Raw genomic sequence first — 1,153,433 nt, forward strand, 5'->3', positions numbered from 1 at the left:
TAAATGGAGCAGAGATTCGGTAGAGAGATGTTTGCTCCACATAAATTCCATCCTTGAACTCTCCTGGACAAAACAGTTTGGTGATACTACAGGCCTTCCTGTCGCCCTCCAAAGACAGGCATTAAAGAGGAGTATAGGGGTGCACAGACAGGTTAAGTAAAAAGTCTGAAAGTAGTAGGATTTATAAATAAAAAATGTATCAACAAAGGGTAGTGTTCAGTATTACAATCAGTCTTATGGTGCAATCGGGCTGTCGTCACAAGGCCACTTGGGACAGAAGAAAGCAAAAGAATCCAAAGCTGTGTATTGCTACACAGCAAGCCCAGATGCACTCAAATAGGGAAAAAGATATCCCTCTATTTCTATTTAAATTCATTAAACATTTGGTGCCAAAAGAGGCGTAAATTTTACGATGTGTTAACAACGTGTGAACTTCTCTTATTTGCAACAGAAAGGGTCATTTAGAGCATTTGGCAGTATTATTCAGGATAAAATATACAGTCATAGAGGTCAAACCGATAGAACAATCAGAACGAAAACAATAGAGCTGACTTATGGATTTTTATCTTCTGAGTCCAACAAGTCGTACATTAGTAAGCAAACAGTAGTACAATCAGTGTTCCCTATTTGCACATGGAAAGGACACTTGTAGGTATTCAATATAACAAAGGTGAGAGAAACAAGCGTTTACAAAAAACTGCTTGTAAGGAGTAACACAATTGTAAAGCTGTATAATAGTTACAGTGCAAACAAACTCTAGATGTATGGATTTGATCATTCAACAGTTCATAAATGAAGTCTCATATTCAGGTGTGACCCGAATAAGAGAGACGCGTTTCGGTTCATGGAACCATCTTCAGGGGATAGACTTCATTTTTATTTTCATAAACATTAGATTCTAACCAAAAAGCCAAAAACCACAGTATGTTGGGGTATCAGAAGGCATTCCTCAGTTACAAAGCACACTTCGTATAGTTGATTGTTACTTGGTGATTGAATTTAGTTTCTGATACCCCAACATACTGTGGTTTTTGGCTATCCGTTGTTTCTTGTCTGGATTACCTGTCTGTTTCCTGGCACTTATATCAGCAAGAGACTGTGTTAGAATCTGTCACGAGATGACACCCTGAAAGGAGAGGCACAGAACACCCAGGAAGGGTTTCGGGTGGTTGTGCCGAATTAAGGTGGACAGAATAGTACACACACAGCTGAAAGTAATGAGAACAAAGAGTAGTCAAGTGTAGCAACGAATAAGATACAACAGTATGGATTCCCTCTAGGGGTGTATGCAGATATAGGAAAAGAGTATTCCACGAACCTTAGGAAAAACTCTAGCCTTCTGCACAGTTTGCTATAACAGAGGCCCACGCTGTTTGCTCATGGCTTAGAACAGCAGCTATGGGTGTCTGTAATGTAGAAACGAGACAAGGGAAGGGGCAGAGGTTGACTGATGGGAACCAACAGACAAGCTCTGTACAAAAGGGTCCACAAACAGTACAAAAGAAGATACTTACAGACAAATCCAGGAAAAGGAGGTTGATAGCAAACTAGCAGAAGGAAATGAAGGGAAAGTCGTGTAACAGGATTGGATAGCAGAGGACAGTAAGGAACAAGGTAGAGAGCTCAGAGGAGCAGGAAAGCAATGAGCAAGCCCACAGGAGCAGGGCTGTAAGGTAGAGAGCCCAGAGGGAAAGGGTTTAGGGCAGCAGAGTAAAGCAGGCTGCACGGCAAGGAACCCAGAAGGGCCGGGCAGCAAGGAGTGAGCCCTGAGGGGCAGGGCCGCTGACCGTAGAAGGTTGCAGAGGACTGTAGAGGGCTGCTAGGCCGAGAACCCAGCGGAAAAAGGTAGGTAGTAAGCAGCGGAGCGTGATCAGCTGCAAAGTAGGAAGCCCAGAGGACAAGGGCTGTAGGCAGCCGGAGTGAGGCAGGCTGCAGAGCAGGGAGCCCAGAGGACAAGGGCTGTAGGCAGCCGGAGTGAGGCAGGCTGCAGAGCAGGGAGCCCAGAGGACAAGGGCTGAGGCTGGAAAGCAGCAGAGCGTGATCAGCTGCAATGTAGAGAGCCCGGCAAGGCAAGGGCGGAGGCTGGAAGACAGCAGAGCGTGATCGGCTGCAATGTAGAGACCCCGCCAAGGCAAGGGCGAAGGCTGGAAGGCAGCAGAGCGTGATCGGCTGCAATGTAGAGAGCCCGTCAGGGCAAGGGCGAAGACTGGAAGGCAGCAGAGCGTGACCGGCTGCAATGTAGAGAGCCCGGCAGGGCAAGGGCGGATGCTGGAAGGCAGCAGAGCGTGATCGGCTGCAAAGTAGAGAGCCCGTCAGGGCAAGGGCGGTAGCTGGATCCAAAGCCGGAATGAGGAGGTACCGCATACAAGATCAGTAGCTCAAAACAACAAGTTGCCGAAAAGACTCCTAATGCAAGAGACTGAGCTCCTGCAGGCAGCAGCATTTATACCGCCCAGCCCAGCACAGAGGCAGGCTAATTGGTCGCACCTGGCTAAGCACACCTGTAGACAATCGGCCACCTCCCTCTCTGTTCCTGAGCTGGTGGAAGCAGAGGAGATCCCTAGGGCTTCTGGGGATTGTAGTTCCGAAGATGGTGAATAGGAATGGCCAGGAAAAGATGGTTATAGCCAAGTGCATTGTGGTGAGTGTAGTTAAAGCCTCGCAAATGGGAAATAAGGTCCATATTGTTCGTAAATGCATGCGCCCATGGCGCAGGCATGACAGTAGGGGTGTCACGGTATTAGTTTTATGACGGTACAATAACCTTCTTGCCAAATGACGGTATATCATGGTTATCGCGGTATAGCAGGTGGAGTTAACTAATCTTAACAAATATTTTCTAAAAGGTCATAAATAGTCAGATTTATCATCACAAACAAAACCAGGCACCCATGGCCAGAATTGGGCTTTTCAACATACTTTCCACTGAAATGCCACCCCTTGCTTCCACCAAACACAAACACATGTGTGGAGAGGAGGAGGGGGGAGAGCCCTGCTGCGACTAGCAAAGCAAACTGAATAGCTTTTCTTAAGTGGTCATTTAGGCTTTTAGCTCCCCCACTGGCTACTGGTGAAGATGAACATGTTGCCATCTTGATAACCTGCTTGCCACAGATCAATGGAGTCTGATGGTAGTATACGCTTGTGCGCATACACACACACATGCACACGCACTCTCTCTTTACGTTACAGTCTTTAGTTTACTTCCGGGCCAAAAGGTGTTCAGTAATCACGGACATGTTACCCTTTGGTATGGCAGCAGGGAATACCCACAGAGATGAGTCAATTTCGCAGTATGACTTATTATATGTAAATTCAATCATAGAACCAGGGAAATCACCCATTGTCATATGTTTAAAACATTATCCATTATAAATATATAAACCCCAAAGCCGCCAACCCAAAGTCCCGGGAGGATAGCTCAGCGGCAACGTGCGCGCCTTGGAAGCAAGACGACACGAAGCAACACATGTTTGATCCCCGGGTCCGCGCTTAGAAACCTCTGGGTGTTTAAGCACGTTATAAATATGCAACTAAGACAAAAACAATTACGCAACTAAATAAGGAGAAACAATTTCTTTAACAGTGCCTCGATGCCGGCAGGCTGTGTGAGCGCTTTAAAAAAAATGTAAATAAAAAAAAAGCAAACCCTTTTCCTTCTTGGCACTTTATTTATTTTTCCTATTGCTAGCATATTGATTTTGTGTCAGGCATGTGTGGTTTATGGAATGGTATCAAATACTGCTCAAACTGAAACTACTTGGCAGACGGCACATCCAACAGTGCAAGACCAAGACTGCGCAGCACTTGCTTACTGCAGCCTTTCCAAATCAGATTGAAAAACACATTTAACGGTATGAACGGTATACCAGTATAAACAATGTGACGGTAATTATTGTTCAATCAATTGGTTCACGGTATCTTTAATGGTATACCATAATACCGTTACATCCCTACATGACAGTATGCCCCTCTCCAGGCCCCTCTCCAAGCTCCCTGAAAGTTGACCAACACTAAGAATGTCTGTCACACCGTGAAAGAGTCTTATTCCAAAAAGGCACATCATGAGGCACCAAATACTGTTGGGAGTCTTGAAGGACGGAGACAGTATTGATGTTCTGAACCTTTGAGGTAGAATTCCGTAAAGACAAAGTCTTTGGAGCATAAATCTCAACAGTGTGTTCAGAGGAACTGTGAAAGACTGCTGCAGGCTCCATGGCAAATCTTACTTTGAAAGGCAACAGTAAGGTGTTGAAGGTGGAGCCAGAGTTACTGCAGAGTTGGTTGCTTTAGGAAGATTTTCCAAGGCATCAGAAGCAGCAATGGCTAAGTCGAGATTAGCCGCAGAAATTTCAGGAGTCAATTCGGAGGGTTCTCCATGATTTGTAGGAAGTTCAGAAACCACAGCAGCAGGGAGAACATGAATGACTGTAGATTGTTCTGATGCTGCAGCAACTGAGAGTGTAGGTGCCGTAGAAGAACCAGTGGGCAGTGACACAACTGAGACTGATAGAGTTGAGTCTGGTAGTTTTAGTGCTGCAGAGGCACCAGCAGGAACAACCGGAGCTGTAGTCCTAAAAGAAAAGTTGTTATCGGACTCAGCAACAGGTTCTGTCCTTGCAGGCAGAGAGGAAGGGGGTGCTTCTGCTGCAGAAAGAATGATGTGAGATGCTGTAACAGTAGCAGAATTTGAAGTGTTAACAGGAGGAGCATCAGAGATGGAGTTAGCAGATACTGTAACATGCAGTATGACAGATGTGGGGTCAGGATAGGGTAGGAGTTCTGAAGGCTGAACTTTAAAGTCTGGTGTGCTCAGATTTCTAAGTGGGTCAGGGGTATAAGAACTGTTAGAAGTAGTGTATATTTCTGATTTGATCACTTCAGAAGAGGCTGTAAGTGTGAGTACAGGACAGTAGTCAGAGGTAAGAGCGGAACAATCCTTTGACTCAGAAGGATCACTAATCAGAAGATTGCACTTGTCTTGTGGTGTAATGGCAGTGTGAGTGAATTGGCCCACCAAAGGAGTTAATGTTTTGCTGTCTGTACAACAACCTGAGTTACTGTGGTTTGAAGGTGAAGGAGCTGTTTCAGACTTTTAGAAGGGATGCATATGCTAAATTTAGGTCTTCCATCTGCTTGGTATAAGTCTGTATCCTTTTCTGCGTGGCAATTCCAGGCCTTATCATGTCGATCTCTAAAGACAGAATATCAGGTGTAGGACATAGTGTCAGAAGGTCCGGAATATTACGTCCCTTCATTAAATTTCTACTATGTAAATAAATAAAGTCATCATAGAGATCTTCGGTCTGTCTTCTAAGGCGTAGGAGTTGTTCTTGAAGCAGGTATGTACCATTAGCCTGATCTAAAGCTTCAAAATCTGGTGTAGCAGAAAATTCGGTTGTAGCAATTGAAAGACTGACCTTAAGGTTATTGTGGTTGGTAGATACTGGGGAAGTATTAAGACAACCGATGGTCAGTATTGGTCTTTTGTGGCCAGGACCAGGTGGACTAACCTCAGTATACTTAGTGCCTTGTACTGTCAAATGACGGTTTCCAGCAGTCTGGGGAGCTTGCCAAGCTGATCTTGAGCATAACACACTAGCAACAGCGTATTCTGGTTTAAAGTTTCCCGCAATGAGTGCTATATCCTTGGCTGTAGCAGTGTTAGAAGAATTGTCAGAAGACACAGGAGTGTTATTCCCTGTTTGGGCTAACAAGATCTGTAAGAATTCATTATCTTGCTGTAGCTCTTCAACAGATAAGGACTGTGGATCATAGTCGCAAATGTCATAATAATTATACATGGAAGAAGGGTCAGCTAGCCAGTGAGTGTAGTACCGTGCGTGTAAATCTCTGTTAACTAAGGCGAGACTGTCTTTTAGACTAATGTTTTTGTTTGATGTCTTAAAGGAAACATTAGATTTTTGTAAAGGTTTCTTAACCCGAAAGGAAAGCATTCTTGGATTGTGTGTGCCTTTCCTGCCTAATGAACAAGGAATTTTTGGCTCTTGCATTCTGTCACAAGATGACACCCTGAAAGGAGAGGCACAGAACACCCAGGAAGGGTTTCGGGTGGTTGTGCCGAAGTAAGGTGGACAGAATAGTGCACACACAGCTGAAAGTAATGAGAACGAAGAGTAGTCAAGTGTAGCAAGGAATAAGATACAACAGAATGGATTCCCTATAGGGGTGTATGCAGATATAGGAAAAGAGTATTCCACGAACCTTAGGAAAAACTCTAGCCTTCTGCACAGTTTGCTATAACAGAGGCCCACGCTGTTTGCTCATGGCTTGGAACAGCAGCTATGGGTGTCTGTAATGTAGAAACGAGACAAGGGAAGGGGCAGATGTTGACTGATGGGAACCAACAGACAAGCTCTGTACAAAAGGGTCTACAAACAGTACAAAAGAAGATACTTACAGACAAATCCAGGAAAAGGAGGTTGATAGCAAACTAGCAGAAGGAAATGAAGGGAAAGTCGTGTAACAGGATTGGATAGCAGAGGACAGTAAGGAACAAGGTAGAGAGCTCAGAGGAGCAGGAAAGCAATGAGCAAGCCTACAGGAGCAGGGCTGTAAGGTAGAGAGCCCAGAGGGAAAGGGGTTAGGGCAGCAGAGTAAAGCAGGCTGCACGGCAAGGAACTCAGAAGGGCCGGGCAGCAAGGAGTGAGCCCTGAGGGGCAGGGCCGCTGACCGTAGAAGGTTGCAGAGGACTGTAGAGGGCTGCTAGGCCGAGAACCCAGCGGAAAAAGGTAAGTAGTAAGCAGCGGAGCGTGATCAGCTGCAAAGTAGGAAGCCCAGAGGACAAGGGCTGTAGGCAGCCGGAGTGAGGCAGGCTGCAGAGCAGGGAGCCCAGAGGACAAGGGCTGTAGGCAGCTGGAGTGAGGCAGGCTGCAGAGCAGGGAGCCCAGAGGACAAGGGCTGAGGCTGGAAAGCAGCAGAGCGTGATCAGCTGCAATGTAGAGAGCCCGGCAAGGCAAGGGCGGAGGCTGGAAGACAGCAGAGCGTGATCGGCTGCAATGTAGAGAGCCCGGCAAGGCAAGGGCGAAGGCTGGAAGGCAGCAGAGCGTGATCGGCTGCAATGTAGAGAGCCCGGCAGGGCAAGGGCGAAGACTGGAAGGCAGCAGAGCGTGATCGGCTGCAATATAGAGAGCCCGGCAGGGCAAGGGCAGATGCTGGAAGGCAGCAGAGCGTGATCGGCTGCAAAGTAGAGAGCCCGTCAGGGCAAGGGCGGTAGCTGGATCCAAAGCCGGAGTGAGGAGGTATCGCATACAAGATCAGTAGCTCAAAACAACAAGGTTCCCGGAAAGACTCCTAATGCAAGAGACTGAGCTCCTGCAGGCAGCAGCATTTATACCGCCCAGCCCAGCACAGAGGCAGGCTAATTGGTCGCACCTGGCTAAGCACACCTGTAGACAATCGGCCACCTCCCTCTCTGTTCCTGAGCTGGTGGAAGCAGAGGAGATCCCTAGGGCTTCTGGGGATTGTAGTTCTGAAGATGGCGAATAGGAATGGCCAGGAAAAGATGGTTATAGCCAAGTGCATTGTGGTAAGTGTAGTTAAAGCCTCGCAAATGGGAATTAAGGTCCATATTGTTCGTAAATGTATGCGCCCATGGCGCAGGCATGACAGAATCTAATGTTTATGAAAAGAAAAATGAAGTCTATCCCCTGAAGATGGTTCCATGAACCGAAACGCGTCTCTTTTATTCGGGTCACACCTGAATATGAGACTTCATTTATGAACTGTTGAATGATCAAATCCATACATCTCGAGTTTGTTTGCACTGTAACTATTATACAGCTTTACAATTGTGTTACTCCTTACAAGCGTTTTTTTGTAAACGCTTGTTGCTCTCACCTTTGTTATATTGAATACCTACAAGTGTCCTTTCCATGTGCAAATAGGGAACACTGATTGTACTACTGTTTGCTTACTAATGTACGACTTGTTGGACTCAGAAGATTAAAATCCATAAGTCAGCTCTAGTGTTTTCGTTCTGATTGTTCTATCGGTTTGACCTCTATGACTGTATATTTTATCCTGAATAATACTGCCAAATGCTCTAAATGACCCTTTCTGTTGCAAATAAGAGAAGTTCACACGTTGTTAACACATCGTAAAATTTACGCCTCTTTTGGCACCAAATGTTTAATGAATTTAAATAGAAATAGAGGGATATCTTTTTCCCTATTTGAGTGCATCTGGGCTTGCTGTGTAGCAATACACAGCTTTGGATTCTTTTGCCCTCCAAAGACAAAACCTATCCCATTCTGGCCTTGGTGGACTGCGGAGCTTTGGGAATTTTCATTGATCAAGACTGGGTTGTTAGTCATCATATTCCGTACGATACACGAAACACCATGCAGCCGGTGGAAGCAATTGACGGAAGACCCCTCTCTTCAGGACCCATAAGCCTGCAGACTAAAGAGATCCAACTTTCCATAAACCATCATCAAGAGCGGATTATATTCGACATCATTAAGTCAGCCCATTACCCCATGGTTTTGTGAATGCCCTGGTTACAAAAGCACAATCCGTAATCAATTGGACAGCAGGATCATTATTCCTGGGCTCAGAGTTCTGTATGACCCACTGTCTATCCCTGGACCCCTCCTCGATAACTTCTAAAGAACCACCAAGAGACCAAGAATGACAACTCATGGTTTCCAATATCATACAAGTTCCAGAGGCCTATCAGGGATATGCAGATGTATTCTCTACTGCCATAGTCCGAGCATTACCCCCTCACAGGCCGGAAGACTGTGCCATAGATCCGGATCCCTCAGCTGTAATTGCCTTTGACAGAATGTTCATTCTTTCCGAACCTGAGAAAAAGGCCCTTCGGGAATACCTAGACACTAATCTTGAAAACGGCACCATAAGACCCTCGAAATCTCCAGTGGGTGCTTCGTTGTTCTTCGTTCCCAAGAAGGATACCAAGGAACTCAGACCTATTGAGGCTTAAATCAATGCACCCTCAAAGATCGGTACCCACTGCCCCTGATCTCGGATATCCTGGAAGCTGTGAGAGGAGCCGTAATATTCACCAAATTGGATCTCAGGGGTGCCTACCATTTGATCCGTATCCGGGAAGGAGACGAGTGGAAGACCGCCTTTAGAACACCCTTTGGCCACTACGAGTACCTGGTCATGCCCTTTGGACTAGCCGATGCCCAAGCAGTATTCCAACGTTTTATGGATAGGATGTTCTCTGATATGTTGTTTCTCTTCGTCATTGTCTATCTGGACAACATATTGATTTTTTCCAAGGACCCTCTGAAGCATATAGGACATGTTAAGGCAGTTCTACAAAGACTCTGGGAACATCACCTCTTAGCCAAGCCTAAAAAATGTTTGTTTCACGTTACCTCTGTGTACTATCTGGGATTTATCCTTAGTCCAGAGGGGATTGGCATGGACCCTTCAAAAGTAAAGGCCATTCTCGCCTGGCCTACTCCCACATCCGTGAAACAAATCCAATCCTTTGTAGGACTAGCCAATTTCTACCGAAAGTTCATAGCCACCTTTTCCGAGATTGTACAACCTATAGTGGCTCTGCTAAAGAAGGATACCCCATTTGTCTGGTCAACATTATAAGAAACTGCATTCCAGCGTTTGAAGACCGAGTTCACACAAGCTCCCATTTTGGCTCAACCCGATACAAGTCGACCCTTTTTAGTGGAAACGGATGCCTGTAATTACGCTATAGGAGCAGTTTTGAAGCAGAAAATGGAGGACGATTTGGAACACCCCGTTGCTTACCTTTCAAGAACCTTAACTCCGAGTGAAACACACTACTCCGTCCTGGAAAAGGAACTCTTAGCCATTCGCCAAGCCTTCACTGAATGGCGACACCTACTTCTGGGAGCCAGGCATCCTGTCCAAGTCCGTACTGATCATCGAAACCTTCAGATTCTACAGTCACTGGAGTGCAGGAACAGTCGTCAGGCACGTTGGGCCTACTTTTTTGCCCAGTATCAGTTCCACATTACTCATGTGCCTGGATCACAGAACCTGATCGCTGACGCCTTGTCTCGCCGTCCTGACTACGTGACCACTGAAGATAAGGCATTTCCTAAAATGTTTTCTCCCACGATCTTCGGAGCCCAAGCAGTTGATCTCCTGGAAGAAGTCCGATCGCAAACCCAATCCTCGGAAATATGGAAGGACATTTCAACAAGAAATCACCGTAAATTAAGAGCCAAGAAAGGCTACTTATTCAAGGACAATGCACTACTCATTCCTACACGGAAGTTACAGCAAAAAATAATAAACCTTTGTCATGACACACTCCATTCCGCGCACCGAAGTATCACCAACACCCTCCGTTTTATACAAAGACAGTTCTGGTGGCCTAAAATGAATTCTGATGTACAGCAATACATCCAGGCTTGTATAACCTGTGCCCAAAATACAAAAGACCGGCGGGTCTTCTTCTGCAGCCCACTCTACCCTCTAAACAATGGGAAATCATCGCTACAGACTTCATAGTGGAGTTACCACCTTCCCGAGGATATGCTACCATCCTGGTCACCATATTTTTGTTTACCCATATGGCCCATTTTACACCACTGATGAAACTATCCTCCTCTTCAGAGCTAGCTGGAATATTTCTGGAACACATATTCCGACTACATGGGCTTCCTGCCAAGATCATATCTGACCGGGGTCCCCAATACTTTTCACAATTCTGGAAACACCTCTGTCGGCTACTAGGAATCCAACGTGCCCTCTCTTCAGGATATCACCCCCAAACCAACGGAGCCACAGAACGTGCAAATCAGACCCTGGAACAATATCTCTGATGTTTCGCCACCAAGGTCCAGGATGACTGGTCTCTCCTGATACCCGTTGCGGAATTCGCTTACAACAACTCCGCACACTCAGCGCTACAGACCAGCCCTTTTTATTGTAGTCAGGGGTTCCATCCATCGGTTTTACCCTCGGTTCTTCCTTACCCTACACCAGCACCTACTGTTGACTCCTGGATCGAAACTCTTATCAACATTCACCGGGAGGCTAAAGAACACTTAGAGAAAGCCAGATTACAGACCAAGAGGTATGCGGATTCCAAGAGAAGACCAGGTCCTTCCTATACGGTCGGTGACCGAGTGTGGTTGTCATCAAAACTACTCCCCCGACACTTGCGACCAAACAAGCTGGCTCCCCGCTACTATGGTCCATTTCCCATCAAGGAGATTATCAATCCTGTCTCATATCAAATCAAGCTACCTGACTCCTGGAAAATAATTCATCCAGTTTTTCACACATCCCTATTGAAGCCCTACATCCAATCCTCTCGAAAATCCAGTAGACCTCCTCCCCTACTGGCTGACAACAAACTGGAATATGAGGTGTCCCGGATTTGTGACTCCAGGTATAAGCGGGGCCATCTTCAATACCTAGTGGAGTGAAAAGGATATCCGCCTAGCGAAAGGACCTGGGAACCTGTTTCAAATATCAATGATCCTCGGTTGCTCAGAAGATTTCACCTAATACACCCAGGCAAACCTGGAGGAAAAGGCCTTCGTAGGAGGCATGCTGTCATGAACTTCAGATCATGCCTCTTTTGGACCTCCTGGTCCTTGTCTCAACGGGGCATACATTCCGTACTACTTCCAACATGGCCGTCCAGAGCTGAAGCCCTTGCTCGCTCCATGCGCTGAATGCGGTGTGATCTATTTATAGACCACGCCTTCCGCGGCTCCGTGCGGCTCAATGCTATTGCAGAGTAGCCTCAGACATGTGTTCGTAGCTCATGGTATTGTTTCCTTTGTCCCAGTGCTATTACCCACTCCTGACCCTTTCCCCCTTCCTGATTCCGAGCATTACTAGCCATTCCCAGACTCCCAGATTCCTGGACTCTGCGCTCCCGGAACTAAACGCAACCTGAAACCAGATGAGACTCGAGCAGCGCTGTTCAAGACCAGGAGCGTTCGCAAGAAGGCAGCGATCGAAGACACCGGCAAGGATTCTCAAACTTAGGTGGCCTCTGTACCTAATACGCTCTCACTGTTCTGAATTTTGGTAACCAGGGTTTTTCTCCCCCCGCAGGATTCTCAAACTTAGGTGGCCTCTGTACCTAATACGCACTCACTGTTCTGTAATGTGGTAAACTAGGGCTTGCCGCTCTCTTACTGCCTGCGTGCTCTCGTATCGTCTGTCTTCCTCCCCCACTCCCTCCTACTCCATGGTGCTCTCTATCTCGCCTATCTTCTCTAACTGCTTCTCTATTAACTACCCTGCTCTCCTCACTAAATCTGGTAGGAAAAAGTTTAAAAAGGACATCCTGGTCTCCAACCCAGGCCTCCCTATCGCTGACACCTACACTAGTGCCTGCTCCAAGGAAACTCTCACTGACATCCTCTTTTTCGTGCCTTCGCCTGACCTATGGACCCTTCATATGGTCTCTGTGCTCTCTCCTTTCTCCTCTTCTCCCATTAATGGTGGCACCCGTTGGGATGTCCTCTTGGCCTCCTTCCACTCCTCTAAGGCCATCATTAATTTCTATGCTAATGGGACCGTCTTGGTCCAAGGCCCTCAGGCCAACCTTCACCTCTTTGATAGACGCTTCCCATGCCTCATCAACTTCCTTTCCTCTCCTGCTGTCCCCCCTCCTCTGTCCTCAGCTACCTTGCCTCTACCCTCCCTCCCTGCCCCCTCTCTAGCTCCTTCTTCTACACCTCCACAGGGCGTACCTCTGATCTGTACCCCTCCCCGGAAGTCCTTCAAGGATGGCAACCTTCTCCACATTGCCACTCTTAACTCTCGCTCTGCAATCAAGCATTCTTCTGATATCTGTCACCTTCTTGAGGAACTGGACCTTGACGTCCTCGGTCTCACTGAGACATGGTTCACGGCCAGCTCTGTCACCAGCTTTGACACACTCCTACCTGACGGCTACAAGATCCTCTCCGTGCCCAGGCCCAACCGTGCAGGGGGGGTGTAGCCCTTATCTTCCCTGAGTGGATTCCTGCCACTGTCACTCCTACGCAGTCCTACTCCTCTTTTGAATGCCTTGTCTGCCGTCTCTCTCTCTCTCTCCCAGCCATTCCCTTACTGTGGCTACTATCTATCGGCCACCTGGTCAAATCTCCTCCTTCCTCTCTGAGTGGGCTGACCTCTCCTCCTCACTCCTGTCCTCAACCACTCAACTCCTCTTTCTTGGTGACTTCAACATCCACTTGGATGTCTCCTGTCCCCCCACGGGACTCTTTCGTGACCTCTGCGACTCTCTCTCACTCTCTATTCTCCCGTCTGGGCCTACTCATTCTGCAGGGCACACTCTTGATGCTCTGATCTCTTCTGACCTTCCCCTCTCCGTCCCTCTCTCCACTCCTCTCTCCTGGAGTGATCACTTTCTCCTGTCCTCCTACCTCACCCTCCCTACCCCACTGGCAAAGCCACCCTCATCACTGCCACCCATGAAGCGCGTGTCAGTTGAGGCTTTCGCTGCCACCTTCGCACCCCCCTCCCCCTTCGGCTGACTCCCACCCTGACACTGCCCTCTCCATGCTCCACTCTGCTATAACTGATACTCTTGATATCCTTGCCCCTCTCATGAGAATCTGCCTGAAGCCCAAAGCCAAATGTAACTCCTGGTATGACTCGGAGCTCGTCACCCTTAAACGCAAGTGTAGGGTGGCAGAGAGGAAATGGCGTGCTTCATGTTCATCCTCTGACAAACTGGCCTGCCGCCTGCTCCAAAGGCAATACCGTCTCTCCGTTCTCTCCAAGAAGAGAGCCCTTATCCAAGCCCGCATCTCTGCGGCATCTAACAACTCGGCCAAACTCTTTAAATCTGCAAGGAGCTTGCCAACCCTGCTGCAGTCTCTACCTCTCCTGTCCCCTCCCAGGCCCTCTGCACTGCACTGGCCTCTCACTTCATCTCTAAAACTCAGGACATCCTGTCCACACTCTCCTCCTATCACCTCCCTCCCTCTCTTCCTGGCTCTTCCTCTGGCCCTTCTACAGCCACCCCTCCTCCCTCCTTCTCTGCCTTTCCCCTTTTTTCTGCTGACGAGGTTTCCAGACAAGTCCGATCTATGAAAGTCTTGTCTAAACAGGTTCACCCCTGTTCCTCCAAAACTATCAAGGACCACATCGACTCCCTGGCTCCTGCCCTGGCTGACTTTTGCAACCACTCCTTCACCTCTGGAGTCTTCCCATTCCCCCTTAAGCACTCCCTTGTGCACCCTCTTCTTAAGAAACCCTCTTCTGACCCCTCCTGCCCGACTAACTATCGCCCAATCTCCATCACTCCCTTCCTGGGCAAGCTCCTGGAGAAACTGGCCATCTCCCAGCTTAACCTTCATGCTGAATCTGTTGGCAGTCTTCATGACCATCAATCTGGCTTCAGAGCTGCCAGAAGCACGGAAACTGCTCTCCTGAACATCCGTGAGGACTTACTCTTGAACCTTGACTCCAACACTCCGTGTGTTCCCATTCTGCTCGATCTCTCTTCTGCCTTTGACACTGTCAACCATGCCATCCTGCTCAACCGTCTCTGTGATAACCTGGGTATCACTGGTCAGGCTCTGGCGTGGCTGACCTCTTTCCTCTCCAATCGACCCTCCCAGGTCCAACTGGGGTCCTTCCTCTCTGACATCTTTTTCTCCACCTGTGGTGTCCCCCAGGGATCAAATCTCTCCCCCTGGCTGTTCAACCAGTACCTGGCACTCCTTGCCCACCGCATCGCCGCTCTCTGCACTAACTTTCAGTGCTATGCGGACGATACCCAGCTCATTTTCAGGCTACCCTCGGCCTCCTCCTCTCCTTCCCTCATCTCTGACTGTCTGTCTGGTATCCAGGAATGGTGTGCCGCCAATGACCTCTGCCTTAATGGCAGTAAGACTGAGATACTACTCATCGGCACACCCACTCCCTCCTTCCCTGCAGCTCTCTGGCCGGCCTCTCTTGGCCCTCTTCCTGCTCCTACCTGCACGGCAAAAAACCTCAGGGTTATCTTTGACTCCACACTCTCCTTCTCTCCTCATATATCTGACGTCTATAAGAAGTCACACTACCAGCTGCACCTCCTCAGAGGTATTCTTCCCTTCCTCTCCTTCCCCCAGAAGCTCACTGTCTCACAAGCCCTGGTTCTCTCAAAGCTGGACTACTGTAACAGCCTCTATCTTAATCTGCCTGCCTCCACTCTCCGCCCTCTGCAACTTATCCAGAACAGAACTGCGAGACTTGTCCTTGGCCTCAAGCCCAGGGACCGTATCCCTCCAGGACTGAAGTCTCTACACTGGCTCCCAGTGGCTGCGAGGATAAAGTTCAAAACCCTCTGCATTGTCCACAAGGCCTTCTGGGCCTGGGGCCTAAATACCTTCAACTCTCTCTTCCTAAATATCTTCCTTCCCGAGCCCTTCGCTCATCCGTCTCCAACTCCCTCAGGGTCAGCCGCTTCTCGAAGCAACGAGCTGGGGGTAGATCTCTCTCCGCGGCAGGGGCCTCCCTCTGGAACAGCCTTCCTGCCTCCCTGAAACTTGAGGAGAACCATCTACGGTTCCGGAAGCACCTCAAAACCTTCCTCTTTGCTTCTGCTTTCTCTTTCCCTCTCCCCTGCTAATTCTTCGCTGAATCTGCACCGAATCTGCAACTGGGCCACTCTCGCCGACCTCGGTCCTGGGCCCAGCCACTCTCCACTTGCACTGCCTCCCTGGCAACCCCTGCACTGCGGGACTGTCTCTGTATCCCTACAGCCCCCGTTCCCAGCACTTGTCTGCACTTACCTTGCACTAGCCACCAGCTGGCCCTATTTATTTTATTCTACTTACCTTGTACTGCACTTCCCCCCTCCCCTCCCCTTGCACTTTCTCCCTTCCCCCTACCGCTGCACTTGCGCGATCTGAATGGCACCTGGCCTAGTAGGATCGTTGTCTGTCTTCCCCTGTTCCCCCCTCCCTGCCTCGTCGCGCCTTGAAACACTTGAAACCCTTGTGTATAGGCGCGTTACAAATGCCATATCATATCCTATCATATCATAAACACCGGACCCAGGGGCGAAGGGGGGAACTCCTTGACAAGGTCAACATGTCATCGACCCTGCGAACCCTCGGGGCCATGGAAGAGGACCGCCTCCAGGACATCGAGCAGGAGTTCGATAATGCTCTGGCCCGGGAAATCGGGAAGTGAGCCGTTGGACTAGCCCGCTGCCATTGTATATAGTTTGCAGTTTTAGGTTTCCTTTATCTTTTTCATTCATTTGGGGCGCTTGGACTATGCCCCGCCTTTTTGTATATAGTTCTTTATTAGGTAGTTTTTTTGGCTAGGTTTCATTTCATTGTTGGGCTCATGGACCCTGAATTACTTCTTTGTACATAGTTGAACAGTGGATGTATCTATTATTATTTTTCTCACCATGGATCAATGGATTTTACTGTTTCAGTTTCCTTTGGATTTGATTTGTTGGCCAGAGACTTTGGACACATTTTCATTTCGATTGATTTGGATTCAGACTTCATGATTTTCTGTTTGTGTTTTGGACATGCTGCATTTCATCTTTTTTTGATACATTTTTTTCATGTTTTCATTGGATTTCATTATTTTTCTGTACAATACATTTTGTTTTATTACTTTGATGTGTGGTATTCTCTCATTGGTTTCATGCATGTCACGGTGTAGGTTTTCACAATCACCAGCACCCATTGTGGGTTTGTGACAGACATGTGTTGATGTACATTTTTGCCATTTGGGTTGTATCATGTAATGTGCATTTCAATATGGGGTGGATGGGATACTTGGTTGGGTCTTTGCAGAGGGGTGGCGTGCGGTGGGATTTGGGAGGCCATGAGGCACATGATTGTGGATCATGATGACGTGTTGGGGGGACATGAGTCCGAGCCTGAGCCTCACTGCTGGGTGGGTGGGGGTCCTGGGGGACATGAGTCGGGGCCTGCTGGCAGGTGCCCGTCAATGATGGGCGGGTGGGGGTCCTGGGGGACATGAGTCGGGCCTGCTGGCAGAGGCCCGTCAGTGCTGGGTGGGTGGGGGTGCTGGGGGACATGAGTCGGGGCCTGCTGGCAGGTGCCCGTCACTGCTGGGTGGGTGGGGGTGCTGGGGGACATGAGTCGGGGCCTGCTGGCTGGTGCTCGTCAATGCTGGGTGGGTGGGGGTCATGGGGGACATGAGTCAGGGCCTGCTGGCAGGTGCCCGTCAATCCTGGGTGGGTGGGGTCCTGGGGGACATGAGTCGGGGCCTGCTGGCAGGTTCCCATCACTGCTGGGTGGGTGGGGGTGCTGGGGGACATGAGTTGGGGCCTGCTGGCAGGTGCCGTCAATGCTGGGTAGGTGCGGGTCCTGGGGGACATGAGTCGGGGCCTGCTGGCAGGTGCTCGTCAATGCTGGGTGGGTGGGGGTCCTGGGGGACATGAGTTGGTGATCACTAATGCAAGGTGACATGTGGGCTGGCTGGGGGGCCTGCCCATGGTGGATGGGCTGCGTGTGGAACATGACCAGGGGTGCAGGGTAGTCTCCTGTGGTGTGGGCTGCCTGCAGGGGCCGTGGAGGGGGTAGAGGGCACACCTGGGAGGACCCACACTGCTAATTCACGTGTAGGACTCCACACGCACCCCACTGGATACACGTACCCCACTCTGACAGTGAAATCGCGTGTGAAATTCCCCCGAACCCCAGTAATACACATACCCCGCTCGCACAGGGCCAATCGCGTGTGAAACTCCCGGTGAACCCCAGTGATACACGTACCCTGCTCGCACAGGCCCAATCGCGTGTGAAACTCCCCGCGAACCCCAATATTACATGTACCCCGCCCGCACAGGGCCAATCGCGTGTGAAACTCCCCGCGAACCCCAGTGATACACGTACCCCGCTCTGACAGTGAAATCGCGTGTGAAATTCGCCCGAACCCCAGTAATACACGTACCCCGTTCGCACAGGGCCAATCGCGTGTGAAAAACTCCCCGCGAACCCCAGTGATACACGTACCCCGCTTGCACAGGACCAATCGTGTGTGAAACTCCCAGCGAACCCCAGTGATACACGTACCCCGCTTGCACAGGCCCAATCGCGTGTGAAACTCCCCACGAACCCCAGTAATACACGTACCCCGCTCGCACAGGGCCAATCGCGTGTGAAACTTCCCCCAAACCCCAGGAATACACGTACCCCACTCGCACAGGGCCAATTGCGTGTGAGACTCCCCACGAACCCCAGTAATACACATACCCTGCTCGCACAGGGCCAATCGATTGTGAAACTCCCCGCGAACCCCAGTAATACACGTACCCTGCTTGCACAGGGCCAATCGCTTGTGAAACTCCCTGCAAACCCCAGTGATACATGTACCACGCTCGCACAGGCCCAATTGCGTGTGAAACTCCCTGCGAACCCCAGTGATACACGTGCCCGCTCGCAGAGGCCCAATTGCGTGTGAAACTCCCTGCGAACCCCAGTAATACACGTACCCCACTCGCACAGGGCCAATCGCGTGTGAAACTCCCCGCGAACCCCAGTAATACACGTACCCCGCTCACACAGGGCCAATTGTGTGTGAAACTCCCCGCAAACCCCAGTAATGCACGTACCCCGCTCGCACAGGCCCAATCATGTGTGAAACTCCCCGCGAACCCCAGTAATACACGTACCCCACTCGCACAGAGCCAATCGCGTGTGAAATTCCCCCGAACCTCAGTAATACACGTACCCCGCTCGCACAGGGCCAATCGCGTGTGAAACTCCCCCCGAACTCCAGTGATACACGTACCCCGCTCGCACAGGCCCAATTGCATGTGAAACTCCCCGCGAACCCCAGTAATACACGTACCCCGCTTGCACAGGGCTAATCGCGTGTGAAATTCCCCCGAACCCCAGTAATACACATACCCCACTCACACAGGGCCAATCGCGTGTGAAAATCCCCGCGAACCCCAGTAATAGACGTACCCCGCTCTGACAGTGAAATTGCGTGTGAAATTCCCCCGAACCCCAGTAATACACGTACCCCGTTCGCACAGGGCCAATCGCGTGTGAAACTCCCCGCGAACCCCAGTGATACACGTACCCCGCTCGCACAGGACCAATCGTGTGTGAAACTCCCCGCGAACCCCAGTGATACACGTACCCCGCTCGCACAGGCCCAATCGCGTGTGAAACTCCCCACGAACCCCAGTAATACACGTACCCCGCTCGCACAGGGCCAATCGCGTGTGAAACTTCCCCCGAACCCTGGGAATACACGAACCCTGCTCGCACAGGCCCAATCGTGAGTGAAACTCCCCGCGAACCCCAATAATACATGTACCCCGCTCGCACAGGGCCAATCGCGTGTGAAACTCCCCGCGAACCCCAGTGATACACGTACCCCGCTCTGACAGTGAAATTGTGTGTGAAATTCCCCCGAACCCCAGTAATACACGTACCCCGTTCGCACAGGGCCAATCGCGTGTGAAACTCCCCGCGAACCCCAGTGATACACGTACCCCGCTCGCACAGGCCCAATCGCGTTTGAAACTCCCCACGAACCCCAGTAATACACGTACCCCGCTCGCACAGGGCCAATCGCGTGTGAAACTTCCCCCGAACCCCAGGAATACACGTACCCCACTCGCACAGGGCCAATTGCGTGTGAAACTCCCCACGAACCCCAGTAAAACACATACCCCGCTCGCACAGGGCCAATCGATTGTGAAACTCCCCGCAAACCCCAGTAATACATGTACCCTGCTCGCACAGGGCCAATCGCGTGTGAAACTCCCTGCAAACCCCAGTGATACACGTACCCCGCTCGCACAGGCCCAATCGCGTTTGAAACTCCCCACGAACCCCAGTAATACACGTACCCCGCTCGCACAGGGCCAATCGCGTGTGAAACTTCCCCCGAACCCCAGGAATACACGTACCCCACTCGCACAGGACCAATTGCGTGTGAAACTCCCCACGAACCCCAGTAATACATGTACCCCGCTCGCACAGGGCCAATCGCGTGTGAAACTTCCCCCGAACCCCAGGAATACACGTACCCCACTCGCACAGGGCCAATTGCGTGTGAAACTCCCCACGAACCCCAGTAATACACATACCCTGCTCGCACAGGGCCAAGCGATTGTGAAACTCCCCGCGAACCCCAGTAATACACGTACCCTCCTTGCACAGGGCCAATCGCGTGTGAAACTCCCTGCAAACCCCAGTGATACATGTACCACGCTCGCACAGGCCCAATTGCGTGTGAAACTCCCTGCGAACCCCAGTGATACACGTGCCCGCTCGCAGAGGCCCAATTGCGTGTGAAACTCCCTGCGAACCCCAGTAATACACGTACCCCACTCGCACAGGGCCAATCGCGTGTGAAACTCCCCGCGAACCCCAGTAATACACGTACCCCGCTCACACAGGGCCAATTGTGTGTGAAACTCCCCGCAAACCCCAGTAATGCACGTACCCCGCTCGCACAGGCCCAATCATGTGTGAAACTCCCCGCGAACCCCAGTAATACACGTACCCCACTCGCACAGGGCCAATCGCGTGTGAAATTCCCCCGAACCTCAGTAATACACGTACCCCGCTTGCACAGGGCCAATCGCGTGTGAAACTCCCCGCGAACCCCAGTGATACACGTACCCCGCTCGCACAGGGCCAATCGCGTGTAAACTCCCCCCGAACTCCAGTGATACACGTACCCCGCTCGCACAGGCCCAATTGCATGTGAAACTCCCCGCGATCCCCAGTAATACACATACCCCGCTCGCACAGGCCCAATCACGTGTGAAACTCCCCGCGAACCCCAGTAATACACGTACCCCGCTTGCACAGGGCCAATCGCGTGTGAAAATCCCCGCGAACCCCAGTAATACACGTACCCCGCTCACACAGGGCCAATTGTGTGTGAAACTCCCCGCAAACCCCAGTAATGCACGTACCCCGCTCGCACAGGCCCAATCATGTGTGAAACTCCCCGCGAACCCCAGTAATACACGTACCCCACTCGCACAGGGCCAATCGCGTGTGAAATTCCCCCGAACCTCAGTAATACACGTACCCCGCTTGCACAGGGCCAATCGCGTGTGAAACTCCCCGCGAACCCCAGTGATACACGTACCCCGCTCGCACAGGGCCAATCGCGTGTAAACTCCCCCCGAACTCCAGTGATACACGTACCCCGCTCGCACAGGCCCAATTGCATGTGAAACTCCCCGCGATCCCCAGTAATACACATACCCCGCTCGCACAGGCCCAATCACGTGTGAAACTCCCCGCGATCCCCAGTAATACACATACCCCGCTCGCACAGGCCCAATCACGTGTGAAATTCCCCCGAACCCCAGTAATACACGTACCCCACTCACACAGGGCCAATCGCGTGTGAAAATCCCCGCGAACCCCAGTAATAGACGTACCCCGCTCTGACAGTGAAATTGCGTGTGAAATTCCCCCGAACCCCAGTAATACACGTACCCCGTTCGCACAGGGCCAATCGCGTGTGAAATTCCCCCGAACCCCAGTAATACACGTACCCCGCTTGCACAGGGCTAATCGCGTGTGAAATTCCACCGAACCCCAGTAATACACGTACCCCACTCACACAGGGCCAATCGCGTGTGAAAATCCCCGCGAACCCCAGTAATAGACGTACCCCGCTCTGACAGTGAAATTGCGTGTGAAATTCCCCCGAACCCCAGTGATACACGTACCCCGCTCGCACAGGACCAATCGTGTGTGAAACTCCCCGCGAACCCTAGTGATACACGTACCCCGCTCGCACAGGCCCAATCGCGTGTGAAACTCCCCACGAACCACAGTAATACACGTACCCCGCTCGCACAGGGCCAATCGCGTGTGAAACTCCCCGCGAACCCCAGTGATACACGTACCCCGCTCGCACAGGGCCAATCGCGTGTAAACTCCCCCCGAACTCCAGTGATACACGTACCCCGCTCGCACAGGCCCAATTGCATGTGAAACTCCCCGCGATCCCCAGTAATACACATACCCCGCTCGCACAGGGCCAATCGCGTGTGAAACTCCCCGCGAACCCCAGTAATACACGTACCCCGCTGACACAGGGCCAATTGTGTGTGAAACTCCCCGCAAACCCCAGTAATGCACGTACCCCGCTCGCACAGGCCCAATCATGTGTGAAACTCCCCGCGAACCCCAGTAATACACGTACCCCACTCGCACAGGGCCAATCGCGTGTGAAATTCCCCCGAACCTCAGTAATACACGTACCCCGCTCGCACAGGGCCAATCGCGTGTAAACTCCCCCCGAACTCCAGTGATACACGTACCCCGCTCGCACAGGCCCAATTGCATGTGAAACTCCCCGCGATCCCCAGTAATACACATACCCCGCTCGCACAGGCCCAATCACGTGTGAAACTCCCCGCGAACCCCAGTAATACACGTACCCCGCTTGCACAGGGCTAATCACGTGTGAAATTCCCCCGAACCCCAGTAATACACGTACCCCACTCACACAGGGCCAATCGCGTGTGAAAATCCCCGCGAACCCCAGTAATAGACGTACCCCGCTCTGACAGTGAAATTGCGTGTGAAATTCCCCCGAACCCCAGTAATACACGTACCCCGTTCGCACAGGGCCAATCGCGTGTGAAACTCCCCGCGAACCCCAGTGATACACGTACCCCGCTCGCACAGGACCAATCGTGTGTGAAACTCCCCGCGAACCCCAGTGATACACATACCCCGCTCACACAGGCCCAATCGCGTGTGAAACTCCCCACGAACCCCAGTAATACACGTACCCCGCTCGCACAGGGCCAATCGCGTGTGAAACTTCCCCCGAACCCCGGGAATACACGAACCCTGCTCGCACAGGCCCAAACGCGTGTGAAACTCCCCGCGAACCCCAATAATACATGTACCCCGCTCGCACAGGGCCAATCGCGTGTGAAACTCCCCGCGAACCCCAGTGATACACGTACCCCGCTCTGACAGTGAAATTGTGTGTGAAATTCCCCCGAACCCCAGTAATACACGTACCCCGTTCGCACAGGGCCAATCGCGTGTGAAACTCCCCGCGAACCCCAGTGATACACGTACCCCGCTCACACAGGCCCTATCGCGTTTGAAACTCCCCACGAACCCCAGTAATACATGTACCCCGCTCGCACAGGGCCAATCGCGTGTGAAACTTCCCCCGAACCCCAGGAATACACGTACCCCACTCGCACAGGGCCAATTGCGTGTGAAACTCCCCACGAACCCCAGTAATATACACGTACCCCGCTCGCACAGGGCCAATCGCGTGTGAAACTTCCCCCGAACCCCAGGAATACACGTACCCCACTCGCACAGGGCCAATTGCGTGTGAAACTCCCTGCGAACCCCAGTGATACACGTACCCCGCTCGCACAGGCCCAATTGCGTGTGAAACTCCCTGCGAACCCCAGTAATACACGTACCCCACTCGCACAGGGCCAATCGCGTGTGAAACTCCCCGCGAACCCCAGTAATACACGTACCCCACTCACACAGGGCCAATTGTGTGTGGAACTCCCCGCAAACCCCAGTAATGCACGTACCCCGCTCGCACAGGCCCAATCATGTGTGAAACTCCCCGCGAACCCCAGTAATACACGTACCCCGCTCGCACAGGGCCAATCGCGTGTGAAATTCCCCCGAACCCCAGTAATACACGTACCCCGCTCGCACAGGGCCAATCGCGTGTGAAACTCCCCGCGAACCCAAGTGATACACGTACCCCGCTCGCACAGGCCCAATTGCATGTGAAACTCCCCGCGATCCCCAGTAATACACATACCCCGCTCGCACAGGCCCAATCACGTGTGAAACTCCCCGCGAACCCCAGTAATACACGTACCCCGCTTGCACAGGGCTAATCGCGTGTGAAATTCCCCCGACCCCAGTAATACACATACCCCACTCGCACAGGGCCAATCGCGTGTGAAACTCCCTGCAAACCCCAGTAATACACGTACCCCGCTCTGACAGTGAAATCGCGTGTGAAATTCCCCCCAACCCCAGTAATACACGTACCCCGTTCGCACAGGGCCAATCGCGTGTGAAACTCCCCGCGAACCCCAGTGATACACGTACTCGGCTCGCACAGGACCAATCGTGTGTGAAACTCCCCGCGAACCCCAGTGATACACGTACCCCGCTCGCACAGGCCCAATTGCATGTGAAACTCCCTGCGATCCCCAGTAATACACATATCCCGCTCGCACAGGCCCAATCACGTGTGAAACTCCCCGCGAACCCCAGTAATACACGTACCCCGCTCGCACAGGGCTAATCGCGTGTGAAATTCCCCCAAACCCCAGTAATACACGTACCCCACTCGCACAGGGCCAATCGCGTGTGAAATCCCAGCGAACCCCAGTGATACACGTACCCCGCTCGCACAGGCCCAATCGCGTGTGAAACTCCCCGCGAACCCCAGTAATACACGTACCCCGCTCGCACAGGTCCAATCGCGTGTGAAACTCCCCGCGAACCCCAGTAATACACGTACCCCGCTCGCACAGGGCCAATTGCGTGTGAAACTCCCCGCAAACCCCAGTAATGCACGTACCCCACTCGCACAGGCCCAATCGCGTGTGAAACTCCCCGCGAACCCCAGTAATACACATACCCCGCTCGCAGAGGGCCAATCGATTGTGAAACTCCCCGCAAACCCCAGTAATGCACGTACCCCACTCGCACAGACCCAATCGCGTGTGAAACTCCCCGCGAACCCCCGTAATACATGTGCCCTGCTCGCACAGGGCCAATCGCGTGTGAAACTCCACGTAAACCCCAGTGATACACGTACCCCGCTCGCACAGGCCCAATTGCGTGTGAAACTCCCCGCGAACCCCAGTAATACACGTACCCCGCTCGCACAGGGCCAATCGCGTGTGAAACTTCCCCCGAACCCCAGGAATACACATACCCCACTTGCATAGGGCCAATTGCGTGTGAAACTCCCCACGAACCCCAGTAATACACATACCCCGCTCGCACAGGGCCAATCGATTGTGAAACTCCCCGCGAACCCCAGTAATACACGTACCCTGCTCGCACAGGGCCAATCGCGTGTGAAACTCCCTGCAAACCCCAGTGATACATGTACCACGTTCGCACAGGCCCAATTGCGTGTGAAACTCCCTGCGAACCCCAGTGATACACGTACCCTGCTCGCACAGGCCCAATTGCGTGTGAAACTCCCTGCGAACCCCAGTAATACACGTACCCCACTCGCACAGGGCCAATCGCATGTGAAACTCCCCACGAACCCCAGTAATACAAGTACCCCGCTCGCACAGGGCCAATCGCGTGTGAAACTTCCCCCGAACCCCAGGAATACACGTACCCCACTCGCACAGGGCCAATTGCGTGTGAAACTCCCCACGAACCCCAATAATACACATACCCTGCTCGCACAGGGCCAATCGATTGTGAAACTCCCCGCGAACCCCAGTGATACACGTACCCCGCTTGCACAGGGCTAATCGCGTGTGAAATTCCCCCGACCCCAGTAATACACATACCCCACTCGCACAGGGCCAATCGCGTGTGAAACTCCCTGCAAACCCCAGTAATACACGTACCCCGCTCTGACAGTGAAATCGCGTGTGAAATTCCCCCGAGCCCCAGTAATACACGTACCCCGTTCGCACAGGGCCAATCGCGTGTGAAACTCCCCGCGAACCCCAGTGATACACGTACTCCGCTCGCACAGGACCAATCGTGTGTGAAACTCCCCGCGAACCCCAGTGATACACGTACCCCGCTCGCACAGGCCCAATTGCATGTGAAACTCCCCGCGATCCCCAGTAATACACATACCCCGCTCGCACAGGCCCAATCACGTGTGAAACTCCCCGCGAACCCCAGTAATACACGTACCCCGCTCGCACAGGGCTAATCGCGTGTGAAATTCCCCCAAACCCCAGTAATACAAGTACCCCACTCGCACAGGGCCAATCGCGTGTGAAACTCACAGCGAACCCCAGTGATACACGTACCCCGCTCGCACAGGCCCAATCGCGTGTGAAACTCCCCGCGAACCCCAGTAATACACGTACCCCGCTCGCACAGGTCCAATTGCGTGTGAAACTCCCCGCGAACCCCAGTAATACACGTACCCCGCTCGCACAGGGCCAATTGCGTGTGAAACTCCCCGCAAACCCCAGTAATGCACGTACCCCACTCGCACAGGCCCAATCGCGTGTGAAACTCCCCGCGAACCCCAGTAATACACATACCCCGCTCGCAGAGGGCCAATCGATTGTGAAACTCCCCGCGAACCCCCGTAATACACGTGCCCTGCTCGCACAGGGCCAATCGCGTGTGAAACTCCACGTAAACCCCAGTGATACACGTACCCCGCTCGCACAGGCCCAATTGCGTGTGAAACTCCCCGCGAACCCCAGTAATACACGTACCCCGCTCGCACAGGGCCAATCGCGTGTGAAACTTCCCCCGAACCCCAGGAATACACATACCCCACTCGCATAGGGCCAATTGTGTGTGAAACTCCCCACGAACCCCAGTAATACACATACCCCGCTCGCACAGGGCCAATCTATTGTGAAACTCCCCGCGAACCCCAGTAATACACGTACCCTGCTCGCACAGGGCCAATCGCATGTGAAACTCCCTGCAAACCCCAGTGATACATGTACCACGTTCGCACAGGCCCAATTGCGTGTGAAACTCCCTGCGAACCCCAGTGATACACGTACCCCGCTCGCACAGGCCCAATTGCGTGTGAAACTCCCTGCGAACCCCAGTAATACACGTACCCCACTCGCACAGGGCCAATCGCGTGTGAAACTCCCCACGAACCCCAGTAATACACGTACCCCGCTCGCACAGGGCCAATCGCGTGTGAAACTTCCCCCGAACCCCAGGAATACACGTATCCCACTCGCACAGGGCCAATTGCGTGTGAAACTCCCCACGAACCCCAGTAATACACATACCCCGCTCGCACAGGGCCAATCGATTGTGAAACTCCCCGCGAACCCCAGTAATACACGTACCCTGCTCGCACAGGGCCAATCGTGTGTGAACCTCCCTGCAAACCCCAGTGATACATGTACCACGCTCGCACAGGCCCAATTGCGTGTGAAACCCCCTGCGAACCGCAGTGATACACGTACCCCGCTCGCACAGGCCCAATTGCGTGTGAAACTCCCTGCGAACCCCAGTAATACACGTACCCCGCTCGCACAGGGCCAATCGCGTGTGAAATTCCCCCGAACCCCAGTAATACATGTACCCCGCTCGCACATGGCCAATCGCGTGTGAAACTCCCCGCGAACCCCAGTAATACACGTACCCCGCTCACACAGGGCCAATTGTGTGTGAAACTCCCTGCAAACCCCAGTAATGCACGTACCCCGCTCGCACAGGCCCAATCATGTGTGAAACTCCCAGCGAACCCCAGTAATACACGTACCCCGCTCGCACAGGGCCAATCGCGTGTGAAATTCCCCCGAACCCCAGTAATACATGTACCCCGCTCGCACATGGCCAATCGCGTGTGAAACTCCCCGCGAACCCCAGTGATACACGTACCCTGCTCACACAGGCCCAATTGCACGTGAAACTCCCCGCGATCCCCAGTAATACACATACCCCGCTCGCACAGGCCCAATCACGTGTGAAACTCCCCGCGAACCCCAGTAATACACGTACCCCGCTTGCACAGGGCTAATCGCGTGTGAAATTCCCCCGAACCCCAGTAATACACATACCCCACTCGCACAGGGCCAATCGCGTGTGAAACTCCCCGCGAACCCCAGTAATACACGTACCCCGCTCTGACAGTGAAATCGCGTGTGAAATTCCCCCGAACCCCAGTAATACACGTACCCCGTTCGCACAGGGCCAATCGCGTGTGAAACTCCCCGCGAACCCCAGTGATACACGTACTCCGCTCGCACAGGACCAATCGCGTGTGAAACTCCCCGCGAACCCCAGTGATACACGTACCCCGTTCGCACAGGCCCAATCGCGTGTGAAACTCCCCACCAACCCCAGTAATACACGTACCCCGCTCGCACAGGTCCAATCGCGTGTGAAACTCCCCGTGAACCCCAGTAATACACGTACCCCGCTCGCACAGGGCCAATTGCGTGTGAACCTCCCCGCAAACCCCAGTAATGCACGTACCCCGCTCGCACAGGCCCAATCGCGTGTGAAACTCCCCGCGAACCCCAGTAATACACATACCCCGCTCGCAGAGGGCCAATCGCGTGTAAAATTCCCCCAAACCCCAGTAATACACGTACCCCACTCACACAGGGCCAATCGTGTGTGAAACTCCCCGCGAACCCCAGGAATACACGTACCCCACTCGCACAGGGTCAATTGCGTGTGAAACTCCCCACGAACCCCAGTAATACACATACCCCACTCGCACAGGGCCAATCGATTGTGAAACTCCCCGCGAACCCCAGTAATACACGTACCCTGCTCGCACAGGGCCAATCACGTGTGAAACTCCCTGCAAACCCCAGTGATACATGTACCACGCTCGCACAGGCCCAATTGCATGTGAAACTCCCTGCGAACCCCAGTGATACACGTACCCCGCTCGCACAGGCCCAATTGCGTGTGAAACTCCCCACGAACCCCAGTAATACACGTACCCCGCTCGCACAGGGCCAATTGCGTGTGAAACTTCCCCCGAACCTCAGGAATACACGTACCCCACTCGCACAGGGCCAATCGATTGTGAAACTCCCCGCGAACCCCAGTAATACACGTACCCTGCTCGCACAGGGCCAATCGTGTGTGAAACTCCCTGCAAACCCCAGTGATACATGTACCACGCTCGCACATGCCCAATTGCGTGTGAAACTCCCTGCGAACCCCAGTGATACACGTACCCCGCTCGCACAGGCCCAATTGCGTGTGAAACTCCCTGCGAACCCCAGTAATACACATACCCCACTCGCACAGGGCCAATCGCGTGTGAAACTCCCCGTGAACCCCAGTAATACACGTACCCCGCTCACACAGGGCCAATTGTGTGTGAAACTCCCTGCAAACCCCAGTAATGCACTTACCCCGTTCGCACAGGCCCAATCATGTGTGAAACTCCCCGCGAACCCCAGTAATACACGTACCCCGCTCGCACAGGCCCAATCGCGTGTGAAACTCCCCGCGAACCCCAGTAATACACGTACCCCGCTCGCACAGGTCCAATCGCGTGTGAAACTCCCCGCGAACCCCAGTAATACACGTACCCCGCTCGCACAGGGCCAATTGCGTGTGAAACTCCCCGCAAACCCCAGTAATGCACGTATCCCGCTCGCACAGGCCCAATCGCGTGTGAAACTCCCCGCGAACCCCAGTAATACACATACCCCGCTCGCAGAGGGCCAATTGATTGTGAAACTCCCCGCGAACCCCCGTACTACACGTGCCCTGCTCGCACAGGGCCAATCGCGTGTGAAACTCCACGTGAACCCCAGTGATACACGAACCCCGCTCGCACAGGGCCAATCGCGTGTGAAACTTCCCCCGAACCCCAGGAATACACGTACCCCACTCGCACAGGGCCAATTGCGTGTGAAACTCCCCACGAACCCCAGTAATACACATACCCCGCTCGCACAGGGCCAATCGATTGTGAAACTCCCCGCGAACCCCAGTAATACACATACCCCGCTCGCACAGGGCCAATCGATTGTGAAACTCCCCACGAACCCCAGTAATACACGTACCCCGCTCGCACAGGTCCAATCGCGTGTGAAACTCCCCGCGAACACCAGTAATACACGTACCCCGCTCGCACAGGGCCAATTGCGTGTGAAACTCCCCGCAAACCCCAGTAATGCACGTACCCCGCTCGCACAGGCCCAATCGCGTGTGAAACTCCCCGCGAACCCCAGTAATACACATACCCCGCTCGCAGAGGGCCAATCGCGTGTAAAATTCCCCCGAACCCCAGTAATACACGTACCCCACTCGCACAGGGCCAATCGTGTGTGAAACTCCCCGCGAACCCCAGGAATACACGTACCCCACTCGCACAGGGCCAATCGATTGTGAAACTCCCCGCGAACCCCAGTAATACACGTACACTGCTCGCACAGGGCCAATCACGTGTGAAACTCCCTGCAAACCCCAGTGATACATGTACCACGCTCGCACAGGCCCAATTGCGTGTGAAACTCCCTGCGAACCCCAGTGATACACGTACCCCGCTCGCACAGGCCCAATTGCGTGTGAAACTCCCTGCGAACCCCAGTAATACACGTACCCCACTCGCACAGGGCCAATCGCGTGTGAAACTCCCCACGAACCCCAGTAATACACGTACCCCGCTCGCACAGGGCCAATTGCGTGTGAAACTTCCCCCGAACCTCAGGAATACACGTACCCCACTCGCACAGGGCCAATCGATTGTGAAACTCCCCGCGAACCCCAGTAATACATGTACCCTGCTCGCACAGGGCCAATCGCGTGTGAAACTCCCTGCAAACCCCAGTGATACATGTACCACGCTCGCACAGGCCCAATTGCGTGTGAAACTCCCTGCGAACCCCAGTGATACACGTACCCCGCTCGCACAGGCCCAATTGCGTGTGAAACTCCCTGCGAACCCCAGTAATACACGTACCCCACTCGCACAGGGCCAATCGCGTGTGAAACTCCACGTGAACCCCAGTGATACACATACCCCGCTCGCACAGGCCCAATTGCTTGTGAAACTCCCCGCGAACCTCAGTGATACACGTACCCCGCACGCACAGGCCCAATCACGTGTGAAACTCCCCACGAACCCCAGTAATACACGTACCCCGCTCGCACAGGGCCAATCGCGTGTGAAACTTCCCCCGAACCCCAGGAATTCACGTACCCCACTCGCACAGGGCCAATTGCGTGTGAAACTCCCCACGAACCCCAGTAATACACATACCCCGCTCGCACAGGGCCAATCGATTGTGAAACTCCCCGCGAACCCCAGTAATACACATACCCCGCTCGCACAGGGCCAATCGATTGTGAAACTCCCCGCGAACCCCAGTAATACACGTACCCCGCTCGCACAGGTCCAATCGCGTGTGAAACTCCCCGCGAACCCCAGTAATACACGTACCCCGCTCGCACAGGGCCAATTGCGTGTGAAACTCCCCGCAAACCCCAGTAATGCACGTACCCCGCTCACACAGGCCCAATCGCGTGTGAAACTCCCCGCGAACCCCAGTAATACACATACCCCGCTCGCAGAGGGCCAATCGCGTGTAAAATTCCCCCGAACCCCAGTAATACACGTACCCCACTCGCACAGGGCCAATCGTGTGTGAAACTCCCCGCGAACCCCAGGAATACACGTACCCCACTCGCACAGGGCCAATCGATTGTGAAACTCCCCGCGAACCCCAGTAATACACGTACCCTGCTCGCACAGGGCCAATCACGTGTGAAACTCCCTGCAAACCCCAGTGATACATGTACCACGCTCGCACAGGCCCAATTGCGTGTGAAACTCCCTGCGAACCCCAGTGATACACGTACCCCGCTCGCACAGGCCCAATTGCGTGTGAAACTCCCTGCGAACCCCAGTAATACACGTACCCCACTCGCACAGGGCCAATCGCGTGTGAAACTCCCCACGAACCCCAGTAATACACGTACCCCGCTCGCACAGGGCCAATTGCGTGTGAAACTTCCCCCGAACTTCAGGAATACACGTACCCCACTCGCACAGGGCCAATCGATTGTGAAACTCCCCGCGAACCCCAGTAATACATGTACCCTGCTCGCACAGGGCCAATCGTGTGTGAAACTCCCTGCAAACCCCAGTGATACATGTACCACGCTCGCACAGGCCCAATTGCGTGTGAAACTCCCTGCGAACCCCAGTGATACACGTACCCCGCTCGCACAGGCCCAATTGCGTGTGAAACTCCCTGCGAACCCCAGTAATACAAATACCCCACTCGCACAGGGCCAATCGCGTGTGAAACTCCCCGCGAACCCCAGTAATACACGTACCCCGCTCACACAGGGCCAATTGTGTGTGAAACTCCCTGCAAACCCCAGTAATGCACGTACCCCGCTCGCACAGGCCCAATCATGTGTGAAACTCCCCGCGAACCCCAGTAATACACGTACCCCGCTCGCACAGGCCCAATCGCGTGTGAAACTCCCCGCGAACCCCAGTAATACACGTACCCCGCTCGCACAGGGCCAATTGCGTGTGACACTCCCCGCAAACCCCAGTAATGCACGTATCCCGCTCGCACAGGCCCAATCGCGTGTGAAACTCCCCGCGAACCCCAGTAATACACATACCCCGCTCGCAGAGGGCCAATCGATTGTGAAACTCGCCGCGAACCCCAGTAATGCACGTACCCCGCTCGCACAGACCCAATCGCGTGTGAAACTCCCCGCGAACCCCCGTACTACACGTGCCCTGCTCGCACAGGGCCAATCGCGTGTGAAACTCCACGTGAACCCCAGTGATACACGTACCCCGCTCGCACAGGCCCAATTGCGTGTGAAACTCCCCGCGAACCTCAGTGATACACGTACCCCGCACGTACAGGCCCAATCGCGTGTGAAACTCCCCACGAACCCCAGTAATACACGTACCCCGCTCGCACAGGGCCAATCGTGTGTGAAACTTCCCCCGAACCCCAGGAATACACGTACCCCACTCGCACAGGGCCAATTGCGTGTGAAACTCGCCACGAACCCCAGTAATACACATACCCCGCTCGCACAGGGCCAATCGATTGTGAAACTCCCTGCGAACCCCAGTAATACACGTACCCTGCTCGCACAGGGCCAATCGCGTGTGAAACTCCCTGCAAACCCCAGTGATACATGTACCACGCTCGCACAGGCCCAATTGCGTGTGAAACTCCCTGCGAACCCCAGTGATACACGTACCCCGCTCGCACAGGCCCAATTGCGTGTGAAACTCCCTGCGAACCCCAGTAATACAAGTACCCCACTCGCACAGGGCCAATCGCGTGTGAAACTCCCCACGAACCCCAGTAATACACGTACCCCGCTCGCACAGGGCCAATCGCGTGTGAAACTTCCCCCGAACCCCAGGAATACACGTACCCCACTCGCACAGGGCCAATTGCGTGTGAAACTCCCCACGAACCCCAGTAATACACATACCCCACTCGCACAGGGCCAATCGATTGTGAAACTCCCCGCGAACCCCAGTAATACACGTACCCTGCTCGCACAGGGCCAATCGCGTGTGAACCTCCCTGCAAACCCCAGTGATACATGTACCACGCTCGCACAGGCCCAATTGCGTGTGAAACCCCCTGCGAACCCCAGTGATACACGTACCCCGCTCGCACAGGCCCAATTGCGTGAAACTCCCTGCGAACCCCAGTAATACACATACCCCACTCGCACAGGGCCTATCGCGTGTGAAACTCCCCGCGAACCCCAGTAATACACGTACCCCGCTCACACAGGGCCAATTGTGTGTGAAACTCCCTGCAAACCACAGTAATGCACGTACCGCGCTCGCACAGGCCCAATCATGTGTGAAACTCCCAGCGAACCCCAGTAATACACGTACCCCGCTCGCACAGGGCCAATCGCGCGTGAAATTCCCCCGAACCCCAGTAATACACGTACCCCGCTCGCACATGGCCAATCGCGTGTGAAACTCCCCGCGAACCCCAGTGATACACGTACCCCGCTCGCACAGGCCCAATTGCACGTGAAACTCCCCGCGATCCCCAGTAATACACATACCCCGCTCGCACAGGCCCAATCACGTGTGAAACTCCCCGTGAACCCCAGTAATACACGTACCCCGCTTGCACAGGGCTAATCGCATGTGAAATTCCCAAAACCCCAGTAATACACATACCCCACTCGCACAGGGCCAAACGCGTGTGAAACTCCCCGCAAACCCCAGTAATACACGTACCCCGCTCTGACAGTGAAATCGCGTGTGAAATTCCCCCGAACCCCAGTAATACACGTACCCCGTTCGCACAGGGCCAATCGCGTGTGAAACTCCCTGCGAACCCCAGTGATACACGTACTCCGCTCGCACAGGGCCAATCGCGTGTGAAACTCCACGTGAACCCCAGTGATACACATACCCCGCTCGCACAGGCCCAATTGCTTGTGAAACTCCCCGCGAACCTCAGTGATACACGTACCCCGCACGCACAGGGCCAATCGCATGTGAAACTTCCCCCGAACCCCAGGAATTCACGTACCCCACTCGCACAGGGCCAATTGCGTGTGAAACTCCCCACGAACCCCAGTAATACACATACCCCGCTCGCACAGGGCCAATCGATTGTGAAACTCCCCGCGAACCCCAGTAATACACATACCCCGCTCGCACAGGGCCAATCGATTGTGAAACTCCCCACGAACCCCAGTAATACACGTACCCCGCTCGCACAGGTCCAATCGCGTGTGAAACTCCCCGCGAACCCCAGTGATACACATACCCCGCTCGCACAGGCCCAATTGCTTGTGAAACTCCCCGCGAACCTCAGTGATACACGTACCCCGCACGCACAGGCCCAATCACGTGTGAAACTCCCCACGAACCCCAGTAATACACGTACCCCGCTCGCACAGGGCCAATCGCGTGTGAAACTTCCCCCGAACCCCAGGAATTCACGTACCCCACTCGCACAGGGCCAATTGCGTGTGAAACTCCCCACGAACCCCAGTAATACACATACCCCGCTCGCACAGGGCCAATCGATTGTGAAACTCCCCGCGAACCCCAGTAATACACATACCCCGCTCGCACAGGGCCAATCGATTGTGAAACTCCCCACGAACCCGAGTAATACACGTACCCCGCTCGCACAGGTCCAATCGCGTGTGAAACTCCCCGCGAACCCCAGTAATACACGTACCCCGCTCGCACAGGGCCAATTGCGTGTGAAACTCCCCGCAAACCCCAGTAATGCACGTACCCCGCTCACACAGGCCCAATCGCGTGTGAAACTCCCCGCGAACCCCAGTAATACACATACCCCGCTCGCAGAGGGCCAATCGCGTGTAAAATTCCCCCGAACCCCAGTAATACACGTACCCCACTCGCACAGGGCCAATCGTGTGTGAAACTCCCCGCGAACCCCAGGAATACACGTACCCCACTCGCACAGGGCCAATCGATTGTGAAACTCCCCGCGAACCCCAGTAATACACGTAGCCTGCTCGCACAGGGCCAATCACGTGTGAAACTCCCTGCAAACCCCAGTGATACATGTACCACGCTCGCACAGGCCCAATTGCGTGTGAAACTCCCTGCGAACCCCAGTGATACACGTACCCCGCTCGCACAGGCCCAATTGCGTGTGAAACTCCCTGCGAACCCCAGTAATACACGTACCCCACTCGCACAGGGCCAATCGCTTGTGAAACTCCCCACGAACCCCAGTAATACACGTACCCCGCTCGCACAGGGCCAATTGCGTGTGAAACTTCCCCCGAACCTCAGGAATACACGTACCCCACTCGCACAGGGCCAATCGATTGTGAAACTCCCCGCGAACCCCAGTAATACATGTACCCTGCTCGCACAGGGCCAATCGTGTGTGAAACTCCCTGCAAACCCCAGTGATACATGTACCACGCTCGCACAGCCCCAATTGCGTGTGAAACTCCCTGCGAACCCCAGTGATACACGTACCCCGCTCGCACAGGCCCAATTGCGTGTGAAACTCCCTGCGAACCCCAGTAATACAAATACCCCACTCGCACAGGGCCAATCGCGTGTGAAACTCCCCGCGAACCCCAGTAATACACGTACCCCGCTCACACAGTGCCAATTGTGTGTGAAACTCCCTGCAAACCCCAGTAATGCACGTACCCCGCTCGCACAGGCCCAATCATGTGTGAAACTCCCCGCGAACCCCAGTAATACACGTACCCCGCTCGCACAGGCCCAATCGCGTGTGAAACTCCCCGCGAACCCCAGTAATACACGTACCCCGCTCGCACAGGGCCAATTGCGTGTGACACTCCCCGCAAACCCCAGTAATGCACGTATCCCGCTCGCACAGGCCCAATCGCGTGTGAAACTCCCCGCGAATCCCAGTAATACACATACCCCGCTCGCAGAGGGCCAATCGATTGTGAAACTCCCCGCGAACCCCAGTAATGCACGTACCCCGCTCGCACAGACCCAATCGCGTGTGAAACTCCCCGCGAACCCCCGTACTACACGTGCCCTGCTTGCACAGGGACAATCGCGTGTGAAACTCCACGTGAACCCCAGTGATACACGTACCCCGCTCGCACAGGCCCAATTGCGTGTGAAACTCCCCGCGAACCTCAGTGATACACGTACCCCACACGTACAGGCCCAATCGCGTGTGAAACTCCCCACGAACCCCAGTAATACACGTACCCCGCTCGCACAGGGCCAATCGTGTGTGAAACTTCCCCCGAACCCCAGGAATACACGTACCCCACTCGCACAGGGCCAATTGCGTGTGAAACTCCCCACGAACCCCAGTAATACACATACCCCGCTCGCACAGGGCCAATCGATTGTGAAACTCCCCGCGAACCCCAGTAATACACGTACCCTGCTCGCACAGGGCCAATCGCGTGTGAAACTCCCTGCAAACCCCAGTGATACATGTACCACGCTCGCACAGGCCCAATTGCGTGTGAAACTCCCTGCGAACCCCAGTGATACACGTACCCCGCTCGCACAGGCCCAATTGCGTGTGAAACTCCCTGCGAACCCCAGTAATACAAGTACCCCACTCGCACAGGGCCAATCGCGTGTGAAACTCCCCACGAACCCCAGTAATACACGTACCCCGCTCGCACAGGGCCAATCGCGTGTGAAACTTCCCCCGAACCCCAGGAATACACGTACCCCACTCGCACAGGGCCACTTGCGTGTGAAACTCCCCACGAACCCCAGTAATACACATACCCCACTCGCACAGGGCCAATCGATTGTGAAACACCCCGCGAACCCCAGTAATACACGTACCCTGCTCGCACAGGGCCAATCGCGTGTGAACCTCCCTGCAAACCCCAGTGATACATGTACCACGCTCGCACAGGCCCAATTGCGTGTGAAACCCCCTGCGAACCCCAGTGATACACGTACCCCGCTCGCACAGGCCCAATTGCGTGAAACTCCCTGCGAACCCCAGTAATACACATACCCCACTCGCACAGGGCCTATCGCGTGTGAAACTCCCCGCGAACTCCAGTAATACACGTACCCCGCTCACACAGGGCCAATTGTGTGTGAAACTCCCTGCAAACCCCAGTAATGCACGTACCGCGCTCGCACAGGCCCAATCATGTGTGAAACTCCCAGCGAACCCCAGTAATACACGTACCCCGCTCGCACAGGGCCAATCGCGCGTGAAATTCCCCCGAACCCCAGTAATACACGTACCCCGCTCGCACATGGCCAATCGCGTGTGAAACTCCCCGCGAACCCCAGTGATACACGTACCCCGCTCGCACAGGCCCAATTGCACGTGAAACTCCCCGCGATCCCCAGTAATACACATACCCCGCTCGCACAGGCCCAATCACGTGTGAAACTCCCCGCGAACCCCAGTAATACACGTACCCCGCTTGCACAGGGCTAATCGCATGTGAAATTCCCCCGAACCCCAGTAATACACATACCCCACTCGCACAGGGCCAATCGCGTGTGAAACTCCCCGCAAACCCCAGTAATACACTTACCCCGCTCTGACAGTGAAATCGCGTGTGAAATTCCCCCGAACCCCAGTAATACACGTACCCCGTTCGCACAGGGCCAATCGCGTGTGAAACTCCCTGCGAACCCCAGTGATACACGTACTCCGCTCGCACAGGACCAATCGTGTGTGAAACTCCCCGCGAACCCCAGTGATACACGTACCCCGCTCGCACAGGCCCAATTGCATGTGAAACTCCCCGCGATCCCCAGTAATACACATACCCCGCTCGCACAGGCCCAATCACGTGTGAAACTCCCCGCGAACCCCAGTAATACACGTACCCCGCTCGCACAGGGCTAATCGCGTGTGAAATTCCCCCGAACCCCAGTAATACACGTACCCCACTCGCACAGGGCCAATCGCGTGTGAAACTCCCCGCGAACCCCAATGATACACATACCCCGCTCGCACAGGCCCAATCGCGTGTGAAACTCCCCGCAAACCCCAGTAATACACATACCCCGCTCGCAGAGGGCCAATCGATTGTGAAACTCCCCGCGAACCCCAGTAATGCACGTACCCCGCTCGCACAGACCCAATCGCGTGTGAAACTCCCCGCGAACCCCCGTACTACACGTGCCCTGCTCGCACAGGGCCAATCGCGTGTGAAACTCCACGTGAACCCCAGTGATACACGTACCCCGCTCGCACAGGCCCAATTGCGTGTGAAACTCCCCGCGAACCACAGTGATACACGTACCCCGCACGCACAGGCCCAATCGCGTGTGAAACTCCCCACGAACCCCAGTAATACACGTACCCCGCTCGCACAGGGCCAATCGCGTGTGAAACTTCCCCCGAACCCCAGGAATACACGTACCCCACTCGCACAGGGCCAATTGCGTGTGAAACTCCCCACGAACCCCAGTAATACACATACCACGCTCGCACAGGGCCAATCGATTGTGAAACTCCCCGCGAACCCCAGTAATACACGTACCCTGCTCGCACAGGGCCAATCGCGTGTGAAACTCCCTGCAAACCCCAGTGATACATGTACCACGCTCGCACAGGCCCAATTGCGTGTGAAACTCCCTGCGAACCCCAGTGATACACGTACCCCGCTCGCACAGGCCCAATTGCGTGTGAAACTCCCTGCGAACCCCAGTAATACACGTACCCCACTCGCACAGGGCCAATCGCGTGTGAAACTCCCCACGAACCCCAGTAATACACGTACCCCGCTCGCAAAGGGCCAATCGCGTGTGAAACTTCCCCCGAACCCCAGGAATACACGTACCCCACTCGCACAGGGCCAATTGCGTGTGAAACTCCCCACGAACCCCAGTAATACACATACCCCACTCGCACAGGGCCAATCGATTGTGAAACTCCCCGCGAACCCCAGTAATACACGTACCCTGCTCGCACAGGGCCAATCGCGTGTGAACCTCCCTGCAAACCCCAGTGATACATGTACCACGCTCGCACAGGCCCAATTGCGTGTGAAACCCCCTGCGAACCCCAGTGATACACGTACCCCGCTCGCACAGGCCCAATTGCGTGAAACTCCCTGCGAACCCCAGTAATACACATACCCCACTCGCACAGGGCCTATCGCGTGTGAAACTCCCCGCGAACCCCAGTAATACACGTACCCCGCTCACACAGGGCCAATTGTGTGTGAAACTCCCTGCAAACCCCAGTAATTCACGAACCCCGCTCGCACAGGCCCAATCATGTGTGAAACTCCCAGCGAACCCCAGTAATACACGTACCCCGCTCGCACAGGGCCAATCGCGCTTGAAATTCCCCCGAACCCCAGTAATACACGTACCCCGCTCGCACATGGCCAATCGCGTGTGAAACTCCCCGCGAACCCCAGTGATACACATACCCCGCTCGCACAGGCCCAATTGCACGTGAAACTCCCCGCGATCCCCAGTAATACACATACCCCGCTCGCACAGGCCCAATCATGTGTGAAACTCCCCGCGAACCCCAGTAATACACGTACCCCGCTTGCACAGGGCTAATCGCGTGTGAAATTCCCCCGAACCCCAGTAATACACATACCCCACTCGCACAGGGCCAATCGCGTGTGAAACTCCCCGCAAACCCCAGTAATACACGTACCCCGCTCTGACAGTGAAATCGCGTGTGAAATTCCCCCGAACCCCAGTAATACACGTACCCCGTTCGCACAGGGCCAATCGCGTGTGAAACTCCCTGCGAACCCCAGTGATACACGTACTCTGCTCGCACAGGACCAATCGTGTGTGAAACTCCCCGCGAACCCCAGTGATACACGTACCCCGCTCGCACAGGCCCAATTGCATGTGAAACTCCCCGCGATCCCCAGTAATACACATATCCCGCTCGCACAGACCCAATCACGTGTGAAACTCCCCGCGAACCCCAGTAATACACGTACCCCGCTCGCACAGGGCTAATCGCGTGTGAAATTCCGCCGAACCCCAGTAATACACGTACCCCACTCGCACAGGGCCAATCGCGTGTGAAACTCCCCGCGAACCTCAGTGATACATGTACCCCGCTCGCACAGGCCCAATCGCGTGTGAAACTCCCCGCGAACCCCAGTAATACACGTACCCCGCTCGCACAGGGCCAATTGCGTGTGAAACTCCCCGCAAACCCCAGTAATGCACGTACCCTGCTCGCACAGGCCCAATCGCGTGTGAAACTCCCCGCGAACCCCAGTAATACACATACCCCGCTCGCAGAGGGCCAATCGCGTGTAAAATTCCCCCGAACTCCAGTAATACACGTACCCCACTCGCACAGGGCCAATCGTGTGTGAAACTCCCCGCGAACCCAGGAATACACGTACCCCACTCGCACAGGGCCAATTGCGTGTGAAACTCCCCACGAACCCCAGTAATACACATACCCCGCTCGCACAGGGCCAATCGATTGTGAAACTCCCCGCGAACCCCAGTAATACACGTACCCTGCTCGCACAGGGCCAATCGCGTGTGAAACTCCCTGCAAACCCCAGTGATACATGTACCACGCTCGCACAGGCCCAATTGCGTGTGAAACTCCCTGCGAACCCCAGTGATACACGTACCCCGCTCGCACAGGCCCAATTGCGTGTGAAACTCCCTGCGAACCCCAGTAATACACGTACCCCACTCGCACAGGGCCAATCGCGTGTGAAACTCCCCACGAACCCCAGTAATACACGTACCCCGCTCGCACAGGGCCAATTGCGTGTGAAACTTCCCCCGAACCTCAGGAATACACGTACCCCACTCGCACAGGGCCAATTGCGTGTGAAACTCCCCACGAACCCCAGTAATACACATACCCCGCTCGCACAGGGCCAATCGATTGTGAAACTCCCCGCGAACCCCAGTAATACACGTACCCTGCTCGCACAGGGCCAATCGTGTGTGAAACTCCCTGCAAACCCCAGTGATACATGTACCACGCTCGCACAGGCCCAATTGCGTGTGAAACTCCCTGCGAACCCCAGTGATACACGTACCCCGCTCGCACAGGCCCAATTGCGTGTGAAACTCCCTGCGAACCCCAGTAATACACATACCCCACTCGCACAGGGCCAATCGCGTGTGAAACTCCCCACGAACCCCAGTAATACACGTACCCAGCTCGCACAGGGCCAATCGCGTGTGAAACTTCCCCCGAACCCCAGGAATACACGTACCCCACTCGCACAGGGCCAATTGCGTGTGAAACTCCCAACGAACCCCAGTAATACACATACCCCACTCGCACAGGGCCAATCGATTGTGAAACTCCCCGCGAACCCCAGTAATACACGTACCCTGCTCGCACAGGGCCAATCGCATGTGAACCTCCCTGCAAACCCCAGTGATACATGTACCACGCTCGCACAGGCCCAATTGTGTGTGAAACCCCCTGCGAACCCCAGTGATACACGTACCCCGCTCGCACAGGCCCAATTTTGTGTGAAACTCCCTGCGAACCCCAGTAATACACATACCCCACTCGCACAGGGCCTATCGCATGTGAAACTCCCCGCGAACCCCAGTAATACACGTACCCCGCTCACACAGGGCCAATTGTGTGTGAAACTCCCTGCAAACCCCAGTAATGCACGTACCCCGCTCGCACAGGCCCAATCATGTGTGAAACTCCCAGCGAACCCCAGTAATACACGTACCCCGCTCGCACAGGGCCAATCGCGTGTGAAATTCCCCCGAACTCCAGTAATACACGTACCCCGCTCGCACATGGCCAATTGCGTGTGAAACTCCCCGCGAACCCCAGTGATACACGTACCCCGCTCGCACAGGCCCAATTGCACGTGAAACTCCCCGCGATCCCCAGTAATACACATACCCCGCTCGCACAGGCCCAATCACGTGTGAAACTCCCCGCGAACCCCAGTAATACACGTACCCCGCTTGCACAGGGCTAATCGCGTGTGAAATTCCCCCGAACCTCAGTAATACACATACCCCACTCGCACTTGGCCAATCGCGTTTGAAACTCCCCGCGAACCCCAGTAATACACGTACCCCGCTCTGACAGTGAAATCGCGTGTGAAATTCCCCCGAACCCCAGTAATACACTACCCCGTTCGCACAGGGCCAATCGCGTGTGAAACTCCCCGCGAACCCCAGTGATACACGTACTCCGCTCGCACAGGACCAATCGTGTGTGAAACTCCCCGCGAACCCCAGTGATACACGTACCCCGCTCGCACAGGCCCAATTGCATGTGAAACTCCCCGCGATCCCCAGTAATACACATACCCCGCTCGCACAGGCCCAATCACGTGTGAAACTCCCCGCGAACCCCAGTAATACACGTACCCCGCTCGCACAGGGCTAATCGCGTGTGAAATTCCCCCGAACCCCAGTAATACACGTACCCCACTCGCACAGGGCCAATCGCGTGTGAAACTCCCCGCGAACCCCAGTGATACACGTACCCCGCTCGCACAGGCCCAATCGCGTGTGAAACTCCCCGCGAACCCCAGTAATACACGTACCCCGCTCGCACAGGGCCAATTGCGTGTGAAACTCCCCGCGAACCCCAGTAATACACGTACCCCGCTCTGACAGTGAAATCGCGTGTGAAATTCCCCCGAACCCCAGTAATACACTACCCCGTTCGCACAGGGCCAATCGCGTGTGAAACTCCCCGCGAACCCCAGTGATACACGTACTCCGCTCGCACAGGACCAATCGTGTGTGAAACTCCCCGCGAACCCCAGTGATACACGTACCCCGCTCGCACAGGCCCAATTGCATGTGAAACTCCCCGCGATCCCCAGTAATACACATACCCCGCTCGCACAGGCCCAATCACGTGTGAAACTCCCCGCGAACCCCAGTAATACACGTACCCCGCTCGCACAGGGCTAATCGCGTGTGAAATTCCCCCGAACCCCAGTAATACACGTACCCCACTCGCACAGGGCCAATCGCGTGTGAAACTCCCCGCGAACCCCAGTGATACACGTACCCCGCTCGCACAGGCCCAATCGCGTGTGAAACTCCCCGCGAACCCCAGTAATACACGTACCCCGCTCGCACAGGGCCAATTGCGTGTGAAACTCCCCGCAAACACCAGTAATGCACGTACCCTGCTCGCACAGGCCCAATCGCGTGTGAAACTCCCCGCGAACCCCAGTAATACACATACCCCGCTCGCAGAGGGCCAATCGCGTGTAAAATTCCCCCGAACCCCAGTAATACACGTACCCCACTCGCACAGGGCCAATCGTGTGTGAAACTCCCCGCGAACCCAGGAATACACGTACCCCACTCGCACAGGGCCAATTGCGTGTGAAACTCCCCACGAACCCCAGTAATACACATACCCCGCTCGCACAGGGCCAATCGATTGTGAAACTCCCCGCGAACCCCAGTAATACACGTACCCTGCTCGCACAGGGCCAATCGCGTGTGAAACTCCCTGCAAACCCCAGTGATACATGTACCATGCTCGCACAGGCCCAATTGCGTGTGAAACTCCCTGCGAACCCCAGTGATACACGTACCCCGCTCGCACAGGCCCAATTGCGTGTGAAACTCCCTGCGAACCCCAGTAATACACGTACCCCGCTCGCACAGGGCCAATTGCGTGTGAAACTTCCCCCGAACCTCAGGAATACACGTACCCCACTCGCACAGGGCCAATTGCGTGTGAAACTCCCCACGAACCCCAGTAATACACATACCCCGCTCGCACAGGGCCAATGGATTGTGAAACTCCCCGCGAACCCCAGTAATACACGTACCCTGCTCGCACAGGGCCAATCGTGTGTGAAACTCCCTGCAAACCACAGTGATACATGTACCACGCTCGCACAGGCCCAATTGCGTGTGAAACTCCCTGCGAACCCCAGTGATACACGTACCCCGCTCGCACAGGCCCAATTACGTGTGAAACTCCCTGCGAACCCCAGTAATACACATACCCCACTCGCACAGGGCCAATCGCGTGTGAAACTCCCCGCGAACCCCAGTAATACACGTACCCCGCTCACACAGGGCCAATTGTGTGTGAAACTCCCTGCAAACCCCACCAATAAGCTCCCTGCTATTGTCTCACTAGTAATGCACGTACCCCGCTCGCACAGGCCCAATCATGTGTGAAACTCCCCGCGAACCCCAGTAATACACGTACCCCGCTCGCACAGGCCCAATCACGTGTGAAACTCCCCGCGAACCCCAGTAATACACGTACCCCGCTTGCACAGGGCTAATCGCGTGTGAAATTCCCCCGAACCCCAGTAATACACATACCCCACTCGCACAGGGCCAATCACGTGTGAAACTCCCCGCAAACCCCAGTAATGCACGTACCCTGCTCGCACAGGCCCAATCGCGTGTGAAACTCCCCGCGAACCCCAGTAATACACATACCCCGCTCGCAGAGGGCCAATCGCGTGTAAAATTCCCCCGAACTCCAGTAATACACGTACCCCACTCGCACAGGGCCAATCGTGTGTGAAACTCCCCACGAACCCCAGTAATACACATACCCCGCTCGCACAGGGCCAATCGATTGTGAAACTCCCCGCGAACCCCAGTAATACACGTACCCTGCTCGCACAGGGCCAATCGCGTGTGAAACTCCCTGCAAACCCCAGTGATACATGTACCACGCTCGCACAGGCCCAATTGCGTGTGAAACTCCCTGCGAACCCCAGTGATACACGTACCCCGCTCGCACAGGCCCAATTGAGTGTGAAACTCCCTGCGAACCCCAGTAATACACGTACCCTACTCGCACAGGGCTAATCGCGTGTGAAACTCCCCACGAACCCCTAGTAATACACGTACCCCGCTCGCACAGGGCCAATTGCGTGTGAAACTTCCCCCGAACCTCAGGAATACACGTACCCCACTCGCACAGGGCCAATTGCGTGTGAAACTCCCCACGAACCCCAGTAATACACATACCCCGCTCTCACAGGGCCAATCGATTGTGAAACTCCCCGCGAACCCCAGTAATACACGTACCCTGCTCGCACAGGGCCAATCGTGTGTGAAACTCCCTGCAAACCCCAGTGATACATGTACCACGCTCGCACAGGCCCAATTGCGTGTGAAACTCCCTGCGAACCCCAGTGATACACATACCCCGCTCGCACAGGCCCAATTGCGTGTAAACTCCCTGCGAACCCCAGTAATACACATACCCCACTCGCACAGGGCCAATCGCGTGTGAAACTCCCCACGAACCCCAGTAATACACGTACCCAGCTCGCACAGGGCCAATCGCGTGTGAAACTTCCCCCGAACCCCAGGAATACACGTACCCCACTCGCACAGGGCCAATTGCGTGTGAAACTCCCCACGAACCCCAGTAATACACATACCCCACTCGCACTGGGCCAATCGATTGTGAAACTCCCCGCGAACCCCAGTAATACACGTACCCTGCTCGCACAGGGCCAATCGCGTGTGAACCTCCCCGCGAACCCCAGTGATACATGTACCACGCTCGCACAGGCCCAATTGCGTGTGAAACCCCCTGCGAACCCCAGTGATACACGTACCCCGCTCGCACAGGCCCAATTTCGTGTGAAACTCCCTGCGAACCCCAGTAATACACATACCCCACTCGCACAGGGCCTATCGCGTGTGAAACTCCCCGCGAACCCCAGTAATACACGTACCCCGCTCACACAGGGCCAATTGTGTGTGAAACTCCCTGCAAACCCCAGTAATGCACGTACCCCGCTCGCACAGGCCCAATCATGTGTGAAACTCCCAGCGAACCCCAGTAATACACGTACCCCGCTCGCACAGGGCCAATCGCGTGTGAAATTCCCCCGAACTCCAGTAATACACGTACCCCGCTCGCACATGGCCAATCGCGTGTGAAACTCCCCGCGAACCCCAGTGATACACGTACCCCGCTCGCACAGGCCCAATTGCACGTGAAACTCCCCGCGATCCCCAGTAATACACATACCCCGCTCGCACAGGCCCAATCACGTGTGAAACTCCCCGCGAACCCCAGTAATACACGTACCCCGCTTGCACAGGGCTAATCGCGTGTGAAATTCCCCCGAACCCCAGTAATACACATACCCCACTCGCACAGGGCCAATCGCGTGTGAAACTCCCCGCGAACCCCAGTAATACACGTACCCCGCTCTGACAGTGAAATCGCGTGTGAAATTACCCCGAACCCCAGTAATACACTACCCCGTTCGCACAGGGCCAATCGCGTGTGAAACTCCCCGCGAACCCCAGTGATACACGTACTCCGCTCGCACAGGACCAATCGTGTGTGAAACTCCCCGCGAACCCCAGTGATACACGTACCCCGCTCGCACAGGCCCAATTGCATGTGAAACTCCCCGCGATCCCCAGTAATGCACATACCCCGCTCGCACAGGCCCAATCACGTGTGAAACTCCCTGCGAACCCCAGTAATACACGTACCCCGCTCGCACAGGGCTAATCGCGTGTGAAATTCCCCCGAACCCCAGTAATACACGTACCCCACTCGCACAGGGCCAATCGCGTGTGAAACTCCCCGCGAACCCCAGTGATACACGTACCCCGCTCGCACAGGCCCAATCGCGTGTGAAACTCCCCGCAAACCCCAGTAATGTACGTACCCTGCTCGCACAGGCCCAATCGCGTGTGAAACTCCCCGCGAACCCCAGTAATACACATACCCCGCTCGCAGAGGGCCAATCGCGTGTAAAATTCCCCCGAACCCCAGTATTACACGTACCCCACTCGCACAGGGCCAATCGTGTGTGAAACTCCCCGCGAACCCAGGAATACATGTACCCCACTCGCACAGGGCCAATTGCGTGTGAAACTCCCCACGAACCCCAGTAATACACATACCCCGCTCGCACAGGGCCAATCGATTGTGAAACTCCCCGCGAACCCCAGTAATACACGTACCCTGCTCGCACAGGGCCAATCGCGTGTGAAACTCCCTGCAAACCCCAGTGATACATGTACCACGCTCGCACAGGCCCAATTGCGTGTGAAACTCCCTGCGAACCCCAGTGATACACGTACCCCGCTCGCACAGGGCCAATCGCGTGTGAAACTCCCCACGAACCCCAGTAATACACGTACCCCGCTCGCACAGGGCCAATTGCGTGTGAAACTCCCCACGAACCTCAGGAATACACGTACCCCACTCGCACAGGGCCAATTGCGTGTGAAACTCCCCACGAACCCCAGTAATACACATACCCCGCTCGCACAGGGCCAATCGATTGTGAAACTCCCCGCGAACCCCAGTAATACACGTACCCTGCTCGCACAGGGCCAATCGTGTGTGAAACTCCCTGCAAACCCCAGTGATACATGTACCACGCTCGCACAGGCCCAATTGCGTGTGAAACTCCCTGCGAACCCCAGTGATACACGTACCCCGCTCGCACAGGCCCAATTACGTGTGAAACTCCCTGCGAACCCCAGTAATACACATACCCCACTCGCACAGGGCCAATCGCGTGTGAAACTCCCCGCGAACCCCAGTAATACACGTACCCCGCTCACACAGGGCCAATTGTGTGTGAAACTCCCTGCAAACCCCACCAATAAGCTCCCTGCTATTGTCTCACTAGTAATGCACGTACCCCGCTCGCACAGGCCCAATCATGTGTGAAACTCCCCGCGAACCCCAGTAATACACGTACCCCGCTCGCACAGGCCCAATCACGTGTGAAACTCCCCGCGAACCCCAGTAATACACGTACCCCGCTTGCACAGGGCTAATCGCGTGTGAAATTCCCCCGAACCCCAGTAATACACATACCCCACTCGCACAGGGCCAATCGCGTGTGAAACTCCCCGCGAACCCCAGTAATACACGTACCCCGCTCTGACAGTGAAATCGCGTGTGAAATCCCCCCGAACCCCTGTAATACACGTACCCCGTTCGCACAGGGCCAATCGCGTGTGAAACTCCCCGCGAACCCCAGTGATACACGTACTCCGCTCGCACAGGACCAATCGTGTGTGAAACTCCCCGCGAACCCCAGTGATACAGGTACCCCGCTCGCACAGGCCCAATTGCATGTGAAACTCCCCGCGATCCCCAGTAATACAAATACCCCGCTCGCACAGGCCCAATCACGTGTGAAACTCCCCGCGAACCCCAGTAATACACGTACCCCGCTCGCACAGGGCTAATCGCGTGTGAAATTCCCCCGAACCCCAGTAATACACGTACCCCACTCGCACAGGGCCAATCGCGTGTGAAACTCCCCACGAACCCCAGTGATACACGTACCCCGCTCGCACAGGCCCAATCGCGTGTGAAACTCCCCGCGAACCCCAGTAATACACGTACCCTGCTCGCACAGGTCAAATCGCGTGTGAAACTCCCCGCCAACCCCAGTAATACACGTACCCCGCTCGCACAGGGCCAATTGCGTGTGAAACTCCCCGCAAACCCCAGTAATGCACGTACCCCGCTCGCACAGGCCCAATCGCGTGTGAAACTCCCCGCGATCCCCAGTAATACACATACCCCGCTCGCACAGGCCCAATCACGTGTGAAACTCCCCGCGAACCCCAGTAATACACGTACCCCGCTCGCACATGGCCAATCGCGTGTGAAACTCCCCGCGAACCCCAGTGATACACGTACCCCGCTCGCACAGGCCCAATTGCACGTGAAACTCCCTGCGATCCCCAGTAATACACATACCCCGCTCGCACAGGCCCAATCACGTGTGAAACTCCCCGCGAACCCCAGTAATACACGTACCCCGCTTGCACAGGGCTAATCGCGTGTGAAATTCCCCCGAACCCCAGTAATACACATACCCCACTCGCACAGGGCCAATCGCGTGTGAAACTCCCCGCGAACCCCAGTAATACACGTACCCCGCTCTGACAGTGAAATCGCGTGTGAAATTCCCCCGAACCCCAGTAATACACTACCCCGTTCGCACAGGGCCAATCGCGTGTGAAACTCCCCGCGAACCCCAGTGATACAAGTACTCCGCTCGCACAGGACCAATCGTGTGTGAAACTCCCCGCGAACCCCAGTGATACACGTACCCCGCTCGCACAGGCCCAATTACATGTGAAACTCCCCGCGATCCCCAGTAATACACATACCCCGCTCGCACAGGCCCAATCACGTGTGAAACTCCCCGCGAACCCCAGTAATACACGTACCCCACTCGCACAGGGCTAATCGCGTGTGAAATTCCCCCGAACCCCAGTAATACACGTACCCCACTCGCACAGGGCCAATCGCGTGTGAAACTCCCCGCGAACCCCAGTGATACACGTACCCCGCTCGCACAGGCCCAATCGCGTGTGAAACTCCTCGCGAACCCCAGTAATACACGTACCCCGCTCGCACAGGGCCAATTGCGTGTGAAACTCCCCGCAAACCCCAGTAATGCACGTACCCTGCTCACACAGGCCCAATCGCGTGTGAAACTCCCCGCGAACCCCAGTAATACACATACCCCGCTCGCAGAGGGCCAATCGCGTGTAAAATTCCCCCGAACCCCAGTAATACACGTACCCCACTCGCACAGGGCCAATCGTGTGTGAAACTCCCCGCGAACCCAGGAATACACGTACCCCACTCGCACAGGGCCAATTGCGTGTGAAACTCCCCACGAACCCCAGTAATACACATACCCCGCTCGCACAGGGCCAATCGATTGTGAAACTCCCCGCGAACCCCAGTAATACACGTACCCTGCTCGCACAGGGCCAATCGCGTGTGAAACTCCCTGCAAACCCCAGTGATACATGTACCACGCTCGCAAAGGCCCAATTGCGTGTGAAACTCCCTGCGAACCCCAGTGATACACGTACCCCGCTCGCACAGGCCCAATTGCGTGTGAAACTCCCTGCGAACCCCAGTAATACACGTACCCCACTCGCACAGGGCCAATCGCGTGTGAAACTCCCCACGAACCCCAGTAATACACGTACCCCGCTCGCACAGGGCCAAATGCGTGTGAAACTTCCCCCGAACCTCAGGAATACACGTACCCCACTCGCACAGGGCCAATTGCGTGTGAAACTCCCCACGAACCCCAGTAATACACATACCCCGCTCGCACAGGGCCAATCGATTGTGAAACTCACCGCGAACCCCAGTAATACACGTACCCTGCTCGCACAGGGCCAATCGTGTGTGAAACTCCCTGCAAACCCCAGTGATACATGTACCACGCTCGCACAGGCCCAATTGCGTGTGAAACTCCCTGCGAACCCCAGTGATACACGTACCCCGCTCGCACAGGCCCAATTACGTGTGAAACTCCCTGCGAACCCCAGTAATACACATACCCCACTCGCACAGGGCCAATCGCGTGTGAAACTCCCCGCGAACCCCAGTAATACACGTACCCCGCTCACACAGGGCCAATTGTGTGTGAAACTCCCTGCAAACCCCACCAATAAGCTCCCTGCTATTGTCTCACTAGTAATGCACGTACCCCGCTCGCACAGGCCCAATCATGTGTGAAACTCCCCGCGAACCCCAGTAATACACGTACCCCGCTCGCACAGGCCCAATCACGTGTGAAACTCCCCGCGAACCCCAGTAATACACGTACCCCGCTTGCACAGGGCTAATCGCGTGTGAAATTCCCCCGAACCCCAGTAATACACATACCCCACTCGCACAGGGCCAATCGCGCGTGAAACTCCCAGCGAACCCCAGTAATACACGTACCCCGCTCTGACAGTGAAATCGCGTGTGAAATTCCCCCGAACCCCAGTAATACACGTACCCCGTTCGCACAGGGCCAATCGCGTGTGAAACTCCCCGCGAACCCCAGTGATACACGTACTCCGCTCGCACAGGACCAATCGTGTGTGAAACTCCCCGCGAACCCCAGTGATACACGTACCCCGCTCGCACAGGCCCAATTGCATGTGAAACTCCCCGCGATCCCCAGTAATGCAAATACCCCGCTCGCACAGGCCCAATCACGTGTGAAACTCCCCGCGAACCCCAGTAATACACGTACCGCGCTCGCACAGGGCTAATCGCGTGTGAAATTCCCCCGAACCCCAGTAATACACGTACCCCACTCGCACAGGGCCAATCGCGTGTGAAACTCCCCACGAACCCCAGTAATACACGTACCCCGCTCGCACAGGGCCAAATGCGTGTGAAACTTCCCCCGAACCTCAGGAATACACGTACCCCACTCGCACAGGGCCAATTGCGTGTGAAACTCCCCACGAACCCCAGTAATACACATACCCCGCTCGCACAGGGCCAATCGATTGTGAAACTCACCGCGAACCCCAGTAATACACGTACCCTGCTCGCACAGGGCCAATCGTGTGTGAAACTCCCTGCAAACCCCAGTGATACATGTACCACGCTCGCACAGGCCCAATTGCGTGTGAAACTCCCTGCGAACCCCAGTGATACACGTACCCCGCTCGCACAGGCCCAATTACGTGTGAAACTCCCTGCGAACCCCAGTAATACACATACCCCACTCGCACAGGGCCAATCGCGTGTGAAACTCCCCGCGAACCCCAGTAATACACGTACCCCGCTCACACAGGGCCAATTGTGTGTGAAACTCCCTGCAAACCCCACGAATAAGCTCCCTGCTATTGTCTCACTAGTAATGCACGTACCCCGCTCGCACAGGCCCAATCATGTGTGAAACTCCCCGCGAACCCCAGTAATACACGTACCCCGCTCGCACAGGCCCAATCACGTGTGAAACTCCCCGCGAACCCCAGTAATACACGTACCCCGCTTGCACAGGGCTAATCGCGTGTGAAATTCCCCCGAACCCCAGTAATACACATACCCCACTCGCACAGGGCCAATCGCGCGTGAAACTCCCAGCGAACCCCAGTAATACACGTACCCCGCTCTGACAGTGAAATCGCGTGTGAAATTCCCCCGAACCCCAGTAATACACGTACCCCGTTCGCACAGGGCCAATCGCGTGTGAAACTCCCCGCGAACCCCAGTGATACCCGTACTCCGCTCGCACAGGACCAATCGTGTGTGAAACTCCCCGCGAACCCCAGTGATACACGTACCCCGCTCGCACAGGCCCAATTGCATGTGAAACTCCCCGCGATCCCCAGTAATGCAAATACCCCGCTCGCACAGGCCCAATCACGTGTGAAACTCCCCGCGAACCCCAGTAATACACGTACCGCGCTCGCACAGGGCTAATCGCGTGTGAAATTCCCCCGAACCCCAGTAATACACGTACCCCACTCGCACAGGGCCAATCGTGTGTGAAACTCCCCGCGAACCCCAGTGATACACGTACCCCGCTCGCACAGGCCCAATCGCGTGTGAAACTCCCCGCGAACCCCAGTAATACACGTACCCCGCTCGCACAGGTCCAATCGCGTGTGAAACTCCCCGCGAACCCCAGTAATACACGTACCCCGCTCGCACAGGGCCAATTGCGTGTGAAACTCCCCGCAAACCCCAGTAATGCACGTACCTCGCTCGCACAGGCCCAATCGCGTGTGAAACTCCCCGCGAACCCCAGTAATACACATACCCCGCTAGCAGAGGGCCAATCGATTGTGAAACTCCCCGCGAACCCCAGTAATGCACGTACCCCGCTCGCATAGACCCAATCGCGTGTGAAACTCCCCGCAAACCCCCGTAATACACGTGCCCTGCTCGCACATGGCCAATCGCGTGTGAAACTCCACGTGAACCCCAGTGATACACGTACCCCGCTCGCACATGCCCAATTGCGTGTGAAACTCCCCGCGAACCTCAGTGATACACGTACCCCGCACGCACAGGCCCAATCGCGTGTGAAACTCCCCGCGAACCCCAGTAATACACGTACCCCGCTCGCACAGGGCCAATCGCGTGTGAAACTCCCCACGGAGGGGTGTACATGTATTCGGAGGGGTGCGCGGGGAGTTTTACAGGCGTTTTCGTGGTTGGGGGGCTGTGTGCTGGTCCACTGGCCTGTGCGCCATGTACGGGATTTGTACGCTGTGCATGGCGCACGCGGAGGGGTTGGGGGCTTAACTGGCGCTGCTGCAGGGTCGCTGCGCCAATCTGCGCCACGGCTGGTAATGAACGTTGAAATCCATGAATACGCTGTGCACGGAAATTGATTTTGGCGCACGCGGCTGGTGCAGACTGTCGCACGCGCACACTGTGCGCCAGCCGCGTGCGCCACTTGTGCGCTGAATTCTATGAATTACCCTGTTAATCTTTACCTTGGCACTTCGCCTTGCAAAAGTTGAAAATGCATGCTGGGAACACCTGTGTGCAAGCATTGGTCGTCCCCTGCATGCAATGAGCATTATTTTAAAAATTACGTCCTATGAGTGCCTTTCTACTTCCCTCGATGCATGTGCAAATACGGGCATGGCTGGCTCAGCCTTTCATCCTCCCATTGCAGAGAAAATGAAGGCCACTGAGTGGAGCTATTGTGACATCTGGGGCTTGTAACAGGGAGTAACTTCCCCTGTCCAGAACATTCTACATGATTCGCGGGTCCCTTGATAGCGAGGATTTTCTTTGGCCTGGCTGTTTACATTTCGTTTCTGTGAGGAAACATGCAGGGAAATTGCCAAATGCCTTGGACAGGAATACTGATTGATTCACATTTCGTGCACATGAAGACATGTTATTGTTAAATATAATGACGAATTTAGTCCACGCGCTTGTTTCAAAATGCTTACTACTAATTAAAGAGTACTTTTTTTAATTCCGTGAATTTCGTAAGTACATTGAATATAATAAGAAAAATTAATTCCAAGGACTGCATTTATAATAAACATATTGGACAAAAGACGCACGCATTCCTCCAAGCAAATGCCCGCTGCGTCTGGTGAAGTTTCCCTTGATCCATATTTACTGGCCCACTTCTACCACCTAGTGGTACTATGATAATATGACAGGTAAAATGAAAACAACAAAGAGCAAATTCTTTAAAATATGGTCGGCTGCTGCATAATATCGCGTAACTTGCGCAGTTCGACAAATCACACAGCGGGTCACAGGTCTGTTGTGAGTTCAGGGTACAATGTGAGTAACTTGGGAAGCGATGAAATTATCCAAAAAGAACACAAATAACATCTCTTCTGTTATGCAAAATCATGCCACTAACTTCTGAATACATGGAAAATGGAGAAAAAAAAAGCTCCAGGCATAACATCAAAATCTCGCTGCAGTATAGTAGTTTACCATACAATTAAATTGTGTCGCGATTTGGCCAAGGGATGTTACTTTGTATTTATTTAAATGTGTTGAGCGCTTTTCGTCAAAATAATAAGGTACTGATGACGAATTAATCAGGAAAGAGGAGACAGTGACAGAAGAAAGAAAAGATGTTACTTGAGAGACCAGCGAAGGTATGCTTTGGGGCTCATTAGAAGTTCCCTGGTCTGGAAAAAATGCAGGTACAAATGCTGGTAATACCAGCAACACTATTTTTCCCGGACCGGGAAAACACAAGTTTGCCGGCGAGGTCACAGATCTACTGACAGGCCTGACCTGCCGGTAGATCTGACCCCTACTGGCAAATAAATGCCGGAATCACCGGCACCGGTACTACCAGTTCTGGTAATTCCAGCAATCGAATCCCAATGAGTCCTATTGGACTCCATGAAATGGGAACTTACCGGCGTCTCCGCCGTCTGTAATATCGGGATAGCGGGCGGCGGAAATGGTAAGTCAGTTTGAGGGGGAAGAGGCAGGGTCCAGGAAGAGTGCTAGAGAATTCAGTGCCCCCGCCTATGCCAGAGGCACCAGGGGTGTGGGAGAAGTTGGTTGAGGAGGTGGGAAAAGGAAGCCGGGGTGATAGTGTTCTGTGGAGCAATGCAGGTCTCGGTCAAGCAGGGAAACTGAAAATTGAAGTGAAAGAAGAGGTCAAGGATAGAGTGTGAGTCACTACGCATGAAACAAGCAGTGGACAGCCGAATGCTAATAAAAGGCGAATGATGAGAAATTAAATGTGGAGAACACAGAATAGGCACTTTCTCAGAATGGTTAGAGATAGGAGGGGCAAAAGGCCTAGAAAAGAGCCTAGTGAATAAAGAGAGAGAAAACAGTGAAATGAAAGAGAGAAAGTGAGCAACGAGGAGAGGTAGAAGGCGCATTGTCAGGGGCAAACAGCAGATACACAACCCCCTTTGATGAGGACGCCCAGGGCGGGGAAGCCCAGGAGTGGAGGAGATATGGGCAGGGGAGGGTTCATGTGATGCTTCATGTGACCTGCCGCGGCGGAGAGACGGCAGCATGGGCCAATCAAGTGAGGTAGCAGGGGCCAGCAGCAGCAAAGCCACATTGGTGAAGGTCATGTAAGGCGGCCCCCTTGCTCCATAGGTGCTGGAGCAGCAGAAGCACTCCGGGAGGCAGAGAGTTGGAAGGCTGGTGAATGAGCTAGGAAGTCTTCGGGTCATGTCATCCTTTGCGTGACCCGCCGTGGTGGAGAGGTGACGGCACACTCCAGTCAGGTGAGGGTGATGGTGGAGCCAGGAGTGGCAAACACGTGTTGGTGAGTGACATCTTGGGAAGCACCGTCGCTCAGTTGCTGCTGGAGCAGCATCAACCATGGGGCATACTGGGAGACAGAATTGTGAAATACTTGACAAGTTACTAAAGAAAAATCAAGATGAGATTAAAATGAGGAATGTAAAGATGATTTTTAGAGATGAACATGATTATCATGAAGGAAGAGGCTCTTAACTTTATATACATTTCATGCAACTCCATCTTAAACAGGATCTAGAGTGAGCACACCCTGGTTCTCCCTAGGCTTGACTACTGCAATACCCTCCTCCTGAATCTACCTTCTTCCACTCTGCGACCCGTCCAGCTAATCCAGAATAAGCAAGCAAGATTTATCCTTGGCCTTAAGCCCAGGGACTGCATCTCTCCTGCACTAAAAAGTCTTCACTGGCTCCCGGTTCCTGCACGGATTAAATTCAAATCCCTCTGCATCATCCACAAGGCTGTCTGGGCCCGCGAAACACACTATCTTTATCTTTATTTTACTAAATACTCTCCCTATAGACCACTTCCTTCCTCTAGCACCAAATCTTTGTGTGTAAAGAGATTTGCTAAACAGAGGGTAGGTGGTCGATCGCTTTCCTCAGCTGGCTCCCTCCTATGGAACAGAGTCCCCCTGCCTCTGCTCCTTCAGCAGGACTTTCTTAAATTCTGGAAGCTCCTCAAGACCTTCCTCTTCACCTCCTCCTTCCCTTCTTCTCTTCTCTGCTAATCCCACAGTTGCTGTGATTGTTGTCTGGGCCCCTAACCTCCCACACCCAAGCAGCCTAGCTCCTGTCTTCCCTCCACACTTGCCTAGGCACACCCTCCGCCCTGGAGCAACACACTTACTCCTAACATGGCTCTTGGCCATGTAGCACTCTACAACCCAAGCACTTCATCTATGGCTCACCATTGAGCCCGGATTACCCAGCACGTACTCCCTCTGCCCTTTCCTTGCTGCACTTACACATTCTAAATACTCACAAGGCATAGTAGGTTCGTCCTTCCTGCTTTTGCCTCAGCTGCCCTTATTAATTATTGTGTTATGCAATGTATTCCACTCCCTTGTCGTCCCCCCTCACCCTGTGGGTGCTTTGAAACAGTATTTTACTTGCTGTATAAGCGCCTTACAAGCAAACAATAAATAAATAAAATAAATACAGGAGTTTAGAGCCTGAAACGGGCACCAGTGATGAGGAAACACATTTCACAAGTGATTGACAATTTGATACCCCTGGCAAGTGACACCTTTTAGATGTGACTAAGACGTATAGGAAGGGAAACAGAATGTCACCAACATAAATGCGGTTCACCTTATCCAATCAGGGAGAATTCAATATCAGAACAGAAGATAAAAGTAGAGGGGATGACGAAGCATATGACCAAATAGACAGAAGAAAATGAAGAAAAACACAGAATATCAGCTCACTTAAAAACACAGCAACAGGACATGCACATATTGACACACCACAATACCTAATTACCAGTCTCTTTAACAAAACATTAAGCAAAGATGAGCAACAAGTCCTCAATTTTGGATAATCCTTTGCACCCTAAATAAACTGCAATATCACCAACTTCTAGTTTAGTTTCTTTCTTTGTACCGCGCACCAAACCCTTCTATCTTATCTATATATATATATGTTTACAATAAAAACCAAGCTTAAATAATTCTAACATCAAAACCACTGTCAACAGCTGTTATTCAGCCTCTGATTACAGCATTTTGTGATCTACCATGCATACAACTTCTTCTATCTCTGGCTGAAGTGGATTCTTTAGATCGCACCCCATTTTTGGAGCAACTAAATATTATCTATAGTCTTGCACTGTATTCCATATCCAAGAAAAGATCAACTTTTGTACCAGTTTTACCAAACGCTAATTTTGTTGATACCAAGAGGAATACAAGATTTAACATTCAGGATAAATTGTTCCTTAACCTCCATTAAAAAGTAAAAAGTACATTTGGGAAAAACCTGACCAAAAAACAAATACCTGTCGGAATTAATTACAGCAAGACAAATCAGTTGTCATCAAGGCAGCAGACAAAGGAGAACATGTACTTTTAAAGAATTATAATAATGTCACCAATAGTGTGTGGCACAATGAGAAATGCTATGAGAAACTATGAGAAATCCAACTAAACAAATCACACCTGAAATACACAATATTCTTCATGATTGGTGCATAGAAGGACTCATCACCCAACAGCAATATCACTTTTTATTTGTAAAAGAAACTAAATTTGCAACTGCACATTTCCTGCTGGAAAGACATATGGTGTGTCCTGACTAATTATTTCATTCCAGGGTTGCCCCACACTAAGGTGATAATCCCTCCTACCAAGTGAGGATACAATATATATATATTTAACCAAAACTATAAATGACACAACATGATGTACCCTAAGATACCAAGTATCTCTACGCAACCACTTAGCAAATATGGGCTGCGTACCGTGTAGTCAATAACAATCCAAATGTTTCCTAAAATATTATTTTTGAATTCATTCACTTTTTCAAGCACAAGTACCAAAAATACATTTTTTTAAAAACACATATACACAACATAGCAGTGTACAATAATACAATTATTCCACCTCACAGAATCAAGTTCACAAATGCTTGATACAAAAAACACAGTCGCAACTTAATTTCTCTTGTTCCCCACTGTGTCAGTATAGCCCAACTTATTTAAGTTTCTGTCCTCAGTGTTGCAAGTAACTGGAAATTCTTCAGGGGCAGAAATGTGTCTTGTGCTTCAGATAGTTCTTTTTCATTCCTCTATACACCAGATTCCTATATCTAAGGGTACATACAAAGACAAACACATTACTAAATGGGCATTTTGGGTCTGATTATTCAACCTAGCCAAACCCTAATCACCAATAGGGTGGAAAAGATATACAATTAATAATATACCTAAACCGAACATTTGTAGCAATAAATGTCTTCAAATTTTCTAACAATTCAAATTCTTGCTCTTCACTTCTTTAGTAGGTAAGAAAGTACACACTAATAGGACCAATACCTAAGACCAATTGATAACAGTTAGCCTAAATCAAGAAAATGGTGTATAATTCCCACTTCTTCTATCACTTCAAACAACCCCAAAGGGAGAGTAGAACACACCCTTTAACCTCGACCGTGAACATGTTTGGGTCTCTTCTCATATCGAAATGGTAGCTGAGAAGTTTTCAAAATGAAAGCTGCTCTCCCTCTGTGCCAGCCGTTGGATTTCTAAAAGAGGGGGACAATGAGGCACCTGATGAGTTCAAAATGTGTGTAAGGTGATGCCCCTACACACTCTGTAACCCACACAAACCCCTTACCTTGTTTGTGTCGCGGGCGTGGGAAATTTCAGGAAAAACATAGCGCCGACCCAGCTAGCAAGTCCAATCAAAACAGACCCCAAGGGCAAAGTTTAGCCATCTCATGGCGTATATTGCCCAGTTATTCCCAACTGCTTCATGTCATTGCCAATTCCAGATTGGCTCTAGCCTCTCTCTCACCTTAAATACTGGACGTTGCAATTCGAAAATGCGTCTGTCCTGACTATCCATCTTTTGAGCCCATCGTATTCGGAATTGGTTCGATGATGGAAGATAGCTCTGAGTTCATTGATGCTAATTTACAATCAAAGGTACTTACAACAAGCTCCTCTAGCAGAGATGGTATGGATATTACTACTATTTTAGAACCAACATATATTTGGGCGACATTGCATACCAAGTCTATCCAGCATGAGCTAGGAATGAAAGCAGCAGAATAGCATCTTCTGGTAAAACCATCAAGCTGTCTATCTTATAACAAAAGAACAATACAAGTATTATGGTTTAAGTTAAAGAATAACATGCACAATTCTCAATGGATCACTATGGGGCTCATTTTCCATGACATGGTATATAAAAAGTATGCACACATGTTTTCATGATCCATTATTTTTCAATGATGTGTTTGGCGGAGCAGGGGCACAGATCAAAATTTCAGAATCTGGCCTCACGGTAACTCTGCTTTACAAATCTGCTCACACCTCTAGCCACATCACATTTTTATGTGGGCAGAGATGCAATGGATTCACATGGAATCCATCAGCATGTTGCACCTGTTAAAAGCTAATGGACTCCATAGGATTCCATGTTAAAGCCTGAAACTATTTTATGAGTGTGTGCACTACAAAATGTAAGTTTGCATGGAAACCTTAGCCCAACCAGATTTTGGTAAACTGTTTTCAGTTTGTAGTGCAGACAATCATTATTTTAAAGAAGTGACTGCATGCATGGATGGGAGGGTGTCAGACAATTTTATGTAATCTGCGTATTCATGCACCAAGGCACCCCGTGATTTAACACCACCCTAGCACAACAATCCCACCACAGAAATATTAGGACAACAAACAGGCTGGTTTTAATCTGAATATTCAATTTGATTTAAAATAGTAAATAAAAACCACAGATGGTGCACTAACGTTATGCTGGGGAAATGACCCACAATATTCTTTACAAATAAGCACAGACCACTTGCCTACAGAAATGGAAAATAAGCTCCCTGCTATTGTCTCACTAATAATAACATCCACAAAACACACAAGCATCCATTCCTATACAATCAAATCTGAATAACTATTCAATAAGCAATATTCTAATACTTTTATCAGCAACTGACACAATATAGTTCATTTTATTTTCTTTGACAACCCATGTGTTGTTCATTTTGTTCTGACCCATGTGTTATTTTAATGTTGGTGTTTTGTTGAATCATGAATACGTTTTGTTTCATCAGATATCTATCATTACCTGTTTTTTTAATGACAGAGTGATTCTCATGGCTTTCCCGCTGTTGGTTGCTACCTGTATCATAGTGTGTTAAAGGGTGGGGAAGCCTTTCTCTTAATCTTGCCATTATGAATGCAAGTTAATTTAACACATGCAATTTCTATTGCATTTTACATGCAATTTTGGTTTCTTGTGCCTATATATGCACTGGCCATCATGTTTGTGTACGAGAGCTGCTCAAAAGGAACACTGTTTAAATCAAACATTGCCTTAGGCATGTTGCTTCAAGAAAAGTACATTATGGAGGTGAAAAGTAATTCACAGTACATTTTCTTAGAAAATCTGAATTCCATTTATATCAAATATATTCTGCAATGGCACATGGATGAGGTCTACTCAGTTGAATATACAGGGATTTGAAAAATGAGACTCTATATTGGCTGTTTTAAGGCGTGTCATGAGGGTCAAATTTGCACCCCAGGGCTAATCTATTTGTGGATCATTCTGAGCTGACACATGCCTAGCAAAGAGGAGTACTGACTAACTGCCTAGTGAAAGTGCCTCGAAGCTCAATAGAATGAAGATGTGTTCAATATTTGGAACAGTACTACTGTTACACCTTTCATATGTTGGTAGCAATTCCCTAAATACAACCACTTCAGGACTTTCCGTCATGATTGTTGATGATGTCATGTGTGATGTCATCAGTGATGTCCTCAATGATGACAGTTAGGATGTCATCTTTGATGCGCTGGCTGTTAATCTGAGTAGTACATGGCAGGGGCATGAGTTATGATTGCATAGCTTTCTATAACTGGTGAATTTCTTTGGTTTTTCGATTTTGCGCTGCAACCATATGGTCCGTTTAGCTGTGTTTTTTTTATTTGAAAATATTTTATTAAAGAAACTTAACCATAAAGCCCCTTTAATAAAGTTTTTCCACAGAATTTCAAAGGTTTTTATTGGAACAATGTTTCACTGAATTTCAAAAAAATGTATTAGGACAAATTACTTTAATATCACTTTCAAAACTTGTGTCAACGAAAAATAATTTTAGTAGGCAGTATGCATTTGGCAATTTTATTCCCCCCCTCATGATATGTATTGCATCTGCGAACAGTTGCGCATGTTCGCGACATTTTTCAGGGCAGGTGATATCACTGCTACCCAAATAGACAGGGGGGTATAGTAGCACTTATTTTGTACACAAAATTATGTTTCACTACAACGAAATAATACAAATTACACATTTGTAAACATAATATGATATATCGATCTACTAACTTTATACATTAATTTTTTTTAGATTACAACAACATGTCTACGATCATACCTTATAGTAAAATAAACTCTAAGTCATTTTGAAATAATTCACTTCAACACTGCAAAGGTATTGAAACACAACATTGCCTTGCTGCAGGACAATAGCTTCACCGAATGTCAATAAGTGTACTCTCTTTACTACACCAACACCAATTTTCCAGATTACTTCTAATCATGCATGTACGTTTATTAAATACAGAAAGCATAATTACAAACATAATTAAAAGTATACACCATTTTCTGTTTTCAAATTAATTTTTGAAAACACCTCATGACACTATTTAAAATAATGGAAAAGGGGGAGGTATCGCTAACAGCAAAGGAAATACAAAGTGGCGGAACATAGACACTACTCCCTCCAACTCCATAACATCACATGTTCAACCCACACACTTGGGCTTCATCAGGCAGATTGTTATAATAGTAAAACCAGCACAACATATTTAAACAGGCTCAAGCGGTAACTGCCACTGATGTGCAGCAAACTGACTTCCAAGACCATGAATAGAAGAAGACCTATTAAATGTCCAAAAGTCAGACAGCTAATAAGTGAGCCATTTTGTAATGGCAACTGGTAATATAGAGTGTAACTCAATAATGGTCAGATTAATATATAAAATATGAACAATCAAATTATAATAAGCAAATCGGATTATCAGTGTATGCCTGAGCCAATAAACAATACACATGAAATAGCGCCATAAAGTGCATAGTGCATAAGAAGTGCATAGATTGTAAAGCACAAGAAGTGATTGTTGAATAATTAGGGATAAACTGATGGTAATACCCCCATGAGACCTAAGAATGCTCAAAGTTCTCATTTTGTTTTTGGTAGGTTGTACGGATTTTACCGTCTCTACCTGGGGTTGGACTAAACCGTTACCCACGTAAACACCATAGGTACTTGGCTTACTGCACCAAGTGGCATTTCTTAGGGTTTGCAGTAAGTCCAACCTTTCTCAGTGCCCTCATGATATCATACAGATGCAATAGTTGTTCCTCCCAAGTCTTGCACATATTGTCAAGGTATGCATGACAGAAGTGTGAAAAGGGTCACAGTACCTTATCCATTAAGCACTGAAGGTGGCGGGTGCCACAGGTAATCCGAAAGGGAGAACTTTAAATTAAAATAGCCATGAGGAGTGGAACAAGCAGTTTTTTCTGAGGGATTTAGAGGAACTTGCCAATAGCCCTTTGTAAGATCAATCATGTGGATGTATTTCGGTTGACGCAGTTTGTCTATCAGATCAACCATCCCAGGCATAGGAAATTATCAAACTGGGAAATGGAGATTAACTTCATGAAGTCTATGTGAAACCTCCACAACTGATCTGGTTTGGCAACAAGGACTATTGCAAAAGACAAAGGGCTCTCTTTTGGCTAGATTATACCAGCCTCCAACATACTTTCCACTTCCCTGAGGATTGTCTCCCTTCTGGATTCTGGGATCTGATATGGTCTTAAATTGAGCACCTTCCCCTTGGGTGTGCAAATGTTAACAACAAAGTTTTGGACCCTCCTGGGTTTGTCAGTGAAAACATCAGGAAATTGATGTATGAGTCTCTAATATCCTCCTGTTGATGAGGTATTAATTCAGGAGAGATGAGACTATCGTGCTGATTTCCCTCAATTAATAGGCTGGCCATAGTGACTGAGGTCTCGTCAACAGGGTCTACCCTCCACTCCTTTCACAGATTGATGTGGTAGATTTGGGTCTTCTGCCTATGACCGGTTGAAGCGACTACCTGATTATAAGGACGCTTCTTGTCTATGATCTCATAAGGTCCAAATCACTTTGAAAGCAACTTTCCTTCCAAAGTGGACAGCGACACCAATACTTTTTGTCCCACAGGAAAACAAAGTGGAACAGCCTTTTTATAGTAGTGGGTCTTTCATTTCTCTTGTGGCTGCTCTAGGTGTTTAGTCACTACCTCTCTCACTATTGTCATGTTTTGTTTTAAGCATTGAGTAGTTTGGGTGATGGGTAAAACTGCCTCTTCCCAGGTTTCTTGGAGCATATCAAGGACATCTCTTGGTTCTGTCCCTTAGAGTAATTCAGAGTGTTGGGACAAACTCCCAGGTATGCCAGAGGGCCACTAGGAATTTGCAGACTCTCGGAAGGCCCAATACCTTCCACAGGACAAATGGAGGACTCAGTCAACGGCAAATTCAAACTGCGGTTTATTACAGACAAAACCAACAGGGATCAGCACAGGGACAGAAGAAATCCATGGACATCTCCACTTCTCCTGGCGAGCAGGCCAGATTTGTACCATAATGACATCAGAGTGACATTACAACCTGGGCCCTTCTCCAGAAACCCTCTCGGACCACTGGATTGGCCGTCAGGAGCCTAATAACCTATATGGTGGCCTACATGTGTTATTCTACTTGCTCGTCCATGTCAGGTGGCTGGCCTGGTCCATCCCCAAGTCACCATCTATAACAATGTTGCAGTGTGAGGGTCGTGCCATTGGTTCTTGTCCGTTGTTACCCACCCCTAGGATACTAAACTGTGATTGGCTAGAGCCAATGTCCCCAGGCCTGTGTCGCCGTTTATTACACGTTCACATCCAACTCAGAGAGTTCCTTCCCCACAATGAATGTGGCGCACAATAAAGCACTATGATTTTCATTTGGTTCAATTTGGTAAGGCCTCCAACCTGTATCGCACACAACCTCAACAAATACTAGGTGCCCCAATGGACTAGGAACCAGGCCTTTGTGTATTCAGAAGATATATATTTATTTAAATCAAATTTCACAAATAGATTAACATCAGCCACCAATGCTGTGGCAACACAAGAACAAAAATGACTTCTGTAAAAGCACTGACACAGAGATGACATTGAGATATGCATTCACAATTATTTCTTTTTAAATCACCCACCAATACAGAAAAGAACAATTCAAGACACACAGTGATTGCGTATTTGATACTTTTCTCCCAGCAACCCCCACCCTCCAAACATCAATTAGACTTGACCCCTCATGGAAGGCCAGTGGCAGAGAGTGGGAACACAATGGGAAAATCGGTTTTGGGATTTTAATAACAGAAACAATATGGGAGACAGAAAAGCAATGGGAGAATTTGTTTTGCCAAACCTAAAAAGAACAGGCCGGCTTTGTGGTTTTGGTCAGAGCACAGTGCGAAAATGGGTTTTGGGATTTTAAGCACAGCTGCAATGTGAAAGAAAGAAAAGCAATGGGGAATTTGTTTTGTCACACCTAAAAAGAACAGGCAGGGTTTTGGGGTTTTGTCATAGCACAATGGCTACAAAGGGACAGCTTCACACTTCTGATTTGAAATGAAGAGGATCAATGGGGAATTTCGTTTTACACCCTGAACACTCATGTGGAAACACGTTTTTTGGGTTAAATCTTTTAGCAAATCTTTATGTCTATTTATTTATTTAATTGTTTTGGTTTGTATTAAACCTTTACAATACAAAAGAAGCAAAACATGTTGCAAAAAATACTTATGTCTATATCGGCTCAAAACACACTGGGAAGAGATTGTTGGTTTCGAATGCCAACAAAACCCATCCCGTGATCACTATAGGGGAATTAATTGATTTACTTTGATAAATATGCTAGGGATCTACACAGACAGACAGGATCATTTTCTATGGGGAAATAACTAAAACAATGCTTGAAAAATATAGGGCCTACACAATCTATGGCTTTGGGGTAGTTTAACTTACAGGAGAGGCCTTGAAGTGGGCATCAGGGAACTGCAGGGTGCTGCGGGGACAGCAAAGGGGTCAGTCAAGGATCTCATCTGAATCCTCCAAGGGTTCCCAGTCAGCTTATCTCCTGGTTCTTGACTCCAATGCAAGATTTAGGCCTCTCTGCTGGGATGTTTCTCGCTAGATTTTAGCAGCTGGTTGTCTCTCGGAATTAGTGGAAGAAGTCCAGTTCTAATGCAAACTGATTTACTTATAGGGCAAATGACATAACAAACTTGTCACGATTCTCGCAAATGGGATTGGTTGATGTTTACGACCCACCTCCCACCTCTGTGCTAATAGGACAAGGGAATGGGGGAGTGATTTGGCACCGCTGTGGGAGGAGAATGCATTATCATCTCACTTTAACAGGTGGGCTTGGCATGCTTTAAACTCACAAAATCTCTCAACATGCAAGTACCCTAAATTTTCAAATCTTTACATGTATGCATATATTTTGAGAACTACATTTTAAGGTGAATCAGATAAGGCTAGTCTGAAGTCAGCACACCCTTCCTATGCAGAGATACAGGGTTTCTTCATTTACTCAGGAGCCATATCAGTGAAAAATATGCCACTAGATATATGTCATGTTAATTATTACCTGCAGGCTCATGCCAACTTTCAAATCGCTCGGACTTAAGGGAAAGCCCAAATCACATTTTCATTAATAACTTTAGTTATGTTTATCACACCAAAATCGTTTTCGCATGGTTAAAAGGGGGTGACTGTCAGCTTTAATAAAAGTCTGGAATGACCATTGTGATATGTACGCTAATCATTTTATGCGATAATATGTATTTTTCCATTCACTTAACTCCAGCTCCACAGGTCTTACTCTAGCCAGCACCTTTATTTTCAAAGGCCTTAAACATGTGACTAGGCAGAGAGGCTCATGTTTAGGTTCACATCCCCCTTCAAGGCATGTGAGACCCTGATAACAACTCTTAATCAGCATATTATGGGACTTGTGACATCAAGGTCACTCCTGCTGCAAGAACAGACATGGTTTATCAATTTCCATGGTGTTTCCGATCTAAGAAGTGTATTTCTTTCTCATATTTAAGTAATAGCTCTGATTGATGATGACAACCAGGCCTGTGTCTCCAGGAGAGCTGAGGGAAGCTCCTGCAGGTTAGTTTCATATTGGGAAAAAGGACCGTTCATGTACCCTGCAGCAAATGGCTTTTAAATTCACACATATTTGCATTTTTATACAGCATCTTATAAGGCACACAGTTTCAAAATACATGAGTATCACTTCTGGATTGTCCATCTGGATAAGGCTGTTATAAGAGAAAACCATGGTCAAGCTTCGAAAGTCTAGTGATCATTTCTCTTAGCATGCTGTCAATTTGGATGAGGGAAAAATGACATTCTTTTATTTATTTTACATGCAATGAGCTGTGTTTCACTTTAGCAGCTTGGAGCACAATCTGGTGTTCCATTGAAGATGCTGTATGCACTCTTGTTTCTTTATGTGTAAGTGCAGCTCTCCATAGATTGTCAGCCACATGTCTTTCTTTTCCTTGCTGAAATGCATTGCGCATATCTTCACACTCTTGATTTAGGCCTACTTTCTTTCCTTTAGATTTTAGGCCTGAGATTTCAATGAGCATTTGAAAATCACACTGGCCTCTTTATTTCTGTCCTTCTGGGGCTATATTTCACCCCACAGATCTCCCTCTTGGCTCTTTGATTCCAATGAGACAGAGAGAAGAGCAAGGAGAAAGTGTGGTGTCTGTTTCCTTGTGGCCTAGGTTCATTCCAGGGATCTCCTTGGGAGTACGTCCGCTCGTTTCTTTGTTCTGAGGGCGTTGCGCTCTGATCTGCACTCCACTCCCTTTCTGGTAGCTCTACCTCTGGCCTGTAGAGGCAAGGACTTATTTAATCTGCCGAGAATAAAAAAGAGGTTAAGAATTTCATACAGTACTCATTTCCACGGTATGATCGACATGCAAATTGACAACAAAACAACGAGTTATACATTTACATTGCATGGCATACACACTTTCAAACAATCACAATTACTGTTGGCAACTTCCTAGTAAGTATAGGTTGTTCTACTCCCTGTAAGTGTGTTATATTCTCCATCCGGGTTCCCATTCTTTACCCTTATTCTTCAGATGGTTGCTGGGCTCTACCCTCACTGGGTTCTTCAATAAGTCACAAGTTCTGTCTCGGATGACAACTTTTAAACTGATTGATATGAACCCATTCTCTTCCATCTGTTCACCTTTAGGGATGCAGATCTTATAGGCGACAGGTGAGATTTTATTGACAAGTTCAAATGCACCGTGCCAGGAGAGGAGGAACTTCTGCTCTTTGGTCTGGTCCCTTTGGAAATTGTACAAGTAGACTCTGTCTCCTACTTCGTACTCTCTCTTAGTGGTCTTTAAATCGTAGTGGAGTTTCATCCCCTCTGCCGACTTTTCAAAATTTCGCTGAGCGTAAGCAAAAGCATGCTGAAGGTGTTTTTGTAAATTCTCAATGTACTCATGGGTCGTGGACGTGTTGATCAGGGTCTGCTCTTGAGTTCTGTAGAGCAGATACTGAGGTAGCACCATTTTTCACCCAGTCATGAGCTCGAATGGTGACAGTTTTGTTGCAGAAGATGGTGTAGAGCTGATGGCCATCAGAACACGTGGTATTTGGATGTCCCAACTAGGTCCAGAGTCCAACACAAACTTCTTCAAGATGCCCACAATCATTTTATTGTACCTCTCAACTCCCCCGCTCGAGGCAGGGTGGTAGGCAATGTGGAATTTTCTCTTTACCCCGAGCATCTGCCACATCTTTTTCATCACCTCACTCGTAAAATGACTTCCTCGATCTGACTCAATTCTTTGGGGAAGGCCGGAAAAAGAGAAGATGTGATTGATCATTAGGGTGGCAGCTGTCTCTGCCTTGCACTTAGGGGCTGGAAGACATTGCACCACTTGGTAAACAAGCATTTCATGGTCAGCATATGCTTGTTTCCTCTAGCGGAGCAAATCACTGGTCCGATGTAATCGACTTGCAAATCTGACCATGGCAGTGTCATTCCCCTTTTCTGTACGGGAGCACAGTGAGTGAGGGAACTGGGCTGAAACTGAGCACACACAAGACACTCCTTTAAGTATAGGTTGAGTTCCTGACCCATGTGTGGGCAGTATGCGATCACTTGCAAGATTTCTAAAGTTGTATGAAACTCCCTATGACCGGCAGTGGCTGCGTCATGGGTGTGACTTAACACCAGGCTTCGGAACGAGGTAGGTACCACCCACTGGTTACATCCAGATATGGATCTCCATACCAACAAATCGTCTTGGATTCAAAACATTTTTGAAAACTTCATCAACACCCGGAGATCCTCTTTCCCGATATAATCGGATTCCATCAGAGGAAAATGCACAGGGTCTTCAATATGTTGATAACATTTCCGAATGATCGAGTCCTCTTTTTGTGCCATAATCAAATCAGCATGTGGGGTTTCTTTACTCCACTGGTCAGTTGAGAGTTCATTTTGGGCATGTGTTTGGGACCTGGTTACAGCAATGACCTGGATTTCCCCAAACAGGGATTCAGTTTCTATGACATCCCGGTGGACGGGTCTGGTTTTGGGCAACTGGTCAGCCAAGTCATTTACAGTCTTGTCTGGTCTCTCTATTCTGGAGTGAACTCTCTTCTTTTTCCAATAGATGGTCATCTCATTGGATTAATTTCCCATGCTTGAGCGGTTTGTTATACGCACACAGCATGCCTTGATTTTTCCAATTAATCAGGTGCACCACAAACCCAATAAGAGTTGCCGTGCGCAGCCTGTAAATTTAAAAAAAAAACACAGACTTTACCTACAACGGCAGGTGTTTGGCACTATGTACTTTTACCACCTGCAGAAGCAAGAATGTTATTTACGCCATTCAGTGTCCGTGTCAGCTTTTGTATGTAGGAAAAACTTCTAGGGAAGTTAACCTAAGTATTAATGAGCACCGATCAAAAATCAGAATTCACAACTTATCACCTCCACTAGTGATTCACTATTTAGAAATGGGTCACAATCCGGACTCTTTAACCTGGTTCTGCTTAGAAAAAGTTTTTGCCAATAACACAGTACAATTGGCCAACAAATTGTCCTATAAGGAGCAAATGTGGATTTTTAATTTAAAAACACTCCACAAAGGCCTCAACACGCTAGAGTCATGGGACTTTAATATCCGTTAATGGGCTATGAATCTCCCCATTCTTTATTCCTGTGTTTACTAGTTGCTGTTGATTGGCCGCTGTTTTTGTGAGCTTTCCCAGACTCTAGGATCGCCCTATGCATGTATGCTATTCATTTCTTCTTGTCATTCTTCTCACATTTACGGCTACTGTCCACAACACACCAGCCCATTCCGGACCATCCTGTGGCAGCCTGGGTGCATTTTCTTGAGACTTGCTGACGTTTACATCTTTAGCTCAGTTTTGAGCCATTTAGATACTGGTAGATTGTATATCGCACTTTAGTTGGATGTCATCTCCAAGTGTTCATCTGGCGTCTTGTCAGCAGTTTTTTAATTTTCCTGACTATTTCTTCTAGGCAACAACTATTTTTTCTAGGCAATAATAGTAGTATTTACCTATTCTACGAGGTTTTACTTATTTTGTGTCATTATTATTTACAGCATCTAATTGGCGCTTAGTTGACATCTTCGTAATTTAAAGTTCGAATTGTCAGTTAATTTATTTTTATTTTTATTTCATTTTTCTTTATAACTCACTTAGCTGCACTACCACTCCCAGAATCCCTCTGGGCGTCAACTAGCAGCTTTCAATTTTCTTAGGCAGCCTTCAGGCATCAGTATTTAATTCTAGGTAACATTCTCTTTCCAGCTGAGGAAGTTTTCATTGCTTGTGCTAATTACATTTTGGGCGGCATTATACGAGCAAGTATACGCACCTGGGTTCTGGATTCTTGATTCTTATCAACATAGGCATGCGCAGTTAGCTTAAATAGAGCTTGAATTGCGGTTCCCGTCAGCCAGCCTCTTTTGTGCAGACTGCCTACACGCATGCGTGGCGTTTTGAGTGAGGAAATCTATTTCGGCTCGCAGAGGCAACCTTTTTGACCTCTATTATCCACTTGACAGAGATGAATAATTTTTTGATGGAGGTAAGCGAGCCGCTAGCTCTTCCGCTTTGTACACCTTAGTTGTGGGAATTCTGAGCACTTTTAATAGGGGCTGCATTTTGGATGACAGTTCAGTGCTGCCATGCACAGTCTTTAGCAGGCTGTCATTCGAGCATTCACGTGAATGCAGTGCATGTAATTTTAAACGTGTATAACAACACTCTTGGCCCCCTTGAGGGATAGGCAAGTCTGCTGTGGACTCTCACAGCTTGACATTCCAAAGCAGTATCTGCTTTCTGCTTTGGCATTTTTTGCCATTTTATGCTAATTCATTTTTTGAACATCCACGTTAATGCTGCACATGTTGTTCTGTACTGGCATAATACTCTTGGCCTCCTTGAGGGGTGGGCATGTCCGCTGAGGACCCTTACAGCACAGCTCTGTTTGTAATTTTACCAAAGCAGCGCCTGCATTCTGTCTAGGCATTTTTTGCCATTTTCTGCTATTTCATCTTTATAATGAGCTTCTCAACTGGTTTGTTGTAGTGATCTACAGATGATACTGGTGTTTTGGGTTAAGCTGTGCTGCTTTCCCAACTTCCAACATCTGCAACTTGGCTCCCCCTAATTCAATAGGGTGCCTTTTCAGGTAAGCCACCATTTTTGCTCCAGTTCCAAGCACTTGATATAGCACTTTTTGTCTTGTTTTATTTCATTTTTTGCATGTCGGTCTTACTTTAGGTTAGGATTTGGTCCAGGCTTCCCCCAGCGTGACTGACCATATCACTTTGTTACGGCCACCATAGCAATTTGCAATTCATCAGGTTGGTCCAGTATTGGTCTTCTTTGGACTAACAATCATATGTTTATATATAATCTGCATTGTGCACTTATATACTTGTCGCAGATTAACCATGGTCCTGAAGGTTCCCCACCATTCTGCACTGTCTTCTTTTGGGAGTCACTAACCCTTTCGCTCTGTCATATATAGCTGTTAGATTGGGATTCCTTTTTGCTTTATTGTTATGCGGCATATATGATCCCTGAGTTGTTTCACAAAGAAAATTGGGATGCTCTTTTGTAGTTGCCCTCTCTGTTTAATTGTATTCGGCAGACAGTCAGCTATGACTCATATGTTCTACGCAGTAGTCTATAGCCATGTTTTTGTGTTTTACAGAATGGTAACATCCACCTCCTGAGGAAGACGTTGTGTTTACTACCACTACACGTCGAAACCGGTCGAGAGATATACCCTACAGGGATGTGATCTTTTGCACTTTTCCTTCTGATCCACCCTGACAATAGATTGTTTATTAATTAATTCTATTGATTATGAATATAAAAATTATGTCTGTTTGATGGGGACCAGTCATGAATTCCTTCTCCCCACAGGTTTTTTAGCATGATTCTTTTGTTTTTTAAGCTTTTGGATGTATGTCACAGTATGTTGAGTTGGGTTTGAATGAGTGCACTATGAATGGCAAGTATGTGTGACAATGTTTTAGCCGACTTTAGGCATACGGTTGCTGCTATTTTGCTGTATTAAAGTGATCAGTGTTTGATTATTTGTGATTGACTCACCATTGTTTAAATTGTTGGTATCATTTTCAATAAATTTTGATGCACATTTTTTCAAATTGATTTGTTTCCCTGGACAATCTTTTTCTGTTGTTCTCTGCACCACAAACGCATGCCTGACATAATCTGAATCAGTGATTATGACCAGTTCTTTGAGTTGGTGTTGCATGGCAGTGAGGATGGCTTGATGTACCGCCATCAACTCTGCCACCTGACCACTCTGGGGGCCTGTTTTGTATCCAGCAGAGGGCTCTGGGGCATTATTCACCCAGGCATTCCCAATGCCAGCCACAGTTCTTTTTCTTTTTCCCCGTGATTATTAACATGGTAGGAGCACCCATCCACATAAACTGTGGGTATCCCCTAGCACGTGTCTTCCTCATAGGCTTTGTGTGGGGAAGTAAGGTACTTAGTTGAACACTTCCAGTTTGACCCAGGAGAAGACATATTGGTAACGATAGATATTGTCTGACTATATACCAAGATACCCCAAAACGCAACCTTGGAAGTAATAGAAGAATTACTAATGACTAAACGTAATCCAGAGATGGCACCGAATTCATTCATCTTGTGGTGTACCATGTTTGCCCTTAATGAAAATTATTTCCAGTTCAATGGGTAATTTTTCCAGCAGATTCACGGTACAGCAATTGGGTCGGCTGTGGCCCCTTCATTGGCCAATTTGTATGTCGACTTTTTTGAACATAGAAGTATTTATAGTGAGAACAACAGCTTTAAGTCACACATTACCGTGTGGAAAAGATACAGCGATGATGTGCTCTTAATATGGCACGGAGATGAACTCACACTGTTGGCATTTTTTGAATGGCTGAATGGGATTAATCCATTCTTAAAATGTACTCTGAACTATCATAAAGAACAGATAGACTTTCTTGATCTTACAATCGTTGCAAATGATTCTACTAAAAGGCTAGAGTTAAAACCCTTTCGTAAAGCCACTGATCACAACTCTTTATTAAGGTATGATAGCTTCCATCCTAAATCTTTAAGAGATAATTTGCCCTTTGGCCAATTTTTGAGGCTAAAGCGCAATAGTAGTAACAGAGAAGTATTCCTATCTGATGCTGACACACTGAGTAAAAATTGTATTGCAGGTGGTTACCCCAAAAAAATAGTGAAACGATCATTAAAAAGAGCCTCCAACAATCACTGTGAAGCTCTGTTAGAGTACAGGCCAAAACCTACACCTGCAAGTCCGGACACATTAGTGTTCGTGAGCACTTTCAACCACCTGTCTAATCAGGTGGTGAAAATTGTTAAAAAACATTGGCACATTTTGGCAAATGCAAATATTCCTATCGACGTTCCACGTTGTGCTTTTAAATGAGGACACAACATAAAAGAACTAGTTAGTAAGAACAACATGAGGGAAAGATGAAATACACAGGTGACCATCACAGAACAATGGGGGTTAGCTAAATTGGGGGTTAGCTTAATTGAGAGGACATGCCCCATGTGGGATGTGCGTTTGTTGCCAATTTACACCAAGGACTACCGAAGTAGATATTGGATAACCTAGACTTTGGGAGCAGAGAATGTTCTCAAATTGTAATTCTTTCAATGTAGTTTATGCCATATGGTGTCCATGCCCAAAACTGTACATCGGGAAGACGGAACGCAAGATTGAGGTCTGTGTGAGCGAACATAGGAGCTGCATTAGGATCCTAACAGCACCGATGGTAGGACATTTCATTATGCATAACCATAGCTGTAATGATTTGAAATGGACCATCCTTAAGAAGATACCCACAACAAATAATAACTCTTTGGACAAACAAACTTTATCTAACGAAGAGATGAAACTCATTTCTTTGAGTAAGAGTCACCAGTCTGGCCCAAATGAACAATTCGACTGGAATATTTAAAACACTGTTGTGATGGTGTTATTCTAATAAATAATGCATGGACACGTACTAAGTGTACCTTAGGATATCACAGTCCATTTTGACTCCACGAGTGCGAGATTCGTGCGTACACCTTTGTAGATACAATGCTATGAATCTGTACAACAGACTAAATAGTAAGAAATGTACATTTATAACATCCCGTTAATGCTTTGTAAGCACAGTATTCAACCCGTTTCAAGATGACCACCGCACGTTGCCACATGATCACGTGCTAATGTCGTCCACACGTGACTTACTTTTAAGAACAGCCATTCACCATCCCTCCCTTGTCCAGGAAGTACCCCAGACGAATAGGAACGACCCGCGATACGGCTGACAACACAGACGATAAGCATCAAGATAATGCGAGCAGGATTTATAACGAGACTCTATACAAATAAGTATTACCGCGAGAGCTTTGAACAGTCCTTATAAGACCATATATTACAGAGTAGTTTCCTTTGAAATTACGATACGATTTTATCCGAAGTAGTGACAGTTCGAAGATAGATAGAAACACTGACACTGATAACATTCTTGTTCATCACGTTTTAGATATGGCAATTCATCATGCAACTAGAACTGCAAGACGGCATTAACGTTCCTATACTAGATGAGAGATAACAAGAAAAACTGCAAAACCGAGACGATAAAAATCGTACAGGGTTTAAATCGGAAATCACGTTAGTAATAGTCTGGTTAATAAGTGAACATGTTGCCTAGTCTATACGCCTTCAGAACATGCTAATGAGCAATATATTAAGGGGTATTCTGTATGTTGTTTTGTTTCTTGATAACAGTGATACGTAGCTGATGCGAAGCGAAGTAAGGATACTAATGTACATCGCGTCAATTTATTCAGTAGATGGATGTCTCTGCAAATCCACGTGTTATTGACGATTATCTTCATTGACATAATAACGATGGTAGGATTACATTCTTGTGAATACTCTTGATTAAACTCCAGAGAAATCAGAGTATTAAGTGTAATGATGGTGATAAAAGGCCTAGTTTACTCAATATCACAATGTGATAAATAAATGGTTTGAAGGTCTTAATGGCAAACACTTCTAGTGCCAACACAGTGTCTGAATTTGGTGGTGGTAGTCTTAACAGGTGGAACCAAATAAGATGGTGTTCCTGTCACATCGAGTGCTAATCACATTTGATGTACTTATTCGATTTGGATAAGAAAGGGTGCATAGTGCCCCTCATTGCACTCCGCTTATTTATTTAGCGGTTTTGTATAGATTCTGTCGGTATAACCTTACAACCATTCCGACTGAATGTGTTTCTATTTTTAATTATAGGCAAGCTACTGATGTCGTCTACACGTCTGTATTTTAATACAACATCACCTGAAGGTTCCAGACATACTTACCCCTGAAGAATTTCCGCTTAATAAATGACATACGGAAAGAAACATGTTGGGTGGGGATTAAGAATATGTTGTGTAATAAGTAATGCAATTAACAGTTAGACATTTTGGGCCTCATTACGACCCCGGCATTAACCATGGCGCTATTAGTGCCATGGTTGACACCGGTATTTTATCAACTCTGCCATGGTGAATGGTGGAATTACCGCCCCATTCCAAGGTTGGTGGGGCCGTAATTCCCGATTCACCATTGGCCCTTCCCCATTCCCATTTTTGCCCCCATAGGGCTCAATGGGAATGGGGAAGGTGGTAATTACGGTACCGCAAATTGCGGTACCGTAATTACCTCGAAAGTCCCTTTGCAGGTTCCTTCCTTAACGGCTGGTAAAACCAGCCGTTAAGGTGGGGACCCGCAAAGGGACCTCGTAATTAGGCGGTAAGGGTTTAACGGCGCTGACACCTTTTACGGCGCCGTTAACCCCTTACCGCCTGGGTCGTAATGAGGCTCTTTGACCTGACTGTTAAATTTGTTTCTGTAAAGTCATAGATTTACATAGACTATTGCAGAAACAATCAGACAATTGCTGGTATTTTTTAGTATTGTCTTTCATTCTCTTTTTAAACCGTGATGGTGGTAGTAATGATTTGAGTGATGAAATTAGAATGTTGAGTTGTTTGTGTATGAAAGAGGTATGTTTGGATTTTGCTTTTAGGGAATGTTAGAAGGTTGCGTGTATGTATTGATGGGATCTTAATCCATTTAAGCTTTTCAATATTTGTGTAATACTACAATATTTAAATATTTTTAGAATTGTTACAATTATTTTTTCAAATAATGTATGAATTAATAATTTTTTTTTATTGTGAATGACAACTGGGAGTGATGCGAATTTAATTGTTTTGCATCTGTTGTCATGTGCCCTGGTATGATAATTGACAATGTTTTATAGTAAGTAGCCAAGAGACACAGGCCATACAGAAGTATAGATACATCTAGAGCTTGCCAATAGAAACACTAATGTTGTGATCTTAATGCTTAAAGATATATAATTTGGTACGATCCAGGATAGATCACAACATAGAGATATTCCTGGTATCCCCTGTTACTTTTGTTTTTCACAGGACGTAAGGTACACCTCCATATTGTCTTTGGTCTTTAGACTTTCGTTCTCACAACAGTTTTCTTGAGCACAGGCATGCAAGTCAGCCAAACCTTGCGCTAGGAGACTCTTCTTGTTTTGGCCATTTCTGACCTCTACAGGAAAGCCTTACATGGACAGAATCCAGGAAGTAATTCTGCAATTACTCACATTCCCTGTTCGGATTCGGTCACTTCCGAGATATTGCAAGGGCTGGTGAGGAGTCTTGACAATGACGTGCTCCCCCTAGATAAATGGGCAGTAATTCTACAATGCCCACACCGTTGCCAGGAGTGCCTTTTCGCAATCGTTGAATTTTTCCTCCACAGAGTACAAAGTCTTCCTCGCATATGAGATTACCTTGTTGACCTTGTCGTTCTTTTGGTATAATACTACTGTTAAGCAAGTATTTGAGCACCCCATCTCCAAGAAGAATTCCTTGTTCTTAATGAGGAAAACCAAACAAGGTGCTCGCGAAAGGCTTCTCTTTAGCAGTTTTACGCCTCTGATTGTTCTGGACCCCAATCCCACTTGACCCTGGCCATTAATAAATGGACCAATGGCCGTGTGACCGCTGCGTAGTCCTCTATGAACTTTCTACTATAATTAGTGAGTCAAAGAAGGCTTCTTGGTTCACGCAGAGTAGCAGGGTCTTTAAATGTCAATAATGCTTCCACCTTTTTTTGCCTGGGGACTGAGACCCTCAGGGTAATTTCATGCCCTAAAATGTTCCCGTCGGTTTTACACCACTGTGCTTCTGAAAGGACAGTTTTGCTCTGGCTTCCTGTAACTGGGTCAGAACATAGCCTATTTCAGCTATATGTTCCTCCACGGTTAAGCTCTTGATTAAGACATCATCTACATAGGCTAGGTTTCCCCTTTCACCCAAGCCGGGCATAGCCTTATGTAGGAAGATGTTAAATTTGTTGTCAGAGTTTATGTATCCAAAGGGGGTTCAGGTCCACATGTATTGTTGCCCCCTCCCGAAGTTAAAGGCAAGCTTGTACTGGTCTTCCCTACTCGCAGGTACTGTCCAGTAACTGTTGGTAAGGTCAATGGCGGTATACACTTTTGACTCTTGGATCTGGGCCAGTCCCTGATCGATGTAGGGAAGGGGCTATGTTGAAATGTGGACCCATTTATTTAACTCCCTAAAGTCTGCGCAAAATCTCCATTGGCCATTGGGTTTCAGGATCCCCAGGAACGGGTTATTAAAGGTACTGTGGATTGGACGAATTATCCCACGGGATTCTATGTTTTTAACTTTCTCTGTGAGTGACTCCATAGATGCGAGAGGCAACCGGTATTGCTTCACAAATACGGGAGCCATCTCAGGGTCCGTTGGTATGGAGGTTGAATGTATCTCTGTGCATCCACAATCATATGAATCCACAGCAAAGATATCCCAAAAATCCCAAAACACCTTTTTCATCTTCTGCTTTTGCTCCTCGGTCTCACTGGCATCAGCTAGATTGATTCGTTCCTCAACCATCTGCTTAAAGCCAAGCAAGACCTCGTGGTTGGCAATTCCGGTGGTATCCTCCAGTTGGGTGGAGCGATCTCTTGTTATGGTGTTGACCCAGACATGAGGTTTCAAGGAGGGGAGGTAGTCACTGTTGACTTGAAATACCACCTTATCCTTCCTGATGTCACAGGTTACCTCTTCCCCACCATAATGGCAGGAGGAGTAAACCAAGAGCCCCCAAGATTGCCGGGTCAATATCTTTTCCGGAGGAATATCATCGTCAAAATTGTAACAGTAATTTGGAATTGGCCCCATGATCTCATTACCTAAGACAATAGAATAAGGTTGTGCATCAACTGCCATTCCTATAAAGGTGTCTGTGCCCAGAGTGATAGTTCTAGGGTCGCTGTTATCCACCAATATTGAAATGGTGTCATGTTCTAGATCAACTCAGGTTGTCGGATACATGTACAAAGCTTGCTGCTGGAGGTGATAATTCAAATTTATATAAGCGTCCTTGTTTTTGAGGTTCTGTCCTCGCTTCATTTTTAGGGGAAATGTGAATTGTCGTACCTGTCCTGGGATTGTGACCTCTTCTCATATTTGAACTTCAACCGCATACAGCAGCAATTGAGCTGACTGAAATGCTTTCTCGGGTTTGTCAAAGCCCATCGGGTTAACCCCCAGTCGGGACCAGGCTTTATGATTAAGTAGGTCCAAATTAATTGCAAATCGATTGAAAATGTCACTGCCTAAGTAAAAGGCGGAAGGGACGTCTCTCACAACCCAACAATTATGTTCAATGCTTTTGTCACCAATGGACATTTTTAGCATGCACCTGCTAGGCAGGAGATGTTTGGAATTTGAAGTTTCCAGGCCCATCTCCCACTTATCAATCAAATGTAGGAATGGTGTGATCTTTTGGGAGTTTCCTGAATAATGCTTCGCTGATGAAGCTTCTTCCGCTAGCCAGGCATGCTCTGGCAAGAACAGGCTCCCCCTTTTTTACCTGAATGGGGGAAAATACCTGTTCACCCTTTCTCTGGATGTCAGTCCATTTTGAGCTGGTTTGTCATCATCTTTTATTCTGGGATTTGGTTTTTTGTCTGATTGTGGATCGGTATAACATTACAAAGTATTTCCTTCCAGTGTGGAATGCCACATAAAACTGGGAGGAAGGTTAATTTTCAAAAATGGAGTGGACGGAGAGTGGCAGTCCTGCAGGAGAGTCTGTTGCCCGTTTCTACTGTTTTCAGTGTGGGGGAGGACCCTTACATAAAACCCTTCTATCCGCGGAGCGGACGGAGAGTGGCAGTCCTGCAGTCATGACTGTCAGGGCTGCAAGGGCAAACAGAGAAATGCGGGAAATTGTCATGAACCCAGAGCAGAATGACCCTCCGAGAGAGGAAGAAATGGAAGAAGAGGGTAGACGCCTGAGGAGCGCCAAACTATGCCAGAAACAGCAGAGTCAAAAACAACAACAAACATCAATATCCAAGGATTACCTAGCGACATTGCCTGAAATGGGCTCCCCAAAACTGATGTTCCAGCAAGAGCCAGCGAACACCACAAAGGTACAACCAACCAAAAGCAAAGTCTTCCGGCCTCCAGTCTTAGAAGACCCCAAATCAGACCAACACGACCCCCAGGAACGACCATCCTTAACTGGAGGAGCAACTGATGATTTATGGGCAAAGAGCCTGGAAATCAAGACAGTCGAGGCCTTGGCTAGCCGGAGAGACACCCTGTCGCCACTCCGAGCCGCCGCGGTTGAGGGGGACCCCGCGGAGGCGGCCCTCGAAGGGGGACCGCGGTCCGCGTGGGACGGCGAGGAGGGGCCGACGGAGAGGGAAGACACGGCTAAGGAGGTCGGAGCCGCCGGGAGAGCGAGCCTCGGAGTGGGAGCTAGGCTCGCCGGTCCGGCGGAGCCCCCGATACCTCCCTCCCCTCGCGGAGCACCGCAGGGCGCTCCCCGCCCCACGGCGGGAGCTCTCGGAGGAGGGCTGCCGGGCGTGGAAGTTGCTGAGGGAGGGAGGGGAAAAGAGATGGATGGTACGACTGCCTCAGGAGAGGCAGAACCGGAGGAGGTGGCGGGCACCCCACCTGAGGAGAACGGGCAGGGGGAGCCGATAGAGAGTTGCACACCACAGGAGTATCACCGACGTGTTCACTAGCGGAAAGGAAAGTGAAAGTGGTGGCTCTCATTCATAAAGAGGCGGAGGAAAGTCCAGAGACCAGTTGGGTCTCAGAAAAAATCAATGTACAAGGGCCATCAAACCCCAATAAAAAGAAAAGACAGAGAACAAGTTCCTTGCCTCTCAAGAAACTCAAGAACCGTAAAACAACGAAAAACAAGATCAGCAGCAGAACGAAAAAAATGCCCCAGAAGCTCGAACAGCAACAAAAAACACCTGACCAATTGATGGTCAAAACAAATGAAAACGACCCACAGAGAGGAGAAGGAGGGGCACTTAAAAACTCAATAAAGGATTACTTTTACGCAAACATTAGACAAAAAGCAACAAAAGAGTACCCACAGAGGGAATTCACAGATCTCGAAATACTGGAAGCTTTAAACGACTGCTTGCCGGTAGCAAAACTATGCAGAGTTGAGCACTATGTCAGTGATAACCGGTCACATAGTAAAAGACGGTCCTCAGGAGAAAGTAATAAGGCACAAGGACAGCTGAGTGACAAAGTGGGGCCTGAGGGGGAATCACCGTGCCCGATGTTACCCCAAAAGATTCCCACGAACTCACCAAGAGGCCAGCAAAATCTGAAGCCGACAAAAGTCATAGAGAAGGGGGAATTGAAGAGAAATACAGGCAAAGAGTCAGAAATGGGGACTGTCATGTCCGAGCACAAAGAAAACCCTCACACCATCCAAGAGGAGAGCCTCATTATAGCTGACCCGAAAGGCCCAATGGATTTAACAACAGAAATAAAGGAAGGCTCCTGCAAGATAATCCGGCAACACCCTCACTCCCAGAGGGTACAGCCTTGAATGTTGACAACTTCACAGGAACATATAGAGACAAAGTTCACAAAACCCCAAACAAAACGCTGGTGCCAGAAAAACTCAACCAAGCAGGGCTCTCCAAAGCCCAAAATGAAAACATGACAATAGGAAGGCCATCCACAGCAGACTTAGACGAACTAAACCAAGAAAACCTTACGAGACCCCTAATCAACCAAAACTTGAACAAGGGGGGAAATGACAATCGAAGTTACCACATCGACAAAAATCGAAAAGGAAGAGCCTCATTAGAAACAACAAGGCCAATTCGAGGCAGCTGGACAAATCAGACAACAATGTTAACTGAATCCCCCTTAAGAAGAACCCCGCCACATCATTCGACCAGCCCGACGGATTCCTCAAATAAAAAAAAAATGGATTTACTGTCAATTATGTCATCAGTGAACATTGCATTGGCACCATTTATGAAACTTTATGAAACTATCGCTGACTCCTTGAAAGACCACACAAGCATCCAAGCGATGATCCACAGCAAAGTTATTTTCTTAGAAGCATACGTCATGGCTTTGGAAGCCAGAAAATCAAGCACAGTTATAATAAGCGACGAGGGTTCGTCTTCACGACAAAAAGAGCAGTATGAAGACAAAGAACAAAGACCGGTGAGTAAAACCAGGGGGACTCAAACCATAGCTACTACAGGCCATACAACAAATAATCCACCAACAGAGGGTGCAAATAAAGAGGCGAATTTAAAACAAACTGAGAACCAATCAACAAAGAGACCACCACCTAGACAACCCTCAACTGGAAACCAAACTGCAGAAGGTATTTTTCAACTTTTCACACGACCAGTAAAACACAAGGAAAAATCACAAATGAAAGGCAAAGAAATAGAGTCGAGGCAAACAAAAAACCCTGAAACATCAGAAAAAAGAACCATCAGCCTATCGCCGTCAACAATTGAAACGCCAGAAAAAAGAACCTTTACCTTATCCCCATCAACAATTGATCGCATCGAAGGCGAAGAATTGATGAATCTGAGCCAACACCTGGCAGAAAACTCGCCTACGAGTCTAGCTGCACATTGCTCCAGTGAAGCATCAACTTCACAATCTCACAAAGAAAAGGAAAATACAGAATTCACAAGAAGAAAGGAAGAAGTGACTGGAGAAAAAGCAGCAAAAAATCCTAGGGAAAACGCGAAGAACATAAAGAACCAGGGCACCAGTCCAATTGATACAGATAGACAGACAAAGCCAAAAAGGATGCAGAAAGAAACAAAAAAAGAAAACGAAAGGTCGAAATCGAGACCCAGAGACAATCAGACCTCAGGAAATTGGAAAAAAGAACAAAGATACAACTCCTCCAGACAGAAAGAGGGTGAGCGCGGTAAATCAAGAAGGAGATCAGAAGGTAGACGGAACGAACAAAAACACAAAAGAAAGCCGCCTAGAAACATAACACCAGGCAGACCGCGTTCTCAATCCACGAATGCCCACAACAAAACTAACACTGAAAAACGACTCAGCCCGCCACGAGACAAAGGAGAAATGATCTTTCGGTACAGATCCAGAACACAGAAATATAACCTAAAACCGAAAAAAGTGGACAAAGCTAAATGGCGTATAAAGCTGACACAAGTGAAAGAAAACAGAGACGAAATAATCTTGAACCGAAACTCAGTGCTAACACTGTTTAAATACATTCGAAAGCTGAATCAAATAAAATCAGAAGATCTGCTTGTAGTAGAGCCAAGCCACGTAAATGCAAAAGCAAAAACGGTACTCTACGTAACATCAACAACGTTGAAAAACCTGATCCTCGACTGTAGTGAAGAGCTGGACGAAATGGGCTACGAAGTCAAAGTGCAATCAACCAAAAGCGAAGAAGACAATAAAAGGGAGGCTGAAAACAAAAGGTGTATTACGCCCAGCAGAAAGCAAGTAGACAGACACCCAAAAAGTGCCTTAGGAAGAACCGGTCGCAATAAATCGCCTGAAAAAAAGGACAGAGCAAGAGCCCGGGAAGTTGAAGAGAAACTGAGGGAAAATCGACAAGCCTCGAAAGAAAACAAAAATTATGAAAGTTTCACAAAAACCAAAGATACAAAAAAACTTAATAAAGCCAAGGCAATTCCAGAAATAACAGTCAAACTTTCAACAGAAAAATTTCCCCAAAAAAGATGTGAACCCACGAAAGGCATATGGTCCTGGCTGCCCAAAATTCTGAGGGAAAAAAAGCAAACATAGCAACTCGCGAGAGACGAGCACATTCTACATGACAGACATCGCGCGACCCCCTTAAAGTGCGAACTAAAAATGTGCTCATGGAACACGAGAGGACACATCCATCTATTGTCTCCAAAAGACATGGACCTGGGGTCATATGACCTTTTATGCCTCCAAGAGACCTGGCTGACTGAACCCCCTGCAATAGGGGGGTTCGAAGTCATCCTTGCACCAGCCAAACAAGGATGTCGAGGAAGACCTTTGTCTGGCTTATTGATTGCGTCTAAAAAAGACTCATGGATCAAACTAGAAGAAACATTGATTAGTAATCAAATGATTCTGATGGTTAAGGCGGCATGGAGCCGTTGGAGTACCGTTAAAAACGCCTACGAGAAAGTCACCTTAATCGTAGCAAACACCTACTGGAACCCCGCAAGCATAGAGCCTACCGCCTACATAGAAAAAATGGAGGACGCGATAGATGAGGCACTATCGGAACACCTGCTAAAATACTTCCTCATTTGCGGTGACCTGAACGCTACGTGCATGAGCTCGGAAGAAAGAGAGGCGGACCTAGGCCACAACTCAACAGGTAAACAACGCGGCAACCTCTGGGTCAAATTGATGAATTCAAGAAACCTTCACAATTTGCACGAAGCATTCCCAGACCTAAATCGCCCGCCATCATGGGAAAGGAATGAATTGACAGGTACCATAGACTACATCTACGTCACTGAACCATTACTGGCAATAACGAAAGATTTTGTAATTACAAGAGTTACAGCCAGTGACCATAACCCCCTGTCAACAACCTGGATGTCAATAAGGCCCCAGAATGAGTACGTTGAGCACCAAGTCATAGCCAACACGAAGGGAAACCGTCTACACCTTACAACTGATGCCATTGAGGAAATAGAAAAAGGATTCAGCTCAATGCCAAATCACTTGGGCAAAAATAATACAGACTATACGCCATTCCTGACGAAGTTTAAGAAGACTCGTAAAATAAAAACAAACAGTGGAAATCCCCCAAGACACGTGTATGACCTAACACTGGTGGAGAAACGTCGGGCACTGCGGAAAATACAACGCAAAGCAAAATCTTCAGGATCTCCAGGGGCTGTGAGAGCGGCAGAAGCGGAAACCAAACTCTACAAAGCATGGGTAAAAGGCCACAGACTGTCTCTCTATCAACAAGATGCTGAAAACATTCTAAAAGCGATAAGTGGCAAAAACATAAAAGAATTTTGGAAAATTTTGAGAGCGGTTAACAAAACCCAAGAAAACACAATCATAACCGAGATTGGGGAAACTACTTGGACAAAACATTACACTACTATGTACCAGGCACCAAGTACCAACTTAAAACTACAGGGCGAAATGTCTCCTGAGTCATGGATAATCATAGATGATCCACAGGAAATCCGATTGAAAATCAGAGGCTTAAAAAACTCCCACGCCCCAGGACCCGATGGGATCAAGAACACCGATCTAAAAACACTTGAAAATGAGTGGGCAAGTCTGCTAAGTAAAATCTTTGGCAGATGCTGCAACTTAAAAACGATACCACCCTCATGGAAACAAGCAACAATCGTTCCAATATTCAAGAAAGGAGACAAAAAGGACCCGATAAATTACAGACCAATTACGCTCCTGGATGTCATAGGTAAAGTGTTTGGCTCAATGCTTCTCGACCGCTTCAAGATCTGGGCGGAGGAATCACCCTGTAACGATCCACTCCAAACGGGATTCAAAAGAAATCTGGGCACGTCAGCCAACATTCTAATGCTAAACGTGCTGAAAAACAGAGTACTGGAAGGAGGAACGAGAATCTTTGTGGCGTTCATCGATCTGACACAAGCATTCGACCGGATAGACAGGGCCCGCCTATGGTCCAAACTTGAAACCTGGGATTGTCCACCGTCTATATTAAACCTGATTAAGGCACTATACACCGACACTTCAATACGCATCCGACTTGATCAAAACGGCCTTTTATCATCACCCATCCCAACAGCGAGAGGAGTGAAGCAGGGGTGCCCGTTGGCCCCGGCCCTGTTTCTGGCATTCATTGGTGACATCCAAAACGAGGATCCAAAAATTCGAGCATTTCCTCCAAAAATCTGCAAAATCCCGATAACACGATTGCTTTACGCAGACGACTTGGTCCTAATGGATCACACACCAATTGGTCTGCAGCGCCAACTGACAAAGCTTCAAGGGTATATGCAAGAAAACAAACTGGAAATAAACGTAAAGAAAACAAAATTCCTAGTACTGGAAAAAGCGACCAGGAAAACAGAAAAACTGAAACTAACTTTGGAAAGATCACTGATCGAGCGAGTGCTCGACTTCAAATACTTAGGAGTAACCCTGGTCTCCTCTTCGCAAGACAAAGCCATGCAATCAGTCCTGATGTCCAAAGCCAACAAATTGGCAGCCCAAGCTAGGGCCATAGATAAAAAGTTTGGAAGATTCTCACTGATCCCTGTGCTAGAACACTATAAGAAAAAGGTGATGCCGACATTAACATATGGGGGAGATGCTATGATGAATTTACCACGATCCATTTGGACAAAAATTGAGGCAAAGTTTTGGCGAAAAGTCCTCAGACTCCCAAACTCGACCCCAATAGCCTCAATCTGACGAGAGCTTAGCTTACCTTCTCTCAGAAGTTCAGTCTCACAATCGTCTCTAAGACTGTTCAGGAAATGCCGGATGGCTGAGCCACCATCAATATACTTTCTCATCAATCTCGAAATAGAAAGGAATACAAGCAAATCCCTTAAAAAATGGAAAGAAGAAAACATCAGCTTGCTAGAACAGGTCAATGCAGACGAAGAACAACTAATAAAGTACCCAAAGAGAACCTTCACCAAAATCAAAGAACTTGACTGGATAAACACCCTGGAGACAGCAGGAAAAAATAAATTAACCTTACACCTGCCTCCAAACACGAAAAAACTCAATGAACTCCAGGAATATATAAAGAAGTTTCCATCCAGGAAAGGGAGAGACATGCTGATGAGAGCCCGTTTAAATGTCTTGCAGACAAATGAGATCTTGTCAATCAGAGCCCAGTCGGGAAATAACAGTTGTCGATTTTGTGAGATACAAGAAAAGGAAACAATCCGCCACTTGCTCCTACAATGTGCCTCAAACCAACATATAAGAAGTCGATACTTAAAATCAACCTTCACAGATTTCATCATAGAGGGCGAAGACATATGTTGGTCTCGTTTGATTGGAGGCGACAAAACATCATGGCAAATAGCTTCCTATAAAATCTTGGAAGCCATAAACTGGCCGACAAAGGCACATTTTTAGAGAGCTGTTCTCATTTTTCTTTTTTTTTTTCTTTCCGTCACGACCACAGACAAAAGACAGAAACCTCAAATTTTGTAAAAATCTTTTGATTAAATACAAATAAAATAAAAAAAAATAAAAAAATGGAGAAGGGATCCCATCACCAGTTTGTTCTCCTACAGAGATGACAGTGATGCTTGGGACTTGATTGTTCCTAAAGTGAAATTCTATTTGGTCGGACCGTTGTTCAATCATGTGACATATGCCATTTAAACTCACATAATTTCCCCAGTAGACAAGGTGTGCCCTCTGGAGCGACGAATATCACCCGTTGTTTCACCCTATGTCGCCCAATTTTGATCTCCATATCCACACTCCCTTTGACAGAAATTTAATTTCCATCAATGTTTTGCAATTGTCCAGGAAGAGGTGTGAAGGGAATTTGGTGACTCTCCCCCTTCCTGAATTTATTTGGTCAAAGGCCTTTTTGGACAGGAGGGTGGCTTGGGATACAGTATCCACCAGCGCTGATAATGCACATTGTCCCTGTACCTTGACGGAGGCATAAAATCCCCCTTCCCTCTCCTCAAGGGGACAAAGGCATTGTGCATTTTGTGCCAGCCTGGCAGTTAATTTTTTTATTTTGAACTCTGGCACTGGGTGACCATGGACAGTTTTCTGTGTCGGAGTCTGGAAATCTGTAAAGAAGATTTTGCACCCAGATATCTGTGGGATTGGGAAGTCCCCCTTTTCCCCTGATTCTTTGCTGCCCCCCTTTTCCTGGAGACAGTTATTCAAACATGTTTGGGAGGAGGATCCCTCATTGCTTTCAGGGTCACCCGGGACCAATTTTTCCTTGGAAGAGATCCCTCCATCCCTGTAAGAGAAGATTTTCTTCCCTGAATCCTCCAGGGATTCTTCCCCTTCGAACGGGGTGATGCAGACTTCCTCCACAAAGTGGGTTTTCTTTTGCTCTTGATTTCCCCTACTTACCTTCTGTTCCCTAGGTTCCAGCTTTTTGGGGGTAGGAGATTTGTGTTCAGGTTCATAGTGTTCCAGGGGTTTTTCTCTGGTGAGAAAGAAAGTTTCCTGTAGGGCTTTGCATCTCCCTTCCCCCGGGTCATCTCCTCTGGAACCTGTTGGTTGTCTGGGGTTTCTTCCCGTCATTGCTCCGGGGCACCAGACCCAAGTGCTGAGATGTTCTGGGCAACAATTTCCATTTGAGGGCTCTTCTGAGCCCTCAACATGCAATCCAGGTCTTGTGTCAAACGTTGGACCTGGCGCTCCAGTTGAGACTTCCTTTCTGGTTGGAATGGGGGTCTGGATTAATAACTTTGCTGCTCCCGCAAAGGGTAGGGAAGGGGTAGCTGTCCCTTCTCCCAGAGTAGCTCGGGAATTGACAGTTTCCCTGATAAGCCTCCATCCTTTGTCTCGCTTCTCCCTGATTTGGGAATCTATTGTCTTGAAAGCAGGGAGAGAGGGGATTGTTTTGGAAATTGGGGTTTGAAGGGTATATGGGAAAGAAACTTAGGTTGGTGGTGGTGTAGTTCTTCCCTCCTGACGGAAGTTCTGAGGGAAGTTTTCAGGGAGCATTCCGGGGTAGTACTTACCTGATTGGACCCCCTCCCCCTTGTACCGGTGGAGTCCACAAATACCCAAAGATGGGTCTGTTACCCTAATATCTAGGGTTAATATAGGTGGCAGGGTCAGATGGAGCATGGCCAGAGACCTTGCCTTGCTACCACCAGATTGGGTTGGATCAGAGGGTCTCCTCTGCCTCTCATTCTGCTTATTAGTGGCAGGAGTATTTTTAGGCCCGCCCATTTCCAAGTCCAATATGGGGGTATTATTCACCTATGCCACATTTGAAGCAGCGGGGGTGTTTGACGCTCTGGGGTTTTTAGGGTTATTTTTATTTCCAGAGGGCTTTTGCACTTCATAAATCCAGATGGCCTGTTCTATTACCGAATACAGGGTCCTACGCCCATGGAAGTCCCTTACCAGTTGGGTCATAATGTATTCCGGGAGTGCATGGAAATAAGTATTAATGAACTCCCTACTAGTTGTGTTCACCCACCTAGAGGTTTGGGCCAGTACCCGCTTCAGCTCTTGCACAAACTCTCTAGGTGCTTGGTCTTCCCCACACTGCAGGTTGAAGGCTGCCTTGCAGGTCTCCAGAGGGATTCTGTGGATGGAAAAATGTTTTAAGATAGCCGCCTTATGGGTGGACCATCTTTGGTGATCTTGATCCTCCAGCCCTGCAAAGAAGCTGGAGTATTCCGGGGAGAATGTCCATTTGAATAACTCCATGGAATTTGTTATTTTTTATGCCAAATGATGTCATCATTTTGTGATACTGTCGTAAATCTCCCCCCGTCTCACCTGTGATTGGGATCTCCCTTGTCCGGCCGCAGGACTCTTCCTGTGGATGTTTTGGGTCTTGAATAGGCTCGCCCGAGCCTCGTCAGGTTGCAGGACGCGTTCAGAGTTCCGGAAAGTTCGTGGTTCCGGGGTATCCAGGATAGCGATGAACGAGTAAATAGGGGGGGAAATCCAGGAACAGGATAAAAGGCAAGGAAGGAAGGAAGAGAATGAAAGGAATCCAATGTAGAGAGTAAACACACGTCGGGTCACTACCGAAGATAGCGTTGAGACGCGCGGACCTGCAGGGGCATGACCAATTTATAGTACGTGCCACGACGTGAAAGCTAGTGCGTAGCACAGAGCTTGGTACGGCCATGTTGGGAGGAACAAGGAGTACAAGCCCTTCGTGACAATGACCATGGGGTCCAGAAAGGGCAATTTCGCCGGGTCATGACAGCATGCCCCCTCCGAAGACTGGTTCCTCCAGGCTTGCCTGGGTGAATAAGATGGAATCTTCTGAGCAAACGAGGGGTCTTTAAATTAGAAACTGGTTCCCATGTTCTCTCGCGAGGGTGGGTAGCCTTTCCACTCGACCAGATATTGTAGTCGACCCCTCCTATACCTGGAATCACATATCCTGGACACCTCATATTCCAACTGGTCGTCCACAACAACAGGTGTGGGTTTGAAGGGTTTTCGAGTAGAACTAACGTAGGGTTTCAACAGGGAAGTATGGAAGACTGGATGTATCTTCTTCCAGGAATCCGGGAGCTTAAGTCGGAAGGAGACAGGATTGATGATCTCCTTTATAGAAAATGGACCATAATAGCGAGGAGCTAATTTGTTTGGTCGTAGATGTCGAGGTAACAGTTTCGAGGCTAGCCAGACTTGATCGCCAACTGAATAGGAAGGTGATGGTCTTCTCTTAGAGTCCGCATATCTTTTGGTTCAAGTCTGGGCCTGTTCTAACTGATCCTTGGCCTCTCTTTGTACGTCGATCAGCGTCTGAATCCAAGAGTCAAGGGTAGGTACCGGAGTAGATTCTGGAAGAACTGATGGTAAAACAGACGGGTGATAACCTTGACTGCAATAGAAAGGGCTGATCTTGAGAGCTGAATGATCTGAGTTATTGTAGGAGAATTCGGCTAAAGGTATAAGGAGAGACCAATCGTCTTGAACCTTGGTGGCAAAATAACGAAGATATTGTTCCAGGGTTTGATTTACTCGTTCCGTTGCCCCATTGGTTTGTGGATGATAGCCTGAAGAAAGGGCACGTTGGATTCCTAGAACAGGACAGAGATGTTTCCAGAATTGTGAAATATACTGAGGTCCCCGATCCGAAATAATCTTGGAATTAAGGCCATGAAGACGAAACATATGTTCCAGGAAAATTCCAGCAAGTTCTGAGGAAGATGGTAGTTTATACAATGGTGTAAAATGAGCTAGATGAGTGAACAAGTCAATGGTTACCATGATGGTTGTATATCCTCGGGAAGGTGGTAATTCAACAATGAAGTCAATGGCAATAACTTCCCAGGGTCTGGTTGGCAACGTAGGTTGTAGAAGCAGACCCGCCGGCCTCTGATTATCGTATTTGTTCTGACTACAAATAGCACAGGTCTTGATGTATTGAACTACACTGGACTTCCTCCCTGGCCACTAGAACTGTCTTTGTATAAGACGGAAGGTGTTGGTTACTCCTCGATGGCCGGAGTGAAGAGTATCATGGCATAGATTCATTACCTTCTGTTGAAGTTCTTTTGTCGGAATGACCACTGAATTGTTCTTGAATAAATATCCTCCCTTGATTGTTAGACGCCAGGGATTTTTCAACGATATGTCCTTCCAGAGTTCAGATAATTGAGTCTGTACTCTGATTTCTTCCAGGAGATTGATCGCTTGAGCTACAAAGATTGTGGGTGGAAACATTTTAGGATAGATCTTATCCTCCAAGGGAACGTAGTCGGGAGGCCGAGAAAGGGCATCGGCAATCAAGTTTTGCGATCCAGGAACATGTGAAATTTGAAATTGATATTGAGGAAAGAAGTAGGCCCATCGAGCTTGTCTACTGTTCCTGCACTCCATGGATTGTAGGACCTGAAGATTTCGATGATCAGTACGGACTTGAACTGGATATTTAGCACCCAGGAGTAGATGTCTCCATTCAGTGAAGGCATGACGAATAGCCAATAACTCCTTCTCCAGAACTGAGTAGTGAGTCTCGCTGGTGGTCAGGGTCCGTGAGAGATAAGCAATGGGATGTTCCAACTTATCATCGGATTCTTGTTTTAAAACTGCTCCTATGGTGTAATTGGAGGCATCAGTTTCCACTAGGAAAGGACGATTTATGTCAGGTTGGGCCAGGATGGGGGCCTGAGTGAATTCTTCTTTCAAGCGTTGGAATGCCTTGTCTTGTGGTATAGACCAGTTAAATGGAACGTCTTTCATCAGGAGATTAACAATGGGTTGAACAATCTCGGAAAAGGTGGGAATGAATTTCCGGTAGAAGTTGGCAAGCCCCAGGAAGGATTGTATTTGCTTAACAGATGTTGGGGCGGGCCAAGCCAGTATGGCCTTCACCTTTGAAGGGTCTATACTAATTCCCTCTGAACTAAGGACAAATCCCAGATAGTGAACTGATATAACATGAAACAAACATTTTTCTGGTTTGGCTAAGAGTTGATTTTCACGGAGACGTTGAAGCACTGCTTTTACATGTTCTTCATGTTTCAAGGAGTCCTTGGAGAAGATCAATATGTCATCCAAGTAGACGATAACATTGAGAAATAACATGTCAGAGAACACCCTATCCATAAAACGCTGGAAGACTGCGGGAGCATTAGTCAGACCAAAGGGCATGACTAGGTATTCAAAGTGACCAAAGGGTGTTCTAAAGACTGTTTTCCATTCGTCTCCTTCCCAGATACGGATCAAATGGTAAGCACCTCGGGGATCCAGTTTCGTGAATATCGCTGCACCTCTCACAGCTTCAAGGATATCCGAGATCAGGGGTAGTGGGTATTTGTCTTTCAGGGTATATTGATTTAGGCCCCGATAGTCCAGGCAAGGTCTAAGCTCTTTGGTATCCTTTTTTGGAACGAAGAACAATGAAGCACCAGCTGGTGATTTTGAAGGTTTTGTGGTGCCGTTCTCAAGATTAGTGTCTAGGTATTCCCGGAGGGCTCTCTTTTCGGGTTCTGAAAGGATAAACATCCTGCCAAAGGGAATCACTGCTGAGGGTTCAGTATCTATGGCACAGTCTTCGGGTCTATGTGGAGGTAAGGCTTGAACAATGGCAGTAGAGAATACATCAGCATACCCTTCATAGATCTCTGGAACTTGTACAATATTGGAAACCATGAGTGGTGTCTCTGGACACCTTGGTAGACTTATAGGAGCTGTGACTGAGGTATCCAGGTTTAAACAATGGTTCATACAGAACTCCGAGCCCAGGAATAAGGATCCGGCCGTCCAGTTAATATATGGATGGTGCCTTTGTAACTAGGGCATGCCCAGAACCAAGGGGTAATGGGCTGATTTTATAATGTCAAACACAATTCTTTCTTGATGATGATTTATGGAAAGATGGATCTCCCTTGTTTGCAGACTTATGGGTCCTGAGGAAAGAGGTCTTCCGTAAATTGCTTCCACTGGCTGTGAAAAACTTCTTGATTCATATGGAATGTTATGACTTCTGACCCAATCTTGATCAATGAAGACTCCCATTACTCCGCAATCCACCAAGGCCAGTATGGGGTAGACCTTGTCCTTGGATGGCGATAAAAAGGCCTGTAATATCACCAATTTGTTTTGTCCAGGAGAATTCAAGGATAGAATTGATGTGGAGCAAACATCGCTCTCCCGAAACCTTGCTCCATTTAGGATCGGGAGCTGGCGTTTCCCAAGCGTCGGGGAGGAGCCAGAGGACACTCTTTAACTAGATGTTTATCTGAGGCACAATACATGCATAAGACTGTGTGTATCCTTCCTAACCTTTCCTGCGGGGAAATTGGTCCACGAAAGGCTCCAAGTTGCATGGGTTCAGAATCAGTGCTTGGATTCTTGGCAGATTCTGTCCTTGTAGTATTCTCTGGGGAGTTTCTTTGAATTGAGACTTTATTCTTTTTCTTTTCAGCCATTCTTTCTTGGATTCTGAAGTCTATTTGCATAGACAAGTCCAGGAGGGCCTGGAATGAACTAGGCCGTGCCACCCCGGCTAACTCGTCCTTGATCTCTTCATTTAGACCTCTGCGAAACAAGGTAAAACTGGCTTCCAGGGGCCAGTCCGCCTCTTTGGCTAGCTGTTTGAATCTGGTAACATAGGTCAACATGTCTTGGGATCCTTTTTGGAAGTCAATTAACTTCTCTTGAGCACCGTGAACCAGCTCTGGTCGTTCGAACATGGTCTTGAGTTCCGCGATGAACCCTTCATAATCATCCAGGAGAGCATCCCCTGAATTGAGTAAAGGAGTGGCCCATGTAAGGGCATTACCGGAAAGATGCGATATTATGAAGCCCACCTTAGCCCTAGGAGTTGAGAAATAGTAGGGCTTGAAGGTAAAATGTACCAAACAAGAATCCAGGAATCCACGTAAGGTCTTTGTTGAACCATCGTATTTATCAACCACTCCTCCCAATAATACGCTGTCCTTGTTCGCAGAGTCACGTGACAAGACAAGCTGTCTTAGCGCCGCATTCTCGGCTTTTAAATTCTGCATCTCTGTGGAAAGTTCTTGCATTCCGCGCATCAGGTCCTGAATAGCATTCTCCATGGTAGAATCCGTATTGATCGTTTGGCGTCTCAAACTGTCGTAAATCTCCCCCGTCTCACCTGTGATCGGGATCTCCCTTGTTCGGCCGCAGGACTCTTCCTGTGGATGGTTCGGGTCTTGAATAGGCTCGCCCAAGCCTTGTCAGGTTGCAGGATGCGTTCAGAGTTCCGGAAAAGTTTGTGGTTCCGGGGTATCCAGGATAGCGATGAACGAGTAAGTAGGGGGGAAATCCAGGAACAGGATAAAAGGCAAGGAAGGAAGTAAGAGGATCAAAGGAAACCAATGTAGAGAGTAAACACACGTTGGGTCACTACCGAAGATAGCGTGGAGACGCACGGACCCGCAGGGGCGTGACCAATTTATAGTACGTGCCACGACGTGAAAGCTAGTGCGTAGCACGGAGCTTGGTACGGCCATGTTGGGAGGAACAAGGAGTACAAGCCCTTCGTGACAATGACCATGAGGTCCAGAAAGGGCAATTTCGTGGGTCATGACAGATACAGTTCTAGATGCTCCCATCCTGAGTATTTGGCATTCTTGTGGTAGGGGGTCATGAAGCTCTTTATGGCCTTTATTTGCCAAATTGGGTCTTTTACAATACCTCTCTTCTGTTTGGCAGCCTTCCTTTTCCGCTGCACCTGAGTCTACTCACCCTCTGACTCAGAACTGCTACTATTGGTGGTCCACTCCCTGTCTGCTAGGTGCTCTCTACATCTATGAGACTGGGAATACCTCCCAGAATAACAGGGTTTGGTTTCTTTCCCCTGTGGTACTGTGGGCTATCAGGGTCACTTCCCTTGGACTCCCCTTTTTGCACAGGGGAGTACTCATCTTCCTCATCCCTTCTTCTGGGTAGGGTGGAAAATTCTTCCCGCCTCCCTTAATGTGTGAAGGTTTTTAAAATACTCTTTTGAGGCCTGGACGCTGGTTATTCTCTGTCTGCAAAGCGGACCAGGAGGTCCCTTTGTAACTTTGATTTCTGCAAGTCTAACTCACTGATCTTTTCATCATAGGAGCCCTCCTGGTCAGAAGTACTTGCTAGCGTATTTTTTAAATTTGAATAAAGATGAATATCTGTCAATATCTGATATGGACTGGCCTTTCGGCTCAGTTTAATTAGGCTTGGTTGAGTCCAGCTGCCTCATGTTTCCCTGTTCTTGCAAACTGGCAGGCATGGAGTTAGCAGCACCCTGTGCATAGAATGTGGTGAGTTGGCTTGAGGTCCCTGTTAAGGAGGTCATCACCCCGTGATCGGAAGGTGCCTTTCCATACTGTAACTGGTTGGGGTGCCTCAAAGCCTGTTTGTATTTGGCCATCTCCTTTTCCAATCTCTCAGATTTGTTTTTCTCAGCCCCTATCTCTTGATGATATATAGAGGCCTGAGTTTTCAACTCTGATATCAGGGCTTGAGTGGCTTCTAGTACTTTGTTTTGTGCCACTAATTTGTCACTGGGTGCCGTGTTCTCCTCACAAATGGACCATTTTCCTTCTGTGAGGCTTGTATTGTCTGGGCATATTCAGAACTATTCTTTTGCAGGAGACTAATCTCCTCCCTTTGTGCACTTTTGGCCTGTGTTGCCTGCTCTGTCAACCTCTGCTTGCCTCACATGTTCCCTTAATTTTTAATTTTCTATCCTTGTGTCAGTCTGTTCCTGAGAACATAACTCACTTTTCTCTATGTCTGTCCTTAACTGACACACTTCCTGACACAGGGTACTTTTTTCCAGATACAATTTGCTATTCTCTTCCCTGAGGTGTTCTCTCTGTTGTTTCAGAGCGTTCAGGTTTTGGCTCATCTGATCGAATTCCACCTAGCAATTGACATCCCTAATGATCAACTGGTTATTCTCACCTTTCAATTGTTTAATCTGCGTTTGAAATGCAAAAATGTCTTCTAAGCAGGCTCTAGTGGGCACAACCTGCTCACTTAATTTTTGTTGACTTGCACTCAGATTTTCAACACCTTCTTCAAACTTGTCGTTCAGTGCAGAAAATTGAGCCTCGCGCTCTGAATTCACTTATTGTTGTGTCACTAACTCCTCCTTTAACTGCTGAATACTGTCTTTTAATTTCAACTCTGAATGTTGGCTCTGTCATGCTTTTTCCTCTACTTGTTTCAATTCTCTCTGTGCTTGATCCAAAAGCTCAAGTTGGTTTTGAACAGAGGCTACACTAACCTGGTATCTTTCTTCCATGATTATCATATGAAAGTACATATATATGCTGTGAGTTGAGTCATTTTAATTTGCTCATCTCTGGTGGACTGTGTCATATAAACGCCTGTCAGGGCCTGATGTAACAGCTCATTATCCTGCCACATATCAACATTTACCGAGGTAACCTCCTACATCATTCTAGATTGCCACATTTCATGCTCCTGTTCTACCCATTTACCTTTAATAAACAATTTGGATAGAAGGTGCTTCCTGGCCATATTGATTTCTACAGTGCTCATTATGAAATGTTCTGCAGCTAATATGCTTTCTATGCAAGGTCAAAATCTCAACCCTGTTCGTGCCTAGTCTGTACTTAGACTGACAATCAATTAATACTTTTATCTATACACCGCCCTGAAACCCAGGGTACAGGTCTGAATGGCACCATCACAATGAAACATAACTTTTCATCCACTGAAATGTAATTACACCTAAATGAATAGTCTGCTGCTACTGCACTGTCATGAGTGGAAACTCTCTACCAATCATGGCACAAGCCCCCAGTTTTGTCGTGGTTTATTATGCGGTCACACCCAGTTCCTTTCCCCCAATGAATGTGGCGCACAATAAAGAACCCCAACAAATACCCAGTGCCCCCAATGGACTAGGAACCAGGCCGGTGTGTATTCAGAAGATATATATTTATTAATTTATTTAAACCAAATTTCACAAATAGATTAACATCAGCCACCAATGCTGCGGCAAAACAAGAACAAAAATGACTTCCATAGAAGCACAAACACAGAGATAACACTGAGATATGGAATCACAATTATTAATTTTTAAAACACCCACCAATACAGAAAAGAACAATTCAAGACACACAGTGATTGCGGATTTGATACTTTTCTCCCAGCAACACCCAGCCTACAAATATCAATTAGACTTGACTCCTCTGAATGGAAGGCCAGTGGCAAGGAGTGGGAACATAATGGGGAAAATCGGTTTTGGGATTGTAATCACAGAAACAATATGGGAGACAGAAAAGCAATGGGAAAATTAGTTTTGCCACAGCTAAAAAGAACAGGCAGGGCTTTGGGGTTTTGGTCAGAGCACAATGGGCACAAAGGGGCAATTTCATTTTGCACCTTCCATATGCAAAGGCACTACCAGGCTTCACACTTCTGATTTAAAATGAAGGGGATCAATGAGGAAGTTTGTTTTGCACCCTGCACACTCACGTGGAAACAGGCATTTTGGGTTAATTCTTTTGGCAAATCTTTATGTCTATACCGGCTGAAAACACACTGGGAAGAGATTGTTGGTTTGCCAACAAAACACATCCCGTGATAGGGGAATTAATTGATTTACTTTGCTAAATATGCTAGGGATCTACACAGACAAACAGGCTATTTTTCTATGGGGAAATGACTAAAACAAAGCCTGAAAATATATAGGGCCAACACAATCTATGGTTTTTGGATAGTTTTACTTACAGGAGAGTCCTTGAAATGGGCATCAGGGAAGTGCAGAGTGCCACGGGCACAGCAAGGGGGTCAGTCAAGGATCTCCTCTGAATCCTCCAAGGGTTCTCAGTCAGCTTATCTCCTGGATCCAGTCTCCAGTGCAAGATTTAGCCCTCTCTGATGGGATGTTTCTCACCAGATTTTAGCAGCAGGTTGCCTCTCAGAATTAGTGGAAGAAGTCCAGTTCTAATGCAAACTGATTTACTTATAAGGCAAATGATATCACTAACTTGTAATGATTCTCGCAAACAGGATTGGTTGATTTTCACTACCCACCTCCCACATGTCTGCTAATAGGACAAGGGAATGGGCAAGTGATTTGGAACACATACTGGGGGAGCAGAAAGCTTCATCATCCCACTTTGACAGGTGGGCTCGGCATGCTTTAAACTCACAAAATGTCTCAACATGGCAAGTAACCTACATTTTCAAATCTTTACATGTCTGCCTATATTTTTGAGAACTACATTTTAAGGCAAATCAGATAAAACTTGTCTGAAGTCAGCACGCCCTTCCTATGCAGAGTTACAGTTTTTCTTCATTTACTCAGGAGCCATATCACTGAAAAATATGCCACTTATATATTTTTCATGTTAATTATTACCTGCAAGCTCATACCAACTTTAAAATCTCCCGGAATTAAGGGAAGGCCCAAATCACATTTCCATTAATAACTTTAGTTATGTTAATAACACCAAAGTTGTTTTAGCATGGTTAAAAGGGGGTGACTGTCACCTTTAATAAAGGTCTGGAATGACCGTTGTGATATGTATGCTGCCTTTTTATGTGATAAAATGTCTTTTTCCATTCACTTAAATGCAGAGATGTTTCTGTATGGACTGAGCATTTTACTGACATGCCTACCCAGCTTAGTGGGAAAAATTGTGAGGATACCTGATGAGTTTTTGTTTAGACCACGAATACCTATTGACGAAGAGAGGGACAGACGATCCCTATAGAATTAGAAGCAGCCATAGTATGAAGGGAAATGGCAATGCTCGAAGGAGTAAATGATGAGGGTAGACCATAGAGAACAGTAATAGCTCTCGAGGAAGGGTATATATTGACTGACAAAACTGATGACATGTTCAGGGAAAACCAAACAGACGACGAAGTGGTGTTCTTTATGAGTATCATATAATGGATAAGAATAGAAAAGAGGGAAGTCCCACAGCAAATGGTGATAATGTGGCAGCGTCCAGCATTTTTTCAGGAAGACTTGGAAAAGGTGCCAAGCGTCCTTTGGACCACAGGCCGTTATGAGGTAGGTTTATTAAAGGGAATAGCAGAAGTTAAAATAAAATAAATAAAGCTGAAGCTAGGAGCGATTTTACCTCGAGCAAAGCAGTACCTCATGTCTCGAGAGGCTGATGAAGGTGTATTTCAGACCATTTCAGCACTGATGAAACAAGGGGTTCTGGTGCCATTAGAATCGCTGTGTAATACCGCAGTGTATCCGATTCAGAAATCTAAAGGAGGGTCATGGAGATGTATACAAGATATGAGACAAATTTACCAGATTGTAGATGCAGAGTTTCCTCTAGTTCCTAATCCGGCGATGATACTAGGCAGTATCCCGGTGGAAGCTCGATATTTCGCAATGATCAATTTGAAAAATGCATGTTTTCGATCCCATTGCACAAAGACTTGCGAGACTTGACTTCCTTTACGTGCAATTGTTCTTAAGAGTGCAGTGATACAATATGTTGACGACATTTTAATGTGTAGTACCATGGAACATGAGTGCAGACAAGATTCTATTCAATTGATGACTATTCTAGCAGACACAGGATATAATGTAGACAAAGGGAAGTTACAATACTGCCAAGAAGAGATGTTATACATAGGCAGTTTATTTCACATGAAGGAAAGAGGGTGACACCTGAAAGAGCTGAGGCAATTACGAAAACCTCACAGCCAAATACAGTAAAATAGATGCAACAGTTTTTGTGGTTATGCAACTATGTTAGAGCGTGGGTGTTTGATTACAATACATACACAAACTGCTTTTGCAAGCTTTTAAGAAAACACAAGTGGATAAAGTAAAAATAGAATGGACTAGAAAAATGGAGGAAGGGTTTGAGGAGCCAAAAAAGCAATTTCTACAGTCCATGTTTTAGGAATTCCCAATTATGCTGAGGAATTTTATTTGTTTTCGCACACAAATGGGAGTCATGACAGCAGTACTTACAGTGCTTACAAAGAGAACTACATTGAGATACAAGCCTTTAGCATGCTACAGTGGGATTTTAGACCCAGTTATGAGAGGACACTTTCCTTGTGAACAGTCATTAGCTGCTGCTGTGTTCACGATTGAGAACTCTACAAGTATTGTTATGGGCTGCTCAATGACCCTCTTCGTGGAGAATGCTCCATTTGCCATTTTAAAGAAACCCAAAGGCACATTGAAATCCTAAAGAGCTTCAGTTTATGAGGTAATGATTTCAAATCCAAAGATTAAGAAGGTAAAATGTAAAATAGTGGACCCTGCCATGTTCATAACTTAGCCAATAGAAGAAAACTATCATGTTCATGACTGTGCTAATTATGTTGAATTTTATGATATACCCCAAGTGAAGGAGAATGCTTTAGCAGGAGGGGAAAATCTCTTTATTGATGGTTCTTCAAACATTGATCAGATTAGTGGGGAAAGGCATTCAGGCGCAGCATTAATGAGACATAGATTAAATGGAGAATTTGAAGTTGTAGCAAGTGCAAGGCTACCGTATCACTTTTCAGTGCAAGCGGCAGAATTAGTAGTGATTATTGTTGTGCTCGAGAAACATGAAGGGCAGGAAGTGACATCGTACAGTGACTCCGCCTACATGACATCAACCGTACATGCAGGATTAGCATGGTGGAAAAGGAAGGGCTACCTCCGTGCAGACGGCACTTCAGTGCAGCACACATCCTTATTGTACAGGCTTATTAAGTATTGTACTACAACTCGCAGTGGCCATAGTGGTTGCTAAATGTGCAGTGCACACTAAACTAACAGATTTGATCTCTTGCAGGAACGAAGCCACAGACAAAGAAGCCAAGAGGGTTGCATATTCCCCAGAGAGTATCAAAGAAAAAGTAGTTAAAACATGTTAGTGCAAGAAGGGTTAAACAAATCGTTGATAACCCAACTAATGGAGATTCAAGGGAGTGCACCACAGGAAGAGAAGGAATTGGGGAAACAAAGGGGGTGTTCCTTATCCCCCACAGAAGCATTATGGCAACAAGACAGCACTGGAAAGCCGGTGATGCCAGTAGCTTTATTAAAGGTCGTTCTTGAACAGCTGCATTACCTCGCGCATGTAACTAGGGAGAGTCTTGCTGCTACGATTGCAGAAGACTGGTTCATTCTGAATTTGTTGGAGCACGTTGTACTATTTATGGTAAACTGCATCGTGTGTCAAAGGTTTACTGCTGGGCATACACTGAGAACAATTAGAGGGGTAATACCTCGACTGAATGGTCCGTTTCAGCAGTTACATATCGACTACGTCGATATGCTGCAAGTATGTAATGGATATAGGTTATCTATTAGTGGTGGTGTGTCCCTTTTCTAGATGGATCGAGGCAGGTCCGTCGGCAGACCCTGATGCCACTTGCACAACAAAGTTTTTAGTGCACAAAGTCTTCTCGAGATGGGGTGGGTTTGAAGTGCTGAGATCCGACAATGGGCCACATTTTATTAATGAGCTATTTGAACAAATAGGGCTTCTATTGAATATAAAGCATACGTTTTCTTCTGCTTATCACCCGCAAGTGAACGGAAAATGTGAGAGACTGAACGACTTCCTTAAAGAAAGGATTGCCAAGATTAAATTGAGTTTAAAGAAGGGATGGCTATATTGCCTACCCCTAGCTTTACATGCCCTTCGGAATCAGCCAGGATCAGGCCATCACCTCACCCCTCATGAACTAGTGACAGGGCGACATATGAGAACACCCCTTACACCTCCATCTAGGAGTAGAAGTGAGCTAAAACTTTAGGTGATGAATTGCACAATGATTTGACACATACGACCTCTAGCATCTATCTCATTTCAGATCAAATCAAGATACAGTGGGGTCGGTTTCAGAACACAGAAGAAGACAATTCAACAATCAACCCAGTTTAACTATTATCCGCACCTAAGCTATATGTTAGAGACCAAGTTCTCATTAAAAACTTTACTAGAAAGTGGCACGAGCCACGCTTTAATGGTCCCTTTGCGTTGAGAATATAACTCATTCAGCTGTAAAGGTCCAAGGAAGACGAACTTGGCTTCATTTAGGGGACGTAAAAGCCTACAAAGGTGAGACCCGCCCTCCCACCATTGCTGATGCAGAAGCAAGACAAGACGAAGAATTTCAGCACATGCAGACTCGATAGATGATGAAAAAGAAGGACGATAAAGCAACTACCAGCGGATGAGTGGACAGATATTTTAGCAGGAGGGCAAAGTCTTGTTGAGAATCTTAGGAATTTTGAAAATGAACTTTTAGGAACACATTGAAGCATCAAAGTTATGCCTAAATGTCAGCTCTTGATCAGAAATTGGAAATTAGATCAGTGTCCAGATTTATTTCATGGTGCATACCTGTTCCAAGCAGTCAAACATATGGTACTTTCTGACAGTGATGTTCATCGCCTTTTGTTTGCTGTCTTCGTGTTTATACTTCAAGCTTATCCTGCTCTTGTCAGAAGAGACGTTGATATTCACACTTTTTTACAGGATCCTAAAAATGGCCCAGTGATTAGAAGGCTTCTCATCGCAATAATTGAGCAAATATTACAGTTGCAAGCATAGAGAAATTTGATGATTGTATTAAAGATGATAAATGTAGAAGCTGGCACGGTTCTAGAGAATGAACAAGAGCAACAAGTACCAGGATGGTGTGAAAAGTGGATGCCTATATTTTGTGCATAATAAATGCCTGTATGATTAATCTCGTTGTCTTCCTGTTCCTCATTTTTCAGTCTCTATCATGTCAGTACTTCCCTATGATTCTTCCTACTATGGGAACTTCCTTTGATATACTTCATGAGTGGTACGAGGCTTCTAAAAGACACAGGAGCGATGCAGAGGAAGATAATGAGGAGATAAATACCTATCTAGAAAAAGATGGGATAAATACCTTTCTAGACAATGCAGCACACTTGGGTAATAACATGTGTTACCAGCACATGGGGGAAGTAGGGGAGAAATCATCTAAGGATAGTTGCTATGTCTGCACCCTCATCCCCTATGCCAGGGGTGCACAACTGATTTTGACAGAGGACCGAAAGTACCTTACATGATGGCTATAGTGGGCCGCAAAGTAAATGTGGGTGGGGCGGTAGGCGCAGTGGGTGGGGCGTGGTCGGAGGCTTTTTCAACTCCCTATTTTTATTGAACACATGGAAAAAGAATACGTTTTTGAGGTGTAACGATTTTTATTTGTATTTCAAAATTACATTTTGTACTACACATTTTCCATTGTTATCATTTATTTCTATTTAGGTATTGCATATTGTCTGTTTAATTAAATTATATATATTTTATTGACCCTTGATTGGACATTCCGTTATTTTGGACTGCTATACTTTGCTGTTTGGGTTGCCCAAGAGGAGAATGGCCTTTGTTGAGTCAGGTTTCCACAAAAAGCAAAGGATGTACATCTCCTAACTGTTCCTGTTTTAGTTTTATTATTGGGTTCACTCTTGGAGTGCAACACTATGCCCCATGGCCCCCACCCCCAACCAAACACTATGACCTATGGCCCCCACCCGTCAACCAAACACTATACCCCATGGCGCCCACCCCTCAACCAAACACTATTCCCCATGATACCCACCCCTCAAGCAAACACTATGCCCCATGGCCCCCACCCCCAACCAAACACTATGCCCCATGGCCCCCACTCCAACCAAACACTATGCCCCATGGCGTCCACCCCTCAAGCAAACACTATGCCCCATGGCTTCCACCCCCAACTGAATTCTATGCCCCATGGTGCCCACCCCTCAACCAAACTCTATGCCCAATGGTGCCCACCCCTCAACCAAACACTAAGCCCCATGGTCTCCACTACCCAACCAAACACTATGCCTAAGACCGCCACCCCAACCAAACACTATGCCCATGACACCCACCCCTCAAGCAAACACTATGCCCCATGACCCACACCCCCAACCAAACACTATGCACTATGGCCCCCACCCCAACCAAACACTACGCCCCATGTCACCCACCCCTCAAACAAACACTATGCCCCATGGCTCCCACCCCCAGCCAAACACTATGCCCCATGGCGCCCACCCCTCAACCAAACACTATGCCCCATGGCGCCCACCCCTCAACCAAACACTATGCCTCATGGCTCCCACCACTCAACCAAACACTATGCCCCATGGTACCCACTCCTCAAGCAAACACTATGCCTCATGGCTCCCACCACTCAACCAAACACTATGCCCCATGACACCCACCCCTCAAGCAAACACTATGCCCCCCGACCCACACCCCCAACCAAACACTATGCCCCATGGCCCCCACGCCTCAACCAAACACTATGCCCCATGGCTCCCACCCCTCAACCAAACACTATGCCCCATGGCCCATGACACCCACCCCCCAACCAAACACTATGCCCTATGGCCCCCACCCCCCAACCAAACACCATGCCCCATGCCACCAAGCATGCACCATGCATACATACTCGTACAGACCCCAACCCCCCACCCCCGCATACGACTAACAAGCATACACCATGTACCCATACAGACCCGAACCCCCACCCCCAACTCAGCATAGAAACTCGGAAGCATACACCATGCACCCATACAAACCCGAGCCCCCTAACCTCCAACTCAGCACACAAACTCACAAGCATACACCATGCACCCATACAATCCGAACCCCCAACCCCAACTCAGCACACAAACTCAAAAGCATACACCAATACACTATGCACCCATACAGACACCACCCCCCACCCCCACATACAGACTAACGAGCATACGCCATGCACCCATACAGACCCTCACCCCCCACCCTCCAACTCACCAAACAAACTCACAAGCATGCACCCATACAGACCCGGACCCCCAACCCCCAGCTCACCAAACAAACTCACAAGCATGCATCCATACAGACCCGAACCCCCCACCCCTGCATCTCAACATACTCTGAACAGGCACACAAAAACAAACATTCAGGCAGACCTGACACCCCCCTCCCACCCAGCATCTCAACATACACTGCGCTTGCACACAAAAACATTCAGGCAGATCCGACACACATCCCACACCAGCATCTCAACATACAAGCAGGACAAAGACCCGCCACACACACATCCCACCCAAACAATCTGTACTTACCGGACGTGCTGGAAGGCAGGCTAGCTGGAACGCTGGTGAGGTCTGGTACTACGGTTGGCGTGGCAAGGCTGAAATGCCTTCCGGCATCAAGCCTTTTGACCACGCCGGCTGTAGTGCTGGCCCTCCATTGGTGCAGCACACACTCACTACGTGGCTCGTAGGAGCTACGTGGTGCGTGTGCACTGAACCAATGAGGGTCAGTGTTTTGTCCGGCCTGGAAGACAACAAAGGCCTTTCCTAATGGAGGACGGCGGATGCTGCTTTCGGGCCGCCCTCCATTAGGAAAGTCTTTGTTGCTAGCGGGCCGGACAAAACAGCATGGCGGGCCGCAACTGGCCCGCGGGTCGTAAGTTGTGCACCCATACCCTATGCCATGAATACAGTGAGAACTTTCATCTCCAGAGAAGCCCCAAAACACGATGCCAGGTGCCTTGAGCATCTTGCAGCATGTATGACCAGAGGACAATTTCAGGGAAGTTGCGCCACTTTGCGATGGAAATCGAAATGGGTGTTTCCATTCCAGGATGATTATATCAAGACTACACAAATGTAAAGTGAACCTGGATGGGAGAGCAAGATGCTTGTGTATCCTGCAGCAGAACAGGTAGATGTAGTCATTGAAGACATGATGAGAATGGATTGCCCTGATATTACAGAAATAGCTGGATCGCCTGGATGTTGGGAACAAACTCAAGTCTTAGTCTATGGATGAGTGAAGACCAAGAAGGGATGGGAAGGAGGGATGATGTCCTGTGCAGCTCATCTACTGAAGCTGAGTATGTGCAAGAGGTACAGAGAGTGAACAATGGATTCTTGGGTGGCTTGGACGGCCATGTAAAGGGTCGCACTCTGGAGGAGCTCCGCTGATCCTGTTTTGATCCTGATGGAGGGGTGCGTCCACGGGGGCCGGCCGACGCTGGAAATCGATGTCCAGGTGTGGGAATGCCACCACTACACCCGCTGAAAGTTTGTGATGTCTAGGAGACCCGGGAACCGAAATAAATGCGATTGACTGGGATGAGCCCTGAGCAGGCCGACAAGACAAAATGGCGGCGACACTTTGCGAACACCGAGGACCGTGAAGTCAGTGTCGCGATCACGAGTGCAGGACCCATGGGTCCCTTCGCTTGGGGACTAGTACACGTGAGCGCCGCCTAGGACGCACGGTGGCCCGGCGAGCTGGAGGGCCGAACGGATGTAGCTGTGACGACGGGACCGTGGGCCCGGTGGTTGGGGTGCTCTGGGCGTGTTGGATGCCCCATGGTGTGGTGGGCCAGGCTTTGTGCATTGAGTGGCGTGATTCCCCTTCGGTGCCTGGCGGGACGGGCCCCCGCCCGACTCATACAACAACATGACCACGAGAGGTGTGAAACCCAAGGCCAAACAGCCCACGATGGAGGCTTACGCCAAGTCCCCCTCAGGGGCGGAAGGAGGCAAGAACAAAGAGACCCCCGTGACGGTCGCAGAGTCGCCGGGCACGATACAGGAGGTGCTGGCGGCGATTGCGGATTTCAAAGTGTCATGGGAGACCAAGTTGGGCCTCGCCATGAAAGGGCTGCAGGAAGGCTTAAACCTTAGGATCGGTGCCGTCCAGGAGGAGGTGAATCTGCTTAGACTGGATGTGAGGGCGATCTCGGAGCGCACGGGGACCATTGAGAAGGAGACGGCCACGAACACGGCAGACTGCGCTGCTCATAAAAAGGAACTACACGCCCTTGTGCAACGGGTGGGCAACCTGGAGGACAGAGCGGAGCAGGCGGAGGGACGTGCCAGGCGCAACAATATTCGCATTGTGGGCCTACCTGAAGGAACGGAAGGACCAGACCCCACGGAATTTGTGGAATCCATGTTTTTGCAGGAGATTACCGGCGGGGTGCTGACCCAGCGGTTTGCAGTCGAGAGGGCGCATAGGGCCCTAACCAGGAGGCCGCCTCCTGGGGCCCCCCCGCGGCCGGTGATCGCGAAAATTCTGAACTACCGAGATCGCGAAAAGATTCTTGAATCCTTTCGAAAAGGGGGAACGATTGACAGAGGATCGGCTAAGATCACGGCCTACCCTGACTACACGCTACAAGTACAGCGGAGTCGGATGCACTTCGGGGCGGTGAAAAGGAGACTTCGTGAAGCTGGCCATCGCTACATGCTACTCTACCCGGCCAAATTGAAAGTTTTTTACAGAAACAGATCCCTGTTCTTTGAAACACCGACTGAAGCAATGGACTGGCTAGATGCGCTGGGCAGTCCTCAAGAACCGGGCATCCAGGCAGAGACTACGGAAGATAAGTAGCTTACGGTTGGGTCGCCTAGGGCAATGGGGCCGAGACATTGGGACTTGAATATAGTCATTTATACGGCATATGGTGCGTATGATGCGGTGCTGACTGGCTGGCCCATTGGGCGTGCCTACCAGTGGTTACTTGGTTGGGAGCTCCGAGAGGCTTCCTTTGTCCCCAGTAGTAACATATCTAGTTAGTTAGGTCGCTGTTAGATCGGCGACGCCCCGCGGGGTCCTACTCCTTGAATACAGGATAAGACCAGACGCGGGTGGGCCTGAGATCCAGGGATGGAGCTGGGCTTTTGTTGGGGTGGGAGGGGTTGTTTGCTGTGGTGTGTAGTTGGGAAACAGGGAGGGGGGACGGGGATCAAGGACGGAAGAGCCGGCGGAGAGTTAGACCAAGGGAGCATTGTGGGGAGGGCGGGGCTGAGTATAGACCGAACTGATGGCATCGGATAGTCTTCGCATAGCTACCTGGAATGTCCGAGGCCTCAATAGTTACCTCAAGCGGAACAAGGTAATGCTATACCTGAAGAGGATGCAGATAGATATAGCCCTGCTACAAGAGACCCACCTCACTAGGGAGAAATTGGAGGTGGTCAAGAGGAAGTGGAAGGGCAATGTGGTGTGTGCCACGTACTCGGCGTATGCTAGAGGGGTCATCACCTGGGTGGCGCCGCACGTGCCGTTCCGGGTGCTTGACTCGATAGTGGACCCGGAGGGCAGAATGGTGGCGATAACAGGACTCCTGGAGAACAGGGAAGTACACATCCTCAACCTGTATACCGCCAATCATGATACTGCAGCCTACTTTAGGTCCCTCTATGGCAAACTAGGCCCCCTGGTAGGGGGTGCGATGGTGTGGGGTGGGGACTTCAACTGCGTATTTGATCCCAAAATCGACCGGTCCGCTGATGCCAAAGGGAAAATGTCGCCGGCGGCCAAGGCGCTCGGGACATTGCTGGGAGACCTGGGACTGGTAGATGTGTGGAGAAAACTCCACCCCACAGATAGGCAGTATTCGCACTATGCGGCGCCATACGATTCATACACGAGATTGGATTATGTGTTTGGAACTGCCGAGATAGCGGGTGAAATAGTGGGGGCGGAATACAAGGCCCGAGTATTGTCGGACCATTCGCCCCTGGTGGTAGAGTGGCGACACCAACCCCCTAGGCCTCGGGTCCCCACATGGAGGCTCCGGTCGGAGGCACTGCAGGATGAGGGATTCCGGGAGGACCTGAGGGTTGCCATCGGGGAATACTTTGAGATAAACACGGGTAGCGTGCGCTCTGTGGGAACTCTGTGGGAGGCCTTTAAGGTAGTGGTGCGCGGAGAGGCCATCTCTAAATCCAAAGGACTTCAAGGGGCTATCGAGAGGGAGCTTCAGGACACCGAAAGGGAACTGGAGAGCCTACCTCGTCTCGAGAACGCCACTCAGGAAGACAAGACTAGGGCGAGGGACCTTCAGGTGGCGTGCAGCGCTCTTTGGGATCGACTATGCAAATTGAACCATAGGAAATACACCGAGAGGCTGCACGCGGGGGGCGACAAGCCAGGCAGACTGCTGGCCTGGCTGTACAAGAACGAGTCCCCCCGGGTGGTTATTCATGAGATCTGTGGTGAGGACGGTTGTCTTCGCAACACTCAGGATGGGGTGAACGAGGAATTCCTCAGGTTCTACAAACGTTTGTATGAGGACACTGGGGAGGACAGGAGTCAGGACATCCTGAACACACTGGAAGACATTGGTCTGCCCACCCTAGACGACCTGGAGCGGGAGGAACTGGACGCCCCTATCACTTCAGACGAGCTGGAGGTGGTGATCCGGGGCCTCCCCATGTGTAAGGCACCTGGAACGGATGGACTGCCTAGTGAGTTTTACAAGGTGTACGTGCAGGAGCTGCTCCAGCCACTGCTGGCCTTGTTTAACGAGGAATACGAACAGGGACTCCTGCATTTCTTCGTGAACGTCCCGTATCTGATCCCTAAGAGCCTATTTGTGCGACTTCATAGTATGTGTAGGGGCTTCGTGTGGGGTAACTCCAGGAATAGGGTGGCCCTGTGGAAGCTCCAGAACCCGCACGAGAAGGGGGGTATAGGCTTGCCCAACTTCGAACTATATTATCTGGCGGGGCAGCTGTTGTATGTGGCCAGGTGGTTGTCTGATGAAGATTCGGCGGAATCTAGGTTGCTGCGGGAGGATGCGGCCCCATACTTCCTGAGAGAGGTGGTGTGGCTACAAAGGAATAAACTGACGGGAAGAGGGCGGCTATTGAGGTTGGGATGGGAGGTCTGGCACAGAACGTGGAAATTGATGGGGGAGTCAGAACCGCTATCTTGGCAGGTCCCGCTGGTGGCCCTGTGCGAAAACGACTCCCAACTGTTTCAGTCTGTCCCTAGGCACTGGGAGCCGGTGGGCCTGGCCACGCTCGGGGACATATGGCGGGAGGGGGAGGCGTTGGACTTCCAAAAGTTGCAGGATGAGACGGGGGTGCACAGAGGCCAGTACATCACCTATGCCAGGCTAGTGAAACGAGTAAGAGAGAGATGGCCGGTGACGGCACTGGCAGACGACCCTGATGCCACCTTTGAAACTATGTATGATGTCTCAGAGGGCGGGCATGAAATATCACGGATATACAAACTCCTCAGAGCGAGGGCTGGGAAAGAGTTGCCCCAACTGAGGCATGAATGGGAGGAGGAGATGGGTGGACTCATGACGGAGGGTCAGTGGAAGAGGGTCCTGTGGTATCATGAAAAAGGTGTCCCGAAATGCACGGCTCCAACAACTCCAGTTCTACATTACTCACAGGGCCTACCTGACTCCCCAGAAGATCGCACGGTTTGGAGGCTCGATCACTCAAAAATGCCCCAGGTGTGGGGAGGTGGACGCAGGGTTGCTACACATGTTTTGGGCCTGCCTGGAAGTGTATAGATTTTGGGAGGAGGTTAAGATGAAGCTCGCAGGTGGGGGAGTGGTGTTGGACGTGTGATCGGCCTGGTCGTGTATGCTTGGGATCTTCCCCAGGCCCAGACACTTTAGGCACCTGTGCAAGATGAGGGACCTGGCATATGTTCTGGCCAAATGCAAGATTGCCATGAACTGGAAATCGGACAGCAGGCCGAGAGTGGAACTATGGTGGGCGGACCTCGTGAGGTGGGCGGAGGCGGAATCCGTGGTATGGTTTGAAGCGGTCACTAGAGGGGGCGAGGTGGAGATAGGGCCCTTGCTGGCCTGGCGACAATTGGTGGCCTCTATGACCAACCCACAACAGGGTGTGGACGAATCTGAGAATTCGGAAGATGGGCCTACGGACAATGCTCCACCTGATAGTGCCCCGACTGAGGATACAAGGAAGCCGGCTCTGGCTTGATGAGGGGTGGGGGGAGTTTTTTCGTATTTTCTTTTGTGTTTCTGTAAGTAATTAACAGTTGTATTGTGTTGTGTGTTGTTTGGTTTCTAAAATATAAAATCAATAAAATATTTAAAAAAAAAAAAAAAACAATGGATTCTTGTAGAGGAGCAGCTGCATGCCTCTGCAGGAAATCTGCCCCCTACCTCCTGTGTGTTGGAAGCCTGAGATCGTGCCATGCTTGACACCAGCAGTTGTGACCATACCACGGCGAGTATTCAAAAGAGGGTACCCTCTGAGAAAGCCCTATCAAATGTATCCCTGAAGAGACAACAATCTGAGGCAGGAACTCCCTGAAGGAATATGAAAAAGAGGGAAAGAGAGGCCAGTGACGTCACAAGAGACGAGCGTGATACCCTGAGAATACTGGCTGAAGAGAATGCATGGATCTTACAGAAACTGATGACAAAGTTAAGAATCGAGTACATTTTCATATGAGATCAGAAGATTGCATGTGTGCGAAGCACTGCAGAAAATGCAAGCCGTTTAATAACTGTACAAATGCTGTAACGCAAGTAGATCAAGTAATCTTAAAAGCTGGCTACATGTAGTGAATAGACTGCAGGCAAAGCCACCATTGCATAGAAACTGGACCTCTTGTTTGCTCATGTCCTGATGACCTGCCATATGTCTAAGATTGGTAAAACCAATGCCAACCAATCCCAACTCTTAAAATGATGCCGCCCTGTAACTGTTGCATTAGCCAATTACCTGTTGCTAAGATGATGTATTTCTTACTTTTATTAATTATCGGGTGGGGCAAAGTGGGGCCATCAGGTATTCATTTCCAATGAAAAGACTAACCCATATATAAACTATATGTAGACAATTCCCCTAACCAATCCTTCAACCCCATAGGCTTTTACAACTGAGATTGTGATGTGATATCGATTATGACGTATTTTGCGGTTAAAACCTGATATTTCTTATTGGAGGGCCAGAGAGCTCTTTAGACCTGTGTGCTTTAATTGTTAATAACACAGTTTTTGCCATTTTCCTTAGCTATTTCTGTTATTGGGCGTGGGATTTCCCGGCCTGTCTCTCCCACTTGCACTAGAGCCTGTTGGCACCCCATTACATATGTGCTTCAGAACGTAATGGGCATAGTTGTCTCAGTGGCATGAGATACCAGTTTGCCGAACTGAGTGTAGCTGCCAAAACTTGATAGTCGTGGAGATTATGAAAGCCTCTGTCCCCAAGTACCACACAGAGAGATACTAAATAACTCCCTGTGCGATCCTTGAAGCCACAGGTGGAACGCCAGGAAACAGGAGCGCCGGAAACCCCAAACCGCTGTAAGGTAAGCAAGTAATTAACACAAGACCAAATGAGCAGTAACAGATAGGGAAGAAAGCTATGAACCACTAGACGGCTTATCTAGATGTGAAATGGATGAGGCATTAACCAAAATGTGGGCTCGGGTTGAACAATGTGGTTAGCGTTCTGGGAGTACTCTCAGTGTGTGGTAAGCGGCGGCAGCAGTAGGGTGGAGAAGGCTGGTCACTGCCTTTGCTGGAAATTGTGTCACACACTGGAAATACCTGTGGGAGCACTGCATGTGCAGCAGGATTTGGGGAAAGGACTTGAAGCGTGGTAGCAGTACTGGATAAGCCAAAACAGTCCGTGCGAGATCCGTGGTCGAGTGTTTCCAGAAAGACAACAGTTAGCAACAAATCCGAAAAGGAGTATCCGAAGGAGTCCAGGTATGGAAGTCCGCAGGTTGGTATACTGGAAGATCAGAGTTGCAGGCAAACAATCCAAGGAGAAAGCGAGGGGAAACCGTTAAGCAAAGTCTGTAATCCAAGACCCGAGAGTCGAAGTAAGAGAGTGCGCCAAACAGTGCTGGATAGAACAGCTGTGAAGCACTGAAAATGCGCGTACTGAAAGCATTTATCCTGTTGCTATGTTGTCACGTGATTCGTGGTTTTATCATGTAATCGGGTCTTCCGTGTCACGTGATTCATGGTTTTATCACGGATCGGGTCTTCCGTGTCATGTGATGTGGAACCGATCGGGATTGCCTGTCAACACGGCACCTGGTACGGCCTGTGATGAGGTGCCAGGGGAGTTGCCAGTGGAGAAACGGACTCAGGCATTCTGGGTGACGGTAACTGGTGCCTTTCCATGAGTGATGCAAACGGGCACCAAACCGCTGCCGCCCTAATCGAGTAGGAGTGGGTATTTGTGCAGAAGGGGCATCAGAAGAAGGGGAATCAGGGCGCATGACAGAGCCCCCCCCAAAAGGCCCATGTCCCTGTGGGCTGGACAGGCAATCGCGGTGGAAACGTGCAACAAGGCAAAAGGCATGGACGTCAGTAGTGGGAACCCATGACCGGTCCTCAGGACCGAACCTCAACCAGTCCACCAGATACTGCAACTGCCCCCTACAGATGCGGGACCCCAGGATGGCGCTACCCTCATACTCATTGGGGGCAACTACAGACACAGGAGCAGGGGGAGACACAATACGGGTCGGCCCAGGGCAGGGTTTGAGCAGAGACATATGAAACACCGGGTGCACTCGCCAACCGGCAGGGACCGAGAGGCGATAGGCCACCGGGTTCAGGACCTTGGTAACTCTGTAGGGACCAACAAACCGAGGGAGGAGCTTGCGACAACTGGGCAGATTCAGATGACGAGTAGACAACCATACCCGGTCCCCAACAGAATACACAGGTGCAACAGCCCGTTTCCTGTCTGCAGCCGCTTTCATGGTTGACTGTGCCTCCCAGAGATGAGCGAGGGTGCGGGCATGTACAGTGGTGAGGTCCCTGATGCAAGCCGAGGCAGCGGGAGTACTGGACAACGAAAGGTCAGAGAAAGGAAGAGTCCAGGGGTGTTGGCCATAGAGAGAATAAAACGAAGAGAAGCCAGTGGAGGTATGCAAGGCGTTGTTGTAGACAAACTCGGCGAGATGCAACAAGCGAAGCCATGATTTTTGATGTTGCAATGACAAACAACGCAAATACTGCTCCATGACCTGGTTCACCCTTTCCGTTTGCCCGTCCGTTTCTGGGTGATAAGCAGAGGAGAAACGGGTGTCTATACCAAGCAATTTAGTGAGAGCCCGCCAGAATCGGGACGTGAATTGCGAACCCCTGTCAGAAATTAGGACAGAGGGCAACCCAAACAAGCAGAAAATGGACTTGTCGGCCAAAACGGGAGCGGAAGGTATTCCTGAGCAAGGAATAAAGCGAGCCATTTTTGTGAATGAATCAACCACCACCCACACCGTGTCGCAACCCTGCACTCGGGGTAGATCTGTGACAAAATCCATTGTGAGGGTGTGCCAGGGTTTCGAGGTATGGGCAGTGGTTGAAGCAGACCCTAGCGGTTGCATACTGAGCATGTGTTCACATAATTGTCTACATCTCGTCTCATCAAAGGCCACCAACACCAATGTCTAAGTAAGGCTAGGGTACGCCGTTGACCCGGGTGTCCATTGATGATGGTGTTGCGGGACCATTCCAATGCTAGATTATGGGTATCACTGGTGGGCAACACTAATCTATCCTGTACGAAGGGCAGGCCATCGTGTTATACAGGATCCCATTCCGATAGCTGGTGTGGATACTGGGAAGCCCATAGCCATATGGAGGTTAACAAAGGCAGAGGAGGAGTGCAAAGGCAAACAACGTGACTCTGATCTAGTAAGGTTTTGGGAAATATCGGAAGGGAAACCCCCCCTGGGGAGCGGGATAGGTCATATGCCTTACCATGTGTCACACCCGGCCTGTGCTTTATCTGGAAGTCATATGCAACAAAGAACAGGTGCCATCAAACTTGAAGCCAGGTCCTGTAGGTTACGATGGTCCGTAAACACGGTAGTCTGGTGCTTGGCCCCTAAGAGGTGGTGCCTCCATACTTGGAAGTCGTCCTTTATTGCTAGGAGTTCTTTCTCTGTGATGGTGTAATAGGATTCAGTGGTAGTGACCTTGCGTAAATGAAACGACACAGGGTGTGGACGTCCAGAAAACGGGCATGTCTGAGAAAGTACAGCCCCCAATGCAAATGACGATGCATCCGCCTCCACCACAAAGGGTAGTTCAGGATCGGGATGTTGGAGAACCGGGGCAGTGGTAAAGGCAGATTTGAGTGACTCAAAGGCTGCTTGGCGCTCTGTTGACCATGTAAACGGGACGTGAGGGCTAGTCAAGGGTGTAAGAGGTGCCACGATAGAAGAAAACACCGAGATGAACCGTCTATATAATTTGGCGAACCCAAGGAATGACTGTAGGGTCTTGAGGTTCACTGAAACAGGCCAATCCAGGACAGCACGGATTTTGGACTGATTCATGGCCAGTCCTCCTGGTGAAATATGGAAGCCTAAGAACTCGACTTCCTTGGTGTGAAACTGGCATTTTTTTGGTTTGGCAAAAAGAGCGTTTCTGCGCAACCGGGACAATACTTCCCTTACATGTGACACATGTTCCTCTAAAGAGGAAGAAAACACGAGAATGTCATCCAGATAGGCAATGACATATATGTCCAAGATATCACTGAACACCTCGTTCATAAACCGCTGGAACGTAGCTGGTGCATTGCACAGCCCGATGGGCATAACTGTATATCCATACAGACCGTGTCGGGTACAGAACACCATCTTCCACTCGTCTCCCTCACGAATACGGACCAAATTATATGCCCCTTTGAGGTCGAGTTTAGTGTAGACGGAAGCGTGAGTCAATCTATCCAGCAACAGGGTAATGAGTGGGACAGGGTAACGTTTTTTATCGTGATTGCGTTTAATCGCCTGTAATCAACACAAGGGCAGAGATCACTCTCTTTTTTTAGGGACAAAGAATATCGGACTGGCTGAGGGTGAAGTAGAGGGTCGGATGTGGCCCAGGCGCAGGGCTTTTTGGATGTAGTCTTTTAGAGCCTGGTCTTCTGAGGGGGAGAGGGAGTAGACCCGTCCATTGGGTATCATGGAGTCGGGAACAAGGTCTATAGGACAGTCATAGGACCGATGCGGGGGCAGGATCTGTGCGGTCCCTTCATCAAATACTGCCTGGTACTCATGATAAGCTGCGGTTATCCCAGCTGTGATGGCACCTACCGTGTGTGGGACTGATTTGGGTGGCTCATCGACGTCGCTTACAGTGAGGAGCGCGACAACCCCTAATGCTCGTGATGGCGTAAGCAACCCCTCAGGTTCTATGAGACAGAAGTTTTGACAGATGTCAGATTCGAAATGGACTTGTCCTGTTCCTCAGTTGATAAGCAGGTTTTGCCTTCTTAACCAGGGAATACCCAGGATAATACCAAACGGTGGCATGGATATTAGATCAAACGTAAGTGTCTCCCTGTGTGTATCCTGGATGACTACTATGAGGGGCACAGCTTGTTGTCTGATGGGGCCAGAAGCAAGGGATGTACCGTCCACGGCTTGCACCAGTTCTGGGTATTTCTTGTCAACCAGGGGTAAATTGAGGGTATCAGCCAATGTTATGTCAATATAGTTGCCTGTAGCCCCAGAATCAATGACGATCTGGGCTGGGTGTGAGGTATCAGAGTCGGGATTCAGAATAGCTTGAACTATAACTGTTCTTATGCATCCGAACGCGGGGACTGAATCAGAGGGGGACTGGTGAGTGCTCGCCCTAGTCCCCATGTTTAGGGCCGAGCTTTCTGAAAAACCTGGTTCTTATGCTTTGGATGGCACGGGCAGTCCTTGACATAGTGTCCGTTAAGACCACAGTAAAAACAGGCGTTGTCCGCTCTCTGACGTTCTCTTTCCGTGGTGGTTATGGGACTATGAATTCCCCCGACCTGCATAGGTTCGCCGGGAGAGTCGGGAGGCAGAGTATGGGATTGTGCGCCGGAAAATCCGGCTTCAGCCTTCCGTTCGGCTCTCCATGCGTCTACCTGTAAAGTCAGATCCACCAGGTCAGGGTACATCCTTGTCAAAGATGGTACAATAGAAAGGGCCTCTTTCATGATGTTATTCAGTCCCGTGTAGAACACCAAAGCCTTTTTATTCTCAGGCCATGAGGTTTCTACCGAAAGCTGGTTGAAACGAGTTATGTACTCTATGAGGGTGTTTTTTCCCTGGGTTAGGTCAAGCAACTCTAAGTCTCGTGACTGGGCCTTGTGTCGGGTGTCGAACACCCGGGACATCTCTGTCACCAATAGGTCAAAATCATATAGGGCCTGGTTGTCATTTTCTAGCAGAGGGTTAGCCCAAGTAGCTGCGATGCCAGCCAGATGGGACAACGTGAAGGCGACCTTGGTGGTGGAATCGGGGAAGCCAGTGGTCTGCAGAGAAAGTGGAGTTTGCACTGGTTCAGGAACGTGCAGAACTTTCTGGGTCACATTGGTATCTCTCGGGGGCTGCCAAGGGGAAAGGTTTAGGAACCACCAACGGGACCGGGACGGGCAGTGTACTAACGGGAGCTGTGGCTTGTGGGGTTAAATCCCCGAACTCAGGATCAGCGGGTAAGCAGTGGCATGCACTCTGTAGGGAGTCAAGCCGGTGGTGAATGGCAGTGGTGGCTGCTGCCATATATGCTCTTAGGACGGTAACAGCTTGGACCAAAGCGGCCACGGGGTCTCCAGGAGAGGCCTCCATAATCCAGTCGACAAACAGGCTTCACAGTCTGTCAAAACTTGATAGTCGTGGAGATTATGAAAGCCTCCGTCCCCAAGTACCACACAGAGAGATACTAAATAACTCCCTGTGCGATCCTTGAAGCCACTGGTATTAGGTGCTGGAACACCAGGAACCAGGAGCGCCGGAATCCCCAAACCGCTGTAAGGCAAGAAAGTAATTAACACAAGACCAAATGAGCAGTAACAGATAGGGAAGAAAGCTACGAACCACTAGACGGCTTACCTAGATGTGAAATGGATGAGGCATTAACCAAACCGTGGGCTCGGGGCGAACAATGTGGTGAGCGTTCTGGGAGTACCCCCAGTGTGTGGTAAGCAGCGGCAGCAGTAGGGTGGAGAAGGCTGGTCACTGCCTTTGCCGGAAATCGTGTCACACACTGGAAATACCTGTGGGAGCACTGCGGTTCCAGCAGGATTTGGGGAAAGGACTTGAAGCGTGGTAGCAGTACTGGATAAGCCAAAACAGTCCGTGTGAGATCCGTGGTCGAGTGTTTCCAGAAAGACAAAAGTTAACAACAAATCCGAAAGGAGTATCCGAAGGAGTCCAGGTATGGAAGTCCGTAGATCGGTATACCGGAAGAGCAGAGTTGCAGGCAAACAATCCAAGGAGAAAGCGAGGGGAAACCGTTAAGCAAAGTCCGTAATCCAAGAGCCGAGAGTCGAAGTTCAAGAGTGCGCCAAACAGTGCTGGATAGAACAGCTGTGAAGCACTGAAAAGGAGCGTACTCAAAGCATTTATCCTGTTGCTATGTTGTCATGTGATCGGGTATTCTGTGTCACGTGATTCGTGGTTTTGTCACATAATCGGGTCTTACGTGTCACGTGATTCATGGTTTTATCACGTGATCGGGTCTTCCGTGTCATGTGATGCGGACCCAATCGGGGTTGCCTGTCAACAGGGCGCCTGATACGGCCTGTGACGAGGTGCCAGGGAAGTTGCCAATGGAGCAACGGACGCAGGCGTTCTGGGTGACGGTAACTGGTGCCTTTCCATGAGTGATGCCAACGGGCACCGAACCGCTGCCGCCCTAATCGAGTAGGAGTGGGTATGTGTGCAGAAGGGGCATCAGAAGAAGGGGAATCAGGACGCATGACAGTAGCATTAGTTTGATGTTGCATCAAAAGGGTGGAGTCAAATATTAGACTCCCAGTGTCTTTGCCTGTGTGAGTGATATTTGGAAGTGTGTGACAGAGCAGCAGCTACCAGCAGCTCTTTTTCAATCTTTTTGAAGATGTGTTCTATTTAATGTATTTTTGATTATAGATCTTTCCGGAGGCTAAAGACAATCTTCATACATCTGCATAGTTCTTAAAGATCGCTTGTAGGTCCAATAACAGATTGTGTAGGGGTTTAAGAAATACATTAAAGATATGGGGTGACATGCAGAAACGCTGAGATACACGACACGTTGCAATTTCTGAGTCTGAAAAGACTTTTCCATCTTTACCCTGGAGGAACTATTAGATTGGAATAAAGAGCTCAGAGGGCTTTATGCGAAGCCCCTCCAACCTCTTATATATGTTTGATTAAGAGAGCAGGGTCTAAAGAAGAAAGATCTAGTAACATAAGTAATCTGTCATCTCCACAGTTCGAGCTAAGTCATCCTTTATATCTATCAAGGCGAGTTTGGTGCCTCTCCCAGGGTGGAAGCCAGACCCTTGACTGCCCAGTAGATTCACATTTTCTAAGAAATTCTGGAGTTGCATGGTGGCTGCTTTATCTAATATTTTTTTAATAAAAATGGGACATTTGTTCTACGGCAGTATCATGAGCAATCCTTAGGCTCTAAAGTAGAATGTTAGCAAAAATGGTGTGGCCAAGACTTGTTGAAGAGCTTTTTGGATATAAGGTAAAGATGGGATTATTAAGAAACATGACAACTTGGCTTATAGACTTTACACAGTTTACAAAGTGGCTGGGTTCAATTTGCTAACAATGTGTGCAGTGTCTTGTAGATATATATTCAGGAAACATGTAATTGAATAGGACTATCTTCAGACGTAGCAGTCAAATGTTTTGTGCCCACGATATCAGTACCTGAGCTGGAGTGGACCGTGTTGCTGGGATCCTTAGTCTGGTTTTGGTCCTTTGTTTTTGGGGAAGAAGGATTGAATGGAATTACAGTATCCAGGGGTATAATCCGCATTAGCTGGCCAGAGACATGGTCTGGAGACTGTAAAATACTAAACATCGCTTTTGTACAATTATTGGCTGAATCAATTTGTGAGGCATAAAACATTAGTCAAGTGAAATAAGCACGCTCTGGTAAGTAACAATACATTTATTTCTCTGGACCCCCGGAGCAGCTCATAAATCAACTGACCCGTGTGGAATGTTGATCCATGAAGCTGGACCAACATTCCACATGCCCCAAACATTACAACCAATTACAATATATCCTCTTCCGTTAATAGTAATAAAATGCAACAACAAATGAAGAAATACAATGACAACATGCGTGAAGTGAAACAGGCTAATAAAAATGGAAATCAAAGTTGATGAGAACAAAGAAGGAACATATAAATGCATCCACAACGATAACTGGTATGCACCCTCTATCAACACAAAATAGTGATACATATTATAACACATAGTCCTTAAATTTTGCACGGAGTCCACAACGTCTAGCAGGATGCCCCTCCCCAACACGCACATCTTCCCCCATCCTTCCAGCATCACTGCCACCCTGGCCAGCCACACCGTGTTCCACACCTACCTCACTCGTACCACCATAAACCTCCTCACTCGTACCACCATCAACCTCCATACCCACTCCATCATCCACCCTATCAGGCATAAAATCCAGAACACCACTCCACACCTCCTCACCTCCTCACCTCCTCGGCACCCGGACCCGGCTGACTGCCGAGGTCCTTTCACCTCCTCAGCCCGAGGGCGGGTGACACACGAATCCGCAGCCCCCCCCCCCAAGTGCGCAGGCAGCTCCGCAGACCTGGTGGATCGCCGCAGTCCCACCTGACTATCCCAGCCCAGGCCTGGGCTCGTAGCTCTTCGCGACCGCTCATCTCTGCCAACCGGACTGGGGGCACCGGTATGTCTGGTCCTGCACGCGTGGATGCAGGGGTCCAGGCTCGTCGCCAATGAAATAAGCATGCTCTGGTAAGTAACAATACTTTTATTTCTCTTGACCCCCGGAGCAGCCGCCGCCGAAGGCTCATAAATCAACTGACCCTTGTGGAATGTTGATCCATGAAGCTGGACCGACATTCCACACGCGCCAGCCATTACAACCAATTACAACATCTAGCCTCAGCAACAGCCGGTTTATATTCACAACACGTTTAAGATTTCCAGTATTTTTCAGATTAGGATTCCACCTTCATCTTGTTGCTATGCTCCTGAGCACAGTTATAAGATTTCTAAGCTTGCAGAAATACTATTTGCTACCCATATTATTGGGTTTAACATATTTTGTTTGTACTGAAACAACATCATCAATCACGTTTAATTAAATATTGATTATAAGTGCAAACAGTATATTCTGTTAGTTTCATAAATATGGATTTAAATAGCTGCACATTTCTGTTTATTCCTATGGGTAATATGATTTTTCTCTTGTTGCTTCATATATAGAGCTGCAGGATTACACATATTAAATATTAAAAGACATTGCAGAATGGTCAAACCAAAACATATTACATGTACGCAGCAGATGCTACCCAGTAGCATAGGAGCAATCCCGCCTCAAGACTGTAGATACGCAAACAGTGTAACAACAGCACATGAATCCAGTAAAGGGGTGTAACATGAGCAGTGAAGTGCCCTAAAACATAAGCGACAGAGTAGCACAGCAAAACCACCCACAACCCTGAAAAATAGGTGTCGCCCCTCCCACTCCCCCGCCTAGCCTGAGTTCCCTCGGTTGCTATTCCAAAAAGCTCGTAATAACTAGAGTAGGTATAACGCGACAGGTCCCGTGCATGCATTAAACTATCCCTCAAGACCCTCGGGCCATGAGGAGGTTCCAATGAACCTAAGTCACTGTACACTAAAAGTCTTAATAACACCTGGAGTCTAGACGTCCATAACCTGAAGAGAAAAAATGAATGTAAGACAAAATAACCAGAACGAGACAGTATATGTCACCAACAGAAGCCACCACGGGCAAGGCACACTCACACTCATCTACACACACAGGATTCACATTACAACTGACACATTGCTAGTTTGAGCTCCAACAGAAACAGAAGCAAATCAGAAGCAAATGCAATGAGGTACTTAGCTGCCGACAAGAATATTATATATTCACACTATGTCTGGCACAAACGTAGGAAGGGCCAGAAGCAAATGTGCATCACAATGTTGGCAGAGGTTCTGAAAGTGACGAAAAAACACTATGCGTTGAAGGCGCGACCTCATACAAGAATCCTTCATAAGTATGGGCAGAGGGAACAGGAAAGAACTTGAATTCACACCAATGGAGAGACCTTCATGTGGCAACACTGAACCTTTCGACCCAAGCGTACCTTGAAATTCATACAGCAGCTCATATACTGAAGGCTGCTTTTGAAAATTCAGGAAATAGCACTCCCGTTGTATCCCCCTGGCAATGTTTAACCTAGAAGAAGCAGCTGGTGCAGCATGACAGGGGCATAGTGTCACGGGTTTCCCCCCTTCTCACCTGTCTGTGTTGTTTACTGGAGTTCTTTGAAGGAGTCTTCTTGCGCACAGTTCGGGTCTTGCATAACCCTGTGCGAACGTCCTCGGGTTCCAGCATGCGTTCAGCGTTCCGACTCCTGGAACGTTCAGAATGTCCGGGAAGTCCTGGAAAACGATGAAGAGTGCACTCGGAGACGGGTACAAGCAGGTCCGGGATGCAAGAGGTAATAAAGAGGAAGGGAATGAATGAGGAAGAAAAAATAGGGGTCAGGGGCCAGGAATCAAGGAAGTTAGCGAGAGAGAACTACGGCAGCACACGTCTAGCCACTGCAAGCGGTAGCATTGAGACGCGCGGGGCCGCAGGGGCGTGGCTTCTTTATAGAACATGCTGCGTCCGACGCGGAGTGCAAGCCCCTATGTGTCAGGGACCAGGAAGTCCAAAAGGGACGCGTCCGAAGGTTCACGACACATAGTCTGGGACGCACACGCACTTTAGAAGTCGTGTGCTTTGGAGGAAGCCATCAGGGTGCCCGGTCAAATGATCGACCCAAAAGGGTCGAATGACAAAAGGGTCGAGTCAATTCGACTAAAAACAAAAGGGTTGAATTTTTTTTTTAAATGTATATATGTTTTTTTTTGCTTTAAGAAACATGGCAGCCCCATGGCCACACACAAGAGTTCTGTTGGCGAGACTTTCCAAGTTTCCATTCCCCTCACACTGGGGAAAATGCCTGGGTGATGCATACAAATCCTCCTTGCACGTCTTCTTAATAGCTCACAGCATCCTGGGGTGTGGCGCTCTGGGGCAAGACGGTCCAATGTCGGACATACACCCTAGATTGCTCTGAGGGGCAGAGTGGTTGGGTCACAGGATCTTACAAAGCAAGAAAGGCAGATACGAGAGAAAAAAAGCATATCACAACACCACCATATACCAATTGCAGTCCCAAATATCTCATCTTATGCCACTTAATGCCTCATATGCCTGGTGTAGTCATAACATGTAAGGCACAGTCTCACATGTCGAGATGCTGCTATTGCATTCCATAGTCATTGTTAAATGTCCCAGGAAACCCTAGTTGTGCAATCTAATGCTCTGTATGTCAATTATAAAGATCACATTGACGGAGATGCCATAACTATCCAGGTGATACAATCATAGGCATAATGTTCAAGCTGAAAGACCCCAATAATGACATCTAATGCCATGCAATGTGAAGTAACGTGGGTCACCTGTCTTACACCAGGCCAGCACCAGGAAGGTAAGTTAACAGGTATGTTTATTTCTTGTTGTTACTTTGTAGAGTAAGCACTGGGACATCCACACTCATCCAGAGCAACAGCCAACTGTCATTCACAGAGCCCAGGCCCCTCCAATCTTCCACTAGCCTAGAAGGTTCCACATGACCTCACAGCCCAGGAGAGTAGGTGAAGATAACCCACATTCCACTCTGATGACACAAGCCACCCACAACCACCAGAAAACACTGAGACACATAATCAAGCTGACAAGCTATGATTATGATACGTCTCCCTCCTTAAACCTGCTAACAACAACGCTCGCTAGTGGAACCTTGCAACTTACACCAGTCCAGAGATAACAATTCTGCCACTGGAAATATGCGGTGGCTAACATTGTCTCAGAGATAAACTACCACCGAAACAAACATTCCACGCCACAAAAAAATCTCACAAAGATCTTAAAGGGAAATCACTAAATAAAGATAACCAAGACCACAGACCATCCCCAAAGCCTGAACGCCCACACCAGCCAGAAAACCTTCTGATGAACAGCAAACAATATAAATGGCAGAAACAATATCAAAATATCCTACCCCAGTGGAGACCCCACACACCACAAGCCCTGAACTAACCCACTCAACTCTCAAACCCTACACGGACATGTGGCCACCATGTCCATGCCCAACATACCCAATTCACCAATGGCTCACAAACTCTCACTGCCCCTTAACCACCTAATAGACAGCACTCAACTGCCCCTTAATCAACAAATTGACAGCACCTCGCTGCCCCTTAACCACAAAAATAAACAGAGCCCAATTGTCCCTTAATCTAAACAGCACCACGCTTCCCCTTAACCTAGACAACACCTCACTGCCCCTTTAATCTAGACAGTACCACACTGCCCCTTAATTTATACAGCACCTCACTGCCCCTTAATCTAGACAGCACCTCACTGCCCCTTAACCACATAAATTGACAGCACCTCACTGTCCCTTAACCACAAAAATAAACAGAGCCCAACAGCCCCTTTAATCCAGACAGCACCACACTGCCCCTTAACCAGACAGCACCTCACTGTCCCCTTAATCCAGACAGCACCTCACTGCCCCCTTAATCGAGACAGCACCTCGCTGCCCCTTAACCACATAAATTGACAGTACCTCACTGCCCCTTAACCACAAAAATAAACAGAGTCCAACTGCCCCTTTAATCCAGACAGCACCCCCACTGCCCCATTACCTAGACAGCTACACAGTGCCCCACCGCACCTAACTGTCAACTAAACATAGGCAGCACCTCACTGCCATAACCACCCCTCCAGAGCCCACCCGGCCACTCCAGAAATTACCAAGCGAAATATCCCCTACGAACAAACACAAAACACCACAAAACAAACAAATACAACAAATGCACATTGTATCCCAAGAAGTGCGCACGGGTAAAAACACCCACCAATGTCACCTGTGCCAAAATCCAACGTTGACCCCCGCACCCTCATGTCCACGAAGCAACATACCCAACAAGTCCCCCACAGAAGAGTCCACCCCCCCTGCAAAGGAAAACAAATGTCACTTAAATACACTACATTTCAAGAGCCCCGCACCCACGAGTCCTCACCACAACTCAGAGTCCTAAACAAAAACAGGCCACTACATGAAGACATCAATACACTGTGCATCATTACAGGCCTTAAACAACTAAACACAACCCAGGACCAACCCAATACACATGCTAACCCTGAAGGCCACAACATGAACACAAACAGCATAAAAAACATAACCTGTGTGCAGTCTAGTGCTCACAGCACCAACGCTGCATGTCCACATCCACAACAACGTTACGCTCAATGTTGCGTTCCATTATACGAGAATGGAACGTATGCTCTCTGCCTGCACACAACCTGCCAAAGCCAAGGCCCGGCAACCCACCATAGAAGTTTTCGCAAGGACGCAGAGGACCCCTACTGTGCTAACTCAGAGCAAAGAAGGGGCTGGCGCAGAAGACGCTCCGGAAGGAGACAAGCAGCAGATCCTGGAGGCGATAACAGAGATGAGCGCGAAATGGGGCCTAGCAATGGCAGACTTACGGGCTGCCCTGGAAACTAAGATCGATGCGGTGGGGACCGAACTAACCCTGCTGAGACAGGATGTCAGAGCGCTGGCAGACAGGACCAGTGGCTTGGAGAGTGCAGTACAAACCAATACGGAAGTTGGCAGTAGTAATGCCAAAGAAATCCACGTGCTGAAACAGCAGGTTGCCAATCTGGAAAATAGGGTTGAGGAAGCGGAAGGAAGGGCGAGGAGGAACAATATACGGGTCGTTGGCCTGCTGGAGGGAGAAGAAGGCCGGGACCCTACAAACTATATTGAAAATATGATTATTCAAGCAATAGGGGCCGAAAAATTGTCCCAGGGGTTCACGGTGGAACGCGCGCACCGCGCATTGATGCGGAAACCACGACCCGGGGCCCCACCAAGGCCTATTATCGCTAAGATCTTGAATTATAGAGACAGGGAAAAGATCCTGGAATTTTTTCGTAAGGGCGGTACGATTGAGAGGGCGTCTACAACTGTTACAGCATACCCGGACTACACGATGATGGTACAGAGGCAGAGGTATAATTATGTGGCTGTCAAAAGGAGGCTGCGGGATGCAGGCATCAAATACATGCTTCTGTACCTGGCTAAACTTAAAGTGCTGCATAAGAACAAGGCGTTCTTCTTCGAAACCCCTGAGGATGTCGTGGCATGGTTGGACTTGCTGGGGTGCCCCGAGAAAGAGGCTGACCGGGACAGGCAAGATGGCGATTCTTGAAGGACATGGCTATTCGAACAGGGGGGTATAGAGTGTATATAGTTTTGGGGAATGGGGAGTTTGGTGTGTTTTTGGTTGTGGGGAGTTGGGGTTTGGAGGTGAGCCGGCGGGAGGAAGTAGAGACCTCAGGGTCGGATAGTGCCTGTGGGAGGAGGGAAGGCGCCTGGAGATGCCATGGGGGACCTTAGAATAATGACATGGAATGTGAGGGGACTAAATAGTTACCTGAAAAGAAATAAGGTCATGCTCTACCTGCGCAGGCAAAAAATAGACATTGCACTGCTACAGGAGACCCACCTGACCCGGGAGAAAGCAGATATGGTGGCTAGGAAATGGAAGGGAGTGATGGTGAGTTCATCTTACTCTGCCTATGCTAGAGGTGTGCTTATTTGGGTGGCACCGCATGTCCCATTCCAACGGTTACAAGAGGTGGCGGAAAGTGATGGGAGGATGGTCATCCTGAGAGGGATGGTGGAGAATAGGGAAATAAGCATAGTGAATACATATGCCCCGAACCAGAATACGGCGGCATATATCCGGACGTTGTGTACCAACATAAGCAAATGCGTGGGGAGTGCAGTGATATGGGGGGGGGGACTTCAACTGCGTACTTGACCCGAGGGTGGATAGGTCGGATAGGAAGGTAGATAGACCTGCTCCTGCGGCCAAGGCATTGCAGATATTACTAAATGACTTTGAGCTTGTGGACGCATGGAGAGAGTGTCACCCTCTGGAGAGACAGTACTCCCATTATTCTGCCCCGCAACAATTGTACACGAGGCTGGATTATTTTTTTTATCACGCCCGAGGTATCTGCAGAGATGGTACAAATTGAATATAAGGCGAGAGTACTCTCGGACCACTCGCCCCTAATCCTCGCTTGGCGGTATCGCCCCTTGAGAGCGAGGATCCCGACATGGCGCCTGCGAGCGGAAGCATTGAAAGATCCCCTCTTCAGGGAGGGTATAAGGGAAGAGATCGTACATTTCTTTGAGGAAAATACGGGTAGTGTGGACTCAGCGGGAACGCTGTGGGAGGCCTTCAAAGTGGTGATCAGAGGGACAGCTATTGCAAAATCCAAAGGTTTACAGGGTGGCATTCTGGCTGATTTACAGGAGACGGAAGAGAGATTGGAAGAGGCTTTAAGAGGTGAAGATGACGCTAGACGGGGGCCAGAGTTGATTCTCATGCTGCAACAGAAATGTGCAGAACATTGGGACAGATTGTGTAATCTGAATTATAGAAAATACGTAGAGAGGCAACACGCGGGTGGAGATAAACCAGGTCGACTTCTAGCATGGTTGTATAAAAGCGAAAATCCCAAGGTCACGATCAGGACTATCACTAGAGAGGACGGCAGTGTAGCGGACACACAGGAGGGAGTCAACCAAGAGTTTGTAGACTATTATGGGGCATTGTATGCATACCACGGTGAACACTGCTGGGACACGATAACAGAAACATTGGAGGATATAGGGTTGCCTAAGTTAAGCGAAGAGGAGAGAGAGGAGCTGGACTCACCAATTACCCTAGAGGAGCTTGGGGAGGTGGTACGACAGTTACCCACTAGTAAGACGCCGGGGACAGATGGGTTACCGAGTGAGTTCTATAAGGCATATGCGGAAGAGCTCCTCCCCCCATTGCTGGACGTATTGAATGAGACATTTGAGACAGGGAACTTACCAGAGTCCATGAGAGAAGCGATTATATTACCGCTACTCAAACCTAATAAACCCCGGCACAACTGCAGTTCGTATCGGCCTTTGTCGATGCTTAACCAAGACAGCAAAATACTGACGGCTGTGTTGGCAAATAGACTGAGGAGAGTGATTGGCAGTCTCATACACCCTGATCAAACAGGATATGTCCCAGGCAGGAACATTTCGAACAACCACAGGCGACTCCAGCGAATTATTGAAAGTAGTAATGGACAGACTGAGGAAATGGTGATTGTGTCATTGGACGCAATTAAGGCCTTTGATTCGGTCAGGTGGCCATGGCTAATGGCGACCTTGGAAGGGTATGGAATGGGTCCAGGATACCTACGGTGGGCGCAGATATTGTACAGAGAACCGCTAGCTAGGGTCAAGACAGGATCGGTGATATCGGACAGGTGGCAGCTAGGCCGGGGCACCAGACAGGGGTGTCCATGGTCCCCAATGCTTTACATACTGGCCCTGGAACCTCTAGCGATATATCTTAGACAACAGTATGATATGATAGGCATCGAGGTGAAAGGGGAAAAGCATTTGATTTCTCTCTATGCGGATGACATGTTACTGTATCTAAGGTACCCGGAAGAGAATCTCCAATACATCCTGGAGGTAATGGATAGATATGCAGGTCTTTCTGGTATAGCAGTGAACCCCCAGAAGTCTAGCATGTTCCCGTTGGGCAGATATGCGGGTATACCCCGGGAAAAGTTGCCTGTGCTGCAGGTGCCATGGGCAGTGGATACGTTCCGATACTTGGGGATAGACATTTACCACACGGTAGAGGAAGAGCATAGACATAACACTGAGACAGTCCTGGCTAAAATCGGAAACTGCATGCGTTTTTGGGTGAAGTTACCCTTGGCTATGATGGGGAGGGGAGCGATGCTTAAGATGGTGGTTCTGCCTAGGCTCTTATATTATTTCGCGAATATCCCACATTTGATCCCGAATAAGTTTTTTGCCAAACTGAATAGTATGTGCAGAGATTTCTTATGGCATGGCACGCGAAATAGAGTGGCGTTATGAAAGTTACAGAACTTCCACGAAAAAGGGGGGATAAAATTGCCCAACTACGAGGTATTTTATGTGGCCAGTCAACTGCAGTATGTCGCTAAATGGCTTTCGGACGAGGAAACCTCCGAATTTAGATTGCTTGGGCAGGATTGTGCACCCTTCTACTTAAAGGAAATGATGTGGGTACCCAGGGCAGACCTGAGGGGGCGTCCCAAGATGATGTTGCTGGGTTGGAAAATGTGGCGCCGAGCGTGTAGGATGCTGGAAAACGCGGCTCCATGCTCTCCGCAGATACCATTGGTCACGCTGATGGGGGCAGATGCTCAGTTACGGAAAATAATCAGAAACCATTGGGAGCCGGTGGGGCTTGCAACCATGGGAGATATTTGGCAGGAGGGCTCAATAGTTGCTTTTGAGGAGTTGCGGGATATGTCTGGGTTACATCCAGGTCAGTACATTGCCTATTATAGAATAGTGAAAGAAGTGAAGACAATGTGGCCGGAAACTGTGCTAGAGGGCGAGCCAGATGTAGTAGTAGATATGATATACGACATAGCGGAGGGGGGGCATGAGATATCTAGATTATATGAGATGTTGATGCTCAGAGTGGGGAAAGAGGTCGTCCAACTGAGATTGGATTGGGAGACGGAAGTGGGGACCCTGATGGAAGACGAGGTGTGGGAACGGGTGCAAGGGTACCATAAGACAGTGTCTAGAAATGCCAGGTTGCAGCAGATACAACTATATGTCATGCACAGAGCTTATATGACGCCACGGAAAATATCAAGGTTTGCGGGTGCGGGCCGACAGGCATGCCCTAAATGTGACAAAGAGAATGCGGACATGGTACACATGTTCTGGTCATGTCCGGTCATTGCGCGCTTTTGGAGGGAGGTGGAATGTAAACTAGCCCAGAAGGATGTCACGATTGTTGTAGAGACGGTATGGGCCTGTCTGTTGGGAGTGTTTCCGAGATCTAAGAAGTTAAAACATGTGAGCAAGCTGAAAGATTTAGCATATGTGTTGGCAAAGAGAAGAATAGCCATGGCATGGAAGACATGTCACAGTCCACGGGTGGAGGTGTGGTGGAAGGACCTGCAGAAATGGGCCGAGGCAGAAACAATGGTTTGGCAGGATGCGAGCAGGGTCGGGGATCTAGAGGGGACAGAGTCCCTGATGGCCTGGAAATCACTAATAGCGGAACTGTTTGGGTCGATTCCGGACCCAAATGACTCCAGGGGGACGGATCACCTACCACAGGATGCAGATACGGAATGAGAAGCCGGTTGAGCTCAGATGGGGGGGTGGGGGGAGCAGTGCATTGATGTGGATTGTACAACGGTTTTTGATAACAAATGCTCTGTTTTGTTTGTACTGTTTTTGTTGGCTTTAATAAAAAATTAAAAAAAAATAAATAAAAATGCTCTCTGCCTGCACACGTCATCATTCTCTTAACTGGCAGCAAAGAGTAACCACCTCCGTCCGTCTACTCGACTGCCGCAATCAAACCCTCGATGTCTTGTAGCGGCGCAGACCTCCTGCAGACAACCGTCCTAATTGCTGAAAGAACAACCACAAATGGAATCCAGCAATGTTCCGCGGCACACCTTGACAGCAGCCACCTGTAGCCAACGGCAGCCACCTCAGCAAACCGTCAGGTCACAGAGCAGACTGTGCGACCTCAGCCCAGGTTTAGTGCAAGGTCCAGCAGCCACTCACCTGGGCACCTAGTCCTCTGATAGTCCGCCGGGCCTCCGTGTGGATCACACAACCAATGATCCTCCTTCTGGCCACCTCAGCAACGTGCGGATCACCCGACCTCGGGATCCCCCTCCCAGCCATCTGTTACGCTCACCTGGTCTCTGCGGGGGCGTTGGGGCATGGTTGGAGCCCTCCCTGGATTTGGCTTCCCTGGATCTTGCTTTACCCACAGCTGCGGCGATTTGGTCTGGTCAGGTTGCTGGCAATGCCCTTGGGGAAAGGCAAGAGACAGTGAGAATGCTGTGACTGAATTGCGATCCCCCTCGAAACCCTCGTGCCAGAATGAGATGTGCAAGCATTTTCTCATAGGCTCTCACCTGTTATTTTGCAAAGATGAGCTCTCTGTCCTGCTTCTCTTCAGCAGGGGCGCTATGGACAGACCCAGTTGCTTCACTGGTCCGTATGCGTGATGGCCCAGACCGGCTGTGACCAATCCTCGTGGGAGGTAAGTGTTGATCACAATGATTATTGTCTGTATGCTTCTGTAAAGTCTTTCCCAATGATTATTGTCCGTATTCTTAATAATGTCTTTCTTTCCCCCAATAGGTGTTAAAGGTGGCTCCGCTGAGTCGCGTTGCTGACAGTGTACCCACGCGGTGTCAAAGAGGGATGGAACAGACCCCACTAGAAGGTAAGTAGGGTTTCTAAATGAAACGCTAGGCTTAGGTGTTGCGCGGCCAGCGTGAAATGTGTATGCGGTTTCTAACGTTGTGCTGTCTTTATTTCTTGCAGGGATCGCCTGTCGCCGGAAGATGGAGAACGGCTATCGGAAGCTGTTCGCAGATGCAAGATGGAAGAACCGCGTGGATGCCTGACGAGAAGAAGACTTCTGCGTGAATGAAGACTCTGACAGGTGAGGAAGAGGCACCCAACAGAAGATGGATTCGAGAAGACAGGTAAGGTGCGCACCGAAGATACTAACGTGAAGCTCATAGTACTTTAATCCGTGGTATGGCTGGTTTCAGAAAAGGTGCGCGCTGCGGATGCCGGGTCGAGATGGCATGCGCTCTTGGCGATGGTGTAGTTGGATGCAGATAAGGTGCGCGATGAAGATGTACAGCTAGAATCAGGTAGGTGCGCGCCAAAGATCTGAAGCTGGAATCAGAAGATGCAGAGCTGGAGACAGGTAAGAGCTTCAGATGGCGGTAAGCGTTACGCTGCATTCAGCAGATTAACGCAAAGTCTCCACATGCGGGTGGGGAAAGCTTAAATAGTCTGGCCCTAGCCACTCCCCTTTAGCTCTGCCTTGTGGCTCCACCTCGCCACTCCCATAGATGGCTGCACTTGCCTTCCAATGCTTTTTAATGGCCACACCCGGCCTGGATAAACGTGCCTCGGACCCCAAGTGTGCAGAGCACACTTTCTTAATAGCCTGGTGCCAAAGGCGTCAGGACAGGGTCCATCTGGACCCTTTGGAAGGAGGAAATAAGGGCCCTTGGTTAGTGGCCATGACAGCACTCCCCCTAAAGGCCCCTCTCACGGATGTTCTTCCTCCTGGCCCTGGTTTGGTGGGATTGTCCCGATGGAATTGTTTGACTAGTCGTGGAGCATGGGCAAACTCGACGGGTTCCCAGGTGCGGTCTTGGGGACCATAACCTTGCCAATCGATCAAGTGGTATAGTTTTGATCGTACTACCTTGGAGTCCAAAATGTTCTTAACTTCATATTCTGGTTCCCCCTTTATGATCTCTGGCTCAGGTGGTGTTGAAATCCGAGTATCAGGTTACATTGGTTTTAGAAGGGAAACATGGAACACCAGATGAATCCGCATGTTGACTGGTAATTCCAATTTCATGGCAGCTGGATTAATGATGGCTTTGATGGGGTAGGGTCCAATATATCTTGGACGAAAGGCCCACGGTCCCTTCAATGGAGTGTTTTTGGGCGCTAACCAAACCTTATCCCGACAAGATACTGCAGGGCTTCCTTTCTGTGTCTGTCCGCAAACCTTTTTTGTTGTTCCTTGGCTCGGTTTAAATTCTCGGTAACTTCTTTAAGCGACTAGGTGATGATGTTATGTAAGGAAGTGATTGCAGGCATTTCTAATTCGTCTAGCTGATCAAAGGAAGATGTCCTAGGATGTCGACCATTCATTGTGTAGAATGTGTCTGTCCGGTGCTGGTATGAATAGAGTTATTGTAAGCGATTTCAGTTAGCCAGATGATGTTTTTCCAGGATCCTTCTGTCTGCTGCAACATACATCTCAGGTATTGCTCGAGGGTCTGGTTGGTCCTTTCCATTTGGTCATCGGTTTGGGGATGGTGACTTGTGGATAACCATAGGTCGATTTGGGCGATCTTACAACATCTCTTCCAGAAGGCTGAAACGAATTGCGTTCCTCGATCTGAAACCAATACATATGGAAAACCGTGCAATCTGACAATCTGTTCAAAGAATACCGTGGCCAGAGTAGCACCAGTGGGAAGCCCTTTTAGAGGAATAAAATGTGCCATTTTTTAAAATAGATCCACCACGACCAGGATTGTGTTAAACCCTTCAAACAGTGGTAGATCGGTAATGAAGTCCATAGATAGTGTATACCATGGTGCTGGAGGTACTGTTAATGGACGCAATAATCCTGCAGGATGTGACTTCTGGGATTTAAGTTGTGCGCAAACTCTGCAGGTTGTAATAAACTGGGTAACATCCTTTCTCCAGGTGGGCCACCAATAGTTCTTTTGGATCTTGGCCTGAGTCTTTGCTATTCCGGGATGTCCTTCCACTAAAGACTTGTGGTAGTTGGATATTATTTTGTTTTGCATTTCCTTGTCTTGGACATATAGTCTTCCTTGAAAATAAGGTAAGTTGTCTTTGAATACTGATCTCCTTTACTCAACCATTCCTGTGGGGCTGATTGATCCATTTGAGATTGTAGATCAGCCTTTAAGTATTCATAGCAGGTGGTTGTAGCAATCTGAGTCTGAATCCGCACTTCAGGAATAATGGCTCTGATGGAGAGAAGGTGTCTTTGTCCTCTCCCATGCGTGATAGGGCGTCAGCTTTACCGTTTCGTACACCTGGTGTCATGCCCCGTGCCGTCCTGCCTATGACTCATAGGAAGACTTGGAAGTTGCCATGGCGCCTTGCGCAACAACATCACAGAATAAACTACGTCTCCCAGCATTCCAGGAAAAAGAGAGGTCACGTAATTCGCCGGCAACGTCTGTGTTCCTCTGCATCGTTATATGCAGCTGTCGGACAACGCTCGGATGCTCCTTAACAAGTGCTTTTCAGGCCGTTAAGTCGCATTCCGGTTACTCTGTTATTCTGTTATCCGAATCCTGCTTACTGTTTTTTGACTACACTTTGCGGATTACCCTTTTCTGATTCCTGATGCTCGGTTCCCTCCCCTTCCACTGCTTACCTGGTTATCGGAACTTGGTGCCTCCAACGGATTGTGTTTTGTCTACTCCCCGATCGGATTGTTATTGCCTCCTTGAACTTGTTCTCCGCCAAACTCTATTGGGCTCTGTGGTATGCTGCAACTCATTCCACGCTAGGAATACAGCCTGTGGTGTTCGGAGACTATTGTTTTACTAAGTTGCACGCAAACTTTTGTCCTAAATTACCTTTTTCTTTTCTTGCTGGTATTCATTTTGGGAAACGCTGCACCGCTTTCATTTCCTTCTCCTAAGCAACGGTTCTTCCAAGTAACACTGGGACGCTCTGCTGACTAGTTACTTGGTCATCTTCTGAATTTCACATTACCGTGCTGTTGGACACTCTGCTGAGGATTCCTTCTCTTAAGGACACTCATTTGGAATTTCATTTGGGACGCTTTCCTGTTCACTTGGGATTTGAACACTGGCTAGTTAGTCGCGCCCTTGTGCTGCCTGGGTTAGCTAGTTGGAGACTTTTGGCCTTTCTGGGAACTGTGGAATACCCATTTGCTTCATCCTTCACTTCTGGAATTCAGTAGGTTCCCCCTCCCTTTCTCCATCACTGCAGGTTAGAGTGGGGTAACTGAGGGTGGTGCGGCTGGGAGACACTGGTTGAAACCTGTATTTACGGTATCTGTATTTTTGTGTTTCTTTCCTTAGCTCTGTGGCTGCTCCTGACTTTTCACCCAAAAGCTTGTCCTGTCAGGTGTTTTTAGTCCTGCAAGCTGTGATCTTAAGGGGAAGGTTTATTATGTCATTGGTCTACTGTCAAAACTCCTATCTTTGGATAAAGAAGTAGTTCAGTAGTGGATTCGCTACTAGATCATGACAGATAGCTATCGGACTGCAAACTGGAGTGGATTCCATGGCCAGGCTTATGCAAGCGTTCGCTGCATTACGCACCGATATGGCATCAGCACATGCAACACTCCATCAACGGATGATGTCTTATAGAGCTTTGTGCACCCTCTACCTCCTGATGAGGAGTTTAGAGATGTTGCCGCTGCCGCACCCCCTGCGGTTCAACCTTCTCCTTCCCCTGCGCCTGTGGTTCTACCTGGGCCTTTCCTGTTGGCTCCCGCGCAGCGTTTTCTGGGCGACCCCAAGTCTTACCGGACATTTATCAATCAATGTCGCCTGCATTTCTTGTGCTGCCCATTGGCCTTTCCTGACGCTACCACGAAGGCTGCTTTTGTTCTATCCCATTTGGGAGGGACAGCAGCAGCCTGGGCCAACCCTTTGCTGGAAGCCGATGACCCTGCATTATATGATTTTGAGGCCCTCCTACAGGCTATGAACTTAGTTTTCGATGCTAGTTATAAGGCCCAGGCTTCAGACTTCTTGGCTATCAGCCAAGGTAAACAAGGGCTCTTGCAGTATCTCGCACGGTTTAATCAGTTGGCCGCAGAAACAACCTGGTCCGAACAGATGAAAGCAGCCGTCTTTTACAAAGGACTGCCTGATGAACTAAAAGACGCTCTGTCCATTGTGCCCTCTATTCCATCAGCATTTCCGGAGTTGCTGGAATTAGTCCTGCAAATTGATGCTCGACTGCGACAACGTAAGGGTGAGCGCAGAATGCCCAAATTGCATTACTCTAGAATTGGCTCACCTTCTTCCACCTCGCCCGGAGATCCGGAAACCTATGCAAATCGGGGCTGTAAGAGGTCCGTTGACGAAGTTAGAGCGGGAAAGATGGTTGTTGAACAAGTTATGTTTCTATTTTGGACAGTCTGGGCATTTTACTTGGGAGTGCCCCAAGAGACCCCAGAAAATGGCGGGAAACGCCATGACTCGTCCTTGAACCGAGCCGGGAGGATGAGTCTGCCTTTGGGCGGTTCGGATGGGACCTCAATGCATATTTATCTATGTATGCATTTTACTGTGGCAGATGGGGTATCTTTTTCTTGTCCAGTTATGCTGGATTCTGGTGCAAGTGGCAACTATATGGATATCCACTTTGCTAGGGATCATGGATTGCCCATTTTCTCAAAGTCCACACCGGAGGAGGTAAGCGCTGTGGACGGATCCTGTTTGGTGTCTGGACAGGTGACCGAGAATACTGATTCTGTTCTTATGTCCACGGAGGAGGGAAATTCGGAATGGATTACTTTTGATCTGATCTCCACCCCTGATCTCCACCCCACAGTTTGGGGTGATTCTTGGGCTGTCATGGTTGCAATTACATAATCCTGCCATCGATTGGGTGAAGCAGACCGTCCACTTCTCTTCGGAATATTGCACCAGACACTGTCTGCATACTTGTTCTGAATCAAACTTTTCTCCATGTCTCGCCTTAGTGGTCAATGCTCCTTCGGTTAGTGCCACGCTTCAGGTTTCTACTTCTGCATTGCCTTCAGAATACGCTGACTATGCTGATGTGTTTGATAAAGGGTTGTCAGAAAAGCTCCCTCCTCATTGCAGTTATGATTGCCCTATTGACTTGGTGCCTGGAGCAATCGTTCCACATGGTCGTATTTACTCCCTGACCCAAAAAGAGTAGGAACATTTGCGTGAATACGCGGACAAGGCTCTACGTTTAGGTCACATTCGATCTTCCCGGTCTCCCGCAGCCTCTCCTATATTTTTCGTGCCTAAAAAAGGAGGGGGACCTACGCCCATGTGTGGATTATAGATCCCTTAATAAAGTCACAATTAAAAACCAGTACCCTTTGCCTTTTATTTCAGAATTGTTGGATAGGGTTTCTTCCTCCACTATCTTTACGAAACTTGATCTAAGAGGTGCATATAATCTGGTAAGGCATGGTGACGAATGGAAGACCACGTTTAAGACCAAGTTTGGCCTTTATGAATTTTGTATAATGCCTTTTGGGCTATGCAATGCCCCGGCTACCTTCCAACACTTTGTCAATGATATATTTCAGGATATGTTGGATTTATATGTCGTAATATATCTAGATGACATTCTGATATTTTCTGACACCCTTCCACATCATTCGCTACTAGATCACGACACCTGGTCTCTAAGCTATGATGAAATCATATTTGGCAAAGAAGAGGGCCCAGGGAAGCTGACGCGAAGATTGAGCCTTGGCAGTTTTCAAATATTGCAGATTCCTGTGGTCTGTAATAACTGTGACCGTGTGTCTTGCCCCTAAGAGATAGTGTCTCCAAATCTTTAGGGCCTCTTTAATTGCCAACAATTCCTTGTCAGTGATTGCATAGTTCTTTTCTGGTGCTGAGAATTTGCAGGACCAAAATGCTATGGGATGCAAATGCCCCATCTCTGGATCCCTTTGTGATAGTACCGCCCCCATGGATACACTGGAGGAATCTGTTTCCACCACATAAGGCAGGTCAGGTCGTGGATGTCTAAGAACAGGTGCTGAGGTGAAGGCTTGTTTCAATTCTTGGAAGGCGTTCTCTGCCTCAGAGGACCAGAAGAATTTTTTGTTCTTTTTAAGGAGGGAAGTGATTGGGTGGACCATCTGTGAAAAGTATGGGATAAATCATCTATAAAAATTAGCGAACCGGAGCACACTTTGCAATCCTTTGGTGTTGTTGGAGAAGGCCATTGAAGAATGGCATCCACCTTACACGTGTCCATATGAACTTCTCGTGGGGAAAGCATGAAGCCCAAAAATGTGACTTCTGTGACATGGAAGAAGCATTTTTCTTATTTGGCAAATAGCCGATGCTGACAAAGTTTTTACAGGACTGCCCTTACATGGCCAACATGCTCTTCCTTAGATTTTGAGTAAATTAGGATATCGTCGATGTAAACGAGGACGCAGGTGTCCAACAGTTTGTGAATCACATCGTTCATGAAGAACTGGAACACCGCTGGTGCATTGCATAACCCAAAGGGCATTACCTCATACTGAAAAAACCCATATTTAGTTCAGAAAGCTGTTTCCCACTCGTCACCCCTTTTAACCCTGGCGAGGTGATAGGCTCCTTGTAGATCCAGTTTGGTGTAGATTCAAGCATTCTTCACTTGATCGAGTAATTATAGAATGAGTGGCAGAGCGTATCTGTTTTTAGCAGTGATTTGGTTTAATGCTCTATAATCTATGCACGTTCTAAGGTCCCTCTCCTTCTTAGGTACGAAGAAGAGAGTCGAGGAGGCAGGGGACTTAGACGGGTGGATGAATCCGTTAGCTAGGTATTGATCTAGGTAAGTCCGTAGATGCTGGTTTTCCTGCTCTGTTAAAGCGTAGATTCGGCTGCAAGGAATCTGTGCTCCAGGAATCAGGTCGATCTGGCAGTCGTAAGGCCTGTGCGAAGGCAGGGTATTTGCCTGTTCTTTTTGGAACACGTCCTGGTAGTCCAGATACTCGGGAGGTAGGAGAGAGCCCCAGGATGGGTTTAATTTTGACTTTCTGACTCTTTACACTCTTGTGGTAGAAACTCTTGGCGTATTCTGGAGGAAAGGTCAGCACTCGGGTTCGCCAGTCAATCCTGGTGTTATGAGTTTCTAGCCATGGCATTCCTAAGATCATTTGGAACTGAGGTGCCCCAATAAGATCGAAGGAAATGTCTTCCCGATGACCGTCCTGACACATCAGCGTAAATGTATCGGTATGTTGCGTTAATGGGCCGGATGACAACTGACAGTCATCCACTGCAGTGACGTTTTCCGATTGTTGTTTCCGCTGGAGAGGAAGGCCAATTTGTGCGGCCAGATTCTGATCGATATAGTTTCCAACAGCTCTACTATCAATTTACGCTTCCAAGGCATGAACTCTTGATGGTTGCTGGTGGTGAACTACAAGTACTGGAATGACCAGGTGTGAGGTCTGGACAACTTTCTTCTTTTCGCTCGACAAGTGGACCCCTACGCTTGTCGGGCATTGGAGTTTTCCGGGGTCTGACCCTTTTCGTCCATGCTGTTATCCGTTACACCTACTATTCTCTTGGGAGGTTTTATTGGGCAATCCTGAAGAAAATGCCCATCTTGCCGCAATACAAACAAAGTTCTTGTTGCTCCTTCTTTCTCTCTCAGCTTTGTATATAGGGGCCCGTAATCCCCCGATCTGCATATAAACTGACCTCCCTTCAGATCTAGTGCTGTCTATTTTCCAGTCTTGTAGCCTATGGTCCAGTTGTACGGTCAGATTAATGTATTCCGCACAACACTCTGGAGGGTTGACCACTTGGGCTAGTACGTCCTTTAATTCCCCACGTAACCCTCGATAGAACAACGTGTTTCTCTTTTCTTTGGGCCAATTGGTTTGTGCAATTAGGCGATTAAAGGTGGAGATATATGTCAGCAGATCGTGGCTCCCCTGTCTAAGAGATAACAATTTGTTGTCTAGGGCTTGTCCTTGGGTGTGCCTAGCAAACAACTTTTCCAATTCCTGTTGAAATGCACTGAAATTGTGAAGTACTTGATCATCTTGGTTAACTAATGGTATGGACCAATCTGCTGCGCTGCCTCCCAGATATGAAAGTACAAAGGCAACTCTGACACTGTCATTAGGGAAGGCCTCAGGGCGGCACAGGAAATGGAGACGACACTGTTTCATGAATTTAGCATATTTGTTGGGATCTCTGGTAAAACGTTCGGGCGGGGCAAAAGCACAGCCCCTGGGAGGACCACTTGGACTGGTGGTGATGGCTGCGGCAAAGGGGTTGGTGCGACCTCGGGTAAAGGAACTTGCCCAGCATGAGTTTGAAGCATCTGTCTTGCCAGATCATCAGTTCATTACCGAGCGACAATAGGATCCCTTCTTAGGGCATTAGTCTCTTGTCTGGAGGCATGCACTTTGGCCCGCAGTTCCCCCAACAATTGGGCCAACTGGTCAGTCTCAGAGGTTTCCATAATGCCCAGGCAGAGATTCGGAGAGGCTTCACGTTCTGTTACGCTCACCTGGTCTCTGTGGGGACGTTGGGGCACTGTCACCCGCAGGCGTTCCGACTGGCGGTTTCTTCCGCGCTGGGCTTTGGGACATAGGTACGGGAGGTACTAGTCCCTCCTTTGTGTCCATTACTTTTTCCTCCTTGTAGCGCGGGGCCGCTGGGAGTATATCTACTCTCACGGCCCAGCGTTCCCTGAGTTGCAACTTTCCTTTGGAAGCTCTCGCTCTTCCGGGTTTCTTCGCTCCTGCCTCGCTCTGTCCAGGCTCCAGCCACTCGCGCCCTACTGCGAGTGTTCTTCTTACTTCCCTTCCCTCCAGTTTTCTCTGCTGCCGCCGTGCCTCGGCGGTTTCTGTTTTCTCTGTTCTGGCGGCCCCATCCCTGCGGATAGGCGCCGCCCCTTTTTCCCTGCGCTTTTCTTTTCTTTATTTATCTCTCTCCTCTCCTACGGTCCTACCCCCCTTGCAGGCCTTGGCTGGTGGTAGTTCCGGCTCCCACGACAGGATTCCTCTGTTCCACTGCTGTGTTACCTTCAGTTACTCATACGGATCCAGTTTACTGTTCTACTTTTCGGCTGGAACTACATCTTCCGGGCTACAGACCAGAGGAGTCCAAGGGTTTTTCCCCATTCAGGGTTTTTTCCCTTATTTCGGCTTGGTTCCGGAAGGGAGGTCCTCGGACAGCTGTTCTCTCCAGCGGTCACGGTGGCCTCCCTCCGTGACAAGCAAGCTCATCGGAAAAAGGAGAAGGATTATCTACTCCGACGGCGTCTGCAGGACCCCGACAGCGATTCCAGCGGTTCAGGTGAGGAGAGTTCGACAGAAGGGGGAGAAAAGGGAGACCAGACACTTAAACTGTCACAGTTTGCAACGCCAAAGAAAGACACCATGTCAGCCGAAGGGCAAGTGCAAGAACTTTGGAAGGCAATTCAAGCTATGTCTCAGGAACTTCAGGGAGTCAAAGCTGAGAACGCCCTCCTTAGACAAATGGTATCCGGCCCGGGAACCTCCTCCTCCAGAATTACCGCCTACAACACTATCCTCGGGAAAATTTGATGGTGCCCCCAAGAAGGTGAAGGAATTCTTAGAGGCGTGTACCGTCTACTTTACTTTCCGACCCCGCACTTTCTCTACAGACCAAGCGAAGGTCGGCTTCCTAATCTCGAACATGACAGGCAACGCTCTGACCTGGGCCACTCCCCTAGTCACAAGCAACAATGCCATTCTCCAAGATTACGCTGCGTTCCAAAGTTCTCTGAGACAGACTTTCGAACGCCCAGAGTTGTCATTTACCGCTTCTGAAGAGTTGTTGGATATAAAGCAAGGTTCTTTGGACGTCCTATCGTATATCTCTGCTTTCAAAACAGTAGCCTCTGGCGCAGGCTGGCCAGAACCGGCACAGTATGCCATTTTCAGGAGGGGTGTAAAAGAGGAGATTAAGGATGAGTTAGCCAGATCTACTCGCTCACCTACTTTCTCGGACCTGCTAACTGCGGCACTACATATCGAGTATCGCCTACAGGAAAGGAAGATGGAAAGACGCAAACAACGAGGCTCAGGATTCTTCCCGGATTCTCGGACATTCTCTCCCGCCAGTCGCTATCCCGCTGCCGTTTCAGAGGAACCGATGCAGATTGGCTTCACAAGAGCACCTCTGACTGCTGCCGAAAGACAGCGAAGAAGAGAAAAAGCACTTTGCGCTTACTGTGGGTCGGATCAACACCTTCTAAAGGACTGCACAGAACTGCCTAACAAAAGGCAGGGAAACGAGCACCCTCGGCATCAATAGGGACTAGTGTCCGGGGGGTTCCAGTTCTGTCTACTCGTCCCTATGTTTCTCTAACTGTTTCTTCTTCCAACTCCAATGAAGACTCCAGACTCATGGTAGTTTCAGCTATCATCATGATAGAAGGCGAGAAGGTGGAGACTCTCGCGTTATTGGACTGCGGAGCAGCAGGAAACTTCGTTGATACCCTATGGGCCGATAAGGTCGGTCTACGCAGGATACCCCGGAAGGAAGGTCAGAAGATAGAAGGAGTTCCGACTGGCGGTTTCTTCCGCGCTGGGCTTTGGGACATAGGTACGGGAGGTACTAGTCCCTCCTTTGTGTCCGTTACTTTTTCCTCCTTGTAGCGCGGGGCCGCTGGGAGTATATCTACTCTCCCGGCCCAGCGGTCCCTGCGTTGCAACTTTCCTTTGGAAGCTCTCGCTCTTCCGGGTTTCTTCGCTCCTGCCTCGCTCTGTCCAGGCTCCAGCCACTCGCGCCCTACTACGAGTGTTCTTCTTACTTCCCTTCCCTCCAGTTTTCTCTGCTGCCGCCGTGCCTCGGCGGTTTCTGTTTTCTCTGTTCTGGCGGCCCCATCCCCGCGGATAGGCGCCGCCCCTTTTTCCCTGCGCTTTTCTTTTCTTTATTTATCTCTCTCCTCTCCTACGGTCCTGACCCCCCTTGCAGGCCTTGGCTGGTGGTAGTTCCGGCTCCCACGACAGGATTCCTCTGTTCCACTGCTGTGTTACCTTCAGTTACTCATACGGATCCAGTTTACTGTTCTACTTTTCGGCTGGAACTACATCTTCCGGGCTACAGACCAGAGGAGTCAAAGGGTTTTTCCCCATTCGGGGTTTTTTCCCTTATTTCGGCTTGGTTCCGGAAGGGAGGTCCTCGGACAGCTGTTCTCTCCAGAGGTCACGGTGGCCTCCCTCCGTGACAAGCAAGCTCATCGGAAAAAGGAGAAGGATTATCTACTCCGACGGCGTCTGCAGGACCCCGACAGCGATTCCAGCGGTTCAGGTGAGGAGAGTTCGACAGAAGGGGGAGAAAAGGGAGACCAGACACTTAAACTGTCACAGACACGGTTGGAGCCCTCCCTGGATATGGCTTCCCTGGATCTTGCTTTACCCCCAGCTGCAGCGATTTGGTCTGGTCAGGTTGCTGGCAATGCCCTTGGGGAAAGGTAAGAGGCAGTGAGAATGCTGTGACTGAATTGCGGTCCTCCTCAAAACCCTCGTGCCAGAATGAGATGGGCAAGCGTTTTCCCAAAGGCTCTCACCTGTTATTTTGCAAAGATGAGCTCTCCGTCCTGCTTCTCTTCAGCAGGGGTGCTATGGACAGACCGAGTGGCTTCACTGGTCCGTATGCGTGATGGCCCAGACCGGCTGGGACCAATCCTCGTGGGAGGTAAGTGTTGATAACAATGATTATTGTCCGTATGCTTCTGTAAAGTCTTTCCCAATGATTATTGTCTGTATTCTTAATAATGTCTTTCTTTCCCACATTAGGTGTTGAAGGTGGCTGCGCTGAGTCTTGTTGCTGACAGTCTACCCACGCGGTGTCAGAGAGGGATGGAGCAGACCCCACTAGAAGGTAAGTAGGGTTTCTAAATGAAACGCTAGGCTTAGGTGTTGCACGGCCAAGCGTTAAATGTTTATGCAGCTTCTAACCTTGTGCTGTCTTTATTTCTTGCAGGGACAGCCTGGTGTCGGAAGATGGAGAACGGCTATCCGGAAGCTGTTCACAGCTGCGAGATCGAAAAACCGCGTGGATCCCTGACGAGAAGACTTCTGCGTGAATGAAGATTCCGACAGGTGAGGAAGAAGATACTAAAGTGGACCCATTTGGACCCTTTGGAAGGAGGAAATAAGGGCCCTTGGTTAGTGGCCATGACACCACCCCAGCCTTCAGCCAGCCCGCCTGGCAACGTGCGGATCACCTGACATTGTGATCCTCCTCCTGGCCACCTCAGGTACTCCTCTACAGCCCATTCCATCCTGGTCGACAGTGAAGCAACGTGGGTCACCTGTTTTACACGACGCCAGGACCAGGAAGGTAAGTTAACATGTACGTTTATTTCTTGTTGTTACGTTGTAGAGTAAGCACCGGGACATCCACACTCATCCATAGCGCCAGCCAACTGTCATTCCCAGAATCCCAGAACCCAGACCCCTCCAACCTTCCACTAGCCTAGAAGGTTCCACATGACCTCACAGCCCAGGAGAGTAAGTAAAGATAACCCGCATTCCACTCTGATGACACAAGCCACCCACAACCAGCAGAAAACACTGAGACACATAATCAAGCTGACAAGCTATGATTATGACACAATGCTCCATATGCCTGGTACAGTGATCAGTGATCCTCCTGTGCCAACTGCAACCTCAAATAATCCAGTCCTGCCATGCCCCTGGTATAGTCATCATACATAAGAGGCCGTCGTCCGTATTTCCAGGTGCTGCCATTATATGCCAAGCGTGGCATGTACCATGTTTTAAAGTAATCATGTGAAATGTACAGACCTTTGACCCATGAGTCACAATGATAGTGTCAAGAAGATGGAGAACGGTTATCTGGGAGCTGTTCACAGCTACGAGATTGAAAAACCGCGTGGATCCCTGACGAGAAGAAGACTTCTGCGTGAATGAAGACTCCGACAGGCGAGGAAGAGGCGCCCAACAGAAGATGGATTCGAGGAGACAGGTAAGGTGCACACCGAAGATACTAACGTGAAGCTCGTAATACTTCAAGCAGTGGTATGGCTGGTTTCAGGTAAGGTGCGCGCTGCGGATGCCGGGTCGAGATGGGATGCGCTCCGAGCGATGGTATGGTTGGATCCAGGTAAGGTGCGCATTCAAGATGTACAGCTGGAATCAGGTAGGTGAGTGTCATTAAACATAAAAAGGATCCGGGATCCAGACCAGTCCGGAGTACACTGCCAAGTAGCGAGACCTGTTACAACTGCTGTTTCCACACGTATCCGCCTTAACCGTCATAAAGATAGAGCACCTCCCTACGGTTAGTTTACCCGTACTCATAAGGTACATTTTCAGTCATTCCAAAAGCGCTGGGGTTACCATGGCAACACGGACGCTCTGAGTGGTTGGGATCACATGTCTTTTCACGTTGAGCCCAGTTGTGGTGGATCACGTGACCGGTGTTAGGAGTATTAATGGACCGTTCAAACTTTGCGCTTCGCTTCTGAATTTGTATTCTATTCCCTTTGCTTTTTGCGCTTCTGGACTTTGTATTCTTGTGACCTCGGCTTGCTTACTGGACTTCTTTGGATTGCCCTTTTGTCTCCTGACCTTTTAACTTTTTTGACCCGGACCGATTATCGACCTTCCTCTGCTTCGTGATTCTGTCATCTGTTAATCTACTAGCTTTTGACCCACGGACTACTCATCGACCTGCTGCTGCCTAACCCTTCCCTGGTCCCTTCCTTACCTGCACTGTGCTGACCTAGACTGCTTCCTCGACCTTCTTCGGATCGGTGATTCTTCATTTGGACTTTGGAGCCTTGCTTACCGCGGACTTCAGTTCCTCCCAGCGTGCTGAACTAGTGACGCTTCATGCTGCTAATTAGGCGTCTTCGTGCCGGCGGTGCGTAGGTGGATCACTGAACTCCTTTTTACACGGATACTGGGATTGTGACTAATAGGCATCCTCGTGCCGGCGGGTGTTAGGGTTTGTCCAGACTCCTTGGATTCCCATATTCCTTCTCTTCATGACCCTGCACGAAACATACAGATGGTAAGAGCGTTCCATGTTAACTTTTCATTCAGTACTCTAGTTATATCTGTGTTTAGTGTCTAATATTCTTGGTGTTCTTTTAGGTTAGACGTCTTGTGGTTCCTCTTACTGATTCCTTCTATCCTTGCAGGTATTACCTTGTTGTAAATTCCTATATTGGGTTATTACTGTCATTTGGCTATTGCTAATTGTGACTTCCTTTGCAGGCTGGCGGTTCTTTTGGTGTCCATCCATCTTTTGGTTTATAGATCCTTCAGTGGGTATTTCTGAGTCCCTCTGAAGGGTATATTGGCAGAAAGAACTTGTCGGCTACACGACCGGTTCAACTGCCAAGATTGACCTCCGCTTATTTGGAAAAAATATCAAGCCTGTGCTGACAGTGCACGCCAAAGATATGAGGCTGGAATCAGAAGATGCAGAGCTGGAGACAGGTAAGAGCTTCAGACGGCGGTAAGCGTTACGCTGCATCCAGAAGATTAACGCGAAGCCTCCACATGCGGGTGGGGCCGGCTTAAATGGTCTGGCCCTAGCCACTCCCCTTTAGCTCCGCCATGTGGCCCCACCTCGCCACTCCCATAGATGGTTGCACGTGCCTTCCAATGCTTTCTAATGGCCACGCCCGGCCTGGATACACGTGCCTTGGACCCCAAGTGTGCAGAGCACACCCTCTTATGAGCCTGGCGCCAAAGGCACCAAGACAGGGTCCATTTGGACCCTTTGGAAGGAGGAAATAAGGGCCCGTGGTTAGTGGCCATGACACCACCTAAGCCTTCAGCCAGCCCGCCTGGCAACGTGCAGATCACTTGACCTCGTGATCCTCCTCATGGCCACCTCAGCCTTCAGCTAGCCCCGGTCACCTCAGCCTTCAGCCAGCCCGCCTGGCCTATGACCCAGTGATACTACCACTTAGTCCAGGCACCCCTTGTGGCACACCAGTTGCTCCTGCCACGGTCAGTTGCAGGATCCGCCCAGCCAACTGCTTCTGGCCGTCAGGACCCGGAAAACATGTGGAATGTCACCTCAGGAAGGCGGTACTCCTCTACAGCCCATTCCATCCTCGTCGCCAGTGAAATAATATGAGTCACCTGTCTTACACAACGCCAGGAAGGTAAGTTAACAGGTACGTTTATTTCTTGTTGTTATGTTGTAGAGTAAGCACCAGGACATCCACACTCATTTATAGCAACAGCCAACTGTCATTCCCAGAATCCCAGAACCCAGACCCCTCCAACCTTCCACTAGCCTAGAAGGTTCCACATGACCTCACAGCCCAGGAGAGTAGGTAAAGATAACCCACATTCCACTCTGATGACACAAGCCACCCACAACCAGCAGAAAACACTGAGACACATAATCAAGCTGACAAGCTATGATTATGACACAATGCTCCATATGCCTGGTACAGTGATCAGTGATCCTCCTGTGCCAACTGCAACCTCAAATACTCCAGTGCTTCCATGCCCCTGGTATAGTCATCATACGTAAGAGGCCGTTGTCCGTATATCCAGGTGCTGCCATTATATGCCAAGCGTGGCATGTACCATGTTTTAAAGTAATCATGTGAAATGTACAGACCTTTGACCCATGAGTCACAATGATAGTGTCAGGACAGGTCCCGACTCCTGGAGGGGAATCTGGGGTTGACCCCCCACACTCCTGTACCTCCACTTTTCCCCTTGGTGTGGAGGATGGACTTAAGCGTAGGCATCCAGGCAGTGATCCAAAAATGGAAGTGAGCAGAGAGAATCACAGAGAAAAGCCCACATTACATCATTTTGCCAGGAGGCAGCAATTTAGCAGATCAGTAAAATTTGGAAGGGGTGCAAGTGCAGCTAAACAGCTTGCCTTTCACCTCTGTTACAGATTATGCAGTCTGTACGGTGAGTTGGCATAAAGGAAACATGGATATTTATAGCTGACTTGTGTAGACACCTGTGTACATGGGCCAAAGTGCAGGTTTACATTAACACAGTAGGACCACTATATATCCTAAGGCAACAGCTCCCTCTAGTGGTGACAGCAGGCGAATCTATGCAAATTGGCATTATCTCTATATATTCTAAAGCAATAGCTCCCTCTACAGGTGACAACAGGTGATGCTACTGCATTGGACAAACATACAGGGACAAACATACATATGGCCTTTTAATATATTGTTAGATTAGATAGTGCATGATTCCAGGAGCTGAAAAAAATAGTTCTCCATGTGGCAGACATAAAACTTACAAAATCTCCTAAAATCACAACAGAAGCCCCTCTGTCCCGTGTAAGAGGGGACGTGTTTAACACACATTTTCAGACCACAGAATAAACACAGAAGCCACGTTCATGCACAAAAAAAGAATACGGCTTGCTAACAATTATTAGACATATTTTTGCTTGTGTTAACATATTTCATGCTTTCTAGCACAATGGCACGTCTACCGTGAGCCTGCTCTACTCCAGGGTGACGTTTGCCAAACATGTAGAGGTTTAAGGAACACAAACATAAATTACCATACGCAGAGCCTGCGCGACGGATGAAAATGCAAGCCAAGGAGAAGCTGGGCACGCGCCCAAGTAATATTCACACTGGCTTATTTTTTCGCATGGCATGGCTTACAGGCAAATGTAAGTGCAGAGCAAACTTCTAGGACATAACATTGCCCCATAAAATCGACTTCAGAAAGAAATGCAGGTTAAGTGGTCAGAGCAACCACTTTTTTCGTATTCATTTATTTCGAAAGATTTGCCAAGTACGTTTAGTGCTGCTCGCTTCCAGCTGAGCACTTCCAATTTCAGTGATTTACGACACAAGGGCCCTGATTTACAAAGCGTTTTCAAGGGAACGCTTTGGTAAATGAGGCCTAAATGTCACACAAATCTACCCCCAATAAGAGCCTTGTGGGGTGAAACAACCAACCGAGGCACGCAAGAAGAAACCCTTAAAGTCGCTTCACCTTTCCACATTTCAGCCTTCTTCCTTTGGCGAGTAAAGCTGCCGTTTAAAACTCCGTAGTTAAGGCGGCATGGCTCACATTTCAAAAACGAATCAACAAACTCTAATCTTTACTCGGGGATCAAGTTACAGCTGAAAGCAGACAACAGAAAAAGGAAGGACTGTGCAGTCTTTGTGACGTCTGCCAAGAACTCTGGCGGCCTATACGTGCAATCCTCGGAACAGCGTGCACGTGCCCTCTGCCAGGCCGCCGCTAGCTTCTCCGCTACACACTAAGGGAAGGAGAAAAAAACTCGCAGGCAGCCTCCTCAAGTTCTTTTCATCTTTCTGCGACATCGGATATAGTGACATAAACAGTCTGCAGCGGGTTGCTAGGCAGGTCTAATATTTCTGAAAAGTGACACCAAGAAAAATAAAAATCTACTGACGGATTAGCATTTTTTTGGAAGCTTGAATGTTGAAATGGGCGACCGGCTAACAAAACTAACAAAAAAGGGAACTCAACTTTCAGGAAAAATAAACTTTGATAAACGGATAGAGAATTCTGTGGGTATTGTGTTGCACCCTTGGTTGTGGTCCGTTGACTTTATTTGGTTACTCTGTGTACAGATTGGGGGTGGAATTTAGTTTTTAAAACTAGAAGGGCTCCTGCCCTGCCTCTGTATGGTGCACCGTTGCTTTCACTAGGTTTTTACGAATATCATTTTATTTTCATTATATTAAAGTTACTTATAATAATAGTATCACAATTGTTCTTGCATTGCCACAGATTTTGAATATTGAAATATAATTTTAAGAAAACAAACGTAGCCTTTCCTGATACCACTGTGGCAGGCAGCAAGATTCGAGACATGCAACAGTGCGATATCCGATGCATGGTTTCGTAACAATTAAATTCATTTCATCTAGGGTGCAATACAGTGCACGCCTACTTCCTAAACATAACTGGAAAGTTCCATGTTTTTTGCAGACGACCCTGCACATTTTTCACGTGAAGCATTTTTCAGAGTGCCTTTAATGTTGCTTAATGTGGCAAAATCAGGGACGTCAATTCCCCAAAATCCCAGGTGTGGCGGATGTCACATCACACACCTAATGATATTACACCAAGTGATGCCATATAACCTTTGACCCTGGTGACATCACATAGAAATGACATTTAACCCCCCAGTATCGTCACCTGAAGTGACTGACAGGTGTAAAAACATAAGAAAGCTTACATGTCATAAAATACCAAGCCTGCACTAAAGCAGACATATGAATTTTAGATACATAGCACACATGCATGGAGTGGTCATGTTATGACAGAGGTAGATCAAGTAGAACCAGCATAGGCCAGGGGCACTTCCATGCATATTCCCCTTTAGCCACATGTGGCCATTTACTGACAAGTTATGCCAATTATTGCTGCACATGTCAGGTCTAGTCATCATATGGCAAGTAAATTTCCACACTCACAGGTGATGCCATAATGCAGTGTGGCTACTGTAGCCTCTGAGGATACACCCATCTCATGTCTGTTTTAGCCTTATAGCCCAGGTACGGTCACAATATGTAAGTTACATCTTTGTATATCCAGTTGCTTCTTTCATATCCCAAGTGCATCCTGAAATGTCCAGTAAGGCCACCCAACGTGAGTTAATGCTCCGTACCTGGTATGCGATAAAGTCAGAGGAATAGCCAAGGCACACATAACCCCACACACGGTAATAACAAAGAACTGCAAAGGCATCATGAAGTAGACACAGACAACTGAATGAAGTTTGGGCTACACACTTTTATGAAAATAAAAAGAAGGTTGGAATATATATCAAGGTGAGATTTCCCTACGTAACTGAAACTAATGATAGTCTGCGTCAGGAAGTCCAAAGCAAATGTCTGTCTGTGTCCAAAACCTGTATTTGCCCTCAAATCTAAATGTATAGAATGTGTAGGGATGTCAGCATCAAATGAGAAGTGTTCAAATAAATGTTCAGAGCTTCTTCCAGCTCTTAGATGGAAAAGGGGTTACCCTACTGTCACACTCACCTGTGTCTCTGCAGGAGTGATGGATGAGCCTCCCTTGCCCCCGAGTTCTCACTTCCCCTGTTTTCAACTGGAGGGATTCCTGTCAAATACAAGATATACACTCAGACCTGAATTCACCTGATTCCCCTGGACCCTTCCCTTCACTTAACAGTGTGCTGTGATGTCCCCTAAGGGCTTACTTTGATATTTAGTAAGGTGTGCACTCCATCCTGCATTCGCAGGGGCGCGATTCGCTCATATGAATGATGCCAATGTCTGTTGGCTAAGTTCAGATGCCACACGCTGTTATGTGCCTTCACAGTGATGCCGAGTGTTCAAGGCGCCAGTTTCTTCACTGGCTAGAAAGTCTTTTCCACAAGTGAACGTTGCGCTGCAAATGTTTAGTGTCCTGAATTGTCCGTATTGTCTTGTTTGCCAAGGTATTTTGTGGGTGAGTAGCGCTGTGTGTAGAAGTCAGCTGCTAGTAGGTAAGCGCAGCGTTTGAAATTCGAGCGCGTCTGGTAATGTCTCTCCCTTTTCCCTTGCAGGAGTGGTTTATGTGATATTAGCGCCTCAAGTCCGGGTTCAGCGCTACCAGAGACTTGGCGGTCTGGTAAATTTGCACAGAGGCTTTGGTAGTATGTACTGCATTATGAGAGGGACCGCAGTGCAATAGTCTCCGCGTTATTGGGACGAGCGCAATGACTAATGTCTCTTCTTTCTTTTGCAGGGGTTTGTGCGCTCGTACAACTGACCTGGATTCCAGCGTCGCGGGAAGATTCGGTGAGTATGCGCAGCATTATTGAAGTGCGCGTGCTAACGCTATTCTTCTTTGTTCTTACAGGTGCCGGTGTTGAAGTCCCCTCTTGACCGGAGATAGCTGCGGCGTGGAGAAGCACGGAGTACCTGTAAGCAGAAGCAGAATGATCCAGAGCAGGTAAGCAGAAGCGGGAGGATCCGGAGCAGGTAAACAGAAGTAGGATGTTCCGGAGCAGGTAAGCTGAAGCAGGATGATCCGGAGCAGGTAATCTGAAGCAGGATGATCCGGAGCAGGTAAGCAGAAGCTGGCTGATCCAGAGCACGGCAAGTGTGTTGCTGATGAAGCTCACAGTAAGCAACACGAAGCACTGGAAGAATCTTGGGTGTGGCTTATATAGCCAGCCACACCCAAACACTAGAGAGCTCATGAATTGTCATGCACTTCCTGTTTGGCAACAGGAAGTGGTAACCAGGAAGTTACTACAAACACTAGGAAGGAATTAAGTGGAGGTATCTGCTATGGGTGTTTTGTGTGCCTATGCCAGGCCTGCCAAGCCTCCACCCAGCTTGCCCCAACTACCAGCCTGGTACCCATGACACCTACCCCAAGGTTCAAACTGTTGAAGTTCCAAAAGAGGAGTTCCCTTCCCCACGCTTTCAAGTCTTTCAATGTTCAAAATTATACCATTCCCTGGCATCTTCAGTGTTCAAAGAGATTTTCAGTTCACAAAGATTTTCTTGTTTTATTCAATCACAACAATCAACAAAGTGGCTTTTCCTTAGGTGGATGTGTTTGGTCTAGCCGTAGTTGTCGGACCACACAGTCCACCCATTACAGGTCACGGAACCAGCACAGCTTACTTGCATCTGTTTCATAGATATCTTGCCACAGTTTCAGCTTCACAATGAGGCTTGACTTAATCTCCGTTGAAGTTACCGTGAAGCTTTATTCTCACTTGTTTTGGCATCATTCACTTGTTTACCAGCTTTCACTTGTAAAACCAACATAGGCTTCCCAGTACACTTTCCTGCTTGGAAACTCAGTTATTGTTACAGTTCTTTTGCACCATTCATCATAGGCTTCTCAGTACACTCTCCTGCTAGGAAACCTATTCTCTGTTTCAGGTTTCTTGATTATTACACCTGGCTCCCTTTTTCCAGGTTTCTCTTGCATACACTGTTTGTTACAAGTGTCACGCTTACCGGGAGACCGGGGTTCGTTGCGCGCGCTTTCCCTTCCTGGTGCCTCTATCCGCGCTTCCGTGCTTGGGGAGGCGCCGGAGGGAGAGCTTCAGGGGCCCACGCTGCGGCTCCTCGGCGCATGCGCGGGAGACCGCTATCACGGTTCCGCGCATGCGCCGTGGATTGGGCACCCGTGATTGGAGGGGCTTGCTTCCCAAGCCTCGCTCTGGGTCCGCCGGTGCCCAGCGACGATCGGCTTGCGTTCCAGGCCTCGGGGGTGCCGGCGGCCCATAAAAGGAGAGCGAGGATCGGGAACAGATCGCGTCTCAACGCGTTCTGTTCCTGATCGTGTTTGCTCGCTCGCTTCAATCTTCCAGTGCCAGTTTCCCTTGGTTCATGCCATACCTGGTGTTTTCCCCTCTCCTGTTTCTCCTTGGTCCTCCTCTTGCCAGCTCCCTGTCCTGTCCCGGGGTCCCTCTGAACTTCCCCTTTTTCCTCCCTTCTGGGATTGCAGGGGTTCTCTGCTTTTCTGGACTCATCTCCTTGCCTGGGCCACGCCAGCTTCGCTCCTATCCCGGGTCTTGCGGACTCCTGCCTGGCTGGTCAGCTCTGCCTTGATTATCCTTTTCTCCTGCTCCACGCCAGCCTGTGTACTGTGGTCATCCATCCTGTGTCCTCCCCTGGTGTACGCCTCGGCCATCCTTGGACTCTTGAGCACCAGAGCATCCAGTGTCTTCTCCTGGTGTACGTCTCTGCCATCCTTGGACTCTTGAGCACCACAGCATCCAGTGTCTTCTCCTGGTGTACGCGTCGGCCATCCTTGGACTCTTGAGAACACTGCATCCAGCACCTTCCTCTGGTGTACGCTTCGGCCATTTTCGGACTCTTGATCACCACAGCACGTCTCGGTCCTCCTTGGACCTTGGAGCTCCATCGTTTCAAGGACTTGTTTCCTTCAGCCTCTCCTGCTTGTGCTTGCACAGTCCTGACGTCACGGTAATCAGGAGAGAGCTGCTCGTGACGTTGGGAATCGGTCCACTTTTACCCAGTATTCATTCTGGGTGGAGGACAGGCTGGTTCTCCGTGTCACCAATTCTTCTTGTCAGTCTGGCTGCCCCGTCGAGATCAACCAAACATACAGGTACGCAACATTCTCGTGACTCACACCTTACCAACAATTATCTTTCTTTTGCACACTTATTCTTGGCTTTTGGCAATGCTTGCTTATTTAACTCTTGGCAATGTTTGCTGATTTGACACAATTATTCTCGGCTCTAGGCAATACTTGTTTTCATGGCTTCTCATTAGGTTAATTATGTTTTCACATTGGTTTTGCTTATATTCAATTCAGATATTCAAAATGAAATGTCTTTTTCTCTAAGCCACCCATCCACCATGTCCAGGGCCCCCTTTTCACCCAGGCGCACAAACTGGCCTTCTCACGGTCTGCTTTCCACTTTCTGCAGCTTTCCGGAGGCTCATCTCCACCTGCGGTCTGCTCACGCGGGTTGCCTTTGGCATACAGCGTCTTCCACGGCATCCTCGCTTCCCCGCTGCTTACATTGGAGCTCCGGGTAGACTGCAGTTAGCAGTTCTGCACCTAAGAGCATTCGGGAGGCTCTCCAACGCTCCTGGTACCTTCGCTGCGTACTGCAATGCTTCCTCAGCTCTGCCTCAGACTGCCAACAAGCCCATCATGCTCTCTGTAGCTCCTAGCATCTTGGGAAGTTGCCTTCTTGCTATCACAACTTTTGTCCTGGACCTCTCCTTCGTGCTGTCCATGCCTCAGCTCTGAGCCTCTCTATGTGCCTTTCCTTGTGCCTCTCCTCACGTCTCTCAGCGGAGCCATTTTTAAAGTTCCCAGCTCCATCATAATGAGTCCAACAACTAGACTCCTCATGTTTCTTCTTCCAGTCTGTCTTCTATTTTAATGTTGCCCTTCTCGTCTCAGTACCTAAGTGGTGTTTGTGTATGTAGGAATCAATAAAGAGAGGTTGTATGGTTATGGTGTGTCTCTTCCTCGTCCGAGTGCCTAACTAATGTTCACTGGGATATGATTCATGGAAAGTACAGACAAGGGACTGGTAATAACCTACAAAGGCCTGTGGGATTGGTTTCATTAGAAAAGAGAAATGGGGGATAGCGTGTAGCAACCAAGGGTGCCTCATCCCTGCTCCCCAAGTCTCCTCCACCCAGGTGATCCTCCCTCACATATCCACCCCACAGGGTCAGGATCCGATAGTGACAGCCATTCCCCCTGAAAGGAGGATATATTGGGGAAAGAAGTGAGGACGCCATCCGATTCCTCACAGAACCTTTTACTTCTTTTTACAACAGAAAAACTTTCATTATAATGTCAACTTTATAGAGGCAATATCTGTCAATCAAATTTTAAACCAAAGGTTCATAACAAACAAACTGAAAGGGAACCCATGACACATCAATGTGTTACGATCCATACATGGCTCATCATCAGTAGGACCAAGAGGCTGACCCCACAGTGTTGTACTCTCATATAGTGCAGATCATGAATGCCGTTGATCATACATTCCTGAGCTATATGGTGAGTGGCATATACGGTTGAGTAGACTGTGCTACGATTTGCACCTGTGACCTGCAGAACGCCCATAAATACCAGCAGTGGGCACTTCACCCGATGAGCTATCTTCCCTGCTATTTCTTCTTAAATGTGAATACTACATCATTTGGTAATGCATTCTCTCTGGTGGTTACGTGTCTTATTAACATAACACATTCCTACTGCTTCTAAGTACTGTAATGATGTCATGGCCCACTAGTAAACCTGATAATAGTAACGCTATCATTTCTTTTAAATAGGACTGGAGGAGACCGAAGGGGGTGATGGGTAGATATCCTGATAAATGTTTTTAACTGCACAATTGATTAAACAGCATTATGTGTCACAAGTGGATAGCTCAGCGAGTTAAATTTTCATCTCTGTCAAGTGCCAGCCTGCCCTTTCCATGTTCATATTTCAGCAGGGCTGAATCAGTCCTTCATCCTTCCACGGTTGATACGCTAAGTAGTATTACATTTCGTACTAATAACACCTACTTTTAGAGTGCTTAAAAGCAGGAGGTATCCGGAGTCATACATGAAGTGCTATATATAAAATATGATATAATACGATTTGCTTGGTATGGGAAAATATAAGCCACAGTAACTTCAAAACGTGGATAATTGTTTGCACAAATTGATAGTGCTTAGAAAAATAAAACACACACATTTACTCTAAATAAATAGCTCTTCTTCTGGAGCATCCACTTTGTCTGGCTTATGTAGACATATACTACTCTTGATTCTTGCCTTTGCAAATATGGTACATTAGAGAAAGCCAAACTTCTTAGCGTGATTTCCAAAAATAAAGATGGTTCTAAGAATCCACTTTATGTTTGTTTTCACACTGCGAGTGCGGACTGGTGCATTTTTTAATTGGTGGGGCGTAAATATTTGCCACAAATTGGCAAGAGCGATCGAGCATAGCGAGGGAGCCTGAACCATCTGAGGATGGTCTGGGGGTTATCCCTCCAGAGAAAATGTGATTAATAATAGGTTAAAATTGTGTGTCATACTGCACACTGTCTGAACAATTGTTCAAAAAGCCAGACAGTTTGCAATCAGTTTTGTACAGAAATTCATGAAAAAATCTGACATATGCAGGTCACAAACAGTGCACAGGAACATTTCCCAACACATTTTTATGATGCCTTTCCCCAAAATATATGCTAGTATAAAAGCTATTTTCATGCTGCCTGTGCCCATACATTTCCATGCTGACTGCACCTATATATGTTATGTTATGCTATGTTAAAGGTACTTATACTGCGCACTGTCATCACCTGCATGGTCCCATGGTGCTATATGAGACAGTATTCCCATATAAGAACATACTCATGTAGCGCATAATTCCAGTGATTATATCATAAGAAAGAATGTCTAGAATGGCTATGCCAGTGCATGCCAGTACCTGCACATAAGAACGTTCTCCTGTTGGCTTTGCCAATAAAAATGCCATTCCACAATTAAGAAACATGTTTTAACTGTCTGCTCCAATGCAGGCCAGTCCATACTCATAATAACACTTATCATGTTTGCATCATCATAGATGATCAGTAAAGAATGCCATGCCATAGTAAGATATAGCTAGACTGGCTGCACCTAAATGCCAGTCTAGTCATGTAACAATGCTTTAACATAGATTCCCAGTAAAAAAAGCCATGCCATAGTAAGAAATGGCTGGAATGAATGCATCAAAATTCCAGTCTAGCCACGTAATAACACTAATCACGCTTGCTTTATCATGCTTTTAAAGCAAGCATGATAATTGTTATTACGTGTCCACACTGGCATTATGGTGTAGTAAGTCTAGCCATTTCTTATTGTGGCATGACATTTTTTACTGGCCAACTATGTCCAGTAAAACTGTCCCACCTAAGTAACAGCTGCACCCCAGCGAAACTGCACAAGCTCCCCCATAAATAACACCTGTACTCCTCCGAAACTGCAAACCATGCCACCTACCCCCAATGCACCCAGATTGCTGGCATATACCCCTACTGCACAGCAGCTGCCTCAAATCCAGATACCACCAACCAGCCCCCTCACCTCTGGCACTACTCCAGGCAGCCCCCTCAAGCCCAGACACCACCCACCAGCCCCCCACCTCCACCAATACCCACAGACAACCCCCTCCAAACCAGACACCACCTACCAGCCCCCCCTTACCTCTGCCAATAACCCCAGGTAGCCCCTCAAGCCCAGACACCACTCACCAGCCTCCCTCACCTCTGACACTATTCCAAGCTGCCCCCTGAAGCCCAGACACCACCCACCAGCCCCCAGCCCCCTTACCTCTGCCAATACTCCAGGCAGCCCCTCCAAGCCCAGAAACCACCCAAAAGCCCCCCCCACACCTCTGCCAATACCCCCAGGTAGCCCCCCGAAGCCCAGATACCACCCATCAGACCCTCACCTCTGCAAATACCCCAAGACACCCCCCCTCAAGCACAGACACCACCCTCCATCCCCCTCACCTTTGTCAAGACCCCCAGGCAACTCCCTCAAGCTCAGCACCACGCACAGCCCCCCCTCATCCACCAATAACCCCAGGCAGCCCACTCAAAACCAGACATCACCCACCAGCCCCCTCACCTAATACCCACAGACAGCTCCCTCAAGCCCAGAAGCCACCTACCAGCCCCCCTCACCTCTGCCACTACTCCAGACAGCCCCCTAAGCCCAGACATCACACACCAGCCCCTCTCACTTCCGCCTCATGCCCATACACCATCCACCACCCTCCCCTCGCCTTCACCAATACCCTGAGGCAGCCCCCTGACAGTCTGCCAGCCTACCAGTCCAATGTATAGGTGCAACTCACCTGAACCTCTGTGATCTGCCTCCACCATGAAGCAGACCTCCAACATGTCCACCACCAACACAATCAACTGGTAGCACTGATGAGGAATCCAGGACCGGAGCATCTCCTGTCGCTCCATGGCAGACCTGAATCTTCAGCACCCCAACTGGACAGCACAATATTGCACCAACAACACTGTGGCAACCCCATCCACATGTGACATGTGAATGTGATTCAAAGTGGCATGCGCCTATTGCTCATGGGTCATTGCACAGGCTTTAAAGCACAGCAAGAGAATGTGTGTTGAGGACAGAAGCACACAGAATCAAACATTGGGCATATCCATGAATAATGACTGGGCACATTATAGCCCATGCATAAGTAACCCAGGTGCGAGGGTGGCAAAGTCCCTGACAGGGATGAAATCATGACAGGCCTATGCATAAGTGATGGGAGGTCAGTCAGAGAGTGCATGACTCAGTGAGCCAGGAAAAGTGTGCTGCCACGCAGAAACAGCAAACATGGGACACAACTGCATTCCAGTGGCAGAGGTGGAGCATGACATGAGAGTAGGCAGTGTATGACTGCAGATTTCGGTGGGCGTGTGAGCATGACATGGGACTGACACAGCGATGAAATATCAAATACACAAGTGATGTGTCCAGGCCACCCATCCACAGTGAGCCCACTTCCCACTGCAGTACCCACAATAATATGTACACACTACAGTAAATAGAGTGTGGGCACATACAGAATCCCAAGCATGTGCAAAGGGGACACATGAACAAAAGTGCACCTGAAATGAAAAGAAATTGAAAGCGTGCAAATACACAAGAACAGGTGGCAATCCATGCCCAATGAGAGTCATCAAAAAATCATAAGACAGCCACACATCACTGCAGCCATACCTACATGTACATCATCACATACTGCAGAAGCCTCCTCGCCAACCACACTGACGCCAGACAAGCAGTGACGCTGCACACGTAATGGAAAATGAAAATCATCCAGTGCAGCCTCCAGTCATCTGATGGCCTCACTCCCACATGTCAGGCACATGGGAAAAAAAAACAGAAATGAAACCTATACCTAAAGAACTATATACAAAGGTAGTGGTTAGTCCAACTCTCCAATTTACGACAACATGTCCACAAGGGCTGAGTCATAGGCCACGTCTTCCTCCATCAGGCGGGACTCCATTGTTGCCTGGGGGGCTTGCAGGGTGGCCAACAACGGATGCTCTGCATCCTGTGCCGACCTTCAAGTCACGTCCAGGATGGTAGCCAGCCTCCGCGCCCCATGCAGCACCACCTCAATCCTGGCCTCCATCACCTGTGCCACCTGTACCCACAGCCTCTCTGCAAGCAGCTGCCTCTCATATCACCGGAACACAGAAGACATGGCCTGCAAGGCCACCCTTTCGTCCTCCTGCCTCATTGGTGCCACCTGCCTCCTCAGGGTTGTTTGCCCTGTTACAGTCTGCATCCTCACAGTTGCCGTCTGCTGATACCCTGCCCAGTGCATGCTGTGTTGGTACACACTCCGACATGATGTCATTTGTTGGGGGTGTACGGCACCGGCACTGCTCTGAGGTGCCTGCTGACCCTCCATTGCCTGTGGCCATGTTGGTGCCTGGGTAGGCACGGTGAACACCTAAGCCAATGTTGATGGGATTCCCACCTCGGGAAGATCTGTTAGTTCCACCAGACGGGGCGTTGGTGGTGGACTAGTGCACAGGGGGCATGCTGGAATGTGGCCCGTAGGGCACCCTGGAGGACGACTGGAACACAGAGTAGGAGGACGAAGAGGGGTTTGTGGCAGAGAACAGCCCACGGAGCCCACCAGAGAGCAGGGCTGTTGGGAGCAAGGCCATGAGGCGGCATAGCTCATTGTGATGATGCACAAGCATACCATGAGTAGCCTGTCCATCATCATGGATGTGATGCGTCCAATCACTATGAGGAAGTAGTAGGTAGTGACTTGTATCTTTATTCTCCAGTGGGATGGCATAGGACATCCACCATCCACCCCAGTCTCTCACAACTGTCCCTTCCACCAGTTCTAGATTCCCTGTTCTACATACACAACTTTCGCCTGTTTAGAATCATACAACACATCCCCCTCCCCATAAATTAAAATAAAAAAGTTAAATAAAAGATATTACAAAGGATTATGCAAGGTGTGGGCAAAGACCATGCAAAAGCCTGTAATAATATACCTAAACCATGAATGTTCCAACAAGATTTTCCAAGGGCATTTCCTTACTTCATAACATAGTCTTTGGACCAAACAGGTGGTCTGTGAATTCTACCCCCTGCCACTGAAACATTCAAATAATTTCCTCTTCACAGCATACTTTACTCTTGTGTACTGCCATCACCACTTCTACTGGTGCTTCTCACCTCTGTAACAACTTCATCCACATCTTCATCCACCCACAAATCACGCTTCCTCCTTTCACAAACATCCAAACCCACTCTTCCACCATTCCAATTGCACCTACTCAACCTATTCATGTTTCACACAGTCCCACCTTGATTTCGGATAGACCTGTTGAGTACTTCTTTTATTCTCATTAGATCTGAAAACTTGGAACCTCCCTTACCGAGAGACACACTCTTCTTTATTCTGACAAAATCACCCAGCTTGAACTTCATCTTGTCAGGCCTCATCATATTCAACCTGTGTCGATCTCAGTGCTCTTTTTCAAAACAAACCTTCAAGTTGACCCATGCCAGATCAAGCACACAATTAGGCTCCCTACCTCTCATAATCACAAATGGTAACTTCCCTAGATCTTTACATACTGACGTCCTAATGCACCACAATATTTCCTCAATTGCTGATCTCACGTCCCACTGTCTCTGACAGCCTCAACCATGACCCTGTTACCCCTTTTGACTCTCCCATTAGTCACTGTGTGGTAAAATGCTGAAAACCTCCATTCAATACCAACCCTGCACGCATACTTAATCATTTCTACACTCCTGAATTGTACCCATTGTCACTCACCATCGTCTTGGGGTAACCTTCTCGTCTACAAATACATTCCAAAAATATCACTACATCACCCGCACTCACACTTCGTTCCCATTTGGATTCAACCCATCCTGAGCAGTGATCTACCATCACTATCCAAAACTTCATCTCTCTCCTGAATCTATGGTATGGGCCCACAATATCAATACCCAACTGCTGCCATGCTCCTTCAGGTTTGGGTACCACACAGAATTCACTACTATGAATTTTGCAACTTTTATCAGCATTTTGGCAAGGCCAACAGTTCCTCACAAACCTCTCAACCATCAAATCCATGCTTGGATACCAATACTTAGCTCTTTAATTTCGTTTTGTCACTGTAGAACCAGGATGACCTTGATGAGCCTTCTCCATCAACTCCAAATCTCTGGTGGCACCAACTTGTCACCTCTGACTAACACGCCACGTTCCATAGAACACTCTTCTCTGACCTCCCAATACGGTCTGACATTCTCTTCCAGCTCCCCTTTTGCTGGCCATCCTTTAATAGTAATCTCAACTACTCTCCCAAGTACGTGGTCTCCCGTAAATGCCACCATCCACCTGTCTTTGGAAATTGCCTCTTTGACTACTACCACAACATCCTCTTCTTGGTCTTCTTCCTCAGCAATCCTATCTTTAACTGGTAACAGTGAGAGAAAACATGCCACATTATTCCTCACTCCTGGTACATACCTGACCACAAAATCGTAATCCTGCAATCTTACACTCAATCTTTCCAATCTCGGTGTGGCTTTGCATAACTCTTTAACTGTCAACAATTATGATATGATATGATATTTTATTTATAGCGCGCACATACACAAGTGTTTCCCCTAGGGTTTTTGTGACCATACACTCAGATGCATCCCTGGGGGGCCCCGAGAGCTCAGCATGAAATATAAAAAAAAAAGGTAGTTTTTTTTTTTTTTAGATTGGAAGAAATGGGGAGGGGTGGCTCACATGGTCGGGCTGAAGCATGAAACTGTCTCAGGCAACAATGAAAAAGTGGCCCGCAGTTGTAAATGGATATACATTCCTTTAGTTACAGACATGGCCTCATTACAACTATGGCAGTACGGTAACAACGGTGCCGATACCAGCACCGTTGCTACTGTACCGCCATAGTAAGAGTTGTGCTTGCGGGTGCCTGACAGCCCGCCAGGTCTGACCTGGCAGGCTGTGCGGCACATTAACGGTGCCTTTGCATCCGAGCACCCCATTCCCATTGAGCCCTGTGGGGCTCAAATGGGAAAGGGGATTTACCGGCACCCGCGAAAGGGCAATTATCAGATCTGCCTAACTCGGCATGACCCGGTAAATGCCCATTCGTGGGTGCCGGACCCGGATGCAACTCTGGCGTCAGCCGTGCCGGTTTTACCGGCACAACTACCGCCAGGGTTGTAATGAGGCCCACTGTTTCAGTAGTACCCAAGGTGGTGCTTTGTGTTAAAATGTAAGTAAATTGTGATATATTCAGCAACAATGGTCAAAATTACATAGTTAAGTAAATCATCAAACTGGTCCAAATTGGCCAAAATGGTGGCCCATTTTGACTAGCCCACACTAGCATTTTACATTTTTGGTACAGGCATTGCCCTATAGGCCAGTCCGAGCCTGGCGGCTCATCCATAATGGTGAGGGGGCACCCGCCCAGTGGCCCCTTACCCATTATGGAGGAGCTAAGGAGCCAGCCCAGTGAAAACAGTGAAACATCTATCACAGATCTCCAGTAAAAAATGTCATGCCTGCCCCCCTGGGCCCCTCAGCACCAATTGCAAACTGTTGGGTTATTTACCCATTTTTTTGTTAAAAGTATGCTCTACAATGCAACATTTTAACCCATTATTTAAAAAACATTCACAGGGGGAAACCCCCCCTCCCCCAAAACCTCCCTTTATTGGTTCGGGCTCCCTCACTATGCTCGGTCGCAATGGCAGTTTTGGGGGAAATAGTTATGCCCCTCCACTTAAAAAAAATCACCAGCCGCCACTGGCCCTCAGACTGCGTTGGGAATGGGATGGGGGGAACCCAGGGACTATGGTGGGAGCACAATGGGCGGAGCCATGGATTGTGGTGGCAGCAGAGTGAGGAGCGCCCAAGGTGTGTGATGGGGTGGGGAGAGACCAGGGACTGGGTAGGAGTGGGATGAGGGAGCCCAGCGTCTGTGATGGGAGCAGGTGATGGCATGCAATATATACTGTCCATTTGGCATTTCTGGGGGGTACCGACCTGCCCAAATTTTGCTCAGGGGGGCCCCGGCCAAAAAAGTTTGAAGACCACTGGTCTAAGGTATCACCAACTCTGGAGAACATGGACGTACACCAAGGAACACACTCCCCCCCAATTCCTGGGCAGTTTTACATATGCTTTAGATTTGCAGGCCCTATATCGATCCATTAAGACAGCCATTCCTCTTCTAATTTCTGGAACATCAATTATGGTTTTGCACCCTTTATTCTCTCAAACTTGATGTGTTCCCTTGCTCTGAAAGCATAGTGTAGCATTAGCCATTGGGACTACAGTCACTGGGCATGCTTCGTCTTCCACCCAAGTCAGCAGTTTAGAGTACTTGGCCCTGGACATCCGACACTCATCATTCATCTTCTGCACCTCTTGCACTGCTTCCTTCCTCAGCAAATGAGCTGCACAGTACATCATTCCATCTTCCCATCCCTTGTTTGTACTCACTCGTCTAGATTAGCAGCTGTGAATGTTCCCATCATCCAGGGATTCCAGCCCTTTCTGTCATGTCAGAGAAATTCATCCTCTTCATTTCTTCAACAATCACCTTGTCTTGTCCTGCAGATGGATACACAAGCATCCTATCTGTCCATCCAGGCTCGTTTTCCATTTGTATTGTCTTGATATAATCATCCTGGTTTGGAAATGCCTGTCTTGATCTCCATCGCAAGGTTGCCCAGTTTCCTTGAAACTGTCCTCTGGTCACAAATTGACAGTTATGATGCAAGGGATTCATAGTGAAGATGGGGGGGATAGACCAGGGGTTGGTATGACAGTGTGTATAAGGGATGGGGAGTAACAAGTAACATATAAAACAGGCCATACAGAGAGAGAGAAGGAATCAAGGGAGAGGCAAGTAGTTATTCATTGTTGCTGATGATGCAGCAACCCCATGTTGGGCGCAGCTGAGTCTGAGGTTGGTGTGAGTGCATACGAGTGCTTACCAGGAAGGATATGAGAGAACTGGTAAAGCGTCTTGGTACAGGAGAGGTAGACCCCTGTGTAACATTCAGTGGGTAATCCACAGTTCAGGTTGAAATACGGCCTGTGAAGAACAATTAGCTGTGTTGGTTGAAACCCGGAGTAAGCAGTTAAGGCTTGTTGATATGACCATATGTCAGGTCCGAACCAGAAACTACCCTGTCCCTTACGACCACCAAGTGGTCAAAGCTGGCATCAAACTCTAGGCAGTTGGGAGACCCTCATGTATTGATAAACTGTGTCCAATGCCCCTCTGGAGATGGCTACAGATTGAACCTTTAGAGCCATCTCCAGGGTTTCACGTGAGCAATCCAACAGCAGCCCACTTGCCGTCAGATTCTGTGCGTGGGCCCCAACAGCAAGTGCCTCCGATGGCGATAAAACTGGCAGAAACCCCCACCCCCAGGTAGACTCAAGCCAGGCATCATGCAAGTGAACTTTTTTTTAAATCGCATCAATGCAAACCAAATTCCCCTTGGAGGCTAAGGTTTCTTTATAGTTCCAATAGCACATCCTCACATATAGATTAATAAAGAGAAACCTGATGCTACAGCCGCCACAGACCATGCAGTCCGGCAGGATGCGACAGGTTGTAAAAATGCTACTCGTCATATCATTAACCCCTACGATCTCACAGAGAGCTTTAAAAAGTGATAATTTGTAGGCATTCTTACTCTCATGCATTCTACCTCTGAAGGTAAATATCAAGTTCAAAGACCGATACCCCACCAAAGGATCTCCAGAGCTGAATTGGATGTGGGCAGGCACCACACTACCAGGGCTGCTGCCAAAGCCACTGTTAACCCTTGACAGACAACACCAGGAAAGCAGCTTGCCAAACCCACATCCGCTGACATAAGTGGGGTAAATCATAAGTGGGGAAGAGAATGCCATAGTCTGACATAATTTCAATTATAGAATACTCCTCTTATACATTTCTAGGTGTTTTGTAGAAAAACCACGTATGAACATCAACCTGGGGTATAGATGTAACAACTATACTGAAGAAATTCTGTCCTGAAGATGGCCCATAAATTTAGAGGAAAAAGAACACTAGGGATAGTGTCTAATGTTTAATTAGGCCAAAACATGTCAACAATCTGAGACACCCACATGAATAGGTCTGGGTTCTCTTGAAACAAAGTGGTTATGAATGACATGTGCTGTTTTGTTTTTACCACTTTTCCAATGTGTGTATTGTCTTTTGTGAATGTCCTTATGTATACACTGTTTAAGAAAAGTGTTTTAATTGTGTTAATCATGCCAAATGGGAATTATTTTTTTGTTATGATACACCTTATTTTATTGATTCTTTGATACGTAATAAACGAATTTGTGTAATGTTAACTTTTATTGGATCCTATCATGTTTGGGTGTGTAGAAGTATTAAAACTACACGTGTTTAGTTTGTAAGCATCACCACTCTAATTGCGTTGCGGCGTAAAGAGGGGTAATCATTCTCACTTTGCTCACCCACTCTTTTTTGACAAAAGTTCCCTTTTGAGTACTGATCGCACGTCATTATAAAAAGTGGGAACTTAACGGATTGAGGTAAGAGCCTTCAGATAAAACAACAGAGCCCAAGCCGTCAGTTCAGTTTCCGCCATTAATTTAAAAAAAGTCATAGTTGGCCTGTACTGGTGCAGTTCTGTGCATTTTAGGACTAACAGGATCGTATGTTTTCTTGTTTTCACATAACCTGGAAAAAACAGTATGAAATGGCTAAGACTTTCATTCGGAGCACCACACACGGGGTAACTTGGATCATCTGGATAACTTACCCATTTCAATGTGTTACTCCTCAGCCGTAAGCAATTGAAATGTGCCCTGGTAATGAGTCAGCTTTGATGTTTCTTCCTGGCCCAGACAAGGTACGGCTGTAGGGCTAGCGTCCCACTTATGAGCTGGTGGTGGCTGTCTGCTTGCGTTGCCCATTATACATTCATGCATTTGGCCACAGTTGCCTGGGTCACAGCCTCCTTAAAAAATCTTACTTCCCGCGGCAGTAAGACTGCAGTAGGTAGTAATGCATCTGAGACATTAGACTGACGCATGAGCTCATTTACAGATCCCAGCCACAGAATTATGATCCACAGGTCCCTATCCAGCGTGGCTTTCATGATGAAATTACATAATGTGGAAATTTTGTTTCCTCATAATCTTAGCCATAGAATACTCGGGGCAACTGCCGAATCCTCCTCCCAAAAAGCCATCCCTAGTTCCCTGTGAACCGAGGAAGAGGAGCCAGGGAATCCCCGGAGGTTTTTGAAAAATTGGGTTTCCCTGGCCTGCATATCACCAGGCACGCAGGTTAGGGCATGTAAGAATTATGCTTTTTAAAATTAGGTTAGGGGATTTATGGGGTGACCCCACACGTTTAGGCAGATGGTATAAAGGTCTGGTCAAGAATAAATATAGAGAGTTGGTGTGGAGTAGGATGATTCATAATTGCCTGTCAGGGAAAAAAGCTAGGGCTTATCTACAGCTCAAAGATGTCTGGGGTCCGGAGGCATACCTGGACCTTCAAATATCTGTGAACTTAAAAAACTGGTTTGTAAAGTTCTGATTAGGCACACTCCCATTGGCCTACTTGTCCGCCAAGTGGAAGAATGGGTCTTGTTCCACAATTTGATGTCCTTTTAGTAGCAGAGGGCGTGAAGATGAGACGCAACTCTTCTTTTTATGTCGGGCACATTGCCGGTCATGGGTGCGTTGGCTCATCCCGGTTTGGAGTCAGTTAGACTCACCAACATTGTTGTCTGTCCTCCGAGCTTTAAAAGGTGGTACCTTCAATACATCAGTGTTAGCAGTTTCATCCTTTTTAAGATCTGTTTTAATAAGAGAATATTATTGTCTAGATACATTTTAGCCCGTCTGTCTGCTTGTGAAGGCTGCTGGCTAAGGACTTTGTTATTGTTATTGTTGTTATTCACTGTTTTAAGATGTATGATGTTTATGATTATAGTTGCTTTATTTTGTATTGTTTACCTTTTATGGAAGTCATGCTGAAATAAAGGAATTGATTGATTGAGATAAGACACCTGCAGGACTCCCTCAGTACACACACTAACACCATACGGCACACAAGACAAAGTACAAAGGAAAGGGAAGGACTCACCACCTCGGGATGACCAGGAGTATTCTTTTTTTCTTTTTTTTTTTTAAATCTCTTTATTAGTATGTCATTAAATTAAATCACAGAAGAATCAAAGAAAGGAATAGTGAACCAGAGAACACAAATCAAAATTATTCAATTGAAGAACATATCAATAAACAAAGTTATAATCAAATGATCCCTCCGACATACTAAGAAAATGTTCATTTTTGTAAACAATAAAAGAGCAAAATACAACAGTCAATAAAAACATTTAACATAGAACATACACACAAACACCAACAACACACAGACACCAAACCAAATCCCCAAAAAGTATAATAGTGAGAAGAAACACCAGGAGTATTCTTTAATTGGAATTATGGAATTCTCTTCCCCCACTTATATCTCCCTCATATCTTGATGTCTCATCAAAGTGTCCAAGGTTGGTGAGCTAGATGCCAACCAATAGAAAGTCCCCATGCCATAACACCTATGATAGATAATGCAAAACAATTAACTGTCCTTGTAATGATGTAGTGGAAGTAGTTTCTATAGTGGGATGGATCCAGGCGGAGCCATCTGTCAGGAATGGCACTCTGTCAAGAGTGGCACAGGGTACCCGGGTAGATTTTGGGTGGCTGTGCCGAAGTAAGGTAGCAGATAAGCACACACAGCAGGGAGTTAAACAAGAAAGAAGAGTAGGAAACTGTAGTTGTGAGCGAAAAGGGGCAAAAGATATAAAGGTACAAACAAACTGGATTCCCTCTTGGGGTGTATGCTGAAATGGGAAAGAGTGTTCCACGAACCTTAGGAAACTCCAGCCTTCTGCACAGATTGCTATAACAGAGGCCTACGCTGTATGCTCATAGCTGGGAACAACAGTAGTGGGTGTCTGTAACACTGAAAACGCGACAAGGGAAGGGGCAGAGGTTGCCTGCCGGAAACCAACAGGCAAGCTCTGTACAAAGGGATTACATAAGACACATGAGAAGACAAGAACAGATATATCCAGCGAAAAGGAAGTCAATGAGCAATCTAGCAGAAGGAAATGAAGGAAAGGCAGTTATACTGAAGTAGATAACCTAAGGTGGAGTACAGGGACTCAAGGAAGAGAACAAGGGAGCAGCAGTCAGGAAAACAGAAGGGCTGCAAAGTAGGAAGCAGGTCTGCAGTCAAGAGTGGGACTAGGTGCAGGCAAACTGTAGTGGACTGCAGAGGACTGTAGTAGGCTGCAAGGCAGAGAGTCCAGAAGAACAGGACAGAGAGAGATTATTATGAGGCGACAGACAGAGAGCCCAAAAGAATAGGGCCACGAGGAAGGGAGCCCAGAGGAGCAGGGCTGTAGGCAGCTAAGTGTAAAACAGGAGCAGAGGAGTGTAGCAAGCCGCAAGGCAGGGAGTCCAGAGGACACAGGCTGTAGGCAGCGGAGGGAAGGAGCCCAGAGGACAAGGGCTGTAGGCAGCGAAGAGGTGCAGGCTGCAAAGTAGGGAGCCCAGAGGACAAGGGCTTGGAAACAGCAGAGGGTTGCAGGCTGTAGGGCAGGGAGCCCAGAGGACAAGGACTGTAGGCAGCCGGAGTGAGGCAGGATGCAGGGCAGGAAGCCCAGGGACAAGGACTGTAGGCAGCCGGAGTGAGGCAGGCTGCAAGGCAAGGAGCCCAGAAGAGCAGGGCAGCAAGGAGTGAGCCCAGAGGAGTAGGGCCGCTGGCTTTAGAGGGCTGTAGTAGGTTGCCAGGCTGAGAACCCAGCGGAAAAAGGTAGGTAGCAAGCAGCGGAGCGAGATCGGCTGCAAGGTAGAAAACCCCAAAGGGCACAGGCGGGGGCTGGAAAACAGCAGAACGTGATCAGCTGCAATGTAGAGAGCCCGACAGGGAAAGGGCGGTGGCTGGAAGGCAGCAGAGCGTGATCAGCTGCAAAGTAGAGAGCCCGGCAGGGCACTGGATCCAAAACAGGGAAATGCAGCAAAGGAAACAGCAAACAAAGTAGCGGGTCAAGGCAAACAGGAGCTGGGAGATCTCAAGATGCAAGACACTGTGCTCCTGCAGGCAGCTGCTTATATACAGCCCTGCCCTTTTCTGAGGCAGGCTAATTGACAGCACCTGGAGCCGCACACCTGAAGACAATCTGCCTCCTCCCTCTCTGGCCCTGAGCAGGTGGAAGCAGCACTGGCTGCTAGGGCTTCTGGGGATTGTGGTCCCAATAACGAGGAATGAGAATAGCCAGGAATTGAGGACTGTGGCCAGGTGCATTATGGGAAATGTAGTTAATTGAATAAAACAAGAAAGAACCAAAGTTGAGCAAATGGAAAAAAAAGACCAAGGCGTGAATAGGAGTTGTTCACAGAGGATTAGGAGGATAAATGAGTACCAAGTGGTCCATGATGGTTGCCAATGCGTGCGCCAGCGGCGAAGGCATGACACCATCAGATAGGTACCTACCAATAAAGTAACTAACCCCTATGCATCCTACACGTAGTTTGAGCTCTTAACCAACCCAATTCCCCATAGGTTTTGTAAACTGATAGTGTAATATGACATAATCGCTGACATAGTTTTCGTACAAAACTTGCTTACAATCACTGAAAAAGTTGAGAGCTATGAGGAGTTTTGCTGTGCACCTGAGTCCTCCATCATTGAGTATTATTTTGACTAATTGTGTGATCTTGGGCGCTGCTTTATAGCAATAAGAGGTGTTATCATTGCTCAATTATGAATGCACTGCATTGATTGACCTCTGATGGGTCAAGGCAAGGGGTGAGATGGCTCTGCTGGCTTTTGAACCTGTGCCCAGAAGACTGAACATGATGTCCAAGCATTTAGCTTGAGCTAGAGTGCTGGCACAGTTTTAAGATTGAGAATGATTTCTTTAAAATTTGAATAGAAACTCTTTGTTAAATGGACTTGTTCCACATTTTCTGTATTGCACATTTTTAATGTGAAGTGGATTTTTCTTTTTAAATTGAGATCAAATGAGCATGAACCTATTCACTTGCCAACTGAAAGCCCACAACCTTTATTGTGCATCATATACAGTGATATTTGGCAGAAATATTCTTAAAATTTCCCTTTACCTTTTCATTCTGAAGAGGTTGTCCTGCTTTATTCAACCAAGGGGACTCCAGAAAAGGAAGCCATGGCTATGTAAATCAGGATGCAAGCAATATATTTGTAAAACTAAAGCCAACAAATTGGCGCGGGCCAGTAGAAGTCAGAAAACACAAGCAAGCAGCTTCTTTGCCTGAATATTATTTCTAACAGATGTCCACTCTTTGTAATGAATTATAAAGTAGTGCCAAACTTTGATGCTTGGCAAATAGGTTTATCAGCACAATCTGGCCAAATTTGGCGCCAGGTCTGGCATTTTGGTCCAACAGTCCTTTCAGAAAGTGTGCACTGCATTCCAAGTGGCAGCCCTGCAGATGTCAGGAATAGGGGCGCCAGCTAAAAGAGCTGTTGTGGCAGCCTTTTCCCTAATATAGAAATAAATGAAAACTACACGAGCTGTGTCATTGCCCTTGATAGCCAGTATGGATGTATGAGGACTATCAGCTGGCTTTAATCTGCTTTGATAAACCACTCAACTTGGTCTGAGGTGTGAATACCACCTACACAGGCTTTGATGCTACATTATTTGGTATCTAGTCAATATATCTAAAACATTACAGAGTGGTACATTTCAGAGTGGACCCTAACACTGAAAAACACTGCAAACACTAATTAAATAAATAAAGGGTAGTGGGGTAAAGGGGTTAAAATGGGTCGGGGCGGGGTTGAGTGATGTTTTAAGGGTTAAAAAACAGGGGGCTTTGGATTAAAGAAACAAACAAGAATTCAGTGTTTTAAGTATTTTGTATGTGATAACATATAACCCATTATTTATATTCGTAACATTCCATTCTAATGCATAGGCTAAGTACTCTGCATAGTGTCAAATATGGAAACTAACGCACAGGGAGATTTAGTGACTTTCTGCGTATCATACAATTTTGTTGAGCCCAAAAGCCAGTAGGAGATTCCGCATCTCCGGTTTTACGAATTTAGCAACTAAATACATGAAAGTAGCAGTACAGTACAGTAATAGTACATCATCTCCTGCTTTTCTCTTGTTGGTATTGAACTTTCTTTTGAAACCCAAAGCACAATAAGGATTTTAGGTGTCCATCCTTACGTCTATTTGAGCTCTCGATGTCTCACCTGGGTCTCATTTCTGATACTGGTGGCCTGCACTGCGACTTCCGGTGCCACGCTGTCGCTGGCATCTGTTCGTACTCGGGCCTCTTTTTCGTGTTGGTGGGAAATGCAGTCTAGTGGGGTTGAAACACAACTCCTGTCTTGCCGTTGGCGGTGTGCAGTGCCTGCTGTTGCGTCATGCTGGTGTCTTCTGACCACCAGCTGATGAGACCCCTGCCCTTTATGGGCTGATGGTGTGGGAGGTCTGCATTCTGAGCTCTGCAGCATTCTTCTGGTGGCCAGTTGGCATATGTTCTCCACAATGGCAGCAGCAGACCCACAGGAACACAGAAAAACAGTCATGCTCTACAAGGCCCAGCTGGCACAAATATGGCTACCGTGCCTTTCTGAAACAACTAGGAAGCTCCAGGCAGGCTCCATGTGCACAGAGTAGCCTCGAGGTACTGTGCATGTTCTATGTTCAGCATTTCTGTTATGTTATGTTATTTGGCATTTGGCGCTCTATATATCATTGGTATGACCTCAAAGCGCTGTTAGGTTGAATGCTTTCGGGAACCTTAGTTCTGGTCAGTAGAGAGAGATTGTCGTAGGGTGCGTGGGTGCACCAGATAAGTGTACAGCTGGTGTAGTTGCCGGGTGGTAGCTGTGTGCTAGCGTTTAGGTGTGGTGCTGGAGAAGTCAGTTGGATGTGTGCAGTCTGGTGGGTAGACATCCAGACTGGGCTTTGGCTGCGTTAGGCCTGAAGGACGCTTATGTGAGCAACTATGCCGGAATGTGCTCAGCTAGCAGCGTTTTATTAGGGTGATGAGGTGTTGATGAGGTCGTATTCGTATGTGGACAGCTGGGCCGAATTACTCAGGGGTACAGCTGTGTTCTATTCGAGTGATGGTGTATAGTAGAGAGTAAGAGTAGTGATGTGATATGGTGGATATCTTTAGAGCGCCCGAAACCAGGGACATGAGTAGGATGGTGGGGACTTAGCGACGGACAGACATTTAGAGGCAGGGGGATATGGGTATATAGGAGGATACAGACATATAGCAACAACATGGGGGAAAGGGGGGCAGGGTGCACAGAGATACACGTGTGGGGTTAATTCCATCAAATTCTGTTAATTCCATCTGCTCCATTCGTTCCGTCCGCACCATCCATACCATCTACTTCTGTCATGATGCCTGCCCCCGGGAAGCCAGACCAGGCCCAGCAACCCCGGAAGCAGGCATCATGCCATTTAGAGCATGCCCAAAACCCCCAGTTAGGGGCTGTTTGGGTGCAGTCCTGGCGCCTAAGGCGCCAGGCTCATAAGGATAAAGTCAGTCCTAGCGCCATGGGCGCCAGGCTCATTTCAGAAAACTTACCTAATGCAGACCATGCTGCATACTCACCTGGTGCAGACCATGCTGCACAAAGCCACAAGCCAAATGGGGCTTAGGAAGGACTATTTACTTAATGGACTACTTTTTTCTTGGGTGGGGGATGTGGAAGAATACTTACCTGGGGCTTCTTCCTAGGCTATTTAAACCACGCCCGGACAGCCAGACGTGCTTCGCGTTATTCTGCATCCAGCAGCGTAACGCTCACCGTGCCTGCAGCAGCTTCCAGTCTTCTGCCACGCCCGCTTCAAGCCCGGAGCATCTAGAAATAAGAAGAAAGAAGGAGAAGAGGTTAGAACATGAGCATCACAGTAATCCTTACCTGAATCCTTGATCCATCGCGCACTCGAGCTGGAAGCAAGAAGTCACACGTGCGTCGCCTCGCATCTCGCGGCGCCGCGCTGAACTCACCGGCCTTCGCTGCATCTCCGCATTCCATCGCAATCTTCAGCATCTCCCGGCTGCTCGCCTACACCTAGGGAGACAAGAACAACAAGGTGAGCTGAGGGAAAACAAAAGGACAAGTAAGCAAGCTACTCCCAAAGACTTACCGGATTACCACGGGGGATACTCACCTCATCTCGGGTCGGCGCAGTTAACTCTGCATCATCGCCGTATCCCGGCCCCTAAGGGGAAAACCACTATAGACTTACCTGACTCTCACCAACTGCCCTTTGGACTCTCCGTGGTGGTTAAGTTGGCAACCTACAAGGAATCGGAAAGAGTGAAGATCAGACATTTGAACTCTTACAAACTATTGGATCCTAGAGTCAATACTGGAACTCACCAATTCCTCCACGCCAGTGAAGTAACTGGTCATCTACGCGCCCCTGCGCTCGATGCAGGATGGAGAGCCCACCTTTCTAAACCATCAGGTGAGAACAAGAGGGAACATCGGGAGTGGTCAGTGGGCAGACAACGGGAGTGGAAGGTGGGTTAACGCTCGAATTACAGGAGGTTAATTCCCTTTCTCCTTTGCAGAAAGATATTCATACGAGCCGACAAACGAAGTAAGTGGGGGTGTCCAGTCAGTCATCTCGGCTCTATGTGGCACTAGGCCGGTCCAGATCGACGTCCCCGTGGGAACCAGGTGAGCGTAACAGAACGCGAAGCCTACCCACAAATACCCACCTGGGCGTCATGGAGACCTCGGAAACGGATCAGTTAGCCCAATTATTAGGGGAATTAAGGGCCGAAGTGCATTCGGCCCGTCAAGAAACTAATGCCCTCAGGAGAGAACTGATAGTATCAAAAGAACGAACCGATGATTTGGCCAGACAACTATTGCAAAGCCAGGCTGGACAAACTCCTCTACCAGGACTTGGGGCGAGTCCAGCTACTGTACCACTGAGTAACCCGGTGCAGATAAATCTTCCTGGAGCCGTTCCCTTGGCTCCGCCTGAATGCTTTGCCGGAGACCCAAAAAGGTTTGCTATATTCATGAATCAATGCCGCTTGCACTTTCTATGTAGACCTGGAGCCTTCCCGAACGATCAGGCCAAGGTGGCCTTTGTACTGTCATATCTCAGCGGCAGTGCGGCGGATTGGTCCATTCCACTAGTCAGGATGACCCGATTCTTCGAGATTTCCAGGGTTTTCGAACAAGCATGGAAAGACTGTTCACCCGACACTCCCAAGGACAGGCTTTGGATAACGAACTTTTATCCTTACGGCAAGGCAATCAGGACCTTTTATTTTACATCGCAACCTTTAACAGATTAGTAGTGGAAACCGAATGGCCTGAAGCCAAGCGAATCACATTATTCCATCGAGGGCTTCGAGGAGAACTCAAAAATGTTTTAGCCCAAATAGTGAGCCCGCCTCAGGACTGTGCTGAATATATAGATTTAGTGGTCCAGTTGGATCACAGACTTCAAACCAGAAAGGCTGACCGAACCAAGTTTGAGAATAGGGTGTTGATTAAAACCCACGTAAGCTCCAAGGGAGTAGATGCCCCAGAACCTATGCAACTTGGGGGAATTAGAGGACCCCTAACGCAGAAGGAAAGAGAAAGAAGACGACAACTGCAACTATGTCTTTATTGCGGAGCTACCGGTCATTTCCTTCGGAACTGCCCTGTAAAACCACCCAAGAAACCTATAGGAGCAGCAGACGAAAGCCATTTAGAACCTGACTCGGGAAACGATCAAGCCCGGCAAGTGTAGAGGTCCGCTTGCCGAGCCTAAAGAAGGACACTCTGACCTCGCATTTCACCATACCCATTGTCCTTGCAGATCCAGAGCAACCATCATGCATGCACGCGGTAAAGGCATACGTTGATAGTGGAGCCATAGGTAACTATTTGGACTGTGAATTGGCTTCCAGGATGAATCTATCTCTCACCCGAAAGACCACTGCCGATGTCGTCACCACAGTGGATGGAACGGAAATTGTCTCTGGGCCAGTAACTCATTCCACTGCAGAAATGACATTGCTGGGTCAAGATGGGCACCGAGAGGTTATTGTGTTTGATTTGATCAAGGCCCCACAGTTCCAACTAATACTTGGAATACCTTGGTTAGAAAAACATAATCCCTGCATTGATTGGCGAGAGAAGAGACTAACCTTCCCAGAATGTGCTCACACCTGCTACCCTAAGAAAACTGAAAACTCAGTCCTGGCCCCAGTAATCCCAGCTGCCACGCAATTACCTGCTGAATACCAAGACTTTCAGGATGTCTTCCAAAAGGAACAGGCAAACACTTTACCACCTCACAGATCGTATGATTGTCAAATAGATCTTGTACCGGGAGCACAACCACCTTGCAGCAGAATCTATGGCCTTATGGAACCCGAAAACCTTCACTTGCGTCAGTACCTTGACCAGTACCTTGCTAATGGTTTCATTCGCCCGTCCAAATCCCCTGCACCTCAGCTTTGTTCTTCGTACCAAAAAAGGAAGGCGACCTTAGAACATGCATAGACTACCGCGCTCTGAATCAGATAACCATCAAGAATCGATACCCATTGCCTTTGATACCTGAACTACTAGACCAGGTGAAGGACGCTTGTATATACACTAAACTAGACCTTCGGGGGGCATATCATCTGGTACGTGTCAAAGAGGGCGATGAATGGAAGACTGCTTTTCGCACCTAGTACGGATTATTTGAGTACCAGGTGATGCCTTTCGGACTATGCAATGCACCAGCAGCCTTCCAATTCTTCATGAATGATGTCCTCCGAGAGCTCATCGATGTTTGTGTGGTCGTTTACATCGACGATATCTTAGTATACTCCTTATCAGAATTTGATCATGTAAAACACGTCCGAGCAGTCCTAGAGAAGTTACGCCAGCATAAACTATATGCTAAACTGGAAAAGTGCGTCTTTCACACTACGGAAGTGGAATTCCTTGGATTTATTCTGGCCCCGAGAGGAATCAGGATGGATACACGTAAGGTGGACGCAATTCTTAATTGGCCTTCGCCAACTTCAGTCAAAGGCGTCCAAAGCATGCTTGGCTTTGCCAATTTCTACCGCAGGTTTATCCCGGACTTCTCACACATTGTGCATCCCATTACAACGCTATTGCGAAAAAATAAACGCTTTGTGTGGACAGAGGAAGCCGAAAACGCCTTCCAAGAGTTAAAAGCAAAATTAACATCTGCCCCTGTATTAAGACACCCGCGCCCTGAGCTTCCATACATAGTGGAAACGGATGCATCCAGTTCAGCCATGGGAGCAGTGCTCTCCCAAAGGGATCCCGAAACCAACCAGCTTCATCCAGTGGCATTCTGGTCAAGGAAGTTTTCGGCTCCCGAATTAAACTATGCAATTACCGACAAGGAGCTATTAGCCATCAAGTCCGCCTTCAAGGCTTGGCGGCACTATCTGCTGGGTGCCAGACATACCATCACGGTCGTCACCGATCACCGAAACTTGCAATACCTAAAGAGAGCTAAGGCCCAATCTTCGCGCCAACTCCGTTGGGCATTATTCTTCGCCGAGTTTGATTTTGTGATAACCTATCGACCAGGTTGTAAAAATGGTAAAGCAGACGCCTTGTCCCGAAGTGGAATGGGAGAAACAGAAATAGCCTTAGAACCAGTACCCATAATTCCCGAACAAAGGATCCTTGGGCTGACGTCCATACATTCACTGGAGGACACTCAAGAAAAGATCCACCAGCTCTTTGATTCAGTTGCCTTACAAGACTGGGCCAAGAAAGGTCCAGAGTATTCTGTCACTGATGATTTACCTTATTACCAAGGCCGGCTATTTCTGCCACAAAAGGAACTACAAGAACTTGTCATTTCCCGGTACCATGACACCTTAGTGGAAGGACACCCTGGTATTGCAAAAACTGAAGCCAAAATTAAGAAACAATTCTGGTGGCCCACCTGGCGCAAAGACATTAAACTGTTTGTCATGTCTTGTGGCATTTGCGCCCAAAATAAAAGTCAAAAGAAAAGACCCGCTGGACTATTACAACCTCTGGATATCCCACCCACTCCTTGGCATACCTTGTCATTAGACTTTATAACAGATCTACCCCCGTACAATGGCTTTAACACCATTTTAGTTATTGTAGACCTTTTTTCCAAAATTAAATGGCTCACTTTAGTCCTTTAAAAGGGATACCTTCAGCTTTAGTCCTGGCCAAAGAGTTCCTTGAAAACATTGTTTGCCTACACGGCTTTCCATCCGTGTTGATTTCGGACCGGGGCAGTCAATTCATTTCACATTTCTGGAGAAAATGTTGCCAATTGGTGCAGATAGATGTTAGGCTTTCCACCAGTCACCACCCTCAGACCGACGGTCAAACAGAGAGGACCAACCAGACTCTTGAACAGTACTTGCGTTGTATGCTACATCAGTCTGAGGGTACTTGGAAAGACATTCTTTGGATTGCAGAGTATGCGTACAATAATTCCGTACACTCTGGAACCGGACAAAGTCCTTTTTTTACCATCTATGGACACCATCCTCGAACCTCGGACCTTGATTCGCCCCAACACTTGGAGATGCCTGCGGTGGACCATCTCCACACTGTTATTACACAAGCCCTTAAGGAAGCAACTGCACATTTGCGAAAGGCTAAGGAAAAATACAAGAAAGATGCAGATCTGCACAGGAGTGAAGCACCGCAATACCAGATAGGGGACCAAGTATGGTTGGCCACTAAGCATATCCCACTCAAGGGAACACGGACCTTTAACCCTAGGTATTTAGGACCTTACTCCATCAAGGCCATCATTAACCCGGTGGCTGTCAATTTGGACCTACCTGCTCATATGCGGATTCATCCCGTTTTTCACGTATCCCTTTTGAAGCCAGTACAACCAGGAACAAGACTAACCAAACCTCCGGACACCATCCTCATAGACAGAGAGCCCGAATTTGAGGTTAAGAGCATCTTGGACTCAAAAAAAGTGAGATCAAAAATCTTTTATCTAATTGACTGGAAAGGCTACGGTCCTCAGGAAAGGTCTTGGGAACCTAGTGACCACGTGCATGCACCTCAATTAGTGAAGAGGTTCCACCGAGAATTTCCTAACAAACCAAGGCCAGGGGGAAGAACGACTTTAGGAGGGGCCTTGAGGGGGAGTGCTGTCATGATGCCTGCCCCCGGGAAGCCAGACCAGGCCCAGCAACCCCGGAAGCAGGCATCATGCCATTTAGAGCAGACCCAAAAACCCCAGTTAGGGGCTGTTTGGGTGCAGTCCTGGCACCTATGGCGCCAGGCTCATAAGGATAAAGTCAGTCCTTGCGCCATGGGCACCAGGCTCATTTCAGAAAACATACCTAATGCAGCATACTCACCTGGTGCAGACCATGCTGCACAAAGCCACAAGCCAAATGGGGCTTAGGGGGGACTATTTACTTAAGGGACTACTTTTTTCTCAGGTGGGGGATGTGGAAGAATACTTACCTAGGACTTCTTCCTAGGCTATTTAAACCACGCCCGGACAGCCACACGTCTTTCGCGTTATTCTGCATCCAGCAGCGTAACATTCACCGTGCCTGCAGCAGCTTCCAGTCTTCTGCCACACCCGCTTCAAGCCCGGAGCTTCTAGAAATAAGAAGAAAGAAGGAGAAGAGGTTAGAACACGAGCATCACAGTAATCCTTACCTGAATCCTTGATCCATCATGCACTCGAGCTGGAAGCAAGAAGTCACACGTGCGTCGCCTCGCATCTCGCGGCGCTGCGCTGAACTCACCGGCCTTCGCTGCATCTCCGCATTCCATCGCGATCTTCAGCATCTCCCGGCCGCTCGCCTACACCTAGGGAGACAAGAACAACAAGGTGAGCTAAGGGAAAACAAAAGGACAAGTAAGCAAGCTACCCCCAAAGACTTACCGGATTACCACGGGGGATACTCACCTCATCTCGGATCGGCGCAGTTATCTCTGCATCACTGCCGCACCCCGACCCCTAAGGGGAAACCACTGGACATTACAAGCTACCCCCCCAAAAACGTACCTGATTTACCGCAGGGGGAACTCACCTCATATCGGGTCGGCGCAGTTAACTCTGCATCATCGCCGTACCCCGGCCCCTAAGGGGAAAACCACTATAGACTTACCTGACTCTCACCAACTGCCCTTTGGACTCTCCGTGGTGGTTAAGTTGGCAACCTACAAGGAATCGGAAAGAGTGAAGATCAGACATTTGAACTCTTACAAATTATTGGATCCTAGAGTCAATACTGGAACTCACCAATTCCTCCACGCCAGTGAAGTAACTGCATCGAGCGCAGGGGCGCGTAGATAACCAGTCAGGTGAGAACAAGAGGGAACATCGGGTGTGGTCAGTGGGCAGACAACGGGAGTGGAAGGTGGGTTAACGCTCGAATTACGGGAGGTTAATTCCCTTTCTCCTTTGCAGAAAGATATTCATACGAGCCGACAAACAAAGTAAGTGGGGGTGTCCAGTCAGTCATCTCAGCTCTACGTGGCACCAGGCCGGACCAGATCGACGTCCCCGTGGGAACCAGGTGAGCGTAACAACTTCTTATAGTCTATCTATTCCATCCTCTATATCCATACCATCTGTTCTTCCTACTCCATCCACTCTATTCCATCCACTCTATCCATTCTTGCCTTCTACCTATTATATCCACTCTATCCGTTCCTCTATTCTAAGATCAAGAGTGACAACAATGCTCCACTGTTTAAGGGATGAGAGTTGCAGACCTTTTTTGACAACTTGAACATCAGCCACCATCGAACAACACTGTACTGGCGGCAAGCCAATGGGGATGCCAAGAGGTTCATGGCATCAACCAACAAGGTTGTCAGGATTGCTAAAGGCCAGCAAAGACCATGGCTACCCGAGGTGTACCAGTTTCTCCGTTCGTACCGCCAAACCACCCACTCAAATGCAAGTGAACCCTGCTGCCCTCATGTTTGGGTTCCCCATCCAGGTGGGACTCCCCCCCCACTAGACCTGTGCACCTCCAACCATGAAGAACGAGTGGGTGGAATGAGCCCGACAAGCCCACATTAACAGGAAAGTCAGATATGGCACACAAAGCCAAGAAAACTCCACTAAGGAACCTGGCCCTGGTCAAGAACAGGACCCCACTGAGAAAATTGGCCCTCCATTTTGTCTTTCCACCACACATACTTGAGATGTTTCACCATTGGTGAGATTCCCCGGGGTGGAGCTAAGCGACGTAAAAAGTCTCAGCCCAGAGTTTCAGCACTCTGAAACGGAGCACGGCCTCTAGCCATGGTCAGAGGTTTGGCCCAGCTGTAAGCATTTTATTCCAGTCCCAAAGCCTGTGGCTGTGCTAATGGAGAAGGATCGTTCAGTTGCAAGATGTGGAAAATTACTGAGGTGCTATTGGTGCCAGTTTTCTAATAAGGGAGAGACATGTTTCATCTTCCCTGAGGTTTCTGTGCCTCAGATCAACTGGTCGTCTCCTGTCAGATAGTGGTAATCCAGTTGGGGCAATGAATGAGGTGCTTGTCTGCACGAATGATGTAGCCCCTATACCATGCAGTGAGGCTTTCCCAGTTTGTATACACACACTTATTTTGTCTCATATCCTTCTCTGCACGCCTGATTAACATCCTGTACCATGAGGGGAGGCTTTTCCAGTCTGTACACACGCACCAATTCTGTCTGTTACCCTTATGCGTATTCTTGCACTTCACTAAATGTACTATGCACTTTCTGTAACTAGCACCTAGATGCCTCTGGGTTTTGTAAAAATAAATAAGAATGATCCTTAAATAGTGGGGCCTTTACTTCCTTTACGTCTTGGATGGGTCCCCCTCTCCACTGGACCGCCAGGATTCAGGCACAAGTTGTCGATTGGCTGGAGGTCTTGGCCGATTGTGGGGGAGAGGGCTTTCAGCAGATATGATGGGCATGACTAGACACTAAATCCATCGGAAAATCAAAGTGAATTGGGCTAATAGATGTATGCAGGATGACATGTATATAGACTCGTGGGGTTGCGGATTTGAAAGAATTGACAGTCGGACATTCAGCTATTATGTCTGACCAATCTTTGCACCCTTTTATATGAGGTAAGCTGTTTTGTCCCCACATAGATTGTAGCAGGGTTGAGGTTCCACATCCCTGATTACTGACAATATTTGTTTCGGGAACTATTCTGCCAATGCTAGAATACCCTTTTTGCATTATTTCAGTTTAATGAAGCAACTGTAATCATGTCTGGACCGATGCCTGTGAGAAAGAAATGTGAGGAAAAGAAACAAAAAGAGGCAAAATAAGTACAGAAGAAGTTATCAAAGCATACAATGGAAGGGGATATGTTGACAAGTGGAGAAGGAGTAGTTACTCAAAACACACAGAACCGACCACAGACGGCAGGGGGAAGTTTTACAGGAAGAGGAGGTACCAGTCATTGGCCACAGGAAAGAGGGATAACCCGGGGAAGAGGGTTCGGATATCCAATGCCGCACCATGGAGACAGGTTTAATGGGGGCCAGCCAAGGCCTATGGGAGGTCCACCTCAATGCTGGACGGGCAGAAAGACATGTCACATAGCGAGACAGTGCAGAAATGGAGGCGGACTGCAGCATAAAGAGGGGGCGACATGCCAAACAACATACCAGACTAATTAGCCCGACTACTATGCCCAAGAGCACACAGAGATGAAGACATGTATGCCACAAATTATACCAGTGCAGCAGACACTAGGACAGTCACAACAGCACATGGGATACATATTGTTGACACAAGGGTACACACACCCACCACAGACAGCCCAGCAAGCACCAATACAGCAGAATGCCATAGCCACAAGACACACAATTCTACACTGCAGACTCCCGTAAGGAAATTAGGGGAAGCGACTGTGGTAGGGGCAAGCCCTTCACAGGGACAGGAATGACCATGTACCCACAATAGGACAGCCCAAAGATGGACCTGATGTGTTCAGTCCTATCCATTACACCTGACCCGAACGAGGAACCATGTGTGACTATAGGTGACAATACATTCTCTTTTCTCGTAGATACGGGGGAAACTCGATCCTCTATTAGGGAGGGGAGATACCCAATGGCAATCATTGCCATGAATGCACATGGAATCTCTGGGACTGTATATTAGGTTCCTTTCACCAACAAACTTCGTATTTCTGTCAGAGAACATGACCTTACCATGCCACTAATACATTCACAACAGACCCCAGTTAACATAATGAGTAGGGAGATGATGAGCCGACGTAACATGACCATCTCTTTCACTGAGCAGGGGATAGTGTGCTCAAGATGAAGACTGGCTGTCATACATCTTTTTCTGGATATCATGGATGGCTAGTGGACTGAAAGTGCTCCTAACATCTTTGGTACAAGTTGTATTCAGCTTCTGTGTTATCAGAATAACAATAGCACAATGCAAGAAGAATACTGAAAAGACAATATGGATGAAACTCATATCGGCCGAAGAGACAAAAGTGGACGGACGGAGAAACACAGACCCTAGATGTATTGCAATCACACTTGAAGCAGTGTCCTCTCTTCCCACCAGGTACAAAATTCTCCTTTCCCCCAGATCCACGCAACTATTGGAGAAAATGGGTGTGGTGCAAACCCGATAGATATCACTGCTACAAAACCTGGAGCTTAGACAAGTGAGGCATGCTAGACACTTGGGAGGAGTTGCCAAGGTATGGATCAAAAACCCGTACTTGACTAGGGAGAACAGTTTGGGGAGTGTGGTCGACACGTCGACCAGAGGGGGATTGAAGAAGGACACCTAAACATATCCTCATTGCATCTCTCCCGCTCTCAGCCCATCGACAGAGAAATTAGAGATGTCCAGCGCTCATGGTCCCCTCTTCCCTTTCATCGTTGATGTATCGCAGGTTTGAGAGATGCTTTTCACTCAGCCAGCCATTCTGACCATACCCAGATGATGTCAGAGACGAGCCTGAAATCAATAGAGCACGTCGACTGACTGGAGCCACAGAGAGCAGATGATATCACAACTGACATCATGACATAGATACATTAGACATGAAGAACATATGCATCCCTGCCCGAAGCTACGTAGACATTTTAGTTTATTGCTGATAGACACAATTGCTCTACCATGATAGGTCCAGGCAATTTCCTTCCTGTGAGTCTTTACAACATGGGGTTAGTCTGGCAGAGGTTATAAGAGGCACCCTGTCTCGCTCTGTCTTCTGACTGCCTGTCGCATTCCTCTTGATGGAAACAAAGTAAGTTCTGCTTGCTAACTCCCTTTTCCTGGTCCCTCTGGTAATAATAGTCTTCCCTTTGGCTTGTAAGGGGGACAAAGCTGGTTTGGTTATGCAATTTCTAATGTTTTTTAGACGTAGAGGAGGTGCACTTTCTCCCCACGTGTGAGAAAGGATGGGACTGTGGGGTTCTCTGACCTATATTCCTTGGTGTTTAAAAAGCACTTCAGTGGGTTGCTCAGCTCCCTCCCTTCGTTCTTCTGTCCCTGTATCAGTAAGTGTAGGGTTACAGTCCAGTGGAGGTTTCCTTTTAGCAAACCAGGGAGTTATGGGAGATGTAGTCCTCCCCCTTCCTGCTCTCTTTAAAAATCATGCGTGGCCGGGGTAATTGGCATTATACTTACTGGCATTAAGGCCATCCCTGAATAGCAGATAGACGGTCGGGAATGAGCGGGGAGGGAGAGGAGGCTGAGAGTACCCTGAAAGAGAGCTAAGTGTCATGCACCTAACACAGAAAGTTAGAGGAAAAAGTAGATATCAGGGGAGCCGGGGGGTCAAATAGACATTAAAGAGCCATGGTGAGAGGATAGAGCCCTGGGGAACACCACTTGTGGAAAGAGAGGCGGTGTAGAGAAAGGACCCAAGTTGGACCTGGGAGGGTCGGTCCAAGAGAAAGGAGGTCAGCCACACCAGTGCCTGACCAGTGATGCAAAGGTTCACACTGAGACGGTTGATTAGGGTGGCATGATTAACTGTGTCAAAGGCAGAGGAGAGGTCAAGGAGGATGAGGGCACAGTGAGCTGGAGTCATGGTTGAAGAGCAGATCTTCATGGGAATTCAGGAGAGCAGATTCCGTGCCTCTGGCCGATCTGAAGCCAGACTGATGGTCATGGAGATAACCAGCAGATTCAGTGTGGAGGTTTAGCTGAGAGATGGCCAGTTTCTCAAGGAGTCTTCCCAGGAAAGGAGTGATAAAGATTGGGCGATAATTGGCTGGGCAGAAAGAATCAGCAAAAGGCTTTTTCAGGAGGGGGTGCACAATGGAATACTTGAGAAGAGGGGCAAGATCCAGTGGCAAAGGAATGATTCCAGAAATCGGCTCAGGCTGGAGCGAGGGAAGCAATGTTGTCCTTAAAGGTTCTGAAGGAGAAGGTGAGTACCTGTTTGTATGAAACTTTCATAGACAAGACTTGTCTAGAAACATCATCAGGTGTTAAAGGAGAGAGGGAGAGGAGAGAAGGAGAGCAGAGGGAAGGGTGGCCGGAGGAGGCCTGAGTTTTGGCAGTGAAATGAGAAGCCAGAGCCATGCAGAGGCCTGGGAAGGAACACGAGAGGTAGAGACTGCAGTGTTACACCTTACCGGCGATGGTCATGGTGGCAAAACCGGAGATTAGGAAGAACGGTACAGAATATCGTACTGCAGGCTCCCATAGCGACGGTACGTTGTAAGGATGACCGCGGTCTAGTTGAATCACGCACTTCTGACGTTTTTGCGTCTGTTCACGTGACTCCTGATAAGGAAGGAAGTGCAACCAGTGTACGCGTCGCTACTGTTTTTACCGACGCTCCGTAAGTTCGCCTCTAGGAATCTCCTATTCTGACATTCTAAATCTTGCATTCTCCTTTGAATTCTAACCCCGTCTTTCCTTCTGCTTCTCAAACCCACAAGCTCACTCACAGGCCGTCTCCCATCTATTCCGTCACTTTCGAGACAGAAGTTCCACCTTTGTTAGTAAGTCCATTCAATCTTAGCTCCCCCGGCTTTAACCTAATTCCTGTTATATCTCAAACATTCATCCCTCTGTCTTTCATTCCGCTCAGTTCCACAGATCTAGGTCAGGTCCCCCGACTCCTCAGTCTTCCGGATGTACCCGTGAACTTCTTCACCCCGTAGTGAATCAGATTCTGATAAACACGTATGTGTCTCCTCTAATCCGTGCCTTCCTTTTTCTCTACCCTTCTTACCTGACACTTACCTGTTTATTCTTGTGTTCCCCGAAAGAAATCCAATCCTCGTCACACTACAGCTCGACTAGAGGGGACCGTCCAGGCTGCTGCCTTCCGATCAGAAGAACCACAGCGACTCAGGGTTTTATTCCCCAGGAGGGTTTCCCTGGGAGTCCTGCCTCCCTCCTCGCTGTTTTCCAATTCGGGGAGAGAGGGAGAGCAGGACGGCCACGGGGGATTCCCCAATCTCTGCCAAGTTGCCTCCGTTGCGGACCGCTGTCTGCCCAGGTTAGTGATATTACACTTTAAGACAGATAACATGCAGTCAGATTGGCCAGCTCCTTACAGATTTTAAAATGTTTGGCCGTGCTGTTAGAGGCTGCAGAGACACCGGCTTGAATATGGACCCCCTTCTTGGAGAAGACAGAGCCTGTATTGCTTTTCAAGCAGGCGGCAGGCCAGTTTGTCAGAGGATATGACCAAAGCCCTCCATTTATGCTCGGCCACTCTGCACTTGCGTTTCAGAGCGGCCAGGTCGGTGTCATACCAAGGCAGTATTCAGATGCATCCTTGTGACAGGGTCAAGGATATCGGGAGCATTGGAGAATGAGAGATGAAGGTTGGAGAGGGCAGTGTGAGAGTAGGAGTCAGTCGTAGGGGTAGGAGGAGAAGAGAAAGAAGAGGCAAAAGCGGCAACTGACACCCACTTCATAGGTCGAATGACCGCAAAGAAAGGTGGCAGTGCTGGGGTAGGTTTTGACAGGGGGGCAAACAGTTTCAGGTGAGAGGGAAGCAGAAAGTGGTCACTCCAAGACAGTGGAGTAGTGAGAGGGTTAGAGATGGGGATGTCTGAGGAGATGAGAACATCCAAGGTGTGTCTGGCTGAGTGTGTCAGACCAGAGGGAAGCATAGAGAGGGACAGAGGGAGAGAGGGTTTCAAAGGTTATGGAAAAGCCCAGAGTGGTCCATGTGGATGTTGAAATCCCAGAGGATGAGAAGCTTAGAGGTAGAAGAGAGATCAGCCCATTCAGAGAGGGAGAGGGCGACCTGGTGATGTGACCCGTAGATGGTGGCCAGAGTCAGAAAGAGGTCAGGAGACACAGAGAGCCTGCAGTCCAGGCATTCAAGGGAGGAGTAAGCCTGGGTGGAAATGATAGAGGCAGGGACCCACTCAGGAAAGATCAGGGCCACTCCACCTCCGGACTGATTGGTCCTGAGTTTGGAGAGGATCTTGAAGCCCTCAGGGCGGAGGGTGTCAAAACCCATGACAGAGTGAACCAAGTCTCAGTGAGAGTGAGAATATCCAGATCAAGGTCTTTGAGGAGGTGGCAGATGTCACAGTGTTTGACAGCAGATCAAGAGTTGAGAGTAGCTATGTGGACCAGGTTGTCACTTTTGAAAGACTTCCGGGGTGGGTACAGGAGAGAGGTGCACACAGTGAAAGAGGCAGAGGGTCCCAAGAGAGGGCAGAGGTAGAAGGAGAGGGTATATGTCCCAGAAGAGGAGAGAGCCAGAGAGGAGGCAGCGGAGGAGGAGGTGAATGGCAGAGGAGCAGGAGCGGTAGAAGAGGATGGTGACAGAAGAGCCAGAGAGGTTGTAGAGGTAGTGCTACGTGGCAAAGAGCCCAGAGAGGCGGCAGAGACGAGAGTCACAGAGGAGGCAACAGAGGTGGAAGTGAGTGGCACAGGAGCCAGAGAGGTAGAGGACAAAGGTAGCTGAGGGACCAGAGAGGTGGTAGATTAAGCAGGAGAAGAAAGGAGGAAGGTGGTAAGACGCGGGAGATGCCTAGCTATCAGGAGGATGTTGGGCTGAGTGCCCTGGACCATGACGGTCCAATTTATATGTGTCACCATTAATGGGAGATGAAGAGAAAGGAAATGCTGGTCTCCTTCAGGCTCTCTGGTAATGTGCACAGCACCTGGTACGCCGCTTGGCTCCATGTTACACATAGGAAGGAGTGGGGTGATTGCCAAGCGGATACAGGGTTTTTCTTTGACATAAAAGTGATGGTCTCTTGGGAACTGTCCTTTCTCAACAGTGTCAGGATGGATAAATCATACATTATGGATAGTATTTCTGTTGCTGCAGTACTGGTCACCAACATGATCTCTAAGGTACCACACAGTCTCAGGGTTATGGCAAATAGCCATACCATTGTCTTACCTACAGCCCCAGGCTAAAGGGACCTCAATTACTTCTTGGCCCTCAAACCACAATGTCAGGGTTATAGCACCAACTTTTCTTCTTGTCCTCAACTATCAAAATATTTCTTGCAAAGGAACAGGTCAACCTCAGATATAATCAACATCTAGCCACAGGTTGCCCTCCTGGGCCAGTAGCAATACCTTTTTTCACATTCCTAGCAGCAGTTCTTTTTCTCCATCTTACTTGATAGTTTTTTTCAGGTTGTGCTATTTTAACCCACAGGCCAAGTGCAGGTCTCCTTTCACTATCTAAAATACAGCTCTCAGTAGGCTGTAGGCTTTTTCTCTCTCACTGGGTCTGTTTTTTATTTGTTTTTATTGGCATTTTATATTAATAACAAGCAAACATTTACCTCCAACCACCCCCTTTCCTCAACCCCCCCGTCCCCTTGTTCTCTCTGCTGTGCATACATTAAATAATAAGCTGTGGAATAGGCCACTAAATAATTTCAAACAAAAGTCACACCCTCCGTCAAGCAATTCCCAATATACAAGGTTTATGAGGACAGTAGGCTACATTATAATAATCATACAAAATGTTCAGCAGCAAGTTCCAGTCCTTTGTGAATATGGCTTGTTGCCCCTGTATGGTATATGTAATCCATCTAAGGCCACAACATTCCAAACCTTCGAAAACCATTCATTTATGTAAGGTGTTTATTTCGTTTTACACTTTTGGGCAATCACCAACAAGGCTGCAAGCTGTGTTGTAACAAATGCCTTCAACACTTCTTTGGGGCCTTGTTGAACATGTTCTTCCAATGCACCCAGAAGACAGGATCTCAAGGATCTAGGTTCTTTCAAACTAAACATGTGTACCATGCATTTATTAACTTCTTCCAAGTATTTCTCCAGCCATGGACAACTCCTCCATATATGTTTCCAATCAGCCACCCCTCCGCACTCCCTCCAACACTTGTCTGAAATGGAGGGTGTCATTCTCTTTAGTCGGGCCAGTGTATAGTGCCATTGCACCAATAATTTATACCAAAATTCCCTTATTTGGATTGACCTTGTAAATCTAGGTATAGATTTCCATAATACCTCCCAATATTCTTCCGGTACTTCCTCCCCCAGTGTCAAATGCCAACATGCTTTATAGCTCAGTGAGAGTCTTGGGGGTCTGTCCAGCTACAATTTGTGTATATTGACAGTAAGAAGACTTGTTGGTGAGGTTTTATATAGGAAAAGTGGTCCCCATTGTTTTATTCGGTTTAGATTCAAATCCAATATCGGCGGACATAGATTGGGACAAAATTGAGGCCAAGCTCTAAAAGAGAACACTGAATTTGCCCAATTGCGTCCCCATAGTATGCCTAAAATATGAACTGGGATTGACCTCTGTAACGGCCTGGTTGGAGTGGAAACAGATTTCTATGTTTAGGTTAATCATAGCTACACCGACGGGCTCCCTCTATGAAGATGTGGGCTCTATTAATGTAAAGAGGTGACAACACGTTCCTTAACAACTTTAGATCAAAGTGTTGTGAAATATTGGCTAACTCAGATTGTACAACTGATCTCCTTATCCAAAATCCCTTTAAAGTAAAAGAGCTCATGAACCGTATGACTTGGATACGGACGATTGACAAAATGAGGTCGGCTAAGACATCATCATCACTCACACGAACTGATAAATGTAGGTCATTACTACCCCGCTATCTAAATAAATTGTCAGATCCAGTTTCAAGATCTGAATTCCTGAGACTTAGATTAAACTTGTTTCCAACTTTGGAAATCTTGTCTATTAGAGACAATGAGGAATATCCTACCAGCATTTGTGATAAATGTGATGAAAAGGAAAGGCAGACTCTTCAACATCTATTGTCAAAATGTCCATGGACTTGGAACTTGGAACTTGAGAGTGGCAAGATTTCAGAGATTTGTTCATGATGTATCTTGGTTGAACTCTAATATTTTTTGGGACAGATTAGCATCAGGAGACAAAACCTGACGGCTGAAGTTGTTAATCTTTTGAAGGATCTGAACTTGGGGGGAAGAGGTGAAATCCAATTAAGTATGAATTGAAATCAAATGTACGAGCGTCTACTGCTGCCCTGAAAAGCTCTCATTGGGGAGCAGGGGGAGGCTGGCTATCTCTCGATTAGATCAAATGTCTGACGTGCTCTTTAATATGTGTTTTATTGAGAGGTTTTGTTTTTGCTTTGTTAGTTTTTCTTATTTTCTTATCTGGTCTTTCCCTTTTATTCTTTCTCGATGCTAAGATGATCTCCTCTTTCCTATGTCTCTCTTTCTCCTTTTTCTGTGAAAATAAGTTGGTTGATTGTACTAAGACATTATTTTTAGCATATATATATGCATGGTTTGTGTAATAAGTTGGGATATTATATTATGAAGTATGTTCTTATTGAATTATTGTCAGTTCTGAGTAGTTTCATGATTGTGAAATATAAGAGTTCTTTTGTGTAATGTATGAGATGTGCCTCATGTCGTAGATGTGTTAAAAGTCATAATTGTTTTTCCTTTTTATATGGCTAAAACACAATACATTTTTTAAAAAGTATATTAGAAATGAGAGCTTTATTTCCTGGGTTAGATGTCACATATTTTTCAAAGGGTGTAAGTTCTCTCACTGCTGTCTTGCGAACCGGTGGGGTAGGACACAATGCCTAACTTGGAAGTATATAAACCAACCAGTTTCCCAAATACCGAAATCCTGCTTACATTGCAAAAAAGATTTAGGGTAATTCCCCTGAAACATATCTCTAAGCCTCTAACATCATGCATGTTACCATGCCGCAAATGCATTGGGTTCAAGCCTTGAGGTGAATTGAGGATTAAAAAATATGGGGGTAATGTGGCAAGGAAAAGTCATCAATTGGCACTTCTTAATCGCTGTATGCCAGACATCCTCTACCAAATGTGTAATCACGGTCGTAAAAATATTCGAAGCTCGGTCTTGTTTAGGCAACCACAGTTTATCCCCTAGTCGCGGTCCTGCCACCACACTCTCCATCTGTACCCACTTTTCCCACATGTCGTGAGCGCACCAATCTTTGAGAACCCTGATTTGAGCTGCCTGGTAGTATTTTAAGAAATTGGGAAGACCCAGCCAGCTAGCGTACTAAGAGTTACTTTTGGATTTTTTTTGTTCCAGATAAATGCGGGGATTGCTCTGTGCAGCTTCAGAAAAAATGTTATGGGAACCCGGATGGGTAATGACTGGAACATATATATAACACTTTGAGAAGTGTAACAATTTTTACTGTATTAATTCTTCCCAGCCACAGGATTTTAAGGGGACCCCACCTTAATATTTGTGACTTAATTTCTTCCAACAATGAGGGGTAATTGGCTTCATATAAACCATCAATTTGAGGAGTTATAGAGTCCCCTAGCAGTTTAATCCCACCCTGCGCTCACTCAAATTGTGTGTACAACCTCAATTCCTGCACCTCGTCTGAAGAAAGAGAAAGATTCATCACTGGGTCTGTTCACTGAAAGATTCTGAGAACAAGCCCTTGAGAGCCTCTAAGAGGTCAGTTTTTCTCGGTTTCTGGTCTCTGCCGTTGTCTGAGATACAGCCCCCAACAGGCTTTCAGCTTTCTCTCACATGCTTAGACTGGTCTCCTCTTGGGACTGAGATGTTGCACTCAGCAGTCTGTCAGCTTTCTCTCCCTTTCTGCTGCAATGGGGCAGACAAATACTCAGGTAATACCTGCTGCCCCGACTCATATAAGTATGCAATTACCACTTCCTATTCCTACCCCTCGCCAGTATCGTCGAGGTGAGAAACAATACCAGCTAAGACAGCCCTATCGCCCCAAGAGTCTGGGGTGAAAGGCGAAAGTAACTAAGATTATGAAGATGTCAGTTTGAATAGAATAGATAGTGTGACCAGCAGAGGGACAGGTAGATGTTAGTATGTACATGTATATGGAGATAGAGAGTAACAGGACGGCTACATACATACACAGGAAGTACACATAGCAGAGGTGCATGCATTAGACATGAAGAAAACATACACTCCACCTGAAGAACATGTACAATAGGTAATATATGCATTTAGATATGAAGAACGCTAATGTAGCATCATTAAGACATGAAAAACATTAACATAGCCAATGTATAAAGTGAATGCAATATGAATGACTCATGAATATAGCTCACTAACATAGAAGCAAGAGTGTAATTGGGCAGCCATTTTACCAAATATGGGAGCTTCAGCATGGGCCTCATTACAGGTCCAGCGGTAACCCTGCCGGTGATACCGGTGGATTGCCACCAGAACCGTAAAGAATTACCAGTGCCTGCCTTCCTGGTAATACCAGGGTATTACAACTCCGGCAGCCGTGAAGTCAGGCGCCGGTAATTCTGTTAATCCCCATACCCATGGAGTCCCATAGAACTCCATGGGATTGGGGACCACGGAAGCACTGGCACCATTAATAACGGTGCCCGTGACGGCTTGCCTACCATGGCCACTGTTTCCGGCAGGGCAGCCACTTCTCTTGCTGTTTGTTGATTTATTTTCTAGTAAAGGGGTATAGGGCCTATTTTCCCCAGGAAAGAAGACCATACTAAGCAACTTGTGATGGCTATCTTGCAGCACACAGATAGGAATCAGTTGAAATCTTTCTTGGGATTGACTGAATTCTATATGAAACGTAAGAGACTTATCAGAAAAGAAGGAGGTTTCGAGGAAGGTGATGAAGAAAGAGGCCACATGCAGGTGCTCTAAATACATGCAGAAACCAATTGAAGTAGGATATTGCACATGCATATTTCGCTGCAAAGACCCCCTCTTCTAAAAGGGGTGCCTCAGACTGCTGCCACCCTCTAAGGATTCATACTATTTAACACCAAATAAGATGTCTCCTCTGACACAGGTACTGCTTAAGCTAATATTTTGACTAAATTTAGCATTACCTCTTCTTCTTGCACACGTGTGTTAGGGACAAGTATTGACAACAGAATGGGGGTGTGACTCATTCAGATTCTTCCTGCTCTGAGGCCAAATCTCTTTCTCAGGCAACCTTACCTTAACGGTCTTCACTTGTCTATTTCTTCTACCCTCTTTATGCACCTTGACACTTCACTTCCCCTTCTCTCATAGCCTTCCACCAGAGCTCGGCCTAACTACTACCTCACTCTCCTCGCAGCCCATCTCCTTACTCTCAACCTGTACCCAGAAATCTCAAACTGGATGCTCCCATCCTACTAGAATGCCAAACCCCGTCTGCCCCCTGGTCTACCACACAAAGGTTGCTCCTGTTCCCCACCTCCTATCACTCTTTCACTTGGGTTCTGGAATGCGCATCCCTCTGCAACAAGTCTTCCTACTGTCAAGATTTAATCCCTTTGCTCTTGTCCCAGCAACTTGGGGACATGCATTGAGGTATTTTCCTTGTGGACTTTATTTCTGCGACACAGTACTGTGGTGGTTTGTGAGCTCTAAAACCATATTTTCCACTTCACTTCCCATCCAGATCCACTTTGGGTTTTTCGGCAGTCAGTATTCTTCTTTTTTCAAAAGAGTATGCTTCCCAGCATGCCTGTCCCACTCCTTCATCTCCACTCTATCATGACAAGGTTGGGTGGAGTAAAAGGAACACCTGTACCTGGCAGGTACTGGCATACATCACACCTGAGGCATGCGTGATGAATCCAATGGGGTCATCATGGATTCCCCAGCAGTTGCCTCCTCCCATGTGGCCAGCGGACAGCAGCCGCTACCTGATCCTGACCCTGAGGGCAGCTTTATGAGGGAGGATCATATGGTAAGAGATAGCCACTGGGGGTGGGGGGATATCATGGCCTCATTGGATAAGACACAGGATCCCCCACTTCCCCATGAGGGAGACTCCCTGTTGCCCATTACCCTAACGGCTCATTGCTTTGTTAGTTCTTCTTCAGGTATAGAAAATCTTCCATGTGAACTCACTAAGAAAGCCCTGGCAAGATTCATGGATCAAAGACCATCAATGGACTTTTATTCCCACAACTACTTGAATCGTCAGTTAATTTTAGTGAACTTCAGTTCCCACATTTGCCCAAGTACTGAGACAAGGAAGAGGATGGAATTGACACCAATCAGCCTGAGTGATGAACGTGCTAGTTATTGGGCGAAAGTACCTGTGCGAGCTACCTTTAAAATTGTTCACCGTGCAGAGAGCAGGACCTCACAAGAGGATATGATCTCTCCAGGGCAGGCGGGCGGTGGCTGGAGGCATGAGTGGTGCGCAGAAGCTGGAGGCACAAGTTGGCGTGCAGAGACCAGAGGCATGAGTCAGTGTGGTAAAGTGAGAGGGCTCACTGGCAAAGAAGAAGGAAGCATGATTCATGCGAGGCAGACCGTGGAGTCTGGCAGCCAAGAGAAGCAGCACCGTTCTTACCAGGAGCCAGAGAGTAGCCAGTATGCAGGAGCAGATCTGCAAGCAAGCCTGGGGAGATGTCAGAGCCGCAAAGAGTGGGGAACCGGTGGCTAAGCTATGCTGTGTAAGTATGTGTCAGGAATATTGCTTGTTTCCCCGGATTCCTCCGGACTGGAATCAATGGAACCCTGCTCCCATTCATCCTTACCTGATTCTTTGGATGCAGGCTCCTATCTTCGCCCCTTTCTTCTGGAAGTCTTCTTTTTTGAGAAGAGAAATGGTCTTCTACAATAGGAAGCCACCCTGTCTCCCTGATGTGACAGGGATACAAGGGACCTCCTGTCGGAGAAACCGACTGAGAGGAAAAAAGCACAGCTCAAAAAAACCTCTCTACAGATGTTCTTGTCGGCAGGCAGATTTTCGGTGACCAGTGGATGAGGTAGGTATGGCGGAAGCAGAATGGAGTAAATACACTTCCAGCAATCGAATAGAAGACGAGCACACTGGAGTACCCACAATGTGGAAGCACTCCAGAAGGCTGAGAACACTACGGAAAGATCCCAGAAGGCAAACTGGAGCAGGGAGAAACGGAAGGGAAGTCAAAGGTACAGCGGGAAAGGCAGCAAGGAAAAAAAGTAGGAATAGAGGAAAAAAGGAAAACCCGTCTGATGCCGAAGGCACCAAACTGAAGCTCTTTAGGGGGGAGAGAAAGAAACAAGGAAAGACAGACCGGGAGAGCCGGCTAGGGTGAGAAAAGTTTACAGAAAAGGCTACTAGAGCAACAAATGCAGGTTCGGCGCGGTAAGCAAGAAAGTTGCAACGCGCCGATCAAAACAAAGAGGAGGAGCTAAATACGGAAACATGACAAAGTGAAAGAAAGGCTAGAATGCCTATGCCGGAAATAGAGGAACTGAAAATGGGACATTCTAATGGCGCCGACGTCGCCATTGATCTCCGAGTTGCCAGGGAATGCCCCTCAAGACCGGTGACATGACAGTATGAGGAAGTCTGGAAACGGTGACGTTAGTCTGCCAGAGCAGGGTGGGGACCTGAAGGCGTTTCGGCAACCGCACAAAAGAGATTTAGAGTATTGAGAAGTTACAAAAGTGTACAGGAAGACAATGGTATATGAATAAGAAAAGGCAGAAGATTTCTGAACATTGTGAGATTGCTGAAATTAAAGCAAAAGTGAAGAATGTTTAACAAGCAGGTATATGCTACTTGTATGATAAAGCGGAACTGTAGGGCATTTTGAGAGTGCAAAGAGAAGTCTTTGCAGGAGAGTGCACTGAGAATTTGAGAGTGCAAAGAGAAGTCCTAGCAGAAAAGTACACCAGGCATTTGAGAGCGCAAAGAGAAGTCCTGGCAGGAGAGTACACCAGTTAGTTGGAGGTGCATAAAGAGTCCTGGCAGGGGAGTATACCAAGCAAAGTGCCAACCTTCAAGGATTATCAAGCAGAAACAGTGTTTGTGTTAAAAAAGTAACTTTTGTTGTAAGGGAACTTAGAAGACTGAACTATGTTCATCTAACAGATTGTTGTGGACCAACAAAGGCATGAAGAACTGTTAGTCCCAGAGACATTTGTGATACCTGTGAAGAATCCAGGGGAAAAGGATAACCCTCAGGGATTAAGTTCTTTTCCACTATGGAGAACATTTACTTTGAAGCCATCATACATTTATTTAAGAACACCTTTTTTGCAAATATCAGGTTATCAGCATTTCCCTTGTCATTTTGTGGTTTTGTTTTAGTGTGATGGTCAGGATAGAATGTTTTGGACACAAGGATGACTTTTTGATTTAGGACCTCCTGACAAAGACAGATCCTTAGTTTTTGGTTTTAGGTAAGGAAACTCCTCTTTAGAATAGGATCAGAGAGGCATTTTCTGAACTCTTTGAATAAATGTCTATAACCAAAAACATGACTACTTGTGTTTGACTTTCATTTCTGACACCTCACACACGTGATAGCTTTAAAAGTGTCATTTTAGTTTAGACCAGTGCTGGTCATTGTTTCAGTGTTCCTTTTTCCAGCTGGTCCCTTGATCCTGGTTCTTTATTCTTAGTTTTAAATTCCTACCACCTTGTTTCTTGCTCCTGAATCATTGGATTTTGAATAATTTATTGTGCTTATTCGCTTTTTCTGCTTTCCCTTTTTAGCTACCCCGGTTTCACTGTCAGTGCATGTTCTTCATGTTGAATGCACATTTGCTTCGTGTCAAATGCATGCACATGTATTCTTGCAACATTCGTTTTATTACTCTTGCCATTTTTAGCTCAGATTGTCTATATCTTGCTATACCTGCCTGGGATATGGGTGGTACGGTTGCCTTAGTGAGTAAGGTTTCTCACCTGTGTGATATTGGGCCGGGGGAGGGGCAGTAGCTATGGATGACGTATTCAGCTGTCTCCCAACATTCCCCCCACTGGTTGAGTCCTTGACCACACTCTCCCTGCCTTCCCCCAGATAGTGCTCTTTGGGTGTCCATACTTTAGTCACCCCACTCAAGGTGCCTGCATGTTTGACATGTTGGTCCATGCTCCAGGTCAAATAGCAGCATTTCCCATTGGAATCACAATATAACCAGTGCTCAGTATAATTATTAGAGTCTGGAGGACAAATACATTTTGATTCTTGAGGGGCGATAGGACTTTCCATTGTTTGGGCACGGAGAAAGTCCTTTGTTTGGGTACACTTACGCTCATCAGCATCCAAGTGTATTACTATTTTCATTCTTACTGCGCTTTTAGCAGTCTTTTTGTAGTGGTTTATTGTTATTCTTAGAACACAGAAGGCCAGTAGTACTAGTACCAATTTGGCCACTAGTATTTTGAATGCATTAGCTAACCAGGTGGGTATTGTGAGAAACCAGAAGGTGTCTCACCCACTAGTCCCCAGGGATCTGTCATCCAGGTGGCCAGTACACTGCCATCGCTTTTGGATCCAGTTCCTGGGGGTGGACCAGTGCGGAAGGATCATCTGGGTGAGGGGTCTTTGGGGAGTGGGAGTGGGACACTGGATGGTGAGATGCAGTTCCCCTTTCCTGTAACACCTTTACTCCATCCTACTCGGTAGGATATTTAGGAACTCTACCCCCACCTTTTACAACACAAAAACGTTCTCACGGGCAGTCCGCTATAAGGGAAAACAGACTAACATCCGAGCTGTGTACCTGACATGTCCCAATCCTAAAGTCAGGCAATTATCAACAATCACTCACACCTGACTTCCATTACACTTCCCCACATGGATAAAAGGCGGAGCACAAGAGCACACTCTGAGCGAGACAAAGCACACGAGGAAACAGCAGTTTTGAGACAGCAGCTGAGAAAGAGGCGGAAAACGGCAAAACCGAAGGTGACTGCAAGGAGGGAAATTCCCTTGACCTTTTCGACAAGGAACCATTACTTTTCAGAGACCTCGAAAATAGAAAGAATAAGAGCAGGAAACCAGGCTGAAGAATCCTGCATTTTGTATTGGAGATTCCGGGGGCCCTGCCGTGTCAGTAATCAAGGCAGGGAGAATCACCAGCCGCCGTGCTACTGTCCTTGGCTCCAAGAACAAAGCTGCATTAGTGAAGTCAACACAGCAGGTGAGTTGGTGAGACCGATACAAGACCGGTCTGTGTTGAAGCCAAGGTTTCATGCAACAACAATGTATGGTGAGCGCTGGAACGAACATTGTTAAAACACATGTAATAAGAGATGCGAGTGAAGTTGAGTGATTGAACTTTAAAGCAAGCTACAATACCTTTGACGGAGTGGTCAAGCACTGCGTGGGTGCTCAATCGAAGGTCTCTGTAATGTATCCAGCTGCAAAGAAATAACAGTAGATACATTTGGTCCGAGACTGGCAGAAGGAGACCATTTCAAAGAACGAATAAATGTGAATCGAAATGGTCCTGCGACAGGTCAAGCTAAATCCCACACACAGTTAAAAGTCTTTGATTTTGATGAAACAGAGAAAGTTTGGAAAGTATGTGAATTTGGCCCGAGCCCGGCACAGGGAGACCCATTGAAGGTTTTGTGTTAAAGTGGGTCTGAGCCTGGTGGACGGGGACCCGAGTTGAACAGAACATCATCAGAGAATTTGTACATGTGCTATCCTTAGAAGAAATTAACTTGAATTTTTGCCGTGTTGCATCAGGCCCTCTGAAATAAGAGACTTTGAATGGTAAAGAGACTTTGGCACCGAAGGCCCTGATGTTGATGTTTTGAACTGCATCCTCATGCTAGAGAAGCTAGAGCCCCAGGGTGCCACATTGTCCCTTGCTGAAAACATGGGGAAGGGAGGCCAAGGGCTTGAATATCCTGACATATAATTTCTTGAACACTCTTCTTCTTTTGTATAAATTTTGTTTCCTACACTATTTGTATTTAGAAGTAAGGATTGGCAATAGGTTTATTAGTATAGGCCCTTTTATTTTGACCCACTCGACTAGGGGTGCGTTATTATTATTTGATGGTCGTAGCTTGCTCCCATCTTTAGATTTAGGATTAGATAGGTGTTTTTCAAACCCAATTGAAGTTCAATAAACACCCTTGAACTGTGATCACTTGCGTCTGTCTTACTGTTTGATACCATGCCATCTTTGCAGTATCCGGGAGAACAGGTAATTCAACCAGTCATTATCTGAAATATCCTCAACCTCTTCCACCATTTTTGTGTGTATTTCTGTGAAGGTGGCTATAACCCCTGTAAGGGTTCAATTTTCCTCATTGTTGGTGGGTATGTTTGTGCAGCAAGAAGGACCCATTTCTGCACACACGCCCCCTTCATGGCCTTTAGCAGATCAAGGATATATCTATTTTGAAGGGTCATGAGCCTTAATGCTCTTAGCTCTTCCGTCATGGCATTAAACCCTTTCAAAGTTGTGTTTATTGTCTGCAAGAGCTCCCATCAGGTTATCTGCAACCATCTGGCATTAGTGCTTGCTTGCAACCCAGAAGTCAAGAAGGAGGCAAAGAAAAAGTCTGTTCTACTGAATGATTTATGCTCATCTGGTATGTTTATCTACGCCTTGGGAATATCACCAAGATGCACTTCACTTGGGGGCCCACTAAGGCTGCTGTACTTATTACCACCAGGGAGCACAGACCTCTCCAGTTTGGGGGAAGTTGCATGTAGGCTTTTGAACCACAGGCCCAATAGTAGTCCATTTATACAGTGGTGCCTACTTTCATGCCTGGTACGTCAAAAATATGCCCGCGCTTTGTACTCATTCCAACATGCACTGTGCCATTATTTCTGCAGTACACAGTGGCCTTGTTCAATGGTATTATGGGCACTGGTCCTCTTTCATCTTCTACCCAGGTAAGTAATTTGGTATACTTGGGCCATTCCTCAAGGCATACTTTATTTGCTTTTTACACAACCTCTTCAGAGTGCTCTAGGAGTGCTAATGCTTGCAACCTAATAATCCTTCTGCCGTAATGATGCATCCCTTTTTGTGTAACTGGCCTCTGTTCCAGCACCCTGGTATTTCTTTTTCTTGCGAAACACTACACCACAGCATTTTGTTATTGTCTATTCTAATCCCTCCCCTGTTTATGTCCACTGGTAGGTATTTTACAACTTTGTGTTATGTTGCAGCTTTTATCATGGTATTCTTTTGTTTTATAAAACTATCCTCCCATGGAGATTTTTCTTTTGTCACCCACTCTATAAGGTTGTCTTACCCTGGAATTGTCATCGAGTCATACATACATGCAAGGTGTGTCAAGCAATGTTTTGTGTTCTTGTGGACTTCTGTGGCTATACAGATTCTGGAGGCGCTCATGGCATAGGGGATGAATGAACACACAAAGAACTCTCATCAGACGTCTCTCTCCCCACCTTGCTCAAGTGTTTGTACCACAAATTGTTAGTGACATGAACATAATCAGTAACATTTCTACTCAGGGACTTTGAGTCATCTAGCACACTCCTTTTTAGTACTTTCATCTGTGTGCTTACTATAGAGAATTCTTTTGTTGCCACTTCACTTTTCGTTGTAACAGTAGTTATACTCCTGTCTCCTAGTCTAGCTACATTATAAATGACCATGCTCGTAATGCTATAAGAATAACAAAATAAAGGTTGCAAAATGTGAACAATTTTGCTATAAGCATTATTGCTAACGTGTCTACCTATTGCAAATAACTAGAAGCATTAATTCGTCTAAGTGCTAAAAGCGGATATCTAAAATTATTGAATAGTCCCATTCTTTTCACCAGGAAAAAATCTTTTTTTAGTTTCTTTTAGGAGAATACATTCACAGCAAAAAACGTGTTGAGATTGAGAGGCCGTTTCTAAAAACAAGGTAGGCTTTTATGTAAAAAAAAAAACACAGCGAAACACACGTTCCCGGCTCCTAGGAAAGGAAAAGTGTTCATGTTGCATGCACATTTGCTTCTTGTCTAATGCATGCACATGTATTGTTGCAACGTTAGTTTCATTACTCTTGCCATTTTTAGCTCAGATTGTCCATATCTTGCTGTATCTGCCTGGGATATAGGTGGTACAGTTGCCTTAGCAAGTAACGTTTCTCACCTGTTCAGTATTGGGCCGGCAGGGGGGCTGTAATTGTAATTGTAATTTGTTATTTGTAATGCGCGTAATACCCAGAGGTTTCTTCACAGTACCTTTAGGTCTTATCTTTGTTGCTCAACAGCACAGACCCGGCTTCTAGGCGCTTTTGCTGTGGTCAATACAATGTTGAGATATTACAGCCAACACAATCCCACTGACAGTCGCTGAAGAGTCTGTTCAAAGGTGCAGGCTCCCGTTGGGTCAAATCCATGTTCGAGACTGGTGAGTTGATGGCTTACAGAAGACGAGTTGGTGCTCTTGGCCATTTCTCCCATGATGTCAATCCTGCTCTTGGGTTGAGATGAGTTGTTCCACTTTAATGGTTTGAGTCGGAATCTGGTTGACTTGAAGTGCAACAAGCAGTTCGAAGTTGTATTGAGTGCCAATACCATCACCAGGATTACTGTGGTGGCTTCAAGGGCATTGAGTGCAGTTGAACCAGTTGCAAGATGTCTCGAGGTGATGAAACAGGATTCTATCTCTTTCTGGAATTCCAGGGTGCTGGGAGGCCCAATCCATGGTCTGCAGGGCAAGGTGTGTTCTGCAGTTCCACTTCAGTGAACATGATCCTGGTTCCAGTGCAACCAGCAGAGAGGCCTTGGTCCACAGCTGTTCACCCCAACTGTTCCCTGGGGATGGTTAGGAAGCACAGCGTGTGCTATGAGTGTATGTATATATATATATGTCTAAAAAGTTCTTAGTTAATGTATTGGAGATATCCAGTGTATCTGAGATTCTAATTTCATTTCTATATGTTGACCTCCAGGTGTGCCTCTGGATTATTGCATACTGGAATGCCTGCATCGGCCATTCTAGAAATAGTCAGAGCTTCCAGAGTAGGCAGGAGTCATAGAGGTGAAGGTAGCTGCTACTGGAGGCCTGTACGCATGGCCTTGTGCTTCTGCGTTGATACAATTAAATACTAAATACACTGGAGTCGCCAAGGTGTGTCTGCTTTTCCCTTTCCTCTGGAAGTGGTCACCATAGACATTATACCTTGCCTCTACCCTGGATGTCTTATGTCTTCATCTCCCTGGCAGAGGACTTTGGGATAGGTAGTATCCCCAAAAGAAGTCCAGGCAATCCTTCTGTCTTGTCATGCAGGGGGTTCTGCTTCTTTATAAAGGAAAAATGGCACAGGGGCTTGACCCAAAGCAAGCCTGCTCTAAGGGGCCCGATCCAGGCTGTTCTAACAAGTGCCCTTTGCTTTCTAACATCATACCCAGAGGGCCTTGTCCTACAGGAAATGGGGAGGAGGTGGGGAATGTAGAGACCCTTAACATAAGCCAAGATGGTATAACCCCTCCCTCAGCCTCCTGCCCTCCTCTGGAAACTTGCATACATACTGACTTCAAAGAGACACCAATGGTCAGCACCCTGGTGTGAGTGCAGCTTTGTTATGGCAGTGCTGCCATAGAAGAACAGGTTCCCAAGACAGCTCATTGAGAAGGTTCCGGTGCCCTGGATAAGCTTGTTGACCTTCCTTTTTGGGATCAAAGAGGCAGCATCCTGGCCATTGCTCCCCATGACAGCTGTGGAGACACCCAGGCGAGATGCCTAATGCATATTGCCATGTCCAAGCTCGGCTTTGCTCACAAAACTGACACTAGAATGACATAAAATTGCTGTGGCCGAATAATTGTGTGATCATACCAGCAATCAAGCATGGCTTACATTTAAAAATTAACATGCTACTTGGTTGACTAAGGTAGACAATTATGATTTGAATCATAGGTGAAAATTCGGATGGAGAAAAAAGTAAACCATGGTATTCCACCGACTTGCAAAAGCTAAAATCTAAAATGAGGAAACTTTTTTACGAATGGAAAACGAATCTGGTGCCTGCGTCTCTGGCGGACTATAAAGGCTCAGCCAGAGTGTACAAACTGGGTATTTTGGAGGCATTTTTTTTATTTTTTATGATAGGATTGTAAATGCCAAATCTGTGGTAAAAGAATTGTTTAAATTACTGAGCAAGCAAGAATAGACCGACCCCCCCACCCCCGGCCTCCCTGACGCTGGATCTGTTTTGAAGGATGGGGCTTAGTGCCAGAGCATACAAGATGCCTTTGTTAATAAAAAGAAGGGCATCAAGGATGATATCTTGTGTAAAAAAATTGCCTGCTCGTTAGATCAGAGCAAGCATTGCACCAATCTCTACAAAAGCTGCACCTCCATCCCACTGTTCAAGTTTTCCCCTATTACTGTGGATGAATTGTCGGAGGTGGTGACGCATCAAAACTAAACGAGATGTAAAAGCAACCCACGTTTGGCCGTGATCATAAAAAGCCTGCCCCCGACAATTTGTAAATTTGTGAATGCCTCGCTGATTGAGGGTCACGTTCCAGCTGACATTAAATTATCCTGGTTACTCCTATATCTAAATAAAAATTGGTTTACCTATGGATGAGCCATTACACTATAGGCCCATTACGAATACATCTTTCCTTCTTAAAATTCTTGACTGAGTGGCATACGGGCAAATCGCCCAACATTTAAATACATACCCCGTACTGAACAGTCGACAATCAGGTTTTAGAGTAGGATATGGCACAGAGACTGCCTTACTGGAATTGAAATCTAGGCTGCTAGATCGAATGGAAAAATTACTTTTATCCATTCTCATGCTCTTGTACTTATCGGCCGCGTTCGACCTGGTAGAGCATGTAATTTGGTCTCTAGGTTAGAAGAATTGGCCAACTTCTTCCCAGCTGCTGCACGCTGGGTCTCATCCTTTCTTAATAATAGAGAAAGCCGAGTATGTTCTGTTGTGGCCGAGGCTATCTCAGTACCAGAGGAATATAGGGTCCCACAGGTCGCCTGCATATCGCTGTGCCTGTACAATATCTTTATGGCTCCATTCTTTGCATGGTTAGATCAGGAAGGGATTCTATATACAAATTCTGATACAGTGTCCCACTCCAAAATATCGTAGTGGCATTTTACGTCTCCGTCTCAACTTGTGGATCACAAACGACATAAAAACAAGACGACGCATTGTGAGTCCAGATCAAAATTTTTGTCGTTTTTGTAAAATCACCACCATCCCCGAAACACTCACTCATCTGATTACGGAGTGTACAATGCTTAGGTCTAAACGTGAAACTGCTTTTTCAAGACATTGTGAATATTTGGGGAATTTATCACAAATTGAATGCTGGGCGGTAGTGTTGGGCAGCCATAACATGGCTATACAGATTGCAGCAGTCAATTTTTTGCACAGCCTAAATCTGGAGGCAGATGAAACTGAAACTGAGAATAGGGAAAGTGAAATTGAAAAAAAAACGATTAGTGTGCTAGTGTCTGCTGATTGTTTTCTGTTTTCTGTTGTTCTATCGCTACCTGCTTATTATCGTTTTTAACTAATTTTCTTTTTAATGGTATATTTGGTTGGTATTGTACAAGATATGAGTGATACTTCTTTGCCTTGTTTAACAACAAATTTTGAGAAATCTATTATACCTTGTGCAATTGATTAATTACTGCTAGATCATTCTGTAAGTTTGATAATAACGAATGAATGAGTCAATTGGAGTGAATTTGTATTGTAATCAAATTTTTATCATAAGTTTGTAATTGTTTTATGATTTTTTTTTGTATTTCGACTTGTAAATGAAATTTTGAAAGGTTGATTAAATTCAGCCAAATCAAATAAAAAAAATATGAATTACACTGACGCTACACAGTGTGTTGTCCCCCAGTGGGTTTCCATGACTCAGACAAAGAGGAATTGAACAGGGTCTATGCTCTTATTGAAAACTGGATGTTATGGAATTACCTGGCTATGAATAGGTCTAAAACTGAACTATTGATCGTTGGCTCGCAACCTCTGCTGTCCAAACTAGGTTCCATCTATGATGTCTTCCAATTAGAGAACGTCACAATAACCCCTCTTAAGAAAGTTAAAACATTGGGTGTTACTTTCAACCAGTGTTTTTCTATGAAGGCCCACGTAGGGAGCTTAGTCTCAGGGGCAGCGTACTACATTAAACTTATTGCTTACCTTAGACCTCTGATAACACAATGCAGAGACTATAGCAAGAGCGATAATTGGTGCCAAACTGGATTATTGTTGTAGTCTCTTAGCTGGTCTCAGTAAAGCAGATACAAATAGATTACAAGTAATTCAAAACGGTGCTGTGAAGGTGGTCATGGGGCTCGCTAGACATGACCATGTCTCGGAGGCTAGAAGAGCCTTGCACTGGCTCCCGGTTAGGCTTGAATACGATATCGCCTCCTAATGCTCACGTTCAAATGCACACTTGACATCATGCCTAGTTACCTACAGGTTCTCATTGAGGATAAGGTTGTGAGGCGATATCTCAGGTCTAATATTAAAAAATGATTAAAGATTCCAAGATGTAGAACCAGGAAGTCAGAAAAAGGAGCTTTCTCTATTGCTGCCCCTAAGGCATGGAATGATCTCCCACTTGACCTTGGTCTCAGAATAAGCTTGAACCATTTAAGCGAAAATTAAAAACATGATTGTTTGCATAATTCCGCTCTTTTTGTTTAGTCTCTACATCCACAGTCGCTCTGAATTAACTTCCATTCTCTGAGCTTTATTTTTGTTTGTCAGCACCCTCATGCCTTAGGGTTCAAGGTCGGCACTATATAAATAATTAAAGTAAAGTAAAGGTACTTTTGCCACTGCAGGGCTTGTGCTAAGGATGTCAGGAGACTATCTCAGCAAAGGTACATTTCTATACGGGGCTCTGATTGGCAGGACACCATTTCAGAAACATAATTTCCTGCATCATAATCTGTATATATAAAGCTGAATGCGTGTGTGTGCGCGTGCGTGTGCGTCTCTCTCTCTCTCTCTCTATGGCTATACAAATCAACAGTGTTGAACCCACGTCTACCCAATTTTGCAAGGAATCCTCTTTTGTCTGCAGCTAGATCATAGTCTATGTTTGGATGTAAAAAATGTACTCCGTAGACACTCATTTACTGATGCTCACACCGATTCACTAGTAGGTACTAGAAGGAGGCAACATTTGGAAAAGTGTCTGAAGCAAAATGTTCGATATGTTGGTTATTCCTTTAAAATGTATTACTAATGTATACAGTTCGAAAGTGTTTATTAAAGCATTTTTAAAGGGAATTAAAAAAAAACATTTTTTTATCACACCACTCCAAATATGGGAAATGGCAAGGTTACAGTTTACTGAAGTTCATTCACGAGAAGGGAGCACAATCAATCAATCTTTCTTTGACATTTCCTCAAATGTGCTGAAGCCATTAAGTGACTGAGACATGCCACACCAAAAAAAAATCATCACTTGGAAAAGCTCCATCTGATGCAAAGCGAAAACCATTATCAAGAGCTTCTGAAACACAACAACAAACAGCAGCATGACTTGATGACCAGAGGACAAGAGCAACTTTCTCCAGGGCACATGAGATGCCAGAGCAAACTGACGCAAGACTTGCGGACAAGAGGACAAGAGCAACATTCTCCAGGGCACATGAGACACCATTCGATCAGGACATGGGCAATGCCGGGAACCTGAGCTAGTAAATAAAAATAAAAAAAGCTCAGGCTATGCCACTCTCACGAAATGGCATTCTGCCACATTCCATGACCAGCCTACTCACCACTCTGGTGGGAAATCTTTTGACCTTGTCTTTCTTTCTATTTCACTCCTTCTCCGGCTTCCCTATTGACCTATCTCCCTCTAATCACTCTGTTGGTCACCTTAACATTTTGGTTCCCCCAACCTCTACTTCTCTCCTCTCTTCAATTACAAAGAGGAAATTCAAGCAGGACTCTCTTGCCTCTTACTTTGATGATGTAATGACCCATGCCCAGTCTCTCTAACCCTGGGGTGCACAACATACGGCCCGCGGGCCATATGCGGCCCCCTATGGACAGAACTTTTATAATGAAGTGCGGCTCACTTCAAGCAAAAGAAAACAAAGCGGGCCACACTTCATTACGAAAGTCTTTGAAGCCTGCACATTGCTGGCACAGGTGTCCGTGGAAGTGGGTAACTGCACCCCTAATTGATGCCTGTCCCCCCCCACCCCGCCTCTGGCAAAGAATTCTTTGCAGGGGACCTAAAGGCACTAATCAGCCCAGCCATCGTTCACACATTAGCAGGCTCTATTTGCACAGCATGTGTTCTTTCTGGCCTGAAAGGGACACCCCGGGAAGCAATGGACCATGAATATCACTGGGGGGGCCATCACTGATTTAAGCAGGCTACCTACATGGTGGTCAAAGTTTTGTTTTCCAAATGTGCAGCGTACGCTTGTCTAAAAGAAAAACAAAAGACATTTCCAAACAAACATGCTTCTTTGACTTAAATTCATTTATTTTCTTTGATGTGGGTTTTTCTTTTTCTCTGACTGCCACACAAATACCCAGTGATTTCTGTGTCCCTTCTTTTGTGTTTTTTTACAGGATATATTTCGAAAGCTCTTATATGCTTGTCAAACTGCTTCATTGCAAATACATGCTTCTATTGTGCTGACAGCAGTTATCAGGAAATTAAACTGTCGGTTCATGGGTGCCAACTTTTGATTTTCACTATGGGGGCAGGCATTCCCCCACCCTCACCCTGAATATAAGCAAGCTGCCAGCCCAGCACATCCCCTGGCCGAACACATTTTATAGCACTTGTTTTTATAAGGAATTGGAAAAAGTCATACATTTTGCAGCCAGTTTTAAATATATAACATTTTAGCAACAGTCACTCAACCTGCTGAGCTACCCTGGCAGCTTTCTATTGTAGGGCATGTCTATGAGCCCATTCATGTGTTCAAAATCACTGTATTACCAACAGTGCAGTTTGTGTACATGACTTCAAAGTCAACAGTATTTCATCTCCAGCCACACCGACCCAGTGAATACATTCTTTGACGGTGTTCCAGTGGCGCTTCTCCATAATGGGCAAGTTTGCGCTGACCCACGGGCACCCTCGCCCATAATGGAGGAACCAGCCCACTGTAAACACTGAGCACGCACTCAGCTGCTTTATGCGGCTGAGGGCGTGCTCCTCGGCTGGCTTGAACTGTCAAAGGGAAACGCTATTTCCATTTGACAGTTCTGTCCCTCAGCCTTCCATATCCAATGAGCCATGCAAAACCGGGGGCATTTTGCTTCCCTAACCTTGCTGGGCCTGCATTGTGGATTCTGGCTGAGGAACTGCATGTTTGTATATGCGAGGGAGGGGCTCCTGCGCCTCCTCCCACATGAAAACAGACTGGGGCTCTTCGCTATCAGCGATCTGGCTCCTGCACGCATGTGCATGAACCAGTAAGTGCTCTTTGCTTGCTGCTCGTGGTACGCTGGAGTTGTAGCACTGGGAGGAAACCTCAGGACCAGGAGAGAAGGTACTTTAATTTAAATGTGTGTCTGTCTGTATATATGCTTGCGTTTTAAAAATGTACTCAGGGAGGTGGGGAGGAAGGCCCCCCCAAACACTTTTTGATTTGTTCGGGCTCCCTTGCTACGCTCCATCACACTGACATATTTGAGGCAAATATTTATGCTCCTCCAATTTAGTACGCAATTTTACCAACACCAGTGCTGTAAAGCATGGTTATGGGCAATGCCGCAGGGCCGCCCAAGGCGAGGCCATCTAACTGTTGTTACATGGCAGCATGGCCTTGGAGAGGGGCACAGCCTTCCTCCAAGGTCAGTGCCCCTCTCTGTCTTTTAGATAAGGGAGGCAGGCTGCAGGGTCTGGCACATGAAAGGCAGGAAGGGTGAGGTAATAAAACCCACCCACCACAGAAAAAGAGGAGAAGATGATCGAGGAAAGCCAGGACACCGTACGGTGGCCACAAGTCGTGGGACAAGAAAGGCGGCACGGGCCAGAGGGCGTCATCTCTGGACCCGGAGCCCAAAAGGATGATTTATTATGATTACGTATATTGTTTATTTACCAATAACCATGTTTTGTATCAATAAAATCCTACGGCCTTTTATTGCCAACACTTGACCAAATTGTTGTGGTAAATCTTTTAAGGGGGAGGGGTCAAGGGCCGGGAGGCATGACGCCAGCCCGCAAAACAACATAGTTATGTCTGCTGCATATGGGTTGAACAGTTATAAGCAGTATAGAAAACAAACTATATCGGTTATATTTTCTTTCCATGGCCTGTACACACCACCTTTGTATGATGCGTCAGAGCAAAGTATTGGAAAGAGAACATTCATTAATTCCCCTGGTGACAACGCAATGTTGACAGGTGGCATTGGAGTCTTCTGTGGCATTACTTCTGAATGCAAAAGTGTTTTGTGGTGGCGTGTGGAGGATGAAAATGTAAAGGTTTTTCTTTAAATGTGATGCTGTTCTACGATGCTGGTGGCCTCCCAGTCTGCCCATACTGCAATTTTGTAACGTGCAACGGGTAAGAGGCTGCATTCTCTATTAGGATCCAGAGGCAAAGCTTCCTCAGGTGGACAGATCACTCATCAGCCACATCTGCACTGCTCGTTTTCACCTGTAGGACAGCCAGGTCTGTTAGGTTATTGCTGCTGGGGTGCATGGATGATTTTGTTCTCCCACTATTGATAACATGTTGAAGGCCAAGGGCAAATCAGTTTTTCTTATGGCTTGGTAATAATTTAAAGACAAGAAATACACCTCAAAATGCCTGTTCTTTCCCTCACATGCTTACTAAAAATGTTTCAGGGGGGTCGTAAATTCACCACATGCCCCTGCCTGGCAATCTGGCCCCCTGTAGACAACTTGTAAGGTACATTTGGCCCTCCGGCAAAACTAGTTGTGCACCCCTGCTCTAACCTCTACATGCCTCTTCAATCGACCACGCCTTTTCGGACTTTCACTAAGCATTTATGACTCCTTTTACTTCTGAAAAACTAAAATACTTACGGCCTCATTACATTGTTGCCAGTCCGAAAATAAGGTGTTTCCCCATTGATGCACAGACATGGAACTCATTCTTAGCTAAGCGGAATCTTCCTGTCCATAAGTTAACATCTACGACAGTTGAACCTTTTCTTGTGACTACCCCATTTGCAGTTAAGGTGGAGGATCTGGTAGAAAAGATCAAGCACCTTAAATCATCTAGAGCTCTGGGCCATAACAGGCTTGCCAACGTGGTCCTTAAGAAAAAGCTGGACTTTTGGGCTAACCTTCTCAAGATACTCTTTCACAAGGTACTTACTGACGGCCTAATTCCCAGTACTTGGCAGAAAGAAATATTAGTACTGGTGTTTAAAAGTGGAATTAAAACTGACCCGAAATACTACCGATTGCTTTCTGCGTTTGATTGTACCGGAAACCTATTTGCTTCCTTTCTGCTTAGAGGTTTTCAGGCCTGGGTCGATGAGGGGGGCATACTGGACAAATTCCAAAGTGGGTTTAGGCGAAATTATTCAACTATGCACAATCTATTAGTGATGGATACATTGAGTGCTAGAGCCCTTCTCTCTAATAACCCGCCTCTTTATGCTCTCTTCATCGACTTTAAGGCTGCCTTTGGCACGGTATACAGGGAGCGGCTTTGGCATAAGCTTCAGATGTTGGGCTGCCCCCCAGGATTCCTCCATTACCTTAAATTGTTACATACTAACACCTCGGTATGCCTTAAATTGGATGCACGGGGTACAATGACTGAGCCTGTTACCCAGAACTGTGGGGTGAAACAGGGCTGTGTAACAGCTCCCCTGTTATATAATTTGCTTGTCTATGATCTCCCATTAGCCTTTAAACACATCTTGAATTGCCCTCCTGAAATAGGATCAGCTCATTGTACAGTCCTGGCCCACGCCGATGATTTGGTCATTCTTGACCATACGTTTAGTGGTATTCAACGGTCGGCAGAGGCATTGTGGACATATGCTGACACTAACTGCCTGAAAATCAATCGAGATAAAACCCAAATGTTCTTATTAATGAACAAAAAGATTGCACGAGTAAGATTACAGGTTCAGGCCGGGGAAATGAGTTATACTCCCATGTATAAATATCTTGGGGTGGAGTTTGATGTAGAGGGGGGTGTGATACGTGTATTCAGGTACACCTGAGGAACACAGGGCAGTTAACAGCTCTTATCTGCCAATTTACTAAAAAGAGAAGTTGTTATTCCATCTGGGGAGCTCGACAATTGTACATCCAATGTCTGGTCCCTTCTGTGACTTACGAGCTTGAGGCACTGAGTATGACCAATTTGAAATGGTTACAGGGAATCGAGGGAAGGTTCTGGAGGAAGTGGCTGGGACTACCTCAGTGTGTACCTATGGCTATAATCTGATTCGAGCTCGGCATCCTCTCATTAAAGTCATTGGTCATTTAGACAGTATGGGTGATGAAGAACATAAAACCCAATTGAAGTCGAGCCTGAGTAAAAGCATGAAGGATCTGTTTCAGGAGGTGGGATGGGAACCTAAGTGGGGAGGTGATTGCCTTAGTATGAGGTCCTCCTTGGGTCGATGCATCGAACTCTGGGATTGGCAAAAAAACTTTTCCCATCTGGGTTGTCTGAACAGTTATGCAGTCAGACCAATGGTATAATATACATTCAAACAATCCCAAAGGTACATGAATCTTTGTCGATCTCCTGCGCTGAGGAGATTTATCCTGTTACTGAGAGTCAATTATCTGCCCGTCCTTTCTGTAGTGGGGGTGGAGCGGGGCATCCCGAAAGAAGACTGATTTTATTGGATGTGTACCAATAGCAATCAGGGGGAAACTGTGAAGCATGTTTTAACTGAATGCTCCGCTATGGGAGCAGTTTACATTGGCCACCTCAGTAGATTTGGTCATCTAACTGAAACAATACGAGAAGTAACATTCTGGAATCAATGTATGAACACGCATAAACAAAGTTTAAATATGTCTCTGATTAGGGTGTGGAATGTAGTAGTAAAACGTTTGGAATGAACCATCTAACTCAATGAATTATGACAATCAATGAGATTTGACCTACTATGGAAATTATGTATTAACTGAGTAGTGTAACGGGCCTAGTGTGATTTCACTTCTGAGACCCTTTGGACTGGTCAAGACCTGTGAATGTGATGTCCTGTGGTCTTTATAGTATATGTGGCTTACACTCGGAATGAATTGAAAGGATTTGTCTCTAAAATGATTGTGAATCTGGTAGCACATAAGCTGAATGTAATTAATTGGAAATCATTGCTTATTTTTAGATGTGGAATTCTTAAATTGATTTGTTTGTATGATATTAGGTTTTAGTTTATCTTTCGTTGTACATTACATTATATTATTTTTTTATGTGTAAAGTTTTTTATAAACTATATCCAATTAAATAAAATAAGGTGTTTCCGGACCGGCAAACCACGTGATGGCCTGCCAGAGGCACTGTGCTCGACAGGTCTGTCCCTGCCGGGCACAGTGGTCACGGTCGGCCAACCCTTCGCGGAAGCACTGGCACCGCGGTTCTCTGGTACCCTGGTGGTAAGCCTGGTGCCGATTTCTTTACAACCTTTCACTGACTCGTGTCCATTTTTGTTAATGACCAACTGCAGTGAAAATCAGCTGGGACTCAATTTATTGAAAAAAATGGACACAGTCATTTACTGTTTTCCAGATGGAGTATACTTGACCATTTCTCTGCAGCAGAATTCCACCTAACAATTCATGGGTTTGCCTTTACCCAGTGAGTTGCACCAGGTACCTACACATCTATGGGCAGTGAATGACAATGATGTTGGAATTCTAAATGTTCAACCAGTGCGCATTATTTTGAAAACCAGTGTTACCTTGCCTTGCATTATGCAGTATAAAGTTTCAGTTGATGGTGAGCAAGCACTTAAAAGTATTGTCTCTGACTTAATACATCAAGGTGTAAAAGAGGAAATCTCTGTTAGCACATGCAATAGCCCTGTTTTGCCTGTTTATAAGAAAGGTGACAATGCTTTACCCTACTGTTTTGTTATTGATTTAAGAGCGATTAATAAGATTGTGGTACCCCAGTTTCCAATTGTTCCGGGCATCACTACCATTCTGACTATGTTTCCTGCAACGGCTATGCATTTTCCAGTCATTGACTTGAAAAATGCATTTTTTAGCATCCCCATACACCCAGATAGCAGGTATTTGTTTGCTTTTTCCCTTGAGGGAAGTTCCTTTACTTTCACCCAAATACCACAAGGGTACACCGAAAGTCCTAACATTTACAGTAGGGCCCTCAAGGAACAACTAGATATGCTTGCATTGCCTTGATCTTGCACACTCGTACAATACATATTTGACTTGCTTATAGCTGCAGATGCAGAAAGTGCTTGTTAAGAGGGTACCATTTGGTTACTGAAACACCTAGCTGACAATGGTCATAAATCATTTTGAAAAAATGTCAGTATTGTCAACAGGAGGTCGCCTATTTAAGCTATCTTCTGTCAAAGGATGGACAGCACCTTGCGCCTGAAAGGATATAATGCATCCCTGGCATGAGGGTACCAAATACACAGAAAGAGGTAAGGGCATTTATTGGGATGGCTTCTTATTGCAGGCAATGGATTCCAAATGTTTCACTCATGATGAAGCCTTTGTTGACACTGACAAGAAAAAAATGTAGCTTTACCTCTATCTTGGGATACAGTTTGTCAGGATGCTTTTGATCTGCTCAAAACTGTTCTATGTTCTCCACCAGTACTGAGCACACCAAATTATGTCAACGACTTTGTATTACACGTGCACAAGAGAGATGGTTGTACTTTGGCTGTTTTGACACAGGAACATGGAGGAAGGAACAGACCATGCAGCTATTTCTCTTCCATGTTGGACCCTGTTGCATGCACTTTGCCAAAATGTCTCAATGCTGCGGCTGCTGCCGCCGCGGCCTCCGTAAAGCAAAGTGAAGGCATGGTTTTGGGTTACTCCTTAACCGTGATGGTGTCTCACTCGGTAAATGTAATACTGAATAGAACACAAAATCAGCATCTCACATCTGCCCGGCTCACGAGATACAAGCTCATTCTATTTGCACCTCACATCAAAATTAAGAGCTGCAGTTCTTTGAATCCGGCTGAACTTTTACCTCCTCTAAACGAGAACAGTAACAATGATACGAACCACGATTGCCTCTATGTCACTGAACAAGACACAAAAGGGAGGATTGATTTGAGCGACACACCCTTACTTTGTGATGGTTCTTGTTTTAAACTCCCAGATGGCACTTCTACCACTGCCTATGCAATAACCACCAGAGACACCATTATCGAAAGCAGGAGAATTCCTCACAATTCTGCCCAGGCAGCAGAAATAATTGCTTTCACTAGAGCTTGTGAGCTATCCCATGGGCTCAGAGTAAATATTTATACTGACAGTCAGTACGCCTTTGGAGTAGCTCACAACTTTGGGAGACTATGGGCAGAGAAGGGATTTTTAACATCCCATAGTACTAAGATTCAACACGGTCCCTTGATAGTGCAACTATTATCAGCATTGGCTCGCCCTAAACAACTGGCCATAATGTAATCTGTAGTACATCAGAGAGAAATTGGGAGAGGGAACGTGTTCGCAAACAAAATAGCCAAGCAAACGGTCACAGACTCACAATCAGGAATGTATGTGTTGGACTCTGCCAGGTGGATCACTGAGAGTGGGATGATGGAAGAGGGCATTAGTAGCGTGAACGAAAATTCTGGCTGAAGCCACAGCAGAAGCAATTGAACAATGGGGGTTCTGGACCAGCAGGGTTGGATGATGAAGGATGTTGGGTTGATCATGAAAAACAAAAATGGATGCTGCCCAGCGCTTATGTAACAGCTGTAGTTACTATGGCACATGGGCCAGTTCACATTAGCGTGAAAGGTATTTGTAAACATTTAGATCCAGTATGGAGAAATTGCAACATTCCCAAAATTGCAGAGCGACTAGTTCAGAACTGCATGATCTGTCTACAACACAACACTGGGAAGGGAACACCAGCACCTAAGGGTAGTTTTGAACCTCCTTCCATGCCATTCAAAGTGATTCATTTTGACTTTATTGAAATAGAACAATACCAAAATTACAAATATGTGTTATTAGTGATTTGTGCATTCAGCAAATGGGTTGAGGCTTTCCCTTTGAAAGATAATACTGCTATGTCCACTGCAAAAGTCATGCTAAAAGAGTACTTCCCTAGATTTCGGTTACCTAGAGTAATATGGTCTGACAATGGATCTCATTTTATTGCTGCTATCATACTACAGGTATGCGAGGGGCTACCGATTAAGAAGAGATTCCACTCCTGCAGACATCCCCAGAGTGCCGGTTTAATTGAACACCACAACAGCATCCTTAAGAACAAGCTAGTGAAGTTGTGCGCATACAGCAAACTGAAATGGCCCAATGCCTTACCACTAGCTCTGTTATCCATGAGAACCACTGCCCAGGCAAAACAGGACTATCTCCCTACGAGATAGTAATGGGGAGATCAGCTAATGTATGGAACACACCCAGGCCTAAGAAACTATCTGAGATTGAATACCCATTATTGATTGATTACTGTGACCAGGTGACTCAAAATTTGTGTTTGATTCCCCAACAGGTTTGTGCAGAACTGCCTGATAAATATGAGGGTCCTGGTCACCGCATTCGACCAGTGGATAATGTCCTTGTGAAGGACTTTGAACGGAAATCCACTCTTGCAGCATGCTGGAAAGGACCCTATCTGGTGCTACCGGCCACTCAGACAGCTGTTCAAGTGGACAGAAAGAAGCACTGGATCCATGCAGAGCACCTAAAGGGAGTGCCCTTCCCTTTACCCTACGACAAGTGGGAACAGGAGGGGGTAAGAGATTCTGAATGCAAGTGCATGGCTTTCAGTGATGGCACATGCTCTGATCCTGAGCCTAAGCAGCCTGATTGTTCACCACTTCCTCCGGGTACTGACCCTTGGTTCATGAATCACTCTGTACCCTGAGTGTCCAGATATAATCTTCGGCCACAGATATAGCTAGGGAACGACATTTGTAGGTAGGAAAGTGTGGTAAAAATACTGCACCCACAAGAAACTAACTGTATTCTCTATATTTCCCCCAAAGTCCCCTGGAGGGAGGGGGCAGGGAAAGGAAGACTATAAGCAAGATTGCCCACGTAGTGAGGTGCCACCCATGGATAAACTTATAGAGACTGTTTCAGTGAGGCTTCTTAACAAACACTGACAGACTATGCCTCTGTTTGGGGCACGTAGATGCAAGGACATGGAAAGTATTGCCCCTGGAGGGAACAGATCTAAAGGGCTATGGTCAACTAGACATAAATATGTAATAGTAACTATTGTAGCGTGTATTGTGCTTATATTGATACCTGTGTTATGGTTTTTAGAAAGGTCCCATCCACTTAACTCACTGTTGTCTACGGTCAGCACCACTACCGTGTCTCCTTTCCATATGCACTTACATACCCTTATCCCCCTTGATCTCGTGCACGAGAAGGGTATCTCAAGAACACCCTCATAGGAATTATGAATGACACCCATGTGATCCTGAACAGAACAAATTGCTAGGTATGTTCTGACCTCCCACAACACGGCGAGCAAAGGTTTAGGTTGGTAAATATATCCACTCCCATTATCAACTGCTTGCTATGCTTCTTTTAAGGCTCTGTTTTTTGGCAAATGGAAGGATAGTACCACTATCGATGATGACACCCCCTCCAAATATTTGGGCAAGTGGCAAAATCCATGGTTCCCCATTTGGGACAAGTGATACTTTCTCGAGATATTAGAAGGCTGGCTTGAGTACTGGGGAAAACAATCACTGATACTGATATATTGTTTAATATGATGTTAGAACAAAGAGCTATTAGACTGGTTGCTCTACAGAATAGAATGGTGTTAGACGTCATGTTAGCTGAAAGAGGAGGAGTTTGCAAAATGTTCGGCTCAGCATGCTGCATGTATATATCCCACTCCTCCCCTACTGTGTTTCAGGGTGTCAAAAGATTAGATATACTGGGTTCCGAAATCCATGTAGAGAAGGTAATTGGGACATTGGAACTTGGGCTTGGAACCTATTCAAATCCTGGGGTTGGAAAATATTCTCTGCACTTGCAATATTCTTTGGAGTGATCTTGTTTTGTTGTTGCTGTCTACAATGTTTACCAATTTTAGGTTCTATACTAGGTAACTGCTGCTCTAGGTCTCTGGAGAGATTGAAATCTGGACCTTGTCCTCCTGTTAATGTGACTAATGCATTGATAATGCAGGATGTAGAGATCAGACAATTTATGGCTATTGATATAAATGATTATGATGAGTGACTTGGAATGTGTTAGCTCAGGCTAAAAGTAGGGTTTGTGAAAAGGCATGCATTCTGTGTTAGCCTAAGCGCACTCACTTGAAACTCACTTTCAGACTCAACTTTGTTTCTTCACTCAATCTGATGGGTTTTCATTTGCATGTATAAAATGCTCACAGCCTGAAGGACAGGAAAGCGTGTCTCTGCGAGGAATGCCTACCTAAATGTTTTTGTAAGCTTCGAGCCTTGAACAGGCAGACACGAACATAGATAACTGATAGTTTATGTCTTCCTGGCTTCTGACCTCCGAAGCCAATTCTGTCAATCTGCATTTATTTTATGTTTAGCATGAGCTAATCCATTCATGCATTAATGTAAACTTTGTCTAGCAATATGGTTTGCTCTGAGCTATCGTGTATCAACATTTGCTGAGAGCCATTCAGAAAGATATACTTGTTTTATGTATAGCACAAATTCTACTTTCAAAGCGCTATCTATGTTTGTGTGCCAATGTGAAAATGCTGAACACAGCTCAACACAGCAAATAGACGTTATTATAACTTTTGGCAGACAGTCAGCTATTCTTGAGCAGAGAATGCAGCCTTGACTACAAGAGTTAGGGTATCTTGTACAAGAAAGAATGTTGGCACAATATGCCTTGCTTTCTCAGACTATGTTCCAGTACAGTTCATGCTATAACAATGTATGCACATAACCAGAAGGATTGGTTTCCATGGAATGCTTCTACGCATGTAATGTATGTCAATGCCACTATGTATAAACAGTGGATTTCTGTTCAGTAGAGGAGCAAGGGAGCTCTCAGTGCTATGGTATGCTGGGTGGGTGTGCTAGAGGGCTCATTGCTAATGCGGCAGCTGAGTGCTGAGGCCCTGGCTTGTTAGTGAGCAGCAAATTTCCCCTGCCATGCATAATAAACTGTTTTCTGTTTAAATATCTATCTCTGTGTCTTGTGATCTTATTTTGATTCTATAGTATATAATTTTGTGACTTACTATTCTGCACATTCTAGGAAAGGAAGAATTAAGCAAACTACCAAGCCGAAATGCAGAACAAACTTTTGGTCAAAGACAAACACAGATAAGATGTGCAAAGAATGTCTCCTTGCATTGGGAACACGGTGAACCGCGCTGCTCCGAAAACAGTAAATTGTACAGAAATGACAGAGTGAGGACCCATGTGTTTTTGAAGAAAATGTATATGTTACACAGGTCATAAACTATAATGCAACAACCAAGGCAATCCTGAAGTGTACTTAAGGCTGACTGAGCACCATGTAAATTGCTCCATTTCTCTAGTACTGTCCACAGACATAGTTGAACCTGAGACCGCTTGAAGCGAAATAAACTCTTGTTAATGTTTGAATCGTGACTGGTGTTCTTTATTTATTTGCAGTAACTCAGATTGAGATTAACAGTGGTACCAGGAAGTCAGGCACTGGCAACATTTTTAATGAGGGCCTTAGTCTCAAGCACCTGCCTTACTGCTCTGAGCCTTTAACCTCCCTCTGCCTGTTGGACTCTTCCCTGCCTCCATCCTGTTTCCAGTCTTCATCATTATTCAAAGGTCTATGAGAGGGTGATCTTCAACAGCATCACAAAGAAACTTGAGGATAATTGCCTTGGAGATCCACATTAAAGTGGCTTCTGTAATAAACACAGCATCGAGAAAGCACCTGTGCATGTCCCCAAGTTTCTCCCCGATGCTCACCTATCCAAACAATCTTCTAGTTTCATAGTTTTGGACTGTTCTTACTTCTTTCAACACTTTTGACCATGTCTCTCTCCTCACTTTCCAGGACTTTGGTTTTTGCAAATCTACTCTCGCCCGGACTTCCTCCTACCAGAAAGGTTGCTCCTTTTATATCTCTCAGTAATTGCAAACCTCTAAACCCACCACTTTCCCTGTCAGTGACCACCAAGGATCAGTTCCTGGACCTCAGTACTTCACCTTCTATTCCTCTACCCTAGGAAGACTTGGCTCCTATTTTGATATTCTCTACCACCTCTTTGCTAACAGCACTCACATTTTTGTTCTCCTTTCCCTCCTTCAAACCAGCCACCATGGAATATATTACCAACTGTAATCCATCACTGGATGTATAGATGGATGGATGATCAGTATTCTGACCATGTCAAGAAGGGATGGGGACCCCTCACAGCTGGGGTTGTGAAGCCTACAAAAATGGAAACCAGAGCCATTTTTATCCCAGAGGCGAAAGGTGGCTGTTGGGAAGGGCCCCAGTTCCTGTTGCTTCCCTTTGTGCTCGCACAATTGACAACTGATTTCAGTACCATTCTTAATCATCCCATATCCCTATCCGAAAATTCTGGCCAGTTTTCTTTTCAAAATACTACCCGCACCAGCTACGGCTTAAACTTCCATTATTTGCCAAAGAGGAAGCGTCCCTGCCCTCTCGCTCATCCCCCACCTGACTCCACCACACCTGCCAGTGCTGCATATCAATGCAGTTTTGTATATTTGTATAATGCTTCTCTACCTTTGTAAGTGACATGATATATACATGATATTTATATATACATATATATATATATTTGAAAAGAAGGGGAAAGACAGCTGGACTTCCAGCACCCCAAAAAGGATTTGCACTCCAATCGATCTTTGCTATGCCAAAATCCAACAAACCAGCCTGACTCGGTCGATTCCTCACAGTATCCAATTTTATTTAATTATTAAACCATTATATATATGTTTTTTTGACCCAAGTCTATGTTCCACTTTGTTCAATCCCTTGTAAACTTGACGCCCACTTGCTCTAACCTTTGTGCTATTGTACAGACACCCGTCCAGGATATGCCTCCACAGGCTGTAAATGTGTTATTGTTCTTCATTTCTGATCAAATTTGACATCCCGGTTTTTCAAATAAATACATAAACACTTAGCTAAGATATTCTTGGGCTTGGGGAAGAGCTCTAGAGCTCTCACCCTTTACCGCCATTAGGTGGCTCACAGATGTGGCGGTATTGCCTTAGTGGGCTGGATTTCCTGGTATAGCGAGTACCCTACAGGCCTTGGACAGAGTCATTTCATCACAGAGTTGCACAGTTTCCCAAGATGGTGCAACTGACACTTCAATAAAAGCACAGTCAGACTCCTATAAGCTATTGTTAATTTGTGCTAACTCAAAAAAATAAAGTTACTTGGAGTTAAGTAATTAACACCAGAAACATAAAAATACAAAACATATTACTAAGTACAAGAACCTGCTCTGTCCATATTTACAGATCAAGGAATATGTATGCCTTTACTTACCAGCAAGGCTAAAACTGGACTCCCAAGTACTTCATTGGCGCAGCCTCAGCTTGCCTCAAAGCTTTAGGCTATAAGGATCGACACCCATTCTCCCCATTGTTAACCCCACTCTTTGGCTGTCAGTAGTAGCAGATGGAGATGGACCCTTGTCTAGTATTCTATTGATCAATTCTCTCTAAGATCACTTTAGCTTAGTAAGATCAACCACACAAGGGCCCTCATTCAAAGTATGACGGTCCGGAAAGAAGGGTGACGGTACGTTGCTACCGGCAGCCTTATTTCCGGACCGCCATACTACGAAAATGCCAGTAGAAGCCATGGATCCCCTGGCAGGCCTGACATGATGGGTTTTGAGGCCCCTGCCGGCATGTCTCTCACTGAAGCACTTGCACCGTTAGCATCGGCACCATTAGCAACAGTGCCGATGCTTCAGTGACCCCATTTCCATGGAGTCCGGTAGAACTGCATGAAATGGGGATTAACCATTACCGCCGCCACTTGTGATATTCGGGAGGCACCGGGATATCAGGCGGCAGTAAGGGTGTTACAGGGTTGCCGGTAACCCATCGCCTAACCAGTGGGTTTTACCGGCAACTGCGTAATGAGCTCCATATCTGTATTATGAAAGCAAGAAACGCTTGAAAATGGTGCAAAGAACCTCAACATATTTGCTACAGAAAGATTGAACTCACCAGTCATGTGGACCCACTCCAAAAAGTGAAAATGTGTCACGTCACAGTATTTAAAGTCGCTGTCATGTACGGCTAAATAAGCAAGTATAAGACACTCAGACTCAAGACTCTTGCCCACGTTACCTAAGACTCAAAATTAATCTATTGACTTTCAGTGGCTTAAAGGATCCTCCTTTATCATTTTATATTGCTTACTCGCTGCCCATCATAAATGAAGTTATGCATGTCGACTAACGATGTCTATCCTTTAGCTCTGAGTGGATGTTGACCTTACCTTCTAGGCCTTCTGCTAGAAAGGCCAAGGATATCTCAATGAACCTTTTGTTCACTTCATTCCCCTATGAGGTTTTAGGTCATTTAATTGCCTGTTTCTCACTAAATCCTATAAAAAAAAAGTCAAAATCAGTGCCAGTCCACACAATATTTATTGCTCTGGAACAATCTTGCACCGGACTTGGTGTTGCTGGAAAAAAGTGTAGGTAACGGAATTACCGCCACTCTCCCCGCTCTGCCATGCTACAAGTATGGCCCTGGAGTGGGTGATTTACCTCCAGCCTCATGCTAGAGGTAAATCCTCCCACTTTCTGCTGAAAATCATCTGAATTACCGCTGCAGTAATTCCACCGAAATCCCTCATGCAGTGCCATAGACTACAAATTAATGGGGACTAACACTGCCACTACCACTGTTAATCAGGAAGTAAATCCGCTGGATAAAGTGGTGGTAACAGTAAATCCATTGGGTGGACTAGGTATTAGGTGGGAACTGCAGAAGCAAAGCTTCACCTCTGGTTTCAGATCCTCCTACCTCCCCCCGCTGTAACAACTAGATTCATGAGATAACTGTTGTTCCTTCACTGGACCTAATGCACTTATGGCAGAGTTTCAGTAATGTGGGTGTGATCTTTCTCTGAATGATTCCCTGTATTTCCGCCCAGCTCACTTGTCTCCCCCCACACCTTCCGACCACCTTCACTTGTACTTTCACTCCTCCCCTTGATCCCCACCCAGGGTTTGCACACTGAAGTGAATTGTTTTGCATGTTGGCACATTATAAATTATAAATAAAATAAAGGCAACTTGAATAAGGCGTAACAGCTCAGTTTGAAATATCTCTGTACTCTTACCAAAATCTTCACAGGGGCCATTGATTCCTCTTTGACCAAAAAATATATTAGACATGAAAATGTAGTAACAGACACTGGAAGCTTATCCATAATGGATCACAATTATGGAGAGGATGTCATTGCTGTGCAATGAGAGTGTTCCCCATCAGTAAATGTCATGAATGTTTCATAGAACACTCCATGTCGACGGAGAAGGTTGAAGGGTTTTTATTTATTTCATTGGCAGGGCCCTAGGGCCATTCCTCACTCTTTCATCTAGAATGCACCAACCCTCCTTAGCCCACATGTCCCTACTCCGCAGGTTAGTACATAATAATGGTTTCTCCCTACTACCTTATAGCTATCTGGCTTATCGTGATGGCCTAAGAATGACTGCCTTATCTATCTAAACTCCCTCCAGGACTTCAGAGGCTGATCCTACACTATTGTTTAGATTAGTTCTAAAAAAGGGGGTTTAGGGTTGTGCCTTTCAGATGCAAAGTCTGATTCAGTCTCCTTTCTCTCACTCCCTGGTGTTCCCCTCCTGTCTCTTACAGCTATCCTGCTCCCGCTACTCTTCTCCATCCAACTCCACCCACGTTCACCCCTCTGTATTCCTTCTTCCCTCGCTGTCAGTTTGATGTCTCTCTTTCTACCACCTACCTCTGCCCTTCGAGGCTACTACTCTCCCCTCATCACACTACTACTACTCACCACACATCTATTACTCTCTCCTCTACACAACACTAGTACTACACTCCCTACTACCACTACTCCCCCTTCTCCACACTACAACTACCCCCCTTCTCGACTCTACACTACTACTCCATCCACCACACTACTCCCACCTCCAAACTACTACTACCATTCCACACTGCTATTACCACTTCACCCCACCTTCTTCCCTGTCACCCTTCTTTCAGTCTATCAAACACTTTCCACTCACCCTCTGTACTCCCTCTAACACTCTCACTCACCTACCTTGCACACACACTCACAACACTCATCACACAGTACTACTGGCTTTCACCAACCAATACCTCACCTTTACTCCATTTCACCTCCACTCTTCAAATCACTGTCCTCCCTCCTGCTGGTCTCTTGGTCGGCCACCTCCTCTTCAGACCTCACTGAACAACCCACAACTTCATGTTGCCCCTCTTTTCTTCCCCTTCGTTCACCCACTGGATAACTGGCCCTGACCACCGTGAGAAACCAAAGGGTGTCTCACTTGCTAGTCGCCAGGGATCCCTCTCTCTCTCAGGTGGCCAAGGCACAGCAATTGCCTTTGGATCCAGACCCTGGGAGTCAACCAGTGCGGGAGGATAACCTGGGTGAGGAGACTTAGGGGAGTGGGGGTGACATAGCCAATGGTGAGACAGTGTATTCCCCCCTTTTTTATTCATCTACCCCATTCTATTTTTTAGGATTTTCTGAAGTCCCAACTCCCCCACCCACTCGTTTTTACACAAACACTGGGCCGAGGAAGAAGGTGACAGTTTAACCATACTAAAACTTTCACATCATACTGGACATGTCCCGTTCATCGTGTCAGGCAAAATCAAGCACTTTACACTAAATGCATACACCTGATACCAGTTAGCTCTCCTCACACAAATAAAAGGCAACAGCTAAAGGCACACTCTGAGCAAGGTGGACCACGAGTACAAGCAAAACTTCGAGGACGAGGGCACACCTACAGGAGCAGATCGGCAGACCAAGGGGCAAGAGCAGTGGGCCTAAAACCCTAAGGCTACAGGAGGTTGTTGCCTCAAGCAGACCGTGAAAGACACGTGGAGAAGGCCAGATCCCACAAGTGAAGATTGCATTGTGTTTCAAGGACGCCAACGACTGTCCTGGGTGAACGTCAGAGTTGGGGAGGCGAGGCCAAGCCTGTGGTACTAACCTTGACTCGTAAATTGGAAATCGCAAAACAGAAAAGAAGCGCACACAGCCGGTGAGTTTGCAAGCGACCTGAGAGACCGGTGTGTGTTAAAGTGAATGAACTAGCAACATTATATCACAAGTGAAGGCTGCACACGTGTGGATGAGATGCGAAGAAAGGTAGACCTGTGAATGAACTTTAAAGAAAAATGCAGCTGTGAGATTAGCGATACTAAGTAACGGAGTGGTCCGGAAAAAGGGTGTAGCCCATTCAAAAGTCTCAGTGAAAGGTACATTGTTTGAAGCTAAAAGGCGAACAAACTCAAAAGTGAAATAAAGGAGAGTAAAACAGTGAATGTTGAGTCAAAGTGGTTTTGCGGTGGACTGTAAAGAAAGCCACGCACTTTCAAAAGACTTGTCATCTGAAAGTCGTCCAAACCTGACCGAGGGAGACCCGAAGAATAATAAGCTTGGAGAAGGGATCCCCCTTGCAACTTTTTGTTGAACTTTATCGTGAGAGATCTGTGCCTGACAGAGGGGAACCTACGAGAACTGTATGGTGAAGGTCGGAGCCCAGCAGAGGGGAATTGTTGTGAACATTTTGGTTGAAACATTATTTTGGAAGTCAGAGAAAGAGACTTTAACGTGGAAGGTCAGGCGGGCTTCGATCCACGGTTTTGAACTGTGTATTGTGTTGGAAATCGAGCCAGAGGGTGCCATCATGCCTACAAGGATCGCCTTACTCTGTGAGGCCTAACTTGGGGAGGAGAGCTGGTTAGCCACATTATCATTTGAACACTGTTTTTTCCTTTTTCATACATTTATCCTTTTTACACTTTTTGTACAAGGATTAGGGCATGCATTAGGTTTTGTTAGCATAGTCCATTTTCATTTGACGGACTCCACCAGGCCTGTTTTGTTTATCGTTTGATGGTCGTGACCACTCCCATCTCAGTTATCAGGCAAAATAGGAGTTTCTCCAACCCCAACATTTTCAATGAAGGTTTCACAAATTGTATCCATTGTGTCAGTGTCAATACTTGTGATACCATGCCTTCCCTAAACCACTCTGGCCCTGTCTTCACTGATTAGGTGTTACAATCAGTGGAAGTTATAAATAGCGGTTTAAGCCCTGCCACTTTTCTCTGCATGGAGCTGTTGTGCTACAATAATGGTGGCCTGCATTGCAAGGGGTGCCAGTTCGCTCGGCACGGACACCACCAAAGTAAGTGAGGCTTTGTTCATTTACCGCCTCTTCGTGACAAGTACTAATAGTTAAGTAAGTCATGCGCAGCGACTCAGTAACTGCGCTGGGGGTCAGTGCACGGCATCTCCGGAAGTCAAGTAATCTCTCCAGGTTCTCGTTCGTTGGCTCGTTCTCTTTTTGCTGACTCTGGATCTCAGATGACTGAATTCCAGTACCGTGGGGTGCCGATAGGATGCAGTCCTCTGGGCGGTCTCTTGATACGGTTGCGGTCTCACTGCAGGTCATAGGAAAGAAAGACAACATGGCCAGATTTTTCTGCAATAGGCATGGAGTGATGCAAGTTGGTACTGTAGATATGTAAGCATGCACATGGGGAGCGGACATGACTGCCACCGTCCTCTTTTGGGGTAGGTCTGGCTCTGGACTCCAACCTAGTAGGGCTCTAACCCAGGCTGAAAGGTGTTCCTATCACGCATGACAAGGATAGATTACTGACCGTGCCACACATCTCACAGGGAGTGCCACTCATGAATCTGCTACTGAATGCTTGCAGGGATAGCGGTGAGCTGGGATGACATCTCACCTGCAGGTACAATGTAGCACTCAAGAGCCCCAGCTCATAGAAGATCAGACAAGAAGGCCATCTATTTTGACACTCTTGTATCCTCCTAGGGGAGGTGCTATATACAGAGAAGGAATTTGTCAACCATTTCCCTCACTGCTTCCTGTTTCTTTGCAGGGGGCCAGAGAGGAGCATGAGCTAGAGAGGAAAGGCGAGTGTAGAATACAAAAAACTTGGTTTGTGTGAATGCATGAGTGTTTTATTGAATGTATGTTGTGTCAAGAGGCAATAGTAACACCTCTCTGGCATGCCTACCAGGAAGCAATCCCCAATGGTACTGTCCAATTTGATCTAATGCCAATTTGACCTACTCCCATTTGACCGCATCTTTTTGACCTAATTTGGTAGGTCAAATGGTACACTTTAATTAAAAAATAGTTTTGCGGTGGTGTAAGGGAATAGGTTGAGGTGGGAGGAAGTTGGGGAGTGCAGGGGGTCTCCCCCTGCAGTAGGGAGGGTTGCAGGGGGTCTCTCTCCGCAGTACGTCAAAAAGAACTGGGTCAGAAAAATGTGGTCAAATGGACAGTAGGTCAGGTTTTTTCGGTCAAACAACCCATATCCATCCCGAACCAGCCCTACCCCTGAGGTGGCTATTGGCATCAGATAGAACCCCAATTACTGACCCCATCCTTGTGCCAGCATGTTTGTTTGTAGACCCTTATCTCCAGACTTACCTCACGTCTCAGATAGTGGCCAGTGTCTCTTCATTTTCAGAGACTACCAGCTCAGTGCAGAAAACAACAGGCCAAGCAATAAAATCAGCATCAGGCAGCAGAGAGGGAAAGCCCCGAAGAGAAAACACAGTCCCATAGAGAACCAACTGCAGCAGCGCACCGCCAGTAGAGAAAGTGATTATCGGCTGAGCTGTGCAGAGACATAGTGCAGAGATCCACATTGCGAGGCCGCAGAGCCCGCCAGCGAACTTGCACAACAATTATTAGGTCTCTTAGACAACCAGGGACAAAAATGGGAAAATGAACCATCCTCCCCCAAAACTACAAGGATATCAAATGGGAACAGGTCACGGAACATGAACACTGGACTTCCTATACCACCATCTGTGGTATGCTGCAAGCCTGTGAGGAGAAAGTTGGCAAGACTTAATCCCCTTCTTGTTATTTGCACATACACGCCCAGAGTGGGGAAGACCAGACCATATTGGCCAGGGAAAGATGTCCAGTCCTCAAAGGGGAGGGGGACTTAAGCAGGGAACAGGAAGCAGGAAGTGTGGGGTTTTTGGGTGAGGTGAGAGGAGAAGGTCGACCAATAGACCAGCAGGAAGAATAAGGGAGCAGAGGGCTGTGGAGGAAATTCATGGAGCAGGAGAGGTATTGGCTGAGGGGTGAAAGGGGTTCTGCAATGTGAGTGCATGTGTTTGTGTGGTGAGTGAGTAAAGAGGTTAAGGTAAGGAGAAAATGTGAATTGAATGGTACAGGTTGATAAGAGGGTGTTTGATTAGTGAGGAGGAGGGGAGTAGTAGTGTCATGGCAGGGAGTAGTAGTGTGGAAGAGGGGATTAGTAGTGTGCAGGAGAGAAGAAGTATAATGCAGTAAGGGAATAGCAATGTGGAGGAGGATAGAAGTAGCAGTGCGGAATAGTGGTAGAGTGGAGTGGGAGGAGAAGTAAAATCAAAGGGTAGATGCAGGATCAGGAGGAGTGAAACTATGAAGGGACAGCAGAAAGGAGTGAGAGGGAAGTAGTCAGAGTACAGAGGCAGAGGTGAGAGTGGACTTGCAAGGACAGCCTGAAACAAACCAGAGTAAGAGAAAGGCACTGTACAAATTCATGTTAGAATTCTAACCATCGGATACAGTAGGGACAGTTAGAAAGTCGCTGTGGGAGATTAGACAGCAAGCGTCTTACCATCAAGGGTGGACTGGCCTATGGGGACCTCTGGAGATTTCCCTGTAGGCCTCTGCACCCTGGGCCTCTTTTGTGTGGTGACCTATTTTGTTCACCTTTTTACATAGGAAAAAGGTTAGGCTTGCAGAAAATGTGTACTATGGAGCCACTTATTTCCAGGGCCTCTTTTGGTTCCAAGTCCGACCCTGCTTACCATCCATAGCATAATACAGAGTAGGGGTAAGATTTAATAGCACTTACCAGGGGTTACCGATGCGTGGGTTAGGCAGGAGGGTCAAATCCAGAAAAGAGAGAGATGAATGACCCTAGGCCCCACAAAGAAAATAAAACCCACTGACCTGTCTCTACCACTACATGATTTCTGCATCATCTCTGACACTGGAGAGTGACACTTGGGCAGATCTTTGCCATTGCGAGTGACTCTAGGGTGGAACCTGGCTGCTGGGAGCAAAATTGGGGAAGAACGGGGTATGGATCGAAAATGGGGCAATTTTATGCACAGCAAGCAACACTGAGTCAGAAATGTGGTTGTTAAGGCCACATGGGTTAAACCGGGGCACTAAGAGCAACACTGCGGCATACCTATCGCAGTGAGAGTCACGTGGGGTAGAACTGAGGCAGTGAGGGTGATGTGGAACAGAAACGGGGTGGGGAATACATCCTGGGAGAGATAGGGCAGGAATCAGCATGAGAATATGTTTTACAGTGGCAATGCTGATATATATTGATGGGGAAGGCCCCAGGATTTTCTTTAGACACATGCAACATGAACATGTGTTTTAAAGTAGTACTGCTGGCAAACAGTATTGCGGCAAGCCTCATGAATTTATTTGGGCACAACCAGCATGAAAGTTGATTCGTAGGGCCTCATTACAACCTTGCCGGTACGGAAACAACGGTGCCGGTAACCTTACCAGCACTGTTGTTTCCAGACTGGCAAAGTACAACTCTGCCGGGCGAGTGCCCTCCCGCCCGGCAGATCTGACTTGCTGGACAGACCGGCACCCACCCACAGAGTTTCAACGAAGCACCGGCACCATTATACCCCGGTGTTACCGGCAAGTCAGGCGCTGGTAACGGTTTACGGGTCTGGCAGCGTCCTGCCGGTTTTACCGGCACAGTTAACGCCAGACCCGTAATGATGCCCATAGTGTTAAGACAAGCTTCAAGGTTTTCTTGGCCCATTGCAGAAAATGTGTTGTGAACTGCTACTGGCATTTATTGGAGTCTCTTGGCATTTGTTGGAATAGTTTCAACAATATAAGGGTTACCGGAAATAAATCTCTGGTCCTTCAGGTTAGGATATGGAAAATATAGCAAAATGGACCAGTGGATTGGGGATGACAGTATGCTCTTCCTCTCTTATTTGTTCCAAAAACATTGTTTTATTCCAAAATACAAAAATACAAAAATACAATATATTTAGTCTTGATATATACATAAAATAATTTTCTGGCTCACATTTATCCCATCACACATTCATACTCTCTCTCATATCCGAAATCTATTTTAGCTTCTCACAAAGGTAACATCACATATATCACCATCTGCAATGGCTGGTTAATACATTGTTTTTTGACCCTTTATTTGAATACAGGTGTATTTATCTGTGTCTCAAAATTACAAACAGCATTACAGGTCGACACGTGTTTCGGTTGTCTACGACGGGCACTACCAATCTTGCCCCTTTGTTGCTCTAACCTTCATCAGGACAAAAAGCGAAATACCAATCATGTCTTGCTTCTGATAGACTGGGGTGAGCCACACCATGTATAAAACACATAATATTAAAACCTATAGTCATCCAGTTTTGTACTTGTCATCCTCATTTGTTTGATCACTGTTATTGAGTCTCATTAACTCTTCCAAAAGTTACACACATCCCACTCACCTCCACATTTAGTTGTTGGAGGAGGTGCAGATGTTGTGGACTAAATCCTTCACAGGCTTTCTTGTTTAAGTATATTAGTGTATCTTGGCCTATAAACCGAAGAAACCCGTGTTAGGCATGCCCATTGGTTCCAGCTCAAAGTATCTTAGCCTTGACCGCAAGAAATTATTATTTGTTCTGGGTGCACGGGTTGTATACTCACTTTCAATTTAACAGCTGACCCGCGTAGGTAGCAAGGTCTCTAGTACTGCTGAATTTCTTCTATGAGGAGCGAATCCTCTTGACTGTGTCTATACATTCCAGGCAAAGTACAATCAGAACCCGAAGCCTTCATACAAGAACTCAACCCCAAATACATAATCTGCAAGCTCAGATGCGGATTCAGAAACAAACAATCCAGACCAGGAAGAACCCAACACATTAGAAAATAGCAACCTGAACCCACCTGAACAGGGCACCCAGGACCAACGTAGCTATATGAATCAGATCAAACGCTACGAAAAGGGGAATAGGAATATCCAACCAAATCCATCACAGAAATCGGTCCGTTTTCAGATTCCAGGACCTATGGGAATTAACCAAGTCACACCAGGAGGAGAGAGAGGAAGGAGGGAGGTAGAACACTGTGGAAATCCTGATGCTTTGGTCAATTTCAACAAAAGATATTTGAGGGCCAGCGCGAAAGAGGTGATTCAGAACAAACAATGAAAGACTTGGTACTTAACCTTTCCCAACGAGATATAACTAAAGATGAAAGATCAGTGCTTAACAAAGGACTCTCCTTTGCGCCTTCTGCTAATTACAATCACATTGATGTGCATATAGATTTGTTTAAGAATGTTTGAAAAATTTAATTTAAATTCTTTTTTGCGACTAAAGCACCAGAAAAACTTCAGAAATGTATGCCCATACCAATCGGTGAACTAACTATCCAAGAAATTGAGGACACGTTTGTCCTGCGATCTCTCATTGAAACCGAAGATTATGAAATGAGGAACTTGTTACAAGAACTGAACATCAGATCAGACACCTTAACTCCAAAGGAACTCGGGAACAAATCAAAATTCTTTCCACAATTATCAGCAGACAATGTGATTGACACCTTCTATTAAGCAGTTACGGAAGACCTATACAAGATCTCTGAAAGAGAATGGATAAAGAACAAAAGGCATGGTAATTACAATGACAATTTGACACATTCAGGAAGGAAAGCCTTGAAGGAACTAGCAGAGGATGTATTGATAACAATTAAGGAAGCAGACAAAAGGAGGCAACATCGTTATTATGGATCGGGAGGATTATTTGAAAATTGCCTCCAATCATTTAACATCACCAGGATGCTATACAACCTTAACAGAAAATCCCACACCGATGATCATAAAGGAATTAGAACAGTACATTACTACATGGCATAGGAGGGGTCTGATAACTGATGATGAGAGATCTTACCTAATGATTAAAGAACCTATCACACCAACCATGCAATTTTTACCCAAGATACATAAGCCAAATGATCGCATCCCAGAGGGACGCCCAATCTTTAGTGAAATCGGATGGGCAACAGAGAGCATCTCACAGTATTTAGACAATATTCTCAGACCTAGAGCCAGCAAGGTTAAACCATATCTAAGAGATACAACGAGCGCTATCAACATTCTCAGAACAATCAAATGGCATGAAACATACCAACGTCAAAGCCCTGTATATGTCCATCCAATACGAATGGGTAATCACTACAATTGACTATGCTTTCCAGGAAGACTCAGTGTCATACTACCAACAAATACAGATGATCAAAGAAATGTTACAATTCACTTTGGACCATAATATTTTCACATTTAATCAATGCACATACCGTCAGACAAAGGGAGTGGCTATGGGCACCGGATAGGTCCCGGCCCTGGCCAACTTATTTATGGGTATGTTTGAGGACCATGTTGTGTATAATAAAATACAAATACAAAATACAAATATAGGGACCCAGACTATGAGAATAAAGTGAAACTATGGACGTGATACATTGACAATGCCCTTCTTATTTGGGAAGGAACAACAGAAGATTTTTACGGATTCATGAATCGATTTAATGTAAATGAGCATGGAATTTAATTTACAGACCTTTGCAGCAAGACACACATCAACTTCTTAGATCTTACCATCCATGCAGAAGGTCAAAAGTTAGAGACATGGACTTATAGAAAAGAAACGGAAGTCAATTCCACATTGCATGCCAAAAGCTGTCACTTCAAGCCAACCATAGACAACATTCCAATTGGGGAGTATACAAGAGCGAGACGCAACTGCCAGAGAGATGACACATTTGAAGAAGAATGCAGCCTTCTGAGGAAGAGATTCAAACAACGAGGATACAATAAAATTAACATAGAAAGAGCCTACAATGTGACAAAGGGCAAGAGCCAATCAGACACCCTCTTGAGTGCAACCAGAACAATGCCAGTTAGATTTATCACCAAATACAGCCAGAATCACCTTTTCCTGCGCAAAGTCCTGCAGAAACATTGGTATCTATTTAGAATGGACGAAAATATTATTAACTATATTGATACAAAACCTACTATGATATTTAAATGAGCGGACACTTTGAGAAGGATTGTGAGCCCATCTCTACTACCAGATATGAAGGACAAAAGAAACAAGACTTGGTTGGAAGCGGACCACATTGGATTCAGAAAATGTGGTATATGCACTATGTGCAAATATGCGTATGTGCAAACAAAGGAATTCCACGATATGAAGAGTAACTGTCAAGATCAAGCAGGAAATACATTGTAGAATCAAAGTTGTGGTATACGGGATCATTTGTATATGCCACAAAATATACATTGGTAGCATCAAGAGAGAGCTACGTATAAGAATACGTGAGCATATGGCAACAATTGGGAGCCAGGACCCAAGGTTTCCCTTAGCTCACCACTGACAGACACATCATCTGATTGAAGAGAAAACAGCAATTCAATTCATAGGATTGCAACAATTCCTCAAGCGAGAAGAGGAGGCGACCGAATTCTGAGACTACGACAAACTGAAGCAAGGACCATTTGTTTTTCGAACACCACTGTAAAAGGGTTGAACACGGACAATGAGATGATCTCTTTCCTGTGAAAATACCAGTTAAATATATTATCATATAACAAGACTCAGATTAAGAGAGCAATATTCGTGATACTGCATCCTTATAAGAGTTGAAGTCAAATTGTATTGCATACTCTTTCCTTGCTACTGCCTTGTCCAACTTGTTATTTTTCAGCAACTATGCACACATGGGGCACATGTACACAATAGAACGCGCAACGTGATGTAAGTACTACTACATAATATTTTAAAAAAATAGATAGTAGGCATTGCCTAAGCAGCATCTTAAAACAAAGCACAGGACTCTACAGGCAGATTCCGGAGCAAATAAAAAAGGGGCCATTACGCCCCTCACAATCCGAATTTTCCTTTCATCAAGGTAGATCCGAATTTTAATCACTCACTATTTTTCTCAGATTTATATTTTTCAGCTGATACAACCTGGGACATCCCAGGTTCAAGGCAATTCTTAAGTTGATTCAACTACATAACATAATCGAGTGCACTAATACGCACCCACACTCCACTAAAAGATGGCTGCAACATTCAACCCAGCTAGTAACACAGGAAAAGGGACTATTGGCTCTCCAGACGCGTTGCGCTGGCAACGTGGAAGCTTTCCGTTCGGTTAACCGAGCAACCTAACATTACAACTGCAGCTCTGGCGCCGGGCTCCCGATAGATCGAGCTGACGCGGTCCCAAGTTTTGCAGCAAGAGCGAGGTAAGCTACGTGAGGCACTTGGGACATAAACCACTTTTAATATTATCAGGTCGACACAGCGCCAAATTATATGCGAATAGAGGATGGATATGCATGTGTGCACACACAATTTAGTCTTAAAATAATATCACTAAGATCACCTTGTGTACATTACAATTCTCAATGCTAATATAGGCATGACATCCATTTCTCGAGAGAGCGGCTTCAAATTAGCCATGGCCCAAGGAACCACACTTCCAGCATGTAAATGGATATGCATGCATGCAAACTTAATTCAGCGTTAAAAATATCACTAAGATCACCTTTTGTTCTTTACAATTTTATGACCTTCTTGCACTGCACATACGGATTCATTGCAAAAATATAGGCAATCTGTTACCTTATTGTTCAATGCATTTGTGCAATCACATTAATGTGTAGTTTGTTGTATTTTCAGAAAATGAGGGATCTAACCCATGACATATCGCAAAATTTTGGTAAGCACATTGCTTTACTCCATCTGAAAACCGTTTTCATGTCTTTTCCAATGATGACATCACTTTCTTGGAGCGATTTTACTGAATCACTTTCTAACACATGGTTCTTTTTCTCTTTCTCCCTCCCAAACAATCCTCCCCTATACCAACCCCATTTGTTTCTGTGCATCTTTTTCTTTGCTTTATCTACTATTGGGCACTTCTTCTGTACCTTTACTATGGCTGGCCCAGGATTATCGTGAACTTATATATACCAAATTATTTTGTTTTTTGTGAACCCATCAGTTGAAATGGATGTCCAATTTTGTTTTGCTGTTATGTTTGGACATACAATGTGTGTTCATGCACATGGAATGAATGCAATTACGACATATCTCAGATTATGCCCAGTTTTGATAAAAGCTGGAAGCAGCCGAAACACGTGTCAGATTAAGGGCATCATAAAATATAAAATCAAATAAAAATGAAACTATGTTAACCAACTAAATCTTCGTGCAAATTCTCATTTGGCGCGGTCTTGAGAAGTCACAAAATTGATAGCAACAAGGTTTTTTGCTATATCCGCTTTTCTAACAAGATGCGACAAACCATTAAGGATACCTACAAGACAGTGCTCAATTAATGACAGCAAATCCATTGAAACACACCCATAGAGGATTTGCCGCTCGACCAGCTCTTCTTAAAGCCAGCCCATTGTGCTTTTTCAGGTTTTATTATTATGGGCCTCATCACGACTTCGGCGGTAACGCAGCGGTTTTCCCGTCAGACGTAAATAGCGCTAACGCCAAGGCCCCCGGCGGATAATCCGCCAAATCACGAGTTATCGTGCACGCGCCCCGGTCCATGGCGTTATCGCAAATAGCGTGAACCCTTAAATCCGACGGACCGTGCGCTACCGCCATATCGCGCTAATAGCGCGCGCTGTGAGCGCGTGGGAAACGCGTCACAGTCGGAACGGGAAACAAAGTGGCAGCCATCTTGGAAATCACAATCCGTCGGATATCACAGTCCCTGGAAGCCATCCACGCCATTTTACACCAAAACATGTCACAGTAGCGCACTAGGGGCAAGACTGCCCTGGACAGGGTGAGAAAGCCCAAATTCAGCGACCAGGAGCTAGCTTTACTGGTGGAGGAGGCCGAGACCCATCATGAGGAGCTGCAGCAGCGCAAAACCAGTGGGCAGCGCAGAGCACAAATTTGGCGCACCATCAGCCAAAGGGTCACTGCTGTGGGGCGCGTGCCCCGGGATGGGGAGGATTGCCGCAAGCGCCTGAATGACCTGCGCGTGAGAGTCCACGGCATCCTGTCACAGCACAGGAGTGTAGGCAGGGGCACTGGAGGAGGGCCACCACCACCCCCACCCGAACTCACGCCTTGGGAGGAGAAAATGAGTGCCCTGATTGATGTTGGCACCATCAAGGGAATTGGTGGAGCGGAGGCAGGCACTGGCATCGATCCAACTGCAGGTGAGTCCCACCCCCGAATGCATGCAGCTGAAAGTACCACACATGCAGACCCTGATTGAATGAATGCGAAGAAATGTGTGTGAGGAACTGCATACACCCATAAGTGAGGCCTACATCCATTGAACCGTAGTGCTGCCTAGATGACCCTGCACGTGCAGTGATGAATGACAGGGGTAGGGGATAGACATCCATAGCCATGGGACAGCTACGTAGAGTTTGAGTGTGCATGAATACACCCCCAAAACCCTGAGCGCAGTGCACCCCAACCACGCATGCAATCTTGTCACTCCGACATTCCCATGCAGTGTACCTCCATACCCACTAACAAGCACCACATGGCGACTGAACAGAATGCCAGTTGAATGCGTGATTGATACTGTCTACAATCCCACTTGTTGGCATGAACTGCATCACACAAATGTAGGTAGCATTGAACACAAACTACACCCTATGTACCCCAGAGGCACACGTCAAACCCAACAGGGCGAGGATGATGGGGAGGAGGCCACACCAACACAGCGCCCACGGCAGCAAGCCTCCACCAGCACCACCACCCCACATAGAGGCAGCACGGAAGGGAGACGACCCAGGCCACCCTCCTCTTCACCCCAACGCAGCCCTACCAGACGGCAGCAGCACCCAAGCCACCAGACACAGCCCCGATGAAGAGGGACTGAGCTGTGGATCGGAGCTCGACATGGGAGTTACAGCTCCACGTGCTCATCATGCAGGACGACAGCATTCACCCAGAAGCAGTGACGCAGAAGGGATGGTCACACCACAGGGAACCCCAAGGCCTGGCACACAGCAAGCACAAAGCCCACATGTGCCTGTGCGTCGTGTCCGCACACCACAGCCGGACGAGGACACGCCATCATATGGCAGCCCAGAAGACCGGCACTCAGAGCCTGGCAGCCCAATCCAAGCCGGCGCCATGTCCCCATGCAGCCCCCACCCCCCGACAGCGCACAAGTCGCAGGCCAGCACATAACACACCAGGGGTGCCCTTCATCACAGGGGCAGCAGTGATGGGCCGACTCGACGTTATTCAGGCCAAACAGGCCAGGGTGGAATCAATGGCCAAGGTGCAGAGCCAGCACATCAAGGCTGTCAGTGCATCTATACGGCATGGATGCAAATACATAGCGCATGACAATGCGTGCACACGCAGAGTCGTAGAACAATGTACCGCTGCCCTGACAGGGTTTGGGCAACGAGTGAGGGAGTTGAACGAGGCAGTGTCAGCACTTGCTGAGCAAACAAGGGAGGGAAACAACCTCATGCGACAGCACATGCAGGCCGCCCCTTCAGTCCCTTCAACATCAACCACACCCAGGGAGGGTTCCCTCGAGCCATCTCCTAGGCGCCGGTCTATGCGCCACCTGAGGGCACGCACACCAGAGGGGCCCGGAAAAGTAAAGTGCCCACGACCATCCTAGTGGTGCATGGCATCGTTGTTGGTGCCCTGATAAGACACATGCACCTATCTGCACAGTTGAGGGTAGTTCACTGGGCGGAGGGGGGATTGTGTGCTGGGTGTTAAGTGGGGGGAGGGGGGATTGTGTGCTGGGTGTTCATGGGGGGTAGGGGGATTGTGTGCTGGGTGTTCACTGGGGGGAGGGGGGTTTGTTGGACTGAAAATAAATCACGTTTGAAAAATCACAAGGCATGGACATTAGTGATTGTTGACAAATCAAATTTTAATGTTGAAGTGGCATCTGTTCAATTTACACATCACCCGTGTTAGAAAAATGCATCAATCAATCCCTGTCAGGCCAAACCTTTGTGCATGTGTAACACCTTCTGGCACGTCATCACCCTCACTCCCATCCTCAGGTGGCTGCACATGAGCATCAGGGGGGCAGTGGCACGTTTCTGCGACAGCAGATGTTGTGCAGCATGGCACATGTCAGTTCAATTTTTCCAACTTTGTCTGGTGCATACATCATTGCCCCTCCCATGCGGTCGAGGCACCGGAAGCGTGCCTTGAGCAGTCCAAATGCCCTCTCCACACAGATCCGTGTACGAGCATGGGCAAGGTTGTATGCCCGCTCCGCTGCCGTGTGTGGATGACGCACAGGGGTCATGAGCCACGTGTACTGGGGATATCCAGAATCACCTGCAGGGGAGAGAAAGCCGGTATGGGGACAAGGTAAGTCCAGTGGGTGTACAGAGCTCTGTCATCAGTGTCATTTTGCCATAATTGTCATTAGGTCTACAACATTGTGGAGTGTGCTGTTCTACGGGCAAAATTGAATCAATGAGGTACTCTCAACCTGGTACGCCTATGTTTCTGGATGTAACAATACTCATTCACTTGTCGCCGGGTAAGGGGGCCCTTTCATCTACTTCTGCATGACAGAAGTGGCTGCCTCATGTGTCATTGCAATTCAATTTGGCTGCAGTTGCATTTGCCGGTTGTCACTATTCTGTACTGTTCTCCATGCATTTGCTTGGCCATTCTGGGGACAGTGTTCGTGGGATGTACATAGCCATTACTCAGGCTACTTATGTGTGGTGCGTTTGTGGCTGTGCCAGTTTATGGGTTAGAATTTCATTACTGTCGGGTGGGCAGGGTGGGATTTCTGTACTGTGTCAGTGTTGGGAGCCATGGTGCTACTCACACAGGAGGCTTTATGGTGGTGGGGCTTCCATATGTCACTGTGCTGCCACATGTCTTTTACATCCTGAATGGGTGTGTTCTGCTGTGTTGGACATGTCCAAGGTTTGTCGTGCAAGGGGCTTGAATGTGAATGCCGCAGTAATGGTGCTGCCTATTGGGAATCATGGATTTCGTGACAAGCACCATCAGTTGTGGATTGACATGCATTATGGTATGCATTTGTACTCACCCAGCAGCCATGTGTTTTGGCCTTGGTGCCTTTCCATGTACGCTGGCAGGGTACTGTTGCGCAGGACCATGGAGTCTTGGGTGGATCCTGGGTAGTGGGCACAGCAGTGGCTGAAGGTGAGGTCAGGACAACATGTCATCTGCACATTGAGGGAATGGTACTGTTTCCGGTTTCTGTAGGCTGCCTCATGTGCCTGGGGTGGTATTAGTGCCACATGTGTACAGTCCAGGGCTGCTATTACATTTGGGATTTGGGCAATGGCATAGAATTGACCCTTCAGCTGGTGCACCTGTGCCTGTGTGGCTGGCAATGCAATGTGCTCGTTCACATGATTCAACAGTGCATCGAGCACCTGTCCCAGCATGGCACTGAATGTGGACTGGGCCATTCCATGCATCATGGCAATGGTATGTTGGTAGCTGCCAGTCCCAAGGAATTGAAGCACAGACACAAGCTTCACTAGGGGAGGTGCTGCTGTGCTGGTGGCTATGCGGCTGCCGATGTCGCCCTGGATTGTGTCCAGCAACTGGGTGATGGTTGCCCTGTCCAGCCGATATTCCGTCACCAACTGGCCATCAGTCAGGGCCCAGGGTGTTGGCCTGACCCTGGGGATGGCTGGCCGCCTTGCTGGTGCTGCTCTCCTCCTCCTTCTCCTCATCCCCACTACCCCCTGCACTCCCAGGGCCCTGGCCTGGTTGGCTGGCCTCTGTAGCTCCAGGCGCAGCAGGTAGAAGTCAACATCAAGGCTCCCGGCTCCAAATGGCAGCATGGTGTTGGTGAGGGTGTGTTGTGCATGGGTGGGTCCTTTGTAGGCCTCTGATTTGCGTCGGTTTCACCTGGGCCCTTATTGCTGTCTCCTCCCTGCTCCTTCTGGTGTAATGGTGTTGACGAGGGTGTGTTGTGCATGGGTGGGTCCTTTGTAGGCCTCTGATTTGCATTGGTTTCACCTGGGGCTTATTGCTGTCTCCTCCCTGCTCCGGCTGGAGTAATGGTGTAATGGTGTTGGGGAGGGTGTGTTGTGCATGGGTGGGTCCTTTGTAGGCCTCTGATTTGCGTTGGTTTCACCTCGGCCCTTATTGCTGTCTCCTCCCTGCTCCTGCTGGTGTAATGGTGTTGGGGAGCGTGTGTAGGCCTCTGATTTGCATTGGTTTCACCTGAGCCCTTATTGTTGTGGCCTGTGTTCTGTTTCCTCCAGCTTTTTGCTGGAGGTATGATTATCCGCCGCTTTTCTGGTGCTAATTGCACCTACGCCGGACTCGTGATTGCTGATGTTTTAGCACGAATGGTTACTGGTGCTTTTGCAGCCGACGCTTGTACAGCCAGCTGTACTTGCACCGGCTGTAATGGCGCCGCCGGTATTTGGACTCGTGATCCGACGGACCCTTAAAATCGGCACAGATAGCGTTACTGCCGATTTTAAGGGTTACCTCCGAAGTCGTGATGAGGCCCAATGTGTTTTATAGATGGTGTGGCTCACCCCAGTCTATCAGAAGCAAGACACAGCTTGTTGTCCTGATGAAGGATGGAACAACAAATGGGCAAGATTGGTAGTGCCCGTCGTAGACAATCAAAACACGTGTCGACCTGTAATTCTGTTTGTAATATTAACACACAGATAAATACACCTGTATTCAATAAAGGGTAAAAAAAACTATGTATTAACCAACTATTGCAGATGGTGATATATGCAATGTCACCTCTGTGAGAAGCTAAAATAGATTTCGGATATGAGAGTGAGAGTATGAATGTGTGATGGGATAAATGTTTGTGAGCCAGAACATTATTGTATGTATATATCAGGACTAAATATATTGTATTTTTGTATTTTGGAATAAAATAATGTTTTTGGAACAAATAAGATGGTAAGAGCATACTGTCATCCCCAATCCATTGGTCCATTTTGTTATATTTATTGGAGTAGGTCATCGCTTCTCCTATAGAATGGATTGTACATTCCATGGCTTTTGGCAACATTTGTCTAAACTTGTGCTGTAAAATCTACCGTTTCAACCCATTGTTTTAAACATGTTTTCAGAACCCTGTAATGACCTCTAAATATGTTTGGTCTGGCTCGCTGGCCTCACTTGTTCGAATTGGAGCAAATCATTTAGGCCCCACCAAATTAAAAGTTCACTGGCCGCGAGTTGGCATAGCATTAGCGAGCATGAATAATGATAGATAGATGGAAAGTAATGCTTCAGTGTTGCATTATCTATAACGATAGGGAGAACTGAGATATTACTACTTCTTTCTTTGCTCTCAAATGGCAACATCACTTAAAAACCATGTCCCTCTTCTAATCTCAGTCTGTCTGATGCAGACACCTTCCTACTTGTTTTTAATCTGCATCCCCTATCTATCCTATGGTATGTGTAGGGTTGTGGAAATTACTCTGAATATATAGATTTATATATATTTGTGGGTTAATGGGTAAAAGGGTGGTGGGGAAGGGTTTGCGGTAGGTGTGGTACTTAAGGGGCGGAGGGGGTTGGGAGGAACCCCTCCATAAAAGAAATTGAAGAAAACAATGAAAGTAATTTCAATTAAGTAAATTACCAAACTAATGTATTTCGTGGAAATGACATGGAACCATGTGTAGCTTTCTCCTGGTTTCCTGTTGGTATCCTGTATCCACGCTTGAGACTTTTGCATTCTGTGAGGCAGCCAGCTAACCTGAGTCCTCTCTCTACTCTATTCTCACTATCCTTTTCATGCAAACTGTGTCCTGCATTTATAATACATAAGGTATACCTTCCTCGTGGCTGCTATTGCTAGAAACCTGTCCTGTACCTGTGCAAGAACACAAGTACCCTTGTCGTGGACTGATAATTTTGCCCTCGAAATGTTACTTTATTATTTTGATTACAGCAAGAATTAATAGGGTAAGGGGACTGAAAGGGAGTACCCATGCTTAGGCAAGGTAGCATATCAAGCTATGGGTTGTGATCATGATGAGGTGGGCCAGATATTCTTAATCCCTTCATTTCTTTAGCTTGGTGAAGGGGGCCCAACGGCGTCCATGCGCTGGGCCCCAAAAGTGCTCAAGATAGTCCTGCCCTGAGGGGATAGACAGGGGACCCAGAGACACTTTGCTGTGGTTCCAGTGGCTAGCAGGAGTCAGGCACACAGTTCACCTGATAGCAGCAGTCCCATGTAAGAGAACTACAGGGTCAATTATCCAGGGCATTAGGAGGAAGGTTGGAACGGAACACAACCACTTCTGGAATTCCTCCCTCAGTCAAAGTCAGAACCTGGACTTGATCCAGGCAATGCAACTAGGGAGACCAGGGATAGGCCACTATGGAGAACTTCCAGCAGACCTACAGAAAGCAAATGGAACACCCGGGAAATACTTCAGCAATGCAGGCACCATATGTTGCAGGAAGGAGGGATACAGAGTCAAGGAGAAGTTCAGAAGGTTTATGAAGGTGGATGACAAGTTAAAGGAGGCGGTTGGAGGATTCAACAATTCAACACAGTGATGGGAAGTCTGACATAGGATGGCAGAGAACATCAGAAAGGGGGCATGTAATTTCAGGAGGGGGGAAGAAGCCAGAGAGAAGGAAGAAGGTGGTAATGTCAAGGAGAGGGATGGAGTTGGAGTGAAGGAGATTTGTTGTAGCAGATAAGAAGTCTAGTGAAAGAACAGGAGTGTGTAAAACAGTACTTTAGGGTATGGTGGAAACCATTATCAGGAATTAACTAAGGAGGAAAGACTGGGTTAGTGCTGGTTGCCCGATAGAAAGGGGAGGAGCCCATGGTGAGAGGAGGTATGAGCATGTGGCTTGGCGATGAAGAGGGCAGGATTGTAAAGACTGGAGGGGGGGTTATCTGTACTCCTGCCCTCTATATGGCAAAGTAGAAGCACAGAGCACACCTGCCAATATTCTCTAAGCGGTAGCAATGGACGAGCAATCAAGGCTTAAGCTCTCAGGAGGTGATGCAGGCTGGTTCTTAAGTACAGTGTAGTTCCCAAGCCCCACAAAGGAATGGCCACCCACTATGTTATTGATAACACAGTTCTTTATATAAATAAAAGGTTCAGAAAATATACCCAAACAATAACACACTTTGCGCTTTGGCAATACGAATATGGTAAATATGTACAATGTCTATGTGGTACCACAGTTCACTATAGACCCCTTTAAAATGCACCAATTGCTGTCAGTCTCAATGGCATACAAATCAAATAGTAAAGTTAATCAACAATAGACATTGGAAGGAAGTTGGGTTAAACAAATGGCAGAATACTGCATCCCTACGCCTAGACACAGTTCTGTGTGAGGATCCCCCCCACCTGGGCAACCTGTAAATAAAATGCATCAACAAGCCCAGTCCATATATTGTTTAATACAGTCTTGGTTCCTTCTAAAAAGGATCTACTACCCCAATGCTAAAGTTCGACGTCGGGTCTTCGACGGATCCTTCTTGAGTGAGCTCCCTTTAAGGCAGGAGCTACGGATCGTCAAGATTCCTTGAAGAAAAGGAGAACAATGTTGTCGAGGCAGCAGCTTTGGTCCTTGCAGTACTCAACAATGATTGGTCGTGGACATCCTGCGAAGATGAGGCGTGCGGTGCACCTCGATGAGGAGTTAATTGACGCAAAGAGTCAATGAAGAATGGAGGCCCAGCAAGGGCATCAGGTCGTTGGTGTTTGGCGTCGGCGATCAGGACTCGACCACGGCTGTTTTTTGGATCTTCGGGTGGCCCAAAACCCACCAGCGGGTTCTCCTGGGTTCATCAGCGATCTTGACTTTCTCCAGTGGGACAAAGCTGTCAACGGTGATGAGCAAAGGAGTCCTTGATTTCAAAGTGTCTTAGGGAATGGAGCGTTGCGGCTCCAGTCAACGAGGTTACAGCAGTCCTCAGAAATTTGGTCAACGGTGGCGGTTGTCGATGGCCTCAACGTCCTGGTTTTTCACTGCAGTCCCAGTCTCCGGTCGGCAGCTCTTCGAGAACTGACTTGCAGGGAGCCTTGGTGAAGGTTAGCTGGTGCACAATGGTCCCTCATAGCTCAGGGAGAGGTCTCATAGCCAGGTCCTCTTGTGTATCAGTACTTGGAGACACAACAGCTTTCAGATTGCATTGAAGGAAAGTAGCAGCAAAGCCGCCTTCTTCCAGCTAGGCTTCAAGGATAAGCATTAAGTTTCAACTTCAGCTTCTGAACAATTCCAGTAAGTGAGAGGTCCCCAGTTATACCGTTCTGTCTCTCATTTACACTGCTGAGCCACGCTCAGGCAGCCAATCATTCAGAAGGGCATTCAGCAGGCAGGCGGCCAATCAGGCTCACAGTGCATTCAGGCCATTCTTCTCCATTCAAACACTCGCAACAAGGAATGTGGATTGGGACAAGCACCCAGCCATTCAGCACTCCACAGTGCATGTATACCAGTTTCGGGCAGGGCTGTCTCAGTCATTGTGTCACACACCAGAAACCAGACACCAGACACCCATAATATGAAATATATATTGGTCACACACTCCATTTACCCAGGTCCCACCCCAAGGGTGTACCCATAGCATACAGTCACTGGGCAGGCTCCAGCCAGTCTGGCCTGGATTTAACCCACAATACCATATATGGAACTTCCACCCAGCAGTCACTCAGGGGAAGGGACAGACGCAGGGCTTCCCAGGACTTTTGGAAAACAAGTTAACAGGCAATAGAAAGCAAGAGGCCACAGGGGACATCTTGTCTCCTATAAGGGATGAACGGATTCCAATGGCAGGGCCTGGATATCCCAAAATGGAGGATACGCAGAGCACCTGTCAAATTCGGCATGGAGCTGCCACCAGCCCATACCCTGCTCTGTAAGCCACACACAGTTGCCCCATAACATACACTAGGGGTACAGGATTGTATCCCCACCCATGGGTGCCATCAGGGTATCCCAAGGATCTGTTCAGCAAACCAAAAAGAGGAAGAGCTGCACTGCCAGGAGTCCCACATGGACTCCTGTGCAGAGAATAACACAGAACACACATGATAAAAAGAGTACACAACAAGGACATGGAGGCCCTGTCCCTCCAATGCATTTCCAGCATCACAGTCGCCCCCCTCTTCAGACTGAGGTTAGGGTGGTCTAATCTCCCACGAGATTGACACCCTCATCCAGATGGTCAACCTACCTTCTGGAAAGGCCATCTGCATTATCATGACTCTTCCCTGGTCTATGCTCAATAGTGAAGTCTAGCCCTTGCAGGCTAATGGATCGGGTTTTCACCCTTCATCTGCATAAGCCATTTTAAGGGCTTATGGTCTGTTTGGACCTTGAAGGTAGACCCCGTAAAATAGGGCCTAAAATGCCTAAAACTCCAAACTATACCAAAACATTCCTTTTCAACAGTAGCCCACCTAATCTCTCTACCCTTGAGTTGCCTACTGATGAATATGATAGGATGTTCTCTGCCTTTGTCATCTAACTGGGACAAGACCGCTCCAATTCCGGTGTTGCAGGCATCAGTCTGAACGATAAAGCGTTTGCTGTGGTCAGGCGCACACAACACAGGTGCCCCACACAGACTTTCCTTCAAGCCAATAAAGGCCCTCTGACAGTCTTCTGTCCAATTAACCTTCCTAGGTTGTTTGGGCGAAGTCGGAGCTGTCACAGCGGCAGCTAGGGTTCCATAGTCTGCCATGAAGTTGCGGTAATACCCAGTGAGGCCCAAAAAGGCTCTCACCTGGGTTTGAATAGTGAGAGTCTCCCAGTCATGTACATCCTGTATTTTACTGTGGAGAGGTTGGATTCGACCTCCTCCTACCTCATGACCAAGATAAGTGACTTTCCCCTGAGCTATCTGGCACTTGGTGGCCTTGATAGTGAGGTCAGCCCTTTTCAAGGCCTGCGACACCTTATCCAAGTGAGTCAAATGCTCTTCCCGGGTGGAACTTTAGACAGTAGGGTCGTCTAAGTAGGCCACACAAAAGGCCTCCAGCCCCCTGAGCGCATGGTTGACTAATCTTTCGAAGGTGACAGGTGCATTTTTCAACCCAAAAAGGCATGAATCTAAACCGGTAGAGCCCCTCAGGTGTTGAGAACACAGTCTTTTCCTTGGCATGGTCCGTCAGAGCTATTTGCCAATAGCCTGAGGTAAGGTCAAAGGTGCTCACAAATTTGGCAGCACCTATGGTGTCCACAAGCTCATCAGCCCTGGGCAATGGGCGCGCGTCAGTTTTGGTGATGGCATTGACCCCTCTGTAGTCCACACAGAACCGCCAGACATTAGTACCTGACTGGGAACTTGCCTTGGGGACAAGGACCACTGGACCGGACCAGGGACTGGTTGAGGGTTCAATAACGCCCAAATACAAAATCTTGGCAACCTCAGCCTGGATGTGGTTCTTAACTGTGCCTGACATTCGGCAGCACCTGCTTTTGAAAGGTACACTGTCACCAGTGTCAATTTCATGCCTGCACCATGGGGTGAGGCCTGGTGTTAGTGAGAACAGAGGGGCTTACTGCCGGAGCAAAGCCATGCAGGCCCTCTGCTGCTCTGGTGTCAGATCTGGAGAGAGATGCACTCCCTCCACTGAGCCATCCTGAGGGTTGCTATGCATCAAATCAGGAAGGGGCTCGCTCTCATCCTCTTCTTGCTCTGAAGCTAGCAAGAGACATGCGACTTCTGCTTGCCTATGGAAAGGCTCGAGCCTGTTGACGTGGAATGTCTGATGCGCTACCCCAGGGACTCCCATGTCAACCAGATAACTGACTTTGCCCATCTTGGCAATTATCCTGAAGGGTCCAGTCCACTTATCTGCAAAGCTCGAGGCTTGGTAGGCTTCATCACAAGGATCTTCTGTCCTGGAGTCCAATCTACTTGTGATGCTTTAAGGTCATGCCAGTATTTGTTCAATTCCTGGCTTGCCTTAATGTTCGCTGTCGCCTGGCCCATCATCCGCGTCATCCTCCGTCTGAAGCCTAAAACATAGTCCCCCCACTTGCTTGGCAGGACCTGGAGGGGTCGCTTCCAAACCTTCTCTGATCAAGCCGAGGGGCCTCCTCACGGGATGTCCAAAGAGCAACTCAAAGGGGCTGAAACCAACACCCTCTTGAGGTACCTCTCTGTAAGCGAACAGCAGGCATGGCAGCAGGAGATCCCATTTCCTGCTTAGGGGCTCCTCCAAAGCACCCAGAATGCCCTTGAGAGATCTCTCAACCAGACCATTGGTCTGGGGATGGTAGGAGGTGGAGAACTTGTTGGGTCCTCTGTCAGAGAACACCTCTTTAGGGAATCCAACTCTGGTGAAAATGCGCAGGAGAGCCCTGGCAACCACCTTGCCGGTAATGGTCCGAAGGGGTATAGCCTCAGGGTACCTGGTGGCATGATCAACCAGGACCAGGATGAACGGATGTCCACCTGAAGTGGGAGGGTCAAGGGGGCCGACAATGTCGATGCCCATCCTCTGAAATTGTGTGCCAACCACTGGTAAAGGCTGCTTTGGGGCAATGACACCGCCTCCAGTCTTGCCAGACAACTGAGAAGTGGGGCAGGTCCTGCAGTGGGACTCCACTTCTCCTCCTATCCGGGGCCAATAGAAATGGGCACAGAGCCTTTGCTTAGTCTTCTTGGTCCCAAGATGATTAGCTGAGGCGTCAGGGAAAACCACGAGAAGGGATCAAACCCGTAGGGTTGCGGTCTTGACAGCTGAACCAAGGACCTTGCTCCCGGCTAACCCAGAGATGCCAAGGAAGAAATCATACCAGCCCGCCATCAGAGGACTTAAATCAATAGCTGAGATACTACAACAGAACTTGGCACTATTCAGAACTTGTGTGCACCATGGGAAAGGACCGACTAGGGCATACACTCCCCAGGCAAGCCCGCAGCTAGAGACTTGTGTGCAGAAAGACTGTGGAGCTCACTCCACTGGTTCCTCCAGCCGATACCCCACAAGTTCAATTTAAGTTAGTCTTCACAAGAGTTGTGTTTTACTCTTTTCCCTTGAAGCCAACAGCTTTCTTTTGTGTTATTGAGTTAATATACACCTGGGAAATACATTTTGAATCTGTCTCGTCTGTTGATACGGAATGCCATCCTGACAACATGTTTCTGGCTGCTTGACTCCTATTCTCTGGAAGTGCAAGAGGGTCTTTCCCCTCTGGAATGTGATTGCCCAGGATGTCAGGGAAATCGTAAGGGTAGGGGCTCCCAATAAACGTAGGACATATGTGCTATGGCACGCCTAAGGCCTGAAAGAGGTCCCTTGGGGTGATGTGTCTTGGTTTAGGAGGGTGACAATGAAGGATAAAAAGCAGATCTTGAGGAGATGGAAAGCAGAGGAATGACCAATCCCATGTGAGTGGTTTGCTAGCATCAGACTTGTCTTCACTTTAAAAAAGGCAATAGGTCTGTGGAATGGGTGGAAACAGAGTTTGAACAATATGTGGTCCAAGCATGACTGGATAATCAGTGATTGTCTAAATGATCTGATACCATAAACTACATGTGAATAAATAATAATTGATTTACAGCTCTTAAGACCCATTCAGGGGCTGATAATTTTCAGATTCATCTCTGTTCTACTGGTCTGTGTCACAGATGTCCTCAAGAACACACCAACTCTCGAAGACAGTTCAAGGGTTTTTATTAAAGAAAGTGCAAATAAGCTTGCTTGGGCCATTCCTCTCTTTCTCTCATCTATGCTCCTTCAACCCCTAGCCCAGGCCTTTCTCAACCCAAGGATTGTCACTAGAGATCGGTAGCCCCTCGTGTCTAGTCACTGACTGCCTAGTCATGGTAGCCCGAGGGTAAACGCCACCCCCACCCCGTCTTTCTCTCTCTCTCCACCTCTGGGAACAATCGAGGTGAATCCTAACGTAGGTCCCACAATGCAATGAGTCCAAGATGAGGTGCCTTCCAAACACTCAGGCCTCACCTAGTCCTTATCCTGTACCCTGTACTACTCACTCTGATGTTCTACCCTTCCTCTTGCTCTGTCCAATGCTCCCCTTTCTTACTCCCACTCCCTTTTGTCTCTTCCTCTCTATATCTCTCTTCCCCACTGTCCCTCCTATAGTCTCCTTCTTACTCTGCGCGCTCTCTAATATAACTCCCCACACTCCTACTCTCCCCTCTCCCTTACTACTCTCCCCTATCCACTCTACTTTTCCCTCACCACTTCTACTACTCTACACTCCACCCACACATTCCCCCTCCGTCCCTCGACTTTCACTTTCCAACATTCTCAGTCACCCCTTCCCTCTCTATATTAACCTCTTCCACGCATTGTATGCACACTCACACCCAAGTACCACTTACCCCATCAATCAATACCTCCACTTGCCCGCTCCCTCGGGAATTCTCTTGCACGCTCATCTGCACCATCCATCCTACCCTTGGTCTTTTGGTCCTCCTCCTCCCTTGAACTCACCTAAACAACCCACACCTTTCCATTTCCTGTGCCTCTTTTGATCCTCCCTCTTCACCCTCCATTGAGTCACTCCCTCCACTGAAACCCTGCACCAATCGATGGGTTGCTTTCCCCAGGGGAGGTGTTACAGGTAAGCAAACACATAAAGGGGTGGTTCAAACCCCGACCCCTACTCATATGTGGGATGCCTACATTCAGATATGGTGCCCCCCCCCCCCCACTCCCTCAAGCTATCATCAATGTCTCTGCTCGTTTGAGAGCTAACTGGAGTGCCTGAAATTCGGGTTTGGTGTTGTCACTGCTCCCCCTGTTGAAGGTAATTGCACTGAGCATCTGGCTTGCTGCCTTGATGTGAAGATCGCTATGTGATTCTGCTGCAGGTGAGATGACCGTCTAGGTACATGTCGCGTAGAGTGCCCAGATTGTCCGTTTGCTGTGTGACTGGCTTTGCAGTTATACAGTCCCTGGCTGTCTCCATATTTGTTGAGTTGCTCGCTCTATCCTGCACTGCACAGCCTTTTGGGGGATATAGTCCGTTGGGACAAATCGACAGAAACTGGCCAGCATGTGCAGTAGACGTATGGGGCAAAGAAAGGGGGAACGCAGTTGAGCCATGCAGGCACAATCAAAGGGACAGAGACTGGGGCTCTCCCAAATCCCACACCCCACTTCTGGGGTTGCACTGGCTCTGGTGAAATCCCTGGTAAGCTTCCCAGCCTGAAAGGAGAGATTTTGAAGGAACTTTTGGGTTGATGTCACTTAGAAACCCCGCGACCTGATTAAATGCAAAAATTTGCACTGTCGCATTGGTGTGCCATAGAACGGAGACTTCGAGTTCCTCAACTCCTGTTTGTTTAATTAGGAAACCAGGCTCCTGTGGTCACACCTTATTACTGCGCCAGAAGAAAAAAAAATTAGACGCGGCAATGATATTTGCAGTTGGGATTGATCCCCGTTATTACACTTCCAGTAATGATCAAGAGAAATAAAGTTGGATAAGCACTGATTTGAGAAAGGCGCCTTGCCGAAACACGTGTAATCCATAAGGCAGATCAATTAAACTTTCTTATCACACAACAGCAATTGGACTTAGTCTCCAGCATAATTTTTTTTTCTGGCGCAGTAATATGGTGTGACCACAGCAGCCTGGTTTCCCAGCCTGAAAGGAGTCCCCACAGCCTCTTGACAGGGTCACATCTCTGCTCTGACACGGTCACATTGCTTAATGGTAAAGTATGCCATATTTAGTAATCAGATCTTAAAGGAGAGTTCCGGGACTTTTTTTTTTATTGTCCCTACGGTTCGGCCATGTGTTTTTAAGCATAACTCGGTAGATCGTAGAAAACTTTCCTATGGACCTTACCCGACTTTTCGTCCATTAACGCACTCGAAATCAGCCGCCATTTTATGATAATCCTATCATTTCCCCCCATCGCCCTGGCTCACCTGCTTTTGCGGCACTAAATCAAATCCCCCGCCCCTGAAACAGACTTTATCAAAACATTCATATTCCCCGCCTCTATCCGTGACGTGACTGTGCTGCGTAGGCAAACGCGCCCAGGCGTCTTCTACGCGACTCCACACAGAACCCGGAAATCAACACAGATCAGCTCACAACACAGCGCGCCACAATTCGGAATATGAAACTGTACTTTTAAATCAAACCGCAAGATTGTAAATTTGGTAAAGTAAATTTATTTGACATCAAATGTTTAGAGAATATTCAGCGATGTTCATTTTTATTTGCTCACGTTCCAAAAAGTTTGTTTTGAGGCACGCGATGTTCCTTTGCTGTACACAGGGTCTTAGATCATCTCACAATACAGCGCCACAATTCGGAATATGAAACTGTGGTTTAAAAGCAAACTGCAAGATGGTACATTTGGCAAAGTACATTTATTGGACATCAAATTTTTAGAGAATATTCAGCGATTTGCATTTTTCTTTGCTCTCGATCCAAAATAGTTCGTCTTGAGGCAAGCGATGTTCGTGTGCAGTACACAGGGTGTTGGTTTACGATAAAATAAGCTCTTCGGTCGCACTGATAATCGCATGGCTGTTCCAACAACGAGGCACTAGGCCACCACAACGGTCTGTATGTTGCATCTAGCCGTTAGTACCGCGTAAGGGCATACTTGTACTTGGCGATCGTCCCACAAAATGGTCCGGGTGCTAACGTTGTTCACACGGAGAATCAATTGGCGATTATAGAAGCCATCCGCCGGTGTCTGGTACTCGTGACACAGACAATAATTGATGAAGTACCTGTTTGAAAAACATAAAAAATGAAATTAGTCTCACCATCAGATCTTTATTAAAATTATTCATTTTATATATTAGGTCGGGAAATTATTTCATAGCTAGGACAGTGCAACTGGGTTTTATACGTCAAGGGGGGGCTGTAGGATACTGAGACAGTCCCCCAGTGCAGGGGTTGACAGGGAGTGCAGGTGGAGAGTGGAAGGGCCCAGGACCGAGATCGCAGACAGTGGACCAGTTGTAGCAGGGGAGAGGGAGAGAGAAAGCAGAAGCAAAGAGGAAGGTTTTGAGGTGCTTCCGTAAAAGGAGACGGTTCTAGTGCGCGGTAAGCTACTGTATAGTAATTAAATTGCGGTATAAACTCATCTAAAGAGTTACTTACATTATATTTGCATTTTCCATTGTGTCTGTGCGTAGGGCAGCCCCGAAATACCACTCCTTCTATGCCGACGTTATTTCTTCTAATGAACGAACATGAAATGGCTTTCGTTTCTGAAATTATATTCATTATCGTTTCTTACGTGGTCCCGGCCTGTCAAGGTCAAATAACAATAGAACCTTATACTGAGTCGTGGGCCATTCTGGCACCCGAGAAAAAATCAAAGCAGCTGACCTTCACTTTGAACGAGCACACATTCCTAGTTAGCTACATTCAGTGTAAGGCCATCTCACAGGACTTGAAATTTACACTCCATCTTTGCATTTTGTCTGCGTGCTTTGCAGCCCCACAGAACCATAAATACGGAGACATTCTATATTTTTTGAAAAATGATTTATATTACTGTTTGGTTTAATTTAATGCGCAAATGAACAAGGTTGGATAGACACATTGCATGTACACTGAGCAATCAATTTTATTTACACAATACATAGCTACACATATTCAATGGCCCTGCGACATGAGGAGACTCCAGAGCAAAGTCACAGGTGACACCCGGGTGGTTCGCACAACTGCACAGTGAAGGGAGGGGCAACGGTGGAGAGACACATTGCATGTACACTGAGCAATCACTTTTATTTACACATTACATAGATACACATATTCAATGGGCCTGCAACATGAGGAGACTCGAGAGAACAGACAATCAAATTACAATCATTTAAACCGTGATGTGTATTTCTCAATGAGCTCTTCTTTAGGTGGACATGGAACACAGGCAATGTTGGGTGGCAATGCAGTTGTCCCCTGCACAGGTTCGTTCACAACTCCATTTATGTGCCTATCTAGGACGTCAACAATAAGTCTTTCAATAAACTCATATTGCATATCCTCAAACACTGGTTTGATCACCCATTGTTTACTTCTTTTAGTGAAGGCCTTATTGTAGCGAAGCGTCCCTAAAGTTCCGGTCGTCCTACTTTGTTGACGGCCAACATTATGGTTATGTGTCAAGACCGCTAGAAGAGTCCGATTTATCATGCCCTCCATGCCAAAATGCAATCGTTTTGGCCTGTACTTTAGGCACATATTGTGGAACACCTCCAAATCTCCTGTGTGGCAGAATTCCGTGAGTCCCCTCAAAGCTTTTGTTATAGTTTTATCAAATACAATCTTTTCAATGGCTTTGTGAGTGGGTGATGAAGGAATCAACCACTTCTTCTTCCGTGCCTCCTCTGTGGACAAATGGCCATGTTCACAATTGTGGAAATGTTGGTTCGTGTTCCATCGGTGAACGTTTGTACAGTGTGGCATTACTGACCGCCATTTTTCCAGTAGAATTTCCAACGACCCTCCACATGTTTTTGAGCTCCACCAAAGATGGTTGCTGATTGACTTGGACCACTGTGAAATACCTTGCATATCTTTTTTTTTACCTGCAGCCGACAATTTTTTATTGATTGTTTTTGCAAGATGCCAAACGTCAAATTGGTGATTTATATTTTTGTACTGTTCTCTCATTGTCTTGGCAATTGAAACGTGTCTGTCCGTGGCTATCAGGTCGATCACCATTCCCCGCGATTGTAGTTCTTGCAATGATGCTACAAAGCCAACTTTCTCCATGGCCACTGAGGATGTACTTTGTGACACCTGCACGACCACCGAACTCACAATTTTCTTACTTTCCATGTCCTGAAAGTGGTAGGTGCAGTACTTGGCTGAAAATCCTGGGCTGTCGCACTGTCCATCACCGGCTAGCCTGAACCGTTTGCCCGCGAATGTACTATCAATAGAAATTTTTTCCATTCTCCAAGCTTCGCTAATGGCTGGAAATAGATAATCGGTTTGGTATTTGTAGAACTGAGTTTTCGCAATGAAATGGATTCCCACAAACTGAAAGAAAGACTCTAATTTTTTAAAACTTGAACCACTAAAAAGTGCAGCCGCTGCACAAAGTAGATTGCCTGCTGGCAGTTGTCCCAGCATAGGTTGTGCAGACCATGAGAAAGGATGATATTTTGTACAGGTGGCATGTATTTTAAGGTTAGTGCCTCGAATTGCACGAGTCACATTAATCAATGGCTCCCCACATACTTCCCCACCAACCGAATGCCCACATTTCATCCGAATAATAATATCAATCAAACAACTATCGAATACAATGAATTTGGCCTCTTTCCTTATACTGTCACTCTGCATCCCAGCTGGTTCGGCCTGTAACGTTGAGGACATGTCACTCACATGAAAGGTAGAATCTCTGATATCGTCTTCCGCTATGTTCAGTGATATTGATGGTGTTTCATTGTCGTCCACTTCATTCTCTTCCATTGCAACATCTGTTCCTTCTCCGGCGATGGGTGAATAAAACAATTTCTTCAACTTTCTCGCGGTCTTAGTTTTCGCGGGTGTGGATTCTGTGAATTGATCTCCGACTGCATCCGAACTACCAGGGGGACATTCACTATCAATGGCTGGTGGTGGTATAGCTCCGTTGTCAATCACTTCATATTCTTCCCATTGGCACGATGCATCTCCAGTCTCAAGTCCCTGCCAAAAGGTTTGACAAGCAACATCTCTCGTTCGCTTCACTGTCTGTGTAGATCTAGTTCGTACATCCACTCGCAACTAGAGGACAGATTGGAAAAGGGATGTTCAGTTTAAACACAACTTACAGTATTGAACTATTAACAGTGAAAAACAACATAATATAGTGACCAGGACACTAACCTTCTTTTGCTTTCTTTTCTTTGAAACTTTCTTGCCTCGAACTTCAACATCCGGACGCTGTTGCTCCGACTCGTGTGTGCATGTCTCCACTTCCTCTTGCGCTGCAACGACTATATTTTCCTGATAAGCACATCCATCACGCACTGACGCTCCATCGACTCCCTGAAACATAGAACTTTCATTAGTATGTATAATAATATCGAAAACACAAAATGTACTTGGGGACCAATACCCACGTACATCTCAATAGCAAAACACGAATGGACACTTTGTGTAGAACATTCAAACGACAATTATTCACGCATTGTTGATCTAGTTAGATGGAACTGTCAAGATCCATACCTCGGGCTCCTCATAGACTTCCATTGATGATATTATTGAAGATGATGCTTCAGTGACTCCCTGAAACACAGTAATTGCATTAGTATGGTTTTCTATTTTGATAAAAAGAACAGAAACTTTGTGCAGGCGTGAACGGCTCATCTAAATAGACCTGCACAAACGATCAGTTGTCTAAAATAAATAATGGATATGTAAATATGATTCGATTTGCTCGATCGTTGGAAGTGTCACCACCCAGAGATCTGCATCAACTACTAGGGGTGATGTTCTTGTAGAAGAAGCTCCGTCATCTCCCTGAAACATAGTACTTGCGTTAATAAAGAAGGAAGTATAGCGGATGTAATCACGTCATATGATTTCGCTTGATCGAACTGTCGGTATCCATACCTCGAAATGCATAAGAACATCAAGGGACGATGTAACTGCGGTGCACACTTCTGCAAGCTGTTGCGCCGACCCGTAACTGCACGCTCCCCCTTCTTCTTGGACTAATGCTCCATCGACTCCCTGAAACATAGGAATTTCATTAGTAATGAACACAATATTGAAAAAAGAAGACACATAGGAGGGCGACGACAGAAGGACATATCAATGGCTAAAAACGAAGGAAACATTGTGTGTAACAATCACGCTACAAGAATGCAAGATCTGATGATCTCCATCGATGGAACTGTCCTGAAACGTACCTCGAGCATCTGAGTGACATCAACGGTAGTCGTCAATACGTTGGACTCCTCAGCATCTCCCTGAAAGACAGTACTTGCATTATTTTGGATAACAATAATTATAACTGAAAACAAAGACTAGAGGACGAGTACAAGGGTGTACCATTAGGTAAAATAATTACACGATAAATTAAAACTATTGATTTACATGCCTAAAACAAGTCAGTGGCAGAATAGCCAAGTAAGATTACCCGATAGGCGCTTGAAGTGGCTGATGACTGCAATAACGACACGGATGGAGAATCTTCCGCCTTCATATTGAGTGGATACATAAATGGGGAAATTATTGTTAGCTAATGCTACACACTACCGCAAGGCCGAGAGATAAATACATAAACTTGACTCACCAGTGGAGGGATGTGGACGAATAGAGTGGGAATAGCGGTTGCGAGCAATTTTCGCCTCGCTCGCGGTGTGTTCTTCTTTATTAGCAATGATGTGGAGTACATGTCTGAGCTAAAGTGCCTGCTGCAGATGCGGTATCGATCACCCCTCTTGTCCGCAAAGACTTCTAGGACTCTACTTTCAAGCTCAGACGGTGGATATCCGCAATATCGGACCCATTCTCTTATCTGATCTATTGTCTTAGGGAAAACATGCATTATAATACCTTCAGATTTATTATGGGTCTTCGAAGGGCAACCGCCAATGGAACAGGCAGGCATTGTGGAAAGTTCTGAAAAGTAAAGATCAACAATTCTCTATGAATACCAATGTGTTAAAAAATTAAATGACACATAAAAGGTTCAATGCAAGGTTCGTTTTGGTTCTTGGAACTATACACGTTATTCACATGCGGATAAGTATTTGAATAACTTTAAAAAAATTGAAAAATAATTTGACTAAACTCAGAACATGTGACTAGTTACTTGCATGTACTGTCTTGAACGAAAAGAAATTGCACGCAAAATGATTATGGTACATGGCCTTACCTTGACGAACAAACAGTTAGATGCAGGGATCAGAGTAGTTTCTTGTCGTAGAACAGGGAGCAGTTCACAGGTTGCAAACTGACGAGTTTCCTCGAAGTGGTCACGGAAGTTCACAGAGACGAAGAGCAGATAACCAGCACCTTCACGGGTTGACTAGCAAAGCGCAAAGTAGTTTTCATTAGAAATATGAAGTGGGTTATAAAGAATTCGAAACAGGGGTGTGTTTGTGAATGAATGACGTGTATATGTCGTGGCATTATGCGGTTTGCAGGGGGCCGTCCAGCGTGAGGGGGGATGCTTGGCAGGAGACACGGGGTCTGGAGGTAGACATGGGAACAACAACCCATGCTCTATGGACCACTTTGAAGTGTACATGGTCTTTGGCACCTCTTGGCATTTATCGCTCCCTGACAGCTCCACTTGCCAGCGCAAGTACCCCGGTGCGAACTGCCTTTGATAGGGCGGGGGGGTGGATTGGGGCGGTGGTCGTGCAGACAAGACTCGTTTGCCGCAGGGCCTCACCAAGGAGAGGCCATCTAACTGCATGTAAGAGGCAGGCTGCAGGATCTAATACTTGGAAGGCAGGGGGTGAGTTTATAAATACCTCACCCTCCCAGGAGAATATATGGGTGCAGTTCACCCTGGAGACCCTGGATGCCTAGGCAGTTAGTCAGCAGCAGGCTGGCCTGTGGTGGCAAGGCGGCACGGGCCAGAGGGGGTCATCTCTGTACCCGGTGCCCAAAAGGATGATTTATTATGATCAACCATATTGATTATTTACCTATAACCATGTTTTGTATCAATAAAATCCAACGGCCTTTTATTGCCAACGCTTGAACAAAGTGGTGTGGTAAGTATTTTTGGGGGAGGAGGCAAGGCCGGGAGGCTTGATGCCAACCCGCAAAATAACATATGTATGTCTGCTGCATATGGGTTCAACGGTTATGTGGATTGAAGGTGGGCGGCCAGCGTGAGGGAGGATGCTGGCCAGAGACATGTGGTGTGACAAGACAAGGCACAGGAAGACTATTCAATGGAGACACACTAGATTCATTTAAAAAATCAAAACAACCATTGTTAAAATATATGTTGGGTTTTATTTTAGATCTTAATTTCAATTGAACATAAATAATAAACATTACACATTGTAAAGTTCCGGTTGCAGCACATCCAGGGAAAATCCGCGGTATTGTCCACTGTCGCTGGGGAAATGTTGTCTAATGGCAAGTACCGCACAGGCAGGTATTACTCTCCGAACGCGGTGTCCGAGCCTCCCGTGAAGCCACCAAGTGAAGCAACGATAGGCCACCAGCCTGTACCACCTGTGAAAATGAAAGATGCAAACTGTATTAAAATGACAAAACTTTCTTATCACTGTCGATTCAGGTAAAAAATGTCATTCTGCTTTGAAAAAAATTCTATCTAGAAAATGCACAATATGGAACCAGTTTACATGCATTCGAATGATATGTAGATGTAATTTTATATGTGGGAGACGACCATGACATAGTAGTGGCATCACTGACATCAAAACCAGAGTATACTTACTCGTTACTCGGATTACGCGGACGAACAGTGCCGCGAAGTTCGTGCATAAGCACCATCATCATCCTCAACACGGTCCGTGAGAGGCAGGCTTCCCTGAACTCTGGCAGCTCGGTGATGCATTGCGGACTTGGCTTGCCTTCTGAAATGTAGGCCAAGCACCCGGAATTTTCACGGCAGCAGCAGTTCTCCTCCTCAGTTGGCATTAGCTCGCACCGATTGCACGTGCACCAGGTGGAGACGCCGTCCATGCGACATGGTCCAGGCTCTTCATCCGTTGACTGGTCCTCCCAACTGCCGTCCGAATCCCCATCGTTTTCGCGTGCTTGCCTTTCCAGTAGTTCTTCCTCGGTGTACTCGGGCTCGTACATATACGACATTATTGTAGCCATTGTGTGGTAAAGAAAGTAAAATAATTTACAGAGATGGTACAGGTGTTCACAAGGCCTAGAAGCGGCGAAGGTAGCTGACCAGAGCACAGAAACGAGTCACAGAATACTCAAAGTAACACAGAGAGAGGAATGGAATCGAAAATCTGCTGCTGTGTGTTGTGAAACGGTGTGTTTATACTTATTGAGGAAAGAGGCGTCCTGCTATTTCCATGGCGACACTTCATTAGCTGAGGCGCAGCGATTGTTGACACGAAACGTGCTTTGGCGTTGGGAAATGGGCGGTACGCGTCTGCTGATGTCAGGCTCAGGGGCGGGGGATTTGATTTAGTGCCGCAAAAGCAGGTGAGCCAGGGCGATGGGGGGAAATGATAGGATTATCATAAAATGGCGGCTGATTTCGAGTGCGTTAATGGACGAAAAGTCGGGTAAGGTCCATAGGAAAGTTTTCTACGATCTACCGAGTTATGCTTAAAAACACATGGCCGAACCGTAGGGACAATAAAAAAAAAAGTCCCGGAACTCTCCTTTAAGCATTTGCTAATAAACATCTTTAATGCAACCAAAAAATAGATGGAGGGAACCTTCAGTTGGAGCAGCAAATGGAGACTTCTACAGACCTGTTTGTGTCGGTGTGGTTGCCTGAAGCCTAGACAGATCATAGTTTTCTCAATAGTTGCCCAAAACAAGGGGTTGCGGTGGGGCACACAGGGCGCAACTTTCCAAGAAACATTATTGGCAGATATGGCTTTTAGATGGATGGTTGATCATGAGAAACATTTGAAGGTTCGCCATTGCTTATTCTTGCAGATGGCACCGAAAAAAACAAGCTGTCCCTTTTAGATGTTCATGTGAATGGCCCTGGGGGTGCTGGGCTGGATCCCAGCAGGATTTGGCATCCATGTACTGAGACAGCATCTCAGAGTTTTAAAGTAGCAGGGAATAGAAACGATTGAGGTCAGGAACCTTGCCATCATAAGACTCGCTGGCGGCTGGCTGTAGGGCCTCCTGAGACTGCTATCTTTCCTTTCTCTTCTTCATGAAGGCTGCAAATAACACTTTATTATAGTTAAAGGGACACTCATTTCTGAACATGGCAGAGAACAGGGCAAAACTTACCAAGGTGGAATGGAGTGGTCGATAATCAGAAACGAAATCTGCGTTAGCTCCGAAAGCCAGGTATGAACTGGGGGGATTTCATTTCTTAACCAGACCTCTGGACTATGATGAATTGCGCCGACATAGCGGACATACATGGCAATGACCTTTCTTCTTTGGAAAGGTGCCTTCTATTAGACACATCAAGGTCACAATGGCATCACTAACCAGTTAACTGGAAAATACAGTGAAGCAGCGTGGTGCGTAGGCACGCTCACGCACGAGTCATTTGTTAATGAACGCTAACAATGCAGGGGTTTAGCCAGCCAGGGAGCGAGCAACGCAACAATATTGTCCAGGAGGTTACTTATCCCATAGGAGCACATTTTCATTGGGGTGTAATGCTAATGGAAGGCGTAAAAGTCACCATTTTCATTCATTTATATGGTGGAGAGGGGGGCATGAACGCAACTTGTATTTCCGCCACCTCCCTTCCTCATCACCATACAATGCCCCAGTATTTGAACTGGCATGCATTTTCATGCCGGCGTAAATGCTGGCGATCCCTATGGAGCCCGCCAGCTTCACGGCTCCCCGTCGCCAAATTATGATCAGGAGCAAAGTGAGCTCCAATTAGGACTTGTGGGCTATGAAAAACATTTGTTTTTTCGGTTTGATAAACCAGTACATTGTAATGGATGGAAGGTGCACCAGTGCATTTGATATAACTTGAGAAAGGTGTAAATAAACCTTAGTTGCATTTAACTAGATCCAGCAAGGAACTAGAGCATGTTCGGAACAGGCTCAGAGGCAGGGCCTTAAGTGGGCCAGGGCCAGCCTGGGCCAGCCAGGGCCAGCCAGGGCCGAGCCCTGGCAAGCTCTGAAATCTCGTTTTGAGGTGGGGCTCTACTGGGGCTCACTAGTCTCCCCTGGCAGCCGCGGCCACTGCACGACAAGAATTTTTTTCTAAAGCCTGAACCTCTTGCTTGTGTGTGAGAGCTTCAGGCTTAAAAAAAATGCCTTTCATCCATAATGGTGGCACCGCACCTGCGAGGCATCCCTACAAGCAAGAGATGCTGATGAGCCTGCACCACCATTATGGAGAGAAACGTGAGGCTGCTGGAAGCAGAGGCCTTGTTTTCTAAATCCTGAAGCTCCCGCGCATTCCCGGGAGTGTCAGTCTTTAGGAAAAAGGCCTCTGCTTCCAGCGGCCTCACCCTTTCATCCTTAATGCTGACGCTGCACCTCCCCCAGCTGGCAAGGGCCAGCGCCACCATTAAGGTTGAATAGGCAGGCTCTGCCCCCTGACAGGCATGTATATAGAAAATAAAAGCAGAGCTAAGCACCCTGTATCCATGGGGCGAGGGTGCTGATCTCTACAAAAGGCTGCCTGGCAGGGGTTCCAGTAGCCCACTGAGCCAGACTCGTCAAGGGGTCGTGGCCTAACGGGCCAGCAGGTGACTTCTCGCCGTTAGGCCATGCCCCCTTGATGAGCCCCGGCTCATTTTAGCAGTGCCACTTAAGGCACTGCTTAGAGGCCTGAATATGGTTGCATGTCGGCATGGTCGACACGGATTTACCTTTCACCAATGTACAAAAGGTGCTCAGGTTCTACTGCAAGATGCCTTTTTTCTCGCATTGAAATTTTCTAGTACAGTCGAGGTGACTGGTGGACATACTGCTGCATGAATTAAAGGTTCAAATCATTACCTTTTCCTCCGTATCAGCATAGTACCAATGACCAAATGCTGACCTAAACATACATTTCAAACGCTGCCATGCAACCTTGCCACAAGCCCAAAATGTATTTATTTACATTTTATTTATTTTATTGGATATTTGTAAGGCCCCTATACAACAAATGGTGTTTCAAGGTGCCACAAGACAAAAAGGAGGCAGGGGGGGGACAAGGGAGAAAGAAGCAATAACAGTCCTACTAGGCCTTGTAACATTCAAATCATGCAAGTGCAGAACAAGAAGTGTAAGGGAAACGGGGGAGAGGGGAACTGGCGGACTGCACAAAAACGTGCTACGGTGAGAAGGGAAAAGGCCAGGTGCAAGTGCTAAGGGGAGGCCAGAGGGCAAGTGCCAGGGATTGCAGAGGTGAGGGTCAACATAATAAGTGTGGGGGAAAAGGGGTGGACTGGGATAGGGGGGCCTGGAGCCCTGTACTACTCAGAGGGAACCAGACAGCCCTCTGGTTCCCTCTGAGCAGGCAAGGGGAAAAGTGAAGGAGGAGGAGAAAAGGAAAGTCTGTAGGACCTTCCGGAACTTAAGGAGATCCGGCTCAAGCCTGAGACGGGCAGGGATACCAATGCATAAGGAAGGCTCCTGCAGAGGAGAGAGATTACCCCCCCCCCCCACTCTTTGCTTAGAAAAGCATCTGATTTGCAGAGAGTTGGAGCTAGCAGACCAAAGGGCCCCAGGAGGTTGGCATTTAGGGAGAGAAAGTTTGATGAAGCAGGGTCCCAGGCCCCAGAAAGCCTTGTGGATGATGCAAATGGTCTTGAATTTGATGCTAGCAGCAATTAGGAGCCAGTGGAGAGAAAATATGACTGTAGGACTGGGCTTGCAGCCAAGGAAAAGTCTTGCAGTGCTATTCTGGATTAGTTGAAGGGGCGAAGGAAGGATGAAGGAAGATTGAGGAAGAGGTTGTTGCAGAAGTCAAGCCTAGAGAGGACCAGAGCTCTGGAGACATTGAGTTTCTGGGGGAAGGTGAGGAAAGGGAGAATGCCTCTTAGGAGGTGCAGCTGATAGTGGGCCTTCTTGGCAAGGTCTGCAATGTGGGGAGAGAAGGAGAGGAATCAAAGATGACACCAAGGTTTTTTGCCTCACAAGAGAGTGAGGGGAGGGGATCCATAGAGGGCGGCCATAGGGAGGGAGGGAGGGAGAGAAGGTGGGAGTTGGGGCCTCAATGAGAAGTACCTCAGTCTTCCTGGCGTTAAGGCAGAGGTCATAGGCAGCACACCATGACTGAATAGCAGTCATACAGTCAGGGATGAGATAGGTGGAAGAGGAGGGAAGCTTGAAGGAGAGCTACGTGTTGTCTGCATAACACCCGAAGTGAGGAGATAAGGAAGAGATCAAGTGGGCCAAAGGGAAAGGTAGATGTTGAAAAGCCATGGTGAAAGGATAGAGCCTTCAGAGACGCCGCAGGTAGAGAGTGCGATATGGGAAAGAAAAGGGACCAGTTGACCCTGGGAAGGTCGTTTGAAAAGAAAGGAGGTCAACCAGTCCAGTGCCAGGCCCGTGATGCCAAGGGTGTCACAGAGGCGATTTGGCATGATTGACTGTGTTGAAGGCAGAGGAAAGAATAAGATGAGAACAGAAGGATAGTTGGAGTCATGGTTTGAGAGCAAGTCTTCACGGGTGTTCAGTAGAGCAGCTTCCATGCCTCTGGCTGCTCTGAAACCAGACTGGTGGTCGCTTGAGACAACCGACAGATTTGGTGTGTTGGGTCAGTTGGGAGATGGCCAGTCTCTCCAGCAGTTTGCCCAGGAAGGGGGGTAATGGAGATAGGGCAGTAGTAGCAGGGCAGGAGGGGTCAGCAAAGTTTTCATTTAAGAGTGGATGCAAAAGGCAGTGCTTGAAGAGGAGACGGAAGGAGTCTGTGGCAAAGGAGTGGTTACAGAAATCAGTCAGGGTAGACACAAGAGGGGCAATGCTGCCCTTGATAGTTCTGGAGGAGCACTTGTTTGGAGGAGACTTTCATAGAGAGGACTTGTCTAGAGACCTCATCCGGTGATATGGCCGAGAAAGAAGGGAAGGGGCGATGGGTGTCGAGGGAGGCATTAAAGCTGGGGAGAGAGGAGGGAGGGGGTAGAGGAGAGTGAGGACATAATGTCCTTAGTTTTGGAAAAGTAGTGGGAGGCCAGTGAGGTACAGAGGCCTAGGGAGATGTAGAGACTGCAGAAGAATTGCTGAGTTCCGTGCAGTTTGCCAGAGTTGTTAGTGATCCCAGAGATGCAGGCTTGGATATGAACCCTCTTCTTAGAGCGAATGGAGAGTCTATATTGCATTTGGTGCAGATGACAGGGCAGTTTGTCAGAGGATGTGTCTGATGCCCGCCACTTCCTCTCAGCCACTTTGCACTTTCAATTGAGAGCTGTAGAGGAGCAGCTATTCTGCCTATATGTTGGAAACTGGAAATTGCGACATGTGCAACACCAGTAATGGTACCTGTACCACGAAGAGCCTTTGAGACAAGGTATCCACTGAGAAAACCCTGTGTGGTGTATCCCAGAAGAGATGACGGTCTCCGGAGGGAGAGCCCCGAAGAAGTGTGAAGATGTGGAAAGGAGAGGCTGGTGACATCACAAGAAATGAGTGTGACGCACTGAGAAGAATGATCGAAGAGAGAAGGCATAGACCTTATAGAATCTAATGGCGAAGTAAGGAATCGAGAAGACTTTCATGTGCGGAATGGAGATTGCACATGTGAAGAAGCACTGCAGAGAATGCGAGTCGTTTTATAACTGTACAGATGCCATAATGTACGTAGACTAAGTAATGGTAAAGGCTGGCTATACATAGTGAATAAATAGACTGCAGGCGGTGCGGCCTATATAAATATGTAAAATCTGGATATTCGATGTCACAATTTTAGTACGTTCAAACCGTGGAGAAAGGAGGATTGATAGCCGTGTGTGTGTCGCAGCAAAGAAATAAGCTGAGGCTCGAAGATGGACCAAAGTAAGACGACTTGGCGTCAAAGGCTAAAGCAGCCAAAATTTGTTATCAGTCCATGAAGAACAGTGAACGTGAGACGCAGAGGCATCCCTTGTTAAGATGCAAAGGGAGAACACCATGCACAATGACCTCCAGACATCATCTGCTGCCCTTTTATCAAAGCTGGGGCAGCGTGCATGGAGCCATTACAAAGAATCTGCCCTCTGATGCCTGTTGCCTCATGGCAATGCCAAGATGGCTGCCTGGGAGAAGGCACCCTTGGAGGAAGATCTGAGCCCTTCTCCACACCTCCATCCGCCTGCCTATTGGCCTGCTTTACATCCTTATGGGCCTATAGGGGACTGCATGCTTTAGCAGGCACCCTCACCAAAGGCCCACTCCTAAGGCCCCTGCTGCTCCCTGTCTGCTTCAGTTACACTTCCCGCCCTCCTCTGGTCCCTCATGATGTAGCTATGTACCCCCACCCCCTCTGCTCCCCCGTGATGTCACTGTGTTCCCAACTCCTCCCTCTGGTCCCCCATGATGTCGTTGTTTACCCCCTCCCCCCTCTGGTCCCCTGTGATGTCCTCCACCCTGCTCTCCCTGATCTCTTCTCCCTCCTCCCACTCCACTTATCCCTTCTTCCATTCCCCCCCCATTCACTGCAAGAGTTATCTTGATTCACAAAGGGTTCACCATCAATGACTTGCCAACGCTCGGATTTGACTTTTGGACATTTTGACCCTTGGTGCCCCCCCCCTCCTCTCATGCAGGACCTCCCCTGGATCTCACACTCAGGTTGGCACTGAATCATGCTGTGCCCATCGTCACCGTGAATCCTTGCCTACGTTTTCTGGTCCCTTGCAACATGTTTTTTACTGGCCTCTGTAACTGTATTTACTCTCCCCTCTGCTTCTGTGCTCTTTTCACTGTTTTTACTCTGCTCTCTTCTCCCCTCCCTTCCCACTTCTCTCTCTCTCTCTCCCTCCCTTACTTTTCTCTGTGCACTTACTCTATCAGAATTGTCCCTGGAGCTAGTAGGATAGTAACAAATGTCTGCCCCCCCTTACTTGTTATTCCCCCCTCCCCCACCAGCACTATCTGAAATGTTGTCCGGCCTAGTACGATAGTCACTTGTTTTGTTTCTCTCCCTCCTTTCTCCTCCCCTCTCATAATTCTCCGGCTCTACCAGAAATGTTGTCGGGCCTAGTATGGTAGTCGCCTGTCTGTTCCCTTTTCCTTCCTATCTGTGTCTTAGCACTTGCACTATCTGAAATGTCGCTAGGCCGAGTAAGATAGGTAATTTCACATTCTTGTTCATGGCCTGTAAGAATGTTTTGTATTTTCCCTTGTTCCCTCCCTTGTTGTGAAGTGCTTTGAAACACATTGTGGATAGGCGCTATATAAATAAAATATCATATCATGAGTGCCAAGTTTCTTTATTCAGGACAATTAAATGCTATAAAATGGGCCGATTCACGGTCTCCTGTCACATGAGACCAAGATGGAAATAGATGTGGGCATGCAAGCCTGAACCTTAATAAGTACGTGCTCATATTCCCAGAGAAGAAAAGCTACTACAAGGCCAAGTTCAAAGACAATCTGAATGGCATGAGTGATGATGGGCTAATTGAGTGGGGAGATACAGTCATGCTGCTAGAGAATCAAATGTTCCAGAAGGGCACGAGCGTGCCAACCAATTGTAGAAGGCCATATAACTTAGAGCTTTATGGTATGAGAGCCAATAGTATATGGTGTTTCTGATCACGGACTATAGAGACCCAATCACAATCCAATCCCTTATGGAAAGTATACTTAGATACTCCCCTAAATCCAATCACAATCCCATGTAGGCTTTTGTAGTTTACCAGGTAGTATGAAGTCACGTATGACAAGTTTTTGCTATAAAAGTGATGTTTTTTATTAAATGCATTATGCATTGAGACCATGCTGTGCGGCTTCCATATATGTCCGTTGCACTCCCTGTTTTAGACAATTGAGAATAAAACAGACGCTTTGCCAACTTCCTGAGTTGGTCTTCTTATTTGGTGTGAGAGTTATTCTCCATCCCATCCATCGTACGGTGTGTTACCTTAATTAAAATGACCATAAGGGTTCACTTGGTAGCAGAGGATGGTTTGCTAACAAGACACATCGACCAGTAGGACTCCAGTGTTTCGGACGATAGAGTACCCTCTGCCATCTAGCCAGAAGATTGCAAGGTTTCCTGTGGAGAGCGGCTGATATAGAATTCTTGCAAGAAAATCGAGACGGTGGGACGAGTACCTCTGACGATATCCCTCCTGGTTTCCACAAGTGCTTTGCGGACAGAAGGCAAAAGTGGTCAATTGGAGGGGGAGTCAATACCGAAGGCCTCGAGCTGAACAAGTGAATGGTGAGTAGACTAAGGGTAATGGCAAACTGAGAGGATGGGATTGTGGTAGTTTAAAAGTAATGGGTAGCTAAAAGTAAGGGGTAGCTAAAAAGTAATAGGAAAAGTAACGTGTGAATTTTGTGTGTGTAAATAAGAGAGACAAGGCCCAGGAATCCTAACGCAAGGGGTTTTAGAAAGAGTTATCATACACTTCATTCGAAGTAAACTAGGCCACGTATCGGACAGGTCCGTATAAGATGACAATTCAAATCCTGTGATCAGGGTATTATCAGGGGCAGATATAATAGGAGTGATCACTGAGGATAAATGTGCAGAGTCGACTAGTATGTCGGTTTGTGTAATTGTGGTTAATTAAGTGTTGAAGAGCGACAATAGTGTAAATAGAATTGAGAAAAGGTCAAGGAGACATAGCGTCTATCTACGGAAACTGTCGGTACCGACTCAGAGGTAGACAGAGTATTGAAAAATAGAGGTTTTGAGCAGCGATTGTTGGAGCGTGCTCATATTTGTTGTTTTTATCAAAAGTATTTTTGTAAACACTGGTAAGTATCGACAGTAAATTGAGACTTGTCACAATGGGAGACATTATTCCTCTGATGCATTTATGTAAGATATTGCCAAAACACATTCCCAAGCTCAAACAGTGCAGAGTGGGTGAAAGGCACGGCAGATAAGATGTTCATGCCATGGCCACAAGGAGGATCATTGTCAAAAGCAGTATTGCAACGTAGGACCACATACTTGCACGGTGCGTACACGGGAAAGAAATTGGAGAAAAGGTTAGCTATTTTAGAGCTTTGGAAGATGTACCAGGAAGAGAGAGAGGATCCACCACCTGAGGAGTGTATGCTTAACCAGTGTAAGGAGGAAGGTGTCAAGCCTTCTGCTCCCCTTGCCATGCCGGAGGTAAAAAGCCTTAGGATTGTATCTGTTAAAGGAACTGAAAGCAGCAACGGGGTATAGTAATCTGATATATGAACCGCCTGCTTATAATAGTGATGACAGTCCAGAGGAGACTAAGAAAAAAAGTGGAGATCTTTATGGTCTTATAGAATAGGAAAGAGAAAAGTGAGCAATCGAATATATCGACAGAGATAGAACAAGAGATTAAGAGATGGAAAGGAGAGAATGATAAAGCTGATGAAGTAACACTCGTAAAGAATGAATGGATGAGAGGACAGATATTACTCAAGCTAGATGGGAACAGCATTGAGGAAGTTAGGCAAAGGGAAGATCAAAACCAACAGGATAGGAAAGACAGGGAACGAGAAAAGAGATTGAAAGACGAGCATAAAAGGAAGAGCAGATAGCAGCGAGAACAGATGTATCAGGAGGAACAACAAAAGAAAGAAGGGCAGAGGAGCAAAGGAAATATGACTACAAACAGAGCAAGAGGAATGGGATAAGCAAGAAAGGAAGAGAAGAGGAGGAAGCGCAGAAATTAAGAGACAGAAAAAGACAGAAGAGGAAGAAAGAAGCGCAGGGGTAAGGAGAGATGAGATAAGAAAGGAAGCGGAAAGGGTTAGATGGGAAACAAGTAAGCAAAGAGAAGTAGATGAAGAATTATAATGAAAAAGAAGATAGCGGGAACACAATATTGATCGCATTCAAAAAGAATGAATGGAGCCGAATCCAGTAATACAATGGAGCAGTATAGAACAGTTCTGTCGATACATAATGACAGGTGTCAAAAACAAGTGAACAACTGCAACAGATATACAGGATATGTTTCAGTGCAGAGCATTGAAGCATTGGTAACACTGTGGTTGAGGAGTGTGTCTACACCGAGGTATGTGCCACATATTTAACACAGCCTTAATCAGGACGGGGAGAGCAGTGTGGTCAGGATGTTCAGAGGGTGCTGTGGAGTCTGATTTCGCCACAGATGTGCTGGGATAAACAATGACTCCTAGATCTAAGTCACAGTGGACTCCTGGGCTTTTTTTTTTTAATTTTGACTATCTCTTGCAGTATATGTAAGGACAGGAATCTAGGACAGCGCATCCTCTAATAGCACTTGTCTGGGAATGAGCGGGGGAACGATCAGTGCGCCCAAAATCCTTTCAATATGTAACGATCGACAGAGCGATCGGAAAAGTGGGCTCCTTCTCGAGTGGCAGACCTGGCACTGCAGCGCTGCTACACCATGGTGTAGACAAACTCCTCAAACACAGTGTTACCAATGCTTCTTCACTGTTCTGCACTGAAACATATCCTGTATATCTGTTGCAGTTGTTCACTTGTTTTTGACCCCTGTCGTTATGTATCGACAGTAGAGATCTACACTCTGTTTACTTTATCAGTTTTTTGACTTAATGTCTGTTGCCTTGTGTTAATTTGTATGATTGTGAAACCCATGATGTTCAGCACTAAAACAATATACAAACAGATGCTGTGAAATACAAAGTTTTTGAAATACTAAGGTTTAGTTTTCAATTCTTTTATGTGTTAATGGTGATTGAATAGTAAGGGGGTCCACCAGTTCTACAGACAGTTTCACTTGTATTTGTTTCTCATGAAGCCCTCCTGGGCAGAATAGGGTCTCTCTCCAGGAGCCCGTGTTTATAAATCTTCCTATATGTTAGACATGTGTGATGACAGGGCACATAGCGAACGTATGCGGAAGCCAAGGGTATGTACAAAATGGCAAGTTCTCAAGAGGGGCGACAGCTTATCATCCAGCATATAGCTCACAAACTAGGGAAGGATTTGCCCAAGATCAGACAGTGTATCAGGCACAAGTGCTGCAAATGCAACAGGCACAGCAACCACAGTAAGCACCATTGAATCCACCGCAAGGGCAGTCGCAGCACGCCCCCATGCAGATACAGCAGAATACGAACACAGGGCAATTACTGACACCTAGAATAGAGGGTGTCACTATGGTGGGAGGGATATGCATGTATCCACAATAGGACAGCTCACTGGGTGACTTGATGTGTTCATTACTATCTGTGACACCAGATCCCCAAGAGGAACCAAGGGTTGATGTGACGATAGGAGGCAAATAATTTCCTTTTTTTGTAGACACTAATGCAACTCGTTCATGTATACGAGAGGGAAAATATCCAATTGTCAGAAAATGCCATGAATGCTCAAGGATTCTCTGGAGCTACGAGTCAAGTTCCTTTTACTGATGAATTACCAGTCTACAGGAGAACGTGGCATGTCTGTTCCATTGTTGTATTCCCGGCAGACAATGGTAAATATTTTGGAATAGACTTAATGACCAAACCTAACATGACGATTTCTTTTACTGACGAAGGTCTAGTGTGCTCCACTCCAGGGATACACTATATGAATGTGGGCAAATTTAAATTAGCATTCACAAGGCAAATGGCTCTGCGAGGTGTGCCGATAGTCCTTCCCACTAAGCCAGGTAGCCTTGTTAACAGAATGCTCACCCCATAAAGGAAAACCTCTGGTTCTATGAGGATAACTGATGAATTTTTGTTTAGACCACAGATACCTATAGACAAAGAGGGGGGACAGACCACCCCCCTAGAGTTAGATGCAGCCATAGTACAAGGGGAAATGGCAATTCTCAAATGAACAGATGAGGGTAGGCCATGGAGAACAGTGATTGCCATTGGGGAAGAGTGTAGATTGACTGATGTCACCGACGATATGTTTAGAGATGATCCATCTGATGATGAAGTGGTATTCTTTATGAACATTCCATATTAGATCAAAATAGAGAAAAGGGAGATTCCCACAGACATGGCGATAATGCAGCAGCCTCCAGCATCCTTTAACGAAGACTTGGAGAAAGTACCAAGCATTTTATGGACTACTGGCCCTTATGATGTAGGCCTATTAAAAGGAGTAGGGGAGGTTAAAATAAAGCTGAAACCAGGAGCGGTTTTACCTAGAGCAAGACAATACCCAATGTCTCGAGAGGCAGATGAGGGCCTTTTTGAGACTGATCAGCACTGATGGAGCAAGTTATTCTGGTACCGTCAGAATCATTGTGCAATACCGCAGTGTACCCTATGAAGAGATTGAAGGGAGGGTCGTGGAGATTTATACAAGATATGAGACTGATAAACCAGATTGTAGAGGCAGAGTTTCCTTTAGTTCCTAATCCAGCGATGATACTATGATGAATCCCAGTAGAAGCACAATATTTCACGGTGATTGATTTGAAAAATGCGGTTTTCTAAATCCTGTTGCACAAAAACTCACATGACTTGACTTTGTTTACGTTCCGCCAGACTTGTCTGAAACACACGAGGGTGCCTCAAGGATATTGCGAGTCTCCATCGATCTTTAATAGAGTCCTACATATGGACCTAGGCAATATTGATTTGAAAAGTATTGTGATGCAGTACATAGATCACATTTTGATTTGTAGCACCACATAATACCACAGAATACGAGTGCAGACAAAACCGGATTAAATTCATAACTATTCTAGCAGACAAGGGATACAAGGTAGACAAGGAAAAGTTACAGTATTGTCCAGAAGAAGTGTTGTACATAGGCCAGTTGATCTCACGAGGGAAAGAAGGTAACACCTGAAAGAGCTAACGCAATCATAAAAACTGCAAAACTACATACAGTGAAGCAGATGCAACAGGATTATGTAATTATGTGAGAGCATGGGTGTTTAACTACAGTTCATACAGAAGACCCCTTTTGCAGGCTTTGAAGAAAGCACAGGTGAGTAAGGAGAAAATAGAATGGACTGAGGAAATGGAGGGAGGATTTGAAGAATTCAAGAAAGCAATTTGTACAGCGCCCGTTTTGGGAATTCCCAATTATGCGGAGGAGTTTTTCTTGTTTTCACATACAAATGGGACAGTTATGACAGCAGTGCTTACACAGAGAACTACATTAGGGAGCAAACCTCTGGCATATTACAGTGGGATTTTAGACATGGTTATGAAAGCGCATTTTCCTTCCAAATGGTCATTGGCAGCTGCCGCATTCACAATTGAGAAAGCATTGTAATGGGTTGTTCTGTGGGGCTTTTTGTGGAGCATGCTTTGTTTGCCATTTTGGAAAAACCTAAGGGTACATTGGCATCTCAGAGAGCTTCTGTATATGAAGTAATCATATTAAACCCAATGATTAAAATTGTCAGATGTAAAATAGTGAACCCTGTCACATTTGTAGCTGAGCCAGTGGCAGAGGGCGAGCATGTGTATGATTGCGCGAGCTATGAAGAGTTTTATGATGACATGCTGCGCGTAAAATAACACATTGTCAGGATGGGAGATTCTCTTTATTGATGGCTCTTCGAAAATGTATCAAACAAGTGGAGAAAGGAATTCTGGTGCAGCTGTAGTGAGGCATAGAGCAAACACTGAATTTGAGGTTGTAGCAAGTGCAAGTCTACCACCTCACTTTTCAGCGCAAGTGGCAGAATTGGTAGCGCTTATTGTCTCACTTGAAAAACATTAAGGTCAGGAAGAACGGTGTACAGTGACTCAACCTATGTGACGTCAACCGTACATGCAGGGCTAGCATGTAGGAAAAGGAGGAGCTACCTCTGAGCGGACGGCACTTGAGTGCAGCACGCATCATTATTGGACAGACTTAGTAAGGCACTACAACACCCAGTAGCTATAGCCATAGTTAAATGCGCATTGCATACTAAGCAAACTAACTTTAGCTCTTGCAGGAATGAAGACACAGAGGCGAAAAGGGTTGCGTACTCACTAGATATTTCAAGTTTTGATACTCCAGATGTTAAGGAGAAGGTAATTACGATTATGGTAGTGAATGAAGGATTTAATCATTTACCAATAGCCCAGTTAATGGAGGTTCAAGGCGGTGCACCACAGGAAGAGCAAGAATTATGGAAACAAAGGGGGTGTTCTTTAGCCCCCACAGAAGCATTATGGCAGCAGGACAGTACTGGAAAGCCAGTGATGCCAGTAGCATTGTTAAAAGTAGTGCTTGAACAGCTGCACTACCCTGCGCATGTAACGAGGGAGAGTCTTGCTGCAACAATTGCAGAAGACTGGTTCGTACCGAACTTGTTAGAACACCTTGCATTTTATGTAGTAAACTGCATCGTATGTCAAATGTTTACTGCTTAGCATACACTGCGAATGATTCGAGGAGTAATTCCTCAACTGAATGGTCCTTTTCAGCATTTACATATTGATTATGTGTTGATATGATGCAAGTATGTAATGGATACAGATAACTGATAGTGTGGTGTCCCTTCTCCAGGTGGGTCGAAGCAGGTCCTTGTACATGCCCTGATGCCACTTGCGCAGCAATGTTTTTAGCATGTGAAGTCTTTCCAAGATGGGGAGTATGTGAGGTGCTGAGATCCAATAGTGGGCCAGATTTTGTTAATGAGGTATTTGAACAAATCGGATTATTGCTGAAAATTAAGCGAACATTTTCTTTTGCTTATCATCCGCAAGAGAATGGGATATGTGAGAGAATCAGCAGTCTTCTAAAGGAAAGAGTCGCCAAGCTTAAATTGACACGGAAAAAGGGATGGCTATATTGCCTACCTGTGGCTTTATATGCACCAAGGAATCTGACGGGTCTGACCACCCCCCACACCCCACGAGCTAGCGACAGGAAGACAAATGAGAATGTATCGAAGAGTAGAAGTGATGCCCAGAGCACCTCGAAAATGTTGGGAAATTATTAAAATGAATATTTGACATGTATGACCACTAGTACCTCTGCCATTTCAGATCAACTCAAGCGTCAGGGGGGTCAGTCTCAGAACACAGATGAAAACCATTAAGCAACTGTAATTTCTGAATTATTATCAGCACCTAAATGGTTTGCTATAGATACAGTGCTGATCCGTAACTTTACTAGAAAGTAGCACGAGCCAAGATTTGTTGGACCGCACATTGAGGAGGACATTATTCCCTCAGCAGTAAAAGTTCAAGGTAGACAAGCTTGGATACACCTCAACAACGTCAAGCCCTACACCGGTGAGACCATCGCACCCCCAACGATTGATCCAGAAGCAAGACAAGAAGAATTTCAGCGTGTGCAGACTCGATCGATGACGGGGAAGAACGATAAAGCAACTGATTGACAAATGAATGCAGATTTGCATTTGGACTGTGGTTCTTACTGGATACTCCTTATAGATATTATAGCAGGCATGCAAATTCGTTTCTTGAGCCACAGAATTCTTTGAAAATGAAATTTAGAAAGTTGTTGACACATTACAAGTATGCCTGAACTGGATTTTGAATTTGGTTACGATAACTGGAAAAGGGAGCAGTACCCAGATTCATTTCTTACTGAATACTTGTTCGACTGAGTTTATGTTTCTCCCCAAAAGTAATGTGCATCGTATTGTTTGCTATTTTTGTGTTTGTTCTTCGAGCTTATCCTGCACTTGTTAGAATAGATATGGATAACGACACATTTTTACAGAATCCTAAAAATAGCATTATAAGAAGGAGGCTGTGTACAGCAATCGTAGAGGAGTTACTGCAAATACCAAATATATTACAATTGCGGTAGTAGTGTTTTTTCTTCCTTCATTGAGTATAAGCAAAAATGAGGAATCTTGAAAATGGTACACTTTTAGAGAATGAGCAAGCGCAAATAAGTCCAGAATGTCACAAATGGTGGGGATTGATATGTTGATTTATGATGAACCTATGTGCCACCATACTCAGTGTCTTTCTGTTTCTTCTGTTTAGCATTCCCTATTTCATTAACGCTCCTGTTGAGACAGGGACTACTATGATTCCTCCTACAACAAATACTGCTCTTGATTTATTCACTTCCATTAAGGTAGAAACTCCTATGGTTCTCCCCAGAGAGAGAACTCTTTATGATATACTTCAGGATTATCATTTGAGCACTGATTTGATAGTAGTGAGAAATAAGAGAAATGCAGAGGAAGATAATGAAGGGATAAACACATATCTAGACAGTAGAGCACACTTGGGTAATAACATGTGGTATCAGCACATGAAAAAGGTGGGAGAGAAGACATCCAAGGAGAGTTTCTACGTCTGCGTGCTCATACCCTACGCCATGGATGCAACGCAAACTTTCATTTCTAGAGAAATTCCAGAATACGATGCCAGATGTCTTGTTCATCTTGCAGCATGCATGACAAGAGGCCAATTTAAAGGAAGCTGGGCCACTTTGAGATGAAGATCGAAATGGTAATTTCTGTTCCAAGATGATTATATCAAGACTACATAGATGGAAAAGGAACCTGCGTGGAAAAGCAAGATTCTTACATATCCTGAGAAAGGACACGAAGATGTGGTAGTTGCAGACTGCAGATGAAGAGACTGAATTGCCCTGATAGAGCAGAAGTAGCAGGATGGTGTTGATGTTGGGAACAAATACAAGTTTTAGTTTATGGACAAGTGAAATCCACAAAAGGATGGGAAGGAGGCCTGATGTCCTGCACAGCTCATCTATTGAAGTAAGAATATTAGCCAGAAGTACAGAGAGTGAACGATACTTGTTTAAAGTACTGGGCTAACCATGTCAGGCTGTTGACACGGGTAGAAAATGAATCAGGCCTGATGATGGTGGTTGCATTGATACATGTGTCATTGTGCTTTCAAAGAAAGGGAAAGAATTATGTGGGAAGAAATAAAGGCTGGAAGATTACAATCAACGTCATTAGAATGGGAGCAGGGACAGCCATCCTGACAGATCAATATTGGGCTTGTGGATCTAGAGCTTACATGAAGCTGCCCAAGGACTGGGGAGGGACGCGTTCCTTGGTACTCATACATGTTCCAGCATTAGTGATTCCCAAAAGTGACTTGAACATTAGAGAGTTTCCAAAAGCGAATGCCCATTTGAGGAAGAGAAGATCAGTAAAATTCCTCAACTGGACAAGGAGGGAGAATTATTTTTCATCAAAATCAATAGAAGCCTTCGATGCCATTCCATATGAGCACAGGTTGTTCAGCCCGACTTCAGCAATATTCACAACTATCTTTATGCCTGGGATCCAGATGATGGCCAATTCCAAATGGCTACAGATTACCAGATAGGAACTCCTGCAGATGATCAACACTACCATAAAGGGATTCAATGTGATCAAGGAAGAATCGAGGGCCATAAGGCTGATGACCCTCCAGAACAGATGTCCTCGATATGATCATAGCAATGAATGAGGTGTTTGTGCAAAAATCGGGCCATCATATTGCACGAGCATACCATCTCACAATGATGAGAATGTGACTTTGACAAATGCCATAACATGGCTAATGAAGCTACAAAACTAGAAGATGAGAGAAGATATTGCAGACGACAGCTGGTTTGCATCCATCTTCTCATGGGTTCCACAATGGGTGGCGAATATCTTCAAATTCCTGGGCGCAATACGGTGATGGTGATGTTTGGATTGTGTGATCAGGATAATGATTACACAGTGTAGGAAGACAGGAAAGAAGGCTGTAGGAATGAATATTATGATCAATGTTGAATCAGGGTTTGGGCCCAACGAGCTGACGGATAAAGAAATCTGAAAATACATAGAGGCCAGCATCTTAGCACCAGAGGGAACGAAGTTCCTGCATCCAAGAAATTACTGGAAGTACATGGGATGATGGATCTACTGTAATCCGAATGGACAATGCAGACGTATGACCTGGAGCGTTGATGAATATGTAAAATCAGCTCTAAAGGGAGTGGTGAAGGTCTGGACTCCGAAGAGGCACTTTTTCAAGAAAGAATACCAAGATGTGGAGACTGGTGAAGGAGTGGTCGATAAATCAACCAGAGGGGGGAATGTAGAGCAGCAGCTGAATGCCTCTGCAGGAAGTCCCACCCCTATTTTGCCTATATGTTAGAAACCGGAAATTGTGACATGTGCAACACCAGTAATGGCACCTGTACCACAAAGAACCTCTGAGACAAGGTATTCACTGAGAACACCCTATGTGATGTTTCCCCAAAGAGATGACGGTCTCCTGAGGGAGATCCCCAAAGAAGTGTGAAGATGTGAAAAGGAGAGCTGGTGATGTCACAAAAAAGGAGCGTGGCGCACTGAGAAGGATGACCGAAGAGAAGGCACAGACCTTTTAGAATCTAATGCCAACGTAAAGAATCGAGAAGACTTTCATGTGCAGAATGAAGATTGCACATGTGAAGAAGCACTGTAAAAATGCAAGTCATTTTATAACAGTACAGATGCCGTAATGCAAGTAGACTAAGTAATCTTGGAGGCTGGCTGTACGTAGTGAATAGACTGCAGGCAGTGCCGCCAAAATATATATATGCAGAATCTAGACATTCGATTGTCACAATTTTAGTAAGTTCAACTCGTGGAGAAAGGAGGATTGATAGCTGTTTGTGTGTCGCAGCAAAGAAATAAGCCGAGGCTTGAAGATGGACCAAAGGAAGCCTACTTGTCTTGGTGTTAAAGGCTAAAGCAGCCAAAACTGGTTATCAGTCCTTGAAGAACAGTGAACACAAGACGCTGAGGCATTCCTTGTTAAGTTATAAAAAGAGAAAACACCAGGAGTGCCAAGTTTCTTTATTCAGGACAATGAAATGCTACAAAATGGGGCGATTCATGGTCTCCTGTCATGTCAGTTCAAGATGGAAATAGATGGGGGCATGCAAGCCTTAGCCTGGATAAGAAAGTGCTCACACTCCCTTACATTCCCAGAGAAGAAAAGCTACAAGGCCAAGTTCAAAGACAATCTGAATGGCAGACAGCATGAGTCATGAGAGATGATGGGCTAATTTGGTGGGGAGACATGGTCAAGTCCACCCACCAGCACCTGGGGTAACAGTTTATGTGCTGCTAGAGAATCAAATGTTCCAGAACAGCGCAAGCGTGCCAATCAATTGTACAAGGGCATATAACGATGAGCCTTATAGTTTGAGAGCCAATAGTATATTATGTTTCTAATCACTGTCAAAGATGACTTACACAAAGGAAGGGCATGGGTTGCCCACTTGACTATAGAGACCCAATCACAATCCAATCCTCTATAGAAAGTATACTTAGATACTCCCCTTTGTCCAATCAAAATCCTATGTAGGTTTTTGTAGTTGGCCACGTAGTATGACGTCACGTATGAGTTTTTGCTATAAAAGTGATGTTTTTTATTAAATGCATTGAGACCATGCTGTGCGACGTCCGTTGAGCTCCCCGTTTTAGATCTTTGAGAATAAAACAGACACTTTGCAACTTCCTGAGTCAGTCTTCTTACTTGGTGTGAGAGTTATTCTCCATCACATCCATCATACAATGTGTTACCTTAGTTAAAAGGACCATAAGGGTTCAGAGGCTAGGTCGGAGTCATACCAGGTGTTGCGCTTGGAGGCAGGCTTCATTCGGATCCTTATAACAGGGGCAAGGATATCCACAGTGTTGGTGATAAAGTGGGGAAGAATAGCAAGGGCAGAGTTGGTGTGGGAGTCCGTAGCAGGAGTGGGCGAGGGAATGAAAGTGGAGCCAAAAGCAGCAAATGACACTCGCTTTATCGGTCGAATGATGGAGAAGGAAACAGGCAGTGGCTTAGCAGGGGGATCTAAGAGATCCAGATGAGAAGACAGGAGGGAATGGTCAGACCAGGAGAGATATATAGTGAGAGGGTTAGAGATAGGAATGGCAGAGGAGATGAGAGCATCCAAAGTGTGTCCGGCAGAGTGCGTCGGACCAGAGGAATGATGAGGGAAAGAATGTCACAGAGGCTGCGAAGTGTCCAGTGGCCACCTCTGGAGTTTTAAGGAAGGCATCGTATCAACAGTAAGACAGACACAAGTGACCACAGTTCAAGGGTGTTAATTAAACTTCAAAAAGGGCTTGAAAAACACCTATTTAATCCTAAAGCTACAGATGGGAGCAAGCTACGACCATAAAATAATATTAATGCAGTCCTAGTGGTGTCTTGTCAAAATAAAAGCACCTACACTAATAAACCTATTGTCAATCCTTACCTCTAAATGCAAATAGTGTGGGAAACAGTGTTACAAAAAAGAAAGAAGTGTCACAAACATGATATGTCAGGATATTCAGGCCGCTGGCCTCCCTTCCCTATGTTTTCAGCATGGGACAAGGTGGTACACCCGAGCTTAGCATCGTCTCTGGCTTGTCTAGCATGAGGATGCAGTTCAATCATTGGCATCAGGGCCTTCCGTGCTCAAGTCTCTTTGCCTCTTAAAGTCTCTTCCTTCAGAGGACCTGATGCAACAAACAAACAGTACGTTTTTTTCATCTTAGTATTTTAAAAGTACTCAATTTCTCAGGCGATTCACTATTCAGCTTGGATCCCCGCCAGCCAGGCTCAGGTCCTCTTAACACAATGCTCGTAAGATATTTATGCATCCAATGTTTGTCGGATATTCATGTATCCAATTTCTCGGGATTCAATTCATGGCTCACCCCGGATCTCCCTCAGCCGGGAACAGATCTGTTTAACACAATGTTCAATTGGTCTCCCCCTGCCGAGCTCAGACCAATTCCAATTTAACTTTTTAACACAAACTTGCTTTAACCAAAAGCTCTCAGTTGATCTCCCTCCGCCGGACTCGGACCAACTTCATCTACTTTGTCATCAACTTTCTTTACGCTATTAACATCAAAGACTTTCGATTGTGCACAGGATTTTGCTTGACCCGGTGCAGGACCACTTCGATTCACAATTCCTTGTCACTCTTTCAGTTGGATACCTTACAGAGACTTTCGAATGAGCATGCACACAGTGCCGGACTACTCTGACTAAAGTATTGTATCGTGGCTTCAAAGTTCAATCACTCATCTGTTTAATTTTACTCGCATTGATGATCACATACGCTTCTTACAATAGTCTCTTCAGCATTCACTATACAATGTTGCTGCTTGTAACCTTGGTTTCAACACAGACTGGTCAGGTATCAATCTCCCCAACTCACCGGCAGTGCTGCCTTCACTGGTGTTGCTTTGTTGTAGGAGCCAAGGACAGTACTACAGCGGCAAGCATTTCTCCCCCGCCTTCACTATCGATGCAGGAGATCGCGGGTACCTCTGACATACAATGCAGGAATCTTCAGTCTTGTTTCCTGGTCTTATATTTTCTATTCCCAAAGGTTCATGAAAGTAACGGTTCCTTGTCGAAAAGGTCAAGGGCACTTCCCTCCTTGCGATCTCCTTCGGTTTTACCACCTTTCGCCTTGCATGTAACTGCCACCTGGGAAACTGCTGCTTCATTGTGTACTTTAACTTGCTCAGAGTGTGCTCTCATGCTCTACCTTTAATACGTGTTTGGAAGTGTAATGGAAGTCAGGTATGTGTAATGGCCAGTAATTGCCAGACCCTGCCTGACCATTGTATTGGGACATGTCAAGTAAACAGCACATGTATTAGTCCGTTTTCTCTCATAGCGAGCTGTTCGTGAGAAAGTGTTTGTGTTGGAAAAGGGTGGGGGGGGGCTGAGTGCCTATTTATCCTACCTGGTAGGATGGGGTAAAGGAATTACAGGGAAGGGGATACCTCACTCCCACTCACCGAAGACCTTGCACCGAGGTGATCCTCCTGCACTGGTCCACCCCAAGAAACTGGGTCCAAAAGCGATGGCCATGTCCTGGCCACCTGGATGACAGATCCCCGGGGACTAGCAAGTGAGACACCTTCTGGTTTCTCAGAGTCAATGTGGATATTGAAGCCACTTAGGTTTGGAGGTAGAGGCAAGAAGGGAAGAGGTGAGTTCAGACCACCTGAGATAGTGCGCAACCAGGCCGGGGGTCCTGTAGATGGTGGCGAGAGTCAACGAGACGGCTGGAAAGGCACCAAGCCTGCAGACGAGGCATTCAAAAGATGAGTAGGTCTGAGTGGGAATGATAGTAGCAGGGATTCATTCAAGGAAGATCATGGCCACTCCACCTCCAGGCTTGTTACGCCTGGGCTTAGAGAGGATCTTGTAGTCCTCAGGGAGGAGTGTGTCAAAAGCAGTGACAGAGCTGGCAGTGAGCCATGTCTCAGTGAGGGCGAGAATGTTGAGATCAAAGTCTTCGCAAAGGTGACAGATATCAGAAACATGTTTGACGGAAGAGCGAGAGTTAAGGGTAGCTAGGTGAACCTGTTTACCACCTATGACGGTCTTCCGAGGAGGGGTACAGGGATGTCGTATGCCCATCAGAGGTGGGAAAGGGAGGTGGCTGCTGGAATAATGGCAGCAGAAGGGATGAAGTAGATGAGGGATGGAAGTCGCTGATCATGAAGGAGATGGTTGGGCTGAAACTGAAAACATTACTATTCAGATAAAAGTCCGGACTGCCCAACCAGGAAGCTATGCCTTCTTCAGTCCCATCTTGTATGTTTTGTCTGTTGTCTTTATGTTCGCGCCCTGATGCCTGCGGGCTCCGGCGTGCTATAAACAAATAAAACAAATAAATGACAGTGCCATTGTGATAGACATTAATGATGCCCCTAGATGAAGAAGCAGCCAGTCAAGATTACTTCACAAAATGCCTTCTTTCCACACTTTCGGTGGCACACTATGGTATGGTAATGATTTAGGAGTATACAGGGAGAGTGGAAGCATCCCAGATTTGAGTTAGAGCTGGGGGAGCCAGTGAACTCTAGGGTAGGGCTGAGCCAGGGCAAAGCCTGGGGTTCTGGCCTGGCTCTAGGTGCACAATTCAGGCCGAGTCCGGGAAATGGCTGTACAAAATGAGAAGGGGTGAAGGGGTGTGGTGTCAGGGTCAAAAAAGGGGCTGTGTGTAAGGAAAGGGATTTTGGAAATAAAAAGCACAATAGAAAGCACACGCTTCCCGCCATGTTGGAATACTGCTCCTTAGTGCGCAAGCCTAATTTTCTTCCCCAGTCTGTTTCTTTGGCCGACAACACTGCCTGACTTCCTGGCCTGCCGTCTGACTTCCTATCCTGCCCCAGCCAATCAATGAGTGGCTGGGGAGGGACCAGCAGTCAGGCGACCGGGATCAGAAGAAAAGCAGACGCACTCCCGTAAGTGTTCCGACCAGAGGCCTAGCCAGGAGTCTCTAACAAGTGGGGCTTGAAGCTAATGCAGTGGGGCCCACCACAGTGACATTAACATCTGTAAATGCCCACAAAGCACTGCTGAGCGGGCGTTTATAGATTTTGGGTGGGCTGTGCCCGCTCAACCCCTATCCTGTCTATACCTCTGGTTCCGGCAACACTCACTGGAATGTGTTTTTTCCCCCCCAAGGAATTGGGTGGGCACCCAGTGGGGCTCGTGGCCTGCCCCTGCTTTGGGCAGGCACTGGCCCAAGGAGGGGGTCAGGCCAGAGCCCTGGGTGGGACGCTCAGGCTAGCCCAAGCCCCGCTGGGCTCACCCAGCTCTACTTTGAGTGATATAAGAACATATGTTGATTGCTGTACCAAGGTTTTTTTTCAATTTGTCCATTATGTATTTAAAATGATTGGTGGCCCTATGTTTGAAAATTGAAAACCTTGAACTCCATTCACACTCTGAATTCGGGTTCACCAAAACACAACTGGAAACAGAAAAAAAAACATTCACTTTAGATACATTGTAAGTTTGCGTTGCTTTTGTGGGCTTGTTGATCAATTGCAGGGTTGTTTCTTGCAGATTGCATGCACAAAAGAAAAAAAGAAATTCAACATCATTTCCAAAGAGATTTTCTTTTTAATCTTGGAAACAAAAGGACCTAGCTGCTGCTTCCACAAAGGGTCAACAAGTTTGCTAACAACTTTGGAAAATTGACAAGGACTTAAATCAATATTACCAAGCCGTCCACTCATTGCCAAGTCCGGATTAATAAATAAGGAGACCTGTGTAAAACAGTCGCTCAAAGTGTTAAGTGAATTTTTTTTACAAAGGAAACGGTAGAAATACAGTATATACACAGTACTCAAAGTGCTCCATCACTAAAATACTCGGGTGACCTCGCCGTACCCTCCTGTCGCAGTCACCCCCGGTAACAGACTTCACTGCGATTCGTACCAACAGAAGCCTCGCAAAATGGACACGCTCTGCCGTGCGTGGTAGACTGGACGACGTGCGTCGTCAGAGATAGGGCGCAGACGCGCAGCGTCAGAAGAGGGGCATTCATGTGGCGAGAAAGGGCTGCTTTCTATGTGTCTTTGTTCGACGTAAGTCGGCCCTCCTGCATCGGCTGCAGCACACACGCTGGTGTTCTTTTTCGGACTCCTGGCGACAACTGTACAAGTGCACACAATTAAGCTCTACCCTGTTATCCTCCGCCCAGTGACTGAGGATCGAATTGCACATGTCTCTTAACCATGACAGGAAAAAGCAAACAGTGGGTCTGAACCTCAGTGGAGGGGAGGTCCTTTCTGGCCATGCCCACTCCCTCTGGCGCATAGTTCTCGTTGGCTTGTCCAGACCACTCTAATTATCATGAAAGGGCTCTGCACATGGAGAGATTGTCTCACCGACTTCCTGGATCACTGAAAACCATCATGGTTTGAAATTTCATCCAGGTTTCTCGTGACGCCCAGAAACTCTGCCCCCTTGGATTCTTTTACACCTTAAGGGACGTTTGGTCTTCAGTTCAACACTCCTAGCTCTGTTCCCGAATGGGGCGTTCTCTCTAGGTGGGGGGGACGAGGTGGTTCTTTAAAATGAAAGCCGAGAAGGATAAACATTTACTGTGTTCTCTTGGCATACAGTCTTTACAAAACCACAGTAAAAACTATTCATGCTGCTTCTTGCATCAGACGAATAAAAAAAAGTCAAACTCATAAGAATATAACACTGAAAATATGGCATTAGGATAAAGGTGGCCTTAGAAAAAATAAAATAAAAAGTATATTAGCCAATAAAATATTCAAAACGGTTCATTTAAAAGTGCATCCCGGGTAAGAGAGAGAGGACTCTGAAGCAATACTACTCCAGTATAACCCCTGTCCCCATCGTCAAAATCTGTACAGGTCCAACACTGTACAATGCCAATCACAATTCGTAGTGTAGCAGCAAAACCACAGCAGTATCTTTTTAAAAAGAATACGTAAATCCATATCCTAGTCCAGTTATAATTTTCTGAACCTTGAAGACACAGCGGAAAAGCATCAACGTTGGTCGATATGTTGGTAAAAACCAGGAAAATCCTTTAGCAAGGAACAAGAAAGAGAAGCAAGCGTGTTCCTTCAGAGGAGAGGAGTCGAAGAACAGAGGCTGGAGGAACGAGATGCTTTCTCAGACCATTTGGGGCCTTTGATTTGTCTGTTGCTTCCATAAAGAAAACGTAGAAGATAGGACGGGTCCTTCACTCCTTGGCCAAAGAGAAGTCAGAGGGGTTGGACGGCTGGTGTGATCTGGAGAATGGATATGGTTTCCGCAGCTTTATTCTTCCGTGCAGGATACCCTGTCAGATAGCTTTCCTGTCAAATATATGAAAGGGAAGAGTTAGAGAAGGCCAGAAGCTTCATTTCAGAGGAAATAAACGCTATACAAACACAACATTTTCATCATCATTAATATTATTAACGAGAAGCTGCAAGTGGTCTAAGCAAATCAAATGGACACATGCCCTCACAGACCCACCTAAGGAAAGAGGCTCTCAGTGGAAAAATCATCCATACTTCCCAAGAAACATCACACTCTCTCCGAGGGCAGTGAAGGGGTGCCATTTATTCGTGGACATCCTCCTACAATTAGTTTAGGCTGATTTAATTGCAGCCAAGTGTCTCTGGAATGGAGCCACCTTTGCATATTGGATTTTCAACCTGTATAACCGGCTGAACAAAATATGCCAACTATCCCCTAATCTAGGGCTGTCCAACTCCAGGCCTGAAGGCTGGATACAAGTCGGATTTTCAGGATGCCCCTTATTAATATTCATGAGACAAATTTGCATACAATGATTCTAAATGTATGCACATTTTTTCTCATTGAATATTAATGAGGGACATCCTGAAAACCTGTTAGGTTCCCGGCCCTTGGGCCTGGATTTGGGACAACCAGTGCAGCCAAATCAATGTGATTACGAAGAGGCAGATCTGGAAAGGCCTTTTATAGAAGTGTGGCTAATGCTGAATAAACAGGAATGGGAGGACAGGCCAGCAACTCAGAGCGATCCTGTGAATGTTACAAATGAAACGCTGAAATCTCAGTCAATGAATTGTTGGCCAGGGTAAGGGGGAGGCTAGTAAGACAGCTGTGGGGGGCTTCACCCACTGGGTTTCCTTCCGTCACAGGCAGCTGATAACTCACCACCAATGTATTTGCATGAGCTAAGCTGTTTATGATAAACGCAGCCCAATTAAAATAAGCCACAGAACATAGTTCACCTATACATTATGTAGAGCAAAAAGGTTTCTAAAACTAAGCACACCAATTCCTATTTAGTTATACGCAAGGTACAAGTGCAAGGGAGCAGGAGGGATGAGTGCCTACGAGCCTCAGTCTTCTTATGTTTGCCCATTATCTAATACAGGACACACCAATATGATGTTAAGTACTACTAACTCTGTCAGAGAGAACCCGCCTCTTCCTCTTTTATGTAATGTTATGAGTCTTCTATTCTGTGCACACCACCATTGGAGGGGCCTTAGAGCACCAATCCTTGCACATGTAGACCGTGGTCTGAGGGGTGAAAAGGAAACAGGGCCAAAGAGAGTAGGAAAGGGGAGGAATAGAAAAAGTTAGGGAGAGAAAAACAAACATAACAGACAAAATGTAGGGAAACAAAAAAAGAAGGATGAGTTATAGTGGCTGTGGGGATGACCTCATAGTTGTTTGTGTTTTGACTAGAAGAAAATGTAATCAAGAGAGGGGATGAGATTGGTCCGCAGAATCTAAATGGAGGCAGTTACTGTGGTGTTGATATTCATTTAATTCATGTTGTGAACGCGTGATGACATTGAGATGTACTTAATTCCAGGGAGTTGTGGATGCTACTAACCAGAGAAGCAAATTGAACTCCACCCTGATGATAGCCAGAGGGAGGTCTGTAAAAGCCCACTGGCAAAGGGGCCAAGCCCAGGAATTGACTTGTGCAGAATGAGTGCGGGGAGACACAAAAATGGGAGTTTGACAGACATCCTCTCCATGCAAGCTACGCCCGACTGGCCTTTGGTTCAATAAGAGAGAACAGGTTTTGCCCTTGTATGTAGTGAATTGCTAAATAAGCTACTGGAATAGACCTTTAAATTAGAGGTACGGTTGTAAAATAATACCTCTAGGCCATCTTTCCGTTATAAAGCCTGTATGAACAGGATGTCTGCATCCTGAGGCACATGCTTTGGGGCCTTCCTGCACTGCCTAGGTGCATTCAAGCAAAGCCCAAGAAAGCAGGAGAGCACACGCTTCTCTACTCATTCTCTAGGCCATGAACAGTTAGGTTCTGTAGACAGAAAAGCTGGGCGGAAGTAAGGGCACACCCAAATAAGGGTGTATTTTTAAATGTGGCTCCCCTGGGAGAAAGGTCGTTGTCCATGCTGGCTGTGAATGTAAATTCTTTAGAACTGCCAAGAGCTTTATGGGGAATGATAATTGTAGTGTGGGAGGTTGGATTCCTCTGGGCTGCAGCTGGGCTATACTGGGAGTTCATGTACATAATCCAGCCTTTTCTAGCGTTCTCAACCCAGCCTGTCATTACCTTGTCCTGTCAGCGGGGGACTCTTAAGGGTGAGAAGGACTGAAGAGCCTGCCTTACCAGATGACATTAGCAAGTATCCATTGGGTGTTGCAGGCCTTTTTCATACACTGAGTCCCGTCAAGTGTATTATTGACTTATTTGAGTGGCTGTGAGGTGCTACATGTCACCTTCCAGCTGCTTCACTGTACTTGTTGGTCGTGTACAAAGTGACATGACATGGCAAATACAACATAGCAAAACAGGATATAATATATCATGACATAACATAAAATTGAAAGTTTGAATGGGAGGTGGGGGAATAAATGTACAAACAGATACAAATATAAAATGAGCACAACTCCCTAAAAAATGAAAAATAGCCGTCCAAACCAAATTTGAAAGCAACCAAAGTAAAACACGAGAACGGAAAGAAGTGGAAGTTCAGCAGGTGTGTCTGTGCCTGGGGAAGAGTGTGGGGGAAAAGGGAGGCAATCTCAGCAATCCAGAACGATGGTATAAATGCCTTAAAAAGCAGAATTGCACGATAACATTTTAGGCCAAGATGCATTTGGCAACAACACATAGACCTTAGGAACCCAACACTGCATATCATAGCACACATGCATAAACACAGAAGACAATGGTGAAGAGGGGATGCATAAACAAACATGGAACAAATGAGAAATGAGCAAACCTCCCTTAAACGAAAAATGGCATTCAGTAAAATTGTACGAAAGTGTTAAATTAAAAGGCAAGTATGGAAAAAAGTGTAAGTCCAAACAGGAGTGTGAGTAGGAGGGAGTAACCCCATCAAGGCAGAAAGAAGGCGTACGTTATGTAGAGTACATACGAGGGAGGTGGGTAAGAACACCCTGTACAGATTAGTAACATACTTTCACACATAAATATGTACTGGCGTAGAGCAACTGTTATTTTACCGTCAGCAAGTTTGGTTGCAGGGTGAAATAGTGCTGATTAATAGATGTCACTCCAGATGTTGCTTAGCCCTAGATGTCGGGGGTGTGCCGCCTATCTAGGGTGAGGGGACCGAGAAGAGGCTGACCCTATTGCTCAGCTATTGTAAAAACCCATGAATCGCATGGGGGTATATTCATATTAAAATGTCAGCACAGGAATCACAATTACGTTTCATGTTCCTGCACACTTGAACTCAGTTTCTAAAATTTCAAACTATGATATGTGGACCTGATGGGTGCATTGCTATTCTAGCGCATTTTGATGCTGCTATCAGCCTCACGGTTCATCCCCGATCCTTCATTCATCAAGATTAATACTAGACCAGTTATGGGAAGCCATATAGAATTTAGAGGCCACCATGCTGCTGGATCATAATAAGAATCTGCATATTTGGGTAGTAGAACTCTATGTCCAACAACTAAATACATAGGACAATGTATCCAGCAGCATCAGAATAAACCCACTACAGTATCAATAGCAGTATCCAAGGTCCTGAAGAAAGTGGCATTACCATTGCTAGTCACTGAAACCGGTCGGTCGACCAACACTACCAAGGGATTTCCCAATAACTATGGGTTACGGCTATAAATAATGTGTGTACCCTTCAGGTCCACATAACATTTTGAAACCTTAAAAACTGAGTTCAAGTGAGTTCAAGTGAGCAGGAATATCAAAAGGAATACTAAGTGTAATTGTGATTCCTGTGTTGAACGTTTTTATATGAATATACCGCCATGCGATTCATGGGTTTTTAAATAGCTGAGAAATAGGGTCAGCTTCTTCTCTGTCCCCTCACCCTAGATAGGCGGCCTCCACATATCTGGTGGCACAAGCTCCTCGCCCAGTAAACAGACCAACTGGCCCGAGTCACAACTCGTCTGCAAAAAGAGGACCTGCAAACTATTCTTCCACTACAAGAAGGCCAATACTTTTCCTCATGAACTGCACAACCAACATCTTCAGTTTCTATCACTGCCGCCATAGCAACCGAAATAACAATCGCAGTTTCAAGCTCGAGGGCTCTGCCATCGGAACGGCGAGCGCTTGCAGTCGCGGCACATTAGCATGTGCCACGTACAAGAAAAAGACGCAACCTCATCAAGTAAGTTGTAATGGATAGATCTGAAACACCATTCGTTCCCAAGCGCATTATCTAATCATGGTGTATGACCACAATCATTGTTTTTCCGTCTTGCGTGATCATTTACAGAAGTGATCCATACTGTCCCTGTTAAGGTCTGACAGTTTTAATAGGGTAAGCTTCTATCCTCTATGGCACATTATAAACACTGCGGTTACGTATTCAACAATAATACAGTCACTATATATCCCACTAACAGCCTATATCTGGGACTAGAGATAAAACACGAGTCGCGCACGGAATTATAATGTTGGTTACTATCATATTTGGACACACAAGCGGTTCTCAAAGCAAAAGCACCATGTTTTTTTTACTTTTAAGGTACACAGATTTCAACACGACGGGGAAAGGGAATAGAACCACAGGCATGATCTAACACACTTTCGAGACGCGGTCAGGACGACACAGTGGCTAATCCGATTGATGCGAAATATGCAAGATGCTCACTAATACGCCAACTTACAGTTGGTTTACTGTGGGTTTTCTCCTTATGTTTTCTCTCTGTATACGTGTTGCTTGTTTTTGTCATGTGGCCTGCATGCTTTAACTGGACATAATTATCTTGATAACCCTGAACTGCTTGATCCTTTTTTGATTGCTTTGATCGACGATGACATGGTTCGGATTTTTTTCATGTGTACTGAAGGATAAATCGAATTACAATGGTGAACTATAATCGAATTAGAAATGCCCTGATGAAGGACTCAATTAGGTCTGAAATGCGTTGGCAAATTTCGCATCTGTGAATAAAACAGATATATATGGATTACCCAACAAAAAGTATATTTTGAATTTATTTGAACCTACTTTGGCTGCCTATCACGACAGCCTTGGATCCAAATTTCACATATTGCGAGAAACATATGCTAAATTTGATATACACAACTGAGTGGTATCTAGGGTGTGCGACCCACACCGAAGGCTATTGAGCTTAGGTCCTTTTCTTTCTAACTGTTCTTCTCTTGTCACGCATCCACCCACCCTCAGGAACTCAATCCCAGTATCAGCGCGGAATGCCTCCACAATTCTCCAATTTTGCAAATCTCTCAAAACATGGCTCTTTCAACAACACCTGACTAAGGACGAATCCCAGTAGATGCGTTTGAAACAATACAACAAAATAAAAAGGTCCTTCTGGCAAATTAGCAGCAAATTGTATCCTAGCAACACCTCTGTCCCCAATAACCAACCATCCCTTGTTCCCTTGCAAGTAGGTTCTGCTTCATCATCCTCTAAACTGTTCTTCATCCACTCCTCTCGAGGGATGGCCAAGCTTATCATAGCAGCCACATGCTCTTCTGTATGTTCTTTGTCTCTCTTCATGCCCGGGTCTTCCTTCCCAGTATGGGCTGAAAGTCTACATAAGCAGTCTGCTATTACACTCTTACACATTGGCAGGTAGACTACCTTAATATTGTAGCTTAAAATATCTGCAGCCCACCAACATAGGCAAACGCAGGCGGTGCAAAAGACTTTTGAACTTAGAATATAAACCTGTGGCTGGTGGCCAGTCTTTATTAGCGGTAGACTGCAAGCCAGCATCTTGAAGTGACGTAACCATTAACAAACCCCCAGAGCCTAGCACTCCACAGCCGAAGAATTTACTTCAACCCCCTAAGGCCTCTGGATGCCAAAGCAATGTTAATCTCCTTGTCCTGTTGTGCTCACGTGAGGATCTCCCGAAGACCTCCTTACTGGCATTGACCGTCATTAGTGTACGTGCAAAAGCGTGAAACATGATTGCGGTGGTCATGTTGATATTATTCTCAGCATTTCAAACTCTCCTTGGTACTTTTCCAGCCAGTTGAATTTTGCATACTTTTTTGATGTTTCCCTCATGTAGTTTAACTCCTTAAGTGGCAGGCTATTATGCAAGGCTATGGAAAAGGACGAGCATACTCGTCCTTGGCACAGTGAAGTTTTCTTCAAACTTTGAATAATATTTTGCCAACCTAAAAAAAACAACCTGAGCTGTCTTCTGGTGGGGTACATTCAGCAAGTTGGTAAATACGGCTTTTTTTGGTTTGATAACCAGTGTGACCTAAGTCGGTTACCTCTGTGACACCGATTATGCGTTCCTTGCATCTGGTGACCACTCAGTAGTCACATTACTTGTGGTCATTCTCTTTTTGGTTTGCTCTGGTGACCAAGATATCATCCTGAAAAAAGTGTTCTCCCTTCTTTCCAATGAAGCACTCCTGTGGCTCAGGACTTTCTGAATGGCATGGGCTCCCATGGCTGGTATATACGACGTGTGGAGACTAGATACCGTGGACAAACATTTGATGCTACGCACGTGACGGGTCAAGGGTGGAGAACACGGTCACTGGTTCCAGAGTTGCAAGACTCTGGCACAGGTTTAGTAAAGGATGTAGATCACAAGGATTGAGTTGGAGGCTGGCACTAGCAGAAGTTAGTTTTGTGGGGCGCCTTCAGTAAAACTATTCAACCTGTTTTGGTGTGCAGCTTCTCTTTTCTCGCCTCCACTATTATTAATGAGGTGTGAGACGCTAAAAGAGTTAAAGGCCCTCATTACGAGTGTGCCAGTCCAGACAAAATGATGGAAAAAATGTTGGGAATACTGGCTTCGGCATTTTTACTAGACCGGCACACTCTGTATGCCAGTAGGGGATCTGATCCGACGGCACACCTGCCCAACGGTAGTTCAGGCCCCTACCGGCAAATCATTGCCGCAATCACCAGCACCACTACTACCGAGCTGGTGATTGCGGCAAACCCCTTCCCTGGAGACCTACTGGAATTCACTGCTGTTGCCGGCACCCGTAATATTCCGGTAACACCGGGCTATCGGGTGCCGGTAACGGTAAGGCAGGTTTGCAGGTAACCAGCCAGTATTACAGGTGGGTTACTGGCAAACTCGTAATGACCCTTAAAGTCTAGTTTTAATGAAGAGAGGCTGCAGATCTAGCTCCTGCCACAGCCAGCCTCAATATGATTGCCTGAGATGCAATAACTTCTAGACAGCATCAATGTCATCCCATTCAAAGTGGCCACAGTGAATGGGCAGGCAAATAACCAAACAAGACCTTCAAGATGTGTGTCCCTCATATGCAATTTCTCCCTAACTGTACTCTAATGCAATGGTTCCGGCCACCCAACAGCCCAAACTAAAAACGTTGTCCCCTGTCGTGTTGAATGTTAAGTTACCGTCTTTGTGAGAAACACTCAAAAATGGACTCTCGGCAAAAGCGCTTTCCTTAGGAACTTCCGTGGGGACCAGTAACTATTGAGCTTCGCTTTGTATTCCTACAACCCCCCAAATGCCGCAGCTAACCTGGCAAACCCTTTCCTTTTTCGTGTATATAATACTGCGGAAGAGATCACGTGGGGACCTGTGCATGGGAAGCCATGCCAGTGTGACGGTCAAGTTCCTGGAAGCAGCACTGCCCGAGGGCACGAAGGAAAAGGAGGAGTCTCTAGAAACACAGGAATGCCAAACGGTTCTGTTATTTTTTCACTGGTAAAATGTGCTTTGAAATGGCTCGTGTTTAATTGCAGCAGGAACGTTCAGTATTCAAAGACAGCCAGCACCATCTAAATGGCCTGTAATGACTCGGGGTGTGGGTTCCAGCCCTACCACAGCTGAAGCAGTTTACTTTTTTTTTCAAGCTCTGTATGCAGTATTCAGTCCAGTGAGACGGTTGCTATCGGAGGGAAATATTTGACGCTGACGTTGTGGAGCAGAGTACCTCACGCTGATGTGCGTATTATTAAAGGTGTACAGTGGCAGCGCGGACCATATATTTTGCTGGCCGTCTCCCGCTCTCCCTGACCTTCTTTCTCTCTCTATCCCTCCCTCTACCCTCCTCTCCCCATTTCTTTCCCTCCCTCTCTCTTTATCTCCCTTTATCTCACTCCCTCCTCTTTTCTCCTCCTCTCTCCCCCTTCTCTCTCTCCATCCCTCGCTTTTTCTCCCCCTCGCTCTCCTTTCTCCATTTCTCCCTTCCTCTGCCACCCTCTCTCCTTCTCTCCCTCTCCTTCTTTCTCTCTCCCTCTCTTCACCACCCTGTGATTACCAGAACTGCCTCCTCTTCAGCACCAAAACCATATACTTCATGGGGGTACACGTCTCACCCCTTCGTGATACCCAACTTCCTGACACCAATGCTTTGGGTAAACAGCCCTCACCCACTCACCCATATATGTTTCCTGTTAGAATGTGCCAGTTGACTTTCACGTTGTGGTCATTGCTACATTTCACCTGGAAGGGCTAGGGAGCCCACTCCTGACACATCCGGGGCCTAGAGAGTAGGAACTTTTGCCTGAGCAGTGGAAAGCTTTGACTGGGAGGAGAGCTCGGGGGCAATGCCCGCTCCTTGTCAACCGGGCGATGCTGCGCAGCATGAAAAGTCTGCGTGGAGTGCTCTACAAATCAACAACAACAAAAGACTCGCACAGAAACTCAGCCATGGGTGGGAGCCTGCAGGTGACAGACAGTGACCAGAACACCCAGCCCGCACAATGCCATATTTTTGTCTGGGACTATGCCCAAGCATGGCTAGCACACTGATCTTCGCTGGCCTGGGCAGCTGATATTTTGCCACCTCTCCCTCTAATGACAGTAGGGCCAATTTGCTTCTAGGTTTTAAACTGAAGCCATTTCTCAGCCTGCCCACTAGGTGGCACCCTAGAAATGCACTGATGTACGACCACAGGCTCAGATGACCAGCCCCGTCGAAATCTCAGGCGAGAAGGGGTCCTGGAGTGCAAGGGCCTCAGTGCATGATGCCACATTGCCATTTTTCAATTACCGTTTCATACGGATGGTAAAATCCAACTTGCTTGAAGCGGTCAGGGGGCAACTTTCCGCACCATGGACTGCAGGCAGGGACGCCTTAGGGCCCTGCCTGCGTGGTGGGAGAAGGTGCGGCAGGCGCCCTATTGAAATGAAATCCGCCCGCTCTTGTGCTGGTGCCAGGCTTTCCAGCGCGGGAGTGGGGCGCAATTAACAACAATCGGGTGCAGATGCTATTGCATCAGCAGCCTATTGAGGTGATTACCTCCATGCTCTGCCACGGTTTTCATTAGACTAGGGTGCTGATGCTTTCACATCGGCACCCTATTCCAGTGATTAACTCCCTGCTCCGGCGCAGGAGCAAGGAGTTAAACATTTTTGTTGTTGTTTGGCATATTGCTAAAGCACCACCTATACGCCAAAACTATTGCAATGGAGTACAGGGAGAAATGGCATGTGAGGGGGGACACACAGCTTGTTCATAGTGTGCATGTTGCCACAGAGTTGAACGACCTGTAAATAATAGACAACAATGTTCCCAAAGACAACCGTTCTCCTTTGATCAATCTTAGAAAGATTAAGACAACCTTTGGCTGGAGCCTTTGGCTGGAATCCACTGAACACATTATTAGCACGGGCTATTTAAGCAACACCGCTCTTGCATTGCTCCAAGTCTGGTTGTGCTACGAATTGGCAGTTCCTCAATAAAGCTACCACTGCACTGGTATATGCCAGGGCCTTAATATGTTCTAGCACGTATGCGCCACATTGAGGACGGTAGTTACACACCCTCTCCTGCTGCTCCCCACGGTAACTTCCCACAGCATGAGCACATTTGGGGTTGCAGCTGCAACTCCCATCAGCTCATTGGGGGTGATGGATACACGACCTATGGCATATGCGTTCGACATTCCAATCAATACAAACATAACATAAAATAACATACCACACATGCTGTGTCTAGAAGCAAGGCACCAGTTTTAAAAGTGTCCTTTAAGCACATCACCGATAACGTTTTACTTTGCTTCTGTATGTGGCCAGAGGGACATGTCGACCAACTGTCCACAGAACATAGAGTAAAAATGCTATCTTCCTATGGTAAATTGATGGACAAATTCTGACAAAATCATAAGGGTTGAGCCCTGGTAAATGCTCCCACAAATTAAGCGCTGAATGTAACGCGCTATCATCGCTTTATAGACATTCTCCAAAAGACATCTGACGTTGCGGCATCTTCTGAAGTGAAGAATGAAAGGGGGCCAGTTGATCTTTGCATCTCTGCCGAGTGACCACCATGCGGCTCAATCATGATCAGCGTGCGCCTCAAGACGACGCGGGAGAAGATTGCTCGTCTGCCCGTGCTTTAAGCACTTGATGTCCTCCTAGCCTTCCAAGTTCATCCATTAGGTGATAGGACAGTATAGGCAATCATGGGCACTGCAAACAACATGAATCTCAAAGGCACAGCGGGTAGGGGTGCCATGGTCAGAGGCACACCGGCACACAACGGCCACACGTGTGGCTCCTCGGCAAGCAATACAAGCATGTAGGGAATTCAAATACATTTGCAAAGGTGGGTTCCATGTATCAAAACTAGAGAGTGGTTCCTAAAATGGAGGATTTGCAAAACAATAGAACACAGTGCATATGGCACCCAGGAAACAATAAAGACTAGAAGACATCCCATCAAGGCACTGCCAGAACTACAAGCGAACTCCTTACCTGTCTCCCAGCATATCGAAACCCCAACACCAGACATCTTCACACATCAAGCACTAAAGTCAAACGCCTCTCCCCATAATGCAATCGACAGCAAGAAAACAATTTGAACGCACTATGGAAACCCCAAGAACACTCCCTACCTTTTTGACTAACCCATAATTTCTCTCCACCACACCACACAAAAAGGCTAAACCAGTCACTCACACATGTTTCACAAAAGACCCACTCCTCAGACTTCCAAAATCACAAATGTACACCTCTAATTATGACTGACATACTTAGCATCTGGCCAGAATATGCCCACACTATAAGCAGGAGGCCACCCCTCGGGACACAATGCCGTCACCGCCTCCAACGTATCAGAGCGAGAAAGCTTACATGAACGCAGAGTACAGCGTACCTCCGTTCTACAACCTCAACGCAAAGCACCGCAATCTCGCCTTCCCTCTCTCAGCCGCTGACCAGATCCACCAGAGTGCCTGGAGGCCGTGTAAATGGCCACGGTGCTGGATACAAATCCCAGTAAGGTAACATGGTGCAGATCGGTTGCCTGGTGAGATTGCTATGTAGCCATGTCCTTTGAGGACACTACTCAGTGAGCAAAAGTGCAATAGGAAACTACATACACTGTCTGTGGGTAGGAACCAACCCTAGTCCACAATAGCAAAGACAAGCTAAAGACCAAGAAGGGGCTATTGTCTTGCAGCATGGCTGGCTGTGCAAGTGTGGGTTAGACGGGCCTCGAAGTCCTTATCTGCAAATAGCACCAATGCATCTATACATGTACGCATGCAGGGTCAAGTGAGTTCAGCTCGGTGACGACCATGACACCCACACAGGGTAGCATTACCCTCAACATAAGGCCCATGTTAATTGGTGGGGAATTTTTCAGCACGTCCCTTAGAAAATGGAGTCTGTGGCTTGGCACATCATCAGCCAGAGGTTCATTAGTTTATTGAATAAGCCACTGGCCCGTTGCCTACTTTAAAATGCAGGAGGTGGGGATCAGCTCAAAGTAGGAAAGGGGTGATTCTAGCGCATAGACTGCATCCACAGGCCCAAATGAAGCTATATGGAGAAGGAAGAACAGACGAGTCACCACAGTGTCCAGTTTGTCACACTGGTGGGAGTAGCAAGGGTGGCAGGACAGTCTGACACACTCTGAGCCGACAAGGGTTGGCACAGCAGAACCAGTGGATATTGTGGCGACATCTAGGGCTGCCTCTCATTTTCACATTCTTGTTGAAAAATAAAGGAAATACTCTGCAATGATTATCAAAAGAAACAAGGTCAGCCACATTTCATCTGGGATGCCCAAGGAAACCGCCTCAGCCACAGGGCACCCGGGATGCCCAAGGAACACCCTTAGCCACGGTGCACCCAGTGTGCCCAAGAATATACCCTCAGCACCTGGGATGCCCAAGGAACACCCTCAGCCACGGTGCACCCAGTGTGCCCAAGAATATACCCTCAGCACCCGGGATGCCCAAGGATACACCCTCAGCCACGGTGCACCCAGTGTGCCCCTGGATTGTGAGGGTTGCACTGTTTTTGTTGTGCATTTCAATGCTTTGCCATATATCCCACGTGCCTGCACAGACCATATCGAGAGCAGTCCAGTATTGCTCTCATCTGCATGTTCACAGGTAACAGCACAGGACTGTGAGACAGGGCTCTGCTGGTCTGCCATTATAACGCAAGTGTGCATCTCAGCCATACATCTTTTGGAGCTTGGTCAATTGAAAGCTATAAAATTGGGTAATATAAACAACTTATCACAGCATGCAGACATGGGTAGAATCCAGCATGAAGTGCAATATGATACTGTAATACACCAGAAAAGGCAGAAAAACAATTTTGCACATTTGTAAACAAAATAATTAAGTTCCTAATATGGGCCTTATTTGGTTAAATGGGTGGAGCAAGTATTTTAACTAATATTATTGACTAGTGTCAGAGAATGTTGCCTGCTCGTCTTTTGATTCTTAATTAATGAAACATTGAGCCTCGTTCCGAGTTTGGCTTTGATTTGTAGTAAATCTGCCGAATTGCTGGCAAAATGGTTAGCGCTACTGCCACTCGGTGACTTACCATGGGATTATGAGTCGTGGTGTCAGTCCCCATGGGGATTCCGTCCGATTTACCACAAGCGGTAATTCCGCCACGGTAAATCCACTGATGTTTGGTGTTTAATTGGAGGATTTACCTCCAGCATGGAGCATAAATCCTCCACTTGTGGTTTGGGAAAAACTCGCAGTTTGATGGTGTGGTAAATGCAGTGGTAATTCCATAACAACCCCAAAAAGCGGCAGTAACAGAATTACAGCCACTTTTTTAGTGCACCATCAAACTTTGAATGGTGCCCATTCTCTTTGAGCAGGCTTTATTTTCTGTTCCTTTTTTATATATATATTGGCCAGGGGCAATGCTGGTTCGTGAAGAGACTGCATAAAGACATGTGCAGTGCATTATTTATGAAACTGCTGTCTCCCAGTTTCTTGGCCCAAGGTCGTAAATTGCCGAACTAGTTTGATCCAGCGGCTACAAAGGAACAGTAGAAGGAATAAGAGGAGATGTCACGCTGGGAGGGGCAGACGCAGCTCCTCCACAGGAAGCATCTAGAAGGGACACATGCATCTAAGATGGACTCCTACAGAGGCGGTTTCGCTATATTTTTATGATGGAGGAGGATCTTCCTCAACAGAAGGCCTAGAACAGGATTCTTGAATCCTGTTAAAGTTAAAGATTAGTTAGAAATTATTGACACAACAACTTGTGTTTGATACTTTGGACTGAAGTCTAGCCCTTGTGGTTGCTTAACATTTCCTTGAGAATTTTTAGGAAAGCTGTAACCAGGCACCTAAGGAAGAGCTGACTTCTTGGGTTAGATGAGGAAGACATTGCACCAAGGGTTTCAGTGTCTGTGTTACATTATGAAAGTTCTAGATATAGCTACTGGTCCTATGAAATACCAAACAGCACGTTGCAGAAAGAAATGTGATTGGGCAATATTTGAGGGTTCTTCTCGACATTAATTAGTTCTGAGTTAGTCACCTGGCTTCGGGTAGCTCCTAATAGGTGAAGATGCCATTGGAGTTTATCTTGCAATACAAACCGAGCTGTCTCTCGCTTGTCATTGCCCTAGATGGATGTGTGAGCCCACTTTATTTGACAAATGGCAGCACATCATTCTTTCACTAAAAGTAGAAATGGAATCACGCACCACCACATTGAAAATTCACTGGGCCCGTCTCAAGGTCGGTGTGCCTAGATTGCAGGAAGCAGGGCGGTATCAAACCTGCGGTGTGGTGTGCTCCAGGAGCAGGACCCAGGCTTGTCATGGTCCAGCAGGATGCCCACTTATTTGATTTAGTGTTTGTCTTTTTAAAAAGGGAAAAAAGAAATATATCCCCAGAAACCACAATCTCCTGTCAGCACGATTTCCACCTTGAACCTTTGGTAATGTAAGAGATAAGTAGGACAGAGTCTACTATATCGACTACCCGAGTCATTAAATCTACTTCTGCAACCTCCGATGAGTACAGACAATAACCAGAAGGGCTATATAACGTAACCTTCTGAGCAATTTGAAGTGAAAAAATACAGCTCTAATTCCTAATAAATATTGCCTCTCTTATATCATAAATATGGCTTACCGTTGGTGCATCATTTTGCAAAATATTATTAACCATGATCTGAAGAAAACATTTACTTAAATGCTTCTACGTGTCGAAACACATGCGATTCCAAACCCCACATTTAAGTTATGGTACAAAAGAAGAACTATCAACAGATGTGTTGCGGGGGGGGGAGAGGGGGCTATAGCCCCCGGTCTTGTTTGAAGCCCTGGATAGAAGCTCAGGGGCTACAACCAAAAGGCTAGCTAGCCCAGAGTCCCGACAGTCCCAACATTAGCATAGCTCTGGATCTTTACCAGACCTAGGAACACCCCTGACTATCAACAAAGAAGTGTACATGGAATTGGTCTGGTCTCCTACATGCACCATTCTTCTTCAAGTGATTATGCCATGTGTGCACCATGCACCTCACACTGCGTTTCAAATAGTCAAATATAGGGTGCCAGCTACCACCGTGTGTACCCTTCTCCACACTCCCCTATTGTGCACTAAGGGAAATCACAAGCCTATTAAAAAGTGAAATCATTGTATTGTTTGTGTTTGCCATGTATGTAAATAAATGCATACATGAGCAGAGATCCAAGTGGTCACTTAACTTGAAGGATAGAGCTCACACCTTGCACAACTTAGTATTCACTATTGCTGTGGTTGTGTATGCATTGACCGAATCACAATTGTCAGAATTTTAAAGGTCAATTAGTACATATATGCGGGGGAAACTCCCCACACCTCCCACCCCAAACTCCTTGTTTTATTTATAATACAAACCAACCCAATATATATACATACAAAAAATAAAAGTTCAATTAGGACCATTAAAATTCGACCATTTAGGTCATTCGGTCAATTGTGCTCGGTCAATTTGGGTAATACCTTACAATCACCACTTCATTGATTAATGGCCACCAGTAACTTGACTGTTGTGTGTCAGGTTCACCTACTTTTTCAAATTTGTACCAATTCCACCAGGACAACCAGGCAATCCTTCTTCGATACATAATCTAGCATTCGACTGTGCAAGCTCCACTCCAGGCAGTCTGCCGTTAAGGAATATTAAGGAGACGGGCACAAGCCTGGCTCCTGAATATTCATTAGGGGTCTATCAGTGTAACAGAAACACAGAGCCAATGGCCCAGGCAACATGCACAAGCCCCTTTAGATAACCTACTCTCTTGTCTGCTTATTGCACTGAGACCATTATTGTATTTACATAGCCAAACACAAATGTAACACTGTGCTATGCCATATGCTTGAAAGATGTAAACAAAGCAATTATAATCGCAAACAATTAACTTTATTTTGGGGGAAGCGGCTGCAGCAGCACGAGGTGTGATGGAAAACACACTGCTCTCCTTACTTGACGAAGAAGAAACCTGCGAGGAAACTGCAGGGCGCCTTTCCCGCTCCAGTTGAATGTTTAGCCTCATGGCATGTTTCGTTGAGTTTTCTGCTCTAGTTTGATTGATATAAATATTATTTGAAGGGCATCTGGTTTACAGCATTCTGACTTGCTCAGCCTGAAACCACAGGCAATGAAATGATAGGCTTGCGCGGAGTAGAGCCTGCAACCGTAACACTGTGCGCCGCATCTCAGGCCAACATTTAATATGGCTAATTTTAGAAGGCGGGGCCCAGTTCCAGAGTTGAAACAATGGCACCAAATAAAAGATATCAGATGCCAACCCTACAGGTCTTCACCATACTAAAAACCCGATATGATTACATTCTTTCCTTTGGCCTTAACTACATCAAGACCGAGACGGTGGAACAGCCCACATCCTGGCGGAGGGCTTAAGCCTTAACGTCTGGGCTTATGTTGCCAATTAGCATTTCCAATAATCAAGTAATTGGTGCATTAAAGGCCCTGGGATCTGGCCTGGTGCCCAAAAGGGTCACACTTCCGTTGGTTTTTCTGGAGTTAGGGATTCACACTGCCTTTCTGAATCTCCAGTCTGGCTGCGTCTGGCTCACCATTTCCTGCAGTTAATGCAAGTCCTCGGGTGAGAGGCATTAGAAGGCTTCACCGGAACTCGCTCTTCTGTTCCTCGTGCATGGAATTTCCATGAGTGCCACCAATCATTTCACTGCTCCTTTTGTAATGTTATGCCATGCAGCAGTTGCAAAGGGCTTAAATGCCACTGGTATGGCCACGAAGGGCTGACACTGCTTGGATTGTCGTGCATACACAATCAAGTAGAGCATTGTATAATATAGGCAACCTTTACAGAAAAGGTGGCAATATTGAAGCATGCACGAAGGCGTAGCATATTGCCATTATTCAAATGTAGTAACAGTAAAGTGTAGTAAACCCAACAGATCAACATGGCTTAAGAGGCACTTCAAGCCAATGAAGAACATGGCTGACATAAGAATACTCATTATACTCATAATACTCACTATACAGATTCTCGTTTATAATTCTAATTGGTTATATGTTTCTAAGCACGGACCCGAGGATCGAACATATGTTGCTCCACTTAGTCTTGCTTACAAGGCGAGCGCGTTGCCCCAGAGCTATCATTTGCCCTTTACTGTCAGCAGTAAAAAGTTTGTACATTTATATAACTTGACACATTCAGAAAGAGAATGCCACTGAAAGTGGATTGGCCTTTTAGTGGCAAAATTCTTTTTGGGAGGAAAACACCTGCTACCCCACTCCTTAAACCAGACCACTGTGCAATTAAGCAACTCACTTTTTCCTTAAGGACTAGGGATATCCCACAATTTGGCTCAAGGGTGATCAAGGGTTTTCAATGTTATAAAATGCATACATGGACTTGGGGATGAATATTTCATTTGACTCCCTGGTTTAGATAAGCGCGTAGGAAAGTGAGCTTTCTTTTTTCATATCATGTAAACAACTTTTAAAAGTTAATCGTAGCAAGAATAGTTTTGGCCTTTGCAGTTTTTCATTGCATGACTGTGTTGGCCCAATGACGAACTGGCCCAGCTCAAATCATGCAAGTGCATAATGTGAGCGGTTTGGCTCCGCTGTCTGATTAAATACTTCCAACATTTTAAATAATCGCCTGAGGCACAAAGCGTGCAGCTAAAACAGGTGGCAAAGCAAGACTCATACGTTGCTTTAGATCTCTGTACCATACAACTTGGCATCGTCAACAATGTTCTTCAAGTCTAATTACCAGGGCCGTAAACAATATCCTAATGGAAAACCCAAATAATCAGTTCACTGAAGGCCCTAAAAGTAGGACTGCACCCCTGAAATAGAATAAAGACATAGATGATATATGAGATCAGGCCTATGAAGGCATGTACTGTTGCAGGATAACTATGGCTTGGAGTAAGATGAGAATGGTGTGCTGTACCAAGAACCAATTGACTAGCTATGTCTTTGCAAAGAAGGCATCAACATTCATGTAAACATGCTAGTTATAACTAATGTAAGGAAGAGCCGACAGTGAGAAGGCCATAGGCCCCTTTCTACCTTTGAAACATGTGAGTATCATTCATGGTTTAAAATGTACCTCCAGGACACCTGAAACAGCTGCCCTACTCAGAACTCAGTCTACCTTCGATGCTCCGCAGCCTATCAACCCACCCACCCACCACTGCCAGTAGCTTAAAGGAACAGAGCTGTTCTTTTTAAAAACCGGCTGCTGATGTATGTATATTGGAATCATCCTGAGATCCTTACACTATTCAACAATATAACAATGTTATTAGTTATTTATTTAATATTAGCATGCTACAGGGGCCGTTTCTTGGCCATGCTCTCTGGCACATTACCCACTCTTGTTCCCCAGTATAAACTACGCTTAAAAATCAACGCCAGACTGACTGACACCCCACATCTCTACTCTAGTACAAACATGCCTCTACCCCCACTACGGGTTGCAAAGAATACTTGTTTCTCTCACCAAGCAAGAATAGGGATGTTAACAGCTTAATTTCAAGAAGGTTAGATTAGTGCAACGCGCTCTTTCTTGTACTCCCTAAAGCATCCAGCTCTCGTGTACAGCATATTCAGAATGTCACTGCTAGACTGCTATTAAATCTGTTCAATACAAATAGAGTTGTATGGGTTGCTGGATTCTGTCTCCACCCCTGTAACTTTTAACACATCACAAGCAGAATCTATTTTATTTAAACAAATTATACCTATCGCTTTAGTCCTTAACACTAGTTATATGTCCCTGTATGCATAGAGATAGAGAGCTTCCCCTTATAGGGACATATAACTAGTGTTAAGGACTAAAGCGATAGGCATAATTTGTTTAAATAAAATAGATTCTGCTCGTGATGTGTTAAATGCTATTAAATCTGAACATTACACACCACTGGCTTCACTAAGAATTTGGAGGTGTGGTTAGAAAAAAGTGGTAGCAATGGGATTGCAACCAATTTTTCCCACGCTGCCAAATTTGATGCCTGTAGTAATGTGGCATTTCCCAATGGAGTGCTATGGGAATCCTTGCCCCTGTCATGAGGATGCACCTGAAGCCTGCCTCCAAGTGCCATGGTTGGTATGATTCTGATCTAGCTTCTTTGAAACTTAAGTGCAGAGTTGCTGAATGGAAGTGGAAGACCTTGGGTTCATCCGCCGACAAACTGGCCTGTTGCCTGCTCCAAAGGCAATATCGTTTTTCTATCCGCTCCAAGAAGAGGGCCTGCATCCAAGCCCATATCTCTGGAGCCACTAGCAACACAGCTGAACTTTACACTATCTGCAAGGATCTCACCAATCCAATGGCAGTTCCCACCTCTCCGCTTCTTTCCCAGGCTCTCTGCACCGCTTTCGCCTCCCATTTCACTTCTAACACTTAGGACATCCTCTCCTCACCACCACCCTCATCTCCACTCCCGCCTTTGCTCTCTTGGCTCCCCCCCCCAGCACCCCGAGCATGCTCCTCTCGTTTGCCCATCGCAACCAATGAGGTCTCTAATGTTGTCCAGTCTATAAAGGTCTCATCAAACAGGTGCTTCCTTGCTCTTCCAGGACAACATCTCCTCTCTCGCCACGGCTCTTGACAATTTCGGTAACCACTCCTTCACCACTGGCTTTCCCGCCATCCCTCAAGACTCCCTTGTGCACCCTCTCTTAAAAAAGCCATCTGCTGACCCATCCTGCCTGGCTAATTATCGCCCCATCTCCACCGCCCCCCTTCCTGTGTAAACACGTGGAGAATTTGGTCCTCCCCCAACTGACCCTTCACACAGAATTTTGGGAAATGCAATGCCCATTGGTTTACCTTAACTATAGGCCGCAGATTGCTGCCTATAGACATCCGTATTTTACACAGTCACCCTCCTATAGTTAAGGTGAAACCTCAATGGCCTGATGTTCTTTTCACAACATTCTTCTGATAATGACTCTTTTCACTGGTTTTCCAGTAGGGGAGAAATGCAAACATTTACACACACTTTTAACCAGAATTGGGAACCTTTGTTGGTCTGGGTGGAAATTCATCCATTATTTATGTTGATTATTGATTGGAGTGCCCCGCCAACAAAAAACGTTTATATAGCTCCCGCCGATTTGCAGGAGGTGAGACTTTACAAACTGAAAATTAAATGTTCCCAGTGCTCACAGGAAATCCTTGTGACGATTTTTTTCTAACAAGGAATGCTTGCAAGGATATTCAAGCATGATAAAAAAGTAGGCGAAGAAAATCAAACATTTAGGAAATGCTAGCTAGCTGGTACCTTACACATACAGTTAATTAATAAAGCAATCTGTGTGTGAGAAAAACGAGAGTGTGGTCACCATCGGTGTGCCTAGAAGCCACACAATGGAGGGCCTGGACTCAAGGTTTCTTCACTGTCCTTAACCGCTGAATTTCTGGGGTTTGCTGCGTTAAGCTGGAACCTCATCTCTTTATCTAACCCTTTTCACTGAAAATATATATATCAGCTTTAAAAGACTTTAAAAAAACCACACACACATGGCACGGTACCACCCAGTAGCCATTACTGAAACTTCCCCTCCATGGCAGAGATAAATGGGGAAATGCATTGTGGCTATGCAATTTAGCTCAAATATCAAGTCTTTGCTCCAGGAAAATGTCTTTGTCTGCTATTTTAGACATAGCATTTTGCAACAGAGCTCTAAAGGATTCAGGCGGCGGCAAATATGTTTCACCCTTAGTAGGGATCATCAGCACAGTATAGTCTGTGCCTTTGTGGTTGGAGCATTAGGGCAGGTTGAGCAAACACCAGAAAGGTTATGGTGGCTTTAAAAGACTGGAAAAAACATTCGCCATTTCAGCCAAGTCACACAGAGCACACTTCATGAAGTAGCCATCACTGGAGGTTCGCCCCGAGTTCACATTTTAGGTAGAAGGTGACACCTGTCTATTGTAATAATCCAGTCCAATCACTAGAGGGCAGACTATGCATAACATGTGATTCTAAACAGACTCAAAAGCCTCACAAATACATATATGGACGTGCTGTCCATACATATGAAAGGAGTGCTGCTGTTCACTTTCAGGGCAAAGGAGCTCCCATAAAGCCCTTGATACATACATGCATTGTTGCAATGCCCCCAGCAATGCAGCCATGTATGTGCACAATTTGTTACCTAGATAGAATACCACATCCAGATAGAATTGTGAGGTTCAGCCTGCGACACATCTAGATAGAATTGTGAGGTTCAGCCTGCGTCACATCTAGATAGAATTGTGAAGTTTAGCCTGCGTCACATCTAGATAGTGATGCCATCAAACAAACCTAATAACAAATCTCACCCTCAGCATACACAGCTCAAACTATAAACACAATCATACCTCTAATGCACAACAAACCTCACCCACTTCACTACACTGCAACAACAAAACATATCGAACATAGCCTCGGACAACAGCACTTGATGGCTCCCAACCGAAAAGCACACCTAAGCAAACCGAACTGAGGCTGCCAACAGCACATCACAGCTCTCTTCCCTTTCTCCCACTCAGTCCTACTAACCTTCCTACCCTTTTCAGATCCAGCAGCGAGCCAGCAGACCACTTTGGTGGTGATAGTGCACGGTATAAATACTCTAACATTCTCTACCATGCTGTGAAACCTAGGCCTTTTGTCCCACTATCTAGCAATCTCAAATCTAGGTGTGTTTTCTCCTTGTCTAACACTTTGTGAAATCCAGGCCTTTTCTCCGGATGTACGTTAAAAGAAAGTATCCCAAAAGATCAAATTACAAAATTACAGAGCCCACCTGCCCGCAATTTCTAATTCGATCTTTTGCTTGTTTGTCCCCCGCACTGCCTTTAATGTATGCGGAGGACACCCCCGCTCCTCCGTTCAGTATTCTGGGCTTTGATCTAATCTACTATGCCGAATGCAAACTAAACATGCATTTGGCATTTTAGATTTGATCATTTCACCCATTTCCCTTTTCTCCCACTATCTAGGAATCCCAAATCTAGGTGTGTTATTATCATTGTCTACCATTTTGTGAAACACAAGGAAACGACCAGGAAGCATAGACCTAGTGGGGAAAAAAGAATCCCAGGGAGGAACCCATGACCCCTAACTTAATCTTCCCAAACAATAGGGTAGGGGAGTGAACGCCCCAACCACCCATGTCCATATTCCACTAGCCCACAGAGGAAACTTAGGTAAGGACCCCACACGGGATGGGCAGGAAGGGACAAGAATCCTCTAACCTAGGCATCCGCAACCCCAGGGCAGAGGGAACACGCCCGCATCAGCCAGGTACACATACCACTAGAGTAATACAGAGGAAAACTGCTACTCCTCAACACACGTGAAAACTAGGCGGCCAAACAACAATTCCAATCACACAGGATAATCATAGAAGCGCAAAGACAAAGAGGTAAGGAAAACCTGCTAACCCAATTCTAAAACCTCAACTTTCTGCATACACTTCTCATACAGAAACTCACACAACCACTTCTCTGCACAGCATTCTGCACGTACTTCACCACATTGCAAAAACAGACTAACACATAACCCGGCACAACAGCACATCCGAATTTGCACTGACCCGAAAACCGCACTTTAGCTCAGTAAATGGTGCAAACCGAACTGAAGCTGCCAACAGGACATTGCAATGCTCAATTTTCGATTCCCACTGCACCCTCTTAACTGCCCCACTCCCCATCTTTTTTTCACACCCTTCTTTTTAGATCCACCAGAGCGCCTGGGGACCACTCTGGTGGTGACAGTGAGTGGTACAATTACCTTTAACATTAACATCTGAACTTCTGCTTTTCCAAACCAACTGCAGTTGACAAATGAGTTTGTTATTCATTACCTGACTTTCTGTTAGGAGCCTGAGCATGCCTGGCTCTAACCATGCCACTGGTAAGATTCCTCGCCGTGCATTTCTGCCACCTTTTATGCATGTTCTGCCTACTGGCTCCATTTTCCCTCCTGTAGCTGTGTGCCCCTCTGGTAAAGTTTGCTCATGAGCATGAGGCGAGCTGTGAGGGAGCGCTTTAGGCCCATGGCGCCTTCATTGTACACCTCCAGGCCAAAGGATTCCAGCCTTCCACATTCTCCTTCAGGTGGCGGGCTCATTGTGGATCCCACGTTCAACATCAGCTTCATGTTGCAGCCACTACTGCCAAATGTGTCTCTGGGTGTCCTTTTAAAATAATTTGGATCCTGTCTAGATGCTTGGGCCCGGATTCACACAGCGTTTTCCTATGGGATCGTGCCATTATACAACACTTCCATGAATCAGGCCATTTATATTTATTTTTATACTTGGAGTCACTGGTTGCTTTGAACACATCTATGGCTGTTTTACTATTTCCAGCAGTATTAAGGAACGATTTCCTTTTTGTGCTGAAGTTTAGGTCTCCACTAAGAGTCTAGTCTCATTCGGTTATTTCACCTATGGAGTACGGTAGCGCTCTTCCACACTCTGCATGGTGGTGTTAGAAAGCAAAAGGGTAAAATAATCTCACAGGCAGCTCCTGATCAATTGGAAGATCGCCTTCAAAACTCTATATATCGCACACTGCCTTCCACGATAGGGGGCCTTAATCCACGATAAGGAAATTCAACCCCACCCATCAGCAAGAGTGCTTCGGTCCAGCAATGATGCACTAGTCACAGTGCCAAACATCTACTGGAAAATGGCTCCTACTCCTTCCTCACAACCAAACTCTGGAACACTCTGCCCAAACGAGTCTACACAGAAGAAGAGCACCGGTTCTTCAGGAAATAGCTAAAAACCTGACTATTGAACTCTTCTTGGAAAACAGACTCATTCGGGTTGGACACCACGAAACAGAGGAAGTTGGACAAATACTACCACACACATCCAACAAACCACCCTACCATCCTCCCAGAGAGCACCAATTACCTTACTCCCATGGCACTCAAAGCTTCTCCCCCATAACATGTACCCCTAATGTGTCTACTCCCTCCTTACCACGGCTAAAAGGCTCGGTTCTAAAATCCCCTACCATCTTTCATTACACCCACAAGCCTTGCACACACTGATACCTCATCGGCACTAATCAGCCTGTGCCAGCTCTCGCCTCTTTAGCTCTGCCACCCCAACTCACACACGCATCAGCCGCTAACCCAGACCCACAGTGCTTTGACTAGATCCCACTCCCTTATGGATACGCATATTCTCAAGTGGCACCATCAAACCCATAGGAGCAGAACAGCCCTCAGGAGTTGGGTACCTCCGACCTGTAGCCATCAATACTGCAGTATCCCAATACCCACTATACCACTAACAACACCCCCTCTTTATTATTTACAGTGCCACATGCAGCAAGGCCATCAGAAATGTAGACAGGCCCTCTATAAAAGATCACTTTACATTGCACTGCATTACATTTTCAGCTTCAATTTTACCTCCATTCATCCCAAGCCCTTCCAAAGTCTTCAATAAGTGGCAGTCACTGCTCGTCTGTTCCACACGTCTAACCTATTCTTCCCACATACAGCCATGACTGCTAGTGTTTGACTTTTACTATGCACTGCCAGAGTGGGACCTTCATGTACCTGTTCCTGAAAAGATCCACTTTCGGTGCCCTTTCATCTCATAACATCTCGGTGCTCATACTGTATGAGTAGAAAACAGAGCTTCTCCAAAGGACCTGTCATAGTTTTCGAAATGCAAAAGTTCAAAATGTTGGCATTGACTTCAATTCTGCAACCCTCTCCAGGGTCTTTTGCAGCTCGATGCGCCTCAAGTCAGTTCAGAATCGGAGCCGTCAAAATATTTTGACAGAATGTCTTGGTATGCTGAAGTCTTTTTTCTATTTGTTGTGTACTCACGCTAACGCCCGCCTACTTATCCATCTTCTAGGAGATGAGAGCATAGCGGAGTGCGACACAGTGTCTTCGCACATGGTGTTCGGCTGGCTTCCTGCACCTATCTGACTGGAGACATGGATTCCATGTAATGTCTGTGTAAGCAAGTGCAGCCAACACCTTTGACTTTGGACATCAGTGAACACGTGTAACTTGTTGGACACTCCTTGTCCGCAGCTTGGCCCATTTTCCTTACTACCTTAACTGTGTGTGTGCAACGTCCAGAGTTTAGGAAGGTGGAGGCCGAGGCAGCGTCGCGGACACCAGCAGGCGTGAGAACTAGCTCCCTTGACGACCTTTCTTTATTTCAAATCCGTGATGAACACACATATTACGCCTCCGTTTGCCATATTGTCTACAACCTATTCGCTCTCCTGTGCCCACACCACGTATAAAGTCACAGATAAACCATGGTTTGGGAGTGTGAGTGTATTAGACACACTCATAGCCCTTCCACCCAACAAAAGATTTGTATTGTAGTTATTACACTACTTAGTTCCTCAGGAGTGTGAGTTGAAACGCCCACTCATAGCCCTTGTTTGGGAGTGTGCGTGAAATAACGTCGACTCAGTCTGTGGTTCTTTTAGCAAATATACATTTTTTACTGCATTCTGTCAGAACAATAAGATACCGGGAGTGTGTGCCTGGAAGCAGGGGGGGACTGTCCTATAGGGAACTCTGGAGATTTCCCGGTGGGCCTCTGCATCCTGGGCCTCTTTTGTGTGGTATTTTTAAATTCTCATAGGAAAAGCATTAGGTTTGCCGAAAATGTGTCATATGGGGCCACTTTGAACATTATTTCCAGGGTCTCTTTTGGTCCCCAGTAATTATTTCCAGGGCCTCTTTTAGTTCCCAGTCCACCCCTGCCTTGAAGTTAGGCACATAGCCGGTCAAATCAAAATGCGATATATACTCGCCGTTTTTTTTTGTAAACATCAGATTATTTTTATTTATTTTATTATATCTTTTTTTAAAATAATTTTTGGGAAAAACGTCCTTCATATGTGAACTACATAGTGTGAAAAACTTGACCACCTTGTAGTGGGAAAAAAAAATAAAAATAAACAAAATCAGGAAATTTCGGATGCATATATCTTAGCAGCCATAAATGTGCCTCTCCCACTTTCTCGCGATACAAACTCTGACCAATCGGAATCCTGTTTCACACCCTCCACCTTTCCTTTGATAAAGGCTGACGAACATCAACTACAGTTGGTTCTAATAACTACTTATCATCTATGCAATGTAAACCAACTAATCTGATAACATCTTTTTATCCATCGCTACGAACAGTTAAAATCCGAAGCAAAATAACTTTTATATGCACTTCACTTTCTTCATCGCCTGCAGTTTCACAACTAACCTCACAAAGTGCTTTGGGGATGGCTGCAGATGAAACCTTGACGTCCAACATCTCAGAGACTAGTTTTCTTGATGCTCCACCAAATATCTCAGTCTCACACAAAGATTTTTTTTATTATTTCTCCCCAGTAACTGCCCAGCCTAGAACACTCTCGACAATGACCCCAGGCTTGCAATGTAGATGGAATACACCGTCTGACCAAGCTAATTGAAATGAATCAAGTTTTGTGCATTTTGCTATCGCTTTATAAAGGACTGAAACAGGAAGTCAAAGCAAATTCTGTGGCTTTAGAAGCCTCGCTGTTTAAATTTGCTAACATGAAATTACACATTGCAGCACAGTAATTGTTATTTGGACAACAACTAGGTCCTGAAACAAGAGCCACTGACCGTATTGAGACAACAAATGACTTAAGGTGGGGAAATAAACCTAATGACGTTACCTTATTCACTGATTCTGCGCACAATGATATTCTCAACTCCAATGCACAACCACCGGCCACAACTGGTTCTGATATATTAACATCTTCCTCTAAACCGATATCCAAATTGCCGACTGGCAGTGCACGAGGACGATGTCTGTTTAACATCTGTGGATCCCACCATCATTATCAATATCTACCCCCACCAGCGAAGCTACCTGTTACATCGCAAACTTCTCATCCACGCTTATCATAACTACTAATACCTACAAAAAATAACACTGGAACAATGTCAGCAACAGCCTAAAGCAAATAAACATGCACTCCTTGAAGAAGAATACTCGTTCCTCCAGGCAATTTATATCCTCCTTTTTCCATCAACCAACTGTTAAAGCTGTGCTGTCTCAAAAGGCTGAATACAAACCATCTTTTTGTGCCACCAAACTGAAACCAAATCGATTTCCGATGAGAACAGCAATACTGCTGCAGTTTCAATCAATGGGTTTACCAAAGTAGTTCCCGGGAAAGCTCATGTCGTCACACACAGTCGTATAATGAATGTGAATACAAGTGTAAATCATGGCATGTCTAAATGCAGCCTCACTCAATCTAGGTCGAATTTGGAGCATCTTTCCAACTCTTCAGAGCACCAACAGATCCATCCCTGAACTGAGAGCTTCACGGCTGGTGCACATGAGAGCCTGTATCCACTTATGGAACCAAATAAGGGGGCCTAACATCCAAATCTTCCCTTAATCGTCATGGTAACACACTGATTCAGGTAATTCTGCTTTGTAATTACTTTCTGTATGCCAATCATTTGGCTTCTTTTTAAGGTTTATTGTTCCTTTTGTCCTTTTTCCCAAATACTTGTTGCTTTCCAAATGAAACTTAGATAAATTTTATTCCGTTTCTATGGAATGTAGCCTTTTCTTTAAAAGCGATGTGTTTTACAGGTACCACAGTTAAAAAGTCACTAGACCGAGATGACTCGGACAAGACTCCTGTGCTTTGGGGTGAACAATTTTCGGGTGTTTCTTTGACTCTATTCCCAAAGTAAGTGAATTTGTAGTTATTTCTCTTGATTCTTTAGAGAGGAACAATCTGTGTTCTGGTTGGCGATTTCTTGTTTCCTCACTTCTGTATGCCAGGGCACAGAGCAATAGCCTACCGGTTTCAGTGGTGAAACATTAGTCTCCCACTTTCATCAGGGTTGTTTGTATGTTTGTAGACTAGCACTCACTTGTGTGCTGTCTGTCAATTTTACTTCAGTATCCCTTGACTGTTATCAGGAGGCCCCATCCCTGTAGATTGATTTTCATACAACGCTCTTATTCCAAAGGAAGTCTCAACATACTTTTCCTGGTATGGTAAATTTAACCATGCATTCCTGGGAACCTCTCGTGTGTTCCTGAGACGGGGGGACGCTTTTCCTATTTTTTGCGAGCTGTGATGTTCGTTGAACAGCGAGCGGTAAACCGAAAGTTGAACAGATGCACAGGAGAGCATGTCATCTTCCACTCTGGAAGTGGCAATATTGATGCTTCTAACATCGCTCCGAAGCATAACTATTTACAGAGTCATCAGAAACTAGTCTCTCTATTACAGGGGTCAAATGTTCCCAGGTGCTCATCCTTAATCAGAATGAGGACACCATCTGAGCCATCTCCTACAGAAACATGCCATAATATACCCGCTCTTAGCCAACTGACCTCGCAAAACACCATGACAAAAGCAGAAGAATCTTCTAATTCACATAATTCATACCGAAACACATTACAACAACCTGCAACATTGACATCTGTAATGCCCATGGAGACAACTCATAACCAAGGAGTACATCATATATTCAACTCTTTGACTAAGGACTCCACTAAGTGCATAGAAGTAGGCCAAAGTGCAAATTCACAGCGTGAACTACAAATACAAAATCTGCATGTACCTCAAATGGCCCATTTGGACCAAGACCAGAACCATCCACACCAACACCCAGATGTAATTTTATTTGAAGGTTTCTTGCCTGAAAATGCATTGGTTATCTTGAGAAGAACAACCGTAGTACAGCTGCTCTCAGCCACAGCAAATCTATCACAAATCACCTGCCATGACATACAAAGAGTAGACTTCAATAATTGGCCCAGAGCCACTTGCGCTCTCGTTTACTTAAACTCAAAATGTATTATGACAGAAAGGGAAAACGTCAGAGTATTGGACATCTCCTACTACACATGGCCTTGTGACAAACCCGGCCAATTATGTGACATTGTAAACAACCTATTCCAACTGCTGAAATAAATCCAAGGTCTTAAACATATGACCCAAGCTTCTGAGCAGACATATAATTGGTCATGGCTAATAAAAGCATCACAGCATCAGTGAAATTCGGCCACTAATGATAACATTTCGACAACTAAACATATAATATTGTCATGGAACATGAGAGGCAATGGACACTTGTTCACTAACGTTGAACAGGGATGCAAATTGCAAACCTCAACTATCTTTGCCCTACAGGAGACATGGCTGGTTGACCCTCCAGCAATGAATGATCATCTTCTTTCCTGCCAACCTCCCAAGCAAGGTCCTTTACGTCGTTCTTCTGGTGGCTTAATAACAAGCATTTGTTCATCCTCAGACATATTGCAACTGGTGTACAACACAATGGGGAACAGTTGATGAACTGTCTGATTACGAACATTTACTGGCACCACAAATTGAAAAACCTCGATTCCTTTGTTTGTTAACCACTTTTTTACAGGATTGGTTTCAAATGTTCCCAAGTGGTCAATTATTAATTGTTGGATACTTCAACTCTAATTGTAGTGATCACAAGTGCCCGGGTGATGGTGGATGGCTGCATGGTCTATGACCAAAGAAATAATGGGAGGCGGTGGTTGATATGTCTGAATTGATTTGGGTTGGAATTAATGAATGATTTTTGTATCCCCTCCACTGCTATAGCTTATACTTGGACAAAGCAAATGGCAACCATACCTTACCACTAGAGTATATCTTTCCTAGCCCCTGGCTCGATTCTAGTTGCACCAGCTTCTCAGTTACCCCTAACACGCTGAGTGATCATGCTATGTTAGAAATTGCTTTCGATATGCAATTGGTCAGAACCTTTGTGCCCCTCCTCGCATCTTCCGATTTAAACGTGAACTGTGCTGGTAATAGAATGATATGGAACAGTGACTTGATAAATCACATTAATAAGCATCTCTCACGCCTCCTAAGTAATTCGCCAGGAGTATGATACAGCGATTATGTTACTTTTGAGCAGTTTATTGCCTTTGTAAATCATTTTATGGATACCTCAGGTGCATCATCCAAGTATGATACACTCGCAAAGCCCTCTAATATGGGCAACACTGCACGCCATTTGCATACCTATAGCGAAGAACTAGTTCTGAAAAGTAGAATATTGAGAAAGCATATCAGAGCTATTAAATCATACTCTGGACTCTACGTGCATAATGCTCGGGAGCTTTGTCAATCCTATAAAAACTGGATCCGTAATACCAGAGCCAAAAGACTGCATATGGACTCCGAATCCATGTTAAATGACTTAAAAAACAACTCAAGAGCTTTTTGGAAACTGATTAATACTTTGGACTCTTCACAATCTGTCACACTGTAATCTGTAATGCTGTCAGTGAACAGGTTTGGGCTGGTCATCTCACTGCTCTTTTTTCTCCTAAACATACTCGCGAGACCTTCTCCAAGCACACATGCATTGATGCTGCAACAAATATGAATAGTACATGTTTTGAACCTGATGTTGTATAAGAGTGATTCTTTCACAAGGGCTGAAGTTCTGTCAGCACTTTTTCAGAATATTGTAATCACTGGAAAATGTCCTCCCGTGTGGTCATCTTCTCATGTCACTCCAATTTACAAGACAGGAAATGGGTCCTGCCCATTAAATTACTGCCCAATCACTATCCAATATGCGAAAAGCAAAGTATTTGCATCAATTGTTCTCACCCACCTAGAATCTTGGATATCTGAATTTAAAATCTTGGGCAAATGGCAAACGGGATGCAGGCGTCACCTAGGAACTTCACTTGATGGTATGATGGTTAACTCACTACAACAATTGGCTTGGGGAGGGAAATATCAATCAATTTCTGTTGCCTCTCTCGATTTAAGCGCTGCATTTGATGCAGTCGATCGAAACAAGCTATGGCTTAAACTTTCGGAACTGGGGCATCCCTCCTGGTCTTCTCAGGCTCATTGTAGGTCTGTACACACATACCAACATACAAGTGCATCTGAATCACACAGGTGATTTATCTAGATCCATTCCCACCGCCTGTGGCGTCCGAAAGGGATGTGTTTTGGGATCTTGCCTCTGTAATCTATATCTTGCAGATATTGACGACCATCTAAATCTGCATTCTTGGTCTCTCCTAAACTATGCCATCTTAGATAACATTCTTTAGCAGACGCTGATTATTATCTACTTTTTGATTGTAATGCAGTGGGTGTACAGCGCCCGATTAATTCTTTTGTTCGTTTCGTGGAGACCCACTCTCTAAACGTCAATCCTGATAAGACAAAGGTATTACAATTCTCCTAACTTAAAAATAAAAGTTCATACTCTTGGAGTTTTCAGGACATGAAACTTAAGACAGCATCCTGCATGACTTACTTGGGGTTTATAATTCATTCTAAACCATGTATCGGAAACCTGAAACAATGGTTTAAAAATCATGTTTATACCTTGTCCTCACAACTACTCAAAGTTGACTGTAGGTACTGTACATTTTCCCTTAAAAAGGCAATATCCTTGTATGAGGGAAATTGGTGGCCAGGTTATTGTATGGCATAGAGACCTATCATGTGACCGTGATACATTGTCTTCCTGTTTTTGAGGCTCACTTTTGGCAGAAAACACGGACTACAAAATTCCGTACCGATTGCAGCTATACGATATGAACTTGGAATTATATCATTACAGGTAAGAGCTGATTGGAAACTCCTCTCACCTTATCGAAAGATCCTATGTCCCATTAAAGGTTCACTTTCCAAAGACTAACAATATTGTGCAAATTGACGGATGCGCCTGGGCCTGTTCATTCAGGAATAGATGCACCATCATACTTGATAATATTATTCCTACCTCAGCAGAAAACATCATTACGTAACTATGACTGGTTTACTACCATAAATCAGTTGTACTCCTATCCCTCATTAAGGCATTTGTGTACGGATTATAAAAAAACTCTGTACTATTGCACCTATTTTAAGAATCTATCCTGACCAGCTCACCTACTCTATCTTCTTGCGATTTCGTTGGAATTTGATACCAAACAAATCCTTGTTCGATATCCTATTATCTCTAACAATCCATTTGTCGCTTCTGTCTCGTACCAGGCACAGTTGAATCTCTAAGGCACTTGGTAACAGAATGTTCAACTCAGTTCTTTTGGAAACATTTCTCTACCCTGTATGCTGTCAGTAGTGAACCTTTTTGGAATTTATGTTTAGCTGGGCAGACAACTTCTTGTGTCATTGCCGTTGCTGGCTTTATCAAATCAATGAATCTACAATCTGACAAAACTAGATACATTAACATATTTTTCTAACATTTGAATTTTTCAGTTTTTCGCTTGTAGCAGTCTTGAGACACACATTTCTGCTGTAACAATTTCCAAATGAAATGTTTTGCCTATTAATGGACATGGTTAAATAGAGAGGGTTAAACCAATGAATTTAATAAATTCCTTATATATGATTTAGATTTTAAAACATTCACGTGATGTTCTTTTTTTATTGTTTTAAGATCACATGATATTCGTTTGCACTGTTTATTAAAGGTTTTTATTAACCATATAATAAAAAATTGCAAAAATATTCGGATGCTCCAATGCAAAAGACGTAGATTGTGCATCAAATTCTTTTGATTCTTTTGACGGCAAGGATCTGCTTAGTGAATATGTTGTGCCTGGCTTGGATGCTGTTACCTGTGGGGGGTCTCCATAGATGTGTGGAGCTGTGGAGAGCAGTTGTGAGTGGTGTGGCTCCTGGAGATGAATGACTTGCCCACACCGTCACAACTCTGTCACCCCTTTGTATATAGTGCTTCCATCCTAGAGGACTCTACAACTGGAAAATGGCTGTTCACACGTTCTACAGATCCACGTGCGTCCCAGAAGAAAGTAGACATGGCGGTTGGTAGAGCCAAACACAGGCTATGGGAATGTAGCCCTGTCTGTCATAGGAACATATGATTTATGCTCCAAGCAGAGCCACTTTCATGTTCGCTGGGCGTCAGACAATTCACACCCCCAAGAAATGGGGCTTCACCGAGTTCAATGCAGATGCGTTTCATTGCATGTGCACTGAGAAAAACCTTGTGCCGGGTGGATGAGTTGTGAAATAAGTCTTGGCCAAGGGCCCCATGCCTAGGTGGCATGCCATCCAGGCAGCGTAAGTCTTGAAGTGTATAGACAAATACCATGGACTGTTAAATAGAAATAAGAGAGACGGACATTACGTGTGCCAACATAAGCACTGCAATTCTCTGTATATGGTGTGACGTTAAAACGGTTAATACATCCCCAGAAGCTGAAGAATAGAATGTTCTGGGGGAGGGGCCATGACTGCCCAATTTTTAGAAGGCTTTGCTGAATACTCAAATTCTTTTCTAGAAAGAAATAGCATCCATTATTGAGAAGAGGGCCTCCTCTCTCGGCTCCCTATCCTATAGCAAGGATCCTGGACTCTATGGAAGCGAGAGATAGCGGCACACTTTCAGGAACATGTTTAGAACATGCTTGCTGTGCTCCCTTATTGCTACAGTTCAATCTACCCCAGCCCCAACCACAACGATGCCCTTGCCTCCATCTTGCCCTTCTCTAACGCTTGGATAGCCGGGTGTTGAGGCTCTCCAGAAACAGAAAAAAAAGTTGGCCATCAAATTACATAGATGCAAAGATGGTGTCATTTATTTTGTTACAGTGAATGTTGGCTATGTCAACAAAATTAAGGAATCCGAGTGTCCCGTTGGTTTTGGTTAATGTTGCTCCTCTTTTGGGTCCGTTGATCTAAATTATTACAATAAATGAATATTCCAGCCTGAGAAGGCAGGAGGCACTCTATCCACGTCCTTAAAAAAAGCAATGAATGCCGCCATATGCAGAGTGAATGCGCACGCTCCACGCGGTCTTTAGGCTTACGAGTTTGTGAGATGTCATGCCTTGCAAAACCAACACAGTGATAAGCGCTGCGTTGATGGAGCAGAACGTGTTCAATATAAGGATGCCATATCAATTGTGAATCCCAAACATGTGTGCAATGTATGATGCCGCATTAATGACTTCATGTTAAAAAAAAACATAGTGGCATGTAGGAATTCATTGGTAGATGAAGTGTTACACGAGTCTTCATACTCTGGGTCCGCGGGCAAGTCTTCCAGAGCCGGCGAGAAGAACAACAAACCTCTAAGATCTTTACACAATGAGTCCTGTATCGCTTGATATTTTTGGGCACGGTCAGCGACTCAACAGTGAAATGGGGCGGTGTAATCCACAGGACGTGATTGGTTGAGGCATTTGATTAGGATCAGAGAGCAAGTACTGGGGAAAAGCAGCACCACCATGGGCGTAATTTTAGGGGGGCACGGGGGTGTTTGTCCCCGCCCCCCCAACTTTCATGGTACACCATTTTGTCCCCATTCATCTGGCTGGGGCACCTTTTCTTCAGATGTCATGTCCCCCACAACATTTTCAGCAAAGTTGCTCCACTGAGCACCGCTTTGCACTTGTGCAGCCCACCCAAGGTCTGTCTGTTTCCATCTTCTCTTTTAGTGCCACTCGCCGCCTTGCAGCCACATTAGAACATGGAGGGAAAGTAGGGGATGAAGACAGCTGAGCAAAGGGGGGGGGGGAGAGCAAGGATTGTGCACAGAGGAGGATAGTAAGAGCAGACGCAAAGGTTTCCTCGGGTCCAACAACTGTGGCGCTGCAGCGATGGCAAAGCCTCAGGGTAGGGGCACTCAGGAGGCCTCAGGGATGAGTTACTCACCACCAAGCTCGGGAGCGACCACAGGCTCCCGGCAACCATGAGGGCACGCTCGCCCTAATGCAGGCTGACATCAGTCCATATAGATGCCGCGGGGGAGGGGGGGGGGGGAATGGTGTGAGCAGACGTGGATGTTCTGTCCGCCTCCTCTGTGGCCTGGGCAGATACTGAGAAGTAAGACACGGGGAGCAAGAACAGTGGGTGGACAGGCTGCCTTATTTTGCCCCTGTGCATAGAAGTGGCATCCTACTCATGGAGTGCATGCAAGGCGCTATCCTAACAATCAGGCAAGCAATGGTCATATTTCTCACGTTACCCTACGGGCGTCTTCCATACATTACCTCATGCTGTGACCATTCTAGTCATGCGCAGCCAGCGATTGAGTTAAAACACAAAGACATCCATCACAGACGACTACCCACTTGGGGCGAGAGCAGGCACAAATAGAATGGGCTCCCATGTTGCAGTGAGGCTCTTGACCAGCCCCTTTGCCATTGTGATACAGATCCGGGGCTTAGAAAGAGTGGGGCTCGGGCCACGCCAAGGTTTAAGACTCATGTCTGGCACATTCATTTTCAATTTGAGTTGGCCTTCAGGCTCTTGCAGAATTACGCTGCTGGTTTTGCTTCCTCCCATCACCCCTCAACTCTGATAGACTACTTGGCACACTCAAGTAATGAGATTCTTGGTAGTTGTGCCAAACCCCAAAATGAAACAACTTTCTAACAGATACATAGGTGGCAAACATGAATGATCTAAAACTAAATCACATGAAGGTTTGAGATGGAAATAAAAAAAATATGCCTTTAGTTTGGAATGATGAAGTTTGAGCATATCTATCAAAAACCACAATGGTGCATAATCCTGTAGCGGAGAAAGTTGTATTTCCACCAACCTTTACTTATTCTGATTCCGAATCCGCAGACACCGCCGTTTCAATGGGGGATCCATGTCCTCCGGACCTGTACTGAGAATTGGCGTGGGGACAATGCATGGTGTGATCGCAGTCTTTTCTGCTGGTTTTGGCACAGGCTGGATCACGCAGCCCATCTTGGGTAGCATCCGCAAAGCGTACGCATGGTCCTCGTCCGCAGGGTTGTTAAGGTTTGGGTCTTCCAAGTCCTCCTCGGTTAGCGATTCGTCCCCGTTAGTCTTCATGTTAGCGTCTGCGTCAAGATGGCAGTTTGGCATACAGTTGTTCTCTTTGACCGACTCCAACTCACTGACCACTGACTCTTCGCGCAACGGGGACTTGTTTCGCTCAGGAGACTGTTCAGAGTTCTTAGAACCCTCTGTGATCTTTGCGCCGTTCACTATGACATTGCAAACAGCCGAGCTGGGTTCAAGTCCTTTAGCGCTAGAGGCAAGTGAGATGGGGCTGCAGTTGCCTGGCTCGCTGCACGGTAATGTTTTTGTTTCAGTTGGGCTGCAATTGTCTCTGCAATCGCTACAGTTTCTTTTATCTGAGCTATTAAAAGACAAATTTACAACACTGCTTGGTTCACATTCGATTTTAACCTGAGCATGTAAAGCCCCAGCCCTGTGGATGACGTTTTGTGAGCGGGCCCTGTGGCTCATAGTTAGGTCTATCACACCCTCCTGTGGAGCCTGCACTACACTGGGGATGTTTACTGTCCTGTTTATTGGAGTGCAAGGTCTGATGGTTAAATCAACAACTTCACTTTTACTGGGCTCTCGGAGCACAGGAGGTGGGTTTGCAATGGGTCCCGGGCAACTGGCTGGTGACTCCGAAGGTTTCGATGACACTTGCTTTGAATCTCTCGGAGGCACGCAGTTGGGTGTTGCCTTTTGCCCGGCTGTGTCGCTGGAGGTGCTTGGAATGATGTTGTCGCCGTTGCTGGAGAAACCATTGGGGGGTTTGGAATCAAAGAGATGAGGTATTGGAATGGGAATAGGGATGGGTACAGGAAGGGGGACAATGACGGGATATGGCACTAAAAGCGTTGGGGGTGGCACCAGTGGGGCGAGAGACGCCATACCAAAGTTCATCATCTGCGGCATATGCATTGGGCCATTTGGCATCATGCCGATTGGAGGGAAGGGAAGACCGTGTAAAGGAGGCCCTGGAGGATGTTGGAGCAATCCTGGGTGGTTCCCAGGCATAGTAGGTGTCGTTGGAGGATGGATATGAGGTGACAGCATTGACCGGTGCATAGGGCTGGAGGCAGGCCCCATACCTCTGGGTCCACCTGGTGGTGGTCCAATCCCAGGAATCATTGAGTTGGGCAAAGGGCTGTTAGGATTTGAGCAGTGAGGCCCGCGCATAAATGGAGGTCGGATCTGTTGCATTATTTGCTGCTCCATGAAAATGGGCAATGGAACTGGCCCACGATTTGTCATCACCATGGGGGGACTTCGCGGCGGTACACCCATGGGAGGCACAATGCTGGCAGGTGGTGGAACATTTGGACTGTCATTAATGGGAATGGATTTGGGCACTGGCGTGGGGATTTTCGAAGCAGAACTGTTGGCAGTGTCAGACGGCGAGGCATTGGTAGACATTGATAATCCAGGACCATAGTTTTGGCCAGCTGCAGACAGTGGGGACGGAACCTTTCGCCGCGCATCTGCCAGCGGTATATTCCAAGAGTCTGGCGTGAGCAGCTGCAGCCCCGTCCCTTCTGCTTTATTTTCCACTGGCGGATGCACCGGGCCACACAGTCCAGCTGGAAGATTGGCTTGTGCCTCTTTGTAGAAAATGTCCATTTTGTATTGATTGAGACACTTTGCGCTGCAAAACTGAAGCCGGCGTTCCCCATCACCAAAGTCCAGGTATTCCTTTGTGTGCCTTATGTGCTTACACCAGTCACAAACCTAGAACACAGCAACAGAAACCAAAATGAGTAAACAGGCAATCAACCTCCATGCAAAGCAGCACACGTGATCAAGAGGCAGGAGACATTGAGAGCTTTCTTGCACACAGCTTTTCATATTCAAAATGGCGATTGCATTTGTCAACTTTATGATATTAAGGAAAGTCCACAATAGTTTGTTAACAGGAAGGATAATTGAGGTCTAGACTTAACAGTGGGATAGATGGGAACTAGGGAGTGTAGGTGGCACCCAAAAAAAAGATAGGACCGGGGCAAACAAGGCCTTTTAAAAATAAATAAAACGAATGACAAAACAAACAGGTGGAGATGGAAGGAAGGATGGATGGAAGAAAGGAGAGAATGATTTGGATGGGGGATCGATGGATGTTGGATGGATGGATAGGTAGATATATTTTAATGGAATGTGACATACATAGAAATATACAAAGATAGATAGAATATTTGATTAGCACTAGACAGAGCATGAGACAGATAGAAATACATGCAGAGACATTTGTATATATACAGATAGACATATTAAACTAGGCAGATCTAAATGAACACCTACAGAGAGATATAGACAGACAGCGAAAGGAAATAAATACAGCTAAGCAGGTAGATAGATTGCTAGGCAGATAACTTGATGGAGGATATACAGACACAGGAATAGGCGCACACACACATACACAGTTACATGCAGTAGGAGTTATTTATATTTGTATATTGAGGATACAGGTGTTTCAACCGGAAACATTCTGCAGGGCAATCCGGAGTCAAGTGCAGGGGGGGGGGGGGGAGGAGAGAGAGAGAGAGAGAGAGAGAGAGAGAGAGAGAGAGAGAGAGAGAGAGAGAGAGAGAGAGAGAGAGAGAGAGAGAGAGAGAGAGAGAGAGAGAGAGAGAGAGAGAGAGAGAGAGAGAGAGAGAGAGAGAGAGAGAGAGAGAGAGAGAGAGAGAGAGAGAGAGAGAGAGAGAGAGAGAGAGAGAGAGAGAGAGAGACCATCACAGGGACAGGCCAATGCACAAGAGCGAGTGGAAATGAACAGGTCAGGATGAATGATACGGTGGAGAGCAGAAGTCTAGGGCCCAGGGGGAGGGGGAGGGGGAGTGTGGGAACAGGCAGAGGGAGCACCTTCTTGCTTAAGGAGGCGCAGCTTAAGTGTGCTTTTGCGGCAATGGATAGTGGGAGAGTCCCTAACGGTGAGTGGAAGGGAGCTCCAGCAAAGCGGGGCAAGAGTGAGAGGGGGCATAGGGAGGATGGGGGACAGAGAGATTAGGGAGTGAAGAAGAGAAGAGGGTGCGCGGGGTTGTGCGTGTGTGTGAGATAGATGTACATGGACTTGTGAAATGTAATGGGTTCACCACTAGCTTAATGTATAAAAGAATATACTTGCTAGTTTGCTTTGTGATTGACCACTATTTGTACCCCCATTTCCCATAACCTCACAGCCCTTCGCTTGCATTTGAAATCAGTGATAAATAAATGTTGTAGGTTGATGGCGACACACGGCATGAGCTAGAGAAAAAAAGAGTATGGCAGGCAGAAGTCAGGCACTGGTGTGATAGAAGGGGGTGCATAACACTGAACAGCGCGGCAATCAAACTTTGATATAAAGATGGATGCCAACGCAAAGACTACATGTACCAACAGGCAGGTCGATCAGAAGCGACATGGGGAAGAGACGTGCCCAGCCATTTATTGTGAAGTGTGCAGAGCGCAGGAAAGCAAAGCTGGACGCGGCAACAATGGGAACAAAGGCTCCCCATGCAATGGCTGCTAGCAGGGCGCCTTCCTTTGTGTTGGGGTGCGGGGGGGTTCGGGGAATGGAGCTTGGATGCCTGGGCAAGTGTGACCTGCTTGCGGGTCCCTGTCCGGAGGTCAAAGTGGGCGGGAACTAAAGGGTACGACGTTCCTTTAGTTTTCAGGGCAATGCATGTACCCTTGCATTTTGTGACCGGAAAACCGATGCGGGAGGGCAACTTAAAAACAAAAAAAAGAAGATAAACTTCTCCCCTACTGGGGATTCGAAGCTAGGGTGATGGGGTGATGGTGAGTATGGGGGGGGGGGGGGGAGTGGGCAGAAAAGGGGCGGGGCAACGGGAACATAGTTCCACTCTCGTCTCTGAACCTGCCCATTCACACGGAGTCCGCGCTTTTTTTTCATGATTTCCTTGCTGCCGACAGCTCGATATCCGTTTATATTTTTGGACGCTGCCGATCGATTTCCGTTTCATTGGTTGTGTTTCTTCTCGGCCGCTATTGTTGCCACGCTGGCACCGCCATTGATTTCCCTCCTGTTAGATTGAGCTGCCAGGCTAATGAAGTGCTTGCCAAGACCTCTTCCAATTATCCTTCGGAAGACACCAAAGTTCAGGCCAGCCGTCCCGGGCTGCAGCGGCCCCCACTTGGGAGAAACCATTGTGATTTCATTAGCACATTCATTTCGCAAGCCCAGCAGCTCGGGCAGATGGCGAGGGCATGATTTACATTTTAAAAAGGGCTCCTGTTTGCACAAAAGCCGTGCCTTCGGATGGCATTTTCAGCGAGAATTAATAAGGGTGCTCAGGCCCTGGGCAAGAAGAAATTATTCTGGCCAGGCGCCTGCGCCATTGCTTGCGGAGCTCTCATTTTTTTCCTGCATCTTATTGAAACATTTGAAAAAGGCTAAAATGTTCCATTCAAGATTTGATCGATAAGCCCGGAGGTGGAGGTGTTATACATCAGCTGCACACATATCTGATGCACCCACGCACCCCACGACACTATCCCCCTCTACGGACCTGAACTACGGTTCCCAAGGGCGTTCAACCTACCAGCGCTTTGAGGTCATACTAATGATATATAGAGTGCTATATAAATGCCAAGTAACATAACATACCCTCTGGTATGTGCCTAGGGACAGAGTTATAGGCCCATGCGGAGAGATGGGCTCACACACGTTCCCCCGCGCCAATATCAGGTATGATACCCCCAGCCAAGGCTTTTATAGTGATTAGTACCCAGGGCAGGCTGCCGAAGCGGCGCCATACCAGGGTACTAATTCTGAGTGGTGACTGGTAGCAGGTGGGCAAGATGCAGAGGCATACATCGGGTAAGGCCTGAGCGCACAAGGCCCATCCAATATCTGTAAATGCCACTCTGCAGCGCTTTGTGGGCATTCACAGGTGTTAATGTCACTCTGGTGGGCCCAACAACATCAGCTTCAGGCCCCACTTGTTGGACAATCCAGGCTGCTCCACTGGCAGGACGTTGAGTGGAGAGGGGGTGGTGCTGTGCACCGCAGGGATCAACCAGGGAGCAGGTGACAACTCACCAAGGAAGCGGCCCATCGGTGCCACAAGACATGCAGATCGCTTGGGTCTAGGACAGCAGGTGTCGGCATACTGCACAGGTGGGAGTAGAGCAGGAAGATGGCGGCCGCTGGAGGAAGAGCAGCGCAGCATTTAGGGGATGAGGAGGGCTTGAGACGTGGGTTAAACTAGGAGCTTTACCAACCTGGGATACTAATTTAATTGAAAAGGTCCGCTATGAGCAGGAGTCACATATAAAATGATCGCAGGCATCAGAGAGCCATTAAAACCACATTTGAACTTCTTTCTCCATCCTTAACTATAGTGGCAGAGAGTGGCTGCTTTTTAATAGTTGCAAAAAGGGGTAGGCAGGCAGGGTTGGACTGGGACATAAAATTGGCTTGGGCGCCAACAAAAAAGTGGGCCACATTCACAGATTCCAATGTGTTGCTGTTCGGGACTGAGCGAGTACTGATCAAGGGGCGTTTTAGTAACATTTGCTGCAAATACTCCATTGTAAAGCAGATTTGGCCAGTAGCATTAATTTCATTTAGTGCAATAACTCAGACTGGCCCAATTTGGCCAACAAAATGACCCACTATGACCAAAAACGCTGGGCCACAGCAGAATGTTGGGCCGGCCTTTCGGACATTGCCCTATTGCCCCATAGACCAGTCCGACCCTGTAAGCAGAGCTACACCCAGCCACGCAGTTGAGCTGAATCAGAAAAACATGGGCATTCGGTCTTCAACCAAATGCCACCCCGCAGTACAGAAACAATACCAATGCCAACCCTGCCTCTTTGATTGGGCGGAACAGCTTTCTGCCCATTCACAGAGGCGGGAGTGTTTTGGACAATTGAGGTGTGCACAACTTTTCGGCACATTAAGGCAACAGAACACTTTGCCAGTTCTGACTGACCAAGTATGCCCTACTGTCTGGCGGATCAGGTGGGCAAGCCTGCACTGCCAGTTCATCTGGCATGCAAATCATTCCAGCTAACTGGGGCAGTCATGCCAAAGTGCCACCCAGTTGAAAGGGTAAGAGGAATTCCTCTGGGCTGAGTGGAATCCAGTGGGATTCCTCACATTTCTGCTTCTGCCAGGGACCTGCTTCCGACCCCTTGTTGCAATCCTGGGTCCTGCTTTATCACTTGTCACAGGCAGCCATGGCCTGTCCAGCTGCAGGTCAGAGTAAGTCACTGCCTGCGATTGGTGACCGCGCGAGGCAATATGAGAGAAGGCAGCCCATATAACGGGTGACCAACCTACCCCCGCTACCTTGCTCTGCAGGAAGAAGGTGCCATCTGGCTGCTCAGCAAGGGAGAGAGAGTTGCAGGCCTGAAAACCAAAACAAGCATGAAGTTGGCTCCTTTGAGCACTTGATCTGGGACTGTTATGAACTGAGGACATTTTGGAGGAGTGTCACTGAGAAGATTATTGAGGTTCTATTGTTGCATGAGGATTTTGATTACAACACTATCATTTTAGGTGAAGATGATAAAGTGGAAGAACTCACTTATCCACAGAAATGCTGTTTTTTTAGGGCTGCAAATTCAGTGAAAAAAATCGTTTTGAGAAAATGGAAATGTGAAGAGAGGCCGACCTGTTCAGAATGGGTGGAGGACTTGAGGCAGGATGCCAGGATTGAGAAGGTCATCCTTCGCAGAAACAAAAAAATGAAATTGTTTGATCAAATGTGGGGTGGATTTTTGGAAGGCATGTAATACTAAGTTGGTCTGTTTTACATTTTTAATTCTGTGAAGGTTGTGGATGGTAGCGGGGGTATAGAATATTTGCGATGAATTCTACAGTTACAATGCTGACAAGCTTGATGATCTGTATGTTTTTTGTAAACTTCAATAAAATTAATAATGAAAAAACCTTAAAAAAAAAAAAGAAAACCAAAACAAGGTGGGCAAAGTCACACAGCCATATGCATAAGTATTCTTATTAATTGTAGCTATGATTAAAATATCAACCAAGCAGCCACACACTAACAAACTCATCGCCATTCCAAGGCTTATTCTAGTTGATAGTTAAGTCACTTTCGATTTCTATCCTACATACCAAGATGGTGCTGTACAGCCAACAGTTTCCCAATACACTGCAGCAAACAGCAGAGGAACACTTGGGAAAGGGAGACTATGGCAAGGAAGCGCACACACACACATTGTAGAAGCGAGGCTGCAATGGGGCACCCTTCTTCCCAATACCTCTTCTCGGTGCACAACTGCGGATGACGATAGGACACTGGGCAGCAGTTCTGTCATGGAACACAGATTGTTGGCCCAAAAGGAAACCCAGACTTGGTCTGCCCTTACCAACTCACCCACACTAACACCTAGGCCTTGTGGAAAGCCGGACCCTCCACGAGCCAAAGACATCCTCTCCTCAGTCTAGGAGGCATTGGGCTGTAGTCCAGCTGCGCTCACCACTATGGAAGTCTACCCTCAGGGCAACCCACAATAGTGTTTGTAGATGCACTCTCTCCAAAGGTATGAACACAAGGAGACCATAGAAAAAAAAAGACATTTTAAAAGGAATAACGGGGTCTAGGCAGAAAACAATAACAGTGTACCTCTGTCATGATCTCTGCTTCCAAAAGATCAGGACTTGCCCGACTCCCTTGGAAGCAGACCCATAACCCCGGTTCCGAGTGCCAGCCAGTCCCAATTGGGACCTTTTGGACCCTGTCCTGGCGCCAGTGGCACCAGGCTCATAAAGATGCCCAGTCCCAGCGTTGGAAGCGCCGGGCTCATAATGCTTGGGTGGATTTACCTGCAGCAGACCATGCTGCTTACTTACCTGCCAGTTGAACCCCTGATCCTCTTCTGTTTGGGGCTACTTTTCCTGTTGGGTGGGGCAGGAGCCACTCCCTAGGTTCAGAACACTGGAACTCTTCTGGAAAGCAGGAACTCTTTTCTTACCTAGGCGTGGCTGTGGAAGGAGACACCTAAGCACTACAGGAGGCTATTTAAACCACACCTGATGGATGAATCTTGCTTTGTGTTATTCTGCATTCTCTGCAGCAGAACGCTCATCGTGTCTTCTGCTTCTGATCCTGGGCCTAAGGGAACAAAGGCTTACCATCCTGGAATCCAGTCTTCAGCAGCACCTGTAAAGACAAAGAAAGAACAGGTTAGCACTACGGTCTTCAGTGGCAGCGCATCTCTTGCCTGGTCCATCGGCTGTCACCAACGCCTCGCGCTGCATTCTGGCATCTGAAAGACAAAGGCTTACCTACTCTTCGCATGCTCCGGAGGTCTTCGCACTGCATTCCAGCATCTGAAAGACAAAAGCTTACCAGCTCTTCGCACGCTCCGGAGGCCTTCGGCGCTGCATCCCGCATCTGAAAGACAAAAGAAGGTGCGTTTAAAGACATTGGGCAACTTTATTACTCACGTGCCATTACTCCTTCCCACGCCGAATCCAGTGGGTATTCCAGCACCCTTCAGCTTCTCTAAAGCTCCGAACTTGTACCTGCAAGATAAAAGGGACAGTTAGTGCGCATCGTGAAGCAGGCTACAAGCGCTTACTTACGTGCTTCCAGGCACTTCTATTCCTCACGCGGGTTCGATCCTCAACTCTCATCAGCCCGCCATCCACCATCGCCGGAACCCTGCAAAACAAGAGATATCATTACAAAAGACTTTTAAGACATTTGAAGTGCCCAGAACTTACCGTTCGTGCAGTTAACGACGGATAGCAGTCCTCTGAGGTCAAGAGGCCTGCACCCTTATCCAGTGAAGAAACTGGTTACGGCACCCTGCCCCGAGGCAGATGGAGAGCTCGGCGTTCACTTACCTAAGGTGAGGGCGTTAACCTTTGGGGTTCTACAGGAGAAGAGAAAGGGAAGAGGAGAGAGGCACCCAATAACCCCAGTTCATTAATCCCATATTTTCTATCTGCAGACATCTTACTCTTCGAGTCAGACATACAGTGCACAGAGGTCCAGCCCAAAGAGCCAACCGTGTGTTACACATCACCTTTGTAGATACGGCATTCACCCAGTCAAGACCGGCGCCTCTGCGGGAATCAGGTGAGCGTTACAACCTCCTCATAAAGTGACCCCAACCACAGGGTTGGGCCACAGTCCTAAAGAAAGCGGCTAGACATAAGCAAATACCGATCAAACCGGTCGACTAGAGGTTCAGGGTGATGTCCTGAACCCCCAAGACACTCGGATTGATTCAGAGCTTGGGAGACCATTTTTTTTAAGAAGCAGATTTTCTCTGCAGAATAACTTGTTTGCTGTATACTAGAAAGGAAGGAATAAAAAGAAAAATAACTTTGAGAAGTGTTTTTACTGTTAGGTATAGGAAAGTAGTGATTTAGTCATGGGACATTCTCTTCCCTATCCCCTTCTCTAGATAGGCGGCACACCAGCGCCAACTAGGGAAAGTGTTAACGCACTTGGGGGCAGTTAGACTTTCCGATAGGGAGATTTAGTGAGCTGTAGGTCAGTATAGATGTAGAAGAAAAGAATAGAATCTCCAAGAACAACTACTACTTCTGCTGCTGCAACCGCAACCCGCTCTGCTTGTGCACCCTTAGAATAAACACATGGGACCAGGTGTGCCCAACTCCAGTTCCTCAGGGACATATTCATTTTATTGTCATGATAACCACACAACGCACATTTCAATACAGTTAAGCTTAATGAAAGCTATTCATATAGTCAAACATTTCCACCATTGGGTGCACACTGTTACAACCTTCTTGTCGGAATACTTCCCACAAGCGACTCATGAAAGTCAGAGTGACATTCACTTTTCATATACATAACCAACTTTCTTCCTTTGCCACACAATTTTATAAATATAAACACAATTTTTAGTTACAATTATTATTATGGCGGAAGGGTCCACCGGGCAATTGGCCATGCTATCTCAATGCTTGGTGGAAGCACACTTTAAGGTATGTTTTAGGATTTTTGTTGGCCCGTTTAAGTGCTCTCAACTCTGAATCGAAGGTGTTCTATTCTTCTGGGCAATTGAGTTGGACGAGTAAAAAAAGCCAGAAATAGCCGCCTTTCACACTTGTAACTTTGTTAGTCCTTGCAGATCCAAGGACTCGCTTTGGTGCATAGTGGGGAAAGAATTTGCAGAGGCTTGCGTCTGAATGAAAGTAGGTTATCTATTTCAGGCAGAGCAGCTAATTCTCTGATGGGGAAACAATTTAACAAGTAGTGGCAGTTTTACATAATCTGTTGCCCGTATTGTCAGTTTTGCCAATTGCTGTAATTGATGGGAGCCATTTGAATGGAAGGGCAAATGCATGGCCTTGCGGTAATCCAATCCTCCCATGTCTGCGGCTCTTTAATTTACCTTGTGCTCAGAAGTGAATCATGGTAGTATTTTCTCTAGTTTAACTAGTTGGAAATGTGCTCCTCTCATGACTGCCCCTATTGGTATCCGAAACAATACAGTTTATTCAAAGATGTCCTCCTGAATGCACGCATTGATATCCGGGGGAAGGATCCCAGCCTAAAATGGTCAGGTAGGAGAGTGGAATTTAGTTGGTGGGCAGCATCATTAAAAGCAGAACAGCATTTATGTTTTTGCTCCCATTCAACATAACCTTCCTTGCATCCAGCCCTCCATGTCCAGGAGTCAAGAGTTATTCAGTAATATTTGATTATAGGGGAACACTCAGATATATTCTTATTTGCTGGCTGAACCTTGGGCTGGTAGTGTTTTCATATTGTAGGTATGGATTATGCCTGCCAAATGCAGAATAAGTGCATTTGGGAAGCAGGGGTGACAGCGCAGGTCTTGGGGCACTCAGCATGCAGTACAGATTTCCTCTGATGTCACTCTTCCGTGGAGGTCGCCGAGACCTTTCTGAGAGGGAGGACCTGATGCATTTCAGGGGCATGTCTTTACCTCCCATGCAGTGCTGAGAGCACAGAGAAGGGTGGATCAGTCGGCCGCTGCAGGGCTTAAACAGGCCCAATATTATCGAGACAGAAGCATGGCCCCTCTCTAGAGACGCTAAATGATCTACGTCTACTGTAGAGAACTCTCCTCAGGGTTTAGAATTCAGGTTGGTGGTCATGTGGGGTATCAAGCCAACGTGGTGGTGGTGTTGGTCCACCACAAAACCAGGTGGATACTAATTCAAATGCCACACCAACAACGGAGTATAAACTGCCAACACAGACCGTTGCTCCGCTTCACTGGTGAGTTTAACTCTTCCTTTCGAATGGCAACTTGAAAACTATTTTGAGTTAGTTTTCTTTTTCTGAATAGTGGCCACATGTGCGATTGTCAGTAAGGGGACTTTATGCACTGTAGTTGATGCATTTGAAAGAGCTTTTTTGTGGGAGCTAGGGTATATTCATCTTTGAAGATCTCAGGGTGCCGTCTGGTGAGAAACACTATGTATAAGGAAATAGTTGTGAAGCAAACATTTAATAAAACAGTCACATAGATACAAAACCATAATTCATATCAAATGGTGCAGTAGTTTCATTGTGGTTAATTCTTCACCTTGCAGCTGGTTCTTTAGGTGTTGCTTGTATCTTCTAGACTTATATTTTTATTTTATATTTATATACAGCAGAATCTATGCTTTTTTCATCATAAAAGAATGTACAATAGATAAGAAATCAGATTTAATGGGAAGCAGTGAGCTTCTTACAATGGCGTGAGTTTGAGGGACATTCTGACTAGGTTGTGAATGCGAGCAAATGGAACAGTCACTGGGGACAGTGCATAAGTAGACATACATAGCGTAAGGACAATGAACACTCCACATTTTTAAGTGCAGGTGGGCGGTACGGCCAGCTGTGCTCCGGATGTGACCACGATGGGTACAGTGTTAGAGTCGAGGGCAGAGGAAGGGAGGGACAGAGGCAGGTTAGAGGCATGAGAAAAATGTTAGCTATCAGGGAGATGAGGGGTAGTTTAAGAGGGCAACTCGGAGGTGAGGAGGTAGGCTTTTAGTTTGGTTTTGAACAAATCTGTGCAGACTGTTTCTCAGATGTCTAGGTATAGAGAATTCCATGCAAGTGGAGCAAGAAGAGACAAAGAGCGGAAGCAAGAAGACGCACATGGAGGGCGAGGAGCCACAAGGGTAGTCGAGGAGGCAGAGCAGAGATTACGAGAAGGCTGTAGAGTTGGATAGAGGAGGATAGATACAGTGGTGCCTTACCGTGGATAGATTTGTGAAGCAGGAGAAGACATTTAAATCTGGCCCTGTTTTGCATCGTCAGTAGGTTTGAAGTGAGCGAGTTCAAAGAGTCCTAGTAGCGAAGTCCAGTTTGGAGAAAACAAGAGTGGTTAAGAGATGCTTGGCTGTGTTGAAAGGAAGGAGGTGCCTGATTGTCCTAAAATTTAAGAGGCTGAGGTGAGCTGCTGTTCCAGTTTTGGAGATGAAAGTAGAGAAGGGTCTTAGATGATGCTAAGGTTTGTAGGTGAAGAAGAGCAGGGGAGAGTATCAAATGGGAACTGGATAGGCAGAGGAAGAGATGAGAGAGAGCTTTTGGCAGGAAAGAAGAGCACCTCTGTTTTGGTAGAGTATAACATCAGAGAGTCCAAAGCCATCCAATATTTAATGGCAGCGAGACGGTTTGAAATTTGGATAGAGATATCAGAGGAAAGTACAGGAAAAGAAGATGATTTGGCTGTCATCCGCGAAGAGTTGGTACAAGAACCCAAAGGAGGAGCATTACCTTAATATCCCTGGTGGAGGCCTTCTCTTTATATAGTCATGCCTAACAAACTACGAAGTAGCACCACTTCCCCACCGGCGCGGCTTGCATATCCTGACATTTTATCCAGGGACAATGCGTGCAATTTCGCACCTTGCCACCCTAGCTTATTCTAAGAGCGGTCCACTTGTAGGATAACCCATTTATGTACCCTGGTCTTATTTCTAGCTAACCAGGACTATCACTTTCTGAAAACCAAGACTGTATGTGCCCTAACCATTTCCCGTGGCACTTTCTACCTGCTCCGTGTAGCCCCGAAACGTTCTGAAACATTCTCTTTGCTTATACACTTCAGTTTTAATTTTCTAAAATAAATTATTTCAGACCCGCTACTCACTCCCATATTTATTGCCCCGCAATATTAAAGGTGTACTCCCAGAAAAACATGTTTTTTACTTGCTTGAGCATCCCATGTCCTACAATGACTGCTGTTTATTTTTGCAGGCCTGGGGACAAAATACTTTTTTTTTTAAAGCTTTGTTCACATGATTTGTGGGCAGAATTATTCTAAAGGTAGAATGCAATGGAACAAGACCAAGGTGCGGGCTACATTTTGGATCTGGTGGCAAAGAATCAGATGACTGCTGTGAATTCATCAAGTTCTCTAGCCATGTTTTTCCCACTCCGCGGAGTGACCCCCATGGCCAGAATCTATGCGCCCCATTGCTTGTAATGCTTTTTGGACCAACCATATCAGCCCGCAGTATCGGCTAGTGCCACCGCTGGCTGAGCCAAACTAATTAAAAGGAAGTGTCCCTGCAAGGTCCCCTTGCCCTTCCTGCTATCTACTTGGGCTATCAGTCGGCAGCCTGCCTGAAATACTCCACTGCTGCTCTGTGCTATTGATCTCCTTGGCTTCCTCCCACTCCAGTGTCACCTGCAGCTTAATAAATATTGCCCCTCCGCGAAAAAACATTTACAGATCCATCTTGGAAATTCTTCACACCAGCCCTGTGCATTCAATAACGCATTACGCGGCTCACCCAGGAAGCGCTCAGACCTATTTACTTCTGCCCCTTATTGATCCAAGACTGTCCAAAGCACACATTCTAAGAATTAGCCAAGCAACTGAAAGAGGCAGTTTAAGTAGAGTGCTAGGTGTGCCAACCTGGATCAAATCTGTCAATTATCGAGATGTCAGGCCAGAAAATATTTCAGATAGGTTAATTAGTAGGGGCTTCATATTTTTTTATAAACCTCCTTGCCGGATGCCGCTTTCTGGTGTCAGAATATCTCAAACCAACCCATTGGGCGGGAATATTTAAAAACAATTATTGACAATGACAATAGTTTTGGCATTTGTGTAGGCAATGTGTATACATATATCAGGCAGGCAGTCATTTATCAGCTTTATTCCATGATATGGCCAAGTACCTCCATCATTGGTTGGTTATTATGAAACTGGGGTGGGAAGGAAATAAAATGCCTTGTTATATGCAGCGTGCCACAACACTGCGCTGAACTCTGCTTGAGAGAGCATACCTGGGGACTCAATGTGTATCCTTCTGAAACACAGCACTTTCCATGAGGAAGGATACACAGAGCATGGGGTGCTTGGTTTTCAGTGCTCCGAACAGTCAATATCTTCAGACCTCCGCCATACGCATGACAACAGTTGGCAACTGATGGCAGCGCCAACACTCGGACGAATCTAAAAAACTAAAAAAGGGTAAATCTCTCTGGCAAGAAAAAACGGCCACTTAAGAGTAAATGTTTCATTTCCATCGAAATGATTGATCATTAAAGGTGAGGTCAATGAATTTATGACACAAATGGATCTACCACTGGAAGCCATAAAACCGTTCAGCATAACTCATTCTACATCCAACGAGTCACGCGCTCGCTCTAATTACGCCGAGCCAAGCTGATTGCTCAAGACCTGATGGCAGGCTGATCCGGCCAGATAGGCTTCTCATCTCTATAAAATGTAAGTTGCATGTCTCTGAAGTTCCAGGCGTGACTAATGCGGCTCAGGGCTGCCCCCACACCTGATCGACAGTTGTGTTCCTCACGCTGGAGCCTCTCAGGGCTTTTCCATGCATCGTTCCCTGGGATTTCTCCGTGTGGAATGTCCACCTCGATGGTAGTGGCCAACCCATAGCGATACTATATCATTCCAATATGGTTATGTCCTTCGCTGACGAAAATGAGTGAACACGATAATGCACCTGCTGGAGTAATCTGGGTGTAACTTGCAAGGCACCTTTTCAAACCCCTGCAGTGTTTTACCTGCAGAGGCTGACAGAGCGAGCGCCATCGAGAAGCGCAACAATGGCGCAGATTGCTATAGGACTTGACTCGCGGTTTACCTTGCATTTGATAAAGTGACACTAGAGTGGATTTGGATGGTTTCATATTGAAGGCAACCTAAGCTATCTTCTGTGATGTTAGAGGCTATCCGTAGTACATCATAGGCTCACAATGAGGGAGTCGTAATGAGATAACACCTCGACTCCTACCGATATGAGATGTCAGCTTGATTCCTACTGAGAGATTCAAGTAACTCAACTTCCACTTCGATAAGAGTTCAGCAGCTTGGCCCCTCCGGAGACATGATGGCAACTCACCTGCTGCCAAGATCTCCAGACAAGCTTTGCTGACACAAGTTAGTCATTTGGCTTACACAGAGATAAGATGTTACCATGACTCCCAGAAAAGATGCTACTACTAACATATTACAAAAAAGGAGGGATTCAATGCAGGTCTAAAAATTCGATCGCATCACGGTGAAATTTGTTTAATGGGGGTGGTGATTAATACCATAAGTGGTCACCCAGGGCTAGTGAGGTTTTCCTTGAGATTGTATGGACAAAAACGTAACTACCAGCTCCGCATTCTATGTGATAATGACCTATGGTATAAACCACCCCGAATTTGGCCATGCCCTTAACAAAATAAAAGTGGTCTTAATTGGCTCACACACATTCCCGTCCGCCCATGCCCTCCCATTACCTCCCTTTAATTGTTTTTAATGTCCACCCTGGTACCGTACCTGCAGGACGGAGGGCCTGGTTTTAGATCCTCACAGGAGATAGCAGCCCCCCCTAACCCTCTCGCCCATGCAAGCCCCTCATGGTTGAACCTCTTCAGTCATATCACTTTAAAGGATTGTACAACCTTGAACCACCTGAACATCGAGTGAATCAGTGTTTGTACATGTAAGTTTGCCAATGACCAATGAAAGAATTCTGAGCGTCAGTCTGTAGGCTCTTGCTTCATATGATCCTCTCACAGGAATGTTATTTACAGGTTAACCTTTCGTCCCCGACATAGGGGAAGCCTGTACATCGCAAGTTTGAATCAAGGGTAGCTTGATTTAGTCGTTCATCCTAACAAGGTCGATAATTTGAGCAGCATTAAATCTGATGATAATTACAGCTATTTTCATAGGTCTTAGAAGTTGCAGGAATCGAGCGTGAAGTGCTATATAGAAACCCAATATTATTTCAGGCATCGCTGGTGCTAGCCGTCTATGAATAAGGCTTACCTTGTAACACTCAACTACCCCTAAAGTCAGGCACTTGGGTATCGTATATGGGCACGGAAGCTGCCTTTGCTGACATAAGAGCGTCTTTTCACCTCCCTACATTGGGACATCCCAAAGTTTTGATCAGCTGCACATGGTATCAAATTATTGAATTAATCTTTTGTAACACGCTTAATGGTGGAGACCAGTCGCTCAGCGCAGGATTGGGATTCAACCCTGTGTTGCTCTGCGTTGTCTTGCTTCCGAGATATTCTCGTTAGACCATGAAATCCTTCTTGACGGGCTGGACCATTGTCCTCTCAGGTATAGCTCTAAAGTGGATCTCTTCCTTCCTATATGACTGGAGTCAGCCTGTCGAATGGGGTTCTGCCTCCTTGTAGATCACAACCCTTCCCCATGTGGTTCCCCAAGACTCCTTTGTTCCTGTTGCTTTTCAGCAGGCCAGTGGTCACAGGAGCAGGCAATCTATTCACACCACATTTGATCATAAGCGTGTGGGGAGGACACTTGGATTCCCCATTGGTTAGATGAACCTGGTTAGCGGAACCTGTAGATCACCAGGAGTGGATGCCAAAAGGCTTAAGGCACATTCACCATTGGATAAATTAGATCTTCAGTCTACATGAATTCAAAACAGCGACCCACTCACCACGGCGTTGCTCCTCGTCTGCTTGGACTACAGCAATACAGTATATGCAGGAGACACAGAAGCAAGTGTTCGGACTCTGCCTTAACATTAGAACATCTGACCATTTCATACCAGCTTTAAGATGGCGTCTTTGGCTTCCAGTGGAATAAAGAACGACATTCCAAATACTCTCTATGGCGTGAGTAAGGTAGAGAATTGCACATTACTCTCCAGTCAGCAGGATCTATTCAAGCAATACCAAGCAGACTTCCATACCCAGATTTAACCACAAGAAACCTGGAGAAAAAAACCATCAGGCCATAACCCGTTTCCAATGACGTAGACGCACATACCAAGCGTACCTCCCTTCAAAAGGGCACTGAAAGCCGTTGCACACGAGTGGTCCATGTGCAGAAAGCCCGTGCACGGTCCTGTACAAAGTGGCGGGGTCCTGAAACCCGCTCATGCAATCAGCGGAATCTTGACATTGAGAGTGACCGATACGATACTCCACATATTGAAGTCGTCGTGCCCCGACGATACAGTGACCTGTCAGGATGAGACCCAAGTAGACTCTTCCCCTGCAAAGTGGCCTTCAGCACGTCACATAGCGATTACCATAATCAATTTGTGTAGGAGCATTGATCACGATTGATCACACACACCCAAATCAGTTTCCAGAGGCCAGATTATGAAACAGTGTACTTTGTGCGTGGATAAAAGACGTTTGCACGTGCACAATTGCCTTTGCGCTAGTGCAGACTGACACAGATGGTTTTAAAAAGCATTATTTACATCGCTGTTATAAGATCGCCATTGTATCACTGATCACAATAATTGCAACACTGAATTTGCGTTTTTTGGCCTCTTACGCCCCGGTTTCAAACTATATGGAGGAAACGCCACAGAAGGTACAAGTCACAATTGAGGATCATATATGACAGATTAAAAATGAAAGACTAACTAACCGACTTCCCTCTATTTCGCTCAAAAATATAACAGTGGCGAGAGCCTTCCAAGGGGGATATTGTCTCAAGTGTAGTAAAGGGCAAATCGAGATGCTGCGATCCTGAACTGACACTATGTACTTTGAAGTCAAGGTTTATCACCCAATTTTAACAGAAAAACCCATTTGGTTTAAACTCAAGTGAGGGGTTTCATTTATTTTGTAGTATCTACTGGGTACTTATTAATTAATGATATATGGCAGTGATTATTTTCCATATTAACGGGAGAATTCTAGACATATTTTACCCTTCATCATATTTTTTCTCTTTTTCCTACATGATATGCAGGTGCTTCATGTTCAATTCTTTTAATATTTATTATTCTTAAATCAATGAACCTTTAAATGGTTTACAATTGAAAAAACAATATTACTAATGTGTCTATTTCACTGCCCATCTTGTACCATAATAATAATAATAATTTGGCAGTTATATAGCGGTACGAACCCTCAGGTATCTGAGCGCTGCTTATTATTACCCACGGTGTGTGGTGCTCATTTATTGACCTCGGAAGGATGAAAGGCTGAGTTTGGTCCCGCCGGGATTCGAACCTGCGTTAGCAGGCTCTGCACAGATGTCAAAGCCAGCGCTCTACTCGCTGTGCCACTTGACCATGGGAGAAGAAATGTGTCTACATGTGTAGTAACTTGCTCATCAAGGTTTCACATTCATCTCTGTTAAGTGCTTCAAAGCAGCCATATAAAGGTGGCAGCTAGCACTCTCGAAAACAACCAAATAAAGAAATAATACATAGGAGTGGCAATCAGTTCATGACAAGGGCCATAACACCCGAAGTAGACCTGGCAATCTAAGTGTGTGGACCAAAGGTCTTCACGCTGCCCTTTATTAAGGGGATAACTGCAACCAAGGTCAAGGAGGATAGACAGGGTTGGGTTCTGCATATTAACTCCCAGCACCGGTCTTAGCCCATGAGAGTATTGCCTCACATGGCTCTCTAAATATCCTCATGACGTTCCCAGCAGACCTCGGGTACTTTCAGGAAGCCCGGTCCAGGGCGTTGCTCCCAGAGGAGCTATGGTTCAAAGCCCGCCCGCATTTCCAAGTTCCCACCATCTTTCCTGTCTATAGGACCTGGCTGTGCATGGCATAGCGGAGTGGGTAGAAGGGTTTTGCGCTCTGGTTTTCTTCTGCATGGTTTCAGGATGCCCAGGCCACGAAGATACCCTCGCACTGTGGAAGGCTTAAAAGCCGGACCACTGCTGACCCAAAGACGTGTTCATGTCCTTAAACATTTGCCACAAAAAGACAAGACTAGGTGCTCTGTAACCACTATGGTGGTAGTGTGTACAGAACCTTGGCAACATTACCAGTTATTTTAATTAAAAAAAATATATATATGAAAATGCTAATTTTTCAGGAAGTAAAAACATGTCGAATTCCTATTTCTGACATAGAACACTCCTGAATGTTGTTTTTACAGGGGTTTCGTGGTCTATCAGCTGCCCATATAACCATTCTCTGGGCTGCGGGTTAATCTTGGAGCAGAAGACTTAAGGCCGATTCTTAGCTGTTTGGTTGGCAGCGTTGCTGAGAGGCCCTTCATGCTGGATCTTTGGACGCATTGGGGTTCACGATGTTGGTTTGCAGATACATGACAGAAATAGGCCAAAATAGATGGCTGATATTGCGTTGATAATGGATTGGCTGTAGGTCTTTAAATAACATGTCTTAAAATGGGGCTGAACCCTGATTAAGGCACACTGAGCCGCAACATATTGGGCTTTAACTCTTGAAGCTGAGTGGAATACATTAGGAAGAATAAAAAGAATGATTGCTCCAAGCGTTCGGTAAATCATGAGTAATGACGTCTTTTCTTTAATCTAATCTACTACATGGAGGACTATGCCATTTTCTCACCACCAGCCCTTCTGTCTTGTCCCCATTCATCCAGTTCGCACTCATCCAATCTCCCACTGCTGACAGACACTCACGCAGTTCAGAAGCTGCCGTAGCTTGTTCACGGTCGAGTCGGACCAAGATCTGAGTGTCATCGGCGTAGGACACAAGACTTCACTGAGCAGCATGGGTTTGATTCCCAGTCCTGGTTCTGCCTTTAGAGGCTGAAGTCTGGCATGAAGTCCGATATAAGAAACCAATTTACTTTAAAAAAAAAAATGATTTCTTTGCATTGACCACATCTAGGTTATGGCCTATTGACAAAGCTCCTTGACCTTTATCTGGGCACCAATGCAACGTTAAGCCCCACAAGACGGAAAGCTCCCCATCTCTCACCCATTACAACATCCTGATCAAGCACGCTATTCCCATTTGCATATCTGGGTTCAGTGGTGCTCACTCAGGCACACATGAGCACTCACACACGGGAAAGGGCATTTAAAGGTAGTGGATCCGGCGGAATGTGACTTGCCACAGTGTATGAACAGTAAGGCAAACCTGGAGACTCACCACTGGAACCTATATGCAAGGTTACAAGACTTCATCGCTTGACATAGAAGACCGAGGCAGCAGCAAACCCTGGGTAAGGAAGCAAGACAAATGCATGTGGCTTCTGCCCACCCCTTAGTACCCGAGTCCATGTCCAGTCATTACCTCCCTCTCGCTCTACATGCCATTTCCTTTGTGCGTGCCATTGATACCCAACCAGATAAATCCTGCATGCAAAAGGCGAATGGTGAGGGAGGTATAATTGTCCATGTCTCTATGCAGACTGCTATGACACTTGTCCAGGCCAGACAAGCTAGCCTATAACACAAGAGCACGGAGAGCTACCAGGGAGATGAATAATGATATGGGAAAGTTTGCAGATTGTAATTTCATAGCTTGTGAGGCATCGCGCGCAGCTCCGTTGATACACCAAGATATAAATATTGCCAGATCCAGATATATGTGCTGGCTGCAGTGCCTGACACTCGGCTTACGGCAGCTTTCCGAAGTGTGTCCCGGAGTTATCATTAAATGCATTTCATTGTTCCTTTCGCTCCTACATGGAAAAGAGATAAAACACCAATTCATATCCCCTACAATATTACACCAGCAGCACTGCAAGAAGATCCAATTTACCTTCTGGGGCCTGTCCAATTCCAAAGAACAGACTGAACACTTGCTCGGTACTTTTAAGAGCATTTATATATTGGTGGCGGGGCGCCAACTTACTACTTATAAGCTGAATAGCTTCATATCATTCCCCGTTTTCCCTGTGAAATGTGTAGCAACGTACACATTGCGCGGAGACGCTGCATCGGCAGAAACATTACGCCTGCTTGATATGGGAAAACCCAACACCGGGCCTGTGGGATTATATAACTCGTGTACTCCTGTAGTACAGCAGTTCAAGTTGGCAGGTGAACCTTTATTGCGATATAACTGTCCTGGGTGAAGAGGACGGCTTGCCATTAGCTTGCACTCTAGGGCGCACTGTTGATGTTCATGGTGGGGCCGGAGTGAGGGAATAAGAGTGGACACAATAGTAATTGTTTATTTGTAAAGCGCTTATACACAAGTGAAGTGCTTCAAAGCACTTTGAGCATGATCCGAGGTAATGAACATACTTGTCTATCTGTCTAGCCTCCGGGATGAGGTACATCCATTAGCTGCTTCGGTAAATGCCCTCTGAGCAATAAAGAACGGACATATATTATTCCATGGACACACACGATTGCTGAAATAATTTTTCTTCTTCAGGGAAAAGGTATTTGCAATTATATAGACATAATTCGGATGCAAAAAATCCTCTTGAGCAGCGGCCGCTGGATGTGCTAATCAAAATAACAGTGATGAAACATGGCAAAGTAAGGAAAACACATGTTGGCGGGGGAAACAACTAACCTACTGTAAAACGGCTATGACGTGAGACAAAACATGATTTAGAGAATATAACCCAAAGGCCCGTTCGTGCGAGGGCTGCCAAAGAAACTGGTCTCAGAAGAGACCATCCACCAACTGACAACCGATGGTCCCACCCTTCCGCTATGGCGGCCATTTTGTTCTGATGCACGTCTCGTGTATTCTCTATATTCCCACAGGCAATTTACCACAGGTATGAGGTATGCACTATCCAAAACGCGTCCATAAATAAAATCAGCTTTTCTGATGGTGAGCGCCTTCACGTAAAATGGATTTTCCAAAGCAGGCTGTTAAGTTGGGAGCTACTGCCCAGCAGCAGCCATTACTTCACACGGAATTTGACTTATTTTAGGAATGAACGTTAAAAAGACAGCTTCAGAAAGAAATGAAAAACAAGCAAACATTCAGGGGTGAATTTATCTCTGCACGGAGCACTTTAAAAATCCTTCACTAACTCAATATGTTTGGACAAGCTTTAAAATCCTGAGACATTTTACTGTTGTGTTATACTGTGCCAAAGTCACCAGCCTGGACCTTTCTGGAAGAAAAGAAAGGTATATTCCAACAGGTTGGGAATCGAGTGGACTCTCTACCGGGGCAGATTTTAAAGAGCAGTAGGTAATTAATGACATATAGGAGCTCATTTTCGAGTTCCTCGTAAATAATGCTAGGGGGGCCTATTACGTTCAGACTTTTGAGTAAACAGGTCCCATCTGGGTAATTTTCCATTTTTGTAAAGGCGGAGTGAAAAAAGTTGACTTACTCACTTGTACACCCCTTTTCACTCCGCCTTGTAAAATGAGTAACCGCTGCCTGCCATTTACGTATGGGAGGCGACGTCTACAATTTGTATGGAGTCTTTCAGCTTTTTACTGGTGTAAAAATCAGGCGGATTACATTGGGCTCTGCAGCATTTGCACCAGCATGAAAATACATGCTGGCACAAATACTGGAAGGTTTACGTGGCAGAGAGGAAGGGCGAGGCTCAATCATAACTTACAAGCCACGCCTTCTCTCTGCCACGCAAATGAATGAAAATGAGCAATGACGTAAATGTAATACGTAAACGCATTGTGCAAGACTTTTGCACATTGTATTTCTGTTACGGCTCATTGAACATAGTGTTTTGCTGTGCTCAAGCTCTCTCGGAAGTCTGGTGTTTATATAAAAAATGGAATAGCTTTTTCCTATCACACTTCATGCTAGATTTCAGCCTCTAAGCGCGGGACTGGGTTCCGAACCCATGCTGCTTGCCAATGTCTTGTCCCCAAGATGCGCGTGTTGCCCCTGAGCTATTCTCTTGGCCCATAGGCCTGGGATCACCTTCATTTTTTTCACGTGGGGCAAACGACAGAATAGTGCGATGAATCCAGGGTATTCGTCCCTTCTCCTCAAGGGTAAAGATACCCCCTGTGAGGCTAGGGTGGGGATCCCGCTAAGCAAGACCCTCCCTAGGGGTTTGGGCAAGTGGGACCTCACTGGGAGTGACTCCCCTTTAGGGGACAAGGACTCCTGTTCCAAGAAGGAACTCCCTATGGAAGAAACCCTATCTGGTTACATGCGAATCAAAACGCCTGCACTGGGATATTGCTTTCAACAACTAGTAACTCAATTTCCTTCTCTTTGGCACAAGGCAATGTTGTATTATAGACAACCCAAGAAATGAAACGAAACGCACCACTGAGTGGGGGGCAGCCAAGATAAAGAGGCAAACCTTTCATAGTGGAGAGCCTCTGATGAAGGGTCGTCCTGCAGGGGCAGAGCGCTATGGGGCTGTGGAACTAGCGTCAGCGCGAGAAAAGCCGAGACAGGTATGAACGCTGGGAGGCCGATGTAGCGAGAAGTGGAGCAACTGCTGCTAGGACAGAGACACAAAGACCGTCCTGTTTGGTGGCGTGACAACGGCAGACCCGTGGTGGGCCTGGAGCTCAAGAACAAATTCTGAGACCAACCATGTCAGGAGAGAAACAAATTCTCTGCTCCGCTTACGTGCTGAGACAGGCAGAGTGCAGGCGAGAGAAGCCGAGTGACCAGAGAGATTGGTAGGTGAGACCAGGGGAAGACACCCGAAGCAAAGCCACGCTCTGTGAAATAGCCCCACACTCAAGAAGGTACCAGAGCGGTTCAGGGAAGGCGGAGGCCACAGGAACAAAGATAAGTGATTGCTAATGTCGGTTACAGGAACCTGAGAAACCCGAAGTGGCATGGCCTACTAGAGTGGTTCAATAGGGGGTGTAGAGCACCCCATAAGAGACATTGTGAAAATAAATATTGAAAGGCAACCTAGAGGATTCAACTTGTTAAGAGATTAGAATAACAACAGCCAAAGGGTTGGAAAAAGGCAGAGACGTCATTTGGGGGTCTCCCTTGCTACCCATAAAAAAGTAAAGTAAAAAAGAAAAGTTTATCTTTATTTTATATTTTTATTGAAGCTCTTGGGCTGTGGCCAGTGTCATGTGGCTCTTTGTTTCTGAAGTGGTGGGCATTCTTGTCAGGTCCCTTAAAAAAACAGGGGGTTCCACAAGTGTGACACTTTGAGCAGTGACTCTAAATAAGAAAGAATAGGAATAACAATTTGTCTTCCTGGAATTCTATACAATAATGGCCAGACTCATTAAAGGTTTATTTCAGACACACTTCAGGGGGTGAGTCACTGATTCCGTCTGTTCTTATCAAATTCACAATGCAGACAACACGTCCAAAAAGCATTTGGAGTAGAATAAGCATCCATTTCGAACTATGTAAGTTGCAGTTATAGCATGTTTTTTTCTGCCATTTTCTCTGTTACGATTATCACAAGACATTTCATCTCAATGTAATCGGTCACTGGACAAAATCCTTGTGCCTAAAAGCTTGTGTACAGTGTAGAAATGTTTGATCATAGCACATAAAGTGGCCATTGATTTCATTGTGCCACAATTAATGCTTTGTTGTATTGTGTCCATCTTTAGTATCTCCATGGCATGCTGTTCAGGAGGTTTGTTTACATGTATGAGGTAACAAGTGCCCAGAGTACGGGATGCCGTGTGAGTGCGCTGCTTTCCCTGCGCTATTCTAAATTCTTTAATACACATTTATGAACCCTCCCAGTGGTATGTATTTTGCCATCCTCTGAAGCCTGAAAAGTAGATCCATGCAGGCTTGACATGTGGCCAAATTTGCACCAGACCTGCAGATGAACTGGCCTGCTGTTAAATCTCAGTTACCAGTTTAATAGTATTCACTACAGAGTGCAATTTGCTTTCTGACTGAGAACATTCAGACAAGTAATTGCACATTTTACTATAGCTGGTAAGATAGCTCAGTGGGTTGAGCACTTGCCTCTGCGATGTGTGTGTGTGTGATCTGCAGGTTTGAATCCCAGCTAGGCCAACTCAGCCTTTCATCCTTCAGAGGTTGCTAAATGAGTACCAACACAGGTTGGGTGATATAGTATGTATAATTGTTCTATCTAAAGCCCATAAGCATATATAATAACATATCATTATCATTTGGCCTTAACGTATGCTTGCATTCACAGTATTTTGGTAATATGAGCCTATACACACTGATTTTAATGATACATATGGTGATCCATTGTTGTATGAAGTGTATATCACATTACAGTGATATCGTAACCATATTTTTCGCAGTGTACTTAGAAACAATGCTATGTGATGCCACGTCCTGTTTTGTCAAGGGGTGAAAGATTGTGTTCAATTGCTTCTCGTGATATCACTTTGGGGTGGGGTCAAATGACATCATTTCCTGTGATGTCAGAGGTCAAGGGTCATGTGATGTCACTTCCGCTTCCCCTGACATTTTGGTGAAATGACGTCCCTGGAAAAAGGGTATAAGAAAGACCCATCTGTAAAGAGACTAAGACTTTGAATGTGTATCAGGAGTTAAAGCATCTTGTGAGGAACGTTTGGTTTGGACAACTGATGAGCACCTTTAGTTCATTTGTTAGGTAGGGAAAATTCCCTTTAGCAATAGGCATAGTTCGGCCTTTTCCTTATTGTTTATTTTAAACAACCATGTTAAAGGCCTCAGTGCGTCAGAGTCCTCCTCCTCCTCCTAGTTCGCGACAACCGTTATTCTGGGTCTGCAAAACCTAGAGGGCAGGTGAGGCCAAGTCAAAAATAGATCATGTGAAATGTGAATATAGCTGCAGAAAAAGAAAAGGGTATGACTGCCACAAATGATGAATGCACGCTCTTACAAGACATCAAGCAAATGCATATTGCACAGGTGACTGCTATGAGAACAGTGCACAGCATACTGTAACCAAAAGCTAAATTCCATTTCCCCAGCATTTTTGGTAAAATAAGTACAGAAAAAAAGATCATAATGTCACCTGATATTTTTCAGACTGAGCCCCGTCCAAATAGAGGTGGTCTCTTAATGATGCAGTGCTGTGTTTTTTACAAATAATAAAAAATTATGTATAAATCTTATCGACTGCGACTTCCATCCATATTAGAAAGTTCTGCATTAAAAGTAATTGACAGGGGTTTTCAGAGTGCGACTGGTGCGAAGGACGGACTGAAATGGGTTTGGTGCAGTGGCAGCGCAAGCCCTTGGCTTCAGGAGGCTTAAGTCCTCCCAAATGGAAGAGGTTGCAAGCAGAAGGCAGCACTCTGCTGCAACGGTTTTCCCAGTGGTGCCGATGGGAAATGGGGGCTACCTCAAGAGCCCGTCATATTGGTCACCTGGAAGAGAAGAGTATTTACTTTTAAACAATCATTAATGTGGCTGCAGGAGCAAACGTACAGAGGCAAGGACAAAAGTCTGCCCAGGCGATATCAACATACCCCTATAATGAAGCCAGAGGCTTAATTGCTGGGCTCTCCTTTTCTCATCATCTCTTTGGGAAACTAATTAGTCTCTGAATTGGGATGGAAGATGCATCGAGTGGTCCAAAGAAAGACAGAATAGCTACTAGATGGGGTACCCGGCGTTGCCCGTGTCCTGATCGAGTGGTGTCTCATGTGCCCTGGAGGATGTTGCTCTTGTCCTCATGTCAGCAAGTCTTGCTTCAGTTTGCTCTGGTGTCTCATGTGCCCTGGAGGATGTTGCTCTTGTCCTCATGGCAGCAAGTCTTGCTTCAGTTTGCTCTGGTGGTATTTCATGTGCCCTGGAGGATGTGGCTCGTCCTCATGTCAGCAAGTCTTGCTTCAGTTTGCTCTGGTGTCTCATGTGCCCTGGAGAATGTTGCTCTTGTCCTCATGCCAGCAAGTCTTGCTTCAGTTTGCTCTGGCATTTCATTTGCCCTGGAGCAAGTTGCTCTTGTCCTCTGGTCGGCAAGTTGTGATGCTGTTTGTTGTTGTGTTTCAGAAGCTCTTGACATTGATTTTCGCTTTGCATCAGGTGGAGCTTTTCCAAGTTTTTTGTGCGGCATGTTCTAGTCACTTAATTCACAAAGCTCCTCAAGACTTTCCTCTTTGCCTCTTCTTTCCCTTCTCTCCTCTGCTAATTTGCACAGCTGCTGTGATTGGTGTCCTGGGCCCTTATTCATCTTTGGGACCCCTGACCTCCCACACCAAATCGTCCCAGCTCTTGTCTACCCTCAACACTTGCCCTTGCACTCCCTCCACTTTGGATGCTCGCACTTACCCATCACGGGCCCAGGCCGTGTAGCACACTCCTCTCCCTGCACTTCTACCATGCACTTATCTATAGCTCACCCACGTGCACGGACACCTCAGCATTTCCCCTTTCCCTGCTGCACTTGCACGTTCTGAATACTCACAAGGCAAAGTAGGTTCATCCTTTTTTCCCCACTGTCTTTTATTTGTGTGTGTTTAGTAACGTGTTTCACACCCGGTTAGCTCCCTTTGTCCTGTGGGCGCTTTGAAACTGTATTTACTTGCTGTATAGGTCCCTAACAAGTGAATAATAAAATACAAAAATAAATTGTTATTGTTGTGCAATAACTGTAGCCTATCATTTCTATGTCCATTTGTATGTCCTCACCTAGCTAACGAGTGCTTGCGTTTGTGAATCCGGCCTCCTCGGAGTGGTGTTTGCCTGAAGCGGAGCCCACAGCTAAGCGCCGCTTCTCCAAGCTGACTCCATCACTTGCCCCAATCCACTTTTAATCATTAATGCAATTGCAGGGCTGTCAACAATCTCCTGAGCCAAACCCTGAGCAAATTGCAAGGGAGTGGGGGCGCTGGAAGGGAGTTGCTACTTTTAGGTCGTGGTCTTCAGCACTGCCAAACTTCACGAAGTTTTGAGCGAAAGTTAGTAGAGATTTCTGGGAGGAAGCTTGCTATTGCATGCCCAGTTTAACGAAGTTTCACGTGATCTCTCAATGCGGAGAACAAAAGCTTTGACATAGCAGAAGAAATGGATATTATCCGGTAGGGTACATGTTGCACAACAAGTAGACTAATGGATGCAAGGCGTTCAGCTTTAACACGAAACATTCCAGATGTATACATAAGGTATAAATAAGGCGCTTTATTTTCAAGTATTAAACTGGTTGGGTGTAGTGTGTGGTGTGTAATAGTAGGGGCTGCATGCCATCCATGTCCCAGCTGATGTGTGTGCTCACTCGTAGGTTTGACCAGGCCCCCAGTCCCTGCACCAATCCTGTCCCACAGTCTGGCGAGGATGCTTCTGATTGGTGGCTTCCCCCATGACCCTGAAGCTGAATAGATCCTCAACTCATCCTCTTCAGTCATTGCCCCAGCTCTGTGTAAAGAGTACTGAGGTATGGATGACATAGACCTGTTTGCTGGCCGTGAACACTGTTGCTACCGTTAACCCCCTTCCTTCTCTGAGATCTTAAGCCGGTGTATCACCCCTCATGCAGTTGGGGAGCAATTTTTAAATCCAGGGCCTACTTTTCACAAGTACCGCCTTACATCTTCCCATAATACTAATGCTTGGTTACCTGGAAAAGCTCCCCATGGCTAAGCTATTGACTATTTGCTAAAGCGTAATGCAAATCATGGACCTACTCCTGTGTGCCCACCTTTTAGATCAACTCCGCCTACCCGAACCCGTTGATGAATACCAGGATGAACCTTTTCTTTCGGTCCCGATACTGATTGACAAAGAGATGTCCATATTGCCCCTCCAAGCTGTAGCTAAAACAGATGCTTCACCCAGCATTCAATTCACTACAATCCAAGGCCGATTAGCCCTCCCCCGCTGGTGCCCATTATTACCCACCCCACACAAATCACCAAACCAGCGGTTGGGCCAGCCTCGGAATTTTCGGGGGCTGCATGACTGTTTTGAAAGCCGGTTGTGGGTAGTGCCATTAACCCATTGGGCTGTTGACTACCCCTTCCTCTGATCCTTGGAGGCTGAATCTTTATATATAAAGCTGAACGTATGTGTGTGTTTGTCCGGCTATACAAATCCACACTGTTGAACCCACTGCTACCAAACTTTGAATGGATTCCTCATTTGTCTGGGGCAAGTTCTAATCTTGTATTCCCTTCTCTTTCTTTGTATTTTTGCAAAAGTTTTTATAAAACTATAAGCAAATAAATAAATTAAAAAATGCACACCTTACAACGCAACTCTTGCCCAGAGGGAGATGGAGGGAGAGAGAGAGACAGAGAGAACAGAGAGAGCAAGGGGTGAGGGTGCTCAATTAGCATAGGTTATGTTAGGTTAATTAGCTTTTATACTGCGCAGATCACCACAATAGTGCTCTTAATGCAGCAAGGCTTTGTCCATATGCAGCTAGGCATCATGAATTGGGCATAGCATTGAGACTAAAGATGTGTGACATGGCCCTTTATCATCTGTACTTTCCCCCACTGTAGTAGTAAATATATGTTTCTGCTTTCACAAAGGCAACACAACTTTCAATGTGATTGGCATCCCACTGGTCATATCCACCCCACTGAACGGGTGTGGTTTAAGGGCTCTGTATCTCAGGTAATAGGGTTGTCTGTAAGATACTACTTGGGATGTAATACCACCTCATATTCCAAAGTCCAGGAAGACGTGCTTAATGTTTTTTTCATCTACATCCCTTCCAGATTAAATTGGGTTGAGTTGCACCCTTTTATTCCAATTCTCCATCATGCACCGTGCTGTCACTTTCCAAAAATGTTTCACATAAGAGGCTTATATCCGAACAGGGTGTGCTACCGCCCAGCCTACAAGCAAATGAGATACAGTGTTGGGGCACCATCCAAGTATTTCCAGCAGCCATACCTTTAAAATTACCAGCTTTCCACCACCATAATTACTTGCACCTATGGACTTGGTTGGACAGCCTGACAATATCCCTTAATTTTGTACGAGTTGGAGGAGTTTGTCAACGTTCTCCCGTCCTGGAAACTTTGGCAGATGTGATGTCTGTTACGCCAAAAGTGTTCTGTCACGCCCTACCTCAGAACGCGTTCACCGGTCTAGTTGTTTTTCCAATATGGCGATGCACATTCTATTTATCCAACGCACAACACTCCTGCTGTGCGTTGCAACCCTGCCTTGTACCTTTCGGGTAAGACGCTGTTTTCTCGTCTTGTAACCCTCCATTTGACCTTGACTGCTTTGTGCCTACTTCTCCTGCCCTCTCGGCGCCCCGTTCTGTTGGTCCTTCTGCACTTTCCACTCCGTGCAGCCTGCCTCGCAGATTCCCTTTTCTCCTGTCTTCTCGCTGCCCCTTTTGGTGAACCTTGCTACTTTTTGTACTTTAAAACTGTTCTTTTATCTTACCAACATTTTGACTGGACTAATAAACCCCCGCTGCTGGCACCCCTTCCTGAGCCTTAGGGGTTTTGCTCTGCATCTGCAACACCATTTACTTGTCTGGAATATTGCTGGACAGGTTTTCCCTTATTCCGGCATGGCATGGGTGGAGGGCCTCTTGCCTTGGCTGATATTTGGTGGGCATAGTGGCTTCTTTCCGTGACAGGCCCTTTCTCTTCAATAAAAGGAGATCAACAAGAAAGAAGGGTACCACACCTCCATCGGAGGAACCACTGGAGACAACGCCCAGCGAAGATTCTGGTAAGGAGGAACTCACTAGTGACAGAGTTGGTATACCTAAGATTCAAATCGCCTTGTCTACTAACGTCTTAAACGTATTCATTTTAGTTCTTCTGTACTGGGTGCAATCTGGGCAGTGCACTAGTGTAGATGTTACAATACGACCTTACCGGCCCCTTTGGGCTCGCTGGAAGCACCTTGGACGCCTGTCATGATGGCGCTCTGTTGAGTCCACCATGGCCCATTCCAACATGGCGGCCACATCCATCACATGCATCAGGATCCCGGAAGCCCAACTCTAACTATGGACTTCCAACAAGCTGCAAGAAAGATTGTAAGCTCCGCGTCACAACTCTCCTTTTTCCCTATGTTGCCCTGACGTTCTGTTTTCTTTCCTTGCTCCTACCTGTTTCGTCCTGCCTTGCGCTCCTGCTGTGTACCTCAGAGTGCCTTCACCAGTAGTTCTCGTTAGTCCCTTTGCTTCACTTGCCACCCTGTTCCATGGCTCTCCGTTGTTCTAGGCTCTTTCTCTGAGCATCCTGCCGTCTGACATCAGCCTTCTGTACAACTGCATTCAAGGGTTCCCCCACCACCACCGCCCCCCCCCCCCAAGAGTAGTTTTTCCCTTGCATTGGGCTTGCCCTCCGAGGCTGCCACCTCGCCTCTCTATTATTCCAGAGTGCAAGGCAGCTGCCCGGAAGTATAGACCTTACCATTACCCAGACAGAACTTTCAAAAGAGGCAAGGAAAGGCGCAAGCCTGACAGTAGACAGTTCAGCAGGCTAGAGCCTCACTGGGACCACCCAAATCAATCATGAGAACATCTCACACATAAGGGAGCCCAGCCCGGCTTACACCATTTACTGCAGCACCGTCACCTGGGCCATTCCCTCTCTTCCCAAGCGCTTTGTTCTCTACCCACATTCACATTTCACACGGTCTCTTCTTGACTGGGCCGCTCAGTCTCTAGGCTTGGCAGACCCAACCTGATTACTGCAGGGTTGACCTGGTCAGGGAATTTAAACGCATTTCCGAGCAATTTAGGCAACACCCTTAAAGGGCCTGCTCACCTCTCAAGTCCATCACACGGTCACATACTACTTTTTATTAATCCCCTATTCTTCTTTGGAAACTGCCTCTCGTAAAATAGCAACTAATCCAGACATACCAGACATACCAGAATGTATCCTGTTAATCTATTCCACTGCGATCTCTGAGCCATTTTAGCTGGATGACCATGCACTCACACTACCATAGAAAACATACTCCCTCTCCTGTTATAATGATAATGATGTGTTATTTATATAGCGCCTTAATCCAAAGCGCTTTACAGAGCACATATTTATTTACATACAATATCACCCAACCGAAATTGGTACTCATTTATAGACCTCGGAAGGATGAAAGGCTGAGTTGGCCTTGCCGGGATTCGACCCTGTGACCTGCAGATCACGCTCAGATCGCAGCAGCAAGCGCTCAACCCGCTGAGCTATCTTACCGGCTGTTATCCTCCCCCACTTCAATTTGAACCCTGTCTTTTGTATCTGCTCCTTCTATTCCCATTTGGCTCTCCCTCCCGGTTCCTGGTCTCTGCAAAGGTCTTTGTACCCCAGCTGGGGTGGTTATTTGGTGCACTATAAAGGCTTTACAACATACCAAGGCATAACATTTCTGTGGCCAGAAAAACCTACAAAGCCAAAAATCTCCAAAATCAACTTGGGAAGTGTGCCCATGAGTTGCAGGTTACACTGCAAAGTCAGGAGAAGTATTTGAGAATGATAATCTTTGTCCGGGTATAAGTGGTCAACACAGTATCTTGGCTAGTCCTTGTTAGAAGTCTACTTTGGCAAGTCTATTCCGTCGCCAATGAGAGTAAAAGAACTCATTCATAGAATGCAGAGTTTCCTCCAAAGTGACCCAAGTCAATGCAGTGTCAGTGTGTGCATACGGGAAGATTGCATGGGAAGTGCTGAGCCTCAGAGTGGAATGCGAGAGAAAGGTAAGGTGTGGTGGGTGTTGTGTGTGCATAGAACCGCTGTGGTGTGAGTGCAGCGCAAGTAGTGTGTACACTTTAGAGCAACTGTAAAGGGGGTTGTGGATGCGTGGTAGAGAAGTTCATGACTGTGTGCGGAGGGGCCCACAGTTTCAGAGTCGAACCATGGTGGGAGATATGCAAGCATCGCACTAGCCCAGTCCACGCGGGAACCCACCCGTGCCCCGATTATCGCTGCATGATTGTCTCGAGGAACAAAAAGTACCCTTTGCAAGATGGCAAAAAAAAAGGCAACTTCAGCACGGCGCCATTATGCCAATTCTTTAATAAAAGGGTGCTCCTGTGATAGGACTGGACGTGCTGGCACGAGCCGAGCTGGCAAAAGGTCGCCTGAACGCCAGGTCGAAGATCAGCTAGCTGCCCTCCATGCCTTGAGGAGGGGAGCCAGGCGGTGGGCGGGGGGGGGGGGGGGGGGGGGATTCCCGCGTCCATTGCTGGATAGCCTTTATGACGAGTGATCTACGTGCGCGCGATTATTGGGATAGAGCGAACCACCGACGACAAGCCACTTGCATCGTGGAGCTTTCCAAGTGTCAGCTAATGGCACTCCCATACCCTCCATTCCAGGGCAAAGCTTGCTAAGCTGCATGACTGGCATCGCAGAGAAGCTGGGCAGGTCATTCTTTCCACTTCCTCCCAGGCACAGTGAAAGCAAAGAACACATTTCATGCTGCCCTTCTGTGTGCACTGCACGCCAGGGGGGCAGTCTCTCCTGGAACGCCAGACCAAGGAAGCCATTGATATGGTCGCCCTGTGCTGAAAAAACTCCAATCTTGTTCTTTTTCCTTTACAATGCCGATATGATTAAATATGGATCCAGCTCAAAGTCAGATTATTTGTTTTGACAGCAGTCCTGTGGCGCTTATTAATGTTTGCACTTTCACGCCTACTAGAAAATGTCATTGCCGCTGGCTCCCGTCTACCGCCAACATCTGCAGAAACATTTTACGTCTTGGCTTCATCTGATTTTCCTCTGGGTGATTCATGATTTCCCCAGGCAGATGCCCTGGAAACGGGCCTCTGGTGTGGCCAGGGAAAACTCCACTACTTACACCGTCTCCTTGCGAAAGTGTGGCGTCTCAGCTTGTGATGTCGCTGCCCGGGTCGGTTGGCAGAACAAAATAACTAAGTACTGTATTCAAAGCAGACATCATGCTTCAAAACCACTGGGCACTAGAAAGAGCCACATCGTTACAACGCCATGCAGAGCCGGCCTTAGGGAAGGGCCAGCCAGGCAGCCTCCCGGGGCGCCCCGCCGTTAGAACCCCGGCACGCCAGCTCGGGGGAGTCTTTCAAGGTCAAACCCAAGCTTGCGTGGTGGATGAAGGCACGGCAGGCACCACCCTATTGAAATTAAATGTGCTCCGCAGAGCGCGTCTAATAACAATAGAGCACCTGCCGTTCCTATTGAAAAATGTGGCGGACCCCCCGCACCTCTGCCCATGACTCGGGGCGTGCGAGTGGAGGGGCACCAAATTGTTGTTTTTTGCCGGGGCGCTGCGGCTTGTAAGGCCGGCCCTGACGTCACACCATGCGGTCATGTGAGCCTCAGGAACACTCTGCATTAGCCGTTAGTGGAGGAAGTTAGAAGAATTGTTTGCAGTGTGTGTATAGGAAATATTTCGCACAGGCGTCTCTATAACAACGAATCAAATCTATGGCAACTCAATAGTGACTAGACATTGTTACTCTTTGGCGGCTCTTTCATGAGCAATGTCAAATAAGTTTGTCACTCGGGCCACCAAATGTCTGAAATGGCGTGCAGGCTCCACCGCCACCGCACACGTCATAAACTGATGATTCAAATAAGAAATCATCCCACCGGCTTTCAAGAACACCGTTCTCATAACCCGGAGTTCTGCAGCCTGCGCTCCCCAGATGTTTTGGACGGCTCACATGATCCATCAGCATTGACATTGCTGGCAAGGGGGTGCTGGGAGTTGGAATCCAAAACATTTGTAGAGCAAAGGTTTGCAGAGCCCTACCATAACCAGCCTTAAAATCCCATTACAAGCATGCAGAGGGATGGCAGGGAAAAACGCCCGGGGCAGACTATGGGTGTTCTTCTGGAGTCCTAGAGTCCTGGCTGGGTGAAAAATATGATGCCCTTTGATTTCATACCATCAAATTTGCAAGATTTCCCAGGGTCGTGATAATACTGAATAACCTTTAAGTGTTAATAGTTTAAAGAAAGACATGAAACTGTGGGTAAGGAAAGATTTAATGGTGGAAAAAAAAAAAGAAAACTGTCGCTGAGGCACTGAACATCAGCCTGAGTCATGAGAAAGGGAAACGCCAGAGCTAGCTGGCCTCGAGAGAACGTCTTACAGGATTAGGGGCCAGGAACACATTTTTGACCAAATCAGGCAGCCGTAGCTCCAGATCTACGATTCAGCCCTAACCTGCTCCAGACTTGAACTGCTTAGTAGGCTGGGCATGCGTGTTTATCAAACTGTGAAATCTGTCCTATAGGTCCGATACTAAAAAGAATGAAGGTCTGTTTCTATATTAATACAATATCACGATATGTGCTCTAATGCACCAGGAGATGTTTGTATGCCGTACCACTGTACGGTGGGTTGACTGCCTTCAAAGAATTCTTTGGTTTTTATTGTACATTACTGAAAATACCAACATAATTCCATACACTAAAATAATGTTTTTGAAAAAGGCAGCAGACGCCCCACCTCACTGATGAGGCCCAACAAGGCTGAAACATGTGTCTGGGGTTGCTGTTGGTACTCTGGTTCAGAAGGGAATTGCCATAGCGTTTCGGTGCTGGACTGCCCATGTGGGCGGGAAAAAGACTGATATGCGAAAACGGATATTTCCCATCTGTGAAAGGTACAGTGAGCAAAAAGCGATGGCTGCGAACTCTCAAAGTGGGAAAAAAACACAGAACAGGTTATCATGCCACGTTCTTTCTAGAGAGGGGCGCTTGCTACCTTTTTAGAACAATAAAATTATGTAACTAGGTCAAACTGGCATTTTATTTTATTAAGGCAGATGAGCCTTCCCAACCCTCCAATCCACTGCAGGGAGAAGTGTGTGCTACCCACCACCTGACGGATGTAAATATTACAAAGAGTCTGAAGATATTGGTTGCCTTTGATTGGGTCAGACAGATCTGCAATGCTAAGGTTGGGAGGATCCATACTTGTTTGAACCACTTTGGCCTACTTCAGTTGGATCGTCATGCCATCCTCTGCCACGGCCACCTAGTATTTGATTTGTGGACGCAAAGTCGGTGCAGTCAGACTCAAGCAACCACTTTCGCTGTAAACCAATCCTTGCATGAACATTGCTTCAATGGAATTAAGGTCCAAGACATGTCCTTTACACACATCTTCGAAGTAACCATTCCACGGTGCCATTCAGCTGCCTGGAGGGGTAACCACAGCATGAACGTGGAGCTAAGCATGGGACTGTCCTCCCCACAGTTAGTTCCACTTTCTGGTCACTCTCTTTGGCTCAACCAAATCTTTCTAGAACATTTTGTAGAATCTGATTAGCTGAAATGGCCTAGCTCTGTGCCTTGAGAAACTGATGCACTCAGCAGAAGAAAAAAGCAGAATTCCATGGCCTCCAGTCTACGTCATAAGCATAGCCGAATTGTTCCACCAATCACTAGTCACAGAGGAAAGATATCCTCTACCATGGACCCCTGGAATAAAGTGATACAGCACCACATTTATGAGACAATAACTAAAGAAAGCAAAGAAATCTACAACAACCAGCGGAGTGGAAGGTCAACTCAAGGCCCCACAACATCAGATCACAGTGGATTTTGTGCTTCAAGAGATATAAGGCTCAAAGGGGTCCCTGCATACAAGGCAAGGCAAGAGGACACATCAATATAGCAGGTAAATACCACAGATCTGATCCTGGGACTATGTAGAAAAATGTGTGTACCTCCACTGGTATTCAGAACAGGCAAAGACAAAAGTGCCAAAGGTCAGCTGCAAAGGTCACACGCAAGGTGAAATGATGCATGATGTCATTGTGCAGACAGAGTGAATTAGCACAGAAAGAGAGACTCCTGGAGAGCGGCCTCATCAATCCTGCAGAGAGGGGGAAAAGAACCACCAAACGGGACAACAGATGTGCATCAAACGAAGACTGCAACCTTTCTGCAGAGCCCTAGGCCCGGCAGACATCCTGCCCAGTCTTTGAATGCCGACACTTCTTGGGTAGCTGCCTTCAATAACTGAACTTCCATTCAAAACTACAGAAGTGAAGACTGTCAGACAACAGCTAGAAGAATAATTTTTGCAACCAATTATGATAGGTGAGCTGAAGCCAGAGCCAGCATCAACGAGAAGTCAACAATTCTGCCATGCAAGGCCACGGCACAGCAAGCCGGGTAAGCCTTCAGCCTTCGGTCAATGCTGAACACGCAGTAAAAGTGCCTGTGTGCTTGGATTCTTGTGGCCTATATGAGCATATAACATGGCAGGAAGGAAACTGAACACATTTCATTAAACGTGGAATGGAATCCGATGCGTCATACACAGCTAGGGGAGTTGCATGTCCCTTTCCCAAAGATCTTTGGAGAAAAGGCCTGAACAGTCGAACAGAAGGATTTGGGTCATGTGAGAACATGCCAATATGTATAGCATCCTATCAAAAGGGTGTTCGAAACTCAAGATATTTAAACAACAATGCATCAACTCATCGAAGAGATGTGGCAAAGTAACACAGCAAACCTAAATATTTAGAAAACTGGCAATGTTGAGAGGAACTACTCTAATTGCACTTAGGTTTAGACTGCACCAATTTCATCAATGTGTTTCAAGAAAACACTCATTACATCGCTGCATAAACTCATGTGTATTATGTTTTATTGGACTATCAAATAGTCATTTTACACTCAGAATTATTTACTCGTAAGGGCTTAGCCAAAGTTAATGCTGGTCATCACACTCATCAGTGATGTTATCAGTGATGTCATAGGATGTAACTAGTGATGTCAACAGTGAAGTAATCTGTGATGTCATCAGTGATGTAATTTCAGATGTCATCATTGTGGTCATATACTGTGCAACAAGGGGCATGAAGTTAAGTTGGCTTTGTCTGAATTGTCCGCCAAATTTCAGCAGTTGCGTTGAATGTTCACCTTAATGTCCCTGCGACTCAAGTTGTTTCCCTGAATATATATGTCTAAGAACCCTACAATTCACAGTGATGGCATGTCCATGTCAACAAGCAATCAAAGACACGTCACAACCACTTACTCTACAATGCACTTAAAGAAATGCCTTATAGGGTAGACCTAAGAGTGCCCCATGAAAAAAGAAATGTGGTAAAAAAAAAAGAAACCTTTCTGTTGACAAGGACATATATGAGATGAACACATGCCTCACGACAACTCTACCAATTAAAAATCACTACTAGGATAGCACGGTCAAGGAGCAGCACCTTTAAACAAGTCTACAGTTTCTCTACTAACAGTAGCAGCAGATAAGGGCACACATTGTGTCTGTTTAAAGAAGGGCAACTCAAAAACGTTATCTCTGTGTAACACTTGGACCCTCCAGACAAAGCACAAAAGGACCTTAGGTATCCAGTGACATAATCTCTGGAATAAATACTGTTCTTGAAAACAACCATTTTTCCTAATTGCTCCCTGACCACCATCCAGCATTTTCCCCAAATATGCTAGGACTGGAGTTAGTTTGCAAATGAACTTTTTGGCATCAGGAAATACTGTTCCAGGAAAGATATTTCTTCCAGAAAAATTATCACCTTGAATGCCATCCAACGCTGCACAGGTGGAAGAAACCCTGACACGCGTACGTCTCAGACGCACTGTGAGAGGGCCACGCCTCCAAGCTTTCGCAGTGCGGGGCCGAGCCAATCTTGAAAAATAAACACAGAAACCAAGATGGCTTCTTGGCGTGTTTTTGAAAAGCAAGCCTCACCACGGCGCATCAACAATCCGTGAGCACCAACCAGTAACAAGAAAGAGAAACTAGCTTCAGAGCAAGGTTCAGCCTCCAGTGCAGTATCTGAACCAGGGGAAAGATCGCACAAAAGCAAAGATAATTCTGAGAAACAAAAGAGAAAAGCAGGGCCGGCTCTAGGACCGGGTGGCCTGGGCAGTCGCCCGGGGCGCCACATTAGCCACCGGCCACGTCAGCTCGGGGGAGTCTTTTAAGGGCACCCACCAAGCTGGCATTGTGGGTGAAGGCGCCCTACTAAAAAGGGAAATGCGCCCCGCTGGGCGCATTTCCTTTCAATAGGGTGCTGATGCTAAACCAGCATGGGGCAGCCTTTGAAAGGTTGGCCAATGCTGGTTTAGCATCGACGCCCCATTGAAGTGATTAACTCCCTGCTACAACACGGGATCAGGGAGCTAATTACTTAAATAGAGCGCCCCTGCTAGGCGCCAGAACCCCTCGCCCCCATGCCATATTCCAAGCAATACAAACTTTTTCACAAAATAAATCTGTTAAAGTCAACATCAACAGCAAATAATTATTGTTCAAGCTTCATTAGTTAGGAACACCCCCGCCCTGTTTGTTAAGATTTTGATATAAAATAGCAAACTACTTTCAGAGCGAATTAGACAATGACATCATCCAATACTCGACCACCCAGAACCATTCTCCCTCTGCATCACCAACAGCCACCCATCACCCCCGGTCGTCCTCGCAGCCGGGAACTCCAGAAAACATACTGAGCGCAACGCAGTCATTGAAAGCAGGGACTTCTCCGATTCGCCTAAACCCAAGCACTGAAAGCTTGCGCTGACACCATACAGCCAGCAGGTGCTGCATTTGACAGAGCATCCTTCATCCCGAGGACTTGTTCAAATGGCCACCATCTTGGCGTACTAAATAAATAATCCTGACCCCCAACGCCATGGTCAACTCCATTCAACCTGCTGATCCTGGCTAAAACACAAGAAAAGGTTGAAGTCAATGACATGCAAGAGTATGCACTCCAGCTTAATGGAGCGTAATATTTCCGCCTCTTCTATAGCACAAAGGCTGACATTTTGTCCCTAGTACATCTGCTGGGATATTGAGACTTAAGCCAAGGACGCAACACAGAATCACCACGACTGGAATTCTTAAAAACATGGATAAAGGCCGAGTCACTATCCGACCCATCTCATACCCGTCAGCAGCATGTGTGTGCAGTACGAACAGACTGCCTTGCAATTGTAGCATTCTGCCACTTTATGAGCCAGGAGCTACTTCACAGCTTTTTTCGTTCCAACACACACCACACACAGAGACCAGAGAGTAAAACTGCCTGAAAGGCCTGCCCGCTATGGTGTCCCACCAGAGACGCAAGCTTCTACTCTGTCATCAGAACACATAGAATCACCTTCCAATTATATATCAAACCAGGTCTGTATTTGAATACCTCCCGCTCTCTGTGGTTTCACGATCACACGGTGAGGCCATCAGCAACAGACATCTCACCTTGCACCCCTCCAGTTCATCTTCTAATTTATTTCATTATTTGAGAGTTCTGTACAGTACTGCATATCCCTTTCTGGTCAATATGGCAGTCTCTGGCGAATAATCCTAATTATAATCATTAAGAATTGTCCGACTGCACGTGAGGTGCTCCAGTATTACTCCATTGCTAACCTCATTCTATTTAAATCTCCTTCAGCACCGAAGAGCTGTTTTCAAGAACCTTCCGAACGACAATTGGTTGGGTTCAACTAAGCTAGGGCACAGTGGTTTCAGTAGGGTCCTTGAGGGGTAGGGTTCTCCCCCTCCTGTCCTATGTTGACACACGTTCAGCCTCCTTGAGAAACCTAGAGTGGACTAGACGACTTTGCAGTCTGCACCAGAGCATGGTTCTGGGAGAGGAACACTTAGGTAGCACACATACCTTTTGACCGTGCTGCAAGGCAACCATGGTCAAGGCGCCTTCAAACCTCCCTGAACCATCGCCAGGCTTTGGTGCTTTCTCGGACCTGCGATTTCCTGGAATTGTGCACTTTGAGGAAATGGCCAATGATCTCTAGTGAGATGAAGCATTGCAATGAGGCACAGCGGAAGTCAATTTGCACCTGTTTGCAAGTGCACCATTGCCTGGCCAATGATGTTTCAGGTGATTGTCCAGCTCCCGCAGCAGTTTCCGTCAGCTCGTTGAAGAAGAACCCCCTCCTCCCTCAAGGACAGAGCCGTTGAGGAGGGTGTATAGAATCCTCCACGATTGAGACGTTCTCTGCAGCACACCTGCTTGCCATTCATTCACAGGACTTTAAATGTGCATATGTTTCCCGCCAGATTCTGCATGCAGCTTTTTGGCTGCAGTTGGTGCATGTTTATTTCTTCATTCTGGGGAATTTGATAGGAATTTTTAATAGGTGTAAAACAGAAGGTACTGCAGAACATTTTAGAATACAAATGGCCTGATTCATGGAAGTGTTTTATAATGGCTCAATCCCATAGGAAAATGTTCTGTGAATCAGGGCCAAAGTCTACCAATGAGCTATAAAATCATTAGGGGATGTTTTTTTTTAATGTTGCTGTGGTTTGTTAGGCTACTGTAGTTGTGTAAGTAGTGCGCTCTTTCACTTTCGCATGGAGTTTGAATGTTGTTTTTTAGGACCAACTGGACAACAGGTTGGATTGAAGTTGGAGGTAAATAAGCAGCGTAAGGATTTCATGTTTGGTGGGGGCATGAGGTGCTAGGGGCACTAAAGAGGGGCTCTTTGCCAGCGAAGGGCGCAATTGAAGGACCGATTTCTATTTCTCTCCTAAATCCACCCTCTCAGGCGGTTTAGGAACACCATCCATTTTGATCCTGCCTCTCTCAGCTCCGCTACAAATTGGCAGTCATTTATTTCAGTTCCTGCCAGTGTGTGTGTGTGTGTGTGTGTAACACTCATGTATGTCGAGCAGTGTCAATCCATCACATCCTTTAGGACAGTGGTCTAAAAACTTACTTTGGCTCTCCAGAAGTTTTGAACTACAAGCCCCATCAGACCTCAATGATGATGGATCAAGGGAGTCCTAGTCGAGATCATCTGGAGAACCTCGGGTGGCAGAGTCCTGCTCTGGGTGCTTGAAGCTCAGGGTGCGGTCGTGTGTCCATCGCACCTGCGCTCGCTAGTTTCTAAGGCTTGCTCATCTCTTGTATGGGAGATAATAGGGTAGCTCCAGATATCATTTTGGAATGATAGTATTCGGAACCCTATTTTTTGGGGGGGCGGACGCTCAGTGAGCTCGATAGTGTTGCACCACTGGGACTGGTCTGTTACAAAGTTCTAAACACAAATAAGTCTTCCAAAACTTGGTTTAAAACATACCCTCACTGACTCGGGGGTGTATGTTTTTAACCAAGTAAAAATCGATGTGAACTCTAAAACAGATATCTTTTGCCAATATAAACTTCTTTGCACCTACTAATTCATCCCCATTAAGAGTAGAAGTTTACCTTACAGGTCATCCCCTGAACAGGCAGTAATAATGGTAGAGAGCAGGAAGTATGTCAGCCTCTGACCTCAACTTGCCCTGGAAGCGTTTTGTGTGCGGTTTGCCTTGGCCTGGGGTCTCCTGCTCGCCTTTGCTCATTGACAGATCTTTCCGCTGCCCCCGCTTTTCACTCTGTTTCTGCACATTGCTCTGTCTATCCGTGCCAGTTGTAGTTTCTGCTCTATGTCCTCTGTATTGTGTATGTGATTTTTTTACGAGGCAGGGTGTCTTTCGAGCAGAAATGAGGTGCAGAGTGTAGATTACAGAAGGTGTAGGCAGTCCCTGAGTAGGGTACCTTTACAAGTTTCATTGGTTGAATGGATGAGGTCGGCATACCAAGGCGGGTGCGGGCTGTCTGAGTAACTGAGACTGGGGACAGAGACTTGGGGACAAGACATAAGTAACCTAACTTTTAATAGTTGTGGCTCGGGACCAGTATTGACAAAGGTACAATTTACGTGTGCTTATCTGGGGCAGCGTTCCTCTTAGGGCCTGTTGTACAGAAGATGCTCGAGTAATGTATATTGTATTAGCTATCAACTTTCTCCTACACTGTGTCGCACACATCCAAAAGAGATTGCATGTTGAAACATACGTAGATGGATAATTCGGGAAAAGTTTTGGAAGACTTATTTGTGTTCAGAATTTTCTAACAGACCAGTCCAAGTAGCGCAACACCATTGAGCTCACCGGGCTTCAGCTCCCCCCTGCATCCGAGGTTTGAAGCTGTGTTGGCTCGACCTGGCTGACCTAGAGAGCCTTGGCGTGACAGAACAGGACACAGATGTTAGGCAGTGCCTGAACTCCGCTGTTAACAAAGGCCCTACAATAATTAACAAAGTATGTCACTGTTAGCACCTGACTTCATATGCATAGGTTTTTAGGCAATTGAAATCATGATGAGGGGTTAGTACTTGCATGCCACCAGAGTGATTGGAAAGGTAGAGAGGGGGCAGGAGACTGCATTCTCGCATCAGTCCTTAACTGGGTGCATTCAGATTTAAAGGAGAGTTAACTGCGTGTAACATTGAAGCTGTGCTAGAATAGTCTCATTAGAATGCGTAAAGTAGAAGCCCCCAGACAAATAGGTTTGCCCCTCACCCACCATCTCTGAAGTTAGCACCTCTCCCATCATTTAAAGGGTTAGCCCCCTGCAATTTAGGTTTCATAATGCCCCTGACCAGTCCATACTTGCGACCAGTGGCGTGACTAATTAATGATGGCCCCCACGGTTGTCTGCTTTAAATATTTCAGAACTATCGCTTTATTTGCTATTTACAGAGCTGCACTTACTATCATGCCATTGCAACTGTGATCATGAAATACAAAACAGATTGAGAACAACTGAGTCCAGAAACCGACTATTTCAAGATGGACTTCTAATCAACAACAGAACTGTGTCAAATCTAATCAAAAACCGAATGCGCTGTCTGCCTAACCCCACATCTGGAACCTGTATAAGATACAGGCTGGAGCGCTGCCAAAGAGCTGCAAGCAGTGAATGAAGCAGTATGAATGGTTCCATACTACGGACGGGGCTTGGTTTGAAAACAATATTCACTAGAATTGGCTGGTGACATCATTGTATTGAGGAATGTTCTGTAAAGCAAAGAGATGGAAAGGGTGCAACATACAGTGATTAAATATTCCCTGGAGCAGGGTACCTGTGCAGGCGAGATATGTGCACAAGGGGGTGCAGATAGGAAGGAGAGACAGAAAATGGAAGAGAGAGAGCCAGAATGAGTGTATGAGAGACAAACAGAGGGATGGTGGGTGTGGGCAGTGGCGGCATCAGGGCTTTTCAACCTTTCCAGTTGAAATGGGCCCAAGCCGTTCCCCTATAATGTTCAATATTATGCATATGTTATGTGCATCAAACTGCACTTTTCAGTGCGCATGAAACAGGATTCCTTTGCTGGCGCAGTCACTGACTTCAGCCTTGCAGTTTCCCGTAGCAGGCAACTTTTTAGCAGGCCGTTGCCTTTGTCTCTGGATTTCAATACATTAGCATGTCAGCGCACCACCTTCCGCACTGACCAGCGGTATCCTCCAGTTCCACAGCTGAGTTCTTATGACCTCTTTGTCTTTTCACAATGTTAGCACATCATTGTATGCCCCGCAGGGCTGGCCAGGAGCACCTTCTTCCTTCTTTTTCACTAAATTGGTGCCATCATGGTAGAGTGATGACTGGGCCTGGAAAACAAAAAGGACTGACGCCTCATTCCCCTGTGCTCTGCTCTCAGAGGCTGAGAGGACACCAGGCTGGGACGACAGGTGAATGGAGATTTGCAGCTTGAATCTTCACTTGACTGTCTACTTGCATGGTTCCCTGGCCTTTCTGCTCTCTACCAGTGTTAGGTTCTGTGGTGTGGGGTGTAATGAAAGGCCCCAAACTGAAGGTCCCTTTCACATAAAAAATCAGGGCTTTTAAACACCGACCCAAAAATTGCTTGGCATGTGTGTTTGCAAACTAAAACTGAAGGGCCATGTGACAATGGCCTACCTGGCATTACCAATGTAAAAAGCGGCATTTTAATCCACAAAGTAAGGAGGAATTCAAAGGTCATTTTTACATGAAAAACAGGATTTGTAAACACTGACACAAAAACGGCTTAGCATGTGTGTTTGCAGTTTAAATGTGAAAAACGTACCCATGCTAACATAACAATGTCAGTGAAAAGACATGGTGCGCGTTGACAAAAAGTAATTTATATTATGTTTCGCATACAAAATACCAGCAGACATTTCAAAAGAAAAGCCCACTTTGTTTCCATGAAAATGTTTCTGTAAGCCAGAGGCAAACCCTTTTGCTGGCTGTGGGACACGTGTCACAAAGAACTCTCCCCACCCCTCCCCCCACCCTCTGGAAAGACTGGTTTACATCCCACAGCTATTTTACATCTACAATAAAATGTGGCCTCTGGAAGGTGTGGAAACCAAGTGGCCTTTAGACTTGCTTTCTCTGCAGTACAATTTCCTTTGGCTGATGAATGACCAAAATGTGAGGAGGAGGCGTGAAAATGGGGAATACCATTAAAGGAGGCTAAAACCGCAACTTCAAAGAGCAAACAACCAACTTCAAATAGTCTCATAATAACTCTGGTCACAGGCTGGCCCAAAGAGACAAATGGCTGGATGAAGCAGAGCTACCATTTGACTATTATAACTTTAGCCTTTTTCCCAGCAACCATAAGTCAGATTTTCTTGATGTGTCAATGTTTAGGTAATTTCCAGGCGATTTTGGAGATCTAAAATTCATCCACCTATAACTCCGAGAACTGTAATGGGCATCAAAATGGGTTTCTGGCTGATCTGAAAATGTTCCAAATTTGGGAGTCGGTGAACGGGTGGAGGGTGAAATTAGGAATAAAATTGTATTTTTCTAATGATTATGCTTTTGTGAAAACAGCAGAAAATTGCCACATGGCCCGGCTGTCGTCTTATTTAATTTCCCATGATTAGCTGAATCAGAATATATATATATATATATATATATATATATATATATATATATATATATATATATATATATATTCTGGAGTTGTGAGTAAAATTATGAAGTGTTGCCACATAACTAGATTTTAGCCAAAATTTAACATGAGAACAAATGGTGATTACAAATGGGAATCGCCATATGTCTGCTCCAGGCTCCTAAGCCAATCCATACAGATGGGCTGGAGTGAGAGTAGAGAGAAGGGTAACTGTCCAATTCTATTTGCAAGAACTCTTGCAGGGGACTCGTCCAAGATTGTAAACTTGATAGTGGAGTGACCAGACCCCTGCCCTATTTTTCCAGAGGGCCCTGGCATGCAGCTAGCTTTCCTGAACTTTAAACAGAGGCTTCCTATGTAGGTGGAACTGAGCCCTGTGAGACCAAAAAGAGGGGGGGAAAGTCTGCACCATGATGCTTTGTGGTGATAGCGTGTGTTAGAAATACGTCATTGATTGCCTTAAATCCTTTCCCTTTAAAGTAGGGGGGTGTAAAACTGTATAGATCCTTAGCCTATTTAACAAAAAATATGATTTAATTAATTCCCTATGGCAGAACACTACAGGGTGATTTTTGTTAAAATTCGAAATTATCAAAGCTTACTTCCAGTGTGTTCTGAAAAATTGTAGCCTATAATTTAATTGAGTCCAATCTTTTTGTCCAATTTTCCCCAACACAGGCCTTTCAGTGGAGGGGGTTTTAAATCCAAAATCCTTCAATCATCCTAATTCTGTTCGACTTCCCCAACCCAAACCAAAGTAGGGGGTTGGGGAGGGATCTAAAAACAAACTGCTAAATCACCCTGTGTTTATTTTAAAGTGAAATTGTGGGTGAAATAATAATTGCCATATGCATTGGCCCAAATGTGTAAAACTAAACTGCTAGCATGTAAGTGCGCAGGAAAATCGAAAATGCACACACTACATCTATAAATTGTGTTCACTGACCAGCGTTAATTATTTCTTGAATTACAATTGGGATCAAGTATTGGGATTTGTGTTTTTCTTTTTAACTAATTTGTATAATTGATTTGTTCAACAAGAAGTTAATGGTGAGCCACAAAGGAGGTGGCGTGTGTAGTTAGTGCGATTTTTCTTTACATCTAATTCAAATTAACAAATATATTCCATGTACACCAACCTGGTTCCTGGCTCATTGGTAGAGCAAGGGAGGGATCCAAGTGGTATAAGATGAATTGGGGATAGGGCTGAATACAAGAATCCATAAAACAGTGGGGGGAAGGAACTCCCTGTGTTGAGGTTGGCCTCTAAAACTGTTACTGTGGGCTCCCACTGCCCAGACTGACTGCCTCATGCAGTGTTTGATCTGCAGGCGATTATAAAGAAGGTGGGTCCCACTAGATGTGTTGCTGTAGAAGCCTGCTTGCCCTTTCCTGATGAGCACAGATGAAGATTCCTGACAAAGCAGTGTCCCCCACCTGCTTCTTGATCCCCCCCCCCCAACCACTGGCTTTCCTTGTTACAATAGTTTTTCACTACTTTGTCTGCATTTTTCACTCTGTTATTGAGTCACACTGTTTACAACAGGGGATCCGTGTTTAAGGAAGAAACAAGAGACGGTAGCTCAGTAGGTTGAGAGACTGTAGCTGAAATCTGTTGAAGCTACATGGCAATGCTCCTTTTTCATTCCACTTGTTTTAAGGGAGTAATATTCGTTTCTATTTCACTTGCTTATGTATTACAAGGTTATTTCATGTTGGTATGTGCCTTCCAAGACAGTTGGGGGGGGGCACCGCAAATGTCCCCGTATGGAACTGCAGATGCTGCAGACTGCTTCTCATGCGCTGCTCTGCCTTAAGTGTCCCCTTGAAGCAATTTTGTATAGTTGTTCACCCTAGGGGGTCCCCTAAACAGTCCTTTTTAATGGGCGCCTGCTCACCTTCAGCCGGCCCTGGGTGTGGGTCGTGTGTGTGTTTGTGAGAGAGAGAGCGTATGTATGCCTGCTTGAGAGAGCATGGGTGTGTGTGTGTGAGAAAGAGTATGTGTGTGTCAGAGAGGTAGCGAGTATGTGCGCGTAGGAGAGCATGAGAGAAATTGTGTGTGCGAGAGCGAGTGCGTGTGTGCGCGCGCATGTGTGTGTATACATGTATTACACAGCCTTTTAATTAGGTTTACTTTGATCAGATTAGAGGCCCGATTCTTTGTTGAACTTGTTTTTCCTTTCCCTATAACTTGTTTAAACAATGTCCAGTCTTTTATAAATTTGACTCACCAGCACTTTATCCAATCTCCTTCAGGTGGCAAACTGGTGACTACATGTTGATAAGTTTAAAAGTGAAATAGTTTGACATCGATCAATGATTGCTAAAACGAAGATTAAAAAGTGCGTATTCGATCTTCATGAAAGCAAACTCCCCGGCCTGCGCTTTCGATGCGTGTCCTGGGGCAGGCGAGTGGGCTGCCTTGGAGTCAGCCAATAAACAATCGAGAAGTCTTCATGATTCACTCGTTAGTCCCGCTGTGAATGCAGGTTAACCCACTCTCGAGAATGTGACTCAATTTTCAAGGCGCACAAGAAACTCCAACCCGGAAAAGACTTTTGGAATCGCCCCCTTTATCTATCGAGAATTTAGCGAGATAGGCACTCATTGGGAGTCCTTGTCAGGGGTGGACTGGGAACCAAAAGAGGCCCTGGAAATTATTTTCAAAGTGGCCCAATATTACAAATGTTCAGCAAGCCCAACCCTTTTCCTAGGAGAACATTTGGAAATAAAAGAAGCCCAAGGTGCCGGGGCCTACTGGGAAATCTCCAGAGTTCCCTATAGGCCAGTCCATGCCTGCTCCTTGTAACATCAAGAACACAAGTTATGGTCCTGCCAAGGTTGACTCAACCATCCATCATAGAAAAAAAACAAAGTTGGCTCCGAGGAGACCCTCTCGAACGTTTCATACCCTTTGTCATAAGCAATAGTTTATGCTATTGTATGGGAATTCCCAGCTAGAGTCCTCTGGTGCCCCCTGCTGTACACATGGCAGTGCATACTTCCGATTTGTGTGATCCTCTTTTTTCAGAGTGTCATATTTCCCAACAGTGGAAGGAGCAGGCATGCAGTGCACCTCCCCTGCCGGCTGCAGGATATGGCATGTAGCCATGCTCTCGCCATGCGTTTTGGTGAGCCCCCTGCCTCACGCAGCTTGCCCTCAAAGCACCCCGCGGTGTATGTGTCATTTTGCATTGCACTACCTTTCCAGCAGAATAATGCACCCAGCCTGGAATGTCAGGAATGCTGCACAGCAGTCAGTGCAGTCTATCGCCTCGACCCACCACTGTGTTTCCTGCCACCAGAGACTTTCTGGCGGCTAGTTAAGTCATAGTCTCACTTTACCTCTGGGACTTAAAGTGCAAGTGGTATACCGCGATTATATTATAAAACCATGCATTTATTATCATGTCAGCATTAAGGCACGCAATTAGGACTGCATAAAATGTATTATGCATCTGTAAAGGAAACCATGTTTAGTGTTTGCATTAAATATCGATCTGTCTAATGCAAAGAGCAAATCAGGCTCCATTCAATGCAGCAACATACTTGTCCATAAAGTGCTCAAGCAAGTCCCTAAAAGCAAATGGCTCCTGTTATTTGAGTACACTGAGCAAATGTCGGCAAGCCAGCTCTGCCTTTGCATTTCCAAGTTGCTGGTCATATGTGAATGTGACATTCTAAAATGATATAGTGCCCACATGCACAGAATGACAACAAATACAGGTGCGTTGCGCCTCTAAGGCATATACAGTGCACCTTCCCCTCACCCCCCCAGAACCATGGCCTACGCCGCACGCTTGCGCAGTTCATCATATCCTCAAAGATGATCCGATATGCACTGAATCAGGTCCCCTTCCAGCGGCCACTCCCGAGGCCAACAGCATAAACATACCATTATGCACAGGGCGGTTATACATACTTGCAAGCACGTGTGGTACGCGGCTGATATGCTTCTATGCGCAAATGTAGAATGGATTGCGTGCAAAAAATGTTAGCTAACTGCAAAAACTCATTGCTCAAGCGGCACAGTAATCACACAATGTTATTTCAGATGAACTTTCTGAATCACATATATATATATTTTTTAACCGGGGTCGCTGTTTTACGATAACAAAATAGACATAATATTGCAAGTAAAACAACAATGCACAATGTAAGCTCTCTGGGGCCAATTAAAAATGCTCCAATTGGAGTTGGTGCGAATGGATCCTTAGTCACAGACTAGTGATGTAGGGCACTTAACAGAAGTTCAAATGAAAAGTGTGCTTGCCACCTAGCAGCTGGAAGGGGGGTGTGCTTTCAGAAACACCAACTTTGCAGATGCAAATTGAGAGCGTTAATGTAGCGACACTCCTCCAGAGGCAATTTGCGAGAACATTATTTCATTTTGTTGTATTGATCATCTATCTATATCACACTTAATTCCAGACTTCCGGGATGTGGACCCCTCTTGCGCAGCGCAGTCTTGTTGAAAAGGCAAATGCACCTCACCTGAACTGTCCCATGGACACAAAAAAAAGACAGCTCTTGCTGCTTGAGTATGTTGCCCCTGTCCCAAACAAGCAAATATCCACAGGAGAAGACCATGGGCCTCATTACGAGATACCACCAAACAGATTTACAGTTACCACTACTTGGTCCTGTGAATTTACCACAGGATTACAATTAGTGGTAGGCAGTATAAATTCCCTTTTCTGGAGTACATAGGACTCCATTGGGGATTTTTGGAAGAATTGCCACCGGTGGAATTACGAGTGTTAATTCTGCCGATTGTTTGGAGGAAAAGTGGAGGATTCATCTCCAGATGCTGGAGGTATATCCTCCTCTTTTCTTCCAAAAATCTGTGGAAATTACCACTTGTAATTCCACTGATGGCAATTCTGCCAAAACGTGTCATTTTGAGGTGTGGGAAAAAATGGAGGTTAGACTTAATTCCACTTTTTTCCTTCACCGCCAAACTCGTAATGAGGCCCTACATTTTCCACTTTTTACCCCAAAAGTGGTTCACTTTCCCAAAGGTTTGAACACATTAAGGAAAAATGTATCACTTCTTTTCATTGCCCCCCTTGAAATGCTATCTTTTCCTGCCATGCCCTTGTGTCTGTCTACACTCGGTTTTTGTGTGAATCAGACACATTGCAGGTCTTACGTGAAGTAAGAGAAAATTGTGTGTGCTGCCTGCATGATTCTTTTGTGGGTGGCCATATGTGTGCAATTAACGGGTGGCCACAAATGGCATGATTGCCAGTCGTACTTCAAACCTACAAAATACATTCTTTGTGGACAGCCCCCTTTTTTTTCAAGCCAAATATCTCAAAGCAATTCTTGTAGGTATTCACCAGGCCAAAGGACGAAACTGCACCCCGATAGCTGACCGGTCTGAACGAAGCCGGCCTGGGATTTAGGCCTTCACACAAAGTGATCTGCAGGATCACCAATAGCCAATGGGTAAGGACGCGTTCACCATGGTGGCCTGGCCACGCCACCAGATCGAGGTTCTTTGCTGGTGTAGCAACGCGTTTAAACATTAGTTTTGCACTGACGTGCCAACCCCTATATAGTGTGACAACAATAGGTATATAACTGCTTCGACATACCTACTACTCAACGGTCCTCATGGCATCAATATGTACCAACGCAACTAACATTCACAAACCCACATTTCATGTAGGACTCGAGCAACGAAAAAGAGCTAACGGAAAACAATGGTACTTCAAACTTGTTAGGGTCAGGATGTTTACTGTGATATGAGCAACCACAGTAAAAAAAAACAACAATATAAGATAACTTTAAAAATCTATTTGAAGACCAGATTTCTCAGGGGAACCAGCACTACGAGAGACCAGGGTAAAAGTCGAGGGTATATGCGGGTGGATAGCATCTGCCTACTTTTTTCAGAGAGTGGACACCGTCCCCGTTGGGTGTTTTTGAGGCCGACAGCAAGAAGCTAGTTTGCTCTCCAACTCCATTTTGGGAGCATGAGTGCATGCTCAGCCACTAAGTACACTGTTGAAGCCGGCTCTCGACCAATCAGCCATTAGATGCTGAGGCAAGAGCACGCAGATATATACTGAAGATGCTGGTAGAATGCCTCCTATCGAGACTGTGCATGCAGAGGCAAGACCACGCGGAGATATACTGAAGGTGCTGGTAGAATGCCTCCTATCGAGACTGTGCATGCAGAGGCAAGACCATGCAGAAATATACTGAAGGTGCTGGTAGATTGCCTCCTATCGAGACTATGCATGCTGAGGCAAGACCACACGGAGATATACTGAAGGTGCTGGTAGAATGCCGCCTATCGAGACTGTGCATGTTGAGGCAAGACTAAACCCGATCCGCCTGCAAGAAGAATATTCCCGCGGATCCCTGCAAGAAGCGATCTCAGGTGAGACGGGGGAGATTCACGACAGAGGCAAGACCACGCAGAGGTATACTGAAGGTGCTGGTAGAATGCTGCCTATCAAGACTATGCATGCTGAGGCAAGACCATACAGAGATATACTGAAGGTGCTGGCAGAATGCTGCCGATCAAGACTGTGCATGCTGAGGCAAGACCACGCGGAGATATACTGAAGGTGCTGGTAGATTGCCTCCTATCGAGACTGTGCATGCAGAGGCAAGACCACATGGAGATATACTGAAGGTGCTGGTAGAATGGTGCCTATCGAGACTATGCATGCTGAGGCAAGACCACGCAGAGATATACTGAAGGTGCTGGCAGAATGCCGCCGATCGAGACTGTGCATGCTGAGGCAAGACCACACGGAGATATACTGAAGGTGCTGGTAGATTGCCTCCTATAGAGACTGTGCATGCAGAGGCAAGACCACACAGAGATATACTGAAGGTGCTGGTAGAATGCTGACTATCGAGACTGTGCATGCTGAGGCAAGACCACACGGAGATATACTGAAGGTGCTGGTAGATTGCCTCCTATTGAGACTGCGCATGCAGAGGCAAGACCACACGGAGATATAATGACGGTGCTGGTAGAATGCCGCCTATCAAGACTGTGCACGCTGAGGCAAGACCACATGGAGATATACTGAAGGTGCTGGTAGATTGCCTCCTATTGCGACTGTGCATGCAGAGGCAAGACCACACGGAGATATACTGAAGGTGCTGGTAGAATGCCTCCTATCGAGACTATTCATGATGAGGCAAGACCACACAGAGATATACTGAAGGTGCCGGTAGAATGCCGCCTACCAAGACTGTGCATGCTGAGGCAAGACCACACGGAGATATACTGAAGGTGCTGGTAGATTGCCTACTATCGAGACTGTGCATGCTGAGGCAAGACCACACAGATATACTGAAGGTGCTGGTAGAATGCCGCCTATCGAGACTGCGCATGCTGAGGCAAGACCAAACAGAGATATACTGAAGGTGCTGGTAGAATGCCGCCTATCAAGACTGTGCATGCTGAGGCAAGACCACACGGAGATATACTGAAGGTGCTGGTAGATTGCCTACTATTGCGACTGTGCATGCTGAGGCAAGACCACACGGAGATATACTGAAGGTGCCGGTAGAATGCCGCCTACCAAGACTGTGCATGCTGAGGCAAGACCACACAGAGATATACTGAAGGTGCTGGTTTATTGCCTACTATCAAGACTGTGCATGTGGAGGCAAGACCACACAGAGATATACTGAAGGTGCTGGTAGATTGCCTCCTATCGAGACTGTGCATGCAGAGGCAAGACCACACGGAGATATACTGAAGGTGCTGGTAGAATGCCGCCTATCGAGACTGTGCATGCTGAGGCAAGACCACACGGAGATATACTGAAGGTGCTGGTAGATTGCCTCCTATCGAGACTGTGCATGCTGAGGCAAGACCACACGGAGATGTACTGAAGGTGCTGGTAGAATGCCACCTATCGAGACTGTGCATGCTGAGGCAAGACCACATGGAGATATACTGAAGGTGCTAGTAGAATGCTGCCTATCGAGACTATGCATGCTGAGGCAAGACCACGCAGAGATATACTGAAGGTGCTGGTAGAATGCCTCCTATAGAGACTATTCATGATGTGGCAAGACCACACGGAGATATACTGAAGGTGCTGGTAGAATGCCGCCTATCGAGACTGTGCATGCTGAGGCAAGACCACACAGAGATATACTGAAGGTGCTGGTAGATTGCCTCCTATCGAGACTGTGCATGCAGAGGCAAGACCACACAGAGATATACTGAAGGTGCTGGTAGAATGCCTCCTATCGAGACTTTGCATGCAGAGGCAAGACCACACGGAGATATACTGAAGGTGCTGGTAGAATGCCGCCTATCGAGACGGTGCATGCTGAGGCAAGACCACACAGAGATATACTGAAGGTGCTGGTAGAATGCCTCCTATCGAGACTGTGCATGCAGAGGCAAGACCACACGGAGATATACTGAAGGTGCTGGTAAAATGCTGCCTAAAAAGACTGTGCATGCTGAGGCAAGACCACACAGAGATATACTGAAGGTGCTGGTAGAATGCCTCCTATCGAGATTGTGCATGCAGAGGCAAGACCACACGGAGATATACTGAAGGTGCTGGTAGAATGCCGCCTATCAAGGCTGTGCATGCTGGGGCAAGACCACACAGAGATATACTGAAGGTGCTGGTAGAATGCCGCCTATCGAGACTGTGCATGCTGAGGCAAGACTACACGGAGATATACTGAAGGTGCTGGTAGATTGCCTCCTATCGAGACTGTGCATGCTGAGGCAAGACCACACGGAGATGTACTGAAGGTGCTGGTAGAATGCCGCCTATCAAGACTGTGCATGCTGAGGCAAGACCACACAGAGATATACTGAAGGTGCTGGTAGATTGCCTACTATCGAAACTGTGCATGCTGAGGCAAGACCACACAGAGACATACTGAAGGTGCTGGTAGAATGCTGGTAGAATTTCGTCTTATCATCGAGACTGTGCCCTGCAGGGAACATTGATACAGAATCTGGTTTAAGGTTTACATGGACAAAAACACCTCTGCTTATTTTTTCAGGTGTTGAGGATTCATTTTCTGAAAAGCCAGTAGTGTTCACTTGTCCTGTGCATTTTCTTCGGTTAGGAAAGACCAGCTGAATTAAGTTTGCATATTTCACTATAAAATATGTTGACTTCTGTGATATCACTCTCCATTGAGTATGTTATGAGTACCCATCGTTTATTGTAGCACTTTCCAGAGGCACCCTGAGCAGTGCATGGTGGGGGCAGAGTTTTGGTTCTTTCACTATGGAGATGACAAAGTTATGGTTGCTTTTGAAAATATAACTCTTAAAAGGAACATTATGGTTGCAGCGCAAAACAACAAAATCCCCCCCAAAATCGTAAGTTTAATCACAATTAAAATGTTTCTTTTAACAGAAACGTAAGCAAAACATCCCATATATATATATATAGTAGAAAAGTCCATTTGAGCCAAGTCACACATGCCACAACGCCACCTACATTCACATTTCAGGTGAAAGGTTTTTTTCCAAACCTTTTTAAACCCACCATAGCTTTCTTGGTGATATAAATATATATATATAAAACAGCAAGAAAGATATATATATATATATTTACACACATGAAAGCGCACTCAGTGTTTGTGTCGAATGTGTACTAGATGAAAAACCACTGTGTGGGTTTTTGTGACCTGATGTGCACTGGGTAGCCCCGCCCGTTCTCTGCGCAGAGTTTTGCTTTTGTGCTGCAAGGGCCGAGGCATAATGCAGGGCGTGAATCGAGATGCACACCTTCTGCTGGGCGCCCGCGCGCGCACCTTTTAAGCTGAGCACTTGAAATGGCCGTCGCCAAGGCAGCCGCGGCGCCCCCTCCCGCGCCACGTCCGTTCTTTTTGAAAACGGAACAAAAGCTCCAACTTGCGCACTTCTGTTGCAGCCAAGACTTCGTCCATTTGTTAAGCTCTCTACAGTAATACACGCCAGAGGAACATGACAAGACAAAAGGCCGCAGCTTGTCGCCCATTCACTTCCACGCAGCCCTTACAATGAAGCAGCCGCATCTGGGGGCTGGCTTACGCTTCACGCCCCCGCACACATCTGGACATTTTGAGTTGCCCCTCTGCCCGGTTAAGTCTTTCAGCTTCTCAGTCTTCTCCTGGCACCCTTCTTGCAGGTTTTACAAGCCCATGCGCCGGGCGTCCTAGTTCTCACCGTCTGCCCAGGTCACGCGGCCTGCCATGTTGCCATCCTTGCCACCCTAACTGCTGAGGGCAATTAGTTACAGCTGGGCAGGGCAGCATAAGAAGGATACCCTCTTGACTTCTAACCACATACACTCTCTTGCACCAACAGCTTCCTTTGGACGGATGGATTGCAATTAGACCTTGCAAAGACAGCATTTCCAGTGCTCAGAACTGCAGGAGCCTTGGCCTTTTTGGCTAGGTTCTTAATGTAGGAGTGCTCTACCGAGAACTGCTGGTTGGTCACGAGTGACTGAGGTAAGTAGAACACCATCGTGCCCTGTGACGAATCCAGCAACCTGTAGCAGAGAGCCATGATTCAAAGCCTTCATTTTACCTTCCCCGGGATTGGATTAGGATACACGCCTTTGCAACAAAGCAGCAGATTCGTCTCTTACAACAAGTTAAGCAACAGTTGTTAGAATGGAGAAAACAATAAAGGGCCAGGGTTCCTAGTCCAATGAGGATTGGATAGCGACCTCCTTCAGGTTCTCTAGTCTATTGGACAGTATCTTGGGTATAGCTCTCGTCTTGGCGCCAGTGCACAAATATTAAAGGGTTGGGAGTGCTGGGAGGCAAGGGGGTGGGGGGTTCTGCAACACATAATGGCCTCCTTCCTTGCGAATGGCACAATTTAACAGCGTCACAGTTATTCCCATACTCATCCTCCCCATCGGGAAACAGCATCCAGCCCCTTCTTGGCTCAAAAGTCCCGCTCTGAGGGATGGCGCGCTGGCTCCTTGTGGTTCCCGCTCACAATCTCACAGCGCCCTCTGCCCTTTTCACAGGTGTACAGCACCCTGCTTGTTATTTGTAATCACACCACAAGAAAACCGTCTAGTCCCCTGCTTCCTGGTCCATGGCTGTAGTGCCCGACTTCATGGCACGCTGTAGGGTCCTCTACCCGCTCTCTCAAAAAGGGAGCGCTCACACCTCACTTCCTTCTACTTTCTCTCAAGAGCAGTGGTCGAAGTGTACGAAAAGAAGTAGCGCAACTATGTTCCCCGCTGCCCTGACCCCACTCCCCACAAACCCCCATTGCCTCCCCAGGCGCAATACAAACCCCCAAACACACCCGCTGTTTAAGGGAATTTTCAGTGCGAAGTTTCAACTTCTTCCGACACTTATTTTAAAAACGAAGCCATTCCGGCATGGTTTCTTTTTAAAATAAAAAGTATAGGAACAGTAAAAGTTTTTTTCAGAATTATTATTTTTTTTTTTTAAGTAGAGGAGCAGCGCTCCTGCTCCCTTTGGCCACTGGCCATGGTCCCCTTCCCACTAGAAGTGCCACCTTGCTTTTTTGCTCTTTCTATAAGAGACATGGTGCCCTTAACAGTAGGCAGGTTGCAGGTTCGTCAGAAAAAGGGGGCCGTTACCAACCTGAAATTTAGTTTTTTCTAAATGTGTTTTTTTTAACTTTAAAGTTTGTTCGGGAAACGGGTGTTTCGCACCTTTGAATTTGGCTTTTCTCCAAAATTCAAGTTTGTGTGTGTGTATTTCAGACCACACAATTACATTTCTGCAAAAAACGAAATTTCCACTGGAATTGTTGGCAAAATTTGCCAATTGCTCTTCGCCAGTGGGATTTTCACCCACCCCCATTTCTGACATGCAGCCTCTTCCAAGTGTTTTTTCAAAAAGGCATTCCATGTGTACCAGTCACCCAGATCACCACTTCCCTTGCCTGGGAGTCAATATTGGGGCGCACTTATTTCTATTTCAGGCCCCGGCTCTCCACTTTGGATGGCTACATGAGGGGGCCCCTCGGTGCAGATGTTTGGGTGCACTAGTGTTCACATTTGCTGGCTGATGGCCTGAAAGCTTCCATCCCTGCTCCCCAGTCCCGGGGGAGATTTTACTGTGGCATTATGCCCTGTACGAAGCATGCCATAGCCTCATGTCAAAGCACAGAAACGGCACATAACAGGAGGGTGCCAAGTCCGTCAGGGCATACAGAAGGGAACAAGAGAGAGTCAAAAGCTACCCCTATTTCAGAGATTTCCCATCTCTGAAATAGGGGTAGCTTTTGACTCTCTTCTTCCCTTGTCTATACCCACCCTCAAGAGTCAGGCCCCCCTTCAACAAAAAAGAGGGTTCCACCATTTCTTTGCCCCTCTTACTTCTCTACGGCATACAGAAGGACAGACATCTGGTCCTGCTCTCCTTGCATACCCCGTCATGGTCAGACATCCACCTCGCCTTTCACATACCCCAATGAACAGGTCCTGCGTTTGGCGCTCAGGCAATATTTTGTCACTATAGAAGGCAAAATATCACTATTACTTTGTAGCCTACTTCCAAGTAAGGAACCTCTTGTCTAACTGGGAAATAATATAAAGTCTAGCGCAGTGCTCCAGATAAGATTTTGAAGTGGGAGTATTTTACTGCCTATTTTATTGGGAGTACAATAATTTTTTAGGGAGTAAAAATGTAAGTCTGATTCCCAATGGGAGTATTTTTTTAAGCAAGCACAAATATTTTTTAACTGTAAAACGGGAATGTTTTTGGAATAATTATTCCTTTGCGCCTAGTTATTTATACATATTACAAAAGTACATGTTTACTTCTCCCGATCAGGCAGTAATAATAGTAGTTTCTTCTTGTGCTACTAAGTGCACTGCTGGTCAAACGCATCCATGCAGCTGTGTGGGCAAAAAAAGGGCACCAGTCCCCACTTGTTTGTTTCCTATTTTTGTTAGGAGTGTTTTTACTCCCTATTTTTTGGGAGAATTTGCCTACTTTTAGGGAGTAAAAGTGGCTGATACACCCCTCATGTGTAGGGCTGGTCTAGCGTGACATGACATGGAACAAACTCTTAATAATAACCTTTTTGACATCAAAGTCCCACGTAATTTCAATGATACTGTACCTGTTTGACCAATAACTCCCCTAATCTTCTGTTGCCAACACAATTCACCTTTTTGGACAATCTATTCTGGACTATGCCATTCTTGGCTCAGGAGTGGCAGTCGCGGAACTAACATTCTGGAGTTTGACCAGGGGTACAAAGTACAGAGATGCCCTGGCAAATGCAAATAAGCCCCCACACTTCTAGTATTCCCAGAGAATACTCCGAAGTCCCTCATGCATCCAATACCAAACTGCCTTGGAGACACACCCCAATTATCGCAACACTTTACAACATATCTGCCTACTCCCTTATGCAGGACGTTGGTCCATCTAACAGGACTAACATTCACCCATGCCGTCACACACATATTTCCCCCCCACTCCAGTCCAGCAATTCATTTCCCACTTTCCTATCCACTTCTCTTCTCCTCGCTCATTTTCTTTCCTCCAGCGGACTAATGTCTGGATATCCCTGGCGTGGGCATAGTAAGCCACTCCGTGGACAGGCCTAGGCAATCGGATACTACAGCAGTGGGGATTTGCAGCACAAAAGCACATAACATAACTTCCAAATCTTCCAAAGAAAGCATTTGCAAAGCCAACGGTTGTGGCTTTTGGGTAGACATGGGCTAAGCATTTGTCAGGTACTGCCATAATGAGACTACCTTGCCATAATATGTCAAGGATGGTTTTCAACTGAACCTCAGTGCAAGGAACAGATATAAATGAATGTCTGAAGGTGCACTTGGTGAAGACATTTCCACCTGTAGCACAGTTACAATTAAGTTATTAACTCTCAGCAGACTGCTTACAAAATAACACTGGCACAACCACGTTTGAAGTTGCCGGTTGATGTTACTGCACAAAAGAGGTCCCTATAAAATGCCTGTGAGAAGCAAATTTCAAGGGCCGCCGTTATATTTGATGCCACACATACAATCCCGTTTAAGTCATTCTCACTTTTCACGGAAGAAAAAGATATGTCTGCTTTGGGGTACAAAAGTAATGTTTCTTCCCTGCTGGTTTGAGGATCACTGACTGAGAGACAAACGGGGAATTAGCAGAGCACATGTTTGGGGCCATCATCTGTAGTAGAGTCACAGCTGCACATACCACCTGACGTGAGCCGCTTTTAACACGTCCCTGGTAGCCAGGATCCGACGGGCCTATATGGCAATAGGGCAATGCCCGAACCAAAAACAAAATGCTACTGTAGGCCCGTTCTTTGGGTCAAAGTGGGCCAGTTTGATAAGTTGCTTCACCATGCAGCTAGCAGTTTTGACCAGTGTTACTGAATAAATATTCGTTAAAATGCACAATTTGCATCACATTTCTATTAAAATCCTTCCCTTGGGCACTATCCAAACAGTCACAAAAGGAATGAATTGCCATTTGCAACTGTGGGCCTATTTCTCATTGGTGCCCGAGAAGATTTTATGCCCCAGTCTGGCCCGGTCGGTAGTGGGTCTTGACTCAATCTGAAGTTCAAGAGGGCACAGCAAAAATCAGGGTGCCGCCATTCTGCCAAGAATCAGCCACGCTCAAAAGAAGATTTTAATGAGATAAGTTGAGGCAAGCTGTGCAAGGACGAAGTTCGCCTGCAGTGCCAGCCTTTCTACTACTGGCTTAGTTTTGGACATTTTCCAGGGATTCCTGCTACGGTACTCCCTCGCCTTATGTTGCTGCTACACTCTCTGGTCGCGAGGTCTCCGGGCCCCAATAAGCTGCCACGTGCTACATCTCTGTGGTACTCGCAAGGGTGGTGTTAGGTCTGGAAAAGAACCGGGACTAAGCTAATGTTGGGACTGTCGGGACTCAGGGCTAGCTAGCCTTCCGGTTGTAGCCACTGAGCTTATATCTGGGGCTACAACCAAAGGATCCAGAGCTACAGCCCCCCCTAAGCAACGCCAATGGGTACTCGCCTTCAAACTCACCCACTCTCGCCTGCACACTCCTAGTCCTACTCGTGTGCAATGCCACTAAGGAAAATAAAAAGGCTTCCTCAGGTTTTGGTCTTCCTTGCTCCGGTACGGCTCCCCGCTCTCTTTTGCTCTGGAGCAATTCACTGCACTGCAGTAGGTAGAAGAGGGCGCTATGTCAAAATGGCAATTATTGCAAGTCAAAAAAAAGTAGTCCGGCACCCACCAAGAACCAACTGCTGGGATTTAAATGCATCTGCCTCCAATTTATTTATTTGCCTATGCATCCAGAACTTGAATGTTCCTACAAGGGTTTGAGCTATCAATGCCTCATTTGGAGCTAGCAAGGCCATAAATTGGGCTAGCAAGGCCATGTCTTCAATGCTCATGGGGGAACCAAGGAGCGGCAGGTAGGACCTTGCACTTTCATGGGAAGCAGACAGAAATAAGTTCAATAAAATGGGGACAAGCACAATTCCTTGCCACAGTCCTTTGCGTTGGTGTTGGTCGGATGTCCTACACAGAAGACCGACATCCAAGAATTAGAGTGGAGGGATCTTAGCACCCTAAAAACACTTGCAACTGTCCTCAAAGCACCGTTTTGCTCAAAGCCCAGAAGGATCCACAGGCTCACTGAAGTCCATGCACAACAGGAGGAGAACCTACCCAGGCAGATATCTCAGCGAGTTAAGCGCTGGTCTCACACATGGGGACAGCATGAAGTTTGCCATTTCGATTCCCAGCACTGCTGACTCAGGCCTTCAGACTAGAGGTTGACAGATTGAGTAGCATTACACTCAGTAAAGGCAACATATTTAATTTGAGCGGGAGGAGTCTGGCTTTGCTAATAATAGCACGGCTTCCCTCGGTATCCCAGGTAGCCACTGACAGAGCCGCGTTACTATGGCCCATCGAGCCAGACACTCCTGGGAACCCGACCTGAGACTGTGACCTGCTCAGCCCGCTCCCCGAGCCATTCGACGTCACATCCCGCAGCGCCGTCAACACGAAGGAGACGGAAGGCTGGAGCTCGCCACATTTGTCTATTCACACACACGAGACGCATTCCAAGAGGGAGGCGGCTGCCTAGGAAGGCCAACCTCCGCGAACATCTGCTATGGCAAAGCTGCCCGCCACCCTGCATGGAGTGTCAGGGTTGCCGTGAGAATTCCATCAGGCCCGGGCACTCGGGGGACCACCGGCCCCCCTCTTGAAGGGTACGCCTCATAAACGGGACATGCCATCTCAGTGACCCGGAAGGCTCCTAATGTTTCTTTTATGTATAAGGACACCACTGCATGCAAGTCGAACTCAGAGGCACAACAACTGTGTATGCTCCACTACCCCAGGCCGCAGAAGGTCCCACTGAATTAGCCAGCGCAGGTGTTATACATTCAGCAAATGCACTGGACAATCTCCAAAAATGATGAACTGACTAAATCACAAATAAGAATAATCCAGCAAAATAAATGTAACTTTTGAAGCCAGAAAATGCCGGCCTCGTGGAGGCACACGTGACAAAGCTTTAAGCAGCAGGGGATACTTCACCAAAATATGGGGGAAATCTCCTCTATTAAGGGATTCTATTTATTTACAACAGAGCTTTACCATGTGTTAGGGTGGCCAGATTTTTTAAATGAAAACCGGGACAGACCACTGACATGGAAATAGGACTACAATTTCAATGAAGATACACATAAAAGAAGGACTAAAGAACAAAAAGTATGCTGATGAAACTGTAGTTATACTTAATGTCAGTGGCCTGTCTCGGTGCAAGTTGGAAGCGTAGAATGCTAATTGGAGGAGAGAGGATCTAGAGGAAGGGAGAAGGTATGGGGATAAGGGTGAAAAGCAAGTGGAGAGAGTGCTAGCTGGCCCGGTCTCGCATTTTTCCCGGTCTCGCATTTTTCAATCAGGTCTGGTAAAAAACCGGGACCATCTCCATCCGACCCACACATCCAGAGACAGGGTTTTTAAACTGAAAAAAGGCTCAGGAAACTGGGACGGAGGGGCAAATACTGGGACAGTCCTGGCAAACCAGGACGTCTGGTCACCCTACCATGTGTGCGTTAAAATTAAAAACAGGAAAGATGCACAGGTACGTACTCGCAAAAGGGACCTCATGGTGTGTGTGCATCACAGAGGTACACAATCAGATGCGCTTTCACTACGTACACAAATGGATGCAAAGAGCAGGCACACACAAATTCAAGGACATGCACTTGAATTCCATTGAGCCCCTTTGGAACATGCGTGATGCCATGCGCAGTGCACAGGAGGATCATTTAACCCTTTCATGCATTTGTGAGGCACTGACAATCAGTGGTACGGGACTCTGCTGTCTCAAATACATTCCAAACCCTTTTACAGAGGTGGAAATGCATTTTCTTTCATTTTTTTTATCCTTCAGAGCGAAGCCTTTAATGTCTTGAAGAATTAGGGTCCCTGAGTGGGAAGGGCTTTCTGCCCCACTGCCAAGATGACTTTTGCAAATGGGGTGACCCATGTATTGAATATTATTTGCTTGTCGTGGTGCTTTTGAGCTGTGATCTCTCCAGGGCATTTTTGAAAGAAATAAAAAAGAAAACTACATCTCAGCTTCCAAAACACACACACAATCGTGTCCATACACGTTGAGACACGTATCAGACCACCTACATTTTTGGCTAATGTGCAGGGATGTCATTTGGTGGTTGCCCGGGGTAGCAACTGCCACCTCTGGCCCCCCATCTGCTACCCCTAGACCTGTCCTTGCTACTCGTTGGACAAAGAGGCAATGCCATGAACAGATATCTGTGTTGCACCTGAAAAAGGCGGTTGTAAATGCAGCTAAATGTGCCACAGCTTTTTTCGCCTGGAATCTCGATCTCGTTAGCTGGAGAAATAACAGGGATGCAGGAAAAGCCATGAAGCCGCCATCACTAACAGGTTGGCAGTCCATTAGTGAAGAATGCCTGAATGGTTGGGTTCAGAGGAGGGGCTCTCTGTGCAGCTCATACCCAGTATTGTAGCACTAGGAAGGGCATGGGGCTAGGTCTAGCTAGCTAGGAATGGGTGAGAGCAGCCTGCAGTACTCAGTGACAGCACAAAATGAGTGCACATCTCATCAGTGTTTCTCATCTGCTGTGCACATCCATTGAGCCACTGGGCCTGTGATGAGGGGTGTGTCCCAGTGGCTTCTACCACCAATCCTGCCTGGCCACTGTGTGACCTGACCCAGATCTGCCAGAACTGCATCACAGGCCCATTATAGATAGACACAAGGTGAGATCATTAATTTACATGAAGTTGCCCTCCGCCTTTGAAGTAAACGAGCTGTTGCTTCCTCAAACAGAATAAATATATACTTGGAAGGATAGCTCAGGGGCAACATACTTGCTTTGAGAACAAGAGGCTACAGTGCAACATTGGTTCAGTTCCTATTCCAGGGTGTAGAAGCTGGAGGAGGCTGGCATTAAGCAAGATATAAAGGACTAAAGAAAATAACAAAATGGGCCTTTTCTAGGGGTGATGTCATGTCATGGAGCTGCTGTTTACATTTTAAAATAAAAAGCCTTGCAATTACTGTGACTTGCAACACATCCTTCCCCTCTACCTCCCATCTACCAAATACAACTGTGGGTTACTTATCAAATAAGCAAAACAGAAAGGTGATAGCTGGAAGGTTTCAAATCATTAATAACCACTGGCACAGCTCTGGGCAACCCTCCAGACCATAGTATTTCTGGTTGGATTTGTGTTGGTCAGTTGCTGTGGCCAGGCACTTGGAAGGCACTGGATGTCTGCGCTTTGGGGTTTAGGCCTCTTCGAGATGCTCGGTTTACAGTTTAGCCTGAGTGATGTGCAATAGTCTAGGTTGTTGTGTTGGACATCTGCTTACATTCACAGCAATTTAGTATAATGGGCCTTTAAACACTGATATTAACACTACATATGGTGATCCATTCTTGTATGAAATGTATATCATATTACAGTAATGTCGTAACCATATTTTTCTTAGTGTACTGAGGAACAATGGTATGTGTCATGCCACTTCCTGTTTTGCCAAAGGGTGAATGGTTGTGTGCCATCACTCTCTGTGATGTCACTTGGAGCAAGGTCAAACAACATCACTTCCTGTGATGTCATCACAGGTCAAGGGGCATGTGAGGGCACGTCTGCTACCCCTGGCATTTTGGTGAAGTGATGTCCCTGTTAATGTTCCGACAATGGATTACTAATGCAAACAGAGGACTCAGGTGCTTAACATTGGTCTGGTTGCCCCATGATACAGGTCAATCCATTTAGGCTTAATTTGTATTTAGAAAGAATATTTCCAAGATAAGAAAAACTTAAACTTACAGAAAACACATTTTTGTTGGGATTCTTTACATAGTTTCTGGTCACACTGAAAAGGGCAAATTGTGGGGAAAACCCAACAGGTCTTCTATATAAATGTACACCGTCTAAAAATAATGGCCAGCAATAACAGCACTCTGGATTCTAGATGAAAATTCACGTGGTCTATAAAATAACTTTTAAATAGAAAAGAAAATGCAAAAATACCACAAAAGAAACATTTATAAAATGTACAGAGGCCTGACCACAGGGGTTAAACATTTCAATTGCAAGCTACTAGCCAGGAACAAAAAAGTCACTCACAACCTCAAATCCATACATGCACGCAGCAGAGCATTTCCTATTCGCCAAGATATCACTAGCCAATGGCCAGTGGCGACTGAAGATTGAGCAGCCCTGCTGACCATATTAGGTCACTGAAGATGCATTTCAGAAATACAAGTCGGAAAAACAACCACCATGATACCATCAGTGATTGTCAACTTAGAGGACAAGACAACAAAGCTAACTTGGTGATAAAGAAAACTGGTAGGTGCTCAACATGTGTGACAAATCCATGATCGAACCTACCACCAAGCAGAGTAAGTTGCCTCCCAATATCCGTTGCTCGGATAGAGCACAGGCAAACAAATGTCCTGTTTTAAATGAACATCTGACATTAGATGAACATAAAATTAGGGTATATTTAATGTTATGGTTTCAAGGTGCAGAATGTGTCACGCCTCACAAAGGAATGAACAGAAGGAAGAGAACCTTGACTTGTTCATGAGCTTCAGAAAGCATTGAGTGAACATAGAAAACAAGCATTGGCAAAGCCAACAGTTTTGGCTTATGGTTAGGCATGGGATAGACATTTGACAGGCACTGCCATAATGGTACTTCCTGGCCATTAGATGGGAACAGCTAGAATGTGGTGCCATTACCGGTGCATATGGTAGCAGAGCCTGGCAAGGCCTATCTAACACCTATACACACACACACACGCATCAAAGCTGTTGCTCACTGCAACATGCAGCTATCAATCAAGCGCCTGAAGGCACAGGTGGTTACAATACCAGTAACACATTCACGGCTGCAATTAAGCCATTATCTTTCAGCAGACTGCTTAGAAATAACTGTCAGGATAACTCTCTGTGATTCTGGTGTTTGATAGAGCTAGCTCAAAGACATGTTATGTTACGTTGCCTTATACCGCACACCGTTACCATTGGCATGGCCAGGAGGATATGTTTTGGGCGGGGTGTGGCAGGTAATGAGTGGCAATTGTCGTAAGGGTCAGCATGGACCTAGGCAGTTAATGAGTGTGTAAATTACCAAATACCTACATGCTGTGTGTCCCTTCTCACATGTCTTCACCCTCCTAATTTTACTCCAAAAATACCTTTCGGCTTATAGGTGGCATCACCTAATGGGAGAAACCAGAAGGCACTCTCACAACTACTCCCCAGGGATCTTTTGCTCAGGTGGTCAGGGAAGGGCAATCACTTTTGGATCCCGACCCTGGGAGTGGACAAGCGAGGGAGGATCACCTGGGTGGAGGGTCCTTGTGGATTGGGGAGAGAGTGCTGGATGGGCGAGACATGGTAGCCCCGTTCCCCAATATAGATTCTCCCTCCCTTCCCTTAACCTTCATGGGCTACGTCCACCATGCCCTATACCTCCTTGTAAATGTCCACAAAAGTACTGAGAAGAGGAAGAGGCAACTAAGAACAATGGACACTTCCTATTACCAACACCACTCTAGTACGGAGATGAAGCAGAGAGGTGTAAGAGCATGCAGTACTGAAGGTCAGGCATGTCCCATTAATGGGATACTGCAACCAGACAATTCAGGTTAACAACACACACCTGAGGATCCTTAATAGGGCTCAGGTGTATAAAGGAAGGAGAGGCAACCATGTGCATGAAGAAGGAGAGCCACCGGGTTGGCAAGGGACTAGGCAGTCTGGAGACCAGCAAATATCCCAGAAGACCTGCAGGACCCAGGGAGAAATGTACCATGTTGAACTTGGGGAAGGGAGCCTCAAGGCCTGGTTGAACATTGGTGAAACAGCTATTGGAACTGTGTTGCGCCTGAAGTAGAAAGCAGTTGAGAGTTTACTTTCGAACACTATTTTGGTTAAGAAGAACCCCACACTTTGTTTATTTGTTGATGGAAAGGCAAGCATAGGTGTTTGACACAGACAGCAGTTTGATTTGGACTTAGTTTTCTTTAGGCAGGAGCACTCCATACATTAGTTATAGGGCAAGTTAGGCTGTTCGCCATGCTGGCATTTTAATAAAGTTCTGTGAAACTTGAGTCCTGTTGCCTGTGTCATCTCTCTTGACACCATCACCTGTCTTACATTAATAGCCAAAACTAAATGGCAGAGCTGGGCTTGTTGAAGCACCAAATGGGTAAATCCAGTAACAGTTTCCACATATCCAGACTGGTTATGTCTGAAACTAAATCATGTTATGTATTCAGTGGTGATTATTTGCATATTGTAGTGTTGACTCAGAAAACTTTAGAGGATTATACTATTTGATGAGTGGAGGAGTACAGCTATTGCTATGGTGATATGTGTTGAGAAGAACTCGTGGGGTGAAGTACGATTATGACCTAGAACCTGCACTCATAAGGTTTTCTATACAAAAGCCCCCATTTGGAAAGAGTGCTAAGCAGTACCACCTGAAGCGCGATGGAGAACGAGGGGTTCTATGTAATATTTGCTCATTTTAAAGGCCGAACACAAAAAAGACAGATTTGTTCAGCCGATTTTGTGTGGTCTTTAAAATGCCGAAATATCATATACTGAAACCACCCATCCCCCTCGGAAGGCGATCCCACCCCCAACCTCACCCTTTCCTGCTGATTTTCCGGAAAATCATGTGGTTTAACCCCCCGAATGCCCCTTTCATCATACACCAACCCCCTTGCCAGCCCAACACATTTCCCGTCCTCTCCCAGTCATGCAAACACACTTCCCTCCCACCCACCCCCTGCGTTCCCCACAATAATTTCTCCTTCTCTCACGCACACACACACTCTCTAACATCACATAAAATATACTAACATCGCTTGCGCGCCTTCCCTCTCCTGTCCACGCCCATCTGCCCCTGCGCACAAACGTGTTCGACAGGGGCATGACAGCTTGATTTAGAAAGACCGCTCGGAGCAGTCTCTGAGCGGGCTTTCTAAATCATTTTGTTTTCCTCACATTTTTAAATCCGGGTTCTTCACTCCAAAACGAATGAGGATATGAATGCCTGCACGCGGTTTGTAAAGACAAGACTTTTGCTCTAAAAGTTAGTTTTAAAACAGCTGGCTGTTAAATAATAATAAAAAAAGGATATAGGTACAGGTTTTAACGTTCAGTATTTTGCAATTCAAAGTCTGCTTTTATTTTAGTTTTGGCTCCAGCACTAGCTATTGAAGCAAGAATATTGGTATAGTGGCTGTTGTATCCACCCTGCGTCCTGCGGGCGTCTCAATAAAAGCCCCGGCCCCGCCAGAGGGAGGCAGTTCCGGGGCATCACAACCTCATAAACGCGTGTGTGTTTTAGCCTCGGCCAGTCTATCTCCAGGCCCTGCGGGGCCGCGGATAGATCACAACACTGGCGACGAGGGACGAGAGACCCGTAACGCGGGTAACACATACCACCAGCTGATCGCCCCGACAGCGATCCCACAATTTTTGGCGACCCGGTGGGGGGGGGGGGGGGGAGTTTTGGGGGGCACAGACAAAACTCCCCCGCCCCAAAAAATATATATATTTTTTTTCTCACTCCCTCAACAGACGATCATCTCGTCCAACAGAAGTGCCACATCCTATGGTCGTGACCAGATGGCACTGCCACCAGGGACTCCCAACACCTAGGAGTCTGAAGACACACACACACACCACGACGCTGGCAGGCCCCATATGCATTTGGTTTGGACAACTGCAACGGACAGGCATGGTAGGGCATTTTGGAGTAAGAACTAGATCCATACAGGCCCAGCACGTGTGAAGTCGAACAATAAGAGACTGCAGACCCCTGCAACCACGCAATAAGGTGAGGCAGAGAAACCCATCAGGAGAAAGTATAGCCTTGCCATGGCGACCGGCATTTCCACCCCCAGGCCTGGCACGCCATCTTGACTGGCGGCGAACCTATCGATGTCCACGCCGCAAGCCTGCCCACAAGGTGGCTCCTCAACCATGATACAGCCATTTGACCCATTTACTGACCCATCTTCAGTTGGCCCTCGATGGCAACTATGGATCCAAAAGTTTGAAATGGCAATGGAAAATGAGAAAAATGAGATCGCACCTGCTATTAAGTGTAGGAGATGAAGTGCTGCGCATTTTCAACTCGCTCACCATCGATGATGGCAAGGACATTTATCAACAAGCGAAGGACGCGTTGGAAGCCCATTTCCTCCCACAACTCAATCCTGATTACGAGACATTTATATTTTGTACCACCATTCAGACGGAGGAAGAGACGTTAGATGCATATCACACCAGACTTAGAAAGCTGGCAATATCTTGCGAGTTCATGGACGTCGAGAGAGAAATTCGGAACCAACTCATTAACGGCATCCAGTCAGAGAAACTGAGGAGGATGGTACTGAGTGAAAGAGGGATCTCGCTAACATGCATTCTGGAGTTGGGTCGCCAGAGAGAACGGGCACACGCCAGAGCAGCCCACATGGGCACTACGCTTCAAAAGTTACAGCCCGCCTTCACAACGCCCATGGTAGCCCAAGTCACTAATCGACAATCAATGAGGGATGAGTCTGGTGCAAACTACACGAACGCCAGATGGCAGCCACGTATCCCGGGGCCCACGGAGTGCAGATGGTGTGGTGGACCGCGACATGGACGAAGGAACTGCCCGGCACAAGGGACAACATGAGGCGCATACGGCAGGAAAGACCATTATGCCAAAGTGTGCCGGTCATCAACTGCCCAACAAACCACACCACAGAATGCCCAAGAGAAGAGTGGAGGCAAGAAGAAAAAGCAGGTCAGTGCCCGACGAGTGGAGACAGCAAACTCCTCGACCGAGGAAGAAGGGGATGACACACCAAGAGCCCATCAAGGAACCGTGGAAAAAAGGGAGGAAGGTATATCTGGTGTCAGCCCTCAATCATAGACCGGCCACGCTGAGGAAAGCACTCAGGAGGAGCAAGTGTCAAGTCACCATCCAAAATCAGCAGATTTGGATGACCATAGACACGGAGGCATCCGTGAATGTAATGCCCATGAGCACTTTTCGGACGCTACAACCACAACCGAACCTAAAGGACACAGACACCCTGCTATTCGCATACGGGTGCAAGAACCCACTACCCGTGGTCGGCAGATTCCGTACGACCCTCAGCCATGGTGAAATCGCGATACCATCCAAGATCTATATGGTGGACGCGGGAATCAAATGTCTTTTGAGTGGCGATGCGGCAGAAGATTTGGGCCTGGTTACCTTCATCTGCAAAATAAAGGACTCACAAGAGGTTGAGAGGCTCCTAGCAAAATACCTCAACCTGCTGAGAGGCATAGGATGTCTGAAAGGAAAGTCGATCAGGCTCCACATTGACGAGTCGGTCCAGCTGAAAGCCGTAAGGCATTGGGAGGACACCATTCCACATGAGGGAACAAGTGGAACAAGAGCTCAGAGTGCTAGAGAAAGCAGGAATAATAGAAGAAGTAACAGGACCTATGCCATGGGTTTCCCCGATCGTTGTCACAAAGAAACCAAAACAGCCTGGCAAAGTCCGTATCTGCATAGACATGCGTCTATCAAACGCCACCATCAAGCGCGAGCGCCACATCACACCTATGTTAGACGAAATTGTGGCCGCCCTAACAGGGTCAAAAATATTCTCAAAGGTCGATTTAAAAGCAGGATACCATGAGCTGAAATTGCACAGAGAATCCAGATACATAACCACTTTTTCAACCGACATTGGTTTGCGAAGGTACAAGCGCCTAAGATTTGGGATCTCTTCGGCTGCCGAGGTTTTTCAACAGACTATTCAAGAGGTCATCAGGGGCATACCAGGTGTCCTGAACGTGAGCGACACCATCCTGATTCATGCCAACGACAGAGAAGAGCATCTGAAGAGGCTGCACATGCTCCTTGGCAGACTGGAAGGAGCGGGCCTAACCATTCACAAGGAGAAATGTGAATTCCTCAAGACCGAAATCTCCTTCTTTGGCTACACATTTAGCAGTACCGGCATCTCACCGGACCCCCAGAAGGTCGTGGACATTCAAGCGGCAAGTCCACCTACCACGCCAACTGAGGTGCGCAGCTTTCTGGGGATGGCCACGTACCGTGGGAGGTTTATCAGGAATTTGGCCACACTGTCTGAACCTCTTCGGAAACTTACCAAGGTCAATGCAAAGTGGGAATGGGGGCAAGTGTGCCAGGAAGCATTTGAGAACATCAAAGAGTCACTGTCAACAGACACCAAAATGGCATACTATGACACCACGCTCCCAACGGAGCTGTATGTGGACGCCAGCCCGGTAGGCTTGGGGGCAATCCTCACACAGGCGACGAAGGAGGATGAGCAAAGACCCATTGCATACGCGTCCAGAGCTCTCACGAGCACAGAACAATGCAATTCCCACATTGAGAAGGAGGCAATAGCCGTACTATGGGGGTGTTGCCGCTTCCATCTCTACCTGTATGGCAGAAGGTTCACAACATACACAGACCACAAACCTCTAACTCCCTATCTTCATGGGCACATCCTCCCACCCGCCGGCACGAATTGCAAAATGGCTACTGCACCTCCAACAGTACAACTTCGAACTGGCCTATCAGCCAGGAAGTGGGAACCCGGCAGATTTCCTCTCGAGGCACCCGTGGGCAGCGACCCCACAGGAAGTACTGGTAGCAGAGGAGACAGAGACACACATCTGTCATGTGGTGCACGCCATGAGGCCGAAGGCCGTCAGTATCGACGACATTGCAGAAGAAACGCACAAGGACTCGTGTTGCAACCTAATTAAAGACACTATTATATCAGGAGAGTGGCGGTCTTTTGTGAAGAAGGAACAAGTTACTTACCTGTAACTGGTGTTCTCCAGCATGGGTCTGGCATGGATTCACATGCTCATGAATATTCCCCGTCGTCAGGCTGGGAATCCTCGGTAAAGAAAAAACCAGTATCAGTTTCGTTTCTGATCTGTCTTTCGTAGTAATAACCAATCACTGGTCTCTGCGTCATACTGACCACAGCCAATGACTGCCCTCTACCTAAGCACCGCCTCTGGCAGCCATCTTCAGATTTGGAAGCACGTGAAGTGGCAGTATGACCAAGTGAAGAGCCGCAGAGGGGTAGGCGGGAGGGTTCGCATGTGAATCCATGCCAGACCCATGCTGGAGAACAACAGTTACAGGTAAGTAACTTGTTCCTTCTCCAGCAAGGGGTCTGGCATGGATTCACATGCTCATGAATAAAGAATACATAGCAGTACACACATGCACAACCACGGGAGGTGGCAAAGGCTCAACATTAAGCATTACATCAAACCCAACATTAAGCATCTTACCTCCTCACCAGGCTCACCTCAGGCGAACAGGTTGCGCAGCAAGCTTGGCCGACCCTGGACTCCTCCCTGGAATCCCGATCGACGCAGTAGAATTTCGTGAAGGTGTGCGTCGACCTCCACGTAGCAGCCCTGCATATGTCCAGTAGGGGCACACCAGAAAGGAACGCCGTGGTGGCTGCGATCGCTCTGGTGGAATGGGCTCTCGGACGGCCAGGCATCGGTCGGTTTGCCAACCGATGACAGTACATGATACAGCCGGAGAGCCATCTGGAAATGGAAGCCTTCGAGAGAGCCTTCCCCTGATTGACAGGTCCAAAATTCACAAAGAGTTGTGACGTCTTCCGAAAACACTTTGTGCGGTCCACGTAGAACTTCAGCGCTCTAGCCACATCCAGCGAGTGCAAAGTCCTCTCAGCCGGCGACGAAGGCGACGGGAAGAACACAGGCAACACCAAGGGTTCGTTGAGATGGAAGTCCGACGGTACCTTGGGCATGAAGGAGGGGTGCGTCCTGAGCACTACCCTCGTGTCGTGAAAGGTCAAGTACGGGGCCTTGCAGGAAAGGGCCTGGATCTCTCCCACCCGTCGTGCGGAGGTGATGGCCACAAGAAACGCTGTTTTCCACGACAGAAACTTCAACAGGGCCGAGTGCAGAGGCTCGAACGGAGGTCCCATGAGCTTGGTCAGCACCACGTTGAGCTCCCACGCCGGGGCCGGAACCTTCACCGGCGGGAACGATCTGAACAGTCCCTTCATGAACTCTTTCACCAGACGATGAGACCACAAGGACGTCCGGCCCGTGGTCCTGGTGTATCGGGAGATCGCAGCAAGATGAATCTTGATGGACGCGTGTGCCAGTCCAGCTTTGGCCAGCGTCAGCAGGTACGGCAGTACCTGGGGAGCCGTAATCCGTAGCGGGTTGATCTTCTGTGCGTGGCACCAGACAGAGAACCTCTTCCATTTGTGTCCGTAGCATTTAAGAGTCGAGGACGCCCTGGCCTTTGCAAGAACCTCTCTGCAGTCGGCCGGTATGTCGTATCCTCCAAACTCTAGCGCTGCAGGAGCCAGGCCTGCAAGTTCAGCGATTTCGGGTCGTGGTGGAGGATGGCGCCTCCTTCCCTGGAGAGTAGATCCGCGTCCACCGGCAGCCTGATTGGCGGGGACGCTGATAAGTCCAGAAGGTCCGGGAACCATATCTGCCTCGGCCACGCAGGTGCGACGAGGATCATCCTGCACCGTGACTTCTTGAGCTGGTTGACGAGCCGGATTAGCAGTGGCAAAGGAGGGAACGCGTAGAGGAACAGGCCCTCCCAGGGGAACGAGAAAGCATCGCCCATGCCTGCTGGCGAACCTCCGGCACTTGGAGTTCGTCGCCGTCGCGAACAGGTCGATCTGGGGTGTGCCCCACCGTCGGAAGAGACGATCCACTAGATCCTGCCGTAGTTCCCACTTGTGGCACGAGCGCAGCTCCCTGCTGAGTGAGTCGGCGATGGTGTTTTTTATCCCTGCCAGATGAAACGGCACCAGAAACATCCTTTGGGCGACTGCCCAATGCCACAGGTCCTGCGCCTCCTTGGACAGTGCTGGGGACCTGGTTCCGCCCTGTTTCCTGATGTAAAACATGGTGGTGGTGTTGTCGGTGAAGATCCTCACCACCTTGCCCTTGAGGGACGGAAGGAAGGACCTGAGGGCCCAGAACACTGCACGGAGCTCCAGGACGTTGATATGGAGGGACTTCTCCGTCGGGAGCCAGAGGCCTCTCGCGTGCAGATTTTCGGTGTGCGCTCCCCACCCTTCCAGGGAGGCATCCGTGGTCACTGTCTCCTGGTGGTCTGGGGTCTGGAAGTCCATGCCCGCCGTCAGATGCGCGCGGGTGCCCCACCACCGGACCGCTCGGCGGAAACTCTCGTCGAGTGTGATCCTCTCCTCGAAGCCGCACGTCGTTTGGATCCAGCGTGCGTCCAGGAACTCCTGCAACGGGCGCATCCGGAGCCTGCACATGGGAATGAGGTAGATGCAAGAGGACATCATTCCGAGGAGGGACTTGATGGACCTCACCTTGGCCGCGTCGGAAACCAACATCCGCTGGACCTTGCCCAGGATAGACCTGGTCCTTTCCTCCGACGGGGAGGCCAGAAGGGACACTGTGTCGAGCTTCGCTCCCAGAAACAGTGCGTTTTGCGCGGGTACCAGGTGGGACTTGGCGTAGTTCACAGAGAATCCCAGGTCCGTGACAAGTTGGACGGTCCTTGCCGTGTGCTCCACGGCGAGCTACCTCGTCTTGGCTCGGATGAGCCAGTCGTCCAGGTAGGGGTAGACGTGGATCCCCTCGCGGCGCAGCTGCGCCGCCACCGGTGCAAGGCACTTGGTAAATACCCTGGGTGCCGACCGTAGTCCGAAGGGGAGGGCTTTGAACTGGTAGTGACGCCCTTGGACCACAAACCTGAGGAATTTTCGGTGCCCCTTTAGGATGGGAATATGGAAGTAGGCATCCTCCAAATCCAACGACGACAGGAAGTCTCCTTCCTCCAGCTGACCCAGGACGTGCTGGAGGGTGACCATCCGGAACTTCTGCGCCTTGATGAACTTGTTCAGACGTCGCAGGTCTAGGATGGGGCGCCATCCTCCCGTCTTCTTCTTCACGAGGAAGTATCTCGAGTAAACTCCGGAGCCCCGAAGCCTCTTTGGGACGAGTTCGATGGCGCCCTTCCTGAGCAAAGCCTTTACCTCCAGGAGAAGCTGAGGGACGTGAAGCTCTCTCCTGGCCACGGGGGGGACGCGCGGGCACCTTCTTTGAAACTCGAGCGCGTGGCCCCGGGCTAAGGCGTCCAGCACCCAACGGTCGGTGGAGATGGACTCCCACACGCTGACGAAGCTCGCCAGCCGGCCTCCCACCGGGGTGCTTCGGTGGGGGCCCGACCCCACGGCCGGTTCAATCCTGTTTCGACGAGGCTTTGCCGCCTTGACCTCCTTGGCGACGACGGCGGGGTCCTCCAGACTTGCCTCGTCCTCTTAGGCCTCTTGAGACGACGAGCGGGCGCTTGACGGTAGGTAGAGAAACCGCCGCCGGAACCTTTGGAGGCGCCCTTGCCTCCACTGCTCCGAAAGGGCGTCCGTCGTTGCTGTAGAACCCCAAGGGCCCGGGCCGTCTCAGTGTCCGCTTTAATGGCCTGAAGGGAATCGTCCACTGTTTTCCCAAACAGGTTGTTCCCATCGAACGGCATGTCCAGGACTCTGGTCTGTACGTCTTGACGGAAGTCCGTAGCCTTGAGCCATCCACGCCGCCTAAGGCACATGCCGTTGCCCAACTGGCGAAACCCAGTGTCGGCGATGTCCGTCGCAATAGTGATGGCGTGGTCCGACGCCACCTCACCTTCCTGTAGGATCTCCAGGGCATCCGCCCTCTTGTCGTCCGGTAGGAAGTCCAGCAGGGGAGCCAGTTTGTACCATAGCTCCCTGTCGTAGCGGGCCACGATAGCCAAGGCGTTGGCTGCTTTAATCATCGTCGCTGCAGACGAGATGACCCTGCGTCCCATAGCGTCCAATTTCTTTCCCTCGCCGTCCGGTGGGGAAGTCGATGTGGAGGCCGCACCCCCCCCCGCTTTCTTCCTGGCCGCCGCAGAGACGACGGAGTCCGGGGTAGGCTGCGCCCGGAGGCACAGGGGGGCCGCGTCCGGGACCCGGTACTTCTTCTCGTACCGGTCTCTTCTAGCTGGCGTCGTGGAAGGGTTCTTGAGGAGGGCGAGGCCCTCATCCCAAATGTCGTCCAGTAGAGGCACCGCGAGGACCGTCTTCCTCTTGGCCTCGCGCGGTTGATAAAGGAATCCTTCCTTTTTCTTCTCCTCAGGGCAGAGTTGGAAAAGCTCGGATGCCCTGGCGATCATGGAGTGGAACGATCCAATCTCGTCGGGCGGAGAGGCCCTGGTGGGAGGTGACGACGGGAGATCCTCGTCGTATACCTCGTCGTCCGTACCCGTCGCTGCCGTGTCAGTCCCCGTATCATCCCCTCGGGTGGACGGGGAGGAGGGCTGGACGGGTCGCGACGGCTGAAAAGGAGGTGGAGGGTGAATCCTTCTTTTCTTGGGAGGGGGAACACCAGAAGGTCCCGGTTCAGGATCCCCCGACGGGAGAGGTTCCTCCGTCGGCAACGGTAGTCTCGTCCTTATCTCTGAGCATAAGGACTGTATAGCCAACAAAATGGCCGCCGAGTTGTCTTGCGGCGCTGGCAGAGGGGAATCCGACGGGCGATCAGGGGCCCCGTCGGCACCCTCGACGCTGTCGTCATCTGCGTCGGGATCCATCCCGACGGGCCGGTCTTCATCCACGCCAAGGCCGTGGCTTAAGACCTCGATCAGCTCTTCCTCTGAAGCCGAATCTACGACGACGCCCTGCCCCCCCTTTTTCTTCCCCGCCGGGGATTTCACGGGGGTCCTATCGATGGGCACAAAAGAGGACTCCCTCCGAGGTGGCAGGGAGACTCTGAGCCCCGAGGTCGCCACCACTGGTGTAGCCTCCACAGGCTGAGCCAGGGCCGCCGCGACAGTATCGATAGAGGGCTTGGCCGGATGGATTAAGGCCTTCACCACCTTAGGTGCGCTCACCGCCTTATCCTTGAGGGGGGGGGACACTGCCTCGCTCCCCCTCCGATGGGGCCTTCGAGCTCGACCGGGGCCTCTCCAGGAGCTTCGCCGGGTGCTCGCCCTTCCTCTTACCCGACCCAGAGCGTTGGCTCGTGGCTGAAGGTGCCGGGGAGGGTGCGCCCTGCCTGGCGCCCTAGAGCCCGACCGTTCGGCGCTCCCGGTGCCAGCGGACTCGCGGTGCTTGGCCTTGTGTTGGACCCCCGTCGCCGGGGCGTCCTCAAAGGTCTTAGAAGACCGCTCGGATTTCTTCCTCTTCTTCTCGCCTGATGGGCTCTTCCCTTCCAGCCAGTTGGCGAGGCGTTGGTGGCGGTCCTTCATGGTCCGCTCCGACATATTGCCGCAAAACGCACAGTCCTTCTCCACGTGCGTCTTGTCCTCATGTAAGCAGTAGAGACAAAAGGAGTGTTCGTCCTCCTTAAAGACGTTCTGCAGCTGGCATCCAGGGCAGACCCTGAACAGCTTTCCGGGCGTCGAGCTTCCCTTCTCCTGGGCCATGTCCGGGCCTGAGAAGCTTCTGGAGTCCTCCAAAACGTAGCTTGACGAAATCTTCACCCTTGAGGGGCGCAGACGAATCCGACACGGGTCCCCGTTGATTGGATGGAGAGTCGGTGGAGCTTGAGGCTCTTTTGACCGGAAAAAACGAAGTTTTGAGAAAAAAACGTGAAAAATAGCACTAACGCTCGAGAGCAATAGCACGAGGATCCCAACACATGAACGTGCGGTAAAAATCTGAAGATGGCTGCCAGAGGCGGTGCTTAGGTAGAGGGCAGTCATTGGCTGTGGTCAGTATGACGCAGAGACCAGTGATTGGTTATTACTACGAAAGACAGATCAGAAACGACACTGATACTGGTTTTTTCTTTACCGAGGATTCCCAGCCTGACGACAGGGAATATTCATGAGCATGTGAATCCATGCCAGACCCCATGCTGGAGAACACCCACAACAGAACCACGGAAGGAAAGACATTCCTCACAGGGATGTTCACCACACGGCAGGACCTGTCGATCACGGAACAAGGACTGTTACTGAGGGGGATATGGTCTGAGAAGTGCCGCCAGGCCGCCTGCTCGGCTCAGAGACTATGAATGGTGAAAACCCCTTGAGAACTCTAATGTGGGGAGACCCCCTCCAGTTGATATAGAACATTGACAATGCAAGTGGTTATGTTTGTTTTGGCTAAAGTTGAGTTAAGTTAAAATAAAGGAGGAATGTTGTCTCAATAAAACCCCCGCCCCCGCCAGAGGGAGGCAGTTCCGGGGCATCGCAACCTCATGCACGCGTGTGTTTTATTTAGCTCCCGCTGGAGCTGCGTAGCCGAGGCCCACCTCTGCGGCCTCTGCCATCCTATCTCCAGGCCCTGTGGGGCCGCGGATAGATCACAACAGTGGCAGTAGAGAAAGAAGATGGCATGGTGGAGGCATAAAAGGTTTATAGGTGATCCCTAGTCTGCATCCCCACCTTCACCCCGCAGCCATCTGTTTCCTTTCACCGCATCACTTTTCCCCACCTTACCCAACTGCCAGTCTCTCGTTTTGTAATCCGCCTTTGTCAATGTGTGTGCTTGGGCTTGTTTCCGTCTTCTTTTTAAGGAACGTAACCCAGCACTGAATCACTGTTCCCCTTACCCCGGCCACATTTGCAGTCCATGCCTCATGTTGTAGCCTGTCTCTGTCCTTGAGAGGTTGGGCTGGTTTTGTGGTTCTTTTCAAAGCACATTCTTCTTGTTTTTTTTCGTCAAACCAGCTGCTGTGGAGGCAAAGCACATATAGGTTTGCTTTCCCATGACTGCCTGCTCTCAGGCCGTGTACTATAAGGTGCAATTGACATTTTGTGGGGTCTTGCACAGCAAGGATGCAGCAGAACTGCCAGAGAGAAGCACAGACCGCAGATGCATCTGGTAACAATATACACGAAGTTTGGTTTTCAACTAATGTGCAGTGTGCATGTGTGCTCAACAATTCAAATGGTTCATTTGCATACATTACAGACAGTGACATTGTGCCATCCTGGGACCACAGCAGTCACTCGCCACACAAGCTAAGCTTGGGATGAGTAGCGGGGCCTATACTGGTCTTGCTTCTACAGTTTGTGTTTAGGAGTGATACTGGGCCAACCTGTGCAGGAGCTCACTGGGTTGACCAAAGCCAGTCATTGGCATGCCTGCCCGGGTGGTCATGTCAAGGTAGACATTGGTTGTGGTGTAATGTTATCAGGCTCACCGATCCCCGCCTGCCTATCACCTGCTCCTGGAACTAAGAAGATGAAGCGGCTCAACTAACAGAATGAGAAAACAGCAGTGGGTGCCATCTCTCTTACAGAGCGTTAAATAATAATACAAATAAGTCATTGCATTCCTTCTATGACTGAACTGGCTGCTGTTTTTGTGAAAGGGGTGCCAGCAGTGTTGTAAGGGGTGCCAGCGGTGGTGTGTGGCTTGCCTGCCCCTGGCGGGGCTGGCAAGATGTGGCATATGATGGGAAGTATCTGGTATTTGATGAAGGTTCCTGGGTATTTGATGTCGATTCCTGCCCTGCCAAGGCAATGTCTTTTATATGCTGTATGCAGCTAGCATTTGCTGCATTTAACTAGCATTTCGTGGGAGTATCTAGCAATATGATGTCAGAACATGGCAGAAGATGCAAGCACCTGGAATTATGAGTTTGCCAGTAACCCGCTGGTAATTCCGGAGGGGTACCCGCAAACGGCCCTACCGTCTCTGCTGCCCAATATCCCGGTATCACCGGGATATTATGGGTGGCGGAGATGGTGGTAAGTTCTCATTATGGGATGGGATTTTCGGAATCACTGGCAGTACGGATGCCAGTGATTCCGGCATTTATTTGCCAGTAGGGGCCTGAACTAAAGGCAGGTCAGGTCTGCCAGTAGATCACTGCTTCCACCGATAAACTTGAACTTTCATGATCCGTATCGTAATGACCCCCAATGTCTGGAATATAGAGAAAGTGCATGAACATTCGATGGCCGTACCCGTCAACATAAAACAATTTTACTATACAGAAGCCAAAACTGTTGATTTTTGCTAAGCTTGTTTTAACTTGCTACCTGCCATTAAGAGCACTGCAAGCCTAGTTTATACTGACCCGAGCCACATAAGAGCTGCAATGGAAAAATATAAAAATACTAATGACAATACAATTTATAAAATGTATCTCGGATAGCCCCGGATGGACCTCTGCAGACCCATTTGACCAATACACGTCAGAGAAAAGCCGCAAACGTGACCTTGCCCTGTGCCATATAAAACCTTGGCTCCATCCGTGTGCCCATCTAATCAGGCTACCAGACAATAGAGCCAATTGGATGATAAAAAGAACAACAGGCTCATCGCCAAATAGGGAAACCCAGCCTCGTTCTCACGTAACCCACATGGAACACGTATACAGCAAACATACATAGAAAAGATGTCAGTGAACACTCTTTGCAGAATGTAGGCGATTCTTCTATTCAGACTGGAATTTGTATAATGACAGGTTCAGCTTTGCAAAACAGGCCTGAACATTGAGGATTGCCTTCATCCAGACCACCATCACAGGTGCCAGGGAGGTCTCCCCCCCAAACACAGAGACAACACACAGATGCTGGAATCAGTTCTTATGAACTCTGAGACTAATCTGATCTTCGAGCCTTTTCTGTACATCAGCGAGGACACAGAAAACCAGAAGTCGACCCTGGCTTTGATGCTAGAAAAACGACTTTACATCTAAATCGGCTGTGGCAGATGCGTTGCAAGTGGCAGCTGCGGGGGTGATCCATTCCCTGCCATAATAATCAAAACATAGTCCCCTATGTTGTTAAAGGCCATTCTTCAATTTGTACACGCCTATCTCAAAGAGAGCGTTGTACCAGATGGGCTTAAACGCTCCTGGGTAACACCCTTATTAAAGAACCGGGTCTCCCTAAAGAGGATCCTTTGAATTATAGGCCCATCACAAACCCGGCTTTTTTTATGAAGATCTTGGACCGAGTTGATTATTAACAAATAGCCAAACACATAGAAAGCCACCCTATCTTAAACTGCCGGCAATCAGGCTTCAGAGCTGGGCATAGCACGGAGGCCGACCTTCTGGAATTAAAATCTAGGCTCCTTTGTAATATAGACAAGGGAGAAACCACTATGCTCATGCTGCTGGTCCTCTCAGCCGCATTCGACCTGGTTGACCACACGTTGTTGGTCACCAGGCTCGAACAAGTGGCAGCATTCTCCCCCGAAGCCTCGCAGTGGGTAGCTTCTTTTCTCAAGAACCGGGTTAGTTGTGTTTGCTCAGATATAGCTGAAGCAGACACAATTCCGATTGAGTATGGAGTCCCGCAGGGAGCAAGCCTCTCGCACTGTTTTTACAACATTTTCACTGTCCCCCCCTTCTTCTCTATGCTGGTGCACGAAAACATCTGGTTCACCAATTTTGCGGATGTTACGCAATGTATCATCCCCCTGATGGGAGATCATACCCGAGACGAAGAGCGTATGAATAAAGCCTACGCCTTTATCGAAAAATGGATGGTGCAAAAAGTTCTAACACTTAACAGAGCAAGAACGGAGCTTATGATTTGGGATCTCCAAGCTTGACCCCAGGTACCGTAAATTCCAGCTTGGTGAAGTTAAAATAGACACCCTCAAGAACGATAAGTCACTAGGAGTGATTCTCGACCAACACCACTCCATGAAACCACATGTGGGAAGTGTGGTATCTGGTGCGGCTTATTACCTAAAACTTTGTACACACCTTAGACCTATGATTTCTCAGGCTAATGCAGAAACCTTGGCGAGAGCCATAGTAGGAGCCAAAATGGACTAATGTTGCAGTCTGTTGACCGGTATCAGCAAAACGGAAATCAATAGACTGCAAGTTATTCAAAACGGAGCAGTGAGGGTGGTCACAGGTCTTACTAGACGGGACCATGTCACACCAGCCAGAATGGCTGCATGTAGAGGCTAGAATTCATTATCGCCTCATTCTTATCACTTTTAAGAGCCTCCTGGGCATCATGCCATGCTACCTTTATGAATTGATTCTGCCCAATAGTACACCACGGGTCCTCAGGTCACAGGAGACTAAAATGCTAATAATTCTGAAAAGCAAGTCCAGGAAAGCTGAAAAAAGAGCCTTTGCTATAGCAGGCCCTACTGCCTGGAACTGCCTACCTCTGGACCTAAGCTTGGAAACGGAACTTGAGGCCTTCAAAAGAAAGCTAAAAACCTGGCTTTTCGACTAAAGCTCTCTCGAGTTGTAGCTCATGACATCCCTGGTTTGCAGACTCCTACTTGTTACTCGTCATGTCAGTCTTGTCCGCGCCATCATGCCCAAGGGTTCATTGCTGTGCAATTCAAATGTATTAAAGTAAGGTAAAGTAAAAATAACTTAATCCAGTTCATTACCAACAAGCCTAAAACGAACAAAGCCCTCAAATAGAAAAGGCTTTACTGGAGGGACTTCAGAGCTTACAAAAGTGGTCTACGCCTTTGCAGATTCGCAAGCAATGCAGCAGTTTTGAATATGGGTTTCTGAGTCTCAGTGGGCGTCACTTGGTGATATGCTGTGTAGAGCTGAGCGAGCCTGGAGGGGCTCAGGCCAGCCCGGGACATGGCTAAGGCTCTGGTCTGGCCCTTCTCTCGGGTCAGTGCCTGCCCAAAGCAGGGGCCAGCCACGAGACCCACTGCTGCCCTTTGACCCCCTGGAGGAAAAAGTGTAAAGAGAAAAAGTCCACCTGACTTCCGATCCAGCGGCTTGATTCCTGTCCCGCCCTAGTCACTCTTTGATTGGCTGGGACAGGAAGGACAGGAACCTTTCCGGTTGGGATGACTGAAGCGGCCGGCAGACCTAGCTAATTTGAAGATGCATGAGCACAAAGAGTTGGTAAGCTCTGCTTACCACCTCTTTTGCGCTCCTAGCTTGCCATCTCCAATGCCTGACCTTCCCTCCCCATTACAAAAACTGCCACTGTTCCACCCCCCATCCCCTCAAGCCCCCTCAACTTCTTGTCCCTGACACAGCCCCACCCCCCCAGTACGCCATCCCCAAAATACCAGCATAGTCCCTACCTCCTCCTGTCCTATAATTCCACTGGCTCTATCCTTATACACCCAGTGCCTCAATCTGCCTTTGCCCCAATCCCGTTTGGTTGCCCTCCACCCCTTTACCCTATTTTGTCCCACCCAGTCCGTTTAGCCCCTTATGTTGCTCCTCACTTCTTTATCCCCTTTTGTTCCCCCAGTCCATTTAGCCCCTTTTGTTGCCCCTCACTTCTTTATTCCCCTGGTCTCGTTTAGCCTCTTTTGTTGTCCCCTCAACCCATTTAGCCCCTTTTCATGCCCCAGTCCCTTCTAGCTCCTAATCTTGCTCCAGCCCCTGTTCTTAGCCTCTTTTCTTGTCCCAGTCCATTTTCGGTCTTTTTCATGCCCGTTTAGCTCTTTTTTTGTCTCCCCAATCCCTTAAGCTAATTTTCTTGGCCCCACCGCCTTTACTTGCACCCTGCCCCCAACACAGGCCATTTCCGTTTCACCAGCCATTTCCAGGTTCGGTTCGTGCTTGGCCCTAAGAGCCAGGCAAGACCCCCCACCCCCATGCTCGGCTGTACCTATAAACCCCCTGGCTCTCCCAGCTTTAATGCTGCTGCTTTTCCTGCCAGCCGAGGATTCTAGTAAGACAATAAAGATATTTTTTGTTTGCCTTCAAGCTTGCTGAAGTTAGTGATTGCGTCGTTTCGGCATAGTTGGAGCAGCGTATAAGGAAGTGGATCATGTCGTCTACGGGGCCCGGGTCACATCAGTGTCATATCCAGTCTTGTGCTACTGTCCCCCTCTGTCCTTGTGTAGCTCCGCACGAAGGAGCGGCATGCTCCCTCCCCCTGACATAGGATATCTGTCCATTCACGTGATCACCTGACTGATTAGGGAATGATCCCCTCGAGCTATGCTTAGTAGTGCATTTGGGGTGCCCTTGCTGCCCGTCATTATTAATAAAGGACCAAACTCTTTTTGACCATTGGTGGTCAATTTCTACACGCATTTATCATAATGGGGGATGAAATGGTGTCTCTGTCAGCAATGTAAAAAGATGGTGATAACAAAACAATTCTAAATAACCCCACATTTTAGATGACACAGGGCCAAATAATGCAGCAAAGATACAATATACTTAAGTCTAGTACTAAAAAATATGATTCTATGAAAACTAGCTCTGCTGCTTGACATTCTCAACAGTGAGACACCAGGAGCAGGCCACATGGTCCATGAGAAAGGCGTCAGCATACCCAACATGTGGCATTATCGTCTGCTCAGGAAACTCAGTACTTTCATTCTGTCCCAAAAATGGAGCCCGACACATGGTGACATACCATGCTGTGTGCAAGCCTACATACACTTGTAGGTGGTTCGTAAGCACAGCATTGGAACGTGCAAGATGAAAAAAAGGGAGTAAGCCTAATGAACTAGGTGCAACACTCCCCAGTGCAAATTTCTGTAAAACGTGAAGAGTTAGCCTGAAAATGGATTATAGTTTAAGCAAAATAAAGGCATGGGCCGTTGTGCAAAAAAAAAATTTGACAACATACCCAAGAAAATAACCTTAGCAGGAGAAAGGGAGCAGCTATGGGAGGCAGGGCCCAATTGTTTTCTTTTTTAAAGATTTGTCATTCAATATTTTTTAATAGAAACTGCTATTTCCTAAAATAAAGATATCAAATAGAGGATCCATTGCAGTAAAGCGCCAAGTAAGACCAGCCAGGGGAGCAGGTGCTTCCTCACCACCAGTTCTTTACTGTTTGTTTTATTCATGAGGTCGGCTCCAGGTCATATATGATCAGTCACTGTGGTGCCTAGGAGTGAGATTTGTCCTGCGTGCTATTTTAATAACAATGCTACATTTTTCAAGCTGGACGTCATAGTCAGAGAATTGGTACTGTCGATGATTGGGCACTATATGACGCTGCCTTGAGAGCATGTTTCAAAGATCTCCTCTCACACATTTTTATTTCCATGTGAACAGGTATAACCTAAAAATATCTCTTTGATTCTTGAATGCAAAATGACCACCGCTCAGGTGACTGAAAATGCAAGGCCATTGTTAAACACTCATGGCCCCAAATGGTTGCTGTGGTGATGGCCCTCCCCTTGAATTAAGAATTGCTTCAAGAGTTACAAAAGGTATCTGGTGTAAGTGGGGGTGGGTGGAGAACGTAAGGGGAGCTGAAACCTTCACTATGGAAAGTTCAACTTGAAGATGTAGATTCTAAGGCAGCCAACTCTATTTTTGGATCCATTGCCAGCGCAAAACACCCTTAATGGCTACTGTTGGGGAGGTGCAATAGAGAGCAAACGGAGCCAAAGGCAGAAATAAAAAATCAAGAGATTGGTGTAATTACTGTAGTGTAGAAAGATATTTCCAATCACAAATAAATAAGATTATTAATATTGGACAGTGAGGTACAGTTGTACAAACTCAGAGAAACAGAACATTGGTCATTTAGGTGGGATTGAACTTTTAAAAGATGAATTTGACATGTGTCAGGGTTATATGGGCATGACTTTGCCAGTTTCGCTCTGGGCACATTTTGTTTGGGAAGAATTGAACTAGGTACTGGGTAAACACACTCATCAGCCAGTAGCCCCAGTGTATACATGCACGGCCTGCATCACAGTCAATCAGAACATCCATAGGGTTTATATCCTAAAAAAAACAGTTCTCACTGCGATGGACACCTCATTAAATGCAGGGTTTTCTTGGCTAATTATCATCTGGATAATAACAGGGGACTACTGAAAAATGGAAACACTGTTTATAATACACAAACCTTTTTATAATTGATAAAGAGGTTAGGGAAATTGACATGAGATCACTGGTAGAGTGGTTAAAAAGTACAGTTTTGGGGGCAGCTTGTTTCCCAGGCAAGTGTTTTGATTGATTGATTTGTATAGCGCCTATACACAAAGTGTTTCAAAGGGCTTCAAGGAGGGAGGGAACATGGGAGAATAACAAATGCATTCTAACAAGTCCTTGAAACAGTAAAGAATGAGAAAAAATAACTATCAAATCATAAACAGATAGTAAAGTGCATGGAACAAACCTCTGGTCCACCAATGATGCATGCCTCAATACTTTTGTGCCTGAGCTTCACTCTGGTCAGGGTCCTTTGCTGAAGGCTGCTGTTCAACAATGGACTCAACTTGAAAAGAAACTGCAGGTGAAGCTGCATTCAAAGGGGACAGCGTAAGCAAGGGGGCAATGTGACGGAGCGGTATGGGACAGATGAGCAGTGGCTAGTGTGAGACAGGCATGGTATCAAGAGAGACACAGACTCAAATGGGTTCATTTGAAAACCTTTATTTACTAAGGTTCCTGGGTTGGTGTAATGCCGGACTAGCTCCAACTCTAAAGGGACAATTCCCTCAACTGATGTTTCTAATGGCCGCCATTATCTAAACCTATGCTTGCCCTATCGCTATACAAATATGTGAAAGGAAGCATTTTCAAAAATAAGAAAAATAGTGGTTCAACAAAAATGGAAATCCGGATTTGTTTCAATTGATCTTTCACCATGTGCTTTTGGGTAAATTTCACAAAAATAAGCTCAATCCACAGAGCTATTCATAAGACCTTCTCAACAAGTCCCTTGCGGCTCTTCCAGCTATCTTCAAACGTCTAAGTTCTTTGGAGTTCCCTTCCCCAAGATTCAGCTTCAATCAGTCAAGTTTCAAAACACCATTCAAAAATAACAAAAGTTCCTTTTGTAAGCTTTCTCGGGTTCCCTTCCCCATGCGTCATTCCTCTTTACCAGTTCACCAAAATAAGTATCTGACTTGATTAGGCCTCTTACGGCTCCCTTCCCCAAGCTCAGGCCCCTTTCAACGATGAAATACAAAACTCAGTTCTTTATCAGGATGTACTTTGATTTCTGAAATAGGCCTCTCAGGGTCTCCTTCCTTCCCCCAAGCTCTAGGCCTCTTGCAGCTTCCAAACACAACATATGATTTATTACAGTTCTGGCTTGAATTCCTAAACCATTCTTTCATGGGGTAGAATCAGAGGCGTGTCCACTCTGACCCTCTGGCCCGTGTCTTGGCTCTCACATTCTTCAATTACCTCTGCATTTTGTACCGATGCTGTTTGCATCCATGTTCTTCTGCTTTCCTTCCGTACACACTTGCGCCCTCTTTAACATGTCCCTGGCACTTTGCCTTCTTCTGCTTTCCTTTTCCTTCCATGCACCCTTGCGCCTCCTTTACTAATTTGCTGTCCTTTAGGTGCACCCTTGCATCCTCTTTTCATTCTATGCACGCTTGCACCTCCATTTGTGTGCCCCAGGCACTCTTCTTTACCTTTCTTGTACCCCTCTCTTATTACAGGCCCTTCACTTTTTCTTTTCCACTTTCTCTTATCTTCCATTTCAATCTGGCTTTTATTTGCCTTTTGCCCCGATCTGCTTTTCTCACTGATTTTCTCTTGCCTTCTGTCTCCATGCTGCACTTTCCACCTTTTCACTTTTCTTTCACACTTTTTCTTTCTTTCCGATCTACGCCGCTTTCTCGTTTGTGCCTTCGCCTGCTCCGCTCTCCTCTAAACGCACGCTCCCGTGGTTTCTAAACCATTCTTTCATGAAACTCACCGGCAGCATCGCGTAGAGAGGCGGCTCCTTCAGGCAATGCGGGATGAAGTTCAGGGTCTCACCACCTGCCCCTCAGGTACTCTTGGGGTCGGCACTGGCCCCAAGGTAATGAGCCCTTTGCTGGTCCTCCCCTGCAGAATGCAGGCAGCGCCTTTCTGGCTCCCTGGAGGCATGGCTCCCTCGCCATGCTGCAGCCCACATACACCGGGTCAGGGTCTCTGTGTGCAGTCTTCCTCCTGCCTGCAGCTCCTGCTTCTCTTCGCTTCTGGGCTTCCCTGGACCGGACTGCATCCCAGTTCGCTCATGTTTCTGTGACTGACCAGACCTTTTATAGCTGAACGCAGTCAAGCGGAGTCAGATGTGAATGGTTACCTACCCATGCCTGACACTAAGTGGGACAGTGGTTTTCTCAAAAGTTGGTTTCCCTTACTTTCTCCAGGTTATTCGTATGGGTAATCCTCATTGATCCTAGTGGCCTCCTCCTCCTCGCCTCAGTATTTTTTGGAAATGGGGAGGGGGAAATGAGGTGAGAGTGTAAAGACCCCACAAAGCCTGAGGGAGAGTAGGGTAAGGTGTATTTAGGATTGGGAAAATACCATGTCTCACCCTCAGGCATGGTCCTCCCAATCCCCGCTACCCTGCACTCAGGTGATTCTCCCTCGCTAGTCCACCCCAGGGTCGGGATCCAAAAGCCATGTCCCTTCCCTGTCCACCTGAAAAGAGCCAAGGGGATTGGGTGGGAGAATACCGTCAGGTTTCTCACACTAGCCACACGTTAAGGGAACGTCTTTACACTTGAGTTGAGTGAGACATAAAAGAAAAGGTCAACGTCTGTGGAGAATCATCTTGTATAATGCATACCGATTCAACGGACTCCGGTGAAATACGGTTTGGGATCACTTCCCCAAAATAAACATTGGATAAAAGAGAATTGGTTGACCAAAGGAGTTCAAATTGAAGACATATTTATGAAGTTTGACTTATTATGCTGCCTTTCTGCAGTGTGAGTCTCCTACCAGCATTGGATGCATAGGAGGGGTCAAAAAGGGGACATCTTTGCATGATTTCAATTTAGAATAATAACAACACTTTCTGAACTCAGCCAGTTCCCAGTGTCCAATTCTGCCCTGCCGGGTTTTTAAGTACTTGCAGTCTACTACATGTTTGTTGATGACATGACTTCATGCAGGCTGATCCAGTTAATTGGCCACACACAAAAAATTACTGTAAAACAATATTTCTTTTAAACAACATTGTAAGAAGCATCATTAATGGAAGGCGGAGTAACAGACATCTCTGTGTGGGAGCCTTTGTTAAAAGACTTAAATAAAAGAAAGAACAGGAGAGCATCGAGGATGAACATTGACTGCTCACTTGCCCTGGGGCGCGTGCTCCGATAACAGAACACGTATGAGCCCGAGGATGGTGCACATGTGTGTTGTGGTTTGGGCACACATGTGAAGGTGCATCAATGCTGTTCAGTTGCAAAGGGGCACCGAATGACAAAATGATAGGCAACCTCTCATATTTCTCTATCACTTGTGTATCAAGAATATTTTAGGGCCAAAACACTAGCCATATGCGGCGATGAAGCAGCTGTTTCGACCAATAAAAGAGTGGTATTCCCAAGTGCCAGTCTCAAGCATCTAAGTGATGGAAAAGGGTCATTCTACAGGCTGTTGCTTTCTATTCAAGACAGAAACCCCTACTTTGGATTGTGATACGGAGTGATACGGAGTGATAACGATAGTTTCATGTCCGAGATGCTAACGTTTAGTTTTGGCTCTAGTGCCAGCTAGGGGGGGCAACAATATTGGTGCGCGGAGAGGTGATGGCATGGTCAAGTCATAATTAGTTTGCTCATGGTCCTTGGGCCTTATCCCTGCCCATTCCACACCCAGGCCACAGTCCTCCATTTGCAAGCGTTCTGTCACATTTTACCTGCCTCACAAAGCACTCTCTGCACTTTATAGAGACGGAACTGAGCGCTGTGAGATGCTGATTTCAGACATTGGGTACAAGGACGCTAGATGACCAAAAGGGAGCGAAGCTTGGGAATCTGTGAGGTTAAGCTCACTGCGATGCCCTTCTGCTTGCACTAGGAGTCCCCTACCAGCATGGGTCATGAATGAGGTATCGACTGGGGACATATTCACTATAGCAATTCCCAGACTGAACCAGTTCCCCTACAACAATTGTGCAATAACCGAGGAGAAGTGGCAGGTGTCAGGTGCCTGCTCTCAGATATGTGTAGATTGATCATAGCATGGTGCTATGCAGGCTGAACCAATTACACAACCAGTTCGAACAAGTTCATTAAAAGGAGATTGTTGCTAATCTAATATTCATATTGGGAAATCCTATTTTGAATACCCTATATGAATACTCAATTGATAATGAGCCAGTAGAGTCAGAAATATCCCCGTGAAAACCTCCTTTGTTAAATTGTTGAAATAAAAAAATAAGAAAGGGGGTAATCAGTGCTGCGCACTCCTGGCTGCTTGCTTCCCCTGGCCTAGGGGTCTAAAAAAGTGAGTCCGCCAATGCTCTGCATATGGCATACAAGAACACCCGTGTGCCAGCGAACGATGCGCCCGCGTGTGTTCTGTGGACTACCCAGTCATCTACCCCCTATCTAATGACAAAGGGGCGTCTAGCGGTGAAACGACCATCTCTCACATGGCTGCATGTTCAATCAGAACACCTAGAGGAACACCTCAATCAATTTAATTGAATGTGCACTCTAGCACATTGCACTTAACTAACCCCTTGAGCACTTTCATTGGATGTTTTTTTGGGAAAAAAGTTTTGTATGTGTTTTGATGTTGGTTTTAAAATAATTGTGTGATTATGAACATTGAGAAAAAAATATACAAATTTGTAAAAATGATCTCATGATCCCAGAGTGTTTCTCTTAAATTGATTGAGGTGTTTTGATTTAATTTGTAGACTACCGGAGTGCGAGAATATACTATGCTGTTCCGGTCCCCTTGTGTTTTGCCTCACATGGCTGCTTGTGCAGTGTCTGAGGGATTAGTGATATGTCCACATGTCGCTCTAATTCACAGTATCTCCGGAAAGGGAGTTTCACTGCACAGGCTGCTGCTTTGTACTCAAGATGGAAGGTCCTTCTTCGGACTGTTTCCGGAAGCTTCACACCTGAGGTGGAGCAGACTGCCCCAGAACCCAGCCATCCGAATCGAGAAAAGCCGACCTCTGTGCAGAGCCATATCTCTATTACACGCTAAATCTCGTCATAACGACATACTTTAGCAACTAAAACATGATCATGAATTTATGGCTACATAGTGAACGAGAGATATTCATTGAAATTGTGAATTTGTGTGTGATATGATTGGTTATTTATAACACGCTTAATACCCAGAGGTTTCTTAGCACGGACCCGGGGATCGAACCCGTGCTGCTCTGTGTCCTCTTCCTTCCAAGGCGAGCACATTGCCCCTGAGCTATCCTCCCAAGTGTGGATTGTATCTGCTTCTCTTCAATAAACATATGAATAATTACAAAATAATGATAGTACCATGGTGGGTAACGAGGTTCGATGCAATTCCATCGAGAATGTTTAGTTGTGGGAGAATTCATCGAATATGTTTAGTTGTGGGAGAATTCATCGAATAGTTTTTTCATATAATACATTTTACTGGAAATATTTATTTATTTATTGATAGGGGGAGAACTCCCGCAGGCACCCCCTTGCCCCCCTAACAAGTCCCACCTACTGCATTACCCTAAACCACTGCCCCCACATATATTTGTGACAAAATGCAATGGCAACATTTCCGCAAATTCTCCCATGATGAAAAATCCAGCAATGGAATCCTCCCATCCCGGGTAAGGGTGCTCATGCACACATGCAACTGGGCCCTTAGAGTATGCGGAGGTAGGAGACCAACATGTTGCTATTCCTACCGGGCTTTGCCCACCAGTATAACCATTATTACATGCTTTGCACTGCAGCCCTCGAACCCACCCCCTGCACACACTCCACCAGATGATTCTGACTTTCCCTCAAGGCACAGCTACTGGGCTGCTATCTCGCTAGACTCCCCAGCAATGTTTTTCTTGTTTTTGAGATGCCGTGGAGCCATTTACATTTGAAATGTGATATAATTCCGAATGATCACGTGGAATGTGGTTCTTTTGGTTGGGGGGAATGTGGTGAAATCGGTTCCTTAAGTGGCACTGGAAAATGAGCCAGGGCTTATCAAGGGGGCATGGTCTAACGGCAGGGGGTCGCCTGCTGGCTCATTAGGCCACGCCCCCTTGATGGGGGGCTTGCCTGGCAGGGGAAAGCGCATCGCCTTTGCAAGCCTTAATGGTGGTGCTGCCCCTTGCCCTGCATCATGCCTGGGGAGGGGAAGCAGCACCATTAAGGCTAAAAAAGGTGAGGCCGGTGGAAGCCAAGGCCTTCTTTTCCTAACGCTCGCACGAATAAGCAGGAGCTTCAGGCTTTTGAAAAAAAGGCCTCTGCTTGCAGCAGCCACACCTTTTCTTTGATAATAGTGGCACTGCCCCACGCGTGGGCATCTCTTGAATGAAGGGATGCCACACAGGTGCCGGAGCCACCATTATGGATTAAAGGCATTTATTTTCTGAAGCCTGAAGCTCTCGCACAGGCTACAGAAAAAAAGCATTGTCTTCTAGTGGCCGGACCTGCTAAGTGACATTAGTGAGCCCCGGCAGAACGTTATTTCTCAGCCTGCTGGGCCCCGGCCCACTTAACGCCCTCGGTGAAATCAATCAAGCACACGTGCGCATTCCTCTGGAATTTCCATTTTTGTCTTGCATTACTAGTCTTCTACTTATATAATCAGTTGTCTGGGAGATTAACTGGGCCAGGCAGACTTTTTCCACCGTTAGTTTCTACACATCTTTGCCAATATGCGGACGGCAATAGGGTACAATATTTTGTGGGCCCTAAGCACATGACACAGCCCTTCACATACACGCGATGACGATGCAGTCTAATCAGTATTGCAGTTCAGTGAGTTTACCGTGCCACGAAGCTCTCTGAAGTGCGCAGAAGGTCGACGTTGGTGCAATATAAAACACACAAAAGAAAATAAACTCTGCTGGAGTGTATTGCCCATCTGCAAACTGCCATTCGTGGATATGAAGGACTATCTTTATGCAGTGCTGACCCAGGACCAAGTCAGCCACTCAGCTGTACCAAAAACATTAACTACTTTGGCCCTCGTCGTATCTCCACCAGCCGCGTCTGTGGTCTTTGCCACTGGATTTTTAAAATGTCCTGGATGGGCTTGAAACAGTCATAGGAATCCGGGCAGTCCCGAGGTGCTCGTGCCATTTTCCATCATAGACAGAAAAAGTGCTTCGATCAATGCCATCAAACCCAAGCGCACACAGCCGTGATCAGCAATGGCAGCCGACATGTACAAACACGCCGGCCACCGTTACAAGGAATCCCTGTGCATTGTGCCTACTTTTTGCATGCATAAAAGAGTAAATAGAACCCACAGTGATGTTGGCCGCACCACTCTCTTCCAATTCAGATGCGGGGGAGAAACTGTCCGTTTCCCAGCATGCATAGCCACACACTGTATTGTCCCTGTTGAAGGGCTGCAAAGTGGAAATTACCCAGAATAAAACAGGTTAAAAATTAACAAGAATAAATTACGGTTTTTGATCATAAAATAACTACGGTAAAAATGAAGAAACTATTCATTTACATAGCATTATTTTAGAAAAAGAATTGAACTAAAAAAAATTTGAAATGTACTCACAATAAAGTCTAAGAACTTTATATTACTTATAAGGTGTACATCAGTTTGTAAATAGAACTGGTAAACAAGAAGTGAAGCACATACATTCCTGATCTACTCGGGGGGTGGTCGGGGTTGTCATCTGTAATGGTAGAGGTGCGGGTGAGTGTGGTGAACAGAGAACCTATCTTTCCCCCACTATATTTGGATTGTCATTTGTTTAATCACAAGACATTACTTTATTTATTTTGATATTGTTTACTGGGCATTTTGGTTAATATTTCAAACCTTTCACACACATCGTCAGTACAAAAACATTTAATCAGTTGAACACTAGATCACAGATCAAATAACGTAGTATAGAAAATGGAAGCATAATAAAATTCATATTCCCATTTGGAGGAAATCAGGATGAAGAATTCTTTCTAAAAGTTCAAAAATAGCTATTGATAAAACTTGATTCATTCAAGTTTAAAATTCGGAGTCCACAAGTGTTGTTCTGGAATGATCCCATATTGGGGATGCAACTGACCAACTTCTCATGTCGGAGATCTTCGAGCAAACGACACTCCACACATAAGTGTCTCAATGATTCCTGGACAATTTACAGAAGCAGCAGACTCTACAACAAAGTTGCAGGCCCTCTTGTGATCCCAGGACCTCCCTTGTTGGATAACGATTAAATCTCAACCTCGGTGCCTTTGCTCAAAAATCCTTATATGGATGCTTTTTTCAAATAAGTAGTATTAAAACTTTTTATGTTGTGTACAAAATGATCATTAAAACAACGATAATTCATCAGAGCTGCCCTATTCTTTAGACATTTGTAAGTATGTAATTTAAGTTTCACTTTCTTTGGGTTACTTACGAGCTCCACTGCCAAGGATTCGATCCTCTCCAATATTTTCTTGCAGTTATTCTTCCATATCACTAACGGTTTACAGTTGGCTTTATTTACTTCCTGTCCCAATTTTTGATACATTGATGCGTGCAGAGGAGCAAGAATCAAGGCATATGTTTTCAGCACTTTCCATTCAACAAATGCACCAAGAGGCACCAGTCCCAGATCGTGCCTTACGGCTGCCATAGGATACGAGTTGGGAAGGTGAAGAACACTTCTCCACAGAAGGGTCTCCAGGGCTGACCAGTCGATAACTCCCAAGTTTTCAACACCAAAAACAAGTTTTGGTAAAGAAATGCTGCCGATAGAGTTTTAATATAGACAAGGTTGAGAAACGACCAATCTTGTTATCGAACAGTCACAGCTGTGAGGCCGCCGCCAAAAAGGAAGACCTACATTTCCTGTACTTTTCTACTTAACACTTATTTGACATCACCATAATACATTATTTTTATTTTAAAATGTGAGTGGCTGCTTTTACATCTTGTGATATTTCTACTAAAAAGGCTTCATTTATTATAGTTAATGCACTTGTAGTTCAAAGTTATTTCTACTCTCCCAATTTTATTTACATTGATTTTAAATCTGTTGTTTAGCCGACTTCATTATTTCTTCTTCACCACACCTCCTCCCCTGGTCAATATTCCATAGATCTATAGATAGAAAATTCGACTGACTCACACTAACAACCCACGATATTGCCACCACAAAAGTCTCCGGGGTAAAGGCCCAGACTACCTGGCTGGTCGATTCAAACTCCACACGCCAAGCAGGTCGTGAAGGCCCTCCTCAGATAAAAGGCTGGAAACAAGCTCTGAAGGAGCAAAGTATTGAAAAAAAACATTGCTCTCTTCCCAAGAGTCAGCATTGCGGAATAATATTCCATTGGAACTTAATTTAGCTCCAAGTCCCAAAACATTTGAGAAAAAGCTCACAGATCTAGAGAAATGTCCCCAATGTTCAAAACTTTCAAATACCCTGGAAGGTTCTCCAGCAGATGAAAAGCAATTCTGGTACCCTGGATGCATCCGGTTCAGAAGCTCCTTTCTAATGCTTCACCCGTTTATCCCATACTGGTTCATATATTGGTATTTAGCAGGTATAGGTTTTGCCTGCACTCGATGTCCTGCTTTATCTCCTCAATATCTTTGGATTTTTATACTTTCATTTACATCTTTAGACGCACTCCCCACCTAACCTGAGACTGGATAATCTGTTTCTTAGGTTTCCTCCTCTGGTTGCTTGTAGATCCATTGCTGACAAATTGCTCCCCCGCTACCTTGCATCTTTGCTTCCCACGCAGCGTACCTCCCCCTATGACCTGTAAAGCCTGCTGTCACTTCCCAAAGCTTGGTCCTTGCTCAATAAATATCATAATAATAAGAATACATAATAATGTGAAGCAACCTGACACCAACCACATTTTGTGCAGCACTCTACTTCTTACATATCACAATAAATACTAAACTCTCAATTCTGTCTCTGGAGGCTTCTTATTGGTTTGTGTGCTGTTTAAGATGTGTATTACGTTTATGGTAGCATACATTGAGTGGCAAGCTGGTGTCTCCTCAGAGTGCCAGGGAAGCGAGTGGGATGGGAAGGGGGAAATGTACAGGACAAATGTGAAGGGTTGCTTTATGGAGTAGAAGAGGCAATCACTCGTACTTTCACAGCTCGACTTACATAGTCCAAAAGCCTGCAGGTCAGGGTTAGTTTTAATTCAAATGAATGAGTGCCGATTATGAGCTCAAGATAAAAAGTGTGTGGAAATACGACATTCTCCCCCCCATTTTCCAGCACCACCATTCTGAGGTGCATGGAAGTATTAGGGGAGATGTGGGCTTTCCAGCACTAGAAACTGCTTAAATCACCCGTTGTGGGGGAAACATGTGCTCCAGTGGCATTGCAAGCATTTCTTAATAGATTGCCACTTTTCTAATTTAAGAAAGTTTTCTTAAACTTTCATTGAACTAGAAAAGTGGTACTGCAGTCTAAGAAATGCTATATTTATAAAGGGAAAAGGTGTCTAGTGGAGCTTAAAAGCACTTTAAAAAGGTACTCTATCTTTACTCCTTTTTTGTCTGGCTAAACCAGTGCTGCTGGGAGGAGAATCACCTCCATGTGGCTGCCCTGCACTCCTGGTGGTTGCTAGGGCTGTTTTGAAGCCATAAATCAGGCACATGCAAAAGGGAGCGTTTGATGTCCCCGCACCACATTCTTTCATTATCAGAATATGGCGTTTGGAAGGGAAGTGTTCCTCCTTCATGGAAGAACACTTTCCTACATTTGCACACACCCCAGAATCAGCCCCGAGTCCTTAGAGGGCTTTACTATATAAATAAGCAAAGTTGATTGTCATGACAAAGGCATCCAGTCGATGGCGCTCTTTCGCAAGCCAAACAGAAATCACAAGGCAGGGAGACTACGATAACGTGTAGTGCTCCGATTTCAGATCAGTCATGTTTCGTTCACCTCAAGCGCTATTCAGCTGCACACATCCACATTAGATGCCTTTCTGGGGAACAGGAGCCGTGTCCTGGGGCCAGGTATCATTCCAGTGTCTTGGAATCAAAGACAGATGTATTACAGATGCTCACCGTCACCCACTATTCACGCTCAGTCTCTCTCTCTCTCCCTGTCTCTCTCCCTCTCTCTCTCTCTGTGACTGAGGAGAGGTGACTCAAAAAGTTAATAGTAATTGCTCTCATCTTCATTTATAGCAAGAGAAATGGGAGCAATTTACGGATCCGAGCGCAGGTCATTACAGGTGTGTTATATTAGAGTATTCATGAGCCCCCAAGGGCCGCCGCGCTGAGATATCCAATAACTTCCGTAATGTGTAATTACACACCATTGGACTATAATTGATTAAAACGAAGGCAGGTAGATGCTAAGCCAAGGCTTCTGCCACTCATCAAACGAACATGTCCTTGCCGCTCCATAAGAATTTAAGTGAACCACTCAAAAGCAATTAAGTCAGTGCAGGAAATTCATTAAGTTTACAGAATTATTGCAATTCATGTGAATGATAAAAGATGGGCGACTTCTCACTACTCTACGGCTGAAAGTGTCAGATTCATAGGGACATGGGGAAATTAATATGTAGAGCCTGGGAGGAGGTCGGGGGGGGGGGGGGAGTGGCACCCTACATTGTTGCGCATTGAACTATGAGGACACATCTAAAATGTCCTTTTACAAAATGTGTGTGATATTGGGCATGTACCTTTATCTTCCCATGCCTCAGTTCTGTTACTTGGCACATTTGCAAACACCTCAAATGACAGCATTATGTGCTCTATTACAAAAGAGGACTTCTGCACACTTCTTAAACTTTGTGTAGCTAGATTGTATTTAGACCCAGATGATATTGTAATCCTTTCACAGGAAGCGCTACTTTGACTTTAGTCAAAAATACGATAAAGCCTTTGGTGGACAAATGTTAATGTGGTGATGGGATACTAGTGGAGACATACACATAAAGCCAGTCACTTCAAGGTGGGTGTGGTAAGGGGAACTCTTTCTTACCTATTGAGTAGACATGACACTGCCCAACAAGATTAGATACCAGTGGACGTGGACAGGCAAACTGAAATGTCTACCAAGATGGTTGCAATGACCACCCTTACATTGGCTTTCTGCAAAACCAAGGGCTCCTCCTCCGCATTGTCCACCGATTTGTGGGGTGCATTCAAAGGCCCCAACAGAAGTCCCTTTCACTTTAACAGCAGGATTTTAAACACTTAGACAAGGCCTTTGTTTTTGAAGTAAAACTAAAGGGCCATGTGGGAAAGGGGCTTACCTGTCATCACCAAAGGAAAAGCAGCATTTTAATTTACAAAAGGAGGAGGAATCAAAGATTCCTTTCACATGGAAAACAGGATTTTTAAACAGTGACACAAAACGGCGTGCACATGTGTGTGCAAATAAAAGCAGTTTAAATGTGAAAATGTATCACTGCTAACAGAAAAATGCCTGGGAAAAAACATGATGTGCGGGTTGACAAAAAGCAATCTATATTATGTTTCACATACAAAACTCCAATGACATTTGAAAAGCCACTTTGGGTGTGGGAAACCTCACAAGGACATCTCCCTCTGCCAGTCTGGATGTCATATCTCCCATCTAATTGCCAACTGCAATAAAGAAACTTCAAAGAGCAAGCTTCCAACACAAAGACACTAATAAAAAATAACTCTGGGTACAGGCTGACCCAGTGAAAACAAATGGCCAGAAGGCAGGATAATTGCCCTTTGTCCCACATGAAGAATCACAATTAATCTAAAAAGACTATCATCATTTAGGCCATTTTCTCAGCAACCATAAGCCATACCGATTTCATGATGTACCATTTGTTATGTAATTTACAGGCGATTGCAGTGAGGTACAATTCATCCACCTGTGACTAAGGGAACTGTAATGACTATCTAAGATGTGTTTCTGGCTGATCTGATCTGAACATATTCCAAATGTGAGAGTCGGTGAGCAGGTCGGGAATAACATTAGGCATTTGGGTGAAAACGTACATATTCATAACTGTTATGCTTTTTATGGAAACGGCAGAAAGGTGCCACATGGCTTTGATACATGGTACAGACTTGGTGGTCAGCTTATACAATTACCCATTATTAGCTGATTCAGAAAATATTTATATTATGGCAGTTGCTAGTAAAATTATGAAGTTGTGATACTTAACTAGTTTTTGCCAAAAACTTGAAAGGAGAACAATGGCGATTACAAATGGGAATGGCCAGATGTTGCTCCAGACCACTAACCCAATCCTGACTTGGAGACTGGGTTTGGGAGGAGAGAGAAGGGTAACTGTCCAATCCTAGTTGCGGAAACTATTGCAGGGTACTTCCCCAAGATTGTAAAATCGGTGGGGTCATTGCTTCTATATAAGGAGGACTGCTCTAGGAGGAAGACACAGGAACAGGAGAGAGACAGAGAGGGCTGCTGAAACGTACCATCTGACAGCTGTAAGAAAACACCCGAGGACATTGCTGAGAGTGCATCTGGATGGAGTTGTCCATTTCTAGGAAGACCTCAAAGCTGACTGTGCCCTTAGGTGGAGAGCGGTAGGTCATCTTTGAGAGTGGAGTGACCAGACCCCTGCCATATCTTTCCAAAGCATCCTGAGATGCAGCTGGCTTTCCTGAACTTTAAGCAGAGGTTTCCAATGCAAGTATAACTGAGCCCTGGGAAATCAAAAAGGTGGGGGCGTCTGCTTTCCTTGAATTCTTTCCCTTTATAGTGGGCGGACAAAACTATGTAGATCTCTAGCCTATTTAGTTAAAAATATTAATTTAATTAATTTCCCATTTGGCAGAACACTACGGATGAATTTTGTTAAAATTAAAAATAAACAAAACTAATTTCCCAGTGTGCACTGAAAACTATAGTTTATAATGTAATTGGGTAATCCCTTTTGTTTTTTTGACCCAAACTTCTTTAAGGCAGAGGGGTGTCATTGTTCTTAAATCAGTCCAACCTTTTTATCCAGCTTCCCCAGCACATGCCTTTCAGTGGAGGGGGGGGGGGTCTGAAATCCAAAATTCCCCAAATAACTCCCAATTTTTCTGTCTGACTTCCCCAACACAAACCAAAGTAGGGGGGTCTGGAAAACAAACTGTTAAATCACTCTGTGTTTATTTTGAACTAAAAGTGTGGGAGAAATCATAATTGCCATATGTATCTGTGCCAATGTTGGAATCCTACTTCTAGCCTTTTAAGCACAAAGGAAAATCAAAATCTCACAACACTACATGATACTTGCTTTTGTTATTGATCAGTGTAATTATTTCTTGAGGTGAAATTGCAGCAAGTGAAGAATTGTGATTGTGTTCTTTTCAACTCACTTTGGTGATTTATGTATGCCGATTGTGTTGTGCGATGGCCAAAGTGGTGCTTGACATTTTCGTGCAAATTTCTATTACTTTTAATTTAAATAAATGCCATATATTTTCCGTACACCGGCCTAGTTCTTGGCTCATTGTTATCTCAGGGGAGAGGGATCCAAGGGTCATGATGTGTCTGAAATAGGGCTAAAGAAAAGAATCTGTTAAACAGTTTTGTGGGTAGCTTCGTGTTGAGGGTGGCTTCTCAATACACTGTTACAGATTCCACCCATCTCTGCATGCCCCTGGTCAAGAACATATCCAAAGCAGGTTTGAATTCCAAACCTCAAGCCCAGGCCAATGAACTTCTCTCATTAAGGATCCCAAAGCGGATTCCTCCAGAAGGACAGGTGGATGTTCAAAAATTGAGTGAATGGAACCAGGGACGTCATTTCACCAAAATGCCATGGGTAGCGGAAGTGACAGCATAACGACCCTTGACCCCTGATGACATCACAGGAAGTGATGTCATTTGACCCCACCCCGAAATGATATCGTGGGAAGCGATGGAACACGACCTTTCACCCGTTGACAAAACAGGAAGTGGCATCACATAGCATTGTACACTATGAAAAATATGGTTACGATATCACTATAATGTGATGTATATTTCATACAAGAATGGATGGCCATATGTATCGTTAAGATCAGTGTGTATATGCCCATATAACCAAATTACTGTGAATGCAAGCAGACGTCCATGACCAAATGATAATGATGCGTTATTATATAGCGCTTAAGCGCTTTATATTGAAAAAATATACACCCAATATCACCCAACCTTTGTTGATACTCAGTTATCGACCTCTGAAGGATGAAAGGCTGAGTTGAGGCGTTCAAGAACAGACTAAATCAGTGACTCACCCCCTGAAGTGTGCCTGAAATAAACCTTTAATGAGTCTAGTAATTATTGTATAGAATTCCAGAAAGACACATTATTTGGTATTCCTATTCTTTCTTATTTAGGGTCAGTGCTGAAAGTGTTAGACTTGTGGCACTCCTGTTCTTATTTTTCTTATTTTTTTTTAAGGGGCCTGAACAAGAAAGCCAGCCACTCCAGATGTAAACAGTCACAGGGTGCTGGCCACATCCCAGGAGCTTGCTTTAAAAAAAGAATAATAATAAAATACATTTTTCTTTTTTTTAGAGGTCGCAAGGGAGACCATGGAGGTCGCAATGGAGACCACAGAGGTCGCAGTTGCGAACTCTGGCGACCCCTAAATGACGTCCCTGAATGGAACATCATCCTCTGTGTTAAAGCAACCAATGCTCACCCAAGTAATAGGACAAAAGTCACATTTTTTTTTATCACAAGTCTAGCCAACTGATGGGTAATACTTTAGCCCTCCAGTTACCTTCTTATAACGTGTATCGCAGTAGGGCCTACTCTGTACCAAGGGCTAAGTTAAGAAGTGTGTGTTTTGGCCAACATGTGTTTCGCACAAACCAACACTTCAAGGCACTGCCATTTTAAGCTGCTCTCAGAGATGGCACCATTACTGGCCGACGCCCGATGCGATACTCAGAGCACAAATATCCATTTAACTATCATTCCCGACTCTGCATGCTTAAAAAAAAAGATGATTTCTCACTCGTGGCATTCATTTAGAGGATATATTTAGCAGCAATGTATCAATGTTTTAGAAACATCAAATAGAAAACATCGCGTAAATCTGTGACACATAATATGATGGGCAGAGACGAAATATTCATATTGGGATAAGGAGGTGTCTGGAATGGACAGGTTGGAAACATTTGGTTTAAATGTCAAGCTTTGAAAAATTCTATGCATGATAGTTCATTCCAGTCATGTATGGACTGGGCCCTGGAAATAATTTTCAAAGTGGCCCCATATTACATATTTTCAACAAGCCCAACCCTTTTCCTATGGGAAAATGTTGAAATACCACGCAAAAGAGGCACAGGGTGCAGAGGCATACCGGGAAATCCCCAGAGTTCCCTGTGGGCCAGTCCAACCCTGATCCCAGTGGATGTATATTTTAACGGTGCGTGCGTATATATCAAGAGTGTTCATTTGCTTGTGAAGTGGGAGCACAAAGTCAAAATATTTAATGAATTAATGATATGCGGGTGACCCAAGCTACATTACTTATTTTGGTTTTCAGGGAACTTGCATGTCATATTCTGTGCTCAACAGAAATTGCATGACTTTCGCTATATCCGGTTTCTGTTATCACCACATGCAAACAAGAAACGCTGCTCCACCGCTCCATCGCTCCGCTGATGAAAGCTCTTCATCTTGGCCCCTGAATGTGCTAATGTGATTCATAATGTTTTAAAAAGATCACACTGCATTGCCAATATTGATGTATTGGCACATTCTTTCTGCAGTACGCATCAGCTCAGTCGCTTGCCAGGTGATGGGTGACTTTAGTTCAGACACGCATAAAGCATTACGTTTGAAGTGGTGTATTTGGCCACGCGCATATTAACGGCCTAGTAGCCGCTTGGTGACAGAGGTAGCCTCGATTGCATGGCACTCAAGCAAGATCGCTTAGAGTCAGTGTGTCATGTCTGATGGGAGCTCCAGGGCAAATAACAGAAACTTAAGGACACTTTTACCCCCAATCTAAGTCTACACTAGGCCAACGTTTATTACACATTCTATAGAATATGTTTCTCTGATTTGTGGCCTTTGTAGTCTGGTTATCTCGCCTGTAGATAACCTTTTGTGTTTAGGTCTTACAAGACATTCTCTACACCAGAGAACTTCTCAACTTGCTGCGCAGAGGCAGAGTTGCTCCCCTGAACCCTCCTCGACCCCCCCCAAAGTCCTGCACAATACTTCATTACACTGAGATGCCATCCTGGAGGCTCCGAGCAAGAGGACCCATGCCTGGAAAAGTATGGGCCACTGCAATCATGTAACTGGGCGTGGCAGAGCCCTGCTGCCCCCCCCCCACGCAACCCCCCCGAAGGAGCAACCACCAGCCAGACCTGATAGATAGAGCCCACGCGCAGTTTGCAGAGAAAGCTGTGAGAGCGCCCTGGTCTGCCCAGAGGGGAGAGCCTTAAGGCTATTTTACAAACGGAAAAGCCGACCAGGCACCTTTTTTCAAGCTGCACAGAATGGCACTTCTAGGATGAGACATTGCTTAACATGTGGGCTGCAGGGTCACATTCCTTGAAACACGCCAAACTGTTGCCATACATGCTTCACTTGAAAGGGCTTCATTCAGGCCGTGTCTGGCAGGCATGTGAAGCAATAGACTGATGGGGAGAGAAGATACTACATCTATACATGCTTAGTCAGCTCTGCAACTTGGGCATCTCCAGATGTTTTGGACTACATCTCACATCAGCCCTATACAGCACAGTCAATGGTGAGGGGTCGTGGGTGTTGCTGTCGTACACATCTGGAGAACTGCACGTTGCTAGACCCCAGCTCTAGACTCCCCATTTCCAAAGGTATTGATGGGCTGTTTGTGCAAGGAGGCGCGCAGGAGAGGTTCTAAGGAGGGTTCTGTTATTTCATCGACCGCTGGAAAAATCTTACGAAAAATGAGTTTTTGTTTTTAGGGGGTTCCAGCCCAAACCTCCCCTCCTCTTTCATTTGTTTTACTATTCCCGACCCCCCCCCCAACCCTTTATAAGCCCTTTCTCACCCTCCTATATATTTCAATATTTTTTTTAGGCAAAAAATGTTCGTAAGAAAACCTGTCGTAAAAATAGCTGTCGATGAAAGGACATTGTACCCCACAGAGAAGCCGCGAGAGGTCAAATGTGGTATTGTGAATCCAGGTGGGTGCATGTGCATTGCACGAGCCAGGCCATGCAGTGCCTACACGAGGTGCATGCTAATCCTTAGGGTTAGCTTTGATGTATTGTGCTGTATGTCTATGCTGCTCAATATTGGTGTGTGAAGTGCCATCATCCATCAGTTGACATCTATAACTGCCAATGTGTATTTACTGTCAATGGGTGGTATTATAAGCAAAGTTGTTATTAAAAAAATAGAAGGATGTGAGGGCTATTGAGAGCCAGACCCCTGAGCTGTGGAGTAGGCAGGTGCAGTAAACCCTTCTTCAGGGCTGGGCCTGCCTCTGGCCCACCAGCCTGCAATCTAGATTGCCCCGCCCACCTGGCATGGGCACATGAAATGAATCCCAAAGGCTTGCCCTGAAGGAGCACCTCTGGGCTTGGGAGCATTCAGAAGGTGCGAAATGGGCAGGTGAGGCTCACAGGGTGCAAACACTGAAAGGAGCAGGGTAACTCTAGCCTCTGGACCAGAGTATTATAATAACATCAAGAAACAGAAAAGATATGTCCAGAGCAAAATATGTTTAGAAAAAATGTATCCAAATTTATTAAAGGTGATACAAAAATTGAAAACTAGTGAATAAATCACTCAAAATTATTATACACTGATCATTTTAACATAACAGAACAGCAGCAACAATATGCCGAAAATCGGCTAAAACTTCATCACTCATACTCAACATACATAGTACATACATACACACACAACTCATCATACCGTGGCATACATCCAAAGTACTAAAAACACAGAAAACATGCTAAGAACCAATGGGGAAGAGGAATTCATAACTAGTCCCCATAATAACACTCATTATTGCGGTGTTTACAAACAATAGAAATAATTCACAAACAATCTATTGTCAGGGTGGATAGGAAGAACAAATGCAAAGATCACATCCCTGTAGAATTTTTTCTCTCGACCGGTTTCGACGTGTAGTGGTGGTTAACTGAACGTCTTCCTCAGGAGGTGGGTGTTACCATTCTGAAAAACAAGTACGCAAAAGCGACTATAAGCTACTACATGAAAAAGTCTTTGCCGACTGCCTGTAACATACAATTAAAGAAGGAGAAAAAGGACTGCTGCTAGCAGCCTAAGTTATTAAAAACAATTAAGAACCGTGTATACCATAGTGAAAATAAGCATATACGGCCCCCGCTACAACAGCTGTGTAAACCAGAACAAGAGGGTAAGTGACTCCCAAAAGAGAACCGTGCAAGATGAAAGGGAACCTTCAAGACCATGGTGGATCGGCAACAAGAATATATATATATAATAATATATATCTAAATACCAAAAAAGCCTGACCAATGGCAATGTCTGTATCTAAAAAGAACTAGTAGTGGACTAACCTGATGAAAACCTAGCTGCTGCAAAAATCTATGCAGTGTAGTGTGGCCAGTCACGCGAGACAATTCAGGACTAAAACATAACCTGAAACCAGAAACAAGACCAGAATGCACTAGGTCAGATAAATAAAAAAATATATATAAAAAATAAAAAAATAAATAAAAAACCTAGGTTCAAAGTGGAGTGCCTATGACTAAGGCAAAAATAATAATAATAGCTCACCTGGAGGGCGCCCCATGCAGTTTAAGATGATCCAGCGCTGCATGTATTTGAAAAGTGAAGAGGCAGCGCAACTTAGCCTGAGCCTTCAACGCCGTCTGTAAATGACTACAAAAGTGGCAAAAGAGCTTCATTACAATGTTAAATGGCAAGCAGTGACCCACGGCTTACCAGAGTACAAGGGCACTGTATGAAATGCCTCTAAAAGATCTCCAATAAAATGGGAGGAAGCCTACAGACAACCACACCGTTCTGGGGGATCCAAAAGGTGTTTAAATGTAAATGCACAAAAAGCCCAATAAATCAAATGGAGCTACGAGCACAATTGAAATGAGAAGGTAAACTTAAGGGCAAATGGCAGCTATCTAAGATAAACGGTGCTATGTTTAAATATAAACACACGAAGTGCCAAATAAATCAATTGGAGCAGCTCGCACAATTGAAATGTAATAGTGAGCTCAAAGGCAACAAACAGTAGTCTAAAGGGCGACGCTGCAAAGTTAATTATGCAGAGGACTGAAGCTGAAAAGCTATTAACATTGCAGGAAGGCTGGCCACACGCTTACCTGCAAAACGGTTGCTGTATAATGGAATTGTCCAGCAACGAGGGAGAACAGATGGTAATCTCTTTGTTTGAAACTAGTTGTAAATTCGAAACGCTACGCATGCGTGTAGGGACCTGCAAGGAGTGGCTGGCTACAGCCAATAGTAAACAAAAGCCTTTTTAAAGGCAAAACTAAAGACTGACTGCGCATGTCAGCAAGTGCTGCCAGTAAAGACATTCCACGAGCAGAACAAAGCGCAAATAATGCAAATAATGCAGCCCAAATTAAAAGGAAATGATGATGAAAAAAACGCCGCTGCTGATAGAAAAAATAATACTAAATTCTTTAATTGTATGTTACAGGCAGTCGGCAAAGACTTTTTCATGTAGTAGCTTATAGTCGCTTTTGCGTACTTGTTTTTCAGAATGGTAACACCCACCTCCTGAGGAAGACGTTCAGTTAACCACCACTACACGTCGAAACCGGTCGAGAGAAAAAATTCTACAGGGATGTGATCTTTGCATTTGTTCTTCCTATCCACCCTGACAATAGATTGTTTGTGAATTATTTCTATTGTTTGTAAACACCGCAATAATGAGTGTTATTATGGGGACTAGTTATGAATTCCTCTTCCCCATTGGTTCTTAGCATGTTTTCTGTGTTTTTAGTACTTTGGATGTATGCCACGGTATGATGAGTTGTGTGTGTATGTATGTACTATGTATGTTGAGTATGAGTGATGAAGTTTTAGCCGATTTTCGGCATATTGTTGCTGCTGTTCTGTTATGTTAAAATGATCAGTGTATAATAATTTTGAGTGATTTATTCACTAGTTTTCAATTTTTGTATCACCTTTAATAAATTTGGATACATTTTTTCTAAACATATTTTGCTCTGGACATATCTTTTCTGTTTCTTGAGGCTCACAGGGTGCCATGTGTTAATATACCCGCAAAAATATCGCCATACAAGAATGGCGCTGTTTTTTCCCCAGCGATATTAACCCCATGGAACCTGCAGGGGACACCCCTGCAAACCCCATATTTTTTTAAAGGGAGCGGGGGACACCCCCGCTCCCATTTAAACCTGATATTAACCCCATCAATAATGTCGCCTCTGGCCTTTCCCAACGACCATATATATGGCAACATTATCAGTGGGGATAATATTAGGTGATACTGTTCACAGCTGAGAGTTGGCTTCTCTTTGCTAAACAACAGAATGCTAAATTCTATAGAGCATCTGACTACCCATGGCATCAGGTGACTGTGCTGCTCCTGTGGGCACTAGTATAAGCAGCAAAATGGGTATTTACGAGTGGGGTAATGAGGTTTGCTTCGACGATTCTATACAAGTTCAGAAATGTGCTTGAAAGTAGGAAATGAGCTCACAGACGGCATTTTGCGATTGTGTTTGGGTAGATCTGTATGTCAACACCACCTCAAAATGCTCCGAAGCTCTTATAAAGGCAGAATTTTGGCACTAGAAGAACACACTAAATGCAAATGAGCAATTCAGCTATGAAAACCTGGCTGCACTACAGAGAAAGGGGCTTCCATGTGATCCCAAAGGTTAATGTGAAGAAAAGTACGCTCCAGCGAATCGAACAACACACATTTGTTTCCTCCAGACTGGCTTGCTGAACTAGCTTTAAGATTCATGTGCAAATCTAATTTTGCTTGTTCTACCGGTATTTGAAAGCGCGCAGTTCTCCTTGCATGAGAACTGAGAACCAATCACCTTAGTGCCCATGTATGAGTAGTGTGTGCCGGGTTGTCCAACTCCAGGCCCGAGGGCCGGATCCATGCTGAGTTTTCAGGATACCCCTCATTAATAGTCATGAGACAAATTTGCATACCATTATTCTAAATGTATGCCCATTTTTTCCTAATGAATATTAATGAGGGATATCCTGAAAACCTGTCAGGATCCCAGCCTGCAAGACCCGGAGGTGAACAACCCTGACACATACGCACGCCAACCCCAGAGATATAAGGTAAAGGTTTATTGTTCATTTTTTCCTTATTTTGCTTACTCTACCTCATATGCCAGATTCGGGAAAACAGCAACACTTAAGGACCGACACATTTAAATATTGTTTTCATTTATTTCAAGGTTTTTGCAGGATGCTGCGTTCCAATATTGAAGACGATTCTAAGCGCTTAGAGAGGGGTATATTTAGAGGTCTAATAAAAATAACAATCTAATAGTTTCGTGTAAAGAGAATGCTAGTCGAACAAAGTTCAGAAAAGGACGCTTTTACGATCCAATAGAAGGCGGTATATGAAAAAGCCTTTCAAATGTTGAGAACAACCTGGGCCATGCTCCAAACAGGAAGCGGCGGGTGGGGGCAGTTAGAGGCTCTTGAAATCAAGACCTTTCAGTCTGTTTTCTGCCCACGTCTTCAGGAGTTACTGGAGAGCAACAATGCTGCAGCCCCCAACACACCACCCACTGCATACTGTAAAGTCACCCTCGCCCCGGGACTACCTCTGTCATGTGATACTTTATCCTATGCAAATTATTTCTGCTCAAAATGGCATCTTGACTAAATAAACAAACAACTACAGAGGCAGAGCCTGTCAACCTTTTCATCTGAGGTGGGGAAGTGGCAGGGGAGCCCAGGCATTGCTTCTCTCCCAGAAGTCTGCCTTGCCACAAAGTCCTCTCCAGGTAGATTCTAAGTGCGCTTAGTGGCATACTCATTACAGGGGGTATCAATTGGCCACCGCCCCCTTCCCATGGCCCTGCTGTTACCTGGTGCTTTGTGGCACCTAGTCCTTCTCCTCCTCCAAAATTGCCATGGGCGGACATTCTCCCTCCATGCCATGGCAGGTGCTAGCTGGGCTACAAAAGGAGCACGTTTCAGCTCCCAGAGAAACCTCCTCCCTGCTGCCTTGATGCCCCGCTGCTTGAAGAAACACTGGGCACCCCGCTTTCTGCATTATCCCTGTGCGCGGACCCGTCTGCCCATCCACAGGTTTACCTAAATGTTACGGCAATGCATGTTCCAGAGGAGTTGTTTGTGTGTGCACAGCCCATGTCCTCTTTTTATGTGAATATCTCCCCCCCCCTGTTTCAAGAATGGCCTCCATTCCCCTGAGTGACCCTCTTCCCGGCTGTTCTTTATAGCTTTTCTCTCTTTTGATACCATCAGCAAGACTGCCTTTGGCAAGCTTTGTTACTGGGATACAAATGTGTGTGCACCTTTCACAATATAGCCTTAAGGACCAAGGGAGTGGTCATTATTGCAGGATATTGACCAGCCCTCAAGTTATGTCCCAAGGCAGAGCCAAGGGCCATCAGTTGGGGAAGGAACAAGATCCCAAGCATTAATGACCCCTTCCGAGGTCCATTAGGCTATTAGCACATAGTGGTAATGGCAATATATGTTTTGGAGTTGTGGTGAAGTAAAAAACATTATTTTGATATTGAGTGAAGTAAATGCACAAGATGTGTTACTAAATTAAATGTGGTTGTATAATGTACTATTTAAATAACAAGGTTGTAAGCATTTTAACTGTAAACTGGTTTGAACTGGAAGAGTTTTACCATGAACGCACTTTAAGAGCAATGTACAAGTGGATGCCTTCTCTGTATGAAAGGGAAAGAAGTGTTTTATGTTTGGCTTGTGTGTTAAATTGGAGTGTCTTGTTCAAAGTAATCTTGCTGAGAATCTGCATGGATGTACCTTGAATGCAGAAAAAGGCTTTCTGCTGTTTCCCTGTCTGCCTCTGAAGTCAAAATGCATTTAATACCGTCAAAATCATTAGCTATTGACTATATTCCAAACATTCTGATTGGCTGAGAAGAGGTCTATAAGAACCTTCCTGTGCTCCTAAGGCCTTACTGACCGAGGGAGGGGTCAATGTACTGGCATAATGACCCCCTCCCAATTTATTGTTGGCCATAAGCGATAATGACCCATCCCCAGGTGTACAAGGTTTTAGCCGACTGTGGTGGTCGCAATACATGTTTGGAGTTGTTGTGGTGAAGTAAAGCATGTTAATTTGATTCTGAGTAGAGTACAAAAATGTGTTGGTAAATTAAATGTGGTTTCATGCCGTACTATTTACATAACTAGGTTGTCTTCATAAGGTAAGCATATTTTCTTTACAAAAGTCTAAGTATTATTCTATGTATTCGCCTTCATTGTGTTGTGTTAGCTTAAGTTGGAGTGTCTTGTTGAATGAAATCTTGCTGGGAATTGCATTGCTGTTCTTGAATCCAGATAAATGCTTTCGATTGTTTCACTAGCTGCCTCTGAAATCAGAATGTCTTGTCACTACGGTTAATGATTGGCCTTATGAAATTTCTGATTGGTGGAGATGAGGTCAATAATGACTCCCATGTGCTAATGCTGGTGCACACTGGTTTTAGGGGATGCACATCCGATGTTGAATGCTTTATAAGTTCAATGTTGATTATTGAGGCACAAAGGTGCAATAGACAAAGTTTCGCTCATTCATTGTTTAATAGTCTAATAGTCAATAGAGTTCCTCCATATAAAATTATAATATTGTCCATTGGCACACTTGGCGGGTGCGGGAGCCAACCAGGTTGCTCCAAACCCAGGCTGAATCTTCTGATGCAAGACTAGGTTCGGAGCAACCCGAGTGCTCTGCGCACCAGCCCACTCCTGGTGCTGTCTTTTTCCCATCCTCCCCTGCCTAGTCCACCCCCCCCCCGATTCCAGTCCCTCCACACCTGCACCCCCAATCAAACACTGCTTACACTCCTTACCTCAGGGGCTCCTTCTTCCGGGCCTTACAGCTTCCTTCTTCAGTGCCATGGAAATGGAAGAGGGGCGTTGAGCGGTGTCCCGCCTTCTCTATCCACGGCAACCCTGGCTTACTCTCACCGGCAGCTGCTTTGCTCGGGCCTGTAACTTGGGCCCTGCGCCCTTACCAGCCAGTGTAACCTGCAGAATCTGGATTTACTGCTAAATTAGCAACTTGGAAGGGAGTGCTAGCCAATCAGGACGGTCGGAACGTGGTCTACATTCACTGGTATAAGCCTGGATTCCAAGCAGCCTGAGTGCTGCTGGCCTTTACCCCTTCGTCTTCCCCTGCTCCTCCAACACCCCTTAGCTCCCGGTGAGCTCACACGCCGGTGCTAAGGGTGTGCTTCACAGTCCTCAACATGAAAAACGGACTTGGATCTTCAGCTGGCCCTGGCTCCAGCCGTTTTCATCCGGAGAGGGCTTGAGCTCTTGCTCATCATTAGCTGGTCCTGGCTCCAGCATGGTCACCTGGAGAGGGCCTGGGCCCCTACTCATCATCAGCCAGCCCGGGCTCCAGCATGGTCACCTGGAGAGGGCCTGGGCCCCTGCTCATCATCAGCCAGCCCGGGCTCCAGCCGTGTCACCTGGAGAGGGCCTGGGCCCCTGCTCATCATCAGCTGGTCCTGGCTCCAGCATGGTCACCTGGAGAGGGCCTGGGCCCCTGCTCATCATCAGCCAGCCCGGGCTCCAGCCGCTGTCACCTGGAGAGGGCCTGGGCCCCTGCTCATCATCAGCCAGCCCGGGCTCCAGCCGCTGTCACCTGGAGAGGACCTGGGCCCCTGCTCATCATCAGCTGGTCCTGGCTCCAGCATGGTCACCCGGAGAAGGGCTGGGCCCCTGCTCATCATCAGCCAGCCCGGGCTCCAGCATGGTCACCCGGAGAAGGGCTGGGCCCCTGCTCATCATCAGCCAGCCCGGGCTCCAGCCGCTGTCACCCGGAGAGGGCCTGGGCCCCTGCTCATCTTCAGCTGGTCCAGGCTCCAGCCGCTGTCACCCGGAGAGGGCCTGGGCCCCTGCTCATCTTCAGCTGGTCCTGGCTCCAGCCGCTGTCACCCGGAGGGGGTCTGGGCCACTGCTCATCTTCAGCTGGCCCGGGCTCCAGCCGCTGTCACCCGGAGAGGGCCTGGGCCCCTGCTCATCTTCAGCTGGTCCAGGCTCCAGCCGCTGTCACCTGGAGAGGGCCTGGGCCCCTGCTCACCATCAGCCAGCACTGGCTCCAGCATGGTCACCTGGAGCGGGCCTAAGTCCCTGCTAATCATCAGCCAGCCCGGGCTCCAGCCGCTGTCACCCGTAGGGGGTCTGGGCCCCTGCTCATCTTCAGCTGGTCCTGGCTCCAGCCGCTGTCACCCGGAGGGGGTCTGGGCCACTGCTCATCTTCAGCTGGTCCTGGCTCCAGCCGCTGTCACCCAGAGAGGGCCTGGGCCCCTGCTCATCTTCAGCTGGTCCAGGCTCCAGCCGCTGTCACCTGGAGAGGGCCTGGGCCCCTGCTCACCATCAGCCAGCACTGGCTCCAGCATGGTCACCTGGAGCGGGCCTAAGTCCCTGCTAATCATCAGCCAGCTCGGGCTCCAGCCGCTGTCACCCGTAGGGGGTCTGGGCCCCTGCTCATCTTCAGCTGGTCCTGGCTCCAGCCGCTGTCACCCGGAGGGGGTCTGGGCCACTGCTCATCTTCAGCTGGTCCTGGCTCCAGCCGCCCACCCGGAGGGGGCCTGGGCCCCTGCTCATCTTCAGCTGGTCCTGGCTCCAGCCGCTGTCACCCGGAGAGGGCCTGCACACTACAGAAGGAAGCCGCAGGCCTTCCCTGCCCAGCATGCCTCCCGGAAGCGCCCCCGGAGCTGCCGACTCCCCAGTGCAGGCTGGCGGCACTCGCCGCATCAGACTCCTGGAAAGCGGCAGCTTAAACCTGGAGCTATGAAAGCACTTTGGGGGCTCAGCTTCCACTTCCAGCTGACAGCCCACTATGAAACGTCCCCGAAAACTGCACGAAGAAAACCCCAAGGATTTCCTCAAGGAATAAACACGTTTCAATTTATATTCCATTTAAAATCCTCACTTTCCAGAGTTTTCCGTCTCCACTGTAAATCGTCAGCCACGTTTCCCGCTGCGGTAAACACATTTTATTTCCCCTGCGTTGCATCTAATTGAGGTTTAATGCATCCACTCAACTCTAAAAACGTACAAGACATCAGTTCAAGGGAAAGAGTGCGTGCTTTTTAAATGCCTTCAGCGTTGACCAAATTACCTACAGTCCACATACCTGTCTAGTGCAAGTGTGCCACCGGGCTCAATTACACAGGAATCATCCAATGGTTTCAAAGAACTTGGAATTACAAGACAATTCCCCCATAATGAACACGTAATGTGTAAGCAGCTTGAAACAAAACAAAATGTTGAATGCACAACGTTTATGAAACCAACATCACCTTGCAATTAGAGTGCTGGCTGACATGGCAACAAACGGGGGCACTATTTTAGAAAGCCCTCTCCTGCAGAGACGAGGCCAACACACTTTGGAAAGATGATCTCCTTAGCAAAAAGCTAGGCTTCTGTTGCGGAGAATCGGCTTTCGTTTTTATGCATTACTTTACACATGATCTAAGTGCTGTAAGAACGGCGATACACTTACACAACGCAATGATCCGTAGACTGCCCAAAGATCTAAGACGCGAGAGCTTAACCGACTGCGCTACCTCACCACCTGCAGCGCCTCTTTCTCGCTTGTGTAAACATCCCGAATGATGACGGGAACCTAAGAAGCGTCTACTGCCTGCATTATTCCCACATTACGCAGCAACATTAAAAATTATCCCAAGCACGTGACACGGAGAGAGGCTGCCCTTTGCTTGCTACTCCATCCATTTGAGACCTAACCCTTTTCGGAGCCGCTTTGTGGGCCGTGTCGTGCTGCCACGGTCTTGTCCTTGCAACGCGTGAGGCTCTTCGATTTCACACCTGTTATCAAGCATGCGCCTACCCGGCCCATTCAAATCAGTTCAAATATAACTTTTAAAACGGTTTTGATAAATGGGCAGGCACACACGCTGCACGCAGGCCTTTCTATTCAAAAACTGTGCGAAAGCAGAGCGGGCCGAAGGGATATTCCGGGCCAGGAGACCCACTATCCAGCCAACTGACAATCCCGGTGAATAAGGGACCATAATCCTCGGCAACCATCCAAGCACACTCCACACTCTTCACCGCCATCTGTTTACTCTTTTTTACGTCTGCGCCCATCCTCCAGAGAATCTGCCTCCCTGAATCAAGCAGGCAGACAAACCCAGGCTCATCACCACCTCCTCATGCACGAATTCACTACTGATTACAACCTCGACCACCGCTTCCTGACTCACCCAGAAAACGAACCCCAGATTCCTGCACATTTCACTTACTAGGCCCAGAAGTTACAACATTGTTTTTTTAAATTAGGCTTTCACATCGCGCTTCATGCCAGAGACCAGCCTATGAGTGCAGTACCAGGAACCAAACGCATGCTGCTCAGTGTTGTCTTGCTTCCAAGACAAGCGAGTTGCCCCCTGAGATATCCGCTCAGCCTTTAAATTGGATTAACAATAACAACTCAACCAGTGGCAGCCTCACACACAAATATTCCTAAAAAATGTCTTCCGTGCCGGATAACACCATTGCTCACACCCTAAGAACCACCTACCTTTCCCCCTACTCCCATCTGAAGCCCACATCTTCCTCACGGCCACAGAAGGACAACATCTGCACCCAAGCCCTTCACCAATGTCAACTTCTGATTCTTGGTGTTTCGATCAACCAGACGTGCTCATGCCCTACTTCTTCTGTTCACTTTTCTGTCTCATACCAAAGGCAACCACCTAGGAATAGTTCTCTAGCAAGGCCTCACAACCTTATTGATGTAAACTGCTCTCACTACAACCTCATCCTCTTCGCGCTGATCATCCCCGTCTAAGATTCACTACATTCCACAATTTCCCATGCATAGAATGTTAGATGTAATTCCAAACTCTTCTGCTGAGACTTCAAATCCACACACCAAACACTCGTCCCAGACTTCCCTCCCACCACAATGTGCCACTTTAGTTACAACAAGCTTGATACCATGCCCACTATAACCCATGAGCAAGTTGCTCATCTCCAGACAGCCCAGTCCTCCACTGCTGGCTTGTATTGTCCCACTCAATGCTGCTGTCACCTCAGACTCAAATGGCAATTATCCAAGTACAACAGAGACAAGGCCAAACAATTTAAAAAAATGAAATCTTGAGAGACACTGTCATTGATATAAAGTTTCTAAGATTGCCAGCACCACTTTGGGATATGTGCCTCAGAGCGTTCTGAAGTCTTCGCCTGCTCTGTTCGCCTGGGTATGCTGCTGCAGGCATGCTATTCTGTGACTCCCTTGCCAGATACTTACTGCACGTCTATCCATGTGGGGTCATATTTCTGTGCCTGTTATACATAGAAAGTGTATAACACAAAGGCTATTGGCAAGTCTAACACCATAGTACAAGACTTGCTGCGTATCAGAGAGAGAGAGAGAGAGAGGAGTTCCTACACTCCATTGTTGATGACACCGCTAATGTCCTACTCCTTGACCTATAAGTGGCATATGACACTGAACCATTCCACCCTTCTCAATCACCTAAAGGACTCCTTTGGAATCGACGGTGAGGCTCTTAAGTGGATTGCCTTCTTTCTCTCAGAGAGCCTCAAGTGAGGTTAGGACCTTTCCTCTCCCATTCGACCATCTTAGACTTTGCTGTTCTCCAAAGGGTCAGTCCTCTCAGCTTGGCTATTTGATGACTACTGCAAACCAGTGGCAGATCTCAAAGCCCCCTTTTGGACTAATTCCAAACATATGCTGACAACACACAGGTGGCCGTCAAACTTGACAACGCAACGCAGATCACCAAATCCATGTGGACATGCTTACCGTGCATCTTCGTGATATTCCGTTCTCCTGGTGAACTACCATGCTCATTCATGCCACATTGACTCCAGCAGCAAAAATCTGCTATTAGATGTGATGGCACACTCTTTTGCCCTACAAATACAGGATATTACATATAAATCAAACTTTCCACTCCAAATGAAGGCGTTCATTCTGCCTTTCCTTAAAACTTGGCATAAAGTGGATGGTGGCCAAGGCCTTGGAGCTCTTCTGCTAGATTATTGTATGAGTCCAAACGTGGGTTGCATGATGTCAGTAAAAGGTAATACAAAATAAGGCAGCTAGGCCGATTCTGGGTGACAAATCCTGGGACGGCATCACCCCCGGCCCTAAAATCCCTGCAATGGCACACACTGGAAATGTAGATTTCTTCCAAAATCCTGTATACATCCATCAAGCCTAACAGGGTGCTGGGCTAGGTTATACCTAATGATAGCTCACCAGGTTTTAAGCTCCCAGGGACCTTAAGAACAGCAAACACTATCACCCTTACTCTGATGCAATATCCAGAAAAATATTGAGAACAGACTTTCGAGCATGGCAGGCATGTTCTTTTGGAACAATTTCCTCACCTCTATGAGATAGCTGGTTTGATGATTCACAAGCTGTCGTCACTACTCCCTGATTGGGAGCACTTTTCCATGAGGCTAGGGAGGTGCAGCTGTTACCCAATAGTCCCCCTATGGGTGGTTTAATGCGGGAGGACCTCATGGGGAGGGACTTCCCCTCTGGGGATAAGGGCGATCAGCTGAGGTACAGTCTATTAAATGCCATTACACCCCCAGCATTCCCTAACCCTCCCTAACGTCTAGAGCCACTACATTGAAAGCAAACCTATGTTTTGTTGTAACATGGGACCTAAAGACAAAAGTACCAGGATGAGGAAGAGCACACGGAGACAAAGATCATAGACTTTGAGAAAACTGGTATGAGGTGGCCCAAAGGAGAAGTGAGTATTAAGTCAGAAACAAAGAAGGACTTTTGCAATCTGCATGGGAGGAACTGGATACAATGTATAAAAAGGAAAAAAGGACAATCAGATATGTCAAACATGTACACGGAGCCAAACGTAGCCATAAAAAGTAGTACAGCAGTGGCAGGCGCAGCAGTATCCAGTTCTGTTGCGGAAAGCATCAGGCGTCTGAATTCTCCAGTACAGGAAAATCAAACACGGTCTGGCGACTGGAGAGAAGTAGAGAGCTGCAAGGTGACGCCAAAGAAGTTCTCCGCCCGCCGAGTGGAGGCAGACCGAAACCCAAAGCCAGGAAGACGCAGAGAAGCCACGAGTGCAAAGAGAAGCCCACAGAGTCGGAGAAGTGTGGCCCGGTGCCAAGAATTCCCTTTGATGTACCGCAGCAGACTAAGAGGTAAGAAGAGGTACACGAGAACCGGAGGGGATCCAGATTTTGACAGAGGCGAAGGTGGTTTTTCATCGGCCCAATAATAGCAAAGAAATTAATGGGCATCAGGAGAGACGGATCTGGAAACCTCCATAGAATAACCTGGGACACAGAGGAAATATTCCTCATCACAGTGGGGAAACAAAACTCACTGATGACCACAGAGGGTCTGGGACCCCAACAAACAATGCAAGCATCAGAGGAAATATTCCTTGGCGCAGTAGTAACGAGGAGTACACTGGACACCAGAGAAGGGTCTGGGACCGCAACATTGAGAGAGAAAACATCAGAGGAAATCGGCATCAGCGCTGTGATAATGAGAAAACCACTGGCCACCAGAGAAGGGGCTGGGACCCCAACAGTGAGAAAAAGTATCAAAGAAAATCTTACTAACCACAGTGGTAGAGAGGGAACAACTGGCCACCAGGGAAGGATCTGGGAGCCCAACAGTGAGAAAGAACTGTGTCAAACAATATCAGGAGAAGGGAGTTTTGGGGACATCAAGGGAAGGGAGTAATTTCCCCTGGTTATATTGGAAACTGGAAAGATATACCCCAGGAGAAGGGAGCCATTCTCCCGGGTGTGAAATTGCATGAAGACTGGGAGAAACCCGTAAACCAGGGGAAGGGAGTCATTCCCCCTGGCCTTTCTATTGTGAGAGAACATTCTTTGGCTGTTGTAAGAGAACATTATTTTGGACACTATACAAGAAGCAGGAGAATGGAGCCATTCTCCTGAAGGAGGATCCTTTGGTTAGTTATCCTTTTGTTGTAGTTTGAGGGTTAGAATAGGATTTTGACACAGGTCGGTGGCACTTTAATTTGATGGACATTCTGACAGACCCTTTAGTGTAAGTTTAGAAGCATGGACACCCCTCTTAGAGATGGGTTTTCAATACGATAAAATAAAAGTCTAACTCAAATCATGTCACTTCTAAGTCAGCTTCCTTCTCCGACACCCTTACACTGGACAACCATTTACAATTCAGAAATATGTTGTGACAAATTGACTTCAGCTCTGCAGTAGTACAAGGATGAGAAGACACTAAAGTCCCTTCGCAGCCCTCACACTTCTACATACCAAGGGCTAACACAATCATAAAGGTAAACCAGGCACAGCTAAGAGCTATACCCCCTTTGCCTTTTCTTGTAACGTGGGCTGAGGGAAGGCTGTACTCTCAAGAGGGATGTGAATGTGGTTCAGTAGCAAACCAAACAGTATAACAATCCAAAATAAAGGACTGTCCAATTAAGGTTCTATAAAAAATATATATACTTTAAAAACCAAATTATATACAGTGGTAAATAACTATAAAACAATACAAAAAATCCACTCATGTAGAAAGAACACAGAACATGCAAAGGTAGACAGTGGGAGAAAAGGCAATTAAAGACCACAATGATCAAAGAACATATGTTCTTAGCTGAAAAAGGGATAAAAGTGAACTAACCACTCTCTAAGGCCCACAAAATGGACTGGGGGTCAGGCGTTGGGGGTGGGGATAGTATGCAGTCAATAGTACCAGAGGTCCTTGGTGGTTTGACAGAGCCGAATAAGCAATTCAAAGTTCGGGAGAGGGCAAAAGGCCTGGAGGATCCTGGTGGTTCAAATGGGTTGAGCAGTTCTCGAAACACGTATCCAAGCAGTTCAACCGTGAAAAACACTAAGCTCCTGGATGTCTTGGCACTCAGGGCACTGTGAGTCCCAATCCAGGGTCACAATTAGTCCTTTTCACATGCTCCCAAATACAGGGGAGGCTGGCACACAACTAGAAGGTCCTTAAACAAGGTGACGTCCTGTGTACCGATGTGGCTGGTAGAGAGGAGGTCTTGCTCCAGCAGCAGGTCACTACTTAGGTTGCTGTGAGTCCCACTTCAGGGACAAGATCTGTCCTTGTTCACAGGCTTCCAAACACGAGGGAGGCTGGCACACATCTGCAGAGGTACTGCACCACAGTGAAGTCCTGGGTACCACTGGGGCTGGCAGAGAGGCAAGTCCTGTTCCAGCAGCAGACCACCCCCAGTGGTCTAGGGGATGGTTAGGGGCCAGAGCTTGCTGCTGCCTTGGAAAACGAGCCTGCCTTGGTGGTCCAATTCCTATTCCTAAATGAAGTGGACTTTGCCCTTCTGACATTCTGACATCACACACAAAGGGCTTTGCTCTAGAGGACGGGAGGGGACAGGAAGGAGACACAGACAGAGAAACCAGACTGTGGGGGTCTCGTTCCATTGAACAAAGCCCTCCTATCTACTCTAATAATGCCCCATCCCTTCTCACAAGGATAAAGGGCCTTTAGAAATGCAGCACCCTGGTGTGGGGCTACTCCCTTTAAATGGGTGTGCTCCTTTGATGCCTGGGCCCAGGACATCTGCCTCTGGAGGAGGGCGTTACCTACCCTCACAATGAGACGGCATGCCCATTCATGTTCCTGTCCAGCCCCCTTGTCAAGATCAGCCTGTCTGGCCAAAATACACATCAATTTCTAGAGCTGAACTGACTCAACGTAGCTGACATGTGTGATATCAAATTGGAAGAGACTGCAATAACCATGATTAGTGTCATGCCTTAACCCAGGCATCGCGTATATTTAGAGTTTACCCTGGAATATGGTTGTAGGATGGGAGCCTGAGAATGTAGTGAAGGAGGGTAACTGGGCAAAGGTGGCACTATCCAAAAGGAGTGGTGTATATTGGCGTATAACTGCACCACCTGGCATGTGGGTGTGGCTTTGGCCTTACAGATCATGAACATGCAATGGCAATGTGAAAACTGGCTTGACAATGTGAAACGTCTTGACAATTTGTTTGGGGCAGCATGGAATTAGCATAGTTATTATTGTGGGGGCTCTACAAAATAGCATGGCAATATGTGCTTAACTTGGGAATGGGAGTATAACATAGCGATGTGGAAAATAGCCTGGCATTTTCCTGGGGGCAATTTAAGCAGGCTTTCAGCTGGTTTTCTTTTGCAGTTGATAAACTGGTGCAATTGGATCTAGGTCACGTGGCTTAAACCCCATCCACATGTCAATCACTGTTAATCTTTGGGTGCCTTCTTGTTTTATCATCCTTGTGTTCCCCATTTAAGCAGCCTTGCAGCCTCTTTGCTTTTGCTGTTGGTGAACTAATGCAAGTGGATCTAGGTCATGTGACCTAAACCCCACCCAGCCGCCTACGCCTTCCTTTCCCTCATTAGCTGTTAGTTCACAGGGAGTCCCCCCTCTGGGGCACCTGAAGTAAAGGGAAGTCAAAGAAAAGGGCAACGGCCGTTTGGTCCTGTTAGCTCTGCCTGTGCTACACAAGGTAAATATCACCATGCGTTTCCTCTCAACACAAACCATTCGCATATTCTCCAGTGATTGCACAGCCAAACGCCGAAAGCACCCCCGGACAGCTAAACGGGCAAACTTATATCAATATGCCCCATACACACCTACAACATGTGCCTTCTATTCCCATCCACCCGGTTATGATGGTTAATGCCAGCTCAGCGGTCGCACACATTCTGCCGTCATCGCCAACTTCATAACTAACAATGATCTTGATGCCCTTTTCATTACTGAAACATGGTTTACTCCCTTCTCCTCCTATATCTTTTATGTCCTCTTACCCCATGGCTACAGTATCCATCATACTGACCACACAGGGAAAAGTGGAGGTCGGGTAGCAGTCATCCATAAAATTGAATAGCCCTGCATGGTAATTTCATCCCCCATGAACAGCTCCTTCAAATCCCTGTCATGCTGGTTCTCCTTCTCAAGCAACGACTCAATTACATTCCACCTTGCTTACAGGCCAACTCAAGGGAACTGTAATGACCATCCTAACTTTCTCTCCTCAGTAACAGTTTACTACTCTTCTAATATCCTCCTCAGAGATTTCAACATCCACTAGTCCCAACAAGCAAAACACCTGCTTGTCTCCTTCTCTCTGCGCAACTCTATCAACTTAAACAGAATGTACTCTCCCCCACACATGTCAACGGTCACACGCTCAACCTAGTCTTCACATTCTGCCTGATACTCATGCTCAAACCACTTCCCCCTCGACTGGACTGACCAGGCCGCAATCCCCCTTCTCATATCACACACATGACTGCCCCACACAGGTCTTGCCAAATGCCCTCTTATTGAGCAGCAATCCTTCAGGAATTTCCTGCTAAACACACTAGAAGCAATGTTCACAATGTTCACAAACAAATGTTCATTCTGGCTTACTACACTTCCAACATTGGAAGCCTCAAACAAGAGCAAAGCCATATTCGAAGAATTCAAGCACTGCTCCAAGCCCACACCTGTCCTCAAGGTGCCAGCTTCAAAAGAGAGATGTAACAGAATAAACTGCTTCTTCATTAAGAAAATTGATCAAATCAGTGGCACATGGATGCCTCAAAAACAGAACGAGCACTGCCATCTACCCTGCTAACTCCCCAGACAAAGCCCTCCTGGACAGACTTCACCCTCCTCTCTCCTAAGGATCTCTCAAACACACTTGCTTCACTCAAACCGACTACTTCTGCAAATAACTTCCTCCCAGATTCCCTCATTAAACAACTCACTTGCCCAGCACTTAACACACCCCTCGGTATTGGGAACACCTCCCGCAATGAAGATGCATTACCAGACATGGTGAAAACGGTTCTCCTATGACCCCTTCTCAAACAACCCTTACCTGGCCCAGAGGACAGAGCCAACTACAGACCCATCACGAGCGTCCCATTCATCGGGAGCTTATCGAGAAAGTAGTAACAACCCGAATACTTCGTAGAATTAACCAGCTTGGCCTCTTCCGTGATCTCAGTCTGGCTTCTGCCCCAAAGGCAGCACTGAGACTGCAACCATCCAAGTGGTGGACGATGCGCTCAGAATTACCGACACTGGGGACTCATGTGTACCCTGTCCTCTTACATGCCATTGACAAGGTTGATCACCAAATACCCCTCTCCCTCCTCACTGACAGGATGGGCTTCTCTGGAACCGTTCTAAAATGGTTTGCATCTTATGCAGTAGGCACAAGGTCGTACATATGTGCACATGTGCTCATTCAAATCCAACCGACTCCCAGTCATGTGTGTGGTCCCCCAAGGTTCCATTCTCTCCACAATCATCTTCACTCTATACATGGAACCATTGGGTACTCTCCTAAAGGACCCCAACATCGCCATCCATTAGTCTGCTGATGACGCTCAGCTGTACCTTATGTTAAGTTTCCCCCAAGACATTGCTTGCCTCTGAATGCCTGGCTACTATCCAAATATGGATGTGAAATGCCTACCTCAAATTGAACCGGACCAAGATCACATTTTTCCTCATTGGTCCCCTTACCAAAAAACAACTCCTGCAATAATGGCTGGATGACACGTGCCTGGAAGGATTCACGCCCTCAGCTGGCAAACTCAGACAAATCCCGGGGCTTCATTGTAGACAGTAGCCTTTCTTTCCAAAAGCACATAGCCAAAAAGACACAAACCACATGGCTACAGATTCATGTAAAATCAAACCCTTAATTCCCCCAAACTAATTCTATATGGTGGTCCAAACCCTTGTTATCTGACACATCGATGGGTGAAATTCCCTTGTTAGTGGGCTTCTAGACGCACGGATGGTCCCTTCAAAGCAGCACACCACGCTGCAACCCACCTCACTACAGGTGCACGCAAACTCAACCATATCTCTCCAACATTGCACATGCTTCACTGGCTCCCTCTCCCCACCACGATCATTCAAAACTGCATGTATTGCCGACAAAGTAGTCTCAAAGGGAACCCCAAAATTCTTGGTGGCTAAACGCCACACCTCTACAGGCACTCGCAATTCACGTAGCAAAACCTTCAAAAAAGGTTGCCGCCTAAGCTAGCCCACAAAGATAGGGCTCTCAAGCAGTCCTTCTCCTGCCACACTCAGACCACCTGGAACCAGTAGAGGCTTAAAATGCCCCCACCACCCTCCAGTTCTGCAAAACAGTCTTAAATGTGGCCCTTTCAACAATATCTGCTGGACAAATAAAAATCCCTCTCTGTCCACCAACAGTACTGAACTACTGTATAAAATGCCAAGCTCAATCCTGACACCCTACTGTTGTGAAGCGCTCTGCTGCTCTTGAGCTAGCTCACACTAAGAAATGCTCCGGGCAATGGACCCAATTTACACAAGTGGTTTGAATGGGAAAATCCCACTGAAAACGCTTCTGTAAATCAGGCCCAATTTGTACATAGACTTATAAGCCTGTTGATCATAAAAAAGGTTTCAAACCCAAAAGTTAAATTAAAACCTTGAAAATGAAAGATCAAAAAATGCACCTAATGATATATCTTGCGTTGTTATGCCTTTGATTAGAAAAAGGCAACTTTGATTTTTTTCCTTAATGAATTTCATTTTCGTTTCCTTATGCTGCGTTCCCCACATAACCCGTGCCCTCCTCGTTCTTATTCATGTTCCCCCACTCCGTAGATATGCATTTCATTGTACAATTAAAAAGGGAGCTGAACACATCCCATTTTTGCACTCTGAATTGTACCCACTCCTTTCTACAGAATGGTGTGCCCTCCTGCATTTTGTTTAAAAAAATGTTTTGTTAACATGAGTTGGATACACTCCTGTACCTTCTGTGACCACAGGACCCCTTTCTTCTTTTCATGTTTAACGGGTGCTTCAGCCTTTCTCTACTTTTTAAGACTTTTGGTCACTCCTTTGTTTTTTCAAACTGTAATCTTTCAAACCTCATTAGCAACTTTCAAACCAAATACCATGTCCTTAACTGAGGCAACATGAAAATGATAAAGAAATGCTGAAACTGGCATGGCAATGTTGAAATTGACAATACAAGGTACACGAGGCAACATGAAATTGGCAAGTTAACGCCTAGAAGCAATTTCTAAACTGACAAATAAAAAATTTGCTAATTTGGACTAATGTTAAATTGTATTGGTAAAGGGGAAATTAGCTTGACAAAGTGGAAACAGACAAGTTAACATAGTGAGCTGAAAACTGGAAAATGTGAAAGCAACATTGTGTATTTGAGCAGCATCCCTGGTAGGCCGGCATGCCGAGTATCATAATTAATATCATCCTTGAATATTTTTCCAACAACTCAGTATTATTGTTTGCAACCGGGAATACTTTATCAGCCCTCATATATACATTGACAATACCCTGACAGAGCATGCTATATAGCATACATTTTGACTGTATTCTATTTGCGGGGACTCAAATTTTGCCTATTGGCTGGTACATGAACAATGATGTTCATTTTAACTCTTGGCAACATTTTTAAAACTGGTGTAACTTCTACTATCATTCAATTTATGATTGGCATTTTTCCCAGTGGGGAACTTGACATACCCAATAAGATGATGCCGCAGTGATGTGCGAGGAAAATGTGTATGCTGTCCATCAAGTGTTCCCATCTAATGCGCTTTTATCGATGGGAAACATGCATGATTTGCTGGTGTTGGAGAAAGGCTCCTTTGTACTGTGTCCGACTAATCCGTCAAGATAATCTGTAAATATGTTGGCTTCTTATGGAATTTCTTTCGTAAAGTGTGCCGTTCCAGAATTTCCTCCCATTTCTTTCCAAATTGCTTTGAGGTTGAACCTCAACAGCATCTGGAAAGAGGGTTAGGATGGCTTTCTTGCTTCTCTCGGTCTGTACAATTCAGGCCATGTATTAAGGTGACAACTATTTGACAATTTACCAGCCACTACTGGCTCATAAGCAACAAAATATCCTTTACCCCCTATCAAGCCCTGAAAGCCTTTCCAATCCATGAAACACTTCTGCTAACCCTCAAGACGTTGAAGCTTCCAAGACCAGTGCGATTACCTGAACAACTTCTTTGTCAGCCAGGTGAGAGACATTCATAAACCAATCGCTACCAAACTATCCACTACCCACATCACTTTGCCTCTCTCATTCCCCGAGACCAAGAGTTTGCCCCAATGAACACCAGCAACGACATCCTTGATCCTTGCCCAGACAAGCTCCCCTCGCACCCGTGTTAAAAAAAGAAATCTACTATTGACCCCACAATTCTACAGAACCAAGATCCATCACTGACGTCCCAGACTATTAAAAATACTTAAAAATAAAATAGGAATAGCCCTGCAATAAAGACAGGGCTTCCTCGCCTCAGTCTATAAACTCTGGCCTTAGCAGATTCCAACTCATCAACACATGGGGTCCTCCAACTAATCCCACATTTTCCAGCCCTCTTCCAATATATTCATGATGTCCCTCACGCCTCTTCTAAAATACGTTGATTTCTTCTTAAGACTCCTGCTCAGACCGCAGCCATCGTCAATGACTTCTCAGGACTAATCAGGATGCGGATTAATGAAAGTGGAATGAAACTCAACAGGTCTGAAATGGTGGCCCTCCTTCTGAGCCCAGACCACATGCTACATTTACGCTGTTATCCCTCTCCTCCCTCTTTCTCAGGTTATGGGTCCCTTTCGCGCCCTATGCCAGAAAACCACAGGCTTCCCTTCAGCATCAATCTGGGCATGGCCACCTGAATAGATGCAGTAACTAAGGCCTTTCACTAAACCCACCAACTAAAGCAGAACCCTTACCCTGTCAATCATTGCCAAAGTAAACAAGAACCATGTACTACATGTTGGAATGCCAAATTACAAACTGAACAGACTTCATAAAACAAAGTATTTCAGGCTAGTTAATGTTAAAAGTTTTTATACTGTGCAAAGGTGCAGTCTCTCAGCCCTCTGGCATTTCTGTTAGGAGAATAAGGAGGGGAGAAGGTACGGTTAGAGGGAGTAGCGGGAAAAGAGCAAGGGAGCCGTGATGTTCTGTTGGCAGCTTCAGTTCGCATGGACCGTTCACTGAGCCTGACGCGATATTCAGTGGCAGCCGTCGTGTGGTGTTGTGGAAGGTTATGTGTGCAATGTCATGTTGTTGCAGTGTTGTGTAGTATGTGCGGCTTGCTGTGCTGAGGAGTTCTGGTTGTCTTTAGTGCAGTATGTGAGAGGTGTATGTAAAGGGTGGAGTGTCAGTATTAGTTCAACCAAGTGCGAGTGATGGCTAAGCAACACAGTTTGCCCAGAGATGACAAATGGCTAACTAACACAGTTCACTAAGATGTGGCAAATGGCCGACTAACGGAGGTCATCTGGGTGTGACAAATGGCTGACTGACAGTTTACCTAGAAGTGGCGAATGGTTAACTCAGTTCACCTAGATGTGACAAATGGCAGGTATTTGCATTTATGTTCAGATGCGACGCAAGGCAATAGTCACATTTCTGTCTAGATGTGATGCAAGCTAGTATGCACAATTCTGTCTAGATGTGGCAAAAGCTAATATTCACATTCCTGCTTATAGGTGATGAAAGCTAATAGTCACATTTCTGTCGAGATGCGATGCAAGCTAATCTTCAAATTTTTGTCTAGATGGAACACAAGCTAATAGTCACATTTCTGTCGAGATGCGATGCAAGCTAATCTTCAAATTTTTGTCTAGATGGAACACAAGCTAATATTCACATTTCTGTCTGGATGTGACGCAGGATGAAATTCATATTTCTGGCTAGATGTGACCAAACTAATATTCACAATTCTATCTAGATGTGATGCAAGCTAGTATGCACAATTCTGTCTAGATGTATGCACGCTAGTATGCACAATTCTGCCTATATGTGACAAGCCAATATTCACATTTCTGTCCAGGTGTTGTGCAAGCTACTATGCACAATTCTGTCTAGATGTGACACAAGCTAATATTCACATTTCTGTCTGGATGTGATACAAGCTACTATTCACATTTCTGTCTGGATGTGATACAAGCTAATATTCACATTTCTGTCTGGATGTGATACAAGCTAATATTCACATTTCTGTCTGGATGTGATACAAGCTACTATTCACATTTCTGTCTGGATGTGATACAAGCTAATATTCACATTTCTGTCTGGATGTGATACAAGCTAATATTCACATTTCTGTCTGGATGTGATACAAGCTACTATTCACATTTCTGTCTGGATGTGACGCAGGATGAAATTCATATTTCTGGCTAGATGTGACGCAAACTAATATTCACAATTCTATCTAGATGTGATGAAAGCTGGTATGCACAATTCTGTCTAGATGTATGCACGCTAGTATGCACAATTCTGCCTATATGTGACAAGCCAATATTCACATTTCTGTCCAGGTGTTGTGCAAGCTAATATTCACATTTCTGCCGAGATGTGCTGCAAGCTAGTATGCACAATTCTGCCTATATGTGACAAGCCAATATTCACATTTCTGTCCAGGTGTTGTGCAAGCCAATATTCACATTTCTGTCTGGATGTGATACAAGCTACTATTCACATTTCTGTCTAGATGTGATGCAAGCTAATAATTACATTTCTGTCTGGACTAGCTAGCGCAGTTAGAATGCAGTCCACCTAGATGTGTGATATCGCTAACTAACAGTTCTCCTAGATGTGAGACATGGCTAGGCAACACAGTTCACAAATCAGTGAGTCTATATTGAGCAACAGCTGCTAAACAGAAATGGCTACATGCAGGCTATAAACTCTTGGGTGGTGCGGAAGATAAGGTATGGGAGATGTGGGCTAGCTTAGTGGGGCACAGTGATTGCTGTGCCCCCTGTCTGCATCACACTTACTTTGTCACTGCTGGTTGACAGCTGCCTGCTTCCTGCTTCTCTGGCAGACACCGGCAGACACCAGCTGGAGCTGCTTCTGTGGGAGCTGTTCTTCTCCCAGGGGGCTGCTCTGGGTGTTGGGACTAAATAGGGATTCAAGCCGAATCAGAGCGCTCTGGGGGGCAAGATGGAGTGGAGCAGTCCTGGTCCCAGAAGGTGGACAAACAAAGAACACTTCTTTTTGGGGATACTAACATTATCTGCTGTTTGTCAACTATTATAAAACTATCTTGTCAGGGAGATTTATCATTGTTCTGCTTTATCCCCTCTCCCAGTGAGATCCCCAGCACTTGGTGGTGGCCTTCTGGACCTTGTTCTTTCCATCCTTAATGAGTGGAGCCTTTTTTCACTGATTCATTCTTATTTGCTCTGACTTTTGGACCTCTGGTCAGTGGTTTCACTTTCTTACGGAGTCTTCTTTCCTCCTTTTATCTTTAAGGCATCAGTGTTTTACGTTGGCAGCACACAGCTCACTTTGTGTTCTCCTTTGAGATTCTTTCTTTATCCTCGAGTAACTACAGTTTTTAAGGATAGAGGGATCCTTGGTATTCCTCCTAAAATGTTATACTATGGGAGAGTAGCAAACCACCGTATGTGGAGTGCTAAGGGGATAGCTAGTATGCCCCTGCTCTCTGCTCCTGTGACTTTTTAGTCACATATACAACTTTCTAGTTATGGCTGGTGGCAGTGGACGTGTTCTACCAATGATAGTCTAACAACTGGTCTTAAGTGGGCACATTTTCCAGTATTAGCAAAACTACAGTGGCTTCCCAATTAGATAGAAAATAATGATAAAATTAATGAGTCCCACGTTCAAAAACTGATCAGGCACGGGCCCCATATGCCTTTGTGAAAACATTTCACCCACAACGCCACCAGATAATTCTAACCCAAAGAGCATAGGCTACTCCCTCAACACACATCCATCAGAAGGTTGCGCCACATGCTTTATGGTGGAAGCCCTCACCTTAAAGAATAAGTTCCCCATTGGATTAGCACCAGCAAGACCATGCAATCTATCAGAACCGCCCCACAACACACCACACACACCTGGGGACCCCCAATAACCACCACTTGACCTACTTTGCACAACACTCATGGCCCTTTGACACCACTCACTGCAGCTGCTGAATCAGGGCGTGTCCCACACACCCGACGTTGCGCTAGCACGCTTATCTGTTCACGCGTGGTGTCCCTGGGGTTTGATGGTCATAGCCATTGGTGTCGAGTGCGTCCAGTACAAGCATCATACATACCAACAAGCATTGGTTACAAACAACAAGTTACTATACAGGTTGGGACCACCAAATTCGCCATGCTGCAGAACTAAATGTGCAGATATCTAGTTCCCAAGTGTTCCTGCTGTGTTTGAAAACTTCAGATCATTGCTATCTGATCCCTCACAACAGAATCCATGAAGAAGCCATTTGGTTGAATTCTAAAGGGGGTCCCCTATGACATCTGCACTGCTATGGACAGCAGAACAAAATGGCTCCATTTCAACAGCAAAGACAAATGGCATAGTGTGGGGGAAACTCGAATGCAATCGCTTTTATTTTATAGAGTTTTCTGCTTGAACGTTTGCACAAAAAAGGGAGAATGGAGAAGTGGACTTAAAGTTGCATATTTGGATGTAAAAGATGGCAAACAATTGAGATAAAGAATTTGCATTTGTTTTCATGCAGCAGACTTAGCAAGATAACTTTACACAAATGCTAGATAAACAAGGCATGAATGAACACAATCCATACAAAACGTTGTACTACAAGCATTCACTGTGCTAAAGTAACAAAGTAGACTTGTGGTAAGTAGGATTATTATTAATAGTCTTACAAGTAGTTCGCAGTTATTCTTGAAGGCAAGCCTGGGAGTTTCCTTAGCATAGTGCTGCTGTGGAAAATGCTCAGCATGTCCGTCTTCGTCTCTAGCCTGAAGGGGAAATACAATGGCCTATTTAGGGACTTAGAAATAATGAGGAAAATAAAAAAAAAGGAATGCAAAACAGCTCAGAAATGTGAAAAACAAAACAGAAAATAAATCACGACACAGTACACGGTTCAGATAGCAGAGCGTGGGAAGTTATTTTGTTGATTGGTTAAGAGAGGGGTCTGCAACTTTGACGCTCCAGGTGTTTTGGACTACAACTCTCACCAGCCCTAGTCATTACAGGCAACGGCGAGGGATCATGGGAGCTGCAGTCCTAAATAAATGGAGAGCTGCATGTTGCAGACTCCTGGGTTAAGACAACGAAAACAATTTCCATGAGGTGTAATAGTAAAGAAAAACAACATGCAACCACTGAACATAAAATGTGTGCTGCAGTCCCTCACCTGGTCATCATTTCAATGCATAACAATCATGCTTTCTGTGAAGAAAAGTGAAGTCGACCCTTCCTATGTATCTATCTATTCTAACTATATAGATCTCCACCTATCCAGCCACGTCTTCCAGTAGATCTAGGTCTGCCAATCTAGCTACCTGATCTTTCAACTCTATCTCGATATGATAGAGATGGAGAATAGATAGGTCAATAGATAGAATGGGTTATCAGGTAATAAGATAGCGGCAAAAATGTCGCCGGTAAAATAAACATTGCAGCAAAAATGCAGTGGTTTGACCGGGTAAAGGTGTACCCCATTATACCATTTAAGGGAAGCAGGGGTTGAGGGGGTGTCTCCCGCATCCTTTACATGATTGTGGCGGCAAAACCACAGCAATATTTTGTATTCACGGCAATTTTTGCCGCAATTTTAAGACATGGAACCATAGAATGATAGCTATACATTCTCAACAAATAAAGTCCAAAAGCAGAACATTCTGTGAAACCATTGGCGAGGATAACACGCTGTACACAAGTAAGCTTGTGGAGTGTTGTACAGTGGACATCTATTTTCTTCATATTTTCAAACTGCAATCAATATTTCAGAATCTTGCATCTCGAAAGCGAGCAAACAAGTATCAAACAGCGAGGCATGGGCAGGTCTGTCCCTTTTTTCAATTTTTTCTAGTTACCAAAGAGCAAGTCACTTGATTAGTAGCTATTTCTTTGTGGGCCCTTCTGCCTTGTGACAGGCCCAAGCAATGGGGGCTTGGAATGTGAACAGAAGGGAAACACTCTTGGCTTGATTCACAGAACGTTTTTCAGTGGGATTGTGCCATTATAAAACGCTTCTGTGAATCAGGTGGTCTGTCCCTACACTAGGTATAGGACCCAGCCAATCAGATGTTTTGTTGCAACCCAATTCTCATGTTTTCATTTAACCACCTGAGCACAGCCAACATAATATCCACATCTGAGGCAGTGATGCTGTGATGTTGGGTGGTAGCTGGTAATAGAAGAGAGCTTATTGGGCAATGGGTACCTGACAGAGTTGAATAACATGTCCTCAACTTCTAAGCTCATGCCATGTTCATTCCCAGTGCCTGCTTATAGACTACCAAGTAAAGGGACCTGGGAGAAGAGTGATATCTAGGTCATGCATCCTAGTATTTGGACAGGTTTTGCAAGCCTAAGAGGTGTCACAAAGCCGCAAAGGATCAACACCAGGCCGGCACCAAAATGTTTACTTACAAAAAAGGTTTACTAGGTTTACTAGGGCATGCAGAGGTTCAGGGCTAACTATATGAATGTAACTTAAAGCTTCAAAAAAATAACGGAATGGCTTCTCCTTGAACTTAATATTTTAACTCCCTTTGTAAATCCCAATGCCTGTTCTCCTCCCGGCTATGGATACTCACCTTCCCGGGGGCTGTATGTGTCCTCTGCACACCTTTCCTATCTTGTTGCTCAATGAATTCTAATAGTGTGCTTCTCATCCTCCATTCCAGAAGAGCTCCGATCCCGGGTCTTTGGGTCAACGTGCCCCCACACATTGCCCTTGCACAAAGTTGAAAGTTGAAGCAGAGATATGGCGGACAACATCGCAGCAGTTCCACAATTGTTATCAATTTAAGAAATCTGCCACACACCCAACCAGAAGAACTAGCTGGCGGAGCAACCGTGCTCCACTCTTCATTTGATTGACAGTGGTTATTGGGCAGACACAATACTCAGAGCAGAATGTTTGCAACAGCGACGCCCAAACAAGAATAGATTTGTTCGCCACAGGTTTGAAATATGCGTGCTAGTAATAATAGGCTCCCTAGAAGCTTGGCTTCTGCTTTCTCCCTACTTCCCTATCTCAGGACCCTGATCTGACGTTTAAGGCCCAATCTCACCCTCCTCCTCGGTAGGTAGCAATGCCACATGCTCATACCTCTACCTCCCTAAGGCTCACCCTTGCCAGGTGTTGGGATTTTCCTCTTCTAGTTTACCTATCTCTTCTCGCAGGTGTATTCCCCTCTGGTCTGCACCTTCTAGCTCCTCCAGTCTCCTCTCTTACCTTGCTGGTCTGCATCCCTTTCACCAAACCTCTCCTCCAAACTCCTCCCTCTCTCTGATCTCTTCTCCAACATATTTCTTGTATCTCCTTTCCATCTCCTCCCTTTACAACTTCCCCCTTCTGTCTCTGTACCTACTATTTGATATTCTCCCTCTCCTCCTGAATGATTCCTTTCTATTTAGGGTCTCCCCCAGCCATCTCTTTCTGTCTCCTTCTAGCCAACTTCATGTGTCCCCTTGCTGTGACCTCCAACCTCCTCCAGTTATCTCTTTCCAATCTCCATCCGGAGGTTCTACTTACCGCCTTTCCTTTCTCACCTTTGCTTTGATGTTCTCACTCCTCCTCCAACTAACTCTTACCAATTCCTCTCCAAGGTCTCTCCCCATCTACTCGCCTCCCTCGCGTCCGCCTTCCCCCACCTCTTCTTTACACCACCTTTCCTACCAGCCTCCCTCAATTCCTACCTCCACCTTCATGCCTCGTCCTCTCTCCTTTTTCTTTGTCCTGCCTCTCCAACTCTCTTCTGCCACCTCTCCAACTTTCCTCTTTGTCCTTGCCTCCAGCACTCACTTGCCGACTCCTGACACTCACACCTGAGTCCTGCGTTCTCAAGCCCTTGGGATATCCTACTTTGGAAAGAGTATACCTATGTGGGATTATCATGTATGTTATGGGATTGAAACAGTCAATCTGTAAGCATTTATATACCAGTTTGTGATGCAGGCAGAAGTGGACATAGACTGGTCCAATTTCAAACTCAGTCTACATCTTGGATGTCATGCATTGGTGTGGGATGCTGCCGAGCAGATGGTCCTCATGTACTTACTCGATGACTGAGAGCATCCGTAACAGTCCTGTCCCTGGTGCACCAGGCATGCTGCCATAGTAAGCACCAGTATCCAGAAGACTCTCAAATGATCTTCCTCACTTGGGAACTATCATGTGCAGAGTCGCAGGTTAATCATGAGGATTCCTTAAACGGGCAGTGGAACTCAGGGCACGATGTTCATGGCAATGCCATGCTTTAGGCTTGAGGTAAGGTGGCGTGGTGCAAGGTACCCTCCATTTACCTCTTTCAGGCCTGGCATCATGTTGCTGTTGGCCACCACATACATGTCACAGATGTACAGGTAGGGGAAATCCCTGCAGAGGCTAAATTAAGGATGTGTCCTAGTGCTTACTAACAGAACAACATTTAAATAATATCAGTGGTTTGGCCAGTGATATCTCAAGAACAGTTGCATGTTTCTGGAAGCCCATGGAAGCTCACTCTGCTCTGGTACAGTGAACATGAATCCATGCAGACAAATGCATGTCTTAGCAATGTGAACGGTAGGGGGCAATTCAATGGGAAACAGTGGCTTCTGCATCCTTCCTTCACACATCCCACACGGCGAAGAGGTATAGTTGAACTCCATAGTGTAGTCACCCTAGAAACTAAGGTTGTGAGGTTATCTCCCAAGTTATCGAGGCCACCATTCACACTTCTATTGTTTTTGTTTTGCTTTAAGTGAACATAAAAGATGACCGTGTGTATTATGATTGGTTTCATTTAGAGACATGGGTGGAGGGCGATTTGGGCCAAGACTTTCAAAAGGTCCATGGTTGCAGTGAGAGAGAAGTGAGGGTGAGAGGAGCGAGTTGTGAGGCATGATTTAAAATTGTATAGCAGGGAGAGAATGGTGCTGGTGGGAGAAGCCGATCCATCAGAATGGGAAAGGGTAGAGAAGAAGCTGTGGGGTCAAGTGAGGAGGCACCAGGAAGGAGAGAGCAGGTCTCCTAATGCAGGTATGAATCATGTACAAAGCTCCTTGCTGAGATTGGGGACTGGGTGAGCCTACCAAAGGGGAGCGAGCTCGGCCAGAATGAGAATGGGCTGAGGCATGGGGCTTCATTGCTTGTACTGTGATGGGAAGATGAGAGTAAAGAAGGGGCACAAGAGCCTCTCCAAAAGTAGCACACATCTCCCACTGTGTTGTCTATTCACTGCGGAAGAAAAGTCACTTGGCGGCTTACTATCAATGACCTTTCACTGTGATAAAAACCACTCTGATAAATGGCATGGATCAAGGTGTTTTCTGTAAAATATGGGGATTGTAAAATAAGGGCAGAAGAAACAACTCTTGGTTGCTGCAGATGTCTTAAGTCGACATGAGGATAACAATAGGTTTGGTTTGGAGTACCTCCATTTCGCAGTAGACATTCATGTAAGATACTGAAGGAGTAACTGTACAAAAGCCGCTAGTTGGCAAAAGCATCAAGTCTTCCATGTAATTATTTTAGCCCCTTGCTTTCCAGTTTTTCCACTGTTTCTTGTGGCTTCAGAATGGGAAGGTCAGAAGAGCCTTTGTGGGGACTCACGAGGGGACAGCCCTAAATAAGGGAGTTGGAGGGTACATTAGTAATATACTTAAAGGATCACCATGCCAGATTTAGCAAGTCATCAGGTTGAACCCGTTCTCCCTTAACCAGCGCATTGGTAACAGTGATCTGAAGCAGGGCCCGAGCAGGGCCCTACTCAGCACGATGATAAGGAAGTGCAAAGAGATCTAAGCAAGTACAGCCCTAGATTGACAACTTTGCTCGGATATTGCCAGAGCTTTGAACATTAAGGACAAACTACCTTTCGATGGGAGACAGGATCAGTAACTGGGTACTTCCAGATCAACTGGTTGCAATTTTCTTTTGAGGCAGAGACCCCTCCTGCTACCCGCAAACTCTGAGATGCTTTGGGAGTGAATCGGTCTACGGCACAAAGGGAACCCTTTCACATGTGGGTTCTGCAGCCTGTGTGGACCATGAGTCTGTGCTAGCTACCACGCCGCCCTTACCTGTGACGGATCTCTAATTTCCAAGAAGTCCACAGTCTCTTGCAAAATTACTCCAATCGCATCTCTCACCATGAGCTGGAGAAGATTTGTCAAATAATTCTATCCAATAAAACAGCAGTTAATAGGAAGTGCCATGATGACAAAACCTCAAGCACAAGGCAAAGTTATTGTGCCCCCCAAAGGCCGTCCAAAGCTTGCAATTATTAAAGCCAGACGCCTGTGTGGGTCAGTGCATGTGTGTGTAAACTAGAAGAACAGCACGCTGAGAAGAAAAGGTTAAAGTTCCAGAAAGACAAACACACCAATACTAGGCTCTGAGCATCAACCCAGTCTTAAAAGAACCCAGGTTCCACTCCCAACTGGTCAGCAGAGAAGTACAAACTGCGATATGTATATAGTGATCGTAAGACATAAGTGAGCGGGTGAGTTGTGTGTGGAAGGGGTGCATTTGCATCTTATAGGCTCAAACCTATTCAACGGCTCAGGCACATTCAAATTTCCACCATAGGTTTGAAGAAGGGCTCCACAGATTTGGAATAGGAGATGACATACAACGGACTATTTGGGAAAACAGAAAACAAGATGATGCAGCTCGAACACCTAGGTTTCGTTCTGTTCACATTCTGCTAAAACGAACCGAAAGGCTGTTTAAGACAGTTCATTATGAGTCTGTGGCAGTGTCCATCAAAAGCAAAGCTATACACAGGAATCACCTAGGTGCTACTACCCAATTTGCTGGGATCCAATCTCCTGACTCCTTGCAGACTTTTGCATCCAATCTCCTGACTCCTTGCAGACCTGACCCCATTGCACTGATCGCAACATCCAATGTGCTGCCTGATTATCGCAACATCCAATGAACTGTCTCATTACATACACCCATATAATGTGCTCACTTAGTTTAGAGACCCGCAGCCAATGTACTCACCCATTTTAGGTTGTATCCAAATAGGCACGAATTCCTACTAATTCTGAATCACTGGTCCATCTGACAAGCGCGAAACAACATCTATCAATTAAGCCGCACCATGATAAGCATTAATTAGGAAGAGGACGTGGGTGCTATAGGAAATCTGCATCGAACTCGGCGACGACAAAAGCAGCAATTGGAATGCACCTCCCACATCAGACAGCATGCGAGAGGGCGTGGAAGATAAATGCCTGGTTCATCAGTGGCACCCGCGTTGCTACTTCCGGTTGGTTGACACTTGCATTATGTTTGCTCTGGTATACGCTAAACACCGTCTTGCAGCCCCCTGAAATTCACAGCTGAGTGCCTCCCCCCCACTCGCATATGTCTCTAAGGCAGTCCTCCATTTTCCACCTAGCAGTGCATGCACTTGTGGGATCCTGGATGAGTAGCAGAGGATTTACATCAAGTTCATGAACTAAAGCCAGACATGGAACACAAGAACAAGAACACCAGGACATTCATTAAGTCATCAATCACTCTGATCCCACCTGAAGCAAAGGGGGCCACCACAAATTAAGCTCCCGGGAACCTGCTTACAGAGGGATCTAGAGCCCGTCTGTTGGAGTAGGTAGGGAGGGTTTGGGGGTAGGAGGGCTCCACCCTCTTGTAGCTCTATGGGGTGCTGTACACAGTGAATTGGCACTCATACCACCCAGACGCTGCTTTAAAACACTGGGGGTTAGGCTTAACGGAGAGGTTATGAGAGTTAAACCAAATGGATGTGTTGTCCTGTTAAGCTGTATTTTCAAGTGAAAGGAAAGGGTTGCATTCAGTGTAGTAGGGTCAGAGGCCTGTTCGAGTGGAGCAACATGGGTACTAGACCATGCAACTGCATATGTTTTACACACTGCATGTTGAAGTACTTCACGAGTGTGGTTATTACCCTTTGGTAAAAAAGCTCAAAAAAGTGGGAGATTGATGTCCAATAGTTGGTCCATTGGGTGTACTGCAGCATTGGGTAATAACTAGTGGGGTGTGACTGTATGATGGCATGGAAGGGTATTGGGAACTGTAAAGGTGAAGGGGGTGCTGACAAAGGGTGAGAGCAATTAAAGCGGGAGCAGAGGGAAGGTGAAAAAAAGGGAATGCACTAAAAGGAGGCTTGAAGTGCACCAAAAGGGGACAAGTGAAAGCCTTTGGTGTCGTCTTAAACTTTGTCCATAGCTGTCTGATGCTGGCATGCTCCCCCTCTCCATGGTGGTGGGGTGATGGAGGTCTCCCTTCCTGCTATCTGGTGATCCCGATCCATTGCTACTCCCAAACTGTGACCCATCCGGCTGCTCCCTGCTTTATCCTGTTCCACATACACCTGCCAAAACCTGTAGAGGGGAAAAGGTGAGAATTGCCTCGCCCCACACTATCACCAAAGGCTTTGAAGGCATGTGGAAGCTCCAGCAATAGCCTGGAGGTAGATGAGGACGCATTTGTGGTAGCCAAAGGTAGGTTATTGTGGAGGGAGGGCTGGGATCCAGGCTGATGCCAGTGCCTCGCAGAAGCCCCTCCTCACCTTAGGGGCCTACGTCCAGGGGTCCTTTTCATGGACCTAAACAGGATTTGGCATAGGTTTAGAGGTCACACGTAACGTAGAATAGTGGTGGCAAGGGCCACCCACATCTGTGTGACATCTCTTGCCTTTCCTTGAAACAAATTCCTGCTCATCAGCTACGCCAGGGCCCACACACTGCCATGAGTGGCAAACTGAAGACCCGTGAACAGGGACGCGGGCTTCTGCTGCTCTCTTGGAAGTGTCATTTTGATACCCCCACCCCCCGTTTTTCAGGGCCAACATGGTGCCTCTATGCATTCTAGGGGCATGCCAGCAGCATTACGAGTATGACGGCAGGCTATGGAATGTTTGCTGTTCTTTGGCTATGCCTGGCTAACCCCAGAATAGTCGGCATAACCCCTCACATTGCCACCTACCCGCTTTTATGGTCACCGACAGCTCGTAGTTATCTGTGGTTCTGCAAACATACCAACATTCTATGACCAAAAACAGATCGGATTTTTGCACGATTCATTAGCATAATGATAACATCACGTGGCATCGACCTCAGAGAAGGTGCTTCCGATCCTAGCAGTGCCTGTATTTCATCTAGGGAATACTCCTACAAGTAGACACACGTCTTGATAATACGGGTAATTGAAACACAACTTGTGTACTAAAACCTGGAAGCAGATTACAGTTTCTGAAAAACAAGATATCTGCTGTCGAAGTAGGCAGGGGAGGAGAGAGTGGTGTACAGAATGTGCCAGATAATATGCGGGGGGGGGGCCCTTTGACTAGCGATGTGCTTATCAACTTCTTTCATGTCCTGCGACTCAGCATTGTAAGCACACGCTCCACAGACCATTGAAACAAAATCTTGGGAGTACAGATGTAAGGCCTCATTACAAGTTAGGCAGAAATTCAGCGGTCCATCCTCCAAGAAAATAGCCCTCGGTCATTACCGTTACCGCCACTTGGTCAGGTGGAATTTCCGCCTGATTACAAGTGTTGGTGGCGGTGTAATTCCCCATTTATTTTTGGTCCATTGGACCCAATGTGGCTTTTTTTGCGGAATTACCATGGCAGAATTACCGTCGCAGTAATTCCGACAATTCCGTGAATTTTTCGGCGTTGAATGGGAAGATTTACCTCCAGGGTTTTGCTGGAGGTAAATCCTCCACTCAAAACCCAAAGTCATCATTTGGCATAGTGGTAAAATTGTGGTAACTCAGTTACTGCCCATTTTACCACTTACCGCCTAACTCGTTATGAGGCTGAAAGACTTTGAGTAACCCATGTGTAGATATCCTCCAATAACATGGACGTCCTCCCTTCCTGTCAAAATGGCACTGGGTTGAACACAGACAGGCAGAGACGTTTTTATGGGAGGGCAAAAGCGGCACGTGCCCCGGGCCCCCACCCTGGAGGGGGCCCCCACATGGCTGCCTGATTGAAATCAGTCAGTGCCCATTTGTTTTACAAAACTAAAATAACCCATACCATGTGTGGTGCGCTGCAGAGGTGCCAAACGTGCAGCCAGGCTGTTGGTGACCAGTACAAATGGTCGTCAATTAATCCTATGATGCTTTTTGTGTTCACTGTAGTACACAGTTTGTCCAGTCATTATCGCACAACCCCTGTATTTTTCTCACCATTCTGTGGGTTATACATAGATCATGTGCCATACCGAAAGTTGAAACGCATATTGATATATTTGAGTGCCATGATTGCTCAGAAGATAGATCCGTTTGTTAGGTACTTGTTACAGAGATGTGTGTTCATATACCAAATCACAGTACTAAATTCCAGCAAGGCCCACTCAGCCTTTCCTATGCCTGAGATTGATAAACGTGCATGTATATATACTTTTGTAATTGTAACACTTAACGTGTGCTACACAGCAATTTAATTGCACTAGTTAGCTTCAGCTATAAAAAGTGACATATCATCCATCTGGTGCAGGTCTAGAGCTTTGTTCCTCCAAATGAGGGATGTTAAAACTGGCAACCGCTTCCCAACGAGGAGCATAAGGTGTTAGTAAGGCGAGGTGATTGGGTTGTCAAATTCGAGACACTGGAACCAAAGTGTTGAGGCTCATATCCTGGCTTTTCCAGCAGAAGATACACTGATCCTGGACAATCATCTTATGCCAATGTATTGTGTTGTCTCCTGTGAAAAGGTTTGCCTTCTCACTTACGTGTGGCATTGTTTAGCCTAGTGCTTGATCATTCTTTTCATGTAGATCATTTGAGTGCATGGGGTTCTAGACAGAAGTAAGCCAACCAAATGTCACTGACCTCTGGCAAATATATTTTCTAGTCTGCTCATTTGGCAAAAAACAGTCTGCTTTATTATACAATTTGAAAGGTACTTCTGCACATACTAAATAACAGTCTTCAGTTCTGTCTTTCGGGTGCATGTAAAGCTTTAACATATAATTGAAAATCCCAGATGAAGCTGTTAAAGCTCACATCAATGAATATTATGGTGCTAATGTACTTGCCCTGGTGATGGTGAAAATCAAGCTAGAATCATAGTTCTTTTGCCTAAAATACTTCATATTTAGTTATGTGAATTGCATACTTTCCAAGTCAGTTCTTAAAACAATACGGTATTATTTTAGTTCATGAAAGTGAAACACAAACAATTGCACCTTGCTCTATTTTAAGAACAATGTGGTCAAGTACAGAAATTGCAGATTCAGCTCAAATCTCATCTTCACCCCTTAACCAACATGCCTGATCCTGGGCAACTCATGTAATCTTATTTTGCCTAATTTGTCCACATTTCCAGTCTGTAAACTGTTGAAAATTCTCAGGGCTCGATTCTGTTCAAGGCGCAGTGAGTGTGGTAAACACCATGCTTCATTGGGCATTTTCATGATGCCCAGGTACATTCTCAGGCGGTCCGGGGGGTCGGCGCAGAGGACGATACTGCTATGTCACAAACAGTCTGCATTTTTACCAGTTTTTTAAATTAATGGGCGGGTTGCAAGTTTTTGGCAGCAGTTTCGTATAATTGCACAACATTCAAAATTTAACAAAAGCGCTGCGAAAACCCCCCTTTGTGCATTCTGTTTATTTTTAAGTTTTTTGTAGCACCAACCCATCACTCCAACACCCCAAAAAACAATCCAGTCATTATAGGAACGTTCAATTATGTGCTAAATATCTACTTAAACCAGCACATTTAGGATCAGGCGTACTTGTGATATTTTTTGTTTTTGTTGAGAAGCACTTAATCTGTTGGTTTGCCCCCGTTCAAATGCACGTGTCTAGTTGGATGTGTACGTTAAAGGGGGGCGGGAGGGTGACCTTGCCTCTTTTCTCTGACAACACTCCTCCACAATAGGAAAAGTGCAATAAGCGGACCACCACCAAAGGGTATCACGTAAGATTATCCCCACCAATAAGGTCACCATATATATAGTCGTCGGGAAACAGCATAGAGGACATTATTGATGGGGTTAATACTAGGTTTTAACTGGAGCGGGGGTGTCCCCTGCTCCCTTTAAAAAAAGATGGGGGCTACAGGGGTGTCCCCCGCGGTTCCATGGGGTAATAGCGCTGCAAAATAATTACGCCATTCTTGTATGGCAACATTTTTGCGGCAATATTAACACATGGAACCCACCAAAGGAGGTAGTGTATGTGTCTGATATTTTTACACTGTCACTAATGTGGAGCAGTAACACCAGAATCCACATGCAAAGGACCTGTTTACGGAACTGGTGATTGCATGGTTGGTTTCAAGCCAATGCTGGCAACAGGCACAAAGGTTCCTGAAACAATGAAAAATATAGTCCACAGGCGCCCCTCTGCGTGCTACCTTTTTGAAAAATGTTTGGCAAAGGTTCCTGAACTGGTGCATTGGGTGCTCCCTCAGTGAAATCTGAGACCATCAGAATAGGTGTTAATTACCAAACATGTCGGTAAAACATAATCCGACATTTTCGGCAATTTACACCTACCCAAGAATAGGGAGTTGGGTCTCTAAGAGCCATTTAATTCTAAGGGTATGCTCTTCAAAAAATGTCTCACTCATGATTGTACTGGCTACAGTGTTGAATTGTATATAATAATCGTGACCATTGACATATTGCAAACCAAAGTAATTTGTTTTTTGTGTGCTAATAGCAAAAATTCTTGAAAACAATAGCTTCTAATGTATATCCACAATCTACGCAATCTGTCTACATGGTTGGGCACTTGTACTTTCAAATAGACTGCCAACCCAACCTGAGGCATCTCTGTATGATGGGTTATGTGTGCCTTTTTCATACAGATACTTATCTATGCCCTTCATTAGAACGTCCCCTTTCTCGAGGCTGGAATTTCTAAAAAGGTTCCTGCACCTATGCTCGAACACAACTAACCTCGTCCTGGACTGAAAATGTTGCTCTTCAAATGCTGCTGGTTTATTATTCCGATTCCAGCCAGTCTGAAGAGGTTAAGGAAGACTGGCAGGGAGCCCCAGCCATATTTTCATTGCTGCAGCACAAAGAAACATCAACCTAGGGGTTTTGATCGCGATGTGGGGACGGAGACCAGGGATTGTGTGTCCCATAATTGCTTTGGTTCAGAGGGGTGCCCCAAAGGAGTCTGTGCCCCAGGCCCCAAGATTCCTTAAGATGGCCCTGCAGGCAGGGAGTATGTTTGTGCTGTTTGCATAGGAATGCACAATAGCTCAGCACTTGAGGGGTTAAGCCAGCTGCTGAGTGGTTTTAGTCCGCCCGTGAGAATCGAGCACCATTGGGCGGGGCGAGTGACGTGTGAGGGCGTGGTGGATTGAAAACTGCACTGGGGTGAAAATGGGTGACATGCTTCTGAAGCAGTTTCAGTTCTAGTTTAAAGCCAGCAGGACATTTTGGATCACAGGCACAGAAATGCCATTGTGCCCATTTCCTCCCACGCAGCTGAATTAGCATGGCTGAAAGCGTGTGGCGATGCAACACCACGACTGCAGCACCCAAATGAAGGGCAGGGTTGCACATGAACCTTTCAATCCCCACCTGCCCCGTGCCAAAAACTCACGTCTAACAGGAACAAAAAAGCAGAGACTGGAAAACCTACAGCTGCCCAGCATATATGAAAGAGCCCTTGCGGATCTGGAAAATGGCAAAAATGTCTCGCAACAATGCCTTTCGTTTTGTATGTGAATTTCTGCGCTCAGGAATTTTGTGTGCAATTCTGTGTTTTTTTACGCGTGTGTTTATGCCTGGATATTTGTGTATGTGTGAGATATATGTGGGGGGTCAGGAGTGGGTTATATGTTTTTTCTCGTATGTTCAGTGTGTGCTTGCACGTGTGTATGCATCTTTCGGGGTTTGTGGTTCTCTGGGAATGGGCGATATGAAAGTGTGTGTGTGTGATTTTAATCGAGCCGTTTGTGTGTAAGAGGGGCAGGGGCTGAATCTCTGGAAACAAAAGATGGATGGATGTGGAGCTAAGTGGGTTTGTGTTTCCACAGGTGTGGGAGTTCTGTGGGGGGTGGGAGCCTTTGCCTACTTTACAGACCCGTATGTGCGGGTGTCTGCAAGGGCGCGCATGCAAGAGGACCTCTTCTTCAAATAAGCAGCAGGTGGGAATCTCTGTGTGCTGGGGTGTGGATCCGTGTATGGGTTAGTATGTGGTTCTATATGTGCGTTATTGGTGGCATATAAGTATGAGAGAGATAGATAGATAGAATAGAGATGGAGGAGAGGGAACCTATGGAAATGGGCTATATGTGTGTGGGGGGGGGAGGGTGCACCTCCAAGCATGTATCTGTGCACGTTTGTTTAAGGGTGGCTGTTTTAATCTGTGTGATGGGAACTGTGTATTTTAGATTTATTTGTCCTTGAATTGGCAGATACATTTGTATTGTACTGATAATTATCTTCGTATTTTCTATTGTTCACTGCTTATTTCTCAGCCTTTTCCAAATAACCCCCACCCCCTGTATACATACATAGTGTTTTTTTGTTTTTTTTTACTGTTTCGCTAAGGAAGTGGAACTGCATTAGTGTTCCAAACAGCATGGTCACATGGGGCACTGCCCTTAAAATAGTGAAGATTAAGCGTGTGGTTGTCAGACCTGTTCATTGTAAATGCTTCGGCTTTCTGGTTTTCAGTTGAATCTGATAAATCCCACAAAAAACACAAGGACAAAAAGGTGCCTCCTCGCGTTACACCGGAAAACACCGTTTTTGCCCCCACACTCCCTTTAGTGGTGCCTTATTGTGAGCAAGGATGGGAGGAAGGTTGGAGGGGTACAGAGGTGGCTGGATAGGTGGCTTGGCATACAATAGGCGAATGGACTTACTCCCCCCCCCCGCCCTACCCAATAGGCCTATAAGCTTTCTCCCGTTGCTTCCTCTCCTGTCCCCCGACCATATTCAAAAACACTCATCATTCTAGGTTACATTGTTTTCATTGGTGAAAGAAAATATTCGGCAGTGGCCAGGGACTATTTTGAGGAATTGTAGACACATTTAAGTCATTTTTGTGGCTGTCGATTCACATCTCAAAATGGACCAATACTCCTCAAAATACCCCTTGACCACCGACAAGTTTGTATTTACATAAAATGGTTTAAAAGTGATTTGTCAGTGTTTTGCGCGCCAAGGCCTTCTTTCACCCCTCCCTCGAATGTAGGGTTCCATAAAACATGCACAGGCACCAAAAAATCGGTTACATTGTTTAAAAAAAAAAAAAAGTAGTTGCAATGACCAGGACCTACATTGAGCAACTGAAGCCCATTTTGAGCCTTTTCGTGTGGCCATGAAATCACACACCTCCAAAAATAAGCACATCTCAAAATCTTCCACAATTCCTGAAAAGAGCCCCTGACTAGTGACTGGCAACCCCTTGGGCTCCCTCAATAGCGTGTCCACTCCAAAATGCATGTATGTTAATACATGCATGTTTATCATATACACTGGAAATACAGGGTTGCTTTCCATTTTCCGCAGCAAATGTATAAACACGTTTATACACAGATTTTTACATTTTGTGGAAAGACTGGGGAAAAAAAACATATAAATTGACAAAACATTAACACTGAAAACCAGAAACCCTACATATTTTTGACCTGATCTTTTATAAGACAAGCCAAGTTACTGGTAGAGAATCCCACCCCTTTAGAATGGGTTGATCTCCATGTTACTGTTTAGTTATTGTAGCATCATCCGCTACCAGGCATACATCTAAACCTATGCCAAATCCTGACGTAGGTCCATGAAAATGACCCCCGGATGTAGACCGCTAAGGTGAGGAGGGGCTTCTGCGAGGCACTGGCATCAGCCTGGAGCCCAGCCCTGCCTCCCCAAAACCCTACTTCTGGCTACCACAAAGGCGTCCGCATCTACTGCCAGGGTATTTCTAGAGCTGCTGCATTCCTCAAAGCCTTTGGTGATAGTGTGGTGTGAGGTCATGTTTTCCTTTTTCCCCTCTACAGGTTTTGGCAGGTGTATGTGGAACAGGATAAAGCAGGGAGCAGCCGGATGGGTCACAGTTTGGGAGTAGCAATGGATCGGGATCACCAGATAGCAGGAAAGGAGACCTCCATCACCCCACCACCATGGAAAGGGAGAGGATGCTAGCATTAGACAGCTATGGCCAAAGCTTAAAACTACTCCAAAAGCTTTCACTTGTCCCCCTTTTGGTGCACTGCAAGCCTCCTTTTAATGCATTCCCTTTTTTTCACCTTCCAACCGCTCCCTCCTGTTCAAAGCGTGTTTGCTCCCACCTTTTGTCAGCACCTGTACCCTTTCAGTCCCCAATACCCTTCCATGGCATCAGCAGTGGTACATACAGTCTCAACCCACTAGTTATTACCCAATGCTGCAGTAGACCAAATGTACCAACTATTGGACATCAACCCCCCACTTTTTGGAGCTGTTTACCAAAGGGTAACTACATTTTCTAAAACCACCCCATGGTCCCCCAAAATATGTCTGATGACCATGAAGGATTCTGAAAGATCGTCCCCCCTAAAACAGTACACAGCAGGCTCAGAAAGTACAAAAACACAGAGAACACAATATTCTTGAGCAAGGTCTGGCCAATGAATCATGCTAGACAATGTTGGCCCACTGTCAAAATCACCAAAGAGAATATTCTGTCGATTATACTTCAGAGAATTCATGCCTGATGTGAGAATGTTGTACACCGATATACTTAGGTTCACATCATTCCATCACAAGCTCTATGTGACAGACTGGTGCTTTTATATACACCCAAATGGCTACCAGATCCAGACATTGCGCATAGAGAGATCTTGTGAAGATAACCAGAAAAGTACACAAAGGGAATTTTCCAGAATATCCTGTTTCCATCATGAAAACTGGATTGTCTTCCTCCTGTCAACCCAAAACTATTTCTTTCACCGGCCCTGATCGGTAAATAGCCAGCTCCAACAACAGGCGTCCATCTGCTAGCCCACTCCAACAGCACCCTGCACAGGAGAAAAGAGAAGGCGAATAAAGCGCTGTGACAAGACACAAGTGTTTAGGCCTCAACTGCCATTATGCTCCTCAGCTCAAGTAACGCACAGTGGTGGCTGGTGAATTTTTTAACTGGTGGGGCGTAAATGTATGTGTCTAATATGCATGAGCGACTGAGCGCAGCGTGGGAGAGCCCAAACCAAACCAGGGGGCTTCGGGGAGGTTCTCCACAGAGAATTTATTTTAAATAATGGGTTGAAATGGTGCATTTTACAGCACTTTCTGTAAAAAAAATGGATAAAAAGCCATCAATTTTGTATAGTAGCACATGAAACCCCAAAAAATGCAAATTACCAACAGTGCCCAGGACCATTGCCCAATGCATTTTCATTACACCTTTGCCCACAACATATGCTAGTATATTATATATTTTCATGCTGGCTGTGCCCATATATATCCATGCATGCTGCACCAATATGTTAGCATTACCATATAAGGTCTCCCAACCAGTAAACAAATGCTGCTAAGCCACATAAATAAAGACTATCCAGCTGGCTAAACTGGTTTACATTGAATGCATGTCCAGTGACAACAGTCGTCATGTTTGCTTTATCCTTGATGCACAGTAACTGCCCCATTGTGTATCTGTATTGGTGTATACCTCTAAAGCGCCCCATTGTGTATCTGTACTGGTGTATACCTCTGTAAAGCGCTCCTTTGCTTCTCGAAACTAGGTCCATGCTCAATAAATACAATAATAATAAAATAATCAAATATGAACATAACTTACATCAAATTCCACATTATATCACATATATAGACACCAATGACAACAATGATGTCACGGATTAGACAATACTAAATAATAACTACATCCAAACGTTTTATATGGTTTTGTAAAATTCATCTAACAACCCCTGCTCTGGGCCATCAACACAACTTCCTGTAGGAGTCAAAGACTGTGGGCATAAAACGCACAGCTTGAGTTCACGGGGCAGGTCTGCTTTAGGGGCAACTATTGACTTGTGTCCGAGTTCGTGCCCTTATAGATTCCACTGCCATCGTTTATGGTTTACCCTCAGCAGCTTGGCCTCCATCTCTACATAATGTCTGGACTGCAGGGACAACGGTGCAGTTATGAACACCACCACTGGAAGTAAACTAAAGCCAAGACATGCCGTCCATTCAAAAAAGAGCTGTTGCTCCCAATTTCAGTGTCCACCCATTAATCTCAAAAACACCTCAACCATTTGGGAGCACATTGGTGGGAGTGACCTCATTGGCGATCGCATGTGCAGGGTATCATGTTTGGAAGGAGGAGGAGACAATAAAGATAGGAGGTATTCATCACAAATAGTGTTTGTAAAATCTAAGTTTGGGTATTACTTAGATATTGTATTCAGGTGTCTGCCTGTAGATTTATTTTTTATTGAGAAATTAGATTGTTTTTATATAACTTTTTATTTGAATAGTATGGTCATTCAATTTTTATAGACTGAGGGTTAGATTGTTTTTATATAACTTTTTATTTGAATAGTATGGTCATTCAATTTTTATAGACTGAGGGTTGAGTAGAATGCTGTATTCATCTATTTTTTATAGGATGACATTTTGTATGAAGTGATTGTTTAATTTGTACGAAGTATGTAGCCGTTAATTTATCACATGCTGTTTGAAATGTATTTGGATGATGTAAAGGCGCCTAAGGTTGGCTCTTAACCAAATGCGCAATAAAAAAATTTACAAAAAAAACACCTCTACTATACCAGTGTTGAAGGTGTTCAAGAGATACAATGTGATGTGAGGGCAATTTCATTTGCAGCCGATGGTACTGGGTACGTTGTCTGCATCTCCAAATCCTTCTCATTAAAAATCAGGAGACTTTGGATCAGATGTAAATTTGACAGAAGTTCAACTTTCAAAACATAATTGACTCACAGGAAACTGCTGATTGCAATGGGACAGCCACTCATTAATGTCAAGTAAGCTGGTTCAATCAATCTAGTTTCTACTGCACAGGCGTCAATGTCATTAGAACCCTTTGTGGGTGCATCAGCCAATCAGGTTGCTACAAACTCGGGCTGAATCTAATGATCCAAGCCCGGGTTTAGAGGAACCTGATTACTTGGTGCTGCCACGCCCCATCCGGCACCACCTGACCCCCCCTCCTCTCCCGTCTCCCACCTCAGCTCAAGCCCCTGAACATCTCCCAACCCCACCCCTAACCTTAATACGACCTCCACCAGGCATGCACCGCTAGACCGCCTCCTTCGGCAACGATATATGATATGTTATGATGTGGCATTTATAATGCGCATGTACACAAGTGTTTCTAGGCGCGACAAGACAAGGAGGGGGAAACAATGGAGGACAAAATAACGATCTTACTAGGCCTTGTGTCATTCAGATCGCGCAAGTGCCGGGAAGGGGAGAAGTGCAGTTAACTCACAAGTGCAGCCAGCGGGTGGCTCATAAGTGCAGAGAGAAGGGTCTGTAGGGTTGCAGATACAGACCCTTGAGTGCTGGGGAGGCCGAAGGCAGTGTGAGGACAGCTGGACATGCAGGAGCCTGGGCCCGAGTTCAGAGGGTGAGCAGGTGACCAGTGTGGGGCACAGTCAGGTGCATCAGCAGGGAGAGGAAGAGAGAAAGCGGAAGCGAAAAGGAAGGTCTCGAGTTGTTTGCGGAACTGGAGGTGGTTCTGCTCAAGTTTGAGAGGCAGGGAGGCTGTTTATGAGTGAGGCCCCAGCTAAGGAGATAGATCTGCCCCCATCTCTCTGCTTGAAGAAGCGGCTGACCCTCAGAGAGTTGGAGGTCGATGAGCGCAGAGCTCTATAAGGAAGGAGGTTTGGATAAGAACGTTTGAGGTAGAGCAGTCCCAGGCCGCAGAACGCCTTGTGGACAATGCAGAGGGTCTTGAAGTTGATCCTTGCAGCCACGGGGAGCCAGTGACGAAATTTCAGAGCTAGAGAGATACAATCCCTGGGCTTGAGGCCAAGGACAAGTCTCGCAGCCCTGTCCAGATAAGTTGCAACAGTTGAAGAGCAGAGGCAGGAAAATTTAGAAAGAGAATGTTGCAATAGTCCAGCATAGAGATAAGAGCTCTGGGGACAGTTCGCTTCTGGGAGAAAGTGAGAAAAGGAAGAATACCTCTGAGGAGGTAAAGCTGATAGTTTGACTTCTTAGAAATGTCAGAGATGTGAAGAGAGAAAAAGAGGGTGGAGTCGAAGATGGCACCAAGATTCTTAGCCTCACAGGAAGGAGCATGAAGAGGGCCCAGAGTGGGCGGCCAAAGAGAGAGGAAAGGAGGGAGCGGATGTCCCAATGAGGAGGATCACAGTCTTACTTGCATTAATGCAGAGATCATTGGCGGCACACCATTCCTGAATTGCGGCCAGACAGTCTGGTATGAGAGAAGAAGCCGAGGTGGCTGAGGGGAGCCTGAAAGAGAGCTGAGTGTCATCCGCATAACACTGAAAATTGGAGCAGATAGTAGCGATGCAGTGGGCAAGAGGTGCCAAGTAGTGATTGAAGAGCCAGGGAGAGAGGTTAGACCCCTGGGTAATACCACAAGTAGCGAGAGAGATAGAAGGCTGGAAAGACCCCAGTTGGACCTGAGAGGGTCGGTCAGTGAGAAAGGAGTTCAACCAGGCCAGGGCCTGATCAGTAATACCAAGGTTGTCCCGGAAACGATTGAGCAGGATGGCATGGTGGACTGCGTCAAAAGCAGAGGATAGATTAAGGAGAATGGAAATGGAAGAGGGGCTCCGAGCGAAGCCCTGCCTTCCATTTCCATAACAACCATCTTCCCGGCTATGCGAATAAAGCAGCGCAGCGGATTTGTTTTTGTATTGCTATTAGCACCTCAAGGGTTTGACTCAGGGTGCTAATAGCAATAATCACCCATTCAGTGGGCTTCACCAGCCCGGTAATGGCACTGAGGCCAGGCCGTTATCGGCCCTGAAGCCCACCGAAAAGGTGATTAGTGCTACATTAAAACCACCATCACAAATCTTCTTGGCAATAATTTATTTTTAAATCTGTTTATTGGCATTTGTTATTTGTTACAAGCACAGAAAAATTGTCAAATCTGTTATCAAGCAGTAAATCAGATTGCGGCTCAGGTTATTAACATTTATAACTTAACAACTTAACATAGAAACTTTAACTATCTCCAGGTGTCTGCTTCTTGAGGGGTCGGTACCAGGTGGGGCTCAGGGGGGGTCAGGACTTACAGGAGGTGAGGGGACTTCCTTTAGGAGGGTTCACATGAAGGTATGGCTGGGCTTTCTCGAGGACTCTGCTCCTGTCCTCGGGGCCTTCTACTGCATGCTTGTGGTGATTCATGGGGGCTTATCATCAGAGGGGTAAAACAGGGGGTCTGTAAGCCCTCTCCAGGCATCTAGGGTCATACTCGATGCATCCGTGGATCTGGCTACACTTTCTTCCCAAACTTTCGTTTCAGCTCGCACCCATCGTTTCAGTTCTCTGTGCCAGATTTTTGGTTGTGGTCCCGATGGTTTCTTCCAGGACATTGCAATTGTCCTCTTAGCCAGAATGCTCATAATGTCCTTTAATCTAATGAGGTGTTTTAGTTTTGCTGGTCTGGGGTATGTGCCGAGTAGGCACTCCTCAGGAATCCATTCATATCTGGTCAGCCCCAGAGTTTCGCTTGTCTGCTGTATGAAGGACCACAGTGATTGTGTCTTGGCACACCGCCAGAACATGTGGAACAGGTCCGCATTGTCCATTTCGCACCAGGGGCATCTGGGGCTCTGAGTATTATGGAGCTTGGCAAGCCTGAATGGGGTTAGGTATGTACGATGTAGAAGGTTCAATTGTATTTGCCTAAATCTATGGTTTCTGGATACTGTTTTAGGAAATATGAGGGCCCTTTCCCATTCGCAGTCTGTTAACTCTCGACCTATGTCTGCTTCCCATTTGGATTTTAGCCCAGCACTGCGTGGATTGGGGGTGTCGTTTAGGTGGCTGTAGATCTGTGACACTGGTCTCCCTCCCTCTCCTAGTTCGTATAGCAATGTGATCAGGGGGTTCGTGTCCGGTTCCTCCGGCCATGTCGACCATCTGGCGCGTGCCGTGGATCTAAGTTTCTGGTACCATAGAAACTGGCCAGTGTGGACATCATTTTGTTCTTGAAGTGTTTCGAATTCCATGAATTCCCCCTCCATGTACAAGTCCCCCCATGAGTAAATCCCCTTCTGTTCCCAGTGCCTGAGGTGTTGCAGATCTGCAGGAGAATTGCATAGGTCTGAGATAAGCGGTATGTTTGGGGAGTACTGGTGTCTGACGTGTGCGAGGGATTCTGCCCTATGCCAGATTTTGCGTCCAAGCGAGACCAATAGGGGGGTATTTCTTATCAAATGGGTGGGGGCCCAGGGAAGTTCTTTCAAGTATAACGGGGAGACCAGCGGCTGCAGGAGTGGCGTCTCCGATGTGGCATCGTCTGCCAGCCACTTGGTGACAAAGCTAAGCTGCGCTGCTAGGAAGTACTTTTCGAAGTTTGGAAGTTGGATTCCCCCTTGAGTGTACGGTAGTGACAACGTGGCAAGCGCTATCTTTCGTCTTCCCTTCCCCCACAAGAAGTCTCTCAGGATAGTTTCCAATAGGCGAAAGAAGGGCGCTTTGATGTAGAAGTGTACGTTTTGAAATCCGTACAGGAATCTGGGAAGGACAATCATTTTAGTTATGGAGGCCCTGCCCATCATGGATAGGGGAAGTTTCGCCCAGAAGGCCATGGATTTCCTCAGGGCCGGGAGAGCAGCTTTAGTGTTGCGCTCATGCATTTGTTCCGGGGAATGCATTATGTGTATGCCCAAGTATTTGAACGAGGTGTGTTCCCACCTTATTCCCACCAAAGGAAGCTCCGATGGTTCTATTCCCTTAAGACTTGCCAGGGGGAAGAGGCAGGATTTGGCTCTGCTAAATTTTATTCCAGAGACCTTCGCAAAATTATCTAGGACCTCCAGCATCGTGGGCACATTATAATATGGGTCCTTGACAAATAATAGGACATCATCCGCATAGAGAGAAATGATGTGGTCAGTGTCTCCCAGTCGGATCCCAGCATCAAAAAATTGCTTTCGAAAATAGATTGCAATGGGTTCCAGGCCCAGTACGTAGAGCATGGGGGAAAGGGGGCAACCCTGTCTGGTCCCTCTGCATATGTTCCAGACCTCCGATACATGCTTCCCAGTTTTTACTCTGGCTCTAGGCTTCGTGTAGAGTATCTTGATCCACCTAATGAACCTAGGGCCAAAACCAAACCCCTCCAGAACCGCCAATAACCATTCCCAAAAGATCGAATCGAACGCCTTGATGGCGTCCAGGGATAACAATGCGAACGCTTCTGTGCCATCCCCAGTTTGGGCGATGACATGTTGCACTCGGCGCAAATTCATGGTTGTGTTTCGGGCAGGTATGAATCCGCATTGGTCCTCATGTACCAATTCCCCTATAATTCTGGCCAGTCTATTTGCTAATACTGTTGTCAGAATTTTCGCGTCGTAATTAAGCATTGCTATCGGGCGATAAGAGTCGCATCTATCGGGGGGTTTATTAGGCTTGATAATCGGGATCAGGAGGGTCTCTCTCATGCTATCTGGTAGTATCCCTGTCTCATATGCTTCGAGAAAGACCTCATGTAGCAGGGGCGTTAGTGTGGGCTCATACGTCTTGTAAAACTCCGTGGGTAGGCCATCGCTCCCAGGGGTCTTGCAAGTGGCTAGTGATCTAATAGCGTCCGTGATTTCCTCAGTTGTGATTTCTGTGTCTAGGGCCTCTGATTGCTCTGGGGGCATCCTGGGGAGTCCTATCTCTTCAAGGGTGTCCGTGATTTTTTCTAGGGGGACCTGGTCATCATGTGAGTAAAGGTGTTCATAGAAGCCCTTAAACGTTTCGTTAATAGCTTGTTGTGTTTGTACTACCTCCCCCTCTTCGGTGTGTAATCCTGTAATAGTGTGCCTGGGGTGTTCTTTTTTGCAGAGCCAGGCTAGCATTCTGCCTGGTTTGTCAGCCTCCGTGTGTATACGATTGGTTTTGGTGGCATAATCAAATTTGGCGAGCCTATTCCATGCCGAGGTGGAATTAGTTCTAAGTGCTCTGAGGTGGTCTTCCCTGTGTTCCGTGTCGACCGGGGCTGCTTCCAGTTGTTCTATTTCCCGCTCCCAGTGGGCCAGTTCACCCCTAAGTTGTCTCCTGATGCCCCCTGCTTTTGCTATTATTTCTCCTCTCGTCACTACTTTCAGGGCGTCCCACATTGTGCTTAGGCGGTCTACGCTCCCAGTGTTTCTTTCTATGAAGTTTTCTATGAATTCATGTAGGTCCTCCCTAAATGCCGGGTCTCCCAGGGCATCTATCGGCATTCTCCACATTGGGATTGGAGGTCTGGGGCCAGTGTGATTCCAGCCCACCAGGAGGGGTGAGTGGTCCGAAATGGTTCTGCCCAGATATTGGGCTTCTTCTATCTGTGGAAGGTGCTCATCGCTTATAAAAACATAGTCCAGTCTGGTGTAGAGGCCATGTGGAGTGGAGAAATATGAGTACTCCCGAGCGTCGGGATGGCACTCCCTCCAGGTATCTGCCAAGTGTAACCTATTGACTAGTAGGGAGAGGGCTGTGGTAGCTGCTGAGGGCCCTTTCGGGTGTGGGAGGGACCTATCTAGTATCGGATCATGGACGCAGTTGAAATCTCCCCCCCAAAACAGGATTTCATGCCTGTTTAGTGCAATCTTAGTGTACATGGAGTTTAAGTGTGATGGGATGTTAGTATTGGGGAGATAAGAGTTCACTATGCAAATATCCGATTGTTCTAGCCTGCCCCATATTATTACAAATCTTCCCTCTGGGTCGGACTCGGTCTTAGTTATCCGGAAAGGGAGTTGTGGGTGAATCCAAGTATATACCCCTCTTGCATACTTGGAGTACGAAGATCCGGCCCCCTGGCCTCCCCAGTGTTCGCTTAGTTTCGCTAAGGATTCAGCCGTGCAATGTGTCTCTTGGAGTAAGGCTATCTGTACTTTCTTTCTATTTAAATGAGACTTGACCCTATTCCGGCGTAGATATGATCCCAAACCTCTCACATTCCAGGTCAATAACTTTATATTCATCTTAGCCGCCATTACAGGGTAATTGAGTCACACTCACAGTTGTCAGACCCCTGTTACCTTCATATGTCCTGCCACACCGTCCTGGTCTTCTCCTCGCCCGCCCTCTCGCTCCGGCCCCAGGTCTTTCGCTGGTTGGAGATTTTTTAACTTGTGTAAATCCCATTGTGGTGAACGGGAGGAAAACTCAACTAAACTTTCCAAACTGACCCTAGCAGCCGCTTTTAACTTGCAGCGCTCAGGGGCTCCTGAGCCTTCCAGGCCACTCCTGGCCTTCCGGATCAGGTTGTGTGTGAGCAAACTGCTTACACCTTTGTTGGTGGGGTGGTTTGTTTGTCCGCCACTTGTGTGCTCCTTGGGTCTCGCGTCCGATGTAGCGGGTTTAATGATAGAACTTTCATGATGGTTCGTTTAACTACGATTCGTGTTGCTTCCCTTTCAATTGCTGCAGGGATTGCCGTCGCTCACATTCATCCGGGGGTAGGTGGTCATCCCCGATCTGAGTTCGGTGGGTCTTCCTTGTCGTCCGCCAGGTTGTTATGCTCAAGCCACATATTGGCTGCGGCTGGGGTCTCCAGGAACGTTGCTTTTCCTTTATATAGAACCTTGAGTCGTGACGGGTATAAGAGCATATATTTTAAGTTGAGCTTTCTCAGCCGGGCTTTTATCGGAATGTAAGAGTTCCTGGCTCGCTGTACTGCAGGGGTGTAGTCCGGGTATATGACTATTGTGAAGCCATTTCTTTTAATCTCCCCGCCTTCTCTGGAGAACCGGAGTATGATTTCGCGGTCTCTGAAGTTTAGGATCTTAGCTATGATTGGGCGTGGATGTGATCCAGGTGGGGGACGTCTCTGGAGAGACCTGTGAGCCCTTTCAACGGAGAACCCCTGGGAGAGTTTTGCCGCCCCTATTTCCTGCTGTAGGAGCGTTTCGATGAAGGTTGTCGGGTCCGGGCCTTCCAAATCTTCAGGGACCCCCAGTATACGAATGTTATTACGGCGCGCCCGACCTTCTGCGTCCTCAGAGCGGGCTTCTAGCCTTGCTACCTTCTGTTCCAAGTCTCTAACCGTCATCTCCAAATCTCGGGTGTTCTCAACATTTTCCTGCAGGGCTGTCTCAGTCACCGTGACTCTTTCCGTTAGATTGCGGGCGTCCTGCCGCATCAGTTGCATGTCAGATTTCACTTCTTCAAGCCGTCCCTCGAGTGATGAGCGGAGGGCCGCTATCGCCTGGAGGACCTGCGTGTGTTTAAGGTCTTCCTCTTGTTGGGGCGGGTCCTCAGGGGTTTCTTGGTCTTGTTGTGTTGACTGTCGTTGGGGCCTGACTGTCGTGAAGGAATCCATCGTGACTAGTTTCGGCTTGGACCTGGGGGGAGACATCCTCTAATTAATGATCTGTAAGTGCTGCCCCCGGCAGGGTGAAGATCCGTCGGCAAGTTTTCGTGTGGGATACTACTCCAACTTGGTCCAAAGGATCCTACCTCGGTACTCGGTTGCTTCTGGTTGCCGGTGTTTCCCGCCGTTTGGTTCAGAGAGTATGGAGGGCCCTGCTCAGGGAGTGGTTAGGCCCAGGGCCACAGGTTGCGTCCGGTATTTCGGCTTCCTGCCGGTTTCTCCAACGGGATACCGGCCTGTAGGTGTCAGGCTATTGGCCACCCGTGGTGTGAGCGGGTTCTGCCCGCTGGGGTCTTCGTCTTCGTCTCGCGGGTTTACCCGCGTGTCGGGCAGCCTCTAGAGCAAACGGGCCAGTCCTCTTCACAGGAGTCAGTATTGGGCCCCAGGCCCCGCTCCCCCAGGCTGCTGGGACTGCGTGAGGTAAATTGCGGGTGTTCCCGCTGGGGAGTGTTGTAAAGGGGACCCAATCTCACTTCAAGCGTTTTCTCACCGCCGGAACTGCTCCGTGTTCCCCACTTCAGCGACCGCGGCAAATGCGACCTCCTCCCGGCTGTGCCCGCGCCGCGATTTCATCCTCCTCCGCAGCCGACACTGGCAATCGCTGGCGCCGGCCTCCCGCTCTCAGATGTCCGCCGGCAGGCTCCTCCGCAGCAGCCGCCCCCTTCTGCAACAGTTCGTGGTGGGACCCAGGGGGCAGAGGCCGGCCTTTTCCTACTATGCGGCGGGCGCCGCCATCTTGGAATCCCAGGGGGGCTCGAGTTCGGACTTCCCGTTCTCTGCCGTTCGGTCTCCGATTCCACCCAGAGTTGTTGTCGGGTGCTGGCGATCGGTTCCCCCACACTATTCTGGCCTTAGTAAGTCTCGCAGACCCGGTTTCAGCGTAAGTTGTGCGATAGTTTCAGGATCGCGGACGGAGCTCCGTGGAGGTCTGTCTTTACGGCATGCGCGCTGGCCACGCCCCCATCTTCTTGGCAATAATACTGCTATATTTTCATACAGAGCTTCCTGGTAGTCCCTCCTGCTTCTAAGTGATGCATAATAGGTTTTAAACACAATGTATAGAAAACAGAAGGAAGAAGGGCTGAGTGAGCCCTGTCAGTATTCAAACTTCTGAAATGCTGGCTTGCCCCATGTGTAAGGCAAGAAAACGTGTGCACTGCCCACTCTGACCTAATGGAATGATAGTGGGTGGAGCACAGACGACTAGGGATACATTTGAAATGCTTTCTAAATCACAAATGTCAACTTTCCTTCTTAGATCTGACCAAACACTCGGTCATTTGGGGATGACACTGGCACAGGCAAACAAACGTGAACCTTATTTTAATGCTATTAACATTAGTAAGGCCTATTTCTTTAATCCGAACGGTCTGGGACACAATCAACAATTTTTCAAAGAGAGAAAAAATAAAAATCAGTCACTGTAATTCTGGTTAGCTTAACTTTGATTACACCAAATGTAACCATTCTGGACTCTACACCAAATCCATTCACCGCCCTTGGTCCGTCAAAAGGCAGCAGTGAAACTGGTGTGCAGTAGAGACCACATCACCCCCATGCTGCTTCTTTCATTGGCTGGGAGTGTTATCCTGCACTTAAGCATTTGACCATTATTCGTGAATACAAAGCGGGAAAATCACCACTCTATTTTAACAATTCAATTACTCTGAACACCCTGACACAGTCACTGAGTTCAACGTCTCTCAGTCTACTATGTCCATCATCCTCGCACTATGGGACATGAGGGCAGCTGAGCTTGGGGGGCTAAATTATGGAGATGAATAAAAGCAAATTACAAGAGGGCAATGAGTACCATCATCAACACAAACACATCATAAAGCTCTTTTCATCTCGGGCAAACACGAGTCCAGCTCAGCTTTACAGCAACTCAGGATTTATGGGACAAACGGACCATCAGCTTGAAGATCCGGCAATCACACGGAAAATTGAGGAAAACCACTGGCTGAAAAACATTTGGATTAGTACCTATTCCCGATACATCCACTGGAACCTTATTTGCTAAATATCTGTTCACTTGGGTCCTCTCCAATCTAATAGCATCTGAAAGTGAGCCCCAAAGTAGGTTCCGCACTGGACCCTTTTCTTACTTCCCCTGTCCAGCATAAGATGAGCCCCAACCATGAAGTGGTGCTGAAGAGCTCACAGACACACCATAACAGGATAAAAGAAGAGCTGTGGGTGGTCATGTCCACTCTCCATGGGCAAAGACAAACATGGCAAAGACATCAGTGAAATCAGATTGGATAAGCCATAATAATAATAACAGTAACAGTCATAATAATTATGCATTTTATCTAGTGCTTCATTCAAGATTGCTCACACTTCTAATAGCTGTGAGAATAAAAAGTGTTAATAACCAATTCAATGGCATTAAAGGCAATGACCATGAAGGGATGAGGACTGATTAGGCTCTACCGTGGGATGCAACCTTGCTCAGTTCAGTCTGTACTATATCTGGGGTGGGCATGTAAATCTAGAACTATCCTCCCAGTGGCAAAAGCAGACAATGGGGGGATGAGGAGTGACAGAAGTGGGGAAGACGGAACTGACTAATTTGAACCAGAAATGAGCAGAATTATAAATTGGAGGAAGACACGGCTAGGCTTGCTTTACTTCTTATGCCCAATTTACACCCAGGAGTTGGACTGGAAAGTGATTGGTTGGGCCATGGTATTTATGCCCGCTAAATACCGTGGGCAGTTCGAGCATCAGAAAGCTCGAAAGAAAGCTGTGCTTCCAGGCATGAGGAGGGTAGAAAGGGCTCTAATAAAATAATACAATGGTTCAAGGAAGTTTCGCTGGACTTTTAAATGCTGTAATAATACAGATTATTATTACCCTACTCAGGGGTAGTTAATTGACCAACATGGGAAGGATGAAGGGAGCCTGATCTCAAGCAATTCAAATGTGTTTAACAGCTTCAGTCCTTACTTTACAATATCTCCTTAAATAAAAACTCCTCAGAAGTTTGCTTGCTCTGGTCCTGTAGGAAACCGACAAAGCGTGATGGCTACTCATCAGGGGACATTTTTCATCTGGAGATATTGCAACCTCAGAGTGGAGGGCAGAATCCTTTCCCTCAATCCTCAAGGACTCCCCTGTGCACCCTCTCCTCAAGACGCCTTCTGCCGACCATTCTTGTCTGGCTAACTACCACCCTATATCCATTACCTTCTTCTCGGGCAAACCCTTGGAAAAGCTGGCCATCTCCCAGTGTATCCACCAGACTGAATCTGTTTGTTGTCTCCATGGCCACCAGTCTGGCTTCAGAGCTGCCAGAGGCATGGAAACTGCACTCCTGAACACCTGTGATGACTTGGTCTCTAATCTCAATTCCAACTCTCCTTCCACTCTAATCCTTCTTGACCTTTCCTCTGCCTTTGATATGGTCAATCATGCCACCCTTATAAATCAGCTCTGTGATAACCTTGGCATCATGGACTGGGCTCTTTTCTGGTTGACCTCAGTGGTCGAAGTGTATGAAAAGAAGTAGTGGAGCTATGTTGCCTGCTGGCCTGCACCCACTCCCCACAAACCCCATTGCCACGGCCCCTCCGACATACAATACACCCCGCCAAACACGTGCACCTGCTGTTTAAGGGAACGTTCAGTGCAGTGCACTGAAAGTGAAGGTTTCAACTTCTTCCTACACTTTTATTTTAAAACGAAACCATTCCGGAACGGTTTCGTTTTAAAATAAAAGTATAGGAGCTGTAAAAGGTAATTTAAACAAGTAGAGGAGCACCGCTCCTGACCGCTCCCGCTCACTTCGACCACTGGTTGACCTCCTTCCTCTCCAACAGAGCACCCCAGGTTCAACAGGGCCATTTTCTTCCAGTGTTATACAGATGACACACAGCTCTCCTTCAAGATTCCCTCCTCTGCCTCCTACTCTTCCTCTCTCATTTCTGACTGCCTGTCTGCTATTCAGGCATGGTGCACTGCTAACAATCTCCGCCTTATTGCCAGAATGACAAGATCCTCCTTCCCTCCCACAATCTGGCCACCCTCCATGGGCCCCCTACCCTCATCCTCCTGTGAGGCAAAAAACCTTGATGTCATCTTCAACTCTGATCTCCTTCTCTCTTCACATCACAGACCTTGCCAAAAAAAACCATTTCTAGTTACACCTCCTTGGAGGTATTCTATCTTTCCTCACCTTCCCCCAGAAACTCAATTTCTCCAGAGATGTGGTCCTCTCCAGGCTGGACTACTGCAACAGCCTCTTCCTCAATCTGCCTTTATCCTCCCTTTGACCCCTTCAAACTAATCCAGAATAGGACTACAAGACGTATCCTTGTCCTGAAGCCCATGGACTGCATCTTTCCAGCCCTAAAATCTCTCCACTCGCTCCCGGTTGCGACGAGGATCAAGTTCAAGACCCTCTGCATCATTCACGCGGCTTTCTGGGGCATGGGACTCCACTACATCCAACTCTCTTCCTAAATACCTTCCTGCTAGAGCCCTTCAGTCTTCTAGCTCCAACACTTTGCAGATCAGACGCTTTTCGAAGCAGAGAATGGGTTGGAGTAGATCTCTCTCCTGCGCGGGTGCCTCACTCTGGAATGGCCTCCCTGCCCCTCTCAGACTCAAGCCTGATCTCCTTAAGTTCCTGAAGCTTTTCAAAATCTTCCCTTTCTCTTCTTCCTTACCTCTCCCCTCCCCTGCTAATGCCCCTGTCTGCCGCTTGACTGACTGACTGGTTCCTTCATATTCTTACAGGGCACCAGGGCCTCCTCGTCCAGTCTACTTCTGCTCTCGGTCTCCCCTGAGCCCCTCAACCTGCACTTGCCCTTCTGGAGCCCCTCATCCTGCACTAGCCTAGCTAGGTACCCCCTGAGCCCTTCCAGTCCCTTACCTTGCACTTCTCACGTGGACCTTCCTTCCACTGCACACTCTGCATTCCCCTGGCTCGGTCCACCTTGCCTCCCCTAGCACTCGCTTATCCCACGGACCCTTCTGCCAGGACCTTCACTTCCCCTCTCCCCCGCACTTTGTGTTACTGCACATGCACGTTCCGAATGTCACAGGGCCTCGTAGGACTGTTTTTGTTTATGTCATCCCTATTCCTCCTGTCCTGTCTTGTCTTGTTGCGCCTTGAAACACATTCTGTATAAGCACATTATAACAACCCAATAAATAATAAAATTGAGAAGTGCAAAACCAGGTGATTTTTCTCTTATTTGTGGTTAATGCTAATGATGGAAAATACTGCAGCAATCCTCTGCAATGTATGGAATATAAACTTGATCAAATCCACTAAAACGTACATAGAAAATAGCACGTCATTTTAGAAATGCAAGGACATCGTCTCGAAGCCATATATAAGAAGGCGCTATTAGAATTGCTGTATTTGTTTAGGGAGACAGTGGGAGGGATTGATTGAAGAGTAGGGCGGTAGAAGAACAGGAACCACTCAAAGCAAAAATCTTCTAGTTTAAGTACTAAAATCAGAAGTGCATTGCAATCAAAATAATCTAGCAAGAGGGACTTCCCCCACATTCCCCCATGCCCCTGCCATGCTGCTCAGCCCAGACAGGAGCAGTTGCACGACTCCAGGTGGTGGATCTTGTATTTCGAAGCAGTTTAAAGACTTATGGGAGCAATTCAGTGCGAGTGCTTCCAACTTGCATGCCTTTCTGCAAAATTAGGGGCCCAGCTTTTTTTGTTTCCTTTATCACAAGTACCAGTGTGGCCAGATTAGTTCAGAGAAGCAAATAGAAGGAGCAGGGCACAAGTGGGGCTGCATTTTACCAGACTGCACCTGAATTTCGCGGGCATGGCAAAATTGGGCAAAATCCGGGAAACCAACTGCATCGGAGCACATTTGAAGGTGCGTGCATTACCACATGCAGTGGACTGCTCACTTTAGGTAAATATCTCGGTAATACCCTAGACCTCAAGACCCTCCTTTTCTCCTCTGCCTTCTCTCTCTCGCTTCGTTACAAACTAACCTGTCTGCTGCGCCGACTGGTTGCTTGGTACCTTCAAATTCCCACTGGGTACCAGGCCCCTCCATGACCAGTCTTCCCTGCACTGCCTCCGAGCCTATCGTGAACTTCGGGGCTGTAACAGTAACCCCTACAGCCCCTCTGCCTCCATGGACTTACCCAGAGCTGTGCTGCCCTGGCTGCACTTACTCAGAGGCATGCTGCCCTGATGGCACTTGCCCCTGCGCTTCCCACTCACCCTTCCCCCTGCACTTCTCATTGTCGCACTTGCACGATCCGAATGGCACATGACCTAGTAGGATCGTTTCTCTCGTCTTCCCTCTGCCTCCCCTCCCTTGTCTTGTCTTGTCTTGTGGCGCCTAGAAACACTTGTGTAAAGGCACGTTATAAATATCTTATCATTGACAACCTTACTTAAGAATGAGGGTATTCGTGTGGCACCCCCTGGCATACAGTTAATAGTGTTTATCGAAATACTCATACTAAAAAACAGAATACTACAAAAAGCTCATTACACAGAGAAACCCCACATAGAAAAGACACGAGTTAATATTCCAGTAACCGGTAAGCCACGGGGGGTCTCATTCTTGCAGCCTTACAACAGGCAATCGCAACGTTAGCATCATATATAGACAGCAGGCAGGCATAGCATTCAGCACCACAGTCATTTGCATTCTCTTTGCGTGCAGGCCTTTTTGACGTGATTAAGTACACTAGTAAGTTTTAAGGACAGGATTATCAAATAAACACAATGAGGTAGGGCAATAGTGGCAATGCCCCTCAGTCCATCGCTCATTTACACACTGAAAAGCACCCTCTCCCAATCTGAACTGCGCCACAGCAAATGCTGCGCGATGCACCGTGGAACACGGCCAGGGCGACCGTACCAGGCATCAGTCGGCCATTTGCGTGACGTCATGTCACGTGACTGCTGATTGGTCTAAATCCTACTGTACCAACGGCCAGGCCAAAGCCGACAGTGGCGCAGGGCGTTCCCAAGAGCTCCCCTTCATAACTGTGCCTGGCTGGGATAAAAAAAAAATGACATCTTCCCCCCCCCGTCGTGTGCCAAGAGCCGCTTTTGAATGGGTCATGGCCGCCTGTGGCAGAGAACGGCAAAGATGGCAAACGCCCGGGGCGAATTTAATTAATGTAATCATGTGACTAATTGGTCTCGGCTGGGTTTCTGTGGTAACTGCTTCCAAAGAGCTGATGGGCATTTGTGTTAAATGTAGCCTGGGCGCTGCACATAGGGCACAGCGATTTCCAGCACGCGGGGAAGGAACCCAACAGCTGCGCTCTACAAGGTGCCCTGCTGGGCCTTTGATTTTCCAACAGCAGAATGTTTACAGCTGTGCGCGCGGCTTCTCTCTGCTGTGCTCCATGCAGCACAAACGATACCTCGTTTTCCCCAACCAAACTCTCCATTTAGATTTCTACACTGAACAGACCGTGTAAAGTCATGAGGGGTTTTCCTTGGTGCACACAATATCAGCTCAGGCACCCTACGCAGGAATGACTATAGTCACGCCACCACATGTATGCAAAAGCATCATGCCAACCTCGGGGCATCAGGCCCGTCTTCTGGATTTAACAAGATGCCCAGGGACATTAAAAACCCATCGATCCCATAAAAGGATGACAATATGTGCCACCAACCTTTCCATTCTGCTATAGCCCAGAGTGCAAGATGTGCCGGGTCTAGAAACCAGTGTCTTGCTGTGCGAATCAGCCAGCTATTCACAGCTCTGTATATTTATTTATATAGCGCACAAAACCCTAGGGTATCTAGGCGCTTTTACTTAAGGGAATGGTTGCAGTGCTTCAGGTTACAGAAAGGAAGCGCATATGTTCATTACATCATGGAAGAAAATATAGCAGTAATACAAATACACGCAAAGTGCAAAAGAGAGTTCAAAGTGAATACATTCATAGAGCCTTACGCCATGTTGCAGGGCGGCAGCACGCAAATGCAAGAGTCAATTCAGTGAGCATATACATGGAGCCTTACCCCGTGTTGCAGGGCAGCAGCACACATGATGTCAATTCAATATACGGTTAAAATGTATGCATTACTGAAATAGCTTGTGCTGCCAGGCACAAAAATAGGGTTGCCACATGATTCAATACCACTGGAGCAAGCCCTTCGTTTAATGATCTAAACCATTCTAGGAGGTACAGCCTTGCTAGCTGAGAAAAAGCGGTCAGTGCAGGCAACGCGGGCAGCCTTTGAGGCCAATTCCCCTAAATTGTGTATAATAAAAAGATTGCAAATACCACACAATTTCTCAAATGTGCCAACGATAAATGCACACATAACTCAATGGTCGCTAGGCGCGATTTCTATAGCATTTGGGGTAATTGAATGAAATTCTAAATTTCTGTTTTTAGGATTTCCCTATGTTTTAATTTTTTTATGATGTCTAATTTTTGTATTTATGTTTATTGATGTATGGTGACTGCTAATTAGATTTTATGGATTGTTTATTTTGAGCCTTTATTAATGTTTTATAATTAATAGGAATTGATTAATTGCTGTATGCATTATTATTCGGCTTTATGTTTTTAGGTTTAAATGCTCAAATGCTTAAAATTCTTTTATGTGTTTATGTAAGACCAAACTGTTTGGTAAAGTGTCATAATAAATAAAAAATTATATAGCATTTGATGTATTACAGTGTCCCTTTCGTATGCCGCTTAACTCTGAGAGATGTGCGCCCCCCCCCTGCCATCTACTTCCCAAACCCGCCTTCACCACATTCAACCAATCATGACACAAAAAATTACGACATACAAGCCAACATTATCCATTCCATTCGGGAGACTCTTGTCGAGCCCCGGTTTTGGCTTTGCATTCTGGAACTTGCAGTCCTGGATTTATAATAGAGAAGTTCAGGGCTATAAATCTCAAAATACAAAGTTAAAACATTTTTTTAAAATGTTTTAATGGCAGCCCCTGGGCTGTGGCCAGCGCCATGTGACTGTTTCTGGAGTGGCTTGCTTTCTTGTTGAGGCCCCTTTAAAAAAAAAACTTGGGGTCCACAAGTGTAACACTTTACGCGGTGACTCTAAATAAGAAAGAATCGGAATAACAAATAATGTGTCTTTCTGGAATACTATACAATAATTGCTAGACTCATGAAAGGTTTATTTCAGGCACACTTCAGGGGGTGAGTCACTGATTTAGAGAGGTGGGCGAGTCCCGGCCGGCCTGGGCTCCAGCCTGACCCTCCTTTCGGCCGTTACCCACGCATGCCACAGGCCTGCCACAGGCCTGCCACAGGCCCCACCATGGCACCAGTGCAAACATTTTTTTTTTTTAAAATGCTAATTTCCTTCCATTTTGCCTGGAAATAAATGAGTCAAATATGAAAACAAACAAATGGGCATTTCTTTCCATTTAAAGAAATGTCCATTCAATTTTTTTCATATTTGACAATTTCTTTCCATTTTGCCCGTGAAACAAATGCCCATTTTTATTTTTTACATTTGACCATTTCTTTCCATTTTGCCTGCTCCGCGTAGGCAAAATGGCAAGTAAGGCCCATATATTAAACAAAAAAGCGTGGCACTGATGGTGGCTCGCCAGGGTCGCGTTTAATTTGTTTCCCTTTTTAGGGGGAGCTAGGGATATCATGGGCTCGGCCCCTGGTGGGCTCCTAGTGCCAGGCCTAACCCCCTGGCTCGACCCTACCCATGAAATCCCTGGCTCCCCCAGCTGTACTGATTTAGGGCCCGATTCAGAGAAGAGTTTTATAATGGTGCAATCCCATAGGACAACGTTCTGTGATTCAGGGCTTTAGTCTGTTCTTATACACCTCAAATTCAAAATGCAGACAAAAACTTCCAAAAAGCATTTAGAGTAGAATGAGCATCCATTTCGGACTATGTATTTTGCTTTTCGCAAGTTATAGCATGTTTTTTCCTGCCGTTGTCTCCGTTACGATCATCACAAGACATTCCATCTCAGTGTCTTCGCTCATATGACAACATCCTTGTGCCTAAAAGCTTGTGTACAGTGTAGACATGTTTGACCATAGCACATAAAGTGGCCCTTGATTTCATTGTGCCACAATGAATGCTTTGTGGTAATGTGTCTATCTTCCCTATCTCACTGGCATGCTCTTCAGGATGTCTGTTTACATGTATGAGGTAACAAGTGCCCAGAGCACGGGATGCCGTGTGAGTGCGCTGCTTTCCCTGCGCTATTCTAAATTCTTTAATACACAGTTATGAACCCTCCCAATGGAATGTATTTTGCCAACCTCTGAAGCCCGAAAAATAGATCCACGCAGGCTTGACATGTGGCCAACTTTGCACCAAACCTGCAGATGAACTGGCCTGCTGCTAAATCTCAGTTACCAGTTTAATGGTATCCACTACATAGTGTAATTTGCTTTCTGACTGAGAACATTCAGACACATAATTGCTCATTTGGCTATAGCCGGTAGGATAGCTATAGTTGGTAATATAGCTCAGTGAGTTGAGCGCTCGCTGCTGCAATGTGTGTGTGATATACAGGTTGCAGGTGCGAATCTCTGCAAGGCCAAATCAACCTTTCATACTTCTGCGGTTGATAAATGAGTACCAACACAGGTTGGGTGATCGTGTATTTAAAGTGCTTAAGCCTAAGTGCTATATAATAACACATTATTATCATTTGGCTGTGGACATCTGCATGCATTCATACTAATTTGGTAATATGGGCCTATACACACTGATACAAATGATACATATGGTGATCCATTCTTGTATGAAATGTAGATCACATTACAGTGATATCTTAACCATATTTTTCGTAGTGTACTTTGGTACAATGCTCTGTGATGGTACTTGCTGTTTTGTCAAGGCGTGAAAGGTCTTGTTCCATCGCTTCCTGTGATGTCACTTTGGGGTTGGGTCAAATGCCATCACTTCCTGTGATGTCATCAGGGGTGGGTCAAGGGCAGTGTTGCCAACTTAGCGACTTTGTCGCTATATTTAGCGACAAAGTGCAGGTCCCTAGCGACTTTCTCCATAGAAAGCGACTAGCGACTAATCTAGCTACTTTCTCCCGAGTCCCATTGGTTTGAAGACGTACACTTTTTTCTATTGGTTTGGAGACTTGCACGTTTCCAAACCAATAGAAAAGGGTGTACGTCTCCAAAACAATAGGAGTACCTCCAATCAATGCCCCCGTCCTTGCAGTCATGTCACTGAGGCCGCGTCCTGCGAGAGGCACGAGAATGCGGCGAGATTTGTCCCCAATGGAACGCTGTATTATCGGCCTAGCAAGTCAACACGATTTCAAAGATCGTTCTGCAAAACTGTAGAGATAAACATTCATGTATGTAGTGTATGTGCTTCAAGCTGACGGTAGCAGCAGCAGCTATTTTATCAATTCATTTACGCATTTTGGGGTTTAAACAAATCATTATCAATGTCAGAAAAATGCATTTAGAATTGATACCTTCTATGTGAATTACTGATAGGTCCACGTAGGGTTGCCAGTGACACCATACAGCAGCCAAGTTTCCCACTGCATGCTGGGAATTGTAGGCCCACGTCATTGGTCCTCTCTCCTACGTCCATTGCACAGCTTGCAAAGGCAATTATGCAAATTAGGCAATGATGTCATTTAGCGACTTTTAGCTACTTTTAGGACAGCCTCTAGCTACTTTCCGGACTGAGGAGTTGGCAACACTGGTCAAGGGTCATGTGATGTCACTTCCGTTACCCCAGGCATTCTGGTGAAATGACGTCCCCGTTAACACACGATCGTAATCTGGCACTTCAGTCCACTCGGATCAGTTAAAATGAGCCAAGACTCCAACCCTACCTAATGTATGTGCATGTTAAACGGAAGACCCGAACTGGATCCGAGTACAATGTCCCTTGTGACACGTGGCCCCCTGGTAACTGCGATAGAAAAGCATGATGTTCAACACACATGTTTTACAACTGGATGGTGCAGTTCGTGTGCGGCAGACACGCTTCTCCTTTTAGCACATAAGCTTTCCCGCTCGCGTTCGGGTTTGCTCGGCGCTTGCCAATTTATACGAATAAGTAATTCCTTTCAATGGCTGCCAGCTCCCTCTGCCCCCCCCCCATATTCTGTGGCAGCCTCGTTCCTTTTTATTGTCAGCGAGTGGCTGCGTGGGTGAACGGGTGGGTGGTCAGCCAGCTCCAGCGCGTAGCCGGCAGCACACAGATGGGGAGGGAATTGCGCCAAATCCCTCATGCGGTATCTGTTTGTTTTTATGCAAGCCTTCTCTGCACCTGTGCCGGGAATATGGAGTCCCCGTACCCCGCAAACCCCCACACATGGCGAGGAACAAAGGCGATAATAGTTACTACCCGGAGATAACGCGGAACGCACGCGAGACTTCACCCCGAGGCCTCATCTGTGCGCGCGCGAGGGGAGTAGTGGATCTGGACGGGCCCACATCTTTCGGTTGTTTTAGGCCGTACAACGTGACAGTGTTGGAATAAAGTCGTTCCCTGGCTCGTGATGACTCAAAGCGTTGCCTCGCGAGTCAGCTGTTGTTGCAAGTCCGCATGCTGATTTCAAGAAAATGGTTTGGTGCGGTTTTCCAAACACACATTCAGCAGTCGCCCTGCTCTGGTGGGAGTTGGAGAAATCAGGCATTTGTTGGTGCGGTCTCTTGTCTTGCCACTGCAAGCTGCCTTTTCTAAAAGGCTTGAAAGAGAGAAATAGCCACGGATGCTGTGGGTTGTGCACAAGCCACGGGCCCTCGTGCTTACGTGGATCCTGGGTGACCCTTATTCTGGACCCAACTGGTCACCTCTAGCCTTGGTCCCAGGGGGACTGTCCCACCTGGCGATGACTCGAGGGGATCCTAAGAAGTTTGGTAACCACGCACCCTGCCTCGGCCTTTAGACTTCAACCCGTGGCTGTCTAGAACCTTCAACTGCCCACTCACACACGACACACCACTCTGTTACTTCTGCCGCCATTACTGTGGCCTGTCACCCCAGGGCTGGCAGGTGTGCAGCCTAGTGGCCACTGACGTCTCTAGACGCGTTCCTGTCCATCCACCAAGAGGTCCCTGGCTGCAGTTCCATGGCAGCCTTCCAAGAAAGAGTGTGCAATTCCTCTTAAAGTGGTGAGAGCCTACCCCTGTCTTACCCAGAATGCAAGGCATTTATTCTTAAACACTAGCCAATCTGTGTTGGCCACAGGCTTCTTGTGCAAGTCTATATAGCCAGGGCCGGCCTAGGGGTGCCCTTATCCCCTCGCCACACAAGCTCGGGGGAGTCTTTCAAGGTCTCCCGCGAGCTGGCGTGGTGGGAGAAGGCGCGGCAGGCACCCTATTGAAATGAAATGTGTCCCACTCTCGGGAGCGGGGCGCATTTCATAACAATAGGGGGCTGATGCTTTCGCACGGGCACCTATTGAAAAATGTGGCGGCCCAACCCGTTACCCCTCCCCTCACATGACCAGGGACGTGCAAGGGGGGCTGCCACATTTTTGCGTTACTACCGCCGCTAAGGCCGGCCCTTTATATAGCACCACGGGGGGGGGGGGGGCACATATCAGACGGAATGTACTCATGATACTATGCATTGTATACAATGGTGTTTTACTTGTCTTTTTAGATCCTCATGCCAGAATGTTCACTTAGCTTGCCCCATGACAGACCAGGCCTGAACATATTAACCCCTACCTTCCCAAGAGTTTCTTACGCCTGCTGCAGTGTCCAACGCTGTCAAGGCCAAGCCTGCCTCCCTTGCCCTTTCAAGTACACCGCCCTCTCTGCAAACACCCCCATGCGTGTGCAACATATACAGTGCTCCGCACTGCATACGTCCCACACAGATGCATGCATACAATGCTCAGATGGCCAAGGCCCCGAGTTAGCAATCCTCCGACCCATGGCCACCACAACGCTTCTTTATCTATTTTTGATTTGCTGGTCAATGCAGATGAACACGGATTCCTTCAAGGCACTGGCCCTTCACATCTAAATCACACTGCACAGCCCACCACCAACCCAGTCCACCATTAATAGCACCACCAATCCACACTCATCATCATTGAGCAGTATACAGGCCACCAGCAACCCGGTGTCATCAGCATCATGGTGACAATGCTCGCCACCTTCGGTAGGTGCCGGCTAAAGAAAATGGTCAGAATAACCAGTCACATGGTGGGTCAGTAAGAGCATACAAAAAGGCTCTGGCAAAGTCAGCCCGTGGTTTCATTCACAACTTGCACTGTCCTCAAAATGTTTTTTTGCGGCTGCGCTTCCTTGCGATGGTAGGCTACAGAGGCGCCTGACTGATTGCTTGACCCTCCGTCATTACAACAGCATCGAATGTGCTGACCATCTGATGAGGAGCCAGTACTTGACTGCTGACCATTTTATGGGGAGCCAGTGTAAGAGGCTACTGATCATCTTATGGGGAGCCAGTGTAAGAGGTTACTGACCAGCTGAATGGAAGCCAATATATGAAACGACTGACCATTTGATGGGGAGCCAGTACTTGAGACTACTGACATTTGATGAGGAACCAGTAAACGCCACTACTGGCCATCTGGTCCGAACCCAGTACATTTAATCAACATTATTAAATGTCTTCTTTCCTGAGCCACCCTACACCCACAGGTCGGCTCTCAAATTAGAAGGTAGCTTCCAGTAAAGAGGACCTACCTCACGATCGGGAACACATTCCCATGTTACAACATTTCATAGTTCGCTGTTAATTCTTACAAATTCTAGTTAAAGTGGGGGGTCATCAACAAGCGCAATGGGATTCTACGCCACCAGAAATTAGCATATCAAAGTGATATATGCACATTTCATTAAATTGGCTATGCATAACCACCCAAATTGCAGAGGACGAATGGTATTTGCCTTTCATAAAATCAACACACACAAAACCAAGAGAGGATATTTTCTTCTAATAGGGTTTTTGAAAATGTTAAAAGGTGTGCATGTTTTAAACTCCAAGAACCAATACAATTGTTTTCCCTGCGACTAGCAATACCGAAATGAGACATTTCACCTTTAGTTGTTTGTCATTTTTCATCAGGTTTAATAGTGCAGTGGTGAAGTGTCCGGCCTGCAAACCTGACAGCTGCGTTTCTATCACAGAGGTCGGCTTTAATTCATAAATTCAAGTAGGACATTCAATGTTGAAAAAAGCGGGTGGACTCTGTACCCCTATGTGTACCCTCGACCTGAGCCCTGACTATTTCGGTGGCGGATTGCTTCAAGAATATCCTACAGTTTGTGGAGCAGGTGCTGTTTAACCTAAACTTGGCAAATACTGCCAGCACAACCACAGAAAAGACATGTTTTTCCATAAATATGAAAAGCAGTGGAACATTTTTTTGTGTGGTTCCTGCAATATTTTGTAGCACATTTAAATCTTCACCTCAATTTTCCAAACACGCACAAAAAGGCATTATACACAAGCCAGGCCCTGCACTGCATGCAGACGCTAGCTGCATGGCTTCTGACAGTAGGACTGCGGCACAGGAATAGACAGAGCAAGACAGCGGCACAAAAGATCAGCAGCACAGCTGGCGGTCGCCTCTCTTTACAACAAGGTTATCCAACTCTGGGCACTCGAGGGCCAGAATCCTGGCGAGTTTTCAGGGTATCCCTCAATATATACAATCCCTCATTTAGAATCATTGTATGCAAATTTAGCTCATGAATATTAATGAGGTGTATCCTGAAAACCCAGCATGGGCCTGGCCGTTGAGGCCTACAGTTCGACAACTGTAGTTAGAAAGAACTGGTTGTGTGATCTATTCCTGGCCCCGAGAGGTAACAATTTGATGCACAAACCATAGACAATACGGACAGTTTATTTATTTAACTTGTGCATTGTTGGCTTATAACACTTTCAGGGAGATAAATTGATCCAGCACTCTGGAGGGTGTGGGTGTGGGTGTGGGGCAGTGAGTGAGGAGAAGCGTCCACCTTTTTCACAGCCGACAAGGCAAGCCTTCCAACTTTGATGAATCACATTGATAGAGCAGATCCAAAACCAACAGCCTGATGAATGCTGTTCAGATCCTTCCTTACCTTGGACCATGCAAGAGGACAGCGCAGCTGGCAAGCACGCGAGGCAAAGAACTAAAGGAGATCGGGCTAATTCTAGTCGGTCTCCCTTTGCCCTTCAAACTAAACCAGAAGACACTTTGTTAACAGAGATGATAACCAACCATTCCAACATGGGACCAACGGTGCTGAACAAAAAGCTTCTTCTAGGTTGACCCTCCCCCGCCCGCTCTAACCGACTCGCTTTGTCATCTCCCTCTCTCCACCTTGCAGTATTCACGCTATTCACAATCCACCCTCAAAACATGGGAACAGTTGCCTTCAAATGCCTCACACCTCACACTAACTAAGCAACACCACCACACACTTCTCTGGCACCATCATACCTGCGTACGCCAGAAGCAAACTAGATCATTGCAGCGCTCACTCCAACTGATCGAACTTTGGCCTCTCCTTCAGGATGAAACACACACTTATGGTTCTCTTGGACAATGATGGCACCCGGTGCTAGGTGACTTGAGGTCTGCAAGCATTGCCACCACGGGATCCACATCTGGGCCCATTCCATTAACAATCCCCCTGCCTCTTCCTACAAGGCCTTGCACAGCGAAGCCACCAAAATGCCAGACGTTTACTTTACAAGACCACACCACCTTGCATGGCCAACCATTCATGAGAGGAGCGTGCAGCACACAAAGTATTCACCTGAAGCCTGGCTTAACAGTTCAGTCTCAAGTGATTTCCTTAGTTTCGCGCAATCTTCTTCCTCTTTTAGCAGCAGTGCAAAGTGGTTCAAGAAACCGGGCCAGCGTGGCATAGACTCTACCTCCTTGTCGGTGTGTTCTGTAGTCAGTGAAGTGAAGGTTCCTTCTGGTAGCTCATCCAAGATGCCTTGTTGGGCAGTAATGATCAGGTACCTTTGGTCGTTATCCTATCAAGGCTTGTGGATGATGCATGGGCTCGTAAAGCCAACTATTTGTTGGATGGATAATCATTGTACCTATTTGGAATCTGGGATAGTGACCTTGCGGAGAAACCGGTCTCACCTGTGTTGGTGGCACCATAAGCAGCGACACAGCCTTGGCTGGTTTTGCCTTAGAATTGGGTCTGGCCTTTAAGTGGCATGTGGTTTGTTGAACATGTTGTGGGCAGGGTCTCATGAGTAGGTATTAATGCTGCTGTGGCAGCTGCTGAGTATTGCAGAGCGGGCATGACAGGGGCTTATGCTTGTAATGGACAAAGTACTTGCAATTCCAACAAGAAGAAATAAGGATGAAAGGGGGAAGTGTAGAGTCCAGTTCTGCCCTGTGTCCCCCACAGGGAAAGGATCTTCAGTACTCACACTGTCTGAACCTGCTATAAACACCATCATTGAATTGGTTTTGGGGAAAACAGGTGATATGTGACCTCAGCCCTGCTTTTTTATAGATCGTCTGGTACCTGAGCATAGGATCGCTTTCTGGGGCTTTGCTTGGATGGTGAGAAATGAAGATGGCTTTCACCACTCTTCTCGATGGCGGGGGTTGGATGGCTTCCTTCGACCCAATCCCAGCTGGAGTCTGAGAAGAGCTCTTCTTTCACTCACCCTCAGTGCACGTGTATGGGCGAATCACATCCAGCTAGCCCCACCCACACGCACGCGTCAGGCACCAGTCTCCTTCAGCACCTACGTGGGTGGAGGAGTAGGTGGTACACCAAGCAGTGTTCAACCTAAAGTGTCCCTCCCTTTAAGTTAACAATCCTGTTTGTTTCAGGTGGAGATGTAAAGTGTGAGTGTCCAGCCTAAGGGGTTTCCCCTGCACATGGCTTGCCACAGTGCCGACGCAGCGGAAGCTGCCACAGTGACAGCGGCTCCTAAACAGCCCACCTTCCAGATTCAGGAATCCACTTGGGCTCCATCTGCTGCAGCCGCGGCAGGACCCCTTTCCCAGTTTTTCCGCAGGTGAGCTGGAGCTGCCAGAGTGAAGGCATTTGTGCGGGCAGCTTGTGGGCTGGTCTCCGAAACAAAGCGTGTTTTGTCTTTAATAACGCAATGCATTGCGCCAAGATTGTAGAAACTCAAAACCAGACAGTTGAGTTTAAAAATACATTAATTAAATGGCAATCTAGAGTCATTAGCTACTGGACCTCAATCCTAAGTCATGCTAGGCCTCATTAGAACACTGTCTTAGAGCCTGGTATTGAGTTTCTACAATCTTGGCGCAATGCACCCAACTAATTTGCGTTACCCTTACACTCTGACTGACTCAAGGGATGATCAGTCTAGGTCAGGTCCCTGCAGCCAGGATAGCTATATATTCCTTAGCCAGGGGAGCTCATTATGGGGTGGCGCACAGGCACCATATTCACTTCACTTCACTTTCTAAAGCGGTTTGCCTTTAGTTGCCCGCGCAAGTAGAGAAACATTTCAGTCAATTTGGAGCCACAGCGTCCATCCTATTTTCGGGACATGTAGTCTGAATAGTGTAGAAATGATGCCAGGCCTAATGCGAGCCAGAATGAAGAGTGTTCTCTGATCCTCCCAAACTTTTCCCACGCTTCAGCCCATTTTACAAAGCTCTCAGTGCTTTACATGGGCCGCAGACAGGCAGCCGTTAACCATCACCAGATAACTGTGCATGTTGCAACCAGGAGGCGTCTAAGGTGTGCATGTTGCGTGACCACTAGGAGGAGCGGATGACTACATTCATCAGAGGGTCCCCAGGATATTTAAACTGCATGCTAGTAGCTCGATCATGGGAGTCATGGACGCAGCCCAATGGGTCCTCTCCGGAGATTAACTTGATGATCAGTAGCAGCGTAACGTCACCAATATCATAGAAGTGACGACATGTGGCATTTGATCCCTTGATGGCTTCACAGGAAATGGCCGCATGGCCTGTGAGCACCAACGACCTCATAAGAAGTGACATTACACTGCCTTGGATTCTGATGAAAGCACAGAGGTGGAATAACAATTCCCCCATAATAGGTGTAAAATTAAGGAGGAACTTCAAAATCTTACAGATGCACTGAAAATGGAGACCTCGGAGTGACACCCTCCCATCAGTTAGTGTGATCGGATGCATGGCGCTGGGTGTCTCGCTGGATCCCTCAGGGTGGAGGTGGGGCACAATAGCAATGGTACCCTTGAGTCCAGGTGGCTGAGAGGACATCACACGCGTAGTTTAAGACCCTGATTCCTAATTTTCCTCCTGCAAGAGAATGAGTGCACCAAATCAAAAGAGGAACGTGTGAGCTACAAGAACTACAAACCACATGAGAGGCCAAAAAATAAAAATAAATAAATAAATAAAATAATGCCCACTTTTACCCACTTTCATTCTTGTACATCTCCCAAAATAGCCATGATATCCCTCTCTAACAAAAGATGTGTGGTCCGAGAGCCCAACACCAGCACCATGCCACCAGATTTGTGGGCCCGATTATCGGCAGTGCAAATCACAGCACTCGTAGTTCTCTTTTCAAGCAGCAAGTCAAGAGATTATTATAATTATCACAATATATTTCCATATAGCAAACCTCGCACAGCGCTGTAGAGGGAAACATTGGTAGCGAGAATTTAAAAAGTCGCCAAGAAAACATTAGTAATAATGGCCAAAGTACTATTTAAGGCTGGGGGAGTGCACAAGATAGCCGGAATCAGAGGCGTTGCTCAGGGGGGCAGGAGAGGTTGAGGGGGCTATAGCCCCGGGTCATTTGGTTGTAGCCCTGGATAAAAGCTCCGGGACTACAAGAAAAAGGGTAGCTAGCCTCCAGGCCCGACAGTCTCAAAATTAGCTTAGCCCCAGATTTTTTTCCAGACCTAGCAACAGCCCTGGCCGGAATCTAGGATATACCAAAGTGTTGTTGGAAGAACAAGTTCTGTCCTGAACTGAAGTATAGTCGAAGCAGTCCAGATTGGCAACGGGACGGAGTTCGAGAGGAACGTAGCGTAGCACAAGTAGGCCTGTTGACTAGTTTTCTCCTTGTGAGCCAGTCTAGTTTGCAGTCTGGAGATGGTCTTACTGAGAGATGACTGTCTGCCACCCAATGTGTATAGTTTGTGGCTCTGGTAGGGTGGCATGCCGTTAGTGGGTGTCTTGTAGGTGAGGCATGCTGTTTTGAACCAGGTCCTAGCCGGGATGGGGTGCCAGTGTAGACTACTTGGGTTAAAGAGGCTTAACATGCAACGAAAAGGAAAAACAAAACAGTGAGGAGGAGTTTCTTTCTCCCGTCACTATGGAACTGCAACAAAGAAAATATATGTGTGTCTGAAAGCAAACAACAGCTTCTCTCATGTCTCACAATCAGGATAGATACAAAGGCCAGCGTTTTTCGAATATCTGCAACAAAGATGAACATTCCGTAAAGTAAAAAGTTATATATTTATGTTTATGGTTGTATCCAAGTAAGCCACGTCATAGCGCTTCCATCCATTTCTGCGACCTCTGCTGCTAGGCGCTGTGCAGTTTGCCTTCTACCAGTCAAGGAAACCCTCTCAGCGAATCCTGCGTTGATAGCCAAGATCAGGGTGACTGCTTTGTTTGATACACAGAACAGCCAGCCATCTTGAACTGGGAAGCCTTCGACTGCTACCGTTGCTCATGTCCTTTGTGAATCACAGTAGTGGAGTTCTCTATTATATATGTCTCAGTTTCCCTACCTTTATATCCATCTACCATATATTGAATTCATAGTTTTAGTTCTACGTCTTTTTTTGATTATTTAAGGAGAGTACTTGAATAATTATAGTATGCCTGACAAATTAGAAATATAGAACTGAGAAATTGGAGTAGAAAACCTGCCAGTGGCAGGTGCTTGCTCGGAGTTCCCTCAAAATATATGTATTGAATAAGCTGCTTCATCCCATTAATGCATAGATTTCACTTATTTTCAAAAGTGTTTGCATTTATTTGCCTCCTGAATGCCCCCCTGCATGGAATTTTTCTGGGGGCGATTACCAAGGACGTCAGAAGCAGGTAAGCATTCTATGTCGGGTCCTGTTCACCTCACTTGCGATGGCGAGCACGCGTTTTGCAACGCCTCAGCTCTTGCCACAAGAGCGGGCGTGCAGAATGTTTTGGCCTATCCTACGCACACACAGTGGGCACAAGCAGCAAACACGAGATGCCGTGAGGTTTAGTAAGACCCATTAGTTGCCACATGCAGACAATCCAATTAAAAGAGATTCTCATACTCAAACGAGCTGCAGCTTTTTTTCAGTCAAGGTAATGTTAGTCTTTCTGCATGGGGTGCCCCACTGAGATCACGGAAATAGGAGTGCGTCACTCCTCCCAGAGAACATTAGGCCGGGATCCAGTGCAGAACGCAGCTTTCGTGTCAACTTGTATTTTGTGACAAGGAAACGGAGAAGGAGGCAATCATTTTGACTAAACATAGCATTGCACTCAGGGCCCGCTTTAGGGGTCGGCAGCATGGGCGACCGCCTGGGGCGCTCTCCAATAAGCCCCCCCCCCCCATCACACCAGCTCGGGGTGTCTCAACATCTCCCCGAGCTGCCGTGGTGGGAGAATGCACCGCAGGCGCCCTATTGAAATTAAATGCGCTGCGCTCTCAGGAGAGGAGCGCGCTTAATGACAATAGGGAGACGATGCAAAGCATCAGTGTCTATTGAAACTTTTGGTGCCCCCTCATGACCAGGGGCGTACTTGACGGAGGGGGGTGCCAAATTTTATTTTGCCACCCAGGGCGCTATGGCTGCTAAGGCCGGGCCAGATTGCACTAGGTCCTGTTCTTTACTCACCGTCAGACTATGTCCAATTCTTACTGTATTGTGAGGACTTGGTCCTCCTTCCCAGGAGCTACACTGATTTAAAAAAGGCCAAGGGTGAGGTGTATTCGGTGTAGGAATTGGGCTGGAACAAGATGGAACGGAACTCTGGCAGCGTTGGTCTTGACCGAGCTCTGCTCCATCCCGAGCCTCAGGGGCTAGCCCAAGAAACTCACAGATCTGTTCCCAAGCCGAGTCTCACGCACAAGCAGACCGAGCTTCAGATGACCCAGCATGCAAGACTGAATGCAGCAAGAGCCAAAAGGGTCACATCCTGTCCAGAAGCTGTCCACATTGGTATATATGTTTGGCAATTTACAGGCATTTATTTTGCTAGGGTGAGTATTGTGACCAATGAAAAGAGCGGAGTTCAACTTCCATTACTTGCTCAAAAGAGTTTCTTATTGAATCACCATACCAGACATGTTTCAAAATTAAAATTGTGGGCATTCTAATGGTCCCAAATTGCCCTTTGCGTTTATGTAAATCACCAGGCTTGTGTTCCATGAGGAGATACTGTGCTGTCCCTGGGGATATGCCCATCGGCCCCTCCCTCCATCCTCTCCCTGTCCCCAAAGAAGGAGAGAGTGACCAGAGTAAATTCTTTCAATTTCCAGCACTCTGTGTCTTTGTGGATCTTCGTATAATTGCAACAATGTATTCCAGGTGCATCTGTACACTGCCCACCCTCACTGCATGATGGTGCAATGTGTTGTGGTAGGGCACATGCCTGCAGGGTTGTGCAGTGATGGCAAGCCTGGCTGAGATTTCTTTGTGATGGAGGCCTGTGTGGGCCACACCTCTGGGGTAGGGTGGAGCTGTGGATAGGGAACATGGTATGTTTCGCGAGGGTTTCTGTTTTTTGTCCTTCCCCAGGGTGATCAATGACATGTATTTTTCTGTTGCTGAGGGGAATGATGGCAGCGGTTACTATGATGTATGTAGGGGAATTAAAAGCGTAGAGTTAGCTAAGAAACAACAAGCGCTGTACATAGGCGACGCACTCGGGGGTGGGGTGTTACAAGTAAGGGTGCCGGGGTAGCAGAAGGGCCGTGATTAGATTGCGAGGGGCAGCTAAAGAGGGGGAGGATTAGGGTTGAGTTGAGCGATCACTGATTGGCGTGAGCTGTTCTTTAAAGAGTAGCGTCTTCAGCTCCATCCTGAAGTAAGGGATGTTGGGGCCAGCCTCCAGTGTTTCGGCAACTTGTTTCAGAGGCAGGGTGCGCAGCAGGAAAATACCCGTTTTTTAAAATCCTTCTTGGAGTTCTTTATGTCAAGCCTGGCAATGCTGTGACTTCTAGTGGCGTGCTAGCTTCCGGAGATGGCGATTGATGGTCTTACAATGAACACACGAATACCGTCAACTTTTTTGTCATACTTATTCTTGGCTCAGATGTAAATATCTCCTACCTTTACAAAGAAGATATAGTATTAGAGTTCGTGACGAGGCACCGTCCTACGTGCAAAGGAAGAGGCGACTTAAGAGTATGTCCAGGAACAGGTTTTATCAAGCAGGCCCTGCTGCAGAGGAAGAGGCTGCGGAAGTCGGCAGAATACATGATCTCTTACGTGGAAACAGTAGACATTCTTGTGTTGCCTTAAGGATGGGACCTATACAACAGGGAGAGTGAATTGTTTTATTGCAGATTTTATAATTCCAGCTATTTTAATATTTGGTACGATGATGAATGCCATTTGTGGGAAAGGGTTGATAGATTTAACCGAGTAAACAAAAAAAGCCTTGAGAAATAAAAATAAAAAAGCATTGTATTCGTACATAACGCTTCTTGTCCAGACTCCTCCAGCTTCTAAGCCATGTAATAACAGATGTTCTAAGTATTTAATGGTACATGATGTACCGACCTCGGAAAGATGAAAGGCTACGTCGGCCCTGCGCAGGGTTCGAAATGATAGCGTCCCCAGTTCTCTGGACTTGCAATGGGTCCCCCTTGTGATATCTTTGTTATGGTGAGGACTCACCTTTACCACAGACAGTTCACCTCTTGCGATAATGGGACCAGACCGGCCATGACTCCCGGTCTCCTCCACCAACATCCAGAGACGAAGAGCTCTACTTCTGCTGCCCCTTTACATGTGGCATTTTACAATCGGGGGCAGACGTGGAGCCCTTTCCAGTCCTGCATTCTTTACTGGGTGGGTTCTGAGAAGCATGCATCGAGTTACCCTCCATCCAGCTGCGCCTGGTAACAAGGTGGCGGACCCCACAAGGATGCTGACACTTTCTAATAGAGAAGGCGTGTGCTCCGGAATAGTTTTCTTTTTGAACGTGTGCAAATACCCAAGACCTGGTAAGCAGACATGGTGCAGAGCACTCAAGGACACTCCTCCTGAAAGGCTCCATTGGCTGCATCACTCCGGCAGGTGCCGGGCCGCCTCATCGCCCCGCCCACCAAGCCACACACAAGGGTCGCGTGATCTATTATGTGACCCCACTCTCCCCCTTTTTCTTTCTGCTTCCCTTGGGCGCTCGTAGCCCTCGGCGTCCAATTCAAAGTGCGGCTGTATCAAGGGGACGCTTTCCTCCTTTTTCCTTCCCTGTTTGGCCTTGTTCAGGCCTGGCTGGCCTATATCTGCCCCCTTTATCATGCTTCTTATATCTCTTCCTTCCTGCTGCATGCCTTTTCAAGATGGAGCCCTTTGGTTATGGTTGCGTGCAGCCTGTTTTTCATCCTTGCTTCATATTTACCTTCCTACTCTCCTTACCTTTCATCTGTTCTCTATGTTCTCTGCTATTCCCACAGTCATCACTGATCGGCAATCAGTTCTCTGCCTACAACCATGCACGCAATTTGCATAATCTTTTGAACATTCCTTCCTCTTCCAAGTATCCTTCATTATCTATTGGTCTTTTAAACACTTGTTCACTTTGTAATAAATCCAATATTGTTCTTGACTCTTTTCTTCATTTCAAACTTCAGTTTCTTTGTTTTACAGAAACCTGGATCTCACCATTGGATACTGTAACCCCTTGCAGCACTTACTACTTCCTTTTCCTCTCTCTCCCACTCTCCCCGAACCATTGGGAAAGGGTGGCGGGTGGTTACTGGTTTGCTTTATTCTCCATCCTTTCCTCTTGCTCTGCCATTAAACCCCCTATCCCGTTTTCTCTTCTTTCGAATTCCATTTTTGATGCTTCACTCATCCTACTCAGATTTAATTCCTTATAATTTATTTCTCTTTACTGCACCTTTCCTTCAATTTATATGGACTCCCAAACGTGTTGCTTTATTTTTTATCCTGACCTGTACTTTTTAGAGTGCAGTAATCCTTAAGCTTCACTACAATGTCTTTTGCTCATCTGTTATGGGGAAACCAACATGTCCTTCAGGCTGTCAGTACTGGGAAACAGTGTTTCCCTTAGTCTTGCGACTTTGTTACTACTTTTAGTAACTTGTTATCACTTGTGGTAACTTTTTATCATTGTACAATGCACCTTAGAATGCAGTGCAATGGGGTAAGCTTTTTGCTTTGCCCTAGACTAACACTGAAAGAATCTTTGGTTATTCTAGGTGTGCTAAATGGACAAGCTAGTGGCAGCAGTGACTTTTTACCATTTGTTGGTGCTTAACGTTTTAGCCTTACCGCATTTACTGCGTTCGGCTACTAACTGTGGCTAGTGTCAAAACATGGCCGTGCCACATGGTTTTTCACTTGTCCTTTGTCCATTTTGTTCTTTAGCCTTCCTCTTGGCCTGCGAGGCTGGGAAAATCCTTATATGGACTTCCAATGGCCCAGGAAAGCAGAAGCCTTTGGCGTGCTACTGTAGGGCTGTGCGTGTTTGCTGGCAAGATGTGGGCTGGGACTGTCTGGTTCCAATCCACAAACTGGTTTCATTGTGCGAGTGGTATGCATGAGTGTTCCCGCCAGTGGTCCTGATTGGACCACTGCTGGGTTGTGTATGTGGGGGCTAGTCCTGCTATTGGCTAGTGGGAGTTTCCGATCTTACCTGGCTATTAGGACAAGAAGAGGACTGCAAATTCTCCATGAGCAATAATGGCCACTTCTCCCCCACGTTTCTTGGTGTGGGCTGTATGAGATAATAAGTGGCAGGGGTGAACCATGGATGTATACGCTAGGCTGGAGTGCTCAGTCAACCAAGTTCCCATCAAAAACATAAAATATGCCTGTAACGTATATATAGAATCATCAATATTCCTAGCATGGCCAATTGCAAATCTGCAATGGACGAGTAGGCAATGTAGTGGGTTTATCCTCTGAACAAGGGCCAGAAGTGTCAAAACATCATATACAAGCTGAGGTGTCAAATGCAGAAGTGCCAACCCAGAATTTGAGAGATAATAGTAACTCAGCTGTCAGTGTATCCATGTCCTTATCTCCCACTCCTGTTTCAATGCGCCTAAAGGGAGAGTTAGCCCTTTAAAGGTAGTCCAGCCACGTGATTGGTTCAGGCTGCTGTGTTTCTGCCACAATGCAGTTTGAGAGTTGTAGTCAAGAAAACCACAACAAAGAGTTTGCATAGTCGTCGGTCTGTCATCCTGTCCTCAAATTGGAGAGTGGGGGGAGGGGGGAGCTGGCAACAGTGCAGGGAAGAAAACATCTCCATCACTGAAAGTCAGCAAGATCATCATTAGTGTTCTCAGGTAAGGCGGAGGCCCAGACGCCAGCCTCCATGCAGGGCAATGCATCCTGTGGTACCTGCAACCTGCTCTGTGGGATTTTCAAACTTTCATGAGCAAGGTGTAAACAAAGGCATGGGAATCCTGGTGTTCCGGTGCTCCCACACCTTTTTACACCAGACCATACAAGCAACAGTGTGGTAATGAAGATGAGAGTTGCACCGGTACTGACCACGCCCCCAGCGGCCCCACATGTTCCCAATCATAAACAAAAGTATAAGCTGAGAAAGGTTCAATAAACTGTCAGCAAAACACTAAGGTGTATGTAGTTGCCATTAAGAGAATAGTAGATTGTGCAGCACAAGTAAAGTGTGAAGTAGTTTATATATGGAAGTAGTGTAGAGATGGGCACAGGTAGAGAGAGTTGCTGCATGAAGAACACTGGCATGTAGACACGAAGAACGCTGAAACATAGAAACAAAGAACACCAACATGCAAGAAACAAAGAACACAACATGGCGGCGAATGAACAGAAGTATCCCCATTGCTAAGACGTAACCTTGCAAGGCCTCAATTCTGAAATACTGCAACCTTATATACAATTGCTTAAAAGAGGTTTCTAGGCCTCACAATGCTCAGAGAAGCCCAGACACCAAGGGGTCAGTGTGCCACGGGGAGTTCTGCTTAGCAAGCTGAAACCACACCAGATAATGTTTCCCAGGGTATACAGCATACAATGAAAGTTAAATAGTTTCAGTCGGTAGCAGTGAGAAATACACATACCCTTGAATGCCAGGTGCAAGTGGCTACTGTGCCAATTGATCTCATAACAAATGAATGCACTCTCATAACAAATGAATACACAGCACCCGAGTGGCTGCCGAAGGAAAGCACACACATGTTAGGATAGCCGAAAATCCAACAAATAAATGAAAATGAGCTCTGAACAGTGGTCCTCTACCCACGTGATCCACACAATGGTAATTTATTCTAGGTCAAATAAGATATTGCACCTGCTACTTCCATAGTACAACCAGACACAGAGACGATACACTGAGGCCATGAACAAACCAGCAGATAAGACCTCAGGCTTGGGTTAGCGAGGAGAGTAGCTTCTTTTAACTGGATCATAGCGTTCGCCATCTTTCCTTCCTCACTACGTATTTTGGCACTGCATAAAAGTGCTGAGGCCAATGAGCACAAAACTGGCCAATCAAACCCTGTTCCTCTTATCGACTAGTGTAGTAGAATGCCAACCAATAGCATGTTAGATTGAAGTGTACCATTTGTAGAAGGTTGAACCAAGGAGGAGTTATTAGTTGCAGAAGAACCAATTATAAAAAGGTTTACTTATAGATAACTATATGTTCTATACTCTACCAACGACTCAAGTTTTAGAATAGAAGTTTTTTATGATTATAGCAACTATGAGATCAGTTATGACGATTTCTTCATATAAAAACGTGTTCCAAAACTTGTTCCTAACGCTATTAATTGTACGCTCTCCCAGCGGCCACTTGTATTGGGATAAAGCTGGGTTTTCTCGTGCACTTGGAGTTCCTGTTATTGAGTTTTTTCCTTCCGATTGGTTTATTTGAGCCTATCTTAACAGCATTAATGCCAAGTGCCATGTACATGCATGATGGCCAGCATTACATTAAAAAAAACATGCCTAATGCATAGACTTTCACAGTTGTAAAAAGCAGGCAGAGTCCATATAGAGTGAAGCCTCACCATCCACATCAAAATTGTATGCAGGCGTGGACGTTGCTGGTTTTCCTTCATTGGGGCAGGGAATACAAGGTGAGCTAATTTTAGGCTCGATGCCCCGGCCCCATACAGGAAAAAAAATCCTAAAATGCCATGGAGCATACTAAACGGTCTGTGTCATTAACCACCTCCATAAAATGAGGCTGTTGTTCTCCTCTGTGTGACTCATTCCCCCATGAAACAAGTGATAAAGAAACACATTTTTGTAGTTTATGAAAGGAAATGTGGGGGAGCACTTTTTCTGGTACACTGTGATGTAATCTTGTGTGGCGAAAGGCATACAAAATGGTTTTGACCTAAACGGCAAAAATGGTCCAATAACCCTCTCATATGGAACACCACCTAAATTCTATTGCCGGTCATAATGGGAAGCATGAGGGATGCCAAAAAGCTGTGAGCAACGGAAACAACTGTGTAAACTTCATTGACATCTTCAAGCAATTTCAATATTGCGGGAAAAAAGGGATGCTACCTGTCCACAACAACATGAAACAGAAAAGGAGCATGGCCCTTTATCATTTACATACCAAAGGTGTCGCTTTGGCCATTCATCGGTCACTGCCATCTCAGAATCCAGACAAAAGCAGACAATGCGCACATGCACAATTTCACTGAAAAACACACTTTTCGGCTTCAAGGATTCGATGCAAAAGCTCATTCTAGATGGCTTTAGCAGCCAAAGACTGTTGCGAGATGCCAGTCTTCACAGTGTTGGGAATTTATTTTCTGAGTAACATAGTTCACGTGATTTGACATTTAATTAATAATGCACGAGCAATATAACAAAAATCAGTGTTTATAGCAAGTAAAACAAATCAGAATCAGGGGAGAATATCCCTATGTACTCAGAAGAGTAAATATGATTGTTGAAAGACCCGCTTCGTGTGAGTGGGTAGCATGCACACAATTAATGCAATCTACAGCACGTTTCAAGCTAAAGGGCAAGGCTTCAGCCATCCCAAAAAGGTTACAAAAGCTGCCTTTAAGGATTTGTGAAATAAAGAAATGTCATGTTTGACAATGTTGTGGAATGCCAATTTCAAACATTTGGCAATAACGTGCAAAAATGCAAAAGAAAATATAATACGTACATTTGGGGGTAAATCAAATTGGCAAAAATAGGTTTTGCAGGATTCCAGTCTCACAAATGCGCTGAAAAAAAGGTCCAGCAAAAGTTTTTCTGTATTTGTTACTAGCAAAGTTGAAACGCAAATAATTTTAAACCGTTTACTTGAGTTTTCCAATTACTTAGCAGAAAAACACAGGAGTTAATCATTTGCTGTACATTTTTTCAACAGATTCAGTGAAGGATGATGAATATTGCCTAATTGCGCTAGCAGAAATTACATTTTGCACACCTTGAGTGCAGGGTTTTAGTTCAGCTCCAAGACCCAAATGAACTGCCCCAGGCCACGCTGGGACCAAAAGAGAGCACAGTGTCGGCTGGCAGACCGAACATGCATGCAGATTTCAACTGCCAAAGACCCCACTAGTGTTGTCAGGGAAATGAAAGTAAAAATTAAATTAAATGGGCCTTGTGTGTGAATGACAAAGACAGATACCTGAAAGTGCAAATTTGCTAATATGCTAATACAGAGAGCTAACATGAAGAAATCTATGTATTCTGGAGCGTGACATGGAAATGTATCCACAACCTGCATCCTACCAGCCTCACAGACACCTCTGACTGGCTTCCACCTATGCACAAACAAACCCCTCGCATCCAGCCCACTAGAGCAACCACGAGTAAAGCTAACCCAGGCCACCCTAATCTACTTACCAAATGCAGCCCAGCCACCACCAACAATCTCAGGACCCCAACACTGCTCCCACCCTGAATACAGCCACATTACGATCTCTAGCTCATTATCTAGCTTCCATGTAAGGAAAACTGAGTCCACAGACTCACCATACTGCCCAACCTCCACACAAACTAGTTTGAACCCCCACCCCACTAAAAGGAGCCCTCATCAATGCCAGATCACTCCCCGCCCACGCCCCGGACATACATGACCTTATCACCCAAGACCTAGACATGCTAGCCATAACAGAGACCTGGCTCCATAAAGCCTCAGGCCCGCTCTTTCCCTAGCACTCCAAGGTTTTGCCATACATAAACAGGACAGAGAGGTCTCCAGAGGTGGAGGCTTCGCTCTTATATACAGAGAGAGTCTAAATATCAGACCCACCGTGAGCCTAAAGGAAGTAAACTTCGAGGTCCTCATGGTCAAACTTGCCACCTCGCTGGTGGACACTGTGACCGTCCACATCATCAATTGGCCCCCAGCCAATTCACCTCCATTGCGCCCTGATGCCTGCAGGCATTCAGTGCACTAGAAGTGCAAATAACAATAACAATTGAGTAAGACATCATTAAAATGCTTGGGAACAACATCAAACCCACCACCAGTACTATAATACTCTGACGCTGCTGTGGCGAACGCCCTTTCCAATCTGGGCTTCATGCATAGGGTCTCTACCGCAAACCACAATAAAGGCAGAATCTTGGACTGGGTAGCAGATCTGAATAACCAAATCACTATCACCTCCATACTACCCCGCCATTGGTCTGACCACCGCATTCTGTCCATCTCCTTCCAGCCACTGAAACAACTACCACCCGCCCCTCCTGCCTTGCCGCCCACCCTCTCACGCTGCTCATGCAAATTAACTAAAGATTCCATCTCTCTCCTCCTTACCCCACTCCTTTTGGAAAACCTTGACACAACAGACCCAGATACCCTAGCACACATCTACTCCAACACCCTAACCAATGCTGTTAACTTGGAGGCCCCTTGATTGCTCAGGAAAGCCAAACCAGTGGTTCACCTCAACCCATGGTTTTCCCCAGGCCTACAAACCCTGAACTTAAAAAAAAGACGTGCAGCAACCGTCTGGAGAAAGAACCCATCTGATAAATTGAAAGCTTCTTTCACCACTATCGCCAAAAAATATAAACAGGCCATCATCACAGGCAAAGCGACCGCCTACAACACTAGAATCTCTAATGCCAGCTCAGACTCCCAAGACGTTTTTAGAATCCTCAGAGATCCCACGCTAGCATCATGAAAGATGAGACCTGGTGCATAAACATCAAAAGAGCTATGTGCGCCAAAATCACATCCCTTCAGCAGAAAATAAAAATTAAAAGAAAACCTCATCACTCTCCCCTTCTACTCTCCCCTTCTACTCCCCCCCTGAAAACTCCTACCCTCCCCGCCCTTCCACTTTAGTCAGAAGAAACAGCCAATATACTCAGAAAGTTGAAACCCTCTAAATGTAAAGAGGACATATGCCCCCCCCTCCTGAAAATCAAAGATTGCTTGGAAACCCTGGTCCCGTTCATCACCAAATTCATAAATGCCTCCTTCTCTATGTGGAAAGTCCCAGCCATCCTAAAAGAATTTGGGATTCTCCTCCTACTAAAAAAGCCATTGCTTGACCCTTCAGCACCTAACAACTACCGTACCATTATTACGGTCCACTAAAGATTTTGGACAGGGCAGCCTACGAACAAATCCAAGTCTTCCAAAAATCCAACCACATCCCAGAGATGTCCCAATCAGGCTTCTGGTCAGGATATGGAACTGAATCAGCATTGCTAGACCTAAATAAAACTGCTTGATGCCTTCAGAGATGAAAGCAAGCCAGCCCTGCTACTACTCCTGGACTTGTCCACTGCCGTTGACCTGGTGGACCACAACAACCTTTGCCACCACCTCATGGCAGCTGCCAACTCTCATGAGGCCACGACCTAGGTAGCCTCCTTCCTGGAAGGAATAAGAGTCTTCTAAGACATTGCCAGTGCTCCCCCCCCACACCCATCCCTTGCAGGGTCTCACAAGGATCCTGCGTCTCCCCCTCCATCTACAACATTTTTACCAAAACTCTCTTTGACCTCCTAGACTCCATCAGCATAGCCTACACCAACTATGCCGATGACACCCAAATCTTCCTCCCCCTTACTGGCACCTATGACACAAACTCCCTAACTATCAATAAAATATATTCATCAATTCAAGCCTGGATGGCCATGAACCACCTTTGCCTTAATGACGACAAAACAGATCCTTCTGGTGGGATCTTGAAGTGGGAAAATGGGACAATATCTTTCCCCCATTCTCGTCCAAACAATGGCCGAGGACCCAAGCACCCCCCGCGAGAGGCGTTCGACCCCTTCACTTCGTCACCCGACGGACAGGTCCCCTGTGTCCGCGGCCCACAGGCCCGGGGAGCCTGCCCACTACCACGTCCAGGAACTGCCGACGTCAGCCTCATGCCAACAGACAAGAACACACGTACCACTCACATACCAGCCCACACAAAGAACATACTCAATGCTATGACACAGAGGATCGATACACCCACAGACGCGCATCTTTATTTTTCACATAGGTCTCCTACAGCACCGCAGAAACGGAAGTCGCCTGAAGAGCTCGACTACATATGCTTGCAGATGCTTTCTCGCTACCTATCCCTGTGAAGACATCACCCTATATATCTACCACTGCATGCAACGCTCCGTCACCCCTCGCAACCCCCATATTATGGATTATGTACCGCCACCCAGAAACTAGGCCATGGTAGGCCGCAAAGCAAGAGTCTCCAGGCAGGAGCTGCTCAGATGAAAATTCTCTCAGTCAAAAAATGAAAAAAAAATCTGATCACGCAGAACGAGCCCCCAAGGAGAGCCCAGATCCAAGGACGCAATGTTGCCATTCACATACTCGCTCCCCGGGCCAAGGTTACACCTGCCAACACCGAATGCCCCTCAGAGCCGAAATACAAAACAAATGCTCACAATTCTGCTCCAGCCACGGTCTCTCCACATGTGACCAAGCCGTGCTGACAAGATGCCCAGCTCACGAGAGAGAAGGTCGCCGGGGTCCCACGTTTGAGACACGATCTGCAACAACGAAGTGACAAGTTGGACACCTACAGCGATGGGAAAGACATGCACATCAGCCACTAGTCAAACTTGTCCATTGTCTACCACTAACACATAGTTGCACATTGTTGCCAGCACCAGGTACACCGCGAGCTGGGAACAGTGATGGTCCCAGGCTTGGGGGCTCGCGGGGGAACCAATCAGAACACGAGGAGCTCATCATTGATGCCATTTTAGCTAGCCAATCACCAAGTGTCCCGTTGTAACCAATTTGATGTAGCAACTGTTAGGGACAACCCAAGTGTACCACCTGACCTGTCCTTATCCTATAAACCCTTCTTCTATAGGTAACTATACTGACCCTACCACTAGGGGAGCCAACCCGAAGTGGTGTTAGGTTTTGGGACAATTTTCCCAGGTGACGCGAGTAGCATGTCATACTACAGTAAAAAGGGCCTGCGAGCCCCACGAAAGCTGAGAGTGTCTCCCCGTATGCATACGGGCTGAGAACAATCCCTGCCGTTACTACAATAAACAGCAGTAAGTACCTTGCTCTTGTGTGTGCCTCGTACTACTTTTTGGACACGGGAGGAGTTGGGGCCTTCCCAGCCCCGGAGGTCTGCGGACTCTGCCAGCGCCCGTGAAATCACCCCGACAAGTTGCAAGCACTGCTGAGATCTGTTTAAGGTCTACCTAACCTAAGGGCAGCCACTACAAGGCCTCTTGCGACGAGGCAACCCGGCAGTGTGGCCCCCTCTGCCGTTGCCCCCTTTTGAGGACTACAGGACCATTGCGGAACTGCAAGATGACCGAACAGCGCAATCCGGACATTGGCCATCGGGAGCCGACTTTAGAAGTATCCCGCCCGCGGTTGGCGAGTGTCCAGACGTGGTCCAGAGGAGGGGAGGTGGCGAGCTGCTTTGGAGGGGTGCCCGCAGTCGAGCGGCCCCGGATCACGAGGACTTGATGCGAGTATGGCACACCCAACCAGCAATGTAATGTTGTGCGGGAGGGGGGAGGAATTGTAACGAGGATGGCGGGTGGTTATTACAGTGTGTGGAAATTGATTTGAGTTAATAAGCAGCGGTAGATCTGAAAGGTGTAGAGGGACAGGCACGAGGGCCGTCCTCTACAGCGTAAAGAAGTGAATTGGGTGGGGCTTCGAGCGTCCACGTGTGACGGACAGATCGCGGGGATTGGTCTAGATCGCAGGCACCTGTATGAGAGGGAGTGTGGCTTTCCTACGAGTTGACGTTGTAGATCAATGAGTGGATGAGGTTCCCTACTGGTTGAGCGTTTTAGCTCGGTGGGTAGATGATGTTTTCCCGCAGGAGGTAGCTAGATTGTTTCCGAGTGTGGAAGATAATTGGCTGGTTAAGCTCCCCTGGAGAGGGGGCGTATCACACACGAGGCGATGCAGCGTGCGCAGTCCGATTACAATAAGTAATTGATTGTTGATTACCCCGCTCCAAACGTAGTGGGAAGACAGCTATGGGGTTAACGGGGAATAAAAGTGTTAGAAATAGTGCGCGTTCTGAAATTGTACGTACTTGTAATAGCTTGTAGAGATTGGTGACGTCACCCATAGGGCCTGCATAGGACACAATGACCATCTCGTGTTCATCCAAGGGTGGTCGAGGGCAGGAAGTACGAAGGGGGAGAGGCGGCTGTGCACGGAGAACGCCGGCCGCACTCGACGGGGAAAAGGGGAAAGGGGAGAGGTGGCCGCGCATGGAGAACGCCGGCAGCGCTCGACAAGGGGGTTGCCCTAGAAGGGGGAGGGGGCTGAACGGGCAGTGAGGACGGGGAGGAGGTAAGGTGAAGGTGCGCATAGTACAGGCGGCACAGAAAGGTGGGGCAGCTCAGAGGCACGCCACACAGGGCACGTAGCCGCAGAGGGCTTCATGCATAAAGGCCGAAAGGGGCCATAGTTGTAAAATCGGGAAGGACGGAGAGCAAGAGCAAGCACTTTAAAATTGAAATTGCCTTTCTTTTCAGCGGACTGTTGGAAGTCCCCAGCTTACAGGGCCAGATAAAAGGTCAACATTGAGAAAGGTGACACTAACATGGCAACGTACTACGGGTTGGGGGCAGGAGAAGGGTTGGGGCTCAGAGCAAATGCTTTAACTACACCACTCCAACACATCTGCACAACATTGTCACAGCATAAAGAGAAAATTATAAAAATACAGCATTGAATGGACGCAAGGAACAGACAACAAACTAACGGTACCATAGCCGCCCAACGGCAGCTTCGACACGTTTACCCAACACCACCTACTACATACCTACATAATACCTACAAAGGGAAAAAGTTAGCAAACCATTTAGAGGTTTTTGATCTTTGGAAGATGTTCCAGGGAGGAACACCGGGAGCACCAGGAATATTCACAGTACAGGGGGTAAAAGATGAGAAGGGGATAAGGGGAGAGAAGGAGGTAAAAGAGAAGGAGAAAGGCGAAGGCATGGGGTACGACACACAAAACACCACGTAATACTGAAGAAAGTGAGGAGGAGGCAGTAGGATCATTTGCGGTAGCAGAGGTAAAGGTGAAAAAGGAAGGGGCAGGGGACGTGCAAATGGCCAAGGTAGTAAAGAAGGAGGAGGGGGGATTGTATCCAATAACAGAACTAAGAGAAGCTGCCCAACAAAAACTAACGGCCGCTGAGGGGTACTCAAACCCTGCATACAGCACTCCACCATACGCACTAATGGATCGATGCCAAGAGGGGGTGGTAACAACGGGCATGGCAGATGTAAACAAAATGCAGGAAGGCACGGGGAGCGGGAAGAGGGTCCCGAGAGAATTCGTAAACATAGGGCCAGATGAATGGATAGCAGCACAGGTGCTTCTGAAACTATGGGGAACGCTAACGGGGGAAGAGGAGGACGCAGTGAGGAAGGTAAGAAGGGAAGAGATGGACCACGTACAGACAGGGCACGAGGTAAGTAAAGAAAGGGAAGGGCGACTTTCACAGGAAGAGGAAGAGATGCTGGAGGAAAGGTTGGCAGAATTAAAGGGAAGTACGAAGTGCACTGATTAGGCAGTTCGAGCAGGGACACGGCAAAGAAAGGAAGAGAGGAAAGCAAATAAGGAAGAGAAGGAGAGGATGAAGGAGCAGGCGGAAGAAGGAAGAAGCGTGCATACGGGCAATAGCTGAGAGAGTGGCACGCATGGAACAATGGGAGATGAGAAGGAGGGAGGAGGAACGGGAAGAAAATGACAGGGAAATGGGACTGTGCAAAAGGAAGATTATATCAGAAAGTGCGCGGAAATATGAAGAGACAAAGGTAATAGAGAGCATATTAAAACGGGAAGGGGGATATGGGGGACAAAGGAAGAAGAAAGCATACTGGCAAAGGTGAGTGAAGTAGTAATGGAAGAATTCTGCAGGAAACGGGCAGAAATGGGTGGCGAGGTAGTACAGAACAAAAGTGAGGAACGGGGAGAGAGGAGAGTGGAGCATGGAGCAAAAAAGTACACCTGCCGGGAAAAAGAGGTTGCGACAACATCAACACAAGGGGCTGCGGCAAAAGGAGGTAAGTACACAGACATAGAATTAATAGATTTAAGGACAGTGACAGTGGGGGGGAAATCGCAATGAGTGGGGATCGACATTCCAAGATGGATTTTGCAGCGAGGAGGAAGAAGGGTCGTGCGAAGACAGAAGAGGTAGAAATAGAGAAAGTTTAGATAAACTATACATAACGCGCACTAACTGCGAGTCACCATGGGCATGCGAGACACGGGGAGAACAACACACAGAGGAAATGAGAAGGAGAGAGGTGAACAGAGAAACACCACGACCATTAACACGAACACCTGTACACACTCCATATGTCAACAGACTTAGGGACCTCCCAGGACGCAGGCAGGAAGAGCGAACGGACACACCCATGATAGGACAGGAGGGTAACAGGAAGGGAAGGAAGAGCATGGGAAGTGATAGTGCGAAATACTGTAATATTGACAGCATAGAGGAGTTACCTAGCGTAGAAGACGACAAATACACCATCATATCCCCACACAGGCGAACGCCAGGGGAAGTAAGGGAATACAATTTAATGCCACAACTGGAGAGGGGGGGGGGGAAATCGAGGCCACAATATGTCCCATGGAAACATGCAGATAAAGAAAATATTAAATGCAGACGTCCATCTCTGAGTGGAGGAGCTGGGAAATGGATATATGAAATGGAAAAACAAACTGCGGGTCAAAAGTTAGCAGAGGGTGATGTAAAGGGGTTACTAATTTCAATACTGGGGGATGCTGCAGACGACATCTGGAGGAGGGCGGGTTTCCCAGGGGTAACCATAAACACGTCACATGATGGAGCGCCATTTGCTACCTGCAGGCACATGGTATGGCAGGCCTTAAGGGTCCAGTACCCAGACACCTCAGACATAGGAGCAAGAACATCTCGCAAGATGCGTGAGAATGATGACCCTGTTGAATACATCCAGGAGAAGTGGCGCTTAGAAATGCGGGAACCGTGGGACAAGACTCTAGCAATATTTGATCACATACTAATACAAGGGCTCCCGGAAGAAGTACAAAAGCAGTTGAAGAAATTAGTGGGAATGGAAGCAAAGGCATGGCCAGAAATACAACTGACAATAGTACGCTACTGCAGGAGGTGGCAAGAAAAGATGAAACATAAGGAGGAAGATAGAAAGGCGGAGGAAGCGAAATTGGTTCAAAAGAAACTGTCTAAATATGCCATGGAATGGGCACTGATAACAGCACCAACGCCCACACAAGCCACTGTAAGACAAGACACAAGAGATGTCTCCACCTCCACCATACACAGCACATGCGGGAGGAGGTTATACGCAAATCGGGAATGGATACTCAAATAATTGCAGAGGGAGGGGCGGGCAAATGAGAGGGAGAGGATTTGGGACAAATACACAACAACAAGGGGAGGGTTCTGGGAAAACAACCAATATGGACAGCAGGGGTACTCGGACAACACAGGAGGATACCCATGGCAAGCCAGGGAACCACCAATATGCTGGATATGCGGAGTGGTGGGACACATGTCACGCACCTGCAGAATGAGGCCGGGACAAGCAAGTTGGGGAGAGCAAGGGCCTATTGGGGAACAGCAATTTTACCAGCAACAGCAAGAACCACAGCAACCACTTTTACAACCGCAAGCACCACTGCACCAGCCCCAACTGCAAATTCAGGGGTACATCCAACAACCGCAAACACAACAGCAGTCACAGCAAACACAACAGCAGTCACAGTTACATATACAAACATACACACACACCACCACAGCAACAGACAACACCAACCGCAACAGCAGGTGATTGCAACACAACAACAGCAGGTCCAAACAGCACAGCAGCTCACACAAATACAGGACAATGCAATATCATCGACTGACACAACTGTAAAACACACACAGCTGGGGAGGGTGACAATATTGGGTCACAAGCCTTACACAGTGAATGGACAGTCACTCTACCCACAATAGGACAGCCCACAGGTGTCCTTGATGTGTCCCATCCTATCAGTAACACCTAATCCTGTGGAGGAACCACACATACAGGTAGCGATAGGTTACAAAATATTTTCCTTCATAGTTGACACAGGGGCAACTAGGTCTTGCATAAGGGAGGGAACATTTAACTTGTCAGGCGAGGCTATGAACACTCAAGGATTCTCTGGGGCTAGAGGGTTGGTTCCCTTCACTGATAACATCTCCTTATCTATAGGGATCACGATATGTCTCTCCCGCTGCTATACTCCAAGCAATCACCAGTAAACATACTAGGGAGAGACATTATGAGCAGACTGAATATGACCATCCCTTTTACTGAGAAGGGGATAATTTGCTCCACACCTGGCATTAACATGCTCACAGCACAACAAATACTGCAGGCTTATTGTATCAAAACAGTGGCCATGGCAGAACCAGTAGATGGAGACATCTTCCAATATGGAACAGACATGGCAATAGCATGGCTACCAGGAATTGAAGGGAAAATTTGGAGGAGACCAACAGCTTACCTTTTCAGATCCAAAACACCAGCCAGTGAAAAGGAAGGGGCCCTGATGCTAGTGAGCATTGAGAGTATTGTGGCAACAGCAGACTACATTGCAGTGCATGCCCAAGCCAGGGAAGGGAAGGCTTGGAGAGCAGTAATAGCACTAGCTGAGGATGCCGACTAACACTAACTAACGGCACTAGAGGCACCTGCCACTATAGCGCTGCCATTTTATGAGGATGACCTAAGCAGCAGTACCAACATCTCTATGGACCACCAGTCCATATGACATAGGGTGCATAAAAAGCATTGGAGGAGTGAAAATAAAATTGAAAAAAGGAGCAATGCTGCCAAGAGTAAAGCAATACCCACTATCGAAGGAAGCAGATGAGGGGATATATGAAACAATAACAGCACTAATAGATAGAGGTATACTAGTACCATCAGAGTCCCCATGCAACACTGCCATGTACCCTGTGCGCAAAGCAAAGGGTGGGTCCTGGTATTTCATCCAAGATTTAAGACCCCTCAACAACATTGTAGAAGCAGAATACCCTATAGCAGCTAACCCAGCCACTATACTATGCGGGATACCAGCAGAGGCATCACAGTTCACCGTGATTGACCTCAAAAATGCATTTTTCTCGATATCCCTACGCCCTGACTCACAGGATTTGACCAGCTTCACATACTGCAACACTAAATGGAAACACACAAGGCTACCACAGGGGTACTGCGAATCACCATCCAGCTTTAACAGAGTGATACAAATGGATTTGAGTAACATTGAAATGGAAAGCACGGTGCTGTAATATGTAGATGACATCATCTGCAGCACCACAAAGGAAAGGTGCAGAATAGACTCTATAGAGATGCTCACAGTACTATCCGAGAAAGGGTACAAGGTGGACAAGGAGAAGTTGCAATACTACCAAGAACAAGTACTGTATATAGGCCAAATGATTTCACAAAAAGGGAGGACCATTGCACCACAAACAGCGCAGGCCATAACAAACCCACCGCAGCCACAGATAGTGAGAACTGCAGCAGTTCTTGGGTCTATGCAACTACTGCAGGGCATGAGTTTTCGACTACAGCACATACATAGGACCACTGCTCGAGGCCCTCAGAGAAGCACAGAAGGGGGAGAAGTGGTTGAAATGGACAAAGGAAATGACAGAGGCTTTCAGTGAACTAAAACAGGCCATCTCCACTGCACCAGTACTAGCAATCCCAAAGTATGAAGAGCCATTCTACATATTTTCACATTGTGACTCAGCAGTAACGAAAGCGGTACTGACACAAAAAATCAGCATGGGACACAAACCAGTAGCATTTTACAGTGGCCATCTAGATCCCATAATGATGGGTCACTTCCGTGCGAACAGACCTTAGCAGCAGCAGCATTTGCGGTAAAGAAATCATCATCAATAGCAATGGGGTGCCCCACCACACTGTACGTGGAACACGCTATTTTTGCAATATTAAATAAACCCAAATCCACATTAACAACTCAGAGGGCAACAGGCTATGAAATGATTTTATTCAGACCAGAATTGATAATTGTGAGGTGCAGGAATGTAAATCCAGCAAGATTTATAGCAGAGATAGTAGAAGACGGCACCTATGCCCATGGCTGTACACAGGCCATTGAAACATACTCAAGCACAAGGAAAGTTGAGGAAAATGCCCTAGAGGGGGAGAGGTAATGTACATAGATGGGACCTCAACAATTGATCAGAGTGATGGGGTAAGAAGAACAGGCGCAGCAGTGGTACGACTGAGGGACAATTGGACGCATTTGCCAGTAAAGCACGTACAGTTACCACAACACTACGCAGCCCAGGCAGCAGAGCTAGTAGCCCTGATTTTGGCACTAAAAGAAAACTATGACAAAAGGGTCACAATATAATCTTGACAGTGCATACGTCATATCAACAGTGCACTCAGGGTTGATTAAGTGGAAACGAAGAGGGTTCAGAAGATCAGACGGCACCCCGGTGCAGCATGCTCTACTACTTGCGGAACTAATAGAAGTAATTGAAGACCCTTGAGAAGTAGCCCTGGTAAAGTGTCAGGCCCATACAAACGGGGATGATCCAATTTCAAAGGGCAACGAAACAGCAGACGCACATGCTAAATATGCTGTGTATTTTGGGGAGATTTGGACCCTCCCAGAAAAACAAAAATATAAGGGGGGCGGGGGGCAAGACAGATGTTGATGAAGGATGGGTATACACACATCCCTGAAACTCAAATAATGGAATTACAGGCAGCAGCACCTATGGCAGAAAAAAGAACTATGGGCAAAAAGAGGATGCACCATGTCTCCCACAGACGCACTATGGCGACAGAATAATACAGGCAAAATAGTGATGCCCTTAGCCTTATTGAAAACAGCTTTGGCACAACTACACCACCCCGCAGACACAGGGAAAGAGGTGATTGCAGCGTGAATAAAAGAAGCGTGGTTCTGCCCCGAGCTAAATTCACACGTTGCAAACTTTATTAGCTATTGTCTCATTTGTCAACAATTTACGGCCGGTCACACGCTGCAAGTGATCAAAGGTAGTAACCCCTGGCCAAATGGGCCCTTTATGCACCTACATATTGCCTACGTTGACATGATCAATGTATGTCAAGGATACGGATACTTGATTGTAGTATTATGCCCATTTTCAAGGTGGATCTAGGCCGGTCCATGCACCCATGCAGACGCCTACAGAGCAGCGAAGTTCCTGGTAAGGAAGGTGTTTCCGAGGTGGGGGGTATGTGAAGTGTTGCTGTCTGACAACGGCCCACACTTTACCAATGAAATGTTCCAACATGTAACTGCCCTCCTTGGTATAAAGCATAAGTTTACATGCACATACCACCCACAAGCAAACGGCGTCTGTGAACACCTCAACGGCCTCCTAAAAGAAGAGATAGCAAAGATTCAGCAAACAACCAAAAAGAGTTGGCTTTACTACCTCCCCTTGGCTCTGTTTGAATTAAGGAATAGGCCGGGGTCGGACCACCACCTCACACTCCACGAGGTGGTGACCGGATGCCAAATGCACCTTCCACTCACACCACGATCAAGAGCTATAACAGATAGCCATGCTTCGCAAAATGTTTTTGGTGAAGAAATGTACGAATACGTCTCTTCATTGGTTACTAGTGTCGCTTTTATCTCTCAGCAGATTGAGCGGACGCGGGGAGGATCGAAGAACACCCAACAAGGAGAAAAAGCAAATGAAGTACAGGAGCAAGTCGCACAATGGACAGTAAAAGAGGGGGACAATGTTCTTCTGAGGAACTGTAACGGCCGGTGGAACAGCCCCCGGTTCACAGGGCCCCACCAAGTGTAGAAAACAGCTCCTAGAGCTGTTAAGCTGAAAGACAAGAACGTCTGGTCCCACCTGCATGACATCAAGCCCTACAAAGCACAGACCTCCCCTTGCGTCGACGGACGGGCCAACGCACAAGCAACGACAACCGACGACAACAGCGACACAGCCCAGACACCAAGCCCCCCCAAAGACATAAGTGAACAATCACCCATACCCCACCCCATGGTCACGAGATCCCAGACTAAAGCAAACGTCATCCCAGCCAATCCTTAATAAAGAAATAGTCCAGTAATACGCAAATTCGCACCACACTGTGCAGACATGTGCATGTTCTCGTCTCCTTTTTGTCTCGCACATGCAGGTACCGCACAGTACTGTTATATATAGAAAGGAGTGAATTTAAGTTACTAACGCATACGTCAGTGCCCAGAGGTAAAAGCTGCCCATGGAAGACAACACCCCAGAAGCATTGTCAAACCAATTCGTGTACGTTATAAAAGATCGAAATACTTAAAGAAAGGAAGAATACGTGTATATTACAACACGTTCATTTTGGTAATAGAGCAATACTTCCCACATCTCCACGAGCGCTTACCAGCTTTAAGGGATAAGACGCTAAAAAAAGCATGGGAACAGCTTTTCGCCTAGGCTTTGAACGATTATATGATAGGGAGAGCTTGAAAAAAAACACTAACAAAATAACGCATATTTTGAGAAATTTTCAGGCGGGCATCTATATCATCAAAAGTAAAGAAGCTGCAGGACGGCAGCAAAGGTAAGAGAACTATGCCAGTGACATTAGCAATTGTAATAAAAATGACAGCAATATTTTTCATCACTGGTCTACTTGCTGCCGCTGTCTGGCAGGCACACTATGCTTCCTATGTTATAGCATCACCTTCTACTAACAACCCCCCCCCCCACCACAGCTGCAACAGGTACGGTGTCAGGTGGTACAACTACCCCAAGAGGGAATAGGAAGAGGGATAAACTTAGCGCTTCTATTGATAATAACGGTGTAGACACATATCTTACAGAGTCCGCACACGTCTCAAATAACATGTGGTATCAGCACATGTCCAGAATTGGTAAGGGGGCAACCAAGGACAACTGCTATGTGTGCTCATTGATCCCATACGCCCTGAGTGCATCCAGAACATTTGTGGCAACTGAGGTACCTGCAACATCAGTGGAGTGCCTGCTATACCTGGCTCTATTCCAAACAAGAGGACGATTCCAAGGGAGACTAACAACGCTGAAATGGAAATCGAGGGACACATACCCCTATGAAAATAACTTCATCAAAACACTACCCATGTACGACAAATACTGGCAGCATACACACGGGCTCCAATATGTGATGGATGGACCTGATAAAGGAGAAACTAAGGTAGTAACATTGAACTACCTACCATGTGAATGGGGGCGCAAGAGAAGTTCCTGGGATTCCAGGGTGCTGGGAAATACCGCTGATATTAATATATGGAAAGGTGTACACGAAAGAAGGATGGGTAGCTGGGGTTGTGGGAAGCAATATGGTAACACTGGCGAAGGCAACAGTAGTAACGGTAACTGAGGAGAACAACAAATGTTACAACGGATGTATAAGGACCGCAGCACTAGTAACATGGTTAGAAAAGGACGAAGAACCAATAACAATACTTCCACTAACTGCACCTACACTATGTTATCAACACAATGGGAATGTGGATGTTGGAAGAAACAGCAACTGCAAAAGAACAATAATGATAGCTGAGGGGGGAGCCGGTACAGCAGTGCTGATGGACCACTATTGGACCTGCGTAGAAAAAGCATACCACAGTTTGCCACCATCATTGAATGGAATATGCACTATGGTACACATCAACTTAGCATCCCTGGTAGTGCCGCAAACACATGTCAACATGGGGAACTTCCCTAAGATGGACGAAGGGAATAAAAGGAAGAAAAGGTCAGTGAAGATAGGAGGAGGAAGGGAAAGGAACACGGCAAGCCTGTGGAGAGTGAAGAGGCAAGGAGAACCAATGACAGGGAACTTCCTGTGGGGAAGATCAGAAACGGCTCTTTGTGACATCCCACCAGAACATAGACTATTCAGCAGAGCAGCAATGTTTTTCTCCTCCATAATACATCCAGGGATGTAAATGCGAAGTGGCTCCAGATTACCAGATGGGAACTAATGATGACAATCAACTCCACCATCAATGGATTCAACATGATAAAGGAAGAATTGAGGGCAGTACGAATGGTGGCACTCCAGAACAGATATGTGCTGGATCTCCTAACAGCAATGGAAGGAGGAGTTTGTGTGAAAATTGGGAGCTCGTGTTGCACATTCATGCCGGCCAATGACGCAGACAAAGGCACGCTTTCTGAGGCAGTATCACAACTTGCCAAGATGAACACCAAGATGGAAGAAGAAGCAAAGGGAGTGAAGAAAGATGGTAGCTGGTTTTCCTACTTGTGGTCATGGGTGCCATTATGGCTGTCAGATGGCCTTAAAATTGTAGCAGGATGCATAATATTGGGAATGGCCCCCCTGTTAGGAATTAGGATGTCGAAGGCAAGGTCAGCACGCACTACTGATGAAATGATGGAATTGATCGGCATGCATGCCCTAATGCCAGCTGAAGACGACACACATACAGACATCATCATAAAGGAACGAGAACGGGTACACCAACAGATAATGGAAGCAGACTTATATCCACCATCAGCGAAGGTAGAGAATCCAAGGAACCCGAAGAATTATGTCGGAAAGTGGGTCTATTACAAGCCTGGCAGTGGATAGGTATACATGTACTGGTCATTTGAAGATCACGTGAACCAGTACGGACACCTGGCGGGAATAACAAAATTATGGAGAGTATGCGGGCACAAGAGACCGGATAATTTTGTGGTCGACAAGTCGACCGGAGGGTGGACTGAAGTGTGAAAACGGGACAATACCCTTCCTCCATTCTCATCCAAACAATGGCCCAGGACATCAAGACCCAAGCACCCACCGCAAGAGGAGTTCGACCCCTTCACTTCGTCACCCGACGGACAGGTCCCCTGTGTCCGCGGCCCACACGTCCGGGGAGCCTGCCCACTACCAGGTCCGGGAACCGCCGACATCAGCCTCATGGACCAACTCGACTAGATAACAGCCACAAACGCCATCATCGTTAGAGATGCCATGACGACATAGCCAACAGACAAGAACACACATGACACCATGCACACTGGTCACTCACATACTAACCCACACGAAGAACATACTCAGTGCTATGACACAGAGGACCGATACACCCACAGACGCGCATCGTTGTTATTTTTCACATAGGTCTCCTACAGCACCGCAGAAACGCAAGACGCCTGAAGAGCTCGAATACATATGCTTGCAGATGCTTTCTCACTAACTATCCCTGTGAAGACGTCACCCTATATATCTACCACTGCATGCGACGCTCTGTCGCCCCTCGCGACCCCCATATTATGGATTATGTACCGCCACCCAGAAACTAGGCCAAGGTAGGCCGCAAAGAAAGAGTCTACAGGCAGGAGCTGCTTAGACGAAAATTCTCTCAGACAAAAAATGCAAAACGCTGATCACGCAGAACGAGCCCCCAACGAGAGCCCACAGCCAAGGCCACAATGTTGCCATTCACATACCGCGCTCCCCGCGCCAAGGTTACACCTGCCAACGCCGAATGCCCCTCAGAGCCGAAATACAAAACATATGCTCATAATTCTGCTCCAGCCACGGTCTCACGACACATGACCAAGCCGTGCTGACAAGATGCCAAGCTCACGAGAGAGAAAATCGACGGGGTCCCACGTCTGAGACACGATCTGCAACAACGAAGTGACAAGTTGGACACCTACAGCGATGGGAAAGACATGCACATCAGCCACTAGTCAGACTTGTCCATTGTCTACCACTAACACATCGTTGCACATTGTTGCCAGCACCAGGTACACCGTGAGCTGCGAACAGCGATGGTCTCAGGCCTGGGGGCTCACGGGGGAACCAATCAGAACACGAGGGGCTCATCATTGACGCCATGTCAGCTAGCCAATCACCAAGTGTCCCTTGTAACCAATTTGATGTAGCAACTGTTAGGGTCAACCCAAGTGTACCACCTGACCTGTCCTATCCAATAACCCCTTATTCTATAGGTAACAATACAGACCCTACAACTCGGGGAGCCAACCCGAAGTGGCGTTAGGTTTTCGGACAATTTTCCCAGGTGACGTGATTAGCGCATCATACTACAGTAAAAAGGGCCTGCGAGCCCCACGAAAGCTGAGAGTGTCTCCCCGGATGCATACGGGCTGAGAACAATCCCTGCCGTTACTACAATAAACAGCAGTAAATACCTTGCTCTTGTGTGTGCCTCGTACTCCTTTTGGGACGCCGGAGGAGTGGGGCCTCCCCAGCCCCAGAGGTCTCAAACCCTCTAAATGTAAAGGGGACATATGCCCCCCCCACCCCGAACATCAAAGATTGCTTGGAAACCCTGGTCCCGTTCATCACCAAATTCATAAATGCCTCCTTCTCTATGTGCAAAGTCCCAATCATCCTAAATGAATTTGGGATTCTCCTCCTACTAAAAAAGCCATTGCTTGACCCTTCAGCACCTAACAACTACCATACCATTACTACGGTCCACTAAAGATTTTGGACAGGGCAGCCTACGAACAAATCCAAGCCTTCCAAAAATCCAACCACATCCTAGAGATGTGCCAATCAGTCTTCTGGTCAGGATATGGAACTGAATCAGCATTGCTAGACCTAAATAAAACTGCTTGATGCCTTCAGAGATGAAAGAAAGCCAGCCCTGCTACTACTCCTGGACTTGTCCACTGCCGTTGACCTGGTGGACCACAACAAACTTTGCCACCACCTCATGGCAGCTGCCAACTCTCAGGAGGCCACGACCTGGGTAGCCTCCTTCCTGGAAGGAATAAGAGTCTTCTAAGACATTGCCAGTGCCCCCCTCACCCATCCCTTGCAGGGTCCCACAAGGATCCTGCGTCTCCCCCTCCATCTACAACATTTTTACCAAAACTCTCTTTGACCACCTAGACTCCATCAGCATAGCCTACACCAACTATGCCGGTGACACCCAAATCCTCCTCCCCCTTACTGGCAACTATGACACAGACTCCCTAACTATCAAAATATTCAGTACAAAAAAGAAGGTGGGTGAGGCGCGCACTCCCGGTCCTGGTCAATTAAACCTGTTGCAAAAAATAAGTAGCTGGGTCACATCCCAAAATGGCCAAATATTCACAGGGTTAGATCCCTTGCTGCAAATCAGGTACTCGGTATTAACAGGGTTAGATCCCTCAGCTGCAGTTCTGTAGTGTTTCTCCTCCTAGCGCTTTATCTCAAATAATCATCAGGGAGGCTTTTGAGCAGGTGTGTCCAATTAGACTCAAAGGATTCTGGTAGCTGTAGTGAAAAAGTTTTTTTCTGTTCAGTTGACCAGCAACCGACACCCCTCCAAAGCACAAGTTCTTCCAAAATTTGAGGGAGGGGAGAGAACCATCTTTATGATTCTCCAAAGTGGGGCACAGTCACCCCTTGGCGCTGCCTCTGGAGCCCGGGACTCCCATAGAATTCAGTACAAAGAAGAACGTGGGTGAGGCGCGCACTCCCGGTCCTGGTCAATTAAACCTGTTGCAAAAAATAAGTAGCTGGGTCCCATCCCAAAATGGACAAATATTCACAGGGTTAGATCCCTTCTGCTGCAAATCAGGTACTCAGTATTAACACGGTTAGATCCCTCCGCTGCAGTTCTGTGGTCTGTATCAATAAAATATATTCATCAATTCAAGCCTGGATGGTTATGAACCACCTTTGCCTTTATGATGACAAAACAGATCCTTCTGGTGGGATATCCAACCATGTAAAAAAACTGTCAGCCTTCACCATAGATGGCATTCGCATTGCGGTCTCAGCTTCAGTAAAAACCCTGGGTGTCTATTTGGATGCCTCCCTCAGCCTCACCAGACAAGTAAACGCTATTGCCTCCTCTGCAACATACACAGCCAAACTTATCAATGCAGACACACACACACACACACACACACACACACACTTGCCTTACTATCGCCAGAGCAATCATAAGAGTGAGACTTGACTATTGCAACGTCCTCTTTCCTGGAACATCTTAACAGAACAACAAGAGACTGCAGGCAATCTAAAGCAATGTCCTACGTGCAGCCCATAACATCGCAAGAAATGATCACATCTCAGCAGCAAAAAAGGAAGCGCATTGGCTCCCCTTGTGGGAAATAATCCTCTGCAAAACTCTCTCCATCACTCAAATGCCTTGCTAACACTGACCCGAAATACCGGTCTCAAAGAATTATGAGAACCAAGTCTACCAGACCAGCAAGACCCTTCCACGCCTACCGCTGTGTCCCTCACTTGGTCAAAAAAGCCAGAGGAGGAGGGTCCAGCTTCCCTGCAGTGGCAACACACCAATGGAATGCACTGCCCCCACATTAAAGGCAATGGAATCCTGCTGGCCCTTCAGTAAGGCCCTAAAAATCTGGCTCTTTGCCTACATGACATTGCAAGATGAACTAAAAACATGGATGTGTGCCTAAACGACAATCCAAGACAAACTAACCCCCCCCCCATCTCCTACTTGTCTTTACCTGAGGGGCTAGCCGTTCTTGCCCCGGATCTGCAAGCTTCAAGTGTAACTGGTTTCAATAAGAGTGCCATGATGTCCCAGGACTAAGGTGCTTTACAAATGTAATAAATAAAATAAGTATAGATGAAACTCCACTCCAGAAGTAAATTCAAAGGCACACATTAAGGAAACTGGTGGCTACAAAAATAAACTTTAAAAAAACAGTTTAATAAAATGTGCAAGAATGAAGATGGAAGCAAAATGCATCTCGTGGGATGCAAGACTATTCACAACAAGTATATCATGGAAAGAAAAATGCATTTTAAAAGAACAATGTTTTGTCATCAGAGCTGACTTTTAAAACTTGTGTTTTAGTCTAGAGCCTACACTTACAGGACATCTGGAATCCCCTTGAAGCTCCGAAGAGACATGAAAGCTTGTGTCTGACCAAAGTTTATTGTGAAGAACAGATGGCCACTCATTCAACAAAGACCCATCTAATAAACGTAAGTCCTGAAAACTAGTCAGAAATAAAATTCCATTTGTGGTCTCTCCCCGAGCACAATGACAATTGACATGTTACAGGAGAAAGTTAATTGCGTTAGGGGGTGGGATTGTAGAAGAAGATAAGGAATCACATGCCCAGTTCATTATCCTTGAAAGAATGATAAATTACCTTATTACAGGCTTGGGTAAACAAAGACCAAAGGCCAGGCCTACATGCAGGTCATGGGAAGAGAAACGGGTTGTGTTTGTTAGTACTAATAATATGTAAGGAATTACTAGAATGCCATAGATTTATATGGAGGATCAGGTTTGTCTATTAACTTGAGAATGTGACACTTACAGAAATGGTTCAAATATCCTCTTACTTCTTATTAATTTATATTACGCGCCTATTAACCAGAAGGCTTGAGGGCGCAGACAAGACAACACATAAAAACAAGTAAAACAACAGTAACAAAAAAAAAAGATCATAATAGACAGAGGTAAACCAAACGGTCATACAGGCGACTTGCTCCAAAAACTGAAATCGGAGAATTAAATTACAATTCGATGACCCTTTAGGCAAATATTTGCAACGTCTAAGGAACACAGGTAAGGAGCTCATCTCACAGCCCACTAGAATACAGTCGCTGTTGGGTAGAGGGCACCAATCACTCACTTCTATCCTTTTAATGATCATTAGATCATTGAGTCTAACTACTCCTGGCCCTGTTCTCTGGCGCCTCCATGCAAGAATCTTATGTCGCAATGCTTCTTTGGTCTCTTTTTCATTAGTTTTCCGAATGTTGGTGATAATAAAATTTCTCTTGTCCATTACGAAATCATAGGAGTTCGAATTCCTTAATGATGGCATTTGTGCTTTTTGTAATTGTAAATTTCATGAGGATATCCTTTTCAGTTTGGCATTCATGGCTGTGGAATGATTAACCTCTTTATGGCCACTAATTGGCTCCTGCGAAGATGGATCAGTTTCTTGTGTTATATCTGCAGTGGAGACGTTTGCTCTTTCCCTGCCTAATAAAGGTGGCCCAAAGGATCCCGGAGAGTCTAGTGCTTACATCCGTTTGCATGGCTTGATCTATCATTGTCTTTTGTCTGGGAGTTTGACAAGCCATGTTAGCCCTCGGTGCCCGTGACAAAACAGCCTCGAAAAGCTCATTAAAAACCCCATCTGATAATACGACCTTGGGAAGAAGAGTTACAAGCTAAATGGTGATGATAGCCTCCCAGAAAAAGTCCTGGAGTCGAGAGTCAGGAAGATGATCGCTTATTAAATTAGATACCTTTATAAAAAACAATCTTGTGATAATAATGGTTATACTTTTTGAAGAAATTGCAAAAATCTGTCATTTGCACTTGCAAGAATGTGCCGGCATGGGACACAGTGCATTGCACCTGGCATGATCAGACCAATTAAAATGTATATAAGGCTTATATGTAAATTGGAAAAAGTTGTCATGTTGGAGATTTTAGGTTCATAACTGGAGTGTTCAAAAATGCGATTTCAAATGGGTGGAAGGATACCTCCCAGAAATGAAGCTTAGTAACGAAAAGGAACCAATCAGAGAAAAGGGGCTAGGCTTTTTTTTAAAAGGGGGAAGACAGATGTCCAATCCAAATTATGAGCCACTAAGATGCCACCTCATAATTTAGATATTTTGGGGTGTGATTAGGGGTTTAAAAAGAGATGCACAACGAGAAAAGGGGGTCTTGCTAAAATGAGGATTGTCTGTCCAGAAAGAAGAGCTGATTAAGAAGAGGAGAGCAGTCTGAAATTATCTGAGCTGTCTAATCGGACTAGAGATCTATAAAACTATTGGGAGGAATACAAGAGGTGGATGAGACCAGGAGAAAGACTAAAATCTGGAGGGAACTAGGACAGAGGGATCAATGTTGGAGGCTATCCATAACTGAGTCTGGAGGGGCAGTCTTATCAGATCCTTATGTTTTCCCTGAGATGACACTGGAGCTTGATGACTTTCCTGAGCATACATTCAGAGAGATATTCAATGCAAGTACCTAATCCCAACAGAACAAATAATTGGTGGTGGTCTTATTACATTTTTATCTTTTCCCAGATAGACATTCGTGGGAGGGCACCCAGGAGTAGCTCCCTGACCATTGTGATTCACCAATAATTAAAGAATTCCCACATAGCCAAATGACAAGGGTTGATATTGGAGAAGTTTGAAAACGCCAATCTCTCTCTCAGTGAGAATAAAGATGTAGTACTATAAACTAATTTGAGCCCACACGTATCTCTGTTGCAAATCTCAAAATTGTCCTCAAGGGAAGTGAGATAGAAAATGAAATTTCAAACTGTTGATCACACCCTCTGCTTTGCATTAACGCAGACAAGGTACAAAATCGCAATTGAATATCTGAGTCTGTGCTGTTCAAGAAAGTGTTTTCTAGGCTTAACAATGTGAAACAATTGATTTAAAAGCACACTCTGTAATGAGAGGTTGAGAGTCCACATTTAATGAGAGACTGCTCAATACCACATGGTAAAAGAAAAGGGTTCAGTTTAAATTGAGAAAAAAGGTTGTTGATTAAGGTTACTGTGCCAGAATCTTGCTATAACTGAAAAGTGAGCAAGAAGGACTGAAATAAATAGCGCTGTGTGTGTCTATTCTGTTATCATATAGAAGAGCATTGCATTTCATTTAAAGTAAGACTATTCACAATATATATTTTAAAGCAAACTGTCATGTCATGTTTCAGGGTGCTGCATAAGTCTGTACATTAAGAGTATTTTGTGAGCATTCTATAGACTGTTTCCCTTCATATGTAACCGGGGTGGAGAAGAAACCAAGAAGGAAAACTGTACATGTTGTTAGGTGAAGGAATCCTTGATCGTAGTTATTCTAAACCAACTGGGAGTTCTCAATTTGTGTGAAAAGTGAATTGTCAGGAAAGAAAAGCATTGTGCAATGGAGTGAGGCGTTGTGTCTATTGACCCTTTTTGTGCAATATTGATTTTGTCTACCAAATAATAAATATATATTCTTTCAGCACATCGGCTTGATTTTTGGCATGCCTCTTGCAAAGGGGTGAGGGATAGGATTGGTGTTCAATGAGTCGAAAACAGTGTAAGTGAAGAATCCAGAAACATTTAGAAATTGGGGTGGCGCTTTCGATTGGGGTGGTGGGGGGCGCACATTCCCTGCATTCATTGTTGTCCCATAAATATCTCCGATACTACTTGCCATCGACATTTAGCACTGCAGTCGTTAGGCAATGGGCCATCTTCCAGAGACAACTCTCCCCCACTCTCTGTACAGATCGCCCACCACACCCACGGTTTGCTGTATTCATTACAAATGTAGTTTGTCCTTTTGTTGAAATCAGTATCATTCCCTATAGGGAATAGACCATCCACAGTTACATTTAATGATAAAATGCATCATTTATACACTGCATATCACAAACTGCACAAACGGATATCACCATTACCAATCCCAATGATCATTGGTCTGTTAAATTCGGAAGGATGAAAGGCTGAGTCGACTCTATCGCGATTCAAACATTCGACGCAGATTAAACAAGAGCTCAAAGTTGAGACATTACCTTGCTGGGCTATATTACTGGCATCTGCCATCCCCCCAAATTTCGTACACAATGGTATACATGTTAATCTACTTAAGAGGACAGTTAATGCACGTTTATTGTCTTTCCAAAATAAACTGATAGAAACAAGGTCTGGGGAAGCACGTCTGCTCTGAGCTCATCTGCACAGGATTCTTTTGCAGGATGGGGTGTCCCTTCTAAAAGTGAACGAGGCAACTGGCTCTTCACGGCTACTCTATGATCTGTGTTTTGTTAGACATTTTTGTGAGGGTGGCTACTGCATGTCTGCTATAGTTTCCCTCAAATCCTGGGCGCTTAGTTAGACAGGGGGGCAGGGGAGCTAAAAGCTTGCAGCCCTCAGCAAATGAAACTGGCAATGCGCTGCAAGAGATTGTTCAGTCGGAGAAAGAAAGCGACACAGACCAATAGCAAAGGCAAGCACTCCAGCAGAACAGCAATTGCTGCCGCCTCCAGTGGCAAAACAGCACTCTGCTGCATTGCAAGTGCACCCTCCTTTATTTCTTCAAATGTCATGGTTCCCTTAGCAAAGCACCCCTTGCCCGCCCCGCAGTAGGCCCACATTGCCACTGGACCCAAGTTGTTTAACCTTGTCACATGCCAGTACACGCTTTCTACAAAGCAGCCCAAATATGCAACCTTTCCTGAATCATGAACTTGCCTGGCAGGTGGTTGCGTCAAAAGCAAACCGAGTTACGTTTATTTATTTCATTTATTTATAAAGCTCATCAACGCAAGCCCGGAGGCATAGAGGGGCTAAAACACTTGCAGACAAAAAACGTGAACAAGAGGAGTCAAGGAGAAGAGAACGGGGGTCCGCACGCAAACCAGATGATCAGATAAACAGGACAGTCTGCACTTGAAGAGTGCGAGTGAGGGGCAGGGTCCAAGGTCAGGTGGGAGGGTATTCCACATATGTGGAGCTGCACGTGAAAAGGATTTTTGGGCCACATAGGCAAGCTTGGTTCTGGGTACCTCCAACATACCCCTGTTATTAGATCTCGATGTTCTACGAACAGGCAGTGGAGAGATGTAGGTGGACAGGTACCCAGGAGCCAGACCAAAAAGACATTTGTGTGCGATACAAAGCACACGAAAAGAAACTCTACGGCAGACAGGGCGCCAATGCAGAGCTCTCCTAGCTGTAGACACATGGTCTGTTTTGTGGAGGCCCTCAACAATGCGTTATTTTGCACAACCTGCAGACGGCTGAGGTCGTGTTTTGAGATGCCGAGCTGTAGCGTGGAATAGTAGTCAGATTTGGCACAAATAATTGCCCGTTCAATGGTGGCACAGTTGGCAGATGAGAGAAAGGGGCGCATCAGGGCAAGCAATTTAAGGTGATAGCAAGAGCTAAACACCAGACTACTAACTTGTCCTTTCATGGATCGTTCTTGACCTAGAATGGCAATCTATTTGACAAAAGTCCACGCTTTAGTTTCAATGGTGCAGCGTGCTATCAAATTGCATTTCCAGCCAAAAATGCAGGGAGATGGGGCGCTTCCACTAAAATAAGTAGCTGATCAATGCAGCCAAATATTAAGTGTACATCAAATAGGTTAAAAATGCCAGGGATCCTCATTTTATCATTCTGATGAAAAACATGTTTCCACTGCATCAATAGCGGTGAATGAAGTTTCTGCTTGTGCTGAAGTGGACACGATGCTGACTGTGGCCATCTCAGTCACGGCCTGTGCTACATCATATTGTATCATATGCACAGTGTCGTTTAAAGTAACACTATTGTGTGTTTTACTTGCTTGATGCCTTCCCCAGTGCTGGTACACTTGGGTAAACACATATCCCAGTCTTACCCAGAGTGGGAAAAAGGCACACTATCTGCAAAGGCACCACATTAGGTCTATTGCGTCAGGTTGGTTTTAATATCCGACATAATCTACCAAAAACCACCAAATGTAAACCCTGGGGCCCTCCTCTTATAGAGGATGCATGCATTTCCCCTGGTTTGATGAAGGCAAAGAGGAGAACGCCTGGAAGGCAGATATAAATGCACCCAGTACTCGGATGCAAAGAGCCCAGAAAGAAGGGCTTCACCCTGCAAACCGTGCAGCAAAGGGCTGACCGCAGCATGAGCAGATACAGCAAGACGCAACATCGCAGCCAGAAGCACAAGAAGGCGCGAGGCAAACATTACAGAGGGAGCCAATCAGCAGGCGGCGAGCCACTTGAATCTGCTCAGGTCCAAGCATGAGACTATCAGCATCATAGATCCGGACAGCTCAAGATGGGGTGAGGCCGTACCAGTGTGAAGAACAAGTTCAGGCTTAAAGCCAGATGTTTCGACTGGAGCTCCCTTCAATCTAGGGACACAGCACACTGAAAGGGAAGGGATTATGGGAGTTGTAATCCAGAAAATCTGGAGGGCTAAAGGTTGCAGAACCCTATGAGGGGAAAAAAGATGGAGAACCCCGGACCCCTTGTTCCAGTTCAAGGAAAGCTACCAATAATAAAGTGAATAATCGCAGCCGGTATAAGCAAACTATGCTGCATGTATTTGTCTCTGTACTTGATCTTGCCTTCTAGAAGACCATAAATCCTCCTATAACAGATACAAAATGAAAAAGGACAAGGTACAAACACAGGCATTAACAGTGAGGAAAGACTAGGTTCATACACACGATAGATCAGAGTGCCTAAAACGTGTGCTGCACTTTGGAACACTGGCAATACATACCAGAACAGTCGAGTTGAAAGCCTCTATTAAAATACACTAAAGGAAGCCCAAAGTCGAGGTGCCAGTTTGAAGACATTTTTAAAAAAATACCCAATTGTATTAAAAGGGGCCCTAGAGGCCATTTTGAAACGAACTCTTTAAAAATGGAATCAGCCACCATAGCCACACAGCAGAGCTAGCCAATGCAGCTATCCCAGGTGCCGGCAGGTGGAAATCTAGTCTAGCACTACCAACATGGCCACCTTCACATAGGCGTCTCTTCATGAGAGAGGAAAACTTAAAAGGAGGATGGTGGGGGCAGGGTGGCGGAAGCGGCAAACCTCTAATGAATTAACGACGAAAAGAGTGTAAAACGAGGCTCGAAAGCTAATACCATGAGGCTACTTTAGAAGGTCAGGAGCACAGGAGGCTAATGACCTTCTAAGCGTTAGTTAAGAGCAGGTTGCTTACTTTCCCCACAACACGCAAATGGCAGCCAAGACCGCAAGTGTGGGCCGTCTCCTGTGTGTTTTAACAATAGTTGTTGGCTAAAAGACAATGACACAGGTTTGAACTAGAGTTGTGCATAAGTGCTGCGAGTGTCTTCTCCAGCTTCAGTGTCCCTTGTACCATGTTTTGATTCCACAAGGACACTGTGTAACTATTACAGAATGGGTTATGTGCATTAATCAGCCAAGGCCAGCTTATCCGAGATGGGTGGCGTGCATTAGAAGCCTTCTTGCAGCGTCCGAGGTACGGTCAGCTCCTGATCAATGCCGCGATGGCTACCGCAGGGCCGCTCTATGTCTGCGTTGCTTGCAGTTGCTCTGTCTGGTTGGCTGCAGGCAGTGGAAGACACCGCGGCTCGGCGATAAACGACACTGGGAAAGTACAAGTACAGTCTCATTAAACCAAACCGACCGAAAGTCTGCTATAGGATAGACGTCAAAGTTTTGAAGCAGGTTTCGGAAGGATTACTGGACTGGGGCCGCTCTATCTCAGGACTGCATCTGCTGCACTGCCACCAAAAGGCCTCTTAGACCAGTAAACGAGGGCCTCTTACAAGTTCCATGTTTCAATACGTTCCCCGAAGACTGGTGTTGCATATCAGTAAAGGGAGCAAGACTGTAGAACGCCAATCCCAAATTCCCATGAATGATTAAAAGAGGCAAGCTCCTTTCAATGCTTTTCAAAACTCTGTTTCCCATAACTTCTAATCCTGCATTAGTTCTGAAAAGTACACTTCGGACAGTCCAGAAGAGCCACTACCTGTGCGACACACACAAGCCAAGGTGCTCAGAAAGTACTACGCCGGCGGATTGGAGCAGTACAAAACCATAATAGCTTAACATAACAAAGGTTGGTTAGATGGGAATTGTGCTATTCTAGCTGGGCCTCGACACTCACTTGAACTTGTTCGCCAATAACATATTTTAAAACGTAGTTGTAGACTCCTTGAGGGATTTCCCCCTGGGGAGAAATCCCCCTTGGCCCCTCAGTCAGCTATAGGACACAAGCTGCAGAGATCGGAGGCGCTTTAGTTGGGGAGAGCCTATTCCTGAACCCAATGAGAGGAAAGCTGTATTCCGCACATGCAGAGCCTTGCCTGCAGATGCATGTGGATGCACGAGGTCTTGGGTCCTAGAACTCATTGCAACCAGCAAAGTCAGATTTTCCTGCAGGTTCTTGTTTATCACTCGTATGCAGCACATTTTAGTGAGCTGGGGCCTCGGGGGACCGCTGGAAAAGTTATGCCCCTTAAGTGCGGGCCTCAGGGACTGCAGGAAAAGTTTTGCCCCTTAAGTGCGGGCCTCAGGGGACTGCAGGAAATGTCATGCCCCTTAAGTGCGGGCCTCGGGGGACTGTAGGAAAATGTATGCCCCTTAAGTGCGGGCCTCGGGGGACTGTAGGAAAATGTATGCCCCTTAAGTGCGGGCCTCAGGGACTGCAGGAAAAGTTATGCCCCTTAAGTGCGGGCCTCAGGGACTGCAGGAAAAGTTATGCCCCTTAAGTGCGCGCCTCAGGGCACTGCAGGAAAAGTTATGCCCCTTAAGTGCGGGCCTCAGGGCACTGCAGGAAAAGTTATGCCCCTTAAGTGCGGGCCTCGGGGGACTGCAGGAAAAGTTATGCCCCTTAAGTGCGGGCCTTGGGGGACTGCAGGAAAAGTTATGCCCCTTTAGTGTGGGCCTTGGGGGACTTCAGAAAAAGTTATGCCCCTTAAGCGCTAAGGTCTTCTATGTTCGTCCTGAATTCCCAAAAGGAATGATTGTAGGCTCCGCCCACAGCAGCACTTAAAGAGCACCAGATCACAGAGAAAACCCCAAATAGGTGGGAGATTGGAATCCTTTGTAACAAGTTGCACAGGTAGGAGTGAACCTGTGCCTGCTGGCAGTGCCGCGGGGTGGCCAGCCTGCTATAGTTGCCCAGGCTTTGCAAGGAAGGGCCACAGTATCAACGAGAAAAGAACGTGGCGCTGTGTTCTGGAATTGCAATCGCATCAAGTATTTGCCCCCTGTCCCACCGGTGTCACGCCACACACACTGTAGCCTGCTAGTACCTACACGGGTCCAACCTGCCATGTTTAGAGGACACAAGCTATGTAGAAAATCGTAAGAAAGAATGAGCTAAGTACCTCCAATTAAAATTTTATTTGAACATAGGAGAACAAGAGAGCAGAACAAAACATAGCAATGCAATGCTCTGGTGTGACATCTGAAGTATATCTGTTAGATGGATCAAATTCAACTAGTGTGTCTATGTGTGTGTTGGTGAATACATATTTATTTACACTGTCTTCCATGAGGGGGATGCCAAATGAAACCGTGGCATAACTTTATTAATGAATGTTCACAATTAGGTCATTTCTGTGAAAATGTCTGCAACAGATCAAACCAGCATCCCCCTACATTGCTAGCCCATCTTTGGACTCTTTGATCCCAGCCAAAGGGCATGTGCACGGGTTACTGAGGAGTCTGTGAGAGATGTTGAAATGTGCTACAGCTCCTGACAAAGGGAAATAAAGGCTTTTGAGTGTGGGGACATATTTATTGTACCTATTGAAAAGTGTGGAATTCTTGATGTTACTGTCTATGTGGACACTTTTAATGATAGTTATGCCATGGGGTACACACAAATATCACTTGATAATTAGACATCGGTTACAGTGATGGATTCCCCTGAGGGGTTGACATTGAGAGTGAAGATTAGGGCTTTCACACCCCCGCTGTGGGGGGCGGACTTGGCCTTTAACGGCCGTTAAAGGCCATTTCCGGCCTCCGCATGGGGAGGGGGGGGCGAAAGCCATTCGGACAGCAGGGTTTATGTGGGGTGTGAATGGTTCATTTTTATTATCTACTTAGAAAAAAAAGGATGGCTGTTGCTATAGGGAAAAGGGACCAAGTCCCTTCTCCATTCCTAAGGTTGCAGGGAGGAGGAGGAGCGTCGGGACCGGAGCACAAAGCCCCGGTCCGGCAGGTAAGTGGGGAGGGAGTGGATGGTGAAGGGGTTTGTTTTGTTTTGGTGGTGGGGATGAGGGAGAAGCTCCCTCTTGCCTCCCCACATTCAGAAAAAAAAGAAGATGGTGCCACCTGGGGAAGGGCATCAGGTGGCTGGAACAGCGGGCGGAGAATGTATATTCTCGCCTGCTGTTCCAGCCACCTGATTGGCTCAGTGCCCTTCACTGGGTGCGAATGAGTCGTCTATGATGCCACTTGCAATCAGGTTGTATACAGGCCATACTTGAAAGCAGCTACTCTATCATTTTTCTGTGTACAACCCCACACCTCCCACGTCCATTTGTCTACCCACTGTTCTGTCGCCGTAAACTAGCATGGCTAGGGGTGGGGAGAGGAGGTATGCGGGAACGATATAACACATTAAAATAGGGTTTATTCTGTGCTCACTCCACAACATCCCCAAAATGAAAAAAAATAACAGACCGAAAAAATTCTACATGCCCTGCTGTGATGTCAACGTAGTGGACTATGAATTCCATAATCCTGCGCCCGGGCATCACAGCAGGAGAAAGGGGCATACTAAAGGCACACAAATATAGAATTATACTTCAGGACCCCACCACTCTGGATCCCTTTCGATTGAGTGGCTGCGTTGACTGGGGCAGGAGAGCTCTGCTGCGCTACAGAAAGTGAAGGACCTCAGGTACAGCTAATTTAGCAGTTTGAAAGATGGTTTTTCCTTCTTGTGTGGTGCGGAGAACATCTTGTAGAGATGACAGGATGTCTTTCAATGAACAACCTGCAGTTTTCATTAAGGATCAGTGCTGACAAGACATACCGATGACATCTCTGTCATGGCCAGGGGCTGAAATCCGAATGTCTGACATCTGTCATCCGCAGTCCTTTTCAGAAAGTCAAGACAACTTCCTTAAAGAAGTCATCTCTGGCTGCAGCAGTATCAAAGCCATAGTTCCAGACGTCACCTTTAGAAAGCCTGGACCTCATTAAGTGGATACCATGTCCCCATTACTGACAACAGCGTCTCTCTAAGCAGTTCACAGCCGTGTGATTGGACATGCGCTGCAGCACACACGCCTGCACTGAAAAAGGCAATTATGCAGCTCCATTCAGAATAGGGAGGGAGTGCAAACTTACAGGAACGGAGTTCCACTACTTTTGATTTGTTGCTGGCAGCTGTTCCACTACTTTTGACATCTATTTTCGTAGGTAGTTGGTGAAATGTTCTTCCTGCTTGAAGTTAAAGCCTACCTGATAATGTCACTCCTTGAAGCTACTCACTTCTCTTGGGCTGCAGCTGAGCTGGTCTTTCTGTGCCTTCATCTTTAGGAGTGGCCTTGGTAAGAGCTGCCTGAGTGTGGGGGTGTGGGGATAGCTTCCGCTGTTCAGTGGGCCCTTTTTGTGACGCGGGTTGCACAAGTGGAGAAGCGTACATTGATCGCAGTAGCTTTAATATAAAAACATTATGACTCGTGAACCACTTGGGGTTGATCATCACATCGCGCAGACACTATACAAGTGAAGAGAGGCGCGGTGGCCAAAACTGTGGTGATATTTTAGAAGTTATACATTTCCCCTCTCCCCCTTATATTTTGTTTTTTGAGAGAAAAAAAAAAGAGGTCATTGTACCACTCATTTTCGGTATACTTTAACTATTACAAATTAAAAATGTGTACAAATGTTGTACAACAATATAGACTGAAATATAAGGATTAACAGCAAAATAAAAAATATTTAGGGCCTGCTCCCTTGATATTTTTCCTAGAATTTGCAAGATTGTGGGGGTGTCCCGAATCCTTCAAGGAAGTTCCATCTAAACTGGAAGCTGTTTTGATCAAAGACAGCAGCATCAAAGCCAATTCAGGCAAGTCCCATTCTTTTGGCCATTCCACCCAGTTGGCCGTCTACCCCCCTACCCTCTTAGCACATATTACTCCAGGCACCCTGCTCCACGCCACAACTGCCGGGACTCCAGCTCTACTGCTGTTTGTTAAGTTTCTACTCCTGACCATATTATCATAGTTAAAACAAATGCAAATGTCATACCTATAAAATACATCGGTTGAGGAAACTTCAGTCTGATAAACAAGCACACAACTTTGTAACTTAAGTATACTTATGAAATGAGTTGTGTTCTAGTGGCTAAGTTGCTGACATGGGAACCGTCACAGACTGGTTCAAATTCTGCCTTTGACCCTTGATCAGAAATTATATGGTTCTGGGCATATTAATGTACATCTCTGTGCTCACATTGTCTACCGTAACTATGTAAAAAAAAAAGTAGGCAGTGCTATTCAGTACTGTCCCAAGCATTTCTTGGTTTTTGTAATCCTGTCTCCACTGGACCCCAGACTGTTCTACAAACTGAACCTCATCCGAACTGCTCTCACTGTAATGCAGGTCTGCAGAGCACTCACTGATCTGTGGTGGTTGCCCTACACTAAGTTTGCACCCTAGTGGTGCGGTAGGAGACCCCCCCCAGCCAATCAGGGAGCTCGGAATGCAGGCTTGACCTTGTGGTAAATCATGTGTTCCGTGCCCCCTGAGCAGCGGAGGCCAGTCATCTTCCCTGCAAGGTTACAGAAAAGTAAACCTGCACCCTCATCCCCTGTACTGCCCCAATTTCCACCTCCCCCGCCCACCCCAAACCCTGCCCCACTTGCCAGAAGCTGCTTGGTCCCTCACCTGCATATTGAACACTAGTGTTCCCGTACTACAACTGCGCGGCAAAGGCGATAATGGAAAGGGAGAAAGGACTACCTTGTCCATGGTGGCCATTTGGTGCCGTTTCTCATCTAGTATTAGCACCCCAGTAAGTATGCTGGGATGCTAATAGCAATAAAAAACTCTCCATACCGGTCATTACCGGTTCTGGTAATGCGCCAGTGCTCACGTGAAGCCCTCGCTACTGGACCTGGTCATGTCCCCGCCATCAGGGTTTATTGTTTAGTTGGTTATGCCACCAAAAATACAAACATCCGGGCCATAGAGCAATTAAAGAACTGCTTCTCATTGTTTGCCATATTCTTTTGGAAAGAATAATAATATTTAACGTGGAGGCACATATGCATTCCTTATTTAGAGGTTTTTTTGGGATGGACTTCAGTGGCCAGAATGACAAATCTGAAGGATTTTCTTTGTTCCTTTTAAATTGGAACCTGAAAACTGGTCTCCTGCCGTTACACTGAACAGGCCCAGTCAACCTTCTGGTGAAAATCCTACTGAAGTATCCAAAATGAAGCGGTCTGCATTCGCACAGCGAAGGTTGCCAACCAAGCTTGAAGGGAAACCAGGTGCTCTTAATCTACCTTTCATGTGTTGATGCCAAAAAAGCAGAAAGTCACACACGCTGGAGTGCATATGAGAGGAGGTGCAGGCCCTTTTCGTCACTACAATAGTGAAGATAGTGCCAATGTCGCTGGACACCGAAGGGGCAACGTGTTCTTGCCAACAGCCTCTGGTCCCTTTCAAGCCTAGCAACCTCCGCTGCTAAGGCAGCTTTGCTTGGCAGGGATTGGTCAGCGCATTAACGGATCCTCAATACCCTCAAACAAACCACTCAAAGGCTTCTGACCTTCTAGGAATACATTCACGGAAAAATCTTCCCAGAGAATCGTGCTATCGAGGGAGCAGTGGTTCACTCCTGATCTAATGCCATGAGGTACACTTGGGCCCCGTTTCTGTGTCTGGCTCTTTAAGGCGAATAAAGAGCTGCACCTGTAGACTCATTCTAGCTTGTCGGGTTGTTGTGCTTTTTGGAAGCCACCTGGCATGCCATCCCTAGATCAAGGTCGATTTTGCTAGGACCCTTCCTACAGGTATTTCGGTTTGGTGTTTTTGAAACTGGGAAGCACGTGGTTCTTGGGCGGCTGATAGCAAATGCGGCAGATATTAAGCTATGGTCACATGAACCCCAGGATCTATGAGTATTTTGGCACTCTGACCCTTCAGGAAAAGTCAGCTGCATCCAGGACACAGCTGTCGCCATGCATACGCCCTCCATTCCTGGCAATCATGGTCAACATCTCTAGCGGTTAGCGCATCCCAGAAGTCAGGGCCAGGACGAACTAGAACAGCAGAAAGAAAAAAGGGCAACACCAGGAAATAAGCCTTCTCAGTCTGTAACCCAAAACTGTGGCACCTCAATCCCATTAACATCAGACTCAGCCCACCGGCGTGCAATTCAGGAATGACCATGAGACAACTCTACAGGGAGCATCTTCACAAAGCGCGATCTACATCCCCGCAACCGCCCATCACCCCTACTGACGGCCACACTTTTCAGCCCATTTAATCTGGCCTAGTCCTACACCCCAGCTCAGCACTGTTTCACGTCCCCCCCACCAACTGTACAAACTAACTACTGCCTAGCCTAAATGGTATACCAGTAGTAACTGTTACGTCTCCAGGACCGTCACCCTCGTAACCATCTAATCTATGCATCTATCAGTGCTCCATTGAGCCCTGAAGCTAGGTCCATGATCAATAAATACCCAAAATAAAAGAATTTAATGGGGGACTATTTGGGAGCTTAATAAACCCTAACAAGGTAATGATAGCATTCCATTCCAAGAAGATTTTTTATTTCAATTGGCCTCATTAAGGGTCTGGTAAATCCGGCGCAATACCACCAGACTACATTACTGTTACCAGCACTTTGTCTGTTGGAATTACCGGCACATTACAAGTGTTGACAAGTGTTGTTAATCCCCATTCCATAGGACTCCATGGGGGGTGGGGGTTGCTGGTATTATTGGCACCGGTAATACCGGTGTCGGTAATACTGGCTGTTTTGTGCCAGTGGGGTGCCTGACTTACCTCCAGCTCTTGGCTGGAGGTAAAGCAGCCCCCCCCACGAGCAAACTGGAGTGTGCCAGTGCGGTAACAGGCTGATATGCAGTAATACTGGCACATTATTACTGCACCAGCACACTTGTAATGAGACCCAATATCTTTGCCCTCCATAGCACTTGCAATCTCAAAAGATCATCTTAAATGAATAATTTGTCAGACAGCAGCGGACTGTTTGCTTACATTCCCTCCAAAAATACACTTTCCATAGAGTGTGTAGGGAGTAGAGGGCAGAACCATCTTTGCGCTCTGACAAGAGTTACCCTAGTGCCAGAGGCTTACCCAAAAGATAGAGGCTTTGAGGGGTGGGGATCAGCGGGCATAACTCAACCTCTCACACCCTGCAGTCCTTAACGCTGGACAGTTAAGGCGGAAGATGAGTGCAGAGGAAGCAAAAGCACAAAAGCTCCAAAGCATCAGTGTAAAAACAAGAGAACAACCGGACCGAGGAACTAATGCACCAAAAATCCCTATTACATGAGTTTCAATTCTTAGCACTCAATGAAAAAGAAGGAACTGAGGTACCAAGGTATTGTGCCACACCTGGCAAATGGTAGCGTTGGTTATCGTGTGTTTTGCAGTACATGGAATGGTGTATTTGTGCATCGACTTATGATAGGCGACACAGGTCATGGTGTAGCAAAAAGCATGCAATATACTTTTTCACTGTGGCCGTAATCATTCATGTATGAGGAAAATACAAGGCTTTTCTTAGTTTGTCTAGAAGCAGCTTTGCTGCACACGTACCTCGTAGCCGGGTCACTGTCATAAGAGATCTTCCAATGGCAGCTGAGTTTGCTGCGCAGTAAAGCCACACAAGCACTGCGCATGCCCTTTGCTGTCACTGCAAACCATTATAAGGCATACCGGCAAACTCAAACATGCTGATTACACCAAAGAAGCAATCTCTTTGGGTGTCAATAATTCATTAAACATTCTCATTCATAACTGCTGTGATTGTCTTCAAATTCTCCCAATACAGGTCGATTTCACTGCTAAACTAATATTTCAGTGGTCAATAAGGACGCAGTGTCATGGTTGCATTTCTTTCCACGCCCGATGCTGTCGATAAGCATACATGCCTCAGAAACATGATGTAAAATGACATGTCACATAGTCAATGTGCACCTAAGTCTCAGGGGGAGTATGGAATCTGGGGGAGACTAGGTCAGGGTGCACGTGCACAAATTGCAAAGCAAAGGTGCTCCTGGAAACTGAGAATAGAAGGCATCAGACATAGCCGTAAAGATTCCCCGTCAAGTGACAACACTCCATAGAAACCCGAGGGAAACAAAAACTGTCCACGGGAAATTCCAAGTTCTCCCCACAAGCTGAAGAAGGACAGAGAGTAAAATATGTCCGCTTTAGAGTGTCCGCAACATACAGTTTGAGAAGTCAACTGATTGCACGGCCAAATCCTTTCTGTGGAGGCTTGAGAAGGAACACCATGCACGAGTGAGCGCATCCTTTCTGCTACCTCATGGAGACCCAAAAATAAGTTTCATTGCCCCTAGGACTGAAATCTGAAGCCTGTGGCTCCCTGGGTGTTTTGGACTACACCTCCCATTATTCCTAGTCAGCATGATCCATGGTGAGGGGTCATGGGATTGATAGTCAAAAACATCTGGACAGCAAAAGGATTCAGACTCTTTGTCCTAATAACACGAATAGGATTGTGGCATCCTCATGTTTAGGAATATGGGTGGACCTATATACATACCTAATACGGTGACGGCCAAATCCTTTCTGAGGAGGCTTGAGAAGGAACACCATGCACGAGTGAGCGCATCCTTTCTGCTACCTCATGGTGACCCAAAAATAAGTTTCATTGCCCCTAGGACTGAAATCTGAAGCCTGTGGCTCTCTGGGTGTTTTGGACTACACCTCCCATTATTCCTAGTCAGCATGATCCATGGTGAGGGGTCATGGGATTGATAGTCAAAAACATCTGGACAGCAAAAGGATTCAGACTCTTTGTCCTAATAACACGAATAGGATTGTGGCATCCTCATGTTTAGGAATATGGGTGGACCTATATACATACCTAATACGGTGATGATGTTGTCAATGGCCCAGAAGATGATTGGAGGCATATGCTAAGAGTCACGGGGTTACCACTCAGAGGATGGCTCGGGCGGCATACACATTTTTATGGGTGGTTTAAACTTCCATTGGCAAAATGCGGGAAATCAGTGCCTCAATGATATTCAGTGCTTACGTGCTGCCACTCCAGTGCTCAAGCGTTCCCCAATCGAGTAGCAAAAAAAAAAAAAAAAATTCATCACAAACATTTACAATTGGACAATACACAATGCGAACACTCGAAAAGTATTAAAGTAGAATTGTAAGGCTTAGGTGATTTAGAGCCTCGCAAACCTTCTGAAACAATGAATGAATTGAAAGAAAGGCTATTGGAAAGGGGGGCAAACAGAAGTTGAATAGCTGAGCCTCAGGCCTTCCACAGTGTCTGTCTTCCCTCCTTAGTTTAGGTGCATTTTTTAAGTCAAGAAACAAGCAGCCACTCAAAGATGTCTTCTTTGATAACTGATGGGAATTTCAGAAAATGACACTTTGCAAGTGACTTCTATCGCCCAGTCTTTGATCGCTTTTCCAAAGCTTGTGACCGACCATTGTGTGCCCCGATTAAGGCACATTTCAGCAGAATTCTGGCATGTTTAGCAGTGTTTTCACAGGTAGACATGTGACATTCTGGTAATCCAGGTACAAAAGTTATGTATCCAAACTGAAATATTACTGAAACGGTTCTGTTTTAATATTATCTGAATACATTGTAAAATGAAACAAGTGCGTCTAATTCATGGATAATCGGACATTAAACAAGAGGGAAAAGACCACGAGCGTCACTTTCTTTGACATGCAATTCGGTGGCCTCCATGGAACAGTCAATGTTTGCACTGCGAAGCGCAATAAATGAGTGCAAATCCGGGCGGACCCGAGTATACGTTCCTTATTTGCACTTCGTTGCGCAAACGCCTCCCGCCATATTGCCAAAGGCTGGCGCAGTCTCAAAGATCAACTCCAGCATTCAGCAAAACTGGCTGGGGGTGTTAGACATGGATCTTTGGAAGGCGGAACAGATGGGGGGAGTTTTAGGACCGTTTTAGCACTTCCGAGGCCGAGGACTGGAAAATGGCGCCCAGTGACATCAGATAGCACGTGGCTGTTTATAGCAACATGTCTCGCAGTCCACTTTAATTATTATTTTTTTTAACAATTATGAAAATATCAATATTCTGCATTATATAAACAGTGTAATTACTTAGCTAACATTTTATAATCCTTGATTATAAACCCAAAATATTAATATTTGCGGACAACGTGGAACCTGTGAATCAGAAACGTACAGATTGCAAAACCACCAAGAGTGACGCTGTCGGTATTCTAATTTGCCCCGTTAGTGGAAACGCCTTTCGGCGTGTCTCCTCCCACCATGGTGCACGTTGGTGTAAGGTTGGTGCTTGGCAGTATGTGGTACCCCGCTAGTAAGAGAAGCATGCCTTGAGGGGACGTGTTTTAAGAGTCCTCAGGGACGGGAAATGGAGGCAAGTCAGCTGCTGCCATGTGATCCACCGTGGTGGGGTTACTGGGCCATCAGTGCCCCTGATCCTTATGAGGGCAGAGAGGAAGTGTATCCCAAGCAGGGGAAAAGTAAGCCCCAATCTTTATGCTCCCGTTGCAGCTGCTTTTTTAGGTATGCATGCATTGTCTTTTTTTAATTTCCCCTTTTGATTTCAAAGCAATTCTGTTTAAGTGTGTGTGGAGATATTGCGAGATCGCGGGAGCACGATCTCACGAGATCTCACGGCCCACGTGACCGCGAGGACCCGCGTTCGCCAGAAAAACATTGGCGGAGCGCCAGTGAGCAGGCCACCCCAGCACTGCTCCTCATGAGGAGAATCCTGAACTACAAGCCACAAGGGGCTATGGACCTTGACTTCCAGGAGTGTAACTCCAATGCCACAGGAGGCCTCTTGGGTGCTCTGGAAGCTTTCTGAGTGCCACCAAGTGCACACTCTGCCTCCAGTGAAGTTAACTGGGAGGCACCTGACTGCAACTGTGAGTACTGTTTCTGCCCATGCATGGACAAAAAATTATCAGCCCTTTTTGTAACTCCGCAATAAAAACAGTTAGAAGCACTCCAGGCGTCCTGTCATCCTTTAAGGCCATTACAGTGCGTGATAAAGAAAAACGTCTGTCATTCTACTTCCGGGTTCTGGGGCAGAGCAAAAAAATCAACAAGGCCATCCAGTTCAATCAACTTCGCTATGCTCGTTGGGGAATTCGGAAAAAGTTCCAACACAGATGGAAGTGAAGCGTGCAGGGGGCACGCTGAGGGCACTCCGAGGCCTGTAAAGGCCAATACATCAATATATGTTCACTCCAACATTCCAATAAACATTTATCAGGCCATCCCGTTTTTCAAGCAGCCCATTCGAAGCCTTGCACTTGCTTATAAATGAGCCTGTCTGGTAAATGTTTGGGCGCTTTGTGCAAAAGAGGGTGTGCCTGGATCCTGGGAATCTATTGGATTCTTCGTCTCTTTTGTAGAACACCTAATAAGGTAGCTCAGCAAGTTAAGTGCTTCCCTCAGTTAACTGCGCAGCCTGCAGTCGCCAGCTTGAATGCAGGCATGGGTCGACACAGCCCTTCATCCTTCCGTAGACAATATCCGCCCCTTGCCATTTAATTGGATAAAATTCCTTCCGACAATTCAAGAAGGGGAAAGTCTGGTACTTCAGAAGGGAAACGCACAACCAAATAGGCCCAGGCAAGGCTACCATGGGCAGGAAGAGCTCCAAGTTCAAAGGTCACTGTGGTGCAAGTGATGTTACCTTTTGCCTAGCTCCAGAGAAAGGTAGGAAGGTTTCTTCAGTATTCAATCTGAAAGATATGACCTAAATGTTCCATGGATCCAGGCCCACCAGGAAGTTAATCTCACCTCTCTACCTTGAAAGGACAACCCTTGGACTTGAAGTTACCATACAACCAAAACACCTTCTCTGCGATCTTCACGTGGGTCGTCACCTGTTTCCTAGCAGCCAGTCAACTTTTATGGAAAACAAAATAGAGTTGGAGCAGAGGTACAAACACTTAAAAGGAAGAAGATGCCTGAAGCGGCTGAAGACAACAACAAAAAAGAGCAACGCAGCGCACAAGAACCATCAAAGCAGCATCCAACTCCTTGCCATTAAGGTCACAATGGAATGGATGGAGGGCTTCTGCCTGTGCATCGTTTATTAACTTGCAGCCCCACTGGAAAACATTTCCAAGCACTTATCAAGGAATGGCCATTCCTTCCATCATCATCGGCTTCATGAGGGATATCCGACGGCGAGAAAAATTCTGACGAGAGTGAAAAATAGGTCACCTCAAAATCCATCCACATAGTAATTTTTTTTACCTGCCCTCTTGTTTTTCATGTTATAGGTATTCTTTTAATCCAAACAGCAACTTGCATGATATCCAAAATGGCAACTTGTTGATAGCGCTACAGCAATATAACGTTGGTCTCGGATTTACACGTTTTGTTTGTGAGGTTATTTTAACACTCTAGGTTTAACTATTGTCAAGTCTAGCTTTATTTTCTCAATTGCTTAGTTAGGCTAACTGTTCACTATTCTAAAAATTAATACTGTATACATTCAGTGAACATTTTTTTTTGTTTACATGTTCCCAAAAATGGTCTAAAATATTGTATGCATTGACCCATGATTATGACACATGCAGTCCTGGTAGATGTACACGATTTTCAGCTCAGTTCAGTAATACCTTCCGAGAAGCTTCAGAAAGCCAAGCAGCCGGGAGCAGGCCAACTGCAAGAAGTATAGATTGATTTAGAATTGTGTGCAGTTGAAGTATGTTCATTTGTTCCCTGACACAGACAAAACCAAATCTAATGCAGATCAGATTAGGGCCCAAAGGCTTGCCTCGGCGTTCACACTTCAGGCATCCCAGAGAGAGCGCTGCCAGATCCAGCCCGCAAGGAAATCCAAGCTCTTCAGCAAATGACCACAAAGTCCTAGCAGGCAGCAGAACTGCAGCAGCTGGAGATATTCAATCCAATATTGTTGCCGAGATAGCCTGCTCCAAACATGCCCGGGCAGGTGAAACGTGACAATTCGACATCCCTGCTTGAAAAGTGAGAAGGTGTAGAAGCTGCAAAACTCTTTCAAAACATAAATAAACACGCGCATTCTTGGGAATGCGGGCACGCGCGGCGCTATTCAGCAAGGTCACTCCTTAGATCCGAAGCCTGGTCCCATTACAGAAAACCCGATCCCCCTCGATCTCATTGCCATACGGGAAACGCTTTCCAGAGCGGAACAGTGATCTTCGTCAAAGTATCAAGGCACGCCTGGTCACCAATCAGTGCAATTTTGGCCTACACGCACCAGGTCCTAACCAGCATAGATCATGGTGCGGGTTCACGGGAGTCTTCGTCCAAAACATCGTGGGAGCTGGAGGTTGCAGACCGCTGCGGACTAGGCAAACTAAATGTACCTCCCTAATGACGAATGATGGGCAAAAATGGCCACCTTTTCTCTATGAAACCGTGTGTGGGGTGTGATGGCAGAAAAAGCCAGAAGTTCACGGCTTTGAAGGGTTACCTTGATTAGAAGCGGAACACTTGCATTCCCTTGAAGAAGTGTGTTCTACGAGCAGATATGCCAGCATCCCCAGAACCACAGCCAGACCCCAATACATGATGTCGTTCTTTCACGGGTTGAATGTAATTCTTTCGTTGGTTTAAAACATACAGAAAAGCATGTCAAAATGTCTTTTTAATGGTTTGCCACAGAGAAGGACTCATTGGCTTTGTTCAAAAGGCCCCAATGTTATCAAATACATTTTTCCAAGTGTTACAGTTCATACGCGTATAGGCAGGTGCGCAGTAAAGAGAAGGGCAACTTAAAGAGGGCAAGTGAGAATATTTACCTTCTTCACCAAGGCCTAGCAATAAGTACCAAGGTGTCCACTAGAGACACCGTGAAGCACCCTGCCCAAAAGAATGCATTGAGCCACCATTTGGAGTTGTTACAGATGGCAAAAATGTTACATTGAGAAATATCACACAATTCAAAGACCTTGGCCAGGATTGCTCACCTCGTCTAACATGACGGACTCTTCTTTGTACAATCATTGACATTCTTTTCCCTGTAAGCAGAGAATGCTCTAATCCTCTTGAACGACAGGGAGCAGAGTTCCCTGTAGAACGCGGGGATAGCGGTGCTTAAGGTATAACCACAAGGTTCCGGATGCGTAAATAGTATGGTTGGGAAATGAGACACAGGTCTTCATTATGAAAGAGCTTAGTCTGCGCCTGCCAGCAGAGGATAAGTGGCACGATGCTTTGATTGAAGTCTAGCTCCTCCATTTTATAGGAGCAGAAGACAGGATGGACCCAATATGTGTGAATCGGAACCAGCTAAGGGCAATAAAGACCGCTATGCTATACACTGGCAAAAGACACATTCCGATGCAGGAGCATCGGATACGGTCCTTGGCACTGCTCTTAAATGTGCTAACAAAAGTGTTTTCTTACTACGTCATTCTGCAATCTCTTCAGCTGTACATCAGTCTGACCTATGGATACAGTGATTTTCCCCTCACACGTAAACCAGAGATTGTACACGCATATCTTTCCTGTGCAGCCCACAAATCTGAGCTGATCGGTCTGAGTGGTCACAAGCATCCGGATATATGTTGGCTTCCATCCACAGTGTTCCGCTCCCGCGGGTTAGTCAGATGACTCTTCCGCTGCAGGTATAACCTCGGGTGGAGACGCTAGTAACCGACAAAAGGCATCAACTGGAAACACCCTGTGGTGCATGGAGAAATGAAATGGCAGTTCTTCGAAATTCACTGGTCAAGATCTACAGAGTCCTTTCTTATCCTGCCGGGAATACTCAAATCCTTAATTGGTGACCTCTAGTTGACCAGCAACTGAAGAGCAGCAACTCAACAATTCTGGTGAAAGATTACAACCAAACAACCTCACTTTGTTTTTTTATATTAAATTGGTTGCAGCCTCTGAAATGCAGGCCAGGCTCAGCAGGCATGGGATCACCTTCCAGAGGAACAGCACATCAGAGAAAGAGGAGCCATTTAGAAAGTTGGAAAATAGCCATGTGCAGTTAAGAGGGGGGGGGTCTGCGGTTAATTCATCAAAGAGGAAGAAGAGTTGCATACAGACAGTAACATGCCCAAGCTCGCAAGCATCAGGGCGTGACAAGCACACAAGGACAGAGAATCACGGGACTATACAAGAAGAAGGATGGACTCAAGAATGTCGGAAGTTGGGGTCAGTTTACCTGAAGAGGATGGTTTTCAGCTGTTTTCTGAATGAGTGGAGGTTGCTTTCTAACCTGAGATTGCATGGTGGCTCATTCGAGGGAGAGATAGCCTTAGTGGGAAAGGCCCTACCTAGGCCAGTGGCTTTTGTTCTGGTATGGCCAGATTCAAGTAGGCCTTGTTTAGCCGATCCTAAGCTGCGGCTTGGTTCATACCATTTAAATTCCTTTTTAAGGTAAGCTGGAGCAGTGCCATATAGGCAGCGATGGACCATTGTCAGGGATTTGAAACTAACACGCTCCTTTAAGGCGAGCCAGTGGAGGTCAATTCTGTCTTTTGTATGTGTTCTCTTTTAGATTTCCCTGTGATGGATCTAACTGCATTATTTTGGATTATTTGACATTGCTTGATGCAGGCATTGCTGGAACCTAATAGCAGTGCGTTGCCATAATCCAGTCGTGACAGAATAGTGGCGCTTGCAAAGCTGGTACTGTTTTTGGTGTTTAGAAAGGGCCTAATACGGCATAGTAGCCTCTGGTAATATTGGCAGTTCTTTTTCAGGTATGTGACCTGTGCCTCCGCTTCTTATGAGGATTGCAGATAAATGCAGAGTGTTTTGACCTTATTTGTGACGGTGATGTTGGAGTCTTTTATATTAAAAGATGAGTAGGCTAGGCCTAGATTTTGTAGGGCTTTCTTTGTTCCAAAGATCATGAGGTCAGTTTTGGAACCGTTTAGGCACATCCAGTGAACTTTCATCCAATTCTCGATGGCGTTGTAGATGGCTGATAATCTGTTGTTATCTAATGTATGGTCTCCGCGTAGTTCTAATATCAGTTGTGTGTCATCTGCGAAGTTAGTAAAGTAGATCCCCATCTGTGAAAGAAGGGTGCAGAGACAGCGGATGTATACGTTGAAGAGTAGGGGGAGAAACTAACTCCCTGAGGGACGCCGCAGTTTACCGGATTTGAGCTGGTGGAGTGTCTGCCCCAGATGACTTTGGAATTTCTGTCCTCCAGGAAGGAGGATACCCATTCAACGGCTTCCTCTGAGCAGTTTCCCGCTGTATTGAGGGCCTCTCGGAGATTCACGTGATCTAGTAAATCGAAGGCTGCCGAGAGGTCTAAAAGAATCAACAATCCTGCTTTCCCTTTATCCAGAATGCCTAGCATTTTGGTTTGGAGATCAAGTAATGCAGATTCCGTGCTGTGAGCACTTATAAAACCCGATTGTTGGGGATGTAGTAGGTCATGCTTGTCCATGTATTCCTGCAGTTGGTGCGTGGCTATTTTATCTAGGATATTCAACAAGAAGTTGCAATTGGTAATATGTCTGAGGTTGGCCGGGTTTTGTTGATCTAGTCCAGGTTTTTTCACTAATGGTGTGACTGACTGTTTTTATGTCGGCTGGGACTTTTCGGTCTCTAAATGATGAATTTGTCAAGTGGCAGAGAAAAGGTGCAAAGATTTCTGTATTGTCCAGTATGAGTTTAGGGGGTAGAATGTTTTCGGCGCATAAAGTGCAATTTATAGATGAGAGTGGTTAGCATGTTTTCTACCGATATAGGTGAGAATTGAAATTTGGGTGTTTTAGATTCTAGGTTTTCTTTGTTGGTTTGGTAAGAGGTTGAAGGATCAGTGACTTTACAGTTTATTATAGTGTCTCTGGCTTTTATAATTTTTGTACGAAGGCTGTTTGGACTTTTTCACAGTCTAACATGGATGGCTGAAAAAGAGGAGAGAGAGTGGGTGGTTTTTCGATTGTTTTTACGATTTGGAACGATTGCTGGTGGAATTAAAGGCGCTGGCGATTTTCTCATTGTAGTAGTTTTTTTAAAATTTCTATTACTTTAGTTCTGTATAATGTGTCACATTTTTTCCAATTTTCTTTATTTAGCTCAGAGGGCGTTTTAATCCACTGTCTTTCAAGTTTTCTTTTGGCTGTTTTAAGTGTACCTAATTCTGTTGTAAACCAATTTTGGTGGTTTAGATTATGACGAGCTTGTTTGTTTTTAAGTGGAGCTTTCTCATCGAGAAGCTCTTGGAAGTGATTCTTATAGGTAGCTATGATCATATCGCAGGGGTCGTCATCTGAGGTTATGTCCATGATGTGTGTGATCCCTTGCAACAGGATATCTGGTGTGATTTTCTTCAGATTCCTACTGTGGATATTTTTGGGCGAGTTGTTTTGAATGCTAGTGGCATTATGGCTTCAATTTTGTAATGATCGGTCCAGATGCAAGGCTGTGTGTTAGTTATTGTAAATTGATGTCTAAACGTTTTCCAGGCATTAAGCTTTTTTATCAGTGGGGCTTCCGCGCCATCTGTTTAGATCCCCCAAGAGAACAGTTCCTGTGTTTTTTCCCTATAGGTTGTTTAACATGTGGCAGAGATCATCGTTAAAGTCAGAATTCAGTGATGGGGGTCTGTAAATGACGATAAAGTTGATGCAATGGGCGAGTTTAAGCTGTAGAACTTCACACCCGGGACATTGGATTTCCGAAGAAAAAAAGCTTAAAATCCTGCTTAGCCATTGTGGCTACCCCGCCTCCCATCCCCTTTTCTCTATTTTCATAGTAGATGTTGTAGTTGGGGGAATTGCGATGTCGATGGTTGGACCAGTTGGTTCTTGTAACCAAGTCTCGTGAGAAAAAGGATATCTAAATTGTCCTCAATTATGTAATCATGGATATCTTGTGCGTGTTTGTTCAGTGATCTAGTATTTAGCAATGCGATTTTGATGGTATTCACTGGTGGGGAAAGGAGAGTCTTGGGTTGTTTAACCGTTTCCACTCTACTGTATTTCACACGTTTCCCAGTATGATTGTTGAGTGTTTTTTGTTTGAGTGGTGGACTTCTTGGATCTTGCACTTTGTCAGAGCTGATCATTTCTTTGGTGCTTAGATTATTTGACTAGTTGTTCATTTCGCAGCTGGTTTGCTTTAGAAAGTAATTGGAGGACATTGGGGAAACCCATCTCTTACCTGTGGTTTTGCTCCAATGTTTTGTGGAGAAAAAAGGACAGAGTGGAAGGCCGACGCCGATATCCGCCGTGGACCAGCGTAGACCGGCACCGTCCCAGAAGCGCCGGTGCTGAAGCGCCTGACGTTTCTCTTTGAGCAGCTCAGGTGCTGCTGGGAGATGTAGTTTATTTGGGCTGACTAGGCAGTTCTATTGATTCCAAAACAAAAAGAACCTTAGCTTAGTTTTAATTAGGCAAATTTAGGTGGTAATTGTTGTAAAAACGGCACGGGCAGCTGAGGGTAGTAAGTCCCTCAGCTCACGCTTGTTTCCTTGAATGCGAGCAGATACAGATAATGCAGGGAATCAAACACACACAACTGCAATTAGCAAAACAAATGCGGGCAATCAAAGCGTATAATTTTCTTTTTAGGTAACGTTTGTAAGTTCGTAAGGAGTGTCAGAACCTATCAAATGCAATTAAAGCAACAATGCACAGGAACATTCACACTCGGTCAAACACGTACTCAAATAATTCAATCAAATTCGGCGTAGCATATGCTTCGAACCCTTGACTACCAGTCGAATGACAGGTATTTAATGTTGTGCATAGTTCAGTTTGATAGGCAGGAAACTCTGCAGATGCTGCAGGAGCTAGCAGTCGACCAAAGAGCAAATGCTGGGTATTATCAACATTATAAATTACTTATGTCTCGTGGGCTTTATGATTATGTGTGCCGTATTTTAAGACTGAGTCACTGCAGTGGAATTAGAGTGGGTGATATTAGCTTAAAAAAGGCCTACTCGCAGTAAATAATTCAGGGACACAGAAAGTAACCAAATGTTGGCATGGAACGCAAACAGGGGCTGCATGCATGGGCGGGAGGTACTTGCAACATGTAAGCTTGGCAAATTAGAGTAACAGGCCGCAAGGCAGCACTGCTTCCAGACAGTGCTAAAGGGATCTCGGCAGCAGAGTTATCAGTCTAGGATATCTAATTGAATCACTGTGAACTCAGCTCTATGTTTTTATTTGAGCCATCAACGGCAGATAAATCTGCCAAATATTGCCTGTTTCGTGCCCATATAGTTCTGGGTTTAGAGGGGGTCATCACTGAATTTATGTACAGTTCTTCGGTGTTGTTAGCCCACAACATGTCTCTGTTCCAGTCCTCTATTGTTGGAGGTCGTGCGTTCTTCCACCTCATTAATATTACCCTTTTTGCTAACAATACACTTAAATTCAGCAGTTTTCGCCATGTTGGGTTCATTTTCCCAATCGCACCTAGCATACATGTCCGCGGTGTCCATTCCACCGGTTGGTCTGCCATCTTATCTAGAACTCCACAGACCTCAGACCAATATTGTCTCAGTTCCACACAGTCCCACAACATATGATATATATTAGCATTTTCAGAGTTACATCATGGGCAGGTGCCAGAGAGAGCAGGGTATGGTCGCTTGCTTTTCACCGGCGTGTAGTGGGTTCTATGGACAATTTTATAGTGGATCAGCTTGAATCTAGAGTTGCATGATATCAACTTGGTCAGTGTACACATCTGGGACCATTCTTGGTCTTCTATTGATTGGTCCAGATCCCGCTCCCACCCGGTCTTAGCCATGTGAGGTACCATCGGGCGTGTTTGCATTATGGTTTTGTAGAGAGCGGAGGCCTTGACTTTCTTAGTCCCCCCCTGTGAATATGTAACCTAGTCCCATGCTTATTTCGGGTTCATTCGGGAATGATGGGTAAATCCATTGTGTAATTGCTACGACCCTATCGAACTGCTGTTTGTGCGCATTTGTGTTTCCCACCGTGTCTTTAATCTCCTCCCACTTCAGAAAGCATTTATCCCGGAACAACTGTCCCCATTGTGTAATGCATCTGGCACTCTAATGCAACGCCACTGCACTGTCTATGGGGAAGGGTGTGTGAGGGTCGCCCCATATTGGCATGCTCGGGTGGTATAACTTACTGGCTCCAAATATATCAGCGATTTTTGCCCATGCAGTGATTGTGACACTGTCAAAGGTTTCCCCCCGGCTCACCTGAGTTCTCTTCTTGTGAACTCTCCTTTTCCAGGATGGAGTAATGGGTTTCGCTGGTTGTTAGGGTTCTAGAGAGGTAAGCCACTGGGTGGTCCATCTTGTCCTCAAGCACCTGTTTTAAGACTGCTCCTATGGCATGGTTGGAGGCATCCGTTTCCACTATGAAAGGGCGATCTAAGTCAGGCTGAGCCAGGACGGGGGCTTGCGTGAATCTTGTCTTCAAGCGTTGAAAAGCCTTCTCTTGCGAGGAAGACCAGATGGAGGGAACATCCTTCTTCAGCAGAGCAACGATCGGTTGGACGAGCTCAGAAAAGGTAGGAATGAACTTTCGATAAAAGTTAGCAAGTCCCAAGGAGACTGAACCTGTTTCACCGATGTAGGAGCAGGCCAGGCCAATATGGCCTTTACCTTTGAAGGGTCCATTCCAACTCCTTCTGGGCTGAGGATGAATCCAAGGTAATGAACTGAAGTCACGTGAAAAAGACATTTCTCAGGTTTGACCAAGAGCTTGTTTTCACAGAGCCGTTGTAGTACCGCCATGACATGTTCTTCATGTTTCAAGGGATCCTTGGAATAAATCAAAATGTCGTCTAGATAGACAATGACAAAGAGAAAAAGCATGTCAGAAAACACCCTATCCATGAAACGTTGAAAAACTGCAGGGGCGTTAGCTAATCCAAAGGGCATGACTAGATATTCAAAGTGACCAAAGGGCGTTCTAAAGACGGTATTCCATTCGTCCCCTTCCCGGATACGGATTAAGTGATAGGCACCCCGGAGGTCCAACTTCGTGAATATTACGGCGCCTCTGACAGCTTCCAGTTTATCTGAAATCAGAGGCAGAGGGTACCGATCTTTGAGGGTGCATTGATTTAGACCACGCTAGTCGAGGCAGGGTCTGAGTTCCTTGGAATCCTTCTTAGGAACGAAGAACAATGAGGCACCCGCTGGAGATTTTGAGGGTTTTATGGTGCCATTTTCCAAATTGATGTCCAGGTATTCTCTGAGGGCCTTTTTCTCAGGTTCTGAAAAGATAAACATTCTGCCAAAGGGCTAGATCTACCAAAGCCTGAAACGAACTGGGGCGAGCCACTCTGGCTAATTCATCCTTGATATTGTCATTTAGACCCCTGCAAAATAAGGTGAAACTCGCTTCAGGACCCCAATCAGCCTCCTTTACCAGTTGTTTGAATCTGGTAACGAACGTTAGCATATCCTGGGATCCTTGCCGAAAATCAAGTAGGCGTTCCTGGGCGCTGAACACTTGTTCGGGGCGGTCAAACATAGACTTGAGCGCCTGGATAAATGCATCATAATCGTCCAGGAGGACGTCTCCAGAGTTCACTAGGGGAGTGGCCCAAGATAACGCATTCCCTGTAAAATGGGAGATTATGAAGCCCACCTTAGCCCTGAAAGTTGAAAAATAATAGGGCTTGAATGTAAAATGCTCCAAGCAGGAATCCAGAAATCCACGTAAGGATTTTGGCGAGCCATCGTATTTGTCTACCATTCCACCCAGTATCACGCTTTCCTTATTGGCAGAGTCATGTGACAGCACTAATTGTTTCAAGGCTGCGTTCTCTGCCTTTAAGTTCTGTACCTCGGTTGTTCGCTCCTGCATGCCGCGCATGAGGTCCTGGACCGCTTTCTCCATAGCGGTATCAGTGTTGATCGTTTGGCGTCTCAATCTGTCAAAGGTTTCCCCCCGGCTCACCTGAGTTCTCTTCTTGTGGCGTTCCGCAGAGGACTCCTTCTCCCGGCTGGACCGGGACATGTATAAGTGCGCGCGAGTCGAGTCTGACTCCAGCGCAAGCGTTCAAAGTTCCAGGAAGTCGCGTGTTCCAGGACGTCCAAGAAGACGATCGAAGAAAGGTAAGAGATACTGGAAACAGGGGAAAAGGGAAGAAAGAATAAGGGAGTTGGCCAGGAACTTGGAAGGGTAACACCGAGCAGCACACACACACGTCGAGACACTACCTAGAGATAGCGTTGAGACGCGCGGAGGCGTGGCCCATTTATAGAACGTGCCGTGTCCGACGTACAGGCTAGTACGGAACACGGCACTGGGCACGGCCATGTTGGAAGTATCAAGGAGCACATTCTCCGTCTGGACCAGGACCAGGAAGACCAGAAGGGGGTATGTCCATGGTTCATGACAGACACTGGATGGGTTCATAGTGTTGTATTGTTTAGGGGTGGGCCTAGTGATTCTCTGTAGAGCCAGTGTCGCCTCCCGCTCTCTCGAAGGGGGCCAGGATTGAGGAAGCATGTAGCCCAGCCGGCAGCATATTGCGCCTGCGCAGCCAGGTAATACAATTCCATGTCGGGGGCCATTAGGCCGCCTCTAGGATACGTGTCAGTTGGTACCCTCCAGCTCAGTCTAGAGAGGCCGCCCCATATGAACGCTATGCATGCACTGTTTATTCTGGAGAACAGAGCGCGACCCGGCCACACCGGCACTGTACTAAAAAGATAGAAAAGCTTAGGCAAAATGATCATTTTAATTAATGCTATCCTCCCCATCATTGATATGGGCAGGGCGTTCCAGCGCTTCATCTTGGTGCTAAGTGCGTCTGCCAATGAACTATAGTTCAATGTTCGGGACAACTGAGCAGTTCTGGCAACAGCAGCGCCTAGGTAAACAATGTGTACTGGGCTCCATATAAGACCGTGTAGGTTTTGGGGCTGCGTGGTGGCGTCTGTGAGCGGGAATATCTCAGACTTATTGGGGTTCAGACGTAGACCTGAATATTCGCCGAACTTTTTCACTTCAGTCAGCACCTTGCCCAATGTGCGGTCTGGGTTATTCAGATATAAAAGAATATCATCCGCATATAGCGTTATAATATGCGGTTTACCCTCGAGCCATATCCCGAATGTACTAGAACGTGATCTGAGAATGTCCGCAAGGGGTTCTATAACTAGCGCGAAGAGTAGCAGGGAGAGTGGGCAGCCCTGTGTGGTACCACCCAGTAGCTCTAGTATGTCTGTGAAGGACCCATTAATTCTAATCTTAGCATGAGGTTGTGTGTATAGTATTTGGATCCACTTTATGAAGTTTGGGCCAAACCCATAGTTCCATAGCACCCCGAATAGAAAAGGCCAAGAGACTGTGTCGAATGCTTTCCGCATGTCTAGGGAGACTGCTATTCCTTGGGTCTCTGGGGGTATTGTGGCAATGATTTGGTGACATCGCCTTATATTTGTTGCCGTAGACCTGCCCAATATAAACCCAGTCCGGTCTTCGTGTACCATATATGGCATCAGTGGTGTGAGCCTGTTTGCCATTATCTTCGCTAGGATCTTGGCATCAGTGTTTATTAAGAATAGAGGCTGGTACGACACACATTCCCCAGGAGACTTCCCTGATTTCAGCAGGAGTGTAATTATTGCTTCCCTGGTGGTTTCGGGGAGTTCACCCGTGTCTAGTGCTTCCATCCAGACAGCGTATAGCCTGGGAGCCAGTTCACTACTGAACTCCTGAACACAGCTCCCAGCCCGTCCGCACCCGGCGCTTTCCCGTTAAGGAGTGCTTTTATTGCTTCAAGTATTTCGGGCTCGGTGATGGGTCCCTCCAATGATTCCCTAGTGGCGTCTGCTAAAAGGGTTGTAGGTATCTGGGCGAGATAGCTTTCTATCTCAGCATCTGTGACGGCGCATTGCGGGAAGTATAGGTCTTTATAGTAAGCATAGAAGGTTCCCTTCAACTTGTCCTGATCTGTGGACATCGTGCCGTCAGGCATCTGTATGCAGGGTATAGTTGTGGGGCCGTTCTCTCCTCGTACCGCTCTCGCCAATAACTTCCCTGGGCGTTCCCCTTCCCCATATCTACGAGCTGCAGCAGGTTGACCTCTTGATCCGCTGTCTCAGTGTATTCGTCTAGTTTGGTCTTTATTTCTGAGCTGAGCAGGGGTGACGGGGAGGATGCGTACTGGGATTGCAAAGACGTTATTTGAGTTTCTAGTCTAGTTAACCTATTTCTAATGTCTTTGAGGATTCCACCCTCTACGGATATTGAGTGACCTCTGACGCAGACTTTAAAAGCCTGCCATAGTATAGACTGGCTAGAGACGGAGTGTTCATTGACATCGAAGTACTCTTGTATATATTGTTTCATCGAGTTAGTATAAACCAGGTCCTTCAAGGCCACATGTTTAAATCTCCAAGGTGGCCTGCTGTTGATCTTATCGGGGATTCCTAGTTTCAGTTGTATCGGCGAGTGGTCGGAGTATGTTCTTGGATGTATATGGGAGTCTGTGACCCATGCCATGATGTCTCCGTCTATTAGCCATAAATCTATTCTGGAGTGCATGTCATGGACCGTGGAGTAGTAGGTGTATTCTCTCCTGGTGGGATTCAACGTTCTCCAGGCGTCTTTCAGATGTAGATCTGTCATATGTATATGTGTTGTCTGTGTTGCTTTGGTCAGTGTTGTAGTTTGGATCGATGTGCGATCAAGATGTACATCTAGAATTGTATTGAAATCCCCACCACATATCACCCGGGCTGTTGGGTATCTTTTCTAATCTTTCGAATACTGAGGCGTAGAAGTCTGGTTGGTCAATATTCGGTCCATATAAGTTAAGAAAGACAAATTCTTTATCATAGAGATTGCCATGAAGCAAAACATATCTCCCCTCTGGGTCACACTCAGCATTAAGACATTCAAAAGACAACGTTTTCTGTATTAGAACTGCAACCCCTCTTGCCCGGCTGGAGTATGTCGTGAAATACTGATGTGAGCCCCAGCTGGGCATAAATTGTTCACCTTGTTGAGGTCCGGAATGTGTTTCCTGCAAGAAGATTATCATGGAAGCTTGCCTATTGAGGTAGGCCAGAATCTTCCTTTTCTTGATCCTGGATCTAGACCCCTTACATTCCAGCCAAGCACATTAATATTTTCTTTGCCAAATTTAGCCATTGTCAATGGGGCGATCGCTGCCATGTAAACCCTGATAATCTGCCGTTGCGTGCTGAAGTGACTTTGTGCCTGATACCTGTGTGCTTTTTGCTTTACCAACCATCCTATGATAACAAAACCCCAGAACTCCCAAGTTAAGCCCTCCTCGCTCCCTCACAGTTCCCCTAACTTTAACTGTGTCGTTAGATAGCCATCCCTCCCCTCCCAACAACATCTCGAGCACCTGCTACAGGGGGGGCTGCGGCGTCTCCAGTGGCCAAGCAAGCTTTAATTATAAGTATCGTGTCCGGTTCACGCATGTTGCTCTTGCTCATCCTAAAAGCTTTTGGGACGATGTTTCCATTGCAGCTTGAAACATGTACATTCTTTTTTAACATCCCAGATGTGGGCCTCCAGGAGGGAAGCCTCTGACGTTGCTGTTCCTTCTTACCTCGAGAACGTGGTGGCAATGTTTAGGCCTCAGAATGGTTTAGATCGCCCACACTTTAGGTTTGTCCATTGTTAGGGGGAATATGCGTTTCTATAAAGTTTGCCTCTTCTTCGGGAAATGTGAAGAAATATGGCTTGTTTTGATATTGGATTTTGAGCCTGGCGGGGTAGAGCATTGCATATTGCACTTGCCGTTCGCATAGCATTTTTTTGACTCCTGTGAATAGTTTCCTTTCCTGCTGGACCGCCAGGGTGAAATCTGGAAAGATGCGAATAACACTTGCCTCCCATTTTAGCTCCTGTTTCTCTCTGGCGGTTTTTAGGATCAGGTCTCTATCCCTGTAGTTTATCATGCGTGCTATGATGGGCCTGGGATATGCCCCGGGTTTTGGCTTCGGGGCCAGTGATCTGTGTGCCCTCTCAACTATGAACATCGGCGACCATCCGGGATCACCCAATAGTGTACGTAAGAGGTCCTCACCGCCTTCTCCATTGATCCTTTTATGGCCCCTTCCGGAACACCAATAATGCGGATGTTATTTCTCCGGGATTTGCCTCCAAATCTTCACATTTGGATTTCACTGTGCCAAGTTGGGAAAGCCATTGTGGGTACCGTGTTCTTCAGGGCTTCCAGAGCATCCTCAGTGCCAGATATCCTGGATTCTGCCTCAGTCATGCGAGTGGTTGTCTTGTCGAGTTGTGTTTTTATATTGGCGACACTCGCCGTGATACCATCCAGCTTGTCCGTGAGTGTTGCGAAGCCCTGTTGCATCTCCTGAAAAACAGCCTGGGGGTCCATCATGGTAGCCGGGGGGATCTGCTTCTCATGTACAGGCATTTCCTCGTCCCTCTCGGGCCCCGTTTCTCTCTGCATCGTGGTCGTGTATTTATCGATAGTTCCTCTGCCTTTCTTCGAGCCAAAGTTCTTGGGCATCAACCCTGGTCTGGAAGATGTAGCTTATCCTAGTGCTCAGGGGGAGGGCTATGATAGTTCTACCACATTTTACTCTGCGCTATATCGTCTCGTCGTCCCAGGCACCCCGGACGCTGTGGCCGTGGAATCAGTACCCAGCCGTTGCTTTAATGGTAGCCTCTGATGTTTCTTATAGATCCGTCATATATGGCAGAATGGAACATCAGTCCCGGCGCCCGGGTGCCAAAAGTTCCAGAGGTTGAGGTTTAGATGTGGGTTGCTTAGGTGGTACTGAGAGGCCCTCCCGCGTTCCCATCGAGAAGCAGAGCACACGGCTCTCACTGAGCTGGGGAGTCAATGGCACCCGACTACTAGGCAGAAGCAATTGAAAAAAAAAGTCTTTTATCGGGGCAACCGCCTGTCTCACAGCCTCTGAGCTCGCAGGGGGCAGCGGTGTAGTTTGCTGGGGGCGCAGAGGGCGAGGATTTGCACGCAGGGAGCGGGAAAGTCCTACCTCTGCAGCCACGGTCCGATCCGGGAGCGGGCCGCCTCTCGCACGATACTCGGGGCACCCGCAACTCTCCCCCACTGGATGGATGAAACGAGCGGTCCATTGCCGCCGCACCCGCCGCCGAGTCTCGGGCTGTCACACCGACCATCCGGGTTCTTATCTCTGGAATCACTGCACCGATCAGTCCAAAATTTAGTGTGGGTAATCTGATGATATTGTTACCCGTTCTCTGCCAAAATCGCGTAAAACCGGAGCCGGCAAATTATCTTTTCTGGCTTTGCGGCCCTGGGTCCAGCCGGAGCTCACACGAGAGCCGCCATTTTCTCGCGTGCGCAACAGCGCCCCCCAACTCAGCCCTATGTTGACTGCACTGCAACAGAGATCCAAATTCCGTCCATTGAACCCAAAAAGCTTTGCTAGCACAGCTTTGGGCGGGATCTCCAGCTCTGAGGTGACGGTGGCTCCTGGAAAAACCAAACGGGATCGAAAAAACTAAGATTTGATTTGATTTCGATTTGATTTGATTTTGAGTGATTTATTACGTGCACCAGACAGAATAAACCATATTCGGGCACAGATGACTACTAGGAAAAAAAGATCCTGTGAGAAAAAAAAAAAGTGTAGCAGGCATTCTAATTTTATTAACTTTCATCATTTATTTAAATAGAACGTTTTCAGTCTCTTTCTAAAGAGCTCCAAAGTTTCACACTTTCTAATTTCGAGTGGGAGTTGGTTCCAGACTTTGGGACCATGGGCTCCAAAGCTTCCGTCTCCTCTAGAGACACATTTTGTTTGTGGGGTGCAGACCAGGAGTTTAGCCTCCGAGCGTAGATTCCTTCTTGGCTGGTATAATAAAATGTTATCAGCCAGGTATGCGGGAGCAAGCCCTTTAAGGCATTTACACACTAGGCATGCCATCTTGAATTTGATTATATCCTCCACCATCAAACAATGGAGGGTTCTCCACATTGATGACACATGATCCTGTTTCCTCAGGTTTCCAATTACTCTTACTGCTGCATTTTGTGCTCTTTGGAGTCTGTCCATTTGTTTTTGAGGGAATCCTGCCAACAAACTATTGCAGTAGTACAGGTGGGGGTTAGTCATTGCCCCCACCATGACTGCCCTGTCCTCCATCGGGATATAAGGGAGTATATTTTGTAATGATCGCAATGCAACATTAACTGTTTTCACTTTAGCTCCTACTAGAGTCTCACTATTCAGATTCTCCTGCCACCAGCAGCACAGGCTTTTAACTTTTTTTGCACACTGCAGTTGTTCCCCTAAAATCAAAAAGGGGGGGGGGGGCTTTGCCTTTCCAATAGCTTTTTATTCTTTGGACTAAACAATATAATTTCCGTTTTAGCTGCATTTAGTTGTAAATGGTGGTTATTCATCCATTCATTAAGTTCTTTCATACATTGATTAATTCTCTAAAAAACATCTTCACTATTCTGGACCTCAATATATAGCTGCGTATCATCTGCCTATGAATGAAATAGCAGACCATATTTCATAAATATTTTGAAAACAGGACGCAAGTATAGGTTAAAAATAAGAGGGGATAAAGAGGAGCTCTGTGGTACCCCCACATTCAACCTCCACCATTTGTGATGTGAAGCCATCCAATATAACCCTCTGTGTTCTATCTTTAAGAAATGATTCAAACCATTTCACAACCTTTTCCGAAGCTTTTCCCAACTGCCCGATCTGTTGTGCCATTATCTGGTGGTTTACGGTATCAAAGGCAAAATGATACTCAGATTATGCAAAAAAAACAGCCAACTTGAACTGGTAACATCATCACCTGGTATATGAAATGACATGGCATTTATTACGGGCCTATACACAAGTGTTTCAAGGCGCGACGCGGCAAGGGAGGGGAACAGAGGGAGGACAGACAACGATCCTACTAGGCCAGGTGTCATTCAGATCGCGAAAGTGCGTGGGAAGGGGGCAGGGAACAGTACAGTACATGGGAATAAACAGTAAGTAACGGCCAGCATGTGGCAAGGGTAAGTGCAGACATCAGGTGTCAAGGGCTGGTAGGGGGGACTGTAGGGATACAGAAACATTCCCCAAGTGCAGGGGTTGCCGGGAGAGCAGTGCAGGTGTGTGACGCTTGGGGGGTGGCCTGGGCCCGAGATCAGAGGGTGTCCTGGTAGCCAGTGCACTTCCGGTAACAGCCAGGGGGTCAGCAGAGGAGAGGAGGAGAAAAAGCAAAAGCAAAGAGAAAGGTTTTGAGGTGCTTCCGGAACCAGAGATGGTTCTCCTCAAGTTTAAGGGAGGCCGGGAGGCTGTTCCAGAGGGAGGCACCAGCCGAAGAAAGCGATCTACCACCAACTCACTGCTTGGAGAAGCGACTGATCCGTAGGGAGTTGGAGGCGGATGAGCGGAGAGCTTGAGAAGGAAGATATTTAGGGAGAGAAAGTTGAAGGTATTGAGACCCCAGAAGGCCTTGTGGATGACGCAGAGGGTTTTGAACTCAATCCTCGCAGACACTGCAGAGATTTCAGTCCTGGAGAGATACGATCCCTGGGCTTGAGGCCAAGGACACGTCTCGCAGTCCTGTTCTGGATAAATTGCAGAGGGCGGAGAGTAGAAGCAGGCAGATTTAGAAAGAGGCTGTTGCAATAGTCCAGCCTAGAGAGAACCAGAGCTCTGGAGACAGTGAGCTTCTGGGGGAAGGAGAGTAAAGGAAGAATACTTCTGAGGAGGTGCAGCTGGTAGTGTGACTTCTTAGAGAGAGCTGTGACGGGAGAAGGAGAGTGTGGAGTCGAAGATGACCCCGAAATTTTTTGCCTTGCAGGTGGGAGCAGGAAGAGGGCCAAGAGAGGCCGGCAAGAGAGCTGCAGGAAAGGCGGGAGCATGTGTGCCGATAAGGCGAATCTCAGTCTTACTGGCATTAAGGCAGAGGTCATTGGCGGCACACCACTCCTGGATAGCAGACATACAGTCAGAGATGAGGGAAGGAGAGGAGGAGGCTGAGGGTAGCCTGAGGATGAGCTGGGTGTCATCTGCTTAGCACTGAAAGTTGGGGCGCAGAGCGGCGATGCGGTGGGCAAGGAGTGCCAGGTATTGGTTCTAGCTACTGATGGGTGTGATTACTATCTTTGAGGTGGGAGACACATTACCCATCAATGAATTAGCTCTGTGCTAGTGGCAGTATCTTTATCAAGTAGTATGCAATCCAATCGGCACATGGGGAATGTCGACAGACAAAGCAATCTTCAGGAAGCCATGGTCTTTGCTGATGCAGAAATAATTAAAAGATGGAAATTATACATTAACATGACATGGACGTTGTGGGTGCCACTGCTTACATGAGGGTCATTAAAAAGAGCTTCAGCAATGGAGTGCCGGTCACAGAAAATAGGTCAGTCAAATGTGTGTTTATTGGATCGGAAAGCAAAATCAATGGCAACATTTGAATACCTATACACTTGGGCGATTCAAGCTTGGCATGGCCCTGGTCCACGCTTGAGCCATGGAATGCCAAGAGGGTGATGTAGGCTCCTTGGCTAGGATCCTGGGATATTGCCATAAATTATCTGATGGTGCAGTGTACAATGGAGACCACACTCCCCTATCCAGCGTGTGTATGTGTGTGTGCCGAGGAGAACACATGCATTGAATAATAAGGTTATACATTTACATCTGAAGAGTCAGATATTTCCATGGCAAAGGTATTGGGACAATTTGTTCCACTTGTCGATCAAGCTATTCAAGTGTGTGGTACCTTGTGAAAATGCAGCTGAGACATACCTTCTTCAAGAGAGGAGAAAGCAATCCTACAGGCTGGCACCTAATCCTGCATGCCCACACAGGGAATGGCCACAGGTAAAAGGTAGACCTCAGGGGACGCCCAGACCACAAGGCACAAGTACATAAAAACAAAGCAGACTTCTTAAAGCACTCTAACAGCAACACATGGGCTTAAGGAAGATACTGGGAGACTGACCCCATTCCTCACCCCCTAAATAGTGGCCCTCTCCAAGTAGGAAAAGGTTTAGATGGCCTTTCTGAAGTATCGGCCACAGCAATTGTAGAACAATTGGATCCATGGACTTCTATGGTGCGGGGCAGAGAAAATACACTTGACACCCTGGGTACTTGTGTGAATAATCTAATCCACAAGTCCGTACCTTGCGGATCTCCAAGTGCTTTGAACTACAACTCCCATGATCCCTTAGTAAGGGCTATGGTGAATAGGGGTGATGGGAGTTTTAGGCCAAAACATCTGGAGAGCCAAAGATTGGAGACCCCTAAGGTCTGTTCCAATAATGAAAATACAGACATACATTTGCACTTGCCTCTATAGTGTTGTTTATAGGTGCACCAGACACCAAACCATAATGGTATTAACAAATGCATGGCTAGGTAATCAATGTGCAAGTCAAGATGTACAGAGGTTTGCTGAGTTGACCTCTATGGACCACAGTAAAACTGAAGAATTTGGAACTTGCTATTAGCTCGTGGAAAGGTAGGGCACTAAGGAAGGTGCTTTATTTTGCACTTAAGGTACTAAATGTGATAGGACACAATACGCGTACCTTAAAACAAAAGAAACCATTAGCCCCACATCTTGGATAAATATGGTATCGTAGAAATTAATAGTTTCCTCTTGACCCCTTGTCCAGGCCCTTATGCGCAGTGGACTGGACCATATACCCAACAAGGAAGAACAAACTTCAGAAATGAGAAACGGGGATCAGTTAAATACCACAGAGACATACCAATAAAGCGAGAGTATAGGACGATCCTAAGCATTCCACAACATAGGGTCACCTGTTCAACTAATTTCCCATGTCCTTCAAGTAAGTGTCACTTCATGCTTTTTTTGTTATAATAAAACCGGGACACGGGTCACAGCGGAAAAAAGCAGATATATACAAACATGTACCCAAAAGCAGGGCATGTCTTGGGGTGTCCAGGCAAAGGGTAGGTCGTGGCTAGGTAGGCGGCTAGGTGAAAGTTATGTGTCATTGGCACGCAGCCAATTGATTATCTTGTGCCTGAATTTCGGGTACGGTTGTTCCGTTCTGAGTTCAAGAGGTAGTTTGTTCCAGCAGTGAACAGCTTTGACAGGAAAGCTGGATCCTCCCGCGGCGGAGCGTTTAAACCGTGGAATCTCTAGTTTGGAGGTGTTAGCAGATCTCGTGGGTCGCGTGCAAATTTTCCTGTTGATTTTTTCCATATAATACGGGGGCTAGGTTGTTTAGACATTTAGATGTGAGGGATGCTGTTTTAAGGAGGATTCTGTCCGTTATTTTTAACCAGTTAACCTCTTTCCTGGAATTAGTGATGTGCTCTCTGTAGGGGGTATTTAGTGCTGCTCTTAGGGCATTGTTCTGTAGTCTTTGAAGTTTATCAGCGATAGATTTGTTGGTTCCAGAGTACAGGGCATTGCAGTAGTCTAACCTAGACATGATAAGGGCGTTGGCTAAAGTAATGCAGCTGGCACTAGAGAGGTAAGGTCTAGCTGCACGGATGAGTTTGCAGGTGTAGGTAGTGGAGGAGGCGAGGGAGTTGACCTGCTTCTTGAGAGTAAGGGAGGAGTCCAGATAGAATCCAAGGGTTTTAACCACAGACATCACCTTGATAGGGTTGTTATCAATGCTGAAGGATGTGTAGTTTGGGCATAGTTTTTGGATGTTGACTTCAGAGCCTATCGTCATTCAGGCAAAGGCAGTGTGCGGCCATCCATGCCTGAATGATAGTGTATATCTTGTTCACCAAGGCTAAGTCTGTCTCGTAGTCACCCGAAAGGGGTATAAGGATCTGGGTGTCATCTGTGTAGTTCATGTAGATGACACCCAAACCGTCCAACTTGTCAAACAAGGCCTTGGTGAAGATATTGTACATGGTGGGGGAGACATAGGATCCTTGTGGGACACCGCAGGTTATTTAGATAGGGTCAGCTGAGTTGGTAGTGGAGAAGACTCGCATGGTGCGATCTGCTAGGAAGGATTGGACCCAGGCTATAGCATCTCCGGTGAAGTTGGCGGCAGATTCAAGGTGGTTGCATAAGACTGCATGGTCCACCAGGTCAAACGCAGCCTACAAGTCCAGTAGGAGGAGCAAGGCTGTTTTCCCGTTATCCTTAAATTCCTCAATATGTGTCTTGAGGTCTAACAAAGCTGTTTACGTGCCGTGGAGTGGGCGGAAGCCAGATTGTCGTGAGCCAAGCAGGTGGTTGGCCTCCAGGTAATCCTGGATTTGTGTGTAGGCAGCTCTGTCTAGGATTTTTAGTAGAAAGGGCACTGTGGTGATTGGTCTGTAGTTGGTGGGGAGGGTGGGGTCCAGAGTTTGTTTTTTCAATAATGGGAGGACCCATGATTCTTTGAGGTTGGTGGGTACCATGTTGGATTTAAAGGAAGAGTTTATAAGATTGGAAATGAAGGGATCTAGATCCCTAGCTGTGTCCTTTATTAATTGTGCAGGGCAGAGGTTGCCCTTACAGTTTGAGGGAGAGTATTATTTTTTCTGTGTCAATTATGGAGATAGATTTGAATCTAAATGGAGCAGTGGTCTTATTCTCCTGGGATTGGGGTATTTGTTGGTACAGGGGTGGAAGTGTGGACTTTTTTTTTTAGCAATTTTACATTGAAGCAGGGAAATTTTGTTAGCAAAGTGAGTGAGTGATGTGAGGTGAAGTGAGTGTGGATGATTGGCAGAACAGGGACAGGACTGCAGGGAGTGGGCCACAATATGTCATCAAAACCTGCGCGTCATCTTCCAAGCATGAGATGGAGTGGAGGGAAAATGAAATGTCTACTGCTAACAAGAATGGAATGAAGTTCTGAAATAATGTTAAAAAAGGTAGGAGTAAAAAATGCCAGTGTTCACCACGTAAATCTGGTGATTAATGACATGTGGACGATCGTCACAGAACCCCCTGCAGAAGAGGTTCCAGGTTGTCCTCTAACTTTGACTAGAGGTGCAACAAAGCAGAGGAGCAGGTGCGGGTCCCCAGAAACTCATGGGGGTTCAGGGTCTATTTGCGAGGCCATTATATTTATGTTACGCACTGAAACTTCCCAAGAGGTTCTGAATAGTATCAGGAAAGGTCGTACACCGTCGCTTAGAGCCCGAGTTTCCTTGGTCCTCTCGAAGTCCCATAATAATACCAAGGGCCTGATTTACAAACATGTTTCCAATGGCACTTTCCCATGTTAACACGTGTGTAAATCAGGCCCTACGTGTGCAAGTTGACGTTGCTGTAGGTTTATGGGATTCCACCCTGCCCCCTAGCTTCGCCATGAGGTAGATGTCAGGCCGAAGTGGAGTCTAGCAATACAAACAGAGGATCCTTAAAACACATATTTACGGCAGTGTCTTCTCATGAGAACAGCAAATAACCATTGACTGCATCTCTTACATTTGCACAATGTCAGTGAGTTTTTCTTGAATGAAAGTAGTTTTATTTACAAAGGGTGCAAAGTTAATTCAGGTATACCTGGATGCTGCATCTGGAGCACTGGCCTAAAACCACACAACCACAACATACCCCAGAGGAGTGGCACTTGCAGTGAATGCAGAGATAATGCCTACATATAGGTCATTGCAAATGGAAAGGCATGTCCCGGGTGGGCATCTAAGGCCTTATAATGCCCGGTGCACTTAAATAATATAATCAGGCCTGTGTTTCTTGCCCATGTAAGAGTGGACCCCGGGACTAGGACCTTGCATTTTCTTGTGCATTTCAAGGAATTTTCACTATATTCGTGTGCATTTAAAAATGAACTCAGACCCTAAATTCCAGTATTATTTGCTGGTATATTTAATTTGCTGCTGATCTGCATTTTCTATAAAAAAAAAAAATAAAGAATGAATCTGGCCCTTGAGGCCTTGTATTATTGCTGCCATATTTAATCCGCATCCAACCGGCATTTGAAAAAATGACTCTGGCCTCCAAGGTTATGCATTACTGCTGGTCTATTTAAATCTGTCCTGCGTTACAAAAAAAAAAGAATCTGTCTGCTAAGGCCCTGTATTATTTCTGGTATAGTTAATCGGATTTTGCCCCAAAAGACCGAAAAAAAGACTGAATGCACAATTAGTGTGCATTCGGCCTGGTTGAAAAGACAAAGCCCAAAATACCGAAAAGGGGAGCAGGGTTTGCGGGGGTGTCCCCCTCAGACATTACATGCGTGGTGGGGGACAAAAAAAAGCAAAAGTTCGAATTACAAAATGCGAACATGTTGGGTTCACAATTTTGTAATTCGATCTTTTGGGACATGCATTTTGTACATCCTAGTTAATCTGCAACTGACCTGTATTTAAAAAAATAAATAAATAAATCCGGCCATAAAACCCTGTATTATTGCTGGTACATTTAAACCAGACCGGAATAAAAAAAATATATATCTTTTTTTGTGAAGGCCCTGTATTGCTTGACCTGCAGCTAATTAAATAAATAAATAAATGAATAAATAAATAACGCCCTAAAATCCTGGTATTATTCCCTGTCTTTATATTACACCTGACCTGCGCTTAAAAGGTCTTGTACTAGTGCTGGTATATGTCACCCGTGTCTGACCTGCATTTAAAGAATGCTAACTGACCGCTGTTTTGTATTACTGCGAGGATTTTAATCTGCATCCGATCAGGTTTTTCAAACTTAATTGGACCCTTAAGGCTGTGTATTATCGATGACACCGCCCCGCAACTACAACGCCCTAAACATCCCAGGAAGAACCACTCGCTGAAATGTAAAACAGTTACCACAACACCCTTAACAACTGTAATTACATAACCCCCCCCCCCGAAATTATCTGTAAAAATTGACGAAAAAATATCAATAAGATGAGCCTTCATAATATCCCAGAGAACATTTACGCTGACTGCTATTGGGGCCATAATAAAGTACAGTGCACAGTAACGTTTTCCTTTGTACTAACCGCAAATGACCCTAAAATCTTTTCTCAATGTATTTTCTAGAACCCCTATAAACACAGGATCCACAGCGACACTACCATCCCTCACACAAAAAAAGAAACTGACCACAAACACAATAATGAAACCATTTGGTTCGGGTCTAAAAACTTGATTTTAGTTGCACTTAAACAGACTGCCCAAAATGATCAGATTGCTCAAGGATAATAACACCTCCAACTGAATGTTAACCTTCAAAAGCGCCTGACCTCTAGCCAGTGCTTGAAATGAACTGATGCCAAGAACCCAGGAAAACCCCTAGAACACTGCTCCCGGAAGGAGTGCACATAGCCTCAGGAAGGGTACTAAAATGCCCACCCCCAGCATTCCAGGGCAATCCTGAGTACTACACAAGGCCATCATACTCAAGCTATCGGCTTGGACCCCTACACAGCCGCTAGCTCTCCTCCACCCAAGAAATCACAAAGGACATCTCTGCACATAGGCATACTTAGCAGAATGAGCTATGAAAAGCCCAAACACTGCCTCCTAATGCACAGAGGAGTTCAACGTGAACTTCCTAGGGACCACAGTGACATGGTTCACTGACAATTACCAAAAGTCCATTGACTCCATAATACCACCAGGCTATAAAATCATTGTCTCAAATCGAACTAAAAAAAATAAAAATAAAAAAATAGCATTCGCCACCCTCACCTACCCATAGAGACTAAAGATATCCCAGGCACACACCCCTCCCTCATAGTTTTGAAAGAGAAGTGTACGAACGCTACATCAACAACATGTCCAGGACGGCTATTGAGCTATACCGCCCTACCAGTGTCAACCACTCCCTTTCCTGTGGAAGGCCTTTCCAGAGCTACTGGCTAGTACGCAAGTCCATTTAAAAAGAAATCCTTGTAATTGGTGATGGTAACAATTTGTCGACCAACCACATAACCCAAATTCCCAACTATTGACCCCCAAACCATGAATAATCTGGGTTTCAAACTCTGGATTGACAAAACTACACACATAAATGGCATGCCCTTGACATCATCTACTTATTTCACTGGACCTCAAGCAGACCACAACCATGCACCTGTCATGGTCTGATCACTACCTGCTACGAAATTAATGGGAGATACACCAACATTACATAAATATTTAACGAAAAAGGAAAGTCAACAAACAAAATGTTCACACCACCAAAGAACAAGAATGTCAGAAACAGTCCCTTTTCCCTCATTAGAAAGGAAGAACATAGAAATCACTATGATGCTAGATATTATTGCACCAAAGAAATGAAAGAAAATAAAAACCATACCCAAAATAAAATCTATAATTGTTTGATGATGAAATGCCTCTGTTAAAAATCTAAGCTATTGAGTAGAATGGACAAAGGTCTCTCCTCCCTTCTTATTTCGTTAACAGCTTGGCTCCTTTGCAAACAAACTCAAGCCGTTCCTTCCTGCTCAGAGTTTTAGAACATTTGTCCAAGCCCTGGTCGGATTCATGTGTTGTGCTCAAAATTCAAAGGTTTGATATTTTCACTGCATTCATTTACTGACTTTTTACTGCCTAGCGGTAGGATGTGGGTTGGGGACAGGCATTATAGAATGGGGAGGGTAGAGTCGGGTGAAGGGGACTTGCAGAGGGCCTCCCCCCACATTTCGTTTTTTTAAAAACAATCAGTAAATAAATTAAAAAAGGATTTGAACTTTTAAAATTCGACAAAAACACAAATGCCCCAAGTCATCTCCTATGTGGGCTGTAGCAACTCCCCACTCCAGGAGTCTAAGATGAAACCTTGCCCTCCCACCCCACTCCTGAAAGCCGTTTGGCTCACTGCACTCTCTCTCATCAGAGGGCTAAAATAAGTTGACCATCATACCCAACCTCAAGGAGCTGCACTGGCTACCCTTTCAAGTACACATGTTTAAGACAAGCAGCATCACCTGCAAATCAGCCACGAATAGAACACCAATCTACCCAGCCTAGAAACTCACCATCTCCGGAGGCCAGAGCGTCACCAATAGCCAGAGCATCACCAGGCAGGATACAGAGAACCGCAAGATGGAAACACAGGAAACAGAGCTTCTCCTGCTACGCACCCCCATCTCTGGAAAAAGCTAGAAACTTAGCCTACACTTCTGGAAGGACCTGAAGACCTGACTCATAAAAGAACATCTCTCAATCGCAGATCGCTGCATGTAACACTAATTCTTCCCCTCTGGAGAGCCCCCCCCCTGCCCTGATCGCCCTATCAATCCCAGCTCCCCTGGTACACCTGCACCCATACATGTGTCAAGTTCTCTGTTGCTTCACAGCCGGGTCTGTTCTCTATGAATACCATACACACACACACAAACAAGCCGCAGGTGTAGCCAGATTATCGTAAAACACCACCAACATACACACAGTATGCAACAGGCACCCTCAGGTTTATTGTCTTTGGTAGAATACTCCATGAGTGCTCAAAGGCCTCTACCAGGACAGTACCTCTTTGCCACAACAGGCTCCCAGCGCCACTGTTGTAAAGAGGTTTGGCTCCTGCAGTCAGTCATCAGGCAGGAGCCAGCAGGTAGGAACATGTTACTTTATTCTTACAGCGAGTACAGCAATTTAGTTACTCTTAGTTACATCAGGACAGGGGGTTTCCCCACCGGCTATCCCCAGACATCATCAGATCAGGCACCACATCAAACATTCTACTGAACCGCCATTGACTAACATACACCAGCATTCCAACACCATGCTAATCTCTATAACTGCCTAAAAGCTGTTGGGGATTGGATGGGCCAGAACTGGCTTAAATTGAACGGTGAAAAAACTGAGGTTCTAATTGTCGTACCACCATCGGTCATCTCCCACTGGACACCAGACTACTGGCCTCCGTCCCTAGGCCCTTTTCCATTACGTGTGCCAATGGTAAAGCATGAGGGTGTTACAAAACCGGCTTCCCTTTCTATGGAGTCACAGGTCAGTGCAATTCATCAGCAGGGCCATTTCAAACTGAGTGCTAAGCAAGGTACTTCCATTCCTACCTACTTCACTAGGGGCCCCTGTGGTGGCCTCACTGATTTTGAGCGCATTGGATTACTGCATTGCCCTCTATCTCAACCCGATTATCTTCTGGATCGGCCACAGGTACTGCAAAACACAGCTACCCGGGTAGTCCTTGGGCTTTCCTCTCGTGACCATATCACGTCAGAAAGGCGCAGTCTCCACAGGCTCCCGGTGGCTACGTGAGTTGAGTTCAAGACACATTGCCCATTACATCGGGCCCCTAATGGGCAAAGCCCCGATTACCTGCAGCAAAAATGTTGTCGCTATGTGGCAGCACGGTCGCTCCGCTACTCCTTGGATTCCTGGATATCAGTGCCAAGGTTCCGCCGTGCTAGGTTAGGCGACAGAGCCTTTTGCGGCGCAGCTGCACGAGCTTGGAATAAACTCCCGTTGAAACTTCAAAATATTACAGATCACCTAGCCTTCCGTCGCCATCTGAACACTGTCCTATATCAGTGAATGTGATTGTTCTACTTTTGGCTATGTCCCATTGGATCTCTATAGCACCATGATGCCTCTGGGTGTAAGTGCGCTTTATATACCATGACATGCATGGAGGACATGGTGGACCATTCGTGCGGAAAACATAACCATGCCTCACGGTCAAGCTCAATGTAATACTTTTTGGGTTCCTACGGAGGGGCTACGCGTCAAAAATAATAGTGCTGAAAAACAACCGTTTCTAAAGTAATGCCATGCTAGAAACAGAAAAAGACATGAAATTGAAATATTTAAAAATTTGCATTAAAAGTAATATCAACTCAGCATCATCGCGCATGAAAACTGCAGTGCACCCACATATCAATAAAGTGGTGCACTCAAAAACTGCGGAGTTCCACGCTTCGGTAGTACAAGTGGCATACTTACGACGATGCATACATCACCGTCCATGTGGACACTTATGAGAATCACGAGCCACCTGCTGTACAATGTCTAGTGCATTCAATGTCTCGTTGGTATGGAGTGTATTGTAAACATTTGTATAGCGACTGAATAGTAGGGCCCTACCATCACTCGACGGCCAGGCACACCCCGCCCCGACTAGCCGCCTTAAAATGATAGGCGTCACTGTCCTTGAGCGACTGGACAGATTTTGGGGATAGTGAGAACAGACAATATCAGTTGTCTCCCAGGAATAGATCTGGAAATGTTATCCTGAAGATAATGAGGCCCTCGACAGTGTCAACATTTAAAGGCCACGTAAGCCCCTTCCAGTGTAACCAATCTCGAAAAGGCTGGTGGGCTGCAATGCTTTTCTTGAGCCCCCCCCGTCTCATTGCAGCATTTTGCTCCCTCTGAAGTCAATATATCTGAGTCATGGAGGCCTCACTACAGTAAAGCTGCCTTGAATTTATTCACACTCCTAAAAACTGAACTCTTTGTTTGGCATTCCAAGGGGCAACAATGTTCTGATTGGTTGCCTTTGTCCAAAAAATATTCAAACTTTTTAACCACGTGTGGTTCCAGAATAATGTCAGAGTCCCCAAGGTTCTTATTTTTGATTGGGCTAGGACTGTCCTCTGAGAGCATGGAATCATTGGTCCCCCAATCTATGGAAGATCCATTAGGCTGTTGCCAACCATCTTCCACTGAGCAGCCCTCAGTCTGAAGGTGGCATCCCTCCAGGCTGATCTGCGAGGCTATTGTAGATGACCCCCTGAAAAAAAAACAAGGGACGTCATTGGCCTACGGATGCCAGGTCAGGTCACAACTGTGGATAATGTTAAAGAGTGCATATAACGACAACTGAAGTGCACAGTCCATAGGCGATGCAGCAGCGATAACGCACCAAAAAAGGAACCAAAGGTTCAAAAGGTTCAGTGGCGCAAATCATTTGAGTACCAATGAGGACACCTGGCCACAGACATGCAAGCACTGTGCAGTGTGACACGTTTAATAAGGTCAGCAGAACAGTATGGCCGTCTCCAATACATTTCAAGAAACCATGACACTGCATGCCCCAACCCTGCCCCCACTTTTCATGTGTCAGGTGAACAGTAAAAGCTACGCTGCCGAGTTGGGGCTTTCCGCGCACCTTCACATCTGAATGCGGGGATTGTCTTTTCGTCCTGCTGATGACATGATATGATGTTAAATGAATGCTCTCTAGTTATAAAAGAAAACAAGTTTCTGAATGCGTCTCTCTTTAAATGTGCTTTGTTCATCCAAGACTTAAATGATTAAACATACACTGTGTATGGTTTGTAGATATTGTGGTATTTGTTCCACAGAAGAGAAGGCACATTGCGATGAGCAATTACGTCCATAATAAGGCAGGTTAATTGGTTTGTAGAACACATAGGTGGTAAGCTTCTTTTGGTGTGACCGGTTTGGCTCCCTTTGTAAGGACATTAGTCAAAGGAGTGTGCGAGGAAAGTAAGTGGAGAACAAAGAGTGCTGATTGGACAACCAACTCGGTATGGATTGTGGTCAGATTCATGATACATTGCCTTCATTTGTTCACAACTTCTCACTGTGATCGCCAGACTCAAGCCAAAGTGTTAGATTTTTCACCAGGAAGTTCTGCGCATCGCTCAGTAGTAGATTGATGGCGTATTTCATCCCTCTTTGCCCTCTACACCAAGGGAGTTCCTCCTGTATTTTTTGAGTTTGGAAAGGTCAATGGTGGATGGTCCACGATGGTTGAGTGGGAAGGTCTTGATCGGGGCGTTGATTCTGGGCCCTGATGTTCCAGAAATCTGTGTACATAGTACAAAAGATTTGGAACTTGTCCTAAATACCCCCCAGGAGACAGTAGGGTGTTTTAAGAATGGGCTTGATGTGGTGATATCTATTTGATAGCGGGCCGGTCTGGCTGCCTGGTTTTGCATCATGCTGCTTGTCGGTGAGATCATGCAAAGAATTTGGTCAGCTCAATATGGTCCATCGTAAAGGAATTATATGACTTTATTAAGCAATACTAATAAGAATTGTGATAGGGTCAGGGTCACGACCCTGTCAGGGCCCCTCATGTGTCATGCCCATTGATAATGTTGCATGCTCTTGTCACAAAATTACTCCCAGCACTTTCACTGAGAAGTGTTTTTTTTCTTCTTTTCAGTTCAACAACTCCCAGAATCCATCTGGGAGAAACCAAGAAAATCCAGACCGGAGCCAGGAGAACGAATCAAGCACAGCAAGGGAATGGACTGGGAATTTCTGTGCCAAACAGAAATGAGACATTTAACACCCACCTTGCCAGCCCCACATGCATCCCAGGCAAAAAGTGGAACAACAAAAAACAAACTGGGAATGAGGGTAGATTGTAAAGGAACAGGAGAGAGAAACTGAAACCTCCTCCAAAACCAAACTGACGACAAAACTCACCATCACCATCACCCGAGGAAAGCCACAGGGAGAACGAGCAGCCCCTGGCTGATACCACACCATCAGACTGTTTCCAAAACCATGCTGGAAAAGGGAGAGGGGCTTGCATAGATTTCTGAGATTTTCCTGTGTGTGACCCAGCCCCTGGGGAATAAACAGTCACAGACTGACTCCTAGAGTCAGGTGAGCAATGCAGCCAATGGAAGGGTGAGGGGAGACATAACCGGCAGGACTACAATATAAAAGGAGACAGAAGGAGAGGCAGAGTGTGGGTAATAGGTGTGAGGTGAAGAGGTGAGGAGATGGAACGAGAGACCGGGTGGAGGATGGACAGAGGAGCAGAGTGCTGGAGAATTGGCAGCAGAATTGGAGCAAAGTGCAGGTGAGGTAATTTTGTGAGAGAGTGGTACCAATTTGTTAGAGTGAAGTGGGAGAGTGTTAGTGAAGGTGAGGGTAGTAGTGAGGGAATAGTTGGATACAGGAGTAGGAACATGAGGTTAGAAGGTAGAGTGAGAGGAGGTGGGGGCAGGAAGAGAGTAAGGATAGTAAGAGGGGTGTTAAGAAAAGGGTGCAGGAGAGAGGCTTGAGAGTGAGCATTGTTAGGGGAGATTCTGGGGTCAGCAGAGCCGTACCTAGGGTTCACGGACCTCCAGCTCACGGAGTACCCTAACTCTCTTCAATGTCCCAAAGAAGTCGAGGTCCACACAAGGAACAAAGGTTAACTGCCGTTTTCTTATATCAAACGAGCAGGGACAACATACACGGCATCAAGTTTCATCCGAGCACACCTCGACAATTTCAGGCTTGCATGCCCTTTTTGTACCCTTGTGACGTCACAATTGTTGTCAGTTACCAAAATCCTTCCCTGAACCCAACGCCACATTGGGTTGGCTCCCAGAGTGGTAGGTCCAGTATAGAGACGTATGGGGTGTCGTGTTATTGGTGGTCACATTGTCAGGTGGTACACTTGGTTCATCCCTGAAAGTTGCTACCTGACAATTGTTACATTAGAACCCCTGATGATTGGCTGGAGATTCCGGCCGCCAGCCCCTGTCTACCGGTGTGCTGATTGGTCAGGCCAAGGGCCTGCCCAAGCCTGGGACTAACGTTGTTCCCAGCCCGCGAGACACCTGCTCTTGTATACTATGCATCAACAAGATACAACTATGTGACAGTGTGTAACAATGAGGTCTTTGCTAATGTGATGAGAGCAGGCCAGTCCCGGCGCATATTGTAGGTGGATTGTTGCAATTATGTGGCAAGGTTCAGTCTCAGACGTGGGAAGGTTGCATCTTCCCAGCTTCCAGGTCTTGGCATCATGTCAGGTCGGCCGGATCATGTGTGAGGAGACCACAAGGGATGCCGAATTACTTCGATTTGATTTGTATTTTAGCTTGAGGTGTCCTGCCCTGTTGCCGGGCACTGTGAGTGACGAATGTCAATTTAAAACATTATCGCCTTGGTAGTGGCAGTCCCTGCCAGGGCGATTCCGCTCGCTTAGCAGCTTGCAGCATCGAGATCTCTGCAAAAGGAGTTTAGTGTGCTGGATTGATCCGAGGCCTACCTAAATTTTGGTTATTCTTCCAATATGATGGCTCAGGTTTTAAAGCGTGCAATTAATGGTCAAGTCCTTTGAGTGCTCCTGTCCATCCATAGAGTAACTAGTGAGTAGCATCTGCAAACATATACACAAGCTCTTCTGGCATCTTGCATTTGTGCAGTGCGATAGCGGGTCTATATGAAAAATAAAAAGACAGAATGTGTGTCACTGTCCTCTATCTCATAGAACTGTACGCATATGTTCTTCATGTAGATTGGTGTACGAGTGTCCCGATTGTGCCTACTGCACATGTGCTTCTTGTCTAACGCGGCTATGTCGTCATGGAGTCTCTAACGACTTGCAACATGGTTTGTGGGGACATCAATTGAGTTGGTCCATATAGTCATCTCCTGCTCGGTATTGGTTGTCGTTGGTTGTGTTGGCTAAGGCTCGTGCCATCGTGGAGTTGATCGGGCGGATGGATGGATGTCTGTCGTGCTGTCAGCTTGCAGTGTGACTGGGTGCAATCTCTGATAGTCGATAGTTATTCTGTCGGGAGTGCGTCTTCCGGTTAGGGGCCCCATCAGGAGTGAAGGGACAGTCAGATTTTCCCTCTTCAGCATATTAGGCGAGCAAACAAGGTTACATATTTCTGAAAAGTGTGAGCAGTAGGCAGAAAAAGGGGTGAGGGGAGAGGTGTATTGAATGCTGCATAGGCGGGCATACTGAGGAGTGCATAGAGTGGGGCAGTAAAAAGGAAAGGGTTAGGAGAAGATGAGGAGAAAGTGAGAGGAAGGAGGACAGGAAGTGGAAAAGAAGACAGGATGGAGTAGGAAAGGTGAGGAGACAGTGGGAGAAAGGAAGGAGGTAGTACGATCAGAAACAGGACTGAAAGGGAGCAACTCTGGGTGAGACTGAACTACAGCATCCGAGATTGACACCTTTCTAGCCAAGCAACATTGACAATCCTGTGGAGTGTTCTGATAGGGCAGCTCTAGAAAATACCTGGAAGGAGCCAGATAAAAAAGCCTATTTCTTTTACAAAAAAAATGTATTAAGTGTCTTTGATCAGCATTTGACCTTTACACAGTATAAGAAAAAAAACACAAATTCATCATTCAATGAAACGTTTACAGGATAAAATGTAAATACATCAAGAAAGTAAAATGTAATTGAATCAATAAAAGCACAACAGCCACAACTATTACATCATATTTCTTCACAAGAGAATTTATGAAACAATTATAAGTGTGTTCCAATAATACTGTTAACCTTGAACCAGGTCTCTCACTGTCTATATAACATTTCAATAAAATTTAGCCATTTAGCATAACCAATCTTTTTTCCGCCTGTAGCCAGATGCGATGCACAGCGGAAGTCACTACCAGAGAGTCCGCCCCATAAAGGGAGCTCCAAAACTGGTCTGAAGTATAATCAGAAAATTCATAATAGCCCTTCTCGTATAGTGTTTGACAAATGGGGTCTTGGAATATCAACTTAGAATGCCCTGCGCCCAACATTAATGATGTATCGCTTGCCCATGAAGGTACAGAGAATTTCCCCTGCTCCGTAATAATGAAAATATCAAAAGGACTTTCACACATGGGCTGCACCACTACAGTAGAAAAACCTTCAGTAACAATTAGTTAAATTTGATAGTTGGTTTAATACATCATAGTAGCCCTTATTTGATACACGTGTTTCAGCACTTACTGTGCCTTTTTTTGTTTTAGTTGTTTAAGATCATGTAGGTCTAAAGTCACTGACCGGCTGGATGTCCAGGCTTAAATCCCTCCTGCAAATTATCTCGTATAGGTTAGAAAAAGTACATTGCGTGAGTAGATGCCTCGAAGATTCAATAGCTTGGTCACAAAAGCGACAAACGATCATCCCTTTTAAGACTTGTCCAAGCCCCAGTGTTTTCGTAAACCGGGAGAATTTCTAAGCGCAGTGATAAGATGAAGCGTAGCAGTTGAGGAGTGTAGAATTTGGTTAAGTAATTACAAGGGGTATTGATGTTCATTCCCTGGGTGGAATATAGGATGTTATTTACGTTTTTAAGCCAGGTATTCAATAGATTGCATACAATCATAATCCTTCGATTTCCTCTCAAAATAAAACACATACAGTACCTCCATTGACTCAGACAATATATTCATACCAGTATTCGCACAATGCTTTAGAACCAGATTTTGCATGTCCTGAAACCAAATGCTGCGTGAGCAGCATTGCCCAAGTCGCATAGTTAGGCTCAGGAGTCTTCCTTTCTCTGGATCACTAAAACGGATAGTAGCCCAGAATGTACACACTGCCAACATCCATAATATATTTAAAGAAGGCAAACCAAGTTCCAGTCGGATCACTTCTACCGGAACTGCAGCCGGTAGGCCCAACAGAGAAGTTAGAAGTTTCCCCTCGAATTTACTGAGCCAACAAACCAAACCCACCGGCAACGTCTCCAAAGCATACAGAATCCCCGGCACAACCGATGTTATGCATGCAGTGAGTTTGACCTCAATGCATCTTCCTCCTTGTCTATCAATGACATTTTTAGCAACAACCATTTTGTCCAAGTCATAGAAGCAGTCGTATTTGCATGACAAACTGTTGGATCTAGATGATATATACATGCCTAGATATTTGTAAACCTAGACTTGTTCCAGGCTTGACCCACTCAGTCACCATTTAAACCATTTAAACCTCTTCCCCTGATATGCCCCTTTGCCAATGGTCATAATCTTTGTCTTTCCAATATTTACGCAAAGACCATTGATATCTGCGTATTCTTTCAAGGCATCAAGCGAACGTTGGAGACCCATTGGTATAAGATCCAATTTTACGGTGTTATCAGCATAAGTGATACAATGGATCTTCTTATCACCATAGCTGGGGGGATGATTGTGTGCAGCTTTTAGAGCATAAACAAAATCCACCACATATAGGTTGTACAGCAATGGTGCAAGTACGCAACCCTGCTTTTGACCAACATTGGTTCGAAAAGCTTCTGTGCATGCTCCCTCTTGGCATAACCTCAACCTTACCAGTGTATCACTGTACAACAGCTTAATAAAATACAGAAGAGAAGAATCCAGGCCCCAGACACTTAACTTGTTCCACAGTCTTCCTCTATCAACAGAGTCCAAGGCAGAGCTATAGTCCACAAAACACATATAAAAGGTTTGATCCAGGATTTCGAAGGATGTCAGAAATGAGTGCAAGTAGCAACCAGATGGAATGGATTGTGCTATGACCCTTCCTGAAACCAGTCTGTGTAATATTTAGAATGGAATTTGAGTCAGACCATGTAGCGAGCAGCTCCTGCATTAAACATGAAAAAATCGTTGAGCTGATGTCCAACATGGCCAGCAATCTGTAGTTATTTGGGTCAAAGTGTGGCCCTTTCTTACAGAAGGGAATCAAAATCGACTCCAGCCATGTAGGAGGAAAACAGCCAGTCTCACACACATGCAAAAACAAAGTCCTGAACAATTCAGCCCAGCGTTGAGGATCTTTCTTAAATACTGCGTTACAAAGACCATCTGGTCCAATGGCCCTTGATGATTTAGACTTCAATATTAATGAACTGATATTAGCCTCCTTCACATGTTGCCAAACCAGAACCAGTCTTAGCAGCGCGCAACACACAGGTTTGAAAATCAACTTTTGCCCACCAAGTCTTCGCAATATGTGCGGGCCAGGAGCTCTCAGTGATATCACATATCGCCATATCGGAGTTAGCAGATCTAAAAGTGCGTAATAGAAACCAGAATTTCTTGGTATCACTTGTCCTGAGCATTCTGTCTATAAAACGCCAGTTAAGTGAATTTTCATTATATTTGTATGCTCGCAACCAACATTTATATCTAGATCTGGCTATTACTTTAAAGATTTCTTTTCTCTTCCATAGGTACAGAGCCGTTTCTATTTCTTGCACGGAGGATAACATTTAACTTTTTCTTGGCTATACCCAAATCATAAAGGGCCCGTGCCGTCGTGGTTGATTTTTCCTACAGACCTGTTTTGATACAAATACACAATACCTATCTAGTAAGCTATGGCTATTGCTTTTAGGCCCTAATTACCAGCTAGTTTTAGTGGGTGTTACCGATCACTAGTGGGAAAACCAGAGATTTATAGATGCCAGGTCTGGGGGGGTGTGGCGGGGAGCCCATGGGAGACAACAGAGGGATGCCCATTACAGTGCACCCCTTTTTTCCAGCCCGTTGTGGTACATTTAACAATCCATACATTGAACAATCTGCTCAGATTCATTCTAAACGATCTGCGTTTCTCAGCTGGTTTAATAAAAGTAAAAACCATTGAATGGTCTCCCAGATTCAATGAGTTATTGAGGCCACCTGTAGCTTTTGTATAGCAGTTCATGCTGGATTACCCTTTCGTCTAAGTGCTGTAATCCTGCGTGTTCTCATTACCCAAAGTAATGGTGCACGATTTATCAACTTGGCAACAAAGAGGGGCTGTGTCGTCGCAATGACTGCAGGTTGCACATAGATATGAAAGGCAAGCGCTTAACTTTCTGAGCTATTTTGCCAGGAAATATTGGGGAATTACCTGAGATAATTGAGAATTGGTTTCTTTCACTGGTGTATTATCTTGAGATGAGAAATCGAGGGAGGAGTCCAATATTACTTCTAGTATTTTTATCTTTCATGTCATGTACGAGCTGTTCCCAATGGGTTGGGCCATTGTAAGGGCTTCACTCTCCTGTCCACTTCAGTAGAGAAATATGGGTTCCGACACCCCTGAGGTAGCGGAAACTGCTCCCTCATCTAATGGTAGATCTGATTTGAGTTCTTAGTAATGCTGTTAGGAAATGTGGTTCCCACACAGCCCTCCCCTTTTCTAAACTAGGATAGATTGGGCCTCATTACGGGTCCAGCAGCAACCGTGCCGGAAGTACCGGCGGGTTACCGGCAAACCCGCAAATATTTACCACTGCCTGACTCGCCGATAACACCAGGGGATTACAACCCGGGAGGTCTGGAAAGTGAGGCGCTGGTAAATAGTAGCCCGAGTGGGAGGCGTAGAAGCACTCATCCTCAAAGAGACCTCCCTCTTAGACTTATCAGTCACCCCTCGACCAGCAACTCAGACATTCTGTCTGCCAAGCTAGCACTGTCCCCCAACAGCACCATCAACATTCATGTCATATACCGCCCTCCAGGTCTCCCCTTCAGGGACACCTCATCCACCGACTCAGCAACAACATCAAAAGCTCCACCAAGACCCTTCTACTTGGAGACCTAAACTTCGATTTCAATGATCCTAAAGATAAAGCCGATACCCTCACTAATGAACTTACTGACCTAGGATTCACCCAAAAAGTTATGAACCCCATGCATTCCAAAGGCTGCACCATAGCCTGGGTGGTAGACCATAACTGCCTCACCACTATCACTTCCAATACAGCCATGTCATGGACTGATCACAACAGTATTGAATTCACACTACCCATCACCAAAAGCCACAAAACTCTCACAACTGCCCCCGCAACTCAATTGAGAATCTCAAAGAAGCTCATTGAGTAGAACCTCTGCCCATACCTTAATATCCCTGAGCTAGCCCCCCTTTCTATAATGACCCTAATACATTAGCAGACATATATAAGGACATTCCGACCAAAGCCATTAATGCAATAGCACCTCTTGAATGCAGAAAAAGAAAAGAAATCGCTACACTCCAATTCTTGGTTCACTGAAGAACTACAGTCCTTGCGCTCCTGCAAAAGAGAGGCACTAAAAAAACTGGCAAATTAATCCAAGTGATAGTGCCAAAAACAGCTTTACTTAATCTCCCACCAATACAAAGCAGCCATCACCAAAGCTCAAGCCAACACATTCAATGTACGCATTTCCCATTCTAAATCACACTCAAAGGAAATCTTCACTATCTTCAATGAGCTCCTCTCGCCACCTAACACACCAGATGAAATCGTTAAAGATGAAGCCTGGTGTGCCAGCATTCAATCTTCCATGCTTCATAAAATCGATTTCCTTAGAAAAAAAAAATCCTGGATCACTGTAAAGCTCTACCTCCTCATCCTGAGCCTAAGCAAACCAACTCACCCCCGCGTCAACTAACTACACTAAACCCATCTTCACCTTCAGTGACATCACAATTAGACTTAATGAGCCTTCTCAAAAACCTCAAACCCTCTATGTACAAAGGTGACATATGTCCTCCTAAGCTCATCAAGAACTGCGCAGATCATCTCGCACCACTCCCGACGGCTTTCATCTATGCCTCTTTCAGAACAGGCATTATCCATGACAGCCTCAAAGAGGCTTGGGTCCGCCCCCTCTTAAAAAAGCCTACTCTCGACCCTCTACAACCAAATAAATACCAACCGATAACCACCATGCTCTTCCTCCTTAAGATATTGGATAAAGCCGCTCATAGCCAAATCCAACATTTCCTGGAAACCCACTATTTTAGGAACTAGGCAATCTGGTTTCTGAAAAGGACATGGCACTGAAACAGCCCTGGTGGATCTAAAGAACCAGATTACCCAAATCATGGACAAAGGCAAGCCAGCCCTCTTGTTACTCCTAGACCTCTCGGCTGCCTTCGATTTGGTGGACCACAAGACCCTCACATCTCACCTTACAGACTCAGCGAACTTTAAGAAGCAGCACTCTGGATCACCGCCTTCCTTGAAGGCAGAGCAATGAAGGTATTCACAAACATAGCAAACGCTACATCTACCCCCATTCATTGCAGACTCGCACAGGGATCATGCACAGCACCCACAATATACAACTTGCTCACAAAGCCTCTCTTCGACAAGCTTGACTCACTTGGTATCGCGTACACTACACTGACGATACGCTGGTACTCTCAACTCTCTCTGGCTCATACCACAAGATGCCGAGGCACTTCTCAATTCATTTCACCATCCAAGCCTGGATGGCGGTCAACGGCCTCTGCCTCAATGGGGATAAGACAGAAATAATTATACTAGGTCAAAAGAACGCCCTTGTGAAACTTGATAAACTGTACGCCAACTTCACCATTGATAACACCATTATCCCTGTGTCTTCAGCTGTCAAGACCCTGGAGGTCTATTTAGACTCCACTCTATCCATGACTGGACAGGTTAGCGCCATCACATCCTCATCCGCACACACTACCAAGCTCATAAACACCATAAAACCTTACCTTTCCAAACCCAATTGTCTTTCAATAGCTAGAGCAACTATTGGTGCTAAACTATTGCAATGCCTTACTAGCAGGTACATCTGAAAAAAACTTAAACAGGTTACAAGTCACGCAGAACAATGCACTTTGTGTAGCCTTAAGCATCCCAAAAAGGGAGCATATTTCTCAGGCCAGACAATCAGCTCAATGGCTACCGGTCAAAAAGCGAATCACCTTCAAGATCCTCACACACAAATGCCTGCCTCTCTCTGCACCATCATACCTATCAGAGACAATTACCAAATCCTCCTCTACTCGATCCACTAGGTCACAATACACCAACCAACTGCACGTCCCACGAATCATTAGGGCTAAAGCTGGTGGCCTAGGCTTCCCTTACATTGCTGCTAAATTCTGGAACGCACTACCCACAGACATCAGAGCAGAAAACGCACTCCTTGCATTCCGAAGAAAACTCAAAACCTCACTTTCTGTTCTGTAAATTGCAACTGCTTTTTATGACAACTCAACTGTTTTTATGCTAATTGTCACTGTTAACTGTCTCTAACAAACAAGCATACTGTAAATTGCAAATGTACATTGACCTGTAACTAAGATATGTCTAACAAACGCCACGATGCCCCTGGGGTGATGCGCGCTCTACATATCCGAATAAATAAATAATAGCAATTCCCCATTCCCATAGAGTCGCATAGGACTCTATGGGAATGGGGAACACGGAAGCACCGTGACGGTCCGCTTACCATGGCCGCTGTGTCTGGCAGGGTCCGATCCGTCAGGCACAGCGGCTCCGGCATGCAGACCTGTAATATGCCAGTCCGGAAACAACAGTGCTGTTAATCTTACCGGCACCGTTGTTTACGGACCGGCAGGCTCGGAATGAGCCACATTGTCTCTTGCATGCCTTGAATGTATGGCGCATGCGTGAGTGATGGTAGCACGAGTCACGGAATAATGCAATGAACCCTGACCTGTATGAGAGTTCCATGCGTGCTAGCTGGGGATCAATATGAAGCAGTCAGGATGTGCAGTGGATGCTGAGCCTTAATAAACATAACCCTTCATCTGATGTAACATGCATGATCCATCAATCGCACGGTTCCATGCCTCCTGCCATCACTCACTTAGGCTCCATACATCCAAGAAACAACATATCCACAAATCTCAAGCTCCAGCTGGTAGTGTTTGATACTGGGCCTATTTTAAAATATGCGTGGTCATATGTCTGCAGTGAGAATTTAGGTTTGCGCCCAGGTTCTACCAGTCAATGGCCATCTGCAAGATCAATATTTGGCATCAACTTGCAGTGAGAATGTAGGTTCCGAGTTTGCACATTATTTTTGAACAGCAAGGAATGCATAATACCGGGTGGTTTCCCCATTTCATCAATCTTGAATGTCTCATATCGGGTACTCGAAGGGTGTGCTCCAACTGTGACTGCCAAAGAAAAATGGAATGCATTCCAAGGTATTCACTGAAAATCCCGCCCATTCCTTTAGTCTGTATTTCTGCACGCTGTAATATATGATATCACTGAAAAGTCAGGGAAAGTATGGGTTGCCTGGCAACCTTCCTCTAGGGTCATAAGGGCCAGATCTTCTATATTTGATGCCATAGTTGTGGTACCTCTCAAGTCCTGAAGCCTGGCAGGCATTTCTGAAATACACTACGTTGGTGGGATTTGAGGGTTAGCCTCTAGTTGGCAATAAGCTTGGGCTCTGCTGTCTATTTATTCAGGTGAATGCTGATTGGTGTTTGTTTCGTGCATGCCGGGGACTTTCGGCTTAACGAGGGAGCGCTATTGCATGCTCAAAATATCGTGGTCGCTGTTAGGAAGGAAAAAAAAAAAATCACGATGCGACAATGAAAATGTTTCTGTATTCGACGCTCTGATTTTGCTGACTAATTTGCTCTGCTCTTCCACTTGCATGGGTTTTACAAGGGAGCAGAAGAGATGCATGACTAGGGAATGCAGTGGGGGTATGGGAATGGAGCAGGCGTTGCCGCTTTAGCCCGGGGGTCTGCAACCTGAGGCTCTTCAGATGTTTTGGCCAGCAGCTCCCATGGTCCCTCGCCATAGAGTTGGCTGGCTAGGGAAGCGGCGGGAGAGCCTAGGGTTGCAGACCCCTGCTTTAGCCTCTCAGGCGTTTGCTATCTTCAGCTCGGGAAAGTGAGGGTGCCCTTGGAAGTGTGGTTGAATGCTACAGGGGACTCACCAGTTAATTCGTTTAAAGGAAAGGCTACAGCGCCCCCTTGACCTGCTGTTTGCCTTTGGACAGGGTCAGCCTAGCTCTCACTTTGCTCCCTCCTGACTGCTCTGGCACATCCTTTTCTCGTGAGTTTTGTCGGCCTCATGGTCGGACCGCTGACGCAGGCATCCAGGATGCCAATTAATCCACCGTCATTCAGGTACCTGCATTGAACTGGTGTTGCGCGTTGTGGACCTTGCTTTTCATTTCGATTTTCTGCATACGTCACTTCTACTGCATGTCATTGCAACGCCCATCCACGAGCAGGTGTGAAATCGGCAAAGGAACCAACCACAACAAGGCTTGTGCTGATATGTTTGATGTTTCACTGTGGTGGGCCAGAACTAGGCACATTCTGTGGCCTTTCACAAGTTGCTCAAACCGTAGCGCTGCAAGGTTTGATGAAATCAGATGTCCATTTATTTTTTGGGGTGTCCATTCGTAGGCTAAAGCCCCTTAGAAGTAGAATTCTCTAGGGCACTGTTAGAAAATAAAACTTCAGGTCAATAAACCTCAGGAGGAAGGTTTTATCATAGATTGGCAATTGGTATATGACCTGGCCGTGGGTGGCCATGCATCAGAAATGTCCAATGAAAAAGGGACCGAGGTGTGTACATGGCCGATTAACTTGAGAAATGGCGTTATCTACAGCACGTTCAAATCATGACAAGATTACGTGTAACCTAGCACAGCTAGCTAGTTTCATTAAATATCTTTTTTGTATTTTGTTATAAACCCATACAGAGTTTCAAGAATTGCCATGGTTGTATTTAACCCCAGGATCAGGCCCTGGGAGTGCAATCCTACCAGAGATGCCCAACTTTTTTAGACCTTCCTGCTCTTTCCGGTGTTCCATAACTTACTCATTTCAAAATGCGACTAAACACAGGAAAACAATAGCAGGTGGCGTCAGTTTTTATCATTATATTTCTTGAATATATGCGATAAACACATGCTGTGGTTCAAAGGTTCAAATCGATAAAACAAGGGACGTTTAGTTACCTAAATGAGTCCTAAATTGGGATTCATACAGCAATTGAAATGGGGCAACAATCGCCTGATAGTCAATTTCCCAATGTTCATAACAGTCCTAGAGGCGAATTATAAAAAAAAGAATGGGGCTCGCTAGATCTTATTCAACCCAAAAGTGACCTATACTACACGTAAATTCATTGTCTTTCTTCAAATTATCCAATGGAAAGCTTTAAATATTGGCTTGATATGTAAGCGTCATTTGATTACACGTGGTTTGAAAGTGTAAGCATTACCCATTAGGGGCCAATTCACAAAGCCTTTGTGTGAGTATCGATGCATTTGGACTCCCACAAAAAGCAGAGTTTATACCTACTAAAAACTGCTTCATTCAGAAAGGAAACGTGGGCCTGCCGGTACTGTCACCTGGCATGCACAGGCCGTGCATCAAACCTCAGGATGCACAATCGATGTGGCTGGAGGAGAGACCATGGGAATGGCATGCAAATGAGGGGCGCACCCCAAACCGCAAGTAGATAGATCATGCTAAGGCTCCAGAAAACATGGAAGCCTGCTGCTCCCCAATGTGTCCTGTTCCAAATTGACGTAAATTCCATTTGGGACCCAGGCAACTCCGCCTGTCTTAATAAAATGTAAGCATTTGACCTTGAAAGAGTTTACTTCCCCACTGTTAGACACCATTTCCGGTGAAAAACGCGGAAGTATATGTTTGCTCACTTTTCACCTTCCCATGTTAAAGATCTCTGCCAAGGACCTGCCCTGGGAATTTGCCACTTGCCTGGGGGGCAGGATGCATTCCCACATGCAGCTTGACGAAGCCACACAATGCCTACTGGTGGCCTGATTCTGTGCAGTGTAGAGTGCAGCCACAGCACGGTGAATGTGCAAAACTGCTCCTCTGTGAATTGGGTCATTTGTGTTCCTAGAAGGGAAACTAAGATCTATGGGACTCACATGAGGTACATTTAAATAGCAAATGAAAGATGCAATTCTGCAAGGATGAAGACTCACCTTCTCTGGGCTCTTGAATCAGCCTGTCCGTCATCACTGCTGCATATGCCCAGAGGTGTAGCCAAGATTTTCTAACAAGTGGGGCATGAAGCTAATGTAGTTGGGCCCACCGTAGCTACATGAACATCTAAGAATTCTTACACAGTGCTGCTGAGTGGGCATCTACAGATTTTGGATGGGCCTTGCCCGCTCAGGCCCTACCTTGTCTACGACTCTGCATATGCCTACCATTGCCTCGACATTCTTGATAGCGAATTGCCTCATGTCTTCAACTCTGGCCTGTGTGCCTACTACCGCTTGAAAGTTGCATCTCCCTTGTTTGCACCGGCCATCTAAAATTCGCATTTTGTCTGTGTGCCCATTGCTGTTCTGAAAGTGTAACCCGCCTGTGTGCATAGTGCCATTTAAGCTATATCTTGCCTACTTGCTCCTTGCAATTTGAGAACTACATCTTGCCTGCTAGCACATTAACCTGCCTGTGGTATGCTCTACGATGACTCTCTACTGGTATTACCATGCCGAAATTTAACTAGATCCCTGTACCTTGACACAGACCACACTGGACCTGTTGCGCCCTTACGTGATATCCTGCTTACGCCACATGAATGCCTGATGACTGTGTCAGACACAATGTACTAACTGCCATAGCTGCCTTACCTTTTATCCGAGTCCTCACAACACTGATGATGATCATTGCCTGAACTTGGCAATATTGGCAATGCACCACATGCCTGCGCACTATTTGCTACACCACCTGATTTAGCTGCCTCTTGCTACATTGCGGTTATCGTTAACACCGTGGATATGCTGCCCCAGCCTGCGGCAAGTATTCTCCCACTCATTCTAGCCATCACGTGGACTTTAGCTAAGTCATACTGTGCAACACACACCTGCTCCATCTGCATTCATCACAACAACCAAGATTCATATTCCACCATGATGCACCATAGCACACCCCCTACATCCAACTCCCACACACACACACACACACACACCCCCCACCAACCCATACTTCAATGAACCCGCCTGTGGCTCAAACACTTTGCAACTAAATCCACTCCTAACCAACCTTGCACACCTCCTCTTAGGAACGCTAGACTGCCTCGCTTTCCCAGGGTCAAACGTCAACACACTAACACACCTTGTGCCTCGATTCAGTCAGCACCTAAACCTTCCTCGCCTACACCTAAAGAATTTAAAGGAGCTCTCATCAATGCTAGATCCCTCACTGCTCATGCCCTCAATATATCTGACCTCATTACTACCCACAACCTCGATTTCATCGCTATCACAGAAACATCGCTACACGCCACTACTGGCCCGCTCTTGTCTCTCGCTATTCCAGATGGATACTCTATCCTCAGAAACGACCGCCTATCCAACCTGTCCAAAGGTGGCGGCGTTGCCTTCATACATAGGGACAACATCAACATGAGGCTGATCCCCAACATGCATTGCAGCTCAGCTGAATCACTATCAGTGAAACTCTCACTCTCACCTACCAATACAGCGTCACTACAACTCATCTATAGACCACCCGGTCCCCTCTCCTCCTTCGCAGAAGATATCACGTCTATCCTCTCCAACAATACCAAACCTAATTCACAAGTATTGCTACTAGGAGACCTGAACCTTGGACTGTCTGACCCTAAGGACCTCATGGCCACCGAAGTTGCAAGTATTGTGTCAAACCTAGGTTTTCAACAACATAACCTTGAACCTTCACATAACAAAGGCAGAACGCTTGACTGGATCGTAGACCTGAACTGTAATACTACAATAAGTTCCAACTCAGCCTGTGCTTGGTCCGACCACCACATTATAATCTTCCAACTACCAGCCATCATTCCCAGCACCAAACCTACAATAGCCCCCTCTATTCCCACGAGGAACAAAAAGCATATCACTAGGGACAAGCTATTCCCGCTTATCCGACCCATTCTGAACAACTGTGCCACAACCTATAATGACCCAACGGTCTTAGTGGATACCCTCAACCAAACACTGCTCATAGCCATTAACACCATAGCCTCAAACTTAGGAAAGCTAAACAACGAGCTCACCTGAACTCGTGGTTCACTCCACAACTCAGAGCTCTGCGCATAGAGAAACGCAAGGCGGAATCACTCTGGAATAGTCTCCCTTGTGCCTCCAACAAAGACAAACTCCTCATCGCATCCCTCAACTACAAGCAAGCGAGAATTCAGGTAAAAAAAGAAACCTACAAAATGCGCATCCCACAAGCTGAATCTAACACGAAGGAGCTATTCAAAATTCTCAAAGAATTAGAATCCCCTTCACCCATACCAGATACCTGCAACAAAGACAGCTCCTGGTGTAATAGCATCCAAAATGCTCTCCTTTCCAAAATAACCACCCTACAAGAAAAATTAATGCCAAACAAAACTCCCTCCTATCTAAATCTCTGGCACCTAAAAACTCGACCACCTTCACCCAGCCTTCATTTAACTTCCTTCCTCTTACCATCCCTGAGGTTGAAAAAATTATCAGAAACCTTAAACCCTCCAATTGTCAAGGGGACTCATGCCCGGCACCTATCATTAAGGTATATGCTCCTTTCATCACCACCTTCATCAACTCCTCATTTCACTCTGGAATTGTTCCCAACAACATGAAGGACGTCTGGGTCATCCCTCTGCTCAAAAAGCCCACACTTGATCCGTCCATGCCTACTAATTTCAGACCGATTACCACGGTCCCTTTCCTCCTAAAAATTCTAGATAGAGCGGCCTACCTTCAGATACAGAAGTATCTGGAGACCAACAACTTACATGGCACAGGACAATCAGGCTTCAGACCCAGGCATGGGACAGAAACAGCCTTATTACATCTGAAAACCCAAATAGGGGACTTCAAAGATAATGGTAAACTAGCCCTACTACTGCTCCTGGACCTCTCTGCAGCATTCGATTTGGTCAATCACCAAATCCCAACACCTGAAATCGACTGGCCACTTTTTGGAAAACGCCACCAACTGGATCAGATCCTTCTTGGACAATAGACACATGAGAGTATTCTCTCCTATTGCATCTGCTGACCTGTCCCCAGTCCCCAGTCCCTTGTGGCGTTCCTCAAGGGTCTTGCGTATCTCCCACGCTCTACAATGTCTTCACCAAACCATTGTTCGATGTGCTTGACTATCTGGGTGTTACCTACACCAACTACGCGGATGACACCCAGATACTCATCCCCATCACTGGTGACTACATTGCAGACACCAAAACACTGAAAGACGTATACCAAGTCATCCAAGCTTGGATGGCAGATCACAAGCTTTGTCTCAATGTTGACAAGACAGAGCTCCTCATCCTTGGCACCCAACAAAGACTCAGCAAACTTGGCCCATCCTTCAGCACCTTCACCATTGATGGCAACACCATCAAAGTGGCTAAAGAGACCAAAACTCTAGGCATCCACCTTGATTCCACACTGTCCCTAACTCGACAACCGAATGCAGTAGCCGCTGCCTCTGCTTACACCTGTAAGCTAATTACAGCTTGCCGCCCGTTCCTCTCCACCCAGAACTGCATTACTCTCGCCAGGACAGTGGTTATGTCTAAACTTGACTACTGTAACGCACTTTATCTAGGTACCAACCAACGCAACCTCAACAAGCTGCAGATCACCCAAAACAATGCTATCAGAGCAGCACTCAACATTCCTAGATCGGCGCACATCTCTGACACCAGGAAGAGCTCACACTGGCTCTCTGTTGCCCAAAGAATTTCGCTTAAATCACAGACTCTCACCCAAAAATGTGTCAACAACCAAGCCCCTACATACTTAACTTCCCGCTTCTCACAGTACATTCCCGCACGGACTTTAAGATCTGCCCAAGCACAATCGCTCACTATTCCTAAATACAACTTGCAGACTGCCGGAGGTGTCAGTTTTCCAGTCCTCGCTTCCAAACTATGGAACTCCGTGCCTTTGTCCATCAGAACTCTCCCATCCGCCACACTTTTCAAATACAAAGCCAAGCTCTGGCTATCCTCCACCCCTCTCCTTCTACCAGCCTAAGCCACTTGCTCCATGACAACTGCACGACTGCACTTTTCTGTTTGATTTCTCATAATGTTTTGTCTGTACCTGCATATTTGCCACTGTTGTACCTTGGCATCTGATTTTCGCCTGTGAATTCAATCCTTTGCTTGTAACTTTATCATTGCCATTCTGTACCTGTGCCTTAAGTACAGAATGGCAATGATACAGTTACAAGCCTGGTTGCCCTCGGGCCTAGCGCGCTATACAAATAAATAAAATACAAATCAACCACAAATCGGATAACAGGCACGCGTGCAGTACAGAAGCCTAATTGGAGCAGTTAACTTTTCCCATTGTACGCATATGCCTACAAGGCCCAGCATGCAGTGGGCAGAAACAGCACTGGCTCGAGGTGTCACGCATAGCACTGGGCAACTTGTCATGCATGATGCGTGTCAGGTGGGGTAGTTTGACCAATAGAGTGTGACGCATTCTCAAATGTTTCCACCTGGTGTTAAGTCGGGTGGGGGTCCCAATTAACGTATACAGATAAGAGCACGGCAATTAGCCTAACGTAGAAGAGGGCATATGATGAGCCAAGAGCCCTTAAGTAGCCAGGTGGAAGGTCGTGTGGCGCCTTAGAACATGCTAAGGGCCCCACTGCAATGGCATGGACAAAGGGCCAGATGTGACTCAAAGTTCTTAGACGCTTCTGCACAGTGACACTCCGTCCTGGTGAATCCCCATCACACCTCGATAGTGAGAGTGTGAAAAAACTCATTCTTTAGAGGCATTTTTCTAAAAAAATAACTGCACTTTTATCATTTTTGCAAAAACCACAACCTACTCAGTAAGGGCCTGAGAACTTGCGAGGGCTCATTTAGGCTCCGAGTGTGCACCTTTTCCATTTTGGGTTTATGAATAAAATGTGTTTTGGGAGACCCACAGCAAGCAGGCTGCATAGAATTCAACTCGGGTATGGTAGGCGGAGAGTTATAAAAAACAAGTAAATAGATATAAATGACCTCTCACAGAGGACATGGGTCTGGAATGTAGGCACGTCAGGGAAATCTTTTCCAAGGTTATACGCCAAGGAATGCGTGCATTTCTCACAGCCTTTACGATGACTCAGTAAGTTCAGCTCCTGGTGCTGACCTCTATTCTCAACCTGCAGCTTGATAAAGCTAGGGCTATCAACTTGGGAAGCAGTAACGGCTTTTTATTTATTTATTTATTTATTTGAAGAGCTTCGTTATTACTGTTATAATTTTTTGAAATATGAATAGCAGAAGTAACGGTAGTAGTGAGGCGCCAGGCCATCCTCATCTTTCTAGATCCCTGTGAGCACCAACAAAACAGACAAAAGCCTTCAGAAAAGTATAAATAAAAAATGTATAAAATAAAAGCAGCTCCAAAACGACGTGCTCATCATATACACATCTGTCCCATAGACTCCAGCTAGGAGTACATACACAAATCTAACAGGTACAGTCATGTCAGCATATACGGTTAGCCTCTTGGCCTCCTCTAACAGTACACACCTTTCCTGGTCTCCAGCCTTACCTTTTAGCCCACTTCAAGCTGAGCCCTTATTCACACTTCCAGACCTCATTATTCCCCTTAGGTGGCGCAGGTCTACAATGCACCGTTGGTACACAGTCAATTCTCCATCAAAAAGCTTAGGTATGTTGCTTCTCTGAAGCAGGCCAGGCACAGGTGAGGGGGGTAGAGAGTCACACATGTTGGCAGGACCCCAATAGGGACAGCAACATTCGCAAGCCCACAGCTTTTCCCACAAGTTACAGAAGCAGGACACGAGGTCAGAATTTAGCAAAGGCGCTCCTAGGCCTCTTTTGCGGTTTACTTCTCTAGCCCCGTTCTTACCTTGTTTCGCTTGAAGTATGCTCTTCGGCAGGCCGCAAAGCACTTCTCGCTGCAGAAACTCTTCACCTCACTTCCCATGCTCAGCGAGTACCGCTTGATTCCCACTTTCTGGCACCAGGCACACATTATTTGCACGTTTGACACATCATCCTCTACAAGGGAAAGGAAAAGAAGTTACATAAAACGGTGGCGGTGGACGGACAACATTGCTACTCCTCAGATCTAGGGGCTGGGGCTTCATACGGCGTGGAGGCAACCATTACCACATGCAGGATAGAAAGCAGTAGCTCACGCTGGCTAAAGAAGCAAGTGGTGGCCTATCTGTAGGGCAGCGCGTGGCTCCTTTCCTTGCCAATTGCAGATGGACCCTGTGCTCTCCAGATCCTTTGGACTACAACTCCCATGAGCTCTAGCTAATATAGTCATTGGTCAAAGGTAATGAGAATCGTTGTCCAATAGATGTCAAGAGCCGCAATTTGCAGACCACTGCCTTACACCATTTTAGCATACTATGTGCTTGTCTGATCAAAGTTATTATGACTGGACCAACTAACTAAAACCTTTTAAGGTCAATTAACAGTAAATGATGCAATGCCTGGGGTAGTTCTCACACAACAGATTATTGCTTCACATCTTGTTTGCATGCGATCTACAGTACAGATCACTATCCCCATAGCAGGTGTGCATGCAGTCATCTTGTGGGGTAGTTGAAAGGCAATGGGCAGAAAATTGGCATGGTAAAGAAGTGGGCCAGGAAAAGAGCCAATGCACCACTGCCCTCCCCTATCCACGCTCCACATCCAGGGCAGGAATGGGAACATACTCCTTGGGAAGAGTGTGAAATCACATGAACAGTTACATAATCTAGACAATATATGTTCCCCATTTCAGTAGAGTCCTAAAAGTAAGGTATTGTAGCGAGATGGGAACTGCCTATCAAATGAACAGCGGCCTGCAGCACACCTCCAGCTAGAGTCCATGCATGAGGTGCCGATGCAGCACACCTCAAGCTGGAGTCCATGCATGAAGTGCTGATGCAGCACACCTCCAGCTAGAGTCTCGGGTCCATGCATGAAGTGCCGATGCAGCACACCTCCAGCTAGAGTCCATGCATGAAGGGATGATGCAGCACAACTCCAGCTAGAGTCCATGCATGAAGTGCCGATGCAGCACACCTCCAGCTAGAGTCCATGGCTACGCTGTCCTCCACTGGGGTCAAGATTCCACTACTTTTTTGGAACACTTCTACCACTGCACAAAGATCTTACCAGTAGCAAACTCGGATGTGTTAAAACATATGGCCACAGAATCTGACTAAGTCCAGGAGCAGTCCTGTCAAACACAAAGTCCACGCAGTTCCACCGTGAGAATAGTGCTCGAAGAACCTCTGTGGAAACTGCAGGACGACAAAATTAGGTAACTCATAGATGCCTCCGAATGGTTTAGCCTGATTTCCTCATTAAGAACCCATTTCCAACAATATTCACCTGTGCGTTCACCTGAAGGGTCTAAAACATGAAATCATTCAGCACAATTATCCGCTATCCTATCACATCAGAGCTGATTCTGATGTTGTAAGATGTGTGTACAATCTCTAAATTAGATGTGAGGGATGCTTGCACCAGTTACAGAATGACCCTAAATCACTCCTGTAGGGAACACATGAGCACCATCTGGACTCTTGTCAGCAGCAACCGTCTTTCAGAGAATTATGGACTCACCAAATATGGCATACCTCCAAGATGATATCCTCGCACACAGAGAACATGTTCTGAGCACACTTCTACTCTGGGCAGAGCAAAGATTGCAAACAGCAGGCCTGAGATTATGCCTCTATCCCGCTGTACCTGTAGGATCCATAGACTACTTTGGCCGCAGACTATAAGCCCGTGGGATGAAACCCCAAAAGGGTCACTGGAAAGCCTTAATCGAAGCTCACGGGCCCACCACATCAAAGGAAGAACTGGAGTCTTATGGTTGGTATGGTAGAGTATTATGCAAAGTTCACGCCAGAATCTTCAGAGAAAGCTGCACGCCTACACTTCATACTAAAGAAAGAAACACCTTGTGTGCACTGAATAACAACAGAGAGCATCTGTACAGGTGAAATCGCACATCCTCATTGCCCCTTGTCCCAAAGGATTTGATACGAAGCTAGAAACCTTCCTCATAGTCCATAGATGCCAGTTGCTACGGCATAGAGGCCATTCTCAAGAAAAGAAAACAAAGATGAACAGGTCTCGACATTTGCTTCTGTATCCTTCTCTACAGTGGAACAAAATTACTCCTCAACAGAAAAGGAGAAGTTTGACTGCACTTCCGCCATCAACCCCTTCTGCGTGTATTTGTATTTATTTAAGAAATGGATGTCATTTCACCCAGAAATGTCTTACAAAGTTCAAAGTAACAGCAGAGGAAGTACTAGAATAAGGTGCCTTTACATGGAAGCAGTGTTTTATTGAGTGATGTATGCCGGGCTGTGAAGGACAGGGACTGAAGGACAGAGAAACATAACAGGAGCCTGAGGAGAGTAGAAGGAGAAGAATATCGGAGTATCCACATCAAAGAGGTGAGTAGTTGAAGCCAAATGAGGAAATGATGTTGCAAAAGGAGGAGAATATTGGGTGAAGGGAAGATAGTCCAGGGCTAACCCTTGAGGGGCGCCCATGTGAAGGGGTGTTGTGAAGGATGTCCTGGAGTCTCATGAGATAGAGAAGGAGTGGTCAGAGAGATATGAGGACTCCCAGCTGAGTATGGTGTCATTGAAGCCAACGAGGTTAAGAGGGAGAGATGATCCACAGTGTCAAAGGCAGGTGAAAGGTCGAGAAGAATGAGGATGTAGGAGAGGTAAAAGTGGTGGTAAGTGGTAAGAGAATTGGCGGCATCGATGAGCATAGTCTGAATGGAATGTTTGTACCAGAATCCAGATTGAAGGGGGTCAGCATGTGAGTGCACTTCAATATAGTTGACTATGCAGCTGAAGACCACCCTCTTGGGGATTTCAAATTGGCTGGGAAGGAGAGAGAAAGATCTGTAGAATGGGGAGACATTTGGGTCAGCAGCTGGTTTCTTTATTAAAGGTAGGACTGTTGCTGTTTTGGTGAATTGAGTGGAAGTAACAGTTGCAAATTACAATTTGTGGCACAAAGGTGTCAAATGGAACACAGGATGGGTTAGTAGAGCGAATGCCGAGTAGATGTTCAGTGGGGGAGGTGTGGGAGAAGCAAGATAGTGAGGATAGTGTGGGAAAGGTGGGGCTAGGGGAGATTGAGGGAGGGGCTGGGAGAGATAGAGTGGACATGGCAATTTCAGTGGGGAAATAAGAGATAAACTCATCAGCGGAGACAGAGCAGGAAATTGATGAGTTCTTAGCAAGAAAAGCATGGTCCGGGGATTCCTCGCTAGTTTGTGATGGTGCAGGCAGAGAGAGGAAACAAGATGAGTGTATTGAGAGAATTTGGCTGCGTTGAGAGCTGTGGTCTGGGTCAGTAGAGTGCACTTTTGGGCAGTGGGACGAGTGAAGGGTCACAGTCTGTGCACCAAGGGCATAATCAGATACGCATTGTTGTCCTCAAAAGCTGGGAGGCAGGGGAGATCCATGGCTGAGGATGCAGACAGGAAGAGGTAATGTAACGGGCAGTGATTATTGTAAGGGATAGACAAATAGTGCAGAGTTGAATTTTGTAATGGGCAAATTCAATGGATTGAGCAAGTAAAGGATAGAGAGCTTGGAGTAAGTTGTTGACACAATCATCTGGGGGAACAGGTTTAAGCTTCATAATGGACCACAAGTATCCAGTCCACATGGTGGGACCACATTGCCCAACCTAAAATTGGCCAGATTATTTGCAAAACTCCAGGAATACACGTTCTCCATACACCAACTGACAGGGTGACCAAATGACAAAGTGGACGGCATGTCAAGGCTGCCGAAGATGTACCAAGTATCAAAGGTCTTTCTCCAGGACAAGTGCATGGCAGCTTCGTTAGCAAACATGAGTGGAGAAAGCTTTCCTGTGATCAACAAAAATGATTAGCAAGATGCCAAGAAAGCAGATGTCACTCTTAAAAGCACAAGATACTGCATAATACAATATCGACGTGAAGAAAGAATCCTTCACCAGTGCATCACTCATTTTGGCAACTGGCTTTAGATTTCTCCGTAAGCTGCAACATTCTGTTCAGAGGAAACAAAGCATATACACAATCCCAAAGTAGAACTACGATAATAAGCGACGCACACGAAGGGCACTTACTGGCCACTCCCACCCAATCGCGCGTCAGGGAAGGATACCGAAGCGGACAATGGGGTAGAGCACTACCATGAATGAAGCAACAGTGACAAAAGGCTTAAACTACGATGAGCCCCACTTCAAAATGTAGAGAAACATAACAAACCTTGGAAGAAAGTTGGCCTCAATTTTATAGGCCTGTTGGAGAACATGAACAGTGACGACAGATACGAGATAGTAATGGTGGACTACCTATCCAAATGGCCACTGTCATCTGAACACTGGGTAGGGTCTTTAATCGTGAAGGACTACCCAAACAGTCAGAAAATGGCATCCATTTAGCATTGGGGGAAATGCGAAATTTCATGGAAAAGCACAATATCACAAGAACAACTTCACTCTTTCCAAGTTCAGGTCCCACAGGAGAGTGCTCAAGCAAGGCCGCAACTATGTCCTCACTGACGACGAAGGAGTGTGGATCCTAGAACGGGTAGTTCGCTACTGCAAGGTATGCAGAGGGCTCAATGAGAATCCCCTCCTGTAGGAAGGAAAGCAGCACAACAACTCTCGTGGACAGTGATACTCATGACCCTGAAGAAAAATTAGAGAGGACTCATGAAAGGGTCTCCAGAGGTGCAGCAACCTTGACACCTTTCAAAAAAGCCAATGAACCCTTGCTGTCCCAGTCAGATGGCGGCTCGGTGTGCACCACAACAGTTTTCTCCACCAGCAGACAGGGGTGGACTGGCCTATAGCGCACTCTGGAGATTTCCCCGTGGGCCTCTGCACCGGGGCCTCTTTTGTGTGGGAACCTATTGCATTTTCAAATGTTCTCATAGGAAAAGGGTTTGGGTTTCTGAAAATGTGCAATATGGGGCCACTTTGAAAATTATTTCCAGGGTCTCTTTGGTTCCCAGTCTATCCCTGCCAGCAGGCAACAAAAACATCCCAGACCCCAGAAGTGGCAGACACTTTAACGATCATGATCATATGTTTTCATGAATGAACCCAGTTAGTAAAATATTTGGCTGATTCATATTCATTGCTGTCTATCACTGCTACAGTGAGGTCCAACTCCACAAATACATCCACTTTGATGTTACGTTATGTTGATTTATACCACGCACCAATACCACCCAAAGGCAGTCTCCAGGCACTCTTGTGGCTCTGCAAGAAAGAGGATGGGGCAGGTTAGAGAGGGAAGAATGATCGGATTGGTCCAGAACCAGGAGAAACTGGTGCCTGTGTGTGTTGGCTTGCAGATGGTAGGTAGCGTGCACTGGCTTGTCGCATCCATATGGGTACGGTCCAATGCCTGGGATGTTTCTATGTGACTGTTTGTTATGTTGGGGTGCGTATGTGTTTTATATGAAGATTGGCAGGTGTTAAAGGTTGTGCACACTGGTTTGTTGTGTCCGTACGATTAAGGTCAATAATCCGGGTTTATTTGTTGTAAGTGTGTGTTGTAAGGAAGGCATGGTATCAACAGTAAGACAGACACACAAGTGACCACAGTTCAAGGGTATTTATTGAACTTCAAATGGGTTTGAAAAATGTCTATCTAATCCTAAATCTAAAGATGGGAGCAAGCTACGACCATCAAATAATATTAACTCAGTCCTAGTGGTGTCTTGACAAAATAAAAAGGTCTATACTAATAAACCTATTGCCAATCCTTACCTCTCTTTTCTAGCACGAGGATGCAGTTCAAAACTTCAACATCATGGCCTTCTGAGCCAAAGTCTCTTTGCTGTTCAAAGTGTCTTCTTTCAGAGGGCCTGATGCAACAAACAAATAATAAAGGTCCCTTGCTTCCAGGATTCTCATACGCACTCTTTTCTCAGGTGATTTACTGTTCACCATGGATCCCCCTCCGCCGGGCTCCAAATCCACTTTAACACAAAGTTTGAATTTCACATATACACAATTTTCTTAGGATTGCCTAGTGTCCAATTTCTCGAGTGATTTACGGTTCACCGCGGATGCCCCTCTGCCAGGCTCAGATCTGTTCTTACACAAAATCTTCAATCAGTCTCCCTCTGCAGGGCTCAGACGAAATTATCTATTTTATCACAAACTTGCGTTAACAAAAAGCCTTCAATTGATCTCCCTCCATCGGGTTTGGACCAACTTCCTCTACTTTGTCATCAACTTTCTTTACTGTGTCAACATCGAAGACTTTCGATTCTGCACAGCATTTGGCTTGCCCCGTTGTAGGACCATTTCGATTAACAATCCTTTGCCACTCTTTCACTTTGTCAAGTCTTAGCTGGACACCTTACAGAGACCTTCGATTGAGCATGCTCGTGGTGCCGGATCACTCCGTCAAAGGTATCGGATATCTTGGTTTCAAAGTTCAATCATTCATCTGCAGTTCAACTTTACTTGCGTTGGTTATCACACGTGTTTCATACAATGTTCGTTCCAGCGCTCGCCATACAATGTTTCCGCTTGCAACCTTGGCTTCAACACAGAATGGTCTCTTGTATCTGTCTCACCAGCTGTGTTGATGTCACTGATGCTGCTTTGTTGTTGGAGCCAAGGACAATAACACGGCAGCTGGTGATTCTCCCCACCTTGATTATCGATGTGGGAGGGCCCTGGATACCTCCGACACACAATGCATGATTCCTCAGCCTGGTTTCCTGGTCTTACGCTTTCTATTCTCAAGCCTTCATGAAAGTAACAGTTCCTTGTCAAAAAGGTCAAGGGAACTTCCCTCCTTGTGATCCCCTTCGGTTTCATCGTCTTTCTCCTTGTGTTTAACTGCCATCTTGAAACTACTGTTTCCTTGTGTACTTTGCCTCGCTCATTGTGCGCTCTCATACTCTGCTTTTTATCCCTGTGGGGAAGTGTAATGGAACTCAGGTGTGCATGGTGGTCAGTAATTAACACCCGAGCCGTATATCTGACATGTCTCAATACAATGGTCAGGCAGTTGGTTTTCTCTCATTGCAGGCTGTCCGGGAGAAAGTGTTTGTGTTGTGAAAGGGGGACGGGTTGAGTTCCTAAGTATCCTACCTGGTAGAATGGGTTAAAGGTTTTACAAGGAAGGGGATGACACGTCTCACCATCGAGTGTCCCACTCCCCGAAGAACCCTCACCCAGGCGATCCTCACGCGCTGGTCTACCCCCAGGAACTGAATCCAAAAGCGATGGCCGTGTCTTGGCCACCTGGATGACAGATCTCCGGGGAATAGTGGATGAGACACCTTCTGATTTCTCACAGGGTTGCTTGTGTTGGGTGTGTTTTAGGGTATAAATTGGCTAGCCCAGTGGGCGTGTATAGGGTTTGAGTGGTGTATTTGAGGAAGTAGAAGCAGGGTGATTAGTGCTTTGGCTACTCGCTAAATTCTTCTCTGTGGCTAATCGACACAGTCCTATCGGTTGTGACAAATGACAAATCTCCATAATTCTATCTAGGTGTGAAACATGGTTAATCTTCTCAATTCTATCTAAATGTGACCCATGGCTAAACTTCACAATTCTATCCAAGTGTGGTGCATGGTTAATCTCAATTCTGTCCAACCCATGCCTAAACTTCATAATTCTGGTGTGTGATCCATGGTTAATCTTCATATTGATAATGCACAAATGCTTTCCTCGAAACTGGGTGCGTCTCTGCACGGGAGAAATCAAAAGAGGGTAACGGTAGCACTCCCACTAATGTTCACACAGTCTTCCTCCCCACTCCCTTACTTTTAATCTTGACCTGAACCGGATAAGGCAGGAAGGGGGGAGATGATGGGAGGAATGACAGTGGTGCCATTTCAATTCCCCAAGGATGGTATGAAGGCTTCTCGGAACAGAAATATTCTGTGACCAAAGATGGCAGGGGGCATATCATGGATGGTCATGGGTAACTGCTAGCCCTGAGCTCTTTTCAATCGCGATGGGGATCCGCCAGTGAATTCTAGACACACTGTTACACTACCATGCAAACAGTCCTGCAATGGCATGGGAGAGTGCAGTCCACAGTCTGGAAAATTCAAGAGGTGCAATGAGGTTTTGGGTTCAGAATGAACCTTTATTTAGCAAGGAACAGTGTACAAAATCCCAATGTGAGGTGTTAGAATGTGGACTTTGTTGGAAGTGGAAGGGCGACAAAATAGTCATTTGAAAAGGAATACAGCTCTCAATGGGCAGTTTACGTGACCAGTTAAGATAGAGCCAACCTGAAGCAGTGGTTATGCGAGGTGTCTATTCCATTCCACCCACTGTGCCGCAAGCCCAGAAGGTGGTGCAGACACTGTATTTTGAAAATGGACCGCCGGCTGCAATCATACGCAGTAATACGCCAGGGAGAGCAAACTTCCAAGTTAGGGCTGGTGGGAGCAGCTCTCCGGAAACCTTTTCACAACCCTTGTCGGCAGAAAGGGATTCCCTCATCTCCGCCATGCGGCACAAAGGGATTCCCTCGTCCTCACAATGCATGCACGGCCGAGCATAGGTAATCCCTTTGCTTAGGCGAGTCCTGAAGAAGGTGCTGGAAGGGGCCACAGCAAACCCTGCAATGGCAGTGTGGTAGCAGCACCTGTCTATGCCATTTGTGAGATAGAGCAGTGGGTTCACTGCTCGGTTTAGCTAGTGTGGAGAAGAGGCGGTGCAGAGGTGACGCTACCACTAGCTGGGTCTGCCTCGAAATTGAGCAGAGATGGAGTTTTGCTAGCTCAGTTGACAGGATACAGAAACGTCCGCTTACCCACTTCTAGGCTACACAACAAACATGCACGATAGGCACACGTTAGCTACAAAGTGGATTTAGACAAGGAGTATTAACAAAATTGTTATGGGCAGGAAACGAATGGCAAAGACACAAAGTGATAGGCACATGGAAATGGTGGTGTCAACACCTTATGCCCGTGGCTCGCGGGTGGCATTCTATACCATTGATTTGGTTCACAAATCAGGGGCACAAGATGGCCTCCTGTCCAAGTTCCACCCGCGCTCCCTCCCATGACAAAGTGTTGGTTTGTAAATGCAGAAAAATACTTACCCTAAGGTGCAACAAAAACAAAATCATGTACCTACGCAAATGTACCAAATTAATTAATGAAGGGATGTGCTACTGTGCACGGATGTAGCTGCAAATTGTGTATCCAATTGCACCTTTCTGACCCGGCCCCTCTTTAGGCTGCTGCTGCTGATGTCGTCAATGCGGCCATTCTTTTTCAAGGCAAGCTTTGCTTGTTGAAGTTTTCCCAAGGTCACATGTTTCAAGTTGGTAACAAGCAGAACACCGAACACAAATCAATCAGCTCGAAAGTCGCCAATTCCAAGACCCGTTTAACCCTAAAAGTTGTGGACATCAGCCGAGTGCAGACAGCAAGCAGGCGCAGTGTCACTGGCTATGCATGGTATGCTGTTGGGTCTTATGTAGCCTAACTTTTACAGGCGTACATCGTCATTGTGGTTACAATGCAACGTGTGCCATCGGTTCTGGGAAGGTTTTGGAAACCCTAATATAGAGCAAGTGTGCTGTACAGGTTGTAAATGGTTATGTGACGTTACTGCGTTTCTACCGCGCATAGCTGCCATTTGCATGATCTGCAGACACTCGGATGGATGGGGGAAGGGAAGGGGGAGGGTTAGGATAGCAGTGCCAACAATTGTGCAAACTGGCTAGGTCTTTCTGAGCAAAAGGGGGCGGGGGAAGGGGGCTTCTGCCTAATATTTGTCCAGGCCCAGCCTGCCTCCCCACGGATACAGCTGGTGACCTCAGTAGAGGTTTACTGTTGTTGTAACACTGCCCCCGTGTGGTTCCCATTGCTTGATGTCTGAGACTGACTCCAGCGTCATGGCGTGTATTCCACCGCTGTGTCAAGAAGTTCCCTGCTCCAGCAGAACGTTCTGCGCACCTGGCTCACGTGCAGGCTTTCAGGTTTTCCTCTTTCAATCCCATGGTGACCGGAGGAGTCTCGTTTTTCTTTTATTTTGCTTTGATGCCTTAATGTTTTAGGCAAGATGGAATCGCTGGTGGAAACTCCAGCAGACCAGTTGTAAATGGTTCCACTGGAACCAGATGCAGTGCATGGGGTGTTGGACCTTGGTCTATATAAAAGGGATCATCCTAAAAACCCTGGGAATGCTGTCTAAATGATACAACCAGCTAAAACCTATTCATACCATTCGACACGAACAACCATCACACAAGAAGCAAGTGGTGTCAAAGGGAATTTTCTATATAGCCCTACCTCGGAAGTGGGGAAGAACCATATGCCTGAACTGGATCCAGTAGAAAACATCCTTAAATGGTTAACTGAGCTTTCCTCTAGGGATTGTATTGTTCTGGCTAGTTAATAGCCCAGCAAGGCAGCTACAGTCGGCAGCTTAGTGATTCACCTGCTGACATGCGTGCCACATTGCCCCATCCCACTCAGGAGATTATCACCCCGTCCCGCTTTCCCCTGTGCATACAGTCACTTGTACCATTGTAAATTCCAGACTACAAGTTCCAGAATACAAAGAAAAAGCCAACACTGTCGATGCATCACCCAAACGGAATCATCCTACAGAGTCCATGCACTAACTTTGAAAGGGCTGCTCGTGATATAACTGTGTCCTGCTAACCTTTTAAAACGAACAGTGCTTTCCCCATCACAGGCATATTCCGATGGCTACCGTCTAGTTCCTTCTTGCGGTCCACCAGAGCACCTGGAGACCATGGAAATAGCAGAGGTGCATGGCACACATCACCATAAGACAGCATTGTGAGAATGTCATGGTCACACTGGCCTATGCCCAATACAATGGTTAGGCTAGAATTGAGAATCAGATTAAATCAGAGCAGGTTTGAGAGTCACAGCACGGAAACATGGCCGATCCAAATGGCATTAGGCTAGGGCGCAGGAGTTACAAAAAATCAACTATGCTGCCAAAATAGTTTAACACAAAAGTTAAAAATGATGCATTATGTTGTTATTCTGGGACACATTCCTGGTAAATAGTTACAATTGGTCTCTACTGGATAAAGTTATGGCATATGGGAAAAAATATAAAATCACTTTTTATAGCTGAAAGAAAAAATGACATCTAAAACCAATGCATACTATTAAAGTCCAATGAACAGCTCCAAAATGTAAATAGAACCAACTGGAAGGGTCTGGACAGCAGTTCAGACAATAGCAAAGAGACACATTTCAGCAGATTGGTCCATTAGAAACCCTTTGTAACTGATCCACTGGCATCGTGTATCATCGCCAGGGTACGTTGCCCTCACCCAGCCACATACACATTTGTTTAATACCCTTGCCATTTTTCGGAAATTGGTTTTCTTTTCCTGCATTTTAATTGGAATACCAAATCTTTACACTTGTATTCCTATGACAACGTTTCTGAAGCTTCTGTAAGCAGTATTACAGACACTGTGCACTGCTGCAAGTGCAATTTGGACTACAGCACATTTTTTTGCCTTGGTGCAAAAAACATTATTTTAAAGATTTTTTGCACCTGGGCACTGTTTGCCCTAGCCCTTTGCCCTGGTGCCAAATGGATTTAAAGAATGGGATTTTTGAACTTGGGCAATTTGTGTCCTAGTGCTAATTGAACTTCCACCAGTTCAAAGGTTCTGTAATATGGTCCCTGGCGCGTGCAAACAGCAACGGTTCAGTCCAGCCCAATATTCCTGGGGCCGGCTTAGTGCGGAGGGCACTCGCATTCAGTGTCTATTGTCGCTCGTAAATGCAACGTTGGACTTGGCCTGTCTATGGATGAAGACACTGAGAAAAGCCTTTGTCTTCGAGGTTGCATTATTATCCCATGGTTATGAGGGAATTTTATTCCCTCCTTTGGGGGTTTCTCCACCTTTTACTTTCCACTCTTTTAGAGATGGTAATGTGCAGGGCCGATTCTAGGATTAGCCAGGCCCTGTGGTGCAAAAGACGCGTGGGCCTCTAATTTGCATCACCAGAAGAGATACCACATTGTGCAACACAGGTCTTTGATACTCAAGGGAATGAAGGGAAGTTGCATTGCAAGAAATTGCCACGAGTAAGCCAAGAGGCAAATGACTTTGTGGTGTGCAATATATGAATGGTCACTCTTAGCATTATTATAGACGCAGCATTACCAGCAGTGAGGCTTTTTGTCAAAAGCACACGCCGTGAACTGAATCCCTTCTAGGGACTTCTTGCTTTGGCAGGCACGGCGCAGCAAGAGGAAAGTATCATGCCAGGAATCCCACACTTCAATCAAGTGGAGAAGCTGTGATTTGAGTCCAGTCTGGAACCTAAATGGCCAGGTAGGGCACTGGAAAGTGAGGACCGCTGCACTGATCAACAAAGGATTGTAAAGGACCCTAATGAGTGAGAGGGGGTTCAAGAGAGGCACCCTTCTGGCCCAAATTGGGGTTACACAAGAGAACAGGGTGGGGGAACAAGGTGAGCAATTTGTTTTACATGTAACATTAAATTGATACCAAGGGAGTCAACCATGACTAGTTGTGTTAAGATTAAAGTTATTTAATTCTATTTCCAGCCGACACATGTTTCAACTATCCTGGGTCTTTATCAAGGTAAGAGGTTTGTTACTATGTCTTATAGGGCAATGAAAATCCTAATGAGGAAAGCAAGGTTCTGCAGGATCCCGAAGCGATGTGCCGAAAGAAGTTGCAAGAATATCAGATCTCCTGGATTGGCCGGAATACAGTTGTATCAGCCCTGGGGGGAAAGGGGGCAGGCAAGGGATGATAATATCCTGGAATGGTTTCCCAAGAAGAAGTAATTCCATCAGTGGAAGAATGGACCATTCATCTGCAAGGCCATGTCAGGCCTGCAGCTTGTTAATATATATGGTGTTAAGAGTATTTGAAGTTCTAAATAAAAGCAAACCCCTGTTGTGGGTGTCAAACAGAACCACACCACAAAAATAAGGAAGAGAGTTTGTTTTGGCTCAGTTCAATTGTCTTGAGGGAAGGCAGAGGTTTGGATTTCAAACAGGAGATTTCTGTGGGTTTTAAGACGCAAGTGAACCCATCAGTTATCCAAAAATGAACAGCTGCAATAGAACAACGACTTCTCAAATGATCTGACAGTAAAAAAGGGATTCCAGGTCTAAAAAGTTCTCTCTCAAAACAAAGGTCCAGATTTACAAAAACGTTTTAACATGGGGAAAGTCCCACTGAAAACAATTTTTGTAAACCAGGCCCAAAGAGCGTTAAAATAATTATTTGAAATGCCCCATTGGCTTTGCCAGGGGAGTTGCACCCAGTAACAGTCTCCAGTGATATTACCACAGGTAAAAACACCTTTGGGAGATTGGGTGGCATTTTCATCATTATAAACATGCATTCAATTTAAGAAGGGTTGGGAAACTGCCTCACTAGCCCTAATACTAAGAGGGGTTTCCCTGCGTCAACAAAATGTTCTAATGGGTCGGTCAGAATGTCTAAAAGCAAATACGTCCACTGTCACGTCCAAAAACCTCACACTGATAACTCAAACTAAAGTGCAGCAAAGGGGGTAAACTTCTTATTAATAGTTCAATAGTCCCACTGTAGCGCAAAACACAAAAGTTCTCAAAAGGAGCAAAGCAACTCCAAAAATATAGGCAGCCTCAGCCCTGCAGGCTGACGGCTCTTGGTGTGGCCAAGAGAGGGTTTCTGTCCTCTTGGCGGGTGACAATGTGCACTCTCCTTTCAGAAGCTTTGCAGCACAGTTTGAGGAGGTATATGCTCCTTGTCCATTCTTCTTCTATTCTCACAGTCAATCTGGTTCACTAACCTGCCATTCACTGTGGTTTTGAAAATGAATGTGGGTGCAAGTATTGTTGCTCAACTCGCCTCTCAGGATTAGTTTTAAAATGTCTTGGTTTTGGGTCTTACAGTCCCAGCCAGCCTGGTACACTAACCTGCCAGGTGCTGTGGCTTGGGAGATCTCATTGGACATCATTTGTCTGCATGTGGTGGTTTCAGATGCTCATTTCTCTTCCTAGTGCCTGTAGCAGATCTGGTGCATTCACCTCCCAGGTACTGCCATGAGGAAGATTGCCTTGGATGCAATCTTCATGTGAGTGAGGGTCCCAGACTCGCTTATCTTCTGTCTCCCACTTTCTTGTTCTTCCTTTTAGTTTACGAGGGTCCCTGACCCTTTATTTGGGGGTCTCTCCCCTTCAGGTAACTTCTACTAATACTACTTCTTAGGGCCCCCGCATCTACCAAATAGCCAGCGTACCTTGTTTCTTGGTCCACGTTTGCTGTGAGTCTCTCCCGATGCCAGTGGCCTCCTGTGGCACTCGGTCTGTGTTTGGCATCCTCCGGTGCTCCGGGAAAGGTAAGTGAGGCTTCGGGGATGCAGCATTGCTTCCTCGCACCTCCCCATGGCCAGGCACACCGGGAGCTGGTACTTCCTTGCAGGTAGAGCATTCTCTCTCCTCGTGGTGTCTTCTCTCCTTCTCTGTGTCCCGCTCAGCCTACCTTCCGAATGTCCTTTCGCACCGCTTGTGACTGTGGTTCCTCCAGGAAGGGCTTGACCCTGGCTTCTTGCTGCTTCTCTAATGAAGCAGCCATGTTGCTGCTTTTATCTTGACTTCCTAGCTGCACCATCCGCAAAGGACTAGAATGCTTAGTGAAGTTAGATGGAGCATTCACTGGGTCTCTGTCTTCCTTTTCGTCTCAGTACTTTTAGGTCCACATTGCCTAGACCGCTCTTGTTGGTTCTCTAGGGTGCTCTTCAGCACTCAGTACTTCTTGTTCATCTAAGTACCACTGGTGTTACTTTCTACTGGGTTAGTGTTATTCTTCTTCGTCCCATTTTTGTCAAAGACACCCAATGTGTTGTTCCCATTCTTCCTCGTCTTAGTACTGGTCATAGAAGCGGCAGAGTCAACTTAAGAAAGGTACATGGATCTTTATGTGACTACAGGACAATGAGGCAGGTAAGAGGTGGATGGGTATGGGACAGAGGTAAGGGTATACTGTGTGTCTCCTAGGTGGTCATCCCTCGTCCCTTAAGGGGTATCCCTCCCCATGTGATCCTACCCCATTGTTCTACCCCCAAGGGAATTGTGGCTTCCCCACCCTGGCCACATGAGAAGATTCCTCTCCCAGGAAAAATGGGACGACATCCAGGGGTTTGTAAGCGAGCAGTGATTTTCTTACCCCAATTATCCAGCACTTTCCCCAAACATTTTAGGATTGGAGTTGTTTGTTTAAATAATCATACAAGTATTAGAACATGTTGAGAAGGTGAGAAAAGAAACACACAGTTGACCCCCTCGGATGACCACTTTGGTGGTGAGTAAAGGCCGCTCTGCAGCCCCGCGGGTGTGTCACTTATTGCAGAACCCTCAGTTGCTTCACAGTTTGGCTTGCACTTTATAAATCCCATACATGGAATGTGCCTATAAGAGCGAGGCTTGTAAAGCGGCACTGGCCGCCCATGCCTTGCACTGGCCAGGACTTCCAGAACGCTCAAGAGACACAGTCATTAAACCCCGCCCCCTATTTCTTGCTAGGCTAGTTTATAACTAAACGTGTGAATTGTGATAGGGCGCCAGATCCTCAGTGCAACAAAATCAAGAGGCAAGGAACATCACTTTGGATATCAACTTTTTTTAGGGGGGCGGGGACTGGAGGGAGGCCCACAACCGGTCAGTATGCAGACCTTAGAGCATCTGGGGCCCTTGAGGTAGCCCATCATCTGCTGGTGTGGGCATCGCGCTCTCCTTACACAGCAGGTTAGAGATGAGGGAAAGACGACGGCTGTCCCCTACGCGCAAACACCATTGCCACGAACACATCCGAACGACAATTGACTGCCTGCATTGTGGATGTAAGGTATCTGCTATGGGTCTGTATAGTAGAAACCGTCACCAAGCAATCTAACGTACACAGGTGGAATTAAAAAAAAATCTAATTTCCTTCTTTTCACCACTCATAATCAATGACCACAATTCTCATTCTGGGCTGGGAAAGGTAAGAGAACAGGTGCTTCCCAAGAGGTAAGATCTAGCCCCCAGCAAGCTGTATGTCACTTAAAATGAACTGCTCAGATTCTAGATAAAACACAGAAGGGTTGTACCCAGTGCCAGTGAAAAATGATGCTGGAAGCTTTAAACAAGATATCAAACCCTTTAATTTGAGTAAATAAATGAGAAAAAAAAGAATTCCGTTTTTAAATGTGCTACAATAGCTTATGTACCAATTAATCAAAAAATGAAAAGATATTGGGGCCATGCAAGGTTTCCTCTTCCTAGCTAGACGGATTCATGTTTAACAACTTCTACTACATTCAACAGTTTGAGCATTCACCGGGTTCTTGGTGATCATCAGTTAACAGCCACAGAATGCCCTTTTGCTCTTTCAAGCGCTGCTCTATGAACCCTGGCGACCTCCTCTCTGGTGGAAGCAGCCACTTAGATGGCAAGGGGGAGCTTTGGGCGTTATGGGAGCAGGGATGGTTTTCAGGCTTAGTTGCCATAAATTCAGTTAGTACAGGGAGAGAAAGGCAAGTGGAAAATCAAGTTCCCATTAAAATAAATAGCCGGGGGTGCTGCTGGAAGATGGTTTACCATCAGAGAGTTGCCCTTGGATTACTTAACATGCCATTCACCGACATCATTAGGAGCTGATAAGTTCAGGTTTTGACATGAAATGTAAAAAAATAATAATGCTTTGGATCTTATTTTACTATAGGAGATATCATTTTTCCATTAACCCCTCCCCCCGGGCAAGTGAGCCTGTTAACATAAGCTTTGATAACCTTTTATAAGGCAATGGATATATGGCAAATGAAATTAAATGATATTGTATTTATATCGCGCTCGTACACAAGTGTTTCAGAGCGCGACCAGGCAAAAAGGGAGGGGAACAAGGGAGAGAAAAAAACAGCAATCTTACTAGGCCCAGTGACATTTAAGAAAGCGCAAGTGCATGGGAAAGGAAAATGGGGGGAAGTGCAAGGAAGGGGGGGAGTGGAAAGTGCAAAGCAGAGGAGAGAAAACATAAATAAATATTAAAATAGAATAAATAATAAATAAGGGCTTTAAACCATGGTAGTGCAGCCAGCAAGTGGTAGGTGAAAGTTAGTCAGAAAGGTATATCTGATAAGTGCAGAAGAAACGTGGGAGGGGGACTGTATGGGTACAGATACAGAAACCCTAGTGCAGATGGTGGCCTGGAGGCAGTGCAGGAGGATGGCAGGGTGAGCAGATACCTGGGCCTGAAAGAACAGAGGGTGGCCAGGTGCACAATTCCACGAGAAGAAACAGATCAACAGGGGAGAAGGGGGACAGAGGCAAAGAGGAAGGTCTTGAGAAGTTTCCAGAACCAAAGATGTTTTTCCTCAATTTCAAGGTGGCCGGGAAGCTGTTCCAAAGGGAGGCACCAGCTGAAGACAGGGATCTATCCCCAGCTCGTTTTTTTTGCAAAACGACTAACCCTGAGGGAGTTAGAAGTAGAGGAGCGAAGGGCTCGAGAGGGGAGGTATTTACGGAGGGATAGTTCAAGGCATTTTGGACCCAGGCCCCAGAAAGCCTTGTGGACAATGCATGGGGCATCCTTCCATCCTTGCATCCACTGGGAGCAAAACAAGGGATTTCAGGGCTGGAGAGATAGGATCCCAGGGCTTGAGGCCAAGGACAAGTCTTGCAGTCCTGTTCTGGATTAGTTGTAGAGGGCGGAGAGTGGAGGCAGGTAGATTTAGGAAGAGGCTGTTACAGTAATCCAGCCTGGAGAGAACCATAGCTTGGGAGATGGTGAGCCTTTGAGGGAAGGAGAGGAAAGGTAGAGTACATCTAAGGAGGTGAAGTTAAAAGTTATATTTTTTGGAGCCATCAGAGATGTGTGCAGAGAAGGAAAGTGTAGAGTCAAAGATAACCCCAAGGTGCTTAGCCGCGCAAGTGGGGGTGGGAGGAGGGCCAAGGGTGGCCGGCCAGAGAGTGAGAGGAAAGGATGGAGATGGTGTACCAATAAGGAGGATCTCAGTCTTGTTGGCATTTAGACATAGATCATTGGCGGCACACCAATTTTTAATGGCGATTAGACAATCGGAGAAGAGGGAAGGAGAGGAGGAGGCTGAAGCAAGCCTGAAAATGAGTTGGGTGTCGTCAGCATAGGACTGGAAAGTTGAGCAGAACACTGAGATGCAATAAGCGAGAGTTGCCAGGTATTGGTTGAAAAGCCAGGGCGAGAGGATAGACCTCTGGGGAACACCACATGTGGAGAGGGAGATAGAAGATAGGAAGAACCCAAGTTGTACCTGGGAGGGTTGATCAGAGAGAAAAGAGGTCAGCCAGGCCAGAGCATGATCAGTGATACCGAGGTTGTCACGAAGACCATTGAGCAGGGTAGTATGGGTTGACCGTGTCAAACGCAGAGGAGAGGTCAAGTAGGATGAGGACAGAGGGAATGTTAGAATCGAGGTTGGAGAGCAGGTTTTCACGGATGTTCAGGAGAGCAGTTTCCGTACTTCTGGCAGCTCTGAAGCCAGATTGGTGGTCATGGAGGGAGACAACAGAGTCAGAATGGAGATTAAGCTGAGAGATGGCCAGCTTTTCCAGGAGCTTGCCCAAAAACGGAGTAATGGAAATTGGGCGGTAGCTTGCCGGACATGACGGATCACAGTGGATTTCTTGAGGAGTGGATGCACAAGGGAGTGTTTAAGAGGGGTGGGGAAAGAGCCAGAGGCAAAGGAGAGGTTGCAGAAATCAGCAAGGTCCGGCGCAAATGCCAAAAAAATGGCAGGTGACTTTGGGCCCAGGAAGTATACAGACTATATTGTTTATGCACTATGACGAAGGGAGGAAATGTGTCCCTTCTCCCCAAGGGAGAGTCCCCGCCTTGAGGCTAGGGAGATGAGCCCGCTACGCAACACCCTCCCTAGGAGTTGAGGCAAGTGGGACCTCACAGGGAGAGACTATCCCTTTGGGGACAAGGACTTCCATTCCAGTGAGGAACTCCCTAATGCCCTCCATGTGATTGCTTATGTGGACTTGCCTGAACCACCAGGACATTTTAAGTTCCACGATTTATCAAGGATAAAGTGAACCAATATAACTGCCAATATGAAATTGAAGCTATCCCTTTAAATGAGAACTGGCAAGGGACTGTGCTGAGGAGGTTCAAAAGACGCAGCTCACCAGTTAGAGGGAGAGCTGAGAGAGACAGGAGAAGCCCCCTGTATGTAATACGGCTGAAGGAGGCAGAGCTGGCATGAAGCGCATAGCCTGTGTAATTCAAAATGGCTCCAAGACAATGGGGCGAGAGAAGCTGAGAGAAAGGCGGGGTGGCCGGCATGCGAGAAGAGGAGAAGTCCAAGAGCTCAGTGGGTGCATGACCATGTGAGTACCATGGTGGGCAGCCAGCCCGTGCAAAAACGCTGAGACCACCTTTGGGCGAAAGCAATTCCCAAACAGATACAATGCAGCACCGGAGCGGACCACGAATGAAGCAGGCGCTGCAGAGAGTGAACCTTGGAGCAGCCAAGATGCAGAAAAAGAAAGAAAACCCCTAAAAAGGTACCAGAAACATTACCCCACAATGCAGAAGGTGAAAAGGGGAACAGGTCTATCGGAACACTGAGAGCAAGCTTTTATAAGCAGAGAGAGAAACTCGTCCCAGTACCCACGAGAGACGAGTGGGAAACAAGTTAAAGAGTCAAAACTGTGTTTACGGGATACAAAGAAATATAAAAATCACAGAGAGTGAGAGAAATAGAACTGGAACAGTGGGAAAAGGGAAAGATTAACCAAAATCCAAGAAATAAGCATAAGGAGATACCAGAAAAAGACATTTGGGAACCAGAATCCAGTGGGGTCAAAAGGATACATTGTACATATAAAGGAACACTTTGGGAAGATGTGAATGATGAGTATTTGAGAATCAATCAATAAGCAAGAGAGAAGGATAATACAAAAGAGCACTTTGAATTCTATAAGACTGAGGAAAGGAATCTTAGTAGGACCAAGAAACCACCTAACAGAGGGGAAGGGGAAACAGACAATCCCGGAGGGAGTTACAGAAATTAATTATACTAGTCAGAAGATCACTATTTATGTATGGTCTACAAAAAGAACAATATCAACCCCAGAAAGCATGTGGGCCAAGACACTTTATTCAAGATAAGGGAGTCATTCTCCTGACCTTAGTTGGTGATTATAGTGGATGGGTCAGCTAGGTTAGATTTGGAAAGCGGACTGAATTATTTGGACTATTACTCACAACTGACGAACACCTTGTTAAGTAGGCAGGGACCACCCAACAGTAATAAGGAAAGATAGGCCTTATTCTATTCTTTACTAAAACACTTGATAAAATATCCTTACCGTGTCTGCATACTTCTTCTGGCCTGCCACAGCACTTTAGCCCATTATTGGACTATGTCTGTAATCGTTCCTATTTTTACAAAGAGAGATAGGAGTAACCCAGGGAATTATCGCCCAATCTCCCTTATTGATTCTCTTGCTAATGTATTCAGTAAAATACTGCTCAAAGGCCTTGAAGATTGGGTATCTGTATTCTGTCCAGTAAGCAATCTGCAAGGAGGTGTTAGACCGAATAAAAGCACAATAGAGCATCGCTTTATGTGAATTGCTCTATTACAAAAAAATCACCATTACAAAAAAAAAATGCCTTTATATTTGTTTTTTGCTGACTTTAAAACTGCTTTCGACAGTGTGAATAGGGATATCTTGCGGCAAATCCTGAAGGACAAAGCAGCTCCACCCCCTCCTTTGGTGATGATTCAACTATTATAAAGCAACAAGACAGCAAAGGTGAGCTGAGGTCCTAAAGGCAAATACACAAAGGCATTCAGTATGGTCATGGGTGCCAGACAAGGGTGCGATTTGGCACCATTGACCATTGGGGTTTCTATTTTCCATAATTTACTTAGCATTGGTCCTCCAGGACCTTCATTGTGCTGCACCTAAAATTGGGCATTTTACTTTATGGTGATGACGTGGTTTTAATTTCAGACAGAATATGTAAACAACTGAGAAGTTGATCAAAGTTTGGCAGAGCTCGATGTCTTGAAGGGAATGTGACTAAGCCAGTGGTGATGATTTGCCACCTAACAAAAGCAATGAAAATATCCTTGCAGTTCAATGACGAAATAATGAAACTGGTCATTGTTTCGACTATTTGGGCTTCAGACATTTATCAAAAGGAGCCTGGACATATCAAATGGTGTATAGTACGTGGTCACTCACGCAAAGATCGGGTGCCACACTAAGCTTGCAGCTGGATTTGCAGGGTAGGCAGTCGTACCTACTGTGGAGATTTACAAAGCACAGGTCCGTACTACAATCATGAACGGGGCAGAATTGTGGGGGCACACTACAAAAATATCAATGTACAGTGGGGAAAAATTTGCTGGCGCTTCCCAATAGTTCACCCACTGTTCCAAAGCATTGTGATCTTTGCCTTTCGGCCAGTCATTTATGAGACATTTACTAGACCCATCACATTTTGGCTGCGTCTTAACACGTTCACATACACAGTCCGACCTTTCACAAAGACACTGAAACGCCAAAATGGAAATGGTTGAAATTTATAAAAGAAAGGTACAATGCTTGAGCATTAGAACATTTCCTAAAAGAACAGGCAAATGTCACACTAATATCTATTTGTCCTTAAAAACTGAATGGGTCCATACAAACTATATGGTTTGGCTGCCCAGCACGAAGCAAAGACTACTCTATAAGAAGTTTAGATTCAGCATCCTACCGCCAGCCTCATCTACTGCTAAATGGGACCTTAATCTCCCCGATAACTGCGCTTTTTGCCCTGAAAAGATATTTAATGCAACATTTAATTTTTTCTGTCCGGCATTATCTAAAGGCAAGCAAAAAACTCTCATTCGCGTATCTGTCCCCGCCATCACAAGAGCGGTTGCTGGTTTTATTGAAAGCCCATGGTTTCTTAGATGTAACTATGTGAAATTCCAACAATAGACTTTAGTATTTTTTTGTTTATGAACTCACCTTTTATTATCATGATGTCTTCTATGTTTTATTAGGATATTTGCAACTGTTTTTTTATGCAAAGATTTCTGAAAAAATATTGATATAGAAACCCGGAAGGAGATAGACCAAAAAGAGCTAAAAAGACCTTCTCTGAATCTTTCAACCTCTACTTAAGGATACAAATAAATCCTGTAATGAGGATATTACTATATTACTAAGACATTTATCACATCGTTGTTCAATATCATCTTTTCTAGAGGACTGAAGCAATCTTCGTCCAAAGGATGGAAGATGTACAGGCACGTACTGCCCAACATCAAATTCCAAGAACAGACCGTTTTAAATAGCTTTTTGTGCTTGGTTAGCAGTCACTATTGGCTCTAAAAGTTTTAAATAGCTGATCAATTTGAGATTAATAAAGACTTATAAAGCACCATTACGGTACGGTAGGGTCCAAGGTCACCATAGGAAATTGTACAAGATTTGGCTAACAAATCAGTAGAATTACTAAAACGTCACTTTCTAAAGTAGAAGAAAGTAATGATGTTTCCAGAGCGACAGATCAGCTTGGATGGCTATTTCCCAGACTTGCAAAAGAATCCTAGAAAAAAGTCTCAGGAAGTTGCTCATATGGTCAATACACGAAACCTTAAAGTGAAGTAAGCAAGCTATGTGCTATAGGGGCAGCTCGAGAAAACTCAGATGCAGCAAAGCAATGGTCATTCCGGAGCGAGACGCCGATACTATGCTTATGAGATCAGCAGCCATTTTACAAGGTCCCAAAGTAACTGTCAGCAATTATATATGCTAGGAGGATAGGTGAAATGCTGTGTTATCTTAAGCAGCCTCCTTGCACGACTCAGAAGGCTGAGAAAGGCTTGAGGAGCAGATAAGTCAAATACAGATGGAAGGCAGGTGGATTGAAGCAGCCTGCTACTAGGATACTGGCATCCTCCAAACTTGGAAACCGTTGCGGTTTGAAATTGATATCTATTCGTAATATGGACCATCATTCTTTCAGAATTGTCCTTGCTTTTAGAACAAACCAATGCATAAGCAAGCTGCTTCATTAATATGTATGAGTCTTCTTACCCTGGGGCCTCAATACCTTCAACTCTCCCTTCCTAAATATCTTCCGTCTTGAGCTCCTCACTCATTCGCCTCCAACTCCCTCAGAGTCAGTCGCTTCTCCAAGCAACGAGTTGATGGTAGATCTCTTTCTTTGGCTGGGGTCTCCCTCTGGAACAGCCTCCCTGCTGCTCTGAAACTCGAGGAGAACCATCTCTGGTTCCGGAAGCACCTCAAGACCTTCCTCTTTGCTTTGGCTTTCTCTCCTCCTCTCCCCTGCTGATCTCCTGGCTGAATCCGAACCTGCACTAGTTGCCTGGTTACCCTCTGATCTTGGGCGCAGGTTGCCTCCTCGCCAGTTGCACACCTGCACTACCCCCCCTGGCAACCCTTGCACTTGGGAACGGTTCTGTATCCCTACAGCCCCCTACCAGCACTTGACACCTGATGTCTGCACTTATCCTTGCACTTTCCAACACCTGCACCTGCCACTAGCTGCCCGCACTTTGTTTATTGTCCTTATTTATTTTACTGTTATCCTTTGTACTGCAGTGCTCATTCCCACCCCCCCCCCCAACATTTGCGCAATCGCAATGTCACCTGGCCTAGTAATATGGACGTCTGTCTTCCCTCCATTCCCCCTCCCTTGCCTCATCGTGCCTTGAAACACGTGTGCATAGGCGCATTATAAATGCAATATCATATAATTTGCTTCACTAAAGCAAAGTGGAAAAAGGCCACCTTGGGAGAAGGCTTGGGAAAAAACCAGATTCAGCATTGGGTTCAGGGGTGGGATTCCTTCTTTTCACGATAGACAGTGCACATTGGTGGTAATATAGCCCAATGCTCTCAGATTGAAAGGCGAGCCCATCAGTGGGACCCACTTTCCTCACAACCATCCAAAGTGATTGACAGCCGTCTAAAAGGCATCTCGTTGATCATAGTTCATGCAGAGCGTGGACGGGTTTGGATGCACTTGAAGAGTGAAAATAAGTCTTGGGAAGCGAATTTAGACAATGCAGGCACAGCTCTTGGGTTAAAAACAGGTGACAATCTGTGACCCTGGATGACTTCACAGAAAATACATTTGGCTGCAGGGGCTCTGTCGCGTTCTCAACCCTTGCTCTTTTTTGACCTAAGAGCTTCACTGCATCTTCCGAGACCAAGGTGGTCCCAATACAAGACTGTGTGGGTGGCAACCCAAGGATCAAAACGCAACATCAATGAGGCTTTCTACCATGGTATGATAAGGGGGTTTGCAGAGAGCGATTTTTTCAGATGAAATGATGGTGCTTAGAGAATGGGTGGGGAACAGTGCCCAGGATAGTGTCAAAGCTAGGTATGAACAGTGCCACAGAACCGAAGACAGTTCTAAAAACGCAACTGTGAGTAGAAAAGGAGATCTAGGGACTAAAAGAGAAATGCACGAGCCCCCAAGGTGCTGCCAGCAACAGAAACACAGAATGTTAGAGGAAGAGGAGCAGAGGGGACGGGATGGAGAGTGAGGGGTGATGTTGTCCTCAGGACAGAGGGGCCAGAAGGTGGGCTGTACGGTACAATATGGGCAATCTCGTCAATGGGACCTGGAACAAAGACAGGCGCCAATTCAAAAACATGTACATGTCTAAAATCACAATTTTACAATTTCAAATGTTTTATACTGGAGTACTCCACTTGGGACACGTGATGATATATCATGTTTGTCTTTTTATAATGATATGTTTTCTCTGTAATTGACTTATTGCTGATGAAATTTACTGGTTACATGAAATTTACTTTTGATTATGGAATATAGTGATGTAATGATTTTAATGTACATTTTAGACCATGTTAGTTAGAATGTAATTTATTAAAGGTTTAATTTTTGTGCGTGTTCCCACCATATAATAAAATTTTAAAAAAACATACAAGGAGGCCACCAGAGGGCGCGCAGGTGTTGGCAGCCTGAGCGTAGCTCTCCCGCCGAAGTCGGGCTGTTGAAGGGGATTGAGAACCCCCCCCGGACCCACCCGGCGACAGCACAGCCCCGGATCGACCGTCGGACCCCCCCCGTGCCACCTTTGCTCGAAAGAGCGGACTTCGGGGGCCACGGACAAACGGAGCACGAGCTTCGCAGCTCAGGGCGACGGAGAAGGCCTGGAGATAAGACTCCGCAGCCGAGGCCCCGGAAGAGTAGCGTGTCCCGATGAGACGGGGGACGCACGACAGAATGCTGTGACCCCCACAGAAAGCCCACCGCTCATCCCCGCGGGGAGTCGCAGGGACGGGAGATAACGATCCCGGATCGGGACGCGGACTTGGATCGGCCCGCCTCCTAGCAAAGACTCGCAGGAGGACGAAGACATCGCTCAGCGAAGGGCCTAGACTCCCCGAGTGGGGGGGGAAATCGGGCGCTGGTCCCCTCCCGTCGGAGACGGTCCCTGGGCGTTCCCGCAACCGCAGCCCCAGCACCCAGAACGGTCCCAGCGGGCACCGCGAAGAGCCCGCCCAGGACCGGTGCGGCGTGGCAGGGCCAAAGAAGTGGCGGCCCCCCTTCCCGCCGGTGAAGGGACCCCAGGCATATTGAGTCCGAGGCCAAGGGGAAGACCAACAACAGCAATGAAGGTCAGTGATCCGGTGTGCCTCCACTCCATCCCATGACACGCACCCACAAGGCCCCCCCCTCCCAAGAAGCTAAGGAACGGCTCTGGTCCGCCAATTTAGAAGTATAGGAGGGAGAGTGGACTTCATCCATTGTGCACTTTCAGCAGGTGGAGGCCCCCGTGCTAGCCCGCAGGGTGTGTGCCCATCTGCAGTCTGCCAGGACCTAGCTAACCATGGAGATAGACCCGAATGTGTGGCCCCCACCTGGACCCGGAGGGGCGTGTGCCCGCCCGAAGGTCTCCTCCCGATCATCTGGCCCGCCTGGGGGGCTGCCCCACCATTCATAAGGGCCAAAGCCCACACCCCGGAGACCCACAACAACACGACCCCGGGTCAGTGCAGCACAACCCCAGGGACCCACTGGGTCGTGATGCACCACGCACCTGGGGGGCAATAAGCACTCAAGACCCGAAGGGAGACCCCACGATCACGCCGCTCAAGGGAATTGGAGCACACCTCCGGCGTCCCTCACATCGGACCCCCGGCCCACCCTGAACACGCAGGCGGCCCACGACCCAGGAGAGAGGCCCCCGTCCTTAGTTGGCGGAGCGAGTGCCCCCCTGGAGGGCTGCCCCACCCCACGCAGGGGACAATCCATCGCCTACAAACCCCACTGGTGCGACGCACTACAGACTGGTCCTGGGGCGGCACGGTATTCCCCCCCCAAAGGCCCCCCGGACCGCAGTGGACCCCGCAGCAGGGGATCGGCAACACCCCATGAGCTGGAAGAAGGCCCTACAAACGTTTCCAAGAAACGGAGAACACTACTGAGGTCCCCACAGCCTCCTGGACCATGGCCCACACTGAACCTGCGGGCCAACCCGCAATGACGATGGAAAAGGGCTTCGCCTCCATCCTCCAGGAGATTAGAGAAATGAGATCCGACATTGCCTAGAAGTTTGAGAAACTGGACCAAAGGGTAGAAAAAATTGAGGATAGAGTCCTACAAGTGGAAAACTATCAATCGTCCTCTACATTTCAAGAAGTCCAATTCGACAAACGGCTTGCGGCTCTGGAAAAGAGGGATGAAGAGAGCCAGGATTATGGACAACTATGAAAATAGGGAAAGGCGGAACAATCTAAGATTCTTTGGGATCCCGGAGACGGAGGGCGAGACGGAGAGAGAGTTGACCCGAGTGGTGAGAGACATCATCACCCTCCTGTTTGCAGAGGAAATGACGACGGAACTCACATTCGACTGGGTGCACAGGGCCGGGGGAAGATCGGGGAGCCCCAGATCGGTTCTGGCCCGTTTCCACTATTACACAGAGAAAGCCAAAGTTCAGGAGGCTGCAAGGAAGGCGGGGGCGATAACCTATATCGGCGCACAGATCGCCATTTTTCAAGACCTCTCAGCTTACACCCTAGCCAAACGAAGGATGTGCCACCCCCTGACACAACAACTGAAAGAGAAGGGCGTCCACTACAGATGGAGATATCCCTTCTCCCTGTCCTTTGAATATTCAGGCCAACGCACAACGCTGGTAACGGAAGAAGACATTAAGGGTGCTATTCAAGATTGTGTGGGTGTACCCGCCCCCCGGAGTGGACCCGGAGGCGCTCAGCAGGGGTACCCCCGGGCAGTCCAACCCCAGAAGGAGAAAAACCAGCGCGAGGAAGTTCAAGAAATTGAACACACCACCAACATGAATGGAGGAAGACTGTGCCGACTCAGAGGGGTGACACCAGCGACCCCACGCAGATCATCGGGACTAGAAAACAGGAGGACTCTGGAGACGCTTTGTTCGCCGCACCCCCTCGAACTGCAAGTATAGGGGAGTATAGGGGGGATCACAACTGTGGGAACCGAGAGTAGTATCGATCAGGGCCCGGGAGAGTGCCCAAACTGAGAGGTTCGGGGGGGGAGATGAGATGGGGGAAGGGAGGGCTCACGTTAGCGAGCTTTGTAAATTACGCCTGGCCGGGAGGAACCGGCTGGTGGTCCAGCCAACAATACAGGAATGGAAGAACTACATGGCTGGACGCCGGGGAGGAGGGTGGGGGTTTGTTTACAAGTTGGGGGTTCTAGGGCGGGGAATGTGTTGGGGGGTAAATTGGGGAAACGTTTCAAAGAGGTCCAAACAGGAAAATGCAGTAAGCAGGGAGGGAGTGACCATGCGACATCGGTGACCAAGGGGAAAGGTGACAGCGATTATGGCTGACGACCGACTGGCCCTATGGGTGGGAACCCTGAATGTACGGGGCCTGAACACCCCCACGAAAAGATCCCTAATCAGCAGAGAGCTCAGGAGGGCGAAGCTGGACCTACTCTTCGTGCAGGAAACACACTGGGCGAGGGGGAGGGAGCCCAGGTTGCGGGGTGGCGGTATCGAGGAGATATTCTACGCATCCAACAAAGGAAAGAAAAGAGGGGTTGCAATTCTGATCGCTAGGGGGTTGGGTTTCGAGAAAGACTCCATCCTAAGGGACCCCGAAGGCCGCTACCTCTTCGTACGAGGCTCCCTAGAGGGATTGCCCATAACCTTGGCGGTAGTATACACCCCAAACAAGGGCCAGGCCCAATTCTGGGAGGGAGTGGAGAAAAGGCTGAAAACTTTTGTCCAGGGCCCATTGGTGGTGGGAGGTGATTTCAATATGGTCCTAGACCCATCCAGAGATAGACAACGGGTGGGTACACCAAACCGCAGACCTGCTGGAGACGCCACGTCACGTGCTTTCATAAATGAGGGCCTGAACTTGGTGGACATGCTACCCACCCCCCGAGCAGGGACTCCCTCTTTCTCGTACTATTCCTCCACCCACAAAGCCTTCTCCAGGATAGACTATATCCTCGTGGACGAGGTACTTCGACCACACACAGCGGGTTACAGGATAGACCCCGTCCCCTGGTCGGATCACGACTTGGTTAGGGTCACCCTGGCAGGGGACTGGTGTAGAGAACGGAGGGGACGCTGGAGATGTAACGACGCCATTCTGAGAGACGAGGTACATGCTCAGACTGTCCTGGATGCCATTATAGAGTTCTTCGAGCTCAACGACAACGGGGAGGTGGGCACGCACACCCTCTGGGACACCTTCAAGGCGACCCTAAGAGGAGTGCTCATAAAAATAGGTTCCCGACAGGAGAGGGAAAGGGAGACCCAGGAGAGGATTCTGAGGGAAAAAATTGCGCGTCTCTAGCTGGGGGGCTCCCCGGTACAGGCCCTAGAGCGACACCGCGTGGCCACCCTGGAGGACTACAAGCTCCAATTGAAAGACCTACTCCTCCACAAAATGGAGAAGAGCCTCCAAATGGTCAAACAGAAATACTACGAGAAGGGGGACAGAGTGGATAGGATCCTGGCCTGGAAATTGAGGGAGGTCCAGAGAAGCAGGATGGTGAAGGAGGTGAGGGACAGCAGGGGAACGCTAGTTTATGACACCCCCCATATAAGCGAAGCCTTCCGTCAATACTACGAGTCACTATATGCCTCCGAATATGACGGTGGCGATGCCCAGATCGAGGAGTTTCTCGACTCCATACAGATACCGTCCCTTTCACGGGAGCTGGCGGAAGGGCTGGAGGGCCGGGTGACCGAGGAAGAGGTGGAGAAGGCGATCAGCGGGATGAAGGTAGGGACTTCCCCGGAGGAAGATGGCTTTTCGGTGTATTTCTATAAGAGGTTTCGATCCTCCCTGTCTCCATACCTGGTGAAAGTTTTCAACTCGGTTTTGGAAGGGGGCACTCTCCCTGACACCATGATGGGAGCCATTATAGTGGTCCTTCCCAAGGAAGGTAAAGACCCGAGGGAATGTTCGTCCTACCGACCCATATCATTGCTCAACATCGATGTCAAAATCCTGGCCAAGGTGGTGGGTAGGCAGATGGAGGGGATAATGCAGAAGCTAGTCCACGGGGATCAGGTGGGTTTCATTAGGGGCAGACAAGGATCGGATAATATCCGCAAAACGATAGACTTGGTACATTTCGCCCAAAACTCAAATCTCGATGCAAGTATCCTGTCCCTGGATTCGGAAAAAGCTTTCGACAGAGTAGAGTGGAGATACATGACCCTCCTCCTCCAATGAATGGGCTTTGGGAGGTGTCCAGTCAATTCGTCGACCTCAAATTGGTCGAATGACATTTGGTCGACGCAATTTCGTCGAAAACCATTTCGTCAAATTTTTTTAAAAAATTATATATATTTTTTTGGGTGTACGTTTAGGCAAAAAAAGGTTTTTTAAGGCAAAAAAGGGGGGTTGGGGGGGGGACGCCCCCAAAAAAATAAATAAAGGGTTAAAATAGAAAAAAAAAAATTTCGACGAAATGGTTTTCGACCAATTTGCTTCGACCATTTGTCTGGTCGACCAATTTTTTTCGACGAATTGACTGGCAACCGATTTGGGACACACATCCTGAGCTGGGTTGCCGCCCTTTATAGAGCCCCCACCGCAAGGGTCCAGGTGAACGGATTGCTGTCAGAATCTTTCCCTCTTACCCGAGGGACTAGACAGGGCTGCCCTCTCTCCCCCCTGCTATATGTCCTCACGATGGAGGCTTTGGCCATAGCGGTTAGGTCCCACCCAGATATCAGGGGTATTAGAAGGGGGGGAAGTGGAATTCAAGCTCTCCCTGTTTGCTGATGATATCCTGGCATACCTGGTGGACCTGGGCTCTTCGATTCCTCCCCTCCTGTCCCTGGTCAGCTCTTTCGGCGTTTCTCAGGCCTGAAAATTAACACCACCAAGTCTGTCCTCCTTCCGATGCACCTGGTGGACCCGGTACTAGACCCCCTGACCAGGTTTCATGGGATAGCTGTGGGCAAGAACACCATAAAATACCTGGGGGTCCTCCTCACTAGGGACTTATCAAAACTTGGGACTTCCAACTACGAGCCCATGCTATCTGTGATCACCTCTGACCTGAGGAGATGGGGAGGAATGATCCTCTCATGGTATGGTCGGATGACGGGAGTCAAAATGAATATAATGCCCCGGCTTGTGTACCTCTGTACAGCCCTCCCTACCCGGGTACCCGCTCAAACCTTCATAGATTTACACAAGAGGGTCCGAGACTTCCTTTGGCAGGGGAAAACCCCGCGGATTGGAAGGGCCACCCTGACGCTTCCAAGAGAGGAGGGGGGATTTGGTCTCCCAGATTTCCAATTGTATTATCACGCAGCACAGCTGCGGGTCCTCCTAGAACACATCAAGGAAGGCTTGCGGACATATTGGTCATATTTAGAGGACATGGATGTCCACCCCCTAAAAGTCCGCGACCTCCTGTGGGCCCCTCGCAGGTCTATCCCGAAACAAGTACTGTCCCATCCGACCCTGGGTGTTCTCTGGGATAACGGCCCATCTTTCTTCTTGGCCATCCCCTATGACCTCCTTGTGGGGGCCCCCCCTAAAACTGGGCAGCAGAGGGTTTAGAGAATCCCAGCGTTGGTCTGACGCGGGCCTGGAATGGGTGGGCCAGCTGTTCAGGGAGGGAGAATTTCTGAGTTATGAGGACCTCAGGGATGGGCTGGAAGGCGGGACTCTCTCCATCTTCGAATACCTCTGCCTTAAGGGCATCCTCAACGACCCCTCATGGGGCCCAAACCTGAGGAGACAACTAACTCCCTTTGAGAAACTCCTTGATTCAGCAACTTCTAGAAAGGGCACGGTCTCCCGTATGTACGCAGTCCTAAAGACCCATAACCTTCAGGCTAGGAGGGGCTTCCGTGGGTTTTGGAATGATCTGGCGGGAGAGGAGATATCAGAGGACGCCTGGGCTCGTATTTTCAGGATATCGTTTCATGGTAATCTTTTCACCTCGGACATGGAACACAACTTTAAAATCCTGCAGGGGTGGCACAGGGACCCGGCAAAACTCTTGAAAATGTTCACAGGGGTATCACCAGAATGCCCGAGGGGCTGTGGCCAGATAGGGACTAGAGGTCACATGTGGTGGCTATGCCCGAAGGTGCAGACCTACTGGGAATCAGTGAGATTGGATAGCGGAGGTTACGGAGGACCCCCCTACCCCTCAACCCGCTGACCGTGCTGCTGGTCCTCCCCCCGGAGGAAGCAGAAATGCACCGGTACCCAAGGATGTGGGAAACTATGTTGAGAGCAGGCAGAGTGGCCCTAGCCCAGAGGTGGAAGAGCCCGGAAACACCTTCCAAAGAAGATTGGACGAAAAAGCTTAAGAACATGTTCTTCATGGACAAATTGACTGCCATGGTGAACAATGACTTGTGCTCATTCCTCGCTGACTGGTATGGGGTCCAGCAGACATGGGGATGGGACGTTCATTAGTTCCGAGATCGTACCCCCGGATGGTCGGGCGCAATCGTCACTGAGACGGACAACACCCAAATGGGGGGTCCCCACGACCTGGGATGACGTCGGCCTCAAGCCAGCAACTGAGTTGGTGTCACGTTTGATGGGAGCAAGCGGATTATCTGCTAAGTCTGATATATCAATGTCCACCTCCCCTTTCTCCTCACCTGTCTCTTCCGGGACGAGTTCTCGTCTGGAGGTCTTGTTCTTGGGTCTTTTCTTCTTTGTGAAGAGATACGGCCGTCCGCGGGAAGAAGCCACCCTGATTCCCTGATAAACAGGGAAGCAGCCGGCCCCCGTCCCGCAGGAACCAATATGAGAGGAAAAAAGCAGCCGCTTAAAAAAACCTCTCTACGGATGTAGCTGGTACTGATGCTGTTCAGGAAGCGATGACCAATTTCGTCCGGAATTGCAGGAAAGAGCAGGAGCAGTAGATATGAAGGTAAGTCTCTCGATGCCGCAGGGAACCGGAGAGTCCGGATTGCGGAGATGCTGGTACTGAGCAAGGAGCAGTGCAAAGGACTGGAAAGGAAGCACCGGCAGGAACCAGGGACGCGGTCCGAGAGAAAAGAAGGAGAGGAGAGACCCAATACGGTAAGGGAACCGTAAGGACGGGATAACAGGGAAGGGTAAGGGAGGAGGGGAAAGCTAGGAGGGAAGAAACCTCGTGAGAAACAGCGGAAAAACAAGGTACGAAGCAAGGTACGAAGTAGCACGGCAACAAGGCAATAGGAAACAAAGTTGCAATGCACAGAGCCCAGAGAAGGGCGTGGCTAAATACGGAAACAAGAGAAAAGACTAGACCGTCAAACCAGGAAGTGAAAGGAAAAAACACGGGACAGACTAATGGCGCCGCCAACGCCAAGCCTTCCATAGCCGCCAGCGACCACCAAAAGACGGCGGCATGACAGTTGGTCACATGTTGCGGCGCTTCAAAGACCTAGGAAAAGATGTGAAATTTTCATCTCTTTATTGCTGTTACGTTCGGATTGAACACGGGGAGGGGGGAGAGAGGGGGGAAGGTTACGAAAGGGGGGGGTTGGGGCTATTGTAATATCCCTCTTTCTGTTTTCTGTTTCACAAAATGCTAATAAAAACCAAAGTTAAAAAAAACATACAAAAAGTGTGTACAGGCTACAACAAGCTCCTTCGTGACCTTTTAGAGTACAGGCACTGGCGTGTAGTTGACTGGGTCTAGGGGGGTAAATTGAGCAGGGCATGGCAATGCGTGGTTTCAGATGTCTGGAACAATATTTTCCTCAATGGTATGCTGCTGATCATGGATATGAGGCATGCAAGGATATTGGAACATTCCCTAATAACGAATGCAGCACATGGTCTATGCTGTTTATTAAACAGGCCTGTAATATCCTTAGTGGGTGTGCTTTTAAGAAAGGACACTGAATTAAATAGAGACAGGGTGAAATGGTCAAGGGAGCAACGACAATAAGAGATCCCTCTCCAGGGCTATTCCTGTGGAAAGCAACTCTAGGACGGAGAGAGTTTCTTCTACGTTTTGTGAAACTCCTGCAGTATTTTCTTCGGAGGCCTGTGTTTGCTGGCGTCTCCGTGAAATGGCTTTACAAGCTGCTCTGACGGTGGGAGGCTGCCTTTTCAACTCTCATAGCTGGTGACTGCATTGGTTTTTTTTTTTAATCACCATTTGCAATAACTCGATTGACTTTTCTGTATTGTCCAGAAGATGCATATTTTCATGCCATGCTTAACACACCACAGATCCAACTAGTTCCCGGTGACTTGTAAGCTGGATTTGCATCCTTGCAGGGTAGTAATAGCAACATTCCAAGTAAAACTACAACTAGTTGGACTACTCACACCTTACAACAGGAATCTGCAACCTGTGGCTCTCTACCTGTGTTCGACTACAACTCCCATGATCCCTCATCATTGACTTTCCTTGCTAAGGGTGATGGGAGTTGTAGTCAAAAACAGCCAAAGGTTGTACAGCGCTGCCTTACCACGAGGCCCTGCTGTTTAACAGAGATAGCATTAAGTGGCACGATCCCCGGTCCGATTTAACTTGGGAACAAGAGAACAGACATGAGAGTTACCCGATGCCGGATGTGATTTTCTAACCAAGACTAGTTGTGTCTTTACTTTTCGACGCTTGTAGTCCTGCAAGTCCTACAAGCACCAGAATGCAAGTTAAGCAACGCCTGAATGAGCAACTCGTGCCTGACGTGGGACAACGTGTACAGCAAATTGTACCAAAACAAGCAGCAAGCGCTCTTTACAGGTTCCAGAAGGCAAAGGCTCCCTTGGATATGCGCGTCTGGGATTCCCCACATTGGGCGGCTAACAACCTGGTTGAATTACATTTTGCCGCTTTTTGGTAATCTTTTTTTACTGAAAAAAACATCGATGGCAGGTTTGGCCCGTGTATATAACAAGGTGAATGTGAGCGTGCGGGTGACCTGCAGAACACGGGGCTTGGCTGCATTTTGCAGTAAAAAAATAAATAAAAAAAATACGACAAAACGTGATTCGAACAAGCTTCCCACACCTGTACATCTCGAGCCTTAGAAAGCTGTGGCGCCTTCCAGTGTCGCACTTTCACAGATGCGTGGAATATTTAGCAGTTGCCTTCCAGTGTCGCACTTTCACAGATGCGTGGAATATTTAGCAGTTGTCCGACCACAGTCACATTTTTTTTTAACTTATGTTTTTATTGATTGGCTGGTCCTGGGTTGATGGCTTAATTCTATCAGGCAGGATCTGACTGGCCAATAGGGCCATGCCGAACCAAAAACGCAAAATGCTAGTGTGGGCCTATTTATGTGGTCAAAGTGGGCTAATTCTTTTGCCCAAAGTGCCATCTTTGAGAAGTTGCTTTACTATGCGGCTAGTAGTTTTCACCAGTGTTGCGGAGTAATTATTCTTTAAATTGCTCAGTTTGCATCACATTTTATCAAAAGCCGCCCACTTGGGTATGTAAGAGGATTCAATTCAGCACTACAGCCAAGTCAACGCCTAGTCTAGAATACTGAATGAAAACCCTTATTGATATATCTTTATGTCCAGTTCATGCGTTCTGGATGACTACCCCTATATAACACCCCTCTCTTGGAATCCTCCTGACCCCACTGAGCCAAGAAGTAGTTCTGTTTTGCAAATTAAAAGGTTTATTTGAGAAGTAAAGCAATATATATCTATCACACTTTATAATAAATTAATAATTGAATATCACACTTAATCTGATATGATAAAGATTAACAACGGAGAATCTGGCACTAGCACACTTCTTTATAATCACTAAGGAGTTGACATGAAATGGATAAGATAGCACACTGGTAAATAGGGACAGAAGAATAATGTGGAAGAGAATGTTTTATAGGGTTCAAGGAAATGCAAGGTTGAATGAATGAAATGCAGTATAGAAAATACTCAATATGATTTCAACAAAACAATGTAATCACTTTTCTCTGGCAATTCACCCCCCCTTTTATGCAATGCAAGGAAATGGAAGGAAGCACACAGTTCTCAGAAATGCAATTCAAATGTAATTCAGTTCACCCAGCAACTTAGACTACAGAAGTTGAAAACACAGGCAAAATGCTTTTAAATGTGCTGGAAATGAAGAAAAAAAAATATGCTAAAATGCTTTTAATTCCCTTTAGAGGTTCAGGGTGAGTGAAATCAAGTTAATATTAGCTCAGGCTCACTCTAGCAGTGATGCAGGGATAGTTTTTATGAGGCAAACGATTTTTTTTCAGAGGAAAGCAAAAGCAGCTATCTTTTTGCAAGTGGAGAAATTTTCAAATCGCGGCAAAATTCGCGGATGCGTCTGGCGCGATTACAGAGGAACTGCAAGGACTATCACTATCGTTTTGGGGTCCTAGGAAAGCCTAGGATCTCAGCTTCCAGATGAAAGTTACTGCAAGTCTCTAGCACAAACGGTCACGGAGATATGAGCGATTAAATAAAGGTCGTTTTTCAGATTTGAAATTTTAAAGTTCAAAAAGACAAGTGCAGCTTGCAACTAGAAAATGACAGGTGACAGTTAGGAGACAGTTCTCCTTAGATTAAGCTAGATTGAATTATATTATTTTAACTAGGAGATTGGTTCTGCACAGTTTTCTAGGTACTCACACTATATTCTTGAGTGAAATGGGCCTCGCCATGGATCTGGTCAGGTTTTAGACGGGACTCTGGTCTCTGCACTTCACAGTGATCTGGGTCTGCTCTCTCTGGTTCTGCTAACAGGTCAGCTCTACTCTGCTGGTCTGGTCTGGGTTTCTGGTTCTGGATAGATTGAAGTCTCTATGTCTGCTCTCTGAAGGTTGATGGAGGTAAAGTATGGATTTTCCCGGCAGAGCTTCCAGCTGCAAATGGATTTGAAGGTCCCTATCTGTCCTGTCTCTCTGCTTTTATGTGTTTTTAAAATGGGTGTGTGTGAACAGCATCACTAGCCAGCCCCTCTCCACTTATCATTGGCCAAGCTTCCATTTCTCACTTGATTGGGGAAGGAACTGTGAGTCAGAGCGATGTCATTTTATGGCTTGCAGAGAGGACACTCCCCTGTCAAATTGCACATAATCTATATTTGATTAAAAAAAACATATTTGCAGAGGTACATATTGTTTTAAAATCATATGCACCCATCATGCATTACAGGAGGTATACCCTGTCCAAATCTGCTCTTCCTGAGGGCTTGCATTCAGAAATGGCACATATTTCACTTTTTAACTGATTTTGCAATTCCGGACATTGACCCAAATTTACACACATGTGCGCAAGGAGTATGGACATTAGTTGATGAAGTGTCAGATTTTTCACATGCACACATTTTGAGTAATATCCTCTTTTCCGCTAAAACCCCCCTGAACATGCCACCGGTTCTAAAAACCTCTTAAAATGTGGGCAGAAAAATCACAAGAATTATGGTGTCATTTATACAATTTTCACATGTCCGCTCTATGAGTTATTCATCTTTTTCTAAAACCATATTCTGGCTATAGAGGTGTGTCTTTTCATGTCACATGGTACAGAAACCAGTCTTTCCAGTTTCTGGCAAGCTCAGAGACCCTGCCCCTCCCAGCTTCTGCCAAGAGGAAGCTCCATTTACGACTCCCGCCAATAAAACATTTGCCTGAGTCAGGACAGGGCTTTGTTCAATTTCCTGCAGAGCCCAGGTAATTCAATCAGGGAAGTGTCATATCCCTTTTGGTGTGAGCAGCAAAAGGGCAGCTAGGCCTGGGAACACAGCTGTGACTCAAGTTTCACTCCTGGTGGGGGTAGTTGCCAGGCAGAATTGGAATCTCTTTAAGCCAGTTTTTAGATAAAATGTCACTTTTTGTTCCCCAGTTAAAGTCAATACAATTTTTTTTACATATGCAGCTAGAATGCTGATTCTAAGTTTAAAACTATGACATTTAAACAATTGCAACCTATGTGACACTCAAAGTAGGTCACTCATTTCTCTTAAACCTTGAGATTTTTAATGTCTTTCAGTCCAAATTTACTTAAACTGCTGAAATCCCCAGCTCAGCCAGTCTTGTTATAAACCTTCAAGTCACTTCAGAATATAACTTTACATTGGATCCACCTCTCAGTAAGTCTTTCTTTGGCCTGTTTTGGGTTCATTTATTCAGTTTTCTACAAAAAAGTAAAATCTGGTGGTTTTAAAATGCCGGCTTTTGGATAGTGGCGAGTACTGGTACTGCACCCCTTTTTGGGATTTAAGAAAATGAATTCTCCACAGTTATGGGTTTGCTTTTGGCAATCAGCATTGCCATTCCCAATGGTTTCAGACTACTGTGTGGGTAGTCCAATGGTGGTTTTAGGCAGTGTCCTTCTGTGCCCATAACATCGGCAAAAATGAGTGGCAGCCTATTCTTCATGCATTTCCCTGTGCATTTTCTGGGAAGCTCTGGCCATCATGATGTTTTCCATGTCAGTACTGCACAGTTTTGAGGTATGGCTCGGATGCATGGGTAAATACATCCCACAGGTACTAGTCGAACAGTGTCACAAAAGGAATGAATTGTCGTTTGTAACTGTGGACCACTTTTTCATTGGTGCCTGAGACAATTTGATGCCTCAGTCCAACCCGGCTGTCAAGATAGCACTTATCCCTCAAATTACCTGTTTGGATCCATGTGAGAATAGTACTTTGTTTTTGTATTAGCGAGGGGACTGTCTTTAGTTTCTATTTAAGCAGCAATATTGAGGCTGCACTGCGTGGTAACGGTCCAAGGCCCAAGCTAATAGGGGCCTTTAAGCAAGGGTCCCTGGGACGTTACCGTCCAGGGCAGCCCGAGTACTGCTGCTTAAATAGAAACTAAAGACAGTCATTCAGTGCAGCCCAGGGACCCACTTATGATTGCTATTTGCATTTGAGGATTGCATCCCAAGCTGCTAGTAGCAACATATTTAGATGAATCAACAGGTCACGTCCTGGCCGGGACCGGTGAATAAACCAAATACACACCCAAGATGGCCACCATAGACAAGGAAGACACTCTCTGTCTGGAACCCCGCTTCCATTTCCGTGGTGGCCCGGGATAAAAAGGAGGAGCAGTGTGGTGACCTAGAGAAAGAAAAGGTGAGTAGGCAGGGAGGTTGGGATGACAGGTGGTGGTTCCAGGACCGGGGCAGAGAGGAGCGAAGCACAAGATAGCGGGGCAGGTGTAAGCAGGTTTCAGCTTGCTCAGAACACAGGCTTGGTTCGTGAGACTCAGCCAGCGATTCCAGCAATCCGATTGGCTGCAGAGCTCATCATTGGTGTTAATATTTAAATGCTACATTTGTGCGTTTTAACTGGTTTGTTAGCGAAGAAAACATCTACTGAAAACTGTGAGCCCTTCCAAGAGCAGCGAGATAAGTACATGTGTTTCTATTTCAAATTCTAAGCAGGCACTTCATTCTTTCTGTAATGCTGTAAAGTCGTAGCCATGTACAACTGAACACTATGAAAGAACCGAGCGGAGCAAGTCTATATGTATTTGCAACCAACTGAAGTCTCCCAGATTAATTTAATTTCTCGAATGCTTTATGCCTGAAACCTCCGGAAGAGCAACACATCTTAATACGTAAAAGAGCAGGTAGGAGTTCTTTAGATCGCACCTTTTCTTTTTTTTTAACCTCAAAGTTGCAGAATTACTTTTCCAAACGTCAAAGCAGGACTTCAAGGTCCAGACTGCAATGTGATGTGAGATGGAAAGGAAGACATCGCTGACTATGGAATGCCCAGCAAAGGCCACTTTACGCTCTCCATTAGACATTGTCCTGCTTAAAGTGTGAGTAGCTCCTCAAGCCCTATTATCCTGCATTCTGTAATTGCAGGGGTGGTGCCAGGCCTGGAAAAGATCCGGGGCTAAGCTAATGTCGGGACTGGCGGGACTCGGGCTAGATAGCATTTTGGTTGTAGCACCTGAGCTTTTATCCGTGTCTACAACCAAAAGACCCGGGGGCTATAGCCCCCTCAATCCCCCCTAGAAACGCCTCTGCTACAATGTAGGCTGCTATGTTTGAACGTAACAACAAGCTAGAGCTGTCAGCTAAGCCCATGCCAGGTGGGGTCAGCCTATCCAGGAATGGGTGGTGTGTACGCGCGTCACCTGGGACTAGTTGAGAGCTCTGCTAGAATGCAAAGGAAGGGTCGGGACTGCATAAAGAGTGAAAAGCAGCACGAGGTATGTCATTAAAATAACCACCTACTGTCCATGGTTTTCCGGATAATACATTACCACCTGTTGCATTTCAGACGGCCATACATGCGTGAGTGTTAATGTTCGCTTTCCCAGCTTTGCTTAATTGTGCGGTTAACGTTCTGAATGTTCGAATATTTTTCTTAGTGTATAGCCTGACTTGGACATATGGCGGCTGCACGGGAGCAGATATGGTTTTTCATGGACCATGGCAGCACCGGAGCAGTTGAGCGTGCATCTGGCAATGAAAGGCAACATCTGGACATGCAAGGCTGTGCCTGGCATACAATGGAGCCTCATTATGAGTTTGGTGGCAATTTGATGGTAAATCTGTCAAATTATTGCCAAACTGGATTACTATTACCGCCACTTGGTCCCGCAGATTTACTGCAGGATTATAAATGATGGCAGGGCGATATAATTCCCCATTTTCGGAGTCCATGGGAAATTCAGCGGAGTTGCAGCCAGCGGTAATTCCACTGTGAGAATTCCATGCATTTCTGGTGATTTTTAGAAGTAAGGTGGCAGATTAACCTCCAACTTTTTGCTGGAGTTAAATCCTCCACTTCCCCGTCAAACTCATTGTATGATGCGGCGGTAATGCTGCGGTAATGGAATGGAATTACCACTGCATTACTGCCGTTTTAATCCCCAGCGCCAGACTTGTAATGAGGCCCAATGTATTTAGCTGAAGATATGAGGCTTTAAATGGCATTTATAAAAAGCCTGGCCTAGTGCCTTGTTAAGTGGCAGGAGACCGTAAAACAATCTAACGCGTGTGTGGCTCCAATGCAAAACAGCGATTGCTTTACTGGGTACATATTTATTCATTAAGAAGTAAATATCTGGAAATGGTTTGAAATGCCTCCATTTTGCATGTTCGTGATCAAACTGGCAGAACGGAGCAACTACCCGTTGCATATTGTTCATTCAATGAATACCAATACGCAAGCAACGCTACGGACGGCCTCATTAACACACTGTCGCCTGGTGAGTCTTCTAAAGGAACCGAGATTGTGGGAATAAAAGTGTATTATTTCTTTATTTGGTAGAAGGGACAAAGGGCAGCCAGCCAGCTGCAGCTGCCAGAGAGACAAAGCAGCCATCTTGATTACAACACTGCCATCACATTGGAATAAGAAATACATTCATTTCTCCTTTCCTCTTTGACTACTGTTGCAGTTACACAGGGGCTGCACGTTAAAATAAAAACGATTGTGCGGCGGGTATACTGGCTAAACAAACAGAAGCTATTGCTAGAGTTAGAGCAAATGGCATGGTGTTTAATTTCAGTTAATGTGGTCACAGGAAGAAATTGCGAACTCTGGTAATTCTTTCCATGTTGGGTTATCACATAAATCATCCAAGCGTGTGGAGGGCGTACTCAAGGATTTATGCCGACTCCGGGAATGCGCAGCGAGATGCAATGGGCATTTATACTCTGCCTGTTGCCCCCGCAGTGGAGCGAAGCGGTGGGGGAAGTGCCCTTTGGCGTCCCCGGGCCCTACACCCTCTTCAACTGGGTCAGGTTTGTTATTTGTACGTTCAAAAAGGCGCGCTTGTTGCCACGCCTTCAGGTGGCGCCCTTCCTTACTCCGTAGAATCGCTTTGGCGTAGAACCGTCCGTGATCATTTGCTGCGTGTGCTACTGTAACAGGCATTGCAGAAAGTCACTCGTGAAAGTGCAGAGAACTCAAGGGGAGCAGGCTCTTGAAAAACCAACTAGGAGGTTTCTCTGGGTTTTGTTTTGTTGTTTTGCTTTAACTGCCGTGGGGGGGGGGGGGGGGTGGGGGGAGGCAGAGCCTACAATGATCCAATTGATGTGCTGGGCCAGAAAGTAGTAGAGTGGCTTGTGACGCAGCTCGCCAATTCCGCCTCAGTGTTGGGAGGCCTTTCAGCATTACTGAAGGTAGGAGAGAGATGGGATGAGAGGGGGGAACACACCCTCAGGAGGTTTGACTTTTCAAATGCCTACGGACCACCTACAGCCATGCAAGTCCCTATGGCAGTGGTCTTCAAACTGTGGGGCCCGAGGGATGCACGAGGCTCTTCAAAAAAGGAGTGCGGTGACTGCTTTCAATAGAACATATAGGCAGACATGGCATCGGGGGTGGGGGGGGGGGGGTGGCAACACTATTTATAATCAATGGGGAGGCTCTGCATCAAAGCGGTCATATTCCCACCCGAAACCTGCCCCGCCATGCCCAAAACACACACCCATGGGATCTCTCTGCGCTAACTCTGCACTTTAAGGGGATGCCCATATTATTTCTGAGCAGTCTTCTGAACGGCAACGGTTTAACTGCAGCTTTAAACCAGCTCCTGATGTCATGAAAATGTCTTAAACAAGTGTGCCTCTTGCCACTTGATTTATTAGTAATATGTGTTTCTTTGCAAATGCTTCATGCACTAAATTCCTAGTATAATACAGTATTTGCAAAACCAACAACTCTGGTACTTTGTATGCATGTTATAGGCATTTGTCAGATATTGGCATGATATGCCCAGGTACTTTCATAATTTGCCAGCTGTTGCCATTTTATGGCCAGGTAATACTATTATGAAAGCTCTGCTAAATGCATATTTCATGCCTACATTAAAGCCAAAAGAGTTGACTTCGACAACGATTGTTTTTTATTGCTTGCCAAAGTGAAATGGCATTTGGCGACACGTTACTGGTGAAATAAGCAGACACAAAACAAAATGTTCCTTAGAAAAACGGGTGGCATTTTGCCCTGATCCAAATCCATTCAGAATAATTGCTTTCAGGCGTTTATTCCTGGGTGTCATATTGGATCTACGAAAATCAGGTGAAGAGAATAGAAAGTGGCTGTAGGTGCATAGGAACGCGTAACGTACATTACAACATGGAGGCCATGATTGACCTGCTCTCATGCAGTCCGATTGTTCAGAATGTAGTCAATAACGACTGACTTCAGAAGCAGCCAGGGAAACGGCAGACAGCATTGCTCTGCATTCAAGAAGCAGCCGTGCAGTTTCTCAGCAAGATGTCTTCCAAAAAGAGACACAACCCCATTTAACACAACACAGTGAAAGTTAAAAGGTGGATCAATGCTTTCCTGGTTGTAAAGAAACAACGTTCACTTTAACATTGCACTTAAAGCAAGCCGATTCTAAATGTTGTCTAGTTCAACCAACTTCACGATTAAAATGCTTCCCTTATATAGAGAATCTAGTCATTTAAATATTACAAAATGAAAGTACGTTTAAATTACTGACACGTTATGCACTTTATTTATTATTAAAATACCAGGCTCAACTGCACTAGAACTATGGTTTGATAGCCTTATAGAACTTGGTAGGGTCATCATCACTTAGAATAATGAGCCTTTCCCAACTTATGGCCCTGGGCATCACCTTTGGTTAAAACTTGGGATTGGGTCATTATCCTCCGATAATGGCCCCCCTTTCAGTCTATAAGGATATGTTAAGCCACTAAAGGTCATGTCTCACCCTTATCGAATATCACAGTAGCAATCACTAAGTGCCACTGTTGGTCTACTCTGCTCAGCATAAACACGGGTGGGTCCAATTCCGATCATGACTCCGGGCAAAATCTGTACTTTTCAAAATTTAAATTAATGAAAGCAATCAACAAAAGACCCATTGCACAAGAAAAAAATAAACGTCCAATAACATGTTACTATTATGGACTAGCCATGTTTTCAAACTTTTCGCTCCGTCAGGCAAAATGTGCTCAATTTGGAACATTGGCTTACTGCTCCTCAGACAGGACTTTTCATTGTGTCCTGTCGCAGGTCAGAAGAAGGCCACAGACTTCACTTTCCAGCTCAGTCATGAGGTTATTGAAAGAACGGAATACATGCCTATCTTTCCCTATGCCTACGATTTTCCCTACATAACAAAACTGACTAAGTTGCTCGTCAGTCATCAGTGAGTCAAAATCAGAATCGGTCTACTGTCCCAACTAACCCCTTCTAACCCTATCGTGATTAGAGCAACAAAATCCAGGAGAATGACTCCTTGCTCCTGTAAGATGGTTCTTCAGCACGTTCAGTTCTGTATGCTATTCTCAAGTAGTTCTTGGTAACTACTTTTACTAATTCACAGAGTTGCGATACTTGGTTCTTCAAGTTTTCATCCTTCTCCTTCAAAGGTTTATCCTTTTGTGCCTTCTGGTCTTATTTTAGCTGTATTTGTTCTTCTCCTTTCACACAGTAACTGTAGCCAACACTTAGGACTTTCCCCTTGACTTCCTGGGTTCTCAATACTTATTTCACAGTCTCTTGTTTCACTTTGGACTTGGCCCTTATTCTTTGTTTCAATATGCTCTTCAGGTTTTCCACTTTCACAATGTTTCTTATTTTATAATATTTGAAGTTTTTCCTTGAGTATTTGGAGTATAAACCTTCCCATAAGGATTATCGTTCCATGCTAATGCTTTATTCCGACTGGGATGAGTACGCGTAATACGCAAATTCGATTCTAGGTCAAAATTTTCAAATGCAAAGGATCGAATGACCAAAGGGTTGAATCAAAAGGACCGAAAACCAATGGGTCAAATTTCTTACATTTTTATTTTTTTAATCATTCGACCCTTTTGTTTTAGGTCAAATTGACTCGACCCTATGGCATTCAATCCTTTTGGATTCAAACCTTTAACCGGACACCCGCAAATCCTTATCCCACTCTCAGGCAATTACATAGATGATTCCATTACCCTAAACAACATCTACTTCACAGCCCAGGCATGGATGGCAGCTAATCTTCTTTGCCTCAACAGCGACAAGACAGAAATCTGAATTATCAGCACACCCATTGCCCACAAGTTGCTTAACATTTAATACACATCCTTCCAGTTCGACCAGCGTGTGATTCCTGTCTCTACCACAATAAAGACACTAGGAGTCTACTGTGATGCCTCACTCACTTTGTCCAGACAAGTAAGCACAATTGCCTCCTCTGCAGTTTACGCCACCAAGGTCCTCAACACAGCCAGACCCTTCTTCACTAAAAAAAACTGCCTCACCATTGCTCGGGCCATCATTGGCTCCAAGATCGACTATTGTAGCATCCCATTTACACACACCTCAGTTGGAAATATTAAAAAACTGCAAATTAAACAAAATAAGGCCTTGAGAGCAGCCCTCAACATCCCGAAACAAGAACACATCTCTAAAGCTAGGAGTGAAGCTCATTGGTTGCCCATCCAGGAGCGGATCACCTTTAAAACACTTTCCATTGCCCACAAATGCCTGTCCAATACAGTGCCCCCTTGCCTCACACAAAGAATCGCCAAAGCCCATTCATCAAGGCCCACTAGGACCCCATACACGGATACACTTCTTATACCCAAAGTAAGGAGATGTAAAGGTGGAGGCTCCAGCTTCCCCTGTCGCACTGCCAAACTCTGGAATGACCACCACCCCCCCTCCCTGAGTGCTGAGAAATCCTACTGGATCTTTCGCAAAGCTCTCAAAACTCAGCTCCTTTCCTAACCCGCCCCCTCCACCCACCCTGCCTATCATGTCAGCTATTTAACCAGACTATACCACCTTACAGTATGTGCAGTATGACCAATATGAATGAGAACGCTTTATCTCTTGGCCACTGTAATATTACCTTTGCTGATTTGTGTCTACACAAGAAACACTTTACTGTATGACTAAGCTTGACTTGTACCTGCAACAGCGCCTCAATGCCTCTGGGTTGTATGTGCACCTTACAAATGAAAAACAAATAAATGTATAAATAACATCTCAGGGGCAGGGATTGGGCCGGCAACATAGGCCTTCTGGGTCTCAATACTACTGCTGGGATTGGATGAGCATGGGCAGCACAGAGGATTGGGGTTCTGAGGAATGCTGACAGTGGTGTGCCCTGTGATGCGGTGCTGCATCCCGAGAAATGTTAGTGCCTGCCTTGCTGACGACTGTGGAGGTGGTTGTGTTGGTGGGACAATGGGTGGGTCAGTACCAACAGGTGACATGCGTGGCTTGGAAGTTGCAGGATGTCACCAGCGAATATGGTTGCTCATGGCTGTGGTGTCCAATGCGCAAATCTTAATTCACATACCAGTCTTGATTTCTTTTTCGCTGAGAGTGCACACCACAGTGATTGCCTCCCCCTGGACAGTCATCCACACTAGCAGATTAAAGCACTGTCATACCCATGGTCATGTGGGCTGTGTGCTGGGTGGGATGTCTTTCTGGCCAAAACTGGAATATTGTCACACTCTCCTGTGCCTACCGTGTCCCTTTGCAATGCAGGCAAAGAATGAGACTCCTCCAACACATAACCCATCCCATTCTCCACCTGATCCTCCTCCTGGGGTTCCCAAACCTCCTCATCTGCACCCACCTGAGCAACAGTTTTTTTTCTGAGTGCGACATTCATTAAAGCGCTCCTTCAGGATCTTGCAAAAGCAGACACCTTCTCCTGCACAAGAAATGTTGTGACATCCTCACCAGACACCACCATCCTCTTCTCCTCTTCCTGTAGCATGCCCCACCCCCCTACATCAGCCCTGCTTTCTACGCTGGCAAGCCCCTCTCTTAACCAGCCCTACCTGCTCCTCTGCTAAACCCTCCATCAGCTCTGCCTCCTCCTGCTCTGCCAGGACCTTCCCATGATGGCCGGTGTCGGGGGAAATTCTGCCGGGGTCGGCCGGGCCGTCCGCAGACCTCCGGGCAGGGAGGCCCCAACTCCTCCCGTATATCCCAAAGGAGATAGAGTATGAGACACACACAAGAAGCAATGTGACTCTGCTGTTTATTAAACACAAACGGCAGGGATGGGTCAAGGATCATACGCGTCTGACCTGACACACACACAATCGTGGGGCTCGCAGGCCCTTTTTACTGTAGTATGACGCGCTACCTGCGTCACTTTAGAAAATTAACAAAAAAACCTATCGCCACTCTTGATTGGTTGCTCGAGTGGTAGGGTTAGTACAGCATACGTATAGAGAATAATATGAGTGGCCGAGGGTTAGTCAGGTGATATATCTGGGTTGTCCCTACAATTAGATACATGAGAATTGTTACATGAAGACTCCTAATGGTTGGTTTATGTTAATGGCGTCAGTGATAAGAGCCCCATGTTCTGATTGGTGCGCCCGTGAGCTTCCCAGCCTGGGACCATCGCTGTTCCCAGCTCTCGGTGTACCTGCAATTTGCAACAATGTTTCACTATTGGTACATGCAGACAATGTGAAGACTTATTCATGAGCTGGACGGCTGACTACTCCCACCGTTGCAGATGTCCATTGATCCTTTCAAGTGTATCTGCCTGTGTCTTGTAACGAGGGATCCAGACGCCTCCTTCCTCCTGGGTTTGGCATCTCGTCAGGTTCGGCTTGGTCACGTGGGATGGGACCGTGTTTGAGGCAGAATTCTGCAAAATTAATATTGTTTTTCCACTGTGTGTCTGGTTTGATTGCAGGTGCGACTTTGATGTTGGTGCGCGGCGTGCGAGGTTGCAACATCGTGCCCTTGATGGTCTGCTTTTGGATTGTGGGTTTGCAACATTACGACCTTGGCTGTCTGCTTTCCCCAGGCTCATTCTGCAGGATCAGCAACCTGATTCTTGTTCTGTTAATCGTCCACGAGAGCTCTTGCTTGCGGCCTACTCAGGCCTAGTATATAGGTGGAACCGTCTGGTGCACAGGCGCTTTAGGTTATAGTCTCATGTTATAATTCTCATTACGGCACCTAAGTGTAGGAGAAGCGTAAGCAAGCTCTTTAGATGAGTTCATGATGCGTGTTGCGTTGCTGCATTTCTGAAAGCCTATATGGAAAATAATAAAGATGCACGTCCGTGAGTATGTCTGTCGCCTACGTCATAGCACTGAGTATATTCTTCATGTAGATTGGTGCGGGAGTGTCCAGTGTGTATGTTGGCACAGGTGTGCTATCCGTTGGCTAGGTTGTCATGGCATCTCTAACGACGTATAGTTTTAGTCCAGTTGATCCATGCCGCAGGCATCGGCATGGGCAGGGCGGGCTGCTGGGCAGGCAGATGGACACATCCGTATGTTCCTGTACCAGGGTATCTGGTCGTCTGGTAGATGGGCAAACTCTTCTCGTGGCGGGTGCTTGGGCCGTGAACCTTTAGGCCAGGCGCGAGAGGGGAAAGAGGGGAGTCTGTTTTTCCATTTTCCCACTTCACCGGGCTTTCCATTTTTGTGCTGATTCTCAATGACTGCGTCTCCTCTGCCACTTGCTGTGGCCAGGCCCGGCCTTAGGATGGGGGGGATCGAGCCGGGCGACCGCCCAGGCCGCCGCGCCCCCCAGGGCACCATTAGCCCCCACCACGCTAGCTCGGGGGAGTCTTTCAAGGGCTCCCCTGAACTGGCGTAGCGGGAGAAGGCGCAGCAGGCGGGTGCATTCAATGTCAATCGGGTGATGAGCACCCAATTGTCACCAAATGCGCCCCACTGCCGCGGGTGCCTTCACCAACAAAAGGCACCTTAGCCCCCCACCACGCCAGCTATGGGGAGTCTTTCAAGGGCTCCCCCAAGCTAGCGTAGTGGCGGCAGGCACCTCATTGTTAGGCAATGCACCCGCGGCAGCGGAGCGCATTTAGGAACAATAGGGTGCTAATGCACCTTATTCATAGAATTACCTCCACGCTGTAGCGAGGAGGTTAAAAAAAAAAGAAATGTCACTCCGTGGCCACGCCCCCTATTGCCCAGGGTGCTGCTGTCCCTAAGGCCGGCCCTGGCTGTGGACGCCATCCCAGAAAACCTGTGTCAACATCCACAAAGAGCCAAGCACCACCTTCGTCCATAATCTGCATCACATCATTATCCTTAGATGAGAAGTTCACCTCCTCTTCCTCCTCCTGCTCCTCCTCTTCCTTTCTCATCATTCCATTTCTCCCTTTTCTGTTTTTTTACGGCCACGGAGCGGATGGAGAATTCTGCAGGAGCGGGAGAGAGCAGTGCAGGTAGGGAGGAGTAAATAAATGGCAGCTGGTGGAGTGGTGTGGTAGGCAGCCAAGAAATAAGGAAATGTGGGCTCATAACATCAGTGCAAGCCTGTGTTCCTAGCCACCCGATTGGCAGCTGGAGCAGGACCATTGGGTGCTGGAAAGTGCCAGTTTCAAGGGAATTTCGGAATGCTAGAAACATCTGTAGAGGGGTTGCAGCTGGACATTTGTCTAGTAGACTCTGCCCATTAACCTGCATGTGCCTATGTATTTCCTGGATGGAGTTCATGACCAGCTGATGGAATGGCAGTATTTCTCCATCTGTCTGTGCCCATAGGGAGTGACTCCTTCAAAGGTGGGGGTGTTCTTCCCATCCATCTCATTGGCTGTGGGGCACTTATATATACAGGATGACATGTGTGACAAGGCCAGTAATCTTGCCTTGTCATGAGGGGTGAGCGCCCCTCTCAGCTAAGGGTGGAAGGTCTATGGAGAAGCCTAAAGCCAGTCCTAATGCTGGTGTAACTGGAAGAGGGGGCCAAAGTCATGGCCGCCTCCCCTTTGTGAGAGCAGGTATTGTTGCAGACTACGGTTATCTCTAGCCTTGCCTCCTTCATCGGATACTTGCCGGCGTCTCTCTCTTAATGTCAGAGCTCCAGCACCAAAATGAAAGCCATGTGCAACAGGGAGACCTCAGATACCAACATTTCACTATGGCGGTCAACTGTGAAGAGAGAAAAGAAAAGAGAATTGCTGCAGGCAGAGGGCACCGGAGACACCGGCGCCGCACAGCAAAGAACTGAAGCCGTGGCCATACACGGCAGCACAAACGTAGCAGACAAGCTCGCACACTCACATCAAGTCGCCCCCCACCCGCAGACCACCCGTTATCAATAAGGGGAATTGGCCAACCTTTCCTGGATGACCAGGAGACCCCATGAACCTGGGTCCACAGACCATGAACATAGACACTAGCCGTCCTGGCTGCCAAACCTTATGTTAGCCCCCTTCCTGTGACCTTCCGATACTCATGCCCCAGGTGGGGAACACAAGGCCAGAATGACCAGGGAAAGCAATCCAATATATTGGCAGAGAAAGAAAGCTATAAATAGGGAAAAGGAAGTGTGATGTATGGGTTTTTTGGATGAGGTCAGAGGTATGATATGATATGATATGGCATTTATAACGCGCCTGTACACAAGTGTTTCAAGGTGGAGGACAACCAAGAGACCAGCAGGAGGCAGGAAGGAAGGAAGGAGCGGCAGCTTGTGTAGAAGATGTGCAGAGCAGGCAAGTTATTTGCTTACGAGTGAAAGTGGTTCTGCAGTTTGTGCCTGCTTGCGTGGCGAGTGTGTAGGCAAAGTAGTTAAACGAGTGACTGATAAGTGGATGATGCGGAGTGGAAAGAGGGTGATTGAGTAGCAGCTTGGAGGGAGTAGTTGGGGCAGGGAGGGGGAGTAGTAGTGTGGAGGGGGAGTAGCATGGTGGTAGAGGGGGTATTAGATTGGAGGAGAGAGTAGTAGAGAGGAGCAGAGAGTAATAGTATGGTGAAAGGAGTAATAGTGTGGAGGAGGGAGTAGTCATGTGGAGGAAGGGATAGCAGTGTGGAGGGAGTAGTAGTCTGGAGGAGGGAGTAGTAGTGTGGAGGAGGGAGTAGTAGAGAGGAGCAGAGAGTAATAGTATGGTGAAAGGAGTAATAGTGTGGAGGAGGGAGTAGTCATGTGGAGGAAGGGATAGCAGTGTGGAGGGAGTAGTAGTCTGGAGGAGGGAGTAGTAGTCTGGAGGAGGGAGTAGTAGTAGTGGAGGAGGGAGTAGTAGTGTGGATTAGGGAGAAGTAAGAGCAAAGGGTGGAGGCGAGATCTAGGAGGAGTGCAACATTGTTAAGCCAGTAGAAGGCTGTGAGGAGTCAGGGGGAGTGGTGAGTTAGAGAGTGTAGGAGAGAAGTGATCGAGGGCATGCTAGAACTGAATCAAACAGTTTAAGTGGAAGGCACTGTCTCAACGTCCCATTAGAGCACACACCTTTGAATAGAGTAGGGACAGTTAAGAAGTCCCTGGGGGAGCTTAGATGTCTGGCATTATTAAGATCAGCACAGTAGCACATGATAGCGGCATAGGCAGTAGAGGTCAACATTCAATAGCTGGGAGCAGGGGTTACGGGCACCTGGCTTAGGGGGAAGGGTCATATCGAGGGAGAGGGATGGGCGTACACCCCACAAAAAGAAGAATGAAAGCCCTTGAACCATCGCTACGATATGGAGGGATTCTTGTACCATCTGTGACGCATCACATCTTCTGCATCCAAATAGGTCCCACAGCAACACTGTAGTGTTTTCCCAGTTATACATTGCTGAGAGGGAAGCCCGCCCCGCTCCCCCCTTCTAACCACAAGCCGAGGCAGAGCCAGTAGGATTCTGCCGGCATATTGGCAATAACACATTTTTAGAGGAAACCAGACAGTGCTACGACATCAATAACTGGAGTACGACCATGCCATGAAGTCCATGGTAATAAATGTAAAGGAATGTGTCAGAAACATTATGGCGCACACACTTTATTGTACATTCTGGCACCGGAGTCTAGCGACCTGCACAAATGTTCTGACCTGTAAGGTGAACATGCACAAACCCTGCTACCCCACTCATACTACAGCTAGACACACCCTGCCATTCAGCAGATATCTTCACACTATAGCTACACACACGTATTACCACCACAGCCCATCCACACAATCTCAACATTGTTCCTATTCAAAACATATTTTCTTTCCAGAGGAAATGGGAGCTATGGGTTGGGGGGGGGGTGGCTCGGTCACTCGGGCACAGACCTCATTGTCGCAGTTGCAGGGGTTGACAGGGTGGGTCCCTAAGGTGGAGCACTCCTTATTTGTACGGAGGAACGCACCACGCTCGCCACGATTCCAGGCATGTGGTTGAATCCCTAAGATGTTGCCTCTGTGGCCTCCATCCTTCTTTGGGACGCCACATTCAGTCCCTGCACAGGCTCTGCATTTGAGACACAACGGGCATCGTACTGTTGCTTCTTTTCCACTGCCTTCCATTGCTTTGCAAATATATTGCAGGGCTGTGAGTTGACTTGTGGGTAGCTCCTTGCTCCTTGTGGCAATCCTGCCTTGCCGTCCTGTTCGGCAGGTGCCGTATTATGGCTTCATGCATGGCCTCTTGGATATTGTTACGCCCAACTCCATGCCCATTGCCGTGGTGGTGGGGTCTCGCAGAGGATGTCCTTCCCATCCGGTTGTCACCACAGGAGTTGTTTCATTGTCAGTGTCTGTCTGTTGTGAATGGTTTTGGTTCAACGTTGGGTTGTCCTCCATCAACATCAGTGGAGTCGCTTGAGCCTGGAAGGTCTTAGATGTTCGTTTCATCCTCCGTTCCACGAACACAATGGTGACTGAAAAAATGTAGTCTGGGGGTTTGCTTCTCAAGATGTCCCCAGACACCTCCACAAATGCAAAACGGTTGGGGGTCTCTTCAGAAGCTGGAACAGGTTACACATTTGACCATTTCATTCCCCTTACGCCATTTGGCCACTGAGGGCAACTCACCAATCTTTCTCGAAGTGGACAGGATGGCCATGGGAGTGGAAACGTGACGGGGTGGTAGTGGTGGTGCTGGGGGCCCTTGTGGCAGTGGCTGTACCCGTGTTCACGGGTGCTTGTATGCTGGATGCCCCTTCCTGGTCACTTGCGGTGTCCTCTGGGGAAAAAAGGAGGTGAGGATGGGTCAATGGCATTGGCGTAGAGAATAGAATGGTTCATGCCCACACTTCCATTTCATGTCTGACGAGGGGCAGATCCATGCGACCCTTTCCTTCATCTTCATAGCTGTTGGGCAACTTGGAAATGCGGGTTCCCAAAACATTGGTACAGAATGCAGGTCTGTGGTCCCTTGGGCGGCGATGTGGCACACTGCGCATGAATGCGTGCCATTGACCATTTTCAGCTGCTGGGAAGCGAGCGGTTTCACATCTGTAGCTATCACACTGCCTGTGGAACTCGTCTCTCTGGAAGCGTGCATGACATCAGATTGGAGGCAAATCCCAGTGCGTGCGCTGCATATCAGGGAGCCAGTGCTAGGTATGAGGTTTTATTTGACTGTGGAGTGGTGGAACACCCACATGCATATCAGGGCGCGGGCGGATATGTACGTCTGGCCCACACCCCACATTGGAGTCATTGGCATGCAATATTTTGTATTTTGCCAAAATGTATTTGTACTCCCCCGCAGCAATTTGGGATCGAGTGCCAGCTTCGGGATCTCCAGAACCTGTCACGCGTGCGTCCTGCCATATCCACAAGAGCAGCTGCCTCGAGCCCCCGCGGCTGCATGCAAGGGGTCGGCTGTGACATCTCCCCCTGCTGCCATGCACTCCTTGCAGTGTTCGGTCATCATGACGTGGACACATCGTTTTAAGACATTCCTCTTGGGGCAATCTGTTTATGTTCTGGGGTACTCTCCGACTTGGTCCGTGACCCATTTCCAGTGTCAGGCACATTTGCTGGGGGCTGTTTTTGCTATGAGGTAGCAAACAACCCTGGATGGCCTCAGTGGTCAAAGTGGGCGGGAGCGGTGCTCCACTACCTTTTTAAAGTTTTACTGTCCGTATCGTTTTATTTTAAAAATAAACAGTTGCAGAATGGTTTCGTTTTAAAATAAAAATGTAGGAAGAAGTTGCAACTTGCACTTGAGTGCACTCCACTGAACGTTGCCTTAAACAGCAGGTGCTTTTGCTTGGGGGTTTGCATGGCGCGTGAGAGGGGAAGTGTTGATGGGGTTTGCGGGGAGCGGGGACGGGCCAGCTCGGAACATTGTTTCGTACACTTCGACCACTGGAGTGTCTTCTTTGCTACCCCGCTGCCAAGACCAAGACAGTCAGTCTGCCTCGTGAGCTCATCTCTTGGCACCTGCTTGCTACTAGGAATCGTGTGTGGCAGTCATCATAGGTGGATGACACCCCTGGAGAGATGCAAAAGGTATTGGGGATCATGCACACTGGAATGGGTCAGCAGTAACGGACACAGCCCGCAATGTTATTTTGCGCGATGGCGGTATTTACACATCCGGCGAGTCTGTTAGGGCATGCGCTGGTGCGTTTGCAGTGTTTAAGCATCTTGTATGTATCGCAGGCGCTAGGTACAAGATGCTGGCACTCTGCTAAAAGCTGGATCTCGCGGTGCGCCCCTTCCGGCCGTGCGGTGAACTGACCATTATCGCATGCCATATGACTTTAGCACCGTTCTCTAAGTGAGGCCCACAGCTACAGTCATTTGACTAATCACGTTTCCAATTCACACTTATCTGCGTATCCTGTGCGTCTTCGCAAAAAGCGGCCTTTATTTAGCACCAGAACTTTCAGAGTCAAACGCATATTTTGCACACAGGTCACAAGAGTGCCGCAAAGGCCGGCTCATCGCGGAAATAAAAAAAAGGAATTCCGCACGTGTGATCTTGACTCGCATGTGTTTGAAATTGGGGAGGGTGGGGGGGGTTTGCCACCGGCGAACTCTTCATTTGCACATCCAAGGAGCATACCCCCCTGTGACTGCAACACGTGATTTCTATAACCCGAGCGCCCTGAAAGGCATTAAGGACAGTAATCAAATCTGGGGCTGGATTTCAATGGTTTGTTATAAATAGCAAGAGGTCATCTGCAAAAAGTGAAATGGAACACCTCGATTTCCCAACGGTGATACCGGAGTAGGCCAGATCATTTCACACCAGGACAGGGAGCGGCTCCACTGCCAGACAACAAATTGAAACCTTGGCCATGGGGTTACCCGGCCACATTCCCTGTGCTGCTGCAACAATGACAATCAAACGCAGCTCGCTGAAGAGAAAGCAGCCCTACCTTAAGAGTTTCCCCAACAGTGGAAGAAAAGGTCTGCCCAACGGATCCCCTAAACGAGCGCAACTCCATTCCAGCCAACGCGCCAGCCCATCGTCCAATGTCGAGTGGTAGCAGACGCGGGTTCTTACGGGAAGGATTGGGTGGGGGCCAAGACAAACTGAGGAAGAACCTAACAGTGGTGCGGCGTGTCGTAAAATGGTTGCCATACTTGTAAACGTGGTTATGCAGTGGGATGTCGGAGGAGGTCAGGGAGCGGGTGCCAGAATACAAGAGGCTGATGGCCCCCGCAGCTACTAAATTCTTACTCTGGCTGCTGCAGGGAGACGGCTTGCTGGGTTTGTGTTATAGGGCAGTGGAAGAGGAGGGCAATGGTTCTGCCCATAAATGCAGGCTTTACATGCTAAACATAAACCATCCACACTATCACATTTCAGTTGACTGTACATAAAGACTTCTACGCTGTTCCAGTCTCTCAATTTCCCTGCCAACGGAAACAATACCCAATATACATAGCGCCCGGCTTGGTCTTCGTTCAACCCCTGCTGGGGCTTTGCGATGTACTTCACAATCCTGTTACTGATCTTCACCCACTGACCGTTCTGAAATGCTTTTCCATGCATTGCTTTATATGCCTCATTTGTCTCTGTGACAAAGTTTGTCCCGTGAACCCCTAATGTTAGGAGGGCAGAGCCGCGCGTGTGGTTGTTCTCACTTAGGCCACTGGATTTCCATGCCTTTAGTAGTTAAATGTTATGTTATGTTACTTTGCATTCATATATCGCCGTATGTACCATTGGTATGGTCTCAAGGCGCTGGTAGGTTGAACGCCCTCGGGAACCGAAGTTCAAGTCAGTAGAGAGAGTCAAAAGTGCGTGTGAGCACCAGATATGTGTGCAGCTGATGTCGCATTCATGTGATAGCTGCTTCTTAGCGGTAGGTGTGGTGGTTGGGAGATCAAAAGTATGCGTTTGTTCTGGCAGGTTTTATCCAGACCGATTCTGGCTGCGTTAGGCCTGAGGAGAACGCCTAGGCTGGAGGGTGTGTAGCCAGCAGTGTTTAGTTAGGGCGATGGGAAGTATGAGGTAAATGATGGTATGTGAACAGCTATACCGAATGGTGTCATAGTATCGCTGTGTTCTAGTTGAGTGGTGGTGTAAGGAGGAGAGTATGTGTGGAGATGTGATATGGTGGATTACCTTAGGTGTTTGAGATCAGGCCCACTCGAATAGTTCCATGTACTCTATCCATTCCATGTACTCCGCCTCTTCCATGCATTACGACCATTTCAGGCACTCAAAAGCTTTCCTTTCCATGCTCTTTCAAACGTTCCATGCACTCCAATAAGTCACGCCGTTCCATGGATGCACTCCAACCCGTTCCATGCACTCCAACCCGTTCCATGCACTCCAACCCGTTCCATCCACATACTTCACCCATTCCATCCACATACTTCACCCATTCCATCCACATACTTCACCTTTTCCATCTACATAATTCACCCTTTCCGTCCACCCAGTTCATCCATTCCACCCAGTCCATCCATTCCACCCAGTCCATCCATTCCACCCAGTCCATCCAGTTCATCCGTTCCCCTCACATACTTCACCCGTTCCAACCCCATACTTTCTCCGTTCCAACCACATTTTTCACTTGATCGATCCACTTCCGCCTTCCATCCACATACTTCAATCGTTCTATTCAATATATTTGACCCATTTTGTCCACATACTTTGCCCGTTCTTTCTCATACTTTACCCGTCACATATATATATCACCCATTCTTCCAGATCCATCCTCTGTTCCAACCACCCACTTCACCCGTTTCTTCCCTTTAATACACCCGTTCCTTCCAACCACTTCACCTTTTCCTTCCAACCACCTCTCCCGTTCCATCAATATACATCACCCGTTTGCTCCAAACTCGACACCCGCTCCGCACTCAACACCCGCTGCTCCCTCCGCATTCTACACTCGCTCCGCACTCTACACCCGCTCCGTAACCACACCATACTCTACATCCGCTCAACACCCTACATCCGCTCAACACCATCACGCTCTACATCCGTTCAACAACCTAAATCTGCTCAACACCACAACCGCTCCACTCTATTATCCACTCACCCAACCTACAACCACACTACAACCTATATCCGCACTACGCTCTTATGTGTTCAACGCTCTCATCAGCTCCATGCTCATTCATTTTGCGCTCTCATCTGCTCTCCGCTATGCACACTCATCCGCTCTGCACACTCATCCGCTCTGCACACTTCATCTACTCCACCGTCTTCATCCGCTCCACTCACTTTGTTCATTCATTGGATTCAGCCCATGGCACTTGTCGTACGCACTTTATCCGTTCTGTGCTCTCCATCTGTCCCATGCACTACATCCGTCTCATGTACTCGAATCGTATATTCTGTACTTTCCGTTTATACCATGTACTCATACATTCCGTGCCATCTGTCTGTGTACTCACCCGCCTCTTGTATTCATCTTTCCATCCTCTTCACTTTATTCATTTTGTCCATTTAGTTCCTTTCGTCCATTGCAATCATTACATCCATTTCATTAATTTCAACCGTTTTACAGCTTTCGTACAATTTTATTTTTAATCCACTTCACAGCTTTGATCCACTTTACTCATTCTATTCTGTTTGACCTTTTAGTTTACATTAGAGGTTATTAGTTGTCTATTTCTCACTTGGATCTTGCTGATGTATTGCTATTTGTTTTATTGTTGCTTAAGGTCTAGTAGCTTGGGTTAGCTGAATTGTTGTAATCCATTTTATTCCTCACGTCCACATTGATCCTCTTGTCCATTACATTTATTTTGCTCATTTCTTTAATTTCAGTGACTTTACTGCACTCACACAACGTATTCTTTTTTATCTTCTTCGCAAGTTTGATCCTTTTTACTCAATCTATTTTGTTTGTCCTTTTTCGCTAACCAATAGAGTATTAGTTTTCGATTTCTCGCTTGGATCATGACGCTGCATTGCTATTTTATGATCTAGCCTTTGGTAAATTCATTGAGATGCTGTTATCCAGTTTGAGTTAGATTGGGTTTGGGGGTCGGTTTTAGGAGAAGAGCCAAGTTTTCAGTAGTTTGCAGAAAGACATGAGGTCTTCAGTGAGTCGGATGTGGGGTGGGGGTGCGTTCCACAGCGTGGGGGCCAAGGCTGAGAATGATGACCCGCCTAACCTGACCGAGTTTGTTTTAGGTATGACTAGGAGGCTGGCTGAGCTTGATCTTAGAGTAAGTGGAGGGTGATAGGGTTTTAGTTTTTCTTGAAGATATTGAGCTGTGGTTTTATGCAGTGCTCAGTGAGAAATGCATAAGGTTTTGAAGGTCACCCTTCGGGCAACTGGAAGCCAGCGCAGAGTTTTGGGGGCTGGGGAGATGTGGTCTCTCGGGCCGAGAGCTAGAAGTTTGGCAGCAGCGTTTTGTGCTCTTTGTAGTTTAGACAGTTGGTATGCGTGGACTCCGAGGTAGAGGGGGTTAGCATAGTCCAGTCTTGATATAACAATTGATTGGACCGCAGAGAGTCTGTTGGGAAAGGAGAGGTATGGAAAAATGCGCCTAAGAGTTTTAAGGTGGTAGTGGCAGGACTTTGAGACGTTGTTGACTTGGCACAAGAGTGTTAGGTCGGAGTCTAGGGTGCATCCAAGGATTTTTACTGAATTATAGGGAGTCGGTGCATCTACTCTCTGTCCATGTGCTTCCTCCTTCTTCGTAGCTCATTTGGCCGGTTGCCAAATGCTGCGCTACAGAACGGTATACAATACGTTACGTGTGGCTTTGCGAAGGATGGATACAGTGGTTGAATTACCTGTTACTTCTCTGTGGGGTATCCTCCTTACAGGTACCCCGATATGCATGTGGTCGTGAATGCTTGGGGCGCATTGCATTGAAATCATGAGGGTCAATGAATGGGACAACTCCAGTTTATCCTTCCTGCGTGAAGGTATCGAATGACCACTCCCCTCACCCTCTCCTGCCCTCCTCCCCCTCCCCCCCCCATCTACAGCACCGAGGCTGATGGTGTGGCTTAGCACTTGCTCGCAATAACATTTAGTTGCCACCTCTCAAGTTATCTTAAATTCATCACCCCGCAATGGACAGGGATACATCTTCTGAAACAATGGGGTGCCGCAGTCATCTTCAGGACACACTCTAGAATAGGAACAAATGACTGCTGCAGAGAACTGACTCTTCGTCTAAAAACAACTTGTCTGCCCACAAGACTTTCTGGCACCAAGGCCTTGATGTTCATCATTTTACAATCATAAGTTCACAAAAAAAGGATGTGGTTGATATGCAGTGTGGCACTTGGGGGGGCGAGGGAGTTCAAGTGAACTGGGTGGGCTTTACATTGGCACTAAAATGACCACTGACGACATGGCAATATAGCAACTCCAGTAGCTCTGACAAACACATGACACAAAAACTCCACATTTCATCCAATCAGCTCCAGTGAATTACCTGTAGTCATATGTTTATGGGTATTTTTATATTCATCTCTAGAGAGGGGTTGTTCTAGGTGGTCCTGAGCACTCCTCTGGAAGCGTGGCATATCGGGCATCATTTTGAAAAAAAGAGCCAACTCCTCAGGTAATTTTGAATATTCTGAAATATAAAGGGTTTCATAGTGTTTCATGAAAGCATTTTCCCAAGACACATGCTTCTTTTCAATTGCTGGCTGCTCGGGTACATGCTGAATCCCCCTCATGAAAGTCACCAGTCTGGTCCACAGTCTGTATGGGTTCCATGTGATAATGTACCCTCAAAAATGTCACCATGCAAAAAATTCGCCAAACAATTGCTGTTTTTTTCCGGAGACATTATTACATGAAAGCCCTGCAAACCCTGCTCCCCATGTCCCTATATATATATGGTCACCTATATATTGTTGCCACAAACTTTTCCCGGTGATGACATGTATGGCCATATAGGGACATTATTACCGGATACCTCTGTAGATTCCTACTCATTGTTGTAAAGTTTGGGGTAAACATACAATCAGAGGCAAAGGTCCTAGCATGGCGGGGCAGAGGGCCCAGAGGAAGGCCTCGATTAGATGACCTGGCTCTCTTAGCACATGGGGGCTTTTTAATTAAGAACAAATCTGAATTGTCTGATTTAGGTGTGCACGAATCGTTAGCTTTTCAGATTTTAGGACTGGAACGTGAATGTAGATAACTTTGGTATCCGGTCAATATATCTAAAACATTACCGAGTGGAAAATTTCAGAGTGGAACATAGTACCGAAAAACACTGGAAGGAAGGGTAAAAAAACAAGGGGGTTGGGCGGATGCAGTATTTTGTCCTCGATGAAATTTACCACTCTGTAATTGTGGTCGATAAAATCACATATACCCGGTAACTTCCTATCGAGAATGTAGAAAATATGTGTTTACTTCCGAGCATGTGCCCTCATTTAATCAATAAATAAATGCATACGCTTAAACGATTGATCATGGCAGTCTGACTAAAGCAATATGTGATATTGGGTTAACCAGCGCCACCTTCCTGCGCAGGCTACTCGCACTGCAAAGGACCAAGCATGAAAGCACGCAGAGAATTTTGTAATTAAGTGGCTGTTTCCAATAGCACACGAGGGTCCTCCTCCAGTTATTTAAGGAACAGAACAAAGAGACCAACAGGGGAATACAATGTTAGTGAAGCAGAGGAGGTGAAAGTGTCCCCAACAGTGCAATTCGGTTAACATCCCACTAGTCTTTGCCCCTTCCCCGCCCCCAAGCACTTTTGCTTCTGGGGGCAGGGTGGGCGGAGCGAACCGGCACGCGTTCTGGAGTGATGCAAGCGCATCTGATCAAGCGAAAACCCATTATAAAAGTAGCACGAGCATACCTGTGGATCAGTGAAGGAGGTAGCCAACATGGTGACTGCATGCTTGGATTGACCATACTACGACCCTTCGACCCAGGATGACGCGCACACTTGGTCTGCTTCCAGGTACGAAGCAGAGCAAGGAGCTGGAGAAATGCCCTTGCTGTGGCCACTGATCTATTCAGCCTGTCATTGCTATATTGAAGGAAACAAAGGAAGTTCAGGAAATGTGATTGAGCGATGAGGAAGGTGGGATCCACTTATGCAGTGCAAGCTAGGGCCACCAAATTGTCAAATCCAATCAGCTTTTCAGAATAACCAAGAAATGTGCAAATAATCTCCAGCTAAATGCATCATGTGTAAAGGTGTCACAAACATATTAGCTGTGGACAGACTAAACACAAGCCTTAATCTTACTGTGAGTGGAGCAATGAACACGGGTGCTACACAGTGGTCACAGCATAGACCAGGTCTGTTATTTAAACCTTTTCATCGACGTGAGCCAGTTTTTGTGGTACCCGTTTGATGGTACCTGTAGTGGGCCGGCTACCTCCCTTTTCCACATGAGCCACTTGGCTAGGAATCATAATGCATTCATATGACCTCACAGGTAGCCCCACCCTGGCCTTGTTTGCACCTCCAGCTGCTCATGGTCCACTGGCTATGGGTTTGCCCCACTGTCATTCCTTCCCAAATCGCCAGTAACTGAAACATGTTCATACACGCCAGGTGTCCATTTCAGTACTCATTGTTCTATATATTTGTGCTTTGCAAAAAAACAAAGATGGCAACTCTTTTGGAATCAATTTCCACCACTTATTGTTTCTGACACTCTAATGGGCAAAGGTCCAAGAACACTTTCAAGAGGTAATATTTTGTGTATGAGATATGAACACATAGCAGGATGTAAGTGAGAATCACAACCTTCTCCCATTTCTTAATCCGCACTGCAGAGGTGTAAAAACAAAGCCGACATGTCCTCCATAATATATTTAGATAGTGGTATGTTCACAAAGTGCTTCCTTGCTTCAGATATTCTAGAACATCCAACATTACTCTACAGTCAGGGGTGGACTGGCCCATAGGGAAATCTGGAGATTTCCCAGTGGGTCTCTGCACCCTGTGCCTCTTGTGTGGTAACCTCTGTTATTTTCAAATATTCTCATAGGAAAAGGGTTGGGCTTGCTGAAAATGTGTAAAATGAGGCCACTTTGAAAAAAAATTCCAGGGCCTTTTTTGGTTCCCAATCCACTTCTGACAGTGGGAGAAAACATATATGGAGTTCAGAGAGGCAAATAACCATAGGAACTCGTATTTAAATAACATGAATATCAGAACATGCAAATGTCGGGGTTACATTGGGAAACAGCTGCGAGTTTGCATTTGAGCTCATCTATCCACTGGCACTTCAAAGTACTACAGGCTCTTGGCTCCTGAAAAACGCAAACACTGATCTGTGCAACATGAAAATGCACGCGCTAAGCCCTATGCATTGCATTGCATTGCATTGCATTGCGTTTTCGAAAAGCAATGCAAATAATGTTATCTCCTCAAACTCCTTTAGGTGGAATGGACAGAAGACACATATTGAAAGCTGGCTAGGCAGAGAGACATGCAAGATAGGCAGGCAACCAGACAGAACAGAAAGCAAGCAGAACGGCCAACATACAGGGAGGTGGAAATGCAGACATGCATGTAGAAATGTAGCCAGACAGGTTGCTAAACTGGCATACAAGTAGCTAGACTGGCAGACAAAGAAGCACTCAGTTGGGCAAAGAGACAGACAGAGCTGTGCCGTATTACAGAACATTTGCACACGTGGTCCTAAAGATGAGCGGTTACTGATAAAATGTTGTCACCCGTGACCAAAGGCTCCTGACCAACTACCGAAAACAAATCGGACCTGCCATATTCGGAGTGATGTTTAGGAAAGTGACACGTAACATTTTTGAAAAAAGAGTGAGCAGAGTTTTGCAGACCTTCTGGTGGAGTGTTTCATCGCTCTCTATCATTTGGAGGAGCGGCTTTCCTGCTGCCTGCTGTGGGGAAACACTGTAAAGCCTCTCTCTGCGCGGAGTGGGCCATCATTTCAGCCCCGAGGAAGAGCGTCTGCTCGAAACACATCGGCTGGGCATACATGCTTTCTGATCACAATACAGCTCAATATATGCCACCTAATTCTTTATTAGATTTATATATATCTTATAGATCCTATGAGGTTCACATTTTTTATTAGGCCAAATAGATTGTATAGTCGCAAGTAACAATCTTTGTATCAACTCAACGTACCTACCACTTAACTTTGTTGGAATATTGTACTCCATACCTACCCTTGGGGCAAAACTGCAAATACAATATAACCTAGAACCTTTGATTTGCAATTTATTGTGTTAATTTTGTGTGAGGAGCCTGGTGAGACATTGTGCTTGCAATCCATTGTACTTGGTAATATGGGACACCATAGCTTGGGATTTGGGGGCAAGTAATTGGCTGGTCATGTGTGATCAGACCCCTCTATTTCTCCATTTTGAAATTGCCTGTTCTCTTGAAGGATGCCGTTTGCCCTCATGATGTATACCCACCGTGCAGTGACAAGCAAAGAGCAGGTTAGGAAATGAACCCTAACAGTAGCCATGCAATCCATCACCCCAAAATCTACATGTGTCCCCATGCGTGATGAAATGTTTGGATTTGAAAACATGGGATTCACAGGCCTTCTGAAGGGGGTGCCCGCGGACCCTATGCTGACAGCAGCCCATGAAGTGGGCGGAAGAAGGCATGCAACAAGAGAGGCATACAGTCGGGAAAAGATGCAGACAAACATTCAACAATTAAACACAAGATTTCCATTTCTGAAAGTGTTCTGGGAACTTCAGCTCTGAAAAATGGAGATTCAATGCATGGAAATGCGTTCAGTCTGCGAACGCTAAAGATAATGACTTAGAAAGTGAAAATGAATGCCCCTCCCCCAAAAAATAGAAAAGCCTCACAACAGAAGACAGTTGGGTGCACATTCTGATGATAAACCTTGGGGAATAACCATTTTTTACTTATCCATTTTTTGCACAAGCATTGCTGATCATGTCTCCAACCATCATAGGTCAGGTCTATCCCACCGTTCACAAGGATATAGTAAGCGTGGATATTTGAACATCAGCAGGGCTAGCGAACATTCATTTTCCGGCCTGCACATTCCATCAGCCCAAGCCAGCATATTTAATGCTGAGGGATCATGGGAGTTGTAGGCCAAAACTGTAGGGCGACAGGTTGGCTTCCCTGCATTTGTAGAGTACAGGACCCACCAGAAAATCTATGCAACCAAGCTCTTGTGCTGTAATGAGGTGAAGCACATGAGCAGGCCAAGCAAGGGCCGCTCGCCTTCTTTCTCATGGCGAGCAGAGTTGCACGACAATTCGTGCTACTTATTCACTACACACATTTAAGAAGGCCTACTGCTACGTCACTAGGAAACCAGCTTTTCATCTTGAAAATAATATAAAAATGCTTCAGCAAATCTCATGTGGGAACTTGAGCTGCCCAACAGCCGATGATGACATGACTGTTTGCTGCAGGGTCTGAAACCAGCCAACCAAGAGACACCAAGCAATCACGTCATCAGCAGGCTCCTGGGCAGGGTGGGACTGCAACGTCAAATCGGTCGAGTCACCAATGAAAAGTGGCCCACAAGCACACATTACAATTCATTACTTTTCAGAACAGACAGCAAGTACGACCCAACGGGTGTTTTTGGTGAAATAAGTTGCAAATAATGCACGTACAAGCATATTTGCTCAGTAACATAGGTTAGAATGTGTGTAATCACGTAGGACACTGGCCAACTCTGGTCAAAAAGTGGCCCAAAAAACTGGCCCATACTAGAAACATTGGCTGGCACTTCGGGCACTGCCCAATAGGGCAGTCCGAGCCCGCTCATGGGATGGTGGTTTGCAAAGGCATGGATGCTACCACTGCTGCAGATTTATTATTATTTTCAAGCTAAAATCATGCACTTATAAAACTATCAAATGGACATAAAAAGGGGTATAGGTGCAAAAGAAAACAAGGAAATGATTGCCCTTTCAGAAAAGAACAGTATCTTGTCGTCAGGCATTAAGACAACGGTCACAATATTAATGCAATGGATCTCGAAGCGCCCCTAAGGACGCCCCTGAATATTTAGTCAACACTGGAATAGAAATGTTGGTGAGAATTTACCTGCTGGCGGCTTTAGGAAAGGTGGAGGAATTAAGGGAACAACAATGGGCATACTCCCATGGTCCTTCGAACCTGCCGGTAAATCTGCAAGTCCGTTCCCCGTGGCAAGACCTGAATAGCTTAAGTTTGTATTGTACGGCGAAATAACACTGTCCTCGGGTAATTTTGGTTTTGGCAAAGAGTTTTCTGGAAAAAAGAGATACAACACAGCAGAAGCAATTCTTAGTTAAACATCAGTGTTTAGCAATTAACTCTTTCCACAACAAGATTCTGCAACAGCCAACATACAGCAACCCTAGAAAGGCTACACTCAAAGCGCATCTCTAGTTCGGAGACGATGTACGTTCTGCATGTCTCTGGATTCTACTCTAGCCCATATCTTTCATGGGATGGTTATCGGTCGTATTCTATATTGCCGCTTCTTGGCCCTTAGTGGTTGGATTGGATAAGGGGGCCTAGCCTTGGAACCTTACCATGATATAGGCCAAATTTCATCAGGATATTGGTCAGGTTGAATTAAACCAATTCCTCTCGATTCGCTGCACTCTGCTCGTGATCCAAACCTCTCATGATTTGGCGTTTTGGCACATAATGATTGGGAAACCACTAGAAGGCAGCCAGTTCATTAGTTAATTTAGTTCATTAAAATAATCTTGTAGGGCAGGATAGCAAACATATCTGTTGGTTTACAGAATGCCGAAAGACATCATCATGGGACAAAGGCACTCGATATTCAGGAAGTAAAGGGTGAAGGCCATTCTAGCCACAACATTTACCACTGATGGGTGCCAGGGAATGTTGTGTTACGAGTGAGCACACCCAAAGGAGGTAACGCTAGGAAGCAATTAGGGGTACTGATGTAGGTTCCTCCTTTGGACATATGATGGGCATGGTTCAAGACGAGGCAGCGCATGAATGAATAAATGAATGACGGAGAAGACATGAGCGCAGCCTGCCCCGAGGTTGCATGCCCTTCAATGAATGAAGAGTCTGGAAAGGTGACTGGACAACACAGAACAAAGGAAACATGCTTGGGAGCCCGGACCAGCCCGGACCCAATGAAAGCTTCCTTGAATGCAACTGTGTAAAGATAGAAAGAGTACCAAGATTTATGACATGGATGATCAGGGTACACCAGGGATCGAATCCTTGCCAGAATAAATAAGCACCCACTAAATTACTAAATGAGTGTAAATTAAAATTTGTAACAGCACAAGACGTGAGAAGCGGGTGAATTATAAATGGCCGTTCTAACATTCAAGGGCAGACAAATGCCACCAGTAGCTAAGGAAGCCATTGTGTCATCAATGCCCCTATCCAGTGGGCCACGCAAAGTCAAACCTTTGGCACATGCCGCAAATCCTTGTTGCCAGATAGCTATTTGGTTGTCTCAAGAAGACGGCGATTGAAAAAAATATTGGCTGAACTACAGTAGCATCTGAAATTTTAAGCATGAGCGAGAGAACTTAGTGATGTACAAACAAAAAAGGAGGCCTTTGTCTTAAGGATCTCCTGGAGAGCGCCAGTCAGCATGCTGTTACAATATTATGGGCAACGCTGGCGTGAGTGGCCCTCATCAACAGGACAAATGCAATCTTCACAATTTGGCATCACAGGAACAGTGCGGGGAGAAATGTCAGGATGACAACCTTTGGAGTGCCCAGGGGTGAGGAGGCTTCACTACACTAAAAGGCAAAGCAACCTCAGATTTGAAACCTCTGGTCACATCAGTGAAGAGGTTGTGATATGGTGCCTCAGCTGTCCTTAAGAAGATTTGCGCAACTCCGGTATGACACGGTCATTCTAGTTGCCGGCTTCTGCACTAATAAATACGCCGGCCTTCAGGTGCATTTCTGACTTCATATTGCAGTTGATCACGATAACCCTGCGCCAATGAAAAGTACGAGTTCTTCTGGTAGCTTTAGAACATCATAATGAGCTGTTCATAGCGAGATCCCGCATTACGCGTGTGCTAGAGTCTTTCCTCAGTGTCCTTTTTCTCCATACTTGGTGCCTATTATCTTGGTGAATATGTATTGCTGTTTACCATCTCCTCCGCCTGCATCTCGGTTTGTGGGTTCCTCCATCCGATTTGTGTTTTTTTTCTGTGGACCGCTTGTTAATCTTGGTTCTACCATCAGTGGCAAATTCATTCAAGTACAAATAATCAGAACAAGTTCCTCAAGAATAATATGCTGAAAAAAACTTGACACTTTTGGAGACAGGCGCACAGGGTTTGGGACGCATGCAGCGCCTCTTAATCGTCTTCAAGCAGTAAGAACTAGCAAGATGCTGGTTACAGGGTTCTCTGTGATTTGGCCAAAATGATTTTATCCCAGTAGATAGACATTTTTTTATTTATTTATTTTAAGTTGATTCTGCCACAAATATATATAGGGGAGCCCCCCCCACCCCAACACCCATCCTCCTTAAAACTCCTACATTAACGATTAGCCCAAACACACCCCCACATATATTTGTGGCAAAATTAATACAAAATATGCGACGAAATCTATTTTGATGTAATCTGCTGCGACCAAAACTCCTGTTACCGGTCAGAGAATGACTCTGTGCAAGTGTGCACGACCAAGCAACCACTGCTTGTGGAAACAAATCTTCAACGCCAAGTGCCACTTATGCCGCAACCGATAAAATCCTGCAGTTAGGACACAAAAGATATCTTTGTCTTTCTGCAAATGTAGTTGGGAGTTTTCCTAAGCCATTCAGGATGTCACTAATTCTCAATGCGGATTTAAGTTGCTTGAATCTGTAGGCAAACCATTTCCAGACTGCATTCAGCAGTACCCTTGGTACAGTGAGGAATACCTCCACTCCTGCGGAAGGTGCCGGCACCTTAGGGATCCTCTTTGGCCTCGACAGTAGCACACATGGGCTCATGGTAAGCGAGGGGGGTGTAACGATGGCACCTTGCTTGGGGGGCCATTGATCCTTGTACCAGACCTGGTATTTAGCACTTGCTGAACAGATAGTCCATCAAACCACAGAAAAGTAGAGCTGTGAAATTAGTCTTTTCGCATGCCAGGCACTATATGCATCATCAATACAATGAACATGAAAGCAAAACATGGCAAGGCCTGTCTTTGGGCACATTCACTTTTATAAACAGCGCTGTCCACCTGGGGCACATAAAGATGTGGTTGGGCTCCAGTGAAGAAATATTGCTCTACCGCTGAAATAGCTGGAAGGCCAAAAGTGCAAAACTGTTGCTATGGCCATTACATTCAAATGAAAGGGACTGCCTGCCTAATGAAGTCAAGGTTTGCCATCCCCCCATCGCAGGACATTGGGCGTCCTTTATTTTTGAGATGGTAATGAAAGAAACTCTGCAACCGTCCCAGTTCATCCCCAAATAAAAAGCTGCCCTCTGAGAAAATGGGATTAGGGACCGATGAACTCTGCCACTTTAACCGTCAGGTTGAAGGCCATGAGCTTTCCCTTTGCTGTGCCTAGTGGACGTGGGCGTTGTTCATCTGGTATTGATGCTAGAGAAGCAGAATAAAAGAAACTGCCAATTTGGTGACCAAATGCGTGCACCAAATTTTTCAGAATGAAACAGGTTTTGAGCCATTGACGATAAGTGGTGCGTTAGCAAGATGGCCGCCTCCTCGCTAAACTGCCTAAACAAAGGCAATTTGCTGGTTGTAAAAGACAGGACGACAGCTCACAAAATGCCAGAAAACCTGACAACTGGGATACGCATCCACAGAGCAACAGCAAACACTAGGCACTATCTTTTGGGCATCCCACATGTTTTGCTTACAAGTACCTCCCGCGGCTTCTACCACTAAGTAATCAAGGAGTCCCTTCAGTGACTGAAAGTCAGGGTGTCGGTGCCAGAGCAGTGTCTGGCTCAGGCACTTCCCATTTCTAGAGCAGGGGCAGGCACACTGTGCCCCTCCAGATGCCTTGGAGTACCGCCCCCAGGGTCCCTCACCAATAAATGTGCAGGATAGGGCTGATGGGAGATGTAGTCCTAAACATCTGCATAGCGAAAGGTTGCAGATCCCTGCCCCGCACAGATGAAACGTGTTACATTATCAGACAGAAAAGCATGTAAGCACCTGGCGAGCCTCTATAAATATATAGGAGATTGAGGGAAGGGGCAAGGAACGAGAAGGCATACTGTACAAGGTGTGTTTTTCAGCACCTTGTAGACCCTGAGATGAATGTACTAAGATCCAAACCCCGTGCCCTGGCCATCTATACGCTCTTGGTGCGATCCTTGCTGCGGGCCAACGGGGTAGACTTTCCCCGAAAAGAGCGAATGCCAACTGCCGCGAAGCGACAGACCCAAGTGGTCATGTAGCTTAATCGCTCACAACATAGATTTCACAGGTATCATCTAATGAGCCACTGTCAGATGACCAGGTCCTTGCAATGAATATTTAACAACATAGGGTTCAAGAGAAATGCCCCCACTTTTAGTGTCGAGTGATTTCCTAGGGGTGGCACACGCTGCTGGCCGTTGGCTTCCAGGCACCATATTTCATAAGAGTATTCAAGATGGAGAACATTTGTAGGGTTTTCCCAGATCTTTGTTCATGAACACAAGTATTCCACATGGAGGCAAAGAAAAAGCCATGAAAAACACCTGAGAAACACAGCTAAACTGCTGAGACTAGGCATTTTGTCTACTTGGAGCATCAGTCCCCCTTTCTTCATTCCATTGCAGAAAGGGTCAAGTATTGGGAAGGGAGTCAAACTGCCTTTGTGCCCCCTCTGCATCCAATAGCAAGCGAAGCCTAGTGCCTTTCTTCCTTTTGTAGTTGGCTGAGTATATGTGGAATGGCAGTGCCCAGACAGGACCTTCTTGATCACTGCAACTGGAGGGTCAGGCAACCTGTGGCTCTCCAAACATCTACTATGACTCGCATGCGTCTTCACCACTGACTAGAATGAATACGGTTTGCTGGAGTTGTACGCCAAAACATCTGTAGAGCTTCTGATCGTCTACATCGGAGTATTCAAGAGTCACCTCATCAACGATGCGCAACGAGGCAGAAGGGTACCTGAGATTGCTTTCCGTCCCACGCGGCGCAGGTGTAGCATCCCACGCAGAGCAGGCGTAGCATCCCACACAGTGCAGGTGTAGCCTGGGGCGCAGCAGGTTCTGGCTGATATGCATGGGATGGTTATCTTTGCAAAGACATGGGAAATCGAAAGAAATTATGGGACTTTTCGCCAAAGGCATACAGATAATAGTCCAAGTTGTTTGGAAGACTTACACCAAGCACTGCCATCATATTTTCGGCTCTGCTTCTTATGGAGCTTGTAATAGTCACGTTTACTCGAGGATTGGCTGCTGCGATGAACGGAAGCCAAACAACGGATTCAAATATTAGAACAACTGACCACAGCCCCCGCTTGGGTTTCCACACCGAGGGAGCCGTCAAACCAGCCGTCCCTTCTACGTTTGAAGGGATATCGATGTAAGCTGTTGAGATGATTGCATCTGCGTAAGTTACATGTGATCCTGACAGGTGACCGTTCTGTCTCTGATCTGTTTATCATTTCAAAGTGTCAAATATCTATACCAATTTTAGACGATCGCCTTTTCCCCCACACCGTGGACCTCGGAATGAAACAATAGCAATAGATAAAAGTCAGTGAAATAAGAACATTGGCGGTCGCTATGCAGATGGAGCGATGCTTCAACCACAGTGGTGGACCAAATACACTCAATAATATTACTCTGCACCTTTGCTCTGAGGGGATGTTCCAAAACGTAAAGCCTTGTCCATGGGCAATACCAGAGTGGGAGGGGTTAAGGGGCGAGGAACTTGACTTATGAGCTTGAGCCAAGGGTGCATAAGGAGGGATCAGGGCGCATTACCCCTGGTATAAGTCGTGGGTCAGGGCTATTATGCTATTATTAGCATGTAGATGAGGGCCTGGGTTGCACAGACTCCGCTTCAAATGTTGGTCCTTCACACACCCTTTGTTTTGTGAGAGAGAAGGACGAAATAAAATGTAAAAAAAAAAATAATATATCAAAGATGGCCACCAACCACATGAAACCAGCCGTGTGAGAAAAGTCCTTTTTCAATTCTTGAGGCAGCCAGCAGGACTCCACGATACAGGGAGGACACGAAGACGACGTTGCCAGCAGCAAAGATTATTATGCAGGCAAATGGGGGGGTGAGGAGGGAGAGTTAGAGGCACACAGAGGGACAACAGTGATCCTGGAAGTCATCCGGATCCATGGAATGGGCTACATCGGCAAGCCCGGGATCCCAATAGGCTGCAAGGACCGCAGGATTCCACTTCAGGTGCTAAATAAACGCATTGTTTGTACTGTTCGGTCTCTGTCCACATTCAATGGTACGCATCAATTTTTCGTACCCATGATGCCGTTAATGGTACGCAGTTTAGAATTTCGTGAAGCAACACTTTTTTTTTTTTAAAAAGTGTGTGTCTTAGAAAAAATGCAAACATGAAATACAAGAATTAGTCTTTGCTTAGCAGAGCAGTGCCAGGGATCTATGTGGCATGGGGGAGGCGTTGCCCTTCAACACGAGTGCTGTGCATTGCTGTGGGATTAGTGAATCCCTCCATGCCAGCCTCTTGGTAGGCCATGCTAAAAATTCAATAGGCATGTGCATCACTGAGAAAGAAAAAATGGAAGTGCCCTTATCGGGGTACCCAAAATAGCCAATGCACTGCACAGCTGGTCATCCTTTGCCTTAGACGGTGACAAGGATGAGAAGATGATGTAGCCTGGTGTGTTACTGAACAAATACTTACAAGATTGGGTTATTAGAACTGATGTCATCCATTTACACAATGGTAAATAATCAACAATATGAAAATAATCTCCATTAAAGTCCTGGGCATGTACCTTTTTCTCATACCTTTTCATTGGGGATATTCTGAAACCCTGACTCGGTTTAAATATTGTGGGACTCTAAGCCCAGCCCTAGTGGTCCACCACTGAGGCACGGAGGGGAGGGGTTTAACCTCATCCAAAGGAGATTGCCTCTGGTTGGCCTTCCACACTGTCCGTCTCCAGGCTTCTCCGATTGGCTGAGTGAATGGCGGCATATCACTGCACCAATCGCCGTGCTACCTCGCACCCAGGTCGGTCTTGCATTTTGACGCCACTGCACATCAACGGCTGCAGCACCGCACACGACTCTTCCCAGATGGCAGTGACGGATACTGCACTTAGCTGAATTATCCTCAAAAAGGACTGGCCCGAGAACGTGGGCTTGCTCGTGCCAGCCCCCCGATTGCTTGCCTAGAAGAACTGTGTAAGAAAGAAGAAACAGCTCAAAGCGATTCGTCTCTTTGCAGATGAAGGTGCAGGGGTTAATGGTTGGAGGATGAAATGCATGCATGGAAGAGTGGGCCAACACATTTAATTGGCTGTATTTGGAAGATAGCCTTTTACATGAGAGGGAGCAGGAGCTTGGACGCAGAGGTGAGAGCAGGAGATACTATGCAGGGGGGCTTCCACGTACAATTCGGAATCTGCAATGCACACAGCTACCTGCCAATGGATCATCACAGCATTTCCCACCCTGGCATGCTGCTAGTACAGACACAATGTATTTACAACCCCCAGCCCCTTACATGGAACAATATGTTGATAAAACAATACTAAACAAGTATTCTGCAATAGAAGTCAAAACATTACTCATTGAGAACATGATCAAACATTGGTACAAATATCAGCATACATACAAGTGACACGGCTGGCATAGGGGGGGGATCGACCCATATAGGGCATGCAACAGCCAGGCTGGCAAACATTTCCTGTCGTTCTCTCTCATGCCAACCTGGCATTGGTGGTCAAGTTGGGGGTCGCGATATCAGACAAGGTAGCCTTTCTATTTCCCAGAGTAAGAGCGCAGCTGTTTCAGGCACTCAGTGCAAGGTATACTGTGGAATAACCAAGGATCTGCATCAGTGGTGGAGGGCCACGGAAGGCGTGGGTGGCGTGGTAACGCATGAGACCGCACAGGAGGTGCACACTGTCCACTCTATTCAAGGTGAATGCCACCCAGCCATTTCAAGTTGTTTTTAGAGTGGGGCATTGCTGGAGTTATAATTATTATGCTGGACGTATCCGGGTTCCTACACGCATCGCTCCCAGAGTCCGCCAGTCAGGTCTGCATCAGGCAGCATATCTCATTATTGACCATCTGGGGGTGGGGGAAGGGGGTCTGTGTGTCTGTTGCGTTCAATGGCTGCTGAACACAGATCCAGAGAGAGTTCAACTGATTTCCTGAAGACAGGCTTGCTGTTGGAGACTAGAATTCCCACATTTAAAATAACTTGGGAAAACTATATATGAGGGCCCACTTCCTTAAGGTATGCCAAATTTGAGCGTGTTCAATTGGGCCCTTCAACATTTTTAATCCGCGTGGCACAACAGCGACTGTCAACTTTTGCGATGCACTCACACGCGATAAGAACATGGATGCTCCAGTCCGTGCCACATATCATGGGCAACCAACATCATATTGCACCAAAGCGCACTTTCCATAAAAGGGTCACCTATTTTGGATAAAAACCCCTTTAAAATGTCACTTGCCAGCATTGTGTAGAAGTGTTTTGCGGTTCGTCTATTTAGTGATATATAAAAGTCCCATTTGCTTAAGTGATCACCTTAAAATAGAATGTCAATACTGTGTCAGGAACCACTAATTACTGAAGCGCAGTCTGCAAACCACAAATTACGAAACCCACATCTGCAAATGTTTAAATAGCATTCTAGAGGGCCGAGGCTCATTTGATCAGCAACTAAGCCATGGAAGCACATTTTAAGATTGCTCACTTTGTACTTTAAGATCTCTCAAGTATTATTTAATATTGTATAATTTAAGATTTCTGATGTATTTTTCATTTTATCATTGACCTCGCAGGACCCATATGGATAGTTAAATAAAAACGAAGTCATCTTATATCAAGTCATCAATTTGTTCTGACTGTGTTGTATATAAAATGTGGAAAGCCTCGACTTCTATGGAGGAATGTATTCCTTTTTTAAGCCAGATAATGTTCCAACTTAAATCCATCGATGAGGGTGCCAGCCCAGCAAGAGAAGCAATGCAAAAAGACTGCCCCAACCTGCAAAATATTGTGCCCGACCTCTGAGGATTTCCACCAAACACTCCTGCCTGTCCAACCAGATCTCTACCCCAATTGCTCGAAGGCAAACAACTTGCACTTACAATGTGGGTGCCAACAGACACTTTGTTTTCATTAGAAGTAAACGATGACTACAGTTCATTAAGATTCTGAAGAAACATATTCGCCCTTTACCAATGTTTAAAACATGCTGGACGTTAAAGACATTTGGGGCACTGCATTGTCTCCAACAAGAAAATGAAACTTAAGAAAAATGTGTGAGAATTGGTCTCCTTTAAAACAAATTAGGTCAGTGGCACGGATCGCATTTGGGTAGAATTTGAACAACAATGTACGAGAGATTTTGGGCCCGATTCACAGAAGCATTCCATAATGGCGAATATCCCACTGGAAAAATCTCTGTGAATCAAGCCCTACGAGTACTCTGCAAGGCCCAGCAAAGCAGATAGTCTTGGTTTCAGGTTGCACAATAGCAAAAAAGCATATCTGTCCAGTTTCCAAGCTGGCAAGGAAAGCCGAGGGTTGCTTCTATTACGCCCAGGAAATCAGATATTTCCAGTATCCACCCTGTCATTTTATTTTTACATTTCAATGGAATTTATATGCGCACTTTACGTTAAAGCGCTTTGAAGAAAATTACAAACAGTACATAGTAAGAAACTGACATAATAGTCTGACATTATGTCGTAGGTCAGCAATTTAGAAGGTGGGGGGAGGAAAGATGGTGAGCTTTTAAGCGGCAAGAGAAAAGGTGAAGAGAAAGCGAGCAGTGAATCCGAGACATGAAGGAGAGCGGAGTGTGCTGTGCGAAATCCAGATGGACTCAGAGGTAGCAAAAACTGGAGGTTAAAATAAGAGGAAACCTGAGAGTAGGTGACTCTCTCCAAGAGTTTAGAAAGAAAGGGAAGAAGAGATATTGGTCGAACGTTTGAAGGGGATGATGGGTGAAATGCAGAGGTGGACTGGTCTTTTGGGAGCTCTGGAGATTTCCCAGTAGGCCTCTCCACCATGGGCCTCTTGTGTGGTAACCGGTTTTATTTCCAAATGTTTTCATGGGAAAAGGGATGGGTTTGCTGAAAATCTGTAATATGGGGCCACTTTGAAAATTATTTCCAGGGCCTTTTTTGGTTCCCTGTCCACCCATAGTCAAGCGAAGGGGTATTTAAGATAGGAATAATAGTTGCATGTTTGAAAGGGAAAGAGGAGGTACAGAATGAATGAATGAAAAGGGAAGTAAGATAAGGAACTATATAGGGATATATTAGAGGGATAAGGGGTGAAGGGATAGGATCAAGGGGGCAGTGCAGTGGGTGTGAGAGAGAAAGAAGGCAGTATCGGAATCGGTAAGAGGAGAGAAAGAGGAACATGTCAGGGAAGTGTGTAGCCTAGGAGGCTTAGAAGAGGGTAAAATTGGTGATGAGGTAGAGTGAGAAAAAGAAGAACACAGGGAAGAAACATTGGAAGTAAATAAGTTCACAAAGTAGCTGGAAGAAAGAATAGAAGAGATTGAAGGATGAGGAGGAGATGGAGAAATCATTTTGTTTAGCAGCTGAAACAGATGACGAGGGCGTTTGGAAAGGGATGACATAAGAGATGAGAAATATATCTTTTTGACACTAAGAAGCGAGGAGTCCTTGGAGGAGGGTAGAGTGGAAAGATTGATTAAGATGGAGTTTTAATGAGTTTTCTTCCAAAGTCACTCTGCTTTACATAAAGAAGATCGAAGAGAGAGAAGGAAGAGAGAAAGCCAAGGTTGAAGAGGTTTACAAGAGGAAAAGAAAGGACGAGAAGGATGTTGAGAATCAAGAGTGGAAGATAGTGTTATGTAGGGTAGAGGTGGCTTCGTCAGTAGAGAAAGGAGACAAGTGATCAATAGGAGAAAAGAGAAAGGAAGATGAGAAGAAGGAATGTCGGCCAGGATGGACAAAGGAGAAGGGGAATGGGTAGGAATAAGTGGAAGTCAAGGAGAAGGAAATGGTCTGAAGAGTACATTACATGAGTACAGATAGAAGAATTAAGTGGAATTGAGGAAAAGATAAGATCCAGGAGAGAGCCAGAGACATGGGAGCGGGGGGTGGAGGGGCAATGGAAGGTGGGTAAGAGAAAAGGAATTAAGAAGAGGTATAAGGGGGTGGGAGAGAGGAGAAGAGAGGTGAAGGGTTTATGCTCTTTCCATCTAATTTTTTGCATCGAGGGATATTTCCATCTAATTTTTGCATCGAAAATATGTGCATTGAATGCATTTTTTTAATGCCCCCCATCCCCTGTTATTTACCCTTTAAAACATCAAAAAATAATTAACCCTTTATCCTTTAAAAACATGCCTTCGATGCATATTGTTTCGATGCAAATCCCTCGATGCAAATTAATTCGATGGAAAGTCCATAGATGGATTTACTAGATACCGAGGTGAAGATTAAAGTTGCCAAGGAGAAAGAAAGTGGAGGAACAAGATAGTAGAAAAGAAAGAAGAGAGTCCAGATAATCATAAAAGCTAGAAATGGGATCAAGCGGTCTATAAATAGTGAGGAAAGCAAGAGGATAAGGTTTGGTAAAGGAGGACAAATTATATTCAAAAGATGAAAACAAAGGACGATTAGGAGAAGGTGTCCAAGAATAATGGTAAAGGATGCCAGCACCAGCATCTCTGCCATTGACGCAGGGTGTATGGGAACATTACATTGATAAAGTAGATAAAGAAGCAGGGTTAGATGTATTAGAGGCAGTGAGCCAAGTCTCAGAGAGACGGAAGTATTATAGGTTAAGACAGAAAAAAAGATTGAGAATGGAGTGAGATTTATTACAAATGGAACAAGCGTTCCAGAGAACAAAAAGGAGACAGCAGGTATGAGGGAAGAAGAAACAGTGAGGTAGATAAGATTAGATTGGCAGCAAAAGTGTAAAGAGGTAGAAGGCAAGGATCTGATAGAGCAAAGAACTGGACTTGAAGAAGACATGGAACAGGAGAGGGAAAAGAGAAGATAAAGGGTAGAGTATTGAAGGACTGTGAGAGTCCCATAGCAGGACTGTAAAGAATGAATAGCATAGGACAACATTGAGTAAAGAGGAGAGAGCCATAGGTGCCATGGAAGACCCCGCACAAACAGGAGCAAACAGAAAGGCACAAATACCCTTAGATGGGTCACCCTTTGATGATGATGCCCAGTATGGGAGGAAGGTAAGGGCGAGGCAATAGGCACATAATGAGTCACCGGACCTGCTGCAATGGAGATGCCGTGCCTTCAGCTGCTGCTTTAAGTGAGGGCACAGAGGAAGATCGAGTGCGGCAAAGGCACAATTAAAATGGGGCACCTCGTGTGGCAACCTAACGCAGTCAGGACCAGGTAAAGTCCGGAAGCCGGCCAGGTCTGTGTGCTTGATTTAGACGAGTCAGTAACCTGATCGGTCATATGATCAATCGCAATGGTGCTGTATGCCTTCAGCTCCTGCAGTAAGTGAGGGCGCAGGGTAAGGCAGAGTGGAACAAAGCCGTGATATGGCGAACCTCGGATTGCAGCCCAGCACTGTTGGCCAAGAGAAAGTAAAATCGGTAAGCTAGCAGAGTTCGGGGGTGAATGTAGATGAGTCAATCACGTGAGCAGCCTCAATGGTATACTGATTACACCAGAATGCAATGGGGGCAGCATTTGCCCCCAGACTGGCCAATGTGTTTGTTAATAAATTCGAAAATCATCATATTTGGAATCAACCAAATGTGTTTCTCCCACACATTAGACGGCATCCAGTAATAAAGTCCCCTGATCAACCAAATGTGTTTCTCCCACACATTAGACGGCATCGAGTAATAAAGTCCCCTGATATGTCAATCAAAACGTTGCAGAGAAAAAAAGCATCACATTTTTTCTCTGAGTAGCTCTTTCATTATATTCACATTCACTCAGAGACACCAATGAAGGCATCCTCTACTGGCCTCCTTTTACTGCTGTCGAGACACCGGATGGCTGCTTTGTGATTGGCTCAGAGGGAGTGCAGTGTTAGTTATCGTGACTGGCTGGAATGACTAGGAGGCAGATGATGAATTGCACCACATTGTTGAAGAGTGGTCGAGTGACAGTGAGCAAAGGCAAGTCCAGGCACACAGTCCTAGAGGAAGGGTTCAGTGTGAGTCGCGGAGGGCAGGGCCAGAGTCAGAGCAGTGGATGGTGGGATTAGCTATAAGCGTCTAGGGGCGGGGTCTGGCGTGATGCTTGCTAGGGCACGAATAGCACGATATGTAGTAAATCTTGAGGAAATGGACTAAGGGCACGAAAGAGTTGAGGGCGGGATCTCAAATGAGTAACTGGAGGTGGGGTGGCTATTGCCTTAGAGTGCTGAATGCAATATTTGTTTTGACCTTTTGAGTGTTGCCTTACACAGACCCGGAAAAGGCAGGATTGGTTGTTTGCCTAGGGGGCAGGACTTCGAATATTACTGGGGCAGGACCTGCTAAGAACCGAGGTGGGGTCCGAAGCTGGGAGAGGCCGAGGCTCAGGATGGAGCCCGGTTGCTGAGGCCGGACGTAGCAATGAGGGATGAAGGCTCGCCAGGCACAGCTGCTGCAGCAGTCTACGCGGCACCCAGGAGAATCTGAATGAGGGCGAGCACGAGGAAGTCGGCTCCCTAGGTTCTGACTCAGAACTCAATGGCTTCAGCAGCAAACGTCGGATCGAGGAAAAGTAATTATTTAGATATATATGTTTATTTATGTTAACATGACATTTACACTGCATTTTCACTGCAAATATTTGACATGGCGGCTTTATGTCTGGGACATTTTCACATGGAACCCATTAAACTCTATAGTCGATACATATTTTAATTATCTGGAGTGGAGATCGGGCCTATCAGTGCTTTTGGTGCATGGATTAATACTTTGGATATCAATCTTAAATTTACTATGACAGAGAGTTGGTTCATCTGCCAGTCACACTTTACCCAAAGCCTACAGATAGAAATAACATCTTACACTTCCAGAGGCAGCATCCCACAAACCTGAAGGAAAATATACTGTTTAGTCAGTTCTTAGTAGCTAGACACAACTACACCACTTTAACAGATTTCTACTCTGAATCTGATATCGTTACTAGGCTGCCTTAAGAAAAGTGTTTTTTCTCAACTGCTCCTTAAAAGAACATAAAAGAGCCTGATTTTTTGGTAGAGTTTCCCTGTTTAAGAAATCCGAGAAACCAGAAAACGGACTAGTACGTGTAACCACATTTTGCCCTAAGAGTAATAAGATACATAAACTTATTTTGAGAAACTGGAACACTTTATAACTATATGATCCAGACTTACCCAAACCACTGTTTTCCTTTAAGAAAGGCAAGAACCTGAGGCAGTCATTGATTGGCCCATGCTGTCAGATACAAGGAAAAACAACCATCGGATATATGTGGAAGTTGTGCCGTTTGTAAATACTCCTTGAAAAATTAAAGAATGTATGTATGCAGGTAGAACATGGAAATTGACTGCAAAACACGAAACGTTATTTACATCATTTTTGTCCGTGTGACAAATGTTACGTTGGTAAAACTCAATGACCAGTCCACTTGAGAATAAACAAGCATAGATTCAGGATTATAAATCACACCAGTTTGGCACCTTTTGTGTCTCACCTTTGAGAATGTAGCCACTCAGCAGATGATTTGAGATGGTTTGCTGCTGAGCAGGTAAAAAGAGACCAGTAGAAGCAGCTTGGCTACTAAACTTGCTATATGTGAACAGTTCTGGATTTTTACTCTCAAGACTTGCACTTTCGGTCTTAATGATAATGCGAAATGGTCAGCAGTAAACTATTTGCAATTATGAATATCCACTTTTTTATTGGCTGTATTGAATAGAAGACCACATTTTATATGTGAACCTGCAGTTGGTTGGTGCATTAGTAGTATGATTATGTTTAAATCTCAGTAAATTTCTGAAATCAACTTCGGTGACTTGAAGATGTATCCCCTGATGCATTATCTTATACGTGTGTTTTGCTGCACAGTTACAGGCCGTAGACCACTTCCGGTTAAAGCTGTATTTAAGGAATCACGTTTGTAGTTATACACGCAGCTTTGACGTGGCATGTTGCTGACGCTTGCACCGTTATACGGAAGGATGTTACATTCAAGAATCGGATTTGGTGCTCTGAATTTAAACACAAGTATGGGTATTCCTCCCATTAGGATACTTTTTTTGGATCCCTGTGACGTTACAGAGAAAACTAAGATTAATGGTTAGGACCCCCGCAATAGTTATTAATGTATGGGGATAGAAGTTTCTCAGTTTAGATAAAGGACCTGACACTTATTTAATTTGGTTTACAGCCCTTTGGCCGCCACTGCTTCAGCGACACTGATAGATTATCGAGTGTATGGGACAGTACCTTGAAGGATTGCGTTTGCCATCATGTTGTGAGCTGCTTGGACGAGGACCACTGCATAAGTGAGCTTCTTTTAAAACAGAGGTTATTTACTTTCCTGTTACTTTGTTTAAAATATGCATGGGAAGTGGAATGTGGCATGTGTTTCATGGAGTTGCCCTGTGTTTTTGCATTTCTTATTTCTTATCATTCTTAAGTATGACTACATGTCTGAAATTTATAACAACAGGAGATAACATTTTCCCAGATGACCTTCTGTACCATTAAGCCTGAGCACCTGCATTTATATCAGGCATCCCTTCCATTACTTCTGATTACACGGGCAGTCACAACTGCAAGCACATGAGAGATCAAGATAAAGTATCTAAAATGGCTCAAATTGTTTCCTTTTCTAGAGTAACCTTGACTACTTGCCCTGTGACTACTTGCCCTGAGGAAGACGAAGAGCATCGTAGGAACTAGCTAGCACTCTGGTCTAAAGGAAACCAAGAAAAGAGCTTTAGCAATTCTGTTTTAATAGTGTTCTTGGTTTTTAGCTAGTTGGCATTTTGGCACTCTGTGCTTCACCATCGGACCCCCCCTGTTCCCACTGGGGCAGTTTTCGGGCAGCTGGAGCACTTTGAGCAAGCTGTGCTTTAACAATGGAAGCACTTGGCACTTTTAGCACTTGGCACTTTGGTCCTGATCATGAAATTGTTGTGGTTAATCTTAATGTATGTTTCAATGTATTTCTGGTTTTGTGAATATTGTGTACGTTTTGCATATACAGTTTGGTGAAAACCAAGAACCAATTGTGCAACCAAATTAATATGGCATGCTAACTACTGAATTTCCATCTACCCATGAGTAACGCTATAATAAAATATGTTGACGTGATTACGCTGGTTCGATTTAAGTTTGGCTGTGTCAGAAGGTGCAGATTGGAAGGGCTGTAGGCAATTTTAAGTAACTAAAAATGATTAACGTTTATTGCATCTAAGAAGTAATGAGAATATTTCTCAATGTCTGTTTTGGTTGTTTAAAAAAATAAAAACACGTGTCGTGTATGTTTTCACGTGCACACCCATACATGCATGCAAATACCAACAGAGACACAGTGAATCATGTGAAGGAGTACATGCATACACAACCAGAAGGCACATAAAACACACTAGACTTGCACAAACAAGCTTCGTACCCCACTGTACAAGAATTACTAAGCACACGGCCACAAGACCCTTAAGATTGTGCTATGTCAACACAATTGTCACGCCCACAACGCGAAAGGTGCGCGCTGGTGGCTCCAGCTTCCCCACCCAAGCAGCCACGCACTGGAACGCACTGCCACCTCACCTCAGACTGATTGAGTCACACCTAGCTTTTCGCAAGGCTATCAAAACCTGGCTCTTTGCTTAAATTGCCTCTCAATGTGATTCTGTATAAGTATGATTCCTGTACCTTGCCTGCCATTGTGTAACTATGAGACCTCTGGTCACCTGTTTTGTTATTCACGAGTCCTCTCATCTTCTGCAACAGCGCCTCGATGCCTTATGGCTGCAAGTGCGCTTAACAAATGCAAATAAATAAAATAAATAAAAAAATAAAAATAAATAAATACAAAAAGAGCCAGCAGCTTCTGACACGAAATCATAGCCAACAATATGATATGATAGGTTATTTATAACGCGCTTAATACCCAGAGGTTTCTAAGCGCGGACCCTGGGATCGAACCTGTGTTGCTCCGTGTCCAAGGCGAGCACGTTGCCCCTGAGCTATCCTCTCGAGGATCCAGTACATCTCGTCTGACTTATCATCGAGCTATTCAGGCTGCTAAAACTGCCTACTAGACTAACCGCGTTTCCATGGCAGTAAACAAACCCAAAGAACTATTCTCTGTGGTTAAGGAGCTTTTCTGCCCTGGCTCTATTTCTCCTCAGGTTCATGCTTCCCAAGCTCCTTGTGATTCTCTGGCGGATTGCTTTGCTCAGAAAATCTCACTTATTGAAGCAAACCTCCCAAATTCTGTCCCTGAGGTACAACAGCCCCTCTTCTCCCTTGAGCCTCCTCTTCAATCTGTTCTTTTTTCTTCCTTTGCGCAGGTTCGGAGGATCACGTCCTCGGAATTATTTCTAGCCTGAAATCATGCTCCCCTCTTGACCCAATTCTTCTTTGTGCTTAAGGAGATAAAGTCTGAACTTGCCCCCATCATCACCTCCGCAGTTAACTTCTCACTCCATGGCGGAGTTATTCGTATGGATCTAAAACAGGCACTGGTTTCTGCTTGCTTGAAAAAGCTGTACCCCACTCAGCAGAATCACATTGTCTGCTGAGTGGGGTACAGGTGATGAGTGCAGAGCTGTGCAATATTAGGGCCACCAGCAGAGGAAGTAAGTTGAACAATGCTGCAGCACAAGCAGGCAGTTGAGCTAAGGCAGCAACTAGCGGCTGTAACAACAACCAGCAGCATTCGCCTAGAACCAATGGGCCTGTACCATCAAAAGGCCACACCACAACTTATCACATGCAGACAAGTAGGCTTGCTATCTTTTTGGTATTTCTAAAGCGCGCTATCGCCCTGGGGTATCCTGGTGCTAGACAAGAAAGGACCAGAAGAGCAGGGGAGACCAATTAGGGAATGAGAATGTTTTAAGCAGTTTCCTAAACTGGGAGAAGTCCTCAGTCAGCCTGAGGGCAAGAGGAAGCGAGTTCCATAGGCGACGGGTAGCCACTGAGAAGGCTCTGCCACTGAAGCTAGCCTTCCTGAATTTAGAAACCACCAGTGAGCCAAGTTTGGCAGAGGGAAGAGTCCTGGCAGGAATATAGTGGGGCATTTTCTCCAGATGGAAAACTGCACCCTGTTTGTGACGCACACAGCGAGTCAAGCAGAGAGCCTTATATTTGACTCTGCTTTCAACGGGCACCACTGAAGGTGGGCCAAAATGGGAGGAGAATGAGAACGTTTGGGCAGACCCATAACAAGACACGCAGCTGAGTTTGGCAACATCTAAAGCCTACGAAGATGGCATTTAGGCTGAGCAGGAAAAACTGTTACAATTGTCGAGGAATCCAGAAATCGGAGTGGCAATTACAGGGCCTCGAAGATGCACAGGCAGAAAAGAAATCACGTTTTTAGTGTTTGAAGCCAAAAAAGGCCTGATCTGCAGCTGATAGAGTAGAATTGATTTTGACACCAAGTTTTTTCACTGACTTCCCTCGCACAGGCTGTCATTAAACTGGGGGGGGCAAATATCCGGGGTCCATATCCGACTCATAGCTGAAGGGCAGGTATGATAACTCCAGACTTCTCACCATCCAGATTAAGTCAGTTTACCTTCATCCAGCTGCCATTTGCAGAAAGACAGGATCTAAGACACAGAGCAGAATCCGCTGGTTTCTGGTCCACTCTCAAAATTAGCTGGGTGTCATTTGCATAGGGATAAATGTGACACCCATGAGAGTGGATCAGCTTTGCTAGAGGACTGGTATAAATGTTAAACAAAGAAGAGACTGCAGGCCCAGAGTGACCTCAGAGGTCACTGCGGAAGATTCAGACCAGAAAGGGGGAAGAAAGAGACAGTGATTAGAAAGGAAAGACACAAACCATTGGTGAGTAGTTCCAATAATGACAATGGGCCTCATAAGGAGCATGGCGGTAGCCGTGCCTCTATCGCAGGCACGGCTACCGCCATGCTCACTACCGGCCCTGCCACCTGCGAATGGGCAATAACCGGCCCATTACGAGATGAATGGGCTGGTAATTGCCCATTCGCGGGTCGCGGTATTGCCGGAATGCCAATCCCCATTCTGCCCCACAGGGCCGAAATTGGGGTTGCGAGCATGGTTGCACCGTCACCGTTGATAACGGTGCCGGTGCACTCACGAGTTCTGCTCGTGGGTGCCCCACAGCCTGCCAGGTCTTCCCGCGGGAACGGTATGAATGGTGCCGGTGCCTTGCCAGCACCGTTCATACAGTTCCCGCCACTATTATAACGAGGCCCAATGTCCTTCAGGCACTGACACAGAGTAAGATGATCAATCGTGTCAAACGCTGCCGATAAGTCGAGCATAATCAGGAGAGCCATCCCACCGTGCTCTCCAATCATAACAATGTGGTCAAGAACTGAGACAAGTGCTGACTCGGTCCCCATCAGGGGGTCAGAAATCCGACAGAAAGATATCAAGGATCAAGTTATCCTCCAGGAAGTTTCTCAGTTGTGGTGTGACAATAGCCTTGAGCATAAGGAACCTTAGAAGGGAGATGGGATGAAAATGTGCCAAGATAGATGGGTCCAGGGTGGGCTTTTTCAAGCAAGCAGAATCCAGTGCCTATTTAAGATCCATACGAATAACTACGCCATGGAGCGAGAAGTTCTGCGGAGGTGATGATGGGAGCAAGTTCAGACTATCTCCTTAAGCACAAAGAGGAATTGGGTCAAAAGGGGAGCATGATTTCAGGCTAGAAATAATTCCGAGGTCGTGATCCTCCGAACATGCGCAAAGGAAGAAAAAAGAACAGATTGAAGAGGAGGCACAAGGGAGAAGAAGGGCTGTTGTACCTCCGGGACAGAATTCGGGAGGTTTGCTCTGATAAGTGAGATTTTCTGAGCAAAGCAATCCGCCAGAGAATCACAAGGAGCTTGGGACGCATGAACCTGAGGAGAAATAGAGCAAGGGCAGAACAGCTCCTTAACCACAGAGAATAGTTCTTTGGGTTTGTTTACTGCCATGGAAATGCGGTTAGTCTAGTAGGCAGTTTTAGCAGCCTGAATAGCTCGATGATAAGTCAGACGAGATGTACTGGATCCTCGAGAGGATAGCTCAGGGGCAACATGCTCACCTTGGAAGCAAGACGACACGGAGCAACACAGGTTCGATCCCAGGGTCCGCGCTTAGAAACCTCTGGGTATTAAGCGCGTTATAAATAACCTATAATATCATATTGTTGGCTATGTTTTTGTGTCAGAAGCTGCTGGCTCTTTTTGTATTTATTTTTTTTAATTTTTTATTTATTTTATTTATTTGCATTTGTTAAGCGCACTTGCAGCCATAAGGCATCGAGGCGCTGTTACAGAAGATGAGAGGACTCGTGAATAACAAAACAGGTGACCAGAGGTCTCATAATTACACAATGGCAGGCAAGGTACAGGAATCATACTTATACAGAATCACATTGAGAGGCAATTTAAGCAAAGAGCCAGGTTTTGATAGCCTTGCGAAAAGCTAGGTGTGACTCAATCAGTCTGAGGTGAGGTGGCAGTGCGTTCCAGTGCGTGGCTGCTTGGGTGGGGAAGCTGGAGCCACCAGCGCGCACCTTTTTCGCGTTGTGGGCGTGACAATTGTGTTGACATAGCACAATCCTAAGGGTCTTGTGGCCGTGTGCTTAGTAATTCTGTGTGTAAGGTATGGAGGGGCACGTTCATGCAGGCATTTGTGGGTGATGGCGAGGGTTTTGAAGACAATTCTCTCTTTGACTGGGAGCCAGTGTGACTGCCTTCTGATTTCGGAGATATGGTCTCTTCTGGCGGTATCTGTGGCTACCCTCAGAGCGTTGTTTTGGACTAGCTGCAATTTGGCAGTGTTTTTGTTGGAGGTCCCAACGAAGAGGGCATTACAGTAGTCTAGCCTTGACCCGATAATTGCCCTGGCAATGGTGAGGCAGTTATGGCGGGACAGGAAGGGCCTGGTGACGTTGAGGACTTTAGAGTAGTAAGCTGAGGAGGCGGCGATAGCATTGACCTGTCTGTCCATGGATAGGTTAGAGTCCAGGTAGACTCCGAGTGTCTTCACATGGTTGGAGACCTTGATGGGAATGTTATCAATGGTGAAGGAGGCGTATTGCTCTCCGAGGTTGCCCAGAGTGAAAGGTGACCCTATGAGGAGTTCAGTTTTTTCACTGTTGAGGCAGAGCCAGTTCTCTGCCATCCAGGATTGGATGGTGGAGTAGATGGTGGTGAGGGTTTTGGTGTCTGCTAGGTAGTCGCCCGTGAGTGGGATAAGGATCTGTGTGTCATTCGCGTAGTTGGTATATGAGATGCCAAGGGAATCAAGGATGTTGAAAAGGGGCCTCGTGAAGAGGTTGTAGAGCGTGGGCGCGATACAGGAGCCCTGAGGGACACCACAGGTGATAAGGCTAGGATAGGCGGATGCCGAGTTAGAAAAGACTTTCATAGCTCTTTCTTGCAGAAAGAAGGTGATCCATTGACAGGCTTTGGTGGAGAAGTTGGCTTGGGTGGCTAGATGGTGGCACAGGGTGTTGTGGTCCACCAGGTCAAAGGCGGCGGAGAGATCCAGGAGCAATAGGAGAGCAGGTTTGGCTTTATCTCTGAGATCGTCCATTTGGTTCTTTAGGTCAAGGAGGGCCGTCTCGGTGCCGTGACGTGGGCGGAACCCCGATTGCCCCAGGCCGAGGAGACGGTCATCTTCCAGGAATTTTTGGACTTGCAGGTAAGCTGCTTTGTCCAGAATTTTGAGCAGGAACGGAACAGTGGTGATGGGCCTGTAGTTCCCATGGACAGTTGGGTCAAGTGAGGGTTTTTTAAGGAGTAGGCGTACCCAGGCTTCCTTGAGTCCAGACGGGACATGGCCTGACTGGAAGGAGGAGTTAATAAATGCTGTAAGGAAAGGGGCTAGGTTGGGTGCCGAGTCTTTGATGAGGCTAGCTGGGCAGGCATCACCCTTACAGTTGGAAGGGTTGATGGAGTTGAGCAGGGCGATGACCTCTAGCTCATAGATATCTTTGAAGTCAAAAAGTAGGGAGGAGGTGGTCTTGCTGGGTGGTTTAGCGTGCAAGTTAGCTATAAGGTTGGAGAGGGCTTTTTGGTGGCCGCGAATTTTAGTTTGGAGAGTGTTAAGCTTCTCTAGCATGGCAGATTGAATGCTATTACACCACTTGTCTTTGAGATTGATGGGAGGGGGAGCAGGTGGTTTTTCCAGTTCCCTAAAGATGGTGAATAGCTCCTTAGACCCAGACTTGGCATCAGAGATCCTGGCGTTGAAGGAGGCAGCTTTATTTGTGGTAATGTTTCTTTTATAGGATTTGGAGATGGCTTTGAACTTTTGTTAGGTGGCTTCAGAGGGGTTGGCATTCCATGTGGAGAGGGCAATCCTCTTTAGCGCACGTTGGTGAAGGAGTTCTTTAGTGAACCATGAATTAGCATGTTTGGCCTTTTTTGCTTTTTTAAGGGTCAGTGGAGCGATGGCGTCCACAGCTGACGTGATGACTTCCTTGAAAGTGTTAGCTAAATTTTCAGGGTTATTGGAGGACGGGGCCTGCAGGGCAGGGTGGAGAAGGCAAGGTGCTAGGTTCTCGACTGAGTAGACGTGAGCTCCTTGTGTAGGTTGCCGGGCCCGGTGGGGGGGTGAGAGGGCAACTTTTTTGGTTCCAAGGTCGAATTGGATGTAGTGGTGGTTGGACCAGGGGATGGGGGCGTTGGCGGTCATGAGAAGGGAGCAGTTGTGTTGACTGATCCAGTCAAGGGTGCGGTCAGATATAGATTGCGTAAAGCCGAGGTTAGACAGTGCCTTCTTGAGGGATTTGGCCGGGGAATCCTTGGGGTCGTTGAGTCCTAGGTTGAGATCTCCCAGAAGTATGACCTGTGAGGTCTTTTTGATGTTGTTGGAAAGTGCAGGTATCAGGGTGTCGTGGAAGTCAAGACATGGGCCTGGGGGTCTATAAACAATGTGCATAGTTATGGTGCAGTTAGGGGAGACATTCATTTTTAGTGGGAGGTAGTTGCTATTGTTGTCAAGCAGTCCATCAACTACTCTGATGGCAAGAGTTTCCCTGGCGATGAGGCCGACGCCTCCACCTCTTTGAGAGGTGTGGTCTTTCCTGAAGATGGAGTACCCAGATGGAATGGCCAGCGATAATGCCATGTTTCAGTAAGGAGGAGGTCGAGGTCGTCCTTAATGAGCAGGTCGTTAATGTCAAGGGCGTGGGCAGGTACGGACCGGGCATTGAGCATGGCGCAACTGAGTGTGTAGGAAGTAGGGGGCGTAGTGGTAGGTGGTAGGTGGGCTGGTAGGTGTGGACAGTGGCTCAGATGTATTGGGTGGTGTGGAGTACGAAATGGTCATGGGGGCATCAGCATGTGCATTGAGCACAGTAACAGCATAGGGCATAGCAGTATCAACAGTGGTCAAAGGAGCAGCAACATGTGCAGTGGGCATAGTAACAGCATTGGGCATAGCAGTATCAACAGTGGTCAAAGGAGCAGCAAAATGTGCAATGGGCATAGTAACAGCATTGGGCATAGCCGTATCAACAGTGGTCAAAGGAGCAGCAGCATGTGCAGTGGGCATAATAACAGCATTGGGCATAGCAGTATCAACAGTAGTGAGAAGGGCAGCAGCATGGGAATTGAACATGGTGACCCCACTAAGGTTGGGCATGGGTGGTAGTGCCGAGTCAATGTTATTGTTGGGCTTGGCATTCGTGGCGGCCCTGGAGTCAGGGTCAGTGCAGTGAACATTGCAGGTCTGACGTAGCGTGGCTAGAGTGTATATGGTAGCCCTAGGGTTAATGTTAGCCTTGGTGGCGCTGCACGTTTAACGGGAAGGCTGGCATCTCACGCCTACCCTTACATTGCAATATCCCATGTTGGGTGTATAAGTATTGGGGATGGAGGGGTGGGTGCGAGACCATAGTCGTGCATTCCTGTAACAGCACGCCACGGTGCGCATTGTGGTGCTCTGGATAGGCTTTGGTGAAAGGTGAGGCAGGCGGGCAGTGAGGCTGAGAGCCTTACCTTGTGTGATCAGGAAGAGGCGTGAGAGCGCCATCTGCGCCATCGAGCAGCAGAGAGCTGCAGAGAGGATCATGAGAGAGGATCATAGGCCTTTTCCTGTGGCCTTCGCTGAGTGGCGGCTGTCCTCCTCTCCCTTCAAAGCGGGAGAGGAGGGGCTACAGGCGCGTCGGACGAATCAGCTGGCAAAACATTCTCCGTTGTCATGGAGCCCAGACACGGCTCCTCGGGCATGTCGATTGTGGCAGAGGCCGCGTGGGCTGCAATGGCGGCCGGGGCTGGTCTGCTGGGGTGGCAAAGGCGAATCCTGGGTGCCGGTGTACTCCTCTCTCGCAGCGGAGCTGCAGAGAGGATCATAGGCCTTTTCTTGTGGCCTTCGCAGTGTGGAGGCTTCGTATCTCTAGGTTATACATCTTAACCGTTCTAAAGCACCGGCTGCCAGCTGTCTTGCTACCCATATTTCTAAATTCAGACCACACTGTTAGAAGCAGCAGCATTATCTGTTCAAATGAGCAAGCCAAACAGGCAACGTACTTAGCTGGGCAGGAGCCCGAACTGACAAAGCGTACTCACCCACTGCTGAAGGGGGCCACACAAACTATGAAGAGGCCCGACTACTTACCCACAACTTCATCAGTGCACCTAACACTCAGCAGGCCAGGTTCATTTAGCAAAACAGTTAATCTAGCAATACCAAGGTCTGCCTTTGTCCCCAGAGGGTACTGGCGCCTAATGTAGCGTGCCCACAAGGCCAAGGTGAGCCCCCTTGCATGGCAGTAGGTTTGGAGCCCTTGCATTCCCCATGACACTTGCTGAATGATGAAGTGTGGCTCAAGCAAGGGATCACATGTTAAAAACATATGAATTGATGCAATGGGGCAGGCTGATCACCTGCATCAGGGCTTAATGGTATTCTGCAGAAGTTGCATTCAGGGAATTAAGGTACATGCTACAGATCTACCAGCTAAAAGAACAAAAGAGCCCGGCAGAAAACACCGACTTCTGAGCTTTTTATATTATAAAACAGCTTGGGTTCCCCTGGAGAGAGCAATGACTTTACACAAATATGAATGTGGGAAATGCTGCTTTTGTTATGCTGCCCCAGGGGTTTATAGGAAACTTGCTTTACACTGCAAATATTTGTCCATTTAATGTTGTGCTTTCTGCAGCTACCACGCATCATGGCAATGACAAAATACTGCACAGTCACTTGTAAAGTACTGCACGATCAGCCATCCCTCATCAGTAAAGGTTAATGGCAGGTAGGTGGTTTGCAGTGTATTCAAACTGGAGAGCTTTTTCCAGTTGCAGGGACGTACATGAAAGCCTAACTGCCCCTTATGCCTAGCGCAAGTCAGGGATTGGATGAGGCTCAGCAGATGAGGTCTAATCGGGTTGGAAACCATTCTTTGTGGTAACACCAACCCAAAGCATCTTTTGTTCAGTTGGCTTGCCTCTCTGGATGAACCTCTAAAACAACAAATGAAGAGAGGAACATCTGAATGATAATCAATTCATCGCTATCATTTATTTCCTGGGTACATTCAGTAAACAAAAGAGTCCACCCCTGATTGCACAAACTGAGGAAAATCTCACCTCTTCTAAGTTTTGACCACAGAGCGTAACTAGTCCAAGGCTTGTGGGGGTCTTTAGAAGTTTTGCGGTGTGGGAAAAGTGACGGTAACCGTGGCGGTAATTCCATTACCACCACTTTTCCTGCACCGCAAAACTACAAGTTTGCGGTGGGGGTCACTGATTTACCTCCAGCCAAGAGCTGGAGGTAAATCAGGCCCCCACTGGCACAAAACAGCAGGTATTACCGGCACTGGTATTAAAGGTGCTGGTAATACCAGCATTTACCTACATAGAGTCCTATAGGACTCCATGGAATGGGGAATGACCACCGTTGTTGGCACCTGGAATATCCCTGGTATACCAGGATATCAGGCGCTGCTAATGGTAGGTCCGTTTGGTGGTATCCAGATGTATTTACTGGCGGGATACCACCAAACACCTAATGTCCCTGTTAGTGTTCTTCATGCCCCGATAACTGCAACAGTGTCTTCTTTGGATTACCTGTATAACACTCATGAAGCGCTATAACATGTCCAAAACCAAGCAGCCATGGTAATCCTAGGGCTAAACAGCTCTAGTCAGGTCATGATACCCTACAGTACTTGCTGTAGTTCCTGCTGGAAATGTTCTGCCTCCCATTTTGTGGGAACACCAGGAAGATTCAGGGTAATGTTCTGCTAAGCCGCAGGAGCTGCGGTTGACCTGGCACTGTTCTGACCCTTCCGTGGCTTCATTATTCTTTTGGTCATGTGTATATCCCTTTATCTCGAGTGGCCTTCTCTGCCTAACAGGCACACTATTGTGTGCTCCGAAGAACAACCTGGGCACTCTAGCGTTTCCCCGCACTGTATTTGGGGGCCGAATTGCTGCAACTGTTTTGGTCTGCTGGATAACCTTGCCTTGGAATTAACTGTTGGCTGTTGATATGTTCTGTTTTTTTTTAGATTTGTAGAAAGGGCCGCTGATCGAACTCCTACCCGTTTCACACGTTTATTCACCTTCTATGGAGTCCCTATTGGTCCTCTTATCTTCGAGCCAGTTGAAATGCATTTTTTGTTGCTTGTTTCTGCACGTATTGCATTGGTTTCTGATCTTTTCGAGCCATCGAGTTTTCCTTTTCTGGACGATTTTTCTTACTGAAAAGGAGACTTTAAGGGAACTATTTCCTTTATGGTTGTATTGCTTGTAGTTCTATTGCAGTTTCTAGATTACATTTGGATTGCTTTTGGCTCTCTGGATTACAATTGGTCACCAAGACCTGTAGGTTCCTGGATGTTAGGACTTGATATCTTCGGCTAGAAGTATTGGATGAAAATGTATGTTCGAGTTTGTCCTGTCATTTCTGGGGAACACTAATTCACAATTAGTTTCTCATTTTATTTATCATTTCCTCAAACCTGGATTGAGTGCGAGTGTGGTTTGAGTGTGGGTGTGAGCTTGCTCCACTGGACATAGACTATGACAGTACTTGAGAATCACTGAGATGTTGTGTGCAACTGGCATCGCTTACGTGCATAACCAGGTTTCTAAGCAGCCTGTCACAGCACTGCACACAATTCTGTGATCTGATTTCTAAAGGCAAGATTTACCCAACACAAGCAAACCATTAACCTACAGCCGACAAGCTCCTGTGAGCCAGAGGACAAAAAGCGTGGAATAAAAAGACTCCAACCCAGAGACCACAGAAAGGTGGTCTGAAGTTCCGGTTGGAATTGAAGGCAGTCTTGTTCAGAACTTTAAGTACTAGACTCAGTTACCTTCTAGCTTGACTTCCTCCAGCACCTGGAACATTCATGATTAATAACATCTGCTTAATAACTATGCAAATATTTCCCTATCGCCATCCAATTACCCAGCGGCTACAGGGTTTTGAAGTGGGACTGTTTGGATGCAAATCTTGCATATAACGCTCCCTTTTACGTTCAAATCTTCACTCCTTCCTGTGGCAACCCAAAATGTCCTTCATCAGCGTGGTGCACCCCAACAACTCACCAAGCAAAAACATTAAAAAGAAATGTACTTTAATTGATGCATTTCAGCCACATCAGAGCACTGTGGAAAATAGCTCAGATGCTTCTGGCAGCAGAGAGGCAATCCATTGGACACATCCTAGTTTTATGAAGGAATGATGCAATGAACTGAACCTTGGTTTTTAAGGATTACATAATGCTAGCCTGTGACGGAACAGCGGTGAAAGACTTTTCATAGGCATTTGACCAGTCTGTAAATGAAGCACGTAATAGTGAGTATTGTGAAAAGGGTGGATCAGTAATTATTCTGTCCTGTAGGCCATATAGAAGACAGGTGCACTAAGTTACTTCTGATTCTGCTATTGAATGAAGTGGAAGAACATTCCATTGAGAAGAGGCCTAAATGTGAAGGGAATCTACCTGCAGATGACTTGAGCCTGAATAGTGGATTTGCACAAAGGTTCAGTGTGGCTGATCAAGTGCCAGGTTGGTTGGCAAAGCTAGAAGCAATTTCGAGAGTGATATACTGGTGATCTGTTATTGATTGACTTGTGGACAATACACAATGCCTTGCAATTCGTGCACTCCTTAGAGGGGGCCAATGAAGGAACTTTAAAGCTGGTATAACATGGTCCTTCTGTCTAAAGCTAAAGATTTGCCGGACGATGTGGTTTGTAATGTAGACACCGTCTTGGTTGGGAGCCGATGGAGAGGCCATTAGAAGCAAGAATACCCACTGTGAGCACCATAGAACAGAATGCTTTCCAGGAGACTGTGGTTGCTTGAGGTGTGAATGAGAGTTGCCTGCAGAATAGGATGCCCAAGTTGCGTTGTTTTTCTACATGCAAGGGCATTGTTAGGCCCACCCAGAATGATTCCTTGAGAACCATTAGCTTTACATAAATATTTATGTGATAACAGTACAAGAACGTTGTACATTCATTTAAGCATGAAAATCGCAAACATACTACTCGACCCCTTGAGGATAAATATGTGGCACGCATGATAAAGCAGCATAACAGAACGAGGAGACGGTTTGCAACTGTTGGCTCAGTCACAAGCCTCACTGTGGTCGCCATCGGCTCAGACGTGGCAGTGAACAATCGCAATGAGCAAGTCAATTCTGGATCACGCTAATGAGAGTATTACTGAGCACCAAACTCGGGTGACCATTAGAAAGGATCAGATTACTGCTCCCACAAGGCATTGCGGCATGTACCCGTTTCAGGAGCTGGCATAGCAATGGCTGCCACTTTGCCCCATTTTCTGAAGAGACAGAGGCCTGCTGTCCCTGGCAAGCCTATCTGTCAGCAGAAAGTCCACTGCAAAACCCAAATAGTGAAAGCAGTGGCTCACCACTAGGGATTTGTATTCTACACTGGGCAACGCGTTAAATGCTTCACAATGCAAGACGATCCAGCTAGCCGGTACACCTGCTACTTCACCACAAATTCATGAAAAAGGAAAGAGCTATCTAGTGTAAAACAGCCTCCAACAGATACGCAAAAATAAAAACAGGCAAAATAGAGCTTTCAGTGGGAACAAGCACAGAAAATAGATCAATTGTAGGGATCCCAACTTTTCTTGTACGCCAATAGACATCACCGGCATATTGTATAAATACAGGGAATGGCAGAGGAACAAGAATGTGGATACTATTTGGCCCAATAAGAAGTTATAAAATTGCACCTAAATTGGCCAAATCACAACTAGCTGCTTGTGTCTGCAAGAGCTCATTGACATGCACCCTGCACAATCCAAGCAATGATCATGGGCATGTGAAAGGCAACCCAATAATTGACAATGGATGACCTTCAAATACACAAAAGGACTATGATATACAGGTAGAAGCAACCTGCGAGGTGCAAGACCTCTCTTCGGGTTAGGTTTATTGATAAAGGGCTAGTTTCTCTAGAAGGTCACACAATCAAAAATGACTGAAAGGGCTCATCTAAACTTCCTCTGGTAGACAGATGTGGCATATACGTTTTATGCAATGAATCATAAAGAGTTGCACGTATTAGTTCAACTTGCACAGAGCAGGAGCCAGCTCCATGCACTTGCTCACTATGAACAATTGAGCCTAGCAGGCTGCGGTACGGCCTATTCCCGCTGTGTGGTTTGCCCATTATCCACAATGAAACACAGCGGGCGTGCATATAGCTGCCCGATGTATGATCTGAGAAGCAAAGGTTCGAACCTGTGAGAAACCAGAAGGTGTCTCACCCACTAGTCCCTAGGGATCGGTCATCCAGGTGGCCACGACACAGCCATCGCTTTTGGATCCAGTTCCTGGGCGTGGACTAGTGCGGCAGGATCACCTGGGTGAGGGGTCTTCAGGGAGTGGGACACAGGATGGTGAGATGCAGTATCCCCTTTCTTATAACACCTTTACCACATGCTACCAGGTAGGATATTTAGAAACAATACCCTCCCTCCACCCACTTTTACAACACAAACACGAGCAGTATGCCCGACGCGTCCCAATACAATAGTCAGATTACGAGAGATTACGCCTCGGAGGCGGCCTCTACCAGATACCAGACACCAGTTTCCAGCAAGAATGGAGGTGCGGCTTGAGTTGGAGCAACTAGAGGTCATTTCCTCTAGCTCGGGTCGGTTCCGCTTTGCTCTTCGCCGCGCAGACCTGCTGGTGCCTGCAGGATTTGCTGAGCCCTGCAAGCCTGCGGGCCCACGGCCTGTGAGCAGCCCCTCCGGAGCCTCCCGTGGTGGCCCCCCCGTTCGTCCGTTGCATCCGATTAGCGAGCGTCCTCTACGGCCTGTGTGCAGCCCCTTCGAAGCCTCCCTTGCAACCCGTGGCAGCCCCTCGCTCCCCCGTGGCACCTGACCAGCGAGCATCCACCAAGCCGCAAACCCGTGCGGGCCACCCCTCGCTCGAGCCTTAGAGCAAGGAGCGCAGAGGTGCTGCCGCACGGGGTGTGCAGCTGGGGAGGAGCGGCCAGAGGCGGAGGAGTTGGCGAGGTTGTGCAGGCCGAGTGGCTCACTGTGTTTTCTTGAGGAGAGGTGTTAAGAGCAAGCCCCGAGGGCAGGAAGGTAAGGCTCTGTAAGTGCTGCTTTACTCTTTCTCACCATCTTATTGCTAGTCCGGCTCATCTCGCCCCGCCAATAAACCCCCCCCCTCCACCCGGTATATTGGTGCTACTACTGGGGCATGTAGGATGCACTGCAAGCAGGTTAAGGCACAAGCAGATAAGATATCTGTGCGGTGAGATGTGGGCTGCCTGGGACCGCCTCTGTGCACACAAGGGTCTTTCAGTATATAGCCTTTAATTGGGATCTCATCCCCAGCACAGGGCCAACAGGGCCATTAACCACAAAACTACAAGTGAGATAAGTCACCCGCACCCTTGATAACTAGGGTGGAAGTGCTGTTGGGAGGTGAACTACCTTTCCAGAAGGAAGAGTGGCGGTGATAAAAGGACAGAAAGGTGGCTTAGAACTGGAAGCCACACTATACCCCAACAAACCACATAAAACTGCTATATAAAAAGACACTGGGGAGTGGAGAACCACGTGAAGGAAGAAACTTCCAGAAATCCCTGTGGAAATGAAGACCCATGGAAAAAGGAGGAGAAGGCCGACCTTAACTAAAGCTGGACACGCTGAAGCTCCGAAGGGAAAAAAAAAAAAATCGGTGTGCCCCATTTCTATGCCCCCCCCTTAAACATGCAAAAAGATATAAAATCTTTTTTTGCCCCTAAAGAAGAGCAGTCAAAACTACAGGAGATGGCACTTCCTAGTACTGGGGAGATCGATCAAGACTCACTCACTTATTTCCATTGATAACAAAGGCTCTCTACTAAAATTATGTAAAGAGGCCAGAAGAAACTCTTTAATGCCAGGAGAACAAGTATCCAAGAACTTATTGTCATCTAATCTATCAGCCACCCCTGACCTGGAATAATGTATGACGTCCTCTGAAACAGTCACTGAAGAGTCAGATGACGAAGAGGCCAGCATGGTGTGTGAAGAAAAATCTGACGGGGGAAATGATTGCACAAGTGAAGTGGCCCATCCCCCAGACTGGCCTAGGGCAATTGAGGCACTGGAATCTAGGCTAGAATCCCTATTCTAACTATGTGCAAAAATGGCAAGAGCAAAAAAACAGTGAAGGAGGACATGGCAGAAATCTTCCACCTACTAAAAAGCTGGAAGGTTCAGACATGGGCGGGAGGGATTAAGCAGGTGTCCGTCCCCCCCGAAATCTCTACCTCATCTCCCAGACACCTAGACCTACCTGCAGACCAGGCTTTTGTAGTGGCAGTCTCGGATAGCGGGATTTTAGAAGCCCTATGTGCGGAAAAATCGATTATGAATGCACCTGACTCCCCTCCAAGAAAATTTCGAAGGATTACACCAATAGCAGGCCTGGGAAAACAGCCAGCTAAAATACAGAAAAAGACCCCAGAGAATAGAGGTAAAGCCCCCCCCCCCAGCCAAAGCAAAAGAGCCCAACAAAGCCACAAACCAATAAAAAGGCGACGAACAAGCCCCAAGGCAAAGAGCCTAGACAAATACAATTAACCGGGCCATTGGACGGCTGGATTCTCAATCCACAAATTACCCCCCCCCTCCCAGAGGAAACGCCTATTAAGGTGAACAAGGGGGATGAAGGTCCCATACAGCAGGTGGAGACGCCCGACCAGGGGTCCCAAAATGAAGTTGCTTGCTGCAAATACAAAAAAAGCCAGGCATAACACCACAACCTGAGGGAAATGCGAAGCTGACGGACCAGAATTATTCCCCAGCCGCTGGGGTAGATACACCAGAAATTGAACTCCCTGAGCCAAGCGCCACCTGGCAAGGGAGAATAAACCAGCTTAAAGCAAGAATCTCACCTAAAGAGACTAAAACAAAAGATTCTCTCTGGTGTAAGGACTACATTTGAAGCTGTTGGAAAGAAATCCTACTGCAAACAGTCCATTCCTGAATAGGAAGTGGTTGCTGGAACTCCTCCACATGGTTCTTGACCTGGCACTGATATCCACCAAAGACATCGCAAAAATCGAGCTCCCAGAGATAGATTCTACTGACAACTGGGTGATAATGTCATGCACTTCATCGACGGTGGTGGATAGGATATGCAAAAAATCAAGCGGCACTAAATCAACTGGGATTCGAAACTCTGGTCTTCTTCCCGGCCAACCGCCAACTAAATATAAAGGCGCCAAACAAGAAGCCCACTGACAAATGGGCACCGGCCATTGAGGATCGAAGACTGGAGGGCAAATGGGAAGAGATCCAGCCCGCAATAGAGTGACAAAAGAAACAACAAGGTCTCATCCAAGGAATGGCCCGGTCATCATGGAACTCTAGAGGCCATGGGTCCTTCCTAAGAAATTTTGAGACGCTGACCCTATTGGACAAAATGTCCTGCTTCTGTTTGCAAGAAACTTGGCTCTGTGAGCATTGGGTAATGGATGGCTACACGATAATACACAGCTTGGCTGCTCGCCCGAGTTCAGGACGACCAAAAGGGGGCCTTTGCATAGGAGCCAAAACTTGGCTCAACCTAAAGGAATATCTGGAAGGACCCTGAAATTTTAATTTTCTAGCCGCCACCATAATTAATCCTAACAACAGCTCCCCCCCCTATCCTGGTTGCTTCCTTATATGATCCTCCTGGAGCGGCCAAGACATCTGAGATAAAAGCCACACTGGTCACAACCTTGCGAGCATGGTTAACCACCAATAAAGACGGTATAGTGGTAATCGCCGGAGACTTCAACGTTGATTGTGGACCCACGGAAAAGGTTATCCCCCGGGGCAAGCAGGGGGGCGTCCCTAGCCATAAACTGAAGGGCGTCCAGAGAGCTAAAGCTTGGTTTGCGAACAATGGCCGAATTTGATCTATCGCCTATTCATACAGAGAACAGTGTAAAAAACACGACATGGACCAATGGCATCATTTCTACCAGGATTGATTTTATATTTATAAACAAACAAGAGAGTTCGAACTTGGTGAAATTGGAATTGACAGATACGAAGGCCAGTGACCATGCAATGCTAAGTTGCAAACTTCACGATTATACCTGCACACCCAAAACATACATGAGGGTGAGCGTGTGTCAACCCAGGGGGAAACCATGTACGTTGGTCCCGAAAGACCACACTTAGATATAATACACTATTAAGGTATGACCTGAAGAACAGAGAAGGGGAGAAAGCACAAGACATTATTACCGAAATATACGCCCGGGTTGAAGCAGAGGCTGCAGCACCCAAGAAAGGGGCGCATAAGAAAATATGGAGACCTGGTCAGTACTTTGATCCTGCCTTAGCTAATAAAAAGAAAGAAAATAATTTTGCCATCAAAAAGATGGAGGAAAAGTTCAGAGTCTGCCCTACGGCTCTAAAGGAGCTGATAAAAACTGTAAGGAACAACTACAACTCATGGCTCCATAATCATAGAGAATCCATTGAGGATGGAGGGTGGAAGTACCTGAATAAATTAATAAGAACAAATGACTCAAAGAAATTCTGGTACTGGATAGGGAAAGCCCAGCAAACCACAGGGGCACAAAAAGAAACGGTAACTGTAACTGAAGCCAGCTGGATAGAGTTCATCAAAGGTTCCTTTGATGGCCCAGAAGGACCAAACTTGATACCCTTAAAGCAACAAAACTCAAAAGTATGTGAGCTGGTGAAAACAACAGACCTAGTGGCAAGAATCAAGAAATTAAAATCCTCAAGTGCCACAGTCCCCGACGGTTTAAACAATATGATCCTGAAAAGTGACCCGGAGCTATGGGCCAGTGTCCTAAAACAACTGTTTACACAGATCTGTCAAATCGGGGTGATTCCAGACACATGGAAAGAGGCCATCCTAATTCCAGTGTTCAAAAAAGGTGACAGGGATAGGCCCGAAAATTATCGCCTTCTAGCTATGCTAGACTGCAGCAGCAAGTTATTTGCTAACATCCTGCTAGAATTACTTACGGCATTGACCCCAGAAAAGGGCATTTTAACATACCATGAAACGGGGTTCAAAAAGGGTTGTTCAACAACTCATCCCATCTGGACCCTGATAATCCTGATATCCGACTTGGACGCGAAACCTGGGATGGCACTGTACGCATGTTTCGTGGACTACACGGCCGCGTTTGACAGCGTAGACCGGGACAAATTATGGTCCATGCTTGAAGAGTGGGAGATAGAGCTTTCCCTGCTATATTTTATAAAAGCCCTCTATGGGGACACGACGGCGAGAATCAGGTTGTCCCAGGAAGGGGCCCTTTCGGAAAGTATCCCTACCTGGAGGGGGCTGAAACACGGATGTGCATTGGCCCCTTTGTTCTTCAACCTATACCTTTCCATGCTGGCGAGAAGATTGGGGGCAGCCCACAACATCACACCTCAATATGGCAATAAGGGATTGACGTGTATCGCATATGCAGACGACGTAGTGATTCTTGATAGAACCAAAGTCGGGCCACAAAATTCTCTGACATTATATTCTGTCTCACAAGAATTGTCCCTCAAGCCTAATATCATTAAAACTAAGATCATATTTGGGAATTCTATCGCCGTCAGGAAGAACAAAAACTGGTGGCTGGGAGGAGAAAGAATTGATACCACCAGTAGCTACCGATACCTGGGAATCAACATCACAACTAAATCCATGGCAACCTCAATCTTAGAGTCAGTAACAAAAAAGGCCTGGTGGAAATGGTTAGCTCTAAAGAAAACCATCAACAGACAAGGTGGCAGGAATATAGAAGCTAAACTCCTAGCCTATAAAATCTCAATAGTCCCATCAATCATCTATGCCCCAGAAGCTTTCCCTTGGAAATGGGTTGCGCCTATTGAGAAGCTGGAAGGAAAGATCTTGCGTTCGATGTTGAGCCTCCCCCGCGACAACCCCGTGCAGGCCATTAGACTGGAGTTGGGCCTTGCATCCATAGGCATGCGCTGGTCACTGGCTTCATGTAACTTCTGGGCCAAGATAAAGTTTGACTTAATAGGGCCAGACAGTCTATTGGCGCTTACCACCCAACATGCAAGGAGATACGAATCCAGCAAATGGTTCAGCAAGCTTGAGGCTAGAAGTACAAACTATCTGCATACAATTGGCCTAACACAAACACCAAAGACTTGCTTAGACTATAATCTAGCCAAAATTCCTGAAAAGGCTAGGTCCTACGACATAGATTCCGCATTGAACCACCTTGGTACCCTGAGCAAATTCAGAGAATACGCCAAACAGTCGTTCGACAGAAGCAACCCGTGCCTTTACCTAACCAGGAAGCGATACCCAAGAATGACTAGGTTCATTCTGTCATTTAGACTATAAACCATCAAGGTAGTGGAAACACGGGTGCTTGGAGGGGCATTCCCCGAGAACAAAGGAGGTGTAGACTATGTGGAAGACATCTCGAGAAGACTAGACACCTCCTAACCCAATGCGAAGAACTGGAGGCAGAATACAAACTAGCGTATGCTAATCACTACAACCCTAATTTGGACCAGTTCTGGAGTGAGCCGTTTACTGCCAAGTCATTGGTCTTAAACTACACGCGTTCCACGTATGGAAGTTAATTGCCAAAAAACTAGCTATAATAGAGGAAGAAAACACAGTGACTCTAAGATCGAGGCACCTGGGAAAACCCACGCATTAAAATGTATTTTAACATGTATATTTTCATTTAATTTGATTGAAATGTAAAATGTGATGAAAAAAGATCAAATGTCAATTTTGTTATGTAAGTGTGAAATAGATGCCAGTCATCTACTAACACACTATAAAGGAATAAAAAAAGAAAGAAAAACAAACAATGGTCAGGCAATTGTTGACCATCACACACACCTGGCTTCCATTACACTTCCCCACACGGATAAAAGGCGGAGCACGAGAGCACACTGAGCAAGGCAAAGCACACGAGGAAAGAGCAGTTTCGAGACAGCAGCAGAGCAAAAGAGGAAAGACAGCAAACCCGAAGGGGATCGCTAGGAAGGAAATTCTCTTGATCTTTTCGACAAGGAACCGTAACTTTCTAGAGAGCTCAAGACTAGAAAGCATAAAACCAGGAAACCAGTCTGGAGAATCCTGCATTGTGCGTAGGAGATACACATTGCCCTACTGCATCAAGCAAGGCAGGGAGAATCGCCAGCTGCCATGGTACCATCCTTGGCTCCAAGAACAAAGCAGCTTCAGTGATATCAACACAGCCGGTGAGGTGGGGAGACTGATACAAGAACGGTCTATGTTGAAGCCAAGGTTGCAAGCAGCAACATTGTATGGCGAGCGCTGGATCGAGCATTGTTAAAATGCGTGTGATAAGAGACGCAAACGAAGTTGGACTGGTGATGAGTAATTGAACTTTAAAGCAAGCTACAATACCTTTGACAGAGTGGTCAGGCACTATGTGGGTGCTCAATCAAAGGTCACTGTAAGGTATCCAGCTGAGAAGTGACAAAAGTAGATGCATTTGGTCCAAGCCTGGTGGAGGGAGGCCAATTGAAAAAGAACAAATAAATGTGAATCGAAATGGTCCTGCAACGGGGTCAAGCAAAATCCAACGCACAGTTGAAAGTCTTCGATTTTGATGAAGTAGAGAAAGTTTGGAAAAGTACATCAATTTGGTCCGAGCCCGGCAGAGGGAGATCAATTGAAGGTGTTGTGTTAAAATGGGTCTGAATCCAGCAGAGGGGGACCCGGGGTGATCAGTAAATCACCTGAGAAGTTGTATAAGTGAACATCCTGAGAAGAAAGGAACTTGAATGCTTTGTCGTGTTGTATCAGATCCTCTGAAATAAGAGACTTTGGCACAGAAGGCCCTGATGTGGAAGTTTCTAACGGCAACACCATGCTAGAGAAGCTGTAACGCTCACCTGACTCCCACGGAGGCGCTGGCCTGGTTCGCGCTGCTGTGACATCTTCTAAGGTGATGCGCAGGGTTCGGAAGACAGACTGGACCGGGCCCCCAAATCTGGCTTGTCTGGCTCGCAGAAGTATCCTTCTGTAGGCAAAAATAGAGGATTAACTGTCTGCGGGGTAATGCAATCAGCCTCCCACTTTCCCCTCTCACCCTCCTCGAAACCCTTCTGTGATTCCTCGTAGCGTCTCACCTTAGGGTCTGGAAGGACGAGCTCTCCATCCTGCTTCTGATGCAGGGGCGCGTTGGTACCCAGTTACTTCACTGGATTTTTGGATTGGTGAGAACCAAACTTGCTTGGCTTCCAGGTAAGTTTTTTGATAAGAGGTTCCCCTTGTGTCCATGCATTAATGTACTAATGCTAGTGTCTTTTTCCCCATAGGGGCCGGGGTACGGAATGCCGGGGAACAGGCACCGACCCGAGATGAGAGGTGAAATCCTTGTAGAAATCAGGTAAGTCTTTAATGAGCGTTTTTTGGTAATGTCTTTTAATTCGCTCATTAACGCTGATGTCTCTTTTTCCCCTGAGGGGCCGGGGTCCGGAAATGCCAGGATGCGGCGCGGACCCGAAATGAAGAGGGAATACATCAACAGGTATAACATGGAGATTTAGCTTTCCTTATTCCCTTCTCTCTCTCACCTTTTGTTCTGGTCTTTTTCTCCCTAGGCGCTAGGGCGTGACTGCGAATCCGGATGATCGCTGCTGAACATGGAGGCGCCCAGTAAAGGTGAGTGGAATGCGGCACTGCAGCGATCGACGCAATGAGCTTTTAAATAAAAGTCTTCCTTTTCAGGATTGTCGGCGAGATGTCTCCGGGATGCGGTTTTAGCAGGTAAGGACTTTTCCTTCTTCTGTTCTCTTCTTCTCTTCCTTTGCAGGTGATCCAGGATGCTGGCAGGCGTGGCAGAAGTCAGAATGCAGGAGCAGACACGGTGAGCGTCCAGCTGCTAGATGCAGAACAACGCGAAGCACGTGTGGCTGTTCGGGTGGGGTTTAAATAGCCTTGGAAGATGTTCCAGGTATGTATCCTTCCTCCAATCAGATATGTATCCTTCCCCGACCACGCCCGGATGGTAAATTAGTCCCACAGGTAAAGTAGTTCCTTTCAGGCCTCAAGGAGGCCGGGATCCTGCAGCATGGTCTGCATCAGGTAAGTGCACCCAAGCACATCCACAATGAGCCTGGCGCCATAGGCTTTCGGGGACGCAGGGCTTGAACCGGCTCCCCGGGAGCGGGCATCATGACAGAAGACAGGGTGTTTGGAAGGACGAGTGACACCTTGTCCCGTGCTGAAAACATGGGGAAGGGAAGCCAATGGCTTGAATAGCCCGACATATCATTTCTTGAACACTTTTCTTTTGCATAACATCGTTTTCCACATCATTTGTATTTAGAAGTAAGGATTGGCAATAGGTTTATTAGTATAGGCCCTTTTATTTTGACAGACTCGACTAGGACTGCATTATTATTATTTGATGGTTGTAGCTTGCTCCCATCTTTAGATTTAGGATTAGATAGGCGTTTTTCAAACCCAAATTGAAGTTCAATAAACACCCTTCAACTGTGCTCACTTGTGTCTGTATTATTGTGTGATATCATGCCTTCCTTACAGACCCCATACACTTGGCAGACTCATCTAGTGTATCATACTTGGCGCCCTTGGGACAGGCTGATACTCACATGCTTAATAGCGAGGAGGATTTGGGGTGTGATTTTCCTCCCGATACGAGTAACTTGGTGAAAATGGCAATGCGTTGCCAAAAAACAAAAAAACAAAATCATATTTTGTTTCAGAGAAAGTAGCCATTGAGTTGGAAAGACCAGTGAGCATGGGCCCCATATTGGAATCAAAACCACTAATGGACGTAGGAAGTGGGTTGGAGGCTGTGCAAAACAATGTTGACAAATCCACCCGAGATCTCAGTGGAGGAGCAGATGGTGGTGGACGATCAGGAAGATTTCACCATAGTGACCCCCTGCCCCCAGCCCCCAAAGGCTTCTCCTTATCTAACACCCCAGCAATTTTCAAAGATCAACTGGAGGATTCAATCCTAGACTCTCTGGCTTCTGCCCCACCCCAGAACTCCAGACATGCAGTACCTGAGCCCAACGAGGTGGGGGAAATGTCCCACTTAGGGCCAGCTTCCAAAGCAGCATTAACTATGGTGCTAACATCAATAGTGCACCTGTGTGATAATGAACACCCAGAAGTGAAACATCATACGGCCCGACTGGAGGGTGTATTAATGCATCTGGAATCAATCCTAGTGTAGAATGCCTCTAGAACCCCTGTAAGTAATCAAACATCAACAGTTTCAGAAGTGATCCCGGTGGTGAACCCACAACCATAAGACCCGCAAGTCATCTTAATGGAATCCCAGGATGGCTCAAGTTGGGAAACCCAACAGGGAAAAGAAGCACTAGGGGAGAGAACATAAGACTTACATGAGTTACTTGGTGACACCAACTCTGGTGTGGCCCAGGGAAAGAAAGGATCTAAAAAGAAAAGTAAAAACTAGAAGAAGGGAAGCCTAAATCAGAAGACATCTTGAAAATTCATGCAGCCCCCTAGAATAGAGGAGGATAGTCCTGCCCCAACAGTCTGTAAACACCTCACCTACGATCACAGATTATGGAAAGAAGACGCAGAAGACTAAAAATAATAAGTCTATGTCTCTACTGGATGTGGTTGAATACAATAAGCTACATATGCCTAGTGATCATCAAGAGGACGTATTGGAGCAGTAGAAGACACTGGATCAAGGCAACCCTGTAGCAGTACCAGATTCAGATAGTAAAAAAAATGGATTACGGTCCCAGAATGCATCCATCTCGTCCAACAAGAACGTTTTCACGACACAGGAAGGAAAGACCTTTGAGCCGTGTCATAAAACGATAAATTGGGTGGAGGGTGACTCACCAGAAATTAGTAGACCTTCACTGGAATGGCTGCTTCAAGTAGATCATGCCTAAAAGGCCCTGAATCTAGAAAAGGAAGTTCGGCTCTGAACCATCATCCCAAACAAAGAGATAGCCAAAGAGCTACAAGAGTTATTCATGAATTTATGTTACAAGATCAACGTAAACCCTTGCTTAATAGAGCAAATGTACTAGACCTCTTTTATGAGATCCCTAAACTTAGAATAATTTCCTTGTGGGATATTAGCCTGGTTAAATTCATAAATGACAAATGGTTAGAGATTGTTGCCGTTGATATTGTTGCCCTTGAGATCCCATCCAGAGTCATCCGAAACATGCTCCTGGCAGAAATGAAAAACTTTAGATCTAAGGGGTACGATATAAGCCCATTCATGGAGGGTCGGAACTATCAGGATAATGCTTAATTTCTCGACTTGGCAGGGCTCATGGTTGCGACAGGGGGGCTGAACTAACAGTTACTTGCTCCACTAATGTAGGGAGTATTCAATCAAGAGGACTGTGAATATGAATAGGCCACCTTTGTTGGGCAATATGGATTGGTCCTGGCTCGCTGGGATCTTGGGAAATTCATGGCACCAAGAGAAGGACTATACTTCTGCTCTATAGTCCAATGCATCATCTGAAAGTTGTCTGATGGAACTCAAGAAGTCATAGACATCTACTCACCGGCAAGGGCTTATGTGACACCCTGTGAGAATGCTCAATCATAATGCTCCAAGAAACATGGCTAACTTCCCCAGTTTGTCTAGATGAATATTATGTCTCCTCCCATTCTGCGGTTAGGGGCATGTCGGGTCATCCTTCTTTGGGTTTGGTGACAGCTATGTGTAGCACAATTGGCTTAATTATGATAAAATCTCTGCCATCAAAAGAGGGTTTCCTTGCTACAGAATACATGTATATTGGATTCTACATCATTTACTACACTCATAATTAATATTTTACTGGAATCCTGCTAAATGCAGAATGGGTGGTTTTTTTGATAACCTCTCTGACACATTGGAAGAATGGTATTCGACCACTGATAAAGGGCTAATTGCGCTTGCAAGCAACCCCAATTCTACTGGTCCGGAAATGGGATATGCCCAAGGGGAGACACTTACTCTAGACACAGGGGTGAGCCACAGCAATGGTCTGGCATGGTTGCCTTTCTTTATAAAATGTGATCTTATGCTGGATAACACTAACATGGCATAGAGGATCTGCCATAAACTGCATTGATTGTGTGAACCCATATCTATTCCATAGGTGTTGGAGCTTTAACATCATTACTATTGATCAAAGTGACCACAATTTCTTGACAGCAGTGTTTTTCCTATCATGCAAGTCAACTGAGATGGTAGGTTTGGCTGATTTATAAGACCCTGCGGCACGTACCAAAGTTGTATGAAATGTGATTAATATTGACTAATTTAATGGAACAACTCAGGGTGCATTTGAGGAGGTGATCAGGGAGGAAATGAATGTGATCCTTTCTGCCATGATCATTAATAACTTCTTTTGAGAAATCTTCTGTTCTGCACTGCTGATATTAAAAGTAAAAACACAGTAGTAAAGCATAAACAGGTCTTTGATGCACAGGTCTGATGCAGACTGTGGTGAATAGAGGATTTTCCACGACTCACACAGATAACGTATCGCTGAATTTCCATGGCAGCGAAGGGGGAGGAGCAGCTGTCAACTTGGCACCGTGCAGCGAGATGCGCTGCCAACATGAAAACAGGAAAGTCACTTATCAGCTGCAAGAAATAGGCTTTGGCCTCGCTCACCACTGAACAACAGTACATCTGAAATAGCACAGTGGTAGAATTGTTACCTCAATTCCCCAATAAGGACTGTGGGTAGATTGACTCTAAAGTAATGAAAAAGCATCTACAACACCACAAAGGCCCGGGAAATAAAATAAAACCTTATTTCGTTAAGCAAGAGGAACACAGAGAGCCATACCTACCATCTGCCATGGAGGAGCAAACCAGATAAAATAGGAGAGCTAATTGGAGCTAAAAAAAACCTTGGGAGAAGTTAGATAAATGGGGCCTTCCACAGGTCAAGTATGACACCAATATTGAGGTGAGATTAAACTTGAAGGGCCATCCATCTAAAAGATCCATACATATTTGGGACTCTGGCAAGGGTGCGTACTGGCGCCCTGCCTGTTTAATCTCTACATCTCAGATCTGGGGAATTTCAAGGGTCAGCCCCCCGCCTGGGTAATATGAACATGCACTGGTTGGTTTACACAGATTTGTTAATCCTGGATTGTACTCCGATTGGCTTGCAGAGGCTTTTGGGGGCTCTGAATGACTATGCAGAGATGAATAACTTTAGAGTGAACAAAGCTAAGACTAAGATTATGAGTAGTAGGAATAAAATAGGCTTCGGAGGGACCATGATTAAGGACCCTATTGATGTAAGTAATGGCTTTTGGTTGTAGCCCCGTATGGAAGCTCAGGAGCTACAACCAAAAGGCTAGCTAGCCCAGACTCCCGGCAGTCCTGGCATTGATGTAGCCCCAGACCTTTTCAGGCCTAGCAACAGCCCTGGTTGCGATCTATAGTGAATGTAATAAAACAGTACTTAAGGAATGAACGATAGCAGAAGTGATGGGTGGCATACCTAAAATAAAAAAAAATCAACTTCAGATTCAGAAGATTTTCCATCATTCTGCTAATTAAGTACTACAATGCAAAAGTAGTACCAATGTTTAGATCTATGGTCTTGAAACTCGGTTGGCATCTAACTCTTGCTTCTCCACTCTTTTTGACTGCTTACTCTCTTTTCTCTCCTCCTTTCCCTTCTCCCTTTTCCTATCTCCTCCCCTTACTTTCTTCTATGCACTTACTCTATCAGAATTGTCCCTGGACCTAATATGATAGCAACCTCCCATTACTGTTTTTTTCCCCCCCACCACCCCTCCAGCACTATCTGAAATGTCATCAGGCCTAGTATGATAGTCGCTTGTTTTGTTCCTCCCCTCCCTTTCTGCACCCCTCTCCCTCACCTTTTGTTTTTCCCCGGCTCTACCAGAAATGTCATCAGGCCTAGTATGGTAGTCGCCTGTCTGTTTCCATTTCCTTCCCACTCTCCCCCTCCCTTCCTTATCTATGTCTTAGCTCTTGCACTATCTGAAATGTCGTCAGGCCGAGTACGATAGTTAATTTCACATCCTTACTGTTCATGGCCTGTAAGAATGTGGTTGTATTTTCCCTTGTTCCCTCCCTTGCCTTGAAGCGCTTTGAAACACATTGTGTATAGGCGCTATATAAATAAACAATCATATAACTGGGACAGCGTGGCCTTGTGAGAGGTGAAACTGGAAAACAGTACTATAGCTGCCTAATAGACTACCCATTGTGATCCTAAGGTATGAGCTTGGATTATTGTCCCTCGGTAGCCGGGTTACGTGGAACACCCTTCTGCTTTGCAAGGAAGTCTTAGTGCCACCATCTGATTCACTTTTCTGCTACCTTTACGACCTCTATAGCCGGAAGGGCAACGACTATTTGACACAGTGGGGCTTAAAGTGTGATAGTCCTAAAAAAAATCTAAACTTTAGTCGAGAAGACCTTCTTCCAACCACTACTAAGGTCAAACTTCTGGCAGGACTGGATTACTACCTCTACGTCTGTGCCCAAGTTTAAGCCCAAGTTTAAACTTTAAAGCATTGGAGAATGAGGCCAAAAAGGGAGGCCATTTACTATCTTACCTAAAAAAGTGCCCAAATGCAAAGCTCAGACTGCAGTTTACGAGTCTGAGGCTAAACTTGGTGTTAAAAAGAGAAATATTACACATAAGAAATGAACCTGAATATCCAAACCCAGCGTGAAGATTTTGTAAGGTTGAAACTTTGAAAGAAACATTAAGACACTTGATTTTGGACTGCCCCAACCTTATGGAATATCCCAAAAAAATGTATTGAAAGGTGTGTGTATCAGGTTGAGTTTATGAGTGAAGACTTCTACGCTCGCTGCTTTTCAGGAAATTACGTCTCACTAACAATTGCAATTTTGAGTTTATATTTAAAAAACATAATAATCAAATGGCAAATAGAACAAGGCGACACCAGCAGTAACGACAAACACTTTTCCACCAGCACTGAAAGTCTATTCAAATGGAAAAGGTCTCAGTTTACGAAAGATGTGCACTAGCCTCGCACTTTATGCAAGTAATTAAATCCTCCTTCATTTTTAATTTCTTCTGCATATACTCCATATTTTAGAAATGTAAATGCCATTTGTAGGAATATATTTCTGCACTATATTTGCGACTAATATTTTCCCTTGTATTTAGACAGAGTAGAGCATTTATTGTATAATGTTTGTTTTGTATGTAATTCTGTGAAAGGTTTGTTGTAAACCAATGCATAATACAAAGATAACGGGTATTGGAAGGCAAGGGGTACTGTCTGCACTGGTTTACAATTGGCTCTTCCTTTGTCGCTAGTTCTCTATATCCTAACCCGTTCTTTCCCCATGCCACCATTTTAAAGTACCTCCTAAGAGCAACTTAACCAATGGCCATTGAGAAGCTGTACATTATTAGTTGCAGTTGTTCTGTTTGAACAGCAGCCAAACAGCCCCTGTCTCAGGACCACTGGACATTTTCAGAGATCATCCGGCAAACACATCACATATGGAGGCCCCAGCCCGTGCAAACGAGTGCCCTCGTGGTTGGAAGTTGTCCAAAACAACAGTAGTGTGGCGATACTAATAGATTGGCCTTCTCATGCCTACCGACACCAAGAGCCTCTAAGTAAAGGAATAATGCTGTACAACTATGCCCTGGAAACTGCTGCCAACACAATGGCACCAGAATCTTCACCCAGACCAGAAGATCAAACTCAAAACCAACCATTGTCTACACAACTATTTCCAGTGCTGAAATTCAAACCCGGAAAATTATTATACCAATGGTCCAAAAACAAATGGAACAGGCCACATGGCTCCTTAGACTTCAGTTATTCTAGATGACAATAAAATCCCTTTCACACCGAGAATCCGAATGGCAGAAAACCTAAACAAAGCAAGAGCATGCCCACTCCGAGCCCTCAAACAGGAACATCAAGACTCCTGTCACAGAGAGTGGGTGTTGGGCTATTTTGCTGTAATGCGACAATCACAGGGAATTTCTAACCAATCCCCCCGACCCCCGTTCTCACTAACCAAACCAACAACACTTTTGGAAAAACTCCCAAGAAAGACCCCCTTGACATGAACAAGGAATGGGAAACCATGCATCGAACCACACAAAAACAAGGCATTGACAGTGCACTAAAAGCAGGTCAGGTGTGAAAAGGTAATTGGGTACCTTGAGGAATCCACCCTCCCGCCAGTAACACCTGAAGTGGGAGAATGGAAAACCAGGCTCCCGTCCTTCACCTCTCGCGCTTGGCCTAGAGGGTCACGACCCAAACACCCGCCACGAGAAGAGTTTGCCCATTTACCAGACGACCAGATACCCTGGTACAGGAACATACGGATGTGTCCATCTGCTTGCCCAGCAGCCCGCACCGGCCATGCCGACACCTGCGGCGCGGATCAACTAGACTAAAATCTACACGTCGTTAGAGATGCCATGACGACCTAGACAACGGGAAGCACATCTGTACAAATATACACACTGGACATTCCCACACCAACCTACACGAAGAATATACTCAGTGCTATGACGTAGGCGACAGGCATATTCACGGACGTGCATCTTTATTATTTTTATATAGGCTTTCAGAATGCAGAAACGCAAGACGCGTCATGAACTTTTTACTAGCTTGCTCACGCTTCTCTTTGAAACCAGTTACCACCATGAGAAATATAATAAAGACAATACTGATTATGGAATTATATGCTCCTATAACCTAAAGCACCTGTGCACCAAACGGACAACTTATGCACCGGGCGAAAGTAGGCCTCAAACAAGAGCTCCCGTGGACATCAACAAGACAAGAGTCAGTTGCTGATCCTGCAGAATGAGCTTGGCGAAGCAACCAGCCAAGGTCGCAATGTTGCAAACCCATGTTCCAAGAGCAAATCATCAAAGGCACGATGTTGCAACCTCGCACTCCGCGCACCAACGTTAAAGTCACACCGACAAATTAAACCAGGCGCACAGTAGAAAAACAATATTAATTGTGCAGAATTATGCCTCTTTCACGGTCCCTCCCCACGTGATCAAGCCGAACCTGACGAGATGCCAAACCCGGGAGAACAGAGGCGTCTGGATCCCTCGCTACGAGACACTGGCAGATACACTTGAAAGGCTCAATGGACATCTGCAACAGTGGGAACGGTACCCCGTCTAGCTATGAATAAGTCCTCACATTGTCTGCATGTACCCATAAGTGAAACATTGTTGCAACTTACAGGTACACCGAGAGCTGGGAACGACGGTGGTCCCAGGCTGGGAAGCTCACGGGCGCACCAATCAGAACATGGGGCTCTTATCACTGACGCCAGCACATTTAGCCAATCCTCAGGAGCCTTCATGTAACAATTTTCATGTATCTAATTGTAGGGACAACCCAGATATACCACCTGACTACACCTTGTCCACTAATATCTTTCTCTATATGTGTGCTATACTAACCCTACCACTCGAACACCCAATTAAGAGTGGCGATAGGTTTTTTGTTAACTTTCTGAAGTGACGCAAGTAGCGCGTCATAATACAGTAAAAAGGGCCTGCGAGCCCCACGATTGAGTGTGTGTCAGGACGAACGCGTGCGCTCCTTGACCCATCCCTGCCGTTTTGTCTAATAAACAGCAGAGTCACCTTGCTCCTTGTGTGCGTCTCATACTCTATCTCATCTTATCTGCATACACACGGGAGGAGTTGGGGCCTCCCTGCCTGGAGGTCTGCGGACGGTCCGGCCGACCCCGGCAGAATTTCCCCCCCGACAAGTTGGAGGCACTGCTGAGATCTGTTTAAGATCGACTTTTATGTTTTCTTTTTCCAGGCACTCCCGTTGCGAGGAGGCCCGGCGGCGCGGCCCCCTCTGCCGTTGCCCCCTTCTGAGGACTACAGGACCATCGCGGAGCTGCGAGAAGACCGGACAGCGCAATCCGGATATTGGCCCTCGGGAGCCGGTTGAGAAGTATCCCGCCCGCGGTTGGCGAGTGTCCAGACGTGGTCCAGACGAGGGGAGGTGGCGAGCCGCTTGGAGGGGTGCACGCAGTCGAGCGGCCCTGCATCGAGAGAACTTGGTGAGCATGACACACACAACGAGCAATGCGAAATTGTGAGGGAGGGGGGAGGAATTAAATAAGGGAGGAGGGAGGTGTTGCACAGGTGCGCGGCGAAGGTTTGACAATATAGTGTTGGCAATGGAATGAAAGGGAGTGAAAAGAGTGCGAGAACAGTCACGCGAAAGAGGGGGGCGGAGCACGAAACATCACGTGTGGCCGCTCGTAGACACTGATTGGCCTAAATCGCGACTAACGTGTAGGGGTGGGCGTGTGTGGTTTCCTACGATTTGGCATTTATTGATCAATGAGTAGATGAGGTTCCCTATTGTTCGAGCAAGAAACTCGATAGGTAGATGAGGTTTCCTATTGTTCGAGCAAGAAACTCGATAGGTAGATGAGGTTTCCTATTGGTCGAGCAAGAAACTCGATAGGTAGATGACGTTTCCCTGTAGGGGGTAGCTAGTTGCATAGTTGCCAAATACGGAAGATAATTGGCTGGTTAAGCCCTCCTGTTGAGGGGCGTATCACACGCGAGGCGACGCAGCGTGTGCAGTCCGATTATATTATTGATGAGATTACCTTGTTCCAGGAGAGACAGGAAGACAGCTGTAGGGTTAGCGGGGGTAAATTGCAAGTGTATTTTGAAATTAATAATGAGAATGTACTAGTAGCGTAAAGACATCGGTGACGTCACCAGTAGGGATTTTATAGGATATCACGAGCACAAGGAACATTGAGTTTTGAAAGTGGTGGGGAAGAGAAAAATGATGAGGGAGCGGATACGAAGATAAACAATAAACGAGTGGATTGGAAGAGGAGAAGGGGAGAGGGGCGTGGCTGAGCACGGAGAACGCCGGCCACGGCAAATGTAAAAGGGGGAGGAGAACGAGGAATAAGGACTGTATAAGATCGTCGTAAGGGGTACGCAGTCACAGGGGGCTGCGTGCGCTTCGGCCGCAGGGGGCCGTAGGGGAAGGAATATACAATACAAAATTATACATATATATATTTGTGTTTTACTATTTTTTGTTTTTTTTAAATTATTATTATTGCATACTTTGTAAAGGATTGTCGTAAGTCCCCACACTTACGGGGCCAGGTAAACAATATAAGGTTGTAAATTGCAAACTGATAGCGAAGGGAGGAATAACAAGTGGGGCACAACTATGTCATATGGGACAGGGTCGGGAGGGTGGGGGAACACCCTCACTACCCCACTACAACACATATGCACCACACTGCCACCCCATAGGGAGAAATTAATTAAGTACAGCATAGAGTGGACCCAGGGGACGGATAACAAAATGTTAACACCATGGCCGCCTAATGGTAGTTTCGATCCATATGCCCAACATTCATTGCTAAACCATCTGCACAATACATACAAGGGGAAGAAGTTGGCGAGCCATATGGAGGTGTTTAACTTATGGAGGATGTTCCAGGGATCCCGACCAGGACCAAATGGAATGTTTTCTATGGGAGAAACACCGGAAGTAAAGGAGATTATGAAAGAGGGAACGGATGGGGAAAAGGGGTGTGAAAGGAAAAAGAATGCGGAGAATGAAGGAGAGGGAAGAGAAAAGATTGATAAATTAGAAGACATAAAAAAGGAACCGAGCAACGAGATACCCATAACACCGGGAGTGAAAACAGAGGGAGAAGGGTTGTACCCTTTAAGAGAATTAGGAGAAATAGAAGGACAGTTAAGGGCGGCTGAAGGATACTCGAACCCGGCATACAGCCCTCCACCATATGTGGCTCACAGGAAGATAGTGGGGGAGGGGAGGATTGGAGAAGAGCAGATTGTAGAGATAGGACATGATGAGTGGGTAGCTGCACAGATATTATTAAAATTATGGGGTTCACTAACGGGAGAAGAAAGGGAGGCAGTAAAGAGAACAGGCGAGGATAGTACAAGGGAGAGTGAGATGAAGGGGGAGGAGCTACTACGACAAAGAGAAGAGATTTTGGAGGAAAAATTGGCAAAGCTAAGGGATGAGCAGAATGAATTACTAACACAGCTTGAGAAGGGGGAAAAAGAGAGAGTGAGGAAAAGGAAAGAGGGTAAAAACGAATTGGACAAATTAAGGGAACGAAATGAGGAGCAAAGGATAGAAGATGGAAGGGTAAGAGCAGCAGCAGAAATGGTGTCAAGAGTAGTGTTGAGAGAAAAAAAGAAGGAAGAAGAGGACAAGGAAAGGGAATTGGAAATATGGAGGAGGAGGGTAGTATCAGAGGCAGCTAAGAAATATGAAGAAGGGAAAGCAATAGAAAGAGAAAGGGTGAAATGGGAAAGAAAGAAAGAAGATGAAAGAATATTGGAACAGATGAGCAATGAAGTGATGGAGGAATTAAAAAGGAAAAGGGAGGAAAATAGTAGGGAAATGGAGGAGAGGAGTGAAGGGGAAAGAGGAGGGAGAAATAAGGAGAGTGAAAAATGGGGGGATGTATATAGAAGTAGAGAAGTAGCAACAACATCAACACCAGGGGGAACAGTTGGTAACAAAGGAAGAGGAGAAATGGAGCTAATAGACTTAGAAACAGTAACAGTAAAAGGGAAAAAAACAGAGTGGGGGATACCATCTATGACTGATTTTTGCAGTGAGGAGGAAGAAGGAGTAGAGAGGGTAGGAAGAAAGAGTGAAAGGGAAAGCTTAGATAAGCTGTACCTCACTAGAACAAACATAGACTCGCCATGGATCCGTAAGAGAAGGGAGGAGCTGGAACAAAGTGAGGAGAGGGTGCAACAACTAGTGGAAAAACAAACCCATGAAGCCACACCATCGCCATCTCCATCACGCCCTCCCCCATCGCACCCTACATGCTCAACCACCACACGCACGCTGCGCACAATAAAGCTTGCGCCCTTCATGGACGAAGTGACTCCCTATGCATGCCGGCTTAGAGACCTCCCTAGCCGCAGGCAAGGCAGACAGATAAACATACCCATATTAAACACAGGAGATGACGAAACAAGGGGAAGGGACGGAGAGGTAGGTAGGAGGAGGGGTAGTAAGGAAGAATTTGAAGTGGTAAAGGAAACAGGGGAGGAGGAGGGGTGTGAGGACTCAATATTATGGAACATAAAGGGTGACACCAGACACAACTTAATGCCACTGTTGGAGAGAGGAGGGGTTAGACCGCAGTATGTACCATGGAAGCATACGGATAAAGAAAATATAAAATGTAGGCTCCCATCACTAAGTGGAGGTGCGGGTAAGTGGATATATGAAATGGAAAAACACACCGCAGGGCAGAAACTAGCAGTAGGAGATGTGAAAGGCCTGTTAATATCAATATTAGGGGATAGAGCGGACGACATCTGGAAGAGAGCGGGATTCCATGGGATAACAATAACGAACACATCGCATGATGGGGCGCCATTTGCAAACTGCAGACATGCGCTATGGCAGGCACTGAGGGTACAGTACCCAGACACATCAGACATAGGAGCAATTACTTCCCGTAAGATGCGTGAGAATGAGGATCCTGTTGATTATATACAGGATATTCAAGAGAAGTGGCGCATGGAAACTAGAGAACAATGGGATAAAACACCAGCCATATTTTATCATATACTAGTACAAGGGCTCCCAGAAGGAGTTCAGAAACAACTAAAGAAAGTAGTGGGAATGGAAGTAAAACCATGGCCTGAAATACAGCTGACAATAGTACATCACTGCAGGATATGGCAAGGAAAAATGAAACAAAAGGAAGAGGACAGGAAAACAGAAGAGGCCAAACTAGTACAGAAAAAACTAACTAAATACACAATGGAGGGGGCACTAATAACTGCGCCCACAACAATGGCCCAAAGCCCCACACAAGTAGTGGCTGCACAAGATCCAGCTCTAATAGCACCTCCACAAAGTATAATACAGCAAATGCCGCCACTACAATTACACGCACCAAACGTGGGAGGAGGGTACCCAATGCAAGGAGCTGGGTATTATGGTTATAACAGGGGGAGAGGAGGATTTATGAGAGGGAGAGGATACGGATATAATACCCAACAGCAGGTGGGGGGAGTTGGAAGTTCCTACCCCACAGGGCAACCGGTATACCAGGACAACACAGGGAGCTTCCCATGGCAAAACAGAGAACCACCCGTGTGTTGGAGTTGTGGACTACTAGGACACATGTCACGCACGTGTAGAGTCAGGCCAGGAACACCAGCATGGAATGAGCAGGCACAACCTAGGCCACCACAAGAACAGCAGGGCATACAACAACAGCAATTAACACAACAACAGCCACTGCAGCAACAGCAATTAACACAACAACAGCCACTGCAGCAACAGCAATTAACACAACAACAGCCACTGCCACAACAACAAGTAGTGATAACACAACAACCCCAAACTGAACAAACGCAATTGGGTAGGGTGACGGTATTGGGACACAACCCTTACACAGGAAATGGCCAATCATTGTACCCCCAATAGGACAGCCCACAGACGGCCTTGGTGTGTCCCATCCTGTCAGTAACACCTAATAGTGCGGAGGAGCCACGCATAGAGGTAACGATAGGTGACAAAAAGTTATCATTCCTTGTTGACACCGGGGCAACCCGGTCTTGCATAAGGGAAGGTAAATTTAAGATGTCAGGCGAAGCCATGAACACCCAAGGATTTTCTGGGGCTAAAGGATTGGTTCCTTTTACTGATAACGTTCCCTTATCTATCGGAGATTACGATCTGTCAGTTCCACTCTTGTATTATAGTGCCTCACCAGTAAATATACTGGGGAGGGACATAATGAATAGGTTAAATATGACAATCTCCTTTACAGAGGATGGTATAATTTGCTCTACTCCAGGGATTAACATGCTAGCAGCACGACAGATTATGCAAGCATACTGTGGGCAGACAGCAATTAGGGCGGAACCAGTAGATGGCGAGATATTCCAGTATGGAACAGACATGGCATTTGCATGGATGCCAGGGATAGAAGGGAAAATATGGAGGAGGCCAGCAGCTTATCTGTTCCGACCAGAAACACCTGTTAATGAACAAGAAGGAAAGGTGTTTGCAATAGACATTGAAAGCATTATTACAACAGCTGAATATATTGCTGTGCACGCCCAAGACAAAGAAGGAAGAGCATGGAGGGCAGTGATAGCACTAGCAGAAGGATGTAGGTTGACCCAGGTGTCAGATGAGGAACTGTTTTCAGAAGAAAAGGAGGAGGGGGAAATGGTGTTCATGATGAGTGTAGAAATATGGTTACGAGTGGCTCACAAACAAATAGCGCAGAAAATTGCTATGGCACTTGAGGCACCTGCATGCACCCCAGTCCCTTTCTTTAAGGAGGATATGTCAAAGGTGCCCAAATCATTATGGACCATTAGCCCTTATGACGTAGGATGCATTAAAAGCATAGGGGGTGTACGGATAAAATTGAAAAAAGGTGCAATACTACCAAGAGTAAAACAGTACCCATTGTCAAAAGAGGCAGATGAGGGCATATATGAAACTATAACGGCCCTTATAAACAATGGCATATTGGTCCCCTCAGAATCACCATGTAACACGGCTGTGTACCCAGTGCGCAAGGCTAAAGGGGGGTCTTGGCGCTTCATACAGGACCTAAGGCCCTTGAACAACATAGTGGAAGCAGAATATCCAGTAACAGCAAACCCGGCCACAATATTGTGTGGCATTCCAGCAGAGGCATCACGATTTACAGTAATAGATCTTAAAAATGCATTTTTCTCAATACCATTACACCCCGACTCACAAGATTTAACAAGTTTCACTTACCGAAATACTAAATGGAAACATACCAGGTTACCACAAGGGTATTGTGAATCACCCTCAATTTTCAATAGAGTAATACAGATGGATTTGGGTAACGTTGAGGTGGAAAGCACAGTGTTACAATATGTGGATGACATAATAATTTGCAGTATAAACGAAAGTAAATGCAGAGAGGACTCGTTAAAAATGTTGACTATATTGGCTGAAAAGGGGTATAAGGTAGACATGGAAAAAATACAATACTGTCAGGAACAGGTACTCTACATTGGCCAACTGATATCCCAACATGGAAGAAAGATTGCACCACAAAGAGCACAGGCCATCTCAAGCACTCCCATGCCACAGACTGTGAGAGAACTGCAGCAATTTCTGGGGTTATGCAACTACTGTAGAGCATGGGTATTTGATTACAGCTCATACATAGGACCCCTGCTTGAGGGTTTGAAGGAAGCAAATAAAGGGGAGAAAAGGTTGGGGTGGACTATGGAAATGAGGGAGGCATTTGACGAATTGAAGGACGCGATATCAACAGCTCCAGTACTGGCATCCCCAGACTATGAGCGACGGTTTTTTATATTTTCACATTGCGACTCAGCAGTAATGAAAGCAGTATTGGCCCAAAAAACAAGCATGGGCTATAAACCAGTAGCATTTTATAGCGGTCACTTAGACCCCGTGATGTTAGGCCACTTCCCTTGCGAACAAGGCCTCGCTGCAGCTGCTTTTGCAGTAGAAAAGGCATCAGCAATAACCATGGGGTGTCCAACTACACTGTTTGTGGAACATGCATTATTTGCAATATTGAATAAACCCAAGTCCACACTAACGACACAAAGGGCATCAGGTTATGAGATCATTTTGTCTAGGGCTGAACTAGCGATTGTTAGATGTAGCACTGTTAACCCTGCAAGATTTCTAGCAGAAATAATTGAGGAGGGAGATTACGCCCACGACTGCACCCAACTAAATGAAATATATTCATGTACTAGAAAAGTTGAAGAGAATGCACTAGAGGGAGGTGAGCTTTTGTTTATTGATGGGTCATCAACTATTGATCAAGGAGATGGGATACGGAGAACTGGGGCAGCAGTGGTAAAAATGATGGAGGCTCCGGTGTGTGTGGCTATGAAATGTGTACAGTTACCACAGCATTACTCTGCTCAAGCCGCTGAACTAGTTGCACTGATATTGGCATTGAAAGAAAGTTTTAACAAACGTGTAACAATATATTCCGACAGTGCATATGTTACATCCACTGTCCACTCAGGGCTAACAAAATGGAGGAGAAGAGGGTTTAGGAGAGCTGACGGCACTCCAGTGCAACATGCCCTCTTGTTGGCTGAATTAATTGAAGTAATAAACGACCCCCAAGAGCTAGCCCTAGTAAAATGCACCGCACACACCAATGGTGAAGACCACGTCTCAAAAGGGAATGCAGCAGCAGACGCACATGCGAAATATGCTGCATACTTTGGTGAGATATGGGACCCCACAGACTCACAGAGAGGGAGAGGGAGGGGAATGGCTAGGGAGATGTTAATAAGAGAAGGGTATACCCATCTCCCAGCCACACAGATTATGGAATTACAAGCAGCAGCACCAATGGCCGAAAAGGAAATATGGGTAAAAAGAGGATGTACAATGTCACCAACCGACGCACTATGGCGCCAGAGTGGTACTGGGAAAGTTGTAATACCGTTGGCACTTTTAAATACCGCCCTGAGCCAATTACATCACCCAGCCCATACAGGCAAGGAAATAATTGCAGCACGAATTAGAGATGATTGGTTCTGTCCCGAGTTAAATTCTCATGTGTCAAATTTTATCAGCAATTGTCTCACATGCCAACAGTTTACGGCCGGTCATACCCTAAAAGTGATAAGAGGTACCATACCCCGGCCAGAAGGACCTTTTCGGCACCTCCACATTGACTATGTTGATATGATCAACATATGTCAAGGTAATAGATACATGATTGTAGTAGTATGCCCATTTTCTAGGTGGATTGAAGCAGGGCCCTGTTCACACCCAGATGCATTTAGAGCAGCCAAATTCATAGTAAGGGAGGTCTTCCCCAGGTGGGGAGTGTGCGAAGTATTAAGATCAGACAATGGCCCACATTTCGCAAACGAAATGTTCCAACATATCACAGCCCTGCTGAGCATAAAGCACAAATTTGCATGTGCATATCACCCACAGGCTAACGGTGTATGTGAACGCCTAAATGGCTTATTGAAGGAGGCAATTGCAAAGATACAACAAACAACAAAGAAAAGTTGGTTGTATTGCCTTCCGTTAGCCTTGTTCGAACTGAGGAACAGGCCAGGGTCCGACCACCACCTCACCCCACACGAGGTGGTTACTGGACGTCAAATGCGCCTTCCCCTAACGCCAACGTCAAGGGCATTCACTGACCACGAAAGTTCAGCGAGTATACTAGGTGATGAAATGTATCAATATGTGTCGTCTTTGATTACTAGTGTTGTGTTTGTGTCTCAACAGCTCGAGCGCACGCGGGGCGGGTCCACCAGAGATAAAGAAGAAGGCGCCAGTACAGAATTAGAAAAAGAGAACTTGTGCAAACTAGCCAAAGGTGACCACGTGCTACTTCGCAATTTCAATAGAAGGTGGAACGACAAAAGGTTCACCGGTCCACATCTGGTAGAAGACGTATCAACAAGAGCAGTAAAACTAAAGGATAAGCGTGCTTGGAACCATCTACATGATGTAAAGATATACAAACTGCAGACCCGCCCCAGCGCCAACGACAGGTCCATTGGAACAACAGCAACAACATCCCTGACAGCGGAAGGAAGTTCTACCACAGACAACGACCCAATTGTTCCCTTACCTTCTCACTACCCAGACACCCCAGAGACAACAACTGACGAAGAAAGGGGTGATAACTACACTGCCCACCCCATGGTCACACGTTCAAAGAGTAAAAATAATTACGCCATCTCCCCCCCCGCCCATTGACTGCAAAGGACAGTTGTAACTTAAACTGAAAGACATTGGCCGCACAAATACACATGTAAACACGTGAATGTTCTCTTTTTTCTCTCGCACATACAGGAACTGCGTATTGTTGTATTATTAAGTAGAAAGCTAACTAACAAAGTCCACTGTCCAGGCGTAGATGGTACTCCCAGACGATAACTACCCAGAAGAATTGTCACACCAATTTGTATACGAAATAAAAAGGCCAACATACCTAAAAAGAAGAAGGGTACGTGTCTACTACACAGCCTTCCTCCTGGCCATAGAATATTACATGCCCCACCTCCGCCCATACTTGCCGGTCTTAAGAGACCAATCACTTAGAGTAGCGTGGGAGCAGCTCTTCGCCTGGGCACTGAATGACTATTTGATAGGGAGAGCTTAAACAAAACAAAACTAACATTTAAAAACGAGCATTTCTGAGAATTTTTAGGCGGGCAACTTTAACGTCGCAAGAATAAGCTGCCAGGACTGCAGCAAGGTAAGAGCAAAATGCCGGTGAGATTAGCAATTGTAATAAAAATAATAGGGATTTTGATGATCACCGGATTTTTGGCTGCTTCTGTATGGCAGTATAGCTGTGCTATCAATTTTGTTGCTGCACCCAAACCTAATATACCCCCGTTCCTTGCTGCAACAGGTGTTACGTCAGGTGGTAGTAGTAACATTGCACCAAAGAAAAATAGAGTTAAACGCAGCACATACTCAGACAATAAAGGTATTGATAATTATGTACAAGATTCAGCACACGTCACAAACAACATATGGTACCAACACATGACCCGCATTGGTAAGCAGACAACTGAGGATAGCTGCTACGTCTGCTCATTAATACCATACGCCATGAGTGCTTCACGAACATTTGTTGCCACAGAAATAAATGAGAAGATAGCGCAGTGCATAATATACTTGGCACTGTTCCAGACGAAAGGAAGATTCCAAGGAACTGTAGTGCACATGACATGGAAAACACGAGACTCATACCCATATGAAAACAACTTCCTCAAGACCTACTTGAGTTATCACAAGACCAGTTTACATGCTGAAGCATTCAAATATATAACAAGTGGCCCTGAAAAAGGAGAAACACAGAAAGTAACACTGCAGTATCTACCATGTGATTGGTACGCCACTGAAGTTCCGGGTAAACAAGGATGCTGGGAGAGGCCGCTACTGACGATAACAGGAAAGGTGTATCTGGATAACAGCTGGGAGATAGGAGTGATTGGCAGCAACATGGTAACAAAAGAAACTATCTCAACCATCGAGACACACAATCACCGATGTTGGACGACGTGGATCAAGTATGTACCAATGCTCACGTGGGTAGAAGAAGATGAAGACCCAATAACGATACTACCGTTGACTGCGCCCAAGGTATGTTACCAGCATAAAGGAGAGGTGGACGTAGGATATAACACCAATTGCGCAAGTGTGACGGAGTTACCTGAGGGGGGAGCGGGAACAGCAGTAATAATGGACCATTATTGGGCCTGTGGAGAAAAGGCATACCATACACTGCCTCCCCTGTGGAATGGTGTGTGCACAATGGTACACGTCAATGTACCATCACTAGTGGTACCTAAGAAGCACGTCGATGTGGCGAAATTTCCTAGAATGAATGAAGGGGATAAGAGAAGAAAGAGATCTGCACCACTCCAGGAGGAGCAAGGGAACAGGACCAACAGCAATGACACTGTCCTAAATAGAAGAAAAAGACAAGGAGAGCCGCTGACAGGAAATTACCTGTGGGGAAGGTCGGAAACGGCACTAACATCAATACCGCCAGAACACAGACTATTCAGCAGAGCAGCAATGTTCTTCTCCTCAATAATACACCCGGGATTACAGGCTTACGCAAACGCAAAATGGCTCCAAATAACTAGATGGGAACTAATGATGACCATCAATTCTACAGTAAATGGGTTCAACGCAATAAAAGAGGAGCTGCGAGCTGTAAGGATGGTAGCACTACAGAACAGATATGTATTGGACCTTCTCACAGCAATGGAAGGAGGAGTTTGTGCAAAGATAGGACAATCATGCTGCACGTTCATACCTGCCAATGATGCTGACAATGGTACACTGACAGAAGCAGTTTCGCAATTAGCTCAGATGCACTCCAAAATGACGGATGAAAGCAATGGTGTGAACAAGTATGAGAGCTGGTTTTCACTATTATGGTCGTGGATGCCATCCTGGCTGTCAGATGGACTGAAAATAATAGTGGGCTGTACTATATTGGCTGGAGCTACCCTGATCATAATTAGATTTTGGAAGGCACGAAAGGCACGCACTACTGACGAGTTGCTGGAAATGGTGGGAATGCACCCCTTGATGCCAGCAGATGACGGCCAGCATACAGGTGTAATAATACAGGAAAGGGAGAAGCTGCGCACCCAAATAATTACCAACCATCTAGACCCACCATCAGTAAAGACTGAGAACCCAAGAAACCCCAGGAGCTACATAGGAAGATGGGTATACTGTACTCCTGGGGGTACCTGTGAATATATGTATTGGTCCTTTGAAGATCATGTAAACCACTATGGACATCTCGGAGGAATAACTAAGATATGGCGAGTAAGAGGAGATAACGAGAAGGATATGTTTGTGGTCGACAAGTCGACCAGAGGGGGGACTGAAGTGGGAGAATGAAAAACCAGGCTCCCGTCCTTCACCTCTCGCGCTTGGCCTAGAGGGTCACGACCCAAACACCCGCCATGAGAAGAGTTTGCCCATTTACCAGACGACCAGATACCCTGGTACAGGAACATACGGATGTGTCCATCTGCTTGCCCAGCAGCCCGCACCGGCCATGCCGACACCTGCGGCGCGGATCAACTAGACTAAAATCTACACGTCGTTAGAGATGCCATGACGACCTAGACAACGGGAAGCACATCTGTACAAATATACACACTGGACATTCCCACACCAACCTACACGAAGAATATACTCAGTGCTATGACGTAGGCGACAGGCATATTCACGGACGTGCATCTTTATTATTTTTATATAGGCTTTCAGAATGCAGAAACGCAAGACGCGTCATGAACTTTTTACTAGCTTGCTCACGCTTCTCTTTGAAACCAGTTACCACCATGAGAAATATAATAAAGACAATACTGATTATGGAATTATATGCTCCTATAACCTAAAGCACCTGTGCACCAAACGGACAACTTATGCACCGGGCCAAAGTAGGCCTCAAACAAGAGCTCCCGTGGACATCAACAAGACAAGAGTCAGTTGCTGATCCTGCAGAATGAGCTTGGCGAAGCAACCAGCCAAGGTCGCAATGTTGCAAACCCATGTTCCAAGAGCAAATCATCAAAGGCACGATGTTGCAACCTCGCACTCCGCGCACCAACGTTAAAGTCACACCGACAAATTAAACCAGACGCACAGTAGAAAAACAATATTAATTGTGCAGAATTATGCCTCTTTCACGGTCCCTCCCCACGTGATCAAGCCGAACCTGACGAGATGCCAAACCCGGGAGAACAGAGGCGTCTGGATCCCTCGCTACGAGACACTGGCAGATACACTTGAAAGGCTCAATGGACATCTGCAACAGTGGGAACGGTACCCCGTCTAGCTATGAATAAGTCCTCACATTGTCTGCATGTACCCATAAGTGAAACATTGTTGCAACTTGCAGGTACACCGAGAGCTGGGAACGACGGTGGTCCCAGGCTGGGAAGCTCACGGGCGCACCAATCAGAACATGGGGCTCTTATCACTGACGCCAGCACATTTAGCCAATCCTCAGGAGCCTTCATGTAACAATTTTCATGTATCTAATTGTAGGGACAACCCAGATATACCACCTGACTACACCTTGTCCACTAATATCTTTCTCTATATGTGTGCTATACTAACCCTACCACTCGAACACCCAATTAAGAGTGGCGATAGGTTTTTTGTTAACTTTCTGAAGTGACGCAAGTAGCGCGTCATAATACAGTAAAAAGGGCCTGCGAGCCCCACGATTGAGTGTGTGTCAGGACGAACGCGTGCGCTCCTTGACCCATCCCTGCCGTTTTGTCTAATAAACAGCAGAGTCACCTTGCTCCTTGTGTGCGTCTCATACTCTATCTCATCTTATCTGGGATACACACGGGAGGAGTTGGGGCCTCCCTGCCTGGAGGTCTGCGGACGGTCCGGCCGACCCCGGCAGAATTTCCCCCCCCGACACACCATGTATAGGACTGCTTGTGTCGCCACTAAGGAAAGAACGGGTTTTCTTCTTTCAGGCGGAGGGCGATTATGTCTGTATCTTATAGACTAGATTATAATGTGGTTCAAGGGACCCAGCATCATTGTTAGACTGGAGGCCACATATATTATTGGTTTCATTGTTGACACAGGTCCATGGCTTTATTGTCCGCACCCTAGTCCGGTCTATCTGTGAAACTCTGGCGCTGAATGACAATGAAGGACTGTGAGCTGTGAAAGAAGTGGGGAGCGGAGATCGCCGTTCATCCACTACAGGCCTTTGTCCATTCCCTGATTTCCCCTTAGAGCTTGTCCTGTTAACCCTTTCATTGCTGTATTCATAAACACAGGGGCTTCTTTTACCCTTAGGACACTCATTTGCAGTCTAAATGGGACTGTGGCAGAGGAGGGGGTCTGTTACACTCTTCTCCCCCAAGTCCTGGAGACCAACAGCGTATGCTTATTTTACCGTCAGCATTGGGGTTCCCTGCAGAACAGAACACTCAGAGGATTAATAATTTGGACTTGAGATGGATAAGAGAAGACACTCAGTTTGACCCTTCATTGGAGTAAATAATCAAAAAGATGGGCCTCAGCAAAAGGAAGACTGCAGGAAAGGTTGTGAAGTCCCATGCATCAGCCATGCAGGGCAGTTGCGATACACCAAGATGATCAGATCCACCGCCAGCGCCTCCGGTTTGGTCTTCAATTTGGCAGCAGGCTTGATAATGCAGCACAAGAATGGGAGCAGCAGGAAGTCATGTACCCTTTGCATAAGACCCAGGTAACTTGATATCGACAAATGCGTGAACCTCGTAACTCCAGTCTCAGCACCAGCATCAGGCTAAGATGGCTACAACCACAACACCCATGGGTGTAGGAGCTTTATCTGCAATGCCAGCCAACCGCCAACCAGACTGGAGGCCACGTATATTATTGGTTTCATTGTTGACACAGGTCCATGGCTTTATTGTCCGCACCCTAGTCCGGTCTATCTGTGAAACTCTGGCGCTGAATGACAATGAAGGACCGTGAGCTGTGAAAGAAGTAGGGAGCGGAGATCGCCGTTCATCCACTACAGGCCTTTGTCCATTCCCTGATTTCCCCTTAGAGCTTGTCCTGTTAACCCTTTCGTTGCTGTATTCATAAACACAGGGGCTTCTTTTACCCTTAGGACACTCATTTGCAGTCTAAATGGGACTGTGGCAGAGGAGGGGGTCTGTTACACTCTTCTCCCCCAAGTCCTGGAGACCAACAGCATATGCTTATTTTACCGTCATCATTGGGGTTCCCTGCAGAACAGAACATTCAGAGGATTAATAATTTGGACTTGAGATGGATAAGAGAAGACACTCAGTTTGACCCTTCATTGGAGTAAATAATCAAAAAGATGGGCCTCAGCAAAAGGAAGAATGCAGGAAAGGTTGTGAAGTCCCATGCATCAGCCATGCAGGGCAGTTGCGATACACCAAGATGATCAGATCCACCGCCAGCGCCTCCGGTTTGGTCTTCAATTTGGCAGCAGGCTTGATAATGCAGCACAAGAATGGGAGCAGCAGGAAGTCATGTACCCTTTGCATAAGACCCAGGTAACTTGATATCGACAAATGCGTGAACCTCGTAACTCCAGTCTCAGCACCAGCATCAGGCTAAAATGGCTACAACCACAACACCCAGGGGCGTAGGAGCTTTATCTGCAATGCCAGCCAACCGCCAACCAGAGCACCACATTCATCCCTGCTTTGGCAATAACCACAAAAAGAGAACCTTGGAATTGATGTTTTCCACCGTGGACTATTTGATGGCTTCATAAAATAGGACTATATGGTAGTGCTCTGAATTATAAGCATTACATGCACTTCCACATTTCAAGGCCTAGCCTGGATAGCAGTATCTTCAGGGTACAAAGACTTTCTCTGACTATTGATGGGCCGTGACCCCCTGCTGGCATTTTAAATATTGATGTCTTGCTACAAAAGCTGATTTCGTGGGCACCTCCTGTGCTTTCCTTCCCACTCTTATTCTCCACCCTAACTCACCTCATCTCATCATGCCAGGTGCTCTTTTGATCCTTTTCATAGGCGCATGATTTTTACTAATTCATCATACTTTTTTGTTGCTACATCTGTCTGGCAGATGCATAATTTTTTTGTGCCTGCATTTTATTGGTGCTTATTTTCATAAGGGCTCTGTCACTTTTCATGACAGAGGTTGAGTGTTAGTCCACACTTGCAGGACATTTTGGTGACTGCTATTAATCAAGCTGTGGCTCTTTTTGTTAGGTTATGTTGAGTTGGTACAGCGTTCATCCATCGCCCGTTTTGTTTTTCATGGCACTTTCACTGAAAAATATGGAGGGGGGTAAGTGCATTTAAGGGGTAGGGTGGATAGGGGTATAGGGAATAAATAGGGGAGTGGGAGTTGGGACCCCCCCCAAATAAAAAAAATGCAAATTATTCTTGGCAAAGAAAGCAGCGAAAAGAAACTGGGGATGAATGAACATAGAACCGTTGATTCATACCGCGCACCGCTACCACCCAGGGGCAGTCCCTGTGCGCTTATGTGGCTCTGCAAGAAAGACGACAGGGTTGGTTAGTGAGGGTAGAGTGATAGGATAGGTGCAGAACCAGGAGAAACTTGCGTCTGTGTTGGCTTGCAGATGGTTGAGTGTAAGCACTGGCTTGTTTTATCCGTACGGGTCCAATGCCTGGGTGGTTTTTCCGATGTGAAAGTTTGTTATGTTGGGTGTGTGCCTTTGTGTTTTATATGTAGATTTGCTGGTATTTAAGGTTGTGTACACTGGCTTGTTGTATCCGTATGGGTAATGTCCAGTGTCTGGGTTGTTTGTTGTAAGCAAGTTTTGCTTATGTTGGGTGTGTATTTGTGTATAGTTGTCTTGCCCAGTGGGCGTGTATAGTACTTTGGGGGGGGTGGGGTGTTGGAGGGGAGCAAGTGTGCGGGTGGTTAGTACATTGGCTACTCTCTACGTTTTTCTAAGTGGCTAATCTACACAATTCTATCAAATGTGACATGTGACTAATCTTAACAATTCTATCTAGTTATACACATGGTTAATTTTACAATCTATTTAAGTGTGATGCATGGTTAATCTTCACACTTCTATCTAAATGTGTTGCGTGGCAGATCTTCTCAAATTGATCTAAATGTGGCTTTTTTAACAAATTCTGGTGGAAAACTGCGGTTGCCTCTGTGTTTATGTGCTATACATGGAATAAAACACAGTATATTATGCTGTGTATCACTCCTGTTCCAAGTAGTGGGCCGGAGTGGCCCTCTTTAGTCCTGAAGGTTTCCTTTAAGTTCTTTGATAGTTAAGCTAACTCTTATTGATAGCAGCCTGAATTAGAATAGAAACTCGCAGGCTGCCACCTAGACCACTACTACAAACATGGAAGCATCACATATGGGAAATTCTGTTCCTCCTGCGGAGCAGGAATTCCACTGAGAGTTTAATGAATGGTCTCGGGATTGCGTGTGGCCTTCCTCTAATGACCTTCAAGTAGACAAGGCCACCTCAACAAGATCCTACTGAATTTGTAATAAATCTGCACAAGATCTGGAACGGGATTCATTGCGACTTAATTGTATTCGCTTTGATGAAAACCTTTGCTAATGTACAACCGTGTTTGCTTTTGCAGCACATGCAAGCTGTTGGCCATCTGCAAAAAGTGGGAACGTGACGTTCCCTTCGCTTTCTGGGGGAATATTCTGATCTTTTCATGGGAGTGTATGTTCTTCACTAAATAGGTTTTCCTTTTTTTTGTTATTCGTTTTCAGTTTTTTGTTTTGATTCATGTCATTAACTGGGATAATTGTTAGATACTGGCCAAGCTGACATCTGCTACCTCAAGCTCTCATTGGCATTGAGGGTTGGACGATCAAGAGGGACATAGGACCCAGCCCCACCCATGACTGGCTCCATCAGACGCAGTCTTCCATATGTGCTGATGCCAGGAATGATAGAAGGGGTCCTCACAGAGGCATGCAAGGCTAGCAGGTGGGAGAGGGCTGGACGAGCTTCCTTTTCCCAAAGAAGCAGGTACAGACCTGCAGCATCTATAGGTCTTTACTTTGATACAGATCTTTCCTTCTAGGATCATATTTCTCTTACTTCTCGCTCATGTCGCTATCATCTCTAATATTCATGAAGTCCAGCCTTTCTTACTTTTAGTGCCACTAAACTTCTGATTTTCTCTTTTATTTTCTCACACATATTCTATTGTTCTGTTTCGCTTTTTGGTCTTCCGGTTTCCCAGCTTTCCCCTTTAAAGTCTATTTTCAAGGCCTCCATTTGTTTACTCCATTCTTCTCTCGTTGCAATTCTACTTCTACTGCTCCCTCTTCTCTTGGCGGACTACCTTTTCATTCTCAGCTAAAATTGTAATTTCTCTCTATTGTGTTCATGGTCTTGCTCCTATCCATCTTACTTCCCTTGTTTCTTTTGATCTCCCCCTTGTGTTCTTCGATCACAATCTCAGTTTCTGTTATCAGTTCCCTGTCCTCCGTCGTGCTTTCGTTCTTTTTCCTCACTTGGTCTGCTTAACCTGGAATGCTCTTCCTCCTTCGATCTATTGTGTCCTATCCTCTATTTCGCTCTTCCTTAAAGAGCTATCTTCTTCAATCGTAAACTATGTAGCATCTTTTTTTTCAGTATTGCAATGTTTATCATTCCTATTTATTCTGATTGCTTTTCCTGTACCCATAATTATTATACTGTAAGTTTGCAGATGTACAGTGCCTTGGCGTAAGGCGCTATATAAATCTCAAATAAAATACAATGACAATACAAAATACAGTTATATTGAATAACAAAAACAATTGCAAAAAGAAAGAACAGAAAATAATATGCTAGGATAGTACAATGCATGAGCTTTCAAAGTACTACAGCTTGGACTTGTGTAATGTTCGTGCCAAGTCTTGCTTTGACAAATGCATTCTTAAAATATAACACTGTGTACAAATTCACATAGCAAATCAAATTCACCGGGGGGAAAGCATGTTTTTCTTTCTCATGACGGACTGCGCTAGTATAGACAGTACAGAGATGCTGTATTACAAATAACGAGTATAGCAGCAAACAAGCCATAGGAGAAGATAGTGCAGCAAAGGGAGTAAAAATAGGGAGAAGTAAAACAAATCAACCCCCACGAATAACAAGGAAGAGGAGGGGGCAAGAAAACCAAAGAAAACGTTAATGGTGAAAAGACAGTGATGGTTTAAAAGGCAAAGTTTTGTCATGGTTAGTGTTACATTGCTCCATTTTGAAGTGTTGGTGACCGCTTGCTACAAGGCCTGGAGTACAATGGCTGGAGTTTTCAGATGATGGGGGTAACTTACAAGGGGCTGCCACCTTGCGACAGTGGTGAAGCCTGAAAGGGGGTTGTTGACTGGTGGTCTCTTTTGCATTACAGGAGTGAATGTTTCATCTGGAAATGTCTCTTTGGGTCCCAACAGCGTTATCCAGTGCCATGTACTGCACCGGTAGGGAAGTAGTCAGAATGGGTGGGGCTTAGGAAGTGGTTTGGGGCGGGATGTGGAGGAGAAGCGCAGGACTGGGCAAGCTAGGATGACCAGATAACCAATAACAAGCATATGAGGGTCGGTGATAGCCGGAGAATTGGTGAGAGAAAAGGGGTGAGAAGGAGAGGGATAAGGCATTAGGTCAGGCAGGGGTAGAAGGCGGACCCGCACCGGCTCTAAAAATAGTGTACACGCACCGCATGAGACAAATTAGCTTGTGGGGGAAGACAGGGCAGTGTAGGGGCACCCCATCTGATGAGAAGAGGGTGGCAAGCTACCAGAAGCAACAACACTGCTAGCATGTGGGCGGAGCCTGCCGATGAGAAGCAGACCACAAATCATTGACACGAGAAAGCAAGCCGCCACGTGGGGCCCAGATCATTAAACTTGGAACCAGTGATATTGTGCATGAGGGATGATATAAAAGTGACGATGGAAGGATGAAGGAAATGGAGGAGGCACCCCAATAACCTGTGCGGGGACCTCCTCCTCCCTCCCCCCACTGGGTAAGGGGGAGGGTGCCCGCCAAAGCGCGGCAAGTCAGGCAAAAGCCCGCGAAGGGCAAACAAAGGAAAGGGGAGGGGGATGCCCCATATAACGGGCGGCCGCCCTGCTGCAGGCAATTTCCAGCGCCTGCCAAAGGACGCCCACCGGAGACAAAGGAAGGATTTCGTTTTCCACCCACCCACCTGACAAGAGGAACAGAGATTGGGCAAGGCCTGGTCATCGACGTCGCAGGACGGCGAGGCGATGTGGCGGTGTTTGGGCGACCAAGCACAAGAGACATACTCCAAATGAGCCAGGAGAAAGCCGGAAGGGTCTTTGCTCTTTTCGGACCAGCGCCTCTTGGGAGCCTAAGCCGCAGGGGCGTCTGGTGGTAACAATAAGGGCTCACCTTCCCCCAAAAGAAACAGCGCTCTCCCCACCCAAGAACACCTGCAAGGGCAGGCGAGGCACAGACCCTAAGGGTTGGGAGAGTTGTGCCTACGGAGGACTCTGTGGAAAGAAAGGGGGAAGCAGGTTGTTGGACACTGAGCAGTAGCTGCATCTTCAGAACTATTTTCACTAATGTGTACAGTGTTTTTTAGGATGTTGTGAAAATAAATCTGCAGCCTTTTTATGCCAAAAAGAAGACAAGTCCCATTCTGCACATTACTTGGGGGGCAAAGAATGGGCAGGTACAATGTTGTTATCGGTGCAAAATGGACAGATGCACGGGTTATCTTGGTGACAACGTGTATGGAGTGGGATGTGTTGGTGACAGCTTGCATGCATGTTGCAGTGCGGTGGTGATGGTAATATATTGCATGGAGCCTAGAGACTTGTGATATTGGCTAATTCAGTCAGCTGGTGGTGGGGTTTAGGAGAGAGATAGGGTAGTGTTTCCTTTGTGTGTTAATTTAGGTTGAACTGGGCAGACTATTGCATTTGAAAGAAAAAGTTAACAAAGGCCATGCCTGGCATTGCCATCCCAACAAAATTCAATAGGAAAACAAATCTATAAAGCACATTAAAAACGCCTGCCCACTCCTCTTTGCCAGAGGCTCCAGCTCCTGCCAATACTGGCTGATTCCCCACCCACCCAACCTTGCATACCACCAGAGCGCGCATTTGCATGTGTGTGTGTTTGTGAGTGTGTAAAAGAGAGAGAGCGATGGCTCAGATGACTAAAATGTTAGCAAGAGGAAACCAGAGACAGATTAGAAGTAGAAGGAATGGGGGAAGGATATATGCTCCAAGTAGCTTGATGTGAGCACTTGTGACATGAAAGGGAAAACGGTGCCATTTAATGATCGGTCACATGACCTGAATGCTCCCAATAAGCACCCCCTATCTTCAAAACACAGCTTGCAACTCTGGCTCTTTGTTTAGCCCTGGGAGGCACTTGGCTGTCAAATATGCAAATTCGAATCAGCCACAAAGCCAGCAACGAAGCACTTTGCCACATGTCCGCCTACTACCCCTAGTCCCCCATCCCCTCGTGAACGCGCGCGCGAGAGAGAGCAGAAAGAGAGAGTTCATTCTGCTGTGTGTGGACAAAGGAACGTTATTTCCCATTACCTTTCAGGACAGACATGTGCTGCCGGCTCTCCCCGTCGGGAGGGTAGTTCCTAATCTCGATGTCTTCTCCATCCTTCAGCTCAACCTTATCGTAGCCGTACCAGCCCAGCAGCTCGTTCATGGTGCTCTCGGCAAAGTTCTGCAAGAGAAGAATTCCCCGCTTAGTCGTGTTCTCCATAATGGTCTGGAACGCAGCACACATGCTACGGGTCCCCATTTGCACTGCGCCACGCACTGCGGCGCTCACCGCCATCTTCCACGCGCGTGAAGTCCATTTCCACAGCCAAGAGACTGAAATGGACGGCGAGGGGAGCTAGTCCCTATGACAGACACGTTCGCAATGTGAAGACAATGAGGACATGAAGAATGACCCTCATTATTTCCGCACTGGAAATGGAAGTCAATGAGCCTTTTGGCACATGCTTTTTTCTAGTCAAATTTACATTTATCCCGGATCCAAGCACAAAGGGCGGGAAACAGCAGATAGTACGCCCTCTGCCCGACACAGTAGGATGCCTGTGATTAAGGTTTAAACTTAATGAAATAGTGTTTCTTTGCAAAGCTTGAAAAGATTTGAACCACCCAGCGCTCAGAGCAGACAAGCCTCCAAATCCCCTTTTTTTGGTCGGTAACAGTAGGAAATGTCTGCTTAAATCAGGGGTCTGAAACCTCTTGACCTATAACTTCCATAAACCCTCACAATTGCATATCACACAGTGCTGATGGGAGTTGTAGTCCAAAACATCTGGAGAGCCAACGGTTGCAGACTCCAGCTTAGATTAAAATAAACTGATGCAACAAGAGACGCATAAGCAGGCCTGCTGGTAGAAGGACATACCTTTACAATCATCAGAGTCTGGACTTTAGTACCCGGCGAGGGACAATCAGATTGTAAAATGCAATATGATTGGCCCTCGCCAGGGCTTTACCCGACCGGGAAGCCCTCTCTGGCCTTGTTTTCCGTTGTCCCCGATGCGGGTTTAGGTGGTGGCAGCCCCTCGGCCAATGAGGAGGCTTGGAACGGAGTAATCTCTGCCCCGAGCCACCACACGGCTGGAGGCTGCCATCGTCTCCCGCTGGGGATTCAGGTACGTGTCTTGTCCCACCCGCACCCCCATCCAAACAATCCCCTCCATGCCCTCCCCAACCCCATTTTTAAAAACATTTTTTTTTCTGTTCCGTAACGTTTCAGAACAGAAAAACAATGCTATTAGTAGAAACGCCTGGGTACTAATAGCAACAAGCCCCTCGCCGTGGGGGCATTACCAAGTCAGGTAATGCCCCGGGGCGCAGGGATTATTGATTAATTATTGTAACTAATAGAAATATACATATAATACTTTATAGACAGTTTATACGATTTGATTTTTGTATAAAGCAAAATCAAAATTAATAAAAAAACAAATCCAGCACTAGAAATAGTATGCTACATAACTAAAAACACGCTTTTATCATGGTGAGTGGCTTCTAACATTTTTACCGAAAACATTAGGGTAGTGAAAAAATGTCCAGAAGTGCAATGAAGAATTCCATTTCATCATACAATATTTACCACAGAGGTTATTCCTGCATGCGGTAAATATTTCACGACCAATAATTAGGCAGACTTAGAAAACAGGCGGTATGTCTAACAACGCGTGCTTGTATATTGCTTAAGAGGCCTCTAATGGGGAAAAGGGCTTTCCAAAGTATCTTTATCATTAATTAAAAATGTACAGAGTGCTCCAGCCTCTTCTTGGCAGGGAGCTCTTAACACCGTTTTACAGAAACATGTTAGTGCCTGCAGCAAAATGCTGCTTGTTTATTCCCTTTCAATTCATGCTTTGTGAGAAACAAAATGTTGTATTTAAATGAAATATCAAGCTATGTGTTCATTACATTGAAAGAATCTATCGCAAGCCCAAAAAATGCATCACAGATAATGGCGGATAATAGACGCAGCCCTGGCGCCGAGCGTCATCCATGCAGCGATTTTCCTTGCTAGGTGGCGCAAGTTTTAGCGAACCAAAAACCGGGACAATTTTGCAAAGTTAAACATAGTAAAGGGACATCAAAGGCAGAGCCCACAAATTAGACGGACTAGCAGAAGTGCCCGCTCTCCGAACGGGTTCTGTAGGCAGACCCAACACTGATAGTGTAGGTCGCTGTTCTTATTCGCTTATCTCTTGATGTGCTTTGCACCCTGAAGTAAACTGCAAACTGCACTGGTAATGGGTGCTTGTGGCTGGCTGACATACCCCAGCGCAGAAATTGGGGGGAGGCAAGAGTTGGTTTGCTGCTGCATACTGGGGCCTTCAGTGCTCTCTCCCCACATGTTGTCTCACCCTGGCGTGGTGCAGATCGTGGTAATTTCAGTGCAAATATCTTGGCAACCGTGCATCCTAGAGCCTGGACCTTGAGTTTTGTTCCTCGTGTCGGGACCGGTCCTTCTACGACCACAATGATAGTTTGCTTATTTCAGGCAACTGTCTGATGTGTGAAGGTGATGAAATTCGGGGAAAGGGGTGGGGTGTTCAAAAGTCATGTAGCTAGTAATGTATGTCATGTAGCTATTAATGTCCAGACGGTTCTAACAGGTAACTATGTCAATTTGGTGCAAATTGGTAAAATGGTGTATTATTTGTATAAGGAACAATTCTTCGCCAAGCCACAAAACCACAAACAAATTTGGACTTGTGCTGAAATCTGGGAAACTGGGTGGGGTGTCCAGATGTCATGTAGCTGGTAATGTCTGCAGGGTCCTAAAAGGTAACTATGAAAAATTTGGTGCATATTGGTGAAACAGTGTGGAATTGTATAAGGAACAACGCTTTGCCATAAACCACACAAACCGACACATTTGTTTTAACTTTAGCTGAAATCTGGGGAAAGGGGTGAGGTGTCCAAATGTCATGTAGCTAGTAATGTCCAGAGGGCCCTAACGGGTAACTATGCAACATTTGGTGCAGATTGGTGAAACAGCATGGAATTGTACAAGGACCAACTCTTCGCCACAAACACATTTTGACTTATATATATATATATATATAGATCGATTAGTCAAATAACGGAATGCTGTCTAGATCATGAGTTTTGTTAATTTCATAGATTTGTAGGGTCCCTTTGGCTACTTTCTGTAATGGTGTTTGAATAGTATAAACCTTCTCAGGGAGAGGCTTTTTGGGGCATAGGGAGGTTTTGCTGTGGGAGAATTCATCGAATTAGATTTCACCAAATTTATTTGAAGAAATATTCCCCCCAATATATGTGAGGGTGGGTTTAGGTTAATTAAATAATGTAGGGAGCTTACGGTGGTCGGTGCAGGGGGTCTTTCCCTCGCATATGTTTGTGGAAAAATCTAAAAGTAAAAAAAAAACTAGATACAGTATTTTTGAGCAAATCATATAGAACCGTTTTTTGGCAGAGTCCAGGAATGTTATATTAAGGATAACCCCCAATGGCAACACTAGAAGGGCACTGGGTGCTCATTAATCAATTCTAGCTATGCCTCGCCATGAACCCATACGTTATTTCCTTACATTCCTTCCTCTTTCCATCATACAGTTTCCTGCCTCCCATTCTATCCCATCGCTTGTCCCAGCTGTCCCAGCAGTCTCATCTCTGTTATGTATTTGTAATTAATGTGAGGAATCTTTTCCCAGTGGACACTTGAACAACAGGACCTCAGCGCCCTTCTGGTAAGTAAACGTGAACTAGTAATTGTGTCGCATGAGCACGGTAACAACGGAGTATTCAATGGTTCCTCAACTCCGTTCTAAAAAGGATTGTAGCAGGTTTCGTTACAATTGTTGTATTCATGCGCCAAAAAAACACATAAAAGAAAAACTCAACTCGATTTCTTTGTGTTAATAAGTATTGTATTGAACGAAAAAAATGCCCTTTGTGATGACACGTGTTTGAACGGCACACACCGCCTTTTTCAAATCAGGGCTGTATTAGGTTAACACACAATCAATAATTCCCATTATTGGGACAACGCAGAAACATAAGTTTGAAATAAACAAACATTTCAACAATGGTCAAGGAAATATTAATGAACCACTCTTTTGTTTGCCCTGGTTGATTGTAGATCCCTGGCTGCCAATTTGCCGCCCCGCCCACCCCGCCCAAGGTTGTTACCTCTCTGCTCCCTTGTATCAAGCTTCCGTCCGTAACAGTGTACTTCCCTCTATGGCTTGTAAAGCACTCCCCCCAAATCCCGAAGTTAGGTCCGTGCTCAATACATACCTTAATATTAGCAATAATAATCAGTAGATTCCGTCTGAATCAACTTAAAACCAACGAAATTCAATTCATAAGAAAATGCTCACCAACGAACAAGTATAGATATTGCAAATCCACAGAGATAGTTGAAACGAGTCGACATCTCCTTCTAGAATGCGAAGGAACACAGAATGTGAGATCCGTCTTCCTCGGAAAAATAATGCAATCTTTCACCACTTTAACGGAGGATGATTGGTGGTCGGCTTTCAATGAAGGAGAAGACACTAGAAGTATGAGAGCGGTGGTGTCTTTCTTTAAAAGCATTGAGCTGACCCCAAAGTAAACTGAACATTAGGAAGACTCTTTGTGGATCAAAAATATTCGGTAGAAGAGACCTAACAGAAATTTGTTTACCTGTTGAACTACGATTATGTAAGGGAGGGATAAGGGCCGGTTTTGTAAGGCTGGAAAAGGACAATAGCCGGCGAACTGGAACTTTGGAATTTTCATTTATTTTTGAAAAAATTGTACATACAATTAAGTCAAATAAATAAAAATAAATAATCGGTAGATGAATGTAGTTGCCTCCTTTTGGTTTCCTGTGCTGCACCCCAGTATTTCTCCACTAGACAAGCTCGATACCTAGTGATCTTACCAAATAGGTAATAACGAAAAACATGTTTACCTAACCCAAAATACCGAAAAATACTGAATTTGTAGTAAAACTGTGTATGGGGATTGGGTAAAGTATTAAAAAGGGTGGGGCCGAGGGGGTTGGGTGGGGTTACAAATCTAGGGAACCCAATTAGAAAAGAAAATCGGTATTTTCGGCACAGTAAAACAGTTTTCGTTATTACAATTTTCGTTAAAATCACAGGGGACTGACAAGCTCTTGAACAATGACAGAACTTGGAGCACTCTGCTTATTTGCGAAGCAGCCAGTTTGTGTGTTCTGGGATGATACTCTAGGGGAGCCAACACTATGCACACACTCCAACTGCTCCCTTGCGTCTCGAGTGATCGCCAGACCGAGGGTAGAGAAGCCATCCAGCATTCTGCCAGGGAGAACCATGAAGACCCAACCATCTGCAATCATGTGTTGAGGCAAGGCAGCCGGTGTTTTGCTGATGCGTAGATTACCCAGCAGAGTGGACAAAGAGCTGCCAGGGGGACCAGAGGACGCTCAGCCAGCCAAGAGCAGCTGGGGGGCATTCCCATCACCTGGGAGAGCCTAGAATACGCATAGAGCCCGCACCTGGAGGGGACAGGTTGACGGGGCACAATTCCTTGCTTCCGGCAGCCAGCCCAGGATTAAAGGCCTAGACCCCGAAAATACAAAATGCAACCAGCCTCGGACACCGCGCATCACGACGTATGAAACAAACATGATGTGCCCGTGTCATGCATGGTGCAAGCACACTCTGTCCCCAAGCCTGGCAGGCCAGATCTGTAAGCGGAGTCCACCTTCCAAAATGCATCCAAAAAGCACCAACTTGAAGGAGCAAGGCAAAAAATAACACCCGGGACATGGGCATGCAGCGCGGTTTATAGACCAGGGAACTGCTACAAACATCTTGCATGAAGCTGGATCGGAACTACTGTTATGTAGTCCTTTGACGGATAACACTGGGAGAAGATCGCTAGCTCTTTCCCAGCACATTCCACAGAACGTACAGATGGCTGCCACAAGAGGACAGAGAGCTGGGTTTCTGTCTCCCGCATGCAACCAGACCAGCTGGTAAGGCTGAACCCTCGTTTAGCCCGCTCTTCACCAAGGAGGGCACCCATGCGGCCATGTCCTTTGCTTGATTTTCCTCCAAAATCCAACTGCACACAAGACAAGTCATATGCCAAGCCGTCATCCCTGGAACACAGGGAAACTGAAAAGCCCGCTGCTTCCTGCTGTGAATTTAACAAGAGTGCTGCAAAACAGCCAGAGCACTCAGATGAACTAAGATCATAGGTTGAACTGGTTGGTCCATGCACTCACTCCCCTCCCTCCCCCCGCAACCCACCATGTGGGGTCACAGTAACACAGTAACAATACTGATTTTAGTACACTTCTATCACTAAGATGGGTTTAGTCTCCAGGCCCAAGAGATGCCAACTTAATTAAGGTACAATCTGTGTCAGAGAAGTGCCATCAGGCCTTTGACAGATAGGCAGAGACCAGAGAGGACTGTTAATATTTCTATTGGATTGTACTGAGGTTTTCTAAACATGCCAAATTACAACGCATAGTGCTACAAAGCACAAGGTGTGCACACAAACAATCAAACGATAAAGTAGACATCCCTGGTTGAGCAGCATAAGCAAACAAAACATAGCATCAAACTGATACGGCCCTACAGATGGGAGGTGTATTGACCACTTTTACTCCTTAAAAATGGGCAAATACTCCCCCCAAAAACAAATATAGAGTAAAAATACGCCCAACAAAAAGATGCAAAAAAGACCTGTAGAATATTGCACCCCCCCCCCGCTTCCAACCTCACAGCTCCCTTGATATGTTTGACCAGCAGTGCACATAGAATCACAGGAAGAAAAGAAACCACTATTTTAACTGCCTGATTGGAAGAAGCAAATATGTATCTTTTAATGTGCATGAATAGCTAGGGGCAAAGAAATATATATTACAAAAACATTTCAGTTAAAACCTGTTTTTACTTGCATATAAAATACTCTCATTGGGAATTGGATTTACATTTTGACTCCCTAAAAAATTATTTTACTCCCAACTTTAAAAAATAGGCAGTAAAATACTCCCACTTCCAAATCTTATCTGGAGCAAAGGCGCAAACAAAAAAAAAAATTAAAAACAAAAATCTGGGAAGAGAGGATGAAGTGCTCATAGGAGGGGTTGGGTCGGGTCAGCGTAGGAGAGCTGGGGTTCTAGTGTACCTACGGTGGGGTTCTAATCATCATGGAAAGTCAATCTGAAAAGGGTCTTTCAGATTTATTGAAGTTTGTTTCCATTCTGAGAACTTTTAGTAGGATGTTGCAGGGCTTAGGGACCAGCACCATGAAAGATTTACCACCTTGGCTCTGCCCTTTGAATCTGGTAGTCTTCTCAGGGTGTACCACAACTCCAGGGTTTTTTTGTTCGGTTCCAACTTGGTTACCATGCGCCCGATTGTTTTTTTTAATTTTTTAATTTTTTTTATTATTGTTTTAATTCAAGCAGGTGTCGCAGGTTGTGTGGAACATGAAAGCGGACAGTAGTGACCCCGACCCCTTAGAGCAAAAGTTTAAAAAGGCTTCTCCACACCTCAAATGAGCACCACACTGAGTATTTGGGTAGGTTGATTTATTGTATTAAATCGAAAAATGCCCTTTACAGATGACATGTTTCGACACACCAGTGTCTTTTTCAAATCAGGGCTAGTGGCAAAGCTGATAAGTAGCATAGAGAAGATGAACATAAAGCAAAATTTGACAGATATGCATTACAATCATATGTCATGATGAATTAAATTGCACAAAAACCATAGCGAGAAAACACAAATCATGATATGTATAGTCACAGAGAAAAAGGGAGGGGTGAAGGGTAGGGGAGTCAAGGGTAAGTCATGTTGAGAAAGAATATAATAAACAAAAACAAATGACAAAAAAAACCACAAAAAAATGTTATTAGCAAGTGAATGATCAAGTGAAAAAAGGACAATTACTTAAATGATTGATACTTAGAGATTTTTGCCCTTGTTGGCCTTACCTAAATCTCAAGTCAAAAAGGTTTCAATTGGGTGTAACACACAGTCATGGGTTAAATCCCCCTATGAGAAATAATATCGAAAATAGCATCAAAAATAACACCTTAGTCCGTATGTGTGGTTTGAAAAGCCATAGCTTGTAAATAATAAGCATTCGTGTTGATGTAATGTGATTTACTAAACCAAAATATGCGCCAAGAAAATTGGAGTATGTCCAACATCACTGGTTTAAATCACCGTAATATGCATGAATGTAAATCTATAAGTTACCGAGCACTGAATTAAATCATATTACTGAACAGTAGAGAAGTTAGAGAAAAGCATCAGCGAACGCGCCGCGAGGTGGCAGAAAATATGGGTCGTATTGCGTCCAAGCGCGGTAGCGCTTTTGACATGATATAGTTATATCTGATAGAAAGATAGTGAAACGTTGAAGCCTACCTCCTAGTCCCCTGAAGTCCGCTGCTGTCTGGATTGTGCAGAAGGCTGCACTGACACAGTTTGCATAGGTTGTCATGGCAACCCAAAGTCCTACTGCTATTTCCATTGAGCCTCATCTAGGAAGTCAGGCAAGGAATAAACGAGCGCCATGTTTTGGGCTCATGACCAATGCAAATGTTAACAAAGACACCCGTGAAGTGATATTTAGGTGGTTTCTCGAGGGCTGATTGGTTAAAATATATTTCCAAACTGTTTTAGTATCAAATGCCGATAGCAGGTGGAGAACTGTACACAACACCAGTACTATGTGATAACCATTATTAGTCTATGTCATTATACGTTATTTCCTAATAAGCTACAAATATCAGGTTTGTGCGAAATATCTGAGTAAGGTGTGAAAGGAGTGTTGACATGGCGCTTAGTTAACATAAACTCCCTGTCATACTTTTATGCTGAATATCGTATGTTTGTGAACAGGATAAACAAGAAATAAGAACTTTAAAGAAAATACGCCATCTCGTGGTCTCGGTTCAGACCAAACTCCGTCGCTCTGAATTTACAAATGATGCGGGCTTCGCACTGGCGAAGGAGGGTTTCCTGGTCTCCACCTCTCTCACCCAGGGAAGCCTGTCTGAGTCCGATGAACCTGACATCCATTTTGTCATCCTGTTGATGCTTGGTTTGCCAATGCTGGGCAAGCGGTAATGTGGAGTCAACTTTACTCATAGCATAAACATGTTCACGTATTCTATATCTGAGTTCACGTATAGTGCTGCCAATGTATACGCGCGCATATGTACAAATTATCGCATATACAATATATTTGCTGCAGAAATTGATGGTGTCCTTGATTAAAAAGGTTGTTCCTCTCGAATCTGTGAAAGTCTCTGTGTTGGAGTGCGTTAATTTGCACATGCTGCATGATCCACATTTCCTGAATCCTGTGGGTAAACCAGGTAATCATAATTCTTGTCTCGGTGTGGGCAGATTAGGGAGCAGGGATGGGCTAAGTATGCTTTTCAAGGATCTTGCTTTTTTGAAAATTAAATTAGGTCGATCATCAATGATGTCTTTGAGGTGATCATCAAGTTGAAGCAAGTGCCAATTTTTGTTAAGTATTTTTCTAATTTCAAAATTGTCATGGGAGAACGTTGTGATGAAGCTTACTCTATTCTGTTCCTCAGTTCGTTTGTAGTTCTTGGGTTGAAGAGTTACATTCCTATCCATCGTGACACCTTTTGCTTGTGCCACATCTATGCACTTTTCCTTATAACCTCTTTGACAGAATCTGTGCTTCAAAAGATGGCATTCCTGAACAAAATCGTTATCATTGCTGCAATTTCTGCGAGCTTTTATGAATTCCCCCTTCGGTATGTTCTTAACCACTGTTTTCAGGTGGCAGCTTGTGGCAAATAGGGTTGAGTTGGCCTCTGTTGGTTTGCGAAAAGTTTTAGTCAAAAGTTTTCCATCCATCACGTATATAGTTAAATCAAGGAAATCTAGGCTGGTGTTACTCGATGGTCCTGAGAGTGAGATCCCTTCTGTATTATTATTTAGACGACCCCTGAAGTCGATTAGATCTTCCTCATTGCCATTCCAGATAAGTAAAATATCATCAATGAATCTGGTCCACATCACAATTTTGTCTTTTGCATACAGATCCGTGTATACATACTGATCCTCAAATTTGCTCATAAATAATTTGGCAAGGGCTGGTGCGTATTTTACGCCCATAGCTACTCCCTGTTTCTGCTGAAAATATATTTTGTTGAAAAGAAAAATGTTGCTTTCCAAAGTTGTTGTAAGCATTTCTTTGAGCATGGTCACGTAGTGGTAGTGTTAAGCAGTTTCCCCACGAAAAGTATAGTCTATGGTTTCGATGGCTGCCTCGTGTTTAATCGAGGTATATAGGGCTCGAACATCCCATGTAACCAGTTTGTATGCGTCTTGCCAGTCGATCCATTGAAGTTTCTTGATGACATCAGTAGAATCTTTGCAAAAGGCTCTGGTGTGTGGTACACAGGGGCTTAATATATTGTCAATGAACTCACTGATTTTTTCTGTGGCCCAACCAATACCACTAACAATCGGTCTTCCCTCCGGAATTTTGTTGAAGGCTTTATGCACCTTGGGTAAAAAGTAAATGGTTGGGACCACAGGATACGGGACAATTAAGTAAGCTCGCTCTTTGTCTGTGATAAGGCCTTTCCTTTCCCACATCATGATTTGTTCCAATATCTGGTTTGAAATTTGGACAGTTGGATTTGTTCTGAGTTCCTCATAATTCCTGTCATCGCGGTTTAATGAAAAAAAGGCTCAGAGGCATTTTGGACCTTGTTGTGAAGGAGTTGGTGCGCCAGAGAACATCAAACCAAATGCTGGATTTGAAGGACTGCTTTTGGGGAGACTTGTGGGCAGGTGAGATATGGTTGCCGAGGCCAAGACTGAAAATCTGCCTGGCTACACGATTCTGAATGAGATTCAGTTGGTGGCTTTGCAATTTCATCAGGCCCAAGTAAACAGAGTTGTGGCAATCAGGGTTGGCGAGGACCAGGTTTACTTGCAAGTAGGACATGTTCTTGCGTGGGGGATGCAGTTTGAAGGAAGATTTGTGGGCAAATGTATCCATTTGTGAGGGACAAATCTTTTCAAGGATAACGCTGAGGTACGTGAGCATGTCTGCCAGTATGGAAGAGAACCTGGAGTATCGGGCAAGTGTTAAGGGAGTGTGCTGGGTTAAGGAATGCTCAACATGAGCGCCTCAGTCTTAGAGGTATTGAGGCAGAGGTTTTTTAGGGTAACCCATTCTTAACCTGTCCTCAGACAAATAGAAATCGTGTCAGACTGGGTGATGTTTTTGACCAGATAGAAAGCAAATGGGCATCATCTGCATACGAAACTGGAGAAAAACAGGTTCAACAAATCAGGGGTTTCATGTGTGTATTAAATAACCATGAGTAGGGGATTGATTGCTGAGGTGCCCCTATGGATAGGGGACACAGAGTAGCCCTTAAATCTTGTAGTTTCTCATGCGTCATGTTACATGTGAGAAAGCCAGTAAGCCATCCTAGGGAGGGACTTGTGATAGCTATAGTGGAGTCAAGTCAGGGTAACAGGGTGGTGTGTTTCCCTGTGTCGTAGGCGGCTTTGGATCCTAGCAGGATAAGGTTAGATGGGGTGCTGGATTACAGTGCTTTTATGATCCCCTTCCCTCATGAAGATGAGAGCAGTTTCCATTCTCTTACGGGGTCTGAACCCTGATTGTTTGTCATGGAGTAGCTTAAAGGGTTCCCTGTGGGCTATGACTTGAGTGATGGCAATTTCTCCAGACTTCGTGATGAAAAGGGCATATTGGAAATAGGCCAGCAACGTCTTGGATCATTGCAATATAGCAACTTTGTTTAAGTTGGTAGCCCCAATTCCTTCTTTAAAGGATTTGGTGATTTTGGCTGCCTTAAATGGGGAGTTTGGCAGGCGCTGGGGAATTTCTCAGGGATTTGGGGCGGGTATGTGCAAAATGGGGGGGATCTCAGGTGCTCGTGATTTGCATATGCTGATGATTTTCTCCTTTTCGATCAGACCAAAGTCGGTTTGCAAAAACTTATATATAGGTTTGAACAATATGCTGCAATTAATGGGTTAAAAATTAACCCTAGCAAAACCCGTACGATGATCTTTTCGAAAGGAAAAAAAGGGAACAAACAAGTGTGGAAAATTGGTGGGGAACCGATTGTTAGAGCACAAAAAAAGGTCCATTTGGGATTTTTGATTTTGGCTCAACCTTCAGTTGATGAATTCAGACGATCTATTAGATATAAGCCTTACCCCTTATTTTACAGACAATTAAGTTGGACAATAAGTACGGTAGGTTTTCCTTTAAGGCAGCGGTAGACTGCTTTGAAGGAAAGGTCGTTCCGAAATTAATATATGGCATGGAACTCCATTACTTGGATATTCATACCTTCTGGGATTCCTTAGAGGGTGTTTTCTGGAGAAAGGTTATAAAACTCCCCAATAGTATCCCAACAGTGGCCATAAGGTTTGAATTAGGTCTTGTGTCTGAGAGCTAAATCACTTTGGCAGGTTTTGGCCCTTTTCCGTTCTTTGCTTTGTCCTAAAGAGGACTCTCTCTATGTCAACTTGGGTAAAATTATTTTTTCACAGGGTTGCTTGGATCGCAATGTATACCTTTCAAAATTCAGAGACCTCTGTGACAGGACTTTGTTGGATTTGCATACAGACAGGGCTACTCTGATGACCAATCCGGACAAGGTGAAAAAACTCCTTTATTCCCATGACTGGAATAGTACAACGGAAAAATTTCACTCTTGTCCTTCTCTCAGTGATTTAAAATTTGAACATAAGAAGAGAGGCACAATGTCCTTTATTTTGACACAATTTCCTAATCACTACCATCGCTACCTCCTTCTGAAACTTAGATGGAACATTCTTCCTACTAAGGAAGTTCTGTACAGAAGGAATGTGATTAAAGATTCAAATACCCTCTGTCGCTTTTGCCATTCGACAGGGGTTATTGAAACAGTCCGCCATCTGTTCTTAGACTGTGCTGCACTGAAAGATTCTAGGGCACTCTATTTAGGAAAATCCAACACTGGGACTTTTGGGGGCAGATGTGTTTATCTTGTCAAGATGTGTGTCCATTTCTAATGTTATGGAGGGCCTTGCGGTTGTGGGCTTTATCAAATCTTTAGATCTTTGTGCACCCCGGATCTGATTCATGCAAGGTCTTCTTTAAGGGCACTGTTCAATGTTTTTTAATTTGTCATTTCACTATTCTGATCAATGACTACTATTTGAGCAGTATTTGTAAACTATGAGTGTTGTTATGTCTTGCTTTGTATGAATTTGGAATTTTTATCCATTTTTGATAAATGTTCATTTTTTATATATCTGCAGTGATTTTATATGTTGTATATACATTTTAGAAGGATATTAGGGCTTTGCTGTGTTGACAGTTTATAGATGTGTACATACTTTTTTTCTGATTAAATGTAATGGTAAAGGTTTCATATGTAAACCATATACAAACAATAAAATAAAATAAAAAATGAGGAGTTTGCAAACTAAGAAGATAGGCCCCACCAGAGTCTGGATGTTGCTCTTAATGAAAGTGTCAGCACAAGGGTGGCGTTTTTCTCTTGTGGACTTCAAAACATTTTGTATTCATAATGGAACTGGAGGTGGTGGGTATCAAATATACCAGCATAGGGTTTTGCACAGTTTTGCTGGAGTGGGTAAACTGGACAGATTTGTAGGGAAACCTTAATGGGACAACCACCAGGGAGAGAAAAACAAACTCTGGAACCTGAGGACCAAGCAAACCTCTGCCCTATCGCATAATTAAGCTTTAAGCAACCATTCCAAGGACTGGAACAAGTTTTAATGGACTGAGGCCCGAGTTAAAGGACCAAGCAAACCCAAAACGGCAGCTAAACGATATGGGGACAGAAGCTGCAGGAGCTGCGGTGGTGGCACCCGCTGCTGCATCAATCAGGTAAGTGGGGTGTAGGGGGTGTGGGAAAAAATGAATGCTGGGTCTGTGTGGGGAAGATGGCGGCCATCAGGCGGCTTGGAACGCAGGCTTAGATGACCAGTTTCAGCCGGTATTCCGTGCCCCCTGAACGGCTGGCTCCCTGCCAACAGGGTTAATAATTTTTTCTACTGAGGGTGGCAGAGAGGGCTGGGAATAATGAACTGGAATGCTCTCACCTCGCCCTTTGTGTACCGTAGTCCACCATGCGTTTTGACTCATCTTTAAAACCCATTTCTTCATTTATTAATACATGGTTATTCCTCTTCTCTCAGACTCCAGTTCACACACCTCTTTTCACCTCCCAGCTTCTATGCTAGAACCAGCTCCAAGAGACCCACCAGTGTACACGTGCTTTAGGAATAGGCCTAACATGACAATTAGCATGCACGTACTATTCAAAATATCTCCAAATAAGCATGGTCTGTGATATTACATTAGGCGGCCGGCGGGGGGGAATAGTAGACAAGAGAGGTTGACTGGTCCTTGCATCCCGCCCGCATCTCTGGATAAAACGAGTTCAACTGCAATACGTGAATCATGTCTACATAAGTAACCTCTTCTTTGCACAGGTCAACACCTTAAATGAGGACTTCTAATGAACTTCAATTATTCTGAGGCTAGTGCCTCAAGACGACTTGAGTAGGACTGTCAAGATGGCACTACAAAATGAACAGCTAGCCATTTGAATGCGGGTTACATCACAATCAGGAAAAACCCAGGCAGGAGGTATTTAGACCCGCCATTTAGAGATGAACAGATTTAGAGTAATGACGTTGGTGGCTGCCTGCCAGTTATTAGCAAAAATGATATTCGGGCAGTGGAGCCGGAGTATAGTGAGGTCCCAACAACAAGTTTTTGACTGCTGCACGAAATCGCGTATCTTCTTCCTAAACTTCATTTCAGAAATGAAGTTCCATTAAAGTTGTGCAACACACTACATAGTGACAGAACAAATGCACTAAAAAGGAAATTACAGTTCCAAAACAGGAGTCAACATTAAAACAAGATGGCTCTCAGTACAAGGTTATTGCACTATCCTCATGAAAAATGCTCTTTTATTCCTTGTACTCAAGTAGAGACTGCTAAAGTAACATCAACAGATGTTGCATTTTTACATAGATGCTCTGCGGTAATGAACATCGTCATACATACCCCCGTTGTTTTTAGAGGGCTACCTCTTCTATCATAATGTGGGCAGATAAGGAAATACTGTAAAGTTTCCCTCACAGAAAGGCAGCAAGGACACATAGGAAACCGCATATTAGAGTGTATAGATCATGTGCTATGTCTGGAGGGGCGGGAATCAGCGTTAAGGTGAGCAGATTTAAAAAGTAGAAAACCGGCACAGGGCAACTAACATAAAAAGTAGGACTAACTCTTGAAAGTGGCTGTCAAGGCACCACACTTCAGTAGTGGTTGGAGAAGAAGGGGGTTTTAAGCGTTAATGTTCAAATAAACACATATTATAATTAATGTATCACTAATTTATCCCAAACGAATTCTAACTTAAGTTGTAAAATACAGCATTTCTGCTGTGAGAGCTGTTCCTGCCAACTGTGACGACCTACCACCAAAAACCGGGACCACTGCAGTTTCCAATGGAAACATAATCTTGACAAAGGGGGACAGAGCAGCAAATTCCAGGACAGTCGCGGCAAAACTGGGACGTCTGCTCAACCTAACCAGAGTTCAGATACAAGGTTCGAAGATGGCACTGCCGGTCGCCTCACCTCTTGCAGTGGTTAAGGGAAACCGGCAGGAGGTTGGTGTCGGCACGGTGGAGGCCCCGTCACTTGGTTTTTGTGGATATTGCCTTAGAGTTAGTATTCTGCCAGACCGTTGATTGTTTTAAATACTAAACATAGAATCTTATACTCTCTGGACCCATTTTGGAGCCAGTATATGATCTTTGGGGTGAAAATACACTGCTGTTTCTTAGGTCTGCTTAAATCGTGTTGGTTTGGTCCACACATGGGTATTCTAGGGTACCAATTGCAATCGGAGCTTGGAAGGGCATCCCTTTAGATGAGCCCATTTGTCGTTTAAGTGTAAAGCGGAGATAATACGCCACATATTGATGCACTTTACTGTTCTGAGCCCGTTTTATGCCAAAGGTTATGCTACATTTATGTCCCACGAGACGGGTCAATTCTGGAGCATGTTATATGCGGCCGAGTCGCTTGTTGTGGCATCCGCGGCAGAACATATATGGCTTAGGGGAAAAGAAATGCTGGAACTCTTAGCTTGCATATAGTAAGAATGGGGTAGTAAGTATTCTTTTTAATTATGTAAAGTGCAATCTTTTATTTCTTGATCTATTATAAAATATAAATATGCTTTGACTGAAATGTTATATTTGTTATACAAGTACTTGGCAATTCATATCACAATTCTAAATGCAAATGTATAGATGTTACCTGTATCTGTTATGTTTAAAAAAATTCTATTAAGGTATTGTATGTTTTAACTTTAGTGTAAAAATGTTGTTTACACAACCACATGCACTTTAAATTTAAAAAAAGAAAAATGGAGTGGCTACCTTGTACAGTGAAGTGGAGGATGTATTTGAACACTTAAAGATGAAGAAATAAATGAGATAATTTGTGTAGCTCATGACAAAAATCGCACATGGTTCCAAGGTTTCAGATTTTAATTAAGATGGGCATTTGCTCCCCAAACGCGTGCCCAGGGCAAATGGTACCATTTGCTTTTGGAAACCATTTGGGACCCATAACTCCCAAACGCTATTTGTCTAAAGTGCTACTTGTCTGTAGCTTGCCAATATGCTGTAACTAAGGGGGTAATTCATGGATTATTTGCGCTCCAAAAAAGGGATTTGTGCGCCATTCTGCCTGCAAATCCCGATTTGTTAAACAGGGATTTGCAGACAGAATGGCGCCCAAATCTCGTTTGTGTATGTAACTACTGCCTCCTATGCAATTTTGTTTACGTACACCTTCTTGTAACAAGCGCCTCAATGCCTTTGGGCTGTAGCGCGCTATACAAATGTAAAAAATAAAATAAATAAATAAATAACTCGAACTTCCACCTTGGACTGTTTAAGTTTGAAACTATTTGAAATCGCCTATGGTTTGGAAGCTTCCAAGAAAGTGGGCGCAGACACTGGACTATCCCGGCCTGGGACTCCTAGCTATTTCTGGCTGCTGCCTGCATAGGTGAGGAGAAGGAGGGTGCAATCTGACAACATACATCTCAGGCGTCACAGAGACATTAAAGAGTAGCAGCTCAAGAGGCCAGCCTTGACCCTCCAGCTGAAGGTTCTGGGAGGTCAAATGAAGTTACCCAACCTCACACAACGTTCCCTTTCGGCATGGAAAACAGTGAAATACTGTAGGGCGTTGCCAGAGATGGGCTGCTGTTTCTGAAACAGGGAAAGATAGTTGATAGCATCTTAGGCCACCGAGGGGTTGAGCAGCATCAGCACAGAGAAACTACCAGAGTCAGCTGGCTCGAATGAGGCATTAGAAAGAGCACGTTCTTTTGAGGCAAGGCAGTGCACACCTTTCTGTCATTTTGGCTATCCTGCAGAGGTCATAAATAGATCCAAAGATTCAGGGTTCAGGGGGAGTTCAAGAATGCGTTATTAGTAGAAGCGATTTTAAGTGGTTGAGAGAATTTGGCATGCGGCTGGTTGAGAAGGAACTGTAAATCAGTGTGATTATGCGTATAGGAGGATGTCAGCATGTGCGGTTACCATGGCAAAGGGGCAGGAGTTCTCTGCTTTTCCAGGTAGCCATTAGAATGTTAATAGTCTGTGGGTGGTGTCCTCTGAAGACTGATGGATGTGGGATGCTGGGCTCGGAAGAGGTTTGTACTGGGATGTGGACATGTATCTTGTGGGTCGTATTTGACAGTGGGATGAAGTCTTCGATTGTGTCCACCTCCTGGATAAAGAATTGGGCCATTCAATATCATGCCACTGATGCTGGGTGACGAACAGTCAAGAACACCACATTGTGAATTTTGGCCAAATAGCACTAATTTTTGGCAGTGAGGATGACCTTGTGGTGTGCACTACGAGCTGCTGACAAGGCTATTTTGCTGAGAGGGTATTTAGACTGGTGCCACAGAGTCAATGACAGGACCTTTTAGGGAAATGAGTGAGCCAGTGACCAGTTCTCTAGGCCTAGCATGGATGTACCTTCTGGTAGGGACACTGTGACTTAGTAAGTTTCCAGACCCGCGCCAGAACCTGGAGAGCAAGCTGCAGCCCAGGAAAGCTAGTCCACCAGGGTTTTATTGACAGAACCCTAATCTACTTTGAGGTATTCTGTCTATTTCCTGTCCTCCCTGCAGTCTCTCTCTCTCTCTCTCACTGCCGTAATCTTGGTATATATTTCGATTCCAATCTTTCCATCGCTCATCATATTTCTCTTACATCTCGTTCCTGTCAATTTCATCTCTATAATATTCGCAGAGTCCGCCCTTCTCTCACTTTTCACGCCACTAAGCCTCTTATCACTTTGTTAATTTTCTCTTGACTATTTTATTTTTCTGTCATGTTCTTTGGTCTTCCCTGTTCATGTCTCGCTCCTCTTAACTCAATCTACCATTCTTCTATTCGCTCATTCGGTCTTCTTTCTTATTGGGACTCAATCTCTTCTTCTCTTGCCTCACTTGGATGGCTATCTTTCGATTCCCAGCTTAGTCTTTAAATCTCTCTAGGGACTTGCCCCTGACCATCTTGCATCTCCCCTCTTATTTTATAATCCTTCTTGTTCGCTCTGTTCTTCTGGTCTTTTGAGGCTGAATGTTCCCCGTCCCGCTTGTGCTCAATCACACTTTCATTCTTTTCAGCTCCTTGCTCCTCTTCATTGGAATATGCTCCGTCTGTCTCTCCAGTCCATTGCTTCTTACTCTTTGTTCCGTTGCTCCCTAAAATCTCACCTGCTCCTGTCCTCTGATTGATTGTTACCGGCAGTATCTGAACGCTGATTTTATGTACTGTTGACTTTCTTATGTAAAGCGCTTTGGACAAAGACGCTATATAAAGCACAATAAAAATACAAATAGGGTCCCTTACCCAATCTGGGGGAACCTAGCTTCTGGCTGTGGAAAAGCATACTTGGCCTGTTATATGAAGCCAGAGGACAATTTCAGGAAGAATACTTTCGAGCAGAGGACAAGCAGCCTTCCCCTCATGCTGTCCTATTGGCTATTTGAGCAGACAGGTTTCCAACATCTCGACAGCTAAGCAACCTGGCAGGACTGGATCATGTCATGCCAGATTTGTTAGGTGCCAGCATGACACTGAGGGGCCCCGATGGGGTGGTAGGAATGCTAGTACACAATAGAGTAAGGGGTGCCTGCAGCTATTTTATGTATATAGATGTATGGGTATATACAAAATGAGCAGAAACGCTTCGAAGCACATAGATTTTAGTGCCAGTGAAAACTGATGGATTGAAAGCTTTCTTTTAATGCAAGCGTTCTACATTGCGACTCAGGCTGGTTCATACGGTCTCCGGCGTTGCGCTTAGTGTCTGCAAGAGTACATATAATCTCTTTTATTCAGGATTTAAATAGCGGGCGCAGGTGGTAGGGAAAGGGATGCAGTACCAACAGAAATTGACTACTTGGAAACTAAAGAAAAGAAACGGCGGCCTATCCGGCCATGCTCAATACCCTCCATGAACAAGCTGACTCCCTATAACTTGGGTTTATTTTTTCCCTCTTTTACGCATCTCTTACCCCAAAACTAAGGGTCTCAGGGTCAGGATAGGGACAGATATTCCCAAAGGACTTCGAGAAATGTCTAACCAACATGGAAGGGAGATTCTCAGGTAATAGTGTCAAGGTGGAAAAATCAAGGTAATTGAAGGGGATTTTCCAAAATGTAAAAGGACCAAGAGTAGTTAGTCCAACATGCATTCCCTATTCTAATCCCCATATGTTCGAGGTTTCCACACCCAGTCGGGCGTGCTTCTTCAATGCACGCACAATCTCAGGGTTCTTTTAGTGCCCCATCACACTTCTTTCCAAGACCCTAAAAGATGATGCCAACGGTCCACAATCTTTGGGGTCTATGTAGCCTTATTACATGCTCCTACTAGGGCAAGACATTTCAGATTACCCCGGTTGCCTTAAGGGTCTCCAAGACCATGCTGCAACCACTCTTGAAGGGAACTCAGTGTACAGCATCCTCTTTTGCACTAAGGGGTCTGTGAGAAACCTGAAGGTCTCCCTGACTAGTATCCGGGGTCTGTCATCCAGGTGGCCAGGACAGGGCCATCGCTATTGGATCCAGTTCCTGGGGGTGGACCAGTGAGGGAGGATCACCTGGATGGGGGTTCCTCTGGGAGTGGAAGTGGGACACAGTCGGGTGAGACGTTGTAACCCCCTTCTAATGACACCTTTCCCCAACCTACCATGTAGGATACACACCAACGCTTTAACCCCCCCCTTTCTGACACAAACACTTTCGCATATCATGAAGGACCAACACTCAAGCCATTTACCTGACATGTCCCAACACCAGGGTAAGGCAAAGTTGGGAAATTGACCAGAACCACGCACACCCGACTGCCCTTTTCCTTCCCCACAAGGATAAAAGGTGGAGCACAAGTGCGCAATACGAGCAAGGCAGACCGCACCACGAGAGTGCTAACTCAGCATGGCATTTCAAGATAAGAAGAAAGGCGGCACATACCGAGAGGCTGACAGCGAGAGAAGCGACCTTGCCCTTTCCAACCAAGGCCCGTGAAACCCCTGCAGAAGGAATCATAAGACCACAAACAATAACCACCACGTGTTGCAGCAGATCTCAACGGTACACGAGACCCTCCTCCACGGATAATCAAGCCGGTGAGAGACACTTGTCTCCATGGTATCAACCTTGACTCCAAAGAGAAAGAAAGCCAAGCGGTTCATCACAGCCGGTGATTCGAGGGGATAGTTGATAAGAAACCCGAACTGTGCTGAACGAAAAGTAGCAAACGGCTAATTGAACTATGAAGGATTAAAATAGCTATGGATGCAAAGAGGGGGGAAACCAGTAACAGAGGAGGCCCACACCACAGAATGGTGACGTCATGACGTCATGAGAAATCGGACTGACGCACATGTGGAAGATATATTGACCTGAGAATACTGACAAAGACGAAATACCATGGATAAGTGATATCTTGAGTCTAAGGTGAAACAGTTGATTTCAAGATGAAGAAACCTATGCCATATAAACGATGAAGATATTCAGTTAGTTTAAACATGTACAGATGCAAGAAACCAAAAGAAGCAAAGAAATCGTGAAGCTTGCTTATGCTTAGTAATAAATAGATTGCGGCAAGCGCCAACTATACATATATCTACCTCAAAAAAATCCACTACGCACATGAGCAGAATTTAACAGAGGTTACTAAAGGACTCAAGAGGAGAGTGCCACAGCAAACAAATCAAGAATTAAGATGGAGTGAATCCCAGCTGAAGGTAACCATGCCAAGAAGGCAAGGTCGTATCAGGATGGAATAGGGTAACAATGGATACAATTAAAGAGGCAAGTACCCTGTTCAGAAAAGTCGAGATAAGCCGCAGATGGTAGACTGGCAGAATTAAATCAAATACACGAAATTGCATGAAGAACAGGCCATTTCACGGTGTCCGAATCACGTGGCAAGGCAGGCAGGAAGGGATGAGACTTCTCACACCTACGCATGGAGCCCTGCCGTACCCATACTCCTTAACTTTCTCAGACCAAGAAGCAGACTCAAGGCCAAACTACAAAGCAGTAATTGACACACGACCACTGAGGTAATGAATGGTTGTAACATAATTGGAGGGAAGCTGGGGTGCAGACTTACTACCTGCACCTGGCTGATTATTCTGCATGCTGCTAAGCGCAAGTGGAAAAATATGAGTGCCAACCCAATCATAGTGGACCGTGTAATCTAGGGTCCTATAGACAGTAGAGCCAATGGAACCTTGTACTTTTAGTGACGTTTACAGTGGCCAGTTTGAAGAAAGGGCTTGGTCGCCCCCAGCTGACATTGATTATCCAATCCTCTCTCCCCGTTAACATATACAGATTTAGTACCTATGTTAAAGTTACCTTCTTACAACCAATGAAGTTGCATGTTAGGTTTTAAAGATTACACGTCAATGATGATGAGTTTTTGGTATAAACATTGTTTTTTTCTGAAATGAATTGGAGTTTAAGCGAGAAGGAAGATCAAGCGGTTGCTGATGTTCACTGAACTCCCCGTTTTCTGTACTTGTCATTAAACAGACTCCCTTTGCAAACTATAGAGTTGCCATTATTATTTGATGTAAGAGTATGAATCTGCATCCCCGCCTATCTCGAGGGTGCTGCTGCTCATCTTAAAGGGCTGTTTGGAGACCCCCAGTCTTATGAGCCGGCTGGGGTACATCCAGTTCACCAGCATTGTGAATGCCTCCTTTAAAGGGGGCATCATTTCCAATGATCTAAAAAAGTTGGGGTTTCCCACTCTTGAAAGTTATGTCTGGATCTATTTGTCTGTTCTAATTATCGACAGATTTCGAACTGCTATTTTCTATTAGAAATTCTTGTCAAGGCTGCTTATATTCAACTCAGACTTTATTTGAGAGCAAGTCATGGTTGGAACTGGGCATATCACAGAAATGACACAAATATAAATCAAGGACAGGCTCCTTCAGCTAATGTCAATGGATGGTGCTCGTCTCTGTATGCTATAAGATCTGCAGCAATGGACACCATTGATCAACGGATTTTGATGGGTCAACTCATGGCAGATCATTTGCTTGAACGACGACCAGCAAGTTACCATACCCAACTAAGCTATCTACCCAGTGAGATTTAAGTCATTCATCTTTTTCCTCACTTTAACATGTGGCGTTGCACAGGATTCTTTCTTGTCGCCTATGTTGCTTAACCGTAACATTAAGCCACTCCATGAATTCCTAGTCAAGTCTGGTATCATTTTTAACAGGTACGAGTACGATATTCCTAAATCCCTGAAAATATGCAGGTATGTTTCAATCTTGTTGTGTCTTGGATGCAAAAAAAGGTGTCTTTGTCTGAAAACTGATTTTCTGCCAGTCTGTTCAGATCAGCTTAAATTGTCAATGCAAGAGAACCAGACACGCACAAATGTATACAAGCTATAGTGTCCAATGATGGCAGGAAAATTGGAGTGTCCACACTATACGGGATGATACAATTGCATAGCCCTTCTAAAAACTCTATTGAAGCAACCTGGGAAGCAAATGTGGGAACTGCAATAGGGAAAATACAATGGCGGAAATACTGTGAGCTAACAAAAACTGTAACACTAAATGCTGAGTTACGCCTAATCCAGTTTAAAATCTCAAACCAGCTCCACTAAACCCCAGCTAGAATGGCCAAATGTATTGAAGAATGTAATGGTGAATGTTTGAAATGCGGCAGCCCTCAAGCAGAGGCATTTCATATGTACTAGTCATGTCCCCCGGTCGCTTGTATCTGGGGCAATGTGCCTGAAACAATAGAAGAGATCACTCCCACCCCATCCTCCCCGGCACCTCTCAAGTATCTATTCGGAGATATTGGTAAATCTGCTGAGACTACAAGAAGACTTTTTAATGTCACATGCGTTGTAGCCAAGAAATGCATATTGAAGTGCTGGAAGTCAAAACACGCACCAAAAATAGACGATTTTCTTCGTTAGCTAACATATGTTAATGAATGCGAAGAACAATTTGTGCTGTCTGTAACCGCGACACGCCGCCCAAAAGACATTTGGGCCCCGTTCAAAGGATATTTGTGCGATATGATATCTGATGACAGCTCCTGATTTTACATGCCATGATGTCGAAATGTTCCAAGATATGGCTCGCTGTTAAGTGATGTACACTGTATGCAAATACTAATGTGATATATGATTGTTAACATGACCATTCAACTAATAGTTTTTTTTAAAAAAAATGGCAATGCAGGTAAGCTATGCACAACTCTCACTAGTACAAGATGTGCTCAAAGTGCTTGGTAAAGCCCAATCGCTTGGCATTCTACTTGATGATAGGATGTCGACACTTCCCCAAGCCAATGCACTGCTTGCCTCTTCCTTCTACTATCTGATGGTGTTGAAACAGATACCCCCATTTCTCTCCACACAAAATCTCAATACTATTGTTTAGGCTATTATTTGAGGCTAAATCAGATTATTCTTTTTTTAAGATTTATTTATTGAATTTTTAGTAAATCACATCAACTTCGCATATATCCAACAGAATTATACAATAAACAGATTATTCTAAGGCTGTGTTCCTGTGGCAACATTTCTTTTATTTTACCACAGTTGCAAATTATTTAAAACTCAGGTGATTAGGTTGTGACCCATAATCCCCAGAGGGCTCACATGACCAAGTGCTTGGAAGACTGCACTGCCTCCCAGCGGAGGTTAAGGTAAAAGTCAAAGCCATGACTCTGGTACATAAGTCCTTATTTGGTAAACTGCTTGCATGTATGGCAGACTTGATTCGATTGTATACCCCAGGGAGAAACTTCAGAACCGAAAATAAGTTCTTTGTCCTCTCTCCATTTTTTAAAATATTCGAGAGCTCTGGCCCGTCCGTGTCAGGTTCTGCCAGCTCAGTTCCTCTATGAAACTTCGCCTGAATTGCAAGGAATCAACTCTTTGTTGAAGTTTAGGAAAAGATTGCAGTCCCCTCTTCCAACCTTCAAGTGTTGCTCCACTGTTTTAGCTGTGTAATCTTAGCTCTTAGTTACCCTTTGGGTTTTTGGTGGCGATACAAATGTGCTCAAATCACAATCCCTCAAGGTTGCAAACCTATTTTTTTGCACTGGTGGCGGCTTTGTGCTTCTTCAGTTCTGGGCTAAAGCCTCCAGCAGATTATTCTCCTCCTATTCTTTTTCAGTTTCTTCTGGCACTTGCCAGCTTCTGGATCAAGGCCCAGAGCAGAATCCTTCCTCTGGCTTCTGATAAAAGTATTTTCTCCTCCTCCTTGCTCGCCTCCTCTCCCAATGCTCTCTCCCTCGCTTCACCTGTTCTTCTCTGTGCTACAACAGCAACCATATGGAATGGTGTCCTAACTCACATGGTACATTGGGTTCTACCTCCTTTTATATTTGTCTTGAGCATTGTCTCAATGAGCATTTGTAATAGGTAGGTCAGTTTAATCTATTAGTACTTGGCTGTGTTATTGGTGCATGCAGCACTGTTTCATCACCTCTGACAGTGAGGTGTGTGTGTTTGTGCCTGCCTTCTCCCACCCCCACCCCCCTGTCATCAGGTGTTGACTTTGATCTACGAATTGAATTCATCCACAGTGGCCCAGTAGCTTACATGTGGCATCTGCTAACCTGGGGGCCAAGCTCCGCCACTGCAATGGGAGCCCACGAGAGTAGCCAACTTCCTAAGTATATGCCATTTTGCACTTCCAGTGATCCATTTTCACTGATTTTCCTTTCTCTAGCACTATGCCCTACTGTTCATGGTACTGCAGGGAACTTTCCTTCAACTTTCATGTAATGCATTTCCTGGTGGCTTACACTAAAGAAATTCATCTGAAGGGTTGACTGCACGGTATGTGGTGTGGTGCACAATGGGCTCAATGGTGGTGGGTTCTTCCATGTACCAGCTTCCCCTGAAGTAAGTCTGGCACACAAGCCTTTGGAACCATTATAGGCCTTCCAGTCTGCCCCATTGATAGTTTCAAATCGATACCCGTAGTACGATGGTAGAGCAATGTTTTTCAGATCCAGCAGAGTTCTAAAAGCAGGCCCTTAAATCTTTGCTAATCTGAGACCAACTAATATGGTTCCTAAGCCCTCACATTTACATACGGACATGAAGTAGTCTATGAACCAGTGAGACCTATCTCACCACATGTTTATGTGCAGCCCTATAAAATGGCCTCAGCTTCAACGTGTTCATCTTGCATCATTTGACATGTTTACAGTGGTAGATGCAGGCAAATAACGCAGACAACTCAATCAATATGGGAGAATATCTGAAAATCTGCTGCATATGAGTTCAATTGAGGACAAAACGAGAAAACGAGAAAGTTGAGAACTGGAAGTAGGCCAGGATACATGCTAGTAGGTGAGGAAACAAAGGCGCATTGACCGCAATCTAAGAATAATGCCTTAAGCACTACAGCTGCATGAGCCACATATCTATTGGACCACCTCGCCAGAATATTAACCACTCCAACCAAATCATCTGCTTCCTCCTCCGATGACGTAGCCCATATTTCCTACTAATACAGATCCCTAGCTCACTCACTCCATCAGCTTCCCAAGTCTGTTGAGAGGAAGATGAATACGTCATCCATAGCTTCTGCCCCTCCCCCAGCTCAATACTGCACAGGTGAGAAACTTTACTTACTAAGATAACCAATCCTACTCTGAAGATGGCACTAGTAACAAAATAACATTGTGACAATACGTATGCATGCGTTAGACATGAAGCAAATGTGCACTCAACATGATGAACGTGAACACTAGGTAACATACACCTATGCATGAAGAATATTAACATAGCATCCATAAGACATGAAGAATAGCAACACAGGCAATGTATGAGCTGAATGCAACATGAATGACAACCCGAATATACATATACTGGCCAAGGCTACTCCATCCATATGTGACGGGTGGTTGGCTTTCACCATCTTATACAGTTGTTTTGCCGGCTATGGCTCCCAGCCCCTTCGGGACGTGGCACATGCCAACGCTTGCATTTACGTCCAGGGGCGGCACCTGCCTTCATTCGCAACTCCATACGGTCAATGTCCACAACTTAGTTCAAGTGTGGCCAGTGCTAACATTCACACAACTCTATACAAGTATGAAATCTGGTAGCAATTATGGGGTGGGTGAGCATTTATTGTTCTTAAATGTTTATTGCAAATATTTTTACTACAGTCTTCTGCTGTTCACCATTTTTCCATGTTAGAGCGTGTCTGAGCAAACTCCCTCCCCCGCTTCCCAAGGCACCCTCACGATCAGCGCATTTCCCTGCTCCTCCATCTCTCCTTTTGTGTAATTGACATCTTCAGCAGGAAATAGGCTGCAACCCAGTAGCAACTGCTCTGGTGCCTCCCCCCTCAGCTGTCAGCTTCTCACACAGCAGTTCAGAGGGATTCACCATGGTAAAGGCAGCAAACATGCAGCTTGGCATGTGGTCACTGCCCCACACACCACCAACCCCCAAGGCTTCCACCGCAAAAACCAGGCAATAACAGACCGGTTCCATGTCCGTTTGGCGACTGGTGTTTTTCAATGGAATTTTTACAGATAAAAAAAATATCAAAAAAACTCACCACATTTTATTTTTCTATTTGGCTGGTTCCCCCAGTCCCTTTCCGTATATTTGAAACCTTACCCCAAACCCCTGCTTGCCCCTTTGATCCCTTTACCCCCTCTATATTTCAATGGGGTTTTTCATTTACATTTTTTCAGCAAACTTTCCATCGAAGAAAAACCTGTCGGCCCAACAACGGTATATGAAACAGGCCATGTAAAAATATAATTTTTTGTGACAACAGTATTATACTAAAGGTAACATCAAATATATGTAAATAATATGTGATATACTTGGGATCTTCTATTCTTGACATCACAATTGGCTGATGGTATTAGCTTTAATGTCCCTGTACTCTTACTGACAAGAGGTGAAGCTCGGGGTGTTGGCTGCAGCCTTTGGTGCCCCACCCACTACTAGGAAGAAAAACTGATTGGGTACAGTAACACACAGAGGGGCACTTTACAGAAAATAGAGATACCTTCCTAACCACATGCAGATTACTTCAAACTGTGGATATCCATTATTGCTGATGTATTATATAGAATAATGAGCCCTCCACCAAGTGACCTAATCTTTCCATATGTATGGCCCAAATCTCCTATTTGACTTAGAATTTGATTACGTACTTTTTGGGCAGTTTGACGTAATGCATTACTAGGCAACAATAACTTTGCGTGTGGTGTGTAAAGAACCTCTGGGTGTAGAGTGGCTTAACATCCACAGACCAACCATCACCAAGTACACCATTCACCATAAAAAACATTCAGGGTGATGAGGCCACCAGGGGGCGCGCAGGCAATGGCTGCCTGAATGTGTCGCTCCCGCCGTAGCTGGGCCGTATCAGGGAATTGAGCCCCCCCCGGACCCCCCCAGGCGGACGAGACAGGACGGAAAGGTGTGGTGAACCCCCCGGGCGTCTAGCGAGCGAAAGAGCGACGCTCGGAGCCCCCGGGATCGAGGAGAACGAGACCCGTGGTTTCGGGCAGATACGGGGCGGTGCTAGGCCTCGGCGGCCTCATGCCGGACAAGCGCGGGGACCGGAGGAACCTCCAGGGCGGAGCCGCGTCCCTCCCCCCCTCGGATTCCGCGCCCCCGAGGTCCGGGAACCAGCGGGATAGCCTGCCCTGCACCAAGACGGGCGGAGCTCGGACAAGGCTTGGCCCGGAGCAGGAGGACAGGCGCTCCACACGTGCGGAACTCGGAACTACGCCACCCTCCCGTGAGTTACTTCGGCGACGACGGGCAGTCCCCGGGTGCGAGGCCCCCGCCGGTCCTCGGTGGGGCGAGTGCCCGCCCGGGAAGACAGAGTTACCCCCCCTCGTTGGGGGCCGCGGAGGCCCGAGGGGGGCGGCCCAGGCATTCTGGCCCACAAAGATCGACGGACGGACGGGGGGAAAGGCCCAACGGACTGGCGGCTGACGCTACAGGGATTTCGCTTTAAGGAAATGGCGTCCAGCAGTAGAAGCCAGAGTCCCCTCCAGAGACCTGAACAGGCAGAACAGGCCTCAGGTCCCCCTGTATCTGCCATGGAGAGAGGCTTCGCCTCTGTATTACAGGAGATCAGGGATATGCGCTCGGACATCGCCCAAAAATTTGAAAAAATAGACCAGAGGGTGGACAAGGTCGAGGACAGATTATTGCAAGTGGAGGCCAACCAAACATCAGCGACGACCCTGGAGATGGACCTGGGAATGAGAATAACGGCCCTGGAAAAGAGAGAAGAGGAACGGTCCAGGCAAATGGATGACTTTGAAAATAGGGAGAGGAGGAACAATCTTAGATTCTTCGGGATTCCAGAACAGGAAGGGGAAACGGAGAGAGACATCACGCACACGGTGAGGGACATCATCACCCTCCTCTTCGCCGGTGAGATAACCACGGAACCCACGTTCGATAGAGTGCACAGAGCGGGTGGCGGGGGGCCCCCGCTCTGTATTGGTCCGGTTCCACTACTACACTGAAAAAACCAAGGTACTGGAAGAAGCCAGGAAGGCCCGGGAGATCACTTATAACAATGCCCAGATCACGATTTACCAGGATCTCTCGGCCTATACCCTGGCCAAACGCAGGATGTGTCGTCCACTAACGATCCTGTTGAAAGATAAGGGGGTCCGCTACTGCTGGGGATACCCCTTCTCATTGTCCTTTGAATATATGGGCCAGCGGTCGACCCTGACCACGGAGGACGACATACGGATGGCCATCCAGGACTATGTGGGGGACCCGGACCCCAGGAGGGCCCCTTCGGGGCCCGGGAGAGAAGCCTCGGGGAGCCCGGGCCCATCCAGGGACAGGAGACGCAAAACCGGAGCGAGAAAATTCAGAAAAATGAATACCCCCTCGCCGTCCAAGGAGGGAGAGCGGAACGATCCTGAAAGCTGAGACCCAGGGGAGGCCTGCAGAGTCACGGGGGACGTTGGGAATAACCAGCGGACTCACCGCTACCAGCCCCCATACGAACAGCAAGTATGATGGAAACAGGGAGGGGGACTGCAAAGCAGGGGGGGAGGGGGGGCTCATAGGGACAAGCTTCAGAATGTATGCCCGGCTACGGCGGGTAAGCTGGTGGTTCGGCCAGTAGCCAGGGATGGCGGATCTACTTGGCCGGACGCCGGGGAAGGGGGAGGGGGGTCACGCAGTTGGGGTTGTTCAGTTTGGGGAAGGGGGGCAGTTAGGGTTTTGTTTTTGGCTCGCCCGGGGGGAAGGGGAGGGGGGAAACGGGGAACAAAATACTGATTTAAGAGAGCACGCCAGGAAGAACGGGATAGGTTCGTTGGCCGAGAGTGAGGAGGTACTAGATCATGGCTGACAGTCTGCCCTCTCTGGGCGTGGGTTCCCTAAATGTACGGGGCTTAAACACCCCCACGAAGAGGTCCCTGGTCTGCAGGGAGTTCAGGAGGTCCAAACTTGACTTCCTCCTTGTGCAGGAGACGCACTGGCCGCGGGGTAAGGAGCCCAAAATGCGGGGGGGAGGAATAGGGGAAGTCTTCAGTGCCTCTCACAGAGGCAAAAAGAGGGGAGTTGCCATCCTGGTATCGAGGAATATAGGGTTTGAGAACAAGGCCATGTTGAAGGACCCGGAGGGTCGCTACCTGATGTTACGGGGGTCCCTTCAGGGGGCCCCAATTACCCTAGTGGTGATTTATGCTCCAAATGAAGGCCAGTCCCTATTCTGGGCAAAGGTAGGGGACAAACTCAAACAATTCTCCCATGGCTCTGTGGTGGTGGGCGGGGACTGTAATATGGTCTTAGACCCTAACCGGGATAGAAAACGAATAGGCCCGCAGCACGCTAGGGCGGCGGACGAGATCATGGCACGCAACTTCCAGGGGGTCAACCACGACCTGGAACTGTTGGACACGATCCCGACCCCCAGAACGGACACCCCCCACTTCACCTTCTATTCGGCCACTCATGCATCGTTCTCTAGGATCGATTACATTTTGGTGGACGAGATCCTGCACCCTTTCACCTCGGGCCATAGGGTTGACCCTGTTCCCTGGTCTGACCACGACCTGGTCCGTATTACGATTGCGAGGGGAGGTCTAAACGAACGAAGGGGGAGGTGGAAATGTAACGACTCTTTGTTGAAGGACGAGGTACGTGCCCAGAAAATACTCAAGGCCATTAAAGAGTTCTTTGACATGAACGACAATGGGGAGGTGGGGGGCACACCTTGTGGGATGCCTTTAAAGCCACCTTACGAGGAGTCCTGATTAAAATGGGTGCCCAGAAAAAGAGGGAAAGGGAGGTTCACGAGAGACGACTGAGGGACAAAATAGCCCGGCTTCAACCGGGGGGGGCTCCCCTCAGCCCCCTTGGAGCGTGGCCAGATAACCGCCTTGGAGGACTGTAGGCTCCAGCTGAGGGACCTCCTCCTCCACCAGACAGAGAGGAACCTCCAATTAGTAAAGCAAAAGTATTATGAAAAAGGGGATAAGGCAGACAGGATTTTAGCCTGGAAGCTGAGGGAGGAACAGAGGAGCAGACTGGTGAAAGCGGTCAGGAGTGAAGAGGGGGTGATGGGGTATGACTCAACCCACATTGGAGAGGCCTTCCGCCAATACTACGAGAAATTATACTCGTCCGAATTTAAAGGGGAGGGAGGCGGAGATAGAGGGGTTCTTGGACTCAATGCGGGTTCCGGCCTTGTCAGAAGAAATGGCGGAAGGGTTGGAGGGCCCAGTCACGCAGGAGGAGGTGGAGCGGGCGTTTAGGGGTATGAAAGGGGGCACATCACCCGGGGAGGATGGTTACACAACCTATTTCTATAAGAGGTTCTGCTCCGCTCTGTCCCCCTATTTGGCCAGGGTATTCAACGCAGTGCTGGAAGGAGGTACCCTCCCGGACTCCATGATGGAGGCGATAATAGTGGTGCTTCCCAAGGACGGTAGAGACCCCTTGGAGTGCTCCTCCTACCGCCCAATTTCCTTATTGAACACTGATGTAAAGATCTTAGCGAAGGTGATCGGGGGACGAGTGGAAGGGGTCCTCCCAAAGCTGGTTCACGGAGATCAGGTGGGGTTCATCAGGGGGAGACAGGGCTCGGACAACATATGAAAAACTATAGACCTGTTCCATTACGCCCAGGAGTCAGATCTCGACGCGTGCGTATTATCACTTGACTCGGAAAAGGCGTTTGACAGAGTGGAGTGGAGGTTTATGGACCTCACCCTCAGGAAAATGGGCTTTGGGGCACACATAATGAGCTGGATATCGGCCCTGTATAGGGCCCCGAGGGCTAGGGTCCAGGTGAACGGCGGGCTGACGGAATCCTTCCCCCTTACGCGGGGAACACGGCAGGGTTGCCCGCTCTCACCCCTCATCTATGTCCTTGCAATGGAACCCCTGGCCATAGCGGTCAGAACACACCCAGATATCAGGGGGATCCAGAGAGGGGAGGTAGAATTTAAACTCTCCCTGTTCGCCGATGATATTCTGGCCTATCTGGTGGACCCGAGAACCTCGCCCCCCCCCCTTATGTCCTTGATGGCGGTATATGGGCGCCTCTCGGGGCTTTAGATAAACACCTCAAAATCAGTCCTGCTCCCCATGAGAACGGTAGACTCGGTCTTGGATCCTATGTCCAGCTTGGATGGGATTAGGGTGGGCAAATCCTCCATCCGGTACCTGGGCATCATCATCACTCGGAACCTGTCCAACCTCGCCCCAGCGAACTACGATCCTGTCATGGCAAGGGTCACCGCGGACTTGAGGAGATGGGGACGATGATCCTGTCCTGGTACGGCCGAATGACGGCCGTGAAGATGAACGTACTCCCACGCTTACTATACCTCTTCACCGCCCTCCCAACTAACGTACCCGAACACACTTTCAGGGTCCTCCAGAACGCAGTGAGGGAGTTCATATGGCAAGGTAGGACCCCGAGGACAGCGAGAGCGGTCCTGACACTTCCGAGGGATGAGGGAGGGTTCGGGCTACCGGACTTTCGACTTTATTTTCGTGCGGCCCAGCTGCGAGTGTTTCTTGAACACATGAAGGAGGGGCTAGGCACGTACTGGACGTACCTGGAGGATATGGACGCTCACCCACTCAAAGTTAGGGACCTCCTATGGGCCCCTAGCAAATTCATTTCCAATAGACTAAGATCACACCCAACGCTGGGTGTCCTCTGGGCGATCTGGCGGGAAGGCCCTCAGACAGCACACCTAACGACTTGGCCGTCCCCGTTATCATCACTATGGGGACACCCCTTCAGACTGGGAAGCAGGGGGTTCCGTAACGCACAGGCCTGGTCGGACTCGGGGATGGAATGGCCGGGGCAAATGTTCAAGGAGGGGGAAATTCGCCCATACGAGGAAGTGAAAGAAGCCCTGGGTCGGGGATCCCTCTCCATCTTTGATTATCTCCGCTTGAAGGGGATCTTGTGTGACCAAGCCTGGGGACAGAACCTGAATAGGCAGCTGACTCCCTTCGAAAAATTTGTGGACGCAGCAACCTCTAGGAAGGGGGCGGTATCAGGGATGTATAAAATACTAAACACTGCCAACCTAGGGGAGAGGAGGAGGTTTCGTATTTTCTGGGACGATCTGGCGGGGGAGGAGATTTCGGAGGACGCTTGGGCAAGGATATTTAAGATTGCCTTCCATGGGAATTTGTTCACGGCGGACATGGAGCATAACTTTAAGATCCTGCAGGGATGGCATAGAGACCCTGCGAAATTAGCGAAAATGTTCACGGGAGTGTCCCCCGCGTGCCCGAGAGGGTGTGATCAGGTTGGCACGAGAGCTCACATGTGGTGGCACTGCCCGAAAGTTCAGGCATATTGGGCGGAGGTACGGGGCTGGATCGCTGAAATCACTGAAGACATGCTCCCCCAGAACCCTCTGACAATGCTGCTAGGCCTCCCCCCGGAAAATACAGAGATACTTAGATACCCAAGGATGTGGGAAACCATGCTGAGGGCGGGGAGGGTGGCCCTGGCACAAAAGTGGAAGAGCCCAGAGACCCCAACGAAGGAGGTCTAGTTGAAAAGGGTCAAACACATGTTCCTAATGGACAAACTGACTGCAATGATGAACAATAAACTGGGTACCTTCCAGGCGAATTGGTTTGGTGTACAGCAGTCCTGGGGATGGGATGTGCATTGAGCAAAGAGGAGAGAAAGGATGGGACCGGGAGCCCACGGCCCGGGAACAGGCGGATGAGTTGCAGCCACAAAGACAGCCAACGTACCACTTTTCTTGCGTGTTATAGACAAATAAAATGGCGGCAGTGTCCCCCCAACGAAGGGGATCTATCCGGGCGAAGCTACGGGGGGGGTTGGGGGGGTGCGGGAGGGGGGTCGGGTTGTTGGGCCAGCAATCTGTATTTCCTTTTCATTCAGTTTTGTTTGAGCCTGTTTGTTGTATTATTAAAAATGCCAATAAAACAAAGTTTAAAAAAAAAAAAAAAATCAGCGTGTTCCCCGAGCTACAATCGGCCAACCTGCCACGGAAAACTATTCATATTATTAAAAGACTCCTAGAATGCGTTCACACCGGAAATGCTTCACAGAATGGTCACAAGATTCGGTTTTCATGCAAGCTGCGACGGGCACAACCTCCGCTCTCAGTGCTCAAAACTCAACATCATCCACCCTTACAGAGGTCAGACACTCTTTAACATGGCGCATGTCAAGTCTAGATTAAATTCCTTTATCCAAGTAGGACATTGACTGCCTTTTTTGTTAAGTCAGACATCTATGACATTCGTGAATGTCCAAGTCAGAGATCAATTACTCTTGTGGTTGTTTCAAGACATCCATTTCCTTTGTGGCTGTGAAGTCAGAAATCCTGTATGTCCACCAATATCAAGGCAGACATCTATCTCCTTGGGCGTTCAGTCCAGCTTCGACTATCTTCCTCGATGTCATGCGCAACACGCACTACCTTTCTGAATGTCACGTCAGACCTAGATGTCACGATGGACCCCCACTACTCTTATACAGCGATCCTTATTTTTTTAAGGTAGAGTATGTGAAGCTATAAGCTAGTACTCATAGTAATAGCCTTGAATGTGTAGGGTAAATACGGCAGCTGTACTGATGCCTACAGTGACAAGGCTATCAGGTTTTTTTAAGGGGTTACAACTACATGACAACAAGGGGTTTCCCTTCCGCTGTGCAGGGTCCTCTTCCCGTTTGGAAGGATTAAGCAAATACAGTCTACACTCTCGATGTTGCGGATTGGGTTTAGAACTTTTGGGAGATCTCGAGAAGCACGGAGAAGGCTTGGGGCGCCTAACCCTGCTTACAGTGGTCTTCTCTTTGGCCAAGAGCGAGAGTAGGGAATTTGTGGAAAGTAAATCATTTGAATTTCAAAAGCTTGCAATGCCGAAGAGCAATAAAAGTGTTGGCAGCGGGGCAGGGTTGACATGGAGGCAGACTGTCTGCGGTTACTGCAATAGGGAAATTGTATAGAGGCCTGCTACTCTGCTCCATCACATTCTATGAATCTTCATAAACAGGAGGGCAACATAGCACTGCGTGATAGAGACTCCCCGACTCCAAGTCAGTGCACCCCAAAGCATGGAGCTCACCATGTGGCTGTCTCTAAACTCTTAATTGTGCAACGGTTTCTGCCCTAGGCAGGGGCAAACTCCCGCTGAGACAGAACAAGACAAAGACCACCACAAGACACAATCAATGCATTCTTCCTAGAAGGCAAACTTGTCCACGTATATCAGCACACAAAACAAGTCAATCTTTTACAGTAAACAAAGAAACATGAATTGAAAAAGCAATCCAAACACAAAGTAATTCCAACCCAATCACAATTAAAAACAATGCAACTGCCATCCGCATCTAAATCTGTCCAGTCTAGCACCGTGGACCAAGAGTGGGACAAATGTGAGCAAAATATCTAGGGGAGGAAATGAGAGCAGATGGGTACACCAGGAACCAAAAAGGACAAGGATAGGCTTTACCCGGCTTTCATCTTGGACAAACTACCCTGTGATGCCGCACATTCCTGTGGGATTGTTTGAGGTCGCTCCATCCCAGCACCACCACACCAGAACTACAGGGATTTTCATGGTACCGTGCATCCAGAGGCACCATTGTGATCTCCTTGGAATGTTTTTGACTCGCCCAAGTGGTGGACTTGCCAACCACCTAGATTTAGTCTGAACTGATCATATTTTTAGAACTATGTCCGGTTGATTTACAATAAACCTGGAATTTATCTCACATTTATCTCACCTGTTGGACGACTCAGAAGCCAGGGACATGGCAGGAGTGGGCTGTGGGGTATTAAGTTGTGTGTCAGACTGAGTTGTCGTTAACAGGCTTTCCTGCCAGGCTCTCAATTGCATTTGAACTTTGTGGCATTCCATGGAGCTGTGATTTACAGCTCTATAGTCACATAAGGGCTGTCGAGAATGCAGAAATTAATATACAATGGAACTTGGGGGTATGTTCTCCTTAAGTGACCCTGTACATGTGCAAAATTCCAACTCTTCATGCAAAACACGAATGTTGGGGCTGGTAATTTTGATGGCCGATATGCATTTTAAAGTGGGTTCATACAACAGGTCCCACCAGCTAGTTACTTTATTTGTGAGAGAAAAGGTCAACTGCATATCTCTCTCTCTATAAATATATATCACACATATATATATAAAACGAATTGGTAGGTTTCCATAGTCAGCTGATGCATTTTTATCAGTGTTAGGTTGCCCCCTGCTGCCCAAATGGAAAACTGCACCTAGGTGACATTACACTTCAACAACAGCTATCATTTTAGCAAACAGAATAAGCACGCTTCTATGCTGTCACCTTCACGTTCCACTATTGCAAACATTCGGAATAAATTCAAGTTACTTCTTTCCAACCCCACTTCACTTCACACAGGGCACGTCGGTTCTGGTGTCAATTATCAGTTAATTGCTGGCTCAACGTTTCAGTCTCTAAAGAGCAAAACGCTGTAGGACGAATGCCTCCTCACGAGCTAAAACTGAAAGTAGGTACTGTAATTATGCGCTGTCATTATGATAGTATCCAATCTTATGCCATCACAGGGATTCTGCAATGGACACTCTGTAGATGCGAAATTGTCAACCGTGTTCCATTGCAAAGAGCCATCGTAGAGGCCTGTGTAATCAATGGATTAAATGTACATACTGTTCTTGTACAACGCATACCTCACATTCCATCAGATACAAATATGCATTTCAAATTCAAAAGAAAACGCTTTCCTATACATTTAAAATTTTCAATGACCATTAAGTCACTGGGGCAGGCTTTTGAATCTGCCTATACCTTCCGAAACCTGTATTCAGTCAGAGGCAACTATATGTTGCTCTCTGAAAAGTTTGATGATTCGGCTCATAAAGTGTATCTGCAAATAACGAGATTGTCAATTGTGTTTACAATGAAATATATGAGTGAATAAATAAATGAAAGTGCAATTAAATGTAATTAGTAATCTTTAGGATATGCTAAAACGGTGTATGTTACAACGGGCACAGCTAGTTAAAAAAAAAATATACAAAGCTGCCTGCTTGCTTGAAAACAAAAAAAATTAGTCTTTTGAAAAACTGCACATTGCATGTACAGCTTTGCAAAATAATATGCCGGATGCCTGTTTTCAATCAGGAAAAAGCCAACAATGTTTATTAAAATTACAACTAACCCACCGCAGACTTCAGACACCTCAGGTTGCTGCAGTGTTGTGTGTGAATTGGGCATCCAAGACTTTCTCCATTTTTGCTTTCTGTCATTTGCACGTCTGCAATGATACATGAAAAGCAAAACTATGATCCAGAAGGCAGAGAAACACTCAGCACAACATGAACCACCCTCACATGACCGTCTAGGGCATGAGGGGAATATACATCTCTGCTTCAAAACTACCATGTAAAGAGGCAGCGGTGGGATAAGCGCTGACTAATAGTCATTGTGTGCTTTTGGCGGTGCCAATTTGGATTTTATCTGCAGTACTAACATATGGGGAAAACTAAACTACAAGTTCCAGAATGCAAACCGCTGTTAAATGCACAGCCAGGGCTTGATAGGTGGTGTCAGACATGTTATGGGACCACTTCGCAATACTTAGAGGTTTGTTGGAATGTAGTCCCACTGTGTAGATCTACCCAACTGACCAATTTCAAGTGAGAGTTACACCATTCATGGTCTCAAGGTGAACATCACCTTCAAGTCTGCTAGTTGTAGATCTGCATTTCGATTTGCAAAATTAAACTTCACTGATGTGCAAGGGGCAATATCTCTATAATACTGCTGTTTGAAATGTCTAGGACGTGCAACAACGAATATAAATGAGGAGATGCAGGCCAGTTTCTGGGAAAGGATGGGAGGATTGGGAGGAGGTCAGACACAAGTCAATGTACACGGTGCAGCCTAGTATCTCATCTGACAAAATGAATAGGATTTAGGTGGGAAATATGATCTGGCAGGATTTTAAGAATGCCCTGTGCATCTAAAAGGCTGGTAGGGACTAGGAAGAGCCAGCTCCATGCTAGATGTGCCCAAGCCAGCTTTTAAACTTTCCTGCGCCTATAAAATGGGTTTGTATGGAAGCGTTTCCACTCTGTTATTAGTGTACACTTCATAAAGTGGTTGAAGAATCACTCTACCCTTTTCTCCCCGTGTCTTTCTTTTGGAATGTTGGCTCAGCGGCTTAATGGACAACTTGTTAAAATCTGAAGAGCTTTATAGTCACTGGATTCAATTTGACCAGAAACAGCTCAGCCTTTCATCATTCCAAGGTCAAAAGATCTATGATAAAACATTTAGAAGCAAAATTCATGTGGTGCTCCTCACTCCCACTGCTCCCTTTGCCCTGCAGAAGACCACATTCTGCATGCCGGTCAGCTCGGGCTGGGCTGCTCCCCGTGGTGGCAGTACCTGACTGATTTGCACATGGCTGGACCCCTTTTGCAATGGCATCGATGAGCTAAAAAAACAGTGGTGTGGAAGGTTGCCCAGAGCAGCCGGTGCCAGCGGTTCAGATTTATTCAAAACCTTCCATCCATCAGAATGTGTATACAAAAAAGTGAACAGGAGTAAGGACTGCGCGGACCAAAGCCAGATAGATGCAAAGGAAGAGTAAGGAGGATTCAGACCCAACCACGACGACAATGAAGCCACCGTCATCAATTAAAGGACTAAGCAACCCCTAATTTAGAAACTTACACGATTACTTTTTATTTTAATGATGCAGATTGGTTTTAAAGAAAAACGCGTATAGGTACATTACAAAAATAACTACAAGCATGTTTTTTTCTACCCTTGCAATTGTACTAGTTTTCAAATCTATAAAAGGGGCGTGTCATAGAGCATCTTGTCGAAAATGTGGGTGGAGCTTAGGGTCTGTTTTTTTCTCCTAATGGTGCCAACCCCACCAGGTAGTCAAAAATGCACTGCTGCCGGCCTTCCTCCACATTCCATTCAAGGGGGGTCGTTGCCGTTGGCCATCTCCAAGGACGCCGCCACAGAAGACCTCTGCGCCCCCTTCCCATTAAACCCTTGCAAAATAAAAAAATTAAACAAGATCTAAAAGAAGCGTCCCCCATAGTCATCCGCATCTGCCGGGCAGGCTTTCCCATACAGGACCCATGGAAATAGAGAGCAGGGTTCCTAGTTACGGCACACTACACTTTTTCACACTTTTGTACCAGCCAAAACATTAGTTGTGAGTGGTGAGATGTTAAAGCAAGTTCAGCACTCGCTCCAGAGGTCTATCCACACTTTAGGCTACTCTCCAGACAATAGCCCAGAACGACTGTGATGGGTACAATACAACCAGGGCCAAAACCGAGCAGGGCGAATTCAGCGCTTCAGCCAGGGACGACTCCGCCCTTTAGCTGTACAAGGCCACTAAATAGAGCAATAACAATTCGGGTACTAATAACTCTCCTGACATGCTTAGAGGCTGAATACTACATCAGACAGTAATAATGTGTGCGTCAATTTCCACTGTAGTCACTTAAAGAATGTCCACTTTATGAAATGTGACATGTACAAGGGCAAAACATGTCTGTGATTGGTGAAAGCCTTTGAGGACATTTTTCTTTGCTGCTAAAAATCAATATTTAACAAGGCACTGCCCGAGGTTATAACTTTATTGTGAGCAAATTGCACCAATTCCATAGTGCAAGCAGCTCAGCCTTTGCTTCCCAGATGCTTTGGACTCGCATCAGACCTAGCCACAACAGCTAATGGAGAGGAATTATGGGTGCCCAAAACACCTGGAGACCCACAGGTTGCGTCCAAGACAACTAAATCATTCTACGCAGACAGTGGTGTTGCCTGAGGATGTCTCGATACCCGATGGATACGAATGAAACACAAAATGTGGACAGTATCCAATCAAATATGAATGTCTGCTTCTTCATGCTTGTGCGCTTATTATGGGACAGAGGGCACGGTTCAGGGACCATCCAGCTGATGGGCAATGGGAATCATCGGCTGTGGATGTTCATTTTTCATCACTATCATCCAGAGTATGTGGCAAAGAACATAGGAAGTCCCAAAGAAGCAGAACCCCATGCCTGGATGCTAAACGCCACCTAATGTACATACTTTCCCGACTACTGGATACCTTTGAAGGGTCTTTGTGATTGAGTGAGAAAACCATCTTTACAGCTGCACTGAAGCAAACGCACATATGTTTGCCAGAGATGTTGTCCTTGCGCCTTGAATCTGCAGCACAAACCCAAGAGGGTTAGATGGGATACGTGAGCACACTTCTCCAGCCTGGCCCGGGCACAGCATGGTGTACTGATACCGTGTAGACTATATCCACAAAACGTGTGTTGAAAGCAGAGCCTGCAATGTGCGGGTAACAGTATGGGATCCCCAAGCACACGCCGACCAGCTTCCCGCTCCTTCCCAGAGAAGGCCACACTTAATTATCACTGGGATATCACACCTTCTCAAACTTCCCCCAGTGGCATCTGCCTCCGGGTTAGAGCCACGTTCCCTGGGCATCCCTGCCCCTAGGTCAGCCCCTCCCTCCAGGTTGTAATTTCCCTGATATTTTTGAATGATGTCCCCATCTACAGGCTACCTACTCATCTGCAGTAATCCTCTTGCTCACTGTCCGCATAAGGCTACACACATATCAGCTTGGTACTTTGCAAATGTCTGGAGGGTACAACACAACATATATTACGTAATCCTGCCCTAAAGTTACAAGTGCAAGGATCAGTTGCGAGCCTGGTGTAAGCCTGGGGGCCAAAGCGGGCAGACTCCTAAACCCTGCATCCGCCACGTATCCCTAACTCGCCTACACGGGACAAAAGTTCTATGAGGGGACAGTCAACATACAAATGGAGCGTCTATAGTGCCACCAGACGCACAGCGTAGGGTCTTGACTTCGGCTCTCCAAGTCATGTGACTGAATATACCCAGCTCCTAAAGGTTCCACGAAGGTTCCAATATGTCACTCCTTATCCTTTTAGTGCTCATTCCTCCCACCACACTACAGGATGCAAGAGCCTATGTCTTTCCACACGCTTCTCACTGTACAAATCTCCACAACACCACACACTGGCAGGCAGATCATCCGTCTCCCTCAGTCCCCCTCTATTCCCCCCCTCTCTCCTCTATTCTTTCACAGCTTTCCCGTGGAGGCAATGTGGCATATAGTATAATGGAGAGCTACGGCGGCTATATCTTGTACCACCTGACGGTCATGCCAAAGTGCACAGGGGCGTGGCCAATGTTAATCCAGAACAATGAATCCCAATGTGCACCAATATAAAAACAATATTAATGACTACTAGCCGAAACTGGTCAACTTATCTTGATTAATTCCTCACTTTCTTTTTAAGGAATCTGAGACGAGTTATTCTACTCTGGCAACGATGGCATCATCTGGAAACAATAATATATTTACTCTGCACGGGGATCCACCCATAATCTCCTGCGAAGTGAAGCTATCCGCTTGCCAAAGGTATGGGTGATGGGTTTAATCCCCTATGTTAGATATATCGGGGGCTTCTACAGTTGTGTTGCCCTGGGCAGCCATTAGGGGTTGCTTAGTCCTTTCATTGAGGACGGTGGCTTCATCGTCGTCGTGGTTGGGTCTGAATCCTCCTTACTCTTCCTTTGCATCTATTTGGCTGTGGTCAGCGCAGTCCTTACTCCTGTTCAGAATGTGTATACAAAAAAGGGATGGGTGGGAAGTTTTGAATAAATCTGAACCGCTGGCACTGCTCTGGGCAACCTCCCACACCACTGTTTTTTTAGCTCATCTGTGCCATTGCAAAAGGGGTCCAGCCATGTGCAAATCAGTCAGGTACTGCCACCACAGGGAGCAGCCCAGCCCGAGCAGACCGACATGCAGAATGTGGTCTTCTGCAGGGAAAAGGGGGCAGTGGCTTTCGCAACTCTCCACATGGCACACATCAAATGCATGTATGAGGGTATGCAGGGCACAGCAGGCCCCCAGCCCTGCATTTGTATTCACAGCGTGACTTTCATGATGATCCTTATCCTTAAAGAGTCACAATTCATGAAAGGTTCTGCCATGTGAAGAGGACTTCCGCGGACAGGCAGCAGTTTTAGGACATTGCTGTCTGCATGCCCGATGCTGCTCTGCACACAGTAGATGCAGGTGTGCCTCTATAGCTTCCCTCTTGAGCTTGGTTGCCACTGTGCCTGCACAAACGGATACCATTCAATGCGTGGATAGAAACCATTGATACATTTCCACAGGATTTGTAAGAACGGAGAGAAAGTCACTTTACACTTAGACTGCTTTTGCGGGTTGCAAAAGGGATGGCCATGTGCGGTAACGCCTGGAGCGTTCCAAGTGCTGAATGGGATTACCCAATAAATGATGGGCCCAAATAACCAGACAGACTCAAAGCATAGAATATAGCAAAATACTACTTTATTATCATTTCAGTAAAGTAGGGCAATCTGGCGAACAACAGATTGTAGCTCACAAACTCTCAACGCATTTCAATTACACAAAAGGCTTTATTCTTTGATGTACATCAGCTATGACGTCAACTTACGTGGCAAATAATAAAAACTGATCAGGCAGAGCGATTGGTTAAGGGTACATATATGCCTATAGTCTGCATAGGTGTTAGTATCATCATTGCTGCCCCTTATCTGGAAGGCACGCCTTGAACAACCTCCAACAACGTAAAATAATGATAATAGCATAACAGCAGCGGTTAGGCTTATGCAACAATGTATAGTCCATCATCACATAGGCCATCCTGGTTGATTGGCACTCTCTCATCAACCTTGGACGTTCGGCTCATTAGCAGCACATAAGCAACGAAACCCAGGTGCAGGGAACACCACCAGATAAAGGCCCTTCTTAGCTAATTAGCCTATGTAAGGGAGGCATGGTATCACAAGTATGACACTGACACAAGAGTTACAAGTTTCAAAACCTTTATTAAATACTTGGGGTTTGGAAAAACTCTGACTTTGCCCAATAGCTATGATGGGAGTAGTCTACCATCAAAAAATAAAGAAAACACAGTCCTAGTCAAATCAAAATGGCATATAGTAACAAAGCCTATTGCCTGCCCTATGACTTATACAGAAGGTGTGTAAAGGTGAATGTGTATGCAAAGGAAAGTCAGTGTTATAACAAAGGATCAAGGTGGCTAAGTCAGTTCTCTTCCCCACGTTGAACAGCATGGAGTAAGGCGGCCCCCGTAAACAGGATTACACACTCTAGCTCAGGTTATTAAAAAAAGAAATAAATAAATAAAAATAAAATAAAAAGCCAGTTCAAAACATGGGTCGAGGCCCGCTTGGCCTTCCACGTTAAAGTCACTTATTTTAGTTTTCTAAAAGTTTTTTACAGTTCAACAAAAGGTCACGTAGGTCTCCCTCTGTCTGGCAAGGACCTCTCAAGGCATCAACAGTTCACGTTGGTCCCCCTCTCTCGGGCTCGGACCTTTCAACAAAAAGTACCCGATTCAACATAGATCGCCCTCAGCTGGGCTTGGACCTCGCAATGACGGCACTTACAGGGGTTCCCTTCCTTCAGCTTCCTTCACATTCTTTAAGTTTCCATTCCCCCAACTGATTTCATGTTTCTGGTCTCCCTCAATCGGGTTCAGACCTTTCAACAAAACTTTTCACTGATGTTGAAGACTTTCGAACGTGCAAGGCTTTTACCATAGACCTACACAGGACCACTTTGACTTTCACTTCAGCTCTCCCTTATGTTATTTGACGCAGTGTCTCTTGATCTTGGTAGTTCCATACCACAATTAAAAAAGTTCAAAGAAATCTTCCTCTTAAAGCAATAACCTTTTACCTTCCCCTTTTGTCAGGGTTAATCTTGACCATTCTGCATTTCAGACTTCCTTCACTTTGCCGCTTTATAACAAGACATCAAATATTTCGTGGAGACTAGAGTGGGCGATTTCCTTTCGCAACTCTGCATCACTGGCTTCACAGTTATCAGTAACTTAAAAGTTCACTACTGGTTTGCTACCTTTCGCAACTCATCAGCATGTGTGCAACCTTCAATTATGTGATACACTGTTGAGCATTCAATCTTTCCTTGACACAAACCAGCCTTTCATTCCTTTTGTTAACTCCCTGGTTGTGTGCATTCTCTTGTCTCTGCGGTTTTGATTCACGAGTCAAGGTGGATACCACAGGCTTGGCCTCGCCTCCGCAACTCTGTCATTCACCCGGGAAACACAATGTAGGTTTCTTCTTGTCTGGGATTTGGCTCTCGCCACGTACCCTTCACAGTTTCCCGGAGGCAACGCCCTCCTGCAGGGATCTCCACGGTTTCCATACCCTTTGCTCTGGTCCCTCAATCGGTCGCCCTACTCCAGTAGGGTTCGCCTTCACCCCAGAAGGTCTGCTCCTTCTCGTGTCTCTCCTTGCACAGATGGTGTCTGTATGTTCAGGAACTTTAGTTAATGGTTCTAGTCATGCAACCTGCGCACCTAATAAGATACTTGAAATTTGAAGATTAGGTCAAACAAAATTATTTTAATTTTATTTTCAAGAATAAATTCAAAAACTTCCCTGGACATGTGTTTCCCCAGGTCCATTGGTTCCTCAGGAGGGTATATATCATTTCATGAACATAAAGTGTGTATTATTTTTCATACATTGTGCAGTTCTCTGTTGGAAGGTTAAAAACAAAAGATGTACATAAATATATTAGGAATTTGACAATTTGTCAAGTAAATAAGGTTTTTTGTCAGAAAATCATAGATGATTCATATACAGACAGAATACTGACATTCTTATAGAGAGAACAAGGCAGTTTTCTAGTTACACTGTTTCGATAAGTTTTCTGAGTGCACGATTTATCCTCGTGCATTCTGATAATAACACTTTCTTTTTGTGAATGTTACATATTAGTTAAAAAAAGGATGTAGGAAATTCCTGTGGATATGCTCACCTTGCTATTTGTCTGAGTTTTGTTTCGAAAACTTTAAAAGTTAGCAAGGTTGTGATGTTTATCTTATTTTATTTCCGTGCGTGCAGTCGCGCGGTAATCTACAAAAGACACAAAATATTGTGCATTATTTATAAGCTCTTTTTATTCCCTTTGGATAAGCATCAGCAGTTTCCAAGCTGAGAAAACATCAGTCCTTACCTTTTTTTTCCCCCTGGTCAATGCGAGCTTCTGTGTAAGTTAGCAGCAGTTTTTCGTTCGATAATGTTTATGCAGGGCCATGGCTGACTTTAAAATGGCCGCCATTTATACAATTGGCTGACGTGTATTCATTACGTTAATCATGTTGCGGACGCGGTGCGTACAACAACGAAGTGCCCTTATGAATAGAGCTTGTTTAACGAGTGAAAATTATAAAAATTATAAAAATAAAAATTATAAAAATAAAGGATGATTTTGTTAATCGTTAATCGCTTTTGTTTTACAGTGCCATTTTAGTCCGAATTATAATAAAGGTACGTATCTTTTATTTGTTTAAGCAGACGGAAATTTTTGTGCGAGTCTCAAAATAAAAGTAAAATTTGTTTATAATGTGTAATGTTACTTAAGTAAGCACCAAATATCAGGCGTGTTTTGGAAATTAAGCAATGCATTCAATCGTTCAAAGATGGCCGCCAATTGTATAGTATGAACATCAACGTTTGTTTGGTTAGATTCGCTTTGTGCACAGCGCCATTTTGGATCGGGCTGAGCAATTTTGTAAGTTACATCATTGGAAATGTGAATCGATTAACTTTTTTTGAGTTGTTAATCTGAGTTATATTTCAAATGACTAGAAATTCTAATGGATTACTGATACTTAACTAGGAACAAATGGCAAAGATGAAAAAGTCAGATATGTGAGAGGTATAGAGTACGTTTGCTTCGGGAGGAGCAATTTAGAAATGTATGTGCAATTTTCATACAGAATTAATCCAACACAATTTTCATTGATGCAAACATATAGAAATAAATATAATGGGTCACAATACTGGATTCCTTCCTGAAAAAAAAAGAGTATATACCATTAACAGTAGAGCCACTATTAGAGTTATCACAGAAAATGCCCTAATTGCGAATCTGTGTTTAGACCCGTGTGGCAGCAGTCTAAATTACAAATCCAGAGAGCCTCTCTTTGTCTCAGTCATTTTTCATTGTCTCCTCCTCTACATAATGGTTCCACTTTTTCCAGAACATAGAACTGGATTTTGTCCATATGAATTTCTGAATGTTCTGTGAGAAAATGAAGTCCAATTGGAAACCTCATGTCTTTGTTCATGATGTGTCTTAGATGTTCCGAAATCCTTGTTTTCAACATGCGGATGGTACTGCCCACATATATCTTGGTGCATTGGCATTTTAACGCATAAACAACAAATTTGCTTTTACAGTTGATGAAATCTTGTGTGCGATGGGTATGGCCATTGGGCATTTGAAATTGAGTGAGTCCATTAGCAGAGTATTGACACATAGTACATGTTCCACATTTATAGTTTCCTTTTAGTATGTTATCAGTCCAGAGTTGTGAGAGCCCTTTCTGTTTACCAATGTCTTACGAAATGTGATAGACTCACTATGCTTTTCAAATTCTGAGCTTTCCTGAAAGTAATTGTGGGTTGGTCATCCAGAAATGGTTGAAGATCTTGGTCTATTTGCAGTAGATGCCAATGTTTTGATAGAGTTTTTTTGAGGAATTTGTTTTCAGAATTGTAAGTTATAATGAATCTCAATTTACGAGTTTCTGCAGTTGTGTCTTGTGATTTGTTTTTATTCTTCAGTAGTTCCATTCTCGGTCTGGAAGAGGTTTTGTCTAGAGCCGTTTAAATTTCTCCATGGCTAGTTGTCTATGTCTTGCAAATTCGTTATCTTCAGTGCAGTTTCTTTTAATGCGCAAATATTCTCCGTATGGGATATTGTTTATTATGTGGGAGGGATGATTGCTCTTGGCATGGAGCATACTATTGCCCAATGTTGGTTTTATATATAGCGTTGAATGTATTTTGTCCTCTTTGATATACAATTCCAAATCTAGGAAGTGTATCCTCTGATCACTTTCTTCCATAGTTTTAAGTTGAAATTGTTGTTGTTGAGATGGTTGTAAAATACTTTTAATGATTGCTTGGTGCCTTTCCAAATTACAAGAATATCATCTATGTATCTTCCCCAATACACAACTTGTTCAGTGAATGAGCTATGTTTCCATGCATGTTGTAGTTCATATGCTCCCATATAGAGGTTGGCGTAGACCGGGGCAAATTTCGTGCCCATTGCCGTGCCCTGCTTTTGTCTGTATAGTTGTTTGTTAAATAAGAAAACATTATTGTTGAGGGTGAAATCCAACATGTCACATATTTCATTTTGATGGTAATAGGACAAAGATCTTGTTTGCAAAAAAGATTGAACTATTTCAATGCCTTTCTTATGGAGGATGCTTGTATAAAGAGCAGTTACGTCAAATGTTACTAACCTGAAGTCTGCCAATTTATGAGTGTAAGTTGTTGTATGACGTCTTTTGTGTCTTTGATGAACGATGCCAGGTTCACCACCTGCGGTTGCAAATGAGTTTCTATGTATGCTGAAATGGGCTCTGTTAAAGACCCTGTACTGTTAATTATAGGTCTACTACTCCGTAATGTTGTGTATTTTTTATGAATTTTAGGTAGAAAATAGATACTTCCAATGATAGGATGTTTAATATTCAGAAAATCAAATTCTTCATTGTTCCAATTTTTGGTTTTGGCAGCCCATGATGTTGCTAGATTGGGAATTGGACTTATTGTTGGTTTTTAGTAGCAATTTGCATCATTAAGATGTGTCTCTGCCATTTCAGTGTTGAGGAGGACTATTTTCCCTCCTTTATCTGCTTGCTTGACTGTCAAATGTTCATCATTTTTTAGTTCTTGTATTGCTTTCCTTTCTGATATGGACAGATTGAATTTGATTTTCTTGTTTGATTTATTTTTCTGAAGATTGTTACTTCTCAAGTCTCCTAGTACAGCCTTTTGAAAAATGTCCACTGTATTCCCCGAAGGTAGTTGAGGGTAAAAAGATGATTTGTTTTTCAATGATGTTGTTTCTGCCAGATCTAATTCTGCTTCCATGTGTGAAGCAAAAGTTTCAATTGTGTGAACATTTTCTGTTTCTTGGAGGTTAAGTAGATCCACAGTGTTGAGAGAATGTGAGATACTCATATCTGAAGGAATGATGTTTGTTGTGGATTTTTTCCTGATGATCGGTTCTCTAGTGGCAAAGAATTTTTTTAGTTTTAGAAGTCTTCCAAATTTAAATACGTCTATGGTTTCCTGAAAATAATTAGAAAAAGATGAGGGGCTGAAGGAAAGTCCTTTATTGAGAGCTGTTTCAAGTGGTTTGGAACATTTGCAGTCTGAGTGATCTAATCATCCCTTCGCGGCACCCAACTTATTGTTAACAAGAAGACAGCTACAATTCTCTAAAACAAACAGTTCACCAACAGTTGTCATTAGGCTACAAATACTGTGTCTGTATGTTCAGCCTTTTATCCGTGTGGGGGGGGCTAATGGGTATCAGATATAAGTGATTAAGGTCAAGTGCCTGACCTGATTAATGGGACATGTGCAATGAGATATGCAAGTGATAGCCCCTTCACTCTCGGCCCTTCTCTTCCTTGGCCCAGTGTTTGTATAGAAAGGGGGCTGTGGGGCAGGTAGGAGTTGGAACGTGGGAGAATCCTATGAAATAGGATTGAGTATGAGCATATAAAAGGGGGGGAATACAGCATCTCACCATCAGTTGCCTCACCCCTACCCTCTGAAGATCCCCCATCCAGGTGATCTTCCTGCACTGGTCCACCCCCATGGTCTGGATCCAAAGGTGATGGCTGTGTCCTGGCCACCTAAGAGAGAGATGCCTGATGACTAATAAGTGATTCACCCTGTGGTTTCTCACACCTACCATCCCTCATCAGTTAGGCCCTAAGCCAAGGCTGCTTCTTTGTAGTTGACCTTGCTGACTGTTCTCTTCTCCAGAACTTTAAAGGGAGTGAAGGTACATTGCTAGCTTAGTCTGGAGCTTTATGAATAGGCCTTGTCTTCTGGTCTTACACCACGTGTGAGGAGACCATGATTTTGTCCATTCTGTCCATCTATTTAATGCTATTTGATTCAATTATATTGGGTGCTATTACTCTCCTCAGCCTTTGCAGACTTGATTGCTCCATCTTGCATTTGTTTTCTGCATCTTTGATTGTACAATACTTGGCACTCACAATTATTCACTCCTTTACTTAATCTAAAAGAAATATGTCCTGCGTATGTAGCTTGTTTTCCTCGACTCCTTTCGTGCCTTGCATCCTTCATCGTGAGCCAAGCAAATATCCTTTTTCTGCACAAATATGTATTTCTGCACCAGTCAGCTCTGCAGCCTTGGTGCGGCTTCTCGCTTACTATTATACGATGCCAATGTCCTTTTTCTCAACATGGCTGCTTTACTCGGGTTATACTTCCTACCTTAGCAACCTACTACATTGTCTTAACTACCTTGCGTTTCTGCATATACACATCTACAGCATCTATTGTTACTTATCCTCTCGGTGTATATGCTTTTCTTCATATTCACATGTGTTTACTTGTTTACTTGAGTCACATCTTCATTATTTAAATGTTCACACATCAGTTTCAGTGCACCGTTGTATTTTCTCTTCTCAGTGGCATCACTTCACAACATCGAACTTCTCTTATCTCCAGTGATCTCTGCAGACACATGTCTGAGTGCATAACGCCTTGCATACCTTCAAAGCGGTATTGGGAGGATACCAGGTGCCATACACAGTGTGACGGAGGTGAGGGTGTTGGCTCTATAAATTATGTATACATCTGCTTCCCCACAGCCATGACACTCAACAGGGATCGCAATATTTATGCAACATCCTTTCCTACATGTGGCCCCGTTTTTTTCATTTTTGCGGGGCTAATCTGTTTTTTTGCTGGATTCTGTGCATTAAATAACAGTGCAGTGATGAAAAGGATAAGAAAAAAGGTGAACACATTTTTAAAAAAGTGCCTATTTTTTGAAGTGGGATTTTCTATGTTCCAAACATGATTTATTAAAAACAACTATTTAGCCCTACGGGCTAAAGCGAGTAGAGCGAGCGTCAGTGTTTGACACTTCCGTTCCTCCTGATGTGCTTTGGGATATTTGTGTGTCTGAAAAACACGAGGGATGTAGAATTGTTTTTTTTACAAAATTATGGCAAGAGATACATGCAATTATGCTCGTTTTAGAGGCGTGAACGCCTTTTCCCTGGTGATGAATTGATGGTAATGTAATGACGAATGTATTAAAGGTTATTAATTTAAGTGTATGACATTAAATAAAAACAAACCAAAAACAAAAAAAAACTATTTGGCTTTAAATTCGACTCACAAATTATTATGTGTTCAGCCAAATACCAAATATGCCCTTTAATAGACCTCTATCCAGGGGCACAACTTGGGGGGGGGGGGGGGTCTACAGGGCGGAAAACATTCCTTCATTTATAGAACCTAGTCAGAGTTCTGACACCATCAGGTTTAGGAAACTTCGCTCAGCTGTGCTTTAGCCTTCGTTTTAAAATAGAAAGGTTTTACTTTGTGGAACCGCACACACTTTAGTCAAACTGCGCAGCAACAAAATGAATGCCTGTCTCACACAATGGCAAAGACAAGTGATTTGATTTCGATAATAAAAAGGTTTCTGCACATTTTGGAGATATGACTTTTAATGAAGGTGTAATGGTAGATGGACAGAGCGGGCAGTTGTCTGTCGGCGTTATAAGCTTTGTTGACTATCGAGAATTTTCTCACTGAGCTGTAACTTCCCATACAGATTACCAACCTGTGGCTAAGGAATGCAAGCAGCATTGCTGCCCCAGCTGCTAGTTGGGAAGCACATGTTTACATCCTTGGCCGGGATATGCTGCTGGCAGTAGTTCATCACCCAGCATAGGACCATCTGGCTTGCAATTTTCTCATGAACATGAGGAATTGCATCCAATATACGGAAATTAAGCCTTTCGCTGGTAGGCAGTGCCAACATGCTTACCCTTGAGATTATAGCCTGCCCGAATAGCAATCATTTTATTGACTTATGTCTAATGAAACACCATGCTGGCCATACCAAGATTCAAAGTTGTAACCTATAGATCACACACATCTCAGCAGTGGGTTTTCAACCCTCAGAGCTGCGTATAATCAGTGTCATGCATCTTAATTGTCCTTATATATGCACAGATCTGAAAGAACTACACTACTCAATCACAAATTATATGTAGACAAATCTATATTTTTCTTTCCACCAAGAAGGTCTACTTCACAGTGATGGTAAATTGGTGTGGCTCTGTGATTTCAGCACACATACACAGTTACTTCCCTTCACTGCATTTGCAAATTGTATTGTGCAAAACGAAAACCTGTCATTTTTAAAACACATGCTTTACTGGATTGCCTTTCAAATATTTTGTAGATGCACACTGTCTGTGCTGTTTTAACCTTTCACGGGGAATGATACCTGCTTTGGTCACCACTGTATGATTTGCTTTAAGTTTAAACTCATGTCAACTTAATGAGATATTCGACAATAGGATATATATTTGGATCCTCCATGAAAGTTATTTTGCTATTGGAAATTATACAACTTTCTTTTGTGAACTATTGGGACTAATATGCATCTACTTCAATATTATGTCTTCCAGATTACTTTAAGAAAAATTAAGCAATTTGCCCCTGAAGAACTGAATTATTTCACGAAACGCGTTGGGCTTCTAATAAATCAATGGATTTTTTCTAAAAATACTTAACTGTGTCAATGTGTATTGATATATGTATTGATATGTCACTAAGCAAATTATTTACATTTTTGTGCAAATCAAACTATTGAATCACTTACTTAACAAATAATCAAACATATAAGGACTCCTCACAGAGCCACCCATAGAGTGCAGAGGACAGGAGTTCCCACGTTAGGGAACTTGATCTATTGTGTACATTTTTTCAACCTATATGCCAGGGTTGTTATTTTTCTCCTCTGCACCTTAAAACTAATAATTCTCAGGATATATCTTTAAAAATACTCTTGTGTAAAAATTAGGAGTGCAACTTGATTAGTTCTTACTTGGATATATTTTTAACCCTGGAGACGGTTACTTCATCAAATCCAGGGTTGGCATATACAATCAATTTTGCACCCATACTAACTGAAAACTAAAAGCATGTCATTTTCAAAAATAACTCTACTTACAGACAAATCGGCCACAACTTTGGCATTTAGTGAAGAAGAAGCTAATCGGATCCTAGGTCTAATTAAGGATACGGAGGCTACAGCTGCAAATGATGAGAATCCAGAAAATGTAATATCAAAATTAGAAAAATTAATTAGACGAGAGATATCGCAGAAACTGCATGCTACGACATTAGTTCAATATTTCAAAAGCAAAAAAATACCAAGAGGGCTCAGAGTATATCTTAAACCAACATTGTGCAGAGAAAACCAGGCATTTGTTAAGAGATGGGAGCAGATACTCAATAAATGCTCATTGGATTTGATTCTACTGACAATCGAGGAATTGTCCAAATCCTTAAACTCAATCAACCTGGAAATAGAAGAAGTCACATCACAACTTTCCAAACTTAAAACACAGGATGAATTAATACAAATACTGGAAGATACAAACCAAAAACTAGCATCGTACAAACAGGACATTGAACAAAGGAAAATTTGCAAATTCAGAAGAGACACTTTAGATTACGCTCGTGATATCGTATATTCCTGGCAGTAATTTTACAATAACTCAAGACCACAGAGACCTCCAGCAAAAAGGCATCCAAACCCACAGGATAACACTGACAGTTCTGACGTTACCAGCGGTGAATGTGAAAATCCAAATATTGATACCAGTGGAAATCAACCACCATCAAGAGATACCGAACTGTCAAACACAACAACACCAACAGCATCTACCAGTGACCCACCTCCTTTTTTAGGAGAAGGCGAAAAACCCGTAGAGGGAAGAAGAAAGCAGAGACAGAAAAACAAGTAAAAGACTCCATTATTTTCAACATATCATCTAAACAGCTCTCCAAAGCACAAGAGGACACTCTCAACTTCGGAATTTCCTTTATTCCAACTACGTACACAACTCTCTTTGAAGAAGAGGTCAATATGTTTAAATTGATTCGTAAAATGGAATTAAAAGTATTTTTTGACTCCATTCCGGAACCTCCGACTCGACGCAAAGAACATGAGTTTTTGGAAATAAAGAAAAAAAAGCACATTCCATCCTCAAATCAATCACCCAGCCATGAACCTGTTTAAATATAAAACTATCGAAGACCTCAAACGCCTAAAATATGGGCCCACCAACAAACCTAATATACGGAAACACCAATTGAGATTAAAGCGGTGGAATATGATTGGATTTCAGACAATACTGGGGAATTCCTCATCAAAACCTTTCCTGTCATTCCAGTATTTTATGCATTACCGAAAATACATAAAAACATGCAAGATCTGCCATTCAGGCCAATAGTGGCAGGAATGGAAAGTGTATTTCATCCACTGGCAATTTATTTGGACAAGGCACTACAACCATTGGTGCAGAAGACGGAAACATACCTTAAAGACACTTCACATTTTTTGAATCTACTGGAGAATCTCCATTGTAATGAATCTCCAATCCTGTTATTCACATTGGACGTGAACAGCCTTTATACGTCAATTCCACACACAGAAGCCATTGCAGCCCTGGAATGGGTCCTGCTACAACATGGTGACATAACTATACATAAGGAATTTGCAATAGAAGTAATTAACATAATCCTTTACAATAACTACTTCCGCTTTAACAACAAATTTTATCTCCAGATCTTAGGCACATCAATGGGCTCTTCAGTAGCTCCAGCATATGCAAATATTTGTATGTATCATTTTGAAAAAACATATATTCTGAACAAAGAACCGTGGAAAAAGAACTTGCTCTTCTGGAAACGATTCATAGACGATATTTTCGGTATCTGGCATGGATCACATGAAGATTTACAACAATTTTTCAGCTATCTGAATGGCTGCCATGATATGATCAAATTTTCACTGGAAATTGGTAATCCACAGATCCATTTTCTAGATGTGAACATTACAAGAATAGACAACTCATTCACAACCGAGATCTATAGAAAACGTACAGATGTTGACAGTACTTTACACTTTGCTAGTTTTCATCCGTCACATCTAAAACAGAACTTACCCTACAGCCAATGCCTAAGAGCAAAAAGGATTACATCTGATGTAACACAATTGGCACAAGAATTTGATAACATGAGAACAAGATTCAAGATAAGGTGTTTTCCGGAGCGCACATTCAACCAAGCCATCGAACGAACAACATCTTTGAACAGGAAGGAACTCCTTAAAGAAAGAACGAAGAAAGAAAATACAAGATTGATTCATACCTTCAAATTCTCTAGCCAAAGTTTCCAAATCAAAAAAATAATTCAGAAAAATTGGGACATCATCAGATTGGACGCCAATCTTAAACGTTTCCCCGAACCTCCAATGTTAGCCTTCAAAAGAGGCAAAAACTTCAGAGACTCATTGATCAGAGCCGAAAAACTGAAAAGCCAGCAACAAACCTTTTTGACCAAACCTAAGCATGGCACATTAGCAAGACTTTGCTACGTGCAAGAGTAAAAATCTGATCTACGCCCTCAAGTGCCCTTGTGGTAAACATTATGTGGGGAAGACCTCAAGAAAAATTTAAGAGAGACTCACGGAGTACAAATCTAATTTAAGAACATGCAATCAGAAATCTCCAGTCTTTAGACATTTTAAAGACAATATACATAATATTTCCCAAATTAGATGGGTAGTCTTGGAAATCATGAAGCAGTTACCAAGGCAAGGCGACCTGGCAAAATGTATTGCTCAGAGAGAGCTATATTGGATCCATAAACTTGACTCATTGGCCCCACTCGGGCTAAATGAAGATTTTTATATGGGTCCTTTTTTATGAATAAATCCTTTAAATTACTGTTTGGGAACAACACAGTACTGTTCATAACAAGACTTTGAAGACTTGTGATATAGGTTGTAATCTCCAAAATCTGCATATGCTACAAATTGTATTTGGTGCCATTAAATTGTGTCCTACCAGAATGTGAGCTCCTAATGAGACACCTATAGAAGCTAAAATAACCTGTTACCATGTCTGTACATCTCCTGGTTCTTTTCACGTTATCTTGTGAGTTTACATCTCATGACTATGTTACGACATTTAACCAACCTGTCCTTTTAACCAGCCTGTCCTTTGATTATGTGACCATTTTTTAATCAAATTATAGTGATTCATCTCAATTGTTAATTTCGCTTTTCTGCCCTTTTTTTAACCCTTTTCATATTATTTTTTAAAGTCCTCCCCCTCCCTACTAGGCATTTATTAACCTTCAACTAGCGCTAGCTACAATAACCACATTTTCCACCTCAAGCGCATCTTTGCACTTTATGTTTTCTCAAAACCTATCGTTTGTCATATTTAGGCCCCCCTTGGGAGCTAATAGTTTTGTACATCGAGTTTATCCTATCGAATTGAACATCTAATTAAGACTATGCGCACGCGCGCGATGACATCACCATGTTTACATCAGGACGTCATGCGTCTTCTGACGCACATATGCCTAACGTTAAGAGGCCATTTTATGGGTATTTAAGGACAGCCAATGCCAGTATTGACTAGCGAGTCCTGAAAGCAGATCACGATCTCGACCATTACACACCTCAAGACTATTCAATTGTAAGTATTCTGGGATTATCTGTGCTATTTTAGCCGGACTTCTTGGCTATATACTTAGTCCACATTTTGGTTTATTCTTAGGTATTTCGGAACTCGCCCACTTTCGGCAGGACGCTTGGTTCTAAAAGATGAAGTGATATTTACCCAATTTACCATCTTCTTCTGACATAAGGTGGTAAGTCATCACTTTTAAGTTATTCTAATCTTTCGATAGCTAGATTCAGGATTTCTTTTCCTGACGCCTTTCCCCCCTTCTCCCACTTTTTCTTGCTAACTGTCTAGGGACTAAGACCACACTACTAGCACAGGAGACTGACAAATTTTCTCTTTGTGATGAACAGCCAACATTTTGGAACAATGGAATCTTGTCCATAGGTAATTTACTTATAACATAAAAATGTCAATGTACTGATCATTGTTGAACATGAGGATATTTCTAAATTTTCACTATTGGTCACCACTGTATGATTTGCTTTAAGTTTAAACTCATGTCAACTTAATGAGATACTCGACAATAGGATATATATGGATCCTCCATGAAAGATTTTTTGCTATTTGAAATTATACAATTTTCTTTTGTGAACTATTGGGACTAATATGCATCTACTTCAATATTATGTCTTCAAGATTACTTTAAGAAAAATTAAGCAATTTGCCCCTGAAGAAGTGAATTATTTCACGAAACGCGTTGGGCTTCTAATAAATCAATGGATTTTTTCTAAAAATACTTAACTGTGTCAATGTGTATATGTCACTATATGTATTGTATTGTATTGATATATGTCACAAAGCAAATTATTTACATTTTTGTGCAAATCAAACTATTGAATCACTTACTTAACAAATAATCAAACATATAAGGACTCCTCACAGAGCCACCCATAGAGTGCAGAGGACGGGAGTTCCCACATTTGGGAACTTGATCTATTGTGTAAATGATACCTGCTTTGCCAAACCTGTTTCTTTTAAGAATTTGTATATATTGTTAGGTTGACTTACAAGGTGGTTTAATGCTTTTATTGTAGTTGTGTTGAAGATACAATAACTATTCAGAAATATTTGTTCATGCATTTCTAAAGCTTGGCGGCATGAGATATAGGGCAGTGCTTCAATTGCAAAATGTGGATCCAAGAAACTTAGCCTCAAATGCCAGCTTTCAAACTTTACCAAACTATGATACTAGCAATTCGCTTAACATTGTCTTGTCCCATTTCCCTCACCTGCCAAAGTCGGGGTCACCTAGAAGTGATTTTATTCAACCTGCTTTCTAGAAAAAGACTCACCCGTGCATAGATTAACAGACTACAGAGTTGTACTATTTATAATACTGACCGTCTACATAGTGCATACAACAGGCTGAAAATGTCCTTAGCCATGGCTCCCTCGCCACATACATAAGTGAACAAAAAAGGTCTGCAATGTGTGGTGTGTGAGGCTTGGAGAGTCTGTGTAGGAGCATGAAAGGATGCGATTGTGGCTAAGTGTTTGAACCAGCCCATAAATGGCCCATCACTATTCACAGGCCAGCACTTTAAAAGGTGATGCCAGCAGGTTTGCGGGTCACTGGCAGAGGGAGCAAACGAATACAACCTTCCCTTCCAACCACCATTTCATTCTCCACCCATTTTGCGGGGTGGTGCCAATGGCGATTGCTAGTCAGAAATAGAGAAATACTACTTCTAGCGAAAGTGGGTACCCTGGCTGGAAATGCCAAAAAGTCGGAGCTAGAAAAAGAAAAAGGCCCCTTTTATATTTAGCATGGGCGAGTGCTGGAAATGGGGGTGAAAAATCTATGGATAGCACCAACAACCCGCTCATGCATCAAATCCAGCAACGTGGGGCGGTTAGCGCTGGAAATAGGAACACTTAATTTTTTTTTCAGTGAAAGATGCCTGCTCTCGCTATGGAGACAGACGTGTTTTTTCTTTCTATCTCTAGAAAGAGCAAGTATTCGAGGTCGAATTAGAAAAAACAACGGTCATGCAGGTGGCTGGAGCTTGGCCTATTCTGCAGGGCCTTTGCCTGCTTTGAACACATGGCATTTGGCAATGAAGGCCTGAACACCCTTGACAGTTCCAGGGCCCTCAAACCACCTGAAATTAGAGTGCTTTAAGTTTCCCTCAAACTGCTTTAAGCCTGAATAGTTTAGACATAGATACAGTCTGCTAATGTAGCTCAAAATAATCGCAAATATGAAGTCACATCAATCCTAGTAGGATATAGTTCATATTTCATACCAGAAGTACACAGGGGCGTCAGCTCCCAACTCGTCACTCTAACCTTTTTTGTTGGGTGTGCCCCACAATGTTGACGAATAAGTGATGTCTCACCTCTATGCAACAGAACAGAGAAAACAGCGACACAATGGGACCTCCAGGGCCATCTGCTCACTCGATTTCTCCCCGGCCAGAAGATCCGGGACCCTCAGAGCCCAGTGAGTTATCTGCCAGTTACTCCCATGGGCCTGTGGCTATAGAAATCCCTCTGCGCTTGGAGGGTCTTATTTTCGTCGCAGTTCTGATGAAGTCTGCCAGAGTTGAGATCACCTACAGATGAGTTGTTGGCTGAATGGTGCAAATTAGTATTGTAAGTGGTAATGTGAACCTCTCCCTGTTGTATGCATTCCCTGGCACTTTGTCATTACTCTTTTGCAAAGTTTAGGTCAATAGCTCAAAGAACCATCCCTTCTTTGATGGCATGCTGTGTTCACGTGCCCCCTAGCCTTCCCAAACGTTCACTACCAGACATGCATGACTTTACAAGGGGTTGTAATCAAAATAAAGTGGGCACCTTGGATTGCCTTTCCGTGTATTTGAATCCTTTCTCAATGCCCCACTCTCTCTCGAGCATTAGCTCTGTTGTAGATTGTTAGGTCATCAGCAAAGATGCCCACTCTCCCTTTTTCTACCAACAATGTTGACAAAAGAAGAGCTTGAGGATGAGTACTGATGCCTGCTGCGCCAACCACAGTTGCCTCATTCTCTTTAGTGGGCCACACGCCACTTCCTGTCGAGCTGGCTTTACCAGAGAGTTAGGCTATATAGTTATGTCGCCTCATTCTCTTCAGTGGGCCACACGTCACTTCCTGTTGAGCTGGCGTTACCAGCCAGTTAGCCAGAGTTGGGCTATATAGTTATGTTGTAAGGCTTTTATATTGTGGCAGATCCCCACCGTAGTAGCCTCAGGGTGTGTGGCTTGCTTGGAAGTTGGCATATTGTGCCCCACCTGGGACTGTTGAGACCAGGGCTGGACTGGCCTATAGGAGATTTCCCAGGAGGCCTCTGCACCCTGGGCCTCTTGTGTGTGGAAACCTATTTTATCTCCACATTTGTTCATAGGCAAACGGTTGGGCTTGTTGAAGACGTGCGACATGGGGCCACTTTGAAAAAGATTCCCAGGGTCTCCTTTGGTTCCCAGTCCACTCTGGACCCGAAACCGTAGTCTGCCGAGGAAAAGAAGAAGAGAGAAGGTAAGAGGATGGAGAAGGGGAGTAATGTTGCAGGGAAAAGGAATGTTTGCGACATCTTGAATGCATGTGGATCCGTTTAGGAGGACCGGAAGTCGAGATTGCAGAAATCGGGTATATTCCAAGCATGTTCAGGTTTGCAATCATGCATCATTTTTGTGGCAGCTTCAAAGATCAGCAGGTAGCACATAAAACATAAGGTTTGGTTGTTTGATGGCCCCAGGAAGTGCTCACGCTGCCCAGCTAGGTTGTGCTGGCTTCTCAATACAGAAATATCTTTACATGTGTACATTTTCATGGAACCAAACTCTATCCGGGAACTGCCAAACACTGAAGTCCAAGTCTTTGCTGGACTCCAGGTAATAACACATCCATCTCCCTTCATTTAGTTCCCCAGTCCTCTCAGTTTATGAAGATGCAAGATTATCTCCCACCAGGTGTGCACCGTAACAGGGGACGTCGTCAGAGCCTTTCAAACCTTTCAAAGGAAAGGGGCCTCCAGCCTCAGTGGGGCCCCCAGCAACTGCCCCATGTTGCCAATCAGAAGTCTTATAACAAAGCAATATATTCCTTTATACATTTCATTCTGGGGCTTTAAATGTGCGTTGCAGCGCTTGCCTTACAATCTGCGTTCGCTGGAGCCCTTCCGGCCATCACTTGCCTCAGGGTATATAGAACTGTTATCACCTTGTTGCCTTTTAACACTCGTTCTTCCAGATCAGCCCCATGTTGACAAAGGATCTATAGCTTTTCAGTGGGCATTTAGCGTTTACGAGACGACCAGCCAACAGACAGCTTAATCCGCACCTATTAACCTTATCTTTGCCACCATTATAATGTATGCAACCCACGGGTGCCTGAAACTGCTTTCACTCTAAGCAAGGGTGGCCCCCAATCATCAGGTTGCAATGGGCCCTCACACATCTTCAGCCGGGCCTGACTGTAGCACTGGTAGTTGAAGTCATTTTATGTTATGTTTTGTTACTGGGATTTAGGGGGCATGGAAACATGTTTTGGAGAGACTCTAGACCACACTGGGGGACCACGTTTAAAAATAGTGGTACTGTTTAGCCTTGTACACTGTCTTATCTTTTCTACCGCCCCCGCTGGACCACGCTTGATAACCAACCACAGAAGCCGTGGAAGTACCTCAAAAATACAAGGCACCCCATTTGTGGGCTCACCCAAAGCCAATCCTAGGCTACCAACTAACCTTCACCCTCCTACACTATCCAACACCACATCCCTGCACGCTGGACTGAAACGGTCAATGCCAAACACCCTTGTCTACAACCTCAAAGCACACAATATACATGTACAAGCCCTACTTACTAGTCACTTAAACTCACTAATACCAGTAGACACCGGAATCCAAAAACAACCAGACACCCTCGCGCAGAGCCCGTTTTCTTCCAACCAGCACGCATCAACAACACAACAACTTCCCACTCCAACTCAAACCCGGTCATTTCTTTCAGCTCTTGAAGCAGCAAGAGGTCAATAAAATGTCAGAAATAACCCTGTACAAGACCCAATAACATAACATAGAAAAATAATTTTTCCTCTGCATGCTTGTATGTTTCACATTCAGGAATATTGTGGTTATATGTCCCTACATCCACCTGCGTTTTTTCAAAATCATTATTTGATGAAATTATTTTGAAAAACAAATCGATTTTTTTTTATATTTGGGAGGTCCCCACCAATCTCCTCTTCCCTATATTAGAAACCCTACCCAACTCCCTCATCACCCCCAGTACCCGCCTATCGCACCTCCCATATATTTCCATGAGTTTGTTCAAAATAATTTCATTGAAAAACATTTCGAAAAAACTCCTGGGGCTGAAATAACGCAATACCTTACGCAGCATAAACAATGTTACCAATTGGCAAACAGTAAATGGGAACAGCCATGAATACTCAACTAAGTCTTTCACTGTATGATTTTGCTGGATCTGAGTAGCTAGAGGGCCAGATAACATTTCTGAATGGTTTTCCAAGTTAACGGCTATATATCCATACGATGAAGCATTAAATGGGCTAGTTTATTTTCAATAAACTCTTGATGGACAAAGGGAAGTAGAATTCAGATGTAGAAAATCATTTTTTTAAATGTTGACTGAAAATGGGACACAACGAAAATAAATGAGTATTCCATTCTTTAGGAGTAGCTCTGTTAACGGCATTCTGGAGTGGCCCCCGCCTGAATATGCGCCATTTGATCTGCTGGTTTTTACAATCGTACATGCATGATTTAAAGGGGCCTGTGACACAAGCATATCTATAATTGGGCATTTGTATCATATCTATTGTGGCTAGTGAGTGTGGCGATTGCATGTTACCACACTTTATACCAAAAAACACAATGCAGTGCTGACAGCAAAAGGCTCTAGTACCTAAAGAACTTGCACAATTCAGTGGTTATTAATGTATAGATTAAGTAAAACGAAAATAGTCATCTCCTTCCCTACTCTCACCGAGCACAAAAAGAAGAACGTGCTCGTCACCAGTAAAGCAGAACAATGTGGGGTTAGCCAGGGGGGAGACATGGGTAACCGCTTGCATCTGCACGTAGTCCCCCTGGACTGCTGTGCACCCCCAGCAATGGAACCAACCCGACTGCAAATCTGGTAACAACAAGTTTACACTGCTTCCTGTGTGCAAACACTAGCAAGAAAAAGTGGAAGACCACCACCAGAAACCGTGCAGTATCCCAGAGCAGTGCAAATACACCAGCTCACTGGCCCACAGCAGGCCACTGGCAGTGTACAGGCACCCAAAGCAGGCCTCCTTTATGTTCTGTGACATACAAATTCAGTCACATTCTGCAGAGAGCACCGAGCTGGAACTATATATTACTGCAGTCAAGTGGGCAACACACCATTTGGGGCGTGCAATCACTGGGACAAGAACGTCCATAGACGCTCCACATGTCATATATGGGAGTCTAACATGCGTGTTTGGTTTGTGCGCTTCCCTTTCCATGACTGGAAACAAGAGGGTGGGGGAGATGAGTCTTAAGGGCGGTGCCTCATTCTCATGAGCCCACCCTACTAGACATGGGACTGCCCGACAACAAATGCGAAAACATTTTGCGAAACATCCCTTAAACAAATCATGCCATTTGTTTCAGCCAAACCTCTAATTCAGTGACCTGCCTCGCCAGATTAAGTAACCTTTACAGCTTCTGAACTGGTAGGTCATGAAAATGTTAAGGTTAACTTTAACACTCGTCCAGTCACATTAGCGTTTGGACCAATCCCCCTCTACATGCTGGGAAGTGTGCCAATGGGGGCAATGAGTGTAGGTCTTAGAATGTGTGAGCTAGGAGACCCCATAAAGCTCCCTGGAAACCTCCCTTGGGGCGTGCTGTGCACTTCCAGTTGATTGAAAAGGTTGGAAGATCCTGCTCTCCCAGGAGGAAAGGCACCAAGGACTGCTTTGCAATAGCCCCACTTTGCCAAGCAACAAAAGACGGAAGATGAAGTCTGCTCATCATCAGTGGCACCACTCTCTATTCCTAATGGCTGCCCCTTCTGAATGGTGGCTTCTTCAGTCTGCACCATCACTTCCCTTTCCAACTTTTGAGATACTCAGGTGTGAAGGAGAGGGTGCATTTCACAGAACATAGGCCGGAGCAGAAGACACACAAAAACCAAAGAATCAGGAAACTAGGATTCCCTGCCTACGCACCTGGACTGTGACAGCCCATACACACCCTCATAAGACAAACACTCACACTCCTGGAAAGAAATCAAAACCCTCCTCTTCTAGGAGCATCTCTTTCTCATAACCTGTAAGACATACCACAGAACCAACCCAGCTGAATATTCCACTTGACGTCCGCTCAGTCCCACCCCTCTCACTCCTGTTCAAGATGGTGACATGTTCCCTATGACCTATTCCCCGCTACCCTAAGTCCTACACTCATAAAGGCTATGTTGCAATGACTGTCCTGCCCTGTGTCTATTGTGTGCCTGTAACCGCAACCGATGTACAACGCAGAACATCCACAAGTTAAAAAATACTCAAACAAGATTCTGTCGATGAGCATTGACGAAGTCACGAAATGCAAGAATGCACAGAACTGTGCAAGGCATGTGGCGCTGTCTGCCTTTCCCACGGCACACAAATGAACTATAGATTCACTGGGAGATGGTCTTTCAAACCAGTAGGGCGCAGAAAATGATACTGAAAAAAACAGGCAGTTCAATATTCACTGAATATGCCACAGAGACCATATTATCATCCAAGGAACTGACTAATTTATTACCCAGGCAAAAAAGAAATGAGGCCAGAATTATAAGACATGTTGCAATTCATATTAACAAAGTGCCCATTGTGAGGGGTCAGCAATATGAGGCAGACAACGTTTGGATGATTGTTCAAAATATGTCATTTTATTAAATTATATAAATTATCAAATGCCTCACTAGTCCTACTGACTAGTATTTCCCTCCCTAACAAAAGTAAAAGGAAGCACTCTAACACAGAATGTCTGGCCCTCACACTTAAACCTCAAATACACAAAGAAAATATATGGCAATTCAAATAACATCAACAATGATATTCACAGTTTCTTGGTAACCTTTTAGTAACCTGGGCGAAGTCCCTTCCACAGGATTCAAGATAAATTCAGCTCCAATGTTCAACAAAAAGGAACAAAGAAAACCAAGTAGGTAGTGCAGTCTCAATTCAGTTCTTGATGTTACAATGTCAAGGGAATGTTTTGTTAACCAAAGTTACAACAACAAAGCTTTTCTTCTTAGTGGCATAAGGGCTTTCCACTTCCTCAAAATAGCATCAATGTTATTCCTAGCCACATTGCTTTGCCACCACTTCCAGATATCCAAGAAGACTTACCACAGTTCAAAAGAAATACAACTTCTGTAAATGTTAGTGAAACACAGTTCTTGGTTAACACTTAGTATGTCTCTCTTGATAAGATGAAGAATCACAGTAGGTATCTTTGTCAAGATGACTTCACAGCACTTCTTCTTCAACAAGAGTTCACCATAACGGCATGACCCTGTGCCTCAGTTTTCCACTTCACTTGTGCTACTGAAGTCTTGCGTCTATTGACAACCAAAGACAATACTACAGCTTCAGTATTTTGTATCACTTCAGCTTCAGTGCTTTGTAATACTACAGATTCAGTATTTTGTAACTTCAAACATGTTTTGATTCTGAACGATGAGAATTCATTGTTACGGGGGAAGACAGTTTATTTCATGCACCATTTCTACATTCCTTTCCATTATACCTTTGGGAGTAGGGAAGATTTTTATCCTGAAATACCTTGCATGGTCTTTCTGTTATTAAGGCCTGTTCAGGTTTAAAGGGATTTGTATTCAGAGCCACAGATCTGATATGTGGTTTAGATACATCATAATGACAATCAGCAATTACCTGTGCTCATAACTTTAACAAGGCTCTCCCCTTTAAAGGATAAATACTGTGTCTCAGCCCAAGGGATCTCCTCACCACCCTGGTGATCCTCCCACAGTACACCACCCCCCAAGGTCGGGATGAGGAAGCGTCTGCCTTTCCCTGGCCACCTCAGATTCTTTAGGCAGGGTTTCTGTGAGGGATCGTTAGGATTCGTTACACCATACACACAAGCTGAATTAATCGCCCTTGGATGGGGACAATGCCCTCTTCAAAGGCCTCCCTTTCACTCGCCCTTGTACCCCTGAGAAGTGTCCTCCATGCAGCTACATGCCTCATCCAGGATGTACGCAAATATGACCACATCACCCGGCCCTCATCGACCTTCAAGTCTTGCTGCATCATCTATAAGGCAGTTGCCCTCAAGTCACCCAGAGGTCACCCGGCTACCCCGCGGAGAATCTCACCTTCTACGGAGGACAGCGCACCACTAGAAGCCACGAAACGTACAGACTTGAAATCTGCCACTGCAAAAAGGAAAGGACCAGAAAACAATCCTTCTCTGCCTACGCCCGAGGACTATGGCACGTCCTCCCCGTCAGCATCAGACTCGCCCCCAAGCTCCTACAATTCAGAAAATAACTCAAGACCCACCTCTTCAAGGAGCCTCCTCAACACCTAGGCCATCATGTCGCCCGCACGCCACCTGACTCGCCAGACTCTATCCCCCACTCTACTCCCCGTCACCCTGTACAGCTGTACCCCTCCTCTGTGCCCCTCTGTACCGTACCCACCAGTATACATGTGTTTGGTTGTGACCTCTAAAAAGCGCTCCGTTATGCATCTGTTCTGTTGTATACCTATGTAAAGCGCTCTGTTGCTTCTCTAAGCTAGGTCCGCGCTCAATAAATACAATAATAATGATAATAATAAAGGGGCAGGAGGTACACTGCAGACGTGACTTATATGCCCTCATAGGGATAGAAGCAGATCAGTATCACGTTGGCCATAGCCCCAAAGCCCAGGCATAGAAAGGCCACATACATGTGAAGACAGAAGCCTATGAAGATAGAACCAATAGTTTAGATCAAGCCTCTCGGTAATGATAGAAACCAGGAATCTGACCCTTGATCTGTCTACAGAAAGAAATCCACTCAAAGGAGGTGCACACCCATGATTTTCAATAGCACCTAGTGGCACAGCAGTGTCCTTCACCACTAGTCAAATCTACTGACAAGACACGACATGGTAAATGTGTAGAGGTTCCACCATGGAAAGAATTACCTGCTTGTTCTGTCCATCAAATATAATGAGCTCTAAAAACTACAAAGATTAATGGATTTTGTAAGTGGCAACCAAAATACTTGTTCCTAATCAAGAGCAATCTGAACATAGGTTTAGCATAGTAGTCTTAAAAGGAGACTGTGGGTAAGAGCAAAATCCATTCATGTCTAGGCCAGACTGGACCTCATTGGACCTAATTCGTCTAGATGTTGTGAAACAACTCAAGTTTTTGGAGTGCTGGTGGGCGATAGGTAGGATGTAATAGTAGGGTTTTGTGGCGAGCGGATATCTGAAATAAAATTGGCTTTTATTTTTCCACATAACCGATATGTGCACGGCTGCCACTCGGCGACTTGAGAAGATTCATGCACTCAAAACATGTTCACTATTCATTATCAGTTCCTGGCCAGAGGACAACAAAACAATCATCCTCTATTTAAGGCAAGATATGCTTGATAAACTATCTTGAATATTATTTAAAATATGGGTCCTCAAGCTCTCTCAAATATTATGTCCCATTTTTTGTTCAGATATTTTAGAACTGTTCACCTTTATGTCTCTTGTCACCAAAAAGAGTGAAACACTTGGAATTAGCACATGGAAATCATCATGACGTCCTCTCAGCCAATCAGAACATGCGAAATGCATTCAATAACTCGGGCTATTGGATGCATGCCTGACATTCTGACTTCAGAAGCAGCCAGGGAATACACAGAAAGCATGTGTATGCATTCAAAAATAGCGATTTCACTTCAGAGCAAGATTTCTTTCACTATGACAATCCAACGTAACATAACACCCCTAAAGTTAAAACTAAAATATGGAACAGTGCTTTCATGATTTTTTTTTTTTAATAGATTTTTTTTTTTTTTTTTTTACAGAAAACATGCTCACTATACCGTTACAATTAAGGCACGCTCCTGCAAAACGATCCCAGTTTAGCCAAGTTTACCATTGATACACATTAAAATGCTTACCATATGAAAGCTTAGGCATTTAAACATTACAAAATAAAACCAGATTTAATTTAATGTGTTATGTGATTTACCGTTATACTAGATCACCACAACTCCAAAACCTTTATTGCGATTACCACCATGCGCCAATAACCATATTGACCTCAGGAGGAGCCGTTATCAGTTGGGATAACGACCCCTCCCTCAGTCTATAAGGCTATGTCAATGCAGCAACAAAGCTTTTATTTGTTCAGTCAGTTGTGAGCAGTTTGGCATACTGTACTACACAGCAACTGTCGTACTCATTGCTCTTTTATTTATTTATTTGCATTTTTAAAGCACTCACACAGCCCGGGGGCATCGAGGCGCCGTTACAGAATTCTTTTTTGTTGTTGCCTTAGTTGCATATTTATAACGCGCTTAAATACCCAAAGGTTTCTAAGCGCGGACCCAGGGATCGAACCTGTGTTGCTTCTTGACGTCTTGCTTCCAAGGCGAGCACGTTGCCACTGAGCTATCCTTCCGGGAATTTCTCACTAAAGTTTTGGTCGACACATCATGACGAAAGCTTGCCGTGAATTACACTGCTGAAACAGCCATGCCAGAGGCTAGCTGTTCGCTACTAGGTGCACCTTTCTCATTCATAGGAGGGTGCAACACCTGCATGTTACACACGGGTTTGCAGGCACACGAGCGCGCAGGTGCATGTCATTTCCATTGCATTGGTGGAACAGATGTAGAACTTTCACTGGTGACGTGGTCGGTGGACCAGATCTGACCCGCCAATGTTTTTTCCTGACTTTAGTCTGTAGACACGACTAACACATTTCGATTTTCATTATTGCTTGTGTTCTTGTTTACTAGTTGCGTCCACATTCGAAATCACAGAGTATTTTGTTGAGGTCGTTTTATTAGAAATGTTTTTCAGCACAGACCTATTTTATGGTGCATTCAACTCCTGTGAGTCTGCACGATATAAACAGAGTGCTGCGTTTTAGTGAGGGCGCACACAGTGGGCATTAAAAACCCCGAATCGCTGAGGTGGACAGGGCATTGGTTGTTGAGGGCAAGTGGCTAATTTACAGCAACTAACACATTTAGGGCCTGATTCGTGGAAGTGTTTTATAATGGCGCGATCCCATAGGAAAACGTTCTGTGAATCAGGCCTCAAGTCTTTACCCAGTTATATCCTTCAACGATGAACAATTCTGGCTCTGGAAACAGCAAAGTCCGACAACATAATGTCTCCAGATAGGACAACGGTCCCTCTACACAATCGATTTCCTTTTGCTTTTGTGCAGCTCCACTGCTCCACCCATAATACACAATATTGGTGTTTTGTGTATGGGCCAGGTCATGTTTACTGGGTGCTGCAGATGAATTTCTACCCCGGGAGTCCACCCTTCTCGGTAAACCCTCCTTTCCGCACAACTGTCCCTGGCTAGGCCACAGCACATCTTCTGTACAATTGCTGGTGACCTTTAGCTCCCCCTCTTCACAGCAGCCAGACCTCCCAGAGCTACAGTGCTCAGGCAAACACGTTTTCTTTTTACTGCATTGCAAGTAAACAGCAATGCCGTTCCTGCATAGTGTTAATCCACAACCTCATTGTGGCAGCCCTCCTATAGCACCGTGGCAGTTGAAAAAGAAAAAAGGAGGCCATTTTAATTTGCACGGTATCACTTCTGATGGAGTTATAATGGTCACTGTAGTGCTTAAGAGAGTCCAAGTGCCACAATTACTTCTGGTTTGGTCCTGAACATAGTATTTCCCAAAACCTGATCCATTACCAGAATCAATCTCTGAATTGAAACCAACAAGTTTGTTTCTATGTGAAATGTCCAAATATTGAAGGCTGCACACAAAAAAGACTGATCTCTTTTGTGCCGATTTTGGTGCGGCCCTCAATATTCTGAAATTCCACTATTTCAGGGGGGTCTCAACCCCCACCGCTTGTGAACCTATCCCCCTGCCTAAATCAGGTGCTTCACCCCCCTCCCCCCGCCCCCAAAACCCTCCTCACCATTAACTTCACTACCCGAGCACCCACCCCCCTCACACACAAGCAGCAACACAAACACAGACACACAGACTTACCAGCTGCGTCCGTGGCTTCCGACTTCCGCCAGGCCTGAATGTGCCTGTCAATGCCGGCGCACCCTTAGGTGTGGGTGGGGCATGACAGTTCGCTTTAGAAACACCACTCTGCGGTCTCAGATCGGTCTTTCTAAAGCTTTTTTTATTATTTATCACAACAGGTTCTACAAAAGGCGGACTACCCCATATTAACAGCTTAAGTTAGTAAGTCTGTGTCGGGATGTGAAGTGCTTGCCATTAAAAGGCAAAAGACCTCCAGAGGAGAAGGGGAACAGAGAAGATAGCCCAAAAAATGTCAGATCCTCAAGGGAAGAACAAAATCCTCTTTATTGCGGAGTGTATTCTTGTGTACTCTATTGTGCATCACTTTCCCGTCTATTCCTCAATTATAAACAACATGATATGAAGTCATAGTACCATGTGTTGTGTACTTCCATTGTGTTAGTTTGTAATCCATTTTCTATTGATATTGAAGGATTTAGATATGGGGTTCAATACTGTGTGCTCTGTTCTTCATATTTGCGAGGGTCCAGGATATTAACATGCTGCGTGTCTGTTTTCGTTAGTGCCAACACCTCTGATGCCCCTACCAGTGCCACGGGATGATGCCAAGGAGTGGGAGAAGGAACAGAGGCCAATACAGCATGTCTGTGAGTTTAGTGATGCACCAGAGGTGCACAACGGGGGGGGCATTGCTCAATAAGGCCGTAGATGACACCATCATGGTGCATTAAAACTGCTTTGTCTGGTACATGTTCGTGCTAGAAGAAAGTGCAGAGGGCAGAGCAAAATGTCTGCTGTCTCAGTGATGGAGTCAAGTAGCAGGAGGAGAATGAAATCAAGCCCGAGAGTCCTTCAAATGGTAACAAGAACTTTTATTTAAAGAGCCTGGAACCTGAGGGACTGCCCGGACTCCCATTCATGGGTCGGGAGCATTTTCGATAAACTACACAGCTAGAAGCTGCATCCATGCCTCCTAGGCAATACTGGGCACCAGTTAAGAAAAGAATTTACAAAAAAAAAAAAAGGGGGCACTGGCTGCACAAATCGAGCGAGAGAGAAATGTAAAGGGAACACTGGTAGGGTTAACTTTTTGATATTTCTTTCATTGAGGACAACCCTCAATAGAAAGAATCCATAACTTCTATCTCCAATTTACAGGGCTTCTACCCCAGCACCCTCAAATGTCACTGGCAGCACTCCATGGATTTTCTATGCCACCTTTATCTGTGAGCCCAGTAGCCCTGCCATCAACACCCTAAACACTGAAAAGGTGTTCTCGACAAGGGACCATTTTAAATAGGCTCTTACTAAACCTCACAATTATATTGAGTTGACAATTAGAAAAAAAATCAAACCAGAAAACATTGGGAAGTACAAATCAAATCACTGCAACCACATACATGACTTCATTACACATTTATTTAACACAGTTTATGAAGTGAGACCATGTGATTCTGGTATACACAACACACACAAATATGACATTCATAAATTAAGTACAAACTTGAATACAAAAATAAAGAAATCACATAGAAGGAAACATTCAGGCTTACATATCATACAACAAACCGACATATGGGACAATGGGGCCCTGTAATAAATAATGCGTTCCTACTCCTAATCTAGGAGAACAAAAAAACATCGCCAGAGTGCATCTGACAAGGGATCAGGGAGTACGCTAGGTGATTCACTGCCAGTCATGTACTATGGCTCCATACAATGGTTCATATGGAAGAGGGAGCGTTATAAGCGTTTCAGAGGACATAATATTCTTCCAGCCTTCTTCAGGACGAAGGTTATTAATCTGCCTATATGAAGTAAAGGAGACAAAAGCAAAAAGTAAACATTTACTGAAATGTAATAAAGGAAAGAAAAAAAAGAAAGAAGAATTCCAGCAGTTTTGGAATAGCCCTTCACCTGACAGACACTGACCGGTGGAGATTGAGTGTAAATGTTAAAAGAAATGCCACCAGACCTTAAGGAAATAAGCGCTTGTGTGCTTACAACTTGTAATCACAGTTGAATGAACCACGATAAAGCCCATGAAATGACCAAGAAACATTACACCTTAATGACATTTATGGGAGATCATAGCGTATTCCAATTCGTAAACAAGTCTATGTTTTGTTTCGGTTGCCTTAATGACTTATCAATGTTGCACTGTCCTTGTGCATTTAAAGGAAGAATGCGCTCTGTGAGTGTGGCTGTCATGAGAATAATCATGTGTGAATTAACCTAATCAGTCATTTCTTTAAGGACAGCCCAGTCTGCTTTCCATGCTGACTTGCTTGTGCCACAGAAGCTACATCAACATAGCTTCCCCCTTCTCCGTAGCCTTCTTCAGGTCTTCCAAGTCGGAGTATTCCCCTCCAGTGCACTCTACCATTCTTTAAGGGCCTGACACTGTTCTCTGGGACCCATTCCTGGCTAATTATGCAGTTCACGCTCTTTACTTCTTTGCAAATTCGATGAGGACCGTGTTGGTGAAGCCCATGGAAGCACATCTGGAACACCCTGCCCCCGACCTTGAGGCTCATTGAGGATTATTTTATCTATATTTTTGCCAGGCTCTTCAAACGTTTCTATGTTCCCACTGATCCAGATAGTTTTCCCCTCTTACTCTTCTAATTTACCATCATGGTGTTCAGTAGCAGCACCAAGATACCTTCAGGCAATAATTGCGCTATATCAAGCTCTGATAACATAACCCACGATGAAGAGCACAGTCTACTGGGCACTAAGCAGTGATCCATCTAATCCTGGTCCAGCAACGGGTCCACATCTGAATGGTTTCTGTACATTAACCGGCACAGTTTGGCTGGGAGAGGAAGATAGGTATGGCCCTGCTGCCTTGTTAGGAATAAGGGCGTGACAAGGTTCCCTGTATAGCCGGATTGCACGAAGAGGAGACAAAGACTACAAATCCCATCAAGCTGTGGAAAAGAATGTAGTCCTTTACGTGCGCATTGCCTGCTGCAGTTGATTATGGGAAGCATAAGAAGGCAACGGCGCACACGCAGGTGTGGCTTATTTTGCATTTTGGGTGCGGTGCGAGCGAGACGCGGAAGGAATCCACGGCCAGCATGGACGGCTGATATTTTCTTTTCCCCATCTGAACGCTGTGTGAGAGGAGGAGCGTGCAGGCACACAGGCAGGCAGTGTACGGTGGTCTACTATGGCGGTCTATGTTCGCAGATTAACAAACTGAAGGCACAAAACGCTATTCTGGAACTGAGGGCCGAAGATGCGGAAGGTAGGTCCCGCAGAAACATTTGCGTGCTGGGACTCTCGGAGGGTGCAAAGAGGCCAGACTCAACCACCTAGATCAAAAACTTTGTTTCCCAGGGCTGATTTCCCGGAGAATCATCACAAGGTTTTGTGGATGAGAGGGCCGACAGTTCCCTCCAGAAGAAACCACCACCAGGGTCTTACCCTAGACCGATCATAGCCAGAAACCTAAACTTTAGAGGCATGGAGGTAATCTTACAATACTCCAGGGAAGGAGGCGAGATACGGAGAGGTAACTCCAAGATCGCCATGTCCCACACTTCACCCACAAGGTCCAAAACGGAGAGGAACATGTTTGTACCCACTAAAATGAGGCTCAGACAATTGGGACTTAAATACATGCTCATGTACCCGGCCAGGCTCAAGGTCACCCACAAAGGCAGAACACACTTTGACAGTCCAGATGCGATTAACATGTGGATCGAGCACAACAACCTGTCTAGCAGAAATGCGACTGATGCCTTAGTGGGGAGAGGCACCACATAGACTTTCTAATCCGCCAAACATTCTCGTGCACTTGAGTTCTTCCACACTACATGGGAGACAACTGAGCACGGAACCACTGGCTGGTGCAGAGTACATGCACAAAGGATAATCCGACCTTGTGGGCAGACCGTGACCTGCAACGTGCTGCTCCTGGAACTTCCAGATGATGCCATACTCGGTATCTTGTCAAAGCATCGAATGCCTTACCATCTAAAAATAAAAGCATCGAAAAAAAGAATCTAATGCAGTTTTTTTGGGGGGAGAGACCCCCGATTAAAATAAAATTACAAATAAAATGCATTTGATGCTTTTTTTTAGATGGTAAGGCACTCAATGCTTTGTCATTCAATGCTATGACTATAAACCGCCATACTCGCATGGCTCAATGCCACTTGTAATTTTTTTTCTTTTCGGTGGGGGCAAAGACCTGTTGCCCAATGGTGCACATGGTTGACCCCGTTTAAGATTGACACTTATCACCAGCCTGTTGCTGGTTCCTTACCTGGTACACAATCGCCACAACAGGCCTTAGAGGTACAGGTGTGCCTGAACAGTGTTTCCGTTGGGCAATGTTTAGTTCTTGTGTTTGAGATGTTGTTTTCTTTTTGTTCAGTTTACGTTTTGTGGAGGAATGAGGGAGGAGCATGAGGGATGAGATTGTGTGCCCCATACAATCACATTACGCATGTCAACTGCGGACATGAGTACATGATCTGTAAGATGAGCAGGGTCACTTGCAATTAACATCCTACAGTGCAGGGGTGGACATGTGGGCGCCAACGTGACACCGTCATCTATAACTCGACAATGACACAAATTAAGGTGCTGACCTGGAATATAAGGGGCCTGGGATGCTAGCTCCTCAGGAACAGGGTGGATTCTTATTTACATCAGAGGAAATCTATTGTGCTACTCCAGGAGCCCCACTTAGTGGCAGAGGACCAAGCCACAGTCATAAAAAACTGGGGTGGGACTGTCCATGGCACCACATATTTTAGGTTCGCCTTGGGGGTTCTCACATGAATAGATGGGTCGCTACCATTCCAACTGTTAAGACGCAGAGAAGGACACAGACGCAAGATACTTGATTTTTTGGAGCTATCTTAACAACAGGTAAATATGCATTGTAAATTCCTACTTCCCAAATCACATGATACCGACCCATATCCGCACACTCTGTAGTCGTATTGCATCAAGACGGGATATTTTCTTTATATGGGGTGAAGATTTTAATTGTGTGAAGAACGCAATGCTTAACAGAACCCTCCCTGCCCCCACACCACTGAGGTGACCCCTCTCTGGCCACTACTGACCTGAACACAGCGCTGTCAGAGTTGGACTTGGTAGATGTATGGAGGGAACTACACCCAAACACCAGCGGAAATTCCTTTTACTCCTCCCCTCACAAGCTGCACACTAGGATAGACTATTTCTTTGCTGGGACAAGATAACTGGCTGAATTTGTCGGTGGGGAGTACATGGGCCACACATTGTTTGTCTGATCACTCCCGCCTGGTGGTAGTATGGGAGAGCGTGGGTCCCAGACCAACTATTCTGACATGGCACATGCCTTCTGATGCCTTGAGAGACACTTTCTTTAAAGAGAAGTTACAGGACACCCTGATTAACTTTTTAGAAGACAACATCGAGTGTGTAGACAGCTGGGGCATTGTCTGGAAAACCATGAAAATAGTGATCAGGGGGAAATCATTGCTAGTGCGGGACGTATCCACCGAAAATTGCGGGAAGGCTTGGAGGCCATGGAGAATGAAATAGGCACTGTGGAGACTCAGTACCCGGGCCGATGGTCAGCTAAGCCGGCACTAACAGAAATCCGCTCTTGATGCCTATGGGCATGGGGAAAGACCAGCTAAATATGACTACACCACAAGAATAGCTCGAATGAACATGGAGGGGGATAAGTCCGGGAGGCTTCTGGCATGGCTGTACGAACGTGAACACCCTATAACCATGACCACACTGCTACATGAGAAATGTGGTGCCCCGTGGAGGTCCCAGACAGCAAATAATGTCATCTTCACCGCTTTCTACAACCAATTGTACAAACACAACATCCAGGTGCACCCAGATGATATAACAGAGGCGTTCTCACTGATCCATCTCCGAAAGCTCACTGCTGGCCATAAGGCTTCCCTAGACCAGCCTATCACCTCCCCCACCACCACCAGCAAAATACCAGGGAGTGATGGGCTCCCAGTCGAATTTTAGAAGGCAAATAACTCCACCCTGGCCACGGCACTTTTAAAGGTCTTTGAAGAGGCATGTGATAAGGGCATGCTCCCGGCTAGCATGAGGGAGACACTGGCGATACCTATGCAATATGGTGTCATGAGTTTCAAATCTGGTGCGATGCTGAAACGAGCGCATGGCTTGGGGCATTACAGGCACACAATGGCAACTCCGATACCACCTTCGAGGCCTGGAAGATGCTCACCACAACTATGTTTCATCCGTCAGATGATAAGCCATCCTGAATGTAATGTAATTCAATAACAAACTTGACTCTTGTAAATATGTACATGCACTGTGCTCCTGAACCCGCCCTAAGCAGCTATGGCTACACCAATCCAGCCACTACGATTGTTCTGCCCAAAGTGCTACCCCTCCCCGAAAAACCTACTGATCAGACTCTACCTCGTATGCAAGCCTGACTAATAGATAGGGCTGTTTGGTCAAGCCATATCAAGTTACACCTGCAATGTACTTCAATGACATGTATGTGATGCTGTAACCTGATTACTAAATGTGAACCTTGATAAGCTGTGACCACAATAGCCACGTTGAAAAACAGATTTAAAAATAAAATCATTAAGGTAGAGATTTGGATGCTGCTGGCAGTCTCAAACTAGTGCCCACAGTGCAGAGGGCCACTTATCAACTTCTGAGGAAGACCCACAGAACTAACCTCCAGAGGCCCACCAAGTTGCCAACTCCAAAAAATGTCCAGAAATGAACTGTGTGTGGTATCCATGTGCGACCATGAGCTTGTATTGATCAATTGATGCAACTTCAAATCAGGCTACACCATGTTTCATTCCACAGCTTCAGAAGGATGTACTCTCCAGATGAGCTGCCTGAGCTTGCACCCCCCTAATCTTCCACCTTGGAGTCAGTGATGGGCTTTTTGAAACAGGTTAATGTCTATGGTGATCTACAGACTATGGCCTCATCTCCTTGGTGTAGGTCTTTGTTGCCACAACGTGTAAGCACAAAAGTGATGGGTGGAAGGTTTTGAATGAATCTGTACCACTGGTGTTGCTCTGGGCAACCTTCCACACCATCGTTTTTTAGCCCGTCTGCACCATTGCAAAAGGGGTCCAGCCATATGCAAATCAGTCAGGTACTGCCACCAATGGTAGCAGCCTAGCCCGAACTGCTAGGCCAAGTCCCCTCTGCATGGAAACACAAGCAACCCCAGACATGTTTCGGCCTTGTTGGGCCTCCTCAGTGAGGTGCATATTGGTTCCCTATGGCGCAGCGGGCGAGGGACCCACGTCTGGGTATACCCTCTCTCACATAGTGAGACAAACTGTAAGCACAAAAGTGATGGGCCTAGAGACCCACGGTACTCCTCACTGATGAGGCCCAACTAGGCCGAAACATGTTTGGGAATGCTTGCGGTCTCGTGCAGAAGGGATGTGACCTAGCAGTTCAGGCTAGACTGCTCCTTTTGGGGTGGGGCCAAGCCTGATTTGCATATGGTCTTTCCCCTCCTGTAATGGCTTGGCAGGCGAAGAACGATGGACTGGAGGGTTGCCCAGAGCAATGCTAGAGGTTAAGATTCATTCTAAACCTACCAGCCATCACCTCTTTAAATGTGCTTGTTCAAGAACTTCCAATACGTTGACTACTTTAATTTAGGTTTACTGACAAATTAAATGTTAACCCAATGTGCTCAATAATTCTACTTTGTATGTTGTCCCTGTCCCTTAAAATAAAAAGTCCACAGTCAAGTTGGTTTGTCCTCGAACCATTCTTCTGTTCATGTGTTTGCAAATTCGGAACCAAAAGGCAGAAATCAAGTGCTCTGTTCCTGGAAACACCTGTATCACCTACACACCCACACAAGCACACTAACCTTTAGATAACCCAAATGATTGTTCGGCTAACGCTGGTCACTCAGTTTGAGAGCTTAACATACCTACATTTATGACACTCATTCAATAATCAGTTTAAAGAGAGACTGTCCATCCCAAATGGTACCCCAATTTGCCCCATGTGTTGCATTACTTATTGAGGGAATGCGGTGTCCGTATAGAGTAGACACCAAATGTTGTATCCATACGATAGCATCAATGCCATTTTTACAATTCTTCCATGCATTAGATTTGGAACTTTTGGCCTCTTATATAATTGCTCTGTCTAAGAGACCTTTTAATTTGCATTATCTTATCCCAGTAGGTCTTGTCATTTGTTATACCCATGCTTTTCTTCATATGTAATTGTTTCTATAGCATCAGTCTTAACTGCCCTTGTGAGTTAATTAATCGAGGCAAATTCTATAGTTATTCCGACACTCTTTTCTGGAACTCACTCAATCAGTTAAGCAATTTTACTTCTAGCACTCTTCTTAAATTTGAAAACAGCACTTTATACGCTTCCAAGGTATAACATCATTATTACAGCGCTCCAAATCTTTAATTGCAGGCCTTAATCTAGTAGTTAAACAATAGGTATATCTTAAAGGTGATAGGGTATAGCACTGTGCCGTTCACTTTTCTCAGGAGGATAGCTCAGGAGCAACGCGCTCATCTTGGAAGCAAGACGACACGGAACAACACAGGTTCAATCCCCGGGTACGCACTTAATACCCAGAGGTTTCTAAGCGTGTTATAAATAACCCATTACAATTACAGTACAGCCTCATTCAGTAGGACCCACTTTCTATGTGTGACCAGGCAGGTAAGGCACAGAGATGGACAGCTCCCTCTGGAATTCCTACTGTTTACCCTTATATTACACTTGGCTGTCCCAGATTGAATATCCTGTTTTTTAAACCCAGGATGGTAATGTTAAGTTCTCTAGATCTATAGTATGTGGGGAACTTTGCATTTTATTAGCTATCAAATTGATGTAGGGTTTTTGTTACAATTCACTGGACTCTCCAGTGCTGGGCAATTAATTTGTTAATTAGAGGGTTTAAATATGTCCCATGAATATGTGGAGCGACCGAGCGGAACGAGGGAGCTCAAACTAGCCAAAGAGATCCGGTGCAAGTGGGGGGTCGTATCCCAAATATTTTTTTTAAAATATTGGGTTAAAAAAGTGCTTTTTCAGCACACTTTGTGAAAAAGTGGGTACAAAGCCACAGTTTTTAATTGGTTTTGGAGAGTAACAGAAGAAATATCCAATAATTGCAAGTCACCTACAGTGCACAGGAGCATTTTCCAAATAATTTTCATGGTGCGTTTGCCCACAATACATGCCACTATAAAAACCATGTTCATGCTAGCTTCGCACCAAACGAGTCCATGGCAGCTGCATCAATATATGCTGGTATTACCATACAAGAACAAGCTCCTGTTGGCTTTATCAGTGCAAAATACCATGCCACAGTGGAAGCTGCATCAATATATGCAAGTATTACCATATAAGACCAAACTCCTGTTGGCTTTGAAAATATGCTCAGGTTGGTTACCTCAATGTAGACCAGTCTAGCCAGGTAATAATGCTTATCATGTCAGCTTTACTCATGAAGTAATAAATGCCATGCCACACTAATGAAATACTTCCAGGCTACCTGTAAAAATGTAGGCAAGACTAGACACATAATGATAATCATGTTTGCTTCATCCTTGATGGCCAGTCAAAAATGGCAAGCCACAGTAAAGAATTATGTCCAGACTGGCCCCACCAATGTGGGCCAGTACAATGTAAGCACACTTATGCTGTCTTCACTCATAATGACAAGTAAAAAATGTCATGGCACAGAAAATAAATAGGTTCAGACTGGCCCACCAATATGGTTCAGTACCATGTAAGAACGCTCATCATGCTGCCTTCACGTTTGATGCCCAGTAAAAAAAAAATAAAAAAAAATGTTATTCATACAACATTTATACGCTCTCATTCAAACGTGCATGCAAACAACATACACTCTCATTAATGCACGCACTTACAAAGGCCAATCATCATATGCACGCACACACACATACATTTTTATTTGTGTACCTGGGCCCCGCTTTGGAGGCTGTCGTCTCCCAAGCAGCATACACCAGCAACCAGGAAGCAGAAAGTTCTTTCTTGTTTCTGCATATGTGTGGTGGAGACAGAGCACCTCCATCATGCCGTCCCCATGATCTGGATATTCAGGGAAGCTCCCCACGCACATTCAGGCCTGCAGTAACCCAGTATGCAACACCAGTGGGCCATGCAAAAGGTGGGAAGCAAAAGGTCCCCCGCCTTGCAAAGGTTATTGGGCATACACGCTGGGGTACTACTGAACTCGCAAAAGGAAGCCCACACTTCCCTTTGGCGGTTCAGTTAAAGCTAGGCATGAAGCACTCCATCAGCTGCTTGGGGAGGCTTCAGTGTTTTCACTGGGCTGGTTTGGCTCATCCATAATAAGAGGCGGGTTGGCGCCCAGGCCCCTTCATGGTCGAGCCACCCCTGCGACACTCTGCACTCGCCTCCACTAGAATCCTTCATACTATACCAGTGCAAGTCAGTTGGGGAATACAGTTGCATGGATTCCCCATGCCATACCTTTGCCCTAATGTTTCCTACCACATCTCCTTTAATACAGTGTGACAGGGTCGTGAGTTTGGCCCTGTCAAGGGAGGTCATGGATCCCTCTCAACCTGGGGATGGCGGCCTACCAGGGCAACCTACCCCAAAGGTCGGGTGGTGAAGTTAGGCAGGCCCCTCTCCCCGGCATGCATTGAGTCACATGTACATCAGTGCCTTGGTCTCTGTCCCAATGCCTATCAGCCTCTGTCATGGCAAGGTCTCCTTTTCTATTCGTTCAGTTGGTTCCCAAGAAAGTACAATGACCAATGTGCACCAGACACTTCAGGCCACTGGGAAGGATAAATGTTCTCAGGAAGCAGCGGGGCCAACTGACCAGACTTGGCCCGATACCGTAGGAACTGACTTGTTACCCAAATGGAAACGGACTGGGATCCTCCTTCAGAGGCTGATCAACGGACCAAACACTTTACGTTTGCCACAAACCCCAGGCTGGCTACAGGGGAGCAGTGGGGCAGCAGCGGAGGAGCTGCAATCAGCAGGGAGCGGCCCATTACTAGGGAAATGAGGGAACCGTGAACCAAACCTTAGTTACAAAGACTTACTTGATCCAGGAAAGAGTACAAATCACTGCTTAGCAAAGATGGAGAGTAAAAAGGGGGCACGGCTAAAGGTCCTTATGAAGACTTCCAAGGGAAGTCAGGCCAGCAAGGGGATAGCTCAGACAGAGATTGGTCCAGAGAATCAACTGACTCAGGTAACCAATGGGAATCAAAAGAAGCTTCTAGGCAGGGCTATAAAAGTCCAGCAGAATCAATTGACAGTGAGGGGTTTACAGGTGAGGACAAAGACACATACATGGGGACCAAAAGACCAGAGGAGGATGCAGCAGCTAAAGGAGTACTTGGAGGGGACTTTTGAGTGTTTATAAAGAAAGGAGGTAAGGTGTTGAAGGTGAGAAAGGAAGGAGCACCTGTTCAGTGTAAGAGGGGGAGTGGTTTAAGTACATTTGGAGGGAAAGTAGGAGGAGGCATTAGGAGACAGAGTGTAGTGAGAGGGTAGAGACCAGGGGGAGTAGAGTGTGGCGGCAGGAGAAGGGGAAGAGAGCGATAAGACCAGAGGACGGAGTGTGGAGAGAGAGAAACGGAGTGGGGTCGAGAAAAGAGGAAACAGCAAGTGAGGAAAAGTTTGAGAGATGTTCATCTTGAGTAAAAAAGAGAACCAGGACAATCAGATTACCCTCCTAGGTCATCTAGGAACTCCTAGAGGGAGCCAGAGGGATAAGACTGTAACCTTCAGGCTCTCCCTAGGACACAGACAGACCAGACAGCAGGGGTATACGGGCTGTAGTAAATTGGCATTGCACTACAACTTGTTGTAGGTTGAGGGAAAGGTATACAGGGATCAAACCTAGACTGTAAGCTCAAATTACTGGTTTTTTAACACCATTATCATAGTAAAAACTGAAAACGTTCTGGATTGGTCTTATGATTCATTGTGCACCTTGTCACAACAGTCAACTCTTGCCTCCGTCGCCCTCTGCAGTGGGGCTGGCCAGTCCCAGAGAAACCAATCTGGAATTTGTTTTGGTAAAAACAATTGTAAACAGGGCTAAGACACCACGCTTCCAAGGTCTGACTGAGCACACTGTGGGAAGATCACACAGCCACGCACCACTTCTAGTACTATGAAACGTCCCTCACAGAAATATTGGTATTATAGACCAGAGAATTGTCCTCCATAAAGTCGCACCGCGTTTCTTATCTACTCTGAATCGACAAACATCAGTACTATCACAAACACCTTCTCTCCTACTTATCCCGTTTTCTCACAACCCAATATGCACCTACTTTTACCTTCCCTGTACCCATTAACCTTTTCTCTCCCCTCCAAAAACCACGATACAAACATCCCAGGGGTGGGGGGGTCGAGCACAATACGCCACTACCTAGAAAATATATGCCACTGTGAAACCAGAACAGTCGCAATTTGGCACAGTACAAAAGCCTTCTAACATAACATAATGGTAACACCCAATTAGATTTTTTTTTATCTGACTGTATGGCCGTTTTGATCTAATCGGGTGTTGACGTTTTGGGGGAATTCGATAATACCAAACATGAGGAGCGGGGGCTGCAGGGGTGCCCCCCCATCCCCATGTTCAGTATTTGGGTTGCGGGGGTGACCCCTGTTCCTTCCATTTGGCAGCGGGGGACACAAAATGAACGGACAAAACGGGTGCCCGAGCAGTTACACTGCGGGCAGTCCACCCGTGAACGATCAAACAACCCAGATCCAACATAACAAGATGAGAAGGGTGAACTGAGGCAATGGGGGTACTAGGATCATAAGGGTGTGGGCCACACCAGAACAAGCTCTGAGGGTCTAGGTCACACCACCAGCCCTCAGGGTTAGGGTAAAACCACAAGCAGAGTACACGCCTTGCTGCAGCCAGTTTGTGGCAGATATACCAAGCTTTCTCCATCCACAGAAACAGTGGCATAGGACTGCAAACCCTGGGATCCTGGACACTCCCCAGTCCTTGCAGGATCAGGCTCATACCACCAGTCCATACTGCTTACCTTCCTGTAAGCAATAGTCATTGGCCTGCTCCGTGGGATGAAAGATCAACACAACACACATGAGTCAAGTATAAAACTTAAATAACCGTTATTAACTTTGCCAGTATAGGTGGGTATAATGCCTATATGTTCTATGTGGGGTATTACAGCTGATGAAGAATATTATGTGAACACGTGTGAGGATAGGTTAACTCAATGTATCTCAAAAACCTTCCTATTGGATCAGGCTTAAGCGATCAATGTCAGGGGAACAAAAGGGCATATACTCTGCCTGGGATGAGTACTCTGACGCAGTGCTGGAGTAAAAGGACCCAGTGCCACCATGATTGGGGTATACAGTGGCTACTCGGATTAATGTGTGGGAGGCAGATGATGCAGGTATGAGTGTGCATAAAAGATTGTTGCTGTGTGCTCAGGTTGTAAGACTATGGTCGACCTGGAATTGGGCATTCGAGAACGCAATATACGTGCACTTGCAAGACAGAATATTGGAATGCGTGTCAGAACTGTAGTTGGAATGTACTGCTGTGTGTCAGCATAGGCAACCTATTGGAATACAGATTTTCGCCAGTGATTCCTCCACTAATGTACAGTCTCAGGGATTTAGTACTCCGCCACCTCTTTGTTCAACCTACAATTTCAGGGATATAGCACCCAGGTTGCTTCTTGATCACTCACAGTCCCAGGAATGCTCCTGGCCCGGGCAGTTTTAATCCAAGCAATAGAACACCTACCTTGCTCCTTGGTAATCCCCTACTATATTTATTTTTGCATTTGTATAGCGTGAGAAAGCCCTCAGGCATCAGGGCGCTGTACCACGAAGTACTTCTCTCTACTACAAGTACTAGGGTACGTTTTATGCATATATATGCTCACTTGATAGCCACAGGTCACCCTCCTGGACCAGTAGCAAATTCTGGTATCACACTCCTATCAGCCTGTGGATTTCTTCCCCTGTGCTCAGTGTTTTGTCAGGACGTGATAACATTGCCCCCCCCCCAGTGCCAACGTCTCCTACTGTGGTATGTGGCATGGCCCTCAGCAAGTCAGTGTCTGTCACTCTGTCACTCTCACACTCACTCTTTCTCTCGGTCTCTCCCTCGTGGTGAAGGCTTAAAAAGCCCACCTGCCATTTTGAAGTCAGAGGGAAGTGGGCCATTGAATTGAATATGCACAGTGTTCATTCCTTGTGACATTCATCTCCTGGACCACGGTAACTCAAAATCAAGCTGTGAAGGTTTACCTTCCCACTGCAAACCAGCGCCAAGACATGTTGCGGTCATGTGTGTAAATATTGTAATATGATTATGATTGGTTATTTATAACGCGGTTAATACTCTGAGGTTTCTAAGCGCAGACCCGGGGATCGAACCTGTGTTGTTCTGTGTCATCTTGCTTCCAAGGCGAGCGTTGCCCCTGAGCTATACTCCAAAGAATTTCTCACCAATGGAACCTGTGTTTTGACTGGATCGGTGAGGGAGCTATTTGTTTGGCTGGGGACATGACTCTCCCATCACCAAAGAACCCACTGTACTTGAGAATGTGATCCACCTCTACCTTTATTGACATTGCAAGTGAGGCACTAGGGAAATCAGAGTGCCTCTGGGGAATACCGTGTACACCACTTCCACGCAGCTCTTCACTTTGTGGCTGATTATCCATGGTCCCAGAGTCCTCGGTGCCTTAAAAGAGGAATATTCAATGTGACGTCGCCCAATTGGGCAAACCCTCTAGCTGGGTCCACAAAGTAGAGACGACATATGGATGAACAGGGGCACTCCTCACCTACAAGAACAGAGGGAGCTGCGGGAGAGCGAGTGAGACAAGGACCCCACAAGGTGGTAGACTGCCGAAGAGCACTAGCAGAATCCAGGGAGGATGAAAAGCAGGGGACCACAGGAGAGGGAGGAGGTGCAAGGAGCAATACAGATAGAAGCAGGTTAGGGAAAGGACAGGATTGAAAAACAGACGACCAATGAAAAGAAGAGGAGGAGGAAATAAGGGAGTGGATAATACTGGCGGCAGTATAAAATGAGGACACAGACAGACATTTTGAGGAATAGTTATGTGTGGGACACAGATGTCATCTATGCCTGCTTATGGAAAGGAGAGCAATGTCTGAGGGGAAAACGGGCCTGGAAAGGTCCGACATCCAGAAAAAGAGCAGAGTGAAAGGGTTTGTCAGGAGAGAGAAGGCTGGGAGCCATGACCAGACCCGAGAGGTGGCCAGGCGACTGCAATCTTCCCACAATAAGAACATTTCTTTACTTGCTGCTTCAAGGGCCTTTGTTTTATTTTCTGTTTCCTGGTATCCCAATGGTTCTGAGAAATGCCCAACAGCCTGGAATAAGGTGTTAGTCCACTTCTTGATGTGCCCTGGCCCTTCTATACACACCAACTAACCCATGCACGTCAGTGGGCTCTTGCAAATGCTAGTATGTTTGAAATCAGGGGCAGAGTGCCCATGGATGTCTCCTGGGAGTAATCAGGTGTCACAATCACGACCCATGTGTTCTCCCTTGCTACCACTGCAATCTCCCTGGCTACCCTCATAAAAAAAGATCAACTTTTCTTCAAACTGAAGCTCCTGAAGTAGCAGGGGCCCCCACCATCCTGCAGTGTGGTACCTGACACACCTCGTATGGGGGTTCCCTGGCACAGTCTTCCCCCATCAGGGTGAAGGCTTGGCCGGGGATTGCAGAGTGAGAAGGAAGCGCTCACAAGGGATTGGAGCTGACCGTGACATGTGGCACGTGTCACATTCCACATTCAGCTCCAACTCCTCCTCCTCCTAGCAGCTCATATACACGAACCAGGAAGCTCTTCCAGCTGCCTGGTTCCTGTTTGGGAGTAGCACGGAGGAGCCGAGGGGGCCTTGAGTGACAGACCAAATCTGGAAAATTAGATAAGAAGGCTTTTATTTTTCTAAATGTGGTGTTTGTTTGTCAAAGTACTCATAGACATCATAACCATAACACCTAATCAAATAAAATAATAATAAACACTGACTGAGCACCCGTATCAGGAAACAGTAACTACTTCAATATTGTCATCATTTATATTTATATTTTCCGGACATAATCCTCATTCGTATTGGTTTTTAGGTATGGTCAGTAAGCATTGACAATCAACTACTTAAAAGATTTCAATTCATCAATCTACCTTCGTACCTCATCTCTCTCGAGTTAATTTAAAACATGCCATGGCATACAAAAATCTAAGTATCACCTATCCATTCCAAAAGTAGTTACTGCCTTCGACCATACCTTACAATGGGCAGGGTTTCAGACTGGGTGTTCATACATACATTCCAGAAGTGGTCTAACTGAATGGAGGACAAATCGTGCACATATCGTTCGTAATTCAGCTTATATAGAGATGGCATTTTTGGACAAGACGCCATCACATGTCTCACAGTTTCAAGGTGGTCCTTATCCATACACAAATGACAGTAGCGATCTGTCATAGGCAGCTTCCATTGTGAGCCATATGAAGCTTTTACAGGTAGTTGGTTTGTTCTCATATACGGGTGAAATCTACGAACCTGAGGATCTGGGCAACGTATCAAGTACATTTGGGGACGTCACAAATTGTGTACCATTCCTTCTATGTCCTTGTAATTGTGGCGTCCCCACATGCGAGTGAAGTTCTTCTCCCAGTCCTTTTTCTTCATTTTGGCCTTAAAGGCGGATTTAATAAAATAAAATCTGCCACAGCGGCTGCGCTCAAGTAACCATTCTACAGCCTGGAAAATCTGGCGGCAAGAGGTGCCAGATATTTAGATGGTTTCATTTCTCCACTGTGATGTACTACTATAACGTCTACCCTGAAGTGGATTCTGGAGTTAGCCACCTCTGGGGGAGTAAAATGCTGCTTAATTAACCTTGTGGAATTCTCCCATGACCATTAATAATAATAAAATAATAATAAATAATAATAATAATAGTGACCCCTATTAGTGACCCCTTCAGGTCTTTTCCCCAAAGGAACCATATTGGCTTCAGATAGCAGTTGGTGCTAGGGCCTGGTATAATGCCTGTAGGGTGGACATTCTTGCAGAGAGGAGGAAGCACCGATTTCAATCAAACTACTTGGCGCTGGGCAACGTCTCATTCCGATTCCCAGTAAGCCAATGGGCAGTCTTCGATCCCTTAACTCAATGCGAATATAGTCATGAATGCTCCCCTCATTATAACATGACCTTCTACAACTTATAATATCTTCTCTGACTAGAAAACTACATCCATAGACTGTTCTGCGTCAATGCGTGCACTTATTTATGAGGGAGTCTCTACCTTCAAACAGATCACTGGAACATTTGGGGGCTCTTCTCAAAAATACCACTCCTTGCCCCCCCACCCACCCCTTCGGGGCCGCCTCATTGTTCCACACTCCATACCTTGGGCCTTGGACATTTTGCTTCTTTATGACTATGTGTGACTAATTCTGGGGACCGCTCTGTCGTCTTCTTCAGCCCCTCTCCCAAGTTACTCCCCCCCCCTTTGATTGTACTGTCCCCTGTGATCACCCTCTCCATAGTCAACCCCCCGGGGCATTTGTGCTGGTTTATACTGCGAGTTGTTGGTTATTGGGTGGGTACCAGATTCAGATCGTTTCCGGGTCCCCTTTTCAGCTAACACTTCAGATGACACTTCAGGGTGAGCAGCGGAGCCATCCATGTCAAGCTGAATCACATCCAGCTTTGTGGTACTGTGGTATTTCTCCTCTGCTAGTTCAGGCCCCCTTAAATTGAACTCATTGCTTTGATGGTGCTCCCCTGGATACCTCCTCCTATGCCTCTGCAGTTTTCAAAAATCTGTATTAGAAGATTCTCCGGGCCACGAATTCGATAAGAACAAGAGAGCATTTGCAGCCTTGTGCTGACTACTCAGTGGTAGAGATGGGGCGGAAACGGGTGCAGAGATAGTGGATATTGCAGGGGGTACTACTGCAAAGAGAAGGTTGATGCACAAAGGGTGTCCTTTCCCCTTGGGCGAGACCCACGCATCAACTGCACAGTAAACAGTCTTTTAGTGGTGTTAGAAAACTATTCTTTGTCAAAATCCTCCTCCCCTGTGACCCAGTTTCTGAAAGACTGGATACTGCATTCAGGAGGAAACAGCCTCGATTCCCTCTGGGTTGGAAATTACAGGTAATGTAGGTGCCACAGAGACGGATCGGTAGTACGATTCACCAGGGGCTTGTTCTCAGGGTAGCCCTTCAAAAACAGAGGTGTAGAAAGAGGGGTGGGGGGGGTCAGTTGCAGCGAATGTTATAGGGGCAGTTATAGAGGCAGTTAATTCAGAAGCCCTCGGAAGGTCCTTGTCCAGATCGGGCAACCCTCGGCTCATCAAGTCCAGGGAGAGCGCTTCACTTGTCACAGGGCTGACTGCAGAGGAGGCAGGGCAACCATTCCCTGCGCTCGATATCACTGCTGCATGAACTTGTCTTTTGCCGTACTTGTCAGAATCACCCTCTGGGAAGTTATCACTTGCATTAGGACCCATAATAATCGGAGCGCTTCACAAGAAATAGTTGATCTCATTAATTACATTGTAGTTGTTGCCCGTAATCGTAATAGGGTTGCGCGCCCAAACCATGTTGCTGCTTAGGTCGAAGTCTGAAGTGGGCGAATCCAGCAACCCCCAAGGCGGGTGGGGGGGCACACATCTTTCATATCGACAATTACCATTGCCGTGGGGGTACGGGTAAAAAGTAGATACAAAAAAGCTAAAAAGGAGAATGCAGTCCTAAGCATACGGGGCAAAGTTAACAGTTTCTGGTGGGACCTGCCCCTTTGTCACGCTCCTCACCTTGTCCTGATGCGATAAGCAGACTTTGCCTTTTGATAAAACAGTGTTGCAGTGGAAATCGGCAGACAGATAGCCCCTTTGGTCACTTAAGACCCCTTCCAGGAGCTCAATACTTAACGCCCTTGTCTCGCGGCATTGCCCTGCAGGTGCTTGCAGACACTCTTAAGATCTAGGGTGGTGTGGCCAGTGAACACGAAGCAAAGCAATCTGGGAAATGCACAGAGAGCCCCTGCAGGAACGCCCGCGCTCTTGTCCCGCAGGCTAAATGTGATATGTATTTTGCATGCGTAAAGTGTGTGTATGTGCTATGGGCCAGTGAGTGGTGGAGAAATGAGATGAAATGTGATAGTGTGTGTGTTTCAATGTTATGGGCGGGTGGGTGCGGGCCTGTGTAGATAATGCAGTTGTAGAGGAGGAGCCAAGAACCCCCACCTCACCCATGTTGCCTATATGTTGGGAGCCCGGATGTGGAAACCGTGCGGTACCAGTGAAAATACTGATACCTAGGAGAATCCTGGAGGCAAGGTTCCTATTGAGAAAACCGTATCTGCATTCAAGGAAATATGATGGTCATTTAAATGAAATTCCGGAAGAAGCAGAGCAAATGAATGGCAGAGACGAATGGCGAGGTCACACAGAGCTGAGCTAACGTACATGGAAAGGATGCAGAGAATGGAGAATTCTGATATTCTATAAAGCAAGGATAAATGACATCTTGGGATCAAGGTGTACAAACCTATGCCACAGCAGAATTGGTAGAGGCATCAAGTCAGTTTACACGTGTACAGATGCAAAAGAAACGCAAGCAGGCACAGCTATCCTGAGGCTAGCTTTGTAGTGAATAGATTGCGGCAATATATATATATGATACATTACTCACCGTAATCGTATTTCTGATGCTTGTATCTGCTTAGATTCACATGCTGTGCAGAGGCCGACATCTAGTGGAAGCTGAGGAGTATTACAGTTTGTTTTTCGAAACTCGAAAATGGGCTTCGACACGGGGCATGCCAGTAATACTAGCCCTAATGTGACGTCCACTGTACCCATGATCCCTCACGCGTGTAGGACCCTCAAATTGTATTTTTTCTGACATGAGGTAGCATGAGGAGAAGCGTGAGTACAGATGATCCAAGCAGATATAAAGAAAGGTAAGACTACAAGCATCCATGCGCCTTCTCTCAGAGGGGAGGAAGGGTGAGTGATGAATGTAAGCAGATACAAGCATCAGAAATACGATTACGCTGAGTACGAGGAGAGATGGGGGTCATTCAGGGATTTATTTGGATGAGGTGTAGGCTTTGGTTTATTTTGTGGATATTGAGGTTGGGGATTGGTAGGGGTGTATGTTTTGTCCTTTTTTTTGTGTGTTTTGTGTTGTCACGTTTTGCCATGAGATAGGAGGATGGATGTTTTCGGATTTCGTTTTGAATAGCTGTTACTTTAGTAGTAATTTGCATTTTGTTGCACTGACGTATATGGAGTAATCTTTTGCTTGTTCCCATTCTGTTGTTACTCAGTTGTATTATGTTTTGTATAATTATTAAATAAAGTTGATAAAAAAAAGAGAAATACGATTACGGTGAGTAATGTATCCCTTCTGAGGCTTGTGGAATCTGTTTAGATCACATGCTGTGCATAGATTAGCGAGCAGTACCTGAAGAAGGAGGTGGGATGTGAGAAGGATCATGAGCAAATAAATGTCTTAGAACCGCTTCTCCCACTTGGGTATCTGTCTTGGAATGGGTGTCAATGCAGTAGTGCTGAGTAAAAGTGTGAATAGAGCTACGCACATCTAGGGTGTGTAGTTTCACCTCAGCCAAGCCCTGTGGGTCTTGGAAGAAAGCCGGAAGCTCTATGGACTGGTGCACGTGGAATTTAGAAATAAACTTAGGTGAGAACCTAGGATGTGTGCGTAAAACCAGTTTATCTTTATGGACAGTAAAGAAGGGATCTTGCACTGACAGAGCCTGAATTTCACTGACTCTTCTTATAGATGTAATTGCTACTAAGAAGGCCGTTTTGTAAGTCAGGTGTTTGAGACTGCTTTTGTACATGGGCTCGAATGGGGGGCCCATGAGCTTAGATAGCGCCACGTTAAGGTCCCATCCTGGTGGTGGGTTTGAAATAGGAGGATGAAGTCTCTTTACTCCTTCCATAAAGGCTTTAACTACTGGTACTTTCCACCACAACACCTTGTTATGGGAAGTGGTGTATGCCGACAGAGCTGCCAGGTGTACCTTCAGTGAGTTAAAAACCAGCCCTGCACCCAGCAGGTGGAGCATGTATGTAACAATAGTGGAAGGAGTGCAATCAACTGGGTTGGCTAGTTTATTCTGGCACCAGATAACGAATCTCTTCTATTTGTCAAAGTAGCAGTGCCTCATGTTTGGCTTCCTAGATTCTTTTAGGATGTCCATACAGCTCTGTGGTAAATTGAGATGTCCGAACTCTATGACCTCAGGAGCCATGCTGCCAGGTTCATTGAGTTGGGTTGAGGATGCACTGTTTGACCTTGGTGCTGGGACAGTAGGTTGTACCAGGCCGGAAGTTTGATCAGTTCGCACACGTCTAATCTGTGTAAGTGTGGGAACCACGGTTGTCTCGCCCACATGGGAGCAACCAGGACGAGCGTCATCAACTCTCTGTTCATCTTGTTGACCACTTTCCTGATGAGAGCAGTTGGTGGAAAAGCGTACGCAAACATTCCTGACCAGTTCATCCACGGGCCGTTCCCCTGGGAGTCTGGTTCGGGGAACCTGGATGTAAATCCTGGGCATTGTCTGTTTTCGCTTGTGGCGAATAGGTCTACAGTGGGGAAGCCCCACTGAGAGAAGATATCTTCTACGACTTCTCTGTGTAGACACCATTCGTGTTCCTGGGAGGGGGTCTCTGCTTAGAGCATCCGCTAGAGAATTGAGATCCCATGGAACATGTTGCGATGACACGAAGATGTTCTGTCTGAGTGCCCATTTCCAGATTTTCTGGGCAAGCTTGGACAAATTTGACGAACGAGTCCCTCCTTGCTTGTTCAGGTAAAGCATGGCTGTAGTGCTGTCTGTCCGGATTTGCACTGACAGATTTAGCAGGTAGGGCTCGAACGCTTGACGCGCTCTGAAGACTGCCAGAAGCTCTAGCAGGTTGATGTGATTCTTGGCTACTGAGTGAGACCAGAGACCCTGAGCTGTGTGGTGGAGATGGTGAGCTCCCCACCCTGTCAGGCGTGCATCGGTTGTGACTACCGCCTGTAACTCGGGATCGTAAAAGGGTTTCCCTTTGGACAGATTTTCTCTTGTCCACCAGTTTAGGCTTTGTACAAGTGTTGGTGAAACGACCACTAGATCGTCCCACTGACCACTTGCCTGGGACCACTGTCACTCCTGCATGGGACGCATGCACAGGCGTGCGTGGAGGACAAGGTAAATACATGACGCCATCATGCCCAGCAACCGCGTTGCTTTGCATACCGTTATCTGGCGACCGGACTGATATTGCGGAATTTGCAGCAGTATATTCCGAATTTTTTCCTCAGAAGGAAAAGTCAACCCCTCTTGAGTGTCTAGAATAGCTCCTAGGAACTGTTTGGAGGTGCTTGGCACCAGACTTGACTTTTTCTCGTTTATTGAGAAGCCCAATTCGAAGAGGAGGTCGATTGTCCTTTGAATGTTTGTTCTGCAAATTACTGGGTTCTCCCCCGTGATGAGCCAGTCGTCCAGGTAAGGGTACACCGAGATTGCCTCCCTGCGTAGGTATGCTGCCGCCACCGCCAGTACCTTGGTGTATACCCTTGGAGCCGAAGCTATCCCGAAGGGCAGTACCTTGAACTGGTAGTGCCGACTGTCCACCGTGAAGCGCAAGTACTTTCTGTGCGCTGGGAACATGGAAATATGAAAATAGGCATCTTTCATGTCCAATGTTGCCATGTAATCCCCCTTTTTTAGGAAGGGGATTACCTCTTGGAGAGTAGTCATGCGAAATTTTTGGGGCTTGACATACTTGTTTGCAGGCCGTAAGTCCAATACTGGGCGCATTGTCAAATCTTTTTTTGGCACAAGGAAGTAAGTTGAATAAAGACCCTTGTTTACCTGGTGTCCCGGGACGAGTTCTATCGCGTCCTTTGCTAGCAGATTGAAGATCTCCTCGAGGAGGATCTTCTGGTGTTCCAAAGAATGTATTCTTTGTCGTGGAGGATGGTTCCGGGGACGCTCTAACAGTTCTATGCAGTACCCAGCGGATACTGTGGACAGCACCCATCTGTCTGATGTGATCCCTTCCCAAACGTGGGTGAAGTTGGAAATGCATCCCCTTACTGGGGTTGCGTGAGAAGGGACCCTGAACTGAGCGTCACTGTTTTGGTGGAGGCGTGCCGCCTCCTTTACTGCAACTGCCTCTACCCTTACCACGTTCTCTTTTATTACCCCTGCCGTAACCCTGGGTAGACTGTTGGTTATTATTGTTCCATGGTGTACCCTGCCCCTGGGAATAGTTAGATCCTCTCTGGGAATTTTGGCCGCGTGGGTGACGAAAATTGCCATTCCCTCTCTGATTAGGAGGTTTGTTGGTCTAGGGATTCGAGTGTCTCTGGCATTTTTCAGCGCGTCCTCGACCGCCTTACCAAACAACAGATCCGGCTCCACCAGTTTATCTAACAAAGACGCTTGGGTTTCAGCTTTAAATCCAGACTGCCGTAACCAAGCGTGTCTCTTGATAACAGTTCCTTCTGCTATCAATCTGCCGGCGTTATCCTCGGCATCAAAGGTTGCTTTTAAAATGCAACCGGACACGGCTCTTCCCTCTGGCGCAACTCGTGCCAGCTGGCTCTTTAAGGGTTCTGGGCCGCGACTTCTTCCCACTGATGGCAGTTGTAGCTGGCCAACAGGGTGGTGGAGTTGGCAATCCTTGCCTGGTAGGCGGAAGCGGAGGCTACTTTCCTGCCTAAACCATACCGTTTCTTGCTCTCCTTGTCAGGAGGAGCTTCAGACGATGACAAGGGTGTTCCAGCCCTCTTAAGGGTGTTAGTAACAACCAGGGAGTCCGGTTTCAGATGCCCCCTTATATACAGTGGGTCTGATTGGGCTGCCCTGAAAAGTTTCTCAATCCTGGGGTTCACTGCCCTGGTGAGGTTAGGATTTAAAAGTGAAGGGTCTATTCTTCTCTGAATAGACTTAAGGGTAGGGATGGCCTGAGCAACAGGCCTCCTTTCTCCCACTAACTCTTCTGCAAAGTCCCTCTCCTCTTGAGCACCCTGGGTGTCAATGTGGAAATGTTCTGCCGCTCGGGACAGAACTTCATTCAGGAGAGGTTGATTGTCGACAGGGGAGTCGGTAATCGGGGGTTCTTTCTCTACCGGGGAATCTACTCTGTAGGTCTCCTGGTCTTCCTCTTCCTCTTCTTGGTCCTCATCATCCCCATAGAAGCCCGTACCAGTTTGCTCTTCCAACATGCCCAAATCTGGATCCTCACAAAAGGATGTATCCCCTTGATATTGGGAGTAGGGCTGTATATAGAAGGGGTCCGAAGACCGTGTTGGGGCTTCAAACCGGGACTTCTTACTTGGAGGTATTGGATCCTTAGAGCCTGAGGGTGCTGACCCGTCGGGAGTATAGGAGAGAAAGTGTTCAGGGTTCTTTGTGTAGAAATCTGCCAATGAAGACATCCTTGACATAACCCTGTCTATGTCATCACTAGACCATTCTCTAGAACTGGGAATGATCCTTTCTGGGGCTTTCTCCGCCTTATCCTGACTAGACTTACTGGTTTTAGCAGGTGTCCTTGGGATAACAGAGGACTGGGACTTGTCTGTCTATGAGGAGTGGGAAGTTTTTGAGGTGTGTGAGGAGGCAGAGATTGCTTCCTCTGTTGTTTTCCCCCTCCCCGTGGGTGGAAGAGAGTTTTCCCTGTTTTTTCGCCCCTCCGGAGCCTTCCGACGCCTGGCGTCGAGGTTCGTGGGTGGTGTCCCTATCTTTAGAACGTGGAGGTAGGGACTCTGGTGCCGCCGTTACGTAACAGAAGGTGTATGAGCGAGTGACTAGTGGGTGAATGAGTATGAATGCGATAGTGTGTTTGAATGTTCTGGGTGGGTATGTGTGTGTCGCGAATTCTATGTGAGTGGTCCCGAGAGAAGGTGTATGGGTCAGTGAGTGGTGGGTTAATTAGTAGGAATGTGATAGTGTGTGTTTGAATGTTCTGGGTGGGTGGGGGCATTCCTGTGTGGAGAATGCAGTGCAAGTCGACGCGAGAGGTTTATGGGCGAGTGAGAATGAGAGTGAGTGAGTGAGTGAGTGAGTGAGTGAGTGAGTGAGTGAGTGAGTGAGTGAGTGAGTGAGAGTGAGAGAGAGTGAGAGAGAGAGAGAGAGAGTGAGAGAGAGTGAGAGAGAGTGTGAGAGAGTGTGAGAGAGTGTGAGAGAGTGTGAGAGAGTGTGAGAGAGTGTGAGAGAGAGTGAGAGAGAGAGTGAGAGAGAGAGTGTGTGTGTGTGTGTGTCAGTGTATGTTAGAGAAGGTACATGGGTGAGTGACTGGTGGGTGAATGGGTATGCATGTGATTGTGTGTGAATGTTCTGGGTGGGTGCATGCTTGTGTGGTGAATGCAGTGTGAATGAACGTGAGAGATGTATGGGTGGGTCAAAGGGGATACCCGTGTGCATGTGTGTAAGACCATGGGAGACTGGGGATCACTAGAGCATTTATGACACATCCTTTATTAACTTTGCATGTTTTACTGGTATTTTCAAGCAAAGCCAAGTTCATGTGTGTCATTCCCTGGCTCGACTGGCATTTTAGTATAGCCAGTCTAGACATTGATTACTATGTCATGACATTTATTACCCGTCATCTTTGATAAAGCAAGCATGATAAGTAGTATTACTTCTCTAGACTGATATTTTGGTGTAGCGTCCTATTTCTTACAGTAGCATGACCTTTTATTAACTGAGCATCTATGATGAAGCAAGGATGAGAAGCATTCTTATGGGTCTAGTCTGGCTAACATTGGAACCAGTTTGGACATGTTTTCTCATTGTGACATGTCACTTTTAATGGCCAGACCAATGGGTGTATTTTCTTATGAGAGATGATGGACTAATTGGGACAACGGAGAGTAGACGGACGGGATTCAAACACCTATGCTTTGTTTCACATACGTGCTGCTAAAGAGCCAAAAGTCAAAGGTTGCTGTCAAGAATCAACAAGGAGCAAGCAGCAGTAAAGGGGATAGAAATGCTTTGAACCATGTAATTCAGTATAAAGGTGTGTACAGAGGTTAAAGTAGGAAAATACATGCTTACTTTAGGAGCCTCCTTTGTGTAACCTGCAGGAAAGCTGTTTGGGACAGAGGAAAACCTGCTCAAGGCAATCAGGATAACATAAAAACTACATTACCCAGAAGGCCCGCGTGAACACAGGCCTTCTGGGACTTCCAGGGCTACGCGCATGCGCGTGCCACGCCCGACAGCCCGCGCTTGTGCTATGGAGCTTTGGAAGAGGCAGACGTGCAACACAGGAGCTCCTGCAGGCTGCCATCAGCGGGGCCGTTCCCCCGCCTGCGCTTCCACTGCAGGCCCTGCTCGCATTGCCAGATAAGTCTACTCCACTACTTTACTGAGGGAATGGAGGGGAGCTTCCAGTGATGTATTGCACTACGTTACGGTCTCATGTCTCAACGTTCTGGGAACTAACGTATGGCCGCACAGACCAGCTGACAGAGTCCAGAGCACGATTTAGCATAACAGTGCTGCAAGATATCACGGCAGCGTGGTTTAGACATAAAGCGCTTGTAGTAGCTGAAAACTATAACGAATAACGTAGATGGGTGGTCCACTGTGAATGATCATTAATGCTGTGAGCACTCTTTCAGCTACGCAAACTGATAGTGTCTTTTCTTTGTAGCCAGTTCTGTATCTACATACATTGATACCTCGAGGGACTGCAGGTCGTGGGAGAGAGCCACGCGGACTACAAACTCGAGCTAAGTGCAATCTAATGTATATTGTTGTGCAGCGAATGCTATGTTCTTAATGAAACATGAGGTAATGTTGTAGGAGCACAAGGCAGCTCCATGTCATAAGGTGCAACATGAGGATAATGTTATGATCACTGCAGGAAAAAACAGTACCTAAGCAGTATTAGGTGTTCGAAGTGCAAGACATAGGGAAGGTGCGTACTGCACAACTAGTGTGGAACAGTGCAAGTGTGTGTGGAGGTGTATGGGCGCAGATAGCAGCACCTCGCAAGGAACCAGTGCAGAACTCCTTCCCCCATTCCGATTCCCGTCCATAACCTCGCCCTAACCCTCTATCCAGTTATCCTAAACTTCCCCCTACCTATCCAAACCGTGGACCCTAACCCTCTTTCCCTGGCGAGTTGCGGTGGCCTGTGGTACTCATAGCCTCTCAGGCACCAAGACCCAACGGGGAGGCAGGTGTTCGTGCTACCTCTGCGTAAGACTACAGAACCCGACAGTTGGGATAGAATGCCAACCAATCAGTGGGTTTGAGGGACAACCTAACATACAATGTTGCATAGACCAATCCACTGCCATTGTGTCCGCTATATCAGTACTATATGTATTTAGAGGTAGTTCAAGGCGTGCCCTACAGATAAGGGGCAGCCAATTAAGTACTAACCCATATGTAATCTATATGTAGATATATTCACTTAACCAATCTAACCTGCCCTCAATAGGTTTTATGATTTGTCACGTAGGATGACGTCATAGAAGACCCTTATTGGGGTATAAAGACCTCTATGTAATCAAGCTACTTTGTGAGTGTGCATGTATCAGTCCGATGCCCGTCAGTTCTCCCGGCTTTATTAAATGAGAATGAAGTAATAATTTGCCATATTCCTTGAGTCTGCCCGATTATTTGGTCCGAGATCATTATTTGTAAATCCATCTAGCACAAAAGACGCTTCAAGGTGCTACAGCACACTTACATAGGTGTACTGGCATATATTGACAGAGCCAGCTTTGTGCCTAGTGCCAGTAATGATACTATAAAAAAAATCTCAAAGCGAACACGAGTATGGTCTTATATGGGAATACTAGCAGCCAGCAGGGAAATGTAAGGGCACAACCAGAATGAAAATGTTTTTTAAACTGGCATATATTGAAGGGACCGGCGTTACAAGGCATTGGGAAATGTGTTTGTGCACTTTTGGTAACTTGCATCTATTGTACTTTATTTTCCATGACTTACCCTACAACACACAAAACCGATTGCAAACGGTCTGGCCTCCTACCCACATTTTCATAGATAGTGTGCTGTGTAATGCACCATTGTAACCCATTATTCAAAACATGTTTTCCATGGGAGGGGGAAGAATCCCCCTGAACCACCCCCGCAACCCATTTTCGTTAGTACGGGCTCCCTCGCTATTCTATCGCATATTCGTGGCAAAAATGTACACACTGCAATAAAACAACTCACCAGCAACCGCTGGTGGCTGGTATATTTGGGGACCGGGCAGAGCCCCCTTCTTGCTATGTTATGTGAAACATTTAAGCTTTGATTAAAAAACATTTACTTCTTTCACTTGCAGTAGTGCATGCCCCTGCAGCAGCATAATCATGGACATTGCGCACACATGGTGGCCCAGGCCGGCCCGGGGTGTGGAGTGCCCTGTGCTTTGGTAAGGAGTTTGAGACCCAAATTCTGTGCTACACCACTGATTGGGTTCTGCTCACCTGGGATGTGAATGTTAGAGGGGCCGCAAACTCAACCAGGACCCTACTCAGGTGCAACACTGTTTAATAAAATAAGTGTTGGACATGGAGTCTCAGAAGCGAGGGAGCCATGGAGTGACGTAACCCACCCACTCAAACTCCTTCTTGGAAAGGGCTTTGTGGAAGCTTCATCCACGGGCCGGTCTTGGGGTGCGGGGTCATTAAATAGTGCACCTCGCACACAGAGCTCTGAAAACTGTAGATGCATTGAGCCCCACACGTGAGGGAAGTGCAGCCCCCGCACCCTCACACTTCGCCCTGTTAAAATTGAATTGAAGAGTCATGTATCACAACCGAGGTGATTTAAGGGGTTATGTTCTGCTCTGGGTTGTGGGGGACTGCATGTGGTTGCTTGTCACATAACTTGAAGATAAATGCACACGGAGACAGATGGCCTCAGCTTACACACGCACAATAGCTTTATACTATCGTAGTGGTAGCTGGCTCATAGATACATTTAAAACCAGGGAATTTTGTTGATACTAAATCCTGGTCAATGATTTAATTTTCAGGCCTTCCTCATGCAACCTTTTGCTTCTGTGTAAACAGACAGACAGGACATGCCTACCCAGGTCAGTGCTTGTGTGACACATCAATGCCACAGTTAACTAGTACTTCTGTGTCCATTGATCTATAGGTGTTTCAAACACAAGCTGGAGCCTGCCTTAGAGATTTCGTTTACCCTGTTACAAGTACTGCATTATGCAAGTTTTATATATAAGCTCCACGTCGAATCTGGAAAATGACATTCCCCAAATGTGTCATCGTGGACAAATATTGCGTCCCTCTCTGCCTCGGTTCTTATATCTGGCTGAAATGGGAGCGCCTGGAAACACAGGTGTTAGACGCATCTGATGGTTATATGCCATCACTTCCTGTCTTGTCACTTGGGGGCAAGGTCAAATGACATCACTTCTTGTCATGTCACCAGAGGTCAAGGGCCATGTGCTGTCCCTTCTACCCCAGGCATTTTGATGAAATGACGTCCCTGTCAATCATTTACCAACAAACATTTCCAAACAGCTCTGCAAGCATGAACATGTGGAAGTGCATCCTACTGAAGAGTTTGAGAAGTAGAGTGGATTTTTTAATTAAAATGTTTGTGTTTGCTTTGTGGATCATTTGGCTGCAGTTCCAATTATGCCACACCCTTCTTATGAGAAGCACGTTCACATTAATATGGGCCTGGTAGCATACAACAAACCTGGTGAGAGAGCAAAGGGGAGAAATAAAAGGAGAAGGGTGGGGAGTGGGCGGGATGGGTCAAAAAAGCTCACCATTAGAGTAAGCCACTAAATAGCAGAAGAAAAATAGCAAGTGACAAAACAGCTCATATACGAAACTGATAGGGAGACATTGCGTGAAGCAGGTCAATGCACATGTTATGCTCACGACAAGGGGACGATTTCTGAGACACTCTTTCGTGCTGCGCCCTCACCCTCCCAGACATTACTCTCGTCTTCCTCCTGGACTATCCCATGGAGGCCGGTCTTCCTTGACCACTAGATTTTCAAAAATCTTCAATTTTTTGGACGGAGTTAGTGACTTCTATTGCAGCTAATATTCAGCCAGTAGAGAAAAATAACTCCATAGGCAATGGGGGTATCCACGTCCAGACTTCAAGAGCCAAATCCTTTCCAAGTTTTCAGAATATCCACACAAGAATACAGAGAATTAAAATGTGAGTGATCTACATAGTTGGTCGTTTTCCTGAAAACCTGGTGTGGATCGAAGCTCTCAAGCGCGGGACTTCAAACGAACGACCAAAAAAATGCGCTGACCACGTTTGCAATGCAAGTTGTCTAATTACTCATGGCGAGAAAATGTTATCTCCACCGCTAGGCATATGCTATTACAAGTTTTACATGTGTACATGGCGATCATACACGTTTCATGTGTCCTCCTAATATTTTGTTATCATTTTTAATTCACAAATCTCCTGTGTTACAACGCACACCCAAGATGCCCCTGTTCTGGGCTCATCACAAGAAACATTTTTCAATATTGCCTTCCCTTTGGAGGCAACGGCTGCAATAATCATACCGAGGGCTTGCATGATAGTGCTCAAGATCGCTGCAGACTCTACAAATTGCTAGGGGCCCAGATTACAAAAAGAATGAGTAGCACGAACCACCCATTATGGCAGCCCTTTGAAATTGGGCAGGAAAATTACCTGCCGACAGAAGTCTGCACCCAATGCCGACTGTGGACAGCGAGCAGGCATCCGCATTTGAATTGTGGTGCACCCTGAGGATTTCCAGCCCCTGCCTAAGGTCTCCCCTCCCCAATTACCAAATTGATATTATTGATTGAGCCGATACTGCCCAGTTAAAATAGCCTTACGCAAACCTTCATCTGTGGTCTGGAAGTGCTCTTTGTGAACATCTATGGTTCTCATTGAGATCTGCACTGCCTGGGGTGTTCCCAGGGGACTACTCCCATGCCTGGAGAGGTGGGGGCCCAAATGCCCCAAATCCAAAAAGGCTTGCCCCTCTGCCTAGTGGGGATATTTCAGTCCAATGAAGACTGGGAATGAGCAGGTGGGTATGCAGACAGGCCCCTCTGTGGCTTTCACTGCTCATGCGTGGGAAGGATCCACTTTAAGCAACGCACCGCCACATGGACATCTGGGTCCAATGGGAAGAATTCCTGTTCATCTAGGCAGGCAGCAAAGTAACACTTAGGATGCTATGAGCAAAACCAAAGAAAAGCATGTTAGAAAGACAATAGGATTTCAACTCCCGTTCGAAAAAGACGCAAGCGAGTCTGCACGCTGAATCACGCACAGCAATCTGGTAACACAGCGCTCCACAGAAGATAAATGACCACCTGCCTCAAGTGGACGCTGGGTTCGAGAAATCATCGATTCCTCTGCTGCTTGGGTCCGCCGTGATGGACCACAAGAAGGATTTGTCAACAAATTGATCCACGTCTGATGACGACGAGCTTGCGCGCGCAAGGCAGCCAGCCCCAATCAAAGCGATGCACTTAAGGATATCTGAAGCAATTCAAATATCTATTTCATAATATTGTGCTGATACTTGAAGCTGTGCCGCCGCTGCCCGGGTGGCATGAGAAAACGCAGGTGGAGAGGCCCTTCTTGAAAGTCGGCTTCATTGATTGCAACGCAAAACCCAATGGGTGTTTTGTTTCTATTGAGTAGCCGGTGGCCCTGGATGTCTGAGCCTGTGCCCGCCAAATAGCAAGAAGCAAGAACATCTAGCAGGTGCCAGGCATACAATTTGTGTATTAAAACAAAAGGAATGGCCACCAAAATGTTTGCTTAATCTTATGTCGGGCCCCTGAGTGCAAGTGAAAGAAATGGCGCCAAAAAGCAGAGCATAAAAACAAATAGCAAAGAAGGAGCAGCAGCCAGAGAAACAAATGCTAGATGAGCAACTCCGCTACCTCCATGAACGGGCCTCACTAACTCCTGAAGAACCTGCGCAGGGGAGCAGTCAAAAGGGGGCAGGTGAGACGCAGTGGAAGTTAGGGAAGAAGTGAGAGAACGGCCTCCATCTCACGCCAATCCTTGCATGATGGAATTACAGTAAGGAACAGGAGGGTAACAGACAGGACGGGAAGAGGAATGAGGGGAACAAACGAGGGTCTGAAAGATTACATTCAGTATCTCGGCATTTTTTAAGTTATAACACAGCTCAGTGATAACGACTTTGGGAAAATGAAAAGCTGATTTGGTTGGGCCTGGATTTAGTGATTTCAGGGGCTCTCTGCAGCAGCAAGCTATCCAATTGGGCGTCTCGCTGGTGCCGCGTATCGATTTGTGGGCACATGCTGGATGCCGCATTAAGGCATAGAGCATCCTAATGATGTACTGGTGAATGGCCACAGTGGGCCAAAAAAAGGCCATGCTGCGGGAGTCACCTGCCCTGCAAGGTACCCCCTGGCTGCTCCAGGTTAAGCGCCACAAACAATTTATATGTTTCAAGAAAAAAGTGTGAACACTGAACAAAGAAGGCTCCTGGTAGTTGATGAGGAGGACTAGGTAGTTAGTTGAGAACTCCAGGTTTGTCCAAAGTCAGACACAATGGAGCCGGTAGGTTGTGGAATGGGAAAGGCAGAGACAGGATGACTGGCCAGCACAAGGTACCCTAACCAGAAATATATATGGGGTCAAGATACCAGAAGCAGAGCATCCACGAAAGCTGTAGATCAATCAATGATAAAACAAAAGACAGACACCTTGGCTAAACCCAGGAATGAGGGAACGAGAAGGCTAGGTAAAATAAACCACTTGCAATGGATGCGATAAACTGACAAGGTAGCAGGAAGGTCAAGAACTAGGGAAGGAAACAGGGAGGCTGGGTAGAAGAACAGGAAAGGGGTAGGTACTGGAGGAACGAAGGAAGGCAAATTAATAGCATGGGACAATTCTGCCAAAGAGCACGGAGATGTGAATTCCAGTGGAGAAAGCTCGCCTTTATGGTGTCTTTGCTCAAGAGGGAGACCCTGCCTCGCTTGCATGGTTGCTGTAGTTCCCCAGATTCACACTCTAGCGCGGATGCCAAGTAAGGCCACAGCGTGCATGCACACGGTGCGCATCATGGTGGTGCCTATGTCAGTGGTTTATTTATTTATTTTTTATTACTTGTATTTAATCATTTCGATTTTTTCAAGATTCCTTTATTTTTACATTTGCATAGTGCACTAAACCCTTAGGTATTGTGGGGAAGTATTGGTCACCAGTGTTGCTCCTGTGTTTGCTTCTCAGGAGATGGCGGGCCCAAGTTCCAACAAAGATACGCTTGCCAAGCCAGAGGTGAGCCGCATTGCTGGGGTTGCAAGCGGGGAGCATGTCACAATTAACCAAATGATCTATATTACAGAAACAGGTGAAAGAGGAGGGCGGGGTCACGGGTCAGCCACATACATGCCTAGGCTGAGTAATAAGTCCTGGATTCAAACCAGTGGCCTGACTAAACTCTGCGATAGGAACTCAACCAACAGAGCTATATTAGAGGCTAAGAGTGAGATGGAGAAGAGAAGACAAGCTGGGTTAGGCACTGCTAGCTTTCCAAGTCACAGACAAGATAATGAAGAAAGAGCAAACTGTGAGACAGCAGGAAGTGATCCGCAGGGTGGATAAACGGGTAACAGCCAGAAAAAAGATTCTGTGGTTAGGTAGAAGGAAGATGGAAAAAGAGAGAAAGAGGAGGAGAGACACTGAAGGAGAGGAGGAAAGCGGGGTCGGCAGGCGAGTAAAAAGGGAAGTGATGAAAAGGGAAAGAGAATGACGGAATGCGGTGGGTGGGGTGACAGTGAAGGTCACAATGGAACAAACATTTCTATCCGAAAGTGTTTGGTTTGAAACTTTAATATACAAAAACGATGCAGACTCATGTACTTTTCGCACACGCTGATGTATTGTATCAAATTCAAACCTGTTACAACTGCCATGTACATTAGACCAATGATAACAAAAATGAAACTTAATATCTGCTGGGGTAAGGCAGCAGCATTCGCATCCAGGCGGGCTGTGTGAAAGGGGAGCGGGAAAGTGACGGCGCGAGCTCCTGGCAACGGCGACTAGAGCGAGAAGACGTGACCCACGGCCGGATAAATGCGCCACGCAGCCGGCGCGAAAATGCACGCGCTTTCTAAAAACACATTCTGCAATCCGCCGCTAGGTGAAGACGCAGCTGCACACTTTACCACAGCGAACGCAATAATCGTAAAGCAATCGCTAACATTAGTAATGGGAGGTTTAATTGTGCCTTGCCTAGAAGAAGTCTCACCAACACAAAAATGCACTTTTCTGTTCATTAATGAACATGGACTGCAATTGAGGTCCCATTTCAGTATACACTCGCGTGAAGTCCCCATACGTAGACTGTGCACTGGAGAAGCACGGCCGTGACCGTCTCCCTTTTATTTAAGTCCACCCATCTGTCACTGACTCACTCAGTGCCTGTCTTGAAGCCCATCTGCCTGTCATTCTGTCTCTTCAGCTTTCTATCCATCTACCTGTCTTGTCTTTCCATACATTGGTAGAGGAGCAATCAGTCTGTATTTAACCGTTTGCATATTGGTCTGTGTGTGTGCCCGTCCATGGGCCCACCTGCATGTCCATCTCTCAGTGCAGGGGCCTGCTCATCTCTCTGTCACTCTGTCTCGCTCGCGCTCTTCGTCTGCCTTTTTGTCACGCTATGGGGGTCATTACGGGTTTGGCGGTATCCCGCCTGTAATACCAGTTAATGTTTTGGTGGCAATTACGACGGATTTCCCCCAAACCTGTAAAAGGGCCCTAAAGAGCCTGTGGTGGCTTGGATACATCTCTGGAAACCTGTTTGGGGATGCTTGTGGTCTCGTGCAGAAGGATGTCACCTAGCAGTTTGGGCTGGACTGCACCAGAGCAACTGCCAGAGGTTTAAGATGAATTCTAAACCTTCCAGCCAGCACCTCTTTGTTTCGCTTGGATACATTTTCAACCACCCTTTTCCATCAATGTGTTCCTCTCATCCTATTATTTCTGAGATTGCACTTTTATCAGTGACTGCCGATGAATCTTACTACCATCTTACACAGGTATTGTACATAGATAATGACCACTTTATGCAAGCATTCTCAATAGAATTTTGAATTTTCTTTATACATGGAGATGGAGTCTATCGCCAAAACCTGGCCTTATGAATGTGGTGGCGAGACCCATGCAAAAGCAGCAAGCAGGTACCCATGCCACAGCTCTGGTGGTAGGCACAGGAACTGGCCTCTGTCATCTTCAGTTAACGCACAGGTGGTATTGTGCCCTCAGCTGCCCGTACAGGTACCAGAAGAACAACAGGTCTGGATAATATGAGAACAGAAATACAGAGAATACACTCCAACCCTCAAACTGCCAGCCCAGAACTTGGTTTTCTCAGGAAGGACAAGTAAAATACAGTGTAACCTAGACTCTTTAGCGGGGAGGCCCCTGTCACAGCGGCTTCAGAACAGGCAGACGTGAGCTTCCAAAGAACACATCCTGTCCTTATTGCCATAGAAACGGAAATAGTTGAACACATCCAGTCAAGACACATGACCCTCTTCAGCCAAGATTCATAAAGCACTACTGGTCCACTGGCTATCACTGGCTTCCACTGGTATGAATAGTCATTTAAATCTGCAACCACCGCCCAGAACTAATAGTCCATTTTCTGGCCAAACAGCCTCCATTTGAGGACCCAGCAGTCTGAATGTCTCCGATTGACGAAGCTGCCTGTAGTGGAAAATGGTTTCTCAGCCCTTTCAGCCGAACTATATTTATTTTTATTAAAATACTGATCCTGAAAATATGACAAAATGCATGACCCCAAAACACTGGACCCCACTACAAAATATCTACACTACATAACTTCAGACTTGTCTTCAGCAAATTGTGGTTGCTTGCCCAGAAAGCGGGCTGTGTTTTGCAAGTTACTTTTGATGGGTACCATGGCAACTATGGCCACCTCACCCAGATGTTCCCACGTGGACAACATTGTTTCTTATTTGTAACACGGGGCCATGTGCCCGATACAGAGATCTGTGTAACCTGCAAGTCAAAGGATCCAATTCCAGTAAAATAGCTAAAAGGGTTAATGTGCCTGCTGCAGAGATCTGTGTGCAGCCTGCTAATTATAGGTTCCAATCCCTGCAATATAGCTCGGCATGTTAACATGCCTGCTGCATAGATCCAAGATTCCTCGGCTAGTGGTATGGCCCAATCCCAGGAACATAGATGAGCAGGTCCAAGTGGCTACCAGGGTTATATGTGACATGCAAAAAGACTGCTCTGCTTGCTGCAGAGGACTATACATAACCTGCAGTGTGTCTGTATAGAACTCCTAGAATCCACAACTCAACTTTCCATTCTTCTGTGATGGACAGAATATCATACACCATAACATTGTAGCGTGGCCGGTGGAATGTAATTTTGCTGTCTAAGCGAGGTACCCCCTAAATGCCCCTGCACACGTAAAACATGCAGGGAAGGCTATAGGTATTGGTACTGATCAGGCCCTCCATTTTAAGCACACAAAATAAGGTAAACAAATAAAATCTTCTCTCCTAGCTGAAACAGAGTATTCATGTTTTACCAGTGCACACGTATCAGCCAGCAGCTCCTTCACAAACAATCAATGGACGCCAATTCTTGTAACTCCCTTTGTCTTTCAGTGTTGTGCTGAAACCTCAAGGTCCAAGGTGCACAAAGCGGCCCCCTTCGGTGATCCAAACAAATGGATCAGTAGGTGAATATGACAGCAGGACCTGAATAGTGAACCCGTCAAAGAAGCAAGACTAAGCAAAATAGCTCATGGGATGCTGGGAAAAAAAAACACCTATGCCCTTTGTGGGTTTGCTTCCGCTGCAGGGATCACAGCCTACAGACAGCCACTAGAATTTTTGGGGGCCGCGAACGATGCCCAAGACCAGTCAGCATTAGCCACTTGCCCCATAAGGATGCGGGCACCCTGCAGTCAGGGGTTGGAATCAGACTGACCTATTAAAAATAATAAACTCACATACAAATCACTACAAGTTATTTGGGCAATAAATAGTACCTAAAGATGGAGGAATTTGGTTCCATCATATGAGCGCTACAATGAAAGGGATCATATCAGCAGTGCTCTAGATAAAATGGTCAAGCGGGAATATTTTACTGTATATTATTTAAAGTTGTGGTAAATGTTTCAGGGAGTGCAAAATTAAGCCCCATTCCCAATGGAAATATTTTTTTATGCAGGTAAAACTCTGCTTCAACTTTAAATCAAATGTTTTTGTAATAAATATTTGTTTGCACCTAGTTGTTTATAATCCATATTAAAAAGATACATATTAGCCCTGAATACTAGTAACGTTCCTTCCTGTGGCTCTATGTGTACTACGGGAAGTGGCGTATTTAGGCTTCCTGCTGCCCTAGGCCCAAATAAGTGCATGCCCCTCTCCCCCAACTTCACTCCACCTCTGCCAGACTCTGCACCTTCACCGGATTCCGCCCCTACAAACTCCTCTCTGTGTTATCCAAACTATGCCGTCACCCACATTTTGTCCCCATAACATAATAGCATTTAAGGTTGCAGGGATTAGAAAGTTATTGCTTCCTCTTTATTAATTCAAACCGGTCATCTTCCATGTTATGTTAGTTGAAAGAGTGTTTTAGATCTCTGCTGCCTAAGATTTGGAGACGGCAGTGTGCTCTACAGTTGAGTGCACAAGAGGTAATTGTTACCTCTCAATTGTCTACTTTCAGTTAGGTCCAAAAACAATCTTTTAGAGGAAGTGATTAGAACATAAGCTGTCTGCCAACTGGACATAAGTGAGAGAAGGTTAGAATGAGGAATTTAGGTTTCAATGCTAATATCTGGTTTCTCTCACAAATTTCCTGCTGTTACTCTAAGAGACGCACCTAGACTGGTCTGTAATATTAATGCAACCCAACTACATTTCTACATCCAGTCTTGTCAAATGATAAAGTGTGCATATGTAGTAGATGCAAGTGGCACATGCACATATTATAAAAATCTTGAATAAAATAAAATCAACCCCCTTCTCATGGTTACAGCTCTGGTGTTAGCTGGGAAAAAATGGAAATAAGCAAGTTACCTGCTACAGCCGATGTACCTCCAATCCCTTGGGCTGGAAGGCCATTCAAATATGGCAAAATGTCAAGTTTGTAAACTCTGCCTGGGCACAGACATCTCAGTAAAGTAAAGACAGTTGGAAAAGGTTCTCGGAATCTTTGGCTGTGCATTCTCAAGGTGGAGCAATGGATAAGGGCGACCCGGAACATTCATGTGCGGGAATCAACAGCATTCCTCGTAGCTGCACAATGCAGGCACCTTTTAAACCAAAAGTGGTACATAATGCTTACATCATTGCGGTTTGTGCAATTGTTCAAAATATCCAACACTCCGAGAGTATAATTGAGCAATGGATCGGCCGTTCCAGCACAATATTACTTTTGTGGGTGTGGTTTCGGCTATGGGTCTTGCCAGCTTGCGTTTAAGGTAATTTAAAATGTTTGTTAACTCAGTAGGGTTGGTTGAACTGTATAATACATAGGAACATTGAGATTTGTGGGTACAGATATAGATGTCCTGCTGTCGTTTAAAGTACTTTTTTTTACAGTAAAACTCCTACCTGGTATTTCAAAATATAATTAATGCAAGGATTACTTATAAACATTCAAACAGAAACAACTACACTGTGCTAAACAAAATCATTTGAGAAAACTATGTTTAATCCAGAAACCAGCTGACACGTGTTTCGCCCTCAGTCTTTTTCCAGGCTGATATAATAATGCAGTAACACAAAGCACCCATTTCATAACATATTACACAAATTGACAAAACAAAAAGTATAGAACATCACAATGATAATATTCAGGGGCAAAAAACACAAATATGTGGTGCATAAGGCTTGGAGAAATGGCCAGTTTGTAATAATAAAGGAGGTCAAGCACACACCAACGTACTTAAGGGACACCATGCATGTACTTCAAATAATTAATCACCTCAAATTTGGAATGGGGCATATGTTGGTGACATTTGACGACTAGTCCTTATACACATCAATCCAACATCTCTAGTGTTAGCTACATCTTTAGAGAACAGTCAGCTTCCTTTCACGATCATATTGAAATGATTAAAGAGTTATTATCACTTGCACTTGACAACAATTTTCTATTCAATGGAACATTTTATAAGCAGCAAATTGCCATAGCTTTGGGGGCAAGCTTTGCCTCAGCACTTGCTAACATATTATGTATCAATTTGAACAGACATACGTATTTGTGAACCATGCACATAGGCCACACATACATTTGTGGCACCCTTATATTGACGAGGTCTTGTTGATTTGGAGTGGTACAGAACTGGAGTTGTCTGAATTCATTACATATCTTAATTCCAATACTTGGGGAATATCCTTCACTTACACATCTAGCAGATCAGACATTGACTTCTTAGATCTGAAGATTAGTGTAACCCACACAGGATACATGACTCATACCTTTCGGTAAGCCACATCTGTGAATTCAGTATTACATGCAAAGAGTTGTCATAGGAAAACTGTAATCTTCAATATCCCAAAAGGGGAATTTATCAGTGCCAAACTGAACTGTAGCAACACCTGAGATTTCCATTAAGAGGGCAATGACATCCGGTTGAGATTTTGTGGCCAGAGGATATTCACCACTTTTACGCAAACAAGCAGAGAGTCAAGTCAGTCAGATGGAGTGATCGACACTACTTGTACCCAAGACTAAAAATCTGGTCTCAGATCAGAATCCAATCAGATTAATTGCTCGTTATAACGTGAACAGGCACAAAGTCTTTAGTATTCTACAAAAACATTGGCATCTACTCTGGCTAGATAAAGATTTGAGGAAACACATAAGATATCACGCCAAGTATTACCTATAGTAAGGCGCGTACACTCAGGAATATACTATGTCCCTCCTTTATGGCCGAAACAGCAAAAATGTGGGATTGGTTGCTTCAAAGGCGCAACAGAGGTTTTCACAAATGTGGATCCTTTCCATGTGCACATTTGCTTTGGAAATAGATGCTGTTAAATCTGGAAGATTAGGCACACACCAGATTCAGACATTTATTCATTGTAATACCAAATTTGTAATTTACTGTATTATCTGTGCCTGTGCCCTACATTATACTGACAGTACAATGTGTGTGCTGAAAGTAAAGATCCAAGAACATCTAGGTACCATTTCTAGCCAGGATGCCAAGCATCCACTAGCAACTCTTTGGCAGCACAAACACCAATTAGACAACACACACTATCTTTGTTTTGTTGGTCTCATACAAGTGACGCTGTGTGGGGTGCATTCAAAGTCTCCAAACTGAAGTCCCTTTCACATCAAAAGCAGGATTTTTCAAGACAGGCATAAAAACAGCTTTGCAGTTTAAATATGAAAATGTACCACTGCTAACAGAAACATGTCAGGGAAAAGACACGGTGCATGTTGATAAAAAGTAATGTATATTATGTTAAGCTTGCAAAATACCAGCAGAAATTTGAAAGCAGAAGCCACTTTGTTTTAATGAAAAAGTGTCACTAAACCAGAGGCAAACCCTTTTGCTGGCTGTGGGACACTTCACAAAGAAATCCCCCACTACGAGTCTGGATTTTACATCCCCCAACTAATTACAAACTGCAATAAAGTGTCCTGCTAAAGGTGTGGAAAACCCAGTGTTCCACAGACTTGCTGGTTCTGATGGCAGTTACTGCAGGACAATTTCCTGTGGCTGTAGCATGAGCAAAATGTGTGAAAATGGTGGATACAAGGGAGGCTGAAACTCCAACTCCTCCCCAGCAACCGTAAGGCAGATTTTCTTCATTTATGTACCATTTTATTTTTTTTAGGTAATTCCCAAGCGATTTTGGAGATATAAAATTCATGCACTTGCGAGTTAGGGAACCGTAATGGCCAGTTAAACTAGGTTTCTGGCTGATCTGAAAATGTACCAAATGTGAGAGTTGGTGAACAGTTGGAGGGTAAAATTAGAAATATGGGTAATAAATTACATATTTATAACTTATGCTTTTTACGGAAACGGCAGAAAATTGCCACATGGCCATGCAAAATGGTGCGGACCGGGTTGTTATCTTATTTAATTCGCCATGACTAGCTGAATCAAAAAAAAAAAAAAAAGATGTATAGTATGGCAGTTATTAGTAAAATTATGATGTTTTGCCACATAACATTGTTTTTGTCAAAAATGTAACATGAGAACAAATGGGGCTTGTAAATTAAGATGCCGTATGTCTGCGCCAGGCTGTTAAACCAATCCGTAGAGATGGGCTAGAGTGGGGGGGAGAGAGAAGGGTAACTGTCCAATGCTATTGTGTGACCTTTTGCAACGCATTCCCCATGATTCAGTGAAGGGGGGTCTGAAATCCAAAATTTGCCAAATCATTCCAATTTTTCTGTCTGACTCCCCCAACAAAGACCAAACTAGCAGGGGTCTGAAAAGCAAACCACTAAATCACCTTGTGTATTTTAAACCAAAATTGTGGGTGAAATCATAGTTTGAAAATGTAGTGGTTATTGAGCAGTTTACTTATTTCTTAAAGTGAAATTTGTAGAATGTAAAGAATTGTGATTTGTGTTTAACTAATTTGTGTAATTGATTTGTGCAACAAGAAGTTAATGGTGAGCCACAAAGAAGGTGGCACGTGAAGTTCAGTGTGATTCTATCACTTTTAATTTAAATAAATACAAATATATTTCCTGTACACTGGCCTGGTTCTTGGCTCATTGTTAGCTCAGGCGGGGAAGGATCCAAGGGGCATAATATGTGTCTGAAGGAGGGCTGAATAAAATAATCAGTTAAACCGTTTGTTGTGTTGCACCTTCAGTGGGGAGTTAAGGAACTCCCTGTGTTGAGGGTGTCTTCTTAATAAACCGTTCCAGCTGCCATCGAAAGGTGGCGACCTTGAACTCAAATTGAGGTAATTGGAATCATAGTTGATTTGCAAATATAGGACTGTGTGCCAGGGTCTAAATTTGGATAATGAATTTTCTTTGTTTTTGTAAATTGCAGAAGCACAGTGAATTATCTATCAGAATGGTTATCGGGTGACTGTCAGAATGAGGTATTAAATATGTCCTCATTACCAGTGGGTTATGTAATTGTACACAAACGAATTGCATCCATGCATTAATTGCGATTGGATTATGCTGTTATCAATGATTTGCCTGCTATGGTGTCCACTCTTTGTATAAGACTAAGACATACATTTGTGCTGTCAATATGTTTTTGACATATATTCAAAATGAGGTTTACTAGGAGAGAACATCTGAACCAATGTTGAGCACAATATATATGAGCACACGTTAACTTTAGCGAATAACCGTTTGTCTTGAATTACAGGGGCTGTATGGAACAAATTGCTGCTGGTTTGCCCTAATGGGCTACTGTCCCTCTGAATAATGAGGTTTTCGGTTTAGAATGCTATCATCCAATCAATGGGAGGTTTTTAGGGTTACGGGTCTAGCTTAACAGCCAACACCTGTGAGCACAACGGACTGAACACACTAGTATATACATTGTCTCTGTTGAAGACTACTGGTCTTCTACTGTATTGTGGTAATACAAGTGTATTAGACTCCAAGATGGCGACCAGGCCAGTGGAGCAAGATATGGCCGGGGTGCGCGGATAATTCGGGGATCGTTTTCCTTATTTAATTTTCCTTCTTTCTTCAATGTACAAATGCCTTCTTTCTTCAATGTACAAGTGTTAGTTAAACGCATGAGAATTGGATTAAGTAACCACAGTCTGGTATGACATTGCAGGGTCTAAACGACACGTTTTAGGTTTTGTGCTCCGTTCCAATATGGCCAACCAGCGTACTGAAATAAGTATTTCCGGCTTTGCATAGCGTCTTAAAGGACATTTTTGGCAACAATGGCAGAGATTGTGGGATGCATTGACATGCCGAAGGGCTTCTCACTAGATGTGGGTGCATGATATTAATCATTGGTGAACCTACAATGGTATGTATTGTAATTACCTAGTCTGACAAAATAGATTGGTTTTGATAATATGCATTTTGTGTTTTATGGTAGCTGGTTAACATTACTCATTGCCGCACTGCTGGGTATGCATTGACAAGTCTCTAGATATGTTCACCTTGAGCACGGGGTGTTTGGGATATTGTAGTTGGTAATAGCTATATGAATTGCAGTGCTAAATATGTAGTTTGCCATTTTTTTGATTTTCGGTTTGTTTAGTTTCACCCAAAATGCAGGTGCAAATTTTGGAATCACGTCAGGTATGCACAGACTGAGTATATTGGTTTGGACATTAGTTCTGCTCATTTACAGTGTTGTGCATTTCACCCTAACAGAGTACTACGGTCATTGGCCTTACCTGCAATGCATGTGAACAATTAGGTGGTGGTTTTGATTGAGTTGAACTTAATCGTTGAAGTTGTTTCTATATTAAGCCAGAATGGCCACCTACTAGGCGAATTTGGCACCCTTCACAGGGCATACACAAGGTTTTCTAACAAATGGACACCTTAGGGAGGTGTGGGGCGCTTACATCTTTCAACATGCTGACTGTGATACATGGCTCAGATGTCCCCTAACAAGAGCCATTGATAATGTATTGTTTTGTGCATGGGAGTGGTTTGAAAATTGAAATAAATGCTCTTTTCCACACTTTTCTTTTTTTGTTTTCCCCCCCACCCAATTATCTTTTCAATGTTCATGTCTTTGACTTAACCTGGGATTAATCTGACCTTGTGGGCCCAACCAATGAATGATTTTGTATGCTGATTTTGTTCCTAATTTTTCTTTATGATTTGATTGTTTGGACTGGTATGTTAGTACAAACTGGCAATTTCTTCAACCCTTATGCGCCCGATAATTGTGTTTTTTGCCACTGAATATTTCTATTGAAAAGAAAGAACTTCAAAGATAATGTGAAGTGGCACCAATAAAACCAATGAGGTTTTGGCTGTTTTGCATATTAAAGAGCATTTTGGGAAGATGAGAATGACCAAAGAACTTTATATCTGTCAGATGTGTATGAGAGTTGTATAACAATCACTAAATGCCCAAAGCACATTGGGTTTGGTATGCGTTTTTTTTTTTTTTTTTTTAATATAAACAAAAGTCACCCCAACAATAGAGCTTTTGTAAATATCAAGCATATGGGCAAGTTTGACCATCAAAGACTTTAGTTGTCAGAGTGGAATGACGGCTAACAGCTCAAAATTGGCCTTATGTTTAAGAAATGACAATCAGAAGATTGAAAATAAACTACAATAAAATGCTGCTCCTCTGGCAATCTGCCACCCTGGGCCTAGTCGGCCTTGTTGTAAATACGTCTATTATTACTGGTCCAGAAGTAAAAAAGCAGGGGAACAGGCGGCTAGGTGTCTGTTGCCAACATTTTGTTGTGCATATTGTCCTATTTTTCGGGTGTAAAAGTGGCTTATACAGCCCTTATCTTCAGGGCTGCCTATCGGCGTTCTCCACTGTGCAATGTCAGAAACACAATTAAGGACCCGATTCACCGAAGCGTTTTATAATGGTGCAATCCCATTGGAAAAACGCCCTGTGGATCAGGCCCCAAGTCTTCCTCCCAGCCCTTGCTGGCATCTACAAAGAAGGGCCCTACGTCGGCAGGATGGCGACATCTGCAACTGTTGCCCTGCACCCATGGGTGACGTGAACAGGGGTGGCTCGTCCATAATGGGCCGATGGGCGGGGACCTACCATCCTTCCTCCCGTTATGGAGGAGCTATCACAAGAAGGAGTAAAGCAGTGCAGAAGAGCGCCCTCTCTCCTGAGAGAGAATAAACGCAAGCCCAGTAGGCCATGCCCGGCTGTGGCGTATCTCTCTCCCGGCCACGCATAGCCTCTTTCGAAAGCTGGTTGGGGCACTGCAGGGAGAGGGGGCGCTCCAGCATAGCCGCCTCACATGCACTCTAAGTGAAGTGTCGGGGCGTTGAAGTTCCAGAGCCCCTGACATGGGCAAACTGCATGTCCAGGGCTCTGAAAGGTCGCTTCGAGTTTCCTGGTTCTAGCTGGCATGAATCCTGGAGTAAGAACATCAGAGGGACCGGGGCTGAACTTCAGGGAAGGTATTACATTGTGGTGTGTATTTGAGAGTAGCATGTGTGAGAGTCGAGATGGGGCATGTGTCTGTTTGGGAGCATGTTTGTGCACGTGTTTCTGTGGGCCCGATTTAGGCTGTCCGCAAGAGACATGCCTTCTGTCCTGGACATTTTAATCTCGGCTGCCTGCCTTCTTGCAGCCAGTGCTTTTTGGGAACATTTTTTAATTGTTTCATATTTATTTTAGGTAACTTGCCTATTTCTTTGCAGTCCAGTCGGCCCTAGTGTCTTTCTCATATTCGCACTTAACTGTACATGCCTTTGCGATGCACTGGGAGCAGCATATTCTGGGGCCTGTGAAAGGAGGTCAGCCTGGGTCATCAGAGAGCACAGAAAGTGAAAGTCTACAAAACCTGCCAGATTCACTGAGACACGCACATACATTTTCCGAGGAATAACATTAATCATCAAAGTTGAGGGCGTGCATTATTGCCGGATTTGTTTTTCTACTTTTTGTTTTTAATCTAAAATGAATAGTGTGTTTTCTATAAATTGAAAAGCACACAACCGTAGCACTCTCGAGTTTCCTGTGGCCAAGCGTGAGAAGGACATCCAATCCAATGGTTTACTTCGTACCTACATTCTGGAACTTCACGCTTTTTTTCATTCCCATTTGAAATTTAGCATAACTACAAGTTCCAGAATTCCAAGCAAAAACAGGACTTCATGGTCTTTTCACTCATGGCCATTGGAAAGCTGAGCGCTCTGACAACTGTTTAAAATGATGGCCTTTAATTTAAAACATAAATGCATTATGTGAGCTGTAGTTTGAGCTCTGATTAAACAGACTGCATGCAAGAACCTGGCACGATGTGTAAAAGTAAAACCACATTACGCGGCCCAGCACTTTGCGCGATGGGACTTGTAGAGCACACACATAATGGCGACTGTGAACCTAGAAGTCCCAGCATGCAAACTACGGCTCGCTAAAAAGACTGACCTGTAGAGAAGTGCCCTAAAAGCCAGGGGCCAATTTGGCAACGATGTGATGCTCTTGGGATTGCAATTTGGGTACACGGCGGATTAGATTCAAACCAATCACCTCACACTAATTAGTACCGTGACTCATACTCAGTAATAGGCCCCACAGGAATCCCACTTGTCACTCACTACCACAAAAAGTTATTGTACCTCTCCTTCACAGCATACCTGGGAATAAAAGGTGTACACCTTATATTCTACCTGACTTTGACCTCTCCCTGTTTCTACGAGTCAAAGGGACACTTAGTAAGCATTGACAGAGTAGAGCTTAAAATCCTGCACACCGCCATGCTGCAAGAGCCCTTTATTGGGGGACTTCACTCAGAAGCAGGAAACCGGCAGAATCCAGAAGAATTAACTTTTTCACAGAATAAAGCACATATTTTTTACTTTAAGCAGTCTAGTGTGTCAGTGAATCACACTCTCTCATCACACACCTCCATCTGAGCAACTCTTGCAGCTCAGTCCTTCCTAGTCTCACTGCAGGAAGGCAGGGGGGCGCGGTCTCTGCCTGGAGGCTAAAGGCTTCTTCCACAAGGGTCCACCCCCCCCTTGCCCTGGCATGCATGGCATCGAGGCAGAACAGCGTGTCTGTACCAGGAGCAATGGTTCCTCCTATGGCAAGTTTGGGCTGAAATCAGTCCCACGCACGTTCTGCCTTTAAGCTCCTGTCAGGACCTCGGGAGTGGGCAGGTAGACAGCGAGCACAGCAGTGCAGCGGCATGCCTGGAGACCTTTCCTAGGTCCTCTCCCTTCTCCCCCTACCCGTTCACCATCCCTCCCGAAGAACACTGGGCTTCAGAGATTTTTTTTCCTGTTTGTTTCGCTGTGCCAGCCAGAATAGTTGCCAGCATTCGTCTTATTGCGACATGTCTCTAGTGAAGAGAAATGTATGGGTACAATCAGCATACAAATGTTTTTTATACTGGCATATATTGTGGGAAAAGACATCATGAAAATGGGTTGCGATGTACTCCTGTGCACTGCTGGTAACTTGCGTCTGTTGTATTTTGTATGAGGCTACAAAAACGATTGCGAAATGTGTGGCTGTTAGCCCAATTGTTCACAGAAGGTGTGCTGTAAAATTCCACATTTTTACTGAAATTTCTCCGGCAGATCCCAAACCTTCTTTTGCTGGTTCAGGCTCCCTCGCTATGTACGGTCACGCTCCTGTATATTTGTGGGAAACACTTACGCCCCTCCAATTAAAAAAAAATCACAAGCCACCACGGGACGTTTCCAGGTCCCCGACAACCCACCTGTGAAGGTAAAGCTGTTAAGGGGCGGGATATGACCCAGTGAGAACTTGTCACCGCCTATGTGGAGGAGGCCAGCAATACCACCAGTAGGCACTGGCTGGGCCCTTGCGCTTCTTCATGCCATCTACAATACAACCACACTCCACACACAGGGCCAGTATGTGCCAAGCCCACTAATTAAGCAACATTCTTTTGACAAGACTGCAACTTGTCCTTTCCACACGTCCAGCTGTTTATTTAATGGTGATTTATACGATGGCAACTGCAACACAACAATCCCTCTGTGGTGCCCCAAGGAGGAGGAGAAGGAAAGATAACAGCAGGAGCAGTTTAAAAAATATATACGCCCACCCCTTTAACTGTACTGTCAATGCCAAGAGCCACCTGAGCCCCCTCCCACCATCAGAGGTGGGCGCCTGGTGGCTAGGCTGTGACCAAGTGCTGCGGAATCGGGCACCGAGGGAGTTTGCAGGCACATGGGAATAATCAGGGGGGCCAGGGCAAGGTAATGCACCCTCGCAGCCCTTGCAGAAATAAGACAGCCTCGCCCCTCTCAGGTCAGCCCTCCTAACACACAGCAGGGTCATAGTAATGAAAGGGAGCTGTGCAGGTACAGCCAGGGTTTTAAGTGAGCCGGGGCCTGCCAGGGTTGGGATCGGCAGGCTAAGAAATCTCGTTTTGAGGCGGGGCCCACTAATCTCCCCAGGCAGCCCCAGCCACTACACAAAAAGACTTTAGAAAAGAAAGTCTTGAGGTTTCAGAAAAAAATGCCTTTCAGCCATAATGGTGGCGCCGCAACTGAGAGGCATCCCTTTAAGCAAGAGATGCCCATTGGCCGGTGCCACCATTATGGAGAAAGCGTGAGGCCGCTGGAAGCATAGGCCTTGCTTTCTAAATACTGAAGCTCCAGCGGCCTCACCCTCTCAGCCTGAATGGTGACGCTGCCCCACCCCAGCTGGCGAGGGCCAGCGCCACCATTAAGGCTGAAAAGGCGAGGCGCTGTCCCCTGCCAGGCAAGCATTTAGAAAATAAATGCAGAGATCAGCACCCTCTCCCACAAGGGCAGAGGGTGCTGAACTCTACAAAAGGCTGCCTGGCAGGGGTGCCAGTAGCCCATTGAGCTGGGGCTTGTTGGGGGGGGGGCGGGGCCTAGCGGGCCAGCAGGACACCCACCGTTAGGCCACGCCCCCTTAATGAGCCCCGGCTCATTTTGTAGTGCCTTAATAGGCACTACAAAATGAGCCGGGGCTCATCAAGGGGGCGTAGGACAGGAAGGGTTAGATAAAGGCCACACCAAGGTGTGAATGGCCGTCTGTGCCAGCTGGCCAGAGGGGCAGGAAGCCCCTGGAAGCAGACATGCCGGCAGGCATGAAAAGGGGAATATAAGGAGAGAACTGGAGTAAGGAAACCAGTTCTCTGTGGTACTCTGAACAGAGCACAATCCGTCATTCTGCGCACGCAGAAGACTTCTTTCTTTCCCAATCCCACACACAAGGAAAGGAGGAGAGAGGAATAACAGGACAATGAACGGGGCCTACAAAGTCGTGGGAAGATGTTTGGCAGCACAGGCTGGGTAGATGCCACTGGCCCGGTGCCTAAAAGATAACCGTTTCTATATTGTGTGTTTTTGGATAAATACATTTACCAAAATGTGTTGCATGTTTACACTGTGCAATAAAAACCACAGCCTTTTATTGCCAACCACAAGACAAGGCCTCAGATCATCATTTACAGCAAGCAAGGTAACAGGTCAGCCGGCTCTGGCCTCTGCCAATTATTACAATGGGATCAGGAGAGCTGGGGGCAGGTAGTCTCCAAAACAGCAAACGGCAGGTTGCTAAGCAAGCACACTGGTACAGGGTTCTGGGACCTTTGGCTCGCCAGATGTTTCCGACTACAACTCCCATTAGCCCTAGACAGCGTAGTCAATTGTGAAGGATCATGGGTAGGGCAGTCCAAAAGCTATATGGTGTAATCACGTCCAAGACTACACCTCCGAGGCCCAGTAGACTAATCAACAGGAAGGTGCCTGCACAAATCCTGGCTGCATGTTACCAGGTGGCAGCGGCAGAGCTTGTGCCCACCAACCCGGCCGGAGGTCTGCACCCTTGCCATGGAATTGAGTGTATATTGCCGCCTGCGTTCCCATGGCATTGTAGCAGAGGCCCTTGGGGAACCAAAAGAGGTCCTGGAAATAATTTTCAAAGTGGCCCCATATTACACATGTTCAGCCAGCCCAACCCTTTTCCCATGAGAGAATTTGGAAATAAAATAGATTACCAAAAACAAAAGAGGCCCAGGATGCAGAGGCCTACCAGGAAATCTCTAGGGTTCACTGTAGACCAGTCCATCCCTGCTGGCGACACTCTAAGGCGATACACACACCCCCCCTCTCCCTGTACCTCACTTCCCTAAACCTGACGCTCTTCAGCAGTATATCGAACCAATGAACGTCTACGCTGAGGCGTGAAACGCGTTGGCCATCTTCCCCAACAGCAAGTAAGAGTCAGTCGACGTTAATTAACGGAAAGGTATTACAGAAACGTTCTCATCTGAGCTAACTTAATTGTCCATTCATTCAGATTTTATGTTCTCGTCTGTGGTACTTAAAATAGACACGCGTCCAAAAACCAACGTCATTTTGAAGAAGGGAAAAAAAGAAGAAAAAAAAAATCAGATGCACGCCAATCCTCCCCCCCCCCCCCCCTAGCCTGCAAAGAGGAGCAACTCGATCCAGCCCCAGCCGAAACCCGAGTAGGTCACCGTACACCACGATAAAACTCCCTAATCCCAGAGCCAAATTTCCCTGCGGGGGGCCCCCTGACTTTCCATGCCCTCCTCCCCCGTATCTCCCATTTCCCCTACCTTTAAGGGCCGGACACCGGAGCCCTGGCCGGGGCTCGGGTTACCGCTTTTACAGCCCCGGCCCTCTCGGGCTGCACACACATTCCTCTTCCCGGCTCGGCGGCCGCGGCGGCTTCCCAGGGCTCGGTTTACCCGGCTCCAGATGAAAGCGCCTCGGGTGGAGCGGGCGGGATGCTGCGGGGGCACCCACTCGCGGAGTGGCGGCTCCTTGCACTGTCCCCAGCGGGCTGCACCGCCACCGGCGGCAGATGGGTGCAGGGCCTGTGCATGCCAGTGTCTATCCAGGCCGAGCCTTGTGCGTGGCAACGAGCAGGCCAGGCGTTAGTACCCGCAGGCGACCGACCTGTGCCACCATCGTGGGACACCGTGCGCGCCATAGTCAGAGTGGTATTACACTGCCTGTGCCACCACCGTGTCGTGCACCATGTACATTCTGCGTAAATAATGTTGTGGGAAAATGCCATATGAAGATTTGGGTAACCCCATGCCAGCAGTATTATGCCAATGACGTATACATAATCAAACCTATGCTCGAATATCTAGCGGCGGTGCATGCATTACGCAAAATAAAAGACTGGCACTACGTATGCATTCCCATCTGGGTTTTTTTAAAGTGTTTTATTGGTTTAGTTTAAACCTTTAACAATGGTTCTCTTTGATTTCCCAATTCCACACCCTCTCGCATCATTACACATTCTTACCATTGTAGGTAGAAAGTACTCCAGGCGAAGCACACTAATCACACCGGCTACACTCTATTTCACCTACTGCACTGCCTACTATTCAGGCAGAGCGTCCAAGCACTAGAGTTGTCAAGAACCATCCACAGCCAGTCTGAAAAATAGCATAAGCCTTCACCAGTTAATGGAGAGAATTAGGCATGTGGATTGGTGAATTAACTTCCAATAGCACGTGGAATAAGAGCAAAAGTGACCAGTGGCATGCGTCCAGCTGTGCCAAGATCTCAGCGCATGCGCGGATTCCAGACACGAGCAGAGAGAGTGCACCGGGCAGGAGAACCGGAAGCGCTCTGAAGCTGAGCGCGACAAATAACAGTAAGCAAAACATAAAGTCGCAACTCAGGGCAAAGTTCCAGACAATATGCAAATAGTGTCATTCCGGCAGGATGCACAACATGGCATGCACATGCAACAGAAAGGCGATGTGCCAATAACATGTAAAGAGACGCATTGTTAGGGCAATACCGTGCAAACGGTGTGCCAATGCAATATTAAGTGCTGGCCCAGTGCCATGTCAATACAGTAATGGTGCCAAAAGCAATGCAATTAGTCCACCGGTGTTCCAATACTATGTGAATGGTGTTAGAATACCAGTGGACCAATTGCATTGCCCAAGAAAATAATGGCATGCACTTGGTGCCCTTTGTGTGGCACGTTGCATGTGCCGTCTACAGAAAGTGTGTGTGCGTGCACGTGCGCACACCCCGGCAATAGCGGCATACCCGCATAGCTCTGTACATCAGACTTCATAAGTATCATGGAAATAAAACCGGCGGCGCCGAAAAATAAAAGTCAAATCGATTAGACTGTCTCCAGAATACTAACACGCTTCACAGGTCACACGCGGAAGGAGCGACTTACTGTAACCCAGGCCGTCCGCGGAACTAGCATCTCTCCAACAAAACGTCAACCACTGAGCTTCCCCAAAAATCAGAGCCGGGCCGGTGCCAGCAGACAAAAGGAGGCATTAGTGAACGATTGGGCCACGCTCCGCCTCACACAATGCTGTTTTTGTTTCTTCCTTGCGAGTTCAGACAAACATCGGTTATAGAAGAAGAACTATCTCCCAAACCGCTGAGCGCGCCACAGCCAAAGTCAACACGACAAGCCCTCGCGCCGCAGCACAGTCAGCCTTTATGCTCCTCGGCCAGGATAGCATTTCACATGTTTTGATTATAATTAGCTAATTTGTAACCCTAGAGTCTATGTAAGTGCCAGGCAGCCATCTATGTGGCGCACTTTTAAAGTGACCGCACAGAATGGGTCATGAGAGGGTGGGGGGGCAGGGCTGGACAGAACCCCAGGGGTCTGCGGCCCAGGTGCCCCTCCGTGGACATCCCACCCGGAAGGGCCCAGCTGCAGGCTCCCCAACAGGAGACCTTGGCCTTGTTCGCTTCGTCAACACTATGTAACAGGTTCCCAGTTCCTTGGGGAAACACTCGTCGCCACACAACAAGGCGGCGTGTGTGGAGTAAACGTCACAACCAGCTTCGTCGTGCCAAAGGCAAGCACTCAGGATGAAGAGAAACCACGACGCGTGTACGGTCTGTAACAAAGCGGGCCGGCAGCACACGGCACCACGGATGCAGCCAACGGCACAGAGCACAAACACCGCACACAGTAGAACCTTGAATCACACACGCGCACGCCAACTCCATTAGTGGAAAGAGGGGCTGTGGAGCCACTGTGGCAAGGATAACGTCCCAGCAGGCACACGGGGAGTGGGAAGTCGACCCGGTGGTAGTGACTAAACGTGCAGGGCCAAGGACAGTTTAACCGCAAAATAACTTGAAAGAGAGGTTGGCACCCATTGAAACTAGGCGGGCATCCACAAAAAAATGGTCTACCTAAAATCTCAGCGAGAAAGGTCAATCCACGATCTCCCGTTGTGATTTTTTTTTAATGCTGAAAGCTGGCAAGTACACCACCCTAAACGTGAGCTAGGCACCGGGGCTATGGTGTTCAGTTAAAAGAGGCCCTTCCAATGCACACGCGCCCGTCCCCTCATTCCCCCACTCCAGAAAAGTACCTGCAGCTCCGAAGCTCGCTTCTGCGACAGCATGTATGCCTGCCTGACCTCCTGTCTGGGGCCGGTGGCATATGCGCCCAGATGCAGCTCGCCGGGCGCCGCTTCCAAACACAGCAAACGCTCCTGTGCAACCCAGCACCCCGGCGTGGCAGCCTCCACCGCTGGCGCGCAGCTGGACGGGCCCAGCTGCCCAGATCGGTTACACCCCGCAAGGCCCACCCCTGTCAGAGGTAGCCCCTGGACAGCTCCCTTTCAACGCCCCCATGTGCTACTTGCATTGATGGCAGGTGAGGCGTGAACTGGGGAAAATAGAGGCAACACAATGAAACGCAAACCCAACAAAAGGTGCCAAGTAGGGCCAGTCCCGTGGACACAGGCAGGGTGCTGGCTGTAGGCGGGCACACGGAGGGCATTGCTGGACTACATAAGGCACAGACATTATACTGCAAAAGAAAACTCTCAAACTTTGGAGGTGACGCGGGAATAGCCGTGCACAGAAGCCTCTGTGGGGGCAGTGTTCCGTGCCCAGGGCGCACCACACACACACAGAAGGAAAAATCCTAGCTGGTCAGAGCTTGCTGCCTGCTTGTGAATCGGACTCTGTTTCCAGTCTGGGGGAGGAGCCGAGGCTTGGTCATTTGCATCCCCCCCAAAAAAAATCACAAGCCGCCTCCTCTTTTTGTACATGGGAAGGGGGGGGTCCTTCGAAAATTGGATATGTAAAACAAAATATCATCATGACCGCCCCCCCCCCCCAACTAGCCCCCCAGGATGGGCACTCACCTTCATCTCCTCGTTGATCTCCCTCTTGACGGGGTGGGCCGGCTTCCTGCTCCTCTTGCTGTTATGTTCCGGGGGTCTCCCTTCCTTCTCCATCTCTGCCATCTTTCGCCGGGAGTGCGCGGAGGCAATGGCTGCGGACGGGGCTCGGGGGTGCGGACGGGGAGGGGGGCGGGGGCCGCTGTGCTTCCTCAGGGCTGGAGATCGGCCCGGCCTCTGCCGGGCGGGCAGCGGGGTGCCGGGCCTCTGCCGGGCACGGGAGGGCGTCGTGGCCCCGGCGCATCAGCCATCTTCGGTCCCTGCGTGCGGCTGCATGGGGGGGAGCCGGCCGCCGGCGGTGCGCGAGTGCGGTGCGATGCTCCTCCGTGTGTGCAGGAGCGGGGCTTCGTGCGTGGAGCGGCAGCGGCGGCGGTGGGAGGGGGCGGGGCCAGGGCGCCGCGAAGCCCCGCCCCCTGGAGGCGCCCACTCCGGGCGGCGGGGCTTGTGCTGGCCACGGGCTTCGCGGCTCGTCCCTCCCTCCAGCCCTCGGCTGAGCGTGCCGTGGCCCCGCCCCCAGCTTTTGACAACACCAGTGCCCCGCCCCTGCCTCCAAATGACAGCCAAAGTACAACAGCTCTCGACACGCCCCCGCACACCAGTGCGGCGTCCGAGCCAGCGTGTGTTTCTGCCTGCTGCCTGGCACATGCCTGGCCTTTCTTCCCCGCGCCTCTGTGTTACAGCTGCTCAGTGTGTAGAATAATGCCGCCTCCCCATTGTGCTGCCCCCCCCCCCTGTGCTTCTCTGCTCCCACAGAGTGCCCACCCTTAAGTGTGCCTAACCCTAGTAAACTGCACCCACAATAGGCTGTGAAGTCTCTACCCGTTGTGTGGACAGCGGTGTGTTGTCTCCTCGGCCCACATTTGCTTTCACCCCAAATACGGACCCCTAGGGTGCCAGCCCAGTGCCCATTAATATGCCACCTCACGGTGAGCCTACAGCGTCACGCCCTTCCCAGCTCCCATCTCAGCGCTGACCGTCATCCGACCTGCCTCACGGCGTGCTCAGTCTACCACCCCAAATGCTCCTGCCAGTGCCAACTATTATCTGCCCAAAAAATACGCTGCCGCTCTCCACACGTTTTTCCGAATTAGGCTGCCCCAATGTCCCTGCAGGTCGAATGCCCCGTTTCCAGAGTGCTGCGCTCGATGTATGTCTCCAGCCATCCGCTCCAAGTGTTCTTTCCCCGCTGTGCCACCTTTGACACGGCCTCGGCTCGCGCCCTCTTCGCCCGCCAACACCCAGGCCCTTCCTTGTCCGAACATGCCGCGGACCTCGGGCTCCCCTGGCCCTCAAAAGTCGCGCGCGCCTTAAACGAAGACTGCCACCTTTGTTTACCCCCTGCCCAGTGCTATACACCACAGACACGAGACGGGCACCCGCAAAGCCCTTTTTCATGACCTGGCCATTAAAACGAGAGGGCAGCCCCAACTTGCCGGCGCGCGCGGGGACAGTCTTTTGGTGGGGCCATTTTGCGGTCCCCAGTAAGGGCTCTTCTTTGTGTGCCGCGAGCAGTGGGCAGCCATGAAGCCTCCACGTCAGGCGGGGCGGAGAGGTGTAGCAGGTTGCTGTGGCTGCGAGGAGGTTGCTAGGGCTTTTTTTTATGCCTCACTGTACGCGCGGCCACGTCTGCCTGTGTGGAGGATGCTGCTTTCCCCTCGCACCCAAATAGAGTGGTTCTAACGGAAGGCAATAAATAAAATCGCTTAGTGGGGAGCAGGGAGACACGTCCATCTGTTTCCAGAGCCAGGCCTTTGGGGACCAGACCAGGTTGCCACCCCAGACAAGATACATTCAGGGGGGCGTCTCCAAGTCAACGACTGGCCTGGAGACTAAATTGCTTACACACAAGCTATTTATTACAAATCACTCAGGACGCTGTTAATAGAAAATAGGCTATAACGGTGTCATTAAGGCACGTCTATCTGTTTATACTGTGGTGGGAGGGGGGACCCTGGGACTAATCTGGGACTAATTTGTAAACCAAAGTTAGATATTTGTATTATAAAGAGAGGAAGTGGCGGCGAGAGGCAGTCTGGCAGAACCTCTTGCTGCTGGCCCGGCTTCCCTATCTATCACCTGTTCATCTGAGAAGGAGGAGCTGTGGTACAAATATCTCACACACCCGGGAGCGGACGCGGAGTGGCGGCGAGTGGCAGTCTGGCAGAACCTCTTGCTGCTGGTCTGTCTTCCCTGTCTATGTTTAGCTGAGAAGGAGGAGCTGTGCTACAAATATCTTATATCAAGAAATAACTCAGTGACTCTGCGACAATTTCTTTCAAAAGGTTATCTGATTTTTATTGAATCCAAAAATGTTTTTGTTTCCTCAATACGCCCTCTATAGGGTCAAAAACATAAAGTCAAAAGCACCCTGTATGACACGTGTTTCGGCTCAATGGAGCCTTTCTCAAATCTGGGATACTCAGGTGTATTCCTGAGGTCTGTTCCCAACAACGCCAACGCGGGTGAATTAGCCGTTAGAAGAGAAGGAGCATGGGATTAAACCCAATATAATTCCAAACCAGCGCAACACTATCAGTGGATATTTCATGTACCTCAGGAATACACCTGAGTAGCCCAGATTTGAGAAAGGCTTGGAAATAACAACACCAGCGCTGCAACTACAGGAGATAGGAACACAAACACCAACATTGACTGACCTAACATTCCACCACCAAAGAGCTCAAAGAAATGCTAAAGACACAAACACTCACCTCGCCCTATGCCAGCCATCCACAAGGCTCAATCAAAGATTTTAAACACAGTGTTTATTGTGGAAAATTGAGCAGACTTACTGACTTCTGTTACTCCCTTCTATGGAACAAAAGAAAAGGCTCACCCACGTAACGACAAATCAAAGAAAATCTCTGCGCTAACATCAGGGACATGCAACAGCCAATTTTTCAACCCCAACGTCATTCTACAGCCCCTAACAAAGAAAAACCAACAGGGCCAGTTCAGTCCCTCATCGAGGCTAAGAAAACTATCACTAAAGAAGCCCATAATCTGGCGCCACTCTCAAACAACAAGAACGAGAACCTCCCTACAACGCCGAGAACAATAGACGACTTCCTTCAGAACTAAGTTTTGATGAACATCAGTCTACATCTCAAATAGCAAACCCCTCCTCAACAGAGGGCCGCAACAGATCCTAAGACACCTCTAGAAAACCAAAATCGCAATTCAAACTGCAGGTTAAACGAGGAAGCAGAGGAAGTGGAAAGTCCCTTCTATACTCTAGAAGTCAGATGCAAAAAGCTAACAAGGAAAGTAATTTGGAATTAATCTAACTCCAATCCTTCGTCCCAAGACATAGAAAAACTGCCATTGAAGCAAAAACCGAAGGAGGAGGACCTCAGCTTAGGTGGAAAGTTCCAACACCATGAAACCACAAGGGAAGCCAACCAGTTAAAAGGAAGCAACAAGAGCCACCAAACACCGGTGGAATCATTAAAAAAATAAGGTAAAGCAAAGAGCACTAGAAGCCTGCACCACTCATCTAGAACTAACATTTACAATAAGGTGTCTACAAAGTGGGTGAAAACCAAATGGATATGTAAACTGGAGCAAATCCCAGGAAATGTGGATGAAATAACTTTGAACCGAAGATCGGTGTTAACCTTATTCAACTACAACCCGAACCTGCGACAGATTAAATCAGATGACTTACTCATCATAGACCCCAGTCAGAAACATCACAAATCCATATCTTATCTTTATATTGCCTCACCAATGGTAAAGAACCTGTTAAGAGACAAAACAAAGGAACTGCTAAAAATGGGCTACGACGTCACCGAATCTTCTAGCGCAAGACCGGACAGTCAAAAGTCCAAACTAAAAGAACGTAATCCTACCGGCCTTCTTTTACAAAGTCCTAAGCGTCCTCACTATCAGCCACAAAACAAGGTCCAGAGAGACTCGCTAGACCAGTCAAACAGGGTGACCCAAGACCCGATTAGAGCCACCCATGTACATCGATCTAACAACCCCCCTTAAAAAAAAGAAGGATCTGATGATAACCGCTCAACACCCCCAAGCGACCTACGAAGAGCTATAGCAAAGCAAGAAACCTTGAAAGCCAAGGTGATTATCACTGAAACAAATTAAAGTGATCACTTTAGAAACTGTACAGCCACCACGAGAGCCATCACGCAAAATGTACCTGACAAACAGGCCACGGCTCGGACACCCGACAAAGCTCCTTTACACAAGGCTTCTGGTCTTGGTTACCGAAAGTACTAACCACGCAGCAAAAAGAATAGCAACTTACAGCCCCTGAGCACAACCGGCAAGAAAAACCCTGTAACAAAGAACAAAGAAATACAATAAGGTTGTGTTCATGGAATACTAGAGGCCACTCCCATTTGACGGCCCCTGGGGACATAAAATTAGGAGACTACGACATACTATGTCTACAGGAGACTTGGTTGACACAAGCACCAACTATAGAGGGATACACAATCGTCTTGTCCCCGGCAAAAATGGGCCCCTTTGGACGCCCATCATCGGGCTTACTGATGGCCTGTCGAAATGGAAGTGGGATCTCCTTGGAAAATATGATCATTCACAACCAATCTTTGCAATGGTCAAGGCAAAGTGGGCAAATAAAGAAGATAATGTGGTCATAGACAAAGTGTCTATGATTATCATTGCAAATACATATTGGAATCTGGCAGTGATTGATCCGCGCAAATACCTAGAAATGATAGAAAGAGCAATTGACAAGGCAATAGCTGACCATCTGGTGCCATACTTCTTGATATGTGGAAATATCAACGCTACATGCCGAGCCCAAACAAGTCTAAGTGGAACACAACCGAAGGCATCAGCGGCTGCACAGAGAGGAGTACTTTGGACGAAGCTGATGAAGTCAAGAGACCCCCATAACCTGGATACGGTGTTCCCAAACCAAAACCGCTTGCCTACTTGGGAGCGAGAAGATTCAAGAGCCACAATCGACTATATATTTGTGACAGGATGCTACTTCAAGTCACAACATCCTTTGAGGTTACACAAACCAACGCAAGTGACCGCAACCTCCTATCAACTACTTGGTCTTCGATATCTCCATCTACCGAAAAGACATAATTTCAGTTGGAAACAAATAACCAAGGCACAAGGTTAAAACTGTCTGCTAACTCAATAAGAGACCTAACGTCCAAATATAAAGCGTTGGCCTCCACAGACCTTCTAAAGCAGATTGACTACCTTCCTTTGCTTATGGTCTATAAACAAATGGCTTTGAACAAACAGCGTCGCACAGTGCTAAAAAAGCATGTCTATGACAAAATACTAGTTGCCAAAAGACACAAATTGAGAAAAATCAAGAGGAAAGCCAAAACTTTAGTAAGTAACAGCAGCCAACGAAGCAACCAGAGGATACAAATCGTGGATAAGAGGCCATCGCTTAACCCTGTACCAACAAGACGCCAAAAACATACTCAAGGCAATAAATGGCCAAAAGGCTAGAGAATTTTGGTCCTTGTTGAAAACGGCATCGCCAGCTACAGAGTCCCCCATTCTAACCAGCATCTGAGAGTCAACCTTGGTAAAGTTCTTTAAGACCCTGCTCCAACACCCGGCCAACACCCCTATAAAACCTCCTAGTGTTGAGCCGTCTAACTGGGTGCGGTTAGACGATCAAGAAGAAATAGTAGACCTGATCAAGAAATTAAAGAACTCTAGAGCACCGGGGCCCGGACAGCATTTCAAACGTGGACTTAAAGACCTTCCCGACCGAATGGGTGAAGTTAATCAGCAAAATATTCCGTAGATGTGCAGAACTAAAATCTATGCCGCCATCGTGGAAATCAGCAACAGTAGTGCCCATATTTAAAAAAGGGAATAAGCGCGACCCTGCAAACTACCTACCAATCGCGTTGCTGAACTCCATAGGGAAAGTCTTTGGCGTCCTGCTTCTAAGAAACTTCAAAGAATGGGCAAAAAACGCCCTTTGTAATAACTACCTACAAACAGGTTTCAATAAGAACATGGGAACTTCAGCAAACATACTCACGTTAAGCGCATTAAAGAAAAAGGTCTTGGAAGGCGGTCCTCAGATATTTATTGCCTTTATAGACTTAACTCAAGCCTTTGACCATGTCACTAGATCTCGCCTTTGGGCTAAACTTTTGGCCGCGAACTGCCCCCCCAGCACTCTTAGAGCCGATTGAAGCTCTCTACACTGACACCAACATGAGAGTACGATTAAGTCACCAAGGGACACTTTCTTCAGAGATTCCAACATCAAGAGACGTGAAGCAAGCTGTCCGCTGGTGCCGGCACTCTTCCTGGTCTTCATAGGGGACATTAAAGACTGAGAAACAGCAGTTTGTGCATTTCCGCCCAAAATGGGCAAAACACTGATTAACCGTCTTTTGTACGCCGATGAATTTTTACTCGATCATACTCCAATCGGCTTGCAGTGCCAACTTAACAACTTACAACAATACATCTCGAGCAACAACTTGGAAATAAACGAGAAAAAAACTAAATTTATGATATTGGCAACAACTAACAAGAAAAAAGGGAACATCCAACTTGGTCTCGAAGGTTTGCACATAGAAAAGATACAGGACTTTAAGTACCTTGGAGTAACGCTGGACAGCTCGAAGCAGACAGCAATGCAAAACACTTTAAGAGACACAACAAAAAAATTGGCGGCCCAAGGGAAAGCGATAGACACGAAATTTGGCCACTTCTCCATGATACCAGTGCTGAACTTTCACAAAATGAAGGTGGTTCCCTCCTTGACATATGGAGTGGACGGAATGCCAAATATACCAACAGCAATATGGCCGAAGCTGGAGGCCCAGTTCTGGAGAACTGTCTTCGGTCTACCGAATTCAACCTCAGTTGTATCTATTCGTCAGGAACTCAGCTTACTCTCCCTACAAGGTACGTGATGTGCAACGCCCTGATGCTCTACAGGAAATGCTGGATGTCAAAAACACCCTCTATTTACAACTTGATAAACCAAGACATTTTAGGCTCTAGCTGTAAAATGCTCACATTTTGGAACAAGACGAACATAGACACACTGCACTCAAACGAGAACGACGAAGAGGAGCTGTGCAAAAACCCTGTGAAAGTCCTGAAGAGACTTAAGGAATTGGACTGGATAAGGACAGTGGAAGCGGCCGGCAAGAACAAATTGACAACTCATCTCCCCAGTAACACAAGAAAACTAAATGAACTCCAAACTTTCATCAAGACATTTCTGTCCAAACAGGCCCACAACCTTTTGCTGAGAGCGAGGCTCAACTTGTTACCTACCAACGAAATATTAGCCATCAGAGATCTTTCTGCCTCCAGTTTATGCCGTTTTTGTGAAAGTCTTACCGAGAAAGAGTCGATTCGTCACCTGCTCCTCTTTTGCCCTGGCACATGATGTTTAAGATCTTACTACTTACATCACATCTTTTCCAATTTCTCACTGATGGAGGCCGAAATATGCTGGTCCAGAATGATCGAGGGAGACAGAACTACTTGGTTACTAGCGACCTACAAAATTCTTCAACATGCCAACTGCAATTTGTTCTCACCTAAGCTACAAGCCCACGAAGAGCTTTGAGACGTCCTTAAGGGAGAAAGTCAACTTGAGCAACTTCCTATTAAAAGTTGAAAACGAAATGACTTGACAGTAAGAGACAAACCAAAGTTACAGTGTCATTCAGCTCAAAGCAGGTGAAATGACACAAATGTTCAATTTTTGTAGAAATCTTTTTGATTAAATACAAATTTGAAAAAATTTTGAAAAAAGACAAATTTAAAAAAATTACTAAAAATAAAGAGAGGAAGAATATGATAAACTGAAAGCTGGTGAAGCTTACCAATAATCAAACCTGATACTGGACCAGGAGCAATAATTGTTAGACACATCACTAACAACAAGGCCTGGCCTGATGCTGGACCTCCGGGTACACTGAATACCCGTCTTCATAGATAGGACGCACTCGTATGTCCGTTATTACAGAACAGGATAAAACTGCACACCAAGAAGGTGCCACCACCAAGCAATTGCTGACTCAGCAAAACATGGATGCTGGCTGGGACTCACAAGCACCAGCCATAATTTCTAGAATGAAGTCGTTGGACCAATAGAACTGAACCGGATCAGCTGTACTGCAATAAGCAATTACAGACGAAACAAGACACAGGGATGACCTAAGCCATATAGCCCAAAGCCTAAAGGGAGATACTGTCATCTCGACAGGCACTGGAAGGTCATCAGGAACAGGATATCCGTCCAATCCACACAGACACTCAAACACACCAATATGCTAACAGTTCCCTCTTCACCAACAAACAACAGAATGCAGCTATACACCTTGATCTATTTGGCTTAGCTGCACACATACTTATACACCTCCATGAACACCTCAACAGACTTTAGAAAGCAGCTTTACCCAGGAAAAATAGGCCTGGCTGCACACATAATCCCATTCACAAACTCCACCGCCACCAAAATGCAGCAACCCAAGTCCAATTGGTCTTGCTACACACATTCTACTGATCTCACACAACCACTGCACCACGCCTAGTACTAAAATTCTGCTACACACCACTTAATCCTCACTGACTGCACACATGCTGAGTGCACCCTAGCACTATTTACTACCCTACTCTCTTCACTGATCTCAACTACGTTCCCTGAGGGCGTTTGACCATTGGTATGCTTTCAAAGCGCTGTGGATTAAAGGCACTATACAAATGCCCCATAGCATAACATATCCTTTTCCAATAATAGGTAATATCGCCTGCAGATTAGTATGCCATCCATTTTGGCTTTGTCAAAGATTGTGTGCATCCAATGCATGCCATTAAGACCATGTAATACTGATGCCTTATTAATCCCACAGAATGAGATACACAACTGATAACCATGTGCCTTTGTCCTATAAAGAAACTGGCGAGTCCACGTGACAATGCAATAAACCAAAAGTATTATCACTCAAACAAATATACAGGGAAATCGAATCATTTGGTCTGATTCAAAGGTTAGAAAGATCACCTTATGAATCCCAAAGCCCTGCTGGTCTCTCACTAGTGGGATTTAGGCATAATCATGGAAGAGTTTTCGGGCATGTTAAATCTTTACTGTACCTGTAAACATTATTCCAAGTAGAATTTAGGAGTCTTCAATTTGGGTATTCATGTCAGAAAGAAGGCTTATCGTGAAAATGTTGCCTGGGTAAAACAGTTATTACCCCTTGACTAGAGAGGATAGAGGGGCCAAGTTGTCTTTGCTCTCTACCAGGTATAAAAACTGGATTAAACATCATAATAGTTTGACAACTAATCCCAAATGAAAAAAACTCATGCTCTCCCTTTTATGGGGCGATGATAGCAAAAGATTTTGGGCTGGGTATATGGTAGGGGAATCCTCCCTTGAATGTAATTCCATCCCCGAAAAGGTCTGCTACGATTATATCTTGGAGCTATATTTTGAACACGATATAACAAAAATTAGTACCAACAGACCAAAGTTAACGGGTATAAAAATGTACGGCTTTGACTTAGAGGATATCTTGGAAGTCATTGCTAAGCTAAAAGCCCCTCGTGATCCTGGCCGGACACAATCTCAAACGTTGTCATCAAGACCAACCCACAGCATTGAGCAGCCCTCCTGAAGGTGCTATTTGATTGGATTATTCTGCTGGAAATTATGCCCAATAGTTGGAAGCAATCCACCCTGGTCCACGTCTTTAAAAAGGTTGACAGGTGGGACCCGTCCAACTATCGCATACTGCCAATGTTGGACTCGAATACAAAGATGTTCTAGTCCCTCTTGCTAAAGAAATTGAAACATTGGGTTGAGGAGAAAAAGCTCCTTGCAAAATGCCAGACAGGATTCAGGAGTGGCCATAGTACAGCACACAATCTATGTGTCTTGCATTGTGTGGCAGAGGAAATATACCGAAGGTCAGACTGTAAATTATACCTGTGCTTTATTGACTATTTTAAAGTATTCGACTGCGTTTCTAGAAAAATCTTGTGGTGCAAGTTGGAGGGCTGGGGCTTAAACCATCGACTGCTCTATCTTATCAGGTTGCTCCACTCTGAAACAACAGTTACTGTCAGGATGAGCCAGACCAGCAATATTACTCACCCCATTGCGACAAACCAGGGCCTAAAGCAGGGGTGTGTTTTGGCACCCCTGCTTTTCAACATCTGTGTCTCTGACACGGGTGAGGCTGTTGGTTGTTGTTGGAACTATAGAGGAGGTGCCAAGCTCGATTCGCACTCCAACCGCCCATTTTGAAGTACCAGGAACATTCACGCCGAAATATGTGACGTATGATGAGCAAATAAACCAGCAGACAGCCGCAGTTGGTCTCTGTCCAGTCCCTATTAGAAGAACAGCACCTGATGGAGTAGCGACACCTAAGAAAACCTGGACAGTAAGGTACCCATTGAGGAAACCATATCGACAAATGAGACAGAATGAAGATTGTCAGAATGTAATCCCTGAAGAAGCTAAAAAGATACTGAAGGAAGACAAATGGTGACGTCACAAGAACCTGGACTGACTCACACATAGAAGATATAACGACCTGTGAATGATGAAAAGAGATAAAACACCATGGATAAGTGATATCCTGAGCCTAAAGTGAAATAATCGATGTCAAAGATGTCAGGAATTATGCCACATGCAGGATGAAGATATTCAGTTAGTTTAAACGTGTACATACACAAGGATCTGCAAGAAGCACCACAATCATGAGGCTTGCTTATGCTTAGTAGTAAGATAGATTGCGGCAAGCTCCACCTATACACATCTACCTCAAAAGGAGAACTTTTTGTAAGTATACTTCCACTATGCACAAGAGCAGAATCAACCAAAGGTTACTAAAGGTCTCAAGAGGAGAGCTTTGCAGCAAACAAATCGAGAATTAAAGACGGAGAGAAACTCAGACGAAAGCAAATCGTTCCAAGGAGCCAAGGCCGTATCAGCTGAAATAGACCAACAGTGGATACAATTTATGAAAAGAAGAACAGAGTATCCTGTTCAGAAAGTTCAAGATAAGCCACAGATGGCTGGCAGAATTAAATCAAATACACAAATTGCATGAAGAATAAGACAATTTCACGGTGTCAGAATCACGTGAGCAGACAAGCGAGAAGGGATGAAACTTTCACACCTACGCATGGACCTGTGCCATGCACAGACGCCTTAACTTTTCCAGACCAAGAAGCAGTCTCCAGGCCAACCACAAAGAAATAATTGACACATGACCACTGAGGTGATGACTGATTGTAGCAATGGTTGTGTGTCCGACCAATTTTGGAGTACTATTTTTGGAGCGGACCCAATGGTGACTGCGGTTGCAGCTTATTATATCTGGAGAGAAGCTCTAGTTCTCTTTGACGCCACATACTAGGATATGTTGATTCTGTGTTTTATATCAATGAATTGTTTGTATATAGAATGTTTATTGAATGTTTAATTATTTTATGGTTTTTAGACATTACTTGAATGTTTTATTGATGTGGATTTGTTTTATTTCTTTGTACTTGTTTTATCATTAATGATTGGTTGTTGTATAAGCAAAAAGATTTTGTTTTAACCAAATTTGCTTAATAAATAAAAAGGCCAGAGACTCATCAAGGTCCCGTATCATTGCTATCTATATCTCTGTAATCCTGGGGAGTAGATGGTACTTGATAGGTTTTACTCTGTTTAATCATATTGTTTCTATATTTACCGAGGTGGTGAGCGACCTTGCCTGTAACATCGTTCTGCCCAAGATAAGGGTGAGAGGAAGTCTGTTCTCGAGGGTGGAGGTAACCAACATGGAAAAGGAACTTAGTCTGATAGGCGGGGCTTAGGTTAGATACATTTCTTTTTCTATTTTCAAAAGATTGTAGCACCTGTGCCTTATTATATCGTGGCGTGATTGGCAGAGGGGGCCATTGATGGCATGTTAGGGTAGATGGGACGATGGAGCTGGAAGAGGCAGCAATACACTTCTTCGTGGCCCACTAGCCATGGCCTTCGGCTTTCCCCCTTCCCACCCGTAGGATGATGCAATTCTATCCGTTTTCCTCCCTCAAATAGCTTTTTGAACACATTTCATTTTTGGCTTCACCCAGTATTATCATGGCATTGCTCCCATCAAGCAAACATTCCATTCTGAAAGTCTCTCATCCTTTTATGCTGCAATGCACCGTGGGAGATAGATAACACATTTGGGAGCAAGGGTCAACTCTTTTTCGGCTGAATATTTTAAAAACAACTAGACGGATTTATTCCAAACCAGTCTAGGAAATGAAGTTAATGCTTCATGCCCATTTTGTTTCATATTTGGTCCAGATCCGTACAGCGTTTCTTTGCGCTACGGCGTCACACAAATTGCACTTTTTCTCTATGGGAAAACGAATCTGAGTAGGCCGAAAACAGCATTTTATTTTATTAACAACCTTTACATTTTTTAGTGAATCTTTCCCAAAATTTCCAGTTTAGGGGGCCCGTGACACACGTTGCTTTAGAAAATATCCAAATCCATCCAGCAAGTCAAAAGTTATTAGCAATAGAATTTTGCAAAAAGTCTAAGTACCATGATTTCACCTTCACTATAGGGCGGTGACCGCCGCCTATAATATATAAGTATTTACTACAGGGCGACACTAGTCACCTTATAGTTAAGGTGAAAACAACCATCCATGGGAAATGTGAGCATTCTCTGGCTAATAACTTTTGAGCTGTGGGACGGATAAACGTGACATTTTACACTTGTAATTTGGGCCCGGGTCCCCCAGAACTAGAACATTTCGTGCAAACCCATCTTACAGTTTAAAAGATGTAAAGGGCCAAATGCATTCATTTTCCCATAGGGAAAATATCAAATTTTTTCTCAAACATGAATCCCAATCCGCTCGAAGGATTTGCGCCAAACAAGAAACAAGAAGGGCACAAAGAACTCATAGGAAATCCATTGTGTGTTTGGCGTTAATACGTCCTGTCATTTTTTTGTCATTTTTATTTAGCATACAGCAGGGTGTTCCTGTACACAAAAAGTTCCTCATATCTCCCATGATGCATTGCTGGAGCCAAGTATTCTCAGTTCTGAAAATCCACCATCATGGAAATCTCTATTTCAATATAGATTTGTTTTTGAAAAATGCCCCAAAAATATATATAGGTAGGGTAGTTTTGAGGTTAGGGAGCATGTGGTTCAGGGTAAGAACGGGTGATTTGTGAAGGTTTGGGCCTTGGGCATAGTTAAGTTTTGGGTTTTAAAAAACATTGTACTGATATCTAGATTCATTTTCGAGTGGCAAAAAAAGAGTAAATACTTATCACTGTGATTACTAGTTAGGGAAAGTGGAGCATGGTCAATTATTTTAGGAAGTAATCCATGTTTTAATGTATAAAATGACAGGGATTGCTTCCTAAATTAAATTAAAATGTGTGGGAGGAGGGTATTAAAGGACTATTAGTGTTTAGGGGGTGTTAAATGGGCTTAAAAACGTTTATTACATAGGAAGAACATGCACAATGAAAGACAGAGGGAAGCCAATGATTGTTTACTATATCCTTTGTTTTCATTGAACACGTTTTTCACATGACTTAACAATGCAGATATCGATTCACTTCTGACATCAGCAGGGATGATAGATTCATTATCGCACCTCACTCTTCCTTGCCACAGAAGCCCACCACCACCACCTCATTCTTCCTCATCACAGTCCCCCACTACCACCAATTCACTCTTCCTCTTCACAGCCGCCCACTACCACCATGTTACTCTTCATTGTCACAGTACCCCTCTTCTACGGTACCGCATCACTCTTCCTCGTCATAGTTCTCCACTACCACTACGTCACTCTTCCTTGTCACAGATCCCCACTATCACATCATCAGTCTTCCTCGTCACAGTACCCCACTTCCACCAACTCACTCTTCCTCATCATAGTACCCCACTACCACCAACTCACTCTTCGTCGTCACAGTACCTCACTACCACCAACTCTTCATCGTCACAGGACCCCACAACCACTAACTCACTCTTCGTCATCACAGTGCCCCACTACCATCAGATTACTCTTCCTAATCACAGTACCACACTGCCACCAATCAATTCAATCTTCCTCTTCACAGTCCACCACTACGACATGTCACTTTTCCTTGTCACAGTTCCCTACTACCACCGCGTCACTCATCCTTTTTTTGAGAAACCAGAAGGAGTCTCACCCACTAGTCCCTGGGGATTTGTCATGCAGGTGTCCAGGACACAGCCATTGCTTTTGGATCCAGCTCCTGGGGGTGGAACAGTGCAGGAGGATCACCTGGGTGAGGGGTCTTCAGGAGTGGGACACCAGAATGAGAGAAGCAGTATCCCCTTCCCTGTAACACCTTTACCCCATCGTACAAAGTAGGATAGGTAGGAATTCCACCCCAAAAACATTCACACGGTTAGCCCACTACGGCAGAAAACAGACTAGCACCCGAGCAGTATACCTGACATGTCCCAATAGAATGGTCAGGTGAGGTCAGGCAATTACTGACGAACCCTCACAGCTGACTTCCATTAAGCTCCCTCCACATGGATAAAAGGAGGATCACGAAAGCACACGAGGAAACAGCGGTTTCTAGACAGCAGCTGAATGCAAGGTCGAAAGACAGTGAACTACGAGGGTTTTGCAAGGAGGGAAATTCCCTTGACCTTTCTGGAAAGAAACCATTATGATCAATAGACCCAGAGATCGGATAGCTTAAGGCCCAGAGACATGTCTGAAGAATCCTGCATTGTATGTCAGAGGTACCCACGCTCCTCCTACATGACTAATCGAGTTGGGGAGAAGCAGCAGCTGCCGTGGTACTATCCTTGGCTCCAAGAACAAAGTAGTGTCAGAGAAATCAACACAGCTGGTGAGTTGGGGAGACGGATACAAGACTGGTCTCTGTTAAAGCCAAGGTTGCACGCAGCAACATTGTATACCGAGCAGTGGAACGAACATTGTTAAAATGCGTGTGATGAAAGCGAGAGTAAAGTTGAACTGCTGATGAATGTTTGAACTTTGAAAGGATACAATATCGTTGACAGAGTGGTCTGGCACTGCATGCATGCGCACTCAAAGGTCTCTGTAAGGTATCCAGCCAAGAAGCGAGTGATCAACAGCGGAAGTGGAAGTAAAGAATTGTAAAGAGAAAGATTTTGTGAATCAAATTGGTCCTGGGGCGGGTCAAGCAAAATCCTGTCCACAATCGAAAGTCTTCGATTTTTGATATAGAAAAGGAAAAGATTGGAAAATGAGATAAAATGGCCCACGCCCGAACGAGGGAGATCAATTAAGAACATTGTGTTAAAGTGGGTCTGAGCCCCGCAGAGGAGGACCTGGGGTGAACAATAAATCACCCGAGAAATTGTGCATGTGAAAATCCTGAGAGAAGTGGGTCTGAGTCCGGCGGAAGAGGACCTGGGGTGAACAGTAAATCACCCGAGAAATTGTACATATGAAATCCTGAGAAGAAAGGAACTTTGGTGTTTGTCAAATTAGGCGCTCTGAAATCAGAGACTTTGAATGGCAAAGAGACTTTGGCAGATAAGGCCGTGATGCTGAGGTTTTGAACTGCAACCTCATGCCAGAGAAGCCAGAGTGTGTGCTAAGCTTGAGAGTGCCGCCTTGTCCCGTTCTGAAAATGTGGGGAAGGGAAGCCAACGGCTCAAATATCCTGACATATAATTTCCTTTTTTATTTAAACTCTTTAGTTTATCAATAACAATAACATACCAGTAAAACCATACATAAGAATAACAACCAGAATACAAATCAAGCAGTATATCTAGAATTAAAAAAGGTACAGAATGAAAAGAATTAACAATTAAAGAAATGTCCAAAGATTATCTGATTGTCAAATAATAATTTGATAATATATCATCAGAAGTAGATACAGTTTTGACATTAACACAAGACAACAGACACGACAAACATCAACCCTCCCTCCCACCCCACCTTAAAGCATGAAACAAAGTCAAACCTGTTCTGGCAGAATATCAAGCATAAAACTCATTAAATGCATCCCATTGTTCTTTGTAGACTTCTTCTCTATGCAATTTACCTAACTTAATTTTCTCAATGCGTGTCAGGAGGTGCACATGTACTAGCCATTCTTCAACACATGGCTTTTTCCTAGTCTCCCAGACACGTAATATTAGTTTGGTAGCTACCAGAAGAACTTTATTGACCCAACACAATGTCACATAGTCAAGGTGCCGAACAAAACTCAGGGATTTCAAAAGCACTGCTAATGGTGTTCTTGGAAAAACAATATACCATATCATGTAGACCCTATCTAGGACATCATTCCAAAAACCCTTTACTTTCGTACAATTACACAACATATGTAAGATGGTGCCCTTTTCCTTCAAACAACCCCAGCACTTATCATTACCACTCAGTCCCAATCTACTCATCCCATCCGGTGTCCAAAAAAGACACCCCAAAATCCTTTGATGGATGTAGCGCACATTTAGGTCAGCTTTTGCTCTAATCGGAAACTTCCACATGCTCTCCCACTCCTTCATTGATATAATCAATCCTAATTCTTCAGACCATGCAAGTCTCAATTTATCCCATGATACTACAGTATGGCTCTCAACCGGAAAGAGCTTAAAAAAACTTGACACCATATGTGGAGTAACCTTAAGGAAATCACACCTCTCAGGCCTCTGCATCAGAGGTGCGTCCAGCATTTGTAGCCTCTCAGATATCAAAACCTTCAATAAATCATATCTTCTCGAATCCCATTTGTGTAAACCAAATTTCCTCCTTAAAACATCAAAGGTTGGGATTCCTCCTTCACACCAGATATCTTCCATCAACAATTAATCCAGCTCCTCTAACACAACATCTTATTATTAATATGTAATCCTGGATTTTGCCAGATGGAAGCTTCCTTGTACATATACAGTCCTTGCATACCACTCGCTTATCAATGAGGTGATGGCATCTTTAGTGGCAATCACCGTTTACAAATTAGCTACTTGCCTAGGTAATTTACCAAAAGAGTATAAACTTTCAATACGAAACAGTCTCATTTTATACTCCTCAATCTGAGCCCAAAGCGGAACCACTGGCCCATTCATGGAGAAATAGGTAACTGATTTTTTTTAACAAAAAACCTTTATAGTCATTTTCAAGAATGGGCTATCCAAATCCCCCATCATGTACGCCCCGAACCATGAGATATCGCGGCACCTTGGGTCTTTTCCCAACACCCCATACAAATTCCTGGAAAACTTTATATACACGACTCAGAACCTTTTTTGTAAATCTTAAAGAAGTGACTGCATAATGTATAGAACCTTAGGTAAGAGCACCATCTTGATGGCATTAACCTTTGCCCAAATAGACAATGGGAGTCTCCCCCACTTACAAATGTCTTTCCGAAGAGTTTCTATAATTTTATCTACATTAAACCCAGCCATTCCTTTCACATCTCTGATGAGATATACCCCCAAATATTCCACATATCTATTTTCCCATTTACAGTTTCAGTTCATCAATTGATCACGTACAGGAGTATCCTGAACCAGAAATACTACTATTTTCTCCCAGTTAATGTTATAACCTGAGAGCCTACCCGACTCCTCAAGCATATCTCGCAAAATAGTACCCCCCACCTCAGGATTACCAAGAACAATCGTAACATCATCCGCATAACCCAGCACTTTAATTTCGATTTCTCCTATCCTGAAACCTAAAAGACACTGAGTTTGTTGAATATAAATCAAAAACAGCTCTAAAGCTAGATTAAAAAGGTAAGGCGATAAAGGACAACCTTGACGTGTGCCCTTAAACACTTTAAAGGAAGCCAACAAATCCCCATTTACCCAAACCCTGGCACTGATATCCGACTGCAAAGCTCCAACAGCATTAATGAATAATTGGCGAAAACCCATCCTTGTCAGTGTGAAATTTAAGAAGGTCCAGTTTACACTGTCAAAAGCCTTCTCAGCGTCTAAAAAAAGAGAAGTAGACCATCTGTTTCCGAAACCAACAGATTCAAAACATCTAGAAGAGTTCTAATGTTATCATAACCATAGAGTTGTTTCATGAATCCCACTTGAGTTCCATTTATAAAAGCAACCATATATTCATCCAATCTGTTGGTCAGAATTTTCGTAAAAATCTTCACATCCACGTTAAGAAGAGATATATGGCGGTAGTTTCAACACTTAGATGTATCTTTCCCTACCTTGGGAATCACAGTAACAACAGCTTCTCTCATCATAACATTGTTTCCCACACTATTTGTATTTAGAAATAAGGATTGGCAATAGGTTTATTAGCATAGGCCCTATTATTTTGACAATACTCTACTAGGACTGCATTATTATTATTTGATGGTTGTAGCTTGCGCCCATCTTTAGATTTAGTATTAGATAGGCATTTTACCAACCCATTTCAAAGTTCAATGAACACCCTTGAACTGTCATCACTTTTGTCTGTCTTACTGTTTGATGCCATGCCTTCCTTACATTTCACAGTCCCCCACTATTACCATGTCACTCTTCCACGTCAAAGTACCCCATTCCCAACTCACAGTGGCCACTACCACCACATCACTCTTCCTTATCACAATCCCCTACTACCACCAGGTGACTCTTCCTTGTCAGTCCCCCACTACCACTGTGCCACTCTTCCATATCTCAGTAGCCCACTATCACCAACTAGCTATTCCACTGAGACTGCTCTCCTTTCTGTTCAGGATTCCTTACACTCTGCACGTCATTCTAAACACTCTTCTCATTCTTCTGCAGCTTTTGACACTGTTGATCACTCACCTCTGTTGTCTGCCCTCTCTTCTTTTGCTTTTGGTTTTTCTGGTTCTATTCTATCTTAGTTCGAGTCATATCTGTCCCAGGACTTCTTCAGTCTCTTGGGCCAGGGCTTCTTCCGGTTCCATGTGTTAAAATCGTGGCAAAAATGGCCGTGCACATACAATATTGTGGCAAAAAGGCTGTGGTTTTGCCGCTGCAATCCATGTAAAGGATCCAGGGGACGCCCCTGCAACCCCCGGACCCATTATAACATTTAAGGGGGGTGGGGGACCAGCTCCCCTTAAATGGTATAATGGGGTACACCTTTACCGGGTCAAACCACTGCAGCGATTTATTGTAAAGGCGACATTTTATCACTGCATACCCTTCTTCCAACACATTCCCACCTCCTTATGGTGTTCCGCAAGGCTCTGTCCTTGGTCCTTTCCTCTTTTCTCTCTATACCTACTCACTTGCTGGTGTTCTCTTCTTTTGGGCTATCCCGCCATTTCTACGCTGATGACACTCAACTCTTTCTAACCTTCCCACACTTCACTGATGAAATTCATAACAAGCTCAGTGCCTCTCTCCTTGATTTGACGGACCACTTCTTGGTACTCAATGCTGCTAAGACTGAGGCTCTTTTCTTTCCTTCCACTACTATTCCACCTCCTCTTCCCCCTTTCATATAATTTACCCCAGCTCAGTTACCTACCTCCTCTACTGCACGTAATATGGATCTTTATCTAGACTGAGATCTAACTTTTAGTCATCACGTCTCTCTATCCTAGCGACCTGAGTCATCATGGTACTAAGGGTTTTGTTTTCCTAGTGTTTATAGTTATATTTTTTTGGGAATACTCTAACCCCACCCTAGGCGATATCTGTGTGGGTTTTTTCTGTTCTGTTTTTCTTAAAATTCAGAGACCTATTGTAAATCGACATATGTGTAATGTAGATGTGAACACGGACTCAAAATTGACAGTCAGCTTATGTAGGTTCAAAAGAGTACGTTCTGATATGATATGTATGTATTTCCACAGAATTTGAATCTGCAATGGGTGCATTTTGTGCTTGAAGACGGAACATTGTCCAGCTCTCCCCTATACTACTCCGACCTCAAAGGCTAGGTATAAGATGTATTTGTTTCTCTGATTACCCTGCCTATTCAGATCTATTCTGTTTTTCCCTGTATTTAATTTGTAGATTTACAGAGCGTTTTAAATGTTTTTTAGCAGCACCTCCTTTTGGGTTAAGCACTTTAGAATTATGAAGTGCTGTAGTGAATGCTAAAAAGAAAGTGACGGATCAAAATACTTCCTCCTGAAGAAAGTTCTCAAGAAATCACATGAACTGAAACACGTCGAGGCATACTACCAGGGATTAGATCTACTGGTCTATGTATTTGGGTCGTCATTGACCGATATTTATTCCTCCTGTATATACTACATTAATGTGTCAATAGGAGTTTTGTACCTAGTCTACTGAATGACTAGAGATGAGTTGTTACAATTTGATTGTGAGTATTTAGTTTGGTGTCACTTGCACTTTATTTTTACTAGGTTTTAACATCTGTATGCTTTTTTATGATGTTTTTTAATAATTATTAATTAAAGTTGTATTTTGTGATAATATTTGGTCGCTGCTGACTACTTTTTCTCTACCTTGTACTTTTTCTCTACCTTGTGCTATTGTATTTTATGGCTTTCTTTCCATCATCATCTAAAATTTAATGTTCTGTGCTTAGCTTTTAAACCTCTCCATGGCCTCGCACCTGCATATCTCTCTGCTCTAGTTTCACTGTATATTCCTTCTCATTCACTCCTCTTCCCATTCCCTTCTTGCTGTTCCTCAGCCTCCCTGCGCTCAGTCTCGTTTTCGCTCATTTTCTCTCCTTTCCCCTCGACACATAAATGCTCTCCCTCTTTCTCTTCGTTCTATTTCTCTCTATTCTACTTTCCGGGTCTCTTTGAGATCTTATCTACCTTCCTCTGGTTAACAAGACAACTGTGAATACAGATTTCCTCTGTGTTTCCTATTTTATCTGCACTTTATTGTGCCATGTTGTTCTCATGTACAGCACTTTGGTATAAAGCACTATATGAAAATCAAATAAATACTAACACAAACTCATTTTTCTGCATCACAGTACCCCACTTCCACCACCCCACTCTTCCTCGTCACAGTCCCCCACTGCCAGCATCTCACTCTTCCTTGTCAAAGTCCCACACTATCACCAGGTCACTTTTCCTCATCGCAGTTCCACACTACCACCACATCAATCTTCCTGGTCACAGTAACCCCCTTCCACCAACTCACTCTTCCTCATCATAGTACCCAACTATCACCTCACTCTTTGTCATCACAGCACCCCACTACCACCATCTCACTATTCCTCATCACAGTCCCCCACTACCATAACATTACCCTTCCTAATCACAGTTCCCCACTACCACCAATCAATTCACTCTTCCTCCTCACAGTTCCCCACTACCAGATGTCACTCATCCTGTCGCAGTGCCCCACTATAACCATATCACTCTTCCACATCATACTACCTCATTACCACCAACTCACTCTTCCTCATCACAGTACCCCACTACTACCACCTCACTCTTCCTCATCACAGTCCCTTGCTACCACCAGGTCACTCTTCCTTGTCACAGTACCACATTACCTCCACATCATTCTTCTGCGTCAGTCCCCCACTACCACCATGCCACTCTTCTTCCTCACAGTATCCCACTATCACCAATTCACTGTTCCTCATCTCAATACTGCACTTCTACCAACTCAATCTTCGACTTTAAAAAGTACTAGACTACCACTACCTCACTCTTGTTTGTCATGGTCCACCACCACCACATCATTCTTCCTTATCACAGTACCCATCTACCACCACTTCACTCTTCCTCTACACAGCCCCCCACTACCACCACGTCACTCTTCCTTGTCACCATACCCCACTACCACTACATCACTCTTTCTCATCACAAACCCCCACTACCACCATTTCATGCTTCCTCACATCAGTCGCCCACTAGCACCATATCCCTTTTTCTTGTCACAGCACCCCACTACCACCAACTCACTCTTCCTCGCCACTGTCTCCCACTACCACTATCTCACTCTTCCTCATCACAGTACCCCACTACCATCAACTCACTCTTCCTCATCAAAGTATCCCACTACCACCAACTCAGGATTCCTCATCAAAGTACCCACTACTAGCACCTCACTCTTCCTCATCACAGTCCCTTGCTACCACCAGGTCACTCTTCCTTGTCACAGTACCACACTACCTCCACATCATTCTTCCTCATCAGTTCCCCACTACTACCACACCACTCTTCTTCCTCACAGTACCCCACTATCACCAACTCACTGTTCCTCATCACAATACCGGACTTCCACCAACTCACTCTTCATCATCATAGTACCAGACTACCACTACCTCACTCTTGTTTGTCATGGTCCACCACCATCACGTCACTTTTCCTTATCACAGTACCCCTCTACCACCAATTCACTCTTCCTCTACACAACCCCCCACTACCACCACATCACTCTTCCTCATCAGTCCCCAAACTATCACCACATCACTCTCACTCATCACAGTATCCCACTACTACCAACTCACTTTTTCTCATCACAGTACCCCAATACCACCAACTCATTCATCGTTGTCACAGTGCCAAACTACCACTATCTCACTCTTGCTTGTCATGGTCCCCCACCACCACATCACCCTTCCTCATCAGCCCCCAATACCACTACATCACTCTTACTCACCACAGTACCCCACTACCACCAGTTCACTTTTCCTCGTCACAATCCCCCACTACCACATCTCACTTTTCCTCACACCAGTCCCCCACTACCACCATATAACTCTTCGTCATCACAGTACCCCATTACCACCATATCACTCTTACTTGTCACAGTAGCCCACTACAACCAACTCACTCTTCCTCTTCACAGTCCCCCACTACCCTAACTCACTCTTCCTTGTCAAAGTCCTCCACTATAACCACCTCACCATTCCTCATCAGTCTCCAACTCACCCACTTCAGTTTTCCTCATCACAATACAACACTACCAGTAACTCACTCTTCCTTGTCACAGTACCCCACTACCAACACCTCACTCTTCCTTGTCACTGTAGCCCAATACCACACTACTCTTCCTCTTCACAGCCTACCACTATCACCATGTTACTCATCCTCATTACAGTGTCCCATTACCACCATGTAACTCTTTCTCAGCACACTCCCCCACTATTACCATCACATTCTTTCTTGTCATAGTACCCCACTACCAACAACTCACTATTCCTCTTCAGTGTCCCCCACTACCACCACCTCGCTCTTCCTCATCACAGTTCCCCACTACCACATCCCTCTTCCTCATCACAGTACCCTACTACACCACATTACTTTTCCTGTCACAGTCTCCAACTATCACCACATCACTCTTCCTCACTATAGTACCCTGCTACCACCAACTCACTATTCTTCATCACAGTACCCCACTACCACCACCTCATTCTCTGTTGTCACAGTACACAGTACCAGACTACCACTTCCTCACTCTTCCTTGTGACAGTCCCACACCACCACCACATTACTCCTCCTCATCACAGTATGCCACTAACAGCAATTCACTCTTCCTCTTCACAGCCCCCCACTACCACAACATCACTCTTCCCTGTTACCTGTGACACATCCTGAGGTATTGCCACTGCTTTAGATGGGGAAGCCCCTTCCCATGAGGCCAGGAAGGTGAGGCTGCTACCAGATAGTCCCCCTGGGGATGGTACTCAGTGGGAGGATCTCAAGGGGAGGAAGAAACCCATTGAGAGTAGTAATGATTCTGGGAAAATGCAGTACCCCTTTGACGCTCCCACCTTCCCACAAAAATCCTCCAATTCCACACTACCTAATGTCCCCCTGTATTTTTGCAGTATATCCCAAGTAAGAACTACTGAAACGAGGAAGAAGCCAGGAGCAATGAAGATCACTGACAAGAACAAACACACATGCTCTAGTCTTTTAAATGATCCTATTGGTCAGCTGTCATTCAAAAGCAGAGAGGGAAGAGAATGATGGTGCCTATGATTTCCGCTCTGCATGCGCCGTGAGCTTGGCAAGCTACATGGTGACCAGCAGAGCAGAGAAGCAGATGTTGTCCAGGAGAGAGACACACTCACGGACGCCCGCGAAGCAGAAGGCCGACCGGAGAGGAGGAAACATACCCTCTGGTGACTGAGGGTGCTGGAGTGCAAAGAAACCACAGTAGAACTGCAGAGGAGAAATATCAAATTTTTTCTCAAACATGAATCCCAATCCGCTCGAAGGATTTGCGCCAAACAAGAAGGGCACAAAGCACTCATAGGAAATCCATTGTGGGTTTGGCGTTAATACGTCCTGTCATTTTTTTGTCATTTTTATTTAGCATACAGCAGGGTGTTCCTGTACACAAAAAGTTCCTCATATCTCCCATGATGCATTGCTGGAGCCAAGTATTCTCAGTTCTGAAAATCCACCATCATGGAAATCTCTATTTCAATATAGATTTGTTTTTGAAAAATGCCCCAAAAATATATATAGGTAGGGTAGTTTTGAGGTTAGGGAGCATGTGGTTCAGGGTAAGAACGGGTGATTTGTGAAGGTTTGGGCCTTGGGCATAGTTAAGTTTTGGGTTTTAAAAAACATTGTTCTGATATCTAGATTCATTTTCGAGTGGGAAAAAAAGAGTAAATACTTATCACTGTGATTACTAGTTAGGGAAAGTGGAGCATGGTCAATTATTTTAGGAAGTAATCCATGTTTTAATGTATAAAATGACAGGGATTGCTTCCTAAATTAAATTAAAATGTGTGGGAGGAGGGTATTAAAGGACTATTAGTGTTTAGGGGGTGTTAAATGGGCTTAAAAACGTTTATTACATAGGAAGAACATGCACAATGAAAGACAGAGGGAAGCCAATGATTGTTTACTATATCCTTTGTTTTCATTGAACACGTTTTTCACATGACTTAACAGTGCAGATATCGATTCACTTCTGACATCAGCAGGGATGATAGATTCATTATCGCACCTCACTCTTCCTTGCCACAGAAGCCCACCACCACCACCTCATTCTTCCTCATCACAGTCCCCCACTACCACCAATTCACTCTTCCTCTTCACAGCCGCCCACTACCACCATGTTACTCTTCATTGTCACAGTACCCCTCTTCTACGGTACCGCATCACTCTTCCTCGTCATAGTTCTCCACTACCACTACGTCACTCTTCCTTGTCACAGATCCCCACTATCACATCATCAGTCTTCCTCGTCACAGTACCCCACTTCCAACTCACTCTTCCTCATCATAGTACCCCACTACCACCAACTCACTCTTCGTCGTCACAGTACCTCACTACCACCAACTCTTCATCGTCACAGGACCCCACAACCACTAACTCACTCTTCGTCATCACAGTGCCCCACTACCATCAGATTACTCTTCCTAATCACAGTACCACACTACCACCAATCAATTCAATCTTCCTCTTCACAGTCCACCACTACGACATGTCACTTTTCCTTGTCACAGTTCCCTACTACCACCGCGTCACTCATCCTTTTTTTGAGAAACCAGAAGGAGTCTCACCCACTAGTCCCTGGGGATTTGTCATGCAGGTGTCCAGGACACAGCCATTGCTTTTGGATCCAGCTCCTGGGGGTGGAACAGTGCAGGAGGATCACCTGGGTGAGGGGTCTTCAGGAGTGGGACACCAGAATGAGAGAAGCAGTATCCCCTTCCCTGTAACACCTTTACCCCATCGTACAAAGTAGGATAGGTAGGAATTCCACCCCCAAAACATTCACACGGTTAGCCCACTACGGCAGAAAACAGACTAGCACCCGAGCAGTATACCTGACATGTCCCAATAGAATGGTCAGGTGAGGTCAGGCAATTACTGACAAACCCTCACAGCTGACTTCCATTAAGCTCCCTCCACATGGATAAAAGGAGGATCACGAAAGCACACGAGGAAACAGCGGTTTCTAGACAGCAGCTGAATGCAAGGTCGAAAGACAGTGAACTACGAGGGTTTTGCAAGGAGGGAAATTCCCTTGACCTTTCTGGAAAGAAACCATTATGATCAATAGACCCAGAGATCGGATAGCTTAAGGCCCAGAGACATGTCTGAAGAATCCTGCATTGTATGTCAGAGGTACCCACGCTCCTCCTACATGACTAATCGAGTTGGGGAGAAGCAGCAGCTGCCGTGGTACTATCCTTGGCTCCAAGAACAAAGTAGTGTCAGAGAAATCAACACAGCTGGTGAGTTGGGGAGACGGATACAAGACTGGTCTCTGTTAAAGCCAAGGTTGCACGCAGCAACATTGTATACCGAGCAGTGGAACGAACATTGTTAAAATGCGTGTGATGAAAGCGAGAGTAAAGTTGAACTGCTGATGAATGTTTGAACTTTGAAAGGATACAATATCGTTGACAGAGTGGTCTGGCACTGCATGCATGCGCACTCAAAGGTCTCTGTAAGGTATCCAGCCAAGAAACGAGTGATCAACAGCGGAAGTGGAAGTAAAGAATTGTAAAGAGAAAGATTTTGTGAATCGAATTGGTCCTGCGGCAGGTCAAGCAAAATCCTGTCCACAATCGAAAGTCTTCGATTTTTGATATAGAAAAGGAAAAGATTGGAAAATGAGATAAAATGGCCCACGCCCGAACGAGGGAGATCAATTAAGAACATTGTGTTAAAGTGGGTCTGAGCCCCGCAGAGGAGGACCTGGGGTGAACAATAAATCACCCGAGAAATTGTGCATGTGAAAATCCTGAGAGAAGTGGGTCTGAGTCCGGCGGAAGAGGACCTCGGGTGAACAGTAAATCACCCGAGAAATTGTACATATGAAATCCTGAGAAGAAAGGAACTTTGGTGTTTGTCAAATTAGGCGCTCTGAAATCAGAGACTTTGAATGGCAAAGAGACTTTGGCAGATAAGGCCCTGATGCCGAGGTTTTGAACTGCAACCTCATGCCAGAGAAGCCAGAGTGTGTGCTAAGCTTGAGAGTGCCGGTTTGTCCCGTTCTGAAAATGTGGGGAAGGGAAGCCAACGGCTCAAATATCCTGACATATAATTTCCTTTTTTATTTAAACTCTTTAGTTTATCAATAACAATAACATACCAGTAAAACCATACATAAGAATAACAACCAGAATACAAATCAAGCAGTATATCTAGAATTAAAAAAGGTACAGAATGAAAAGAATTAACAATTAAAGAAATGTCCAAAGATTATCTGATTGTCAAATAATAATTTGATAATATATCATCAGAAGTAGATACAGTTTTGACATTAACACAAGACAATAGACACGACAAACATCAACCCTCCCTCCCACCCCACCTTAAAGCATGAAACAAAGTCAAACCTGTTCTGGCAGAATATCAAGCATAAAACTCATTAAATGCATCCCATTGTTCTTTGTAGACTTCTTCTCTATGCAATTTACCTAACTTAATTTTCTCAATGCGTGTCAGGAGGTGCACATGTACTAGCCATTCTTCAACACATGGCTTTTTCCTAGTCTCCCAGACACGTAATATTAGTTTGGTAGCTACCAGAAGAACTTTATTGACCCAACACAATGTCACATAGTCAAGGTGCCGAACAAAACTCAGGGATTTCAAAAGCACTGCTAATGGTGTTCTTGGAAAAACAATATACCATATCATGTAGACCCTATCTAAGACATCATTCCAAAAACCCTTTACTTTCGTACAATTACACAACATATGTAAGATGGTGCCCTTTTCCTTCAAACAACCCTAGCACTTATCATTACCACTCAGTCCCAATCTACTCATCCCATCCGGTGTCCAAAAAAGACACCCCAAAATCCTTTGATGGATGTAGCGCACATTTAGGTCAGCTTTTGCTCTAATCGGAAACTTCCACATGCTCTCCCACTCCTTCATTGATATAATCAATCCTAATTCTTCAGACCATGCAAGTCTCAATTTATCCCATGATACTACAGTATGGCTCTCAACCGGAAAGAGCTTAAAAAAACTTGACACCATATGTGGAGTAACCTTAAGGAAATCACACCTCTCAGGCCTCTGCATCAGAGGTGCGTCCAGCATTTGTAGCCTCTCAGATATCAAAACCTTCAATAAATCATATCTTCTCGAATCCCATTTGTGTAAACCAAATTTCCTCCTTAAAACATCAAAGGTTGGGATTCCTCCTTCACACCAGATATCTTCCATCAACAATTAATCCAGCTCCTCTAACACAACATCTTATTATTAATATGTAATCCTGGATTTTGCCAGATGGAAGCTTCCTTGTACATATACAGTCCTTGCATACCACTCGCTTATCAATGAGGTGATGGCATCTTTAGTGGCAATCACCGTTTACAAATTAGCTACTTGCCTAGGTAACTTACCAAAAGAGTATAAACTTTCAATACGAAACAGTCTCATTTTATACTCCTCAATCTGAGCCCAAAGCGGAACCACTGGCCCATTCATGGAGAAATAGGTAACTGATTTTTTTGAACAAAAAACCTTTATAGTCATTTTCAAGAATGGGCTATCCAAATCCCCCATCATGTACGCCCCGAACCATGAGATATCGCGGCACCTTGGGTCTTTTCCCAACACCCCATACAAATTCCTGGAAAACTTTATATACACGACTCAGAACCTTTTTTGTAAATCTTAAAGAAGTGACTGCATAATGTATAGAACCTTAGGTAAGAGCACCATCTTGATGGCATTAACCTTTGCCCAAATAGACAATGGGAGTCTCCCCCACTTACAAATGTCTTTCCGAAGAGTTTCTATAATTATATCTACATTAAACCCAGCCATTCCTTTCACATCTCTGATGAGATATACCCCCAAATATTCCACATATCTATTTTCCCATTTACAGTTTCAGTTCATCAATTGATCACGTACAGGAGTATCCTGAACCAGAAATACTACTATTTTCTCCCAGTTAATGTTATAACCCGAGAGCCTACCCGACTCCTCAAGCATATCTCGCAAAATAGTACCCCCCACCTCAGGATTACCAAGAACAATCGTAACATCATCCGCATAACCCAGCACTTTAATTTCGATTTCTCCTATCCTGAAACCTAAAAGACACTGAGTTTGTTGAATATAAATCAAAAACAGCTCTAAAGCTAGATTAAAAAGGTAAGGCGATAAAGGACAACCTTGACGTGTGCCCTTAAACACTTTAAAGGAAGCCAACAAATCCCCATTTACCCAAACCCTGGCACTGATATCCGACTGCAAAGCTCCAACAGCATTAATGAATAATTGGCGAAAACCCATCCTTGTCAGTGTGAAATTTAAGAAGGTCCAGTTTACACTGTCAAAAGCCTTCTCAGCGTCTAAAAAAAGAGAAGTAGACCATCTGTTTCCGAAACCAACAGATTCAAAACATCTAGAAGAGTTCTAATGTTATCATAACCATAGAGTTGTTTCATGAATCCCACTTGAGTTCCATTTATAAAAGCACCCATATATTCATCCAATCTGTTGGTCAGAATTTTCGTAAAAATCTTCACATCCACGTTAAGAAGAGATATAGGGCGGTAGTTTCAACACTTAGATGTATCTTTCCCTACCTTGGGAATCACAGTAACAACAGCTTCTCTCATCATAACATTGTTTCCCACACTATTTGTATTTAGAAATAAGGATTGACAATAGGTTTATTAGCATAGGCCCTATTATTTTGACAATACTCTACTAGGACTGCATTATTATTATTTGATGGTTGTAGCTTGCGCCCATCTTTAGATTTAGTATTAGATAGGCATTTTACCAACCCATTTCAAAGTTCAATGAACACCCTTGAACTGTCATCACTTTTGTCTGTCTTACTGTTTGATGCCATGCCTTCCTTACATTTCACAGTCCCCCACTATTACCATGTCACTCTTCCACGTCAAAGTACCCCATTCCCAACTCACAGTGGCCACTACCACCACATCACTCTTCCTTATCACAATCCCCTACTACCACCAGGTGACTCTTCCTTGTCAGTCCCCCACTACCACTGTGCCACTCTTCCATATCTCAGTAGCCCACTATCACCAACTAGCTATTCCACTGAGACTGCTCTCCTTTCTGTTCAGGATTCCTTACACTCTGCACGTCATTCTAAACACTCTTCTCATTCTTCTGCAGCTTTTGACACTGTTGATCACTCACCTCTGTTGTCTGCCCTCTCTTCTTTTGCTTTTGGTTTTTCTGGTTCTATTCTATCTTAGTTCGAGTCATATCTGTCCCAGGACTTCTTCAGTCTCTTGGGCCAGGGCTTCTTCCGGTTCCATGTGTTAAAATCGTGGCAAAAATGGCCGTGCACATACAATATTGTGGCAAAAAGGCTGTGGTTTTGCCGCTGCAATCCATGTAAAGGATCCAGGGGACGCCCCTGCAACCCCCGGACCCATTATAACATTTAAGGGGGGTGGGGGACCAGCTCCCCTTAAATGGTATAATGGGGTACACCTTTACCGGGTCAAACCACTGCAGCGATTTATTGTAAAGGCGACATTTTATCACTGCATACCCTTCTTCCAACACATTCCCACCTCCTTATGGTGTTCCGCAAGGCTCTGTCCTTGGTCCTTTCCTCTTTTCTCTCTATACCTACTCACTTGCCGGTGTTCTCTTCTTTTGGGCTATCCCGCCATTTCTACGCTGATGACACTCAACTCTTTCTAACCTTCCCACACTTCACTGATGAAATTCATAACAAGCTCAGTGCCTCTCTCCTTGATTTGACGGACCACTTCTTGGTACTCAATGCTGCTAAGACTGAGGCTCTTTTCTTTCCTTCCACTACTATTCCACCTCCTCTTCCCCCTTTCATATAATTTACCCCAGCTCAGTTACCTACCTCCTCTACTGCACGTAATATGGATCTTTATCTAGACTGAGATCTAACTTTTAGTCATCACGTCTCTCTATCCTAGCGACCTGAGTCATCATGGTACTAAGGGTTCTGTTTTCCTAGTGTTTATAGTTATATTTTTTTGGGAATACTCTAACCCCACCCTAGGCGATATCTGTGTGGGTTTTTTCTGTTCTGTTTTTCTTAAAATTCAGAGACCTATTGTAAATCGACATATGTGTAATGTAGATGTGAACACGGACTCAAAATTGACAGTCAGCTTATGTAGGTTCAAAAGAGTACGTTCTGATATGATATGTATGTATTTCCACAGAATTTGAATCTGCAATGGGTGCATTTTGTGCTTGAAGACGGAACATTGTCCAGCTCTCCCCTATACTACTCCGACCTCAAAGGCTAGGTATAAGATGTATTTGTTTCTCTGATTACCCTGCCTATTCAGATCTATTCTGTTTTTCCCTGTATTTAATTTGTAGATTTACGGAGCGTTTTAAATGTTTTTTAGCAGCACCTCCTTTTGGGTTAAGCACTTTAGAATTATGAAGTGCTGTAGTGAATGCTAAAAAGAAAGTGACGGATCAAAATACTTCCTCCTGAAGAAAGTTCTCAAGAAATCATATGAACTGAAACACGTCGAGGCATACTACGAGGGATTAGATCTACTGGTCTATGTATTTGGGTCGTCATTGACCGATATTTATTCCTCCTGTATATACTACATTAATGTGTCAATAGGAGTTTTGTACCTAGTCTACTGAATGACTAGAGATGAGTTGTTACAATTTGATTGTGAGTATTTAGTTTGGTGTCACTTGCACTTTATTTTTACTAGGTTTTAACATCTGTATGCTTTTTTATGATGTTTTTTAATAATTATTAATTAAAGTTGTATTTTGTGATAATATTTGGTCGCTGCTGACTACTTTTTCTCTACCTTGTACTTTTTCTCTACCTTGTGCTATTGTATTTTATGGCTTTCTTTCCATCATCATCTAAAATTTAATGTTCTGTGCTTAGCTTTTAAACCTCTCCATGGCCTCGCACCTGCATATCTCTCTGCTCTAGTTTCACTGTATATTCCTTCTCATTCACTCCTCTTCCCATTCCCTTCTTGCTGTTCCTCAGCCTCCCTGCGCTCAGTCTCGTTTTCGCTCATTTTCTCTCCTTTCCCCTCGACACATAAATGCTCTCCCTCTTTCTCTTCGTTCTATTTCTCTCTATTCTACTTTCCGGGTCTCTTTGAGATCTTATCTACCTTCCTCTGGTTAACAAGACAACTGTGAATACAGATTTCCTCTGTGTTTCCTATTTTATCTGCACTTTATTGTGCCATGTTGTTCTCATGTACAGCACTTTGGTATAAAGCACTATATGAAAATCAAATAAATACTAACACAAACTCATTTTTCTGCATCACAGTACCCCACTTCCACCACCCCACTCTTCCTCGTCACAGTCCCCCACTGCCAGCATCTCACTCTTCCTTGTCAAAGTCCCACACTATCACCAGGTCACTTTTCCTCATCGCAGTTCCACACTACCACCACATCAATCTTCCTGGTCACAGTAACCCCCTTCCACCAACTCACTCTTCCTCATCATAGTACCCAACTATCACCTCACTCTTTGTCATCACAGCACCCCACTACCACCATCTCACTATTCCTCATCACAGTCCCCCACTACCATAACATTACCCTTCCTAATCACACTTCCCCACTACCACCAATCAATTCACTCTTCCTCCTCACAGTTCCCCACTACCAGATGTCACTTTTCCATGTCACAGTACCCCACCACCACTACACCACTCTTCCTCGTCAGGTGTCCCCACTACTCCACTCTTCCTCAGCACAGTGCCCTACTACCACCATGTCACTCATCCTGTCGCAGTGCCCCACTATAACCATATCACTCTTCCACATCATACTACCTCATTACCACCAACTCACTCTTCCTCATCACAGTACCCCACTACTACCACCTCACTCTTCCGCATCACAGTCCCTTGCTACCACCAGGTCACTCTTCCTTGTCACAGTACCACATTACCTCCACATCATTCTTCTGCGTCAGTCCCCCACTACCACCATGCCACTCTTCTTCATCACAGTATCCCACTATCACCAATTCACTGTTCCTCATCTCAATACTGCACTTCTACCAACTCAATCTTCGACTTTAAAAAGTACTAGACTACCACTACCTCACTCTTGTTTGCCATGGTCCACCACCACCACATCATTCTTCCTTATCACAGTACCCATCTACCACCACTTCACTCTTCCTCTACACAGCCCCCCACTACCACCACGTCACTCTTCCTTGTCACCATACCCCACTACCACTACATCACTCTTTCTCATCACAAACCCCCACTACCACCATTTCATGCTTCCTCACATCAGTCGCCCACTACCACCATATCCCTTTTTCTTGTCACAGCACCCCACTACCACCAACTCACTCTTCCTCGCCACTGTCTCCCACTACCACTATCTCACTCTTCCTCATCACAGTACCCCACTACCATCAACTCACTCTTCCTCATCAAAGTATCCCACTACCACCAACTCAGGATTCCTCATCAAAGTACCCACTACTAGCACCTCACTCTTCCTCATCACAGTCCCTTGCTACCACCAGGTCACTCTTCCTTGTCACAGTACCACACTACCTCCACATCATTCTTCCTCATCAGTTCCCCACTACTACCACACCACTCTTCTTCCTCACAGTACCCCACTATCACCAACTCACTGTTCCTCATCACAATACCGGACTTCCACCAACTCACTCTTCATCATCATAGTACCAGACTACCACTACCTCACTCTTGTTTGTCATGGTCCACCACCATCACGTCACTTTTCCTTATCACAGTACCCCTCTACCACCAATTCACTCTTCCTCTACACAACCCCCCACTACCACCACATCACTCTTCCTCATCAGTCCCCAAACTATCACCACATCACTCTCACTCATCACAGTATCCCACTACTACCAACTCACTTTTTCTCATCACAGTACCCCAATACCACCAACTCATTCATCGTTGTCACAGTGCCAAACTACCACTATCTCACTCTTGCTTGTCATGGTCCCCCACCACCACATCACCCTTCCTCATCAGCCCCCAATACCACTACATCACTCTTACTCACCACAGTACCCCACTACCACCAGTTCACTTTTCCTCTTCACAATCCCCCACTACCACATCTCACTTTTCCTCACACCAGTCCCCCACTTCCACCATATAACTCTTCGTCATCACAGTACCCCATTACCACCATATCACTCTTACTTGTCACAGTAGCCCACTACAACCAACTCACTCTTCCTCTTCACAGTCCCCCACTACCCTAACTCACTCTTCCTTGTCAAAGTCCTCCACTATAACCACCTCACCATTCCTCATCAGTCTCCAACTCACCCACTTCAGTTTTCCTCATCACAATACAACACTACCAGTAACTCACTCTTCCTTGTCACAGTACCCCACTACCAACACCTCACTCTTCCTTGTCACTGTAGCCCAATACCACACTACTCTTCCTCTTCACAGCCTACCACTATCACCATGTTACTCATCCTCATTACAGTGTCCCATTACCACCATGTAACTCTTTCTCAGCACACTCCCCCACTATTACCATCACATTCTTTCTTGTCATAGTACCCCACTACCAACAACTCACTATTCCTCTTCAGTGTCCCCCACTACCACCACCTCGCTCTTCCTCATCACAGTTCCCCACTACCACATCCCTCTTCCTCATCACAGTACCCTACTACACCACATTACTTTTCCTGTCACAGTCTCCAACTATCACCACATCACTCTTCCTCACTATAGTACCCTGCTACCACCAACTCACTATTCTTCATCACAGTACCCCACTACCACCACCTCATTCTCTGTTGTCACAGTACACAGTACCAGACTACCACTTCCTCACTCTTCCTTGTGACAGTCCCACACCACCACCACATTACTCCTCCTCATCACAGTATGCCACTAACAGCAATTCACTCTTCCTCTTCACAGCCCCCCACTACCACAACATCACTCTTCCCTGTTACCTGTGACACATCCTGAGGTATTGCCACTGCTTTAGATGGGGAAGCCCCTTCCCATGAGGCCAGGAAGGTGAGGCTGCTACCAGATAGTCCCCCTGGGGATGGTACTCAGTGGGAGGATCTCAAGGGGAGGAAGAAACCCATTGAGAGTAGTAATGATTCTGGGAAAATGCAGTACCCCTTTGACGCTCCCACCTTCCCACAAAAATCCTCCAATTCCACACTACCTAATGTCCCCCTGTATTTTTGCAGTATATCCCAAGTAAGAACTACTGAAACGAGGAAGAAGCCAGGAGCAATGAAGATCACTGACAAGAACAAACACACATGCTCTAGTCTTTTAAATGATCCTATTGGTCAGCTGTCATTCAAAAGCAGAGAGGGAAGAGAATGATGGTGCCTATGATTTCCGCTCTGCATGCGCCGTGAGCTTGGCAAGCTACATGGTGACCAGCAGAGCAGAGAAGCAGATGTTGTCCAGGAGAGAGACACACTCACGGACGCCCGCGAAGCAGAAGGCCGACCGGAGAGGAGGAAACATACCCTCTGGTGACTGAGGGTGCTGGAGTGCAAAGAAACCACAGTAGAACTGCAGAGGAGATGCATGGAAGACCGGGGAAGGCTGTGGTGAGCCAAATAAGCTGCCGAAGATCCTGGGAGACCTGCAAACAACCAGAAGGAGCCAGCAAAGACCCTGCAGGTACTACAGTGGCTAATCGCAGAGTTGGGGAGATCCAGACGATGCATAAGGCCCTAAGCAAAGCACAGAAGGAATCTTCACCGCGATAGAGTAACCAAGTGAATGGGGTCTGGTACCCATATTGGGAAAGCATATCCCAAACAGTAATAAATAGGGATACACATTTTGCATATACAAGAGGTACAGACCTTAGCAGGAGAGTAAACCAAGGCTGTGGGTTGAAGAGAAATCAGACAAAGAGAGCATTGAGAGTAACCATTGAAGGGGTCTAGGACCCATACTTAGAAAATGCACCCCGAACAGTAATAAAGAGGAATACGAAGCTTGCATGTACAAGTGACATGCAGAGACGTTGGCAGGAGAGTAAACCAAGGCTGTGGTGGAAGTGAAGTCAGAAAGAGAGAACTATGAGACAAGAACTTCGAGTACCCTACTTGGCAGGAGAGTGGACCAAGGGGGGTGTACTGAGAACAGGGTCTGATACCCGTAGCAATTGAGAGGAAGATCAGCACTTATTCTTCTTCGTCACATTACCTGGGAGTCTTCTCAGAAAGAGTCAGGACCCTCAGTACAGCTTGGGGTATCAGGTAATAAAATTGCGCCAAAAATGTTGCCGGTAAAGAAAATCGCGGTGAAAATGCTGTGGTTTGACCCGGTAAAGGTGTACCCCATTATATCATTTAAGGGGAGCGGGGTTGCAGGGCTGTCCCCCGCATCCGTTACAGGATTTTGGCGGCAAAACCATGGCATTTTTGCTGCAATACTTTGTATTCACTGTCATTTTTGCAGAGATTTTAAGACATGGAACCAGCTTGGGAGAGAGAACCAGGCTATTCTTCTTCGTGGCAGTACCTGGGAATGGGTCTGCTCAGAAAGGGTCAGGGGCCTTAAGCACAGCTTGTGGGAGAGAACCAGTCTATTCTTCTTACTCGCAGTGCTTAGGAACCAGGTCTGCTCACAAAGGGTCTGGGACTCTCAAGACGGCTTGCAAAAGGTGTCCAGGATATTCTTCCTTGTTGCAGGGCCTGGGAGTCAAGTCTGCCTAGTAAATATAAGGACCGTTCTTGACATTTAAAGACACAGACACAAATTGGATAAAGCTTGGAAAGACTCCAGGGAAGGGAATCAACCCCCTGAGTTTTCCAAGCCTCCTCATTGGATGAGGGGCTGCCACCCCCCAAACCCGCAACGAGTCTGAGCTACAAAGCTAGGCTGCAGGTTGAGACCCGTAGCAACTGAGAGGAAAATCGGCACTTATTCTTCCTTGTCACACTTCCTGGGAGTCTGCTCAGAAAGGGTTGGGAACCTCAACACAGCTTGGGAGAGAGAATCAGGCTATTCTTCTTCGTCACAGTGCCTGGGAGGTAGGTCTGCTCACAAAGGACCTGGGACCCTCAAGACGGTTTTGAAATAAAGTCCAGGCTATTCTTCCACGTTTCCGGGGCTGGGAGTCAAGTCTGTCAAGTAAAGATAAGGACCTTTCTTGACAATTGAAGACACAAAGATTTGGATAAAGCGTGGAAAGACTCCAGGGAAGGAAATCAACCCTTTGAGTCTTGTGGAATGTTTGTTTGCTTTTCTACACCTTTTTGGAACTTTTATTTGGAACTACAAAGCTGGGCTGCAGGTTGAGATCCAAGAGACAAATCCCATTTCACCTTATGTTGAGTTTAGCTTGTGAGGGATATATTAGGATTTGGACATGGGACGGCAAACTTTACCTTGGACATTTGGACATTCTGGCACCAACAGTTTCATTAGCAAGTTTTGGTGAGGCAGGGAAACCACTCTTATTAATAACATAAATGCAGGGACCTAACTAACACCACCTCTAAAAGTATTTTCTATTCAACATGCCACACTTGTGTTCAAGTCTTACTCCTGCACCCTCACACCATACCCCACTACATCACTCTTCCTCATCACAATCCCCCACTACCACCATCTCTTTGTCACACAAGTTCCCTACTACCACCATGTCACTCTTCCTTGTCACAGTACCCCAGTACCACTAACTCAGTCTTTTTCTTCACAGTACCACACGAGCACCAATTTACACTTCCACATTACAGTCCCCCATTACCACCACATCACTCTTACTTTTCACAGTACCCCTCTACAACCAACGGACTCTTCCTCTTCACAGTCCCACACTACCCAACCTCATATTCCTCATTAAACACCCCCACTATTTCTACTTCACTCTTTCTTGTCACAGCCCCACAACTACCCATTTCAGTTTTCCTCATCACAATATGCCACTATCAGCAACTCACATTTCCTTGTCACAGTACCACGCTATCACCATCCCAGTCTTCCTTATCATAGCCCGCCACTACCACAATGTCACTCCTCATAGTCACAGCCTCCTACTACCATCATGTCTCTCTTCCTCATCACAGTACCCCACTACCAACACATCACTCTTCCTCGACAGAGTCCCCCACTACCATCACCACCTCACTCTTCCTCATCACAATACCCCAACACCCACCAACCACTTTTCCTCATCACAGTCCCCCACTACCATCACATCACTGTTTCTTATCACAGTACCCCACTAAAAGCAACTGACTCTTCAACTTCACAGTCCCGCACTACCCAACCTCACATTCTTCATTAAACACCCCCACTATCCCCACCTCACTCTTTCTTGTCACAGCCCCCAACTAACCCACTTCAGTTTTCCTCATCACAATATGCCACTTGTCGAGACTTGCAGCGTAGTGAAGAGTATTGAGCCTCTGTCCACAAATCACCCACAGGGAGAGAAAGACAAACACTCCCTGTGCGAGCTTTGAGGCCACAGGTGGTTTGTTGGTTGTAGAATCAGGTGGCGCCGAGGACTCCAGAGGCTGTTGGAAGGAAGTCGGGGTTAATACAGGCAAAGACAGTGCTTTAGTTAAGAGTGAATAAGGATACTTTCTTACCTATGTTCAATGGAAGGGAGCCTGAGGAATTGGTGCAAGGGAGCGCCGATGATTCACACAGGCAAGTATCCGGAGGTGGAGACGAGCTGACCAACAGTAACCCGTGATGATTTCCAAGACTGAACGGAAGGAAGGTCTTAAACCTTCCAAGGGTCGAGATCCGGGTTGTAGCAAGTGAACAGATAGGGAAAATCCAAAGCAGTCCGTTAAGTGCAAAAAGGGTCCAAAGTACCAGTATCCGTGCAGAGTATCGGCAACCGTATCCAAGGAGCAAGAGTTCATCAAATCCGTGAGAGTAAGCCTGAGGTCGAAATCCGATGAGGTCAAAAACGAGAGTCAAGAACGCCGAACAGTGTTAGAGAACAGCTGTGAAGCGGCGAGTCATTCAAAGCTCCCGGCTTTTATGCGAGCCGCCTCCCGATCACGTGAGTGGGGCTCCGTGCACGTGATCGGGAAGTTGATGTGCAACCAGGAAGCGATCGCGATCGGCTGTTCCAGCCCGATCGCAATCTCCATGGCAGTTGCCATTGGAGATGAGGAAACAGACCACACCGTCCCCTTCGTGTGATCCGCAACCATCGGTGATGGCGACTCCCCTGCACCCTAGGTGATGGGACGTGAGGCGGGTTGGGCGGTGAACCGGGGAGCCTGACAGTATTTTGTATCGGAGTGTCATGCAGGGTGTTGTGTGGGTGTGTGACTGACCTCTCGCGCATAACAGAGCCCCCCCTCAATGGCCCACGACCGCGTGGGCAGGTGGGATGGTCCAAATGAAAACGGGAGACCAGCCTCGGAGCATGGACGTCACTCGCGGGGATCCAACACCGCTCCTCCGGACCATAACCCGCCCAGTCCACCAGATACTGGAGACAACCACGAACCATACGAGAACCCAGTATACCCGACACCTCATATTCCACAGAGCCACCCACAGACACAGGGCCCGGCGTAGACCTAAGGCGAGTAGGAGCAGGACAAGGCTTTAGCAGAGATGTATGGAATACAGGGTGAAGGCGCCAGGAGGCGGGAACCGAAAGGCGATAAGCCACAGGGTTGATCACAGCAGAAATCCTGTACGGACCCACAAAACGGGGTAGCAATTTTCGACAACCGGGCAGGCGGAGGTGACGAGAGGAAAGCCACACCCTGTCCCCCACTACATAGGAAGGTGCAACGGCCCTCCGCCGGTCAGCCGCAGATTTAGCAGAGACTTGGGACTCACGAAGGTGAGCGAGAGTCCGGGCATGAACGGCCGAAAGGTCACGTGCACAGGAAACAGCAGCAGGGTTAATGGAATGTGTAAGGTCTGGAACAGGTAAGGTACGGGGGTGTTGGCCATATAAGACAAAAAAGGGAGAAAAGCCAGTAGAAGAATGCAGAGCATTATTATACGAGAATTCAGCGAGATGTAGTACACTCAGCCAGGACTGTTGGTGTTGTAGAATGAGGCAACGTAAATATTGCTCCATGGCCTGGTTCACCCTCTCCGTCTGGCCGTCTGTCTCCGGATGATATGCGGAGGAAAAACGGGAATCAATGCCCAAGAGGCCTGTGAGCGCCCGCCAGAACCGAGAAGTGAACTGGGGTCCCCTCTCCGAGATTATGATAGTGGGTAACCCGAAAAGACAGAAGATTGACCTAAAGAAAAGGTCGGCCAGAGCCGGTGCAGAAGGGATGCTAGAACAGGGAACAAAACGAGCCATTTTAGAGAATGAATCGACCACTACCCAAATGGTGTCGAAGCCCTTGGTACGAGGTAGGTCTGTCACAAAATCCATCGACACTGTGTGCCAGGGCCTAGGAGGTACAGGCAAGGGAAGTAAGAGTCCCACTGGACGTCCCCGGCGATGTTTACATTGGGCACACACAGCGCACGTGTTGACATACCCTTCAACATCGCGCTTCATGGAGGGCCACCAACACCATCGCCTGAGGAGGTCCAGCGTGCGCTTCTGTCCAGGATGACCGTTGATGGCACTGTCGTGAGACCATTCTAGTGCAAGATTACGAGTGTCGGATGTCGGTAACCATAATTTGTTTTGTATGAATGGCAGCCCATCATGTAACACCGGATCCCACTCAGAGGTCTGTTCGGGATGTAACGAAACCCATGCGCGAATGGACTCTAGAAGCGGTAAAGGAGGAGTACAGAGGCAAATGACGTGCTGATCTAATAGTTTTTCAGGGAAAACAGGCAATGATACCCCACCAGGAGAACGTGATAAAGCGTCTGCCTTCCCGTGGGACAGACCCGACCGGTGTTTTATCTGGAAGTCAAAGGCTGCAAAGAATAAATGCCACCGCACCTGCCGACTATTGACACACTTGAGTGAGGCTAAATCTTGAATGTTACGATGGTCTGTGTACACCGTGACTGCATGTCTTGCTCCCAACAGGTGATGCCGCCAGACCTGAAAGGCATCCTTGATGGCCAACAATTCCTTCTCCGTAACCGTATAGTGCGTTTCTGTAGGGGTAAACTTTCGAGAATGAAACGCCACCGGGTGTAGCCGACCGGAACAAGGACAATGTTGGGATAATACCGCTCCAAGAGCAAAGGAGGATGCATCCGCTTCTACAATGAAGGGGAGTTCCGGGTCGGGATGCTTCAGCACAGGAGCGGTAGTAAATGCAGCTTTTAGCGCATCAAAAGCCTTTTGGTGTTGTTCCAACCAGATAAAAGGCAACTTGGGGCTGGTCAAGGCAGTAAGAGGCGATACAAGAGACGAGAAATCCTGGATAAAGCGCCTGTAGAAATTCGAAAACCCAAGGAATGATTGTAGTGTCTTAACATTACAGGGTTTTGGCCAGTCCAAAACTGCACGAACCTTGGATTGATTCATTGCTAAACCCCCAGGGGTGATGTGGAATCCCAAGAATTCCACACTTTCAGTATGGAACTGACATTTTTCTGGCTTTGCATAGAGTGAAAAACGGCGAAGCCGAGATAATACCTCGCGGACATGTAGTACATGTTCTTTCAGGTCCTGTGAAAATATCAGGATGTCATCGAGATATACCGCTACACAGATGTCTAACAAATCATGGAAAATCTCATTCATGAAACGCTGAAACGTAGCAGGGGCGTTACAAAGCCCGAAGGGCATGACTACGTACTCAAACAGTCCGTAACGAGTGCAAAAAGCCGTTTTCCACTCGTCTCCGGGGCGAATTCTAATTAAATTATAGGCTCCGCGGAGATCGAGTTTCGTGAAGATGTTGGCGTGACTCAACCTGTCCAACAATGGTGTAATCAGGGGTATAGGATACCGGTTCTTTATGGTGATAGCATTCAAGCGTCGGTAGTCCACACAAGGACGTAAGTCGCCCTCCTTTTTGGGGACAAAAAAAATAGGGCTAGCTGCCGGAGAGGTGGAAGGACGTATATGGCCAACCTTTAGAGCCACTTGAATGTATTCTTTCAATGCCTGTTCCTCTGAGGGGGACAGGGAGTAAATACGTCCTGAGGGAATGCTGGAATCAGGGATGAAATCAATAGGGCAATCGTAAGAACGGTGTGGTGGTAGTACCTCCGAAGAACCCTTGTCAAAGACCTCATGAAAGTCCTTATATTCCCCAGGGATACTTGTCGCCACCACCCCCACTATGTGAGACTCCAGGGACGTGGACGCTTCCTCGTGTAGGGTAAGTTGTGCGACGGCCCCCAAGGCACGTGAAGGAGATTCGGTGTCGTCAGGTGCGGTGAGGCAAAAATTCTGGCAGATTTCTGATTCAAAGTGAACCTGCCCAGACTTCCAGTCGATTAAAGGGTTGTGTTGATGTAACCATGGGAGTCCTAGTATAATCCCAAATTGGGGCATCGTAATCAAATCAAAGGATATGACTTCCTGATGTATTTTCTGTATAGTTAGGGTGATCGGGGCAGTTTGTTGTCGAATTGGGCCAGAAATCAGTGCTGTGCCATCCACCGCCTGTACTGGTTCCGGACGTTGTTTGGTAATCAGGGGCAGATTCAATGACCCGGCCAGATCTATATCGACATAATTGCCAGTGGCACCAGAATCGATATAAATCGAAACAACATGAACGATGTCGGGTGTGGGTCTTAACGTAGCCTTTACCATCACCGGTCTAATCCTGCCAAATGTGGGGAACCTGTCCGAGGGAGTTGAAGGATTGCTCGATCCGGCCCCCGGATCTAGGGTCGAGCATTCCGAAAAACCGGATTTTTCAACTTGGGGCGTCTGGGACAGGACTTTATAAAATGCCCACTCAGGCCACAGTAGAAGCAGGCATGGTCGGTTCTCCTGCGGTCCCTTTCTAGTTGTGTGATCGGGCTACGAATACCGCCTATTTGCATAGGTTCACCACCGGTATCAGAGGAGGGGGAGGATAAACCAGGAGTAGGGAACCCTGTTTCGAACCTGCGTTCGGAACGCCTTGCATCAATCTGTAGGGCGAGATCCACTAAGTCAGTATGAGATGTGGGCAAAGAAGGAACGACGGACATAGCATCCTTCATGGTACTATTAAGCCCCCGGTAAAACACTACTGCCCTTTTGGGTTCAGGCCAAGACGTTTCAGCAGCCAGTTGGTTAAATCGGGCAATGTACTCTATGAGTGACCCCTTTCCTTGAGTTAGATCCAACAATTCAAGATCCCGGGATTGGGCTTTGTGACGTGTGTCGAATACATGAGACATTTCTGTGACCAGTAACTCGAAATCATATAGGACAGGGCTATTGTTTTCCAGTAGGGGATTGGCCCATGCTGCCGCAGTGCCGGCCAGATGGGACAAGGTAAAAGCTGCCTTTGTGGTGGAGTCGGGAAAGGCCTGAGGTCTACAAAGAAAATGTAGCTTGCATTGATTTACAAAAGTGCGGTACTTTCTGGGGTCTCCGTGGAATCTTTCTGGAGCAGCCAAGGGAAAAGGTGTAGGCATGAGTACAGGAATTTGTGGTGCTACAGGGGGAGTAATAGGTTGGACAACTGGGGGTTGGGCAGCGGCTTCCCCAAACTCTACGTCAGCAGGTAATGGGTGTTGTACACTTTGGATTAAATCTAACCTCTGGTGTATAGCCGCGTTGGCGGCTGTCATGTCTGCCCTCAAAACTGTGAGTGCCTGTATCAATGCAGCCACGGGGTCCTCGGCTACAGGCTCCATACTCAACACAACGCAAGGCTTCACAGTCTGCCGAGACTTGCAGCGTAGTGAAGAGTATTGAGCCTCTGTCCACAAATCACCCACAGAGAGAGAAAGACAAACACTCCCTGTGCGAGCTTTGAGGCCACAGGTGGTTTGTTGGTTGTAGAATCAGGTGGCGCCGAGGACTCCAGAGGCTGTTGGAAGGAAGTCGGGGTTAATACAGGCAAAGACAGTGCTTTAGTTAAGAGTGAATAAGGATACTTTCTTACATATGTTCAATGGAAGGGAGCCTGAGGAATTGGTGCAAGGGAGCGCCGATGATTCACACAGGCAAGTATCCGGAGGTGGAGACGAGCTGACCAATAGTAACCCGTGATGATTTCCAAGACTGAACGGAAGGAAGGTCTTAAACCTTCCAAGGGTCGAGATCCGGGTTGTAGCAAGGGAACAGATAGGGAAAATCCAAAGCAGTCCGTTAAGTGCAAAAAGGGTCCAAAGTACCAGTATCCGTGCAGAGTATCGGTAACCGTATCCAAGGAGCAAGAGTTCATCAAATCCGTGAGAGTAAGCCTGAGGTCGAAATCCGATGAGGTCAAAAACGAGAGTCAAGAACGCCGAACAGTGTTAGAGAACAGCTGTGAAGCGGCGAGTCATTCAAAGCTCCCGGCTTTTATGCGAGCCGCCTCCCGATCACGTGAGTGGGGCTCCGTGCACGTGATCGGGAAGTTGATGTGCAACCAGGAAGCGATCGCGATCGGCTGTTCCAGCCCGATCGCAATCTCCATGGCAGTTGCCATTGGAGATGAGGAAACAGACCACACCGTCCCCTTCGTGTGATCCGCAACCATCGGTGATGGCGACTCCCCTGCACCCTAGGTGATGGGACGTGAGGCGGGTTGGGCGGTGAACCGGGGAGCTTGACAGTATTTTGTATCGGAGTGTCATGCAGGGTGTTGTGTGGGTGTGTGACTGACCTCTCGCGCATAACACCACTACCAGCAACTCACTCTTCCTTGTCACAGTACCCCGCTATCACCATCCCAGTCTTCCTCATCATAGTCCCCCACCACCAAAATGTCACTCTTCCTAGTCACAATACCCCAGCACCCACCAACTCACTCTTCCTCATCACTGTCCCACACTACCACCACATCACCCTTTCTTGTCACAGCACCCCACTGCCTCCACTATCACCCAGGTATGCTCATGATGTCTCTTCCCGTTATGTTCACTGGTGTCTGTCAGGAGTACAGCAAGGGTAAAGCTAAGTCATGATCCCCTATAGAAACTGTAAGATCGTCTGTAAAAGGAACCAAATCGGTTGCCCCAGAAAATCTGTGCGCATTCATGGCGTTGCCTGTTGTGGATACCTTCCCTCCCGGATGCATGATCTAGTCACCCCTGGGTCTACAACAAAGGAGAAGGTCATGTCACCTATCATCACCCCTATAAGTGGTTCCTCTACTGGGTTGGGTGTAATTAATAGGATGGAACACATCAGGTCCCTCTGTGGGCTGTCCTATTGTGGGTATAATGACATTCTGCTCCCAGTGATTGGGTGGCCCCCACCACAGTCGCCCCTCCCCATTTCCAAATGTGAGTCATTCCCATAGAGTCAGTGCGCGGCAATGTCTTGTCATGCTGCTGTGCCATGTATGGCGACTGCGTACTATTCTGCATCTGCGATGCAGATGGTGCCTGTGGGTATGGCTGTGTAGGTGCCTGCATCTGGGGTGTCTGTGTCATGGGTTGGTATGCCTGTGGGTATGTGTTCAATGTCTGCACTTGTCGGTGTGTTTGGACCTGAGCATAGTATTCACTCTGTTCTCCCTGATATGTGGGCTGATATTGCAACCCCCATTCTGTTGCATTCCCCCTCTGCTTCTACACACCCTGGAAATGTGTCCTATCTGTCCACACACCCAACACCGGAGTTAATACAGCTTGCAGAAAAGTGACAGAACGTTAAGCTCCTGAAGAAAGTTCTCCATTTAGGGTTTAAGAACTGAAACATGTCGAGCCAAGAGAAAGGGAGGACAACCTATTCGTTTAACTCTCCCCACCCTATCTAACGACTGAGATTCTAATGTGGATAGGAAACTGAATAAGTCACTTTTGTTTGTACATTTTTAAGGGGTTTTAAAACTTTGTGTTGATTAGTTGTTGTTTTTTGAACTATGTAAAATGAATTGGAATATGCGATTGTTGAATCAGTTTCTGTATTGTGTTTATATATATTTTTTCAGAAATTAAAAAAGTTTTTATTAAAATGCTCTAAACCTGCCCACGTGCTGTTATTTTATATGAACTCCCACATCGAATGACTGTAAGTTCATAGGACTACTCCCCTGTTGTTCATAAAGAAGAAAAAACAGTGCAAAGTCCCACCATAGATGTTTGCTCATTTGGTAGGCACCATAGTTTTCCCTGGATGCCCAGGAGCCATGCTATTATTACTTCAGCTCCATATCGGAATAACTCTTCATCTGCTGGCACGCCCTTCTGTACCATGCGTCCACAATAGGCTTGAGTAATTTCCCTCACGTTTAGGAGGTGAATCCCAGGTGTGGAACACACTATCCCTTTGTCCGAAAATGAGATGGTCATGTTGAATTTGCTCATAATGTCTCTTCCCATTATGTTTACTGGTGCCTGTAGGGAATACAGCAAGGGTAAAGCTAAATCATGCTGCCCTATAGAAAATGTAAGATCGTCTATAAAAGGAACCAAATCTGTTGCCCCAGAAAATCCCTGTGCATTCATGCATTGGCTGACGTGGCTACCTTCCCTCCCGGATGCAGGATCTAGTCGCCCCTGTGTCTACAAGAAAGGAGAAGGTCTTGTCACCTATTGTCACCCCTAAATGTGGTTTCTGTGCTGGGTTGGGTGTAATTGATAGGATGTAACACATCAGGCCCATCTGTGGGCTGTCCTCTTGTGGGTATAATGACATTCTGTTTCCAGTGAATGGGTTGCCCCCCACCACAGTCGCCCCTCCCAATTTCCAAATGGGAGTCATTCCCATAGAGTCCGAGCGTGGCAATGTCTCATCATGCTGCTGTGCCATGTAGGCTCACTGTGTGCTATTCTGCGATGCAGATGGTGCCTTTGGGTTTGTTGGTGGACATGACAGATTCTGCTAGAATTTTGCCTTTGACTAATGATGTTCAAATTCAAGAGACCCTGCGGGCAGGTCCTCCGCGTGATCAAAATGTTGATGAATGAGAGTTATCTCTTTTACAAGTGGTTGCACAGGGATGTAATCACAAATATCCAATTACGTCGGACTGGCCGACTAATGATAAAAATTGGTATACATTAAAGGAAGCAATTTCAGAGGTTAAGAGAACATGCTATGAAGGAAGCTATTCACCTTGATACTCCTTAACATATGCGATAGGTACATTTGTCTGTCTCAGCTAGAAATTTGCTTATAGCTACGGCCCCTCCTGCATATAAAAACGTTATAATGACCTTATTGGTAGGAATGACAGGAAAAGTCACTGATGAGATAGGGGAGGCAATTAGACAACTGTCAGATTTGGGTGAATGGGACAAACCCTCCAATTGCAAAGGTGATGTATGCCCAGCCTCCATTATCAAAGACTGCGCCGAAGCATTAGCTCCCTTCCTTACAGCCTTTGTAAACGCCTCATTTGCTACAGGGAAAGTCCCTGCCTCCCTCAAGGAAGCCTGGGTCCGCCCTCTCCTAAAAAAACCTACCCTCGACCCCACCTCCCCCAACAACTATAGACCCATCACCACTGTCCCCTTCCTCCTCAAAATACTGGACAAAGCAGCCTACCTGCAGGTTCAACACTTCATTGAAGAGAACAAACTCCTAGGACTCCGACAATTAGGCTTCCGCCCCAGACACGGGACCGAAACCGCCCTACTTGACCTGAAAAACTAAATGGACGATGCCAGAGACATGGGCAAACCAGCACTTCTCGTACTTCTTGACCTATCCACGGCTTTCGACCTCGTGGATCATCACTCCTATGCCACCACCTCTCCTCTACGCCCAAATTTTTCCCTGAAGCCACAGCATGGATCACTTCCTTCTTACAAGACAGAACCATGCAAGTATTCTCGGACCTAGCATCTGCCTCACCTACTATCATACTCTGCGGTGTGCCCCAAGGCTCCTGCCTCTCACCCACCCTCTACAACATCTTCACACGACCCCTTTTGCTCATCCTTAACGCCATGGGCATTTCATACACCAACTACGCTGATGACACACAGATCCTCCTCACCCTCACTGGCAACTACGACACTGACTCCATGACCCTCAACAACCTCTACAACACCATCCAAGCCTGGATGGCAGACAATGGACTATGCCTCAACTCAGACAAGACTGAACTCCTCCTGGTAGGCTCACCCGACACGCTGAAAAATCTAGACTCCCAGTTCAGTCATTTCACCATAGACTCCATCAAAATACCTGTCTCAGAATCAGTCAAAACCCTTGGAGTCTACTTAGATTCCAACCTATCCATGGATAAACAAGTCAACGCTATAGCCTCTGCAGCTGCATATCATGCCAAACTAATCAACGCAGTCAGGCCTTTCTCTCCAAAGAGAACTGCACTAACATAGCCAGAGCCATCACTGGATCTAGGCTTGACTATTGTAATGTACCCTTCCTAGGTACATCCAACAAAAACCTAGAGAGGTTACAAATCATGCAGAATAGCGATCTCCAGGCAGCCCAAGGCATTGCCAAAAGAGAACACATCTCGGAAGCCAGAAAACGAGCACACTGGCTCCCAATAAAAGAAAGGATCATCTTCAAAACGCTGACACTGACTCACAAGTGCTTTCACCTTACTGCCCCCGACTACCTCTCCCAAAGGATCCACCCCGTCTCTTCTACGAGGCCAACCAGATCACCATATACTAACATGCTTTCTGTGCCATTAGTAAAAAAAGCCAGAGCTGGCGGTTCCAGCTTCCCATATCTCGCACCCACCCACTGGAACGCCCTACCTCCTATAATCCGAGGTGAGGCCTCCCTTTGCACCTTCCGAAAATCCATAAAAACCATATTATTCACATAAGATTCCTCGCACCAGTTGAATTCCAGTGCATAAACTGTTTTTAATGACCAACTGTACCAACCAAAATAGCAGCTCTATGCCTGTTGAATACATAATGTACTGCTGAATGCCTCTTTGCCTGTAACTAAGCTCTTGCAAGTAACAGCGCCTCAATGCCCATGGGTTACTTGCGCGCTATATACATTTAAATAAATAAATAAATAAAATAAATAAATAAACCCCAAGAACAATTTCATGAGAGAGAAAGTCGATCAGAAAAGTGTACCCCTGGGAAAAGATTTGATAGCGGAGATTCCCGCGTATCCAGGAAGGATATGTTTTTGGCTTTACTGAAAGATGGTGTCCCTAGGGAAGAAATAGATTGAATTCCGACTTGTGATATGTATTTGTTATATAAAAAACGAGGTTTGGATGGAAAAGAGCGCTACAAGCAGGTCAAACGACAAGATTTGCATGAAGCAAAAACAAGCACAACAGTTTATTGGTTTGTTCGGATTTTGGAGGCAGAATATCCCACATTTGGGACAAATTTTGGCACCCCTTTACAAAGTTACCCGTACAAAATGTGAGTTTTTATGGGGTGAGGAACAGGATAGGTAATTTCAATTGGCTAAAAGTGCTATTCAAAAAGTGCTTGATTTATGGCCATTGAGTGGAGGTGAAGTTGAATTGAACGTCTCTACTCAAGATTCCTACGTGAATTGGAGTCTATGGCAAAAACAGGACAGAAAACTAGTACCTTTGGGGTTTTGGAGTAGGAAATTACCTGATGCAAGTGATAGATATACCCCTTTTGAGAAGCAATTATTATCCTGTTATCGGGGTTTAATAGACACTGAACAGATGACTGTAGGTCATGACATAATTTTACGACCTGAAATACCTATCCTGCAGTGGGTACTTAGTTTTCCAAACACACACAGAATTGGGCATGCTCAAGAAGCTAGTTTCGATAAATGGAAATGGTATATACAAGATTGTGTCAAAACTGGTAAGAACGGCGTGTCAAAGCTACATGAACAAGTGGCAGGTGTGCCGTTAATTGATCTTGAACAAGAGAGTGACATAATGATGGAAACATCTCCAGTTACTTGGGGGATCCCATATGGAGAATTACCGGTTGAACAAACTGAACATGCCTGGTTTACTGATGGCGCTGCTAAATATATGGAGATTGAGCGATATTGGAAAGCGGTTGCATACAATCCCAAAACAAAAAAAGGTACTTACTACCTCATGAAAAGGAAAGAGTAGCCAGTTTTCAGAATTATAAGCTGTATGTCAGGCATTAAAACAGGAATCACCTGGTACATTTCATATTCATACTGATTCATGGTCTGTTGTTAATGGTCTGGTAGTTTGTCTGCCGACTTGGAAAAAGAATGGATGGAAAATTCATAGTAAAGAATTGCAGGGAAACGAAATAAGGCAAGATATTGCTGATATGCTGGTGCATACTGCTGTTACAGTATATCATGTGGATGCACATTGTGCAACACATTAATTGGAACGATGGTTCAATTCTGTTGCAGATGGACATGCAAGAGCTCAAATTATGGACTCAAAAGCTGAAGAGGAAGACTTGGACGGAATTGCTAAATGGGCCCACCAGGAAAGTGGACATCTCGGAGAGAAGGCTACTATCAGGTGGGCGCAAGATAGGGGAATTAACGTCCCATTAGAAGTTGTAAAAACTGTGATTTTGCAATGCCCTGTATGCCAACATCAAAAACATTAGTCAATTCCTCACATAATTCATGGCACGTTGAAACGTGGAAAATTGCCATGTCAAATTTGGCAAATTGATTATATTGGCCCTATGCCTATAAAGAAAGGTTGCCAATATGCATGTACGATTGTGGACACATATTCAGGCTATCTAATGGTTGTGCCATGCAAGAGAGCTACCCAATTGAATACAATAAAATTACTTGATCAGGTGGCTATATATTATGGAATCCCCTTACAAATTCAAAGTGACAATGGCTCTCGTTTTAAAGGTAAAATGGTCATTGATTATTGCATTGAGAAAGGGATAGAATGGATTTTTCACATCCCTTATCATCCGGAAGCTTCCGGTCTGATTGAACACATGAACGGTTTATTAAAACAACAATTGCGCAAAGTTGGTGATGGTAATTTGCGAGGCTGGCGTGACCATTTATCTGAGGCTGTCCAAATTTTAAACAACCGTCCTATTGCTAACAGTGAAACTCCATTAATGCGTATGTTGACGCCAGCTTTGCAAATGAGTCCAACCCATGCACATGAAACTCTGCTTTATTGAGAAACGTCTCCTGGGGCTTTGGCTCCTGATCGCGCCACTCCCGAGTCTGCAGGGGTGGATTTACATGCTAGAGAAGAGATTTGTTTGCAACCTAAAGGTATTGCTGTTATCGATACTGGTATTGGTCTACATATTCCTTATGCACACATGGGTTTGATAACGCCAAGATCAGGATTGGCCCTGAAAGGTATCCAAGTATTAGGTGGTGTAATTGATTTGTATTGTCAAGGTTAAACAGTGGTGAAAATATGCAACCCATTCATAATGGAGATCTAATTGCACAATTAATTGTGGTGCCTGTTAAAATATCCATGATATCAAAAGGTGAACCTCCCACTGCATTGACTATTCGTGGGAATAGAGGGGTTGGCTCATCAGACCCGATGGTTCCTGGTACAAAGGTGTGGGTAGAGAAACCTACTGGTCTGCCCGTGCCTGCTGATGTAATAGCATCTGGAAATGATCAACTGGTTTTAGTTATGGAACCTGAAAAAAAAAAGAAATGGATGTACATCCCTGCTGATAAGCGTTATTTGCGTGCATAAAGTACTTCACTGATGTTTTACTTTTCTGAAACTATGTTTTAGATCCTGAGTGTGTTGAGTGCCTGTGTCTGGCACGTTGGAGTCCTTTCGGGAGGGTCCGAGTTCATGTTCGAGGATGTGGCAGACTTCACCATTCTGCAAGTGGAACGTGGCATCTGGATGAATAATGATTCACCACCTATTACTTACACTCCTGAGGATGCATCTATTGCTTCTTATCGGATTGCATTCAGAAAACGACATGAGCACAAAAACAGAGTTGTACCTTTGTCTCTTCCAAGAGTTACTACTTCCTTTTCCCATCAGACATATTCTGCTTTAGTCAAACAACCTCGAAATGTTTGGGTCTATTTGGCCCAAAGAGTGCTTAACGTTTCGTACTTTTATCTGTCGGATGTGCACAGCTCTGTGGACCTGATTTCTACTTGTTTAGTGGCTATTCCAACGCACACTTTTTTTTTTGAGAGACTTATTTGGCACATTACACAATGATTCTTTGGTGCAACATTCAAACATTCCAGATTCGTTTTCAGTATATGAATATGTGAAATTCTGCAAGGACACGATTCATAAATATAATAATATGACATTTGTTATTACACACAACATTGCTCGTGCTGACGTTTGTTATCAATGCACATTTCCATAGATCTTGTACATAATTGTTTTTCAAAATCAGTACTTTTCAATTGTTTTTCCAATTTCAATTGTTGACACTTTGTGATATATGTTGCATCACACGTCATGATATGTTTCCAACGATATGATATGTAACTTTACTATCGTCACTGCTAGCCACTTGAAGCATGTTAAACTTCCACCTGGTTGGTTATTTTCTTGTGGTAATTTTTCCTATTCCTATAGTCCTGCCATATTTAGGTGGCCCTGTGCTTTGACGCAGCTTGGTTTAATGATGTACTCATTGTGAACTGAAATTACACATTCTGTATGTGCTGCTTCTTATCATACCTTAACTCCTGATTGCAATTCTGATGTACATTTATTCTCAGAGGCTGAGGTGCTAGCCCTAACGGTTTCTAGTATTGGTATTTGGGGTTTAGCTGCAAGTACTTATAAAACCATGATTAAGCTTGCTTGTTTGGTATTTAAAGGGCTTAATGCAACCTCAGAAGCATTAACTGAATTATTACTGGATATTAGACATTTTAGAAAAGCTATTCTTCAGAATAGGGCTGCTATTGATTATTTATTTTTTAAACATAACTTAGGTTGTAACGCAATGGGATGTGTTGTTTTGATTTAGGTGATCATTCCCGCTCTATCAAAAAGCATATTAAGAATATTAAGGGTCTAGTTGCAAAAGTAACGCAGGATCGATATGAAAACTGGTGGGAATATTTATTATCCTGGATTCCTGAATCATTGGGTTCTGCTTTGTTTTGGTTTTTTGGTATTGCTATAGTTTTAATTGGCCTTTGTTGTTGCGTTTCATGTATTGCAAATATATGGAGAAGGATTGATGGATTTTGTGCTTCTCCTAAACAAGATACCTGTTATGCTAGTTGAGTGTTCAAGGGGTGGAGTATAAGGCTAGTATGTAATATGCGAGCCAGAATAACGTGGCGTCGATGTGCAGCCATTTTGAACACTCATCTCCCATTACAGTAATAAAGTCTGCGTTTCCGCGGACCTCACAGAATGATCAAGTAGCAGGGAAAACAGAGCAAGGTTACATATTTATTTTGCAGGCGGACTGACTACAGAGAATAGTTATTGTATTGTCCAGTGAAGGACGAATACAGAAGGGGAGTTGGAGTACGCTGCAGCTGCACGATAAGGGGTCTGGAAATGTATGCAAGTAAAGGAGCGCAGGGTTTTTCCACTTCCAACTGGATTTTTCCACCCTCTGTCTCTTCAACTTCTGATCTGCCTTTCGGCTGAGGGCAGAACGCAGTTCAAGGGGGTGGGGGGGGTGCCCCATAAAGGAGATGATATCACAGAAGGTTCAGAGTTGCTGGATGTTGAGCCCCTGGTGTTGCAATCTCGCTGAAAGGGAGGGCGCTCTGCTTCAGACCCTGTTGCTCGCAATTATCTCTTTGCCCACCTGCTAAGGGACTAAGTATTGTTGTTTGGTGGCCAAGATAACATTTCCCTCTGCCTCATGACTAACGGTGATGCAATTTATATTCTGACAATTGAACAACATTGACAACTACATACCTGTCAAGAAAGAAATACTAATGGAAACCAATTGCCTCTACTACACTATGCTAAAGGCTAAAGAATTGGTGTGACTTAGAACTTATTGATAAAAATGAATATTTTTATTTGAAAAATCCTCACCCCACTACCCCTCTGATTTTTTTTAATCCTAAAGTCCATAAAAGCATCATTGACCCACCTGGTCATCCCATAGTCTCCTCCATGGGTAGTCCTTTGGAGAATACTTCCAAATATCTGGACCATTTCTTTCAGCCATTTGTGACCAGCCTCAGTTCATATATACGGGACACTACTGACCTACTAACCAAGCTCAACAATGTGAATTGGGACCTGAATACATGCGAGTCTCTCTAGACGTAGTCTCTTTGTATACTTCTATACACCATGCAGCTGGAATAGAAGCATGCAATTTTTTCTTAGACAGTAGGTCCATTAGCTATCGCCAGCATAATGATATGCTTGTACTGATGCTACGGTTCTGTCTTGAACACAACTTTTTCCTGCATGATACCCAGATTTACAAGCAAACACAGGGAACGGCGATGGGGTCTTGCATGGCCACCACTTACGCAAATCTGTACATGGGGTGGTGGGAGACACAGAGGGCATGGACGGAAGAATTGGAGCACTTGACTAAACACATCATTGTCTGGTATCGTTTTATTGACAATTTATTCCTTATTTGGGACGGCTCTGAAGCAGAACTAGAACAATATGTCAACATTCTTAATGACAATGCATTAGATCTGAGACTAACTACGGGTATGTAATACGAAGAAATTAATTTTCCTGGATGTAGAATTCCAGATACTTAATAACCATCTTACATCGAAACTGAATGGGAAAACCACCAGCTCCAATTCGACCCTCCATGCCAAGAGTCACCACCCTAAAACACTGATTAAATCCATTCCCTATGGTGAATTTTTGAGGGCCAAACGTGCCTGTAGCAATAATACAGACTATATATCTGAAGCCAAGCACATAGGTCAGAGATTCATCAAAAGAGGTTACAGTAAAAATACCATCTCAGGCTGCTTTAACAAAGCTGAAAAAACCACCAGACAGAACTTGTTCACGATCAAGAAAGAACCTAAACCTAGTAAAATTCGGTTCATTACTGGGTTTAATAGCCAAGCCAGCCAAATGAAATCTATCATGAGAAAGCACTGGGGAATACTTCTCACAGATGCACACCTTAGACCAGTGCTAGATGCCACTCCCAGCATCACCTTTTGTAAGGCACCTACTCTAAAAAACATGTTATCTCCCAGTATGAGGCCAACTGAGAAAGTTGAAATGCCACACCTGCTAAACAAGAATTCACGTGTGGGTTTCTGGAAATGCTGTAGCTGCAAAATGTGCAAGTACGTATCCAAGAACCCATTTGTTAGCAGCAATGGCCACACCTGGAAGCATAAACATAAACTTTTGTGTCTTACTAGATTTGTAGTGTATGCCATTTCATGCACGTGTGGCCTACACTACATAGGTTCCACCATTGGAATGCTCAAACTGCGTATTTTGCAGCACTATAGGGCGATTAAAAATGGTGATATGACATATCCCCTCACTGGCCATTTCAATGACAAACATGATGGAGACGTGAACAGTATGTCCTTCCAAGCCTTGCCGTATATACCCCCCCATAAAAGGTTGGGGAATCGTGAACTTAAACTTAGGCAATTAGAGGCCACCCTTATATGCAAACTAGACACATTGCGACCCAAAGGACCCAACATAGATTCTGAAATGTATGTGTTTTTACAAACTTAACTTTGGGTTCCATTAAAGTGTTGTCCATATGGAGTCTTATAGAACCGGAGGTTTGTGCAAAGGTCTGATGTAAGTAGTTCTGTTATAATGTGATTATGACTCCATGGTTGAGCTTTGATGGTTATTTTAACAGTGATAAATTATGAGATTCTGTGGTTCAATGCAATAGCATTCTTTATTAGTCTCACCCTCTGCATTTTTAATCTGATGTGTACCCTTTGGAGCTGCAGTGATCTATATGTCTTTTGTTGCACTTGCATCTTTATTTTAATCACTTCTACACCATACGCGTGAGCCCATTGGGCCGCGGTAGTTAATGGGTAGAAAATGAAAGTAAGATTGCTGCTGCTCGCCCCGGACGCTTATCTTTGACAGCACTAATCATACGCTGGGGCCTATGACAACTGGATGTTATTTTAAACAACCAGAAGTCATTATTAAACCAATAGACACACTGGTGTCATTTTTTGAAAATTGCACTAATTAGAAACATTTTTTGTTTAGTAAGCAGGCAACAAGTAGCGGTTCTCTGCCTTGCACATGACAGAAGTGTGTATGCTATATCCATTTAACTGCATTAGCAGTTACTGGGGCAATAGCCCACATTTTGGCTCTTCCTTAGCGGTTCCAACATGGCAGCTTTTTTCTACTTAGTATTACAGCCGGTCTAAAAACGTTAAGAGGTCTGGTCACATGACCACTAATACACGTGATGTCTGGGAGGCAGCGGCCCGTTCTAGATGCCTATTTTTAAACTCTTTGGTGCAACTGGCATTATTGGATTCTTAGCCTGACGAAGCCTGCGAGAACAGGCGGAACGCGTGGCTCTCTCCACCCGGATGGGTGAGTGTGCGTGCTCTTAGAGCACTAGGTTGCCATTGATGAAATATTTATTTATATTTCAATGTGCTGTATATTTTTTATCAAATAAAGGTATATATTTTTTGGAAGTAAGCAGAGTCGTGAGTGCTTGGGTACCTTTACACACGTCCAGGAGGGTTTTTTGAAGTGCTACAACCCTTTGGATGTATGTGTGTTTATATATATATATATATATATATATATATATATATATATACACACGTGTTGAGGAAGGTTGTAACACTTAAAAAAAAAACAGCAACAACATGTCACACAATAATCCCTGCACACACGACCAGAATGTCCATGCTCTAATTTTGCAGTTAATGCTGCTATTTGTGCATTATGCACCTTTTTGCTAGTCACTTATCTTGCACTGTATTGGATATCAAAGATATGTTGAGATCTAGGTAGATCAATGAGATCTGCCTTTTCTCTTAGAATATTGGACGAGGCCCCTTTAAGACACATCATATACATAGGAAGGTCATGTGACGATACTTTTAAACAGGGAGATGTGCTGCGTTCAACTCTGGCTTCTGTTAATAGCACTCCGAGCCATGGGGTGTAATGGTCGACTGTTTTCATCATGTAGGATGAAACTGAACCATTTAATGAAATTTTGCGCACTTGTGCACATAAACACATTATTAGTATTTTTTAACATGGTGTCAGTTGGTGGGTCCTGGCATGTGGTAGGCAGCTTCTCCCACGCGTCTCTGTAATTCTCCAATACAGAATTGATCTGCAAAGGGGACAGTATTAACTCTAATCTATGGAACCTTGAACTAATTCATAGATAGCCGCGGCTTGGCGCACTAGCTACAACAGCTGCTTGTGATCACATGATCGGCTATACGAGAGCGAATGGGAGGAGCCTAACACCAATGCCGTTCCACTTCCTGCTTTTTAAAACTAAGGTGTTTTCACGTACATGGAAAGAAAAAAGCCTGAGGAAGCTTGAATTTCAAGCGGAGCGCGTGGCGGTTTCCACCCTGGTGGGGTGAGTGCTTTTACAACCTGTATGTCAGCAAGGGAGGTGTGGTTAAGATGCCTACCCTTTTTAAGCCATTAGGCAGTGTTGGTTGCACACGATTTTTGTGTAATTAAATAAAATACTTTTTTGAGAATGCGGCTTGGTCGTGTGTGCAGGGATTATTGTGTGACATGTTGTTGCTGTTTTTTTTTTTAAGTGTTACAACCTTCCTTAACACATGTATATTTTTCATATATAGAAATCCGGCCAAGATTTCTTTCCCTAGCACCAGCTACATCAGCACGAATACTTATCATATATGTTGTAATATACGACCAAATGCAATATCTGTAAAAACAGTATGATGTCTTGTAGTATTCATAATGTGTCAACAATCGCTATCATGCCTGTACCATGTAACTAAGTTATTGCAAGTAACAGCGCCTCAATGCCCCTGGGCTGCTTGCACGCTATATAAATATAAATTAAAAAAATACATGTAGGCTGAGCACTATTTTGGTTTATCAGTTGTTTTTCAACATATCTATATATTCAATGAAAAAACTTTGTTAAAAGGGACTTTATGATTAATTTGCGCTACTAAAAACCTATCAAATTCAGTAAAAAAACTTTGTTAAAGGGACGTTATGGTTCAAAGTAAAACCGAAAAACCCCTGAAATTCGGCAGTTATGGTAAGATAAGCAACCATAACTCGCGCCACTGTGCACTGCTAACACTAACACCCAGGGCATCAAAGATGACATCACAAATGTCATTGATTATCACATGTGCATTTACTTTTCATGAAAACTCTGTAGGAGGTATTCTTATAATGTTGACCAAAAAGTGTCAAGGACCATTTGAATAAATATCATGAGCTAATTAGTGCATTAAGCAATGCATTGATATAAATAGCATTCTATTATGAAGTTCTATCCAGTATAATAAGCAACTCATGCAGAAACCTAGGCAGTGTGTGCAGTATACATGATGAAGGTGCAATATTCATAATCTTGCCATTTTGAATAGTGAAATGATAACTGCTTTCTTATTAGAGTTTTGCGTACTGTGAAACATGTAATAAGTAGCTAATAAATCCCACTTAATACATAATTACATTATTACAGACAAAACACAAAGAGGCAACAACACATAGAAATATGAGTATATACAGGGACAGAGAAGTAAGCAAAAAAGCAGAAGTAGTAGCAGAAAGAGTTCATAACCTAACTGATTGTCTTTATGCAGAGAAATGATTGCTCTGTTTCAAAGCTGCTACTTACTGTATGTATGTGTATCAAATGATGTCAGTGAACCCTAAGGAAAGGAGTGTGAGTACAATGTATACAAATATGAGCATATACAGGGAAGGTATAGTAATAAAAATAAAACTATGAGAAAGTGCTGATAACTCTAATGATTATCTTTATGCACAGAAAGGATTGCTCTCTTTCAAGCCTGTGTCTTCCGCTATATATATGTTTTATATGATATGACTTGACCCTAAGTCTACAAATATAGTACCTTTTCAATTTTTACTTCCTGACTGTTACTGAAGAAAACTATGTGGCTTAGATATGTCAGTAAAGGAAAAAAAGGGAGAGCCAGCCATGTGATGTCATCAGTGATGTCATCAATGACATTTGTGATGTCATCTTTGATGTCCTGGGTGTTAGTGTTAGCAGTGCACGGTGGCGCGAGTTATGGTTGCTTATCTTACCATAAATGCCGAATTTCAGGGGTTTTTCGGTTTTACTTTGAACCATAACGTCCCTTTAACAAAGTTTTTTTTACTGAATTTGATAGGTTTTTAGTAGCGCAACTTAACCATAATGTCCCTTTCAACAAAGTTTTTTCATTGAATTTCATAGGTTTTTATTAGCGCAACTTAACCATAACGTCCTGAGCGTGGTGAATGTAAATTTAAATAGTGTGCCCCATTTCCCCTTTGAGGCTGGCTTTTTTTTTTTGCAGATGCTTGACAGACACCTGTTATTTAGTATTTTTTTTTTATTTTTCTTACTTTACTCCTAAAATCTTCACATAACCTTCTCCAAAGCAACCCTTACATTCCAAAACAGAATGGCATTTCCCATAAAAGATAAGGAAATGCCATCTTCTTTAAAATAAACAGCATTACTGGAATCTATATTCTCATTATTACAGAAGAACATACCAGCTCCAAGCATAAAGGTACACATGCCTCGGTTGATTACACACCTAGCATTGTTTTGCTGAGGACAAAAAACTGAACTATTGTCCCATATTGCCCTAGGTACTAATCCAGAAGAAATTACTTTGGCATTTGGAAGGATGTTCATTACTGCTTGAACCAAGTGTTCCAAATCTGCCAACAAAGTAGGGGCACTGACATAGCCCAAATGGAAAGCACCACAGTGCAAAACTACCACATGTGGACTGTTCATCCTGCTGATATCTTCACAAACTTGTACAATTCCCTGTACATTGCAATCAGGCACAGTGCTCCACACCACCTCCACTCCTTTAACATCAACATTCTTTGCAATATGCCTGCATTGAGCATGCTGTTGTAAACCATGCACAAACATATCTCCAAGCACCAACACCCTGACTTTCTCCACTTCTGCCATCTTCACTACACACAGTCTCTTTGAACACAAACCACAACCTCAACATCTGATTGGCTGATCCCTACAGTCTTCTTTCCATGTTGGATTTGCTGGAAAAACCCGGATGTAGCACGCCCTGTCAGCGGACCGCGTAACTCTTAGACAGCCCTTCTACCATTTCCACTTCACTCTCTGTGCCATTCCCTCATTGGATACATCTAAGCAGGCACACAATACGGAGAACGTCCTCAGAACACCCCCATTTTGTTTATTTTCTAACATTTCAGGACACCGCAAGTGTTCTTAGAACACATTCAACTTGCCAGCGAACAATACGGACAACGTCCTCAGAACACCCCCATTTTCTTTATGTACGAACATTTCAGGACACCGCGAGTGTTCTTAGAACACTTTCAGCTTGACAACGAACAATACAGAGAACGTCTTCAGGTCACCCCCTGCGAACATTCCAGGACCCCACGAGTCTTCTTAGAACACTTTGAACTTGACACCGAATCCATTCTGTTTATTTACGAACATTTCAGAACAGCCGTGTTGTCCGCAGAAAAATCGAACACAACAAAAGCGTCTAGCACATAAAAAAAACAGAACATTGAACCTATCTCATCCTCCCCCATCCTCCCCAAACACTCTTACACACCAACACACTCCACTAAATACAATTTTTAATCCAAGTTTCACCACGCTGTCCGCAGTCATTGGCAAATGCAAGATGGCGGGCGCCACAAAAAATCTGACGCGCTCCACGCCGTCCAATCAGCGAACACGTCACATGTCCGCAGACATCACGCAAGCCGCCCAGCCAATCAGGGCACTGTCCGCGGAGCGAACCGGGAAGTCCGTCCGCGAAGCAAACGGAGATATCACTAATTGTTTTGCCTTACATTTTGGTCATTTTAAAAAAAACTACTGGACGGATTTACACCAAATTTGCAAAAGCACGCTTTCGGGAGCAAGCCCCCGCTACTGCCGCAAATTTGGTGTATATCCGTCCAGCGGTTTGGGCTGTAGGCGTGTGCAAAGGTTTTTCCCATTATGACTATGGAAAAAACAAAAGTTTTGGGATGCCCCCTATAACTTTGCCCCCCCTGGACCAAACCTCTCCAAACTTTGCAAAGACATTCAGAGTGGGCCATATACTTTTTTTTCGCAAAGTCTGGTGAGGATTCGTCCAGAGGGAGCGAAGTTATAAGCCACCCAAAAAATGCTCTTCTTATGGAAACACCAACTTAACCATAACTACATGGACGCTACCGCGTCCATGTAATATATATATATATATATATATATACATATATATATATATCTGTGTGTATATGTTTGTATGTATTGGCGTTCTATTTTTTCATTATATAGTCATTTGGTATGAATAAAAGGCCTATAACGTGCCATTTTTATAACCTAATATGATGTACGCATTTTTCTTCTGCTACTCTGAGTCCAATTACTTGTTATTGCGAGAAGGGGCTGGGGGAGACGTGTTTGTGTTCTTCCCCTAGAGCCAAATAGACGCAATACATCCCACTCATCTGTGCCAGCTGCTCCACTCCACAGATGGCCTTCTCACTTCCCCTGCCGTCTCCCTTTCCTCCCCAGAACACACGCTGTTTCGGTGATGCAGTTTGCTTTGAGATGTCGGCTATCCGAGGCTACAGAAAGCTTTGTGTTGCAAACTCAGTCCCTAGACCCCCTCCAACTCCCATATTTCACTTGGTGCCCTCTAGCCACCTCCCCCCGCCTCTAGCCTGATGGCATGCCCATGACTTTTTACCTGCAAATAGCTTTTTTCCTGCATTTAATTTTCCCATATCCTCAGCTAGAGCCGCAGTTATCTCTCTCACATTGAAAGAAAAACAAGATGGTGACTTTTTCATTTCTGAAAACCATGATCCTGCAATTCACCATGAGTGATATAACTATTCATTTTTGAGAAGAAGGCACCCTCTTCACTGTCAAATATTTAAATAACTACTACACATAAAACCCAAAACCATGAATTGATCACAAGTCAATACTTCATGCCCAAGTTTGTTCAAAACTTGTCCAAATCCGTCGAGCGGTTTGGGCTTGCGCTTTGGCAAAAATTGACCTTGTTTATCTAAAGGAAAATGAAAGGAAAGTAGGCTGTAACTTTGGAAAAAAAAAATGTTTGTCTTCTTAATAACTTTTCTTGTTTTTTAACGTACCTTTACAAAACTTTGCAGTGTGGTATGGCCCAAGAGACCCTTATAACTTTCGGAATTTTGGTCAAATCCATTACTCGAATCAAGTTATTAACAAAAGCATTTTAAGGGGTTCACATGGGAGTTGAACTCACCTTAACAATAGGGCGGCTGTCGCCGCCATGTAATATATATATGTGTATATTATAGAAACACAAGTTTGCTTCTGCAAGCGGTGCTTAGCCTCTCAGTGGGTGCCTGCTGGGTGGCTTCAGAAGCATGCCACTAACATACAAACAAACCGTTGTTTTTTAAACTTTTTCTGCCTGTGCGTGGATAAAGGCAGTGCCGGACCGACAACAAACAAAAACTAGGGCACTCGATCTGCGCTTTGAAATCACTTGTGATTTAATTTAAACACCATTGGGTCAAAAAAGCAGAATCACAAAATTAAGGACTTACTGTGGAATATTCAGTCCTAGAGTTCACTCCTTGTTCACCACACGTTCCGTCCCCTAAACTGGGACTTTGTCAGGTGCAATTCATTTCCCATAGTTCAGGCGCCATATTTAAAAAAGAAGAAAAAAATCTTTGTGCTTTCATGCAGTAAAGTTCCTCTGGCTTTGAACAGTCATGTGACTGTCTGCTGATGGTGCTGTGTTCTAAGTTAAGCACAGCCCCATATTGGAAATGAATGTTCTAATGTTATCAATGCTTGTCATGGCTTTAAGTTCAAGTGAAAATTACGTTACATTAACATCAGTGCAATGTACACATACTGTTTTGTATTCATAAAACTTGCCTGAAAACTTTGTCTAATCAACCTAGCTCTTATTTTGTAATCGGATAACGATCTAATAACTCATATTGGAGCTCAACCGAAGATCACATTCTCCATAAACGAGTATATAGGCTCCTAGTGATTCCCATAAGACCAAACTGGGTAATTGGTCAAGTAACAGAAATTGATTCTTCGAGTGCCAAAGGTCCAAGATATATGAATTGGCAGAAACAGGAGCTACAGTCCAATATGGGAGAGATAACCAACTCAGTTAGCAGATTAACCAACATATTGCCTGTACCACCAGTTTTGTAGTATATGGAATTTCCTGTCCATGCAATCTCATGTACATTAGCTCCACGCTATTCCCTCTGAAAATAAGAATATTACAACAATACAGAGCAATTAAAAACAAGGATAGCAGTTATCCATTGGCAGTACATTTTGAGGAAAAACACTCCAGCAATCCAGCATTACTGAAATATACTGCCCTAGCACACATAAAAGAACAAAGAAGAAAGGACAATAGAGAAAAAAGGGCTAAGACAATTGGAATCTAAACTCATCAAATTTAATACGTAAAAGCGACTAAGGCATAATACAGATGAAGAACTTGCCATACATTTGTTTAACAACTGATAAGAGCCCTGTTACCTCCACTCCTTTAATGCATGGAGCCAAGATACATACATGAGTTCTTGAATATTTCTGACACTGGGTAAAACTTATATACATCTGCACGATATGGCCTAAATTTGTCAGAACAACTAAATTGAGTATATATGGAGCCCACTGTGGTGGAAGTCATATGTTAATTTCCAAGAAAATGTATTTAGAATATTGTGTGACTATATATTTATCAATTGTAGCACTTTAACATGGAAGCCTTGTCCAGTCTTTTGCCTCCGTAAAGTCCGGGAGTTTGATCACCTACTATTGAAGTGCACTGCAAGTAATATTAAAATATAACAGCTAGGTTGATTAGTCCATTGTTTCAGGCAAACATTATAAATACAAAACAGTATGTGTAAACGGTCACACATTGCACTGATGTTAATTTAACATCATTTTCACTTGAACTTAAAGCCATGACAGGCATTGATAACATTAGAACATTCAGTTCAAATATGGAGCTTTGCTTAACTCAGAACACAGAACTATCAGCAGACAGTCACATGACGGTTCTAAGCCAGAGGAACGTGACTGTGTGAACGCACAAAGATATTTTGCTTCTTTTTAAATATGGCGCCTGAACTATGGGAATCGAATTGCACCTGACGAAGTCCCAGTTTAGGGGACGGGCTTGTGGTGAACAAGGAGTGTGTACTCCAGAACTGAATATTCCACAATAAGTCCTTGCTTTTGTGATACTGCTTTTATTTATACAATGGTCTTTAAATTAAATCACAACTGATTTGTAAGCGCATATTGAGTGCCCTGGTTTTTTGTTTGTTGCCCCTAGTCACGGCCACCGTTTTGGACCAAGGAGTCAACAGAGCCAGTGGGTGTAACGCTCACCGGGTATCCACAGGGACGTCACCCAGCCTGTTCTGACCTCTTACGACCTCAAACCCTTCCCTGGAGTCTACTCGACTGGAGACTGGGCCTGAAACACGGGATTGGTAGAGTTTAACTCCCTATTGTCTCTGTGTGCTTGAACCCCTTCTTCCCCGGGGTCCAACCCTTCCCTTTGATCCACAGCTCACCTTTTTTCCTTGGAAAGTGTGCTCTCCATCCTGCTTTCAGCGCAGGGGCACGTTGATTGATGCGGGCTTGTTGCTGCCTAGTTACTTTACTGGCAAGAGTCTGACAGGTAAGTTTAATGAGTCTTTTGAACAGTTCTCTAACTTCATTCCTTTCCTTCCTTAGAAGATGGCCGGCGTCCATGGATGGTGACGTGCTGCTGAGATGAGTAGCGCTGAAGGTGAGTGAGAGCGCGATGCGCGATGCGACCCTTTCGTATTTGTATTGAACTGAGTTATTTTTCTGTGTCTTTTAGGTGCTGCGACATTTTCAGCGTGGATGCCGGTTATGAAGAAGAAATTCAGTGAGTAAGCGCGGTATGCGGCGCCTCTAGACGTTTCAAAGCTAACGTGGAGTGTCTTTTCCCTCTTGCAGATGGATAAGAAGTTCCGGAGACAGAGTTCCCCCAAAGCTGCTGGGATTCAGGTAAGCGCTTGAAGCTCGTACATTCTTTAAAAATAAGCAAAGATTTGCTGAATGCTTACTAATGCCTTTTTTCTGTTCTTTTCCCTTTTCCTTAGGAAGCGGCGTGCCGGGATGGGAATGACACCGCAGAAGATGCCCGCAGAACAGAAGAAGCGATGAATGATGGGCAGAAGCGCCGCAAGATAAGGCTGTTCCTAACAGTGTTCTTGTTCTTGCAGGAGCTGAGCTCAGAAGAAAGATGCAGGCCTACTGGAGACCGATCCGAACACAGTGAGTGTCACGCTGCAGGGTCAGAAAACACAAAGCATGTTTCTCAGCCTGGGCGTGGCTTAAATAGTCTCTGGGTATCCCAGGTGTCTCTGGGCTGAACCACACCCAAAGGACTAGACTGCACATGCAGTTCTGGGAACCAAAATATGTGGGGGCATCCATCTTGTCCCCATCAATGCACTACAAGTCCAATCCCCAATGTTATCCTATGGGAGGGAATGAGTCTGGTGCCACAAGCGCCAAGTATGTCTCAAAGTGGGTCTTTGGAGGGATGGAGAGGCCCTTGAGGGCCATGTAGGTGATCGTGGCCTGGCTCCAGCCTGACATCTTAGAGGGCTGAGGCCATGAGGGGCAGGAATCATGACAGTGGGGGTGCGTTGTGTACGCAGACAGACTGGGTCCCCTCTCTGGCAATAACAGACAGGCTGCACTGAAAAGCGGGAACACAATGAAGGCACCAAAGTCTTTGTAGTAACCAGGAACAGATCTATTACAGGAAGAGGAGTACGCTCATTGCCAGCAGGATAAATTAGACACACTGGACTTGCTAGACACACCCACTGGCATGGAACCCGAGGCCTGGGGAGTACCCTTGGATGCAGATGGGGGAAGGGACCCTAACGGAGAAAGGGAAGGGTTGGAGAGGGAGTTTGAGAGGGAGCTGCTGGAGATGGTGAGGGGGAAAAGAAAGAAAGAAAGGAAGAGAGAAAGAAAGGGAGAGAGAAAGAAAAAGAAAGAAAGAAAGAAAGAAAGAAAGAAAGAAAGAAAGAAAGAAAGAAAGAAAGATAGAAAGAAAGAAAGAGAGCCAAAGAAAGGGAGAGAGCAGAGACACACATGTAGAGGAGGACAGGCACAGAGAAACAGAGAGAGGGAGACAGGCAAAGAGACACAGGGAGAGGGAGACAGGCAAAGAGACACAGGGAGAGGGAGGCAGGCACAGAGACACAGGGAGAGGGAGACAGGCACAGGGAGAGATGGACAGGGGGCAAGGCAGAGAGGCCAGGAGCCCTACTGGTGAAAAGGTGGGGCAGGTTGAGAAGGAATGGGAGGGGAAGGATGGAAAGGGAAGACAAGTGTTACTGTTTAAGGGGCCTCCTGAGTACTGATGCCCCCCTGTCAGCACACCACAGACAGCAACCAAAAAGAGACCAACAGTCCTCCATCCAAAGGTGTATATAAGGCTGTCACTTCCGCCCACTCCAGGGCCAGCCCTCCACCCAGGAATACATGTGGAACTGGTTTGTTTGGCTGTTGCCAGGGACACGACATTTTTGTATGGTTTCCAGGGGAGATGGGATGCAGGGCTGGGCACACATTTTCAGGTAATTACACAGTGTAGAACAAGTGTTCTGCCAGAGCCTGCCCACCCCCATGATGGACACAAATGGAACTTGTTTTGCAGGGCTCAGGGAGGACAGGACAAAGTGGGGATGGATATTTCAGGGTAGGACAAGTTGGTTAAATGGTCAGGCCAGATTGTTAGGTCTGAAATTCTGGTAGGTGAGGGAGGTGGGGGGAGACATGTTTAACAACAGGGGTAACTGTTCTTTTTGGAGTCCTTTCCCAGGGCTGGAGGAATTCCACATACTCCCCTCCCCGTATATACCACAGGTACAGGGAACAGAGCGGACTAAACCCAATGTAGAAACTCTACACAGGTCGACACATGAAGGCAGGGTCACACACACACTAAAGACACAATGCCAATGATGGGTGATGTCCAGTGTGCCAGAAACAAAATACACACACCGGGGAACATGCAAGCACTTGACAGAAATGAACAGCAAGCATAAACAGTTCAGTGAATATACAGTCATATGCAGTGCAAGGTGTAAAATACATTTGGGAAACATGAAAGTCGAGCAATACATTGGTAAAATTAAAACCCACAGTAATCAACAAGTGACACATGGATACTGCCATTTCCACAGCCCCCCTATGGTCCCAAAAGGGACCACTTCAACCGGGCTGGGGTACGGCATCACCCTCACTCCTGGAAAGTCTATAAAGTTCTTTGTTTAAGGAATCTTGATTCCAGGATGTGAGGGAGATATGAGTCTTGGTTAAGTAGGGTCCACAGGTCTGGCAACACTTTCATAGGAGGCACCAGAGTAGTTTTCTGATGACAATTAGTGCAGGTAACCCCCCAGCAGCATACAGGACATATGAAAGCAGGTTTCCCCAGAAGAAACTGAACCAGTTTTTTATTCCATCCAGAAAGTCCTTGAATGTATCCTTCGAGGTGGCCCCAAGGGAGGTGATGTGAGCTGCATGGTCAAAGATTTCATCAGAGGAGTCTGGCAAAAAATACACACTGCTTTGTACCACACTCTGCCATAGGAAGCCAATATCATGTTGTGTGTTTGAGAGCCAGTTTTCTCAACTCCCTCTGCTCGGTGGCCAATGTTCCCAGTGAGATAACAGTTTAATTCGCCACAACTTCCAGAATTGCCTGCAACCAATATTTAACCCACCCTACTTGTCATGATGCTCATCTGGGTTATTAATGTGGTGCCATACAGCTGTCTGTCCATTAGAGGAGTATAGGTGCTCACAATGTCACAGGCTTGATGTAGGTCATGGGCGTTTCGGATCTTGCCAGGATGACTTTGTTTGTTGAGCCTGATGGCGGGCACCATGTGACCCAGGGCACAGGTGCCACTCCAGATTTTAGGCAGCTGCTTGTATGCCTTTTCTACCACAGATCTAGAAGTGTTCCTCAGGTGCCGACCAGGTGTCTGTTGGCTGGCATTCAGGCAAGGGTATCTTCCATACCCGGCAGGCAATGTAAGATAGAAGGCGATCTCACAGGGTGGGGACGTCCAGTTTGCTGTATAGCCATGGGTGCTTGTGCGACCGGAGCACTGTGGACTGGCATCTGGTGGTGGTGCCCACATCTTCTGACCCTTAATCTCTTTCCTACTTGAAGCACACAGGGAAGATGTCCCTGAACCGTATAATTAGAGATGCTTTTTCCATGTGTGCACTGAGCTTCGCGGGATGGCAGAGGAGACAATGACACGTACAGACTGGAGTGGGAACTCTGTACCATGACGGGGAGGCATATGGGCCCAGAACCAGGAGTTTGATCCTCCCTCCTGCATTAACAGATGACCTCTAGATTTGCAAGTTGACGTCCAGCAGAGGTAGCAGAGCAAGTGTGATTAACTGGGTGATGGCAGACATTATGGATTAGCTTTGGGGACCACATGGAGCAAGAACACCTGGTTGGATCAGAGCATGTGCAGATGAGTCTGTCTCTCTGTCCTCCAAGTCCTTTGGGTAGCGGATTAAAAGTTCTCTGGATCCAGGGGGAAGCAGCCATCTCACTAGAAAGCAAGCTGGAAAGAAATGAAAGCTAGTACACAAAGACAGAATGTTGGCATAGTGCAAAAATGATAAATGAAAGGCAAAGCTGGTATGATGGAACAGAAAATGTAAACTAAAATACATCAAAAACAAAGTGAGGTTGGTGCACTGTAGTCCTATGATGGTTACATTGAGATACTAGATGACATTCAAAAGTGGAACTGCTACTCCTCAAATGCAGGTCGAACTCCAAACATATAATATTCCAAATATTGCAACTCACAAATGCAAAAAAGAAACATTTAAAAATATTTGCTTTGTAAAGAGATCAAATTTGAAACAAAAACCAAAATAAAAAAAAGGAAGAAAAAAAGAAATGATCATATAAAATATTTAAATGTGAAATTATTCAAATTGTAAAATTAAAAATATAAAAAATGTAAATGCTCAAATTTAAATGGAAAATTTAAAATGTAAAGCTTACAATTTTAAACATTCAAATTAAAATGGAAAATGTAAATGTAAATGTATTTTAATTTAAATTTTAAATTTTAAAATTAAAGTTACATTTTAAAATTTAAAATTTAAATGTAATTCAAAAACAAAATCTAAAAAGAAAAATATCATAATATAACATTTTAAAATGGACAATTATTAAAATACCAAAACATCAAAATATTAAAATATTAAAGTTGAAAATGCAAAAATGATTCTAAACATATAAAAAGTACTAAATGTTCACTGTCAAAATACTAAGGTCCGATAAAATCACAGTTCAAATGACCAAGGTCCAGGAAAATATCTGATAGACTGTTCCCATGCTGGCAGGGGTTGAGGGCAGAGTTTGGAGTGAAATAGTCCATGCACTGGGGTGCAATGTCCTTGTGCTCCCTCCTGCACTAAATGTAATCTTGGCTGGCCTGCCACAGGTTGTGCCTCACAGTCCTGGTGGTAGATATGTCTCATCACTGAAGTAAGGTGCTTTAAACATGCCAGGACTGAATCATCAGTCAGTGCCAAAATCAACTTGTTCACAGAGGGAGGAGTTGCAGCTGGCAGGGGCATTGTGCTTGCAATCATGATCTCAAATGGAGAGAGTCCAACAAAGCAGCTGCACATGAGGGCAAGGGGCAACGCATTTGGCCAACTTAGTCCTGTCAGGGCACACACTTTTGTCAGCTTGTATCTCCCCATTCTTCCTTTCTCTTTTCCCCAAGCTTTTGTGTTCTACTTCGTCCCATAGATATCCTGTACTGTGTGTAGCAATGGTGTCAGGTTTGCTACAGGGACATGTACTGGAGAATTGGGGTGAATGGACGAGTGTGAAGAATCATTTGGATGCCTCACTAGAGCCCTGCCTAAAGTCTCCTGCCAGGTGGCCCGGGGAAGATAGACACTTCCTGATCCTAACCCTGGGCGTGGTTTACTGCAGGATGATCACTGTGGTGGGGACAGGACCCAGGGAAGTGTGGAGATTCTGTGTAACGAGACACTGTATTCTTCCTCTGATAGGGAGACTCTTAACACTGTGCCAAAAGAGGTATTGGTTTACTGGCATTTTAATGTCTCTCAACCTCCTATTAAACCTAAGGTGGTGAACACTAAGGTTGTAGCAACAAAGTGTACTATACCAAAAGAAAGACTCCCTTTGGTATCTAAAATGAAATGCCCTCCTCAACTCCAAGAATGCACTACAAAGGATTGTGGAAAGTTGTCTTCTCTAAACCATCTTCCTCTAAATAAGTTAAAACCAGCAGCCCCTATGTTAAAATTACAAAGGGAATTAAATCTACCCTTAAAAATAATCAAGAAGTATTAAAACCTAACTTTGATAAGACAGACTACATATCGCAGAATCCTAATCCAACTGAGACGAAGAAGAGGGCTAAAGAGGCATGTAGATGTAGCAGTCAGGCAATTAAGCCTAAAATCCATTTCAGAAGTCAGGCAATTGAGGCTGATGGTTTACATGTGAAGCCAGATGCAAAACCTGTTGGGCATAAAAGGCTGCAGCAGGAGAGGAGAGGAAAAAGGAGCTGGAGCAGGAGGTGGAAGGCTGGCAGGAGTAGTAATGGAGGAGAAGCACAAGGCTGGCAATTTAAGAAGAAGTGGGAGCACAAAAGGGATGCCAGAATGTGGAGACAGCAGATTTCACCTGAAAGTTATGAGAGGGTCTTGTGGTCTCAAAACCTGTATTGTAGAGGCTGCACAGAGGAAGACATGCCAGAAGCGAAGTTTTCCTCATTTGAGCCGACTTGCTGTGATTGCAGAGCTGTGGTCGTGCAGGAACTAAAGGCTAGAGGTAGGAGGCAAGCCAAGGGTTTCCGGGGGCAATGCAGACTCCCAATTAAGGCGTCCAGACCGGAGACACCCATGCTGGAGAAGAGTGTGGGTCCCAAGTGAGGCCAAAGAAGTAGCAGAGGTTGAGGCAGTCGGGAGAGTGAAGCAGCCTGCAGCCGCACTGTCCCTAAGGCCAATGCGTGAAGCTGGTCGCACAGAAACACTTAATAAGCCTTGCCGGTAACTGTAACCAGCTCCAAAACAACTTGTGTAGAGTTGAAATCAAGTAGAAGTTGTTCATCACTTTCAAGTACACTATTAACAATGAAAATGTAACATGCGCACATATTCTGAAAGCCGGAATGTTAGCGTGGAAAGTAAAGACCATTCTATTAATTGGTAAATACGTTTCATATTACTGGAGTGGTCACGTGCCTTTATTTGTGGAAAAGGGAGCTACTGGGCCTCATTACGATGAAGGTGGTAACCCACCGGTGCTACCGATGGGTTGGCGCCATCCTCGTAACACTGAATCTGCCACCTGACCTCCCCTTGCCACTGGGACATTACAAGTCCCGGCAGAGCAGGAAGTCAGGCGGCGGATTTGGTAAGTCCCCATTCCTGTGGAGTGGCACAGGACTCCAGGGGAATGGGTTCACGGAAGCACTGGCACGGTTGCTAACGGTGTCGGTGCTTCCGTGACAACTTTGCTTTCCGGGGTCGTTACACCCAGAAGGTCAGACCTGCCGGACGCAATGGCCCCTGAAGGCAGAGTTGTAGTGTGGCAGTCCAGAAAGGGGGCTGTTATGGTGCGACCGGCACCCTATTTCCAGACCACCACACTTGTGATGAGGCCCACTATCTTACAAGAGTTACTAGTGAAACAAGCACAAAGGAAGTTCGCGTGTGACCAATTATGTTTCTCGAACAAAGTCAGACATTGCCTCTACGCTACGAGGGAATACAATTTCATTCAAGTCTTTACGTTTGAAAATCTATCTTAAAGATAGCTTGGTTGCGTGTGTCTAAATATGGTTTCACTTTGAAGACTAAAACCGTGTAACATTCTGAATTGACTTTCTTTATTTGATGAAGTGGCTATACGGAAGAAAATAACAAGCAATACCCAAGCTAAGAGGTGAATCCCTTTTCCAGTGAAGCAAGTACTGTTTAAACCCCTCCACATAAAATGTGAAGTTTTCAACAGTACAGTTGCCTAATATCTAAGTGTGGCATTATTACCTGAATCTGCAAGAGTGGCACTATGGCTTCTGGGTAATCACTGGGATAGAAGGGATGTGAACAAGTCTGGGAAGGAGAACTAGGTGCTTGGAAGGAACATTGGGGAAATAAACTGTAATGCTGAAGCTGAGAGGAAGTCAGTCTTCTGGGCAAAGGTAGGTTACCCGTGGTGGCAATCAGACAGATAGAAGATGCAGAGAGGTTGCCCCCTGTGTGGAAGTCACGGAAGGGAAGAGTGCCTTACCGACATATAAGGGCGAAGTGTCTTGTCATTACATGCCTACCTAATAATTCTGAAATATAAAACTGAAGCATAAGTACCTGAACTGTGGTGGTGTATAAAACTGTCAGTGGATGTTACATTGAAGTAGTTTGGACTATTAGCATACTGTGGGACAAAGGTGAATGTTCTCATATTAACACATGTAGAGAGGTAGTTGTTCAGAGGGAAGCAGAAACCCAAAGAAAAGCATCCTGACAATGATACCGAATGGAGTGCAGAGGTCATAACTAATTATAAAGTTGTAGATGGAGAAATTCCATTGTCTGAACTGTGGCAACCAATATTGAAGAGACGATATCCAGGATTACCATTGGTGCTATTTTCTTGGCTGGAGTTGGAAGGGAATCTTTTCAACCAAAACAGGAAAATTGTTGCCAGTGGATTTTTGTTTGATATGATATGATAATACCCGGAGGTTTCTAAGCACGGACAAGGGGATCGAACCTGTGGTGCTCTGTGTCGTCTTGCTCCTAAGGTGAGCACGTTGCCCCTGAGCTATCCTCCGGAGCTGAGCTATCCTCCTAAACCTTTGTTTTGACTTTTAACTGGTAAGAACTGTTTGAAGACTTTTCTTTACTTTTGTACATTTTGAAGTGACTTTGAAACCCTGGGGAAAGGAATTTTCCCAGGACAGGTGAAGGTCATCCAGATATTGTTCGAGTTTTGTTTATTATCTTATGTTGCTTTATTATTTTTCTTTGAATGTTTTGTTGTTTAAAGTGAGGGCCACTTTACCTATGTTAGGAGTTGTTCCCTAAGCCTTTAGATTAGGTAGGGAATTCCCTGATAGAGTAGGACAAGCAAGGCTTTATTTGCAAACTGTTTCCTTAATAAAATGTCTAATCTTGTGAAAACTACAAGCAATTGTCCGCCTCGCATTACGGACCCCTCACACCAGGGACACAGAATTCACAACAGCATGCAGACAAGAGGTATGGGCAGCAGCGACAGGGTCAAGCGGAGTGCTCTAGTGGGCAAGAGGATACAGGGCACCACAAAGATGCAGGCACCTTAGATGGGATTTCCTCTTTTCCTACAGCTTTGACAGTCTGGTCAGACACTGGGGCATCTGGGGATATTCCTCCAGCCTCAGTTTACTGAAGGTGACTCCTGTGTCCAGCAGCATCCTGGCACGCTTGTTACATACCTGTGCAGTCGCATAGGGGACACTGGATGGGAAGGGGATGGTTAGGGCAAGGAGTTGGGGTCCCAGGGGTACATCATTTGGGTCCAGTTCCAGTCAGGTTTGAGGGAGCTGGAAGGGACTCTGGCCTGGCTGCTGGTGCCAGGGTTGCAAAGTGGTGCCAGAAGAGGCACAATGGCTGTTTTTACTGCACACTGGGAGATGAGAGGCAATGGTCTGGGATCCAGCCTGGGATTGTCCAGGCTGTGGTTCTGGGCCAGAACCAGCATTGAGATCTGGGGGTCTAGGCTGAGCAGGGAGCTGAAAGGGACCATGTGGACATGGTGCAGGGAGATGCAATTTGCTCTGAGCAGACAGGGCTGTTCTGCTGGTACTCTATCTGCTGAGGAGACAGTTGTACTTCCAGTGGACTTATTCCTGACAATACAGGGTGGATAGTTGCTTGGGACATGCTGAGCCATGTACCTAGTGCTCTGATAGCTCCAGTACTAGGTTTCCAGAGGGAGTGGTGAATGATTCCTCTTCTTCCTCCCCCACTAAATTCGAACTTGGAAGGGAGCACAATAGCTGGGTGGGGGAGCAAGTGCAGAACATCTAGGGCATCCTCTGGGACAGAAGGGGTCACTGGAAAAAAAACTGGGAACAGGTGGGGGTCACACACATAACTGGGGTCATTTCTCATGTTCTCGAGATTAGGCTGTTATAGCTTCCTCTCTAGGGTCACATGTAGTTTCCTTTCTCCCTTTTAAGAACCTCACGCACTGCAGCTATGCGAGTTTCATCAAAAGAGCCTTCTAGTGGCCAGATCAGTATGTTCAGACGCTTGGTCTGCTTATGCCAAACTGGCATCCACCTGGCAATGTCTGGGCCATGCACTGCAGCCATGAGTGCCAGAGGGGAATCAGGGGAAAGGCTCATTCCCTGGTTTGCAGAATTTCACATTCTGACAGGCAAAAAGATGTAGTATACAAACTAAGATTTCTTGACAAATACGAAATCACTACAGGGCGTAGGTCAGCACTACTGAGTCACTATTAACCAAGTCTGTCAACCAGGGTTACTCTAGCGCACTCACAATCACTCACAGGCACTCACAGATGCAGACTCACAGGTGCTCAACTTGGGAAGGGGTTGGATGATAAATTGTTGCAGGACAGAGGGCAATGTAATCCAAAATGCTGGTCCACTTCCAAAAGGAGTGTCAAGTACAATTCCCAAGCGCCGCTGAAAGCCACTCGGATTCTGGTAGGTAGGTCAGACAGGCACTCCGCACAAATGAGTTCCAAGAAAAGATGATCTCTAGAGTCCCACTCTCGTGCTCCTAAAGAAATACAAGGCTCTCACAACCAGGATATGGACTCAATAGAAATGTGTAAGTGGGTGAGGTTGGGCCCTCTGCAAGCCTTGTTCACTCCTGGTGAGTGTCTAGGAGATGAGTTTGGTACAGACCAGGAGTCTCTGGTACTAGTAAACTGAATTCGGTCGCTTTGGTGGGGTGAGGGCTCCAGCCGCCCAGAAAGCAAAATGAAAGGTATCAAGGCCCACACCACAAAGATATCTACAGAAGGACTTACTAATAAGAGGCCACCTCACCATTCTTTGTACCCAGATTCAGGCTTAACTGAATTAAATGATACGTAGTGCGCTCTAAAATTAGGCTCTAGGCGGACCGGTCCCTAGGGTGTGCAATGAGCGCAGCTACCCTTGTTCACCCTCCAGTATGGGCCTAGAAGGTGAGTTTGTTATGGGGTTGGTGACTTACCTCACCCGAGGAACTCTCAGGGTTAAAACCGAACGGAGAAAATTAGGGGTTTAGAAATGGAGGCTATGACTAGTTGGCTAAATTATATGGAACTACTGTAACTGTGGTTACTCTTAATTATATTCATGCACCAAAAAGAAAGAAATTACAATTTCCCACCTTGCAGCATAATTGTTAACACATCTATACACTTTTTGCAACTTTTTTGAAATAATTTTGCATCAGTAGACGTCCGGGAATGTCTGAATTCATCGCAGACCTTCTTGACAGTTCCACGTGACCATACGCTTGCACGCGGCATGGAGACATGTTCGCGAAGGCGTCTGCACTTTGTGCTCGGATCAGTGCTTTGAAGACAGTTCGGAACTGCAGTTTCTTCTGACCTAGGAACTTTCAACTTCAAAATTTCCCTTGCACACCTCCTACACCTTTTCGAACTCATTATCCATTACCAATCTAGTACACAAATGGCATCAGTTATTGCCATCCCTCCTTCCCAAGAGCCACCACCACCACCTGGAGGACCTTCACAACAAAAAAAGCACAGTAATGAAGAGGACCAAGAAGATGAGGTAGAGGAAGTGCTTACTTCTAGCACCAAGATCAACTCATGGGTGTGCCAGTTCTTTGCTACTGTTGGGAGTGTACCAAAGGCTAAAGCTACCAAAGTGAAATGCACTGAGTGTACTCAGTTGCAGACTACCTGGACAGTACTCCTACAGGACCACCTCCATGCGCCGCCAGAGCAAATCCAATGACTGCAATGCTCTCATAAAGGTTGTTCCTTTCTCAGCAAGTATTAAGCTGTCCTCCTCCACCTCATCTTCCTCAACAAATACGGTAATCACACAGCCTGATGTCTGTGGGCTTTGGCGTGTTATAAATAAATAAATAAATAAATAAATAAATAAATAAATAAATAAGGAGGGCTACAGACCATTATCGTCCATTGCAGCCCCTGAAATGGGGGATACAGGCCATTAGCACCCCTGGTTCCCAAAGCGGGAACCCAGGGTGCTAATACATAGATTTGTCTTCCTATAGCGGGACGCCTGTGGCGGCCCGCTGTAAGAAGTTTGGATTATCCTTTTCGAAGACAGCGAATCTGGAAAGAGAAGGCGGGGCAGCTTCTGTTCCCTTGCCATGGCAGCCTGCAAAACCCAATGAACATATTACCACAAGCACTTTTTTCCCCTTTCAAACCTATCCTAACTTCGAATAACTTTACCACATAGCCGGTCCCAGGTAGACATAGCCACGTTAACAACATTTTTCATCCCTAGAGGTCATGGCCAGTAGCCAGATTGTCCACGTCATGACTTTATGCCATGACCCAGACAATCTGGCTACTGCCCACGGCCACAGGCTATACCTCAGTCACCAAAGGTATATGACTATGTTTTGTACCTAAATTATGACACTTGTCAAAAAATATAACACGGGCACATTTGCAAAACCATGCTTTAATGTCCCTGCCAATGCTCCTCACGAGTTTGCTCAAAATCCACTCATGTTTTATTTTTTTTAAAGTGTTGAAATGTATGTACATACAATAGTCATATAACTTAGCCCCCACTTGACAAAATTCATTCAGTATTTACACAAACATTGAAGGTTGGGTCTATAATCTTTCTCAAAACTTTTGTCCACATGCGTCAAATAGCAACAAAGTTATAAGCCATCTAAAAATGTTCAGACCCCCCTCGAATTTTGTCCCCTCTTGAGAAAATCCCACCAAACTTTAGAAATACGCCTTTACAATATCCCCCCCCTCTAATTTTGCCCCCTCTTGACAGAATCCCACTAAACTTTGCAAAACAATTCAGGATTAGTTCTAGAATAAAATTGCAAAATTGCATGCAGTTTCATTGAGTGGCGCAAAAGTTATAAGCCATCCAAAAATTGCTTTTCCCCAACCGTAATGCAGAAATAGGTACAGATGTCCTAGGACATCTGAAGTGTCTGTGAACACCACAGTACTGTCCCAGGGCATCTGGAGTGTTCGTGGACTGTGGGGGGTGAAACAACTCGTTTTTTGGCTTCTTATGGCTATATCCAATCCCATCCTCTCCCCCCCATATTCCCAAAGATAGTTTGTTGAGTTTAACAAGTGCAATGTTGCTTTTTTTAATGTTTTCACCACGCTGTCCGTGGACCCCAAAAAAAGTCTGTGAATCCAGGGTGGCGGACGCTTCTAGAAAACCAACGCATTTCACTTTTTCTCACCACCCAATCAGCGGCTGCGTCCCCGATGTCCGTGGACCACACAAACGTCAGCACATTTTTCTGGCCAATCAGAGGCCAGTCCGCGGACCGAACAGGGAAGTGAGTCCGCGGAGCGGACATAGGTATCACTAATTGTTTTGCCTTATGTTTTGGTCCTTTAAAAAATAACTACTGGACAGATTTACACCAAATTAACAAAAGCACACTTTTGGGACCAAACCACCGCTCCTGCCGCAAATTTGGTAAAAATCCGTCCAGTGGTTTGGGCTGTAGGCATGACAGACATTTTTTCTCCATTCAGTCTATGGGAAAAAAAAAATATTTTGGGACCCCACCTATAACTTTACCCCCCCCGGACCAAACCTCACCAAACTTTGCAGAGTGGGCCATATACGTTTCCTGCACAGTTTGGAGAGGATTCGTCCAGGGAGAGCGAAGTTATAAGACGCCCAAAAAGTGCTCCTCTTATGGGTTTAGCAACTTAACCATAACTACATGGCCTCTACCGCAGGCCATGTAATACATATATATATATAAATATATATATATAAATATATATATTACATGTATATTATAGTGAGGCGGTTGCTGCACAATAGTTCAGTAGAGTATTGAGTCCCATAGGAAAACCGAAAAATGAATCGCTAATAACCTTTGACTCGTATGACAGATTTGGCTGGAAGTTTGCAAACAAAATTGTATTCACGGGCCCACCCCAGACTCAAATTTCCGGGAACGATCTATAAAAAAATAAAAATGTTATTAAGAAAGTAAAAAAAGGCTGCTTTGATCTAGTCACCGTTCAGTTTTCCATAGACAGCGCACAGCCAAAACGGCTGGACAGAATTGGACCAGGTATGGACCAGGTATGAAACAACTTGATGCAATAACCCCAGAACCCTTCCGGAAATCGAGTCAATGCTTCATGCCCAAGTCATTTTTAAAATATTTGGCAGATAAGGGTGGTGCCCCCTTCTCCTAGAATCATGGCTATATCTCCCATGGTGCTTTGCAGCAGAGAGGCTGACATACTTTTCTGAAATGAAAAGCAGCCATTTTTCCCCAAACTTCTATTGCTAATAACGTTTGACTTACTGGATGGATCAAAACAAAGTGTCTGGCAAGGCACACCGCCCCCAAACTGCAAATTATGTGAATAAAATGTTGCAGTTACTGAGAAAACAAAACACCACAGTTTCACAGTTTTCAACCCATTAATTTTCCCGTAGAGAAAAAGTGCAGTTTTTTAACAGTTGTTGCGTGTTAAACACTGGACTGATATGAACCAAATAAGAAACAAGTTGGACACAACACCTTGACTTTAGTTTCTTGACTGGTTTGGGGTAAATCTATTTAGTAGTTCAAAAAATATTTGACAGAAAATGGGGTGCCCAAAGCTCCTTAAAACCTTTATATCAGTCTTGGTAATTTGCAGCAGAGAGGCTGAGAGAGGGTTATAACATTTGACTTGCTGGATGGATTCCAAGGCTTTGTCAAGGCATCCCGCCAAACTGGAAATTTTGGGAACAATTAATCAAAAAATGAAAAACATAATAAGAAAAGATAAAAACGCAGTTTTCAACCTACTCCTATTTGCTTTCCACTAGAGAAAAGGGGCACTTTTTGAACAGCCGTAGCTTGAAAACAGCTTGGAACATTTGGACCAAATAAGAACAAATTTGGGCACAAATCATTGATTAATTTCCTTGACTAGTTTGGGGAACCACATCCAGTAGTTTATAAACTATTCGACAGAGAACGGGGTGCTCCCTGCTCGTTAAAACCTTTATATGGGTATTGGTGTTTTGCAGCAGAGAGGCTGAGGGAGGCTAATAAAATGTACATAGGGGTCTGGGTTTATTCCGTCCAGTAGTTGTTAAAATATTTAACAAAGTAGGCGGTGCCCCCTTCCCCAAAACTATAGTTATATATGTTTCCCACAATGCATCAGCGAGGCTTTTCAGAAATTCAAAATCCAGCATTTTTGTTACCTCCCTGCGAGAGATAACCGCGGGTATAACTGGGGTTAGCCAAAAATGAAAAGTGGAAATAATGCCATTTGGAGGTGGGAGAAGGATGAAATGGCACCAGGCTAGAGGTGGGGAGGGGGAAAGAGAAAAGAGAACACCATGTGAAATTGGGGAGTTGATAGGAGGTCTGGGGACCAAGCGCAGTGCTGTAATGTTTTCGCACAACCAGGGTTATCCAGGATAACCGCATTTATGACAGAAAACTAGATCAGGGGTGAAAGTGCGTCAGACAAAAGGACACGTGTAGGGGGAATAGGAGAGGGCTAGGGAGGGAAAAAATAACTTTAGGAGTGTGGGAAAGCATGGCACGAGGAGTGGGTGTGCGATAAATCCAGTGTATTCATCACTGATTTCCCAGCGGTGACCTCCTCCCATGTGGCCAGGGGATGGCAGTCGCTAGTATTCCCTCCTTTCCCCTCAGGGTATGCCCAATAATACCTGAGTTCTTAATGACTTGTTGTCACCTAACCGTCCACCCTTATAGTAAAAGTCAAGAAATCTTTCCTCTATGTTGTTCTAGTCAAGCCCCCATCTATCACTCAAACACTCACAACTCACACATAACCATCTTCTGTTTCTAATGTGTCTTTATGTGAGATTTCTGAACAACACCAAGAAATCCATTAACATCTATGGACTTCAACTCCCATGAATCCATAGGTACTGAGAGGAGGAGGAGGAAGGAGTTTATGCAGATCAGGAGAAGCCCAAAGTCTAATTTGTAGGAAAGTTGTTTTGCTGGACATAAAGTGCGTGGGTCATTTAAAAATGGCATCCGCACTGATAAAAAAGGCAATGCAGGAGAGACCAAAGCAGGAGAAAGCAGTGCGAGAGGAGAGGGGCAGTAGGCACACCCAAAGGACCGTGGAAGCACTGGGAGCACAGAGGAGCTCCTGGAGATACAGGAGTGCAGAGAGGCAATGCTCTCTGGTTCAGGCCACAGAAGAAAGTCGGGAAGTGATCACAGAGCTGCAGGAAACGCTGGGGGAATGTCCACACAGTGCAGGAAGCTGAACTGGTGAAAAAGCTTCATCGCAAAGGCACACCAAGAGTGAGAGATGCTGAGAACAACCAGTGAGTCTACCCGACGGAGCAGGGGTCCCTGGACGTACCGACACGCATACACCCGAGTGATTGAATGGTATGTGATTGCTGATATGGAGAATATTCAAAAGGGGTTTGAGTGCAGACAAAACCCAATACTAATTAAAAACCCAATACAAAGAACATTTGAATACAGACAGGACAAGCAACAAACCCCAAGCAAGTACAGATGTTTGAGATGCCAATATGGGAGAAAGCTGAAGCAAGTGTACCTTAGGTAAATATACTGAGCACTTCAGGGCATATGCTACTATGGAATAGTGAAAAGAACAGTGAGACAAATAAAGAAGCCCTGGCAGGCAAGTACACCAGGTGGCTGACATTGCAGGAAGATACCTGGCAGGGGAGTATATCAGGGGATCTGAGAAATCCATGGGAGAAGTCCTGGCAGGCAAATGTCCCAGGCATTTGAAGTTGTATATAGACAATGACATTGTGGGGCGATACCTGGAAGGGGAGTATACCAGGGGATCTAAGAAGCCATGAGAGAAATCCGGGCAGGCAAATGTACTAGTCATTTGAAGTTGTAAAAAGGCTCTGACATTGTGGGTGGGAAGATACATGGCAGGAGGGTATACGAGGGCATCTGAAAAACCAAACAAAGGCTTTCTGGCAGGGGAGTATACCAGACAATCCGCAAAAGTTACAAGAAAAGCTAAAAGAAAGAATGTTATGGAATGTATTGATTGAACAAGAACTTTGTGAGTCCAGTGCAGACATATAGGAACTGTTGCATAAAGAGACACGCTTGCCATCCTACCTAAAAGTCCAGGGGAAGGGAACCACCCCCTGGATGGAAGGGTCTTTCCTTGGAGAATACTTTTGTTGGAGTCATCCTTATATTTTTGGCTGTGAACACGTTTTTGCTAACATCAAGTCACAGACATTTCCTTGCACACTGTTATTTTGTTTATTAGTGTGAGGGTCAGCTTAGGGCATTTTGGACACAAGGACGACCTTTAAGGTACTGACTATTTGACGCAGGCATATCTTTAATTTTAGTTTTCTAGGTAGGGAATTTCCTCTTTATGATAGAGCTAGAGACCTTTGTTTAATAAACGTCTGACTTTAAGAATACCATAACTTTGTATCCATTTCTGACTCCTCACATATGGTGCCAGGGTGGGATGTTGAACCAATGAACACAAATTGAGAAGCCACTAACAAAGTCTTTACACTCTAATGCAGCTTATCATGCAGCAGTTAGAGGACAGACATTTTACTATTGACATTAATCCATGTGACACTATTCTAAGCCCCAAGCAAAAGATTTTGACAAGGTTTGCTTTTCCCATACATCAAAAACATATTTTTCATGGTCGACCCGTGTTAGATACCTTCAAGGTACCTGATTATGAACTAAATCCAGCCAATATTGAATCTAAAATCAAAAAGCTCAAATCATCACGAGCACCGGGACCAGATGGTCTGTCTAATATGGATAGGAAATCTAATCCCGCGAGCTGGTCCATCTTTGTGGCTGAAATCTTTGAATCGTGTGCCTCAACTAGATCAATTCCTCTGTCGTGGAAGACAGCAAACGTGGCGCCGATTTACAAATCAGGAGAAAGAGGCAGTCCTAACAAGTACCGCCCTATTGCACTCCTAGATAGCATTGGAAAACTCTTTGGATCCTTTCTCTTGGAGAGCTTTAAGACCTGGATCTCCTCATCGGAAGGCTGGGACCAATTCCAAACTGGCTTTAGAAAAAACCTAAGCATCTTGGCCAATATATTTACGCTTTACATCCTTAAGGCCAAAGTACAGGAAGGGTCTACTTCTCTTTGCCTGGCCTTCATTGACTTGTCGAAAGCTTTTGACAAAGTAAATGGAGAGAAGTTGTGGGAAAAACTTGTCAATTGGAAATGTCCTTCATCACTGTTGGACCCCATACAAGAACTTTATTCTGAAACATATATGAGAGTCCGACTTAACGGCACAGGCCTACTTTCTTCAATTATTCAGACGACCCGTGGAGTAAAGCAAGGATGTCCTCTGGCCCCGGCTCTATACAATGCATATACAGGCGATTACCAACACTTTGAAAAAAGTGTAAAAGCATTTCCACCATCTCTGGGCACTGAAAAGATCAGTAGACTGCTATACGCAGATGACATTATTCTAATCAATCAAACAAAGATCGGGCTCCAGAGAAAATTAGACAACCTGAACGAATACCTTAAATCCAATGATTTGGAAAGTAAAGCCACGAAAACCAAAGTGATGCGATTAGTCAAAGCGGCCAAACGTAAAACATCTGAGACATGGTTCTTTAAAGGAATCCGCTTGGAAGAAGTGAAAACATTCAGATACTTGGGTACTATTTTCAGTAACACGAATAAAGAGCAACCGATGCAAGAAACTCTGGTGCACAAAAACAAAACTCTAACTAATCAATTGATTATGATGGACAAAAAATTTGGTCGCTTTTCAATTAAAGCTGCAATCACCTTTTATAAGATGAAAGTGGTCCCAGCACTCACTTATGGAGGGGCTGCCATGCCAAACATTCCGGAAACCATCTGGCCTAAAGTGGAAGGCTTCCTTTGGAAAAAATTACTCCGGCTTCCGATCTCCAATCCGGTGGCCCTGATAAGAAGAGAGCTGAGCCTTATCTCGCTCCAAGGCACGGTATCTCTTAACAGTCTGATGTTCTCTAGGACAGTGAGATCTTCCAAAGATAAAATCTACACACTAAACCAGGAAGAAATCGAGAAAGGTTCTAACAAAATGTTTAAAGCATGGACAACCAAAAATCAGTCGCTTCTAAAAGTGATAGGAAGTACAGAAGAAGAACTCTCGACCAATCCAACAAAGACTGCAAAAAAACTCAAAGAATCGGATTGGTGCGAAACACAGTTGAAAGCATTAAACTATAAGTCGGTAGCTCACTTACCTCCCTTTGCACAAAAAATAAACGAGCCAATCAGTTATTTAATGAAATTTCCAAGTAAGAAATTTCGTTCCACCTTCTTGAGAGCAAGATTGAACCTCTTGAAGACAAATGTGGTGCTAAGAATTCGAGGGAAAACAGAGACCGAATCCTGTCGTTTCTGCGAGAGGTTGGATATAACGGAAAGTTTAAAACATCTGATTCTGGATTGCCCTGGTACCATCACTAACAGGGAAACTCATCTTGGCCACTTATATTCAAAATTCTCAAAAATGGATGAAGTCTACTGGTGGACGTTTTTGATGGATGGGCTAAGTCGAAGATCAGTAATTGCATTGGGAAACTTCTTGCATAGCCTCAAGATAGACTCTATTTCTTAACAAACGAAACACTAAAGGACCTAGCCCTTGGAACTTTATCTAAAGAAACTAAATGAAGAATCACTAATAAGTCAATTAAGAAACATGATCTTTTGTAAGAACTGTAAATTCAGTTAACACAATAAAAAAAAAATGATTTAAGACTCAATTGTAAATTGAATTTCATAATAAAAGCGTAGATAGATCTGCCTCCAATCACCATTGCAGTTATCCAACCCAGTCTTGAGAGACCTGCCAAAATCCTGGCGAGACAGAAGAATTAACTGATTCTGATTCTTCTCCAAAGACAAATATCCCAATAGAGATAGACCCATCTCCTGAGGAAGAGGACATACATTTCTTTCCAACCAGATAGGGACACAAGTTTAATTGAGGGAAAATATCCCAGAAAGAGTAGCAAGATGGCAACTCTAGAAGCTCTCCAAGCCCAATTGACTGCTCATCAGATCCAGGCAGAGACCAGATTTCCTACAATTTGAATGTTTGGCCTGACAGTTTCAATGGGAGAATGAATTAAAAACCAGTTCTATGTTCATTTATCAACATGCATTTTCTCATGGTTTTTTTGGCCACATTTATTTTTCCTGAAAAAACCCATCAAATTTTTTTGGAGGGGTTCCTTCCTACCCCCTATTAATCTAACACTATTCCCGACACCTTATATGCCCTTCTCGACAGCCCCCTATATTTTCAATGCATTCTTGTGAGAAAGAAAATCAGCAAAAAACCATCGAAAAATGCATGTCGATGAATTGACTTTGTACCTAAAAACCTGTTACCTAGCCACCTTACTGAGAGCAGAAATTCAAAACTCTAGAAACAAAATATTCTGATGACATCAAACGGACATTTGAAGAAAGTGGGCCAAAATGGAACATTTTTACAAATAAAATCTCAGAAACATCAATTTGTGAGTTAGCAGCTAGATTGCAAAACACCTTGTCTCTATGGTTAGGAAAAAAATTCTTTACCAGAGGTAATTGAGACCCTCACTATAGAACAATTCATAAATTCCTAGCCTCCCTACCTGCAGAAAAACGTCTTCCAACTGAATTAACCCAGTTTAGTCTTGGCCACAGAAGCAGCTCAGAAATTTGCAGAAGCCAATATCCGTAGAGTGGAGGAGCCCAAGAAGGACACAGAATGATTTTCTCATTTTCCTCCCTCTTTGGATAAAGGTAAAACCCGAGACGGCCCGTATAAACCCATGGTGAGAGATCTATCCAAGGGAGAGAAGAAGCCTGTCATAGTTAAAGAACGAAGAGAGCTGAGGCCTGAAGAGGGACGAATCCCTGGTGTGTTTCTTGTTTGGGCAACCAGGATATCTGGCATGACAGTGTCCATTTAACAACAAGGAGGAATCAATAGAGATTGGCTACCTGGTAAGACAGGATTGGGAGAGAGATAAGTTAAACGAGAGAGAGGTGGAGAGTACTAGATTTATTTTTACAAGAAATACCTTCAACACCCATGACTCTGCAGTAGTCAACAGAGTCCCAGTTAGAGTCCTGATCGATTCTGGGAGCAAGGCGACAGCCGTAAGATCTCATTTAATATCTCCCTGGAAACTGAAAAAAGGAACCTCAATCAAGGTCACCTGTGTACATGGGGATGAAGACATTTATCATAGAACCGCAGTCCCTATTAGGGCTCAAGGGGAAACCACTGAGATCAATGCTGCTGTCATTCCAGGACTACACGAGGAGACGATTATTGGCACAGATTTCCCCAACTTTGAAACAATACAGAGAAATCCCAATGAGACATCTCTTCCATATTGTCATAAACCAGAGTGTACTAACCGTACAACAATCAAAGTATACAGGTTGTAATACAATAAAGGATACAAGTGGATGTCGTTCTGGAATTTGGAGGAGTGACCTGAGGTAGAACGACGACCCGTCTAAATTAGAACATCCAGCTGATTTCACTCTCTGACCGTAAAAGTTGACAGCCAAAGGGAGTAATCAGTGGAAAGGGCGTGTAAGAAACAATAAATCGCCATACTGCACAAAGAAACAAAAGTACATTACGGACTGGATTAGGATAATTCCAAGAGTAAATATGGACTTTTTTGTAGCACACTAACCTGCTGATCAGGACAGTCACAGGTAGAATCCCAATTGCACCGGATAATCCAAGAGGAAACAACGGCAGGGAAAGGCTGTTAGTAGGGGAAACTAAACCCGAGCAGAACGAGGGCCGCACTAGAGTCGGGTTGGTGCACTCAGGGTAGCTTCCACTGAGTCCAGTGCACGTGTCTTGAATTAGGGAAATAGTCCAAATATACAGCAGCGTTGGTATAGACAATTGTTGTTCCAAGTTTTTATGTTGATGGGAATGGCCCTTGTAGAGGTGATTGAATTATTCACAGCTCGTAATTCGCAGAGTTAAGCTGGGTAGAAGCGGGAAGTAGTAACGAACCCTGCTAGCACAGAAAAAAAGAAGTAACTGCCTATCAGTGGAAAGTAGTCACCTAGACTCAGAACAGTGGGGATACCGCTATGGCGGAAAGAAACAGCGGGGAGACCGCTTTGCGGAAATCAACAGAAATCAGTGGCAGCCTGGCACCACAAATGGCTGTCCCGGATGGAATTGGAACAGACTTGAAGTTAAGGAACGTACCGCTGTAGAATGAAGCTTCGGCAGGAGCGAGGAGGAAGGTACACAACGGCCGCAAGCAGGTGGAGCTCTGGAACTAAATGAAACAATACGAAGCAGCGATCATACGAACCTGCAATTGCTTTATGCGTGGAATCGCATCATGTGATACTCGCAACCGTGTGATGTTACCATGTTCCCAAGGCAATAGAAACAGGTGACCGTTCACATACCACGTGATTTCACCTGCGAGCTTGAAGTCAATGAAGCGAGTGCTACACTACGCATGTAGAACGTAAAAAAAAGTGTTTCCCAGGCAATTTCCCAAACAGTCTCCACTGAGTGTAGAACGGCTTGGCAGATCTACTGGCCGTGTGGACAGGCAGCAACACAGTTTTAGGAGACTTCCGTGTGGAAGCAGGTATGTGATGGTTGACAGGTATGACACATATCCCCCAATTCGCTCATGGAACGAACTCAATGCAGATAGATCTTTAATTTTAGTTGTCTAGGTAGGGAACTTCCTTAGAATAGGGCTAGAGAGGCGTTTTCTTAACCCACATTTGTTTAATAAAATATCTGACTTTGAGAATACCATAACTTTGTGTCCGGGCTCTCATTTCTGACTCCTCACAGGGGCACTTGGTGAGTGCCTGGGAGGGCATGGAAGAGTTTTGGATTTTGCACGCTTTTGATGGATCACCACAGTTATTTGTGTGCACTTATGAATAACTGTGGTTATCTGTAGTACTGTAGTACATTGATAACGACAGTTATCGGGACGTTTTTTTTTTAAACAAGAGGGAGTTACAAAAATCAAATTAAGACAAAAAAAGGGGGAATTTCGAAGCTACCTTGAGGTGGATGGTAATGGGTTTTGCTGAAGGGTATGGCTACTGGGTTACTTTAAGGAACCGAATAGTGCAAAATGGAAGGTGGCCATGGCCAAAGGCTATGGCTAGTGGGCCTCAACAAAACCTAGTGAGCAACATATCAAGGGCCCATGGTGAAAGGCCATGGCTGGAGCAATATGTAGAGAGGCCACGGCCAAAAGCCGTGGGCACTTGGCATGTCTGAAGGCCATGGCTAGTGTGATCTGAAGAAAGCCATTGGGGCAACATGTAAAGAGGCCACGGCTGAGGCCAATGGTCATGGGTGAAGGCCATGACTAGTGAGCAGGAAAGAAAGGTAGTGTTTTAAAAGATAGGCCATGGTTAGTGTGCCCAAAAGAAACCTAGTGGTGTGCCTGTAGATGAAGCCCAGGGCCACTAGCCATTGGCCATGGATAGTGGGCCCTTTTAGGAAACCTATTGGAGCAATGTGTAGAGTGGCCTCGGCCAAAGGTTGTGGCCACTGGCCATGGTCAAAATCCATGGCTAGTGGCCTGTATAAAAAAAATGGTATGACAAAACCCTTAAAAATTTACTGAAAAAACTTTAGTTAAATGTAGTTAAGTTGAGCAAATAAACACAACAAAACCCTTGAAATTCAGTGGATGTGGGAAGTCATAACCAGCTGAACTCGGCGCATTCCCATTGATGTCCCCCATAATGCTATGTCATCTTTAACCAACAGCACTAGAGATAGTGCAGTATGGCTCTTGTAGGCCGAAACATATGTCGACTGTCCATGAAACACTAGTTGATATGTCATGTATCCATATGGTAAACCCTAATAAGGATCTTCCAGGAAACATTCTGTGACGCATTTTAGGTGCCAGAAAAAGAAGTACTATAAACTTAAAACCTAAAAATAGAGACAGCAACAATTGTGGGTCTGCTGTTTTTTTCTGTATTATCATCGTCCACTATGAATGTTTTCCGCTATCTGTTTTGATGACTGCATTGACATATTCATTTGTTCCAGCTAGTCATGAACTCACCCACTGTTTATATATTTACAGCATGTAGTATGATTATTTTCTTATTTACTGTGTTTTATTGAAAGGTTTTATATTGTGTTGTTATATGCTAATAAACTGATTTAATCTTTTTTGTTAAGTGAGCACTAGTCTTGTGAAGTGGTTGTCCGCTTAAAGTATTAATAGTGGCACTAAATGCACTATCATGTATTACACATTCGGGACTGTTTTAAAATATACAGTGGTCAACGTTGAAAGATGTAGTCAGTGGCCATGGCTAAAGGCCATTGCTAGTGCTCATTAATATCTCAGGATATACAGTCGGCACAGCCAAAGGCTGTGGCAACTGGCTAGTATTGTGTTGAAAACCATGGCTAGCGGCTGGTTAGTGTATATAATATACTGTGGCACGGTCGACGGCCATAGCTAGTGGCTGGTTAGTGCTGTGTAATACACAGTGGGCATGTGCGAAGTCCATTTCTTATTGTATGTTTTGCATTTTAAAATTTACCCTGGACATAGCCAAAAGATGTACAGACTGCTGAAGGTCAAAGGCCATGGCTAGTGACCCCTGGCCAGTAATGTGCTAATGTCCGTGGCTACTGCCTGCTCCAGGGCAGGACAAAGGCTGATATGTTTGGGATATTTCTTCTCTGTGAAAGATAGTGAGCTAAAGACTCTGGGTAAGTCTCTCGTAACCAGGACTAATGTCTGCAGAGGGACTCCCAGGACCCCCATGTTCATTTGCATATTTAAGTAACTTTGGGTCTCACCCTAAATTACTAGGGGAATCCAGACGTGGACCCCTTGCTCACTATTCTTAAAGAGGAACAGATCCACCGTACCGATGAGGTCCAACCAGACCGAAACACGTGTCTGGGGTTTCTGTTGGTACTCTTGTTCAGAGGAGAATTGCCTAGCATTTCGGTGCTATACTGCCCCAGGGCAGGACAAAGACTGATATGTTTGGGATATTTCTTCTCTGTGAAAGATAGTGAGCTAAAGACTCTGGGTAAGTCTCTCGTAACCAAGACTAATGTCTGGCAGAGGGACTCCCAGGAACCCCCCTTGTTAAATTAAAATATAGTTGGCCATGCACACTGACCATGGCTGAAGGCCATGCTTAATTCCAGTTACTGGTGTAATGTAATTAGTGATGTCATCAGTGATCTCTGATGTTATCATTGTGGTCATAGTCTGCGCAACAGGGGGTGCGAAGTTAAGGTGGCTTTAGCTGAATTTCCAGGGTTTGTTGCATTAAGTTCTCATATTAACGTCCCTGCAACCAATGTTTTTTCCTTGAATTTCAAAGGTTTTGTTACAATGGATTGCTCACCTCAACGTCTCAGTAACAAATGTTTTTTCATTGCTTTTGTAGTATATTAAATATTAAAAATACAAACAATTACACTAAGCACAACACTGTATTATGTCTACAAAGTAAAATAGAAGTCAATTTGACAAGGACTTTTATAACATACTTACATGTATGTGTACTGCTCATGCATAGTTATTAATATGATATACTGTCACTGTATTTAAAAATACATATTTACAACACAACTGCCCATATAGATGCAGCTATATATATATATATATCTTTAAAAAAAAAATATAGCCGTGTCTACCAAGTATATATACACGTGGCTGCATACAGCAAAGACTGGGGAAAGGGGGTGAACCCAAATGAGCCAATAGAACATCGACATTATTCAACGTGGATATGCATCTTCGCACATGATACATCAGCCCATCAAACCACATGCTGTGGTTCCATGCTTACATGTCACTCATATATGTGTCAACAAACTATCCAATCAGACGCCATGACATATCGATTAGAGTACGCACGTAACGTTCGATGCACCCCACACATAATCATCAGCCAATCACAATGCACGCTGAGACAACGCATCCACACGTGGGCTTTAAATCTATGGTTGGTAGCTTGTTAGTGTTTTAAAATATTCATTGCACATGGGTGAAGGTTGTGACCACTGTCCATAGCTGAAGGCCATGGCTAGTACCCATAAATGTGTTAAATATAGTTGGCCAAGCACACTGAGCATGGCTGAAGGCCATGCTTAATGCCAGTTACTGTTGTAATGAAATTAGTGATGTCATCAGTGATGTGATCGCTGATGTTATCATTGTGGTCCTAGTCTGCGCAACAGGGGGCACAAAGTTAAGGTGGCTTTAGCTGAATTTCCAGGGTTTGTTGCATTAAGTTCTCACCTTAACGTCCCTGCAACCAATGTTTTTTCCTTGAATTTCAAAGGTTTTGTTACAATGCATTGCTCACCGCAACGTCTCAGCAACAAAAGGTTTTTCATTGCTTTTGTAGTATATTAAATATATTTATATGCGTCAACAAACCAATCAATCACATGTTGAGCTCTATCGACGCGGCTACGCCCACGCCAAATGATGACACCCGTGCATACAAGTCTGTCCAATCAGACAGCACAGCAGTCTGGAGCCGCAAATAATCACCACACCCACAAAAAAATGACTTTACATTAATCATTGCTTTTTGTACTTGCCAGTGAAAATGTTTCTGAGTAACTGCAAGCACTTTTGGCACTGTACTCTTTCAACTCTTAATACTTTTCACGCAATTTTCCTCTCCTCCTATTTTCCTTTGTCTTGTGATTTGCTTGGCTTGCCTATTTTTTCTTTAGTTTATTGTTTTCATTTTTTGCACTGTGGTCTTCTTCGTGTTGCCCTTTTTATTCTTTTATATTTTCCTCCCAGGTTGAACATACCATCATGTCTGGCCACGAGAAGAGGAGCAGTGATGGTGACGTCATCATTTGGGTCCGAACCCTTCACCACCAAGGAAGAGGCAAACTGGTATGAAACAAACTGCAGACAGTTGGCGGTTCTTTAAACTAAAGAACCATTGCTCAAGAAAAGAGGCAGAGGATGTACTGTGCACATTCTGCAACAAAACTCTGTGCCGTGGACCTTCCGTTATCCCGTCTCAAAGTCTGGGGACATCTGTAATGATAAACCATCTGGTAGGCGTCCACTGGGATGACGTTGACAATGACCGGAAAGCCCATGAACACCACAGAAGAAAGATGCACAGGGCCCCTTCCTTGCACAGACGAACATCAGCAGCACCTGCAGAAACTGTCTCAACCAGTGCATCACCAGTGCCAACTGGAAATGCACCCTCTACATAGACAATGGTATCCACTACACTGAATCCTATTTTACCAACACCCGATCTAAGCATGATGAAAGTCATGTGTAAAAGATGCTGAAAATGGGTAGTCCAGGGAGATTCCACAATTGAGCAATGGCTGCAGATAACAGCCCAACATCAGGCTACCTGTCATGCTTATACATTTTAAGTGGCAATCCCACCCCCCATTTATTCTTAAAAACTACAAAACAATTTACAAAAAATATATATGTTGGATTTTATTTGAATTCCCTTTGTTATATATTTAATCCTTATGTATTTTCCTCCCCTATTCCACCCCCCTCTTTCCCAAAACGGTCCTTTCAAGGGCTTGATTTTATGTTACAAAAATAGATAAAATTGAACACAGACTGCAAAAATGCATTGCAATATCTATTGCAATGTATTTTATGCAGTTCCAGAACTCAAAATTGCCATTTCTTGCCTGTAGCCGCGGATAATAGAGGCGTTTATGCACGAGTAAAAGCACTCCATCCATTTTTCTCCTTGGCCTCGTAAAAGCACCTCTATTCATTGGCTAATACTAGAAATAAAAAAATATATATTTGTTTGTGCACATATTTGCATTACACATATATATTCATTCAGTGAAATACTTTGTTAAAGGGACGTTATGGTTAGGTTGCGCTAATAAAAATCTATCAAATTCAGTGAAAAAATGTTGTTAAAGGGACTTTATGGTTCTGTTGCCCTAATAAAAAGCTATCAAATTTAGTGAAAAAACTTTGTTACAAAGACGTTATAATTACTTTACAGTAATAAAAATCTATTCATATTATGGTTACAAGTAAAACCAAAAAAACCCAGATATTTGGCAGTTATGGAAAGCTAAGCAACCATAACTCGTGCCACCACCATGCACTCCTAAGACTAACACCCATGACATCCAATATGACATCACAAATGGCATTGATGACATCACATATCTGGCTCCTTTTTGCTATACTTGCAAAAAGGGCTGCAATGCTTTTGGATACAACTTTTTAAACCATGTCGAAAAGAAGAAGATTTATTGGACACCCATGCCTCCTATGAAGATGCTTTCAATGCAAGCTAAAGCAATATAAAAGATATAAACTTCAAACAGTACAAAAACATGTTGGACAATGAACACCAACAAGAAGAATAACTTCAAGCACAGCTAAATGTAGACACTCCTGTGAGCAGTCAAACTTCTGTTACAGGAATCCAAGAACCACTTGGAGAACCACTCATACAAAATGAGGCAGAATTAGCCATGACTGAAGTAGAAAACACCATGTGTCAGTATGAGGAAACTGAAGAAAACATTGCTGTACTGAAATCACAACTGATTGATGAACATCGTAGCATTTTCCTAGAAGTAACTAAAGAAATTGAACATGGTGTGCAGCACAAAACTAAAACCTGTAGCTGTCAAAACTATAAGCCTGTACTCCTGTAAGTAAGTGGTGAAGCTGGTTCAGGCAAAACATTATTTTTCTTTTTTTAACTTTGTTTATTTTAAATCAAGGCAGGATGACAAGTACACACATTATAAGCAGTGATTATTTAGGCATGTTGACCCCAGTCCTTTATCCCCCCCTGAGTTTCCTCCCTCCCCCCTCCCTTTGGTCCATCTGTCCCTTAGGCATTGTAGGCGGGCTCTTCCCTCTCGGGCTGTCCAGTTTGTGCCTCAGCGTCTATGTATCTTCCTCTGGGATCTCCTGATTTTTTAAGATCCAGCGGGCCCCGGTAGGTTTATAGGTCAGGGCGGGGAAGCGCTGGTCGAATTCCAGCACTGGGGCACAGATATTCTGGAAACGATGAAGAGTTCCCGCTTATGCTGCCGTCACCTTCTATGCTACCAGAATGTCCCAAAGTTTGGTCCACCATTGGGCTATGTGAGGGCCTTCCGGGGTTTTCCAAGCTCGGGCCACCACCGTTTTCCCTGCTAGTAGGCAGTGGGTTAGTAGTTTCGCTCTGGTCCCGGAGCGTGGGTAGGTCCCGGGAATTGGAGCTCCCAGCAAAACCGGTTCTAGTTCCAGGGGAATCGTTGTTCCGGTAATTTGTGTGATGGACCCCAGGCATGCTTTCCAGAATTGTTGGATCTTCGGGCAAGCCCACCACATGTGGAAAAAGGAGCCTGGGTGGCCGCATCCTCTCCAGCAAGAATGATCCACCTGGGGGTTTATATGGTGAAGTCTGAGGGGCGGGTAGTACCACTGCAGCGTGATCTTGTACGCACATTCCCTATTGGTGATGCAGGTGGACGAGGTGTGTGTTCTGGTCCATATGTCCACCCAGGTTTGATCCTCTATCGGGTGACCCAGGTCCGCCTCCCATTGGGCCATGCAGCGGGTTTTTGTGGTCAGGAAGTCACTTAGGAAGCGCCTGTATAGGGTGGATACTCTGCCGCTGGTTGGAAGGTCTCCCAGAGTGAGTTCTAGGGCAGTAGGAAGGCGTGTCGCTGCTTGCAGAGTTTGGGGATGTGAGCACCAGTGGCGTAGTTGAATGTATGTGAATCTATTCCTTTCCTGGAGTTGGAATTTCTCCTTGCATTGGGCGAATGTGAGAGGTCTCCCCCCGTATACAGCTGGTCTATGGTCTCCAGCCCGCCTTTGATCCAGTTACAAAAATTGCGAGGATTCGTTCCCGGTGCGAACGTTGGATTATGGAAGACCGGGGAGCGTGGGCTCAGTCCTCTTGGCACTCCCTTTCGTTTTACCGCCCAGTCCCAGGTGCTAAGGGTGTGTTTGGTTGATAACAGGAGCTCTCCCCATTGGGTCCTGAGGGGGGGCGGGATGTGTGGTAGAAATCGTAAGGGTAGGGGCACTCGTGATTGTTCCAGCTCTACCCATCTGGGGCAGTTTGTCGTATTTTGCCAGGCCTGGACCTGGGCCAGTTGGGCTGCCACTCTGTAGGCCTGCAAGTCTGGGACCCCCAGCCCTCCCAGTTTGGAACTCCCCAGCATAGTTCTGAGAGGGATTCTCGCTTTCTTACCTTTCCAGATAAAGTTCAGCATTTTTCTCTGGATCCCTCGAAGAGTTGGTGTGGGGATCGCTACTGGTAGGGAGGCACAGGCGTATAGGAATCTCGGAAGGAGGTTCATCTTGCATGCAGTGATGCGCCCGAGCAGTGATATCTCTTGGGTCTCCCAGCACTTCAAGTCGCCTTCCAGTTCTTTAAAGAGTCGGGGGAAATTGGCTTTGTACGTGTCTCTTGGGTCAGCCGGGATGTGGACCCCTAGATAGGGGATGGAACTCTTTTCCCATGTTATCGGGCACATCTTAGTCAGTGGTTCTCATTCTGCTGGGGTGAGGCCGATACCCAGGCAGATGATTTATCGAAGTTTATGGTGAGGCCTGAGACTTCGCCATAGCTGGCGATTTCACGTATCGCGTGTTTTAGAGATGAGTGGGCCTCCGAGATCGTGAGCAGAATGTCATCCCCGTATAGGGCGATTTTGTGATGCATGGGGCCACTTTGTATGCCCTTGATTTGGTCATTTCGCCTGATCGTTTGTGCGAAGGGCTCCATGGTGAGTGCAAAGAACAAGGGTGACAGTGGACAGCCTTGCCAGGTTCCGCACGATAAGGGGATTGGGGCCGAGTTATGTCCGTTGATTCTCAGCATAGTTTTAGGGCTATTATAGTTGGCTAGAACCTTCGTTTGGAAAGCTGGCCCGAAGCCGAAGGCCCCTAGGGTGTGTCTCATGAATGTCCAGTCCACCCTATCAAATGCCTTAGCTGCGTCGAGAGCAGGTCAACCTGCCTGGTCGGGGTGAATGATCTTCGGCAAGATGCGGTTTAAGCGGGTTGCTAGAATTTTTGAGCATATGTTCGCATCGATGTTTAAAAGTGCGATCGGTCTGTAGGACGTTATGCTTCTTGGATCTTTTCCAGGTTTAGGCAGGAGGATGTTGGTTGATTCCTGCATCGATGGGGTCACCGCTCCCGATTCCCTGAAGGAGTTGAATAGGGTAACCAGGTGGGAGGTCAGTTGTGCTCTGAATAGTTTGTAAAACCTGGTTGAAAAGCCGTCTGGGGCGGGGGCCCGTGTTTTAAGTGATTTGATGGCTTCCTCAATTTCCTCCCCTGTAATGGGCTCCTCCACTTCGTCTCTCGTTGCGTCGGAGAGACGGGGCACTGCTGCCTGCTGCAGGTATTCCTTCTGTTGTGGTAAGTTTCGTGGGGTTGCCTTCATGATTTGGGTCAGATAATCTATTGCGAGGCGTTGCGTTTCGGGCTCTGAGTATAGTGTGACCCCGTTGGAATCACACAGGCCCGTGATTGTGTTGACACGTCTCTGCTTGGCTAGCTTGGCCACCAGGAAGTTGTTCGCCTTGCTACCCTTCGCGTAGTATGACTGTTTGGCCTTCGCCATTAGTTGGGCGGTTTGTTCCGCATAGTGGGCTTCCAGTTTTTTCCGTGCCGTACAAATGATCCGTTGTGTTTTGGGGGACCAGCCTTTCTCCTTATGGAGTGCCTCGGCCTCTCTTAGTTCGTTCTCTAGAGCCGTCCGGGTCTGACGCCTGTCTCGGTGGTAGGCCGCACCTTGGGCTTTCAGGGAGCCCCTGATTACTGCCTTCATGGCGTCCCAGTTGTTCGCTAATGAGGTGTCTGAGGCTGGGTTTTCGTTAAAGAAATTTCTTATTCCTGTTGCTATCTTGTCTCTGGTGGCCATGTCGTTAAGGATTGGGTCGTACAACATCCATTTACGTGGGTTATTGAGGTTAGGGTTCTGAACCCGGAATTCCAGGAGCACTGGAGCGTGGTCGGATATCGCTCTTGTGCCGATGGAGACTTCTTTGACTGAGGGGAACGTTTGCGGGGAGATCAGGAACAGGTCGATCCTCGAAAAGGTGCGATGGACGAAAGCGTAAAAAGAGAAATCTTTTTCGTCAGGGTGGAACACCCGCCATGAGTCTATTATCTCCAGGGTCCTGAAGAGTCGGAGGAGGCTAAGTGCTTGGGCGAAGTCGCCTGGAGTCGGGGGGTGTGACCGGTCTTTGGTGGGGTCGGGAACCCCATTGAAGTCCCCACCGACAATTGTTTGGCCCTCCACAAAGCTAGCGAGAGATGTGCCCAAGGAGTCATAGAAGTGTGATTATCCAGTGTTAGGGGCGTACACTGAGTTGAGAGTATATAGGTCTCCCATTAGGAGGCATTTGACCACTGTAAATGGGCCTTCTTGGCATATTTTAGTTTCCAGGATCTGTGGGTTCAAGTCTTTCCTGAAGAGGATCGCCGTACCTCCTTTTTTGTTTGTGCCAGAGGCGAAGAATTGGAGCGGGAATAACCAGGAACAAAGTCGGGTCACATCTGCTGGCAGCAGGTGAGTCTCTTGGAGCATGGCTATCGCTGCGTCTTCGTCCCTGAGTTTCAGTAGAATTGCCTTTCGCTTGTTAGGGGAGTTCAGGCCGTTAACATTCAGGGAGAGGACCCGAAGCGTCTGGAGGTCCGCTGAAGACTCACTCTCCTTTCCTTGGGTTAGGGGGGGGTCCTGGGGTGATGATTCAACTACCATGTCTGTTAGGGAATCTCTTGATATCATCCTGCACTTGAGGTTTTAACCGGAACCCCAACGGGAGGCCGCAACTTTAACAGGGGGGTAGACCGACATTGTAAGTACGGTCGTACCCTCGGCCAACAGGGCCAACTGTCCCATCACGTATCGTGTACTTTGGGTTTCCAAGGAACAAAGGTTGGAAAGTATCCTTGGAGTGGGTATGAACCATGGGTATGGCCCGCCGCCACCGCCTTCAAGGTTCCTTAGCTCGAAACCCAGGTGGCTGGTCCTCTTTCAGGTAGGGGCATCTGCGTCCAGGCTCAATTGCTGACGGAACCTGGGACCGTGGGAGCGCCCCCGTTCATCTCTTTCTGTTGCTCCGCTGGGTTGACGACCATGGCGTGCGTTTGGGCTTTGGGGAGGGAAGCGGTCCAGAGTCTTCGGTCCCCTAAGGGTTTGGCGTGGAAGGATCTCGGGGCGAGGCTGGATGTAAGATTTTCTCTGCGTCTTCCAAGTGGCTGATTCGGCGTAGGGTGCCATTATATGTAAACTGGAGAGCTGTCGGAAACAGCCACCTGTAACGGATCTGTTGCTCCTGAAGGAACACTGTCAGAGGTCGAAGTGCTCTTCTTTTCTGGAGAGTAAGTGGTGAGAGGTCCTGGTATATTTGAAGTGGGGTGCTCTGAAAAGTGATCTCATCTCCTTGGCGACTGATCGCTGATATTGCCTCTTTGGTCGTGAAGAAGTGGACCCTGGTAATAACATCTGGGGGGGGTCTGAATCTGTCCCACGGCGCGGGCGGAGTCTGTGGGTCCGGTCCAGCAGGAGCTGGGATTTGTCCGGGAGTAGGGCCTCAAAGAAGCTTCCCACGTAATCCGCTAACTTGTTGTCGGGGATAGAGGATGGGATGCCCCAAATGCGGAGGTTATTGCGACGTGCCCTATTTTCAAGGTCTTCATGTTTGAACTCCAGGATCTCGTATTTGTGGTGCAGGGAATCGATGGATTTTTGCACTTCCCCCAGTGTGGTAGTGTGATCTTGAGAATGGTCCTCGATCTCTCCGAGCCTCTGTTCGATTTCTGTGACCCTTTGGTCCGTCTGATCAACTTTAGCGGTGAGTTCCGAAAGGCAGGCGCAAAACTCTGATTTAATATCCGCCATGAAGGCTATCAGGTCTCCTTTGGTAGCGAGGGCACCCCTGTCTTCTTGTGGCTTCTATGGGGTCAGTTTAGGAGGATCCTGTTTCTTGGGTTTCTCCGGTGCAGTAAACATGGCGGAGATATCTGTGCCCTTGCTCACCTTCGTTTGCCTCGACATACTGCTCGTATCAGGCGGTCTTGATTGAGAGAGTAGCAGCGGGGCCTATGGCGGTGGGAGACTGCACTCGGAGTGTATATCGCACTCGACCTCCACTCTGGGCCAGATCTGGGCGAGTGGGCAGGGGCGCCCCAGGAAGCGTTGGTGTGGGGGAGGGTCTCCGTCAGGAACGGTGCAGGATGGCCGATTGTTGCATGAGGGGGGGGTATATCGCTACGATGAGGCCCACAGGTTCAAGGCCTCTCTGGATGAAAGCACGTCTTCCGTTGCTTCCCCGCCCCTCCTCCGGTCTCCATCGGTGGTCCCTCGCTGGTGTAGGTTCCAGGTCCCTCTATGAGCCTCTCGTGTGTGGTTCTGTGATGATGTCGGCTGTCGGTGAGCGGGGGTCCCGACACGTTCAGCGTAGCGGGGTGAGGGGTGGAAGCCCGCTCTCCCGGTCCCTCGGAGTGTGCGCCGGGATCTCAGGCCCTAGTCGCCATGGATGCACACCGGTGTGTTCTGGGTCGCCTTGGTATGAATCGGATGGTTCTGTGCTAGAGTCCGCTCCCCCTCTCCAGCTTCCCGGCATTCTAGGGCCCCGCTACCACCAGGTGCGGAGTGTGCTGCTGGGTTCCGGTTTGGCGGCCATCTTGGTTTCTTCGGTTGGAGACAGGGGAGAAGTTAGGTCGCTGAATTCTGGTAGAACGCCTCCTCGGTCGAAGGCTATGTTTGGCCAGGTTGTGCCATGTCGGTTCTGGTCGCCTTAGATGGCATTGGCGACCCGGAAGCCCGCTTAGAACCGCCGGGATTTGACGGCGGCGGCGAGCATCCCACGGGCGGCCTCAGAGGAGCGACCACATTGATGGCGCTCCAAGCCACGCCCCCCCAGGCAAAACATTCTTAATAGAAATCATCAGCGAGGTCCTCCAACAATTGACAAACAACACGGTTTCAGCCTCCGGCCATGCACCCAAGAGTCTAGGGCCTGGCCACAACCACCATAGCATAAATCAGCTATGCACCCAAAAATCTGGCACTGATCACAACCCACACACATAAGGGAGCCGCCTGAGGCTCTACCCACTTCAGTTCACACTATTACAGCACTTGCATCCACTGCACAGACTCTCATGGCACTGAAATAAGTCACCTGCCACATACCCTATCCACTTCTCTACACATACTATTACACTACTTGCACGAAGCAGACACACTCTTGGGTACCAAAGACTCTAGTAGCTGACCACAAATAACACAGCATAATACAGCCATACACCCAAGAATCTACCCTGTGCCAACAACCATCTGGACACTCCAATAAGCCAGATTCTACACACCCTGTCCACTTCTGTACATATACTATTACACTACTAGCAGCCACTGGGCACACTCTTCCAGGCAGTGGGCGGACTCCTGACTGCATGGCCTAGCTGGCCACAATTACCACAACATAATACAGCCATGCACCCAAGGCTCTAGTAGTTGACCACAATTAACAAAGCATAATACAGCCATACACCCATGAATCTGCCCATTGCCCACAGCCCTCAGGACAGTCCAATAAGCCAGCTACCACACAACCTGTCCACTTCTGTACACATACTATTACACTACTTGCAGCCAGTGGACAGACTCTTGGGTGCACCCAAGACTCTAGTACCTAGCCACAATTACCACAGCATAATACAGCCATGCACCCAAGAACTTGCCCTGTGGCCATAACCCTCGGGGCAGTCCAATAAGCCAGCTACCACACACCCTGTCCACTCTGTAAGCAGACTATTGTAATACTTGCAACCCAGTAAGCACACACTTGGATGCAATAAGCCAGCCGCCTCGGGCCCTGTGCACTTTTCTACACATACTATTACAGTACTTCAACCAGTGGGCAGACTCTTGGGTGCATGGCCTCCCAAGAGTCCAAGAGCTTGGCACAACCACCACAGCATAATACAGCATATACAAACATCATCATATCATCTACATTCCACTCCCCTACCCTAATGAAGCCTGCCTGCAGTCACCAGATAAGCTGCTCCCCTGACAGTTCACATACTATTACATTACTCACACCCACTGCACATAGTATCATACACCCGAGAATCTCAGAGCAGTCCAGTAAGCCACCTGGCACACACCCTGTCCACTTCTGTACACATACTATTACACTACTTGCAGCCAGTGGACACACTCTTCCACCTGAGGCCTTGTACACTTCTCTACACATACTATTACAGTACTTCAACCAGTGTGCAGACACTTGGGTTGGGTGCATGGCCTCTGGCCTCTACCATGTTTTCTAGCCATGTCTGCCACTGCACTGTGCGCCGCTGTCTGTGGCTGTCCGTGGATAGAACATGACGGGAGTTTCAGGAAAATATCACGCTCGCCACGCTTTTCAGCAGCCAATCAGTGGGCGCTTTGGGTGTCCGCGGACATCTGGTGACCCGCTAGACCAAACAGAGCCCTGTCTGCAGAGCGAACAGGGAAATGGGTCAGCGGAGCGGAGCCAGATACCACTAATTCTTCTTAACATAAATTTTGCCAGTTTTAAAAAAAACTACTGGACGGATTTTCACCAAATTTACAAAAGCATGCTTTCGGGACAAAGCCGTCACTCCTGCCGCAGGAAAATCCGTCCAGCTGTTTGGGCTGTAGGCATGATCAAAGTTTTTTTCCATTCAGTCCATGGGAAAAATAAAGTTTTGGGACCCCACCTAAAGCTTTGCCCCCCCTTAACGAAACATCACTGAACTTATAAGAATAATTCAGAGCAGCCATATACTTTTTTTTACAAAGTTTGGTGAGGATTCGCCTAGTGGGAGTGAAGTCATAAGCCGCCCAAAAAGTGGTCTTCCTATGGGCATTCGGGCATGTTGTTTTAAGCAAACTGTGATCGATCGTGAAAACATTTTCTATGCACCTTACCTTGGTTTTCCTCTCTTTTACACATGCGAAATCAACGAGTCGGGTGCTGCCATCTTGTGCTAATCTTATCAGTGGATCGATCGCCCTAAGTTCAAGTGCCCCTGCGGCACTAAATCATATCACCCGCCCATGAAGCTGACATCACTATTCCTAGCGATATTCTCTGCCTATTTTCATGACGTTAGTGGGCAGCGTAGCCAAACGCGCCCAGTCAACACCTACATCTTAATGTCAGTTCATGCAGAACCCGGAATATCAACACACACATCCTCTCACAGCACAGCGCGTCCCAAAGCAGAATAGAAAACACTTTTTTTAAAGGAAAAATCAATAAGCTGCAATTTATAATGTGCTTTACTTCACAAAAAACGCTCTGAGAACATCCGCTGATTTCAATTAACCACACAGTTTTGAATGTCCTTGGGTTAGAGCATCAAAACTTTATCATGAGGCACACAGTGTTACTTTTGGGAGAAGATGCACATTTGACGCAACTTGAATCGCAAGGCTTCGGCCTCAGCTTCTTGCTAGACCATAAACGTCTAGCAAGAAGCTGACAGGTTGCTCCTTGTCGCTGGTACCGCCAAAGGGCATATCAGTCCTGGGCGATCGTCCCACATCAGCGTAATGCAAATCCATCCGTTTAGGCATATCTGCCACTGCCGGCTGAAGATACCATCTGTTGGTATCTGGAAACTACGGCATTCAAAGAACGCCAGAATGTGGCTGTGTAGAAAACAATAAAAATATATTTTAGTAGCTGTTCTTTATTCAAATGTATCCATTTACCCTGTAATTCTGCACCGGGTGAAATCTAATAATGAACACAAACCAAAAACAATGGAAACACACAGAAAACATCAGGGAAAGTTTGAGTCTACGATGTGCTTGAGAGGATAGCATTGTGGAGTATGTATAGCTCCCAATGGGATGCAAAAGCTGATGGAAAAATTGAACAACACATAGACGGCATTATATCGGAATATTTGCAAAGAACCTGGGGTTGGTGACCCTAAATTCCCTGGGGAAACCCAGACGTGGACTACGTGCTCACTTTGCTCAGAGAACCACAGCTTCTCCTCAGTGATGAGGTCCAACAAGGCTGAAACATGTGTATGGGGTTGCTGTAGGTACTCTTGTTCAGAAGGGAATTGCCATAGCATTTCGGTGCTCGACTGCCCATGTGGGCGGGACAAAGACTGATATGCAAATGTATATTTCCCATCTGTAAAAGATACATTGAGCAAAATGCGATAGCTGCGGAAACTCTAAGTGTGAAAAAAACACAACAGGTTATCATGCCATGTTCTTTCTAGAGAGGGGCGCCTGCTACCTTGTTAAAAAATGTAACGGAACTGGCAACCTTAAATTTGGCCAAGCAAACCAAGTCCCCTTGTAAAATGTTCTGCACCCGGCACATTCAATAATACAACATTTATAGCACACCCTGATATGCCACGAGACAAAGTGGTTTAGATATCACTAGCCTGCATACCGGTTGTGTTAGCAGGTCATCGATGAATAATCGTCACAATATGCTCCAACTAAGAACCCATAACAATGTAAGCAAGCAATACCGGTCAGAAAGTGAAACCTTTACTCATTCGTCTTTAAACTACACACATATATATTATTAGTAAATATTGTTCCATTTGTATACAGCCTAAATGCTGTTTCGAATCGCAAAAAAAAGTTGAAAAGTTAAACTTACATTATATTTAGTAGTTCGATCCTCTTGGCATAACGCAGAGTGTCCGCTCAGAACAACGGTTCGCATATAATGAAAGTAAATGTTACAATGTCCAGTTTCAAAATAGTGAATGTTATAATTTCTGCCAGTATTCAACACCTTCTGTCCTTCAAGCCATGGCGATTCCTCCCTTTTGTCCAAGGTCGAATAACAATTGAACCTTGTTTAGAGCGTGTATGCCTGGTAGCTTTCGTTTCTGTGAAATAAAGCCACAAAAACTAAAACATAGCGCACAAACTCCCCACAAGCAGCATCACACAAAGTGACCATCACTCCATGGGAGCGATGAGCCCGGCCAACCAACGTGAGATTTGAAATATGCACGAAAAATAAACTAATTGATTGCTGGCATCCAACAATGCTGCGCGATCATGACTACTTTTTTTTTAATTCACTTTATTTCAATTTTAAATAAACATACAAAAAACAAGAACAAAACACCAGTGTAAAGTCAGTACATTGTATAGATCGCAAAATGTAGAACATTAACAATAGCTATATGACATAAATAATAAGTCATGAAACCGATAAGTCAAGCAAATAAAAAAAAAATATATATCATTTTACAACCAAACCAATTAACAATTTTCAGACACACAACAATCAAGACAAGACCACATGAAAAAGCCCACCAAACAATGATGTATAAATAAGTCAATCCAACCCCCCGACCAATGTACATTAACAATCAAATATAAATTACTGGAAACTTAGTCAAATAATTCATTAAAGGACCCCCACAATCGAGAATAACAATCTTCCCTTCCTTGATGTAGAAACATAACCTTTTCATAATTTGACAGAGTTTTCACATCCAACAACCAATCCTCCACCTTTGGTTTCTTTCTTGACTTCCAAACCTACAGTATCTGCTTAGTTACCATCACCAAAACTCGATTTATCCAATCAGCTTTGTCCCCTGCCCTATATCCCCTACCCCTGTTTGACAAAAGGATAGTGGAACAAAAGGTACGTGAAAGTAGCTCCTCTACCGCTATGGCCAATCTATCCAGCACCTCAGACCAAATAACAGACACTCTTGAACATACCCACAACATATGCATTACAGTACCTCTGCCACATCCACCACCCCAACAGGAATCATTTTCCAAAAGACCCAACCTTGACATCCTAGATGGCGTCCAATACAATCTGTAAAGGATTTGTTGCCGAATGTAACGTAGCCCCAGATCCAGTTTTGCTTGCACCCCCCCACGGAGCAAATACTCCCATTCCTTTACAGGTATATCAACATCAAGGTCCTCTATCCACGCCTGGCGAAGTTTATCCCACGCTACCACCTCCCGGTCATTCATTGGCATTAACTTCATATATGTGGATACAGTACACTGGCAGGAGCGAACAATCTCACACACTGAGGGTCTCTCTGACATAGCATCACTCAGCATACCAGTCCGTTCAATCAAAAGAGCCTTCAAAGATCTGTAACGCTCCCGTTCCCTAACCCCAATCCCGAAAGACGTTCTCAGTTGATCGAAGGGAATCATACGATCATTATGCCATACATCGCAAATCTTGAGTATACCCTTATTAATCCAACTTTTCCAGCACAAGGGTTTATTCGCTAATTGTAGTCCCATGTTATGCCACAGAGAAGCATCATAATGCATCCAAACATCACCTCCACTATTTATCACAAAGCTTTGTAATGCCTCCCTAGTAGCACACATAGTTGGCAGTTTCACTCCCGAGTTTGGCAGCTTCGACATAGAGTAAACCATACTTAGATCATAAGGCAAAATCTGAGAGTTTTCAATGACATGCCAATTACGCATATAGTTGCTCGCTTCAGAGAGATAAAAAGTAGATTTTTTCAAGAGAAAACCAATACAGTATTTTCTCAGATTTGGGTACCCAAACCCTCCGTCCTTCACCAGACGCTGCAATATATATTTAGACACTTTCGGTCTATTGCCTTCTCCCCAGAGGAAGGACTGAAAGACTTTATCAATGGAACCAAGGACTTTCTTAGTGAATTTTAAAGGGATGGACTGTATGACATATAGAATTTTTGGTAAAAGAACCATTTTAACTGCATTCACTCTAGCCCATAACCCCAATTTCAGTTGGCCCCATTTCAGAATATCCCTCTTCACGGTCTCCAATACCTTAGACACATTCTATCCAACCAATCTCTTTAAGTCTGGGACCAAATAAACACCCAGATACTTTACAGCACCCACTTCCCAACGACAATCCCATGAACCCAAAACATCCTGTGGCTGTCTCACATCCAGCGGGAAGGCCACCGTTTTCTTCCAATTAATCTTGTGGCCAGATAACCGACCCACCTCTTCAAACATACTTTTAAGTTTATCGCACCCCGACGCTGGATTGGACAAAACAATGGTCATATCATCAGCGTAACAAAGAACTTTTACCTCATAATTCCCGAAGCGAAGGCCACGTAGACTTGGTTCCTGCGTTAGGTACGCAATGAGCGGTTCCAGTGCCAAATTAAACAGATATGGCGACAATGGGCATCCCTGTCTCGTCCCCCTATACAGGAAAAAAGAGGAAGACATAGCACCATTCACCGAAACCTTAACGTTAATATGGAAATTCAATGCTCAAATAGTATTAATGAACGTATCCCCAAATCCCATTCTTTTAAGGGTATGGTATAGGAAGGACCAGTTGACTCTATAGAAGGCTTTCTCAGCGTCCATGAAAAGTAACAGGGTACCCTGAGTTTTAGTCTGTGGCAGTCCCGTAATGTCAATCAGCGTCCTAATGTGATCATACCCGTATCTCCCTCTCATGAATCCAACTTGGGAACCGCTTATCAAATTACCAACGCATGCATCTAATCTATTAGTCAATATTCTTGTAAATACTTTCAGATCCACATTCAAAAGCGAAACTGGCCTGTAATTCGCACATTTTTTACAATCCCTCCCTGGCTTTGGCAGAACCACCAAACAAGCTTCCCTCATTGTGGGGCATATGACCCCGTCCCTCATAAATCCATTATATAGATTACATAAAAAGGATGCTAACACTCCACTCAGACCCTGGTAAAATTCAACGGGAAGCCCATCCAGACCTGGTGATTTACCCCTATTAAGTTGCTTAACAGCTGTTAACACTTCATCCTCCGTTATAAAACTACCCAACACTCCTGCCTGGTTTTCGCTTAACCTGGGCAAAACAATTTTATCAAAAAATGTATCCATGTCGTCCAGCATTGGAGACTGTTCCTCCTGATACAAAGTAGTATAAAACCTCTTAAACTCCTCACATGTTTCACCTTTTTTTACTATAAAATCCCCATTTACACTTTCCAATCTTCGAACAAAGGAACACTCTGTGAGACCTCGAAGTCTATTCGCCAGGAGTTTACCATTTTTTCCCCCTGCTCCCAGAATGTTTGCCTCATAAAGAACACACCTTTTTCATATTGAGTATCCATCAACTGTCTAAATTGTTCCCTCAGTCTTCCTATGTCCGCCTTGTCCTCAATTTTGTTAGACACTGCATATTTTTTTTGAGCAGCATTCAGCTCATCTTCCAATTTCATAAGTTCCGCCATCCCATTTCCCCTTACCCTAGAAGTAATGTTAATGATTTCCCCTCTTATGGCCACCTTATAACTGTCCCAGACCATATGATCCGAAGCCGAGTGAATATATAGTTAATATTTAGTTCAAAGAAATTTCTTGTGAATCCTTCCAGGGATTCAATTACCCCCGGTTCCCGTACAATATAGGATTTCATTCACCATCTAGAAAACCCTGATCCCTCCTGTCTCATAGACACTTGCATGGTCATCATTGAGTGATCAGATATCCCTCTTTCCTTAATATTCACCGAATGGATTTTGTCATTCAATTTATCCGAGATTAGGAAATAATCAATTCTCGAGTGAGAATCATGGACAGGTGAATAAAAGGTGAACTCCCTACTATTTGGGTGCATGAACCTCCAAGCATCTACCAGGTTCAGACTGTCTAAAAAATCTCTAAACACCTTACTAGAATTCTTAGCCGTATATCTACAGTGCGCTGCACGATCCATCCTCCCGTCAATTACACAATTGAAATCACACCCTAGAATCACGTATTCGCCATTCATGTCCCGTAAGAGTGATAATATCCTATCAAAAAAAAAAGAATGCCCACCAGCAGATGGACCATAAATAGAGCCAATTGGGACAGAACTACCTTCATACGTAGCATCTATTAAAATTATCCCTCCCTCACCATCCATCACTACTTTATCCACCACCAAATTCAACTCCCTGCTTAATAAAATATCCACTCCTCTCGATTTGCCACTGTAACAATTCAATAGGACTTTCGTGAACCATTTATTTCTAAGAAGGTGCTTCGACTCATCCAGCAAATGAGTCTGTTGAACTAGAGCAATGTCGACTTTCTCCCTTCTTAACCTAGTTAGTACCTCCTTCCTTTTCCGTAGGATATTGAGGCCTTTAACATTCCAAGAACATACATTTAATTCAGCCATCATCCATCAATTCTCTCCGATGTATATTTAACCAAGCAAACAAACTTGCTAATGAGATGTCTCCAAGGGAGCTTGAATAGAAGAGTTGTAAGTGAGCTCTCAAGACGACAAACACTGATAAACACGACAAACGATAACACAAACAAATAAAACACATAGAAACCCATACCATAAATCTATCCTCACACCTAGCGCCACCACCAGGTGGTACTGAGTTTCACTATTTACAACAATCCTCGCTTCCAGAATTACAGTCACTCCAGAGCCTACACCTGACTCCTTTCCCCAATTCAAAAAAGCAACAACCTACCCCGCCCCTCAATCCAGTCCCAAACAACCGTTTATAACACGAGATGCATTTAACACTCATATCTAAGGTACTAATAACCAATACAAGTAAGTTATAGAAACATTTGCATTGTATCCTTACTGCCCCAGTCTCAGAAATCACCAATGTCAACATCACTCCCCATATCAAGGCTTGACGGGGCAGAACGGCACCCATGCAAAGCAGTAAGCCAAAAAAAGTGAATGATCCGAAAACCCGCAGCTGCGAACCAACTGCCACTGATCTGCGCCTTTTTTTTTTCTTTATAATTTTCACTGTTCCTATTTTTCATATTATTGAATGGCCTAATTTCCAGGATGAGCTTTTTAATGACGACTCCCATAAACCTCCCCAAAGCATCACTTTCTCCCCCACCAAAGCCCAATCTCAACCAGACCTTATATATTATCAATACAACATATCACACACACATCTAGGCCTGGAACATTTGCATGAAGGTCCAGTGCTACCTGGAAACCAGCCAAACGCCACTTTCACCCAGATACAATAAAGGGATATCCATGTAGTTTTTAGTCTCTCTGTATACTGGCCTCAAAATAAACACATAATAGGTGCATAGGTGCATCACCCTCACTTCAAGTTAAGTATCTCCCAGGCCTGCAAACATGTCACCCTTGCCAAGCCGTGAGGTATTCACAGCAGACCGACACACCATTTGACTCCACATTAGCTTTGAACAAAGAATAAACATCATGCGATGAAGGAGGTAGGTAGTTACTGTCAAAAGAAAGTAGTTCGGGGCATCGACCCAGACTCGTCTCCCATCCAGGATCCGCTTGTGCCTTACAGAACGTACATCAAGTAGACCAAACACCCTCGCTGCGAAGCACGAAACTGTACACCAGAGATGAACAAATGAACTCCAAAATACATATACATGCTCAGAATGCTTTGAAAAAACCCATTATTCAACATATAGCCATAAACCGCTAGACATATTGAAACGTTCAAAACACCAGCAAAAACAGCACTTTCCTCGCGTTTTGGTAATTGCGAATTCTGGGGGATTCCCATTCTGCACTGGGTGTCATGCGTTTGTTCATTCGAATCCTGATGTTTTTAACAACTCATCTCCCATCCCAGAGTTCATAGCAGAAGGATCAGCATCAGCGTTGCACATCAATGGACCAAGCCAACATCAATGCTGCGTATAGTTTGTAAGCCCGCCACGCAGCATTCGCCGTTATGTGTTTGATGCGCACGTTCAAATTCAACATCCGTAGCATTCAAGTTAATTTCATCGTGCAAGCCATCAACCTCCAGAACGGGCCATACAATATATTGAAAGTGCATACATCATGCGGTCGGCGCCGAATCCACTCCCATTGCGCCATTTTTGGAAAAAGATTACTTCAATAAAGAGAGTAGAAGTAACAAAACACATATACATGGGGAGGAAAAACATAACTGTGGAACTTGATCAAATAACAAGTAAAATCATCTTTTCTTTTTTGAAGGCAGTGACCTTTGTGAAGTGGAAGCAATTGCTTCCATGGGTTGTTCCACATCTGCACCATTTCCCAAATCACTGAGGTAAGCCTCAGCACTCTTGCAGTCATTAAAGGAAAATAACCTACCATCTTTGATAACACAGAAGGTGGCAGGATATACCATGTAATATTTAAGGTTCTTTGCTTTTGCCTTGTCTTTTGCCGCTTTGAACTCTCTCCTCTTGTCAAGGACATCACGGCTGAGATCCCCAAAAATCATCACTCTATGGCCATTCCAAGATAAATCCTGCAGTTCCCAAGCTTTTTTAAGTACCATTTCTTTCATAGGGAACCTTCAAAATGTCACCACAAAATGTCTGGATCGCTGACCCATGCCAGGTTTGGGCCCCAAACTCCTGTGCGCCCTCTACAAGTCCAGATTCATTTTAGGGTCCAATTTGGGTAAGGACATCAACATTTTCTCTACAAACTCCATAGGTCTTCCCCTCTCAGCGTCCTCGGGAATGGCAGCAATCCGGATATTACTTCTCTGTGAATAATTTTCCTGTTCTGAGAGCTTTAGGGACAACCTCTCATTTTTCAATTGCAGATCCTTGATGTGGTTTTCCATCTGCTCCACTTCGCCATCCATAACATTCAAGTGGGTCTCCGCTCTACTAAAGTTAGTAGCTAGTTCAGTGTACCTTTCATCTGCCTTAGTCATCTTCTCCTTAATTTCAGTGACATCCAGGGTCAGTTTAGTCAGCAGGTCCAGTATTTTATCCACTCTTTCATCAGAGGTCACACCTCCATCGCCACCTCCCTTCTGCCGCTTTGCTAGGGTCAGAAATAACAGAATCAGCCATGGTAGGGCAGGGAATTCAGTTCAGGTGTAGGAGCTCAGCCTTCAGGCAGCCATCTTGGAGCTGACCATGAATACTTTTTTAACCATCAATAGTGCTAGTGATTTGGTAATGATATCATATGATGATATGATATTGCATTTATAACGCGCCTATGCACAAGTGCTTCAAGGCGCGACGAGGCAATGCAGGGTGAACAGAGGGAAGACAGAGACAGCGATCTTACTAGTGTTGGGGAAGTAGACAATGCTTGCCCCCCAGCCCCCCTCTTTCCGCACTCTCGCAACATAACATATGTAATAACCAAGGGGGAAGGCGTAGTCAACCCCCACGCCTTTCCGTTACACCACACCCATCGCAAAGTAACACATACAGTATAGTTTCTAGCCCAGAATTAGAAAACCATTTTGAAATAGCCGGAATGACATCTTTCTACTAGGCCCGAAAATCCATCTCTCTGTACCAATGCAGTTCTCACATCCCCAGCGCCTCGCTCAGCCAGCCCACACCATCGCCTGCCCATTGCCACCTCTGCGCAAGCCCTGTTCTCACAGAGGAATGTGCTCTGCAGAGAACGTGAGACACTGACAAGTGATAAGCCCAGGTGCCCATTTATCTCCCCTAAACTTCCTGTGCACTCACAGCCTCCACCCCGCCAGACCAGAGCCCACCAGCTCAGACCCCGCAGTTCCTTTCATGCTGATATCCATCTGACCTTCCCGTGCCCAGATCAGTCAAGGACCAAAATCACATCTCTAAATCTATGTAGTAATATTTTCTCCCAAAAAGCAACACACGTCTACCTATATGCTGAGGACTCAAGCAGAGTAGATGGCAGATCAAACCTTTAGGGTGTGGACATGGGTACAGAGTTTGTGGTTAAAATATATTCCAAAGGGTAGAGGTTAGAATGCCAATATATTTGCTCATGTCACCGAAGTAACCCTATTCATGCAAAATTGTATGTCTGCCATTATTTATGCATTATCAGTTTCTGTTGTTTAGTTTAGTTAGATAGATGCATTGCTCCCTTGCCCTGATCTTCACACCACGTAGATGAGCCCAGCTGACCCACGTGTGCCAAGAGCGACGGAGAGACCAGTGGAGGAAAGAAGGGGAAAACTGCGGGCGAAGGTGGGCGGGGGCAGTTAGGGAAAGAGGGCCTCCCACCATGTGCCACCAAAAATGGGAGAAGAAGAGAAAGGAGAGAGCACAGATACCATATGTAGATTCCATAGTTCTGGCGAGGGAACAACAAGAAGGGTGTCGGTTGGGGCTTGTCTGGAGGAAGCAATATGTATCAGCCATACGTAGGCCAGGATTGGAGAACAGGATGTCCTTTTTAATCGTCTTGCTACCTGATTTAGTGAGGAGAGCTGAATATTCAACAGAGAAGCATTTAGAAATGAAAGGAGAGACAGAGAGCACCATACAGTAGGTAGGTTGTGGAGAGAAGAAGAAGGGTGGTGACGGGGCAGGGGAAACACATGGGAAGGACACAGGTCAGGTGAATGATCATTGCTATGAAGATTTTACCCACCATAGGCCATCAACGCCAGTGCCATGAACTAAATGCGTGGATGTGGTTTGGTGTAGCAGAGGGATTTACAGACACCAAGCCTCAGTGTACCCTTGCCTGATGGCAAATATCCATTTGCCTATCAGTAATTCAGTAACCCAAATGGGCAGTGTTGCACCAATGTGCTAGGGCAATTCTATTTTGGAATATATCACCAATAGCAACCACAGACATGTGTCCTATCGATCGAAGACGAGTAATATAAATGTAGGGAAGACAAAAGATATACATTAATGAATCATACACCAGATTAAATCAGCATAATTCTCAATACTTTTTATGACATTGAAATTTGAGTTTAATAGCATTCGATTGTTGATGTACAATGCACAAACATTGGGGAACATATCTCAAATGTTAAATTGAGCATATTAAGAACACTGCTGTAAATCATTTATACCGGGAAGTCAACTGTTCAACAAGTTCAGGCTTAGGCGGACAGGGCTTGTTTACAATGTTTTGAGCATTGTATGTGTCCTAGGAACAAAATTAGGATCGATTCCATGAGTATGTATGGCCAACACAGTCAAAGTGAGATCTTTCACAAAATCGAATTGCATTTCCTGGTATATTGACGTGGCCACCCATTTTTTGCTTCGTTTTGCAAACACCAAGGTGTAACGAAGCATCCCAAAGTTTCTGGAAGTTCTCGATTGTTCTCTCCCTAAATTCTTGTTGTGCACTAATAGAGCTAGTAATTGTTATGCTCACCTGGTCTCTGCGGAGGCATTGGGGCACGGTTGCAGCCCTCCCAGGGATGAAACTCCTCTTGTCTGTTCCTCCCTCTGCGTCTGTGTAGGGAACTGCGGTGATGAGCAGTGCGGTTCCTGCGTGAATATAAGGGAGGTTGTAGGAGTATGCAGCCTGTGGTCCCTGACCCCTTCTCCAGACCTCTTGTCCCTGGATGTGGCTTCCCTGGGGTTGCACTACTCTTGAGGCTCACCTGCTGAATGATGATGATGAGCTCTCCGTCCTGCTGCTTCTGGCAGGGGCGCTTGTTGAAGGGAACCAAGTTCCTTCACTGGTCCCTTGTCGTGGAAGTCCAGGCCAGCTGCGACTAGTCCTCTTCTCTTGTAGGTGTTTCCCTTGTTTCCACTTGCCCGCTTGTCTTCCAGCTGTTGTAATTGTATTCGTAAAGTTCATTCTTTATCTTTTGTATGTAATGTGTCTTTTATCTGCTCTCTCCCATTGCAGGTGGTGTAGCATTGCCGGCAGTAGCTGCGATAGAAGAAGCGGAGCCGGCGGTATGGAGGAGCAGGGCTGAGATGGTCTGACAGCTGGTAAGTAGCCTTTAGTGGTGCCTTAGGGCGCGACCCTGGGTTGGGTGTTTTTGGGAGTTCTAATCTTGTCTTGTCTTCTTTTCTTGTTTCAAGACTTCGGCTTCGTGGGACTTCATCTTCGTGGGACAGAGAACGCAGGTGCTGTGGCGGTGATTCGGGATCTGCCAAGAAGATGGAGTGTTGCTGTGAGATGCAAGCCAGGGTCCAGGTAAGGATGCTGTTGTTGCAGGATCACGAGGTAAGTAGCTGGTCCAGGTGGCGGTGAGCGTCACATTGCAAGGAGGTGCAAAGTAATGCAAAGCGTTTGCTTGAGGGATCGGTGGGTTTATATAGTCTTGTTCCTGGCCACGGCCAGCCACACCGATGAGTCATCACCTGAAGACCAGGCCTAGGGAGCCGCACCCGATGAGTCAGCACATGGGGATGTTCTCTGGAATAAAGGCTTTCAGCACCTGGAAAGTTCTTGTAAAATAAAATCACTCCAGCACTGAAGTAAAATAAAAGCACTCCTGCACAGAAATAAAGTGTGCACTGAAGTAAAATAAAAGCACTCCTGCACTGAAATAAAGTGTTCCTGCTCACATCTCTATATGAGCCTTGCACCAAAGGCGCCAGGACTCAGTCCAGCCAGGGCCCCTATGTTTATGAGTCCCAAAGGGACATAAGTGAGTCAAGTGACCAATTGCCCCATCACTAGATGGTGTGGTTTTTGTGTTCTGGAGCCCGTGGCCATGACAGCACTCCCCCTCAAGGCCCCTCTCAAGGGGGATCCCCTCCTGGCCCTGGTTTAGTGGGGTTATTGCAGTGGAACTGCCTGATTAATCGTGGAGCATGGACATGTTCACTGGGTTCAAAGGTCCGATCTTGGGGTCCATATCCTTTCCAGTCTATAAGGTAGTATAGCTTGGAGCGGACCATCTTAGAGTCTAGGATCCTTTTAACTTCGTATTCTGGTTCTCCTTCAACTATTTTGGGATCCGGTGGAGCATCGATCCACATACCTGGTCTCGATGGTTTTAGGAGGGAGACATGAAACACCGGGTGGATCCGCCTGTGGGCCAGTAATTCTAATTGCATGGCCGCAGGGTTGATCACGGCTTTGATGGAACAAGGTCCTAGGTACCTGAGATGGAAGATTTGAGGCACCTTCAGAGAAATGTTTTTGGGAGCTAACCAAACCTTGTCCATGACCTGATAATTTGGAGCCTCCTTTCGGTGTCGGTCAGCAAACTTTTTCTGCTTTTCTTTGGCTCTGGTCAAATGTTCTGCTGCCTGCTTAAGGACTCGAGTGATGGATTCATGTAAGGTCATTACCACTGGCATCTGCAGTGCTTCAAGCAAATCAAAGACAGATGTTCACGGATGTCGATCATATACTGTGTAAAATGGTGTTTGTCCTGTACTAGTGTGGATGGAATTGTTGTATGCATATTCGGCCAACCAGAGTATGTCCTTCCAGGTATCTTAGGTTTGTTGTAACATGCACCTTAAGTACTGCTCTAGAGTTTGATTGGTCCGTTCAGTCTGGCCATCGGTTTGGGGATGATGACTTGTGGACAATCGAAGGTCGATTTTGGCTATTCTGCAAATCTCCTCCAGAGAGCTGAGACAAACTGAATTTCGCGGTGAATTCCACGGTTTGATATCAATATTGATGGGAATCCGTGTAGCCGGACAATTTGTTCCAAAAAGCCGGTGTCCAGAGTAGAGGCTGTCGGCACCCCTTTTAGAGGAATGAAATGGGCCATCTTAGAGAACAGATCCACGATGACCAGGATGGTGGTGTATCCGTTGCACGGGGGAAGATCAATAATAAAATCCATAGACAGCGTATGCCAAGGCGCCGGGGACACCATCAAAGGACGTAGAAGGCCTGCAGACTTTGTTTTTGAGACTTGTGCTGAGCGCAAACACCACAGGTCATGATGAACTGGGCAATATCTTTTTGCCAAGTGGGCCACCAGTAATTTTTCTTTATTTTAGCTTGAGTTTTAGCCATTTCTGGATGCCCTTCTATAAAGAGTCATGGTAGTTTGCTATAATTTGTTTTTGCAGGTCTTTATCTGGAACGTACAGTCTCCCTTGAAAGTCCAGTAGATTGTTCACGCTAGTGTATTGGTCTCCTCTTGACAGCCATTCCTGCTGTTCTGATTGGTTCATCAAGTGTTAAAGGTACATTTTTAGGTTGTCCAAAGTGGCAGTTGCTGCAATCGTGTTCAGGATTCGTTCTTCAGGAATGATTGCCACGGCGTCTAGTGTGGTGAACGCCTTTTCATCTTCGCTTATTCGCGATAGGGCGTCTGCTTTTCCATTGCGTACTCTGGGTCTGTATGTAATGACAAAGTCATATTCTGCAAAAACGAGAGCCCAGCCGAGTTGGCATGATGATTGTGCTTTCGCGGTTTTCAGATATTGTAGGTTACGATGGTCCGTAATGACGGTGACTGTGTGTCCGGCTCCAAGAAGTTAATGCCTCCATGCCTTGAATGACGCTTTTATTGCTAACAGTTCTTTATCTGTGATCGCACAGTTCAATTCGGGAGCAGAGAACTTACGAGACCAGAAAGCCACGGGATGTAATTGTCCTGTTTCGAGATCTCACTGAGACAAATACACTCCCATTCCTACGTTGGAAGCATCGGTTTCGACGACATATGGCAATTCGGGTCGGGGATGCCATAAAATGGGTGCTGATGTGAATGCTCGTTTTAGGGTTTGGAAGGCTTCTTCTGCTTCTGTGGTCCATTGAAATCGTTTGCTCTTTCGCAGCAGGGATGTGATGGGGTGAACAATCTGGGAGAATCTTGGGATGAACCGACGATAAAAATTGGCAAACCCGAGTACACTTTGTACACCTTTCGTGGAAGTTGATGAGGGCCATTGGAGGATGGTATCTACTTTGTGCTTGTGCATGTTTACCCCTCGCGGTGTGAGTATAAATCTGAGGAATTCAACCTCTGTAACATGAAAGAAGCATTTCTCCAACTTGGCGTACAGCCGATGTTGCCGAAGTTTTTATAAAACAGCCCGGACATGTCTGACATGATCCTCCTTGGTGGTTGAGTAAATGAGAATGTCGTCGATATAGACGAGTGCGCACACGTCCAATAGTTCATGGAGCACGTTGTTTATAAAATATTGGAACGCTGCAGAGGCATTACATAGCCCAAAGGGCATAACCTGATATTCGTAAAGTCATATTTTATGAGAAAGTTGTCTTCCACTCATCCCCCTTTTTGACTCTTACCAGATGGTAGGCCCCTCGTATCTCCAAATTGGTATAAATTTGCATGTTTACTACTTGATCCAGATGTTCTGGAATGAGTGGCAACCGGTACTGGTTTTTTACTGTGATCTGATTTAGGGCTCTGTAGTCAATGCAAGTTCTCCGGTCTCCCTCCTTCTTAGGCACGAAAAATAAGGCAGAGGAAGCAGGGGTTTTGACGGGCGAATGAAGCCGTTCGCTAAATACTGATCCAAGTATGTTTTTAAATGTTGGTTTTCTTGCTCCGTTAGGGCATAAATCCGACTGCAAGGAATCTGGGCTCCGGGTACAAGATCAATTTGGCAGTCGTACGTTCTGTGTGGGGGTAAGGTATTTACTTGCTCCTTTTGAAATACATCTTGGTAATCCAGGTATTCAGAGGGTAAAGAACTGGTGAGACCTAATACGATTCCTTTCTTTGAATTTGGTTTAGTGTGATCTTTCACTAAGCATTCTTTGTTGAAACAGGTGTTTGCACAGTCTGCGGGAAAAGTCAGAACTCTTTTACGCCAGTCGATCTTGGGATTATGGGTTTCCAGCCAAGGTATCCCTAATATCATTTGGAACTGAGGAGCGCCAATGAGATCGAAGGTGATGTCCTCTTGGTGACCTCCCTGACACAGAAGCGTAACTTTTTCGGTATAATGCATCACTGGGTCAGATGATAACTGAGAACCATCAACCGCTGTCACATTTTCCGATCTCTGCTACTGTCGGAGAGGAAGACCTATACGGATAGCCAAATCTTGGTCAATGTAATTCCCCACAGTTCCACTGTCAATATATACTTCTAAAGCATGCATTTTCGGTGGGTGTTTGTGGTCTACCAAGAGCACCAGGATGACTAGGTGTGAGGTCTGTATTAGTTCCTTTTCACCACTCGACAAGTGGACCCCTACGCTTGCCGGGCACTGGAGTTTCCCGAGTCCAGTTCTTCTTCTTCACTCTTGTCAGTTGCTCCGACTGTTCTCCTGGGTGGTTTCACCGGACATTCTTGGAGAAAGTGTCCTGCTTTGCCACAATACAAGCAGAACTGTTGCTGTCTTCTTTTCTCTCTTTCCGCCTTGGTGAGAGGGCTCCGCAAGCCCCCGATCTGCATTGGTTCCAAAAGTTCATGCGGCTTGGCCTGATTCTCACGGGGTCGCACATAGACCGACTGCCCTTCAGCTCTGGTTCTATCCATTTTCTGATTCTGCAATCTATGACCGATTTGAACTGTCAGGTCAATATATTCAGCACACCCCACTGGGGGCCCTCATCTCCCCTTGTAATCCACAGTGAAAGAGCATAGTTCCTTTTCCCTCTGGCCAATTTGTTTGGACTATAAAACGGTTGAAGGAGGTGATGTAGGTTAACAAATCTTGGTTACCCTGCCGGAGTGACAATAATTTGTTGTCCAGAGCCTGACCTTGGGCATACCGTGCAAATAGTTTCTCCATTTTGTGGTGAAAACCCCCAAAGTTCCGAAGCAAGGGGTCATCTTGAGTTACCAAGGGTATAGACCAGTCCGTCGCACTTCCTCCCAAATATGAAAGTACAAATGCCACCCTAGATTGATCATTGGGAAGGCCCCTGGTCTGCACAGGAAATGAAGGCGGCATTGATTCATGAATACAGCATACTTATTTGGATCACCAGTGAAGTGTTCAGGAGGAGCTAAAGGAACCGCCCCTGGAAGAACCACCTGTACGGGCATTGGTGTTGACTGTGGTGGCAGAATAGGTGGGCCGGCCGTGGTAATGAGGCTTGGCCACCTGTGCTTGGAGCATCTGCCTTGCTAAATTGTCTGTGCGTTCTCGATTCACAATGAGGTCCCTCCTTAAGGCATTGGTTTCCTGTCTTGAAGCATGAAGTTCAGCCCGTAACTCTCCCAGTAACTGGGCCAACTGGTCCGTTTCTGAAGTTTCCATAAAGTCCAGGCAGAGATTTGTAGGAGGCTTCACGTTCTGTTAAGCTCACCTGTTCTCTGCAGAGGCATTGGGGCACGGTCCCAGCCCACCCAGGGATGAAACTCCTCTTGTCTGTTCCTCCCTCTGCGTCTGTGTGGGGAACTGCGGTGATGAGCAGTGCGGTTCCTGGGTGAATATAAGGGGGGTCGTATGAGTATGCAGCCTGTGGTCCCTGACCCCTTCTCCAGACCTCTTATCCCTGGATGTGGCTTCCCTGGGGTTGCACTACTCTTGAGGCTCACCTGCTGAATAATGATGATGGGCACTCCTTCCTGCTGCTTCTGACAGGGGCGCTTGTTGACGGGAACCAAGTTCCTTCACTGGTCCCTTGTCGTGGAAGTCCAGGCCAGCTGCGACTAGTCCACTTCTCTTGTAGGTAAGTTGTTCCCTTGTTTCCACTGCCCGCTTGTCTTCCGACTGTTGTAATTGTATATGTAAAGTTCGTTCTCTGTACTTTGTATGTAATGTGTCTTTTCTCTGCTCTCTCCCCTTGCAGGTGGTGTATCGGTGCCGGCGGTAGCTGCCCTGTGTTGGGTGTTTTCGGGAGTTCTAACCTTGTCTTGTCTTCTTTTCTCATTTCAGGACTTCGGCTTTGTGAGACAGAGAGCAAAGGTGCTGCGGCGTTGATTCGGGATCTGCCACGAAGATGGAGGGTTGCCGTGAGATGCGACCCAGGGTCCAGGTAAGGATGCTGTTGTTGCAGGATCACGAGGTAAGTAGCTGGTCCATGCGGCAGTGAGCGTCACGTTGCACGGAGGTGCAAAGTAACACAAAGCGTTTGCTTGAGGGATCGGTGGGTTTATATAGTCTTGTTCCTGGCCACAGCCAGTAGCTCTGGCCTGCCTGCTACCACGCCCTGCCACACCTGATGAGTTATCACCGGAAGACCAGGCCTAGGGAGCCACGATGAGTCAGCACATGTTCTCTGGAATAAAGGCTTTCAGCACCTGGAAAGGTCTTGTAAAATAAAAGCACTCCAGCACTGAAGTAAAATAAAAGCACTCCTGCACTGAAATAAAGTGTGCACTGAAGTAAAATCAAAGCACTCCTGCACTGAAATAAAGTGTTCCTGCTCACATCTCTATATGAACCTGGCGCCAAAGGCAGCCGGGACTGAGTCCAGCCAGGGCCCGTGTGTTTATGAGTCCCAAAGGGACGTAAGTGAGGTAAGGGACCCATTGCCCTGTCACTAGATGGTGTGATTTTTGTGTTCTGGGGCCCGTGGCCATGACAGTAATGTTCAGGCTTGTATGCCGTCTATGCCGAAACGCAACCTTTTGGGCCTATACTTTAGGCACATATTATGGAACATGTCCAAATCTCCGGGGTGACAGAATTCTGTGAGTCCCTTTAGGTCTCTTGGAAGAGTTCTATGGAACACAATCTTCTCAAGAGCTTTGTGTGGAGGTGAACATGGCACCAACCACTTCCTGCTCCTCCGATAAAGGGCCATGTGCACATTCATGAAAATGTTGGTTTTCTGTCCATGAGTGAACATTGGAACAGTGGTGCATCAATGAGTGCCATTTTTCAAGTAGAATTTCCACACTCCCATCACAGGTTTTGGAGCTTCACCAAAGATGGTTGCTGAAAGACTGAGACCACTGTCAAATATTTTCCAAACCCTTTTTTACCAGCAGCTGTAATTCTTTTATTGACTGATTTGGCAATGTGCCATACATCAAATTGATGACGAATGTTTGGAAACTGCTCTCACATGGCCTTGTCTATTGAAATATGTCTGTCAGTGGCTATGAGGTCTATTTGCATTCCCCTCGATTGAAGATGTTCGAGGGATTTGATGAAACCATGTTCCTCCATGGCCACAGAGGATGTACATTGGGACACCTGCACGATCTCTGCCGTCAACATTTTTTTAGTTTCCATGTCTTGAAAGTGGTATCTAAAGTACTATATATAAGATCTGTTTAAAAAAAAGTATAAATAATTACAAAAAAATGTACTGTATGCATGTGATTGATGGAATTATATCACAGCTTTCTATGCAATGTTTGTTTTGGTCAAAGAAGCAAAACCTATGTAGCGTAGTTGAATATACACTTGGCTAACTTTCATACAGAATTTATTGATATAACGCAAATTGTAATGTGTTACTCGTCCATTGAATGTACTTTCATGCATCAAAAGGAAACATGCATACAGACATGGTCCAAGAAAGATGTGATTCTATTACAATGGACACTGAAGAAATGTGCTATATATCGAGATCAAAACACTTGAAACATTAGACAATGGTAAAGTCATTGAGATGAATGAACATTACACTACTGGGTACATTCAGTCGAAATAGATAGAACATTTGAGATCAGAAATAGATGAACATAGAGAAGTTAATAGGGGACCTGCCCTTACCTCAACTAACAAACAATTAGATTCAGCAAGCAGGTGAGTTAGTAGCAGGAGAACAGGTAGCATGATCAAGAGTTGACTTCCAGTGCTCAGAGACATTCTCCGGCTAAATATCTAGGGATGTATAAAGGATTAGAAAAGTGGGTGTCTATGTGAATGTGTGACATGTTTCTGGTGGGGTGTGTTAGAGGGGAGCCTGGAGACGCTGGGTCTGGGGATGCAATGTGAACAATGGCCCCTGTGTAGAAGATAACTTTGAAGTGTACATGGTGTTTGGCACCTTGGCCATTCCCATCCCTGCCAGCCCCCTTGGGAGCGCCCATGCATAGGTGCGAACTGCCATTGATAGTGAAGGGGCGATGGATGGGCATGAGGCGTGCAGAAAAGGCCCCGAACACTGCTTAAGGGAGAGACACACTTATGTGGATTGCAAAGGCGTGGTCTGCTTGAAGGGAGCCTGGACACACTGGGTCTTGGGAGGCCATGTGAACAATGGCCCCTGTGCAGAAGATAACTTTGTAGTGTACATGGTGTTTGGCACCTTGGCCGTTCCCATCCCTGCCAGCCCCCTTGGGAGCGCACATCCACAGGTGCGAACTGCCATTGATATTGAAGGGGGGATGGATGGGCATGAGGCATGCAGAAAAGGCCCGGAACACTGCTTAAGGGACATACACACTTATGTGGAATGCAAGGGCGCGGTCTGCTTGAGGGGAGCCTGGAGACACTGGTTGTGGGGAGGCCATGTGAACAATGGACCCTGCGAGGAAGATACCTTTGAAGTGTACATGGTGTTTGGCACCTTGGTCGTTCCCATCCCTACCAGCCCCCTTGGGGGCGCACATCCACAGGTGCGAACTGCCATTGATAGTGGAGGGGGGATGGAAGGGCATGAGGTGTGCAGAAAAGGCCCGAAACACTGCTGAAGGGAAAGACACACTTATGCGGATTGCAGTGGTGCAGTCTGCTTGAGGGGAGCCTGGAGACACTGGGCCTGGGGAGGCTATGTGAACAATGGCCCCTGTGCGGAAGATATCTTTGAAGTTTACATGGTGTTTGACACCTTGGCCATTTATAATGGAGGGGGGATGGATTGTTGCAGAGGAGGAGAGCGTAAAAGGGCGCCAACCATTGTTTCATGTCCCTCATAGACAAGTGAGGGTGTCCTTGATTCACTGAAAAATTGAAACAAGTATTCATAAAAGCTCATTTGTATTTTATTTTGTTGCTGATGTTGATGGCACAAATATACTACAAATTGTATATTTCGGGTTGCAGCACAGTGTGGGAAAATCCCCTGTACTGTTCGCTGTCACTGGGGAATTTGGCGCGAATGGCTCCAATGACACAGGCGGATATTACTCGTTGAACGCGGAATCCAAGCCTCCCATAAAGCCACCATGTAAACGAACGGTAGGCCACCGGCCTGTACTGTTAGGAAAGATTTCCATTTCATGTGTAATTTTCCCTCCAGTTGTGAACCCCCCAACTTTTTGCTGATGTCTGAACGCCATAGTCTGACTTTACCAGAGGAGCACAGCCTTCTGCTGCACTCTCCTGGGCTTTTCGCTCACTTTTAATGGGAAAACTGACATGCCCTCAAAGGCAGTCAGTACTGGGAGACTTTGTTTCCCTTAATCCTTGTCCATGTTGCAACTTCTCTGCAACATGTAACAAGTGTACAATGTACCTTACAGTACAGTGCCTCTGGGTCTAGTCATTTCCAAAGGCCCTAGATACTCTCGAAGGATTTTTTGGCAGAAGTGCAGATGTGCCTTGGACAGGGCTGGTGGCAGCTTATCATTTTACATATTTTTAACCCTTTCTTGCCAGGTAAACTGCGATTACTGCGTTTGGCACGGTTAGGTGGCCTGGCTCCAAAATGGCCACGCCACGACGTTCGTTGTCCTGTCCTTTGGCCATCTTGCCCCTTCACCTTCCCCAGGTCGAGCCGACCCGGTTCAGTCCTTATTTGGGCATGCATTTTCCCACAAAGCGCCAAGCTTTCGCGTGCTTCTTCATGCATTGTGTGCACGCCCTCAGGATGTAGGCTGGAACGTCTGATTCCAATACACATCCTGGGTGCCAGAGAGTCTGGAGTGCTGGGGCCACCGTGGTCCATGATTGGTCCACGTATGGTATGCCTGTATCTGAGCAGATATCCCATTGGGTCCTTTTCATTTTGGCATGAAGGAGATTCTGGATAAGAGAAGGCCCCAAACACCCATCACATACCATGTTGATCTCTGGAGTTCTCAATGAACGAAGGATAGGATCCAAGTATCCTGAAACTAAGAAGCCGAGTCGAGGAACCGCTGGCAACCCGCTGGAAGGTTCGGCACCCTGAGCCCGCTGTCATCCTGCTGGACCCCTCTGCATCTGACTGTCCTAGAAGGTCTGCAAAGGCGCTTCGACCCATTGGAATAGTGGGACCAACTATTCTCGGCACCTTCATCTTAATCTGCAAGTAAGCCTTTTCGGACGTGTCCCTGGGCCATCCAGTGGACGGACCAGCTTGTGCAGACATTGGGCTCTGATACCGCTGCAGTTTCGAGGAGGCCCTTGAAACTTGGCACATCGCAAGCTCTGTGTTCACGGCACTATCACACCGAATTTCGTATGCTTGGCATTCCCAGGTCTGGAGTAAAGTGAGTGCACCAGAACCAGAGTTTACGCAGTTGCCGTGTAGCCCAGCCATCTGTGCCCTGAAGCCTGCTGCAGTGGAACTAGCCTGATCCATCCACCAGGAGCAGAGAAATTGCCACTGTCCCGTAGGGGAATCAACGCTGTAACTCTGTCGCTGAAAGCCACAGAGCCGCGAGATTGCAGCATTTGATCCTGCAACCGAAGTGGACTCGACTGACGAAGTTTGGTCCATAGTGCGCCGGTGCTCGATGAGTAATCGCAACCCTAACCGATGGCCCCTAGCGCATCCATCCATTTTTATGCACGAGTGGCCCCTGAGAGCCCCTCTCCTTTCCACTGCAAACTATTCCCAACTCTTGGAATCGACTCTGCCCTCAAGTGGAGGCCCTCCTCGAATAGTGGAAACCTATTCTTCATTACCTCACCAACCTTCCTGAGCTGCTACAGACCCTTGAAGAGACCCCGTTTTGCCCATTTGAACTACCGCGTGCGCCAGCAGTGCAAGTACATTTGATCAATAGGCTCCACTCTTCCTAGGCATCAGACTGCCTCTTAGTTAGGAGTGTGTTGGATGCAGAAAGGTCTAAAGACTATTTGCACTGCCTGTTTCCTTCCCCTTTTAGGTTGTGGACCCATTTCGTGCATTAACCCTTTAGACCCAATTGGTCTTGTATATATGTATTTAGATAGGATTGTGTTGGCTTAAAAATATTTCTGTGATTTGATTTGTGTGTTGCAACTCAAGGGCCGTGAAATAAATGTATTTGTATTTTTAATATATATAAACCTGACTGGGAGTGATTTGTAAGTGTCCTTTGATCTGCGTGCTCATTGAGGTCTTTCAGTCACCCTCACCCCTCCTAAGACCTAGTCTTGACCTCCGCCATAGCTACCTTGATTGGTCTGGTTTGTCCAGAAGGTTACCCTGTTCCAAGAAACTAGGCTGGCCTTCTGAACCTCTGCCCACCAGGTCAGAGTTCAGAAATCCATCTTAACACGTACCACCTGTGGAAGAGAAAAATACATCTGTATTTAAATGAACCTGCTAAGTGTACAAGCCTTACCTGAAAATGCACCCTCTATCCTATGGTATAGTTGCCCGTACAGATGTTACTTCATGGATCAATCAAGTTGGGCTTTAAAGTGAAGACACATTACAAAAGTGAACAACCATGCAATCCATAACGTTTGGGGAACAGAGAAATATTGTTTCTTAGTTGAACGTGAAAGACACATAAGATGAACAGTATGATTTCCTCAAAGTGCTAAAAATGTATTCAATTGGCAGACTAGATTAAATTGGCAGTGATAGATCAAAGTTACGATGATATAGGAGACAAACATGAAATGCTATCATGGCATCAGTGGTCAAAGTGACATCACATCTAGAAAAAACGTACTCATTACTTGGATTGCAATGGCGAACTGTTGCGTGAAGTTCATGCAAAAGCAACATCATAATCCTCAGCATGGACCTTGTGAGGCAGGCTGCCCTGAAGTCATGCAGCTCGGTAACACATATCAGGGGTATGTCTTCTTCCGATATGTAGGCCAAGCATCGAGAGTTTTCTCAGCAGCAGCAGTTCTCCTCCTCGGTTGGCTTGATCTCGCACTGATTGCAGGTACACCAGGTTGAAACATCTTCAATGCGACTATGCTCTGGCTCAGGATTCAGTGATTGGTCTTCCCAACTGTCGTCTGATGCCCCATCATTTCCGCATCTTTCTCTATAAACTAATTCCACAACGAAATACTCTGGCTTGTACTGGTAGGGCTGTATTGTTGCCATTATATGACAAAATTCAAATAAATAGTAATGCTAGTATAAGTATCTGTTTGCAGGGGCTCCGAGCAACGAAGATAGCTGAACACAGCAGAAACGAGTCACAGGCTATACAAAAAAAACAGTGAAACGATTGAAAAAGCAACTCTGATGTTGTCTGACGAGAAGCGGTCTGTTTATACTTATTGAGGAAAGAGGCGTCTTGCCATTTCCATGGAGACATGTCATTTTCTGGCACACAGAAAACTTTGACATGAGATGTGCATTTGCGTTGTGAAATGGGCCGTACGCGTCTAATGATGTCAGCTTCAGGGTCGGGTGATATGATTTAGTGCCGCAAGGTCACATGAACTTAGGGCGATGCAGCAACGGATGAGATTGGCACAAGATGGCCGCGCTCGCTCATTGATTTCGCATGTGTAAAAGTGAGGAAAACTAAGGTAAGGTGCATACGAAATGTTTTTACGATCCATCACAGTTTGCTTAAAACCACAAGCCGGAACACTTGGGACAATAACATTTTTGAGCGCGTTATTCCTTTAAGAAATACCTTAATAGATGCTTTGACTCTTTCCTTCATATTTGATCTGTAAAAGAAAATGAAATATACTTCATATTAATGTTAAATGCCCTTTGGCAATCTAGCTTGATGTGTGACTATAGAGTCATTACAAACAACCCAATCTACTTCTGTATGCATCCATGTCACGAAATGTCCAGATTCAATGGATGCCACCTCATGAAAAATAATTGCACACGTTTTAAAAGTTTTCTTTCCCCACTGTCACCACCAGAGATTTCATGTAGTGATACACAATTATTTATGTTTTTTTTCTCATGATGATAGTAAAAGAATACTGATTGTATTCCAAGTACACAACCATTACCAAGTTGCATGCATTAATCATTCTGTAGAGGAAAAAAACTTCTCTTTGGAGAAAAAAAACCTCTGTCCTGCTATTTTAAATATTCAACAGTTAAGTTATTATGGACTAGTTTTTGCATCAGCAAATTAAAAAAAGAATTGCCTACAACACCCATAGTTCGTACACTAATAAATGCATTTAAGTAGAATGTACAAATGTTACGAAACTAAACAAACAATACTTTATGCTACATTTTGCAGATTAGTTTATGCAACCTTCACCAGGAAACCAAGACATAGAGCATAACCATGTTTTCAGTTTTACAAAGAAATAAATGAAGACATGCCAACACTAACATTATTTTGAGTATTCATCTTTTTAAATTATAGTCATAACTATATTATAAATAATAAGGAGACAATAAAAACTGTTGTGAATAAAGATATAAATACTTAGCAAAAACTACACGAATAACCTAACAAATGTCATTTCCATACTACTTATGAAGTCTGTGTGTGTCCTTTGTTTGGCCATCTACACACATAAGAAGTTCATAATGACCTTTCATATAATACACGCCATATTTTCAAAAGTTTTAAACTACAAATTATGTAAACCTTTTTTGCGCTAATACTTTTTTTACTACACCATAATGTATTCTAACTTATAAAAATGATATCTACATTAGTATTTCTTTTGTTTTTGTTTTTTATTTTGCCTTTTTGTTTGCTTCTTGTTTTATTTTTGGAAAAGGAAGGGAGGTGTGAGGAGGTGCTCTGTGCCTACTCAGTCCTCACTATTATTCTATTGCTGACATTGTTCCTGCATTATGATTCCTAGTTACAAAGGAACCCTCCTTGTTATTTCCCAGCAAGGGTGTTATGCTCACCTGGCTCCCACAGAGGCGTCGATCAGAACTGGACAGCTGCGGTCTCCACCAATGTGATGCGTAGGGCCGAGATGACGGACTGGACTGGCCCACCTAGCTTCGTTTGCTTGGCCCATAGGAATATTCTTCTGCAAATGGAGAAAGGGAATTAACCACCCGTGGAGTTGAGCCTAAATCCCCCCACCCCCGCTGTTCTCCCCACAGATCACCTTTGACGTCCCCTCTTATAGTCTCACCTGATGGTTTGAAAAGATGAGCTCTCCATCCTGCATTGAGCGCAGGGGCGCGTTGATAACCAGTTGCTTCACTGGCTCAAAGGAATTGGTGAGTTCCAGAACAATATTCACTCCGAGATTCCTGGCAAGACGTATAAAGTTCGTAAGAGTTCAAATGCCTGACTTTCACTCTTGTCTGATTCTTTGCAGGTTGCAGCTTGACCCTAATGAAGAGTTCCTTGTGGCAACCGGTAGTATTCTGGTAAGGATTTGTATTTTCCAACACAGTTCGATAAAAAAATGTCAATATGTAACCTGTTGCTTTCTCCCTTATTCAGGCGCTGAGAGAAAGTATGAAGTCTCGGGGAATAATACATCCGGCGGTAAAATCAGGTAAGTCTATTGTGGTGAGGAGGGTTCCCCTTGTTAGTCCCTTTGTTTCACCTTGCTGTCCTTTTGTTTCCCCTTAGGGGCCGGGGTTCGACGAAGATGCAGTGGAAGCTGCGCCGACACGTGAAGAGGAATAGTACCCCCGGTGGTAAAATCAGGTAAGTCTATGGAGGGGGGGTAACTAATATTCCTCGGTGCTTGGCTCACCTTGCTGTTCTTGTCTTCTCCTTAGGTGCCAGAGTGCGGGGGGAACATGCAGGAGGATGCGGTGGAATGTGAAGATGCTGCGAAGGCCGGTGAGTTCCGCGTGGCGCTGCAGCAGGCGAGGCGACGCGCATAAAATAACTTCTTTCTTCCAGCTCGAAGGCGCGATGGATCAGGTATTCAGGTAAGGATCAAAGGTATTGCTTTTGTTCTAACCTTTTCTCCTTCTTTCTCCCTTTTTCTAGGAGCTCCAAACTCGAGGCGGGCGTGGCAGAAGGCTGGATGCAGACTTGCAGGCACGGTAAGCATTACGCTGCTGGATGCAGAATAACGCGAAGCGTGTGCTGCTCTTTGGGCGTGGTTTAAATAGCCTCCAAAGTAGTCCTAGGTAAGTATTCCTCCCCAGCCCCGCCCGAGTAAAAAAATTGTCCCTAAGTTAAGTAGTCCCTTCCAAGCCTCTTTTGGCTTGGAGCTCTTGCAGCATGGTCTGCATCAGGTAAGTTTGCAGCATGGTCTGCATCAGGTAAGTTTTAATCTATGAGCCTGGCGCTTATGGCGCCAGGACTGACTCTCCATGTGTGCCTGGCACCAAAGGCACCAGGACTGGACCCAAATAGCCCCTAGCAGTGGTTGTTGGGCTTGCTTAGGATAACTCGATGCCTACTTCTGGGGTTGCTGGACTTGGTCTGGGTCCCCGGGGGTAGGCATCATGACAGCGGGTTCTAGATTCTAGGAGAAGGAGTTGAAGGGGAAGGAGAGGTGGACATTGTGGTCCATTGCTGGGGGCCGTTTCTCCTGACTGAACCTGTTTACAAGAATAAACCTTCAACTCAACTTCTTTTTTAATTTGGTGTGCGTCCTTTTTCTGGCTACCTACACACCTTAGAAACTAATCACAATAATCTTAAACCTACCGTACAAAATTAAAGAACATACATGATTTAATGACTGAATACATTATCCAACTTTTCTAAAAACTACACACTGCACATAGAACATATTTCTACATTCAACAAACTAACCTGTTCAGTAAGTTATTTTGATTTTGTATTTTAAAAGCACTATACATTGTTGTATCTACAACCTATTGTTTACTTGTTTCATATGTAAACACTCATCAGCTTCTACACTCGATCACACTCAAAATAATGTACATGGAACCATTTATGTAACCTAGCACTTATAGGAAAAACTTTTACATATTAAAATACACAGTGTTGTACACAATAAACCAAAACCAGAAGATAGCAAAATGCTATTTTCTCTTCTAAGTTATACAATCTTCTCCAATATTACCTTTACATTTATATAGGACTGTTTTGAAAAAAACATCCTAGTAACAATCCATATCCTACTTTACATAAAACACTTATTAGCCAATTTTTCTATTTCAATGTTTTATTTTGCATGTTTATATTCATGAAGAATATTACACATATATTTTTAAATGCTGCTTCTAACAACATTATATAAGCATTCTTTCAACCCTTTGGCAATCTAGCTTGATGTGTGACTATAGAGTCATTACAAACAACCCAATCTATTTCTGTACGCACACATGTCGTGAAATGTCCAGATTCAATGGATGCCACCTCATGAAAAATAATTGCACACGTTTTAAAGGTTTTCTTACCAACAGAAACTTGACTATTTACAAATTCATTATTGACGTGTTAATTTGCCTACCATCTATATTGTATCTTTGAAACATAACCAATAGATACTTATTAAAAATGAAACTTTGCAGTGTTAATTGTAACTTACAACCAGAGTCACTGCATTGCATGTCATGGAATGCTTTGGTTACAAGATCCGAAAATGTTACACTTTTCTGATCAGGCACATGCAGATACACAAATCATTCACAGAGGTCTGGAGTAGAATAAACTTTCTTACATTTTGGACACATATCATTCCACTCGTAACTAATCCCTACATACCTATCTACATTAACAGTTTCCTTCACTAATAACTCAAAGACAGTCATTAGAAATGTTGATTATCTTCCTGTGTATTTTGTGAAAATTGTTGATTTCCACTTGCAACAGCTACTACATTTTGGATTGGCATTGCCAAATGTAAACTGTGTGGTTTTTCATCTACATATATTTTAAGAGTTGAAAGTTCCACATATAGCTGCTTCTCTGCTGTGGAAGCATTGTTTGCATCAATGGAGCCATTTGAAACAACATGCACAAAGCTGCATTACAATAGCATTCAACTCCTGTTCAATTACTAAACTTGAAATTAGAGTATGTTATAGTTGAACAACTCTCCAACACCGGTAAAATTCATTTGTTTTACAGTCTTACAAGAACTGATTTAATTTGAATGTGCTTTCACTTATTTCCTGGATGAATGCTTTGCAGGTACAGGTATAAGGTTCAGCTGAGGAGCATACGTTGCACACAACCTATTATATTCTTCAACGCAAGAAATGTCAGCTGTCACTTTCCTTTCATCAAAATATATTAAAAACAAACCTTCTATATTTTTCACACGTAACAAACCTACATGTGAAATTCCTTCTTTAAATACTGTCTGACCAATGTCAATAGGTGCTGCTTCTAAAGTCAAAACTTGTGATTTATGAATAGTTATTGCATAAGCAGAAGACAATGGAAACTGTGCTCTTTTCACAAAGGTATCCTTAAAAAGCATGAAACATGCAGAGCTCCGGCAAATCAAGTGAGTTCTTTCTACATGATCAGACTTAACTTCAACATGTTCAATATTTGCACTGTGAGGAAAACTGTGAAATGCAATCACTCTTCCTATTGCTCCATTCACTAGACCAATTTCCACATTCAAGTTCCTCTTTAACATAACTCGTGCATTGATGCATAGTTTTAAAACTCCTTCCAGGCCTGCTGTCTTAGAAATTGAATTCTCTAATTGAACTAATCAAGCTTTTGCTCTCTTCTAAAGGCATATAACATGACCATCTAAAACATCACGGGTTTATGTCCAGAATATTTTGATTCTCTGACAACAGCATTGTAGAGTTAAATGCACATCAAAGCAATACAATAAATGATTTTTCCTTAAGAGTCAACATGATCTCAGATGGACTGAAATCTGCATGAAACATATTATAAATCAGTCTTCCTTTCAAAACTGCTTTTACATTTTCCTCAAGAACACCTATATGGATCCTATTAAGCATTTCCGTATACTCTAAGTCTCCAGAGGGCCTCATATTAATGGTAAGTTATTGGAATTCAAAACAATTCCAACGGTTAAAATGACCAATACTTCCTATGCTTCTTTGAGCATCCTTAGACTGCAGCATTCTGAAAACGTGTTGACATTTCAGAGGAGTTAATTGTAACAAGTCTCCACAAACAAGTACATGTTTACCTCCAAACAAAACTTTCTAGTCAGTCTTCAAAACCTCTTGAATGCACAAGTGGATGAAAATCTAGCATCAAGTTAAATACCATACTTACTTCATCTTCAATCAAGGTATTTAATTTTCTAAGAACGTTTCCTACTTTTTGTGCTGCACTTGATACAAGTTTCCAATACTCTAGTTTGTTGTCATGCTCCACTGGTAACATCAACAGTCGATGTAAAGTAACACCTCCTACATTGAATGCTGCTAAACCTATTGGAGCAGTTACAATACATAAAAAAGAGCAATCGATTTCATTTAGGATGATAGCTCATTTTGCATTAATTAAAAAAAGATTTACATGTTCCACTAACATACAACAATACAGGTTTGTATTGCACACAAGAGCATTCACGCTTGCCATGCAGTAAACCATGTAAGATCCTATCTTTAATGTTATTATAAACTTCTTTTTGCTCTATATTAAGTTTACTAACAATTTCATCACACTTCACATCTGCAACCTTACTTTGTTGCATTGCAACTTCTACTTCCTCCATAGCAAACTCGACATCAGTTTGATTAATTGGCTCACTGAGTACATTTTGACTTCCTGCTGCAGATACTTGAGTGCCTTAAGAGTCTCTTGTTATTCTTGATGTAGTTCCTTTTCTAGTAACTCCAAGTACTGTTCAAATTGTGGATATGTAATTAACATTTTTTAGCAAAAAATGATTCTTCTAAAGTTTCAAAACTTCCAAGTAAATCACTTTCTGCACGCCAAGTGAAAAACAACTGCAAAAGACAAAAATAAAATAATTCCTTTTTCTTTGCAGTTTGGCAAGAAAGTTTCATTTGGTTGATGAGTGTTACGAAATCCGCTCGCCTCGGTGCCTCCGCCGTATGGCAACGCTGGAGGTTACCATGGAGACGGGGACTCCCGTTCGCACAGTCCCGATTCCGTGGAAGTCATGTGACTTCACTGTCTTGTTTACGGCGGGATAGGCTCTGCCCAACTACACCTAAGAGGTGTTCAAAAGAAGCCCGCGGAGACCAGAACGCTGCTTCTAATTAGCGTTACTTTACCGGACTTACTTACCTTGTGCTGATCAATTGACCTCGGATTTCCTTCACCGATCCTTCTTTGCCTGTTCCTTGGATTTGTCGACTCGGCTTCTTTGACAGTGGTCTCGTCCGTCTGCCGATCCCCTTGCCTCCGGGCACCATCCTACTCTTCCCTTCCGCTGGCTCCGCGGAGTATTTCCTTATCTCTACAATCCCTTCTAGCCTTGCGCAAGCGGCGCTGTGAACTCCCAGCCGTCCCGACCCTCCAGCCTTGCGCAAGCGGCGCTGTGAACTCTCAGCCGCCCAGAGATCTCTATTCATCACGTTTCATAGCTGCCTACGAAGAACTGCTGCCTTTCATCCCTAAAGTAAGACTGTTCTTTCTATCTCCTTTGTCAGTACTGTTGTATATTCGTGGTTTGGACATTTTTCTCAGGATTGAGATTTGAGCTACTGTGCCTGCCCTGCTTTCCTTTGGATCAACTTAACTGGATTACTTCAACATCATAGTGATTACTGTGCACCTGAATGCTATCCTGAACCAGTGCACCATCCCGGACCTAGTTGCGTCCCTCGTGCCGTTCGGGGTAGTATCCCATACTAATTACCTATTTTTTATTTTATCCTGACGTTGATTTTCCTATCTCTAATACTCTCCTATTAGGTAGTTGCCTCTCGACTACTCTTCTTGATACCTTTTACCAAGCCTTATCAAGCCTCCTTTTCAGCTTGGTATAGTGGTGTGGGTATCTCTGCTCTTTTGGGTAACCAATTCCTTTGCTTGTATTAACTCAAACAACGAAGGGGTGTGTTGCATTAAAGAGCTCCTCAGGTTGAGGAGGTCTGGTTCTGGAGAGTTCAATATCTTGAACATACCAGCTTAGACTGAAGGCTTACCGGAGCTGCTCCCTCTACCCTAGTGTCCAAAGGTCGAGCAACGCCCCGGCCTGTTCAACTAGCGGTGAGTAACAATGAGACTTGGCTTTTCATGTCTCACTAGACAACCACTACATCCATGTACTTTAAAGCATCCTCAATCACTTTGATTCAATATTTCAATATGAGTAGCATTGTGCTACTTCATATAAACAAAGATCCTCCAACATTTCACATCAATTTGGATAATATATATCAATCAAGTTGATTTTCAAAATCTCTGTACTTTCAGGTGCTGCTTCATCTAACTGCTCAATTTCAGTCGCAGGCTTCAATACCCGATTTCTGCTACTATCTGGTCCAAGACTTAACCAAAACTGCATTAATGCTAAGGCTGTACAGAGGTAAACTAGGAAGCCTATCTGCAGCTTCATAGCTACCACACTCTCTATGTGAAAGCATCTTCAAACCAAAGCTTAAAAGTTTCTGACGGAGAGTTTTATCTGATGATAAATCTGCCCATTCTTAAGCTGCATTGCTCTTTTCTGCTTTTGTCATGTAGGCTGTAACACAATGAGCAACAACTGTTGAATCATCAGCAATAAACTGTATATCAGTATTTGCATTCCACAGCTGGGCAATGGCAGGATTGTAATCAGTAATACATTTGCATTCCTTATTTCTTTTTAAATGATAGGTATTTCTGGGTGACTTACCAGTAAATGTATTTATTATTTGTTTGCGCCGGAGCCCGAAAGGCATCAGGGCGCATATATTTAGGCAAAGACGGCAAAAGTTGTCAGGACATTTGACTGGTTCATTGACTATCCGAGGGATCTGCAGAGGTTATCTAAAGATTGCTGTTTTTAGTGCTTTCCTAAAGTTTAGATAATTGCTCTCAAGTCTGATTGCCTTTGGTAATCCATTCCATATTTGGGCAGCTCTTATTGGGAATTACCTGCCATGCCCATTGGAATACTTAAAGGGAGGGCAAATAATTCGGCCAGAGGATTCAGATCTCAGTGATTGGCCTGGGGTGTAGTGGACTATCTGTTCTCTCAGATAAACAGGGGACCTGCCATGAAGGCATCAGTGGACTATGGCCATGGCCTTGAAGGCAATGAATTAATTGACGGCCAGGCAGTGCAGTGCCTTTCTGTCTACAGTAATATGATCCCTCCTGGTTTTCTTCTTGATAATCCTTACTACACTGTTCAGAATAATCTGGCATCTTGCAATGCCCCCTTTGTTTACTCCCAACATTAAAGCATTCCCGTAGTCCAGTCTAGTGTGTGGGAGCGAGGGGCCAATGGGCCCCTCTCTGCCATCACTTCTCAGTACAAAACTCAGACCAAGTGCCTCTATTGGTGGGTATGCCCATCGCCCTTACGCAATGTTAACTTTGGGTTACATTCACGTAGATGGGACCACCGAGCAGGACACGGGGCATCCATTTTTTGTACCCCCTTTCGACTCCATCTTGGTGACCAGGCCTCACTGCTATAGTACAAAATGCCTCTCTCCCTTATCCCCGCCACAGCAGCTCGGAGCACATGGCCCCCACCCTTGTTCCCACTCTGACTGGAAAACTCTGCAGCTCCATTCTCACGCTGAAGCCGGAGATGCTTGCAACAAATAATAAATGTAATACATCTCTTTTCCTCTGAGATCACTGTCCTGCATGTGAACCAGCATGAGCCAAGCTCATAGCTCGTCCATCTCCACAAAAGTGTCCTTGCCCTCTCACCCTCGCCAGTTGAAACTCATTGCCATTCTAACCCTGTGTCCCGGCACGTTATCTCTTTCATGTGCCAGACCGCTGACCATGCTATGAAGCCCACCCAACAGACCCCCAACTAACATTAGCAATATACTGCTGCAGTATATCGTGCCCAATACTAACAAATGCCACATACCTGAGATTCTTGTGAGACTAACCCTACAGTTCAATGACAGTATTATAGTGGTCAAGATTCGTAAACCTGTGATCCATATAACCCAAACATCACAGATGTTATAGATACCTGTGTGATTTGTATAGTGACATGATAAACTACTGAGTGTCTTTTGATCAGCCATTATTTAGTGCATGCATTATTTAGAATATATTTTCTTAGCTTAGATAGTGACCACCATGTTTCACAGCGACCTGACCTTCACCCATCCGGAGTACAGATGTCTGACGTCAATCCTCCCGCCAAGTAAGCAACCAACCCGGAGGAAGAGATGATGCCTAAGACACCACCCTGGCTGACCAATCCAGGTCCAACGTAGCATCATGTGTTAAATATGCCAATATACTATATAATATGGTGTAACTTTGATGTGTTCAGAGTGCTCTCAGAGATCTAGATAAACTTTTCCTTGAACTCTCGCAGCCTGCTCTGTTGTGCCTTATTCCCTGTCCAGGGAGTGTCTGTTTTATTCATTTCTACATGTATAAGTCAGGGAGGGCACAAACATTTGGTGACCCCCTGCAACGTGATCGGAGAGGTGCCTCAAGGCCGGCGCCGTGCAGGGAGATCCGGGACGCCCCCCAGCAAAACCCTCGCCTCCGCGGCCGACCAGCCTGTGCGCACTATGAAGAAGGGTCAAAGGTTCCCGGTTGACGAATACCCAACTGAAAAGCTGCTCGCCGAGGCGGGCCACGGCTTGGTTGGGGTGCGAGCCTGACTGGGGTCAGACTGCGAGTGGTGACCCTCAGGTCACCTGACTGAACATGTGAGTGCCGGTTGCGAGGTTACGAAGGAAAGGTATGGGGGAAATAGGGGGGACAGGTGGTAATGGGTTATAGGGAAGAGTAGGGCCTGTGTGAGTGATGATGAGGCTTTTCTGATCTGTCCTTTATATGGCCATTAGGTTTTTGTAAGAAGTGAAGAGAAAAAGAGAAGTGGTATCCTAGCCCGAACGGGGTAGAAGGCGGCGCCGCGTAGCATTGTCTCGTCCAGTGCAGAACAAATAAGTGAAGATACAGAGAAAATAGTAGGAGTCTCATATATTGAGTAGACTCTGAGTAGTTATTTAGAACATTCTTTTTCTGGGTACGAAAGGATTCTTGGAAAAGAGTAAAAGGGTGTAAGAGGTGGGGAGTGAATGAGAAGAGTAGGCGAAACGGGGAAGGGGTGGTAAAAGAACAGACGGGAAGAAAAAGCGTGCAGGTAGTGCATGTGCATGATATGTGTTATATGTCTTTTGGGTTCTGTCCATTTTTGTCAAGGATATCCAAGTACTGTGATTAATTTGTGGTTAAAGTGTCAAAATATGCAAAAATGAACTGTTGAATTTGAACATGCAACAACCATAAGGTTAACGTTGAAAAGTGATTCATATATCTATCTTGATACATATGTGTGCAGACAACCTATAAGTAATTGAAAAGATTCAGAGTATATTGTTCAGCTAGAAGGAAATAAAGGCAAGTGGAGAAGTGATTAGAGGGAAAGAGAGGTTGAAGGGCAAGTACAGACAAAGGGAAAGAAGAAAAAATATCGTCATGGGAGGAATAATACCACTAGCACATATTTGTCAGCACCTTCCGTTATACAGTGAGAAGATACAAAAATACCACGATCAATGGTTGACGGAGATAAAAGGAGACAGTGTGACGCCAATTTGGCCAGAAGGTGGGTCATTTGATAAAAGGGTGTTAGATTTAGTATCCACACACTTGTTAGCAAGGTATAAGGGGAAACAACTACAGAATAGAAGAGAAGTACTAGACCTGTGGTGAATGTTTGAAGAAGTTACGCCTACAGCAGAGGTAAATAAAGAAAGAGTGAACGTAACCCAGAAAACGCAGGAAGAGGTAAGCGGAACGCCAAAGGGCGAGTGCACAACCACTACAGCTGAAGGCGATACAACAAAAATATATCCTTTAATGTCAAGGCCAGCAGTAGGATACAGTGAGCCCCTGTACATACCAGCATGTCCCACCCCCGCACCCTCAACCGGAGCAGTTGCCACGGCACTGCCACCCTATGATAAAGGAGGTTTGTATGGCCCTACAAGCGCACCCCCCGTGAATTTGGCACACTTAACTGGAGAATTAGACCGCCAGCTAGCGCATGCACAGATGGAAATAACGCGGCTAAGAGCATTGTGCGATAGAGGCCACATGCTGCCAGGGGGAGGAGAGGTGCCACCATTATCCATGGCGGATCTAACGCCAACATTGAGCACAGCAGGGGAAATGGCGCAAGCAATCTCAGAGCCAGCGCGATCAGTATCATCACAAGGAACATGCATACCACAAGGGCAAGAGAAAGAGTGGTGGTCAGGGGAGTTCCTGTTTCATCTAAATGACAAACCTGTGAGGATTATACGCCCACCCACCCCAGAAAGTGAGAGAGGGGAAGGATGTGAAGGAAACAATGAGCAAGAATCAGAAATAGAAGAGGTGTGGAGTGACTTAGACGAATATGAAGAGGCAGCTGCCGAGGCCGGGTCCCCACTGCCAAACCGCCGTTACCCAGATACACCATCGCCACCACTATGGCAGGGTACACTAAGACAGCGAGGGGGAAATATGACGGTAAGTAAAATAAAGAAAGGTGCGGTAAGTAAGGTAGGAAAGAAACACAAGTTACAAATGCTATTGATACATAAAGGAGCAGGTAGGCCACACTACATTCCATGGGCTCCAATGGATAAAAACAACTTGCTAAAGGTCCTCCCCCCACTATCGGGAGGGGCTGCGAAATGGATACACGCTTTTGAGAAAAACACAGCACGAGTGCCTCTCGCAATAGGGGATGTGAAAAGTTTATTAGTATCAGCAATTGGTGTCCAAGCAGACGCAGTGTGGGAAAAGGCCGGATTCCCCGGAGTAACGATGAGTTGTGACCGCCACGATGGATCGATGTTTAATAACGTTCGAGCACAGGTATGGGATGCATTGCAGCGCACGTTTCCTGATATTTCAGATTTACATTTAGTGATGCAGTCTACAATTGAGGAGAACGAGGATCCTATGCAATTCATACTGCAGGTGCAGGATTTATGGAGAAGCGAAACTGGCACGGCGTGGAACCAATCCACCGCCTTGTTCTATTTTATCATCAAAAAGGGGTTCCCGAAGGAGGTGCAGAAGGCTTTGGACAAAATAGCTGGGATAGAAGCCAAGGGCTGGCCTGAAATACAGAGCATAATTGTGCACCACTGCAGGAGGATCAAAGAGAAAGAAAAAGAGATAGCTCAAAAAAGGCAGACGAGGCAAAGCTGGTACAGAACAAATAAGTGAAGGTCGCTGCCATCAACGCCAGCGTGGCCACAGACAGAGAAAACGAGGGGGATGAAGGAGCAGCAAATAGACCAGTCACAACAGCGGCACTGCGGGCAACCGGAGGACAAGGACCGTGGAATGGAGAAGAGCAGTACGGTGGACAACAGTGGCAAGAAAGACCAGCAAGAGGAAGAGGTGGGTACCGTGGCCAGAGAGGGGGATTTGGAGGTATGGGGAATAGAGGATTTGGTGGTCAAGGAATGAGAGGCGGACCACAAGGGTCATGCTGGAATTGTGGGACATGGGGACACTGTTCCAGAGATTGTAGAATGCGGCCTTCAGGGTATTTCCAGGGGCAACAGCCCATGGAGAACGAACAAGGTTAAGGGTGCCCACACCCAGGTAGTACCTATGGACTACCGATGGGAGGAGGGAGACAGCAGGACCAATGCTATATCGAACCTCAGATGCAGCAAGGACAGCAACCACCGCCACAACCTATGGCAAGACAAAACGCGGTAGGAAACGCAAACAGCAATTGTTTTGCGACAGCCGCAAATGGTGCGCCCGCACCATGCCGTGGCGTAACAGTGGTTGGAGACAATGTCTTTTCAGTGCCAGGGCAAGAAAGACATTCAGATTAGGATAGCCCACAGGGAACAGTTGCGTGTCCAGTCCTATCTACTACCCTACGTGCAGAAGAGGAACCACTAGTGGACTCAAGAGCGGAGAAATCATGTCTTATGGAAGGGCGGTTTCCGCTCTCAGGCAGGAATTTAGAGACGCAGGGGTTCTCTGGGGCTATTTTAAAAGTTCCTTACACTAAAGATCTTGATATAACGGTGGGGGGAAAAACCGTGCGCATACCCCTACTGTACCATGAAGACGCGCCAATCAATCTGTTGGGGAGAGATTTGTTAAGCAAATTAAATATGACCATCTCGTTTACAGAACGGGGAATAGTGTGTTCAACCCCAGGAGTGTGCCCAGTACGAGCTATGTTGATGATCAGCACAGTAATGAACGAAGTTATGGTGCGAGGAATACCCATTGATATAAGTATGTTTATTTATGGCATCAAGGTATTAGCACGAGCGGTGCCAGAGATAACGAGAAAAGAATGGAGAACACCATCAGATTTCATATTCCGTCCAATTGCACACACAGATGTCGTACCAGGCACGATAATGTCCATAGACATCGAGGCAGTTCAAGTATCCAGCAGACGTATTGTGGTCATAGGACTGGACACGCAGGGGTGCGAGTGGAGAACTGTGTTATGCATAGACCCAAACATAATGCTACGAGACATAACAGTCGAGGAATTATTCACTGATGGTGAAAATGACAGAGAAATAATAATGGAAATAAGTATACCATGTGATATTATGATCCAGTACAGAGAGGTACACAACCCACTCATGGCTAGCGTTAATGCCCCACTGACTATATTTGAGGAAGACATGGCAAAGGTAGCACCTGAAATTTGGACCACAGGGCCCCACGATGTAAGGTTACTGCATGAGGTGACACCAATAAAAATAAAACTCAAGCCAGGTGCAATACCGCCGAGGGTAAAGCAATATCCCATATCGAGAGAAGCAGAGGAGGGAATTAGGGAAACCATTAATGCACTCCTATAACAAGGCATCATAGTGCCATCAAACTCCCCATGTAATACGGCGATTTTCCCGATCAAAAAAGCAAAAGGAGGGGCGTGGAGGATGATCCAGGATCTCCGCCCACTCAATGACGTCATTCAAAAAGAGTTCCCATTAGTGCCTAACCCGGCATCAATATTGTGCAGCGTACCAAAAGAATCAACATGTTTTACTGTAATTGATTTGAAAAATGCTTTCTTCTCCATACCACATGACCCAGGATCCCAATACCTGACAGCGTTCACATTAGGGAACAACAGGTATGAACATCGCAGACTCCCACAAGTGTATTGCGAAAGCCCCAGCATTTTTAACAGGGTATTACGTGAGGACATTGGAAACATAGATGTAGAGAGTACCATCATCCAATATGTAGCCGATTTACTCGTCTGCAGCCATACAGAAGAAAAGTGCAGAGAAGACTCGATAGCACTACTGAATGTGTTAGCTACCAAGGGATACAAGGTGGACAAAGGAAAATTGCAATACTGTCTAACCGAGGTTGTATACCTCGGACAGCTAATATCAAAAGATGTGAAGCGAATACTCCCAGACAGAGTAGTTGCTATACGCAACATAATAATCACAAAAACTGTGAAAGACATGCAAAAGTTTCTTGGCATTTGTAACTATTGCCGAGCATGGATCCTTGATTACGCGGCATACACACGCCCCTTACTACAAGCGTTAAAAGAGGCACAGAAAAATAGAGCCGCAATAAAATGGACGCATGAAATGATGACACAGTATTTTAAATTAAAAGACCTCATTGCTGATGCCCCAGTTCTCGCGAACCCAGATTATGAGAAGGAATTTTTCTTGTTTTCGCACTGTAATGGGACATTGATGACGGCAGTACTGACACCGAAAACATCACTAGGTCACAAACCATTGGCTTATTACAGCGGGACACTAGATCCAGTAATGCAAGGCCATTTGGCGTGCAAACAGGCTCTCGTAGCTGCGGCCTTCGCGATTGAAAAGAGCGCCACCATTGTCATGGGATGTTCAGTAACGCTATATGCGGAGCATTCCCTATTCGCCATCCTTGAGCGATCAAAATCAACGCTAACAACACAAAGAGCAACAGCATATGAAATAATAATTTCGAGCCCCAACGTACACGTTGTAAGGTGCAAAACAGTAAACCCAGCAACATTCATTACAGAGCCATGCACGACAAAGGACATACAGGAACACGATTGTCACACATATGAGGGGGAAGGTGATGACATCCCAAAAGCAAGTGAAAATGCCCTACAGGAAGGAGAAATATATTTCATAGATGGGTCAGCATCAATAAACCCCAAAACAGGGGAAAACACGTAGGGATGGCGGTAGTGCACATGGAGGAAGATGACTATGAGACAATTGTGCAAAAGCACCTCCCATCCAATTACTCAGCACAGGCAGCCAAACTAACTGCCCTGATCGAAGCACTGCACACAGCCAAGGGCTGTGCGGTGACAATATACTCAGATTCAGCATATGCAACTACCACAGTGCACTCAGGGTTGTCACGGTGGTGTAGACGGGGATTCAGGAGGGCAGACGGTTCTCCAGTACAGCATGCGACATTGTTGAATGAGTTAATAGATGCATTAGCAGTACCATCAGTAGTGGCAGTGGTGAAATGCCAAGCCCATACCAACAACACAAATGCAATATCATTGGGAAACGCGGCAGCCGACGCAGCAGCGAAGGAGGCCTCGTATTTCAATGTAACACCAACACTCAAATGCATTGTAAAAGCAACCATCACAGACCCACTTGAAGAAGCCTACAGTAATACCCCAATAGCGCAGATAATAGTATTACAAAGAACAGCACCACAGGAGGAGCAAGAACTGTGGAGCAAACGGGGATGTAAACAATCAGCCACAGATCTCTTTGGAGACAGGAGACAACAGGAAAGGTTGTAATGCCCATAGAGTTACTAGAAATAGCATTCCAACAGCTGCATTTCCCCGGCCATGTAGCAAAACAACACATTGCCGCAGATATCCAGGAACACTGGTTCGTCCCCAATGTGCAAGAGCACCTGTCAAAATTCATTGTAGAATGCATAACATGCCAAACATATAATTCAGGAATGACATTGAGAACATTGCGCTGTACCCTGCCCCGACCAACAGGACCATTTAGAGAGCTCCATATAGACTATGCTGATATGGGAGAGCGGTGTAATGGAGACAGATATTTGATTGTGGTGGTGTGCCCCTTTTCAAGATGGGTGGAAGCGGGCCCATGTCCCCACCCAGACGCGAAGTGTGCGGGCAAATTCCTTGTTCAGGAAGTGTTTTCCCCATGGGGAATATGCGATGTGATAAGATCAGACAACGGTACGCACTTCATGAATGACCTCTTTAAGGAAGTGACATCACTCTTGGGGGTAAAACACAAACTATGCTCAATTTATCATCTGATGGCGAATGGGATGGTGGAAAAGATCAACGGATTGCTGAAGAGTAAGTTATCAAAGTTGTGTAACACACTGAAGAAGAACTGGGTGTATTGCTTGCCCCTAGCACTGTTCCAACTCAGGACGCAACCATGTAAAGACCACCATCTGAGCCCCCACGAAATTGTAACTGGGAAGCGAATACACACACCAGTATCCCCGATTAGAAGAGCATCGGATGCACACAGGGCTGCCACAGTGCTGGGGGAAGAGTTCAAGGAATACTTGACCCAGTTAACACGCGCAGTATGCAGCATAGCACGACAAATAGCACAGCCTTTTACTGAAAATGTGGCGACTGATACCACCACACCGGCCACAGACAGTTCAAGCAGGCCACTGATGCCAGGAGCACACGTGTACGTCAGCAGCTTTGTAAGGAGGTGGAATTCACCCAGGTTTCATGGCCCTTACGAGGTCATCTATAGTACACCCACTGCGGTGAAGGTGAAAGTATTGAAGTATTGAGTGCACTTATCAGACGTGAGGAGGGCACACGATAGTACAATCCCCCAAGAGGAGCAAGATGGTGCCACTGGTACCACAAATGAGGTTGAAAAAGGATAACCAAATTGTCAGTAAAGAGAACATGCAGAGATAAAAGTTATGACATGTATTTTGTTCTGCACAACTTATCTCCTACTTCCTTCTTTTCTATGTTTTCCTTCTTTCCTTTTTGATTGATCGATATCCTCTCCATACACCTCAACTCTCTCTTTGTCCCACCTTCGTTTCGATTATTGTTCCATGCTTTTCTCCATCACTGTTTTACTCTCCTTCCCTCCATAGCAAAAGTAAATGTGTAATAGAGCAAATGAACAAACATGACTAAAAATAATGATTAAACATGAAGTTTAACAAAAAATGTTAATACATGTATATATTGTGGTGACTTAACGAATTTATATCGCCCCTCCAGGTGACAAATGGCCCAACGAACTACAATCGCGGAGAACCAATTAATGCTAGATAGTGATAGGGACGCCATTAGGGCTAAAAGGTTCAGTAACGTTGAATGTGTTTTGAAATGTGCTGCAGTTTTGATGTCAGTAATATTGTTTTTCACGGCTTGGTATTATACCCTTTTATCTTTGGTTAATGACATGCACAGAGGAGGAAGCGGGGCTAACATGATACGAGAAGGGTCGCACTTGATTTGGACTGGGGTGAAGACTATGTGGAAAGAATCACATGAGATTAACATGAACAATACAGACGTGATGCGACCTTCAGAACACGCCACTGTAGGATCAACAAGTGTATCATTATCATTGTTACGTCTGAACATAAATATGAGTGATGCTTATGAATTTAATGAATACGATGGAGATTATTATTGGCCAAATGATTTAACTAACAACAGTACACATTCACAGACAACCACACACCCTACCTCACGCGACATAACTGTTACTGATGAAGAAACACATGTCATATTTAATAACAATGATACAGCCTGGGCTGGCATGTTTCCAATACATTACTAAAAGGTGAAAAACAATGACAAGGAAGGGAGAAGGAGGAGAAAAAGGGGGGGCGGGAGGTAAAAGATACGACATTTATCATGACCTGGAGATAGACAAAATAGAAGATCCCCGATACCCTGATCAATCAAATAAATGGTATTCCGACATGAGTGCCACGGCGAAGCAAGCAACAAATAAAAGTTGCTACGTCTGTTCACTCATCCCGCACGCATCAGGAACACCGAAAATGTTAGTACCTCAGGAAGTGCCCTTGTCAGAGGCCCAATGTTTAATTCATCTAGTTTTATGCAGAATAAAAAGCACGTTCCAAGCGCACACCGTCACATTGAAAAAACTGGAAAATGAGAGAACGTGCACAAGCAGACGCCAAGGAGTAATTTGCCTCAAGGAACCGTGTCTTGTCATCAAGGGGACGCGATATGCAGAAAATAAGTGGCGCAAAGAACTATCGAATGCAAAGCAGAAGCACTTCGAGGCCTATCCAATGACACTTTCCAATGGATAAAGGAGGTATGTGACCCCATCTGGTCGCGACATGTCACAAAGCTAACGTGGGTCACAGCATTAGAAAAGCCTATCAAAATACAGAAAGAGGTGCCACATGAACTGTGTTTTCATGGGGAGGGAAGAGGAAACATGGGAGAGACAAGGAAATGTAACAAGACGGTCATAATACCTGACATGAAGAAAGGCACCGCTGCACTGATGGATATGTACTGGATTTGCGGCAAACAAACTTACCTGCACCTCCCCGCATCATGGAAAGGAACTTGTGCTCTAGCCACCCTCCACACAGCCCTGATGGTAATACCAGAGAGCCATATCCAAGGGGCAATCGGCTGGCATATCGGCAGCAGAGCAATCGGCTGGCATATTGGCAGCAGAGCAATCGGCTGGCATATCGGCAGCAGGGCAATCGGCTGAACCATCGACAGCGCCCCAACTAATAATAACAGAAGCCCCAGCGTATGAACTATTGTCAGAATATGAACTAAAGAAAAGATTGACACGAAGTAAAAGATCCTCCAATTACATCTCATCCGAATCATCGAAACTCCTTGCTGAGATCCCGCAGAAATACAAGTTCTTTTCATCAGCAGAGACATTCTTCGCCTCACTTCTTGTCCCGGGACTGCAAGCATGAACGAACGCCAAATGGTTGCAGATAGTGGGCTGGGAGCTCATCCAACTGGCTAACGACACTGAAGAGGGGTTCAACGTGATAAAAATAGGGCTCCACGCACTGCGCCTAATGACAATGCAAAACTGTCTCTTCCTCATCGTGGGGCGAGGGCAGGAGCCCCCCCAGCACCCCCAGCCCAGCAGAGGAACCACGCGACAAGCGGGGAACAGGACAGGGCCTGCCTGACCCTGTCCCCACACGGCGCCTGACTCGCCCATGCCGGGCGCAGCGCGGCCTGAAACCGAGGCTGAGCCTCATTTACATCAGCGGTAACCGCCGGCAGGCGGATCACGCCGGCGGCCAGCTCCAAGGCCACTCTAAGGCCTGTTGGGTGCCTGCTAACCCCCTCACTCCACTCTTCCTCATCGTGGGGCGAGGGCAGGAGCCCCCCCAGCACCCCCAGCCCAGCAGAGGAACCACGCGACAAGCGGGGAACAGGACAGGGCCTGTCTGACCCTGTCCCCACACGGCGCCTGACTCGCCCATGCCGGGCGCAGCGCGGCCTGAAACCGAGGCTGAGCCTCATTTACATCAGCGGTAACCGCCGGCAGGCGGATCACGCCGGCGGCCAGCTCCAAGGCCACTCTAAGGCCTGTTGGGTGCCTGCTAACCCCCTCACTCCACTCTTCCTCATCGTGGGGCGAGGGCAGGAGCCCCCCAGCACCCCCAGCCCAGCAGAGGAACCACGCGACAAGCGGGGAACAGGACAGGGCCTGCCTGACCCTGTCCCCACACGGCGCCTGACTCGCCCATGCCGGGCGCAGCGCGGCCTGAAACCGAGGCTGAGCCTCATTTACATCAGCGGTAACCGCCGGCAGGCGGATCACGCCGGCGGCCAGCTCCAAGGCCACTCTAAGGCCTGTTGGGTGCCTGCTAACCCCCTCACTCCACTCTTCCTCATCGTGGGGCGAGGGCAGGAGCCCCCCCAGCACCCCCAGCCCAGCAGAGGAACCACGCGACAAGCGGGGAACAGGACAGGGCCTGCCTGACCCTGTCCCCACACGGCGCCTGACTCGCCCATGCCGGGCGCAGCGTGGCCTGAAACCGAGGCTGAGCCTCATTTACATCAGCGGTAACCGCCGGCAGGCGGATCACGCCGGCGGCCAGCTCCAAGGCCACTCTAAGGCCTGTTGGGTGCCTGTTCGGAGCCGTAGGAGCCAGGGGCCAGGATCTCTGCCCTTTCAACTCCAGGATCTCTCACTATCAGAAGTTGGAGATGCCCTCAGCCGCATTACACTGATTCTAAACATGTATGGTACATTGGCCATGTACAGCACCATGATACCTATCAGCTTAACTGAACTGTTTTGGTGAGTAATGCTTAACTACATAAGACGGCTAAGTTCTCTTAAGAAATAACTGAAGCGATACACCTACATTTGTAATTGTTGATTTTCTAACAACAAAAGCAGTAACAATCACCAGCTGCGCAAATTCTGAGATTTTCTAACGTTAAACAAATTGTACGCATTTCTTAATGTGTGATTGGAGCTCTCTCACTTACTGAACAGCTATCATTCTATAGTACTCAAGAAGCAAGTACAGTAGACACGAATACATGTTTACTCATACACAGCAATGCCCTCAACACCACAGATCCTTCTTGGTATCATGCGCCCCCCCGACCATGTGGTAGTCTTTTTCTACTAACTGGTCCAACTTGCAGAGTTATCTATATGTCTGTAGCCATTTCTAGCCCAAATGTGATTACCGAATTTAGGTGAACCCCTTGCCTACTTGCATCTACTTGCACATGCCATTTTTAGCCTAAATGTGATTACTGCTCTTAGGTGAACCCCTTGCCTACTTGCACATGCCATTTTTAGCCTAAATGTGATTACTGTTCTTAGGTGAACCCCTTGCCTACTTGCATCTACTTGCACATGCCATTTTTAGCCTAAATGTGATTACTGTTCTTAGGTGAACCCCTTGCCTACTTGCATCTACTTGCACATGTCATTTTAATCCTAAATGTGATTACTGCTCTTAGGTGAACTACTTGCCTACTTGCATCTACTTGCACATGCCACCTCTAGCCCAAATGTGATTACTGTTCTTAGGTGAACCCCTTGCCTACTTGCATCTACTTGCACATGTCATTTTAATCCTAAATGTGATTACTGTTCTTAGGTGAACTACTTGCCTACTTGCATCTACTTGCACATGCCACCTTTAGCCCAAATGTGATTACTGTTCTTAGGTGAACCCCTTGCCTACTTGCATCTATTTGCACATGCCTTTCTTAGCCTGAGTTGCGAACTCAGGTAAACCCCCTGTCTATTTACACATGCCAAACCGTACAATGTACTTCAGCAAGAGCCAAACAGCCACCCTACTGTATCTCCTCATACATATATTACACCTTACCATCTTCATTGCCACCATAACCATGTACCCTGCAGAAAATGCACCCTGTCCAACCCTAGAAAGAAACACTAGACTACGAGCCAGACTACCCCGTCTCTACGAGCCCATCTACCACAACAAGAGACCCACCCTGCAACACACCAAAATCCACCCGAGCCACATCACACCCTGCTACAACTCCACCCAACCCAAACTCATCCCTATAACAATCCAGGATACACCCAACACTACCACTATATCCGGAGCTTTGATCAACGCCAGATCGATAATGGCCCACGCCACAGAAATAGCAGACACCTTATCCTCAAACAACCTCGACCTCCTAGCTATCACTGAATCATGGCTGCACGAAGCAGCAGGCCCAGCACTCTCAATAGCCATTCCAGAAAATTACCAAATAATCAGAATGGACAGGCCCAACAACAGAGGAGGCGGCCTAGCCATCATAGCTAAAACAAACCTCGAGCTAAGACCACTGCCTCAAGCACCTCTCAAATCCTGCGAACTCCTAGTAGCCAAACTACCCATCTCCAACTGTCGCACCTTAACCATCCTTCTAATATATAGGCCACCCGGCCCCATTGGCTCATTCGAAGCAGACCTATCCAGCCTCCTAGCCAACAACATAAAAGACACCACCCAAATATTATTGCTAGGCGACTTGAATCTAGGACTAAACGACCCTGACGACAAATCAGCACAAGCTATAGCCAACATGCTAGATGAACACGGCCTAATCCAAAGAGTGCTCACCCCCACCCATAATAAAGGTAGGACCTTGGACTGGATCGCCACTCTAAACTGCGACACCGTCATTACCAAAACCACTCCCCAGCACTGGACAGACCATCACCTCATTGACTTCACCTTATCTCTCAATAAAGAAGTCAACAAAAGAAAAATCATGGCACCACCACTACCCACTAGAGCAAAAAAAAACATAACCCCTGACAACCTCCTACCACTACTACTGCCAACCCTCAATGCTCTCCCCGATAATCTAAAACCAGAACGCCTAGTAGAAAACTATAACAATACCATAAAAAAAGGACTAGACATCATTGCCCCTCTAAAACTGCAAAAAAGCAAACAGCAAGCCCACCTGAACACCTGGTTCACCCCACATCTGAAAGAACTTAGACTGCACAAAAGAAAACTTGAAAGCCAATGGCGCAACTCCCCTACAGAAGAGAACAAATCACAACTCAAACTTTATGCAAACAACTACAAAAAAGAAATTCTACTCACCAAAAAGAAACTATTCAATGAAAGAATCGAAAAATCGAGCTCCAACACCAGAGAACTATTTGCTATACTAAGGGAACTAGAATCCCCTATACCCCCACCAGACAAGATAATTAAAGATAAAGTATGGTGCACCAGCGTCCAAAACGCCCTAACTAATAAAATCAAAACTCTCCAAACCAAAATCGCTCTGAAAAAAGACTCTCTCACCACCAATGAAGCATCTCCCAGCAACCACGACAAAACAGCCAACCGTCCAGGCCAGAATCTCTTCAGATTTACCAAAATATCTATCCCAGAAACAGAAAAAGTTATAGCCTCACTTAAACCATCTAACTGCAAAGGCGACAACTGCCCTCCCCAGATAATCAAGGATGCTGCTAGGGATCTAGCCCCCTTTATAACCAAGCTGATCAACGCATCCTTCTCCTCCAACACCATACCAAGTAACCTCAAAGAATCTTGGGTCCTGCCTCTCCTCAAGAAGCAAACCCTAGACCCCGCTATTCCCACCAATTACAGGCCCATCACCACGGTGCCATTCCTGTTAAAGATAATAGATAGAGTAGCATACCTGCAGATTCAGCAATATCTTGAAACTCACAAACTACTAGGCACCCACCAATCAGGCTTCAGACCGAAGCACGGCACCGAAACAGCCTTAATCGATCTTAAAACCCAGATCAATGAGATTAACGACAAAGGGAACACTGCCATGTTACTACTCCTCGATCTGTCGGCAGCATTTGACCTGGTAGATCACGCAGTCCTGTGCGAACACCTGGCCTCAGCAGCCCACTTCTCGAAAGAGGCCATAGCCTGGATCCAATCATTCTTGGACAACCGAACTATGAGGGTCTTCTCCCCCCTAGCCTCAGCAGACTCCATTAAAATAACCTGTGGGGTGCCCCAAGGCTCCTGCGTCTCTCCCACCCTCTACAACATCTTTACCAAGCCCCTATTTGACAAGTTGGACAGACTGGGTGTCTCATATACCAATTATGCAGATGACACCCAGATCCTCATACCCCTTTCAGGCAACTACGCTTCAGATACGGCCTTGGTAAACAAAATATATCTCATCATTCAGGCATGGATGGCCACACACGGTCTATGTCTAAATGATGAGAAAACCGAAATCCTGCTCCTCGGATCCAATACCAATCTCAAAAAACTCAGTTCCAACTATAAGGCCTTCAACATTGATGGCAACACCATCACAGTGGCCAAAACAGTGAAAACACTAGGCTTTCACCTTGATGCAACCATGTCACTAAAAAAACAAGTTAACTCACTAGCATCCTCCACCGCCTACACATGCAAGCTAATTAGGGCAAGTAGAGCCTTCCTCACCCAAGCTAGCTGCATCATCATAGCCAACGCCCTAATACTATCCAGACTGGACTATTGCAACGCCATGTACCTAGGAGCCAACAAATGCATAACCAACAAACTACAGACACTACAAAACAACGCTCTCAGAACAGCCCTCAACCTACCCTCCAAGGAACACATCTCCAACAAAAGGAGAGAACACAAATGGCTTAAAATCCACGACCGCATCTCCCTCAAAACGGCATCACTCACCTACAAATGTTTAAACAACGCAGCCCCCCCCTATCTCGCATCCAGAATAAAGAAAAAAACGTCCACCCGCCCCACCAGATCGATTAATTCCTACTGCCTGCAGGTACCCAATTTCAGACAAAAGAAAACCGGCGGCAGCAGCTTCCCTGTCTTGGCAGCCCAACACTGGAACGCCCTCCCACTCTACATTAGGACAGACCAATCCTACTATAGCTTCCGGCGAAACACCCTCACTTGGCTGCGGGCCAATGATCCTCACGACTAACCCTGCCATCTAATCTGATCATGCCAGTGCTATAACCTGACTACCATGCACAGCCTTAAATATGTAAATATGTAAATGCAACCGAACTGCCCCCATGCACAGCACTAATTATGTAAATTTGTAAGCTTTCGCTTACAATGCACATCCCACACAATGTAACTGTAAATGTAATGCTCTTTTTCTCATGCCTATCTTATTCTGTAACCAAGTTTTTATGTAATCCTATCTTCCTGACCTCTGTTGCGCCCTGTTACCTCTGGGTTTTGCGCGCTATACTAAATAAATAAACAAACAAACTGTCCTAGATCTCCTTACGGCGATGGACGGTGGTGTTTGCCGAAAAATTGGGGGGCATGTTGCACATTCGTGCCAACTGAAGATGCTGATAAGGGGACACTCTCACATGTGATAACAGCAGTACACAATCTAGGGGAAAGGATGAGAACAGAAGGAGGCGCAGAAGAAAGCACGTGGTTCGACAATTTGTTCAGTTGGATACCATCATGGGTAAATGTGGCAATGAAAATACTGATCCCCATCATCATCTTTGTGCTCCTGTTCTTTTGTGTGTGCCAACTGGGACTACGGTGTTGTGAGAAAAGCATGCCAACCTCAGCTATGATGATGGTAACAATGGGCTGACAGACAACGGTAGCTACCATGATAGATGCACAAATGCAAACAGGGGAGTACACTACAACACAATACAGGATGACAGCAATTTACAGGCAATATGGGGATTTAGCTGATAATTTGCATCATACAACGATAAAAGAACCAAGGGAGTTGCAATGGTACCAATACGTATGGGTGGATCTAGATGGGGATGGAGGAATTTACTTAATGTGTACACCAGACGAATATGCCAGAAGAGGAAATAGCTTAAGAAGTGTATGCAGAGCATGGATGCCAATAAAAGGCACCCCTGCGTGGGACGAGGCTGTGGCGGAGGCTGAGTACTACCGAAGGGAGAATGAAAAGAATAAAAAGTAAAAGTATTCGTTACTTTAAATGTAACGAAAGGGGGGAATGTGTGGGAGCGAGGGACCAATGGGCCCCTCTCTGCCATCACTTCTCAGTACAAAACTTGGACCAAGTGCCTCTAGTGGTGGGTACGCCCCTCGCCCTTACGCGATGTTAACTTTGGGTTACATTCGCGTAGATGGGACCACCGAGCAGGACACGGACATCCATTTTTTGTACCCCCTTTCGACTCCATCTTGGTGACCAGGCCTCACTGCGATAGTACAAAATGCCTCTCTCCCTTTTCCCCGACGCAGCAGCTCGGAGCACATGGCCCCCACCCTTGTTCCCACTCTGACTGGAAAACTCTGCAGCTCCATTCTCACGCTGAAGCCGGAGATGCTTGCAACAAATAATAAATGTAACACATCTCTTTTCCTCTGAGATCACTGCCCTGCATGTGAACCAGCATGAGCCGAGCTCATAGCTCGTCCATCTCCACAAAAGTGTCCTTGCCCTCTCACCCTCGCCAGTTGAAACGTATTGCCATTCTAACCCTGTGTCCCGGCAAGTTATCTCTTTCATGTGCCAGACCGCTGACCATGCTATGAAGCCCACCCAACAGACCCCCAACTAAAATTAGACCCCTGCTGCAGTATATCGTGCCCAATACTAACAAATGCCACATACCTGAGATTCTTGTGAGACTAACCCTACAGTTCAATGACAGTATTATAGTGGTCAAGATTCGTAAACCTGTGATCCATATAACCCAAACATCACAGATGTTATAGATACCTGTGTGATTTGTATAGTGACATGATAAACTACTGAGTGTCTTTTGATCAGCCATTATTTAGTGCATGCATTATTTAGAATATATTTTCTTAGCTTAGATAGTGACCACCATGTTTCACAGCGACCTGACCTTCACCCATCCGGAGTACAGATGTCTGACGTCAATCCTCCCGCCAAGTAAGCAACCAACCCGGAGGAAGAGATGATGCCCACACCTAAGACACCACCCTGGCTGACCAATCCGGGTCCAACGTAGCATCATGTGTTAAATATTTCAATATACTATATATTATGGTGTAACTTTGATGTGTTCAGAGCGCTCTCAGAGATCTAGATAAACTTTTCCTTGAACTCTCGCAGCCTGCTCTTTTGTGCCTTATTCCCTGTCCAGGGAGTGTCTGTTTTATTCATTTCTACATGTATAAGTCAGGGAGGGCACAAACACTAGACAGAATCGTAGCCCTGGCTATGATAGTACTATTTTTTGCATTCAACAAAGGCCTAATGTGCCTTAACAGTCGTAAGTAGTATTGGCAGTTTTTGTACATATTACTTACATGGGAGTCTGCACCCATTGATGCTTCAAGGAAAATGCCCAGGGTCTTTACTTTTCAAGGAACCGTATGGGGGAGTTTCTGATCTGGAACGTCTCGTATTCCTTGCCTAATTTGGCGTGAGCCCATCGTGATCCAAAAATCATTAACTCTGTCTTAGTCCCGGTTAGACACATCCAATTGGATGTCATCCAGGCCTCTATGATGTTGTAAACTGTCTCAGGTTTTATTTTATAAAACCTATGCTAAGGAATTGATCCCATTCTTGACTTCTTTGTTTAAGTCCTTCAGGGGGGAGGGCAATCAATATTACACCCTCAATGGAAGAGTCAAAGGTGGTGCTCTTCCCTAAACCAGGAAAAGATAGGACTCAATGTGGATCCTACCATCCTATAGCTCATATCAACATCGATACCAAGCTTTATACAAACATTTTAGCACCAAGGCTGGGAAGGCTAGCTACTGCCCGGTTTGATTCACCCCGATCAATCTGGGTTTGTTGCAGGTAGGCAAACATTTGACAACACCAGATGTGTAAGCCATCTGACAGAGATAATGAACAAGGCAAAATTATCGGCTGGCATATTAATGCTAGACGCTGAGAAGACATGCAATCGGGCTGAATGGTCTTTTTAATTTTTAACGACGGAAAAAATGCGATTTTACGATTAGCCATCAATGGGGGCCTTTCTAATTAGATTCAAGTAACTAGGGGGACCAAACAGGGGTGTCCATTGTCTCTGATACTGTACGCATTACACCTGGAACCTCTACTGTCTAGAATTAGGGACAAGGAGAATCTCAAGGGTATTCAATTTGGGGGAGAAGATCATAAAGTAATGGCTTTTGAAGATGACTTATTGTTAACACTGACCGATACTCCTTCCTCCTTAGAAGTTTTAACATCAGAACCGACGCAATTTGGTGAGGTGGAGGGTTTAAAAATTAATATGCAAAAATCTATTCTGATCAAAATTCAAGATGGGCAAACCACAGGAAAAAGGGAAGGCCTTGAAAACCAACTCTTATCAACGATAAGCAGCATGTGATATCTGGGTATACAACTAACAGAATCCTTGTAGTCAATGTATCAAACAAATTATCTTCCTCTCCTAGAGTCAATTAGACAGTGGCTTAAAATACATAATTCTTTGACAATATCATGGCTGTGAAGAATAAATGTCATAAAAATGATGGTTCTCCCAAAGGTGTTATATGTTTTTCAGACATTACTGATAAAGGTCCCCCTGAAATTCTTCAAGATGCTAAATAAGATGCTGAAGGGCTACATCTGGCAGGGCAAGAAATCCAGGGTTGCATGGAAGCTAATGATGACATCTGTACAGAAGAGAGGGAAGGGGGTCCTGAATCTGCAATATTACCAGGCTGCCCAACTGCAGATTATTAGGGAATGGTTTAAAGGGGACTTGGAATAGATTTGAGTACGCATGGACAGAGCAGTAATTGGTAAACGCCTACAGGAAGTGCTATGGTGTCCAAAACATGATCAACCCATTAATATGTATAAAAGTAAAACAACATTCTTGGTGGCACGGGTACGGGATACTGTGTTGAAGTGATCTGCGATTACTACGTTTCCCTCTCCTTTCACCCCCCCTATTTCGTAACCCCCAGTTTACCCCAGGATTAGAACCAAAGCGTTTAAGAACTGGGAGGAAGCAGGATGTTTGAAGATGGGTGACATGTTTAAGGTCATGAGATTGGATCATTCAAGCAATGCAAACAGGCGTTTAAGTTGAACGAAGAGGAAAGACTAAGATATGTGCAATTACGCCACTGGCTAAAGATCAATAAGCATTTTATATTGAGAGACTTGTCCAGATTTGAGAAATATATTACAACATACTCAGGCAATAGTCATATGGTTGGGGCACTGTATAAGATAATTAATGAGATTTCGAATCAAATGGAATGGGGATACATGAAACTATGGGAGAAAGATATTTGTGTTTCTATGACAGAGACCCAGTGGCTGATGTTTTGGAAGGGAATCGCTAAACTGACGCGGGCACTTCAAATACGGGAAATGTGGGTGGAGGTACAGGTACTATGGCACTTAACACTGGAGAAGCTACATAAGTACTACAGGAATGTGTCTGATGAATGTTGGCAGGGAATTAAAGAAACTGGAACGCGGGTACATATATGGCAGCAACGCCCAAAAATCAAAGATTACTGGGGAAGGGTGAATGAAGCAATGAAAGAGATCTTCGATTTTCAACTATGCAGGGACATAGGGGAAACAATGTTAGGTTTGGATAACGTTTTGAAGGTATTAACTGAAAAGAAACAAAAGAAAGCATACATGATACTGTCGGTAGCTGCAGTTCCTCTACTAGCCCAAAAATTGCAACAACCTGAGGCCCCAACAGAACACAAGTGGCTAATGAAAATTTAGTATTATGTCTCTTTGGAATGGGTCACTTATGTGGTGCAGTGGGAACAGAAGAAATTTAAGAAAGATTGGGAACTTGTATCAGCCTTTTTGCACAAAGATTATCGTAAAAACTGGTGCCCACAAAGACTATGGATTTTGGACTTGTTTAATTAGAACTTTCACTATCTGGGTTATACGCTATGTTCGTATTAAAGTAGTAGCTGACCAAGGGCTGGGGATGGAGGGGGATTGGAGGGAAATGTGTGGGTGTTGGGAGGGAGGGTGGTTTTGTTGACTTCTGTATTATTAGTTTGCTTTGACAAATGAAAATATAATAAAAATAAGAATGAAAAAAAGGTTCTCAAAGACACTAAACATTTCGGTCGAGGAACAACTAACGTTACTACCAATGGAAGTGTTAAGGTGATCACCGCCCTCTTCCTGAGTATTAATGAGATCAGCAATATTTGCCTAAAAAAGCTGAGAAGTAAAAGAAGGGCAGAAGCAATGGAGGGCGTTGGTGGTTATCAGTTGAGCAGGCTGCGCACTGAATAAACATCCTCCAGTCCTCACCACTGCAAGGGAGCAAGGTTCACATTCATTATTATTACCAACATTAGTCAGATATACAGGCCAGCAAAATCATCAAGGATTTCATAAGTCAACTGAATTTATTGCAATCACTTGGGCAGGGAGCACAACCGGAAAAGTCTCCACCGTCCATTACCATTGCAGGTGAGCAAAGGTCACGATCATAGTTGGTGCAAGGATTAGACAAACAGGCAGGCCCTACGGTGCCATCCAATAAGTTGCAAGTTCCCCTGTTGAGTTGGATACTTCCACTATGGATTCAATAGTTTTAGAGCCCAAACAGTGGACCAAAGCAGAAAATTCAGCCATCAATTCTGAGCAGGTGGCTTCAGAGATTAGATTAGAGTCTTCTCTAATAGGGAAATAGTGATTTGTTTTTGTCAATGCTTTTATGTGCATCCTCAATACTCACAGCTCTGAATGTTTTCTGTGGGCAAGTTCTCACAGATCTATGCAGAGAGGGAGATTCAGAGGCCTCCAGATGCTCCACCGCATAGATTAAGGCAGCATCACCCGGATCCACATATCCAAAGTCACTTTGTGACACAGTGTTGGTGTTAACCTCCATAACTGGATACTGGTTCGCCAATCTGCCTGCTGTCATGGCAGTGAACATGCTTTCGGCGCATCGCTTCAGCATTCTGGTTGTTCTTAATAGCCAAGGAGCGGCTCAAAGGACGTACTCGAGCCCCGCAGGCACCGCTCAGGATGCTGGTCAATGGAGTCCTCAGCAGAGACGGTTTTATGGGAGGGCAAAAGGGCCACAAGGCTGCCTGATCTATAGAAGTAAGATTCACTTGTTCACCAGTCTTAATAGCACACGCCAGGATATTTTATGGTGTGCTGCAGAGGCTCTAAACCCATTGCCTTTCTGTTTTGACAAGTACATTCTGCCATCATCAATTCATCATGTTTTGCTTTCTGTGTTCAATGTGGTTGCTATACATATTTTGTGTGTTCCTTATGGCACAACTCTGTAGCATTATTTCCTTCCTGTGAGAATTATGTTGATCGTGTGCAATAAGCAACAGTGAAATGCCTATTGATAAATTGAGTGCCACAATGGTTCAGAAGTTAGCTCAGTGTTTGAAGCACCCATTGCAGAGATATGTGTTCATATGCAAAATTAGAATATGACATTTCAGCAAGGCTGGCTGGGCCTTTCCTATGTCTGAAGTTTATAAACCTGCCTGTATATGTACTTGATTTTGCAGAACAACATTTGCTATTATCAGCAATGTACCTGCACCAGATAGGGGTTGCTATAAAAACTAACATATCATCCGTATGGTGAAGGTCTAGAAATTGGTTTGTTCTGATGGGGTGTTGTAGAAATTAGGCAATCTCCTCCAACGATAGCATAAACTGTTAGTCCAAGCAGTGAATAAGTATCCAAATTCAAGACTACAGAACTAAAGCGTTCATGCTTGTATCCTAGATTTGCCAGCAGACGATACAGTGATCCTGGTCAAATCATCTAATATGTCTTATATGAGTGTGCTGTCTTTTGTGAGGTTTGCCTTCTTGCATGTTGCTGGTATTGTTTAGTCCATTACTTGAACTTTCTTCTAATGTAGGGCATTTGGGTGGATGGGTTGGCAGACAGAAGAGAGCGGACCAGTTGTTGTAGGACTCAGGCAAGCATATTTTAAGGTCTGCTTGTTTGACACAAACAACGGTTTGGTTTTTGGTAAAAGTCAAAGGTTTTTATGCATGTTTATAAATGAAAATGTCACAAGTCATTGTTTTGGAAGTATCTAAAGCTTTAAAATACAAAAGACAAACCCTGATAAAAATGTGTTAAATCACATCTATTGGTATGCTGGTTCTTATATACTTCCCTTGATGGAGAGAATGAATCTAGAATCATTCCCATTTTGCATAACACCTTTCTATAATATTTTGTTTAAAAATGGTCATGTTTGGTAATGTGATTTGTGTACTTTCCAAGTCCGTTTTTTATAAAATTAGATTGTTTTAGTTCATGGTAAGAACTTGAAAAGAATGTGTTCACATGCAGAAATTCCAGAAATGGCACAAATCCCAGCTTCACCCCTTCACCCGTTAACCAATGTGTGATCCTGGGCATCTCATTTAATCTTACATTGCCTAACCTCTCAATACTGCCTGTCCCCAAACCTTTCAAAATTGTCAGCCCTTCAGAGTGATTTCCTTCTCATGATCTTCATAAAAGCCTTATTCATGGTTTCACTGGTTATAGGGTTGCTTCCACTTTAATAGTGAACATATTTATATAGCACACTACAGGCACACCACAATATGGTTTTCCATTCCAGTTATTGAATGTAGCATCATATACTATCGGGGTACTTAGCATGCATTGTCGTGTTATATATCTAATGGCAACACTATTTGAAAACCATATCCCAATTCTAATCTCAATGTGTCTGGATAAAGACACCTTCCTGGTAGCTTCTAATCTGCCTCCATTATCCATGCTACGGTAGGTATAGCTTTCTGCTTCCTTCCAATAGGTCTCCTCTATCCATGCTTGAACACTTTTGCATTCTGCGAGGGCAGCTAATGTGAGTTCTCTGTCTATTCTGGGTTGCATGTACATTTTGCATACTGTCCTGCATTAATACTCCAGGCTGCATACCTTCCTGGATGCTACTGATACAAAGTATCCTGTATGTGCTACAACAGCACCCTCTTTGTAAACTGCTAATGTTGGTCTTCAAATGCTACTTGTTTATCATTCCGATTAGAGCAAGAATGAAGAGGATAAGGGGACTAAAAGGGAGTAAATGTGCTTATTATGCTGCGAGACAGCATATCAACCTATAGGTTGTGAGCAGGACGGGTGGGGGACAGGGGGCGGGGCGTGACCATTATTCTTGATCCCTTAATTCCTTTGGTTTGGTGGAGGGGGGCCCAAAGATGGCCGTGCCCAGGAACCCAAAAGTGCTTAAAATGGCCGTGGTCCTCAGGTGGGTTTCACTGCACGTAGGAAACGAAGTGCAAAACCCGCAAACAGCAGTCTGCAAATGTAGAAGAGAAGAGTCGCTTCAATGTCCTGGCTGTTCTTAAAAGCAAAGGAGCAGTTCACAGGGCGTACTCAAGTCCCACAGCTACCGCTCAGGATGCTGGTCAATGAAGTCCTCAAGTGGATTTCATTGCACGTAGGAAATGTAGTGCAAAACTCACAAGTAGCAGTCTGCAAATGTAGAAGAGAAGCTCTTATTCATGAGAAGCAGCAATTGATAAAAAACTAGAACAGGCACATGAAAATGTAGGCCTGAGTCAAGGTTCTTCCCAAGAATTAGCCAATGTGAAAGATGGAAATTTGCATCTGCAGGACAAATTGGATTAAATAGAGACTGACCTAAAACCGGCGGTTCAACTAAAAGAGCACTTTGAACGGGAAATGCTGTGCTGGCAACAAAAAAAATCAGGAAAGGTCTAGTGTAATTCAAAATTGCCAGTGCGAGAATTAATGTTTACAGCAGGAATTACAGAATAAGAAGGGCTTGTTAAATTCCCTGCCCTCAGAGGAAGAAACCCAATATTATCCAACCTCTAAGAAGAGATCCTGGGAAAATAACCCTGAGAAATCCCAGAGGAAAGAACAAACAGAAGAGCCGGTGTCCCGTACATCTAGAAGGCATTCCCAAAATCAAAACAATAGGGAGGGCCCAGATGAAATAGAGAATGGGGTTCCAGCAGAAGATCTGACTCAGAGGAAGAGTGAACTCATGTCCATAAATGCAAGAAAGGTAGATGCCAAAAGGGTTTCATCGAAGACCCTATAAAACAAATAAAAGCCATACAAACCTTTATGACCCCTTACCATAAAAATGACAAATATTCCGTATTGGGAAAATGTGAAGCTTTATGAGCAAATGATGTACTCATTTGGAATCAGGAATGATTTTAACAACATGCAATATCTCAAATGGACATTTTCTCCTGAGTTTTCCAGCTTTTGTGCAGGGCTGGAAGACCAAAATCACCATGAATGGTCTTCCTATAAGGTAGTATTCCTCTACCCAAAGAAACCCGCAAGAGGCCTGCAAGGCTGCATACAATATGGTGTGTGTGTGGCAAGGACCAATCTCCGAGAGAGATTGCCCAAGTGTTAAACCGTGCATTTGCACAGACTTCTTGGTGGGTTAATACTAACAGTAGGGAGTCTAATGGGTGATTTCACAGGCTACTAGGATTTATGAGGTCCAAAAACATGCAGAAAATAAAAATAATCCCCAAACTTCCAAATCAAATTCAATGTGTACCACTGCGAAGTGGAGGAGGTGAAGAGTGCCCCTTCCATTGGATCTGGAGTTAGGTGGTTTGAAGAGTGCTCCTCCTACCACAAACAGAATGACTGACAGTGGAAGCCCACTGTCCAGTCCCAATCGAGGGACATTCAACCAGTGTTCCAAAATGGCAACCCTTCTGACTCTCGTACCTACATAAGCTCAAGGTACCTGGGCTCTAGGCCCATCATGGGCCACAGATACACTCCCCTACAACAGAGGGGAAATCCAAATAAAGGGGCCGTTCCCCCAGGGAAATCCCACTCAGAGGTTCCCTCAGGAAATAAATCTGACACCCCTACAAATCAAAATTTTCAAAACAATTTTCCTCCTCCTCCTAGATTCAAGGACAATACAGCCCACAATCAAGGGGAGTGGAGATACAGAAATGAAGGTTACAGTAACTTTCAACCACCTGAGTTACTTTGTTAGGAGGGATAGTTACCCTTTCAGGGAGCAACAAGGTATGACCAAAGGTCTCCCTGTGGTTCTGAGGGAGGAGAAACGATCTTTCAGCTGGAGCGACAGGTCAAACAATTGTCTGAGAACATTGGACAAATGTTAAGGGCTCAAGAGAACCCTCAGACTACCAGTGTTCCCAAAAGTGCCCCAATGTCCAGGGAAGGTGCCCTGGTGTGGTGGGGGGGAGGGACAATGACAAGATGCAAACAATCCAAGTAATAGTATCGTAGTGGTAGAAGAAAAAGGGGATAGGGATGTAAAGATAAACCAAACCTTCTTTTCTAACCCATAAAACGGCCCTTGAATTAAATAAAGAAATGCCAGAAAATAGTAGCAACACCACTATACACTGGGAACTATAACCACAAGAACAGAGAAAAAAAAAATGAAATTCCAAGAAAAGAAAAAATAGAATATTCACCATTGAGACAGAGGAGACCCCAGATAACCCAGAAAAGAAGTCTTCTTTTCTAGAAATAGAGTGACATCCCCTAAAGAAAAGTGGGTAAAAATAGAAAACCCTGAATCTGAGAATGCAGAAAAAGAGATTGAGAAGTGCACGAAACCCTTTAATACAAAAGCCAATGTGCCTCATCCTGTTGAAGATCGACGACGCTGGGGGCTCTCCACCTGCCCTACCTTGGCTTGCATCACCTCCTACAGAATTACTGGGGTAAGCCTGGTGGTTGTGTGCAAGGCACAAGCAGCGCTGCAATTTTTTGAGAAAAAAAAAGAAATGCTTTCAAAATTGTTGTTTATTTGTGAGCAGGTTGAAGGATCACCCTGGATGAGATATTTCTTGTTGTGCATCCACCTTTTCTGCCTCTTGTGCCACTTCTTTGGCAATACCACCAGCCATCCTCATTTACTTTGGCCTTCCAACATGGCTGCTTATATTTTCACCATCTTTCCAGCTGCCTTGGCTGGCCCTGCTGCCCTCCCATTGGTTGCTCGTGGCTATTCAGCCAATCACTGCAACTGGGAGGCGGCAGCTGGTCAGAACACATAAGGCCCACAAGGAGGCCCTGCCACTCTTCCTTTCCACTTAATTCTCATCCTGATGATGATCAACGACACTGGGGGCTGTCCACCTGCCCTACCTTGGCTTGCATCACCTCCTACACAACTACTGAGTTAAGCCTGGTGGTTGTGTGCAAAGCACACGCGGCGCGGCAATTTTCAGAAAAAAAAGAAATGCTTTCAAAATGGTTGTTTATTTATGCGCACGTTGAGGGATCACACTGGATGAGATATTTCATGTTGTGCATCCACCTTTTCTGTCTCTTGTGCCACTTCTTTGGCAACCCCACCAGCCAGCCTCATTGACTTTGGCTTTCCAACATGGCAGCTCGGATTTTCACCATCTTTCCAGCTGCCTTGGCTGGCCCTGCTCCGCTCCCATTGGTTGCTCATGGCTCTTCAGCCAATCACTGCAACCGGGGGGCCGGCCAGAACACCTAAGGCCCACAATGAAGGCCCTGTCTGCTCCCTGTCCACTTCAGGTACGCTTCCCACACCACCCCCATGTCCCTGTGATTCTGTTTGTGCCCCCCCAACATCCCTATGTCCCCAGTGACTCTGTTGGTGCCCCCCACCACCCCCATGGCCCTGTGATTCAATTTGTGCCCCACCACCCCCATGTCCCCCTGATTCCGTTGGTTCCCCCACCACCCCATGTCCCCTGTGATTCTGTCTGTACCGCCCCACCACTCTCATGTCCCCTGCGATTCTGTTTGTGCCCCCCAACCATCCCCATGTCCCCCGTGATTCTATATGTGCCCCCCACCACCCCCATTTCCCCTGTGATTCCTTTGGTGCCCACCACCACCCCCTTGTCCCCCGTGATTCTGTTTGTACCGCTCCCCCACCCCCATTTCCCCTCTGATTTTGTTTGTGCCCCCCACCATCCCCATGTCCCCTGTGATTCTATATGTGCCCCCCACCACCTCCATTTCCCCCGTGATTCCTTTGGTGCCCCCACCACCCCTTGTCCCCTGTGATTCTGTTTGTGCCCCCCACCACCCTCATGTCCCTGTGATTCCGTTTGTGCCCCCAACCACCCCCATGTCCCCCGTGATACTGTTTGTGCCCCCCACCACCCCCTTGTCCCAGTGATTCTGTTTGTGCCCCCCACGACCCCCATGTCCCCTGTGATTCCGTTGGTGCCCCCAACACCCTCATGTCCCTGTGATTCCATTTGTGCCCCCCACCACCCCCATGTCCCCAGTGAATCTGTAGGTGCCCCCCACCACCCCCATGTCCCTGTGACTTCATTGGTGCCCCCCACCACCCCCATGTTCCAGTGATTCTGTTTGTGTCCCCCACAACCCCCATGTCCCTCTTAATTCTGTTGGTACCCCTGACACCCCCATGTCCCCCGTGATTCTGTTTGTGCCCCCCACCATCCTCATGTCCCCCGTGATTCTGTTTGTGCCCACCCACATGTCCCCCATGATTTCTTTGGTGCCCCCACCACCCTTTTGTTTCCCTGTGATTCTGCTTGTGCCCTCCTACCACCCCCATGTCCCCTGTTATTCCGTTGGTGCCCCCCACCACCCCCATGTCCCCATGATTCTGTTTGTGCCCCCCACCACCTCCATGTCCCCATGATTCTATTTGTGTCCCCCTACCCCCATTGTCCCCGTGATTCTGTTTGTGCACCCCACCACCGCATGTCCCTGTGATTCTGTTTGTGCCCCCCACCGCCCCCATGTCCCCATGTCCCCCATGATTCCGTTGGTGTCCCCCCACCACCCCCATGTCCCAGTGATTCTGTTGGTGCCCCCCCACCTTCTCCACATCCCCCGTGATTCTTTCTGTGCCCACCCTCTGGTCCCCTGTTCCTGTCTCTTGTCGCTCTCACCCCCCCCTCTGGTCCCCCTTGCTCCTCCTCTGTGCCCCCCCCCTTCTGCAGGAGCTGTCTTGATACATTTTGTTCACTGCCACTGTCATGTGGCCAACATTGGGATTTCTGACTTTTTATGGACTCATGGACTTTTGGTGCTTCACCCTCTTTCAACTTCCATGCTGTAATTCCACTTCATCTCGTACTCATGGTGACCATGAATCATTTTGTGACTTTCCTCTTCTTGAATCTTGGTTTGCATTTGATTTTTCTCTAGCAACGTTTTGTGTTATTTCTGACTGCTGCAACTGTATCCACTCTTCCCTCTTGTTTCTCCTCCTCTCTCCAACCACCCCTCTGGTCCACCATGACGTCCTTTTGACCCCCACCCACTCCCCCTTTGGTCCCCCATTGGCTTGTGACATCAGCTGACTTGAATTCCCTCTTCTTGTGTCCCACCCTCTCCCCTCTCCATCCCTCCCCTCACTGTATCCTTAGCACTTATGCCTTCAGATATGTCGCTTAACCTGTTTGTTAGCCACTTGTTTGTCTCCCCTCACCCCTTTTGTTTCTCCTCCCTCTCCCCCTCCAGCACTATCTGAAATGTTGTCAGGCCTAGTATGATAGTCTCTTGTTTTGTTGTTCTCCTTCTTCCCTTAATCCATCCCCCCCAACCCTCCTCCTCTTGTCAAATTCTGGAACTACCTCAGTTGTCGTCAGGCATAGTAATGTAGCCGCTTGTCTGTCTCATTCTCTTGCCCTCCCCTCCCTATCATTGTCAATTTGCTCTTACTCTATCACTTTGTCTCCTGACCTATTTGACAGCAGCTTGTTTGTCTCCCCCCCACCCTTTTGTTTTCTCCTCCCTCTCCCTTTACAGCACTATCTGAAATGTCGTCAGGCCTAGTATGATAATTGCTTGTTTTGTCCTTCTCCCCTCCCTTTATTCCAACCCCTCAACTCCTCCCTCCCATTAAATTCTGATACTACCTCAATTGTCGTCAGGCATAGTAAAGTAGCCGCTTGTCTGTCTCATTCGAACCTCCCACCCACCATCCCCTCCTCGTAGCCACTTGTCTGTCTCATTTTCCCTCCCACCCTCCCTCCCCTCCTCATCATTGTCTATAGCACTATATGAAATGTCATCAGGCTGATTATGATAGTTAATTGTTCACATTCTGAATGTATCAAGGACTTGTAAGAATGTCATTGTTTTTCCCATGTTCCCTCCCTGCCTTGAAGCGCTTTGAAACACTTTTGTGTACAGGCGCTATGTAAATAAAAAATCAATCAATAATACAGATATTATAAACCCTGAAAGTCCAGAAACAGTAGAGGTACCCTGCCCCCTAAAAGTTTCTGAGGATTGTCCTCTGAAAAGAGAAGACAACAAAGAGTCTGTGGTAAGGGGGATACAGCTATTCCATATCTTATTTCCAAATGTGTGTTTATTCCAACAGGTTTCCGAGCCAATGCATGTGAACTTGACCTCAAAGAAGGAAATACAGATATGGGGGCAGTCCTAGAAATAAACGACATCAAGAAAATTCATGCCGAGCTGTGAAACTCAAACTTTCTTTGTAGACCAGAGTTTAAAGAAGGTAAGATCTATGCTCTTGTTCAGATACAAGGTCAGGGTGAGCTGCGGTAGACAAAGGTGACCTTGATTTCAAAGCAAACATTTGAGAAACTCAACCTGGGAAGAGCGGAGAGCCATACAATTCCTCTCAAACCTTTTCTAAGAGAACTTTAAAATGTTGACGGAAAGGACGTTTCTGTCAAAGGAATTGCGGATCTGGAAATTTCAAATTGGGTGACACTGTCTGAACCATCCAGTGATCGTTGTGGCTCCTGGGTTCACACCATGTTTGCTGGGGAAGAATTTCCTTTGGGGGCTGTCCCCTCTGATTGTGTGAACAAGGTTCTCTGGACCCAAACAAACCATCCCATCGAGCTGAAGAGAAGTACCAACTATGTCAGTTTGAATGGTACTTGTCCAGTTGTCGAAGTGGGTGGGAGCGGTTGGGATGGGTGCTCCTCTACTTTTTTTAAATTAAGTTTTACCATTCCTATACCTTTATTTCAAAAGAAACCGTTCCGGAATGGTTGTTTTAAAATAAAATTGTAGGAAGAAGTTGAAACTTGTACTTTCAGTACACTGCACTGAATGTTCCCTTTAACAGCAAGTGCATGTGTTTGGGGTTTTATATTGTGCATGGGTTTGGCCATGGCTATGGGGTTTGTGGAGAGTGTGGGCAGGCTAGTATGGAGCATAGTTCCACTACTTCTTGTTGTACACTTCGACCACTGTACTTGTCACTTGATTGAAGTACAACTCAATCAAATTGAATTTCATTTTCAAGATAATCAGGTTCCTGAGAGGACCATCAGCTCAAAAGGAGGGCAGAGTATCGAGGGGACCTCATCCCAACTCCTAAGAATGAATCTCCCTCCCAGCAGGTTTTCCATTTTATAGGGGGATACCTTGAAGTTCTATATTCAAAAGGACCCCAAAGAAATTCAAAGTACTCTTGAAAAGAGTCCCAGAAAACATATTAATAAATTGACCGACATCCAGAAAAAAGGCGAACGCACATCCCTCCCCATTCAGATAAATTGAGGGAAAGATCCTTTGCTTGCCAGAGTCTATCTAAACAATAGACAAAGCTTCATAAGCGAAGCACTGTTTGGGCAACTCCAAAAGGATCAGGCCATTCCCTCTTTTAATTTGACAAATAAATGGGAAGATGGTCTGGAAACTCAAAATTCAAAACATTCACTACCTAGTAGGTGCAAGTTAAAAATGTCAAGTGGTGATAAAACTATTGCCCATAAGTATTGGGTCATTAGAAATGTTGTTTCTGAAATTTATCTAGGTAGTGTAAGGGTTCAGAAGGAGGAGACTAACACACAGATGGCATGGTTGTTAACATAAACGAAGCATCACCCTTCAGCTCGCTGTACTAAATGCATTAATCTATTTAGTTTGAAAAACAGCCTACAGCCCTGAAGAAGAGCCGATGCTCGAAACACGTGTGCACACAGGTTTTGATGAGAGGCTTACCATTAGCCAATTCACATATCCCCACAAATCAGAATTGACAAATTAATTAATTCAATTTAATTGTCACAGCTCAAATGAATTTGTTTGTGTACTAAAATGTTTACCAAGTTACGCAAAATGTTATAAAATGTAAATTATTATGTTTTGTGGTTACAATATAAACATTAATTTCTATGACATCGATTGCAAATGAAAGTAATATTTTTTTGTTAAATTTGTGTAAGGCACCTAATGTGACAGTGTGCTTGCACTATATTTCAATAGTCGAAAATTCATTGAGGATTATGCAGAGATGACTCAACCTTTGGTCCATTTATTGAAGGCCAGGGTAAAGTGGGAGGGTTCCATGTCATTTCATCACAGATGTTTTTTCACAGGGTTTTTTACCGAAAAAACTCATTGAATGTTTTATTTTTTTATTTTTGGGGTACCCCCCAAACACCTCATCCCCTTAAATGTTTTATATAAATTGGGTGTGGGTGTTCTGGAATATATATTTTTCTAACCCCCCAAACAAATTTGATTCATTTTTTTCGGCAAAGAATTCACGGTAGAAACCCCCACGAAAAAACATCCCGCAATGAAAGGACGTCGTACCAATGGGAGTGGGGGAAGCACAATCGAAGGCAGTGAAGCAACTGAAAAGAATCCTGTCACAAGATCCTTGTTTGCTAGTGTTATATCAAAAACATGACAAAGTAAACAAGGCAATTTCCTATGCAAGCAAAACATTATCCACCGTTGAAGAAAAATTCAATGATTGCAAAAATGCACTTCTGGCAATGGTGTGGGAGTTGAAAAACGACCACCTGTTTATCCAGGGGGAGCATATCATAGTAGAGACCTCCCACCAACCGTTACAATATCTACAAAGTGATAGAATACGGGCTGGGAATGTCTGTAATTCAAGAAGCACTTCTTGGATTCTGTTAATGCAGGGCCTTCCTGTGGAGGTCAAGTACGGCCAAACAAGGAATGGAAGACTTACATGATTTTGCTGAAGAACACTGTCTCGAAGACAAAAGTCTGATCACCAATAATAATATAGAGGCATACCTGTGATCCCTACTCAAGGTGTATGAAGTGTGATGAATGCCCAGATGTCGTCACTTCTCCCCTCGGGAGGACCCCTTTTCCATGAGGCCAGGGAGGTGAAGCCACTACCCGATAGTCCCCCTGGGGGTGGTACTGAGTGGGTGGATCTCATGGGGAGGGAAACCTATTCTGGGATTAGTGATGACCTGGAGACAACATGGCATCCCCATAGCACACCTAACCCTAACATACTTTCCTACCCCTCTACCTGTAACACCCTCCCTTGTGTACCCATGCACCTTTGCCATACCAGTAATATAGAAAGTACTGGGAGGAGTAAGAGTGTAGACTCCACAAGGGACTTAGATTACCTATGTACTGTGAGGAGAGGGAGACCAGCCGACCCACTGGAATTTCGCAAGATCATTACTGGGACAGGGAAGAAGTGCGGAAGAATGAAGAGCACCTTCACAAACTATTGTGAGCAGTCTAGTCGGCACAAACCTTCTATTGGTCAGAACGTACCTGAAATAGAAGAGGGAAATTCAAACCAGGAGAGAGATCCTCCCTCGAGGAACGGGAAGCTTTGTGAGCCGCTGGAGGGACTGGGATGCCAAAACTGCAATCAACGGAACGCTTGCCCGCCAACAGAGGCGTCCATAACAGATATACCATGGTCGCATAGAAGAAAGAAGGCAGAGCTCGGGCAACCAGCTGGACGAAGGAGCTGGAGCGTGTCATCCACGTGCAGCATGCTGCCCGAAAGCAGGAAGCTGCTGCGGAATCACTTCAGAGCCGAGGGAGAAAAGGAGCTTTCGGAGCGAGAGACCCAGAAGCAGTGACAAAGATGGGCGAGCAACCAGAAAAGGGTTGGGATCCTAGGAGGCTTGCTGGGTACCCTCAGGGACCTTAGCACAATGAGACACGGGTCCGGGACCCGCACCCAGTAAGAAGTGACATCCAAAGCTATCTTCTTCGTTGTAGTCCATGGTGGACTGAGAAACCAGGGCTACCTAAACTATGGGATAAAGAAGAAGAAAGTCCATGCAAAGGGGTCTGGGACCCAAGAGAAAGAAAATCATACAAAGGGGTCTGGGACCCAATAGAAAGAAATACCTACAAAAGGGTCTCATACTCAAAAGAGATGAGCAGTCCCTGGCAGGCTGAGAAACCAGGGCTGCATAGAATACAAGAGATAAAAGGAAACCAAAAACAAGAGGGTCTAGGGCCCAACAAAGGGAATACCTGGCAGGATAGTGAGCCGTGTACAAGTCTTTAGAAGCAAGAAGCACCAAGAAGGGTCTGGGACCAACACATGATAATAAACTGCCTCCAAATATCATCCTGACAATCACAGTACCTGGCAGGATAGGGAACCAGGTCGGCTGTGAGCTTAGTGCATGCTGTGGAAAGATTAGGAGGAAGACCTGGGGAAGGGAGAAATACCCCTGATGTTTTGTGAACATTGTGGAAGAAGTCAAGAGAAGGAAGTCATTCTCTTGGCACTACAAAACTACTGGATGAAAAGCCAGGGGAATAGAGACTGTGCAGAATCTCAGGGCATCCTCACTTCTTTTCCCCAGATAGCCTCCTCCCATGTGGCCTGGGAAAGGCTGTCACTATCAGATTCTGGCCCTGGGGGTGGATATGCAAGGGAGGACTGCCTGGGTAGAGGAGATTTGGGGAGTGGAGATGGGACACCCTTGGTTGGGACACAGTATCCTCCATTTCCATTTCATAAGGAGTCTGACAACCCCAAGCTTTTATAGGCTACTGCCAGTCCCTTCCATATGTTTCCAATAAAAAATTCCCCAATAGATACCAGTTAGGTACTGGGACGGGGAAGAGTCAGACCAGAGCAATACATCCTGTTTTTAGTGGCTCATACACACACATCATTCATCTACTGGGACGAGGAGGAGGCACGCATCCCAAGCCTGCAATGAGCAGTCTAGTCTGTTTTGGACCAATCAACCTGGCGGGAGGTTTAAAAGCAGCAAGAACAGTGGAAATGGGGTCAGCTGTGTGGTCAGCTGTGGAAGCAGATCTACGGACTGCTGGACAAGAGCAGACCTCTCCTGGAAGGCGGCCTGACAGATGAAGTGCTTGAGACCCCTCGTTAGATGCAAGGTGTATGCGTTGGGAAGTAAGACTGAAGGAAGCTATGTCGGACTTCAGAGCGGGAACCGGCATGACCAGGCAAAGATGCAGAGTGAGGCCCAAGCTGCAAGAGACGCACTGAAGGTGGGAGCGAAGCTACAGAGAGCTGTTGTGTAGACAGAGTGAGACACCGCATGAGAGAGAGAGAGAGCTTGTGGCGTCTGGAAGCCTTGCAGGAACACCATAAGCACCGACCAGTGAGTCAGCCTGGGCAAGGGGACACTGGGATAGCAGGCGAGCATGTAGAACTTTAAAGGAATGGTTCGGTCAAAAAATGTTATTTCCCCTATGGGTCGGCCATGTGTTTTTAAACCTAAGTAACTCGATTTTAGAAAAATATCCTATGGACCTTACCCGAGTTTTCGTCCATTAAACGCACGCGAAAACAGGCACCAGGGAGCTGCCATTTTGTGATAATCCTATCATTTCCCCCATCGCCCTGGCTGACCTGCTTTTGCGGCACTAAATCATATCCCCCGCCCCTGAGCCTGTCATCAGCAGACGCGTACCGCCCATTTCACAATGCCAAAGCATGTCTCGTGTCAACATTCGCTGCGCTTCAGCTAATGACGTGTCGCCATGGAAATGGCAGGACGCCTCTTTCCTCAATAAGTATAAACAGTCCGTTTCACAACACACAGCAGCAGATTTTCGATTCCATTCCTCTCTCTGTGTTACTTTGAGTATTCTGTGACTCGTTTCTGTGCTCTGGTCAGCTACCTTCGTTGCTTGTAGCCCGTGTGGACAGATACCAGTACCACCGCTATCAATTATTTTAGTTTGTGCAACACACAATGGATACAATAATACCCTACATGTACGAGCCCGAGTATACCGAGGTGGAACTACTGGAAAGGGAAACACGCGAAAACGATGGGGCTTCGGACGGCAGTTGGGAGGACGAATCAACGGATGAAGACACTGGACCTAGTCGCATGGACGGTGTTTCCACCTGGTGCACATGCAATCGGTGCAAGCTAATGCCGACCAAGGAGGAGAACTGCTACTGCTGTGAAAACTCGGGATGCGTGGCCTACATTTCGGAAGGCGAGCCACGACCGCAATGCATCACCGAGCTGCCAGACTTCAGGGCAGCCTGCCTCACACGGTCCGTGTTGAGGATAATGATGGTGCTTATGCACGAACTTCGCGCAACTGTTCGTCCTCGTAATCCGAGTAACGAGTAAGTACACTCTGCTTGTCATGCCACTCTTATTTCATGGTCTTCTACTGTATCCAAAATTACATCTACATATCATTGTAACACATGAAAGTCTTTCAATAGTGTGCAGTGTCTAGATAGCATTTGTCTGAGCAGAATGCCATTAGTTACAAGAATTGTCATTGACAACAAACGTTTATTAAACTTATCTTGGTCATTTAAAAACAGTTTGTTTAATTCCTTTTCACAGGTGGTACAGGTTGGTGGCCTATCATTCCTTTACATGGTGGCTTCACGGGAGGCTTGGACACCGCGTTCGAAGAGTGATACCTGCCTGTGCCGTTCGTGCCATAAGAGAAACGTTCCCGAGTGACAGCAGTTAGTACAAGGGATTTTCTCTCGCTGTGCTGCAACCTGAACTTTACAATATGTAAACTTTTGTATTTTTCTGTCATCAAAATAAGCTACAAAATAAAACACCACATATATTTTAACAACGATTGTTTCGATTTTTTAAATCAATCAAGTGTATCTCCATTCAAGGATGGACGTCAGACACCTGTGCTCGGAATGGGTGAAGTTCAGGTCACTGTGAAGCGGGGTGGTCACTATCTAAGCTAACATAATATATTATCAATAATGCATGCACTAAATAACACTTGTTCAAAGTCTTTCAGTCGGTTATGTCTCTATAAAAGTCACACATATATCAATACTATCAATGAACATTGGATTATACAGGCCTTAGGTCAAGGGTCTTGACCACTATAATACAGTGTTTGAAGTGTGGGTCTGTGCTCACAAGAATCTCTGATATGTGGCATTTGTTATTGATAGGCAACGATATACTGCAGTAGGGGTCTAATGTTAGTTGGGGATCTGCTAGGTGGCCATCATGGTGTGGTCAATGGTCTGGCACATGAAGAGAATACCTTGCAGGGACACAGGGTCAGAATGGCAGTAACTTTCCACTGGCGAGGGTGCGTGGGCAAGGACACGTTTGTGGAGATGAACGAGCCATGTGCATGGTTCAAGCCGGTTCACATGCAGGACCGTGATCTCAGAGAGTGATGTGTTACATTTATTAGCTGTTGCAAATACCTCTGGAGTTTTCCAGTCAGAGTGGGAACGAGGCTGTGGGCCATGTACTCTGCGCGCTGTACTATCGCAGTGAGGCCTGGTTACCAAAATGGAGTGGAAAGGGGGTACAAAAATGGATGCCCCGTGTCCTGCTTAGTGTTCCCATCTACGCGAATGTCATACAAAGTTAACATCACATAAGGGCACAAACGGCCAAGGTGCCAAACAGCATGTACACTTCAAAAGGTATCCCACGCCCATGGGCCATCGCTCACATGGCCTCCTCAGACCCCGTGTCTCCAGGCAGGCACCCCGTGAGGCAGGCCGCCCCCCTGCAATAAACATAACACCACAACATACACACGTCATTCATTCACAAACACACCCCTGTTTCTAATACTTTATAAACCACTTGATATGTCTCATGAGAACATCTTGGTGCTTTGCAAGTCAACTCCCGAACCTTCTACCTGAGAAGCACTGAGATATATGCTAATCTGCTCGTCGCCGTGCTATCTGTGACCGATTCGAGCAAACTTGTCAGTGTGCTACCTGTTCTCCTGCAACATACTGCTCGGCCTGCTGAATCCAACTGTTTGTTGGTCAAGGTAAGGCCATGTATCCTAGTCATATTTCGGTCATTTTTACATTTCAATCTATTTGCTATTACAGTACCCAATAGAGCTATGGTCATTGGTCTCATTGCTATTGACTTGAGTTTCAATTATTATGCTATCAATAGATCTATTTATTTTCATCTGTGTCAATTGTCATCGAATTGCATCCTTCGGGGGTCCAGTCTATAATGTAAGCATGGTTCCTTTTCGTGCAAGACAAAACAGAAATTTCTGTAACTTATGCAAATACTAAGCCGCACATGATGAACTGGTATAGTTCCGGCGACCAAAACAAACCTTGCATTGAGCATGGTATGGTTCATTTACTTTTTTATGACATTTTTATTCATCAAGGTTTTATAATAATCTTGATATTTACTTTTCCGAATTTTCAACAATGCCCGCCTGTTCGATTAGCGGTTGCCCTTCGAAGACCCATTCTAAATCTGAAGGCACTACAATGCATGTATTCCCGAAAACTGTTGATCGAATAAGAGAATGGGTCAGACATTGCGGATATCCACTGGATGAGCTGGAAAGTAGAGTCCAAAAAGTCTTTGAGGACAAGAGGGGTGATCGATACCGCATCTGCAGCCGGCACTTTCCCTCGAACATGTACACCACATCTTGGGTAACAAAGAAGAACAAACGGCGATCGACGAGAAAATTGCTCGCAAACGCTATTCCCACTCTATTCATCCACAATCCGCCACTGGTGAGTCAAGTGTCCGTTTTTAGCTTTAGGCCTTGCGGTAGTGTGTAGGTAGCCGAATGGATTCATTGATATTTTAGGTGTTGTTTCCAATTTGTAATATTTTCGACATTGATATGAGTGTATAGCTTTTTGAATAATGACATTTATCAATATATTATTTTTAGATTTCATAACCCACAAACGAAATCTATATATGGGCACAGGGAACTGTGCTATATTGCGCATTACTCAAGTATTATGTCTCCTTACATGGCAATTTTAAATATTGGCATTTCATTATCAAACAATAATTTACCTTTACAACTTCTTGACTATCCCTTGAATCTGAAGCAAGAACATTCTACTTCCGTCACGTGCTCGCAGTTATCAACCACTTCTAGCGCGTATCAGGTAATCATACTTGGCTATTCCGCTACAGACTTGTTTTATGCATGTCAAGTAATAGTTTGTATATTTCATGTGATTATTTTACCAATTGTTTGGTTAGTGCTTTCCAATTGATATACACCTTAGTTGTCGTCTACTGGTGTTTGTTTTCAGTTATAATTAGTGTTATCCATACTAATGCAAGTACTGTCTTTCAGGGAGATGCTGAAGCGTCCACCACATTGACAACAGCCCTAGATGTTCTTCAGCAGCCCGAGGTATGGATACTGACAGCTCAACTGACCGTGATCACCAGGACTGGAACACTTGTCGTTTGATTGTTCTACACCATGTTTCATTTGTGGTTGACAAATGATATGTCCTTGATATGTACCTGTGCGGTCGACCCCTAGCGTGTGTTGTGTTTTCAATATTGTAATCCTTACTAATGCAAATACTATGTTTCAGGCAGTTGTTGAATCGTCAACCCACGCACTTGATGCGGAGCCTGACATTCAAGTAATTCCGGGACCATGCGGATACAAATCGGCGCAACAGCTTTCGGAAGTGCGCACCACATTGACAACAGCTCTAGATATTCTTCAGCAGCATGAGGTATGGATACTGACAGCTCCATCGAGCGTGATCATATAACGTGATTCCATTTGCTATACTTTCTTCCCTATTAACGCAAGTACTGTGTTTCAGGGAGATGATGGAGCTTTCACTACAATCAAAAGATCACATTTAGATGATGCAGATGTAAAGACATGGGAGAAATAAGTCGATTAAATCTGATCATTTTTAAATATTCCTTGATTCTTTTAGACAATGCAACATTTGTGGTTATCTCTTTATATGTACCTGTGCCGTCGACCCCAAGTGTGTGTTATGTTTACGATATTGAAAACCATACCAACGCAAGTACTGTGTTTCAGGGAGTTGCTGATGCCTCCTCTTCAATACAATCATTCGTGGCAGTCCATGTAGAGCCAGAGGTATGGATACTGACATCTCCATCGAACTAGGTAATCAGAGCTTGAATACTTGTCGTTTGATTGTTCCACACAATGTTTAAATCGTGTTTGGCTATTGAGATGTACCTGTGTGTTCGTCCTCACGTGCGTTTTACGCTAACAATATTTTGATACACAGTAATGAAAATACTATGTTTCAGGGAGTCGATGGAGCCTCATTCCGTGCTGTCTATGCGGATTCAGAAAATATAGTCGTTGCAGCGCAAGAGGAAGGGGAGACATGCGGATACGTATCAGAGCAACAGCGTGCAGATGTTGAAGGTCGAGTCAAAAAAGTTGTAAAGAAAAGAAACCAAAATAAGGTTAGTTACAAACAGTTCATAACTTTAGAAATTTTTTTGTGCTGGGGACTATTTTATGTTTTTTTCCAGTCAATTGTACTATACTTTATCTTGTGTTTAAACTGAACATCCCTTTTCCAATCTGTCCTCTAGTTACCCGTGGGTCTACGAACTATACATACACAGACAGTGAAGCGAATGAGAGATGTTGCTTGCCAGACCATTTACACTATGGAGGAACAATTAATTCAGACGCGGCATGTTGAGACTCGGGATGCTCATGTCCAATGGCCAGAACATGAAATGAATGTGTCTGGAGAATCCAGCAAAGTTTTATTGGACCATTGCTACAGTACGACCGCACCGCCGCAATAACATTATAATGGAAGTATTGAAGATAGCTCTGAAGTAGTCGCAGATCAATTCACACAATCTACACCCAGCAAAAAATTGCCACCAAAAAAGCTGTCGACATTGTTGTGTTCTCCCATCAATGTTGAGGTAGCAGATGTTGAAATGACAGAGAATGAACCAGCAGCAGCATTCACCGATGCATCAGAACTTGATAGCAGCGATATTTCTTTCAAATGTGGTGATATGTCCTCAACGTCACAGGCCGAAACAACTTTGACGCAGGATGACAATCTAATGAAAGAGCAAATACATAGTATTCAACAGTTGTTTGATGGATATTATAAGTATGCTGAAATGTGGGCATTCCGAAGAGGGAAAGTATGTGGGAAGCCATTGATTCATGTGACTCGTCAAAAACAAGGCAGTAACGTCACAATACATGCCGCCTGTAGATTACATCATACGTTCTCATGGTCTGCACAACCGATGCTGGGGAAACTGCCAGCAGGCAATCTACTGTGTGCAGCTGCATCACCTTTTAGTGGCTCCAGTTTTAGAAAGTTAGAGTCTTTCTTTCAGTTTGTGGGACTCCATTTCATTTAAAAAACACAGTACTACAAATACCAACATGATTATCTGTTTCCGGCCATTAGTGATGCTTGGAAAATTGAACATTTGTCTCTAGCAAGTACATTCGAAGGCAAACGATTCAGGCTAGCTGGCGATGGACAGTGCAACAGCCCTGGATTTTCTGCCAAGTACTGCACCTACCACTTTCAGGACATGGATAGTAAGAAAATTGTGAGTTCGGTGGTCGTGCAGGTAACACAATGTACATCCTCAGTGGCCATGGAGAAACTAGGATTTATAAAATCAGTGGAATATCTACAATCGAGGGGAATGCACATCGACCTCATAGCCATGGACAGACATGTTTCAATTGCCAAGACAATGAGAGAGCAGTTTCCACATATTAAACATCAATTTGACGTATGGCATCTTGCTAAATCAATCAATAAGAAAATCTCGGCTGCAGGGAAAATAAAAGGTTTGGAAAGTATTTCAGAGTGGTCCCAGTCTATCAGCAACCATCTTTGGTGGAGCTCCAAAACTTGTGAAGGGTCAGTGGAAATACTACTTGAAAAATGGCGGTCACTGATGCACCACTGTACCAACGTGCACCGCTGGTCAGAAAACCTACATTTCCACCAATGTGAACATGGCCCTTTATGCCCAGTGGAGGCACGGAAGAAGAAGTGGTTGAATCCATCTTCACCGACACACAAAGCTATTGAGAAGATTGTTTTCGATAAAACTCTATCAAGAGATTTGAGGGGACTGACAGAATTCTGTCACACAGGAGGTTTGGAGGTGTTCCACAATATGTGCCTAAAGTACAGGCCAAAGCGCTTGCATTTCAGCATACAGGGCATGAGACATAGGACTCTACTTGCCGTCTTGGCCCATAACGAGAATCTCGGCCGTGAACAATCTAGGACTAAGGGTAATTTAAGGATGCCTCGCTACACTAAGGCCTTTTCAAAAAGAAGTAAGCAATGGGTGATCAAACCAGTCTATGAGGAAATGGAGTTCGACTTTGTCAAAAGCCTTATTGTTGCTGTATTAGAGAAGCACAGATATGGAATTTTGAACGTTTCTGTGCAGAGCACTGATCCATTGCCACCCAACATTGCCACTGTGCCATGTCCACCCAAAGGAGAGCTGGTTGTGAAGTACAAATCCCGGTTTAAATAATTGTAATACGATTGTCTTTTTGTAAATACATTTTTTTGTACAGTGTGCATACACAGTACGCTAACCCTAACCCCTACCTTCACCATCTGGGTGCCGAACTACCTGGGTGTCATCTTTGAATTCTCTCTCTATTCACCTCATATTGCTGACCTTGTCTATATGTGTATGTATATATTTTTGTTGATGTAACTAATTTTCGCAATCTCTTATAAATGCTGGGCACTGTCAACCGAGGGGAGGCTTGCGTATTGCAAATAATAAAACAAACAAACAATAAATCTCACTTTCAACTCAACTCCTCGGGTACTTTATACTTTCCCTGACCTTCCCCAAAAAATTAAAAGTCTCAATAGTTATGGTTCTTTGGGGCTTCAAAGCTCGCAGACAACAAGGACAAAATTGGGGCCTTAGAACGCGCCAAGCGAGCTGTTGCAGATGGGAGAGAAGCCAGTTCGCATTTGCACATTGAGGCGCACTACATAGATGGATTCGAAACTTCAAGTTCTCACAGATGGCTTTACTACGGGATGTTGCAAAGAAAGAATGTATGCTCATTTCTAGTGAAGGTCAGCGGCTTTGATTTTCAGCTCGCGCCCTGAAGAGGCCCACTACTCGCACTGGCAGTATAAGGTTCTATTGTTTTTTGACCTTGAGAGACAGGGACCATGCAGAAAGAACTTCATTTGAAGGGAAGGTTGGGGGGGTGCAATAACGTTTGAGACAATAAGGCAGAACATTCTTAAACTAGACTGAGTTTCATGTTAGTTCAGTATACGAAAAATCGTTGTCAAGAGCACAATGGGATTTACGGACTGCATTACGCAGAGACACAATGGAAATTGCAAATATAATGTAAGTAACTCTTTAGACGCTTTTATACCGGAATGAAGAATTAATTAATGGATACATGAATAAATGAATGAATTAAGAGCTTTGAAAAGGTTTGTGGGATCATCCTTGTAGCGGGCACATGGGCATGCAGGTCCACATTCCACACGCATGTAGACAAAAAGTTGTTTCTCATTGTGTACCAACCCCGATTTATTTAGTTAGTTTTCGCATTGATTTTAGAGCCGAACATACTCCATTGCACTATCCTTGAAAGCAAATAGTTTCAGCTCGGCCGTAATAAATAAAATGAATAATATTAATAAAGATCGGCTGGCGAGACTAATTATAAATTTTATGTTTTCAAAATAGGTACATCCTTCCCTTTTGCCCCTGCCACCAGTTTCAGACACCGGCAGACGGTTTCTTTAGCCGCCAGCTGCAGCTTAATGTAAACAACTTCACCATTCTGATGATCTTATGGGACGATCGCCAAGGGCCCATATGCCCTTACGTGGTACTAGCGGCTAGAAGCAACATATCAACCTTTACGCTGGCCTAGTGCCTAATTGATGGAACAGCCTTGCGGTTCAACGTGCGACAAAAGTGCCTCTTTGAACGAAAACAAACACCCTGTGTACCATAAAGGAACAGCGCGTGACTCACGATAAAATGTTAAGGATTTGCGGATAGAGATAAAAGAACATAAATGACTTTCGGAGTTCATATGGCAATTGCTGAATATTCTATAAACATTTAATGTCAAATAAATGTACTTTACCAAATTTACTGTGTTGCTGTTTGATTTTAAAGTACAGTTTCATATTCCGAATTGTGGCGCGCTGTGTTGTGAGCTGATCTGTGTTGGTTTCCGGGTTCTGTGTGAAGTCGCGTAGAAGATGACTGGGTGCGTTTGCCTACGCAGCACAGTAACGTCACGGAGAGAGGCGGGGAATATGAATGTTTTGATAATGTCAGGCTCAGGGGCGGGGGATATGATTTAGTGCTGCAAAAGCAGGTCAGCCAGGGCGATGGGGGAAATGATAGGATTATCACAAAATGGCAGCTCCCTGGTGTCTGTTTTCGCGTGCGTTTAATGGACGAAACTCGGGTAAGGTCCATAGGAAACTTTTCTAAAATCGAGCGACTTAGGCTTAAAAACACATGGCCGACCCGTTGGGGCAATAACATTTTTTGACCGAACCATTCCTTTAATGAATGGCGATATAAATGAAAGCATTTTGCATACCGATCTGAATGAAGGCAGTTTTGTGGAAACTCACAATATAAAGGACTGTCTAACTTTGAGAAAGCAAACATTGGCAAGAGCCATAAGAATATAAAGGCACTGTGTACTGTGAGAGAGCAAGCATTGGGAAGAGCCATGAGAATATAAAAGAAATGTATAACTTGAGAAAACAAGCATTAGCAAGAGCCACATGAGTATCTGAAAGTGCAACTTGTGAATAGTGGCAAAATAAGCAATGGTAATGCATCATAAGGATGTGAAATGAGAATGAACCAAGTACCACTGTAGAGCTGAAACAATGGCAACATGCATATAAAGGAAAAGCAAGTTAGGTGTGTCGGTTGCGGGACCTGTAATGGGTGGTCCATGTGGTCCGACAACTGCACCTAGACCGAGGACACCCACCTATGGAAAAGCAACTTAAAATATCTGCTAAGAAGCTTGCAATTGAATATGAAGGAAATTTTGTGTGAACTGAAATGAAGGAACTGAACATTGTGAAATTGGTAAAAGGTAACCAGACCAGAAGAACTGGATGTATTACAATGACATGTGTTTTTGGAAAAGTTGAAAGACTTGAAAGCTTGGGAAAGAGAATCCGTTTTCGTTGTGAACTATTTCAAACTTTGGGGAAGGGAAACCCTTTACAACTAAGAGCTGGAAGAAGCTCTTAACTGTTATTTAAACACTTATCTTTTTGACATCCCTACACATTGTATACAAATAGATGTGAGGGAAAGGATAGGTTTTGGCTACATACAGACCTTTACTTTGGACTTCCTGACATAGACTATTCTTAGTTTCATTTAGGTAGGGAAATACCACCTTCGCATAGGGCAAGTTAGGCCTTTTTCCACCCTTCTTTTCGGTTTAATCAAAGTTTATAGCTGAAATTTGAGTTCAGTTGTCTGTGTCTACTTCATGATGCCTTCACAAGACATACCCTCTGGTGGTTTGTGAACATTGTGGAAGCAGCCAAGAGAAGGCACTACAAAAGTACAGGAATAGAATCCATGGGAGGAGAGCCATACCCTCTGGTCTTTTATGAACATTATGGAAGAAGCCGAGATAAGGTAGGCATTCTCTTGTCACTACAAAAGCACTGGAAGAAAAGCCAGCAGAAGGGAGCCATATCCCCTGATGTGTGTGGACATTGTAGAAGAAGCCAAGAGAAGGGAGCCATTCTCTTGGCACTAAAAGAAAAGAGTATTGTAAGAAAAGCAGGGGAAGGGAGGCATGCCCGCTGCTTTTTGTGAATATTATGGAAGAAGCCAAGAGAAGGCAGTCATTCTCTTGTCAATGCAAGAGCATTGTGAGAAAAGTCAGGAGAAGCGAGGCATAGTCCCTGGCATTTATGAATATTGTGGAAAAAGCCAAGATCAGGGAGTCACTCTCCTGGCACTACAAAAATAAGAAGGATCAGTGGGTGTGAGTCGTCCCCCTTACACTGTGAAGATATGAGACTTTGGGCCTCATTACTATTCCAGCGGTAACCCTGCTGGTGCTGCCAGACTCGTAATATTTTACTGGTACCTGGCTTCCCGGTGCCACCGAGAGATTACAACTCCAGTGGCCCAGGAAGTCAGGCGGCGGTAAAAGGTAAGTCCCCCGTTGCCATAGAGGAGAACTCAGAAGCACCGGTATTGTTGTTAACAGTGGCAGCGCTTACGTGAGGAGTCTGCCTAATGTGGCCATTGTGCCTGGCAGGGTCAGATCTGTTGGGCACAGCGGCCATGGCAGGCAGACAAGTAGTTTGCCGGTCTGAAAACAAGGGTGCAGTGAGTTTACCGGCACCCTTGTTATTGAACCGGCAAACTGATAGTGACGCCCTTTGTGTACCATGTGCTTTCCTGGAACCTCAATCCAAGGAACCTTTTTGAGACTTTCTGATGTACATACTTTCAGAAGAACAGTTCATTTACATCACCCCAAGGTCAACTTTCGGCCATTGTCCAGAGGAAGGAAGCCATTCTTCTAGACCAAGAAGATCACCCGTTTTTCTTAGTTTTGTAGTGTAAGGGTTGGAAATAGGTTTTAGGTTTTTGGACACAGGACAGTGGACTCTTTCTTTGTACTGACATCCTGACACGTTCCTTAGTATTTAGTTGAGGCAGGGAAACCCCTCTCAGGACTAGGGTCAGACGGTGTTTTCTATTTCATTGTTTAAATAAATAAAATTCTGCAGTCAAAAGTATGCCACCAGTGTGTCAGTCTCCTACTGCTGTACCCTTACAGAAGAAAACACTGGTCGGGGGATATCCGCAGTTTATGTGGATGGTTGTTTCTACCATATTATAAAATACAGGGAGAACAAATTGGTTACTGACATTGGGAACACTTGGGCAAATGATCTTCCCGAACCCTCTGCTGGTTACTGTGAGACACCTGAAGTTGTCTTACTTGCTGGTGCCCGCGGATCTATCATCCAGGTGTCCAGGACATGGTCATCGCTAGTGGATCCAGTTACTGGGGGGGGACCAGTGTGGGAGGATCACCTGGATGATGGGTTCTCGGGGAGTGGAAGTGGGACACTGATGAGTAAAATGCAGTACCACTTTCCCTACAACACCTTTTCACCCATCCTACCTCGTAGGATATTCAAAAATCCTACCCCCTCCCTTTCCAACACGACCACTTTCCTACAGAGAGACAGACAATGGACCAACACCAGGGCCGTTTACTTGGCATGTCCCAATGCAAGGGTGAGTCAGAGTCAGGCAATTAACCATAACTATGCACACCTGACGGCCCTTTCCCTTCCCCACAGCGATAAAAGGCAGAGCACTAAACCACACTTCGAGCAAGGTGGAACACATGAGGAAACAGCTATTTCGGACCACCAGTTCAAACGGAGGAGGAAGGTGGAGTGACCTGGAGGGATGACAAGGAGGTAATTACCCTTGCCCTTTTCACCACAGACCCACAAAACCTCTGAAAGGAAAAACATAAGAAGTGGCGTATGGTGTGACAGGTGTCAACGGCACACAGGGCCCTCCTGCGCTGATAGTCAAAGTGGGGAGAAGTGCTTGCCACTGTGGTGCCCTCCTTGACTCCTGAGACAAGAAACGGCAACAGTTCAGCACAGCTGGTGAGTCGGAGGAGACAGATAGTGAAACCAAAACTGTGCTCGGCCAAAGGTTGCAGGCGGCAACCTTGTTGAACAAAGAACTTGTGTTTTGAACTTTAAAGAAACCCTGTGTCATACACCAGCCCTGGAAGATCTTGTACCGATGGAAATACTACTAACATGGCCGCCGGCAGTTCCATGTTGATGGTCTAGTGTTCATCCAACATGGCCTCCCTTCTTTTCTGTGCTTATTTCATCTCTATTTACTCACGTTAGGTGTTTACCGGTTTTCAGGTAAGGTATAAGTGGGTTCGGTTTGCTGTTCTTTCTTTCACGTAGCGATATCCTTCCTTCGTGGCTACCGCTATTTCCTTATACGTGTCTCGCTCGGCTATCTCTCTCAGCCCTTCTCGCTCTACTATTACCGCCTTCCTAGGTATCTTGACTACTTTTCTCTAATTCCTCTTTGCTTATTTAGTTTGTATGCTTACCTTCCTCTTCCCAACCGGAGTGCCGGTTCCTCCCGTTTTGTGAGTACTCTGGAGTCCGTTGGATTTCTGTAGTTCAGCCACTCCAGTATACAACTGAAGAATCTTTGGAACATTTCCTGTTATCCTACCTCAAGGACTATTGAGACATACTATCAGCACTCGCCACATTCGAAGAAGGACTGCAAACACCTATCCGGGTTTTTTGCCTTTGGGCTTTTTCCCAGCACGAAGGGCGTGCTCCTCGGGTATCTCCAAGATCTGTAAAACATCCAGATCAAGGTGGCCACCGAGGGAGCGCGTCCTTACTTACGTCAGAAGAAGGAGAAAAAGCCAGTAGAAAGTACAAGGACAAAGAAGAAGAAGGAAGCAGGAAAGTTGGAGAAGACACGAGAAGAATCAGGTGAGGAGGAGAAAGGGGAAGAAGAGTCAGGTTTTGACAGTATACAACGCCCAAGTACACCCATGACGTCTCCGGAACAGATTCAGGAGATGTGCAACACTATACAAGAACTCAGAGTGGAGATGCAAACCTTACCAGATCCAGCCAGGAAGGAATAGAAGACAATCATTTAATGGTATTTCAGGTCTCCTTTTCCTACAGTTTGAAGCATAACATCTTGGTATTAGCCATGCTAGATTGTGGAGCTGCGGGTAATTTCATAGACGTAACCTGGGCTCAAGATAACCAAATCCCACTCCAGAAGAAGACAAGACCCATTCCAGTTGAAGGGGTGGATGGACGCCCCTTTATCTTCCGGACTTATTACCATGGAGACGGTTCCTATCTCATTGGGGATGGGACACCATATGGAGACCCTTAGCTTTGATGTCATCAGGGCGGCACATTTCCCTTTGATATTAGGCGTCTCCTGGTTACGTCATAACCCCAGAATAGATTGGACCGCTAACAAACTAAGCTACGATTCAGACTTTTGTGAGGAACATTGCATGAAAGGATTCCCAGTTGAGATTCTTTACAGCATTTCCGAAAGACATTCCAACATCTCAATTTCCTCTATACCGGCGCAGTACCAGCCTTTTTCAAAGGTATTTGAAGATGTAAACCCCAGACTCCTCCACCTCATCGCAATGAAGACTGTAGCATCGACCTCAAGGAGGAAGCTTCTCTTCCGTTTGGACAGATGTACACCTTGTCCTTAGCAGAGAAGGCAGCTCTAAAGGATTATTTAGATGCCAACTTAGAGAATGGACTGATTCGACCGTCAAAGTCTTCAGGTGGGGCTTCATTGTTCTTTATATCTAAGAAGGACTCAAAAGAACTATGCCCATGCATCGACTACAGGGCTTTAAATAGCATGTCTATCCGAGACAGATACCCCATGCCCCTTATTCGAGACATTCTCGAGACAGTCAGGAGCTCAAGGGTATTCACCAAACTCGACCTCCACGGGGCCTACCATTTCTTAAGGATTAAGAATGGGGACGAGTGGAAGACCGCATTCAGAACACCACTGGGGTTGTTCGAGTACTGTGTCATGCCTTTAGGATTAGTGAACGCCCAGGCAGTTTTTCAGAGATTTGTGGACAAGATCTTTGCAGATGTTCTATATACATCCGTAGTGGTATATCTGGATGATATACTGATCTTCTCCACTTCATTGGAAGAACATCGAGCCCATGTTCGTGAAGTTCTACAGAGACTACTAGAGAATCATCTATTTGCCAAGCCGGAGAAGTGCATCTTCAAAGCTTCCGAGGTTACATACCTCAGGTTTATATTGTCCGCTAATGAGGTGCGAATGGATCCTAACAAGATTCAGGCAATAGACCGATGGCCAGAACCTTCTTCTGTTAAGGAAGTGCAACGCTTCCTAGGTCTAGCTAATTTCTACCGCCGAAATCTCTAGCCAATTTATCACAGTGCACTCCTCTTATTCCCTAAAATTTGATAAAGTATATATTTAGTAGTGGGGTGCCGGGGAGAAAACCAACCCTGACACTAGGTTGTATAATATATATTATAGACAACAGATAACCACACACTTGTGGATTTCTCCCGTCCATGTGGAATATTTTACATTGGTCAAACGAACAGAAAAGCCAAGGAACGTTGGCATGAACATAAGAGCAACATTAGAACTAAGAATATACGATCACCAGTTGCACGCCACTTCAATGAGAACAAACACAACATTTCACAACTAAAGGTTATCATTTTGGAAGTAGTAAAAATATCTCCACGTGGGGGAAATCATACTAAAAAATTAAATCACAGAGAGATATATTGGATTGAGAAATTGGACTCCATGTCAAATAGGGGTATGAATGAAGAATACAACCTTGGGGTATTTCTGTGAACACCAGGAAAGTATCAAGTACTGAAATGTGTATCTATTCTGACTGTACATAATATCTATGAAAAAAGTATAGTTCAAATGAAAAAATGGACACGATTTATATTGAAATGTGATGACATCGTGGAGATGAACGGGAATACATTATATATTATATATACAATTAAGAATGTACAGAAGAGAACGAACAACACATTATGACTAATGTCTAATGATTGGATATACTTTCATCTTCATTGTCAAGAAATGGTCAAACAAATTGTGAGCACATTTATGATCTCAGAATTAACTTGAGACACCCCTGGTGATAAAATATGGTATTACCCATCATACAGTAATTTGCCTAATGACACCACAAACGCCTTTTCTAAACCATCCTTAAAGGACAAAGCCACAACTAAGAACAGCGGCATGTGATGACATCACCCATGCAGGTTGAAAAACCATGAGATATTAATATAAACAATGAACACATCGAACGAACACATCGAACTAAGACAGAATAATGGTGCGTATGACGTCATCGCGTTATCACGTAATGACGTCACACATAGAATGAAAATAAATAGAACAGCGGCCATTTTGCAGCCGTTCGCACGCGAAGCTGCAGAATTTGGCGCTTAGGAGTGAGAGAAACAGAGACTTCTGTCTGACAGGGTAAATACTGGAGATAGAAAATAGAGCTTTACATGTATGATGCCATTGACCTTAAGTTCAACCCCCCCCCATTTTTAAGAGGACAATATAGTGATAAAGGATTTTTTTCCCTTAGAACTAAAGGAGTATTCAGATGAACCAAATTCCGAATAGTGATCACGAAGGGCAATATTCAGCCAACATTAATTCATCAACAACCAAGTAGATAGGAAAGCAATAAAGTCTCTACAATTTCTACAATACAATAACTGGGGAGACAGTTTACCACAAATTGTGAACTTTTATCCACAGAACGGTCTACACATAGAGATAATCAAAAGGGCATCATTGACACTAGGAGGGACCTAATTGCATCACCAAGGGCAGCTTACTGCACAAGCAGTGGTGAGATTCCAAAAAGAAGTGGGAGACACCATTGGAAGTATCACACAGGTGAATATTTTAATGGATCTAACTAAAGTAGTTAACATGCTAAAATCTGGACACCCCATCTGGGTATATTTTTAACTGTATTAGTGTAAAAGGATTGAACGATTCTTATTTATTTGGTATTGTTGGCATTAAGTTGAACAGGCAATTCTGAAAATGAGTGAGAAACCGTACTGAATTAGTCAAAATCACCTAGTTAATTATGAGAGCATAATTAAAGTGACAGTGACAGTAAAAACATAAGAATAATGAAATTTAAAACCTATAAATCTAAATTGTTTATTATAGATGGAACTACAAGAATTTTGAAGAAAATAGACAACTCCTGAAGAAGGGGAGCATCAAACCCCGAAACGCGTAGAGACACAAGTTAACGGATTGTTATTCTAGAAAATATTGCCCAGACGGGTTATTATTGAATAATCAAACGTCATACTGTATATTGTCTATTTGGAATTGTGAAATGATCAACAAAGTTATGTTTGAAATTCAACAGTTTGGTATTATGTATGGTCTAACATAAATGAATAAGTGTGTATATATACATTTCTTTGAGTAAAGCATTTTTATAAGACAAGAGTTATGAGCAAAGTGTTATTTTTGAATTACAGAATTGAACATATAGGAATCATTTACTAATTGGTTGTGTTCACAATATTTTTGGGTGTGCAGGGGACGGGAGAAATCCACAAGTGTGTGGTTATTTGTTGTCTATAGTATAATTTCTACCGCCGATTCATCCCAAATTTCTCGAACCTGGTTTTGCCCATCACCTCACTCCTCAAAAAAGGTGTGGTGTTTCACTGGGATACAGAAGTGCAGGAGGCATTCAAGAACCTTAAGAAACATTTCACCTCCCCTCCGGTTCTACTTCAACCAGATTAGACTAGACCTTTTGTCCTGGACACAGACGCCTCAGGAGGGGCTTTGGGAGCAGTCTTGCTACAGGAGGACGGAAGAGGGGAAGAACACCCCATAGCATACTATTCCCGCACTTTGACGGGAAGTGAAAGAAATTACTGCGTGCTCAAGAGAGAACTGTTGGCGATGCGAGCTGCCTGTCAAGAATGGAGGCACCTTTTGCAAGGAGCCACACAACAGTTCACTATCCGTACGGATCATCGAAACTTAAAGGTACTCCAACAGATGGAGTGTAGAAACTCGAGGCACGCTCGATGAGCCTATTACTTCTCCAATTTCGACTTCCAGATCACCTTTATACCTCGATCTCAGAACAGTGTTGCTGACGCCTTATCCTGAAGCTGGATAGACGAGGAAAAACCAGAAATCAAAAAGGAAAGGATCCTACCGAAGCATCCTTTTCACATGATAGCAAACCTTTTTCTACAGGAGGTCCATAGTGGTTTGGAGGAATTCACACAAGAGGAAAGAGAAGCATATCAATTACATGAGATTGACGGACTATGGTTTTGCCGGTCTGCACTATTTCTACCTACCTCGACTCTTCGGAACCAAGCCCTCAGCTTTTGTCATGATCTGCCATTGGCCGAACATAAGGGCAAAAAGGCAACATATGAGCTGATTTCTAGGAGTTTTTGGTGGCCATCTATGCGAAAGAACATCACCTCTTATGTTTCTACTTGCCCCATCTGTGCCATCAATAAAACTCCTCGACAAAGACCACTAGGGCTTCTACACTAGGCCAAAACACCCTCAAGTCCTTGGGAAGATCTTTCAATGGACTTTGCAGAATGTAAAACAGCGATCCTGGTAACTATAGATTCCTATACAAAGCTATCCCACTTTGTAGCTTTACAAGGAGTACCCTCAGCTTCTGAGACTGCTCCCATATTCCTAAGAGAGATAATAAGGTTACACGGCTTACCCCAAACCATAATCTCTGATAGAGGAACCCAGTTTACCTCCAAATTATGGGACTCTCTTTGTTACCAACTAGGAGTTCAAAAGGCTCTCTCATCAGGGTATCACCCTCAATCAAATGGACAGACTGAGAGACTGAACGCAAATTTCGAACAGTACGTTCGTTGTTTTTGCAACAGAGAGCAGGATAATTGGGCATCTTTACTACCAATGGCTGATTTCGCGTATAATAATACATATCATACCGCGATCAAGATGAGCCCTTTCCAATATACCTATGGGTATCACCCGCACCACTTACCAGGAGTCCTGTCTCCTAGACTAAGACCTCCACTCCAGCCATAGACGAGATGCTAACAGATCTCAGAGTCACACACAAGGAAGCAGTGCGGGCATTGGAAGACAGCAAGAGGAGATACAAGGAGTACGCCAACACCAAAAGAAGTCCTACTCCATTATGGAAGCCAGCAGATCGAGTCTAGCTATCTACTCGGTACCTACCTCGTTGGACCCATATGGGCAAACTTGCTGCCAGATTTATAGGTCCATATCGCATTCTCTCCAGAATCAATCCGGTTGCTTTCAGACTACAACTACCCCATGCCTTAAGGAGAATACATCCTGTCTTTCATTCTTCGCTTCTAAAAGCTCATAAGGAAGATCCGTATAAGAGAACTCGAAGAAAACCGACTACTGTTTCTCCTGATGAACCAGAAGAATACGAGGTGGCCAGATTGGTTGATTCCCGTTACAGAAGGGGAACTCTTCAATACCTAGTTCATTGGAAGGGTTATCCTATTGCTGAAAGAACATGGGAGCCAAGATCCCACATGCATGCCCCACGACTTGTGCAACAATTCCACAGACTGTATCCGGGAAGGCCTGGAGGAAACAAGTATCGAAGGGGGCATACTGTCATGGACCAGCCCTGGAAGATCTTGTACCAATGGAAATACTACTAACATGGCCGCCGGCAGTTCCATGTTGACGGTCTAGTGTTCATCCAACATGGCCGCCGGAACTTATAAACCACAATGCATTCCGACGCTCGGCACGTTGTATCGAATGTGTTACGTTCGCTGCCAGTCTCTTTTCTAAGCGACTAGCCTTCCAGTGAATTTACCCTGGTTATTCCTTTCCTCCCTTCTTTTCTGTGCTTATTTCATCTCCATTTACTCACGTTAGGTGTTAACCGGTTTTCAGGTAAGGTATAAGTGGGTTCGGTTTGCTGTTCTTTCTTTCACGTAGCAATATCCTTCCTTCGTGGCTACCGCTATTTCCTTATACGTGTCTCGCTCGGCTATCTCTCTCAGCCCTTCTCGCTCTACTATTACCGCCTTCCTAGGTTTCTTGACTACTTTTCTCTAATTCCTCTTTGCTTATTTAGTTTGTATTCTTACTTTCCTCTTCCCAACCGGGGTGCCGGTTCCTCCCGTTTTGCGAGTACTCTGGAGTCCGTTGGATTTCTGTAGTTGAGCCACTCCAGTATACAACTGAAGAATCTTTGGAACATTTCCTCTTATCCTACCTCAAGGACTATTGAGACATACTATCAGCACTAGCCACATCCGAAGAAGGACTGCAAACACCTATCAGGGTTTTTTGCCTTTGGGCTTTTTCCCAGCACGAAGGGCGTGCTCCTCGGGTATCCCCAAGATCTGCAAAACATCCAGATTAAGGTGGCCACCGAGGGAGAGCGTCCTTATTTACGTCAGAAGAAGGAGAAAAAGCCAGTAGAAAGTACAAGGACAAAGAAGAAGAAGGAAGCAGGAAAGTTGGAGGAGACACAAGAAGAATCATGTGAGGAGGAGAAAGGGGAAGAAGAGTCAGGTTTTGACGCCCTGTCGAAAGGTTCAGAAGCAGAGTGGTCAGCCGTCGCGGGGGTGCTCATTCGAAGGACTCTGACTGAAGCCCCTTTGGGGTTGTGTTGTTGTTACTGAAACTACAAAGACCAAGAGGCCTTAGGAGAGGCCAGTGTAAAGTGTCAAAGTGGTCCTACAAGGGTCCATGGACGTCATTTCACCAAAATGCCAGGGGTAGCGGAAGTGACATCAAACAACCCTTGACCTCTGGTGACATCACAGGAAGTGAAGTCCTCTGACCCCACCCCGAAGTGACATCACGGGAAGCGATGGAACACAACCTTTTACCCCTTGAAAAAACAGGAGGTGGCATCACATAGCATTGTTTCTAAGTACACTATGAAAAATATGTTAGGGTATCACTGTAAAGTGATATACATTGCATACAAGAATGGATCACCATATATATCATTAAATCAGTGCGTATAGGCCCATGTTATCAAATTACTGTAAATGCAAGCTGATGTACAAGGCCAAACGGTAATGATGTATTATTATATAGCACTTACGCTTAAGCGCTTCATATAGAACACATATACATACAATATCACCCAACCTGTGTTGGTACTCATTTATCAACCTCAGCAGGAAGAAAGGCTGAGGTGACCTTTTCTACTTTGCTATCCTCCCTTGGCTGGCTTCCCTTTCACTCCCAACTTAAATTTAATTTCCTCTGTCTAGTCTTTAAATCTCTCCATGACCTTGCTCCCCCTCATCTCTCCCTCTCTCCTCTCTTTCTACGCTCCTTCCCGCTCCCTTCGTTCAGCTGACCACTTTCTTCTCACTGTTCCTCCTTCCCCGTGTGCCTCTTCCCATTTCCGCTCCTTTCAGCTCGTAGCCCCCCTGCACTGGAACTCCTTACCTCTCTCAATACCAACCTTCTCCTCTTTCCGCACTTCCCTGAAATCTCTTCTTCTCCATTCCCCGCCATGAAACCTTCCCCTCCTCTCATTCCCTCTCCTTCCCTCGAATCTTCCCTATGAAACTCTACCTTCCCCTTCCCCCTACCCTCCCTTATTCTCGCCCTTATTCCCCTTCGGTTTCCCTCCTCCGTGCCTTCCTCACCCTTCCCTCTTCCCTCAGAGTTTAATTGCTCTACTTACTGTTTTGTTGGTTTGATTCAGAATTGTAAATGGCTTCTACTGTTATAATGTTATATGTATTCCGTTGTTAAAATGTAAAGCGTTTTGGATTAATGTGCTATATAAATACAATACAATACAATACCTTGCCAGGAGTCGAACCTGCACCTGCAGATCACACACACATTGCAGCAGTGATAGCTCTACCCACAGAGCTATCTTACCGACCACATGCTGCTTGCCACAGCCCAGGAGCCACAATAAAAATAATGTAAACTTTTTTATTTCTTTTTTTTAGGGGTAGCAAGGGAGACCACAGGGATAGCAAGGGAGACTTCAGTTGTGACCCCTGGTGACCCCTAAATGACATCCCTGCAAAGGTCAAGCAAAACCTCTCGTACACTCGAAAGTCTTTGACACATGAGAGAAAACTGATTGACCTGTGAAGCCTGGCTGGGGGCTTTAAGGGAAGCCTGACTGCGGGCTTTAAGGAAAGCCTGACTGGCGGCTAAGGCCCAAACTTAAAATAAAGAGAGATGACAAATGTGAACCCGACTGAGGGAAGCCTGTGAATTGAGAGTAAATAGTGATATACCCGAGAACATTGTGACGACAAGTGTGATAGTTGGTGTCTACAATGCTGGCAAATGTGAACCCGACCGAGGGATGCCTACGAATTAAGAGTAACTAGCAAGTACTCCTAAGTACCGCTTGGCCGCTTAGCCGCGCAGCCACGGTGCCGCGGCTAAGCTTATTTCCATTCTTCATCTGGAACATTGTAAGTTGCCATCTACTCGATACCTTTCTCTCAAAGAAGACAGGTTGAGAACACATACATTTATTCTAAGTGCCTGGTCTTGTTGCTTGTTGCTTGTTGCTTGTTTAAAACGCTTGTTTGGGGAAGTACTCTGTTGTGAGCATTCTCTCTGGGAAAATCACATTGTATTTTTTTTTGGGTAATTTTTAAGAATGACTGCATTTATCTCATATAAGCTAACAACTAACATGCCTTTAATAGTGCCGCTGTCGCTAGAAACCCAACTGGAGCCATTAGCACTCCCACCCCCACCCTCATTAGACTTTGCTCTGCTGCCCCAAACTTTTTTTTCTGCTACTTCTTTGACTCCATGGTCAGCAAATCAGTAAACCGGATTCCCATTTAACTCACCAAATCATAGAGCTGATACTTCTCCTCAGCCTTCTGCTACCATTTCATCATGTAAAGCACACACTCCTTCCCCTTTAACTATTGGGAAACTAAATGTATCCCAATGCACTCCTGTGAGAGTTGTCAATAGTCAACCTATCTCCGACATGACGATGATGGAATCCACAAAAAACTGTCAAATTCTGCATACTTCAAAGCTGTCCATTTCACCAATTGCATTTCCACAACTGCTATGTGACTCAGCTGTTCTCTCAATACATACGAAGACATGTGGGTCTGATCCCCACTCTCGAGGGGCTGATCATATAACTTGTGACTCACCCCATGTAAATGACGTGCCCATGTTAAAATCCTTTGCAATGCCGACTCCTCGGGCGTGTCACCCTTTTACAACCGATACTGCAATGCAATCTATTTTAATGATTCCACCAGCACTTTCAGCACTTAATACTGCAGTATATAGCTTGTGCAAACTTTTTGAATCATTGGATTCCAAAGTTACCTGCCAGGCCCTACAATTTGAAGACTTGATGAAATGGTTGACCTCACAACAGTTATCAAAAATTTCTCAGAACCAGGATTGTCCTGAAGAGTCTGTCATCCTGATCTCTAACCATGTGGCTGACAATGTCCTAAATAGAACAAGCGTACAAATACCATCGCAAATTCCACAGGTGGTCACCCCTGTTGTCTTGGCACCTTGCCCTCTTCCGCCAATTCCAGGTATAATAGGATCGGTGGCGTCTAATGTGGATAATTCCATCACCACCATCCCCACGCTACCAATTCCAATCTTGATTAATGAGGTCTCCCCTGGACCAAGAGAGATGCAAAACTCACAATTGAGTGCAAATGAAGGGCAAAGCCACCTTCAACAGTTGAAATTTAGAAACCCGAAGCTCAAGAATAACAAAACAAACAAAAAAATCTGCTATTCCGATAAAAAAAACAAAAAATATGATTGGCACCAAGAATTCAAAAAGCATTCTTAGTTCTTTTTTTAAAACCCTTGGTAAGCCGGCAGTTTTACCAATATCTATTCAACCCAACAGCACTGCCACTAGTGAAATGGAGCAACCCAAGACAACGGGAGTGACGGACCAGTCATCACAAGCTATTTCCAACCCTAGTGCAAGTTTAAGGTCCACTGTGATTCTTTCTCCTTTATCACAACTAGTCTGTGCCTTGCATGGGATGCAGGAAACGTCCACTCAACTGTCAAAAACACCCGCCAGTGCCTTTGCTTGTAACAACTTGATGTCAGGCATTAATCAACAAATTATAGCTAAACCTGGGATCAAGCAATTGCAAGTGCCAGTGCAACCGACAAAGACTTCTTTGACTCAACCTAAATCAGTATCTTTCGCGCCTTTACCACAACTGCCTCATCAAACGGACCCATTTGTGTCCCAGACTATGACTGATGAACTTAGGAAAAGAGTGGACGACTATTTAGCCACCAATCTTGCAAAGACTTTTGCCCAAATAGTGGGTCAGTCTCAGTCTTTGTCTGATGTTGCACAAGGTGCTCACAATCTGCCTGACCCTATTTCTCTTAATAATGTTCCTAACATTAGGGACAAGCAGTTGCAAAAGAATGCATGGCCACAAGATTGCCCTAATACCCCTACGACTCCGAAATGGTCTTCTGGTAAATATGAAACTCGGCTCCCCTCACGGCATTTACATCCACAACGTGCAAAGTTTCACACGTTGATTTTAAAATGCAGAGAGGGAGAGCACCCCGTGTATGACCTAAATCGGCAAAGTGTGCTGAATATATTTGGTGAATTAGAAGATCTGTCCGACATCTCCATGTCCGATATAGATCAGATTGAATTTTTAACTGACTCATCACTTTCAGTCAGACTTTGGATTCCATCAGGCGTGGTGTGGCATTCAATATGGCGCAATAAAATGCTCCTATTTGACATGGGTTTCCTGCTAGCTGAAGACCCGGAATATGCCACACCAAAATCTAAAATACAAACTAGATTGCCTAAAATTTATCAAGGAACGCGTCGAGAAACCAGAGAGAATTGGGTCTCCGAGAGTGCACAACAATAACAACTAAAATGTACTATTCAAAGCAAATTAAGTATTGTTTCCTGGAATTCCAGAGGTCACAGCCATTTGTCCACCTCATTTAGAGACATGTGTGATTCCTACCATATCATAGCGTTGCAAGAGACTTGGCTAACCAAATCACCACTCTGGGACAACTATGAATTGTCCCTAATCCCGGCAATTCCAACGGGTGGCAGACCATCATCAGGATTACTGGTTGCAGTAAACATTAAAGCTGGTTTAAATATTTTGCCATGGGCTTCTGTAGGAGCACACATACAGTTAGTCAAGGTTATTCATGGTGTACTAACTTTGGCCGTGATTAACATATACAGAAATGTTGTTAGTATGCCCGATGAAACCTTCTTCTCTGGGCTCAGAGACATTTTACAGCTTATCATATTGGACAACTCGATAACACATACCATTTTACTGGGCAATCTAAATTTAGATTGCTGGAAGCTTGGTCCACATAGCCAAGCAGTGCAAAAGTGGATGGCGCTGATGAGTGAGCGAAATTACCACATGGTAAATGGTTCAGTGGAGGAAGACGTTCCAGCCCACTATACATGGCATCGTGGCTCATTCACGAGCATAATTGATTACATCTTTGTTGACGTTAAACTATCCCAAAATATTGAATCACTATCCATAAAAGATCACCCTAAGAGTGATCATAGTCTGCTGTCCTTTTATATCAATCTAGATATGACACCAAAGACAAGCAATGCCTATTATAGTGGTAACATGGAAGTCAACAATTCGCGCTCACGCCTCAGATGGAACGCAAATAAACTGAATGAGTTTGATCATTTGGTTACTGCCAAACTTAACGCACATGGTAAAAGTCAATATACAGACTTGCTATATTCTTTTGCTCAAACAATTACAATTTCACACAGTAACATCATTAGACATCCGCATGCCTTCGATTCTGCCATCAGAAAAAGAAGAGCAGAATATAGGTTGACCAAAAAACAAATTCTAATGTCAACATCGGCACTTAAATGGGTGAAACTTAAATCAGCCAAATGTAAATATAAGAACTGGTTGCGTGCCCGAAAATCAATTTTATTCCAGCAAGATAGTGAAGCCATGGCGCTCGCAATGTGCAATAAAAATTCTTCTGGGATGTGGTACCTGTTAAACAACCATACTTGTCATCAGCAGGCAGATGCACAGCTCAATGGAGTATCGGAGCAAGCATGGGTCAAACATTTTACAAATCTTTATGCTGACCCAAAACTTTGCTGAATGCGCCTACGAACCAGTATCCATTTCATCTTGGCACATGGAAGCCTCCTATGAAATGGTCTATAATATCATTCAAAAGATCAGCTCATCGAGGGCAGAAGGTCCAGATGGGTTATCGAATCAAATGTTCAAAACAAATCCGCAGATATGGGCTCACATATTGTCAACAATTTTCAAAGACATTTTACACACATGTACCATCCCACTGTCTTGGAAGTGTTCTATAATAATTCCCATTTTCAAAAAAGGTGATCGATCTGTCCCGGCAAATTATCGCCCTATAGCGTTGTTAGACGCTCCTGGCAAGATCTTTACTAGGCTTGTACTTCGCGAATTTAACATCTGGACAAAGACCTGCCATTTTCGCGATACTAACCAAACAGGGTTTGTGGCAGGCATGGGAACAAACATCAACCTGTTGACCTTGAATGCGATAAAAGCTCAATGTCAGGAGACCAAACAACAGGTCTTTTTTGCTTTCATTGACCTTAATGCTGCTTTCGATTCGGTCAGCCGCCTCCTCTTAGTGAACAAACTGAGAAGAGACAACTGCCCGACCGTTTTGCAAGACATTATCTATTCATTGCATTTACCATCGGGAAGCAGGTGAGTGCTGCGCAGGGCAAGCCGACCCCAGATGCCCCCACAAAGGAATTTCTGTGCCCCCAGGCCCCTTTACCCTCTTTGCGTCCCCTCTCCCCGCTCCTTCCTGGATCCCTGCTCCCGCCTTCCATCCCGCCCCCCGTTCCCCATTGGCTAACTGGGCCCGTGGGCTCGGGTCTAGCGACCCGCGGCAGCCTCCCTGCTTCCTTTACCATCGGGAAGCAGGTGAGTGCTGCGCAGGGCAAGCCGACCCCAGATGCCCCCACAAAGGAATTTCTGTGCCCCCAGGCCCCTGTACCCTCTTTGCGTCCCCTCTCCCTGCTCCTTCCTGGATCCCTGCTCCCGCCTTCCATCCCGCCCCCCGTTCCCCATTGGCTAACTGGGCCCGTGGGCTCGGGTCTAGCGACCCGCGGCAGCCTCCCTGCTTCCTTTACCATCGGGAAGCAGGTGAGTGCTGTGCAGGGCAAGCCGACCCCAGATGCCCCCACAAAGGAATTTCTGTGCCCCCAGGCCCCTGTACCCTCTTTGCGTCCCCTCTCCCCGCTCCTTCCTGGATCCCTGCTCCCGCCTTCCATCCCGCCCCCCGTTCCCCATTGGCTAACTGGGCCCGTGGGCTCGGGTCTAGCGACCCGCGGCAGCCTCCCGGCTTCCTTTACCATCGGGAAGCAGGTGAGTGCTGCACAGGGCAAGCCGACCCCAGATGCCCCCACAAAGAAATTTCTGTGCCCCCAGGCCCCTGTACCCTCTTTGCGTCCCCTCTCCCCGCTCCTTCCTGGATCCCTGCTCCCGCCTTCCATCCCGCCCCCCGTTCCCCATTGGCTAACTGGGCCCGTGGGCTCGGGTCTAGCGACCCGCGGCAGCCTCCCTGCTTCCTTTACCATCGGGAAGCAGGTGAGTGCTGCGCAGGGCAAGCCGACCCCAGATGCCCCCCACATAGGAATTTCTGTGCCCCTGCCCCCCCATGCCACCATTTTGGGGCCAGGAGGCCCTTGCTGCCTCCCTTCTGCACGGCAGCTTTCCTCCCTCAGTCCCGCCCCCTTTGTCCTCCCCTTGCCCTGATTCGACCACCTCCCCTTTATCCCCGACTTTCCCAGGGCAGCCCTCTGCCCGGCAGCCCCTCTGGCGAAGGGCCCCAAGGCAAAGGGCGGCTCCTACAGAGGCGGCTCCAGGATGTGTCAGCAGGTGTCCGCAGGGGACGCCAAGGAAGCCAACAAACACCAACAAAAACCGTGAGTGTGGCATGAGTGGGGAGTAGAGCAATCACTCTACTCCAGAAAACCCCCGCCACTCTATCTTACCTACCAATAACATAGAGTGCCATAATACTAGCATGTCCACTCTTAGATGGAATTGTGAATGTTAGCATGTCCACTCCTTGATGGAATTGTGAATGTTAGCATGTCCACTCTTAGATGGAATTGTGAATGTTAGCATGTCCACTCTTGGATGGAACTGTGAATATTAGCATGTACACTCTTGGATGGAATTGTGAATATTAGCATGTCCACTCTTGGATGGAATTGTGAATGTTAGCATGTCCACTCTTTGATGGAATTGTGAATGTTAGCATGTTCCTAGATGGAATTGTGAATGTTAGCATGTTCTTAGATGGAATTGTGAATGTTAGCATGTTCTTAGATGGAATTGTGAATGTTAGCATGTTCCTAGATGGAATTGTGAATGTTAGCATGTTCTTAGATGGAATTGTGAATATTAGCATGTCCACTCTTAGATGGAATTGTGAATGTTAGCATGTCCACTCTTAGATGGAATTGTGAATGTTAGCATGTCCACTCTTGGATGGAATTGTGAATGTTAGCATGTCCACTCTTGGATGGAATTGTGAATGTTAGCATGTCCACTCTTGGATGGAATTGTGAATGTTAGCATGTCCACTCCTTGATGGAATTGTGAATGCTAGCATGTCCACTCTTAGATGGAATTGTGAATGTTAGCATGTCCACTCCTTGATGGAATTGTGAATGTTAGCATGGAATTGTGAATATTAGCATGTCCACTCTTAGATGGAATTGTGAATGTTAGCATGTCCACTCTTAGATGGAATTGTGAATGTTAGCATTTAGAAGTACGCCGGATAGCCCTCTGAGAAAGATACACTAGAATTTGCATTTAGAAGCTGTCCCCAATTAGCCTCTCTGTGAAAGTTGAATTTAAAATTGTTCCCACCTGCATTTAGAAGTGTACTCAGTCGCATTTAGAGGCTGCGCCCGATAGCCTCTGTGAAAGTTGAATTTAGATCTGTTACCACCCACATTAGAACTGCTCCCACCTCCATTTAGAAGTGTACCCAATTGCAGTTGGAAGTTGCGCCGGATAGCCTCTCTGAGAAAGTTGAATTAGAATTGTTCCCTCTTGCATGTAGAAGTGTACCCAACGGCATTTAGAAGTCTACCCAATTGCATTTAGAATCTGCACCCAATAGACTCTCTGAGAAAGTCGAATTTAGAATTGTCCTCACCTGCATTAGAATTGTACCCAATTGCATTTAGAAGCTGCGCCCAATAGCCTTTCTGCGAAAGTTGAATTTAAATCCGTTACCCGCATTAGAACCGCTCCCACCTGCTCCTGGAAGTGTATCCAATTAGAGTTGGAAGTTGCGCCAGTTAGCCTCTGTGAGAAAGTTGATTTAGAACTGTTCTCTCTTACATGTAGAAATGTACCCAACGGCATTTAGAAGTGTACCCAATTGCATTCAGAAGCTGCACCCAATAGCCTCTCTGTGAAAGCTGAAATTTAGAACTGTTCCCACTTGCATTTAGAAGTGTACCCAGTTGCACCTGAAAGTTTGCACCCAATAGCCTCTCTGTGAAAGTTGAATTAAGAACTGTTCCCCCTCGCAACTAGAACTGTACCCCGCACCTCCTCAGAGAAAGTTGAATTAGAATTGTACCCTCTTGCAATTAGAAGTGTATCCAACAGCATTTTAGAAATACACCCAATTGCATTTAGAAGCTGCACCCAATAGCCTATCTGAAAGCTGATTGTAAAACGGTTCCCACCTGCATTTAGAAGTGTACCCAATAGCATTTTAGAAGTATACCCAGTTACACTTGAAAGTTGCACCCAATAGCCTCTCTGTGAAAGTTGAATTCAGAACTGTTCCCAGCAGCATTTAGAAGTGTACGAGGGTGTGAACTAGACGATGATAATGACTGAACGAATGTGTGGAGCGGACGAATATGAGGAACGGACGAATATGTACAACAGACGATGCTTAATATGCTTTGGAATGAAGCAAACACTTGAAAACATACATCATTACCACACCCCACGCTTACTCTCCCTTTTACACCACCACTCATCTAGAACACAGAGATACTATGACACCATTCGGTATAACTGTTCTCATATCCACATCTCCCTCTTACTCCACATCACTCTAAGTAATCATTGCTGGATTCACACCCCCCAGCCAGGCGTTCTCCTCAGGCCTAACGCAGCCACACTCGTTCTGGGTAAAACCGACCAGAGCAAACACATACTCCTGACCTCTCAACCACCACACCTACAACTAAGAAGCAGCTACCACTCGATTTCCGCACCAGCTGCACACATACCTAGTGCGCACACGCACTTTTGGACTCCCTCTACTCTCTATACTGACCTGAACTTCGGTTCCCGAGGGCGTTCAACCTACCAGCGCCTTTAGACCATACCAATGGTATATAAGGCGCTATATAAATGCAAAATAACAATAACAATAACAATAACATTACGCAACATCAGTCAGAATTTGACTCACCCTAGATGGACTATTGTCAAGAAAGATTCCCACATTTAGGGGTCTTAAGCAGGGGTGCTCTTTGGCCTCCGCTGTCTTTAACTATTACATACATGATGTTAAAGAACCACTGTCAAAGGTAATTTTGGATTCTCCCAAGTTGAATAACCATCAAATTCAATCTCTCATGTATGCCGACGACTTGGTCCTAATTTCTAGGACTCAGGTCGGATTACAGCGCTTACTTGATGCGTTTCAGGAGTATGTAAAATTGAACGAACTTTCAATCAATTCCACGAAAAGTCAGATCGTGCTATACTCCCCTCGACGCGCAGGACCATCGTCGTTTGTTTGTACTATTGGCTCTATCCCCATTGGGATAGTCCATGAGTATTGCTACTTGGGCATGACCTTTGATGGAAATCTGAAAGCACATGGTCAGTTGGAGCGGGTGGAGAACAAGCTAACCTCAGCCATTTCTCAAGCACGCATCATTATGCATAAATATGGCAAATTTTCTATTCTACCAGCTTGGCATTTTTGGACAAAGAAAATCATTCCAATATTACTATATGGTCTTGAATCTTTGTCAACTGAATCCCCATTTAAATTTCAACAATGGGAAGCTAAATTCTGGCGTTCAGTGCTCCACCTGCCCCAATGTACACCGATACCCTGGTTGAGATATGAGCTGGGGTTGCTCTCCCTCCAAGCGCATTACAGCTGGCGCCTGTGCTCCTTATTTAGGAAATTTTTGCTGTCTACTACTGACAATGTATTGTTAAACATTCTTTCAAACTATGCTTTTCAGCTAAACATGTGTTTGTGAATACCTGGTTGAACAAAGTCTACTATATTCTTGCAAAGGCAGACTTCACAATTGATCTATTGCTATCCACCCCCGATAAAGCGAAACTAAAGATCCAGCAGACCGATTGGATCAATACTTGTGAACTTTGTCTAACCTTTAGTGATGGTGATATGGTCCGCTTTCCCCCGAAAAAAGTGGGCGTTTTGCCTCCTTACTTAATACAATGTCCATCACCTAAATATCATAATGGCATATTACGTCTTCGCTTTAACCTGTGGATAACGGGTAATTTAAAAGTAAGGCGCCGGCTGGTGCCAGCGGATAAAAACGTATGTCGCTTTTGCAAAATTGACTCAGTCCCGGACACTCTTGTTCACCTAATCACAGAATGTCCAACGTTAAGATCTAAACGAGAACTTACATTCACCAGACATTGTGAATATTTGGGGAATTTATCCCAATTTGAGTGTTGGGGGGTCCTATTGGGATGTAACAATATGGAATTCAACTTGCTGCTATTAATTTTCTTGTTAGCCTGAACTTAGATGACAATAACTGACAATGGGTATACTATGTATGCAAGTACGAGAATTTTAATCCTATTAGAGGTACTGTTAGCATGTTTGCTGTTGCTTGGAAGCTGCTTGTCTATATTCTATTTCATGTGTTTACATTCTATCTAAATTTCGATTAATGTCATGTAACAATGAATCCATGTTATTCTATTTTTAGTTAACATTTTTTGAATGGTGTACATGTAAAGTAATATGATTTTTTTGTGTGTATCATTTTGAGAGGTTGATTAATTTCAGCCAAATCAAATACATTTTTTTAAAAAAGAGTAACTAGTGGTACACCCGGGAACATTGTGATGACAAGAGTGAACCTGGCTGAGGGATGTCCACAATGGATAGTTGGGGAAAAGGACAGCAAGACTGATAAGGGATATGTTTTTGAGTGAAAGGCCATCGTGAACCCGACTGAGGGAGGCTAATGTTGCAAGAAGGATCAGAGCCCGGCTGAGGGGGGATCCAAGAGGCGAAGAGCAGTCGTTCAGCGACCAAAGATTGCCAAAGGAACTTTTGTTTGTTTATTGTTTTTTGGTACAGCCGGCCTTCTAAGGCAAGAGACTTATTCTAGCTAGACACTCTCCAAAGAATATAAAAGATGAACCCATGGAAATAGGCTGTTTGAAAGGCAAAGAGCGGAAGAACTAGAGGAGGAGCTAATTTAGAAGTGTACCCAATAGCATTTTAGAAGTATACCCAGTTACACTTGAAAGTTGCACCCAATAGCCTCTCTGTGAAAGTTGAATTCAGAACTGTTCCCAGCAGCATTTAGAAGTGTACGAGGGTGTGAACTAGACAATGATAATGACTGAACGAATGTGTGGAGCGGACGAATATGAGGAACGGACGAATATGTACAACAGACGATGCTTAATATGCTTTGGAATGAAGGAAACACTTGAAAACATACATCATTACCACACCCCACGCTTACTCTCCCTTTTACACCACCACTCATCTAGAACACAGAGATACTATGACACCATTCGGTATAACTGTTCTCATATCCACATCTCCCTCTTACTCCACATCACTCTAAGTAATCATTGCTGGATTCACACCCCCCAGCCAGGCGTTCTCCTCAGGCCTAACGCAGCCACACTCGTTCTGGGTAAAACCGACCAGAGCAAACACATACTCCTGACCTCTCAACCACCACACCTACAACTAAGAAGCAGCTACCACTCGATTTCCGCACCAGCTGCACACATACCTAGTGCGCACACGCACTTTTGGACTCCCTCTACTCTCTATACTGACCTGAACTTCGGTTCCCGAGGGCGTTCAACCTACCAGCGCCTTCAGACCATACCAATGGTATATAAGGCGCTATATAAATGCAAAATAACAATAACAATAACAATAACATTACGCAACATCAGTCAGAATTCGACTCACCCTAGATGGACTATTGTCAAGAAAGATTCCCACATTTAGGGGTCTTAAGCAGGGGTGCTCTTTGGCCTCCGCTGTCTTTAACTATTACATACATGATGTTAAAGAACCACTGTCAAAGGTAATTTTGGATTCTCCCAAGTTGAATAACCATCAAATTCAATCTCTCATGTATGCCGACGACTTGGTCCTAATTTCTAGGACTCAGGTCGGATTACAGCGCTTACTTGATGCGTTTCAGGAGTATGTAAAATTGAACGAACTTTCAATCAATTCCACGAAAAGTCAGATCGTGCTATACTCCCCTCGACGCGCAGGACCATCGTCGTTTGTTTGTACTATTGGCTCTATCCCCATTGGGATAGTCCATGAGTATTGCTACTTGGGCATGACCTTTGATGGAAATCTGAAAGCACATGGTCAGTTGGAGCGGGTGGAGAACAAGCTAACCTCAGCCATTTCTCAAGCACGCATCATTATGCATAAATATGGCACATTTTCTATTCTACCAGCTTGGCATTTTTGGACAAAGAAAATCATTCCAATATTACTATATGGTCTTGAATCTTTGTCAACTGAATCCCCATTTAAATTTCAACAATGGGAAGCTAAATTCTGGCGTTCAGTGCTCCACCTGCCCCAATGTACACCGATACCCTGGTTGAGATATGAGCTGGGGTTGCTCTCCCTCCAAGCGCATTACAGCTGGTGCCTGTGCTCCTTATTTAGGAAATTTTTGCTGTCTACTACTGACAATGTATTGTTAAACATTCTTTCAAACTATGCTTTTCAGCTAAACATGTGTTTGTGAATACCTGGTTGAACAAAGTCTACTATATTCTTGCAAAGGCAGACTTCACAATTGATCTATTGCTATCCACCCCCGATAAAGCGAAACTAAAGATCCAGCAGACCGATTGGATCAATACTTGTGAACTTTGTCTAACCTTTAGTGATGGTGATATGGTCCGCTTTCCCCCGAAAAAAGTGGGCGTTTTGCCTCCTTACTTAATACAATGTCCATCACCTAAATATCATAATGGCATATTACGTCTTCGCTTTAACCTGTGGATAACGGGTAATTTAAAAGTAAGGCGCCGGCTGGTGCCAGCGGATAAAAACGTATGTCGCTTTTGCAAAATTGACTCAGTCCCGGACACTCTTGTTCACCTAATCACAGAATGTCCAACGTTAAGATCTAAACGAGAACTTACATTCACCAGACATTGTGAATATTTGGGGAATTTATCCCAATTTGAGTGTTGGGGGGTCCTATTGGGATGTAACAACATGGAATTCAACTTGCTGCTATTAATTTTCTTGTTAGCCTGAACTTAGATGACAATAACTGACAATGGGTATACTATGTATGCAAGTACGAGAATTTTAATCCTATTAGAGGTACTGTTAGCATGTTTGCTGTTGCTTGGAAGCTGCTTGTCTATATTCTATTTCATGTGTTTACATTCTATCTAAATTTCGATTAATGTCATGTAACAATGAATCCATGTTATTCTATTTTTAGTTAACATTTTTTGAATGGTGTACATGTAAAGTAATATGATTTTTTTGTGTGTATCATTTTGAAAGGTTGATTAATTTCAGCCAAATCAAATACATTTTTTTAAAAAAGAGTAACTAGTGGTACACCCGGGAACATTGTGATGACAAGAGTGAACCTGGCTGAGGGATGTCCACAATGGATAGTTGGGGAAAAGGACAGCAAGACTGATAAGGGATATGTTTTTGAGTGAAAGGCCATCGTGAACCCGACTGAGGGAGGCTAATGTTGCAAGAAGGATCAGAGCCCGGCTGAGGGGGGATCCAAGAGGCGAAGAGCAGTCGTTCAGCGACCAAAGATTGCCAAAGGAACTTTTGTTTGTTTATTGTTTTTTGGTACAGCCGGCCTTCTAAGGCAAGAGACTTATTCTAGCTAGACACTCTCCAAAGAATATAAAAGATGAACCCATGGAAATAGGCTGTTTGAAAGGCAAAGAGCGGAAGAACTAGAGGAGGAGCTAAAGACCTTTAGCATTTGTTTGTGCCAAACCCCTACCGAGTTCACATATGAAAAGGCTTGGGTGAATGGGAGGCAAGTAAGGGTCTTGATCGACTCAGGTAGGAGGCAAACCACTATACGGGCTGATTTAGTTACCACCTAAAGACCTAGACAATGCGGCCCTAGTTAGAGTAACATGTGTACATGGAGGCAATGAAGCCTACCCTAAAATGCCAGTACAAATTGAAATCCGGGGTGTATCTTGTGAAATTTCATCAGCCATAAATCCTGAGCTCCCTGAAGAAGTTATTCTGGGGTGGGACTTCTCCATTTTTTCTACTCGGGTCTCGGGAGGATAGCTTAGGGGCAACATGCTTGTCTTTGAAGCAAGACAGCATGGAGCAACACAGGTTAGATCCCCGGGTCCACGCTTAGAAACCTCTGGGTATTAAGCACATTATAAATAACCTATCATATCATATCATACTCTCTTACAGGAATCTCCACTCCCCTTCAGAGATTTTCTACGGCAGAGATCCGAGCAGGCAAACTATTACTTCCAAAAATCTTCCATATGGGAATGGGAAAACTCTGACCCAATGAAACCCAAAACTGCCCTTGAAACCCAATTCATAGGTTATTGTAGAGAGACCGGTAAAACCACTCCACCTCTATCTACACTGATCAAAACCAATCAGTGGAATATGCGAGAGTTCCTGGACATCTCTCATCCCTGTTCTCTTCCAGTTCTTAACAACAGGGAACCTGGACAAAGTACAGGCATATCCACCTCGAACAGGGGAATGGTGTGCGAGGAACCTGAAGGAGTGAGCAGCAGAGTGAGGTTGCAGACAGCGGCAGACCGGAGTCTTTCTGCTGTTTCTCCACTTTTTTTTTTTCCCAGCGTACCCATCTACAAAAAGGCCTCCCACCCGCGGAGCGGCCGCGGAGTGAGCAGCAGAGTGAGGTTGCAGACAGCGGCAGACCGGAGTCTTTCTGCTGTTTCTCCACTTTTTTTTTTTCCCAGCGTACCCATCTACAAAAAGGCCTCCCACCCGCGGAGCGGCCGCGGAGTGAGCAGCAGAGTGAGGTTGCAGACAGCGGCAGACCGCGGTTTGAGCGAGGACTAAGGGACAAGCCACCGACATGGATATATACCCGTGTACAGATGAGCCTGTGAGGACTACTGCTGCAATGCACCGTCTGAACGAACAGTCAACTACAAGGGCGGAGATACCCCAACCAGGTACGGCACCCCTTACCCATCACATGTGGGGAGCGGTGGATCCCGCTGATTTCTCAGTTCTTCCAGCTGCTCGTCCGATTTCTCCGCCTCTCATGCCGGAAAAGTCACCCCTCCATGAAACCCGTCTTCCCGTTACCCTACCTACTTCCCTTACCCCTTCCCCGCCTTTCCCTCTCCTTACCTGTTCGACTTTGGAGGCGGAGACTGTAACAAATCAACGGGTACTCAGGCCTTTGAAGGAGTCTGGTCCGGGAAGAGGACCCCTTCGGAAGCGTGGAGAGAAGAGCATTGCTCTCAAGCGGGTGCCGAAGCGCACTATCTCGTCTGGTCAAGCAGAGCCTTCTGAGACACCTAAACTCAAGACCGCGAGACTCCTGCTGGACACTTCCTGCAACGAAGTGTCCTGCCGCATACTGGAAACGGACCAAGGCAGGCCTTCGTTCTTGATGGACTTGAGAGACAACTCGCTAGCAGAGACTCAGCGGGGAAGAACTATCGTACCGCCGACGCTGCCCCCCGGAGATGAACGTGTGTGCCAAGAGGGGGAGGTGAACCAGATTACCAGAAATCGCACAGCTTGTGAGCCATTGCCTACTGCTGAAACGAATCGCAACAGCCCCAAGAGAGAAAAAGACCAACCTGAGGCACTCGCGGGACAACGCCCAAGGACGATAGCGACCACCGACGACGAGTCTTCAAAACATCTAATTATCAAGGACAGTGACCAAGACGCCACGCCCAAGCTGTCGGAGCCTGCAACGAGAATCCTATGTGCTGCGCAAATTCATACTGCATCAGCACTAGATAATCAACAGCGCCAGGCAAAGGAACCCTGGCTGATGACATCCGGGGCTAATGATAAATCTGGAGAAGCACACAACTGCAAAATTGCCCATCGAAATCCGGCGGTTTTTGATCACTCAGAGGATGGAACTACTGAGGATATCGAAACCGCTGCGGAACCGGGCACTGCAACTAAGACCCTGGTAAAACCGACCGTCGCATACTTTCAAATGAAAACTCAATCGAAAAAGAAACAAGAAAAAACGGGAACGGACAACGAGAGGCTGGACATTTCATCCTTAACGACGATCTGCAAACCGCACCGCTACAATCACAACAAAGCGAGAAGCAGAATGGCCCCAAGACCGAAAGCTCCATCAAAAAAGAAACTAGGGCCAAAAACCGGTCCCATCAAAGGCGGCATAGTGGCAGCCATGAATGACTTTTTTAGATTGAAATTGGAGGCAAATCTAAATCAAGGTCACGAGCTGTCCGACAATGAAATTCTTGAGAGTCTAGGCGAAGCAGAAACAAATATATTAAGATCTGAGTGCCTTATAACAGAGACCACTGCGAGTCCAGACTTAATGACCAGTCTATCAGATAAAGCACAAGGAGGGTCCTCTACCCCCCTAAGATGGCATTATTCTAACAATCATAAGAAGAGGTTTGACTTTGGTGAGTCAATGGGAAAGACCACTGAAATATGTTCCCAAGCTCTACCGGAGGCTGAACTAAGGACAGAAAAGGAGAGAACTGAAGAAGAGATCTTGACCCTAGAGCCGAATACATACCTACATGAAACTACAATCATAGAAGGTAGCTCTACCAAAGAACCACGAGATATGGATACGAAAAGTGTTAACAACAAGAGTCCACAAGCCGACGAGAAGCTAGTGATAGACGTCGGAGCAGTGTTGCTTCCAGCCGAACAAGGCCTAATTGTTTCCCCAAAGGAACATGAGATCAACAGGGAAAAAACAAACCTACTGCATCGAGCACGATCTGTGACGCGGTATTCTGAGGAAACTCAACGGTCTCCTTCACTAAACCTCGTGCAGCAAAATATGGACCAATCAACATTAATGTCGTCAGTGACGATAGCAATGGCACCATTCACAAAGATGTACGAGACTATTAACGACACGCTTCGGGACCAGATGTATATGCTCTCAGCAATGCAATCTAAATTGCAATATTTGGAAGGTTACATAATGGGGACCCAAAACCCTGAAATGGAAAAAATCACGCAAAAAAAAAGGACAGGCTCCATCCTGCAGCTGCGCTATTGCCTATGGATTCCATCCTCCAGCTGAGGAGCCAGAGAACAAACAATCACAAAATCCCATTACGGATCAGATAGCCCCCGCTATCAGACAGGACGAAACGGTTGAGCCACTGGCCCACGATGACAGAACCACCTACATCTCCAACATCGAACAAGGCGAAGAGCCACTGGACGATATTATTGCTATCCTGGACGAAGGAGAGAACTATATGGTGACGGAAAACGAAGCAGGCACGTCGGGGGCAAATCAAGAAACAGCTAATCCTTTTTCCTACATCAAGACCGGGGGAAAATTGGGGAACCCCAGTAAAAACACCACTGTAAAGCCAAAGAACTTTACATTTGGAATATTCTCGCAACAAAAATCAATTGTCAACCAAACTTCGAAGAAGGATGTGAACAGACCAACCACTTCTTTGGTCTCTCAAATACCTCCGAAGCAGTCAAAGGTTGACGTTAGGAAAAATGGTCTTGCAAAGAGAGCAGTGAAGAAAACAGTTACTCGAACTACTGAGGAGAGTGAAAAGCGACCCAACCGTGCAAAGGAAAAAGAACCAGTCCTCATGGTTCTGGAGCAATTAGACGGGAGTATTGCTACTGGGGATGAGACAGGATCCGAAATTCATCCAACAAAATCGTCAAAGAGAAAGATCCACAGAGCGATCATGGACTCTCCCAAAAACGAACCGCCGCACAAGGTCTTTATGTACGAAATTCCTGATTCTCCAATAGAAGCATCAGTGAAAACTCATAGACCGCAAAAAGTAGACTATATATCCACCCGGAGCTCAAGGCCTAGCATCCAGAAAGAACAAAGATCAATCGAGAGACGCAGACACGACACAAACATATGGAAGGAAAACAAAACCCGGTCTATTCCGGCTCACACTCGAGGACAGGTGGACTCAGGAGAGCGGAAAAAGGCTCGTAACTCTAGCCTTGAAAACAAAAAAAAAAAGACCTCAGATTCTTACCTCCAATATATCACCGAGGTGAACCAGAAAAAAAAAGGAGAAAGCACATTAGAACAAGACCAAGAACGGAAAAAAGCAGCAAAGCAAATCCTAACCGCCCATATGTTAAGACTGAAAAATATCAACTCAAAGCAAGAGGATATAACTATGAACAGATCAAATATTCTAAAAATTCTGACTCGAATTACAAGTTTGAAGAAGATTGGAAATAAAGACCTGTGGATAGTAGAACCAAGCACCATCGGGAGAACTGACTATTCTTATATACATCTCTACTCGGAAAATACTAAACGATACATACTGAGAGAATCCGAAAACCTACTTTCCATGGGATTTGAAGTAACGGATCCCAAACAGGCTAACATAAAAAAGGACCTATCTACGCGAACCGAAAGAGTCAAGAGAAACACAGAGGCCACCCCGCAAAAGAGCACTAGATACATCAGCAAAATGCCTCATGCACAACCTGGCCGAACGAACCGAAGTCCACTGAATTTGAGAAATGGAGCGGATAACCAGAAAGAGAGAAAAAGATCTGAGATAACTCCTCAAAAAGACACGCACCGGGAACAAAACACTCTACGAATCAAACGACCCCAACATTCCAACTGTAATAACTGGTCTCCCAACAACGATGACAGACTAAGTTCAAACGAAGTGGAATCTTGGACATGGCACAGAACCGAAGCGTCAAACCACAAAAATTACTAGCAACGATCGAGAGGAATGAAGACCCATATGTGCTTGGGAAAGCCAAAAGAACGAAAAACACAATTTCCATCGCCACATCCATTAAGATTTGGCAGTTGGAACACGAGAGGTTTTGCACACTTAACAAGAGAAACCGATGTTAATCTGGGAATTTTCGATGCACTTTGCCTCCAGGAGACTTGGCTAACCACTAAACCCCAACTAGATGGTTACGACATAGTTTTCACGTGTGCTAGAAAAGGTGAATCGGGAAGACCATCAGCTGGCCTCATTATCGCCATTAGAGCAGGATCAGGCCTGGAAATTTTCAAAATACTACAAACTCCTTATTGGATGCAAGCCGTGCTTCTTACAAGAAAATCCGTCACACTGAATCAAAAGGAAAGCTCGATTCTTTTGGTCAACGTTTATTGGAACCCTCAGGTAACAACCAACGAAGACCTCCTCAACGAACTTCAAAACGCTTTTGAGGAAGCACAGAAGATATGGGATGATCACAGTACCATTATAGGCGGGGATTTCAATGCCATATGTGAAGGAATTGGCAACCGCTCTACATCGCTAAACCTAAAGTCTCCCGTGCGGGAGAGAGGTATTTTTCTGGACAAGATCATGGCCGAACGAGACATGCACAATCTTCACTGGCAGCGAAACAAAGCAAATCTGGCAATTCCTTCATGGCAACGAGACGATCAAAAAGGAACAATAGACCATATATTCGTCTCGAGAGACATCTTGCCAGAGATTTGCTCCTTTACAATCAGGCCAACAACTTTCAGTGACCACAATCTCTTGGTGATAGAAGTTTGGGCCACCAAATCCCAAACGATTCTGAACAATCTGCCACTGGAGATAACAGAAAAAGGTAAGCGAGTCAAAATATCTGCAAAGGGCATACGGGAACTGGAAGCCCAATTCGCTGGCTCTCAAATTACAGGATCAACAGCGTCTAAAAGAAAAGAGTTGGACCTGGACTACACACCCCTGCTAACCAGATTTTTAATGGAACCAGCTAAAGCATCGGTGGAGAAGAAAGACCAATCTTATCCCCATGCTTACAACAAAGATCTGGTAATGAAAAGGAAGGAACTTAGAAGACTCAAAAGATTAGCACAAAGAACTCCATCCTCAGAGAACAACGAAAAGTGGCTAAAATCGGCCCGGCACTACAGAAGCTGGCTTCACAACCATCGCTACCAGCTATACCTGAACGATTCTCAGCAAATGCTGTCAACCATCTGTGGCAAGAAGCCTAAAGAGTTCTGGAACTTGATCAAAGGAACACAAAAGAATACCAACGAGAGCATCCAGAACAACGTGGGCGAGGCACGCTGGATCGATCATTTTTCAAAATTATTTGCTCCCATTAGTGAAGTGAATGTAACTGAAACTCCGACGAGCGACCGCCACAAAAAGACAAGCCCATGGTCTATCCCTGACGATAAAGAGTCTATCCTAGACAAATTAAAAAAACTAAATAACTCGAGGGCTCCGGGACCTGACGGGATCAGCAACATGGAATTAAAAAAAAATCCTGAATGCTGGGCCAACATCATGAGCGAACTCTTCTCCAACTGTAACAGTAAAAGAGCAATACCACCAACATGGCGAAAAGCCAATATTGTGCCCATCTACAAGAGAGGTGCGACAGACGATCCGAACCAATACAGGCCCATCGCCCTCTTGGACGTAATGGGGAAAGTTTTTGCGTCCTTGGCCCTAGACGCGTTCCAAGAATGGACGCGTTCGTCAAAAGCAATGGACCCATTCCAGAACGGTTTTATCAGAAACTCTGGAACTTCAACAAACATCCTACTCATGAGTGTGCTAAAGGGAAAGGCTCTTCAGAGTGGCAACCCAATCTATATCGTTTTCATCGATCTGGTACAAGCGTTTGACCAGGTAGATAGGGAACGCTTATGGGCGAAACTGGAATCTAAAGGCTGTCCGGAGTCAATTTTAAATCCAATCAAGGCTTTACATCAAGAAACATCAATTCGAGTTCGTCTAAGTGCAGACGGCCGACTCTCGGAAGAAATTGTAACAGCACGTGGAGTCAAGCAGGGTTGCCCTTTGGCTCCATCGCTGTACAACTCTTACATCGCCGATTATGAAGATTCCACTCTTACGATCAGACACTTTCCCCCGACAATGGGAGGGGAGAAGATAGACCGTCTACTGTACGCGGATGATATCATCCTGATGGATTTAACCCCTATAGGTCTTCAACGACAACTGGACAACATGGTAGCATATATGTCGAAAAACAACTTATGCCTTAACACCGCAAAGACCAAAGTGCTTACCCTGGGGAGATCCTCAAAGTGGAACTCTAAGTTTACCTGGCATTGTGATGGAAGGAAGCTGGAAAGAGTGGAAGCCTTTAAATACCTTGGGATTGTAATCAGTAACGATAAAGAGGAAAAACCCGCGCTTGAAACACTCTGGACAAAGTTAAAAAATCTCACAGCCCAAGCTAAGGCCGTGGACAAGAAACACGGCCGTTTTTCGATTGTACCCATCGTGAGATTTTACAAAGCCAAGGTTGTTCCTACCCTAGTTTATGGGATGGATGCAATGCTGCTAGCTCCGAACACCATCTGGGAGAAACTGGAAGCTTTTTTCTGGCGAAAGGTCCTCGGTCTAGCCCAATCCACTCCAATTGCACTAATAAGATGAGAGCTATGCATTTCCTCACTGTTGGCAATAAAACTGAGAGCCACCTTGATGTTATACCGCAAGGTAATAAACAATCCAGAAGTCAAAGTATTAGACCTCATACGGAAAGAACTTAACGAGGGAAACAATCGGGCGCTTGTAAGCTGGGATCAATCCAACCGGAAAATGTTGGAAGAACTGGATCTTTCTGTTGAGACACTCATACACAATCCAAATCGAGTGTCGCAAAAACTTTTAGAAGTAGATTGGATCCATACCCAAGAAATGGCCTGGTCGTATTCCATCACAGCAAAATTACCAACTGCTCCAATGAAGCTAAACGACATGCGTGGCTACCTACTGAGGTTTCCAGATAAGAACTTAAGTCGTCTGTTCCTAAGATTCAAGCTGAACCAAATAAAAACCAACGAAATTTTGGCACTACGCAAGCAAGTACCATCAAGTTCCTGCCGCTTCTGCCAATCGATAAATGCCATCGAAAGCACAAAACACCTGCTAATGGAATGTACTGGGCTCAAAACGAAAAGAGATAAATACCTTGCAGTCCCATTGAAAAATTACCTCACCCTCGACGAAGAAAACCTCTGGATACTCCTGACGAACGGGAACAACATTAGATGCGTTATAGAAGTAACACTCTTCCTTAAATCCTTGACGCTCGAGTAGGAGGATTTCCCTTAAGGCTAAGCCTACTAAATAAAGACACTTCTAAAAAGAATCCGGACATTTGATATATGAAGACTATTCATCCTATATTTTTGTAAAAATTGTGATACAATTAAAAACAAAAAAAAAAAAAAAAAAAAAAAAAAAAAAAAGAAGGTGTCCTACTTGCTGGTCCCCGGCGATCTGTCATCCAGGTGGCCAGGACATGGCCATCACTTTTGGATCCACCGCCTGGGGTGGACCAGTGCAGGAGGATCACCTGGATGAGGGGTCCTCGGGGAGTGGTGGTGGAAAACCGACAGGTAAAATGTGGTAACCCCTTCCCTACAACACCTTTTTCTCATCCTACCCTGCCCCTTTTCCAACACAAACACTTTCCTACACCGAGACTGACAACGGACCAACACCAGGGCCGTTTACCTGACATGTCCCCACGCAAGGGTCAGGCAGAGTCAGGCAATTAATCTATCGCTCACATGCTGCATCCCAGTAGGGGTTACTGTAAACTACCAAAGGTGAAAGAGCTCAGACATAGGTTCCAGTATTATCTAGCTGAATGATAGTCCAAAGTGAGGGCAAACTCTTAAGCGTGCTCAATCAAATACATGATTTAATTTGTAAACAGAAAAGGAGGCCACCTATACCCTCAATATATCAAGAGCTCTTGTGCCAATGCATTTTGGCATTATCTACTCCTTTGTCAGGCCTGAGCCCTCTCAATTTTGTGACCCGCCGGTCATTGCTGGCAAAGGTATGTGAAAAGTGTTGTAAACTCCTGTGTTGCAACTTTCTGCACAGTCCGTGCTGGCATTTCATGTCAAACAGACTAAACAAAAACACAGACGGTATTCTAAATGTCTCGCCCAAGGGACTGATTGACCGGTCTCTTGTCAGTGCGGTTACAATTCGTGAATTCACGCTTAAGAGTTTGACTTCACTTTGGATTATAATTCAGCCAGATAATACTGGAACTTATGTATGAGCTCTTTGAACTTTGGTAAAGTTTACAGTAACCCCTAATGGGGTACAACATGTGAGTGACTGGTTAGCTGTGTGTGTTTTCATTCAGTTTTCTTCGTGTGACAGTTTTTGGGTCCAGGCGTCTCTGGACTTTCATCAGTCAGCTCCTTTGAATTTGAACTATCAGCACAGTAATATTGAAACTATTCAGATAACCTTTTTTACATCTGGTGGTACCCGCCTTTCCACCCTTTTTAGAGTCAGGCAATTAACCATAACTATTCACACTTGACGGCCCTTTCCCTTCCCCACAGGTCTCGTTTTAAACGATTTGTCAAGGGAGAATAACTTAGTAGTGCCGTGATTTATTCTGAGGCAGATTTTCTGGAGGCATTCTGTGTCAGAATGATGTCCCTTGGTATGTTCCTTGCACGTTTTCGTGCATGCCATACTGTTTTTTGGGGTACCCTCGTGTATGCACTTTTTGAGACAGATATTTCTATTGTCATATTCTCGTAGCGTTGGGCAGTTTCTTTGATATCGGAGGAACTGTCCGAATGGACGATTTTGTTTCAGATTTTGAGGAAGATAACTTTGAAATTGTAAGAGGAGGTTTTTGTTGGTTGGTTGGTTTGTGATAAACAGTTGTAGAGGACACGTATGTCTGTTTGTTGTTAACTTCAGAATAAAGGGGAACATAGAAAAGAACTTGAAGCCCATTATCAAGACCTGATGACTAAAACCCACAAATGCACGTTGTTGCCAACGAGTAAGCCGGGTGCACTCCTTTAGGGCAAAAAAGAGAGAGGAACCCCTTACTTTGTTTCTTTTGAGTAACTATAAACAATCTAATTTATACATCCACAAAAACGATTTTGTAAATCAGATTTTTGCTTTTTTAGTTCACATAAATTAATATTCACGTCCAAAAGTCAATTACTAGTCAATGTTTTCTTTATCGAAAACATTTGAATATATAACCTTGGTCACACATCAGTTTCTATTATACATAAAAACTCTCAGACTAATACACATCTTTAAATGTCACTACAGTTTTGGACAGTGTTTTTGTTTATCCATTCTATGGCACATATGCCTATTTACTGTAACTCATATAGGTATGTCCACCACACATTGCCTGCACACGACTTCCAATGCCTGACACATTTCGGATATCAATGTATCCTTCTTCAGAGGCTAATTCATAGTCTGCTTCAATGTTGTATTGTTAGTTACAATATCACACTGTCCTACAAGACAAAATAATAAAAATCTTTCAATTCACTACTCCTTCTTGAAATTCATTAACAATAAACCGATAAATTCCCAGTACCGTACAGCTCACTAACTCCTAATGCATATCCACTTCACACTGTTCCCTTTATACCTAAAAATAAAATAGACATTGAAATAATTCTGTGTTATATGCTGATATCTGCAACCTGGTGCAATTCTTTGGCCAGGGGCCCATCTTACCCGACAGCAACATCGGTCGGGAAACTCTTCATTATGTGGTCGTGTCCACAAGATGGGGCGCTGCAAGCATGACAACCTGTGTTGACAAGCAAAGCAGTCAGCGCAGTTCCAAACTAACGTAGAATGCTGGATAGCAGGTAATTCCACAACGGCTACAATTTGAAAATATACTCATTCTTTAATGGCATTCGATATGTTTTGTACACGGACAAAGGCGAGCCATTCGGGTGCCCCAAGTCCGCATATAAGACACCTGCGCTGCTATGGCAAGAGCCCGGAAGGAATGGGCTGCAGCATGTCGCGCACGGCGGCCATCTTAGGCTAGTGTTTCAAACTGCTCTAAACAATACAAGTCCCTTTATGAATACATCAAGGACCTTTTACTGGCATTAAGGATGTCCTCCACACATACCGACAACTAGAACATGGATAATGTTAGAGCTATAACTCACTGGTTAACATTCATAAAATCATATGTAATAACTACTGATACTAGCATAGATGCACCTCAATCTTTTCAACTACCTAAGATCACGGTCAGAGATGGTGTCCGACCATATTGTTATTCAGGTATTACGTGGACTAATTGAAACATGTGGGCTATATTGATCATTCATTGGAACATGCTACATGGCCACAGCGCCATCTCATCTAGGCAACGCTCTGTTGCCATTTGTTGAGGCTGCTGCTCCTCACAGTTAGAAGTCATGTTGGCAGTACTTCTAACACTTGCCTCAAGTGCGCTGTAGTGGTAAGGAGATCTACAATAACCTAAGTGTGTTAATCTTTCCGCTTCGAGCAACAGGTCACAGAGTAACCAAGGTCCCCATGATAGTGTCTATTATAAGACTGCTCAAATGGTTTTACAAAAAACAAAAAACTCAATTCTATCAATCTCCCAGCATATAGCACTGTTTACATTCTCCACCTGATAATACCCCACTCCTCTAGACTCACAGCATCCAGCTCTGTTCACAATCTCAATTCAATTCTGCAACCGAAAATAGCTTTTCAAAGAATAACCATTACATATACATTATCATCACGTCCTTGTGTATCTAATCTCGCGCTCCTGCCAGAGTACCATCCGTTCCCAATCTAACGTCAGTAACATATAAAAAAATAATATCAAATTTGCACAAAGAATCCACCAGAGGGTGGGTCTCCTCAAAATGAGGCCAATTGCTATTCAGTTCATGTTGGAAATCCCTAAATCATGTGTTTCCTAAGTGTCTTGGGACCAAATCACAAAAAGCATGAAATGTCCCAATCACAATTGATTCCCTTCGGAACCAAAGATTCCAGTATTTCGATACACGTTATTTCTTTTTGCAGAAGCAGTCTCGGCAAATTTCCCCCTATCTTGGGAACAATCACCTTTTCCAAAATTACATATTTCAATTGGGCAACATTGTGTTTTGCCTCTAGAAAGTGAATGGCCACTGGTGACTTCTGACTCTGTAGTCTGATATTAGACATGTGCTCAGTCCAACGGGTCTTGGCTTTACGTGTAGACCTGATGACTACCTGCACTGTGAAAGAGATGTGAAGTACCTATTTGGTCCTGATGAAAGTGGGAGAAAGTAATTATAACCCACTGAAACTGGTTGACATTGTCGTGGGATGTCCAAATACTAATTGAGCGCCTTTTCTAATGTATTTTTAAAAAGAAATTGAGCAGACGAGAAGAGAGTATTAAAAGTGGCAGATAAGTCCCTCCCATGCCCACCTATCTGGCTTCTTTGTTTTTCTGGATTTTTGAACTTTTTTTTATCAAAGTAGTATTGCACTGATGGGAACACAATTGGTTACGTTTTGGGATAGGGTCAGCTTCTTTTCTGTCCACTCACTCTAGATAAGCGGGTCACAAGCGCATTCTAGAGCTAACATAATGAAAAAACTTTGGTAAAGGGACGTTATGGTTAAGTTGCGCTACTAAAAACCTATGAAATTCAGTAAAAAAACTTTGTTAAAGGGAGGTTATGGTTCAAAGTAAAACCGAAAAACCCCTGAAATTCGCTAGTTATGGTAAGCTAAGCAACCATAACTCGTGCCACCACCGTGCATTGCTAAGACTAACACCCAGGACATCAAAGATGACATCACAAATATCACTGATGACATCACATGCCTGACTCGCTCTCTTTTCCTTTAGTAATATATCTTGGCCCGTAATAGTTAGGAACAAAAAATTCAAAAAGTACTATATTTGTAGACTTATACTTGAAATATTTTCTTACAATAATTCACTTAGGGTCCACTCACAGCACATGAAACATATACATAAGAAAAATACACACTTGAAATACAGCAATGCTTTCTGTGTATGAAGACAATCAGTAAGGTTATCAACACTTTCTTTTTGTTCTGCTGTTTTTTTATTACAATACTGTCTCTAGATATGCTCATATTTTAATTTGCATTACTTTCTTTAGGGTGCAGTCACATCATGTGATAGTTATACATAGGGAAGTAGTAGGTTTGAAGCAGAGCAATCATTTCTGTGCATAAAGATAATCAGTTAAGTTATGAACACGTTCTGGTTCTACTGCTGCTTTTTTGCTTACTTCACTTTCCCTTTATATACTCGTATTTGTATGTGTTGTTTTGTCTTTGTGTTTTGTATGTAATAATGAAATTATGTAGTAAGTGGGTTTTATTAGCTACTTATTACATGTTGCACAGTACTCAAAACACTCTAATAAGAAAGTATTTATCATTTCACTATTCAACATTGGAAAATTATGATTATTGCACCTCCATCATGTATGCTGCATACAATGTTTATGTTTATACATGAGTAGCTTACTATACTGTAAAGAACTTCATAAGAGAATGCTATTTATATCAATGCATTGCTTAATGCACTACATAGCTCATGATATTTATTCCAATGATCCTTGGCACTTTTTTTGTCAACATTATAATAAGAATCCCCTGTACAGACTTTTCATGAAAAGTAAATGAACATGTGATGTCATCAGTGATGTCATCAATGACATTTGTGATGTCATCTTTGATGTCCTGAGTGTTAGTCTTAGCAATGCACAGTGGTGGCGCAAGTTATGGTTGCTTAGCTTACCATAACTAGTGAATTTCAGGGGTTTTTCGGTTTTACTTTGAACCATAACGTCCCTTTAACAAAGTTTTTTTACTGAATTTCATAGGTTTTTAGTAGCGCAACTTAACCATAATGTCTCTTTAACAAAGTTTTTTCAGTGAATTTCATTGTTTTTTTGTGCAATTTAACCATAATGTCCCCTTAACAAAGTTTTTTCATTGAATTCCATAGGTTTTTATTAGTGCAACTTAACCATTATGTCTACGAACATCTGACTTCATGGCAGACTTTCCGGAGAGTGCCACATGACCATATGCTGGCAAGCAGCATGATGAGGTGTTCGAGAACCCGTACGCACTTCACGATAAGATCTGTGCTTCGTGGACAGTTCGGAACTGCATTTTCTACTGATCTAGGAACTTTCAACTTCAAAATTTCCCTTGCACAGCTCAAACACCTATTCCTACTCATCCATTAACAATCTAGTACACAGTACATACTTTTAGCAAAACTGCTATTTATCTTAAAATAGAATCAGCTAATGCCATCCCTCCTCCCCAAGAGACACCATCACTGCTGTAATCAAGGAACATGAGAAACACTGCCCCCTACCTCAGAAATAACACACACTCAACATATTCCCCTGTCCACCTGCCCCTCCATATTACTGTTTGTTGCCTCTTTCCTCATTTCCCTCCCCACTTTTCGTTCTAAGCTCTCCTGCCAAAATAAATGCACCCAAAAACAAAATAAATGCTCCGTTAGTAACCACCTTTCACAATTAAAAAATAGAACTAAAAAAAGGTATAGACTCCATCTACTTTATATTTCTCAGTAAAGTACATAGATTCAATAAGATTTCCCAACATTTCCATTTGCATTTTGTCTTATGCTAATGGGAATATTGTGGCGTTCATCCTCCGTTCCAGGGACTGGAACGGTGGATACCGGCCCAGCAGCCCAAGTTATTAGCCCAAGCGAAGCGAGGGTAGATAACAAGGTCTCTGGACCATTATCCCCCATTCCAGCCCCTGAGATGGGGAATGAAGGCCATTAGCAGCCTAGGTTCCCAAAGCAGGAACCCGGGGTACTAAAAAAGAGGATTTTCCTTCCTACACCAGGGCGCCTGTGGCGTCCCGGTGTAGGAAGGAAAAATCCTTTTCCAAGATGGCCCCATGGAAATGGAAGGCGGGGGTTCATATAGGGCCCCTCTTCGCTTTGCATGGCAGCCTGCAGAAGGCAAAAAGAGAACCATGCACTTTTCCCCTTTCCCTTTCCCATGCACTTGCACGTTCTCAATGTCACTGGGCCTAGTACATTTTTCTTCCCTTTCAAATCTATCCTAATTTCGAATAACTTTACCACAAAGCCAGTCCCAGGTGGACATGGCCACTTCTTTAATCCTATGTTTTGTCCCTTGTGGTCATGGCCAGTAGCCAGATTGTCCGGATCATGACCTTATTCCATGACCCAGACAATCTGGCCACTGCCCATGGCCACAGGCTACCCCTCAGTCACTAAAGGTATACCGCTATATTTTGTAGCTACATTATGACACTTGTCAAAAAATAAAACACTGGCACATTTCCAAATTCATGCTTGTAGGTCCTTGCCAATGCTCCTTACGCAAGTTTGCTGGACATCCCGCCATGTTTTATTTTTTCAAAAGTGTCAAATGTATACACATACAATCATCTTATAACCTAGCCCCCACTTGACAAAATCCATTCAGACTTTACGAAAACATTCATATCTAGATCAATAATCTTTTTGCAAACCTCTGTGTAGATTTGTCAAATAGCACCACATTTATAGGCCTTTACAATATTTTGGGACCCCCCCATCTGATTTTGCTCCCTCATGACAGAATCCCACCAAACTTTGTAAACTCATTCGGAATCAGGTCAGAAATATCCCATCCCATCCTCATCACCCTCTACCTCCCCAGAGATTATTTGATAAGTTTGACAAGTGCAACGCTCAGAAAATATTATTGTCCCGAGGGTTCGGGCATGTATTTTTATACATACGTTGATCGATCGCACAAACATTTCCAATGCACCTTACCTTAGTTTCCCTCTTTTGTACACATGCGAAATCTGGCAACAGGGCGCGGCCATCTTGTGGTAATCTTATCCGTTGCTGCATCAGCCTAAGGTGAACTGCCCTGACGTCACTAAATCATATACCCCGCCCCTGAGCCTCACATCAACAAACCTAGTGATATTCTTCGCCTTTCTCGGTGACGTTCCTGTGAAGCGTAGCCAAACGCGCCCAGTCATCACCTACGTGACGCAGAACCCGAAAATCAACACACATCATCTCACAACACAGCACGTCACAATTTGGAATATTAAACCGTACTTTAAAAGGAAATAACAAGACTGTACAATTTGTAAAGTACTTTTATTTCACAATAAACGCTCCGAGAACATCCGGCTATTGCCATATTCAATCAAATTGGACATTTGTTTCTTCGCTCGCGATCCGAAAATGTTTATCGTGAGTCACGCGTTGTTCTTTTTGCATACACAAGGTGTTCGTTTTGGGTAAAAGAAGCGCTTGGGTTGCACAGTGACTTGCAGGACTTTTGCATCAACTTGGGGCTAGACCACCGTAATGGATGTTATGTTGCTCCTAATCACTAGTACAGCGTAAGTGCATTTGGGTCCTTGGCGATTGTCCCAAAAAAGAGTCAAATATATACAGTTGTTCACAAGTATCTGCAGCTGCCGGTTAAAGAACCTGTCAGTTAGCACCTGGAATCTATGACAATCGCAGAATGGCAGGATGTACCTGTTTCGAAAAAAAATAATAGAAATGTGTCTCACTAGCCAATCTTTATTACAATTTATCTATTGACTTATTAATTCGGCATAGAGTTTAAAGTAATGATTAGCACAGACATGAAACAATGTCAAGAGAGAAAAAACAATGTGGAAAGTAGTACACAATTTGCTTCCGAGGACATTGCTATGTAGTATGATCAACTCTAAACGGGATACGGAAGCTGACGCTACAATTCGAAGTGCTCATAGATGGCATTTTAATTAAATATTAGCGTTGAACCTGGGAGAACCTAGTAGTGGTCTACATGCATTTCAATGCTGGCCTGCCCATCTGAGGGGTAGAAAGAACATTACACACAAAGGTTATACTTGCGTTTCATTGCAATATGCCACACAAAACAAACGAGTAGAATGTAACCCATAAATAATGGTCAGATAAGGATAAGTTGATGCTCGTTCGGGTATAAAATAGCCAAAATTCAAAATTACATTATATTCGCCATTTCCATTCTCTTAGTGTAACTCAGACCGTAACGCAGACTCGGTTTGCACCAACGATTTTTCATAAAATTAATTTACATGTTCCTTAGTCCAGTTTTGGAATGCATAACCTTATCATATCTTACATTATTACAACCCTCCTTTCATTCAATTCCTTTCGGAATGGTCCCTTTCTCTCAAGGTCAAAAACAATTGAACCTTATACTGTGTGTCCGATGCGTGGGCTTCCTTAGCTCGCAAGCAAAAATTCAAAGCTGGTGACCTTCACTCAGAACAACTTGCCTCACTGCATCCATGAGAACTGTAATTCTGATGCACGTGCAGGGCCGGTCTTTGCATCAGGCAGTGCAGGTGGCTGCCTGAGGTGCCAGGCTCTAGGGGGCGCCAGTATGACTCCATTATTATTTTAATTACATTTTAACACAGACATGAATAGCCCTTTCTTTGCCGCACTCTGGGTGTAGCACAAGCACATCAATTTATAAACATCAAGTGTTTTAATTAAGAGTGTAAAATAACCTGAAATTGCTTCTATTTAATATTAATAAATATTGGGCAACCAATATAAACGATACAGAGGAACAGGCATTCGAAATGTAGTATTAATCTGTAATAACACAAGGTAAGGTTGGGGTTGCAGACTACAGAAGCAACAATCTATTTTACAACTCAACCATTTAGGTTTCTGCCTCACCATCTGTGTTCTCACTGAAATAATGCAATCAACTTGAAAATTAGTGAAGGTTGCAGGCTCAAAGCACTGTACAGAGAAGTGATACAGCACCCACATGCGGTTATATATTTTGTGGGTCGTCCTCGCTTCCCTAGCACTCTGCAATCTGTCTTAAATGTGCCCCCAAGCCAGGCTTCCCCATGCTGCTTGGTTTTGCTAAGAGACTGCACAGGACACACACAGACACAAAGCTGCACCCATCATTGTGTTGCACCCAGTCACATGCCAAGGCACACACAGGCACTGAAGAAGCACCAGATCAGACACAAATGAGAGGGTGTGGATAAATGGTGGGCACAGCCACCGGTTAGAATGCCCACCCACCTCGCCATGTGTACCCAACCCCTCACCTTGAGTGAATCAAGCAGAGCCCAGCCAAATACCCATGATCAGCTTCAATGATACAGATCTGAGAGCTGGAATCTTAAGTAAAACACATCAAACCCCATTACCCCCTCCCCTCATCTTAGTAAGACATTTCAGACTCCAGCCATCACACCTCTTACGTTCATTATGTTTGGTAAGATGAACAGAGCCGTAGAAGGACAAGGCACAGAAAATAAATGGTGGTGGCAGCAACACATTTAACAAATGACCAGCATTTGGCAATGTAAAACATTTTGTTGTTAGCACCTGCAATTGTATGCATACATTTTTAGGCAACTGAAATCAGATGGGTGTTCATTCTTGCATGTCAGGGTAGTGATTGTAAGTGTAGGGGCAGGAGGCCGTTCATTTTCACAGCAGAGCTGAAGTGTATGGTTTCTGAGTGGTTTGATAAGTGAAAGAGAGATATAACTGATTGTAACATTGAAGCTGCACTAGAATAGTCTCATTAGAATGTGTAAAGAAGGTAGATGCCCCCACACAAGTAAGTTTGCCCCTCCCCATCGTCTCTGAAGTTAGCACCTCTGCCAACATTTTGGGGGGGAGCCAATGATGCTTCCAGCCTGGGGTGCAATCAGGTCTAACACCATGTCTAACACCACGTGCACAGTAGGAAAAATGTGGGGGCTGCCCTTGCTCGATGATCGTGCCGCTGCTAAGGGGTAGGGAAACTTTGCAATGACAGAATGCGCCCTACTCCAACATTGAAGTAGAGGGGACACAAAAAAGAGTTAAAGTTTTTCTAGCAATAACCCCATCTATGCTTAGGTGATGGACACCTTCACTTATCTAGCCTAGGTCCCATCCCTTTTGTGGGATTGTAAGACAATTGTAAAAAGGGGAATAGTTGAAAAAAAAAATTAACAAAGAGGATACATTTTAACATATAAATTGGATGCTTTATTTGGACACTTCTTAAAAACATTGTTGATCAAAAAAAGATGGTAATCATTTGTACCTGGATTTAAACTGTTCCACGAGCTCTGTTTTAGGTGGACAGGGCATGCTGGCAATGTTTTCTGACAATGTATGTGTACTCGGAACACAATCGCACGCAATTCCATGATTACACATCTCCATCCCTTGAATGCCCAAATGCAATCTCTTTGGCCTGTACTTTAGGCACATATTGTAGAACACCTCCAAATCTACCATTTGACAAAATGCTATGAGTCCCGTCAGATCTCTTCAGAGTTTTATCAAACACAATCTTCTCAAGTGCTTTGTGTTGAGGCAAAGATGGAATCAACCACTTCTTCCGTTCCTACACAGGATTGATCACAAACATCCTCATTGTTCGGACTTTCACGGAAAAAAAACACCAATTTTTTGCTTCTTGCAGCCATATCCCATCCCATTTGCATTACCCCTCACCTCCCCAGAGATTATTTGATAAGTTTGACAATGCAATGTTGTGTTCTTTAATAATTTTTTACTGCAATGTCCGCGGACACCAAACACGGATCCAAGATGGCGGGCGCATCAAAACAATCCGACGCACCTCATGATTCATCCTAGCCAATCAACGGACACGTTGCATGTCCGCGGACACGACGCAAGCCGATTAGCCAATCGGTGTCCTGTCCGCGGAGCAAACAGGGAAGTACGTCCGCGGAGCGGACATAGATATCACAAATTTTTTGTGACCTACTTTTTGGTTGTTTCAAAAAAAAATACTGGACGGATTTTCACCAAATTTACAAAAGCACACATTCAGGACCAAGCCGCTGCTCCTGCCGCAAATTTGGTGAAAATCCGTCCAGCGGTTTGGGCTCTAGGCATGAGCAAATTTTTTTCCCTATTGAGTCTATGGGAAAAAAATAGTTTTTGGGACCCCTAAGATAACTTTTCTCCCCTGGACCAAACCTCACCAAACTTTGCAAAAAAATTCAGAGTGGGCCATATCCTTTTTTGCAAAGCTTGGTGTGGATTCGTCCAGGGGGAGCAAAGTTATAAGCCGCCCAAAAAGTGCTCTTCCTATGGGTTTAGCAACTTAACCATAACTACACAGCCACTACCGTGGCCGTGTAATATATATATATATATATATCTATTCAGTAAAAAAACTTTGTTAAAGGGACGTTATGGTTCAAAGTAAAACTGAAAAACCCCTGAAATTCGCTAGTTATGGTAAGCTAAGGGAACCATAACTCGCGCCACCACCGTGCATTCCCAAGACTAACACCCAGGATATCAAGGATGACATCACAAATGTCATTTATGACATCACTGATGACATCACATGTCTGACTCGCTCTTTTTTCCTTTAGTGATATATCTTGCCCAGTAATAGTTAGGAACAAAACATTCAAAAAGTACTATATTTGTACACTTATACTTCTAATATGTTCTTACAATAATTCACTTAAAGTGCACTAAGAGCATATGAAACATATACATAAGGAAATACACACTTGAAAGACAGCAATACTTTCTGTGTATGAAGACAATCATTAAGGTTATCAACACCTTATTGTTTTGCTGTTTTTTTATTACTGTACTTTCTCGGGATATGGTCATATTTGTATTCGCATTACTTTCTTTAGTGTGCAGTCAGATCATGTGATAGTTATACATAGGGAAGTAGTAGGTTTGAAGCAGTGCAAGCATTTCTGTGCATAAAGATAATCAGTTAGTTTATGAACACTTTCTGTTTCTACTGCTGCTTTTTTTGCATACTTCACTTTCCCTTTATATACTCATATTTGTATGTATTGTTCTGTCTTTGGGTTTTATATGTAATAATGAAATTATGTAGTAGGTGGGTTTTATTAGATACCTATTACATGTTGCACAGTACGCAAAACTCTAAGAAGAAAGCATTTAGCATTTCGGAGGGCCCTGTGGAGCAGTCCAGAAAATGGCTGCCTAGCCTATGAGGTCCGTTCCTGCCCACATGAATCCGCCAGACATTGGCGCCCATCCTTGATATTCCCCAACCAAACTGCTACGATTTGCCAGCTGACACCCTCCTCTCCGTGCGCCTGAAGTTTAGAGAGGAATCGGTGCCTGGGAGCCGTGGATCGAACACTTGCTTCTGCGACGGCGGCGAGGCCGCTTCTGCCGGGCCTCGCCGTTACCCTGTGCACATCCGCCTGCTGCGGTCGCCTGGAGGCGCCGCCGTGCCTGCTGCACTTGCGCCGCCAGCTACAAGTGTTTCTGGGCACTTTTCGATTACGGAGACATAGCCTCCTGCTGGCGGCCGCTGGGGCGAGCCCCCCTTGGCCATCCGACACCCCACCTGTGGATCTGTGACGGGGCGGCCGGCGCTCCCGGCCTGACAGCTGCCACGACCGGACCTTGGAGTCGGCTGCCTCTCGCGACCGGTGTTGGGCTGGAGCCCCCCCGCGGCCCTCCATAAACGTGGCCCCAGAGCCTGGTGGTGCGAGGAGCCGCTCCCCCTACACCGCTGCGCCGCACAGGATATTGGTCGGGACCCGGGACATCACGCTGGATACTACGCTGGTGGGGCTGCTCACCCCGCCCACCATCACAGCAGCTTGGGCCGTGGCATCGTCGGCCTGCAACAGCCGCGGGGCGTGGCCGGTACCTACACGCGGCTCTCCAAAGTGCACAGCCCCACGGCCCAACTGAGGATCTGCCACCAAGCCCCTCTGTGACGTGCCTTGGCTGGGGAAACACACCGCCATCAGCGCACCCCTCTGCTGTGGGCCGCAGTGCTACCTGGCCCCTTATCTCAACATCTCATCGGCCCGTGGTCTGGGCCTGCCCTCAGTGAAAGGGGCACTTGCCTTTTGGGGGCGTCATCTTACGCCATGGGACACACGGGTTCAGCCACCCTAAAGGCTATAAGGTGGGCGCTTGAGGCCTCAATATACTTCCCTGTTTCACCCTGGTGGGCCCCCCACCCGCCCCATTAACTGTACTTCGTCCAGCGAGCCCAAATACAACCAAAGCTATACTGCCTGCACAGGAGCCCACTCAACTTCCCCCAGCTCTCTCCACCCACTGTGCCTTCGGCCGCCGAGAAGCGCCCACCATCTTACAACCCCCTTGCCACTCTTTGCCCACAGCTTCCTCATCACCGCGGCCTAGCCAGGGACTAGCCACTCCCAACCCGTCAAGGCAAATACTTGCACTACTGGGCTCAGACTACCTACACACTGAAACCATGGGCCGGCTACCACCCCCCACTGCAGGACCCCTGACCCACGATCACTACCATACCTGCCTGGTTCAGCGCTACTCCCCATCACAGCAATGTCCAACAGATCGCGAGGAGCTAACAAGGTAGGCGCCATGGATAAATTCACCAAGGCAATGCCCAGGGCTGACCAAGCGTCCTCCTCTACAGCACAGGAGGATGGCGACACTTTACCAGAACCCCCCGCAGCCAGACTTAGCTGCAATGATGGAATCCATGGCCAAAAACATTGCAGCCTTCCATGAAAAATTGGATGATTTCAACGCGAACGTAGCCTCCTTAAAAACTAAACGCGACCAACATGGGGCCAAAATCACTGAGGCAGAGCAAAGAATAGGAACCAATGAGGACAATGTTCATACCCTACAAAACACAGTCACAGAGCTCGTCCGGGACATGAAGCAGGTCAAAGCTAAGTGCGATGACCTCGAATCAAGTTTGCGAAGAAACAACATTCGCATTGTGGGGGTTCCTGAATCTGCGCTAAAGGGTCGAATGAAACTGGTGGTCGAACACCTTCTCAAAGACCTTCTCGACAACCCTGTGCTATCCCCATTCTTCACTGTTGAGCGTGCACATCGCTCACTGGCGCCCCGGCCTAAACCAGGAGACTTCCCCAGACCAATAATTGCAAAACTCCTGTGTTACAAGGACAAAGACCACATACTTCACCTGGCCAGAGAGAAGGGGGGGCTAATGCTGGACTCACAAATCATTAGGATTTTTCCTGACTTTTTGGTGGGGGTACAGATGGAACGTTGCCAATTCGGTGGTGTGAAAAAAATGCTAAGAGAGAGGAAAATCGAGTATGCGATGCTCTTCCCGGCCCGCCTGAAATTCACCCATCGGAATAAGCTATACTTTTTCATGGTCCCAGACGAGGCAGTGAAATTCATCGAGGCACAAATCCCGCTAAGGGATCCCCCAGGGGAACCAATGGACAACGACTAAGACCAGGGATCACATGGCTCTATGGTATGCCTCACTGGCCGTGACCGATTTAGGCACTGCCCCCCTAACTGGATGGCTCGCCCCCTCTTCTCCGTCGCATCCTGGGCCTACAATGGCCCGAACACCAGTAGCTCAAGAACACAACCTTTGGAAGGGGATCCATCCCTAAGTTGCCAGACTATGATGGCATACACTGAGCCGAAATCTCGAAACCCAAGCCTTACTGTCAATCACCACCCTATGGCAGTATCTGCTAAGATCTCGTTACTGGGAATAAGTTTGGTTTCTTTACAACCTAAGTTCCATCAGCCGTTCATAAGATCAATGATGTTTCATCATAATATGCATTAACAAATGTGGGTCTCAGGCCCGCTCTAGGAATTTTCATCTGGGTGGGCCAGGGTTGTGATCAGGGGGGCCCACATTCCATTGGGTGTGGCTCGAGGAGTACCCTCAACAAAGTGCTGCCGTTGATCCAAATTTCCCAGATCCGTGATCCAGCAAAAAATGTCTTCCCAAATAAACTGTACATAGCAAAAGAGAAGCAAGGAAAATAGTGTTGCAACATCAATCTACCTATGTTCCCTTCCCATCTGCTCTCCCCTTTCTGTTATGTCTGATCCTCCTTCAGCTTTCACCGTCCAGTCACCTACCTTCAGCTGCCCTAGCCACGTTCCCATTTACCTCCCCTCCCACCCATTCACACCAGCACCCAGCATGCCATTCGTAGACTGGCTTGGGAGAATTGAGGGTGATGCCGCCTCCTCCTCCTCTTCCTCCTCCTCTGAGAGGGCTGAGCAGTGAGGTCCCCAGTCTTTGTATCATCTCAGATGGTGTCCGCCCAACACTATCTACCTGAGCACTGTGGCTACTCCCGGCAGGCCCCTGATGAGATGCTTGTGGTCCCTCCTTCTTGTGAAAGATAGACCCCCCACCCAGAATACTGAAGCAAGGAATGGGAGATTTTGTTTCCTACAAAATTACATTTTTTTCCAACTTCTTTAAATTTCAAGAACAGAACATACCATGTCCAATCAATACAGGTAGTCTTGTTGATCTTAACAATATTTCGAGCACAACATTTCCTCCAATAACATACACATGTATACAATCCTCCCTTCACCCACCCATTCCACAACCCCCCTCCTTTCCAGCTGAACCCCTACAGTAGTCCCACTCTGAATGTCTCCCATCAGTGGTTCATGTCCAAAATTACACTTTAAACACAAAATGTTCTTTTTTGTTGCATTGTACATCATTGTTTGGTACATACTGTTTACATACTGGTTATATAATATGCAATTGTCCATGATGACTCTTTGTTTGATGTGTTTACTTTTATTTCCTATTGAATGATACAATTGTGTTCAATAAATGTGGCACGGCTATTTTCAAAGTTAGATGTGTGTGTGTCCTAATCACTGTGCTGCCCATCTATTAAACCATGAGTGAGGCTTTTTGGAATAGCTTATAATGCGAACTGAATCACTTCTAGGGGCACCTAATTTTAACAGATAAGGCATAGTGAAATTAAAAAATATGCCCAGGATCACACACTTTGGTCAAGTGTTAAAGCCGTAATTTGAGCCTAGCTGGAAATGTAGCTACTTCACCACACATCTTCCGAACTCAAGTTGGTACAAAGATGTGTTGAGGTTTGGCTTTGAATACCTAAAATAATACTACATTTTATACAGATTACTTTAAAAATGCACAAGTCACATGATACCCCAGCCTGACAATGTATTCATCATAGTAGAAACATGTTGATTAAAAGATTGGGGGCGGGGGGCATTTTGTTTTGAATCCTAAATTGCACAGATCAGAATTATCATGTTTGCACTTTTTTGCAAAAGGGGCCATTCATTAATTTTAATTGATTCCACCACGTGCTGGACGAGTAAAGAGTAAAACACAAAGCCGAAAATCACCTTTGCTCTTTACTTTACCACTACGTGTCTGGAAAAGTGCGAATCACTTCTACAATTAACGATTATGGGAGCCATCCACAATGGATTCGTTTGGACTCTACCCGCTTTTATTCCAGGTGTAAAAGTCAGGCAGGTCCCATAGGAATCAATTGGTTTTCTGTCAACGTAAAAATACATGCTGGTGGGATACCAATCCGATTTGGTAGGGGACCTTGTTAAGTCCGATCTGCTCTCCAACTTCACTTGTCAAATCATACAAAATCATGCAGCTCAAAAAAAGTGGAGTTACATGCATTTATCGCCACTTCTTCCACTTCGCTTGACCTGGAAAAAGATCCCCATTCTGAATAGAAGCATACAAGCTCCAGCATAACAATTAATGAGAACTTACAAAAAATCTTATGCATATTCAAAGTGAAATGAAATGCATATAAAGTGCCACAGCAATGGTCACTGCCTTTTTATCTTTTCCCATCTCTAATCACTTCCTGTTGTAAATAATCTGTCTCTGAGACATGTTAAAAAGATAAGATTTCACTGGGTGGGCCTGATCAGCCCTGGCTGTTTGTATTTGAGGGGAGAGAGTAGAGCAGTGGGATCAGGGGAGACATTGGCATGTGCCCCTTGTCCAAATGTTAAATCCACCTCTGATTGCACTCTTTAAAAAATAGTTAAATACTGCTTTTAGTTATAAAAGATGTACACCTTTTATACTTTGCACACAAGATTATAGAAAACGCTCTTCTTTTTTGTTATTTTACGGGTGTTCATGTTTCACTTCCGGCACTGCCTAAACACCCAGCACCCAGGATTTACATCTTACTTTCCAAACAAACCCCACAACACACATTCTGTTTGCATGCAAACACTGTAAAGTTACTCAAACAGAATGAGGTTATGAAGTCAGTACTTATCAGTTTGAATCATGAAATGTTCTGTCAGAGTAGACCAGGCTTCCAAACAAAGCTACATTCTATTTAGGTCAGAGCCCCACTGGTAAGTATGCATGAGAAGGTCTGAAACTGGTCAATACTTGCCAACCTAGCCTTATTTTCAGGTAAGACCGTGTTGTACCAGCTCAGTGAGGTGCAGCTTGATTCCCTAGGCGTAGCAAGCAAAACACCCACATCTGGGCATATACACATTTACTTAGGGAGACAAAATGCATTGGCAACGCCCACAGCTTGGGCTTTTGATTAGGTACGGATAGGCATTTTCCAAGCATTGCCATAAGGGTACCACCTGGCCATAAGATGGAACTACTGGAAAATGGTGCCAGTAACTGGGCATATGATGGCATTTCCTGGCAAATGTCTGCTAATACCTATACGCAAGCCAAAACCGCTGGGTTTGTGATTGCAGGTTTAAGACAGGACTTGAGTGCAAGTCACAGAGGCATTGGCAAATGTATTGCTTATAAAATTAACTGGCTGAAAACATAAAGAGAATTGTACTACACCAGGAGCTCATTTACAGAGGCAATTAAGTAATTAAACACTCAAAAGAATGCTTAGATAGAAAACTGGCAGGCCCTATACAGCAACACGTTTGGTGTTACATTGTGATAGAGCTTGCTCAAAAAGTTCTAGAAAGGTTAGGTTTTGGTGGTGAGGCATTGACATAGCCATGGCTAGTCGTTAAGTGGGTAAATGACCAGACACACCCATAGGAGTGTTTCTCCTCACATTTTATTGCCATTCTATCTGTGTTCCACATACTGTGTTCTGGTTGTATCTAATAGGTAAAAAGTCTCTGAATAAATTGGAACCCCCGTCATTGCTCTGGCCAGCCGTCCATAGCATTGTTTGCATATCAGCCTTAGCCCGGTCACTAATGTCAAAAGCCATTCCCAAACTGCTAGACCACAGGGCCTCAACATGTGTGTGGTTGCTTTTGTTTCAGTGGAGAGGGAACATGGCCTGGCAATTCAGATTGAACTGCACCTTTTGGTGGCAGCACCAAAATCCATTTGCTAATGGCTTCTCCCCTTCTCTAATCGCACAGACATACTACAGAATGATGGCATGGAATGTTGCGAAGAGCAACGGTAGTGACATTTTTAATTCAAAGCCTTGCATCTATCACTTTTTGATTTTACTACAGTCTCCCCTACAGAATTACATTTTTGTTACTACCAACCTTATCTTTTCACTTATACCCAAGTAGTTAATGTAGCAGAATATATATTTTGAATGGATTTTGTCAGGGCCCCCAGTCAGTTGACGCACCTTCTGCAGAAATCCGTCTTCAAGCAACTTTACCTGTCATTTATTGTTTGATATAGTTAACCATTTTATTAAGCATGATGTGAAAAAAACACTATATTCCCACAAAAAATAAACACACTTTAAATTACAGAAACCAACATTGTGATTTTAGGTTTGAGAAAACAGTTTTAGGCAGCCTGCTTGAATAATTGTGCTACCTCACTTAGAGGTGTGACTGGCCCTGCATCTCCCTGGTCAGTTGTACTTGTATGGCTGTGGGTCCATAAATCCTTGTCTAGGGCAAGAAAACAAAACAAATCCTGGCTGGGCCTCCTGAAATTCAGCCTCTCAGAATGATGTCGCTGAGGTTACTGCTGAATGTTTAGAGTGACATCCACCCCCCACTGCCTTGGTTACCAGTGGTGTATAACACTACTGACATGGCCTCCTTTGTAGGGGTGGCAGAGGCTGGCTCTGGGGGGGCCTGGCTCCCCTGGCCCCCCTGCTGGAGCCGGGCCTGCGTACTACCCCCTACCTTATAAATAACACACGCACAACATTTCACCCTTTTCCATCTGCCCCTCCATATTAGTGTTTGGTGCCTCTTCCCTCATTTCCGTCCCCACCTTTCGTTCTTAGCTCTCCTGCCAAAAAAAAATGCATCCAAAAACAAAATAAAAGTTCCTTTAGGAACCACCTTTCACAGTTAAAAAAATAGAAGTAAAAAAAAAAAAACGCATAGACTCCATCTACTTTGTATTTCTCAGTAAAATATACATTTCCATTTGCATTTTTTGTTATAGTAATGTGAATATTGTAGCGTTCATGCGCCGTTCCAGGTTCCGTAATCAGCCCAAGCGAAGCGAGGGTGGATAACAAGGTCTCTGGACCATTACCCCCCATTTCAGCCCCTAAAATGGGGGATGAACGCGATTACCAGCCTAGGTTTCCAAAGTGGTAACCCGTGCTACTAAAAAATAGGATTTCTCATCCTATATCGGGACACGGCGTCCCGGTTTGGAAATAAAATCCTTTTCCAAGATGGCCACCATGGAAAGGGAAAGCGCCAGTTCCTTACAGGGCCCATCTTCCCTTCCCATGGCAGCCTCCAAAAGGCAAAAAGAATTCCTCTAACCATATTAACATAAGCACATTTTTCTTCCCTTTCAAATCTATCCTAATTGCGTATAACTTTACGACAAAGCCAGTCCCAGGTGGACGTGACCACTTTAATACTATGTTTTGTCCCTTCTGGTCATGGCCAGTAGCCACATTGTCCTGATCATGACATTATACCATGACCCGACATTCGGGCCACTGCCCATGACGACAGCCTACCCCTCAGGCACTAACAAAAACATGCTTCTCGATCCTTGGCAATGAGCCTTACGCAAATTTGCTGTAAATCCACTCACGTTTTATTTTTTCAAAACTGTCAAAATAATACACAAACCATTTGTCATATAAGCTGTGTACAAAATTCCAACTAACTTTGTAAAGTCATTCGAAATTACGTCTGAAATATTCCAACCATGATCATCACCCCTCACCTCCCCAAACATTATTGCATAAGTTTCACAAGTGCAATGCTCACAAAATATTATTGTCCCGAGGGTTTGACCATGTATTTTTGTACATATGTTGATTTATCGCAAACATTTCCACATCAGTTTACCGCATTTCTCCTCTTTGAGAAACGTACGAAATCTAGCAACAGGGCGCGTCCATCTTGTGCTATTGTTAACCATTGCTGCATGGGCCTGAGGTAAACTGGCCGGACGTCACTAAATCATATGCCCCGGCCCTGACCCTCACATAACCAACCCTAGTGATAATGAACACCTTTTTCGGTGACGTTCCTCTTCAGCGCAGCAAAATGCACCCATAACCACCTACGTGACGTGACGCAGAACCCAAAAATCAACACACAGCGACTAACAACATACCACGTCACAATTCAAATTATTAAACCGCTCTTTAAAAGAAAACAATAACAGTATACAATTTGTAAAGTAATTTTATTTCACAATAAACTCTCCGAAAACATCCGACTGTTCCCATATTCAATCAAATTGCAAATTTGTTTCTTCGCTCGTGATCGAAAATGTTAATTGTGAGACACACCTTCTTTTTCCATACACAAAGTGTTCATTTTTGATGAAGGAACCGCTTGGGTCCCACAGTGAATTCCAGGGCGTCTGCATCAACTTACGCCTAGACCACCATAAAAGATGTTATGTTACTCCTAATCGCTAGTGCAGCGTACGGACACATGGGCCCTGGCCGATGGTCCCACAAAACAGTCACAGTAATCCACCCGTTCACGACTACATGCACCTGACGAATGAAGAACCCATCAGTTGGCATCTGGAATCCATGGCAATCGCAGTAAGGCAGCATGTAGCTATTTGGAAAACATAACAGAAAATATGTATCAATACCCGACCTTTATTACGCTTTAGTGCAATATATGTATTATTTTCTTAATTCAGCATAGAGTTTAAACTAAAGATTAGCAAACACATCAAACAATCTCAAAAAAGAAAAAAGAACCTAGAAACTGATACACATTTCCATATAGTCATATATGACATTTTAAACAAATATTAGCATTGAACCTGGGTGAATCTAGTTATAGTGGACATACGACTACATTTTGCACTTCCCATAACCAAATAAAAAAGACAACCACACAGAAAAATAGTACTTGAGTTACACTGCCAAAATGAATCTTCAGAAAATAATAGGTTAAACCTTGTTCCGGTATAAAGTTGTCAAAAGCAAACTTACATAATATTCACTGTCTCCATTGTATTTGCGAAAATCAGTCTGTAATGCTCAATCCGCTTGCATCAAAGAATCTTCATGAACTGAATTCACATGTTCCGTACACACTTTTGGAATGCATAACCTTATCAAATGTTCTTTATTACAAACCTCCTCTCACTGACCCTTCACGAAAAAATCCCTTTCTCTCAAGGTAAAAAAAAAATGGACCCTTCTACTTTCTGTCTCTTAGCTTGCAACCAAAAAATCAAAGTTGCTGACCTTCACTCAGAATCTAAATACATTCTCACTTTGCAACAACACGGCTCAACGCACCCATGAGAACTCGTATTGTCATACACGTGCACGGCCGCTGTTTCCATCAAACACTGCAGGTGGCTGCCTCAGATGCCAAAGTCTAGGGGCCACCAATCTGACTCCAATATTATTTTACATACATTGTAACACAGACACATTACTCCTTCACTGGTATTTTACACACAATATATTGAGGTATAGCTCCAAATAGGGTGGCCAACTTTGTCACATCCCTTTGTGGGACAAAAGGTGGTGATGACGTCATGGCGTCATTCACCTGGCAGAATTAATGCATTGCACCCAAAGCTACTGACATGACCAGCCTGCAGCCTGTCACGTCAGTAGCTGTGGTTGCAATGCAATACAATAGGACTCTTATTTACAGATTAGCTGCCCCTTGCCAGCCACTGTTATTCTCATTTGTGGAAAATGTATGTATATGACGCTCTCCCCGCTCGGCCCCAACCCCCAGCATGACTAATTGTGACTCCTAACTTACTCTGTTGGATCACAAATTGTGCTTGAACAGAGCAAGTCGGGACAACCCGTGTCCCGCAGAGCCACTCGGCAAACTGCGCAACACAGGCGCCAATTGCGGGACCATCCCGATAATTACGGGACAGTTGCCCACCCTACCTCCAAATATACAATATGACTTTCGTGACAAAAAAACACCACTTTTTTGCTTCTTGCTGCCACATCCCATCCCATCCTCATCAACCCTCACCTCCCCAGACAGAATTTGATAAGTTTAACAAGTGCAATGTTGTGTTTTTTATATGTTTTTGCAGCGATGTCCGTGGACACCAAAACACGGATCAAAGATGGCGGACGCATCGGAACAATCTGACGCACTTGACATCCTTCACCATCCAAATGAGCGAACGTGTCACATGTCGGTGGACATAATGCGCCCGATTACCGAATCAGTGTCCTCCCCGCGGAGCAACAGGGAAGTGTGTCCGCGGAGCGGACATAGATATCACTAATTTTTTTAAGACCTACTTTTTGATTGTTTAAAAAAAACTACTGGACGGATTTTCACCAAATTTACAAAAGCATGCTTTCGGGACCAGACCGCTGCTCCTGCCACAGATTTGGCAAACAGCAACTTAACCATAACTACACGAAAGTGGCCGTGTAGTTATGGTTAAGTTGCTGTTTCCATAGGAAGAGCACTTTTTTGGAAGCTTATAACTCCGCTCCCCCTGGACGAATCCTCACCAAACTTTGCAAAAAAAAGTATATGGGCCACTCTGAATTTTTTTGTAAAATTTGGTGAGAAATTATCCAGGGGGAGCGGAGTTATAGGGGGGGTCCCAAAACATCTTTTTTTCCCATAGACTGAATGGGGGAAAAACTTTGCACACGGCTACAGGTGAAACTGCTGGACGGATTTTGACGAAATCTGCAGCAGGTACAGGGGCTTGGTCCAGAAAGCATGCTTTTGTAAATCTTGTCACCATACATGCAGTACGTTTATTTATAATTATGAAAAAGTAGGTCTGAAATAATTAGTGATATATATGTTCGCTCCATGGTCACACTTCCCTGTTCGGTCAATGAACAAGAAACCGATTGGCTAAGGGGCTGCCGTCATGACCGCGTACACGCAACGTATCTGCCCATTGGCTGCTGCAAGACATGTTCTGCGTCAGATGGTTTGGATACGCCCGACATCTTGGATGCGCGGAAAGCGTAGCAACAACCAGCCTACACATGCTTTTTTCATTACCCTATTTTGCTGTGTCACAGAGCATTGGGAAAGGTTCACACAGTAAGAAATGGGTGATCTATGCATTTGTTCTTCGGCCGTCATGATGTAATTTCTATGGACACCTTGTACGTACAGTAAATGTGGGGGGTAATATCGATAGCACTTCAGTCCATATAGTAGGCAGGAAATTTGTAACACTTCAGTCCATGTAGTGGACGGGAAATTTGTAACTCTTGAAAGCACCCGGGTATAGGTAGGCAACATTGAAATTGACAACATGCCATGAACGCATTATTTTTCCCAATGGCTATTATTATATTCATTAGTATGCCGCCATGGGTGGCACATGCTACGGTGGTAGTGGCCAGGGGCTACAGTTTTACCATATGGGTGATTAATGCACTTGTTCTGGGGGTCGGTCGTCATGATGTAATGTGTATGGACATCTTGTACGCACAGTACACTTATACCTACTTAATGACGTATGTTCTATGGCCTCCTTGTACGCACAGAAAAGGAGGGGTAAGGCCAGTATTTGAGGCCGTGCACTGCATGGGGGAGTTGTTACATTTGTAAGGACACGTGTGGTGTTAGGGAACATTGAAATTGCCTACATGCTGTGAATACATTACTGTTTCCAATGCCTATTATTATATTCATTAGTACGCTGCCATGGTTGGCACATGCTACGGTGGTTGTGGCCAGGGCCTAGAGTCTTGGATGCATGGCCGTCAGCCGAAGGCCTTACTTCCAAGACTGTGGGCCCTGGCCACAACCACCGCCACATGTGGCACCCATGCATACACCCCTTGTGTTGTATTTTCATTGGCAAGTTGTAGGGAGTGCGTGCAGTGTTGGGTGCATGGCCAAAGGCCATGCACCCAAGAACAAAGAGGTGGTTGTGGGGAGATTCTGCACTCTTGGGTGCAGGGCCGAAGGCCATGCACCCAATAGTACACTTATATCTACTTTATAACGTATGTCCTGTGGCCTCCTTGTACGCACAGAAAATGAGGGGTCCAATAAGGCCAGTATTTCAGCCCATGCAGTGCACGGGGGAGTTGTTAGATTTGTAAGGACACGTGTGGTGTTAGGGAACATTGAAATTGACAACATGTCATGAATGCATTATTTTTTCTAATGCTTATCATTATATTCATTAGTACACCGCCATGGGTGGCACATGCTACAGTGGTTGTTGCCAGGGCCTAGAGTCTTGGATGCATGGCCGTCGGCCAAAGGCCGAAGGCTTTACTTACAAGACTGTCGGCCCTGGCCACAACCACATGTGCCACCCATGCACACACCTGTAGTGTTGCGTTTTGATTGGCAAGTTGTGGGGAGTGCATGCAGTCTTGGGTGCATGGCCGTCGGCCATGCAACCAAGAACAAAGTGGTAAGTACTAGACTTGGATGACACTGCAAACCCATCCCATGTAAGATTTACAGACATACACCTAGGAGGGAAGCCTCTGGGCAGAGGTACTGAAGGATAACACATCTATAGAATAACTCGCACTACCACGCATCACCGAGGTGGTTGTGGGGAGACCCTGCAGTCTTGGGTGCATGGCTAAAGCCCATGCATGCAAGACTGAAGTCATAAGCAGTGGAGTTACAAGTTAATATGGGTGTGGTGGATTGTGGTCATTGTTTTGATGCCCTAGTTTCTTCACTTCATGGCTGCAGATGATGGTCCGAAAAGTATAAGGACCATGTTTTACATATGCAGCGATGGTTGTGGATAGGAACTGTACTCCTTGAAACTTGGTTGTAAGGCGTAGGTGGTAGGTTACTCACTGCAGACGAAAAGCCAGCCTACAGGCACTACAGCATATTACTACCATAGATTAGACGAGTAGATTCCCATGTGTAGAATATGCCTGCCAATATACTTACTCCTTACTTTGTTCAGAATCCATAAACTTTTTTTTAAATTGGTTTTCATACTTGGCGGAAGTATCAGTTTTTCCATTTCTGTGACGAAAGAAAAAGGTGTGTTAATGTTTGCGGTACCACATTTACCACATTGCATAATAGACAGTTAACTATTTTTTTAGACCCTCATATTTAGTTTCAAACCAGTGTACTGTGCATTGCGCTCAGTTTCTGTGTTTGCTTTTCTAATCCTTGGGTCTGGGAAAAAAAATCCTTGTCGGATTAAAAAAAACCTTCATTTCTTATGCAACTAAGTACTTCATTTTTTCCTTTCAGTGTTTTCTTCATTTTTCTGATCAATGTTATGTTTGTTGCCTTCCTGCCCATTTTTAACAACACTTAGATACCTATAGGCATATTCTACCTGTGCATTTGTTTCTAACGATCTGTGATAATCATTTATTTGTGTCATTCTTCCATCCTGTTGGGTAGTTAGATACCTGTAGGCGTATTCTAACTGTGCATTTGTTCCTACAGATTTTTGATACTCATTCATTTGTGTCATTGACATATCCTGTTTCCTGTATCTTTCCCATTAAGGTTTTCTTTGTTGCCTTCCTGCCGATTTTTAACAACAGTTAGATACGTATAGGCGTATTCTGCTTGTGCATTTGTTTCCAACGATCTGTGATAATCATTTATTTGTGTCATTCTTCCATCCTGTTGGGTAGTTAGATACCTGTGGGCGTATTCTAACTGTTTGTAGTCTTTCACTTACTTTGTTGACAATTTTGAAGTACACATTATTTTGTACATTTTGGCTTCAAGAACATTAAATACGCATTTGTTAGGTTAGCTGGCAACCTCTGCTTTAGAGTAATGGTGCTATCATTACATTCAAACCATCCAGAATTATTTTTAATGTATGCAGTGTAGTGACCTGCATTGGTTGTAGCTCCTGCATGGTAGATTATTCCTACTGTTGTAAAGGTTTTCTTTCCAAGTGACACTTGACCGTGTGTAAATCCAGTTAGTTTGCAGTTGTTTTTGGTGCCATCTGCATTATAACAAAGAAGCATAAGTATTATGTAGGCACTACGTGATTGAATCAGTAAGGTAGAGCGATTGTCTGAATTGCAAATACTACATAATCTGCCATGGTTTGTATTTTGTACAAGTTGCTGAAATGGAATGCTCTCACAATTTGGTATGGAAATATACACAAATCGCTCATTTGGGATTTCTTCCTGTATCACTTTGTTACAGAGAGTGTATGTATGTTTCCACATGTACAAAATTTGGAAGATTTCATTTACAGGTATGCTTTTGTTTTCCAACACTTATAGTATGTACATTAGAAATTCTTGTGGATCTTCTTGTGATTTCATAGTGAATCTCACCATTCCAGCACAGTCGTCCAATTGTTGCCTTACTCCATGAACACTGGATGTGTTGTAAGGATTTGCAAACACAATTGGTCTGTGCTGTGCAGGTAAATATTGTTAACAATTGGTGGCAATTGAAATAGAATATTCATTGCTACATTTGCATAGCAACTTACCCCACTTTCATTTGTAAATTTGAATGGGCCAGCAAGTTCTGTATCTGAGTGCATTTTTCGGTTTTTCTGTTGCTTCTTTGCCGACGTGCCTGGTTTACATTCTCTATATTTGCGGCAATTGATGAAACTTTAGCTTCTTTTCTTTTTTTGTCCGGAATTTCCCGTTGCATTCTGTTGCATTTCTGTTTCATTTATTTTTCTTTTACCATGTTTCACTTTATCTGGAACATGGTATTGTTTCAGATGAGGGGTGTACAGTGAATGAAATCTATTGTATTCTAGAATGCAAGGAATATCAGCTTGACTTTACTTGAATCAAAGTTTATTAGCAATAGACCGTCAAGTGTACGTAAGCGTGATAATGCTATGTAGCTCATGCCTTCCTTAAACACTGTCTTTCCTATATCTATCAATGCTTTCTCTAGGGTAAGACCTTGGGATCGATGAATGGTAACTGCATATGCAAGAGTTAGAGAAAATGTCTCTCTACGTACATATATGTCTTTGAAGAGAAGAAATCGAGCCATTGAGCGCCCTATCCTTTTCACTTCTGAAACTTTATCAAAGCGAATATTTACAAACCGAATGCTGCTATCATGTGGGTATGATTGAAAGCCAACAACTGTGCCCAGTGTTCCATTAACTAGCCCTTGCTCTACGTCAAGGTTACGTTTAAGCATTACTCTACAATTTAATGATAATTTCAATACTTTTTCCAACCCAGCTGTGTTGGAGATTGAATTTTCTAAACTATTTAGTCTTGTTGTAGCTTGCTCACACATGGGTACTGTCAAACCATGTACGTCTAGTTTGTCTGTGGCGCTAATTTCTATTATTGCTTGCATTTCTTTCTTTAACATTGCTTCATTGAATTTGAAACAGCTTGCAAGAGTTGGCATTAAGGCCATACAATTGACATTTTTGTGCGCTATTTGTTCCATAACATCAGTTGCACATGCATTATCGCCGTATATGCCAGTTTTTCAATACAGCTTGTGCTTCTTGCGATAATACACCAACTCTAATACTTTTTAAGATGTTGGCATAAGTGAGTTCTCAGTTAATTCTGTGTATTGGAAATGTTGCCAAAGGTTAACATTACCTATGCTACCAACAGTTTTCCGGCAGAGTTTGTGGCCTAAAGTTTTAAAAATCGGTTAATCTTTTACTGGTGTCAATTGTAGAAGACCTCTGAAAACGATAATGTGTTTCCCTGAAAAGAGTTCTTTGTTAGTACTTTTAAGTACTTCTTGCAATCTGAGATGAATCAAAGACAACATTAGATTGGAGACCATGCTCACTTCATCTATTAGTAGCCTTTTCATTTGTTTCAATACTCTATGTAATTCCATTGCAGCTTCTGCAGAAAGTTTGTAGTAGTCTGATTTATTTTGATGCTCTACTGGAAGCAGTAGTAATCGGTGTAAAGTCACACCGCCTATGTAGCAGGCAGCTAAAACTGTGGGGGCTGTTACAACAGCTGACAGTTTGTTGTTTATCAATTGTTGAAGGGACTTGCTGATCATTTTGATTAAGAATGTTTTCCCTGATCCAGCTTCACCACTGACATACAGCAGTATAGGTTTGTAATTTTGGCAGGTACATTCTTTATTTTCGTGTTGTACGCCATGCACAATTTGTTTTGTTACCTCTTCAAAAATGATGCGCTGATCGTTGTTAAGTTTTCCTTGTTGTACAGTTAAGTCCTCTGTATCTTCGTGATACTGATACATGGTGTTTTCTACTTCTGCCATAGGAACTTCACCCTCACTTGCTATTAGCGGTTGTCCTAATGGTTCTTGACTTCCTATTACAGAAGGTTGACTACTGTCGGAAGAGTCTTTATCTAGTTGGGCCTGAATTTCTTCTTCCTGTTGCTGATCATTGTAACATTGTCTTGTACTGCATAAAGTTAACATTGGTGATAGTGCTTTCATTTGCTTTGAAAGCATCTTCATAGCACTCATAATTATCTAGTATGTCTTCCTCTTTTCTCCATGGTTTGAAAAGTTGTAACAGAGACATGTAATATAGTTCTTTCTGTTGAGGAGTTTTTAATGACAATTTCACATGATTAATTAAGCTTTGTTTGTTAAGTTTCACTAAGCTCCCTTCACAATCAGTCACTCTATATCTACGTTTGCTTTCATCGGGTTTTACATTATTTTTGTATGCAAAGTTTTGAGTATGTGGTATAGACACATGCTTTCCAGAGTGGTACTCCTGTTCAGATAGTATGTGTCCAGTAAATTGTTTTTTAGAATGTCTTGGCTGTTGGGATCATTTCTGGCAATTGTTTCTATGTCCTCATATGATTTTAGCACTCTCTTTCTAGATTTTGCAGGACCAAGACTGAGCCATACTATGTTGTCTGATTTTCCATACAAAGCAGTGCCGGTTAAACGATCTGCTGCTTCATAGGCCCCACATTCTCTATGACAGAGCCTTTTCATGCCTAGGCTGTACAATTTCTGTGATAATGTTTTGTCTGATGCTAGGTCATTCCAAAGGTCTTGAAGCTCTGTTTTGTTTACCTTTGTTAAGTAGGCTGTAACATATCGTGCAACAGCAGATGAATTGTCTGCAATGTACTGCACATCTATGTTTGCATTCCATAATAGGGCAATGATTGCATTGTAATCATTGATATATTTTGATTCTTCCCTTCTTTTCATGTAATACGTGTTTTTTAGGTGATTTACCTTTAACACTATGTCGAACTGAAGACATGAAGTTGTTTACTTCACGTGTTTCTGTAACTTGTCTAGGGAAACCAAAGCGGCATTTGGTGTAGAATGTATCTTTGTTTTTGTATTTACGGCGACAATATTTGCCACATTTGTGTCTTTGAAATTGTAAAATCTTCCCATGCAGCTCACTATGTGTCTGTTGTGAAGGGATTTCACATGTGACATATTTCTGGATAAACTGCAAAACAGTGCTATCACTGTCGTGTCCAAATTACGGTGCACCTTTGATCCATAACAGCATGTGAATATGTGGTGCTCCTCTCACTTGATATTCTTTTCTCCAAAAGAAGCGTTTCACTTCTCCAAGGGGAGGAACAGTTTTATTGCAAATAAAGTGTAGCATTGCAATGAAACGATGATGGAAATATCTTGAGACATTAACTGGATCTAGAGAGCAAAGTTCTCCAGGTGTTAATATATCCATGTTGTTTTTGTTGCTGTTTGCTATGCGTAGGAACTCATGTAAATCTTCCCATGCATATTCTGCACAACTTAGCGTAACAAACCAAGTTGGTGGTCCAAGGTTTCTGATCATGCAACGCACGTCTCCGTGCCGTCTAAACCAGTATTCCTTTGTACCACGGATGTTTGCAAACAAATTTGTTATACTTGATTGTAAAACCTCATCTTTTTCTTGTACTTTTTTTATTAACTGCGTAGCTGACATATTTTGAAAGTGCATTTCAGATTTAAGAATGTGTGCATCTCCATAACATAGTGTTGCTAATTCACTTTCGTAGAGTAGGTGGAATATGTATTCCACATTTTGTCTAAATCTGGGATCTTGCGAATACATTCGTAATGAGCGGTATTCTGATGCCCCAATCTGAGTGGGTCTATCATCGTATTTCCCACCTTTGCCATTAGGAAATAGCAGTGGAAAAGCACGTGCTTCTATACTTTTTTCCCAAATACTCATTGGTGACCCTTTGGTTTGTCGCATTTGGAAAGTTTCTAGTGCATCATCTATACTTTCATTGGAATGCAATGGATGAATTTTGTAATGGTCCAAAAGAGTGGATACTGTAGTTGGATCCAGAAGTTCGAATTGTCCAGTTTCTGATGGCTCTTGAATTATTTCAGTTGTTTTCCTTAAGATTTCATCAATATTTATTTCCTTGTAGTACGCATTGTTGTCTTTTAGATATTGCAATGCTTGTGTAACTTTGTGTAAGTCTACTAATTGTTGCCAAATTTTGTTGTCCTTTGTTGGTACTCCATTTACCAAGACTATTAAAGAATGCTCTATTGAACGTTCCACTCCTAGAGTGTGCACATTTTCCGTTAGATCTAATGGCAAGTAAACTCCTTTGCCACAAATGCCTTTCACCAATTCAGAGGAAGGTAAATTTGCTGTTTTTGGATGAAGGCATATAATTGCTTGAAATGGGTGAACTGTTTGAATTATTATGCTCTCATACAAATTGAGCTATTGCAGGAATTTTGGTAATGGAAACAATTCCAAATTATTTGTAATTGCACGTGAAGGAGTGTGGTTGTTGTCTAATTTTGCAGTACAGTAACTGCAACATATTAGGCGTTCACTTATTTCATATTTGCTTTCAGCTAAAAGGTACAAAGCTAGTTCAAACCATTTAGAGTCTTCATTGTTTTCTATTTTGTATGCTATGTCCACATTTCTTGTGTTCCTTTTGTAAAACGTTCTGCGGCAACATACCCACACATGGTTTGGTACTTCAGCCGATGACCTTTTAAATTTTAGTATTTCTTTTCTGTATGTGTGTAATAGAAGGTTGCTATGTGCAGAATTGTCGCTAATATGCTCTAAAACTGTTGCATTTTCTACGTGGCTCTCACTTTCAAAATACTTTTTCTGGATACGGTCCATTTCTTCTTGTAAGTATTTGGGTGTACCATGCAGAAGAGTGGTATTTAAATTGCCTAATTCTGAAGCTGGACTTTTTGCACAGTATATTGTATACACTAAATTTCTTACTTTGGAATGATGTACTGATATTCTTTTGATATCATGGAAGGTACTTTTGCAAATAGGCCCAGAAATGCAGGCTAATGAATGTCCTTTTAGTACTGTGTGTTTCCGCACTACACAAATATCCATATTTTGCAGCACTTTCATTTTACTTTTGTCTTTACCTTTTACATATTGATTGAGGAACAGACGTAAAGATTTGAAAGCTTTGTTTGGAATGGCACACATTGATGTGCACTGCCATTTGTATACTGGACGGTGTGGTTCTGCTGAATCGAGAAGTAATTCTGAGTTTTCAGAAGATAGTTTTGTAAGAAGTGTTTCTTGTTCCATGATGGTAGTATTGATTTTCTCATACCCTCGTCCAGTGCTATGGATGGCCATTGTGTTTGTTTGATTTTGTTTGTATGCTTCTTCATTAAAATATGGCTCTGTGGTTGTTGTGTGACTCCATTCACCATCACAAACATGCAAAAAATTATTTTTGTTCGCATTCCGTTTATTGCTCAGTTTCATTTATAGTTTGGTACTTAGTTTTGTTAGTGCTTTCATCCTTTTTAACACTAATATGAACAACTTCCTTTTGAGAAGGATTGCACTGTCCACGAGTGCTTGTAGAATTAACTTTCTACGGTACGTTTTAAGGGATGAGGATGATTTTGGTCCTCTTCTTAGTAGATTCTGAAGGACTCTGTGACGAAACATTTTAGCTAAAATACTTTTTTTACTATGGGTTCTTCTTACACTATCAGGATTATTAGGAACATTGTTAGCTGCACTGGCAGCCATTTTCTTGACAACATTTCTGTGTTTTGTGACACATTTTGATGGAGGAGGTACAGTTTCGGTAGTTGAGACTTCTTTTATTATGTTACTGAACTGCATTAGGTGGTTTGTACCAAGATTCTCCACTCTACAACAGGTGGATGCTTACATTGGGCACCTTTATTTTTATTTGCTCTAATTCTGCATTCCTTTCTACGGAGCTGCTTTTTGGTAGGCATTCTTTGGTGTCTGTTGCGAAAAAAATATATACTTTGGTCTGTTGTCCAATGTATGTGTGCTCTGTGCATGTGTGCATAAGTGTGATGGGGAAGCTCTTTGGCATGGTGTGACAACGCACAGTGACCTCTAGCTATAATTTGCTAAGGCTACTTTACTGTTTGTATACTAGTACAATGTGCTTTAGATGAGAGTACAAAGTGCCCTACTTGTGACAAGAACCATTATTAATAACCGAAATGCCAAAAATGTGCCACCGCAACTTATTTTCACAATCTAACCTTCTAAGGATTTCCTATGTTATTTCAGTACCAAACACACAGGGATTTGTCAGCCATTCCACCTGTTATTCTTTGTTCAATAAAGGGATATTTGTAGGTAGAATGGTTTACAAATGAATGCTTGCTTTGGTGCCCAAAATAAACAAATAACCCACACAGCCTCTTTAAGGAGCAGTTACAATATGAAGGTTGTACTGTACTTACTTTTCTGTGCAAGATGACCAGGTTTCTTCGGATATGTCGTCTGCAGTGTAAATGCTGTTGATTCTCAGGAGAGTAGTCTTCACTGTGAATTAAAAAAACAATATCAATTACTTTGTGTGTTTGCAGCCGTCATGATACTGCAGACTTTACTTGTACTTCTTTCGTCAGAGGATTCAACTTTCATATTTCAACCCAGTCCACGTGCACATTTCACTTCTCTCTGTGCAGTCTTTGCATACTTCTTTCAATATGGTACTTGAAAGGCCTTCAAAATAACTACATTTTCTAAGGGTTTGCAAATGCCTTGTTCTTTACAAAGTGTAGTATGCATAGGAGAGAGGTTTGTAAGCGATAAGGCAAAGTAGTAGATGGGCAAACATTTTTACTTCTTAATGAAAAGCATGATGTCCAAAAATCGGGAGACCCTCCGAAGGACATCTCAGCACCACAATCGGGAGCGATTACTATTCTCATACGATCACATTGCAAGTAGCATTACCTTTGGCGGTACAGAGTACAGAACTCCGACATTTTCACATACAAAATATAGGTCTGCCCTAAATTATACTTCTCAACTCACACGCTTTTGGCGTGTGTCACCCACCTTGTCAAAGGCAGACTCACCCGCCAAGCCTCCTCTACGGCCATTCATTCCAATGGGCGTCTCACCCGCCAAAAACAAAATCGGCTGATTTCACCCACCTTTCAGACAAAAATGGTTGAGAGCTGTGCCAAAATAGGCATGCTTGCAATGTATGTACAGGTTATGCAGAAGACAGTAAGCAGTCATGCAATTTGTTAATGACAAATCGGCAATCTTGCACTTTAAAAGGGGGAGCGTTGTTATGTGTTCCCTATGGAAATTTACCAGCATTATTTTGTCTATTTTAAATTATACGGCTTGCACATGTACTCTGATTAAAATGTACATACCTGTACTCTATACTGATGCATGTAGACATGCATGAAGCTGTACGTAGAAATTTGCAATCCTTGCACAGTAGCTTGTGAAGTAGGTGCTTTGCAATGGTATGCGATTTCCATTAAGAATCATCGACAGTAATTTTGAAGTGGGCAATGTTGATGACGGAGTTAAAATTAGCGATGTTCTATGTGATTGGTGGATGATTGTGCGCCCGCTTAGTTGTGTCCAATGAGGGACTCGCTTTGGTACCGCTGTAGAAAGGGTGGAAGGACTGGGTAAGAGTTACGTGCCGCACGTAGTCAACGCTTGTCCGCTCGTAGGGCGTGTCACATACGGGTTTCTGCAGCAAATCCTGCATGGAAAGACTGTAGGCATCAGCCAATCAGATGCTCACATTACTCTTTTGTGTCGAAAGACGGTGCGCACACTGAAAATGACAGAGTTGCAGAGGGTCAGGGTTTTGCTGCTTGGAGACATTTTTGTGCAAGGCTTACAACACTATGAAGAGAGTAGGCATGTGGCACACCATTTCGATGTGCGAGGAGTGGAGGTGGTGTGGAGCGCTGACACTGATGCCAATGCTGCGGCAATTCTGAAAGTTTGCAGAGACATACGTAGAATGACCACTCCTCATGTGGTAATTTTGCACTACGGTGCTTGCCACTTGGGATACTTGACTTCACGTACTTTGTTGGCAGATTTGGCACAGTTGGTTGAAGCACTCATGACCATCTTCCCAACATCGAAAGTTATTTTTTTCTGCTTTACTCCCGAAACTACAATGGAACAACACTTCTGTTTTCTGTCCAGATCAAATCATCGGGAGGTGCATCATCAATCACGGCATGCGTGCATTCATGCTACGAGTTGGTATGTTTTTTTACAGCCACGATAACCTTGCTCCAAGCAATGCGCATTACTTTGAAGGAGCTGGTGTTGCGCTATCCTCTTTGGGAAATGCAATGTTCTTTTGGAACATAAGGCTTGCTTTAGAGAAAGTTCTGTAATGTTTGCAAGAGTAAAGCAAGGACAAAAAATACATAAAATACCACATGCCTGTACGATATGTGGCCAAAAATTAAAAAAACAGCTCTTTTCAGAGACTACCTTAAAGTGGAAAAAGTAGAATAGTACTTTAATGTACCATCGTCATGCTCTGATCCTGTACATGTCCGCGAACATGGCGGTAGTTAGCAGCCAGCACATATCACCACCGGGGATTGAAGGGTGAAGCCGTATGTAAATGAGAATGAGCGGAGCGAGGGATTGGTCCATAAAGTTCAGTAGGTGTGTTCTGACCGACGTACTTTAGTAAGACCGTCTTCTCCCTCACAGGACACCACACAGCCATGGCTTTTCATGCTCGAAAACAGATTATCTGGATTGTGGGAGACTCATGGATACATTGGTTGAAGGTGCATGCAGAAAGCTGCAGTTTATCTACAAATCTCAGATTTCCACATGCGGAAGTGCACTGGCATGGCGTGCGTGGCATGAGATGGCTGGACTTCGTATCTCTTTGTGTTACTTTACAGACAGAGCGTCCTCCAGATATACTCATCATTCATTGTGAAAGAAACAGTTTAGGCCATGTATCTGGAATTTCTTTACAATTTGCCATGAAGGAAGGACTTGCGAAGCTCATGGACATGTTTCCAAATTGTGAAATACTTTTTTTCCATATTGCCCAAAGACAAATATGCTTGTGTTCTTCTGCATTTGGTCCACAAATGGAGAAAGCGAGACGCAATGTGAATAAGGCTGTGTGTGCCTTTTTAAGAGATGTTGGTATGTCCTCTTTCCACAATATAAACATTTTGTTTCGTAGCAGTTTTATTTTCTGTAGAGATGGAGTCCACCTCACATATGCTGGCGATCAGATGTTTCTTCCTAATTTACAAAATGCATTGCGCCCTCTTTTGCAATCACAGTAACCTATCTGACAATCCGTTTTCCCCAATCCACTGTTTTTGACCCACACAACACACCACCAAAAGGCTCTTTTCAGAGCCACCACTTACTCCCAACGTACACTTTATTGCATTTGCTCCACTTGCACCCTCCCTGTTTCCCCTCTACGACTGTCCGCAAACTTTTGCTGAACTCCGCAGGGGTCTACGGCCTTCACTTCATAGCTCTATTGTTACACTGAGAAAGGCGGCTCTGAAAAGAGCCTTTTCTGTCATTTTTGTTTGATTAACAGCACTCGACACACTAGGAGAAGAAGCGAGAGGAGGGTAAGGAAGGGACACCAGCCACGGGCATAAGAAAGGGCAACTGAACAGAGAAATATTAAGGGTGATCTTTATTTAGGTAAGGAGCAAATCTTCTGGTGCTCGTTGACTGCAGCCTCAAGAACACTTTGAAAACTCTCCCCCTGCAGAGTACTGCATCACAATACGTGCACACTACTGTCACCTTTCAAAGGTAAGGGTCCACAGCATTGCGAATAGATTGTGAAGCAGCTGGAGGGAGGCGCTCTCCCACAAGATTGTCTCTTGTGGTGGGAGGATCGGATTCTGAGGATGCTGTGGAGGAACTCAAACGACTAAACTCTTCACATGGCACCACCTTGCGAATGTCTGCAGTGTGGAACGAAGTGAGGTGTCGCTTCATGGTTGTCGTACCAAAACTGTACGCTCCAAATCTCCCGCGACTCAACACCACATCGCACTGGTTACACTTCACCAGGTTCGCATGTGCTTTTGGTACGTTCCCATAAATGGAAAACAACCGCCAGACCCATGACTCCCGCCGAGTGCTCCTAGTGCGGAGTTCCTCCACTTCATTCTCTTCCTCCTCTTCTTCCCCAATCTCTACATCCTCACCCATATATCTCTCTGCAGGCCCTTGGTGAGGTGGTGATGGTGGCGGTTTTGGGGGTGGTGCAGAGGCTAATAACCCAACAGCAGCCATCGAAGCCATACCGATTAGTTTCCTTTTGGTCACTACAGCAGTAAAGGCGACGCACCTGAATCTGCTATAGCTAGAAGGACAATGAAGATGCACTCGGGGGTGTGGCCTTTTGTAGGGGTGCAGGGGTGTGCCTCGTGACTGTCTTCATCCCTAAAAAGCAGTACTCACATTTTACACAGCAGCTCCTGAGGTGGCCTTTTGTGTCAGGAATCACCCATGGAGGCTATGGCAGAAGTGGAAGATCACGCCGCGGAGAACCTTCTGTTAGCGGGCCAGTCCTCATCCAACATGGCCGCCTTCATTATTTAAGCAAGCCACGCCCCCCTCTCAGCGCGTTGTATCTGTGTTATTCCTTCGTGATACCAGCGCTCGACTAACTCTGTTAGAACCACCTCCTGTGCCTTCTGCAGTACTCTTACTCGCCCGAGTACCCTTGCTCTTGCTGGCTTTGCTTCGATTCCCCTTTCCCTTTCACGGCTCTCGTCCGTTTCACTTTCTTTAACTTTTCTTCGCTCTGCGTCTTTCCATTCACACTAGCGGCTAGCCGCCATTCTCGCGTTTCTACGCGTTCCTCCCTGTGCATTTCGTGGATCTTGCCGTATCTGGTAAGTAGGGACTTTTCAGCTTTCTTCCTATCCGTACCATATCTTCTGGGTTCAGAACGTTTCCCCGTTCCGGGGTTACCCCTCTTCTCTTTCCTCTCTGAGCTCCTCTCATTATCTACTTACCTACGTTCTACCAATTTTCCCACAGATCGATTCCTGCCTCCTTTCCTCAGCTGTATCCATATTGGAGGACGGTCAGTCTTACCTGATCTACGATTTCCCGGTTCACTCCGGATCACGAACAGCCACATCTACCATTGGAGTGCATGATATTCGTCAAGATCTCCGGAAGACTACACAGGGTTTTTTACTGTCCATCAGTCTTTTCCCTGTTGCGGGACCTTGGCTCCTCGGGGCCCCCCGAGACAGGTCCCACTCCCTGTCGAGGTGGCCTCCGAGGGAGCCAGGCCCTACTTGCACGATAGGAAGTCCAGAGACAAGCCAGCAAAGGAAGACACCAGGAGTCCCCGAAGGCCTTCCAAGCACTCCAAGGATAAACCAGAGGAAGCCACAGGTGAGGAGAAGGGTGGTGAGGTTCAACCATCTGACAGAATACAACGCCCGGACAGACACATGGCTTCCCTTGAGCAGTATCAAGAGCTGGTTGCAGCATTACAGGGACTAACCCTAGAAGTCCAATCCTTGAAGACCGAAAACGCAGCTTTGCGCCAGCAAGTTGTCCTACACAGGGACGACCAAGGAGACCTACCACCCATGCCTCTGTCCTTTGGAAAATATGATGGCTACCCGGGCGGACTAAAGGAGTATTTAGACGCCTGCCACGTATATTTTGCCTTTCGCCCTCACGCCTTCAATACTGCCAGAGCCAAGATAGGTTTCCTAATAGCCAATCTCACAGGGAATGCCTTGGCCTGGGCCACCCCATTGGTGACAAGAAACGATCCAGCACTGGCTGATTACGATATATTCGTGGACCTATTTAAAAGCAGATTCGAATGGCCTGAAGTTCTGTACACCTCTTTTGAAGCGATACTAGACGTCAAACAAGGGAACACAGATGTACAGACCTATATATCTCGCTTTCTAAGACTGGCGGCAAAGACCGACTGGCCGGAATCCGCTAAACAGACGATATTCCGGAGGGGACTTCAGGATGAATTGAAGGACGAATTAGCCAGGGTGGCTCGACCTTCGTCGTTTCAGGATCTAATGTCTCTCGCTTTACAGTTAGAATACCGTCTCAACGAGCGTCACCAGGAAAGGAGAAGACCTCGTCCCAGTCAACCCTCATCCAGCCTGACTCCTCATCCTACCAGGGAACATTCCACCCAAGAGGAACCAATGCAGATAGGGGCAGCCCGAGGTCCTCTCACGCCTGCGGAACGTAAAAGACGCAGGGATTCGGGTCTCTGCATGTATTGCGGCTCTTCAAAACATCTCCTCAGAGACTGCCCTGAAGTTCCTCCAAGAAGGAAGGAAAACTTCCACCCTCGGTCCTTTGCAAGGGAGGTCTCGGGGGAACAAGACACAGTCCTTGCAACCTTACCAGACCAGCAGAACTAAAAGAAGATAACAGCTTGATGGTGTTTAGAGTCAAACTTTGGACGACTGGAACCTCATGTGTAGAGGTGTTTGCCATGCTGGATTGCGGTGCCGCAGGGAACTTCATGGATGAAGGATGGGCTCGAGAGCAGCAGATCCCTTTTAGGCGAAAGGAAAGGTCCATTCCGGTTGAAGGAGTCGATGGTACCCCCCTGTCCTCAGGCCCGATCCTGTCTGAAACGTTGCCCCTACGTTTGGATCTGGGAGAACATCAGGAACTACTGGTATTCGACCTCATAAGAGCAGCCCACTTTCCCTTGGTGATAGGGATACCCTGGCTCAGAAGACACAATCCACAGATAAACTGGTCTACCAACTGCGTGCGTTTTGATTCTCCCTACTGTGAACAACATTGCAGATCGACCCATCAAGTCAAGGAAGACAAGGACAAAGGAACCCCCCTCCTCAAGGTGGTCTCATCGGTTCCCCGTCAGTACCAAGAATACGCCGAGGTCTTCGAAGACACTACACCCAAACTGCTGCCTCCTCATCGACCAGAGGATTGCGCCATAGAACTCACCCCGGAGTCCACTGTTCCATTTGGCAGGATGTTTCCTCTGTCCCTTTCTGAAAGACAGGCCTTGAGAAGATATCTGGATGACAACCTGCAGAATGGTCTTATACAGGAATCAAGATCTTCAGGGGGGGCTTCTCTGTTTTTTATTCCAAAGAAGGATACCACCGAGCTACGTCCTTGTATAGACTACAGAGGACTAAATCGGATTACTGTCCGAGATCGCTACCCTATGCCACTCATAAGGGACATCCTAGAAGCTGTCAGAGGGGCTTCCTATTTCACTAAACTGGACCTTAGAGGGGCCTACCATCTCCTCAGGGTGAGGAGGGGAGACGAGTGGAAGACCGCATTTCGAACCCCCTTCGGATTGTACGAATACAGGGTTATGCCCTTTGGCCTGGTAAACGCTCCTGCTGTCTTTCAAAGGTTCATTGACAAGATCTTCTCAGACATGCTGTTTGTTTCAGTGGTCGTTTACCTAGACGACATTTTGATCTATTCTCAAGAGCTACGGGACCATTGTGAACAAGTCAAAAGAGTATTACATCGACTCCGAACAAATCATCTCCTGGTAAAACCAGAGAAATGCCAATTCGAAGTGACCTCAGTCTCTTATCTGGGTTATGTCCTCTCGAAGGAAGGGATCAAGATGGAACCAGGAAAGATAAAGGCTATTCTGGACTGGAAGGAGCCAAAAAGTGTTAAAGAGGTCCAGTCTTTTCTCGGGCTGGCTAACTTCTATCGCCAGTTCATTCCCAACTTCTCTAACTTGATGTTACCCATCACAGGACTCCTTAAGAAGGGGGTTCAGTACTCATTTGGTCCGGAACAAAGACGAGCCTTCTTACAGCTCAAGGAGCTGTTTACTTCCGCTCCCATATTGGTACAGCCGGATCAAGCCAGACCATTCGTTATGGAAACGGATGCCTCAGGGGGAGCAGTGGGAGCCATTCTTTTGCAAGAAGCAGAAGACGGTCTCACACATCCCGTGGCGTATTATTCCAAAACCCTGACCAAAAGCGAGCGGAACTACTCCGTTCTTGAAAGAGAACTACTAGCCATCAAATTGGCATGTCAAGAGTGGAGACACTTGTTACAAGGAGCAGCACACCCATTTCAGGTACGAACGGATCACCGCAACCTTAGAGTGTTACAACAGATGGAGTGCACCAACGCCCGACATGCCCGATGGGCATACTTCTTTTCTCAATATGATTTTCACATCTCTTATATACCAGGATCAGAGAACAGAACGGCAGATGCTCTCTCCAGATGCCAAGGAGAAGAAGGCAACCATAGTTCAGATCACAACCTCTTGCTTCCCAACCTTAAGATCCTGGCAGGGGTCTCGCTCTTTTTACAAGAACTTACCACCCAATACGGTTCGCTATCTACCGTACCACCCACAGTCAAACTGGCCAAAGACGGTTTGTACTACCATGGTACTGGGTTGTTTCTCCCGTCTAAAGGACTTCAGGAACAGATCCTCTCTGGGTGTCATGATGCCCCCCTCGCTGGACACCCCGGTATCAGGAAGACACAGGACCTCATAAGCCGAAGATTTTGGTGGCCAGAACTCCACAAGGATGTCAAGAGATATGTTTCGGCCTGTCCGATTTGTGCCACCAACAAATATCAAACAGGCAAACCAATAGGCAAGTTACAACAACCCTTCCTACCCACCCAGCCTTGGGAACACGTGTCCACGGATTTCATTGTTGACTTACCGAAGTCAGAGGGAATGACCGCAATCATGGTGACCATTGATTCACATAGTAAACTGGCCCATTTCTCTGCATTGGAGGGACTTCCATCAGCTCCAAAAACGGCTTCTGTCTTCCTCCGGGATATAGTCCGCTTGCATGGACTGCCTCGGACTATAGTTTCTGACAGAGGTACCCAATTCACCTCCAGGTTCTGGACTTCGTTGTGTCAACAGTTGGGAATACATCGAGCACTGTCGTCCGGCTATCACCCCCAAAGCAACGGTCAGACAGAGAGACTCAATGCCGGTCTTGAGCAGTATTTAAGATGTTTTTGCAGCAACAGACAAGAGAGCTGGTCTTCCTATCTTGCACAGGCTGAATTCGCCTACAACAACAACTACCACACCTCCACGAGAATGAGTCCTTTCTATTGCACTTATGGGTATCATCCTCAGCAGATGCCTTGGTCCGGAATACAACCCACCAAATCCCCCGCCATAGATGACCGGTTATCGGAACTAAAGAAGGTACATAAGCTGGCGAGAGAAGCATTAGAAGACAGCCAACGTTCACAAAAGAAGTGGGCCGACAGGAGTAGAAGACCCAATCCCGAATGGAAGCCCGGACAAAGGGTCTGGGTATCCACGAGATATTTACCCAAATGGATACACACCGGCAAGTTTGCACCACGATATCTGGGTCCTTACCCTATCCTAAGACAGATAAACCCAGTGGCCTACGAAATCCACCTGCCTAAGCACCTCCAGAGGATTCACCCAGTTTTTCACACCTCACTACTAAAGGAGTATAAGGAGGATCCCTTCTCACGGAAGCTCCGGAAGACCAAGATTCCGACCACGGAAGAACCACAGGAGTATGAGGTGGAATACCTGGTGGATTCCCGATATCGCCAGGGCAGTCTACAGTATCTCGTCCATTGGAGGGGGTTCTCCCCGGAAGAAAGAACCTGGGAACCCAGGCACCATCTGCATGCCCCAAGATTATTGAGAGAATTCCACCTGAGATATCCGGGAAAACCAGGGGGTTTTTGGAGAGAGAAGGGTCATACTGTCAGGAATCACCCATGGAGGCTATGGCAGAAGTGGAAGATCACGCCGCGGAGAACCTTCTGTTAGCGGGCCAGTCCTCATCCAACATGGCCGCCTTCATTATTTAAGCAAGCCACGCCCCCCTCTCAGCGCGTTGTATCTGTGTTATTCCTTCGTGATACCAGCGCTCGACTAACTCTGTTAGAACCACCTCCTGTGCCTTCTGCAGTACTCTTACTCGCCCGAGTACCCTTGCTCTTGCTGGCTTTGCTTCGATTCCCCTTTCCCTTTCACGGCTCTCGTCCGTTTCACTTTCTTTAACTTTTCTTCGCTCTGCGTCTTTCCATTCACACTAGCGGCTAGCCGCCATTCTCGCGTTTCTACGCGTTCCTCCCTGTGCATTTCGTGGATCTTGCCGTATCTGGTAAGTAGGGACTTTTCAGCTTTCTTCCTATCCGTACCATATCTTCTGCGTTCAGAACGTTTCCCCGTTCCGGGGTTACCCCTCTTCTCTTTCCTCTCTGAGCTCCTCTCATTATCTACTTACCTACGTTCTACCAATTTTCCCACGGATCGATTCCTGCCTCCTTTCCTCAGCTGTATCCATATTGGAGGACGGTCAGTCTTACCTGATCTACGATTTCCCGGTTCACTCCGGATCACGAACAGCCACATCTACCATTGGAGTGCATGATATTCGTCAAGATCTCCGGAAGACTACACAGGGTTTTTTACTGTCCATCAGTCTTTTCCCTGTTGCGGGACCTTGGCTCCTCGGGGCCCCCCGAGACAGGTCCCACTCCCTGTCGAGGTGGCCTCCGAGGGAGCCAGGCCCTACTTGCACGATAGGAAGTCCAGAGACAAGCCAGCAAAGGAAGACACCAGGAGTCCCCGAAGGCCTTCCAAGCACTCCAAGGATAAACCAGAGGAAGCCACAGGTGAGGAGAAGGGTGGTGAGGTTCAACCATCTGACATTTTGTTTGGGATGTTTGAAATTATATTTTTACACTCCACAATACTTTGCCTTGTGTCTACAAGTACATTTTTATGTTGCGGAAGCACACAAACTGCAGAAACTAATCCCCATGCTCGGCGTAAGGGCGGTCACAAGATGACGTCCTCAAACATCCACCCCCGTAATGATAGTCCCCTGGACAGCAAATGCAAAGAATCAAACATGTGCATGCGCACAAGTGTCCTACGGACAGTGTTCGGGTTCTCAAACTACTTCAAAGTGCGACACAAGTGAGACGGACAGTCAGGAACTGGCACAATGTTCGCAATCCTTACATTTGTACTGCGCATGTGCACGCATGCTATGTTCACTGTACGGACAGTTCCAGTGTCCTTAGGACAACTCCATTTTGTTTGCCTATGAACTTGCCAGCCACCATGCCTGTTCTACGGACGGCACCATTTTGACTGCGCCCAATACGGACCGCTATACTGTCCTTCATACACTCCCTTTTTACTCATTTACACCCATTCCGGACATCTTGTGAGTTCTACGACCATGTATTATCTCGTTTCCAAGCGGTACGCCGACGTAGTATATCCTTTGGACACCCCTTTCTGTTTATGTACGCACATTTTGAAAAGATGGTGCAGTCACACATCACATCCATCTTACTTCGCATTAGACAGCACCCACATTCCATTGCTTGCGGAAAGGTCGAACAGGCGTGCTGTTCGCGAACATTTTATGTCTTTTTAAAAAAAAATCTACACACACACTCTTTCTCTAGAACTACTGCACAAAAACATTTCAAACACACACACACACACATCAATCTAAAGAAATAGCAGGGGAAGCGGACACGGAAACAAATATGGGGGAATTAGGATTCAACACAGGCTGGTTATGTGGAGAAGATTTGTGAGGGGAAGAAAGGATGGATATTTCATCAAAACGTCTATTTTCCTGTTCAAGGTTTGGGGATGGTTCACTAGGGAATGGAGAAGCAGGGCAGGTGGGGCAATGATAACAAACTTTTCCTCTCACACAGTCCTCCACAAACTCCCGTAAACTTTGAAAATTGTTGTTCACAGTGTCAATTTTCTGCTCTATCCTTTACATAGGTTGAATGCCTCTAAAATACTGGTCACTATTTTGCATATGTAGAGCACTCTGTACCATTATTGTCGCTGTTTTCAGACATTTCGTCATGTGAGAAATGCTCCTGCAGCCACTCCAAAGTACTTGCCATTTCTGAATCAAAACAACAGAAATAAATTACTATTTATGCACTAAATACCACAAAAAAAATCACCATATAAAAACATGACCTGTATTCACTGTTTTGCTGTAATGTCCCTTCGTCCTACTGCGTCCGTCCACTGTCGTTCCAGGCTGCCGAGTTTCTGTGAAGTGATTACGCTGGAGGCATCCTTTCTTTTTTATGGTACCATCCACTTTATTCTACGTCGTTATTAAATGTGTGGTTTTCTTTTCCTAACTTCAGGTTTCCATATTTACTTATTACTACTTATAATATCTTTATGTCCTTCTTCTACGTTGCACATTTTTTCTGTAAGACGATAGTACATTTTCAGATATCCTCTGCCTCTTTGGGTAATGTTGATGCTGTCCAACCCCATCCGCAAACAGGCGCTCAGTGCGTCCGTTTCCAATATCATTAAGGAGGGGGCTCTGTATGTTCTATGTTAAATCTATGTCAAGTACGTACATTATACTACATATCTTTGAAAATCATTTGATTCCAGTGTATATTCTGCTGAACGACTTCATTGCCACAATTTCATGCTTAGGTTCCACCTTCCAAAAGCCTATGCAATTCGCTACAAAAAAACTTTGTTACAGGGCCGTTGATGAGTGATGTCATCAATGATATTTGTGATGTCATCTTTGATGTCCTGGGTGTGAGTGTTAGCAATGCACGTAGATGGTGCGAGTTATGATTACTTAGCTTACTATAATGGGGAATGTGCAGTGGTGTTTCGTTGCACTGTGAAGTATAACATTCCTTTAGTGATATTTTTTTAATGAATGTACATATATATGTATGGCAGGGAAGGAAAAGAAAGGGGCTAAACAAGTGATGTCGTCATTGACATTTGAGATGACATTTTTCATGGTCTGGGTGTTAGTGTTAGCAGTGCACAGGGGTGGTGTAAGGGTTGGGGCTTAGTTTACCATAACTGTCGAATTTCAGGGGGTTTTTGGTTTTAATTTGAAGCATAAAGGGGAGTTGGAAAGTTTTTTTTTAGTGAAGTGTAAAGGTTTTTGTTAGGGCAACTTAACCATAACATCCCCTCAACAAAGTTTTTTTGTAGTGATATATATATATATATATATATATATATATATATTACATGGCCACAATAGTGGCCATGTAGTTATGGTTAAGTTGCAGTTTCCATAGGAAGAGCACTTTTTGGGCGGCTTATAACTTCACTCCCCCTGGACGAATCCTCACCAAACTTTGGTCCACTCAGAATTTTTTTGCAAAGTTTGGTGAGGATTCGTCCAGGGGGGGCAAAGATATAGGGGGGGTCCCAAAATGTTTTTTTTCCCATAGACTGGTAAAAATGTTTTGCTTGCGCCTCCAGCCAAACCCGCTGGACAGATTTTCACCAAATTTGGACCAGAAGCAGCGGCTTGGTCCTGAAAGCGTGCTTTTGAAAATTTGGTGAAAATCCGTCCAGTAGTTTTTTAAAAAATGACCAAAAAGTAGGTAAAAAATAATTAGTGATATCTGTGTTCAGTCCGCGGACACACTTCCGTGTTCGCTCCGCAGACAGTGTCCTGATTGGCTGAGCGGCTTACGTCATGTCCGCAGACATGCAGCGTGTTCGCTGATTGGACGGTGTGAAGCATGAAGCGCGTCAGATTTTCGGTAGCGCCCGCCATCTTGGATTCGCGGACATCCGCAGACAGCGCGGTGAAAGTTTGCTCAAAATGTGTATTTAGTACAGTGTGTTGGTGTGTAGGAGTGTTTGGGGAGGATGAGATAGATTAAATGTTGTGCTTTTTATGTGGTAGACGTTCTTTTTGTGTTCGAATTGTCTGCGGACATCACGGGTGTTCCGAGGACTCAATATGTGTCCGTTTTGTCCGCAAGCAAGCTGAAACTGTTCTAAGAACACTCGCGGTGTCCTGAAATGTTTGCAAATAAACAAAATGGGGGTGTTCTGAGGACGCTGTCCGTATTGTTCTGTGGCAAGATGAATGTGTTCTAAGAACACTCGCGGTGTCCTGAAATGTTTGCATATAAACAAAATGGGGGTGTTCTGAGGACGCTGTCCGTACTTTTCGTTGTCAAGTTAAAAGTGTTCTAAGAACTCTCGCGTTGTCCTGAAATGTTCGTAGGGGGTGTCCTGAAGACGCTGTCCGTATTGTTCTTTGTCAAGTTGATTGTTTTCTAAGAACACTCGTGGTGTCCTAAAATGTTCGTAGGGGGTGTCCTAAAGACGCTGTCCGTATTGTTCGTTGTCAAGTTGAAAATGTTCTAAGAACTCTCGCGGTGTCCTGAAATGTTCGTAGGGGGTGTCCTGAAGACGCTGTTCATATTGTTCGCTGGCAAGTTGAATGTGTTCTCAGAACACTTGCGGTGTCCTGAAATGTTCGCAAACAAACAAAATGGGTTTTTCTGAGGACACTGTCCGTATTGTTCTTTGTCAAGTTGAATGTGTTCTAAAAACACTCGCTGCGTCCTAAAATGTTTGTAAATAAAGAAAATGGGGGGTGTTCTGAGGATGCTGTCCGTGTTGTTCTTTGTCAAGTTGAATGTGTTCTAAGAACACACGTGGTGTCCTGAAATGTTCGCAAATAAACAAAATGGGGGTGTTCTGAGGACGCTGTCCGTATTGTTCGATGGTAAGTTGAATGTGTTCTAAGAACACTCGTGGTGTCCTGGAATGTTCGTAGGGGGTGTCCTGAAGACGCTGTCCGTATTGTTCGTTGACAAGTTGAAAATGTTCTAAGAACTCTCGCGGTGTCCTGCAATGTTCGCAAATAAACAAAATGGGGGTGTGTTCTAAGAACTCACGCGTTGTCCTGAAATGTTGGTAGGGGATGTCCTGAAGACGCTGTCCGTATTGTTCGCTGGCAAGTTAAAAGTGTTCTAAGAACACACACGGTGTCCGTATTGTTCTTTGTCAAGTTGAATGTGTTCTAAGAACACTCGCGGTGTCCTGAAATGTTCGTAAATAAACAAAATGGGGGTGTTCTGAGGACACTGTCCGTATTGTTCTTTGTCAGGTTGAATTTGTTCTAAGAACACTCGTGGTGTCCTGAAATGTTCGCAAATAAACAAAATGGGGGTGTTCTGAGGACGCTGTCCGTATTGTTCTTTGTCAAGTTGAATGTGTTCTAAGAACACTCGTGGTGTCCTGAAATGTTCGCAAATAAACAAAATGGGGGTGTTCTGAGGACACTGTCCGTATTGTTCGTTGTCAAGTTGAAAGTGTTCTAAGAACACTGGTAATATCTGCGGACATTAAAAGTTTCCATAGGCCATAGTTGAAATGTTTGACTCTATGGGTGTAATATGCTGCGGTGGTTGTGGCCAGGGCATAGAGTGTTGGGTGCATGACCATTTGGTCATGCACCCAACACTCTATGCCCTGGCCACAACCACCGCAGCATATCACACTTATAGTTTCTTATAACTTTGGGTCAAAAACAAATTTATAAGGAACAAAGTTATAAGATATTATGGGTGTGATGCCCTGGCCACAACCACCGCAGCATATTACACCCATAGAGTCAAACATTTGAACTATGGCCTATGGAAACTTTTAATGTCCGCAGATATTACCAGTGTTCTTAGAACACTTTCAACTTGACAACGAACAATATGTACCAAATGGTCATGCACCCAACACTCTATGCCCTGGCCACAACCACCGCAGCATATCACACTTATAGTTTCTTATAACTTTGGGTCAAAAACAAATTTATAAGGAACAAAGTTATAAGATATTATGGGTGTGATATGCTGCAATGGTTGTGGCCATGGCAGAGAGTGTATAATATACTTACTGTTTGGTTTAGTAACTGGAGTACATGTATTTCTTGTTAATTTCTGTGATAAAAGAAAATAGCATGTTAGTATTAGTATTTTGTAATGACTTATTACATTGTATAATCAACATTTTTTTTTGGACCCTTATATTAAGTAGATTACAAACCAGAGTACTGTGCAATTTTCTCAGTTTCTGTGTTCGTTGCTAAAATGATTGGGTCTGTGGGAGAAAAAAGAAAATCCATGTTGGATTAAAAATAAAACCTTTTTCTGTTATGCTACAGTTTCTTTGTTTGTTTGTTTTCAGTGTTCACTGATTGTTGCATTTTTTTGGAGCAGTAACATATTATTTATTTGTTTGGATATTATGAAATTTTGGAGCAGTTAGATACCAGTAGGCGTATTCTAACTGTCTATTTATTGATATATTTGAGTGGTATTGATTTATCTGTTTGGATATTGTTAAATTTTTGGACAGTTAGATAACAATTGGCATATTCTAACTGTCTATTTATTTATATATTTTAGTGGTATTGATTTATCTGTTTCGATATTGTTAAATTTTGGGACAGTTAGATACCAATTGGCGTATTCTAACTGTCTATTTTTTGCTCTAATTTAGTGGTATTCATTTATCTGATTAGTTGTTGTACAATCTTTGGGCAGTTAGATAGCTTTTGTAATATTCTAACAGTTTATATTTTTTTACTACAAGTTTACTTAAGGTTTAAGTACAGTTTAGTTATCAAATTTTGGTTTTAAGAACATTAAATAAGCGTTTGTAAGATTTGCTGGTAATCTCTGCTTTAGAGTAATGGTACTATCATTACATTCAAACCATCCACATTTCTTTTTTATATATGCAGTGTAGTGCCCTGAATTGGTTGTGGCTCCTGCGTGGTAGATTATACCTATTGTTGTGAAGGTTTTCTTACCAAGTGATATTTGACCATGTGTGAATCCAGTCAGCTTGCAGTTGTTTTTGGTACCATCTGCATTGTAACGTAAAAGCATTAGTATTACGTATTTACTATGTGTTTGTATTACTAACGTGGCGCGATTATCTGAATTCCAGGTAGAACATAATCTACCATGGTTTGCATTTTGTACAAGTTGTTGAAATGGAATGGATTCACAATTAGGTATTGATATATATATGAAGCGTTCATTGGGGATTTCTTCTTGTGTCACATTGTTGCAGAGAGTGCATGTATGTTTCCACATGTATGAAATCTGGAAGATTTCATTTATAGGTATGTTTTTGTTTTCCAGTACTTGTAGTAAGAACATTAGAAATTCTTGTGGATCTTCCTTTAGTTTATAGTGAATTTCACCATTCCAGCACAGTAGTCCAATTGTTGTCTTATTCCATAAACATTATACGTGTTGTCAGGATTGTTTGCTGCATTTCTGTGAAGTACTAACATTTGCATACACAATGGGTACTGTGTAAGTAAATGTTGTCAACAATAGGTGGTAATTGAAATAGAATATTCATTGCTATATTTGCGTAGCAACTTACACCAACTATATATGAGAGTTGAAATGGACCAGGTAGTTCTGTATCTGACTGCTTTTTTTGGAGTTTGTCTTCCTTCTTTGAAGAAGTACCTGGTTTACTTTCCCTAATTGATTCTTTTGTGCTTGTGGTACTTGATGAAGTATTACTTTCTTTTACTCTCTATGGAGGATTTGCGGTGACATCCTGTTGCATTTCTGTTTAATTTATTTTTCTTTTATAACGTTTTACTTTTTGTGGAACAGAATATGTGTTTAGATGGGGGGTGTATAGTGAGCGAAGTCTATTGTTTTCTAAAATGCAAAGAATATCAGTGTTTATTTTACTTGCATCAAAGTTGATTAGAAGTAGACCGTCAAGTGTACGTAAGCGTGATAGTGCTACGTAGCTCATGCCTTCTTTAAAGACTGTGTTACCAATATCTATCATTGCTTTGCCTAGGGTAAGACCTTGTGATTTATGAATCGTGACTGCGTATGCAAGAGTTAGAGAAAATTGTTCTCTGCGTACATGCATGTCTTTGAAGAGAAGGAATCGAGCTGTTGAGCGTCCTATCCTTTTTACTTCTGAAAGTTTGTCAAAGAGTATATTGACAAACTGAATTTTGTTGTCACGTGGGTATGTTTGAAAGCCAACAACTGTACCCAGTGCTCCATTAACTAGTCCTTGGTCCACGTCAAGGTTACGCTTAAGCATTACTCTGCAATTTAAGGATAATTTTAATATCTTTTCTAAGACTGCTGTGTTTGAGATTGATTTTTCTAAACTATTTAGTCTTGTTGTGGCTTGGTCACACATGGGTAGTCTCATACCATGTACATCTAGTTTGTCTGTGGCGCTAATTTCCATTATTGGTTGTATTTCTTTACTTAACATTATTTCATTGAATTTGAAACAGCTTGCAAGAGTTGGCATTAAGGCCATACAATTGACATTTTTGTGGGCTAATTGTTCCATAACATCTGTAGCACATGCATTATAGCCATAAAGTGCATTAATTTGCTGGGTTTTCAATATTGATTCTGCTTCTTTAGAAAGTATACCAACTCTGATACTTTTTAAGATGTTGGCATAAGTGAGATCTGCAGATTGCCGCATGTTTTCTGTTAATTCTCTGTATTGGAAATGTTGCCAAAGGTTGACATTTCCAATGCTGCCAACAGTTTTACGGCAGAGTTTGTGTCCTAATATTTTAAAAATAGGCTCCCCTTTTACTGGTGTCAATTGAAGAAGATCTCCGAAAAGAATAATGTGTTTTCCTGCAAAGAGCTATTCATAGTTTGTTTTGAGTACTTCTTGTAATATGAGGTGAATCAAAGCCAACATTAGGTTGGAGAGCATGCTCACTTCATCTATTAGTAGCATTTTCATTTGTTTCAATACTCTGCGTAGTTCCATTGCAGCTTCTGCAGAAAGTTTGTAATAGTCTAATTTGTTCTGGTGTTCTACTGGCAATAGTAGTAATCAGTGTAAAGTGACACCACCTTTGCTGTAGGCAGCTAAACCTGTGGGGGCAGTGACAACAGCTGACAGTTTGTTGTTTGGCAATTGTTGAAGGAACTTACTGATGATTTTGATTAGGAATGTTTTGCCAGAACCAGCTTCACCACTGACGTACAGTAGTATAGGTTTATAATTATAGCAGGAACATTCTTTATTTTCATGTTGTACACCATGTGCAATTTGTTTTGTTACTTCTTGAAAAATGCTACGTTGTTCATTGTTTAGTTTTGATTGTAGTATAGTAAAGTCTTCTTTATCTTCATACTGACACATGGTGTTTTCTACTTCTGTCATAGCTAATTCTGCCTCATTTATTATTAGTGGTTCTCCCAATGGTTCTTGGCTTCCTGTTACAGAAGGTTGACTACTGTCAGGAGTGTCCTTATCTAGATGGGCCTGGAGTTCTTCTTCGTGTTGCTGTTCATTGTGCAACATTGTTTTGTATTGTGTAAAGTTTACATCAGTTATAGTGCTTTCATTTGCTTTGAAAGCATCTTCTTATGAGTCATAGTTATCTAGTATTTCTTCTTCTTTTCTCCATGGTTTAAAGAGTTGTAGCAGGGACATGTAATATACTTCTTTATGTTGAGGAGTCTTTAATGACAATTTTATATGATTAATTAAATTTGGTTTAATGAGTTTAACTAAGCTGCCTTCACAGTTTGTCACTCTGTATTTACCTTTTTTTTCATCAGGTTTTATATTATTTTTGTATGTGTAGTTTTGGGCTATGTGGTATAGACACATGGTTTCCAAAGTATTACTTCTCTTTGGGTAGTATATGTCCAATAAATTGTTTTTTAAAATGTCTTGGCTGTTGGGATCACATTTGGCAAATGTTTCTATATCTTTGTTTGATTTTAAAACTCTTTTTCTAGATTTAGCTGGACCAAGACTTAGCCATACTATATTTTCAGATTTACCATACAATGCAGTACCAGTTAAACGATCAGCTGCTTCATATGATCCACATTCTCTATGGGAGAGCATTTTTATGCCCAATCTGTATAATTTCTGAGACACTGTTTTATCTGATGACAGGTCATTCCAGAGGTCTTGGAGCTCTGCCTTTTCTGCTTTGGTTAAGTATGCTGTGACATATCGTGCAACTGCAGTAGAATTGTCTGCAATATACTGCACATCTATGTTTGCATTCCATAAGCATTATAATCATTGATATATTTTTCTTCTTCTTTTCTTTTTATGTAATATGTATTTTTAGGTGACTTACCTTTAACACTATGTCTAACTGAAGACATGAGGTTGTTCACATGACCTGTATTTGTAACTGGTCTAGGGAAACCAAATCGGCATTTGGTGTAGTATTTCCCTTTGTTTTTATATTTGCGATGACAATATTTTCCACATTTGTGTCTTTGAAATTGTAAAATTTGTACATGAAGATCACTATTTGTGGCTTCTGATGGAATTTCACAAGTGACATATTTTTCAATAAACTGTAAAACAGTGGCATCACTGTCTTGACCACATTTAGGAGCATCTTTAATCCATAAAAGCATGTGGATATGTGGTGCTCCTCTGGCTTGGTATTCTTTTCTCCAAAAGAAGTGTTGCACTTCTCCAAGGGGAGGAACAGTTTTATTACAAATAAAATGTAGCATAGCAATGAAGCGATGGTGAAAATATCTTGAAACAATAACAGGATCCAAAGAACAAAGTTCTCCAGGTGTTAGTATATCTATGTTTGTTTTTGTTTTTGTTTGATATGCGTAGGAAATCATGTAAATCTTCCCATGCATATTCTGCACAACTTAATGTAACAAACCAAGTGGGTGGGCCAAGGTTTCTGATCATACAACGTACATCTCCATGACGTCAAAACCAGTACTCTTTAGTACCACGCATATTTGCTAATAGATTTGTAATATTTGATTGTAAAACCTCATCCTTTTGTTGCACTTTTTGAATTAATTATGTAGCTGTCATATTTTGAAAGTGTGATCCTGATTTTAATATGTGTGCAACTCCGTAACATAAAGTTGCTAGTTCACTTTCAAAGAGTAGAGTGCATTCCACATTTTGTCTAAATCTGTGATCTTGAGAATACATCCGTAATGAGCGGTATTCTGATGCTGATATTTGAATAGGTCTATCATCGTACCTTCCTCCTTTGCCAGTAGGAAAGATTAGAGGAAAAGCACATGCTTCTATACTTTTTTCCCATATGCTGATTGGTGATCCTTTTTTTTGATGCATTTGGTATGTTTCCAGTGCATCTTCTATGGTGTCATTAGAGTGCAAAGGATGAATTGTACAATGGTCTAAAGTATTTGATATTGTAGCAGGATCTAGGAGCTCAAATTGACCAGTTTCTTGTGTTTCTTGAATTATTTCAGTTGTATCCTTCAAGTATTCTTCAATATTAATTTCTCTGTAATATTCATTATTCTCTTTAAAATATTGCAAGGCTTGTCTAACTTTATGTAAATCTACCAGCTGTTGCCATTTTTTTTGTCTTTTGTAGGTACTCCATTTACTAAGATAATTAAAGATTGCTGCATTGGACGTTGCACTCCTAGAATATGCACATTTTCTTTTAGATCTAATGGTAAATAAACTACTTTTCCATGAATGCCTTTTACCAATTCAGAGGTAATTTTGATGTTTTTGGTTGAAGGTATATTATTGCTTGAAATGGGTGCACTGTTTGAATTATGATGCTCTCATATAAATTAAGTTGTTGTAGGGGTTTTGGTAGTGGGTATAATTCCAAATTATTTGTGATAGCACGTGAAGGAGTTTGGTTGTTGTCAAGTTTTCTAGTGCAGAAACTGCAAAGTATTAAGGGGTCAGTTATTTCGTATTTGTTTTCTGCTACAAGGTAGACAGCTCATTCAAACCATTTAGAATCTTCATTGTCTTCTATTTTGTATGATAGGTCTACAGTTTTTGTGTTACTTTTATAAAAAGTTCTGCGGCAACATACACACACAAGGTTTGGTACTTCAGCTGATGTACTTTTAAATTTTATTATTTCTTTTTTGTATGTGTTTAGTAAAAGGCTGCCATGTGTAGAATTGTTGCTAATTTGGTTTAAAGCTATTTCATTCTGTGAGTGGCTTTCACTTCCGAAATATTTTTTCTGGATATAGTCAATTTCTTCAAGTAGGTCTTTTGCTGTACCATGTAGAAGAATGTTATTTAAATTTGCTAGTGCTAAAGCAGGACTTTTAGCATAGTACAGTTTATAGACTAGATTTCTTATAGTTGAATGATGTGTTGATATCCTTTTGATATCATGGAAGGTGGTTTTACAAGTAGGTCCTGTAATGCAGGCCAATGAATGTCCTTGTAGTCCTGTGTACTTGCGCACTGGACAGGTATCCATATTTTGCAGTAGTTTAATTTTGATTTTGTCTTTGCTTTTTACATATTGATTGAGGAATTGGTGTAAAGACTTGAAAAATTGTTTGGGAATGTTACACATTGACGTGCATGGCCATTTGTACACTAGATGTTCTGATTCAGTTGAATGGAGGGGTAATTCTAAGTTTTCAGGGCATATTTTTGTAAGGAGTACTTCTTGTTCCATTATGGTATTATTCACTTTTTCATAACCTCGACCACTGCTATGTATGGCAATTGGATTTGTTTGCTTTTGTTTGTACGCTTCTTCATTAAAGTATGGGTCTGTGCTCGTAGTGTGATTCCATTCACCTAGGCATATACTTAAGAAGTTCTTTCTGTTGACATTTCATTTATTGAGAAGTCTTTTTTGTAATTTAGTTATTAGTTTTGTTAGTGGTTTCATTTTAACACTAAAATAAATAACTTTCTTTTGAGAAGAATTGCACTGTCTATCAACGCTTCTAAGATTAATTTCCTATGATAGTTTTTAAGCATTGGACCTGATTTCTCTCCTGTTTTTATAAGATTTTGAAGGACTTTGTGACAGTACATTTTGGCTAAAATACTTTTCTTGGTATGCTTACTTTGCATTATATCAAAATTTAAAGAAGCAGTTTTATCTATAGTGATAACTGATTTTCTGTTAATTGTTTTTTGGTTTGTTTTACAATTTGATAGAGGGGGAACAGTTTTTGTACTTGAAACTTCTTGTGTTTCACTAAATGACTGTGTTAGCTGTTTTGTTTCAACTTCTTTTACAAATTCTGCTAGAGATGGATGCTTATGTTGGACACTTTTATTTTCATTTGCTCTACTTCTGCGTTGCTTTCTACGGACTTGACTTTTGGTAGGCATTCTTTAGGGCCTGTTGAAAAAAATAAACACTCATGCACACAGCACACACACATTGCAGAACACCCCAACCCATACCATCTTTGAGTAAGATGATAAAGATGTATGTAATGGTGTGTGATTGTGCATTGGGAACTACAAGTAGGGATGGGTATTCTTGAATTTATGTGCTACTAAACTGGGGTTGAGATGACAGAAAAGAGTAAGCTAGTGGTGTGGAGAAGTACAAATAGTAAATCTAATGTATACAATTAAAACAGTTGTTTGTTCTATAATATCAAAATTCTAGCGGTTGAGTTGGGTAATTTGTGTGTCCAAAAATAGGAATTTGTGGGCCATTCTGGCTGTAAATCGCTGTTTAAGACATGGGGATTTTTGGACAGAATGGTGCACAATCTTTATTTTTAGGCACTGAAATAGCATGAATTAACTTAACAGTGTGTTTGAGTAATAAGACAAATATTATGGTGATATTCTACTTACTTTTTTTCTAAAATGAACAGGTTACTTCTTAGTTCTTCTTTGTTCTTCAAATTCGGCTGCTTCTTTTCAGGAGAATGGTCTTCACTGCAATTGTAAAAGAAACAAATTAGTAATTTTGTTTGTATATAGCACTGTTTTTAATTTAGACATTGATTTTTTTAATTGAAATCCTCAGCGCCTTCCTCAAAACCATTAAAACTATCTTATTTACATAAGATACGTCGCACCAGTTCAATACATATGATATTTTCTTAATGAACAAATTGTATTGCAGTGACTAACTGTAGCAAACAAAATATCTTTACTATGTCTTGTGAAATTCATAATGTACCACTGAATACCACTATTTCTGTAACTAAGCTGTTCTAGGTAATAGTGCCTCAATGTCATGCTTAAATTAAAGTAATTAAATAAATAAATAAATAAATGTAATTGTATAAGTATTTTTTGAGATTTGAACATAGAGTGTGCATGCATGCAATTTTGTTTGAATATATGTAGTCTATATATTTCATTTAAAAAATGTTAGTTTAACATGATTTGAATGTGTGTGTATAAAGAAAGTAAATAGTATAAAGGTTTATAAGTGATTGTTGATTTTAGGAAATTGGAAAAAAGACAGTAGATTCATTTTACAGATTACACAAGCTAAAAGTCAGTTTGAAAATGTGTTCATGTATTGTACAGAAAATATGCATACCTGTAGTTTGTGTTCATGCATATGAATATGCATGGAGCTGCAAGTAGAAATCTTGGAGACTTGTACAGTATTTCTTGTAGATGGTGCTTGCCAATGATATGACACTTGTACTCAGAGAGATTCGCAGTACATTTGCAGTGCTGATCTATGATGATGCAGTTAGATGTAGAGGTTGTGAATGTGATTGGTGCATGGTCATGTGATTTCTTAGCTACATCCAATGAGGGAATGGCACAGAGAGTGAAGTGGAAATGGTAGAAGGGCTGTTCATGTTACGATATGTCAGCAGACATGGCGGTAGTTCGCGGACATCGGGCGTTACATCCGGGGATTTTTTGGTTCAGAAGTCATGCAAATGAGAATGAGCACTGAAAGGGATTGGTCATGAAAGTTTAGTGGGTGTGTTGTGCCAGGAGAGAGTTTCTCAGATACTCTTTTTGCTGAGAGAACAACAGATAGCTATGGCTGTGTGTTTCAGAAAACAGATTGTTTGGATTTTGGGAGATTCGTGAATACATTGGTTGAAGGTGCATGCAGAAAGCTGTGGAGTAGCTGTAGATCTTGGATATCCACATGTGGAAGTACACTGACATGGAGTACGTGGAATGAAGTGGTTGGACTTGCTATCTCTCTGTGCTACTTTGGAGACAGAGCAACATCCAGACATAATTGTAATTCATTGTGGAGGGAACAGTTTAGGACATGTGACTGAAATGTTTTTGCAATTTGCTATGAAAGAAGGACTTGGGAAGGTTATGGACATGTTTCCTAATTCTCAAGTGATATTTTCACGGATTGCGCAGAGACAAATGTGGCTTCGTTCTTCTTCATTTGGTCCGCAAATGGAAAAAGCAAGGCGCAATGTTAATAAGGCTGTCTGTGCCTTTCTAAGAGATTTTGGCATGTCATCGTTTCACAATGAAAATATTATGTTTCGTAGTACATACATTTTTCGCAGAGATGGAGTCCATCTTACTTATGCTGGCAATCAGATTTTTCTGAGAAATGCTCAAAATGCATTGCGACCTTTTTTAGAATTACATCTTCCATTTTGAAGTAGGTGTTAAGTATTTATAATTTTTGACATACAAACACCTCCCAAAGGCTCTTTTCAGAGCCACCACTTCCTCCCAGAGAAAATTTCAAAGGTTATAATAGGGTAGCACCCCAATTTTTTTGATGTTAGCGAACTGTCCGCGGACTTCTAAAGAATACAAAGGGCCCTGCTTCATTTATCTTCACTTCTATTTTTTAACTGTGAAAGGCGGCTCTGAAAAGAGCCTTATTTTTTTGGATTTGTGTTATTTTGTATTTTTTTTTGTTTTTTATACATGACACACTAGGAGAGAAGGGGAAAGGAGGGTAAAGGGGGGACACCAACCACAGGGATAAGAAAGGGAGAGCTGAGAGAGGAAGATGTAGAGTGGGTTTTATTTGGGTAGTGAGCAGGTCTTCTCGTGCTCTGAGACGATGGTCTCAAAAGCACTCCGAAGTCGCTCCCCCCTGCAGAGTACTGTGTCACAGTACATACATACAACTGTGACCCTTGAAAGGTAAGGGTCATCAGAATTCTGTATGGCCTGTGAGGCAGCTTGAGGAAGACGCTGTCCCACAGAGGTGGTCCTTGTGGTGACAGGATCAGAAACAGAGGATGAAGTAGAGAAAATCAACCTACTACGTTCTTCGCAAAGGTACAACCTTGAGAATAGCCCCAGAGTGAAATGACCTCAGGTGTCGCTTCATGGTCGTGGTCCCAAAGCTGTACGAACCGTGCCTCCCGCGACTGAGTATCATTTTGCACTCATTGCAGGTGACACGGTTCACACGAGCCTTAGGACCATTCTCATGAATGGTAAACAACCGCCACACCCAAGACTCACGCCTAGTGCGGGTAGTAGGGATTTCCTCTACCTCATTCTCGTCATCCTCTTCTTTCTCCTCTGCATCCTCACTCCTGTTCCCCTCTTTAGGCCCTTGGGAAGGTGGTGGTGGTGGAGGGGGTGGGGGTGGTGGTGAGGCAGATACAGCACCGGCTGGCAGCAGTGGAGCCATAGTTGCCATCAGGTTGATGATGGATATCTGCAAGTGGCAGGAAAAATCGCAGTGCTCTGAAGAATAGTCAGAAACACAATGAGAATAAGCTCTAGGGCGTGGCCTTTTATAGGGGTGCTTGTACGCGGTCCACGGCCATGCGCGCTGTCCGCGGACAGATCGAACACAAAAAAGGGTTCAAAAAGTTTCAAAAGGTATGTAGAAACTCAGGATTATTATGTGGGACTTGTGCCATGATGAGTTCTTATTGAAAAATATTGTGGATTACTTGAAAATGTACTTTTAAATTGTTTGGGGACACAAACAGTGTCCGCATTCAGAACACGCGATTAGCGTGGGCGCGGTCACATGATCCCTTCGCGAACATGTCCGCGAAGTAAGCGCCTGTCCGCAGGACACCAAATGCACGGACATTGGTTTGCGCATGCGCGTTGATGTTCTACGGACCCTGTTCGGGTCTTGAAGTAATTAAAAGTGTGTCACACATCAAACGAACATTTCAGGACACCGCTTGTGTTCTTAGAACAGTTTCAACTTGCTAGCGAACAGCACAGACAGGTATAGTGTTCTTTAGGACACCTCCATTTTCGTTTAATTACGGACATTTCAGGACACCAATTTTGTTCTTAGAACAGTTTTAACTTGCTAGCGAACAGTACGGACAGGTATAGTGTTCTTCAGGACACTTTAATTTTCGGTTCTTTACGAACATTTCAGGACACCGCGTGTGTTCTTAGAACAGTTTCAACTTGCTAGCGAACAGTACGGACAGGTATAGTGTTCTTGAGGACACCTCCATTTTAGTTTATTTACGAACATTTCAGGACAGAAATTGTGTTCTTAGAACAGTTACAACTTGCTAGCGAACACCACGGACAGGTATAGTGTTCTTCAGGACACCTCTATTTTCGTTTATTTACGAACATTTTAGAACACCCGCGCTGTCCGCGGACACCTACATTGCTTTTAAAACAAAAAAAAAGAAACTAAGTACAACACAATACAAAAATGTAACTTTATTTTACATATATTAATAATTTATGACAGAGATGGTGAGGCAGAAACGGAAACAAAAACAGGAGAATTAGGGGTTTCAACATGATTAGAATCAGGTGAAGAAGGGATGGAAGTCTCATCAAAACGTTTTGGGTTATGGAGAGGGTTTGGGGATAATTGACTGGGATATGGTGAGGTGGTACAAGTACATGTGGGGAAATGGTATGAGGTTTTTGTTTTAAAATGATCTTCAACAAAAGTTTTCAAATTATTAAAATTGGTCAACAATAAATCCATTTTTTCTTTTATGCTGTCAAGCGTGTTATCCATAACAGTTTCTTCAGAGGTATTTTCTATTTTGGTATGCTCTGTACAAAATAATATATATACATGTTAAATGTATATGAAATAATAATCATTAAATGGTATATATTGTAAAGTGTTTACCATTAGTTTCACTATCTTGTGACATTTCCTCATGTGGGAAATGATCCTCTAGCCATTCTAGTGTACTAGACATTTCTGTGAGAAAAAAAAGATAATACATTTTTTATTTTCTAATACAGAAAGATAATAAACATATGAGTAAAATGAAGTACACTTACTATTTCAGGTAAGATAAGTTCTAAGTACTCTGTAGGTCTGGTCTTGTTCTTAGTTCTGTAGTGTTTGTGAGGTAATTATGCTGGAAGCCAATTTATCTTCTTGTGGTATATTCCATTTTAGAACATATTGCATTTAAATTAATGGTTAGTGTGTTACATATATGGGTTACATTTATTATGTATTACTACATATAATGTATATGTGTGCTGCTTTTTGAATTTGTTAAATGTTCCTATGTTATGATATAAGAATCAAACATACCCCCCCAGAGTTTATAGGTAGTGGTACTGTTCTCCGAACATGTCCGCGGACATTAAAAGAGTTCACGGACATTCAAGTTCAGTAGAAGAGGTTCAGTATGTTCCATATTACATGTACATAAAGTCAAAGTTATTATTATTAAGTTGCGCTACTAAAAACCTATGAAATTCAGTGAAAAAACTTTGTTAAAGGGACGTTATGGTTCCAAGTAAAATCGAAAAACCCTTGATGTCATTTGTGATGTCATCTTTGATGTCCTGGGTGTTAGGCTTAGCAGTACACGGTGGTGGCGCAAGTTATGGTTGCTTAGCTTACCATAACTGGCGAATTTCAAGGGTTTTTCGGTTTTACTTGGAACCATAACGTCCCTTTAACAAAGTTTTTTCACTGAATATATATATATATATGGACAGTTAGTATCGGTTGGAGGGACATGCTATTTATTAGCTAATGAAAACCTATGATGGAAAGTTTTTGACCGATACATTTCGGGGCACTGCATTCGGTCTGGCAGCCCAGTTTGGTCTCTCTGTGTGAAAACAAGTCCCATTGAAAACATTTTTGTAAATCAGGCCTAAATCCTTAATCCTAATTTAGTTTAAAAAAATGACAGTTATGTGATTGGATATGCACAAGAGATTGTGCTACCAACTGAAAATGTTTTAATTACTCCTCTGGAGAACACAAGGCTCTACATCAGTTAGAATAATATGCATGTAAGTTACATGATCGATACGGGTGGCAAAACATAATGAGGCTAAAATGTAATCTCTTGCCATCGAATTAAGTGATTGGGGCTAGACATAATATTCCCAAAGACTGTGAACTATGTAGGTTTTGTCATGAACCGAACACAGTTGAGACATTAGAACACCTTTTTATTTCCTGTTCAAGGTTACAGCCTCATCAAGAATTGCACTTTAAATGCTTTGTTCATGATAATTTCATACTAACAACCCCATGTTTTTGGAATAGAATTTCAACAGTGAATTCCATCTCCCCGACTATTGCTGTCTTGCAATTTATTTCAAATGTCTTAGTCGATTTTCGATAGAGAAGTTTATTAGGGTGACAATGTCTCCTTTTTATGGCTTTTTTTGTATGTATATTTACTCTCAATATGATCAGTGTCTATTAGAAGCAAAAACTATTCATTTTAAATTTGAATGTACAAATAGCTTTAACGTTTTCTAACTTTTGAACTATTGAGGAAATTATGATATTTACATAAGTTAAAGGTTCTTCTTTTTTCTGTTTTTATTGTGTCAACTCATTATTTTGTGAAAGGTTTTCTTTGTATAACCATATCATAAAAAAGAAAAAAAGAAAGGCAATCCAGGAAGCAGAATACTAATAAGCACACTAAATTTGAAATCCAGGGATCCAGGAACAAGAAATAAGAAACCTAGGAACTAGACACTAACCACAAGAACCAGGAACAAGGGATCGGTCACAAACAGAAACACTATAACTATGACCAGTGCTGGACTGAAGCAGATGGAGGCTTTTAAAGCTGGCTAAAGAGAAGACACCTCAGGTGTGCTGTTTGCTAGTACCTGCGAGCCACAGGTGCTGTTTATCCATCAGCCAATCGTATCCTGCAAGGGGGAGATGAAGCAGTGGGCCAGGCATTCTGGGAAGCATACTCTTTTTTTATTAAAACAGCATATTGGCTGCCAAAAACCTGGAAAGGATCTGGAAGGGAAGTGAAATGGAAAATATAGATTTATAGCTCCTATGTCACCAGAGCACTGCATCATGAGGTCAGGAATGAAAGTCCAATAGGGAATAAGCCCCAGATCAGGCCCCTAAGAGGTAGTGAAAGGAGTGAAGGGAGTGAATCGTGACACTTTCATTGCAAAAAATAGATATGCAAGCCAATGGAAAGATTGGACCTATCAAAAAGTGTGAGTTGATGTTGACATAGTATGGGAATCATTTCAATGATAAAAGTAGAAACACACATGGAATTAGCGAGAGCTAAGATTTTGAAAGTTGCTGAGAAGGGGGACCCAGGTAACCCATGGGTGAGAGCTGATGGTAATTGGGCCTTAGCAAGGAGGAGATTTGTACCGGAGGCAGATCTGCTTTCCTAGAAGGGAGGAACAGAGCAGGAGCTGAATCAGAATTTCCTGGGAACACTTGAGTGTCTCTGATGGCTCTGTGTGTTAAATAATTATTCAAACGTGAGTATGAAAATCCTCCAATGTACTTGGACATGGTCTCTCTAGAGTCATTACTCTGCTAAGTCATAGAAGAGGTTGAACTGGAAGGTAATTGCCACTAGGCGGGCAGGAGGTCACTCTAAATAGAAGGCTTTAATATTTTAGTGTTGAATGCAGCAGTGTTTTCTTTCTAGACTTAGAGTCAAGTGAAATTTGACTTATTGTGGGACATATGTCTGTGCACAGCGCACAGTGGCTGATAAATTATCACCCACCGAATGGGATTAGGATATTGTAGTTTGTTAGTGTGAAATATATCTTGGGTCATCTTCTCATCAAGTGCCAGAGGACAGCTTCAAAGGGTAAATATGGATATTGGTTCTTTGCAAACAGTGAAGCCCTGCAGCCACTGATAACCCTGGGGGTCTCGCTGCTGTTGGTTGATTCTCTTGTGTGCAGGGCTGGTGGAAATCAAGGTGGCACACACGTCTCTTGTACTTCAGGCATCCATTGCAGCAAGGGGCTCCATAAGTCTTGCCTACCAAGACCAACGATATTGTTGGAGGCAGTTACTATTTTTGTACATTTTCAATCGTGTTGGTTCTGATAGGTCGGCGATTGGATCCAGGGAATGGATCATGGGAAAGAGGTGAACACTGCAAGTTAGAGACAGGATGGGGAGTCTGGGCGAACCTCCCTTTTCTCTCCTCTGAGTCCACTATAACATGGTGGGTGGTGGTGCCCAGGCCCCTTGTCCCCTGTGGCCTGCTCATCAAGTAACCAAAGACATGGGACTTCATCAAAGGGCCTCTCTGTAAGTCCATGTACGTGTCATTGCACACGTGTACTGTTCTTGTTCAGATGAAGTCTCATAGCTGGACAACCAGGGCATTGTTATGGCTCCCTAATAAACTTAACTGGAGGATCTGTGGGCCGGACACCCAGAAGTGTAACACAGAAAATACCTCAATACAGAAAGCAGGGCTGGGTTTCAATAATATCAATAGGTGTGTGCCCCCCAACATAGTACACTTTGGCAGTTGTCACTTTTTTATGTGTCCACCATATTTCTACAGGACAGTTACAAAACAGTGATTCTGGAATTGAAAGGCAGTGCACTTGAGACTCCCCACCCTCCACTGACAAGTTGGTTGAATGGCAAGTTGCTTCCATGCAGTGCAGGACATTCTCTAGGGTGAGAGCAATTACTCTAGGTCTTTGGGAGGAACGGCCTGCTGGTATCTACACCAGGCTGGCTAGGGGCCATGATAATGGCCAAACAATACCCTAGCCCACATAGCAGTGACTTTGAAGAGAAGCCAAGACTAGAATGTCCAGAAGCAAGTTCTGAAGCTTGTTGTTTCTATTCCCCGAGAAGCTGGGATAGGGAGGGACCTGGCCTCCTGCAGGCTGAGGCAGCAAAACCTCCTGCTCTTGGGGACAGAATACAGAACTCAAAAACACAGTTTAAGACAGCCCACAGAAATGTCTTAACTGCCAGCTGCACAGATGTGATGGGGGAGTTGAAAGGGTCCCCAAAGTACTCATGCATGTTTGCTCAGCTTCTCTGCACTCACAGTGCTGTTAAATTGATCATGCGGAACTGACAGTAGTATGTTCATTGTACTCATCACATTTGGTGGGCGGTGTGAGGCTGAAAGGTCCATCCTGCCTCTATGGCACAAGGTCCTGGTTTACCTGATTTAGTTGCCCTTTGCTTGATCCGTCCTCAACGGACTGCTGAGGAACCACCACATACAAAAATACTTATTGCACCAAGGGTCAGATTGGCCCATTGGCCATTCGTTTCGTAGCCAGGCCGAAATCATGATAAGGTGGGGCGAGGACTTGGGGGCCGGTTCCTGAAGCCTACGCCTCAGCCGGACGTAAGTTTGTAACTTACATAGATCTTGAGATCCTGGCAGAAAGTAACACTGAAGGTAACACCTTTGATGAATGCGGCGGGCCGGTGGCCAACTGCTGCGACACCATAACGCCAGCAGTGTTACAAAACACTGGGAGGAGCAGCAGGGCTGGGCAGGGCCGAGGCTGCCCCATTGTTTTGGACATCTGGCGGGGTGGCCCGTTTCAGCTGGGGTGCGGCCGCAGCATCGCGCGCTTTCGTAGGTTTTCACTGCCTGTTTTGGGCAATGCTGCATGGGCATCCCACAAGCGAGGCAGGGTAACTGCTGTTACCATCGGCAGCTGGGAGAGGGGCAGCCCCAACCCCCCGCGCCTGCTCCTCTCCTCTCCCCCCAGCTACGGAGACACGCAGTCTCGGCAGCACAAAAGCCACGGAAGGGTAAGGTGCGAACAGTCATTGCACCCTTCCTCCAAACAGCAAGGTGCTAAAGTGCCACAAGGAAACAACCATCAGGCAGGGCCCAGGTTCAAAGATCTGCCCCCACCAGGGGGTCAGACAGTCGGCAACCCGGCCGGGGGCTGCGACAACAGCGGCCCCCACCACATACACAACAAAGACCCATGGCCTCCGTGGGTCCTATAAATGAGAGCAGCTTGCTCAGAGTAAACACAATCTGTTTGTGGACCCTGAATAGGGACCCAAACAAACAGGAGGTTCACTGTTTACTCAGTGTCTTCCAAATCTTCTTGCTTCTTTACCACAGAACCCACCCACCCTACAAAAGGGGAGGAGAACAAAAAGAAGTACAAGGCACTGTACGCTGCCCACAACAAGTCGTGGGACACAAGAAGGCGGCACGGGTCCGAGGGGGTAACCTCAGGACCCGGTGCCCAAAAGTATGATACCATCATGATATGTGATATTGTTATCACCATAACCCATATCTGTACAATAAAATCCTACGGCCCTTTTATTGCCAACACTTGAAACAAGTTGTGAGCCTAGCATTTAGGGTGAGGGTTCGAGGTTCGGCCATTACTAATGCATGCATATGGGTTCAGCAGTTATTGCGTTACAATATTGTTTACTGGACGAGAGGCAATGATTTCCACATCTGTTCTAATTTGTGCTGTATACCTTCATGTGGATCAGTCTGTGTGGCTCAAACTGGTAATGAGCATAGTGGCTAGTAAAAGGTTGGGGGTTCAAGCCCAGCTTGGGATGTCTGAGAAACGCAATGTCAAATGCTAATTATTCTGATGTTTGCTTGCTTTATCGCGTTGGTATTTCGTTTACATTTTGAAATTAGCTGAAGGTGGTGTGGCAACTGGTGGCAAAACGATCGTTAATGGTGGTAGGAGTAGCCGGGCTGCTCTGGGAGAACAGCAATGCTGAATGTTTCGCCATTTAATTGTCTTTGTGGGAGCGCAGCATTTCAGGAAATGTAACTGAAAGTGGAGTGGGTGCAGGTCAGAAGGTTAATTTCCTAACCCATCATCGGATGATGGGTTAGGAAATTAATCATGTGTGCAATTGTTCCTGCATCCGTTCCATTTTGGCGGAATGTGCACAGTGTCTGGGAGCAAGGAAGGCCTTCACTGTAGTTGTGCACACCATATGCCTAAAATTATTTTCTGGGGTTAAAATCCCCGTTCATATGTCTCGCTGTACGCTCGTCAAAAAGCAGTTCGTACTATGCCTTTAACGAATGCTGGTGAGGTATTGCACTGGGCTGGGACTTAAGGAAAGTGGAGTAATTCACGCACGCTAAAATGCTTTGGGGATGGCCTCTGGGACGTGCAGCGGTGTTACTGGGGTATGCACACTATGCATGGGTTATGTTGCAGGCCGGCCCAGAGTGCAATGCGCAAAAAGCAGTTCACAGGACCTGTCTTGAAGAGTGGTTTTGATGGGGGCGAAACATGTGATGTTTTGGCTTTAAAGATGCATTTCAGTTATTGTGCTGGGCATGGGATTGAATATTGCCTTTGCTTGAGTTCATTATTTGCACGCTAAAAGGATTCCGGGAATGGCCTATGCGGGACAACAGGTATAGGGTGGACAGTGTTATGGTGCCCTTTTTGTGCACGTGACAGGACAATACATTTCTGAAGGATTGTTGTTAATTGCAAGGAATACATATATATTATCTGGAGTGCGGCTTTGCGCGTTTGCGGTGCACGGTATGGATTACTACATCCAGTGAGGGGAGCAGCGCTTTTGGTCAAAATTGGCAACACAATATTGTAACGTAAAAGGAAAGGTGAAAACCTGTGCTCAACTTCCCGCTGTACGCTGTACCCGTACTACATGTACTGAAGCCATTAAACACACGAAAGCGTGCAAAGCCGCACCCCTGATATAACGGCGCAAAGCAGCGCTACCGTGGGGATGAGTCGGGTGTGGCCCCCCCTGCTCACCCCGCCAGACGTCACACCCAAGAGACCATGCCCAACTCCCCCATTAACATAACATTTATGCACATTATACCACAGCACAACAGTGCAAGCACATTTTCAACGTAACTTGAAAACAGTTGTTTGTGACACCTGTTTTCCACATCAACAATTAAGCATTGCCCCATCAGCTTAACTAACCAACCCAAAAGCACTGCTCCCCTCACTGGATGCAGTGATCCCTACTGTGCACCGTAAACACGCAAAGCCACACCGCAGAAATTATATATGTATTCCCTGCAACCAACAATTATCCTTCAGAAATGTATTTTTTTTTAAATTGATTTAAAATGTTTACACATTCTTTTACAATACATTTTAGGATTTCTGTCCAGATTTTCAGTCTACCTCCTCATGATCCGATGGGTTTGGAGAAGTAATATGAAGCAGACCACATAGTTCCACTTGTCACAAGTTCCATGGACAGATTTGGTCATATTGCTTGGTCACGGTACCTGTCCACCAAGCAGGGATCGAAGTCCAGCGAGAAATAAAGGGAGGGGGGCACCCTATCCGCCATTCAAAGGCTTTCACAAAGGATTCGTCCACTTGTAATCCTCAGAAATGTATTGTAATGTAATATTTGAGCATAAATGCAACTGGCAAGGTACTTTCCGGTCTCATCATTTGGCTGTACTGCTTATTAAATGCAACTCTATTTTCATTACTGGTGGCAATGAGTAGACATGCCTTGAGCCTAGTTCTGCAAAATAAGTAGCTATGTGGTGATGTTTTTAAAAAAAAAAAAAAGAACAAAAGGAATGTTATCACTTTCTCGAGCATTTACACAAAACATAACATGCAACAGACACATGAGCCCCCCATAAGTAGCATTTTCTGTAAAGTCGTGAATTGACGCAATTCACGGATGCTGCTTTGAGGGCCACTTTTTTCATGCAAGGGTTTGGCCACTTTTTTGAGGCGAGGGGTGGACCACTTTTTTTGGGTGTCCGGCCCTATTTCTTGTCCCAGTCTGACCCTGATTGCGCCCCCTAGAGAACACTAAGCCCAGTGCTTTAAGTGGGTGCCCCGGCTGTCTCCAAAAAGTGAGGCTGAAAGTTGCTGTGACTGGCTGGCACTTCCGTCAGACACTGTAAATTCCTATGGTGACCCCTCGGGTCACCAAAGGAAGTTACAGTCCCTTTGTTTCCCCAGGTCGCCAAGGCATCTTTCACCCTCAGCGAACCTGGGGATTCCTGTGTTTCTGTCGTTATAAAAGATGGGTTAAAAAGTAAACAATTCAATCCATCTTTTATAAAGCTTTGCCGGTGGACAAAGATGCCTCGGGCTTTGTCAGTCGGGAAAGCTTTATAAAAGATGGATTGAATTGTGTACTTTTCGAGCCATCTTTTATAAACAGAGAAATGTTTAAAAAAGATGTTTTTTAAAGTACACAAACCATAAGGCACGCACATAAATATATAAATGTTAAATATCTGTGTGCATACCTTACTGTGGTTTGTGTACTTTTCAAGCCATCCATCTTGAAGTACACAAACCATAGTAAGGCACTAAAACAAATATATACATGTATGCATTTTTATATTTATGTGCGTGCCTTACTATGGCTTGTGTACTTTTGTAGCCATCTTTTATAAACATAGAAATATGTTATATATTTCTATGTTTATAAAAGGTGGATTGAATAGTACACAAAACATAGTAAGGTAAGCATACAAATATATAAATGCTTACATGCATTTATATATTTATTTGCGTGCCTTACTATGGTTTGTGTACTTTGTTAGGCCACGCCCATCCCACAAGCTAGGCCCCCAAACGAGGCCCTCCCCCCTCCAGTTCTTACCCCACTTAAAGCCCTGACTAAGCCCCTCAGGACCAGGCTACACCATGTACTCTGTTTCCCACTGCTCTTCTCATGGCACAGCGGACTTCAGGGGAATACTCTGCTGGTTGCCGGCAGCCTTTCTTCGCATTGCTTTCTTCACCCATGTGTTTTTCAGATGGAATGCCACTGTCTTTAAGTCTATTTCCAGTTTTACAAAAAATGATCTTGAAGACATTTTCTGTCATATTCGCCTCGCGCTTAACAAGAGAATTTATTTTGATTACCTCTGCTGTTTTGACGGCAGCAGGCAGGAATACCAGACATAAAACTAAATAAAAACCAATCTCCCCATGGCTCTCCGAGTTGTTTGCACGCCAGTTTTCAGAGGAATAAAAAGAAAGGGAATGTGTAATCTACTGATGTAATGCTGGGTACCTCGGTTTGGCCCTACTTCAACGAAGTGCCCAGAAAGCAATTAGACCGTTAATTAACGAAAATGTGTTCCAAAATGGCGTCTCACTTAAAATGGTGAACTCCTCAGTCTAGCTGTTTTCTGAGCATCGTAGTCGGGTAAACAAAATACTTCCATGTGGCTGCTGATAAAAGCACAGGCGCAGTAGGTGGTGGGGGAGGGCGCTGATCAGAGCCACAATGCTGATTCCTACTTTATGATTTCCTAAATCACATACAATTTATAATTACTTGACACACCACGACACACTAGGGTGTCCATTGTTCTTTTAGCTAAAATTGCAATTTTATAAAAACAAATGATCCTTATTTTCTGTTGCGGTCTTCAACAAAATTACCCATTTTCGGTTCTTGGAAGAAATTGTGTGATTACGGATTGCATGCTCCGTGCATCCTTTATTTATAGAGAGCTTGTTCATTGGATCTCAGCTGAGAGAATACACACTGTCGCGGGCAGTGTTTTGAAATGCAGTACACTTAGCATGGAAGTAAAAGGCGGAAGTAGAATAATAATGAGGAAATGTGCTGTCCCATATACATTGAGGCGTAAATCAGGATGCCATGACTTATTACTTTCTTGAAGCCCCAACTCACAACAGAGACAGTTTTACAGCACACGGACAGATTCGTGCATTAAAGAAATCCAGGTACCTTGCAGAGTGGGGCACATTCCTATTTGAGTACTAACAACTTGGACAATTAACAAACTAAAAAAGAAAGAAACGCTGTAAGAGCATCATAGCGGCCTAGCTTTAAGTCTGACGGGATCCCGTAAAATGCAATATCAAGCTAAATCACAAGGCGATTCAAGTGAGGACTCGGTCTGGGTTGATGTAGCTGTGAGAGTTTGCTCTAGGAATCTGGAAAGGCCACCTTGAACAATGATGATTTCCGCAACCTACAGCTCTGCTGATGTTTTGAACGACGACTCCCATGATCCCTGAACATTGACTGGCATGGCTAACACTTGTGGGGTGTGTTGGCCAAAATATCTGGCGAGCCAAAGGTTGCAGACCCCTAAAAAGGAAAGTTTGAATCCATTGTAGTTGATTTTGGTTCTAATGGAAGTTCGCAAGTTGTTCTATAGTTTGGGGGGGGGGGGTGCACTGAAGGTACCCCAGTCTTACTTGTTTGCATTTGGATATTTCAAGAGTTTTTCACCTGATGTACTTGACACCCCAGTTGCAGAGAGCTTGGTGTGTCAGACAATGTTGGGCAGAGCCTGGACTTGAACAAGAGCCAGTAGAGTGCTTTGAGTGCAGCACCAATTGGGTCCTGCACATTATGACCCAAGATCTGTCTGGCAGCATCATTTTGTTTGCGCCTGAGTTGATATGTAGATGCCCATTCAGACCAAGGTACATGGAGTTACAATAGTCAAGTTTAGATAGGACTAAGGAGCCACTCGGCTCTTTCTTTTGTGCCATCGCCAAGCATGGTAAGATCTTCCACTGAATGAAGAGCAAACCATGTGCTTTGCTGGTTATCGCGTCAATTTGTAGTGCGAGTGACGTGTCCCGATCTAGGATGATATCTGTGATCTTTTCTGATTTGACAGGGGCTGGTTGTGTGTTCAGGGACTCTGGCCAACTGAAAGTAACCTGCTAGGATTAGGTATGCCACACCGGAGAATCCTATCTTTTGCTGTGTTCAGCTGGAGATTGTTACATTTTTGCCACTTGTGTACTGTTCAGCAGAAGTTGGAAGTCTAATTGACACGTCTGCCATTTTTTATTGATATTAAAGCCAACTGGAGCATCATTTTCATAGGGGTAGAATCTTGGGGAGACCTAGTTCAGTGCTGAGACAAGAGGTTGGATGTTGGTACTGGAAAGCCATGGTGAGACGATAGAAGCCAGTGGGAGTTGAGGGAGGGAGGTTTAGATCTGAACTCGAGATTTTAACATGGTCGGTGCATTCTTCATGTCATCAGCAAGTCTTTTTACTGGTCCATTTTTTGAGAGTGCAGTGTTCTACTGCATCATATACCAATGAAAGATCTGTCAGGGTAAGTTCAGCACAGGAGTGGAAATCTAATGTTTTGGGGCATTCCGACTTAATAAAGATAGCGGTAGTTTCAGTACACCTGCAACGAATGACCAAGGACTGCTGACTCACTGTATTCTGGGGGATGTCTAGTGACATTCTTTTCCACAAATGCGGCCATGAAGGGGATATTAGAGAGCAGGAAAAGGTTTTTAAGGTCCTTGGGCCTTAGGGAGTTTTTTTGAGGAGTGGGGTAAACATAGATTATTTGACCAATCTAGGGATTTTGCCCACCTTGATCAAATTGTTCCAGGTAGGGGAGATAGATGGCCCCAGAGCGGTGGTCTGGATGAAAGTAGCTGCGAAGGAGAACACTGTTCCCCTTCAGGATCTACTAACTATAAGACTCCGGTGATGACGGTGCGCGGTGCAAATATCTTTAACACTAAAACTGACACATCACTGGGCATGTCTGCTAGCTCATGCGAGGATTTGGGATCTGTAGATTTTTGGGTGGGCGGGTTGGATTAATTCTTTCACAATTTTAAATGCTCCTGAGGAGCTGGCGCACTCTGTACTCACTCTTTTCTGGAAATAAGATAAGTGTTCTTCTTTCTTTCAATCATGGCTCCATATCCTCTGTCTGGGTCTTTTAAGGAAAGTTTGTTGTCAGAGGACTGGGAGTCCCTCCAACTGTGTCCATTCTCTTTCATTTTTTTCTTTGTGTGATAAGCTAGTTATCCGGTGTGCAGTGATTTCACATAGCCTTCAATTTGGACGACTGAATTTGATGGAATAAAAAGTGGACATGGAAGAGTGGAAGTAGAAGACCACAAAGTAAATGTGGTAGATGAAATCACATAGAAACACAAACAATTCACATATTCCATTGATGCCGAACAGCAGCATCTTCTACGACTCACCTCAGCAAACACTGATATTGGCACTGATGCCCCTCAAAGGCAGCCATAAGGGTTCTGTGCTGCCGAGTTCTCACGGCTGTGATGCACCTTCCAGGATGGTGCCTCCATTGCATCCCTACCTTTCCAAGGTGGATGACTTTCCAGGTTCTGGGTCAGAATCGTGCGGAGTAGCGGAGCAGCGAATATTCAAAGGCAGAGCGCATGTCCCCACTTCGCACCTTTATGAGCGTATGGTGCTTGCCTCTTAGCATGTTTCACCATTTTCCCCATCTTGACCTGTGTTTTTCCTTTGAAGTTCTGCAATTTGCTGATTCGCTCCCTTTTGATTCCAAGCTCTTCCTCTATATTGGTCAAGACCTGGCTCCTAGCCATTTCTCGCTCCATCCTTTGTGTGGTTGCCTGTTCTGCCTCCCTTTTCACTTTGAAACGGATGAATATCTGCCTTCACGCCGACATCCACTCCTTATTTCTATCTGAACACTGGATGGATGGAAGTTCATCAGTGAGATCACTGACACCTTTCATGAAACGCCAAGTGTTTTGACATGGATGAGAGTTTTCCCAGCTGAGCACTGGCTGACTGGGTAATAGTTCCTGTGTACTGACGCGGTGGCTTCCTCAGAGGGCAGGCTACTATTCAGCAAGTTCAGAACCAATACCCATCAGTTAAGATCAGCCATTATCGGCATCACTCAGAAAATGGAAATCGACAAATAAAGGACAGGTATGTGCCATTGTGTGTGTAGTATTTTGTTATGTGTGTGTGAATGAGAGACTTAATGCTGTATGAATGCTGTGGAAATGATGTTTGAGTGCAGTGTGAATGATCGAGTAAATGCTATATGATTGTGTGAGTGAATGAGCCAGTGAATGTTCATGTGCTTGGGCTTGGTTTGTGCAGGCCTGGGGAACAGATTTGGGTGGGGGTACTGTGGGAGAGGGGGACTTGAGGAATATCATTTTTTACTGGGTATCTATAGCAATGGGAGCATGGTAATTGTTATTACGTGCCTAGACTTGCATTTTTCTGTAGTCAGCCTCACCATGTCTTACTGCGGCATGACTTTTTATACGGGACATCTATGACAAAGTAAGTGTGATAAGTGTTATTATATGGCATTTTAGTTCAGCCATGTATTACGGTGGCATGACATTTTTTACTAGGAATCTATGATAAAGCAAGCATGATACATGTTATTAGGTGCTAGACTATCATTTTGATGCAGCAGTCTAGCAATAATATATTACTGTAGCATGGAATATTTATACAGGGCATCTATGATAAAGCAGACATGATAAGTGTTATTGCGGGCCTAGAATGGCCTACTTTGGGAGAGCAAGTTTGACATGTTTTCATATTTTGGCAAATCATTGTAATAGCAAAGCCAACAAGAGCATGTTCTTACGCGGGGGTACTGGCATGTATTGGCAGCATTAGCTTGGACATGTTTTCTTATAGTATCATTATTGACATTATGCACATAGCAGAACTTGAAAACATCTGAAGGCTGCCAGCTTCTCCCGACATCAATGGCCATCCACCTACTATATCTAAATAATTACATCAGGTTGATGTGGGGGGATTTTATGTGCAATGTATGATCCCACGGAACACACTAGTATCTACTATCATTCTAATATCACAATGATAAACTTCAAATTTAATTTATTTAATACAAATCCATTTAAAAACAGCTTATGGCTACATCAACCTCCCAAACAACCATCTGCATAGAGCCGGTGCTAATGTGAGCATAAACGTAATACAGTGTATAAAGTACATAACAATATTCTGAACATTTTACCCACAATACATACATCAGCATTACATAATTACCTAAAAGTCTATATACAATGCTAAATTTAGAACTTTACAGCTGATGTAATTTCTTACAGCATTCAATAACACATATTTGCCAACTTTGCCATACTTTGAAGCCTGTCATTTTAAATAGCACTCTGCCTATTTACTGGCGTAACAGCGACCCCCGCAGTCCCCATGGTGCAGGGGGCCTGCCACCACATGTCCTGGCAGGGGCCCTCTCGGACTAAAAAAACAAAAAAACAAGAAATAGTTTCTTTTTGACGTCACTCTGCTTTCATAAAGAAATGATTTCCATTACGGTTCGGTTCTTTAACGGAAATAATTTCTTTATGAAGTTAGAGTGACTTAAAAAAGAAACCATTTCTTTTTGAAGTAATAGATCCTCGGTAGATGACGGGAACTAGTGTTCCTGGCTGAAGGTCTCGTTCCCTAGACCAACAGATTAAAGGTAAGAAAATGTTTTTTTCTTTAAATGTGTGTGCTTGCATGTAAGTGTATATATATATATGCCCCTTTACCTAGGCAAATAACAACGGTTGTGTCTCTGTACATTTCCTTTAAGAAATGTAAAATGATGGGGCAAAGTTTTTTTCCACTCCGTTTATTCCAGAGTAAGTCCCTGTCGACACCATCAAAAGCTTTGGAATAGTCGATAAAACATACATATAGTCTTCCCCCTTTATTATCCTTTGTATCCGAAATAATATGATTCACCATGGTCACATTTTCCAGAGTGCTGTAATCCTTTCTGAAACCGTCTGTTGGATAGGGAGCAATGCCTCGTCTTTGCTCCATTTATTAATCCTATCCACCAAAATAGAACAGAAAATCTTACAGCTACTACCGGCCATGGCAAGTAAGTGGTAGTTATCAAGGATCTTTCTGTCCCCTTTTCTAAAAGGGACTATAGCTTTCCTCCAATTTATTTGATTACTATGTTGGCCAACCCATCCGGGCCCGGGCTCGAGATGATTTCATTTTTGTTATTATTTCTAGTATATCTGTGATATCATAAGGGAATATCTGCTTCCCATAAACCCAGCTGCTTATATCTGGATTTGCTATTCTATATTGTCTAGAGAAGAGGATAGAGGTATAATGCATCCATACATCCTGTCCCACATCATTATTTTCTCTATTTCCATCTTCTACCAGAAATTGACGATACAGATATCACATTTGTTTTGAGTTGTGGGTTTTCCATAATGTATAAATGCTCCTCCAATTTGCATTGTTGATATTATATTTATATGCTTTGAGTCAGTTTTTATAGTGGGTCATAATGTTGCTTGATCTAAGTCTTTTCTCCTCATCATTTAAATCATATGACTCTTGAAGATTCTTAATTTCCTTCTTCATCTCTCTTTTCTTTTCCTGGATCTGATGATCAAATTTATTAATATGACGTTTCCCTTGTTTATTTTTAACAACCAGCTTTCCATTAACTTTTTGTATCAAGCCCAATAGATTTTCGATCATCTTGAAACCATTAAGGGCTATCTCATGGCCATCGTGGGGCATACTTTCAAATAGCTTATTAAATGAATCTAAGTTTTTATCAGACCACATAATCCTATTTCTTCCAGCTGTAAATTGTATATTCATTTCCTTACCTACTTCCCAACACTGTTGTGGAAATTTAACACATTTTCCCTTCAGTGCTTTGTGGTCACGAAGGGAAGTGGATACATGTTCAAAGGAGCTCATAGAGTTACATAATCTATTGCTGACAAACATATAATCGAGACGGTAACTAACCTTCCCATTCGTCCAGGTTTCTCCAGTGCCTGCCCCGTTATTTGGTTCCAGATAGTCCAGCCCCCTATTTGATAATAATTTCAACCATTGGGCCCCATTCACTAATTGTTTATTATGTTTCCTATCCAGACCACAATTCCGCACCAACAAAATAGCAAGCAAATCATCCCAAACATCCTGCCAGCTATCCATCTCTTTTTTCGCAGAATCACAATAAGCATTAAAATCTCAGGAGATTCTGATAGCCATCCTTTAATGGTGTTATTTATAATATCTCCTATCTCAGACATATTATGTCCCCCCGGGTGTGAATATATATTAATAAGCAACATTTCACCAAATTGGCTCAAATTATCTATATATGCACACATAACAAATGGGGAATTCCCAAAGTGTTTAAACGTCCTATACGGGATGTGATTTTTAACCCCAATACATAAGCCTCCAACCGGTTGAGCTTTTTCTCCTCTAATGGCAGCTTTGTTCCATATATCATACCCTTCCAATAGCAATAGCATTTCACCCCAAACCCAAGTTTCTTGCAGGGCAGAAATATCGCTATCCAGCAGTAGTTGAATTCCATCTATATGTAGTAGGGAATTGAAACCGCTACTATTCCAAGACAGTAGGGTAATTTCCTTAGCGCATTCCTTATCTCAATTATCTGGGAAATAGGTACTCTCTGGAGCCCATACTTCCTTTTGTTACTCCCTGTATCCTTATCTATTTCATAGTACCTCCCAGAGCCAATTTTTTCCTCCATATAATCTGGGTTAACAGTCGTATTGGCATATTACAATCTCAAATTCATTACCCCAGATCCCTTTAGAGTGTTCGCGAATCACATCTACAAGGACTGCAGATTTAAATTGGACAATTGGCCAATTTTCCCAACTTCCACATTCAGACAATATGACTGTGTCAATATCCCCTGAATTAATATTGGGCAACTGCGGAATGTTTATCAAGTTTTCCAATATCCAAGCCTTATTAAAAAATGGTCTTTCCTCGAAGGTAACTTTTTCAATAATCTTAATACTTTCCCCAAATTATTATTTGTTACCTCCTTATTACCAGTATTTTTGCACATACTAATTTTAGAGTTTCCACTCATTGCCAACCGTTCCATTTCAGTTATATATGTCTCTCTTTCTTTATTTGTAAGAGATAGGGTACTTTTGTTAATCTGGATATTTAAATATCTTATGACATTCCCCAATGTCTCTTCACCATCTGATTCTGTTACTTCGGGGACATTCTCTTTACCCCTCAACCATTTTTCTAAACCCCCCTCCTTACTTGTGGGGATTTTTCCTTCATCCAATTTCTACTGACATTCAATAATTTCAAAGTCGTTTTCACACTTCCACAATTTCAGAATCTGTTGGAGCTGTAAACTGGTAAAGATACAAGGATGGAATAACCCCTGGTGCCTCAAAGGCCGTACTCTGGTTATACTGTTAGTCCCCATGTTCTCTAATCTAGTAGACAGTCACAGAGATATTACTCCCATCTAATGAAGGTGTATTCTGCAAGTTTGGCTCACACTTACAGATTATGGGAAATAGTAGCCAGTTCACTTCCATACCACCAAGGTCACTTCTTGACTCCTACCAACAAGGTCCCTACTGTGACGAACATCATTAACTTCCCAGTCAAAGTCTGTTCCCAGGTGGCCAGGTAAGGGCAGAAGCTACCTGACATCAACCCTGTGAGTGGCTATCTGTGGGAGGACCACCTGTGGAGAGACTGACCCTGGGAAGAGGAGAGTTCCTTATTAGAAAAGGAAACATTCAATTCCCCTCTAGGTCAGAATAACAACTGTAACTTTACAATAGACCCTGTGTGTATGTCATATTGCATGATAGAAGATGTAGGGGAGGCTCTTGATTGTGATTATATATTTAATTAAAAATGTACTGAGAAGAAGAAGAACAACTGAGTAATAAAGATTACGCCTTCAGAGAAACCACTGAAGCATACTAGTTGTTTTCAATATAAGATCAATATCGGGAACTTTAAAAATGCAAGGGAACTGAGACGACGGAGTGTCTTGGATCCCGACGTGGTTCGGGAAGTAGCAAGGGTGCAGTGTGAGTGTGGAGAGGTAGACGGAAGAGAAACAGAGAAACCTTGTGGTGAAGAGTGTGAGTCTGAGAGACCGGGGTCGCAAGGCTGGGAGCAGCAGAAGCTCCAGAGTGAAGGCTGAAGCAGTGAGCAGACCGAAAGGGGCTGGAGCAGTCATCGCAAAAAGGAGGAAGTTCTAGCCGCAGCTCCAACACAGCAGAGGATGCAGAAGTCACCAAGACGGTCCAGTGAGCCTGGGGAAAGCCATAATGGCACCGGGGTTCTTCAGTGTACGTACCACAAAACGAACCTCCACACGACGAAGGTAAGTAAACGAATGAATGAACACACATTGTCAAAAGTCATAAGAAAGGACAGTGAAAGTCTAAAGAAAGGAAACCGAGTGAATGATCAAACATTGTCAAAAGACAATAGTGATGACATTGAAGGTTTGAAGAGAGGAAATCGAGTGAATGATCAAGCATTGTCAAAAGCCAGTAGTACTGACACTAAAAGTATATGGAAAGGAAGGCAAGTAAATTGACCAGCATTGTATAAAACCAATGGTTATAACACTGAAACCACAACACAGATAAATCAAGGAGTTGAACAAGCATTGGCCAAAGACCATAACCAAGATGTTAAAAACTCAAATAAAGTTATCCAATAGGGGAGACAATCCTTGATAAAAGACATTTGTGAATCCATTGAAAAGTGGGAAACCCAGAGAGGAGCAGAAAAGGAAATTGAGGTAATCTTGTCAAGCGTCAAGAGAGGAGGGTTAAGGACCCAATACTGGAGAAAAGGAAAACTACTAGAGGTCAGGTCAAGTCCTGGCAGGAGAGTATATAAGGTGTATTGAGAAAAGTTCCCAAAAATTTGGCGAGTATACCAGGTCTTGGGAAAGTTACATTGCTTAATGAAATACCAGGAATCCTGGCAGGAGAGTACACCAGGTATTCCAAAGGAAACTGAAGATTGTTTATTGTTTAATAAGGAACTGGGAATCGTGGCAGGAGAGTACTCCAGGTATTCAAAGGAAACTAAAGATTGTTTAATAAAGAACTGGGAATCCCGGAAGGAGAGTATGCTAGGCATTCTAAAGGAATGGAACTGTTTAAGGAGAATTGACATTCCTTTTTGGGGGGTACACTGCGTTTTCTCTAAGGAAGTTGAACCTAATAAGCAACTTAGATTGTTAGAAAGTCTGAGCATGGAACATTGTGTAATAATCTAGGGGAGCTTCCTTCCCATTTTTCTGGGAACTGTTGAACATGCTTTGTTTTATAATGTTTGGAACTTTGTGTTTGATTTACTTGCTAAAGCCTTAAAAGGGTGGTTAAAGAAGGCTAACCCTAACACATCTTGTTATGTTTAAAGTGTGAGGGTCAGATTTGAATTTTGGACACGCGACAGAAGACTTTTTACTTTGACAGCTTGACTGTTCCCTTTGTAAGTTTTACTGTCACAGGGAAACCCTTCATAGCTCTAGGGAAAGATAGGCATTTATCCAACCTTTCTTTTGTTAATAAAGGTTTATAGCCACAAAATCATGCTGCTGTGTCCGACTCGGACTCATGACTCACCACACTACCTATAATTGTAAATGTAGTCTACCATGACTATGCATGACAGGTAGTATTTACAGAATTCCCATGGGATACGCCTGGTTTTTGAAGATGCAAAATCCATCTGACATTCCATGCGGATTCCGACCTCTCTTTTGTCACAGATGGCCTCAAGAACGAACCAACTCTTGAAGACGGTTTAAGGGTTTTAATTAGTTGCTTGAATAAGGTCTCACTGAGGGCAGTCCCTCTCGCTCATCACTCCATGGGCTTTTTTCCCACCCTGGCCTAGACTTCTGTAATCCCCAACCACTAGAGACCATTGGTAACCCTGCTACTTTCTTCCCCTCTACTACATACTCTCCTTCCACTACTTTCTACGCATCTCCCATTACTCTCTACTACACTCTTCTCCCAGTACCTTCTACTCTTCTCCCAATACTGCACTCTCCTCCCACTCTATACTAGACATCAACCCTCCGTCTCTCACAGTCACCCGCATTGCACTCTCCTATTCACCTTTCTCAGTAAGCCTCACTCATCCCCCAACACTCTAACTCTCACTTACTCACCTTATTCTCCGTAGGCAAACTCTGACACCCAGGTACCACATTATCTAACCAACCAATACATCATGCTGCATTTTCCTTCGCCTGCCTTGTCTCTCTGTCCTTTTTCTCCTCCTGTGACCTCAGCCGAACAACTCACACCCACCTGTTCTTCTGGGGTCCCGTTATTCTCCTTCTCCCTTCCCCAGTCCAATTGTTGCTTTGCTTTTCCCCTCAGTGGCGAGTTACAGAGATCTGAAAGCACAAAATATCCTTTAAGCCACCTCTGTTTTTGAATGAGGTCTGCCAGTGTCTCGTAATGGCAGCCTATTATGCGGAAAGTCAGAGTTAATTTTCAGTGTAAGGTTGATTTTCTGACTGCAACTCTTCCATGAGCAATGCTCTGCTCACCATTTCCTCTATCACTGGTGGGTTGTTTTCACCGCTCCCCACCTCCAGGGTTTCTGGATGCGGAAGTCCTAGAAAAGAAGAGTGAGCATTGGAGCTGGCAGATATGTGGTGATTTCAAGTGGTACTTGAAAATTGCAGCCAGGAACAGGTAGAAGGGACAGAGACTGGGGTCCTCCAAACTCCCTCATCCCTCACCCCCCGCCCCAGGGCAGGACCTCCGCTGGCAAACACCATGGTAGGTCTCCTTCCCAGGAGGATAGTGGGCCACGCCCGCCCTGTGACATTGTCAGATCCCTGACACTGTTCACACAGTCCGAATTAAAATGAATGCAGAAGGATGCATGGGCATTTTCTTCACAGAGCAGCAGGGGTGGCAGTTGCAGACTTTAGGCACACCACTCCCCTCCGTGTACAAAATAAAATCCACCCTTATGGCATGGATCATAATTTACTTGTGAAGACCTGATCTCTGTCCGGTAAATTATGAAATGCTAACACCTCCACTGTCAACAACATTACCCCTCCAAAGCCTGGGATATAGCCCTCAGGTTGCTCTCAGCTTTCCCTCTCAGGTCTCCTACTAATGCCTGTCACAGGGTTGGCCTCTGTCCCTGGGACTCTTTCTCTTCACTCCCTGCTTTCAGCTCCGCAGCCCAGTGTGTAAAACTCCCTGCAGGACACTGTGTAATTTTATAGTGGTGCTGATTACCTTGGTTTAGTTAATAACTGTCCTAATTCACTATACTCTCGCCTCTCTTTAATTGGTCATTCTTTAATTTCCGGCTCCTGCCCAGTTGTTCTCTAGCTGTCTGTTGTTACCTAGGTGTCCCTGATTAATATTCTCCTGTTGGGAGTTTGGAAGATTTTAGAGCAAAATCATTGCCTAAAACAAAGCAAATTGAAAAGGGCCTTCCTGAAAGAGCAAGAGAGGCACAAGTCCCCAATTATTTAATTTGCTGGGAAACTATGCCTCTTACTCACTGACAAAAGGATGATCCTGGAATCAAAATAGGTGTTCGGGTATGTGCAGTAATAATTCCAAGATTTTGTGTATTTTTCTGCAATAGTAAAAGACTAGCAGAGCAGAGCTTAAGAAAATGTGGAAAACTGTATTTATTTGAAATTCAATACATCACTGTACCAAAACATTTATTCAATCATAGACTGTATTGATGCTGAAAACATTTCTGGAATTAAATTTATTTTTAACAGGAACCTTCTTCATGTAATAATACCAAGACACGGCTAACAACTGCACATACAAAAGGAGTATATTTATCTCCAAGGAATACAGTGGGATCAGAACGTGTGGAAGAACATGACACAAATACAGAAAAGTTTGGGATATAGTCAAAAGTGTAAGGTTCCAGGAATCCCTGCATACAAAGAAGAGCAATTTGTATTTTATACATCCTATGTAGAGAAATGTTTCTCCAATGTGATTGTGATTGTATGTAACGATTGTCTTTATTATCCATTTTGAGTGAAGAACGAAATAGTAAAAATGCAAGGCCTAGTGCAGCCTTATGTAAAGAAACGTCTTTTAATTTCAATGACTGTACTTGCAAATGTTTAACTTTACTTAAAATGACATGATGAAGAGTCCTGAAGGAATCAACATAACAGTTCAAGTCTGTTCTAACAAATATATAAATTTGTCACTTAGAATCCTTGCATTTCAGATTTAAAGTGACCTACTTGAGTCTGTGGATTGAAGCTGGAAGTCTTGAAACTGATTTGTAGGAAACCAGAAACACTTCATGTATTTACATTTCCATGTCTACTTAGCTTACGGATGTGCAATAATAACACACAGAGAGCACAAAAGGACTTGACCGTCCAGTTTGGCCCTATTCAGAAGATTATGGGCCTCATTACAAGCATAGCAGTAGCCTTGCCGGTAAAACCTGCAAATTTTCCTGGTGTCCACGAATGGGCAATTACCGTGTCATTACGGCCCTGCCGGACCTGGTAATTGCCCATTTGCGGGTGCTGGAATGAAATCCTCCCCATTCCCATTGTGCCCAATAGGGAATGGGAATGGGGAGGTCGGATGCACCGGCACCATTCAGAATGGTGCAGGTGCATCTGACATGCTGTGCTCGCGATTGCTGGTACACCTGCCAGGTCAGACCTAGAGGGCGGGAAGGCACCCGCGAGCAGAACTCGTAGTTTGCCGGACTGGTAACAACAGTACCGGCAAGCTTACTGTTACTGTTGTTACTGGACCGGCAAACTTATAATGAGGCCCTATCTCTCTAATGGCGAGAACAGACATACACTAATGGTCCTAAGCTTCAGAGCCCTTGTCATAATGTGTCATGGGTCCCAGCATCTAATAAAAACTACATTAACTCAAGAGGTCAAAGGAAAGGTTACTAAACCCTATATGCACAACAAAGGGACATGTGCTCTAAACAGACTTCAAGTGAAGTTTATAAAATTGAAGTTCGGCAGACAAAAATGCATGTTCTGGGTATACATAGATATCATACAAAAAGGAGAATTTTGGCAATGTACTGCAATCTGGTGGAAAATTTGTGCAATTGCACACTAGAAAATGTATTCATATTAACATGAAGGAAAACCTTAGGCCACATTTTTAATTACTAAGTCAAGTGCTGCATTGCCATGCAAGATCCGATTTACATGACATTTTGACAGTTTATACATATGATTAATAGCTATGGGAATGATTATTTAATACAAAATATAGGGTGCCACGATTTGAATAGCATAAACGTTTATATGTAGCAAACAATATCAGAATGCAATCATTTAAAGTCTCTAAATGTATGCCCAACTAGCAGAATCTGAGAATATGAGTTTTTATTAATCTTGCATATTTTAGTCAAATGTTACGTAAAAAAATTAATTAGGTTTGAAAGATTCATAAGGATGCTATAAATCCCCCGGGCTGTCCTATACTGTCCGGTTGTGGGTCAATATTACAACCACTTGCCCAATATGTAGACTGTTTTATTCAACACTGGCAGTGTCAATGCACTCCTATTTGAAACATACTCAGGACGTAATTAATCTAGTTGAGAATTTGGAATGTAATCCCGACTAACACATTTTAGTGACACTAGATACAGAGTCACTGTATACAAATATCCCTCAAGAGAAGGTCTTGACGACATTGAGATAAACAATTAAACACTAGTCCAGCCCTGCATAATGTCCCTACAGTATTTATTATGAATTGCACTGAACTAGTGCTTACAAATAGTTTCTTCATGTTTAAAACATATATTTTTAAATCAAGTTAAAGGAACAGCGATGGGCTGCTATTTTGCACATAATGTGTCCACTTTATATATTTCATCATTTGAAAAGTCTTACATTTATTCCATGACTAATCCAAATCGATAATCAATGATTGACTAATAAAAAAATACATTGAGGACATTTTTATTTGTCAAGTTTCAAGATATGCTATCAAGGCCTTCATAGTTTGAATTAACAGCATTGATGAAAATGTTAAATTGACATGCGAATGCAGTACAGATAGTATACCCTTTCTGAATTTAATAATTATGCACAATAATGGAATTTTAGTAGAGGACCTGTTTTGAAAATCCACAGATGTAAACATTGCAAAAGTTTTTCTAAAAGCTGTTCTGGAGCCGTTACAAGGACGGCTGTACAAAGATGAAGCGATGATGCAAACACTGCTTAAGCTTTTCTAAATATTTTCCAGAGCTGTTACCAGGAATTCACTTGCCTTTGCTTCCACACAGAAAGATGCAGACATCTGTATCAAAGACACTGCACTTATAATAAGTTTGGAAGCTGCAAACAAGCTTGGAGTAGCCTATAGGGCAATGTCCGTACCAAAAACACAGAATTCCACCATGGGCCAGTTGTTTTGACCAATGTGGACCAGTTTGATGAGTTACCTCAATATGCAGATATATTTTTGAGCATTGTTGCTGAATGAAAATTCTTTAAATTGCACAATTTGCATAACATTTTGTTTAAAAAAAACTCCCCTTTGGGTACTATTCAAGCAGTCTGTCATAAAGGGAATGGATTGCCATTTGCAACTGTGGCCCACTTTTAGATTGGTGCCCGAGACAATGTTATGCCCCAGTCTGACCGTGACTGCAAAATGGGGTGCTAATATTCACAGAAGGTAAGACAGGTTCCGTTATGATGGAGGGTTTATCTGCAGCCCCAATTAAATGGCTAGATTGTAATGAGTATGATTACATTCTACAGTTAAAAATAAATAATTTGACATACTAAGGGTGAGTAGCACACAAGCTTGGGGTGTTAGGAGATGAGCACCAAGCGAGGGCAGTTAAGTAATGGGCTGTTACTCTCTCATACAATAGCTGAATGAACAATTACCCTGGAGTAAGTAAATAATTTGAAAACTTTTTAACATAATGAAACAGCGGTTTATGGTCCTATTAATTAATACCAAGTCCAATTTTTGTTTTAGATATATGAATTACCACTGATATGACTTCTTAAATGTTGGTCACCTTGAAGAAGACATGGCGCAAATTGGCTAAAGACGTCGAAACCGGTTGGTGTTTTCTGTTGAAAAATCATTACATGGTGGCAATAGGTTACACTCATTTTTTCCACTGGTAGATTACATTAGGTGCCCAAGGTAGTTTTTAAGTGTAAGGTGAAGGTATCAGGATACACAAATTGATTAAATAATCTTTGTACTTTTTTTACATGATTGTTCGCTAGCTCATTGTGAAGTTCAATTAATGTATACTGTATATATATATGAAATTGAAATAATTCTGAATATATGTACAAGAATGTGTTGAATTAGAACAATGTGTGTTGTAAGGGCGCAGAAGTAAGACTCTGACACAGAGTAGTTATGGTGATTTGCATACACCTGTATTGAAGTGAAAACGAAAGAAATCCCTCTCTTGCCCTAACTCTAAGAGGGGTTTCCCACCTCGGCCAAAACTGTTAATGTCAATGTTAGGATGGCCAACGTAAAAGTCCCAAAGGCCAATGTCAGAATCCTAGCTCTCTCCATCACACTCTTAGGTAAATTAAATAATAAGGTGGTCTTTCTAGCCCAGATGAGTGACTCCTTTCCCCTGGATGAAAAGACCGTTCTGAGTTATCAGTTCTTCAAGTGTTGGGAGAATGTCTCCCTTCCCCAGCCTTCTTTAGGCTTCTGGTACAGTTCAGAAATTAATAGGAAATATCTCTGTTTCCAAATTGCCCTTCTCAGGTATTCTTCTCTGTCTCTAGGGTCTCTGACCCTGACTGGCAGACCTTGTTCTCCTCCACAAGGCACTGTGGCAATGAAGAGGGGTTTGGATATATCTCCAAACTGTAGCGAGTCCCTGAATCTGGTTGGCAGACCTGGCATCCTTCTACCAGGCACTGCGACGTAGAAGAGAAGCTTGAAGGCTCCTCCAAGCTGAGGTGGGTCTCTGACCATGGTTGGAAAACCTGGTTTCTTCCTACCAGGTACTCTAATGAAGAACAGTGACTTGCATCCTTTTCCAAGCTAAAGTGAGTCTCTGACCCTGGTTGGCAGACATAGTTTCCTCCTACCAGGCGCTTCGACAATGAAGAGTGGCTTGGATCCTTTTCCAAGCTGAGGTTGGTCCCTGATCCTGGTTGGCAGACCTGGTTTCCTCTTACCACGCACTGAAACAAGTAAGAGGAGTTTGGTTGTTTCTCCAAACTCTGATAGATTTTTGACACTTGTTGGCAGACCTGATCTCCTTCTCTATCAAGTCTCTTAGTCCACAACAGACTTGGTTTACTCCTGTGCCAAGTATTGACTCCACAGGTATCACTCTCACAGTCGTCTTTATGACTTATACTTACACATACAGACATGATTTACTTCCCTGTCAAGTACTGTCTTCAAATATTTCTCTCACAGTTCCCTTTATGCTTTCTTGATCTTACATACAGACTTGGTTCACACCCCTGCCAACTATTGTATTCATATATCTTTCACTCACAGTTCTTTCTCTTGTGTAACAGTCTTGGGTCACCTTCCCTCCAAGTACTGTCATGAAGATTGGTATGTCCTTTTCTTACAAGGGTCCCAGACCCTATTCCCCTTGTTACCGTGACTCAGTAAAATGTCATCCACTGTATTTCTTAGGGCTTCTCACAACCTCTTGGGACCCCCATCCATAGGCTCAGCCACCCAAATACCTTTAGGGACCTGGCTGCAGCCCTCCGGTCAGTCACAGGCTTCCCAGTGTCTTTCTCTGCGTAGCTGGCACTCGGGGGCACTTCCTGGCTTGTCGCAGAGGCTGCAACTCTTCAGACCCACTTCTGTGTCTCCGTTCTCTCCAGACCATATGCTGCTCCAGTGCTGTACTGTCGGCGCTCCCCGCAACCAGCCTTTTGGTATCTTGAGTTGATCCAGTGGAGACCACCCTTCCAGCGTCTCCGCTCCTGGGTCTATTCATGCTGCCTCTGCCTGTGAGCCTCAGGCCCTCACACGGTTCCTTTCTGGAGCATCTGACATTCAGGTAAGTCTATTGCCAGTTTTCATGTCCATTCCCATTAGGTCTGCAGTTGAAAGCTAGAGCGCTCAGGTAAATTCCTTTGAGTGATCCCTGCAGAGCCACACCTTCTCCTTATCTCAGTGCTTTCTTGTTCTGGATCTTCATGACATTCACCCCTATTCTTCCTCATATCAGTTCTTCTTACTTCCTGCATACTAAAGAAGTTTAGCAGATAGGAGGGTAGGAGTGAAGAGAGTGAGGGCAAAGGAGATGTGGGGTGTCTGGTGATAATCACATTCTCCCCATGTCGTACCTAATCCCATAGGGGGTTTCCCCCCTCATGAAGTCCACATGCTGAGTAGCACCCCCAGGGGAACTTTTGGGTAGCAGCCTCACCTCCCTGGCCTTATGGAAAGGGGCTCCCCCCAGGGGATAAGTGACATCTGGAGATTTGTCACAGTGTCTATGTATATATGAAATTATATTGTTATGTGTTGCTTCATAAATGTTAAGGCCAATAAACTGTTATAGTAATTGGTGTTTAGATTCATCCCATATGAACAATATTCTGTATTGTTTAAAAACTAAATTAGCATTACTTCCACAGGAGCAGTTTTACCTCCCACCTTTGGGACTTGGAAACCACACCTCTGTCACAAGACAGAGGTAGAGCTAGTAAGATGTATATTGTGATGCACACATGAGATAGGGCTGGAGTAATAATGAAGGAATAAGGAAGGTGTAAGGAGAATGAGACAGTTATGGATGATGAGGAGATGGACTGGAGATCGGAGAACAGAGCTTGAAGAATTGACCACATGCAGATAGGAGAGCAGGTCCTCTGGACTCAAAATCACTTCATGATCAAAGTAAAGAGAAGTGCCAACTGTGTTAGTTTGCCAGCTGTCACTTAATTGAAAAACGTACTGATCAAGTAGAAATTCCTTTTTCCAAAACACTTAAGTCCCAGAAATCACAATCATATATGTGAAAGAACAAGATGAAAGTGAGGGGGCTTCCACAGAACCTTTGAGAATACATCTTCCTCTAAACAATGAGTGGTTCTCTACTCTAGAGGGAATACCTTTATGTTGTATCCACAGCAGACTTTCAGCGAGGACCAAGGTCAACCAGAGGATAACTCAGAAAGCAAAGTCTGCAGTTTAACTCCACTACAAAGAAACTGAGAACTCATATTTCCCTATGCAACTGAAAGAAGGTAAGGAAACAGTTCTCCCCAAAGTTTGCTTTACTCAAGAAAGATGTTATCAGCTAAATATTACTCAGGAAACTACAAAAGGATCAAAAGATTCCCACATTTAATGGAGATCCAAATTGGAAATAAAAAAGTAAGTCATAATTGTTGGGTCATGAGAGATGTAATTTCTGATTTTTATTATTGGCAATGGCATACTACATCAATTTGCAATTAACTTGGATCTCACTCATAAGAAATTCTGGCCCAGAATCTACGGAAACCAGATGGACTTCTGCGATCTAAAAAAGGCATTTCGGTCAGCCCAATTGCTGCCTTATGCTGCTGAAGATCAAATCAAAGTAGAAATGACTATTTTAGGAAACACACAACAATACACATTACCATTACAAATTAGAAAAGTACAGACCTTGTTTGAGCAAGAAGCTTTTACTAACTTAAATGACATTCCTCAACAGCAAGGCCTGTCTCTGCATCCAACCCCAGTAGTAAATCTTAAAGATGACACAATCTGAATACTAGTGGATAATAATGATCCCCAAAGCACTATTTTATCCCCAGAAAGAACAATTGGAATGACTGTTGATTTGAATACTTTTCCTGGATTTAACCAATCGTATTATTGGTCCGATACCAGAAGAGTGTTATGACAATACTGATGGTAACAGACCAGAAACCTTTTACACTCAACAAGGGGGAACTTTTGCTATGCCCCCATGGAGCGGAGGATGTTACCTGTGAGATGTTAGAAGATGAGATAGTGTTTAAAGACACAAGTAACAATCTTGACTCTAAGGAATCAAGTGCCGAGGTAAATAATGATCCCCCTCACCCTATTAGACGATAGAGAAATATATACAGCTTATTCCAGGTGGTAGAAGAACAGATCTGTATTGCTGATGCCTGTGAGACAGAAGAACAGAAGCAAAAGTTAAGGGAAATATTTCTTGATTTTCAGAAATGTTCTCTGTAGATTCATATGATTGGGGACATACTTCTCCTCATTATACAACCATACCTACGGACCCTAATGCGGCACCAGTATGTGTAAAATAATAACGGTTACCTCTTTTGTCCATTAAATCACTCCCTGAGATTATCAAGAATTTGGAATCACATGGGATTATTCAACTAATCCATAGTACCTTTAATAGTCCAGTAGTAGAAATATTGAAACCCAATGAACAATGGAGACTTTGTGCAGATCTAAGGGAACTGAACAAGAGGGTACATATGTCATGGTGGCCTCTTCCTTATATTGATCATGGTCTTACACCAATCCAGGGTTCAAAACTACATACTGCCCTCGACTTCACTAATGGATAGTGGACTGTCTCAGTACTCTGTGAACACCAATATAAACTCGCCTTTAGCTTTGAGGCGCATCAGTACGCATGGGCAAGAACTCCATTTGGGCACATTAATAGCAGAAATTAATTCATTATCTTCCTGTAGAAGGCCATGCCTGACCTTGTAGAAAGATGGAATTTGGCTTATGTGGATGACCTATTAATTAAAGGTAAAACTGTTGGTGAAGACCTAGAGGAAATCTGTCATGTGTTGACTCAGTTAAGGAATGCAGGTGCACAGTGGTGCTGAACTAGAGGAAACTTTGTTGGTCAAGAGATCAGAGTCGAGGGTCTAAATCCTCAGAAGAAGAAGGTTGAAGCTCTACTGAAATTGAACAACTCCACAAATGTACGTACATTACATAGTCTCTTTGGGTTGACTAACTATAGTCGTAAATGCATAGAGGATTACCCCCAAGAACACCCAAACCTTGGTCCATCTTTTGAAAGGAGGGGTCATTTGAAAGTAAGGGGACTTCCACAGAACCTTTGAGAATAAATCTTCCTCTAAACAATGAGTCGTTCTCCACTCTAGAGGGAAATACCTTTACGTTGTATCCACAGCATACTTCCAGCGAGGACCAATGTCAACTAGAGGATAACTCAGAAAACAAAATCTGCCGTTTAACTCCACTACAAAGAAATTGAGAACTCATATTTCCCTATTCAACTGAAAGAAGGTAAAGAAACAGTTCTCTCCAAAGTTTGCTTAACTCAAGAAAAATATTATCAGCGAAATATTACTCAGGAAACTACAATACGATCAAAAGATTCCCACATTTAATCTGATTGATATAGGGGAATCTGGACTTGATGCGATAGATACAAAAACACATGGTTACTGGCAGATGTGTGCTGGAGATCCAAATTGGAAATAAAAAAGTAAGGTATAATTGTTGGGTTATGGGAGATGTCATTTCTGAGTGTTTTATCGGCAATGGCATACTTCATCGATTTGCAATTAAGTTAGATCTCACTAATAATAAATTCTGGCCCTGAATCAGGGGAAACCTGATGGACTTCAATGATCTAAAAAAGGCATTTTGGTCAGCTTAATTGCTGTTTTATGCTGTTGAAGATCAAATCAAAGAAGAAATGACTATTTCAGGAAACACACAACAATACACATTACGAGTAAAAATTAGAAAAGGACGGAGCTTGTTTGATGAAGAAGCTTTTACTAGAGGGGGGATTCTCAAACAGAGGTTGTGAAACAACTTAAAATAAGTCTATCCTAAGCCCCTTAACTGAATTATACATAAAAATAAGGAATTATTCATGGAAACCAGATTTTATCATACCTGTTTAACTGTTGTCTTGTATGAGAAGCACAACCAGGTTAATAAAGTGATCTCTTACGCAAACATAAGTGTATCAACCATGGAGATCAAATTTAATGAAACTGAGAAATCACTCTTGCAACGGTTTTAATATTGATACATTACCGTTGATTCATTGGGAACATATAATAGTTGAGACTTTGCATCAGCCTCTATAATATTTGCAGAGTGACCGGATAACTGCCAATGTCTCCAACTAAAGGATTTCTTCTTGGACACTTTCAATGCAGGATTACGCTGTACAAATCAGACATGATCAAAACAAAAAGTGTCTAACGGAACAAGGATTAGCTGATGGTCATGATTGTGCCCATGACAATTATGTAGAAGATGAAGATCTCAAAACCACTAATAATATGGAGACATGTTTAGCTTCTCCTCATAAAATACATGACAGGAACACATGTCAGGGAATGGCCATAGTTAATGTGGATGCATGTTCCCACAATATTAAAGAAAATGATGAAAAAGAATTAGTAGCTAGCATTGGAAATACATGCGTGAGTGACAACCCTGAACCTGCAGCCAGTTTTAACATTGATACCATCAGGTGGCGGAAATTATGATAATATCTAAAATTGTGCTTACTGACATAAATCACCAGCTCCAGGAACTAGTAATCATAACTGATTCAGTTCAGACTATGTCCGGAATGGATAAAGAAGACAATCCTGATGAAGATCGTTAATCACAACCGAAACCGGTAGACATACACGTAGTGATTTCTGGGACATTCCTGACACATACAATGTAACACCAGTGGGGAGTCAAAGGTAACACACTAATCTTCCCTCTGGCTTAGTCTTCATAGTAACTTATTTGATAGCCAGTATATTTTATCCAGGTATAGATATCGAACGTAAATAAAGTTGTTAATTGCCATTAATACTTACTGGGTGTTCTATCCCTGCCATTTGTCTATTTTGAACAAAATAAGGCCCAGAGGCTTGGTCACTTTCAAAAAAGTGACACTGTGAAAATTGTTAAATCAGGGTTTCTGGCCATAGAAAATATAAGACAAGATAACAATCTTTGTGATTTCTTATTCTATCCACCAATAGACAGACGGCGCACCAGCACAAACTAAGGACATCTTGTTTGAGAGGAAGGGACAGCTAGAACTCTCTCTGTTCATTCCAGTCTCTGATCTGTGATGCTCTACAAGTTAATGTTTGCATTTCAGAGTAGCGCAATTGATAGGCTTTGTATTCCTGTATAGTGATTGAGTCCGTCTCCTCTTGAGACAGTTTTAACACATCATGGTTGTTGAGCATAATTACTGTTCTCAACCCAATGATCGTGTTTGTCTGCCCATCCTTTTCCTGGTTAAAAAATATTGCTCAGGCATAACTGTGAGAAACCAGAGGTGTCTCACCCATTAGTCTCTGGGGATCTGTCATCCACGTGGCCAGGACATGGCCATCGCTTTTGGATCCAGTTCCTGGGGGTGGACCAGTGCTAAAAGATCACCTGGGTGAGGGGTCTTCGGGGAGTGGGATGCCAGATGGCAATACGCAGTATCCCCTTTCCTGTAACACCTTTACCCCATCCTATCAGATAGGATATGTAGGCCCTTTACCATCCCTTCCAAAACAAACACTTTCACACGGACCGGCTGCTATGGGAGAAAACAGACTAACACCCGACCAGTGTACCTGACATGTCCCAATGGTCAGGCAATTACTGACAATTACTCACACCTGATTTCCATTAAACTTCCCCACACGGATAAAAGACGGAGCACAAGAGCATACTATGAGTGATGCAAAGCACATGAGTAAACAGCAGTTTTGAGCCGGCAGCTGAACAAGAGAAGAAAGACGGCCAAACAGGAGGGGAGCGCAAGGAGGGAAATCCCTGGACCTTTCTGACAAGAATCCATTACTTTCAGGAGCCCTCGAGATTATAAAGCGTAAGACCATG

General features: G+C 45.8%; 1 protein-coding gene across 5 annotated transcripts; it reads right to left on the reverse strand.

Moving 5' to 3' along the window:
* Positions 1–280,322: 280,322 nt before the first annotated feature.
* Positions 280,323–847,991, reverse strand: SOBP (sine oculis binding protein homolog). Of its 5 annotated transcripts, XM_069606561.1 has the most exons (8): positions 847,461–847,988; positions 724,508–724,646; positions 656,159–656,344; positions 650,576–650,719; positions 591,526–591,677; positions 447,437–447,532; positions 317,464–319,403; positions 280,323–282,060 (listed from the first exon to the last, which is right to left on the reverse strand). In XM_069606561.1, exons 1-7 carry the CDS (start codon positions 847,560–847,562, stop codon positions 317,466–317,468), a joined length of 2,757 nt encoding a protein of 918 aa, XP_069462662.1. In that variant the 5' UTR covers positions 847,563–847,988; the 3' UTR covers positions 280,323–282,060; positions 317,464–317,465. The 5 variants fall into 5 exon arrangements, with proteins under 5 accessions (XP_069462662.1, XP_069462663.1, XP_069462665.1 ...); XM_069606562.1 differs by lacking the exon at positions 447,437–447,532 and having other exon boundaries at positions 847,461–847,991; XM_069606564.1 differs by lacking the exon at positions 656,159–656,344 and having other exon boundaries at positions 847,461–847,989.
* Between the last annotated feature and the right edge of the window lie 305,442 nt (positions 847,992–1,153,433).

This window comes from Ambystoma mexicanum, chromosome 4p, assembly GCF_040938575.1.
Source record: "Ambystoma mexicanum isolate Mex_15411 chromosome 4p, UKY_AmexF1_1, whole genome shotgun sequence".
NCBI lineage: Eukaryota > Metazoa > Chordata > Amphibia > Caudata > Ambystomatidae > Ambystoma > Ambystoma mexicanum.

Bases quoted from the DNA above. Each gene is read 5' to 3' on its own strand.
- SOBP (XM_069606561.1), bottom strand. From the start codon at position 847,562: ATGGCAGAGATGGAGAAGGAAGGGAGACCCCCGGAACATAACAGCAAG. The intron at 656,345-724,507 runs GTAATGGGAAAT...TCTTTTTTCCAG, and splicing joins GCACATGTCTGTCCTGAAAG to AAAACTCTTTGCCAAAACCA. The intron at 319,404-447,436 runs GTAAGACTATTA...GCTGTGTTCTAG, and splicing joins AGAATAACTGCGAACTACTT to GTTTGTGACTGGTGTAAGCA.